Source organism: Mucor velutinosus, assembly GCF_035048745.1.
Source record: "Mucor velutinosus strain NIH1002 chromosome Unknown tig00001564, whole genome shotgun sequence".
Classification (NCBI taxonomy): domain Eukaryota; kingdom Fungi; phylum Mucoromycota; class Mucoromycetes; order Mucorales; family Mucoraceae; genus Mucor; species Mucor velutinosus.
In genome coordinates, this window is record NW_027041906.1 from 1,449,540 (window position 1) to 2,371,978 (window position 922,439).

The window sequence follows — 922,439 nt, forward strand, 5'->3', positions numbered from 1 at the left end:
ACATGCATACGATATGCTATAGACATGCCATATATCCAGATACATGCTAAAGATGTATGCTTAGCGATATACACTCAGATATGTACTATTAATATAGACTAAGAAGACTGTACCTATCGGATACATGCTACTAGATCGATATTAATTATCCTTATGGAAAGGATAGATCAGGGTACTTCGGATGAGAGTCTAATTATTCATCCAGACAGAGCTAAATCATGATTAGCTTGCTGGAGTTGTCTTTTGGCATGATTAGACATTAGTTGATCTGAGTTGACTTATTTGTCAATCTAATTAATAGAACTTTTATCCATTGTTATAGTATATAAGAAGGACCATCTACCTGGCCAGTAGAGAGACTTCAGTTTACTTTACACCTGTCAGTTTGATAATAAAATATACCTTTATCAAGTTGACATTACTGTTTTTTTATTCTTTTTTTTCCGTGAATTTTAGTCTGTAAAGCCTCAAATTCCACACCGACTATTACTACCATGCGCGTTGCCCATGTATGCATTTTTCTTTCAACAGCAACGAGCTTTTTTGAACATCTTTGATGTTGTGTTTGTTATGCTTTACTTTGACCCACTTTGTGTGAGTGTCTCTTTTTTGTCTACATACTACTACTATACTCTTATAGTTTTATGTTCTTTTTTTTTTACTTTCTTTTATTATTATTATGTTTCTTTGAAGCATACCTTTTTTTTACGTTGTGTGGATGTGCCTATCCCTGAAGCTCAACAAGACTTTATCCGAGGCTAGGAGGTAGATAGGCCGCCTCCACTTGGTTATCGCTACTTACTTTAGTGATGATTGAGAGTCTCAATGCCAGAATTTAAAAGCTAGGTGGTGTAAGTAAGGCATGCTCTAGCACCTGGGGGAAATTTGATGATAGCATCTGCTATACTGCTATATAGCGGAGCTTAAAATTTTGCCTCACATCAAAACAGGGGGAAACCCTCGCAAATTTTTTTTTAGTTCAGCGGAGTTTTCAAGCAATTTGATTGGCTAAGAGGTTGAAGCAACGAAGGTCTACAACTAGTTGATTTCCGCTTGATGTCATGTATTATAATTTTGTGTTTGTAATAAAAATATATTCAAATATTGATAAAATTTAAATCCTTTATTCAAAAGTAAGATAAGGTACAATTACTAGATCTGGCATCTATCGCACGGTTTTATGCGAGGGATATTCTTTAAATAAGTTCACTGCAGTATGTGAGGAAAGTTATATAGCTGCTGCAGTATACTAGGTACCAAGTATAATCCCAATGCCGTATGCCTTGCCAAACATACATCGTTTAAGATTGACTCCCAACATTCAATTTCATGAGCTGCTGTTGTGCTGGAAAGGCTACAAGTGTCTATAAGGCTTACGTTATTCTTGATGGGTATGTGGAATACATCCACTATGATCTGCATTCCGACAGTTCATCCAGTTACCAGACTTAGATATAAACTGTATGTACACTGGATTAGATGTACGATATCGATTTATACTATGATCATGAGAAGATATGGACTTCAGATACGCTAGTACTATAAGATTCATACTATATAAGATATAGGCCATAGATGGCACCACGGACATGGATGGCGCTATAGACTTATACTTGTATTCCGACATTGACTACGGATGTTTACCATATCTGGATAGGCACCAAGATTAATGCAATATGAGCTTGTTGCTTCAGATGTGCACTTCATGATCCACGCTATAAGACACATGCTTATATCCGTGATACTACTAGCTACAGATACTTTATGTACTACTACAGACTTGTACTATATATGAGACATGCTATAGACATGCATACGATATGCTATAGACATGCCATATATCCAGATACATGCTAAAGATGTATGCTTAGCGATATACACTCAGATATGTACTATTAATATAGACTAAGAAGGCTGTACCTATCGGATACATGCTACTAGATCGATATTAATTATCCTTATAGAAAGGATAGATCAGGGTACTTCGGATGAGAGTCTAATTATTCATCCAGATAGAGCTAAATCATGATTAGCTTGCTGGAGTTGTCTTTTAGCATGATTAGACATTAGTTGATCTGAGTTGACTTATTTGTTAATCTAATTAATAGAACTTTTATCCATTGTTATAGTATATAAGAAGGATCATCTACCTGGCCAGTAGAGAGACTTCAGTTTACTTTACACCTGTCAGTTTGATAATAAAACATACCTTTATCAAGTTGACATTACTGTTTTTTTATTCTTTTTTTCCGTGAATTTTAGTCTATCAAGCCTCAAATTCCACAATCACACTTTAAACCATCAAGGTTACATTAAATCATGCTATGACGATAGCTCACCCAAGCCCATCAAGGTTACTCAAATCGACCCTTATGGCCAGTGCTCCTGCATTGATTACCACTTTAAATCAAACATCAACAACATTTGCCAGATAACGCAATAGCAGCACCTATTGCTCTCTAACATCACTAATCCTACAAGCTAGTTGCAAATGTATAAATACTCTTCTTTTTTTTTTTTTTTACTCAATTCCAGGATCTTCAGTTCATTTTATACACAAATAAAATACAGTTGATTTCTATTGTATTTTACTATTGCTTTTTTTTGTGAAATCTATTCAAACCTGATTTCACTGCAAATCAAGTGAGGAAAGTGTGAAGTAACCAATTTATAAACGAACAATGTTTGGACGTTATTCCTCGATTAACTGTCAGAGTCAACTTGGCTTCTCCATTAATTGAATTTTTCTCCTCTTTGTTTGCTTTACAAAATGAGACCTCGTTTGAACTTGTACGATACTTCTTTATTTGTAAAAATCGTTTTTTCAACCCTCAAGTTGAAGTCTACAGTGGCAAAAACACGTTTATTTTAAATAACACCACGAAAACATCTATGTGGTGCTAAAGTCTATAAAATAAATCTAGGGCGTGGTATGACTAATAGCACTGTGCTAAAAGAATTTTATATACGCCATTACAGCACAAGTTAGCCTTGAGCGAGCGTTTTTCGACAATTTGGCTGGGGATGAACTTTTCGGCAGTGTAGGCCGCTGAAACCATTTAAACTTGATTTCACTACAATCTCTTGATGTCGAATCTTGTATTACAGAACTTGTAGGTATCATGAATCTCTGTTCGCCCGACTTTGATACAAATATCGCTGTTTGCTCCACCCACCCCCCCTCCCATTGTGCTGACACCGACCCAGACTCTCCAATTCCAGCCATTTCTCTTTAAATATAAGTGTTTAACATCGTGGATAGATCTTAAGTCTAGCTTCACGGCTAGATATGGCATCTCTGTTGTAAACAATCATCAAAAAGATCCTGCTAGCTAACCTGATAAGCATCTCATTCAATCTAAGGAAGTTATTAGATTCAAATTTGCACAATATCATTGACGCTCAGGTTATGAATTTACTGTCTTCTTCGCACATTTCAAAAAGAGATCAGAGCCTTAGAATCAGAACAAAAGGGTCGATCGCTTAGGCGTTGAGTTTCGTACAATGCAGAACATCAGAGACATCAGACAGAGCTGTAATTTATTTACTTCTTTAGCAACGCAACCAACTAGGCCTTATGTTTAGGCCAAATTCTGCCCAACTATAGCCATTTTGAAGCACGAATAACTCATGCTACAGAGCGTTGTAGACGCTTGGAATAGGGCCAAACGTCTCCTATTGGCCACGCTTTACTTGCTGGTGCTTTATCTCAATTTTTTTTGGGTCACTGCAAATTCATGAAAATCCTTACTTTTTGATGAGTATTAGTAAGGGAATATTCTTGAAAATCAAACGATCGCATTTTTCACCCCAAAAATGAAGACTTTTCCTATGATACATATAAGATCAAATCGATCGTAAAGACGAGATGCAGCACTGGATACTCTTTCTATGTGGTTTTCCTATGTAAAACTTCGGCATTTTGGCAAAAAACATGTTTTCATATTTTTGCAAATTGCTCATTATTTTATTAAAAAAAGATACAAATGGTCAGTACCATTAGAAGCGCACACATCAACTGTCTATAAACGTATTAAGAGGTAAGGTACAATATTCGCGACTTGTATAGTCGAATTTAACAAAAATCTTCAAAAGATATCAAATCAAGTCGCGTTTGACCACGAAAATTTCATTGCCAATAAAAAAAAAATTAAATGTCGCAGCTACTGAAAGGCAGTGCAGATTGCTCAGGAAAGCTCAAATCTTGCCACTCGCGACTACATCAAAGGCGATTGATATGCCATTGATAGAATATTAGGAAACTGGCCAAATAAAATTCTATCATTGATTTTGTAGGTATTTAGTGCATATGAATCATTCAACGAGTTTACAAAATCAGTGTACATCTCACGGAGAAGCGATTACAGCGGTAAATCCTAATAAATCTAGCAATAAACAACAATAATAACGGTGCAAACTAGATGTAGCTGCCGTAGTTTCTTTAACATGTATTAAAAAAAGACTTTCTATTGTCAGGTTTAAGTATTTCTCAATCACACTTGTATTGTTCTCTGGGCAAATCAAGGATTAATCACAACAACGAAAATCATGTCCATCATGAATTATTGAAGAAGCGCAGACTTGCAGCTCTCCCCGCCTCTGGTATAAATTCGAAAAGACTGACTGCTATCAACGACTTTTTGCTTCCTTTTCATCATATTTTCCAACATCCAGAATGGTCCAACGTGGGTAAAAAGATGAGATTGTACTGTTCTAGATAACAGAAACTAACAAAATGGTATTTTTACAGCCAACATCAAGGTATTCCCTTTGCCTTATATCTCTTTCAACAAATATGCAGAATTAGAGCCAAAATTAAAGTAAATACAAGTTTCATGATAAATGGATGTGTCAACTGAAATGAACCTAGAGAATTGGCAAAGCAAACTAGAACTGATATCCAGTACAACTTTGACGACCAATTTTTTGAGATTACAGGTCGCTCTCAGCAATCGTGTGATGATACGTTCGTAGTCTCAAGAAACGCTTATTTGTGTGATATATTCTAATTGCATTTCTCTTTGATCAGGTCCAAGATCATCGAAGAGCAGTTGATACCTCAGTTGGTAAGCAAAATAAGTAAATCCATAGAGTATATGATAAGCCTAACACCTGTTGTATATAGACTGCAATAGCAGTAGATGAATACAAGTTTCATGGTACTTTTGAGGATTTTGAGAGTATGCTGTCGTCAGCTACCCCGAGTTCTTCTGTCTCTACAACTACACCCACAGCAAATAATGTCTTTCGCATCCAAGGAAGACCTTTAAACTTAGAGAAACTGGATAATGGCATTGCCTCGGCTTCATCAGAGACGCCTGCATCAGACAACACCAACACCAACAACAACAGCACGACAGGCGCTTACTTTTATGGTGACACTGAGAGCGACGAGCCTGATACAGAGGAAGAGGATGAGTTTGTCGAGACGTTTACTTTTGCTAAAAACGTCAGTGATCCAAGAGAAGTGTTGACTGGCCCTCCTGTCAATAACACCAAACCAGTGGATTATCTGCGTGTCATTGGAAACGATACCAACACAGAATGTAGCTTATTTGAGAGACGAGTCAAGATTGTCGGCACAAGCAAGGAGGCTGTACAGGAGGCACTGGAACGTTTCAGGAATCTTCAGGCCATTTTCAAGCGTCGTAGAAGAGGCACACAATATGTAGCTTGTGTGCATTATCCCACTGAAGCCCCGGAATTCGGCCTTTATTTCTGCAATTTGGAGAGATATTCTCAGCAAAACTACGTAGACATATTGGAACGGCCAGCAGCGCCTTTGTACGTTATTCTACCAGCATTCAAGGATAGAACGGGCAAGTATGCAAAGCCTGTGGATCTGTTGGATTCTGCTCCACAGAGTCCTAGTCAGCAATGGGTTCAAAGACAGCAGCATCAGCAGCAAGTGCACCAAGAATCATCGTTATCACTGGATGAGAGAATGAGAATGGCTACTTTGGAGTACAAGCGAGGATACGGTAATGCGAATGCAGGCATGGCTCCCGATCTCGTATCCTTATGGGGAGAAAACAAAAATTATGTGATGCGCTTCAGTGCTCAACCTCCAGTGCGATCTCCAGCTTCAAAATCCAGAAACGGATCAGTTGCATCACCTCCTCCCAAAGCACCTGAAGATGGCTTTCCTTCATTGCCTTCCGCTGCTCCTCGTGTCGCGCCCAAAAAGACAAATACTCGTCGAGTGATGCGATTGACAAGCCAAAAAGCATCTGCTGCAGCTTCTTCTGGTATTCCTCGTTCTGTTTCCAACATGGAAAAGTAAGTCTTGTCGTGATGTATTGCCTGTAGTTTGCCTTCTAAAATGCGTGTGTTTCTATGTAGCCTTCGTGTGTATAATTTCCACAACATCAAAACAGCCTTGGAGGAAGGGTAAGAATGAACACAGTAAACCAGCATGATTGCATACTTATCTTGCGCATGTAGATTAAATGGAGTTCGTGGATTTAAAGGAAATGTCAAGTTGAGTGCCAAGATTGGCAAGGTGCTCTGGAGCCAAATCACACCAGATGTTCAAAAGCAAATCTGGACCTACACTGACCTGAATGACCGACTGATGAGCAATGCTGGCGTCAAGCCTGTCTTTAACAGTGTGTAGGTATATTTTATGGTGGCAGTTTTCAATCATACTAATGTCCCTTCTTGATAGAACGACAATGTCAGATGAAATCATCACCAGGATGTCTGAAGTGCTTCCTTCTGCTCACAGCCGAAGAGTATCGTTTGAAATATACGCCAATGCACGCAACCAGCCTTCTATGCCATATCGACCTGTAGTTATGTACATGAAGAACCAAGGTGTCGTAGAATTGACCAAGGTGATTACTGCCACAAACAAGGTGACTGAGATCGATTGGGTCTCTTTGGACAGGTAATAATTCTGTCGATGCAGGCAGACAACGGTAGACTAACTTGTATACTACAACCAGAAAATTTGATTTCCAATTCCTGCTCCAGACAGAAGAAGAAACTCGAATGGACGTCAAGCCTTTCAACACCTTTATCAATCGAGTGGCCGTGAATCCAGAGACTCGCCACATCACCTTCAACAACGTGCCTGACTTTTTAGAAGTCGACTATATCCTCTCCAAGCAAACTACAATCTATAGGATTGTGTTCCCCATCGTAGCTGAGATCACACGTGTAGAGCGACTGCCACTTGTTCATCAAATCGATTCTTATGCGTACGAAAAGATATTGGGCGATACTGGCAAAGGTCAGGTGTGGTATGAATTTGAGGTAAGGACTCGATAGCAGATGGCAACCAGCCTACAGACAACTCACCCATTACTTAAGGTGTTTTACTCGACCTACGATGCCATCTTCAAAAAGAATCAAACGTTGCAAGCCGGTAAACTTGCTTCTTGGACAAGCGAGAGCATTATTGAAGGCACCGAGAATGCCAACTCTCTTATTGAGTACATTCGCACCTTGTTGACCATGGTCGAAAAATTCGAAGGCGCTCTATGTTGATTACCATCTACTATGCCAAGCTGAAACATATAGCACAACTGAAATCTGCTCTAAGCCCATTCACAAAAAACAATAAATCCTTCATTGCATTCCACATTAAAGATGTAGTAGTAGTAGTAGTAGTAGTAGTAGTATATTCTGTGAAACAAGCATATTAGACGGCACCGTTCTTCTTGCTTCTTTATCTTTATATTGATCAAAGAATGCTTTACAACGATATGCATTTGTTCTTTGAAAGGATATTAACAGGATGTCTTTTTATCTCACTTCTCCTAAAACCCAACGCACAAGATGAAACAAGAATAATGCGTTGCAATTAACCATAGCACTCGACCATGTTACCTAGTTACAATACCCATTAGAGGGATGAGGTTTCTGGAAACACCTCTGGCGCTGTCTACATTTTGCAATTAGGGTTTTTTATTTGAATCATTATAATAATCTAAACAGCAGTATCTCAAACAACTTGAAATTAGCTGGACAAGCACAAAAACGCCTCCCAGGGCAACAAACACAATAAATAAAACAGAGTAGGTTTGGGCTGACTCCATGCCAACTGAGCCACAGTACATGTCGCATTGCTGTTTATCATGGATGGTGCAATCTACGCTTTCTCGATAGAATGGCAGGCTGGAATAGCACGTAGTGATGCATCGGACGGGGCAATTATTGTCAATGGAGGCGCTAATGTGTGATCTTGACTCGACTTTGAATACAGCTGCCAACACTAAAAAGGTAATTCCTATAATTAAAGAGATGTGTGCCACTAATTTACATTGTCTACGACTACGAGTTGAGCTTGCTGGTGGAGTCATGGATGGAGAAAGATTTCTTTCTACATCCTGGCATTTGAAGTGTTGGTACTGATTGGAAATGCTGTACTCATCCAAACGTTTATGTGTAGTGTCTGGCAACATGAGAGACTTGGAATCAATGGTGTCTGTATAAGATGGCAGGAGATCCTTCTCATCCAATTTTGTGTATGCTGTGTCTGTGTTGCTACAAGGCATATTTGATTCCAATTGACAAAAAAGTGGGAAAAAGAGAGGGAAAAAGGGTCTTTTTTCATCCTAGTTGATTGCTCAAATATAAATGTCGATCTTTTATGAGACCAAGACTAAATGAATCATGGTTGTTTGCATTGCCTATTGAAAAACCGCCTCATTTAGTTTATTTGTTTAATTTACACTTTTACAAAATAGCATGTTGGGAATATAATAAGGAACGGATCTTGTAGTAATCCATTGAAATGGCACCTTCAACAAGCAACTGACCAGTTCCAGTCTACCACAGCAGAATTAATATGGCATCCCAAAGCACAATTCAAAGCACACAAACCAACCTTTCTAACAGCGACCTGGTCATTGCACACTAATATACCTTCGCCCTTGAATTCAGCTTGGATACCCTCGGCCTGCAAGATCTTTTTGAATTCAGTTAACCGAACATCGCCTACAAACACAGAGGGCTCCCATGGAGTGGGTCCATCAGACACTGCCACATCGAGTGAAGGGGTAGTGGAGTCATCCGGGAAATGGATGCGACCAACCACGCGAGCCAGTTCATACTCATCCAGCTAAAATTTATATCACGTTAGTGTATTGACCAAGATACAAATGCAACTCTCTTTTTTTTTTTTTTTTTTTTTTTTTTACCTTGGAGAATCGTAATGAGCTGACCATGCTATCTGTTAATTTGACTCTATAAATGTTTGTTGCAGCTGACACGTTCAACACCTCGCTCACTGAAGGCGTAAATATCTCTTTGGTAAAGTGATCCATGCCTTGGCATGCTGTGGCAAGATCCTCGGTAGAAGATTGAGAACCATGGACAATGATCTGAGGTACAAGTGTCAGTCATGTTAAAAGGCTTCATTCAAGCAAGGAATATTTACCAATTTTCTGGGCGCAATCTGTGGCAAAATGGTCTTCATGGATCTGCCATCTGACAAACCTTCCAGATCAACATATCGCAACAGACATTGTATGGTCAATTTCTCGTCATTGGATGTGTATTTTGTCGGTGTTTCGTCTCTTCCAGGCAAAAGAGGTTCGTCAATATCCACCATCATTTCCTATGTCCACCCATCAGTAAGGAGAGCGCATGTATTCACCTAGAAATAACTTACGTCCTCCTTGCCGAAATTAGCTCCCTCGCCCAAACTCTTCTTTTCTTGCTCAATTCGCTCGAAATCAGAAGCCTTCATATAATGTTCAATTTGAATTGCTTCACCATAGTCGTCAATTTTCTTTCTTTTCTCAAGGTATGGGAACATGCGGTAACTCTGTGCCTGCTTGAAGAAACCGCCAGATTTACCAGCATCCCTCACGTAGAGATCAAACTGCTTTGTTAGTAAATCCTCCATGTTCTCATCTCCATCGTCAATGTCTGAAGAGTCAGATTCATCGTCTTCCATGATCGTTTTACTGCGAGCAATCAAAGCCGCCTGTGCTGCATCTCGTTCTGCTTTTGCTTTCTGTGCGCTTTCAAACTCTTGTAATTCAGCTCCTTCTAATGGAACACGCTTATACACAGTCAAATCCAAGCTGGTTTCATAGGCAATGGCTGGTTTGACGGGCAATTTTGTGCGATTATGAGCAACCACGACATCCATCTCTATTGTATTTGTCTGCGAATCCCAATCATCGTACAGTCGGCGTGCTAGTGATCCAGGCCCAGATCTGTCTGTCAAGATCAACGTGTTGTTTTTGTTGTGTTGCGTTGTTTCCGTTGTCATCCAACGCACAAAGAGTTCTCTAGCGAAACCTGTTTCTAAACTGTAGTTACTAGCAATGACTACTTTGGGTCCAGCATAGTTGTCGAGATCCTCTATTTTGTGGCACAAACGCAGATATTTGAATTCGTAGGGATTTTCTCGAGATTGCGAAAAGTTCCTGGTCAAATCATCTCCCATCCATTCAAGCATGATCTTTGCAAAATGCGCTGTATGATAACTGGTGTTTGATAGCATGATGAGAGGGTAATTGAGTTGATGCTGTGTCCAATACTGGTCCAAAAGATAGGATATCTCCAATACACGAGCCGACGAATCGGTGGGCAGCAGCACGGATCCTCCTTCTTTCAATGATTTCACCATGGTGTCTGAGCAGATTATGCCATGTCAACATTGCAGCTTAGCAGTATACTATCGAAACTTACCAAACATGGCAGCATATCTGTCTTTACGGGCAGGATGGACTACCTTTGAATTGTACGAATCTGTGATAAGCAGAGATGGTCTCGTCAACGTATCCAATACAACGCCTCCAGAATGCAGCACTGTTCCGTCCAAATGGCTACATCATCTTAGTTGAATCATCTTCATTCAGAAATACGTTATATCCCTTACTGTTCCTTTCTATGATTGAAGTCCACAGCATAAACAATTTCCTCCGTATCTTGCTTGATCTTCCAAATTGTACCACCAATAGTATGTGCTGCTGCGTATGCTGTGATGGTAATCCCCTGACATTTGCCTGTAATGCAGTGTCAACCGCTATTCATCTGTTTGTTTTAAAACACACTTATACCTGTCAATGAGATGGGCTGAGAGTATCTAACGGGTGTGATCTTGTCAAATGCATTGTCCACATCTTCCAGCGTGAATGTCTTGAACTCGACTTCGTTTGTCTTTGATTGATACATGTCGTACATGCACATTTTGCCCATATTGACAACGGGTATAGTAGCATAGACTTGACACGCCATGCCCAGATGGCTTCGAGCATATGGATACGCACCCAGATGTGGAAGATCACAGTGGGAGAGCACCACGGCATCAATCTGCTTGGCTACTCTTTAGGAAAAGAAGCGTTAGTGCTGCTGCTATCATGCGCGTGGATACTGTATAAGCCTACTTTTTCAAATTTGCAAGATCTTCTTCTCTAAATGAATCAGACCATCCACAATCCAGCAGGATCTTCACCTCATCAATCTCCAACAGATAGCAAAGCGGGTCCTCGTTCTTTGCACCTGAAATTGGCGTGAATTTGATGTAACTGGTCATATGTCACAATGAGTAAGTTAGGTATTCAGGAAGAAAAGGCGATTGTTCTTCAAGACAAATGCCACTACTTTTTCATTTGTGACTCTGCTACACATGCGATCAACCCAATGCTACATCAAGTACTTGCCATGGCGAGATGCGCTGATAATCTCATTGACAGAGCAAAGAGTGCATGCGAGTGGAGATTCATCAATCACAGTACAATGTGCTGAATCAATCATACCATCCAGTGATGACTTTCATGCTTGTATTGGTACAAACCAGTGCCACACAAGATTTAACAAACAAATGATGTTGCCCGGGAGACGGAGCCGCACTGGTATATAAAAGCAGAGCCAGCAGCCATGATAGCCATCTTTTTTCTCTTGTTCTACATACTATATTTCGCACACCCAACATATACTTGTATACACAAATACACAGCATTTCCCCCCCCCCACTAATAATAGACACAATAGACTCTTTTTTATCCCACTAAAGAAAGAAAGAAAGAAAGAAAATTATGCCTTTCAATTTGCTTGATTTAAAATGCAAACAAGTGTTCCTTCAGAGTTAAATAAGTCTTCCAACAACAATAGCGCCAGTGCTGCTACTACGGCAACCGCAACAGCAGCGCCTCGTCGTAGAAGAAGACGTCCTAGAAATAGAAGAAAGCAAAAATCAGCTGCTACTACTGCTCCCTCAGCAAACACAACAGCACAACACCATCAAGCACCAGCAGAAGATCTCGAAGAGACTTTCCAGGAAAAGACGCTCAATTTGGCCGACCTGTCGAGGTAAGGATTTGGCATGTTCTGTACTGCGTCTGTGCGTGTGATACTGACAGTATGGCAGTGAGGCGCATGCTTTGGAGAAACAGCTTGCTGAATTGCAGACACAGTTAAAGATCAATTATGCCAACATGCCCGGTAAAGAGCAGGGTCGTATTGCCAGCGCTATTGCAGCAGAACAAATCGCGGCAACAGAGGAGGAAATTGTGTACGTACGACACAGCCTGAAAAAGACCTACCGTCAGATATTCTCCACCGACCTCATGTATGCGACAACACACCATATTGAAGACAAATTATGGCGCTACATATTTTACGCAGGCATCGAAGACATGCGTGGCAAGTTGCGCAAGGTGAAGCCCGAAGACGTAGACAAGAACATTGCTCTTCAAAAGGCTTTGTTTCATCGCATTGATGCCGCATTCAAATTTTATCGCGAACTCAACAACACAGTGAAGGCTTCCTATCACATTGATACCAAGGTACTGGGCATTGATTTGGTCCATCAGAAAGCAGCCAGCGACGATGAGAGGATGGGAATACTGCTGCAATCCAACTACATCTGTATGGGTGATTTGGCGCGTTACCATGCTCAGCAGGCCATGGCATCCAAGAGCGTAAAAAAAACCATGGATTATTGGGCACTGTCAAAGTCGTGTTATTTGAAGGCTATTGATGTGTATCGGAAGAATGGCAAGCCCTATTCTCAACTGGCTCTTGTGTCCATGTCGAATGGAAATGCAATGGATGTTGTCTGGTACTATTGCATGAGGTAAGCACGCAAAACCGTATGGTATAGCTATGCGTATTAATTGACTCTACTCAGCTTGGCTGTGAAGCACCCCTCTAGTGTCGGCAGAGACAATCTAAAGTCATTCTACTCAAAGATTCGGTTCAGCACCAAGCCAAAAGACGACAGTTTGGCAAGCATGATATCGCATTTTGTAGAGTCCTTTTTGCACATGCACCGCACGGTCATGTTCAATCAGAAAGACAGCGACGAATTCGCCTCGACGCTCACTGTCGCTGCTCAACTGGGCACCGCATTGTCTACGCTCATACTCACCGCCATTGAAGAACAGGAGGATCAAGAAGCTGTTGCGTTGTCAAAGTCATTGCTGTCCATGCTGCACATCATGCGTACCACGTTAACGCGCAGTGTCACCATTTTGATGATCTCTGTGTGGATAGCAGGCGAGAGGCTGCGAGACAAGGCCAACTACAATGTTCGCTCCATTATTCTATCGTCTCAGATATACATGTATATCTTTGCTTTCCAGTTACTTACAGGTGTTTATCGATCCTCACGCCAGGCATTGGAGCAAGCTAAAGAAGCCCTCGTCCCTGACAAGTTCTGCCAGCTGGAAACCATGGTGGAAGAAGCCTTACTTCCTGGACTGAGTATCTGGTCCACTTTTCTCTATACCAACACCACGCCTATCGCCCAATACTGCATGACCGCTGCCAACGATGTGAGAAACAGAGAGCCCGAGAAAAAGACGCTTGTCAAATCCATTCAATCCTTCTTGTCGCTGCTCATTAGCCATCCTGCCTTTCCTGATCCCGTACTGAATGTGCTCCCACCTACTTATCCCATGTCTGAAGACCTCGTGCTGCTTGGTATTGTGCCTCTGTTCTCTTTCCACAGCCATGTTGACTTTTTTAAAGAAACCGCCTACCAAGTGGACGATACAAAAAGCCCAGAAGCACGCAAGCAAGTGCGCTGGGGCCGTGTGCGCGACATGATCAAAAAGATGGCTGATTCCAACTCATTTGACTTTATTCAATATAATCAGAACGAGCAAAAGTACAGCGTCATTGATGAAAATGCCAAGCGTCAGCAGCAGGGTCGATTCATGAAAGCATTGGCAACACAACGTCTAATGGAGCAGGTGTCGTCTCTGGAGAAGAATGTGAACCGCATGGCATTGAGCAAGCGTACAAAGAGTAACAGCAGCAACAATGGTGAAGACGCTGCTGATCCACTTGTCAAGCGAGACGTTTACACATGTGTCATTGATGCCACTGCATTCCTGGATGGTTTGAGCAAGGTCAAGAGATGGGCCAGTCAAACGCTCAATGTGAATCGTCGTTCTCAGGGCAGTATTCTGGAGGTTGTTGTGCCTTTGGAGGTCATTGATGTCCTGGATGAATACAAAAAGGGTACTTCGCATCTCAACATGCAGGCACGCGAGTCGATTCGTTTCCTGGATCAAAAATTGCTTGAGAGCAATAACAAGACGGAGGCACCTACATCGTCTTTCCTCAGAACGCAAAAGGTTACCGAGAAACTGGCTGATTGGGGCGAAGCCAAGGCTTTCTGGATTGGCGAAGAGAGCAGATCCAATGTCGTAGATCATCTTATTTCTGATGGAGAGGAGGAAGAAGACCAAGCCATGGACTCGGATGTGGAAATCGAATCTGACGTAGAATCCACCAGCAGTTCCAATGAAGATTTGTTCAAGCCAAGAAGACGAGCTACTGATGATGATGACAATACCGAGTCTGAATCAGAAATGGAGACAGATTCAGCAGAGGACAGTTCAGCATCTGAAGACGAAGGCGAAGCAGAGGAAGAATACGAGGAGGATGAAGATGAAAATGTGCCTTACACTTTGGAAGATGTACCCAAATCCTACCGACCCATTCTCAGCTGTCTCCTGTATTATCACAGCAAACAACAAGCAAGACAAGACGGTCAGCCAGAACGCCTTGTCCTCGTTACCAACGACGAAGATCTAGCTTGGTGGGCTGAACTCTTTGGTGATCCTACAGCTCGCAAACGACTGCTGATTAAAACTGTCAATGAGTGGGATCAAATGATCAGCAAACTGGATTTCGAAAAGGTCTATGAATACTCGTGGAACCAAAATCGCTAATTGTATAATAAAGACTACTGTGTATCTTCAACTTGTTCATGTGTTTATTGTTAGAATTCATTACACTTCAATTATTTATTTCTTGTATCAATAAAAAAAAGCTATAATAGTTGGAGTCAATGAATTTATTGCTTCTTGGCAGCCTTAACAGCAGCACCAACAGCGAAACGACGCTAGAAAAAAGCAATGTTAGTATCTCTTTCTCATACTGATCACAATCCCGGATCCCTGATGAAATCAAATACTTACTTGGTTCTTGAGCTTGGCCAACTTGAAACGATCAAAGTCAGTCAAGTTAGCACGAACCTTGCGTTGTTCGAGCTTCTTGGCCCAGGCAGTCTTAGCCCACTTCTCGACGGTCTCGTCCTTCTCCAAAGCCTTCTTGAGAGCGGATTGACCGATAGCACGGGGAAGGTTCTTGAGGACAAGAGGAGTCAAAACCATACGACGGAAGGGGAAAGCTTGACGAGTGACACCGGTGGTAGGACCATCGATGAGAGCCTAATGCATTGCGGTTGTATAAGGATAAGGTGTCGCATATACTAGTGTGATGTGATCAACTTACGCGGTTATGATCAACAATATCGATAATGACGGCCAACTTGCCGGCATCGGCACCGTAGTTGATGAGGACAACACGGCCAACTTCAACTTGACGCTTGAAAGTACCTTGCTAGAATAGGTGTTAGTTTGCTGTATGTCGTAACGAGTAGCCTCTCCCTCTCTCCCTCTCCCTCTCTCCCAAATTTCTCCAATGTTGGATTTTTTTCATATCAATGCATAATATCCCATCCATCGATTATATTTCTTGAAATCTACTCATCCATCATCGTGTCTATCTGTATCCACCCTCTCCCTCGTACAAGCTCCCTCCATTCACCATGTCATGTTATACGTACAACCATTGTTATGGATTATATAGTCAGAGAAAGAACGTTGAATCTATCAAATCAAACTACACATTTACAGGCCAAAAAATTACCAGAAGCATCGTTCCCGGACATCCACCTTCGCTCGTTTAAAAAATTGCACATCAAAAATTTTCAAATCCGGACCGAAGGCGTGCTGCTTCATCTATAGCGATGAGATTAAATGCCCTGAATCAAGTGAGAGATTTGCCATCAACCGTTGATCTTTATATATACTGTAAACCACTCAAAAAAAAAACAAGCAAAGGCGTAAAACCATAGTGTTCAAGCAGCAAATTCGGGTTTTCATTTCACAAGCTTACTAACAACATATCGCATCAAAATTTGCATGAATCAGCTTTACCGAGATCAATATGCCTCCTGTTCGAATTAGAAGTTGCACAGGCTGCAGAACTGCTCTTCCAGAAGACTTCACCTACTAAAGATGTGGTTCATGCCGTGTAAATAAAAAGCTATAAAGCAAAACATAACCAAATTTGACAGCTTTCAAGCCTTCATATCTTGACATGTAGACCTTCCTGAGCCACCGGAATAACGCCAAACAATTGCACTTGAGTAGTAGTAACTTTCTGACACCTTTTCTCAACTTTTTGAAAACCTAAAAAACATGGTCAAAAATCGACCAAAAACCATGAGGGGCGCCTCATGGTTTTGATCGAGATTTAAACGATCGCATTTTTCACCTCGAAAAATGAAGACTTTTACTATGGCATATCAAATCAAAATGTTTCTCTCGACTCAAAGCAACATCTGAAACCACTTTTATGTGGCTTTCATATGCAAAATATGGTTCTTTTCGCTATAAACCTCATTTCAAATTTTATTAAGTTGCTCAATAGTTTCAGTCAAAACACTTATTACAGTTAGCATCTTTGGAAGCGCCTTGAAAAGTACTTCAAGAGTGTATTAGGAAGCGCTGGGTGATCATCACCATTTATATAGTCGAATATCACAGAATAGATTAAAGAAGTCGAAAAAAGACAATATCTGTCCAATCTTGAACAAACAAAGAATTAGCTGCGTTTGAACCCATTTTGGCGGTGCCATTGCTGCTGGTTGACCTAAATGCCTTTCTGTTGATGGCAATGATGATTGCGATGCCGATTACATAGGGATCATGGAATTGAAAGGACAATTGCTTGCCGCAAATACTTTTTTTTTTGAGGAGCTTTGCCTCATGAAGGTGTCTTTTTTTGCAATGACAATATCTCGAAAAAGTAGCTGTAGATCTTACACAAGTCCTGTATTTATGGCCAGCTGTATGTCACCATCTTATTAAGAGTATCAGCAGTAGTGAATGATATGATAATTCTATTATCAGAAAATGGCGATTGTGATGTATACATGCTGCATGAAACCTGAAATTTCTTTCGCATTGTCCCAATACTAGGCTTTGTTTGATATCAGTGTTAGCAAAAAGGGTGCTGAGGGAGACGCCTCCTCTCCTCTTCCTGGCGCTAGTATAACCTTTCTTTTACTAACTAATAATAAATTGTTTAAAATCTACTTGATTTACCAAAATTTTATTATATCTGATTTAAAATGTCTTTGGCGAGAGCCCAGAGGGTGGTGCCGCCATCGAGCGTATCGAGATAGATCGGCTAGTAGACATATATGTCAAAATGCATGCAACACCCACTCATAACCAGCAATCTCTTTGGTGATATAAAATGCTCCAAAACTGGATCATTTCATTTCAAAACAAAATGCCTGAATGTGACACACTTCTAATAACTACGTGAATGCGACCACCATTGGCAAATGTACACTAATTGAAAATTAACCATTTCAGGGAAAGAACTCATTTCAAAACTAGATACTTGGCGACTTTAAAAGCTGCTTAAAACCTTTATCGAAGCTGCTCGGATGCTGCTTGGTCATGTAGATGCTTTTTTTTTGCATGATAGTAGAATGATGATAGCAGGGATTTGTTCTTGAAGCAACCCCTTCATCGTGTAAATCTTGATGATAGTATCCTCGGCAGTAGCAGCATTGCATGCTCTACTGTCAAGTAAAACACAGAGAGACATACACAACAAGACACATTTGTAATATATGTTGTGTTTCATATATGAATACCAAGAAGCGAAATCGAATTTATATTGGTGTTGGCATTTACACCAATAATTCGACTACATAAATTATCATTGAACCCAAATAGTGCATTACATTTGAAATGAATGTAAGACCGTTTTCCCCAAATTTGACAACAGATAATTCATCAAGAGGATACCCTCCCCCCCTGGTTACACCCAATGTAGACAATCATTAAAGTGCTTCTAGATGCTTTTAAAGCATTATAATGAGCACCATTCATGGTGGAATGAGCCTTCATTTGAACACAGAAATACAGTCTAGTATATCAAACTGGCAGCACCTCTGTTTCTTGACCAGACAAATTATAGCATGATCTGCGCATCCGTAATACGGGTTACATGATGTATGAATCGACTATATTCAAGCAACTCCCTTGCATGTCGTTTGCTTTAGTAAAGCATGCTTATCCTAGTAAATGCATCATGTCGGTTGAAAATCATCCCCAAGCAACATGTACAATCACATCAAGCTTGAGTTTTGTATTTGTGTATATTGTACATAAACAGGTCTGTAAGCTGACATCCTAAACGACAGATAAAAGGGGGAAGAGCCGGATTCGAGGCCATTGTCTCGAACATTGCTTCAGAGCACATTTGGGAATCGAGCTATTAGACTCTATTGGTTTAAGGCCGTAGCCATTTGAAAGATCGCCCAGGACAGACAAAAGACAATGACTTGGCGACGCACTCATGACCAATAGTGTGTCTACGCTTTGAAACTCATGTCTGTAACTACAATCAAGAAAAAAAAAAAAAAAACATGGTTGTAGCCAGCATCTCTTGCCCCTGCTTCCCCTTGAAATGCAAGAGCCTGTAAATGATAGTAATTTAAAGTCTCCCTAATTACATTGAGCGTAATACAACAATGATTTTAGTTAATTAACCTTTTTCAAAATGATGGTCATAATGAACTTTTACTATATTCTTTGAATTAGACCCGGTCTCGCTGTGTACAAAAGTGAGCTTTTTGGTAACAAAATTTCTGTTTCCGTGAAAGGCCGAATAGCACCGTATTTATAAGTTGTAATACTAGATTTGGCAGAATATTATTTTTATACAACTGTGCACAAGATTTGCGGCTGGTGACGCTATGGATGTAACGTTCAACAAAGCAAAGCGAATATACAAAATCCATGACTGAAACATCTCATGTATTGCTGCCATCTAAAGAGATGGATAAAAAGGCAATGTAATAACAAGCAGTTTAATGAACGTTAATCAAACAAGGAAAAAACAAACAATCAAACAGCTAGGCTCTAGTACATCACTACACCAAGACATCAGCATTGGCATCATTTGCTGGTGCCTTATCTTGCTGCTGAATCCGCCGCTCCCTCCCCCAAGTATATCATTTCCTTCTCCTTGTGCTGCCCCTCCCCCCCCCCCCACTTTATGGCCCCCTTTTTAACCAGCTCAAACAGCTCTTGGTTAAGCTCATTCATTATCTTGATTTAGCTCTCCGAATTTCGAAAATGTCTATATATACATCACTCATTCTTTCATCCTTCTTTCCTTTTTCTCCCTCTTTTAACTTATTGATCACTTTTTCTACACATTACTTATAACAGAGATTATGAAATATCTCTTACTGCTTATCTTGGCTACATTCATCTGCTCTACTGTTGCTATGCCCATCACAGATAGCAACATGTCATCCGCACTGAATCAAAAGCAACAACAAGAACAGGACATGGAAGAAGAAGACTCTGTGATACTGGAGCAAGAGCTTCAACAGGAAGAAGAAGAACAAAACGACATGTTAATGCAGGAAACATTCCCTGTGCAAGTGGATAGATTAGCACAGATCATTGCTACCCATCTTCAGTTCGACCATCTGGACGCTGTCATCAGTAGCACAGATAAGGAAATCGCTACAGAGTTCCAACATCATATCCAAATTAACGTCCAGTCCAATAATGAAGAAGCTAATTACGATGAGTCCGAACTCATGTCGCACAGCACTAATCATCAATATGCCATACAACAACAGTTGCCTACATTAGATATGATGGACTTGGAAATCCTTAAATCCCAGATATTTGCTGCTATCCAGGCTCATACAGAAGGCAACTTACCGCTGACATGGGACAAATTGGCTGATAAACTGAGTCGTCAAGCGATTGAATCATATCTGCGTAGCTCACTCTTGCAAGCATGTGGTCACCCTGATCAAGATACCATTTCATCATCATGTCTGCAAGAACATGCTGTCCAACTAGCCACTGATCTCGACACATACATCACGAACGGACTAGCTCATGTATTCGAAGCGCTTGATCAAGAAGCACTCCCTGATTTGCTCCAGCATACAGCCAAAGATTTGAAGGGCATCCTCAACTATTTCAACTCTGCTTTTCTCCAGGACGGACATCGCAAGTTTGTGCTCCAAGTAGTACCCTGGAACAGTGATCCTACCGACGTTCATAGCTTCAAATCAAGATTACTGGAGATGGCAGTTCACCCTTTAATCAATGATGGCACTGAGGAATCTCATTCAACTGCATTCTTTATAGAATATGCTGCCATGGCACGAGTATAAATATGTTTATTATTTCAACTGTATATTACCTTTTTTTAAAACATCATACCCTCATTATCATATACACACATTCACTCATCATGGATAAAAGGCCCTTTTGTAAATAAAACCAAAAAATTTATTACTATATTTAAAATGACCCAGGCTACATGTTTAAAGAGAGACGCACATCTGAGCATATTACACAACATGAAATAATCATTCAAAGATCTTTTTTGCTAATTACATGTGCAACAGTGTGGATTTCAAGAAATGTTAGGGAGGAGATGTTCTGTGCTAAAGGAGAAAAGTTTATTTGTTATGACATGAGTGATTTTCGTTGCAGTCCACCTCTATACACAATCATATTCGTTGATTTTAACTATAAATGGACCAGCCAAATGGATAGCGTAGATCTATTCTTGGCAAATTACGTTATATGAAGTCTGCTTCTTATGATTCCATAGCCTAATTGTGTTGGTTTGTTGGAGGCAAGTTACACTGGTAAACTAGAGGATTTAATTTAAGGGGAGTTACCCTATAGCTCGCGCTTTCTGTATAGTCTTGATAAGAGATCGTCGCCACTATTCATCTCACTCTTGTTGATGACGGTATTTATGCGAATGCCGTATTGCCATAGATCTACAAAAATAGCTTTTTTTTTTTTTTTTTTTTTTCTTTCACAAACAATCTGCCGGATCAGGTACCAACTCGCAGCACATTTACATAAAACGTGCTATTTTGACCTTGTTTGAATGGCCTTTGACATCGGCATGAACTTTAGTTACTAACATCATCCTTGGCCTGTGACATGGGCTAAGCTTAGAAGCTATTTTTATCACTGACGATGTTCATTTCATCGTCAAACATCAACAAAAACATCTACTACATGGTTGGCAAGTAGGCACCACATCAGTCATTTTGGCTTGACGTTGCATCATCTGTGCATGGCATGAAATCAAACTCGTACACAGAAACAATGATAACATCAGTGTGTTATTTTGTATTAACATACTATCATCATACTAAAAACGGTGCCCGTTGTTTCTTGGCATTGGTATTTAGTTTTACATTGATTTAACGACTACGACGACGATCACTAATCCCACCCAACATTCATATACAAAAAAGCTCGCTAATTCGACGGCGGACGATCGGCTCTTGTCATTCCGTATACGCGTGCGTACCTTGGTTTGATGCGTTCATTACCAATGTTTCATTCATTTTTTTTTTTTTTTTACATCATAAAGCTTCATCATGTCGCGTAAGCACGCAAGGTGTTGAATTAAAAATAGACAAAGTGAATCAAATAACAAGAGATGTATATGCATCTAATAGACTTGTATAAAGGTACGAAACAAACCCTAGGCATCTGAAATATTTATAGCACATGGTCAAATGATACAGACAAGAAGGCTGATAGGCATCATAGTGTACCAGATGGAGATAAAGATAGAGATTCATCATTTACTCATATATCATGGTGTGACATTATGAACCATGACATGAGCACATGGTCTCAGGTTCACGCTGACTAGACATCAGGAAAAGTAATCAGATAATTATGTGATAGCATGGGCCACATGATGGGAGCAAAGCCAATTAGAGAAGCTTTTGCTACAGTCGTTTTTTCATTTGAATTGGATAAAGGAAATGTGTTTTCAGGGGAGCAAGCGGCGAACCACCGACTCCCCCTAAACAAAAATTATGGCCTCGAGACATCCGAAGATGTTCGCAGCAAGGCTAATCGTCGCTGTGCAATGACAATCGGCCTCACTGTACACCAGGGATTCTTGATACCCGATGCACGACCCAGGTAAGTATGAGTTGCAATCGATTGCGAAATGGCCTCCTATTTATACTTTTTTTGCATTTCAAAATGTGACCATGAACCCTTCGCAAAAATTTCCCTGTTAAATATGACAGTCATTGATAGAATGTTACCAGCCGATCCAGATGCATACAAGCCACTATAGTAGTTGCATTTGGGTTGAATTAAGGGACAAATGTGGCCGTAACAATGCCATGATGGCTAAGGACATTGTCTATCCAACATCATCGCGTTGTCAAACTTTGAAGAGATACATTGCGAGTGAAACATGCCGAATCTTGGAATCAATGCTTACTGGAGTGTGCCTTGTACTTTGGGATGTTTAATGTTTGAAGATTTGATTTGGAATAACCTCAATCAAATCAACATTTACATGCACAGTGAAAATGACAACATTGCTTTGACATAGTATCCAAACACTCAGATGGTCCAAGCTGCTACAACTGTCTGGATCTCAGGGTTAAACATCGTACATGTTGCTTATGGAGCCACATTTCGCACTACATGGTATGCTACGACACAATTCCCAGTATAAAACGCGAACAACCATATTCACCTGTCAAACTGACATGCACAATCACTTCGCATGGCCAAATCTTAGATTGCGAATCAAAAAACAAGACATTTTATTCTACATTTTAATGATTGTGTCAAGCTAAACAAAAAAAGGGCTGCTTTTTTTATTGATTTCCTCGAGAAATAATTTAGTTCATGGATTGAACCAAGTTGTTGATGAAAGCTTCACGGTTACCGGTATCACCACCTTCAACATAGTTGAGGAACTTACGCTCTCTCCACATGTTGTTGGGGTTGGAGAGCTTGAAGGGCCAGAGGAAGTTGGAGGCTTCCTTGAAGTGGGGACCGACGGTAGCAATCTCGTGGATGAGATCCTCAACACAGATGATGTCGTACTTACCAAGAGACTTCTCAATGACAGAGTTGTCAGAGATGGGGATACGTTGCTTGTTAACCTTGGCATATCCACGCTTGTAGATCAACTCACGGATGGTCTTCAAGTTGGGGTAACCGTAGGTGACATAAGGTTGAATCAATTGGAGCATCTCGGAGGTAGCCTTGTTGAGACGAACGAAGACACCGTTGTTGATTTGCAAAAGACGCAAAAGTTGGAGAACCTTACGGGGCTTGGGGGCAATGTTGTTGATACCACGGATACGAACAACGAAGACGAGCTTCTCTTGAGCGGGAACGTAGTAGTTACCTTGAGCCTTAGCTTGACGACGGAGACGGATCTCGTTCTTGGCGGCAGCCTTGTATTCGGCATCGTACTTGGCAGCACGCTTGAAGAGTTCACGTCTCTTGGCGAGCTTAGCCTGTAAGTAAACAATTGTGTTAATCACCAGTGTTCAGTTCAATTGTACATCTCTGTTCAAGCAAAATCCAACAGCACACATATAAGATACGAAGAAACAATCAGCCCCGAAAGATGGTTAACTAAGAGACATCATCGAGTGCAATCTAGTCCTTAAGGGTTGTATCCCAATTGTCATCATACTTGTTCTTTTTCTCTTTTACATTTGCGTGCCATTCAAATTTTGCTATAACCAAAGAATCAAATTAAATAGCATGATACTTGCCTTACGGAGCTCAGCCTTCTTGGCAGCAGCAGCCTCGGCAGCCTTAGCGCAAGACTTGTTCTTCTTCAAGAGGGTCTCGGGGACGAGGACGTCGTTAGCAGTGGGGACGTTGCTATAAATCAAGAGCTTCATCAGTGATCCAATTCTTGAACATTGACATTGATACAAGCCACCAAAATGAACTTGTTGAAATCAACACAAATCCACATCAGCAGCACGCTGTATAAATCCCACAACACGATGCATTCATGTGCATGTAATGATTGCTGACTCGATTTAACAGCACATGTCGTTTGGTTTGAATACTTACTAAGCAACCATATTGGTACTGTCTGAACTGTATTAAAAAGAGAGAGAGCAAAACACTAGAAAAAATTTTTGCTCATCAAATATCCCATTCCTCTCAACGTATTACCGGTCCGGGTGGAGGCTTATCATTACGGTGCAAGAGGAGGGAAATCGATTTCCATTGGCGAAGTCATACAGTCGACTGAATTAATTTTTTTCTTTAGAAATGCCATCAAATGCGGTCGCTGGAGCACTACAATACTACTTCACACAATATTACAACCTTCTCACCAGTACATAAAAGCACTATTTTAAAAAATCTATTCATAACAGGCCGTAACATCACCAGATGAATACTTATTTTTTTTTTTTTTTTTTACTATGGCTGAGATTGAAATTTTCTTTTCTTCACTCGTCAGGATTTGGACGAAATAATTTCGAAATTACCTTTGGCACGAAATTCCTGTCCAAAGTTCATCTCAACATGTCTAAATAGATTAATTAAACTTGGAATGAAATTTGATTCTGCGTCTGATGGTTTACTTATCTCATAAACTTGCCACTGAAAGTAATGAGGAAAATGCAAAAAGTTGGAAATCGGTTTTCGTAGATTTTCGTATCCGTTTGATACTAAACTTTGGCTGCTAGGGTAATGCAGCAGTGCTAGAAATGTGTACCTTTCATTTGAGCCATATCTCACTATGTTAGCCCCATTTCTTGCCGAGAAAAACGTAAGCGTTTAAAATTCGCCAAAAATTATGAGTAGTAGCAAGGAGTTTTCAGTGATTTTTAAGATGATTTTCGATGTCGATTTTTTGGCATGATATGATAAAAGTGATCAAAACAAGTGTTTTTAGCTTAATAACCATGCCCTGAAAATGCTTCTCTCTCTAGATATCGCCGAGTAAAATGTCACCCTACTTGACCTATTTAGAGCCATAACTTCACGAAAAACGTGTCAAGTGCTATAGTCGATACTTCCTTGGAATGCTCTCCATCCTATATTTTTGTCTTTTGTATTGGTTTCGAGCTACTTAGCTAACAGCAAAAGATATGCTTGAAACAGTACCATTTTTCTGTGCTTTCTCCGTTTTGTTACCTACTGGCGTAAATTTTTGTTTCAGATCTCGATACCTACCTTTGTGCTTTGAGTTTTAGCTCATTATTAGAATTGCTTTTCATGTCTACTTGAGGAGACGTCTATTTGGTTATCAGTTTCTCCAGATAGCATACACTCTGCCTCTCATTGTTCTTTTCTTGGTACAAAAAGTCTCTCAATAAGGTACCTTATTGTGCGGCATTTTAATCAAGGAGTATTTTCTGATCCGCTATAATTGGATGGCATAAAGATAATTGTTTTTATATCATAGTAAAGAGGATAATAAATAGTGATATATGTGTATATAATTCATAAAGGATACGTGTAATGTTAGATAGTTATTGTTTGTTGTTGTGGTTGATGATTTAATAAAGTTTCAAATTTCATAACATGAATATTTGATCCTTCATTAGTTGTTACAGTGGATGTGGTTGAATAGACACCCAATGTTTCATCCGTGCTGCTTCTTGGAAAGCTGCAGCTTGGATCATCATTAAAGATAGAATGTGCTGTTTTTTTGTTGTTTTTGTATTTTAAATTGTTTTTGTTGTATAGTTTAGGGAATGCCTTTTTAAATATACGATTGAATGAAAAGGTTGATTTTTTAATTTTTTTGGTGTTGATGGTGTTCTCTGACATTGTGGATTGGGCGGAATCGATCAATGTAGCAGATGAAAAGTAAGTGTTGTTGCTGATCGAACGACGGTGATAATGGTGATGACGGTGGCGAGTTTTGTTTGATAATTCCTGCTCAATGGCACGCATTGTGTCTTGAATACTATCCAAAATAGCTTCAGATTTCAGCTCGTTATCAGTGTTGGTTGTATTTTCATTCGAATAGATGGTTGGTCTGCTTTCAATCAAAGTCAATTGTTGCTCAGCATCTCTCTGTTGGAAATAAAAGGGGAAAGGGAGGGAGGCAAATCGTTAATACTTGTTTAAGGGAGATAGCAATATAACCATACATCGTAAATGCTACTGATAATACTCTGAACATCATCATCATCATCATCCTCGTCTTCTTCGTCTTCTTCGTCTTCTTCGTAGTCTTCGTCCATGTCTGATTCAAAACAGTCTGTGTCACCTAAGGCAATGAAATAAACAGGTGAGGTCATTGCATATCATTGATAGAATAAATCATCAGATGGGAAAGAGAGGAATGGTAAAAATAACTTACGACTTGAGCGAAGGCTCACAAGATAGCCTACTTGCTCCTCCAGATGTGAAATAACATCATCCTTTTCACTCAGCCTTCTGGCATATCGAGCCTCCATTGATCTCAATTCTTTTTCATGCTGAAGATGAACAAGATTCAACTGGTCTGTCGAAATGTTGTCAATTGAACGAACAGTACGGTATCACTAAATCAACATACCCAGATAGTATGACTCAGCTCTTGAATCTGCTTCCAATGCTCTGTTTCTCCACTTGATAATGACTTCCTTCAAGGCAGCTATTTCAGACTAACAAAGCAGATATTGGATCACAATGCAAGGGCTATAGATGCACAGCAACCTACCTCCTTTGTCAATAACATATTGTTCAGTACCACGTTTTCATTCATTTCTTCTACTTTTTCCAATTTCTCAACATCTCCTTGATTTTTCCAATTGACTACCGAGGTATTTAAAGGAAGAAGGGCTACGACATCTGCCACAATGGAAGCTGCTTCCTTGTCATGTAGTTGTTCAAAATAGTCTTGCAAGCTGTTCATTTCCACACTAAACAACGATGAAAATTAACCAAGAGATTTTCTCACAGAGAACGAGAGAAGAAAGTAGATAGAATAAAAGAAAAAAGTGTGTATACGATCAGATGTATGTGAAGTAAGAGAAAGAGCAAGAGAAAAAAGAGAAACCAACTACGCCAAATTTTATCACACAATAAATAGTAAACAAAAAAAGGGGCGTTTTACTAAAGGAGACACTGGGATCTTCCCATTGCAAGAGGCAAAAAAAAAAAAAAAAAAAGATGTAAAAATGTACAAATTTGATTTATTTATTCAACAAGCTATTATTTACATATGAATTAAAGTATTGTATTTAGTGGTTCATGTTTCTGGGTTGAGCAGGAGGGATGAATTGTTGCTTGACATTGCTACCAGCATTCTTGGAGATCATCTCGTTCTTGGAGGCTGTGTGGTTCTCCATGTCTCTGGCTTGACGCTCTTGGAGCTCACGGATGCGAAGCTTCTCTTGTTCGTCGAATTCAGCTTGTTGTTCGTTAGAGAGGACTTCGCGACCATCTTCATCAGTAGCGTTCATGGCTTCTTCCTTGCGTTCCTCTTCCTTCAAGGGAATGCGGTGGGCATCAGGGTTCTTAACTCTCATACCACCAACCATTTGAGCGGGAGCAGCAATGTTTTCGAGGTTCTTTGTGTTGGGCATGTTGATTATTGACTTGTTGTGGATTGATTAGATGAAGAAAAAGCAAGTAGGAGACGTATTCGCGAGCCTATATATAGCTTTTTATTTGCCTGGTATCCATGTCGCAGCTGCATAATGACATATTTGAGTCACAGCCTATTATTGGCCGTCTAGCATGAAAACCTTATCATAATGACATAAGTGGAAGCTACATGAAGGCATGTTCTTGTTTACGGATTCGGAGTTGCCCGCCTTATTATGCCAACAGAAGGTCAAGAAGAGCAAGTACATCATAGCAGGATAGCATTTCTGTTCTTGATTGTGATTTATAATGAAAATGGACAAGATATGGAACCCAATGTCAGCGGTAATCAGAGCCTGGTTCAAGTATGAAACCCACCAGTGAAACAAATTTGGTACAGATATTCTCCCTATATAGAGGCTATTCGATGATGGCAGATTTTGAGAAGTGTCATGTACTATACTGTTATATGCTAAAATATATAGCTTTGTACTTGACGTCAGTTCATTTACATAATGGGGAAACAAGAGGCCTGGCGCATAAATGTGCTCCTACACACCCGCTACTCATCTCTCGGCGGATATCCGCGAAGGAAACTCCTTTTTTCCCATCATGTTTGAGGAACTCTTTAAATTGAAACACGTTTAAAAAATCATCAAAGGTAAATTCCATTAGGAGAAGAATATATTTCCGTGAAGGCGGTAATTCAGATGTGGCAGATACATGTTAATCTGGAGTGGACTGACATTATGCATGTGGTTCCAAACGCAGTGATTTATATGCATATCATGAATAGCTGAAAATATCCATGTTAATCGAGGAAATGTGAGAAAAATCATGATGTCAAGTTCAAAGTTACTTTTTCGCCTACTTCTATCAAACCTTCTTTTGTTTGAATTGTTTTCTTTCGCGGCCTAAGCCTTATTCTTTATGATGTTACAGTGCATAGCCTCTTTTAGATGAAAGAAGCAACGTAGCCAATTCGACATTTCTAATTGCTCTCATGTAAGGCCTACTTGTATTTTTGAAGAATGCTTTTGCTGTGATGTGTAGTAGATAAGTCCAAATGTCCACGCTTGAAAGTGCTTTGAAGAGCTGGATGATTTTGTGCGGTGGGAAGTTGTATATGATGCGAGCAATGAAGATTGTCAGTTTCCTGCTAGTAGCATGCCTTCCATAGCCAATGAAGTTTTGATACTGGTCTTTAAGATTTTTTATTCAATTTGATAAAGCCAGAGCTTGTTTGCAAGCTACATTGATACAGGAGGTAGCAACCGGCAGAAGTATTTGCATGTCATCACCTCAGAATTACCTTCTCGTCATAGGAGAAGCGATTAAGATAACAGAATGCATCGATCATGATATTAATAATGGTTATCGCGACATAATAAATCTATAGTCCCTAGACACTGTTACAACCCTAATATGAAAAATGTGTTGTCAGGCATTTGCCAGGCATGGTCCATGTCAGAACATAGTCTCTAGACACTTTCAAAGTCTCAAAAAGGAAAGAAGTTGATCTAACAAGTATTTCTGTGGACTGACTTTATGATTTGCAAGGCTCCAAAAGAAAACAGCATGACTAACAATAGCGCTACGATTTGCCACCTACTTTCTATGCGCTTCAAAAGCATCTATTAATGCATTGCATTCATGGTCTGTTCAAGGTTGGTCAAATCTTGACAATTTTCGACTCGATTGAACTATTTTGCCATATTCGACTATATAAAATATGATGATCATCCTATGCTTCCTTAAGCTCCCTGGTGGTAGGGCGAAGTGGTAGAAACTCCCGTATGCCAACGGGAGGATCCCGGTTCAAATCCTGGTGAATGCAAGTTGTTTGATTTCTTGACGTAGTACTGATGTCCTCGTTTGGTGTTTTGTACTCTATCCATTATCTATATTTTGACGATTTCCACAAGACTGTATTGGCTCTAGGTGTCGCACCTTATTAGTAGTAGATTTCTTTCCCAACTTAGTTCAAAAATATCTTATTCCCCTTCATTGCAGACATTGGGTCCACCAACAGTCTTTTCTATCCCTCAGTATGACATTTAAAGGACTTTAAATAAAACCTGGAGCTCGTCTCCCCTACAAAAAAAAATGCTTCCTTAAGCTTACTTGGAGTGCTTTTCAAGGCGTATCCAATGGTACCAAGATAGATGTTTTGAATAAACTTATTGAGCAATGTATGAAAATATGAAAAGAGGTTTCTGGCCAAAAAGTCGAGATTTTGCATATCAAGGTCCTACAAAGATGATTTTAGGGGTTACGTTAGATCGATAGAAACATTTTGATTCATGATATACCATACCAAAAGTCTTCATTTTCAATGCGAAAAACGCGATCGTTTGATTTTCGATGAAAGCCATGAGGGGTACCACATGCTTTTTGGTCGATTTTTGGCCATGTTTTTTTGGTCCCCAAAAAGTTGAGCAAAGGTGTCAGAAACTAACTGCCAGATGAGAGCAATTGCTTGGTGCTATTCTGACGATCTAAAACAGCCTTGAACGCGAGAAAACGCAGCTCAAATGCACTTAAATTTTGCTGTATTAAGCACACTCTTGACTAAAAAGGGATAATATCTGTATGATACTTGCCCGTATATGAAGTAGTTACGTGTATATGGATGTAGAGCATCACATAAGAATCAGATCCACAGATAATATGGAGGGCTTTTATGTGTAAGTAGAGGTTCAGCATGAAAGTAGTAGTATTTTGATAAGATACGCAAGGGCAATCGGTAGCGCGAGCTGCGGCTGCGTAGGTTAGCTCTCACCGAAGCGAAGCGAAGGTAGAAAGCCATCTGAAGCATAAACACTCGTATCAGCATAAAGATAGCTTCAGCTCCATATTTACGCTTACTGTCAAGAATTAACCAAGATGGGTATGTAATATACGGCCATCACAGAGTATATTCAGAAGCCTACCTACCGAGTGCATAGCCACTGCAAAATTATGCTTGCAGGTACGAGGTGAAGCCCTTTGCTATGTTCGCATGCATAGTAGGACAAATCTTGGGTCAAGACCTCTTAATTTTCACAAGCAATTTCAAATATACTCTGGCTTGTTTAGTTCTCAGCCAGGTTCAAATCATAAGGGATTGGTGTTTTTACGGTACACACACGCACATTAATACCCACCCACCCAGCTTTTAAAATTAGTCAAGTTTTTTTAAACTTTTTCTGCGCTCTTTTCTCCCCGTAGTTTTTTCAATCCACTCAAGAACATGTCCAAGGATCTCAAGCATACTACTGTAGTCGATGATGACTCTGATATTGATGATTTATTAGATGGTAAGGGAACGAGTAAGATGTCCATGTATATCTACTTACCGTGTAGGACGAACTAGATGTCCTGGACGATATGAGTCATTTATCCGTTGCTGAAAAGAAGCCTGTTGTTGCAGAGGTCAAGAAAACAACCACCACTGTTACTAGTGCTGATGATGAGGATCCTGCAGAGCCCAATTTGGATGAATTACTTGGCAGCGATGATTTTGCAAAGCAATTGGCTGCAGGTATGGAACAATTGATGGGTCAAATGGGCGGTGAGTCCAATGATGAGATGAAGGAGGCTTTCGAGAAGGTGTGGGCTTCGTTTGACAATGGTTCTGCTGCTGATACAGCTTCCAGCAATAAATCAGCTACTGCCACTGTTGCTGCTGCTTCGCCATCACCAAGCACACGAGAAGTTCCCAAGGTCCCTCAATCTTTCCAGGACACAATTGGCAAGACGATGAATAAGCTCAAGGATAGCTCAAAGGAGATCGATGTAAGTTGTTTATTATGCGCGCACAGCGTTGAGAGTGAGGTATTGATCATGTCAATCTAGTCATCCATTGCCGAGGAATCAGAAGATGCTTTCATGGCTGAACTGATGAAGCAAATGGAATCTTTGGCTGATAATGGAGAATTTGAAGGCGTATTGGAAGGGATGATGAGCCAATTGATGTCCAAGGAGCTGCTCTATGAACCCATGAAGGATTTGGCTCAAAAATACCCAGCCTGGTTGGAAGAACACAAGGATACTGCCGACAAGGCAGACTATGAGAAATACAAGCAACAACATGTTATCTGTCAACAAATCGTAGCCAAATACGAGGCACCTAATTTTGACGAAAAGAACGAAGCACAGGGCAAAGAAATTATGGATTTGATGACCAAGATGCAAGATTTGGGCCAACCACCAGCTGAATTATTGGATGAAATGGCACCTGGTATGAATTTTGGTAATCCTGAGGGTATGCCCGATATGAAGGATTTAGAGAATTGTAATATTATGTAAAATGTCCCCCCCCCCCTCCCTCCTGCCCTCTCTCCTTTATACATATACAAAATAAATTCATAATGAAATTATACCTCATCTACATGCAAAAGTTTAGCTGGATAAAAATAATCATGTATTTATCATTAGTAACGATTTAAAGCATAAAATTCGAGTAGTCTATATGGTTTAATACGAAAGTTATTCTCTTGAGATATCACGACCTAAAGCTGTCTTCTTCAACCAGTCTGTAATCACTAATGCTCTGTTTCTAGTAGAGAACAAGTTGGAGATATAAGCAGATCTCCAGAAGGCAAATGTGGCTACGCCGCCAGTGGCCAAGTTTCCTCCAGGGCCAAAAGGCAAATCAGCAACAGCCTTGTCAGATCCAACGTAACTACAAGTTAGAGGTGTCAATTAACATATTGTTATTCCAGGTTTTGATCTATGGTACTTACCAAAGGGAGCCTTGATGAGAGTAGTGGAAGGGCTTGATATCCTTGGCTTTGCGAAGCTTACGCTCTTTTCTTGCTTTTTCTTCCTCGGTAACATCAGCAAGCTCAGCCTCCAATTCATCTCTGACAGCCAGTTGCTTGAACAAACGAGCAAGATATTTGCCCTGTTGAGCAGCTACCTGAGCAGTAGGAGCGTAACGAGTAGCAGTAGCATCGCCCAATGCGTAGATATCCTCTGATCCGTCAAGACGCAACCAGTCGTCCACGGCAAGACCACGACGCACTTGCTGCGTTTCAGGGAACTTTTGCATCAAATCCTTGATCAAAGGACGAGCTGTGTTACCGGTAGCCCAAACTAAAAGACCGTATGGAATGGTATCAATGCTACCATCAGGTCTCTTTACTTCGATTTCCTTTTCACGGACCTCCTTTACCATTGTCTTTGTGTGAATAGCAATATTCTGCTCCTTGAAGGTGGATTCAGTGTATTCAATCAAATGCTTGGAGAAGGCAGGCAAGACATTGGGAAGTGCCTCAACCAGAGTGATTCTGACTTTACCCGCTAATTCAGGATACCAAGAAGCTAAATCATCCACCAAGAAATCGTGTAGTTCAGCAGCATATTCAATACCAGTAGGGCCACCGCCTACCACGACCATGTGCAACAAACGGTCCACTTCCTCAGGCGACTGATTAGGAAATGCAGCTGTTTCAATGCAATCCATCAACTTTGTACGAATCTTTTGAGCGTCCCAAACTTCCTTGAGGAAACAACCATATTCCTCGACACCCTTGATACCAAAAGTAGCGCTCATAGCGCCCACACCAATGATTAGATAATCATATGATAAGGTGCTAACTGCATTTTGACCCTTGACATCAGAGTTATCTAACACACACACACAATGAGCAAGTCATTCTTACATATCTATGTCGACATGCAGAGCTTACCAGTAACTGTGATGGATTTCGTCTCTGGGTCGATATGAGTACATTCCGCTTCAACCACCTTGACAGTTCGCGATTTATGACGAGCAATGAAACGAGTGGGCTCAACCAGGGAGCGAATATCAATGGTGCCTACTGTACAACTAGGCAACAAGGGAGTGAACAAAAAGTAGTTGCGAGGAGACACAACAACCTAAAGATAGCGCATTACGATAACATCCAGATAACATCATACATTGCACACTTACCACGTTGTAATGATCGGTATCAATGTCTTTTAAGAAGGAGGTACTGGCCCACCCACTACCCAAGACGACAATGGTCTTCTTTTCAGGATCCACATCGGCTTGAGCTGAAGGATGTCTTTGCACATACATTTCTAATACGGACATGTGAATACAAATCCTCACCTCTCTCTGTTGAACGTATTTGCTTACCATAGCAACCGTATGAGATACCACCCATTAGACCAATTTTAATACCATTTTTGAGCATAGACCACTTTGAAAACTTCTTTGTAGATTGAGCAACTTCAGTAGCATAGAGACGTCTTTGAATTGAAGCAGTGGTAGCTAATCTTGATGAGAGTCTACTACTGTTGCGAACAATAGTGCCTGAAAAAAAAAAAAAAAAAAAAGCTTAATTCACCGCATACAGACCCGCATTGATCATCTTTGAAGCTGTACCTCCCAATGTTCTCGAGATGGATTGCATAGTGTTGTAAATTTCAAGGAAAGGAGAAAGAGAGATAAAGAAAGGGAAAGAAAAGAGAAGACATCATGTCTTAAAAAGTGGCTTATTCCTAATAATCTTTCAACTTGTTCAAGTGTGATGTTATCCGATAGAATTTGTGTGATTTCAGGTGCTAGACAAGGTAGTACTGAACATGTAGTGAGCATGTCATTGGATGGTTGCTTCTGTCACCCCCCGCATTTTCAACTGATTTAGGAAGCGGATGACTGATAAAGAAAAAGTTTATTACATATTCATTCATGTCCATTTGCGTGTGATTTTGGTGCGTTTTGTCTTCTCGAGTTGGTAGATCAAGTTGGCCAAGATCTTTTTATTTCTTACTGATTTAAACAGAGATGATTCATGTATGTAGATGAGAGATGGCTCTGAGACGGAGAAATAGCCTTAAATAGCAATTTGCTGTTATCTGATGAGAAAATAGCCCGAAGAATTCTACATGTGCTTAATGTGGATCTTTCCAATGTTCGTCTTAGATGTTGCAATGATCATGAACAAGCTTCAGCAAGAGCAAGAGGGTATAATGAGCATCATTGCCTAATACATAGATCAGACCCTGTCCTTCAAGCACTCCAAGAAAAAAAAAAAAAAAAAAAAAAAAACTAACCAGCATTATGAAGATTCCATGTATCGATGCCAAACAAAGCGAGCGTCTTACCGAGCGATGGTGGATTATGCAAATCATTGATAGAGGATCCGTAGATGGTATCTGTATTCAATATAGCAATTGTAGCAGACTCTCCAACACTGGCTACATCTCCACCCTGTCTGCCTGGCCATAGGAAGTTTTGCTTTGCCAAGTACTGTAGATCGCTGTCTAAACCATGCCCAACAAGTACAAATCCACCATCGCGTTTGACAGCCCAATCCAAATCTTTCCTCAATTCAATCAAAGCCTGCTTCAACGAACACCACACAGAAGTGCCATAGTTGAATCTCTCTTTTTGGTCCTCCACAAACTGTCCATTGAGTAAATGACGGTACTGATCGTTGATGTAGTGCTGATCCATACACGTATTGGTGCTTGCGTCGTACATGGACCATCCAATTTCCAGCAAAATAGAGTGGTCCTTTTCATACGCTTCAATATCGATGCTCACAAAAACATAGTTGCTTGAATTGACAAGCCGTTTGGCTAATGCGGCTTCTTCATGCGCTTCGCGAATTCTGTTGAGCTGCTTCGTCTTCTTTTTGGCCTTTTGATGGCTTTTGCTGAGGATGTTGGGTGTAAAGGCTTCAAAACGATCAATGATCTCGTATTCAGCAGGTGTCAAAGTCTCTAATTCAAATTCGGGTACCTGTGGAATCTTTTGATGGATGAAATACACCAATTGCTCATATATGTGTCGAGGCATGACGATCTCGCATTTACCCGTGTAGGCACGAACCCCTAATCAATTGCTTTCAGTCAATGAAGGCATCGTTGTAGTGAAAGCTGCTCACCGATACTCAGTGGAATCCCAACCGTGAGTGATTCTGGCGCAAAAAAGTGCACTGGGTCATAAAAGCGATTAAACTCTTTCTGTGCAGATTCACCATAGCTGTAGTAGTAGTCTCGTAATGCGCCATATACCAAATGCCACTCCAAACAGTATTCCTTTTCCATGCTGAAATGTGGTAGGAAAGAAGAAAAAGAAGAAATTTTATATTAGTGAAGCTATTGATTTATTCAACTCAGCGTATAGGCCAAATTCATTGCTCTCTAGAGCGTGCCCATTTCTGCATATTTGGCCCCTCTCTTTCAATCAATGCTGCATTCACTTTGGCTCTCTCCAAAGATCCGTTCAGGCTACGAGAGTACTCGCGAGTGTCTTTTGACGCAAAGAAGCTTTCAACTTGCTGGATCTTGTGCGCATTATTCAGCCCAGAAATCATATAGTTGACTGCATTGCCAAGTGCTCCCATTGATTTGGAGAAGCGTTTGTAGACCTTGTCGTAATTGCTCTCAAAATAGTCAATTAACTTGTAGCGAGCATGGAAATTGGTACCCAACCTATGTTTATAATTTTAGCAGCGGCGACGTATGATGTGCATTCCTCTTTACCCCTTGAAAAACATCCAGGCATCTTGCGTACGCACTTGCTTGTCATCCAAAATGAGATCCAGTGTCTTGCGGATAACACGGTCGCTCCTGACATTGTAGCCTAACGATGTTAATGCTGTCACCTGTTGGTCGACAGGGAAGGCATCATCCTTGTAGATGCTGAAAATTTCTTGCCAAATTCTGTCTTCTTCTTGCTCGTCTGCTGCGTTCTTGAGCACAATTCTATATACAATGCTTCTCAAGTCAGGAGATAAAGCATCATGATCACCGCCAATGAACTGGTTGTAGCGTTTTTTAGCTTCTTCAATGACGTCCTGATCGCCTGCTAGACCTGCCTCACTGATCACCAAAACCCGCAACAAGTTGTATAGCTCTGGCTCAGTTGTATACGTCTTCCAGCCCAGAGCTTTGACAGTAGGGCCAAACACGCTGCGACGCAATTGCTGAAGGTGCGGCTCAATCTTGGGAAATTCTTCCCATAATGCTATCACAGTGCCCAATTGACGGCTCAATTCCGTCAATACACTATGATTGTTGTTAGCCATACAGCCTTTAGCTTTATACAATGTACTTACAAAAAGTTCCTTTCATTTTTAAGCACATCAGCAGCCTGTAAAAAGGCCACTGTAGATTGTTCGCCACTTTGACTGAGGATGCCGAGATCTGAAATCATGCCTGCTCGGTCAATGGGGTCTTCCAATACACCATACGTAGGCTTTCTCAGCTCGTTTATCAGTCTCTGGGTGAGCACAGTATCGTAATTGACACGGTAAAGAGACGTTTGGCCTTGATTTAGCTTGAATGGGTTGTCCTCTGGCACAGTAAATACTTGGCTTTTGTTTGTCAGTGTGTAGTCGAGTATTTCTTTTGGGATTTGTATACGCAGAGGAACCCACCACACAGTGCTAGTAAATAGTTGAGAAGCCTGCAACAGATGGACATGGCGTGCTTACCTGTCTTCATCCTCATGCAGATCGCCCGTCAGCAAATGTCTTGATTGAGAGACTTGAATTTGATCGCTGGCGACTAACGATACATTCAGAATGGGGTACTGCACCAATCAATGAGTAAATGTAGAGTGGATGTTTGAATGCAAGACTTACGCCAGTTTTCTGGATCCACGTATTCATGAATTCAGAGACATTCTTGCCAGACTCATTGCTCAAAGCAGACCAGAGGTCACTGGTGGCTGCGTTGCCAAGTCTGTGCTGAGTCAAGTATCTGTGGATACCAGCCAGGAACACGGGTGTGGTGAGCCATGAGTTGACCATGCGAATCACACTAGCGCCCTTGAGATAGGAAATAGAATCGAATATTTGGTGGATTTCAGAGGGATTGCTTACTGCGACCTCTACTGGATGAGACGAACGCAAGCCATCCAAACCCAAAGCCTCTTGCATGTTTTGTGTTGCAAACATGACCCACGTTCGCCATTCTGGGAAGATGTGATCCACTGCAAACCAACCAACCCAAGTGGCAAAACCTTCATTTAGCCATAAATGGTCCCACCATTCCATGGTCACTAAATTTCCAAACCATTGATGAGCCAGTTCATGAGCCACTACGTAGGCAGTTTGTCGTTTGTAGACAAAGGCTGAATTGGCCTCATCGTACAGGAGCTGTCAGAACGGCGATGAGGCTTGGTTAATTGGACATGTGGATCACTGAAACTTACAGCTGTTGTGCGAAATGTGACTAGGCCCCAATTCTCCATGGCTCCAGCATCAAAATCAGGAATGGCGACCAGATCAAGCTTAGGCAGAGGATAGGGCACACCGAATACCTGGGCATAGTATTCCAGTGTCTTTGTGGCTACATTGAGCGCATGTCGGCCTTGGCTAGTGTAACCTGGCAGCGTGTAGACTCTGGTTCGGATGGGATGTCCATTGAACTTACCAGAGGTATAGCCCTCAATGTATTCCAGCGAACCCACAATAAATGCCAGCAGATAGGTGCTCATTTTCGGTGTTGTGGCGTATTTCACAGTTTTGATAGTAGGATCAGATGATGATGCAGCCTCGGAGATGACATTCATGTTTGATAAAGCCGTCAGATTTTCAGGCACATTCAATGTAACATCAAAAGTCGCTTTAAGAGATGGCTTTTTTTTTTTAAGGAAATGAGTCAATTTCTCGTCATTTATTCAGTGTCACGGTACCGTACCTCATCCCAGCATGGAAACGCTCTTCTGGCATCTGTTGCCTCAAATTGAGTGGTAGCCAAATACCTATCCTTGTGTGTCAGCTGGGAAGCCATCCCTCTTAAAAATGACATACTCACTTGGTATCACCATGGACATCCTTGTAGGAGGATCTGTAAAATCCGCTCATTTCATCATTCAGGATACCTTGAAAATCAATGTCCAACAGAACGATGGACTCTGGAGTAAACGGTTTTTCAAACGTGAGACTCACTTGATTCATGGCATCGTCGTATTGTATATCTATGGCTGAGTAGCTTGGACAGGTTTAGTAATGGAAATCATGCAAACGGTAGGTATTTGGGTTACTTGTATTCACTGCCCACAATGGCGTTTGCCCTGTTGATAACGAGATCGTTGGCATTCAGCACAACCACAGAAGTCTCATTCACGATGCTCAAGCTAATAACACAATGTTGGTTACGCGTAATTGATCACAGTGTTAGTGCCTTACTTAATTTTGACTCTTCCAGTGTATGCAAATGTCTCCAAGTTGGGTGTTAATTCCAAATCATAGTGCAGTGGTTTGACATTGTTTGGCAACACTTGTCTTTCATGCTTTGTCTGCGCCAACACAGTGCTATCTTGACTGAAGTAGACCGCAAGCATGATGGGAACAAGTAACCACAAGGCATATCTGGCCCAAAGAGACCTTTGTTCTGGATCTTTTGTATTACCTTTCTCTTTAATATCCGGCTTCTCCGTTGGAGCAGCAGCAGCAGCAGTGTCTGTATCAGCAGCCATCATGCAATTGATGAGAAAGAAAAAAGAAAGAGGGAGAAAAAGAAACTGATACGCATGGCATGAAATTAATATATGCCGTATTTCTAGTCGTTTCAAGTATCCCATCCTTCACACTGGCTTTCAAATCGAGTAGAGAGAAAACTGGACAGAACACCCAAATGTTATACGTATACTTGGCAATACACAAATCTGCACTAAATCAAGGTTGAGGCGCAGTGTAATATTAGATTTTCCAAATAAGCGACGATCTATATAAATTCTCGGTTGCTCATCTCTAAACATGTGTGCGTGTGTGTGTGTCTCTCTCTCTCTCTCTCTCTCTCTTTCTTTTCTCTTTCTCATCTTTTAGATGCATTTTATAGCAGAAGCATGTTACCGAAGAGTAAGTGGTCTAGTGCTATTTTTTCGATCTGATAAGATGATTCATTTCGCCTTGTTTAGCCTCTGGAACCAAGGGGACTCGTCTATAGTCGAGGTGGTACTGCCATCACCATGGGATTACTGTTCTTATCGTTTTGTGGTTACCTGATCAGTCAAGTAAAGTGCCATTTCCTTCACCTGTCGACCTCAGCTACTGATTCCATCTGATGGTAGATTCACAACGATAGACCTTTGATACAGATCTCGTCAGAACAAATTGAAACCGACACTGATACGCCTGATATCGAGCTGTGTGTGCAAAATTCAACGCTGACTGTCGTCAAATGCACTGCCATGTACTACAATTGGACTGAAGTGGACATCCCTAATTGCTGGGAGCGATTCTTTCGACAAGGAGCCAACAACGAAGCAACTAAATGCTACATATTTGAGACCAACAACACATATCGTATGGCAGCGGGCGTTGTCTATGACAGCAGAGATGCCCTTCGAAGACTCGATTTTTACTGGAACATTGATGATTTAAGGAACTTGAGTTACTCGACAGTGTCATTGCCCGCGGTGGCTGTTCAGCTGTACGATCCACACTTCAATACATGGAAAGCGTCTACAGTGGGCAATACGACCATTGAGGTAAAATTAGGCGTAGTTGCTTGTATCCATTGATACTGACCGCTGGTAATAGAGAGAAACAGCCATCAACATCCAGCTAGGAGCAACGAGAGCAACTACCTTTTTGAATTACACATCGGGCATCTTTTATTACCCTCAAAAGTATCGTGCGATTAGACCTGGGGATGCAGCATCCATTATAGGTTTGGTAAGCATTGCAGTATTATTTTGCTTGTTTCTCTATGCTTACACCTGTTTGTTTTCAAGAAACCAAACTACATCGATATCATGACACTGGTCAACTTTCAGCACGATTGGCCAATTCGAAATAATCCACCACCGCCTCCTCCAGCATTTGATAAAAGTGTAATGTATAAGCTTTTGCTTGGTTTGTTGATGGAGCCTAACACGTCTTACTAGCTGTACCAAGGCTTATTTTCAGTGCAATTGGCACAGAGTACCATTGATGTCAAGGCAAGTATACACAATGCAATCCATATGACGTGTTCTAAACAACATGTCATGTATACAGACTGAAGTAAGACAGCACACCATATTAGCTGCAATCGCTCTTGCTGGTGGATGCTACGGTGTACTGACAACCATCTACATTCTGCTATTTGGCATGACCAGACTAACACCATGGGGCCTAGTGCATCATATTCCAGTCTTCATCAGCAACCGAAAAAACCACGTCAAGGATGGCATGTATGCGGAAGAAGAAGGCGTGTACGCTCACAACAGCAACAACGCTACTACAGGACAGCCAATGCAGCATGAAAACGATAGCAAAGCTGTGCAGAAGAAGAACAGACTGTCAACCACTGTGTTGATACCTTGGTTCTTCCGAAGTCGACTTCGAGGCGATAAGACTTACACAACACAGGGCAGAAATGATACCTTTATGCGACACATGATTACAAGAAAAGAACAGGAAAAAGACGATAAGGAAAATCACCAAATGGAGAGTCTGAATGTTGGAAAAAGCCATGTCCAGGACTCGCCTGAACTACGCTTACTCGACACAAAGGATCGTCAAAGAAACTCTCTCAGTAGCAGCAATAGTAGTAATTCACTGAATGAGCAGTACGTGCACACACCAGCGAATCCCTCGCCACCCATTCTTTCACCACACTATACCATGCCAATGATGCCTGGCGACGGCTCCTCATCGTCTCGCCAATACAATGATCAATCACATTTGGAAAGTATATCCAGCTTGCTGCGTTTGGAGCAAGAAAGATCTGTTAAGCTGGAAGAGAGATCAACAGAGCTATCAAACCGTGTGGAGGAATTGGAGGTCATTCTCAGCGAATATTTCATCAATACGGATTATCTGGATCAACTAAGAGCTAGAAAGAACTCAAAGTTGGTTCCTGCTACCACTGAAAGCGAATCATCCTAATACCATTAATTATATGCCATGTAATACCACCTAATAAAAAAAACAAGTACCCTCAAACTAACATTCTACTGCGGAGAAGGTACCTACTCTTGTTTATTGAGAAAAAAAAAAGTGAATCATATGCAGACATGTTTGCTGTTTAAGCTGAATATTGAGGTGGTAATTCATCATGAGCAGGAGGTGGTGGGTTGTTGTTATGGACGTTGGCGCTGTTGCTCTCGCCTTGGTATGCTGGTAATGGCTCGTGTTCTCTTGGTATCTCGTTAGACTCTCCAATGCGTTCGAGCAAATTTCGCAGTATGGTCGTAAACTCAATGGCACCTGATCAAGCGCAAAATACATGTTAAATTACCTACACAGTCGATATAAAACTGCTTTAGACAAACCTCCTTCCGCAAATGTCAGTTTCAAGTTGCTGTTTCTAGTAAGTCCTCCTCCTTGAACCTTGAAATTGCCTTGGTAAATACATGCGATAACAGAATACAGTGCATGATGACTTACGGGGATGACAACACCTGACACGAAATTGGCTCCAAACCAAGGCTGCTCCAATTTCCAGTTTTTAAAGTTTCGAATGGGCACATTGAGATTTCTAAAGTTTGGTGTGTTTGATGCCTCAGCCAAGTACATGATCTAAAATAATTGATTTATCCATTATTACTGTGTTGCGAGAATCAAGCAAAAGCGGCACACCTACTCTTTGATTTGATAGAATCACTGTTCCTTTACTCGACTCGAAATAACCCCTAATCAACACAAACTAGTCAGCGGATGCTATGCTGCGCAAACCGTCTCTCAGTCTTACTCTGAATGTCCGGGATATCCTCCTGCTCTGTAGCAAGCTATTAGCAACTCTGACACAAACAACAAAGGCATACCAAGATACATTACGAATCATTACAATCTAGAACCATCTTCACGTGGGGTTGTATAAAGAACATTTTCTCCTGGGGCAAAGGCACTGGGCTTTTGCCATCCTGTGTCAACATGACCCAATTTATACTCATGATGTTTTATTTTTTTTTTACTGATAGTAAAGAAAGAGAAAAAGAAGAAAAAGTGATAAAAAAACGTAGCTTTTTACATGCTCAATTGGCATCACGTGTGACGCAAGTTGGCATGAACCATTAGTTTTTGGAGGGAGCATCAGGTTGGTTCTCGGGCAAAGCAGCAATGAATTCGGGCAACTGAGAGCAAGCATCGTTGATGCGACTAATAATAGGGAAGGCAGACAAGTCAACGTTCCATCGTTTAGCATTGCCTACCATGGCGCAGACAAAGATATCTGCCATGGTGATTGAGTCGCCTACAGAATAGGTGCCAGATGTCTGTGCCAATCTTCCTTCCAGACCCTTGAAGCCAAGTGTTACAGATTCCTTTGCCCAAGCAGCACGCTTGTCCAAATCATCTCCTGCAACTCTCTTCAAGACGCCCAGATTTTGAATGGGATGAATATCACAGGCAACAATCTGGCTAATTTCACGGACAAGAGCCTTCTCGAAAGGTGACTTAGGAAGTAATGGACGGTCTACAGATGTGGTTTATGCATTGACATTAGTAAGCAATATGTGCCGGACCCACAATCTGTCTGTGCACATACCAGGATAAGCTTCGTCAATGTACTCAATGATGGCCTCACTTTGAGATAGCAGCTTACCCTCCTTGGTGATGAAGGCAGGCACCTTTTGTGTGGGATTGACCTTGAGGTACTCATCTTTGTTCTGAAAATGGCATGCGTGATCATCATGAGTCATTTGCAACACTTTTCTAGCGCTCGACTTACATTGGCATTTTGGAACAAATCAACAGGTCTATAGTCGTACTTGATACCCTTCCATTCCAAAGCAATACGGACACGCCATGAAGCGGAAGATCTAAAGTAACTGTAGAGGATGGGCTATTTGTTCTAATACGTCAGTCATCCGCACATGTCGAGCCATATCAAGCCATGTATTACCTTTTGTTCAGTGCTCATTTTAAAAAAGTGGAATTAACGAAAGAGACGTGCGAGTAAGATTTCTCACACTGGAAGATCCCTTTTATACTAGGTGCGTTTCAGTGTGCTACCATTGTTATAAACACCATCCATCATTGCGGCCGTAAGGAGATTGTGACCGCCCGCAAACGCCTATCATGTAAAAAATCTCAACATGAACTGGTTTATTCGCGTTTTCATCAACTCAATTTATCCAAGAAAATGTCAAGCACTATTGAGGATAACGAATTACCAAAGGCTAATGTCACAAGAGTCTTGAAGAGTGCTGTAAGTTGCTTGAAAATGGATCAAACATAGATCATCTTATACCTTGTTATTTCTAGCTTCCTCCTGGCACTGCTCTACAAAAAGATGCTCGACTAGCAGTGAGTAAAGCAGCTACCGTATTTATCAATTACGTCTCTTCAGTGTAAGTGCAGTACGCATCAGTCGCTACCGGATAGAAAAATCTAATTGTATCCACTACCTAGAGCAAATGATGTTGCCAAAGGTGCAAATCACAAAACGATCAGTGCTGCTGATGTCTTCAAGGCGTTGGATATTTGCGAATTAGAGCACATGGTACCAGAGTTGCAAGAATCGCTGGCTGGTAAGTATTCATACATAGTCAATGGAAACATATGCTGAACAGATGTGTATTAGCATACCAGCAAATTGTACTTGACAAGAAACAACAAAAGAAAAGGGAAAAGGATGAATCAAAAGCTAAAGAAGACGATGATGATACAGCAATGGAAGAGCCATCAAGAGGTCAAAAGCGTTCTCTTGAAGACGATGATGAAGATGACAGTATGTCTGTCGATCTCAAAAAGGTCAAGAATGACGAGGAGGAGGAGGAGGAGGAGGAGGAGGAGGTAGAGGAAGAAGAGGAAGATCAAGAGGAAACTCAAGAAGAGACCATAGACGATGAACAACCTTAGGATTTAATCATACTATCTTGCAGTCAGCATGATCACAACCACTCTGTTTCTCCCATTGTAAATAATAAAAGACCAAGAAAAGAGCGATTTCTATTGTGGACGAAGGCTTTGTAGAAACTTTTGTGGCTGTCGATTGCCGAATGCACTGAAAGCGAGATTGTACAGTAAACAATCCTTTTCAAATTGCCATTTTGAAGTATATAGATGCTTTTGCGACAGTGATCTTATATAACGAAATAGGATGCCTGTACGATTATCCTAATCAATTACGACTAACTCCATGACTAACGTGCATATCTATAATGGAGTTGATGGCTGTAAAATTTAGATTTTTGTTATAATCGGTTAATAAGCGTTTACAAAGATTGGTCTGGAAAAAGTGCATATAATCTAGGCAGATATGTTGGTAAGTAAGATCCCAGCTGTTCCAAGATTGACTACGCAGAATTGAGAGATAATGTAACATTGAGATACATTGCGCTGGCATTGACTTGCCAAAGACCTTGTTGAGCGAAAATAGAAGAGATAGTTGCAAAGTCGATCCGTAACAATAAATTGGGATCAGGAATCAAAATGGATGTATGTGTCGCAGCTATTTACATCTGTTGTTACACAAGTCAAATGATATATATATATATATTAGAGGTAACTGTCAAACTCAATAAACGATGTCTTTTAACTTATAACTGATTCATTATCATCATTATATATATTGGAAAACATGAAAGCAAAAGCGTCGTCGTAGCCAATCAGATACTAAAAGCTCCTCTCCCAAGAGCATAACGCATCTAATTCAAGTGATTTCTTGCCTGCTATTTGGCTGTGGATTGAGTGATTTGTGGTGTCAAGACAACATTTGGTAACATTGGCCTTAACAGGGGTTTACCGTACCGAAGCGAAGGCGAAAGACCATGACAGTCAATCATCTAATCTAATACTTGATAACAGTGACCTTAATAAGGGTTTTGTTGTAGCGAAACAAAGGTGTAAAACCTTAGTCTTCAAGCACTAAATTCGGTTTCTTTTTTCCATTATTAACAAGCTTACCAATAACATAACGCATCAACATTTGTATCAATTAGCCTTACCAAAATCAATATTCCTTCTATTTGGGTTAGAAATTGCACAGGCTACAGAACTGTCCTTCCAGAAAAGCACAGCTACCAGAAGTGTGATTCATACAATGTAAATAAAAGCTATAAAGTAAAAACATGACCAAATTTGACAACTTTCAAGCCTCCATATCTTGAAATGTAGAACTTTCTGAGCCGCTGGAGTAACGCCAAACAATTGTACTTGAGTAGCAGCAACTTCCTGGTACCTTTGCTCAACTTTTTGGGGACCAAAAAAACATGGCCAAAAATCGACCAAAAAGCATGTGGTACCCCTCATGATTTTCACCAAAAATCAAACGATCGTGTTTTTCGCATTGAAAATGAAGACTTCTATTACGGTATATCTTGAATCAAAATGTTTCTATCGATCTAACGTAACCCCTAAAATCATCTTTGTGGGACCTTGATATGCAAAATCTCGACTTTTTGGCCAGAAACCTCTTTTCATATTTTCGTAAATTACTCAATAAATTTATTCAAAACATTTACGTTACTTTTTACCATTGGTAGCGCCTTTAAAAGCACTCCAAAAAAGCTTAAAGAAGCAGTTTTTTTTTTTTTGTAGGGGAGACGAGCTCCAGTTTTTATTTTAAGTCCTTCAAATGTCGCTATGAGTGATAGGAAAGACTGGGTATGATTACAAGAGGATCGGAGGAACGAAAGAAAAAATAAAATAACAGATAGAAAAGAGCAAATGGATAAAAGAGGAAAAACTGAATACTTACGAATCTAGCTTTAACTCGGCATCCAAGCGAGCAAGAGAGCGAGCAAGACGATGTTGAACAGTGTCAGCGATGAACGGGGTTCGGTCGAAGATCCAGCGCCAGTGCGCTTGCCATATTGTCAGCAGAGTAGTTGCGAAAAGTTGAGGAATAGAGAGATCATTGAACGAGAGAGAGAGATCACGATCAAGATAGGGAGAGGAACAGAGTAATATTTGTTGGAAGAAATGAATCAGATCAACATCAGAGATTGAGGAAGAAGCAGAGAGATAGGTGTGGTACATGTGTCGCCAGACCAATAACTTGGGAGGGCAGGAGAACAGAGTATGGGTGATATCCTCCGTGGTAGAGGCAGAGCAGATGGTACATAGGGGAGAAGGGTGTTTTTCGGGGATGCGTAAATGTAGCAGAGCTCTTGAAGGGATTTTTTCGTAAATAGCTCGGTACCAGACCGCTTAAAGAAGCAGAGGATGATCATCATATTTTATATAGTCGAATCTGCTAAAATAGTTCAATCGAGTCGAAAAACATCAAGATTTGGCCAATCTGGAACAAACTATGAGTCTGAGCTTTAATTGATTTTGGCTGGTGGGGCCGGCTGGCAAACTCAATGCCCTTGAAACGTATGGAAAATAGGTGGAAAGTCATAGCACTATCGTTTATAATGATATTTTATTGTATTCTATATCGTTCATAATAATATTTTCTTGCATTCTATATTTAATAACTTTAGTCTGGACATTGACGATTCATGGGCTGCGTAAAATTTGTGCAGTAAGTATTGAAATCTCTGAAGCTCCGAGCCGTCGTTCAAGGGAAAGGTTGGCAGCATTGATCAGAGGAAAGATGGTAAAAATAAAAGTAGTTTTTGTTGATTGATCGTAAAATCATTATCCACATATGAGCCAGGCCTGACATATGCCTTGAAACTCGGGTTCCATATTAGGGTTGTAAAGTGCAAAAGGATTATAATATGATATTGAATCAAAATGTTTCTCTTGATCCAAAGCAACTTCTAAAGCCACTTTTATGAGGCCCTCATATGCAAAATTTCGACATTTTGGCCTAAAACCTTATTTCATATTTTCTGGAATGGCTCAATAAGTTCAGTCAAAACATCTATTTTACTTGGCACCATTGAAAACACCTTGAAAAGTGCTCCAAGAATGTACTAGGAAGCATTTTTTTGTAGGAGAGTCGAGCTCCAGGTTTTATTTAAAGTCCTTGTACTAGGAAGCATTGGATGATTATCACAGTTTATATAGTCGAATATCCCAGCATAGATTAAAGAAGTCGACAAAAACCAACATTTGGCCAATCTTGAGCAGAAAAAAATAACTGAGTTTGAAAATCTTTAGCGGCACCGGCGGGCTGCGCTGTTGCAGGCTGGCCCAAATGTCTTTCTGATGATGACAATGATGGTTACGATGCTGCTTAAATGAGGATCATAAATTTTAAAAAACAATCTATTAGCTTGAGTCCTTTTTTCTTTGGTTTTATTGGGAGTTTTCCCTATAAAGATATCTTTTGCAATAATAATCTTGCTGTATCAACAGATGAAATTTTAACAAATTAAGATAGATTTCAAAAGGAAAACTAAAAAGTAACCAGATACGAAAACAATAATTTATAAATTGACTCGGGCACATCTTATTTATACTAAATTATTATCGCTGAATCAATCTATCTATCTTATTGTTTAACCTGAGTCAATACATCGAGTTTTGTATATCCAATACCGATCATTATGAAGGATCCAATCGTCAGTTCAGCTACGATGATACGATTCGCAAACTATCATCGTCATTCGCAATCACGGACTTTCATAGCCAATCATGTAGTTCACTTCTATGTTGAACCTTGCGTCCCAACATAGACAGTGAGTAACAATGTAAATCATGATCCGACTACCACTGAATTACTGAGCTCTCGTAGCTTCTACAGACTCAACAAATCTGTCAGAAAAACCGCTGTAGATCTCATAGAAGTCCTGTATTTATGCATGATCAACTCTGTGTCGCCATCTCAAGAGCAACATCCGCAAATGACACGACAGTTCTGCTACTAGAAAATGCGACTTGGACGAAGAATGTATGCACCTAGAAGTCTTTTTGAACATAAATGCTGCATAAAAAAAAGCTGTTCTAAACCTCGCCAACTCCTGTCTTCTAATCCATTTTCGAGTTAAACATAGCCATTATTTAAAATCTACTTGATATACCAATTTTTTATTGTCTATGATTTAAAATGTCTTCTGTCAGAGCCCGCAGAGCGACACTGTCATTGAGCGTAGCGAGATAGATCGGCTAGTATTACTTATAGTGTATTATTTTCAAGACATATGCAAAAGAAAAAAAACTACACGCACTACTTTCATAAGAAGCAGTAAAAATAAGCGTCGCCTGCAGGATTCGAACCTGCGCGCTCAAAGAGCAATAGCTTAGCAGGCTATCTCGTTAACCACTCCGACAAAGCGACAACTTGTCTGCTGTCATTGACATGTTTGATAGGTTGGTACCTGAAGCCGTATTGCGACACAACGCCAATAAGAGGCGAGTGTTTAAGCCAACCATTCCGGTCCGCAGACAATTTAGAAAGAAGCAGAAGCTAACGGTAGTGACTGACGTCAGCCGTAATATATAGCTAGGATATAAACAGGGATTTGATTGAATTGAATAAAGGGGATCTTTATCTTCTCATCTAATTTTGTATACATATATACTGCAGTGAAATCAGGTTTAAACAGATTTCACAAAAAAAATAAAGCAATAGTAAAATACAATAGAAATCAACTGTATTTTATTTTATGTATAAAATGAACTGAAGATCCTGGAATTGAGTAAAAAAAGAAGAGTATTTATACATTTGCAACTAGCTTGTAGGATTAGTGATGATAGAGAGCAATAGGTGCTGCTATTGCGATATCTGGCAAATGTTGCTGATGTTTGATTTAAAGTGGTAATCAATGCAAGAGCAATGGCCATAAGGGTCGATTTGAGTAACCTTGATGGGCTTGGGTGAGCTATCGTCATAGCATGATTTAATGTAACCTTGATGGTTTAAAGTGTGATGTTTGTTATTGAAGTATGGAATCCTTTATCTGGGATATTGTGCAACTATGGCAGCAGGGCATAGTTGTCATATTTGAATATGCTTGTTATTGATTTGATTCTTTTTGGATAAAGATACCATCACCTATTACGACCATCATGGGTGTGATTGAATACACTGTGATCAGGATTAATTCATTCACACGATGTGCGATATAAGCATGCATCTTTAGTAATTTTAAATGGTTTTTTGATGTACATTTGAGCGCTTTCATTAATAGATCCAAATAGCATGAATTTGAATGAGTGCTATTTGATGAACTTTGGTTTTCAATTAAGTTGCGTTTGGGTGGCTATTTCATAACAAATGGTATTGCAAAACCTAATCTCGGATGGCCCAACCTTCAAAACCAAAAATACTTTTGTACCTCCAAAGTCTTGGGTGTTAGGTAGAAGATAGCAAACCACGATAAAAAAATTGAAACATATATGATGGAAACCAATGATGTACATTGCATGTTTGGCGGGGCATTTGATACTGGGAGAATTTTGTGCCTAGTATACTGCTGTGTAGTACTAGGTTCAAAGCTGTATAATGTCATTGACGCTCGAGTTTTTACATTACTGTAATATCACATTTCAAGTCAGAGGTCTGGTTTTTGCAATGCAGAAAACTCCAGTCGCTATAAAGCACTGTAATATACCTACTTGTTCAGCAACACAGCCTACTATACCTCATTTTAGGTCAAATTCTGTCGAAATGTAGCCATTTTCCAGCTCGAATAACTCATGCCACAAAGCGTTGTGGACGCTTGGAATAGGGCCAAACGATTCCCCTTGGTTGCGCTTTACTTACTAATGCTTTATCTCAAAATTTTTTGGGTCATTGCAAATTCATGAAAATCATCGTTTTTTTTATGAGTATTAGTAAGGGAAAATTCTTGAAAATCAAACGATTGCGTTTTTCGCCCCAAAAATGAAGACTTTTTCTATGATACATATAAGATCAAATTAATTGTAAAGACGGGACGCAGCACTGGAAACTGTTTCTATGAGATTTTCCTATGTGAAATTTCGACGTTTTGGCAAAAAATATGTTTTTGTATTTTTGCAAATTGCTCATTATTTTAGGTCTGAAAGCTGAATGAAATGAGCACCATTCGATGCAGCTTCTTTAGTGCTTTAAAGTTATATTAGAAAGCTGGGTGTGATAACGACAGTTTTCATAGTTAAATTTTGTAAAAACGTTTAAAAGATGTCAGATCAAGACAAGTTTGAGCGCGAAAATACCCACTGCACAAATTTATATTAAACTACCGCAATTAGGGCTGCCGCGGTAGAAGGCTGAGACCAAATCTACTGGCCGTGACGTCGGATAAGACGCCCTCTCATTCTTCCATACCCCCGTTTTTTCCCTTTTTTTGCAAAGCGCGTTTAGTATCAAACCATGGTGGTCTTGGAAACCATTTGATTGATAATAACGCTATATATTCTGATAGCACTGTCGTTTACTGTTAGAAGCACTTTATAATGCTTCTTTAAAGTGGAATATAATAGGTACCATTCAATAACGAGCACTGGAATGCGTAGAATTTATACTAACTGAACTTGTTTATTAGGCTTTGATGGTTCTTTTTGTCTGTTTGACGTGGGTAATGCTGCCATTACTTCTCTGCTATCTCTGCTGTCTGCTTCTTTGGTTTATTATGTCTGCTGGTTGCTTCTTTGGTCTTTGTGTGGTCTCTGGTGTCGTTCATTCTTCGGTTTTTCTATGGCGCTGGTATTGCTGCTGCTGCTAATCTGGTCTTTCCTGGTCTACTGTATTTGGTGCACGCTCGTTCTCTGATTCATATCCGGTGATTGCGTAATATCTGGTCTATCTGTGGTGGTGATAAGTGGTAAGTAACTTCTTTGGTCTTTGTCTTCTCTCTGCTGATGGCGTTCGTTCTTTAGTTTGTCTATGGTACTGGCGTTGCTGTTGCTAATTTGGTCTTTTCTGGTCTACTATACTTGGTGCATGCTCGTTCTCTGGTCTGTCTCCGGTGATTGCCTATACTCGTATGATGGTCTATCTGTGGCTGTGGTAAGTGGTAAGTATCTTCTTTCTTCTGGTCGCAATGATATAAAACTTCCTTGAACGCTTATATCATTGCTTCCTTTTTCGTGATAAAGCATTCATGATGTTTGCCTTGTTGCGCTTTTTTCTTCTTTTTTTTTTCTTTTGTTGGTTGTGTTTCCTCTGTAACTTTACATGAAACAACATTAGTCATTTTGTTGTATCGCAAACTTATAATACCACTGTTGTTTTTGCAGTTGTGCGTATTTGTGTCATGTTGCTTTACATCCGACTATTACTACCATGCGCGTTGCCCATGTATGCATTTTTCTTGCAACAGCAACGAGCTTCTTTGAACATCTTTGATGTTGTGTTTGTTATGCTTTTCTTTGACTCGCTTCGTATGAGCGTCTCTTTTTTGCCTACATAGTACTATATTCGTATAATATTATATTCTTTTCTTTTATTATTATTATGTTTCTTTGAAGCATGCCTTTTTTTTACGTTGTGTGGATGTGCCTATCCCTGAAGCTCAACAAGACTTTATCCGAGGCTAGGAGGGTAGATAGGCTGCCTCCACTTGGTTATTGCTACTTACTTTAGTGATGATTGAGAGTCTCAACGCCAGAATTTAAAAGCTAGGTGGTGTAAGTAAGGCATGCTCTAGCACCTGGGGGAAATTTGATGATAGCAACCGCTATATTGCTATATATAACGGAGCTTAAAATTTTGCCTCACATCAAAACAGGGGGAAACCCTTGCAAAAAATTTTTTAGTTCAGCGGAGTTTTCGAGCAATCTGATTGGCTGAGAGGCTGAAGCAACGGAGATCTACAACTGGTTGATTTCTGATTTATGTCATGTATTATAATTTTGTGTTTGTAATAAAATGGTATTCAAATATTGATACTGTTGTGCCAGAAGGGCTACAACTGTCTATAAAGATTAAGGTATTCTTGATGGGTAGATATGTCTGTGTTGTGCAACAACATGGACAAGCTATGATAACTGAAGTGCATCTCAGCTATCTAAATACTGAGGTTCACCAGATGTGGTAAGCGTTGTACAAGATAAATTGCTGCTTTGGCATTCAGAATTTGGCATAAATAGAATAACTCTTGTCTTCATCAATAAATCTTTAGTTTTTGTGTCTGATCTTATTCAAATAAGTCTTTTCTTGTTTTTATAATATTGAACATTTTTTATAAGCTACAAATAATAATCCTTTTATTCTTTGTGTTTAACAACCCGTCAAGAACGAACAACAATGAAGGTCCAGAATAGAATGTGGAATTTGAGGCTTTACAGACTAAAATTCACGGAAAAAAAGAATAAAAAAACAGTAATGTCAACTTGATAAAGGTATGTTTTATTATCAAACTGACAGGTGTAAAGTAAACTTGAAGTCTCTCTACTGGCCAGGTAGATGATCCTTCTTATATACTATAACAATGGATAAAAGTTCTATTAATTAGATTAACAAATAAGTCAACTCAGATCAACTAATGTCTAATCATGCTAAAAGACAACTCCAGCAAGCTAATCATGATTTAGCTCTGTCTGGATGAATAATTAGACTCTCATCCGAAGTACCCTGATCTATCCTTTCTATAAGGATAATTAATATCGATCTAGTAGCATGTATCCGATAGGTACAGTCTTCTTAGTCTATATTAATAGTACATATCTGAGTGTATATCGCTAAGCATACATCTTTAGCATGTATCTGGATATATGGCATGTCTATAGCATATCGTATGCATGTCTATAGCATGTCTCATATATAGTACAAGTCTGTAGTACATAACGTATCTGTAGCTAGTATCACGGATATAAGCATGTGTCTTATAGCGTGGATCATGAAGTGCACATCTGAAGCAACAAGCTCATATTGCATTAATCTTGGTGCCTATCCAGATATGGTAAACATCCGTAGTCAATGTCGGAATACAAGTATAAGTCTATAGTGCCATCCATGTCCGTGGTGCCATCTATAGCCTATATCTTATATAGTATGAATCTTATAGTACTAGCGTATCTGAAGTCTATATCTTCTTATAGTAAAAATCGATATTGTACATCTAATCCAGTGTACATACAGTTTATATCTAAGTCTGGTAACTAGATGAACTGTCGGAATGCAGATCATAGTGGATCTATTCCACAATCCATTCAACTAAAAGGCGCCAGCACATACTCGAAGGTTCTGGAAACTGATAGCAGCAGACATTGATTTGATTATCAGTTGCTATATCAAGTATTATATCTACTCGAAAGTTCTATTGATTAAGTAATTATCGATCGTAGAAATAGTATAAATATAAGTTGTAAATGCAATCAATAAACAGTATCTTCGAACATAATCTCAATCTATTAGTTACACTCTATTATCTGTTAACTCCTACCGCTAGATATATCTGTCAAGACGACATGACAACAAGTTGTCGCTTTGTCGGAGTGGTTAACGAGATAGCCTGCTAAGCTATTGCTCTTTGAGCGCGCAGGTTCGAATCCTGCAGGCGACGCTTTTTTACTTTTCTTACTAAAAGTAGTGCATGTAGTAGACCACTCTGTCTATTCAATCATTTTGCTTCTTGATCCCTAATTGCTACGGGTTGACTTGCAACTATCCCTTTTTTTTCTCTCAACAAGATCAATACCAAGCAACTTTAGCTCAATGAAGTTTATATGTCAAATCTACGCAAGCAACCTTAGAACAACGGAGATTTTATCTTCTACATTTTGCTGATACAATATACAGCCAACATACATTTTACAGACACAATTTGAGGCCAATAGTGATAAATAGATTCATGTTTATTTATAGGCGATGTACATTGATGAGAAAATAGATTTCAAATCGCAGAATTCAGATACAAAAGGTTAAGTTTTGGTATGAGTTGGTACAATTTTATTGGAATACCGTATACTATTTGTTGTTATATAATAAGAATAGTAGCAATGAGGCAACACTATTGCGTATACAATAATGCATTGGTGCAAGGTGCACATTGATAATGATGAGACTCATGAATCGTCGATGATGTTAATAGACGTAGCTTCTAAATTTGCACTTGCGACTTTCCTTACTTCTCAACACGGATCCACTATCATTTGTAAATCACTGCCCAGTCTGTGCCAAGGATTTATTGAAACCATTTAAATTGATCATACTATACATTAGGTTTATCCAAAAGTCGGCCCAGAGAAGGCCAGCTAGTGATATACTCAATGGTGGCGAAGCCGCCTACGTCTCTTATTTCAGTCACTGTTCTGGCAAGAATCGCCAAGCTCTGCTTCGGCATTAATGGTCTGCTCGCGAGATCGACTTGTTTCCAGGATATCAAGAATCTCGAGATATCAGCCCTTGTCAAGAACATAAAATCTTAAATGTTGGTTTTCGCAACGTTTGTCAACTCCAGAACAATCATCGAGCTTCTAAAGTAGCTCTGTTCCCCTGAGCAATTCTAATGAAGACGTTGAGAGTGCAATTGATATAATTATTGCAGGATTCGGCAAATAGTCAGCCATCAGGCGTAATATCATAACATGATAAGTTTATAGTCCACAGGTTATAATACTAATATGGAAACTGAGTTGCCAGACATTTGTCAGGCATGGGCCATATCAATGTCCAGACTAACGTTATTAAATATAGAATGCAATAAAATATCATTATGAACGATATAGAATGCAATAAAATATCATCATAAACGATAGTGCTATGACCTGCCACCTACTTTCTATACGCTTCAAGGGCATTTACTACTGTATTGCCTTATGAAAAGGGCATGAGTTTTCCAGCTGGCCCCACCAGCCAAAATTAATTCAAACCCAGAATCATAGTCTGTTCCAGATTGGACAAATTTTGATAATTCTGGACTCGATCGAGCTATTTTTGCAGATTCGACTAAGTGAAGTATGATAATCACCCCATGCTTCCTTAAGCTTTCCTGGAGTACTTTTCAAGGCGCTTTCAATGGTGCCAAGTTATATAGATGTTTTAAATAAACTTACCGAATGATTTATGAAAATATGAAAAGAGGTTTTCGGCCAAAATGTCGAAATTTTATATATCAAAGTCCCACAAAGATGATTTCAGAGGTTGCTTTGGATCGATAGAAACGTTTTGATTCAAGATATACCATAGTAAAAGTCTCCATTTTCAAGGTGAAAAACGCGATCGTTTGATTTTCGATGAAAACCATGAGGGGTACCTCATGGTTTTTGGTCGATTTTTGGTCATGTTTTTTTGATCCCCAAAAAGTCGAGCAAAAGTGTCAGAAAGTAACTGCCAGATGAAAGCAACCATTTGGGGCTATTCTGACGATCTAAAACGGCCTTGAACGCAAGAAAATGCAGCTCAAATGCACTCATATTTTGCTGTATTAAGGACACTAAGGACTAAAAAGTGGGAATACCAGTATGCTGCTTGCCCGTATATGAAGTAGCTACGTGTATATGGTTGTAGAGTATCACATAAGAGTTAGATCCGCAGATAATATGAAGGACTTTCATGTGTAAGTGGAGGGTCAAAATGAAAGTAGCAGTATTTTGATATGACATGCAAAGGCAACCAGTAGCACGAGCTGTCGCTGCACAGGTTGGTTCTCACCGAAGCGAAGCGAAGGTAGAGAGCCATCCGAAGCAAAGACACTTGTATGCTTTAATTTAAATTATTGCTAACCGGAGTCGCCTCATATATTTTTTACATTACGTATTTTATACCTAGAAGCATTTGTATTGTATTTCAGTCGTTCAAGTAGATCTTACCATCACCGTCATTTAGGCATTAGGCCATTTGTATATGAAGCTTCTTAAAAATGTCAAGTGGATGCTTAAACGCATATTCTATAGTACAGATAGCGCTGATTGCGCCGTCAGACATAGCAACCTGAGGGCATTCAACAAACAAAATGTGAAATGCTTCTTCTTTGAAAAGCCTGAAAGGCGCAGCATATATAGCTTCAATGCGTGCTATGCTTAAAATAAGACTAGAACTGAATGTAATGATGCTAATGATGTTGTAAATACGTCTTTTTTAGTAGCAAAATCAAATCTAGAATAGGAAGCGTGGCACTCATCTTGTGCAGTCATTGTAAACGCCCAGACTACATTGTCATTACTAAAAACTATCGATATTGGCAGTCTATGAGAATATTTGCCTTCTCAATGCGACATTGTTTCATACTATCGACTGTCTTAAACCATGTGTGAACAGATCACAGGTGTGAGCTTCATATGACTGAATGAGGCGGTGCGAATTAGAGCAATTCTTCTCTGTTTGAGAATTAATGGTTTTGGAGTAGGTCAATCATACGATACAATCAATCCTCAACGACTTTTCCAAAAAAACACAACTTGTCATAACATTTGATTCATACAGCTTCTTGTACATGTCTTTGGATTGAATGCTCTAAATAGGCGGTGGTACAGATAGCTCATAAAAAATCTCTTTAAACGAGCTGAACGCCGTGTAATTATCAACTGTACATATTCATTGATTCGAGCGCTTTAAAAGTTTATACATGGCGTCCAGAAAGAATATACGGAACGTGTAACAACTATTATTTGGGAATGCACTCTTCTAGTGGCTATTGTGAGCCATTGTCGCTGTGATTTGTACTGGGCGACCGCTCAATGCTTAATATACGAGGGGCTAATGTTGTGTGTACCATGCATTTCTTCTATTCGAGGCAATTTCTCGATATTTACGGTTACCGGGGATGTATTTCCTGTTTGAGTTTGTGTATGTGTATAAACCATAGTATCAATTATCATGTCTATATTCAGAATTATTGTGAAAAAACGACGCATTTCGCTGGTATTGTTGAAAAAAGGGTGGGAAGTTGGAGGAAGCGAGATAGTCCTTATATGGGTTTGATGAGAAAAAAGAACAAAGAGAAGTGTATTGACCCTAAGATACGGGTTTCGACTTGTTTAAGTAGAAAAAAAGACAAGAGACAAGCAAGAGATCAGCAAACGACAGCCAAAATGTGGCTCTCTCTCGTGGGATTTGCGATGACAAACATAAATTAAATGTGAGTCTGTTGTGAGTGTTTTTTGATAATCCAAGATCCGCTATACTAATAGTAACCTCAAGTAACGTCCCTTATCAGTGCCAATATCAGGCAGTTATATTTGGGGGAGTTGTCATTTCTGACGTACAACAGCCGCAATTTTTGCTGAACGACTTTCTGGATTCTATATCGCATAACTCTAATCTGCGAAGGTAAATTTCTCCATATTTAATTGTGGTACCTGTCTATTAGGTCGTTAAATATCAACTAGAAGGTGTGAGTATTTTGGATATAAGGAGAATTCACCTAATGGGGCCTGTATTTACCTATTCTAGATCGATTGACAAGTATACAAGTGAAGGGCATGGGAATTTACATCTGGCTGCGAGAAGCCAATGGTGGGTAATCGCTGATCTATTATTGGGTGAACCCTACAAGGTCCAATGGAATCGATGATTGCTGTCGCACAATCTCCATGGATTAGGAAAGGTGGATACCAACGATGGCATCTTGTTACTGTCCATGATGCTATGCTTGATTTTATGGCAATAGTTGCATGTTTTCATTGGCTTGCATCATCATTGACGCTGGCATTTGATTAGACAACATATCACATTTGGATCTCTAGTTGTTCTTTGAGCTCTCTCTTTTTCACGGTTTTTGTACCTTGGGAAATATACGAAATTTAATGAAATTGAAACGCCTGGCATGTATGTTTTTGTGGGGAAATAAAGCATTTGGTGGTATCACCTTCCTTTTTGAACTTTTTAGGTATGGTCTGTATCGCCAAACAAACGTGACCATGTGAATCAAAGCAAGACCCTTATTTCACTATAAATACAAGCTACATTTTCGACAGATCCCAGAAGGTACAATAACTATCCATCTCTTCTTCAAATGACCTCTTCTTCTAATACCTCTTCTGTCGAACAAAAAGCTGATATCCAACATCGCGAAATTGACATGCCTGTGGATGATGTAGTTGCTCAACGTGCTGCTCAATTGCACGTCAATGCTGTTCCTAATCATCTTGCAAAGTTGCAGCCTGCTCCCATCGGTTTCGGTGCATTTGCCCTCTGCTCATTCGTGCTCGGCATGTATAACACTGGCTTGATTACTGATTTGCCTCAAGTGGCTGTTGGTGTTGCTTTTGGCTACGGTGCAATGGGCCAATTCGTCTGCGGTATCTGTGAATTGGTGCTCGGCAATATGTTTGCTGCTACTTCCATGTTAACTTTCTCTGGTTTCTTCTTTACATTTGGCATCATGATGATCCCTAGCTCTGGCTTCCTCGAAATTGCTATGGCCAACGGCGGTATCCACACTGTTCATTTGTGTATGGGCCTTGTTCAACTTGGTTTTGCTTTTGCTGCCTTCTTCTTCTTGCTCGGCACACTCCGTCAACCTATTCTCATCCGTCTCGTTCTCTTGCAAGTCTTCTTGGCCTTCTTGTTTGGTGCCATTGGTGGATTGGCTGGTAGCAATGCTTGCAACCAAGCCAGTGGTTGGATATCATTCACTCTTGCCATCACTGCTTGGTACATTATGTGTGCTCTTTTGTACACTCCTGATCACACCATGATCAAGTTGCCTTTCTTTTAAATATAAACACATTCAACAATGATACCACCTCTTGTATTTTTAATCTCTTTCTCTGCTAATTAACTATCTAATTTAATCGTGGCCTGGAGCTCACTAATTATTTAATAAACATCCTTATTCAATCTTGAAGAAATCAAATGTCAATTTTTCGTGAAATAGTATTGTAGTACACACTCATCTCTAGAGCAATGGGAGTACCAAATACTCTCAAGTAGATTAAAAACTAATTTAAGCGTATGCTAATTAGCTCGTCTCTTAAGCACTGAATTAAGCATATACGCAGCTTTAAGCCTGCCTTAAATGCGACACATTTTTGCTGTAAATCTCATTCAGCTGAAGGCTACATCGCATGTCCTGCATGTAAAAGTATCACATATCTAGATCTCTGTGTTCTATATTTTGATCTTGGGTGACACACATAGAAATAAGGTTACCCTCTCGCGTGGTACATTCCAAGGATTTTGGTTATTTTTCCGTTCCATAATGACGGCGAAATTACAGTTACTATATATATATATATATATATAGCTAACTAGTTGATCTATCTCGCTACGCCCGATGTCGGCGTCGCCCTGTGATCTCTGGCCAAAGACATTTTAAATCACCAAACTCCTAAAATAATACATTTTATTATAGTAAAAAATTAATTACAAGAGTACCCGTAGGGAAAGCAGCCATTACTGTCAGCTTGGCAGAAGCCTAACAAAATTCTTGGAAAATAAAGCATTTACATAATCCTTTTCTCTTCATATTCCCAAGTTTTACCTAACAATCCAAATGCCTCGAAGCTTGAGAAGTCGTTTAAACCGCTCTGATTCTTTGAATACTCCAATTGAGCCATATACTGTAAATTTTGTCTTTCACAACTTTCCTGAAACTGCAAATCCTGTTGTTCCTGAACCTATTGAAGGTAAGATTCCAGTAACAACTTCCCCAACGTACATGAGCCCAATTTTTGAATTAGGAGCTACCGTCAACGAGAATATAGTAAGGTGTAATTGGTGTGGCCGCAATGGACACCAAAGGCGTTCGCATAAGGATTGTAGAATGAGGATACTTCGAAATACTTCTGACAGGAGAGCAACTTGCCCATGGTGCTATAGAGAAGGACAAACACGCAGAAATCATCTTGACTGTGCGCTAAATCCAATCAATCAGCCATCTGAGCAACCATCTCCAACACCAGTTGTACAAGACTTTCCAAATGCCTCTCAATCTGAGGCCACAGCCGAAACTCTGGACTCCAATGTCATTGTAACAGCAGTTGTATGTCCCTTTTGTGGAAGAGAAGGACACCAATGCCGATCTCATTATAATTGTGCCAAAAATCCTCTACGTACAGGTGCAATAGATTCTTTTTTGATGGTGCGAAATCCTGAAGCACCTGAGGCTAACCGAAATGATTTGGGAGGCATGAACGCTTTGTGCTCAAAATGTGGAGCCTACATGTGGATTGATGAAAGAAAGCAAAGAACAACAAGAGCTTCTCCAACGTTTCAAATCTACTGTCAAGATGGCTAGGCAATCTTGAAGCCAGTACACCATTTTCCAGAGCTTATTGTCAATCTTTTGAGTGGCAATGACGATGCTAGCAAAGAGTTCAAATCGAATATTAGGACGTACAATTCTGCTCTCAGCTTTACCTCCATGAATGCAACTTTAGATCAATCAGTTGCGAATAATCAAAATGGTGCCTACGCATTCCGTATTCACGGTAGCGTCTATCATCTCATGAGCTCTGCACTTATGCCAGCAAATGATACACGCCCAAAATTTGCTCAAATATATATATATATTCGACGGGGAAAATGAGCTCCAAAACCGACTGAATGTTGCTGGAAACCCCAACGCTGAGAGAACCACTATGCGTCTCCTCCAAAATATGATGCACGAAGTCAATCCTTTTGTTGAATTATTTAAAACCATGGAGGAGCTATCAGTTGGGCAACCTGGAGGAATTCAGAATATACGAATGGTATTTCGTTCAGAGGATTCTCCTAATCCAAGAAGGTGCAATAGACCTAGAGTTCCAGAAATGGGTATACTATTGTTTGATGGCGACGATGAAAGCAGCAACGAACAGCCAAAAAATCGTGATATCGTTTTAAGATTGAAAGGCTCTGGTGATAACCTAACAAGGATTAATGAAACCAATCAATTCTTTGATCCTCTTCAATACGTTTTGATGTTTCCATTTGGCGATCCTGGGTGGCACATCAAAGTGAAAAGCTTTGATCCCTCTGAAACCGAAATCGACATTGCATCTGATAGCAATAATGATGGTGAGGACAAAACCATCACCATCATGCAATACTACAGCTCAAGATTAATGGTACGACAAGGACAACAGCAAGGACTACCAAAAAATCAGCAAATTAGCCTGCATTCATTTGGAAGATTATTTCACCAATACGTCGTCGATATGTATGCAAAGATGGAACAACAGCGACTGAACTTTATTAGATTCAATCAAGATACCTTACGAGCTGCTGTTTATAGCGGCCTTCAAGATGCAATTCAGCTGAACGAGCATGACATAAGTGCGATTGGAAAAAAGGTTATATTGCCTTCAACATTCATTGGTGGCCCAAGGTTCATGGCTCAACTTTATCAAGACGCTATGAATTTGGTCAGAAGATTTGGCAAGCCAGATTTATTCATTACGTTTACCTGCAACCCGGCCTGGCCAGAAATAACCAGAGAATTGCTTGAGCACCAAATCGCAGCTGACAGACCAGATCTTTGTGCCAGAGTTTTTCATCTGAAGCTGAAGCTTTTCATTGAAGATGCTGTAAAAAAGTCTGTTCTGGGAAAAGTAATTGCATATGTTTACTCCATTGAATTTCAGAAACGGGGGCTACCTCATTGTCATATGCTGTTTATATTGCAAGACCAGGACAAGCCAATGACCACTGAACAAATTGATAGGATTGTATCCGCAGAAATGCCTGATCCTGCTTCCAACCCACTTGCCTATGAAACTGTGTCTAATAGCATGATTCACGGTCCATGCGGTCTGTTAGATCCGAATGCTCCCTGTATGGTGAACGGCAAATGTTCCAAAAATTATCCGTACCCATTCATGGACGAAACGACTATCAGCCCAGAAGAATCAAGCAAAATTAGATACAGAAGACGGTTGATGACTGATCGTACAATTTCCAGGCACAGTGGAAGAATCACTATTGATAATCGTTGGGTTGTGCCTCATAATCTTTATTTGGTTGCTAAATACAACGCACATATCAACGTGGAGATTTACAGCCAAGTCAACTCGGTCAAATACATATACAAATATGTATACAAGGGCCATGGCAGAGCACAGGTATATATGGGTTCATCCGCTCAAGATGATCACCAGGATGAGATCAAAAAGTTTCTTGATGCAAGATATGTCTCGGCATCTGAAGCCTGTTGGAGAATCATGTCTTTCCCTATGCATAAGGAATACCCCTCTACACAGCGCCTGGATATCCATTTGGAGAACGATAGAAGGGTGTACTTTAACGAGAACAAAAGTTCTGACCAGGCCTTGAGCCGTACACTTCCAGAAACAACCCTGACAGCTTGGTTCAAGTACAATCTCGAAAATCCTGAAGACAACGAAGCTAAGCAAACTTTGTATCCAGACTTCTGTGAAAAGTACGTTTTTCATAAACAACAGAACCCAAGAGTTTGGAGACCTAGACGTTCAGGTTTTGGTGGAGCCATTGGCAGAGTCTACGCTGTATCTCCAAAAGATATTGAAAAGTATCATTTAAGAATTCTATTGTATCGAATTCCAGGAGCAACATCCTTTACCTACATGCGAACGTACAATGGCCGCGTCTATCCGTCTTATCAGGCTACTGCCAGAGCAATGGGTCTTCTTCAAGATGACAATGAATGGAATGATACCATGTCAGAAGCAAGCACCACTATGTCACCTCAAAAAATACGGCAACTCTTCTGTATTCTGCTCTCCTTCTGCGATGTCTCTGATCCTTTTCAGCTATGGTTGAATCACAGACTGCATCTAGCCGAGGACTATCTGTATCGTAGGCAACAAAAGGCAAGAGCTCTGAATCAACCTGTTCCCACTGAAATAACAGATGAGATGTATAGCCACTGCCTTCTTGATTTGAATCAAATTTTGGTTGCCAACCAATTTGATTTGAAAACTATGGATGGTTTCAAGAACGTTTTCTCTACTGTTGATACCAGGGATAATCATGCTTACCCTGAGGACTCTACCCCGCTGGAAAGGATGCATGCCACTCTGCTAATTGAAGCCTTGGAAGCTCCTGACCCAAACTCTTTGCCATTCAATCCAAGCCAATTGATAGCTTACAATGCCATTCAACGTTGCGCGTTAGCTGACGAAAACTATGATGCTGCACAGTCCAAACTGTTTTTTATTGACGGGCCTGGCGGTACTGGGAAAACTTTCATCATCAATGCTTTGTTAGATGCCGTTCGCAAACAAAATCATATTGCAATTGCAGTTGCTTCAACAGGAACGGCGGCTCTGCTGCTGAAAGGAGGTCGAACTGCCCACACTACCTTTAAAATACCTATCGACACCTCATCTACAACAATGTGTGATTTTACACCATCCTCTGAAATAGCTCAATTCATCAAGAGAGCAAGGCTGATTATATGGGACGAGTGTTCCATGATTCGAAAAGACTTGATTGAAACTGTAGACAGAACCTTCAAAGACGTGGTAAAAAACAGCTTACCCTTTGGTAGCCGCTTGATCGTTTTCGCTGGCGATTTTTGCCAAGTTCTCCCAATCGTCCCAGGTGCAAGTAGATCAGGCATTGTGTCTCAATGTATCAACCGCTGCTACTTTTGGCCACAAGTTAGAAAATTCAAGCTGGAAACTAACATGCGAGTGCAGCAAGCACTTGAAGACAACAATCAGGACTTAGCCAACCAGATACAACAGTTTTCTAGCTATTTACTACAAATTGGTGAACGAAAAGTTAGAACGGTGACATTATTTGGGGACATTCCTTCGGATTTTGTGCGTATCCCAGATGAAATGTATTTCAATTCTACCAACTTGCTGGATTTGCTAGCTGCTGTGTTTCCAAACATCAGCAATAGCTTAACGATTGACCAATATTTTGCAAAACGTGTTATATTGACCCCAAAAAACCAAGATGTCTCAGTCATAAACAATCTTCTACTTGACAACTTGCCGGGAAGAAAGTTCACTTATTACAGCTATGATCAAGTCTGTGATCCTCAATTTCGAATGCAGGTGCCTCTCGAGCTTCTCAACTCCATAGAATCTGGCTCTCTGCCTCCACATGCATTGGCTTTGAGAGTTGGGTCTCCAATAATGATCTTGAGAAACTTAGATCCTTCAGCTGGATTATGCAATGGAACCAGACTAATCGTGAAATCTTTGGGTGTTAGAATAATTGAAGCCACCATTGCCACAGGGCCAAAAGCAGGTGACATTGTGTATATCCTAAGGACCAAGTTTATTACAGAAGCCAACGGTAGAATTCCCTTCGACTTCAGTCGCACCCAGTTTCCTGTGAGATTGGCCTTTGCCATGACTATAAACAAATCACAGGGCCAAACATTATCTAACATTGGACTATATCTTCCTTCTCACGTCTTCTCGCATGGTCAGTTGTACGTCGCAATGTCAAGGGTCAGTAATCCATCGTCGATAAGAATCATGGTTGATCCTGATATTTCTATACTGGAAAACCTACCTGGCCACTATACACACAATATAGTATACTCTGAGGTCTTTCAAACTAGTCAGATATAATAAAATTTTGGTATATCAAGTAGATTTTAAATAATTTATTATTAGTTAGTTAGTAAAAGAAAGGTTATATTAGAGTTACCAGGAGGAGAGGACATATCTCCCCCCCCAGCATCCTTTTTGCTTACACTGATATCAGACAAAGCCTATTATTGAGACGATATAAAAGAAAATTCAAGTTCTATGTAGCATTTGTATATTACAATCGTCATTTTCTGATAGTAGAATTGCCATATCATTCGCTGCCGCTGATGCTCTTAATAAGATGGCGACATAAAGCTGGCCATAAGTAAATACAGGACTTGTGTAAGATCTACAGCGACTTTTTTGAGATATTATCATTGCAAAAGACACCTCCATGAGACAAAACTCCCCCCAAAAAAAGTATTTGCATTACGCAATTGTCCTTTCAATTCCATGATCCCCATTTAATCAGAATCGCAATCATCATTGTCATCAACAGAAGAAAGGCATTTAGGTCAGCCAGCAGCAATGCCACCGCCAAAATTGATTCAAGCTCAGCTTATTTTTTTTTGTTCAAGATTGGCCAGATTTTGTCTTTTGTCGACTTCTTTAATCTATTTTGTGATATCCGACTATATAAACTGTAATGATCACTGTACGTTTCCTAATACATCCTTGAAATACTTTTTAAGGCGCTTCTAATGGTTCTAACTGTACTAAGTGTTTTGACTGAAATTATTGAGCAATTTAATAAAATTTGAAATGAGGTTTTTAGCGAAAATAGCCATATTTTGCATATGAAAACCTCATAAAAGTGGTTTCAGAGGTTGCTTTGGATCGAGAGAAACATTTTGATTCAAGATATACCATAGTAAAAGTCTTCATTTTCAAGGTGAAAAATGCGATCGTTTGATTTTTGGTGAAAACCATGAGGGGTACCTCATGCTTTTTGGTCGATTTTTTGGCCATGTCTTTTTTTGGCCCAAAAAGTTGAACAAAGGTACCAGGAAGTTGCTGCTACTCAAGTGGAATTGTTTGGCATTATTCCGGTGGCTCAGAAAAGTCTATATGTCAAGATATGAAGGCTTGAAAACTGTCAAATTTGGTTATGTTTTGCTTTATAGCTTTTATTTACATGGCATGAATCATATCTTTAGTGGCTGAAGTCTTCTGGAAGGGGAGTTATGCAGCCTGTGCAACTTCTAATTCGAACAGGAGTCATATTGATTTTGGTAAAGCTAATTCATGCAGATTCTGATGCGTTCTGATGTTGGTAAGCTTATTAACGATGGAGATGAAAACCCGAATTTGAATACTATGGCTTTGCGCCTTCGCTTCACTACGGTAAAACCCTCTTATAGGTCAATGTTACCAAATTTTGAATTATATGCAAACTCGCTACGCTCGATGACGGTGTCGCCGTGCGGACTGTCGCCGTAGATATCTCAAAGCAGTAATAATAAAAATCTGCTATATCAGTAGATTTTAAACAATCCACTATTAATAAAGGAAACGAGAAATTGAATTTGCTGCTTAGATGCTATAGTTTTTCACATTCGCTTCGCTACGGTAAAATCGTCATTAAAGCCAATGCTATCAAGTATTGGATTCAATACTTGATTACCATGGCTTTGCATCTTTGCTTCAATATGGTAAACCCTTTCTATAAACTAATGCTATCAAATGTTGAATTAGATGCATTTTTATGTTCTTGGAGATAATGAAGTCGCATTCTTCTTAGCTCTGAAATGAAAGCGGCAGGTGATCTCGGTGGTCTTGTTGCCCTGGATGGTTTCAATGCAGCTCTTTGTATGGCGTAGTTTCGGGCACGTTCTTGAAACAAAAAATATATAAGGTTCTTTCGAATATTTGTTTTTCATTTCTTTTGGTTTATTTATCAAATTTCTCTATTCACTTGACATAAATCACATTTTCAAAAATTGAACTCTTCAGGTAGAGCAACTCTACAGGTTACACAGTTTCTGGCTTGAACAGGAGGCATGACAATTCGATTTGATTTTAACAAAAGATATTCCATAAACTTTATGCAAATTGTGCTGCTTGATGCTTTTGTTTTCCAGTATATATATTAGACATATATAAAGAAGATTTAATTTGCTTATTTTTGTTTTTGTACCTGCATTTGATCTAAAACATCCCAAATCATAAATTCTATAATCCTGAAAGCTGGGTTATTTATGATAAAATAGACATCAAAATGCTTTCTATTGATGATTTCTTGAAAAACGCTCTATCCAATCTACTTTGTGTGTTAACTGTCTCGATTACCTCCTTGAATTTTCTTTCAAATTGTGCTAATAACTTTTCCATGTTTCACCAAAAGTATTTTCCAAATTGACAAAAACAAAGAATCGAAATTTTAATTTTTATATAATTGATTACCCAAAATAGCAAATTTATATCTTAAATCGAACTCGCAGACCTTTTTTTTTCACTATGGCATGTCATAGTAAAATACTTCGCGATTCTTTGAAATTTGATAATTTTCCCTTGCTATTACACATCCAGAAATGACGATCTGGGTCAATTTGTCATGATCAAAAAAAAAAAAAAAAAAAAAAAAAAATGCGGCCAAGTGTCAGCAAGCAAGTGCTAGTCGAGAGCAATCGTTTAGCACCCCTCTGACGCTCTACAGCGGCCTATATAGATTTATAAAGGAGGCTTAACGTCATGAACTTTTGCCTTATTTTGGCCTATTATTGGCTTTAGAGTGATGGAATCGTTATCGTCTATAGTATGAGGATGCCACATTCATTGATCAAGATGTTGTGCGTCTTGTGAACCTGAGGACATGCCTTGTGTTGTATCGGTAGATGCAATATTAACAAAATAAGATAAAAATTAAAAGGGAGACCTCAAAAGTAATCAGATACGAAAATTAAAGATCGCTAAATCAATCAATCAATCTATCTTCTTGTCTAAACTGAGTAAATACATCGAGTTCTGTATATCCAATATCGATTATGATGAAGGATCCGATCGTCAGTTCAGCTACGGTGATACGATTCACAACCCATCATCTTCGATCATTCGTAAGCACGGATTTTGATAACCAATCATATATAATTCACTTCTTGTTGAACCTTGCGTCCCAACATAGACAATGAGTAACATGATCTGACTACCGCAGAATTACTGAACTCGCGCAGCTTTATAGACTCAACACCTTGTAACTTTGATTGAGGTGAGTCAATAAAGGTATTTAGTACTGTATATTGCTGTTTGAGCAGTACATTGCAGTCCTAATGAATATTTTAGCCTGTTAAGGGCCTTACCCACGAGAAAATACGCAGCAGGAGCCTCTTATCATGCTGCCATGTATTCAATTATATATATAACATACCGTCTGTATGTGTTTTCTCTACCTTTAATCCCTAGCTTAAGGACGTCAGTTGATTGTTCTCGAAGTGCATGCTGGCATACTTCTATTGTAGATTTTGTACTGGTTCTGTCAGTGTGTTTTTTGTCAATTTTTGATAAATTTTATAACCAAAGCATAATAGATATAAGCTGACACGAAAAGAGTATTCATTTAGCAATGGAAACGTTGCCACTTGATGATATGAAAAAAAAAAAGAGTGAAAAAAAAAATACAAGAGGGGGGGGGGCATCAATTGTCTTTTATCACTGATCCAATAGTAGGACCACTGAAAGGGATCAAGCCAACATCTTCTTTGATGAGCTGCTTTTGGATCTTTTGGTTTTCATGACAGGCATTCTAAAAAAAACATGGTGAGTTTCATAAAAAACGTTCTGTATTATATCCTGTAAACATATTTACATAAAGGGTTGCTAGCAGTTCCATATATTGCAAAAGACCAATTCTATCCCTCCAAGCTGTTGGTAATTTGGCCCTTCTTAGTTCAATGCATTTCCAGTGATTTTCATCATCGAAAGAGATTTCTGACAGTGTAACTTGAGATTTGATAACATGAATCCCATAGACCTTCAGCTTCATGAATGTGGACAATGACGCGCCATTGTAATGGGCTGCTTCCTTTCTCAATGATGATATCCCACATTCCAGTATCTTAAGAGTATCTTCAATTGAATGGACAGTATTTTCTTTGAGTTGTCCACTAGATAAATAAATGAATAAAGACTTGTTTGTTTTAAATAAATGCATTAAATGTTCTACCTAGATGCCTCCACGATGATAAGTTCCATATTATTCAGCGTAGTTAAACTACCAAGAGCGTCAATGTATTTGCATGTAGTTGATCGAAGGTCGTAATCCAAGTTTTTTTGATTTAGCATTTTGGATGAGATGAATTCTGATTCGCACCTAAAAAAAGAGTTCAATATTTTCTTCCCATTTTACACTTTTTATGCTTTCTCTTCACCATTTGAACTCGATGAAGTCCAATAGCTTTTCAAGTGCTAACAAGGATGGCATAACATTTTCGACAAAGTGCGTTCTCTCATGATTTGAAATATTGACTGGTGGAGATCGGCAAACAAGGTGGAACGTTGTTAAAGAGTACTTGATGATATTTAAGAAAGACTCTTTGCGACTGTCTTGGGTTTCACTAAGCTTCGAGATCCACATTTCTTCAACAAATGATTCGTAATTGGTTTCACTGTCTAATAGGTCAACAACATAATCGAACAAACCAAGAGACCTGAGTGAGCGATTCTCTTTTTGTTCATCCTTGTATTGGTTGTATAAAATCTTTGATGATGAGTGATCCTGAGAAAATGAGGTACCAAAGTGGATAACTTGATTTAGAGCTTCAATTTGAAGTTTACGTAACTTGGGTTTATGGGGGCGTTCAACCGGTGCAGAGGGTGAATTGATATTGTAAATTGATGAGCCCTCGCCCACATCTGTTTCAGTCTGTGGAAAAGTAGCAAGGTTTAGTAATCAATTCAAAATAAAATAATGCCAGTGGTAAAGTGCAAGTACCTGATTCGTTATTTCATGAAGAGTTCGTCGTTTAGTACGCTTAATAATGTAGTTAATACTCACGAATCTACTTTTCGTTTTTTATTTTACTTACAGGTTGACTCATAGCTATATTATTGACGCCAGCAATATTCACTTGTTCGTTCTGCGATATATTGTTGATATTATTAACTGTTGGGGTTTTTTCATTCTCCAATGCTTGAGGATCACTTCTTGTAGCTACTAAGCATCTTAACTGCAAAAGTTTCTAAATAGAAAATAAAGACTCAATCGTCTGTTTGACAAAGAGATGTATTTAGTTTTTACTTACATCAACCTGTCTGATAGCTTTCAAAACGTATCTGTTTAAGCTTGCTTGCGTTTTTCCAATTGATTTGAGATCGTTCTTGATTGTCAATAGAAGCTGATGTAAACTTGTTTCAGATGTGCTGTTATTTTGGTCATAATATATAATGGCTTCAGTGATATCCCACTCTTTTGCAGACGTTCGAAAGAAGAAATTAATTGACATATTTATGTGATAAAGAAAGCAAATGATAAAGTGTGTGTTTTTTTTTCACGCTTCAGTATAGCCATCACCAAGCATCCAATTTAGTGACAGTGCTCAGAGATCATTAAGACGCGTCATTAAAGTGGGACCAGGTCAAAACACACATAGGAAGTACTCACGTGTGTTCGGATCAAATTGGCAAACTTGGATGTAATATCGTACACTATATTCCACCTAATTTGATAGCCTCATTACGACGACTGAAAATTGAAGCGCAAACGATTAACAGCTCTACAGACCAGATACAAATTGGCATTGGAACCTATAATGGCAGAGTGAATATTTAGAACCTTATTTGCGGATGCGCCCTATTAAACAAGGTTGTCTGTAAAGGATTGTTGTATCCAAGCTTAGAAAGATACATATGTAGTAATAAAGAGGATTTCTATAGGCACTTGAAATGACTAGGCACTAAAACTGAAGAACTTTTATTGAAAGACATTATGAGGTCCTTTTATGCAAATCAACATCGTTCAACAAGCCAACCTTCTTTTAGCAATCAGGAACCAATAGGATAGAGTTCCTGTAATCCTTGTACTTTTCAAGAAGCATCCGGTTATTTGGTCGATTGAGATTGGTATTCTAGTAAATACAACAACACAGCCCAATTGACATTAACAGGTTCGAACCGTGTATATTCTCAAACATCAACAACCCAACCTTTATAGTTCCTTCCATTATTAAGAACGAGTAACAATGAAAGTCTTGATCCAACCAGAGCTGAGTTGTGTAAAGCTCATCTAATCCGACAGGCTCAGTAAGGATGGCTGAAAACATTGTGTGATTGCAAGCGGTATGAGCTGTTTTGGTAGCCAAGTTATCCCATTACACGCTGAAAGATGATCGCCAGCCAGAATGACTGCACAAATGCTGTATGTTAATAAACAGAATGAGTTGTCTGGTAACTACCTTCACAGTGCTCTAGTTATCATTCACACTGGGCTTTATCCATTGCTTTTAGCAAGTTCCAAGGCTTGCGCAATTTATTTAATCAATCAGTGATATACTGTGTATAGATAAACGCATTTTTTATCCTCTTTCCCTTCTCTCTCATCTTCTTTTCATTCATACATTCATTCACATCTGAGCCGATATTAGGTATGTCTTTACATAATTTACAATAGATATTTCATCTACTCTTCTATTCTAGATGGCAAGGTATTTTCCTGATGACATGATGTGGTGGCAGATCCCTTGTCAAGCAAGCTGCCGCTAAAGAGGTCCATTTGACTGACGTATCGAAACATGTTCTTTCATGGTCTCAGCGTAGTATTCAAAGCTGCACTTTTATCATCTCAAGTATCTCGAAGTATTGTCTGGCCCTCTCCTGGTGGTGAAGCTGCTTCTGTCTCCCAACGACGTGGTGTAATGGTAAGTATTCCATCAAGAAAGACAGTTCTCGAAGAAGTCCATTTCACTGATATATCAATTCTCCAAGATGCATGCTTTTCTCAACTTAATTCAAAAATATCTTATTCCCCTTTTTTGCAGACATTGGGTCCACCAACAGTCTTTTTCTTTCCCTCAGTATGACATTTTAAGGACTTTAAATAAAACCTGGAGCTCGACTCCCCTACAAAAAAAAAAAAAAAAATATGCTTCCTTAAGCTGGTGGTAGGGCGAAGTGGTAGAACTTCCGTATGCCAACTGGAGGATCCCCGGTTCAAATCCTGGTGAACGCAAGTTGTTTGATTTTTTGACGTAGTACTGATGTCCTCGTTTGGTGTTTTGTACTCTTATCCATGATCTCTATTTTGACGATTTCCTCAAGACTGTACTGGCTCTAGGAGTCGCACCTTATTATTAGTAGTAGATTTCTTTCCCAACTTAGTTCAAAGATATCTTATTCCCCTTCATTGCAGACATTGGGTCCACCAACAGTCTTTTTTTATCCCTCAGTATGACATTTAAAGGACTTTAAATAAAACCTGGAGCTCGTCTCCCCTACAAAAAAAAATGCTTCCTTAAGCTTTCCTGGAGTACTTTTCAAGGCGCATCCAATGGTACCAAGTAATATAGATTTCTTGAATAAACTTATTGAATGATTTATGAAAATACTAAAAGAGGTTTCTGGCCAAAATGTCGAAATTTTACATATCAAAGTCCCACAAAGATAATTTCAGAGGTGGCTTTGGATCGAGAGAAACATTTTGATTCAAGATATACCATAGTAAAAGTCTTCACTTTCAAGGTGAAAAATGCGATCGTTTGATTTTTGGTGAAAACCATGAGGGGTACCTCATGCTTTTTGGTCGATTTTTTGGCCATGTTTTTTTTTGGCCCAAAAAGTTGAACAAAGGTACCAGGAAGTTGCTGCTACTCAAGTGGAATTGTTTGGCATTATTCCGGTGGCTCAGAAAAGTCTATATGTCAAGATATGAAGGCTTGAAAGCTGTCAAATTTGGTTATGTTTTGCTTTATAGCTTTTATTTACATGGCATGAAATGCATCTTTGGTAGCTGTAATTTACTGGAAGAGCAGTTCTGTAGCCTGTGTAATATTTAATTCGAACAGGAGTCATATTGATTTTGGTAAAGCTAATTCATGCAAATTTTGACGCGTTATGTCGTTGGTAAGCTTACTAGTAAGGAAAATGAAAAACCGAATTTACTACTTGAATACTAAGTTTTTGCACTTTGGCTTCGCTAGGGTCAAATCCTCATATAGGTTTTCTATAAAATGAACGATCTGGATGTTAAGAAACAAGGAACACGAAGTGGAGAACTGCTACTACAGATGACCAAAAGTGGTAAGGGTGGGGTTACTTTACATAAGCCAATATAGTGAAATTAAACGGTAGTTTAAGACATCTAAATACATGAAATATATGAATTGAATAGTAAAAAAAAAAAAAAAAAAAAAAACACACACACACACATTATTGTGAATGTCGAATCTAGCTGCATTCTCATCAATTCAATTCTGCCCTGATTAACATTTTGTTATCTACGCAGTACAAGTTTCTTGGTGTTGATAAACGCAGTGAGGTTTCTCATCACTAGTTTCCCAGCCATTTATGAGATTTAACAAACAGATAGCTTATACACTATTTTCACAAATTATTGTCGCACATTTGGAAATAAATTTGTCGCACTTTTCGAAAATAAAATGGCACACATCTGGAAAAAATTTGACGTACTAACTGGGAAAAGGTTGGCGCATTAAAAAATCAAAATTTGGCACATTAAAAGATTTAATATTGACATATTTCAGGGCTTCTTTAGTTTTACATTTATTTTGAATATGGATTATTTTGTACATGAAGATGGTCAAGGAAACCTTTACGACGACAAAGGCATGGCGGTTGCAGTCGTAGAAATGGAAGTAGATGAAGAGATGTATCCTATTGAAACAGTGACGAATTTTGGAATGTATCATGAGCTTAAAGCACCTGAAAAACCCGAGAAAAACAATGCAAAGCAGCAAGAGAGAGAAGATGTTAAGATGGAGGGCAAGAGGGCAGGCAGTACATACAAAACTTACAAGGAATCAGAAAAGGAGCAGCTGTTTGCCTTTGCATGAAAGAGGCATGAGTGCAAGACAAGCTGCCCTGAAACTACAAATCAACCTACGCACCGCCCAGAGATGGGTAGCAAACGACCAGCAAGATCCGCAAACCTACATCGCAAGAAAAGGGGGTAGCGGAAGACCAGTTGGTAGATCAGCACTGATGGATGAGCGTCATAAAACTCATTTGATCAACTTAATCGACGAAGAGCCTGCATTAGTTTTGGATCAAATGATGGAAAGAAGCTTGACAGCCTCGTTCAGTGACCTCAAGATATCGAAAACAGCTCTCTACAATTTCGTTACCAACGAATGCAAGATTAGTCTGAAGAGAGCTCACTTTCATTCTGTGGATCGCAACAGCCCAGAAAAGATCAAAGCACGAAAGGAGTGGGTAGAGAAATGGATGAACACCGATATGGACTACATGAGCAATTGCGTGTTCATCGACGAGGCAGCATTTCATATCAATACGAAGCGATCTGTTGCTTGGTCAAAGGTGGGAACTCGCGCCGTTGTCAAAGTGCCAAAGACTAGGGCAAAAACAACAACAATCTTGAGTGCTACTTCTGCTTTTGGTGTTGTCAATATTAAAGTAAGACGGCCTCGAATGATGCCCTCTTCTAAGAAAAGAAAAACAACTGGATCAAGTGGACCAGCTCAAACCTAGAGTAAAGGCACTGTTACAGGCCATTACTTTAACTTTTTGAGCGACACCATGGACGAAATGGACAAGCATCCTGATATTTTTAAGGACAACTACTTGATCATGGACAATGCTCCAATCCACATGAATGACGACATTAAGCTTTTCATAGAAAGTCGTGGTTATAGGTGCGTCTACCTTCCTCCATACTCTCCAGAGCTCAACCCCATTGAGCAATTCTGGTCTGTTTGTAAGAGCAAGCTTAAAAGAGAGAAGTTGTTGAAGGAAGAGACACTTACATCTAGAATCGGAGATGCATGCAATCAAGTGCTTATTAGCGATCTTAAAGGATTCTGTAAATACTCTTGTGATAGATTCGATGATTGCTTGCAAGAGAAGCCTATTTAGAAATAAAGATTATTTGTCGCATATGTCGCATTCAACTTTTGCGCCAATTTTTGATCCGTTTATGTGCCAGTTAGTACGTCAAATTTTTTTCCAGACGTGTTCCATTTTATTTTCGAAAAGTGCGACAAATTTATTTCCAAATGTGCGACAATAATTTGTGAAAATAGTGTGTAAGTCTATAATAATCCTGTTTTAAATAATGCCTTTGTATTATCAAGTTTTTCGCTTACTAGTGCTTGGTCGTCCAATTAGTGCAAAAATCATTACTCCTATTCCAATCGATGATGCAGAGCTATGAAGAATATCGAGCAAAAAGAAAGAAATCAGGCATCTTTGAACAAAAATTATAATTGTAGTATTTTACATTACCTATTCAAATATAGCCAGTCAATTATGTTACATCAACAAGCCAGTTTCAACTAGTTGGGCTGTAAAGAATGCCGCATTAGCAGGACCATGTTTTGTGATGGGAGGTAGATGGGTCGTAAGCCGATGTTCGCACTCTTACAGTGGGAGATCGCAACACCACACTTCGCATACACAAACCACTGAAACTATCACTTTGTGGGAGGTAAATGGGTTGTAAGCCAATGTTCGCACCATTATAGTGGGAGATTGCAACACCACACTTCGCATAAAGATAAGTAAAGCCAATAGAGAATCATACTTTCAGCACAAATAGCGAGACTCGCATGCCTGACAACACATTGACCAGCAGTTGTGAAAAACAGCGATAACCACAGGAAAACCAGACTAAAAAGCAAAGCCAGAGAAAAGAAATCAGACATATTTGAACGGAAAAGTAGCGCTACCTATTTAAATATAATCTGTGAATTATCTTTCATCAGCAAAGCTTTCAGATTAACAGAAATGAGCTTTGCTTGGAGGAAAAATGTTGTGAAAAAAGTATTTGTTATGTTAACTGTTGTGGTGGCGGCATCATCAGAAAATTTCTGCTAGGGTGATGACGAGGCCTCTTCAACTGAGCGATGTTCACAATTCGATCCCCGAAGTCGGTTTTTTCGCATGCCTTAAATCTTGCGAGTTAATATTCAGTAATAACGTCATAAAGAAAAAGTTGGGGGATGCAGTGGCCCCCACTCACATCCCACCACCACCCTTTATTTGTTGGCCTTCAGATTGCTGTATGGTAGCAGTGACGCTACGCTCGATGTTGGCGTCGCCCTGCGGGCTCTCACCGAAGACATTTTAAATCAGATATAATAAAATTTTGGTATATCAAGTAGATTTTAAACAATTTATTATTAGTTAGTTAGTAAAAGAAAGGTTATATTAGAGTTACCAGGAGGAGGAGAGGACATATCTCCCCCCCCCCCCAGCATCCTTTTTGCTTACACTGATATCAGACAAAGCCTATTATTGAGACGATATAAAAGAAAATTCAAGTTTTATGCAGCATTTTTATATCACAATCGTCATTTTCTGATAGTAGAATTGCCATATCATTCGCTGCCGCTGATGCTCTTAATAAGATGGCGACATAAAGCTGGCCATAAGTAAATACAGGACTTGCGTAAGGTCTACAGCGGCTTTTTTGAGATATTATCATTGCAAAAGACATCTCCATGAGACAAAACTCCCCCCAAAAAAAAGTATTTGCATTAAGCAATTGTCCTTTCAATTCCATGATCCCCATTTAATCAGAATCGCAATCATCATTGTCATCAACAGAAGAAAGGCATTTAGGTCAGCCAGCAGCAATGCCACCGCCAAAATTGATTCAAGCTCAGCTTATTTTTTTTTGTTCAAGATTGGCCAGATTTTGTCTTTTGTCGACTTCTTTAATCTATTTTGTAATTGATCTATTTTGCGAACTCTTTTGTACGAATTTTGTATCAATGACATCGCAACGCCCACTTCCTGAGTTGTGGACTCATGTCGTTCGCAACAACAAGAAGGGCAAACTACGACAACAACAGCAAAATGTTTCATTCAACCCTACGTTGATCACCCCTCCTGCCGACTCGATCCAGAACGCGTCTGCAGCTAACACCACTCCTCCCAAACCTATTGCAATGGTTCGACCATTCATGAATGGTATAGAAGAGGACTCGGTATTCATAGACTTGACTACAGTTAAAGATAGAACTCTTCTGGACAAGGCACTTGTCAAGTTCAATGAAGAGGCAGAAAGAGATGATCTGTATGAGGATTTTCTAGGATATCGAAAACAAACTAGACACTACCTTGGTCACCAATTCTTGGAAACTCTTTGGCTACCAAATGCAGCTGGCCGAAAAACTCTCATCGAACAGGGAATTACCTTGGAGGATGGGACCTACCTGAAGGGCTTTCCCTCTTTTACCGAAGATGCCAACATTGTGCGTATCACTATGGAGAAGCTACCTTTTCTTCCTGCTGTCCAGCTGAAGAAAGAAATGGCGGAGCGCTTCTCTTGTTTTGGAGACGTATTGGATCATGGTATTTTCAAGACAGAGACTGGTATCTTTCAAGGTGAAGGATATGTCACCCTCAATCTCACCTTATCCAATGTTCCTGGTAATGAATGTATGGATTCACATGAAGCTGGAGTTGAATGTAGTGGACAGCGACACTTGGAACCTCTCAAGAGAGTTATCATTTGGGACACTCGCGCGAAGGAAGATGACCAGCGACAAATCCTATTACAATGGGATCAAATGCCAGCCTTTTGCCGCCAGTGTCAGAAATCTGATCACTGTCGTGCTGACTGCCCAGACTACCACAAATGGGCAATATGCTACTACTGCAACAAACGTGGACATGTATCGAAGAATTGTGATAGAAACAACGCAGAATCGGTACCTGCAAAGGTTCGTGCTGTTGACAGAACTTCTGCTAAGCCCAAGGAACGAAAGGGAGCCAAGCCTACTCTTCCAAAGAGGGCCGATTCTGAACGTCGAAGCAAACCAGTAGAAGACAAGGATCATATCATGCAGGATGCTCCTCAACCTAATGCTGATGCACCCTCCCCTGAAGCTTCTCAACAACAAACCAAAATAACTGGAGATACCATTATGGAAGAGAACAACACGAATACAAAGTTTTCTGATGCGGATGCATTAAACAGTGTTTCCAAGGATGTGCGCAGATCTCATCCTGAATTTGATCCCTCGAAAGCAGCGAAGAAGTTAACCCGCCAGGAAGGATCTTTAGATATCGGTTATGCCAGATATCAACACGCTGAAACCTCTAACCCCCACAGTGATGCCAGGCGCATGTCTGGTGATGATACGGATACGATTGATAGGAATTTGACACCACCTGCACCTTCAGGTACACCACCTTCCACCAATCTTTAAATATGAATAATATCCACTATCAACTCAAAATAGCCACCCTCAATTGCCGTGGCTTAATCAAATCAGAAAATCCCAAAAAAAGACAACAATTCATTCGATATCTTCGAACACTAGAATATGATATACTGGTGTTACAAGAAACACATGCTACAAACTCAACATCAATTGACATACTCAATAATCATTTTATCAGCAAATCAAGTCTCTGGACACAACATTGTGGCATCATAGCCCTCAACAAACATTTAACAATTAATCTTATATCGGAAGGCATCGATAAGGGACGCTATATACTAGCTTCTGTTCACCTAACTCGCGATATACAGGGATCTACAACTACAACACCAATTGCAACTATTCTAAACATATATGGTCGATCATCGCTTCCATCAGCTCGATCAGCCTTTTATACAGAACTCCTTGACATACCCATTGTTAAGGATACTATTACCAACACACTACACAACACTTTTATTATGGGGGACTTTAATTATCAATACAAGGATCGAAGGATGGACGGAACATTGTCTAGCGCCCCTAAGGAATGGACGGATCTGTTAGATGACTACTACATTGACATTTTTGGAGATGACAAACAGATAACATGGCATAGTGGGAGAAACTCGGCCATCTTGGATTATGTGTTTTGCAGTACGAATGCTCATCATCAAATTCCTAGTATCCATCAACAGTATCTCTCTCCAGAATGGACGGATCATGAATTATTAGGCTTCACTTTCAAGTATCAAGACAATAATGGACGAGGACCTGGCAGCTGGAAGGCTAACCCATTTTTGGCTCGCAATCGACAGTTTCGCAAGGCATTAGCCGAATTTCTCTTGGCTAATGAAGAGCAATTTACACTAATCAAATCCTTTTCTACTCCTCAACAACAGTGGGATTGGGTAAAAGCTGAAGTCAAGATTTTCATCAAGTCATTTCAATTAGAAGATCTGAATTGGAGGAAGAAACAACTGCATCAGTTACTGTCCAAGCGAAATAAGATGATGAGACAACACAAGCATAGAGGTTTGGTTTTCCAAGGCCTCGATCATGTCAATACTCAAATCAAACTACTGCAACACACTATAGCGGAAATTGAGATTCTCAAAGCCGGCAAGTTTTGGAGGGAAAATGGAGAGAAGTCTGCTGGTTTCCTGAAGAGGAGAGCTTTGGCCAGAGAGAATCAGCGCTCTATCACTGAATTGAGGGACCCCACTACTGATGAACTCTGTCGCGATCAACAGGGTATCTCCACCATAGCGACTAACTTCTACTCTACTCTATTTACTCCCGACCCAACTGATTCAGTAGCTCTTAGTACCTTGATCCGATCCATTCCTGGTCATTTGAAAATCTCTAGCGAACAGCAGGAATCTCTGATGTTATCAATCGACATGGAAGAACTCTTGGAAGATAGCAAACACACCCGCAGACTCAGCAGCCCTGGCCCAGATGGCCTGCCTTACGAGATTCTGTACTTGGTTTTGAAATATCCTCCGTTGCATGCCCTTGTCACCGATGTATTCAACACAGCTCTACAGAAGGGTAAGTTTCCTAAATCTTGGAACGAAACCATTATGTGTCTTTTGTACAAGAAAGGCGATCCAGCTCACATGAAAAACTATCGACCTTTATCCTTGGCCAACTCGGATTACAAGCTTTTTACTCGATGCATCAACCGGCGTATCATGGACGTCTCTACCCAGCTTATCAGCCGCCACCAGTTAGGATTCATTCCAGGACGATATATTGCTGAAAATGGTATGATTTGTCAACTAATCATGGAAGACGCACAACGAAAATGGACAGTTGCGGAACAACGGGACGACGATCCTACATTTGGCTCTTTGGATACTGATATTGGCCTTCTCCTTGATCAAGAAAAGGCGTATGATCGTGTAAATTTAGACTACCTTCGGCACGTCTTGCTGAAATTTGGCTTCCCCCGTCCTTTGGTGAAATGCATCTACAAGTTAATGGGTGACAACCTGATTCGCATCAACCTCAATGGACACTTATCGTCCGAAGTGGCGAAACTGAGAGGTTTGAAGCAGGGTGATCCACTGTCTCCAATCCTATACAATCTAGCTTTTGAACCCTTCTTGTTGGCCATTATTAACGATCGTCAATTCCAAGGGTACCTTATGGGAACTGAACGAACCAAGCTTCTGTGTTATGCTGATGATGCCTTGGTATTTGTCCATGATTCTGCTGATCTCGCTCGGTTGCAAATACATATGTCCAGGTATTGCGGCGCTTCCAATGCCAAATTCAACTACGATAAGGTGGAGGCTTTTTCGGTATCTGGCAGAGATACATGGGATATTTGGGAGACCTCGTTGGCTCAAATCCACATCAATCATCTACATTCCGTCGAAGATGATGTACCTTTAATCTATTTGGGGTTTCCTTTGGTTCAAAGTCGTCTCCAACGTGTCAACTTCATGGGCTCGCTAGTAACAAAGATCAAAATTGCCACTCAAATACATTCTACTCGATCACTGTCGGTTGTCGGTCGAGCTACTGTCTTGAACTCTCTTTTGCTCTCCAAACTTTGGTACATTCTACGGGTTACTCCGTTGACTCTGGCAGACTTCAAACAGCTGAGATCTCTTGCCATACAATTTTTGAGAAAGAACATATTCCCCGTCATCCCATGGTCTGTCTGGACTCTCCCAAAGGAACAAGGTGGTCTCGGGGTGATCGACATCCAGCTACAAGCTTCAGCGTTGTACTTTCGATGGTTGCAACCTTTGTTGGTGTATGATCAATCCACCATTGATGCCCATCCTGTGTCATCTCTTCTCAGCCATCACATTCGAAATGTTAACAACTGCCAATTTCACCAAATCCCTTTGCTTTTTCCCTCGTCTCGTTCTCAAGGGTTACTGAAACAACGAACTGGCACTGTGGATATGATATATCGTGCTGTTGATTATCTCCCTCGTTCTTTTGGCTCTGCCCGCATTAATACAGCTACTGCTATGGCGTTGCCACTGCAGGCTGCAGTGTTTGTACCTCCCTCCTCCAGCTTCGTGCTTCCCCTTCGTGTCAAAGAAATGATGGTGGCCGACGTTTTTCAGTATGATTCCCGGCTCAATTTCGTCCATTGGAAGGATACTCGCGACCCCTCTCTGCTCACCTGGAAAAGAACTCCCTCCACAGTGTTCAAAGGCCTAGCGACAGGGAAATTACAGTTTCAACCTTACTTCGAGCCAGTCTGTAGCCCAGCTCCTTTAGAGGATTCAGTCGTCTCATTTGCTCCTTTGATTGAGCAGTTTCGTCTCCTTGATGATCAACCTCTTGGTAATGTTCAGGCCTCGGCTAAGGCATTTCGTCGGGCTGTCCTTTCGTCTGTGGTCTCTCCTTTGGCATTGCGCAAAATCTCTGCGTCCAGCTGGAAATTTTTTTGGTCCCTGTCTCTTACCACTGTCCAACGTAATGTGATATACCGTCTCATTCTGGGTCGAATTCCTCACCGTCGATTTTTGCATTTTATTATGCCCAAAGTCTTTGTGTCTCCTCTCTGTCCAGTTTGTTTGTCTATGAACGATTCCCCAAGTCACCTCCTCTTTCATTGTCCTTCTAAAGAGAAAGTTTGGCAGGGAGTCATCTTCGAGTTTCTGTGGCCTACCACCTCGATTCTAGATATTAAAGAGGCTCTTCTGCAACTTGATTTCTCCAACGTTTGGTATTGCCAAATTGCTGGAATCAAGCCTTTCCGAATCCTCATCATCACCCTTGGTCAACTGTGGCTTGCCCACATGAGGTTCATCTATGACAATGTTCCTATGGACCATACAGCGATATTGGCCAGTATTCGAACCAGTGTTCGTCAGACCATTGCGGAAGATCAGTGCCATTCCCTCCTGTAATCCAAAGCCAATTATTAGATAGTTTTTTTTTATATAGTTTAGTTTAGTATATTATTCTTCATATTTTAGCTTATAGTTATCCAATTCTTTATCTAAATTGCACTCGCCTCTTCACTCTGACCTATTACTCTCAGTGTACGCGAATCAATCAATAAACAAAATTTAAAAAAAAAAAAAAAAAAAAAAAATCTATTTTGTGATATCCGACTATATAAACTCTAATGATCACTGTACGTTTCCTAATACATCCTTGAAATACTTTTTAAGGCGCTTCTAATGGTTCTAACTGTACTAAGTGTTTTGACTGAAATTATTGAGCAATTTAATAAAATTTGAAATGAGGTTTTTAGCGAAAATAGCCATATTTTGCATATGAAAACCTCATAAAAGTGGTTTCAGAGGTTGCTTTGGATCGAGAGAAACATTTTGATTCAAGATATACCATAGTAAAAGTCTTCATTTTCAAGGTGAAAAATGCGATCGTTTGATTTTTGGTGAAAACCATGAGGGGTACCTCATGCTTTTTGGTCGATTTTTTGGCCATGTTTTTTTTTGGCCCAAAAAGTTGAACAAAGGTACCAGGAAGTTGCTGCTACTCAAGTGGAATTGTTTGGCATTATTCCGGTGGCTCAGAAAAGTCTATATGTCAAGATATGAAGGCTTGAAAACTGTCAAATTTGGTTATGTTTTGCTTTATAGCTTTTATTTACATGGCATGAATCATATCTTTAGTGGCTGAAGTCTTCTGGAAGGGGAGTTATGCAGCCTGTGCAACTTCTAATTCGAACAGGAGTCATATTGATTTTGGTAAAGCTAATTCATGCAAATTCTGATGCGTTCTGATGTTGGTAAGCTTATTAACAATAGAAATGAAAACCGAATTTGCTGTTTGAACACTATTGTTTTACACCTTTGCTTCGCTACGGTAAACCCCCCCCCCCATTGCCGGCTTTGCAGGTGGTTTTACTCACGTTTTATGGCATACAATTTATTAAAGCTTTGAAAGGATATGATTAGCTTGTCTACTTTTTTTTAATGTTTTACAGTATATAGTGAAGATCACTTGTTGGATAATCTGGATCATCGTTACAGACTATTTTCTACTCAAAACAACCAATAACAAGACATCATGTTTACGACGATAGTCGTACACCATGTAAAAGTGATTCTTTCTAAATGTCGTTGAAAGTAACAAACAGGCTTGAGTGCAACATTAGATAAGCACTCAACAATGCTCAGATGGCACGCGGCTGGAAATGATATATGCAACATTTACGGCTATGATACCGATAAGATTTATGTACAAAAGAAGTTTATTTAAGATAGGTATTTACAAGTATCTAGTCCCGTTTATCGCTTTTGCTTTCTAAACAAGTATACAAGCACAACAAACAAGACGACATTAAAAGCGGTGAACACCCAGAGAAGACCAAAGTTACGCCATCTGTTGGAATAAGACCAGCCAATATTAGTTTCATAATAGTCATTACCAATGCTATATTGGCAGTAATCGCAGTAATCAGTACCATTAGGATTGCCAATGTAGCCTAAACCGCCATCAGCAAAGAAATCAGCCATGTACTCGCCACAGTTTCTACCAGGAGGTGCCTTTATTTTGATGTAGTTGCTGTCGCTACACACAACAGGGACACTATCCAGGCCATTTGTAACGAGACCTTCAATAAAATAGTGATAAGGATCAAGCCAGTACATCCAGGCGCTCCAAAACTTGGGCATAGCTTTGGGCGTTTGGAAAAGACCAGAAAAGAGGTACAAAATAGTGGTAAAGAAGGGGTTCAAAATGGCAGCCATAGTAGGAGACTCACAGAAAGCAGCAATAGCGTATCCAAAGGTGACGGAATGGAACATGTAGACAACAAACTGAATGAAAAAGTAACCTACACGCTCAGATACGTTTTGCAGACCTGTAGTCCAGTAGTAGCAGACCAAGAAGACAGCCGAGAGAGATACGAGGTACGGAATCTCCACCAGTATACAGGACAAGGCAAATGGAAACCATCCATAGTACTTGCTAGCATATTCGCGACGGAACCACGTACGCTCTTGCATGTAGCGCGGTTGGATCAAGATAATTATGGTATTTCCCATAAACATGGACGTCAAGAGGCCAAACATGCGGTTTTGCATGTCTTTGGGAGTATTGCCCACCTTCCAAAAAGTAAAACCAGTGATCAAGCCAATAAAGACAACGTTGAGTAAACGGCCCACATTGTAAGAAGGTGATCTCCACCAGGAGATATTCATTCGTTTGAGCACATAGTACAGTTGTGGCCAGAATGATTGTGCATAGGCCTCCACTTTGCGATTGACAGTGTGATCAATAGAGCTGTGAATGGCTTCCAGTTCCTCCTCAAGAGCAGTAGCTTCAGGCGAGTTGGCCCAGACTTGAGCCCAGTCAGTAGTTACTTTGCCAGCAGTACCAGCACCCACGCATTCCAATATGTACTCTGCAGGGTTAGCCTCAGGAGAGCAAGTGGGGCCACCGTTGGACTCGAAATAGTCAATCATCGTGCGAGAGTCCTTGCCAACTTCACCAAAGTAAGCCGTGCGGCCACCTCTCATCAGAAGCAGCAAGTGATCAAAATGCTCGAACAGAGTAGCAGAGGGTTGATGGATGGTACAAAGCACGGGCCAGCCAGCATCAGCTAATCTGCGAATGAATCGAATGATGTTGTAAGAGGATTGGGCATCAAGACCAGAGGTGGGCTCATCCAAAAAGAGAAGCTTTGGCTTTCCAACGAGCTCTACAGCGATAGTAAGGCGTTTGCGTTCTTCAACAGAGATACCAATGCCTTCTTCAAGGTCTCCTACCAAAGCTTCGCCAATCTTTTGCATCTCCAAGAGGTCCAGAATTTGCTCCACATAGGCATCTTTCTCTTCCTTGGGCATATCAGCAGACTGGCGAAGGTAAGCAGAGAATTGCAGTGCTTCGCGGACAGTGGTGTTGGGGTTGTGGACGTCCATTTGCTCACAGTAGCCAGTAAGACGCTCAAAATCACTCGCTAAATGCTCGCCATTCATGTAGATATTGCCTTCAATGGTGCCAATAGTTTTTCTCTTGGCCAAGACATCCAGCAGCGTAGTTTTACCAGCACCAGAAGAGCCCATCAAGGCGCAGAGATGTCCAGGCTTGACTAAACCAGCCACGTTATCCAGTAATTGACGACTTCCACCTTTGATGGGAACAGTGTAGTTGACGTGGTGCCATGAGAAAGTGGTTCCATTGGCCACTGGTTCTAGTTGCTGCTCTTTTCTTGTCTTTTCTTGTTTCAACTGAGCTTCTGTGGACTCTACTTGGGGAGAGGCGCCCTTCTTGTACACCTTTGTGATGGCTCCTTCTTGCTTGAGGTCAACATATTCCATGCAGAGTGCAGTGAGAGCAGTGAAAAGTACAAAGAACAGCACTACAGCCACAAAGTTGATCCAGATTTGCGATGTGTAATACTCGTACTGCTGAGCCAAGTAGTCATCACCGAGAACAAAGCTAGCGCCAGGGCTGGCACCTGGAAGAACGCAAGTACGGTAGGCAGGATTAGTATAACCAGGGCCATTGGGAACACTATTAACGCCATCGCAGCTGAACAAGGCTCCTCTCAGTTCGGAAGACAGGATGGACTTGTAACTGTAGGCAATGGGATTGATCCAATAGATCCACATAAACCAGGGATGCATGTCTGGGTAAGGAAGCTGATAGCCAGAGTTGATCAACAAGGCAACAAATGCAAAACTAGAGAGCTGAGAAGCAAGAAAAAAGTTAGGACAGACAGCACCCAAGAAACGAAAGAAACCATTCATGCAAAGCGTGATAGCTATCAGGTTGACAAACAGCGTGAAAAACTAGAACAAGAGTAGTATCAGTAAGCGCATTCGATTGTGTAGACAGCGAGAATATACTTACTTTTCCAGCGTCAGAAGCAAGGCCCATAAGAAAGTAGATGCAAACCTCAAACACGATAGCCTGAAGGACAGCCAAAGGAATATCCACCATGACCTGAGCAAAGTAAAAGGCAGATGGATGATACAAGGCAAAATGCTTGTGCTTTTCCAATACTCGTCTACCTTTCATGAAAGAAGGCAATTCGGACTGAGCGATGAACGCGTTAAAGATGAGTGCAAACAAGAAGGCTCCAGAGCGGCTAAACTGTAGACAATGTTAGTAAAATGGACACACAATCAAGCAAGAAATTTACTTACAGCACCAGTGCCATTTAAAGGCATCATATAAAAGACAGAAGCTGTGATCAGTCCTTTGACAATAACATCGCCATAGCGTACAAAAAGAGAGTACTTATCACCCCAAATCAGTTGGAATTGACGAATGGTGAGCGCCTTTACTTGATCATAGTAGCTAACAACAGCAGGTATATCATGTGCTTGCTTGAATGCTTCGAGAAAAGACTCATAGGGCTTGTCTTGGTTGATCTCTTTCTCGTACTGATCGCGTTCTGTGATCATCTTATTAAACATGGCAGACTCCTTGTAGCGCTTTTCAAATTGAACAGCGTTCGTTGGCATTTGACAATCTTGAAATTCAGGCTGCACTTGCCGTTCATTGAGGTTGCATAAGCCAGTGAGGAAGTCAGGAGCAGATTTACGAGGAGGACAGTAGAAACCCATATCAGTAAAGTAAGCCTTGGCTTCAGAGGTAGGGCCAAAGTAGATACAACGACCTTCATCAAGCACCATCACCTTATCAAACAAATCGAAAATGCTATCAGAAGCTTGGTACAGTGTGGAAATGGTAGTTTTTTGCATGATGTCGGTCATGATACGCAGAGAACGCACATAGTCCAAGGCAGAGGAGGCATCCAGACCGCGTGTAGAGCAATCCCAGCAATTGATGGAACTGTGTGTTGTCATTTGTTCAGCAATAGAGAGACGTTTGCGCTCACCACCAGAGAGACCACGCACAAAAGCATTGCCCACCATAGTCTTCATTTGTTTTGTAAGGCCCAGCATATTGCCAAGCATGTAGAGCACGCTATTGATAAAGTCTTGCTTAGATTCACCAGGGATACGGGTGCTAGGTGTCTTGTTCTTGAGCGCAAAGCGAAGCGTCTGTTCAGTAGTCAATGTGGGGTAATGGAGGTCTTCTTCCTCATTATAGCACACTTCGCCTTTGAAATGTTTGCCGAAATCATGAGCATCAATGCCACCGTACGACACATCTCCTTCGATGCTTGTATAAGAGCTACGCATGTTTGCCAAGATACGGAGGAGTGTGGAGCATCCACTGCCAGGGCGTCCGATTACGAGAAGCAGCTCGCCTGATTTGCAAAAACCATTGTTATCATGCAGAATGGTAAAATCAGTGCCTCTGTGTTTAGTCCATTCCCAGAATCGAGCAGCCTTTGTCAGCACAGACCAGTTGGTAGCAATGGATCTAGCATCAGCACCTACACCTTGTACCGTCAGATTCTTCCAGATCACGCCCATATTCTTTGATTTCAGGCCAGCAGATGCCAGTTGGTCATGCTGATTTGCCAGGTATTCCGTCAGATCAAAGTCGCTTTCTTGCGCCTTTTCCACATCAGCATCTGGCTGCGTCTTTTTTGATTGTCGAGTCAATTCCCTCTGCACAGATCTGTATTCTTCGAGAGCAATCTCAATGTCTACAGCATTGCCATCTACTTCACCAAAGCCGCCACGAGACTGAGTTTGAGATAGATGAGGGTAGGCTGCTGCATCTACCACTGTAGCTGCTTCATTGGAGGAAGAACAAAAAGATCGGCTTGTGCTGTCATTACTGATTCTGTTTTGATATGCCATGGAGAAGCTGTGATGATTTAATTCTACTCAAAAGAGGAGAATCAAGCGTCTTTATATAGTTCCACACGATTGGGACATACAAAAAAAGAATCACACTTGTATTAATAATGAAACGATAACGACGCCTCGGAATGAAAATCACTAGTAGCTCAACAAATGATGTTCTACAGGTCAACGGTGCTAGCTTATCTCCAACCCTGACCAAGGTTCTTGTCTACACTACAACTAATACCCTCGTATCTACAGCCATCAAATCTAATCTGAATGTCTGCTACCATTCTGTATGCAAAGAGATGACTAAACTTATTGCTTATTTCAAATTGACTTGAATGTAGCACAGACGAAAAATTCTGATTTCTGATTCAAAAACTAAAACGTCGCACTCTAATTTGGTCCAAAAGGTACGTATGCACTTGCCATATCTAAATCACTTTATAACTGCTACGCATTGAAAAAGAGATAAGCGCTTTTTGCGGAAAATCATTAGCAGCTATGCGTACTGGATACTCGTAGAGTCAATCTACTCCAGTTAAGTTCCTTTTGCAATGTTGCAATCTTGATGTGACAATGTTTTCGTATTAGTAATAAGGAGGGCCAACTGTTTGGATCAATACAAACAAAATTACAGCATCAATTTAGAGCAGGCGCTCGCGTATACAAAACCCCGGGATTTGAGTAATCTCATGAGGAGAGGTGAGCAGACCAATATCAATAATCAATCGTCAACAACTAGATACCGCCATCCATGAGATTCATATCAAACCTAATAAAATGCATTTCAAGCAGATGCCGCATTGAGCAGTTTAACTTAGCTATGTGTTCATGTTGTCGGATCAAGCGAAATTCCATTGACGCTAATTGATGCCCAAACAGCACCGTTGAAGCCTCACTTTAGATAGTAAGTAAATAGTTCTTTATTATTCAGAGACATTTAGTCCTCGTCGTCATCATCATCAAAGAAGGATGAATCGATTTGCTCAGGCACTGGCCTCGTTGGTTGTTGTTGGGTATTGTTAGCCTTCTCCTCGGGCTTGGAGTCAATGTCTTGCAAGATGTTGTCTGTACTAGTGTCTTCCTTTTCATCAAAAATATCGTCTCCTCCATCAAACATGACAGTGGCAGGCTCCTCTTTCTTTTTGGCATCAGGGACAGAGGCGGATGGTGACATGGCTGGCGAAGAGGGAGGTGATTCTTGGCGAGTAATGGTAGAGCCAAATGACAAGGGCACAGATCTTGCAAGAGGGCTCTGTTGTTCCATATTAGTTGGAGAGGCAGCTGTAGTGTTGTTTCTCTGAAAGACGCCCATCATAGAATTCACTGTCCATTTGTTCAATTCTTCTGCCGTGTTAATGGTAGGTCGCATAAACGACATTAAGCTGCCTCGTTTGTTTGTCTTCTCTTCTTGTTGCTGAACAGCAATGATAGGCTTGGCAAGTCGTCGCTTTTCACTTTCAGCGTGCAATTTTAACGTTGATTCAGAGAAGATGTTGTCATAGTGGCTGATCAGCTCCTGGGCAAATTTCACAGGTGTCTTGCTGTTAAGAATAGTAAAAGACTCGACTCGGGATCTCAAGATGACAGGACCTAGTGATTGGCTGATATTGTGTATGTTATCTGTAGATGCTGATGTTTTCTTGATAAAACTTAGGCCAAATAATCAGTAACAAGCTCTTTTTTGTACCAAAAGTACCCATTACCTTGTAATACTTGCAAAAATCGATTTCAATGTAACAAAATGAGCAGCAGGAAGAGTGGCTATCAGATTACTAAATGACGCTAGACGTAGGCTTTCATCTTGTTCATCATCTATCGAGTGCATTAGTATCCGCCACACAGAATTCGGCGAATATCTTGACTTACCTGTCCCTCCTAAAAGTGCCTGAACAGGATCATAAAACTCAAAGGTCAACAGACACTCTGGCAGCTCTAGTAGAAAGTAGCGAAGCACAGCAACGAGCAGATCTGGTTCGTATTTCTCCATAGTCTCCAATGTCAGATCATCGCTTCGTATATTCAATTCCATGCATGTAGAATGAACTTTGTCCAAGGCGCAAGGAGTCGACCACAGTCTTTGTTTTGCATCGGCATCCTCCACCCTCTCTACGCCCTTGTCTACTGCTTCCAAAATAAGCGATACAAATTTGGGGACATGGTCCTGAGAGTGCTTTCCTAGCTCCTCCAATGGCACACCAAACACTTGGTCTAAAAGAGATCAATTTCATCTTTGGGGATTAATGTACGCATGCATCTTACCATGAGAAATGCCGTGGTAGTAATTATCATAAAGGATGGCTTTTGGTGAAAAACCTGATACCGCGTATTGCTGGACGATGAATTGAATGTCCTGATCTGGCTTGAGAGACTCCTGAAAAACCATCATTTCCTCAATAACAATCTTGTCCTGAGGAATTCCTACAGACATGGCAGCAATGAAGGAAGAAATCACCTTTTTCAGTTGCTCAATGCGATGGAGCTCGACTTGCTCCATTTCAGTAAGATGTGCAAACATGGCTTCTTCAATTGCCATGCGTAGTTGATCCAGCTTGAGTACTGCAGTTCGGTAAGCTTGATCACATTTCTCAGCTTCACGTCGAGCTTTTTTGTGAGGCTCCTCTGATGTGGCTGCTGAACTGGCAGCAGCAGGAACAGCTATCTTATCCATGAGCCCACCCAAAGCCGTATACGTTGAACTGGTATCTGATGTCGAAGTGACGCTGGCAGTGTCATCGTCTCCAGCTACACGCCATTGATAAAAGGAATTTGCTGATGCGACAAACTTGTTTCCACGTTGGCCAATGAGTCGCAAAATGTTGTAGGGCTGAATCAGTTGCTGTCCAACTACATCTGCCATTGCTGGGGAATCTTTACATTGGGGTAGATTTTGTTGCAACCAGATGGCAATATCTTCTCCAGTTGAGGTATTCTTGTATGTACCTAGTATGGGCACACGGTGATCGTTTACTGTAATGCTCTGTCGCATGCGGCGCACCAAACTATCCAATTCAGATTGAGGCATGACCTGGTTACCCAATTGTACATTCATCGTCGTCGCAGGTGTGGATGTCGAGTTATCGGAAGTGGCTGAAGCTGTATCTGCGCTTGCATCTTCAGGGCCAGGCACCATCAAGCTTTTGTCGTCTGCTGCTTTCTGTGTAGCTGTCGCTGCTGCTGCTGTCGCATTTCTCACTGCTAATTCCTCAGCCTTATCAGCCTCTTTACACTTTCGATGATATGTATATCTGGTCTTCTCAGCCTCCTTCACTAAGCCATCGAATTGCTTCAACATGCTGTCAATTGCCTGCTTGGAATTTGAAATTTTGCGCTTATACTCCTCATGAAACTCTTGCAAGGGCAGCAAAACATGGTTACTCACAGTGGTTGCTGTAACCTTATGCTGTTCACCAAAGCGGCGACTCGTTTCCTTCAATTGTCCAAAACATTTCAAAAGTCCAGCGCCCTCATCACGAGCGAATCCCGAGCTTTTGAGTGGTGATTTGCCTTGGTCGACCAGCCTGGATGCATAAATCTCTTCAATCGATATACGTTCCTTGAAGAATGCAATGACTTCTTCATTTTCAACTTTACTCTGGTTAAGCTTTTGATGGAGAACAGAGTAGCCAGCGTTGAAGTCTGGTAATGTGAGCTCTGGTTGCTTTTGTGACCAAAACGCCGTTTTGAAGTGCTGTATCGGTGCCATTTGCTGTTTTGATGTTTAAAACTATGAGGATAAAAAGAAAGGAAAAAAGGCTCAAAGGTTAAATTCAATCATTTATTTAATTTGGTGTATGTGTGTGTATGCAATTTGCATTAAACGTTTTTCCGGTAATTGCTATCCCAAATGCAATCCGTTTAAACAGACAGGTCGATTTTCTGTGCCATATATATATATATATATATATATATATATATATATATATATATATCATTATGAATGCTTATTGCTTTTCGTTCTGTCCTTTTCAAGCATACTCTTATAATTTTACTGATAGATTAACGACTCAGTTTTCTAATGCTATGCCAAGCCAAGCCAAGTATTAAAGGTGAGCGCCGCACTATTGAAACCTGTAACGCATTGACAATGGCATTCGAATGTTAGTACAGACTTGATATGATTCACAAAGACTGAAGCTATCTTTTGATAGTCTACAAGTTTTTGTCAATTACAAGAAGAGATGCAAGGAGGTTCAAAAGGAAGAGTGTTGTAAATTCATCAGTATATAACCAATTGCAATCAAAAACAAACAGTAAGTCAGTATTCTCTACTTTAGCGATTCATTTCCCCATAGAGAGGAGAAAATACAACAATTTTAGCATTATCCATACACCAGTACTACTGCACCGACGTCTGAAGAACATAACGTCATTGCTTTTGCCAGGCACCAGAGAAAGGATTCTGAGAGATTCTACTATTTGCAAAGAACGAAATATGGCTGATTTTGTCGTCAATTACTGAACGTTTCTATGCTTTATTGTAACTCTGGTGATGGTCAAAGTCATTAAGTTTGAGACCACACTATCCAAATCTGTTGGTGCGGAAAAAAACTATCGAAGAGGTGGTCCATGGCGTTGTGATGCGCTTTGTAGAGGATGGATTGATATCATAATGCCATCGGTCAAGGTTGCATTCACTTTGAGTCAAATGAGAGTGCATGTGCAAGCTGTTGAACTTTTAAGCGCGCGAAAAGTTTAAATAATGCGTGCTGGCTAATCTGATCTAACTAATGCCGCTGTGCCCAACGATGAAGTTTAGCAAATGTCTCTTGGGAAGCGCTTTATTATCTTTGTCAGAAATAGCACTAAGCTCATCATTGGCAATAAAAGCTATAAGGAATTGATGAATAGATAGTCAGTTGACAAGCGTTTATAAAGAATAATTTAGGTAGATATGCGTTAAAGAAGTAGATTCCAGCTGTTCCAAGGTTGATAACTTAGATTTGAAAGATAATTTGGCGTTGAGTTCCATTGTACTGAGCTAAAATTTACTTGGCATTGTTCTTGTTGAGAGGAAAAAAAAAGGAGATAGTTGCAAAGTCAAACTGTAGCAATTAAGGATCAAGAATAAAAATGAATGAAATGACAAAATAATCTACTATGTACACTACATTTTGTAGAATTGGCAAAAAAGAAGCGTCGCCTGCAGGATTCGAACCTGCGCGCTCAAAGAGCAATAGCTTAGCAGGCTATCTCGTTAACCACTCCGACAAAGCGACGACTTGTTTGTTGTTACAATGGTAAAAGGATTTTGTGGCATTGCTAATTTTAAAAAGCGGTATCTGAACTCTGAGCCTATCAGAATGCTGTTCCTGAACTGGTGTTGAAACCGGTTACTCATATTTTATTCTTTGACATATATTTTGATCTATACAACACATTGGAAATAAATTGAACTTTCTTACGTTTAAATCTTTTGGGTATATAACTTTATATATACATTTAATCGCTGAGATACTGTCTACATCAAGGTTATTGCAACACATCAGCAACTTAAACAGCTTTAATTACTTGGTTTTGTCTTGGGATCAACTATTACTGCAAGGTCTTCCACACATTTCGCTACACATTTCACAAAACCAGCACCGCAGAGCATCATTGTCTCAAAGTATTTTATAATTTAACCAGTATACCATATGAAATATTACGTTACCTTATATTACCCTAGGAGTAATTTACGAATATTCTTTTTGCAGGTAGATGATAAGCCTTTGAAGAACTCTGTAGAATGAGAAACAGATGCTTTTGAAAATTTTAAAGTTGAACTAAGTTTTAAATGATACATAGATGCTGTTGAATACATTTTCAATCAAACTGAAGCAGTAAATGGTAAAATAACTTCCTCATATATATTACCCAACATGATAATATGTACATTTTGCCCTTTGGGCAATATTAGGGGTAATATGTACACTTTACCCCTAGTTGTACCCTACTATTACCCTACAAAAAGTTGCAGTGGCCGCCGCCGCCGCCGCCGCCGCTGTCCAATGTGCAAATATTTATATTGTTTTGGATTACCTTACTGTAATTATAGTATCTATATTATTGCTTAAATCGTAGAAAGTAGAGTAGAAACTGAACGCTAAATTCCGTAGTTGGCCATATGGCTTACGCTATAATACGTATTACACAAATTATGTATTGTTGTGGAATACATCCACTCTGATCTGCATATTTATAGTTCATCCTATTACCAGTTTTGGATACAAATTACGTTGTGTGCACTGGATTAGATGTACGATACACGACTATATAGTATAAAAAGGATATAAACCTCAGATACGCTAGTACTATAAGATTCATATTACATAAGATGTAGGTTATAGACGGGGTCATGGACATAGATGGTGCTATAGACTTATACGGTACTATATTTCGACATTGACTACAGATGATTGTCATATTTGGTTGAGCACCAAAATCGACGCAGTATTAGCTTGTTGTTTCAGATGTGCACTTTATGATCCACATTGTAAGGCACATATTTATAAGCAGTGATATTAGCTACTGCTACATTATGTATTACTATCATGAAGCCAGAATATGTTGTAGAATAATAATATTGGAGCAACTTCTTAGTGGGAACATTACACTGGAAATGCATATTTCATGAGATAATTAACAATGGAGATGCTATTTTTAAGCGGGGGAATATGCATGCTTTAAATTGCAAATCTTATCATTATCGAACAAAGCAAGCTACAGCTATCTAACCTTAACAGCAAAATTTTCCATCATGTCAAGTATCTATTGATAACTTGAAACTAGCAAGTTAATATGGCCCTTTTCGTACGCTCCGATTTTTAAAATGCTCAGTCAAATGCATACATGTGTCGCTTACACATGCCAAGGCTAAACGGAGATTCAATTTCTACTGTTCTGAATAATGACCCATGGGATTCCAAAATCTATCGACCTTAGAATTACTTGATTTTTGATAGTAAACACCCCTTCAAACTTATATAAAACTTGTAGAAAATTGCAAGGAAAATACAATGGTATTTATTTCAAGTCTCTGGTGTACATTGTTCACATGATATTTAATGAGATACATTTTGCCATTTTTTCACTGTTTTCTAAAGATTAATCAGTATCTGTCATCAAAACATTTTGTTAAGCATTACTAGACATTGTAGATCAAAACATTTCCCATCGAATGAGCTATTGCTTGAAGCTCTAGCATGCTTCTATCGTGAGATATTGAAAATATTGTCCTGACCAAAAAATCGTCACCAGATTTTTTGCTTGCTATCACACGTAGATTTTGAAGAAAAATCCATGATTTTGCATGATACTCTTTTTTGACCATATCTCGACAAATACTCACTGGATTCGCACAAAACAAAGACCATTCGATAGCTCTACGTTATATCCATTATAATATAATGGCTTTAAGTACCAGGTTTGCGTTCCCTTCATAAATTTGCTCAAAATCTTATATTTTATGAGCTACAAGCAGGAGATATTCAACTTTTTACTTATTTATCCATAATAACCATACCATCGTATAGAGAATTGAAAAAGAAACAGAAGCTATTAAGTTTGAAGCTCTCGTTCACTTGGTAAAATCAACCAGCACGGCCCTATGAAATTTGTCCATTTTCACTCTTTTTCTTCATTACTCATCGACATCCTTCTCAGCAAGTCCAAATACAATACTCCTTAATCAACAAAAGTACCCTCTACAACTTTTACTAGACATACAACAAATATTCATATAGTAATCCATTGACTTTTATTCGTAGCATCTCTCCATAATTTGCAAACTTCAAAAATCTCTGCTTTCTCAACACCAACGCACCCTATCTGAAATCCAATTGTTCCATCGTTTAAAGGGCAAAAAACTGGTATAGAAACATGCTACTTTCAATGCGAATTTCAAAATCGAATTTCAAAGAGAATTCAAAAGAGATGAAAAAGAGAAAAGTGGAAGAAATATTGCAACCGATGGTTCCAAGGTATAGCCCCTGCGACAACTCATTCCTTTACAAGTCATTTTGGACCGTTTTGTAGACAGAATTATGCGACAGCATAAACTTAAACTCTGATATTGAGTTTGATAACCTGTCTTTTGCTGAAACTGTTCTACTGAAAAATGTATAAAGTATCTGCTACGCAAAGCATCTTCCACTAATAGGAACAAAAGTGAGATGTCAAAAAGCGAACATCTATTGGAGAGGGAATCAGTTTGTGCCAATAGCCAACCAGTAGATGTCTAAGTAGCATTTCTTTGTTTGACATATGCCGCCGATATGACCATGAGCTGACCCTACAACAAGAATTTGCTTTACATTACCGCAATGATCATCATTCTACTGTACAGAAATTGCATGCCATGTTCAAGTACTCAAAGCAACTAAATCTGTTCAAGCAGTACACGCTTTAATTTGGAAGCATCGAATAGCGGCATAAGAAGATATGTCCTTCATCGCGCTAGCTTCTACAGCATACAAATAAAAATAATGATAGTTAGGATTAGCATCCTGATGTACTCAGATTTTGCAGAAGACAGCCCAAGATCTACAGTGCGTGATCTCAATGCAGCATCTGATATAGGACCCATAGTGCTACTTGAAGTTCATCCACACTCTTTTCAGTTAGAACTTAAGAGTGTTTCGCATTGAGACTTAATTGGATGATTTACTATGCAAGTACAACGCATGCCTTCGCATTCATAAATCCTCTTCGATGATGCAAATAAGGGAATCGTAACGGTATTACCTTTATCATCTTGTTGAAAAGGACCGTTATTGCTGGAGAATACTGTTTACCAGGAAGTGCCTTCTTCGTTGAAACCAAGTTAAGCATCATGTGTAGATGTCAAACTCATGCCAATCTGACAACTAGCTTATGCTAATGTGACTTGGTGGTTCTCAAATAAAAGAAACTCTTCATCCCTAAGCAACTTTAAAACCTTCTTTATTCAGCACACGAACAATGTCAACAGAAATATCTAAAGGTAAGATATTGAGGAACAAGTAAAAGCAGCTTATCGTTGCTCACACATATTTTGGATGGGTAGATGAAGCAGCCGTATACGACCGCCAAATCAGACTCTGGGGCCTTGACGCGCAACAGAGGTATAGACTTACCTACAGACAAAAACACGCTTTGCTAATCTCGATTTGCGCGTCAAAAATACAACAGAATTGGTAAAGCTAGTATCCTCATTGCTGGCATGCGTGCATTGAGCGACGAGGTGTGCAAAAATATTGCGTTGGCTGGTGTAGCAAGCATTACATTGCTTGATCATGAAACAGTTACCGAATTTGATTTGGGAGCTCAATTTTTCTTGACAGAAGCTAGTGTTGGCCAAAATGTAGATACCATCAGACACTCAATTGACGAGAGCTTCAGTACTAATCTATTGGTGTCAACGTAGAGAGCAGAGGCAGCCGCAGCTAGTATCAGGAATTTGAATCCTAGAGTCCAAGTCATCGTAGATCAGCAAGACGTTCGTGAGAAACCAGCAGAGTATTTCGAATCATATTCAGTTGTATGCTTGATCCACTCCGAATACGATATAATCGTGAGTACATGGACATGCGTTTCTTCTTGACTCAATGCTTACTGCAATTGCACCTACAGTCCAGAGTGGATAAAATCAGAAGAAATATCAAAAAGCCATTCTATGCCGCAGATGCTTTTGGATGGTTTGGATATATATTTTGTGATTTGACTGAACACGCTTACATACAGTAAGTAGATTCGATATCAGTCTGTAACCTTGCTAATGTTTTGATGTATACTAGAGAAAAGAAATCAAATCCTCACCCTAATTCGAAAGCACAACCAACTGTTGAAAAAATCCCACATGTCGAAACCTATTCTAGCCTGAATGACTCTTTACAGAAAAATTGGTCAGACATGAGAATCAAAGCACTCAAGAGAAGAGTTTCACCATTAACATTTCTAATGCACAGTAAGTACTTGTTTTGTAAGATTGGGTGGTTGGATTATTGACAATATGAGGATATAATAGTGTTGTTCAAGTTTCAAAGAGATCATCATCGATCACCAACCAATGAGGATGTCGAGTATTTGATCAAGAGTAAAGCGACACATTTGGCAGATATGGGAATCGAAGATACAAGCGTTTTGGATGACAGATTACTCAAGTAATGTGAAGTGGGATTTGGATGAGGTTATATGATGCTAACGTACACGCAGCGATCTTGCTTCTTTATTCGACACTGAAATCTCACCTGTGGCCGCTATTGTTGGAGGTATTTTGGCGCAAGATATTTTGAGAACACTTTCTGCGAATGAATTGCCCATCCAAAATTGGTTTTACTATAACGGCCTAGATGGTAAGTGCTTTTTATAACTGGCAGGAATCACCACACTCATTCGTTTCCTTTACCACGCAAACAGGATCTGGATTAGTTCACAAAATCTAGGTGGATGTGAAAATGTAAATATATGTGTCAAGCTTCTTCAGCTTCTCTTTTTAATAAATTTCCAGTTTTTGTATTACTGGTAGACTTCCTTCATGCCTCTTTCTGTGCCTGTTAGATTGTATCATTTTAACGCCGGAATGACATATCATGTAAAATACACACACACACACACACACACACACACACACACACACACATCACATATTTGCACCATCATATCATTGAAAGAAATAATTTGGACATCACTAAAGTCGACGCAACGCAGACACCGTCTAAACCGGGAACAACATCGTGCTATAAGACTTGCTTCTCTTTAACTGACAAAAAAGATAGAACTAGTACCAAGATCTACTCGAATCTAGACAGAATCCCATGTGGGATACAATTGACGTACTTGTGTTCAAGTTCGATGGCACACAAACCGAAAATAAATTGAAATTGATTTCATCGGCTTCTTCTCGAAATTCAGAGTTATATACGCTAAATGATTGTGTTTTAACCAAATTTATAGCATTCTTGTCCTACATCCTCGGCTGATCTGCCAGTTACCATGGCAGCAAAACAATTTTTGATAATCCGAAATCGCACAGCAAGGTATTAGTCTGAAAAGGGAGGTAAGTTCAATTCTTCAATAATACATTGTCATTGGAAAACTCTTCAAACATAGTGCATTCTATCTAATGTTATCATGGCCTTACATACAATATTGCAGAAAAAATCTGTCATACAAGCTGCGCCTAAAAATAGTGCTTTCTGTTTGATTGACATTACTAAAGAACATGCCCAACAGAAAATGCCCATCCTATTTAAGCAATTCATTATTTAGCAGAAACAAGTCGAACCACAATGACGAGTACAGTGTAATTTCGCATCGAAGGTATGCTTTGTTTAGAAAGAGTGAAAGCATGTTCTATCAAGCATTATTTCATCTTACTTTGACATCTCTCGGAGCAGAATCCAGTCAACAAATTCACTGAGACGATTATCGTTATTTGCTTGATTCGACATAACAGAAACAACAGCAACAGCAACAAGTGCGTAATTGTTAAAAGGGGGGGGGGAGGAAACATACATAGAGACACTCAACAAATTAGGGAGGGGCTATTGCATGTCAGGTTTAAAAATAAAATAAATCTCGACTTTCTCTCTTTCCTTTTTATCATCCAAATCAAGCCAAGTTTAGATTTTACAAAAAGGTTTTGAAGCATTCGACCGAAACCTTGTTTTTTTTCATTTCAGTATGGTGTTGTCCTTGAGAAAAGCATGCCTATACACAGCAATTAATCAAATTCAAATTTCAATAAACTGAGTAAAATAGGAGCATCTTAAATGGGAGAGAGCACAACAAAGCAGAATCACAGGATCTGCACTCAGTTTTTCTATTTCCATTTCATAGTTTGTAATGTAATGATGTGGATTCACATTTTAAAACCCAAAATATCGAATTCGGGTTCTCGCCTTGATTCTACATGTAAACTCTACAGCTTTTTAATGAATATATAAGTGAAATGTTTTCGATTCATTTCTTTCTTCTTTCTTTCTTTCTCTGTCTCTTCTTGTGCTCACTTGACTATCAACTAATTCAACTTTAATCAGTATACAGCGTCAAAAATACCTTAAACATACTCGAGAAAAAAAATTGCAATATAATGAAAACAACACTTGTATGCCTTGCAGCAATTGCACAAATCGTACTGTCATCTGTCTCAGCAGAGCCAGTTCAAAAGATTCCTCTTTACTATCAAAAGAGAAGATCTGGTTCAGATTTCATTTCTGCTGATGCTACCGATCTCAAAAACGGCATGCTGGGTGGTGTAGTACAAATCGGTAATCCACCTCAAAATCTTACCATGGCATTTGATACTTCAACTGGATTTTCCTGGGTTCGTGGCACGCAATGTGGCACTGAAAACTGCCAAGGTCGCAATGATTTTGATTCAAGAAACTCTACCACCATCATTTCAACAGGCCAATCCTTTGTTATGGACTATGGTGAGGGCATTGTTCATACCACCATTTACATGGATACGTTCCGCTTTGCTGGCTTAACTGTCAAACACATGCCTTTTGGTGGTGCTTATGAAATGGAAGGCTTCGATAAAGGTTTCGATGGCTATCTTGGCCTTGGTCGTAATGTTAATTTGAACACTTCCTCGACAGTCTATGCAAAACGTGATGTTTCTGCCTCTGGCTTTGTCCCCAATGCTTTCCAACAAGGTTCAGGTTTATCAAGTGCTCAATTTGGCATGTACACTACTACAACGGGCAGTGGCTTCTCTGAGTCTGGCAGCACTGCTGTCTCCAGTGTCGCTATGCCTAACGAAGTAACTGGCGGTGGCTTCGGCGTTGTCAAGCGATCATCGTCAAGCGATGAGCCTGCTGGTTATCTTGTTCTTGGTAGGTATACTTTTTACCCCTTACGATTTCCTGAGTACTTTCTTTGTAGACTCTCCCTTAAAAACATATTTTTAGATGCTTTTCATTGATTACTGTTATTAATCGTTCGATTTTTCTGTATAAACAGGTGGTGTTGACAAAGACGCCATAAAGGGTGATTTGTATCACATTGATGTAGACGATGAAGATGATAATGACTCTGGAAACTGGGCTGTTTCTGTCAATTCCGCCAAGTTCGAAGATGATCTTTGTTTCAACGTCAGTAAAAAAGCCAAAGCTGTGCTTAGTTCGTCCACTGATGTTATCGGTTTACCTAACGCTCAAGGTAAATAGGAATTGTATTGTGAAATCAAATTGAAAGACTCATAGCTCTGTATCATAGCCAAGGAATTCCAGGAACGTTGGTATGCTGAATACGACAAACCTGACAATACCTTCAAGATTCCTTGTTGTTTGATGGAATACCTTACTCCATTCAAGATCGAGCTTGGTTCAATCAAGGCTACTATTCCTCCTCACTACTGGAGCCATCCTCGCAAGGTCGCCACTTGCTGTGAAATGTGCCGCACCCACATTGGCAAAAGTGAATCAGACACAGATTATGTCATTGGGTCTGCCTTCACAAATGCTTTCTATACACAATTCGATACAGAAAAGAACAGAGTCAGTCTAGCAATGAAGAAGAATCATGTCAAAGATGGTCTCAAGCTCTTTCAAGTTTAATTGACTCGTTTATTCCATGTAAAAAAAAACAGGCCACTTATACAGCCAATTCTCTATACAATATTCTGCTTTTTTTTTTTTTTTTTAATACAAATCAGATTTCACTCCTTTTTTGAATGATGTATGTTGCTATTTGTAATCTCGGGAAGGGTCCTTTATTTGCACATGTTTCCAGAGTGTACCAACTAGTCCTTTCCAGACGAAATGTCTCTAAGAAATCTACATGTATTAAAAATAGATGTGTTATTAACCCAAAAGACCAAATTACATCCTTAATCAAACTTGTTTCAAGTTCCTTTTTGATGCGGATAGCCAGCTATTTCAAATTGTAATTGTCCACTGTTTAAATATCAATGTAAAATAGTAAATGCAGCCATTCATGTTATGTTATTTGCAGAGCAATAATGTATTAAACAAAAATCAAGTAGTAGCTATTAACATTTATGACAGTTCCTGTTGTCAGTATTAACATACGGAATCAATTTATAATGTTTCTCATCTGATTGATTAGCTTGGTAGTAAAATCTATAGTATACAGAGGCTGCGCTGGTATCTGAACTTTGGCAGTAGAAGAACCGGCTTAGTGTCCTGCTCAAGAAGCTCAAATGTGCAATGCTCATGTTGAAGACTCTGATATGTCAACGGATAGCCCTTTACGTGATCACCAAAACGTTCATGGTTACTTTGCTTGGTAATAAAATTACTCACAGCAGCAGGACATAGTAGTACTAGCATCGATAGAGTCAGTTGGAGACGCTATCAAATGTATGCCATCTCTGCGCTGACTAGACAGATGAGTACTTGGCAGCATCAATCTTTCACGGATTAAATCACTTGGCATTTTGCTACATATTCATCCAATATCTCAACAATATCCAGCAGTAATAGATGGCCTTTGCTGCTACTATGGTTGCTCACCACCATGCAGTGTCTAATCATTCAGATTTGACAGGAAATCTGATATGAACATAGCATATTTGACGTCACTTGCGATGCTGCGGATGTTCAAAGGTATACAGAGTGTTGTACGCGTTGGCTTCAATCCTTTTCCCTCTTTCTTATTTCATCTTTTATCCTAAAAAAAAATCAAGATAAAGACAAACACACCATGTCAACACCTATGGATATAGACCCTCCTACTTCTTCAGCAGCTTCAGAAATTACACTTGTAGATGATGTTAAAGGAAAAGGAAAGGAAGAAAAACCTCGTTTCGAAGTAAAGAAGGTTTGTTTACAAGTCGCTCCTTTGTTTTTCTGATAGCAATGCTGATATCCATTATTTAGTGGAATGCTGTTGCTCTTTGGGCTTGGGGTAAGATTGGTTGACTAGCTTGCCATTCAATTGATAAAATGGCACAGGATAAAATGGGATTTTTACAAACTTGTAAATGTGTAGATATTGTTGTAGATAACTGTGCTATTTGCAGAAATCACATCATGGATTTGTGTAAGTAATGTCGACCCACGCCGCAATATCAGACTTATTAATGTGTGGATCAGGTATCGAATGTCAAGCAAATCAAGCATCAGCAACTTCAGAAGAATGCACAGTCGCTTGGGGTATTTGTAACGTAAGTCAAGGATGGACATGTGGAGAGGACGATAATGGATAACACTGGTTATTGTTAGCATGCCTTTCACTTCCATTGCATTTCTCGTTGGTTAAAGAGTCGTCAAGTCTGTCCTCTTGATAATCGTGAGTGGGAATGGCAAAAATATGGCCGATAAATTATATACCCTGTATAGCTCTTTTTAAATATAAAGCAAAGGCGAGAAATAAATAGTGAATCTTTTTCTAGTTTTATTTGAACATTCTAAGATAAGCCAAGAATAAGGCACCAGCACCAGTCATCGTACCTATCATGTATTGCATGATTTGAAATTTGATGGCTTCCATTTGAGTTCGTAAACCGGATATTTCGCTTTCAATGCGAGTGTCAGTTTCCTTGATTTTGATCTCCTGTGCACTGGCTTCGTCTCGCACTCTTCCCTTCTCCAGATTCAGATCCAAGCGTACATTGGCTTGTGTTCTTGTCACCTCTTCTCTTAGTCTCTGCTTCAGTTTTTCTAGTTCGCTCTCCAGCCTATCGTTTTCTGCCTTCATCATGGTGAAGTCGTTTCTTTCAATCAATTGCACCTCAGACTTGAGTTTGGCAAAATCAACCTTGTATGCATAAATGGCCTATATGCCATGTCAATGAGTATAGTGTAGAGCTACATGATGGTAAATAGAACCAACCTTCTCTCTTTCTGCTTTGGACACCATCATCTTGTTCAAATCCATCATGCTTTCTGATATCACCCTTTGTAGCGAGCTCATGATGGCTTCGCTTTGTTGTCTAGAAAACCCCTCTTTCTCCAGTCTTTCTACGAATTTGAATGTATCAAAGTAGTTTTGTCTTGCAAATGCACTGCTATGGAACTTGCTGGAAAGGCATTTGACTTTATTTGTTAAACGGAGAGACATGGTGGTGGTATACAAAGGTAAATCAGCAAGGAGAGAGAAAAGAAAAAGGGCACTAGTCATACACGTGAGTTTAATCTCTCACCAGGCGCCAGTGTTGCTCCAATCATAGCCATGTTTTGGTGGTGGTGGCCTCAACGATAATGGTAAATCTTTTATCTTCCAACCAGAAGGCAATTTATATCTTTGAGTAGATGGAGCAGGTTTTTGTAGAGTAGTATTGTTTGCTGCTGTTTCCTGCTGCTGTAATTCGAACCATTGCAAAAGCTCGGGTGGGTAAATGGCTTGACCTGTGAAAATGGCACACTCATCAACACCCATCATGGCAACACTACAACAAGCGGCTTACCCGAAGCAGGATCGTAGGTGATATGACTGTATTTGCACAGTAACCCATACTCACAATGTCCGTAGCTGATATAATGTCTGCAGGGTGGTTTACTTGCTTGTTCCTGTATAAACACATCTGGATCTAACGTTCAACTGTTTAAAATACCACATCTGCCAGCATTTGATGACTAAACAAGCCATACCTTTATACCAATCATAATGTAACTTTCGATTGTTGAGGTGTATGGCACCTTCATTGTGGTTTCTTCTGTTGGTTGCATTGTCTGGAAATGTGCACTGACAGAAGTCGCAGAAATCTAGCCATAAAGTGGTTAGTTTTGCCATCATTTGCCCGTGAATTCTACTTTTGTACAATTTCTAGGCATTTTTCTATATATGCAGTGGATTCCTTGAAAGGGGAAAAAAAAAAAAAAAAAAAAAAAAAAAGAAAATGAATGGGGTTCAATCAGAGGCGCATTTTTATTGTTTGGATCTCTGATGCCATGGTGGAAGGCTTGTTTTTTTTATCGTCTTTCACTGTGTGCATTCAGCCAATGTCACATTTTGTTAAGATACATCATCGTTCATAGCGGCTTGATATACGCTCGCTCCATTATCTCATCGTCTTTGATTTCGAGAATCCCAATTATTTTTATAGCACGTGAAAACTTGGCTAACCAAGTCAGGTTTCACATGGCAACGGGTCTCCTTACATTTCGTTTGATTCACACCAAAACGAGTATTTATAACAAAGCTCCCCCAAAAAAAATCATCAGCTCTTTTTTTTTTTTTTTTTTTTTTTTTAATATCTTCTTTCACTTAACAAACAAAAATGACCCACAATTCATCATCACCAATGTCAATCACACAGCTTGTTCATTCAGACATCAACGACATCGAGGATCCCGATGTCAAAATTGCAGCTGAAGTGTTGGGAGATATGGCGAGATTATCCAGCATCAAAAAGGAAATCATTACGCTGCCTCCACTGTCAACTCCCTCGACCACGCCTAGTTCGCCGCTACCGACGCCTACAACATCTTCATTCTCAACCGAACAACGTCTGTCATTTTCGAGCGAATCCACCATGGATGAAGATCAGTATCAGAGGCATCAACAGCAGCAAAACTTCATACATCGAGTGTCCAACATTCCACTTGTAAACTCTGCATTGAAAGCTTACGAGAGCTCAAAGAACTCTAGCAGTGTCATGAAGTATGGTGCTGAGATGGTAGAGTCATTTGCTGCCCCTATCTATGATAAATTTGGAAAACATGCTTTATCAGGTGTGGATGAATGGGGATGCAAACAACTGGACAAGGTGAGATTCGGCATTTAAACTAGAGAGAGAGTGTGTGTATTCACCACCTTTCTGATCTGTAGCTAGAAGAACGATACCCTAAATATGTAGTTTCCAAAGACGACAGTGGATCTTTCACCACCATGGAAGAAGACGAAGACGACGACGATGCTAAATCTGCTACATTTGCGCTTTCTCGTGCTACCTTGATTGACGATGAAAGCGGTCTGCGTAAACGAAGAGACTCTCGTGATGAAACATCAAAACATCATAAATCCAAATCTCGTAATACGTCTCGATCTACATCGCCTCACAGACCATCTTCATCCACACATGGCATTACTAAACCAACTCCCAACCGTCATCGTCAGCAACCGCTCGTGCGTAGTAAATGGCATCAAATCGTCTTGCATGCTTCCTCTGCGGCTGGCACCACAGCAGCTGTGATCAGTGAAGAGAGCATGAAGTGTTTGAAATACTGTCTGAATTGGTTACAGGTATGTGTGTGTGTGTGTGATTTGACCATGACAATAGGAAACCCCAACCAACCTTTTTTTTTTTTTTTTTTTTTTTTTTTTTTTCTTTAAATTCTAGTATGCTTCACAACACATTGATCAGCAGATGAACCTTCTTCGAGAATTTTTAGTGTCTTTAGCATCTAGAAGCAAAGAAATTACACCTGATGAGAATACAACAACAGTAGCCAACATCAAGAAAGAAATCGTCGATACGCTTCGTAAGGTGGTTCAAGTGGTCAGCAAGTACGCCGGCTCTGGATTGCCTGAGCAAGCAAAGGCATCTGTTCGCGGATTTATCTTGGCTTTACCTACTCGCTGGGCTATATTGAATTCTACAACAAATAGCCCCACTGCATCTCCCTCTATGGGGCCTGTAACAGCACATGAAACATCAATGAAGCTATTAAACTTTGGAGGCGAATCGGTGGAAATGATCAATTCGGTTGCTCATGTGTTTTCTGACACAATTGAACGGGCTGAATTGTGGTTGAGTCGCTTGCGTGTTGTTGGTGTCGCTGGTAATAGAAGAAGCCTTCAACACTCAACAGCCGAGGTATCATCGTCATCCCCACCCGCTGGAGCACCACCAGCACCAGAGCAAATGGACTTGAATTAAACATTGTTGCCTTATCACTACAACTCTCAATTATACCACCACATAACACACCTTTTCTTATATATATATATATATATATATATATATATAATAGGCACTGCATTCCACTCCTTTCTTCTTTTTTGTATCAAATCTTCTCTTTCAAACATATAAATATAATAAACACTTTGTTTCCATGTTATAAAGTTGATGTCATGATAGACATTTGGTAAAACAAAGTATGCTTTCTTTGCGGATAATCACGGTTGATCTGATTGCTGATGCTGTTGATTATCACACATGTATTCTTGCTCTTCTTTATCAGCCATACATGGTTGAGCTGCCTGAGCATGCTTTCTCATTCATGTTGCAACACGATGCTGTGTAACTCGTGTTGTGAATAATATATTTTGGGAATGAAACCGAGATACTGCTGGTTCTTGGAAAGATTGAACTTGAAAAAGCCACTTGAAGTATCTCTGCTATCTATTTGAAAAGCCTTTATCATACATGCGCTCGATGGTACTATGAATATGAGCAGCTATCTTATTATTGCTGAAAGGCATAGCAGTCTGATCAATCGTGCACCGCACATCAACCCAGACTGGTGGCAGCAACTTAACAAGTTCAGTTACGTACAACACCACAGACAAAAGAGACATGGACGTGTAATTATCAGGTAAATATGTACAAAGTTATGTAGTATTCATTTTATTAATTTATTACAAAACAAAACTACATGGAATGAATGAAGATTACAAGGATACATGATTAAATGTATGATGCTTAGTTCATGGATTGAACCAAGTTGTTGATGAAAGCCTCACGGTTACCAGTATCACCACCTTCAACGTAGTTGAGGAACTTGCGTTCTCTCCACATGTTGTTAGGGTTGGAGAGCTTGAAGGGCCAGAGGAAGTTGGAGGCTTCCTTGAAGTGGGGACCCACAGTGGCAATCTCGTGGATAAGATCCTCAACACAAATGATATTGTACTTGCCGAGAGACTTCTCAATGACAGAGTTGTCAGAGATGGGGATACGTTGCTTGTTAACCTTGGCATATCCACGCTTGTAGATCAACTCACGGATGGTCTTCAAGTTGGGATAACCATAGGTAACATAGGGCTGGATCAATTGGAGCATCTCAGAGGTAGCCTTGTTGAGACGGACAAAGACACCATTGTTGATTTGCAAGAGACGCAAAAGTTGAAGAACCTTACGAGGCTTGGGAGCAATGTTGTTGATACCACGGATACGAACAACAAAGACAAGCTTCTCTTGAGCAGGAACGTAGTAGTTACCTTGGGCCTTAGCTTGACGACGGAGACGGATCTCGTTCTTGGCGGCAGCCTTGTATTCAGCATCATACTTGGCAGCGCGATTGAAGAGTTCGCGTCTCTTGGAAAGCTTAGCCTATCAATGAAAGGATGGATTAGTTTACATGTTTCAATAAGATAAAGACATATAGACAAGAAATCAAAGAGAATGCAAATCAGCCCCGAAAGATGGTTAACAGATAGGCATCATCGAGTGCAATCTAGCCAAAAAAAGTGGGCGGTACCCAAATCATCATACTTGCAATCCTCATAGATTTCTAGCCATTGTGTCCATTTGGAAGTGATTGCTTACCTTACGGAGCTCAATCTTTTTGGCAGCAGCCTTAGCAGAGGCATCAGCGTCAGTCTTTCTCTTTTTCAAGAGAGTCTCGGGGACAAGAATGTCATCAGCAGTAGGGACGTTGCTATTTTGTTAGAAAAGAGGGAGAAAAAACAAGGTTAATGGCAAATATCCAATAACACGTAGCATTATAATGTGTTTTCAACCCAAACAAAAGCGATGTTGTGGATGACAGTCAATGAATTTGATAATGTACAAGCGTTCAATTAAAAACACGAGTAGATTACAGGACCTTTTAAATCTTTACGATATAAAAGTGGGCTGTATTCGTCAAGAATACATGAGACAGTTGCACGTCACCTAGAAAGAACCCGGAGCGGGTTCCTAGATGTAAACCATGAACATGATGAATTTAAGGACGTAGAAGTCTTTTTTCGCAAGAAAAGAGACGACTGAATCCCAACGCCTTCAAAGCTCCAGGATGATGTCAATATCCAGTAAGGTGGAGATGAAGATATGTCAATAGACAAAATGCACCGGTGAGGTACAATTTTGCATATTTGAGAGCGCTCCTGAATGGATTTTCTTTCTGAAATAGAAGAGAAAAAACTTACTAGGCAACCATTGTTTACGTTTAAAGTCAAAAAGAAAGAGAGTGAAGGAAGAAGAAGAGTAAAAGGGGGCGCTTTGCCCATGTTGGTTACTAAATACCTGAAAAAATTTAATGAAAAATTTTCTTGTAGGCAGTCCTTGTGACCTTTCAAAAGGTGTGGCCTCGGGTAAATCGATGGGATCTGGAGGGGGAGGATTATCAACATTTCAAGGGCAGAAGACTGGATAGCCTTGGAGATTCAGTGAGATGTGCAGTATTTGTAAGGGACACTCAGGATATGAAGATCAATTCGCGCTGATTAGATGTTACATTTCTCGAAAACAACATCAGTCAAAAAGTATTCAAGCTAAGCGACTTTCCTTTCGGCTTTATGGTTTTGATTTAATCAGCATCGCAATCATCATTGTCATCATCAGAAAGGCATTTAGGTCAGCCAGTAGCAGCGCCGCGCGCTAAAATTAATTCAAACTCAGATTATGTTTTTCTGTTCAAGATTGGACAGATTTTGTCTTTTGTCGACTTCTTGAATTTATTTTGTAAGATTCGACTATAAAAGCTGTGATGATCAGCTCGTACTTCCTAATACATTCTTAAAGTACTTTTTAAGACGCTTCCAATGATATCAAGTAAAATATATGTTTTGACTGAACTTATAGATCAGTTTGAGAAAATATGAAATGAGGTTTTTGGCCAAAATGTCGAAATTTTGCATATGGATGTTTCACAAAAATGGTTTCAGAGGTAGCTTTTGATCCAGAGAAACATTTGGGTTTAGTATATACCATAGTAAAAGTCTTTATTTTCAAGGTGAAAAACGCGATCGTTTGATTTTCGATGAAAACCATGAGGTATTCCTCATGGGTTTTGATCGATTTTTGACCATGTTTTTTTTTGACCCAAAAAGTTGAGCAAAGGCGTCAGGAAGTTACTTCCACTCAAGTACAATTGTCTGGCGTGATTCCAGTGGCTCAGAAAGAACTACATGACGAGATATGAAGGTTTAAAAGCTGTCAAATCTGGCTGTGTTTCATGTGTCTGCTTGTCAATAGGCACGCTTCTGTTTCGAGACAAAGGCATAAAGATGTTGTATCATGATATGTCCTGTAAAACATTCAAAAAAAAGTAGGCAAACAAATCATATTTTTCCAAAATTTTAAAAAATTATGTGCCGTACAAGATGAATAAAACCATCGGCAAAGCCGGCAATGAGAAGGAAATTTGTAGAAAGAACATTGCGCATCCAACTCAACAGTTGATAGATATGCCTCGTATCCGAATTAGAAGTTGCACAGGCTGCAGAACTCCCCTTCCAGAAAACTTCAGCCACTAACAATGTGATTCATGCCGTGTAAATAAAAGCCATAAAGCAAAACATAACCAAATTTGACAGCTTTTAAACCTTCATATCTCGTCATGTAGTTCTTTCTGAGCCACTGGAATCACGCCAGACAATTGTACTTGAGTGGAAGTAACTTCCTGACGCCTTTGCTCAACTTTTTGGGTCAAAAAAAAACATGGTCAAAAATCGATCAAAACCCATGAGAAATACCTCATGGTTTTCATCGAAAATCAAACGATCGCGTTTTTCACCTTGAAAATAAAGACTTTTACTATGGTGTATACTAAACCCAAATGTTTCTCTGGATCAAAAGCTACCTCTGAAACCATTTTTGTGAAACATCCATATGCAAAATTTCGACATTTTGGCCAAAAACCTCATTTCATATTTTCTCAAACTGATCTATAAGTTCAGTCAAAACATATATTTTACTTGATATCATTGGAAGCGTCTTAAAAAGTACTTTAAGAATGTATTAGGAAGTACGAGCTGATCATCACAGCTTTTATAGTCGAATCTTACAAAATAAATTCAAGAAGTCGAAAAAGAGCAAAATTTGTCCAATCTTGATAAGAGGAAGCAATCTGAGCTTAAATCAATTTTGGCGGCGGGCGGCGCTGCTGCTGGCTGACCCACATGCCTTTCTGATGATGACAATGATGATGACAATGATGATGACAACGATGATGACAATGCTGATCAAATCAAAATCATATAACCGAAAGGACAGCCGCTTAGCTTGAATACTTTCCTTTGCGTTTGTTGGGAGTTTTTCTTTATAAAGGTGTCTTTTGCAATGACAATCTCCCAAGAAAGTCGCCGTAAACCTTCGAAGCCCTGTTTTTACGCATAGCCAACTCCATGTCGCCATCTCAAGAACAAACATCCCAAAAGTCTTATATAATACAAATGCTACATAAAAAAAAAAAGTTGGTCTGTACCTCCCCACTCCTGTCTTTTCAATTCAGTTTTAAGTCAAGTTTTTTTCATCCCATTTTCAAATCAAATATAATCATTGTTTAAAATTTACCTGATACACCAAACTTTTATTATCTCTGATTTGAAATGTGTTTGGCGAGAGCGTAGCAAGATCGATTAGCTAGTATAAACGATACTATAAAATTAGCTCAAATATAGGTGGTCCGTATCATATGCGTCCATACAATGAGCCCACATGTCAGTAACCCTATTGAATAACGATCCATCAAATTTATTCTATTGCTTTCAGAAACTCTTATAATTCATCGTCAGGAATGATATATGAAGTTGTTTTTCGTAGGGTATCGTTAATATTGTAAGCTGTCATTGCCATCTTGATGTTATACTCTATGCCAAACTCATCAATAATGCAAGCCCATAACCAATATCCTTCCAAATTTACCATATTCATTGAGATTGTCCCGAGGCAGACAATTTAGATATTGTAGAAACAGACGCTCTCCTCTGATCATATCTAATTGTGCTCTGTATTGTTGAAATTTATCAATTCTCGCTTGTGTTGCCTTGACCCTGCTTTTAATCATCATGGAAGTTTTGACAGGCTGTCTCCATCCTCGCACTCGTTTGAATTGAAACCCCATGGCATGTTGCGTTGCAATAGCTACTTGGTACGGCTTTCGCTCCACTATTTTGCTTGACTTCTTCTGCTGTGATTTCGGTGATGGTGCTGGTAATGGCTGCGAAATGTCAATACACATCTGCATAGTCGTATCAAATGAAGGTAGGCTACCTTTGGAAGTTTCTGTCGTTAACATGTTTAGTTTACGCACACACATAGACACTTTAGACTTACTATATATTTCTGAATGTATGCATTTACTGTTGACACAATTTCTTCATCTCCATTGTTTCCTTTATTGAGATAAATCAAGGTCTACATGGTATGATATGAGGTTGTAGATACAGATACAGATGCAAATGTATTTACCTGATCTGCTTCTGTCAGCAATGCGAGTGTCTTTCTTCTCGATTTGATGTGTTTATTCGATTTGAATTGTTGACGTATTGCATCTCCTAAATGATCATAGTGTTTACTTGATTTCAGTAAAGATCTATACAATTCCAGCGTCTAAAATAGCGTATTTATGAAATTGTAAGCTTATCAAGCAGACTTCCTTCTTATTGTTCTGCTTACTTTTGATCGCGTTTCTTGTACCAGATGTTTGTACATTTTTTAGCATGAGCTCGAGAAAAACCTCAAAAATGCAACTAGGGGTATGAAGCCTTTTGTTTTTCTCTCACTGTGACACTCTTCTTTGGGTGAAACGAAATGCGTTTATTTGCAGTGTATTTATACTAATTTTCTCGACCATCATAATAATCCTCAAAATCATCATCGTCGTCATAGTCAAAGTCATCGTAAAACTCTGCCTCTGACTCATCGCTATGATCCGAATTCTTCATGGATTTGATACGAGTCAATACGTTGTCCAACGTCGACGGCTTGCGGCACAGTTTACCATTATTGACTGATCCCACCGCAATGTCTGATGTATCATCGTGTTTGTTTTCAAAGTCTCTTCTGCCATAAAAGGAACCGCGGTTTACAGGTTCAATGTGTCCTATCGATTGTCTTGTACTCGGATGGCGGGAAACTGGGATCATGATGGCAGGCACAAAGCTGTTGTGATGAGATTCCTGCTTGGTGAGCTTGTTGGATAGGATGCTAATTCTCTCTTCTTCATCGCTGTAAAGTCCTTCCGTCTTTATGTCTGTGTCTGATAGTGGGAAGGGTAGAGGAATTTCTTTGATGGCGCGATACTGGCCACAATTGTTGAGATGCTATGTTGACAGTGTTAGACACACATCGTCAAGCAGATGCCATTGTGGAACACATACCTCATTTTCCAGTCTGAAAAAGTTCCATTGTATTCTTCGATAGGCTTCTAACAATGCAACCAAAATGCCTAGTAGCTGACCATTCATACGTAGTTTTACTATGCTCAAGGTCCATGAGAATCGCAGCAAGATGTTTACAGGCACAGCGGCATAATACGTCTATATAATGGTACAAGTTAATCATGTGGGGTCACATGGGGTCTGCATTCTCAAACGTAAAAGGATCAACTTACCCATCTGTAAAACACCAGTTCATCTCTTAATAGAAAGTTCTTGCTATTGGGACGCAACAAGCCCCAATCCATCTTGATGTCCCATGTTGATGTGTACACGGAATTAAACAAACATGTCATGATCCAAAATATCGTCATTGACGTAGATGCTATGAAGGCGTACAATTTGAGTTCATAACGTTCCACACACACTTGACATTCTACTTACGGTACATGCGTCGAAGACCTGTGACAATGGCAGCCATGATACTGCTTGAATATTTGGCTCCATTCAGCAAGTGTACCCTTTCGTTTGAATCCCTGTATCTTCTAAAGCATTGCAGTAGACGCCACCAAGGAGGCAGAGAAGCTAAAAACGGAGCCACCCACACTTGGGACATGTTACAGTTTCCACCTAGATCAGTCCAATGCCAAGAGTACGCACAGAAAAAGTACGATGATGTCCAGATAGAGTAGCTCAAACTGTTGAGTTCATCTGCAATGAAGAAATCTCTGAATTCCACAGGAAAGCAATAAGATAGCAAGATACGCCCTATTGCTACACCAAGCCATTTGCGAGCAGAGCAGTAGAGTATGTCAAATGGACACAGCATGATGGCTACCAGCATGACAAACAGTATCAAAGGGCAGAGTTCAGACGGTATAACAGGAGAGAACCACTGCGAGAAATCAGCATACATGACAAACGAGCTGACGAGAAGCATAATCACGGGTAATTCTGCAAATTGATGATAATCTAGATTGTGTCTTGGGTCTAGCTCAAAGATAAATTTGTAGTTGATTCTTGATCTGTGCCATACAATCAGATTGACCGAGAATCCAAGACAAAAAAAGATGGGGAGCAAGAAGCAAGCATAAATTTGAATGTTGGTCTGTAGGTTGGGTAGTTGTTTTGCTGTCTTTGGGTCGATCGCCAGATGGAATGCCTGTGTCAGCATGGGAATGGCCATACCCAGAAAAATGCCAATGCGAAGTATCGTTGAATTATGCTCCTACAAAGTGTGTATGACTTAGCATTGTTGCTGACTATAACTCGTGCAGAGAATACAAACTTCATTTTTCTCAGGTGCTCTTAGTTTGCGCATGCCTCGTCTGCGATGACCATCAGCGAATTCGTTTATATACAAGTTCTATTCCGTAATTTAACATTTAGATTTATCATACCATCTCTTATCTTCCTGACATTGCATGCATACCTCAGTCTCCTTGATGATGAAATCAAGATCAGATGTACTTGCCCAGTGATGCTTCTTGATGGTTTGTGTGTACAGTTCGCTTGCTTTCCAACCTGCAATTTTGTCAAACTTCTTCAGTATCTTTTGAAAGCCGGTCTCATTGAGCGTTTTGTAAGATTTAAGAAACTCCAAACTTCGATAGTATTCGGTAAATGCCTTCTTTAATCGATTTCTGGCGACATTGTAACTGATTCTCTGATCTCCCACATAGTCAAAGTTTGGTGATAGCTCTGACAAGGTATAAGATTGAGTGTGAGGATCTTGATATCTAAACCAGTTGTAGAGCCGGTGATGGCCGATCATTTCAGGGGGAGGCGAGGTGACACCTTGTTGGCTTGCCTTGAAGAAATAGAGTTTCGTTTAGTCATTTTTTAATATAGAAACAAGACACATATAGATACCCCTATATCCACTAGATGACGCCCATATTCGGCTATAAACTGCATCTGAACCTTCAATGCATCCAATTTTAACCTAGATTCTTTTTCCTTTTCTATTGTGCACACACATACACACACACACACACACACACACACACACACAAAACTTATGATAAGTGTCAAAAACCATGGGGTGATTTTAAGGTTTACCATCATAGAATCTGGAGATTTTGTCGAGTTCAAAGTCAAGCGCATCAAAAAAGTGTCTCTCTGATGCACTGGCATGAAATAGCACTTGATCTAATACGGACAGAGTTGTAGTTGAGCTTGGAAATGAGGCTTGCCGAGAAGTTGGCCGATCATCATCATCACGTCTACTGCTAAATCTCGAGGATAATCGACTCATGATAGACCGCGGTCGCATGCTTATAGAGGGATTGTGGCGAGGCCAGTAGTAGTTGTCATTGCTATCTTCCAGCTCTTGAAATACATTGTCTAGTTGAATAGCAGCTTTTCTTTCCTTGTGCTTGCGGAACTACGAGGAGATTGAGAGGGAGATGAGCGTCCTGTGTAGCAAATGCTCTTTCAACCTACTCTTTCGACTTGCTTCAGCTTCTTTTTAAGCCCTTTATAGCTAATATATGCTTTTCTCCATTCAGGCACACTTTGGCTCTCCAAATACTTTGCGAATTTCATCTTCTCTAAAGTAAAATTTGACACACTATGTACACAATAATAATAATACAATGCCCTGCTTCTGTTCTGTATATTTAATATATGTATGTAACAGTGAGATATTAAATATTAAGGATTAAATGTGAAGTGAGCAAGATAGAAGGAAAGAGGAGGGAAATGGGAAAAAAAAACGAGACTGGATCACTGTTCCCCTTATTTATATTTGAGCAGAAATCTGGCTTGTCTGCCTCTCTCTAGTCCTCTTGCTCAAATTTCTACAATTATCAGCCCACGTGTACTACTGAATGCCTTGTTTTTATTTACATTTTAAGTGTTGATTGTTGTCGTTGGTGTCAGTTTGAACTTTATAGCAACTCCAAAACGTTTGAGATGTCGCACAATATTTGTAACACTCGAAAGAATGAAATCTGGTAGTAATTATAATATAAATATACAATTAACTGAATCTGGAGATGATACAATTAAATGGCAAACATTTACTATATTTCTCTGTCTCTTTGAAGGGAGTAAAGACGCTCCTATGATTTGCACAGGCGCGACAATAATGCTGAGTGCAACATTTTATGCTTTGCAGGTTGCCATGAGGTGATCTATTTACTAGTGAGATGTGCTTGCTTATACAGTTGTGATGCTCTGGTACACTGTGATTGCAATACACGGCATCTCCTGAATATCACTTCTCCCTAAGGATTGTATACTCGAGATGGTTCACCGAGAAATAGGGTAGTTGGGTCACCAATACATCACGGCAGATTTTAAAGTACCTTTACAGCTATTAAACTTGATGCAATGGCTATAGTAAGCATATGAGTATAAGCAACATCCTGTCAAAAGCTTAACTGCATCTTTTGCTCCAATAGCTTGCAAAGCAATGATATTAGTAGGGAAACGAGTGCATCCTTCATGACATGACTCTGCCCCTGAAAAGCTTGTATTCACTGGTTTTTTGATATATAAATGCTTGAGTAACCAACGCCGACTTTCATTATATTGATATATAAATACATAAAATAGTCGAGAATATGAATTTCATGTGCACAAAATGTAGATTCATCTAAAAAGCATGGTTATCGAAAGTAGGTTGCAGTCAGTGCAAAGCTGAAAAGGTGCTGGCGCCAGCATTGTTTGCACTACGCAAGTAAACAAAGTGTTTGATCATCATCTCTCTACACACATATACTCCAAACTAATGGTTGATTTACTATATCCATAAAAATCACAATGTAATGTTTGTTTTTGCTGGATGTGGATGACGAGCAGGGCTATTTTGTTCCATGTGCAATTAGATTTAGCAGCATTTGATGCAATTTTATACTGAATGAGCCCTGGTTTAGCAGTAGAATTCAAATCAAAAGCTATTGTATATATCTACGTGGTAAATGGCCAGTAGCTCAAGTACAGTAGTATATGCTAGATGCGTGATGCATTGATTTTCAAAGATCCAGATCGAAGCAGATCTAATGCTACCATTACACCACGGTGACTGGCTAAATGACACAAGCAAAAGAACAACAAAAGCCCCACTACATTGCCCTTTTCATACAGTTTCATATAGACAAATGACACTAAGAACGGACCGCGCCTTCTATAAAAAGACTCGAAGCAATACCATCATCAAGCTTGTGAGAGAACGTAAAACACAATAATGAAAAGCCATGTCAATCTTTGTATTCATCTGATTTCTTTGATCAACTCCAGAATATCTACGAAACGATATTCCTTGTTTGTCAGAGGCCTGCACATCAGCAAAATGCAACAATATCAGTCGTCAAACAGCCTTATTAAGTTCAGCAGCAGACCACTATATTATACCTGACACATCTGTATGTTGTTTGTTTGAATTTTCAATAATGCGCATGCTTTTTATATACTGAACGTGCATTGTTTGATAGGTTATAATGCGATACCTGGAAATTTTAGAACAAGACCAGATAACTAATATTATTTGGAGTCAAACTGTTACTATAAACGTAAGGTGGTATTCAACATATATATATATATATATATATATATATACATATTAAATTTCTTTGTTTAATAGCTGCAACAACATGACAAGTCGAAAACATACAAAAAACTTCGAGAAATCACCAATGATTCGAGAAAGAAGAGCATCATGTTCTACAATGAAATATTCGAGGAGACCAAAGTTTTGCGAGTTCCTGCCGAATCAAGTACCGTGCGTGATTGGAGAGCACACTGTCAATTGGCTCTGTGGTACGATACGCATCTCAACCACACTAAAAAGATTATATTACTCTCTGAACTGGATCATACGCATGACGAAACACTGAACAATGTTGTCGTTATGACTACTCGACAGTACTTGGATACCTACTACAAGCATGATGTTGTGCTACAGAATTTGGTACATGTTTTGGCTGATGTTGTTTTGGAAGACAGTGAGGATGGAAAGATTAGAATTGCCTCAAAGAAATCGGGTGGTCTGAGTGCTGTAAACACGGCTGTATCTGGTTATTCCGAGGTAAGTCGTTTGGCATGCTTATTTACAGAAAAATTCATGCAGCATTCTATCAGTACAAATCAATGGACGAGTTGGAAGTGGGCATCAAATCACATCGCTATTTTTCAGGTGTATTGAGATGCAGAAAGGACAGTCGAGATCAGGCCTATGTCAATGGTGGTAGCCATCTTGGAAAGGATATTTTGATTATTGGAAACGACAATAGAAATCGAGCAGGTGGGTAGAGTGTAACCACATTGAATGGAATGACATGCTGATAGTCATTGTGCTAGTTCATGGAGATGCTGTGGTAGTAGAGCTGCTCTCTGATAGCAACTGGGCAACACCATCAAACGAGATTGCATTCAGTAGCAGCAACGCCGAAGATGAGTATGAGGAGGACAGATTCACTAGTGCAGCAGCAGCATCCACTCAGCCCACAGGCAGAGTTGTTGGTGTCTTGAATCGAAATTGGAGATCCTATGTCGCTACATTACAAGAAGATAGCTCGGTAGTGGGTGGATCCATCCACCTCGCCATTCCTTTGGATCCAGTTGTACCAAAGATCAGAATCAGATATCAAGATGTCAAACTGATCGAAAATCAGCGTATTGTTGTGCGTATCGATAATTGGCCCATTTCATCGCAGTACCCAAATGGTCATTTTGTACGCTCGCTGGGCCCTGTTCATCAGTTGGATACCGAAATATCAGCAATTCTAGTCGAACACTCAATCTCGGTATCTCAAGCAAGTCAAGGGTTTAGTCAAATGTCCCTGAACGAAATGCCTATCGATACCCCTGAAAATCCTTGGAAACCAGATCAGGTACAGGAGTTTTCTTTTTTTTTTTGCAGAAAATCAGATCAGTTTAATCAACCCCCCTGAAATTTCGGTTAGGATGAAATTAAAAGGAGAAGAGATCTTCGAAACTTGACTGTGTTTAGCATTGATCCTCCCAATTGTCAAGATATTGATGGTAAATTCGGGGACGCATGCTGTGTATGAATGGATTGAATGCTAATGCTACATGTTAGATGCACTGTCTGTAAAGGAATTGCCGGATGGAAATATCGAGCTAGGCGTTCATATTGCCGACGTGAGTTATTTTGTAAAGGAAAACTTCATCACTGATCTTGAAGCGAGATCCAGGTAACCAGCGGGGGGTGTTGTTCAAAGCCTAATTCATGCTAATATATGCCTCAAGAGGAACTACTGTATATTTAGCGGACAGACGTTTTGATATGTTGCCATCCGTTTTGAGTGAAAGAATTTGTTCACTGCGTCATAAGGTGGATCGTTACGCAGTGTCTGTCATTTGGACTATGAGCAAAGACTACAAAGTGATCGATACGTGGTTTGGTAGATCTATCATCAACTCCAGCTGCGAAATGGAATATGAACAAGCACAGCAATTGCTAGATGGAAAATCAGTTACAACAGGCTTAGGTTAGGAAAGGCTTGTTTCACGCGAAAAGTAGCAAGTGTTGACTCGTGGTCCCTTTTGTTCATTTTAGATGCATCTTTGTGTAAAAAGTTAAAGCCTTGTGTGGTAAAACTAGCACAAGTGCTTCGTGTCTTTAGAGTAAGTTTCACTGCATTGTGTGCAAAATCTAAAATGTAACACTGTTATGAATAGAACAAACGTTTGAATCAAGGTGCTTTGGAGTTGGAAGGATCTGAAATCAAGTTCAAGATTACAGACAAGCATGAAATTACTGATATGAATATCCTTTTCACTGTACTATACAAATTTCTTACTAACGCACTACGATATACATGTATCCATCCTTAACTTTAATCTTCTTTTACTTCCTAAAGACAGTATGGAAATCCACGGCCTTGTTGCAGAAGCAATGATTCTAGCAAATGCTTCTGTGGGTAAACGAATCTATGATGGTTTCAAGGACGCTGCTATTCTCAGACACCATCCACCTCCTACTCAAGGACAATTTGAAAGATTGGTCAAAGCAGCAAACAGCAGAGGTTTCTCAGTCGAATTCTCTTCAAACAAAGCGCTCGCCAAATCATTGGAAACAATCACTCTGGGATGCAAGGATGATCCTGAAATTGCAAAGCTACTGAAAACGATGGCTACCATTGCCATGAATGAGGCAGGCTATATATCTTCAGGCCATTACCCTGTGAATCAGTACTACCATTATGGTTTGGCTTTGGAGTTTTATACCCATTTTACGGTAAGCTTTCAGATCTGAAAAGGATTGTTATAAAGGACTAACATTGCCAATGTTGTATTGTAGTCTCCTATCCGTAGATATGCGGATGTCATTGCTCATCGACAGCTTTTGATGGCTGTTGAGGACCCTACCACAGTAGCAGATGCAAAAATGCGTGGCTCTGTTATGTTCAAAGATGCTACTATTGCTGATATTTGCGATAACCTCAATCTCAAATCCAGAGAATCCAAATTTGCACAAAGGGTGCGTATTCCAAGCTACTAGCAGTTGATCTTGTCAATCTAAATGTATTGTATAGGATTCCACAGAGCTGTTCCAAAGCCTCTATGTATTACAACACACTGCCAACGACACAACCCTTATCGAACGAGGCGTCATTTCAGAAATCAGATCCAATGGTTTCTACGTTTTTGTCCCAAGGTTTGTTTTTCCCCACAACAGGGCATGCTTCAAAACCACTAATGTATGCATAGACTCGGTCTGAAGGGTCCTGTATATCTCAAAGATAAAGATGGTCAATCACAGGTGCCATTATCCTTGGTTTCCGGCAAAGATTCAGGTACCAAGATATATTCAGAGCTGGAGAGAAGTGTTACTTACTTCAATACATAGATGAGATTATACCCAATTGCTCTATTGAAGTCAGTATGCCTACCAGTGTCTCTGTGCATTCTACAGACTTACCACACCCTATCGAGTTTAATCTTTTTGATAATGTTCGTGTGTCTCTCAAGCTTCGCAAATCTCACGCTCATCGACATATGGTGTACATGACATTGGTTGATTTAGAGCACGTTGAAGTCAATGGCAAGAAGGATACCAACACGACTGTTGCTCCTCGTATGACAAATACAGAAATGATGCGTGCTATTGAAGTAGAGGAAGAAGCATCTAGAGAAACAGATCCCAACAAGAAAGTGAGCAGCAGAAAGAAAAAGAAGAATAATGCCTCCATGTATCAAGTACTAGAGAAATTTAGAAAACTGACAATCATTGAGAATACTAGTGCCAATGAATAAATGGTTGTATTGAGGTTAAAGACATCTGTCCTTGGCTGAAGATAATTATTCACTGAGGCAGTAAAAGGCTGTTACTGTAATATCGAATGATGGCAGCTTCAAACGACGACAGCAATAAAACATCCAGAATCACACGACTACAGGATTACTCACGAGTTCTCTACATCATGCTGCTGAGCAAGTTAAATACATAGTGTAATCTGCTAAGCTTCTTTTCTTTCTCTCTTTCTTTCATTTGAAATGAATAATCAGAGGATGGTCAGCTTTACTTCCGAGACGACGTTAAATTCATCCTCACTCTCCAGCATACAAAGATTAAACAGGCTGATCAAGCAACACTACACAGAAAAAAGCAGCAAATTCTACCAAGTATTCCCAATTCTGCTTCCTTACATTCATTACAACGACATCCCAACTTGCGCTTTGCTTAATTCGTCATACAATCTCTTGGTCAAAGATACACTATGGAACAACCCCAGATTCGATAAAATCGCATACATTCATGACGCTTTATATATATTCAACAACTTTTTGAAGCATTTGCCCTATATCCAAACAAGCACAGCCTCTCGCATTCACCAATTGGATCTTCAGCATCTCCAAGAAAGCCTTTATGATCGAGTAAACCCCAAATTTCTGCAAATTGTCACCCAATATTGCACCCATCTGAGTACTCTCAATCTTGAAAAGGCGGAATTCTTCAATGCAAAATCACTACCGAAAGGGACATGGGCTTTGCCACACTTGACGCATCTCAATCTATCGTATTGTCCGCATGTCAATGATGAGATGATTGTTGTGATAGCGCGAGCATGCCGACAGCTTACTCAAGTAGCATTGGATGGACTCACTAAACACAAGGGACAAGGACTAGCAGGGTTAGCAGCAGAATGCGATCAGCTATCATCCATATCAGTCAAATTCAATACAGCCATGGAAGATCAAGCTATCATAGCACTAGCAAAGTTTAGACACATTAGACTCTTGGAACTGGACTTGACAGGCTGCACTAAATTAACGTCTACTGGGTTTAGCATGCTGGCTCGCTACGCTGCACATTTAACAACCCTGTCGATAACACAAACCAATTGCAAACTGGACGACATTCGCAAGTTTTCATGTATACACCACTTCACTGAATCGTTGGACATCTCTCGTCTTAAACAGGTCAATCACGAAAGGCTTGCAGTATGGATTTGGGAATCTAACTACCAAAAACTGAGCACACTCACGATGGATGCCACAACAGCTACTGCACTTGTTAAGTTATCTCAACAGCCACATCATTTGCTGGACACTAGTATTCGAGAAGTGACAAATCTCAAGCTGATGGATTTGCCAGAACATACACCCATGAGCTATCTGTATCAACTGACGAGTCTGTTTTCTCGTTTGACACATATCACCTTTGTCAGGGCATACTTTGAAACAGATTTTCTACGCGGCATGTATCGTACACCCTCTCCAGAAGAAGAGAGCTCCATCACTGATGCTCAGTTGGACGTATTCAATAAGTCCCAGCTACAAATTACGGCCACTGTAGTTAGAGAAAGAGAGGATAATGTTGATTGTAATCTTTTAAACTGGTAATCGAAGAAAACTGGATATTGGATTTTGCTTGAACTATGAATAAACATTGCACTGCGTCTGTTATTCACGGTTGGAATTGGGGTATCACTAACTCTTGCATTAACAAGCATGTAGTGGCAAATCACGAAAATACAAGTGAAGACAAGTCAAATATAGATATAAGATGTTTTATTCACAATGATTCTGGATGAAAATTATATACATTCGCTATGATTACCTACAATTATATAAACCCGTTAATAACCACAGCTCCAACATCACATTGCACTGTGCAATACAAGAGAGAGAAATCAATTGCGCTTCATATAACTTTCAGTACGTTTGTAAACATTACTCAGCAAAAGCCTCTGCTTCGAAATCTTATCGATAGCAGGACTCTAAGACGGCTCTTCCTATTTTTGATGTGTGTTGTTTTCATCCCGTTATAGAAGCAGTAATTGATTTCGTGTTTCTCTCGTGTATGCACGCAAATTGGACAAGCATCTTACCTTGACATACAGCCTACATGCGTTCACGCATCTCTCCTTTCAACAAATTGCACAAGCAGCAAACTGTAAGATAGAAATGTTAGCGCTATGAAAAAATCTTCAAGAAAGAAAAGAACGCATAATGTGTCAGGGAGTTATACTGGCAAGTATCAACAGCACTCAGCGAAGCACTGCGGTTTATATCATCATGGTCGATAAGTTAAAATGAAGACAATGTATGGTTTTCGTCATCCACATTACAACAATCCTTTTCTTTCCTTTTATCAATAGAAACTTACCGAAAATATGTTTGATGGTTAAAAGAAAAAACAACCATAGCGTAAAATTTTTTTAGCTGTTTAAATACCTTTGTGTTTGAGGATAAATTTTTCGCTAAGCCTCCTGGATCAACTCATTATTACTACTGCTTTGCATCCCATTTGTGAAAAGTACCTGGCTAGATGATCTGTCAAACAAAGTCAAATCGACGCTAAAGCAAGCTGCTCTTAGAGATTCAATGTGCTTCATGATCCATGCCATACTTCTATAACTAAGCAGCTTCAATTAATGATGCTGGATCATCACACAATATGATCTATCAACACGTTTGACAGCTGCCCCTGGAAGATGACATTTATCGAAATAAACATTCGACCAAAGCCAATGTCATCAGCCCATTATCATTAAGACAGCATTTCATAGTACAAAAACAAAATACAAATGATAAAGTAATGTTATTTACAAGGTTTTTATTATAATAATCAATTTAATCAGAGTAGACAAACCAAGGATCCTAAGAAAGATCTGAAAAATGTTAATAAAGAGAATTCATCTCAAAATTAAAAATAGTAAAATAAAGGAAAAAGATGTTTGTCTCGTAACTAAGAAGACAACCAAATAAACTGCAATAAAGCAGGTTGGCTTCAACTCAATCGAGACGGAATCATCTTGGTCGTGCCGCACCTAGAACAGGTGGACAACAGTTAAAATGATATGATTAATTTTCCACGAGTGTAACAGAGAACCATCATTGAAATGAGCGCAAGGCTCGTTGGATCACCTGACAAGACTTGTGGGTTGTATCCATAGAGCGGATATGACAAGAAAAAAAAGAAACTGTGTATATAATTACCTTTGGATGTTTACACGAAACAAGAGAGCATTTGAATAAGGAGAGAGAAAAAGATTTTCAGAGCATTTTATATACCTTCAGTTGGGGTCACTGGTAAACCTTTTCGTGCACTTCAAGCCACAAATTTTTGAATGATGCGGAATTACAAGAGAAGCATGAACTATTGTTTCTATACCATGGCATCAACCAAACCTATCACTGAATATTCAGGGCTGTATGATCGACATTCTATTAGAAATGATTACCAGCAAGTACCGCTTTTAGAAGATGAGTGGACTATCCTAAATGATCAGTAAGTATATGGTACTTGTTGCGATGGATAGTTCCGTATTCATCATCACATTTATTCAGGACAGAGATAGACAAATACCTTCCAAAGCCGAACAAAGCAACTGTCACCACAGGAATAACAAATATACAGACAGAAACTATAGACAATTTTGAATCGATTGACGTTAGTAAATGCATTTCCAACAAAAGAGCTCATATCATCAATGCGGGTGGTTCTATTTGGGGCCTAGATTTCGTACCCAAGCCGTCATCCGACAAACGCAATGATCAGTATTTGGCAATTGGAGGCTACAATACAACAAAAGAGCATCACTTGCTATGCGAAGATATTGATATGGACAACAGGCGGAATGCCATTCAGATCTGGAAGTGCAAATCTTTGACATCAAGCTTTACACCTGTACTGGATATGTGCATTTTGCATGATTTTGGCGTAGTGGTCGACTTTAAATGGTGTCCATTCAGTGTATATGATAAGAAGGTGAGGTACAAATGCTTTTCAGGAGCTTCTTTTGTAATATTCAACAGATCATGTGTGAGCGCAGAAACTAGGTATTTTGGCTGCCATGTTCAATAATGGAGTAGTTCGATTATTTGTGGTTCCCCATCCGCAATATGCCCACAAGAAATACCAATCAGCACAGCAAGACACCGTATACAGTAAGACGCTACTTTGAATGACAGTGTAAGGAAGCTGGCTAACTGGTTTTAGTCAGAGCAAACCAAGCAAGACTCGAATTAAGGCTATCAAACCCAAATGAAAACAGCATTCTTTGCTTTGCTTGGGGCGGTTACAGGAAACTAGCATGTGGGACGAGATCAGGGAGCATCGTGATTTGGGATATCTTAGAATCACTTTTACAGAAGCAGGGCGTTATCAGCGTAAATATACCAAATGCAAGTATGCTGGCTATTCGGTGCATTGCCTGGAAATCTTTGTTTGATGAGGTTACATTGCTATCAAGCGATACGGATGGAAATGTTATCTTGCATGATTTGAATGACCCATTTTTCCCGTACAAGATATTCAGAGTGAGATGTAGGGGCAGCATATTGGTTTATACGTCCAAAATACTTATACGGCATCTACTAATAGATCCCTATGTTTGCTTGTGTGGGCCCGGATTTGGGTCAGGATTTTTGTACGCAGAGAGTGATGGCGTTGTGAGGCGAAATATGCATCTTACGATTAAAAAAGCTGCTTCATTAACATCGCATAATAGCATGGTGTGGCAATGTGCTGTGAGTCCACATCATGGCATCATGGCCTCAGTAGGCTCGAATGGCACCGCTATAGTGAAACCATTTGCTCACGACGATATTGTATACACACAAAGCCACAGAGTATGTATGCATACAAAAATTACAATCGTATCTAACATGAATATCTGTATAGCCAGCCGAATGCACGCTTTATGAGCTGATATTAGATGATGCGTCCAAATCTTTCAAATACAAAGACGGATTTCAACCCAAGGTAAGCATCTCAAATTCAGTAAAAGCTCAAATTCTTAACATCTGCTTGATGACACTAGACAACACCTGCTGACCATGATTATTTGAGTGTGTTGCAAAACCCAATCATCGCATTACATAAGGTAATGCTTCTTTTACATAATGATCTCGATACTGTTGCTTACAATCGGATATGGTAGATTGCATGGAATCCAAACAAAAATGCGTGCGGCTGGGTGGCATCGGGTGGTGCAGCTGGTTTATGTAGACTAGAATACACTGGCTTGTAGCATGACAAATTTCAATAAAGCGGGAAAACTTTACAGGTGTGTTTCATATGCACACAGGTACAGGAATTCACACGAACATTGCTGCCGCCTCTCTCTCTCTTTCGTTTTGCTCTTTTTTGTGTGTACTTCGCACCCATACTAACGCAAACAACAATGACACTACAACCCACAGTGACAGAAAAGCCGTTTGATACCAACATGAGTCGCCATAATCCAAAGGCAGAAAGGGTTGTGATCACAGAGGAACACAAAGTATTATGCCCTGAGGAAAAAGAGTTGAAAAGACAGGAAGAGGCTTTGCAACTAGTCAAGGATCTTCGAAGCTCACCTGAATGGATTGAAGCTATTTCTCATGGTTATCTGACTGATTCAGCTAGAGAGCATTCGCTGACAGCACACTCACTGCGAGGCCAGGATAAAATTTTGCGTCGACCATTGAAATTCTTCAATCAAGACAAGACAAAGTGCATTGTCATTTTACATTTAGGGGATCATTTGTAAGTGTGTTACGAACATGAATTGGGGGGGGGGGCGACAGACGAGCTGCAATGTGCACATTGCAGAAAAGCAAATAATAAATGGTAATCAAAATTGCTCCCTATGCGATCGTTATCCATTGATATGCTAGATTGTCTATAAAGATTTTGGGTATATTCGGCATGTTGGGGCGTTTCTTATTGGATTTGGTTACCATGGTTACCTAAAGACATAACTGGATCACAAAAATATCTAATGAAATCTCTCTTTTTGATAGATGTGGCCATCATGGATTTGTACATAATGGACTATTAGCAACATTATTGGATGAGCATTTGGCATTTGTTGTATGTATATTACGAGTAAGCTATAGCAGCGTATACTAATGAGATCAATGTGTATATAGTCATTACCTAGTTTACCCAATTACACAGGATTCACGGCTAATTTAAATGTCGATTACATCCAACCTGTCAGACCAAATCAATGGATTAGCATTCATGGCGAATTGAACAGAGTAGAAGGACGAAAAGCCTATGCAGACGCATGGATAGAGACTATGTTGGATGGAGAACGCATGGCAGAAGCACAGTCGCTGTATATCAGTCCTCGACAAGCTTAACATTTACATATATAAACTTTTTTGCCCCACATCGACGCTTTGTTTTGTTTTGCAGCACCCAAATTCTGGGGATCTGAGTTTGTGCAATAGATAAAACAATTTGTTATGCTTCTTAATATACATGATGAATTGCCCGCCTTTTGATCTCAATGCTTAGTGGACTCTAGTTTCATAATTGGCAACAACAAGAGCAGGCCCTCCCCGCGAATTTTGTATATAAAGCCTGTGTCATTGTCAAGTGGCCTTTTTCTCTTCTTCTTTCTTGTTTTGTACACATTTTCTCTTTCATTTCATTACTACCATGGACGTGGATAAGCTTCAACCCATTCCTGGAATCCCCTTCCCTGAATACTATGAATTCTTTATGGATTGGAAGACACCTGTGGCCATTGCTTCTGTTTATGCCATCTGTGTTCACTTGTTTAACCCTTCTACTGCATCTGCCAAGCTCTCTCGAGTCGAAGCAAAGAACCGTGGTGAGGGTAATGCTTCAAAATCAAGCAAACTCATGACAGCATTCGTCTTTGTACACAATTTGATCCTTTCAGTATACTCTGGTGTCACTTTTATCAACATGGCCCAAAACATGCACAAGTTGTTCAACCGTGGTTCATCTATTCATGATGCTGTAAGTATATATACACATTGAGCAACACAGAGAGGATTAGTGTTAACAGTAAATTATAGTACTGTGATTTGGATAGCTTCCTGTGGAATGAAGGTCTTGGTTACTGGGGTTACCTCTTTTATCTCTCTAAATTTTACGAAGTCATTGATACCGCCATCATCATCTTGAAGGGCCGTCGTTCTTCTCTCTTGCAAACTTACCACCACTCTGGCGCCATGATTACTATGTGGTCTGGTATCCGTTATCAAGCACAACCCATTTGGATCTTTGTTGTATTCAATTCTCTCATCCACTCCATCATGTACATGTATTACGCCTTGACATCCATTGGTCTTCATCCTCCTGGTAAGCGTTACTTGACCTCTATGCAAATCTCCCAATTCTTGGTCGGTATGTCTACTGCTGTCTCTTATCTTATCGTGCCCAACTGTCTAAGAACCCCTGGTCAACAATTTGCTGTTGCTATCAATGTTGGTTATCTTTTGCCTCTTACTTATCTTTTTGTTGATTTTGCTCGCAAGACTTATGGTAACCGTAAGGCTAAGAAGACCGAGTAAAGTCGCTTCTATTCTGATATCCCTCATCGCATTCAATCCTTGAAGTGGAGGATATCGATACAATGGAAAGGGTGAAAAAGAGGGGAGGAACAGAGTATAAAACTTATTTATTTAACCCCATCGCAAACATCAAATCCTGACAATGTCAATTACCACATATCACACACATATACATATATCTTTTCTATAGATTGCTCTATCTATCTCTTTTTCACACTTCTATTTGACATTTTCTTACCAATTTTATCATTGATAATTTTCTCAATCATCTGTAATATATAATAAACCCTTCAAAAACGTTCTTTTTCTTACTAAATACCAATTGCTCAAACCGTATTCCTGCTAAAATGGGAATCAAAAACCTAATAATCGCTCAGACGAGGTTTTTAATTTAAATTTGAATTCAAGGACATTCGTGGCGATTCAGGATGTTGGTCTATGCGCTAAAAGCCGAAAAAGATTGGCTTGTATACTGCAGTCTACGAATTTTTATGCGGTAGAGGTATTTTCATGATATTCTACCAATATATACCAACATTTCACTTTTAGCTTTACATTAAAACATGAAACCCCTCGATCAATGCTCTGTAATTCTGGATTTGACTCTTCCAAGATACTCCACGCCTGTATCAATCAAAGCAGCTCATATATGGGCAGACAGCATACCTACATTACCGCTCACTACTCAGATATATCCAAAACACAGCGAAATTGGGATGCCTTTGAGCCGTGTTTTCTCGTGATAGAAGCCATTTTGAACCACCAGAGCACCACCACACAATTGCTCTCGTCTAGAAGTTGCTTCCTAACACCGTTTCTCAACTTTTTTGGGGTCGCCAAAAATTCACCAAAAATCCACGAAAAACCATGAGGGATACCTCATGATTTTCACCGAAAATCAAATGATCGCGTTTTTTGACATCAAAAATGAAGACTTTTACTATAGCATTCATTAGATCAAAATGTTCCTCTCGGTCCAAAACAACCCCTAAAACTTTGTTTGCAAGACCTTGATATGCAAAATCTCGACATTTGCGCCAAACACGTAATTTGATATTTTCAGAATTTGCTCAATAAGTCTGTTCAAAACACTTATTGATTTTGGCACCATTGGATGCGACTTGGAAAGTACATCAGAAAAGCTTAAGGAAGCATGAGATGATCATTACAGCTTGTATAGTCGAATATAGCAAAATAGATTAATCAAATTGAAACTTGGACCAAAATTAACGAATCACAGCAAAAAAATAACAAGCGGAGATTGAACTAATTCTGGGGGCCGGTTGGCAAACTTGATGTCAGGCCTATCCTGATGGTAGTAGAAGAGTTTCTATGGCCCACAGTAACCAGTGATGATACCCGCCGTTCCCTACTTACTCTGGAATTTTACAACATTTGGTATAATCAACAGCCTCGTGCCTCCTCCCATCGTATAGTCATCATTGCGATGTCTGACGTTTGGAAGGCTCACTGTCGTCTTATCTCCAATCAATTTTTCTTCGCTCCTGCTGCTGTGCTGGATAGTATCCGACTCAACATCCATAAGATGATCACCGAGAATCTCATTCACGCCAGCCTATAATTTGTAATTTCTTATAGATCATTCTCATACATAGGTCTTAACATATAATATCATAGAAAATTGCGCCCGCCGCTTGATTATAGTCATGCTACTATAGTTTTCGTGGAATCACAGTATAATAGCTTTACAGTCTCTAGACACTTCTACAACTCTAATATAAAGCTGAGTTGCCAGACATTTGTCAGGCATGGTTTATATCATCATAACATAATAAATTTATGGTCCCTAGGCACTTTCAAAGCCTCAAAAAGGAAAGAAATTGCTCTAACAAGTATTTTGATAGACTGGCGTTGTTGATCATAGAATGCAAGGAAAATAGCATGGCCATCTATACTTTTATGTAATTTACCATCTACTTTCCATATGCTTCAAAAGCATCAACTGTTGTATTGCCTTATGATGAGAAGGGTATTGAGTTTGCCAGCCAGCCCTACCAGCCAAAATGAATTCAAATCCAGACTCATAATCTGTTCTAGATTGGCCAAATCTTGATGATTTTGGACTCGATCAATCTATTTTTGAAGATTCGACTATATAGAATATGATGATCATCCTAAGCTTCTTTAAGCTTTCTTGGAGTGCTTTTCAAGGCGCATCCAATAGTACCAAGTGAGATAGATGTTTTGAATAAACTTATTTAGTGATTTACGAAAATATGAAAAGAGGTTTCTGGCCAAAAAGTCAAGATTTTGCATATCAAGGTCCCACAAAGATGATTTCAGAGGGTACGTGGATTGATAGAAACATTTTGATTCATGATATACCATACCAAAAGTCTTCATTATCAAGGTGAAAAATGCGATCGTTTGATTTTCAATGAAAACCATGAGGGGTACCTCATGCTTTTGGTCGATTTTTGGCCATGTTTTTTTGGTCCCCAAAAAGTTGAGCAAATGTGTCAGAAACTAACTGCCAGATGAGAGCAATTGCCTGGTGCTATTCTGACGATCTAAAACAGCCTTGAACGCGAGAAAACGCAGCACAAATGCACTTAAATTTTGCTGTATTAAGCACACTTTTGACTAAAAAGGGATAATATCTGTATGATACTTGCCTGTATATGAAATAGCTACATGTATATGGATGTAAAGTATTACATAAGAATCAGATTCACAGATACTATGAAGGGTTATCATGCGTAAGTGGAGGGTCAAAATGGAAGTAGCGGTATTTTGATAAAATACGCAAGGGCAATCGGTAGCACGAACTGTCGCTGTGCAGGCTGGTTCTCATCGAAGCGAAGCGAAGGTAGAGAGCCATCCAAAGCACACTCACAAGTAATAAAAACCTTAAACTGAAGAAATATATGCTGTTGGAGGCTAATGAGAAGGGGATTATGAGTCAGGAAGAGCTGCATTAATAGAGTAGACAGGTGGCATTTTGTTTTACTATAGATTGAAACAGTATATGCAACATCAATATATTCATAGCCTTTAGGCCTCTGAATAGCGCCTTTCAGTAAACAGCAAACTTCTGTTAGAATTAGTGGTATCAGTTTGAACGAAGCACACTTTTTTCTACATCAGGCAGTCTAATTCTGAAAACGTGCTTTTTCCGTTTTATTCTGGTCATTACTGCAATCTTAAACAGTATAACCTCGTCTGAAAATGCTATCACTATTGTGGAGCGAACGATTATTTACCGTTTGAGCTCTCGTGCTATTCTAGGCCGACAAACCACGGTACATCCTTCACAAAATGCCAATGGCATATCTCGTTCTTTCAGCAATGGATGGAGATGTCTAATATTGCACATCAAGTCAAGATGTTATACAAATAATCCAACGATTGAATGCGGTTTTCATTACGACAGCATCATCCATATAGATCACCCAAGCACTGGTATTCTTTAGTATCAATACGGATTAGCGTCTCAAGAGTTGCATCATTATGTCATATATGCGGTATCACAAACAAAAGTGACTCTTGAGTAAAGGTAACTTTTCTCGAAAAACTTTGTTTAATCTTCTTTTCCTGGTTTACTATTTCTTTGATTTACATGCCCAAGTATCGCCAATCCAAGAAGGGCATCTTGGAAGCTGCTTCCATTGAAGCCATCGCCGACTATATCAAGAATAATGACGGTAATGTCGAGATGGATGTGCTCGTGCGCAGCTGAATTGACACTTTCTTTTCTCGCATGTAGTGAAGAACATCATTGTCATGTCAGGAGCAGGTATCTCTACTGCTGCTGGTATTCCAGATTTTCGCAGTAAAGATACTGGCTTATACCACAATCTTCAAAAGTTTAATTTGCCCTACGCTGAGGCTGTATTTGATATAGAGTACTTTCTTGTATGTGATTCATTGCCTAGTAGCTCGAGGCATGTGTCTAATGCACATTTTTACGTAGGAAAAACCAGACCCATTTTATGCATTGGCCAAAGAGCTATATCCAGGAAAGTTTCTCCCCACAAAGACGCATTACTTTGTACGACTCTTGCAAGAAAAGGGTGTTTTGCTCAGAAACTTCACTCAAAACATCGACACACTTGAACGTATGACTGGGCTTGATCAAGAATACATTATTGAAGCTCATGGAAGTTTTGCCACTGCATCCTGTGTCGAATGCGACGCCACAGCAGATTCAGAAATGGTCAGAGAATATGCTTTGAAGGGCCAAGTACCTCACTGCGAAAAGTGTGATCAGTTGATTAAGCCAGATATTACGTTTTTTGGTGAGAATTTACCCAGGCGTTTCTTTGAGAATTTGCATGTAGGGTTTTAGGGAAAGAGAGTACACACATCCAGCAAAAAACTAATAAGGGTGTATTAGGATTTTGAAAAGGCTGATTTGTTGATTATCATTGGTACCAGCTTACAAGTACAACCGTTTGCCTCATTGATTGATGATGTTCCTGAGCATGTTCCTCGACTTTTGATCAACAAGGAGCTGGCAGGCGTGCATAAGTCGAGATCGTCTGGATTCGACTTTAAGTGGAAGAATGGATTGAATAGAGATGTTGCATTTTTGGGTGCCTGCGATGAAGGCGTTGAAAAACTGGCAGCGTTGCTTGGTTGGGACAAGGATTTGGATATGATATATACCAAGGGTCATGAGAAACTGAAGGCTATATGGAAGGCAGAGCAAGAAGCCAAGACGTTGGCCGCAGAGAAAGAAAAGGAGGATATTATTGAGCAAAAGGAAGACAAGGAAGTGGATGCTCTCGCTGAAGTGTTGGGCAAGTTGACCACAGAGAGCAAGGATACAGAGCCTGAAAATATAAAGAAGCAAGATCCTCCTAGAAAGCCAGTGACCAGATCCGACGCAAAAAAGAACCTTTAATGCTACATTTACATACTTATACATATATACATATATCCTTTTATTTGAATAAAGTAATCTTGCTATCCCAGAGGACCTTATACAAATGTCAAAACAGACCACTCATTGACATTGACACATTAGCTGTGTTATTTGCTTGGAACTCAACAAACTCAACATGGAATTGCTCCGTATGTGCCATGACAGTAGTAGATTTCCTTGCACAGAAGAAATATGTTGCTTACTGCGTGTACTGTGTATCTTGGGCATGATGTGCGAGCAAGACCAACGTCATTTCGCCTCGTTGAGGACAAGAATGATCTATCCAATGCATGGAATTGCCTGATAATGTAATCGCCCACTTCAAAAGCCAGCTATTGCTATACACAGCAAGCTCACATTTTCTCAACCTAAATTGTCTAGTACAGATGGCAAAGAGAAATATTTGTTGGGATGTGCGTCTGACATCTAGGAGGACGAAACACATATTGTACTGTATAGTAGATAATGCCGAGCTGTTGATTATCTGTATGAAAATGTCTTTTTACTATCACAGTACGAGCAGCTCCAATTACTTCCTCTGGGTAGACACCATTAACTGCCATAAATACATGTTTGTTGTTGTATGTCTCACAAATGGAGAAACAGGTGACGATGAATTGACCTTTCTGTTTTGAACCCAAAAAGTAAGAGGTTAATTCATCATTGCGTGTTTCGTAATTTTCTTCTTCCTCTTCTTTTTTATCATTCTAAAGGTTTTCATATAATGGCTCCACCAGCTTCTGCTCCATTGCAAGCACGCGTACTTTTACTTGTCAAGGTAAGTATAACTAAAGATTCGAGAGACACCTGTCTTTCAGATGAACCAACCTGCTTGCTTCTAGACACTTCAATTTGCTTGGTTTACTGGCCATGTCTTGACACTTCTCGGCACAATCTTATATGCCATTACTGTCGCTTTATTCCGTTCTAACACATACTTTTATAAGCTCGCTTACTTTGGCGCCTTGTTATCATATGGTGTTGTTATTTACAAGTCTCACGGCGTAAGTTGTTTTCGCTTTTGTATAAACATACATTAGTCAATATGACCTCATAACACTGATACTAACAAAAACACACACCCACACCCAGAAACCTCAACCTAATGCCAGTTATGCTCGCAAGCTGGTCATGGACGAAAACGCTCAGTATCTATTGCTCGCACTCTTCTGGTTCTTTTCTGCTCCCATCACTGGTAATGTGTATATTAGCGTGTAGTGGCTGAAATTTATGCTAATGTGCATGACATAGTTACTTTGATACCCTTTTTCACCTTCTCAGCATTCCATGCACTTGGGTATGTTCGCACCAACATCATTCCCTATGTATTCCCTCGTCCCGCAGCACCAGCTGGTGGAAACGAAACTGCACCCGCTTCATGGCAAGCCAATGTTCAAGAAAAGATCAAATCTTGGACTGATAAATACTATGGCGCTGCTATGCGTTTCGTTGCTCAATCCGAAGTTACTGTCATTGCTGTTCGTTTGATTTTGGGTCTGTTCCGGTAAGTTGAGAGGATTTATAAAGGGTTTAAAGAGGCAGTGATGGCTAAAAACAACTTGCCATTTAGTCTGAATATTGTGCCCATCATCTTGTTTGCACAATTCCTTCGTTTCCGTTATCATTTATCAACATACACCCGTCAAACCTTCACCGAGCTTCGCGTCAAGTTGGATGCTTTGCTCTTGCCTCCTTCAGCTGATCCCCGTATTCCCGTTGTTGTTACCAAAGCTTACACAATGGCCAAGGGCCTGATTACACAATTTGGCAACTCTATTGTTCAAGCTCAACCTGCTACTGCTCAATAAATAACCTCAAGATTCCTGGATAATCAACCAAAAAAAAAAAAAAAATAGTACTTTTATGAAAGCATTTTAATTCAGTAACAATCATATTAAACGACATGTTAAAAAAAAAGGAGAGATAGGGCAACTGTATTGAAAGTTGGTTGATTTTATTTACATGTAGATAGAATGTGAAATTACATTAGGGTAGTTTTGTTTGAGATGATTTAAGCAAAGTTCTTTTCGTTGGCTTTGATCCAATCAGCGACGAGTTGATGATCTCTCTCAACCCATTTAGCATTGACTCTGTTGCCTTCCAAAGCTTGTTGAAGAGGACGAGCGTATTCCTTGGTATCCTTGTCAGCAAAGAAGGCTTCGATTTCGGCAATACGATCGTGAGAAACGAATCCACCCACAGCAGAGCGAATAGCAGAACCAAACAGGCTCAAAGACTTGGCAAACTTGGCGTGCAAGACGTCAAAGTTCTCGGTAAAGAACTTCCAGAGAAGATCACGAGCATCAGGGTTAGAGTTCAATGAACCAAAGACATAGAGAGAATCTTGGCCTCTGACTTCCTTCTCATCCATGGACATATCAAGGTATCTTTGAATCAAGGCCTTGCTCTTGACACCACCCAAAGAGTTGAGGGCAATCAATCTTTGATCGGTAGGCAGGTTTTCGTCGCGGTAGATCTTGAGGATTTGCTCCCAGAACTTTTCTTCTTCCTCCTCATTTTCAGCAGCACCCAAGACAATGTTATAGACAGGGCCACGAAGGTTAGGATGAAGGGCATCAGTGTTACCTTCAACGAATTGCCAGAAACGCTTCTTGGCTTCCTCTACAGTCTCGCCATCGTTTGAGCGACCAGCGTTAGTCAGAGCAAGAACACGCAAAATGTTGGTAAGGTAATCATCACTCTCAGCGAACTCCCAGCCGAGCTTGTGAGCAATAGGGGCGAACAAAGCGCGACGAAGAGCCTTCAAACCATCGCGGGTTTCTTCAGGTTGCTCATACCAGACACTGAGGATCTTGCTGAGATGAGTACTCAATTGAGACCAGACACTAGTAATGCAAATATGTTTGTTAGCGATCGTTTACTTTATAATGCTAAAGCACTTACAAGTAGTTTTCCTCATTGACAAAGGCTTGAGCGAGTTCCAAGAAGGCAGCAGTGGTTTGCTCACCACTGACACACAAGTTGCCTGCATCAGCAATCAAGCCAACACGATCAGAGGTGTTTGCCAAAAGACCGTCCTTGCCCTTCTTGACTTCATCACCGAGAACACGAATGGTCTCAATGGGATAGTTGACACGATAAACAGAGGTTTGACCAGCATTGATCTTGAACAACCCGTCAGCAGGAACTGTAAAGTTTTGAGACTTTTCAGTCAAAGTGTAAGGCTCGATCTTCTCGGGCAAGAGGACACCAAGGGGAACCCACCAAACAGTACCATCCTCTTCTTCATTCAAATCGCCAGTAGAGAGATAACGAGATTGAGTGACATTGATGGATTCGTCGCCATCCTTCTTGACAGTCAAAACAGGGTAACCCACACGCTTGGTCCACAAAGTCATGAACTTGGATACATCCACATTGGCTTCCTCGCTCAAAGCGATCCAGAGATCATTGGTAGAGGCATTGCTCAACTTGTGACGATGGACGTAGCGTCTAACACCAGCCAAGAAGGTTTCTACACCGAGCCAAGAGCTCAACATGCGAATGACACTAGCACCCTTGTAGTATGAAATGGCATCGAAGATTTGGTGAATTTCAGCAGGATCATTAACAGTGACCTCGATAGGATGAGAAGAACGGAGAGCATCGAGACTCAAAGCACGGGGCATGTCTTCGTTGACAAAAGAAGTCCAAACATCCCATTCAGGGAAGATGTTATCAACAGCTAACCAACCGACCCAAGTTGCGAAACCCTCATTCAACCACAAATGGTCCCACCACTCCATAGTGACCAAGTTACCAAACCATTGATGAGCCAATTCGTGACAGACAGTATAAGCAGTACTCTTCTTGAACACAATAGAAGACGACTTTTCATCAAACAGTAAGGCAACAGTTCTGTAAGTGATCAAACCCCAGTTCTCCATAGCACCAGCTTCAAAATCAGGAATAGCAACCATGTCAATCTTGGGGAGGGGATAAGGTTCGCCAAAGACCTGAGCAAAGTATTCAAGGGCAGCAATACAGACATTCAAGGCATGACGGCCTTGTTCAACAGAGCCAGGCAATGCATAAACACGAGAACGAATAGGTCTTCCGTTGTGTTCACCACTAGTAAAAGCTTCAATATATTCAAAAGGACCAACACAGAAGGCCAAAAGGTAAGTGCTCATCAAAGGAGTGGTAGAGTACTTGACTTCCTTGAGACTTTGGCTAGAAGACTCGGTCTTGCCTTCAGTTTTACCTTCTGTCTTACCCTCAGTCTTACCCTCAGTCTTACCCTCAGTCTTACCCTCAGTCTTGCCAGTAAGCTTACCAGTATCGTGATAGGGCTTTTCGGAAATGACATCCATGTTTGAAAGAGCTACGAGCTCAGAAGGAACGACCAAAGTGACATCAAAGGTAGCCTTGAGACTGGGTTCATCCCAACAAGGGAAAGCTCTGCGAGCATCAGTAGGTTCAAATTGAGTAGTAGCCAGGTATTGGGTATTGCCATCAGCATCCTTGTAGCTAGATCTGTAGAAACCAGCCATGGTATCGTTTAATTCGCCCTCAAATGCAATATCCAATACAGCCTTGGTGTTGGCAGGCACAGATTCAGCAAACGTCATGGTAGCCAAGTCCTTCTTGTCATCATAGGTGATTTCAGTAGCAGTTTGTCTGTGTAGATAACGCAGCTTAATGCTTTCTTTCCCTTTTGTTTATACTATCCTGAAACACTTACTTTGATTCGGTCTTGAGACCTTCAGAGGACAATACAGCAGAATGGATCTTGATGTCGCGTGTATTAAGAGTGATTGTTTTGGTATCTTGGTTGACATTCAAGCTAAATGACGAGTACGCCTTAATACATGTTCTTCTCTCTCCCTCGCATTGGGGGTGGGGGTGGATACTTACTTGACTTTGACTTGACCGTAAAAGACAAAGGTCTTCAAGTTGGGTTGAAGAGTCAAATCATAATGAGTGGGCTTAACGTTGGTAGGCAAGACTTGACGGTCAGGGTTTTCTGCAGCAGATGTACACATTGGAATATAGCACAAGATGAATAAAAAAATTAAAGAGAAGAAAAAGAAGCGTGGTAAAAATAAACCTTTTGCTTTATATTGTTTTTTTTTTTTTTTTTTTTTTTTGTAATACGTATACACGCCAGGAATCCAAGCGGCACTTGAGCTTAAATACCACAATGCCTCCACTCTTAAACAGGAATACTGTTCCAAAAAAGTCTAAAAACTTGGATGGTCGCATATTCAAATCATTTTGCGTATTTTATGGTGAATTGTTGATAGGATCGATTGGTTTTTGATAAGGATGACAAGCGGCACGAATGCTGGCCTATCTATCGCTATTTTCTAGCTTGGCTCCGTCCAGTGTGGCCTGGTGAATTCTGCTCAAGGTAAAATGCCCTCCGGTAGGTCGGTCAAAACTGGCTGTATGGACCTTCTACTTTGGTCAGTTTCTGCCATTTTTGTAAATATGTCAAATCAATTTAAGGAACCGGTTTGAGAGCTAACAATATGAACTTAGCATTTATAAATCAGGGCAGTGCGTTTGACAATCTAAAGAGCAGACAGGGCTCTATTAACATTTAGTGGATTTTGAGATTTATTGCGCTTTTTTATCTCCAATCATACTATTCAGATCACGAATTGGAAGAAGATAAAGTGTCCCGATGGTGATTTCCATACTCTCGATTATTTTACTATAAGCATTGCTACTAAAACTAATTTACCATTCTTCCAAATGGACTTGGGACTACATGATCAAGGGTAGTATATCAAAACATATAGATGAAAAAGCAATGAGTGAATTCATTGCTCAACATTCTTATTGCGCAGAATTCCTCTACTGAATGGTACCCGTGTATTGCAAGTGAAACTTTGTTTATATTCAGTGCTTTAATTTGCTATTGAATCTATCGTTACCAAGATGCAATTCGTTTCTACTCGCAATGCCCTTTTGTGAGCTCATAATTGTACTGATTACCTTCGGTTTAAAGGCTTTTATTACTTGCTCCACGTAAGCTATAGTAGCATGACTATAATCAAGCGATAGACGCAACTTTCTGTGATATTGTATATTGAGGCAACGCATGAATGAGATCCTCATCAATCAATTATTACCATTAGTAGCATTAAGTTTGCCAGCCGGCCCCCAGAATTAGTTCAATCTCCGCTTGTTATTTTTTTGCTGTGATTCGTTAATTTTGGTCCAAGTTTCAATTTGATTAATCTATTTTGCTATATTCGACTATACAAGCTATAATGATCATCTCATGCTTCCTTAAGCTTTTCTGATGTACTTTCCAAGTCGCATCCAATGGTGCCAAAATCAATAAGTGTTTTGAACAGACTTATTGAGCAAATTCTGAAAATATCAAATTACGTGTTTGGCGCAAATGTCGAGATTTTGCATATCAAGGTCTTGCAAACAAAGTTTTAGGGGTTGCTTTGGACCGAGAGGAACATTTTGATCTAATGAATGCTATAGTAAAAGTCTTCATTTTTGATGTCAAAAACGCAATCATTTGATTTTCGGTGAAAATCATGAGGTATCCCTCATGGTTTTTCGTGGATTTTTGATGAATTTTTGGCGACCCCAAAAAAGTTGAGAAACGGTGTTAGGAAGCAACTGCTAGACGAGAGCAATTGTGTGTTGGTGTTCTGGTGGTTCAAAATGGCTTCTATCACGAGAAAACACGGCTCAAAGGCATCCCAATTTCGCTGTGTTTTGGATATATCTGAGTAGTGAGCGGTAATGTAGGTATGCTGTCTGCCCATATATGAGCTGCTTTGATTGATACAGGCGTGGAGTATTTTGGAAGAGTCAGATACTACACAGCTACAGGTTTCTTTTGGAAAGATATTGCGTAATGAATATTTTAGAGATGCAGCTACAGTGATGGCACTAGAGCAATTTTGGTCGAGCTCATTGCAGCTCCCTTCAAGTTGGACTAGTTTCATTGATCCTGCCCAACTGCCATCATTTCATTGTTTACTGTCAGTCTTTTCAGGGTAAGCCACACTCATTGAGAAGACACACTCAAACTGATAAATTAAAAACAACATTGCAGCTTCGCAGATCAGCAAACATGATTGGCATTGCATTGTCATCTCTTTCACTACGAAACCCAATGTACTGCATTGGCATTATTTTCAATGGAAAGGAACAAGTTTTTCAGTAGAAAACTCTTGATACAGATTACTTTTGGGTTTCCTATTTTAAACACGCAATGGGCCAAAGGATGACTATGAAACTGAACCAATTGTTTTCAATCCATGGGTTTATCTTAGGCACCATTCATGCACACAGATAAAATATGAATCCCCAGATAATTGTCAACATCCGCTATTCAGCTTGAACAAAAAAGGAGCAAGTACAATGTAAATCATCACAAAACCTGCTGTTTTCTTTCTGCAAATTTCCTAGTCCGATACATATCAAAAAGGAGCAAAACATGAGGCAAGAGGACCGTGTGGATATTCCAAATAATCGATACCCTTGCGTACTGAGCAGTCTTTGCATTTCTACCTTATCAAGCATGAATTCATTGTCGAAAAGACAAAGGAATTACTGTTAGACTCTATGGATAATTATCTAAGGACTATTGGCAAGACGAATAAAGCATTTATTATTATTAAAAAGAATATGATATTGATCCATATCCTACATATGAAGAGATCTTTCTCGATGAAGATACGCTGAGGTTGTCCCTCTGTTGTTGATCTGATATTCACCATGCCGACCATAGCATTTGCTTGAAGCAAGTGTTTCCAAAGTAGATGAGAGCGAAGAAACAGACGAGTTGGAACTTGGTGTGCCATCGTAAGAGTAATTTCGGTTCAGTTGGTAAAATTGTCGTGATTGTTGTTGGGGATGATTCTCGGGATAATGCATTGGTGGCAAGATGGCAGAGTAACTGTACATCATAGGAAGCCGATGATTGTTATGAGATGGAGCTTTGCTGTTTTTACTGTTGCTTTTTATTGGCATCATCATTTGGGGCACATGCTGTATCAATGGATATACATGCTCCACTTTATCTGGAACAATAAACCCTTTTCGAAAGGCCAGCATTGCAAGAGGTATATCTTCATCGCCTTCATCATCTTCATCGCCTTCATCATCTTCATCATCTTCATCATCTTCGCCAATGGGAGTCTTTGGCATATGGTCATCATCATCTTCGGTCTCGTATTCGTCCTGCTCCTTGATGCTTGGTATTCTGAGATGTGCATTGATATGCGCATTTCTCATAATTCGAGATTGGGTGTGATTTGTGGGTATAGTGGCGAAATGGGATGGTACAACATATTCATGAGAATGTTTTGCTCTTCTAATCTTGACCTTATCGTTGTAGGGGTCCTTTAAAATGAACGATGGGCAATTCATCTTTTTGTATTGTGTGAGTCGAAGAAGAAAGAGAAAAAAGAAAAGGGTATATAGTTCATTGATCTTTCAATTAGGTTATTTATAAATCTCAACTCAAACAAGTTTTATGCCTGCCTTTTGAATAGGAGTTCAGCCATATTTATTAAGGTTGGTATTTTTGACGGATAGACTTATGTACACGCAAAGAGTAATAAAAGCATAGTGGAACGCTATGATGGTTTGATTTTCGATACCATGAGATCCAGTACCTCCTTCACCTCGTATTCCTCAAATACAGGCCCAGTCCTTGAACATTTAGCTCTTCTTCGTAACTCATTGCATAATTCGTCTGTATTGAACTGTTCAAACATTGGATGCTTTGCGATTCTCTGCCACACTTCTGAACATGAAATCAAATCAACAGAATTGCTGGTATTTGATGCCGCCTCTGCTGTTGGCGAGAAATTCTCGGTCAAAAATTGCTCCAATTCATTGAACATATCTGTTTTGCTCCTCTCCTTTGTAGCCGATGTGATAATAGGCACTGGATGACTGGCTACTGTCTCATTCAAATATCCTTGCGCATCAAACAATGGCTCAGTCAATAGTCGATCGTAGGCATTCGAGCAAACTTCCTCCTTCAATCGCTCGCAAAAGCTGACACCATCTTTATCACGAATGCATGCCACTGCAGATGAAGGTACTCTAGGCGTTGTTGCTACAGGCGAAGTGTTTGGTGTGGAATTGGCGGAGATGGCAGGAGACCGGGTGTCTGAATAAGGCGGCGATGATTGCCCTTCGGCAACTGTTACAGCTACGGGTGGTGATGTTGATGGAAGCAATGGTATTGGACTACTATTGCTGGCAGAGCTGTTGCCTTTGTACTTGTTCAATTCATTCTGCATGCCGTTCATGGCTGATTTCAGATTTGAATTCTCTTTTTCCAATAGAGAAATTTGTAAAGCATGCGCTGCTTCGATTTCCTTGATTTTGTCCTCAAGCTCTTTCACATAACGTTCCTTTCTTTCCCTAAAAGCTCTTTGTGCAGCTCTGTTTTGCTCTTTGCGTCGCCTGCGCTGGTCTGCAGCTAGAGAAGTCGAGTTGTTGGATCCTTGCGAGCTGCCGCTGCCTCTTCGTTCTATATAGACAGAATGTAAATAGAAGATTGATAGACAAAAAGCCCTCCAACATACGTATTTTGCCCATTATTAATCCAGATTGATCAGCATCATCCCATTCTCGTTTTTTCAAATTGAAAGCCTCTGGACGAGGAAGTATTGTAGGCGGCGCAATAGAAGGTGCAATAGGCCGATAGGTTTGATGCTGTAGTGGTTTGGACTGAAGCTCTGGATGTTGTGCCATATTGAATGAAAGATGAAAGATGAAAAAAAAAAAGATAAGATCCTGCTCTCGTTAAAAAAAAGTGAATTTATTTACAGAATTTAATTGCTTCATCGGGAAGAAGGTTTCACATTTTTTCGTTACTTTCATAAAAGGTAGGTTATAAATGGCCGTGCTGAATCAACCTTGATTTAACAGATAGTTGTTTCATTTACGCCTTGAATTGCAAGAGTGTTTAGCAATTGAATATTGCCAAGAGGTTACCAGGTCGATGATGAATCTCACAGAGATGTCTGGTGGAAGTCATACCTGCCTGCCCCTTTGTCCTGGTAGCGTTGTGTGCGGCTGTGCGGGATGGCCTCTTGTTTGCTGCGCTCACTGGGGCCTGCAGGTCGGTCTTTACAGAGGCTAAATCTACGCATTCCCCAAGAATTCCAGTCAGCAGGAAAAGAGGGCAAACTACATCAAACATGCAAAATACCCCTTGTAGAGTACATACCAAATGTTCAACTTGTAGTCGGCATTGCCATGACAGCACGAGATCACAATATCTGATTCAGGTAGCACGGGACACCATCTGCATGCGTATCTATTGTATTTGCTAGTGAAAAGATCTAGTAAAGTACTCAATTGTAGAAGGCTGTTGATCTGATCGCAAATATTACTGTGGGGCTGGCATTCATTAGTTTCATTTACTCGCTCGCAGATCATCTTCTTTCAGGATGCTTTATCTATGTCGAAGTATACCTGGCTACTAAAGCACCTTTTACACATTAAAAGTTATAGAAATGTTCATTATTCCTCCTATGACTTTGAAGTGCAACATCTGGCCAGTGCTGTTTGTTTCAAATCAATATAAATGGTAGACATTACGAATGGATTTGACTTGATTATATAGCATAAACTACCTCTGTCGCCCTTTATCCTTTTCAATGATCTCTTGCAAGAGGTACCTTATGGTGCCATTCGTTGTTATATCAACTTTCTTACTGAATCTATCGCACCATATACAATTATCCTTCAAAAGTGATAGTTAACCGTTGTTGGTATACTTCTTTGTCAAGCGTTACAGTTGACTGCTGTATATGTGTTGATAATTACAATCTAGGGCGTCTTTCAAGAATTGGCAATCAATAACATTTACTCGTTGTTGCTGAAAATACCAGGTCCAGGCTTGATGGTCGCGCTCCTAATGGCAGTGCTTTTTATTCGAGCACCGTAAAAATTGCTCGAGTGAAATGAAAGATAGTTTTGTGATCAAATGTCTCCTAGACATCCTACACATGTAGTATAGACAGGAGACTCCAGTGCCTGGCTGATTATATAGATGCAGTCTACTTTGATGCACTCTGGCGCCAGTTTGTATGATACACTATCCATCAACGTTGCGGATTGCTGCGTACACTCATAAAAAGTAACAAGTTTAATAAGATGCTGCCTAAAAATCGATTGTTTGCGCTCGTCGATTAATTAACCAAACTTAATTACACATGCCAGCCTCAATCTTGTTTATGTAAATAGATGTACCAGTTGTACTAAGAAAAGGCTTCCATGTTATTTCAGCCCACCACGTTCCACACGTTGTAGATAACATCAACAACATGTTTCAGGGGTAAATTCGAGAAACATGTCTGCCCCACCCCCCCCCCCTTTGTTTTCTTCTTCAATACTGGATACCAATCAAGGAGGGAGAGATATAGCATTGCGCGCAAAAATCTCGCCGAATTGCCATTTGTAATAATTATGAAATGAGATGAATACATAGAGCTATTCTATATTAAACGTTCAAAAGGAGCGTCTAAATTTGATGTGTGTATGTGGAGACAGATATTTATATTTACTGTGACAAAAAGGTAACAGCATCTGTATGCATGCACACAGGCTTCTGTCTCGTTTTTTTTTTATTGAATTGTACATGCTGCTTTGCTTTTCCTTGAAGATCGGTTACTGGCAGTGCCTTCCTCCCAGGCCTGCTGAGAATCGAAGCCAATTTTCATATTATATGCCGCATAAGAGTTTGCCTATGTAATAAATGTAAGATGCTTTTGACGTTTGAAATCTCTTGCTTATTTTTATCATGTACCTTGACCCATGCATCTCCAATTTCAGTGGTATATTCATTCCCTAATCTCTTTTTCAGGGCAGCAGCAAAAGCAGGACCAACAAGCTCTAAATGATGTGGCTTTACTTTATAAAAATAGTGTCTTGCACCCAGTTCTCTCATTTGGAGTGCAAGCCATTCAGGGTCTCCCTCATCGTAAATCTCCCCACTGCTATCGCAATCAACCGCCCTCTTTCTAGCATTGATACCTTTGATTGTAGTGGGTGTCGAAGGTGGGGAATCAAGGCCAGTGGATGTATAAGTGTCAGCACCATTACCACCACCGCAACAGGCAGGTCTTGTCACGGTAGAGTTATTATTAGTTACATTAGGGGCTCTTGCAATGTATGAGATCATGCCCGTCAAAGCTCTTGCTTGTTGAAATACATTGTCAAACAAGTGTCTGCAGTCTTCATCCATTTCAAATAAAGCATCGTAAAACGCTAAACCAAAGGCATGCGAGGCGGATACATTTCTATCATCTGCTTCGTGTCGGATTTCAGAGACTCTTTCCCAACTAGTACGCACGAGATCAATCTGCTTCTGAGTGGGAGATAGCTCTTCATTAATGCTGCTACTATTCCTACTGTTCATCATTGGACAGTGGCTGATATCTCCTTGGTATCTACTATTGTCGACGGGATGCGGTGACAGTGGAGGCGATTTTGGGCTTGGAAATTTGTTGAAGAACTTGCGAATGTTGGTGCCGTTCTGCCTCTTGCTGCCGCTATGGCTGCTGCCTAGTAAGGACGACGACAGACTAGATTTTGCACTATGTGAATTGCTCAAATGTGGAACTGCAGTGGTGTCTGAATTCATTCGTAAGGATGAAGAAGGATAAAGAAGGATGAAGAAGGATGAAGAAGGATGAAGAAGAGGACGAGACCATCAACAAATAGAGCAACCGCTTTATAGACACATTTCGAATTTTAAGGGGGCTTTGTGTACAATTCAGAACAAGGAGAAACACAAAAAGCAAAATATATGGATGACTGAAGATGCTGGTGTAATGACAGCAACACTTTTAAAATAGCAACATGCTTGCATATATATATATATATATATATATTATATAATCTTTATTAGCAAATATACAGCGAGCAGTGGGTATGTTCGCGCTCATGCTTGTAAGAGCGAGAGAACTGGGCATATTAGACATTTCTAGTGTCGTAATTTTATATTCATATTATCATAATTTTGTGGAGAAAGGGGGGCACAAACTCCAATCGATCGCGATTACATTGCCATCGTCGTAATCAAGAGGCTTTCTTCCCCAAGCAGCGTGAATGTTGCTGAATGCCTGTTTATCACGCACCTCATCAAGTAGATTATACCACTGTCTTCGATACTCGCTCACAGAGACACCGGTTAGTTTGCTCAGCAGTGGGCTTGTTGAATCCGCAAACTTCTCCATATTTTGTTTCCACAATTCCCCAAGATCCAGGCCCCATGATCCAAGAGGGATAGATACAAGCTTTGAGGATACATCGATCAAACCTACCGTTTTTAAAAGATCGGCCAAATGTCGAGCGATTCTTGGTTCCATTTGTCTTTTTAGTCGAGCAGCCTCTATTACTAATGTGTGTATAGATGAGTATGTAAGGTAGCAGAAGGAGTACATTATGCTCTGTATGCCGCTTACATTCTCTTTCCCATTTCCTTCCGTTGGGCCCCAAATTGTGTGTATTATAGTCAATTTCTAGCAGCTCGATGTAACCACCAGGTTTAGTGACACGAACCAATTCAGCCATCACTCGTTTCCAATCAGCAAGCGTATACGAGGCTGTTACAAGTCTTTGCTTCACATAGTCAAAGTGATTGTCTGCAAAAGGCAATTTAGCATTCACCACATTTGCCTGATAGAAATCAAGGTTGTGCAGTAATGTACGCTTCTTTGGTGCTTCACACGGTGCTGGTGCCGATGGTTGCTTTGGTTCCCCATTGACGAGCAACAGTGGCACATGGAGTGTATCTAAATGGGCATCATCGTCATTCTCTTCTTTGCTGGTGCTCATCACACTGCTCTCGACAGTCATGCAACTGCTTATGTTAGATGAATCCATTTCATCGATTTGCGATAATAAAAAGCTGCTGTCTAATGTGGACGAATCTATCACAGGAGTTGTGGTGTTTTGTAACTTGGATGATAGGTTTGGATGCATTGGGGTGAATACTGTCAGATTGTTCACCTGAGCAGGAGGTGATTTCAGTTCATGGCCGTCTTGATTTGAAGCAATACTAGCCTCAGTGTCTTCAAAATCAGCAGGCAACAAATCTAACACATCGACAGCAGTGAAATGTGAATTGTAGTGATCTAATGCCATATCGATGATATGATGACCAGGCTAGCAGAACATGGTCGAGTAACACAAAATGTTTAGTTTTTTGACATGATAATAAAAACGCAAGATTATTCAGCAATACGTTACCCACATGCCAGGCCCATATCTACACGGATGAATCATGAATATCATACGCATGTAAAAAAGCTTATTCATAAACTACTTTACCCCACATTCAACACCTGTATCCCCTGTTGTAACTTGTCTTGTACCGGAGCAACATTATTACTAAATCAAATTTAAGGTTGTTGAATTCATGGTTTCAAATAAAGCGATATTTACCCTTTAAATGCCCATCTAATTATAAAAGCCAACACTCTCATTCTGTCTAGCTCCAGCTGGTCATTTGGCAATAAATTCTTGTTCAAGCCGTCCTATATTTATACATGAATATCATGATTTGTAACCATGAATCTTCCAGATGGAGTACCTCTTCAGCATGATTTAGATACCTTCGGCCTTTGAACCATCGAAAAGCGCCACGAGGACCAGATCCAACAAAATCTGCCTCTTCGCCTGCCAAATGTACATCATCCTCATTACTGCTAGTATTCAGCAGTAAGATTGGAAGTGGTGGAATTGGTGGTGCTGCTACTGCTGCTGAGAGATTCACGTTACTGCTGTTGCTAGACTTCTTTGATTTCTTCTTCTTTTTCAGCGGCTTCAAATGTTTTGGGATGTTTCTCGATCCAAAGGAATGTTTGATATCCGATTGACTATTGCCCATATCAACAAAGGAACAAAAGAGAGAAAGAAAGGGAAAGAAAGAGTAGGTGCATACTCTTCGTTGCACTCTAATTTAAAAAGATTGTCTTATAAACATTTAATATAAACCCGGAGTTGAGTTGTTTTTATTGATTTTTAGTTTGCTCTTTTATAAATTTTCAGTTACACTAAACAATTCTATATTGAAGGTACATCGTTCAAACTGCTACCGCTTACGGCTGATTGTTTAGGTGATAATGCAGTGGGTGTTGTGCTAGTTGTTGTTGTAGATGGTGATGGTGTTGTAGTAGGTTTGGTTGATAGCTCTGATGTAGATCTTGGCAATACCTCTTTTGGATCTCCCCGGATGTCATCTCCTTCATCTAGACTATCTCCTGTCATTAACGTTGGCTCCTCTGAAGATACAGTATCGGCTGTTGATCCAGGCACCACAGCATGCTGCCCCTCCTGTGCTTCCTCCGCTTCCTCTGCCTCTTCCTCCACTTGCTCTGTTCCAATCTCAATGCTATCATCTCTGGGTCTGTTTCCTTCCACTAACCAACGACTACAAATGATGCGATTGTGTTTGTGTAAGTTGACGAGGCTCAGTTGTGGTAGATCGGCCCTATATTCCATTAGGGAATAATTATACTTACATTATCCTTGGTGTAGCGAGCCATTTCTTTCCTTGGCTTACTGGATCACGAGGCCATACATCTTCAAAAAAGTAATAGATATGTCCAACCAATACACCGAGTATATCGCCTGTAGGTATTTGGCCTCCCAAACACAATGAAAATATCAACAGAACCCATGGTAAATAGGGGGCTGTGAATACGAGTAATCCCAGGAAATTCAAGCGAACATATGGATTTCTTCTAGCCCAAATGTAAACCATGGTAAATGAGAGAGCGGATCCCATAAAAGGCAGAGAAGCAAATGGTACTATGATCTATTATGTGATAATAGTCTTGAGTTACATGCTGTGTACAACATCAAACTTTTTGAATACTGTACGGATATAACGAGTAGTACACTTGCCGAGAACACCATGAGCCATACATAATCCGCTGGTTTGTTTCTGAAAAAGCCCTCTTCCATCATCCTGCTGTACCTTGCTCTATTTGCTCTTCTTGTTAGCTACTTATATCTCACTCGATGCTTCAAGCACTTACAGAAAGAATATATGAAAGCCAAAATCTATTGATAAAGGGCCAAAATAGAAGAAGTTTGTGATTAATCGCCACCACTAGTGCATTATACACATGTGAGTCAATATTTTGCTGTCAATCTCTAGCATCATTGCATGCTTACCTGAAAATCGTGAGCGATGCTCTCGTAGTTCAACCATAATTGCAGAGGGTGTATAAAGCCGAGTTGCTAAAAAAAAAAGCTGTTTAGGTACAAGCTGTTGCTGCGTACATTAAGACGCATTTACCACTGCAATACTAGTACAACAAGCAGCAGAAACATATATTCTTGTGATAGGTGGTATCTCTGTGAACCATGTCTCTAGAGGATTTGGCATATTATATATAATCTGAGCAAGTTGATAGTGAAGAAAGACACATTTATGTGAAATTGCTGGCTAGAATCCATTGGACTACATGCTTAACAGCTTGTGACTACTGGAGATGCTTATGCAAAATGAAATTAACAATGGTACTTCGGCAGGAATCATCGTATTATTGATAAATTATACTATATGAAGCACAAAGAGTAGTAATAAATCTTGCTATTTACAAATCAAAGTTGAAAGCTTGTAATGATACTCTGTCCGATTAACACAATGTGCTAAACAGTGTTCAGGGACAGCTTTGTTGGAGGTGCCCACTGTTGTTGAATCGCTAATGAACATGCTAACACATCAAAATCATAAATCGCATTCAGACAACATGAAATACATGGGGTATTTAGATATTAGAATAACCTTTGTTGCTACGATGCACTGAAAGTAAGTCTTTGCCATTGAATTTGTTGCTCTTTTAGGGAACACTTTCTGATCAAAAAATAAGTAATTTTCTCAGCTACATCATATTATGAGTAACAATCCATAGTGTATGTAGATAGAGCAAGTATACAGCTTATTTACTACTACTTGTTGTTGATGGTTTTGCTGTTGATTTGAATTGAGTGTTACACTCCATGAGACTTTACGCATCATTGGCTTGATCTGCCAACAGACGAAGTATATTAAAAAAGGCGAAATTCAGTTGCTGGCTGCACAAGGTACGTTTTAACACAACCAGGTTCTCAAGAGAATGGATTAAGTATGTACAGCGTGGTGTTAATTACCAGTTAATACAAATGAAGAAACGATGAACAGGGTGTTGGAGCACCTTGTAGTTATCACCACTTGACCGTAACTTGCTTCCTCGTTGTCGTTTAACAGAGGGTCAAACTTGTACTGTGCATTTTATCAGTGAACGGTAATGAAAGAGACTCGGCCGTTTCACGCCCTATGTTGATATTGAAGTTTTAACATCAAGGTCATTCTCTTCCCGCTTCCACGAGCAGGTATATATACAGACGGATTTTTAGTTGCTACGTTGGTTGTCAATTGTAATGAAATAGCCATCCAAACGCAACTTAATTGAAAACCAAAGTTCATCAAATAGCACTCATTCAAATTCATGCTATTTGGATCTATTAATGAAAGTGCTCAAATGTACATAAAAAAAACCATTTAAAAATACTAAAGTAAAGATGCATGCTTATATCGCACATCGTGTGAATGAATCACTCCTGATCACAGTGTATTCAATCACATCCATGATGGTCGTAATAAGTGATGTTATCTTTATCCAAATAAAATCAAATCAATAACAAGCATATTCAAATATGACAGCTATGCCCTGCTGCCATAGTTGCACAATATCCCAGATAAAGGGTTCCATACTCCAATAACAAACATCACACTTTAAACCATCAAGGTTACTCAAATCGACCCTTATGTCCAGTGCTCTTGCATTGATTACCACTTTAAATCAAACATCAACAACATTTGCCAGATATCGCAATAGCAGAACCTATTGCTCTCTATCATCACTAATCCTACAAGCTAGTTGCAAATGTATAAATACTCTTCTTTTTTTACTCAATTCCAGGATCTCCAGTTCATTTTATACACAAATAAAATACAGTTGATTTCTATTGTATTTTACTATTGCTTTATTTTTTTTGTGAAATCTATTTAAACCTAATTTCACTGCAATGAATATCTGTTTAATCGATCTAGATATATAATTTTGTTGTTTGTTCCCCACATTGCGTTGACGCCGACTTAGTTTGTCTGATGCTATCAGCTATTTCTCAATAATTATGAAGAATGTCCAGCATCGTGGATAGATTTTAAGTCTAGCTTCACGGCTAGATATGGCATCTCTGTTGTGAACTGCCATCAAAAAGGTCCTGCTAACTAACCTTATAAGCATCTCATTCAGTCTAAGGAAGTTATTAGATCCAAATTTGCACAATATCATTGACGCTCAAGTTATGAAATTACTGTCTTTGCGCATTTCAAAAAGAGAGATCTGAGCCATAGAATCAGAATAAAAGCGTCGATCGCTTAGGTGTTGGGTTTCGTACAATGCAGAACATCAAAGATATCAGACAGAGCTTTAATTTATTTACTTCTTTAGCAACACAGCCTACTACGCCTTATTTGTAGGTCAAATTTTGCCCAAATTTAGTCATTTTGAAGCACGAATAACTCATGCTACAAAGCGTTGTAGACGCTTGGAAGTGCACCAAACGTTTCTTCTCGGCCACGCTTTACTTGCTGATGCTTTATCTCAAATTTTTTTGGGTCATTGCAAATCCATAAAAATTCTTATTTTTTTCATGTGTACTAGTAAGGGAAAATTCTTGAAAATCAAACAATCGCGTTTTTCACCCCAAAAATGAAGACTTTTCCTAAGATACATATGAGATCAAATTGATCGTAAAGACGTAATGCAATATTAGAAACTCTTTCTATGAGATTTTCCCATGTGAAATTTCGACATTTTCGCAAAAAACATGCTTTCATACTTTTGCAAATTGCTCATTATTTTCGGTGTGAAAGCTGAATATAATGAGCACCATTCGATGCAGCTTTTTTAGTTCTGTAAAGTTATATTAGAAAGCTGGGTGTGATAATGACAGTTTTCATAGTCAAATTTTGTAAAAACGTTTAAAAGATGTCAGATCAAGACAAGTTTGAGCACGAAAATACCCACTGCACAAATTTATATTAAACTACCGCAATTAGGGCTGCCGCGACAGAAGACTGAGACCAAATCTACTGGCCGTGACGTCGAATAGGACGCCCTCTCATTCTTCCATACCCCCGTTTTTTTCTCTTTTTTTGCAAAGCGCGTTTAGTATCAAACCATGGTGGTCTTGAAAACCATTTGATTGATAATAACGCTATATCTTCTGATAGCACTGTCGTTTACTGTTAGAAGCACTTTATAATGCTTCTTTAAAGTGGAATATATTAGGTACCATTCAATAACGAGCACTGGAATGCGTAGAATTTATATTAATAACTGTACTTGTTTATTAGGCTTTGATGGTTCTTTTGTCTGTTTGACGTGGGTAATGCTGCCATTACTTCTCTGCTATCTCTGCTGTCTGCTTCTTTGGTTTATTATGTCTGCTTGTTGCTTCTTTGGTCTTTGTGTGGTCTCTGGTGTCGTTCATTCTTCGGTTTTTCTATGGCGCTGGTATTGCTGCTGCTGCTAATCTGGTCTTTCCTGGTCTACTGTATTTGGTGCACGCTCGTTCTCTGGTTCATATCCGGTGATTGCGTAATATCTGGTCTATCTGTGGTGGTGATAAGTGGTAAGTAACTTCTTTGGTCTTTGTCTGCTCTCTGCTGATGGCGTTCGTTCTTTAGTTTGTCTATGGTACTGGTGTTGCTGCTGCTAATTTGGTCTTTTCTGATCTACTATACTTGGTGCATGCTCGTTCTCTGGTCTGTCTCCGGTGATTGCCTATACTCGTATGATGGTCTATCTGTGGCTGTGGTAAGTGGTAAGTATCTTCTTTCTTCTGGTCGCAATGATATAAAACTTCTTTGAACGCTTATATCATTGCTTCCTTTTTCGTGATAAAGCATTCATGATGTTTGCCTTGTTGCGCTTTTTCTGCTTCTTTTTCTTTTGTTGGTAGTGTTTCCTCTGTAATTTTACATGAAACAACATTAGTCATTTTGTTGTATCGCAAGCTTATAATACCACTGTTGCTTTTGCAGTTGTGTGTATTTGTGTCATGTTGCTTTACATCCGACTATTACTAGCATGCGCGTTGCTCATGTATGCATTTTTCTTGCAACAGCAACGAGCTTTTTTGAACATCTTTGATGTTGTGTTTGCTATGCTTTTCTTTGACTCGCTTCGTGTGAGTCTTCCTTTTTTGCCTACAAACGACTATACTCCTAGTAGTATGTTCTTTTCTTTTATTATTATTCTTATGTTTCTTTGAAGCATACCTTTTTTTACGTTGTGTGGATGTGCCTATCCCTGAAGCTCAACAAGACTTTGTCCGAGGCTAGGAGGTAGATAGGCTGCCTCCACTTGGTTATCGCTACTTACTTTAGTGATGATTGAGAGTCTCAACGCCAGAATTTAAAAGCTAGGTGGTGTAAGTAAGGCATGCTCTAGCACCTGGGGGAAATTTGATGATAGCAACCGCTATATTGCTATATATAACGGAGCTTAAAATTTTGCCTCACATCAAAACAGGGGGAAACCCTCGCAAAATTTTTTTTAGCTCAGCGGAGTTTTCAAGCAATCTGATTGGCTAAGAGGTTGAAGCAACGAAGATCTACAACTAGTTGATTTCCGTTTGATTTCCTATTGATCTCCCATTGATCTCTTATTAAACTGTCATTATCATGATGCTGTCTTTGTAATAAAAGGGTATTCCAGTTGGTACAATCTATGTCCTTCTTTATTCATCATCAGTAATAAGATAAGGTGGTACAGTTGCTTGATCTAGCATCTATTAAACAGTTTCATGTGATGAATGTCTTTCAAATGTATTATATTATGGGGAGGTTATACCGTATAAGAACAGTGTTGTTTACGATGTTGCTACGACGACAGTATTTATTCAGGTTAGTTGCAAGAGCTGCTGCTCCAATGTTACTAAATTGATGAGCGAGTTTTGTTAACCTTCAGCAGTATTCATCAATATCAAACGGGGTAAACTGCAGTAGTTAAATTGATTATGTCTCTGGAGCAGCATTTCGTATTTTGATTATAATAGCACATGGCTTGACAGAGAGAATTCAAGCCGCCAATAAAACTTTGAAGCCCTTAATCAAATCTTGATCAGTTTTTTGCACTAGCGCATGCATCAGGTACAGATGTATTATTCTGAACATCTGTTGCTGATGATACCCACATCAACATAAAACAATTGAATGATAACACGCAGGTAATGTTCATATGCATAATTTTACCGAGCTGGACCGAAATACAAAGCAGAGCTTGTGTATATGGGGTTTACCAAGAAGGGAGTCTGGGTTGTAATGAGGGAAATCAGTGAATAAAAATCAAACAAAATGCCCTCCTTAAATTCATGTGGCTCGTACATTCGTTTCTCTCCCTCTTTCTTTCTCATTATTTCACTTTCTACTTTACACATGTCTGACATTGGCAGCGATACTCAAGTGTCCCCCTCTGTTCTTATAAAGAGTATGTTGCTATCGTTCATCATTGCAACAGGCTCAACTCACTTTCTCTAAATGATAGACATTGTAGAGGATCTATTTTCCTACAACACCATCAAAAGAAAGCGCATTTTGGAGTACTATTTTTTTGAAAACGCCTCATTATCATCACCCATTATGAGCACAGAGGGAGTCCTGAATATACAATAGTAAATATAGCATTATGGAGTTGCTAGCTCATGAATTCAAGTTTGACGCTTCATCCCTAGTGTATACACTGTTTGGCAAGCCATGAACAGAACAGAGCCGCAAATCAACAACATTGTATTTGATGGGTAATACAGCACACAATTATTAATTAATTTCACATGAATAACCCACTTGTTTTATATACAACAGACACACAGCCGTTGTACATTTAACACAAAACATTTCGCCATGTATATTTCCTTCATTCATTCATCTCCAAGTGCCCGCCATCACAACGCTTCATTTCAAAGAGACAGATCAAGACAGTGGATTATTGAAAATATACAGACAAGAAGATAGCTGGACTTTGGAAGGTGTGTGTGATTGCGTGTATATCCCAAGAATCACATGTATTTAGACAACAACAATGATTTTAGGCTTACTCCAATCTGTACCACTTATATCATTTTGGTATGACCATGTTCTTCGTTTAATTATGGGCAAGATTGTCACTGCTACAGGTGATTTACTCGATGCAGCTATACAACAAGCGGAGAAGATGACGGTGCGTGGCCAAGAGATTCAACGCATTGGACGCGATTTAGCAATTGAGAACATGGAGAAGCTGGATGAGTACAAATCTGATCTGCATGAAAATTACCTGAAAGGAATCCGAAATTGGAGAGAGTCTTGTTCGTTGGAGGATATAGATGATATAAGCGATCCCCCTCTACATTCTTCTTATCGGGCGAAAGAATACGGTGGTAGAGGGAGTCTGCATCATATGACTGTCGATGATGTAGACTGATGCGCTTGTGTTTATTTCAACTATTTATTGGCTAATAAATCATGACATGATACTCTAGCATCATTGAAGAACCAACAACATTTTGGTACAAATGAATCTTTAATGCACTATGGGTACCTATGCGTTTCCATGGCTACGAAAGCATTCCGAATTGTCTAACCGTAGTAAACGCGCTCCACCTTGCGATTATTATCAATGAACACATTCAGCCGATCAAGACGATAGTCTCTAGTCATGATGGCCCCAGGAGGTAAAACACGATGATAAGAGGGCAGGTCCTTAATCCTTACAACCTGCATAGGTTTCATGGTTAGCTTGACACTGCATGATTTCTTATAGAAGAACATTTTTACCTCATCGTTGTTCAGCGTATGTTCGGCATCATCTTCCAAGAGAATCTTACCGACAAGTTTTTGTTCCCATTCGGCTATGTTATTGCTTGATTCCTCCATTGTATGTGTGTGTTTGTTGGAAAGCTAAAAGAGGAGGGCAGAAAAAGGACCTGAATGCCAATTTTATAGTGTAAAAGACAATTTGCTCTTGACCATTTTGGATGGAATTCCCGGGACATTAGCCTTGAAACAACGCCCTAATGTCAGATGAGAGAGATCTGGTCGTCCTCAAACCTAACATTATGCTAAACTACAAACAAATGCAGATGAGGGTACTCGAGATCTTATTGAATTTGACATGTAAATCAAAGTGTTTATGGTATTAATGGTGATTTCGTTGCTTGCACTATGGATCCTCAATAGCATGTGCATCTACATGTTCAAATGTCAAACTCGAGCTACAATCCTTGTTCTGGTATTCTTCTTACAGTATTCAAATCTGCTGTAGCCACAGCAAATCCCAGGAAAACATCATAGGAGCAAGTGGGAAGGACATGATCCATAATCTATTGTAGTTGTAATTGAGAGCAATGATACACTCAAGACTCTCGAGTGCTTCACAATGAAATGTCACATCCATGTGCTACGGATAAGCATCAAAAGGAAAGATCCAATCAGTCCCCACAGCTCCAACGCTTTCATCCCTTTTTCTCACATTTCTCCAATCAACTACTACCTGAAAAGGATGTTAGTAATTGCCGGACAATTGACTCAAAGTAGAGTCGATGAACGTGACGTCAAGTAAAATAGGTTAAATTGGAAAAGATGGACGCATTATCAAGTAACTGTTTTTCTTCTGCAACTCCATACCTTTTACATGTCCACCTATATAGACGCTCGGACAAGCAGCACGCCCAACACCAACTCATTTTTGTATCAGAACCATCCACCATCATCACCTGTTGCTAGCAATACTCATCTTGGTCAACAGCAGCATTCAGAGCACCATCATTATCCACAGCAACAATTGCAGCAGCAGCAGCAGCAGCAGCAACAGCCATCTCAGCAGCAGCAGACTATGGATGACAAGTCGAATGAGATACACTACAGCAATGACCATGACATGCTAGTGGATTACCTGGTCTCTCCCAAACCTTCTCCTAGCCGTACTCTTCAGCCTAATCTATCTGATGAGATGAACGGCAACAATGATATTACGAAGCGTCGATCTTCCTCCTCCTCAACTTCATCCATTGCACTGAAGCCTATCAAGCTTGCTACAGACATGAACAACAGCAAAGAGCACATATTGAAAAGAGATCCGTTTCAACTGAAATCCAATTGTAACGCTAGTGGCAACGCAAACAATGCATCAACAGCAGCAGCAGCAGCAGCAACTGCGCCTACGTCGTTAGCCATGTCCCCCAAATCAGCCAAGCACTATGAAAAGAGGAAGAGCAACAAACTATACAAACGAGAGAAGCTCAGAGAGGCTAAAAGCGAATACGAGGAGCATATTGAAGAGTACGTTCATCAGCTAACCATCGGTTGTCAGCAAATGGATTGCAGAAATAAGTTTTGTGCTTCAGGTCGAGGTAAGCTATACATAAAAGGCAATTTATCGCTTTTATAGTCTAATGAAGCCATGCTGGTATAGGTGGAATTATAAGTTTGCAACCACAGGCAGCCCTCATTATGGCTATTCAGCTTGCTTCCATGCCTGGCTCCAGACTATGTGATCACAGGAAGGGGTCAAATATCAATTTTGAGGATCACTCATTCAGCGTTGATCCAGCTCAACAGAAAACAAAGCCGTTTTTGCAGTCTTTATTTACATCAACTCCGTTCTCTGGAGTACTACAGCACTCATCGCACCACGAAGTACAGCGACAACAGCAGCACCAGAAAAGATCAAAACAGCAGCATAAGCCCAAGTTGAGAAAAGAGTTGTTTTCCAGTGCAAAGCATTGGGCTACTGATTTCTGGAAGCTGTTTAGTCATTTTAGCAGCAGCCATAACGATTCTGATGACGAATGCGATGAGGAGTACGAAGACACAGATGAAGCAATAGCAGACGAGATGGATTCTACACAGCAAGCAGTAGTTGAAATGCAACGCCCTGGTCACAGCGATGAAAGCTACTATCAATTGGACTACGATGACTACAGATTGTCTGACGGTGGTGACGAGAGCTGCGGTGGTTGGTCGAGCCAAGAGGGTATGCTCTTGGCGATTTCTCCCTTGGCTGTGAATCTGGATTCAGCAGTGGAACACTTGCACAGAGCCATTGTCACTCAATCCATTTCTGAACATAAAATGGATACGTGGTGTCGATCTGTATTTCAAAGCTGGGAAGGCATAGGCAACAGCTTTCTCGTCGCTCAGAGTCAGTTCAGCATCCCTCCACTGCAACACAAGGACATTTCTTTTATCCATCTGGACGAATTGACGAGATTCTATCAGATGGTGATTCATCAGGAGCAGGAGAAGGATGCCAACAAGCGAAAGAAGAACCCTCGCCAAGTGCGCATCATGGAAGCCATTTCAGACAGCTTTGAAACCTTGTTGGATCGCATGGCCTTGAATGTGGAAGCACTCGCAGATTTCCAGGTAATGGAAGACGCTGAGTTGTACCATATCCGCATGATGATGGAATGGTGTCGCTCCATGATGGCTGTCATTCAGTGGGTCATTTGCTGCAAGGAAAAGAAGCAAAAGGAGGAGCAAGATGGACTCGCTGCTTTGGTTGCTAAACTGGATGATATTTCAACAAACCAAAAAAGAGCAGCCTCCATCGCATCCACAAGCCAGATTATTTTGACACAAAAGCTGATTCAGGTGCTCAGCAAGATTGCATACAAAAACAAGTCGATTATCAAGAAGATCATGCAGCATATGCTTGCAAGGTAAGTTGAGAGACGTCGCCTGTATTTTATCTATTGCCAACCAATCCACGCTTTACACAGCCTGGATCCCACTCGCATGGAATACATTGTGCATGATTTACAGCAATATCTGCTGGATCATTTCCACACTGGACCTTACAAGCACGGGTTGGAAGACACTGTAATCATGACTATGAAATGCCTCGAATTGGTATATCAAAGCAGCATGAAAAATCCTAGCCATCCAATCATCCCTCCCTCCACATTCTACAGCGCTGAAATCTGCAAAAAGCTCAATATCAAAAACGAATACAGAATCTGGAAACGTGTATTACTATACGGAGAAGGCAGGCATTCGACCTTGATTTCACGCCAAGGAGAAACCGAGCATCAGCGCAGATCCAGACTCTTTATGACCACCACATCTACGTCCGCCATGTTACCGTACCCATTTGAAAACGAGTATCAGTTTTCTTGGTTCAGTTATCCCTTTTTGCTGCCTCCTGCCATCAAACGAAAAGTGGTCTTGATCGATGCCATGTCGCAAATGTCATTAGAATACGAAGATGCCTGCGTCAATCATACACTCGTTGTTCATGCTCAAAAGCTGCTTTCCGAAGCTCCTGGCATGCTCAAAAACTTGGAGACCAATCTTCGCAGTGCAACGTGTCCTTACTTGCTGCTGGAAATTCGTCGTGAGCATTTTGTGGATGATACGTTGAGTCAAATGTCTCGCAAATGGAGTGATCTCAAGAAGCCCCTTAAAGTCAAGTTTGTCGACGGCGGTGAGGTAGGCATGGACCAAGGCGGTGTGCAGAAGGAGTTCTTTGGCGTCCTGTTTGAACAACTAGTGTCGCCTGATGTGGGTCTGTTTATACAGGATGAGACAACCCGTCTCTGCTGGATTCGGTCCGTGTTGACATACGATGTCCGCATGTATGAAATGGTCGGTATTATGATGGGCCTTTCCATTTACAATGGTGTGATGATGAACCTACAGTTCCCGAAGGTCCTATGGAAGATATTGGTGATGCCAAACGAGGCGCTGATCGATGCGATGGCTGAGAGACGTCAACTATTCACGCTGGATGATCTGGAGGAAGGTTGGCCTGCACTGGGAAGTGGGCTGCGTCAATTGCTTCAATGGGACGATGGTGAAGTGGAAGATATTTTTTGCCGAGACTATGAGATTTCAATGGACGTTTTTGGACAAGGCATTGTCACCACATCATTGATGCCAAACAAGGAGGATCCTGTTGTGCCTGTCACCAATAGCAATAGAGAAGCTTACGTACAGGATTATTGCACCTATTTCATGTACACTGCTCAGAAGGAGCAACTGCTGGCGATGCGTCGAGGACTGTGGAGTGTCATTGGTAGTAGAGCACTGAACTTGTGCACAGCCGAGGAACTGGAAATGGTGGCGTGTGGTCATCGTCAAGGGCCAGATGCATTAGATCTTAATATGGTCGAGCTTGAAAATGTGGCAGAATATGATGATGGCTATAGTGTAGATCATCCTACCATCAGGTAAGCACTCCATTCGCGTGTATGTATAAGTGTTGTTAAACAACAAAACTAGGCAATTTTGGTCTGTTGTTCATCACGATTTAACAAATGAGCAAAAGAAGAAGCTACTACTGTTTGTCACTGCAAGTGATCGTGTACCAGTTGGTGGACTGAAAGAACTGACGTTTTATATTCAGAGAAATGGACCCGACAGTGAAAGGTAAGTGCTTGCAAGATGGTAGTTCATTAAACTTTTTACTCATATATATATATATATATATATATGTCACAATAGATTACCTACAGCGCTTACGTGCTTCAGTCGCCTGTTGCTTCCAGAATATAGATCTCGACAAATTTTGCGCGATAGATTGGTAACAGCAATCGAGAATACCAAAGGCTTTGGTCTTGTATAATACTTTTAACATTCAAATCACTTCATTTTCTATACATATGCATTCTCCTCTCTCACCACTTTATGTCTGTTTCCTTATTTTTTTTTTTATTGTTTCTTTTGTAAAATATATTCCTTATTGATATCTGTCGAGTTTTTACCTTACATGTTTTGTCAAATTTCAAATATCTACCGTTGAGGCATAGGAAAGCTAAACTGAAGGCTGTTTGCACAAACAATAATATATGCATACAGGTGGCCATTTGCTCGTGCCAACATGTAATACTTGGTTAGCAATGATATAAATTGCGTGATCCTGAAACTGAGTGGTTTCTTGACATTTGCAAGTAATGCATTAAATTCTTGACTTTTAATGCCTAACTCAAAGATCCATTCGCCGAGAACTACCAGATTGGCATCCCTTGCTCAAATGCTATATACCTTGATTCAAAAGCATGCCATCTCGTTCAATTTGCCTTCATCATGAAACAATGGTATTGTCATGGATGACATTTAGGTTCAGTAGAATAAATGCGCATTTAACTTCAGATTCTATTTGACAGCAGATCATCCAATTCTTATGTGAAATAAGACTGCAAAACGGATGAAACAGAGCCTCTCTTTACTGTGAATGGAATGGCCTCATTTTCGGAAACATTCATCATGAGATGAAACCTGAATGAAATAAGAAATAGCTTGATGGAATCAAGACAAAACTCAAGCAGGTTGCTATTAACTTTGTTATCTCTGTTGGCAGCATAGAATCATGTAGTGCAAGATTATGTTGTGCTACAGCATTTGCAAGTGAAGAATGCCGAAAATCAGGCAAGAATATAAAAAGAAGAATAAAAATTTTGCGTTCCGTATATTATGAGACCATAAATATTGAAGTTTTCTATTCTTTTCCTTCTTCCACTCTCTTTTCTTTCTAGTTTTGCACTCATAATATGAATACAACGACTGCCAAGAAGCCTTCCGGTTTATCTGCTGGATTAAGCCTCGACCCTTGGTCTGACGAATTAATGGCTATCTGGGTCCCCATTGCTGTCTACTGGATTCAATGCTCAATCTTTGAAATCTTGATGAGACTTGAGATCCCATTTTTCGAGAAATACCGCATTCACTCACCAGAAGACAGAAATAAGCGAAACAAGGTGGGCTTTGGTAAAGTGCTCTTGATGGTAGCACTTCAACATGTCGTTCAAATTGTGCTCGGCATCGCTCTGATGAAGAACTTGGACCCTGCTGCTGATCAAATAAAATACGATAATGCCATCAATAGATATTCCACCATTGTTCTCAATATCATGACAAATCTCGGTCAACCTAAAGACTCTGCTTTCACCATTGCAAACAACATTGCTTATTTCATCCAAAACTATATGGTACCCTGTGTCCAATTCTTCGTTGCCATGTAAGTCATACTATTGAGGGCTTATATGTCAAAACTGACATGTATCATAGGGTTATTGTAGACACTCATCAATACGTACTTCATCGCCTGGCACACACATTCACATTCATGTACAAGCACATGCACTCGCATCATCATCGCCTTTATGTCCCTTATGCTTTCGGCGCTTTGTACAATCATCCTTTGGAAGGCTTTTTGTTGGATACATGCGGTGCTGCTATTGCATTTGAAGTAACTGGCATGTCTGCAAAGATGGGCATGTGGTTCTTTACCTTTTCCACCCTCAAAACAAGTAAGTTGAACGGCAATTAGATTGAGCGTTGAATGATTGATGTTGATGCATTTCACTAGTTGGTGATCATTGTGGCTATGCTTTCCCCTGGGACCCACTTACCGTCTGTTTCGGCAACAATGTCAATTACCATGATATCCATCATCAAGCTCATGGCATCAAGACCAACTTTGCTCAACCTTTCTTCACTTTCTGGGATGTTCTTTTACATACAGAATACAATCAAGTGATGAAGGCCAAGGCTGAAGCAAAGGCTGCTAAGAACAAGGCCATTTAAAATCTCTTTTTTTTTTTGTTATACTATATCATGCATTTTTTTTTTACAGTTTAATATTCCTTTTATCTCTTTCTAATTGTCTGTGCTCACTTCCTTTTTGTTTAATTTTCTCTTTTAAAACCACACTTCTGTATAGATTCTTTATCCTTCCTTTCTGTTTATTTTTCACCAGCAAACATCTCACAAAAAACCCCAAATAAATTTAGAATTATGTTACCTTTATAGCAAGCTAAATTGAGGTAGAACAGGTCGTGCGTACGCACAAAAGACATGCCCAGGGGTTTCTTGGTGGATTCCAGCTATTTGGGATGTTTGATTGTATCACAAAAGCATAGTTGCATGATTTTTTTTAATCACTGGGTAATGTGGGTTGACTACGCCATGAAAATTTGACTCATATTTATTTGAGTCCGTGAATGCTTGCAGTTGTCCGGGTGATGATGCATGAATGTGGTCATCTTGCAAAATCGTATAAATAAGAAACAGCTGTATCCTTTGATTTTTCTCATCCCATTAATACTATACAAACTACGTAAAAACCAAATGTCTCATAACCGCCGTGATGAAGAAGCTTCTCCTTTGCTTGCTGGAGTAAGCCAACCACAAGAAGATTGCAGTCAAAAATGGAATCGTATTAGACGAGAGTATCGTGTCCATTTTGGCGCTGGCTGGATCACCACCATTGCTGTAACAGCTCTTATTACTTATTTATGGAATGCCAAAAAGGAATTCCCACCAGATATTTGCACTTCAGATCGTGAGCGAACTTCTGCTATTATTTTATCAGTGTTTTTTGGTTCATTAGGTATGTACATGGTATAAAATTTTCGTCAGCGTCATATTTCTGACCATATATAAAAAGGTGCTGATCGATTCTACCTGGGATACGTTTTGCTGGGAGCACTCAAGCTGATCACGGGTGGTTTAGGTGGTATTTGGTGGACGGTCGATTTGGTTTTGCTTGCCATGAATGCAATTACAGATAAGAACGGCTGTCGCCTTGTGTAAATATTGCAATACGATGTATATAAACGTATCGATATCAATAAATTTTTTAAATAAATTCATGCGAAATGGTGTATAACTTTCAGACGCATCCTCAATATAAGCAATCCTGATGTCTGGCATGAATTGCCTAGTACAAGTCTATGTTCTACAATATATGCAATTCAAACATGTATCGTTCGTATCCCAATAAGTGGGAGCTTGATGAAAAATTTTCGAGAAAGAAATTGTAGCCTTTACGTGTTTGGATACTGATTTATTATGTGGGCAATGGGAGCCGAGAAATAGGTATATTATTATTTAGGAAGGTGGTGTCATTGCATAGAGCTACGCTGCGATTGTTAGATTTGCCTGATAGGATATGGATTACTCCTTTTGAGCTTTTCTTGGCAAGTTTCCTGTATTTTACAATGCACTCTTCCAAATGATCCACAAAATATATTAATTTTACCAGAGAATACCCTTGTAAGTAGCCTGTAATTGTGGATTTAAAGCTTCTAAGATGTTCCGCGTCTAAATTCGTAGAAATAACTCATATGCGCGTAGGCAGCATACTTGGATTGCCTCTTACTACTCGAAAGTATGCAAAACACAGCGAAATTCAGAAGCAATCGAACAGTGATTTCTATGATTAGAGGTTGTTTTAAACCGCCAAATTAGCAACAAACAATAGCTCTCGACTAGCACTCACTTTCTGACACTGTTGCTCAATATTTTTGGGATCAAAAAATTATCGCCAAAAATCGACTCAAAGCCATGAGGGGGTACCTCATTGAAATCATGGAAAACTAAACAATCGCGTTTTTGACCTCCAAAACGAAGACTTTTACTAAGGCATACATTAAATCAAAATGTTTCTATCAATCCAAAGTAACCTTTGAAGTTTTGTTTGAACGACATTCCTAAGTAAAATCTCGACATTTTTGCCAAAAACGACATTTCATATTTTCAGAATTTACTCTATAACTTAATTCAAAACATCTCCTTTAAATAACACCATCGTATGCGGCTTGAAAAGAACTTTAATAAAGGTTAAAGAAGTGTGAGATGATCATCACAAATTATATAGTCGAATCTCGCAAAATAGCTTGACCAAGTCGCAATTAGGCCAAAAATTACCAAATCGAAAGCAAGCATTTTGGTGGAGCTTTACCCAGTTTGAGGGGTCGGCAGCTGTTGGCTGGTGGTGGCAAAACCACTGCCATGCTCTTAAGAGCCTTGAATTAAGGGAATTGAGAACTGACAGGCATTGTAATAATAGCTTAGTCTGGTTGCTGTCTTTCGCTTTCGCTGCGCACTTTTATATTTTATACATATGACCGTAGCCAAATGCTCATGTGTAGATACGGACGGACGATTTTAATACCGCTACTATGTATCGGATGGTTTTAAGCATATGCCTGTATGGATATACTCTTAATATCAAGTGCTCTTTTGTATATTTGAGTGAACGGGTGGGTGATACTCATTGAGTATCCCTGCCAAGTGTTTTCTGAACCCTTTTTTTTTTCAACATGCAAGTTTGGCTTGAGTTTAGTCAAAACAAAGTCTTAGTCAGTACGATGGAATATACAAGAATTGAGAATCGATCGTATCATTTAGCCTCGCTCTCTAAATTGATCCGGCATGGATAGAGAGCGATATTTTTTCGTATCACTATCACATACTATATAGAACAAAATGCCGAAAGCTGCGCAATCAACATTCATTGGAGCATTTTGAATGCAGCACTACTGTAGAACTTTACAGAAAGATAGATTGCAAAAAATTGCTTTATTTCAAATATGGAAAAATGGGGATATTGATTCCTTTAGGTGAAACAATTACAAATCGACAAATAAATCGGTTAATTAATCGTCGATTTGCGTATTCCATTAGCAATCTTTGTCCATATCTGACAGAAACTGCGCTGTAGAGAACACCTTTTTGTTCTGTTTTTTTGCCTTCTCCTTGCGCACTGGTATCTTGACGCCTTGTTTAGCAAAGCACTCGGATAGCGGTGTTGATTCTGGTTTGGAACAAACTTAGATTATCAAGTTCGAAAAGGAAATTTGCAACGTCAAACTTACGGACAACACCGGGAAAATTCTTGGGTGTAAACGAAGTGAAAGGCTTGGTTTCGATCGTCTTTAGCACAGGGCTTGCAGAGTGAGTATTGACACAGTGTAAAAATGGTCTAAAGTAATGTGATTTGTAAAGATTTGGCACTGATTTATCATTCTGATATCATCTTCCATCATTTACTTACGGATTTTCTATATCCACCAGCGAGAACTCCAATTTAAACACGCCTTCAATTCTTAGGCTGATGTCTTGAAATATGAAAAATATGCCTAGGTTCCCGTCCAGATCGTATAGCTTCTCGGCAGATGCCACGGTGGCACCCGCTAGATTTCGCATTCGAACGGCACTGTATTGCTCTCTACCTTTCTCATCGATGGCCACTGTTGGGATGGTGTCAATTTTAGGCTTCACATTCCTTAAATTTTCAGCCGCATCTGAGGTTTCGAATTGCTGGTGAGCGTCACATGTAACCACTAGAAATGACACATCAAATGTTCTACAAACAAATTATAGAAGGTTGTCATTGGTTTCTTTTTAGTTCTAGAATACACATTATAAATAAGTGAAATAGTTACTCTGGATCTATGATTATTCCATTCTTGGTAAGAACCGACAATTTTAGTATGGGAGGAGGGGAGATGGGCCGTCTGTCTTTATCACCAAATCCACACATTCTGGCTCGTTCTGGTTGCTGTACTATCTCCAAATTGTATATTCGGCTGTGGGAAGAGTGGATGCAATTTCTAGATTAGTCGTCGGAGGACATGGAATAAAAAAGAACAACCAATTTTACCTGTCGTTTTCCATAGGTGTTAAAGGGGTATTGATGCTTTGGATGTTGCTCATATTGGATTCTAGCGGTTTTAAATGGATGTTGCCTGTTCTCGAGGATAGGAATGAATCGTCAAAGAATTTCGGTTCATCATTCTTGGTAATGAATACGGAATTTTCAAGTGGACTCTCATTGTATTCATTAAGCCAGGATGAATTGCTGCTTGTGTTGTTTGTCGAGGAGGCGGAGGCCGCCATTTGCAGTAGTTCGTTGAATACATCTTGCTCGCCTCTCACTTTCGGCTGATCTTGCTGGTGAGTGGAGTCTTCTTTCGTATTGGCATTTGTCACGTTGCTTACATTACTGAGAGGCATTAAATGTAGGGTGGGGATGGATGCGTCATTCAGGATATTCAGATAAGCATCATTGCTTGTGTTTTGTCGTTGTACATAGAGCGTGTGATCTTGAATAAAGTGTTGCATTAGTGAGTCTGAGCATGCATCAAAATAAGTATTAGCGTCTATTTGATCGTCTTGCTGCTGAAGTGACTGATTGAAATCAAGTCCTGTTGATAACAAGTGCCGGATGTCTTCTTGCTGATTTCGTTGTTGTTCCTGCTCTTGATGTTGCTGTTGATAAATGTCTACATTCATTGATTCCTTCTGATTTTCCTTCATTTTGCAATATCCGAAATTGTCTTTTTACAGTAAATAGAAATATCGTTTTGTACGCAATGTGCATCCAATGTCAGTGAGCAATAGTTCAAAATCTAAGGATGGAACCACTGTTATTTTACAGCTTCACAGACAGAAAATTTCAAATAGATGTACCTACTCTGAACTAGGGAAAGAACTAAATAAAAAGAATAAGAATGATGAATCAAAAAGCTAATGAAGGATGTTCGTAGACTTTTTTCAAGAAGAAAAAAAAAAAAAGGAAAAAGGCAACAAATATAATTCTGCTATTCAAATCTTACTTATAGGGTTTGATGCAGAAAACAAAAAAAAAAAAAAAGGATTTCAAATTATTAGCCAAAATCCAAAATTTACTATTTGTAGATTGAGCAAGTTATATCATTTGTTTGATTTTTAGTGCAAAATTCATGTTGGAAATCTAGCAATTTACATTTTACACCTAGATCTATGTATATATAGTAAATTTGACCCCTCAAAGAGACCAATCAACGCTGAATATGCTGAAAAAATATTGATTCGAGCAAGCTTGTACTCTAGAGAAAACACTCAATGTGCCTCTGCATGGTTCACGACCAAGAAACCCGCATATACCATTGTTGCGGCAGATCGAAGTGGGATTTAATTCAATATGATTATGATCCAGTAACGTGCAGTTATATTGCGCAGCACTTGATCTTTTCTTGATTTCAAAAGGATGTAACTCAGGTACGCTCTTTATAACTCAAGTCCACTAAACCATCTGTCAACACAACGTGAAAGGGTGCTGGTTCATCCATCATTTCGCATGCTTCACAGTTGCTCGGGGATCAAAGTACCAATTTCTTGGTTCAATGTCTTTGATACGAGAATTACACACATTTTATGTTCTTCTGACTAATAAAATGTCCTAAAACATGTCATTTTGATCCATCAAAACGCGCAAGAACTGGCACATTTGCTTTCAAGATAGATTGAGCTATGGCACTGGTAACTAGCTATTGCCTTGGTGTTTCCTTAAATGAAATCAATGAAGATTTCAAATTTGAAACATTACGTTCTACGCTTTTTTCCATGTCTCATACTTGTCGCTTGATGAAAACGAAACTTGGCTGCCTAAATGTACATAATGAAAATTTGGTGAAAATCTTGATGGGCCCCAGACTAAATCCATGTAGAATCATGAGCGATAGGCTTGCTTTAAATATTACTACTCTCACATTTACATTTTTTTTTTCAGATTCAAGAATGCAGAACTAGATAATACACTGATCCCTGACATTGGAAACGTTTTTATGTAAGAACTAGGCGAATCGAAAAACTAGATTTCCTGTCATCCTAAAATGTGCTTTTTCTACTTTTAGAAAAGAATAAAAATGCAAGCATCTGGGTTAATGTTCCATTAATAGTACTGTCTTGTCTATCAATCAACGGCTTCTAATGATAATCATTCTGATACGCTATCATCTCAAGCGAAAATAACTAATTATTGCTTATTTCTAAGGGAATTCTCAGAAATTAACAGTGTGCTAAATAGTTATCGTGAAAATTCGGGTTTTGCTTGGACACGGACCTCTTTTTAAAAATCAAAATAGTTTGTAGCGAATCAGATTATTGATTGGTAATGCATTATAGATGGTATATATTTGCAGATCAACCTTGTTACAATAACACAGAATCCAATTCCTACTAAGATATTCAATGAAGAACATCTTAAAACCAAGACTATACTTTAATTCTCTCTGAGGTTGACAACATTGAACGTTAATGTTTGACACTTTGTGGAACACAAGTGTTCTAACTGTGTATCAAAATAGATTCGGAAAGTTTAGCATACAACTAAGCTTCTAGCTCAAAAAACTAACTGCGTTATGATATCATCTGATTCATGATATGGAAACGTCTTGTGAATCAAAGTAGAGTATGTTGCTTAGCAATACGAAATAAATCCATGACTAATCGCAATCGCATTTGTAATGCTTTTAAATAGTTTGTAAGACAAAGAATTAGTGCTGGAAAACAGCTGTGCTTGGGTGTCTCAATAATTTAGAAAGCATCTACTTTGGTGCAATCAACAGTTAGAGCTCGTTCAAAGTATAACAAAATGTTGCATAGAACAGTCGCATTAGGTGTTGTATTACGAGAAACATCTTGCAATGAAGCAATTTCGCCGCTAATACAAAAACCGCGCACCAAAAACAAAATACAGTGGCTAGACAGAACTTTAAGGTATCCCAATTCATAATGCTCTTCTTATGAGCTCCCAACAGCGTTGATTACCTTCGCAATTAGCATGGCATTGATATTGCCAGCCAAAATCAATTGATTCTCCGCTCGGCATTCTGTCCTTTATTTGTTCATTTTCCAAGTTTTGGAACACAATTCGATCTATTTTGTAAAATTCGACTATATAAATCGTAATGATCATCTCATACTCTCTTATGCTTTTCTGGAGTACTTTTCAAGGCGCATCCAATGGTACTACTTGTAGCAAATGTTTTGAACAAGCTTGTTGAGCAACATTTGAAAATATGAAATGAGGTTTGTGGCGAAAATATCGGAATTTTACGTATAAAGGTCTCCCCAATAAGGTCTTAAGGGTTACTTTGGATAGATATAAGCAATTTGATTTAATATATACCATAGTAAAAGTCTTCATTTTTGAGGTCAAAAACTCGATCGTTTGATTTTCGACGAAAACCATGAGGTACCTCCTCATGGTTTTGAGTCGATTTTTGGTGATGTTTTTTTTCGTCCCTAAAAAGTTGAGCAAACGTGTCAGCAAGTTGGTGCTACTTGAAAGCAGCTGTTTGGAGCTATTTCGAAAGTCTGAAACGGCTTCTAGCACGAGAAATCACGTCTTGAATTAACAACAATTTTACTGCGCTTTGCATATATTTGAGTAGTAGGAGGTAATGCAAGCATGTTGCCTGTCTGTTATATGAATTGTTTTATGTACAGACATGGCGCACTCTAGAAGAGTCTGATCTACAGTTGTAAATTGTTTCTTACGTATTTTTGTTTGATGGTTCGAGTTTAATATGTAAGATTCTCCTCTCTCTCTCTCTCTCGTTTGTATTCAGTCTAAATCTGTCTCTCTGTTTGGTTTATACAAAATTGAAGTGAATAAACTGTATTTTTGGGAATATGAACACAAAACCGTGTTGAAATAGCTTAGTAATTTATTGATAAATATGAGATTATACCATGAAATATATATATATATATATATATATATTCGATAAAGAAGAGAAATAGTCCTAAGGGCGATAGACGAAATACTTATTTTCAACGTCTGTCATGTCTTCCAATTCACCAGGCAATGCGACATTAGATAACTCGTTGCCAACTTGACGCTTCTTGTTCTCCTTGACATAGCTGTGGCGAATAAAAAGAAACAACAAGATGTTGATGATATTACAGGCAACATAGACACCCATTCCAGTGAGATAACGAGGAGAGTCCTTTTCAACCAGCAAAAGAGGACCGATAAAGTTGCCAAAGGTATAAAAGATCAAGTTGACAGAGGTATAGAAAATCTTCTTTGTGTATCCAGACACATTACTGGTGATTGAAGCTTGCATGAGCAAGTACGCAGGAGTGCTGCCCCAGGCAAGATACAAACCAGCAAGTCTTCCACCGCCGTCAGGAATGGCTGTCAAGATGATCAAACCTACCAAGGAGACTGTCGTAGCAGCAATAGCAACGTAGATGGTTTCGTTTTTCTTTTTACTGATGAACGTAAACAGAGCAATCAGTAAGATTGTCATAACACCGCTAGGAATATTCAATAAGATGGTGCTAACGCCAGTGAAGCCGAGATTTTTAATGATGATTGTACTGAAATTAGTGAGCGCACCGTTCTGAAAGTTACCGAACAAAGAGATCAAAGTGTAGCAATAGAAGCGAGGTTCACGGATTGCTTCTCTGATTTGAGCATAGTTGATGGCAACAGTAGGAACAACGGCATTATCTCGAGCGCGTTCTTCCACAATCTCTTTCTCTTCTTCTGTCAATCTGAACCAGCGTGATGTAGGTCTATCGGGCAAGAACACAAAGTAAAAGAAGCCCAAAAGGCAAGTGAAAGAGCCAAAGAGGATCATGGACCACTTCCAGGGAGAGATGCTGCCTACAGTAGGCATTTGCAAGACGCCAACGCCAATGATGCTGCCGAGAATACCAGCTAATCCATTGCTCATAAACATGACACCAAACCAAATGACCTGTTCTGACCGTCTGTACAAAGTGGCAATGAGTAGAAACATGGCAGGATATGTCACAGCTTCAAAGAAGCCAAGTAAGAAACGGAGTGCGGCCAGTTGACTAAAATTGGTTGCCCATGCCATGGAAAGCAAAGTAGCGCCCCAAATGACAAGCACGATGCCCACAAATTTGGCTATAGGATATCTCTGGAGCATGTAGTTGTTGAATATCTGCATGCAAAGATAGCCCAAGTAAAAGATGGATGATATCCAAGAGTATTGATCTTGAGTGATATGAGTGTCTTTGTAGAATTGTGGAAGAATGGCAGCTATGGACAGCGTTGTTTTGTCGCAAAACTGTACAAAAATTAGTCTTTTCGTATGGTTGGATCTCGACTGCAAGTGATACCTGAATGAACAAGATGAGACACAAGAACGGAGCAAATGCCAAGTTGATCTTTTTGACTAATTTCTTCTCTGAAGGTGTGCCTATGAATCTCTTGTTTTCTGATGTGCTGGCATGTTCAATGTCAATCTTTTCAATAGAGCCAGCTACGGATGGATTCTTTTCTGTCTTTTCATCCATAGTGTGTGTGTGTGTTTGTATGAGTTGAAAGAATATCAGGAGAAAAAGTAGGGTTTTGCAGATGAAAATGGCTTCCTTTTATACAAATCGAAACATTGGTAGTACTAAAACTATAGGCCTTGATGAGAGTACAATCACTTTAGAGCATAGCATGGAAAGTGTCATTCTATCATTCACCAGATTCCCAAGAAATTCTCACAGGTACTGATTAGGGAATTCTTTATTGATCTTACAATGGACTTTATACCTGAATATAGCTAAATATGCTGTACAAATCCATCTATTGACATTAATGCTTCTCTGGCTTACACAAGTGTCAATGTCTCGATTTCTTATTGTTCACACCGAAAGCTTCAGCTGTCTGCCAAGCGTAACATAGCTTAAACGTCTCCCGTTGCTCAGAGTTACTCAAACTTTCATCTCTTCGGATTTGCACATGATGAGCCTTGATTTCGCTTATTGAAAATGCTATCCAAATATGCAGAAATTGACCGTTAGTTTACGCTGTATTATAGGTGGGCCTGTTGTTTAAAAACTTGACAAAAATGCTGATTTGTGTTCAAGTCTTGAGTTAAACAGGATTAGTCATGGAGAGTTCCCAACCAGTACACCTCTTGGCTGCTTGAGAGAGTCCAGAAAACTTGATCCCGCATTTAATGCACTTTTTTTGTTCTGCTTTCGTGCATTGCGTGTAGGAGAGATGTGCTTTGGCGCGCTTATTTAATGAAAATAGCAACAAAAATACCAGATCAACGCCTGTAGATACATTCAAGAGGGGATTCTTGGGCTACGGACCTACATTTTGTTGGGCGGATGCGTCAGATGAGGTTGCATTGAGTGAGTGGACCAAATGTTGTTGATAAGCAGCAGCTATCAAGCATTGAAATATACACAATCTCTACATGTATTCTCAATGAATAATCCGTAATTGCCACGATACACTCTTTGATCTCGGTAAAATAGAATTTGCTGTTATCATATCATTTAGCTTGCTCAAGTTCTCTATCAATCAATCGTCAATCAATAAGTATCAGAAATGTTGATTAATAAATGCTTACTCTGAAAGACTGTGGCACACGAGTGCTTTATCGTTGGATTATACCGTATACTAGACATTCTCCTTGCATTATGCCGTCATTCATCCAGGTACAAGCGTAGAACAGTAGGTAAGCTGTGGCCTTCCTAAACAGGAGATGTTATTCGTCGTACTGCTTTTTTCCCTGATGTAAGGAGGAGGATGTTGAATAATGAGCATAGACCGCTTCAAGCAAACCATTTTACCTTTTTCTTTTTCTTCTCTATTTTCCGTAAACCTACAAATGAGCCAAAGAAACTCGCTCAAGCCAAGCTGCGGCTGCAACATTGAAAGAGCACTTCATCACGACGAAAATTACATTTTCATTACTGGAGCACAAAAGCAATCAGATTCACCTTCAGGAAAGAGTTATATCGCTTATCATATTCGTATTGGGGTAAATTGCACTGTGGCAATCTTGCTTTTCCTTTTGCTAGTGTTACTGACGCTGGAACTAGGATATCGAGACAAAACGCAGATACAGCGAATTTGAATCGTTTAGAAAGGCTTTAACATTACTTCATCCTGCCTTAATTGTGCCACCTATACCCGAAAAGCACTCTTTAGGTAATTTACCAAAAAAAAAAACACAGGGAGATTGGCATCAGTGGACTGATAGAATCAATCTCTAGTTGATTATGCTGCACTGCAAACAAGAGTCAAGGACGATTTGCCCATGGTGGAAAAGAGAAAGCGTATGTTGCAGACATTTTTGAACAGAGTTGCCAAGCATCCCGAGTTGGGGAAAGACCATGTTTTCCACAGATTCTTGGAAAGTAACGTTACTTGGGTATGTTTTTGGGGATTTTGCGTATACTTTCCAGCTACTGATCTTATTGCTGTGCTGTAGTCGGATGTCCTTCACTCACCACCGCTCTCCACTTTACCCAAGAACCCTCTGCAGATGGTGATTAGCCAGCAACCCGATTTACAAGCCCACACATTCAATGCCGTCTTATCCAGCAACCAAGTCCCAACACCTTCTGCTGCATATCAATTGAGAAATCCAGACCCTCGATTCGAGGAATCAGAGAAATTTACCTTTCGCATTGCAAATTACATGAGCAACAATTTGGACAAGAGCCAGCGTAAAGTCATTCGTCGACTAGGAGGTATATTCGTTTTATGAGTGCAAATTGTAGCGCATCCTAATAGAGCATGTACATAGAATTGGCAAATGATTATGCAGAACTAGGAGCAGTGTACAATGGATTCAGTTTAAACGAAACGGGCGCTGTTGCTAATGCTATCGAGAAAGTGGGACAAGCAGTGGATGCATCTTACACAGAAACTGGTCAAATGGTCACTTCGTTGGAGGGAGAATTTGCCGAGCCTATCCAAGAGCACGCTCAGTTTGCTCAAATCATTAAACAGGTGCTGAAGTTTCGTCATATGAAGCATGTGCAAGTCGAGATGATCGAGAATTCATTAAATAGCAAAAAGGAGAATTTGGATAGCTTATTGCGAATGGAGAACGAGGCTAGACGGTTGGAGGAAGCAATGACCAGAGAAAGAACGATAGGATCCAATGCGATCAATGTAGATGAAATGAATGACCAACACGAGCAGCCTGAAGAGAACCCATATGCTTTACCAGCCAACTATAGCAACAATGACAGCACTGCCAATAGACCACCTATGCGGTCCAGCAGCAATGGCTGGACTGGCGGCCCTATGAAAGTGATTAGCGCTGTAGGCCATACATTGCAGAACATCATTGATGTCAATCCCGAAGCGACTCGTCGCAACCAAATCGGCATGTCCAAAGATGCGATGGGTGTTCTTCAAGAGGCACTGGACATTACTCGCACTGATTTAACAGCCATTTCCTCTGAATTGCAGTCAGATCTAGACCGCTTTCAAACCGAAAAGATTCAAGATATGCGTGATATGTTGATTGCATATGCTAAAATACATATTCGCTATTGTCAAAAGGTAAACTTGGTTTTGATTCCTGGCTATCTGAACGATTTATTAACGTAGATTTTCATGCGTAGAACCTTGAATCATGGCAAGAAGCTCGTGCTGAAGTAGAAAAGATACCAATCTAAACAAACACTGTACATAATATGGAGCTATCACCTTTTACCGCCCCCTTCTTGTTCCCACATAAGCACCCAATTGAGTAGTATTCGCATTCAATAAATGATTCCACATAACAACAGGTTTATTATCTAGTATCTATCGCCTCAAGCTGAGGGAGACGCGTCCCACAATTGCTGCATTTTTTTTTCCAATGCAAATTGTGCATTGATCTTGTCCACAATGTCGGGGCCGTAATGTGCAGCGAGATCTGTGCCTTGGGGGAGCTTATCGTGCACATTTGCTTCATCTTTTGTCATTAGCACCGTATTCACCAGGCTACTTGTTTGAGACAAGTTCCAACGAGTCATAACCAAGGCTCTGTCTTGTGCACCAGAGACGGCGCTCTTTCCCTGCCAAAACTCATCAAACACATATCCAACCTCGTTCACGCTTAAGACGTCGGTTCTGCGTCCCCACGAGAAATGTTAGCATGTCGCTTCAGAAGACTGCAAACACAAACTTACGTATTGTTAAAGATGACCTGCTCTCTTGCTGCCAATTCCTTCTGTAATCTAGCATACACACCATCGCGCATCTTGTTTGCGGGCAACTTGTAGGCTGTGAACTCTGCTAATTGAACAATGACATAGGTGACCAATGCCATGCCAAACATACTAGCTACGGGTCCCAAGACGGGCAAAGAGCGAGTGCTGAAATCTACATGTTGTCAGTTTCATACTAGAATAGGACGTATGTCTGTCTTTACACACACACACACACACACACACCTTTGCTATCCAAACGTAGGCTCTTTTCAGTCGAATACACAACAGGAACACCACGATCTATACCAAACTTTCTCAATTGTCTTCTGTACATGCGAGCAAGAGGATCCGTCATTGTATCATTCACATCGGTTACTTGGATCAAAGTGGGATCAGCCTTGGCGCCTGCGCTCATGGCACTGACAATCTTGATATTGTGTTCTCTGCAATACTTGGCAACAAGCACCTTCTCCTTGACATCAGGCAGAGTATCCACGACAAAGTCAGGTGCATCCGCCAGTAAATCACCCATGTTGTCTTTTGTCAGTTGGGTGCGCTCCACTTGGACATCGGCATTGGGTGCAATGTCGCCAATGTACTTTTTGAGAATCAATGCCTTGGATTTACCAATGTCTGCAATCTTGGCTACCGCATTTCTCGTCATACTCTCCAAACGCACGTACCCAGGATCTACAATGCGCACATGCTCTACACCAGAACGCACCAACATCAATGCCGTCCATGAGCCAATAGCGCCTGCACCCAGGATAACGACAAAGGACTTGCGGATCTTGCAAACACTTTCGTGGCCAAAGAATGCTGTGTTTCGAGCCAGTAATTCCAGTACCAGAGATTCGTCCATGGGCTCCTTTTTCTGCTCTTCCATCTTTTCCTCGTCAATAATGGAGATGGCTGCTGGTTGCTCCTCGTTTACAGCTCTTTTCAGCGCTTTCTTGTCGTCTTGTAACCGAGAACGTGTTATTCTTTGGTAGCTAATCAAGGCAGATGCCGTCAAAACAGAGGTTGCTATGGCAGTCAGTGTAAGGCGAGCGCCCTGCTGGTGTTTTTCCATGTAGTTGGTGATGTTGTTGATGACAGATTGAGACATGCTAATTGATGAAAGGGCTCGAAATGTTGCATTGAAGGCTCTCGAAAAGCTTTTTATCGCACATTTTGAAAGTGACGTTTGTTTGGGCCGTCGACAGAGCAAGTGCATGGTACATGGCTTCATGATTTGACATGTCCACTAGAGCAACACTGTGTCTCTTTACAAAGTTGATGCGTAGCGCATGTCGGGCGGCTGCTTGATGAGATGAACCAGTGCATTCTTTTCTCTTGTACTTGCATCTTGAGGTCTGAATGTCAGAGTATAAGCAGAACCCAATGTTGTCATCATCTTTATCGAGCCCCAGAGCGAAATCCTCATTAGTACATGGATTTACTCTATAACCAAAGTAAATCAGGTGCAAATGAACAGCCTTACCAGTGTAAAAGCGTCTTTGATGTTGGTTGTCTAGATGAATGAAAGAAAGAAGCATGATGGATGTGTTTAACGAGTCACTGGGCCACTTGATATCAAAATTTTCAAGAAAGCTTAAATGAAGGTCGTCTTTCTCTTGCTCCGTTGATCTCGATACAACATGGCCGTTGAGGAGACAAACGACAACGTGGCTTGCACCAGAGGGCTACAGGCTTGGGAGGCAAGAAGAAGAGCATGGACAGAGCCCAATCAACAGTATTTGGACAAGCAGAAGAATGCAGCCACCGTTGCAGGAAAGTGCAATGTTGCGTTTGAGCAAGAGGTACACCAGAAAGCCATCTATAAGCAGTTGGTCCATCAGCACCGCATACTCAAGACACCCATTTCATTGAAATACATTGTGAGTTTTTATTGTTTGAATAGTAATGAACTCTCGGTTAATGTTGGGCTATAGATCCCTATTCTAGTTACTGGCTGGCAAGAGGATGGGGTATGGCCCAAAGGTGAAGTAGTGCAAGAGAAAAGCGATTAGTAGCAGTAGTTGGATGGCAGATACCCCTTCCCCTTTATCACTTGGATGTGAATTGGCTTTGCATGTGAATCAAGGATGCTCCTCCATGGCCAGAGAGTGCAAGCTCTTTACTTGTCACAATGGCCTGCTTCAAGACCAGTTCCAGATTCGACTTGTTGGCTTGATGCTGATATGCTATTTGGCATAAATACCACATGTTAACAAAGGTGTGTATAATTTAATCTAAAATAAAGTTTACCTTGAATGGCATTGTTTAAATCAGAGGCGACCAGGTCTCGACGAGATATATCCAGCAAATGGCTTATTGGGCTTGATGTAGGGTCTGCAAATGACAGCAGCGTAAACAGGTCCATCAATTGACTCCAGTATTTCGTGTGCTGGTACTCGTCTTGCAATTGCTGCCCATAATGCATCGCTTTGCGCACATTTTTCATGGTTTTGGGTGTTTCGTCATCTTCGCTGAGTGATACATTGCTGCAATAGCTGCTACGACGGCCATGATGACTACTCACACTGGATAAGCGTCTTCTTCTCGCACCACCATTGCTCTGCAGTGTGAGGTGCTCTTCTAGATGCGAGTCAGTTGAGGGAGAAGCGGCAATAGCAGCCCAACTTAAGCGTCTTCCCGACGCGGCAACAGGCAGCGGTGGTGATACCAATGGAGGCGCATTGTGATGACCGAATGTTACAGGCTGTTCCTCGTAGAGTATTTGATGCTGAATGTCGTTGCTGCTGATGCTCTGAGCACGGCTTCTTCCCGACTGCACACTGACTGTATCGTCATCCGTATCACTGATGTTGGGATCAGACGCAGAGCAGAGTGATTGCACAGAAGAAGGTGGCTCACAACGATGATCATCTATCAGGATATCAAGGAATTTGCGCGTTTTCAACTGAAATAGGAGGTCTGCATTGCTTTCCAGCAGGTTGGGATACATGGTCTCCGTCTTTTGGATGGCTAAATCAACATGGCCTGCCATGATGGATTTCCGAATGCTGCTTCTTGTGTCTCGATCCAAGTGGCTATCATTGCTTGCAGGTGAGTCTGGCTGCGTGTTGCCGACATAGTCCATGTTCTTTTTCATGGCATTGACAGTACCTATGTAGCCTTGATGCGTCAAGTAGGAGAGAACCATAGCATCTACCTGCAATTGGACGTCATTTTTGTATCTCTCTTGCGGCAATGCTTCAGCAGACACATGGCACACTTGGTGAATAGTCGCTCTCTGTTGGTCCTATATACATAATGTGGTCAACGAAGGGAGTGGCTGAGCTTGATCATGTAGCTTACTTTGATGTACTGCACAATGTCAAACGCAAACTCATGGTGCCCAAAGTTTGCTGTGATCTTCTCGCCTTGTGTACTGAGTCCAATGCAAGGATACAGCTCCTGAGACAATAGATCAATAGAGTCAAAAGCACGTCCAAGCAAGATACCATTCTTTGTAAAGAATACGGTGCCATCAAAGTAGTTGACGCCACATCCAATGACATCGCTATGTCCATAGGTGGGACCATAGGCTGTTCCCTTTGAGCTTTGCTTGTAGGTGTGGCCATTTTGGCCATGATACCCAACTGAACCTACACTGGCGCCTGGTTACATGTGTCAATGTACCTGGCCGATGATAAGATGGGGATACTTACCTGGCAGTTTGTCTAATGTGTGGGCAGCATTGCAGAGACCTACCGCAAACAAGCCATCCTTTCCCATGGAGACTACGGTGATTTCATAGTAGTAAACACCACACTGAGGCCTCATTGGGAAATTTGTGCGAATAGATGCTGCCTCTGTGAGTTCTTTTTTACCCGGTCCTACGCCAGACAGAAAAAAAAAACATATAAACAATGGGTTTCCCACGAAAGAGGTTGCATGATGATGGATTATATATACCTGGAATATGAGCATGATAGGTTAGTTCATAGCCATTCAAACCAATTTGCAAATGGCGTGATTTATCGTTGATATTCCAATACTGAGGCAGACGAAGGTCCATTTCAACGAGTTCCTTATTGTAGTCGTCGCTGGTGCTTTGCTTCTTCTTTTGCTGTAGATGTTGAAATTGGTCAGTAGCCAGGCTGGCGTAGGTGGTATGTTTGAGGTAGGCGGGATACTTTGGCGGAGCTAGTGCCGCAAAGAGGTGCAGTGGGTGGTGTGAGGATGGTGTGGAGGGAGCTGACGAGGTAGGTGATGCATGATGGAACGATGATTGTTTGTAGAATGCCCATGGAAACGTTTGCAGAGGAGGAAATGCTGATGAATATGAGGATGCTGTAGTGGCTGATATAAAGTGGGTCATTCTAATGTCTTTTGTTTTTTTTTTTTCTGAATGGAAAACGGGAAGAAAGAAGGAATGAAATAAACTCGCATGTTTCTTATAAGCATGAACCTGGCCTGGCCTCACGTGTGTGCCAGTAGGTTGCACTGTAAGCACATCAAATCAATCATTCAAAACCAAAGGGCTGTTTATTGCATATAATCAAGTCTATCCGTTTTATTTCTTTCCCAGTGTTTCGAATTCGACCTTTGTTGCGCGCATACCAATACCTGCTGGTGCGTTCATTGTCAAGTATCGCAGCCATCTCTCTACAACGTCAGGATGAGCGTCTTTGATCTGGAGCAGTCTTTTGTGTGTCTTTCTCTCGAAGTTCTCTTGTGATTTCTTGTGGACAAAGGGTGATCGAATGACTGTCCAGCGTGAGGTTTGGGTGGGTAATGGCACAGTGCCAGAGCAAGGCATACCCATGTGGAAGGCTGCACGGCGAGCAAAGTCTGCGAAAAAGTCGAGCTGTTGAGGGAGGTAGCCTCTTAACTGGAGGTTGCATACAGGAATGTCGTGTGTGGGTGTCACTCTTTTGGGCACTGCAACACATGTTATTCAAATGCATTAGAGCGGTATGTCCATCCTACCTTCAAACACTTGACTGAACTCTTCAGAGGCCTCCACAGTTTTGGGAAGTTCGAGGATGGTTTTGTTTTCGGTTGCTGGTGCTGCATTGGCTGTTGTGCTATACAAATGGCCTATCAGTCTACTGTCGAGTATAGGATGCATCTAAAAATCTTACGCTAATGAGCGAGAAGCCTTGCTGGATGCTTGGAATAATCTAGGAGAAGCTCTGGCTAATTTTGACTGGCATGTCAATCAGTACATTGGAGTGTATTGTGTCCATTTGACATCCACTTACTGTAGACAGCATATTTAAATGTTCAGGGGGGTTGAACGAAAGCTTGATTGAATTCATCCTCGTCCGTTTTTGTTGGACTATATCCCTGCGAAGCCACTCTCAAACATGCCCTTCCCCCGGATAGAGGTGACTCGACTTGCTATCATTGTTTGGTTGAACAGCAGCAAGTTTGGCAGCTGCTGTTCAAATGAGCTTGGTCAAGTGTACTCTGGGGGGGATTTATCACTAGCGAGCCTTTGACAGTTATAGATAGAATGGGCAGTAAACATTGCAGTTTAAATGCCCCATCTTTTAGATCTATTTAGCCATACTTTTGTCTATGCAAGATACCGAAAAATAGGCTCTCATGAGATTTGAATCGGCAGTTTTAGAATATTTCATCCACATTTGCTTATAAATGCAATCATGGACCATGTTTGCGCAATCCAATGAGCAACCTTCGACCTACATGGATGGCCAATGAAAAGCGTATAATAATCGTCATCGCCTTAAATTGGTAAAAGAAACCCAAAGCGGGTCATTACAGATATAAAAAGAATCAAATCAACTCTAACTCTTTTTTCTTCTTTCTCTTTACATTACATCAACTCGGGCATCCGGTCTTTATATCTTGGAAGAGAATGACGAAAGACACCAATTACACAGAGCATGGGATTTACTCATTTCGAGGTAGATGTGATATGTCCGAAATAACAATTGCATCCAAGCTAATTGCGTGTGGACGTTGAAGCAGATCCGACTACCTTTCAACAGCGCCATCACAACGGCAATTCACAGACAACACAGGACGATGAGGAGAGCCACTTTACAGTAAGTCTATTCTCTTTCAATGGTGAGTACAGTCATCTCATGCATTGTACAGTTACGGGCTGTCGCCTGTGGTCTCTTAATCGGTACATTGATGTGCTTCTCCAACATGTACTTTGGCCTTCAAACAGGATGGATTTCGATGATGTCTCTGCAATCATCACTACTGGGTTTCGCCATGTTCAAGCCCTTCCAACATATGCTAAGACAGAAATTCGGGCCCATCGAAAATGTAGTACTGCAAACAACCGCAGTTGCTACTGCAACCATGCCCTTGGCAGCAGGTACACAAAATGCATGACTCAATGATGTGTGTGATCGCCGCTTACTAATCCGTCTGTCTTTTCTTGTTATTAGGCTTCGTAGGTGTCATCCCAGCGCTAGAATTGATGACCAAAAGCGACAATCCCACTGGAGCCGTTGTATTGAGTGGCTGTCAATTGATACTTTGGTCCCTTGGTGTTGCCTTTTTCGGTGTATTTTTTGCCATTCCATTGCGAAAGGAGACTATTATACGAGAGAGACTCAAGTTTCCTTCAGGTACAGCTACAGCCCAAATGATCAGTCTGCTACATCAACGACAGGACCCAACGCTGATCGATCACACAACCGCCACAAAGAGAGGCGCCAATAGCGCATTGCGTCTACGAAGAAACCAGCGTGATGAGGAGCGTCAGCCCTTGATTCAACAGCAACAGCTGCAAAAGCAGCAGCAGAGATACACAGCGCCTGCTATTTCTCCCGAGGCGCCGGAACAAGAACAGGAATCATTCGAATACAGTTGGTCCCTGAAATTACACGGACTGATCGCTTCCTTCACCGTGTCATCCTTGTACACCTTGTCGTCCTACTTTGTGCCAGCCGTCAATGCTATTCCCATCTTCAACTGGTTCTCGCTTGGCTTCATTGACTTTAATGCGTGGCAATGGTATTTTACACCGAGTTTTAGCTACATTGGACAGGGCATTATTATGGGATTACCGACGACATTATCCATGCTGCTGGGTTGTGTCATTGGTTGGGGCATTTTGTCACCTGCTGCCTATTACGCAGGTTGGGCACCTGGCCCTATCGACGACTGGAAGACGGGCTCCAAGGGATGGATTTTGTGGATTTCCTTGGGAGTGATGATTGCAGAATCATGTGTGTCACTGCTCGTTGTTTTTGTGAGGAGTATTGTCAAGACAGTGCGTCGTAAGCAAGAGGAAGGGTTGTATGCTGTTGCTAGTACTAGCGATGGATCAGCGCAAGAGGAGATGATTGAGCACGTACTCGAGGAGGAAGTGGTTGAAATGGATGCTCCTGTGAGCCAACAAGTGTCCAAAAAAGTGGCTACGATTGGCTTGATCGCCTCCACCATTCTGTGTGTCGTGATGATGCGTGCTGTGTTTGGACCTGAGGCGATGCCTGTTGGCATGACACTTGTCTCCGTTGTCATTGCCATGTTCCTCAGTGTGCTCGGTGTGCGCGCACTCGGTGAAACTGACTTGAACCCTGTGTCTGGTATTGGCAAATTATCACAATGCATTACAGCTACATTGATGCCTGGTGCCATTGTTGCCAATTTGATTGCTGGTGGTATTGCCGAAGCAGGAGCTCAGCAAGCAGGTAAGATTATCTTGTTTTTGGGTATGAGGTGAAACCAAACTGACAACCACATGACAGGCGATTTGATGCAAGATCTTAAAACAGGTCATCTACTCGGTGCATCACCCAAAGCTCAATTCTACGGCCAAATGATTGGCTCTTTCGCAAGCGTTTTCATCACTACCGGCGCCTATTTGCTGTATAGAACTATCTACAGCATTCCTGGGCCTGAATTTCCTGTACCTACTGCTCAAGTATGGCTGGACATGTCTCGACTTGTCAATGGCCATCCATTACCACCTCACGTTTTTGAATTTGTAATTGCTTTTGCCATCTTATTTGCTGTATTTGTATTGGTCAAGGAGCTCTATCCTGATCGTCAAAAGCAAGGTTGGGTCCGTTTTATACCTCAGGGCATTGCGTTCGCCATTGGTATGTACAATCCTCCCAATTTCACCTTGGCTCGTGTGATCGGTGGGCTCATTGTGCATTTCTGGAACAAGTTTTGTAATGAGCCCAAATACAAGCACGAGCAGAATCACCGTGGTCTGCGTGCTTGGGTCGAGCCCTATCGAGCTATTGGTGGCAAGGTGTTTATCGTTGTTGTTGCTAGCGGGTTTGTCCTCGGTGAGGGCACATTTGCTATTGTCAACATGACGATGCGAGCATTTAATGTGCCTCATTTCTAATTTATTTTGCTATATTCCTTCGTATATCCTTTGTACATAGCTCCTTTTTTCTTTTAAATATATATCATACATTATTCCTGTACTTCTGTAATGAATTGTTGCATACTTGTAGACTTGCTCATGATACATCACATGATATTCATTAGCATTGCAGGCTGCAAATGTTGAGGCACATGTCGCTTGTGGAGAGTCATTCAAAATAGTCCATAAACCAGCTGGCTTTTATTGAGAGAAAGTTTATCTTCACTATATATATTGATGGGTTTTACCGTAGCGAAGCGAAGGTACAAAACCATAGTATTCAAGCAGCAAATTCTGGTTTTCATTTCCATTGTTAATAAGCTTACCAACAACATAACACATCAAAATTTGCATGAATTAACTTTACCAAAATCAATATGCCTCCTACTTGAATTAGAAATTGCACAGACTGAAGAACTGGCCTTCCATAAAATTTCACCTACCAAAGATGTAATTTATGTCGTGTAAATAAAGCTTTACAGCAAAACGTAATCATACTTGACAGCTTTCAAGCCTTTATATCTTGAGATATAGACCTTTCTGAGTCACCGGAATGACGCCAAACAATTGTACTTGAGTAGTAATAACTTCCTGGCACCTTTGCTCAACTTTTTGGGAATCCAAAAAACATGGCCAAAATTCAACCAAAAAGCATGAGGTACCCCTCATGGTTTTCATCGAAAATCAAACAATCGCATTTTTCACCTTGAAAATAAAGACTTTTACTATGGCATATACTAAATCAAAATGTTTCTCTCAATCCAAAGCAACCTCTGAAACTACTTTTATAAGGTTTTCATATGCAAAATATGGCTATTTTCGCTAAAAACCTCATTTCAGATTTTACCAAATTTCTCTCTGATTTTATTCAAAACACCTATTTTACTTGGCACCATTGGAAGCGTCTTGAAAAGTACTTCAAGAATGTATTAGGAAGCGTAGGGTGATCATCACAGCTTGTATAGTCGAATATTACAAAATAGATTCTAAAAGTCGAAAAAAGACAAAATCTGTCCAATCTTGAGCAGAAAAACATAAGCTGAGTTGGAATCAATTTTGGCGTCGGCGCTGCTGCTGGCTTACTCAAATGCCTCTCTGATGATGACAATGACGATTGCGATGCTGTTTAAATGGGGATCATGGAATTGAAAGCACAATTGATTAGCTCCAATATTTTTTGGGGAGTTTCGCCCCATAAAGATGTCTTTTGCAATCACAATATCTCAAAAAAAGTCGCTGTAGACCTCACACAAGTCCTGTGTTTACTTATGACCAGCTTTATGTCACCATCTCATTAAGAGCATCAGCAGCAGCAAATGGTATGGCAATCCTACTATCAGAAAATGTCAATTGTGGTGTACAAATGCTGCATAAAACTGAATTTTCTTTCACATCATCTCAATAATAGGCTTCGTTTGATATCAGTCTAAGTAGAAAGGATGCTGAGGGAGATACCCCCTCTCTTTCTCCTGGTGGCTCTAGTATAACCTTTCTTTTTTTTTATTAATTATATCTGACATAAAATGTCTTTGGCGAGAGCCCACAGGGCGACGCCGACATCAAGCGTAGCGAGATAGATCGGCTAGTGTTGATAGAGTCGACAATAGCATACTAGTTGGCATTTCACATTGCGAGAGGAAAGGGTCGGTCCGGATATCAAAATTCAATGTAAGCCAATGAACCTTGATCGACCAACGCTGTAATGGAAATCTAAAATTTCACAAAAATACTGCCAAAGCCATCAATACATCAAACTTTCCTTTTCACATTAGGTAACGTAAAGGGGCTGACATGGAGATTAAAGTGGGATTGCGTGTATACGTGTGTCTATGGATCCATAGATGATATATAGTAGTTTAGATGGATGATTAGATGGATGGATGGATGGAACCACTGTGGATAGAGGCCAGCGTAACTGACTTTTTTTTTTTTGGTTTACATTGTATCGATTAGCCAATATGGAAGCTGTTCAGACATTCGGTCGCAAGGTAATGCTTTGTTTCGAAATTGCTAGAGAAAGAGATGGAGGCAGCATTGACATGACAGGCATGGACGAACAGTATTAAACCAACTTATGCAACATTGTAACCGACAATAGACATGAAATAACGACATTGGCGTGAAAAACAATCCGTCCATTCACAGCCTGGATGAGAGGATTTGATGGATACACATAGACGATACGATACTGAAACGCTTACCAACCTAATTGTCATGTCAGTGCTGCGTTTTCCCACCTTTCTTTTCACTTGCTCTTCATGTAAATTACGTTTGGATTGACATATTTTCTTTTGTTTAGAAAACCGCTACTGCCGTCGCTCACTGCAAGCGTGGTCACGGTCTCATCCGTATCAACGGTTCTCCCATTGAGCTCCTCGAACCCGAGATCTTAAAGTTCAAGGTCTACGAAGTCATCCTTCTTTTGGGTGAAGAGCGTTTCGCCAACACTGATATCAGAATTCGTGTTAACGGTGGTGGTCACACTTCTCAAGTCTACGCCATCCGTCAAGCTCTTGCTAAGGCTATTGTTGCTTTCTACCAAAAGTTCGTTGATGAGGCCGCCAAGAAGGAGATCAAGGAAATCCTTGTTCAATATGACCGTACTCTCCTCGTTGCTGATCCCCGTCGTTGTGAACCCAAGAAGTTTGGTGGTCCCGGTGCCCGTGCTCGTTTCCAAAAGTCTTACCGTTAAATCGGTCAGTATGTATCTCAAAAGAAAGAGAGATCTCTGCATTTTCTTTACACCATTTTTTTACTATTAAAAAAGAAATCAATTTTATATATCTTGGAAATCAAAAAAGCATCTTGTTCCGAATTCCGTGTTGGCTTGCTTCTTGTGCAACGGGCTGCACAGTGTTTATAGTCTTTTGATGTAGTTGTGAGACAAAAGGTAGTGCAATGTCGTCGTCCTCTCCCCCCACTGTTTTGATTTGATTCATGTGTGTTTAGTGCAACTTGACATCAAACAGTGTGCCATCATCAAGTAATTTTGTGCTCTGCTGTTTCTGGTTGATTCACGAGTTGTATTTGCATCACCTGCTAGTCAACAACTACTGCACTTGCGGCTCAGGGCATAACAAGTGGTTTGTGTCTACAAGGTGTGAATCAATGTCAAACCAACAGCATGAAGGGGCGGTTCGCGGGTTTTGAACCCAGCACGTTGAAACCAGATTCACGGTTTTTTTGGTATGTTTTCAAACAAAACGTTCAACTGCAGAACACTATAGCTCAATCAATCCACACGATGAATATGCAATTATTCGCCCCCGAATACTTCTGCTTCTCGGCTTTTCAATGGTGGTATTTTTATATCCGTGGCATATCTAGATGATGTATGCTCCGGACTTGAATTTGAGGCTCCAAGAAACAGCAAAAAAGCTTTGGTCGAAATTCTCATCTTTAATCAGGAAAGCAAAAATTGGACCCAAATAGCATAAAAAAAAGTAGTAAACGATGAATCAAAAGCTTTCTGATTCTTTTGGACCGTTTATTTTCTTGTTATAGATCAGTTTCGCGTATTTTTGTACGTGCTCGTTTGTCAGCTACAGACTGTTCATTAATTGGCTAGTTGAGCGCCTCATAGTGAACAGAGTAGCTTTTGGTAAGATTGACATGAAATTTACGCGTTAACAAGTAATATTTACTAATTCTATTGAGAAAATTGCGCTTATTTTGATGGAGTAAAATTGAAGAAACTACTTTGAATAAAACATTCTCTACTGTAGTACGGGCTAAGTTGGCTTCATCAGTAATTTGGATGCTATAAACTTGTGGATGTCAGTACCTCTAATCAAATTTTCTGTACCAGTGCCACCAAAATTGCTGTCTTGAGGATACATGCCATTACACGGTTCACCATGTGATTTCGGATATTCATCAACGCGTCTTTTTCGACATGGAATAGCTACAGGTATAAGGTGCAGTACTCTGCACTCTTACTCATTCGCATTTCATTGAATTTTGATCATGTTCTTTTCAATCTTAATCTTACACATGATTCGGAAGCTGATTGTAGCATGTGCATCACTTTAACAGCGTTTGAATTACTGTATTGGTGATTATGTAGCATCATTCAAAAATAGTTATTAATACTTTAATTCTGCATTGCATACTTGTATCATACTACAAGCTTGCCGGATACCCACTCTTTTAAATGGACTAAGGATACCAAATTTGAGCCCGAGTTTTTTTTTTTTTTTTTTTTTGTCCTGGATGTCATGTCCTTGCTGTAGCTGATCGAGTCGCGAGTTTCTGTCCAAACTGTCAATTGACGGCAACTCAAATTATTCAGGGGTTCATATACACTACGTCGTGTATCGCCGCAGTTTCTTCTTGGCAAGTACATTATACGCTGAATACTTTCAACTAGTGTATTAATCGTACAATCACACCTCAATCAATATTTGCATGTTCAGAGTTTTCTAACTGGGAGCAGGTTTGAAAGCTATGTTTACTCTGTAAAAAAACCTCAGTCAATTAAAATCTCCATTATAAAATTTACACCCCCATTGAAAAGCAGATATATTACATTCTGATGCAGTAAAACTCGTCTCATGAAATGGCACTAATGTTTACTCTGACCTCTATTTTTTTTTTTTTTTATACCACAAAGACCTATAGTGGATCTACAGCCATGTCCTCGCGTTGGACCCTCGAGCCACCTTGTCCAACTTTTCTGATCCGGCATTCATCGACTGGAAGCTGCGGGTACAGTGTCTCACTTTGGTTTGAGACGATTAATATAGAAACACACAGGGTCCGTCGCAACAGCTTTGGAGAAGAAAGACTATTTTGATAGTGGGGAGGAGAGGAATCGACCAAAATTTCGATAGCATCATGTAGGAGTAATCTGAATCAAGCAACAATGTATCACCAATAACAAGTATCACACTGATAAAAATACAAATATAAAGTTTGCTCACAAATAGAAATGAGGAAATCGACCCCTAAACTGCATGGATACATAAGTTTCGAGTCCTGAACCTCCTGTTTGCGACTTCATATTCAAAAGCGTACTACCGCAAACACTACATTTGGAGGCATTCGTTCGTTCGCTCTGGCAACATGTAATTCGATATACCTTTCAAGACTAAATGCTTGGAAGGCTTAGTTGTAAATGTGTTTATATGCAGGTACTCTTTGGGCGTGTCACGGTTCGAAGGAGACAAACATATGCTGGTCTCAGTCGATGATACCGTGAGCAGCTAACGTAATGGGAAAAGCGGATTTTCCACACCCAACTCCAAAGGTGTAATCGCCAATTTGGGGGGGGTCTAAAATGCACTTCCCTTATCTGTGTGCTATTTTCTTTTTGCACGAATGACCCAGGCTAAACCTTCTTTTTTTCTCAGGCGCAAAGAGTTAGAAAAGGCCATCATTTAGATAAAAGGGGGGTGGAGAACGAGCACATCACCAATAGAATGTGTTTATCTCTTGCCGAAATTGGAAGAATATGCAAAAAGTAAAAGCAAAGAAGCACACAATTGGATTGATTTCAATCTAAATCTCGCAAGAAATGGCCAATTTATCTGGCGTCTTTCATCGATAAAAGACTGTATCATGTAACAAATGATAGTTCCTAGCAGTAGTATGGTTGATATTGGTATTTTTATGATCATTTTGATACGAATAGTGATAGAAACAACACAGGTGACGTATTAGCAGAGAACTCCGTGATTTGATTCACGCCTTGAGCTCAGAAGTTTGATTATTTATTTTGTTGTTCTCTCTTCGCATCTCTTTTTCCCTTTTCTCTCTTCTTTTCTCGCTTTTTATTTTTCCTACAAAATCTCGATAATTTAAATATGTCTACCGTAAGTGCTTGCTTTGTTGGAATCAAACATAGTGAATGCGGCGTAACATCTCTGCGTTTCATTAGGAACGTGAAAACAATGTCTACATGGCTAAGCTTGCTGAACAAGCCGAGCGTTACGATGGTAAGCACGCACACGGAATAAGCATGTCCAGGCGATACTAAACACATGTGTCTCTTTCTGTGTCTTCTTCTTAGAAATGGTCTCCTTCACCAAGGATGTTGCAAAGGTAATTATTTTTAATATTAATTTCATGGAAAGAGATGGAAGGACAACGTGATTTATTTGAGTATCCGAATTTGAATTTTAAATGAACATATTTTTTTTCCTTTATTTAGATGGGTGTTGAGTTAACTGTTGAGGAACGTAATCTCTTGTCCGTCGCCTATAAGAACGTCATCGGTGCTCGTCGTGCATCTTGGAGAATCGTGTCATCCATCGAACAAAAGGAGGAGAGCAAGGGAAACACCGCTCAAGTCGAGAAGATCAAGACTTACCGTCAAAAGATTGAAAACGAGCTCCAAGATGTCTGCAAGGATATCTTGAATGTCTTGTCTGAAAACTTGATCCCTAATGCTCAAGGTGGTGAATCCAAGGTCTTTTACTACAAGATGATGGGTGATTATCATCGTTATCTTGCCGAGTTCCTTACCAGCGAGTCTCGCAAGGAATCTGCCACCCAAGCTCACGAAGCTTACAAGACTGCCACAGAAATCGCTCAAACCGAATTAGCTCCTACTCATCCTATCCGTTTGGGTCTTGCTCTCAACTTCTCTGTCTTCTACTACGAAATCCTTAACTCTCCTGACCGTGCCTGTCACCTCGCCAAGCAAGCCTTCGATGATGCTATTGCTGAACTCGATACTCTCTCTGAAGAATCTTACAAGGACTCTACTCTTATCATGCAATTACTGAGAGACAATCTCACTTTGTGGACTTCTGATTTACAAGAGGGTAAGTTGTGGGATAATAAGTGATATTGGGTCATGGACACGAGAATGATTGTAACATTGACATGGCATCTTTATATATAGAAACTGAAAAGTCAGATGAAGCCAAGGCTGAACCTGTTGATGAATCCAAGTAAATCTGAGAGATGCGCCTCTTTCTTTTTTTTTTACTCAATACTATACATCTTACAGACTTCTTTAAATCACATACAAAACAATCTATAAATCACGCCAAATGCTTTCACGATCACCACTTCTCTCTTCCCCCCTCTTTTTTATTATATACACAGATAAAGTTTAAAAAAAAATCATACTTTGACAACAGAACTACCAATTCAATGTTGTTGTAGCAGGAGCAATTTAGTATCAAAACTCAGTACATGATGAGCATGGTACACATTGCCAGTTCAATCAAAAATTCTCTCTTTATTTTGTGCAACATAACAAAGGCGAGATCTCTCAACATTTAGTGGTGGTTATATGCTGTTCTGCGTGGCGAAGGCGTGAAATAGAATGATGTAGAGAAGCTGCTGTCATGGACGGAATTTCGATCAGAGATTCCTGTACCTGATGGGAAATAAAACTGGTTGAATCGATTTGTTAGAGTAGCCGTATCGCTGCGAGGAGAGGAGGCTGTAGTAGAGACGATAATTGGAGGTGACAATGTAGGCGATAACGACAGTGAGAGCGTGTCATGGCTTGCTTTGTTTCGCTTCGTGCTGTAATGATAAGTGTTCGCGTCAAATACTGGTTTAACTGTGCCTGATTGCTGTTGATGGCATGAATGGCCATTGTTTGTAATCGAAGTGTAAACAGACTCTGAGTAATTTATGTTGTATGTTTTGCCGTCTTGATAGGGTAGCCCCTTATAGTCTGATGGTTTGAATCGTTTTTTTGTAATAATGCCTTCCACATTATAAGCGGATGCATATTGCCCTTGCAAATGTGGCATTAGATCAGCCGAGATCTGTAAGCATGCAAGTTCAGGGCTGGTAGTCGGAGTAGGCAGAAGGTTATTCAGTGCATCATGCTTGTTGTAGTAATTGACAATATGCAAGAAATTGCCATTCACCATAATACGAATTGTTTTCTTGATCAGGCCCTGTTTCTTAAAGTTGTATGTGGTGTTTGATGTAGTTAATGAGCCCACAAGTGCTCTTTCCCTCTGCTGTATCAAAGATATGTTTTTTTCTTCTGTAATATCACTCATCGTCTTCGGTGTTGGGGAATAGCTAGAGTCATTCTCGATGCTCCTAATTTCTCGATTCTCGAGCTCCCTGTAAACAAGAAAGTTGCCTAAAATACGAGATGGACTCCAAAGTAACCCATCGGTCCACCGTTTGATGCCTAGTTAAATATGAATCACCACTGTTAGCTACTGTAGCCATTCAGTGAGCACTAGGAGAGATTAAATTACCAGATGCAGTTTCGTCAAATACGATAGTTGTGCCTGATTTGATTGAGCTACGCTCCCTTTCTATCAATCTCCTGTTTACGGTCGGTAGTAAACCTCTCCTACAGGCTTCAATGACGAGTAATGAATCTGTGGTATTTTCAATGAATCCATGAAAAGTCTTGGTAAATGGCATTTGGCTTCAAATGAACAACAAAGGAAAAGGAAAAGGCAAAAATAAGGGAGCTTTGCAAATGAGCAAGTTGATGGGATTTTACCCAAATATTGTATGTGTATCCCTTGGTTTCTCAATCGTTTGAATCGGGCGTTTCTGTTTGTATTTATTACAGCATGATAAAATCATGTCAAAATCGGTGTAGCCATTTGTTTGTAGTGTATCAAAGTCTCTCTGAGCATTAGGTTTTGATTTATTTCTTTCTGCTCTTTGATGGTTTGTGAAGGCGTTGATTTATACCTTTCTTTTCCCTTACCATCCCTTAATTACATTCATATTGGGTAAATTGTTGTGGTTGTTATAATTCCCATATTTTATATATTGGATAGAACCTGTTTATTATTCGTATGTATGCAACAAGGAGTGTTCTATACATCGTCGCGGAATAACTCTTTGGCTAGTACAGTGATACAAAAATTTGATTGTAGATCAGTATTCTTCATGGGACCATGAGGCTCAATGATATGTACTCGTTAGACTTGGTATGTAAATTTATTACGCATCAACCATTCAAAATGAGGATTTGGTGTTATTCAGTCTGCAAATGAATGTTATCCATAGTTTCTAACGCTTCGATGGAAAGAGCAGAATTAAAAGATCTAAAAAGTTCCACAAATGATTAAATTTCGTTGCTGTTTTCTCCTGACAATTAAGAATAATGATATAGCATTCAATTTGGGATTAAGGGTCGACAACCTTTAAAAATCACACATAAATTGCAAATAATTCACGAGTAAATAGGTTTAGCTTTGCCTTGCTCTGGGTCATGTAAGCATTTTTGTTGACATTCTAATTTTGAAGCCACAAGCTCGGAAACGATTTCCGGTGTAAGCATTTCTATTTCTCGGAGAAGACGAACAATGTGGAAAACACGATTATGCATTTGACAAGATGAGCTCGTTACTTTGTACCACTCTGAAGATTAAGCTCCCTTCTACTGTATGGGTTACACTCGAGAACTAGCAGGATCTATTTAGATCTGTTCCGAATGAATCATTTATTCTTAATTTAAAATGTTTGCTATGATGCATAGTTTAAGGGGTGATTTTATTGCTTTGTATACCTAAATCAAATTCAGTGTATTTAATGAAGAATACGTGGATTTATTGTCGGTAACACATTCAAAAAATCAGCAAATTTGGCAAACTTGAATAATCAGGACATGCGATAGTGCTTTTTCAATCCGCAATGCGCTTCTTGTGAGCTCCCCACAGCATCTCATTAAAACTAGGATAACCTGCCAATCATTTCATTCTCCGAATCACTTTTTTTCTAATTTCTGATAAAATTGCGACTTGATTGATCTATTTTGTCAGATTCGACTATAGAAGTTGTAATGATCATATTATGCTTCCTTAAGCTGTCCCTGGTGGTAGGGCGAAGTGGTAGAACTCCCGTATGCCAACGGGAGGATCCCCGGTTCAAATCCTGGTGAACGCAAGTTGTCTGAATTTTTGACGTAGTACTGATGTCCTCGTTTGGTGTTTTGTATTCTTATCCATTCTCTATTTTTGACGATTTCCGCAAGATTGCATTGGCTCTAGGTTTCGCACCTTATTAGTAGTAGATTTCTTTCCCAACTTAGTTCAAAATTTCTTATTCCCCTTCATTGCAGACATTGGGTCCACCAACAGTCTTTTCTATCCCTCAGTATGACATTTAAAGGACTTTAAATAAAACCTGGAGCTCGACTCCCCTACAAAAAAATGCTTCCTTAAGCTTTCTTAATGTACTTTCCAAGGCGCATCTAATAGTGCCAATTGTAATAGAAGTTCAGAATAAACTTATCGAGAAGTTTTAGAAAATATGAAATAGGGTTTTTGGCGAAAATGTTGAGATTTTGTATATCAAGATCTCTCAAACAAAGTTTCAGGGGATGCTTTGGATCGAGAGACACACTCTAACTTGATATATGCCTTAGTAAAAGTCTTCATTTTTGAGGTCAAAAACACGGTCGTTTGATTTTCGATGAAAACAATGAGGTATCCCTCATGGATTTTGGGTCGATTTTTGGCAATCCTAAAAAATTTGAACAAAGATGTCAGAAAGTTAGAGCTAGACGAGAGCAATTGTTTAGCACTATTCTGGCAGTTTAAAACCGCTTCTAACACGAGAAATTGTTGCTTGAAGCGATTTAAATTTTGCTGTGTTTTGCATGCTTTCAAGTAGTAAGAGCTATTGCTAGCATGCTGTATGCCTGCGTTGGAGCTGCTCTCATTGATATAGATGTGGATCATCCTAAAATAGTCAAATCCATGGCTAAAGGTCGTATATACATAGAAGGTTACCATAAAATGAAATCGCATTGATTTGCCAACCATAGTTTAAACGACATCTTAGCTGCATGTACTGTACTATGATTAGTTTAGTATTAAAACGACGTTTTTATTAGAATTTGAAAATTAAATGAGATGATATTAAAGATGCAATATGGATTGAAAGGATGTAATGAATAATTACGAGATTTAGACAAGCACATGACCCTTGGCATTTTGACGAAGAACACGACGCTGAATTTTACCAGAAGCTGTACGAGGAAACGATTCAACAATTACGATGCCTCCGCGCAAGCGCTTCTCATCTGAGAGGCGGTTGTCGGCATATTCTTGCAGCTCTCTTTCGACTTGCTCAGTGTACTTTTCACCATCAACCAAATGCACATACGCACGAGGAAGCTCAGTGGTAAATTCAGGGTAGTAAACACCAATGGCGGCACAATCGGCCACCTTGGGATGAGTCATCAAGACATTCTCAATATCACTAGGATAGATGTGATGGAGATGATACTTGATCAAGTCCTTGGCGCGATCAACGTAGTAGAATATTTCATTTTCATCACATTTGACAAGATCACCAGTATGCAAGTAACCGTCGGCGTCGAATGTACTAGCAGTAGCCTCAGGGTTTCTGTAATAGCCACGAGCAACAGTTGGGCCCTTGACCCATAGCTCACCCATTTCACCAGCTGGGACATCATTACCATCATCGTCGACCAATCTTGCAGAGAATCCGGCGGCCAGATAGCCAATACCATTTGCCTCTGTGATTTCGGGAGTGTTATCGAAAATACCAAGAACCTCAGTCATGCCGTAAGCATTCATAGTAAGAAGACCAAGGCGCTCCTTCACGGTAAGTGTAACCGAGTTATCGAGAGCAGCACCACAGCAAATGACACACTTGAGAGAAGAAAGATCATAGTCATTGGCAATGCTGTCCTTGGCCAAGGCAGCAATGATGAAAGGTTGAGTGGTGGTCATTTGGATCTTGAACTTTTCGATAGCAGCACATAATTTACGTAAAGTATAATGAGCCATTACATAAGTTGTGAGACCAAGATAGATGGATAAGTGCATCACAGCCAAAAGAGAACTAGCATGATGGTACTCAGTATACGCGAGAATATTCATATCCTTAAAGTTCCAGTCGTCCTTGAGGAAGATACTGTTTAAGATATTGTTTTGAGTCATCTTAACGGCCTTCTTTCTCCCAGTTGTACCGGATGTAAAGTAGAGAAATGCGGGATTATTGACCATTTCTTCTTCAGTAAACTCGAGAGGCGTAGCTAACTCATTTCCTTGTAAGATAGTTTCATTGACAGTGCGAATGTCGCCAACAGCGATATCACCAAAGAGCAAAATGTTGGATTCGGGAAGACCAACAAGTTTTGCAGCAGCAAGTGAGTTTTCAAGAGTATCCTTGTGAGCAATCAGTACTTTGGCTTGAACAGTATCTAGATCAGCTGCGATCAAATCAACACTGGACATTTGATCAATAGCTGCAGCAATACCACCTGGAATGGAACGATACGTTAGTTTTTATACTGCAAATCAGGAACAAGTCTATCTTACCAGCACACACAGCACCGTGCAAGACAATAGGATAATCAACTTGGTTAGGCGAACAGATAGCTACAACATCACCCTTCTTCAGATCAAATTCACGAATGAGGCCAGCAGCAGCCTTAAGGATTTGAGTCTCTACTTGACCATATGTCAAACTCTTGCTTGTATCTTCAATGTCGACATAGATAAGCTTGTCCTTGGGGACTTGATTGTCGTTGTGGAACAAGACATCAAAGATACTTGTGACTTTAGGGATATGCTTTTCAGGGTACTTTGATACGTAGACCATGCTTCAGTGAATGTATTTATATGTATGTTTGAATGAAAAGAAGATTAAATGATAACAGTTGGCAAATTTTGCCTTTTTTATATGATTTATATAGTATAACCCCAGAAGACGGATGTCCGAAGCTCTAAATGAAGCACTACACCTTTAGCTGTTTTTAGTAAGCTCATCACTGGTTGTATCATAGGTAATTTGAAACATAATCCTGATTAACCAAATGTCAAGGATTAAAAATAACGCCATTGAATACCGCTCTACGGTTAGTGCAAATGATGCTACAGGTTGACAGAAAATTGAAGTAGATCAGTCGATCTATTTTACAGAATATCCATACTTTGTGCTGTCAGGATCAAAGAGTGTTCTGCTCGCTCGATAGTGCAACATGAATAAAGTTCAGCTGCTGGGACAATCGTATTTTGTTTTTCCTCTGCCTTCAGATACCTTTCAAAGTATTCCACTCTGCTCTTAAAAGTGGCAAATTGGATGCATGTTTATCTATTATTAAGCGGTTTTGCAGCCCTAGAAACTGTACAGTTTACTATTATAAATCTTATACATCAATGGCCGTTCTAAATCAGTTGATCTACTTCGGTTCATTTTAATGTAAAGAATATATATTAAAGCAAGGATCTTATCAAGTCTTATCGTATGTAAATCTCGGTAAAACAACGTAAAAATGAGGATTCTTCTCACATTGGCTGTAGTACATACGATGGGCACTTTTGAACATTGGAATACCACATGTATAACCTTGCTATACATGTCAAGTAGTTCGCCGTACACGAAATAATAGGTTCAAGTAGTTCAGGATTTACGATTAGCAAGGCCCCTACAGAAATTAAGCTACCATTTGTCACTTTCTATTGAGATATCAGATCATGATCCGTAAAATCGAACATCTACGAGTGCACCAACTGGGAAGGGTCGAGGTGATGGAACGCTTCGGTGAAACTATTCATCCTTCAATCATAAGCTTGATTCGGGAAAAACATTTTCAGCACATCCTTGACTCTGCTAGCAAATATCTGCTCATAACGTAAATATAGATACATTTGTACATGTACGACAAATATACATTTTAGCAAAGGCCCACTGTGGAGCCAAAGAAACGTTTCCCATTGCCCTTTTTGATACATCAAAAGCTTCGTCCTAAATGCGTATTAGCTTGCTGTAAAATCATCGACATTTTGAATAAACATGCGGGGATTTCCAATGCCAAGTGCATTGCTCGCTAGATATGTAGACATTCTGGCTAGCTCTAAACGGAGACAACGGACGAGATCTCGGTTACAATCCGCGTTCAGATTGGCACAAGCTTTAAATATTGATTGTCAGTGAAATGCCGTAATACAAGAGCATACTTTGTACGCACAGTAATTTAAGGCTTTCATTATAAGAAAAATGAGATGTTCGTTGTAGTATTCTTCTCTTTTAAATTGATACAACTATACAAATGATTTTCGAATCTAGCCTACCTGCAAGAGAGTTTCCTCACATTACCTTGTCAAATCTTTTGTTTGAAAATAACAGCAAGTTTAGACCAAATCAACCATGCTACATCGATGCGGAAGACCGTTCTCAGCTAATCACCTTTGGGCAAGTAAAGGACATTGCATATAAGTTTGCTGCCGGTATCCAGCGCAGATTTCCCAATTTCAAAAAGGGAGATGTAATCGCTTTTTACGCTGGAAACAACGTAAGATTCCGCTGATCGTAAAGAGCATGTCATGTAGGCTAATGCAAATGCAAACAATAGCTGACTTATGCTGCTGCTGTTCACTCTCCCGTAATTATTGGCAAGTCGCATTACAACTCTTAGTCGCTCCTATATAATAATACGGCATTCTATAGGTGGTGTTGCAACTACCGTTGATGCCAGTACTGATGTCGAATCAGCTGCGGTCTGTCTGAGCACTGTCGATGCCAAGATAATCATCGCCAGTGTTGATACCATTGACAATGTTTTGAAAGCGGCCAAAATTGCTGGTATATGTTCAAGCAATATCTTTGTATTTGGAGATGAGGATGTGCAAGGTTGCTTGTCATTCAACAAGACCTTCTTGGATCACAATGACAAAGTTGTTCCCGCTTTATGGACTCCTGAAGAGCTTGCAACAGCTCCATGTTACTTGTGTTTTACTTCAGGTACTACCGGAAAGAAGAAGGCAGTGATATTAACGTAAGATTTCAGCAGCATCAATTTGCTCGTACCAATATACTCATTCTTTCTCCAGGCACAAATCTTTGACTAGTGCTCTCCTTTTAAAGGACGATTGGAATTTTGATAAGGTTAATATGCTTACCCACACAGATTTCCATCATGTCAGTGCCCTTTTAATCACTATCCACATGAACCTGTTTCATGGTTGCACTACCTACATTCTCAAGGAATACTCTTTTGAAAAGATGCTGTTGGCTATTCAAGCCTGCAAGATCCATGTCATGGCTACTCAACCATGGATTGCCGCTGCAATGGCAAAAGAACCTATTCTCGATGAGTATGATCTCTCTTCTTTCCAATTAGCTGTCGTTGGAGGCTCTTGCATTGACAAAGCTGTTTGTATGACTTTTCACAAACGCCTTAATGCAGCCATCGTTTCAGCATATGGCATGACGGAATGCTTAAATTTGCTCGAGTCAAGTGTCATTGGGACCCTTAAAGGTAATGGCTCACGGATGTGATGTGAGTGTGCATGAAACTGAATTTGCTATTTACTCCAAGGTGAGCTCGGTACGCTTTCAGCAGGCTTTTCTGCTAAGATTATCGATGAAAATGGCAAGCGTAAGTAGCATCTACAGGCGGGTTTCTAGGGGCACCGTATGAATATTTACCTACATAATAGTATTGGGATACAACCAACCAGGAGAGTTGTGTGTTAAAGGTCCCACTTTGACTCCAGTTAGTATCAATATCTTTTCTTGTAGAGAACCAAACTAATTAATAGGTGCTAAAAAGGGATATTACAATAGTCCAGAAATCAATGCGCAAGCCTTTGATGAGGATGGATTCTTGCACACCGGTGATCTGTTTCAAATCAGTGAAGATGGTCAAGTAACATTTATTGATCGCATAAAAGATATTATAAAGTACAGATATCATCATGTAAGTAATAGTAAGCAGTGTTTTTGTAAGAAGCAAGGTCATGTTTACTGACCCTACTGTGTATAACATACAGATTCCACCTCAAAATATCGAAAATGTTTTGGTATGTACGAATCGTAACGATAGCATCTTGGGATGCATCTGACAATGCTTTATAGATGCTTCACCCTTTGGTCACAGATTGTGCTGCTATTGGCATCTATTCTGAAGAGGAAACAAGCTGGGCTCCTAGAGCTTTTGTTTTGCTATCAGAAAACAGTAGAGATCACGACGAGATAAAGAAAGAAATCATTGCTTTAGTCAACGAGAAGCTTCCAGACCATAAACAGCTACGAGGTGGTCTTTTTATTGTAAAAAAACTGCCAAGAACTTCAACTGGTAAAGTTGAGCGTCGCACACTCCGTTTGCCCAATATCGATGAATGGCTGTATTAGACAATTCTACACCATCTAAAGATAGCTGTAGTAATAATGCTTACATGCCCTTTGCTCTTGTGGCAAACAAGATAGTCAATCGTCAGTTAAGCATTCATCTATTTCTTTCACTCCAAATGCTTTATATATCATGACATAATAAATTTATAGTCCATAGACACTTTTACAGCCCTAATATAATGTAAGCTAAGTTGCCAGGCTAACAACAGTGCTATGTAATCTGCCACCTACTACTTTCCTTCATGATTAAAGGGCATTGAGATTGCCAGCCGGCCCCACCAGCCGCCAAAATTCATTTCAACTCAGGCTCTTAATGTGCTCCAGATTGGACAGATTTTGATAGTTTTTCGACCTGATTGAGTTATTCTTTAAGATTCGACTATATAAAGCGAGATGATCAGCTTGTACTCCCTAATACTGTGCCCGTGGTGGTAGGGCGAAGTGATTAAGCATCCAGCATGCCATCTGGATGATCTCGGTTCAAATCCCAGCGAACGCATTTTGATTGATTATTTACGGCCGTACTGATATCCTCGTTTGGTGAATGTTCTCTTATCCAGTATCTCTGTATGACAACTTAGCATGACTGTATTGGCTCTAAGTGCCGCACCTTATTTGCAGTAGATTTCTTTCCCAACTTAGTTCAAAGATATCTTATTCCCCTTCATTGCAGACATTGGGTCCACCAACAGTCTTTTCTATCACTCAGTATGACATTTAAAGGACTTTAAATAAAACCTGAAGCTCGACTCCCCTACAAAAAAAATAAGAAAGAAAATGCTTCCTTAAGCTTTCCTGGAGTACTTTTCAAGATGTATCCAATGGTACCAAGTAATATAAATGTTTTGAATAAACTTATCGAATGATCTATGAAAATATGAAAAGAGGTTTCTGGCCAAAATATCGAGATTTTACATATCAAAGTCCCACAAAGATGATTTCAGAGGTTGCTTTGGATCGATAGAAACATTTTGATTCAAGATATACCATAGTAAAAGTCTTCATTTTCAAGATCAAAAATGCGATCGTTTGATTTTCGATGAAAGCCATGAGGGGTACCTCATGCTTTTTGGCCAATTTTTGGCCATGTTTTTTTTAGGTCCCCAAAAAGTTGAGCAAAGGTGTCAGAAAGTAACTGTTAGGTGAGAGCAATAGTTTGGTGCCATTCTGACAGTCTAAAACGGCCTTGAACGCCAGAAAACGCAGCTCAAATGCGCTCGATTTTTGGTGTATTAGGCACACTAAGGACTAAAAAACGGGAAATACCAGTATGCTGCTTGCCCGTATATGATGAAACTACGTTTATATGGATGTAGAGCATCACATAAGAATTAGATCCACAGATAATATGAAGGGTTACTATGTGTAAGTGGAGGGTCAACATGAAAGTAACAGTATTTTGATAAAATACGCAAGGGCAATCGGTAGCGCGAGCTGCTGCCGATGCGCAGGTTGGTTCTCTACACCGAAGCGAAGGTAGAGAGCCATCCGAAGCATAAACACTTGTTACAGCTAACAAATGGAATTGAGTATCAAAAGAAATATATGAATAATGTCGTAGTAAAGTTTGTACATATTAATGTGGCACGGTTGAGGGCAAACATATCATAAAACGGTGCATAGATTCGAATACAAGAAGTAGGGGAAAATTTTATAATATTATTATTGTTACATGGTTAAATGGGAAAGAGGAACAATGTGCCACTTCTTTCCAAATTACTTTGATGCTGAAGCATTGTGTATATGCTCCCAGTTTTGTCGCTCTCTAATTTACTCTTCATCATCAGGAGGGTAACCGTCATCAACTAAGGCACAGCACTGTTAATATCATACATTGATCCCAGTCAGTTGATCCACATCATTTACCCTTTCGTCTAAACAGAGTAATTTCTTGCTGCTTAAAGTAGCGTCGGTTTTCTTCATCAATCAAGACTAAATTCAGATAATATCTTGTAGAGAATTTCTTGTTAACATCTATTCAACCGAAATCAGTATATAAGCATAACCCACTTGAGATATTTACGAACCTCTAAATGTAGGTGTTAACTCAAAACCTCCAAGAAACAGACGGATTGGAATAGTTTCGCCTAAAAGACGAATGCAACACGACCATCAGTTCAGTCTACAAGATCCATAACAGCACAGTGTCTACATCACAAACCTCGAACAGGTGCTCCATCCATAATTTCAAACTTGGTTATCGTCTCGCTTTCATTATATACATTAGGCACTAGCATAAATAGCATTAATATTGATCAAATGCTCGAACTAAATGTTGCATGAAACCTACAAGCACCAGTTGTCTCACGTCTAATAATCGAGAGTTCCATTGTTTTGATTTTGATACGAACCAGCAAAAAGTAGATTTTTCCAACAATGACGTCCTTCAAATGGTATCTAAAGTGTAGCAGCACGGCATATAAAAAGTCAAACACCACGCTAAAGCGTAAAGCAAAAGATCAACTTACTTTGATTTGTTGTATTCAAATTCAATGTGAAGACAATCTTCAATGCCGACCTCCATTTTGATCGAATTGTTCACTTCAACAGGCATTCTGTAAGAGTTTACCCACATGTCTCTTTCACGGATTATGTCTGCCAAGCGACGAGCGACAGTAACACGGACAAAGTATCTGAGTTACGCACAACTTTGGGAATGAGTCGTGGAAACTAATGATGCCCGACAAGAACTTACCTCAGCTTCACATTGATACCGTTATAACATTCATACTGCTTCTCAACGTTCTTGAACTCGAATTCAAAAGCTGCATTTTGACGCAACTCGCCTGGAGCAGCAAGTTCCTGAGATAAAGTCAAAAACTCGTGTGATTTCCCCTTGTCATAAAAGAGCTCTAAAAAGCACATTTCGATCAATTTCGTCGCTCGTTTCTTCTACATGAGTCCAAAACTACCTATGCTGCCAATAAACTCAACTTTGATGCCATTATGCTCTAACTTTTTTCCATCCTTTAAGCTTATATTGACCTACATGGATAGGTTACTAGTCTACTCGTCTGACAAGCGGACGGATGCCTACCTTTCCAGCAACAGTTTCTCCATCGAGAAAGACTGGGTAGTTTTCCTTTTTATCCTTCTCAACCTTGACTTCCATATGCTTTCTCTGCTCTTCATTTGAAAAGATAACTTCAATATCTACTGGTGTAGATAACCCAAAGAGACTCTACAATGTAGTTTCTTGGATGTCAGATGCCTTGCATATAGTTTTGTGTATGTTTGTTCTTACAGCCATCGACATTTTCTAATATCCAACTTGTATCTGCGTACAATAAAGAGAAAAAGAAAAAGAAAAGCCAAAGCCAAGGAAGCGAAGCTCTTCCATTAGGAAAAGATTAGCTGTTTGCAATCCCGCCATTAATGAATGCAAATGATGTCACGGATAAACAAGAGCAAGACGTGTCTGTGTGTGGGCGAGCAATGTAATGCAGGTATCTATTTGTAAGCTTTTGTGCACCAGAAACTGTATCTTTGTATGCGAACAGATTCTCGATATTCTGGTTATGACAGAGCTTCTTTTCATTCCTCGAAGAAAGAGGCATATTTTAAACATCGAGAGCCCGTTTCGCCAAATCAACATTTCACAATGCATAAACAGAAATTGCCATTTATTTTTATGAGCGAGCAGACAATTCAATAAAATATTCACAAAAGCGTTCTCTTTACGGCTTTGTCAGCATCCGGAAATAGCTCTTTACACACACTGGAGCGTTAAAGAAGACTTGAACCATAAGCAATGTTACGGCATCAGCTTGTGCGGAGCCTTAATCCATCAATGTTTAATCTTTGAGCAGATGAAAATTTTTTTAGTCATCTCTTTCTTTACTCTTTTCATTTTGACATATCAACATGGATCGTTCTTTACCCAACATCCTGGTCACTGGTACTCCCGGTACTGGTAAGACTACGACTAGTGAAATGATCGCAGAAGCTACTGGGTTGGAGCATGTCAATGTCGGTGACATTGTAAAATCAAAGCAATTGCATGAAGGATACCTTGAAGAGTTTGATACTCATGTCCTGGATGAAGACAAGGTATGGATATTCAAAGCTGATAAACAGACCAGAAAGACTGATACATTCGGTAGCTTCTGGACGAATTGGAGGAGATGCTCAAAGATGGCGGCAAAGTGGTTGATTTCCATACCTGCGAAATCTTTCCTGAAAGATGGTTTGATCTCGTTCTCGTGCTCCGTGCTGATACATCCAGTTTATATGATCGTATGGTGAAAAGGTATATTGAGTTCAAGCCTTACCTGTGTACGTTGCCCTAACATTTGTTTTGCAGAGGATACAATAAGCGCAAGATCGACGAAAATATGGAATGTGAAATCATGCAAGTTGTTCTGGAGACAGCACATGAGTCTTATGCACCTGAGATTGTGGTAGAACTTCCTAGCAACACAGTGGATGACATGGAGAGCAATGTGGATCGAGTCAAACAGTGGCTGGAAGCATGGAAGGCCAACAATAGCAAATAAATATGCATGTATATATATATATAGAGTATCAAGAAAGCAAACAGCCTCTCTTTTTTTTGATTTTATTTTAGTGATATAAAAAAGTAATTACAGTTGAATTTTGGCATATTTATAATTGGAGGAAGAGAAATAGTAAAATGCAATGATTTTGAAGTAAGGATTTTAGAGGAAATGGATCAGACAAGGAGAATTAAATAAGGGGAAAGAGAGAATGGATATAAATTGGCATTTCTAATGAGTTTAATCCTTCTTGTGGCGAGCAGCAATGGTAGGATGAAGCATAAATTCATGCAAAGGCTTACCACCGGGGACCATAGGGAAGAGGACCTCTTCTTTGCATACAACGGCGTCCATAATGACAGGGCCATCATGTTCCAAGAACTCCTTCATCTTGGCCTCAACTTCTGATGCCTTGGTGACACGAATACCCTTGACACCCATAGCCTCAGCAAGCTTGACGAAATCAGGATTCTTCATAATAGTTCCAGAGTATCTTTCCTTATAGAACAGATCTTGCCATTGTTTCACCATACCTTGGAAAGAGTTATTTAATAACAAAACCTTGACACCAATGTTGAATTCAGCAGCAGTAGCTAATTCCATGGCGGTCATGGAGAAAGAGGCATCACCATCAATGTCAACGACAATGTGATCAGGTTTGGCAACCTTAGCACCAATGGCGGCAGGAAGGCCGTAGCCCATTGTACCGAGACCACCAGACGTGATGAGAGAACGAGGTGTGTTCCATCTAAACATTTGTGCAGTCCACATTTGATGTTGACCAACACCAGTGGTGATAGTAACCTTGTCCTTGATATCTCTTGTTTGTCGGTCGAGTTCTTCAATCAATTGCTGAGGCTTCAATTTTTGGTCGTCTCTGGTTGTTTTTTCGTAGTAGAATGGATACTCCTTCTTCCATGTGGTGATTTGATCAAGCCATTCTTTGCGAGGAGTGCTCTTGATGTGAGGAACAAGCTTCTTCAAGTTCTCTGTAACGTCGCCTTCAATAGCTTCAGTGGCATCAACGACTTTGTTGATGTTCTTGGGCATGATTTCAAAGTGAAGAATACCACCGCGACCCTCCTTGGCAGCCTTAACAGCTTCAGGAGCAAAGGTAGGAACAGTACCGGTAACACGGTCATCGAAACGAGCACCAAGAGCAATGATAACATCAGCATGTTGCATGGCCAAGTTGGCGTAGCAAGAACCGTGCATGCCCAGCATGTGAAGAGATTTGGGGTCCATCTCATCATAGGCACCAAGACCGTGAAGAGTGGTAGTGACAGGAATGTTACCATTGTTGGCGAGTTGAGTCAAGAACTTGGGGCCGTCAGGATGACCAAGAACACCGTTACCGGCGAAAATGACAGGTCTCTTGGCGTTATTGATCAAATCTGCTGCGCGGGCCAAAATAGGGTGAGGTTTGGAACGAGCTTCTTCAGTGAAGGCACCAACGGCAGTATTGGGGATGGTAGAAGGACGTTGAGGGATCATAGCAGTGGTAGGGATAGGACGCTTGAGGATACCAGCAGTGACATCCTTGGGAAGATCAACGAGAACAGGGCCAGGACGACCAGAAGTAGCAATAGTGAATGCTTCATTGATGCGGCGAGGGAGTTCTGTAATGTCCTTGACCATGACATTCCACTTGGAACAACCGCGAGTGATGCCAACCACATCAGCTACAACAAACAAAAGCGCAGTTTAATATCGGCTCTATTGATTATCACTGTATCACAGCATACCTTCTTGGAAAGCATCAGTACCAATAGCAGAGGTAGGAACTTGGCCAGAGAAGACAACAAGAGGAACACCATCAGCAAAAGCATCAGCCATGGCAGTGACAACGTTAGTTGCACCAGGGCCAGATGTGACAAGAACAACACCAGGCTTACCACTAAACAGAGAATAATTAGAATCTAGACAAAGAAAATAAGAGGTCTAACATACGTTGCTTTGGCATAACCTTCAGCCATGTGTCCAGCACCCTGCTCATGTCTGGGAAGGATAAATTTAAAGTATTCTGATTCATGGATAGCATCAAAAACGGGAAGAATAGCACCACCAGGGTAGCCAAAGACATGCTTCACATCATGTCTCAACATCATTTCATGAAAGATTTCACCACCAGACATGCCAACAAAGGAATCGTCCATTTCGACAGCTGCAGTCTTTCTGCTGTTGAGAGGATGAACAGATTGAGGAGGTTTTTCAGTAGCGACAGCGGAGCGATCTGAATGTGAGATGGTTCTATAATACCCGAGTTAATTGGTATTGCTCTTTCACAATTGCATGATTCAACTTACGGTGATGCAACAGCACTCTTTGATTTATGCGTAGTGTGGATACCAGCACAAGCAAAAGCAGCTTTGTGACGATAGAGACCAAGGGTAGCTCTGGAAGATGATGAGCTAAATAATTTAGCTGAATTTCTCGCTGCTGAAGATGCAAGCATTTTATGTGTATTAAATGTACGAAGATGAAGAAAAGGGATGGGAGGTGCTTTGGTGTGTATATGAATCAAACAACTCGGTAAGTGTCTGTATCAGACCTGATAATTTCAATGAAAAGAGGAAATCAAAAAGGAAAAAGAGAAAAAGCAATTAGATTCTTATATATATATATATATCAAATTTCTTGATTAGAAAAAGATCTAAAGGTTGGAACAGAGAAAAATTAACGTTTACATGTAGGACGAATCATCTTTTATGCCGGCGAATCAAAAGCAATGAGTCAATACAAACCAGAGCCCATCAGATTTTGATGGATGTCGGTTTTCTGTTATTCATGCTTCCATTTTGCTGTTTATGCTTCCATTCAGAGACCAGCATGGCCTATTCACATACAAGTCTTTTGAATCTAAATACTTATTATCACTCTCGTCTCTCGCTAAATGGTTGTCGACATGTGCAAATGAATAATAATCTTCTGTTCAAGCGATATATTGTGAGTCAAACCAATCAAATCATGCTCTTTGGTCAATTGCATAGTATCGCAAGATAACACAAAATTGCCCGTTTGATTGGCTGATAATCAATATGATTCCCATTTGCTCACACCAAACCAAATGTGGGGTTAAGCGGAGCGCTCTGTTCCTCTGAAATGTCTCTTTATCATATCAATTGGGTTACCTCCTTGTTTAAGCAATATTGGGTTAAACCTTAAATTGACAAAGCAGTTTCTTGTATTATATATCATTGAGAGCTGAAACGATCAAAGATGAAGTCCATCGCTTGAACTTGAAATCAAACCACATCAATGTAGTGCTCCAAAAGGGGCCATGACCATAAGCTGGTTTTTGGTGTTTGTTTACATACCATCTCAAATAAACAAGTGTCGCCAATTGATGCAGAAATGCATTGGAATATTCTCATCTACTATGTTCACAACATCTCACAAGAAAATTTTCTGATCTAATCCAAGCCAGCCTTCAATTGCTATGGCAACCATCATGCTGTGTCCATGGCTTGCCAAACAGTTTAAAGCTAATATAAGCATCTAAATTTAGCTTATGCGGCTTACAAAAAAAAAATGGCCACCATCTACATTTCTCTTCAAGATCAACATATAATATGTGATGTAGCCAATCGGAGAGGCTGATTCAAAATGTATCACACTCTACACACATCCAAGCTCATTGGTAGGTTGAACTAAAACGCTAGCAACTTAAATCCTTCCCATCAAGACAAATGCTGCATTTATCAGTGAATCATAATACTAAATGGAAACACACGAATAGAAGATCAGCATTTAGAGTTACTCGATTCTTATATAAAACCACTTGTGTTTTCTACTTGCATTACTTTCTTCCTTTTCCCATTGTCAATTTTAACACATCTGAAAAATGTCTTCTCGCGTCTTTGCTAATGCTCTTCGTAGAGCTGCCACTATGGCTCGCCCCACTGTTATGGCTGCTGCCAGACCCGCTGTTAAGCAATCCTTCATCAAGGCTGCTACTGTAAGATAATCTGACGAATGCACTCTTAATTGTACATGTTGTTTAACAATCCATCATCACAGATCGTCCCCACTGTGCAATCTCGTGGTATGAAGACCCTTGACTTTGGTGGATCCAAGGAAACTGTCTACGAGCGTTCTGATGTTCCCAAGGAAAAGTTGCTTGAAACTTTCAAGAATGACACTATTGCTGTTCTCGGTTACGGTCCTCAAGGTCGTGGTCAAGCTCTAAACTTGCGTGACAATGGTGTCAATGTCATCATTGGTCAACGTGAAGGTAAGACTTATCAGCAAGCTATTGAAGAAGGTTGGGTTCCCGGAAAGAACTTGTTCCCTGTCTTGGATGCTGTTGAGAAGGGTACTGTTATCATGAACCTCTTGTCCGATGCTTTCCAAAAGGAAATCTGGCCTCAGATGAAGCCTCTCTTGACTCCTGGCAAGACTCTCTACTTCTCTCATGGTTTCTCCATTGTCTACAAGGACCAAACCAACATTGAGGCTCCTGAAGGCGTCGATGTTATCCTCGTTGCTCCCAAGGGTTCTGGTTTCACTGTGCGTCGCCTCTTCCAAGAGGGCCGTGGTATCAACTCTTCTTTCGCTGTCTATAAGGATGCTAGTGGTCATGCCAAGGAGCGCACTATTGCTTTGGGTATTGGAATTGGTTCCGGTTACATGTATGAGACCACCTTTGAAAAGGAAGTCTACTCTGATTTATTCGGTGAACGTGGTGTATTGATGGGTGCTATCCAAGGTTTGTTCCAAGCTCAATACGAAGTTTTGAGAGCCAATGGCCACTCCCCCTCTGAAGCTTTCAACGAGACTGTCGAGGAAGCTACTCAATCTCTTTATCCTTTGATCGGTGAGCGTGGTATGGATTGGATGTACTCTAACTGCTCTACTACTGCCATGCGTGGTGCTCTTGACTGGTGGAAGCCTTTCCATGATGCCTCTAAGCCAGTGTTTGAAGACCTCTACAGATCTGTCAAGGATGGTTCCGAAACTGCTCGTTCTCTCGATCGTAATTCTCAACCTGATTACCGTGAAAAGCTTGAAGAAGAACTCAGAGAGATCCGTGAATCAGAAATTTGGAGAACTGGTAAGACCGTTCGTCAACTTAGACCTGAAAACGCTGGCAAGAACTAGATCTATTGCTTGTCTTGATACTATTTTATTTCAAAAACCACCCTTTGTCTATTCTATTAGAAAAAATACAGTTCTTCGTTCCTCTCTAGTATATAACCCACTCTCACCTCTTTTGTATACACTTCGTCCCACAATCAAAATAAACTAAAATTTGTTATTCCATTATAATACACTTTAAAAGCATTTGTTGCTCTAGCTAGCTGTATATGAGGTGAATCTACATTCACAAGATTAAATTGTAGTACTTTCGAAATCGTAATCTTTTCCTATTATTACCTTTCAAAAGCTTCTAGCATCACCACTAGAAATGGCCTGCCAATCATTTCATTCTTCGGATCACTTTTTTTTCTCTGGAAATGGGAATTTCTGATCAAATTGCGACTTGATTGATCTATTTTGTCAGATTCGACTATAGAAGTTGTAATGTTCATATTATGCTTCCTTAAGCTGTGTCCCTGGTGGTAGGGCGAAGTGGTAGAACTCCCGTATGCCAACGGGAGGATCCCGGTTCAAATCCTGGTGAACGCAAGTTGTTTGATTTTTTGACCTAGTACTGATGTCCTCGTTTGGTGTTTTTGTACTCTTATCCATGATCTATATTTTGACGATTTCCGCAAGACTGTACTGGCTCTAGGAGTCGCACCTTATTAGTAGTAGATTTCTTTCCCAACTTAGTTCAAAATATCTTATTCCCCTTCTTTGCAGACATTGGGTCCACCAACAGTCTTTTCTTTCCCTCAGCATGACATTTTAAGGACTTTAAATAAAACCTGGAGCTCGACTCCCCTACAAAAAAAAATGCTTCCTTAAGCTTTCTTAATGTACTTTCCAAGGCGCATCTAATAGTGCCAATTGTAATAGAAGTTCAGAATAAACTTATCGAGAAATGTTAGAAAATATGAAATAGGGTTTTTGGCGAAAATGTTGAGATTTTTTATATCAAGATCTCTCAAACAAAGTTTCAGGGGATGCTTTGGATCGAGAGACACACTCTAACTTGATATATGCCTTAGTAAAAGTCTTCATTTTTGAGGTCAAAAACACGATCGTTTGATTTTCGATGAAAACAATGAGGTATCCCTCATGGATTTTGGGTCGATTTTTGGCAATCCTAAAAAAGTTGAGCAAAGGTGTCAGAAAGTTACTACTACTCACGTACAATTGTTTAGCGTCATTCCGGTGGCTCATAAAGATCTACAGGTCAAGATATGAAGGCTTAAAAGCTGTCAAATTTGGTTATGTATTGCTTTATAGAGTTTATTTACGCGGCATAAATCCCATCTTTGGTAGCTGCAACTTACTGGGAAGGCGGTTCTGTAGCTTGAGCAATTTTTAATTCGAATAGAAGGCATATTGATTCTGGTAATACTAATTCATGCATGTTTTAATGCATTCTGTTGCTGGTAAGCTTATTAACAATCGAAATGAAAATTCGAATTTGCTGCTTGAATACTATGGTTTTGCACCTTCGCTTCGCTACGGTAAAACCCTCGTTGAGATTAATATTGCCAAATGTTGGGTTATATGCTTAGTTGCCATGGTTTTGCACCTTCATTTGGATACGGTAAAACCGCCTCATAGGCCAACGTTATCAAAGGTTGGATTAAATGCATTATGTTGAATGTTTTAAAGGATATTATATAATGGGATCACTTTTTCCATTCGAGCCAAATGACAGATGTATACTATGTTGTCGCCATTTTCTATTTGGAAAAACCGTGCTATTGTATTGCGATGAATCCCAGGGCTTTCGAGAGTTTTGTTGGACTTATATGCCATGATGGTACTATTTAGTAGCCTCAGGAAGCTCAACTGAAGTTGTCTTGTCAAGGAATCATACGACGAGATCATGTAATTTTACAGCCGCAAACAGATCATGCAAAAACTCATATTGTAAGCTCCGCCTTTCTCGGTTTGCATGCATAATCATTGATTGCTCAATAGAAAATTGACAGAAGGGTCTGAAGCTGTCATGTACGACTCTAAGAATTACATTGAAACAAGGAGCTTTTTGGGCGCTCTTATGAAAAAATCAAGAATGGTCATGTTCGTAAAATACGGCAAAGTATCTGGTATATCAGTGCGGTTCAATGTTCATAATTGATAATCTGAAATGGTACTTTGTTAGTCGTTTGAGGCGAGCTTTAGTGATTTAAGGTTGAACCTCAGGCAGCCTGTACTTTTTTAGCACTACATTTGTCACTCTGATAGACGTCCAATCATTGACTCATCTTCATGATTGGCTACAATGGCCATGATTCATTTTTTAGAATCTCCATTTGTATTAAAGGCGTATTTTAAGGAACATTGCATTTCCCTTCTTCTTCTTTTCATTCTATTTTTTTTTCTGAAATAACAATAATGCCTGCTCAAAAAATCTCCATTGTATGTCTTCCCGGTGATGGAGTTGGTCCCGAAATTGTTGCTGAAGCTGTCAAAGTTTTGAAGGTTGTTGCCGAGCACAGATCTCAAGCTCTCAATGCTGAATTCGATTTCAAATACGAGCTAATCGGTCTGGATGCCATGGAGAAGACTGGTGAGCCTCTTCCTGACTCTTCTCTCGATGCTTGCAAGCAAGCTGATGCTATTCTCTTGGGTGCCGTTGGTGGTCTTCCTGGTGCTCAGATCGGTAGTGGTCCTCGCCCTGAACAAGGTCTCTTGAAGCTCAGAAAAGCCTTGGACTTGTATGCTAACTTGCGTCCTGTCTCATTCGCCTCCGATAGCCTCACTGGCCTCTCTCCTTTGAAGGATCATGTTGTTCAAGGTACTGACTTCGTCTTTGTTCGTGAATTAGTCGGTGGCATCTACTTTGGTGATCGTCAAGAAGCTGGTGAAGATGGCAAAGGTAATATACTAGAGAAAAGCGATAAGAAAAGAAAGGGGGGATGATGGATAAAAGTGTGGGAGAATGTATCTTGAAAACTCAATTGTTTTTCTGCATAGCTTATGATACACTCCCTTATTCCAGAGAAGAAGTTCAACGTGTCACTAGATTAGCAGCTCTCTTGGCTCAAAAGCAAACTCCTCCTGGTAAGATTCACTCTGTCGATAAGGCTAATGTCTTGGCCACCTCTCGTCTCTGGCGCAAGACTGTTACTGAAACTATGGATAAGGAGTTCCCTGAATTACAATACGACCATCAACTCGTTGATTCATGCGCCATGGCTATGGTGCAACGTCCTACCAGCCTCAATGGCGTCGTCTTGACCGAAAACATGTTTGGTGATATTCTCTCAGATGAGGCCTCTGTTATCGTCGGCTCTCTCGGTTTGTTGCCATCAGCTTCTCTCAGTGGTCTTCCTGATGGTAAGGGTAAATGTCTCGGTGTTTATGAACCTATTCACGGTTCTGCTCCTGATATTGCTGGCCAAGGTATTGCCAACCCTATTGCTACTATCCTCAGTGCTGCCATGTTGCTTAGATACTCTCTCGGTTTTGAGACTGAAGCCCGTGCTGTTGAAGAAGCTGTTCGTAAGGTCTTAGATTCTGGATTCCATACCCGCGATCTCCACGGTGACAAATCAACAGTGCAAGTTGGTGATAAGGTCTCTGAGGAGTTGGCTACTTTGCTGAAGCAAATCAACTAAATTCATTAGACAATTATAAAATTATTTCATTGTATAAAATAACAAACACACACACACTCTATGTCACTATTCTTTCCTTGAATTTTGAATTTTATCAAAAAGACGCATTAAAACTTATTGTAAACTATCTAATCAATCTTGTGGCTGCACACACCGAGTTCTCTGATAGTGGTGCATAGAGACAATGGAGCATTTTTAACCATATTCACAACTTTAGTAAAGTATTTGCATGAATATGTTTTCGGTTTTGTCAATATCGGATCTGTTGTTAGAATGAGAGCTGTTCCAAGGATATTTCGAAAAACTATCGTCATGCTACCCATCCCGTCGCTGCCACCACTGCAGCAATTTCCTGATCAGATTTGGTCGATTCTGACATCTCACCACGCCAGTGCGCTATATCCGTACTAGGAGACGCTTAAACCAATTTGCTCATAAATGCTTTACCGTGTTTATAAAGACACGCTCCTTTATATCTTCAAAGACTCTCAGTGAGCATGCTAGTTGCATGAATGCAAATCACTCTTTCATGATTCGTCCAATGGGCTCAAGCTTCGCATAAATAAAAGTCAAATTCTGTCATTATGAGTTCATACAGTGATTCAAGAAAGTTTCGAGAAACACGAAGAACGACTACGATCTACAAGCAAATATATAGAGATTGTACGTATATAGCTGAGCAGCCCTTCCATATAAACCACGGTCGTAGTTCGCGTATAGTATCTGAACGAGTCCAATTCCAAAGATCGGATACTCTGTTCAGAGGGTCATTCATGCTGTCATTGCTGAAACAGGACCAATTCGATCTGTGACACCCATGCTTACCTTTAGATTTAGGTTTCAAAAATACTCGCAAATTTCATCATAAATCTATCAGTCTGTAGTTTATTGCATTTCATTGTTCTTTTCCTCACTATTATTCTGAAAATGATGAAATGGAATCCCTTTAATAGCACACGCCAAACTGGCGACCAAGATATAGGATCAAATGACACGAACAACGGGTATGGTATCGCATTGAGAGCGCACTGCTTGGCATATTCCTAACATACACACCGCGACGCAGATCGTCTGCTATGAGTAGCAGTCAGAACCACGAACAAGATTCTGCTTATATTGGTCAAACATCCTCCAATGCCGAGCCCCAGCGTGAACCGACAAACATTCTGCCTAGTGATTTTGGCGGCTATCTTCTCCACCCCGAGAACAAGACAAACCAAAGCTCTGATCTCATGCACGGCTCCGATGATATGGTAGCTCGCAAGGACCGCACGATTGAAGACAGCAAGAAGGCTGCTTCTCCTGGTCATGCCTTCAAGCCTGAATTGACTCATGATGAGGACATTGGCTTCTTTGGTGATTCAAACACAACTGAACTTCATGCTACATCTCGCTCGACCTTGGATCAAGCAGGACTTCATAGAGGCTCCATCACTACTCTGCCTTCTGCTGGTGATCGCAGAAGAGGCTCTGCTCAGTCATCTGGAAGACGAGAGTCGCTCAACAATGAACGACGTGGATCTGCTCATCAACGCGGTGTCCCAATCTCTGGCTTAGGCGGCGTTCATGCTCCAGAGTCTGCCACTTCTGCTGCAGCCAACGTTAATGTTCCCATTGGAGGAAATGCGTTGTCTGTCGATAACAAGGTCTCAGCACTGCCCTCTGATAAGTTGAGTTCAGTGGATGAATCCAAACAAGAAAATGACGCTACTGCCAGAAAGAATAGCTTGACTGGTATGGCTTCTGCTGCTGTCACTGGTGTAGCCGCTGCTGCTACTGGTGCTGCTGCCGCTATCTTGGGTACCGGCCATCAGCAAACCAACACCAAGGATGAAGCAACCTCCAAGATGCCTAGCGCTTGGCCTGACGCTCAAGATTCTGGCTACATCCTTCAAAGGGACTCGATCAAGAAGGACGCTACGAATTGTACCGACGAACCCTCTATACATGGCCAAACTCCTTGTTTCTACACAAAAGACAACATTTGCGATGAAAAGCACGAGGACTTGAACACCCATTGTGAACATGTGCGTGAGCCTTCCATTCATGGTCAAAATCCTAGCTTTTTCTGCGACAAGAAGCAAACCAGTGGTTCTTCTGATGCCAGAGACGCTATCAAATGTCCTGCTATTACCGGCAACGACTTGACTCAATCTTACTGTGTCAACACGCATCCTATTAATGCTCAAGGGACTGATGGCTCGAATTTTAGCGGTTTGCATGATTCCAAGGGCATTGACTCTGATGCAATTACTGCTGGATCTGATCCAACTGGATCTCATCGCCATGTAGGCACTGCTGCTGCTGCTACTGCAATTGGAACTGGAGCTGGCATTGCTGCCTTCAATCGTAAACCTATTGATGCTGAGGCCATTCGTCATCATTCTCTTGACCACTCCAAGGACGGTATTCAAGACAAGGACATGACAGGTGCCGGTAGCAATGAAAAGATGGGCGATGGTTATATTTTAGACAGGGATCAAGCCAGAAAGTTATCAACTGATTCCGGTCTTCATGGTATTCATGACAGCACTAGTGCTACTACTTATTCTCATGCTATCCCTGCCTCTGAGCTGTGCCAACCCTGCAAGAGAACTGATTTAGGTGAGTCCACTCTGTATGAAGGTCAAGTTCCTATGAGTATTATTGCTGCCTCTTCTGCTGCTGGCGCTACTGCTGCATCCACAGCCTCAACCAACAACCCAACTGACAAGCAGACTGATTACTCTGTGGACAAGGCTCAACCCAGCAACATGACTGACGTCTATCGCAACAATGCTCGAGATATTGACAACGACATGGTTGTGCCTGATAACCCCGAGCCCACTACAGCAAACGTAATCAGCAATGCCAGCAATGTCCATCGTGGCAATGCTGAGGGTGAAACTGCCAATATGGTCACGCCTGGTAATTCCACTGTTGGAAATACAAGAAGCAACACTGAGGATACCACTTCCGAGAACATCACTGCTCAGGACCAGCAAACACCAAGAGTTTGTGTCGACGACTCATCTAGCAACAAGGCTGCTAAGGCTGCTGCTGCTGCTGGTGGAATCACTGCTGCTGTGGGCGGTTTGTTGGGTTTCCATCATAAAGGCAGTGCTCAATCAAAGACATCTGCTGATTCCAATGATAGCTCTAGTTTGTCCCGCAATAACCGTACCGCTACACCTGAATCGAACAACATCAACGCCGTCTATCAAACCAATGCTCAAGATGTCCACTCTAATCAGATAACAAAAGAGAATCCCACTTTTGATGTCGATCGCAACAACGTTGATGATGTCTATCGCAGCAATGCACAAGGTGTCTACTCGGATCAGGTCTCTGATAGAAATGCCACACCTACAACCGCACTTTATGAGAATGATGTGAGGGATGTCTACCGCACCAACGCTGAAGGAACCACTCAAAACTTGATTGCCCCTGGTAATCCTACTACCAGCTACAAGGTAAACGATATCAGTGATGTCTATCGTACTACGCCACGCAGTACAACTCCTTCCAATAGTACCCCTAACTATTCTGAAACTCCAAAGCAAGGTTCTTCTCACAAACACGATAGTCTTCTTGCTAGTGGAGGTATTGCAGCCGCAGTTGGTGGAATTATGGGCGTCCAACATCACAATCAAGACAAGCGCAGTAGCAGCAACAATGACACTGCATTGCACACCGACAAGTTGCCCTTGGACCACACTGTCGACCAGAAGCCTTTGAGTGATACTCCTGTCGACAACAATGCTCATCCTCAGCAAATTCATAGTAATAGGGCTACTGGTGCTGATTCAAGTTTGCATCATGACAAATTGCCTCTGGATCAAACTATCGATCAGCAGCCAGTTGGTAATACTTTGATGGACAACAACACTCATCCTCAGCAAATGCACAGTGCTGCTAGTCAGGTGCCGGAGAATCGTGCTAATGACAGTTTGCATCCTCAAACTGGCTCCCAGAGCCCCGCTCCCTTCATCGCCGGCAACACTGCTAATTCCAATGGTCCTGGTAATCTCGAGCAAACTCAGGAAACTCCTGTCACTGACAATCATCGTCAAATTGGCACTATGGGTTCTGCTCCTGTTGACTCTGGACCCTCTGATCCTGCTCAAGCTCATAGTATGAACCCTCAAGGTCTCGGTACGAGTGGCACTGCCCCCATCATTGCTAGTTCTACTGGTGTCCCTGTTCCTGGTAATATCAATCGCTCCAAAGGTAGTTTCAGCAGTACGCGTGCTATTACTGATAATATTGTTCCCTCTCCTGCTGCAGGTGGTGCACTCTCTTCCCGTCCTGATGAGGTCAAGGATCGCTCTCTCGATCGTGAAAACCAAATCAAGCAACCTGATCCAAAGCGCAGAGGAAGTTTGACTGATGGGATCAAGTCAGTCTTTCGCCGTATGAGCCTCAAGTCTGACAAGAAGGCCAATAAGGACGGTCGTCGCTTGTCTGCTGCGGAGGCTTTTAAGAAGCAAACATTGACAAACAACGGCAAGAGCAAGTCTGCCCCTATTACCGCTACTACTGCTAATGTCGCTAACTCTGACCCTACTAATAACACTGCTGTCTCTGGATCAGATGCTGCTCCTATCGCACCAGCCCAGCAAAATCAGCAAAATCCAACAACAGAAGGATTCATTATCAATAGCAACGAGGCTTCAGCGGCCAGTGGCTCCACCAACCAGGACTATGCTCGTATTCCTGGTGTCTATTCCTTGAAGCCTGCTGGCACTGTCAATGTGGCTGACAACGGTGAAGTCAACTTTGTCAAGCTGAATGAGGAAGCTCACGCTAGCGCTCCTACCAAGAGTACTTCATCTGATGGTAAAAACGAACACAGACGCGGATCCATTCAGGTAGATAGCACAATAACTTCTCGCCTTTGATCAAAACGATATAACAATTTAATTGATAGAACACTATCGGAAAGATTATTGGTACTAAGAATATGCAAGACAAGGGCACACATTCTCAAGTATCTGGCAAGGAAAAGACCGATGCTTATAATGCTCATACTCATCCTACTAATTTAAACAACTTTTAAGTAGCTCTAAGAGAACCTCTTCTTCACTAATTTTTATGTACATATTTAATCCTTATATATTTCTATTAAAAAAATGTTTGTTGTAATTTGACATTTAATTTCGATTTGTGGATTTCAATACAAGACTTAATTCTATATGTTCCAAGCACAGTGGTAAAATAAAGAGCATGAAACGTGCAGAGTGTATTTAAGACGCTAGCTAATAGCTTGCTAGTAACTTTCCCAAGTCCCATCTTCTAAATCACTAGCACTTGACCCTTTAAATGGCTCGCATACATGGAGCGAAAAAGTGAGTAGAGTTGAAGAATTGATAGACACAGGCAATTATAAAAGTTTGTATTACACCAAATGTACATTTACCAACTATAAAGATATGTTTGTACCACATAATTGGAGATATTTGGTGCTGAAAGAGATACAACAGGCACCGGAGTGGAAAGGGCGAACGGATTTCTATAACGGTAATGCTCATTATCCCATTCCTTGAAGATCGTGCTACGAATACATCTTGTTTAGGGAATATCATGCTGTTCTGTACATAATTACAACGTGGAGTTGGCCATATGTGTAACGCTGGGATAAATGGCGATAAAATCAATGCTGTATCGCTCTTCAATGTTTCAATATCACAAGGGAGAGTGAGGCCACAGACTGATGATTAGTTTCGGTGCTATTCTTGGTCTTTATGTGCGTCATTTCGCTAAGCAAATATTGCCAGGTATTAACAGATGTTTAGCAAGTATCAAGAGTATATATACATCGGTATATTTTGCGACGATAGCAATTAGCGGTGCTTGTTGTTTGATAAAATCACGAAGGCACCTTGTTGCAATGACACAATTCAGCTGTATCAACCAACATTGGGAAAGAGCATCAAATGTCAGACTTAAAATGAAGGTTTAGGAGGAATATCGATTCATTGAGGATATATTACATACAACAAGATCGTGATTTGCTTCTGGGCATATACGAAATATAATCCGTATGCAAATGCACAAGGTATAATGATATAAACACTGGCTGTCAAATTTCGATGAATGTGTGTATCTAAAAGGGCTACTTTGGTCACATCTGTATTACACGAAGACAGCGAGGATTATTATTATTTTATACCCATTTTAAATCAACCATGATCATCTCGTGCTTTCAAGATAAAGATCTGAAAGCTACTGGGCGAGAGTGCTATTATGTTTCTTCAAGCCCACAAAAACATATAGCAGTTTGATTTACTTGCAGCATGCTTTGCAAAGCTCTTTTGCTAAGCTGAAGGTTCTATATTCTGTCCTTAATTATTACCAATATTTCTCCTTCAAAATTGACGGCATAATAAATATAAGGAAAGTATCTGGCAAACAAAATATAACCTGAATAGTGCCTTACAGTTCTAGAGACATTCTCACACTAAAAAAAAGCATGAAAATTACCTCTATGCCTCGGTGAATGTGGAGGCGATGATGTGATTGGCTTCATGATCACTCCAGTTCAGGTTTATGATAGTCCATAATCGTATTTTCACGCCAAATGCCGGTGTGAGAAAATGCTTCAGATTAAAAGGAACTCTGTACCGCCTCCAATGCGAAGTCGTCGATCGATAAAACAACAAGAATGGGATGATTGCTCGCCAAAACGTGATTGCATATTACTTTATTCATTAAGGCAAATCCCGGCTTCATATGTCTATAATCTATCGTGTGTTTCCATATACAACATCCAAAAGAAAACTAAAAAGATCTTGGTTTCATTGTGGTATATCGAAAGGGTATGCTGATTTGAACCCCCAAAAGACATATACAAGAACAATCCCATGACAAAACCACAGACACAAAAAAAATCAATTGGCTGAAAAGTATCAAAGAAAGTTAGCTGTTCTTTAGAGTAGCACATATTCTCAAATAAATTTACACTGATGAGCAAGCCCTCAAACGTATTTTCCAGAATCAATTCCAGATCCCTTGTTTGTTTAGTAGTATTGGAGTGACAAAGGCAGAAGAGCTATGACCACCTAATGTACAAATAAAGACATGATAATATGCCTTTTTCTTGTCCCGCCATTAAATCAAGGTGGGGCAAGGTACAACAAACAGCATCCGCTGATCATACGATGATGGCCAATGGCCCATATGTGTAATTTCTATTGAGAAGGACAGCACGTGTGTGTGTATTATAATCCATGAATTCTAATATTCGTTTACTGCTTTATGGATTTCGGTTGAATAAATAAGGCATATGTGCCTACAAAATGTTGTATGACATTCTCTGGAGGCTGCGAGCATAGTAGAAACTCGATTTTCGGCAATGCCATTATTACTTCTCACAGTACCTGTACATGCTTCTTTTTTATGTGAAAGTGTGTTCTTGGAAGGGTCTATACATATATAGTGTAAAATCGGAAATGCAATATGTATGCTCAGTTTTTTTTTTTTTTTGATTTTATATTGCCTCAAGTAGGACAATCACTGAATGACATAAAGTATTTTACCTTTCTATTTGACATACGTGTCCTTCATCAGCTTTTGTATGAAGGAGAAATGAGATTTATTGTCACACTTCTCCTGTTTGTGCTGCTGAGAATACATTTTTTTCTGGGTATTTAAATACCAGAGAATATGAAAGATGTGTAAGCTGTAATCTATTCTTTTCTTTCCCTTTTTAAAATCAATTCTACTCCAATTTGGTCCCTTGATTTTTTTATTGACTCGATCTTGACACATATATACAAAGAATTGAAAAAAGTCAGCATTTTTCGTTAAAAACAGGTACGTTTTACCGCATCAATCTTCGCATAAATCTGATCGACATTGGAACATTAGATTTGCAATAGCAATTTATTTGGATTATGATTGCATTCAAGGAAACAACAAAATATCATTCGCACATACATCCCATTCTCAACTGATTCAGCGCATCATTGGAAATAAAAGCCATCAGCAATCAATTGCTTACATATCAGCTATCATCCTTCAATGATAGTTAGCATTGGTAAATACTCTTACTTATATTTAGCAGAGTATAGAAGACCAAGACCAAACAATCCTCGTCCACCACCGAGACCAAGCCCTTCTCCAAACCCGCCATCACCAACATGATTATTTCTACTCACTCCAATCAAAGTTTTGAAGCACTTGCATCACATAAGATGTATAGATCGCTTCCCTCGTCTCGCATCATAGCAACCATCCTTCAAAAATCATCAATGCAAACTCACTCTTCGTTACCATGGATACGACGGCAATCTCCATTAATCAATAGATCAAGCGCACAACCTAATCTCTACTCCTAATCTCTACTCTTTGAAAGGAGAATATCTATACAATCCTTGCATTCACTTACATCAAGCTCTATTACTATACATACTTTGCAATCAAGATTCTGTCAATCTCTAGTTTATTCTGTATTCCACGTACTTCTTATCCATTAAAATTTAGACCTCGTACCTCCATCACACGATTTACCTCTTGTCTGTTGAAATTATTCACACTCATCATTAGCGTCTCAAATTGAAACGGTAAACTGACTCCTTCGTTTCGCTGATGCTGTGAGGGATGATAACCTTATTCCACATATACTAACCATCTCGTTTGGCCCGAGGAACATGCAGCTTCATATATACATAGTGTGGGACATCTTGCCATGTCTCTGTTGATGTACTACATGAAAAGCATATTGTACGTACCTACTCAGAGAGCAAAATAGACGGTACGAAAGAAAAAAGCATTCGATTGATGCAAATGTAACTGAGAAAAAGGGAATCAAAGAGGAGCTTTACCACATAAAACCCGGAGCAGGGGAAGGGTTGATGACTTTGGAGAAATGAAACAGTACTCTATATGCAACAAGATCTCGAGGTATCGGACGTACGTACATTCAGTGCATCAAATACCTCATATAGCAATATCGTGACATATAACTCATGGTTTTGCTTGTAGTCTAGCAACTCTTTCGCTTAAAACTATAGACGAAATTTTTTACTTGATTCCATTTGTAAGAATTTTAGACTTGGCCTGATCCATACAATGTAGTTTGCTGATGTTCAACCTAGCGGCTTCTTTCTCATAATGCACGTGTCGGAAAAGCTGGAGTCCTCATCTTCTGATTTACTAGAAAGGATGACAATAAGAAGATTTTTTTCCCCTTCTTGTTAAGCGCACTAATTGATAACGTTCAAGTCATAATACTCAAGACAACAGGTGGTAAATCCTACTGGAACTTTGTCTTTGACACTGTTTGAGATTTTACGGTCTTGTTGTTTCTTTTATAGAGCAATAACACATCAATTGAACGGCTAAATGTTACATATACTTCAAGTTCACCCAATATCGTTTATTCATTTTAGATTCATATCTTTATTTGCGATGTAACTGTAAAGGTCAGCTTTACAATAGATGATTACATACAATCAAATATGAATTAAAATGGAGTTACAATGTGTGATGAAGGCTTCTATCATTATAAGACATTGGTAGGGGGATAGCGGGTGTTTGCCAAGGATACTTGTAAACTGAATGATGCTCCACATCACGGACCGTCTATTTAAAAGAGGAGGGTTATTTCCGATGTCAATTGAAGTTAGTTGTTAACAAAAGATTTAGAACTTAGAGACCAAGATAGCTTCGTTCATATCCATCTCGTGTAAGAAGTATATTTCTTCTAGAAAAAGCGAATGTTTCATCCGATTTAGTACTGAGGTTTGGCTTTGAGCTGCTTTGATAGAGACCTATATGAAATTCAACTGTAGACTATGCACATTATACAGTGCCTTCATGATATACAATGTATTTTTAACCAAGTAACACTTAGTGATCCTACCTAAAATAAGGTTATATTGATATGATTAGTAACAGATTCCCGTGTTTTGAATTTCAATACGTTATTTCACACAGTATACATAAACTATGTCTAGTAAGGTTGGTTTGAAGCTCTTGTGAAGGCAAAGAAAGCCTACTTTTATGCAGCTTTGAGTAATCAGTAATGCAAAATTAATTGATGTAATGCCGGTTATTAGGACCATGAGTCTTAAAGCCCCAAAAACTATCTTATTTACATGTTCACAAGTAAACTAGTTCCCAACTTTTAGGTGATGAGCTTTCAATGTACAACGTTCGACAACAAGGGCACCTCAATCATATGATGCTATGTTGAATATCTATCTTCTCAATCTTCCACTTCATATCATCAGAACACATATACAAACTATCAAACAATCGAGTATTTTGTAGAGCACAGGGCAGAGCAATTTGTGCTGAGATACTCATCATGATATCGTTTTAATTAGCTCTCAAGATCTGGCCTAATCAAGTGTAAAAATGTGCCCACAAAATAAGAGCATATGAGATTCGGTTTTGTATACAAACGAGAAAGATTTCTTGGAAAAAGTCTAGATTTTGTTGAATTACCATTCATATCTCTTAATTTGTAAATGTATCTCTCGATTAGAAAAACTTTGCTCGTTTTGGTACTACTACTTTTTTCTTTCTCTTCATCCTGTGCACCATCGTTGTGAGAAGTTTATGTTGATAAAACTAGGCTGAAGACTTCCCTTCACTTCAATATGTTATGAGACAACTGTTTCAGCAAAGGTGGCAATGAAAATCATTGATTAAAACTTTTTGATACGATGCCAATGTTCAACCTTCGTCAGAGGTCCATACATGCAAAAATACTCGATACAATAAAACTTTAAGAGTTAGTAGCCCTGAAATGGTAGTGCGGGAGGTTCATAGTAGCTTTTTATTACATGTTTTCTCCCTACATGCTTTGGAAATGAAGCCGTTGCTCATCAAAGAGTACTGATGCTGGCGATGTCCTCTTCGATAGCTGGTATCGATTTTGTGATGATCTGAAAGCATCGTATGTGTTTGCATCTTTGAAAAAGATAATACTGTTTTAACAGAACTTTCAGTATATACCAACCTACCTTAAATACCGAACTACTTTTGATGTACTCCCTGACAACCAACCACACATTCCTGATACTCAAGAGTACGTTTTTTTTGAACATATGTAATGTAAACAAAGGGAAAGAAGCTACGTATCTTGTTTTGTGCGAAGAAAAGCTAAATCCGAGTAGGCTTTAGATACCTGCCTACTGAATTGTCAACTTTTCTCATCGTCTTTTACACTATGAATTCCCCTTTCGTCATCCTTGAACTAAGCTTTGCGTATGGATTGTTGAAGCACATACATCTATCGACAAAAAGAGAAAAAGAACAAGAGCAAAAGGTGAATAATTACCCTAGCGATCGATCATAACTGAAATAAACGAGGGGTACTCAGACTTCCATCGATATCTTCTTTTGAAAGACAACATGTTTATGATGAATCAGCGTCTGAGCTGTATACATCTGCGAGCGTTCTATACAGTACTGCCAAGGTTCATTATATCTTGCTAATCACATCTCTATATCTTAAGCGGTCCAGTGTAGCCTTGTAAAAATATTATTCATCTGAGAAGTCTGGTAACAAGACTAATGAACGGGTGTTCATTTTACCATATAAACAAACAACAGCAGTTTCTCTCTACATTCGATATGATTTTTCCGTTTTTCTAGACTAGATAGAACGTTAATTAGATGAATTGGCAGAGTAAAGCCATGGCAACATTTACTGAACCATTTTTGAAGAGACGGTCGCTTTTGAAAAGGCATGCACTTCATTCTTTTGGCAGTTCAGTTAGTTTATTCAACAATTTTACTGTAAATTACAATTTCAACATTTACGCTGATTCAAACAGTCCTGAAAAATAGCCTTTCTAGGAAGTTGTAAGATTTTGTGAGATTTCAACGCCTCTCAAAGCGGGCATGGACCAATATTCCGATTTGAATTGAGATTCAAAGACAATTTCACGATTCCTTACACATATGATAACTAAATAGATCAAGATACTCAGGTCATGGCTATATAGCTTATGAAAACTGATCTAAAAATTCTTAAAAGCTCTATAATTAGAAGTTTATGGCATGCTTCGTAAGCAAAAGTTGACAAAATTGCTAGATTTGTTTGTCAAATCAGTAACTTCTTGATAGCGCGGAGTTGACAAAAATCTGCAAGGCACAGAAGGAATTGCTGATCTCTTCCCATGCGTCAGATATACCGTTGGGTGTTTGATCTGACATCAGATCCAATAGAAAATTGCTGGCTAGCGTTGATGTAGAATATCTCGATTTCTTTGATTGCTCTCCGTGGAAATCGTATTCGCTTATAGTTCATGTAGAACATGGAATGTAAGAGCAAACAGAAATCAAATGCTGAGCAAAATATTCCTCGTGCGCTTTATATTCGGCCCGTTGTGGGAAATGAAAAGCAATTGGTGTAGACTGTTATGTAGTTCAAACATTCGTATATCATTATTACACTCAACAAACCGTTTAGCATTGGGTACTCGGTTATAGTGTAACTACCAAGCCTTAATTTTTTTTCCGGTTGTGTACCATGAGACATATGGAAGTTTTATAACTCAATGGTCTTGATGCCTATAGTGATTTAATATGGTCAAGGTGATTTATCAGCTCGTGTAATTGTGCTAGAGCAGAAATAGTCTAGCGCATTTCAATGTATATTTAAGCACAGGACGTCCATATTATAAGCAATACTAAAAAACATCAATGGAGAGCGTATGGCGATGAGATTTTTTCGTCACTTTTCCTCGAAGTTTAACCTGATACCTGCCTAAAATGACTCAATCATTTGTATTCAATACTCGTATGATGATATATGGTACATCACCAGTAGAACAGTTTAATCAAGTCATCGCGCATCATTAATAATTGACTCTTTTAAGAAGAGAATTGACAGCAAAAGTAACGTTACACATATTACTCTCTTTTTGAGTAACATTGAAGCATCGTTTTTTTTTTTTTTTTTTTTTTTTTTTTTTTTTTTTTTGTCATTCTGTAAGTTTTGTTCCAGGGATAGCTAATTGCCTTAACCATCTTTACATATTTTCGGAGTGAGGAGTGCCTGATAAATTTGCTGCTATTGACATTGAGAACTTCTATGAGCACAACATCTGTGTACTGAAAAAAGAATATATGTGGTGATTTGAAATATTTAATAAAAAAAAAGTGTCTAGATAATAGTGAAATGTGGGATTATTCAGTTAATCCAGCTTGTTTAGCCATAGAATAAAAGATGGAGTCTTCATCTTGCAAGAGCTTCTTGGGCGAATCAAACTCTGCAATGGAGCCCTTGTCTAGAACAAGGATTCTGTCAGAGTCCAATACAGTGTTGATTCTGTGAGCAATGGTAAGAATAGTACAGTTGGCGAATTGACGACGGATTGTCTCTTGGATAATGGAGTCAGTTTCAACGTCAATCTAGCAAGTCGACAAAGGTCAGTATCCGATATAACATAAACACGAAGATTCAACTTACAGCAGCGGTAGCTTCATCAAGTACAAGAATAGTTGTGCGACGAAGGAGAGCACGGGCTAAGCAAATCAATTGACGTTGACCAACAGAAAAGTTTTCACCACCTTCCAAAACCACAGCATTCAGTTTACCGTCCATGCCAGCAATGTGTTCTTGAAGGTGAGAGTGCTGCAATGCTTGCCATAATTCAGCATCGTCATGGGTACCAAATGGATCCAAGTTTTCTCTGACAGAGCCAGCAAACAAGACAGGATCCTGGGGAATAATGGTAAGACGAGATCTAAGATCAAACAAACGCAAGCTAGAGATATCAACATCATCAATAAAGATAGAACCCCTGGCAGCCTCGACAATACGGAACAAACTCAAACTCAAGGAACTCTTGCCAGCGCCGGTACGGCCAATAATACCAATCTTTTCCTTGGGTGCTACAGTGAAGGATAAATCGCGCAAGGCAAGATCTAATCCAGGGCGATAGCGAGTAGAATAATCACGGAATTCAATCAAACCCTTCTCAGGCCACATAGGGTTGACGCCACGCACAGCATTATACTTTTCGGTAGGCAAATCAATGTACTCTTTGATACGTTCAACAGAGACAACATTGGTTTCAATTTCACAGTAGGAACGGATAACCCAATTGAGAGCTTGAGTGACACTGAGGGCATAAGACACAGAGAGACCCACCAAACCAGCATCAATCTTGGAAGAGCCATAAACGACACCAATGACAGCAAACAGAGCAGCAGCTAAAATGATGATGGAGCCCAAAAATTCAAGACGAACAGCCAGCCATCTGTTACAGGAAATGGAAGGGAAGTAGGCTCTTTGGTTATCATCCAATTTGCCTTCATTCTCAAACATAAAACGCTTTTGTTGCTCGTATGCACGGATAGTAGAGACGCCAGAGATGGTTTCTTGAAAGTGAGAGTAGATGGGACTCTTACCGACTGAATCCAGACGCTTCAGCTCACGAGAAGTAGCGAGGTAGTAGCGTTGAACATAGATGTAGATGACACCAAGAGGAACAACCAAAATCATAAAGAGGGGCGTAGAGAAGGCGATGATACAGATAGTGGAGATGACGGAGAAGAGCACGCGGAAATAACCGTTGAATGTTCTAGGTAACACTTCATCGACTGTGTGCTGATCTTTACTAAAACGATTCAAGATTCTACCCAAGGGAGTCGTATCAAAGAAGGACATGGGAGAACGCACAATGGTTTCCAGCATTTCAGAGTGCAAGACACGAGCAGAGCGGATGGCACAATAGACCCAGAGAACAAGAGTTTGCACCATGGCGAACAGAGTAGAGGACCAACCGATAAGCGCATAAATACCAAGGTAGAACCACACACTGTTGTTGGAGCCATGATCCTGATTCTTGGAAGACCAGTACTTTAACCATAAGTTGGTACCAACAGAGGCGATTTGAGCAAGAACCAACAAACCGAGGACAGCAATAACACCATACAGAGAGCAGGACTTGGCATATTGCTTGTAAACATCCCAAGTAACGCTGCCCTTGGCGCTTTCTTCCACAGTGATAAGACGGTTACTATCAACACCGTTCTTTGCGTTCTTTCCGTTTTTATGAAGGGAGACAAGAGAGGCGCGGCGAAGCGTCTTCGCGCTCATCATAGAGACATCACTGTTCATACGTTGACGTTGACGGCCCAAAGACGCGTCTTCTTCACGAGGCATCAGCTCAATAGAGGCAGTGTCAGATCGAAGTACGTCTTCTTCGCCGGCCTCGATAGTGCCTTCATTAGATTCGCCATCTTCAGAACCAGAGGCCTTGGTGGGTTGATTACCAAAGTCAGTGACAAGAGCATACAGTTCGGATTTTTGACTCATCAAGCTTTCGTAGCTTCCACTCAAAGCTATTTGACCTTCACGCAGCATGACAACTTCGTCCACTTGAGGCAAGTAAGAGATACCATGCGTGACGAGAATACGAGCCTTGTTCTTCAAAATACCATTAGGGCCAATGACATGGTCAAAAATATGACGACCAACATGAGCATCGACAGCACTAAGAGGATCATCCAACAAGTAGATATCAGCACGAGCATAGATGGCTCTGGCGAGAGATACACGGGCCTTTTGACCACCAGACAAGTTGATACCGCGTTCGCCAATTTCGGTCTGATCACCACCGTTCAGAATAGCAATATCGCTCTTCAATGAGCACGCTTCCAAGACGCGATCATAGAAATCAGCGTCCCATCTATGTCCAAAGACGATGTTATCACGCAAAGAGGCATTCATAACCCAGGGTTGTTGAGGAACATAAGCAGCAGAGCCACGCAAAATAACGTCACCGCCAATCTTGACAGTGTCACCGAGCAAAGCACTGATCAAAGAAGATTTACCAGCACCCACACGGCCAACGACAGCGGTAACTTGGCCCTTCTTGACCTTGATGTTGATGTTTTCGAGAACAGACTTGGGGTCTTCAGCAGACCATTTGAATTCACCGTTACTGATTTCAACAAGAGGCGTGTCATCAGTGTAGTTGGGGTCATTACGGTAATCTTCACGAGTGACAGCATAAGGATCCAGCTCCTCAGAAGAAAGATAGCTTTCAATACGGTACAGGGAAACGGAAGCTTCAATCGTGGATGTAATGACGTTGGGAAAGACAGTGAGAGGGAATTGCAAGAGACCAAAGAGAGCAATAGCGACAAAAGCAATGTCACTAGTCAAGGGATGCTCAGAGATGGAGACGTAGACGGCAAAGGTGGAAAGAGAGACCAAGAAGGGGATAGAAGTCCAGGTAAAGTTTTGCACGGCAGACATGACGCCAATCTTCTTCAAGGTGGCTAGTTCTAAATCGTTACGGATGAAGCTAATCTTCTCCAAGAAGGGCATTTCCCAGGCATACAACTTGATGACACGGATACCGTTCAAGATTTCGTTCATCAGCTTGACTCTGGCATCTTTGTTGCCCATCTGCGTCTTTTGGTAAGCGCGCATCTTGCGGGCAATGTAGGTGTTTAGAGGAATAGCAAGAATGAGAATGCCAACACCAGCGCCGATACTGGGGCCCATGGTGTTGTATAAAAAGAACAAGGCAATGACAATTTGGAAAGGACCACTCCAGACTATGCAATCGTTAATACACAGCTCCTAAGCACAAGCACTCTAGTACATTACCAATGTGAAAGTAGGTGCACAGATCCATCAATCTTTGAGCATCTACGCTCATGTGGTTGACAATCTCACCGACGGTGGACTTTTGGCGACTGGCATTACTCAAAACCAACGTCTTTTGATAGATGGAAGTAACGAGAGCAGCACGAAGACGCATACCTGTACTGAAACAGCGTTGGAAGTATTGGTGAAGGAACATGGTTTGGCAGATGGCTGTAATAAACATGGCAACAGCAATCAAGATACCACGGTAGGCAGGCTCAGGGTACTCGGAATTGTAGCTGGTGACCCACACCATCAGCTTCTTGAGGAGCATGGGCTGAGTGAACTGCAAAATATCTTGCAAGGCCTTAAAAAAGGCTGCCAGTGCAAAGGGACCGCCCAGTGTCTTTACAAGAGCACGCAGTAAGGAGGGCCTAAACTACGCTGTTAGACTTCACTGCTCTATACACCCACATCCGCCAACACTCACTTTGCTTTGTTCAATTCTTTTTGCCAATTCTCTTGGAATTTGACACCCACCACAGCAGATTGATCATCTGATTTGAGGTTCCTAAATCGAGTAACCGACATGAGACACAACTGATCTGCAGCGTATTAGTAATCCAAGCGTCTACTTACCACAAATCGTCCATGGTCAAAGGCTTTTGGTAGCCCAGCCTCATCAGGGGAGTCATCCAACTAAAAGTTAATCTACCAAAGATGTTGGTCTTTTCCTCAGGAGAATCAAGCTATTCATGCAAACAACCTATTCTTAGTCGATGCTCACCAATGTCGAGGGCTTCAGACGTACCTCATCCTCCTCCAACATAATGTATTGTGTCTTGGGTCGCTGCATGTTTTCCAGGCCAAAAATGATGATAGCCAACACAAAATTTGTAGCGAAAAGTGCGAATTGAGTGCCGTCTGTGTAAGGTGCGTTGTTCATGACCTTTGTACGCAATTTGATGCCATCAGCAATGATAACAAACAGCCAATAGAACAACAAAACTGCAGAAGAAACGCGATTGCGGTTGTATTCAATGTGGTGTAATCCAATGACAAAGATCTAATCACTGTGAATATCGGATTTGATCCAGGCACACCAGCGAGCACTTACCACAATGAAGATGGACAATCCTTGCACTAGCACTTGTGCATTGTCAATCCAGTCCATGCCGTCATTGAGCACTGACAATAAAAAGCTGGAAATGGTGGTAATCAAAATCAATAGCAAGGTGGTCTAGCAGAAGCCATAAGAGAATGAGCTCATGGTAAAGCCAGATGCAAGTTGTGCTGCCTCTTACCATCTTGGCAAAATAATGCCAGTTTCTAGTCATGTCAGAGGAGAGAGATTCTCGCTTTGATAAAATCCAAAATCGAATCATGCCACCGATAATCACAAAGGCGTATGGCACTAATGTAATGACACTGGATGCCAATAACGATCAGATGCTACACGGAACCGACAAACTGTATACAATACTTACGTATCCTCAAAACAAGGTGTGAAATCGGGCACTCGCTCATCTGAAAATGGACCCTAACATGACGGCATGGATGAGCGCTCTTATGTCTTGATGAATACACATTGCACGTTCTCTTACCCAGCCTTCACTGTTTCTACATAAACCAGACCAAGGATCCTGTTTACTGCGATGACCTTGGATTACCCATTGATTTGAGTCCATGGTGCAATAAATAAAGTCTTTGAAGAAAAGAGAGAAAAAAAAAGATTGAGCGAAACCTAAAATTGGGTTTTCTTATAGATTCGATTTGCTCTTTTGTCGTGTTGATTATTAACCAACATCTAAACGGTCACTTTCTCGGGTAAATTCATGGTTGGTCAGTTTTCATCGCCATGATGATAATGCAATGCCTTCAACTGTCATCCACATCAAGTTGCTCATGATTGCGCCATATGTCGCATATTACTTGTTACTACATGTATGGCTCTGCAGCTTTCTAGTGGAACATTTGGAAGCATTCAAGAAACCAAAAGCTTATTAATTCATTGCGCCCTTAGATCAGGTATCCATTTCCGCAGTAAGCCTTTTAATATGCATTTAAGGAAATATGGTACGCGCGTAAAATTGACATAATTGGCAAACAAGCTTTTGCCTGCCAAAACTCATTATGCATCTTGCAAAAATTCAGAACTGTACATTGCAATATCAAATGAATCTTGATCTCATGGTAAGCAACGCCAAAAATACGAACTATCTTGTGCTGTATTGTAGCCTCTACTTGGTAGATCACCACCAGGCCTCAGCTTCCTCGGCTTCATGGCATTGAGACCAACTGTCCAGTCTGATCTATGCAGCTTCTTCTCGAAATAGCCATTTGATGCGAGCAGCGATGTACCCAATTCATTTCTAAATATCTGTAAAAATTTCGCTCTGTTCTATAGTTCAATAGGCTGGTATGCGTGGTATTGCTATACTTCAAAAGCGCGATAGATGAGGTAGTGATATTCATCGCAGTTCAATCCACTGCCGTGAGGCAACTGAGTCTATCTTATTGTTCCATATCGTAAATAGTTCTAATATTGTGATAAGAAGCATAAGATTGAAAGAGGAATGGGGCACATAATTCAAATACCATTTGCAATTTTGACGAAGATGACAATCTTGCGTTTTTTTTTCATCGATCTTCGCATTTGGATGCTTCATTTGCGACAATTAAGCCTTTCGGTTTAGGTGGGTACAAAAAAAAACAAGTCAATGTAGTTAAGCGTAGCTTCATTATTACTTGCTGATTTGTAGTGCCCTTCTTACAAGCTCCAACAGCATCATTGACCTGCAGGAGAAGCATTGTATTGCCCTTGCCAGCGACCGTAAATAATTTAACCACCGCACATCAGTTTTTTGATCTCGATTCGTTCATATTGAATTAGTTCTGACTTGATTGATCTATTTTGCAGAGTTCGACTATATAAAATGTGATGGCCATCCCGTGTACCCTTAAGCTTTCTAAGAGTACTTTTCCATGCGCATCCAATGGTGTTACTGTTGAGGAGTGTTTTGAATACCACTATTGAGCAATTCGGTAAAATTTGAAATGAGGATTTTAACGAAAATAGCCATATTTTGCATATGAAAACCTCATAACAGTGGTTTCAGAGGTTGCTTTGGATCGAGAGAATCATTTTGATATGATACATACCATAGTAAAAGTCTCCATTTTCAAGGTGAAAAATGCGATTGTTTGATTTTCAAAGAAAATCATGAGGTACCCCTCATGCTTTTTGGTCGATTTTTGACCATGTTTTTTTTGGTCCCCAAAAAGTCGAGCAAAAGTGTCAGAAAGTTACTACTACTCAAGTGCAATTGTTTGGCGTTATTCCGGTGGCTCGAAAAGGTCTACATGTCAAGATATAAAGGCATGAAAGTTGTCAAATTTGGTTGTACTTTTGCTTTATAGCTTTTATTTACACTTCATAAATCACACCTTGGGTAGCTGACCCTTCCAGAAAATTTCAGCTGCTAATAAAGATGTGATTCATGTCGTGTAAATAAACTCTATAAAGCAAAAGTACAACCAAATTTGACAACTTTCATGCCTTTATATCTTGACATGTAGACCTTTTCGAGCCACCGGAATAACGCCAAACAATTGCACTTGAGTAGTAGTAACTTTCTGACACTTTTGCTCGACTTTTTGGGGACCAAAAAAAACATGGTCAAAAATCGACCAAAAAGCATGAGGGGTACCTCATGATTTTCTTTGAAAATCAAACAATCGCATTTTTCACCTTGAAAATGGAGACTTTTACTATGGTATGTATCATATCAAAATGATTCTCTCGATCCAAAGCAACCTCTGAAACCACTGTTATGAGGTTTTCATATGCAAAATATGGCTATTTTCGCTAAAAACCTCATTTCAAATTTTACTAAATTGCTCAATAATTTCAGTCAAAACACTTACTACAGTTAGCACCACTGGAAGCACCTTGAAAAGTACTTCAAGAATGTATTAGGAAGCGAAGGGTGATAATCACAATTTATATAGTCGAATATCACGAAATGGATTTTAGAAGTCGAAAAAAGACAATTTCTGTCCAATCTTGAACAGAAAAAAATAAACTGAGTTTTAATTAGTTTTGGCGGCGGCATTGCTGCTGAATGACCTAAATGCCTTTCTGATGATGACAATGATGATTGCGATGCTGGTTAAATGGGGATCATGGAATTAAAAGGACAGTTGAATAGCCCGAATACTTTTTTAAGGGAGCTCTACCTCATAAAGATGTCTTTTGCAATGACAATATCTCAAAAAAGCCGCTGTAGACCTTACGCAAGTCCTGTATTTACTTTTGGCCAGCTTTATGTCGCCATCTTATTAAGAGCATCAGCGGCAGCGAATGATATGGCAATTCTACTATCAGAAAATGACGATTGTGATATAAAAATGCTGCATAAAACTTGAAATTTCTTTCACACCGTCTCAATAATAGGCTTTGTGTGATATCAGTGTAAAAGTAAAAAGGGTGCTGAGAGAGATATCTCCTCTCCTCCTACTAGCTCTGATATAACTAATAATTGGTTGTCTAAAATCTACTTGGTATACCAAAATGTCTTGGGCGAGAGTCTGCAGTGGGGACGCCGACATCGAGCGTAGCGAGATAGATCGTCTAGTAAAAGATATATTAATGATGCTGTTGCATCAAGTTTCTTCATTTAACTGTTTTGGATTTATCAAATTTTATTAATGCTATGTATCAGTGTTATAACCCAGCGAGTCTATGATGTTGACCTGATGCTTGATTAAGGTCGACAGATTGTGCGGTAAATCTTCAGTCCGCATAGCATGCATCCTCGCAGTTTGCTGCTTTCATCAAGGTTGTCTGGAGAGCCATATTCTACGTATAGCTGAATCAATCTAATAATGAATCTTATGGCAGGAGGTATGCATTTTGTCTCGCTCTCATTCGCTGTGTTTTTAAAGTTTGGTTATGATTTAACCATGATGATCCTGCATGGCATTTACCCCGCTCTATAGACATATATTGATGAAAGGAGGTACAGCTGTCAAAAGATCAAAAGGGCAACTCGAGAGCAAAACAATGAATTTCAGTCAGCAAGATGGGCCCTACAAATTGAGATGTGGTGGCACATTGCCTCACATGATGCCTACATCCATTTCTTGGATTTAAAACTACGTATGTCTTCTCTAATGATTACACTTCTCCTCAATTCATTCATTTCAAGTCCGTTTAAATAATTTAAATTTTTCGTTTCTCTTTTCTCTGTTCCATCTTCTTGTTTTTCTTTACGAGCTGGAAAAAAAAAAAAAAAACTACAACATGGATGAGATTATTAGCCCAGCATTAATGAGACTTCGCAACAAACCTGAGGCCCCTCGTATTGATTTCACTGTGTACACCCAGGAGGACGGCACTACGGTCAGCACAAGAGACCGTGTTATCAAAGGCAAGTTGATCAAGAAGCAACGAAATAAATAAGCAGTAGTGTTAAACGATCAGCTCTAGATGTACCTGCACCAGCTGTAACTCTACCAACAGACGAGGAATTTTGGAGCAAAGAGCGACCTGGGTTGCCCGACATTAAATTTTTGAAAGACCATTTCTACAGAGAAGGAAGATTGACAGAAGAGCAAGCATTGTTTATTCTCGAAAAAGGCACCGAGATACTCAAGTCAGAGCCTAATTTATTGGAAGTGGGCGCTCCCATCACGGGTAAATCTGATACAATGGAAATGAATGGAAAAGGCAGTGGAATGCTGACTCTGGTTTTGATTAGTGTGTGGTGATATTCATGGTCAATACTACGATTTGATGAAATTGTTTGAAGTTGGAGGTGATCCCGCCAACACAACCTATCTTTTCCTCGGCGATTATGTCGATAGAGGTTATTTTTCAATCGAGGTACAGCACAGCATCAAAAGCATACGACGTGAGCTTATTCAACTAACGCAATTTACGGCTATCAGTGTGTTTTGTATTTATGGTCGCTTAAGATGTGGTATCCAAACAGCTTCTTTTTGCTCAGAGGTAATCATGAGTGCAGGCACTTGACAGATTATTTCACTTTTAAGATTGAATGTAAGGATGATTTGAATGAGTGGATTGCCAAGGAAAGAGAAGAACTGATGCGGCTCCATATTTAGGTCGTCATAAATACACCGAGAGCGTGTATGAAGCATGCATGAACTCTTTTTGTTCATTGCCATTAGCAGCCATCATGAACAGACAGTTTTTATGTATCCATGGTGGTCTTTCGCCAGAACTGCAGACATTGGATGACTTAAAAAAGGTAAAGCGGGGTTAGTCAATGGCACAGATGTTTCCACTCACATTACCACCGCCATCAAAGATTGATCGTTTCCGTGAACCACCTACGCATGGTCTCATGTGTGATCTCCTATGGTCTGATCCACTGGAGGAATTTGGACAAGAAAAGACAAACGAAACATTTATTCACAACCATGTTCGAGGATGTTCCTATTTCTTCAGTTATCATGCAGCATGCCAGTTTCTGGAGAGAAACAACTTATTATCTATTATTCGAGCTCATGAAGCGCAGGATGCAGGGTATGTGTGAATTGGCGAGTGGTCGTTTGTCATACTCAACTGGCGTCGATAGATATCGTATGTATCGAAAGAGCAAGACAACCTCGTTTCCTTCAGTGATGACTATTTTCTCCGCCCCCAATTATCTTGATGTGTACAACAACAAAGCTGCTGTGCTGAAGTACGAAAACAATGTTATGAACATTCGACAATTTAACTGCACGCCTCATCCTTACTGGTTGCCTAATTTCATGGATGTATTTTCTTGGAGTTTGCCGTTTGTTGGAGAAAAGAGTGAGTGCAAGACAGGAAGATTAGGCCGGCTAGGGTATACTGATGCAATGTTGATTAGTTACCGACATGTTGATCGCAGTTTTGAATGTCTGCAGCAAGGAAGAGTTGGCTGAAGACGACAAGCAGTTGATAGAGGATAAATCAAATAATTTGGAGGATGCAGAACAGCGCAGAATTGTAATTCGAAACAAAATTATGGCTGTTGGTAAAATATCCCGTGTATTCTCTGTTCTACGTGAGAATTCAGAACGTGTTACGGAATTGAAATCACTTTCTCCTACTGGAAAACTGCCTTTGGGTACATTAGCATTGGGTGTAGAAGGTTTGAAATCAGGTACTGTCTGTGATAAATTTATCATTGGTAACCATGACAACTGATCTGTGATTTAATACGAATGTAGCTATCACTACATTTGAGGATGCCAAGCGATCAGATTTGGAGAACGAGCGTCTGCCACCTACGCGGGAAGCAAAAGAGCAATTACTGAAAGAGGAGACTGATAGCAAAATCCGCACAGCAGTGAATGAAGAAGACGAAGAGATGGAAGAGGTTGTTCATGCTATGTTTCAGTAAAATGACAATAAATCCCGAAAGAAGTGATTTGTTGTTGTCGCACTAAAATCATTGAAATTTGTTTAAAAAGGAAACGAATAAACATTTGCCTTTCAGATTAAAATAAGAAGGCAGAATGCATAATATTCTTTCTTCTTTTCCTTCATCACATTTTATAGTTATCATGAACGGAGTATTTCCTCGTCATTCAGTTTCGACACCATACACCACAAAGAAGAAGCAAGTGCCTGTGGATTATCAGTATTACAGCAACAGGAACTCAATTGACATTGCATTGAATTACAGCAGCAGCAGTTCAAGCTCAAGTTCAGGCTCTCGACATGCTTATTCGCCCCCTCTGTCAACAAACACCCCAATGCAGCAAAGGATACAAAGAAAGCCAGTCGTAAACAATCCAATGCTTCGATCATCGCCAAGTGAAAACCCTGTGAGCTGGAAAGTAGCATCTCCTAAGCCTGCTACTACAGCTACCACTACGAGATCGAGTCATCCACAGCATTTAAACAAGAATTATGCAGCCGCTGATACTGTCCATCCAAACAGAATTAGAACATACAGCCAAGTGGCTCCCATCAAGCAACTCGCAAAACCAATACCAGCATCCCCAGCAATACTGTCCAACAAAGAGAAGCGAGTGAGGACAAGGCGACATTCACAGGGCTCGTATTTGGTATCGAGCAGTGCTGCCATAAACACATTTCATCCGCTGCAAGATGATGATTTAAAGAGCACATCCTCAATCACTACGGGCACTACCCTCAGCACAATGACAACAACGACTCAGGGAACCAAATCCACCAGCTTTTGGTATCCCAGAACTGAACAGCATACTGAGCCCCTGGAGCCATTGAAGCGAGGCCTGAGTAAAAAGATCAGAGGACTACTCCAACCACATCGGACACAAATCGAACAAGATGCCTCGAATGAGCAGCATATCATTGATTGTCAAGAGAGCCTGAGGCGATGTCAAACACCTGTCTTGGACGATGATGAAAACCCATTTCGTATTTTGAGGTGAGTAGACAAATGGGTGAAACAGCATTGTGCTAATGGGGGAGCAATACAGACATACATGTGATATCTCGCAGAACTGTGGTGTGTTGCAGTTCAATGAATCCGATTTTGCTCAAATTGACAGCTATGCATCTACCGTGCAACAACGAGGACCTCTGCTGACGCCAGTTATTCTATCACAAAAGTTCCTCATCAGGCCATATCGAAAAGAACTGCTTCGACTAAGGGCGTTGTTTATTTGGATTGTTCAGAACATCAGACCAGAATATCATCAGAGACGGAATGACCTATTGCTGCTACAGAAACAACAGACCCAACAGCAGCAACAACAAGCAGCGGTAACACAACCCATGGCACCATCTCGATCGTCCAACATCAGACAGAGATTGAGCCGAATTGGCAATGCAGACGACACGTGTGCCATCAAAAGCCCAAATGAAATCACAGCACAAAAGCTGGATGCCATGAATCTCCTGGAAGAAGAAGCTGCATCACTTATAGCAGAGACTCTGATATCTTCAGATTACATGAACGAGTCAGCTGAGCAAGTGCTGGAGAAAAGAAGTTGCAAATCTTCGTTTGGCATGGCACACTTATTTGTCGCCATGGCTCTCGCTGCTGGCTTTGAGGATGCTCGTGTTGTATATGGCTATTTAAAAGGTTGTTATCCTAGGTAAAATGATTGAATAGATAGAAATACAGGCCTGACTGACGCACCATGCTGTAGCACCCAAAGATACAGTCTCTGCTTCCGCGAACAAGTTGCCTCTCAATCATGCTTGGTGCTCAGGTAGGTGGCTACATGCATTGATGAATGGCTTGTTGCTCATGCGCATTGCCAGTTAAAATCGAGGACGAATATCGCATGATTGATTGCTGGCTAGCATCACCCTTTTACCCACAGAATGACAACAAGATGGAATCACATTGGTTTCTCGCTAAACCACACGACATGATCATGACACATTTTCCCAAAAATCACCATGACCAGTGCCTAGACCCTCCACTGTCATCGTACGCGTTCTTCTTGCTGCCTTATATTCGCAATCCCTTTTTCTGGTATGGTATACAATTCCTGAAATATCATGTGCAGTTGCAGGAGAACGAGCACAGCGTCTTCTACGTCAAGTTCAAGCTATCACAAACCAACATTAGCTGCTATGCCGAGACCGAGAGCGATGATGGCACTGCTACCAGAGGACTGGCTCAATGTATTACGGATGACAACGACAACCGAATATGCAAAGTGAAAGCTGTGCTGCCTCCACATCAAAGAAGCGGATGGCTCAAAATATACACTGGTCCCAAAGCTGTACCTAGCTCCTCTTCAGGACATCAACAACAAGAAGTAGTCAACAAAAACCACTATCCGCTGGCTCTATGTGTTCGCATCAAAACACAGCAGCCCACGGAAACGTCGTTTGATTTTGTGCAACTCTATGTCGATCACAATGAATTCTACATCAAAGAACCGCAATGCTATCAATTCTACCCTCTACAAACATACCATTTCTGTATCCGTGCAAATAGGCTGGACTACAGAGCAACGCATCACAAATTGGCAGTGAAAAGTCCAAGCGGTAAGCTGGTGAAACTCATGTATTACCCGCAAGAACAAACGTACGATGGCACTGTTACTGTGTCTGAAGCAGGCAAGTGGTCTCTCATCTGTCTGTTGCATCACACAGGCGGTTCGTATACTGTAGCTAGTTGGTCTTGTAAACTGAAAAAGTGAAGATAATAAACTAAAATTAGCGTATTAGCTTTGAATGTCATTATTTACAGTGTTTACTAATCTGCTTACTTTTATTTGTAAGCATATCTTTCAGATATGAAGCTAAAAATCTCTCCGATGATTGGCTGATGTGATTTCTGTATAATGTAACATGGCTCTTTATGACACTGCTTGCCATTGTAAGTCTGCAAGCCTTGATTTACATGGCTGATAGGATCTATGCCATTTAGCTTGCGACACCCTTGACATTATAGATCTTTCTTGAACCTGAATTGACATGGATGTTACATGGCGGACATGCAATGGCGCGGAACAGACGGCAATCGTATCAGCGATACTTTGTGCGCGCCTGGTCTTAATCACAGATGAAGCTGTATATAAATAGAGCTTGAAAATTTCTCTTGGATCACAAAATACTATTTCGCATTATTTCGCCATGACGGACACATCAACCAGTATAAAATCAGTGTTGATTTCTAAACTGTCCATCAAACCTCCAGTAACTCAAGATCCAAGAACATTTGGCACTAAAACAAAAGGTATCATCTTGGTGTGTATAGGACTATGTGCTGGTACTGCTGGATTTGCTAGTACCATCTATTTTCCAGGTAAACCAAATGTAGCATCCCACCTATTGACGGTTGCCTCTAATCGCACTCTTTAAACTAGGCATACCGTACATTACAGCTGATTTGAATGCACCGTCCATTGCAACAACATTGACAGCCGCACTGTTTATCTTGATGATGGGTATTGCCCCTGTATTTTGGGCTGCCATGTCTGATAATTGGCAGGTTCGGCGTATTGTGCTCTTTGTTTCCATGATAATCTTTGCCGCCTCCTCTTTGGGTTGTGCCTTGATCAATAATATCTGGGGTCTAGTGGTGCTGAGATGTGTTCAAGCAGTTGGATCCTCTTGCGGTCAATCTGTAGGAGCAGGCGTCATTTCAGATTGCTACCCTATAGAGCAGCGTGGATCAGCATTTGGAAAGTTCTTTTTGGGGTTGTTTTTAGGGTGAGTTCTGTTGCTTCATGAGTGATTTAGAAGTGAAGCTGACAAAACCTGATAGTCCACTGGTAGGCCCTATTGTCGGCGGGTTTCTAATCATAAGTGCCTTATCATGGAGAGCTACCTTTTGGTTTTGTGTTGCATTTGCTGGAGCCGTTGCTGCCGGTCTATTTTTCTTCTTTCCCGAAACATTTAGAGATGAATACAAATGGAATGACGACAAGACAGTAATCACCCCGTACAGCGAACTGAATCAACCAGCAACACAGGATTTGAGCAAAGAGAAAACCACAGCAGATCAGAGCGAAATCGTCATTGAAGAGGAACCCAGAAAGGGTGGTCAACATCCCCTTGCAGCATTTATCTTGCTCAAACACCCCTTCATCATGATTGCATCTCTTGTGTCAGGCATTGCTTTTGGATGCATGTTTGCAGTTGAAACAATTATCCCTGATCTATATAAAGAATACTACGGATTTAATTCGTGGCAAACAGGTGAGAAAGAAATGAGCAAAACGTACATGGATTCGCATTAACACTGATCTCAATCAGGTCTAAGTTATCTCGGTGCTGGCATTGGCAACTTGCTTGGCTCCATATTAGGTGGCGCATTGTCTGATAGGTTGTTGCTTCGTTCTCGTCGTCTGCGTGGTGGTCAAGCAGTTTGTGAAGATCGATTAACGGCCAACATATGGCCTGCTTGTCTGTTCATTCCATTCGGTCTTTTACTATTCGGCTGGAGCATCGAAGGCGGCCTCACTTTCTGGGCGCCCATAGTTGCTTTTGGTATTCAATCATTTGGCATGAATCAAATCATGACGGCCACTTCAGCATATATTGTCGATGCCAATCCTGGATCAGGCGCTTCCGCTACAGCTTCTGCTAACCTTGTGCGTATGGTTTTAGCTTGTGTCTTGACACTTATTTCCAATCCTTTGGTCTCAGCCCTTGGTGCTGGTTGGACATGCGTGTTCCTGACTGGCTTAAGTGTTGTACTATTCATCTTGCTAGTGGCTCTCAAGATTTGGGGCCAAAAATTAAGAAACTGGAGTGGATTTACAGATTAATAGAAACAAAATTCAATCTTGCGTGTACATATTTTATCCTTACATTTACAACAAATTAATATACAGACCCCTTTCAAAATTATACATTATTTGGAAGGGATTATAGAGAAGAAAATCAGAGCGATACACTTCATTCGCAATAAACAACTACTTGAAGGGGAAAAGATACATTTGTTGCACATCATTAAAAACAGGCTTGAAATGCTGCAAATCATGATTAGGAAGCTACGAATACATATATTATGGCGGTAAGCCAGCCTGACTGGCATTGTCAGAGATGAAAATGCCTAACACAAGCAAAAGAAAGTATTCAAGCTGAACGATAGCTCTTTCGACTTGATAATCCCCATTTAGTCAGCATCATCGCAATCATTATTGGGATCATCAGAAAGGCATTTGGTGGGTCAGCCAGCAACAGCGCCTCAAAATTGATTCAAATCCAGGCAATTTTTTCTGCTCAAATATTGGCCAAATCTCGTTTTTTTTTGACTTAATCGAACTATTTCGCTAGATTCGACTATATAAACTGTGATGATCAGCCCCTACTTCCTAATACACTCTTGGAGTACTTTTTAAGGCGCTTCCAATGGTGTCAAGTAAAATAGATGGTTTGACTGAAATTACTGAGCAATTCTGTAAAATAAGAAATGCGATTTTTAGCCAAAATGTTTAGATTTTGCATATGAAAAGCCTCATAAAAGTGGTTTCAGGGGGTTGCTTTGGACCAAGAGAAACAGTTTGATCTCATATACATTATAGTAAAAGTCTTCATTTTCAAGGTGAGAAACGCGATCGTTTGGCTTTCGATAAAAACCATGAGGGATACCTTATGCTTTTTGGTCGATTTTTGACCATGTTTTTTTTTGGTCCCCAAAAAGTTGAGCAAAGATGTCAGAAAGTAATTGCTGGATGAGAGCAATTGTTTGGCGTCATTCCGGTAGCTTAGCAAGGTCTACATGTCAAGATATGAAGGCTTGAAAACTGTCGAATTTGGCTGTGTTTCTTACATTTGCTTGTCAATAGACGCGTTCTTGTTACGATACAAAGACGTAAAGGCATTTTATACATTAACCTAGATTTAGAGCATGCTGTTACATCCTAATATTCAGCCGAAAACATTAGGTTGAGTGGCACTGTTGTATCGTAGTACCATAACACAATGATATAGCTTATTAATGAAGCGATGACGGCTGTAGGGCACGTTGGGCATTTTAGACGTGAATGTATAGTATAGTCTGCATCTAGTAAAACCTATATATTACAATAAAGCGGTCCATAGCTGGGTAGCTCAGATCACTAGATGGTCCGCATCAGATCCGTTACAAGAGGATACGGATACAATCAAGTCTAGCAGAATGTATCCTTTGAAATTCACAGACTTTGTGATCAGACATTACTTTAAAACTATGCATTTGAATCACCAATAAGTGCAAAAATACTATTCTTGCTTGCTAGAGTTGATTGAACTGTGTCTCGAGACTGGAGAGAGTTTTGAAGCACGTCTATCTGCCAGTTTGGTGAGAGATTCCTTGTTTAAACTGACATTTTCCTCTAAAGCTTTTAGATCGAGACATTTTTATTAATATCAACTCTTTTATATATTATTGTATAGAAACTTGAATACTGCATTTGCTGTGAATCAGTCAATAGTGGTCTATGAGAAACGCACCAGGCAACTATAGAATAGCAGCAAAGTATATAATCCTAGATAAAAAGAACTGAGATTATGCTTATAAGCCTTTTCATCTCTTCGGTTTCCCAGCATTTTCGAGCTTAAGGGGGTAACATTGCAAATCAACGCGTGTTAGCGTCTAATTTAAATACGATGAGTAAAATACCAGCGAGTCTGTCTAATCAGCAAATGTCTATTATCAAGCAACATCACAGAAGAGCCTTCTTTTCTAGACAGCGAATAATCTCTTTGCATCATGCTAGATGTTTGAAACTCATTTGAGTCTCATTTCAGTGGAGGGGTTTCCATATTCTTGGTGAAACCCTCTCTTTTGTCTTCTACCTTTCGCAACAAAATGGATGTTATAAAAGCAGTTCAGCACTATGCAGAAAAGATGATAAACGATGTGCCTGGCATGAAGGCTTTATTACTTGATACAGAAACAGTGAGTATACAAAGCTTGCCGATAGCTTTATAGAAAACGTCATTCACAGTATTGCCAGACACCCATTATATCCCTAGTGACAACACAATCAACGTTATTGACCAAAGAATGCTATCTGATTGATAGAATTGACAATAGAAATCGAGACAAAATGAAGCATCTGAAATGCATTTGCTTCTTGAGACCCACGCGCGAAACGCTTCAATACCTCATTGCTGAACTCAGGGAGCCTTCTTATGGTGATTATTACTTGTGTAAGTTTGCGTTTATACAGCACATGAATACCGCAGCCTAAGCATTGGGAGACGTTTTGTAGACTTTAGCAACACAATCCGTAAGTCGGATATTGAGCAGTTGGCAGAAGTCGATGAACATGAAGTGATTCGAGAAGTGCAAGAATACTATGGAGATTATTTGGCCATCAATCCCGACTTGTTTTCGTTGGGCCAAGATCCTCGCCACTATTTCGGCAACAGCGTCAACAACTGGGAAGCGGATACATTTGAGCAATCTGTGAAAGGCGTCTGTGCAGTGTTATTGAGCCTAAAAAAGAAGCCCGTGATTCGATACGAGAGAGGATCAGCCATGGCCAAGAAACTAGCACTGGAAGTTCAGAATACCATCACATCCGAAGGGCAATTGTTTGATTTCAGACGACCTGATACGCCGCCTATCCTGCTGATTCTCGACAGAAGAAATGATCCAGTGACGCCCTTATTGACGCAATGGACTTACCAAGCTATGGTCCATGAACTGATTGGCATTCATCATGGCAGAGTGGACATGACCAACGTGCCTGAAGTCAAGAATGAGCTAAAAGTAAGTTCCGCAGAGTGTTCAGTATATGGGTGATTCATGTTTGCTGGCTCAACAGGAAATTGTCTTGTCACCTGATCAAGACCCATTCTTCAAAAAGTCAATGTATCTCAATTTGGGAGATCTAGGTGCTACTATCAAGCAGTATGTGGACGAATACCAATCAAAGACCAAATCTAACATGAACATCGAGTCCATCGCTGATATGAAACGCTTTGTTGAGGAATACCCTGAATTCAGAAAGCTATCTGGCAATGTCTCCAAGCACGTCGCACTCGTCAGTGAATTGAGCAGACGAGTCGCACAGGACCACCTTTTGGAGATCAGTGAACTGGAGCAGGGGCTCGCTTGCAATGAGAACCACAACAGTGACCTCAGAAACATCCAACGCTTGCTCGAAAACCCGCAAATTGACCAAGACTCCAAAGTTCGCCTCGTTTTACTGTATGCACTGCGCTACGAGAGAATGGCCAACAATGCTATCAAGTCGTTGATTGACTTGCTGGATCGGGTGGGCATCAGTGACAAGAAGAGCGCCCTCGTGCCGGCACTGCTGTTCTATGCTGGTTACCAACAACGACAAGACGATCTATTTTCGAACCAATCCTTCCTGTCTCGAGGCAAGAGCGCATTGAAGGGGCTGAAAGGCGTAGAAAACGTGTATACACAGCATACGCCCCATCTGGGAGACACGCTGGATCTACTTATCAAGGCCCGCCTCAAGGACACAGACTACCCCTTTGTATCCAACGACAATGCCATGTTGCGGGAGAGGCCTCAGGACATTATTGTATTCATGTGCGGCGGCACCACATTTGAAGAGGCCAGATACATTGCGCAGTTGAACGCAACCACACCCGGTGTTCGCATTGTATTGGGCGGCAACAATGTCCACAACTCGAGATCCTTTTTGAGTCAGATCAGCAGAGTAGGCGAGGAATACATGAACCTCTCCTCCTCCTCCTCTTCCAATAGATGATCATGTTGTACTACAATGAAATAAAATTTTATTCAATATCCGTTTGTGCTCTTTTATCTCTCTCTCTCTCTCTCTCTCTCTCTCTTTTCTTTCTTTTCTCTCAAGCTATAATCATGTCGATACCTTTGCCTCCTTCTTCTCCATCAGCAAGACAATTGAGGCAGCCCTCTCCAACATCGCCTTCTTATTCAGAACACCAGTACAAAAGAACACTGCTGGACGATGTAAAGAACTGGTCTGAGCAGAGAGTGACGGATTGGCTTTGTAACCAAGCGTTGGGTCGTTTCAGCCAAAAGTTTATAGGTATCCATCATGTCTATAGGGTTTTTAATTCTCATGCTCACTCACTCTTCTCACCCGCAAAGAACATAACATCACGGGCTCAGTGCTGCTCGACCTGGATTATGAGGCATTTAAAGCCATGGACATCAAAACAGTGGGCGAGAGAGTGCGCCTTGTTGCTGCCATCAAGGCACTGCGACAAGAATGCTATCTAGCCGCCTCTTTAGCCGCACGAACCCCTACCAGAGTAAGTCCAAAGAGCTGCTATTGTAATGCAGAAGCTAACATGCGCCTCTTCTTGTCTAGACACACACACCCTTAGAAAGACACGCCAATGGCAGTAATATTGAACCCAAACAGCATGAAGGGCTCCATGTGAATGAAAGTTTCGCATCCACACCGACGAATGCGAATTCAAAGATCTCCAAATCAACAGAAACAAGTGCCAAAAGCTTACTGAACAGATCCAATTCATTCTCCAGATTCCTGGGCAGATCAGACTCGAAACGACCACAGAGAGCGCACAACAATAGCAATGCCAATGTTTCCAATCTGCAATCTTCGCAACAAAGCTCACTACAAAGCCAACAACAAAACTCAGATGTATACTCACAAGCACCATCCAGTCCACGAACACTACAAAAGGTAGGTTTTGACCAGACGTTGGAGATCCCCACTGCTCAAGAGCTCATTGTTTCAATCAGAGAAATTCATTAGAGGGAGGCATCATGTCCATGGAAAAAGTAAAGCAGACATGTGTAAAAGTGTTTGGTGAAGATGGACAAACGCGTATTGTCAATGTGCACACAGCAAACGAAGCCAAGCAAATCATGGGAAAGGTGCTGCACAAATTCGGTATTGATGAGAGCAATGCAGACAGCTACTGTATCTTTGTTGGTTCCAGCACAAATGGAGAAGCGCGCGCTTTATCAGATTTGGAACTGATCGAGATATGTCGATCAGCCGACAGACCAGAAAAAGAGAGACTGATTCTACGCAAACGGCACATGTATCCTACACACGAAGAGTTCAAGCGCAAAGGAACCATCAATGCCAATCGACGAGGATTCAGAAAAGACGATGACCAGCACCAGAAACCTCATTCGCCCTTGCACAACAATTGGAACTCCAGCTCGAGCACATTGAACCGGCCTGATTACTATTCAAGTCGTGTGAGTCAAGTTGGATCATTGAGATCAAACACAACCAGCAGCCATAGCAGCAGCACCCGTGGCCAGGGACGTAGACGCTTCTTTGGTGAACGTCCACCATCTGAGATCATTTCATCCAATCTGCAATCGTTCTTTCCAAATCACAATCGCGAAGTGTTAGAAACAGCGGGTATCAAAGCACAGCGACTATCAATGACTCGCAGAAATTCAGCGCTGAGTCGATTGGAGCCTCGCAATTATCGAAACAGTGTTTTACCTGAATTAGTGTCTGTTTTGGGTGTCGATTTGGATAAGTTTCTGGAAGAGGAGGAAGATCAAGAGGATGTGCTCGGCAGTGACATTAGCAGCGACAGTAGTAGTAGCAGTGGAAGTTGCATTTCGAGCGACCATGAAGAGTCGATAGCAGAGACAAAGCACATAAAAAGCGATACCCATTTGCAGCCATCTGACGAAGGAGATGTGCTTCCAAGTGCCTCAATTGACAAAGATGCTGCAAAGGATTTGCTGGACCAACAGAAAAAAGCAAATCAAAGAAGAACTTCCAGCCTGAATTATCTGAATGAGCTGAAATCTTTCAAATTAGATGAAATTAGTAAGTGATGGAGCATCAAAATCATGAAATATCCCTCTTATGCTTTATTTGCAGAAAAAGAAACCGTGAAAGAGAAAGAAGCTGCATCAGAGACAACCATTCCTGCCATCAAAGAGACTGTCACTACCCCTACTTCCGCCACCAAATCAAAACTGTTACCAGATACCTGGATGAAAGGGTCTCTCATTGGTCGTGGCACATTTGGCGATGTTTATTTGGGTCTGAATCCGATCAGTGGTGAATTGATGGCGGTCAAACAAGTTGAATTGCCAGTCGAAAATTCAGCTACAGAGGAACGAAAGAAATCCATGGTTCAAGCACTTCACAGAGAGATTGAGCTATTGCGTGAACTGGAGCATGATAATATCGTGCAGTATTTGGGTTCAAAGGAAGATGAATCCTACTTTAGCATTTTCTTGGAGTATGTGCCAGGTGGTTCTGTCGCTGGTCTTCTCTCCAGTTACGGCGCTTTTCAGGAACCGTTGGTAAAGAGTTTTGTGCGCCAAATTCTCAAGGGTTTGAACTACCTACATAACAAGGATATTGTGCATCGCGATATAAAGGGAGCCAATGTACTGGTGGATAACAAGGGAGGTGTCAAAATTACAGATTTTGGTATCTCTAAAAAGGTGGAAGAAGATATCATCTTACAAGGACAAAGCGCTTCTGCTGCACATCGACCGAGCTTGCAAGGGTCTATTTACTGGATGGCTCCTGAGGTGGTGAAGCAAACGCATTACACACGAAAAGCTGATATATGGTCTTTGGGATGCATGGTAGTGGAAATGCTGACCGGTGATCATCCATTCCCAGAGTATTCACAGATGCAAGCTATATTCCAGGTATAATCGCTTAGGTGCATTGGGGTCCTATTCTCCTAACGTACGTTTTGTTTAGATTGGATGCTATACCGCTCCTAATATTCCAGCTAATTTGAGTGAGGATGCTCAAGACTTTTTAAGGTGCACTTTTCAACTGTAATGTATTGGATTCCCAATTTTATACTCTGAAAACTAACTTTTCTTTTCTTTTTTTTTTTTTTTTTTTTTTGTGTTTCTACAAGAAATCATGAAGAAAGGCCTTCAGCGGATGAACTCTTGAAACATTCTTTTCTGCATGAGAGTCCAGAAGATGGATACAACGATGCATCATCCATATCCACATAAATATGTACATTTGTATTATCTAATAAAGTTACCCCTGTTTTTTTTTCTCGTAAAGTTGAGCAAACATATCACTGCATTGTTGTGTATTTGATGTGCGTGGTCTGATGTCTGTTGTTAAATAAACTTAGTCTGCTTGTTTCGCATGAATTGTTGAGTAGCCTAAATGTTGCATTCAGATTGAGATTGAAGCACACCAGACTGATCCACGCATTCAAAGAATGATTCAAACATCAGCATCTAGCATCTTTGTAGTGGCAACTGTTGTCAGAGGCTTTTGTAGCGTTTTAAATGGAAAATCATTTGGATAGTAAATATCGAACCAGACGACATACTAAAATTACAAATGCCAGCTATTTCTGTCTGCAGAGATTTCCCAACAAAACTAAGTCAACTTTAATTTTCTGGAAACAATCATAGCAGGTTGTCTAAAGAATATTCAAATGAAGAGTAAATCGAAATGCATGTTCTATTATTTATTTGATGGGAATAGCGTAGAGAGAATTATTAAATGTATATACGTAAAATTATATTGGGGATAATGCCTTTTCGGCATTGTTTGCTAGATCTTCACTTGTTGGTTGCGATGGCAGTGATTGCTTCTGCTGTGCAACATTCTGGTCCACAGAATGTAAGGCGGTAGCAGGTTCGCTTGGCGGCAGACTTTGAATATCCTCATCTTCAACAACACCATGCATCAAAACTGATGATACAGTGCTTCCACAACGTTCGCTACCACTCTTGTTAGTAGGAGAACCTATATTACTACGATATACTTGTTGATGTTGGTAGATCTCTGGTGTGGCAGGATTGAGACGGTGATAGTACAATGCCCCCATTGTACTGGAAGGTGCGCCTATTTCATACATTGGCGAAAAGTGCTGGCTTGCATTTCCGGCGACAGGCATTGTAGAAGCTGTGTATGGCTTTTGATGCGGTGCGTACAATGACATGCTATTCGTGGAATGATTGACAAAAGCAGGAGGCTGATGCTGCAACATTGGCCCATAGAAAGGTTTGAAACCACCGTAAAATGGCTGCAGAGTGTTGTGAACATTTAATGGTGTAGTAGAGCCTTCTGATAACGAACTGCTATTACCTGTATTACTAGGGGATGTCCTGTAATACGATCGAAAATCTTCTTTAGGGTCAGAACGAGACGTTGAGCAATAGATCCGAGTAGGATCATACTGTGGTTGAGTTCGGGGCAAGCTGACAGGCTGATTGTCATCATGATGCATGTAGGGATTCTTCTCATCTTCGTCGCTGTCATAGTCAAGATGGATGGTACTAACATGATCTGTCTTCTTTTCCATATCTTTTAAAGACTTTTCCTCTCTAGCTTTTCGCAAGGCTTTCCTCCTGCCCCAACAAATTACATAAAGTAGGTAGATAGCCATTAGACCGCCGGCTATACTTCCCACAATGACGCCTGCCAATTCCCCCTTATTCAGCCCTGAGTAAGACTTGACAGGCATTATAGAGGGTGTTGTTGATGCACTAGCGGAGGCAGTGGATGTCGCAATGGCCCATGATTTCGTGGTTCTGGTAACTTCATTTGGTGCTTTTGAAACAAGCACAGAATATTTTGTAGGGAGTGGTGCATAGGGATCGACCGTTTTCTGTGTAGCTTCTGTCATGTCTAAGATGGATGAAGATGTATGTGCGGGTGTAAATAGTGTTATATGGTATTGCCCTGGATCCTCTGTGGAAGTAGCATCTTCTGTCACTGTTGATGTAGACATTGGTGCATATAGGGTCGGTAATGTGTAGGTCAGAGATTTCTTTGAATTGATCTCTTCATTGGAATTAGTTGCTTCTGTTGAAACCTCTTCTCTTTTGTGCATGTCATTGTTTGCGATTGCCATATTGAAGAATGATTTACGAGATGGTGAAAGAGAATAAGAAGCAATCGCAGCAAGTTTAATTTCTTTTATATATTGTATTCACCGCCATCATACATGTCAAAACGTACACATGAAACCTTTCTTCTGTCTTTTTTTGGGGGGGAGGGAGGGGAGATTCATAGAAAAACGCTAAAAGTCAAGCACCAGATGTAATCGTTATTTCATACGACTCTGATTCACGCTGAGTTGGCGTGATTCTGAAACTGCATTTGACACGAGAAAGATAAATAATGTATATACTTCATTAATTGGAATTAATTGTCTATCTCTTCTTCACAAGATAGATGCAAATTCACTACTCTGAAGCTAGCTGTAGATAATATTCAAGTTTTTATTGCTTAAAGTTAAAAAGAGAACAACCTATGCTTCCAGGATTTTCTTTAAATTCACATGCGGCGCATGTTAAAAAAAACAGATAAACGCGCGATACAGTGCATTCGAGGAGCTAGCTTTAGACATGTACACAGCAGCTACTAATCGTATTCCAAATAGCCCTGCACAGAGCTCGAAATTTTAGACATTGCTAGCAGGAAATGTGTTGTGATGGTGGAAAATAGACAACGTGTGTCATTTGCAAGATTTGACAGAAAGTCTGTGCGCAAAGCACGTTTTTTCATTTCTTGGAGCACTACTGTCCGCTTGTCGGATTTGCTGTGCCATAGCTAAGGACAAAGTACGAGCTCTTTGCGGATCATTTGCGATAAAGAGAACAAGCGCCCTATCTATACTATACTGTTTAGGTTTAGACCTAATTGACTAAACCTTTGAAACGCTTCATATTTGCAATACAATAAGTTTATAGATACTTTGGATGGTTGAGTAAAAAGGAGGGTTTGGTTTCCTAAAACAAAATAAACTAGTTGATTACAAAAACATACATTAAACGATCTATTTGTAAAAGGATACAGACCACCTAGTGATTTGAGCTACCCAGCTAAGGACCGCTTTATTGTAAGATATAGGTTTTACTAGATGCAGACTATACTATACATTCACGTCTAAAATGCCCAACGTGCCCTACAGCCGTCATCGCTTCATTAATAAGCTATATCATTGTGTTATGGTACTACGATACAACAGTGCCACTCAACCTAATGTTTTCGGCTGAATATTAGGATGTAACAGCATGCTCTAAATCTAGGTTAATGTATAAAATGCCTTTACGTCTTTGTATCGTAACAAGAACGCGTCTATTGACAAGCAAATGTAAGAAACACAGCCAAATTCGACAGTTTTCAAGCCTTCATATCTTGACATGTAGACCTTGCTAAGCTACCGGAATGACGCCAAACAATTGCTCTCATCCAGCAATTACTTTCTGACATCTTTGCTCAACTTTTTGGGGACCAAAAAAAAACATGGTCAAAAATCGACCAAAAAGCATAAGGTATCCCTCATGGTTTTTATCGAAAGCCAAACGATCGCGTTTCTCACCTTGAAAATGAAGACTTTTACTATAATGTATATGAGATCAAACTGTTTCTCTTGGTCCAAAGCAACCTCTGAAACCACTTTTATGAGGCTTTTCATATGCAAAATCTAAACAGTTTGGTTAAAAATCGCATTTCTTATTTTACCGAATTGCTCAATAATTTCAGTCAAACCATCTATTTTACTTGACACCATTGGAAGCGCCTTAAAAAGTACTCCAAGAGTGTATTAGAAAGTAGGGGCTGATCATCACAGTTTATATAGTCGAATCTAGCGAAATAGTTCAATTAAGTCGGAAAAAGACGAGATTTGGCCAATATTTGAGCAGAAAAAATTGCCTGGATTTGAATCAATTTTGAGGCGCTGTTGCTGGCTGACCCACCAAATGCCTTTCTGATGATCCCAATAATGATTGCGATGCTGATTGCGATACTGATTGCGATGTTGGCTAAATGAGGATTATGAATTTGAAAGGAAAATTGCTTGGTGAATCTTTTTTTTTTTTTTTTGCTATAAAGGTGTCTTTTGCAATGACAATCTTTCAATAAAGTCACTGTAAGATCTTGTGGAAGTCCTGTATTTACGCATGGCCAGCTTTCTGTCTAGAAAACAAGCCCACCGCAGCAATGGGTGTATCATGATGCATTATATCTTTTATGTTCTGCAAAATTCTGAGCATAATGCGGAACAACTCTCCCAACTTACAGTACAAATCTTGTCCATGTGTGCTTTCGAATCTAGGACTTAAAGCCATAATCTGTCTATAATACATCTTGCGTTATTTCAAATAACCAAACCCAACCAGTGGCTCGAAGCAAGCTGATGTCAATTCGAATTGAAGTTTCTTTACATGTATTACATAAACTTGCAGCAAATTGTCAATTTTCAACTATTTCGTTGATATATAAATATAGCAAAATCAAGGCAAAAAGAGGCATGTAAAGAACCCAGAAATCAGGTCCTTGTTCACAATAGGCAATGGCTTTCAAATCTGATTTGAAGGTTCTTTGGATTTTAATGTTGTACAGGATACCTGTTAATTAAGATTTATACCCTCCCTGTTGTTCATCTACCCTCTTTCGCACTAAAATCGTTTATTTTTAACTTTTTCTTCTTCTTCTTGCTTTTTCTTCCTGCTTGCTATAGAAGATGAAGGAATCATTCACAGTGTCAAAGATATTACGGCTACTCTTGAGTTTCTACTTGGCTGGATCACTCTTTTATGCTACAATACACTTGCTTGGCTTCGGCTGGATTCAAGACGCATCTTCGCTTTCATCATCCGGTTCTTCTCTATCAGCATCAGCAACAGCTGGTGGACGCAGACAAGACCTTGTCAGCGTCAATCAGCTTCAGAAAAAATACCACTCCTTACAGACAGTAACATGGACAAATGCCGAAGGTGAATACCTATGTTTATTTATAATTGATGTGCCTCGATTTAATCTTTTTTATTTTTAAAAATCCCACTCTATAAATAGGTGGACAGAATCAGTCAATTCCCGAGGATTTGGTGTTGAGCAAGGTGTTCTCGGATGCTATGGGTCCATCCAAAGTAATCCCCTACTATTTCAAAGCATCAGAGCGTTTTGACCAGGAAGACGTAACCATCTCCACCTTGGTTACTCACAATCGATTCCCCGTCCTCAGCAGATTGGCAACACGTTATAAGGGCCCTATTTCAGTCGCTATTCATGTCAATGATGACAACACTAAGGATGTTATTTTACGTGATCTGCATGCCATGTACAATGACAATCCTGATATGGGGAGATATGTGGACATCCATTTGGTAGTAGACAAGTTTGATCGTCAGTTCAATATGTGGAGAAATGTTGCCAAATTCTTTGTCAGAACAGATTATCTTATGATGCTCGATGTGGATTTCCATTTATGTACTGATTTCAGAGAATCTCTGCGCAAAAATGACGATTTGATGGAAAAATTGCGTAGCGGCAAGGCTGCAATTGTTGTGCCTGCATTCGAGTACATTCTGGAAGAAGACGGAGAGGATTGGCGATTGTTTCCCAAGGACAAGGAGGCATTGATGAACATTGTTCTCACTGAGAAGATCGACATGTTCCATTTGGGCTGGACCAGAGGACATGGCTCAACGGACTACAAAAAGTGGTACAAATCATCAACTCACTATAAAGTCACTGATTACAACTACTCCTACGAGCCCTATGTCATTTTCAAAAAGGAAGGCTCGCCCTGGTGTGATGAGCGTTTCGTAGGATATGGTGCTAATAAGGCTGCTTGCCTGTACGAAATTTATTTGGCAGGCATTGATTATTGGGTTCTTCCAAACGATTTCTTGATTCACCAAACTCACCACTATCCTGAGGATACAAGAGCAAAAGAGGTAAGTTTTTAATGAATAGAATGCATGGAGGGGAGGGCAAGCTGTACTGACAATCATTGACTAGCGTAAATACAACAAGAAGCTCTATGACTATTTTAGAGAAGAAGTCTGTCTTCGCTATTCTCGACTCATGATCTCTGCAGGATTGTGGGACACTGAAATTGCTGATAATTTGAAGAGAGAGTGTGCCAAAATCAAGGGCTTCCGTGAAGTTGTCTCTCGTGTTCAATAGTTCCATCTCCTTCTCATTCATTTCATACTATCATTTTTACATCCTATTACTAGATTTCTATATACTTATATGTACTTTTTTTTTTCTTTTTTCCCATGTAACATTTTGCTTGAAAATCCGTTTATATTTATTTGCGCAAAATACTAAAAAAAAAGGCATCGTCTTGACCAAAAAACAATGGCTGCGAGTTTGATTTCAATGAGAGATATATACAAAAACCAAATTCTGCATAGTTGTATCAAATCGTTTAGTTGGTACGGAGACGATCTTGAATATTTTTGTTCTTGTTGGCTAGTGGGATTGCGTTAATACATGTAAGTACAAATGACATTTCTCTTGGTTGACTTTACCCTTCATGGCTTGAGCATCCTCTTGAGTAGCATTGTAGGCCAGAACATTGCCTTGATTGAAGGGATTCTCGGGCGCTTTTTGGAAAGCCTTGTACATCAACTCCTTCAATTGAGTCAAACGCAATCCAGGATTTTCAGCCTTGAATCTAGGCAGCTCACGCTCCTCATAAGCAGCCAAAGCAGCCTTGAATCGACGCTCGGGGTGCTTTTCAATATCCTTGGCCTTGACTGAGCCTTCGTCAATTGACAAAAGATCAAGAGCGTCATCAATACCTGTAGCAGAAAATTCAGGTATAACACGTCTGGCTTGACTAGCAGCTTCATGCTTAGCAGATTTTTGAGCTGCTTTTTTCTATATTGAGCACACACATAGTATCACTGTCAGATGTATTTCACGACTCCATATGCGCTCATTCAGCTTACATCAACACCCTTCAAAGTAGGTTTCTTCTTGAACTCCTTTTCTTCCTCGGCCTAAAGTGGCAAAATCACTAAGCAATCCAGCCGAATCTACAACACATTACATATTTACCAAAAGCTTAGCAGCTTCAGCCTTTTTGGCAGCAGCAGCAGCCTATCCTCTACATGTCAGTCATCAATTTCTCGACGTTTTGTGTGCAATTTACCTTCTTGGCTTCAGCTTCTTCCTTTTTATTGTTTTTGCCTTTGGCACCTTGAGCCCATTTATCAGCCTCGGCAGCCTCAGCGGCAGCGCTTGCCTTTCTATCCTTCTCAGCCTTGTTAGCAGCCTTTTTGGCATTACCAGCTTCGGCTTTACTGTTGGGTCCTTTCTTTGCCATATTGAATTTTAGTTTTGATGGAAATAAATAGAAGATGCGTTTCTCGCGTTAGCTTCTTCTTGAAGCTTCGCGAGCTCGTCGCTTATTCAAAACTACCTGGTCATTGAGGTGTCTTCTCTTTCTGTCCCAATCCAGGTTTGAGAACAGGTCTCATCGTAGTGACTTGGATCAGTATTGCTCAGGGTCCAACTGGAGAAAATGATTGCATAATAAAAATGTATACAATGCATAGGAGCGTTATAGAAACTGATAACGATTATCCTGTAATTAGAAATGGTTAAAATTGTAAGCTGTTATGAGCTTTCCTGGCTCAATGAGGGATGCTTAGCAATACCAGATTGAGAGGGAAGTAGCTGCTTGCATAGGAAATGATTCAGCACAAATTATATCAAATGAATCATCCTACAATTATACAGAATTGCACTTTGCAACTATTCACCATCAAGTAAGTACCTTCAATAATCGATCTGTAATAGCAGGTCTGGCTTCTTGACGATCCTCTTCTACATATATATATACATCAATGGAAATAACTCAAATAGCGACAGGAGGCAGCAAACTAGCATTGCCTCTTACTAAAAGTTATGCAAAACATAACGAAATTCAAATGAATTTGATCAGCAATAACTCGTTAGAAGCTGTCTTAGGCCTCTAAAATATTGCCAAGCAATTGCTTTCGACTGGCACTAACTCGCCGAGACCTTTGCCAGCTGTTTTGGTACCAAAAGGTTAACGACCAAACTCGCCCGAAATCCATGGAGGGGGGGGGTACATCATGATCTTCAACAAAAATCAGTAGATCATGTTTTCTATATCAAAAGCAAAGGCTTTTAATTTAGTATATACTAAATAGATTTTTTTTGTATTTAAAGGTGTTTTTTATTGAGAATATGAATAGAGACGGTAAGAAGAAGGAACCATTGAGGATGCTTACATATCTAAGAAAGAAGATCTCAACTTGTGATCGACGAGAAAAGAGGAGAAGAATGTCTGAGTACAACATGATTCATCCTCAAGAGTACAGCTCCAATGACGCTGCCATAGAGAAGAGAAAGCAGCTCCAGAAATCCCAAGATGAAAATATCCATAGGATTTTTTTTCCTGGTCGTGAAGGGTAGTTAAACCAGTCCAGATGGCATTGTCCGTAGAGAAAAAATCTGAAAGACCGAGGTGGGGACAACCTCAAACCAGAGGAGGGAATTTATGTCACAGCCGATGGCCAGATGGTATTCATTTTCAGGTGATTCAGTACACAGCTTACAGATTGGGGAGGGATGCCTAGTACGGTTGATGGTATGCAGGCGAGCCTGCGCAGAGAGATGGTCATGGAACAAACGCCATCGGGATGTAAATGCCTTGGCAGAAAGAGAAAGGGACCAATATACTAAATAAGATGCTCCTGTCTATCCATGGCAGCCCTTGAAACCTTAACGAAGAGACCCTTATGTTGAGTCTGTCGGATTAGATGAGTTCTAGACAATTTAGCTATGGTCGGACCAAGTCATTCATTGTTACTCATTCTTAATGATAGAAGGAGCTATAAAGGGTGAGCTGCAGATGTTTGGGAATATTCATACGGCTGGAACTTCTTATGGTCAATTGAACTGTGATGGTGTGATTGTCAGAACATCAATCTCAATTGACTAGTTAACCGTATGCTCTCTGAAAAGTACTATGTTATTATACGAATGTTGTAGGAACTCTATTCTGCTGTTTCTTGATTGCTAAAGGATCGTTAGCTTGTTGAAAAATAATAATCCTTTATTATATAATAAAGGATCTCGAAATGCCTTTTAATTAATAAAGACTCTTCAGTTTTAGCCTCTAGTCATTTCTATACGTCCTTTTTTTAAATGCCTATAGCAATTCTATTTGCTGCTCTACTATACTTGTACTTCCTTTCAAAGCTCGGATACAACAATTAAAGAAATTTTACTTTTAGCATTTATCCAAGATTCACGAATTTCAAAAATCATCTATACTCCCCACATAATGTCAAATTTAAGTTACATTCCTCATATAAAACTCCTTAATGAATGCCAGATCGAATAATTGCACCTTGTCTTACTTTTGAATAAAGAAGGATTTAAATTGTATCAATATTTGAATACATTTTTATTACAAACACAAAATTATAATACATGACATCAATCGGAAATCAACTAGTTGCAGACCTTCGTTGCTTCAACCTCCTAGCCAATCAGATTGCCTGAAAACTCCGCTGACCTAAAAAAAAATTGCGAGGGTTTCCCTCTGTTTTGATGTGAGGCAAAATTTTAAGCGCCGCTATAGTAGCAATATAGCCGCTGCTATCATCAAACTTCCCCCAAGTGCTAGAGCATGCCTTACTTACACTGTGGAATTTGAGGCTTGATAGACTAAAATTCACGGAAAAAAAAGAATAAAAAAAACAGTAATGTCAACTTGATAAAGGTATATTTTATTATCAAACTGACAGGTGTAAAGTAAACTGAAGTCTCTCTACTGGCCAGGTAGATGATCCTTCTTATATACTATAACAATGGATAAAAGTTCTATTAATTAGATTGACAAATAAGTCAACTCAGATCAACTAATGTCTAATCATGCTAAAAGACAACTCCAGCAAGCTAATCATGATTTAGCTCTGTCTGGATGAATAATTAGACTCTCATCCGAAGTACCCTGATCTATCCTTTCCATAAGGATAATTAATATCGATCTAGTAGCATGTATCCGATAGGTACAGTCTTCTTAGTCTATATTAATAGTACATATCTGAGTGTATATCGCTAAGCATACATCTTTAGCATGTATCTGGATATATGGCATGTCTATAGCATATCGTATGCATGTCTATAGCATGTCTCATATATAGTACAAGTCTGTAGTACATAAAGTATCTGTAGCTAGTATCACGGATATAAGCATGTGTCTTATAGCGTGGATCATGAAGTGCACATCTGAAGCAACAAGCTCATATTGCATTAATCTTGGTGCCTATCCAGATATGGTAAACATCCGTAGTCAATGTCGGAATACAAGTATAAGTCTATAGTGCCATCCATGTCCGTGGTGCCATCTATAGCCTATATCTTATATAGTATGAATCTTATAGTACTAGCGTATCTGAAGTCCATATCTTCTCATGATCATAGTATAAATCGATATCGTACATCTAATCCAGTGTACATACAGTTTATATCTAAATCTGGTAACTGGATGAACTGTCGGAATGCAGATCATAGTGGATGTATTCCACATACACCACCTAGCTTTAAATTCAGGCATTGAGACCCTCAATCATCACTAAAGTAAGTAGCGATAACCAAGTGGAGGCAGCCTATCTACCTCCTAGCCTCGGATAAAGTCTTGTTGAGCTTCAGGGATAGGCACATCCACACAACGTAAAAAAAAAGGTATGCTTCAAAGAAACATAAAAATAATAAAGGAAAAGAATATAATACTATACGAGTATAGTAGTATGCAGGCAAAAAAGAGACACTCACACGAAGCGAGTCAAAGAAAAGCATAACAAACACAATATCAAAGATGTTCAAAAAAGCTCGTTGCTGTTGAAAGAAAAATGCATACATGGGCAACGCGCATGGTAGTAATAGTCGGATGTAAAGCAGTATGATGACACAAATACGCACAACTGCAAAAGCAACAGTGGTATTATAAGTTTGCGATACAACATAATGACTAATATCGTTTCATGTAAAGCTACAGAGGAAACACTACCAACAAACGAAAAAAAAGGAAGAAAAAAGCGCAATAAGGCAAACATCATGAATGCATTATCACGAGAAAGGAAGCAATGATATAAGCGTTCAAAGAAGTTTTATATCATTGTGACCAGAAGAAAGAAGATACTTACCACTTACCACAGCCACAGATAGACCATACGAGTATAGGCAATTACCGGAGACAGACCAGAGAACAAGCATGCACCAAATATAGTAGACCAGAAAAAACCAGATTTACAGCAGCAACACCAGCACCATAGAAAAACTAAAGAACGAACACCATCAGTAGAGAGCAGACAAAGGCCAAAGAGGTTACTTACCACTTGTCACCACCATAGATAGACCATATGAGTATAGGCAATCATCAGAGACAGACCAGGAAACAAGCATGCACCAAATATAGTAGACCAGAAAAGGCCAGATTTGCAGCAGCAACACCAGTACTATAGAAAAACCAAAGAATGAACGACACCAGAGACCAAACAAAGACCAAAGAAGCAATCGCCAGACATGATAAGCCAAAGAAGCAGGCAGCAGAGATAGCAAAGAAGTAATGGCAGCAGCACCAACGTCAAACAGACAAAAAGTATTATCAAAGCCTAATAAACAAATTCAATTAGTGTTAATTCTACGCCTTTCAGTGCTCATTATCCAATGGTACCTAATATATTTCACTTTAACGAAGCAGTATGAAGTACTTGTAACAGTGCACGACAGGGTTATCAGAAGGTAGAGTGTTATTATCAATAATCAAACGGTTTTCAAAACAGCCATGGTTTGATATTAAACGCGTTTTGCAAAAAAAAAAGCGAAAAAACAGGCGTATGATGGAAGAATGAGAGGGCGTCTTATCCGACGTCACGGTCAGTAAATTTGGTCTCAGTCTTCTGCCGCGGCAGCCTTAATTACGGTAATTTAATATGAATTTGTGCAGTGGGTATTTTCGTGCCACTACGGCCCAACTGATGTTCTCACAGAACATCGATGCGCTCTTTTGGGAACATCGATGTTCTCATGAGCACATTGATGTTCTCATTTGAGAAGGTGTAGTTTTCCACATGAATAAAATGGTTTTAATAGCTAAACTATAATATTGTAGGCAACAGAGAGACTTTTATTATCTGTAAGATTCATAAAATTACTAAACGTATTATATATTGCACGAGAAAATGGCAATTTAAAATTACCTAATAACTACTTATTAAAGTAAAAGAATATATTTCATTAAGATATTCGAGTAGTTTAGTGGGAAGAACGTCAGATCCACAACCGATAGGTTGTGGGTTCGACCCCGTTAGGAGCATTCTTTTTTTTCAAATTTCTGAAAATCGATGTGCTCATATAAGAATATGGATGTGCTCACATGGGAACATTTCGGATGTTCTCATAAGAACATCGGCCGACTTATAATAGATCTTTAGGAACGCCGATGTTCTCATATGAGAGCATTTTTCACATTTCGGGAACATCGATGTGCTCATTTGAGAACATCAAATAGATTCTCATATGAGCGCATCAATGTTCTCATGAGAACATCAGTTGGGCCGTAGTGGTGTTCAACCTTGTCTTGATCTGACATCTTTTAAACGTTTTTGCCAAATTTGACTATGAAAACTGTTGCTATAACAGCCAACTTTCTAATATGACTTTAAAGCACTAAAGAAGCCGCATCGAATGGTGCTGATTACATTCAGCTTTCAGACCAAAAATAATGAGCAATTTGCAAAAATATGAAAACATGTTTTTTGCCAAAATGTCGAAATTTCACATAGGAAAATCTCTTAGAAGAAGTTTCCATTGCTGCATCCCGTCTTTACGGTCAATTTGATCTTATAGGCATCATAGGAAAAGTCCTCATTTTTGGTGTGAAAAACGCGGTTGTTTGATTTTCAAGAATTTTCCCTTGCTTATACTCATGAAAAAACGATGATTCTCATGAATTTGCAATGACCCAAAAAAATTGAGATAAAGCATTAGCAAGTAAAGCGTGGCCAAGAGGAGCCGTTTGGTGCTATTTCAAGCGCTCAAAACGCATTGTGGCATGAGCTATTCGTGCTTGAAAATGACTAAATTTGGGCAGAAGTTGACCTAAATATGAGGCGTAGTAAGTTGCGTTTGTAGTGAAATAGCCACCCAAACGCAGCTTGATTGAAAACCAAAATTCATCAAATAGCACTCATTCAAATCCATGATATTCGAATCTATTAATAAAGCGCTCAAATGTGCAACATCAACAACCATTTAGACATACTAAAGTAAAGATGCACGCTTATCTCACACATCGAGTGAATGAATCACTCCTGATTACCACAGTGTATTCACTCACACCCATTACGGTCGTAATAAGAGATGTCATCTTTATCCAAATAAAATCAAATTAATAACAAGCATATTCAAATATGACAACTATGTCCTGCTGCCATAGTTGCGCGATATCCCATATTGTTAAGCACAAAGAATAAAAGGATTATTATTTGTAGCTTATAAAAAATGCTCAATATGACAAAAACAACAAAAGACTTATTTGAATAAGATCAGACACAGAAACTAAAGATTTATTGAAGAAGACAAGAGTTATTCTATTTATACTAAGTTCTGGATGCCAAAGTAGTAGCAATTTATCTTGTACAACGCTTATCACATCTGGTGAACCTCAGCATTTAGATAGCTGAGATGCACTTCAATTATCATAGCTTGTCCATGTTGTTGCACAACACAGACATATCTACCCATCAAGAATACCTTAATCTTTATAGACAGCTGTAGCCCTTCTGGCACAACAGATGCCTTGCAATGAGCTATTGCTTGAAGCTCTGGCATGACTCTTCTATCATGAAATATTGAAAATCTTGTCCTGACCAAACAACCGTCAACAGATTTTTTGCTTGCTATCACATGCAGATTCTGAAGAAAAATCGATGATTTCGCATGATACCCTTTTTTGGCCATATCTCGACAAATACTCATTGGATTTGCACAAACCAAAAACAATTTTATAGCTATACGTTATATCAATTATCCTGTAAGGGTTTCAAATATCAGATATATCTTCCCTTTATGGATTTGCTCAAAATCTTATATTTTATAAGCTACAAGCAGAGGATTTTCAAAACTCAAAAAATATATCTATAAAAACCATACCATCGTATAGAGAATTGAAAGAGAAACAGAAGTTACTAAGCTTTAAACTCACGTTCACTTGGTAAAATTCAGCGGTACGGCCATTTGAAAACCCATCATCCTGACTCTCTTCCGTTATTACTCTTGGATATCATTCTCAGCAAGCCCAAATACAATATTCCCTAATCAACCAAAGTACCCTCTACAACTTTTACTAGACATACAACCAGCATTCATATAGTAATTCAACGACTTTTATTAGTAGCAACTGCTAAAAATTTGCAAATTTCAAAAATCATTGATTTCTCTTCATCAACAACGCATTATATCTAAATCCAATTGCTCCATCGTTTAAAGGGCAAAAAATTGATATAGTGACATGTTACTTTCAATGCGAATTTCAAAATTGAATTTCAAAGAGAATGCAAGAGAGATGAAAAACAGAGAAGGAGAGAAACAGAGAGAAAGGCTGTGAGTGAAGGTTCCAGGTAGGGGTTCTGCCAGATTTCCCAATATCATAGTCATTGCTGTAGACGGAATTCGACAATAAATGAGATGGAAGTCTGATATAGAGTTTTATTTGCTTTGTCTTTCACTGAAGCTGTTCTACTTCTATGGATAGAGCATCTAAGCCCGTATATCTTTTTTGCTGGTAACGTGGCTGAACGAAAGCATGAACTTTGTAAAGGCGAACATCTAGCTAAGGGTAAATTAGTTCGTGTGAAGGATTGATCAGCAGATGTTTCATCAGCGTTAGAGTATTTGGTTATGGCCTTGAAAGGTTTGTATTGACTACAAAGATCGATTATAAACTACCACAATGCTCATCATTCTCTTGAACGTGAGAATTTATGTTATGTCAAAAGTATAGAAAAATCGAATCGCTAAGACTAACGCCTTTATATATAAGGCACATGAAGAAAATTCCATCGTGTACTTTAATGCTACTAACCGCAGCCAACAGCCTAATAGTGAGCTATAGTACGGACTAAGGATTTACAATACTCAACAGGTAATCCGTAAACTACGATGAGCTCCACTCACTCGGAGATTCCCAAGAACAGCCCAAGGTCTATAATGCGAGAAATTACTGTGGTTTTGGATTCATAATGAGAATTGCAGTCGAGCTCTCTTAGGTATAACAGTATAAAAGATATTTATATTGAGAACTTAAATAGATGGTTTACCACGCAAATGTATTTGATGTTTTCACATAAATGAGCTGTTATTAGCCTTAGCAACCACTGCCAGTGGAAAACAACACGCTTTTCTTACAGCTGAAAGAAACGCATGGTATTTAACGTGCCCATCTTCATCACAATAGTAAAAGAAAAGCCAAAATGGTATATGCATGTAAATATAATATCTATGTGTATATCAAATCTATTTTATTTTGTTCAAATGATTCTTAGTTTTCCAGAAGTAGACTCCAACTCAATTATTTTTGTACAGTTCTTTACACCACCCTTTAATCTGATCCAACGACCCAGCTTCAACTCTTGACCAACACCAACGACTAACAGAGTGCGCTTAGAAGGGAAAGTGGTCTTGATTTGAATGCTATTGACGACGCCATTGACAGGAATTTGTGCGATTTGACTAAAGCTCTTGTTGTCTGCTGCCAACTTCCACACGCGAACATTACCATCCCATGATCCCGATACGAATAAATCTGAATATCTTAAACATGCCACAGCAGTAATCCAATAGGGTGTGTTAATGTCGCCTTCTGACTCACTTGCAACAGTGTTTAATCCGTGAGCAGTGGAGACAGAGAACACTGGCTTTTTACGATTCAATTCCCATAATGACACAACACTAGAATCGTTGCAAATTAGACACATGTGGGGTCTGCATCAGCAATGTCACTTACCCACTATCACCACCTGTGATGAACATACTCTCGTCGATCTGTGCTATACAATCAAGGCTTCCTTCAAGATATAAAGGACGATTGCTACCATCTGGGTTTTTGGTAGCAATACCACCTCTATATACCAGTTGCGATTCCTCTGCAATTTTCCACACTCTCGCTGTTTTGTCTCTACCACCTGTTGATACACAACGTTCACGACCAAGGGTATCAATATCCGTAATATGATCTTGGTGGCCAAACAATGTTTCTATATATGCACGTTCATCGATATTCCATAGTTTGATGGTACGATCATGGGATGCAGAGTATAACTGATTTGCTCCTTTACGGAATGCAAGTCCCTATCGAATATCAGATAAAACTGTCAGCTTTGTAAACCTCTTTCTATCAGACTCGGTGCACTTACCGAAACGGCGTCTCTGTGTTGTGTAAATTTGACGATATGCTTGTTTTCTTTCACTGACCAAATGTTGATCACTTTGTCCTTTCCACCACTAGCAAGATATTGGCCATCAAAACTTATTGCAAGACACAAGATATCCTCGGTATGTCCATCAAAATTCTTGACGCCCTTTCTTCCACCGGGAAATGTATGTAATTTCTTGAATGTGTTTGCATCCCCTAGATTTGTAAGTGGTACATTAGCTGTTTGATCTGCGGTAAGACGGCAATTCAGAGTGCTTACATTTGATAATCGATCCTTCTTTGGATGCTGAATAGATGATGGAGCCGTTCTCAGCTAATGCAACTGCTGTAACTGGGCGTTGATGGCCACGGCATGTGTTGATCTTTATGTTTTCAATATCATCAAACTTGAACTATAGCACGGAAGTGATTAGTAACCCATTTGTGATATACTCTGGGCTGTTTACATACGTTATCAGCAATACGCAAATGAAGTCGACCTTCGCTTTCATCCTGTCAAATTGAACAGATTCGATACGGTTAGTAAAATGACTGTAAGTGCTGTATATAATGTCAAAACCATACATCATCTTTCTTTAAACGCTCAGCAATAAGATCTCTATCAAGGTCGGCAGCATCGAATCCAGTAATATCATCTACAGAGACCAACAGTTGAGTTATTATCAAAATCATATTGGATGTCACTGCTTATTACCATCCAAGGATTCTTCAATGCTTCCCAAGTAAGCTTTGGCAAGACGAACACGTTTCTCGGCCGCAGTTTCCTCGATTTCTTCTTCAGATGATTCTTCGTCGCTTTCAGCAGATAAATTGGCATTGAAATGATCATCGTCGTCTTCGTCTCCTTCAATGTCGCTGTCAGCTGTTTTCTTGGGGGCTGAACGGCCCTTGGGTTGAGCTTTGCTGGCTGGGCCCTTTCTTTGCACGGTGCTAGTTGTCTTTGCAGGGCGCTTGCGTTTACGAGTATTTGCGAAAAATGAATCGACAGCCATAGTATGTGAAAGAGAAACGAGCTTCAAGTAAACTGCTAACAAAAGGATTAGAAAAAAAAAGTACACCAAACATTTTGGCACTTGAGCAATAGGCAAGCCACATGATTAAAGGTCACGACATAAGCATTTGAATGATGGAAAGTAAATGAATTTAATGTATTACTTGACCATTATAGGTCTTGAATGCATCACATTGCACACAAGTATGCATGCAACGCAACTCGACTAGCAGATTACTTTGTATCTGAACCATTTACTTGGCATTTGGCTGATAAACAGCATGGGGAGCTGATCAAGAGATTCAGTAGCCGCAATTTGATGGAAGGAGCACAAACTGTCTCACTGGATTGTGCCTTCTTTCAACACCATACACATCCAAAATGAAATCGGCACCAGAAGCATCACCACCACCCACTTATATATTTCGAGAGCATAAAGATACTGTAAACTATGTGCATTTATTTAATCAAGATCAACATCTAGCGTCATGGTAAACTCGCATGTTCTCATCTAGTGATAGAGAGTTTTTTATTGATACAGCCAATCTATTGCAGTGATGCTGATGGTTGGATCGTAATTTGGAAAATGAAAACGAGGAGAGTGATATTGAAATGGAAAGCACACAAAGATAGTTGTCTAAAAGTAACGACAATGAAAGCAACAGCAACAACAACAACAACAACAGCAACAACAGCGAGCGAAAAATACACGCTGATAAGGTTCGGTTATACATTACTCGCGCTTTTGCATGGAATGTGAATAAAGTAACTTTTTTATATAGTCAGGGCAGAGATAACCAAATCCATATTTGGAAGTTGCACATAGAAGACGATAACCAAGATCCTTCGTTAGAAACATCTCTTGTGTATAACGCATTAGGATTCTGTAAATTCTCTCTGGATGAACAGCAAGATGGTAAGCGGCACGATAAACTTACATCACAGCAATGTTATTCATACAAAGTCTATGCCAGAGTCGACCTTACTATGCTTTCCATCCAGAGACGACATTGCAATGGTAGGAGCACTGTTAATGGGATTGAGGATACACAAAGGAGTTGATTCATATTTGCATGCTTAGTTTGATATCTATGACTTGACTTATCAATGCTATGTGCTTCAGAACATTGGGCAAACTGATAGCGGTACACACCGGCTAGGCTCATGTATGGCAGTTGAACTATTTAGGACATCTGATGGTCTATTTGTGCTCGCGGCATACGAAAGTGGGGCGACAGCATTGTGGGAAATCAAACAATCCAAATCTACACTGATGTGGCAAATGAAAGAACATCAAGAACCAGGTAAGAAAAGCAGATGATCTCGAAAAATGCGGCACATGTATCAACGCACTTTTAGTTCTTGATCTGTCAATTGATCCTTTTAGGACATTCGTTATATCATCATCAGCAGATAATCAAATATGCAAGTACTCGCTTGCAACAGGTGATGTTATCAACAAGATAACGATAAAAAAATCTGGAGCTGTGGCGCTACGAATTCGACCTGACAACAAGATATTTGCACTGGGCGGTTATGATGGCAGGTAGGCTGATTTGATGTATTGTCGATCCAAGAATAAGGGAAGAGAGCTCATATATGACTGTGATGATTAGAATCCGACTGTTTTCTGTGAAATCCATGAAGCCTTTGGCAGTCTTGTCGTACCATAAAGATACAGTGTATAGCGTAGATTTCAGTCAAAAGGATAATTGGATGGTCTGCGCTAGTCAAGATCATCGTATCAGTCTATGGAGCATATTTTAAGCTAATGTCACATGGCGTTGATGAATGTTTATGGTTCCAAATAGATAACGATAAATCAACCGAGCACTGTGGTTGGTTAGAATCCACTTTGTCCAGAGCTTAGAACTCAGGAAACCCTATCTTTATCTTTCACTTTACGAAATAATGCTATCTATCATACGCATAACATATTTTCTGATATATCAGGAAATGGATATAAATACAGACGATGAATTTCTGCAATTTTATAACTTTTCTTTCAACCTCTGATTTAAATATTCTACACTGAAATCTAAACTACAAATATGGATGCTGGAGCTTCAACACCTTCCTACAATGCAGGCGACATTGCCTGGGTTCTAATTTCTACTGCGTTAGTGTGGTTGATGATCCCAGGTGTCGGCTACTTTTACTCTGGCATGGCTCGTAGAAAGAACGCCTTGTCCTTGATCATGTGCTGTATGCTCTCGCTAGTCGTAGTCAGTGTGCAATGGTTCATATGGGGCTTTAGTTTGACATTCAGTAAAACCGCTACCAATGGCTTCATTGGCAATCTTGACAATGCCTTCTTGCGCGGAGTCCTCAATGACCCTTCAATTGGTGGTGCTTCTATCCCTGATCTCGTCTTCTGTATCTTCCAATGTATGTTTGCCGCATTGACTCCTGCTCTTGCTATCGGATCTGCAGGTAAACTCATACAAGACAGATGCGTAACCTGTCATTTGTACTCATCAATCTGATAGCTGAACGTGCTCGACTTTTGCCCATGATCATCTTCATCTTTATCTGGTCGACTCTTGTATACAACGTTGTTGCCAGTTGGACTTGGAATGCTAGCGGTTGGAGTGCAAAGCTGGGTGCTATTGATTATGCTGGAGGTGTAAGTATTCGTTAGCTTGGATAAGACAGTTCAACTCTAATCAACATTCTTCTTATCTTTAATTAGACTCCCGTTCATATCACTAGTGGTTTCGCTAGCTTGGCTTATGCAATAATTCTGGGACGTCGTGAAGGTCATGATCGCAATAAGAAGGACGAATTCAAACCTCACAACATGTCTAATGTCGTTTTGGGCACAGCATTGCTCTGGTTCGGTTGGTTTGGATTCAACGGGGGCTCCGGTCTTTCTGGCAATCTTCGTGCTGCCATGGCTTGCGTTGTCACCAACTTGGCTGCCTCCGTGGGCGCTATTACCTGGATGCTTATCGATTATCGTATTGAACGCAAGTTTTCTGCTTTGGGCTTTTGTTCTGGCGCCGTTGCTGGTCTTGTTGCTATCACTCCTGCTTCTGGTTTCGTTGGCCCTGCACCTGCTGTTGCCATTGGTTTCTTGGGTGCCTGTGCCTGTAACGCTGCTGTCCACTTGAAGCACTGGCTCAACTATGATGATGTTGCTGATGTCTTTGCTGTCCATGGTGTTGGCGGATATATTGGTTCTTGGTTGACCGGTCTCTTTGCTGAGGCTTATATTCCTGCTCTTGATGGTTCCACTGTGATTGCTGGAGGTTGGATGAATCAACATTGGATTCAACTTGGCTATCAAATTGCTGAGTCTACAGCTGGTGCTGCTTGGTCATTCGTTGTTACCTACCTCATTTTATTCATCATGAACAAGATTCCCGGTCTTTCTCTTCGTGTTGATCGCGAATCTGAACTTCAAGGCTTGGATGTTGCAGAAATTGGTGAAATGGCTTATTATCATGTGGACAAGATCGTTGGCGTCAACCAAAACACTGGTGAAGAGAAGGTTGTCAAGGAAGAAGTTGAAGGATACAGCTATGAAGCCCAAGCTCAAGGCTCAATGGGTTCTCAAAAGCCTTTAAGCAAAGAAAGCCTCAATAACGTTTAAACATCCCTTCATTTCACTCATTATCCTCTCCTATTTAATTATCCTCTTACTATCACACACAAACTAATTCACACATGTATCACATAATCGCTTTTCTACAACATTTATTACTCTATTAGCTACAAATGCTATTATATCTTTTTTTTTTTAATTTTTATGTAAAATAAAGCCAAAAACCTTAAACCATAACGTTTTAAGAGCATATACATAAAATAATGCGCAGTAACACCTGAAGCGCTGTATTGCCCAATGCTTGTATTTTGTATAGCCAACAGAGGTAAATTCAGGTACAGAAATCTGATTTTACAATCTCGAGCTTATCATGTAAACCGGTAAACTTGAGCACCTTGCATCTACTGTATATCTGCAATATATTCAAAATCCATGAATTGATTAGCACATGAACACATAGTTCACAACGGTATTTATCACTCGCGATTCCCTTGACCTCAAAGAATGGGTCATTTGTTCGACTGTTCCACTAATGTGTATACATGCATTTCTTGTATGCACGAATGAAGAATGAGTAGAAAATCCAACGCAAGCATAGAAAATTACACAGAGCTGATTCTTTATTGGTAAAGTATTGTACACACCTTCAGTATTACTTGCATGTAATTCGAATGGTGGTAGGACCATTGATGCCTGAAACAGTGATGATGTGGTTATTCCTATCATCAAGCTCAACAGTAGATTGAGCATTTCCGCCGCTGCCAATGATGGATACGTTGACATCGTTAGGATACATCTTGGTCGAACTAACCCACTTGATGTCACCTGTGCCATCCACATTACAAGAGTACTCCTTTGTGTCATGCTCAAAGTTCTCAGTCTTAAAGCGTGCAGTGCAATCAATTGTAGTGGGAGCAAAGCCGTGTTCTTTGATGTAGTTGACGACAGCACCAGCGCAAAGAGGTACTTGTTGCTCAATGTTCTTCAAGAACGATGTTGGAATATAGCCAGCCAAATCAATTTGAGTGATGTATGTAATGTGGATGCCAGAGTCTGTCTTGGTAATTCTCCATCCAGAGACAATCAAATTAGCACGGACACAGCCTGAAACTTCAGGCACATTTTCATCCTCAACTGAAGCCATCACAACACAGCATTCGTTGTCTGATATCTCACGGAGAGAGGTACCAGCGATATCACGGGGGTAAACAGGCCATGGTGCTCTGAGCTTGCTCCAGAACAGAGACTCGCTTCTACTGTACATTTCCTTGATCTCGGATGTATCAAACTTATCGTCCCCTGATCAGACGATTGATTAAATGCAAGTTCCACATACACACAATAAAATACACTTACAAATTTTTCTACAACCGGGCAAGGTAGCTACAGAAGCGACTTGCTGAGTGGTGAATTCATGGCCTTCCAGATCTGTTTCACCACGAACAATGGCAATAGGGTTCGAGTCATCCGTCTTGTGGTATAGCTTGACGCCATCTTTCTCCTCGCTAAATTCCCAGCCTTCCAAAGTACTAGATAGTTCTTTTAAGAGAGTCAGGGCCTTTTGAGCCGTTTCAGCATGAGGATTTACAATAGTCATGGTAATATGTGTAGTTAAGCAAAGGTGGTGAAGTGAATTGAAAAAAAAATGCGAGAATATTGAAACAGGTTTTTATATACCTTTTTTAAGGTGTTTTATCCGTGTAACTGGGGTTTTTAAGACCTTACTGTTTGTGATACATCTATTCTAGCATAAACCAATGACCTGGTAAGTATATGGTAAGTAAGCGTGCAAGAATGTAATATCAACTCTCGTCCTGATTGCCTTAAGAGGGGATCTTAAAGAGAACCCAGCCTATTATCCTTTTAATAGACGTTTTCATTCATCCAACAAACTTGAAATTACGAGAAAATTCATAGGATATGGTATGGACCACCTAGCGATTTGAGCTATCGAGTTATGCACCCCTTTATTGTATAATAATACTAGCCGATCAATCTCGCTACGTTCGATTATGGCGTCGCCCTGCAGGCTCTTGCCGAAGATATTTCAAATCAGAGATAATAAAAATCTGGCATACCGAGTAGATTTTAAACAATCATTTAGTAGTGAAAAAAGGCCATACCAGAGTCAGGAGGGGGAATTGTCCATCCGCTGATGTTGCTCTTGAAATGGAGGCATAAAGTTGGCCATGTGTAAATACAGGACTTGTGTAAGATCTACAGCGACTTTTTTGAGGTATTGTCATTGCAAAAGACACCCTTATAAGGAAAGCCTCCTAAGGAAAGAAGTATTCGGGCTAAGCATTGTCATTTCAACTCTATGATTCCCATTTAATCAGCACCACAATCTTCATTGCCATCATCAGAGAGGCATTTGGGCCAGCCAGCAGCAGTGCCGCCGCCAAAATTAATTCAGGCTCAGCGATTTTTTCTGTTCAAGATTGGACAAATTTCGCTCTTTTTCGACTTTTTTAATCTATTTTAAGGTATTTGACTATATAAACTGTGATGATCACCCTACGCTTCCTAATACACTCTTGGAGTACTTTTCAAGGCGCTTCCAATAATGCCAAGTAAAATACATGTTTTAACTGAACTTAATAAGCAATCCCAAAAAATCTGGGACAAGGTTTTTGGCCAAACTGTCGAAATTTTGCATATGAACACCTCATAAAAGTAGTTTCAGAGGTGGCTTTAGATCGAGAGAAACATTTTGATTTGATATCATAACATAATAAATGTTCAGTACTTTTGCACTTTACAATCCTAATATGGAACCTGAGTTTCAAGGCATCTATCAGACCTGGCTCATCATAACATAATAAATGTTCAGTACTTTTGCACTTTACAATCCTAATATGGAACCTGAGTTTCAAGGCATCTATCAGACCTGGCTCATATATCATCATAACATAATAAATGTTCAGTACTTTTGCACTTTACAATCCTAATATGGAACCTGAGTTTCAAGGCATCTATCAGACCTGGCTCATATCATAACATAATAAATGTTCAGTACTTTTGCACTTTACAATCCTAATATGGAACCTGAGTTTCAAGGCATCTATCAGACCTGGCTCATATCATAACATAATAAATGTTCAGTACTTTTGCACTTTACAATCCTAATATGGAACCTGAGTTTCAAGGCATCTATCAGACCTGGCTCATATATCATCATAACATAATAAATGTTCAGTACTTTTGCACTTTACAATCCTAATATGGAACCTGAGTTTCAAGGCATCTATCAGACCTGGCTCATATCATAACATAATAAATGTTCAGTACTTTTGCACTTTACAATCCTAATATGGAACCTGAGTTTCAAGGCATCTATCAGACCTGGCTCATATGAGAATAATGATTTTACAATCAATCAACAAAAACCACTGTAATTTCTACCCTCTTTCCTCTGCTCAGTGCTGTCAATGTTTTATTTGAGCGACGTCTCAGAGCCTCAGAGATTTCATTACTTACTGCAGACATTTTATGCAACCCATGCATTGTCAATGTCCAGACTAACGTTATTAAATATAGAATGCAATAAAATATCATTATGAACGATATAGAAGGCAATAAAATATCATCATAAACGATAGTGCTATGACCTGCCACCTACTTTCTATACGCTTCAAGGGCATTTACTACTGTATTGCCTTATGAAAAGGGCATGAGTTTTCCAGCTGGCCCTACCAGCCAAAATTAATTCAAACCCAGAATCATAGTCTGTTCCAGATTGGACATATTTTGATAATTTTGGACTCGATCGAGCTATTTTTGCAGATTCGACTAAGTGAAGTATGATAATCACCCCATGCTTCCTTAAGCTTTCCTGGAGTACTTTTCAAGGCGCTTCCAATGGTACTAAGTAAAATAGATGTTTTGAATTCACTTATTGAATGATTTGTAAAAATATGAAAAGAGATTTATGGCCAAAATGTCGAAATTTTACATATCAAAGTCCCACAAAGATAATTTCAGAGGTTGCTTTGGATTGATAGAAACATTTTGATTCAAGATATACCATAGTAAAAGTCTCCATTATCAAGATAAAAAATGCGGTCGTTTGATTTTCGATGAAAACCATGAGGGATACCTCATGCTTTTTGGTCGATTTTTGACCATGTTTTTTTGGTCCCCAAAAAGTCGAGCAAAAGTGTCAGAAAGTAACTGCCAGATGAAAGCAACCATTTGGGGCTATTCTGACGATCTAAAACGGCCTTGAACGCAAGAAAATTCAGCTCAAATGCATTCATACATTGCTGTATTAGGGACACTAAGGACTAAAAAGTGGGAATACCAGTATGCTGCTTGCCCGTATATGAAGTAGCTACGTGTATATGGATGTAGAACATCACATAAGAATCAGATCCACAGATAATATGAAGGGTTACTATGTGTAAGTGGAGGGTCAAAATGAAAGTAGCAGTATTTTGATAAAATACGCAAGAGCAATCAGTAGCACGAGCTGCCGCTGCGCAGGTTGGTTCTCTACCTTTGCTACGCTTCGGTGAGAACCATCCGAAGCATAAACACTCATACGATTAGTGATTACATATCAATCAACAATCAGGGTTCCTCTTCTAACATTTTAGCTATATTAATTTTGGGATGTTAGCCAAAGGCCCGCGGCAGCGCGAGCCGTTTGAACGTAGGTTGGTTTCCACCGAAGCGAAGCGTAGGTCAGGAAACCACCCGAAGTGCTGAAAGGCTCGTATACCATAGTAAAAGTCTTCATTTTCAAGGTGAAAAATGCGATTGTTTGATTTTCAATGAAAACCATGAGGTACAATAACCTAGATTTAGAGTATGTTGTTACATCCAAATATTCAACTAAAAAGATTAGGCACTGTTGTATCGTAGTATCATAGCACAATGATACAGCTTATTAGTGAAGCGGTGATAGCTGGAAGGTTCGCTGGAAATTTTAAACGCAAATATATAGCCTACATCTAGTAAAAACTATCATCTTCACTATATACTGGAAAACTATGTTTTTAAAAAATAGACAAGCCAACCACATTCTTTCAAACATAATTCTAAAGAATTGAGAGCTGGACAAAGGTGAACAAAACCACTGGAGAAGCCGACAATGGGGAGGGGGTTTGGGGGGATTTACCATAGCGAAGCAAAGATGCAAAACCTATGACAACTAAGCATCTAATCCAACATTTGGTAGCATTGATCTATATGAGGGATTGATCGCAGCAAAGCGAAGGTGCAAAACCATAGTATTCAAGCAGCAAATTTGGGGTTTCATTTCCTTTATTATCAAGCTTACCAGCACCAAAACGCATCAAAATTTGCGTGAAATAGCTTTATCAAAACCAATATGCCTCCTATTTGGATTCGAAATTGCACAGGCTTCAGAACTGCCCTTCCAGAAGACTTCAGCTACTGAAGATGTGATTCATGCCGTGTAAATGTAAGACATAAAGCAAAAATACAGTTAAATTTGACAGTTTTCAAGCCTTAATATCTTGGCATGTAGGCCTTTCTGAGCCACTGGAATGACGCCACACAATTGTACCTGAATAGTAGTAACTATCTGACACCTTTGCTCGATTTTTTGGGCCAAAAAAAAATATGGCCAAAAATCGACCAAAAACCATGAAGGGTACTTCGTGGTTTTCATTGAAAATCAAACAATCGCATTTTTCACCTTGAAAATGAAGACTTTTACTATGGTATATATCAAATCAAAATGTTTCTCTCGATCCAAAGCCACCTCTGAAACTACTTTTATGAGGTGTTCATATGCAAAATATGACTATTTTCGCTAAAAACCTCATTTCAAATTTTAATAAATTGCTCAATACGTTCAGTCAAAACATCTATTTTACTTGACACCATTGGAAGCGTCTTGAAAAGCACTTCAAGGATGTATTAGGAAGCGTAGGGTGATCATTACAGTTTATATAGTCGAAGAAAAACAAGATTTGGCCAATATTTGAGCAGAAAAAACCATCTGGGTTTGAGTCAATTTTGGCTCTGCTCTTGGCTGACCCACCATATGCCTTTCTGATAATGGCAATGATGATTGGGATGCTAATTAAATGAGGACCGTGAGTCTGGAAGTAATATCGCTTAGCTTGAATACTTTATTCTGCCTTTACTGGACATTTCAATGTCTGACAACACCAGTTAGCCCGGCTCACCACCAAATATATGTGATCGCAACTTCCTAATCATGATTTGCAGCATTTCAACATGACATGTAGGCAATACCATATCCGTTTCGTTGATTTGTTTAAAAAGACACTAAAGTCTTTAACTAAAAGGCTGTTTCTGTATGTGGCGAGAATATGTTTAAACTTGCATTAGGATATTCAGAGATAATAATGACTGCAAACTTGTTGACAGTTAGCAGATTCTGAGCGCGCCTATCTTCATCAAGGGCCGAGTCGAATGTGAGTATCCTTGTTGGTGTGATTTCAGGCTTGCCGTTCGTTTTTTTTTTGTCTCAAGATCTCATGTGCATACTTGTAAATGCGAAGTTCATATTGCTTTAAACTTCATATGCTTTTGACGACGTTTTTTCCGTAATATTTGAGCATGTTATATGCTATATGATTAAATAGCTGCTTAATACTTGCAAGACTACATATCCATATATAAACAATGTAAAGTAGCGACAAACTGGACCTCAAGCATGCGCGTCGTCATAGAAAGAGACAAATGTAGATGTATAACATTCTATCTTGTACAAATTAATGGAACTAATATTATGCTCAGGTGCCATAAGTATGGAGTCGATAGGTGGTCCATAAGGATTTTTGAGGTCCTCTGTATCAAGCCTAAAGATTCACTGATGGCTTCTGGTTACTATAGCAATTGATGTACTCTCGACTCTAGGATAAACTTGACAAGCACTTGATAAGCACATGCATACAAAGTTGCGGTTACATTAGAAATGTCTGATATAAATACAGTAAGTAATGCAGTTGAGCTCAATAAAAGGACCATAGCTACAGAGTCCATGTTGTAGAGTCTATGACATGGTCAGGCAACTCAAGTTGAATGTCAAACTATGTGCTGTTTCAAGTTTCAGGTCTCAACAATAGCATCAGATGAACTTAACCATCATTCCCTTGACCGATTATTTTATCTCCATGTTGCATCCTTCTTTACGGTAAATAAAGAGAATAACTCGTTTGGCTTAAAATACAGAACCAAATGAGACTCTGTGCGCAAGACATGTAACATTGGTGCAAATCTCATTGAGGCTTTCCATTGACAATAAAATTGACGCGGGGTTTAAATAAAATTGGCTGTTTCAATGAAATGTAACAAAATAATTCTCTCTTTTGTTTCTTGAAGAGAAGAACTGTAGAAGGCTCTTCTTTCTGGTTAAGCGTATTATGGCAACAGTAGGTTGATATAATCAATTCAGGGACACATCAGCCACTAATATTGCGTAAAAAAAGCATGGTATACCTTCTGCATTCAAAGAAAGAGGCTCACTATCCTCCTCTGCATCATCCATAAATGTTCCACGTCGGCTTCGCCTACCCATCTTACTATTACGGCTCCTATGTCTGGTACCTTCGATCATAGGCACCTACAACAATATATTCCACTCGTCTATTCAGTCCATGGAGCATTCGGGATTATTCGAAAACAAGAGCACCCCTTTGATCCATAAAGTGGCTTTATTATGGGTAAGAGAACCAAAGCTCATCTCGTACGCAGAGCAAAAAAAGTAACTGTGGTCTCTGTATAGTGCATACTGGCTGGATATTGGAGCTGGATACTGACGACAAGCATGCTGAAACGATGGCTGCACTATTACGAGATTAGCAGTGCTGTTGTTCGTCTCATCACATTGAATGTCATCAACTGGTCAGTGTCTGCCTACCTCAGTTCTCATTACGGCATCGATCAGCCTATCTGGAAGTGGATGACAGTGTGCCTTATATTCTTTGTATCCAATGTTCTCAAAATCACACTAGCAGCAACACCAAAGTACTACTCTAGAACAGAGGATATCGAGGGACCTCGCATCAACCACAAATCCACCTTTGTCCGTGTCCTGATCTTACCGTTGACTGTCGTCGTGTTTATCACCATGTTTGCCTCCTTGTATCAAGTAAGCCAAATGCGCAAGGAATCCGCAGTTTTGTCAGAGCAGCGTATGGTGATGCCAGTAGCACAACGACACCCTCAGTTAGCCGAATCAGAGGTGCGTGTCATGGTCTTTGTGCTCAGTGCATGGACAGCCAAGAGTGTCGACAAGCGCAAGGTGTTTCGTGAAACCACACTGAAATTGATGCCCAAAGACAATGAACATATCTCATACTTTTATACGTTTATTTTGGGCCAGCCTCCCAATGACAAAGTGAGATCAACAATTGGACCTCTTGTGGAACAAGAAATCAAGGACCACAACGACGTCTTGATTCTGCCCTGCTCTGACAAGTATGAAGATCTCAGTAAAAAGGTGTATGCTGCTTTTGAGTGGGCTGACAACTACGACTTTGACTACTTTGTAAAGACGGACGACGATATCTTTGTGAGATGGGATACAGTCAGTAAGGAAATGGAGCTGGCAGGCAGAACCCAGAGATATTGGCGAGGTTTAGCGTATTGGTACGTAGCAGTCAACTTGAAAAAGTAATCTATTCTCATCAACACATTGGATTCATGTAGGAATATACCACCCATCCGAAATTCAGAAAACAAGAATGGTGAGTTAGTGTATCCGCTGCCCATTTTCCCTCCCTACACAGCAGGCGCATTGTATATTCTGTCGAGAGATATTGTCCATTTGATTGCAGGCGTGAAAGGGCCCCGCATGTTTGTCAAGAATGAGGATCAAAATTTGGGCATCTGGCTGTTTCCCTTCAATATCCTGCCAATCCATGATCGCCGCATCCAGCAAATTGATGTGTGCGAGAACGACATGATTGGCAAGCATTTTGGTGATTTTGGCGAAGCGGATGCGATTGGAGGCACCATGTACGATATGCTGGATAATCTTCGAAACGGGCGCAAGATGTGCGCTGGATTCAAGACATCCGTGTGTGGCATGTGCTATCCATGCCATGGTAAAAGCAATCACTGGAAAGACTGGAACTTTGATTGCGACGATAGAAAGGGTGTTACACTCTTGAATTTACCTCAACTTACTGTGATGGAATAAGTTGATATTTAATCATATTTGCTGCATCGTTTTAATTCGTACATCATACACTTTGTAATATATATTCTCTCCACAAATTATATAAAAAAAAAAAAAAAGTACTACTCATGGACCTGATCCTCTATGGCAAGAATGAGGCTACTATATCAATACGCTGTACTTGCACAGTAAGCTCAACGTTTGAGTAAGGCCTACACCCTTTTTTTCCCTTGAACAAGACGGCAATCGCACGTGTATATCTCATACTAAATGTTATTATGGTATCCGAGAGATGGACTGTGGTACAGTGACATGGGAACCATATGGAGCAAATCAGTGATTTATTGTTTGTTTTGTAACGATAATGAAAATAAATAATAGCATGTGAAAATGAATAGAGTCTTTTTGGTTTACTTCTTGAGAGTACCGATAATAGCAGAAGGAGCATACTTTTGAACAACATCTGGCTTGTGCATCATGTTGAATTCCTCAGTGGCGTCACGACCAGCATAGATGAGAATGGCCTTCTTTCCTCCGGGATGGTCAGGAAGGAAATCAGTGACATCCAAGACTTGTCCATTGACGACAACCCAACAGTCATCAGGCTTGTTGTGCTTGGCAACATCTGCTAATGTGTATTCTCCCATCTTCTTTGGTTCATCGACTGTCTTGGCTTCTTCTTGAGGTGCTGATTGTGTGGAGGCAGCAGCAGCTGGTGCTTCGATGGCTTGCGTGTTTGCACCAGAAGGAGCGCTGCCACCGTTGGGCAAAGAGATATCCAAGCTAATGACACCGGGCTGGTTAGGGTTGACAGTAATGTTGATGCCAACACCACCGTTCAAGTGTTGACCGATGGCACCCAAACGTTGTTGAGCAACTTGAGTATTATTGTTGATCAATTGAGAGAACAAGTGCTTGGAAGCAGTTTGACCTGCAACACGACCAAAGACGACACAGCCCAAGAGAGATGAACCACCAAGACGGTTAGCACCATGAACACCACCACACATTTCACCAGTAGCAAAGAGACCAGGAATGGGAATACCGTTGGTACCCTTGATCTCGGCATCAGGAGTAATTTCAACACCACCCTAAGAATAGAGAAAAGGTTAATGCGATGTCTTGTCAACAGACACGCTCACGGAACTTACCATGGTATAGTGAAGAACGGGCTGCATCAAGGCAACGTAAAAGTCATCAGTCATCTTGACTGGGACGTTGTGGAAGAAACGCTTGCCCCAAGGATCCTTCTCCTTACCCTCAGCGATTCTGTTGTATGTCTCAAATGTTTGCTCCAATTGCTTGGGAGGGATGCCCATTTCTTTGGCAAGAGCCTCACCGCTCTCAAACTTCTTCATGAGGCCACGGCCAGCATAGTGACGACAATGCCATTCAATTTCCTTGGAAGCAGCAGTATTCAAAACCAAACGAATAGGGAATTTGTTCTTGTTCATCATGCCAGTAACATAATCACGGTGACCCAATTCATCACAGAAACGCTTGCCATCAGCATCAAGCAAGAGACCACCGCAACCACGAAGAGCTTCAGCAGCCAAGAACTTGACCTTGGCGTCGGGTTCCTTAGGATCCACTAAGCCAGTAGGGTGAACTTGCACCTTTTCCAAGTCGATGGTGTTGGCACCTACAGCAGCGGCCATTTTAATACCATCACCAGTACAGTGATCACCATTGGTGGTGGACAAGTTGTACAGTTCAGGACGATGTTGCTTGAGCAAAGAGTTGTCTGTGAAATCAGCAGCATAGCCGCCAGTAGCCAAGATAACAGGTCCGTATTCCTTAAAGACTTGATTGGTAGCACCCTTTCCAACAAGAACGTATTCAACACCAACGACATTGCCTTGGGAATCTTTAATCAAGTTTTCAACCTTGGCTTTTTTAATGATCTTTGCGCGAGTAGGTTGCTTTTCAGCCAATTCTTCAAAGCCCTCCATCAAGGCATAAGTAATGGTCATACCAGGGAATTGCTCTTTACCACGATGCGTACGAGGGAAGGAATGACCGCCCAGACGAGAGACGAGGGACAAATCCAATGCAAACTTGTCTTGTAACCACTCCACAGCGGAACTGGAGCGACCAGTCAACACTCGAATGAGATCAGGACGAGCTAAATCACGCGCAGACTTGAGAGTGTCTTGATAGAACTGCTCAACGGAATCTTTAATGTTCAAGGCAATTTGAGTACGCGTTAAGGCACCATTGATACCAGATGTAGCCTTGGTTGAATTACCACTAGTTTTAAATTGAAATGTTAGTAACACACACAACATTTAAGACTTTTTTAAACATGTAATTCTTACCCAAAGAAAGGGTTCTTGTCAAGCAACAAGACATTACCGCCCTGTTCATAGACAGTATGTGCGGCAGAGAGACCTGAAAGACCACCACCAACGACAATGATTTGATTTTTGAGAGACATTTTGAAGAGGAGGCTTCTTTTTGAGGAGATGTATTATAAGATGAGAAAAAAAAAGAAGAAAAGGAAAACAAAAAGAGATGGAGACAGAATTGAATCAGAAACAAGTATTTATATGTTGGTGGGATTCTGTATACACAATGTAATACTATAGGCATTACAGTGGTTGCTGGTGACGGGTTCAAGTCAGGTGCATTGATTGCTACTTTCCCACTCCACTTTTTTTGATACATTACATGTTTATTTTTCCCATTTCACCATGTGCGTCTCTCACACTAACATGAAAAATAAAACTTTAATAATTCTATTTAATGTGTGTGTGTGTGTTGTTTATTTGTATTTGCATGCATAAACAAAGCGAGAAGCCGTTTAATTTTCATTCATTTGAGATGCGACATGTCTATGGTAACCATAGCAACTATCCCGCATTCATGATTACCTTCATAACTGATCCGCATGGGCACAAAAGAATAAGTTTCCAATTCTCAAATATGAGGAATACAAAAAAAAAGAGAGCTTTAATAGCAATAACATTATGCATGATTTTGGCAAAAAGAATGTACAAAAAGGAAAGTAAGATATTAAGTGTTACACGAATGAATGGGAATGGTGGTAAATGAATGATTGGGTATCGTCTTTTGGTATAAGTGTGTATAAAAAAGTTACATAGTGTCGTATACAGATACATGGCATAGTAAAAATAAAAAATAAAAAAAAGAAGTAGATGAGCATAGTTGGTGTCATAGTGTGTGTTATCTGATGGTTTTGTCCACAGAGTATAATGTGTCGATGTTCTTCATCCAATCAGTCATGTCAGATTTCGAACTTGCTTGTAAAATGTATGCATTGTTGTTTGTATATAAGGAAAATACGTTGTTACGCTATATAGACATTGAGTATCCCTTTCAAAAATCGCATTTGAATATGTAACCTACTTTGATCATCTGCTCTAGTGCTCGGTTATAGTCAATTCTGACATTTGATACATTGATGATGCCCTGTTCCTCTGTCTCTGATTGACTAGAATAAATGTAAATGTATGGCCTTATTTTTTTTCCATAAATGTTAGTCATTGCAAATTACAAATACTCAAACTCAAGTGTTTTACCTTCTCAAAACAAACCATCGCTTAACCCATTTATCATCTAGAGCATTTTCTTGATAGGTTAAATATCCTTTCTTTGTCACATTGTCACTATGAAGAGAGTTAAATCATGCAAGATTTGGTTGACACAGCAACATTTGCTTACAATTCAGTAACCAGTTTGACTTCAGAAATCAGTTTGGATGAATTCCATGCTTCTTTTGGTATCAGATTTGAGTCTTGCATACCAGGAATAGGTGGATCCTGGCTAAGGATAATCTAGTAGCATGAATCAAAAAAAAAAAAAAAAAAAAAAAAAAAAAACGTATGATTAGGTCATTGTAACACCGATGACATTTGAACTAGATACTCACATCCTTGTCTGTTCCCCACTTACTGTTCCAAATAGTGAGTATTTTTCGGACCAACTCGGACTGATTTGGTTGCAAGAAGGTGCTCGCCATACTGTTTGATGTTTCTTTATCTACGCTCATAGAGCCTTGGCTAGTCTGAGATCGAGCCGTGTGTAGCATGAGTGCTTGCGATGTAGCAGCCACTTGATTTTTTCTGGAGATGCGTTCCTGAATGTGTCGGAAATCATTGATCAATGAAACACCACGGGGACGCCATGAACCTAAAAACTCTTCTCCAGGCACAAATTTGGATGCTGTATTCAGACGCCAGAGCTGACTCACTCTACGAGTCATTGGAGGCCGCAGGTGGATCAAGAAGACGCCGCTGCATTTGTTGAGATACTTGTTAGATCCCAATAGTTTTCTGAGGCCAAAGTTGGATGCATCTCTGCCTTGAATTCGAACTGCAATGTCCATACTGCATTGAATGGGTTTTGAGCATTTCTCAACTTCAATTTCCCATTTGACATTAAGCAAAATGCGAGTCTGTGTAGCTGTCAGTCGGTTGAGGAAAAGACAATCATGCTGTGATGAATCCCAAGAGCCTTGAGCTATGAGCACGCTGGTACCATCGTTGTTGTATTGGACTTGTTGATGCGATAGCAGACGAATGACTATATCCTCATGCGCAGGTGAGTTGATAATACGTCCTTTGGCATCTAGTAAACGAACTTGACCAATCATCGCCTTGGAAACCTTGGACCAAATCAGTTGGCGTCCAGAGGTGTGTGATAAGGTGATGCAAATACGACGTTGTAGACCTTGTCGCAAATGGAATGCGCCTCTGTCAAGCGAGTTTTGAGATACCACTTGCACCGGCATGTATTCACCGTTGGGCATCAGTTCGCAAATCTGTATCCAAGCGAGAACATCATGTCGTTCGGTAGCCAGCAGCTCTTCTTCAGGACGACGATCTGCAACCGCTGCTGATGACGATGATAGCTGTAGTTGCTGTTGTTGAGGAGTTTGCTGCTTTGATGCCAACATTTCAGCTAATCTGGGCTTCTCACGCTGATCATCCCAACGCTCGTAAGCAGATAGAATTTTGGGCTGTGCGATACCATACACTTCAAAGGCAATCATCTTGTGCAGTAAAATGTCCTTTGTCGTTTCAGTAACCAGAATAGATAGTGTCTGGCTGTAATCCAATGCGATGTTACTGCTGTTTCCGAACCCGCTGATGGGATTTGTAGCAAACAGTTTCTCGGTTGCAGCATAGGGCGCAATACCTCCAAAGGACGAGAGACGATACTGAACATGGATGTGTGTAAACTCGGTTTCGTTGATTCCAATCAGCTCCAACAAGCGAATCTCAAAGAGCAGTTGCTGACCTATCTCCAACACATCGTCGTCGTCAATGGCTTTCTCTACCTCGGATGCATTGATGTCGAGTGGTTCTTCAGTGAGATATTTGGCCTGAGCGCCTGAACGAGCAATAGGAGACACGAGCAGTCTCAATTTGCCCTTGACCTGGCCAGTGGTGCGACATAGAATCTCAACACAGCTTTCATATGCTTGTTGTTTGCGAGTGAGGTTGCGAACAGACACGGAGGCGCTTCCTACAAACGAGTATGTTGGGCATGGCAATTCGTAAAAGGGGTCCTCCCAATTGAAATGCTTGCGATACTGAGGTCTGTCAATGAAATGGCGTAGGTTTCTCATCTTGTGGAGGCGAGCTTTGAGTTTGTCAAGAGACCATACATAGACAACTTGGTTTTTGCGGTCAATCACTCGAATGCCAATGCAAGGTTTCGGGCTGCTGATTAATGTTTCATCGTCATGGTCATCTTGTTCATACTGTTGTAAGCTGGATGTCTCTTCCCAGTGTGATTTGAGCTGTGCATAGTCTTCTTCGATGATGGTGAATTGATAGAGTACGTCCTTCTCTAGTTCACGAGAAATGATATTGGCTTCTTTCAAAAGGACAGCATGTGTTAAAACGACTTCTGCCATGGTGACATAGTGCAGTCGCTTCCAACGCTGGAAAACTGTTTGGATGAGCTTTGTTTGGCGAGGCGAGTAGATGGTGATGCCGCTGGTTGTACTGCTGAAATCAGCTGCGTGCATAGAAGACATTCGGTTCAGTTTTGCCTCGTAGAAGCTTCTCTGCTGATCCAGCTCCTTTTGATGCTTTTCTTTGACGTCTTTGATTTTTTCCTGTATCTTCTCCGTTGGTAGAGAAGATTGAGAGACTACGGTTGCCTCTGTGCAGATACTGCCATCGTCCACCATGGTAGCTGCTGTTGATAGTCGATGCAGACTACTGGACGCAGACTCGTCATCGTCAAAATCAGCGCGGCTGTCAGTGCGCGTTCTTCTGGAATGGCGTATTCTACCAAGATTATCCCACAGCTTCTCGATTTCATCGTCTGGCAGGTTCTTAAAGTTTTCTTCCAAAGCATAATGATTTCGCATAGCCTCTAAGCGAGCGTAATTCCAGTCCACAACATCTGAATTGACGACACCATTGCTGAGATCTGCGCTTGTAATATTGTCGTCTTCTTCTGAGCCTAGGAAGCCTGGTGATGAGCGGTCAGTGCAAGAGCTCGCTGTAGTGAGTCTTAGTGCGTCATTTCTCTCTCGGCGTACTTCTTCTGGATGATTGAATCTAAAGATATGGTGATGGCCAAGAATGATGCGATAACCATTTTTCAGCAGACGAGGCTCGCTGATACGAATGCCGTTTACCATAGTCATTGCATCTTTGTGGTTGGGATGCAATGTCACTGAGTTGTCAGGCCCTGCTTCAAACCAGCAGTGTTCGTCTTGGATGTTGGCTCCACTAAGTCGAATTTCGCAGTCTGCTTTACTCTCCAATCTGCCAACACGAGTCTTTCCAGCCTTGATTTGATACATCAGACACTCTGACATGAGCGGGTCTTCGTTCAAGTTGACAATGAACGGGATAGTTTTAGGCATGTAGATGCCCATGTTGCTTTTATCGATGGTGATGCCCAGGTCTTTCAGTGCTTTTTCTCGGTCTGAGTGTATCTCTTGCGTTCGCTTCAGCTTTTCTTCCCACGTTTCGTTGAGATTGGCAAGCAGCTTTTCTGAACTTTGAAGCTGATCTACGATTTCTTGCTTTGTCATCTTCTTCTTGTTGCCCTGACTGTCTTCGATCACCAGCACTTGATTTGCGTTTGTGATGGCTGAGCGAGTCGGCATGGGGGTTCTGGATCCGTCATTGGTGGTGCTGGACGTACCCTCCTGTCTATAGGCGCTGGAGGCCGCTAGCTCTTCGACCACTTCAGGGGCGTAGATGCGCAAACGGTCTCGAAGATTTGTCAGCTCTTCCTTCAATTCACGAATCATCTTGGCGTTGGGATCTTCGTTGATGACTGCCTTGTTCTGAATCTTCTTGGCTTGATCTGCGTATCGAAGTGTACTCAACGTCTCGTCGTAGTCTGCAGGCGAAATAGCTGCAATCATGGCAGTTTTGGAGTTACCGCCCAATGAGTCTTTGAGCAACCACGTCAGTACTGAATCACGGTAGGGAATAAACACTTCCTTTTGCTTTTTGCCGCCTTTCTTTGGAGCTGCATCTGCAATGGACTGATCTGCCAAGCCCGAAATGACTTTTCCCAGTGTTGTGAGTGATCTGTTGATGTTGGCACCTTCTTTTAAACGAGCGCCGGTAGCACCGGTGCTGTTAGCACGTTCACTGCCAGCTAAATCTACCAAACTTTGGTGCGTGTATTAATATATGATTGGGTGTGTATCGATGCCAAATGTAACATTGTTACCTGATACGAGCTACTTTTTCTGTCTCTAATTTTGTTGTTTCGTCTAGTCTGGTTTGAGTCAAAAACAAGGTGAATACAGCATGCGATCTGGAGGAGGTTTCGTTCATGTTGGTTGCAGCAATTGTACGAGCTTTGTTGCCTTCGTCCATGAGATGGTTGATATCATCGTATGATCGAACGACAAGTCGGGAAAGATCTTCAACGTAAGGTCCAAGGGATGGATGCTCACGGACTTTGAGATTGCCCTTATTTTTAGGGTTCAATAGATCACGGACTTTTTCATTATAGATCTCGATATAGGAGACTTCCACTCGGTAAGTAAGGTTGGGCTGTGTTCTCTCTTGTATGCGGTTGAATAGTTCCTCGCAAGTCTTTGGTGTGATACCTTTGTCTTCGCCATATCCCATCTAAACAACATGGAGTCAGTCATGCATTGTTGCATATATATGTGTGTGTGTGCCTAAATATTGTACCATGGAGTAGGATTTTCCTGAGCCAGTCTGACCATCTAAAGCAGTGAGATATCAGTATCCATACAGTCTACATGTAAGTGTGTGTAATACTTGCAAGCAAAAATACAGCAGTTGTAGCCATCAAATGCATGATTCAGCAAATCTTCACCTAAATCGTTGTAAACCATTTCTTGATCTGCATATGTTGGGTCATTCTTATCAGCAGACCAATAAGACTTATCAAAGGTGAATGCTTTTACGTCTTCCATATCACGATTTCCTTTGTGATCTGGCGGTTTAGTAATGATGGTTTGATTTCCTTCCATGCGAATTAGACATGTTGCACCACGCGCAAGTTCTCTAGAGTTTAACGGACGACATCGCACAACGACCTTGATGTTTCCACCACTCATTCTGTGAACGTTGTTAGTCTTTTTCTTTGTTTGTTGGCCTGAATGGAGATGTGGAAATGCATACTTGAATGAATATGTATTAAAGTTCTAGTTGTGTGTTGGATTCCTTATTTCACTAAAGCACTGGTTTCCTTCTGTAATGAAATGTTGCAAGAATAAAAAGGGAGAAGAAGAAAAAAAAAAGAAAAAAGAAGAAAGGGGGGGAAACAATAATTTGCTGCAATGAAGAGTGTTTATATTGAATTAAAGAGAGAGCAAGAAGGGAGGGGGAGGAGAGCAATATAAAGTGAAACTAAAAACGTAGAAATACATGTTACACTACAATTTTATTTATTCGCTTTCAGAATCATCGGAACCGTTGCTACTACTGTTTGAATTGAAATTAAACAAATTCTTGTCGTCAAACCACTTGGTAAGCACAGTTGGAGCAATGTCCAGGCCGTTGAGAATTCGTCTAGATTCGATCTTTTCATGGAGCTCCATCTTGTCAAACTTGCTCTTGTCAAAGTCTCTCAAGGCGGTGGACCCATTTTCATCCACAAATGCGGTGATGGTGTCTGACAAGTTCTCTCTCATTCTGCGTAGTTCAGCAGCTCCATCAGGATTGCTGAGCGACATGAAGAGCGGCTTCAGCGATTTGTAAATGTCGATGCTGTTCTCCAGCACCAGAACGCAAAAGTACTGAATGAACGGCAATGCAGCCCACACCAGCAATGAAAATCCGAAAGAATGAGCATAGCCGTGACGATACAGGTACAGAAATAACAAAAATGAGTAGAAGCTATACAATGCAGGCATACCAACTAATGCAACTAAAATCTTCCAGGTAGCAAGCACATCGCGCGCGGCAATTTTGACAGAGGAACCAGCCAGTGCCTCTATTATTTACATGGATACAAATCACATGAGTCACTGCATAGCACATTTTGTAGCCATTCAGATTAAAAATGAGAAGATGCAATTACCTTCTTGTTTCTTTTGACTGATCACCAGCGACAGAATGATCAGTGGCGAATTGATCAAAAGCCTGCGTGTATAAACAGTGAATGTTGGCATACGCAATTCATGTTTTTTTGTTTGTTTGTGTGTAATACTAACGATGGAAAACCAAAAATTGCTAAGAAAACGAGTTTGATGATACGAGAGACCAGAATGGGTGCCGCTGAATAGGCTGTATATTGTGTTCTCGCCACTTGGTAGTCTTTCAGACCGAAGTATTTGAGCGTGTTGTTGTATGCTTTGATGCGTTGGGAGAGATCAAGCAACCGAGGATCCTTTTCGAAATGTCTGTAACCAAGCAGGAATCTTCGGTTCAATTCAACTACTTGATCGATGGTCAGCTTATGCTCTGCGGCAGGTCTATACAAACGACGTGCAGTAGTGATAATCTACACCAGGATATCAGTGCTATTGTTTGCCTTTCCACTACACATGTACCTACCATCAGCGTATCATAGTTGGGTGCATTGATGGTGACACTTTTCAGTCCTTCGTATCCAGCTTCCAATACTTTTGATATAGCATCATGCTTGGCTGGTCCGCCCTTCATATAAGCCGCTACCAATTCAGGGTCAACGGTGATGGGAACACCGTACGAGACAACAGCACGGGATCTGAAGCGATGAGGATGAAAGTAGTTGAGGCCCACAGGCACAATTTTGATCTTGAGATCCTTATTCTCGGCCATAGCACTCAATGCCATGATGGCAAAACCCGCTATTTACACATAATATCCCGTCAGTTCACGCAGACACTCGACAATTGTACCATGCAATCGTACCTTTCAATGGAAGCATTTCTGATCTATCATGACTACCTCCTTCGGGGAAAATAACAATAGATTCGTTCTGATTCAATCGTTCGTGTACTTTTTCATACAAAACGCTCTGATCAATGTGAGGGATGATCTTGTAAGCAGTAGAGTGAGAGATGTATTCCATGGCTTCCAGGGTCAACTCGGTCTTTAGTTTCAACTCGGTATCGGATACAACTTCAGTCACCACGAACGAGAGCGTTTTCGAAAGCACAATCGTATCTTTAGGTGCGACTTGCGTCTTGAATTGGGTATCTTTGCCATTTAATGTAGTAGGGGACTCTTTGTTTGCCAGGAGCTGGCCTTTGCCTTTGGTGGCGAGATCTTGTGGGCGAATAACGGGGACTGGTAGCAATATGATATCAGTAAAAAGCGTATCTCCAGCTCTAAAGCTCCCCAAAACTTACTTGCTCTCAATGCTCGAGCAACAGCGCCAATAATCTTGCGCTTGAACGAAGACTCTGCCATCAAAGGTGAGAATCTACGAGGGTTGGATATGATGACCATTCCAGGATCAACGAATCTACGCACACGACTTAATAAAGCTATCATGCTTGCCGAGATAGGGTCAATACTTACTGGTTTGCATGAGGGGCAACAATGAAGATACATGGTTCATCTTTAGGGACATTATGAGCACCACTAATAGATAATCACTCGAGTTACAATTCAACACATTCAACATGACATCATGCGCACATATATACATTACCTCACTTTAATTTCTCGAAAGAACACATCAGTGATAAGCTTGAACAGTAGCTTTATGCCGTCGTATGCGTCCTTGGTCATTTTAGTGTTTTGGAAAGAAAGAAGAGAGGAAAAAGGTTGAAGAATACATCACGTCAATTTTGAAACCATTTTATACAAGGTTTTTTCACATGAAAAACTGTGCTGAGATGGTTTTTTTAAATAGACGTGCATCAGTTGCACAAACTTTCACCATGCTATAAAGGAGAAGCACATACTGTGGATCATTTACCAGCGCTGCGATTTGTCTATCCTCTATTAGCTATACTACACATGGTTATTGGATCTTGATGAAAGCGTTAACCTATCTACTTGCTGTCTACTCTCACTAAAGATTAATGAAGATTTCGCTCTGTAGTATGGTTACTGATGGGTGCAATATTGTTGTTATGAAAATTCTGATAGCAAAAGCTAATAGTAGCCATCACATTCCAATATGATGACATGCAATAAATAGCTTATTTCAATGCTCTACATTACCTTGTACAGTACTATCATTGCCATAGAAGCCATCAAATTAAAATAGGGTTTATACTCCTAGCATCATATGCCAGTCAGAACTGGATGACTATTTCGCATTTGGACGAGCCATTTACAATTATTGAAATTCTCAGATTGAAGAATCTATAACAGGAGCCAATACAAGTGATCAGACTAAGCTATAGTACTTGTTAATTCGCAATGTCCTTCTTCTGAGCTCTCCAGCCAAATATACGTTGTTTAACACCAATACACCGCATATATTACTTCTGTGGGGTGCTATTCTTTACCAGACATCAGGTCCTGAATGCACAAAACGATTTTCGATTCCAGCTTTTAGATAATCCAAAATCGAGATTCGAAATACTGATGCTAGAGCATTGAAAGTAGCGTATTCCTACAGCCACATTTAGCGAGAAAAAACGATGGTGTAATAGGATTTTAAAGTGAACAAGTTGCTGAATGAGTTGTTGCTAACAAACGAATAAATGTCGAAATCAATCAACTTTTAGCATAGTCCTTTATACAAAACGTGTTGAAATCTGTTAATTACAAATAATTGCGAGCAATAGATAGATGGACAAGATGTTGGCAAACGTTGTATTTAAATCCGCTTCATGATAACTTGCTTCGTTGTGATGTAGTAAAGGTTTAAAGCCGTGCTGCGCATTCTATGAAAAAGGAGAACAGCTATTCCAAGCCCTATACTGATGATGATAGAGACATTACAACAGAACTATCATATATCTACTTTGAGGGGTTTCTAAGAACGTAAACGGATTTTTGATCGCTACACTGGTTGTCAAATAAACAAGTGAGTCAAAAGTAACCAAAAAATATAAAAGGAACAATACTTGCACGCTATCATTTGGTTTAACTGCCAACTCAACCAGGCTTCTCTATTTATTTCCTTGTGTTTGTTCGACAGAATGAGGCCTCGTTTGGTCATCTAAGATGCTTTCGTTCAAAAATCGTGTTTTTAGTTCGCAAATCTGGAGTTTACCATGGCAAAAATACACTCTCCTTCAATAATTATAGCACAGAAGCGTTTTTAAGGTGTTCAAATTTATAGAATAATAAATCCAGGACGTATCTTGACTAGTGATGGCGCACATTAGAAAACTTATATGCGCTACTATACTATAGCGAAAAACAGCGTTCGAGCGATTGATTTTGTACAATTTGCCTTTTCGGCAGTGCAGTTCCGTGAATATTCCATTTAAAGCCGATTTCACTACAGTTGCCTGATGTCGACTCTTTTTATCACAGGATTTGTAGGTATCGTAAATCTCTGTTTAGTCAATTTTGATACATGGTTTTATTGTTTGTCTCCCAAATTGTGCTGGAACCGATTCAGCGTATGCAGTATCAGCCATTTCTGCTTAATAACTATGTGTCCAATAATTTGCATAGACTTTAGGTCTAGTTTTACGGCTAGATACAGCATATCTGTTGTGAACGACGACCATCAAGGGTGTCATGCTGACATAAAAAGTATCTCGTTTGATCCGAGAAAGTTGCTAGATTCAAATTTGCATAATATCATCAACGCTGAAGTCTTCAAATTACTATAATTGCGCATTTCAAAAAGAAAGTTTCGCACTCTAGAACCTGAATAAAAACTCTTATCACTTAAGACTTGAGCTTCGTACAATGCTGTATATTTGGATCATCAAGTAGAGATGTGATTTACTTACTCGTTTGGCAATACAACCTACTACGCCTTATTTTTAAGTCAAATTCTGCCCAAATCTAGTCGTCGTTTTCAATCACGAATAACTCCTGCCACAAAGCTTTTTGAGCGCTTGGAATAGCACCAAACGGCTCCTCTTGGCCACGCTTTACTTGCTGATGCTTTATCTCAAATTTTTTTGGGTCATTGCAAATCCATAAAAATTCTCATTTTTTTCATGTGTACTAGTAAGGGAAAATTCTTGAAAATCAAACAATCGCGTTTTTCACCCCAAAAATGAAGACTTTTCCTAAGATACATATAATATCAAATTGATCGTAAAGACGTAACGCAATACTAGAAACTCTTTCTATGAGATTTTCCCATGTAAAATTTCGACATTTTCGCAAAAAACATGCTTTTATATTTTTGCAAATTGCTCATTATTTTCGATCTGAAAGCTGAATGTAATTAACACCATTCGATGCGGCTTCTTTAGTCCTTTAAAGGCATATTAGAAAGCTGGGTGTGATAATGACAGTTTTCATAGTCAAATTTGGCAAAAACGTTTATTTTTTTTTTTTAAATTTTGTTTATTGATTGATTCGCGTACACTGAGAGTAATAGGTCAGAGTGAAGAGGCGAGTGCAATTTAGATAAAGAATTGGATAACTATAAGCTAAAATATGAAGAATAATATACTAAACTAAACTTATATAAAAAAAAAACTATCTAATAATTGGCTTTGGATTACAGGAGGGAATGGCACTGATCTTCCGCAATGGTCTGACGAACACTGGTTCGAATACTGGCCAATATCGCTGTATGGTCCATAGGAACATTGTCATAGATGAACCTCATGTGGGCAAGCCACAGTTGACCAAGGGTGATGATGAGGATTCGGAAAGGCTTGATTCCAGCAATTTGGCAATACCAAACGTTGGAGAAATCAAGTTGCAGAAGAGCCTCTTTAATATCTAGAATCGAGGTGGTAGGCCACAGAAACTCGAAGATGACTCCCTGCCAAACTTTCTCTTTAGAAGGACAATGAAAGAGGAGGTGACTTGGGGAATCGTTCATAGACAAACAAACTGGACAGAGAGGAGACATAAAGACTTTGGGCATAATAAAATGCAAAAATCGACGGTGAGGAATTCGACCCAGAATGAGACGGTATATCACATTACGTTGGACAGTGGTAAGAGACAGGGACCAAAAAAATTTCCAGCTGGACGCAGAGATTTTGCGCAATGCCAAAGGAGAGACCACAGACGAAAGGACAGCCTGACGAAATGCCTTAGCCGAGGCCTGAACATTACCAAGAGGTTGATCATCAAGGAGGCGAAACTGCTCAATCAAAGGAGCAAATGAGACGACTGAATCCTCTAAAGGAGCTGGGCTACAGACTGGCTCGAAGTAAGGTTGAAACTGTAATTTCCCTGTCGCTAGGCCTTTGAACACTGTGGAGGGAGTTCTTTTCCAGGTGAGCAGAGAGGGGTCGCGAGTATCCTTCCAATGGACGAAATTGAGCCGGGAATCATACTGAAAAACGTCGGCCACCATCATTTCTTTGACACGAAGAGGAAGCACGAAGCTGGAGGAGGGAGGGACAAACACTGCAGCCTGCAGTGGCAACGCCATAGCAGTAGCTGTATTAATGCGGGCAGAGCCAAAAGAACGAGGGAGATAATCAACAGCACGATATATCATATCCACAGTGCCAGTTCGTTGTTTCAGTAACCCTTGAGAACGAGACGAGGGAAAAAGCAAAGGGATTTGGTGAAATTGGCAGTTGTTAATATTTCGAATGTGATGGCTGAGAAGAGATGACACAGGATGGGCATCAATGGTGGATTGATCATACACCAACAAAGGTTGCAACCATCGAAAGTACAACGCCGAAGCTTGTAGCTGGATGTCGATCACCCCGAGACCACCTAGTTCCTTTGGGAGAGTCCAGACAGACCATGGGATGACGGGGAATATGTTCTTTCTCAAAAATTGTATGGCAAGAGATCTCAGCTGTTTGAAGTCTGCCAGAGTCAACGGAGTAACCCGTAGGATGTACCAAAGTTTGGAGAGCAAAAGAGAGTTCAAGACAGTAGCTCGACCGACAACCGACAGTGATCGAGTAGAATGTATTTGAGTGGCAATTTTGATCTTTGTTACCAGCGAGCCCATGAAGTTGACACGTTGGAGACGACTTTGAACCAAAGGAAACCCCAAATAGATTAAAGGTACATCGTCTTCGACGGAATGTAGATGATTGATGTGGATTTGAGCCAACGAGGTCTCCCAAATATCCCATGTATCTCTGCCAGATACCGAAAAAGCCTCCACCTTATCGTAGTTGAATTTGGCATTGGAAGCGCCGCAATACCTGGACATATGTATTTGCAACCGAGCGAGATCAGCAGAATCGTGGACAAATACCAAGGCATCATCAGCATAACAAAGAAGCTTGGTTCGTTCAGTTCCCATAAGGTACCCTTGGAATTGACGATCGTTAATAATGGCCAACAAGAAGGGTTCAAAAGCTAGATTGTATAGGATTGGAGACAGTGGATCACCCTGCTTCAAACCTCTCAGTTTCGCCACTTCGGACGATAAGTGTCCATTGAGGTTGATGCGAATCAGGTTGTCACCCATTAACTTGTAGATGCATTTCACCAAAGGACGGGGGAAGCCAAATTTCAGCAAGACGTGCCGAAGGTAGTCTAAATTTACACGATCATATGCCTTTTCTTGATCAAGGAGAAGGCCAATATCAGCATCCAAAGAGCCAAATGTAGGATCGTCGTCCCGTTGTTCCGCAACTGTCCATTTTCGTTGTGCGTCTTCCATGATTAGTTGACAAATCATACCATTTTCAGCAATATATCGTCCTGGAATGAATCCTAACTGGTGGCGGCTGATAAGCTGGGTAGAGACGTCCATGATACGCCGGTTGATGCATCGAGTAAAAAGCTTGTAATCCGAGTTGGCCAAGGATAAAGGTCGATAGTTTTTCATGTGAGTTGGATCGCCTTTCTTGTACAAAAGACACATAATGGTTTCGTTCCAAGATTTAGGAAACTTACCCTTCTGTAGAGCTGTGTTGAATACATCGGTGACAAGGGCCTGCAACGGAGGATATTTCAAAACCAAGTACAGAATCTCGTAAGGCAGGCCATCTGGGCCAGGGCTACTGAGTCTGCGGGTGTGTTTGCTATCTTCCAAGAGTTCTTCCATGTCGATTGATAACATCAGAGATTCCTGCTGTTCACTAGAGATTTTCAAATGACCAGGAATGGATCGGATCAAGGTACTAAGAGCTACTGAATCAGTTGGGTCGGGAGTAAATAGAGTAGAGTAGAAGTTAGTCGCTATGGTGGAGATACCCTGTTGATCGCGACAGAGTTCATCAGTAGTGGGGTCCCTCAATTCAGTGATAGAGCGCTGATTCTCTCTGGCCAAAGCTCTCCTCTTCAGGAAACCAGCAGACTTCTCACCATTTTCCCTCCAAAACTTGCCGGCTTTGAGAATCTCAATTTCCGCTATAGTGTGTTGCAGTAGTTTGATTTGAGTATTGACATGATCTAGGCCTTGGAAAACCAAACCTCTATGCTTGTGTTGTCTCATCATCTTGTTTCGCTTGGACAATAACTGATGCAGTTGTTTCTTCCTCCAATTCAGATCTTCTAATTGAAATGACTTGATGAAAATCTTGACTTCAGCTTTTACCCAATCCCACTGTTGTTGAGGAGTAGAAAAGGATTTGATTAGTGTAAATTGCTCTTCATTAGCCAAGAGAAATTCGGCTAATGCCTTGCGAAACTGTCGATTGCGAGCCAAAAATGGGTTAGCCTTCCAGCTGCCAGGTCCTCGTCCATTGTTGTCTTGATACTTGAAAGTGAAGCCTAATAATTCATGATCCGTCCATTCTGGAGAGAGATACTGTTGATGGATACTAGGAATTTGATGATGAGCATTCGTGCTGCAAAACACATAATCCAAGATGGCCGAGTTTCTCCCACTATGCCATGTTATCTGTTTGTCATCTCCAAAAATGTCAATGTAGTAGTCATCTAACAGATCCGTCCATTCCTTAGGGGCGCTAGACAATGTTCCGTCCATCCTTCGATCCTTGTATTGATAATTAAAGTCCCCCATAATAAAAGTGTTGTGTAGTGTGTTGGTAATAGTATCCTTAACAATGGGTATGTCAAGGAGTTCTGTATAAAAGGCTGATCGAGCTGATGGAAGCGATGACCGACCATATATGTTTAGAATAGTTGCAATTGGTGTTGTAGTTGTAGATTCCTGTATATCGCGAGTTAGATGAACAGAAGCTAGTATATAGCGTCCCTCATCGATGCCTTCCGATATAAGATTAATTGTTAAATGTTTGTTGAGGGCTATGATGCCACAATGTTGTGTCCAGAGACTTGATTTGCTGATAAAATGATTATTGAGTATGTCAATTGATGTTGAGTTTGTAGCATGTGTTTCTTGTAACACCAGTATATCATATTCTAGTGTTCGAAGATATCGAATGAATTGTTGTCTTTTTTTGGGATTTTCTGATTTGATTAAGCCACGGCAATTGAGGGTGGCTATTTTGAGTTGATAGTGGATATTATTCATATTTAAAGATTGGTGGAAGGTGGTGAACCTGGAGGTGCAGGTGGTGTCAAATTCCTATCAATCGTATCCGTATCATCACCAGACATGCGCCTGGCATCACTGTGGGGGTTAGAGGTTTCAGCGTGTTGATATCTGGCATAACCGATATCTAAAGATCCTTCCTGGCGGGTTAACTTCTTCGCTGCTTTCGAGGGATCAAATTCAGGATGAGATCTGCGCACATCCTTGGAAACACTGTTTAATGCATCCGCATCAGAAAACTTTGTATTCGTGTTGTTCTCTTCCATAATGGTATCTCCAGTTATTTTGGTTTGTTGTTGAGAAGCTTCAGGGGAGGGTGCATCAGCATTAGGTTGAGGAGCATCCTGCATGATATGATCCTTGTCTTCTACTGGTTTGCTTCGACGTTCAGGATCGGCCCTCTTTGGGGGAGTAGGCTTGGCTCCCTTTCGTTCCTTGGGCTTAGCAGAAGTTCTGTCAACAGCACGAACCTTTGCAGGTACCGATTCTGCGTTGTTTCTATCACAATTCTTCGATACATGTCCACGTTTGTTGCAGTGGTAGCATATTGCCCATTTGTGGTAGTCTGGGCAGTCAGCACGACAGTGATCAGGTTTCTGACACTGGCGGCAAAAGGCTGGCATTTGATCCCATTGTAATAGGATTTGTCGCTGGTCATCTTCCTTCGAGCGAGTGTCCCAAATGATAACTCTCTTGAGAGGTTCCAAGTGTCGCTGTCCACCACATTCAACTCCAGCTTCATGTGAATCCATACATTCATTACCAGGAACATTGGATAAGGTGAGATTGAGGGTGACATATCCTTCACCTTGAAAGATACCAGTCTCTGTCTTGAAAATACCATGATCCAATACGTCTCCAAAACAAGAGAAGCGCTCCGCCATTTCTTTCTTCAGCTGGACAGCAGGAAGAAAAGGTAGCTTCTCCATAGTGATACGCACAATGTTGGCATCTTCGGTAAAAGAGGGAAAGCCCTTCAGGTAGGTCCCATCCTCCAAGGTAATTCCCTGTTCGATGAGAGTTTTTCGGCCAGCTGCATTTGGTAGCCAAAGAGTTTCCAAGAATTGGTGACCAAGGTAGTGTCTAGTTTGTTTTCGATATCCTAGAAAATCCTCATACAGATCATCTCTTTCTGCCTCTTCATTGAACTTGACAAGTGCCTTGTCCAGAAGAGTTCTATCTTTAACTGTAGTCAAGTCTATGAATACCGAGTCCTCTTCTATACCATTCATGAATGGTCGAACCATTGCAATAGGTTTGGGAGGAGTGGTGTTAGCTGCAGACGCGTTCTGGATCGAGTCGGCAGGAGGGGTGATCAACGTAGGGTTGAATGAAACATTTTGCTGTTGTTGTCGTAGTTTGCCCTTCTTGTTGTTGCGAACGACATGAGTCCACAACTCAGGAAGTGGGTGTTGCGATGTCATTGATACAGAATAGATTGCCACAAAAAGTGTACGCAAAAACGTTTAAAAGATGTCAGATCAAGACAAATTTGAACACGAAAATATCCACTGCACAAATTCATATTAAATTACCGCAATCAAGGCTACCGCGACAGAAGACTGAGACCAAATTTACTGGTCGTGACGTCGGATAAGACGCCCTCTCATTCTTCCATACGCCCGTTTTTTCCCTTTTTTTTTGCAAAACGCGTTTAATATCAAACCATGGCTGTTTTGAAAACCGTTTGATTGATAATAACACTCTATCTTCTGATAACCCTGTCGTGCACTGTTACAAGTACTTCATACTGCTTCGTTAAAGTGAAATATATTAGGTACCATTCGATAACGAGCACTGAAAAGCGAAGGATTAACACTAATTGAATTTGTTTATTAGGCTTTGATAATACTTTTTGTCTGTTTGACGTTGGTGCTGCTGCCATTACTTCTCTGCTGTCTGCTTCTTTGGCTTATCATGTCTGGTGATTGCTTCTTTGGTCTTTGTCTGGTCTCTGGTGTCGTTCCTTCTTTGGTTTTTCTATGGTGCTGGTGTTGTTGCTGCCGCTAATCTGGTCTTTCCTGGTCTACCATATTTGGTGCATGCTCGTTCTCTGCTTCATACTACCCGGTGATAGCGTAATATCTGGTCTATCTGTGGTGGTGATAAGTGGTAAATAACTTCTCTGGTCTTTGTCTGCTCTCTACTGATGGCGTTCGTTCTTTAGTTTTTCTATGGTGCTGGTATAGCTGCTGCTGCTAATCTGGTCTTTTCTGGTCTACTATATTTGGTGCATGCTTGTTCTCTGGTCTGTCTCCGGTAATTGCCTATACTCGTATGGTCTATCTGTGGCTGTGGTAAGTGGTAAGTATCTTCTTTCTTCTGGTCGCAATGATATAAAATTTCTTTGAACGCTTATATCATTGCTTCCTTTTTCGTGATAATGCATTCATGATGTTTGCCTTATTGCCCTTTTTTCTTCTTTTTTTTTCGTTTGTTGGTAGTGTTTCCTCTGTAGCTTTACATGAAACAATATTAGTCATTATGTTGTATCGCAAACTTATAATACCACTGTTGCTTTTGCAGTTGTGCGTCTTTGTGTCATGTTGCTTTACAACCGACTATTACTACCATGCGCGTTGCTCATGCATGCACTTTTCTTGCAACAGCAACGAGCTTTTTTAAACATCTTTGATGTTGTGTTTGTTATGCTTTTCTTTGACTCGCTTCGTGTGAGTGTCTCTTTTTTGCCTACATACTACTATACTCGTATAGTATTATATTCTTTTCCTTTATTATTATTATTATGTTTCTTTGAAGCATACCTTTTTTTTTACGTTGTGTGGATGTGCCTATCCCTGAAGCTCAACAAGACTTTATCCGAGGCTAGGAGGTAGATAGGCCGCCTCCACTTGGTTATCGCTACTTACTTTAGTGATGATTGAGAGTCTCAATGCCAGAATTTAAAAGCTAGGTGGTGTAAGTAAGGCATGCCCTAGCACCTGAGGGGAATTTGATGATAGCATCTGCTATATTGCTATATATATAGCGGAGCTTAAAATTTTGCCTCACACCAAAACAGGGGGAAACCCTCGCAAAATTTTTTTTAGGTCGGCGGAGTTTTTACGCGATCTGATTGGCTGAAAGGCTGAAACAACGAAGGTCCACAACTAGTTGATCTGTTATTGATCTATCATTTATTACCATGATTTTATCTTTATAATAAAATGAATACAATTTAAGGCTTTCTTTATTCAAAAGCAAATCAATGTGCAATCATTTAATGCCATATGCAGTAAACAGCTTTATATAAGGAATGTACTTTAGATTTGATAAAATTTGGGGAAAGTTTATGGTTAAGTTACAGCAGTAAATGAGGTACCGAGTCCTTTCAGTACCAGATGCCTCGCCAAACGTGCGCCGTTTACCAATGATTTCCAACTTGTTTCAATTTCATGAGTTGCTATCTTTTACGTCGTCGTATCAAATTCTGAACGTATAAAAGTGTTTTTAGTTTCGAGGCTTGAGTTATCCAAAATATAGGTTTAAAATGTGGATGCGTAAGTTCTGAAATCAGTATGCCTCGAAGTATAATAAAATTTCGGATGAAATATAACAGCGTATATGTAATTGGATTCTAATTTGGAGGGTGAGTTTTTTTTTTTCAGGAACGCAACTTCGAGCAAAGACCTGTGCATAAAACCTATTGGAAGCTATTACTTACAAGCGATTACGATAATAAATCGATAGATGAAGCCATGCGAAACGTTGTGCTCGATTATGCTATATAGACTAACACTTGTATTACTATTATTACATGATCAAAAAAACCTTCTTCTCACACACGAATCTAAATCATCAACGCGTCTACTTTGCTGAGATGTTGTCATTTTAACATGAACTTGATGTCAATGACCTAAGTTAATTTTTATGTCAGATCAAAGCTGCAAACCTCGTATTCATTGTTCAAGTATAAAATAGGAAGGATCATTTACCTGGCTGGTCTAAATTCTTCAGTTCTACTTTACACTTAACTAAATAATAGAATCATATTTTTAGTATCATTATTTGGTATTGGTTCAAGTAGCCAATGCAATACTATTTATCAAGCTAAGTGTACAATAGAAAGTGTATCTGCTGACTACAACGTATTACTTTGAATATCTACTAGACTTCAGCAGCTTTAATCAGACCACCCGGGTTATGGAAGCATAGTGTTAAACTTTATTGATAATGATGACATAGGGACTATGGTATATGTATAGGTGAATGATGGTGGTTGCAAAGGATGGAGTGGATATGTTTGCTGTCATAATTTCATGTCAAAGAATCTATCTTCTCAATCCAAGGCGAGAGGTGTCGACGGGGCATCTGATAGTCTTTTGATTGAAACAGAATGTGACGGATGATGGGATGTAGATGGGGGTGATGGTGATATAAATGATTGATGATTCTGATGCTGATGTGGGTATGCTAATGTGTCCTTTGCATTTACTGGCGAAGAAGACGTGGATAAAGGAAATATAGCTTCGGTTAGATGTTGAGGCTGATGAGTGGAAGCACTGCTTGATGACCAGTGGATTGTGTTGTTGCTGTTGGTTTGCAATTCACTCAAGTGGCGAATGCATCTAGAAACAATCTCTTTTGTCACTGGCTTACACAATATGTCATCAAACACGCTCGCTAATTGAAGGGTTCGCTCATATGCAGTGACGGCAATGATGGGAGTGTTTCTGTTAATGTTGTTTGTCGATTTGATCATCCTTGCGGCAGCCTCTCCATCGACTGTAAGGTTTGTTAGCGTCGAATTCATAGCAGAGCATGATTACTTACTGATAGGCATTCGAATATCCATGAAAATAAAGTCAAATTGCACCTTGTCTCCCATAGCACACCGAATAGCTTGAGCACCATTGCGAACAACCACACAACGACACTGCAGCAAATGTAAAATGGTCTCTAATATTTTGCAACTGATAGGATTATCATCCGCGATCAAGCAGTTTATCGTTCTCGTTGTTGCAGCAGCTTGGGTGTTTGCAGATAATGGAGATGAAGTTTCTGTATCGAGTGGATGGGCTGTAGCCGATATTTGGAGTGGTAAGGACATATTGTGTCGATGTAATTTGTTGATTAAGGGGCTGTTTGTGCAACTGCTATTAGTACTGCTGCCATCATGATGTGAAGCAGTCGACGTAGGCGAAGTAGAGATGGGCGGAGGAGGTGCGTGAGGACAGCCTTGATAGGCGGTGGATGGTGAACCTACAGATGCTGTTGCTGCTGCGGCGGCTGCTGCTGCCGCTAAAATTGCCACTCGATTGCCAGGTGAAGATACAGATCGTACTCGATTGGGTGTCGCGTCCTCTGCCATCTTCAGTTTCTCTGCATGACTGACAGGAGCCTGAAATATGTCTACTGATCTACGATGAGTCGGTGTAGTACTTGTATTTGGAAACACAACATCACTTGTCGCCTTTGCTGATGAAGACGGTGACAAAGCCAGTGGAGGTGTACATGGTAATGATGTGGATGCGCTCGTGTTGGTCTTGATCATTGACAATGGTGGAAGAGACGATGTGGTGCTATGGTTGCTGCCTGTGCTACTGTTACTACCGTTTCTCAAGTGCACTGTCTCTGCAATTGAGCTTCGTTTTCTTCGTGAAATAGCAGGAAGAGACCTGAAATGCATTCTTTCCATAGAAGCCAAAGATGATGATGACGACGATGTGTTGGCGACAATGCGTTCGTGACGAATCTTTCGAATAGCGTCTTCATTTGCTTTCTCCAGCACGGGCAGATTCTTGTATACAAAGGTGCCAAAATCAACATCATCAAAGGAGACCTCGCTAGGCTTTTCATTAGCTGCTTCGGCTGTTTGTGTCGAATTGCCATCCACAAGCGCAATTTCATCGGGATCCTGTTGGTTGATGATCGCTTGCGCTCTTTTGATTTCTTCCAGCACCAAGTTCTGCACATTATCTTGTTGTTCCATCATCATAGTGGCACCTCTAGCATCAAAATAGTCCGTGTCCTCCTCGTTCATGGGCTGCGGTACAAACGAGGGTGATTCACTGAGCAATGTGTCCCAGTCCAAGTCCTTGAAGAAAGGATGCTCTCGAACCTCTTCCGGGCCATTGCGACCAAGTCGTTGTTCTGGATCCAGAGTCAGTAGTCTTTCCATAAAGTCGTACGCTTCGTCAGGCAGCTTAATGTCGTCCTTGTGCCAATCAATGTTTCTGGAAAGTATGTTCTCAAACACTTTATCTGGTGTCTCTGCGTGGAATGGAGGATAACCATACAAGAACTCGTAGCAAATGACACCGAGAGCCCACCAGTCCACCATTGAGTCTTGCCCAGTACCCAGTATGCTTTCGGGAGCGAGGTAATCAGGTGTACCTACGGCCTGTTCTTGCTGTTGTTGTCTGCCATCGCCTGCTCCATTGTCAGCGCTGTGGGTATTGCTCATGTCTGCTGCAGCGGTTGCCCCATGCACAAATGCGACAGGAGTGATTAGTCCGGAGGAAAGCAAGCCAGAGCTTGTGCGTTGACGATGTGGTCGAGTGGAAGCAGTCGAAGTTGCGATACTATTGCTACTGCTGCTGCTGGTAGGGTTCAAATCGTCGTGCAAGTTCAAAGGAGCGTTGATTGTTTCTCCATTATGTACAAAGGATGTCGTGGATGAGGAGGGTTGATTTCCGCCATTGATAGTTTCACCACCTTCACCAGAAGCAGAGCTGGCATGTGAGCCTCGATTGTTCTTTTTGCCGTCAAATAGCAAGCTAAAGTACGAATGCTTGTAGAGCTTTCCATTGCTGCCATTGGATAAGGGCATCGTAGTGTTTGCTGATGGGGACTGAGGAGGTGTCCCTGATCGAGACGGCGCCGGTGAGGATGGTAGTAGAGAGAAGGGTCCACGGCTTAATTCATCTCGCACACGACGGTCAAGGAACCCAATCCGAGACAGGCCGAAGTCAGTCAATTTCAAATGTCCATTCTGGTCAATCAGTAGATTATCAGGCTTCAGATCTCTGTGTACGTGCATACAATGTCAGTAGCATGTTATAGTAAATGGACAGCCTACGTTACCTATGAATAATGTGTCTTTCATGAAGATAGCTCAACCCCAATGTCACTTCAGCCAGGTAATTGCGAGCCCAATCACAGGGCAAAGTACCAAGCACTTTGATCAGTGACGAGCAGTCGCCACCATTCAAGTACTCCATGACTAGATACAGGTAATCTTTCGACTGGAATGTGTAATACAGTTTGGTGACAAATGGGCTATCTGTCTGGGTCATCAGTATCATACGCTCTGCCTTGACATTGGTTACTTGGTTCTTTGCAATCATATCCGACTTTTTAAGGAACTTGATAGCGTAATAGTCTCCTGTTACTCGCTTTTTTGCTAGAAAGACAGAGCCAAATGCTCCTTTACTGATGGGTTTGATGATATCAAAGTCCTTGATGCTTGGTGGCACTGGTCTTGTGGTCGACACGGCAGCAGGTAGAGGTGATAATGGCGACTTGATAAGTGCTGGTGTTGTAGCGCCCGAGGATTGTTGCTGTATTCGCTGCTGTTGTTGATGTGTGAGGCTGCTTCTTCTGAGTGGAGGTACTACAGCAGAGCCTGTCAAAGGTGGGAACTTGGGAGATGCCATTGGTGTATCAATTACCTCCATTTCCAGGATGCGCGTGCTGTTGATGGACGAGTGATGTGCTGAAAAAGTAGCCGTTGTGGTGTTTGTGGATACTGGTGGTGGTATATGGCCCGAGGTGCTGGCACTGCTGTTGCTGTTGTTTTGCCTGCGCTTGGAGGTTCGCTTAGATTGCTTGCTACTGCAACGTCTTCCTTTGGATTTCCAGTCTTTAATCTTTTTGAAAATGCTCTTTTTGCGGTTGACATTGCCCTTGTCTTCGTCTTCAGTTGGCTTCTTTGCTGCTGACGTTGGCGGTGGTGGAGGAGGAATGCGCTGTTGGCTGCTCTGCTCGGCAGCTGGAGGCGCTTCTGATTGTTGCTGGATCTCTCTCGCTGCTGCTTCGGGTACCTCCGTTTCTTGCAGCTTGTTTTCATCTTGTGGAGACACAACGAATTCAGACCATTCACTATCACACACGATATTCATTTGAAAGCTCTTTCTTGTGCGTTCGTTATACTCAAGACAGTCCTGCATTCGGTTCACTGAATCCACTTTGGACTTGATAATGACTTCAATGTCATGAATCAGTGATTCTGTGTCAGCATCATCAGCTTGTGGTGCACGCCAATACAAAATTTGAATGATCTTTGCTTTGGACACAGAAGACTGTTTCAAGCGCGGTGAGTGTGGACCATGTGCATCAGTGGTAGCCTCCTCGTCTGTTGCTATATCATCGCTGCCAGGTGTAGCGATAGATAGCGCAGTGTTCATAATGTCTAGCAAACACATGTACTTCTCTAGCTCTGATCGCTTTCTCTCCAAGGGAGATACCTTGTCTTCTTCCAAAGGCAATGATTCACCAAAGATAGAGTCTTTTTCACTGTTAATGCTGGCAGCATCGTTTTCGTCGTCTTCAAATATAGTATCTACTTGATGCAGCAAGTGCGATTCAGGGTTACTCTCTAGTTCTTGCACCTCTGAGCTTGTCAGATCACACAGGCCTTGCACATAGTGTCTCAACTCGGTAAGGCTGTCGTTACATGTCACCACGTCCATCTCAGCACGATGAATCTCTGCACACAGCTCGGCGTGTTGCTCAAAGAAGGCTGCTACCACCCATCTTTCGCATATATTGCACAGCGCGGGAGACAGCGTGAGGAGATGGCTAGTGGAATCGATATTTTGAGATACAAGTGTCCCACCCTGTGATATGGCTCTTCTCATGGCTACTGTTTTGATGCTTTCTATGACAGAGAAGGATGGCATCTTTTTCTCGGACAGAAAGGGCGGTTTTTCCAGAGGTAGTAGATCAGACACGGGCGCACTAGTAACTTGATCAATGAGGGTGGACCATCGCCTGGACATTTCCAACAGCTTGATGACCCACATGGTATGGCTTGGCTCGCCTGTAACATGGTTGTACATCAGCATGCCTTTGCCCTCCATCACAAAAGGCTTCTTGGGGTCTTGATCATTGATGACATGGAATAACAGTTCTACTGTTCTCGAGTCGTCTGCTAGCATCTCTGCTGTAGCTGTACAGAAGACATCCTTGTCTTGATGCTCCAGGAGCTGCGATATACTCAGGCCTATCATCGACTGTGGTCTTGTGCTACACAGTAGAATAGCTTGCTTATTAGCATGCCATGTGTGTATGCATATATTGTATCATTGTGCACTTACCCAATCACATCATGCCAGACAGGACTTAGATATTGTATGATGGAGGAGGTCAAGGATAGCTCCATCACAATGGTTCTGCTCTGGCCAATGTCTGCTTCTTCTTGCAGTTGACACGTCTCATCTTCGTTGGGATGGCATGTACTGGACAAGACACTGTTGTCTCTGGTCCTCAGTGTAGAGACAGATGACGCAGCTTCTTCTGTCAGCATTGCTGGCTTGAACAATGGAGTTACCGTGGTAGTTGTGCTGTTGGATGTGGTGGTAGGCGTAGGAATGACGGTCGCAGTAGTCGTGGTGGCACTGGACCAAAAGCTGCGTTCTGCTTGCCACCATTCAACGACTCGATTCAATGCTGCTACACTCAAAAGAAGCCTCACATACCACTCTCTGCATGGCCATTCCTTGTGATACTCCCACTTTAAGCCTACTGCTTGGATGCTTGAAACAGTATCCGCACATGCACCTGAATTCTCCAAAAAAATTTCCAAATCAGTATCCAAAACACTTTGAGCTAAACAAATAACGTCTTGTAGTGTCAGGATAAAGGGCGTTGGCAAATAAGAGTCTTCGGATATCATGGCGACCATGTCCTCCTCCTCCTCATTACTGGTACTACTCGTGTATTGTTGCTTGATGGAGGCATCCCAGTTTAACAATTCTTGTTCTTCTTTCTGGTAAAGCAATCCTTTTTCCACGTATTCGTTGAGTCCATCAATGATTCTGCGCAATTCCAGATTACAGGCTTCTTTGGCAGCGTACAACCGGGTCTTGATGGTGAGTCTGGGGCAAGCGCTCTGCTGCTTGGTATTGGAGGGTATTCTATGCGGCGATGTGAAGGAATCGTAATTCTCGCCAAAATGTTGAAATGGATTCTTGTTGGGATGGTTGAATCTGTAGCCTACGCTAACATGGTGGGATCGTGTGGGCGTACTACACGCTGTACTGCTACTGTTGTTATTGACAACAGGTTCAGTTGTTGTAGAAGCAGAAGCAGGAAATCGATATGGAAGGTCATGTAAATGAAGTGACATATGATGTTTGTGCTGCTTTTTATCTGATGGAGCAGCAGGAGGAGGTTGTTGTTGTTGTTGTTGCACTGAATCAGCGTTATCTAATTGCTGGATAATACTATTCCACCAAGACGCAATCTTGTCATTTGTAGCGATAACACTGGCATCCATCCAATTGATCCAATTTGGGCGTGTGTGTTGATAATGATGGTGATGGTGATAAGGTGACCATTTTCTAATCTTAGCCAAGCGTGATGATTGTAACTTGTAGGCGTAAGAACCTTTGTTGGCGGATTTGGTTGCCTTGGAGAGAGAGCGACGGCGGATAGGAACACTTTTAGATTCTAAAAGGTGTATTAGATTCAACATGTAGAGTAACACTTGTTTATGCTACCTTGAGAAGGCTGTGCTGCCCAAGTGAAATAGTCCTCATTCACATCAGGCACAGAGATACTGTCCACATTGGTATCCCTATCGTTTACTGCTGCTTGCATATTCTTTGGGTTTATTTCATCATTGCCGTTATCATTGTCGTTGAGAAAGATGGCTGGATATACCGGTGATTGGTATCTGGAATGGGCATCGACTGCGTTACTGTACGGACAAGACAATGAATCGTCCAAATCAATTTCAACAACGTCTTTATCTGCTTCAGGAATCGAACGAGGCGATATCATGGTTGAATTAGATAACTGTCGCTTGAGAAAAGTCTGTATCGACTGCTGGTACTCGGGTATGGTAGATGGGTGTGAATAAACGGGATTGGGTATATTCCCATTGAGGATACCAGTTAATTCTGCACTGGACATGTTTCGAAGCAGACAGCCTGAAGAGCGTCTATGGATGCCTACATTTACAGTTGATAAGTATACGCCATCACTCATGCGAGTGCCCATGTATTAGTTTACCAGCGGGCGATGTTACAGACTCATCATTATCGTGACAAGACTCGTACTCGTCTGAGCCGGATAAAACGCTAATATTGTCTGTCAATATAGACGATATCGACGATGCTCGGTGATGCTTGTCAAAGAAAAAGTTGTTTTCTCTCAGCTTCGATCTTTCATCAATGGTGGAACTCTTTCTACTTCTTGAAAATCTGACGGTTTCAGGTAGGCTCACAGGAGTCGAAGGCGTACTGTTGATTGTATCACTGGTTGCTGCTGTGGGCTGCACTCCTATGCTTCCTCCTCCCCCTCCTCCTCTTTCAACTCCTGCGTCAACAATCCAACTTGACCGCTTGGACTTTACCATGTATTTCCCTCCACTTCCAGCAGGTGGGCTGTTTGCATAACGAAGCGATGCCATGGATGATGATACTGCGTGTGATGTCTTTATTTTATTGCCTACAGCGTCAGATTCACTTCCCAGACTAGATGTCATCTCATCGCCACTGTTTCCATGCGTCCAGATGGACTTCTTCTTGATAGGAATCGGCTTGTTGAGTGTGCCAGCCATTGGAGGAGGCACTTGCGACGGTAACGAGGCTGCCGACCCACTTTGTTTACTGCTATGATCGTCGTCCATGGAGGACATGGATGAGCGACTCAATGGCCGTTTCAGCAGCAATGGTGGTGGTATGGGCACACTCTTGAGATTGATGCTGGAGGCAGATGGATTAGTGATTTCTGCTGAGGTGGTAACATGGCTGACACTGGCATTAGCAGGATGGGAGCGAGGTTGAGTTGACTTGAAAAACGGCTTGCTAATGGCAGCATGATTGTCAATTGACGCCGCTTCATCTGCTGCTGCTGCTGTTGGTGTGGTCCGAGGAGCTACTTGATTCATACAAATGCAGTTAATTTCATCAACAGTTGTAACTGAGAGAAAGATAATGACCAATAAGGACTGCAGCAAGAAACAAGAAAGTGAGAGAGAAAGAAAGAAGAGAGAATCAATGCGATTAAACAGCAAGGGAAAGGGATTAAAAGGGAACCTCCGCTACAGTAGAGTGTCTTATTGGTTCAATGTGTTTGCATGAGAAGAGTTGATGTGCATTTTTGAGTAACATTTTCTTATGTGTGTTTGTTATTCACTTGTAATCCAACATCACGCGTAGTCGTAGGCTGTTGTAGAGTCTCAATGTGATCACAACAAATGGTTGCTCCTAAAACAAATCGCGAATGTTGCTTGTTTTGACTCCTTAATGTACATGACAGTCTAATGTCAATTGACTTGCTTGTCCATGTATGCTTATATACAATGGTAACTGTGTCTCATTTTCATATACATACACTGTTGTTGAATTACATCACGCAATAAGGCACATCCTTATTCGTTTTTAGAGGGCAAAAATAGCCTAAATTATGCATTCCATCTTCCATTGCCATTTACAGCTACATCCAATTTAACCTGGATGCCATGGTTGTTTCTCTAGAAAACGTTCTGAGGGTGTGGCAATATCTTCTTTAGCCTATGAACAGTGATGAAACGAAACAAAATGCATAATACATCAAGTTGGGCATCTCCATTTGATATTCATCTCAAGTGTGCTTGAAAATGTATGTCGCGCATGCTCATCTCCAGCATCTTTTCTCATATTACACGAGCACCTCATTTTTTTTTTTAGCTCGACTGAAGGGTTTGTTATCCGTACTAGTATTAGAAGGATGCACTGCCAAGTAATCGATGGAGCAGCAATGAAATTAGGAAATAGCGTATTCGGAGCCCGGCAGTACGGTATCAGCCTCACCCACTCGGTTTATTTATATAGTCGAGTTGTATTTTCATTTCACTTTTCTTCTCTTCTTTCTTTTCAATATATTACAAAAAAAAAAACTAGAGAACAACATGTCTAAACCCAAGATTATCGGCGAACTAGTGATTGTTGCATACAAAGCTGTAAGTTGAACATGTCGAGAATCAAGAAGCCATCTTGTAACTTTCTACATGCTTGGATAGAGACACTTGCCTGAACGTGAGGTAAGATGCTGGCTATGCCAGGCGTAGGTCGTGTGAAATGCAGATGCTAACAGGTAATCAACGCAAAGGTTATTGGCAAGCAAGATCCATTTGTCGTTTTCCGTATTGGCGAAGTGATTCAAAAGACTAAAACTGATTTAAGAGGCGGTCAACACCCGACTTGGGATGATCAGGTACGAGATTTTTTTTTTTAATTGAAATTAGGGGTAGGTTGAGCTTATATACAGTCCTCTAGGTCACGCTTCCTATTCCCGAGAAAAAGACAACCGTGTTAGTGCAGGTATATGACGAGGATGGAAAGAGACAGGAGCTCATCTCAGAGTGCGATCTGGATATCACCAAAGTGTTGCAAGAAGGCGAGGAAGATAGTAAGTTGGGAGGGGGGGAGCAGTTTTCTGCTCCTTGAAACATGAGCAACATGATATTTATTTGTTGTTTACGTGTCCATAGACTGGTATCCTTTGAGCTACAAGGGTCGATCTGCTGGTGAGATTTACTTGGAGTTGACATTTTATTCTGCTGTAAGTATGGAGGGTATCGAAATGAAATCATGGCTTTTATTGATCCCACCACCCCCTGCGTCGTGTAACCTAATAGCGTCCTCCACCAAAACGCCAGCCTACAAGATATGGTATGAGTAAAAAGCTCAAGCCAGTAGGAGGTTATGTTCCTACTGTACCTCCTCCTCCATCAGGTCACGTACAGAACAGACCTTATCCAGCCTCACCCCAATATCCTCCTCAGCCCAGTGGTGTCGCAAGACCAGCTGCTCCACCTGTACCAGTCGAATCTCATTCCACTCCTATTCACGGCAGCAGCCCATACCCACCTCATCAACAGCAGCAGCAACAGCAACAACAACGCCCACCGTACAACTATGGTGCCAGCATGAATACACCACGCCCTTATCCTCCTCCCAACCCTACCCCATCCATCTCAACTGGATCACAGCATGCATATCCTCCTCAGCAGCAGCAGCCATATCCTCCTGCTAACCAAAGCAGTCGCCCTGTCTCATTTGGTGGTCAACCGTCTGCTGCTTTCAATGGCAATCGCCCTTCGTCGCCACCTGTGCCTGGATCTGGTGGTAATTTCGGCAACTCATCTGCACCTTTGCACGCTCCTCTTTTATCTTCCTCTTATAGCCCACAATCCAACACAGGCCATCCTAGTTATGGTGGAGGTAATGGAGATATGGCTTGTTCTTTTGCAAGGAAACGGCTGATGTAACTAATTTGGTTGATAATATAGGCTATCCATCTAGTGGCAACAATGGCTATCCACCAAGCAGTGGCTATCCTCCACAAAACAGCAATGCTGGTAACAGAAACAGCTACCCTGCATATAATACCAGTAGCCCCTATCCACCTCAGCATTCATCATTCGGATTCCCTGAGCCACAACAGTTTTCTGGTGGATACATTCCTCATGCTGATCCCCTGGGTACACCTTTTGCCGCTCATCAAGGCACTTTCCCACCACCTGCCCACAACGGCTATCCTCCACCTACAAGCGGTAGTTACCCGCCCCAACAGCATCAAGGAGGTTATCCTCCAAGCGGATATCCACCTTATCAGTAAATCTGTAATACAACAACTCACACAAACGCTTCTTTATGATATTAGATATTAAAAATTTATTAATGATTGATAAAATGGAAATTTGATTTAAAAGTAATTGCTTGTATTGTTAGTTTTGGCCTTTGTGGGTGTTTGCATGTAGTCAAATGCTTGGTCATCCTGAAGAGGGTCAAATTTGAAATCATCATGATGACTGATAGCAGCACCGCTCATGGTTTGCATGGGATAATCTTGGCGGTGTTGTTGTTTGGGAGATGCAGATCGATACGATGCTTCATATGAGTCTCTTCCTGCAACGGATGATTGCTGCTGCACTGTGTTGAACTTTTTGTTATTGATAGGTTCCATCATGGTAAAGTTGATTGCATGGTTACTATAAGGATCATCAATGGAGACGTTGCGGTTGGCAGTGGTAGGTGTAAAGTGATTGGTAGGTGTGAACGAACGCTGCTCATTGCCGATGGTAGGGTGGTCTACTTCGACAGGAGACATGGGTCTCAGGAAGCTACCGTTGCTGCCGTTTATCAGTTCCCTTGAAGTGGGCTCGTACAATGTAGACGAATCGTTTGCCATCACAGTCGAATTGTTGGTACCAAAACGAAGGTTGCCAGCATTTTTATTTTCTATGAAATTCGTGATACGTTGACTTAGTCGATGCCCATTTCCTTTCATTCCCTCAGAAAATGACGAACCATTAAATCTCATGCTATTTGTGTGGTTGTTCTCAATGTCATTAGTAGATGTAGGCTGATGGAATCGGCCTTGCGTAGTCGTAGTCATACTCCTTGAGTCAACACTAGCTTCAATGTCTGCGTTAGAACGACGAGGATGGAAAATAGAAATCTAGTGCATGCAGGTTAGAAGTCGTTGTCTACCAAACAACCAAGGCTTACCGAGTATACTTACACCAACAATCCACATCAGCACAGATGCTGTATTACAGTTGGCAATCAATAAATCGGATGCAAATTTGTTGGAGTTGATAGTCTTGGAAGCGGTCAAGCCATCGACACAAAGAGTACCAAGACTGAGAGCGTAAAAAAAGAGAACAGTCGTGAGGTAGATGTTCATGTCCTTAAAGTAGGCAAGCTTCTCAACAATGGCTGCACCGCCATGCTTTAAATTACGAGAAATGTTGAGGATACGTCTGAATCTACGGTCAGAGCGGATGCCCAGCAATGATGTGATGAGCACTAATGTATAGGGTGAGTATACGGAAGCTATTTATGCCGAATAGCTTTGATGACCTACCCTCAATAGAGTAAGCTAATTGAGGAGCTGTCTCTCTCAAGCTTTCATCATTTCTGTAGTACCATTGCAGAATTGGGAAAACGGCTACGCTGCCCAAAGCCCTGCAAAGAATAAAAAAAAAAACAAGTATTAATTTTCATATGTCAAAGGCAGATCAAATAAGCTATCATTTGCACGGATGTTGCATACCAAAAGATGTAAAATTTGAACTCCCAAGAACTCATAAAGGACTTTTTGGCTACAGTATTGGAAAGATAGTTCCAAAAGCACTGCAGGAGGAAAAAGACGCCGGTTTGCATAGACAGGTTGACACATTCTACATAATCCATGGCCTGTTTACAATTGAGTCATCATGAAGATATATACGATGGTTGTGATGATCGGTACCTGAGCAACATCCTGATGTTCCTTGGACCAGTAGTCGAACGGTTTAGAGATGATTTTGTCTGTGCCTGGAATGACGATGAATTTCTCGGTGTATTTGATCCATGTCGACACGACATCTATGGTAAGAGACGGGTGAGTTATCCAAGCAAACACTCTAGCGTAATATTCCTACCCCACGATGTCTGCATCACCAGCATTAGTATATACAGTACTGTGATGATACTTCTCAATTCGCCAGCGAAAATTCTCTTGGGATGTAGACATCGCATTCTATCATTCGACCAAACTCTATAGAATAGAAATACTCCCATATATACTTCTAATGCACATCTTTCTGTGTATAATTGACATGTTAGGGGATCACACACTATATCAAGCAGAAGGGAGACACATACGCAGATATGAAAAATCACTGTCAATATAACATGTTAGAATCCATCATTCGTGGGGCAAGAGTGTAATACAAAGCTCACCTTAAATGTGTCATTGAGATGGGGATATATATTTACAAGTGATAGAAAGGAAAAAGAAGAAGAAAAAGGAAGAGAGAAAGAAGCTTAAATGGTGCACTCATACAGCCCAAAACCGATAATACAGACCCAAATGTGCCATGCTTCAAAAACGATATCATTCGAGTTCATCAATGAGTGTTACCTCGTATTAAATGTAATTTCTATTTAGAGCCTTGTGAGGATATCTGTTCTTTTTCCCGTACCACAGCTGCTAACTGTAAATGTAAGTGCATGGCACTTACACCTGTGCAACTGTGGGCAGTGGTTGTGTGTTTTCTGAGTAGAGATTCAATTTAAACAACAAAATTAACTGCATTCACATTATCAACTCAGAGTTTACTAATAGCCAGATGTTTCTTCCCACTTGGATCCATCTATCTAATACACATTGTCTTCCATTTTCCCACCAATTCAAAAGATGTATAGCCTTATACAGCCCGGATTGACCTGATGGACTGCACATCACTTTATATGACATTTTGAAGTAGCACATTTCAAGCAAAAGATTACCATACATATCAGAGAGATGAGCAAATGCACAAAATGCCTATTGTAGTGGCAAAGTATACTTGATAATTTAGATATACTCCAGACCCATTCAACCAACCAAGAATCTTTGCTATTTTGAGCAACAATACGCTTTTGAGGGCACACAAACAAATAGATTATCATTTTTCCCAAAGACAACCAGAGTGTGTGTGTGTGTGTGTGTGTCGAGATGACCAGACATCAGCTCATTTTTCTTCCAGACATAGGCCACCGCCCATCCCACAAGCTTAAAAGCACAGGTCATTTTGTTGTACCTGTCTTTGACCAGCACAAGAACATGTAGGAATACAAAGGCCCTGATCTAAAACTGCTAGCCTCGAAATTGCTTGAATACCTTTCCCTAATTAGTCCCAAGCATTTAGGTACCGCATTGATATGTTGGTTCATGGTTACATAGATTTGGCTTGTATCACTATAAAATTTGGGCAAAGCCTAAAGAAAAGAGAGGATTATCCAATACAACAGTGTCAAATCATTTTTGATAATAAATCCCAATTAGTTAGAAGCCTTTAAATGTCTGATGTGCTGCAGCATTCCCAGGCTTTTGATTAGCATTTGACGTTTGTCAAGAGTGATTAGAGGCTGTAGCGATACATTGAATTTATCTTCCCTCCTATGCATGTGCTTGGTGATCCAGTTGTTTTGTAGGGTCCAATATTTAAGCATCGCCATACTACTTTTGTAAAAGTTCTCCTTTAAAAAAGCACTTTCAAACGTCCAAGTTTCAACTGCATTACAAAAGAGCAGCGTTGGATTGGAACTCATTGACAACGCTATGTTTGGTACTATTTAACATTCAAGTCAACTGTTATAGTCGATTCAGGCACACAACTGATATTGACTGCTACTGAGATTTAATTCAAGCCGCGCTATAGTCTGTTGGATTTTGAGACCGAATTTGAGATCCTTGGCCTCAACTCGACAACAAAAACCATTCTATCGATACTTACTCTACAGACACAATACATAATCTACCTAGGTTATTAAATGTCTAGACTACTTCTTTGAATTTTCTATCGAATGGTACTAAAAACACCTATACGTTCCACTAAAATTATTTCTCAACTTGGTGAAATACAAAAACCCTTATTTGGTCGATAAATCGATTTTCGTATTACTGAATACCTAGAATAGCAATTTTATATGCTTGCTTGAGCTTCTAGCTTTTGAATTCACTAATACATGTTATAGTGAAAAACGTTGTTTTAGAGGTGAAAAACACGATCGTTTGATTTTTGAAAAAAATCCATGAGGGGTACCTCATGGAAAATGCTGGGATTTTGGTCAGTGATTTTCGACCCAAAAAAAAATGAGATAATGCTACAGAAAGCAAGTACTCGTCGAGAGCGTTTGTTTGGTGCGATTCTGACGGTCTGAAACGGACAACAAGAGGAGATATAAGCAGTTGAATACTACCAAATTGGCTGTAAATTGGTCTGTTATTGCCCTGTGCATGATGGAACCTGTACAGTGTGTAGTTCAAGCTTGCCGTCTTCATTGATCTTCATGTTAAGTGTATTATAAAGCAGTAAGTGTGCTTGCTAGTTCCGTTTTAAAGCGAATTAATAACGTATATAGCACTAAATATCGTTGTTTACACAGTATATTGGAGTTCTAGTGAGTAATGCTGCCTCTTTAAAACTATGGATTAGTACGTGTCTTTTGCGCTACCGGCAGTTGGTGTTAATATCAGAAATACCGTGGTGCATAGAACCCAGAGCTGTACAAATCTCGAAAGCAGTATACTTGAGGAAGCTTGGCCTAATTCCTTGAGATTCACCTGCAAGAATGCGTGCCGGGCGTGAAAATAGCGTTATTTGGTGCTTTCTTAGGACCTTGTTTGCTCATTCTCTTGCACAAAAACGAAGAGTGGGATATAGATATTTGCGCCATCGCCTGCCCGTCGAAATTGCTGGAATTGCTGGCATGGGCATGTAGTATTTGGCGTAGGTCTCCTAACTGAAGTGGGTAAATTAATCCTGATGAGCCAGCCAAAGAATTTTCAAGTCCAGTTACGTCGTTATACTTTTAGTAAAATAGCCTGTTTCAATAGCATCAATCGTACAAAGTGAAGCTATCCATAAATATACATTAGAAAAAAAAAATAGAAAGAAGGCATCTTGTTTGCTTTAGTCATTGAGATCAGTGATCATAAGCATATTGTATAGCACAAACTCAAGTAACGTTGATTATTAAGCCACACTACTGGCTACCATCAGATTATCACTTCAACACCAGAAGTCGCGAGAGGAGTAAATGACTCGCCCGCGATTTTTATTCAACGTTGCACCTTTCCAAATTTTGCAAACCTATGCTGCGCTACAACATCTTTCGGATCGTCTATACATGAGCACACAACACATTTCAAGCAGCCAAACTGTTATGAATAGCGTTATAAATCAAAGCACAGGTAAGGTCGCTGACTGAACATTCACATAGTATTGTTGGTTTGTTTTATCTAAATGAGCATCTATAGCTGACAATGCTGCTACCCCCGACAATCTCACTACCGATACAAAACAGAGTCGAGCGAGCAATACCACTGAAAGCTCCAAGTACCATTTGAAGTCTGATTGGGATATATTTGGTGATGATGATGAGTTTATACAAGCTTTGGAAACGGATGGTTCAACATGGCTGGCCGTCTCAGGAACACAACAAATGCAAGACAATGACCAGCACAAGACAAGGATAGAAAACCCATTGCTCGAGAACAGTAATGTAGTGGTAGATGATACCGCTTCAGCACAGCACAGCCAAACAGCACTAGCAGACGTGGACGATTCACAAAGCGATGCTCTTCTCGTGTCTGATCATTATGCTGATTTGCCCAGCTCTCCAGGATTCTCCTTGGATGAGCTGCCTATATTCTCCAAGCAAAAAACAGTAGATGCAGATGGTCAGCCGCACGAGACTGCAGACCTCTCAGATACCGCCAATCTTGCTTCTGGCATAGCGCATAATGAGGACATGGGAATGGCAGACTCTGATGTGTACCGGGTACGGGATAAGCATATGACAGATGAGGATGTTGCTGAAGCATTGGATTGTCAATTTACACAGCAAATGGACATGCTGGATACATTAGACTCGGCATCTCTATCTGCTCAACCATTATCATCATTCAATGTGAGCGATATTGAACCATCCACTGTTGATTCAGGACAATCCTCTGACACCAGTGCTCCTGCTTCAAGGTTCAAATTGTCACTGAGACAGAGAAATGCTATTCAATTGCATCCATTTACCATTGAACAAGCCAATTTCCAGTATCTCATCAGTCGATCCAGTATGAAAGGCAAAATCAAAGCCGCTGTTTCCACGCAGATTGCCGATAGCCAAGATACCGAATTCACTATTTCAGACACTCAACAAGTTGATGTAACAACAGACGAGCTACAAGCATCGCAAATGCACCCTGAAGGCCCTCGAAAATCTGCCAGTAAGAGCAAATTGAAAAAGACATCTCTCCCATCCAAATCAAATAAGCGTGCTAAACATCGAGCCAAGGGTTCCAATATCGCAAATACCACTTTTGACGATATTGCATCGCCTGTATGCGACAAGTATGGATTGGATAAGTTAATTTTGCCTACAGTCGCCACAGGTGCCTCAAGAAAAGAAAAGCCGAAAATCATCACCTTTCAGAAAAAGAAAGGATCGAAAAAGGATAAATCAGTCGTCAGGAAATTTCTTCCCTCCTCCTCTACATCACGCACAAAGGACATTTTTGATTTTGATGCACAGCCTCGCTCTTCGTTCAATTTTGCAGCTAGTTCAAGCGATCTGCGTGCCACCTCCCCAGATCCAGATGACTATCTTCGGCAGCAGATGCAAGACATGAACGCTGACGTTGATTTCAACAACTATGGCAGCGATATGGATGATGATGAAGCGGATGCTGTGGATGCAGACAACGAAGAGACAATTAAGAGAAGGTTCAGGGTCAAGAAGCATGCCATTTTGGATAGCAGTGATGAAGAAGAAGACATGGAGGACGATGAGGAGGAGGAGGAGTCTCCACCTGAGCGAGAACTGACAGAAGCAGAATTAGACGCTATCTTCAGCTTCCCTGGTACAAGCGCTCTGACACCAAAATCAAGTAGAATCACTGGAAAGCGATTGACGAGACCATCATCAGAGGATGGTGTGGTATCTATTGTCGAGGATGCGTTCGAACACCGAGAACACAAGAGACAACGAATTGGTCTTCAAGATGTGCTCAAAAAGAAAAAGACGCTCAAAAGCATTTTACCTGCTTCTTTTCTCAAAATTTATCAAAAGGAGCTGCTGGAGGAGGACAGGCTACGAAAAGCGCCTAAAAAGCGCACAGTGAGTACCAATGCCTCCAAATCAAATACTGCCACAACCTCTTCCAACACAAGACACGCCTCGTCTTGCTCTACAAGTAGAGCGGATCCTGATGTGTTTGCGGCATTCTTGGACTCTCAAAGCGAAGGTTCTGGCGACGACTCTGATGACATGCAAGATGCGTATCCAACACTCGATGATTATGTGACCATGATGGACTATGCTACTCAAATACCCAATACTCAGCAGCATCAGGCGGGATCAGCAACACCTACAGGCGATAACACCGACTTTTTCGAGAGTTCAGCAGCGCACTCATCTAAGCGCACGCTTAAACAAACTCAACTGAATGCAGGCATCTCTTCGCGAGCTGGATCTCCATCACCATTGTCAAGGCAACACCCTCAGTCTGTATACCCTGTCGAGGAACCGATTGAAGACAACAGAATCCAGCGCTATCACCAAGGCACTAGCTCCAGAAAATGGACTACAAAAGCAAAGAAATTAGTGAAAAGAGCACCCAGATCTTCCATTGCCATCAAAAGACCAGCGGACGGCCCAAAGAAGCCATCAAGTATACCCATTAGAGACAATCCAGCTCCCAAAAAGCGCAGAAAGAAGGTCAAGAGAACAAGAGATGATATATACTGCCACGCACTAAATTCATATCGAGCTTGGAATGATCGCTCCGGTCAGGCACCCGATAACAATGGCCGTGCCTACTTTCAACGGTCCGTCGATACCCCTCGCATGGCATTTGATGACATCTATGTGGGTACAAGGCAGTACGTACGTTATGCCAATGAGTCTTTGCACGGTGACCGGTTCAATGAGCTGTTTGATCAACAGCAAAATGAGCATATCAAGGAAAAGCTGAATGTGCTTATCATTCATACGCTGCCTAATGTCATCAGTCGAGTGCGGCATTTGCAGGATTATGATCTGCGACGTATTTCAGGCCTTAAAGACACTGTTTATCTGCACCATCGCTTGTTGACGCCCCTCTTGTCTGCTATACCCAATCTCAAATCAGCATACAAGCATCTTCAGGACAACTATGTGGATTTGATCTTATTTGATAAGCATCTGTTGTGGAGAAACGTCGTACCCGAAAATGAATGGTTGCTTGCGCATCTCTTTTACAAGGTTTCCGGTGATATAGTGAAGATCTGCAAAGAGAAATTCCCTCTAGACGACAAGGAGCTGCCTGGCCATGATCATTTTTATACGTTTGTGTCTGTTTGCTTGACTCAATGGATCCCTCTCCATCCGTATGAAGACCGTGTCCAGCTGACCGAGCTATTTATGCGATACATTCGGTATTTGGGTCAGTTTGTACCAAGATTAGTGGAAGAGTGCAATACAGGTGATTTAACATGGCGTCCTATCGTCAAATTGATGGTGTATATTCTGGATTGGACATGTCGTCTTCATCATTTGGGTGTGCATCAGATCGACTGGTCTGTGACGCAGTGTACAAAATCACTCATCGATATTCTGGTGTTCATTGGCTTTGGCGAAATTAAATCGTGCACCAAAGACTACCTAGCAGAAGCTTGGATCTGTCTACTGCAAATCATGTCTGTGTCCTCCAAAACAAGCGGCTTTTACTTTGATGAGCAAGTCTTTTTGGATCAAATGACAGATAGTATCAAGAAAAAGTCAAAGGATCTCGGTGTGTATGAATTTGACAAGAGAAAAACAACTCGACTGTGGGCAGAAACTCTGAATTTTGTCATTGAACAGTACATGCTGCTATAGCACCTGACAATGTCGATTAAATCTATTTTCAAACATTCATTTTAAATGGCATGAGCTGTTCACGACTAAAGACTGCCAGTGGGAAAAACCAACTGTAAACCTAAAGTGTCCAGAGCTATATTTGCTGTCATTTTGTGTTGGTACAATGGGGAGATAAGGTTCAAAGCGGATAAAATCGGGCCACTACCACGATGAGCTGCGCTCTCCACAAAATGGAAACTGGCATCCCATTGATTTCATCTACATTTTTCTCCTGTATCTTCCATTTTGAGAATGGCAGGTGCTCAATTATACAAAACAGCAAGTGGACGTTTATTTCATGCTGGCGCAGTAGCCATCATCACAGTTGGGTGCGTATTATCTATCTTTGTCGCTTTGACGTAGAAACTATAGCTAACTTTTCGAGACAGTCTTCCTGCCAGAGGCAAAACGCACGTTTCAAGATCGCTGTGTAGATACATGCGCTGGCTCGGTGTTTCTACCAAAGTATTCAGCGTAGGCAACTACAGAAGAAAATTGATGGGCCCTATTCCAAACGAAATGTTTGATCCTAGTAAGTGCAGCTATTTGTATATCCAGGCACCTTTGTTCAATATGCAGACATTAGACAATGATGATGCTTACGGCCGCAGACTAAAGATTGCTGATGATTGCTTGAATGATATGATTGAATGGCTTCAGCATGGAGGAGGACAGGTTGGCATCTACGACGGCAATAACATCACCGAGGACAGACGCAGGGAGATTCATGACAAACTTGTGGCCTTGGATATTCATGTAAAAAATATGATAATCGCATGTTACACATGAGCTCACACTCATCCAATGCCCTGATCTAATAGGTTCTTTTCATCGAGTCCATTTGCAACAAACCATCATTGGTATTGAATAATATCAAGAGCGTTAAAATATCATCACCCGATGTAAGTGTTTTTTTTATCTAAAATGCACATGATTGGCATTCTAAAGCACAGCATCAATCAAGTATGTAGGATGGGATCCCGAGGAGGCTGTGAAGGATTACACAGTAAGAGGAGCATGGCAAATTAGATACTGCCAAAAAACACAAAGACTGACAAATCACATTAGCACCGCATTGAACAATGTGAACTGCACTACAAGGTCATTAGTGATTTGACACTGCCCTTTGTAAAATTGATGAATTTCGGCGAGCAACTGATTGTGAACAATGTGCAAGGCTACTTACAATCTCGCATTGTATACTACCTCATGAATTTGCACAACCGACCCAGAACCATCTACTTTGCCAGAGTAAGATACACGTATTTCATTTGTCACTGTTTACTAATACTGTGTCACTTGCAACATGTTAGGCCGGCGAGTCAACCAACCCAGGATCCTTCAAAGTGGATGCGGGTCTTTCAAAAGACGGTGAACTGTACGCCCAGAGACTGAAAAAGTTCATCCTGGTATACCGCGAAAAGCAAAGACAAGCATCAGGAAATACTGAGGAGAATCAGCGTCCTTTGACAGTATGGACATCGACCCGCAAGAAGTCTAGACAGACGGCACTGCCTTTCCTAGAAGAAGGGCTTATTGTGCGCCAGCAATCCGTTTTAAATCAAATCAACCCTGGAGAGATTGATGGTTTGAACAAGGAGCAGATCAAACAAAAGTTTCCAGATGAGGTCGAGAGAGCAAAGGAGGATCCCTACAGACATCGCTATCCAAGAGCTGAGTCTTACCACGATTTGGCAGTGAGACTTGAGTCTGTCATTATGGAACTAGAGCGTGAAAAGAACGATGTGCTGATCATTGCCCATGATTCCATTCTTCGTTGCTTGTATGCTTATCTGTTTGATAGGCCTGATCACGTAAGTTGCAGTGGAAAACGAACTTGAGGGAGTCAACTATTCTTACATGCCCGTCTTAGGAAATTCCCTTCTTGTGTATGCCCCGCCAAGATTTAATAAGCATTGAACCTTCTGCATACGGTTGCAAAGAATCAAGAGTTGAAATTGTTGACGTTTAAAGTTTATTACATAAAATTACATGAATGGCTTGATACAAACAGCTTTAGTGAGCAACTGTATTCTTGCAGGTATCAGTTAAATTGGGATTATGTTTCTTGTGAAGTAGGATCTACTTCGCAATTCAGTGAGCTCGTTATTCATTTGATGTTAGTTCCAATGACTACCTCTAATTGATCAGCATCCACAAAACTAGGCACTACAGTCTCTGTTGGTGTTGCCACTTTGGCAATTGATCTCTGACCTTCCTCAAATGTTGCACCCAAATCTCTCAAGGCAGCCATTCTTTCCGCACCAGTTGGCATGGGCGATATAGCACCCAAGGACTCTCCTTCCGGAAGGCTTGTATCATCTTGGTTTTGTATCTTGCTGGATTGACGTCTTTCAAACAAAGACAGCGGTCTGATTGAGCTTGCACCACTATCGCTACTGTGATTGCTAGAGCTCTTTTCGAGGTCCAATTGATGTTGTCTTTGAATATCTCTCAAATCGCCTGATGCTGGTTGTGGATTCATTTTGAAATGTTGAAATTAAGAAAGAAAACAAAATCATTCAGCGTTGGGCAATTTAAAACAAGAGTAGTTTAATTCATGCGCTATACGAAATAACGATCAAATACGTCATGGTAATCATGACGAAAAGGGGGTCTATGGATGATCGCCATCTTCGCCTGTAAATTCTCGAGAATGTGAATTAACTCGACTCAGCTTTGAATAAGCCCATCGTATTTAACGACTCGAGTTTAGATTGGGTACAATCGGCACTGAGCATCAAGCAACGGACATAATTTGCTTGGCGCACAGGAATTACAAGAAGTAGCCTTGTTTCATTTCATTGAGTTTGGAGACCGTAGTTCAATCTGATCAACAGCCCCATCTCTATTGCCAAAAGTTCATTCTGTCAATCAAAGATGCTTCTATTAATAAATGGTCATATTTAGCACAATTTTCTCCTCTGATAGACATTGACACGACTGGCCGACTGCTACTAGACACTATTTGGTTGATTATATTGAACATGAAGCAAAAGGGGAGGGGGGGAATATATACAAGGAATGGTTGACTCTTTTAGCAGATTTTCTACAACAAAAATTTGATTCAACGCTAGCATGATGAAGACTTTCTAAACGTTCAGCTAAATGTGTTGAAGTGATCTTGGTACTGGGTCTGGGCAACTTCAAATCGAATGAGATGTGAATTACAAAATGCCCAGATCAGAGCTGACTCAAACTTACTATTGATAAAAGGAAGGCCCTAACCTAGATTTCGATTAATGAAAATGGTTTTATTTGTTTTTTTTTTCCCAAGGGATTGAACCCATAACAGTGGCTGATTTGAATAGAGCGAGGGGATGGGCCATCGGTAGGCACTAAAGCAGAAATGCATAGTTGGGTGGGGAACAGGCGGTTACACATGATGGATCAAGTTCCGGCTCCATTCTCGGAAGAGCCAACCTAGCGCACAGTCCTAAAACTGAAATATTGTGTACCTGTTGTACCTGGTAACTATTGTGTGAGTTTTTTTTTTTTTTTGTTGTTGTTGTTCTTTAATCATCGACTGCGGACCAAATCGGTATTCTAGCAACCTTTAGCTATTTTCTGTTTATTATGTAAATAGAAGCTTCTGTAAGAAGTAATGTACATTTAGATGATAAGCTTCTGGAAGTGAAATCAGTCTTTTATCATGAAAGGGTTGCAAATGGATCGAGGTTTTGCAACATCCTTTGTATATCTATCTAATTCCCGAGCCTCTTAAACGGCTCTCTCCATCCCTGTTTCTGTTTCGATGTTTGCAAGTACACAAACATGGTATAAACAGTTTCCTGATATGTGCATCCAATTTTTATGTCAAACTATCAATGGAAGTTGTATAACCTTGAAAACTCTGATACAATAAAGAAAATAGACTACAAACAAAGTGCCTGTATTGTCTTATTATGAATGCATACATTTAAGTGTTATTTTACAGAAGATGTACGAGGTAAAGTGTATCATGAAGATGAATCTCGCTATATACGCAATCAGTGTAAAATCGCATCCTTTTTCCAATCAGTCATGACATAGAATATGCGATGTATTTCATTACAGAATGGCTAGATCGTGTTGAAATAACAGAGTGAAACCAGTTATAGATTCTAGAAGTTGAACCACTACAAATATACTTCTGTGTGTCATCAAATAACCCGTTTTTGTTTCCGCTCTGTTTGTTGTTAATATCATTCTTTGTGAATAATAACCATATATCCGTGTGATGTGTGCATTTATAATGCATTTAATAAAGCTGATGCTGTAGAAATAGCATGAAATTCGAACGAAATATGCATACACGAAAGTGGGCCTCTCGACAAAGCTTGAGTGTGAGCCAAGATATCAAGAAACCGGACCCATCGACGGGAAAGTATGTGATACAGCACTTACGCCAATCACTCCAGAACAACACTAATGTATTTTAGTGTATTTGTTTAATCTACAAATTATGATTATGATTGAGCATCGATTTGTTTGTATGCATAACTGCACACAAAGCTAAAACTGCTTAGGAACAGATTCGCTGCACATCCGATACTTTGACTAATACTCTCGCAGTTTTATTACTACAGCGAAGAGACGTACCTGAAAATCGGCATTCATAAGGAATCGCGTTCTTGTTTGTGTCCAACATCAACAAAGACAGTGTCATACAAGCAGATGTCCTAAGATTGCAAATCTTAATATAGTAATGATCCGTTTGTATAGTATTATGTGTACATCATTTGGGTTGCAAAGAAAACAATGAGGTTTATTTTATTAGTATAAGAAAAATTTTTAGATGAATATATATATACATGGCAATTGAAAGATGTGTGGCAGTGAAGCAATGAATATGATTTTTTTTTTCTTTTAGCGTTATGACAGAAAGACTGGGAGAAAGGCAAATGCTTTTGTTTTTGTTTTTTCAGTTTGTATTCTTTTGAATTGGCTCAAGTAGAACTCGAGAACTTATCTGAGATATGGACAAATGGTTCTTTGATGGCCGTATTTTCCACACCACGAACTACAAAAGATGTTTCAGTAACTCGGGAAGGAAGTGAATTGAGCAATGAATGTAACATACCATTGACCACCAGAAGTGTTGATGTCCTTGACGCTTAATGTAAAAGGGCCAGATGCTGATGAAACATCAGTCATTGAGATTTGATTAGTCAAATAAGAAGAGATTTTTGCTATTGAAACCATGCTAAAGAGTTGAGATTGTATTGAAAGATGTTGTGATGAGAAGCAAAAGAAGAGCGAAGCCAGCCGAAATCTGAAAGGCTTTTATATGCACCAAGAAGTTTGACATTTTGCATCAGGCAAGAGGACCTTTTTTTTTTCTCACTCTAGTACTACATTGCAATAAACTTTTTGCACAGATTTGGTGTAAGTTGGCGTACAAATAACAACTTTTATGTAGACCGTCTGCTGATGGTTAAACCTCATAATCAATCAACAACCTCTTTTTTATATAAACAAAGACGCTGTGTATTGCGTTTTATTGCATCAACCAAATAATACAAAGCACCGAAACTAACATTAATTGCGGGGCAGAAGAACACCATCTGTTTCCTCAAAGAGTATTGTTATTTGTACCATCGATGCACAGTTCTACTCCTTACACAACATTGCTCTGTATTCTATGGATTATTGCTTTTCACACAATTATACACTCTGCAGTAGCAGAAGCCGCTGAATTCATAATGTAGGCATATTCCACTGCACGCATTAGCTGCGAAAGATCAACACTGCATTGTATGATAGCCTGACTCTAGAGACGTATACAAAGACAGGGAGTAATCCATACTTTCTATTAACGCTTCCATCAATTATTGTTATATTATTTAGTGCTGAAAATCTGAAATGAATAGCAGGGAATAAAGGGGCTAACTGAAGGCAAATAAGCAACAATCAACAGCCCTATTGTTGCTCTGCCATTCCTTGATTGATTTGTTTTCACACTGCAGGCTGTGTAGGTAAATGTTCAGTTAAAGAAGCGCTTGGAGAATTAGGCCATCAGTAGAGATTTAGACCAGCCATAGTTCATGCTTCGGATACACAGGCATCTATATAAAAACAGCAGGATATCCGGCCAACGTTAATGTGTTTACTTGGCTAAACGTGTCCCAGACGCTTAATAAACCAATTGCAGAATTTATCCCAAGAAAAAATTGTCATTCGAGATCAAGAGCATGTTGCATTGATTACTAAATAATTTTATGCTTCTTGCTTTTAGTAAATTGACAAACAATATGCTCTCAAGGCAACACGGAAGGACAATAATCTCGCACGCTCATCTATTTTTTTTTTTTTTTTTTTTTTTTTTTTGCCTTTTGCCCGTTTTGTTTGAATAGTAATGTCTTGTTATACTGGATCCAGACTAGTCTGCTGGTACTACTTGCGAGTATAAGCAATGTATTTTATGCGGTATTTTTACGCTTATCCAAAAGCTTATTATATGTACGCGCTGTAGTCTTCATCATTATGAGCTATTGACGCCTCAAGGCAAAATCAGACTAAGTTTGACGATGAAATCAACAATCAACTATGTCTTGACAACTTTGAGTACTTTGGCATGACATCAATGCACTGCTACATGAGATGATTGATAGAACAATACTTTGTCATATGTATCATACGTAGATGCAGCCCCTAGTCGATGTCCGAGTTTCATATCAGAGTGTTCCTTTAAATTGTATACAAAGCAAATGTTGCAAGATGAAACAAGGAACTGGCTGTATGTGTATGCAAACACAAACACAAATTGAAAGTTCTGTGTTAATAATTCATGCAAACCCCATTTTTATGGCAATTCTTTTTAGACATCCAAATCAAGTTACCATGGCATCGAAGGGGGAACAGGCGAGATAAATCAAAAAGGACAAGCATGGTGACCATATTAAAGTTTGAAGACTAATTGTTCCTAACCAGAAAGGTTGCGCTGTATATGATTTGTCAACACTGTTTGTATCAACAACGTCTCAAAATCCCGGTGGCACGACCATCAAGAAATTTCCTAATCCATGAACTTGCCTAATATCATCAAACATAAAGGAACAAAAACAAATCTTTGTTTTTTTGCTTCAGAAAAACGAATGTGATGCAATATGTTCTCAGGAAATTTTCTAATTTAACGGTTACCTCCTTGCTTCATCTTTCTTTTTCTATTTTAGTAATTGCTTGTATCTTGACTCTACCTTGATAAAGCGATTCTAGATCACTGATGTCTATAGCTTGTATGCTACAAATATATTCTACTCACATTTGCTAGAGTTTTGCCTTTAAGCTCTCCACCATCTTGTGAAATCACTCCTAAGCAACCTATTCCTAAGGATTTGGCTTTTCTAAGATGATATCTATTCGTTTTAACGAACACGACTCATAGACAGGCAGACAGCATACATGCATTGCCTCTTGATAATAAAAAGTATGCAAAACACAACATAGAAGTAGATGCATTTGAGCCGCGTTTTCTTGTGTTAGAGCCCGTTTTAGATCGCCAGAATGGCACCAAACTATTGCTCTCACCTAACAGTTACTTTCTGACACCTTTGCTCAACTTTTTGGGGACCAAAAAAACATGGCCAAAAAGCATGAGGTACCCCTCATGGTTTTCATCAAAAATCAAACGATCGCGTTTTTGACCTTGAAAATGGAGACTTTTGCTATGGTATATCTTGAATCAAAATGTTTCTATCGATCCAAAGCAACCACTGAAATCATCTTTGTGGGACTTTGATATGTAAAATATCGACATTTTGGCCAGAAACCTCTTTTCGTATTTTCATAAATCATTTGATAAGTTTATTCAAATCATCTATTTTACTTAGTACCATTGGATGCGCCTTGAAAAATACTCCAAGAAAGCTTAAGAAAATACAGGATGATCATTATATTCTACTTAGTTGAATCTGCAAAAATAGCTCAATCAAGTCCAAAATTATCAAGATTTGTCCAATCTTGGACAAACTATGATTCTGGGCTTGAATTAATTTTGGCTTGTGGGGCCAGCTGGCAAACTCAATGCCCTTTTCATACTGCAATACAGTAGTAAATGCTCTTGAAGCGTATGAAAAGTAGATGGCAGGCCATAAAGCTATTGTTTATAATAATATCTTATTGCATTCTCTATCGTTCATAATAACATCGTCTTGCATTCTATATTTAATAACGTTAGTCTGGACATTGACGATTCATGGGCTGTGTAAGATGTCTGCAGTAAGTAGTGAAATCTCTAAGGCTCCAAGACGTCGTTCAAAGAGAACGTTGACAGCATTGAGCAGAGGAAAGAGGGTAGAACTAACGGTGGTTTTTGTTGATTGATTGTAAAATCATTATTCTCATATGAGCCAGGCCAGGCAGATGCCTTGAAACTCAGGTTCCATATTAGAGTTGTAAAGTGTCTAAGGACTGAACATTTCTCTCGACCCAAAGCAGCCCCTGAAACTTCATTTATGATATCTTGTTATGCAAAATCTCGGCATTCTGGCCAAAACAGCTATTTCATATTTTTTAAATTGCTCAATAAGCTTATGAAAAACATCTATTATAATTAGCACTATTGGATGCGCCCTGAAAAGTACTCCTAGAATGTATTAGGAAGCATGGACTAATTATCGTGATTTACATAGTCGAATCTGACAAAACAGATTGAACAAGTTAAAAATTGCTCAAAATAAACGAATCGGAACAGATTGTGAAGAGCGAAAATTTAATTTGTTTTGGCTGGTGGCAGCAGCAGCATAGCAATGCTGCTCAAGCTCATGAAAAGGGAATTGCAGACCAGAAAATTCATTGTTTAGCCTAGCTATCTTTTGTTGCTTTTGTTATGCCTTTTTTTTTGCATCTGTGAAGCTGAATCAATATGGGTAGCTCAGTAAGTGTGAAGTCTAATTCAGAATACAAAATTACCACCCTACTCAAAATGGCAAATATTGGCCGTACAGTAGTCCTCTTTTATTGTTATACAATAACATGCTTTCGCACACGATTATACTTTTTTTATAACGAATAGATCCTTCATGCAACTCATCAATGCTGCTCTTAAATGAAGCTGCAGTATATATGACACATGTCAAACGTTGCAGACAACCAAAGCATCTGTGTGAATAAAATACAAAGGGTATACAATTTTATTTGATGATATGAATTACATGTTTTATAAATGTCTATTTAAGGTCGATCACAATAATGACAAACATGGCTATCAAGACAGCCAAGATACAGGTAGAGCCAAAAATGACGGCACCTCTGCTTGCTGGGAATTGCCCTTTAGTCATTGCAATTTGTGTGTGAAAGTAGCGAGCATTTGCAAAGTACAAAAAGACAATGCTGAATATCACAAATGCCGCACCCAAAGACTTGCCTGCCTTTGCATGAGTTACTTGATTATTCTCTCCTGGAGGGGTAAGATGGTACAGTTGTGTAATAGCTAATTTATAGAATATGAGTTGGACTGGCCAATGTTGTATGCATTGTTGATCCTTCTTACCAACACCCACTGTGATCAGAGATAGCGATGTTCTCAACCAAGCCAGAAATGTTCGTTCATTAGCTGAAATCATATAGATAAGAGTAAGCGAGTTGCATGGTAATCAGATATAGGGGTGAAAATCATTTTAATTACCTAGATGATCTCTAGCAGTTGCAGCTTTATTCTCCAACATGAAAGAGGTAGAAAACTTTGCATAAATATTGCCCAACAGCTGATACGGGCTCTTTGCCGATCTCTCTTTTTTCTGCTCTTCCTGCTTTTTGAATTGTTGCCTCATTGATTCTTTCTCTTCTCGAGTCTTTGTCTTGACAAGGAAGGGCGGATCGAGCTGAGCCAGGATTTCTTCAGAATGTGCTTGCTGCAATTGCGATCGATGCCTGCTCATAGGAGAGGCATCTTCATGTGATGAAATGACTGTATCTCTTGTCGAGGCTGTATCGGAATCTTTTGTTGTGATTTTCATGATGTATAATCTTTATAGAAAAGAACAAGAGGAGAGAAAAAGCAAGGGAAAATGGTATTTATATATCCTCTTTTTAGTAGAATTCTTCAAGCTGATGGGGGTACATGGGGGCCGACATTCGGGCCAACGGTGATGAAGAATCGATTTGAGTTTGTAGTGTAGAAACAAGTGTACGAATCCTGACGTCAGCAGTGGTTTTCATTGGTAATAGAAAAATACATGCTTTATTGAATGTTGAATGCAAAATGTGCAAGCAAAAAGCGAAAGAGAAGTAGAAAGAGAAGTTTGCATGAAAGACGATTTATAACCCCTCAGAGGAAGTTCGAGGGGGGGGGGGAAACAATCATACTGTCGATTTGCTTCATCACACCATCTTCAAAGTATCTCATTCGCTCAGTACGAAATTCGAAATTTAGACACCTGCCAGCTCTCGCTCCAGAACTTCCATCTCCTCCTTGGCTGCCTTGTACAACTCCTTGACTTCCTCGTTTCTCTTTTCTGCTTCCTCCAATTCTACCTCGAGCTTAGATGTCTTCTTCTCTAGCTCCTCTACCCTGAGATCTGCCTCTTGGAAGCTGAACTCGTCGTTAGTTTGCATTGCACAATCCATATCCATGGCAAACTTACTTGGTGGAGGCAGTCTTGAGCTCCATCTCGGTCTTTTCCAGCTGATCCTCCATGGTTTTGACTTTTTGCTGCAAAGAATGAAGCTCGTGGTCTTTTTGAATATGATCAGACTCCAGTTGTTTCACTGCAAGCTTGTATTCATCAGCCTTGGCATTGGCTTGATCAATCTCGGCACGAAGAGCAGCCAATTTCTGTAATTTAGACATGAGACATTGGATGCCTAGATCTGATTCTAGATGAACATTGCTTACCTCTTTGAGCTTTTCCATTTGATCCAAATCAAAAAATAAAAGATAAAAAATAAAAAACCAAACAGAATGAAAAAGAAGGGAAATGTTAAAATGAAAGCTTCTGTTTTATAGCTTGTTTGCACAAATAAAGCCCCCCCCCATCTTCTTGATGCTGTTCTTTACATGTCTGCCCCTCCTTCTCATCGTCCCTTATCAAGCCTCATCTTTTGACATCCTTTTGCTCTTTCTGTGTTTGTATAGTTTATTATTACATGTTTATGTATATACTTATCATGAAGTGATTCATTCTTCTATTCACTGAAAAATTGAATGCAATTTATACAACGTTATCAACACCCGTGCCGCCGAGAATCCTATCAAATAAAGAGCAATGCTTAGATTCTCCTATTCAGCCCCATCCCTTTACAGCAACTTACTTTGAACTGGCAAATGCTTGGCCTGTAACAGCAGCAATTCCTATCATGTTTCATGCGTCATTTTAGTTAAAAATAATTCTCTCCAGGTGTGTAACCTTGTAATGCTTACCATAACAAATAGCAGCGAGCAAGAGTGAAACACCACAGGCGATGAGAGGTCCGACATTGATCAAATTTGAGAGGAACATGACTACAGCAAATCTAGAAATGCGTGAATGTGATTAATGCCAAGATCAAAAACATCAGGTGTTATTACAGATAATGTATATACTTACACCAAGTATAAAATAGCGCGGAAGTAGCAATTTTCAAAGTAGGCAATGAAGCCATCACTAGAGTGAAATGTTAAATATTATGCAAACCGACGGATGGTGTTTTTTTTTTTTTTTTTTTTTCCTTACAATTTAGGGCTTGTTGGGCAAAACTAGACGAGATAAACACATCAATACGAGCGGTTGCATACAAAAGATACTCTCGAAATTACCTTCATACATAATGGAATTTCTACCACGACGAGAATGAAAGCGATAACCCTGTCAAACCATGTTTAGTATGTCGTGTTTTCCAATGCGCACTGTGTTACTATTACCATCCAACAATACTGAAAACAACATGGCTAAGGAAGCCAACAATACCCAGCGCAATCAACACTGATGCTTACATGTCAGTGCATCATTCCACCCCGAGAAAAATGCATACTTACAGATAATAGAGATGATGCCAAGCCTAATCAAAATGAAGATATCAGTGAGAGGATGGCACGGACATGTACTTGTATAGACTTACCATTGGCCATAGAGCGAGAAATTTTTTGATTTAACTTCGTCAAATACACCCATTGTTCTTTAATATTAAAAAAGTAGAAAAAGAGGATAAAAGGATAGCACAGAAATGATGTAAATTTTTGCCGTTTAAATAAGCCGAGTGCTCAGTCAAGATGTCGCACCATTTTCAGCTTTCTCGGTAGTCAAATTACTAGCCCGTTGTTTCTTTAGTGGAAACTGCCCGCGCTTTTAAAGATAGAGATGTTCTGTCAGGAAACATCTCGAGTTTCAATTCGAATCTCCAGGTATTTCGCCCAGACATCCTGTCTGTGGCAAGCTGAAATGATTGCTATAGGAAACAAGATACTTACATGACATCATCACGTGACGGAGCACTATCCTTACGCTTTTGCAGCGGAAATACTATCAAAGTTTTGGGGAGCACACGGCTTCTGGTATTTTCAATTGGAGATTTGGGTATAAAGAATCTCTCTTTTTCGCTTTTCCTTCAAACCCCTTCTTCAAGTCAGGTGAAATAAGCAAGCTAAAAAGTCACAAAGTCACGAGTATCTCAAGGTATAATGCAATCCACCATCTAGGCACAAGCATCTAACATTTAGTAGAGCATGTCGCATCAAGAAAACCCCACTGTAAGTTACATTCTACATGCAAATGTATCGAGTCAATGTTGATTTGTCATGGGTAGACTGTTGAGAAACAGATTGAAGAGACCCAAGGCATCGATGCTCCACAACTCAACGATGGCACACCTACACCCACACCCACAGCAACCACAAATTACAGCTCTGTAGATAATGAGATTTGGTAACAAATGGCCCGTGATTCCGTATCGCACAAACACTGACACATTACTTGCAGGGCTAGTATCACTCCTCAACAAGATGCTTCCTTACGCGCTCTCCATCAATCAATGCAATCTAATAGTAATACTACGGACAATACCAACAACAATGCTTTGCCTGCTTCAAACACAACGACAGCAGCCGCAGCAGCTGCATCTAGTAAGAAACCAGAAGACAGTGATGATAAGCCTGCTGTAGGCTCTGAGGAGTGGCACAGACTTCGCCGTGAAAATCACAAGCAAGTGGAGCGCAGAAGACGTGAGACGATCAACGATGGCATTACCGAACTCTCTCGCATTGTGCCAGGATGTGAAAAGAACAAAGGATCCATTCTTCAGAGAGCAGCAATCTACATCCGTCAGCTGAAAGAGGCAGAGGCAGCAACGGTCGAGAAATGGACGCTTGAGAAGCTATTGACAGATCAAGCGATCAGCGAATTAAACAGACAAGTGGAGGCATTAAAGAACGAGAATGATCGAATCTTGTTACAAAACGAATATCTGAAAAGAGAGCTCGAGAACGCCACCGGAAACCAGCATCTACACCAGCCATCTAATAACGAATCTACAGTGGCAAGTAAAAAGCAGAAACTAAACCACCAAGACTAAAGATTACCCTTTTCGAGTCTAGCATGCCCGCCCGCTCTTGAAAACTATTTCCCTTTATTGATTTGCGTTATTTTCCTTTTTCTTTTTTCCTTTACTCTCCATCACTTTATCTCAATCCATCAAATTACTCTCCCATCACAACCCCCCCCATACACATGAATATAATTTCATACTTTACACAAAATAAAGAATTATGGAAGAAGATTATCAAATGTACCATCGCTTATGAGATCGGATCTATCATCATTCTGATCCCTCAAGTCAACGAAAATGTTGGAGTGGTGCCCTTCTTGGTGACGCTGGGGACGTTGTTCTACAATGCAAGCGGTACTGCCGGCAACCAGATGGTGGAGATGGCCCTCAATGTAGCCATGATGGTGCCTGCCTGTATATGGTGCGCTATTGTCTCTTATCTCTGCACGCTCTATAATCAGCATATCGAATCAGCGAATCTGTATCCATTTGGGGCGGGCATCATTGCTGCGATTGCCTTTTTTATGTGCATCTTTGTTACCGCTTACTACAGACTGAAATACCCACGATTATTTATCCCTGCTCTGCAAGGATTTGTTATTCCAATCTTTGGTTTGACAAGCGGCATCTACAACAAGCAGTTCAATGTTATGGCCATTGTGGGTATTTTTTACCCTTCTCTGATAGGTGGTGCTATCGCTCTGTTGACCAACTTGTTGATCTGGCCAGAAACTGCTGCCAAAGTGTCAGAGTAAGGTTTGCAGCTTGAATCAAAGCCCCCAAAACTAACGATACCGTGCTACTAGAAATGCTTTCGGAAGTGCCCTGACTTCGATACAGAATGTTTTGGAATTTATAGAATCTGACATATTCCAGGAGAGCAATCTCGCATTTACGGATTTATCGGCATCCAAAAAGCTACGTCAAAACATCCAGACACTGGATTCAGACATATCCAAAATGCAATCCTCAAGAACAGAAGCCAAGTACGAAATTGTTGTCTCGCACTATTGCCCAATATGGTACAAGCAGTTTGCCAAAACGATGAGCGGTTTATCTCGAAATCTGTATGGGTTTTCTATGGCTGTCGGTCGAGAGGGTGAGATCATGTTGCATCAAAAGATTCAAGCTCAATTGAATCTACATCGTCATAATCACCGTGATGAGTTTGCTGAGCAACAACATCAACAATCACTGCGATTAAGAAAACAGCAATTTGAGCATGGCGATACTATGATGAGCCAAGGATCTGGCTACATAGCCATGGGCACCGATAAACTTGACGGTGGTGGTACCGTTTCCCGCATTGAGTACAAGCTGATATCTCATCTGCATTCGTCTATTCAACCCGAGATCAAGCAATTTATCGCCATTTGCATCTCCTTTATGAAATCAATCAGACACAAACTAGCAGAAAACAGCGCAATTCCAACGCACCAGCGTCCTGCAGGAAATGAAGAAGTGTGTCATATCAAAGACTTGGCCAGAGCAATGCAATCGCTACAAGACGCCAAGATCATCTTACAAAAGCAAAATGAGGATCGTCGAGCTCAACCAACGGAAGACCACTATCTTATCTACACACTTTTATTCTCGCTGACCCAATTTGGCAACAAGATGATTGAGTTGGAGGGACAGGCAAATCAGTTGATTGAAAAGAGGGCTGGTGGCAAGTACCCTCGCGTCTTCTTTCCTAGAATGAATTTCAAGAAATGGCTCGGCAAGGCGAACGAAAATGCGCATAACCAACGTGCTGCGACTGAACAGGTGCTGTTTGATCAACAGGATCTGTTGCAAAGAGAGGAAACTAGAAGATCAATCAGAAATGAAAGAGTGGATGATGTTGATATGATAGAGGCAAGCAGCGGAAACATCAGAATGAAGGCAACCGCAGCGGTCACCAACAACAAGAGCAGCAGCAGCAGTAGCAGTAGCAGCAGCAACATAGGCAGCGAGATTATTCATGAGCCTACTGTATCACACAAACCCCATGGCGCCATTGAAAAACGAATGTCAATGGAGAGCGATTGGATAGACGACGATCAGTCCCCAATACCACTGCAACATGCACCAGGCACTCATGTTTGGAACAAATGGTTCCATCACATCAGTGAATGGCTCAAGAAGGATCCTACGAGATATGCTATCAAATTTACAGTGACTATGGAGCTGTTAGCATTGATGGCGTGGTTACCAATCAATGGCGTGAACGAGTTGTACGTGGTATGTATCACAAAAGCTTTGGATGATAACCTTATTCCTGACATAAAGTTTACCCTTAGGATAATCACGGACAATGGGCTCTTTTATCAGCCATGGTTGTATTCAATTTCACAGTCGGATCCACTGCATTGCAAAGCTTTTTCCGAGTCCTGGCAACCATCATAGGCTCTGTGTGTGGCTATCTCTGCTTACTAGCAGCCAATGGAAACCACAATCCTTATGTGCTTTCTGTTATGACATTGATCTTCCAGGTTCCCATGTGGTACTCGCTGTTGGGAGGCAAATACCCTAGAATTGGATTCATCTCTCTACTCACCATGGCAGTTATCGTCTCGACTGGTTACACTGATAGATACAGAGAGGGCATATTTGACCCCGTCTGGAAGCGTGCTTTGACTGCCATCTTTGCTATCCTTGTTGTCATCATTGTAGATAACTTGCTGTGGCCAGTGTGGGCTCGCAAAATGGTGCGTAAGCACGTGTCTGATTTGCTGATAGCTACAGGCATTCAGTATTCCAAAGTGGCCTCGTTGGTGTGTCAACCCAATACGAACAGTTATCGTTACAAGTATACTCTGAAAGATGCGCAGTGCAACACCAAGATACTTCGTCGACAGCATCAACTCTGTATCCAAATGTTGGGCCTGGCAGAATTGGAACCTCGAATCACAAAAGGCGCTTTCCCCATCGATATCTATCGCCAGATTTTAGATCATGAACTCAACATATTATACTGGATCGAGCATTTACTTAAAGTGCAAAAATTCATCACTAAACGAGTGCGACAGCTTATCATGAACCCCCTGAATTCATACAGAAAAGAATTGGCGGCTGCTGTGCATCTGTACTTGTTTACTCTGGCGGGTTCTCTGCGCACTAAATCCTCGTTACCCGCTTCCTTACCTTCCGCAGAACTAGCTAGGCAGATGTTGCAACAACGTCAAGCAGAGCTGTGGCACGATGATTTCGATAAACTGAACGATATGACGTCTGAAGAGGAGAAAAGTGTTGTTTTGGATGAGGATCAAGCAAAATCTAAGCAAATTAGGAGTGTAGAAAATCATATCTACTGGCAGACATATGCTGCAGGCAATGTCGAATTGATCATCGAACAAGAAGCTATGGGCGAACTGGTTGTCAAGCTAATGGGACAGCATGTATTTAGAGCCGCTACCAAGGACTGGATTGTCTAGACTACTCTGAGTACTCTGCAGTTGATACACATAGAAACATATACCACTTTACATTTAATACACCTACTAGAAGCTTTTTCAACCTAGCTGTAATGCTTTTGACATTTGAGCCAAGAACAACAGTGTGTTGAACAAGCTATGCATGGCCTACCTCTTGATACTGGAATGCTCTAGTTGTGAGACAGTCGACATGGCATTCTTCAGCGAGGAAAACATGTATACCTTAAACTGGAAGGCTTAATGGCATAGAACAAAGCAAGCGATATGTATCTAGTCTTAAAGACATGACTCACCAAAATGTCAGGCTCCTATCGATAACTAGAAAATGGCGCCAAACAATTCTACTCGAGTAGTAATAACTTCCTGACACCTTTGCTCAACTTTTTGGGTCAAAAAAAAATATGGCCAAAAATCGACCAAAAACCATGAGGGGTACCTCATGGTTTTCATCGAAAATCAAACGATCGCGTTTTTGAAACCAAAAATAAAGACTTTTACTATGGTAAATATTAATTCAAAATGTTTCTCTCGACCCAAAGCAACCTCTGAAACCACGTTTATGAAGCTTTCATATGCAAAATTTTGACCTTTTGGCCAAAAACCTTATTTCATATTTTCTGGAATTGCTCAAAAAGTTCAATCAAAACATTCATTTTGCTTGGTACCATTGAAAATGCCTTGGAAAGTACTCCAAGAATGTATTAGGAAGCACCGGATGATAACCACAGTTCATATAGTCGACTATCATAAAACAAATTAAAGAAGTCGAAAGAAGACGAAAATTTTTTTTTTTGTAAGGAAGAGGTTATCTCTTCTGTTTTTATTTAAAGTCCTTAACAAATGCCTTTCTAATAATGACAATGATGATAACAATGATGGTTGCGATATTGATCAAATGGGGATCATGAAGTTGAAATTACAATTGCTTAGCCCGAGTAATTTCTTTTTCTTGGAAATTTTTCCTTATAAAGGTGTCTTTTGCAATGACAATATCTCAAAAAAGTCGCTTTAGATCTTACGCAAATCTTGTATTTACTTATGACCAGCTTTATGCTGCCACCTCATGAGCGACATCAGTGAATGAATAACTCACTCTCCTAACTCTGACATAACCTTTTTTTCTTTTTTTTTTACTAATAGTTGATCGTTTAAAGTCTACTTGATATACCAAAAATTTGCCATTTCTGATTTAAAATGTCTTCGACGGGAGCCCGCAGGGCGACATTGATATCGAGCGTAGCGAGACAGATTGGCTAGCACAAATGTATGTCGAATTATACCGCTCTTGATAGTTATCTCACACAATATATTTAGAAAGCCTATTTTCAGATATTTTGAGGGTTTTCAAAGGAAGGCATCATGTAGCAAATCTGTACCAGCTCATCTGTAGCAATATTCATTTCGTAGACTTAAAAGGCGCCTATCGTTTGAGGTTTTAATTGAAGCTGTAGCATCAGTTCTTATGGATCTATAGCGCCCAATAGGTCATCCCCAGCCAAATTGTCGAAAGGCGCTAGCTCAAGGCTAACTTGTGCTTTAATGGCGCATATAAAATTCGTTTAGTACATTGCTATTAGTCATACCACATCCTAAATTTATTTTATAGGCTTTAGAACCACATAGATGCTTTCATGGTGTTATTGAAAAAAAAAACGTGTTCTTGCCACTGTAAACTCCAACTTGGGGGTCGAAAAACCGACTTTGTCAAGGCAGCATCGTAGGTGCCAAAACCAGGTCTCATTTTGTAGAGCAAACAAAGGGAAAACAATATTCAATTAATAGAAAAGTCAGGTTGAGTTGACGGTTAAATCAAGAATAGCATCCAAACATTCTTCTTTTATATAATATTGGTTACTTTGCGCTTTCCTCACTTGATTATCTGACAACCAGTGCAGCGACTGGAAATTTGTTAATATGCATAGAAGCCTCTCAAAGTAATTATATCATAGTTCTGACGTAAAGTTTTCTAGCATCAACATAGTGCTTGGAATAGCTCTTCCCCCTTTCTCGTAAAATGCGCAGCACAGCTTTCAACTTTTGATACATCATAATGAAGCAAGTTATCATCAAGCGGCTTTCAATACAACATTCTCCAGCATCCGATCCATCGATCCATTACGCGTAATAACTCGTAATCAATAGGTTCTTATATGAAGCTCATCAGTCAAAGTTGGCTTATATCGAAAATTATCTACTTCTCAGCAACAAGCCTATCCAATTTAAAATCCAACCGCACTATCGCTTTTTTTTTTTGCTGCAGATTACTATAAGAACATGCTGCTATTTTCAAAGCGAAGTTCAATTCGAAATCAAAAGCGATTAGAGAAATGTACAGCCCTAGTCATCCTTTGGCTACAACGCCACTTATTGTCAGATCATACTGGGCTGTTTTGGAGATGCCGTAACAGATACTTTTGAAAGGTGATACGAAGGGAAGTACGAATTAGAAAGGTACTACTTCCCGTTGTGCCTACTTTGTTCGGCATGTTTATGGCTGATAGATTCCATCATTGCAAATTAGGTTTCTAAATGCGAAACCTGATTTGAAATGTAGAATTGGACATGCTACTGTTTGATTACTTCTTTGAGTAGAGCAGTAGTAGGTTCTACAGTGGGAGGCTGCTGCTAAGGTAAGTATCCTTTTGGAATCAGTTGTATTTTCGCCTTATCGACGTTGATTCCGTTTGTATCAGGGCATGAAGTGCTTTGATCCACCAAGAAAATACATTTCTGTACATTATTTTATTAAATAAAACTCTATATATTCTAAACAACGGTTGCATTGCTGAGCCTTTGATTGATGTCGCATTGGTAAGTGGACATGATGAGAGTGGGATGTGTCCAGGTTTGGAGCCATTTGTCTACATCTAGTCTGGAAGGAAGCGAAATTGTCAAAGCTGTTTAGCGAACCAATACCATCTTCACCCATTATCTATCTGTAGGACATGCGGATAGTCATTATTACAGTGGTTTCAATGAACACACCGCTTGGTTACAATGAGTTGATGCTACTATTATTATTTGATTTGCAAATTTGAGGCACTAGCTATTTATAACGCTCCGTTTTCTCCGTGATATAAACGGGTATGTTTTATAGTTATTTATGGCATTCGTTGTGTATAGATGCTCTCTACAATGCAATCATGAGCAATACAATCTACTGAGTGTTAGGAAAAGCACAAAAGCAATCAAATCGGAGCAGTAATCAGGATGAAACAAGGCTGATTTCAAGTACCTGAAATGATGGCGAAATTAATTATATTAAAAAAACGAGAAATGGTTCCATCCACTTCTGTTGTTGCTGGGAGAAAAATTAATCTCTGATTTTGTAATACAACACCATGAGGTATATTCATGTGCGCCACTTTTGTTGAAAATAAAGTAGCCCGACGATATGTATTGCTCACTTACAGGATGTCGTTTGATGGGCATAACTCTGTTTTCATTTGCGCTTGAGTGAATAAGATGGATTACATGTCGAGAACATGTTGAATCAAGATTGAAGTGGCATCGTGTTGGAGAGGGTTACTTGTCATCTGATGCAGATGTGTATAATTCTCAAAAAAGCAACTCGTAGGTTGCACTGCGATGCATTGGCTATTCATGGCTCATTTTAAACTGCCCTCGACATTTCATGGCACAGTAATCATACCATCCAACTGCGCCAGCTTGTATATATTCTACTCATCTAAATGCTCTCAAAAGTATCAACTACATTGATTCTTAGGTGATATTGAGGTTGTACATTGTGCTACAGCAAGTGGAATAATACACGAGCCATCTTTTATCGGACACCTCATTAGATGATACAACTGCGTTTCAATATACTCGGTCAACGTGTCCTCCTCCTTCTTCTCCCTCGCCAAAAGGATTATATTTCCAATTTAAAAAAGTAAATAAAAAGCTTTTTCTTCCACCCCCCCCTTTTCACTCTAAAACACAACACAGAGAGAAAAGACAACGCATACATATACACACACACACATACAATCTTTCTCCTTGATATTTTTTCTCACTTTTGATTCTTCTTCTTTTTCTCTTCTCTTTCCAATCTCTAAATTACATTACAGCATGGAGTCAGATTACAACCAAGATCTCCCTGATGATATTTTGGAAAAGCTTAGAAACCTCGAGCTCGAGTTGGAGGATGGAGACATCACCTTGAAAGGATTCGAAAAAAAGAAGGCCAGCCTACTAGCAGACATTTCAAATCCTAGTTCACCTGTTTCGCCTACAAATCAGAAAAGTGAAGCTGAGTTATTGGCAGAATTAGGCCCTGAGCCAAGTGCAGCTGATGTAGTGGATTTTTTGGACTTCTTGCCATCTCCCACGCACTCTCCTACGCGTACGGTAGAGGCTGTGAACCACATGGAGGAGAATCATCGTCAAATGCAGCAACAGCAGCAAGTACAATCTCAGCCCTATCCAACATTGCCCCCACAACAACAGTATCAACCATCACCTCAATTACAACAGCAGCAGCAACAATACATCTCTCCTCAGCAGCAACAGCAAATGAGACCTATGCAACCTCAATATAGACCTTATCCTCCAGGTGGAGCTGGGCGTGGTAATAATGCTGGACCTTATTATGGGAATGCAAACATGGGATCTCCGCTTCCAAACAATAGACCTTACATGATTCGTAACAACTATCCTCAACCACCACCACCACAATCCCAGATGGGACGTCCGATGGGTCCTCCTGGTCCTAATCCATACTATGGCCAGAGACCTCCCTCCTCAATTCCTCCCCAAAATGTCATGTACAGACCTCAACAACAGTCATACAACTCGAATCAGCCAAGACCTCAGATAACCACTTCTCCTAGACCAATCTATAGACCTCAACCTCGGCCCAATGGCGGATATAGACCTCAGCAACCTCAATATATGCAGTCGAATGGTCAACCACCACTACAACAGCAACAGCCGCCACAGCAATCACAACAGCATGGTAATTATTATAGTAGTGGTAGTCCGGGTGGTGGAGGCAGTGGTGTTGGCATCAATCGATCGCTATCTGCCAATACTGGTACGAATAGTATGAACAATAACAATATGGGAAAGCAATACGATCAGCAACAAAGACAGTATCTGTCAATGCATTCCACCAGAAATGATTCTATGGAATGGAATCGTCAATAAGAGCAAAAAAAAAAAAAAAAAAAAAAAAAAACTAAGCAGCAGTGATTCCTCATTCCTCTTCATGTAACAAAATAAAAAATGGTGATCTTTGTGGTAAGGCAATGTAAAGAAGAAGAAGAAGAAGAAGAAGAAGAAGAATCCATCAAGAAGGACCTTTTTTTTTTATATATATATATATATCTCTCTTTTATATCATTGTAAGTAGAATTTCCCCTTTTTTTTTCCTCTTCAAAAACCCCTTTATTACCTTGCAAATATACATATTCATTTGATTTATACTATTACTATCATTCTTCATTTCCGTTCTCTTATTCTCTTTTTTAGAATAATCTCAACTTTCACTTCTTTTCCATCCTTCTTCTTCTCGAATAAAGGTTTAGCGTGATCTAATCATTTTATCATTTGTGAACATCTAAGATTGTTGTGCTCTTTGTCTCTGTTTCCTCATCTCATGCGACATTCACTGCTGCTGCTGCTACTCTGAGATATCACATGCTTGAGCTCATACTGTTATTGTTGATACTATATCTACCAGAAATGATCAGTGTATCGCATGGAATTAACGCTTTCTTTCTCTATTTGTAGTGGAGGATGATACTGAAAATGCAGGTTCCATCAAGAAGGCACCGTCCATTGCATCTGTAAATGTGAATCCTACCCGATTCTCAGTGTCTTCGGGTGGTACAACACTCAGTCAACAACAGCAACAGCAGCAGATGCCTCCAAGCAAATCATCTACCGATTTATACCAACCTACCATCAGTTTACCCCGCAAAACAAATCTTAGCAAGTATGGCAATACCACTATGACCAAGGCATTTCACAGCGTGGAGCCCATTCCAGTGCCTCGCATTGTTGCAGAAGATGCAGCTGCTTTGGAAGAGCTCGCAGGACGTCAAATGCTACCTTCACTGCCCCGAGAAATACCCTTCAAGGTCATTGATCTGCAAGACAAACAGGACACAAGCCTATTTGGATCCATCGCTGAGCTATTGCGCTACCGTGCCTCCAACAGTCAGGGCAGGATCATACCAGCATTCACTCAAGTAGACGATAAAGGCAAAGAATCTGCAACTTTGACGTGGGAGAAGCTAGCTGCTCGTGCTGAGAAAGTAGCCATGGTCCTTCGAGAAAAATCAGCATTGGAAGTAGGCAGTTGTGTCGCTATTTTGTACCGCAAAACAGAGGTAATCGATTTTATCGTGGCAATTCTGGGCTGCTTTATTGCTGGCCTCGTTGCTGTGCCCATCAATGCCATCGAAGAGTTGTCTGAACTATGGTTCATCTTGCGCGTGACAAACATCCATCTGGTGCTGACCACAGACAGCAATCTCAAGACATTGACAAAGAACATGAAGTCCAGGAACATTGATTTCCCCAAGAACGTAGATTGGTGGCCCACCAGTGATTTTGGATCATTATACGCACATCAGATCAAATCAGGCAAGTACAGCACATTGCGATCCACACCATTAGCCTATATTGAATACACGAAATCCATCAATGGCGAATTGAAGGGTGTAGCAGTATCGCATCAGTCCATCATGAACAGCTGTCATGCCTTCACAGCAGCCACGACCGAGACAGTTATCTTCACCAACAGCGAGGATAATACTACATCTGTACTTCCTAACTGGGATACACAAGGCGCTGATACGCTCCTCACCTATCTCGAACCTCGTCAACAAGTTGGTCTAAACGTTTCTATATTGTGTTCCATCTACAGCGGGAGTCACACGATCTTTGCGGGTGCAAATGTCATGGAGACACCAGCGGTATGGATCTATATTATGTCGAAATACAAAGGTAACACATGGCATTCTCAATATTGGGGCAAACACGATTCGAGTAACACAACTCTACTTTCATCCTATAGTGACCATAGCCTTGGGAGGCTATCCAGGCATATTTTACGCAGCCAAGTACTACCAAAAAAACGCACGAGAGGTCCTTGGCTACAGCAAAAAGACGGTGCCTGATCTATCGGCACTGCGAATTCTGTTTATCGATACCATCGTTGTAAAACCTGACACCAATGAATACATTGCCAACAAGCTGATAAAGCCATTGGGCAAGACCATGTTGCATGAGCCTATTGACGTTGTAACACCCCTCCTCTCCTTGCCAGAACATGCGGGAGCCATCCTTAGCTTCAGAGACTATCTTGGCCCTGGAAAACTAGAGGAGTTTGAGCAATCCTATAATGAGCAAGACAACACCACCACCACTAAAAAGAAGGTCATGTTTGCCTCTGGAAAGTCAAGAGAAGTGTGGGAGTGTATTTTGGATGCGGATGCGCTGCGCAGAAGAAAGGTAGTCGTACTGGCAACCACCACATCCACAGGTATCACAGGTGGAGACGAAGGTGGATGTCTCAAAGTCGGGTCTCATGGGTTTCCCTTTCCCAATGCCACCGTCGCTATTGTGGATCCAGAAACATCTCTCTTGTGTCCCTCAGATACCATTGGTGAAGTATGGGTGGATGCGCCTTCATTGGCAGATGGATTTTGGGGCATTCCAGCCTTGACAGACGCCATGTACCATGCAAGCCCTATACTGGTGCCTGCAGACACGCTGTATCCAGAAACATACGATCAGCAATTTGTGCGAACAGGTCTTTTGGGAACCATGATTGGCGGCAGACTCGTCGTCTTGGGTGCATATGAGGATCGCGTTCGACAGCAGCGCCTGGGAAATGAGTTGGGCGTGGAGGAAACACATATCAGCACAGATATTATCAGCACCATTGCAAGGAAATCGCGTGTGGACTCATGGTAAGGGCGAATTGTCAAGTGACTCGAGCAGAGCATGTACTCATCAAACTGTAGCATTATATTCGATATCTTTGTAAATGGCCAATACCTGCCTGTGCTGGCCGTGGAATCCAATCTCGTAGGCAAAGAGCTGAGTAGTCTGGTGGATAATATCAGCGATGTAGTTCAGGCCTACCACGGGCTTCGTGTCTATGCTACTTTCAGCGTCAACAAAGGCCAGCTGCCACGCTATGTCAAGGACGGCAATCAGTACATTCATCCGTTGATCACCAAACGTCGATTTCTGGCAGGACAGCTCCCTCTCAAGCATTTGAAGATGGACGTGGATCGCACTGTATTCAGTGAAGCCACCTCACCCTTGACCGCTTCTGTGGAAGGCCAAGCGATTTCAGTGTGGAGATCAAACCCACTGTCGTATGAACGAGCCCTGTCTTTGCGACTGATCTCGCCTCGACCAAGGCCACAGCATTCGGGCGTCGAGATTGTTAACGCCACCATTGACGAGCGCTCTGGCTATGATCTGTCACGGTTCACCAACTTGGTGGACATCATGCTGTGGCGCACATCCCTTTACCCTGAAGAAAACGCTTTTGTCGCCGTGCATCAGAATGGCACCAAGCCTTATTCATGGAGGAAATTCAACAACCAGATTGCTACCATAGCCAACTACCTTTTGAAAAAGTGCGCATTAAAGGCAGGTACACGCGTTTTGGTTTTACTGCATTTTGGAGCTGATTTTGTGCGTGTTCTCTACGCTTGCTTTGTGCTGGGGCTGATTCCCGTCCTCTGTCCTCCACCTGAAGCCATGCAGTCTTCGCCTAAACGCCTGCAAGAAGACGTCAATATCATGGTACGCACACTGCATGATTTGAACATCCAGCACATCCTTGTCAATTCGCAGTCTGAAGACATTGTACGCAACAAAACAGTGCTGCAAGCTGTCAAGATAGCCACCATGCACAGTGGAAAAGCAATTGGCCTCAAAAAGCTACCCGACCACATTAACATCGATAAAGCGCCTCGATTCAATAAGATGCTTGGCCCAGAAAGTGGCTTCTCGGTCAAGTCAGAATGGACATCGGATAAGAAGAGACCTGCGTTTGTCCTGATCAACCAGCTGGAAACAAACGACAATGCATGCGGTGCTCATCAGTATGTTCCTTACAGCCATGACAGCATTGTCGCTCAATGTCGCTCTCAGAAATTGACCTGTCAGATCAAGTTTCAAAAGCCATTGGTGGTAACCGGCCTCAGCGCCTTTGAAGGGCTGGGCGTCCTGCACGCTGTGTTCTGTGGTGTCTACGTGGGATGCACCACCATCTTAATGCCTACCGTCGAGTTTAAAAACTCAACGGCCTCTTACTTTGAGCTGATTGCTAGAAACAAATGTCCTACCATCTGCGCAAACTACATGCTGTTTGACTTTGCCATGAACTGGATTCCTCCTTCTGAGCAACGGCAGATTCCTCTACAAAACACGCAGAACATCATGGTAACAGTGTCCAGCAGAACCAAGCCTAAGTTTTACGAGAAAATAGCTCGCTATCTCTCTCTGAGCCGGGTGGAACGCGAGGCCATCAACACAGTTTACAGCCATCCATACAATCCCATGATCACTACGCGCTCCTTCATGCTCTTGGAGCCCATCTCATTAATTGCTGATTTTGAGTGGTTGAGACAGGGCATCATTCGACCATTGGCCCCTGGAGACGACAGTTCATATGGCGTGCTGCTGCAAGATTCAGGCATTGTGCCCACCAACACGATGATTGCTATTGTCAATCCCGAGACATTGAGCCTCTGTCCAAGCCATGTCATGGGCGAGATTTGGGTGTCATCTGACAGCAATGTCAAGGGCATTTACAAATCGTCGAATGACTATACAAATACATTCGAAGCGACTATCCAAGGATCAGACTCTCGCATCAAATACATGCGCACAGGCGACATTGGATTCCTCTGGAACGTGCAACGAAAGGCAATGGGCATGCAAGCGCCTGTGGAGGAAGGACAATGTCTTTATGTGCTGGGCCATATCGATGAAATCATCACTTCCAAAGGATTGCTTCATTTTGCTATTGATATAGAAGAGACGGTCGAAAATTGTCATCCAGACATGCTGGGCGAAGGATGGTAAGTACAGATGAAAGACAAGCATTCGCTCAATATCCACTCACATTGCTGTGTTACATGATAGCTATGTTATTCAAATTGATGGCAATGAGATTATCGTGATCATCGCTATCAAGTCATCCATTACATCTTATCTGGGAGCGATCCCCGTGATTGTGAGCTCCGTGCTTGAGCGACACTCGCTGTTAGTGGACACCATTGTCATGGTCAACAAGGACCAACTGCCCAAAAAGTACAACGGAGAGAAGCTGAGAAAGAAGGTGCTGTCCATGTACAAGAGAAAGGAGATGTACGTATACTACCATGTCGCATGTCTTGCCATTTTTACTCATTTGAGCCTTTTAGATCTGCTATCCATGTCAGTCGCATCAAAAACCAGCACCAGCCGATAGCGTTACCCAAATGGAGCAACTTTACCAATGGCTCTTCAGCTAGTCTGCTCCGTGTAGATAATAGCGATAATCAATCTGTCATCTCATTCAGTCAGAGATCACAACTGAATTTTGATACCAACAACAGCAACGGTGCTGAAACAGCAAGCATGCACAGAAATCCTACTTCTGATGCTGCTCCTGGAGCTGCTTCAACCAAGTCATACCAATCTTAGTTCTATATCTTCTTGATTAAACTGTATATTTATTCATTAGCCTAACTGTTGAGATTATAAACACAGTCATCTCTATAAAGAAGGGGAGATAATCTCTTTCTCGTCAGTATGCCAGATATTTCCTTTTTATCTCCAAAATGAAGCTCATTTACACCCCTGCCACGTTAGACGACTTGGACATCATTCACGAATATGAATCCACATCTTATCACCCTGACGAAGCTGCCTCAAGAGAGCAGCTCGAACGTCGCATCAACTACGCCTCTGAATCTGGCCCTGAACTCTTCACTGTTTGCCGTAATCTGGATCAAGACGACAAGGTGATTGCATTTCTGTGCACAACACTCACCAAGGGTGACTTAGTCACTGATGAATCCATGAGTGTGCACGATCCTGAGGGACAGACCATCTGTCTGCACAGTGTCTGTGTCTCTCCTGACTACCGCAAGCAAGGCGTCGCTACCAAACTCATGTTGAAATGGATCGAGCAATTAAAACAAATCAACGCAACTCAAACACCTAAGAAATATAACCGCATTGCCATCTTGAGTCGACCTAATCTTTTGGGTCTTTATGAGAGTGTGGGATTCAAGAATGTGGGTCTTAGTGAGGTTGTACATGGCCCAGAGCCTTGGATTGACTGTATTCTAGAACTCTAAACCAATAAACGCCTTTCTTTATTCTAAATCACTGCCATCATCATTATCTACTAATTCTCTGTTGTTTTCCATGATGCCTGTCAGAAGTCGTCTGTATAAAGCCATGGTTGGATACAACATGTTGCTGTAGTCCATGTCATACCAATAATTGATGGCAATGACGCCTTGTTCTCCTTTTTGCATGACTTGGTGGAACCATAGTGCTATATCGTTTGAGTCAGTGGGCATATTCAACATGAATCATGGCAATCTTACCAGGCAAATACAGCATATCTCCCTCATTCACAGTTACCGTCACTGGACAGGCATGTGTGAATCGAGGAAACTTGATGAAATCTGGATACAGAGGATTCACAGGGATCCAAGGTGTCGTCCCATCAATTGGCTTGAGTTCGAGTTTGTGGGTTACTGGATTGCGCTCGTAGATGGCATTTTGATAGACTGATTCATGCATGCAGTAGTACTCTGTGGGCGGATATAGAATGAACGTCTTTTGACCTCTGACAACAGCATAGCAATTCTCGTAGGGATCCTTGTGCAGTGAAGTAGCGCTCTTGTCATCTCCAAACCAGAAATTGACAGCGTCTGGCTTCTTGCCCAATGCTTCACTGCACCAGTCGATATCCTTGTCAACGTCGTTTTCAATCGCACTGTATTCTGCTGGTAAACTGCCATTCTGTAGCGAGATGTAATTGGCGTTTTCTGACACTTTCTTTCCCTCCATCAAGTCCATAAACGTGTTAAATGTCATATGGTCTTGGTACGGCATTGTAAAGTACTCTTTTTGAGTGGCAGGATCAAATGTTACTGCATCCGCATAGCTTCAAAAAGTGGTTTCAATATTTGTTTTTTTTTTTGCACATTGAGTGTATAGATCGCCTTACCCATTAGGTGTTGCTGTTTTAAAGAACATGAACATCAAATACAAACCATTGATACATATATCCACGCACCTGCCACTGTTACTGTCGTGTCTCCCATTCTTGATCGCAGGTATTCGTTGGTCCATCCTCTTCTCGCAGGCCAATGCTCAAAACCACCTTAGTGTGGTGCAAATGTTTAGTTCTTCAGCTTTACAGAACAAAATGCTCACATACCTTTAATGACTGCAGGTCTGTTCGGCTGAACAGAGCCTCTCAAAAACTCTAGAGCAGTGGGCGGTTTCTCGTATACTTGTACATAGGTGCCATTGATATCTACATGAAAATGAGAATTTACATAGAGCTAACGTTTTTTCGTATAAATGCCTTGGTATTCTTTGACGTATTGGATAAATACACTGTCGATATCCTTTTGATCAATCATGTTTGTGTATGTGAAATGCAAATAAATAGCAATGCTGCTGTCTTGCGCTACTTTATTCCAGCATTTCAATAAGCCACAAATGGTGGTTTCAGTAACATTAAATGCAAACGGATATGATAATAATTTGAGCTACCGAGTTACGGGCCACCTATATTTGAGTACTAGATGCATACTATCTATTGCGCCCAAAATATCCAGTGTGCCATACAGTCGTCATCGCCTCACTAATAAGCTATATCATTGTGCTCTGATAATGTGATACATCAATGCCACTCATTCTAATATTTCCAGCTGAATATTTGGATGTAACAGCATGCGTTAAATATAGACTAATGCATACAATGTCTTTACTCCTTTGTACCATAACAAAAACGCGTCTATTAGCAAGCAAATGTGTGAAATACAGCCAAACTTGGCAGCTTTCAAGCCTTAATATCTTGATATGTAGACCTTTCTGGGCCGCCGGAATGGCGCCAAACGATTATACTCGAGTAGCAGCAATTTCCTAACACCTTTGCACAACTTTTTGGGGACCAAAAAAAACATGGCCAAAAATTGACCAAAAAGCATGAGGTACCCCTCATGGTTTTTATCGAAAATTAAACGATCGCGTTTTTGACACCAAAAATGAAGACTTTTGCTATGATATATATGAAATCAAACTGTTTCTCTTGATCCAAAGCAACCCTTGAAACCACTTTTATGAGGCTTTCATATGCAAAATCTAAACATTTTGGCTAAAAATCGCATTTCTTATTTTACCGAATTGCTCACTAATTTCAATCAAAACATCTATTTTACTAGACGCCATTGGAAGCGCCTTAAAAAATACTCCATGTATTAGGAGGCATCGGATAATAACCACAATTCATATAGTCGAATGCCACAAAATAGATTAAAGAGGTCGACAAAAGACAAAATTTGGCCAATCTTGAATAAAAAATAAACTGAGGTTGAATCGATTTTTGGCGCTGCTGTTGGCTGACCCAAATGCTTTTCTGATGATCCCAATAATAATTGCGATGCTGGTCAAATGGGGATCATGAAGTCGAAAGATCTATCGCTCAGCTTGAATACATTTTTTTTGCTTGTGTTGGGCATTTTCATATCTGACATATTTTGATTCAATATTTGATCTGATCATAACTTGCGTGAAGCTGGGCCCGGGAAGTTGGCGTTTCAATCCATACTTGCTGGAAAACCTTGAATTCCAAGCTCTGTTGGATACAGCAGTGGCACTCTTTTTGGCTTCGGATTACTATGGGGAAAATGTGGCTTTGGCAGGTGTCTCTGGTGCTGGTATCTCTGGTGCTGATGGCTCTGGATCAGGCGTCTCTGGTGCTGGTGCTCAGGGTCTGGGTATACGGTCTGTGCAGGAGAAGTGGGAGCCCCTAAAGGCAATCATCAAGTACTGTGCCCAACAGTTTACCAAAGGCCAGAAGGCCCGATACAAAGCTCGATTTTCTCGTCTTCAGCGTGAACGTGAACAGTTGCTGGATGACAAGAAGGAATCGGCTCGAATCAAGAAGCTAGAGGAAATCATTGAGCAAAAGAGTTAGGAAGACACTCGTCAAGCCATGCTGCGTTCGGCCACTCGATGGCTCGAGCAGGGGGGGCCAAACACCATGTGCTTCTTTAACGTAATTAAGGATCGGGAGGCTCAACAAACTATTCAATCTCTGAAGAAGACCACTACGGGTGAGAAACTAACATTCATGGGTGACATTCTCCACAAAGCCCGCTCCTTCTATCAAGATCTATATACTCCTGAAGCAATTGATCTGGCTGCTGTTGATTCTCTCTTGGCCAATGTCCCTGAAGAGGTGAAGCTACCAGAAGCAGATGCAGAAAGGCTCATCGAACCACCCTCCGCAGACTCTGTCTTGCTATTGCTTGACCATGCATCCAAGAACAAGTCTCCCGGTTTGGACGGCCTTCCATTCGAGGTCTATCAATATTTGGCTGCGAAATTTCCTCCTGTGCTGCGTCTCTTGCAACAACTGTTGACAGAGGCTTTGCATGGCTTGTTTCCTGCATCGTGGATGCAGACGAGGATGATGCTCCTGTTCAAAAAGGGTGACCCAGAATTACTCGAAAACTGGCGATCACTTTCCTTGATCAACAGCGATGCCAAACTATTCATCAAGTTGCTTGCCAACAGGTTCCAGAAAGTTATCTCCCGGCTGATCACTCCCTATCAAATAGGCTTTATGCCTCACCGGCTTATCTCGGACAATGCATGGTTGAACCGAACTTTGATGAACAACCTTCGAGCTGCTGCTCCTGATGACCTCAATGTTTCTGTGCTGTTGGACCAGGAAAAGGCATATAATCGAGCAAACCCCACGTATCTGAGGATGGTACTCCATCAGTTTGACTTTCCCGCCTCGTTGGTAGAGAGTGTGTCAAGCCTGTTCTTTGGAACACATATCTCACTGTCTATCAATGGCTGGTTGGGTGTTCCCATCCAACAACAGCGTGGCCTTCGTCAAGACAATCCTCTATCGCCATTGCTCTTCAATCTTGCATTTGAGCCTTTCCTTCGAACCATTCTAGCGTGCTCAGAGTTACGAGGTGTGGCCATGTCTACCGATGGACGCCCTCGGGTTGCTGAACGGATGGAGGCTGCTTCCTCTCAAATTCCTCGTTCTATCTCTGATGATTTCTTGCGTGCTCCTGGGCTGCCTCCTCGTGTCAAGCTGCTCAGTTATGCCGATGATCTGGAAGTCTTCCTGACGGATCCGAGGGAATGGCCAGTGCTATTGTCTCTACTGTCGCTATATGGTCAAGCCTCCAATGCAAAAGTCAACCTGGATAAAACAGTTCTTGCGTCGCTGTCTGGCCGAAGCCACGACGATTGGAAGCAGCTGGCGGCTGCCTCTAACATCGAATGGTATGATGAATCGTCGACCGGCTCTGTTAGATACCTTGGATACCCACTGTATCACACAAAGGGACAGCTGGACCATTTCTTGGATGCGATTACCGTCAAGCTGCAGCGTTAGTGCAATTTGCTGGCGAAGAGGAACCTGCCCATCCGTGGTAGGGGCTTGGTGGCTAATCTCCTTCTGTTGTCTCGCATATGGCATTTTCTTCGTGTGGTTGTGGTGCCCGCCGAGTGGCTCCAGCAGGTCAAGAGCATTGTGCGCAAGTACATCGTCTCGTTTTGGCCGGTTGTGTCGTGGGATTCTATGTGCCTGCCCCGCAAACACAGTGGTATAGGCCTCGTCGACATTGTGGACCAACATCTGGCGCTGCATTTGATCTATGTCAAGCGTATGCTTCGCCCTTGTGAGTCTTCCGACTTTCTTACACCTTGGCTCTTATACAGCTTTCATATATACTCGGGTCATGCCACTGCTCTTCCTTTGCTGCTGTATCCTCGTACGTACATGCCTCGTTTGAGAAAGTGCCCACATCTGGGTCATTTAGCTCGTTTGATCTCTCGGTTGCCAACTCTGACTCCCTCTGCACAATGGCCATCTTGGTGGCTCCTCGATCTTCTTTGGTCAAGTGTCTGCTCCCTTTCACCAACAGCGACCTTGTCTAGGGCGAGTGACAAACTCCAACCACAGGCGCTGATTGCCTCCCTTTTGAGTGTGCTTCCAGATACCAACATCTGGACTTGTGTCCGTCCTTTGGATGCCCCCGCATTGCAACATTTGTTCAATGCACTGTGCCCGTTTGAGGGTCCTCTGGTATGGGCCATCCCTACTCCTCTCAGGTCGGTTATGGCTTTCACTGATCAAGAACGCACTGCCATGTTGGAGAGCGCCACTACCCCCTCTCCACCCACTGCTAGCTTTTCGCATTGGCATATCACCGCTAGCCCTCGTTCAACAGCTGTAGTTGCCCAAATCAAGCTCGGGGCCTTGCGCCGTTTCTGGCATACATCTTTTGCTTTCCTACGTGGCACAGCCCACCCTCTAATGTCTCGTCCTCCACATCTCTTGCTTCCTCCTCGCCTCTGGCGTGATTTCTGGCCTCTCTGTCTTCCCGCCAAGGCATTTACACCTTGGTGGCGGCTGCTACATGGGCATCTCTCGGTGCAGACTCGCCTACACAATATCAACCGTGTCAGGCATCCTTCCCCTTTATATAAACTGTGTATTGAGGCACCTGAAGATGAATATCATATGGTCATAGGCTGCGGTATGAAGTCCCTCTTCTGGTATGAGGTTACCACCACCTTGGTCTCACAAATCTGTTCCCTACGGACGATGCCATTTGGATTGGGCTGACTACCCTACTTGATCAGGAGCACAATCTGTTAGATATTTCCATCTTGGAACTTCTTGGAGCCGCTTTCTCGTCTCTTTGGCAACATCATTGGGGCTGTACCCTTGAGGATAAAGCATGGCGTACGCGCATAGTTTTCTCCTCTTTTCTTAAAGATCACTCTAAGTTGATTTCTTCTTTCTTAGACATGTAGGTATCCTCTCGGATATCCTAATATCTATAATATCAATAAAAACCACTTTTAAATACAAAAAAAAATGATTCAATATACCATAGTAAAAGTCTTCATTATCAAGGTGAAAAACGCGATCGTTCGATTTTCAATGAAAACCATGAGGGGTACCTTATGCTTTTTGGTCAATTTTTGGCCATGTTTTGTTGGTCCCCTAAAAGTTGAGCAAAGGTGTCAGAAAGTAACAGCCAGATGAGAGCAATTGTTCGGTGCTATTTTGACAATCTAAAACGGCCTTGGACGCGAGAAAACGCAGTTCAAATGCACTCATATTTTGCTGTATCAGGGACACCAAGGGCTAAAAAGGGGAAATGCCAGTATGCTGCTTGACCGTATATGAAGTAGCTACGTGTATGTGGATGTAGAGCATCACATAAGAATCAGATTCACAGACAATATGAAGGGGTTTCATGTGTAAGTGGAAGGTCAAAATCAAAGTAGCAGTATTTTGATAAGATACGCAAGAGCAATCGGTAGCGCGAGCTGCCAATGTGCAGGTTGGTTCTCACCGAAGCATACATATAAACAATGTAAAGTAATGGCAAGCTGGGCCACAAGCATGCGCTTCGCCATACAAAGAGACAAGTGCAAATTTATAACATTCTGTCTAATACGAATCAATATACCTACTATTGCGCTCAAGCGCCACAAGTATGTAGTCAGTAGGTGGTTCAAAAAATTCTTCAGGTGGTCCGAATCGATACTGAAAAAATGGCAAGCATGGACTAACTGTAGCGATATATCTGGTATGCTCTACAGAGCTATCATCTTGGTAAATTTATATTTCAATTTTTTATTGATATTTAAGCACTCTAATCAATAGAGCATATTTAAATTCTACATTCTCTTCTTATGGGCACCATGTTACAGTGTATCCAGAGGCAATACACTCATATAAACTACTGGCATCATCGTAAGCGTAGGTATACACATCAGGGCAAGCGTTCTTGACAGCAGCAGCATAGGAATTGATAGGACATGCATCAGGTGTATTGTTATTGCCAGAACAGCAATATTCTGGATTGCCGAATTGTGAGCAAGCACTTTTGCACCCGATAAATGCACCATTAGCAGACAAGAGCTGCAGTTCTGAAGCACAAGATGGAACAGTGCTACAGCTGGGAGCTCCACACCGGTACTTTCCGCTTTGCTGCGGTGTGGGTGTTTCTACTGGCTGCATTGGCTCGATGCTTATAGGTAAATTGTATCCATCTACAAACGATACATCATAGTAATCTTTGCCACCAGTCCCGCTAAATGTGAATTCTGCTAAAGAAGCCGGAAAAGCAGCTCCGGCTATCTGACAATTGTTGGCTTGACAGTTCTCTCTTGCCCAAAATCGACCTGACCATTGTCCGTCAAAGTTGTATGTCTTAGATGAACCTCGAGCGATGTTGATTGGATTGCCGTTGTTGAGTACTGTGTCTCCCAATTGACCCACATGAATTACATTGTTACACTGGTTCACAAGTGTCACTGTGGTTGTCAGGACTCTTTTTCTGTTTAAAGGAGAAGGTGCAGCAGAAATTAAGCTGAAGATACTTGCGATGCAAAAGCCAGAAAAGAAGTGCATGTTGTGAATGAGATGAAGTGCATTAAATTGAGGATCATACTTCCGTTATATATACCTATCCAACTCGGGTATGCTTGATCTCTTTGTGCCGAGATGGCCATAGTCATTGCCACTCAAGACTTGCCAATGCGTATCAAATGTATATATATGATGAGCACTGTATGACTGTAAAACGTGTTGTTTCTGAATCATACGATTCCCCTTTAAATCTCGACTGTGTCTGATGTGTGTGCCTTGTCGTCAGCTCAGCATCAATTGAATTTGCCATTCTCCAATCAAGTGGATGATGTATCCATTCGGCAAAGTCTTCTATCAGTTCTAAAATGTGCAAACGATAACAACTCATTGTTAGGTGATATTTCAATTCATAAAAAAACGAGCCCTTGAGTGTAATGCCCATTTATTCCGTCCGGCCCAATCGCAACCGTATGATCAATGCCAAGTCTGAAATAACCATTTCTAGGCAATCCACAAAAGGGCCAGTGCCCCATAAACTAGCATTTGTAAAAGAGGCATCTGTCTAGTTGGGTCAAGTTTAAAAGAGGTTCAAGATGACATATCTTCAGGGAATTGCATATGCGTCAAGCACCATCTTATGTGATCAATGAAAAATTAATAGAGCTCTCTATTTATATTAGATATTTCATATCTTCAAAGTATACAAATGATAAGCTGAAATCAGTCGATTGTCTGGACAAATCTGTTTTGCCATGATACGTATGTTTGCATGATTTATAGACGCCGAATCATTATTTTAGTGCGTGTCTACAATGTTACAAAATGCCACCAATAGCCTGAAGAGCGCACATACTCTGACACAAATGCATGGCTCCTACAAAATTATCGCAGATACTAACTCAAAGTAATCAGATTCTTTGCACTTGCATGCCCATTAATTATCGCGTTTCAAAAGGCTCATCTCCGCTTATTTTGATTCTCACATTATTCGACTCAAATGCCACCATGGAGATGGTTGTGAAATGGAAACTCCTGGTCCTCATAGCAAAATTTGGCCGCTTAATTTGTTTAATATGATTAGTGGGTTATAGAAATGTGCTGTAGATTATGAACCATCAACTCAGGTGAATATGTCTGTAACAAAGTACATGACGAACGTTTTGTTTCAGCAAATATGCATCTGTAAGTTTGTGTGGATGTTATATCAGGAGAGATTTTACTACTGTTGTCAAGCGCTCCGAGCATTCAGTTGCTGTATTTGGACATCTACTGCAGATGTGCCCTGAAAACTCGAAAGTTAAAAATGATCCACATTATAGAACTGCCAATAGCAAAGTTAACTTTAAATTAACCATGCTCTCCAGCAAAATTTAGTTGAAGGCTAATGGCATAAATATAGTGATGAGTCATTCTGAAATAGGAGATGGCTTACGGGTTAGCTTTTTTTTCGCACTTAGACTTGCAACACGCTCAGATTAGCTGTGCATTGATACTCGATTCAGCAATGATTACCGATGCCTACCAGAGAGCACCAATGCTTTGCTTTAGAATCCGAACAAAAGTGCAATTGTGCATTCCAAGGAAGCTTTCAGCGTAAAACTTGTAGTATATAGACAGAATTAGCAGATAGCGATATAATTATAACATTGTTCAACTACTCCTTTCGTCAAATTAGTGAAACTGTGGTCCACCCATGCAGACAGTGGCCAAGCTGAAAACCTAAAAATGGATACTGTTCACATCATGGTATATGTTAGCATCTCAAATATAGCAATGACACGCGCTAAATTTAGATAATTGCTGTTTCCACTTTTGCAACGATTGTGCAGATTGTTGGGAAAAGTCGCATACACCACTGCGAAAACAGCTTGTATGCTTGTCGAGATGCTTAAATATCGTGATACAGACTCTACCCAGCCATGTTTAGAAGGTATGACCGACAAAATATGGATGTTGATCAGTTCTGTAGCAATTAAACGTTTAGCGTCATAGCATTCCAGCATTATCCATCGAACTCAAATCGGCATAAATGAATTTAGCAAAAAGTATATATATTTAGATAAGGTTTAAAAGTATTTGGTTTTCTATCCTGTATACGGCAGAGCAGAGCACTAGTTTCATACAAAATCTAGGCCAGGGTATACACAGTAAATACGTTTTCGGTCAATGGTAAGTGCCAAACATAATAGATCGGCTGCAATTCTCAGGTATTCTATAGTTGGTTCGCATGAAAAATTTCGTCGGTCGCTTGCTTTCTGACAAGAACGACATAGAAACCGGTAATCTTTACCTTTGGATTCCTTACGGAAACACTAATCGAACAATACACACATCGATAGTGCATCTAATCGCATTCAACTAATGCATTGAGCTCAGTATTGTATCAGCAAACGCTTTTCAGAATTTCATAGAATAAGCCATGAGACAAGCTCCGGATTGTAGATAATTGACAATTTGATCTACTCAATTAGAAAGTTACGAGTATATTGATGAGCTCCACGATTAAAAAAAAAAAAAAAAAAAAAAAAAACAAAAAACGGTTGTTAATCTCTCTTACGACCCTAAGCAAGATTTGGGCTAATTTCTTGGAACTATATACTAGGGAAGTTTTCGAAATTAATTGAAATAGTGTGATGCCAATGTGCTTTGATTTGAAGTCTACGAATTATACATTGATCTGTATCAGTATGGTCTGGCTCTAATGTAATCACCTGCCGATGCATTGACATTAGGTTTCCAAATTTTGAGATCCTCGGTTACTATGCGATTCTTTAAACAGAAAGCTTGATTTTCATAGAGCCAAAGATAGGCACTATTCAAGTTCAAATTAGATTCTGGATCTATTAATGAGCATTGCCATTGTATTTGATTCATTGTAAAAAGATTATTGCGGGTTAAGGTGATTTACTAAAAGCGCTGCTTGAAACCCAGTGTCGGATTTCTGGCTCGCAACAAAACCTGTATTAGGTGATTGATGAAGCATCAAGGCTCAGATTCCTCCTCTTCCTTTACAAACTACTACCCATAATGGTCAAGTTCATCAAGGCTGGTAAAGTATGTATCGAAAGACGACAGATGATTACGGATGGATGAATTTAGAAACAGATGAAAGAGAAAAATTGGATGGATGAACACTTTTTGGAAAGCACACCACATGCAATATTTTTCTTTCGAGTCTTATTCAATCCACCCGCTCACTCCACTATATCAGATATCCAGAAGAATTAAACCAATTTTGCCTTATTCTAGGTTGTCGTCATTTTGCAAGGCCGTTACGCCGGCAAGAAGGCTGTTGTCGTCCGTAGTAAGCATCAAATGTTGACAGATATGAGAGAGATTGGAAGATATTGATCGCACACTCTTTTCATTAGACCACGACGAAGGTACCAAAGACAGACCTTACGGTTATGCCGTTGTTGCTGGTGTCGAACGTTCTCCTCTCAAGGTCACCAAGGCCATGGGTAAGAAGAAGACCGCCAAGCGTTCCAAGGTCAAGCCTTTCGTTAAGATTGTTAACTACAACCACATGATGCCCACTCGGTAAGTAGACGACATCTGGAGAACAGTTGGGACAGTAAGACTAACAGGCATTGTACATTAGTTACGGTTTGGAATTAGAACAAATCAAGGGTACCGTCTCTGCTGATACCTTCAAGGAGCCTACTCAACGTGAAGATTCCAAGAAGGTATGTATAGAGTATTGCATATGTTGAACGACATGAGATGTTGACTGTTGGATGCAGGTCATCAAGAAGCTCTTCGAGGAACGTTATCAAACTGGTAAGAACAAGTGGTTCTTCAGCAAGCTCAGATTCTAAGCTTATTTGATCTGCAATTACTCGTATTCTCTCGCCTTTTTGTACCTTTTTTTTATATATAAAAAGAAGAAATAAATTCAATTCACAAATGTATATTTACTTTCTTGTTTTCTTTCATTTGGTATTTGATCTCGCATTGAACATATTACAAAAAGTGGCCAAATGGCGTATTCAACTCGACTAGATGTCTCTTTTGTGTTCGTTTTCAAGAGGGTAAAGACGTTTTCAGAAAATAATCATGCAAGAATCATGATATTCTACATTGGCTCATGAACCAATAATTTCTATAATTCAAATATTTTATTTACATACACTAATGATGCATAATCAATGTTGATTCAATTATTTCATGGTAACTAATTTGATGTCAAAGACAAGAGTGGCGTTCTTGGGGATGTCTGGGGGAGCACCACGCTTACCGTATGCCAAAGCAGGAGGAATGGTCAACTTGCGTTCACCACCAACCTTCATACCAGCGACACCAATATCCCAACCCTTAATGACCTCACCACGGCCCAAAAGGAAGTTGAAAGGCTTACCAGAGACATTCTTGTCAAAGACCTTACCAGTGGTAAGCTTACCGATATAACGCATACCAATTCTTTGACCGGCCCTACAAGAGACACCGTCTCCAACTCTGACATCTTCAATAATGAGGCCATTGGGTAGCTTGGTAATCTTGTTCTTTTTGGCTTCTTCCTTCTTCTTGGGCTCTTCCTTCTTCTTGGGCTCTTCCTTCTTTTTGGGTTCCTCCTTCTTCTTGGGTTCCTCCTTCTTCTTGGGTTCCTCCTTCTTTTGATCCTTCTTCTTGGGCTCTTCCTTGGCGACAGGAGCAGCAGGAGCAGGAGCAGCCTTTTGCTTCTTGGCAGGTTGTTCCTTGGGAGCAGCTTCAAGAGCACGCTTCTTGTTGACGACAGGCTTTGGCTCTTCCTCTTCTTCGGACTCTTCCTCATCTTCCTCGTCAACCTCCTCGGCAGAAACGAGATCATCAGAATTAATTTCATCTGAAGATTCGCCTTCTTGGTTCAACATTTCCACCATTTGTTCTTGTGTCATGCCAGGGGGGAGACGCTTCAAGAACTCCTCAGGATCAAAGTTTTCCTCATCTTCGGAATCAGAGATATCCTCAGAGCCCATAGCCTCCTCATCATCGCTGAAAACATAGTTTCCAGTCAAGTGAACAACATTCTCACCCTTGATGGCAAAAGTAACTTCCTCACCTTCAACGAAGGAGATGTCCAAAGTTTGTTGTTCGATCTAATCAAAAATTGATTTTAGCAAATACACTGACCAAGTTTAAACGGTCCAAATGTTACCTTGTTAGGGATCAGAGTACAGAGAACAAACTCCTTGTTGTCTACATTGACAGTGATGGATGTACGCTTGTTATCCTTGACGTTCTCGGTAAGAGAAGCCTAAAATGTGGAGAGAACTAAAAGTCAGTACTGACCTGATTCTCGACATGTAAGGATTGAGCAACATACCATGGCAATACGGAAAGGTGCAGAGACAATTTGACTGTAAGTCTTACCGGGATGACATGCTAAAGCCCAGAAACCTTGAACGCTCATTATAAGATATGTTTGTTATAAAGATGGGATGTTGTTTTGGTGTTTTCCATCAAATGTTTTTGTTGAAAAAATTGTCGTTGTGAAATGTAATAGTCACCATTCATCATGGCTTTGCTGGTACCAGAGTCACGAAGCCCTCTTTATGCGGACCGCACCTGTCAAGATGGCCATTTGCAGGAATAGCTTTGACAAACAAGATCTATACACTGACACTCATGAGTTTGTAGTGTTAGCAAGAAAGCCATCAATGGGATCTTTGGAAGAGCGATATTGGGTCATTAATGAGGCTCCTCACATGTCAGTGAGTCAATACAGAGTAGATGCATTACGCTTAAATGTGCGCACATGAGTAAATAATTGTGTAGTTTATAAGTTTACATGTGATGACAATCCAAATGTCAATCAGCTTGGTTCTTAATCAGGATTGGGAAGTTTGAATTTTATTATTTTGGTTCTACATGTTTATATCACAAGTATCATGAGCCCACTTCAGTATACACTATTGGCCTGCGCTTCAAACAACACAAATTGTAAGCTTTTGCGCTAAAACCCGGTTTTGATTTGATGTTGAAAGAACAGAGCATGCGTAGGAAACTGACAATGGTTTTGCTTGCAAAACGAACAAATGAAATGCACTAAATACAGAAATCAAGCGCAGAACTACCTTTTATATATATATATATATATATATAAATGCATGTCATATCAATGATTCTTATTCAACACGAGGTTTTGCCACATCATGCCTCTCAGGATTCTTCATAGAAGGTAGACTTACTGAGCAGCGCATTAGACAAGTGACCCGAGCGACAAGAAAATGCGAGGCTATTTAGCGGTGTACAGAAAGAGACTTGGATGTGTTGAAATGGTAGACATCTGCATGCATGACGGACTTGTGATAAAACGAAGCACATCTATTTCTGGATAAGATTCTAACTGTCTCATATCTTTGCGCGCAAGAGCGGGATCGACAACATGGCTGCTGATGTGATTTGACATGTCCGTGCATACAACGGATCTCAAAAAGATAGAGGATCTACTATACAAGAAAACATATAAAAGGACATGATCAGATACCATCATTTTTTTTTTCCTCATCAAATCTTCTACTTTTGAACAGATCAATCAACTAGTCTTTTAAAATGGTTGTTGCTACTTCTCGTTTCCTTATTCTCGGTTTAGCCGCCGCCGCTCTATCGGTATCAGCTTCTCCTGTCCCTGCTAACTTTGCCAATGTTGCCCTTGAGGCTCGTGATGTATCTGTCGATGATGCCGCTTATGCCTCATCATTGAAGCTCTCTGAATGCGAGAAGTTGGCTCGTGCTGCTTCCAAGAGTGTTCTCAGCTCTTGTAAGTCTCGCTCCAAGTGTATCTCCAAGGGCAAGTGCAGTGTTTACACTACCACCGTTACTATCGGTCCTGATAATGGCAATAAGGCTACTACTACCACTGTTACCATTGGAGGTCAAGACAAGACCAAGACTGTAACCTTCCATCCTACCACCAAGACCATCACCGATAACCATAATGGACATCACACCACCAAGACCATTGTCGTCAGCAAGGATCATGATAAGACCAAGACCATCACTATCACTGCTCCTCAAGAAACCAGCAAGTCATCAACTGTCAAGCCTACCGCTGATTGCACTACAAAGACAATCACCACCAAGCACAATGGCACCAAGACCACCAAGACTATTGTTTTAACCAAGGATCATGGCAAGACCAAGACCATCACTATTACTGCTCCTAATAAGACTAGTAAGCCTTCAACTGCCAAGCCTACTGCTGGCTGCACCACCAAGACTACCACTATCACTGAGGGACACAAGACCAAGACCCGTACTATTGTCATTAGCTCCAATGGAACCAAGATCAAGACCAAGACTATTACCGAGAAGCCTTCTACTTCTACCACCAAAGCCACCTCTGCAACTGCTACCACCAGTTCAGAATCTGCTACCAAGTCTACCTCTGCTACTGAGCCTACTTCTGCCGCCGAGTCTACCTCTGCCGCCGAGTCTACCTCTGCTACTGAGTCTACCTCTGCTACTGAGTCTACCTCTGCTACTGAGTCTACCTCTGCCGCCGAGTCTGAATCTGCCACTACTACTTCAGAACCTGCTACTGCTACTACTACTGAGTCTACCTCTGCTACCAATTCTGAATCTGCCACCGAGTCTGAAACTGCCACTACTACTTCAGAACCTGCTGCCGAAACCACCTCTGTCACCGAGCCTGAATCTGCCATTACCACTTCAGAATCTGCTACCGAAACCACCTCTGCCGCCGATTCTGAATCTGCCAGTAGTGCTGCCACAGAAAGCGCATCTGAGAGTGAGAGTGCTTCTTCCTCTGCCACTGCTTCCTCGACTGAGCCTGCTGAAGAAACTACTACCACTGCTGAGGAAACCAGCGCTACTAATGTTGAAGAACCCACCACTAATTCTGAGGTGGCCAGCAGCACCGATGCTGAAGAAACCAGTACTGAAGCTAAGGAAACCACCACTCAAGCTGAAGAAACCACTTCTAGTGAATCTGCCTAAATCAAAACTGATGTGATAAACCACGGATTCGCTACTCCTACTTAGCATTACATACTATAACCCATACTTCATTGCTCTATCAATAAAACAAAATGTTTTGCAAATAATATGTTTGACCTCATCAATTTCGTCTATGACCTTGTTCTCAAGTGGCTTTCTATATTATAAAAAAAAACAAAATTATGTTACAAATGTCTTGATGTAAATATTGCTTTTGTCCATAGAGTCATTAATTGAAAGTAGTAAGTTGTCGCCGTAGATTGTCATAAATCAACTACCTTCAATACATTTGCTTTGAATGTCCATATATATTCAATTATTGAATGTCGTAATGTAAACTGCAGCTTTATTGAAGAGTGCTTTTGCATAATCCTGTGTTTATAACTAGTATTCATTTTTGTACGATACACAGTATTCTAATTCAACATTTAGTTTCGCATTTGAATGCCAAATTTGCAACGGTAAAATCTGTCATTTACAGCCATTTGCAGCATTTACGAAATAACTTATATATGCTAAACAGTAGCACATTTATAATCTTCAACCCTTTCCTTATGAGCTTCTAACAGCATCATTTACTTCAGGGTAAGCATGGCGTGGATATTGCCATCTGCTTGCAGCCAAACCTTTAAATCCCGATTGATATTATGTCTTGATTCGATGATTTTAGATCAAAATTCGACTTGTTTGATCTATTTTCTCAGAATAGACTGTTAGTTGTGATGCTTATTTCACACTTCCTAATACTGTTTTGGAGCCCTTTTCAAGGCGCATCCGATGGTGCTAATTACGGTAAATTTTTTGAATAAGCTTACTGAAAAATTTTGGAAAGTATGAAATAACGTTTTGGGTCAGAATGTCGAGACCTTATATACAAAGGTTTCACAAACAAAGTTTTAGGTGTTGCCTTGAACCGAGAGAAACATTTTGATCTGATATATACCATAGTGAAAGTCTTCATTTTTTAGGTCAAAAACGCGATCGTTTGATTTTTGATGAAAACCATGAGGGGTACCTCATGCTTTTTGATCGATTTTTGGTGATATTTTTTTGGTTCCCTAAAAGTTGAGCAATAATGGCACTAAGTAAATGTTAAGTGAAAGCAACTATTTAGTCCTATTCTGAAGGACTGAAAATGCTTCTAACGCGAGAAATCACTGTTTAAGTGTGCTCAATTCTAGCTGTGTTTGGCATATTTCGAGTGGCAAGAGCTAAGGCTAGTATGATATCTACCTATGTATAGATTGTTTTTGTTAATACAGACGTGGATTATTGCAGAAGATTTGTATCTCTACTTCTGGAATGCTCTTACGTAACTAATAGAAATTCAAGAGCGTTTTTAGTAGAATACACGAACTTGATAACAGATTAGTATCCTTGCACTTTAGAAGGAGCTTATGGCTGTCCGTGTGTTTCTCTCAATAATAAAGTTTCAAAACCAAACTGTAAAGAATCTAATGATAGCAGCCATTGAATGGACACTTGCCGAACTACAATAATCCAAAATCAAATAAAACACTAAAGGATAATTCCATAGGATCTCCCTACACATATACTCACGGAACTAATCAGACAAGTTTTCTTGTTATAACCACGTTCATATAATGAACTGAAACATTTTATGGATTTCAACATAATGATGTTGCAATTTTTCTCTGCAATTTCACGATAAATGCTAAATTTATTTATAGATACGTATGAAAGCATGCTGTCTTGAAACCAAGTGCATTTTTGAATAAAGGCCAATTCTACGGTAGTATCAAGCTGGTATGGTTATCGTCAGCCTCACCAAGTTGGGTGTGAAGCAACACGCTTACAATTACACCTTTGAAAGCTTTTTCGTATGTGGTGTTCTTGCCAATGCTCATCTTTCTAATTTTGAGCTGTTTATTATTCAATACAAGTTTAAACGGTTGAGTATTGATTTTAAGAAACAGTTTAAAATCAATTTGCAGGCTTTCCTTGAAACGGAATTGCCTAGAATAAAAGGTTATTGATAGATTTGTGCCTTGAAACATGCATCTCTTCCTATCAAGCGAGATATAGCTTAAATCGAGTTAAATGTTAAATAGGTCAATATGTGTCAAGTGCGTCTGATACCAGAAGATAAGCCTGAATTAGAGTCAAAATGTAAAATAGGGTGGGTTCATTCATTGTTTAAATTTTATCAGCTGCAAAATATATACATCCATGTTTTTAGGATATAGCTCTAAACTTTCGGATACATGTACTATTGCAGAGTTTATAAAGGCTGCAGACCGATGAGGACCTTGACAGATCTTCTGAAGGCCACTAAAACGCCATTCATCTGCTGGATTCCAGAGTCTTTAATGGAGATACTCATTAGTCTTTCCTGTGTCATCAGACTTGTCAATTGCGGCTGAATAGCATGATCTATCCAAGAAATCAGACTGCGGCAGATGAAATCACTAGGGGGTGGACCTCAAAACATCAATTGGAAATGCCATGGATGGTTGCAACTTTTTCTACATTCAATATCATGATTTCAAGGTCCATACGAAGAGCAGCTCAACAGTTTGGAGTCCCAAAGAACGTATGTCTAAGGATAGATATAACAACACAAGTGTCACTTATTATTTTATCTGAGTTCAGTGCCGTTATTCCTCAACAATTGCGTTGAAAAATGCGCTTGACACAATTGAGCAATACAATCCAGACATAAATGCATTTATCTCTGTCAATGATTCACACATATTGCAAAAAAAGGCAAAAGCCTCTGACGAGAGACAAGCACAAGGTAGATTCGGCAAGTGGGTTGTGCAGTGAGCGTCTGTATTGACAGTTTTGACTAGGAAAACCACTGAGTGCGTTGGATGGCACCACTGTGGCTATCAAAGATAACATTTGCACCAGCTTTTTACCAACTACATGTGCATCTAATATGCTGAGAGGTAAGGAATGTTTGCTTGGTCATGGCAACTGGATGACTGACGCACAATCGATAGACTTCACGTCACCTTACGACGCCACTGTTGTGAAATTACTGGATGAAGCTGGTGCATTGATTGTTGGCAAGACGAATATGGACGAGTTTGGCATGGGGTAGGAGGTGCTTCTGAGTAGTTGCCATGATCAGGGCCTAACTTTCTGATGTAGTTCATACAATGTTCACAGCGCATTTGGGCCTGTCATGAATCCAATTGGGTATAGCAAAAAAGAAACGAGGTCTGCAGGAGGTAGCTCCGGTGGAAGTGCTGCTAGCGTGGCCATGAACATGTGTACAGCGTAAGGACAGCAGCAAAGGCATCTCTAGAACGGATATTCACAGCAGTTTAATAGCGCATTGGGATCAGATACGGGTGGATCAGTCAGAATGCCTGCATCCTACTGTGGATTGGTTGGATTCAAGCCTACCTACGGCAGATGTTCTAGACATGGATTAATCGCATATGCAAATTCATTAGATACAATTGGTATATTAACAAGAAATGTGCAAGATTGCTCCAAAGTGTACGACATTATTTCACACTATGATGTCCAGGACCCAACATCGATACCAAGCGAACTACGATATCAATTAGATGACCAACACCAGACTTTGCTATCTAGACTCCAACAGCAAGGCAATTTAGAAGGGTTAGTTGTTGGTGTCCCACAAGAATTTTACGTCGATTCACTGTCGCCTCAAGTACTCAAAGTGTGGAGAAACGGAATACAGCATTTGAGGGATTTGGGCGCAACGATAAAATCAGTGTCAATTCCTCATATATCCTTAGCTTTACCTGCTTATTATATCATAGCATTGGCAGAAGCGAGCTCAAACCTATCTAGATATGATGGCATTCGCTATGGTAACTGTCTAGTAGTGTAGTTTTAGACCGTTTCCATGACACTAATATCTGTATATTAGGTTATCGGAGTAGCGATATAGATCAAGCAGATCATGAACTATTGTATGAGGCAACTCGAACACATGGATTTGGACATGAAGTACAAAGACGTATATTACTAGGAACGCATGTGTTGACTGCTGGGTAAGAAGCTAGAGTTCAGCACATTTATGCTGTTATTAATGGAGCACTTTGTAGTACATTTGAGACGCTGTTCCTTCCTGCCCAAAAAGCCAGAAGATTGATTCAGAGTGAATTCAACCACGTATTTTCACAACCCAATCTATTAGACAACGATTCTACAAAGCACGGAGAGGCAGATGTGCTACTAGTACCTAGCGCGACATCGACTGCACCCAATCTGGACAAAACTCGCAACACTGACAATGGCGTTGAAGAATACATGGATGATGTGATGACATTACCTGCCAATTTAGCAGGAATTCCTGCCATCACAGTACCATTTGAGGAGAAGGACGAGGGTTATCCAATTGGATTGCAATTATTAGGCCAATATGGTCATGACAAATTCTTACTGCACGTAGCCGAGCAAATGACTAGAAAATAGAGCTGTGATTTTGAATCTAATCAGACATGGCGTTTCCTGCAAAGTGCACATGAAATAAAGAGTACCGGTCTGTGCCTATTAGGTCATTCTAAGGCATCAATCACACTTTTTAGCGTGAAAGAACTCGTTGTCAGTACGCTTAAACTTTGTACCAAGCTGAACGGCATCTGAACTCCAGTAATTACATCAAATTAAAGGCTACTGTTCATCTTAATATCATCATCGATCATCTCTTTCAGAGACGCCGGGTTCTCTTGGCTATATACTACAACATGTGCTGCACTGTATCACTATACAGACATTTATTCGCCTCCAACGTCTCATATGATTGTTTGTTTGACACAAGTCTGTTAAAAGTGCATAGTGTGCAATAAGCTGACCAGAGTAGATACTGCAGCTGAGCTACACGATTACTGTAATGCTTTTTTTATGCTAGCATTAAAGCACTCGCATCATTGAAAGCAATAGATTTCATGTAATAATGAAATAAAAGATATGAAGATTAAAAATCAGGGCAATCAAAGGTTTAATGATCTAATGTACCACAAGGCAAGTTTATAGAAATGCCATCATTTCAGCTTGATTGGAAATAGAGACAAGTGTGGCGTCAATCAGTAAGCACCAATATAAGCAAGTTCATAATGGCGACGCCTCAAGGCTGCCCAGTTTCAAAGTAAAGGCAAGGCTGGCTGACCTGATGACAGGAGTCTAGGCCATCAAAAGTATAATAAGAATATCGGAGTGGAGTATATAAGATTTGATGAAATGTAGATCATCAGCAAGTGGTGATGTTCTCCATGGACTTGGGACATTAGGCACAAAAGTGTATTGCATGCATTAATTGCTATTGTGGTAACATTTATAAACAAGAAAACCCTTCTTTATTTCATCAAATACAATGTGATATCAAAAGAAGGTGCAGGAGTCTATTCTCTTGGTGCAACAACTGCGCCCAGCTCGCATCTTATGCTACTTTTAGATTTTTTAGTGATTTTTATAGTAATGGCTCTCTCTCTCTTCTCTCTACACCGGCCAATTTAGCCGCTATAATTCGCTTGAACAACCGAAGCAGTGCTGCCCCATTTTTTTACATGCTTTCTCGAAAAAGTACATGTGGCAAGAACAAATGATTAAAAAGCACGATGTGCATTTCCTCATTATGAACTGCAATTTGCATTGCAAGTTGCATGCACTCGAAAGCAGGAAAACAAGCCTCTTTTTTTTTTCCATCTCTCTCAAAATAGAAACGATTCCCTCTCTTCCTCTCCCCTTCTTTTTTCTTCTTGTTCTTTCTTTTGTTCTTCCCTTTTGCGACTCTCTTTTCCTTTCCTTTTTTTTCTTGGGGTAAAGATCTAACACGATGGATTCATACTACGAGAACAATCTCAATGGAGAAGAATGCGAGGATCCTCATTGTCATGGCTGTCAGAAGCCCATAGAAGATGGGTCCGTGGTGCAGTTTGGCGACGGCATTTGGCATTTTGAATGGTACAGACTCGAATAAGCAAAAGTTGTTGCCGTATAGTTAACAAGTCTGAATAGCTTTCGTTGTGCAAAATGTCAAAAGCTAGTTGAATGTTACAGTAATCTGCTGCTTCTGAGAGATGGAAGCCCTATTTGTGAAGATTGTTCATATAGTTGTCATGCATGTTCAAAGACGATCAAAGACGAAGCTATTATGACAGGTAACAAAGCTTAAAAAGACGCTACCGAGAGACATCCAGTTAATGAGGAATCTATAGGCGACGAAGCATATCATGCAGATTGTTTTCGCTGTGTTCAATGCAGCAAGAAGATAGACGACCTCGTATTCACGCAAACCAGCAAAGGCATCTACTGTACGAAATGCCACGAGGCGAGAAAATTGCTAAGGCTCAAGCGACGAGACGAACGAAACAATGTATGTCCAGCGCAAAACAACGCATGCAAAACTGGCTGAAAACTAACCTTCCTCGTAGAACAAGGCGAACGAGACCAGTAAAATAGCGCCCCCTACATCACTGAACAGCAATCTCACTAGACCTGGCCATGCGTTCAGAAGTTCTTCCACCACATCCATTGTGAATGCATACATTGACGAACACCTACGCACGCCTATATTAGAATCCAACGATATCAGCGAACTGAACGAGATGCTGATGGGCCAGAGAAGCAGTGAAGAGACGCTCCGAAATTCTCTTGATCAAAGTCATCAGCTGGAGCAAAGCAATGACGATACAGCACAAGTGAGGGAGCTGAAACGTGATTTAAGCGAAACCAAAACTCGATTAAAGGAGGTGGAGAGCAAGTTCAATAAGATTAAGGTATTGTTTGAATGAGGGGGAGGGGATACATCAGGCGAAAAACGTGAAATTAATTTAAATTAAATAATATAGACAATTAGCCGAAAAGCCTTGGATGAGTTTCACATGGTGAAGGATGGCTATGCGTCTGAAGTACAAGCGAGACGAGATGCTGAAAATGCAATGATCAGGTTAAAGAGCGAACTTGTCTTTTATCAGCAGGCCTCCATCTTTAGTGGACATGACTTTATCCATTACAGCAAAGAGGAGATTGAGGAGCTAAACCAGACCCGTGCTGATTTGGAGCAACTGTGCCATGATCTCAGAACAGAACGAGACAGCTTGGTCCATGAGCTTGAAAACCACTCCAAAAATATCGAGAAACTGTTTGCAAGCCAAAAGCCTCAAGATCTGCATTGGGAGAGACTGCAACACGCCTACCAGCAGCAATTGGACTCCATGCAAAAAGACATGTCGAATGCAAAGAACAACTATGCTAAGCTCATCAAGGGTAGAGAAGATATCATATCAGACATGATCTTGCTCAACACCAAAAACGCTGAATTGACTCAACTGAACAATGATTTATCCCGCCGTGTGATGGAGCGAGAGCAGGAAGCAAAGGCAGTGTTTGCAGGCATGAGTTTCTTGACCACCCCAGCAGAGGAGAGTAATAATAGCAGCAGTAGCACAAGCACAAACAGCAGCACTATGAAACATCGAAGAAACCTTTCCACAGGATCCATTGGTATCACACATTCCACTTCCATGACTGAAATCAACAATGGCAAGGCAGAAAGTTTTATATCACCCGCAACAGCAAAACTAGCGCAGAGGGATAGCTTCAATGGATCAGCAGCGCCAAAACTGTTCAAATTTAGACGAAACAAGAGTGGCTCTGGAAAGCACAAGATGACCAACAGACAAAACGACGATTTGATTGCTGTTCCTTACGACAGCAACAGCAATTCCAACACAAGATCCTTGGAGCCGGTCTCAGAATCTTTTATGAAAAAGGAACCAGAAAACGTCAAGGCAGGAAAGCACCATTTCGCACAACAAAAGTTCTTGAGACCTATTAAATGCGAAGCTTGTGGTGAAAAGATGTGGCGAGTGAACGAATTAAAATGTTCAGGTAACTGGGGAAAAAAAATGCGGGTATCATTGGATGTATCACTCATGCTCGTTTAATTTTAGAATGTGGTATTGTATGCCACTCCAAATGTGTCTACAGTGTTCCACAAGCCTGCTACAGAAAATCCAGCCTGGACAACAACAGGTCAGACGCAGACAGTACAAGGCATATGTTTGGCAATGATTTGATCAAGCAAGTGCAGGCTGAGAAGAGCAAGGTACCGCTTGTGGTTGAAAAGTGTATTGAATCTGTAGAATCAAGAGGTAACTATAGATAGTGAGATAGAGACAAGCCTTAATTAACATGTGTGTATGGCAAGGCATGGATTATGAGGGTATTTATCGAAAATCGGGTGGTGTAGGACAAATGAGACAAATTCAGCAATCATTTGAGAAGGGCGAAATACCCAACCTGATTGACGAAGAGAAGTGGAACGATATCTGCGCCATTACCAGTGTTCTCAAGCAGTATTTCAGAGAGTTGCCCAACCCGTTATTCACTTACGAACTCCACTCCAAATTCATGGATGCTATGAGTAAGACGCCAACATATGATACTATGCCAAGTAGGAAACTAATTGTCGCCATTGTCTAGTGATTGCGAATAGCTCTGAACAACTGCAGGCAATGACACAGCTGATCCAAACGCTCCCCATCGAGAACTTCAACACACTGAAATACCTCATGGAACATTTGAACCGGGTTCAAATCAGGAGCAAGGAGAACCTCATGACATCCAAAAACCTTGCAGTCATCTTTGGGCCCACATTACTGCGAGATCAAGATGAAAATCGCGATTTGCTGGAGATGAACCATAAAATCAATACCATTGAGTTTATCCTAAACCACATGGATACGCTGTTTGTGATTGAAACTATCATGGGAAGTGCTACCAATACCATTACGTCCCTCTCGTCTACGACACTGAACAACACGACATCGGATCACCGTCGCATCCATTTGCCTCCTCTCCAGAGAGGTGAAGATCTTAGCACTCTTCTTGGTAACTATCAGTCTCGTCATGACGAAAGTACCACAGGGCAATCATGTTCTAGCACCAGTGCCAATAAAACGACTCTGGCAGCAGTTCCACCAAGGCCAAATGCAGGATACATCTAATCTTTGTGTATATAATGAACAAGACGACGCACACACACACACACACTCTATATATAATTAATTTTTATACATATACTATTATTCCCTCCCTTTCCTTTCTTGTTTTATACTTATAAACAAATTACATATAGCATCCACTATTTAAAGCTCTAAGCTTACAAAGGGCCTTTGAATTAAGACGAGCAGTAATGGTTGACCACATAACTTTGTTTTACGAACATATGATTTTGAACTAAAGCTTATAAACAAAGTTCTTGTCTTGCTTATCAGTCAAATCCAAGTATATATCTGTCTCGTCCTCTGACAGATTAGCGAGTCTACGCTTATTCTCTCTCACCATCATGACATAGAGGACCAATAACAGAATAGCAATAAGTGCGTTAGCCAGACAGAAGCCAACGATGCCTATATTTATATTCAAGTTAGTGACATATCTCCTCTTTTGCATGTTTAGTAACTACTTGCCTCCCCAGTATGTTGGTGCTTGATCTTCAACCATGATAAGAGGGCCAATAAAGTTACCAAAGGTCTGTCCTACGATAAGAACAGCATTGTAAAAGACCTTCTTTGTGTAACCAGAGACATTGTTGGAGACAAGCGTCAATATAAGAGATGAGGTACCTGTCATTGCCCAACTAAGATAGAGACCAACCAACTTTGGTGTACCAGGAATGACAGCCAAAAATATGCAGCCCAGCAAGGAAATAATGGTTGTGCCGATGGCTGTAAACGTGTTTCTTTGAAGCTTGTGAGCAAGCAAGACAGATACCATGGCAAAAAATGCGGCGGCAGCGCCATTGGGAATTTGAAGGATGATGGAATTGAGAGACTACATGCGTATTAGCCATTGCAAAAGTTAAATAATAGAGATAAACTTACAGAGAAACCAAGGCCTTGGACAAGCAAGGCGCTAAATGTGATCAATCCACCATTTTGAAGACTGTTCAAGAGAAAGACCACAAAGAGGATCCACAGTCGAGGCTCTTTAGCAGCTTCCCACATTTGCTCCCTCTTGATTTCCTTGTTTCGCACTACGCAATTGTCTTTGGATCTTTCTTGAACGATTTCTTTTTCTTTTTCGGTCAATCGCAACAATCTATGGTGAGTATCATCCACCAAGAAGAAGAAGGTCAAGAAGCCAACGACGACGGTAGCGATACCAAAGACAATGTATCCCCTAATGGTAAACAGTGGGTGTATGATTTGGCAAGATTTGAAGCAAGCAACCTACCAACGCCAGCCTCGGAGGCCTTTGACACCGTCTAAATGAGCAAGGCCGTAAGCAATGACAACGCCCAAGATAGTGCCCATGCCTGTGCCGACATGAACAAAGCCCCAACATCTTGATTGCTCAGATTTACGGTATAAAGTGTTTAGCAAGATATAGATACAAGGATATGTGACACCTTCAAAGAGACCCAATAAGAATCTGGTGGCGAGCAATTGACCAAATGTGTTACAAGCACCCGTTGCTCCCATTACGATACCCCAAATGACCAAGACACAACCTAGATATCGCCCAATTGGTAGTCTCTGAATCAAGTAATTGTTTGGTACCTGAATTGAGTATTCAAAGTAAAATAAGACGCTTTTGGTTAATAATTGTGTCTGTGGATTATGCAAATTGCAACTAGTCAATTTATATGTGAAACCATATGATAGTGTACCTGACAAACTAGGTAACCTAAATAAAAGATGGAGCCTAGCCAGCTATACTGACTACCACTCATGCCTGTGTCTTCGATGATGCCCAGCACAGCAGCTACAGTCAGTGCAGATTTGTCACAAAACTATACAATGATGATAAGATTCCTATTCATTGGCTATAGAACGGATCGTGTAGGTAATTACTTGAATAAAAATGATGAGAAAGATCAATGGCAAGAGAGTCCAATTCAACTTGCGAAGAAATGCAATTTCCTCAGGCGATTTGATCAGGACAGTAGAGTTATTCTTGCTGTTGTGGTTGTCGCTCTCTGCATAACCATCATCCAATTGTTGTCTCTTTTCATTCACATGCTCTGTATATTGCACTTGCTCTCTTTCCATGTTAGCAGTGATGAATATTTGAATACACAAGGAAGGAAAGCGAGCAATGTTGTAATATATATATATATATATATATGCATTTTGATCCAATTTTTACACACACGGTGAGTTTCTGAAGTTGAAACCCCTTTAGGCAGCTGATGATCTTTCCTGAAGTTGTTTAGCTAAAAGCATTCAATTGTGTCTCAATCACATCAATTGGAGCAACATGAAATAGCCTTTAAAATCAGTTTTCTCCTTTATTTACAGTGTAACACTGTGTTCATACTATACAAACTGACCGTTTCTGTAGGTTCCGTTGCTTCTTTTTTTTTTTTTTTTTTTTTACCAAGAAGTGTAATCCGCAATGCTTCACAGTGTAATAAATGGCCTATCAATTCAAACAAAAAAGTTTGTATCAGACATTTTCACATGGCATCTGAATAGTACGCACAACAAGGCATCTTCTTTTTTTCCATACAACATTTAAAGCTATCCATGCTGTAGTCATAACTGCTTGCACATATACCAGCCAGGTAAATCGTTATCGTTACATGGAACAAAACGATACATTGTTCTGTCCATTACTCGGTAAACACTTGAGTAATGTTGCTTTTGTGAATCAGCCAGCTCGAAGCATTTGATATTGTAAATTACCAAGATATACTACAAGTACGTCAGCAAACCGTTCAATGGAGTACATTGCACTCAGTCCATAATCGATAGATACATCATTTTAATGGTTCATTAGATCCAGTATTACTCATTGAATCAAGTTGTTGCCTTGTTTTAATGCAGTTTACCCAAGCTATCAAAAGGGGCTTTCAGCGGACTGATAATTAAAGAGGTATGCCATCTTTAGCATAGAGAAATTGGATGTTGATAGAAAGATGTCTGATGTGTCTTGCTAACAAAATCACTTGCATATAGAAAATCCACGCTCATTCGTATCAGATGCATCATTTGCATACATTGACTACATTGTGTATGTCATTCGGCTTCCCATTTGGGTGAGTAATTTGTAACCATTAGTTTTATAAGTCTTAAAAGCACCTGGAAAACAAAAACTGAAGGGCGGATAAACTAGTTAACAGCGCTTGTTAATTCTCGATGGCCTTTTCATGAACTCTCAACAGCAGTAATTGCCCTTCGTCGGAAGAGCATGGCATTGAGTTTGCCAGCCAAAATTGGCTTAAGCTCCGCTATAGATTCTATCCTTATTCGTTGATTTTTGGCCATTTTGCGACTTTCTCGATCTATTTTGCAATCTATTTTACTTTGTCATCCCTTTTCGCATGTCAGACACTAGTCAAGTACATCAACGTTCCTCGCAAGCTGACACTGCGGCTCCACTGTTGTGGACTCATGTGGTTAACTCACGCCGCAAAGGGAACAACAGACAACAACAATCCATCGTCTCTTTCAATCCCACTATCGTCAAACGACCTGTAACGGAAGCAGAGGCCTCGCAACAGGCCATCAATGGGGATACTTCGCCACCTCCTCAGGCGGTTATCCGTCCATTCCTCAAAGGCGTGGAACAGGATTCCGTCTTCATCGATCTGACACCTATCAAGGATCGCAATCTCTTGAACAAGGCTCTTCTTCAATTCAACGAAGCCTCTAATGCTGAAGACATGTATGAAGAATTTCTTGGATACCGGAAACAACCTCGACACTACCTCAACCATGCCTTCTTGGAAACCATGTGGCTGCCCAACAGCGAAGGTCGTAAGACTCTCATTGAAGAAGGTATCACTCTAGAGGATGGCACCTTTGTGAAAGGGTTTGCCTCGTACCATGCTGATGCTACGATTGTGAAACTGACCCTGGAGAATCTTCCTTTCTTGCCGGCCCTTCAGTTGAAGGAGGAAATGGCTGCCCGACTTTCTGCGTTCGGGGATGTCTTGGATCACGGCATCTCGAGAACTGATGGGATCTATCAAGGAGAAGGTTATGCTACACTTAATCTAACGGTTCCTTCCAGCCCTGGTTATGAATGTCAAGAGTTACATCCCGTTGGGAAATCTTGCCCTGGTCATCGCCATTTGGAGAAACTCAGTCGTGTCATTGTCTGGGATTTGACAGCTTCGGATCAAAGAAAAGTTTTACTCCAATGGGATCAAATGCCGGCTTTCTGTCGTAATTGTCAGAGCTCTGAACACTGTCGGGCTGATTGTCCTGACTACAAGAAGTGGGTCCGCTGCCATCATTGCAATGAAACTGGACATGTGGTGAAGAACTGCAGTCGCAATGACAGCCCAAACAAGGTCCGTGCGGTGGAAAACACTCCTGCCAAACCCCGAAAGGGCTCTCAGGTGGCCAAAGAGGGTAAAAAGGGTACTCAGGGTGGCTCCAAAGTAACTCCTGGTGGTGCTCCAGTTGGAAACAAAGGTAATGCCCAAGGAAAAGGCCAGGATGTTGCATCTGGTGGTTCCCAAGGTGATTCCGATAATCGAACTACTGCTACCCAGCAAGGTAGCACTCAAGGTGACGCTGATAGTCAAACAGGTGCTAGAAAGCAGGTAGTTGATAGAGATGTTCAAATGGATGATCTTCCAAAACTCCAAGTTAAAGAAGTCGATGGGAAAGGGGCTTCCAATGATATTATCATGTACGACTCTTCTACCCATTCTGCTAATGAACGAGAGGAGCGCCCTGAACGCCCTGCGAAGAAGATCGGTAAATTTAATGGCGCGGATGATGTTAGTTCTGCCAAACAACAAGCTGCATCTAATGAAGTAGAGACTGGACATCAACTCGGCTTGACAGGCCCTCCTTCACCTCCCCAACATTAATATGATTAATCAGCAAAATACAGTGAAAATAGCCACCCTCAATTGCCGTGGCCTAAAAAAAACAGATAACACCAAAAAAAGACAACAATTTATTAGATATCTTCGAACATTAGGATATGACATCTTAGTGCTTCAAGAAACACATGCAACAGACAACACATTTATAGACATACTCAACACTCAATTTACTTGCAAGTCGAGTCTTTGGACTCAACATTGCGGCATCATTTCCCTCAACACTCATTACTCACTCAAACACATCTCAGAAGGCATTGATGGGGGTCGATTTATCTTGGCTTCCCTTCATCTTACTCGAGACCTGGAAAATTCACCCAATTCACCACCAATAGCAACAATACTTAATATTTACGGTCGTGCGTCCGCTCACACCGACCGATCAGCGTTCTATTCAGAACTCATTGGCACACAAATTGTCAAAGAAACTATTACTACTACAACAAACACCGTCTTTATCATGGGAGACTTCAACTACCAGTACAAGGATCGTCGAGTCGATGGCACCCTCACCAGTGCACCAGTAGAATGGACCGATCTACTCGATGATTACTTTATTGACGTTTTTGGGGAAGACAAACACAACACATGGCATAGTGGAAGCAATTCAGGGATTCTGGATTACATCTTTTGTAGTTCAAACGCCCATCATCTAGTCACTAGCACCAACCAGCAGTATCTGTCTCCTGCCTGGACCGACCATGAACTCTTGGGATTCTCTTTTCGATATCAAGATGCGAATGGCCGTGGCCCTGGTAACTGGAAGGCAAATCCGTTCTTGGCTTGCAACAAAACATTTAGGAAGGCATTGGCAGAATTCCTCATTGATAGTGAGGCGCGTCTGGCAGAAATCAAGCGTTTCTCCACTCCCCAACAACAATGGGATTGGATCAAAGCCGAAGTAAAGATGTTTATCAAACAGTATCAAATGGAGGATTTGAACTGGCGGAAACAACAGCTACACCGACTGCTATCAAAGAGAAACAAGATGATGCGGCATAAGAAGACAAGAGGCTTGGTGTTTCAAGGCTTGGACACGGTTAATCAACAGATTCAATCTCTCCAGCACTCTCTTGCAGAAATAGAGATCTTGAAGGCAGGAAAATTTTGGCGGGAACATGGTGAGAAATCTCCAGGCTTCCTGAAGCGCTCTGTGGTGTCTCGAGAAAATCGTCGTTCAATTGTGGAACTCAGGAACCCTACAACTGGCGATCTATGTCAAGATCAACCTAGCATCTCCAACATTGCTACCAACTTTTACACCTCACTGTTCACACCGGAGGCTCTGGATTCAACCTCCCTCAGTGTTATAATTCGCAACATCCCAGGTCATTTGAAGCTCAACAGCGAGCAGCAGGAATCATTGATGATGCCGATTGATGTGGAGGAACTCTTGACCGATAGCAAGCAGACTCGTCGTTTGAGTAGTCCTGGACCTGATGGATTACCTTATGAAATCCTGTACTTGGTAATGAAATTTCCACCGTTCCATGATCTCATCCAATTAGTCTACAATGAAGCTTTAAAGAAGGGTAAGTTCCCGCCATCTTGGAACGAATCCGTCATGTGTCTGCTTTACAAGAAAGGCGATCCAGCTGAAATGAAGAACTACCGTCCTCTGTCTCTGGCTAATTCAGACTACAAGCTCTTCACTCGCAATATCAACCGTCGAATCATGGAAGTCTCTTCCAACTTGATCAGCCGACATCAGCTTGGGTTTATTCCTGGTCGATTCATTGCTGAAAATGGAATGATCTGCCAGCTCCTAATGGAAGATGCTCAACGGAAATGGTCCATCGCTGAACAACAGGAAAATGATCCTTCCTTTAACACTTTGGATTATGACATCGGTCTTCTTCTGGATCAAGAAAAGGCATACGATCGGGTGAACTTGGAATATTTGAGGAAGGTATTGGGGAAATTTGGGTTTCCTCGCCCTATTATCAAGTGTATCTCCAAGTTGATGGGTGACAACCTCATACGTATCAACATCAATGGCCATCTGTCAACTGAAGTGGCGAAACTTCGAGGCTTGAAGCAGGGGGATCCTCTCTCTCCTGTACTGTACAACTTGGCATTTGAACCTTTTCTGCTTGCAATCCTGCATGATCGCCAATTTCAAGGCTACTTGATGGGTACTGCACGAACAAAACTCCTGTGCTATGCTGATGACGCTTTGGTGTTTATCCATGACTCCAATGATTTGACTCGGTTACAGCTCCATATGGCTCGTTACTGTGCTGCCTCCAACGCCAAATTCAATAATGCCAAGGTGGAAGCCTTTTCAGTGTCTGGTCGGGATACATGGGATATGTGGGATGGTCCATTATCACAAATGGGTATCACACATCTCCATTCTGTTGAGGACGATGAACCGTTGACCTATCTGGGATTTCCTCTCGTCCAAAGTAGGATTCAGCGAGTTCACTTTATGGGTGCTTTGGTAACAAAGATCAAAACTGCCATCCAGATTCATTCTGGTCGCTCCCTGTCGGTCGTTGGAAAGGCTACAGTGCTGAACTCTCTTTTGCTCTCCAAGCTATGGTACATCCTGCGTGTTACGCCTTTGACTCAAGCTGACTTCAAGCAGCTGCGTTCTCTGGCTATTCAGTTCTTGAGAAGAAACATCTTCCCCGTCATCCCTTGGAAGGTGTGGACTCTACCAAAGGACAAAGGTGGTCTCGGTGTTGTAGACATCCAAATACAAGCTTCAGCTTTGTATTTTCGTTGGCTCCACCCAATACTGGTTCAAGATCAAGATGTCATAGATTCCCATCCTGTGTCGTACCTCTTAAGCTACCACATTCGCAATGTTAATGGTTACCCCCACCATCAAATCCCGCTGCTATTTCCCTCTGCTCGTCGTACTAAGGGGTTGAAAAAGCAACGCACGGGAACTGTCGATATGTTATATCGTACAGTTGACTATCTTCCTAAGTTGTTTGATGCGGCACCGATCAATTCTGCAACTGCCATGGCTCTTCCATTACAGGCGGCTTTCTATGTTCCTCCATCCTCCTCACTGGTTGTTCCTCTTAAAGTCAAAGAGATGATGGTTTCTGATGTATTTCAGTACGATGCCCGGCTTAACTTTGTACATTGGAGAGACACTCGTGACCCTTCCCTCCTCAGGTGGAAGAGAGCTCCTTCAACAGTGTTCAGAGGCCTCGCATCTGGCACTCTTAAATTCCAGCCCTACTTCCTCCCAGTGTGTAATCCAGCCCCTGTAGTAGATCCTGGAGTCTCTTTTGCGCCGCTGGTGGATCAATTTTGTCTGCACGATGGCCAATCTCTTAGAAACGCTCAGGCTTCCGCCAAAACATTTCGTCTGTCTGTACTGTCGTCGGTGGAACAGCCCTTGGTCTTGCAAAATGTCTCTGCTGCTAATTGGAAATTCTTTTGGTCCCTGTCTCTTACCTACATTCAACGTAATGTGATATACCGATTCATCGCAGGCTGTATCCCTTCTAGAAGCAGATTACACTACATGATGCCTGCATTTTTCGAGTCCCACAATTGTCCTGTCTGCTTGTCTCCCAATGAAACTGCCAGCCACCTGCTCTTTGACTGTCCATCCAAAGAAAAGGTATGGCAAGGCGTCATTTTTGAGTTCCTATGGCCCACCACGTCCATCACTGACATCAAAGAGGCTCTTCTGTCCCTGGACTTTTCAGATATCTGGTACTCCCAAGTCAAAGGCATCCATCCATACAGAATCCTACTCATCACCCTGTCTCAAATATGGCTAGCCCATATGCGCTTTGTTTTTGACGGCACTATCTTTGTCCCTGAGGCGATTCTGGTACATATCCACTCCACTGTCCGACAGACAGTGGATGAAGATCAAATCCATTCCCTCTTGTAATTTAGATAGTTAGATAGTTCCTTTTGTTAGTTTAGTTTAGTTTCCATTTATATTTATATTTTTTTCATTTCTCAATTGCACCCGCCTCTTCACTCTGACCTATTACTCTTAGTGTACGCGGCTCAATCAATAAACACAATTTAAAAAAAAAAAAAAAAGATCTATTTTGCAAGGTTTGACTCTATGAATCGTGATGATCGCCCCATACTTCCTTAGGCTTTTCTAGAGTACTTTTCAAAGCGCATCTAGTGGTGCCATCTAAATGAGGTACTTTAAACACCATTGTTGGACAATATTAAAAAGTATGAAATGAAGTTTTTGGCTAAAAAGTCGAAATTCTACATGTCAAAGTCCCACAAAGATGATTTCAGGCGTTACGTTAGATCGATAGAGACATTTTGAATTAATATATACCATAATAAAAGTCTTCGTTATCAAGGTGAAAAACGCGATCGTTTGATTTTCAAAAAAAAACCATGAGGGGTACCTCATGCTTTTTGGTCGATTTTTGACCATGTTTTTTTGGTCCCCAAAAAGTTGAGCAAAGGCATCAAAAAGTAACTGTTAGGTGAGAGCAACAGTTTGGTGCCATTCCGGCGGTCTAAAACAGCCTCTAACACGAGAAGACGCGGCTCGAATGTACTCACATTTCGCTGCGTTTTGTATATATTTGAGTAGTGAGAGACAATACAGGGATGCTATCTGCTTGTATATGAATTAGCATCATCAATACAAACGTAGGGCATCTCAAAAGAATCAAGTACGCAGTCGCAAGCGAGTTGTGGAGGATTCTCAAAGATAAGAAAAAGAACCAAGAGGCATCCGGCTTTGGATAAAAATTCAATGTAAATCCAACAAAATGAGGGATTGCATAGCTAATCAGAGGTCGAAACACTATCAAGGTGGATGCGGAAAGACACTCCGCGGTACATTAGCATCTTAATGCATCCTTACTTTTACTTCACATCTCCATTCAGGAACAGTTTTAATGGTGGCAACTCGAGTATTCACAATCTGTACTCCTGCTGATGCCAGGCGGTCACAGATGAAAGGAAAGGAAACGAGGATTCTAAAACCAATAGACGTGCTCTTTCAACACATCCACCAGATATGCGTTCTACACTCTTTTATAGTATATGTTTAAGTATACTTGCAATAAGACAAAGCTACTGCCAACAACTATCAGATCGTGCACATGAAGAATACAATGAAGCATTAACACTACGTGACCTACCTGATGGCAAGCTGCTTGGACACTTTGAATTCACTACTCGAGTCAAAGCCAATACAAAGCCAAATGCGCCTTGTAAGTAGAGGCAACAGTATTCATCGCACATGACACTTGATTAACATCCCCTCTTTTACTTTCTGTAGTTTTGGATTACGGACTATACCCCAAAGCGATCGGAGAAGTGCTTCAATCATACAATGTACGCGAAATGCATCTTTCTTTCACTCAGGGACGATGGAACTATGAAGAGTGGGGATATCCACCTACTTTATCTGCTGGCACAGGTGTGGAATTATGGGCCTGGATGAAGGATTCAGAAAAGTAGGTCCAAATAACTCTATCGTTAGTGCGATCACTCACTTTGTGTGTATACATACACAGTGTTGATAAGCATTGGAAAGCATTGACCAACACATTGTCTGGCTTATTCTGTGCGTCACTGAATTTCATTGATGAAACCATCACAACAGAGCCTCGACTGTCCTTTAGAACATCAGGAGATGAGGATATTGCAGGCCAGCAGTTGAGATATGGCTCTTTGCCGCATGAAAATGTGTGCACAGAGAATTTGACTCCTTGGATCAAGCTATTGCCATGCAAAGCCAAGGTAATAAGGCCAGCTCATTCAGAACGATGCATTGCTGACAATTGATTCCTAGTCTGGAATTTCAGTGCTACTCAACCCACACAAAATCTACAACTCCAACTTCCACTCCATGGCAATTCATGCCAAATCCATCTGCATTGTAAGTGGACCTTACCGTTTGAAACGGAAGCACGAGGGACTCAACGATGGAACAAACACTAGGACGATGCATGCACCCACAGAGAATTGGAATTGACGCAAACAGTGACGTCCGTGATGGATCCTGTACGAGACACGAGTCGCAGAGGTATTACGAAGCATGATATCTGGAGTGCCATCGAGATGTTGACCCTCTTGCGGAATAGATTGGTCTTTGAAATCAGTGTTTGACCGTCAGTTGAAAAACGCTTGTCCACTTGCCAAAGAGAGCAAAGTCTTGGTGGATTTAGTAAATGCAGGTGATCATTATGAGCTAAAACCCGAGGCTACACAGCTTGAGGACAAGGTAGCAGTCTACCACTTATCCAAGCAAATACAGCAAACACCGTTGGATATTCGCATGACATGGCAGCAGAATTCCTTTCTATACCGTAAGTTTGGACAGCAAGCTTTGGCTGTAATCGCACATTTGTATTCACCCAATGATGCTTTATAGCTCTGGAGCCTATTCGACCCATGATTTATGCTGAGCGCTACTTTACTGGATACGGACAGGAAAGAGGAGGACTGAAGATTACCATCCACAATCGAAACAAGCTTAGTGCCATGCCTGTGATTTACTATGATTCAATTCCATGGTACCTCAAGCTGTATTTACATACACTCCAGGTACACATCAACGATTCTCTGAATTCCACCAGTGATATCATTCAGCAAATGTACTATCAGCCTGCCATTGATCGAGCCAGACCGACTACTTTAGAGTGCCAGCTGTTGCTACCCGCAGACTCGATTGTAACTCTGTCTATGGATTTCGAAAAAGTGTTCTTAAAGTACACTGAGCATCGACCTGATGCCAATAGAGGATTTGATGTCGGGTAAACCATACTGCTTTTGAAATTCATGATGCTATAGCGTGAGAATCTGACGCTCCGTGATGTGTATAGGTCTGCAGTCATTACGGCTTGGATTCCGGAAGAAAATGGGTTGATGTAAGTGCTTTTGAAATGTGTGTGCTTGAATAATCTGGCTCAACAAACCTGCAACACCAGTCTGAGTGGAGAGCCTCAACGCATCTACACAGACACACTTTTAGTTAGTCTTCCTACACCTGATTTCAGCATGCCATATAATGTAATCACGCTTACTTGCACGGTGATTGCGCTGTTCTTTGGCTCCTTGTTCAATCTGTTGATACGCAATTTTAGCATTGTTCCCTCCACATCCCCAACCTCTCCAACAGGGTTAAAAAGCGAGTAAAGCTACCAACAGTGTAACATGGAGTCGGGTCTGTACGGGGTTTTATAATACACAGAGAGCGAAGGGGATAAAATGTGGGGTAGCTGGAGCATTTCTACTAATCAAGCCAATAAATGATCAACTCCATGTGATGTTGAAATTGTTGCATTTCTAATTACCAATGACTCATTCAAAATATGAAAGCTGAACAGCTTATATTCTTTTGCTTCTTTCTCGGTTTCTTACTCTTTTTCTTTCCTTTTCTTCTTTTTTTTTTTTTTTTCTTCTCAAAAGAAATGTCCCAATTATCACCACAACTGTTTGACAAGATAAAATACTTTGCCAAATTCCCTCAAACAGGCGTCTCTCTTCGTCAGATGGTCATGTTTGGTAACTGTTTGTCTCACTGAAAATGCAAAACATGTGTTACTCACACACAGATCAAACATCATAGGCCAAAAGCCCTCTCAAGGCACACTGTTCAAGGCAAGTCAATTTCTTCATGGTAAGTTACATATGTGGGTCCTTTACTCTGTGCGCTTACATGCCTTGACGCAGAGGAACTGCCTATTCGACTCGCTCATCGTGTCAAAGAGCTGGAAGAGCTGCCCCGCAATCTGAGCAAAATGCCATCCATCATCAAGGTCAAAAACTGGTACGCCAAATCATTCCAAGATCTTGTCGAATTACAGCCACCGCAAATATCCAATGCCATGCGGGAACAGCTCATTTCCAAGAGTGCAGAGAGCAGTTTACCACACAGTGTACCTAATCCATCACTTGCCCGTATCATCAAGCCCACTTACAATTCATTACATCCATCAGTTCCTATTGGTCACAGGTACACATTTGTTGAGTTTACATGTTGAAATCCTGAATTTCTTTTTACTCATTCAAGCACCTATTAGATACTACAATAACATTGATCAGATTGAATGCTCGCCGGAAATTGTGGAATACAACAACGCATTCGTAAAGACAATTGAGCAAGTAAAGAGACGACACGACCCTGTAGTGACAACCATCGCTCAGGGCATTCTGGAATACAAGGATCACTTGAATTCGCCGCTGATTGACACCGAGGTGCAGCAATTTTTGGATCGATTCTACATGTCTCGTATCGGTATTCGCATGCTCATTGGTCAACATGTGGCATTGTACAGAGGACCCAGCAGAAAGGACTATGTGGGTGTCATTTGCACAAAAACAAAGCTTCGTGATGTGGCTGTAGATGCTATCGCCAATGCCAAGTTCATTTGCGAAGAACATTACGGTCTATTTAGAGCCCCTGAGGTCCACATGTTTTGCCCTGGCGATATTGAAATGATGTATGTGCCTTCCCATTTGAATCATATGCTGTTTGAGCTACTCAAGAATTCGCTGCGTGCTGTGGTGGAGAGATATGGAATGGATTACGAAGACGAATACCCTGCTATCAAATTGGTGATTGCTCACGGAAAGGAGGATATTACCATCAAGATCTCGGATGAAGGTGGAGGAATTCCTCGCTCAGGCATTCCATTGGTATGGACGTATATGGTGAGTAATTGAATAGTTGTGGAGTGTGATTGCTAGGACTCATGGTTATATATCGAATAGTATACAACCGCACAAACACAAGAACTAGAGCCTGGACTATCAGATTTCAAGGCACCCATGGCCGGATTTGGCTATGGTCTGCCCATCTCAAGACTGGTAAGTTGTTTAGTATAAGGTGGTATTTGTGCTGTGTTTTACTCATCCATCCATGTTGTAGTATGCTCGCTATTTCGGAGGAGATCTCAAGCTGATTTCCATGGAGGGGTAAGCTTATAGCTTACAAGGAAACATGGAACATGACACACTAACGCTACTGTAATAGATACGGGACCGACGTTTATTTGCATTTGAACAGATTGTCAAACAGCGATGAACCACTCATGTAAATAAGAATATAGACGACTAAAAAGAATAAACCAGTGTAATAATATGACATCTTGCTTTGGTATGCAATGTAGATATGTGAATGATCAAGACTTTATTGGTGCTTCGGTCAATATACCACCACCACATGTGTCTTTTGAACCTCAAGAAGATCAAGTCATTGAAGCTGCTGTTTCTGCTTGAACACACGCACAAAAAAAAACCCCCCCAGGCATCCATCATTGTATACCCCTCACCTTTCATTTAGCATAAAGCAACTATTGTAATTTATATATATATATATATATATATATACAAGTATGCAAATTTTCGTCATTGTTTATCAAAACAACCTTGTTTTTGGTTTCCCACATTATTGTATGAACAAATAAGTAAAATAAACCTTAAATCTATGATGATTTCACGTGCATTGATTCTCGTTATCTACATACCTTAAAGCGGTTAAATCAGTTACGATCACCACCCCCTTCTTGGATCGCTGAGCTCCCGTGCTATGGCTTCACTTTTATGCGCTTAGTCTCTTTGATGCCAATTTATCAGTACATCTTGTCGTTTTACATGACCGTAAGAGCCATTTCCCTTGATTCGTAATCTTTAGCTTGATGGAGAACTTTTTCCTTGCCAAAAGCACTTTCAAACTTCTGGACGGCCCAAATGTTGCTTCAATTTCCAAGTACAGCTCGGAAATCAATCCTGAAGCAATGCACAACATTTGTCCATTCAACATAGTTTGGCATTCTTTTGCGCCTTAAGTCTAGGTCACCTGTTTACATATGGCACTGAGGCTATTTACATGAAATCATTCAAATAATCTCACATCAAACGGGTACCGATGATGTGAGGCAGTTTCTTTCCAATGATTCATTCTTCAACAGCAGTAGCGTCTGCAAGCAGAAGGTGTGCTTGATAGTATACCGTAATTGCCATCGTATATTATAAGCACGAGAATAAAATCCATGAACAAGGCAACTTTCTTTCAATAACAGCTCGAGTGATCGTCGCAATGGACAAATATGTTCTATTCTATTCTAAAACGAGGAATACTTTAGTAATGACATGCAGCGTGGCAAGATAGAAATTAAAGTGAAAGCAATGTAGATCAGGCCTAAGGCTTGAGAGAAAAGACGTATTCAGGCACGACCTTATTCATGCCAATTGACATGAAAACACAAATACAGCTTGAAATCGAGGTCCACCTTTCTGTTAACAAGCAAGTGAAGAGTCTCAAGGAAGCTTATATCAACAAACGTTATCAGTATTTAGTGCACTACTTGATTCACAAATATCCACAACTTGAAGATTTTGCCTGTTATGGGATTAACTATTATGATCAAGACAGTGCTCTTCTCTTGAATACAGCAAAAAGGCCTTCAGCGTTCTACACCTGCTTCTACCACCAAGAATATCTGCATATTCGACCCTCTATTGCTGATAGCTGCTTTCAAGGCCCTTTACCAAAGACTGTGGCTGCTCGCATTGCATATGGGTTGTTCACTGCAAAGAAAACAAGCACAATGTGGCCATGACAGTAGCCGCGACTTGGAAGGGCAATGTAAAACTTTATCTAAGAATGGCGCTTGATAGATAGCTATCCAGCGATGTTCTCTTTTGTCTTTTCAAACACTTCAAAAAGACAAGCGGCGCATGTTACGTGATTGATCATCTCATTATGGATGCTATACGCTTTAAATAATGTGACATGGAACAGAAACGCGCTGCCTGTCTTGCTGGACTAAGACTATACACAGGAAAGCTAGAGTTACATGCCAAAAACTACTAAAGAGGCTGATTCTAAGCTTGAGCTAGCTATCTATCGGCAAAAATTGCTATATACAGGAGTTGCCTGAAATTTGCAGATCGAGGACATATTCAGGTACAACCGGCACCCATTATCATTTAATACGAGCCTTTTAACACTTCGGGTGGTTTCTTGACCTACGCTTCGATTCGGTGAGAACCAACCCGCGCAGCGGCAGCTCACGCTCCCGATTGCCCTTGCGTAACTTATCAAAATACTGCTACTTTCCTTTTGACCCTCCCCTTACACATCAAACCCCTTCATATTATCTGTGAATCTGATTCTTATGTGATGCTTAACATCCATATACGCGTAGATACTTCATATACGTGCAAGTACCATACAGATAGTATCCTTTTTAGTCAAGAGTGTGCTTAATACAGCAAAATATGAGTGCATTTGAGGTGCGTTTTCTCGCGTTCAGGGCCGTTTTAGATGGTCAGAATAGCACCAAACAATTGCTATCATCTGGAAGTTGCTTATGGCCACTATTGCTCAACTCTTTGGGGACCAAAAAAACATGGTCAAAATTCGGTCAAAAAGCATGAGGGGTACCTCATGGTTTTCTTTGAAAATCAAACGATCGCGTTTTTCACCTTGATAACGAAGACTTTTATTATGGTATATTATAAATCAAAATGTTTCTATCGATCCAACGTAACGCCTGAAATCATCTTTGTAGGACCTTGCTATGTAAAATCTCGACTTTTTGGCCAGAAACCTCTTTTCATATTTTTATAAATTGCCCAATAAGCTTATTCAAAACATCTATCTTATTTGGTACCATCGGATGCGTCTTGAAAAGCACTCCAAGGAAGCTTAAAGAAGCAGAGGATGATTATCATATATTTATAGTCGAATCTGCCAAAATAGTTCAATCAAGTCGAAGAAATGCCAAAAACAGACCAATCTGAAGTGGACCGAGATTCTGGGTTTGAATTATTTTTGCCTGGTGGGGCTGGCAGGCAAACTCGATGCCCTTTTCATCACGAAGGCAATGCAATAATAGATGCTTTTGAAGTGTATGGAAAGTAGGTGGCGGATTACATAGCATTATCGTCAGCCATGATATTCTGTTGCATTCTGTATTTAATAACGCCAGTCTATCAAAATACTTGTTAGGCCAACTTATTTTCTTTTTGAGACTCTGAAAGTGTTTAGGGACTGAGCATTTATTATAACATGATATGAGCCAGGCCAGACAGGTGCCTAGAAACTCAGTTTCCATATTAGTAGGGTTGTAAAAGTGTCTAGGAACTGAACATTTATTATAGGATATCTGAGACATAATGAATTGGCTGCCTGCATGAATCATGTCTCTAGTGCCTTTCGACGACCATTGCGATGAACTCGTGAGATAGTAATATTCATCACCATCGCAAATGAAATTCACTCGTCATGCAAGGCATTGTTATACGAGAAAAAAAAATAGAGTAATACAAGGACAAGCATGGATATAAAGAGGCATATTGTGATTCTTTCTGCTGCCCTGGCATCAGGCACCAACAAAAACGCATCAAATCATGAAAATTTCATGTAAATGCATTGTCTGAGGGAATAAAAGAGACGCACAGCTAAAATGACATGCAGACAAGTCAATAAACAAAAAAAAAATCCTCAGTCTACATGAATTCCTCTTAGTGAGCACAAGCACAAGCACCACTGAACAAAATGTGTATGCATTTGGCTATTTTATTATCATAAACTCGATTTCGATTTCGATTCCGATGTCGATGCATCCATCACCGAGAAAATGGAAATGATCTACCCAACATGAACCCCCCTTGAAACTCCAGATCTGAATAGATTGACATGATGAAAAGCAAACAACAAAGAATAACAATAGCGGGCATACATCATAGCACGTGTAACTCCCTTTTCACTGTTCATGCTATTTTCAAGTAGATTGGTAGTCATTGAATAAACCACTAAATTGGCCTATTCTTAAAAGCTGGATTTCATCCCTTTGGAGAAACTGCTGTCATTTTACTGCTAATATGGTCTACTAGTACGGAAAGTCAAGGCAATATTAGGTAATGTGGCACGAGGCGGGAGGGGGGAGAGTGATGTGGTGTTCAAGTGGATAAACGAATGGTACTGTAGATCCAATTGACTGTGGGAGAGTGCATAACCAGCAAACGAGATACGGCTAGTATCAATTTTAGTACATCCGTCTTTGAGAACATCTTGAGGAGTCAAGAAAAGATTATTACATAATAATGAAGTGATAGCCCAACTAGACATGGAAATCACAACTTTGCCTGTAGAATCAAGATTTGCATGGAAGAATCCAGCTGGTAGTGGGGTATGATGCTACTTAGGTGTTTGGGAGCTCAAGTTTCAAACAAAGAAAATATCAACATGTGGGTGACACCTTGTATCAAGTTGTAAATGATCGACCCAATTTGCACTGCTCCTCAACATCGGCAAACAGCTTGTAGAGATCTGTAGGTACAGTCTAATGGCTCGATTTCTACATGTTGTTATATATTGTTATGTATACTTGGACATGTAAATGATGGCATAATTCTGGCAACCTTATTCGAGTATTATGCAAACGTGATCAATTGACATGTTGATAGATTCAAACGGCGTAGATAGAGTCATCATCCCCCCTTCTTTGTCCCCCCCCCCTCTCTCTCTCTCTTGTCCATCTCTTTTTGCCTTTACAGTCTCTATTAGGCCCAGCAGCTATAGCTAGCCTCTCTCTCTCTCTTTCAAAAAATGACTTTTATGAAAATGTGTGTTGTACAATAGAGTCAGGGATCGATCGAAGTAGAGGTTTATCATATAATGAATTGTCTGAGCCCTCTCCTTTTTTGCCTTTTTGGTACATAATTATTTCTTGTAAAAGAAGATTGGATGTAGGTACTCTCAAGGCGGTGCTTATTTGATATGCTTCATCTAGCCTCTCTGTTGATTTCCGTCTGTATCCTTTGAACCCATCACATTTACATACTAGGGCATTATACACACACACACACACACACACAAACACACCCCCTATCATCATTCAAATGAATAGTCTTTTTTCCATTATTCTATTTCTCTTCTAAAACGAGCCATGCTGCTACACAAGGTCAAAGTTGTGCAACCTTGAGGTTAATTTACTGCACCAAAAAGAAGGCTATTGTAATTTACATGACAGTTTTACTCGCCTTCTTCTGTTTTTGGGAGTTGGGGGGGGGAAGGATGGAGAAGAAAGAGGGGGGGGGATTTGAACCGATAGAGATGAGATACTGCGATGATCAATTGACCATTTGATTTACGACCAAAACGCCTCCTCAATCTACATGCAATTTCTGCAACTCGTAGCTTCAGTGTCAAGTGACAACATGAGTGTTTGGTGGGGGGGAGGGCTAATTGTGGGAGCAAGAACAAAGCGAAGTGAGGAGAAGAGATATACAGACCCACCATGGTGATTTGGAAACAACAAGTGCAAATCGAGCAATTCTATATGTCATCACGATTTAGAAATCCATTGTTTAAAAGTCAAAAGGAAAAAAATAAGGTTACTTAATCAAGCAGATAATTGTAACTAAATGGTAAATTAACTTTCCAAATTAGATGCTGGTTTACATGATGGAAATACTTTGCGTTGTGATGTTTTCTTCTACGATCGATTCAACAGATGTAAAAGACAGAACTAGAATGCAGCAGAAGCGAATAAAGGTTGTTACAGCCAATGTGATGGCGATGCTGCTGCTGCTGCTGATGTTGTTGTTGCTATTTTGAGTCAGTCAGTTAAAGCAGACGAGGTGCTGGATTCCGTGCACAAAAATTATAAATTAGGAACCTTTCAATTTTCCATGCTTCTTTCTCCACTACGCTTCACTTTCTTATAAATAAGGCCAAAAAGTATTCGTTTTTTTTTTTTTTTTTTTTTTCTCTCTTTATACAGATATCTTATTTCTTTCCTCTATTCTCAATTCATGTCAGTGGAACGAAGCAATACTAGAAAGAAATCAACGCCCACAACGACTACTACCACCACTACTAGCACATCAGCACCAGCAGCGACCACATCTCCTCAACTAAATGACAGCAGCAGACAATTAAACATGTCAGCATCATCTACCTTAGTATCTTCATCTTCCAATTATCCTCTTGGTATCTCATTCTCATCTAATGTCGCTCAAATGAACGAAAGGTACTTGTAAGCATTGTCTACTCAAGATGTTGATATTAAAAGCATGACACAGCGATGACATTGCGTACATCGAAAAGCGAACTGCTCACAATGCATTAGAGAGACAGAGAAGAGAGGGTCTGAACACTAAATTTCAGGAACTGGCGCATGTACTGCCTGCCTTGCAACAGATTCGTCGCCCTAGTAAAAGCATGATTGTGGCCAAATCACTCGAGTTTGGTAAAACCGCATCACATCATCATGCTGCAGTTCATCTGACATGCAATTCTATCTAGTGTCCAGTGCAGGCGAACGAGAAAACGACTTTCAGGGCCAAATTTATGCATTGCGAAAAGAAAACGAGCAGCTCATGAGACAGGCAAGCCTTTCCAAGAAACGCATGAAGAAGCGGTTAGATCAAGAGAGTAGCAGCAGCGAGAGTGGCAGTAAGAAATCAGCTTCTGTCATGATTAAATTGTCGTCAAAGAAGCGCCTTAGTAAATTGAAGCCTCAATCAAGACAATCAGCCGCCTCAAACGAGCAACCATCCAACGTGCCATCAAAGAAGAGAACCAGATCAGAAGGCGTCGATCAGCCAGAATTGAGTACCAGTAGCAACAAGGTCAAATCGCCATCACCTCCTTGTTCTTCCTCTTCTGTCGTAGCAACCGAGGTTCTTCCCAGACAGCCACCCTCTCCCCCAAAAATCTCCAGCAATAAAAGAAGAAAGAGAAACGCTACTGTAGAAACTTACCAACACCAGCATCAACAAGCCATGCCTACTGCTGTCACCACTACTGCTGGCCCTCACTATAGCAGCTATCATCATCAAACGATAGATCAAAGTCTAATTGCAAGCGTTGATCTGCCTTCTTATCAACAACCACAACAGCGCATTATGTCATCTCAAAGACCTCGATTCAATAGTCATCAGCCCGCTACTGCCGACATGTTGCAGCAGCAGCAGCAGCAGCAGCAGCAGCAGCAGCACAGCTCTCCTGTTGTTTCTAGACACAATAGCCTTACATTGACTGATCAAATAAGCACTGCACAATTTGACTTTGGCACCACTGTAGCAGCTACACCAAGCCAACTTAGTATTATTCATTCACCCTTTGGCAATGAGCACATCTTTTTCAATACATTTGATAATCTTGACAACATTGTGAGCACGATTCCTGCCTTGACCACACCCAGCATTGGAAACAACAGCACGCATCAACACACGCCACCATCTACTTCTTCTGCTTCTTCAGCAACATCAACCAACTATGACAACTCTCTTGATTTTATCCATTCAATTATGCAAGGTCAAGATCCCTCCACCAACAGTATGTATATCTTTGTTTGATCCTGGGCTTGACAAGAAAACTAAGCACCTTTTTTTTTTCTAGATCAATTCTATCAATGGCATTGATTTGTCCCTCTCACTTATATGTCCCGATACCCCCCCCCCTCTTCTCTTTTCTTTTTATATCTTTTTAGGCCTGAAATGTTATTTTTTCAATCCCATTATACAAAGACCCTCCATACCATTTGATTTTCTCTTTATGCTTTCCCTTTTTATAGAGTTCTTTTTATCGTAAGAAAGAGGCTTGACCTTTTTTTCTATTGTACATTTCATGTTTAAATAAATAAAAAATTACAGTTTTACCGAAATGTGTGGCTATGAAAAGCAATTTCGATTTTCAGAATGCAATGTGGATTCCATGTGAATAAAAATGGCAATTCGTCTCCCCCTCCCCCCACAAGATGCACACAAAAACGGTTTTCATTTTGCTCGTGCTTTCTCCATTTAAAGTAACAATTTCAAACAGCTTGGAATTTCGACTAGTAGAGTAGCACAATGTTGAGTAATTTCATTCGTTTTCTTTGGTTCATGGCCAATTGTAGTCATTTATTGTTGGAACTATGTCATGTCATGTCGTGTCATGTAGGTATTATATAAGTGCTTATATTTACAGGCAGATGCTAGTTCATCTTGCTAGGGGATGGGAAGACACGTGCGTGCCAAGTTGTAGCTGACAGACCACCAATAGATTCGTCTTAGCCGTAGTAATCGCCCCTGCTTGCCATTCAATGTAGCATCTTGACTATCATCACCATGAATAGTATGGTCAAACAGCACTTGAATCACCACACTGTCAATCTCGCTGCCAGTCAATGAGTTGATGTAGCAAGTCAACTGATCGTCTAATCGCACATCTAGATCAGCAAACCCCAATTTACGCACTCTCTCAATACCGCTGGATGTTTGATCGTCGAGTTGAAGCCAGGTCCTTTTTGTGAGTGCACTGCTGGTATGATGATTAGGCAGAGGCCATTCCAGCTCGTAATGAGGCTTGAAAGGCAGCATGCATCGTCTGATTGAAGATGCGATCTCTTTTGTATCGTGATGGTTGGGACGATCGTAAATTGGTTTTTGATGAATCTTGTGGGATAAAGCAGTTTTATCAAAGGTAACATCTTGCACAGATAACGGCGTCATGCCTCTGGCATCATCATTCACATTAACATAGGAACTCGATGACTGGATTAATGTTGGACAATCCACTTGTTGTGCAAGAGTAGTGCTACATGTTGTGATTTGTGATTGTATGTATTCCTAGAAAACGATGAATTCCAGCTTTACAGTTGCCAACGTAGTCTAAATAGGTACCTTTTGTTCCTGATCCACCTTTGTGGCGACAGAACACGACAATAATGGCCTTGGCTGTGCTTCTTCCGCCTTCAACTCTTTTGGGTAAACTCTTGTGCCCCCAGTGCGTGTTTGAGAACGATAAGTGGAATTCGCAACTTCATGATTCAATGGATGATGATTCTCTTTTGTGCTACATTTGACATCTGAGTGGATGTCTATGCTATTACAGGGAAATCTGCTCGGAGGGAACAGTATAAACTTCAGCTTCTTGAGCTGTGTGTTGTGGTTGATCATTTTAAAGGTAATTTGATGTGTTTTCCAAGGGAGGTGAAAAGCATTGGAAATACTTTTGTCATCCAACTATTATATATATATAAATACATAAGTTTCATGTCGCGTTCTTGTTATGTGCATTATAGTTGGTGCATAGGCACAGCTACTGGATGTGGTTGCTGTTGTTGTTGTTGTTGTTGTTGTTGATAATGCACCCACTCTGTACATGTGATCAAGTATCAGACATTCTCACTCATGAGATGTAATGGCATTAAACATCCGACGATCGAGCATACGAAATGGAAATGGTAAAAAAAGCACCAACCCCGAAAATCATACATCGATTTCAAGGCATATTTGTCTATATCAGTCCAAGCAATGTCTGTGATACAAACAGCAAGCTCTATCTAGATACCAGCAAAGAGCAGCATGTGTGTTGTTCCATTGCTCGATTCAGTCATCATGCTGAGGCGGAGACTTAATTGTCATTGACACATCTTTGTTTTTTTTTTTTTTTTTCTATCTCCCTTGCACCGATTCGATAGTTCTGCCCTCATCTCACCAGCCTGTCAAATGTTCTGTAAGATGCGATATCATCATGCTACGTCAATGATCGGCCAACAAGCAAGATTGATGTTTCAAAAAAGAGGTTTGATCAAAGACATACATGCTGAACGATGAGTGGGAATATTTATCCGCATTGGATTAGCTTACAGCAACACATCGTGCTCAAAGCCGTCGTTCTCGGTGTACATCCACTGGCCATACTGCGAGAGTAAATGCACCTACTGCAATTTCAACAAATACGTCAATCCAAAAAATCCACCACATGATAGACTTGTAAAAGCCATGATCACAGAATTAGAGTACTTTCTGAATGATCCAAGATATGGTCTGAAGGATCGGAAAGTGCATTCAGTGTATTTCGGTGGTGGCACTCCGAGTAAGTCGACGATTGATCCTCATGCTCCATTTCATACTAATTAATGTCACCCTGAGCAGGTTTGGCAAAGGTAAAGTACGCTTGCAAATCGATCTGAAGAGAAGTTGGACTCATTTGCCATTAGCCATCAGCCATCCATGCCATTTTAGAGACCATTCGTAACCAGGTTGGATTATCTGAAGGTACAGAAATCAGCATGGAGGCAAATCCCACGGTAAGACGTCTTTGGTATTCTCTAGATTAAAAGATCATAACCGTGCGCAAAAGTCGATGGAGCAATCAAAGCTGGAGCAATTTAGACAAGCAGGAGTCAACCGACTATCATTGGGCATCCAATCACTCAATACGCAAGATCTCAAAATGCTGGGCAGAGACCATACAAGAGGGGAGGCTCTAGAAGCACTGTCTATGGCCAAAGACATATTCCATAAAGAGAGTGTTACGTTTGATTTGATCTATGCCAGGCCAGGACAAACTACCAAAGGTACGTCAAGTGAACGTCAACATGAGCATCTAGACTCATTGCGCACATTGTTGTTAGATTGGGAAAGAGAACTTCAGGTACTGCACTACACATGACTCACAAACAGAGACGACTTATACATTACATCATAGCAAGCGCTTGATATAGCAGGCGATCATCTATCCATGTATCAGCTTACCGTAGAAAGAAGTACACCGTAAGTTGCATCTCGTGTACAATGTTATCTTTGCTCACTGTTGTAGTCTTCACAAGCAATCATTAAAAGGGCTATTACCATCCATTCCTGATCCCGATACGGCAGCTGACATGTATGAGGCTACAGTGAGAATCGCTGCAGACTATGGCTACCATCACTATGAAGTATCCAGCTACGCCAAAGATCAGCAAGCTATCAGCCGACATAACTTTTCTTATTGGCAAGGTATGGACTTTTTAGGCATTGGGCCTGGCGCACACGGTAGATTGACAGACATTCGCAAGAATCAGCGAGCTCGCACATTTGGCGTAATGTTTTGATTTCACTCGCAGAAACAAACATGTATTCAGCTCTATTTTTAGGAATTTCACCCTGATAAATACATGGCACTCTGTGAAACGGAAGGCGAAGGGTAATTGGAACCATTTGAAACAGTAGATTGAGCTTTTAATTAACGTGCATTTGCCGTGTAGAATTCGGAAGATACAGCCTATTTCGGTGCATGATATGGCAGAGGTGCGCTCTGTGCAATGAGTCTGAGTAGCACTAGGACTGACTGATTGAATAGGAACTGATTGTGTTTGGTATGCGCACTCGGATGGGCATTCCTAGATCAAGATTTTCTAAAATGACAAGCGGTGGGATGCTGGATCAAGCCATAGACACGGAAGCACTCAAATTATTTACGGAAGCAAATCTGCTCATTCAAGAAGATGCCATGACGGATGATTTGCGCTATTTCATACCAAAGGAATTGCTGCATGAATGGGAACAGGGAGGAGGCATCCGGCCTACAGAAGCAGGCTTGGAAAGAATAGACTACATTCTGCCTAGACTGCTCAAAGTCAAATCTATTAAAGACTGATATTTATTATTCAAAGTTTTCTGAAAATCAAGGCCTCCATGAATTGTGGGATGGGTATATTCCAACGTCTGAGTTGTGTCAGTAATCTAACCAGAGTGTGGTGGGCATGTTGCTTGACCTTTCCCAAGGAGGTCAATTCCTGTAAAATGCATTAGTGTTGCCGTCGTTTACGAAATCAGATCAAACACATACCTTGGGTGTCATTTTGTCAACATACATGGCTCTGAATGTTTTAATAGCATCCACACTTTCAGAGAATCTATTGAAAGTATTGAAGAGAGCTACAATCTCACCTCTTTCAAAGAGATCAGGGTTCTTGATAGGGCTGTCATATCAAGCAATTAGTCTCCGTTCAAACTATGCCATCACAAACTTACTCTAGTGATTTGTCCTCGTAGGAAAACAACACCTTCAATGCAGTTCCCAAGCCAACAGTCTGGAGTTTACCCCAAAGTCTGCACTTTTCACAACCAACGCAGTCCATAATCTTGGAGACATTGCGGAAATGATCCTTGAATTCCGTCTTGAGTGCTTGAGCTTCAGGACCCTTGAACATCAGGTTTTCATCGAATGTAGACGGGCATGAATCAGTGCTCTTGATGAAATCCTGGACCATCAATCTTGTGTTTTCATCCTCTTGAATGCTGCCAGTACGGTATTCGTATTTATCGAGATAAGGGCCCATCTTGTTGACAGCTCTCAGTAAAAGAGCATAAGTAAAGTAGACATTTTGAAGGCGTTCAGGATGAGATCCAATGCGATTCACAAAGCAATCCAAGTTGGGGCCCCAAATGCCAGACTCCCTATCAAACCATTCTTGGCAAATGTGAATTGAGATGGATGAGTGCAAACCAGAAATCAGGCGATAGTACACTCTCTTTTCCAAGCAAACTTCATCATTACTGTCGTTGCCTCCATCAGCTTCTTCTGCCAAATCTTCCAAGAATTGGTGCAATTCGGCTTTATCCAGAGGAACATGGGCAAATGGTGAATCGGGCTTCTTCAATCGCGATTGCTTTGTAGCTGCTGTCTTCAGTGGATTGGATACTTGACCGGAGCTTCCCAAATTCATGATATTGTTGCAAGTCTCGCATCCTTCGGTCATTTGGTGAACGATATCAAAGCAATTCTCTTCGTAAATGGCCTTCCATACTCTTCCGGATAATGGACCCGCATATCCAGTAAATCGTTCAGGATTCTCGGTCAAATCGATATATACAACACTATCCGAATCTATTTGATCATCTACAAGACAGAAGTCTTGATCTTTATATGTACATTGTTTGAATGGTTGGAATAGCTATAATTAACCTTGTGTTAATGGCGTTTTGGTTACACGTAATAAACTACTTACAGATCCCTTGGGCGACAATTGGATCGCACTTAATGCATCTTTTCTCCAATCAACAGGTAAAACGTTCTAACACAAAACGAACATCAGCTTATATTTTTTCTTGCATCATACCATGACAATTACCTCATCAATGGTGGCAACAGAGCAATCACGATTAGTGCAAAGTGCTTCTTCGTTCCAGAATGGGCATTCTTTCCAAAGATCAGCCTAATCATGCGACAAACTGAATATGCTAATGCCTGTTGCAAAGAGATATCAAGGCTTACCCTGTAATAACGGAAGAATTTGCTGTGAACTAGGTTTTGAATCTTTTGAAATACATCACTTTGTATCGTCTCAATGCTTTGGTAATCACAACACGTATCTCGAATTTGGCCCTGAGGCTGATACACGTATTCCGGTTAAGTATACAGCAACACAATAATCGCACGCACTCTTCACTTACATTGCAATAATCATTGGCATTGCTGGATGACAATATATCTTCAACAAAACTGACAGGTGCGGGTTCTTGCAATGGATGTTGAGGACCCTTTGCACCGCTATGTTGCAGAGTGGGCACCACGGCAAAACATGCTAAACTGAGTGTATACGCTAGTAATCTTGTTGATCGCATCTTTCTTGTAATCAATAAGGAGAGGAGAAAGAAGCAAGATTTAATTAATGCGCTGGTACTCACAATTAATAATGATGCTGCGTTTTCCAATATGTTGCTGAGTTGAATCATCTTGATAAAGCAGCCAACAATTTGTAATTAAAACTTGTTTGACTACGTGGAAGTCCATTGAAGCAATACGTTCCACACTCCTCATTGTGACGCTCTCTCTATACTTGTTCATTTGGATTCTGGCTTGGCGATAAAACCTCAAATGGAGTTAGCATTGTTCTCACTAGACAGTTTCACTGTAAATTGAAACCATGAGTTTATCAAATTCGATATGCTTGAAGGCACAATCTTGATATGTCTCATCGATTTTATCCTCAAAAGCATTAAATGCTTGAGCCTGACAAAACGCTTGCGCATTACAATCTTGAGATATGCAGCCATAATCAATGGAGTCGCAAACCAACTCTCTGTCACAGCCTCCAATTTCACTGTCTCTCCCTTTTTATTCACGTTGGTCAATATTATCCTTTGCACAACAATTCAGTGTATCAACTAGTTTTATCGACAATTTCATCAACTTGCACATGCGTATTCAAAAGACTACTAGGGTGATAGGCTGTCAATAATAGAGCCATTATTATTTTGCTACTGTCTCACATATTAGCAATCTAATACAATGGCCCTTCCTACTCAGGAGATTAGTAGTAGGGTTAAGTGTACAACAAGATCTTGTTAAAATCAAATACACCAATGCAAACAAGAAAAATGTTTCTTGCTGGATAGTTATTAATTGATCATTAATACATGGTAAAATCATCTTTGATCAGATTTCTGCCTTTTGACATCTCGCTTCTGTTTAAACATGTTATTAGTGAAAGATGTATGCGTACTAGATATGCTACCCATTCGAGAGAACAATCTCAACAAAACGGCTACAGATCAAAGTATTAGCGTTCCATACAAGCCATACAGTACCTCCACGACAGTCCAATATGACTTGTCAGTAAGTGAAGTTGTAACCAACAGATGGCGAAGATATACCTTGGAATCTTTGCATGCGTCTTTTCTCTGTTGACCTTTGATTTCTCTTTTGATTTCTCTTTAAATTTCGAATTGAAATTCTCTTTGAACGTAGCATGTTTCTATACCAGTTTTTTGCCCTTTAAACGATGGAGCAATTGGATTTTAGATAGGGTGCGTTGGTGTTGAGAAAACAGTGATTTTTGAAATTTGCCAATTTTGAACAGGTGCTACTAATAAAAGTCAATGAATTACTATATGAATGCAGTTTGTATGTCTAGTAAAAGTTGTAGAGGATACTTTTGGTTGATTGGGGAATGTTGTATTTGGGCTTGCTGAGAACGTTGTCGATGAGTAATGAGGAAAAAGAGTGAAAATGGACAAATTTCAAAGGGCCGTACTGGTTGATTTTACTAAGTGAACGAGAGCTTCAAACTTAATAGCTTCTGTTTCTTTTTCAATTCTCTATACGATGGTATGGTTATTATGGATAAGTAAAAAAAAAGTTGAATATCTCCTGCTTGTAGCTCATAAAATATAAGATTTTGAGCAAATTTATGAAAGGAACGTACATCTGGTACTTAAAACCATTATATTATAATGGATATAACGTAGAGCTATCGAATGGTCTTTGTTTTGTGCGAATTCTGTGAGTATTTGTCGAGATATGGTCAAAAAAGAGTATCATGCAAAATCATGGTGGATTTTTCTTCAAAATCTACGTGTGATAGCAAGCAAAAAATCTGGTGACGATTTTTTGGTCAGGACAATATTTTCAATATTTCACGATAGAAGCATGCTAGAGCTTCAAGCAATAGCTCATTCGATAGGAAATGTTTTGATCTACAATGTCTAGTAATGCTTAACAAAATGTTTTGATGACAGATACTGATTAATCTTTAGAAAACAATGAAAAAATTACAATATTTAGCTTATCAAATATCAACTGAATAATGTACAGCAAACACTTAATATAAAGACCGTTGTATTTTCCATTAAATTCTCTACAAGTTTCATATAAGTTGAAAGGAGTGTTTACTATCAAGAAACGCGTAATGTTAAGGTCGATAGATTTTGGAATCCCATGGATCATCATTCAAAATATTAGAAATTGAAGCTCCGTTGACCTTCTGCACGTGTACACCACACAAGTATGAATTTGACCGAGTACTTTAAAAATTGGAGCGTACGAAAAGGGCCATATTAACTTGCTGGTTTCAAGTTATCAATAGATACTTGACATGATGGAGAATCTTGTTTTTAAGGTTAGATAGTTGTAGCTTGCTTTGTTCGATAATAATAAGATTTGCAATTTAAAGCATGCATATTCCCCCGTTTAAAAATAGCATCTCCAATGCTAATTATCTCATGAAGTATGCATTTCCAGTGTAATGTTCCCACTAAGAAGTTGCTCCAATATTATTATTCTACAACATATTTAAGTTTGACGAGATTCTAATTTTTTCACCTATGGAGACCTAAATGTACAAAATGTTTTTTGATTTCGAGGCTTTCAGCTTTTGCATTACGACACAATCGCGCGGCGTGATCGAGGTTAAGTTTAGTAAATGGAAAAAAATAAGCAAGTGTTTTAATTGAAAAATATTAAGCTCTCTGTAATTATTACCTTGGTATTGGGTAATCAAGATATACTTATTGATAAATGGAAAGGAAGGCAGTAATAAGAACCATCCCAATAGTTATGAGAGATCAAATCAAAGGTTCTTTAAGTTTGTTCGTACCAGATTGGCACTAGTAACTAAACTTCAGATTAAATAATAAGAAAATGGTTAATGCTTATTAAGATGCAGTTCCCAAATAATACTATTTATACATACTATTGTTCTGTTGTTATTCTCCTATCAGACTCAATTTAGATCCGAATATCAGTGCCCTGACCAAAATGAATGGATAAAAGTTCTATTAATTAAATTGACAAGTCAACTCAGATCAACTAATATCTAATCATACTAAAAGACAACCCCAGCAAGCTAATCATGACTTAGCTTTGTCTGGATGAATAATTAGACTCTCATCCGAAGTACCCTGATCTATCCTTTCTATAAGGATAATTAATATCGATCTAGTAGCATGTATCCGATAGGTACAGTCTCCTTAGTCTATATCAATAGTACATATCTGAGCGTATATCGCTGAGCATACGTCTTTAACATGTATCTGGATATATGGCATGTCTATAGCATATCGTATGCATGTCTATAGCATGTCTCATATATAGTACAAGTCTGTAGTACATAAAGTATCTGTAGCTAGTATCACGGATATGAGCATGTGTCTTATAGCGTGGATCATGAAGTGCACATCTGAAGCAACAAGCTCATATTGCACTAATCTTGGTGCCTATCCAGATATGGCAAACATCCGTAATCAATGTCGGAATACAAGTATAAGTCTATAGTGCCATCCATGTCCGTGGCGCTATCTATAGCCTATATCTTATATAGTATGAATCTCATAATATTATCGTATCTGAAGCTCATATCTTCTTATAGTATAAATCGGTATCGTACATCTAATTCAGTGTACATATAGTTTACATCTAAATCTGGAAACTGGATAAGCTGTCGGAATGCAAATCGTAGTGGATGTATTCTACAGGCGTTTTTGAGCCAATTCCAATGCATTAGAACATCACACTAATAACGGAACCCTTTAAGTAAAACATAGCAGATAACGTATAGATTTGCACCTTGAATCCACCACCTTTGCGTACTTCAAGATATAGTACATTGTCCTTTTTATGAAAAAAAAATGAAACTGGGCCAAGTAATCAACAAAAAATTACACATTCATGACAATATTGATAAATATTGTTAAGCACAAAGAATAAAAGGATTATTATTTATAGCTTATAAAAAATGTTCGACATTATAAAAACAAGAGAAGACTTATTTGAATAAGATCAGACACAAAAACTAAAGATTTATTAATGAAGACAAGAGTTATTCTATTTATACTAAGTTCTGAATGCCAAAGTGTTTAGAATAACGAAATATAGACAGAGTAAATACAATTAGAACTGAATATATTTATTTTGTTATTCCAAGATTGAATAGGGATCAAAACTAGTGTAGATATCAAAGGTATTTATAGTTATTTGACAGTGCCGCAGCAATAGGACCTTGATCTTGAATGCGGGATAATTGTATAAGCCTTGAACCAGTAACGAGGATGTGCTGCATCAGAACTCATGAACCACCAGTCAAGGATAAACAACAAAGATGATCCAGGATAGAATGTTCTTCCTAATAGCTTTGACGGAAGAACATTTGTCGGAATTGAAACCCACTTCCAGGGACGAAAGACCATAGGCTACCACTCTCTAGGGACCAGGATATAGATTAGCCATTTGATGGCACCACTCATGTTCCTTCGTGCTGCTTGAATAAAGACCTCTCACTTCTACTATGCATCTCAGCTCATTTTCAGATCCTCTTATGTAATAAACGACGCTTAATACATTTGCCTATCAAAGATGATCTATATCCTAAACAGCCCTTCTGGCACAACAAATGTCAATTTCATGTACCCGCGTTCTTGAGTCGATCCCATTGTTTAAAATAGTAACACCCCAATTCCATTGTTGTAATTCCACTTGAATCTTGCATCGATTCGGCATCAATTGGTTTGCATCTATCCTGAGTCAAAGTCCAGAGTCAAATCCACATTTCAAAATAGTAATGCTTGGCTATTAGCGCGCAATCTCATTTATTAGATCCCTGACTAATTCATCGATTCAACATTATCGGCTCCAAATATTGATTAGATTTTCGGCTAAACTTGACAAGAAGCACCACGATCAAACGAATATGTAACAACAACAAAATAGAAGCGACACCAATTGAGTAAGCACCAACATTGATTAGCAATACACCAAATAGAGACCACATCGACTAGAATAACAGTATCAACGCACCATCAAGAGATAACATACAGTTTTACAACAATTATATGAGTGTGTCAATGCACCAGAACACCACACCAACGAGGAGTAACCCTTCAAGTAAGACATAGTAGATAAGTTAGAGAATTATACCTTGAATCCACCACATTGCGCCTTTCCCATATACGGTATATTGCCTTTTTAAGAAATCGAGATAGAGCCAAGTAAGCAAGAGAAAAATACACACGTATCAAAATGTCGTCTTGATAGATAGATCCAATGGTAGGAGTTAACAAATAACTTAGAGTGTAACTATTAGATTGAGATTATGTTCGAAGATGCTGTTTATTGATAGCATTTACAACTTATATTTATACTATTTCTACGATCGATAATTACTTAATCAATGGAACTTTCGAGTAGATATAGTACTTGATATAGCAACTGATAATCAGATCAATGCTTGCTGTCAGTTTCCAGAACCTTCGAGTATACGCTGGCGCCTTTTAGTCGCTTTCTTCAAATTTGGTTTAAACCTAAATTTAGGCACGACAAAAATGTCAGGGTTGAAGGGTATTCTGACAGTGATTTAGATCTGCAGGATATCATTGACAGACTAAACACAAACAAGAATAAGAAGCGCAGGTTTAAACCTAGAGCGCCAGCTACCAGGAACATTAAACAGCGATTAACCTGGATAGCGCACAACATTACACAAACTATATTGGATAAAATCAATGTTCAAATCTAATATTAATAAAGGACCTTTTTATCCATTCAACTAAAAGGCTATAACATCTTCCTGCACACTCTCTATATCTACTTCCATTTATATCTCGTGTGGAATACATCCACTATGATCTGCATTCCGACAGTTCATCCAGTTACCAGATTTAGATATAAACTGTATGTACACTGGATTAGATGTACGATATCGATTTATACTATGATCATGAGAAGATATGGACTTCAGATACGCTAGTACTATAAGATTCATACTATATAAGATATAGGCTATAGATGGCACCACGGACATGGATGGCACTATAGACTTATACTTGTATTCCGACATTGACTACGGATGTTTACCATATCTGGATAGGCACCAAGATTAATGCAATATGAGCTTGTTGCTTCAGATGTGCACTTTATGATCCACGCTATAAGACACATGCTTATATCCGTGATACTAGCTACAGATACTTTATGTACTACAGACTTATACTATATATGAGACATGCTATAGACATGCATACGATATGCTATAGACATGCCATATATCCAGATACATGCTAAAGATGTATGCTTAGCGATATACACTCAGATATGTACTATTAATATAGACTAAGAAGACTGTACCTATCGGATACATGCTACTAGATCGATATTAATTATCCTTATGGAAAGGATAGATCAGGGTACTTCGGATGAGAGTCTAATTATTCATCCAGACAAAGCTAAATCATGATTAGCTTGCTGGAGTTGTCTTTTAGCATGATTAGACATTAGTTGATCTGAGTTGACTTATTTGTCAATCTAATTAATAGAACTTTTATCCATTGTTATAGTATATAAGAAGGATCATCTACCTGGCCAGTAGAGAGACTTCAGTTTACTTTACACCTGTCAGTTTGATAATAAAATATACCTTTATCAAGTTGACATTACTGTTTTTTTATTCTTTTTTTTCCGTGAATTTTAGTCTATCAAGCCTCAAATTCCACATCTCGATCAGATCTCAGTTTGCATATACTATCTCTACGTATTTGCATCTGACAAAAATATGAAAGGTTTCTTGGTGTAGTCGGTTATCACATCTGCTTAACACGCAGAAGGCCGCCAGTTCAAGTCTGGCAGAAATCATTTTTTGATGCTGTGAAATCAAAAACGTCCTACGTAAATGCAATATTCTGCTTTTCGGCTGTGTAGTTGAATAATGCACTGTAAATGATTTGTTTTTTTGTTGGCTTTACACGTTTTAATAAGATACTAACAATAGATGATGTGATACTTGAATGCGGTGTGATTGAGAAGAAATGGATTGGATTATATTAAGTTATCTTAATACTTGCCTTCTGACAGCTCGTACCTGTTTAATGATCGAATACATCTATAGATGCGTCCATGGTCTCAAACCTAAAAAATCTTCGTCTCACTCGGCCATTCTGGTATGAAAATATTGGTCGACTGCTGACATCCATGGGAAATTAAATGCTCGATCGTTCAGAAAGTGCAGCAATAGCAAGCAAACTTGCTTCATACATGACAGGTTCTTTTAGTGTTTTATTTTCAATCAACGGATAGCTTCTGGAGCAATAAGCTCTTTACAGAAAGTAACAGGGGGACGAAGGCTTGGTGCTCACTATTTGATCTAATGCTTGCATGAATTCACTTTACGTAGATGGTAATCCAACATTCAAATGGATGTACTGACTTGAGATTGGATAACACATTCCGTAAGCAGTGATACTAGAATCAATAAAAAACGAGAAAAATCATTTGCCTCCAATATCATCGACATTTGAATTGAGGATACAATGTATCACGGAAACGATTGTCATGTATGTTGAGCAACCGAAAGTGATCTGAAATTCAAATTACGTGCAAGCAAAATATGTGGTAATCCGGATGCGAAACTCATTTCTTTTTTTTTTTTGCTCTCCCCCTTTCTTTGAAATATAAACAATTCCTTTTGAAAAGATGGTCTTCAACACGATCAGCTTTAAAGCCATTATTATAGCAGTATCACTTGCATTCATGATTAGCTATTCAACATTTGGGTGGAATAAAAACTACTTTATACTGGCCATCTCACTTCCTGTGGCTAGTCTTTGCTCACTGTTGATATTAAACACTGCAGTTTTATACATCTACATCAAATATTTTGTCTCCCCGCAGATCCACAAACAAAAGCTCGATAATAACTTTAAGGCATTGCGAATGACACACAAGAGCATATGGCCGCAACTCACAAAGATACGTCAACAACAAAACGAATGTCATGAAAAGCCGATAGCTGAAGATAAGGACATCAACAATGCATTCAATACACTCCTCCGATACGTCATACGAGACTTTATTCAATCTTGGTACGTTAAAATCACAAATTCAGCATCTGAACAATCTTTTCCTTTTGCTGTTGATGGCATTATACGTTCAGCAGCTGCCAGGCTAGCTCAGCGCTTGGAGACGGCAGACCTACTCTCGGTCATCCTCAACAGGATTATACCTCGCATGACATCTCACATTTCAGAGTTTCGAGCAGCAGAAGTCTCTTTGCTCGGAAAATCACTTGAACGATCTGTGACCCAGTCAGACGAACTGGATCTATTACTGGCCTCACGATTTAGGTCTGGTAAGCTTCATAGGGCGCTTACCACTGTGGCCATGACAACGAAACCCACTGAAATTGCCTATCTGCGGCAGATGATCGAGCGTGTGTTACCGTACATGATTGACTCTAAGGAATTACAAAGTGGACCTGTGAGGGTAGTCATTCGAGAGATTGTTTCCAATTCAGTCTTACAGCCTGTGATGGATATGTTGGCAGATCCCGATTTCTGGAATCAGAATATCGATGCGTATGTAAGTTTTTTCCAAGTAAAGTGGGTTTTGCATGATCGACGCTCTAAGACGCATCTTGAAAGGATTTAGTTAGGAAAGGCCATCATTGAACAAAAAATGGTGCGCCAGTTGCGGGAGGTCATCCGTCAACACTCTACTCACAATGGTCTAGATGCAGACGAGGTAATGAATGTGTTTAGTTCGGATAAGCAAGAAAAAAAGAGAAAGAAGAAATCAGATGTCAAAGAGAGAATTGGACCACAATCACAGCTTTCCTCGGCATTTCTGGGAACTGGCATCTCTACCAACGATTGGAATCAGCAGGGCAATCTCCAGAAGAAAGACAACGATGGCGAGGATGACGACGACGATGAAGATGAGGAGGAAAATGAAGAGGGCGAATCCATGTACGACGATTACTCCAGTAGCCGAGACAGTTTTGCATCCTCAAGCAACCGACTCTTCAAATCAGCATACGATCCAACTACGTCCTCAAAACTGACCAAGAAAAGACAACACGGAGTTGGAAGCATCAAGATGGGAAGACGTACGTTTCAAGACTTCCTCAAAATGATAAAAGAAGAGAAGAATTTGCTGGACCTAAAGAGGGTCAGAAATGACATTGTTACCCAAATTCGAAAAAAGAAGGCACACATAGGTTTGTAAAAATTGCACTTTTAAAAACAGCAGAGGGTTAATGGGTGTATGCAACATTTGTAGTGGACCGAGACCCTGAAGAGGTGGTAGATGGAGAGAAAGTGCAAGATATCATTGTCTATGTCAATCGGCTTGGTGTTGCCAAAAAGCGAGTTGATAAGCGTATTGCAACCTTGTCAGGAGAGCAGTTTGATTTTGTAAGATGGCCCTGACAATCGCGTAGGGAAGAGATCACTAATGAAAAGCCTTTTTTTAGAGGAAATCAACTTCGCAGCTGTTCAATTATCGGAAACAAAGCACAAGCCATACCAATGGTGTTGGATACAGCTTGAGTGAAATTCTGACAAACACCTCTGGCTTGTCGTACTTTATGGAATTCATGGATCGGCGAGGGGATATGGTGAAGCTTCAATTTTGGCTCATAGTGGAAGGGTTTAACAGCACAGCAATCTCCAACAATGAGGAAAGAAAGACATTTCTGCAAGACGTCAAGATGGTGTATGAAATGTATTTCACAGACACAGCTCCTCATCGGCTTCATATTGCAGAACAGTTCAACAAAGATTTGAAAAATGCCATCGACTTGTCATTTGAAAAGGAAAAGTGTGATGAGGAGACATTTGCAAACCAAATACGTGAGCTCAATCTACGCCTCTATCGAATCCAGCAGCATGTGTTTTGGGAGATTGAAAAAGAGCACTATCCGTATTTCAAGCGATCTGATCTCTATTTCAAATTCTTGTCATCAGCCCCACCCATTCAAACCAACCCAATTCCAGAGGAAGTGCCTGCTAGAAGAAGCTTGGATGAAAGCACTCTGTATACATCAAATACATCTCGCTCTATCAAAGGAAACAGGCCTGCTTCGATCCACGAATCGTCCTCATCGGCTTCTATACCTGTGATATTGACACCAACTATATCCACTCCCCTAAAAGAATCAACGTCGTACTTTAACACCTCAAAACAGGCGTTATCTGATTTCAGTGGTAGGCCAAGGGGTCATCAACGAGCTTTGTCAGATTCAACAAAATCATCGCGGTTCTTGTCCTTTTCAAACATGTTTCAATCAAATCGTCTGTGGAGCTACGATGAACCAAGAAGCCGTGCTCCTAAATCTATCAAATCAACAGAGGAGACTGAAGAAGAGGATGACGAGGACGAAGATGTGGGGTTTGCCAACGGATCAGAAAGAGCGAGGCTTGTCAAAAGTGACACTGTGGACGCTGTCGAGGCAGAACTTCGATCTATATTGGACGGTAATAATATGGATGACCTTGCAATGACTGAGAAGAAACCAGCTCAACCTACAGCAGCGATATCACCAACTCAAAAGCCAAAAAAGCCTGCTTCCTTACCTGCAGATTTACCAAACAAAAGCATATCCCTAGCGTCGCCTCTTATTATGAAGCCTTCATCCTCTTCATCTGCGCTTTTACTCTGTGGCTCTAAAGGAATAAAATCCACTACTGCTGATCCAGTTCAGAATGTCTCTGCTCTGCCATCTTGGACCTCTTCTGGTGGCACCAATGCTATATCCGAGATTGAGCACAATTCACTTGAATCCATGGCACCGGCAAAAAGCCCTTCTCCCTCATGCAAATCCGAGCCGCTAGCTCATGATTCCACGATTGATGACGGGTCACTGAAAGCAAATGAGGAAAACGAAGCTAGCACGGCCGCCAATGTTCATTTTGCCCCTCCAGGAGACCTCATGCTGGCCACCAAAGTAGAGCAACTTTCGGCAGAGGTTGAGAAATTGACAGCACAAGAAGCCATTGTAGACGCATTGATCATCAAGGCAGAAGCACAGAACAAGCTGGAGGAATTGCGCATCTTGAAAAAGTCAAAAACAATGTTTCGTCAAGATTTGCAGCAAATCCAGTATCAAAAATCACAGTACGAATTGCAGGAATCAGAAAACGTATTGATGCCTGATAGGTCTCAAGTCAATATCACCAGCGCCACGATTGGGTCAGACAAGAACGGCGAATTTGCACTGTATGTGATAGAGATTCAGCAATTGGGGGCGGATGGCAACTACGCCTCTGGGTGGATTGTGGCTCGTCGCTACAGTGAATTCTTTGCTTTACATCAGAAACTGAAAGAACGCTATCCAGCTGTGAGACATATCGATTTCCCTGCTAAATGGCCGTTACTTAAACTGCAAAAGCCATTTGTCGAGGCACGTCGCATTAGTTTGGAGAGGTATTTACGAAAGCTAGTTGATGACAAGGACATTTGCAGCAGTCAAGAATTTCGATCGTTTTTATCGCAGCAAAACATCTTTGTTCCTGGCCCTGATACCGAGTGGCCATTTGGAAGCTTATTTGGCTCAACGACCATATTACAGTCATCATCTTCGAGCTCATCGCTTCAGTCTCTCCTGTCGCCGTCAGTTCAAAATCTACAAAAGTCCATTGCAGCCCAGGATGATACGCAGCAAAAAAAGACATCCAACAAAGGATTCATGCAGCACATTTACAAAACAGTGGCAGCTGGCCTGGATGATATGTTGGTTGGACCATCCATGTTGGATTTGATCACGCAGCGTCTAGGCGAGCAAGTGATGGAATTCGATCAAAATAACACCAGTCCACTAGCCAGCTCTTCGAGTTCTCGCAGCAAAATGGCTGATTCCAGTGACATCAACACAGCTCATGTAAGCGAGCCATCAACTGAGCTACAAGATTCATTGAAGGCAGAGGGCATTACAAGGTTTACAGAGCCACTGTGTGATTTATTTATTGAAATGTTTGAGCTCAAAGACAAGACAAATTGGTTGCGACGTCAGGCTGTGGTCATTATCTTGCAACAGATTCTGGAAGGCACCATCGAAAGAAAATTGCGAGAGCTTTTGAAATACTTGTGCTCATCCTCAATGATTGTATTCTACTTCAATAAGATAACAAGCAGTCTATGGCCAAATGGAGGGCCATTGACATTCAAAGAGGCACGAAAACCGGAAGAAAAGATTCAAACACGAGAAGAAGCCAATAGAAAGCTGTCGACATGGCTACCAGGTACAATAACTGTCATGCGACGTTGAGCTTATTGACTAACTACTGACTGTTAGATTTGCTTGGCAATATGGTTGGAAGACAAAATGCGCGCAAGGGCGCCAGACGATTATTTACTGTGCTGCAAAACAAAAGATTGAATCAAGACTTGATATATACGTTGTTAGATGAAGTGCTTTATGCCTTATTTCCTGAAATCACTGATGTCAACTCGTCTACTACTACTACTACTACTACTACTACTACGACTACTTTTACTTGAATAAACTAATTCGAATGCACAACGATCCATTATTGTTGATGTGAAAACTGCTCGAGGAGCCTCTAGGCTTCACCTCAATTTTGCTGATGCTCTTTAAAAAGCACATTAATAACAATCTATCTTTGGTCAGTGCACCATCATGTGAGCAGTCCTCCAAATAAGGAACAATCAATGTAATAGGAGCAGGATAGACGGAAAGATTGGCGCAAATGACGTATCTCTCTTCCTTTTTTCTCTCCTCACATTTTAGCGTTTCCATCATGAATGAAAGCTTAGCATCTCAAGGCCTTGTAGGGTTTGCTGTGGAGCCTATTACCAACTGCCCTCATATACCGGATTACCAAATCAACGAGAAAAAGCCAGATTTATATCACAAGCCATGCCTAGCTTGTGGCGATACAAAAGAGAACTGGCAATGCTTGCACTGCAATTCTGTGTACTGCTCTCGCTATTGCCAAGGACACATGAAGCAGCATGTGCAGAACGTCCCAGAACATTCAGTTTGCATTAGCTACAGTGATTTATCAGTTTGGTGCTATAAATGTGATAACTATATTACACACAACGTAAGATTATTTATTGAATGAAGAGTAGAAATTGACACTATGTACTAGGATTTGGAGCCCATTAAGAGAATATTATATGTATCAAAGTTTGGACAAGAGCCACATCAGTGAATAAAGGGAAAAGGGGATATACATGAAGCTACTGAGTGTGATTTACACGATAATCCTTCGAATAGTCTTGATAAGAAGGTGGTGGTGGTTCAACAGATGAATCTGGTGGTCTATAGAAAGTCTGTGTGGATGGCTGTACTTGGGGCGATGTAGGTGGTGGTGGTGCATAAGTAGCAGGATATGTTGATTGTTGTGGTGGTCTGCCATTCATATCGACGACAACGAATTGTGAAGAATGGCCAGGTGGTACTGTGTGTGTAATCGCAATGGTTAATTATCAGGAAATTTATGACACATCAACAACTTACATGGTCGATTTCTAATAGCTCGTTTTCTCCTAAAGAGCAGCAGCAATGAAGTAAACAATAATATAAGACAGATAATCCAGATAATGTTGTAATAGACGAACATTTTATGATTTAAAACTAGAAAAAAGAATAAAAATTACTTGGCATGAATACGATATTCGATCTTTTTATAGACGGCAGACGAGTACTAAATGCTAAGCATTCGAATGATTGGTCAAATGTAATTTGTATTATGGAAAAAAAGAAAATATCACGAAACAAAAAAGCTGTACAGTGCTCAAGTCTGAGCACAAGTTTGACTGATATCCTACTTGATGCTATATAATGTGTTTATGGAGCCAATCATGGTGCCTTTTGCGAGCCTTCTTCTTCTTCTTCTTCTTCTTCTTCTCGTGGAGACTCGTTCTCAATGAGCTTCACATCCTTCAATTTTCTACCCGGGATAGTGTCCATAAATGCCTGTTGCCAGTCATGCAACTCTAGCCATTTCAACATGATTTCGCATACTAGATAATCATGATCAGTGTGCATGAATCAAAGCAGCTGATCCCATCTCTTACCCTGATTAACTGTCAGAACTTTCCTGCTTGCCATTTGCAAATAGTTTCCAATGGGCAATCGAGCAGTTTGGATGCCTTGTTTGACAGCCTTGTCTTGACACAAGTTTTTGTACCTGTTTTTATCCACAATGCCACCGATAATATAGTTTTTGCCCTCTTCCAACTTTTCAATAACATTATCTGAATCTGCTGATAAATATACAAGGCTGTCTTTATCATACAGGTCCATGTAAGATTCTGAGTGTACCGAAACTGTATTTTCCTTCCATTGTTGCCATGTGGGTAGCTTTCGATCCAGGAGATCTTTAAGTGTGTCGTCAAATGAAGTCAGTGCCAATTTCATCGCTTTTGGCGCAATCCTATTTTTTCCGTAGGTATATCCGAGTTGCTTAACATATGATAAATGTTCCTATCCAAATGTAAATAAGTCAATGCTTGATTGTTGGCAGGCATACACTTTACTTTTTCTGTCATGAGGTCACTGAATCCACAATCGACAATGAGACCAACATTCGTCATTTCGCTCAAGTAGGCCAGTTTCTTTTTCGTTGGAGGTCGTTCAATGATACCCTCCCTCATCTGTCTACGCTTCTCTAATCGCCTTACTCGAACTTTTTCTCGAAGTGTTGACTTTCTTTCTTCTTTGTTGGCGTCCCATTGCTCATCTCTCAAAAGTCGTTTAATCGCTCTTTTGGATAATCCTTCGAACTTTGGGTCGCTGATATCATACTCCAAGCCTTTAAAGTTTCTTATTGTCGAGTTGATCGGCTTTGGATCCATTTGCACAATACAATAGAAGCCGTAAAAAGTGAGGAAGAAAGAAAAAAAAACTGTTCGGTTAGTCAAATCTCACGTCAATCAAGATGAACTGTGAAGGACTTGTTACACTGATAGTTCAAAATTATACATAATTTTTTTACGCATAGAGAGACATAAATATATTTTTATACAAATAGAAGTGAAAGAAAATTAGTACAAGGCTGTAGACGCATTTTTGATGAGTTAATTATATTACTGTATCATTCGAATCAGCCGACATTAGCCAAGTGGGAGTGAGTAGAGTAGAAATTGGGTAGTAGAAAGAGCTATAGTGCGGCAGCAGGACAGTGGTAACGCCCTGCAGGCTCAATTACATCGATGCTTTCTTTGACAGTCAACATGTCCCCTTGTAGAAGAGATGACAACATTGGTGACCCTGAACAAGGAAACCCTGTCTGGCATAGATGTCCAAAGGAAGAAGTGCGTTGACCTTTAATCAATTGACCAAATTAATAATATAGCCAACAGTAATGATAGGTGATAACTTTGGATAGCTGTACAAATTGTGCATCACTTTTGAGTTGATTCCAGGATATTCCATATTTTTGTTGTTGAATCCGAGGGTAAAGTAGTAGATAAAAGATCTGGTGATTGAACAGATGAAATCAATTGCTGTATACAAACATGAGTTCTACTCAGACAAATAGAATTAAAAAGAGACGAAAGAAATACAGTTGAGAGGTCGGCACATTAGAATATTTACATCCAAGTGTTCAAATCGTACTCATTTGGGACAATGCAAGAGAGCATTACAACAAGGATTATTTTCGAGAGACGTTCTCATTTGAGAGGTTTCAAAAAAATGATTTCTGCCAGACTTGAACTGGCGGCCTTCTGCGTGTTAAGCAGATGTGATAACCGACTACACCAAGAAACCTTTCATATTTTGATACGTGTGTATTTTTCTCTTGCTTACTTGGCTCTATCTCGATTTCTTAAAAAGGCAATATACCGTATATGGGAAAGGCGCAATGTGGTGGATTCAAGGTATAATTCTCTAACTTATCTACTATGTCTTACTTGAAGGGTTACTCCTCGTTGGTGTGGTGTTCTGGTGCATTGACACACTCATATAATTGTTGTAAAACTGTATGTTATCTCTTGATGGTGCGTTGATACTGTTATTCTAGTCGATGTGGTCTCTATTTGGTGTATTGCTAATCAATGTTGGTGCTTACTCAATTGGTGTCGCTTCTATTTTGTTGTTGTTACATATTCGTTTGATCGTGGTGCTTCTTGTCAAGTTTAGCCGAAAATCTAATCAATATTTGGAGCCGATAATGTTGAATCGATGAATTAGTCAGGGATCTAATAAATGAGATTGCGCGCTAATAGCCAAGCATTACTATTTTGAAATGTGGATTTGACTCTGGACTTTGACTCAGGATAGATGCAAACCAATTGATGCCGAATCGATGCAAGATTCAAGTGGAATTACAACAATGGAATTGGGGTGTTACTATTTTAAACAATGGGATCGACTCAAGAACGCGGGTACATGAAATTGACATTTGTTGTGCCAGAAGGGCTGTTTAGGATATAGATCATCTTTGATAGGCAAATGTATTAAGCGTCGTTTATTACATAAGAGGATCTGAAAATGAGCTGAGATGCATAGTAGAAGTGAGAGGTCTTTATTCAAGCAGCACGAAGGAACATGAGTGGTGCCATCAAATGGCTAATCTATATCCTGGTCCCTAGAGAGTGGTAGCCTATGGTCTTTCGTCCCTGGAAGTGGGTTTCAATTCCGACAAATGTTCTTCCGTCAAAGCTATTAGGAAGAACATTCTATCCTGGATCATCTTTGTTGTTTATCCTTGACTGGTGGTTCATGAGTTCTGATGCAGCACATCCTCGTTACTGGTTCAAGGCTTATACAATTATCCCGCATTCAAGATCAAGGTCCTATTGCTGCGGCACTGTCAAATAACTATAAATACCTTTGATATCTACACTAGTTTTGATCCCTATTCAATCTTGGAATAACAAAATAAATATATTCAGTTCTAATTGTATTTACTCTGTCTATATTTCGTTATTCTAAACACTTTGGCATTCAGAACTTAGTATAAATAGAATAACTCTTGTCTTCATTAATAAATCTTTAGTTTTTGTGTCTGATCTTATTCAAATAAGTCTTCTCTTGTTTTTATAATGTCGAACATTTTTTATAAGCTATAAATAATAATCCTTTTATTCTTTGTGCTTAACAATATTTATCAATATTGTCATGAATGTGTAATTTTTTGTTGATTACTTGGCCCAGTTTCATTTTTTTTTCATAAAAAGGACAATGTACTATATCTTGAAGTACGCAAAGGTGGTGGATTCAAGGTGCAAATCTATACGTTATCTGCTATGTTTTACTTAAAGGGTTCCGTTATTAGTGTGATGTTCTAATGCATTGGAATTGGCTCAAAAACGCCTGTAGAATACATCCACTACGATTTGCATTCCGACAGCTTATCCAGTTTCCAGATTTAGATGTAAACTATATGTACACTGAATTAGATGTACGATACCGATTTATACTATAAGAAGATATGAGCTTCAGATACGATAATATTATGAGATTCATACTATATAAGATATAGGCTATAGATAGCGCCACGGACATGGATGGCACTATAGACTTATACTTGTATTCCGACATTGATTACGGATGTTTGCCATATCTGGATAGGCACCAAGATTAGTGCAATATGAGCTTGTTGCTTCAGATGTGCACTTCATGATCCACGCTATAAGACACATGCTCATATCCGTGATACTAGCTACAGATACTTTATGTACTACAGACTTGTACTATATATGAGACATGCTATAGACATGCATACGATATGCTATAGACATGCCATATATCCAGATACATGTTAAAGACGTATGCTCAGCGATATACGCTCAGATATGTACTATTGATATAGACTAAGGAGACTGTACCTATCGGATACATGCTACTAGATCGATATTAATTATCCTTATAGAAAGGATAGATCAGGGTACTTCGGATGAGAGTCTAATTATTCATCCAGACAAAGCTAAGTCATGATTAGCTTGCTGGGGTTGTCTTTTAGTATGATTAGATATTAGTTGATCTGAGTTGACTTGTCAATTTAATTAATAGAACTTTTATCCATTCATTTTGATCAGGGCACTGATATTCGGATCTAAATTGAGTCTGATAGGAGAATAACAACAGAACAATAGTATGTATAAATAGTATTATTTGGGAACTGCATCTTAATAAGCATTAACCATTTTCTTATTATTTAATCTGAAGTTTAGTTACTAGTGCCAATCTGGTACGAACAAACTTAAAGAACCTTTGATTTGATCTCTCATAACTATTGGGATGGTTCTTATTACTGCCTTCCTTTCCATTTATCAATAAGTATATCTTGATTACCCAATACCAAGGTAATAATTACAGAGAGCTTAATATTTTTCAATTAAAACACTTGCTTATTTTTTTCCATTTACTAAACTTAACCTCGATCACGCCGCGCGATTGTGTCGTAATGCAAAAGCTGAAAGCCTCGAAATCAAAAAACATTTTGTACATTTAGGTCTCCATAGGTGAAAAAATTAGAATCTCGTCAAACTTAAATATGTTGTAGAATAATAATATTGGAGCAACTTCTTAGTGGGAACATTACACTGGAAATGCATACTTCATGAGATAATTAGCATTGGAGATGCTATTTTTAAACGGGGGAATATGCATGCTTTAAATTGCAAATCTTATTATTATCGAACAAAGCAAGCTACAACTATCTAACCTTAAAAACAAGATTCTCCATCATGTCAAGTATCTATTGATAACTTGAAACCAGCAAGTTAATATGGCCCTTTTCGTACGCTCCAATTTTTAAAGTACTCGGTCAAATTCATACTTGTGTGGTGTACACGTGCAGAAGGTCAACGGAGCTTCAATTTCTAATATTTTGAATGATGATCCATGGGATTCCAAAATCTATCGACCTTAACATTACGCGTTTCTTGATAGTAAACACTCCTTTCAACTTATATGAAACTTGTAGAGAATTTAATGGAAAATACAACGGTCTTTATATTAAGTGTTTGCTGTACATTATTCAGTTGATATTTGATAAGCTAAATATTGTAATTTTTTCATTGTTTTCTAAAGATTAATCAGTATCTGTCATCAAAACATTTTGTTAAGCATTACTAGACATTGTAGATCAAAACATTTCCTATCGAATGAGCTATTGCTTGAAGCTCTAGCATGCTTCTATCGTGAAATATTGAAAATATTGTCCTGACCAAAAAATCGTCACCAGATTTTTTGCTTGCTATCACACGTAGATTTTGAAGAAAAATCCGCCATGATTTTGCATGATACTCTTTTTTGACCATATCTCGACAAATACTCACTGGATTCGCACAAAACAAAGACCATTCGATAGCTCTACGTTATATCCATTATAATATAATGGTTTTAAGTACCAGATGTACGTTCCTTTCATAAATTTGCTCAAAATCTTATATTTTATGAGCTACAAGCAGGAGATATTCAACTTTTTTTTATTTATCCATAATAACCATACCATCGTATAGAGAATTGAAAAAGAAACAGAAGCTATTAAGTTTGAAGCTCTCGTTCACTTAGTAAAATCAACCAGTACGGCCCTTTGAAATTTGTCCATTTTCACTCTTTTTCCTCATTACTCATCGACATCGTTGTAATGAAATAGCCCTCCAAGCGCAACTTGATTGAAAATTGCAAAATTCATCAAATAGCACTCATTCAAATTCATGCTATTTGGATCTATTAGTAAAAGCGCTCAAATGTACATCAACAACCATTTAAACATACTAAAGTAAAGATGCAGCACGCTTATATCGCACATCGTGTTAATGAATCATCACTCCTAATCGCAGTGTATTCAATCACACCCATGATGGTCGTAATAAGACATGCTATCTTTATCCAAATAAAATCAAGTCAACAACAAGCATATTCAAATATGACAACTATGCCCTGCTGCCATAGTTGCAGAATATCGCAGATAAAGGGTTCCATACTTCAATAACAAACATCACACTTTAAACCATCAAGGTTACATTAAATCATGCTATGACGATAGCTCACCCAAGCCCATCAACAAGGTTACTCAAATCGACCTTTATTGACCTTCACTCTAGCCAGGAAGAGGCGACGGCATTCCTCAGCGAGGAAGGTGGTATCCTCAGACTCGGCATACTTGGGATCTCTCAGCTTGGTGGTGTCCATTGGATCAAAGGAGATGGGATCAAGCTTATATTTGATCAACTGGTTTTCCAGGGCAGTGTAGTAGTCATTGTAAATGAGCAATTCACAAACATGACGATCTGGGAAATGGATATCCAGGATGCGTCTGTTGTGGATTCCCATCGCATGGAAACCATCCCTCATTTTACTGATGGGTGATCGGCTACGATTTGGAATGTAGACAAACCGATATCCATGATTGGGTGAAACGGCTGAGAATTGACGAGCAGCAGCAAGACCTGCGTCGTTCATCTCAAGGTTGAGGGGCTGATACTTCTTGCGAGATGGTCCTTTGGATTTGGGCTTGTTGGAGTTGGAGGTTGGAGCTGGTTTCTTGGCGAATTCAGCAAAGAATGGTTGGCTGTTCGTGTGGTGATAGGAGGTGAAGTAGGAGTCGATTCAGGGGCAGTAGTATGTGCCTGTGCCTGTTGGGTCACGAGTTTCTGAATTTGCTTTTGGGCGTCCTCAAGCTGTTGTTTGGTTTGATTCAAGGATGAACGGAGGGTGATGTCTTCTTGGATGAGTGCTTGCATCTTGGAAATCTGAGCATCTTGGTTACTCGGTCGAATGTAAATGTCCTTGAGGTAATCAGGGAGATTGGGGACAGAGTGGATGTTCAGGTCACTCAATGATAGGGGGAAATGGTGGGTGGGTGTCGTCGTTACGACAGTTGCAGTGGGCATTACAATGGGAGTGGCACTGTCTGCAGCGGGTTGAAGTTTGTTGTCGGCCATGGTCTTGGTGATGGAACGGGTGAGTCTGGTGGTAGTTGTCAGCTTGGGACGTTGACTAGCGGATGTTGGGAGAGGAATATGAGTTTGTCTAGCTAACGTGGAAAACCGACGTTTAGTAGAGACAGATGGAAGGGGAGAGATGTTTAGTCGACTTTTAGCAGTGGTGGAGGCTGGCTGAGGTCGAGGAGTGGGGGTTTTACTAGCTTTAGTCGCTGGCGTTTTCACTGTATTTACTTCTGTTGTTGTTATTGCTCTGTTCGCGTTAATATTGTTGTTTTCGGGTTTTGAAAGGCCCTAAGAACAATTCAAACGAAAGAAAGGTGGCTTAAAGAAGCATTTTTTTTTGTAGGGGAGTCGAGCTCCAGGTTTTATTTAAAGTCCTTTAAATGTCATACAGAGGGATAGAAAAGACTGTTGGTGGACCCAATGTCTGCAATGAAGGGAAATAAGATATTTTTGAACTAAGTTGGGAAAGAAATCTACTACTAATAAGGTGCGACACCTAGAGCCAGTACAGTCTTGCGGAAATCGTCAAAATATAGATCATGGATAAGAGTACAAAACACCAAACGAGGACATCAATACTACCTCAAAAAATCAAAACAACTTGCGTTCACCAGGATTTGAACCGGGATCCTCCCGTTGGCATACGGGAGTTCTACCACTTCGCCCTACCACCAGGGACAGCTTAAAGGTGCATAGGATGATCAATATACCTTACTTAGTCGAATTTGCCAAAATAGGTCAATCGAGTCGAAAATTATTAAGATTTGGCCAATCTGGAACAGACTATGATTCTGGGTTTGAATTGATTTTGGCTTGTGGGACCAGCTGGCAAACTCAATGCCCTTTTCATACTGCAATACAGCAGTAAATGCTCTTGAAGCGTATGTAAAGTAGATGGCAGGCCATAACACTATTATTTATAATGATATCTTATTGTATTCTATATCGCTCATGATAATATTTTCTTGCATTCTATATTCAATAACTTTAGTCTGGACATTGACGATTCATGGGCTGCGTAAAATGTCTGCAGTAAGTATTGAAATCTCTGAAGCTCCGAGCCGTCGTTCAAGGAAAAGGTTGGCAGCATTGATCAGAGGAAAGATGGTAAAAATAAAAGTGGTTTTTGTTGATTGATCGTAAAATCATTATCCACATATGAGCCAGGCCTGACAGATGCCTTGAAACTCAGGTTCCATGTTAGGGTTGTAAAGTGCAAAAGGACTGAACATTTATTATAATATGATATGAGCCCGGCCTGACAAATGCCTGGCAACTCAGTTTTCATATTAGGGCTGTAAAAGTGTCTAGGAACTATAAATTTAAAACTGGTATCATTAGATTTTCCTTTAAATGCTACCATTAGGCTGATTTAACTGGAAAGCAGAACATCAAGGAATTAGAACAATTTCTCAAATGAGAGACGTAGACCAAAAGCCAATCACCAAGTATTAAGTTCTTATAGAACCGTTTAGACAATTGAAGTTGAAAATCAACCATTTGTATGGGGCCACGAGGAACGAAAAGCGTTCAAGCAAGCCAAACAACATTTAGCAAAATTACCTAGCCTACGGCAACCTGATTTCAATAAGCAATTTGAGTTGCATTCAGACGCAGCCAACACAGCAGGAATAGCAGTAATGTTATGTCAACGGTACGACGGCCATCTTTATCCATTCGCATTTGCTTCAAGATCACTATTTAAGCTTGAAAAGAATTATTCAGTCAGATAGTTGGAGGCTTTCTCGATATTATCTTGAATGTGGAACATTCTCATTTTTCGTGAGATTCAATCCCTGGATACGACAACATGTTTCTGGGCGTACTCGTCCATTTATATCAAGAAATAGATGCCTTCTTCGATGCATCAGAGTAGCACTCTACTGAGATTTCACTACATCGCTTCTAGTTAACGTATACATATTGATCTTACTACAATGTATATTTGAATACTGAAAAGAACAAAGAATAAATGCGTTACTAGCTCAATTACAGGAGTGCACCTGGCAAAATCTAATTAAAAACATGTAGTAGACATTGCAAGAGATAAAAACTCCTTTCATTGTTATCCTTCGAATTATTTATATACAGTGAGTAGAGGGTGAATATGTCTTGGCTTCCTTTATCATTAATTGCACCTCGTAACGAAAGCTTATTCTTCTCGTCAACATGAAGCTACGTTTAGGCAAAGTCTACAATGTGAGTATATCATCTGTTACGAGATGCAGTATGGATTGACTCAAAACCATATTGCAGTACGTCCCCACAATATCACACAAAAAAATGGCCAAGAGCACTAGTGACAATAAGGATGAGCAGCTGCCATCAAAACAGCAAAAGAAAGATCAAGTCCACATACTCCCTGTATCTGCAAGTTCACCTTCCTCTTCTAATACCAAATCCAATGCACCCAATGTCTCATCTCCCATAAGCATTACAGAGGTTCTAGCAAGTTCTTCTAATACAGTATCCCATGCTCCATACCCAATTAGACATTATAGAAAGAAATCCGTTGACCTGACTTCTCAATTTGCTACATCATCCACTTTGTCGGTCTACTCTCGCTTAAGTGCTACCTGGCTGTCTCTTCCCCTCAACCTACGTACATGCACTCGTACTTGGTATGTCGTCTGTGGCTATCGTGCACTTCCCAAGCAGCCTTCTTCTCTAGGCTTCTCATCATTTGTACCAAGTCTACCTGAGATTCCTGAGGAGGCATCTGAAGATGAGTCTCTGGATATTGGATCAGAGCGACAAGTTCATTCCGAGGATCGTGTCACTGTCTACTCTTATGATAGCATCAAAAATCGCAGTATAGATAAAAAGAATAACTTTTACCAACGAGAATTGAAATAAACTGTAATGATTTACTTTTGTTGTTAAGCCATTCGCTGAGAAACACACGCACAGCGCCCGTCGCGCTTGAGTTTGCATGATCCATGCTGAAGACTGCGAATACAGGGACATATGTTAGAACCACGAGGATCAATCATTTCTTTCTTTCGTTCAATTCCTTATTTGATTTCTCCGTTGCATTGTAGACAGTACAATATATCTATTCGATTGAGACAGAATCAATACTATGGAGTGATACAAAAAGGCGGCCAAGGTGAGCTTATGATACAGCAATATCCATCACATTGACTCACATCGACGACATAGATCTAAACAATGCACTCGAATTTCGCGTGTTGGGAATTTCAGAGGCAGATGTTGTCAGTTTCAGATCAAAATCGGATGTGATTCTTGAGATAAATGGAATTAGACGGTTATATTTTCAGGAGAGACAAAGCGTATCCACTTCATCAACAAATTTTTCGTATTGGAAAGACAATGTTATATTCAAAACTATCTGGGAGCCAGTCAGCATCTACCGCGACAAGAGTCAAAATCCAGATATACATTAAAAGCTGATTGAGCCAGACGAACACTTGGGATGTTATGCGATCAACGGCATCAAAAGCAATTACGATAATCCCATTCACTATTGCATCTCAAACGACTCAGCATTTTACCAACCCTCCAGATTCGCCTGCCTTGCATTAGCATCCAACAATATCTACATTATTCGGCCAGACTAGATAAAGGCATTGAGTGAAGCGGCTGAACAATTGCTTGATCTCAAGGCTTTCGATGAAAAGACACAACCCATCACCGTAGACAAGTTTGAGGAATTGGAACAAGCAGCCATCTTTGGACCAGATAAGAAACGCAAAAGGCTATTTGAAAAAAATGGACTTTTGTTTTGGGTTAACAGCAGCGAGAGAGAGAAAGATTACATATTTATATCTTATGCATAGTTTGATCACTTTGCAAACTTATAAAATCAGTAGGTGGAAAGGAAGGATTGAAGACGTGTGAGCAAGCACATGGATTAGGCATTGAGGGAAACCCACTGTTAGTGCACCGCCTGAATCAAAACTGTGAATCATAAAAAGTTTAAAAAGGTCGAGCAATTGAAAACTTCAGTACTTTCGAGCAAAGCCAAGTATCCACCACCCCAATAGCAGTAGCATCATCATCTCAAAGCAACATCAGACGTTGAGCAAGGGGTAAAAAGTGTATACGAATGTTGGATGAGCAACTTTTTGAGGATTCATTTATTTTCAGACATTTTTCGTGATATGGATTCGGGCACTTTGGTACCTGAAGATCTTGGTGTCATCATTCGAGTGAATCGACCTCAACGTCCTTATTCGTCAGCGTTCTTTCTTGGCATCTTTCTCTTTCTTTTAGATGTACATCTCTTGCACATTCATTTACCATTTTTTTCTATCTGTTTATGATTCTGTTGAGCCGACCATAATAATCTTTCGCTTCTTTTTGGCTGATACCAACACACTTTGGGTGTTTACTACTGCTGCTGGGTGGTATTTGAGGTATATGTTGTGTTGGGTGCAACATCTGGTGCTCGACTTGCAGAGTCTCAATGGGCCAGTGTTTTCAAGCCAATGCTCATCATTGCAGGATTTGCTGTATCAGACTTGATCAAGATCACAACTGAACGAGATGGTGGAGCTCGAGCTTTGTCTCAAGCACTGGGTCAGTATATCTTTTCTACCACAGGCTCAGAAAAACTTGCAATTGTTGTCATCAGTGTGGGTGGTGATGTTGTTTTGCTGGGACTTATCAACGGGCTATCGTATGCTTCTGTTGATGTTGTTGCAAGCGGGTCTTAGGGGGCATTTTCCTCCAGCTGTGTCTCTTGCTGGACCAGGAAACGCATTTGCTCTAGACCTCGGCATTGAAAGTGTAGTGCAGGCTGCACTCGAGATCATTAAAGGGTTGGAGGAGCAGCCCTTTTATTTCATGGATGTCAAGTGTGGTCACAGAGAACACGACAGGCATTGGCAGGATCATGAGGCATAAGCTGAGATCAGGAGACTTGTTCGTCTGCTTGTTGCCCTGACCTGAGGATTCCATGAACAAATTGTGCCCAAGCCTAGGTATCTTTGTTACTCTATGGGCAACAAATGTTTGTCTTTGGCGTCCATGTTTTTGTTGACATTCCTATAGTAAGGTGAAGGCAAACTTATGCTGAGGAGTCCCAGTAACTACAATAAGGACGATCAGCAGTTTAATGGACTACCGCACACAAAGGTGCTGGGGGGAAGACGACAAAATCATCTACTTTATCGTCAACAAACAGCACTCGTTGAAAAAGGGCTTTAAGATTGCGCCATTTGCGTCGAGTCTCTTGGATGATATGGATGTGGCCGTTTTGCGAGAAACTGATAGAGGCAGCTCGACAAAAGCAAGCTTAGTTGCTTTCCAAGGTGGCGAGAATGTCAAGCTGCAATGTGTGGAATATATTAAGGCGAAAGAACTCCTTTTGCAAGCTGAAGACAAGGCTGGGATTTGTTTGGAAGGTGATATTAAGTCATCATGTAAATCATGAATGAGGCATTGGGGAAACAGATTGTCTATTTCATTCGACATTTCGCTATCTCGATTGATATCTACCAAATTTCTTTTCGAATGAAGAAAAATTATCTATCAGTGTAAAGCCATTTGTTTGTTGCCTTTTTTAGGTTAACAAACAAATGAAAGTAAAAAAGAAAGACATGATAAGGCACCCAAAGACATTAATCTCTAGTGTAACATATTTTAGCTTTTTGTAGATAAAAAGATAGAATAGATGAGTTTTTTTTTTTTTTTTTTTAAATCTACTATAAAATATACAGCAGGCTTTATGTTTAATTTTGGACAGAATGATGATTATTTGGATATTGAAATCCTAAGCATGGGCCCACTTGTTTAAATCTTAATTCAAATGGAGTGTAGTAAAGTAGCATATCAGGGTAGCAATCTTACCCTGATTTTTTTTTATCAAATATTTGTTACTTTATTTGGAAGAGATGTTTCTCTCTAAAGCTCTTATTGTTGTATGTTGTATGATGTGTAGATAATTGAATCCCCCTCTCCCCTCATCGTTGCCATCACACCATTATCGAACGATTTTTGTGCATAAAAGTGAATCGGCCTTGTCAAACTTCTTTTTTCTTCTTCTTTATTTTAATAACACTACAAGTAAATTTCATAATAACATGGCTCCCAATGTTGAACTATTGCGGCAAAAGCATGATCTCAATTTTTATCGTGCTCCCACTGGATTCATCGATGCCAAAGATATAGGAACTCCAGATGCGCATGTTTCAAGAGATCCAAATATTACCAGGCTCACAGGCAAACATCCACTTAATGCTGGTACTGTACTGCATTCACCTTGTATAGTGTGACGTAGCCCTAACCTTCATGCAATCTAGAAACTCCCATTCCATTGCTTATGGATCATGGATTCATCACACCCAACAGTCTTCACATTGTACGAAATCATGGACCTGTCCCTCAAAATCAATGGGACACCCACCGTATCACAATCAGCGGCCTTGTCAACAAACCAATTACCATCACCATGGATGACATACTCCACTTACCATCGCATACTCTTCCTGTCACTATCTGCTGTGCTGGCAGTCGACGCAAAGAGCAAAACATGATCAAACCAAGCATCGGCTTCTCCTGGGGCCCCGGAGGTAGGTTATTTCTGAACACCATCATAGTATCAGCACCCTCATGTCTTGTATTTTGATAGGTATTGGCACTGCCTATTACACAGGTGTCTTTCTTCGAGATCTCATCAATGACATTGCCGGCGGCTTGAAACCTGAGGCTCTGCATATCTGCATGGAAGGAAATGACAATACGGCCAAGGTTCGTCCCAGATTTTAATATCACCTGCATCGCACTCATCGTAAACTGTCGCTTTTTAGGGTGGATATGGCACGTCTATCACCGTCAATCGAGCCATGTCGCCCGAGTTTGACGTTCTGATTGCCTATAAAATGAATGGTGAGCCTCTTCCTTACGATCATGGGTATCCTGTAAGGTGTATTGTACCTGGTTGTATTGGCGGCCGTAGCGTCAAATGGCTCAGCAAAATTGAAGCATCTACGAGCGTCTCCCAGAATCCATTTCAAAATGCGGACAACAAGGTGTTTCCCTCCACTGTGCTGTCTGCAGATCAAGCTACGGAAGAGAATTGGTGGACTAATCCAGATTACTCTGTCTATGACTTGAATGTAAACGGTGTTATCGCAGCTCCCTATCACGGTTCAAAGATTGCGCTGGATGACCTCAACAAAAAGGTCGTGATAACCGGCTTTGCTTACGGTGGCAGCAATCGCAAAGTTACTCGTTGTGAAATCACACTAGATGACGGCAAAACCTGGAATCTTGCTGAAATCACTGATAAAAAGCCTGAAGGCGATCGCTATGCCTCTGAGCACTATGGCTATGATAACAGCAAATACCCAGAATCTTACAATCAAACTCGTTACTGGACTTGGGTTCACTGGTCTATCGAAGTTTCTGTTGCTGATTTGCTCGGTGTGCAAGAATTCTGCCTGCGCTGTTGGAATGAAACAAACAGTGTCATGCCAAAAGATCTCAACTGGTCTCTCATGGGCATGCTCAATAATTGTTGGTATCGTGTTAAGCTGCATCTTATCCGTGAACCCACCTTATCTTTAATTTTTCAACATCCTACGACATTGCCTGGTGATACAACTCAACTGGAGATTACGCTTCCTGGTTGGATGGAGGAAAGTCAAGCCGAGGCTGCTACTGTTGCTGCATCCAACGAAACCTCTTCTAGTACTGATACACTCAAGACATTCACCTTGCAGGAAGTAGAAAAACACACTGCTGAAGGTGATTGCTGGCTAATTTATGATGACTTGGTCTACAACTGTACTCCTTTTCTGAAAGCGCATCCCGGTGGTGCTTCCTCGATTCTTTTGGCTGCTGGGACTGATTGCACTGAAGAATTTGATGCTATTCACTCACAGAAAGCAAAAGACATGTTGGCTGATTACTTGATTGGCAAGCTGGGCGTTGAAAAACAAGCACCACCTCTCCCTACGCCTCCTTCTGAAATGGAACAGTTTGAAACTGCAAAGCTCACCGCTCCCTTATCGAATGCTGTGAAGCCTTACTTTGATCCTCGTCAATGGAAAAAGCTGGTCTTGCAAAGGAAGGAATGCATGTCTGCCACGATTAGAAGGTTTACATTTGCCATTCCTCAAGACACGTCCCCAGATTACATATTGTCTCTGCCCACTGGGCTCCATCTCTTTATCAAACTCCCAGAAGACCTTAATGATAGATCTGCTAAACCCAAAATGGTGATGCGAGCATACACTCCTAGCAAAGTCGACACAAGAACCATCGAGTTTGTTATCAAAATCTACTATCCTTTTAATAGTATTCCTGGAGGCAAATTGACTACCTCGCTGGATCAAATCCGTCTTGGTGAAACTGTTGACTTTAAGGGGCCCGTTGGTGAAATTCAATATCTAGGAGATGGAGAATTCGACATCCACAACAAACTCTATCACGGCATTGAGCAAATCGGTATGATTGCTGGTGGCACTGGCATCACGCCCATGTGGCAATTGATACAGTCTGCTTTTCATGACAGCACAAAGCGGCCCTTCATGTCTCTTATCTACTGTGCTAGATCTATAGATGAAATCATATTTTATGAAGAATTGAAACAGCTGGAATGTGATCAATTGCGAGTACGGCTTGTCTTATCAGAGGTGCCTGATGATCGCTCGTGGACTGGTGGAGTCGGACGTTTTACGATGGAGGAATTGAAGCAACACCTCTTTCCATTTGCTGATAGCACGTCCAGACTGACCTTCCTGTGTGGGCCTGATTCCATGCTAACTCACTGCTGTCTGCCACTACTGAAAGAAGCCTATGGTGAAGATTTTTGCACAAACAATGTGTTTGCATTTTAACATCAGTGAATCACTCTCTGTCTCAACTCCATTTGTTTGTTAATCCAATTTGGAAGCTTTGTCTCACAATCAACAGGGTTATCTCGGTATCTTTGGTTTACTCCAAATAAAAAATGGGGTTATCAAATATAATTTTTTTAGCTATCTTTTCTCTCAATGTGTATAATAAAATAATGTATCATAACGTATGAAAAACAAGACAATTGTACCACACAAGATAAGCTTGGTTATCTAACAAACAAATCTATCTATTGTAAGCATTTGCAAATGTATCTGTTGAAGAACAGGCGAATTTAGCTGCCGCTAACAAACAAACCGTACATCACACCACATTTTTGCCATCTATATAAATTGACATTGATCCTCCCTCCCCCTTTTCCCTTCCGCCGTTTTCTCTCTTCTTTCTCTTATATTTAACATGCCCCCAAACGCAGTTGACATGCCTTCCTCATCCACAGCTCAGAAAACCATCGTCATTGTTGGTCTCGGCATGGCTGCCGTAGCATTCATGGAGAAACTGATTGCATACGATACTAAAAAGGAATTCTGCATTAAAGTCTTTGGTGATGAACCTGAGTGTAAGCTCCATTTGCCAAAGAGCACATGATGAAACACTAACTCGATTGACCACAGTGGCATACAACCGTGTTGGTTTGACGCAATACTTCACCCATCGAGACCCTGACAAGCAGTTGATGAAACCCAGATCATGGTATCAAGAAAATCAAATTGAAGCTCATATTGGCGATCTCGTTGAGGAAATCAATACCAATAAAAAGATGGTCCGTGCAAAGAATGCCTCTTGGGTCTCCTATGATATCTGTGTTATAGCTACTGGATCTTCTGCCGCCGTGCCTGCCAATGCTCCCACTAATATGGACGGTGTCTTTTGCTATCGAACTATCGAAGATTTGGACAATATCATTGACTGGGCTTCTAGACAAGACGTTCAGAAGGCGACTATCATTGGGGGTGGCCTGCTGGGTCTTGAAGCTGCCAAAGCTGCTCTTGATCTGGATCTCAAGGTGTCTATTTACGAGAGAGCAGATCGTTTGATGTGTCGTCAATTAGATCAAGAAGCATCCAAGCTTTTGGAATCCGAGATTAACAAGCTAGGCATCATTACAAGCATTGGTTATTGCCCTGATCAAGTCGTTGGTGGTGATGTCAACCCTGATACAAACAAGACTCGTATCAGAGGCATAAGAATGAGCACAGATCCTACCGAGCACAGCCTTGTTCCTACCGATATGCTTATCTACTCGATTGGCATCCGGCCCCGTGATCAGCTCTGCGCTTCCTCTAATGGCCTTCTTCATTTGGGTCCTCGCGGTGGTATCAAAGTTGATGAATGTATGGCTACTTCTGCTCCTGATGTCTACGCTATTGGTGAGTGTGCTGCTTTCAATGGCATGTGCTATGGTCTAGTTGCTCCTTGCAATGATATGGCCGATGTGGTTGCCAAGAACCTGACTAGACAACAACCCAATTCCAGAGCTATCTTTAAGGGCAACGACATGTCTACAAAATTGAAGCTGATGGGTGTCTATGTTGCTAGTTTTGGCAATGTCTTTCCTGATGCGTCTCTCAAGACTCAACCTCTGACCTACCGCGATCCTTTCAAGAGCGTCTACAAAAAGTATATTTTCACCCAAGATGGCAAGAAACTGTTGGGTGGTATTATGGTCGGCGATACCAATGATTATGTCAAGCTTCTAGCCTTCACTCGTAGTGGCAAACCGCTGGATCGTGAGCCCTCTGAACTCATTTTAGGCGTCCAAAATGGTGAAGCGGAAGGTGCTGATTCGCTTCCTGACGACACTCAAATCTGCTCTTGTTTCAACATTGCAAAAGGTGATATTCGAAAAGCTATCCGAGAAAAAGGTCTCACTACTGTGGATCAAGTGAAAGGTTTCACCAAGGCTGGTACTGGCTGTGGCGGTTGTGTACCCTCTGTTACTGAGATCTTTGAAGCTGAAATGAAGGCTTTGGGAAAGACTGTCACCAACACTGTTTGCCGTGATTTCAATTACTCTCGTGCTGAGCTTTTTACCATTGTCAAGGTGAAGGGCCTTCGTTCCTATGGTGATATCGTTGAACATTGTGCAGTAGACAAAAATACGTTGGGTTGTGAAGTCTGTAAGCCTACATGTGCATCTATTCTTGCCTCGCTTTACAACGAGAACGTTTTAGACGCTGGCCGTGGTGCTCTTCAAGAAACCAATGATCGCTATCTTGCCAATATTCAACGTGGTGGTCTTTACAGTGTTGTTCCTCGAATTGCAGCTGGTGAGATCACCCCTGATAAGCTCGCTGTCATTGCCCAAGTAGCTAAGCAATACAGCTTGTACACTAAAATCACTGGTGCTCAACGTATTGACATCTTTGGTGCTCGCAAAGAAGACCTTCCTGATATCTGGGAGATTTTTGTCGACGCTGGTATGGAAAGGTAATACATTGAAGACAAATCATATGCTTTGATTCGTTTATTAAGTCAATTGCAATTAGTGGCCAAGCTTATGGTAAGGCTCTTCGTGCTGTCAAATCTTGTGTTGGTTCAACTTGGTGTAGATTCGGTCAACAGGATTCTGTCGGTTGCGCTATCAGACTCGAAAATCGTTACAAGGGAATCCGTTCTCCTCACAAGCTTAAAGGTGGCGTATCTGGTTGCATTCGTGAATGTTCTGAAGCTCAAGGCAAAGATTTTGGTCTCATTGCTACTGAGCAAGGTTACAATGTTTATGTTGGTGGTAATGGTGGTACGAAGCCTCGCCATGCCGATCTTTTGATTTCTAGCGTTTCTGAAAAAGATGCCTTCAAGTATATCGATAGATTTCTGATGTATTACATCAGAACCGCTGACAAGTTGCAACGTACTGCGCGCTGGATTGAGAAGCTTCCCGGTGGCGTGGACTATCTTCGCAAAGTCATCATTGATGATCACCTTGGCATTTGTGAGGAACTCGATAAGCAAATGGAACAACTGGTCGATACCTACGAAGATGAGTGGGCTCGTATTGTCAAGACTCCCGAGTTGAAAAAGCGCTTCCAAGAATTTGTAAATGTTGATAATAGTGAAGCCAAAGAGCCCATGATTGAAATGATTGAAGAGCGAGGACAATTAAGGCCTGCTGACTGGCCTAAGCAAGTGGACGCTATGCCTTCTCTCGAGGAGCAAGTCAAGAGTGAATCAGCAACTTTGGATTGGATGCACGTTGGTTCTGCTGATCTGTACCCTAAGGATGAGGGCCGTGTTGTCAAGATGGGTGATGTGCAAATTGCTGTGTTTCAAACCTCCAAAGGTGATTTTTATGCTACTCAAAATATGTGTTCTGTCAAGAGAGATCTCGTTTTGTCTTCAGGTTTCATCGGCGAATTGAAAAAAACCTCTGAAGATGGTCAACTTGATAACTCTGTCTATGTATCTTGTCCTATTCATAAGAAGAACTTTGATCTGAAGACGGGCAAATGCTTAAATGGTGATGCCCATTCTATCAACACATTTAATGTCAAGGTGGAAAACAACCAAGTTTATCTGTTATTGCCATCCATCAACATTTTAAATGATGTTCTGGGTACTGGAAAGTATATTATCAAGAGATCCATGACATCTCCCACTTCTAGTCCTACTTTGGCTGCTTCTGCTTTGGCTGATAGAAAGACTCCTGTTACTTCTGCTGGTGGAAAAGATTCTATGGATTGGTAGTTTTGGCAGAAGAACTAGCTTAGTTACCGTGTATATGTATATATTTAGATGAGTGCTCATCAATTGTTGTTTTTCCTTTTTCATCGCTTGAAATAAAGTCATACAAATTCATTCTTAACGGTACAGTGTTCTTCTTCTTAAAGTGCATATGTAGAGCAGCGATTTTTATGGAGAAGAAAGTGTTGAATGTATTCAAAAGTGAAAGTCGACAGGGTCTTTAAAACTGTGATCCCCCTGAATCAACTCGCTCAAGGTTTTTACTATCAACGAGAGCGCTGACCAGTCGCTTTATATTAAGCACAATTCTCCAAATTATCATACTGTTCCAGAAGAGAACATAATCTTCAGGGCTTATTTTAGGTTTTAGGTTCGTTCCAAGCAACAACGATTCCTTAAATTTTTTGGTATCTCTCCAGTTTAGAGTAATTATACCTTTGATTAATAGCAATAGAAATTTACGATTATATATTCCTGACGTTGATGATGCGGAATTAAACTTAAAGTAATCTGATTCTTGCATTGTACTTGTTACTATTACTAGCATGCTGAATAGCTTCGCAGGTTCTAAGCTGTAAAAGTTCAATTGTTGGCTAATATCGTACCCCAATTCCAAATTGTAAAAATAGAGTTACGCCTTAGCAACCAAAACACGTTTCGAACAATAAACATATAATGTCTCGCAATTTAATATTAGTAGTAGTGATTTGAAGAACAGCGATGCTCATTGTATTTCGTACCATAAGAATCTACACTGTTGGATCCATTTAAAAGACTGAGTAATTGATATAACATCTCCCCTTTTCCTCAATTATTCTCTTCATAACCAACAAATCATTACTCTTGACATTGGTAACATTCAACCACTTCTAATATTCTTACATTACACTAATAGGAATCAACAGTTGGTTTTTATTTTTGAACACATAAATCACAGAAAGGTCTAAAAGCTAATTTACAAATTAGTATGAAATCTAAATCCTGTTTTTCATCTTCACTATATATACTGTAAAGCATTCAAAAAAAGTAGATAAACAAATCATATACTTTCAAAATTTTAAAGAACTGTGTGCCATACAAGATGAATAAAACCACTGGCAAAGCTGGCAATGGAAGGGGGTTTTGGAAAAGAATATGACTCGTCTAATTCAACACTTGATAGCACTAGTTTATAGGGGGGCTTTACCGTAGCGAAGCAAAGGTGTAAAACCATGGTAATAAGACATCTAATCCAACACTTGGTAACATTGATCTATATGAGGGCTTGATCGCAGCGAAGCAAAAGTACAAACCTATGACAGCTGAGCATCCGATCCAGCATCCGATCCAGCATTTGATAGCATTGATCTCTACGGGGGCTTAATTTTTGCGAAGCGAATATGAAAAACGATGGTATCTAAGCAGCAAATTCGGGTTTTCATTTCCAATGTTAACAAGCTTACCAGCAACATAGCGCATTAAAATTTGCGTGAACCAGCTTTACCGAAATCAATATCCCTTCTATTCGAATTAAAAATTGCTCAAGCTACAGAACTGCTTTTCCAGTAAATTGCAGCTACCAAAGATGTGGTTCATGCCCTGTAAATAAACCCTATAAAGCAATACATAAACAAATTTGACAGCTTTCAAGCCTTCATATCTTGACATGTAAACATTTCTGAGCCACCGGAATGACGCCAAACAATTGTGCTTGAGTGGTAGTAACTTCCTGACACCTTTGCTCAACTTTTTGGTCCAAAAAAAGGCCAAAAATCGACCAAAAGGCATGAGGGGTACCTCATGCATCTTGCACATCAATGTGAATGGTTACTTTACCGATGATGTTCCCAAGCTGCGAGGCTTAAAGCAAGGTGACCCCATTTCCTCTATTTTGTACAATTTGGCTATTGAACTTTTTCTGCGGTCAATTCTCAATAATCCATTATACCACGGCTATCAAATGCAGTGTGCAACTGACCATCCCAACTATAATGCTAATGACCCTTTAGTTCATGTGTCAAAAATCCTTTGTTAAGCTGATGATGCTTTTGTATTTGTTCAAGATCTTCCTGATCTGGCAAGACTCGAGTACCACTTAGATGTCTATTGCAATGCAACCAATGCCAAGATTAATTACAACAAGGTCGAAGCTATCTCGCTCTCTGGTCAAAACACATGGTCATATTGGCAAGCACGACTCTCAGAAATGAATATCACAAAATTCACACCCAACATGGATTCCAATCCAGTGATCTATCTCGGGTTTCCTCTGCTGCAATCGGTTCAACAACGTGAAGTATTTATCGATGGTCTTGTCGACAATCTCCGGACAGCTACCAAAATCCACAGTGTAAGAAGTCTCTCCGTCGTTGGCAAAGCTACAGTGCTCAACAGTTTGATTTTGTCCAAATGCAGGTATGTACTGCGAGTAATCCCGTTTGCTCAAAGTAATGTCCAAGCTATCCAGTCCATTTGCACCAAGTTTCTACGAAAAGGCATCTTTCCTGTTATCCCCTGGGCCACATGGACCAAGCCGAAGCCATTAGGTGGATTAGGTGTTCTGGATGTTGCTCTGCAACAATCAGCCCTATACTTTCGTTGGGTTCAACCGCTTCTCCATCCCTCTGACTCGCCCCACATCCTAGATCTCATGCTGGTCATGCTAGTGAATAAGCAAAATCAGAGTGCGCATGTGCAGGTTTCGTTGCTCTTTCCCCTCACACGAACCACTGGTCTCACTAAACAACGCACCAACACGGTAACAATGATCTACAAATCAGTTGACCGCCTCAAACGCATCCACGAACCAGTTCACCTCAACATTGCTACCGCCTTAATCCTACCTGTCAAAGCCATTCTGCAGCCGTCTGTCACTGTCTCCAAAATGCCGATTAGGGCCACTCAGTTGCAAGTAAAGGATCTTTATCAACCCAATCCTGACCAACCTCTGCAACTCGAAGCACGAAAAGCACCAACCATCCCAGCTGACATTCGACGCGCTTGCAAGAAAATCCTGAAGCAAATCAACGAGAACAAAGTACATATCCAACCGTACTTTAGCCTCATGCTACAACCTCCTCAGGATGGCACCAATCGCACAACCGACATCTGTTTTAAACCCTTCATTGATTCCTATGACTTCAACAGCCAGCAAGAACTCACTCAACAGATTTCAACCAGAACATTCCGCACAGCATGCATCGAGGCTCACACCTCCAGCATCGCCAGGTCCAACTGGAATTTCTTCTGGTTTCTGTCCCTGAGCCTTGTCCACCGTAATGTCATCTATCGCTTCCTCACCCACACCATCCCGACCAAACGCCTGCTACACTACTTTGAGATAGCTGAATCACCTCTCTGCCCGATCTGTGGTAACGAAGAAAATGCTGTACACTTGCTTTTCCTCTGTTCCAGTAGGGTATCCATCTGGAAAGCTATCATCTTTGAATTCCTGTGGCCAACCGTTTCGATTGGTGATATTATCCAAGCCTGTTCCTCTCTTGACTTTGAAAACATCAGGTATGTCTCCAAATCATACACCACTGCTCACATGGTCGTACTGGTAACACTTGGCAACATTTGGCGAGCTCAAGTTCGTACGATCTTTCACTCGACTCCATTTATATGGATCGATATGGTCCAGCAGATCAAGAACGAGCTCCTTCAACTACATGACGAAACTGAAATTCACAAGCAATTGTAATTCTCTAACCACAATTGTCATCTATCATCTGTTCCTGTCATCTACCGCTTTATCCTAAATATAATTGGGTATCATATCAATTGCGCCCGCCTCTTGGTAGTGCCCTAGGGGCCTACTTACACGGAGCAATCAATAAAAACAATTTAAAAAAAAGTACCTCATGCTTTTCATTGAAAATCAAACGATCGCGTTTTTCACCCTAAAAATGAAGACTTTTACTATGACACATATATAATCAAATTAATCGTAAAGACGGGATGCAGCACTGAAAACTTTTTCTATGAGATTTTTCTATGTGAAATTTCGACATTTTGGCAAAAAACATGTTTTCATATTTTTGCAAATTACTCATTATTTTCGGCCGGAAAACTCAGTGTAATTAGAGCCATTCAACGCGGCTTCTTTAGTCCTTTAAAGACATATTAGAAATTTGGGTGTAATAACGAGAGTCTTCATAGTCAAATTTGGCAAAAACGTTTAAAAGATGTCAGATCAAGACAAGGTTGAACACGAAAATACCCACTGCACAAATTCATATTAAATTACCGCAATTAGGGCGGCCGCGACAGAAGACTGAGAACAAATTTACTAGCCGTGACGTCGGATAAGACGCTCTCTCATTCTTTCATACCCCTCGTTTTTTCTCCCTTTTTGCAAAACGCGTTTAGTATCAAACCATGATCGTTTTGGAAACCTTTTGATTGATAATGACACTCTACCTTCTGATAACACTGTCAAGTACCGTTGGAAGAACTTGATGCTGCTTCTTTGAAGTGGAATATAGTAGGTACCATTCGATAACGAGCACTGAAAGGCGTAGAATTAACACTAATAATTGAATTTGTTTATTAGGCTTTGATGATTCTTTTTGTCTGTTTGATGTGGGTGCTGCTGCCATTACTTCTCTGCTATCTCTGCTGTCTGCTTCTTTGGTTTACCATGTCTGGTGGTTGCTTCTTTGGTCTTTGTATGGTCTTTGGTGTCGCTCAATCTTCGGTTTTTCTATGGTGCGGCTGTTGCTGCTGCTGCTACCGCTAATTTGGTCTTTCCTGGTATAATCTATTTGGTGCATGCTAGTTCTCTGGTTCATATCCGGTGATTAAGTAATATCAGGTCTATCTGTGGTGGTGATAAGTGGTAAGTAACTTCTCTGGTCTTTGTCTGCTCTCTGCTGATGGCGTTCGTTCTTTAATTTTTTCTATGGTGCTGATGTTACTGCTGCTAATCTGGTCTTTTCTGGTCTACTGTATCTGGTGCATGCTCGTTCTCTGGTCTGTCTCTGGTAATTGCCTATACTACTCTTCTGGTCTATCTGTGGCTGTGATAAGTGGTAAGTATCTTCTTTCTTCTGGTCGTAATGATATAAAACTTCTTTGAACGTTTATATTATTACTTCCTTTCTCGTGATAATGCATTCATGATGTTTGCCTTGTTGCGCTTTCTTTTTCTTCTTCTTTTTCTTTTGCTGGTAGTGTTTCCTCTGTAGCTTTACATGAAACAACATTAGTCATTATTATGTTGTATTGCAAACTTACAATACCACTGTTGCTTTTGCAGTTGTGCGTATTTGTGCCACATGTTGCTTTACTCACCCGACTATTACTACCATGCACGTTGCTCATGTGTGCATTTCTATTGCAACAACAACGAGCTTTTTTGAATATTGATGTTCTGTTTGTTATGCTTTTCTTTGACTCACTTTATGTGAGTGTTCCTTTTTTGCTTATGTATTACTATACTTATATAGTACAGTGGTATGTTCTTTTCTTCTTTCTTTTATTATTATGTTTCTTTGAAGCATACCTTTTTTACGTTGTGTGGATGTGCCTATCCCTGAAGCTCAACAAGACTTTATCCGAGACTAGGAGGTAGATAGGCCGCCTCCGCTTAGTTATTGCTACTTACTTTAGTGATAATTGAGGGTCTCAATGCCTGAATTTAAAGCTAGGTGGTGTAAGTAAGGCATACTCTAGCACCTGGGGGAAATTTGATGATAGCAACAGCTATAATGCTATATAGCGGAGCTTAAAATTTTGCCTCACATCAAAACAGGGGGAAACCCTCGCAAATTTTTTTAAGGTCAGCGGAGTTTTCAAGCAATCTGATTGGCTCAAAGGTTCAAGCGACGAAGGATTACAACTAGTTGATTTCCTATTGATTTGTCATTTATCATGCTATAGTTTTTGTAATAAAAGAGTATCCAAATAGTTAAAATTTATATTCTTCTTTATCCAAAAGTATGATAAGATGTAATCATTTGATTAGCATCCATTAAACAGTGTTGTAGAATTTGAGACTTATTAAGCCTAAATTTCATGGAAACAAAGAAAAAAAAATATAAAATCAATAAAATCAACTTGATGAAAGTATATTTATTTATCAAGCTAATAGATGTAAAATAAACTGACAAATCTCTACTGGCCAGGTAGATGATCCTTCTTATATACTTTAACAATGAATAAAAGTTCTACTAATTAGAGTGGACAAATAAGTCAAATAAAATCAGTTAATGCCTATTCATGCTACTAAAAGACAATTCCAGCAAACTAAGCATGTTTTAGCTTTGTCTGAATGAATATTTAGAGTCTTATTTGAAGAACTCTGGTCTATTCTTTGTATAAGAATCATGAATATCTATCTATTAGCATGTATTCGATAGGAACAGTCTAACTAGTCTATATCTGTGGAATACATCCACTATGATCTGCATTCCGACAGTTCATCCAGTTACCAGATTTAGATATAAACTGTATGTACACTGGATTAGATGTACGATATCGATTTATACTATGATCATGAGAAGATATGGACTTCAGATACGCTAGTACTATAAGATTCATACTATATAAGATATAGGCTATAGATGGCACCACGGACATGGATGGCACTATAGACTTATACTTGTATTCCGACATTGACTACGGATGTTTACCATATCTGGATAGGCACCAAGATTAATGCAATATGAGCTTGTTGCTTCAGATGTGCACTTTATGATCCACGCTATAAGACACATGCTTATATCCGTGATACTAGCTACAGATACTTTATGTACTACAGACTTGTACTATATATGAGACATGCTATAGACATGCATACGATATGCTATAGACATGCCATATATCCAGATACATGCTAAAGATGTATGCTTAGCGATATACACTCAGATATGTACTATTAATATAGACTAAGAAGACTGTACCTATCGGATACATGCTACTAGATCGATATTAATTATCCTTATGGAAAGGATAGATCAGGGTACTTCGGATGAGAGTCTAATTATTCATCCAGACAGAGCTAAATCATGATTAGCTTGCTGGAGTTGTCTTTTAGCATGATTAGACATTAGTTGATCTGAGTTGACTTATTTGTCAATCTAATTAATAGAACTTTTATCCATTGTTATAGTATATAAGAAGGATCATCTACCTGGCCAGTAGAGAGACTTCAGTTTACTTTACACCTGTCAGTTTGATAATAAAATATACCTTTATCAAGTTGACTTTACTGTTTTTTTATTCTTTTTTTTCCGTGAATTTTAGTCTGTAAAGCCTCAAATTCCACAATATCAATAGTACACATCTGAGTTTACATCGTTGAGTATACATCTTTATTTAGTATGTATTAGGATATATGGCATGTTTATAGCATGTCGTATGCATGTCTATAGGATAATATATATAGTACAAGTCTGTAGTACATTATGTATCTGTAGTTAGTATCACAGATATAAACATGTGTCCTATAGTGTAAATAATAAAATGCGCACCTGAAGCATCAAGCATATATTGCATCGATCTTGATGTTTATCCAAATATCGCAGACATCCGTGGTCAATGTCGGAATACAAGTATAAGTCTATAGCACCATCCATGTTCATGATGCCATCTATAGCCTACATCTGATATAGCATGAATTTTGCTGTACTAGCGTATCTAAAGTTTATATCCTTCTTGTAGGATATATCCGTATCGTACATCTAATCCAGTGTACATACAGTTTATATTTCAATTTGGTAACTGGATTAACGCGAACTATCGGAATGCAGATCAGAGTGGATGTATTCCGCACAGTCTTTACAATAGCGTATATCAAGCTTTGTACAAACCTTATTGTATGCTTCGAGTCAATGAAAAATATGTCTCTAACATGTCTCAATCAAGCATACAGTCTTTTTTTCTGGTATTAATACAAAAGATGAATCAACAACTATTATTCGTTTCTTCTATCTAGGACATTTTACTTCTATGCGGTTAATCAATGTCAAGCCGCTGGTTTGTTGATATACCTGTTGAAACTCCTCGAGATACACAAACACATCTTTTTCATTTATATGTTTCCTTGTGTGAATAAACATGAACACAGAAGAGATAAATGATATAGCCCGCAGGCTGACACAGCAATGGACATCGCTGATCATAAATAGAATGCAAACGCCATCCAATGCACAGGAAAGAGCTTTCATGAAGCAGTTGGAAGCAAATGGGAGCATCGTGTTTCAATATGAAAACCAAGAACTACTGGTAAGACTTGCTTTGCTACATGGTAGAAAAAACTTATAAAGGTTGACTAGGATAAAGCAATGGAAGTGATTCCTTTGCAGCGTCTTTACGAAGAAGCTGAATCCAAAATAGAGGAGCAAGGAGGGGAAGGTTCCTTGGAAGATTTAGTCATTCAGCGATTATTACATTGGTTCAAAAACGCATTTTTTGTATGGGTAAATAATGCACCTTGTGAGTATTGTCAGAATGTAAGTGCGCATTCATTTGAAAAAGGATCTATGAGCTAAAGATATTGAATAGACTCAAACTCGTGGCGTAAATCATTTACATCCAACAACAGAAGAACTGCTGTTTGGCGCTAATGTAGTAGAAGGTTATCACTGCTCATCATGCAATAGAATAACTCGCTTTCCTCGTTACAAGTAATATAATAATAGCGATTATGATACCAATGTGCTGATAATCAATTTTGAATAGCGATCCCGGTAAACTGGTCGAAACAAGACGAGGGCGATGTGGTGAGTGGGCCAACGTAAGTTAAATTCATAATCTGTCACTGCAAGTTGAACTGATATCATTGTAGTGTTTTACATTGTGTTGCCGAGCAGTTGGATCTGAAGCTCGCATTGTGTATGACACCACAGATCATGTTTGGACTGAAGTGTACTCAGAGTATGAGCAGCGTTGGATTCATTGCGATGCATGTGAAGAAGCATGGGACCGAGTAAAGTTTATACATCCAGCTTGACATGATTATCAGCTTACAAAGAAATCAAAAGCCATTGCTATATAACGTAGGTTGGAATAAGAAGCTGAACTATTGCACTGCTTTTTCTGTCGATGAGGCACTGGATGTGACCAAGAGATATACACGAAACTGGCAAGAGGTACTGACTAGACGCACCAAGATACGGGAGCCCAGATTAGCAGTAGTAAGTGAGGACCTTAGCTGATTTGATCACCAGTGCCAACCATTTTATATTCAGTTTTTAGAGGGGATGACAGCCAAACGTCAAGAAAATCTAACTCAAAAGAGAAAAGATGTGTTAAATCAAAGGCGAGTCAAGGAGCTAATAGAGTTGGAAGAAGACAGCAAAAAGGTGGCGGTCAAGGATGACGAGATGGTCGGTAGACAAAGCGGTAAGGTGTCAAGCTGATGCTGGTACAGGCTCTTGATTTTTAAACTTTCTTTGCAAAGGATCTTTGGCATGGCGTACAAGTCGAGGCGAGACAGGAGAAACAGCTACCACAGAGAACCTCATGAGCAAGTTGGAGTTGAATGATTGCAGCAAGTATATCGTAGCTATGTGTGAGATGCTTTGATCTAAATCGTTGTCTTTTATGTTACAGAGAAGCTAAAGATAGACGCTCAATATACGCTCTTGGGAAGTGCCTCCATGCAGTGCGACGGCCGATCTTTTGTTCCCAATGTTCCTTATATCCGTATCACAAGTGCGACACCCGATCAACGAGGCGGTGTTTATTGTAAACAATCGATTCAACTAGACAGCAATCTCAAAGGCATTGAAGTCGAATTCGCATTTCGCATCACAAATAGCAGCGGTCAAGAAGCAGTGAATGGAGCAGATGGGTTTGCATTTCTGATTCAGGCACAGGGCGAGCATGCCCTAGGCGGAGGTGGATGTGAGTTGGGATATGGTGGTATCAGAAACAGGTAAAGTTGCGTTTGGATAGGCGCAGTTTCTTTACTCATATGTGCTTGTGATAGTCTGGCTGTTGAATTTGATACGTATCAAAGGTACATGAGCTTTTTTTTTTGGTCTATTTGTATTTTTATTCAAGGTTTATTTACAACTATTATAGTTCAGATAGATGCGCTGATCCATCAGCTAATCACATCAGTGTTCACGGCAGGAAGCCGCCTTATACCAACTCGGCACATCAAGACTATTCATTAGGACATACTTCACATATTCCTCCCTTGCAATGTGGCAAATGGATCAAGTCAAAGATACGATTGTTGTCCAATGGTATTATTGAAGTAGGTCTAGCCGAAGTTGGAGACAAGGAATATATCCAAGTATTGAAAATTACCAATCAAGACTTTATGGATTATCTGATGCCAAAGGAAAGAGCATGGATAGGCTTCACGGCAAGCACTGGAGGGCTAGCAGAGAACCACGATGTTCAGATGATATCTTTCTTCACATTTACTGAATAAAGCAAGTTTGATGATAGAACACCTGAAGATGGTATTTTGATTGTTCCAGAGAGAAAGGAGTCAATGAAGCACTTTCAAAAGCGAGTTACACATATCCGTAGATCAAAAGTGTCTTTTTTTTTTACTACAACATGCTCCTTGGTTGTTATTAGCATGTGCACAAGGAAAGAGTGGCTCTTCTATTATTACTCATCCCCTTTGGAATATATCAAGATGCATCCCTTACAAGTTTATACTTATTATATCGCTTATTTACTCCCTTCTTTCCCCTTTTTCAGCGCTGTACGTGTTCTCGCAATAGTAGTAAGGGATATATGATAAACAAAGAATTATGCTATAAACCCTTTTCTCTCTTCTTCTTGTCTTGTTTTATCCTCTTCAACACAGATATGCGTATTTACATTATATATCTAGCAGTACTCGTCGTATATGCGCTTCTTATTGATGCCAGAGTTGATCATGTCAGACGAGGTGAGTGCAAATGGACCGATAAAATTACCTTTGAAAGTACTAAGCAGTATTTTATTTCATTATGGACACCAATAGCTGAAGAGACAGGTATGTAAACTGAGAGATGATACCTTGAGAAGCAATATATTAAACACTGAATAGCAGGTAGCGCACAACCATCTGCAGCTGCTCCACAGCCATCAGAGAATAACAATAACAATAACCAACCACAACCACAACCAGCCAGCACTGCTACAGCAGTAGTAACAGCACAAACCAACTCGGCCGGACCACCTGATGGAGGCAGTATGCCTCAGCAACAGGCTGGTGGACCCGTGAATACAGCGCTATCGCCACCCAACAGCAACGGCACGCATGCGAATGCAACGCAATCAGTTCCACCCAATAACGCTAATCCATTTGCTGGCAAACCCACTTATGCATCCTTTTCAAATGATATCCCACCTGCTTATTTAACATGGAAGAAGCCAATTCCCAACCAGACATTCCCTCCACTCTACAAAATCGGCGTTTCCAACATGTCATTCGAGTGGACAGTCGATCCAAATGTGCTCAAAGTGCAGCCTGCTAATCTCACTGTAGCCTTGGCCAATCCTCAAAAACAAACATTTACAGCAGCTATTGTAGCAGGTACAGCTACCTCAGCAAACTGGGATTTGGCTCATCTTCAACCCGGATCACCATTGATGGTTGGATATTACACTGTATGGGTTTACGATCAAAGAGGGCCCAAGGCTTTTCCTAGTCCGGGCTGGCTAATGCCTGATTCAAGGTTGGTGGTTGCCATGTATTCAACAGAAGCTTATGTAGGAAGAACAGATTGTATGTATCCTTTTGCGGCTGGACTATTCAAAACGATGATACTGATAGCATAATAATAGCCATGTTTTGTCCTACTTGTTATTTAGGAGGAGGAGGATCATTCCGTGAGTCATTTTTACCATTAATTACAGCATTTGGAGTAGCTACATTAACCTCGATTGTCATGCTGGTTGGAATCCTAAAATAATACAATTAATACTATGCATTTTGTACACAATTCTTTACTATAAACTGAATACCATCATAAACATTAAAAACACTCATTATTCATTTATACCATCTTGTAGCATGGCACATGATATTTGCATCAGAAACCATATTGGTACGTGGCAGATGCACCGTGTTTGTTTCAAATGAATCATCTAGCCAGCAAACGCTCGCTTTTACAGCTGTCATAAGTAGCAAAACATAGCCCTCGCTTGCTCAACGTCCTGAGCGCAAAGAATTCATCTGGTCTACACGATTAGGAAAACACAAAATAATTAGCATACCGAGTTTGGCACTGTATGCAATATGCAATTTTGCATTTAATCTCATTTTCTGCATCGTACATCGACATGGTAAAAAAACTCAGAGTTGTTGGATGGCATTTCTTTTAGGTTTGGTTGGTAGGCCTTATCCAACATATCTTTATAAAATATGCTACTAGCAAAGTTTTCCCACCATTTTCCCTGGTGTGTTTACCCGGAATGATGTCTACGTACAATAAAACAGACAACATTGTTTGGAAGAATGTTGATTGTTTATATATCAAAACATATATACACCCAGCAAAATGAGCGAAATAGCCACCACTGAGATAAAGAGGAAAAGAGAGAGAGAGAGAGAGAGAGAGAGAGAGAGAGAGAAAGCGAGGACATGCTATATTTAGAAGGGGAAAATCATTCCATTTGGGACACATGTACACAGTGTTGGGGCTCAACAATATGGTATTTCGGTTGATATAGAAATAACATACACACAATCATATCCATACCAAATGTTGGTCTAAACATGCTGCTGCCATTTACTGATTCAATGGTAAAGAGAAGGTTATTATTGTAGACGGCACTAACAAAGGAGGAATGATGCTGCCAAGGACTCCCAGATGTAAGACATCACCACAGACAAAAGAGAGATCTACACACATTTCAAATCAAGATACTATTACACTGCTCAGCGGAATTTCAGCAATGTTCGCAATGTGAAATCAAAGATATATAAATACCCTTCAAATCAATGTCATTCCATTCTTTTTTCTCTCTTGTTCTTTGCAATTGACATTTTAATCAATCAACACACTATACAAAATGAAGGCACTTATTCTTGTTGGAGGTATGTTGTTATCAGCAATGTGCACATGTCAGCCCATTGACCTCAGTCTGGTTCAGGTTTCGGTACTCGTCTTAGACCCCTCACCCTCACTCTTCCCAAGCCTCTTGTTGAATTCGCCAACAAGCCCATGATCCTTCATCAGATTGAAAGCTTAGCAAAGGTAACTAAATTTATTAGCGCCATGATTGAAGTTGAAAATTGATGTCATTTCATCAAAATTTAGGCTGGTGTAACTGATATCGTCTTGGCTGTCAATTATCGCCCTGAAATCATGGTGGCTGCCTTAAAGGAATATGAAGCTATTTACAATGTTAAAATCACATTTTCTGTTGAAACAGAGCCATTAGGGACAGCTGGTCCTTTGGCTTTGGCTCGCGAAATTTTGGGCAAAGACGAATCGCCTTTCTTTGTCCTGAACAGTGATGTGATCTGCGACTTCCCATTTGGGCAATTGAGAGATTTCCACTTATCTCATGGCGGTGAAGGTACCATCGCTGTTACAAAAGTTGATGATCCTTCCAAATACGGTGTCGTGGTCAACAGATCGGGTTCATCCATGATTGAAAGATTCGTGGAGAAGCCAAAAGAGTTTATCTCAAACAAGATCAATGCTGGTATGTATATCTTGAGCCCCTCTGTCTTGAATCGCATTGAGGTTTGTATATGGTAACAGCGCTGATTGATTGCGTGTTGATTGACATTTTTGTCTAGTTGAAGCCTACTTCAATTGAAAAGGAAGTTTTTCCTTTCATTGCTCAAGCTGGTCAGCTACATACCTTTGATCTTGAAGGATTCTGGATGGATGTTGGTCAACCCAAGGACTTCTTGACCGGCACTTGCCTCTATTTATCCCACTTGGCAAAGAAGCAACCTGAAGATCTTGCTAACCCTACGTTAGGATACATTCACAAGGGCAATGTCATGGTACATCCCTCTGCCAAGATTGGTAAGGATTGTCGCATTGGTCCCAACGTGGTTGTCGGCCCTAATGTAGTGATTGGTGATGGTGTCCGTCTTCAGCGCTGTGTCATCTTGGAAGGTGTTGAAATCAAAGACTTTGCTTGGGTTAATTCTAGCATCATTGGCTGGCACTCATCTGTTGGCCGTTGGTCTCGTATTGAAGGCTGTTCAGTTTTGGGAGACGATGTAACTGTGAACGATGAAATTTATATCAACGGGGGCTCCGTTTTGCCTCATAAGGGTATTTCTGCCAATATCACTGAACCCAAGATTGTTATGTAATCTATCATGCACTCTATATACTATCATTACAAACACCACATATTTACATTTTATCCTAACCACTCAGTCCTCTAATATATACAACTCTCTCATTTACTAGAATACTTTTTAAATCATGTTTGAAAACCTTTATTTTTGTTGTAAAGTTACCGAGATCTATGTTGCTACACCTTGTTGAAATGCAACTTGTTGATGAATTGGCTTTCGAGGATATTAACATCTCTGAACATTCTATTGGAACATAATAAATTTATGGTCCGTATACACTTACAAAACCTCAAAAAGGAAGAAGTTGGTCTAACAAGTATTTCTGTGGACTGACTTTATTAGTTGCAAGGCTCCAACATAAAGTAGCATGGCTAACGGTAATTCTATGTAACTGCCACCTACTTTCCATACGCTTTAAAAGCATCTATTACTGTATTGCCTTCATGATGGAAAGGGCATTGAGTTTGTCAGCCAGCCCCACCAGCTGCTAAAATTAATTCTAGCTCAGACTTTCAGTCTACTACAGATTGGCCAAATCTTGATGATTTTCGACTCAATTGAGCTATTTTAACATACCCGACTATGATCATCCCATGCTTCTAAGCTTTCTTGGAGTACTTTTCAAGGCGCATCCAATGGTACCAAGTAATATAGATGTTTTCAATGAATTTGTTGAGTAATTAGGCAAAATACGAAATGAGGTTTTAGTAAAAATATCCAGATTCTACATATGAAAACCCAACAAAAGCGGTTTCAGAGGCGGCTTTGGATCGATAGAAACATTTTGATTCAATATGTACCATAGTAAAAGTCTTGGTTATCAAGGTCAAAAATGCGATCGTTTGATTTTCGATGAAAACAATGAGGGGTACCTCATGCTTTTTGGTCGATTTTTGACCATGCTTTTTTGATCCCCAAAAAGTTGAGCAAAGATGTCAGAAAGTAACTGCCAGATGAGAGCAACTGTTTAGTGCTATTCTGACCATCTAAAACAGCCTTGAAATGAAGGGCTCTTATGTATAGGTAGAGCGCTAGAATGAAAGTAGCAGTATATTGCTAAGGTGAGCAAGGGCAATCGGTAACGTGGTCGCCGCTGCGCAGGTTAATTCTCACCAAAGCGAAGCTAAGGTAGAGAGCCAGCTGAAGCATAGATACACTCGTATGAATATGATGTATCTTGTCAAATTTTGGCAAGCCTCCTTATTTTATCCATAAATCGACAACTAAAGTATGCATTTGTAGACAAAACATGTATCAATTTTATGAAACAAAGATAAGTATCCTTTTTCACAGAATAAATCATTTATTGATTGATTAATCAATTGTTAGTAGGAGGATCTTGTGGATAATCTAAATGTGCCAAGGGAAATGAGAGTTGGGGATGCTGCAATTCAGTTTGTTGTGGTGTTTGGGATGGCTGGGGTTGTAGTTGAGGAGCAAGACTCATACTACTCGTATTATTATTGTTAGCGGATGTTTGAGGCTGTTGAATTGTTGATTGTAATGCGTTAGAAGGTGAGTTTAACTGAGGAATGCCTTTCGATAGTCGCTTCATGATTCTCGTGTACATTTTCAAGCTCTTGATTGAATCCACAACCGACAAATACTTCTTGATACGCTCCTCAAGACTTTTTTGATAAAACTCTTTATCCAGCTCCAACAATTTGACAGCATTTTCTTGCACAGTGCTATCACTAATCAAGTTGACAAGACTTGAGACAGGAGGGAGGTTGTCGACTTTGGCAAGCTCAGATGAGCCAGAGGCTTGTGTATCGAGATTTCGGAAGATAATAACCAGTTTCTGGAGGATGCTTGGGTCGCCGAAAAACTTGAGCAACTCTGCATCTGAGAGCTTCTCAAAGAGCTCCACATGTCCCTTGCTGAGAAGTGAAATGGCTGTGTAGATATTATCATCGTCAAATTGCTTTGTGATGTTCTCAATGGTAGTTTTCTTTGCAATGATGGCGTCGAGTTGCGATTGGTCAAAGCACAGTGTGGGTGGCAATGATTGTTGGTGCTGATTAGTGTTGTTGGCAACAGGTGGGCCAGGAATTACTCTCCATTGAAATAGATTGAGCAACTGCATCATTTGGCTAGGGTTCATTTCGCTAAATGTCTTCAAACGAGCGCTGTTTTGTGCACTTGTGGGGCGGTAATTAACTGCGTTGTCCTTGAGATGATTGAGCATATTTACTAGTTGAACAGCAGGGAAACTACAAAGTTTTTGAATAAAGTTATTCAAAAACAGTTGCTCCTGTCGTCGCTGAGCAGCATCGCTCTGCTGATTATTTACTGGCGCATTGTTGACGGGAGACGCTTTGGTTGATGGCACTCGCGATGATGATGCTGGAGAGGATGAATATGTGGCTGCCGCAGGAGATTGATTGGCTACTGGCGAGGGTGATTGTATATTCAGTGCACTTGGCGGTTGTTGGTACACAGGCACAGGCGCTTGTTTGTACGCAGCAGTGCTCGCAGGAGCAGGCAATGAGACAAGAATCTGCTTAGCACCGTTGTTTGGAGCGTTTATCATGTTTCTCTGCTGCTGCAATTGTACTTGCTGATGCTGTATTATTGCTTTTTGTTGCTGGTTTTGATCAAAAGAAATGCGTTGGCCATTGATATTGTAAGGAGGGGCAGCTGCATTCAAAGGACGCACTTGGGGTTGTATTGCTGGTGGCTGGTATTGAACTATGGTAACAGGAGACGCTGTTGGCATGGCTTGTGGTACTGTCGAAGCAGGAACACTATTGGCACCAGAAGAGGGTTGAATGGGCTTGAAAGATGGTGGACGCTTGAATGCGATTTTTTGCTCGAAAAGTGAAGTAAAGGCCGCTGTGGCATTGGAGGCGATGCCGTTCAACTGAGTTCTCAATACTTCATGCTGGCTGTCAAGCGCTCTTAATTGATCAGCCTTCAACTTATCTTCAGACTGCAGTGCATTGATTTCTGATCTTTTAATCTTGTAATATACCTCGTTTTCGTAAAAGTGGATGTAACCTTGCATCACTTGATGCAGGAGTCGATTGACGTTTTCATTGTAAAAGGCAAATTTCAAGTGGAATCTTTCTGTTGCTACTTCAGGGCTTAAGCCTGATCCAACTTCAGCCAAGAACTCCTTGTCCATCTCCGTCTTTGAAAATTCATGCACACGCTTCCATATGTCACTGAGAATCGCGGCTTTATGATGACCATACTGTGCTGTCGGTGCGTTGGCAGTGGTTGGGTGGTCAGTCGCGTATCTATTGCAAATGTCGTTGATGCCAGGAAACACAATTTGGTACCACAAAACCTGCTGATAACGAGCTGGGATGATCCATTCCCATTCAGTAAGCGGTATTTGTCTGACTGGTTGCAATGGTACTACTGTTGATGTGTTGTGTGTAGAAGCCTTACTCTTCTTCTTGGGGGCCATTTCATCCAGCTTGGGCTTCTTTGTATGTGTCATGTCAGCGTTCAAATCAGGTTTGTTAAAGCCATGATCTTCATTGTCATCGTCTTCACTTTCCTCTTCTTGCAAGACAAACTCGTCGTCTCTGCCTTGTTGTCTCCTTAACGAAATAGGCACTGGTTTGATGTTATTTGACTCGGCATACGACTAGTAAAAGAAAAACACACGGTTGGTATCATGTATATCTAACATTACCGCAGAAGCTTACCACAGCTGTTCTCTTACGACCACCTCTGCCTAGCTTTAATTCAGCCTCACGCTTCTCTTGCCTCTTCTTCTCCTTTTGAGCTTGTTGCTCGATCAAGAATTTCTCCCAAAAGTCGCTTTCGTTCTCATCGTCCTTCTCAGTAATCTCAAGCTCTTCCGTGGTGCCGTCTGCTTGCCACACTTTAGCGTAAGAGAAGCTCATGCTACCTTCGTCCTTTTCGCGGCCCTCCAGTTCTTCCACTTCCTTGATTTGCAATTCAGTAGCTGCTTCACGGTATTGCTCTCGGTTCAATAGGTTGTCTATGGCTGCATCATCGTAGCGGATATCCTTGGAATCGTCATTGTCAAACAAGGCTTCCGTACCGTATTTGAGAATGGATTCCAAGTCTTCTATTTGCTCCTCTTCATCCGCCTTCATTCTTTCCACAACAACATGCTCTAAAGCCATTTTCTTTTTACCAATTTGCAGAATCTTCTCTTCGACAGAGAGACGCGTCATGAAGCGATAGATGATGACCATGTTGGCCTGGCCAATACGATGAGCACGACTGATGGCTTGCAAATCAGCATAGGGATTAAAGTCAGAGTCCCAAATGATCACTGTATCAGCAGTAGCCAGATTGATACCCACACCACCAGCACGCGTAGAGAGCAAAAAGACATTGATCTTGGAATAAGGCGCATTGAATGCATCAATAGCCTTGACACGGTTGTTTTCCTTGGTAGAGCCATCAATGCGCACATATTTCACCTGTTCATAGTCTAAATAGTCTTCAACAATATCCAAGTTTCGTGTCATTGTTGAGAATAGCAACACACGGTGGCCCCGTTCTAAGAGCTTGGGCAGCATCTGGTGGAAGAGCTTGAGCTTGCCACACGCTTCAATCATGGATTTCTGCACATCTGCAGGTGTCGGCTGTTCCAGTTCGACGCCGTCCAGCAAATAAGGGTGATTTAGCGTCTTTCTAAGGTTGGTGAAGATGTTGGTAAGTCCTTTCTGTCGCTTGGTGCCAGTGGCCTCTGTGAGAGTTTCGATGATTTCGCTGCTTAAGCAAAGCTTATAGACCTCTTTCTGCAGAGGTGTCATGGAAATGGGTACAATCAATTCATATTTGGGAGGCAATTTTTTCAGTACCTCCTGCTTTGTTCTTCTCAGGAAATAAGGCTTCAAGCGTGAATGCAATTCTTCTATTTGTGGCCTAGTCATCTCTTGGTAGTTGTCTGCCTCGTCGCCCTTGAATTCTAGGGGTCTAATAAAATGCATAATGTTGAAGAGCTCGCGCAATTTGTTCTGCATGGGAGTACCAGTCAGCAAGATGATATGATCCACCTTCATTCTTGCCAGCGTCTTGAATAGAAGGGATTCATCGTTTTTGAGACGCTGTGATTCGTCAACAATCAGCACAGGCCAGAAGATGTCGTGCAGTTTGGAAGTTTCGATAGCAGATTCATAAGTAGCGATCACAACATGACATTTCATTTGACCCTTGCCGTTTAGGATTTCATTATCCATGGCCAGCTTGCGTGCTGGAGCAAGGCCAAAGTAGGGAACGACGATCATTTCAGGCGCCCATTTAGCAAACTCGCGAACCCAGTTTGTTGCTGTACTGTTTGGTACCACAATGAGGAAAGGATAAATAACAAATTTACGGTATAAATAGAACAGAAAAGATATCACTTGGATGGTTTTTCCCAACCCCATATCATCTGCCAGAATGCATGGTTGACACTTTTCCCATTGATACAGCAGCCAGCTATAGAAACAGAAACTTAGATAAAGCAACATTTACGTACAATCAGATGCTTACTTGAGGGCCTCCATTTGATGTTTCATCAAGGTACCGCCTTTAAGGAAATCAGGCTGAGCTTTCAATTCACGGGATTCATAGCTTGTCTTTGTGGCTGCAGAACGCACGTTGGCAATGAGACCCTTCATGTTCTTTGGCGGCAGTACTTTGGAGGCTAGAACATATCGCTTGAGTGCATTCTGGTAGTCAGCATACAGCTTCTCGTCGTCCTCTGGAGGTGGTTCATCCCAGACAGCTATTAGGAACAGTTAGCATCATTTTTGCACTGCAGCATAGTGTCCACATACCATCGGCATACTCTGTGTCTTTGAACACTGCCAACACCTTCTTGACCTGTGTGCGTTTTGCATCTGCCCATTCCACATCCAAAATTCTATCGATGCATACAACGTCCTCAGAAAGAACCACAGGGCCCTCTTTCTCTTTTCTTTTCAGGTAGCCACGATGCAAGCCTTGCGAGTAGTTGGCGATCCATTTTGCGGATACCCAGCTAGCATGGCGATACGATAGATCCTTCCATTTGACATAGTACTCCAGCATGCCATCTACCTTTCTTTCACCCGCAATGATGTGAGGCACCTTGTCTTTCAAAAATGTGAAACACTCAATACATTGCCCTCCACGGTACATGTCGGCCAAATCAATCGACTTGAGCTTGTCGCGTAGCTCTGAAGAGGAGCCAGCGATGATACAATCATGGTGGAATGCGCTATTGCAAGTCAAGCAACGGAAAGGTGTGATCTTGGCTCCTCTTGTTTTCAAAATACTGGTGTTACATCGGGAACAGTTGGTGCCTCGTACACATTTGGGACACTTGAGACTTTGGGTGGTCTTGTCAACCTGCTTGTGTGATGATATACAGTTGTTGTGCATCGATATTGAACAGCTTTGACACAGCAGAAGCCTTGTTCTTTTAGCTTGTGTTCCAATCTGAAGTTTGCTGTTGTCGTTGGGATTGCCGGTTCTAAGACAACGTAGACAGTGTTCAGAGTGATACTCCAAAAATAGATCATCAGTATATGGTGGTACATAGACTGTCAATGGCTTCTTCGCAAAACGTTCATCAGGCTGAAATTGATCAGGGTAGAATTCTTTTTGAAAGGATTTGGGTTTAGCTGTCAATCTACCGCGTCTGGTCTGTCTTGACTCTTCCATCTCTTCCGATTCCTCGCTGTCATCCTCCTCTTCCTCCTCCTCCTCCTCCTCATCCTCATCCTCTTCATTTTCATACTCGTCCGAACTATTCTCTTTGAATGAGATACGCTTGCTGGATCTTGCTGTTGGATAGTGCTGCTTTATGATGCTGGATTTTGGTGGATTGAGTGGCTCAAAATGCTTGATTAGAGTTGCGTATTTGTCCTTCAAGCTTTTTGATGCGATCTGTTCAAATGAAGAAAAAGAAGGGGGTCAGTTAATATTTCATGTAGCAAAAGTGAAGGGGAATCGCATTCATGAGTAGAGTGAGAAAAGGAGTATGAGGAGCATTCGAGTGATTTTATAGCCATCACTTGATAGATTTACCTTCTTTATCTGGCCATCCTTGAACAGAACCGTGTAATAAAGTGTTCCAGTAGTTGTAAGTGAACTTTTGATGATTTTCTTGATAGAGTGCTGGTGATTCCATGGCTCCGACTTTAAATAAATTGGCTTGAACTTTTCTTTAAGGATCTGTTGATTACTTTCAGTCAATGGGTTCAAATGTACACATCCTGATACGTTACCTTGAATTTCATGTCTGGATCGCGTAGTTGGAGGAAACGAGATGAAAGAAATGTAAATTTTTTGTTTTATTGAACCTCCTGTCCAGTCACGGAAAAACAAGCTTGCCTTTTTTTTTGCAGATCTATAAAAGGTAACAGGAGTGCTTATTGAGGTAAAAATAGCCTGCACTGTAATTCCATTGTGTTTGGATCCATGGTCAACTAACGTTCCACCAGAAATCAGGGAGTTCAACTTTAATAAGTAAATAAATAAACTGATTATTAGCCCTTTTTTTCCTCTTTTCCTCTTTTCTTTCTTTCTTTCTTTGTTTTTCTCTTTATCTCTCTTTTTTCTTTCCTCAAATCATAGATCTATACTCTCCAATTTCTCGAGATTTGCAGCCATTTTTGTTCAACTAAGAGATGCAAGACGACTCTCGTATAGATTTAACTTGTTTGTTGAATACGTCTTCTAACGGACAGCCACCTACTGAAGATAGTATCACAAACTTACTTTCAAGTAGATACAAACGGAACCAACCTTACACCCGTTCAGGTCACTTGAATTTGATCGTCGTAAACCCATATCAACCACTGGAGATCTTGAACGACGCAACCCTTCGATCTTACGCCGATGTTGGATATAGAAATGTTATCGAAAATAAACATTTCATGCAGCCCCATGTTTATGATCTAGCTGCGAGGGTTTACTTCCATATGCGAAGAACAGGTGAAGATCAGAGTATTATATTGAGGTAAGGATCGGAGCTCACATTTAAGGGGAAAATCGGAGTTTAAATAACTCCGGGGGGGAGAGTAACAAAGGGCAGCGCAATGATTGGTTATATTAATTAAATAAAAATAGTGGTATTACTGGTTCAGGAAAGAGTATAACTAGATCCCACCTGTTGAATCAAATTCTATTATTATCGACTCACTCCAAGAAAGAAAACAAGCTTCAACAGCAAATCCGAAATTCTCTGGTCATTTTGGAAGCATTTGGACACTCAAAAACCACCCAAAACTCATCTGCTTCGAAATATGGCATGTTCCAAGAACTCCAATTCTCTGAAAGGGGTAGAATTCTCGGTGCAAAAACCCTTACTTATGCTTTCGACAAATCCAGAGTGACAACAATCCCCAACAATGAAAGAACGTTTAATGTATTCTATTCTCTACTAGCTGGCACATCTCCAGAAGAGCAAACTGCATTACACATTAATTTCTCCCCTGAATCATTCAACTACCTGAATCAATCCAAGCTAATCAAGGTGCCTGAGATTAATGATGAGATTGCATTTGCTGATCTCAAAAGCTCTCTCAAAGTGTGTGGCTTCAAGGCAAAAACCGTTACTCAGATCTTTCAACTTTTGGCAACCATTCTTCACATTGGTAACCTGCAATTTCAAGATGATCACGATGCTGGCAACTTGGCTCAAGAGGCATGCTGTGTCAAGAATAATGATGTGCTGGAAGTCGTTGCTGTGATGTTAGGTGTATCTCCCACTAAACTTGAGCAATCCCTGACTTACAAGCTGAGATTGATCAGAAAGGAACTTTGTACCATGTTTTTGAATACCCAGGGTGCTGCTGAACAAAGAGATGCTTTAGCTCGGGCTCTCTATCATGTATTGTTCCTGTGGATCGTGGAATCGCTCAATACAAAGATCTGTTACAACGATGGTGAACCAGCAAACTTTGTCGGCATTTTGGATCAGTTTGGCTTCCAAAATTTCAAATCAAATGGATTCGAGGAGTTCTGCGCCAATTTTGCAAATGAAAGAGTACATCAATTCATCATCGATCAGCGTTTCAGCGACTCTGAGGGTTTGAATGCCATTATGGTGCGAGATGGTCTGACCCTTCCCAAGGTGATTACCATGGACAATGCTGGCTGTTTAGAGCTGCTCATTGGCAAGGAGCAAGATCATACACGTGAGAAGAACGTAAACAAGTCAGCCGCACTTGGTTTAGGTGGTATTGTCGGGGCCATGGACCGAGATTGTGCCAAATATCAAACTGGTGCTACAGATGCCACAAACGCTAATTTCCTAGCTAATGTGCAGCGTTCATACGGGTCTCATTCCTCGTTCTCCAAGTCTGGACATGCCTATTCGTTCGGTATCAATCACTTCTCGGGTTCCGTCCATTACACAGTCGATTCATTTTTGGAAAAGAATTTGGACGATCTTTCACCCGACTTTGTCAGCCTCTTGCGTGATAACAGCACGAATACGTTTGTATCCACCTTATTTGAGAGTTCCGCTATGGCAACAGAATCTCATCCCAAAGATGACCGCACTATTGTCAAGGCGCAACTGACCAGCAAACCCACTCGTGCACCCTCCATGAAGAAGCCCAACAAGCGCCGCAACAACACCACTGCCGCGACGGATGCTGCCAACATTCCCATTCCAGAAGGAGCCGAACCAGATGCAGAGGAGATCAGAAAGCAAAAACTCATCAAAGACGCCGAAGACGCCTATCAAAATATGCAAGTTACAACTGTCATGGACCAGCTTTATATGACGTTGCGAGATTTATTTTACACCATGGCAGATACCCGTATTTATAACATTATTCACATTAGACCGAATGATACCCAATCTCCTGATGTATTCGATCCCAAGAGAGTCAAGGCTCAGGTCCGCGCATTTTTGCTGCCTGACTTGACCTGTCGCAGTGCTGTAGACTATGCCAATTACTATACCTTTGCTGAATTTCTGGTGCGCTACGAAGGCTTGGTTACTTCCCTACAAATCGACCACACCAAATCCGAGAAAGAGCAGGTGGAAGATGTGCGCTCCATCATGAACTGGACTGAACCTCAAGCCTTTGTTGGTCATGATATGATTTGGATTGCTTACGATACCTGGAAAGAACTGGAAGACGGCTTGCGTGCTGCTGAAAAGGAAGAGCGTGATCGCGCCAAGGGTTTGGACTCCAAGCAGGAACTACTGAACCAAAGTCCAGATGCTCGTCCTGGCATGATTGCTGGTGATGTGCCTCCTACTGGTTACTATCAAGACAGTCAAGATCGTTTGCTGCCTATTGGTGGTGGCTACGTGGATGATGGTTTGGGTCATGCCAGAGCATTTGAAGACGGTGCAAGTTATATGGACAGCGAGGATGGCATGAAGCGAGACATGGAAGGCAGTCAGTGGGGAGAAGAATCTGAATGGGGCATGAAGGGACTCTCTGATGGGTAAGTTGACATGGCAGTGCATGGAGAAAGCCATATACTGATACATTGACTAGATTTGGCCCCAACATGGATATGAGCAAAATGGTTGAAGATTATCACACGCCTCAGCATGAATCAGTTGAAGAGATGCCTATTACAGCAGTGCGTATCTGGTGGATCCGATTTGTCTGGTTGATGACTTGGTGGATTCCTTCTCCTTTCTTGCGTTGGTTTGGCAAGATGAAGCGTGAAGATGTTCAGATGGCATGGCGTGAAAAGGTGACACTCTGTATTATTATTCTCTTCTTTTCTGCAATCACTATTTTCGTTATTATCGGCCTCGGCGAAGTCATCTGTCCTGGTACCCGTAACATGTACTCTACTGCCAATGTTCAAGCACACGGTATTTCCGACGACATGTTTGTCAGCGTGCGTGGTGAGGTGTATGATATTACCAACTTTGCAAAGAGCCAACACGGCGCCTCTTCTTACATTGGTACTCTCGACCTGATGACTGAAGTTGCAGGTCTCGATGTCTCGTACTCTATTCCTCCTCCATTGACAATGGCTTGTGCTGGTTTGGTGACTTCGCCTACCATCAAAGTGATTCCAAACAACACAATCGTCCTCGCTAACTTTGTACACAACTCTGGCGATCAGCTCACCGTTGCTACGCTAACCAAGATGCAAGATCCCCGTTGGTATTGGAATTACTTTTTGCCTACCATGAGTCTATACAAAAAGGGTAAGGTGGTTGTCCCTGTCAAGCAGCTTCATGATGATTATCAGAGTTGGAGTCGCTTGGCCCTTGCTATCAACGGCAGGGTCTACGATATCAACGACTACATGGCTACCTCTAAAATCTACGATTCTGGTTCTACTGCAAGTGACTATCACTTTCTCCATCCCACGATTGAAGAGATCTTTAGCAAGTTCAGCGGCACAGATGCTACCGACAAATGGAATCAGTACCGTGGCTCCATGACGCCTGAACAGCAAGAGATGAACATGGCCTGTCTCGACAATTTCTTCTACATTGGTGATGTCGATGAGCGTGAGTCTGCTAGATGTATGTTTACAAACTACATGCTCCTTGCTGCCGCTATTCTGATGTGTACCGTGATCGTTGTCAAATTCCTGGCTGCTCTGCAATTCGGTGGTGCTCCTACACCTGAGGACCATGACAAGTTTGTCATTTGCCAAGTGCCTTGTTATACTGAAGATGAAGAATCTCTCAAAAAGACCATTGACTCGCTTACTGTGATGAACTACGATGACAAGCGCAAGTTGCTCTACATTATTGCTGATGGTATGATCATGGGTAGCGGCAATGACCGTCCTACTCCTCGTATTGTGCTGGATGTGTTGGGCTATGATACCAAGAACGATCCCGAGCCATTGATGTTCAAGTCTATTGGTGAAGGCTCCAAGCAGCTAAACTATGGTAAGGTCTATTCTGGTCTCTATGAATGCGAGGGTCATGTCGTGCCTTATGTTGTTATCGTCAAGGTCGGTAAAGCCTCTGAGCGTGCCAAGCCTGGTAACCGTGGTAAACGTGATTCCCAAATGATCTGTATGAACTTTTTGAACAAGGTCCATTTCGATAGTGAAATGACACCTCTTGAGCTCGAAATGTACCATCAAATTAAGAATGTCATTGGTGTAAATCCCTCCTTTTACGAGTACATTCTCATGGTTGATTCTGATACTGAGGTCATGCCTGATGCGCTGAATCATATGATTTCCCGTATGCTCCACGATGGTCGTATTATTGGTCTCTGCGGTGAAACCAAGCTGGTAAATGAAGATCGTTCATGGACAACTATGATTCAGGTGTATGAATACTACATCTCGCATCATTTGGCCAAGGCATTTGAGTCGTTGTTTGGCTCTGTCACTTGTTTGCCTGGTTGTTTCTGTATGTATCGTATCCGTACGCCTGTCAAGAACGAGCCTTTGATCATCTCTCCCAAGATCATCTACGACTATTCTGATAACCACGTTGATACCCTGCACAAGAAGAACTTGCTGCATCTTGGTGAAGATCGTTACTTGACTACACTGATGATGAAGCACTTTCCTCAGTACAAGATGAAGTTTACTCCGCATGCCCAGTGTAAGACGGTAGCTCCTGATCGCTGGCAGATTCTCCTCTCGCAGCGTCGTCGTTGGATTAACTCTACCATTCACAACCTGTTTGAAGTCGTCTTGCTGCCAGATCTCTGTGGTTTCTGCTGTTTCTCTATGCGTTTCGTTGTGCTGATTGATTTGATCGGTACACTGACACTGCCTGTCTCTGTCGTCTACTTGGTATATCTTATCTATGTCATTGCCTCTAAATCTGGTCCTATTCCAGTGCTCGCTTTGGCCATGTTGGCTGGTATCTATGGTCTGCAAGCCATTTTGTTTATTCTCAAGCGTCAATGGCAACACATTGGTTGGATGATCTTTTACATTCTTGCTATTCCTGTGTTCTCCTTCTTCTTGCCCATCTACTCGTTCTGGCATTTCGACGATTTCTCATGGGGTAATACGCGTGTGGTTGTTGGCGACAAGAAACAAAAGAAGATTATCGTGGCTGATGACGAGAAGTTTGACGAAAAGATGATTCCTCTCAAGAAATGGAGTGTCTATGAACAGGAACTCTGGGAAATGGGCTCCACTGGCAGCAAGGAAACTGGCATTACTGGCAACACTTACAGAAGTCACCAAACATACGGTTCTCGTGGCAATCAGTCTGGCATGTATGACAGCCGCACGCAATACGGTGGCAGCCAAGCTGGTGGAGAGTATGACTATTACCGTGATACTAACGTCTCTGGTTATGAGAGACAACAACGTGCTGGCGGTGGACCTCGCTCTCATAGCCCTATGGGTTTTAATGGCTCTGTGGTCGGCCCTGGATCTGAATACGGAGGTGCTGCTACTCAAGACTTTATGATGACACCACCTATGCCTCGCGGATCTCAAGCCATGTCAGTGCACAGCTTTGGGCCTGAGTATGCTGCTAGTGGCCATATGACTCCCATGATGAGTAACGCCAGCTTCATGATGGGCGGACAGCAAGACAGAGCAAGTATGATGTATGATAAATCGAGCGGCATGATGGGCCAACAGCCCATGATGATGGGCAATCAAAGTGAATACGAGATGCCTATGCGTCCCATGAGTCAATTCTCGATTCCTTTATCTCAAGGCGGTATGCAGCCAATGACTCCACCTGGCTTCCCTACAGACGATGAAATTTTATCAGAAATTAGAAATATACTTCAGACAGCCAATTTGATGAGTATAACCAAAAAACAAGGTATGTGGCGTGATGGCATCCATCTACGAATAAACTACTGACTGAAACTTATTCTAGTTCGAGAGCAATTAAGCGCCTTCTTTGGGTTTGACATGACTCCTAAAAAAGAATACATTAATACTAGCATTGAATACATCTTACAGGGTCGTCTCTAGACCTTATTTATAAACCCATTTTCATGTAAAAATCTCCAAAAAAATTACTATTTCGCACAATTTAAAAACTATAGCACTCACACTACACAAAGCACACACAATTCATACTATTAAACATTTTTCTGTTCTTTATATTAATTGACCCTCACCCTATTGCATGAACAAATGGCAAGACGGGGTCCAAACCGATAATATTTCCGGGATGTCATGAAACTAGGCTTTTTGCCTCATTGGATTGGTAATACAATAAGCAACAGATTGAAAAAGAGGCTGTGGTCTTTGAATTCGATTGCTCTTCTTCTTTCTTTCATTCATAAAATGCTGCCCATGTCAAATGATGCAAAGAAAGAAAAGCTAAAAGATGTCTTGCTAGGCCTACATTGGGCCGCAACCACTGGCAATGTCGGTAAATATTCATCAATGCATGTGTAAATAATTGGGTTCTTGCGTTCTTATCTGTCATTTGTGCTGCACAGGACTTATCAAATTCGCGTTGGACCATGGCGTCCCGATAGACTCAGCCGTCAATGGCTTTGTACCATTGCAACTAGCTTGTATCAGTGACAACAACATAGCTGCTGTACAGTATCTCATTGATAGAGGTGCTGATGTAAATATCCAAAAGTATGATATATGAATGATGTGAGAATTAGCCAGCATCAGCTCACATGACATTGTCTTTGCTCTGTGTAGATGGTCAAAGAAGCACAGTATAGACAAAACGCAAGCCGTTCCAGGGGCAACAGGATCCACTGCACTCCATGTAGCTTGCGCCAACGGCTGTATCAAGATTGTAGACCTTTTAATCAGGAATAATGCCCGCATTGATGTGAAGGATAAATACGGCTCGACTCCTTTAGATGTTGCACAAGCAAAGCACGAAACTGAAATAGTAAAACTGCTGAAAGCATCACGAGAGCAACAAAGACATTACAAGCATCGCCCCATGTCATATAGCAACGACAGTGATGAGAATGAAAACAGTAGAGCTCGAAAATCTATCGATTCCATCGTCATGACTCATAAGCGAACTTCTTCGGATAAGCAGCCTCGTATACGAAGACCCAGCCTACCATCCATATTCGAAGGGCACCATTTTTTGCCTCAATACATACCACCTAGCATCAGCATGACTCCGTCCTCAACGTCCCTCACAACATACACTAATGCCAACAGCAATCTGGAGCCCCCATCGACTGCCTCGAGGCGGAGTTTTTCAGCGCACAGACCATTGACAGACGAAATGCATACCCATTCTTGTCCAGTGACACCTAGAACTTCGTTAGAGTATTTTAATAGTAGTAAAAGATCTCAAAATCGCAACATACCCCATAGAGACAGATCACCTCGATCCTCTGAAGACTCTTCGGCCATCACTTATTCAACATCGCCTTCTCAAGGCAGCATGTTGAATCCGGATTATGCGACTGCTGTGGTTACTGCTGATGGACAACCAGACTGGTATGCGTATGGCGTAGTCAATCCATACGATGATGACAATTATCTCTTGTCATTGGAAAGAAGAGCATATAATCTGGCCTCCAACGAAGATGGTGGATTGGAAAGACATTCGCAAGATTCCTCAAGACGGCCCGTGGCGTACGACGACATGACATTGCCTGTCTATCGTCGACAATCTACTGCCTCTTCCGGTGATGATCAACAATCAGATCCCCACATCCACACAAGAAGAAGCGATTCATCTGACTCTGGTAACAAGCTGCGGACAACAGCACTAAAGAATGCGATGGCCGCCAATAATGGGATATCTGTCAATCTGACATCAGACTCCATCACTCCCACCTCTGAAAATGAAGAAGAAGGCTACGATGGTGAAGTTGATGATGAAGAGGAAGAAGAAGAGGAAGTAGACGATGAGGAGGAAACTTACAATAGTGAGCCATTACCACGGCCCTCTGTTGTGTTGGACAGCGGTCCAGAAGCAGATCTTGTGCGATACCGATTCTTGCGTCAGGATCAACAAGCGGACGTCATTCATACTGCTCAAGAAAGAGTTCATATGACAGATCATCCTCATCATGCTGAAGGGAAAAAGAACTGGTTTAGTGGGCTGGGAAAAGAAGTAGGCAGGCATTCACTGGATAGCCATTCGCGCAAAAGTTTGGATTTTATGCCTAGTTTTGAGAACTTTACTCAGTTTGCTAAGCGAGGGGTGCCTAATATATTAAGTCAAGATGACGATACATCAGACGATGATGAAAGACACCAGCAGCAGCAGCAGCGAAATGGCTTCTTTTCAAGATGGGCTCCTGCATGGTCCAAGAAGTGATGGGGCTCTCCATTCCTCTATCATACGCGACAAATATTCCCTTCCTCTCTCGTTCTCTATCATTGTGTACATATAATAAAACTTAGTCATCTTGTTTACTTGTTTTGTCGACTTACAGATGCATCTAGTACACATCTCCCTTGTAAGCAGGAGCAATGGCTAGATGCTCTACAACTTTATTAAATAACTATGCAGTTTAGTGTATAGCCTGCAATTAACTTGATTAGCAGACAAACTGAAGGTTTACATCGATAGGATGAGATGCACTCAATTGAGGACGTTGGGAATACTTGTCGCGAAGAATTTGACGCACACTGTTGAGCAATGCTTGGTATGATTGATTGGGATTCTGTCTCAATGTTGCTATTATATGGGCAGCGAGTAAATAAGCAAGATACATGACGGCAGCACACAAACACTTACTTGTGAAGGCATAACTCATAGCACCAGTTGATTTTCCAGCTTCTTGAGCATCAGCAGAAGTTTGGTCATCTTTGCAGCCTGAAAACATAATGACATCTGCTTCTGAAAAGTTACGTTGTCTTTGTTCTTCTTCCACATCGCGAGCAGCAAAGATGCCTTTTCCGAGCTCAATCAATGAAGAGAGGGCTCTTTGGGTATCACCTGAAGCATAAGAGATACCAGCAGAGATTAAACCTTTTCCAGCATCCTTGAAAAGGTTCTGATCTTTGATGACACCTTTTGTAGAGTACACAAACCTAATAGTCTCGTTAGCTGCATGCTTTGCTGTTTCCATATTCCTGACATACGGTAAGTCGAGAGCTGTGCCTGAATGACAGCTGTCAAAAATACAAGTCAAACGACTTCCTTTGCAGAGTGGTCTAACCAGAATGTCATGCATTTGGTCGTCAATAATCTGCCCTGAGGTTCCTTCATAGCTGTCAAAATCAACGGGGTATATTGTTTCATCGTAGCCATCGTCTTCATCGCCTTCTTCATCACGGACGCGGCCACCATGGCCACTGTAATGGAAAAAGAAGCTTGAAAAGGATGGTCTCTATGAGTACATGTAAAATTTGACCAGCACATATCATACTTACGAATCATTAGGCTGTGAATCAGAGACGAGCCATTCCATAGCAGATAAGATATTGGCCTTTGTGGGATAGAATTTGGTATCTCTGTCTTGATCATCTGTCAAAATCACCATGTCGTCTTCCTGAAACCCGTACATGGAGGTAATAAATTGCTTGATATTGTGAACATCATTGATACAGCCACTGAGTTCATTGTCTGTATTGAAATAGTTGATGCCGATTAAAAGGGCCTTCTTGCGTCCTTGACCTGTAGCAATCGATTAAAACATTGGGTTTGCATAACTTGACTATGAATGCCTACAGTTTGATAGTTTGAAATCTGGGCTGCCGTGGGCTTTCACCTTGGGATCCACATGGAGAAAGAACTCGCTATCCTCGCTAAAGTTGTTTTCACCATAGGGTACTAAAGTTTAGCAGAGAAAAAAGGTAAGTTTCCCGTTTTCCTTTTAACCGATCAAGATTGGGCGGAAGCGCGAAGGGGGGCTGATGTTTGTGAAATTGTTGTACATTACCTGGTGTAGAAGGCTGGTTCTCTGACTGAAATGGAGGTTGAGGGTAGTTGGGATTGGGATGCTCAATATCACTTTGAGTGAAGGCAGGATCATATACATCAGATCCAGGTTGTTCCTGACTAGGTGAAACTGGATATCCGTACTATCCAATGTCTCTGATTAAAATCATGCACACGGAAAGTATCTTTGTCCTTTTTTACCTGGTCTCCATGTTGCTGGCGGTTAGAAGTTTGGGGAGGGGGATAGCCGTAATAAGAATCTCCCATTTTAGCAATGTGTAAATTGAAGAAGAAGAAGAAGAAGAAGAAGAAGAAGAAAAGAGCTAGATTGTAAAGCGCAGAAAACTTTGAATTTATATGTTTTTGATGTATCCGTTAGACTAGTTTATCCGAATCAAATTAATTTTGCAAAATGTGTCATCTCTATTTTTTCTCTGTCTTCTTCTTCCTGCAATCTCGTTAAGCCATACATGCTGCGATGGCAAGCGCTTAATGATACAAACGTGCTTGGCATACAGCGTTTCCAACAGCCTAAAACACAAAGTAGACCCAATGCCAATCCAGGGCATTCTCCAACCAAACACTGGCTTTTTGTCATATATTCTGCGCGTTCCATTGGAGGAGAGTTCGTGTAGCCATGGTAACCTTGATTATCAAAAGTGCCTAATTACATGTTGCAACTTGTCTCATGCTTGGGCGTGTCAGCTCAGATTATATATTACGCTGCTCATTTGTGTAGTACTGTACAAATTAATAAAGTCAACATTTTATTTCAGAGATGGATATGGTATGTGTGTATTAGATAAGTGTTGGGCCAGTTGTGTCAATATATGCAGAGAGAGAGAAGGTATCAGAGGAAGCATCTGTCACTGTCCAGATGGATTGAAATGAAGCATTTTCAAAGGGAAGGGCGATGAATTGTTGTGTCGAGGGCAAGTTGGAAAGGGTATACAAACGCGTTGTTGATGCCGACACAATGCCTTTGACTTTGGCATAGGTTCGAAGATGATCCGCAGCTTCTGCTCTTCTCGCTACAATATACTCAGTAACTCTTCGATCCAAGGGCACAGAAAAGTCAAGTCCATTATGGATGGGCTGTAATGCTTGACAAATTTCCAAGGCGTCAGGGCGGTTCTCAGGTCGAGGTTCTAGGCAGGCGACGTATAGTTTTTGGTACCAATCTGGCAATCCTGGAACTGGTTCGATGCGATATACGTGATCTTCGGATCCTTTGTTGCCGTCTAGCAACACATCGGGTGAAGGGAAAATGACTTTGCTGACGAGCTGCCAAATGATGATGCCGAGACTATAGATGTCAGACTTTTCAGTGTAAATGCCTTGACGCACTTCAGGGGCGACGTAAGGCAAACGACCATACACGGCTTTTGTAAGTGCTGTAACCGACGATGATTCGCGTGAAGGTGTTGCAAACCGATAATCAACCAAAAAGTAATCTGAATCAGTGCATACAATGTTGCGAGGGTGAACATTGCGATGACACATGCCAACTTTATGCAGATCGGCTAGGTTGGCTGCTAGTCGAAGAATTGTGCCTGTAATTGTTTTCAAGTCAAGGTCGCCTAGTGGAAGCTGCTGCATGTGGTCTTCGAGGTTGCCGTCGTTGCTACATTTCATAACCATCATCAAGTCGCCGGTGCTCTCGCAGACTGTGAGTCCTTGAAACAGTAAGGGGAGAAAGGCTTTTGATTGAACTGAAATCTGTTTAGCGCATAGATTAGTTGGTAATGCTGTCTTTTTGAGCGTATGTGTACTTGCCTCGTTCAAGAGTTTATCATCTACAATTTTCAGCGCCATGCGAAGTGGCTGTGGATCGTAGGCAGGTGTCATGTAAACAGAATAGACAGCTGAAAACCCACCGGCACCAATGAACTGCATTTCCGAGAACCAGGACCATGGAAACCACTGCATGTATTTATCCAAATTCTCCTTGTAGATTTGGCTAACTGCTTTTCTGGCTCTTGGATGCACTGCCGTAACAACTTGATCTTGGCCATAGTTGTCTGCTAAAGCTTTGAATGAGAGCTGCTGTCTCCACAGCATAATCCAATTCTATACCATGTTAGTGGGCCGTATTTACATTATGTTTTTCGATGTGATTTACCCATGCATGATCAAAAGGCAAGCCGTTATCAATATAAGTTTCACAAACATCTTGGTATAATTGAGCGACTCTTTCATTAATTGGCGATAGGAATTGATCAGTCTGAAGAATCAAGTTTTCCAATCCAAACACATCAGGGCATAGCTCAATGAATTGAGTTACTGCCAGGCGAGTTTGGTTCAATAGCTCTTCGTGTAGCTGCTGCGAATAAATGCGTTCAATCTCACTATCGTCCATCATTGACTAATCTTCTTCTCTATCGTTATTCTAATTTCAAATGTTGGAGGGTTTTTATCCCAATTTTGGAGTTTAATAATATCTATTTATTTATCCAAGAAATGAATAGCGAGAAAAAAAAAAGAGAGAAAGAGAAGGAGAAAGAGGAAAAAAGAGGAAAAAAGAGCAAAGATATACGAATAATCTAGTGAGAAAGGCGGGGAGCAGGGAAAGATGGAAGGGTATATAAAGTAGGCTCCTCCTAGTCACACGAGGCCTTTCGCTCACTTTCTCCAGGCAAACATGTTACACCACCTGCTACGATTGGTTCTGTTCATGATATACAGGAAGTCTTTTTTCCATATTTCAGCTTCCAACCAGTCCTAGTTATATATTTTCTCATAAATATAGAGGTATAGACGCTATAGACAAAGTGTGAAAGGCAATAGAGTTACATTTGTAGTGCAATTTTGGGTGTAAAAAGGGGCCTGGATGGCTAGTACATTTCTTTATGCAGCTGTCAATTTTTTTTTCTTTTTGTTTCACTATGTTATTCTTGCCTCTTTATTTCATCGTCAACGTCTCAACATCTCTCAGTTAACCGTTACCATTGTAAAGAGATACAAGTACGGCGTGGTTGCACATATATGGCTATATATCGATTACTAGCCGTATATGTCCTACTATATTTGTATATATATCTTCCCAATGCCAAATGGAATGTGTTGATGTAATGTTTCCTTCTTACTCTCTTTAAAGGGGACCCTCTATATATATAAAAACATGTTGCTTACATTCCGTTTAACCTTTGTTCATGTATAATACATGACCCAGCATTTAGCAGTTGCACTATTGCGATTAAACATTAAAGAGATATCTATTTTGTATCACTCGTAATTGCTAACGAAACATGCATAGACTGCCATCTTTATTCTTAAATCAAACTACTCGATACCAGGCCATTCGTGTTACATTTCAACCCTCGTTTTTTTTTCGACTATTCCTTTTACTCTAAGGATTCTGAAATCATGACGGAACTTGTATGCCGCATCAATGTAGCTATTTTTAATATAATTTATCTCATTATCTTGCTTCAAGTCGATACGTCAGCCTTTGAAGAGGTGGGATGTGTCGCTAGATTTGCTGGCGATGTCTCATTTATGCCAATGCTTCATGAGAAAGTATCCCCAGTTTTTTTTGCATGAGATGTCGAGGCGCTGCTCAGGAAAGAGCATTACAAGCAACATGCTCAACTATACGTAACAAAGCTGATAGATCATAGAATGCACTAGAGGCACTAGCTCAAATCATTTGTAAATTCTCGGCTGTAAAAATGTACCTGACTAGCATTGATATTGCTAGCGGCCAAAAACAGTTCCAACCCCGTCTAATTTTTCTATCCATTTTTGTTAATTTTAGATTACTTTTCGACTTGCTCGATTTATTTTGTTGAGTTCGACTATATAAATCGTGGTCATCATCCCACACTCCCTTAAGCTTCTGCTTCTTCCTCAATCTCTGATGTTGATCTGATTCATTTCTTCCAACAAATATTACTCTGTTCCTCTCCCTATCTTGATCGTGATCTCTCTCTCTCGTTCAATGATCTCTCTATTCCTCAACTTTTCGCAACTACTCTGCTGACAATATGGCAAGCGCACTGGCGCTGGATCTTCGACCGAACCCCGTTCATCGCTGACACTGTTCAACATCGTCTTGCTCGCTCTCTTGCTCGCTTGGATGCCGAGTTAAAGCTAGATTCGTAAGTATTCAGTTTTTCCTCTTTTATCCATTTGCTCTTTTCTATTTGTTATTTTTATTTTTTTCTTTCGTTCCTCCGATCCTCTTGTAATCATACCCAGTCTTTCCTATCACTCATAGCGACATTTGAAGGACTTAAAATAAAAAATGGAGCTCGGCTCCCCTACAAAAAAAAAAAAAACACTCCCTTAAGCTACCTTGGAGTACTTTTCAAGGCGCATCTAATGGTGTCAGCTAAGATAGATGTTTTGAACACCATTATAGAGCAATATTGAGAAATATGAAATGAGGTTTTTGGCCGAAATGTCGAGGTTTTGTATACAAAGATTGCACAAACAAAGTTTTACGGGCTGTTTTGGATAGAGAAAATCATATTGAACTCATATTTATCATAGTAAAAGTCTTTATTTTCAAGGTCAAAAGCGCGATCGTTTAATTTTCGACGAAAGCCATGAGGGGTACCTCATGCTTTTTGGTCGATTTTTGTCCATGTTTTTTTTTGGTCCCCAAAAAGTTGAGCAAAGGTGTCAGAAAGTAATTGTCAGATGAGAGCAATTGTTTAATGCTATTCTGACCATCTAAAATGGCCATGAACTCGAGAAAACACAGCTCAAATGCACTCAGATTTTGCTGTATCAAGGACACTAAAGAATAAAAAGGGGAAATACCTGCATGCTACTTGCCTGTATACAAAATATCTACATGTGTGAGGATGTGGAACATCGCATAAGAGTCAGATCCACAGATAATATGAAAGACTCTTATGTATAGGTAGAGCGCTAGAATGAAAGTGACAATATATTGCTAAGGTGAGCAAGGGCAATCGGTAGCGTGATCACCGCTGCGCAGGTTAATTCTCACCAAAGCGAAGCTAAGGTAGAGAGCTATCCAAAGTGTAAGCACTCGTATTACATAGTGGATTATAACTAAGTATGTTGAAAGTGTCTGTGCCCTAAGAATAATGTTTGATTCAAGGACAAGATCATACAATGTAGCTATGTGTCATGGAATGAGCATTGGAGCCCTGGCTTATCTCTCCTTCTCAGAACAAATATTATTAAGTATCGCCAACCTTTATTGTCAAACGCATACCTGGTTTGAAATTAGAGTTTTCTGTACTGTCTACAAAAAAAAAGCAGAAATGTATATACATTCCCCAATCCGAGAAACGTGGCAAAACAAACAAGTCAGCCCGCTTGAATCAGTTGCAATTGGGATCCTCATTCACTCTTGCTGGAAAGCAAGCACGCGCGCACACACACACACACAAAGCTACGTTTGTGTGTGTAACTGATTTTATTCAAATCTAGAATTTTATTGAGTTATGAATGTCTCTTATCAAGGGAATGCTACTAAACAATGCTATTTAATATAAATTGCCAAATCATCGGCTTCATTTTTCTTCTTTCTTCTGTATTCAAATCCACATTGAAATGATATCCATTAGACAAAGCGTATACTTGGTCCTACTTTTCTCACTCGGCAGTTGTACAGCATTAGCTACCAATACAGAGTACCACACGTATGGCACACTCAGTAACGAGGAATATGATAGACCTGGAGTCACTATTGATGGTGACATTATGGCCATGGTCGGTCAAATGTCTGTTGAGGAGAAGATTGGCCAGATGACTCAAATCAACCAAGATTTAGTGCTTGGAAAAGATGGTGTACTCAACCGCACTGCTGTGGAATACTACGCAAAAAACTATTATGTTGGCTCCTACTTGAACCAGTTGGCAGTGTAAAGTATTATGAATTTGGAACAAAGCATTGGCATTCACACTATTTCTTGTAGTGACGGCAAGAACTACGATGCTGCTGACTATGCTGAAATTATTGAGGAGATGCAAGAAATCACGCTAGGTGTCAATTCCACATTCAAGATTCCAATCATCTATGGGTAAGTGTGTTTGTTACTCATAAAGACGACAAAACACTGATTTTCTTTGATAGTTTGGACCACATCCATGGTGCTCACTATGTTGCCAACAGTACGTTGATTCGCGTTTTAAAACGTTTCATTTACTAAACAATGTATATTTTAGCTACCATCTTCCCTCATGGCATTAATCTCGCTGCAAGTTTCAACCCTAAATTAGCGTATGAATCGGCTTCTATTACTGCCAGAGATACTCGTGCCGCAGGTGTGCAATGGTACGCATCTCCCTCGCGAAGAAGAGAAAATATAGCATACGCTAATTAATAGCATAGGACTTTTGCACCCGTCTTGGATATTCCCGTCAACAAGCAATGGCCTCGCGTCTTTGAAAATTTTGGCGAGGATCCTCATTTATCGTCTGTGATGGGTGTGGCTTCCATCAGAGGCTACCAAGGAAAGTACAAGACAGATCGCACTAAAGTAGCTGCTTGTATGAAGCATTTCATCGCCTACGGAGCTCCTTATAGGTAATTACCGTAAATCAACATGTAAACTCATAACCACTCACACTCGTCAATAGCGGTCAGGACCGTGATTCGACTGTCGTGTCTGAGAGAACCATTTACGACTACTTTGTCCCTGGATTCCAAGCTGCCATTGATGCTGGCGTCGCCACTGCCATGGAGAGTTACATCGATATCAACGGCGAGCCCGTTGTCTCATCCAAAAAATACTTGAGAGAGCTGCTGAGAGATCAAATGAAGTTTGATGGTATGCTGGTGACAGATTGGCAAGAGATTGAAAACTTGCACATCAAGCACATGGTCGCTGCCTCACACAAGGAAGCTGTCCGCATGGCCATTGCAGATACCAGCATCGATATGTCCATGGTGCCTCAAGACGTTATTTTCTTTGATTCTATGATGGCGTTGATCAAGGAAGGCGCTGTATCGATGGAACGTGTGGATGAATCTGTTGCCCGGTTATTGCAACTCAAGAAGGATGTAGGTCTTTTGGAGCCCAATGGCTGGAAAGCAGATTCCAAGTTACAAGCTATGATCCAGAGTGAACAAGACATTGATGTCGCTATAAATGCTGCAAGAGAGTCCATGACACTGCTCAAGAACACAAATGCCACATTGCCCTTGACCAAGGAGAAGGTCAAGCGCGTGCTTGTCGTTGGTCCCACAGGTGACAATCTAGGCCATTTAGCTGGAGGGTGGACAATTCAGTGGCAAGGCGCTACAGAAGACGCATGGCACGGTGCTGTCAGTGACGAGCAGTTTTACGGTAATGGCATCAGTATTCTGGAAGGTATCCAAAACTCAGCACCTGAGGGTGTCGAGATTGAATACATGCAAGGCTTCACAATTGACGGCAAAGACGACGATATGAAATCAGTCTTGGAGATGGCCAAAGACTTTGATGCATTTTTGGTCTGTATTGGTGAGCATGTCTACTCTGAACTTCCAGGCAATATACACGACATGACACTTCCTCAAGGCCAAATTGATCATGTCGATAGGCTTTCCAGTGCCATTGGTAATGACAAGCCTTTGATTACCGTGCTGTTGGAGGGAAGACCTCGTGTGTTGGACTCTATTGTCGAGAACTCTGATGCTATTTTGCAAGCCTATCTTCCCGGTCCTTGGGGCGGTCAAGCAATTGGCGAGGTCATCTTTGGTTTGACAAATCCCTCTGGCAAATTGCCTTACACCTATCCAAAATATGCTGGTGACACTACACTGAACTACTGGAGACCTGCCAACGACCTCTGGGATCCTCTCTATGAATTTGGTCATGGCCTCAGTTATTCTACATTCCGATACAGCAATATCACAGTTGATGGTTTATACAACACAGACGAGACTCAGTATCTGTTTACTGGCGAAATGGAAAAGGAAGTGTCTGTCAATATCACCAATACAAGCCCTGTTGACGGCAAAGAGACAGTGATGATGTTTGTTCAGCAACCATTCCGTGTTGTCACACCACCCAAGAAGCTGCTCAAGGGGTTCTACAAGATTGACGTGCCTGCCAACTCTACTGTCAATGTGCGTTTCGCCGTGGACGCTGATTTATTCCGTTACACTGGCATTGATGGCATTCCACAAGACACCATTGATAATGGTGCTGTCAAAATTCTGATTGGAGATCAGGAATTTGATTTACAGGTTGTCAACAACGACAAGTGAATTTATTCATAATAAACATGTGTCTTATTAGATGACAGTATCAGAGGAGGGAATTTGTCGATGTTTAAGGTATTCTGCAATAGGTACAATGGTGAATGCGTCGTTGTCAACTTGAATGGTAGCAGGATCTTTTCTGTATTTCTCAAAGATAACAAAAGACGAGCATGCATCGTTGGGTTCAATGATGAATTTGCCATAGTCGTAGAATAGCGGCTCTGCTGTTGCCATGTCAAATGGTGTGCCAGGGCTGTATTTGACCAGAATTGTGTTGCTCTGATTTGAGATGATCTCTGGCACCTGGAAATCAAGACAATCAAACGCAGTGCGCACCAGTGCTGTCTTGTTGTAGATGGCATTGAGCACATTGTCCATTTTGCCATCCTTGTTGGTCAAATCAATACGAACAGATCCATAGTTGTAGACCTCATCTTGTTGTAAATTCCAGTTATCATCGTCGTTGTCCTGGTCTTCGTCCTCGCTGATCTCCCAGCCATCTGCATCCACCTTGGGCTGCATCTCTCTTTGTCTCTCTTCTTCTTTGGCCTCTGCTTCTGCTAGTCGCTCTGCCTCAATAGTAGCGTACTTGTCAGGATTTCTCGTCTTGTCAAGGTAGGCAACGAGTTTCAAGAATACGACTCCAGTCATAAAGGCGTCATATCCTGCTTCATGAGCCATTTCTGTTAAATAACGAGGAAACTCAGAATGCATGTCAATATGTGGATTTTTGAATTGCTCTTTTTTGGTCTCGAATCGAAGGGTCTCTAGTGCGGTGCCTGATCCAAAGATGGCCTGTCAAGTGATGCAGGTTAGCAAAGCAATTATTGCTGTAGAGTTAATACTGTACGTTTAGTTCTGGTTCAGCAGTACACATGTATTTGGTATCCACCATCCTAATATAACGAGTCAATACACAGATGCGATAGACGCACACATAAGCGCAACTTACTTGGGAAAGAGTCGATGCGCTAAAGCCTTGAATTCAGGTAGTGTCTCTGGCAAAGGTTCCGCAAACTGGCCAACGACATGGCAAATGTCCAAAAGCATATTATGACCCACCATTGTCTTGCCAGACTGTGAAATCAGGTCAATAACCTTTCTGAACCCAACAGCTGCAGCACGATCCTTTTCAAACCTATCCTGCTTTTCCTTTTGTCTGTCCTTGGCCTGTTTCTCTGATAGTCTGACCACCCGAATAAATCCTTGCATACCAATCGCTGTCAAGCCTTCAAATCTAATGTAGGAAATGATTAAATCAATGCCTGCATAGCCAATGTATCCAAGCGATTACTTTCTAGCTTCCTGGTAGATCAATCGTCTTTGATAAGCATTCCTTGCTGTAATATTGACACCATCGTCTTCTGCGGTTTTATCGGCATGGATCCAGTCGTTGATCTTTTGCTTGGCTTCATTGACAAAGTCCCGTTCCTTGTCGTCAATCGGGATATCAGGCATGTTATCAGCCATCTTCTTGCTGGAGGCAGCTACAAACGCCTCCTCTTCTGCTACGGTCAAATACGGGATACCCTGATAGACCCATTTGTTGAAATCAAACGATTGCTTTGTCAAAAAGTCGAATGCTTGTGCCTGTGTCATAAAGACTCGGTTAGCCTGGATTTGGCCAGATGTGCTAGTAGGGAAGATGTAAAAATTGAAAGGCTTTGCAATGTAGCGTCCAGAAGGCTCATCCCATGTAAATGTACACAGTCCAAATTGGATGATCAAGAATCTTTCGGTTGCTTCCTTGTATTCTTGGTAGCGGTCTGCCATACTGTACAATCGAACAGACGTAGGAGGTCGATGCAGGCCTAGCAGCGACAAGTCATGGTTAGCTCAATGCTTACACACACTAGATGCATATTCACCAGATAATTCAGTATCAATGGCCATAAAGTCGCATTCTTTAATGGCCTTTTCGACTTCTGGTAACTTTTGAAGAAATTGGTGTCGTGATATCTCCATTTTTATAAAAAAAAGCTTAAAATGCTAGTAACTGGTAAAAAAAAAAAAAAAGAACGCGCTGCTTGTTTGCTTGGAAATTATATCAGTAGAAAAGTTTTTGAGCGTCGGATATCCATCTTTTTCTCATGATTTATACTCTTTGGCAGGAAAGTACAGATCAGTTATAGCAGAGTATCACTGGTTTGAGTTGCATTTAGCACTGGATTACATTCGTGGCAAAGAATGTTTCCCCTTCTTTCCAGAAGCAATGATCGAGAGCTTGATTAGAACGGCATCAAAGCGATGAGAGAATAGTATGGCGAAAGAAGTGTAATCTACTCAGGAACAGTGTTGGAGAAAGAATCGACTTGCATGTCAATGTTTGCATGAACAGAGAGCATGGACTTGTAGTAGTACAATCTACAGTGATTACCAAAGCCTATCAAATGATTCAACAGAGTAAAATACATACTCAAGATGGCAGGGCATGGAGCCTCTGGAGTTTGCTGACACCAGTCGCATAGAGATCAAAGTGATAGTGGTATATGGAGTGTTTTTATTGATGTTTTTGTTGGGTAATGTTAAAATACTTTACAACGACTTTTGGGATGCTTCTTCCAAGGAGATTATGCGGTCAAGTCAGAGAGGACCTTATCAAGCTACAGTATAGGCAGAGTAATCCAGCAAAGCCATCCAAGCGCTGGTGAACCAGCAGGCAAAAGCGAATCGAGATGCAATTTCACTTTTGATGAATGTGCTTGACCAACAAGAGCGTCTGTTCGTACACCAAAAAGTTCAGCGAGTGTATCGGAAATGCACGTATCAGCGTCACTGTAATGCCTCTGTAGAATCCACTCAATCCATTCTGCTTATAGATGTCTCGCACGCACGCCATTGCATTCTTATAAGTTGGATTGGGCAACAGAATCTCTTTCTGGATCAATGTTTTCACTAAATCAAGCGGGAAGACCACAATCCAACACATGATGCCACATATACCTCCAGCTAAAAATTGCGTTAAGGGTCCTGCTGATGCACTTTTATTGCCACTTAATATATATTTTGTAGTCTCATAACCTCCAAAGTAAACACCTGTTCCAATCGTATCTCGCACTACAAAAGGGGTCAGCGTCTTTGTTTCATGCCATCACTCACGTATATTACCCAGGTGTAGACTGAATCCGCTGTAAATCCCAGTGATGCCCTTCTTTTTCAGTATCTCTCTAGCCGAATGCCAGCTGGATGTCGAAGTGTAGGAGGGCGGCGATGGCCTTTTGATGATGATGGGTGGTGTGGCGATTGGTTTGACTGGCAGACCAGCGCCTACCGTTGTCTTGTTGATAATGGTGGGTTTGATCTCGTTTTGAAAAGGCATCACAGTGACGCCTCCAGAGATACTGCTAGCCTGCAATAGTAGGAATTCCAGTTGCTTTTGTACCTTGACGAGCTCGAATGGACAGCTCAGTGTGGCAATGAAAGCACCACTCACGGAGCCAGCCAGAGTTGATACGCCCATGGTCGATAGCATGGTGTTTTGGTCGAATATAGCTGGATAATGCACTTTGCAGTACCGCTTTGAGTTCTCATACACTGAAAATGAGATGGATTTGATGATGCTGACAGTGATCAACGGTGGTATGACACCTCTGAAGAATCCTCGTACACCTTCCTCATTATAGGTTTGTTTGACGCAAGCTGCTATTGAGTCATAATGCTGCGTCTGTAGCCTTGTTTTGATCGAGTCAAACTAATGAAAGAAACACGACTGGTGAGTTCATGTTTGATTCTGAGAGAGAGAGAGAGAGAGAGAGGCGCTCTTACAGGATATCCAGAGACTACACCAACGACGGCAGCGCTTGATGCTGCAATCACAGTTCTGTTTGCTAATAGAATCGTTAGATAAGGAGATATAAATCGCGTTGTCTTGATTACCCCACAAAACTTCCTTGTAGATTGATTCAAATGGTAGAGGATGAATCTTCCTAGTGTCGTCTGGTTGAGACATGCTGTGAGTAAGAATTCGGTGAAAAAAGGAGAAAGAAAGAGCGAGTTGATTGGTATTCTCCAAAGCTTGGGAATTATTTTAAATAGTGCAGGTGCACATAGAGAAAGCCTAATCTCGACATTAATTCACGCATTGTGAAAGGGGGGTCTTGGAACTAGGGCCAGCATCTACCAGAGGCATTTTTGGACATGCAAAAGAGCGCTGGCATCGATGCAGAGTCATCGCATGTCTACGCGATGCAGTTTCATCCACTGCTCTACAACACGGAGAGAGTTGTTGTCTGTCTTTCCTACGAGCAGCATGGCAATAAAAAATCATCGACAGACTCCCGCGTGCGTGCCAAGCTTAGACACAGGCTTCAGCGGTCGACTCTTTTGGCTTCCAGGCGTCTCCGGCCTACATTGAATCGAGCATTGGAAGCATGAATGATTCATGACCAATGTCTGTGACACTCATTTAGTTGCCGGGAGCGTGTGTGTTTGCACACACAAATCAAATTCCAACATCTACCACTGAGTTTCCTATCTTTATTGGCTATTACAAACAAAAAGCAGGTAAATTAAGCACACCAGCCAGCATGATCGATATACCAGCATCGTTCATTATCTCGTCTCGATTGTCTGTCTTGGATTCAAAGGACATACTTCGAGTCATCCATCTCGCACAGCAAAAGTGGAAGGAGTCCCAGGTCAAGTCTCGCATGCAACATCACAGCACAACACCACTACTCGCAGTGGGTATCTCAAATCCGCAAGAACTGTCCACAGTAATAGCAAATGATATACCCATCATCCACATTGAAAGCGACTGCAAAGCACTGCAAGCAGTTCAGAAGCGAGAGATACAGCACCAACGACACACGAGCCGAGTGTACATGACACTGTTATCCAGTTTGTGGGGATTCTTGCTGTACCAGCTGAAATACAACGGCCTCTTTAGACTGAAAAGAGGAGCAGATGTGGTCGACGTGCGTGTGTTTGAGCGTGGTAGTTTGCCCCTTCCCAACATCATGATTGCAGGGATCAGTCTCGGATTCACCGCATGTTTGGCTTGGATCACCAAACGACGCTTGCACAAGAAGCGCATGCAATATGATTACATCGATGGCGGTGATGATGGATTTGTCTTATTAAGAAATGATGTCTCATTTAGTAGATTTAGTTTTATTGCTACAGACGTAATTCCTTATTGTATCATTGGTGTAGGAGCATTCAGTTACAAACGAATAAAGATGTGAGTTACACTGCTTTGGTGATTTAGCCATCCGCCCATATTAAAGTTGATCACCTGCGGTGTACAGCTGTGTAATTAAACTTGTGCGGTTTGTGTGAACATGTATTTAAAGCGGCCCTTTGTTTGATATTCTGCATCTCTTCTTCTTCTTCTTCTTCTTCTTCTTTACTTTTCTTTTCATAAATGATGGCCCTCAAGTCAAGATCCCCCTCCATAGGGACTATCTCAACTATATCATCAACAAACACATCCATGATTGACATGCCAATGCCATCCTTCTCCATCACAAACAAGCCTTCATCTGGTACATCATTATACCACACCTGTCGCTCAGTACTGGATAAATTAGCGCTTGTAGAGGGCATGACATACTATTTGGATTTTGAAAACCTGAGCTTGATCACATCCACCACGGGCTCATCTGTCATGTCGTCTGAATCAGGCTCCACTACAAGCAGCAGCAACCTTTCAAATGATCCCCTTACAAAATTATGGGAACTGTGTAGACGAGGTGCTCCGCTCGCAACCTTATTCAATGCCTTGAATCCATCAGAACCACTCAAGCTAGATTTCACTCAGAACCACCAATTAAATGAGTGCAAGAAAACTGTCTATCATTTCATCGTTGCATGCAGAAATCAATTGGACTTCAAAGAGGAGGACGTATTCACATTGTCTGATCTCTACAAGGACAATACAAACGGCTTTGTCAAGGTAAGACAGAGCGCAGGAAATTGAGGCTTTTCTTTTAGCTAACCCAGACGCTTGTCATAGGTGGTGAATACAATCGATCTCATTTTGCAGTTACTGGAAGAAAAGGGCATCATTTGCACAAAAGATTCCGCCAATAGAAACTCGCTCAATGCACCAAAAGATACCAGAGACAAGGTTGTCCATGAGCTGCTTGAGACAGAGCGCAAATATGTACAAGATTTGGAGGTTCTGCAGGTAACTGCCTTGCTCATCACTTATGGAACAAAGCCCGTAATTAAAACCGTTTTAAATAGAATTATATGCGTGAATTACAGATCCAGGAAGTTCTGAATCCCGATACAATTCACTATCTGTTTGGCAACCTCAACACGCTGGTCGATTTTCAACGTCGTTTCTTGATTTACCTGGAGGAAATTGGAGAAAAGCCTGCTGAAGAACAAAATTTTGGATCTCTTTTCAGCCAAATGGAAGATCAGTTTACTGTTTATGAACCTTATTGTGCAAACTACTTTTCTGCTCAAGATCTGGTGGTTCAAGAAGCGCCTAAATTACAGAAATTGGCTGGCATTTTAAATCCGGTATATGAACTGCCTTCCATGCTCATCAAGCCTGTACAGCGTATCTGTAAATATCCTTTGCTACTGAACCAATTGATCAAGTCGATGAAACCTGATTGGCCTCACTATGAAGACATGGAAGAAGGTTTAGAATCTGTTAAACGTGTGACAGAAAAGGTCAATGAAACTCAACGCAAGCATGAAAATATCCAAGTTGTCGACGATCTAAAGAGAAGAGTCGATGAAATGCGCACTGCTCAAATCGATAGCTTTGGCAGCTTGCTGCTGCACGACAAACTCGTCATGCAACAATCAGATGAATCGGATAAGGAAATGCACATCTTCTTCTTTGAGAGAACCATGCTGATCTGCAAAGAAAGCAAAGATGCCACCAAGAACAAGAGTGCGAAATCAATCAAGAAGAAACGAAGGGGAAGTCTGCAGCCCAAGGGTCTCATTGTCATGAGCAGGATTTTGTCTGTTCGAAACACATCGACTGGCGAAGGAAACTGGTATCTGCGTGTCGATTGGAAAGATGGCGAAGTCCATACAGTTACATTGAAATTTAGAAATGAAGAACAGGTCAGGTTATGGGAATCAACTCTCAAGAGAAGAATGTCTCCTATGAAATCTACCGTTTCCAACACTCAACTCGCCTCCATGAAGAATGCGCATCAACAAGTGCCTGCCTCTCTTCGCACTGACGATGAGGATGAATACAATGACGACGCAACTCTTGTTCAAAGATCCAGATCCAACTCTTTATCTGCTCATTTGCTCAATTCGATCTCTGGTAGACCGAAGATCCCTCGCAATATGAGCGCTGATCAAGCTGCACATGGAAAACAACGCTATACTGCTGGTACAAATAGCCCTCTTCCACGTACAAGTTCAAGTGCAAACACTCACAATGCCCACGATTATTACTATCCTGCTTCTCCTCCACCTTCCAATCCTTCCTCGCCTACCACATCCTCTCGTGCTTCACAATCTAGTACAACCAGCTCGACCAGAGTCGGCGCATCTCCATTAGCTGATATTGCATCGAAATTCATGTCCACTAGTAGTGGTAGTAGCACTGAAGATGATTACAGACAATTTCCCCTTCCACCTCCACCTCCACCTCATGTCAATCGTAGTCAATCACATTCTGCTGCATCACCTTATCATACCATCAGTGCAACCACATATCAACAACAGCAGCAACAACAGCAGCTTTCAGCATCCCCCAGACTTAGATCCCAAAGTAGCCCGAATATTCATCATAACAATATCAGCAGCATGGAAGATGCGCCTCAATTACCATTTAATTCACGTACATTATATCAAACACCACCATCACCACTTGATTCTCCCATCAGGGACAGCAATATATCCTATCGTACTACCAACAGTAACACATCTCGTATATCCGACCTGAGCAACCAGCAGGTACCACTTTCTCCCATCAGCAGTATATCAGGATGCGTCAAAATCAAATTAAACTACAATGATGGTATCTACGTCGTCATGTGCTCCAGCGAAGTGTTATATTATGAATTGATGGACAAGGTAGAACGCAAGATTCGACTTGTTGCTAATTTGCAGCCGAATGATATCCTCAGACTCAGGTACCAAGATGAAGATGGTGATTTGATCACTATTAACTCTGATGACGATGTGCAAATGGCTTTTGAAAGCAGAGGAAACTTGAACACTATCAATCTGTTTGTCAGTGTTTAAGCTAGTCTTTTCTGAATTATGACGAATTATGCCAAAGCCTTTCCTTTTATCCTTTGTATGAATACCAATCCTATATGTACCATATCCCTCACCTTCAAGTACCCAAAAGACATTCCTTTCTTTTTCTCTCTGTTGCTGTAAATAATATATCCAATCCTGATATCTTTTTGTACTTCCTTTATAATTATTTTTTTTCCCTCGCAAAAAATTACACTGAATAAACTTTTAGCTTTTTTTTTTTCAATTTGTTTGTTGTACAATACTCAAAAAATGAGGAATTTTGGCTTGTCTGAAAATCCCACCCTTTCACGAGTAGCAAATCCTGGGTTCTGTAACTGATGTATTCCCTCTACTATGTGAACATGTAAGTGCATACGTGAAAGATTCTAGACAGCACATTTAGCTTTAGCTCTTCATTCAATGAATGAGATCATTGCTGAATTGATGTTTGTTCAATGATTTGCAAAATAGAACGCTCAGATGTTTTTTCATGTCGCTCGAAATGTTGTGCACTGTTTTATGCTACCACTCAGCATGGATTCGATTTTTTCATGGGGCCTTTTTTTTATGATTGCGCTCGCTTGGCTCTGCATGTTTTACTAAACTAACTCTGGATGTACCTCTTTTAAAACATTCTATTGTAGCTTCAGAAGATGCTTTTGCAAAACGGTTCCCTACAGCGCTCTATTGATATCTAACTTGTACATTAGATTTAGGAGCTAGCGTCTTTTTTTGTGTTTGTATTTCGTAGACCATCTAGCATTGTTACATTTAAGAATGCTTTAGTTGTTAATTCCCGTATATTTTATTTCTTTGACGTTTTACAAAAATTAAAACTTAAATTGAAAATAGATGCTCAATCATGCCCTGCATTTTCAGCAATTCAGAGAGTCTGATACTAAATTGTGTAACAACCTACCCTCTATTCATCTAATACTAACTTGATTAGGGTACCTTAGAAAGCAACATCAATTCTATTATCATTTATACAAAAATGTAATGGCCTATCATCTATTTCCTTCAGTATACGTAATATCTTTACATACGTTTATATACTCACGAAAATTATAATGTGTTTTTAATAAAGCAATCAACGTTTGAAATTCAATATTTGAGCGAACAAATCAAGATCGGAATGCATCTACCGAAATTTATCGTCAGTGTAAATATATATGCATTATCCAGATCTGTTCTTGAGCATTCTGGGAATACATGCGTGGCAAACATGGCATAATCTGACAGCATTTACAAATCCCCAGCCCATATACAGCTGGAGAGAGTAGCATCAGAGCCAAAAAAAAAAAAGCGGAGTATGAAACTGAATTCGTACCTGAATTTCCAAAAAAGGAAATTTTGATGTGCTATGAATTTAATGCATACTCTTGTACCCACAAAAGCCAAACTTTAGTCTAGATTCGTCCACTCTACAAACCGAGTTCTTTTGTAAATTGAAGGCTAAAAAAAAATAGAGCTATTGGTTGACAGTTTAATATCAAAACGATAACTTGCCATACATAGGATTATCGTATTCCCTGAGTATTACCCTTCCTTTTCTCATCCCAAAATCAGAAATAACATGAAAACTTTGCAAATCTATGATAGAAGCACTGGATGTATAAAACTAGAAGAGGTCGTGATAAGGCTGATTTGGAATATTACACAAACTGTTGCACAAGTTACTGTGACGAAGAGAAGACGCCGAGTTGTGTAAAAAAAGAAATATTGGGATTTGCATGCCTTTCTGTGAGGTGGGACAACCAGTAGATGGCAATTTAAAGAAAAGAACAGAACATGGTACAACAAAAAAGCAAGTAGGATACATGCTGGTTACTCAAAGGCTCGCGTGCGAGCAGGACTATCGATCGCAGGTATGTCATTTACTCAAACTTTTCTATAGATCTACAAACACTTACTTAATTCCACATCTAAAGTGAGGCTGATCAGACAAAGGAATCTTATTATTGCATCACAATGATCAGCAATCTGGACATTATGTTCGTTGATCTGCGGGATGGATAAGAACATTATCAGTATCCAACATGTCTGAGTTGATCTTCATGCGAAACAGTGTTTGATGTTACCCAGGCATTCCCCATCATTGATGAAATCTACTATTCTCACACACCTTTGGATCTACACCTAGTAAGCAAGACCAACATTTGATGCATTTGCAAAATATGAAGATATTTCAGACCTACTTTACCAATGTGCCTCCCTTTTGCACAAAATTACATTCATATCCCGTGATGGTTTTGCGGCGGTTTTCATTTCGAGCAAATTGAATGAAGTTAACTTCACAGGTTTCATTGATAATATTATCATTGATAACTCAGTTGCCCACGTGCGCTTCCGCTTGCAGCTCTGAACAGGCACTTTTGTTTAGCCTTTACCATCAATTCATCAATAAACTCTCTCATTGTTACATTTTTTGATAACATGTAAATAAGCTTTATGTGGATCAAGATTCGTCAATGGTATTAGCTTGTAATTATTATGCATAATTCGAATAAACATTTTGCAGATCTCTTTCAAAATTAAGTTACCGTGACGGGATCAACTTTCAACTTCCAAGTGATCTTCATCACCCTAAGTTGTCCGAATATCACTTTTTCATACAATTATCGTCAAGCATGATATGCAATTCATTCATAATATTATATAGCTCTCAACTATAGCTCTCGGAGATCTCTGCTATAAGAAATTCAAATCGATTCTTGATCTATTGCTCCCAAACGTCGATATCAAATGCCACAACTTGTTTGCACAATAGAGTTTAAGACTTCGGGATCTCAATCACTTTCATGACGAGCATCTAGTTTTTTTTTTTTTTCTTTTATAAATTACATATCTTTCCTCTTTTTGCTGCTTCATAAATTCGATCACTCGTTCTTCGTTATACATCATGGCCGAGAAAGCTCAAATCTCAATAGATCAAAGTGATTTACACAAGGAAGAAATTGGAGCCGTATCTACTCAACAGGCCAATGATAACACTCTATCAAGCAAGCTAGGTGAGGTTGGAGTATTGGATGCTCCTGACGGCGGAAGAGCTGCATGGACTGTGGTTTTCGGTTGCTTCTGTGTAAGTTTTTCAATCGCTCAATCTAACTGCAATCACACTCATATCAAACGCAAATAGGGCATGTTTGCTATGTATGTCAAGATAATCATCATGAATACGACTCGATTACTAACCGATGATTCATCATTTGCAGCTATGGTGTAAATTACAGCTGGGGCTTATTTCTTCGCAATTACAATCAAAAAGTGTATGTCGGAGAGATGACCAGATTGTCATGGATTGGATCTATCTGCATAGCCTTATATTTCATCATCGGCCCCATCAATGAATGGGTAGTCCGTAAGCTTGGCTATACCAAGATGCTTGCTTTCGCTACTATCATGTGCCCTCTTGCGCTGATGCTTGCAAGTATCAGTCATGAGGTATGATTTATCCAGGCATTTTCGCTACGATTTACTCATTTCAAAAGCATAGATCTGGCAATTGTATTTGACTCAAGGCGTCATGTTTGGCATTGGCGCTTCCTTTGTCTGGTTTCCTTGCATTAGTGCACCTCAAGAGTGGTTTTCTAATCGTCGCGGCACTGCCATTGGAATCACCATGTGCGGATCAGGTATCGGCGGCCTTGTCCTGTCCAATATTTGTCAAGCTGCTATGCTTACATTGGGATACCGTTGGGCTCTCCGCATTGCTGGCTTCATTTGCTTCTTCTTTTTGGTTCTTGCCACTATTTTCGTGAAGCAATCGCCCACACAATTGGAGAAACAACGACTGCAAGACGAGAGAAATGAAGGTCTTCGCGAAATGTACCACAAGCAAATGTCTCTTTTGAAGAACAGTCAATTTAACATTATGCTGATTGTTGGTTTTATTACGACGTTTGGTTACTTGGTACCATCTTTCCTTTTGCCATGTAAATATCAAATATTTGGGTTGTTAATGTTGTGCTGACCATCTCTTTCGTAACAGCTTATGCCACCTTCTTGGGGTTAAATCCATGGGTCAGTACCAATTTGTCCGCTATTCTCTCTGCCATCAATGCTGTATCCAAGCTGATAAATGGCTATACTAGTGACAAGATTGGTCGTATCAACGGGTTAGCAATTTGTACGTTCTTGTCTGGCATCATGAGTTTAGCCATTTGGACAAATGCTCGTACAGAGCCTACCATCTGGGTGTTTGCAACACTGTATGGCCTTTTTGGAGGTGGTTACTTAACGCTGCTGGCCGCCTCTTTGCCTCAAGTCGCTGGCTATGATAACATTAATGCTGCTAATGGCTTAATGTACTTTACGAACACATTTGGTTACTTGTTTGGCACGCCTATTGCATCTGCTATCATCAATCATTCAAGCCCTCCCAACTATGTCTATGCAGCAGTGTGGGGTGGTCTTTTGATGGCAGTGGGCGGCATATTCTGCTTTGTTTTGCGCGTCATGAGAGCAGGCTGGCATCCTTTTGTCAAGGTTTGATTGACTGATACCAAGATATGCAGCGATTTAGACTTTTATGCTGTTGTTTTATTATTCATTTTAACACTTTTACATACTCATACATTTATACTTGTCGAGGGCTATTTATTTAATCTGTTCTAATGCATATACTTAAATATTGGCTTTACATGCAACTTGAATGTGCTTATTATGTTTCAATTTTTCAGAGAATATCAATATATACAGAGTGAGGGGAGCTAAGGGGAGAGATAGGAAATAAGATGTATAGAAGCAGATTTTTGGGTTGGATCATTGTTCGCATCTGCCTAGTTGGGATGCTCATGGAGGAAACCACAGGAATCACCATTACGACAGCCATCTGGCGAGTTATAAAAGGAACAGACACGAGCATTATTTCGGCCCTGTCCATGGGAACCACCGCGATTCCCTCTTCCCCTTTGGTTACGAGCTTTAGCCTTTTTTCGTTGCAGCTGTTGTTGTTGTTGTTGTTGTTGCTGTTGACGGTTCTGTGTACCGTTATTATTGCTGCGATTCCAGTCCTACAATGACGTAACTATTAGCTTTCTATCCTTGAAAGTATCAAGTCAATTATACTCACATTCTGTTGAAATTGCTGTGTATTAGAAGGAGGTGGACGTTGATAGGGATGGTATGGCTGTGCAGGTTGATAAGCGGATTGAGGTGGAGCTGGGATCTGTTGCTGTGGCACAGCATTATTAGCATTGCTGGCCATGTTTCCTGTTGCAAGGAATGAAAGCTCCTTCAGGGTTTGCAAGATGCTATATCAAAACCTATTAGTGGCAATTTCTATTACCAATAAGTGTAAACACGAACCTTGGATTCTTCTCGAGCATTTCATTCACATTCTGGTTGTTTATCTTTGGTTGTCCAAGCGATCCTATGGCAGTAGGCTGAGCAGTATTCTGGAGAGCAGCATTATATGGTTGATTATAATAGTGAGCTTGTGGTGCAACAGGTGGAGAAGCAGCTACAACAGAGCTTGTATATTGGGGTTGTTGAGCTTGCACTTGAGATTGTTGAGGTATCATGAAAGAGGATGTATCTTTCATTGCAGCAATAGCAGCAGCAGCAGCACTTAAATTGGCAGGTGTAATCAAGTTGGGTTGGAGTGTAGAAGGCGTCATTACGGAAGTGCGAGGTGGTGAAAGGGTTGAGACAGGAGAAGATGAAGTGGGAATTGTATTCATAGGTAACGAGTCTGTATCATCTAAAGGAATAATGGGGACAGAGCCATCAGCATTGGGGTTTGGAGTCTCATCTGGCTCTGCCGGAGAGGGTGGAATATGTTGTGGGCTAGTGTAAATGGCTGCTAACGCAAGCTTCTCTCGACCATCTTGAGCCAAAACTTCGTCAGTTTGGATTTGAGTACGAACAATCAAGGTTGAGCTGGGACTCTCATCAAGCTGAAGCTCAAGTGGGGTATACCAAGCAATCTGAGGAACATGCATAAATGCAATTTGGCCCTCTTTTACGTCCAAATCGCGAGCATTTCCGTATTGATGCTCCACATTAGCTCCAGTTGTGTCCTATACGATATGAATGAGCAATGAGTCTTTATAGATGTCATGTCATTACTTACAAAGTTGGTCCATTCTTCCGGATTCTTTTCATATTCTCTGATTTCGACAAGATTATCCTTAAAACGCACTCTCTTTCTCTTTGACGAATCGGCATCAGCAGAAGTGCTACTAGACTCTGGTCTCTTTAGGCTATTCTCAGTGGTTGGTTTTCCAGGCTTACTTCCAAACCCTTCGAGGATTTTGTCGACATTATAAATAGGACGAGTGATTGGATATTTCTTAGATTCTCTCAATGACGACAAAAAGTTGGGATCTGCCATAGCTTTGGGTCTTGTGGGTGGTTCTTTTTGAATTGCAAGTTTAATCTGCTTTCTGGCAGGTGACTCAGTTGACGAAGGCGGAGATGTGGAGGAGGCTACAGATCACTGATTAATTGGCACGTTCCTGAGCTGTCATTGGTATCTTACCTCTATCAGGGCTGTTGCGCTTGCCATTGGCATTCAACGATCCTTTCTTCTGGAGCACCTTCCACTTTTCAATCAATGCATTAGTCATGTCAACAATATCAGTAGAGTTCTTTTCAATTCCACTCTTCTTGATATCTTTCACACCAAATCCCAAAGAGTTTTTAATCAAAACATCCAAATCTAGCGGTAAATAATCCATAGTCTGAAAGTATGCGAGGGTTGAGTATATGAGTGCAGCATTGCTCATCGAGACATACCTTTAAGATAGCCTTGATCAAGTCCTCATTCCAAGAGCTGCATGCAATGTCGACTATCTGTTTCATAACCTTGCCAAATTCTTGTGATTCCCCAATGCTACAGGATACAATGTGAATACAATGTTGCTGACAAGAGAACTACAAGATCACAAACCTTTTCAGTACAGCGTTGTCTACTGTCTTGTACAAGGGATCAAACACATTGGGGTTGAAACCTTCTGTGTGCTTTAGCAGAGAGAGGTATTTTTGGTAGTCATCTACAGATTGAATGCCTTGATTGAACTGGTCGAGTGCTACTGCCAATGGCTGTGTGGTCGTTGTTAATGGCATTGAAACTAAACAAAAGAGAGAGTTAGGCAATGTTTTTTTCTGACGTGTAATAGAATATATTTTCAAACATGCCGCTGTTTCCGTGAACCGCATGATTGATGTGCGGCACACAGAAACATGTCCAAAAACAACACCCCTATTTCAATCCAATGACATTTCTGTGCACGCACCTGCTACGCTGGTAACACCTCCATTTATCGGATGAGCTTCTGTTTGTGATCAAAGAAATCAATATTCAATAATGCATGTGTCAACAAATCAAAAAAAACAAGGCAGTTCCCGTATTTCTTCGCCGCCCCTCGCTCTCTCTCTCTCTCTCCTCCACTCCGGGTGATATTGTCAAATGTATTGTCGATTACAATGAAATCCCTGCGTTTCATTGTGCTGCCTTTTTGTCCTCTTCTTCTGGTCGATTCATTGTACTTCCACAGGATCATCGCAATCAAAAAACAGATCTTGTTTAGTTGCCAGTGGGTCAAGCACATCATGCATGTAGCATTTCTCAAAAATAACGAGTTTCTACGTTTCGCTCTTCCTTCTGCAGATAAGGAAAAATAGTAGGTTTGAAGAAAAGATACAACACAAAGGAGAGATGCGTTCTTCTAATACTTTAGAATACAAGAAAAGATAAAAAAAGCGAATGCAATTGTGGATTTTACGCTGGTAATTGATTCGCTTTCTTTCTCTCTCTTTCAAAAACGCTGTTTCTTCCCTTTCATGATTGGCTTTTTTTTTTGTGTGGTGGATATGTGATAATAAAATTTTTAAGTGACCATATTGGATATATACTGAGATATCGTTTTACATAATTCGTGAGTGCGAGAGAGAGAGAGAAAAGAGAGGAGGGAAGAGAGAGAGAGAGAGAGAGGGAAGCTTCCAGCTGTTGCCAATGTTGACAAATTTTATCTGGCCAAGTCATCCCGTAGTCCATGCTTTGTTTTTTTCGATTGATTAATATGAAATGTAAGGCTTACCATTCGTGCCGCTAGACATTTTGGTTTTTATACGACAAAAGATATATGTACAATAATGTGGATAAAAGGATAAAAATGAAGTTGGTACAGAGTATCTGTTTTAGTTTTTGAAAACTGTAATGAGAAATGGAAAAAGAGGAAAAGAGAAACAGAGAAAAAATTTATAATTTTGATCACTTTATAGCAGTCGTTCTCACTGGTTTACTAGATGACGTCTATTGGGTTTGTGTCCTCAAATACTCTGTTGGATTTGTATTACAAGTTCCCGTTTTACATCGCAACATGTCGACACCCACTACCACTGACGAGGATCTTGATAAATTCTTCTCTCAATCAGAAAAACACCTAGAGATCGAAAGAGTTCTTGCTTGTTTCAAGTTGGATCCATTCGCAATCCTGGAGCTACCCTATACCAAACCCGATGCCAAAGCAATCAAAATGGCATATCGCAAAAAGAGTTTGATGATCCATCCCGACAAGGTCCAGCACGAGCATGCGCAAGATGCCTTTGCTCTCTTGAAGAAGGCCGAATCCGAATTATCAGACGAAAACCGCATCAAATTCCTATTGACAGTGATTGAAGAAGCTCGTGTGGAGGTGCTGCGTGATAACGGATACAAGGTCAAGACAGAGATCAAGGTAAATGCTCCCGTCATGACAGACGATCCCGAGGGCGGAGCTCCCCAACTCAAAGCATCATTGGATTCCATTGCTATCCTGGACGAGAGAGAATACCCTTACTTACAGACAGCTCAAGGCCAGGCACAAGTAAAGGAAAAGATGAAGGAGATCCTGATTGAAATGGAGCTTCGAAAACGTCGTCAGATGAAGAAGGAAATGGAGGCAGAGGGTGCCGAAAAGAGAAAGGCTGAACAAATGGTCAATGAAAGAAAGCGAAAGGCTGAAGATGCAAAGCAATGGGAAGCTTCTCGAGATACTCGCGTAAGTAGTTGGCGCGATTTCCAAAAGAAAGGTGGTAAAAAGGTCAAAAAGATTAGAAAATCTGGATTGTAATAAAGTGAAATGTTGGTCTGGGCTGATTAGTTTCTAGACATGTCAATTGAAGCCATGATACGATTTAAGTCGAATGGCCTATGGATGCTTGATCCGTGGGCTAAAACTGAGCAAGTATGCATATCGTCATTACAGGACAGTATTAAGAATGAGTTCTTATCGTCCTATCTGTTAACCTGTACTCTTCCACATCAGTGTGTACTCCATGCATGAATGCCTTCAATCCAGATGACTGTGAATGAGCTCACCAACTTCAAATTGGAAGCATCGACAATATGCATCTTAAATAATTCGTTTATATCTCACTAACGTATACCACGATTTCACAGTTCAGCCTTACACTATCGCGGGAAAGCCTTTTTTGAGCGACTTTTTACTGTAGAACTGACGATTCGATAATGTTCCGTGTCTGAATCAATGGGAACAACTCACAAACGGGCCGGCAATATAGTAGCATCTCTTCTCATTAGTCCAAAATATGCAAATTACAGCGAAATTTTGGTGTATTTGAGCCACAATTTCTCGTGCTAGAAGCCGCTTTAGGCTGCCGGAATAGCACCAAAAAGTTGCTCTGATCTGGCATTAACTGTCTGATACCTTTGCTCAGCTTTTTGAGGACCTAAAAAATATCGTCAAAAATCGACCAAAAACCATGAGGTACCCCTCATGGTTTTCACCAAAAATCAAACGATCGCGTTTTTTACCTTGAAAACGGAAACTTTTACTATGGCATGTATTAGTTCAATATGATTCTCTTGTTCCAAAGCAACCCTTAAAACTTTGTTTGTGAAACCTTGGTATAGAAAATCTCGGCATTTTGGCCAAAAATCTCATTTAATATTTTTTGAAATTACTCCATAAGCTTGTTCAGAACATATATTTCTATTAACACTATTAGATGCTCCTTGAAAAGTATTCTAAAGAAGATTAAAGGATTACTTTTTTTTTTTTTGTAGGGGAGTCGAGCTCCAGGTTTTATTTAAAGTCCTTTAAATGTCATACTGAGGGATAGAAAAGACTGTTGGTGGACCCAATGTCTGCAATGAAGGGGAATAAGAAATTTTGAACTAAGTTGGGAAAGAAATCTACTACTAATAAGGTGCGAAACCTAGAGCCAATGCAATCTTGCGGAAATCGTCAAAAATAGAGAATGGATAAGAATACAAAACACCAAACGAGGACATCAGTACTACGTCAAAAATTCAGACAACTTGCGTTCACCAGGATTTGAACCGGGGATCCTCCCGTTGGCATACGGGAGTTCTACCACTTCGCCCTACCACCAGGGACAGATTAAAGGATTACAAGGTGATCATCACACTTTCTATAGTCGAATCTTACAAAACAGATCGATTGAGTCGAAAATCAATCAAAATTGACGAATCGATGAAATAAAATCTGTGGCGGAATTTGAATTAATTTTGGCTGGCAAAATGCCTTTCTGATGAATGTAAACGATGTTTGCGAAGCTAGTAAGAAAGGAATAACAAGTTGAAAGGTATCATAGTTCAATCTGACCACCTTTTATTAACCTTGTTACAATTTTTTCAAGTTTGCAGGATTTAATTGCTTATCCTTATGCGAAATGCAAAATTGTCTGTTGGTTCAAGGTTGCATAGTATCTTATCAAAATACTGCTACTTTCATTTTGGCCCTCCACGTACACATGAAAAACCTTCATGTTATCTATGGATCTAATTCTTATGTGATTCTCTACATCCATATACACGTAGCTACTTCATATACGGGCAAGCAGCATACTGGTATTTCCCCCTTTATATTCCTTAGTGCCCCTAATACCGCAAAATCTGAGTGCATTTGATCTGCGTTTTCTTGCGTTCAAGGCCGTTTTAGACCGTCAGAATAGCTCCAAACAGTTGCTCTCATCTGGCAGTTGCTTATGGCCACTATTGTTCAACTTTTTGGGGATCAAAAAAACATGGCCAAAATTCGACCAAAAACCGTGAGGTACCCCTCATTGTTTTCATCAAAAATCAAACGATCGCATTTTTGACCTCAAAAATGAAGACTTTTACTAAGGCATATATCAAGTCAAAACGTTTCTCTCGATCCAAAGCAACCCTTAAAACTTTGTTTGTGAAACCTTGGTATAGAAAATCTCGGCATTTTGGCCAAAAATCTCATTTAATATTTTTTGAAATTACTCAATAAGCTTGTTCAGAACATATATTTTTACTAACACCATTAGATGCGCCTTGAAAAGTACTTCAAGGAAGCTTAATAAGGCATAGGATGATTAGCATATTTTACTTAGTCGAATCTGGTAAAATAAATCGAGCAAGTCGAAAAATGAGAATATCTTTCACGGAGCTTGAAGTGATATTGGCCGGAGAAGTCAATACTATGCTTATTGTATAGGTAATAGATGCTTTGAAGGATAATGAGAGGGGGATTGCGAACGGAAAGGAGCTACAAATTGCCCTAGCTGCCTTATTTTCTATTTATTGTGCATTTTTATGGCTGGTATATTTATTCATTGTAAATTGAGCATCCAATTGCGAAGTCTAATTGAATGCAGTTTTGCAGAAGTCCCCTTCTCGGATTCTTCGATAGTTTGGATGGGAAGAAGAAGAGTGTCAAGGACTGGATACCTAAGGTGTCGTCTTTTATTACCCAACACTCGGGTGACATGCTGCATGACCACTGTCTCAAGTAGAGCAAGAGGTTTTACAGTGAAGGGTTGCTTTCAAGGTAGACTTACTTTTGGGACTAGTTGTATTTTCACCTTCTCGAGGTTGATCTCTGTTTGTATCAGGGTATGATGTGGTTTGATTGACCAAGAAAATACGTTTTCTTTCTGTACGCTGCTTGAATAAAGCTTTTTATTCTTCAAAACTGGTGTAATATTGTGCCTTTGATTGATGTTGCATTGGGAACCAGATGTTGTGAGTGTGGGATGTGTTCAGACTAAAAGCCCTCTGCCTAACGCATCCAAACTAGAATGAGATGAGCACCGCTATCTTATGGCATCAGGGCCTTCTTCTATATCAATATATACCGTACTCTTGGTTAAGCATTAGAAAAACAAGATGATTAGGTAAAAATGCAGAGATGTCTCTACATAGCTCAAGCTGTACTGGACAGTAGGCTACTACAATGAAGTCTTGCATAAATTGGCCATTCAGCAATCTCCACCTGACTGAAATTGAATAAAAGCATCTGGAGGAGCACACCAGAAGCAGTTAATTAAATTAATTTCTTCCAACAGTGCAACACCTTTCTTTCTGTTCCTCTTGCTTTGCGCGTCATCAACGTCTATATCAATATTTGCTTGTAGCACACAACTCAATAGATAGATATAAACTTTTTTGTTTCGTATTCTTATTCGCCCTCATTTCTCTACATTTTGCAACGATGCCAGCCACCAACGATGAAGAACTTGGAAGACTAGCGAGGTCGATGGAAAAGACCACAGTGAATGATACCAGTGTATTTGCAAGCGGCATCGAGTTGACCTTTTCAGCAACTCTAGACGACTCTGAAAACCTGGAACAGTTGGGTCCTGTCATCAAGAACATTACAGAAACAGGCAAACAGGGAGCATTCCTGGATGCGCTGGATACTTTGATTAGAAAGAAGGATGGTGAGATTGAGCGTATGTGTAATTCTCATTATCAAGTAAGGCAACAGGATGGCAATTGCAATACAAATTTCAAGTGTTGATGGAATGTATAGGAATTCGTGCACGCTGTCGACCAACTCTTGAAAGTGAGACAAGGATCAGTTGAACTACGTAGGAAACTGGCAGAAGTCAATGATGCTTTGCAATCTCGAGGCACTCGTTGGGCTCAGAAAGTAAGCATCTTAGCTGTCTGCATGATGCGAAATGCTGATCTTTCTCATTGACTAGAAACGAGAACTGACAAATGCCAGAAAAGTGCAACAAAATGTAGAAGACGCCATCGAAGCTTTGCAATCCAGCTTGGTCGTACTGGAATCTGCCAACAAAGTGAACGACTTGCTGGAAAGAAAAAAGTACTATGCAGCGTTAAAAGTGAGTACTTTTCCATAGAAACATGTCAAGGAGTGTACATTGAACAGTAGAGCAGACGTTGGATGGACTGGAAAATGATCGCTTAGGCCAAACCACACAATATACATTTGCTAGAATGCTGTCTCAGGGCATTCCTGTGATGCAGAACACCATCAAAAGCACAGTGACAGTCGAGTTGAAGGAATGGCTAGCAAGAGTGCGTGAAATCTCTCGAGAAATTGGAAACTTGGCTATGCAACGCATGCAAGAACGACAAGAGAGATGGAGATCAAAGACAACAGAAAACCCTAAATTAAAGAACCTCCAACATCATCAGGTGAATTCAGCAATTGAAATGGTCGTCAACGAAGGATTAGAAAGTAAGTTTTGCTCATTTTTGCCATTGGACACGCAGAGAACTAATGTATGCCGACTTTAGCGAGTATATTGGATGAAGTGAATATTGACTTTGAGCCTCTGTATCGTTGTATTCATGTGTATGAAACGCTGGGTAAAAGAAACGAATTTAAGACATCGTATTCGGAGGATAGAAGAGTAAGTTGTAGTATATCAGCGATCATGCCATCCACTAAACAGTTGATTCAGGCACAAGCCAATCTCGCCTTGTCCACGCCAATCAATTTGCGTGATGGCAATCTAACCACCTTTGATTTCTTGCTACAAGACATTGTTGGCTTCTTTATCATTGAACACATGATTTTACACAACACAACTGAATTCAGAAGCCAAGCAGAAGTAGATGGTTTGTGGGAGATGGTAACAGGCAAAGTTATTCTAGTGGTCTCTGAAAGTTTGAAGGGATGCAGCGATCCTGAGCTGTTCCTGAGAATCAAATTTTCTCTGCTGATATTTATTCAAACACTAGAAGGATTCGACTATTCTGTCAAGCCATTGCAAGAGACCTTGCTGACACTATTCCAGCGTTATTCAGAACTGCTAATCAACCAATACAGCGAAGTCTTTGAGAAGATAGTGCAGGAGGATGAATGTATGCCCATGACGGTGGAGAACGACGATGAGCTGAAGGAAGTAATGCAATATACCCGATTCCGACCAGACCGAGAATTTATAAAGAGATATGGGTAATGTGCTGCTGGATGTGCTGGATCAAACAGACAATATGACTCACGCAACTATGCTCAGATTTCCCCTTCGTTTACCATTCTCCAAGGTGTTTCCTACCTGCTGTCGAGACGTCAGCTCCTTTGTACACCAATTTTATCAGTTTGCAGAAGGATTCAGTCAGACACATGGTGAAATGGACGATATTCTCAAGAAGGCCGTGGATAGTTTATTGATCAAGAAAGTCAATGCCATTTTGCTCAAGAAATTACAGTCCACCAACTTGTCGCAGATTGTGCAGATTATCATCAACATTGAGTACTTTGAATCCACATGCCCTGATTTCGAAATGTTGCTCATGGAAACCCGCTCATTCCATCGTTCTGGTCATATCCATCTCAAGGCTACTTCGACATTCAAAGATACCCGTCGAAAAGCAGAAAAGCGTATTTTTGAGTTGGTGAATTCTAAGCTGGATGAGTTCCTGGAGCTGTTTGAATACGACTGGGAATCGGAAGAGATCCAAAAGCAACCAAGTCCCAGTTTGCAGGATCTCGTTACGTTTTTGACCAATGTCACCAATGCTGCATTACTCAATCTGCCCGAGACCATCAAGAGTCTGCTGTATTTTGATGCCCTGGAGCACTTGAGTCAGTCCATGAAGGCCCTCTTGCTGAACCCAGACCAGCGCATCATGACGGAAATTGCGTTGAGTAATTTTGATATCGATGTCAGGTTTGTAGAGGATTTTGTGCACAATTTGGGCGATCCAACTATTATGGATACATTTGTGGAGCTGCGACAATTACTGGATCTGGCCATTTTATCAGACAATCCTGAAGAATACCTGACTCCTCAAGTAAGAAACAGAAAATACAATCGCCTCAACAGCCGAGATGTCATTGTCTTGTTTGAAAAGTAAGTGGTGCCACAATGACCTAATATGTCAAGCAAAACTAATGGACTATCAGAGTGCTGCGAACACCGTTACCTATGCACACAGTGCTCAGTCAAAAGGAGAGAATGAGACGCAAAGCAATGGAAAATGTCGCCAGGTAAGGGTTTCCTCCTATCATATCTGATGAAGCTATCGACTCACAACATTGCACAGAGTACTGAGATCAGTTCATATTGGAGGCTCTCGCTAAATAAAACCTTTATTCTTTACAGCTTTTTTTTCAACTTTTCCAAAGCCGTAACTGCTCTATCAATGCCCATGATGCCAGCTCTCTCAAATCTAATCTTTGCGTCCTGCAATCTACCAACAGCCTCATAAACGCAAGCAAGATTGTACTGAACTTCACCGTCCAAGGGGTTGAAGTTGGATGCTTGTTCCAAGTGCTTGATAGCGTTTGTTGTGTCCTTCAACATCAAGTAACCTGACGCAATGTTGGTGTGAGCATCTGCTGAGTTGGGCTCATAATCTAACGAACGTTCAAAGGATTTGATGGCGTCCTTGTGCTTGCCTGTGCAAGCTCATGTTAACAGATGGAACATTAGCATGAATTATGTCTTTGTATTTACCCATTTGGAAATAGCATACACCAATGTTAAAGTAGCCAGCCGCACTGGGGGCTGCTTGAACACTTTTATGGAAGCTATTCATAGCCTATGATATGCCATTTAATATAATTCAGGGGATGAATGCATGTGGTTTTCCTATTACCATATCAAGTGAGCCTTTGTTCATGTAATCAGCACCAATCTTAATCTGCTCTTCTGCATCAGAAATTCTATCAAGCTTGGGAAAACTGGCTGAGAAGGCTATTATATTTATAATTAGCATATCAGGCCATTTAATTTCTGCCTCCAGGGTTCGCGAATAGACTTACATCTGCCAAACACATGCTGAACTGAAGGTCGAATAACAGCACGCTTGGAAGGAAGACAGCAAGGGCGAACGGCAGCTCTGGATAAAATGGCTCTTTTCAAAATGCTGGACATGTTGTGGGATGCGTTGTTAAAACAGAAAGAAAGCTGGGGTAAAGTTTGAGAGAGAAAAACTGTCAATCACAACGTTGAGTTTGATTATTCCACATGAATGGAGATTGGTTGATCGAGAGAATGCTTACACTGACGCCCGTAAGCAGTTCATTATATAATGAACTAGCAAGAAATGTGTTTGCAGTGGACGTATGTAATCTATTGTTCAGTATCCAATGCAAGGCTTTGGCTAGTGTATCAAATCCATCCGTCTATTGGCCATGCTGGACTGGCCACGCTGTCTGTCATGAACCAAGGGGTGGGGGGGATAAATGGAAATACAAACCCTCTAGAAGCTCATCCCATCGAAAACTTTGGAAGAAAGATTACCGAATTTGACTCCCAACTATGAAACCCAAAATCTTTTTTTATACACTGAACAATACACATTTTGCATCATCTGCTCTTTCTTTTTTTCTGTACACTCAACTCATCCTTTCCTCCAGTGTCTGTGCGTTGTTCTCTTTGATTGAATTGAATGGAAACTATCATCGATAAAGTCGAACAACTTGGAATTGATACATCAGATATCGCAAAATGGTCTGACAGCGAGGATACAACAAAGGAGCCATTGACACCTGTTTCAATTGATCTCCATAGCGACCATCCACCACCACTGGATGTTTCCATGACAACATCTCCCATTAAGCAGCACAAGAGATCCGCCAGCGCAGTCTACGAATACACCATTGACAGCTTGCAGCCCCATCATCAATCATCTTCAGACCTGAAGCAATACGTACAGAGGAATGTATCGCATAACAAGAAAAAGTGGTTTCAATTGCCTCGTATGAACTTGAAGAGGCAGCAATCCACTCCACCCAGAAGAGGGTTTGGAGGACTCAAAGCTGGATTAGTGGAACCTCCGGAACCACCGCCACAGCTCCTCTTTAATCTAGATTGGTCAACAAGTTTGAAAGGCCCTACAGCACTATGGGAGAATGATGTCAAGCAATCAGCAAGTACGCCCGTTACACCCGTTGTGAGTAGAAGGAGTTCTGGTGTTTACTCTGACACGATTTTTTCAAGCGAGTACTACACTACTCGTCATAAGTCGTCATCGTCTGTGTCATCTGCATCTACCGTTGTTCCTGAGCAAGACAATCATCCTACCACCACCCAATCGGAAAGTGACATGCTCGCTGTAAGACGATTGAGTTGCCCAAATTACAAGTATCAGAACATCTTTCTGGATGAAGCAGGTAATACAACGTCCAAATCAAAAACAGGTGGCACAAGCACGAAACTATTCTCCATCATTCCAATGCACCAAAGACCCAATTTGAAGCGAGGCACCTCAACGGAAAGTGTCCTGTGCCATTCATCCCCTTCACCAGTATCTACACCATCGTCATCATCCGTATTTACACCACCTCCATCACCGCCACTATCCAAGAGCAGTGCAGACTACAAGACCTTATTGTTTAATGTTTACGCGCCAGATACCAACGAGCTCGTATTGAACTTTAGAAACATTCAGCCGAGAACTGTGAAACTGAAACGAAGATGCAACCTCAAATCTGAACAAAAGGCGTTGCACCAATGGCAAACCTACCTGCTAGCAGCACTGAAGCATTCGTTTTCCGTTCAGCGCCAAGACAACACGATTGTAAGTATTTGATTACACGTATTGCTCTAATTGCTCTTACTGACATGTGCTTCTCTATAGTCCCCCGCAAAGAAGGCCAGATATTTCCTGACGAGACGCTTCATTCTACAAGAATTCTACACGACTGAAATCACATTTTGGAACCAATTGAACTTTTCCAAAGTGGTAAGTTGATTACAAAGAAAATGTGAAGGGTTCTCTCATCTAACCGCTAAATCTAGATGTTTTGTGATCCGCTAAAGTTGGCACTGGAAAGAGGCAGTGTGTCAGCTCGCCCCACTGACATGGATTGGTTTGCCAACTTACAGGATCTCATGAATTTCTCATCTATATTGATTCGTCGACTAGGGCAATTTCAAGTGGATAAGATCCCTCCTAAAGAGGAAGTGAATGATCCCAACTGCCAAACGGACCAAGTGAACATTGGGCTGGTGTTGCGCGAAATGACCGAATCCATGGTCACTTTTCTGCGGTGTGCTTTGGACTACAAAGCCAACAAGAAGTTGATGGATCAAAGAAAGACCAACAAGGCATACACCTTGTACAACGAAAAACTAGCGTTGAGAAAGGAAACCAGGCAGTTTACGCTTGGTGATTACCTGATTATTCCAATTCAACGGGTTACCCGATACGGTCTGTTACTTGCAGGTATGGCATTGACTCAAGAATGGATGTTAATTCGTTGCTTATCAGTCATTTGTACAATAGATCTCGAAAAACATACCGAACCAACGCATCCCGACTACAGAAACATCAAAATCTCATTGTGCATAATACAAAGCTTAGCATCTGCTATGAATGCTGTTCAAAATTAATCTTAATTTATATATATTCTACTTTGCATCTTTCTTTCAATTATATATTTCTTTACTACTTTGACTTAATACGTTTAATAAATTATTCTACCTTTCAATGGATACACACGAAATCAAGGCGTCTTTTGATGATGATCAATAGTTTATTGTCGATGAATAATAAAGTTTTAATAGTTGAAATATAGAGTATAATGATTCTGGGATGATGCTTAGATCATCATGACAATGGCAGCACCAATAGCGCCAGCAGCACCAACAAGGCCAGCCTTGAGGTTTGTAGCGCCAGACACAGAGACACCAAGATGCCCGACATGAGCAGAGGGCATAGCAGAAACCATGGATGATGCCACAGAGACAGCAGTGGGCATCATGGAAGAAGGTAAAGCAGAAGCAGGGGCAGAGGCAGAGGCGGTCATCATGATGGAAGAGGAAGCGTTGGAAGCTACAGAAGATTGAGGCATAGCAGTGCTAAGAGCAGCAGTAGCGACAAGGGCAACAGATGAAGTAGAGTTAGTTTGAACACCAGGAGCTTGACCAATGATGGTGAAATAAGCTGATCGCAATCGGTTAGTGCTTGCCCTTCTTTTTGACAACACTTGTTTGACTTACCAGAATAAGAAATGCCTTGAGAGTTCTTTGCCAGGAGAACATAACTAGTAGCAGTGGTCAAGTTCTTTGAAGGAACCCAATCAAACTTGCCCAAAGCCAAAGGAATGGGTTGAGTGTTGATAGTTTGGATCAACTCGAGGTTGGAAGCGGAACCCATTCTCAGTTCAATGGCATCGATCTTATCGTCAACAGCATTAGGAATGGCTGTCCTAAGCACGCAGAGGCACCCCATCAGTAAACATCTCCATATTCCATGCAACAAACTTACCAAGTGAGAGAATAAGGAGCATCGGCCTGGAAGACTGAGCCAAGAACAGGATTGGTAAAGTAAACACCGGCATCCTGTTGATTGACAGCGGGTTGTTGAGCCCTGACCAAGGTAATGGCACCAGCAACAAGGGCAGAAAGAGTGGCAATGAACTTCATTTTGTAGGTATTGGAGCAAGTGATCAGAGAATGATATGATGGGTATAATGATTCAATTTTACGGCTTTTATACACAAGATCTACTCGGACATGTAAATGCGAGTGAAACTTGCATTTGTAGCACATTTCAACACCAAAAAAATCATACCAGATTTTCCTGCTGTCATTGCTTTATGTACTCGGTATGACGATACGCTTCACATTGTGATCTACCCGTTTTTATGGTAACTGCGTGCGTATGATGTGGTGGTTGTCAAGCTACAGAATTGCCATGTGAACGCAGACATGGATGGCATGATGTATGGTCAACATTGCCTCTGAATTAGGACGGAGCCATGTTGCACCGTGAAAAAGTCAAAGAGCTATCTGATAGAGGAAATACTAAAATGATGCATGATAGCTCAACAAATGTATCATCCTGTCAAAAAATGTGTTTGCCAATCTCGTCATGGTCAATTACATGACTTTGAGATAGTTTGGCCCTTATCTTACATTATAGTTTGAAGAAAGGAGTTAACTGTGCCTTTTTATATGGAACAAAGCGACATGGCAGCATTGCCAGTTTAAGTTTATGCTACTCTTCAGAGTGTATCAGCGGCAAAAATAGTGATCATCTGAAACGTATAAAATGTTGAGGGGTGTCTCGAAATCTACAGAGAAGTAAATAGTGTGATAACAATGGTCAGCAGGATCAACATCTTTTGAATTCTGTGATTTTACTGTGCACCTGCTGCTCTGTGAGATTTGGCAGTAATAGCATCATGCTATATTGCTATGCACAAACACTATCAACACAACAAATGCATGTCGTCACCCATCAGTGTGTACACACATACATTCGCATTAGTCAGGCATACTCCTATTTCTTTTCTTTTCCTTTCTTTTCCTTTTTTTTTTTTTTTTTTTTTTTATTGATTAGATAGCTAACACTATGCCAAAACGTGCAACTAAAGCCAGCAATGTCCCTCTGCATAAAGTTATCATGGTAGGATCAGGCGGTGTTGGTAAATCTGCTTTGACGCTGCAGTACATGTATGGCGATTTTGTTGAAGAATACGACCCTACCAAGGCTGACTGTAAGTTGATGGACAGTGACATGATTGAGATTGTACATACTTATTTAATCATAAAGAAAAGCATACCGAAAAAAGATCTTGCTGGATGGCATCGATTGTCAGATTGATATTTTGGATACAGCAGGACAAGAAGAATATGCCGCTGTAAGTTGGATAGATTGGCAAGTGGTATCATATCAACGACTATTGATTAACGAACGATGCAGATTCGAGACAACTACTATCGTTCAGGAGAAGGGTTCTTGTGTGTCTTTTCCGTCTGCGAACAAGAATCTTTGGACCATACGCAGGAATTCAGGGATCAAATTTTGCGCGTACTGGATGATGAATCAGTAAGATGCTTGACCGAGTTGCCCACAATAGTGATTTGTATACTGATGTGGCTTTACGGATAGATTCCGTTTGTATTGGTTGGAAACAAGGTTGATTTAGCACATTTGCGTGTCGTAGATTCCAGTGAGCCCCGGCAAATAGCTCAAGGATGGGGGTGTCCTTACATTGAGACGTCTGCTAAAACTAGACAAAACGTCGAAGAAGCTTATTGTACGCTGATGAGACTCATTGTCAAGCGAAAGGAGACACTTCATCGTGAGGAAGCCAAATCAAAAAAGAGCTCCTGTATGATTTTGTAACGCACTGCACCCATCAATAAAGTTATGCGGTAGCTTCTTGATTCATTCGCATTGCTAACAGAGACGTATGATGATTGGTCTTTAAGAGTCTTTATTTACAAACTGGAATCCCAAGATGGATGCCACAGATCAGGTCATGATGGAAGATGCCATATTTCTTCTGTTTGTATCATTCTTACTCGTGGCATATCCCTCGGATTTGTATTGATGGTATTTGCGAGATGCCATGTTATCAGGGTTTATAACTGGAAGGTATGTCTTTTTGAAATTGGTGTTCAGTGGGCCCAATGGTGTATATCTCTTCTTTTCGTCTGGTGCAGTGGATTTGATGAATGTGGAGCTGATGTGATATCCTCTGGTGCACAATGGTGCTTTGTTAATGCAGTGCGGATGGAATTTCAGCTGGCAATCTACACTGTATGTCAGTAATGTGCTTTGCTGTCATATTCAAAGAAACTTGCCTTGGCAGTTTTTGACCCACAATCGCTTCATTTGAATGTTGCATCCACAGCATGCCTCTCCTTTTTGATATGTTTGGTAGTCCACAAACTGATGTGTTAAGAAATCATTACGGTTCGTACTTGGCTCTAGACTTGTCTCGCTCTTGCTCTTCGTGATTGTCTGTCTTTCATCACTGGGGAGCGACAAGAATGATGGGTCTTGCTGAAAGTAAGCCTCCATCCACTTCATCTGCATCAAGTCAAATGCACTTGGTCTGTCTTCTGGGTTTTTTTTGAAGCAAGCCAACAAAAACTCTCTCGCTTCCTCAGACAGTGCAATGTTCTTTGGGATAGGTGGCTCGTCGTCTTCTACGATGCGATATAGCGCTGCAAATGATGGAATGCCTGCGTATGGTGGCTTGCCTGTCAGCATCTCTACAATTGTGCAGCCGAGAGACCAGATGTCTGATTTAGCGGACGCTCCAGCAAATTTGATGACTTCAGGAGCCATCCAGTTGGGTGTTCCTGCAGGCTCGCCTGTATTCTCATCGTCCTTCATCTTTAGACTCAAGGAAACACCAAAATCGGTCAATTTGAGACCCCCTGTTTTTGTAATTAAGATGTTTGCTGCCTTCAAATCGCAGTGAATCACATCTTTTGAGTGCAAATAATGGAGCCCTGACAGGATTTTGTAGGTATAGGAAGCTGCTAGTTTTTCTGGAAACTTGCCAAATGCCTTGATGTTGTTGTGCAGCGATCCCATCTCGACGTACCTATGTAGATGATGTATTTATTAGAGTCAAGTAGCATCTGGCTGTGTGTATGTACAAACCACTTACTCCAAAATAATGTTCATGTACTCTTTGTCTTTGCAAAAGCCCTTGTATCTTACAATGTGCTCGCTATTGAGATGTTTCAAGACACCTACTTCGTTCTATTCAAAAAGTTAGCATTAGCTCCCCAAAAACTGAACTGAGTTTTCACGCACCATATCATCACACTCCATCTGATTTCTCTTGATGCGCTTAATGGCTACGTATTCTCCAGTGTCCATGTTGAGGCCACCAAATACTTCTCCAAATTGACCTTTGCCAATGCTTTTTCCCAAAGCCTGTTTCATCAAAGCGGTTTTAGCGCGTAATCATTGCATTTCCCGCATTATCAAACAAGCTTACATAAACTGCAGACGTCCCATCGTCGCTTTCCACTGTGAGAGCGCAAGATCCCATCTTCTTTAGCGATGTCTTTCTATTATTGTAATCCGTATAATGCTTCATCTTGTTATCAGCTGTGGTCTTTTTCTTGGGAGCAGTTGTCTTGGCTGTTGCAGTGACATTGGTAGCTGCTACTAAGGGTGTCGATTTAGAGGGCTTCGGCATTGGCATTGAGCTGCTACTTTTAGCAGCTTTACTTTTCTCAGTCGTCATATCATTGGTATTGTCAGAAGCAGAGTATCGCTTCACTGAGACTACATTGGGTTCTGCCACTGCCAGGTGGCTGTTGGTAGTAATCATATGCACTTGAGATTTGACATAGCCTCCTGCTCCACTTCCTCCCTTGTTTCCGCTACTGGTGCTCTTTTGCTGGAATCTCTTCTCCAAGGATATCTTCCTTACATCGCCAGTAAACTCCGAGCTTCGTCGTGCATTAGTAGATTGCTTGGGCCATTCACAGCTCGTGTTGTTTTTGCTACTAGTTGGGATATAAGGCACACTGGCGCTTTTTGCCTTGGTGTGCAGCAGGTATTGGTGTGCAGCGGTGGTATTTGCAGTGGGTGGCGTAGTGGGTGGTGAAGGCAGCAGCTTCTTTTCGTCGCTGAAGGATGAATTTGAGAAACGCTTTTGATAGCTGGGGCGACAAGTGTTACCGTGTTTGTTGGCCTGTAACACATTGTATGCATTGCCGTTACAGGTAGCTGCTGCTGGAGGTGATGAAGGTGTAAGCAACAGGTGAGAATTGCGACTACCACTCTTTCTGCCTGTCGTCAGAAACTCTGATGTGGGTTTCGTGGGTATTACTTTTCTTTCGCTCATGATGCGTTTGATTGCTAAAAGGCAAGAAATCACGCTCTGCATTCGCTTTCCTTCTAATAGATCTACAGTTTGGAACAAGTCAGACTGGGGTATATGAAGCTATGATAAAGTCAATGAGTTTTGAGTTATTCATGCTGTAGCGCCATTCGGTACTCACACTCTCGGCAACTCGGAGAAACTGCCCAATGTTGTCTTGCTATGTACAATCAAGTGGAGAAATTAGCAACCCAAGCAATAGATCCGAGTCTTACAAAATCTTACATATGCAAAGATGGTGCCGCCTTCGTTTTTGATGATGCATTCGTTAGGCGAGAATCGTTTGATCAATCTGTGCACGAGAAGATGTTAGCCTTGGATTCGCTGTCTGCTAGATTCCGTTTGATCTTACTCGCATAGCAGAATGCCATCCTTTAGTATATCCTGCAGAGATCCTTTGGGCAGTTCCTTTCTCTCGAGTGTTTCCATCAGAAATTGCTTGACTGCATCTTCTGGTTGTTGCTGAAACACAAAAGTCAATGATGATGAATTACTGCTGCTCATCTCTAAAATGTAATGATAATGAAATAAAAAGAGCAATAAATGAAAATGCACCAAGAAACGATAATAAAAGAGAAAATGATTGTATGTATCTTGCCAAAACAGGGAATTATTATACAACACTTCAATTACGCTCTTAGTACGACCCTGCGACATTTTTTCGCTTACTATGTGTATCGCTTCAAAAAGAAAGCGTAAACATATTACCCTATATGGAATCAAAATCTCGATCCTGTAAATTTTCATTTAAGGCTTTACAAAGAGTCGCTAGCAGTATGGGTGAGATGTTAAATAATACCAGTTCATCCAGACCTAGTTGTGCACTGCTTGACAATTCGCAGATCTACGATTTTACTAGCAAATTTGGCAATTCTGAGGCAGCTGTTTTATCTGATGTTTCACATTTGTTCGTGTTAAGATTTCTTTTCCTGTTGCTTCTTTGAACAGTGTGCTATTCGCTGCCAACTTGAAGATGCAGTCGACCTACCTATGTTTTTAAAGCATACTTAACCTTCAACATGGAACTCACCGAGAAACGATGAGCATATGTCAAGCATTTGCATCATATAGCATATCTGGTTTGATTGGTTTCCTTGGAACATCAAGGCCAAATACTGTAGCCAAGGCAGTTATTCTGCTGTCAACATGCCTGAGTTGCTTTGGCGTTCCTGAATGTCAAGCGCAATGTCGAGCATGAATTACGCACCTCAAAAAACACATCGCCATGGCTGTAGGTTGTGTACGTTTGGCTGTCCGACGACGACGACGATGATGCTGATGATGAGCAGTTTCTAGTTCGGGAACAACGAGACGCTCATCTCACTCAGACCTGTTTGTTTGTTTCGCTATCTTTTTTTTTTTTTTTTCTTTTCTTCTCTCACTCTTTGTTCTATATACAAAATGAAGTATACATTTATTTCGGTTCCTGCTCTGGGAGACAAGCAAAACACCTATCTAAACATCAAGGGAAAGCTGACCGAATATGCTCAAGTATACAAGATGAATATTCCTGATTTCAAGGTGAGATTTAGCACTGTACATCTTGCTTTAATATGTAGTAATGTGGACCACAGATTGGTACTTTGGATGCCTTGGTGCTCTTGTCTGATGATCTTGTTAAATACGATACTGTATTTGAGCAATCTGTAAACAAGCTGGCCGACATGCTCAACACCTTGTTGCGAGGCCAACAAGCCAATTTGCAAGACCAGTTGTTAGTGAATGATAGTGAGTTTCGATGCACTCGTCTAGAGAAAAACGCGTTTAATAACACCACAACGTAGAGCCTATTGACCAGTATATCTCCACCTTTACATGGAATGCCATGAAGTATCGCACCGATAAGTCTTTGCAAGAAACCACTGCAACCTTGAGCCAAGTAAGTCCATTTTAAATGATGAAACATCAACCAAACGCCTGTTGAACAACAACCCCCTTTTTTTTCAGGAAGTTACAGCCATCGATAATGTCATGAAGAACAAGTTGAATTTGTATACCCAGAATAAGAACGCACTCCAAACATTACAACGCAAGCAAACGTAACGTATACATCTCTGATCTCTGTGGACGCTGCCTTTAACATTGCATATACAATCTAGGGGTAATTTATCAGTTCGCAACTTGAATGGCATTGTCAAGAAGCAGCATTGTGTTTTGAATTCAGAGTTCTTGACCACCTTGATTGTTGCTGTTCCCAAGACACTTTTCAAGCAATGGAACAACAGATATGAGACGCTGACGGATATGGTCGTCCCTCGCTCCTCAGTGTAAGTAGCCTTGACGCTGTTGTAGCTCTAATGCTGATATGTGAGACTAGTAAGATTGCTGAGGATGAAGAGTTTGGATTATTCACTGTTACAGTCTTCAAGAGAACTGTTGATGAGTTTGGTCATAAGGCTAGAGAAGAGAGATTCATTCCTCGCGATTTCACTTATGACGAAGATGCTTTGCAAACCCAACAACGTGAAATAGAGGAGGCATATGCTACTGAGCGTGAGCAACAAGCTGAATTGCTGCGCTTAACAAAGACAAACTTTGGCGAAACCTTTGCTTCTTGGCTGCATCTCAAAGCTCTTCGAGTTTTTGTTGAATCAGTGCTCCGTTACGGTTTGCCTCCTGATTTCTGCTCAGTTACCATTTCACCAAAGCCTAAATTCGAAAAGAAGATTGATGAAACGCTCGTTGCTCAATATGGTCGCTTGGGTGGTGTTCACGGTCAAGCTATCAAGAGTGACAACCAAGATGAGCTCTTGGATCACGACTTACAATCTGTCAACGACAGCAGTTACCGACCTTATGTTCAATTTGAACTCGATTTTGATTATGAACGTAGATAAATCAGACAATAAAAGAAAGAGACCCATATCCCAAACATTCATCAAAATAAATAAGTGCAAATCTTTATTTCTCTAATATTGAGATGCCATTTGTTGGCATTGCTTTAATGCGTCGAGGTACCACTTGCAGGCAGACATGTCATTATTCGTTGCTTCAAGACATTGGGTAAATGCTTTTGCATCAGCTTCACACGATGCTCCATTTTGATTTTGAGCAGCCATAGATTGCTGATATGGTTGTTGGTATTCTTGCTGAGGCTGTTCTTGAGGTTGAGAGTCGCTACTACCGCCAAACATGGATGAAGCGGCATTACTAAGGCCGTGACCTATTGTGCTGCCAACAGCTACGCCAGCCGCTGTGCTAGCCACTATATAGTTTCTAAATGTTAGTACAATTATTAAAAAAGGTTCATTTTGATCAACACACTTACTTTGAGCAAACATGCCAGGCTGACGAGGTTGTGCTACGGCAGGTGGAGGAGGAGCTTGATGCTGCACAGGAGCATGTTGCTGTTGTTGCTGTTGTTGTCTAGGAGGAGGAGCTTGTCTTGCAGGCATGGAATGAGCGCTGCGAGATTGCTGAGTAGGTCCAGCACGACGAGTCTAATTGAGTTCATGCTAAATGAGCATCACTCTTTTGCGAGAAACATGAAGCAACTTACTTGTCTTGAACGAGCCATAGTTGATAAATAAAGGATTGAGTGGGTAAAAAAAAAAGAGTATAAAGATTCGTAAGAGCAGTTTGCATTTTAGAGCTATTTATACGCACTAGGGTTTGCAATCACACATCTGCCGACAATGCATTCATTGATTGGACCCTTTGTAGCTCGGAAAAAACGGGAATGGTTATGCGTCAATGGAGTCTTCCGCTGAGTTTTCGATTCTGGCAAGTTCCTTTTGATATAAATCGTGTGGAGTAGTCGTCATTCTTCTTTTACTTTCCATATCCATTTCAATCATATTATATACACAGATCATGAATCAATCTGGAGCCACCGCAGGATCAAAGGAGTTTGGCTCAAGAGAAAGAGCTGCTGAAGATCAATATGCTCGTCAAAAGGTAAGTGATGATGGCATTCATCAAGTGAATTCCAACTAAATGAATCTTGTAGGAAGCTGAGCAATTAAAGGCACTAAAAGCTTCAATGGACGCTGCCGCCGCAGCCAAGAAGGAAGATAGCAAGTCCGATAGCAAATAATTTGACAACTCAATGCTTGATAGTACTCATCCAATGCCAGGGTAATAAAAGCATTTGCACATTGTAATCCTAATCAATCATGCGATTCAAAATAATAATAATAATAATAAAACCTACAAGACCGAGATTAAGGGCTCAGTATTGATGATTTGCTTAAGTTCAAACTGTGGCATGACGCTAAACAAACCTGGAGACATGATCGATGTGTTTCATTATTGTACGATACCTGCTAATAAACTTCTTGGCTATTCACCGTTAATTGAGAGTCCTTTATAAACAAGATGTCACTGCAAATCTAACTCCCGTAGGTAGCTCGCGTCTATAGCAACGAAAATAGTCTGTGAACAGCAGGCAGCATACTTGCATTACCCCCCTACCCACTCCAAAATATGCAAATTACAGCGAAATTTTGGTGCATTTGAGCCGCAATTTCTCGTGCTAGAAGCCGCTTTAGGCTGCCGGAATAGCACCAAAAGGTTGCTCTGATCTGGCATTAACTGTCTGACACCTTTGCTCAACTTTCTGAGGACCTAAAAAACATCGTCAAAAATCGATCAAAAACCATGAGGGGTACCTCATGGGTTTCATCAAAAATCAAACGATCGCGTTTTTTACCTTGATAATGAAGACTTTTACTATGATATATCCTGAATCAAAATATTTCTATCGATCTAACACAACCCCTGAAATCATTTTTGTGGGACCATGATATGTAAAATTCTGACTTTTTGGCCAGAAATCTCTTTTCGTATTTCCGTAATTTACTCAATAAGTCTATTCAAAACATCTATCTTACTTGGCACCATTGGATGCGTCTTGAAAAGTACTCCAAGGAAGCTTAAGGGAGTGTGGGATGATGATTACGATTTATATAGTCGAATTTGATAAAATAAATCAAGCAAGTCGCAAATTGATCAAATTTCTTTTTTTTTTAGGGCAAATGAATGCTTTATTTAAAGCCCTTCTTTAAACGTCCCCCAACTAAAGGAAGTCGAGAAGGGAAAAAGACTGGATATAATAATGGAGTTACAAATCAAAGAAATTGATCAAGATTTTCTTGGGAATGTAAAGTTGAAAGCGATTTTTGGAAGTAGGAAAGAAGAATGGTATTTAAGAAGGAGGTGTGGTGAAAATGATGCTGGTAGTGGTAATACCAATTAGTTTGCAACATAGGTACTATAATAGCTCCACCTGGTTACTGTCTTTCACTCTTATTGCGCATTTGTAGATCTGGTAAACGCAAACGTTGCGAAAATCAAAATTGTTATCGTCTTAGTAATCCATTACTATATAATCAAGATTTACGCCGATAGACACATCAAACGGCATTTCAAGTGTCAGTCATTTACAAGGCATTCAAAGGTAGATGATGATGATTGATAAGTATAATATTATATTTTAGAAAAGATTAAAAAGAGGGAGAAATTAGATGGAAAAGAGGCTATGTTCATGTCTGAATATGATTGAAAGAGTTGAGACATTTATGCAAAGGAACCAAAGTATGGGAGGGAGAAAGATGAGAGTAAGAGGTAGAAATAAGAACAATAAATAGAGTAAAAATATAGATAATTAAGCGGTGGTGCTCTTGGGTCTGAAGCTCATGATACAACCATCTTGAGGGTAAATAGTAGCGAAAATAGAGATATCATCGCTCTTCTCAGTACGTGTATGTGTCCATTCTAATTGGAGAGATGATTGGGCAATGACAGCCATCAAGTGCATAATGGCAAATTCTTTGCCAAGACAGTGATGAGGGCCATTGCCAAATACCATAAAGTTCTTGGGGAACTTTTCGGCGATACCGTTAGGTCCCCATCTATCGGGGTCAAAAGCATCAGGGTTAGGATATGCGGTAGGATCGTGAAGAGCAGGATAAGTAGTAGGAATGACCATAGCTATAAAATTAATTTAGACATCTTTTTCAAATTGAGAATCGTTGCATACTTACAGCCCTTGGGGACAGTATAATTAGGGGTAAGGGGCCATTCACGAGTAGTTTGATAAGGAACCATCAATACAGGAGGACGGAGACGAAGAATTTCTTTGACAACTTGGCGAAGATAAGTGCTTTCCTCCATTTGCTCCAAAGTGAGTTCTTGCTTGAGATCGCCCTTGCGAACTTGAACTTGTTCAGCGTATACCTTCTTGAGCACTTCAGGATGGTCAGCTAATAATTGATAAGCCCAAGTCAAAGCAGACGAGGTAGCATCTTGAGAAGCAAAGAGGAAGGTCAAAAGAGTCAAAGCGATTTCACGGTCATCAAACTTTCTGGGTGCAGGCTTGCCAGCCTCAGCACATTCAACTTCATATTCATTCATAGAGTTGATCCAAGCATCCATCATAGACTTGATTTCGGCGCCCTTTTCAGCCATTCTGATACGACTATCCTTGATACTCTCAATAAAGTGCTTGACAATGTACTTGCGAGATTGGATAGCTTTGTAGACCTTTGTGCCAGGCAAAGGAATAGGGAAGTTGACAAGTTCTAATGCAGCAGTAATGTTGAAGTATTCTTGGGAGATGGTAGATGCAACTTCATCAGACATGTAATCGCCCATAAAGACACGAAGAGAGGCCTCCATGTTGAGCTCACGGAAGCGCAGTTGATATTGTTCTGAAACGCCACCTAAAGCGAGCCACTCATCAAAGTGCTTTTGGTAAACTCTCTCTTGAATGGGAATATAGATGCCCAATGCTTTGCGAGTAAACAAAACATTTAACCCCTTACGGTAGTCCACATGAGCCTTACCACCCAAGAAAACCCAGTTATCGTCACAAAGAATATACTTCATGGAATCAACAACAGCAGGAGACACATAGGCAGGAGAGTTGAGGATCTTACGGCTCAATTCACAGGTGGAAGCGATGACTACGAATCTATAGTGCAAAACGGTCAATATAACGGACATTGAATGATGCTACACCATCGCCATCATCATCAGCACCGCCCCATATTACCCCCCGCATTTATGAGACTGATAGGCAACAATCAAATAAATGCTTATCTGATGACTAGCTAAATCGTCAAGAAAATATTTACCTGTCAAACACGCTAACACATGATAATTCACCACTCTTCCATTTGCTCATGTAGCCTTCAAATGTAGGGTAAAGAGAGTCCATGAAAGCGCCAATGATTGGAATCTTGAAGCTGGGTCCAGGCAACGACTTTTTCTTCTTAAGATAGACATATTGCTCATAAGCAAACAAACCAACTACGGCTGAACAGATAACAGCAGTGGCTGATACGTTTTGCTGAGAGAAGGCGGTCTTCATGAACGAAGCGACTGTATTCTTTGCTGATTCAATAGAGCGAGGATCGAAAATGCTACTTCAAACAGAGATCAGATGTCATGGCATTTTGACACCTTCATGACATTTCCTTACCTTGATGAAGACATACTGTTTATATACAAGCAAAAAAAAAAAAAAAAAAAAAAAAAAAACAGAAATTTTGTTAGATTTGTACAAACAAAACAGCACTCTTTGCATGGCAAACGCGCTTTACCTAATTTCTTTCTAATCCTTTAAAATCTAAATGTGATGCGGCGATGTTTGATTTAACAAGAGGATGTAACAAGATTTGAAAGAAACAAGGAAAAAGTTTGGAGAATAAGAAGAAGAAAAAAAAGAGAAAAGAAGAGAGAAGAACGAGATGTCGAATAAGAAATAGTCTTTTATTTCAGAAACCCAAAACCATACAAAGAGCATTAGGGAACACAAGGAAAATTATAAATCAAAAAAAAAATCTTTGTTTTATATAAAAGTTGCCATCGGCCTAAAATGAAACCAGAGAAAATCAAATTTGCTGTCAATTATGATACGTTTGCGATCTCTAAAGGATCTCAATCCTTGATCTCGATATGATAATATTTGATTTCAACGCTAAATGTCCCTTCCCATAATGCATCCTTCAGCAATTCTATTTTTTTTTTTCTAATGTTACAAAACTAAAAAGATTTGTTTGTCTGCTACCGTCTCCGAATAACCCTTTTTCTGCTCAAAGGTGTCATCGTCTTTGTTGAGTGTCATTCCATCAAATCTGCTTCTCCACTTGTTTCATAATTCTTTGTTTACCCCACAGTTTTAACTTTAAGCTATGCTCACAGTAGCTTGCTCATCGATTTCATCATCAATGTTGTTGCTGGAGAACGTGGTAAAAGTTAATTCAAGTGATTCCATCTTTATATTTTTCGGCCCGATGAACTAGGTAATATAAAGCCGGTAAACTAATCATCCGCGTAAACTTATCGTTGTACAAATCCAATGATCTTGCTCGTTTCTCAAATTACAAAATACACAGATGGCTAGTCAATTCACCTCTTGCTGTATGTCGACACTAAAAATGAAGAAGCCAAATGGATACTGTAATAAACATGTGCATCGGCTAAAGGCGGGGACACATGTGGTGCAATGTATGCCATGCAATTGCTTGAAACAGCCAATCTCAAAGTTGATGGGCTCCCTGGCCTTATTGTTCTTATTTTAAATCAAAAACTACAAACATGAGAATCACCCCATAAAATCAAATGCTGCATTGTTACATTGCCAATTGGGAGAAAAAGGAAAAAAGAAAATCACTAACAAGATGAGGGCTTATATGCGTTTATAAAGGGTAAACCCATTTGCTGCATTCGTGGTTGCATTCAGATCCGAGCAATATAAAGATCGACGAAAACAATCGCTGAAAGAATGTATATTTATACATCTCTCTTTGATAGCTTGCTTGTTCATCCGGAACGGATAAAAATTTTCTCCAAAATTACTCGTGTTACTCGAGCCTCCTTTGAGTTTATGTCAAAAATATAAATGGACATCGTGTTGGCAGCAGTGCATCAAGACTCTATCAACTCAATCGCCACTATCCTGTGCACTTGCTGGATCGACAGCGCAAAGTACATTTGATTCTTGGGCAAATCGACATTGTGCCTGGATTAGTTTTCGTGTGGTAGGGTCATCCAAGTTACACCTTTGAGGAATTACTCATGCATGCAACAAACATTATAACATCAAGAGGCATGTGACAAGATGGTGTGAATACTTGCTATACAAAGCTTGAATGTTTGTCTTGGAAAAGCAAATCACGCTGCTTGGTAGATCAAAAAGGCATGGGTGGTCATATGTTGCATGTTGCCGAATGTTGGCGTAAAAGCATCTTTTCGTTCTCAACAAAAAGGTGCTGTAAAACTTCCTATCAGCACGGTATCATTCAGGATTTTGCGATTTCTGCTAATATGCTATTCTGGACAGCTAGCGATTTCCATCACATAACTGTTGCGCAGTAACGTATATGTTTGTTGTGATTTCATGTATTGTTTGTCGAACCGATCGCAATAAGTAGATGTTTATTGATTCCCATACACAGATGGATCTTTTCTCTCTTTTTATAGCCACTATGACAATGACTTTGAGAGTCGCATCAGAACTTCCATTAGATTCCGTGGTATATTGTGTAGCTAGATACTCGTTCTCTATATATAGAAATATTTCGTCGTTTGGTAGTACAACCGAGTGGGCTATACACCTAGCTTAGGTGATACGAGTAGGTATGGTGATGGTACATTGCGTCTAAAGTGAAGGGATCAAGTACTTCTCGACAGTGCTGTTTTACGTGCTCTGTCAGATGCACAGTTTCCATTTTCATGTCATTCCTAATTGACGATTATGACTCGGTGTTAGATCACGAACTGGCTGTTTAGCCCCATTTCTATTGAGTTACCATCATTCAAATGATGTACAACAGCAGTAGAGTTCAGGTTGTCGTACAATATCATAGCGTAGAATACCTTGGTTCATCTGTTCTTCCGATCAATGTATACAGATTACCCTTGAAATACCTGTGCCATCTATAGATAGAACAAACAACGCATTACCGTTGATGATAACCCCTGAACATCAACCTTAAATTCCAAGTCAATAGCACAGAAGATATCGAAAGACATTCCAAAATTCAGAGACCAAGAGGAGTGCCTTTGCTTCTTCTTTTATGACGGATAAAATCCCAGTTAAGGCAATTAAATCAAATCAGGGTTTGGAAAACGTGCCTGAAAACCTTAAACCTGGGCCGTATTTTAATGTATATCCATTGCCAACACTGCAAAGATGTATTTTAAGCATCATTGGATATACGCAGCTCAACAGTAAGACCCTCCAGCAATGTGCTCTGATCATATATATCAGCCGACATGAAAGGTACTGAACCAAGCCCCAAAGATTTCAAAAGCATTTACGACTGGATCAAATGTCATAATCTTTAATGCTGGCAAAGAAACAAAAAGGCGCAGTAATTTTTTTTTAGCTCTTCATTACTAATCAGGTTGTCAAACGAATGGAAATAGGAATACAAACCATGAGTTGCAAAATCGTAATACTTTTGCTTTTGATTATGAGCTCAATGATTGTCGCTAGTCTTCATTAAATGTATTCTTGATATGAACAGAAAACTACTGGCCATGTTGAACTATTTTCCACATGTCTATTAGAAGCAATTGAAGCCCACCACAGAGCTTTCACATTAGCATGGCATTTGACTAAAGTTCAGTGCATATACCGTCTTCAAACTTTTGATATCAATTCAGGATAGTACTTGCAATGTCTTTATTCTTTGTGTTCTTGGTTAGATATGAAAAATAGAGCTTTTAAATTTAATTACGAAAAAGCATCTTGTCAGCTGAGATGTTTAATGATGCGACAGCCTTTCATGTATGATACAAGTATCTTAGTATTAACGTAACGCCTCGTTCTCAAAAAACGTAACCCTACCAAGTGCACAAACGGCCATTTTCAAAGGGTATACTGGATGGCACTTTCAAAAGACCATTCAATTCTATTGAGTATTCTGCAATATTTGTGGTATACCAAAGCATTATACAAAGTCTGCATCATGTGGGTATTTAGTGTATATTCATTCACTAGCTGATCTATCTCGCTACGCTCGATGTCGGCGTCGCCCTGCGGGCTCTCACCGAAGACATTTTAAATCAGATATTATAACACTTTGATATATCAAGTAGATGTTAAACAGCCAATTATTAGTTAGTAAAAGAAAGGTTATATCAGAGCCAGGAGGAGGAGAGGAAGTAGCTCCCTCAGCATCCTTTTTGCTTACACTGATATCAAACAGAACTATTATTGGGACAATGTGAAAGAGAATTCAATATTTTATGCAGCATTTGTACATTGCAATCACCATTTTCTGATAACAGAATTGCCATATCATTCGCTACTGCTGATGCTCTTAATAGATGGCGACATAAAGCTGACCATGTGTAAATACAGGACTTCTATCAGATCTACAGCGGCTTTTTTTTTGAGATATTGTCATTGCAAAAGACACCTTTATGAGGCAAAGCTCCCCCAAAAAACGTATTTGTGCTAAGGAATTGTCCTTTCAATTCCATGATCGTCATTTAATCAGCATCGCAATCATTATTGCCATCAACAGAAAGGCATTTAGGTTAGCCAGCAGCAATGCCGCAGCCAAAATCGATTCAAACTCAGTATATCCTTTTTGTTCAAGATTGGGCAGATTTTGTTTTTTTTCGACTTCTTTAATCTATTTTACAACATACGACTATATGAACTGTAATGATCACCCTACACTTCCTAATACATTCTTGAAGTACTTTTCAAGGCGCTTCCAATGGTGCCAAGTAGAATAGATGTTTTAACTAAACTTATTGAGCAATTTTAGAAAATTTGAAATGAGGTTTTTAGCGAAAATAGCCATATTTTGCATATGAAAACCTTATAAAAGTGGTTTCAGAAGTTGCTTTGGATCGAGAGAAACATTTTGATTCAATACATAGCATAGTAAAAGTCTTCGTTTTCAGGATGAAAAACGCGATCGTTTGATTTTCAATGAAAACCATGAGGTACCCCTCATGCTTTTTGGTCGATTTTTGGCCATGTTTTTTTTTGGCCCAAAAAGTTGAGCAAAGGTGTCAGGAAGTTACTACTGCCCGAGTACAATCGTTTGGCGTCATTTCGGTGGCTCAAAAAGGACTACATGTCAAGATATGAAGGCTTGAAAACTATCCAATTTGGTTATGTATTGCTTTATAGCTTTTATTTACACGGCATGAATCATGTCTTTGGTAGCTGAAATCTTCTGGAAGGGCAGTTCTTCAGTCTGTGCAACTTCTAATTCGAACAGGAGGAATTTTTGAAAGGATATGATTTGTTTGTCTACTTTTTTTTTTTTTAAATGCTTTACAGCATATATAGTGAAGATGAAGCTCATGAATATAGTAAACAATGTAATAGTTTGGCGGGCGTATGATGCTTACTCGAACGCTGGATGCCTTTCATGCAATATTTCAAATCAGAAACCAAACAAATCATCTGATGACCTAAATGACTTGGTTTGACGAAAAAATGCGCACACAATTTATTCATAACAATGCTAGCTACACAACAATTCCTCTTCTCTTCTCTTTCAAACAAGCCATTATATCTTATTCTATCGATATCTATATACCACCATGGAATATAACAAAGACTGTAACAACAGCGAAATCAAAGCACACAGAAATAATCTCGATCAGTACTACGAGTATCGAATCTATGACAAGAACATTGGCCATTCCATGTATGCCAGCAGTAGTTTTTCAGAGTATGCACCTTGCCCTATAGTCATCATGTCTCGTCATCAAGGATTTCAATGGAATGACGAACTATTTGTCAATGCCTATCGCCGCAGTGCAGGCTACGAATGCCACAAGAGTGTCAGCCTTGAAATCAAAGATAACAAGGTGATGAATAACAAGGCAGACGCACAAAAGCAAGTACACCAAGAACAAAGCAGCGAGATGCCTATCGATGTCATTGATATCCACTTGAGTGAAGCTGAATGCGATGTTTGGCCCTAAACTTGAAAAAATGACATCTCATCATGTGCTAAGAAAATTAGTGTGTCTAATAGTAAACATTTTAGCTGAAAACTTTATATATGGGTTTAAGCAAATAAATTATAATAATAGTAATAGTAGTAGTAAGAATAAATAAATACATAATAATATAACTTGGTTGTCTACTCATTGACCCAGGAGCCACCTCGTTTCAACCATTTAGCAAGTAATACAGTGATATCTCTCACAACGAATCCACCTATAACAGTATTTATAACAGTACAAATTTTGATTAATTTTGCAATCAACACATCATGCTGAACTTGTCTTGATTTTTGCTTTTCAGTGTGATAGTGATTCAACCAGTGTTCTATAATATAACGAGTTAGTTTGATGGAACTCGTACATGTTGATAAATTGCTTACCTAACACATGAATCTTGGCAAACAGCTTTTGCAATACTTCAATGTAGTTTTTATACTGGTCCTCACTAAACAAAACAATCAGCACAAGCCAAAACACTCTGCCTATACAACGTACGTCTTTGTCAAACTAAACGCATTCATTCGCTCCACTGATTTTGTCAATTTCGTGCCCCATGACATGAAGGATTGTGTCTTCTTTCCGCTGTCCATACGGCTCATGGATATGGAATCACGGCTTGAGCTATGATGGATACTTCCATTATGACTGAGCTGGCTTGATCCACTATTTGAACTGCTTTCAATGATGCTGTCTCTTTTCAATTTCTTGGAAAGTGTCATCTGAAGGTGATCCACTGACGTTTCAAAATGATCCAAAAGACGAGTGGAACTGATGAGGTCGTCCAGATAGGACCAGTTCTCGAGGCGTACTATGTCTGTCAACAGTGATTCGCATGCTGATACTTTGATGTCCATGGAAGAGAGTCGAATATTGGGCTGTTGCCTAGATGGCGCATTCAGTATGCCGCCCTGTGCGTATATATAACATTGTCTTACCATAAGCTTTTGGGTATATACAGTCTTTGTGTAATATGAGCGCCTTCCAGCATACTCTTTTCAAGAGCAAGCAGTAACTTGAGATGGCTACTACTTGATTGCTTGCTGTTTTGCAGCGATAGGTCCTCGTTGCTTGAATTAGATTGAGGCAAAACATCATCCTGAATGGCTGTAGAGCTGTCCATGATATATTCCAGATCATCAGCAGCAACTGGCTGAATGTGGTCCTTCAAGAAGTTACCATAGGTGTTGCTACCAGCAGACGGCGAGTTGGACAGCTTTTCTTTTGCTCTACTAATAGTGAATCCGTCCATGGACAATCGATTGGCAGCTTTCTTGCGCATGGATCCTAATCCGCCTACTGAAGGCCGACTGATAATGGGGCGATTCACAATCATTTGAGCCGGGTATGTTTGAGAGTGAGAGGGAGGCGTGGTATCAATGGAAATTGCTTCCCTTGGTTGATGATGATGCTGTTTATGCTGTTCTACTTCTGTAGGCGATGATATAGTTTCGACTGTTGACATGGACGACGATCTTTGCATGATAGGTGCTTTGGGGAGGCTGCTTGTGCGAGCACGGAATACAGATCTCACTTTTGGTATAGGTGTGTTACCATGGTCTTTCTTCTTTAAAGATGGTAAATTCATTGCAGGCTGTTCCACAAGGGAGTCTTGAGATGAAAGGGCCGAGTCCACTGAGCTGATGGATGATCTATTACTGTCATTGTTGCTATTGCGGCGATGCGACGGTCTTGCTGGCATAGGCTCATGAGGGCCAAGCAGGCTGTACTCGTCCTTGTCCAGATCAAACTCATCACTGTCAAGATCGATATTGTCCTCCTCCTCATCGTCGTCGTCGCCATCCGCATCCTCATGCCTGTAATTGTTCTGTTTATGTTGACGGCTACTACGATTACGATGGTGTGGATGCGTAGGAGTACTTTTTGAAGCTTGCATCTGAAATATGGGTGGCGAAACAGGAAATTTTGGCATCTCCTTTTGACTAACAGGACGAGTTGAAGGAGAAGGAGTATTATCCTGCCAATGATTGCGCGCAGGAGGTGATTTCTCATGAATGGAGCCTTCAATTGAAGAGGAGGATGTCATTTTTCTCAGCATCATTGCATGCGACGGCCTTGAGGCTGTAGCAGTGCTTGTGGTGTTGATCGACTGTCTGGAGCTGAAGCTTTGGATGCTTGCTTTCTTGGCCAACCATAGTGTCTCTTGTTTCTCTGGTTGAAATGGTGCTTCTTCGATGGGTGATTGCTCTTGCTCCTCTACTTGTTGTTTAGTGATCATGTCAGTTTCTGATTTTGAAGTAATTGTACTCAATAACCGAATTCTTTCAGAATAAGAATCATGCTAGTATGAGCGAGAAATGTTAGTTTGCTGGATCAGCTTGCCCTTCTCTCCTCTCACATCCCCTTGATTTTTGTATTCTAGTAATAAAAAAAAAAAAAAAAAAAAAAAAAAAAATACATGTCTATTGCCAACAGCAACCCTGGTTTCACTGCCCCTCCTCCATTTAGATAAATATATATATGAAAGAATTTGCCTTTCTTCCAGATGAACCCATTGTTACTTACGATAGATTGCAAACGCTGACGGTCGTTTTCTTTTTCAACTGTAGACAAAACACGTTCCAGCAAAGAAATTGCTTCTTTATAGGCATTGATGGCACCCAGCACATCGTTTGTTGAATCACACTGGACTGCTGCGTTTGCCTTTTGCAGGGCAGATCTCAAGATCAATTTGGAGACATGCTTTGCATCAGATGTGGTTGTCGTGTTTGTGGTGGTGGTTGCAGTTGTGGTTGTTGGAAAGGGATCGTTATTTAAAGTTAATAAATTTGATGTGGTTTCGAAACTCATTATTCTATTTCAACGCTGTAAATTGAAATTTGCTTTGTTTGCCAAATAGTAAGAAATCAAGAAAAGCTGCGAAAACAAGGAGAATGTGTGTATGTGTTGAAACCTGATGTGTGTGTGTGTATAAAAGAGAGGAAAGAGAGAGAGAGAGGGAGGGAAAGGAATACAAGAGAAATATAAAGTGAAGAAAAAAAAAGAAAACCTAAACACCAAGGTTAATTGTCCCTAAATACAGTTTTTCCTTTTAGGATCTCCATCCCCTTTTTTTGTTGCTGTATCGCTTTCTCTCTCTCTTTCTCTTTCTCTTTCTCTTTCTCTTTTTTTCTCACTTGATAAACAGCAAATTGCTTTGGGCTCAAATCTGAGTGCATTTGAGCGTCTATTTTAAATGAAAAAATCAAGGAGGGAGGGGGGGGGGGTCATCATTTGATGTTGAGACGTTGAAATGGATCAATAAGCTCAATTAGGGAATCTGAAATATCAATTAAACTATGGGTGCACTTGTCATACATGCAATAAGAAGACGCTAAAAAAGTAAAATGAAAAGAGAACGATCTCCCGGATGTCTATCCTGTTGCAGATAACATGTATTTAGGCCATCGCCATCGTCATCATCCGCATTATCAGCATCATCGCCTTCGGTTTTAGCAAACGGTTCTCTCGCAACATGTACAATATGCCGTACAGCAAAAACTTCATACAAAAAGTGGCTGCATGATAAACCATAAAGCTCTGAACTGTTTAATAAAACATATCACCTCATAACTCGATCGCATTTTCGGGTGGTAAGAATAAGAATTTCGTTTTCATTTGCAATAGATAATCGGTGCATTTTGCGGTTAAATCGTCATTTGAATACATTTTGCAATTTTTCATACAGCTTCTATCATGACAAGATGCCCGAAAAATGGCTGATGATTATAAGAGCCCTTCTATTGCAACTCTCTCTCTCTCTCTCTTTCTCTCTCTTCTTTTCGTTCAATTACCTTTTTGATTGTGTAGATTCTACATAACAAACATTGCTGTCTTTGCACTTTTGCCCAAGCTTTATTTTCTAACTGCATTGTACGTTTACATGTGCATCAACGCACGCACACTTTATACTCTTGTACATTAAATCAAACAGACATCAGATAAGCAAGAACATGCAGCCAGGTAGCCGCCACCAGCAGGAACAGCATGCTCACAACAACGACTTTTCCTCCTCCTCACTATCGCAATCGCATTACACAACACACCCATTGCAGCAATCTCCCGTGAGTCAATCAGACATGCCAAGTAAGCTATGCACCACCACACGAAATAAATTAGAAACGGCTACTAATTTCTTATAGATCAATGGCAGCAGAACGATGATCATGGCTGGAACAGATCGCTCTCTTTGATGAACAACACTCGTCTATCGAGCATAAACACAACTACCATCTCATCTCCTTCCTTACCACCACTACCGCCAGTGCCTTCGTCTACCCCTTCATTACTACAACCTTGCTTCTACCCAACTTCATCTTTGGCGAATACTATGCCTCCACCTCCTGCTTCTTCTTCGACAGCGCATTTATTCCAGCCATATCCTGCCTTGTCTCGATCAAGCAGCTATCTCGGCCATTCAGGATACGCAAGCAGGACATCTGGAAACCACAAACCGCTCAGCAGACCCAGATTGACGACTACCTTGTGGGAAGATGAGAGCACCATATGCTACCAAGTAGATTGCCGCGGTATTTGTGTTGCTCGGCGTCAAGGTCAGTACGGGCAGATCCTTGAGCATCTGTTGACAATGCAAACTGACATTTTGCATTACATTATAGACAATAACATGATCAATGGAACCAAATTATTAAACGTCGCAGGCATGTCACGAGGCAAACGAGATGGCATCTTGAAAAACGAGCGCGGTAGAGTGGTCGTCAAAGTGGGAGCAATGCATCTGAAAGGCGTATGGTAAAGTAGCATCAAACTGGAACGTTGCAATGACATGCTTACAAGTCTAATAGGATTCCGTTTGTAAGAGCAAAGGCACTAGCCAACCAATTCAAGATTCTAGATGTACTATACCCTATATTCTCGGATGATCCAGCCTCTTATTTGTATCCTTCTCATTTGCATCAAATGAACAGATTTAATAATTCCAATTCGTCATCAAACCACCATTTCAATCATGCGAAATCGCCAAGTCAAGGCAGCTTTTACAAGACAAATTCACCCTATCCAACTTCCACATCTGCTCTAGACCTTTTGGCTACTGCTCGGGATACAGGCTCGGTTGTAGATGATATTGTGCCTCAAGTGAATGACACTTATGGCATATATCACCATCATCATCAACAGCAGCCACGAGGTAGTAACAACAACGGTTCAAGTTACAGCCAGCATCAAACAGATCATCCTTCTTCCGCGACGACAACAACAGCAACGACCGCTACTAACGTCAAAAGTCCATCTTTTTTGACCGATTATTCTACCGTCAATACCAGCCATGGCCAGCAAGATTCGGTACAAGAAAGATCAAATTATAGATACAGTCAGGGCCAACAAGGTACACATGGATAGAGAGTTCTGAACAGCTTTCCATGCACGTACTAATTTTATAAGTTGTATAGCAAACGTAACTAGATCCGCAGCATCTAATGTAATTTATGGCGCCTCATCACAACACAATCCATACTACCAACATGATGGTGCTTATAATAATCACAATATAACATCTCCCATACCTTCTCCAAACAACTCTACGAGCGACATTATGTTCAGACCTACTACTACTACTACTACTACTACCACTACTACCACTACTACCACTACGGCTGCCTCTTCATCCTCAGCATCTCCATCTATGCAGTGCGCAAAGACTATGTCAAAACCGTTCTGGTAACCTTACATGAATTAGACTTTTTTTTTTTTACCTTTTCTCATACAAATTATAAATATAAAACCTGCTACACTGTCTATCATGATACGCTCTTAGTTTGGATCATTGCACAATGCATGAAAAACTTAATACTTGAAGATGGTCAGATTTCAAAAGCTCCTGATCCATCTAGGGAGACCATATCCAAACGACTGACCATGTTTTACCTCGGATGCCACACTGTTCTAGTTCTAATCATCCTGCCGAGCATTCTCTGTTCATCCATGTTCCAATTATGTTTGTCTTTCCTTCTTTACATTAAAAACATTCAGTTTTTATTCTGGAAAAAACATAAAGCTATTTGTTGTAGGTGTCGAGTTGGAGAAGGATCAAAAAAAGGGGGGTGGCATTTGAATGAGTGCAAATCTAAGCCTTGACAGCATACTTGCGAAGAGGGAAATGAGCCAACTTCTTTTGCTCACGAACAGTCTTCTTTGACTTTTCGAAAGGAGTCAAAGCTCTGCGCATAGCACGAGTCTTCTTGACACGGAGATCAAGAGGAGTGAAACGCTTCTTTTGGTAGAAAAGACGAAGTTGTTCACGTTGGGTTTGGTTGATGACGGTCAAGACACGGGCAACGTTCTTGCGAGCCTCACCACTATCAATCGCAATGAATGAGTATTCCTTTCTTTGTATCTTTTTCCACATCAATTTCCACTTACATTTCTTGAGATCTACCACCAGCGACCTTTTGGACGCGGATGTTAGCAAGTTGTTGCTTTTGTTCGTCAAGGATCTTGACGAGCTCAGCCTTGTTCTTGTTACGAAGTTCGAAAGCCTTAACGATAGCCTAATTATGATGGTCATATTGTAAGCAAAACAAGTTGATGAGGTGCCAATCTACCCAATGCTGCTATATGCACATATGTACAGAGAGGAAATGCGCATGTGCTGTAGAGTTAGTTGCTGGTATTACTGGTATTTCAGGTAATGTGTATGGGCGAGTAAAACAAGAACAACGATGGCTGAATGACTAGTGCTGAATTAGGCTGTCTCATGTCGCTTAATTTCCTCAGTTGAATGCCAATTTCATCTCTGGTACTGTGATGTGCTGGTAGTTTCCTTGCCTTTCTCTCTTTGCACATGCATATAACAGATGGATGATGGATGGATGGATGGATGGATGGATGAGCCTCTCTTACCATTGGTAACACCGGTGAAATAGAGGGAAAGATTTGGATGCTTGTCAGCAGAATGGATGCATTTGTAGGAGACTCTCGGCTTTCCGGTGGAGTAGAATAATTGACATCCCGCATTTCAAGCAGGCATAGATACATTTGATCTGAAAAAAAGAGCCTTATAGGAATGTATACAGTTCATGCTCTTCATGATATCATACATATCATCTACTTTATTGATATAGGTGGTTTGCGTCAATGCATATTGCTACAAATACCTATCTGATGGTTGCATTTGAACATTTAGCTGTTTGTAACGAGCGAAATAATCAACCCTTGAAATGCCAGACTAGTAGATGCAATACCTACTTCATAGCTTTCCTTAAATGCCACTTGTTTGATAGTAAACTTTGTTGCTGCCTCCATTTCTGCTATTAGACTTGTATTTGATCGAATTGCGGTGTATTTTCTGCAAGCAATTATGCTAGCTATCATTCAACGCCAGTAACAAAATAGAGATGAGCTCAAGTGCCACTGCTGCAAAACTCATCTCGTAGGCAGATCACTCTCGATATTTCGTATGTAGATTGTTTAATTGAAAGCCAATCCAATATATTGAATACTAGATGCAGATGATCTATTGCGTCTAAAATGCCCAACGCGTCTTACGATCGCCATCGCCTTAGTAATAGGCTGTATCATTGTGCTATGATACAGCGACACAACAATGCTGCTCAACCTAACATTTCCAGATAAATATTTAGATGCAACAGCATGTTCTGAATTAAGGTTAATGCATACAAGGTATTTACGCCTTTGTATCATAACGAGAACACGCCTATTGTCAAACAAACGCATGAATTACAGCCAAGCCTGACAGCCTTCAAGCCTTCATATCTTGATATGTAGTCCTTTTTGAGTTATGTTTTGCTTTATAGCTTTTATTTACACGGCATGAATCATATCTTTGGTAGCTAAAATCTTCTGGAAGGGGAGTTCTTCAGTCTGTGCAACTTCTAATTCGAACAGGAGGCATGTTGATTTCGGTAAAGCTAATTCATGCAGAGTTTGATGCGTTATGTTGTTGGTAAGCTCGTTGATAACATGATTGAAAAGCCGGGTTTGCTTCTTGAATATTAGGGGTTTCCTCCTTCGCTTCGCTACGGCACACCCCTCTTATTATATGTTAATATCATCAAATGTTGGGTTAGATGCTTAGTTGGCATAGGTTTTGAACATTTGTTTTTATTCGCAGCATTTGAGTATATTGTATGATTGTCAAGGAATTATTCGTTGTTATAATGTTTCGCTTTGCCTATGCAGATTTGATTAAAAGTGCAACTTTTGTTCTTTATGAGATAATTTAAGATGCATTATATTGATGCTTTCCAAAGCAGTTCTCACATGAAAATTAGAAAGATTGAGTATTAAATGTTACAAAATTAAAATGACTAGATAATTTTATTGATAATAGACTATGATACAGTGTTGAACTTTATACAGAAATAAGGAAAAGCAAATATAAATGGGATATCTAACTAAGGTAGTATAGTAAAGTAGTGTTGAACTTTTTTGTTGATTTAAGAAATTTAAGCGTACTTGGCTCTGAATTGACGAGCAACTTCAACTAAGTTGGTGAGAGCAGCTTCAGTTTCGGGCCAGCCACGAGTCTTGAGACCACAATCAGGGTTGATCCAAGCATGTTCCTTGGGAATGTACTTGATAACGTTGTCAAAGATAACAGACATCTCTTCAACAGAGGGAACACGAGGAGAGTGAATATCAAAGAGACCAGGACCGACTTCTTGGGGATACTTCTTAACAGCAAAGATGTTGAGGAGCTTCTCATCAGACTTGGAGTTTTCAATGGAGAGGACATCAGCATCAAGATCGACAATAGCATCAAAGATATCATTGAAATCAGAGTAACACATGTGAGTGTGGATTTGAGTTTCGTTGCGGACACCAGCAGTAGAGAGACGGAAACAACCGACAGACCAATCGAGGTAAGCATCCCAATCAGCACGACGAATAGGGAGACCTTCACGAATAGCAGGCTCATCAACTTGAATACAAGGAATACCAGCAGACTCAAGATCGACAACTTCATCACGGAGAGCAAGACCGATTTGAGCACAGACATCCTTGAGAGGAAGATCATCACGGACAAAAGACCACTTCATCATGGTAACAGGACCAGTCAACATACCCTTCATAGGCTTTTGAGTGAGAGATTGAGCATAGACGGTTTCATCAACAGTCATAGGACCACGACGAGAGACATCACCAAAGATGACAGGAGGCTTGACACAACGAGAACCATAAGAGACAACCCAACCGTTTTCAGTGAAGTCATAACCGTGGAGAAGATGACCGAAATGCTCAACCATGTCGTTACGTTCGGGTTCACCGTGAACAAGGACATCCAAACCAACCTTCTCTTGGAATTCAACCATTTGCTTCATCTCCTTCTTGATGAAAGCATCATAGTCCGCAGTAGAGAGCTCACCCTTGTTGAACTTTTGACGAGCAACACGGATTTCCTTGGTTTGAGGGAAAGAACCGATGGTAGTGGTAGGGAAGAGAGGCAAGTTGAGCTTCTTGACTTGAGCTTGACGACGAACACTGAATTCAGCAGGACGCTTCCAGTCAGCAGCAGGGATGTTGTTGGCACGATCACGAACAGCAGGGTTGGTGGTTTGAGCAGAAGTACGACGAGACTCGATAGCGGCAGCGTTGGCAGCAAGAGCGTCCTTGACAGATTCAGGGCCGTTGTTAAGAGCAGAGGCAATGACAGAGATTTCCTTGGTCTTCTCAACAGCAAAAGCCAACCAGCTAAGAAGCTCGGGGTTCTTCTCGGCAATCTTCTTCTCAAAAGAGGTAGAGAAGGGAGAGTGGGCAAGAGAACAAGAAGGAGCAATGAAGACACGTTCCTTACCGAGAGCAGCAACAGCCTTTTGACCCAACTCAATAGACTTGGCGAGGTTGTTGATCCAGATGTTACGACCATCGACGAGACCGAGAGACAAGACTTGAGAGTTGTTCAATTGAGGCAAGATAGCATCGAGTTCCTCAGGGGCACGAACAAGATCGAGATGGACACCGTTAACATGGGGAATAAGACCAGAGATGTTGGACTCAACACGACCAAAGTAAGCAGCAACCAAAGTCTTGATGGAAGTAGCAGCGTTGATGGCTTTGTAAGCTTCTTCATAGGCAGCCTTGACATTGGCAGGCAAATCGAGGATAAGAGCAGGCTCATCAATTTGGACCCATTCAGCACCAGCAGCTTCGAGTTGCTTCAAGAGTTCGATGTAGAGAGGAAGGACCTTGGGGAGGAGAGAGAGAGTATCAAAGCTCTCGAAACCCTTGGCAGTCTTACCGAGGTGAAGGAAGGTAACGGGACCAACAATGACAGGACGAGTCTCAATACCGAGAGCCTTGGCAGTGTTGTATTGCTCAACAGCACGAGGGTTTTGGAGAGTGAATTGTTGGTTAGGTTCGAATTCAGGAACGATGAAATGGTAGTTGGTATCAAACCACTTCTTCATTTCTTGAGCAGGGACATCAACCTTTTCAGTAGTGGCAGTAGCAGGCTTTTGAAGACCACGACCCATAGCAAAGAATTGTTGAAGAGGATCTTGGATGTGTTGGTAACGAGTGGGGATGACACCGAATTGTTGAGCAGTGTCCAAGACACGATCATACAAAGTGTAATCACCAGAGGGAATGTGTTGAATACCTTGCTCCTTTTGCAACTCCCAGTGTTGTTCTTGAATCTTTTGGTAGGCAGTCTTAAGCTCATCAGAAGAGATCTTTCCAGACCAGTAAGCCTCAACAGACTTCTTAAGCTCACGCTTAGCACCGACGTAAGGGAAACCGAGGTTAGTAGCAACAACCATTGTAATAATTATTTATGAAATAAAAAGATAATGAAAAATGAATGGAAATGTTGGCTTTAACTTTGCTATTTATACTTTTTTTTTTCAGCTCTACATTTGTGTTAAGTTGCATAATTCCGTTCTAGTTTGTGATTCGAAGATCTGCTAAGGATGCATTGGCAGATGAGATGATGTTTCAAATGGCCAATGGAATCCTCAAATATCAGTCATCTCCGCCACTTGAAAATCATTCCCAACCTTACTCCAAAATCCTCTACACGTCGAGATGTAGCAATATCAAACTGAAATTGGTTATTTGGCTGCATGCATGCATATCTGAAATACTATACAATAGCTTTTTATTCCAAATTGCATGTATTAATTCTTGAGAAATCAACGGTATTTAATTTTCTACAGATTTTTAAATACGGCGTCTGGCCAATGGATTTTAATCATCAAAGCTCTTGCATAATTTAAGCCATTCAACGAATCAAAAACGAATGCCTGTGCTACTTCGACATTTGGTGCTAGGTACCACATGCCGTTCATTTCAACATTTCCAAAGAAAGAGGCCCATCAATCAATTGATAAACGTACAAGTAAATTAGGGGATGGAAAGACATTGAATGAGCAACTAATGGTTACTGCTTTGAACTCGACAAAGAAAGGTAGAGAGGATAGGTTCGGGCCACTTTCGCTGACTCTACCATGATTCCATCTTCAAATGTGTCTACAAAACCTGAACACAAGTTACCATGGAAACATAAAATAGTGAAGATCTGATTACACGTAAAGCCAAGCAAACCACTGACCTAGATGTTCCTATTGTGCGGTATTGAGCAAGATGGCTGATGGCGATAAATGGTTGGCTTATATTTTCCCATATCTGATCACAGATATTATGAAATTTGATATATACAACATTTCGAGCTATTGGCGATTGAAACCCAACATCAAAAAAGATTGACCAATAAAAGGTAAATTAAAAAGTAGATATTTCATCATTTAAAAAACCTTTCAATTTCTATTGGAACTCAGGGAATGCTAAATCGCATCTCTATGCCGATTAGCCCATAGATCAGTATCATACAAACCTGCAGGCATTGAACTTTAATTAATATTTAATCGACACATCTCCTTTGTGAGAAATCATAAGAGACTATATCAAACCGACATTGAGCTTGATACAAACAGGCAGATGATAAAAGTGGGAATGATCAACTGAAGATTTAGTGCCTTATTCATTGGCACAGCATGGGATGTTGTAGCATGTATATTGAAAGCGAACAAAGAGATTCAAAATGGCAAAGCTTTATTGGATCATTTTAAAACTGATGGTGATTTTACGGCTTCGACTTAGATCAATTCTTCCATCAGGAACAGATTAGGAGGTATACATAATACTCGGGATGTGATCAGCCCTTCAGTCATTGATCTGTATTGCATTTCATTGCTCTTCATTCTGTTTCTCCTTTCTTTCCAGTTGCTCATGACCCAATTTTTTGTATTAAGTGTTGAATATCTGATACTATAGTCATCATCATATATACAGTACTGGTGTTATTCTTCATGTTTGTCGCTAACGCTCTCGCCGCGCGATGCTCTTATTCTATTATAATCAAATTCATTAGTGTTGATATGATACTCGGTAGAAAGTTAATGCACGTTTTTATAGTCAGGTATTAGCTCTTTGGATGTAAGTTATATCTGTTTCTTGCGCAACTAAGATGGAGGTAGAGACACATATAACAGCCCTATTCAATTTACAACACATGAGACCAAAAGGCTTTTTCACGCGATCGACAGATGACGAACGACTAGAAACTACATTAAATCTTAGATTTCGTGTAAAAAGCATCTTGGATTTGTTTACCTGCTTATTTCACTGCGGATAAACGAAGAATTTGGTATACTTTGCTTTGCCTGCACTCATGTGTGCGATTCTTTCAAGGTTTTGTTGTAAAACAACTCACGACACATGTATAGAAACATAATGTAGAGTATGAACTGACCAAGTAAGTGGCAAGTCGTCTAAAAGGCTTTAGCCAGCAAAGTAGAGCGTGCTGTTTGAGTTTATTGTGGAGTTCCGCATAACAAATGCATAGACAACGTAGAGATATACAGAACAAAGGTGTTTGTATCAGATGTGCTGTTTATTATTTGTTGATGAGTCTTTGTGTGTAATTTTCTACCGATCTTGTGGCCTGGGCCTCAGCATTGTTGTATCCAAGCTTGGAAAGGTACAAATATCATAACATAATATATTTATAGCCTCTAGACACTATTACAGCCCTAATATGGAAGCTGGGTTGTCAGGCATCTGAACTGTAACAAAATTATTAGGAACAAATACACGTACAGGTCATTTGCATAGCCATCTCACGAATACCTTTGAGGTACTCCGCTTTCAACAGTGATTCCTTGTCATTACCAAAAACAGTAGCAGACGTAGATGCAAGAGCAGAACGAGCAGGAGCATTGCCGTTGGGAAGCAAATTCGAAAGAAGTGGCTCCATCTGAGAGGCAGGCAAACCAGGCAGACGTTCAACTCTATCAGCGTGAACGCCTAAGGCCGAATCTTCCTGGACAGGACTCCCAGCAGTGGGACTTGATGGGACAGATGAGGCCTCAGACGTTGCTAATTGGATTTTAGGGTTTGATATAATCGTTGACCAGCTTCAAGTCAAGCCCACTTACTTTTCATAAACGTCTTTAGCAAACCTAAATCCAGTGGATGTCCTAATACTTTATGCACGGAATCCACATTGTCAGAGGCAATTTCTAAACATTGTTAGCTCTCTCAGAATAACACAGATCATTGAATTACCTACTGGAATTAAAAAAAAATATCACTGGGATACATAAAGTCATTATCAGTTTCTGTATAATGATATAAGACGGCATGAAAATTGTATTTGTCTAGCATTGCTACGAGGCTTTTAGCGGTGGTATTGAAATCATTATGGTAGACTTCAAGTCTTCCTCCGGTGGTAATGGGCTCTGAATCCCTAGCCTTGGTCTTTTCTGCGGCTTTCAGCTTTAGTTGGTTGACCTTGTCAGGGTTGTTTTTCTTGAGCGCCTTCCAGGCTTCCGCATACTTGGCCATCAAGTTTTGTAAATCGTTGGGTTCTCCCTTGCTAGCAGTAGAGAACACCTCACTCGTCTGCAGCATCGTCTCTTGCTTGAACATGTCATAGCCACTGATTGCTTTTCTTTTCCTGCTGGCAGGAGCAAGCTTGATGGTAAAATCAGCCATGTTCTCTTTAACGAGATGGCCGGCGACCAAGCAAGCAATATCATCATTTTGCTCTTGGTGTTGGTCTGCATAATTTCTAACAAGCTTACTGACATCGCCAAATAGTCTTCTAAGATCATCTGTATCTTGTTTGGCTGTTGGTGTGCAGCGCATGGTAATTGTTGTGAAAGAGAAGATTCAATCAGACTTTTATTTGAAAAAGTACTTTAATATTGGCAGGTAAGGTAACACTACAGAGTACACTAATTTGTTTTTCGCCAAAGAGATTAAGATACAAAATATGATGGCGCTTTGCAGTGCTTGCAGAGGATGGACAATTTTCTTTCATTTGATGCAATTGCATGTAGACAACTCACGCTCAAACCAAGGATGTTGCCATCATCTCTGCTGATGGATATATTTCGAACTTTAAGCACAATAGCTGCGTAACTTTGACTCAGGTTTCTACAATGTTGCTCTAGGAATGTCTGTCACTGATGAGCTTGTAGTAAAGTTGGAAGGAGCCTCATCCATTTCAATATTTTAAGAAATACAGCATAATAAGGATAAAATGGCCACCAAACACAAAGCTACTGAAGTAAATAATACTAATAATGGGCCGTCCATTGAGAAGGAAGCTTTTGTTGCCAACGATGCAAACCAAACGTCAGCATCAGATGTCGAGGAGAGCAGCGCAAAACAAGCGTCGGCCTCGACCAAAAAGGTCAAGGAGCTTCAAGTCTACGCTCCCAATCGCAACTTTCAGAAACGCAGAAAGTTGTTGATCAAAAAGGCCATGAGTCTGTTGAGAAGAACAAGAAACGACCTATTGATCACGGTCAATTTTGTACTGGAAGATGTAGATGAGCTTATTGCCAACTATCCAACGACCGAACTTGAAGGGAAGCAGATAGAGATCATGCAAGTGTGCTACGCATTCAGCGTTCATTGTCTCGCTTCCAAAGAGCAAAAATCACTCAACGCAGCAGCATTTCACCATAAGCAATTGATGAAAACCATCAGACCTCATCAACACAGATTCCTTGCTAAGCAATGGAATAAAACCTATCTTCTCATCGATTATCAACCACCTTCTGCTGTTGTAAAAATGTTTTTCAAGTCATGGAATAACGCCAAGGACCACATCTGGGACGCTTGCCTTGTCTCCTTCCTGGCTTTTTTCTCTTTAGCTGATCAGCGATGGCTAGCTACTGCCAAGGAGTTCCATCGTTTAGAAAACATGTAATTGTAGAAATAAATCAATTTTAACATCTTGATTTGAATTTTATTCGCATTCACTGCCCATTTTGCATTGCATTTCGTCACAATGGTGTGAATAAACAATGGGTGAATGTTGATTTAGAAAATAATTGTTTATTGTTTACAACACCAACTCGACCCAATGTTGATTTGACGATTTCCACGCAGTGTCTGTGCATATCTGGTTCCTGACAAAGTAAAGGTAAAGTATCTACAAGCACTACCACGAGTTAAAAAATAACAAAAGATTAGATGCAAAGAATCGAACTTGCGGCTTTAATAAGAATCAAATTTACTTCGGACGCTCTATTAGTTGTGGCAAAAAATAAATGAGATTTTTTAGCTAAAATTTACTTAATTGTATCCTAATAAATTTTTTTTAGTTACGTTAGTCGTTGTCCTGTAACCTAATGTTGTATGATGATGATTGCTCTGTTGTAATAGCTTATATTCATTTTTTTGTTTGATCTTATCATTGCTAGACAAAGCGATTCTTTTGGCTACAATTTTCGTCATTTTTTCTGGGTTTTCAACTCCCATAAGGCCTTAAAAGGACTAATATACTGTTTGCAGCTGCATAACTATTGTTGGAAAGGTTTGGAAGCAGAACATTTACATAACTCGAACTGAAGGGAGCTTGCTAATGTTAAGATATTGTTATAAGACCTACTCAAAAATTAAACTTCGTATAACAACGCTTACAACATCACAATATTCTAGGAACTGGTTGTCAGATCAAGGTAACTGTTATTTTATGCATACAACCAAGTTACTGGATCATTGAAATGTTTCCAAACATTATTATCACTTCAGTATCAATGATAATATACGCTATGATTTCCAGGATCAGAAATACAATTATTTTAGACTACATTATAACGAAAAGACGTTTTTTTTGTCGATATTAATGCTTCATATGGTCGTATCTAAAGAAAAGCAATTTCAATTGCTTTGTAAGATAAGTGGAACCAATACTTCCTTCAATGGCGAGCCACAGAAAGGTAAACCATGTATGTAAACGACTGCAAGTGAGGATGGGAATGAAGAGTGCTAATAGTGTTCCTTATACTAGGCTGTTGTCTCTTCTGATGAATTAATTTGACGTCTGTACCTATGGAATTATGATTTCTTATCTGGTTATGGAATACATATCCTATATAACTCACCAAAACGTAATAGTATTATTTCCACAGATGAAGATCATGTCATTTAGAAATAGAATTGTCAACTATTTTGCGAGAGTAATTCATATATATGTTACGTCTGTCATTAGATCTATAGTCATTATGATGGTAAAACTTTATTTTTAGTAGTAGAAGATTGAAGGTTGAATAATGATATAGAGCCACTAAGTAGACTGCTCGAGCATAACTGAGGCTAGTGTAGACGCTATGCTGTCAGCCATACTTGTTTGACTATCACCATGACCACGATCATCATCGCCACCATCGCTCTCTTCATCATCATCATCGACTTCATCGTCTCTACCATTATCACTGCCAACAATGTCTTCTTCATCTGCGCGGTCATCAGCAAGTGGTCTTGGCGAGAACACGTGGACATCACTTCTGTCAGCAAAGCAAACGACTACCAAATCATCATCTCCTTCCTCGGGGTTGTACCTTGGTGGATTCTTTTTCAAGATTTCCATCAAGTGGCATTTGTTTTTTTTATACAGCCATACCCACTTGAGATAATCTATCTTGATCAAGTGCTTCTGGCGAGCAGCTTCATAGATGCCATCAATACGAGCGAGTAAGTTCTGCTCGTATCTCTGTGCCTCTTCCTACGACATTACCAGAAATTATTAACTGCAGAATGGATTTGGTATTTGACACTTACAACAAGAATTGATGTTTCCTCGACACACTTTCTATGGGTATGCCAGTCTTTCATTCCTTGGGACAGTCTCAAGAAATCAGCATCTTCATTGTTTCTGAGCCTTTGCAGCTCAATTGCGACACTGGGCACTTTTTTTTACTAGGATCCCCTAATATGTCAGCGAGAGATTGAGAAATCTTACACTTGATTAGAAAATTTGGTAATCAACAGAGCTTACCTCCAAAGTTTCTATCGACAAAATTGTTAATGCTATCTACTACTAATCCAGCCTTCTTTGTAGAGGAGGCAATGGATACTAGCAGCCTAGCAGCTTTATCAGTTCCTAAGAAAATTGGTTAAAACCAATTTAAACGGCTTGGTGTATCTTGCTTTTTCTTTACCAGTCGAATTGGGCCTACGAAGCTCATTATCGTTCATGAAAATGGAAAAGATTAGTTGTCTTAAGACTTTAACTAATATGTTGTGGCATTCATCTTTGATTGCATCAAAGTATTGCTGCATTGTAATGTGACCAAAGGTTGTCGGCCTTCCTCCATGGACAATTAACTGAGGAAATAGTCGCTCGAGTTCATTGAGTTTTGCTTCCAGCTGACGCTTCAAGCCAGTTATATAGCCACTTGTAATACTAAATCAAAATCGATTAATTTGTTGGCTCAAAAATATCATGCAATATCTTACGGCGAATCTCTTGAGTCGAGGAAAATGAGTTGACCAGCTGTCACTGCATACTCATGCTTAATATCGTTCATAAGCAAGATATTTCCTTCAGCCCTTTCATGTAGCCTTTGGGAGTTCCTCACGTTGGAAAAGGGCACAGCGAGCGCAGTTCTGTGGCTATTCCACTGTACTTTGAAACTGTTGTAGGCACTCTTGGTCATGTTGAGTTGTCTGATAGTGTCCATTGCTTTGTCGTATTTTTTCACGAACGAATTTGCTATGAGTTACGTAAATTACTTGGTGCTACTGTTTAAATAAACATATTAGTCAACTTACGCAATTCTATCATCTTCTCGTCGCAATATGCCTCAGCCAATTGAACAATCATTGCTCTACGGTTAGCTTTGTTCATCGACCTGATTTGCGCGACGAAATGATTGGCAAACGACCAAAATCTCTCTTGAAAAGCCATTAATCATCAATAATGCCTTTGGATCATACCTGACATACCTGCTCCTTCTCCATCTAGAGCAATGAATAAGAAGCTTTTAGAGCATGAAAATGTCAACCATCAAGACTGAAGGTCTTACCTGTTAATCCTAGCGCATGATCCACATACCTGGGGTTGTTTTTGGCTTGGCAAGCAGCACTATGTGCGTACGCATGAAAAATACTCACCGCATACCACACATCACGCTCGCTTTGAAGCTCTAGGAAAGCTTTCTTTTGACCAATAATTGCAATCAGTATATTGAGTTTACATATGATCCAGGCCACAGGAACTTACGTAGAAAGTTTCTCTACATGCGCATGCTACATCATACATAATCAGAAGTTTCTGATCTTCTTCCAAGTTTTTGATGACATGTTCTACACCAGCCAAAGCATACTTTCTCCTACAAAAAGATTAATTACAATTGGATCCACAGCCAACTAATCTCTTACCCTTCTCCCTCAAAAATATCAAATGGTCTTTCAACAATTCCATGACGAGCACAATTTATACTGAAGACACCTAGGAGACAATCACATTTGGGTTAGATAATGTCCAATGAAAGATGAATTCATAATTTACCATTTTCATCAAAGCGGTTGCTGGTAGTTCTGCGGTTATTGCTGAGAGCCTGAAACTCGCTATCTAAATTTTCCAGAAGACACTATCAAGATGATATAAATGTGAGCATTGGAATTGTCTAATATAAACAAAACATTTACATCCTCGGTCGCAGCAGCCTCTGCTTGATCATATTTATCGACATTTGCTTTGTCACCAAACTTTGCTTTCTCAGCCTCAGAAGTGAGAAAGATGTTTGGATTGCCACTATCAACAATATCAATCTGTCTAGATCTCTATCATTTTTGTTGGAAATTTCCATCCATTGTGATTCCCTTTCTTGGTGCCCCCTGGTTGTATTCTGATTAATTGTTGTACTCTCTAAAGGACAGTTTCTTACCTTGCATGCCAAGCAGCTGCAATCTCTTTCCACATCATGTTGACGATATACGCTGTCAATGGGGTGTTTTTTTAACTCTCTGATAAACTACAGCCAGTTCGTGAAACGAAGATGGAAGAGGTTTGAACTGGTGTTGTCAAGAAGCCGATTAGAGGGACATGATTTTAACTGATAAGTGAAATACATACTTTGGGATCATAGCTTGAGAGTCTCAGGTTGCTAGCATTGTTTGCTTTAACAAAGCCATAAACCGATGAGTACGCATTTAAGCGATTGTCAATCATAGACTCAAAGAGGGAGAAATGCACTGCAGACTTGGGAAACACAGTTGCTGTTGGCATCATTTGAGACATCAAAAGCGACTCGAGCAATGTTTGGTGCGAGCAATACTCCACTTGGAAAACACATCGCTCTATTCCATATTGTTAATTCTCACATTTGGGAGTTTTTCCTTTGGTTTTTGTATTTACTAAACATCATGAAGCCATTGATAGGCCATGAAGTGATTCTGGAGGTGCAATCGCAGCTTTGGGGCTTCGTTCCAGTAATTATCGGCGCGTCAAGGCATGGATCGGCATGGCCATGCAATTCGTGGCTTTCTATATAGCTCTTCAAAAGCACTTCACTGAGATCTTGCCACTTGAGATATCTGTCTGAGAGGGAAGTATTGACTTCCTCATCAACATCTCCAGTTAGATCATCTAAGTTAATGACATTTGATCCGCCATTTGGTCTACTGTTGGCAGAGGATGAACTAGGTTCTTGCTGATTTCTTTCAGCAGAGGATAAGGGGCGAGGATGTCTTGCAGGAACAGCTCGACGAGCTTCATTCACGTTGACCCCCGAAGCATTCATGTTTGCCAAATAGTTTTTTACTAATTGTTTTTGTTTTCTTCTTTTTTGCTGTTGAAATTCCATAGTGTACATTCTGGGTTCCCTCTTCAAAGATCCAGCGGATCCACTTTCGTCTTTCTTTCTTTGTTTAGTTATTCTATTTCTAGACATGTTCAAAAATCAAATATTTATATATATATGTATTTTAAAAGTGAAAATTTCGGAAATGCAGGTACAATAACAGTTGCTGTTTGTGTGCATGTCCTAGTAATTTGATCAAAGAACCTTGTAGTCACACTACTTCAGCTCCTTTGTATCACTTAGTAGCTGCCGATTATAAATCGAGATAGTTTGTAATAATTTCCGATTAGAAATCGAAAATAAGCACAATGAACATAATATGAAAATTTGTGACGAAACATGATATATATGAACCCTATTAGCTCTAGGAGTTTGCCCACTATATATGTGCCTATACAGCACAGTTTTTTGATATCTCATTCATATATTTTTCAGTGCTATACCATCAGTAATATACAGGACGGATACAATCTCAAAGCTGAAGTGCCGATTGGAGAAAGGTATGATTGATAATCAAAGCCTCTTCGATTTTTAATCGGAAAATTCCGCCCAAAAAAATTTTTTTTTTCGATTTTTAATCGGAAGTGATTAGTTAGTAAGGGGTGTCGATTGGCTAGATTTTGATAGTTATTCGACTTGATCAAACTATTTTGTCATATTCGACTATATAAATCGTAATAATCATCCGATGCTTCCTAATACATTTTTGGAATGCTTTCCAAAGTGCATCCAATGGTACCAAGTAAGATAGATGTTTTGAATAAACTTATTGAGCAATTTCTGAAAATATGAAAAGAGGTTTCTGGCCAAAAAGTCGAAATTTTACACATCAAGGTCCCACAAAGATGATTTCAGGGCTTGCGTTAAATCGATAGAAACATTTTGATTCAATACATACCATAGTAAAAGTCTTCATTATCAAGGTAAAAAACGCGATCGTTCGATTTTCAATGAAAACCATGAGGTACCCCTCATGGTTTTTGGTCGATTTTTGACGGTATTTTTTAGGTCTTCAAAAGGCTAAGCAAAGGTGTCAGACAGTTAATGCCCGATCAGAGCAACTTTTTGGTGCTATTCCGGCAGCCTAAAGCGGCTTCTAGCACGAGAAATTGCGGTTCAAATGCGCCCAGATTTCGCTGTGTACTTTTGAGTGGTAAGAGATAATGTTGGCATATCGTCTGTCCGTATATACAATAAACCTCATTGATACAGGTGCGTAGTATCATAGAAGTCTCGGTTCCACAGCTGCAGACCGTTTGTAAAACTTTTCGTCTGATGGTACTAAGCTAGAAGGCAAACCTTGGTATATGCCAGGAAGATGTCCTGCTTCAATTGATTCCGTTACCTGGAAATCAGCAGGTACAAATGCCTGATTCGTTTGATGAAAAGTCGTATCCACAATCTGCCCCTGTAGTATTGGGGTCATCCAGAATTTGCATTAATTGTTGCAAGTTCAATCATTTGTCTGGTGAAATGATGTTCCCTTCAGATGCTATTTATCCATATTTGGTCAGTTTCTGTTTTGAATAACAGGTAAATCCAATCATGCTCTACTAGTCACAGGTCTTTTTTTTATTTAAGCACGCACACACCAGGCTTTCCATTTTTCCTTCGTTTTCTGTATATACAAACAGTTAGATGATCTTTTCCAAAGTCTTCAAATCAAATCCGATACAATCATTTGAATTGACAGTTGCATCGGGCGCCGGAGACAATATGATTGCTTTTGGCCCTGCTTCCATTATAAACGGTAGGTTATTTGTTTCAAATCAAAGTAATGAATCGCTCACCTGTACACCATTTGAAGGAAGTGTAAAGCTGTTACTAGATAAACCTGTTCAGGCAAAATCAATAAGAGTAGTGTTCTCCTGTCATGAATGGGATCAGCGGCAGGAACCTACCAAACTACTGTCGGTAGAGTCGGTTATTTGGAGTCAAGGTAGGGTTTATTAGATAGTGATGACAGTAGAAACTCATTTTTGCATAAATGCCACTGCTAGATGCTGATAATGACTTGCTGGAGAGGGGCAGCCACTTTTATCTGTTTGCTATACAACTGCCATCATCAGTAAACTATCCACCTACGATTCGAGACTCTTATCTTGGTCACCGCATCGAATACACACTGCAAGGTCATTTGGACTTTGCACTAGACAATAACATGCATAAACAGAAATCAACTGCCAGTGTACCTCTGACTTATTTGCCTCTTGTGACATTCGATGACCGTATGAATCAATATGCAACTCGCAACAAGTCTATAAGGATCGAGCAAGGCAGTGAATACGTACACGTTACAGCAAGCTTGGCAAATCCTTCATCTTGCCCAGGTAAATACATCTATTTGAGGATATTAATTTGCCATTGGTTGACGATTCCCGTTTATCCTTTTAGGTGATCTGTGTTCCATCAAACTCTATACCCATAACAAATCATCTTACAGTATCACCCAGGTGCACATTGTATTATTATCCACAGCAACATCATTGAATGACAACAGACATCCTGATCCACCGATAGCATCAGGTCCTTCTTACCAACACAAACAGCGTCAGATCTTGAACGAATCGTTTTACGTATCTATACCCAAAAACACAAGCGACATCACCACCATATGTCCATTCAAAGTGCCTTCTTTCTGCGTGCCTACTACGCAAAGCCATTTTGGAAAGTACATTGACATCGCTTACGAGGTGTTTATCATTATTCCTGCTATGGGCAGCCATTGGGATGGTTGTACCACCTCGCAACTATTCCTGAATACACAAGCTATTCGACTTCCACTCTTTATTACAACAGTGCCGTATTGCTCTACACAACCTCCAAAGTTACAAATCCCATTTGCAGATGAGAGCAATGCCGATGTACCCAATTTTATCATCAATGAATCGCCCATCCCGAGTCCCATCACTGACGGCTGGGGACCAGGTAGTCCTGTTGATCTGGATGATGAGCTCTGCTTACCTCAAACTCACGAGGACGCTTCAGGGCATTTGATGGTGCCTCCCATTGCATCGCCCTCAACTTCTGTCAGAAGGTCTCTCTCTGTTCACTCTACAACCAGCAGCGCAGCTTGAATCTCTAAGGAATGATCACAATTACGTCTTCCTGCAGAATAAAACGATAACAATGCCCCATTCGATGTATAATTTGAAGGCTCCTTATTAATAATAAGTGGGTGGCTGGCCCTTTTGAGCACTTGTATAGGCATTCACATCTGCTCTAATCGCTTTACAGTGATATAGATCGCAGTGAGCCGATCATCGTTTGATCTGATTGTGAAAACCTCAGGTTTGCATTTAAATGCTTCTAAAACGAGGGTGTTGAAAGAGTCACCCCGCCTTTTTAATGTTCTCCACTGTTTATTTCTCATCTTAATCATGTTACAAGCGTTTTTACGTGCTCCCACCACAAAAAGGCTATTTTCTAATCACATTCATACCATCATGAGTCAGCGTTCGTTCTCTGCGGCCTGTTGCATCATTGGCGACGAGATACTCAATGGAAAAACTCGAGATTCAAATGCGAATTATCTCGGTAATGTATCATGGTTGTAATCTGCTTGCATATACACTAATTTCTGGAGGGATTCAGCCAAATATCTGTTCGAGCTGGGAGTGGACTTGAAGAGAATAGAGACTATTGCTGATGATTACGAAGCCATTGAAGAGACAATCAAGCGATTATCGAGCCAGCATGATCTTGTGTTTACCAGCGGAGGCATTGGGCCCACGCATGACGATATCACCTATGCAGCGCTTGCCAAAGCGTTTAATTTACCTTTAAAGTTGGACGAGGAAACATGCATACGTATGGAGAAGGCATCTAAAGCCAAAATCCCAGACTGGAGCTTGACAGAAGAGAGAAAGCGAATGGCCATCTTTCCAGAGCCATCAGAAAAGTTGCGAAATCATGATGATTTGTGGGTGCCTGTTGTCGTCGTCAACAAGAACGTACATGTATTGCCCGGTATACCAAGGTTATTCGAGTCACTGCTAGACTCTTTAAAACCACATTTCGAGGCATTAATGGGCGAGCGTCAATCCTACCATCGAGTCCAGATTGCAACCAAGCTACAGGAAGGCAAGATTGCGCCCTTCTTGACTGAACTGCAAGAACAATGCAGCTCCAAGCAAATCAAGATTGGCAGCTACCCTAATTGGGGCGAGGGCAAAGATGGTGCTCGCGTAGTTGTCAGCGTGGTTGGTAAAAACGAGCAAGATGTTAATGCAATTGGAGATCAAATTATTCAAGGCATTGATGGGTGGATCACGAAAGGCAAACTGTAAGATGAAGATCTAGATGCTTTTGTTTGATTGGGCACAGCGTCCATCATGAAAAAATTGTAAATTTCAAAAAAACATCAAATCTAGTTTTTTTTTTTTGCACATTTTCATTTGGGCTAAACGTGCGTCCTGTCAATCATATGAAGAAAACAAATAAATTTATTTTTTTATCTTTTTATCAACCACTACCAAAAAGAAACTTCTCTTTCACTCGCACAAATATGTTTACTTATAAAGAAGCCGTCGATAAGCTCAACTCCCTCCAAAGCAATGCTGCTCTACTAGAAAAATTACGCAAAGCAGGCCCAAGAATGAACGAAAAGAGTTTGCCAGAAATGAGAGACTACTTTAAGCGCATCGGCTATCAGCCCAAGGACTTTGATAAGCTCAACTTGATCCATGTCACTGGCACAAAAGGAAAGGGCTCAACAAGCGCTTTGACTCAATCTGTTCTCCACAATTACGACACCACTATAAAAACCGGCTTATTCACCTCGCCTCATTTGGTCGCTGTTCGTGAGAGAATTCGTATCAATGGTGTACCTATCAGTGAAGAGTTGTTTGCAAAGTACTCGCAAGAGGTATGGGAGAGATTAGAGGCAACCAAGGAAGAAGCCATCAAGGCCATGAACTTATCCGAACAAGACACCAAGGAAATGCTGCGAAACACAAGAGAACACCCTGATAAGCCCATCTATTTCAGGTATTTGACATTGGTGGCATTGCACGCATTCGTCCAAGAGAAGGTAAGTTTCACTCGGAATTTTTCCCATCGTATATTCATCAATGTGCATAGGTGGATTGTGCTATTTTGGAAGTTGGCGTTGGCGGTGAATACGATTCCACTAACATCATCGAGAAGCCAATTGTTTGTGGTATCACTGCTCTTGGTCTGGATCATGTTTCCGTGTTGGGTAATACTATTGACCAAATTGCTTGGCACAAGTCTGGTATCATCAAGCCCAATGTGCCCGTCGTATCGTTTGAACAGCCTCCGTTGGCAATGGAAGTCGTTGAGAGAAGAGCACGAGAAAAGAACGCGCCATTGACTATCCTACATGCTAAGGATGTTTCCAAATTAGAAGGTGTTGAAATAGGTAAGAGCACGATCCACAATTCAACTTACATGGCACTCATTTGTGAACGATAGGTTTGGCTGGAGTTCATCAAAAATACAATGCTCTGACAGCAATCGAATTATGCAAAATATGGCTCAAGAAAATTCGAGGTACCGTGTTGGAGCAAGATGTGCCTGAAGGTTTCAAAAAAGGTTTAGCATTGGTGAAATGGCCTGGCAGAGGACAGCAATTGCCGCTGAAAGACACAAAGTATGCAACAACAAGCAACAATGCCACATGGTACTTGGACGGTGCACATACCATTGAAAGCCTCCAAGTATGCGCCGAGTGGTTTAAAAACACCATCCACAAATCCAACAGTGATGACCATATTCGAGTTTTGGTCTTTAATTGCACGCACGGCCGAGATAGCAGCCATCTTTTGCAAGTCATTGCCGACATCCAACCTCAAGTTCAGTTTGATCATGTCATTTTCACCACCAACATCACATTCAGAGAAGGATACACCACAGACAATACCAACAAGACTGTGTCCATGGAGGAAGTTGTCTCTGTGCAGCAAGAATTGGCCAAGAGCTGGAAAGAGCACGTTCCCGACTTTTCCAATGATCGAGTCCACGTCGTTGACACCATTGAAGATGCCGTTGATTTTGCTGTTGATCTGTCCAAGAAATCAAGCGATAAGCATGTTCAGGTCTTGACTACCGGCAGTTTAATTATGGTGGGTAACACTTTGACGGTATTGGGCATCGAGCCTCAGTGAAGTGTTCATGCCATTATTCGAATGCAAGTGGTGTGACATCACTTGTGTGTGTATCAGATATCTTTCTCTCTCTATTTTTGATCATAACTAGAGAAATTGTTTCCTTTTCTTCTTTATTTTCTTACATACATCTACAATAATACTAATAAAATGACCACATTACAACAAGAGTTCAGCTTGGAAATGGTATATTACATCTGAATGTGATGTTGCTGCGATTGTATTAACATGCTGCGGTTCCATACAGAGTTCTTTACCGAGAGACCAAGTCAAAGATGTGCTTCGGGGTAATTCAGGATGCTATGATTTTCAGTAACAGTTGCTCATCATTTACTAGGCCTGCTACATTCCATCTTTTTTCATAGACTACTTATCAATGTGCTACCTCGTGAGCTCCGAGTTTTGAACACAACAGTAGTAATGTATTCGCACAACTGTAGACAGCTTGGATATTTATGCCTCGTGTAGTCTATTACAGATAGTCCAGATGTCGAAAGCCTGATTGAAGAGAAGATAGCGGAGTTTTTGCATAATAGCAATAGCCCTACGCAAGTGAAGCAAGGAAAGGTATAATTTAATGATGGCGGATCGGGTTATGGAGTGGTTCACTGATAGGAAATAGTTGGCAGTGCTGTTTTATGAAAAAAGGCTAAAAAAGAATTGGTTTCAATTCTCTAAATCAGAGGAATTTGTCTGCTGGGAGCAATGGGACATCACATTAAATTTGACTCAATCACCCAAATCAGAGCAAGGTATTTATTACACAGCACACAGACTTTTGCAAACGTAAACAAACAAATAGCCCGTATAGAAAAATCGAAATTAATGAAATCTGTGGAAAATCAGTTTAGTCAAAACCTAATGAAGATACTTAAAATTGTGAACGATTACAAAGAGCATATACCCTCGATCACGACAACGGAAGGAAACCCATTTCCGTACCAAATTGCCATTCAGTCACAATCAGAAAGCTGGAACACAATGATCAAAAGAATGTTGGTTACGGATGCACCTACCATAGAAAAGTCGATCAGTAGTCCTATAGCACAAAACACAGCAAATGCATCATCATCAAAAGCCAGTAGCCGACCTTCAAGTGTAAGATCTGACAGAGGAATGTCCTGATTTGTATTTCTTGTCTATATTCAAATAACATTTTTTTATTCTCTTATTGGATTTCAAACAAACCAAACAATGTATAAATAATAAGGTTTTCTCAATTATGAAAAATTGAAAAGTATATATAAGTTTTTAAGATGAATGTTGATCAAAATTATTTGGCAATCTCAACACCACCAGTGGCACCCAAAACACGCTTAATATCACCATAGATGGCGCTACAAAAAAAGAACATAATTAGAATACAATGAAATACATCACACACCTTTCAACTTACAATTGACCAGCAGTAAGAGTAGCAACCATGACAATACGGGGACCGAGACCCAAGAAGAGACCCTTGAAACCGAGTTGACCAGCCATGGAGACGAGACGAGAGGTGAGAGACTCACCAGCAGCACCCTTTTGCTTGTTGATCTTGGACAACAAGGTATCAGCAGGTTGAGAGACAATGGCAGCAACGGTACCGGCAACAATACCAGAACCGAGGTTGACAGTAGTCATAGTGGAGGGAGCAAGTTGGTCCTTGGGGGTACCAATTTGCTTCAAGATGAGTTCACTACATAGTTCAACGCATTTAGATACATCTGAACTGACTAAACAGCAAACAAAAAAAAGTCAACTTACGTGGTACGTTCAAAGACGACGAACTTGGCCATGGTATAAGGAACTTGCTTCAACAAGATGGGACCGAAACCAGAGTAGAAACCCTTAATAGCACCCTCTTCCTTCAAAATCTTGGTGAAACCACTGAGGAGACCAGTAGCGAAAGTAGGTTGAGAGACGAGACGAATACGAGTAGCTTCCAAAGGACAGAGAGCAACATCAGCGAAGAATTCGGCGATAGCAGAAGAACCGAGATAGATGGCAGTACGGTTCTCAGAGGCCTTCTCAGCACCAACCAAATCGATAAAGGTCTTCTTCCAGAATTCATAACCACCAAACTTGAAGGCACCTTGCAAGAAGTAACCGGCAGCAGTAGGACCGAAACCGGTCAAAAGAGCACCAGCACCTTCAGCGGCAACGACTTGACGGAAACCGGCAATCATACCCTGTTTAAAGTATGAGTCAAATCAATTCCTACGTTTTTCCGTGATCCCCCATTCAATGACAAATTGCAATCAGCTCAAGTTGCAGCACACACGCACAGACTTTTTCACTGATATTGCAGCTTTGCCCTTTGAATTATATGATCTTTACCTTGTTGTAAATCTCGGGAGACAATTGGATTCTGGTCTTGACGACATCAACGGGGGTCTATGTTGTATTTAAAGATTAGTATCTACAGTTTTTGATCATTCAAATAATGGAAAACTGTGAATTTACCCTATGATCGAACATATCAGTCAATTTGTAACATTGATCAATGACAAATATAAACTTACATAGCACCGTGAGTGACACCACAACAGATGGCACCGGCAATGGCGAAACGAGCGTAGAGGTTAGCACCAGTAGGAGCAGCAACATCACCAGCAGGAGAAGGGACAATGAAGTTCTTCTTTAAGGATTCTTGAGAGGGGAACATTTTTGGTATGTTTTTCAAAAAAGTGGTAAGAGTGGGGTTAAAGAAAGAACATTTAAACAACAGGGTCACCCCGTAAAGATATTGAATGCGGTCATTTAAAAGATTTAGGTACTAAAGATCATTTTAACCTTGTAGGAGGGGGTGTGGATGTCGAAAGAAAGGAAGGGGTGACTTGTCCCGACCCCTCCCTTTCTATTCCTATCTTGTAAAAGCCTTTTCGTATTGATTAAGTGCGAATTTCAATAAACACAGCTATATTCAATCTACCTAGAGGACTATAGCCTCTGCATTCAATCTACATCTTTGTACCCAAATGCCCAAATGCCCAAGGCATTGTCTGCTTTTTTGAATGAGGACATGACGCCATTGAGACTATAGATTGAGACTATAAACTGAAATTATAGATTGAGACATGACCACATATCAACGTCTTGTTTAAAGACCGTACTTTAAGGTACCAAATCATTACAGACTTGTGATAATGAATGATATCCAATCAGAAACCTAAATTCCTTCACGGCAAAAAAGGGTTGAACAGAAAGTCTGCCTATTTGACTCAACTGTTTGTTCCACACATCAACAAATACATTGTTTGTAGGACAGTACGGAAATATATGGAGCGATAAGCCAGAGGGAAATTACAGTGCATCAAATCATTCGCTCGCGATACATTTTTTTTTTCGTCATTAAATGTAGCTTGTATGAAGTATATTGTTTCCCGGTTCATGCGTGAGTGAATGTATGATTCAATTGACAGCCAGCTATAGTTAAAAGCATCAGACTCATCTCTCGCATCTGGATGAGATATAGCCTAATTGTGTTGCAGACATATATTTGCGCGAGTGCTTCTTAAAGTATACATACACGTAATTGATGCCCTGATTTAGAGATACGTATCACCTAGTTGAAAACTAACAATAGCAAAGGATACTGGAGCATGTGCTTCGTGTCAGATTCAGCATTTTCTGCTTCATGTAGCAGTTTTCACTTTATAGCAGTGAGCCAGACGCATCTATGTTGGAGTTCACGAAGTATCAAATGCTCAGCCATAATAAGTGGTTGCGTAGTAAACTTTACGTCCAACTGGATAATTTATTTACTGTGAAAATATTCAAAAAAAAGTAGGCAAACAAATCATATCATTTCAAAAAATTAAAGAATTGAATACTGTACAGGATGAACCCCACCACCGGCAAAGCCGGCATTGGGGAGAGGGTTTAAAGGTGCTAAGCCCATCTACCAAGAACATAACGCATTTAATTCAACACTTGGTAACATCAACCTGTGAGGCGGTTTTACGGTAGCGAATTGAAGGTAAAAACCATGGGAACTAAGCATCTAACCCAACCTTTGATGATATTGACCTACAATAAGAGGGGTTTGCCGTAGCGAAGCGAAGGTGCAAAACCATAGTTTTCAAGCAGTAAATTCGGTTTTTCATTTCCATTATTAATAAGCTTACCGATAACATAACGCATCAAACTTTACATGAATCAGCTTTACCAAAATCAATATGCTTCTTATTCGAATTGGAAATTGCACAGGCTGCAGAGCTGCTCTTCCAGAAGATTTCAGCTACCAAAGATATGATTCATGCTGTGTAAATAAAAGCTATAAAGCAAACACATAACCAAATTGGATAGTTTTCAAGCCTTCATATCTCGACATACAGACCTTTCTGAGTCACCAGAATAACGCCAAACGATTGTACTCGAGCAGTAGTAACTTCCTGACACCTTTGCTCAACTTTTTGGGCCAAAAAAAAACATGGCCAAAAATCGACCAAAAAGCATGAGGGGTACATCATGGTTTTCATTGAAAATCAAACGATCGCGTTTTTCATCCTGAAAACGAAGACTTTTACTATGCTATGTATTGAATCAAAATGCTTCTCTCGATCCAAAGCAACTTCTGAAACCACTTTTATGAGGTTTTCATATGCAAAATATGGCTATTTTCGCTAAAAACCTCATTTCATATTTTACCAAATTGCTCAATAAGTTCAGTCAAAATACCTATTACAATTAGCACCATTGGAAGCGCCTTGAAAAGTACTTCAAGAATGTATTAGGAAGCGTAGGGTGATCATTACAGTTTATATAGTCGAATCTCACAGAATAGATTAAAGAAGTCGATAAAAGACAAAATCCGTCCAATCTTGAACAGAAAAAATAAACTGAGTTTGAATCGACTTTGGCTGCGGCGCTGCTGCTGGCTGACCTAAATGCCTTTCTGTTGATGACAATGATGATTGCGATGCTGATTAAATGGCGATCATGGAATTGAAAGGACAATTTCTTAGCACAAATACGTTTTTTGGGGGCGTTTTTCCTCATAAAGGTGTCTTTTACAATGACAATATTTCAAAAAAGCCGCTGCAGATCTGATAGAAGTCCTGTATTTACACATGGTCAGCTTTATGTCGCCATCTCAAGAACAACATCAGCGAACGAATAACTCCCCTCCAAACTCTGATATAGACTTTTTTTTTAATATTAATTGATTTTCTAAAATCTAATTTATGCCAGATTTTTATTATCTCTGATTTGAAGTGTCTTTAGCAAGAACCAACAGGGCGACGCCGTCATCGAGCGTAGCGTGATTGATCGGCTAGTATATACATACTATGGACTACCTGAGAACCACATTTGGCATTATGTTTAGCCAGTAAGATAGTGATAGAAAGTACTAATCTAAAGAACGCAGCTTCTTATGGGGAGTGCTCCTCAGAGGCTTTACTGCTTGTGTAGTAAAGAGAAAAAAATTGAGTATTTCACGTAAAATTGATGATGCCAGAAGTCATTGCACCTCATTGTAATGATATGGATTAAAAACTGTTTGTCACACCTTGGCACTACGAATTAGTAATAATGCTAAGCAACTGCATGTACAGAGCAATATATGATATATGCTACCTTTAGTAAGGAAAGGTCAAAACAGCAATGATGTCTCTACTAACGCGATGCATTTAAATGTTCAGTAAATATATCAGCCAAAATCTCCCGTTTTTACAGGCATGTTACTGCCATGTCAATTGGCTTACAAAGCCGCGGATATCAAGGTGAGTCTCGCTTGGTATATCAACCATGTCTCAACCTCACTACTGAGTATACAGTTTACTAGCCGATCAATCACGCTACGCTCGATGATGGCGTCGCCCTGTTGGTTCTCGCTAAAGACACTTCAAATCAGAGATAATAAAAATCTGGCATAAATTAGATTTTAGAAAATCAATTAATATTAAAAAAAAAAAGTCTATATCAGAGTTTGGAGGGGATTTATTCGTTCGCTGATGTTGTTCTTGAGATGGCGACATAAAGCTGACCATGTGTAAATACAGGACTTCTATCAGATCTGCAGCGGCTTTTTTGAAATATTGTCATTGTAAAAGACACCTTTATGAGGAAAAACGCCCCCAAAAAACGTATTTGTGCTAAGAAATTGTCCTTTCAATTCCATGATCGCCATTTAATCAGCATCGCAATCATCATTGTCATCAACAGAAAGGCATTTAGGTCAGCCAGCAGCAGCGCCGCAGCCAAAGTCGATTCAAACTCAGTTTATTTTTTCTGTTCAAGATTGGACGGATTTTGTCTTTTATCGACTTCTTTAATCTATTCTGTGAGATTCGACTATATAAACTGTAATGATCACCCTACGCTTCCTAATACATTCTTGAAGTACTTTTCAAGGCGCTTCCAATGGTGCTAATTGTAATAGGTATTTTGACTGAACTTATTGAGCAATTTGGTAAAATATGAAATGAGGTTTTTAGCGAAAATAGCCATATTTTGCATATGAAAACCTCATAAAAGTGGTTTCAGAAGTTGCTTTGGATCGAGAGAAGCATTTTGATTCAATACATAGCATAGTAAAAGTCTTCGTTTTCAGGATGAAAAACGCGATCGTTTGATTTTCAATGAAAACCATGATGTACCCCTCATGCTTTTTGGTCGATTTTTGGCCATGTTTTTTTTTGGCCCAAAAAGTTGAGCAAAGGTGTCAGGAAGTTACTACTGCTCGAGTACAATCGTTTGGCGTTATTCTGGTGACTCAGAAAGGTCTGTATGTCGAGATATGAAGGCTTGAAAATTATCCAATTTGGTTATGTGTTTGCTTTATAGCTTTTATTTACACAGCATGAATCATATCTTTGGTAGCTGAAATCTTCTGGAAGAGCAGCTCTGCAGCCTGTGCAATTTCCAATTCGAATAAGAAGCATATTGATTTTGGTAGAGCTGATTCATGTAAAGTTTGATGCGTTATGTTATCGGTAAGCTTATTAATAATGGAAATGAAAAACCGAATTTACTGCTTGAAAACTATGGTTTTGCACCTTGTACGGCACACAATTCTTTAAAATTTTGAAAGGATATGATTTGTTTGTCTACTTTTTTAAATGTTTTACGGCATATATATAATGATGAATCAAGCCAGAAAACAGCACTTGAGCTATCTATACACAAGGAGATATAAAGGCCTTTAGTTTTGCAAATTGATACCCTTTTAAAATTGCAAATCTTCAGAGACGCTCATTGACAGGTTGTTGGTTCAGGTGGGCAAATGTCATGTGGTATTAGGTAGCCAGAGGTCAGAGCCACTCTATTCAACATCAATAACGTATCAAAAGTGCCACTCAATGATTGTTATTGACTCAAAACTATAGTCATTCTCTGATTGATGACAAACCTTTTATGCTTATTGGTATAGGACAATTTGAAAGTTTCATCAAGACTGAGGTTATCAACAACGACCTTCCATGCATCTGCTGGAAAAATCCATACGGCTGTTTTAATTTGGCATTCATGTTACCGTGAAGAGATAGCAGAAGAAAAGGACAACGTTCATGTATACAAACAAGCGCTCGCTGTACAAAATAAATTGCAAGCATTACAATATTCTCTTTGTATGATTCTTGTTTTGCATGTATCAGTCGTTTATACTTGATCCTTGAGTGTTACCACCCAATTAACTCGCTATCAGCGATTGGCTTTGTTGTTGTTTCAGCCCTTATTCATTACTGCTGACCCTTCTCCTTGACCTTAAACACTCCTTAAATACCCCGGTTGAAGGGTAGCCTTCACATAAGACGAATTTTATCAAATTTTATAAACTGCAAAGCCTATCTATAACAAATATACATTCTTTCATATAAGTTGGTTTCATGTCTTTCGAATAACTTTGGTACAATCTTGGGCAAAAAGAAAATTTTATTGTTTGTCAAATAAGTAATCTTTGAGAAAGCCTATCTATTGCACTTTCCTTTATTATCAAAGCGGTTGCTTTTGATGCTAACAGGATTGACCACGAGAAGGTAAAAGTGTTTGTAATCCCAAAAGATGAAGGTAGTTACAGACAATAGCTCCACAGCCAACAGCTCATCTACCAAGTGTGAAGGGAAGACCATTTTGTAAGTGACGTTCATACTAAAAGCGTCCTAGTACCATAAAACAGAAGAGCACATCTCCATGTCCCTATAGTGTCTCCCGACAATGTCCAAAGGGCACATGAATCATTGTGAGGGACAGCACACTGTTTTTAATTACAAGGCGCCAACATCTCTGGGGCCATCATATTTACTGCAATTTATTGAGCTTTGGAGGACAGAATTCTAGAAAAGTCATTACCGCTTAGATAAGCTTAAAAAAGGTTCAAGGAACTGGGCTTCATCACTAGCAAAAAGGTTAAAAGATAAAATCGAGATCGAATCTCGGAGTAAAAGCTTTATAATTTATCCATGAATTCTTGTTGGCATCCTCTTCAATGATGCAACTGACATCTTGCAGGCTTAAGCAACTCCTTCTAGCTAGCTAACACTATGATCGCATAATGATTCCGCAAGATTGGTCGTTTTGAGTCGTTTAGCTTATAGAAGAGACAGCGTTCTGTAAGGATCCGCTGTATAATACATTTTGAAAAAAAACTGGTAAAGTTTGATCTGGACTTTGGTACGACAGCTATTCATAACATTAACGTATTCATCAAGTACAAACTCTTCTTATATCAGTGTTATTTTTTGATTGATTTTATTACATAAAGTAGGCACAGCCAGACGGGAGAAAAAATGAATAGCATAGAAAAAAAGTGAAATGAACATTCGTGTATATATACAAAGAAAAGAGGGATAGGAGAGAAAGAGAGAGTAAAGTGAAATAATAATTAATACAATGGGCAATCAAACGGGATGACATGAATATCTAGCCAAATGTTGATACGATATGAGCCAATTGAAGCAACCCGCCAGAGGGTGATTTCGAGCTGCTATTGCTGCCATTATTATTGTCCCCATCTTCATCCATAGGGTCGTCCTTTTGATGGTCATCAGACGATGGTTTGTAATTCCCACTGGTTTGATTTCGTGCTACGTTGGACAACTGTTCCTCTTGTTGTTGTGCGGGATGAAGCAATGTATACGGGAAACTCGAGTTTTGTGGTCTTGTGAAAGTTAAGGGACGATGTTGGTAAAAAAGTGTGGAGGTAGGGTTTGTGGAAGTGGAAGGGTTCAAATTGGGTGATGGTTCTTTTTCATTTGCAACAAGCACTTCTTTGGGAGGTGAGGTAGGCCTAGAAGCAGGATTACTGGTATCATCCATGATGTGGTGAATAGATGGCAGAGATGTCGAGGAGGAAGAATGGGAGAGCGTGGGCGAGGGAGTACGATCACGGTGTTGCTGCAGTGGTAATTGGGCTACATGTTGTGTTTGTTGCTGTTGCTGTGATGGAGTAATAACTTTTTTCAGATTAGAAGGTGATCTAGCTGCGGAGGATAATGGCAACGGGAAATTAAATCGAACAGGAGTGTGTCTTTCATGTGCAGTCGTAACGCTGGTTAATGATTGATGGTAATTGGAGAGATGTTGATCAATTGTAAGCGGAGGCTCTACTCTTACAGGATCTGATCTAATACGATGATGGGCATGAAGACGAGGCCTTGGTCTCGGTTCTTCAGCTAATCCTCTCTTTTGTGATCTTCTAGATTTTGGTGACATGTGGGTTCTATAGTGTTGCATCATATTATCTTGACGTGAAAATCTTGATTGACAACCTGGAAATAAGCAAGGAAAATTCTTTTCGCCTGTATGAATCCTGTTGTGTCTTGCGAGATGGCCACTAAATGTTATATAGCCCATAATGAGTACAAAAGTATTACTTGTGCAAGCTGTGTAGCTACCTTGTAGTGAAGCTCTTGTTACATCCAGGCTCAATACAGTGGTATTTTCTCTTTGATTGTTGAGCATCTTGCTGCCACTCATCAGCAGAAGAGGTAAACGATGTTGGTGAGGTGGGTATTTTTCCACTGGGAGACTCTGGCTGTTCATCATTGTTATTCAGCAGACTGACCTGTCTGCCAGATGCATTTTTTACTGATAGCAATCCTTCATTCATTTCTAGTAGAGATGGCAAACAAGGGAATATGTATAAAAGCGAAAGACAGAGTGAGGAAAAGGAGAATGGAAAAGAGAATGGAAAAGAGAATGAAAACGGGTTTCAGATACCAAAAAGATCAAATGAGGTTTTAAGCAGTGAGAGTTTTTTTCTCATATTATTATATAACGCTTTTAAAAAGCAGATGCTCCGCGGAATCCACAGAGACCCTTTACCTTAAGGGTACCCAGCTTTTTATTGTCGTATGACCGGTAAGGGTTCTATCTTTATACATGCTAAAATGACTTTTTCCCATCCAAGCAATCTTTGGGTTTTAACGTAGAATAGCTCACTTTACTAAACCTCTTTTTATGCTTCTTTTTCATCCTTGGCTGCACATTAGACTTTGCTTTTAATTGCTTTTGACATCTTGCAATTTGCAATCATCCAGATGCTGTGAATATAAACTATTTTTCCCCTCATCTTCCCAAAGTTCTTTTTTTAGTGCTTGTGATTGAGGGGCGGTAGTTTTATTTCACCACGATTCGAGAGCAGACTCCATGGAACGAATACAACTAAAATAAAATATTGCCAAAAACAAACTAGATGTCTTGTTTCTATCACAATGAGAATATAGATCCCTACTTTTTTGAAGTTGAATTGGACCCTGTTTAATTCAAGAATCGCATCTATTAGTCATGATACCGCATCGGCAAATTTAGTGAGATTATGTATGTCATTAAATCATGCTGGATGAGGATTGAAACGTCCCAAATCCTATCACTGTCGAACAGATGCTTGTGATTCTGACTCATCCATGCTTGGTTGATAAATTCAAAGTTCCTATCAAACGACTCTTTTTTTTTTTTTTTTTTTTTTTTTTTTTTCTTTATCTAACATACGTGATCAGTGATGAATGTCTTGAATCCCTTTTGGCCATACATTGCAAATACCAAGCCAAATTCATGATAATGGAATTGAGCTTTACATTACTCCAAGCCTCCACACCGAAGATTGACAATTGTGATCATCTCTTTTTATCGGAAGGCAGGGCCAATGGTATTAGTTGTGGTAATTACATAAGGCTGGCGAACGCATGAGTAAGTATGTTGGTCATCAATGTTTGATGAAAAACTTTAAGCAGAAAGTGTCATTGCATACTTGCCCATCAGTAATATTACTTGTAGCATTTCCACAATTCATAGCTGACTTTCACTCTGCGAGCGTAATTTAGCTTGAAAAAACAAAATGTTTAGATACAATTGTGTTTAGGAGAAGGATTTCTCTACCACAATCCAAGAAATCAACCTGATACCCTAATAAATGCTCTAAAATTCATCTTTTCATCCGATCAAAATCATAAATCATCTGTAGTTATCAATCCAAGTCTTTGCGAAGCTCCACATCCATATCGATGGAAATAATTCATACACAGATGGGCAACATAGTAGCACTACCTCTTGTCATTCGAAAGAATGCAAAACACAGCGAAATTTGGATGCGTTTGAGGTGTATTTTCTCGCGCTAAAAGTCGTTTTAGACTACCAGAATAGCGCCAAACAGTTGCTCTCATCCAGCACTTACTTACTGACACCTTTGCTCAACTTTTTTGGGATCGCCGAATTCGACCAAAAACCATGAGGGATACCTCACAGTTTTTATCGAAAATCAAACGATCGCGTTTTTTACCTTGAAAATGAAGACTTTTACTATGGTATGTATTAGTTCAAAATGGTTCTCTTGTTCCAAAGCAACCCCTAAAACTTTGTTTGTGAAACCTTGGTATGGAAAATCTTGATATTTTGGCCAAAAACCTCATTTCATATTTTCTAAAATTACTCAATACGCTTGTTCAAAACATCTATTTTTATTAACACCATTAGATGCGCCTTGAAAAGTACTCCAAAAAAGCTTAAAGGATCACGAGGTGATCATCGCACATTCGTAGTCGGATCTCATAAAATAGATCGATCGAGTCGAAATTTAATCAAAATGAACGAATCGATGAAAGAGAATCTAAAGCGGAGCCTGAATTAATTTTGGCTGTCAAAATGCCTTTCTGATGAATGTAAACAATGGTTGCGAAGCTATTAGGAAGGGCATCGCAGATCAAGACACTTGATAAATTTGCCTGACTGTCCTCTGTCTTTTGTGGAGTTTTTTGTTCTTTGTAGATTCAATCATGAAAAACGCTCATCCAAATGCGAATGTTTGTGCGCAATACGAAAGTGTCGCCTACTTCAATACTATGTATGGTACTTTAATTTGATGGTCTCTACAACAGTAGTACTACTATATGATGGAGAGAGGAAAAGGAGTCATTTGTCCAATGTCATTTTAGCAAAGTGTGATGACCACCGCAATACATTTAATTATTTCTTAGAACCATTGCTGGATACTGACACTGTCAATGCGTAGACTGCCTGGATACAACAAGCCTCAATATGTTATTGTGCCAATGCTGCGAGCCTGTGCGAAAAGAAGTGGCCTGTCAAGTATTTTTGCGGTTGAGAGCAACATCGACATATTAGACCAATAGGAAGATTTACGACATACGGTGTTCCTATAACTTGATTGCTATAAATGGCGGCCATCCAATCCCCACTTTCTCTTCCTTTTACCATTCGACTTTCCACGCGAAAACGTTCATTAACAATGTCAGAAAGTGATACTTACTACATCGGCATTGACGTGGGTACAGGGTAGGTGCCATCAGAGGACAAACTTTGCTCGAGTCTCAACCAGAAACCTCTTACAGTTCAGCTCGTGCTGCCATCATTGATGCCAAGGGTCAGCTCATCAGTCTGGATGTCCAATCTATCATCACACACAACCCAAGACACGACATTTACGAGCAATCCAGTTCAAACATTTGGTCAAGCATCACTGTTTGTGTACATAACGTCATGCAGCAATCAAAACTTCAACCTCACCAAATCAAGGGCATCGGTTTCGATGCGACATGTTCTCTGGTTGTGCTGGACAAACAAGGAAACCCACAATCTGTCGACCAAGCATCAACATTTGCAGACAATGACTTTAACATCATTTTGTGGGCCGATCATCGTGCTATCGAGCAAGCAAATCGTATTAATGCAACACACCATGATGTCCTCCGTTATGTCGGGAACACCATCAGTCCTGAAATGGAAATCCCAAAGACGTTATGGCTCAAAGAGAACATGCCCGAGGGTTTATGGAACTCGATTGGGCATTTGATGGATCTGCCTGATTTTCTGACATATCGCGCTACTGGATCGCTCGCTCGTTCAACTTGTTCATTGACATGCAAATGTTCCTACTTGCCACGATTGGTAGGCAAGGGTTGGGAGCCAAGCTTCTTTAAAGAAATTGGATTAGAATGTTTGGTGGATGAGGGATTCGCAAGAATGGGTGGCAATGATCAAGGAAACGTATTAGAGGCAGGAGATCCAGTTGGATCTGGGCTGACAAAGGATGCAGCTAAAGAGCTCGGTCTTCTTCCAGGCACACCTGTAGGATCTGCTATCATTGACGCTTATGCAGGTGCCATTGCTACGCTTGGAGCAACACCGTTCGGCACAACTGAAAGAAACAGCATGCTGGCATCACTTGATGAGAGTCTCAAAACCCAAGGACCTAGTCGCTTGGCCATCATTTGTGGTACATCCAGTTGTCATATTGCCATGTCGCCCAACCCCATTTTTGTCAATGGTGTGTGGGGTCCTTATAGATCTGTCATGGTGGGCGATATGTGGTGTGCAGAAGGAGGACAATCATCTACTGGTCAATTGATTGATTTCATCGTCAACACACATCCAGCATTGGCAGAAGCACAACAGAGATCAGCAGAAGATAACCTGAATATTTACGCGTACCTAGCACAACATTTGGCATCGCTTCAGACCCAGCGTGGTCTGAGACATATACAGGAATTGACAAAACATCTGCACATTTATCCGGATTTTCATGGTAATCGTTCTCCATTAGCAGATCCATCTTTACGTGGCACTATTGTAGGCGTTTCTCTTGACAAAAGCATAGACGACTTGGCATTACGTTATCTGGCAACGCTGCAAGCCATTGCATGTCAAACACGTCATATTATTGAAACACTAAACAAAAAGAGATATACCATCGATACACTTTGCATGTCTGGTGGTTTGTGTAAAAGCCCACTATTTGTACAAATCTTGGCGGATGTCACTCAATGTCGAATTATTCTACCTGAATCCATTGATGGTGCTGTGGTGATTGGTGCTGCATTTCTAGGTGCTAAAGCTTCGGGCCTATCAACCGATTTATGGGACATTATGGTGAAATTAGGCAGAGCTGGCTCCACTATTCTACCTGATAAGGATCAACAAGTTATGGAGATGAATAACCGTCGATACAAAGTATTTCTTGCCATGCTGGATGATCAAAAAAGATACAGAAGCATCATGGATGATTCAAACTGATAATATGGTTGCTATGGTAACCAGATGTAGCGGAGGTGTGATGCCCACAATTTATCTGATCTTTTTTTCGATTGCCATGTTTCAATGATAATAAACGTGCAATGGTCTTGAAATTGTATATACGATTGATAGCTATCTTATTACAGCATAGCAATGGCTAGATTCGAAGTAAATGTTGAAAGCGATGTAAAAGAGCTTAAAATGCTCAAGATCTGATATAAAGACTAAACCATCAGATATGATGAAACTGAATGGTTTTAGTGGACACAAATCAATCTGACACACAAACGTTTTAATAACCCCGGCCCTGCTTCCCTCATAATTATATAATTGCATCAGTTTTAAACGAAAAAAAAAAAAACTTCTCTTTCATCATTATCAAGATCAAGAGATGAATGAACAAACACCTTTACTGAAGACTAAGCAGCAAGATCCATGCTGTTCTTCGATTGCTGATAACCAACAGCCACCAGCAACATGCTGTTCAATAAAGATGAACAATGGAGCAAATGGAAAATCAGCGTGTTGCTTAGCCAAAAAGAAAACAAAGCCATGTAATGGATTGCCACCTGTCAACGACGAAGATTATTGCTTTTTGGCTGAACAGAAATGGGAATACAAAGCCATTGCTTTGGCATGCGCCATTCTACTAGCTAGTAAGGCGATCATTCTAATCTAGTTCCATGAAATGAGTATTCATCATTATGTTAGTTGGAAGCCATTTTGCTGCTCATACATTGGGTGCCATGAAGAATACTATCAAGACTGTAAACATATGAATGCATCCAACACTTGGCTGTACAAGATCACTAATACAGCGCATTAGGAATTTGGTATTAGTAACTCACAGTATGGCGTTATTCAGTCGAGTGTGGCGATAGTCAACACAGTGCTGCCCGTCGTGGGTGGTATCTTTGTCGATGCATTTGGCACAATTCCCGGTGCCCTGCTAACAACATTACTGATTACATCCGGCAATGTGCTTGTTGCATTATCAGCTTCGTTCAAAAGTTTGTATATGATGATTTTTGGCCGTGTACTCTATGGTATTGGTAGTGGCACTGTCGTCATTGTACAAGAAACAATCCTAAGCCAGTGGTTCAGAGGACGAAGTCTGGCAGCCGTCCTGGCTTTAATGCTCACTGTCAGCCGACTGGTAATACTATTAAGAATATACAAACAAAACCGCCTGTTTTCTAACAACATTTAATCGCAATAGGCATCGTTCTGTGCCCAGGCAACCGTCATCCCCATTGCTAACTGGACTGGCTGGTACGGTTATGGATTATGGGTAAGATATGATTGTTTCAGTTCGTTAGGCCTTTATTGACATGTGCTGTATCATACTAGTTTTCTGCTGGCCTCTGCATCTTTTCCATGGTCATTACGCTAGTGTACATTGCCTTGTTAAGAACAGTGTCAAGCTCTGCTGTTACATGCCGTAAACAGTTAGAAGTCATTAGCCGAAAGAAATCATTTAGCTGGTCTAAGCTCATGTTTCTGCCTCATTCATTCTGGTTGATTGCAGCTATGGAGTTCTTACTAGGCGGTGGTTGGGGCTGCTTCTTGCACATCAACAGTGAATATGTCAAATTTAGATTTTCATACAGTGATGCCCACGCTGCTGCAACAGCCAGCGTAGCGCAGATCTTGCCTGTAGTGCTCATGCCTTTTCTCGGTGTCTGCGTCGATAAGTTTGGAAAGCGTACCTGGATGAGTAAGTTTCCCATGATGTCCCATTTTTTCGCAGGATTACTCACACCATGCAGTGATTGGAAGTGGTGCAGCCATGCTAGCATCCATGCTCTTGCTTGAGTTCACCGAGACTCCTCCTTTGTTCGGCATGCTCTTGTTTAGTATGAGTCTATCGCTTGGGCCAGTTGGTCTTGTGTCGTCTGTGCCTGTCATTTTACCATTGTCACTGGTGGGTACAGGTATGGGTTTGATCAAATCAGGCACGAATATCGGTGCTGCTCTCTTTGATATTGCTACAGGTCTTCTGCAAGACGCGGACGCCCACAAGGGATACGACGGCGTCATCCTCTTCTTCATCTCCATTTCGTCTCTTGCTGTAGCAGCTGGTGTAGTGTTGCATATTCTTGATCGTACCATTTACAGATCAGTGCTAGATCGATCTGCTCGTGAGGCATATCGCAGTGACGAAAACAAGCTCAACAATTCTCGTCCTGCCCCACTGACACCTCTCAAGGCCAATTACATCTATGGGTCAATCTACTTTCTCTTATGCTGCCTCAGTTGGTTTTTGTTTTTCAGGTTCATCCTGGCATAAATACCTGGTGGTTCTTTCTTTTCAAACATTCCCTACATACCTCTTTTAACATAGATCTTCAAAATATCCATTTCACTTTGTGGGATGGTCTGTAAATAGCACATTCTCCTTACTTGTTCATGTATTTTGTTCTTTTGTTCGCATATCTGGAATAAACATCCGCTTGCTCATGATTCTAGCAAGATGTGGCACCCCGCATTATTTCGACAGTATATCAGTGTGTGTGAGTCGAGCATGCTATGATTGATTAGACTTCCAGCGTCGATATACTTATCTCAGAATTCATGCCGTTCGACAGAAATGGCAGCAATCTCCTGCAGATAAACTTTAAAAGGATAAGGTGATACTCAAGTTGGCAAATCAGAAAACTTTTCATCTATTTTCACACATGGCGCCGATGCAATATCACGGAAGGTGAAGCGAAACTCTTCCAATGGAGCGCTGACTTGATTGGGGATTATCATGTTCAATTTGATGACTGGTGAAGGCTTGAAGAGGCCAAAGCATGTGTAGCAGATTTGGTGAGGCACTTGGATGAAGCTACGACATCTACTACAGGCATTTCAGCTGGATTTTAGCTCCATCATCATATCAAAGCACACCCTAATGCGGGATAAATGCAACCGACTATAGTCACAGTAAGCAGGCGAGTACAGCATTGGCCAACTTGAAAGCCTTTATAAAACAATCCAAAATAGAAGAGGGGCTTATTTGCCTTCCTTTCTCCTCTTTCTTTTTGCTTACTATACCTTAAAATGCTGAATGAACCAAGCGACATCCTCACTGTTCAGCGTGCTCAATACATAAATTGGTGCAATAACCGCAACTTTTTATCTTCGCCATTGATTGTGCCAACAAACAGCAAGCACATGGAGAAAAAAGCAACAGCAATGAGCAAGCGTTCAGTTTCATTACCTCCAGAGTTATTGATGGAGATCTTTAGCTATTTGGATGGTAATCAAGCTGCACTGCATTCAGTTTCACTCGTTTGCAAGCAGTGGTTCTACTGCGCTGCTCCCATTCTGTATTGCCATCCTCAGATTAATGATACCTATCGCTGGGCTACCTTCATACTGACATTGACAAGAGAGCGCATGTCATTCTTTTACGGGGATCTCATCAAATCAATTGACCTGTCCTCGGGAAAGTCCATTGGTATGTCTAGTCAAAACGCTTGTTGGAATAACTGATCTTATTGTTTGTCTTAGAAGCGATGAAAGACCAGGAATTTTACAGACGACTATCAGATGCAAACGATAACGAACAGCTACAGCAACAACAGCAACAACACACTACTCCTGGCAGTCAAGTTGCAGGACTGACTACCAACAACCGCTTCTTCATGTCTTCTCGACGAGAATACAGAAGCACAGAGGCAGAAAGACGCAGACATGAGCATGAATATGTTGTCAAGGGACTACCTTTCATCATCGTATCTACATCTTCGTTGCTTCAAGTTTCAAAAACCTGCAAAAACCTGACATCTCTCAACCTTTCCTATACAAGTCTGTTACATGATAGTGTCATTGCCGAGACTGGCGAGTATCTGTCCACCTTACAACGTTATGCAGTGCAACCTGGTTTAACACACATTCAGATCCCGATAGAAGATGCTATCGAAGCCATTGGGAAATCATGCTATCAACTGGAGCAGGTCAAGATTCAACGTTGCGAATGGGTTACTGCTCAAGTCATCTGGCTGTTTGCATACCATTGTCCCAATCTGAAACGACTGGATGCCAGAAGGTCAACAAAATGCACAGTGAAAAAATTGATTGCCAATGTGTTGGAATTGCCCGGTTACTATAGTCAACATCCATATCGCAGTGGTGATGAAGATGATGTCGCATTGCCGTCGTATATCATGCCCGACGCTAATGGCTCCATAACTACTGCTAGCCTTGCGCTCCCACGATTTTCAACTCAAAGTAGATTTAGACTTGAAGGTGATGAAAATCATGCTGTTGCTGGTGATGACGAAAACCAGACTATCGTGATTGAACCGCGAGCTGAAGATCAAGTAGACGAAGCTGAAGATCAAGGGGAAGACGCACCAATGATTCATTTTAGATTCAATGGTAAGATTACATAACCTAAAATCATCAAATCATCCAAAAGCTAATGATGTCATGTGGGTTATATAGTAGAAACAGGATTGTGGGAACGGGAAGTCAACGGCCAATTGGGACATATGACAGACAACGCCGATGCTATTCGAAATGGCACTTTTTGGTTTGTCCCTCTATCCAACGGTGAAGATGATGTATCAGCAGCTGGTAGGCGACCACCTTCACCTGTGCAGCACACTCTCTCATCGCAATCAATGCCCTCAGTTGGAGATGAGTCTCTGAAAGACATTATCCGCACTGTCATCATGGACTGTAAAGATTTAGGCGCTATTGATCTCAACTGGATCAGCGACTACAATTGATCCCCCCCCTCCTCCTCTCTCTTTCTGGCTTTCATTTTGATCTGTTCTTTATCTTCGCATGTCTTCATCACATATACCTCTTTCTCTCTCTTTTTGCTTAATATACATATATCATAAAAATTGTAGTATTTATCCCACTGAATATATATATATAAAATGTAAATAGTCAACATTTATAAAGAAGCTCTCTTATTCCATGTAGTATTGATTGATTCCAAGGCGAGAAATGACATACTTCGGAATACAATAAACTGGATTTACAGTTTTCAATCCAGGATACCCTAATAACGATAAGCCTGCTACACCAAATACAGTATGAAACACATCCACCATGTCTCCAGGCCTGTCCGATATACCTCCATTTTCAGGATCTTGTGCTGACAGGATGAATTTCGACAGTTTTTCCTTGTCAATCCAATGCACATTTCCCAGGACAGACAGTGAGGAGAGAACCCACCATGAATAGCACACATCTTCTAGTTTCTGTGGTCTACCATTAAGTCCACCGTTCTTCAACTGTCTTTCACATAGCCACCAACTCAATAAATCTCTGTCCACGTGATGAAGAGCGTCTACAATAGCTAGTGCAGCCACGCAACAAAAGATTTGGCCTGCATGCGACTCTGATCCCGGCCGACTGCCAAAGCCTCCATCGTAGTTCTTGCACAGTAAAATCCATTCAACCGTCTTCTCAATGTTGATCGCATCCAAGCGTTTCACGAGTGATAATAAATTCAGAGCCATGTATGAAAATCGCGAATCCACTTCTCCCCATTCATCTCCTCTGAAAGATCCATCTGGATTTTGTAGTGTTTGAACATCTATTCCAGAAGCGTTAAATTGCCCTGCCTTGGCTTTGGAGTTTGTTCAAGACTTACATTCTATCGCTTTGTCAAGATCAATAGCTTCTAAAGCATCCAAAGTAACTAAGATTTGAACCGCGTATAAAGTATTTGAAAGATGTGTATCGTGGTCCTTGTCCGCTCTAAATCCACCATTATCGTGTTGGAGACTCTTGACATAGTCTATAATCTTGTTGCGTGGCAAGGCGTCAATGTGGTACATGAGGTCCAGCGCAGTAAGGCCCCAATAAATGCCACTCAAACGCAAGTGCTCTGTAAGCCAGTATTCAAGGTCGTCTTTACGTGTGTCGAGAGACTGGATGTATTTTACGTGCAATGGTATCAAAAGCTCGCCGATTGTTTCGGTGTTGGGTGCTGAAGACATCTTTATTGATAAAAGAAAAAGCTAGGTAGCGAAACGAGGATGCATCAAAAAGGTTCAAAATTAGCGGATGTGTAAATTTATCTCTGTCGAGATGAAAAAAAAAAACGCCTCAAACGAGGATTTTCCCCTAACAAAAGTAGCAGATTATGCGACTGGGACTTTTAGGCAGGACTTACAATAGCATAAAAGCTACCCTTTTAAACTGGTTCTCTTAATGTGGCGGTTTCAACAAATTTTTGTCCAAAAGATTCAAGATTTCTGGTCATTTAAGAGAAGGTAGAAAGATTTCCAACTACGCAATCAAATTCTTCTCAACACAACCTTCTTTTCTCAAGATACTTTACCTTTCAAACATCAAAATGGGCTTTGAGGAGAGAGAAACTAGAATTGCAAACATATTAGAAACATATTTCAGTGACGCCTCGTTGTTATGGGATAAAGTCATGCTCAGTAAAATGTTGAAAGATCCAGAAAAGAGTAAGCTATTCTACTCAACTTGAAGTTGCCTTCATCGCATTGATTTTGTCTAGTGGTAACATTCGAAGAACTCTCCAATTTACCTAAATTCAAATCGGTAGCAGCCACAGCGCAGGAAATCGTATCAGCTGCAGAGAATCATTCGCTTCATCGGTTAAAGGTGATTGATAGAATTGATTTGATTTGCCAGAACTATACACTGATTTCTCGATTAGTTGGACCAAACCAAGCAAAAGATCGGCAGAATCAAACCTTACATTGTAGACAAGAAAGAGGAGTTAGACGAATGGTCTATTTACGTAGAGGGCTTGAAGAAACCATACGACAATGAGCAAAGCATCAAAGAGTTGTTTAGTAAATTAGTCGGAAGTGTTTCCTTCTTTCGCGTACCTCCAAACCAAAAAGGAGATACTCAATTCTTTGGTTATTGTTTTCTCGAATTCAACGATAAAAGCAATGTAGAACGAGCCGTTCGGTTAGTCAATAGATATAATAGGTCAAGCACTGACATTGATGACTCAATGTCAGGTGAGTCAGACGCAAAAGAGCTCGCAGACAAGCTGAATTTGAGGGTCATGTCAAAGTATTATCATTTCACGCTTGTGGTAGTATAGTTATATTGACTTTTCTCTGTATAGATCACAATGGAACGATCTGAAAGATGGATATTTGAACTTGCTGGCAGAGAGAAAAGCATACGTAACTGACTTATGGACAAAATATGAAAGCGGCGAACAAGTCCAAGAAGAAATAGACGAGGAAGTAGACGAAAAGCCATTCACAGAGGGCTTGATCGTATTCGTAGACGGTTTACATCCACAATGCCCAAAAACGATAGCAATAGAATTATTACAGACATCTGGTGTTCAGCTTGCTTTTATGCATCCAAAGAAGAAGGGACTCTCAAGCACTCACATTCGACTGAATACGGCTGAAGATGCCATCAAAATCTGCAATTATTTTGATACACATTACATTGTACAAGAAGATGAAAAAGATAGAGTTGGAAATGCACAAGGCAGTAAGACGTCTGCCTCTCTGAAATTGAAGCTTTTGCAAGGTACGTGATCCATACATCCGGCCTATCCATGTTCAACCTCATAGTAACTATAAATTCAGGCTCTGCAGAAGAAATTTATTGGGAGAATGAATACAGACAAGGACGCTGAATGCCATCAGATGATGTTCAATGAGTAATATTGTCCTGGCTTTATTAAAATCGTTTTACTTTATCATTAATTAAATTATACAATTTAATTGTCGAAGCAGTCTTTCGCAAAGTTGATATAAATATCAAAACAGTTCGCAATACAATATATGGCTTTTTATTGTCTGCACATTTTCTCGGGTACATGTGCTTTGTCAGATGCACACAGAAATTGTGAATACCCTTCTTTTAATATAAATACTAAATTAATTGTGAAATTATAAAGATCATCTTTTATATCATATATTCTTTTGTGTACACTAATTTATAGAAGTCTATTCTAAATCCACTGTCTCTATACACGACAGCGCCTCTCAACACTAAAACAACTGGTGAAAATTCATAAAAAAGGGACAGCCAATCTAACCGAACTCCTCATCATTACCTTCTTTGTAATTCCAAACTAAAATTCAACTATTACGTTACCCTTTCATCACAAATTTTGTTACAGGAACGTGCTACTTTTAAAACGCTTGCATCAATATTTCAAGAAGACTCAGTTTTGGATGGCTTCAACCTTGAAATCAAAGTCGCTTTTGTTGGAGCATTTTTTTTATATAGGTGGTAGCCCAAAGCCAATACCATAAAACATATTATTAGCTATCCAATAATAGATTCATATAACTCATACAGCCAACTTTTCTGCAAAGACATTGTGAAAGAAGTAAATAACTTTGTAGCCCTACTATGCATTTCCGGTTGAGTAAAAAAAGATACTCTCCTTAAAGCATAAAGCGTTGTGTTATTATACTCTTAATAAACAGTAACAACGGTTGTTTAGTGGTGGCAGGATGACCAGAATATAATGTTGTCTGTTGCCACAACATCGTAAACACAGCACTGAACTAAAGTAGCCATATATTATATAACTTCTTTTCCACAACAATATAAAAGTTTAAAAGATATTCCTCACTTCAAGCTGTGTAGCAGACGTCAGAACAAACAAATGCAGAGTATCTCACTACTATTATTAAATAAAGGACTTGAATCGTGTCTATTTAGATAACCTTTTTATTACAAACATAAAATTATAATGAATGAAAGATCAACAACAGATCAACTAGTTGTAGACCTTCGTTGCTTCAACCTCCTAGCCAATCAAATTGTTTGAAAACCCCGCTGACCTAAAAAAAATTTTGCGAGGGTTTCCCCCTGTTTTGATGTGAGGCAAAATTTTAAGCTCCGATATACATAGCAATATAGCAGATGCTATCATCAAATTCCCCTCAGATGCTAGAGCATGCCTTACTTACACCACCTAGCTTTTAAATTCTGGCATTGAGACTCTCAATCATCACTAAAGTAAGTAGCGATAACCAAGTGGAGGCGGCCTATCTACCTCCTAGCCTCGGATAAAGTCTTGTTGAGCTTCAGGGATAGGCACATCCACACAACGTAAAAAGGTATGCTTCAAAAGAAACATAATAAAAGAAAAAAGGAACAAAAGAAAGGAACATGCTACAGTAGCACTACAGGAGTACTATAGAAGTATGAAGGCAAAAAAGGGATACTCATACGCAATGAGTCAAAGAAAAGCATAACAAATACAACATCAGAGAATGTTCAGAACAGCTCGTTATTGTTGCAACAAAAATGAATACATGAGCAACGTGCATGATAATAGTCGGATGTAAAACAACACAAACACACACAATTGCAGGAGCAACAGCAGTATTATCAGTGTACAATACAACATAATGACTAGTGTTGTTTCATGTGAAGCCACAGAGGCAACACAAACAACAATCCACGACCATATAACATAGTAGTATTACAACGGCAATACAGATATATAGCAGCACATCATGCTTGTTGCTTCGTATATACAAAGCAACAACATTGTAAGCATCCGTTGAGCTGATCATATCACAGCCAACAAAAGAAAAAGAAAGCACAACAAAGAAAACATCATGAATGCAATATCATGAGAAAGGAAGCAATAATACAAACGTCCCAGAGAAATTTTATATCATTGCAACCAGAAGAAACAAGATACTTACCACTTACCACAGCCGCAGATAGACCATAGAATACGAAACCACCAGATATAAATCAGAGAACGAGAATGCACCAAAGACAGTAGAACAGAAAGACCCAACTAACAGCAGCAACACCATCAGCAACACCATCAGCAACACCAGCAGCAACACCAGCAGCAACACCGTCAATAACACCAGCAGTAATACCAGAAACAATACCAGCAGCAACAACATCATGAGCAATGCCATCAGCAGCACCAGAAGCAGCACCAGAAGCAACATCAGAAGCAACATCAGAAGCAACATTAGCAGCGACACCATTAGCGACACCATTAGCGACACCATTAGCGACACCATTAGCAACCCCAGCAGCAACACCAGCATAGAAAACCAAAGAACGGGCGACACCAGAGACCAGACAAAGTTTAAAGAAGCAACCGCCAGAGATAGAGACCGAAGAAGCAATCACCAGACATGGTAAACCAAAGAAGCAGGTATTAGAGATAGTAGAGAAGTAACGGCAGAAGCACCCACGTCAAACAAGCAAAAAAATTATCAAAACCTAAAAAAACAAATTCGATTAGTGCTGATTTTACGTATTCAAGTGCTCGCTATTGAATAGTACCTACTATATTCCACTCCAAAGAAGCAATATCAAGTACGTTTAACAGTACAAGGCCGTGTTATCAAAAGCTAGAGTGTTATTTTCAATCAAAAGGGTTCCAAAACCAATATGGTTTGATACTAAACGCGTTTTGCAAAAGGGAGGAAAAACGGGGGAATGGAAAAATGGGAGGGAACCCTATTCGACGTCACGGCCAGTAGATTTGGTCTCAGTCTTCTGCCGTGGAAGCCGTCGTAACTGCTGCACTTTAATTTGAAATTGTGCAGTGGGTATTTTCATGTTCAAATTTGACTTGATCTTACATTCTTTAAACGTTTTTGCTAATTTTGATTATGAAACTAGTCGTTGTTATACTTTACTTTCTAATGCACTTATAAAGAGTCAGTCAAGGCGCATCAAATGATGCTGGTTACATTCAGCGTTTAGACCGAAAATACAAAACAATCTTGAAATACTTGAAAATAGGTTTTCTGCAGAAATGTCAAAATTCAACATATGAAATTTCCAGAGAGACAGTTTACAATATTGCATTTTACCATTACGATCAATTTGATCTAATATGTATCATAGAAAAAGTCTTCGTTTTTGGGATGAAAAACGCGATCGTTTGGTTTTCAAGAATTTTGCCTTGCTAATACTCATGAAAAACAGCTCTTACACACTGCTGTACTCAGAGTTATATATCTTTCCATTAACACTTGGGGGATTTTTGTACCAATCACAGATGATATCGAAATTACATGTGATATCAAAATCCAATGCTGTTGTGCTTAATAGGCCCTGCTGCCTATACCTAGCTGCCTATAATAATACGTTCTGCCCTCTACTATACCTTGCTGCCAATTGTTTATTGACCGCAATTATTGGGGGATGCCTTCTAAATATCATTTGATCGCAGTAGGCTATCATGCCTTCCACAACTCACTTGTACCCCCACGCTACTAGTTGCGCTTGGTTTAGCTTTCTCTTTCGACTGACGCAGAAGCTTCTTCCCTTAACTATATTGCCCTGCCTGCCTATCTAATCCTAGCTTCATTCTCTACGCTGCATTATTTTCGTAACAATAGTTTCAAGCATGCTATTGGCAGTTTTTATCAGTAGTTTCTGTTGCGAAAGCATTTGATGCGCAACCTCCTCAAAACATTGCAAATAATTTTGATGAGCACTCATCAAATACAAATTTCTGATTGCAGTCAACGCAAAGTACCTTCCTCTGCTGGTATGTGATTCAACAAATTGGTGTTTAGAAAAGAGCACAAACATCTTCCCCAACTGTGTAACTGTGTAGGTTGTGGAACAATCGAGTCGACTCATCAAATACTCTTTGTAAGGAAGCCAGCCTCACTTTTCTATTTTCGTCCGCTATTCATCAAATGTTGAAAAACGACGCAGCTTATAAAATTGCTAAGAGAGCCAAGAAGGCCACAGGAGAAGAGGCAAACAAGGAATCAGACAAAAAGGTCATCAAGAAAATGCCAACAAATGCAGAGGAGATAACCTTGAAGAAAAATGACCAAAAAGCACGCAAACAACGCAGCCGCTTTACAACAAAGTCTCAGTTGATGAAGACGAGCACAAAGACTGCACATGCGAGAGCCATCATGTACATCAATGAGCTGGGGAAACAGAATAGGCAAGCTGTAACCCAGCCTAATGCTTCGCTGAACGACAACAATAGACAACCTGTCCATGCAAACGGAGCATTTCATTTTGACGATGACAGCATCGACCATGGCTTCGACTACATAGAGCCTTCTAACCAGCGTTATGGTTTCGCAACCATTTTCAGACAAAAAAAAACAAAGAATTAGAAAAGACTTTTGGGCTCAAGAAAGTGTATCACTCAAGAAGTGGTATCTTGAATCTCACGAGATTCATGGCCATGCCGACCCTACCCTCAAAGTCTCAAATCAATTGAAAAGCACATATCAATGCAACTGCAGCAATAAGAAAACATTGGAGGTATATTGTTATATGCTACACAGTAAGTAAATTTAGTGAAACTCCAAATATTACATAAGCTAAACTGACTCTTGATTTGCAGACCATCAAAAAATCAAAGTTGATTATTGTATGCATCAACCAATCCTAAAGAAATCGGTATTGATGCAAATGTTGCCAAGCAGTACAATTCAATCAAAAGCTGCGGTCCATTTCGCCGTCTTTGAAAAACTGATGAGCTTGAAGCTAAATGGAAGCATTTCAAATTATGCATTCGTGAAGACGCAGAATGTTGATAATCTCTTGTTGAGTAACTATGGTGAAAACGACGTAAGTTAAATGCTGCAGACCATTGTGCTGTTTATCTCAATATCTCGCCGTTCTCTTTTCTCTTTAATTTAAAATTTTGAATAACGGCTTGCTCAACACAACACTACAAGTAATATATAGATAGTTGTGTATACCAGGGCTAAAGGAGAGGGCTCCTTTATATCTCGTGACAGTATTCCATGCCTATGCTCATAGCATGCACTGTCAAGTCCAACATCATCCACGAGTTGTCAATGGCAGTGTCAATACCGGTAAATAAGCATGAACAACAAAAGTGAGAGAACAAAATACTGACTCAATAATTAGATGGCGAAGGTGTAGAGCGCTTCTGGAGCACAGCAAATCGCTTCATTTCCATGATCAGACAGATGAGCAAATTCAACCGCAAATCATTGTTAACAGATGTCGTATATCATTTTAGACAGAACAAAATGTTGGAAATTCGTAAGCTATACATAGCTTTCATATTGTTGTCTTACTAATCTATTTATAACAGCGGGACAAATCTTAAAAAAGTACACCAATGCAATGAAGAAGGTGAGCGAGTTCAACATTACAAATGAGAAATTTTTTGCACTGGAAGAACAGTGGAGTGAGCATGTAGAGATCGTGATGATTCCAGCAACTCCTGTCGGTGTGCAAATCGTTATAGATAAGGCAGAACAAGAAACCCATGTCAGTAGGTATTCTTACTACCTTAAATTAACTGTTGAATATTTGCTGTTGAATGACTTGAGAGATGAAAGGTAACTTTTAAACATGTGCATAGAGGAATATTACTGTTGAACCATTTTTAAAATGTAGTGGAAGAAAAATTGAAATCATTACCAGGAAAAATATCAATAGAAACAATTTTTTGGTCGATCAAATCAAGCAATTACAATCTGTGTATGGGTATGCGATGATCAACAGCCTAAATGATCCAGCCTTGCAAGAACATCGAGAACGGATCATTGAAGTTCGATACAATGTAATGAATACATTTGTAAAACACCTCTTGTTTGCAATTCTGATGAAAGAGCACAAGATATCTCAACCTGGCTCATTTGGTAATGGCTTGGCCTTTTGTGAGAACGAAAACTTTCCTTAGATTGAACTCTAACCCAAATGATAGGCACTGCAAAGGCGGCCAGAGTTATTTTGTCGCTTGAAATATTGAAGAAGAAAGCAAAGGTGATCATTTCGATGATCAACAAATCTGTAGAAACCTCATACAGTGAGTTATAATTTTGAATCGCAAGCGAGAGCAATATCTTAGTGTATAATGGTATGAAGGTACGCAGGCAGAGATCGACAGAAGAAAGAAGAAAACAGTCGGAAAAGAAGTGGAACGGATCAGACTGTATGCTGCCGAAAATGGTCTGGATTTGCCCACCCCTTTGAACAACTAGCATATATTGAAAAGAAACGCCGAAGAAGTTTCTATTTTGATAGTAGGCTCGAGTAAACTCAATAGCATAAGAAGCATGTATACTAATCATACTTTTCGATGAAGGGTGAAGCAAAGAGGGTTCTTGGCAACTACGAAGGTGAGTTGTCATCGTTGAGGGGAAAACAGAACAATCATTTTGTCAGAATGAGAGTTCTGGACGTTGCTCGCCGTCAACGCAGTGCCAAGTCACTGTTGAAAAATGTTTCAAGATCCAAACCTCCGGTATTGCTTGCAAGCAGAGATGCCTCTGACTTGCTAAACAATGTCGTTATTTTTTCTGAGGTGGATCTTAGCGATGACGAGAATGAAATTTTCGACAACATTGAGGATGATGTGGTTGACGCCGGTGATCCAGACCATGCAAATCCTGGTGAAGGCGGTGAGCCAAACCCAGAAGACGAAATTCTAATCACATTTCAAGACATTGAGGAAGGATCATAAAGCATCAAGTGCCTATTTTTTTATTTTATATATATATATTATCTAGTAAAACTTTATGGTATGAAAAAATCTCAACATATATATGTTCCTATATCAAATTACCCCTGAATTAAATGAACATTGCTACAAACACTAATAATGGCAATTTTCTCTAAAAAAGAGAACGCAGGGACTTGAACTCGTAATCTTGTCTGTTCCGTCGACAGAAAGTTACCATTTCGCGAAGCAAAAATTTAAGAAATTTCAAAAATTTTAGATAATACTATAGTTATTACAATATTTTGTACTACTACTCACGTGATGTGAATCAACTTGATTGTCTACTAGCTTTACATGTATACCAAACTGATTGTATTCTTGTAAAAGTATCATAAATCTAATATTTTTAGTTTCTCAAAGGTATTTCCGATGTATCAGAAATGTAGAAACAGTGATCATATTGACTCAAACTAATGATAAGCTAATAATAAACTATGAATCTTCTGAATCATCTTTAATACAGTTAGCCCAATATAGCATCGTATTAAATCATATCAATTGTTAAGTACAAAGAATAAAAGGATTATTATTTGTAGCTTATAAAAAATGTTCGATATTATAAAAACAAGAAAAGACTTATTTGAATAAGATCAGACACAAAAACTAAAGATTTATTGATGAAGACAAGAGCTATTCTATTTATACTAAGTTCTGGATGCCAAAGTAGCAATTTATCTTGTACAACGCTTATCACATCTGGTGAACCTCAGTATTTAGATAGCTGAGATGCACTTCACTTATCATAGCTTGTCCATGTTGTTGCACAACACAGACATATCTACCCATCAAGAATACCTTAGTCTTTATAGACAGTTGTAGCCCTTCTGGCACAACAACATGGATTGGTTAGATGTGCGATACTCACACCAGGCATCTTTGGCTACGACTCGTAAATCTTTGATATCTTGCTCTTTGCTTCCACGAAGCTTCTTGTTTGATTTTTGAACAAGGTCAGCTGAAATGGCACTATTGCTCGGATCAAAGGCAGTCAGTAGAGCATTCGATGATTTGGAAGAAAAGTTTGAAGGAACAGGCGCAATAGCTGCAAAATATCCAGCGATCGTTGGTGTATCGTCCAGTGTTGAAATTGCTGCAGCAGGCCTTTTTTTGAGAACCTCGTGCTTCATTATCCTCTCGTGAATCATCACCGTCCTGGAACGAGCCATCAGGGTCATAATCGTCATCAGAGTCCTTCAGGATTTTGGGGTACCTGCGAGTAGTAGTGTGGGGAGTGAGGGCAGCGTGGGCAACGTGGGGAATGAGGGCAGTATGGGCAGCATGGGGAGCCTTCCTCTTACCAGCCAAAAATTATCAATTTTAGACATTGAAAAACCAGTGTAATACATACCTGGGGTAATACGAGTTTTTCGAATCTCTCTTTCCAGAAAACCGATGATACTCATCGATGGTAGCGTTTCCTCGATTTGTTTAAAGGCTTCTTTTGATTCATCTATGACATACATGTTAACGAATGTCCTTATAACCGACCGCAGAAAATGATTTACTGTACCAGAATTTGGCTGATGCAATGGTACGTAGAGTTTATCATGAATGGTGTCAGTTGCTCGGTAAATCATCAAATGTGTGCGATAATTCTCTCTGAAGAAATCTGCACTTCTGCGAAATTGTTTCCAATGTCTATCAAAAGACTTGTACTTGGCCAACATGTCAATGTTCGAGGACCGCTTCTTCTCTTCCTCTGCCTCTTGTTTGTATGGCCGTTGCTGCTCTGCACTAAGCGCCTTCCATTGGGCTCCAAGTTGCTGCAAATGGGCTTTGCGCTGTAATTTCAGGATTTTTTGCCCTGAGTATGTTCCTTCTGATACATACTCCAGCCACTGAGCTTTGTCTTGATCGCTTGGGGAGGCTTGAACTCTCCAATGAATTTTGTGTGATGCTCGTAGCACACATGTGCTCCAAGATATCGCTTCACTTGGTCTTTGGTGAAGGCTGCATTTGTTTCAGCGAAATCATTTATCAAGAGGTCCACTTTTTGGAATAATGGTCTTATTAAGACTTCATCCTCACTTCCATACATGAAGAACGACTCAGTACTACTGTGTTTGTCTTCATCCTCATCTTCATCTTCAGGCTCTACAGTTAGGCGAGTGCCGTCGCTGCTATCACTCCAAACGTCCCCAGCATCTTGTTCAATGATTGATTCATCATCGGAACCACGACCAGTCTGCTGGCTCGCGTAATCCATCTCTCCTTCTAAGGCGCCAAAATAGTTTTTAATCAATTTACTCATTTCAATGTATAGAGAAAGAAACAAAAACAAAGAAAATCTCAAATGTATTTATAAAAATGGCTTGTTCTTAACGAGAACTGTATAATTGCAACGGCTTATCAACAGAAATATGATCCACAGCTTTAACAACGCATGCATGAAGCGAGATCAATTCATAAATAGAAGCATGCGAAGATTTCAAAAACAGTACAAACCCGTTTGTGCTTCTCCCTTATGATAAACAGACAACACTCGTCATTTTCCTTGAAAATGTACTATAAGAATTTGGGTTGTTCCACAGTTGCGTAACGTCGCTTTTGTCCAACATTAATTATCAACTGGGTTCTGAATGGCAACAAACCTATGTTTATTTAAGAAGAGCAACTTTAATGCAGACAATCACTGTACTAAGCAGCTACTTTGACGAATAATACAACGAAGCCATAATAAACGTAGGCTTAGGCATATATGAGAGTTGGCAGAGGCACACAGAAAAGTGGGCAGAGATGTATTTAGCTGTGGGCAGAGGCATATATGAAAGTTGGCAGAGATGCATATGAAAGTAGGCGGAGATGTTAATGAAAGTAGGCAGAGATGTTTGTGGAATTTGAGGCTTTACAGACTAAAATTCACGGAAAAAAAGAATAAAAAAACAGTAATGTCAACTTGATAAAGGTATATTTTATTATTAAACTGACAGGTGTAAAGTAAACTGAAGTCTCTCTACTGGCCAGGTAGATGATCCTTCTTATATACTATAACAATGGATAAAAGTTCTATTAATTATATTGACAAATAAGTCAACTCAGATCAACTAATGTCTAATCATGCTAAAAGACAACTCCAGCAAGCTAATCATGATTTAGCTCTGTCTGGATGAATAATTAGACTCTCATCCGAAGTACCCTGATCTATCCTTTCCATAAGGATAATTAATATCGATCTAGTAGCATGTATCCGATAGGTACAGTCTTCTTAGTCTATATTAATAGTACATATCTGAGTGTATATCGCTAAGCATACATCTTTAGCATGTATCTGGATATATGGCATGTCTATAGCATGTCTATAGCATGTCTCATATATAGTACAAGTCTGTAGTACATAACGTATCTGTAGCTAGTATCACGGATATAAGCATGTGTCTTATAGCGTGGATCATGAAGTGCACATCTGAAGCAACAAGCTCATATTGCATTAATCTTGGTGCCTATCCAGATATAGTAAACATCCGTAGTCAATGTCGGAATACAAGTATAAGTCTATAGTGCCATCCATGTCCGTGGCGCCACCTATAGCCTATATCTTATATAGTATGAATCTTATAGTACTAGCGTATCTGAAGTCCATATCTTCTTATAGTATAAATCGATATCGTACATCTAATCCAGTGTACATACAGCTTATATCTAAATCTGGTAACTGGATGAACTGTCGGAATGCAGATCATAGTGGATGTATTCCACGATGTTAATGAAAGCGGGCAGAAAGTAGGCAGAGAAGTATTTAGATATGGGCAAAGGTATATATAAATATAGGCAGGGGTGCATTTGATAATAGGCAGAGATTTACATAAAAGTAGGCAGAGATTTATATAAAAGTAGGCAGGGATATATTTAAATGTAGGCAGAGGTGTAAATGAATGTAGGCGAGAAAGGTATTCATGGGTTGAAATGAACAACGTTTTCATTGGATTAAAAATCCGTGATGTTGGGGGAAATCTGATTAAACTCTGTAATAGTTAAATTTGCACACTTTGTTTAATGTTACATGTAACTCTTTTTGAGTACAGTGTGGTACGCAACAGGTCTTTTTCATGAGTATTAGCAAGGCAAAATTCTTGAAAACCAAACGATCGCGTTTTTCATCCCAAAAACGAAGACTTTTTCTATGATACATATTAGATCAAATTGATCGTAATGGTAAAATGCAATATTGTAAACTGTCTCTCTGGAAATTTCATATGTTGAATTTTGACATTTCTGCAGAAAACCTATTTTCAAGTATTTCAAGATTGTTTTGTATTTTCGGTCTAAACGCTGAATGTAACCAGCATCATTTGATGCGCCTTGACTGACTCTTTATAAGTGCATTAGAAAGTAAAGTATAACAACGACTAGTTTCATAATCAAAATTAGCAAAAACGTTTAAAGAATGTAAGATCAAGTCAAATTTGAACATGAAAATACCCACTGCACAATTTCAAATTAAAGTGCAGCAGTTACGACGGCTTCCACGGCAGAAGACTGAGACCAAATCTACTGGCCGTGACGTCGAATAGGGTTCCCTCCCATTTTTCCATTCCCCCGTTTTTCCTCCCTTTTGCAAAACGCGTTTAGTATCAAACCATATTGGTTTTGGAACCCTTTTGATTGAAAATAACACTCTAGCTTTTGATAACACGGCCTTGTACTGTTAAACGTACTTGATATTGCTTCTTTGGAGTGGAATATAGTAGGTACTATTCAATAGCGAGCACTTGAATACGTAAAATCAGCACTAATCGAATTTGTTTTTTTAGGTTTTGATAATTTTTTTGCTTGTTTGACGTGGGTGCTTCTGCCGTTACTTCTCTACTATCTCTAATACCTGCTTCTTTGGTTTACCATGTCTGGTGATTGCTTCTTCGGTCTCTATCTCTGGCGGTTGCTTCTTTAAACTTTGTCTGGTCTCTGGTGTCGCCCGTTCTTTGGTTTTCTATGCTGGTGTTGCTGCTGGGGTTGCTAATGGTGTCGCTAATGGTGTCGCTAATGGTGTCGCTAATGGTGTCGCTGCTAATGTTGCTTCTGATGTTGCTTCTGATGTTGCTTCTGGTGCTGCTTCTGGTGCTGCTGATGGCATTGCTCATGATGTTGTTGCTGCTGGTATTGTTTCTGGTATTACTGCTGGTGTTATTGACGGTGTTGCTGCTGGTGTTGCTGCTGGTGTTGCTGATGGTGTTGCTGATGGTGTTGCTGCTGTTAGTTGGGTCTTTCTGTTCTACTGTCTTTGGTGCATTCTCGTTCTCTGATTTATATCTGGTGGTTTCGTATTCTATGGTCTATCTGCGGCTGTGGTAAGTGGTAAGTATCTTGTTTCTTCTGGTTGCAATGATATAAAATTTCTCTGGGACGTTTGTATTATTGCTTCCTTTCTCATGATATTGCATTCATGATGTTTTCTTTGTTGTGCTTTCTTTTTCTTTTGTTGGCTGTGATATGATCAGCTCAACGGATGCTTACAATGTTGTTGCTTTGTATATACGAAGCAACAAGCATGATGTGCTGCTATATATCTGTATTGCCGTTGTAATACTACTATGTTATATGGTCGTGGATTGTTGTTTGTGTTGCCTCTGTGGCTTCACATGAAACAACACTAGTCATTATGTTGTATTGTACACTGATAATACTGCTGTTGCTCCTGCAATTGTGTGTGTTTGTGTTGTTTTACATCCGACTATTATCATGCACGTTGCTCATGTATTCATTTTTGTTGCAACAATAACGAGCTGTTCTGAACATTCTCTGATGTTGTATTTGTTATGCTTTTCTTTGACTCATTGCGTATGAGTATCCCTTTTTTGCCTTCATACTTCTATAGTACTCCTGTAGTGCTACTGTAGCATGTTCCTTTCTTTTGTTCCTTTTTTCTTTTATTATGTTTCTTTTGAAGCATACCTTTTTACGTTGTGTGGATGTGCCTATCCCTGAAGCTCAACAAGACTTTATCCGAGGCTAGGAGGTAGATAGGCCGCCTCCACTTGGTTATCGCTACTTACTTTAGTGATGATTGAGAGTCTCAATGCCAGAATTTAAAAGCTAGGTGGTGTAAGTAAGGCATGCTCTAGCATCTGAGGGGAATTTGATGATAGCATCTGCTATATTGCTATGTATATCGGAGCTTAAAATTTTGCCTCACATCAAAACAGGGGGAAACCCTCGCAAAATTTTTTTTAGGTCAGCGGGGTTTTCAAACAATCTGATTGGCTAGGAGGTTGAAGCAACGAAGGTCTGCAACTAGTTGATTCCCGATTGATGTCATGTATTATAATTTTGTGTTTGTAATAAAAATGTATTCAAATATTGATACAATTTAAATCCTTCTTTATTCAAAAGTAAGATAAGGTGCAATTATTCGATCTGGCATTCATTAAGGAGTTTTATATGAGGAATGTAACTTAAATTTGACATTATGTGGGGAGTATAGATGACTTTTGAAATTCGTGAATCTTGGATAAATGCTAAAAGTAGAATTTCTTTAATTGTTGTATCCGAGCTTTGAAAGGAAGTACAAATATAGTACAGCAGCAAACAGAATTGCTACAGACATTTAAAAAAGGACGTATAATAGAAATGACTAGAGGCTAAAACTGAAGAGTCTTTATTAATTAAAAGGCATTTCGAGATTCTTTATTATATAATACGAATTATTATTGTTCAACAAGCCAACGATCCTTTAGCAATCAAGAACCAGCAGAATAGAGTTCCTACAACATTCGTATAATAACATAGTACTTTTCAGAAAGCATACTGTGGAATACATCCACTATGATCTGCATTCCGACAGTTCATCCAGTTGCCAGATTTAGATATAAGCTGTATGTACACTGGATTAGATATACGATATCGATTTATACTATAATATATGGACTTCAGATACGCTAGTACTATAAGATTCATATTATATAAGATATAGGCTATAGATGGCGCCACGGACATGGATGGCACTATAGACTTATACTTGTATTCCGACATTGACTACGGATGTTTACTATATCTGGATAGGCACCAAGATTAATGCAATATGAGCTTGTTGCTTCAGATGTGCACTTCATGATCCACGCTATAAGACACATGCTTATATCCGTGATACTAGCTACAGATACTTTATGTACTACAGACTTGTACTATATATGAGACATGCTATAGGCATGCATACGATATGCTATAGACATGCCATATATCCAGATACATGCTAAAGATGTATGCTCAGCGATATACACTCAGATATGTACTATTGATATAGACTAAGAAGACTGTATCTATCGGATACATGCTACTACGTATAATAACCATAACATCATATAAAGAGTTGAAAAAGAAACAAAAGCTATTAAGCTTGAAGTTCTCGTTCACTTAGTAAAATCCAGTGGTATTGCCCTTTGAAAATCGGTCACTTGGAACATTTTCCGTCCGTACTCATTGATGTCGCCCTCAATAACCACACACCAAACATTCCTTAGTCAAAAAAAGTATCTTCTACAATTTTCACTACACATACATTATCCCACCTTCTCAGTAATTTAAAAAGTTTTACTAGCAGTGCAGTGAAATCAGGTTTGAATAGATTTCACAAAAAAAAATAAAGCAATAGTAAAATACAATAGAAATCAACTGTATTTTATTTGTGTATAAAATGAACTGAAGATCCTGGAATTGAGTAAAAAAAGAAGAGTATTTAAACATTTGCAACTAGCTTGTAGGATTAGTGATGATAGAGAGCAATAGGTTCTGCTATTGCGATATCTGGCAAATGTTGTTGATACTTGATTTAGAGTGGTAACCAATGCAAGAGCACTGGCCATAAGGGTCGATTTGAGTAACCTTGATGAGCTTGGGTGAGCTATCGTCATAGCATGATTTAATGTAACCTTGATGGTTTAAAGTGTGATGTTTGTTATTGAAGTATGGAATCCTTGATCTGGGATATTGTGCAACTATGGCAGCAGGGCATAGTTGTCATATTTGAATATGCTTGTTATTGATTTGATTCTATTTGGATAAAGATACCATCATCACTTATTACGACCATCATGGGTGTGATTGAATACACTGTGATCAGGAGTGATTCATTCACACGATGTGCGATATAAGCATGCATCTTTACTTTAGTATTTTTAAATAGTTTTTTGCTGTACATTTGATGAGCGCTTTCATTAATAGATCCAAATAGCATGAATTTGAATGAGTGCTATTATTTGATGAACTTTGTTTTTCAATTAAGTTGCGTTTGGGTGGCTATTTCATTACATATGGTTTCGTATGATTTGGTTATGTAATTGCATTTTATGGATTTAAAAGTAAGGTTTGGCATAAGATTGTCCTTTTTGGATACAAGATACGGAAGGCGTTGCAGCGTTGATGTGGGTCTTTAGTTCATCATGCCCGCTTAATATGCGGCATTTCGAGTTGAGTTGTGGCCAGAGTGTAATTTAATCGATACCAAAAGTGATGTGTTTTATATGTAAAATAGAGACGAGCAGATTGAATGATTATATATAGTGGCAGAAAAAGAAAGTAGATGTTACGACTTGTAACACAGGTATTGCTCTAAATTTTTACCACTAGGACTACATACACCTCATTCTTCTGTAAGAATGAAAAAAATAAAATACCCAGTAGGGGGGTCGAACCCCTAATCTTCCGTTTAGAAGACGGATGCCTTATCCAATTGGGCCAACCGGGCTGTTATATTTTACTGTATTTATAAGCTTAATTAAACTACCTATAAAAACCCTGTTCTTCTTTTGATTTTCCTAAAAAGGCAATTCTTTGTGGCAGGGATTCTGCAAATGTGGTGGGTTCTAGGTGTAAATTCATATATTATTTGCTACGGCTTAATTGAAAGGGTCATTTGTTAGGGTGATGTTTTGGTACGTTGATACATGCATTTATTGCTAATAACTGGGTGCTATATCTTGGTGGTGTGTTGATAAAAGCATTTTACCACTATTCAAGTTGACGTGATCTTTATCTGGTGCATTGTTAATCAACATTAGATCTTCGTTCATTAAACTTTGTCTGTATTTGGGGTTTTGTTACTTATCTGTTACCCGTGATTCTTCATATCAAGTTTTGGCCGAAGATCTAATCATTACTATTCGAGGCTGGTATTGTCGAATCAATAAGCTGGTCATGGATTTGAATGAGAATGCGCGCTGATATACGAGGATTACTATTTTGAACAGTGAATTTGACTCTGGACTTTAACTCAGGATAGGTGCAAGCCAATTGATGTGGAATTGATGCAATATTCAAATGGAATTACAACAATGGAATTGGTGCATTACTATTTTGAACAATGGAATCGACTCAGGAGCGCGAGTAGTACATTAGATTTGACTTTGAAGTGAAGGAAATTCCGCTTGGGTATCAAGACACTAACATTCGGATCTGAATTGAGTTTGATAGGAGAATAACAACAATTACAAGAACAATAACAAGTATAAATAGTATTTGGAACTGCATCTTAATAAACATCATCCATTTTTCTTCTTATTAATCTGAAGCCTAGTTACTAGTGCCAATCTAGTATGAACATACCTGAAGAATTCTTAAATTTATCTCTCATTACTATTGGGATAGTTCTTACAGCCTTCCTTTCCATCAACAATAATTATAACTACTTGATTACCAAGTACCAAGGTAATCATTAAAGAGAGCCTGATATTTATCAATTTGTTAAGCAAAATATATATTATCAGAATAGAAAAACCAAGATAATCATCACCACGTAATCTAACTGCTTTCTTTGCCTTTCGGTGTGTTATGAGCACAATAGCTAGGGCCATAGAATTTTCTTTTGTCTAACGCAGATTTATTCAGTGAATTTTAGAGATTCCACCATCCTAATTTCGAATTCATAGGTAGTAGTTCTAGTGATGACCGATTGCAACGAAAATTCTAGATCTGAATCTCGTATATAACCCATGAAATTGATAGATAAGGCCGAATCTCATGTCTCAAGAGCCCAAAACAAATGTTTTGTAGTTTGAGTTGTACCGTCCTAGGTTTACTAGCCTGAAGGTATCTAAGGATCATCTATTTTTTAATGAAATGAGCATCCCTTTTGTTCTTTAATTTTTTATCGTTATCAACGAGGATGTAGCTATAGTATGTTGTATACCCTTTCTTATACCATGGTATGCATCAACCAAATTGGTCTATAGAATGGCTTTTGATGCCCATGACTCATGTGACAAATATGATTTAGCTGTCAAACGAGGCCTCCGTCACATGAACTACAGTTTTGCAAATGTATAAATACTCAAATATTTTTGATTTAAAAATCACTCTTTCTTCTTACCATAAACATCTGCAATCAGGTAGGATACAATTTCATATCACTCAAAGTACACAGTACGCGTTTAATTAGTTCGATTAATTGGTAAAACGATCATTTAGCAATCGTTCCCTCCTACAAAAAAAATTGCAGTAAAATCAAAAGAGTTTGCACGTTATGGAGAATAATAATCAAGAAAGAAACCCAACGAAAATCTTCAAACTGTTTGATAAATGGGCTGAATTACTTCCAAAAGAAGGAGAGCAGATGCATAGTGGAGCTTCTCTCAGTAGAATTGGAAGTGAAATCAAGCAACAAGTTTCAAGCTTAGAGAACCAAAAAGTACACGACAAGATTAGTACCATAAATCCTGCTGACCAGGGACTGAAGACGGTCAAACAAGAGGTAGACAGCACATCAAAAGAGGATTTGAAACCAAAGTTTCTGTTTGAATTGAAGAGGGACAATACAAACAAAAGCACAGAACAGCAATTATCCCCATTCGAATGTGTATATGATTTTTGCCTTGCTTTGGAAAAGTTTTGCAGATCTAAATCCACAGCTGAAAATCGACTTGACATAAATGAGGATTGGAAGAAACTGCTTTTTACTTGCTGTTCTCACAACCCAGAAAGAGCCATGTGGATACACCTTACATTTCAAACATCTATCAAAATGAAATTAACATGGAAGCAGGTTGTTAGGAGACTGATGGCTAATTTCGACGACCCAAAGAGAATCTTGTCGCTCGAGACAGCACTGTCCAAATTCAACTTTATGCCCGAACTAGAGTCGATCTACGCAGCCAATATGGAATTTGCAAGATATGCAGACGAGTTGGGGAATGATACAAAGAGAACAGTAGAGCTTTATTTGAACGGAATGCCTCCAGCTATCAAAGAAGTCCTTGAGTCAACAATTGCTTACGACGAGTCGACTCATTTCAGATATTCTTTATTGGATGTACAACAGAGATCAGCAACCTTTTTAACGGCAAATGAAGGGGATTTGGTCTTTTACTCAAAAAGTGCTCATCTGGCTTTAGCTTTGGAATATGAAAACGTTGACACCAGAAACTGTGAATTTCATTTGCTTGCCGATCACTCCACCATCGAATGTCCTGATTACACTGTCTTGAGGTTCCCTTATATGGATTTTACTCCTTTGACGTTTGACTTGAAACCTGCTGGATCAATTGCTCAAAACACACAACCAATGGAAGATATTGCAATGGGAGCAAGCTCTGGAGCTGATACCTTAACAGTTAAAGCCTCGCCAGTTGATGTGAAATCCGAGGCGCCAGCTGATACATCTGCTCAGCAGCCTACTCAGGATATTGTTGAACCACAACTAAAAGAAACGGCTGAACCACCTAAAGAAGCAACCACGCCTTTAAAGGGGAATTCAGTTCCACCAGCAGTGAACCTTGCTCCAGCAGCTACTACTAATACTACCGTTGCCAGTACCACAGCAACAGCAAGTACTGCAGTTGATACAAATAATAATGAGCAGGTAAGTTATACAATAACACAGCAAAATCTTCCTGCTTCGGCTGCTTCAGTCAATGTAGAACACACTAAAGATTTAGTTAATCAACAAAAACAGCCTACATCAGTGGCGACTGTCAACACGAATGCAGCGCCATCACTTGTCAAACTACAGCCGAGCAATGTTGCACCAGTTGAAACATCAGCAGACATCCAAATGACTATAACTGAAGCAGACTTCGTTACTGGCAAAAAACAGCGTACAGGAGCAGAGCTAGAAAAAGCTTCGGCTGTTGTGATGGGCAAGCTTGAAAATAGCCCGTTATCTCCAAACTCAAAGACACGAGCTTTTGCAAAACATAAAGAAGCAATCGACACGATGCTTGCAAATCACGAGAGACTGGATTCAAGTGTCACAGAAACAAATACAGCCAGCGCTCCTCCACAGAAGCAGAAGCAAATCAAGCCCAATGCACCTCGAGTGGAAACACGCGAAGAATTGGCCGCATGGGTTGAAGCTGGAAAGGAAAAATGGCCTAGAGACAATTCAGAGAAAAAAGGACAGAAGAATGGCGAAAAGGAAGCCCATAGTGAGCCACCGAAGCCAGTGGAAGCCGCAGCATTTGCTTCCGGGCCATTCAATGCGCAACTACCGCCCAAACTACCCACAGTGACCACAAAGCCAGCTCCTTTGCCTGAACCAAAGCAAACTGAGCAGACAAAGATGAGTGCAGTTGGACAAATTATATCAACACCCAGCAGTGCTTCTGCAAAAAACAAGTTGCCGGAAATACCTACAGGTTCAGCTACTGTTAGGGAGAAGGGTCTAGCAGGCAATCAGGCATTGAATACACAAGAAAATATATTATACACAACGCTTGCACTTGCGCATAAGAAGGTTACTGCTCTTAAACCACAAGCAATCAAGATCAGTGTCCCTTCCAATAGCAATCAAACAGCTGCTCCGCAGTTCAATCGTCCATCCACTAGCCAGCCACTGTCAGTAAAACCAGCAGTAACGGCTACTAAATTCAAATATCAACCATCCATATCTCCTCGTCGGCCCAGATCTCGCTCTCGCTCTCCATTCCGTAGATCTTACAAACGACAGATATCTCGCTCGCGTTCTCGTTCTCGTTCTAGGTCTCGATCAAGATCCCGTTCTCGTTCATCAGATCGCAGCTACTATCGCTCGAAGAGCCCTCCTCGACGTCGCCGTCGTTTATCCACAAATAGTCCGCCTCGCCGGCCAAATTCTCCCGAGACAGGTTGCTATATTCATGGGAGTGGAGCTAATCATAGTACTAAAGATTGCCGTCAAGCCCAATTGATGATCCAGCCACGTAAATTGAAACTTGATCGCCAGACTTCTCCTCCGCCCATTAAGCGCACAAACATTAATAAGGACGGATTCAAGAACAATGGAGAACCTAATATTTGCATCTTTTGTGGATTGATATTCAAGCCTGGCCATCTTCAATTCTGCACAAAAGTAATACAGCGAAAGAAGCCCTTGAGAAAATATTGATCTAAGTTGATTTGAATTCTAAAGCATATAGCCAATCTAAAACTGATAAAAGCTATTTCTTCCTTCAAACAAATTTATTGGATTGTATATATATATTACTACTAGTGAGATTACGAATTAAGTATGAAACTAGTATACCCTAGTGTTCTATTGGGTTGTAGACAGCATAAAACGACACCCAGTAAGCCGTAAAATCCCGTTCTTCGTCATCCTCCTCTGCTATTCTTGGCTGTGTCTCCATTCTGATATCAGTAAAGCCTTCCTTTATCAAAATCTGCTCAAATTCGTCTATTGCCATGTAATATTTTAATGACTTTGTTGCTTGTCTAAAGTACTGAGTCGATCTGTCAGCACACACATGCCCACCGACTAGAATTCCACCAATCTTTAGAAGCCATGTCGCTCTATGAATAAATTGCACGATTTGGTCGAGATCAAACAAGTGGAGTACACTTCCAGCGTGCACAATCGAGATGGTATCACATAGAACATGTGTCTTTTGAAAGGTAAATAAGTCGTCTATAATGAATCGAATCGGGCAGGTATCTGGATTGTCTTTAAATAGCTCATATCCGCAATCAATGTAGCATTGCTCAATATCCATGCCAATCAAATAGTTCTTCGGGTATCCATCTAGCATCATTTTCCGTAAATCTGTACCTGTAATCACACATCTACATTATTACAGCCCCTTTTTCACACAGATATCTCGCTTGTCACTCACCTGTACAGCAGCCAATGTCTAGAAAATATGGTTTTTGATGCTGTTGTTCAAGTGTCTGTCCAAGCTTGATTAGGTCTTTATAAAAGAATCGCTCGTATATTCTCGAGAAGGCAAACTTGAATCGCTGTATGCAGCGATAATTAATCCGTCCTTGCTAGTCGTCGGCTCTATCAGTTGCTTTTTTTCAGGATCACTTCTACTAATATACATACCTTGGCTAATTTCTGTTGGATTGTCATCAAGTGGTTCTCTAGATTGTGGACATCATTCACGCCCGTGTATTCTTTGTAGAATTGAATTGTCTCCTTGCTAAATGAGGCTGCGCCTTCGGTCATTGCGATGCTCCTTACTGCAGTAGTGTGAAAAAGGTAGAATTTCGAGCACAAGCAGAAAAAACAAATGTGTGATAAAGCTTGCCTCATTTGCGAGGCCAGTAAGTCACATTTCCTTAAGGATAAATCACAAATTTGGGCAAATTATATTGAAACAAAGAGGTAATTGCTTTCATTGCTCAGTTAATACCAGATATATACTATGTCTCATCATAGCTTGAGCGAGGATATGGATGCATAAAATGACTGTCCTTACTGAGAGCTCAGAAGCCTTTTGTCATGGCCATTGACCAAGGTTCTTGATCTGTATGTGCCCTACTTGCCAGTGAATCAACGTTGTACCTGAATAGGACTCCATGCAACAGCATCACTCAATATGCAACTCTAATGTTGATAGATACACGGACTACATGCAGGTTACGTAATTGTCTCGATTCATTTGTTAGTATGATATATACATGATAGTAGTGCTCTGATTTAGTCGTTGGATTTTCTGTACATGGGCCAACGCCATATTGCCTTAAAGTGGCATTTCCGAAGCTTTTTTTGTGTCAGTTTTTTTCTAGAAACTGCCGAATTTGCAATGATATATTGAGGATTTTGCAATATGCATCACCAGGATGTCAATATTCACGATTTCAAGGGCAACGCAATAGATCAAATTAACAATTTAGTCATAGCAATCATTTTGTTTAACCCAAACCATTATCATCGTCTTGGTTTCATCATATACAAAACATGTTATCAGTCAATAGTTAGTCTATTTTGTGAATAAAAAGACAATTGCATAGCTCGTCTACATGATAAATCATTGTCAAATACGCATTATAAAAGAAAGGCATCATTCATTTCTGATTTTATCTCGTTTTTTTCTCTTGTATTTTTCTCAATCTCACGTAAGTCTTCAAATGACAAGGCCCAAGCGCAAAGTTACATCAAGGAAAGTGCCTCAGAAGGTAGCTTTGCCTGCTTACAGATACCTTCCCTCCAAAAGTCCCTCGCCTGATGAAGCCCCTCAAACATCTGGCTCTACTGAGAGTGGTGGAGGTGAGTCAAGTTCCTCAGGCTCCGTTGATCAAGACGAAGATCCCAATGAAAGTGGTACTGATCAAAGCCATACAACCTCATCTCCCGGTGATTTTCCCCCTATTCTGGTTCATCCCAGACAACGGTTCACAGCTGATGAAACCACTGCCTTGGAGCAAGTCTACAGGCGAAACAAACGTCCTTCCAACGAAATTAAGCAACGTCTCGCTCGCAGATTCAACACATCCATGTCTCGCATCCAGATTTGGTTCCAAAATCGACGAGCAAAAGAAAAGAGAAATAACAGCAATCCAAGTAATCAACGGGCATCCACTGCTGGTGAGCAAGACCAGGATGGAGATAAGTCAGCACCTTCCGATGATCCAAAGCAGCCAGAGCCATCTACATCTGCAGCCACTTCGTCATCCAGTGCAAGAAGACGGAGAGTCCCACGAAAGCCATCAGCATCTCCTCCTGTTGATGCTGAGAGCTCCAGCAGTGCTGCCAAAAAACGCAAGAAGCAAAAAGTGCCTGTCGTCCCTACACACTATCCTGCCACCCACCCATTCTTGTCTTCTGGAAGCTATGCATTCACCTACCCAGAATCTGCAGCAGCACCTATGCAGTCCATCGATTCTCCAAATTTATCAAGCCCTCCTGGGCCCAATGAGAATTTCTTGTATCTCGGCCATCCTCCTGCTCAAGCCAGAGGAGGTTTCTTCGTTCCCAACTTTGATTGGCACCATTCACATATGATCCACCCATCTTTCACACAGGTACTTCAAGGACCTCATACCACTGAGAAACTTATCAAATACGTTGATCCCAAGAACGTTGTCAATTCAGAGTCATCTCAGCCAGTAGTCGGTCAGAGGGGTGAGCAAGGCACAGCAAGTAGCAGCAAATCTTTCTCAAGAAAAGGCAAGCAAAAGCAAAACGGCACGGACATGACCGACCCAGATCCAGAACAGGATTTCAGAGGAGAGTAGGCTACAGGTGATCTATAAAATAGCTACTGCAACCAAGGAAAATATGATAACACCTTGCTTTTTTACCACAGTTTCTTTTGCGCATCTCTCCTATTTATTTCTCTATATATGCTAATACACATCAACATATATCTTGCCGTTTATTCATTCTCTACCAACTTCTTTATACCTTGTTTCCTTTCACAACATCCTTCATCTACTTTCAAGACCGCAAAGGAAAGGGATGACGAATGGACTGACATGCAAACCGGCTCTCAGGATTTAACCATCCTGTAGTCAAATTATGGAAATCCCTTTTGCTATAAAACTCTCACAAATCCTTTTTCCAACATCAAAAATTAGTCTCTTTAGCTCTTCTATCATCACATAATCATGACTATACTCCCTTCTTTATCTACTTGCAATAAAAAATGGCATCTAGCATAAACTAAGCATGAATGGCTTTGAAAATGAGTCAGATTGACCACTTGCCAATACAATCTCCGTGTGATGATTACATATACACAGTCTTATTGGTATTGGCACATCTATCATCCCCTTTTCTCTCTCTCTTTTTTTTTTTTTTTACAGTTTCGATCAGCAGCTAATTGACACCATGACAACCTTACTTATCGACAACTACGACAGTTTCACTTACAACGTATACCAATATTTATGCTCTCAAGGCGCTGATGTCGTTGTTTATCGCAATGACAAAATCACCATTGATGAAATCGAGAAACTCAATCCTCGCAACATTGTCATTTCTCCTGGACCTGGTCATCCTGCTCACGATGCTGGCGTCTCTCGCGATGCCATTGCCCATTTCGCTGGTAAAATTCCCATTCTAGGTATCTGTATGGGCTTGCAATGCATGTTTGAAGTCTATGGCGGTACTGTGTCTTATGCTGGTGACATTCTCCATGGCAAGGCATCTCCAATTAAGCACGATAGCCGTGGTGTCTTTAAGGGTGTCCCTCAAAACAACATGGTTACCCGCTATCACTCCTTGGCTGGCATGCCATCCACTATCCCCGATACACTTGAAGTTACTTCTACTACAGACGACGGTGTCATTATGGGTGTCCGTCACAAGGAATACACTGTGGAGGGTGTCCAGTTCCATCCCGAAAGTATCTTGTGTGAGAATGGCCATACCATGATCCTCAATTTCTTGAATTTGAAGGGTGGCACTTGGGAAGAGAACCCTGGAGCTGGCGTCTTGCCCAACAAGTTGAGATCCTCCCAGAGCAGTGAAACACCCAAGAAGCCCGCTGCTCCTGCTGCTGCCCCTGAAGCTACGGCCGCTGCTACCAGTAGCACAAATGAAGCTGCTCCTTCCATTTTGACCCGTATCTATGCTCAACGTGTCAAGGATGTCGAAATTGCCAGAGAAATTCCCGGTCAAAGCATGGAGGATTTAGAGAAGCTGCTGCAGTTGCATGTTGCTCCTCCTCTCCAAGATGTTGTCGCTCGTTTGAACCAGCAAAAACCAGCTCTTTTAGCTGAAGTCAAGCGTGCCTCTCCCTCCAAAGGCAACATCGATGCTACTGCGAATGCCGCTGAACAGGCTCTGCAATACGCTTTGGCTGGCGCAAGCGTTGTCTCTGTCTTGACCGAGCCAAAGTGGTTCCGTGGCACTATTCATGATATGCGTCAAGTGCGTGAAGCCATTACCCATCTGCCCAATCGTCCCTGTATCTTGAGAAAGGATTTCATTGTCGACCGTTATCAGATTTTAGAAGGACGTGTTTATGGTGCCGATACAGTGCTGTTGATTGTAGCCATGTTGAGCGACGAGAAATTGCATGACCTGTACAACTACTCCAAGTCGCTTGGCATGGAGCCCTTGGTGGAGGTGAACAATGCTGAAGAAATGGCCCGTGCAAATGCCCTTGGCGCAAAGGTCATTGGTGTCAATAATCGCAATTTGCACAGCTTTGATGTGGACATGGAAACGACATCTCGATTAGCTGAAATGGTGCCAGCGGGTACTATCTTGTGCGCTCTCTCTGGTATCACTGGCAGAGCAGATGTGGAAATGTACGTCAAACAAGGTGTCAGCGGTGTGCTTGTGGGTGAAGCTTTGATGCGTGCCTGGAATTTGAAAGAGTTTGTCGCTGATTTGCTTGGTCTTGAAAAGAAAGATCCTGTTGTTAGTAGCAAAGACAGCAAGCAATCGCTCGTCAAAGTGTGTGGTATCTCATCTGTTGAAGCAGCTACTGAAGCAGCCAACGCTGGTGCTGATCTCATTGGCCTCATCTTTGCTGAAAAGTCCAAGCGCAAGGTATCTATTGAAACAGCCACTGAGATTGTGAAGGCTGTTCACTCTGCGCCACCCAAAGCTGTCAAGAAGCCCTCGTATAACACACCCTCTTCTGACTGGTTCGAGATCCATCGTCGTTTGTTGGAGAGTCGCACGAGAAGACCTTTAGTGGTTGGTGTGTTTGTGAATCAATCAGTCGAGTACATGTCTCAAGTTGCTATAGAAGCTGGATTGGATCTCATTCAATTGCATGGCACTGAGTCTGTGGAATTAGCTCGCTACTTGCCGGTGCCTGTGATCAAGGCATTCCATATCGATAGCGCTTCATTCAATCCTGCTCAGATCTCCAATTTGACACAACCCGGTGGCCATCAATACGTACTTTTGGATGCCAAGGTTCCTAGTTTGCCCTCAGACCAGCAAGGCGGTCAAGGCGTCAAGTTTGACTGGAGCATTGCAGAACAGGTTGTCAACCACAAGCAATTTGAATTCCTAGGTAACAAAGATTTCCCTGTGATTTTGGCTGGTGGGCTTGATCCTTCCAACGTGGCCAGTGCCATTCACCAAGTCAAGCCTTGGATTGTGGATGTGTCATCTGGTGTTGAAACGAATGGCGTGAAAGATTTAGCAAAGATTCATGCTTTTGTTGAAGCTGCCAAGTCAGTCAGCCACTAGGTTAAATAAAAATCTCACAGCGTAGACATTTGCTGACGATCGACCCACATAAAACATTTCTTGTTGTACAATTAAGGTCTTTATTCGCTTTAAATAACTTATTTCTTACCCTCTTCGTCCTCAAGAGTGATAATTTCGTTCTTTACTAATAAATCCTCTAAATCACCAGATTGATGCATGTTCAATAAAATATCGCAACCACCGACAAATTCGCCCTTGACGTAAACTTGAGGAATAGTGGGCCATTCAGAGTATTCCTTGATAGACTCTCTTAATTCGGCATCTTCCAAGACATTGAAAGCATTGACTTTGGTGTCAAAATCAACACCTTGAACTTGCATGATTTGAACAGTAGCACGACTGAAGCCACACTACGTTTTAAAGCGCACATTTAGCAACCATCTTGCACCAAATACCATATGTATATATATATATATATATTCTCTTACCATGGGAGCGTCAGGAGTACCCTTCATGAATAATACAATATCGTTTGACTTGATGTCCTAATGTCAAATAAAGCCCCGTTCAGCATCTCATCCTGCTTATCAACAATGCTCAATGCTCCCACATCTTACCTTATCTAAGCGAGCCTTCATTTCGGTGGAGATCCAACGAGCAAACAAGGAAGCGCTTGGTGATTGCAAGTTGACAGTAGGACGCAAGAAAGCAGACTATAGAAACATTTAAGAGATTAGCAAACATGAGTCATGTCAATAGGCCAGTTTTCCACTTGTATATATGAATAGATTCAACCATTCATGGTGTTAATGGAAGCAATTACTTACGGTTCTAGTAGCAGCACGAAGGAAACTCATTGTATAGTTTTAAGAAAAAAGAGAGAGAGAGAAACAACAGAGAAACGCTAAACAGGGACATGGAATTTAAGTGAGTGGGGGTTGCCCACTGTCTCGGTGACTGGTTTGCCTAGCACATACGCAGTAAGATTTGAATGAGTGATGCATGTCAGGACTAAAGATCTCTGCCTGTATAGCCCTTAATACTTGGATAGACTTATAAAGCTTTGATGTGAAATCTACGAGAAACCATCTTTCTCTGCACTGTGTATGTGAAGTCTGTTTTGCCTCAAGACGTATGCTGAAGCTAATAAAAAGTCAACTTTATAATGTCAAGAGTACATGAGACTTGGTGCCCATGATAGGCGATTCTCCACTTCAGTTTGATGGGCATCTGGATCATTCGACCTTTATTAGCAAGGAGAAGACAGCAGAAAGAGTGACAAAAAGTACATGTTAGATATACTTGCAAAAGAAGGGAATAGAGCAAAAAACAGAATCAAAAAGGCACATGAGATGGCATCATTACATGGATGGTTCCCAGTTGATTATTGGAACAGATGATTGATAAATGTCAGATTGAGGAGTAGCACTGTCAGCATCCTTGATATCATCGTCGTCCTTGACGGAGCCTACATCAGGAGAATCATGGTGATGGTGGGCAGGATCACTAGGGAAGTCCATGGACATTTCTGTTGACTGTGCGGGCGAAGATGGGATAGACGCCAAATCAGCATCCACTGATTCATTCAAATTAGCCGAGCTGCCTGCGTTTGTCGAAGCAAGGCCTCCAGGAGTGGCGGCACCACAATTCGACGTGTAGGTTTTCATGGCTTCCTCATACTCGTCCACTTCACGGTTATACATGTCATAATATTTCTATAAATACAAGGCTGACTCAATAAGGAGTAAAAGCTGAAAGCACACTGCAATACCTTTTTCTCATCCTTTGGAAGACTCTTCCATCGCTGGCCAAGAAGCCTTGTCACCTCACCCAAGTTTTCAGTTGGAAACTCATCTTTAACCTTATCTCTTTCCAATCTACAATACAAGAAAAAGACATTGCCTGGTCCTTTGGGCGCGTTGGGATCTTTCTTCTTGCGTTGTGGTTTACTACCCGCCGATTTATCGATTCGACTACGGCCATCCTGCTTGTGGCTGCCCTGGATCCTATTATGCAACATCTGCAGCAATACAATCAGTTTCAATGCTTCATCTTTAAATCGGCTGCCCGTGGATTATACCATGTCTGATTCATCATGGGAGTAAATGTCAGAACCCACATCCGAGTTATCGCTATTGTAGTCGAGAGATGTATGGTTTGATTTATCCATCCTATCCAGCAAGAAGCTGTATACATTTGTTTAATTAGCAAGCATTGCTTGTTGTGGATCCATCGTACGCTTTACGTTCTCTCCAATTTGAGGTGGCGAATGCTTTTATGAGCTTTGAACAATCGCACATTTAGCACATCGTTTTCCTAGAGGTACACATTCGCATCAAACGCTAGAGTTAAATTGCTTGATCAAAATCTACATACCTCTTCAATGTCTCGAATACGCTTTCTCAACTCTTTGTATTTTCGCTTGTATTTTACGTCTACATGAGATACGTGGGAAATGAAGATCAGGGCATTAGGATTTTCCTGTGAATTACAACATTGGTGATGATTACCGTCAGCCATGCTGAATATATCAGAGATAAAAGTGAAAGGGATGAGAAAAAGGGAAATCAAAATATTTTTCTAATATCTGTTTCATTCCGTAAGCGAGGGGAAGGATCTTCACTTGAAAATGGGTTGGAAGCAGTCAGTTCTGTGTCTGTGGTGGAAGAAGGTTACCAGTGCTGCTGCTTTCCGGACCCCTTTCAAAATTATGCATAATTTTGACGGAATCTAGCATACCAAAAAAAAACCACTATGTTTGCAATTCAAGCCAACTGAAGAGGAAAATGTTGTATTTATTACACATCAGTAAAAAGCGTAGATTCTGGGCTCCCTACCGATATCGTTTTTATACAGCAACAAAACAAAAAGAGGTTCTATTGACATTTCAATAGCGGTTACCTTTACCATCACTTTTTCTCAATGTGGCAATATTATCAGGCATTGCGAATACTGAATGTTTGATCTCTTCTGCATCAATCAAACTACAAGCATTTTTATGGATTGAGTAAGCTCATGCAGTTTCATCCTTTGGCAAAAATCCTTTCTAAATCCTGTTTATTCATAAACTGCGTGAACATTCGAAAGGGAATTTTGAGTTATCTATCAATTCATTATTTTGTCTCCATTTTTTTTTGCTTGCATCGCTGAATTGATATGATTTTCGATTGCAATAGATCAAAACTGCTTCTCTTAATTGTTTAGCCTAGATGTAACCAATTGGAATCGGCTCGGGTCTAGCGCTAGTTGATACATTTGGGCAAAATAGTTAAGAAAATCCTGTTTACATTGGGTGAAATTGACCTGGATTTGAGTTGCGTGAGATGATAAAAACATTCGACACTTCATCTTTATGAGATCAATTATTTGATGTCAAACATTATGTTTATTTCCGCAATAAGCTGGTTTGCTTCTCATCAAGACCAAAAATAGCATGTACCTTTCTCTCTCCAAACTATTCGATTAGTTTATATAACAAAATACCAATTCTACATCAAGATCTGCATTTGGATGAGCATTGTCTTATGATTACGCTTTTTAAATAAAAAATAGAGTTATATAAAAAGCGAAAAAAAAAGTAGCCAAGCTAGACGTTAGTGCTTTCTAGTTTACAATCCCCTTCTTATGAGCTTCAAAACATCATTATATCCATAGCTGACAGCATTTGGACAACTAGATTTTTCAATCTCCGATTTTTTTTTCTATTCTCCAAGATTGGCCAAATTTTGGACAAAATCGATCTGTTTGATCTATTTTGCAAGATTTGACTATGTAAGCTGTGATGATCATCCCATACTTCCTAATGCATTCTAAGAGTGCTTTTTGAGACGCATTTGATGGTGCCATTCCAAAAAGATGTTTTGAATGAGCTTATGGAGCAATTCTTGAAAATATGAAATGAGGTTTTTGGCGAAAAAGTTGAAATTTTACATACCAAGGTCCCCCCCCCAAAAGTGATTTCAGAGGTTGCTTTGGATCGAGATAAACATTTTGATTCAATATATGTGATAGTAAAAGTCTTCATTTTGGAGGTCAAAAACGCGATTGTTTGATTTTCGATGAAAACCATGGGGTATCACTCATGGTTTTTGGTCGATTTTCGACGATCCCAAAAAAGTTGAGCAAAGGTGTCAGAAAGTAAGCGCTAGATGAAAGCAATTGTTTGGTGTTATTCTCGCGGTCCAAAACGGCTTCCAACACTATAAATTAAGTCTCAAATGCATTCAAATTTAGCTGTGTTCAGCATAATTTTAAGTAGTAAGAAGTAATGTAAGTATGCTATCTGCCTATGCATGAATTGTCCTCATTGTCACTGACGCGGAGTATCGTAGAAGAACCAGATCCACAACTCTAGTTTGTTTATGGAGGAGTTTTGCGTAAAAAAAAATGGAGTCAAAGAGTGTATTTTAGTACAATTATCAAAATTGTTCATCAATCTGCCTTCCACTACATGCTGATGAATTAGACAGTCGCAGCTCTCCAACCATGCTCATGTAGAAAGTAAACATTCTCATTTAAGGCAGATCAGCCTGGATAAAAATTTCATAGAGCTAATTCTATGCTTGAATCACTCATCTTAGTACAGCATTTAAAGCAATACTTGATCCAGATAGGGCATCTTTGCATAATATCGAATTTACGAGGTTCAAGCGCTGGACGAACAATTGAACGGTATGTTTCAGAAGAAATGGTATCACGAGGAAGAGAAAAGCAGCTATGACCGATCCAAATACAGAAATCCACAGTATGTTTGACATTCTGTTCACTAGTAGATTTCTGATCTACTCTTAATAATCAGGTGCCGAACATTTGGTACCAACATCGGCTCTCTAAAAAGGGGGCAGTGGTGTGCGAGCAGTGCGATACTCACACACGCTGTGGTGAATAAGTTGAGGTCCATTTGAATAAAACTGAAATAAAAAGGCCTAGCATATAAAACTTTCTTTTTAATCCATAGTACATCATGGGTAATATAGATATAAACTATGCATCCATCCATCCATCCATCTAAACTAATCCATCCTCTTTTTTTTTGTCTTATCAAAATAGCTGTTGGCAAGAACAAGTAAGTGGTTAGATGGAGACTTTACTGGAGTTTTGGAATTGACATTTTTGCTCTTATTAAATAGGCGTCTTAGTAAAGGAAAGAAGGGTTTGAAGAAGAAGGTGTAAGTAAATGATATTATAGAGCCTCATTTTGCTAGTGTGCATGTGGAAATATGTGGAGTGTTCGATAGCGCAGTATGATCATGGACGTAGAGCGAGATAAAACGGCACAATGCTTGTGGTTACCGATATGAGATCCTCACCGTGGATCAATTTGCACTACAGCATCAATTCGTAAAGAACGGTATACAAATAGTGATACATGTTCATCAGTCATTCAAGCGAGATGCGGGTTGAGTAGAGTCGAACAGTGAATCATGTACAACAACAACAGATCAACACAATGCGAACACACGCTCATAAACTCATGCACACAGACACAATACGAGGCCATTCGTATACTGCGACCGATGAAACTCATGCAAATTATTATAGCGTTGACCCCTTCACCCGTAAGGATTGGTATGATATCAAGGCTCCTTCCATGTTCGACGTCCGTCAAGTCGGTAAGACTCTCGTCAACCGTACTCAAGGTCTCCGTAACGCCAACGACTCTCTCCACGGTCGTGTCGTCGAGATGTCTCTCGGTGATCTCTCCAAGGACGAGGCTCGTTCTTTCCGTAAGATCCAATTGAAGGTTGACGAAATCCAAGGTAAGAACTGTCTTACCAACTTCTACCGCATGGACATGACCACCGACAAGCTCCGCTCCATGGTCAAGAAGTGGCAATCTTTGATTGAGGCTTTCGTTGATGTTAAGACTACCGATGGTTATCTTGTTCGTCTCTTCACCGTCTCCTTCACTTCTCGTCGTCGTAACCAAATCAAGAAGACCACCTATGCTCAAGCTGCTCAAATCCGTCAAATCCGTAAGAAGATGTTTGAAATCATGACTGAGGAAGCTGTTGCTTGTGATCTTAAGGAATTGGTTGCCAAGGTTACCTCTTCTGCTTCTCAATCTGCTCAAGACGCTATTGCCGTCCGTATTGAGAAGGCTTGTCAAGGTATCTACCCTCTCCAAAACACCTACACCCGTAAGGTCAAGATCCTCAAGGCACCCAAGTTTGATGTTTCTGCTCTCTTGGCCCTTCACGGTGGTGCCGCTGCTGCTGGTGATGACACTGGTGCTAAGGCCTCCAAGGACTTTGTTGAACCTGCTATCCAAGCCTCTGTTTAAATAACAATTTAATAAATTTTTGCTACAACATTTAAACATTCAAAGAGATCTAATCAAAAAAAAAAAAAAAATGTTGCCCTAAAGTTGATCGATGGTTTTGTAAAAAGTTACAGGTGCTTTCCCTTAACGCTTCTGCTCATCTAATCCCTTTTATTTACCGTGAATCATGTTGGATCTGATCAAGATCAGGGGTTATAAGAGGCCGATTTTAAGCTTTTCTCCATTGCCGATAACCTGATTAAAATAGGCCTTTCCTCATTATCAAGAAACACTCCTAATGTTACATATTTAGTCATTGAGGCTAAATATACAATCTGCCAAGTTCACACGTTAATGTAACGTACCTAGTAATGCATTACTTTGGAACACTTTGAGCCTGAATCTTGGCACTAAAAAAGTAAATTGTGGCTTTATGGTTAGCAATGTGTAACTAATGGCGAGTGTTGAGAATGGGTGACATGATTACTCGTATAACTTGGTTTACCGCATCCAAATTACGCTATTGGACATACTGTTTGGTAGCAAAACGTGCTTGGCCATGATGAACAAGTTGTTGATTGATTAAATCGAAAGCATGAGGGTCTGTCATTGAGTTGTGAAGCTGCCATGTTTTTACCTGAAAAAAAGCCATCAAATATAGGAGGTTTGAATAAATCATATTGCGTGCAAGGAGAAAAATCCATGTACATATATATCACTGTGTCTGTACATGTAAATCATAAATGTTGTCAGAGGTATATAAACATCCTCTGATAGTATTGTTTGCGTTGTTTTATGTACAGTTGATATTCACACTCTAAACCCAAACGACATGGCGTTTCAAGATGCTGATCAACAAGCTTAGTTTATATTTGAATTAGCATTGAACCGAAGACAGAAAGTTTATTTGTGTGTTTATATAGTTTTGCTGGGGGGACAGAAATAGGGAGAGAGAGAGAGAGAGAGAGAGAGAGAGAGAGAGAGAGAGAGAGAGAGAGAGAAAGAAAGAGAGAGAGAGAGAGAGAGAAAGAAAGAGAGAGAGAGAGAGAGGCACACATAGAGAATAATTTGGACAGGGTAAATCAGCCGATGTACAGTAAACACACACACACACATACACACAAAAATTAAATTAGGAAACATAAAGTGTATAAAAAGACTTGATGAATTCCTTTGGTTCCTCTTTTTCTTTCTTATCCTCCAGCCAAAACAAGATGAACTCTCTAGTCAACATTTCAGCAATCAACTCAAATCAAATTACAAGCCATTCCTGCTACAGCTTCTGTCCAAAGTGTGGTGTAGACATTACTCAATTCTCACATGAAGATCATTGCCCTCACGCCAATCATTGAAATCGTGTATAGCAAGCAGCAGTAGCAGCCATAAAACGATTGACTCGACTTTATGCAATCTTATATATATATATATATATATATAGCTTCCAATACCATATTTGTTGTAGTATACATGTCTTTATCTTATTTATACATATAAACCGTACCCAATACATACGTACTTGCCATGTCCCCCCCCCCCCTCCTCCTGCCTAAATATCAATTTGATGATTTTGAGTAATTTTTAGCCGTAAGCCATCATTCGTTAATGAAATAAATTCAAGTTTTTTTTTGTGCCAAGCATACAGATTTAGGAATGTTGCAAGTAAACACAATTATACGAGCCAATTCTTCTATCGACTTCTATAAAAGAGACCTTGCAATAAGAATGTTTTCATTTCAACACACCTCATTCACCCAAAGAGGCATCCTACTGCATTTTCCCATTGATTGCGTTCTTGAACTCTTTTGTTGATAGGAACCCTAAAGCCAATATACTTTTGCTCTAGCTTTATTGCAGCAATTAAAGCTTTAATAAAGATATGATTGAAATCATGGGTCAAATGCCTCAATTAGCCATGAAATACAAGAAAAATGTTGCACAAGCATGAAATCCGCATTTCGGAGCAAGCTTGTTTATGGCGAAATGTAGTGGGAAATGAAAAAATCAGGTACTGAAATCTTCATTTTTAGGTGAGATTACAAGGGAAAAAAGCTATATTTGGTCGTAACAGCATGGTATCTTGGCTTCATATAAAGCTCTAATACAAACAGAATCAAGTGCCGTTCATTTAACCAAAGCGCAATCCATCTAATATCCAACTAAAGAAATAAATAAATTAAATTAAATGAAAGAAAAGAACCTTATCTTTGATATGATCCAACTCTTCCATGCTGTTATTTCAGTAAAATAACTATCACACGTTCTATGGTATATTTCAGCCTAAATACGACATCGAAATCGCCGATTCGTCCCAATTATGGAGCAAGACAAGCAAAAAGGAATCGCATGTAACTCAAGCATCTGTTTCAGGGCAAATTAAACAATGCTAAAGTATATTTGCCTCTTCTTATCAAAGCGGTAATATCATATTGGTTGATTGTATTCTACTTTAAACTTAATGCGTCTTTATTTTAGTTGCAAATCCTCAATAACTCTAAACCAAATTGTGAGCTTATTTTTTTTTTTTTGCATTATGACATAATAGACATGAGTGATAGCCATTATCAGCATATGAATTACATGTTGCTAGAGATAGAAGTCGATATAAATGAACCGACATTTACACTTTCCCGCCAAATTTCATTCTTTGAATAGGGCCCTTAAAAATAAGGGACAGGGAGGATAACACACCAAAGAGTTCATTTTGATAAAATACTGGAAATCAGATGCATTGTCGCGTTGATGACCTTCTTTAGAGCACTTTGACCATTTGAAACGTGCAACACAGTTGATAGCGGGAGAACAAAACTCTGGCATCATTGGTCGATATGAGAGCATGTGGAATTAGCGTTGTCTCTTTTTTTTTTTTTTTTTTTTTTTTTTTTTTTTTTTTTCCCCATACACACATACAACAAACAAAAATGCAACATAAAAGTGTCTTGCTCCTAGTATTACTCTTCGTATTCAGTAGTGTGTACGCTATCGAATTTATGAATCAAGACCACTCAAACTATGGCGATGATAAAGACAACAAAGCGTAAGTCTCTCTCGCTCCCTTCATGTCGATGTAGGGCTCAACTGTTGAATTTACAGCCATATCCGGGAACATTTGAAATCATTAGCTGCTGATGCCTCACAAGAGATTCCAGACGACTTGAAAGATGAAGACATGATTTACTACTTATTCTTGATCCACGATGTGAATGGAGATGGCTTTTTGGATGGACATGAATTAAGAGCAGCTTTTACGGATTTCGGTGATGAGCATGAAGATGCCACACAATATCTATCGTTAGAGGAGGTAACAGAGATGGTTGATCATGTATTGGAAGAGGACGATCTTGACGGAGAGTAAGTGGATATTGCGATGGGTGCATATACAAACACTCATATGCTTTTGATAGTGGACGCATTAGTTGGTCAGAGTACCTTGAATCACAAAGCTATCACCAAGATAAATAAACTCTTTGTTTGTTATTTATACCACATAATTGAACGCGGCTAGTTACAGCGAATTGATCTCGGTTATATTTGTTGTCGACTCAAAGCTCATTCAAACCTTGTGGATGCCTTTTTTTTTTTTTTTTTTCATTCAGTCGAAAACTCTAAATGACAGGCTTGATGACTGCAGAAAGGCCGTTTGGGATTTACCTATATCCCTACTTTGAGTCCTTTTATAGATGCGTTACAGGAAAGAAAGCATCATCATTTCGATTTGTATATGGTAGCACACCACTGTCTACCAATAAAGAAGGTAACGGTAATCATCACAACGCACACCAACAAACTACTAACTCGGTATCAGTCATCTTGTCATGCATTGCGTATTTTGTCATCCTATTTGGTGGCAGAGAATGGATGAAGAATCATCCGCCTTTCAAATTGCAAAAGCTGTTTCAACTACACAACCTTTTATTGACAGTGGTATCTGCTGCCTTGTTGATGTTGGTTGTCGAGCAAATTTTCCCCCAGCTCTATCACCATGGCTTGTTGTATGCCATCTGCTCTCCTCGTAATTGGACGCAGAAATTAGAGTTGCTGTACTATCTAAACTATCTGGTCAAGTACTGGGAACTAATTGACACTGTATTCTTGGTATTGAAAAAGAAGAAGCTTGGTATGTGGCGCATTTGATCACAGAAGCGCCCGCAATTAACCACCTTACACTACAGAGTTTCTCCATTATTACCACCATAGTTTAACGATGGTACTGTGCTACACTCAACTCAATGGCCAGACAACCGTTTCTTGGGTTCCCATCACACTCAATCTGATGGTGCACGTATTAATGTACTACTACTACTTCCGAACGGCTGCAGGAGCCAAGATTTGGTGGAAAAAGTACCTTACAACGCTTCAAATCATTCAATTCGTTATTGATCTGGGCATCGTGTACTTTTGCACCTACACTTACTTTAGCTACACGTACATTCCCATCCTGCCTGACTGGGGATCCTGTGCTGGCACCGAGACATCTGCATTATTCGGTTGTGCATTGCTCAGTTCCTACCTGTTGCTGTTCATCAACTTCTACCGTCTCACATACAAGCAAAACAAGCAGCATCAGCATACCACCAAGGCAAAGAATCCCATAGTGGTTATCGAAAACAACAAGGAGGCAATTGAAAGAATGACTCGCTCCAAGACAAAGGGCTCCACTGCTTCCCCCTCTACCACAGCCAAAGACACTACCCATGCGACTCAAAAGAGAAAGTCTAAAAAGATTTAATAACACTATGCTAATAAACCTAGAAATACATTATATAAAACTTGAACTGTAGCATCCAAAGGGCCTGGTATGCAGTATCTTGAACAATCTTGACCACCCACATGTCCATCCGGTCTCAGATCCACCATAGCAGCCAAATCCACATAAAGCCCGCCAGCGGCCTCCACAACTGCTTTTGCGATTGCATTTCGTCTCTTGGATTCGCTCCAACCATAAGGCAATTTCCTCAGTTCTGGATCTGATAATGCCTTTTCCAAAGGGGCCTTTGCATCATCACAGAACGGGTGACCCACAAACGAGGATTTGTAAATGACAAGCGCATCTGGAGATGTCTCTCGAATCACTTTGAGCGTGTGGATCAAGCGTCTGGTGAAGAGGACATCATCATCACCTAGTACAGCGGTTCGACTGAGTAGTAATATAGGATAGGACGATAATATATTGGATGTAACAAATGGCCACTCGACTACGTTAGCTAAAGGATGTCCTCCGTCTCTGTTTTGGAATTTGCGAATGGTAGATAAAATGTCGTTTCGAACGTAGCGAAGTCGAGTGTCTTTTGGTTCCTTGCAAATCGTATGATCTACGTCCATACTGTCAATTTGCTGTACGCTCTCGTTTAGAATGCGCTGTTACCTTTGCAGTTCAATTCACCAAAACACACGGTAGGATCGTCTCTGAAGGCATCCAGCAGTAACTCATGGTATTGATAGTGTGTCAAATCACCTACCAACAGCATGTTTCTGCCCTTCAGGCTTCTGCACCACGTTTGGGATTCCACCTTGGCGGATAAAGGACAGCTGTCTGATTCAGGCACCCACCGATACTTGGTGGCCTCTCTCTTTTCTGAAGCATCGTGTGTCTTGTAGAACTGGCGGTCGCAAGAGCTGTACAGGGGATCCTGAATGTGTTTCAGACTGTAGGCATCGTCCTCTTTGACCCAGCTTCCTCTTGTCCAGCACTCTACTTTGCGTCTAAACTCTGATGCCTCTTCTGCAGTTGACAGCGAACTGCCTCGAATACCAGCATAGTCCTCGGGAGCAAACCGTCTGAAAGCCAGTTTCTTTGCTTGCAGGATGGCTTTTTGCTGGTAGATTTCTCGTTCTTTGATCGACATGTGGAGTGTGGTAAGCGTGCTGTTTGGCCTGTATTGAGGTCGTGTGTGCTGCTTTTGGTACCAAGGAAAATCAAGGTAAGTTTGGTTATCGTGCTCAAATGTCAGGATGGTCTGTTGTTTGATATTTTTATTCTTGTAGCTATGTGAGTGATAGATTAAGTCGTGGTCATGAACAGGTGTATTTTGTGTTGTTGGAAAGACAGCATGGTATATGACTTTGGAGAATTGATATAATACAAACACGACTACAAAGTAGATGATGAACCTGAGCCAGTTTTGTTGCTTTCTCTTCTTGTGCTGAGGCTTCAAATGATCCAACATCTAGTGTGTGTAAATTAGAAAGAAAAGAAAAAGAAAATAGTGGAGGAAGGGGAGTGCCTAATTAACTCGTATTCTAAATTTAACGTTGTACACACAGTGCTCACAAGTCAAACGTAATTGGTAACTGATTTCCTCGGTAGCGGTGATCACACAGGGAGGCATTGATGTAGAGTCGTCCGTCTTCATTGAAAGTATAGCCGTGCGCTTCATGGATATGCCCACAGACAGAGACCTTGGGCTGAATAACCTGATCTATCCTGTCCCTCAGATATTGACATCCTACATGGCGGCCCCGTACAATCCTATCTCCGTAGCCATAAGGCGGTGTATGCGTGACAAGAATGTCTACGGGCGGGATATCATCCCAGACGGTAGACATGTCATCCAGCATGAAAGCACCTCCCAAGTGGATGGGCGCATATGGCGAAACAAACAATGTCAGTGATCCCATTGATGCTGGTAGCTGAAACCTCTCGTGTTCCAGGTAGGTCAACTTGTGCTTCTCCATCAATGCCAGGATGTCTTGTTTTCTCTCTACAAATCCGAAATGGTCGTCCAGCAGGTGGTCATGATTGCCACCAGTGATGATTTTGATCCTAATCCACCATGTTGGTACGGCTGGCAGCGTGCTCTTGACATGAACTTACTTGTGAGGCAGTGTTGACAGCCATTGAATTGTCTGTGCAAATTCTTGAAAAGTGCTCTTTCGAGTGATATCGCCAGCATGAACTGCGGATAATGAGTTGAGACACATGTAGCACACACACACACACACACACATCCAGCATATACTTACTAAGAACATCACCATCAGGAATAGCGAAATCCGTCTTGGCATGTGTGTCAGAGATGCAGACAAACCTGGACTTTTCATGATGGCATTTGCCAGTGTAATTGACAGGTATTTGAGTAGACATAATGTTGAAGAAAAAAAGGAAAATAAAATATAAAAAGAGGCGTAGTAGTTGAAAGAATGAAATATAAAAAAAGACAGAATTACGAAATGAAACTGGGCCCATTCTGTGTTACCCGTGGATGGGATCGTAAAAAAGAGGGGCAGGTTTGGGACCTAGCTTTGTTGTTTCTCTTTCTCTTTCTTTCTTTCTTCATTTTATCAACATGTCTGCCGAGAAACCGTACGACTATCACAGCGATAGGCATGATGATCTCCCAACATTGGACCAAGTGCTTACTCGAAAAACGCTTCCGCCCGTGTGCTTATACAACTTTTACATCATATTGAGAGATAGACTTAAAATGGAGGAAGTGCTCGATTTCTATCTAGACTTGCAACACCATGAACTACTATGGAAGAAATATGTCAAAGCAATGCACCGTAGTGGACATTTGTCAGAAAGCGATCTAAGCGAAGGCTATCAGTCACCTCGTATCATGAGTCGATTATCTCAAAACAATTCCTATTTCCCTGCTGGTTCGTCTATACCCTCCTCTCCCTCTCCCCAACCACCACAACAACAACAACAACAACAACAACAACAACAACAGCAGCAGCAGCAAACACTTCATGTGCCAGCATCCATCACTCGACCTTCACTGGGCTCGTCCATTACGACAACGACAGACAATCTCAACGCACGTTCAGCACCCAGCCGCAAAGACTTGGTGGACTCATCACAGAGACTCTTGCTTCGCTATTTGGTACCGTCTGCCACCAAAGAAATCACGCAACTGCCAGCTGAGCTGGTTACTGCTCTTCGAAAGGAACTGGAAAAGCCAGAGCCTCGCGATGATCCCTTGTTGTTTCAAGAAGCAAAGGAGTACTTGTTTGATTACATGCAATTGCAAGCTTATCCCAAGTTTTTGAGGCTCAAGGTCTGGGGAAACATCACCTTGTATCAACAATTGGGCCGTCTGGTGATTGGATTGGTGTGCTTGTTGGCTGCTCTCACAACGTCGCTCAGTTTGATCTTTTTAGGGTATCCACAATGGGGTGTTCGGTTCTGGGTAAGCTCTACAATCCTCCCCTTCATATTCATTGTCTGTCCCAAACTCATTCATTTCTATCAACAGATACTGCTACCATTCTGGATTGGCGTACTCAACATGCTGATATTCATGACCGGCTTGGATCCAATTTGGGCTCTTGTTTTCAATAAAAGGTATATATATATATATATATGTTCATGATACACATGTGCTAATATAGTAAAATCTCACATTTTACTATCCACAGCGAAACCACCACATTCAAGTTCAACTCAATCAAACAACCTCAAGTCAAACGCATTCTAAGATCACGATCCATTTGGTTATTAACAATTAGTATTGTGATTGCAGTTATTTGTACTATTATATTCTGTGCTATTCCAGCAAGAAAGCTCTAGTCAATAAATATGTCTTCTATACCCTCGCCTCAGTACTAGAATTCGCTGAATTTGTCATGATATGGATCTGGGCCTGGCATGCCGTATTTCTCACTTGTCTCTGGATATCTATCAAAATGCGACGCATCTCCTTCTCCTCTGATATTTGGCACATAAGGTGATCGTACCTGACGATTTGCCACACGCACAAAATCCACTCCACTGAACCATTTGTGGTTCTTTATGTCGTTGGCTCCTCCCTTTAAATTACCATATCGACGTGATAAATCCGGTGTTAATAGTCGTTTCAATAAGTCTTTGGCATGTGGATCGAAATATGCCGGCCATTTGATCTTTCCATGCAAGATTTTTTCATATAATTTTAAGTGATCGTCATCGTAAAAAGGAGGATGGCTATTTATTAATGTGATTAATATATATATATATATATATATATTATGGCTATTTTCCATATAACTTACCCGGCCAACATTTCAAATATGAGGATACCTAGACTCCACCAGTCGACCGCCATGCCGTAGCCTTTGGATTGAATCACTTCAGGTGCCAAGTAGTCTGGTGTGCCGCACAGCGTCCATGTGATGTCAGGGACATGCTTTGCAAAGCCAAAGTCTGTGATTTTGATATGACCTTGAGAGTCCAGTAATAGGTTCTCGGGCTTGAGGTCACGATAGATAATGTCTTTGGAGTGAAAGTACTCAATTGCTAAAAGGACCTCTGCCGCATAAAATTTAGCAACATGATCAGGGAATCTCTAAGGTAATGGATAAGTATTTCATCCTTCAGACAGACCGCTCATCAGTCACTACCTGATTCTTTCGTAATATACTAAACAACTCGCCGCCTGGAACATAATCCATGACCATATATAAATTGATATCATCTTGAAACGTTCCCCATAAATTGACCATGAATGGATTTGCTGCAGATTCCAATATAGACTTTTCGGAATTGGTATGCTCCACTTGCTTTAATCGAACCACTTCTGCCTTTTTCAGCACTTTGATGGCATAGTATCTGCCATTATGTCGGGATTGTGCTAAATGAACCCTGCCAAATGAACCAGTGCCCAATGTGCGCAACAAGTGGAAATCATCCAGCTTTAGTTTGGGTCGGTTTTTACGCTGCTCCAATATCGCATGGTCGTAATTTGTATATCGTCGTTGTAGGCGCTCTCTTTCTGCTTCTATAGACATATACAGACTTCAATATCGACCCTTGGGCTTCTCGCTGTAGACATTTACCTTGTGGATCTGCTTCCTTACCATCCTCATTCGCTGCAATGCATGTCCCAGCTGTTGTGTTTGACGTGAGCGATGGTTTCTTTTCTGTTGTAGTGCACATTGAGTTTGTTGTAGCGGTTGAGGAAGACTTGTTGAGTTTAGGCTGTTGTTGCTGCAAATCTTGTTTGTCAATAGCGGCACTGCTGTTTCGACTTGTACCACCAAACCCAAACAGCGACCGACGTTGAGGTTTTTCTTCGGTTGTAGTATTATGCCGTGTTGCTCGGTCTATCATCTTGTGAATAAACGACATGTTGCGATTCGTGAAATTAGAAAAAGAAAGAGGAAAAAAAAAAAAAAAAAAAAAAGAAGGTTATACCTGACTGATCAATGGCTGCTATTTATATGTGATGGATTCACAACTGAAACTTTTTTTTTTACTGCTGTTCTTCCTTTCAAATGACTGCTTTACTTTGTTCAACAGGGTGAAAGATCACCACACAGACAACCTTATATAGTCGGATATTGCTGTATTTGGGCAATTTAAAGCAGTTGAATTCATCTGAGATCAATGTGCCTAGATGGATCAAGTTTGGAGTCTGTTGGAGACATGTAGATGCATGTTGATGTTATTCAAGGCATGTATACCAACATTTGTAACATAAAGGCGCATGCAGGATTGTCGTGCAAACAATGTCATGATAGATTTTTCTGTAACATGTTGTAAATAAAGGATGTGCTACCAAAAGCTTTAGATATAAAAGGAGTGTATCCGCATTTTAAAGTTTCTCGTCTTTCCTTCGCTCTTATCACCTAAAAGAATGACTAGAACAAGATTACCTTCATTCACATTTCCTCTCAGAGGCCTCTACTTTTTCATCACGCATCCCAAGGTAAGTGAATCTATGCGTATCAGCAATAGCCTAGTCTAACGCTGGGTAGCAACTGTGGTTGGTCACCTTGAGTCCCATCATCTTGACACTCATCTTCAGTGCCTTCTCTATCGGCATCTCCATTCGATTCTTGTTGCCTGCTTTGGTCGATAAGTTCTTGGAGTGGAACTGGCCTCACTGGATGTCATGGTTTGTCTCGATTGTCTCTACCATCCTCGAAGGTGCTATTCTCAACTTGATCTTTTTCATGGTGCTTACCCCCATCTTTCAAGATTTGGTCTTTGACAGAACTCTCAAGGCCAGAGGTCTTGAGCAGATTTTCGAAGATGAAGAAGAAAGAGACGATCCCAAGTTGGTTATTTGCTGGCGTAATTTAAGGTCCAGTGTTTTGGTCACGTTGTGTTTAATCATTGTCAAGGTATACATAGAGAACGATTAGTAACCATCATGGAAACTAACGTATATGCACATGTAGATCTTGTTCATTATCGTGACAGCACCACTTCAGTTGGTTCCTGTCCTTGGTACAGCTTTGGCTTGTTATATCAGTGGTTGGCCTACGGCGTAAGTAACAAATAAGGGAAAAAGTCGAGGAAAAGGCTGGTTATTAATCTTATATGCGGTACTCTAGTTGGAGTCAGCGTTTACATTATGATATTGAGCTTCGTGGATTCAAGGTTTCCGAATCCTATCATCATGCTCGTGATTACAAGTGGGACTACGCTAGCTTTGGTTCCGTTGCTTTTGGTCTAGAGCTTATCCCAGTTTTCAACATTGTGTTTTTATGGACCAACATTGTGGGTGCTTCGTTATGGATCGCCGAAGAATACGAAAAAGAGATGGGTATCACCAAGGACGCAAAGAAGCAGGGCAGAGAAGTTTATCCCGTTGCACAAGCTCCCAGTACTTCGACGGAACAAACCCCATTGCTCCAACAACAACAACAAGATGCTTAGATTTAGAACTTTGGAGTCATAGATTGCATATTATGGCCTTCCCTCCTTTCCATGCATTTTGAGTTAAACTATAATAAAGAGGGGCTGTATATATATATATATAAACGTCAAGTGTTGTGCAACAAGCACTATTCATTGAATTGCTAGTACCCGAATACATGGATGATGTCAATCACGTGATGTAAGAAAAGTGCCTCTTAAATGCACTAAACTGATGCAGTATTTTGTCATATAAATAGCCAGAGCAACACGGTTGGACTGTTCAATGATCTTCACTCTTGTTTGTTTCAGGTTGAACGGATTATGAAGTGTTGTGTTCACTTGGCTCGGGAAAGAGTAATATGAACGGAAGCTGGATGCAACCCCTGATTTTGATTCTAATTTTTGTGATCCGAGTTTTTTTTTTTTTTTTTTTCCTGTGATGCTGTGGAAGTCTTTTAGATACTAGCATTTTCAATCTCTTACCTCAAACACACCCTGTTATGTATAGTCTACAGTCTTATTAAGAAAGTCTTGCATGAAGAACATTTCACTAAGATGATAGTTATGCGATACTTTTGCTACTAGGCTCAATCTTGAGATGGCATGTAACCTCGCGTAAGCCTTTGCCGTGTTCATCGTACCACAAGGCATTTCGCCTTCACGGAGATTATCACCATCTATATCCTTATAACGCTTTGAAACCTGACAACATTGGTTTTCAGAAGAGAACAGGGATTCTTCACAATGATGTATAGTTTTACTAAACGATCAATCTCGCTACGCTCAATGACGGCGTCGCCATGTGAGCTCTCGCCAAACACATCCCAAATCAGAGATAATAAAAACCTGGCATATCAAGTAGTCTTTAAACAATCGATTAATAATAAAAAAAAAAGACTATATCAGAGTTAGAATGGGGAGGTATCCATTCGCTGTTGTTGCTCTTGATATGTCGACATAAAGTTTGCCATGCGTAAAAACAGGGCTTATATCAGATCTATAGCGACTTTTTTGAGATATCGCCATTGCAAAAGACACCTTTATAGAGAAAACTACCAAAAAAAAATAACGTATTCAGGCTAAGCAACTGTTCTTATAATTCCATCATTAGTATCGCAATCAGTATTGTCATCATCAGAAATGCATTTGAGCTAGCCAGTAGCAAGCCGCCGCCGCCAAAATCATTTCAAGCTCAGTGTTTTTTTTTTTTGTTCAAGATTGGCCAAATTTCGACTTTTTTAATCTATTCTGTGAGATTCGACTATATAAATTGTGATGATCATCCGATGCTACCTAATACATTCTTGAAGTACTTTTCAAGGCGCTTCCAATGGTGCCAAGTAAAATGAATGTTTTGAATAAACTTATGAGCAATTCCAAAAAATATGAAATAAGGTTTTTAGCGAAAATAGCCATATTTTGCATATGAAAACCTCATAAAAGTGGTTTCAGAAGTTATTTTGGATCGATAGAAACATTTTGAACTAATACATACCATAGTAAAAGTCTTCATTTTCAAGGTGAAAAATGCGATCGCTTGATTTTCTATGAAAACCATGAGAGGTACCTCATGCTTTTTGGTCGAATTTTGGCCATGTTGTTTGGGTCCCAAAAAAGTTGAGCAAACGTGTCAGGAAGTTACTACTACTCGAGTACAATTGTTTGAAATCGTTATGGTGGCTCAGAAAGGCCTACAAGCCAAGATATGAAGACCTGGAATCTGTCAAATTTGGTTAGTTTTTTTGCTGTATAGCTTTTATTTACACGGCATAAATCATATCTTTGGTAACTGAAATCTTCTGGACGGCCAGTTCTGCAGCCTCTGCAACTTCTAATTCGAATATGAGGTATATTTGATTTTGGCAAAGCTAATTCATGCAAATGTTGATGCGCTATGTTCTTGGGAGAGAAGTTTTTAAACTCTGATTAGTTACGATGACGCTTTTGTGTCCATGTTTTGCAGTATATACAATGGTCATGATAGACTCATGAAATGCGTACTCATTGCTACTCGATATATAAAATGCAATCTTGATCATCTATTGCTAAGCTTGTCTGCTATCAAACAATAGCATCCTGCCATACAATCCATTTTAGGTCTCGAGAATGATACCAAATGTCTGGCCGAGAGTGATAGTCTTGCCATGCCAGCTAATGTTTCTCGCCTTTACTGGACACTGCTTGAAACATCTCTTAGTCTGAGGCACGTAAGTAAGTGTTTGCACCCTGGATCAGGCCGGGATCTTGGATATCATCGCCTATTCAAGTACTGTTCCAAGAAAATCCAGGGCAGTAACTGCATTTCCTCCAAATTTGCATTGCATGCACAAACAAACAAACATTGCATAACACTGTCAAATACTTTCTGCAGTAGCTGAATTCTAACGCCATTAATACGATCTGATACAAAAGTACATAAATGTTTGCAACTTGCATCAAATTGAGTTTCGAGTTAATAGCAAAGCCGCTCAAATTACCAAATCTCACAAAATGTGTTATCTACGCAATCAATCTCGTGTGGTTTCAATGCGAAGAGCTATGAATTATTAAAGTCAATAGTACAAGATAGATTTATACAAGTGCTTTAATGATGAGCTTGCCAAATGAACTCTTTAAGCTGAAACGTCTGCTCAGTTTTGCGTGTCAAAATTAGCTCCTAATCAAGCTGTGATGCAAATGTATTACATATCTGCATGAATAATATACAAGATACATGTTTGCTTATACAATGCAATAAAAATAAACGTATTTTATCAATTTCTATATAAATAAGGTGCATTCATCACAGAATTTTATATAAAAATATATATTTCCTATCGAATTTATGTCACAAGAAACAGAGTTTCGACCGCTATTTTGTTTGAGGTCCTCAGAAAAATATAAAGCTGCCAACGTTTCGCTTCGGTCAGAGCCAAACTGCACAGCAGCAGCTCACGCTACCGATTGCCCTTGCGTATTTTATCGAAATACTGCTACTTTCATTTTGACCCTCGACTTACACATGAAAACCCTTCGTATTATCTGTGGATCTGATTCTTATGTGATGCTCTATGTCCATATACATGTAGCTACTTCATATACGGACAAGCAGCATACTGGTATTTCCCCCTTTTAGTCCCTAATGTACCTGACACAGCAAAATCTGGGTGTATTTGTGCTGTGTTTTCTTGCACTCAAGGCCGTTTTAGGCTGTCAGAATAGCACCAAACATTTGCTCTCAATTAGCACTAACTTGCTGACACGTTTGCTCAACTTTTTTGGGACCCAAACAACATGGCCAAAATTCGACCAAAAAGCATGAGGTACCCCTCATGGTTTTCATCGAAAATCAAACGATCGCATTTTTCACCTTGAAAATGAAGACTTTTACTATGGTATGTATTAGTTCAAAATGTTTCTATCGATCCAAAATAACTTCTGAAACCACTTTTATGAGGTTTTCATATGCAAAATATGGCTATTTTCGCTAAAAACCTTATTTCATATTTTTTGGAATTGCTCAACAAGTTTATTCAAAACATTTATTTTATTTGGCACCATTGGATGTGCCTTGAAAAGTACTTCAAGAATGTATTAGGTAGCATTGGATGATCATCTCGATTTATATAGTCGAATGTGATAAAATCGTTTGATCAAGTCGAAATTTTTTAAAATCTGTCCAATCTGAAACAGACTAGAAATCTGAGTTGGAATTATTTTTGGCGGCTGGTGGGCCAGCTGGCAAACTGAGTGCTCTTCTAATCCTGAAGGCAATAATGAATGTTCTTGAAGCCAATGGAAAGCAGGCGGCAAACTACATAGTGGTCGTTAGCCATGCTATTTTCCTTTGAATACTTGCGACTAATAACGCCAGCCCACCGAAATACTTGTATAATCAAGTTCTTTCCTTTTTTTGAGGCTTTAAAAGTGTATAGGGACAATAAATTTATTACGTTAGCATGAAGATACTTTTACTGTGGAATAAAGGTAGACGCCTAGTTTTCGCTTTTTTCAACATTGGTCTTCAGTAACCTTTTTGCTTGGTAAAGCCATTCACATCAAGTTCATTTCATTGACTATTACAATGGGTGATCTTCTATCGTTTCAGTTTATAAAAGCTGTCCATTGACTGATTTATATACAACCTTCTTTTGGTTACCAATAAACGTACGGTCATTTGCAACCTATGGAATAGTATAATTCATCTCAACACCTGAGCTTCCGGTTCATCTCAGGAGAATGTTGTTTATTCATTATGACAAAAACAAGGCCAAGCTTCACAGTTTTCACCTCAGTATCATCTAGACATAGTCGATAAGCGAAAACCAGAGCCATTTTTTGAGGTGCCTGATATCATGATGAATGATATGCTAGAAAAGTGAATTTTTACTCTGGCGACAAGCACTCTTGCCGCTTGTAATAGTTTTGAATTGTAACTAGGAAAAAAGCTAGAGCTACCAGTACTGTATGGACACCCTCGCTCAAATACATAACATTAATCAATAAATCCAGTAGTTAGATAAGAAGGCCTGCAAATTAGATATTATCACACACATTAGACTGAATCGACACGCATATTATCTGGATCCTTAGCTCAAAACTAGATAAGCTGTAATATGTGTTATTAGCAACACAAAAAAGGAAGAATATGGGTCATGATTATGTCAGTTTGCAATCATCTGCAAACAGCTTAGATGATAGACCTGCTGGTGTCCATGTAAAAACGCAAACCAACAAAAAACAGATGAAACAAAATGAATTGACATAATCAGTTAGCTGGAAAAATAACATCGATATTTCGAATAGGGAGGATCAGATTTTTTGTGCGTTATTTTTTGATAGAAAATGGCACTAGTGCAGTTATTGTGTCGTACATTGTTCGGGCGTACACTAGTGAGAAATCTCGATAGTAATTGATTTTCTCGGAGTTGTGTCGTCTTTGCTTCTCTATACTTGCAAAGCTTGGTAGATCAAGAGGGTTGCTTTGCTATGGAAGCGAAACACACACTTAAGGAGGAGGGAGGGGTAACAAGGGAGGCGACCGAAACTATTTAACTAAATTTTATGCCATCAAACAAACATGTAGATTTACTGCTTCAACAAGCATAGATATACAAACAGCGCACTGGTTTCTTAATTGCAAGTGAAAGGCTCTTGCTTTTTAAGGCAACAATGATGAAACACACGTTCTTATATGTAAATTAAAGTATTATTCTGCTAATCGATACAGATAAATATACATCTTTTTCTCTCCATCTCGTTTTTTCCCATTTTTTGATTATTATTTTTTTTTTTACAACATGTCCAAATTGAATGAATCAGCCATTATAGAAGAGAATCACTGTAGCCCATACCACCATCATCAAGGCACATACAAGAATGAGTTTTCACTGCCATCACCTACATCCAATTACAGCGATGCAGAGATCTCTCCCGATATCGAAAATAGCTATATTCAGCAAAATCTACCTGTGAGACGCCAAAGCCTGATTGTTTACCACGATAAATTGAGGAGCGAAAATATGCTGAAACAGCAGCAATCAGACCCACAATCACCCAAACGACATTCCAGTCTCAATTTTCCAGTAGCAGTAGCTCCAGAAGGGACAACCGAGGAGAGAAAGAGTAGGTTGTATAACAGTAAATCACTGAATGCAATACACAGCAAAAACGAAGACTATCGCAAGAGCCGAGTGCCGAATCCATCATTGACCATAGAGATCACGCATCCTGATTCTTCAGCCTCCACAACCGTCTCATCCTGCGCTAGCAATAGTCCGTTTGAACTATCCATGGATACGTTGTTTGAAGAAGATCGTTCGCCTTTGTCTCCATCACAACAAGCACAAGCACAGCAGCAACTACCACCACGGCAGTCGATTCCAAGATTTATGGGTAATTCATTAAATATACATGACAAAAAAAAGGAGGGGGGGGGGGGGAAGGGAGGAAAATGGCCAAGCTGTCGTATTCTAACGACCTTAAAAATTATTTAATATCAGGCCTCCTGAGACCAAGTAAATCAGAAACTATATACAATAACAAAAAGAGCGATAAGCTAGCAACGCCAGTGGACATGAATTCCTCGAGTCCACTATCCACATCCTGGAATGATAACATGTCGCAACCCTTGTCAAGACTAAGAAATGTATTTTCGAGACTTCAAACCAACACAGTCAATGTGAATCCGAATAATGCATCAAGCACGATCAAGCCATCCACATCCACGTCAAAGCGTATGCCCATGCAGGTCATGGAAGCTAAAAAGAAAAAGAGGATATCCACAGCTATCAAAGGAGGAACAAGCGACAATAAATCGAAAAAGAAGTCGGTGGCCAACATTTACACTGCTCTGCTGTCGCATGTCTCGAGGGAATTTTTGAAGCGTATGCAGATCTCGACAATCGCATTCAAAGATGGAATCCAATACCATGATGTGTTTCATGGCATTGAGGCTGTGGTGAGTTGGTTGCATAGGTATGACTCGACGAGATGCTCACACATAAAACAGAACTGTGTACTAGACATCCTTTGCACAAATGACCGCAATTTAGCATTACTAGTGGGCCGAGCATTGGAGAGCCAAGGTCTCTTTCACCACGTTAATTACGACTATAGACTACGAGACGCAGAGTCTGAGCTATATCAGTTCCAATACTTGCAGTCGCAACAAGATATCCCTCCTACGTATGGTGGCAGGCCACCAATCCCATCTCAGTTTACCAGCAACAACTCTACCAAGCTGCTATTGCTGAAAAAGTCGAACCGAAGAAACGGTAGTACTATGGCTCACATGTGTTTGCATGCTAAACCTTATTAATTGCTCTGTTTAGCTCCATCTGTCTGTGAAACATTGCCGGTCAATGGCGTCTTTTCTGTGCTGACGGATTGCTATTCACCCACTTGCACCAGAAAAAGCCCATGTTACAGTATCAGTTGTCCTCGTATGATGGCCAAAAAGAACAAGAGCATGCAACGGCCCTTGAGCTCGCAATTTCTCAGAACAGAACAAGAGGTATATTGTTAGCCTAAGCATTTGACAGCTCCAGCCAAATTAACTGTGCACATAGAAGCAGTTGCGGTCGTTGTGGAGGCACTCTGTTCCTCGAAATGTAGTGATGGGCACCAACGACATTGAGCAAAAGCGACAGGAATGCATCTACGAACTCATCTATACTGAAGAGGACTTTACCAGAGACATGCATTATGTGCAAGATGTAATATACCTTTATAGTGACACATGGGCTAATTGACAATATGCTGATCTCCTATCTCGCATGTAGTTTTGGATAGAGCCCTTATTGAACAATGACATCATACCGATAGATCGAAGACATCAGTTCATCACAGACGTATTCTGGAACTTGGCCGACATTGAACGCATCAGTACGGCATTATCGAGGGACCTTACAGCGCGACAAGATAAGCACTCTGTTATTCCCTGTATTGGCGATATTTTACTGGAGCATGTCAAGGGATTTGAGCCCTTTGTCGTATATGGCGCACATCAAATTATTGGGAAGCACAAGTTTGAGCTAGAAAAGAAGCGAAACGCCAAGTTTCTTCAGTTTGCACAGACATTGGAGCGACAGCCCGAGTCTCGCAGATTAGAGTTGAATGGATATCTCACTAAACCTACATCGAGATTGGGCAGGTACAACCTCTTGTTGACCACCATTCATCATCTTACACCCAAAGACCATCAAGATTATGAGGCGATTCCAAAAGTGATTGACATGATTACCGAATTCATGGTCCAATTGAACAAACAAGTTGGATTATCAGACAACGCGTTCCATTTGGAGCTGATATCTTCTCGCATCATCATGAACAAGGGATCGTTTGTAAGTGCTCCACAGCATGATCACAAGCACATTGACTAAATCAACATAGGATTTGAACTTGCTGGACCCAAACCGACAGCTCTTGATGCGTGGTAAAATGAAGCGAGCAAATCAAACTAGCAAAAGCTTGTATTCAGCAGCAACATCGCCCATCACCGAAAATACCAACATTGATATCCAACTGTTCCTGTTTGACAACTACCTCGTGTTTTGCAAGATAAAACATCAAGACGGCATGGATTACTACAAGATGTACCAAAAGCCCATTCCACTGGCATCTCTGACCACCTTTATACCCTTTCACAATGCCCTGAAATCGAAAATAGTCAACACCAACACCATTCCAGATACCAACTCTCATCCATATCACCAGCAGCTGCACGCTAGCCCTTTGGCTGCCAATGTGGGTTATCCAATTACCTTTGCAAATACCTCGGATAGCCTGTCCTCCATCACATTACTGGCATCCACTGAATCCACTCGAAAATTATGGCTCGATAAAATCAAAGAAGAGCAGGAGAAGCTCAAATAAAAAAAAACAATGCCATCTAAGCCTTCTTTTTACTCTGTTATGATTACGCTGCTTTAATCGTGAGCATTGTTGTGTGCAACAAACAGCAAAAAGCCTAATTTGGTCGACCATGAAAACAATGATTTGCCTTTTATATTCTCACAGCACAAATGTATAATTTCCTTTCAATAGCTTTCAAAACCATTTCTTTCCTCTTTTCCTTCCCTCTTCTTTTTTTTTTCTAGTCATCAGCGACATGTATCCTGCCTTTAATCCAACGCCATCTCCCAATTCGCCTCCAGTACAGCAGAAAAAGAAGCATCGGAATCCGTTTACCTACCTCTTCACAAAGCAGTATAAAAGCACGCCTACAAGTCATCTTTACGGGCAACAGCAGGAACAATCAAAACAAGGTAATTTAGTAGTGGGCGGAAGGGAGAAGCTGTGAGAGTGAGGTTGTTAATCATTTACCCCTCCTCCCTATCCAAAAGGCATATTTGGAGTTCCTTTATGCGATGCATCCAAAATTGGCTCTGATTTATGGGATCTAAGAGTGCCAGATCCAGTTGCTCTGTGCTTTGATGAAATTAGTAAAAGAGGTAAAGAGATCATGCTGCTAGTCTCATATGAACGCACAGACTCATTCACCAGAATTAAGGCCTGACTACAGAAGGCATTTTTCGCTTATCGGGTGCCACTTCCGAGGTCAGCTTACTTGAAAACAAGATCAACATGTGCTCACCTGATGAAAGAAAATCCATTGACCCGTCTCAGTTTGATATTCATACGCTGACTAGTCTAGTCAAGAAATACCTTCGAGAGTTGCCTGAGCCTGTTATACCAAATGCGTTTCATGAGCAGTTCCAGGACATTGACCTTGACTTCAATACGGTGCAGCAGCTGTCAGCCATTATTGTAAAACTGCCATTTTACAATCGCCAGCTATTGCATGCCATCCTACTGATCTCTGCAAAAATTCAGCATCACGTCGGCGTAAACATGATGTCCCCTGAAGCACTAGCTACTGTGTTTGCTCCTGTTTGCACTGGTTTCGAGCAATCACTCAAAGACCACATGAACACTTCCTTCTCAACTCCCACTGCAACGATACATAAAAAGTCAAAGAAAAATGCCCACAGCTCCATCCAGCAATCCTCCAACATTGAGCAGCATATCAAAAGAAACAAGAATTGGACGAATGTTTGGAAGGCCATGATTGAACAACACGAGAGTTTGATCTCTGCTCTGGATAAGCAAATGTATCAGGCTCAAGAAAGCCAGTACAGATCAGGCCAAGACTTGACCTGGAAGCAGCACCGTGTTTACTACAACCATACACCAGCATCGGCCGGCAACAGATCCCTACCCTCTCCTTTCTCTACCAACGGCAGCCTGGTACCTCTGCCAAACGACATTATGATGGCACAATTTTATCCCATGCAACCACAAGGAACGAATTCTATCATACCAGTGGCACAACCTTCAACCGCTATCCCTCCTCCCTCTTGCAGCTCACCCTTATCTGCTTCTGTATCTGCAACAACTATCTCTAGTGCAACAAACTACTATCATCAACAGAGATCAAATGATACCATCTTTGAGGAAAGCGATAGTCATCACAACAGCAGCAGTAGCGGATTTCACCACTCATTAGCAAAAAAAACGTCTTCTTTTTTTCCAAAATCAAACACAATAAGAAAGATACTATCGGCAAGCACGCTTAGATGAAAGCAAGTTTGTATACTACTCTATTCCCATTCCAGTCTTTTCTTACAGCCACTATGACCTCTATTTCACTTTTTTTTTATATTTATTTAATATGCCCTACTATTGTTCTTTTCTTTTGATTTCTCTTTTTTTTATACAACCATTTATATGCAGAATTCGTTTGTGTATGTTTGAATCATCACATCTTCACGGAACTTCTTCTCCTGTGTGTGTATATAACTGTAATAAATCCCTTGGAATTCATCCGATCAACAATCGCTAACGTCTTTAACAGTGCTTTTTTTTTATCTATTGATGTTGTGTTAAAAGCTGTTGAATCTGCGGATTTGAATCGTCTCAAGTTCTCCATATCTGTATTAATGGCGGCAGTTCATATACGGGCAGACATCATTCTTACGTTACCTCTTGATGCTCGAAAGTATGCAAAGCACAGCAAAGTATGAGTGCATTTGAGCAGTGATTTCTCATGATAGAAGCCGTTTTAGACTGTCAGAATAGCGCCAAACAATTACTCTCAACTAGCATTTACTTGCTGACATCTTTGCCCAACTTTTTGGGGAACAAAAAAAACATCAACCAAAATCCTACAAAAAAAAACCATGAGGGGCACCTCATGGTTTTTTTTTTCGAAAATCAAACGATCGCGTTTTTGACATTAAAAACGAAGACTTTTACTATGCTGTATATACAATCAAAACGTTTCTCTCGATTCAGCGAAACTCCTGGAACTTTGTTTCAAGAATCTTCATATGTAAAATCTCAACATTTTCACCAAAAACCTCATTTCATATTTTTTGAAAATTGCTCAATAAGTTTATTCAAAACATTTTATTTAGTTGTCACCACCGGATGCGCCTTGAAAAGCATGGGCTGATTATCACAGTTTATAGTCGAATTTGGCAAAATAGGTCGGATAAGGTACAAAAATGTGAAAATCAACGAATCAGGTCAAAATGTAAATCGGAGATTTAAATATTGTTGTCAGGCAAAATGCATTTGTCGTGAAAGCAATCAACGTTATGAAGCTGATAACAAAGAAATAGCGAATTGAAAGGTGATATGACTTACATCAAACACTTTTATTCTCCATTAAATCAAGTGTAAAACCAGTGTATATACCCTGCAAATCAATTTACATATTATTTCAGCAACTTCAATTATCAGCAGCGGTGGAATCCAATACAGCGTGTTTGACATAATCACTCTCTTTAAACTTTCCAAGTGTATGCCTGAATTGTGTTACCGTGTTTGGGTAGATGTTCGTTACCTCTCCTGAGCTGTTCTTGTACCAAGAATTACAGGATGTCGTCCAGATTGTTCCTTTGAGATCAGATCGCAACTGTCCCATGTAAGCTGATTGTGCTTCAATTGTGGGTTCAATTGCGCTCATCTTTTTTTCAATAATCAACTTTTTGATGCAGTTGACAGCAAAGCTGACTTGTCTGTTGTTATCAAAAGTATTCGTATTGAGTCCATTTTGCATTTGTGAAATAGCATGAATTACTTACGCTTCAATCATAAGAATTACCGAATGATGTCCCAAAATGGTCGTTGGGCCTAACAACATGAAGAGATTTGGGAATCCATGGGTAATCGTGGATTGGTAAAATTGAGGCAACTCCTTCTTCCAGATCTCAGTGAGCGATTGGCCTTGGTCGCCAATGACTAAGATTCATGTCAATTCACACTCATTGTGAAAGGCGTTATTCTATCTGTCACTTACTTTCAATGTCTCCAAGCACTCCTTGTTGCGTTTTGAATCCTGTGCCCAACACAAGGATATCGATTTCTTCAGTGACTCCATCTTCAGTAACGATAGCGTTGTCTCTAACTTCTTTGATGGCTGTTTGGTTCAAGATGACATTTGGTCTTGCGATAGCTCTGTTGAATTCAGACGAGAATACCAATCGCTTACAGCCCATTTGATAATTAGGCTTCAACTTTTCAACCAAATCAGGACGCCCAAGTTGAGTCAGTTCCTTTGCGTTTGCGTTTTCGACCAATTTAGTTACTCCCTTGGCTATGAAAGAGTTGGGATACCCAAAAGCAGGATAAAGTAACTCGTTCTATACTTGGTAGCTTAGTAGGCAGCTACAGGCAACAAATGAAGCAACTTACCACCATGAAAAAGAACCATCTGTGCAGTAGCATGACAAACGGTATATTCCTGAATATCCATTTCATGAATTCAGGATATTTGAGCTGAGGGCGAGGGAAAATCCATGGTGCAGATCTTTGATAGGCAATCACTCTTGAGGCATTTTCAGCCAGGTAAGGCAATGTTTGTATGGCACTATGATGCATGAGTCTTCCATATACAAATACTCCTTCTGTTTGCACGTATACATACCTGGAACCACTGCCGACGATAGCCACGCGTTTATCCTTAAAGTCAATTGAGTGATTCCACTTTGCTGTATGAACGATAGGACCTTTGAAGGACTTGAATTCCGGAGGCGTGTTAATGATTCGTAAACAACCAACGCCAGAGAACCTGTGTATATTCGTGTAAATGCTACATATGGTACCCTTCCATGCATTTACACTTACAAAATATCAAAATACACAGTTTCAATAGCAGCATCAGCTGAAGAACGGGTGTTTCGTATGTCCAGTTGCCACTGCTTTCTGTCGTCGAGCCAGGCGGCCCGTATTACTTCTGTATTGAAAGATACGTGCTCATAGATGTTGTGCTTTTTGGCCACGTCCTTGAAGTAGGCCTGTATTTCAGCTTGCAAACTATAGGTTTGAGACCAATCTGTGCAAACTCATGTCAGTATTAGGTAGCTTTGAGATATACCCTTATGACTTACTAGGATTCAAATCTGATCTCAATGAATAGACGTGGCTAGGAATATCGCATGATGCAAACGGGTAAGTATTTTGTCGCCAAGTGCCTCCAACATCATCTTCCATCTCAAACAACGAGGCTTGAATTCCCAGTTTCTTTTCGAGTTCAATGTATGCACAAATGCCACTCGCACTGTATGAAATTCAGATTAGTCAGGGTTCTGACACCACACGAGGGACATACAAACCCTGCTCCTATAACTGCCACAGTGGGTTTCTCAGATTTGGTTTCCAACATGCTTCAATGCGAGGAGAAGAGAAAAAAAGAAGAAATGCAAAGATAAAATACGCCCAATGTATGCAAGAACCATTGCCTTCTTATTTACCAGCATTGGTTCCTCTGTAGAGATGTAGATTCTTGTTTGTGGCAGGTCACTCATTGGCATAAACATCTCGACATTGCACCGCCCCATGTGATGATGCTGTTTGTACCACACCTTGCATGACTACAAAAAAAACCTTCATTCTTGCGTCTTGGTATAGTTGAAAACCAACATTCATGTCTAGCACTATCTTGTAGTATTTACTATCATTTAATGCTTACAAAAACATCAATGAATCATGTAGATTTGCAGTTTACATATTTATTGATGCTGTGAAACATTACCAAGGTTGGGCCTGATCACCATAAAGCTTAAATCATTGCTCTGGATCCTCATGGAATTGACATGTCATATAAGCAATATGTGCTGACCTGATATATTTAGACACATAGTAGTAGTTGATATGAAAGGGAGATGCTGTCTTTACTCATCTAGCTCTCAAATACACAAAATAGCAACCGCGTGTAAATCAGTGGCCACTGTTATTTGCGTGAGACAAAACATTTGTGCCATGGATCTATGAACGAGGCTCTAAATTAATGCTTATATCCGAGCCTTTACAGCGAGATGCAATTTCTTAATGATAGCAATACTTCTGCTCACGATACACGGAGTATTTATCGTTGTCATTCTGCAAATCTATCTCATTTCAGAGAGTGGTGATCCAACCCATATTGAACGGGGTCAAGACAGAATAAATGAATGCACGAATAAACGATCTCTGTGCTCCTATGTGGTGTGTGCGTGTGTGTGTGTGTGTGTGTGTGTGTGATAGTTCATTCTCGCCCAAGGTAATACATGTGTCATGCGGTATACATTATATTAGGAATGATGAGAGTTTATTTACAAAAAGATGCTTTTATATACACACAAATTTATTCTACTCAAGCAAGAACTTGATAGACGGTAAATGTAACTCAGAGTGTGGAACGTGTGGTTGAGGATGAGGAGATGTCAGTATAGGAGAATAATGGTTTGCAGAGGGCAGCACATGGCAATGGTTGGGATGAGCGGTGCCTATCAAAAGAGGAGGTAATGTCAAATTGGATTTTTGATGCTTGAATGATGGACCTAGTGTAGGAGAGCTATCTGGTGTGCAAATGTGCTCGCTTTCAGAATCTGATAAAGAGGCTGAGGAGGGGCAATAGTCAGTGGAGTATGATCTAGATTGGTGTTGTTGCTTTAATTGAACTGGACTGGATGACAGAGGTTGATAGGGCGGCATTGCGTTCGATTGAATGGGTAGTACCATGGGTCGAATGACTGTGCTGTTGATTCTTCTTTCTCTGTTACGCTTTGATGGTGAGATGTGAATACGAGCATGGCGAGTGAGCTCGTCAGAGCGGGAGAATCGCTTCTCACAATTTGGAAAAGAACAAGCATGAGGCTTCTCGCCGGTATGAGTTCTAATATGTCGAGTACGATGTTCCAATCTGACAAAGGCCTTTGGACACATTGGGCATTGGTAAGGACGAGGTTTATCGGCTACCTTTTCGTTACCACGTCGAACAGAACAAGCATTCATTTTTTTTTGTATAAATTCAAGTAGAGAAAGAAGAAGAGAATAATGGATATAGAGTCAATGCAAGGAAATTGGGAAATTTATATAGACATGGAATTGCAGAAACAAAGAATAAAAAAAAAGGAGTCGAATAGGGGCAATCTATATAAAAGAAATTGATGATATAAATGTATATAGAGATAAAAAAAACAAGGAGAAAGAGCTTTGATAATGATGAATGCTTATATATATATGACAAAGAGAGGAAAAATAGGATATTTCTTTTAAATTATGTCGTATTTATATGGGTGATCGCTTAAATGGCTATCAGGCTCATTCAATTGCCCATATTTAGATATTTTGATTTAAAGTGTCTTGCTGTGATTTCGCGATAACAGAGCGTATTGCGGATAATAGATCTGTATGTTCATTAAGAAAACACTAAAACATCTGATGCTCTCATAGCAGGAGCATGAGCAGCAGGGGGGGGGGGCGTGAAGGTGGGGGAGAGGGAGGCATCAGAAGAGGAAGAAAAGGGTTAGAGACAATTTGACATACCTTATATAGCGCGTATGTCTATAAAAAAAACAAATCAATGCTAAATATGAATGTCAAAGGGAAGACAGCTCAGTGACAATGTGGCATAGGAGGAGAGGAGCCAGAGATAGAGGAGAAGGAGGGATATGAAAAGGGACCCGCGTGGAAACCTACATAGTTTTCAGAATATCGACATGCCTTACAATGAACCCTTTACATTTAGTGTTGCACTCGCAATGTCCTTTTAATCTTCATATAAGCTCGGCCCACTCTATTCATGCTAAAGTTTTGTGATACTATAACTTTAATTCGATCATCGTAGATCCGCTCCCCTCTTCTCTACATATTCCCCTCGTTCTCCTTCAAACTTGTGTTTAAATTACATAATAAAATGAAAGCATGACAAGCTTATAAATCATGGTTCCTGAGCTTAATCTTCAAAACTAAGGAAAACAGCATAGAAGTTCTGTATATATAAACGTACCTCATGACAATGGATGATGTCCAAATGTCAAGGATTTACTTGCAGCAGATGATGGATAAAATATATTTTACTCTTTTACAGGGACTTTTTTCTACAGTTGACAGACATTCGGGATCGAAAGACGAAAACCACAAAGTGGGTTATCATGTATAAAACTTTTCGGCTTATTTAACCCATCTTTTCCCCTCCCCCCATGTTGGCTTGCCTAAATCCCGATCAACATGGAAATAATGATTAACCGCTTTTTGTAGATTCTGTGTGTTTGCCTTCTAGTAACGTTTGTGGCATTCTTCAACAGTGGCTTGCTTCACTTCAATCATAGCGAAATTGATTTAATTAACAATGGAGCGTTTTTTTTGCAATCCATAGTCTTGAAATGGCACTCTTGTTAGATAAATGCTTATACGTTAATCCACGGAGCATGCAGCAAGCACCGATAATCATGCCATTATGTTACAATCCCGGGAAACTCAGTGTATTTCATGTCTTGCCTTGGTAAATGTGTAATTAGCAATTGACATTCTGAAAATCGCTTGAATTTCTTGTGAAATTTATGAAACCTATAACCGATCCTGGTGGCTGCTTGATTGGCATGATATTTATTTCCTCATTTCTGACCATCCCCTCTTTGATAATGCAATCTGCAATGAGTGGTTTACATCAGCATTTTCTTCCATGCATCTTCTTGTCGTTTCTCAATTACTTAATCCAATGTACAACTATTAGATGCTGTCCAGATGATAGATCCAGGTTTCCGTTTTTCGTCAGAGTGAAGATTAGTAATGCACCAATGCATTTATAATTGAATTGGGAGTACGTGTACATACTCCACAATAACAACTCCTTATGGGGATATTACAGTATCGTCATCTGGAAAAGGTCAACCCACTTTTTCATATATATTGCCGGCCAGCTTATTGCCGTAGAACGAATTCGAGCTTTCTTATTGATAAAACGTGAAATTTTGCAGAAAATAGTCTCGTCGAGAGTCCGTTGCACTTTATGTTGTAGTGAGTCTTGGTATACCGTATTTCTTCTGTCAGCCTCTTTGCAGTGATACAACGCTCCAATGACCTATTGAGCAGAACGAAATATGAAATGACAATGAAAGCTGGGATAATAACGGATCCAATACATTTATCCACACACTTAACTATCAGTTCAACATCTCTGACATATTGACTGCAAATGAAAATGAGATACAGAAAGAGGTGTGAGATATGAGTAAGATACAGTTCCGTAACGTGGCTGAACCAGTTCGTATTTAGCACAATTTAAGTGCAAGCAATTGAGAAGTTCTCAATCGCATTTATGCACGATATCGTGGAAAATGTTGCACCAAAACATTTGCCCATTGAGTGTGTCTATTGTAAACAGGATAAACTAAACGCGCTTAGTTTTGTATAGCCTACATTTGACATTCTGAAATTGATTGCAAATGTTGTTTAATATATATATACAAATGTGTGAAATGTGTTCTGATATTCCTGATGAGCGACCCTTGTTGCACTAAACTTTGAGTTTTTGATAAAAGCTATCCAAGTATCACGATGATTCTGCAAAGTTTTAGGGAGAATAGACTTGATGGCAACAACTTCTGAATAGTAATGTGCTTATTGGAGCAGAGTTATGTTATATTCTGATAGCAGCAATGAGCCAAAACCACTTTAATAAAATACATTTGTGATGCTCTACATGTGATCTACAATAATATTGTTCCCTGAGCGACTGTAGATGAAGTAGTCTGTGTGAAACACATGTGTCTCTTGCAAAAAGAAGATAATTCTTGTTATCTCATACGGGCCATTCGACACTTCAGATGGTTTCCTGGCCTACGCTTCGCTCCGGTGTAAACCAACCTATGTTCAAACGGCTCGCGCTGCCGCGGGTCTTTGGCTAATATCGCAAAATTAATATAACTAAAATGTTAGAAGAACCCTGATTGTTGATTGATATAAAATCACTAATCCTATGAAAGTTTATGCTTCGGATGGTTCTCACCGAAGCGAAGCAAAGGTAGAGAACCAACCTACGCTGCGGGAGCTCATGCTACTGATTGCTCTTGCGAATCTTTTCAAAATACTGCTACTTTCATTTTGATCCTCCACTTACACATAAAGACGCTTCATATTATATGTCTATCTGATTCTTATGTAATGCTTTACTTCCATATACACGCAGCTATTTCATATTCGGGCAAGTATCATACAAATATTATTCCTTTTTAGTCAAGAGTGTGCCTAATACAGCAAAATCTGAGTGCATTTGTGCTGCGTTTTCTCGCGTTTAAGGCCGCTTTATATCGTCAAAATAGTTCCAAATAGTTGCTCTCATCTGGCAGTTACTTTCTGACCTCTTTGCTCAACTTTTTTTGGGATCAAAAAAACATGGCCAAAAATCGACCAAAAAGCATGAGGTACCCCTCATGGTTTTCATCGAAAATCAAACGATTGCGTTTTTTACCTTGACAATGAAAACTTTTACTATGGTATACCTTAAATCAAAATGTTTCTATCGATCCAACGTAATTCCTAAAATCATCTTTGTGGGACCTTGATATGTAAAAAATTGACATATTGGCCAGAAACCGCTTTTCATATCTTCGTAAATTATTCAATACGTTTGTTTAAAACATCTATCTTACTTGGTACCATTGGATCCGCCTTGAAAAGTACTCCAGGAAAGCTTAAGGAAGCATGCAGTGATCATCATATTATACTTAGTCGAATCTGCTAAAATAGTTCAATCGAGTCCAAAACCATCAAGATTTGGCCAATCTAGAACAGACTGTGGGTTTGGGTTTGAATTTATTTTAACTTGTGGGGCTGGCTTATCATATATGAGCCAGGCCTGACAGGTGCCTTGAAACTCATTTTCCATATTATTAGGGATGTAAAAGTGCTTAGGGACAGAGCATTTATTATAATATGATGAATGAATATGTTTGAAGGCTAGATTCTCTTTTTGCTGCGTTTGGTACTATTACCCTCATTGGTAATAACTAGTAACGTTTGGACTATAATGTATAGTGTCATGGTCTAAACTTAATAAAATGGCTCATGCATGTATGAGTTGCATGTGAATATATGAAATTCGCAGTAGAGTAGTACTCATTGGCAACATTGTTTGTAGTTTTATTCTCACAATCAGCATCATCAGCACCACATCACTAGATATAAAACGTGGTTTTTCATATTTTATCTCACTCTCACTTTTCTTGGTCCTCCCACACCCCCAAATAAAAGTTTGTGCTCACATGTAACGATGGCTCTTTTATCTGACAAACAAACATATTAGGCTGGTTGCACAGATTTAAGTTCATAGCTATTGGAGATGATTCTGATCATTACACAAGGCCTAAAGATACCGTCTATTCTCTACATCAGATGTCCAGATTTTTTCATTTTGAGTATTGTGAATATTTAGAATATGGAGTATAAATCCCACACTCTTAATAGCTGGAGAAACGGAACGTTGACGTGCTAAAAGACTAGGAGAGAGAAAATTGAACGTTACATACACTTGCCATATAGGTATAATGATAAGATATTGAACAAACGGGGGAGGGGGGGTGAGAGAAGTTCCAAAAGAAAACTTTTTCGCATACCCGAGAAAGCTATTCTGTAAGATTACTACTGGACCAGCCACGTTAGTAACAACTCTCTTCACGATCATTATCATCGGTTAAACTTGTTTCTGAACAATGGCTGCTTTTAGCAAGTTTTATTACCAAAATTTCTCATGCAGAGAGTTGCATGTAACATTGGAAATACGGTCATTCTATTAACCTACGTATTTTTATTCGGTCATGGCCCTAAGCCGAGGTTATTCTTGCTCCACACACGGACATCTTTCAAGCATATTGGTAAGTAGAGTTAAATGATATAACTGTATGGGCTCTGTGATACAAGAAGAATGGTCGCATGCGCATGTAAGTTTGTCTCTTTTGCTATTTATATAACCTTGTTTATATGAAGTGCACATAGTAGCGTGATCGACATGGAATATACCATGTATAATCGACAGATATACTGGTTATAATTTATGCGAGCAGGTTGCTGTCAATGCATATATGTGTTTTAATATTTGGTATCATATTTACAGACATGACAGCAAGATGGATAGCCGTTTAACAAGGCTCATTTGGAACGGAGAAGAACTTAAAATCCCATTTCAAACAAAAGGGGAACCAATACAAATACTACAAGCTAATTTTGTTTGTACTATACAGCCATTTGATATATATGTTATATGTACACAAGAAACGGTGATGGGGCCTCCTCTTCTGGCTGATCCCCCCATTTCCTCCTCGTTTTTATTACGTAATAAGTTGACATATTTTATAGTATAGATTCAATGATGCGTATGAAGATGTTGCTGCTGCTGCTGCTGATGTTGCGGATGATGAGTATGCATAAGACTGGAAGGACCTCCCATGGAATTTCGATGTAAGAGCATAGTGTTGCTGGTATTGTTGTTGGTCACAGTAGACGCATGAATGACGAGACGACGCTCCTTTGACGAGACCATGGAGCCGTCAGGATAAAACCAGAAATGAGTTGCGAATTTCAGCTGTAATTCAGAGACTAATAATGATTTTGTATTGCCAAATTGCTTCTTTTGACCATTTTCCCACTCAATTGTCTGGTCCCACCGTCCAGACTGAAGTCCATTGATAAATTCGTCCCACTCACTGTTGGTAAATGTGAGATGTAGCTTGGATCCACTGAGCTCCTTGGTCATGAGCAGCACGCCCTGTCCAACAAGCTTGGTGAGTTGCATCATACGTTCGCCGACCACAATGTTTCTTCTAAATGCTGCCCAGTTGGTCTCGGTCAGTAATGGCTCGATCCAGACTCTGTATGCTTTCATGTTGGCATTTCGCTCACGATCTTTGTCTCTCTCTGTTGCTGCTGCCGTCGTCGCCGTGCTCGCTGTGGTGTCACTGTCCGCATTGCCTGCTCCTGCTGTTTCAGGCACCTTCATTACCTCGTTGGGGAACAAGATGGCAAAGGTGCGTTGAAACTGCTCAAATGCCAGGTAAAGTCTAAAGTAGTCAGAATTGTAGTAGATGCCGTTTTGATTCATGCCGTTGTCTAGATGGGGCTTCATGTTGGAATGGTTCGTGAGAATGCGTAGCGCTGGCTCCAATAGTTCAACAAGCTGTTCCTGAGACATGGATCCGTTGGACACTGTGGCTGACAAGTTGTTCTCTGCCAATGTCACAGATTCATCAATAGCGAGTGTGAATTGATTTGGTAATCGTTGTGCTTTTTGCTCCAAATCTGCCATGGTAATACTTCGCATACGGTTGATGATATCGTCACCTAGTTGATGTTTCACGATGAGATGAAGAGCCACTTTAAACCTTTTTATATATACTTACGTCTTTGCTCAAATTCACCATGTCGATGAGGAATCTTGGGCTTCTTTGTTGGCACTGGTAGATTAGAGACTTCATAAGGTGAATTGGCATCAGCAGAGTGTCGTTTACGTTTTCGCATCAATGAAGCTTGTGTCAAGATGCCTTGTTCAGCATAGCGTTGTAGTAAAACAGGCTCTCGAGCGATTCTTCCATCCTGATAGTAGAAGCCTCTTTGTTGAGGCTCCATCACAACTTCTGCGCTCGCTGGGTGCTGAATCGTGTTGCTAGTCGATTGGTGATAGCGTTCTGCTGTTCCGTTGGATGATGCATCAGGATGAGACATGGATAAATCCGAGACTTCCACTGTTGAATGCTGCTGGTGTTGTGATACATGGTGAGAGGCAGAAGGGGAGGGTATAGAGGGTGAATGTCGGTTCACAATAGGCGAATGCAAAGTTGCTGCTACTGCCATAGTAGAAGAAGCAATTGTAGGGCTGCTTGTATGATTTGCTCCAGGCGAAGCAGATGTAGAGTATAATGGGCGAAAGTTTGTATAGGGGCGAACTGAATAGACATCTGTCGACGTATTGTCATTGGAGATCTCGGATAAATTGGTCGTATTTGTGGGTGCAACGTTAGTGGTAGAAGCAGTGGTAGTCGATGTTAAGGGCTGGCTGTTGGTCAAGTAAGATACAGAAGGTAAGCGAATCAAAGGCGAGACGGGAGATGGCGATGCTGTCGATGCGACAGAGGAGGACTCAATCCACTTTTGTACACTGTCTTTTTCAGGTTTGGTCATTGAGGAAATACTGTCATTCAGGGGGTGATTCAGGCTGAACGTAGCAGTCGAGGTAGAAGCTCGATGTTGGTGTTTGTGATGGCTGGAAGAGCTTGCGTTTACACAGCAGGAGCTGGTGCTGGGCAAGCGTACTGAGTGCACGGCTGACTGATTGTCTCGAAACACAATGCGATCTTCATGACATGGCTTGCTGAATTTGATATGGTCGCCCAAGGCATAAGACATGCAAAACAACAGCTTTGCCAGCTTTTCAGAGTCAGGATTCTTTCTTAGAACCTGCTTGACAATTCTGAAAAGATCAAGCAAATCCTCATCAGTCAAGATGTCTTCGGCCTGAGGTTCAAATGGCTGGATTTCGGGAGCAAGCAAACATGAAGAATTGGTAGCCATTTGCTGTGGATTTGGAGGATCAATGCCGTTCATGACTTATGGTTATTTTTAGAGAGAATGACTTGGAAGAGAAAGAAAGAAAGATTCCCCATCTCTGGATGGTTCTTATTCTCATGGGGAAAGTCCAAGAGGAGACTTATCCCCGCCCCTCTGGTCTACTGAGTCTAAATGGTGCAAAATCCAAAATGCGATGGGACCTATTGTATCTATTTATTTCAAAAGATTGATCTCAATTGTCCATACAACAGGAGCATCTGTCACTATCTCTACCATGTCGTTATCTACGGCATTCGATGTGCTGACCATGCCGCCAAATTCACACTTTAGATTGTCTGGTAGGAGAAATAAAAAATGAATGAGAAGGATGTAATCACATTTGGAGCTGCTTCAATTCGTATTTTTTACCCATATCCCATTTTAATCCTTTTGTTGTAAGCGTAGCAGGCGATCCAATTGGCATTACACCACAGGTCGGACCTAATGTTTGGTGTAAGCTTTCCTGTCTGCTGCTGATGCCTCCCCCCCCATCATGGTTGTGTTACTATACCTTCCAGGTCCAGCTGACAATGTATTTGGTGTGTTCCCTAAAAATTGAACAAGCTGTAAGCAAACAAATTCCAAATATGTTGCTGTATAAACACCTACTTTATCTAACAACATGGTCAGATTCTCATCACTCACTAGAATGAACCGTCTCTCAATTTCGTCTTTGAGCATGTATAGCATGTTGATACTGGCTATTGTTTGGTCAAATCTGCCTCCTAGTGCTGGTGTCGCAACGATATCGAACTGTGGAATAGAACTCTATAAATATTTATGCAACTCCCAGCCCGTTTTCCTCTTTCAATTCTTACAATTTGTCCTCTTTCCTTTTCTTTTTCATTCAAGAGAGCCACACACTTCATGAAATCCGTTGAATCTTGATCGCTCACTTTGGTAATTTTGACGCTCTTCCGATGGTAGATATTAATATCAGCCTTGATACCCCTTCTTTCTCTTTGACTGCCCATGTTACCTTGGATTCATAATATGCTCGAACATCAGGTCTAATGGAATCCAAATCACCTCTAATTTCGTCTGGAATATATCTGATATGCACTCATCAGTCGTTTGCTCGGTGCATTTGCCTTGTCAGTTGGTACTCACTGTGCTAGTGCCTCTTGATCATGTTTGAACGCGTCATACAGTCTATTGGATCCTCCATCAGCGACAAATTTGTAGGTTGCTATGCCATGACAGAGAAATTTAAGCTTCAAGTGTTTTGACACTTTGTTTATATGAACTTTACCGTTACTCCATAGTCTGTGGAATGCATCGACATGATTGATAGGTTGATTTAGAACGATGAGACAAAACTTTTTCGCATTACCATCTCTTGATAATATGTTTGATGGACACCAATGTGTAATAAGGTTAACTAAATTCTTTTTAAGCATGCCGAGAGATAAGAAAAAGCGAGAAATAGAGAGAGAGAGAGAGGGAATCGGAACTTAATAATGGTGATTTTTGTCAAAAAATCTCTCTAATGCTGTCTAATCTACAATACAGATGCCTGCATTGATATCATATGATCTCGCATTTTCAGGCAAGTGTTTACTAAGAAAATTGTCTAATATCTACGAAAAAAAGTGTATCGTGCTCGCTTTTCAATGCTTCTCCCTGCCTCCTCATTGTTCTCGGTTGATTCAATCCCGCGTCACCTGGATGGCGAGAAATTGCATTCAACGACAATAATGAGAATGTAATCTGAGCCAGTTTTATAGAATGGCATTCCATTGGTCAACCCTGAGAGCATTTCAGCTCGCAGGACAAACAATTTCGATAAAAGCGTCTTTCTTTCACTTTATTTAACTAAATGGTAAGCAGTTGACATGTATCAATAAAGTGATCATATATTGACAAGGCAAATAACGATAGTCTGCTACAAACAAGCTCAAGAGCATTGTCCCTCTTCTTGACCGCGTTTTGGTTCAACGCATCAAGCCTGTTGAAGTGAGCATACGCTGTATAAGAGATGACATGTGGATGCTGACTATCGCTTATATAGAAAACTTCTACTGGTATCTTCATCCCTGAGAAGGCTCAAGAGGCCATCAATGAAGCCTATGTTGTTGCTGTTGGTAAGGGCGCCCTCAACAAGGAAGGTGGTCATATCCCTCTCCAAGTGAATGCTGGTGATAAGGTCATTCTTCCTCCTTTTGGCGGTAGCCCTGTCAAGGTTTTGGGAGAGGTAAGCTCCGGTAGATTTGACAGACCGAGTAACTAACTGTACCTGTGCAAACAGGAATACCTTTTGTTCCGTGATTCTGAGATCCTTGCTAAGGTTGTAGAGTAGATGTTTCAAGACTTGGATGGAAGGAGATGAATAAAAAGTATATTTGCTTGGTTTATATGGATTGTGCATGTGTGAGTGCTTTTATCGAATGTGGCAGATTATCCACGGAAACGGTATTAGTCTGTAATAGCCTGGGGGGGTTGGCTATTCAAGTATTGCATTCGATACGAGCCTATGGATATCAAGTGTCAAATCATGCTCTTGGCCGCATACACCGGGATGAGTTACTGAGAGCATTCTGATACAAATCATGACATGGAAAACAAACGTATTGCGCCTGAAGTTTTACAAAATGTCAGTGTACACAGCTTTACTACTTGAGCATCTTTCTTACGCTTATAGAGCCCTTCAAATGCTAGTGTTAATGCGATCAAACCAATCATAAGTTATTGCGGAGAAACGCATAGAAAAACTTTCATTTCAGTTCCATGACTCGAATAGAAAAAACAAATTTTCCATTCGATTCTTTTCTTTCCATCTCTTTGAACCAACAACACCTATGGCTGACGACGGCGAGTGGCACACAGTTACAAGTAACAAGCATGCGCATCCAGCACCAGCAGATACTTCAAATGGGTCTGCTGCCAAGAACGCACATGCTGCTCCTTCACAACAAGCTTCGAAATCTCGACGCAAGTCTCGACACAAAATCAATGCACCCAAACAGCAGCTCGCAAAGAATGGCAACAACCACAAGAAGTCATCTAGCACTCCTTCAACCAACACTACCCGATCTGCTAAACCAAACGCCCGTAGCCATCATCATGGTCATGTTACTGCTGCTTCTTCCAATCCATTCCATGCAGCAGCTGACGACGACGATTCCGATGAAGAAGAGGAGGACGGACAAGTGGACCCTATCGATCTTCCTGTTCCTCCCTATCACACCACCATCGTTGTATCCTGCCCTTTCAGTGATTGCGATTCTCCAATCCCGTTTCTCGACACAACTTCCTTAGTCAAGCATCTGAAAGGAGAGCATAAACTCATGTTCAAGAACCTACACCATATGTATATGGCTTTAGACGCTTACTTGGCTAGATGGTCAAAGGAACTGGCAGCAAAGCCTGTTACCGAGTACGCTCAATTGGAGTCATCTGATAATAGAGAAGGTAGGTTTGTCATGATTTACGCTTTTTGGATAAAATTGACAGCGGGAACCATTAGTATATGTGATTGATCCCGAGAAATGTGTCTTGGACAAGGAAATTAGAGAGGATATGCAACGTGCTAAATTGGTATGTCTCTTAATTCACTGTATGGTACGATGTTAACGTTTGCATGCAAATAGAATGAGGTGCTCAAGACCCAGCAAGATGAGCGAGAAGTCGATTCAAAAGCATCTCGTAAATGTCTCTTTTGCAAAATCGTGTGTGAGAACAGGTACTACCATATAAATGTATAGAATGAGCACTATTCTAAACTGATTGTATAGAGCCATTTTATTCAAACACATGTTTGCTGAACACAACTTCAATATTGGATTACCAGACAACTTGGTGCATGTCAATGAATTTCTCGATACATTGGAAGCCAAGCTGTCAAAGTAAGTGCGCGTTTCTCTAGTCGAATAAGATCAAAGATCTAATAGTTTTGTAGGCTTCAATGCTTATACTGTGAAAAAACCTTTACAAGCCCTGCTGTTTTGCGCAAACACATGAGAAAGAAGAAGCATTTCAAGATTGCTTCCAAGAACAGACAGTACGACCGATTCTATGTGATCAACTATTTAGAACCTGGAAAGAATTGGGAGAGTTTCGAAAACGACAACTATGATAGTGAAGATGAAAAGAAGGACGAGTAAGTGAAATTGACCTTTTTGTGGTAGACGAGTATTCATGCATCCCATGTAGATCGTGGGCAGATTGGGAGGAAGATGTTCAGGAATCGACCATGTGCTTATTCGATACGCAAGTGCTGCCTTCACCCAAAGAAGCATTGGAACACATGAAGACAGTACATTGCTTTGATCTAACTGAACTCAAAAAAACCAAAGGTACGTATTCTGACAGCTCAAGACAGCTATTTTGCAGGTATTCATACATAAAACACTGTAGATTTGGATTTCTATCAAATTATCAGATTGATCAACTATATTCGACACCAATCCTCTCTTGGCACTTGCTTTTCCTGCGGCAAAGTCATGGACAGCGAGACTGATCTAGAAGACCATTTTAAGCAAGGCAATTGCATTGCTGAATTTGTGCCCATGGACGCTTCTTTCTGGATAGATCCTCGCTACTTGATTCCAACATACGAAAATGACCCATTATTAACAGGGTTCGAACAAGACAGTGATGAAGACGACGAGGATATGGCATTATCTGATGATGAGGCAAACAAAAAGTATCTTCATCAGGTCATGGAGAGATCGCTGTCCATTTCTGAAGAGAGGAAACTAGCGTAAACTATACTGAATAAAGGTTTTTATTGTTATTTTGCAATAACAATAATGAGAGCTAAAACGCAACCCACAATAGTAATGATCAAGAGGAAGCAGCACATGTTTCTTCTTGCACTTTTTTGATGACGATTTGCAATCACAAGCTCATCAGCGGCTTGTCTGGTATTTTGTGCAATGTTCAACACATTGCCATAGATACTCTCTGTACATACAAGTCAATAACATACCTTATGCACTGTCGATGATACTTACGAATACCGCTTTCTTGTTCATTGACCAGCATGCCCATATCGCGGAAAATTTCATTGAGTTCAGTTATACCCTGCTCGATATTCAGTATTTCGTCCTCTCGCTCTGTAATTAGGAGCGCATTATATTCGATCTCATTATCTAAAGCCTCTAATTGCATTTGGCGTTGCGTATCCATCAATGATCCATGATGCTGTTCCTCTTCCAGCTCTTCCTCATTAGATCTATTTCCAAAGTTACTACATACTCCATCCTCGACTTTGCATATTTTCGACTTACACAGCTTGAGATTGAAGCATCACAGTTGTTGCCTTTGCTTTATCGACATATTCTCGCTGCTTACTTGCAGATAACCTCTGAGCTTTTTGGAAGCTGGACAGTACCTTCTGGAAATCCTTTGATAACTTCTGTTGCTCTAGTCTACGTTGTCTCTACTCAGAAATCGAATTAGATATACTGCCATATCAATCGACTAGTGTTATAAGCTTACAGTTTTTTTAGAATCCAGAGATTGGCAAGTTGATAATGATTTAAAGTCTTGTGTAGAGTCTTTGATAAGGTCACGAGTAGCGTTCGTAACATCGTGTCTATAAAGTACTATGAGAAACAATGCTCGCAAAATGATGGACGCTAAAGATGTTACAAGTTTCCGCGAATTTCGCTGGTATCTCGAGGACCACCGAGGAGATTGACAAGTCGCTCAATGTTGCTTATGTTTCCATTGATATGAAATATCTGTTGTGCAATGCGCTGTGTTAGGTCTTTATACTGTCGATCATCATCTGCAGATAATTCATTGTGAACACAAGGAGAATTTTGAAATAGAAAGCTGATGAGAGCCTACCTGATGCGAAAACTGTTGTATTTGGTGTAATTCTAGAAGTATTGGGAGAGCCAAGGCCCTGCTCCAAATCGTTAAAGGACATTTTTTATGCAAAACAAGAAAGAAAACGAGAAAGATTATTTGGATTACTTGGCAGCCCGAATTGGCATTTTCAATGTTGCCCCAACTTTAGCCAATACGGAATTCCCATTTGGAATCGTCGCATGATCTACACATCAAAACTTGTCTGTATGGCTTTGATACCTTGAACAATATAGCCAGTGAAATCAATGTACTTGTGATTTGCTTGGTCAATAGCAAATGTTGGTCAAGATATAAGACTACTAGATTGTGTGCAGATGTAAATAAATAGTACATGTAACTAAAGATATCCCCATCATTTTCATTTAATAGCGACAAAAAGACCATCTCCTTGTAAACTCGGTGGTAAAAATACCGCTCACTTCTCCCTTTGCAAAGGCGTAACAATACTTCAGTGATACTTGCTTCCAGCCGTTCTTGAAACTGTCCCCAGTTGCGATAAAATGGGCATTTCCTGTCTGAAACTTCTTATATTCAATGTTGTGCGTGAGTAGATTCCGGATGAAGATGGATGTTACATTGTAGGTCGATACTTTCTTGATTGTTTTGACCATACAAAAGAGAGTGGCTATAAACTGCATCATTTCGCCTCTGATGCCTTTAATTTTGGTGTATCTTGGCATCAAGTATGCGGCCAAGGCAGGACAAACATCTTCATTGTTGAGGTTAACGTGTTGCAAAGAGGATTCTTACCTCACTGCAATACTGCTACTTGTTGATCCTTTTTACCTTTGATTTGTATTGAGTGTGACATTTCATGAGATTTACATCTATTATGACCTTTCTCTGCTAATAGAACAAGCAGAGGGTTACATTTCACATTAAAAAAGCAAAATTTTGTTTAGAAATGATACATCACTGGCTGCACAAGCAAGTATTACCTCGATCACACTTTCAGTAAGGCGAGTTAGTAATTTGCAGCTTGTCCATTACAAATATATGCAAAAAAAAATGAAACGATAGACAGGGCGTTGGAGCACCTTGTGTTCAAAACTGCTTGACTATATCTTGCTGCTTTATTGTGGTGTGGTGGCAAAGAATCAAAAGTTTACTATGCATTTTGCAGAAAAAGGAGGAACAACTATTCCAGGCCCAATGTTGATGCTAATGACTTTATACCAGTAATATTGTTTGCCTACTTTGAAGGGTTTCTAAACAGATGAACAGATTTCCAGTCGCTACATTGTTGTCATATAATCTAGCCATTAAAATGTAACAAAACCAATATAAACTGAACGGCGTTTTGACACCGCTGTTTTCTGTACAGCTGCCAACTTAACTAAGCTTCTTCTCCATTAAATGGATTTTGCTCCCCTGTATTTCCTCTACAAAATGAGGCCGCGTTTGAACACCTACGATGCTTCCTTTCAAATATAGGTTTTTTATCCCCCAAGTTAAACTTTACAGCAGTGACAAAAACATAATTTTCTTTAATAATAACAGCAAAATAGAAACGTTCATGTGGTGCTCAAGTTTTTGAAATATGTTGCAGCTTGCATTGACCAATGCTGGCACGCATAAAAAAAGCTTGATATGCACCACTATTGCAAAACGTAGCTTTGAGCAATCAGTTTTGGACAATTTGGCTGGAGCTGACCTTTTCGGCAGTGTAGGTCCATGAACTATTTAAACACGATACCACTATAGTCTCCTGGCATCGAATCTCGCATCACAGAATTTTTTATAGCTATCGTGAATCTCTATTTGCTCAACTTTGATACAGAGTTTTGTTGTTAACTTTCCCCCCCCCCATTGTGTTGACACCGAACCAGCCTATTCGGTTTCAGTCTGTTTGGGATATAGATCATCTCTGAAAGGCAAATGTATTAAGCGTTGTATATTACATAAGAGGATCTGAGAATGAGCAGAGATGCATAGTAGAAGTGAGGGGTCTTTATTCAAGCAGCACGAAAGAACATGAGTGGTGCCATCAAATGGCTAATGTATATCCTGGTTCCTAGAGAGTGGTAGCCTATGGCCTTTCGTTCCTGGAAATGAGTTTCATCTCCGACAAATGTTCTTCTGTCAAAGCTATTAGGAAGAACATTCTATCCTGGATCATCTTTGTTGTTTATCCTTGACTGGTGGTTCATGAGTTCTTATGCAGCACATTCTCGTTAACTGGTTCAAGGCTTATACAGTTATCCCGCATTCAAGATCAAGATCCTATTGCTGCGGCACTGCCAAATAACTATAAATACCTTTGATATCTCACTAGTTTTGATCTCCATTCAATCTTGGAATAACTTTGTGGAATAGATCCACTATGTTCTGCATTCCGACAGTTCATCCAGTTACTAGATTTAGATATAAACTGTATGTACGCTGGATTAGATGTACGATATCGATTTATACTATAAGAAGATATGGACTTCAGATACGCTAGTACTATAAGATTCATACTATATAAGATATAGGCTATAGATGGCACCACGGGCATGGATGGCACTATAGACTTATACTTGTATTCCGACATTGACTACGGATGTTTACCATATCTGGATAGGCACCAAGATTAATGCAATATGAGCTTGTTGCTTCAGATGTGCACTTCATGATCCACGCTATAAGACACATGCTTATATCCGTGATACTAGCTACAGATACTTTATGTACTACAGACTTGTACTATATATGAGACATGCTATAGACATGCATACGATATGCTATAGACATGCCATATATCCAGATACATGCTAAAGATGTATGCTTAGCGATATACACTCAGATATGTGCAGTGAAATCAGGTTTAAATAGATTTCACAAAAAAAATAAAGCAAAGGTAAAATACAATAGAAATCAACTGTATTTTATTTTGTGTATAAAATGAACTGAAGATCCTGGAATTGAGTAAAAAAAGAAGAGTATTTATACATTTGCATCTGGCTTGTAGGATTAGTGATGATAGAGAGCAATAGGTGCTGCTATTGCGATATCTGGCAAATGTTGTTGATGTTTGATTTAAAGTGGTAATCAATGCAGGAGCACTGGCCATAAGGGTCGATTTGAGTAACCTTGATGGGCTTGGGTGAGCTATCGTCATAGCATGATTTAATGTAACCTTGATGGTTTAAAGTGTGATGTTTGTTATTGAAGCATGGAATCCTTTATCTGGGATATTGTGCAACTATGGCAGCAGGGCATAGTTGTCATATTTGAATATGCTTGTTATTGATTTAATTCTATTTGGATAAAGATACCATCACCTATTACGACCATCATGGGTGTGATTGAATACACTGTGATCAGGAGTGATTCATTCACACGATGTGCGATATAAGCGTGTATCTTTACTTTAGTATTTTTAAATGGGTTTTTGATGTACATTTGAGCGCTTTCATTAATAGATCCAAATAGCATGAATTTGAATGAGTGCTATTTGATGAACTTTGGTTTTCAATTAAGTTGCGTTTGGGTGGCTATTTCATTACAATATGTACTATTAATATAGACTAAGTAGACTGTACCTATCGGATACTTGCTACTAGATCGATATTAATTATCCTTATAGAAAGGATAGATCAGGGTACTTCGGATGAGAGTCTAATTATTCATCCAGACAGAGCTAAATCATGATTAGCTTGCTGGAGTTGTCTTTTAGCATGATTAGACGTTAGTTGATCTGAGTTGACTTATTTGTCAATCTAATTAATAGAACTTTTATCCATTGTTATAGTATATAAGAAGGATCATCTACCTGGCCAGTAGAGAGACTTCAGTTTACTTTACACCTGTCAGTTTGATAATAAAATATACCTTTATCAAGTTGACATTACTGTTTTTTTTATTCTTTTTTTTCCGTGAATTTTAGTCTATCAAGCCTCAAATTCCACAAACTTAATAAATATATTCAGTTATAATTGTATTTACTCTGTCTATATTTCGTTATTCTAAACACAGTCGTCTCTCCTTAATATAGAAGAGTGTTTAACATCGTGGATGGGCTTTAAGTCTAGTTCTACGGCTAGATATGGCATCTCTGTTATGGACAACCAAACATATCTTGCTCACATGATAAGCATCTGGTTCAATCCGTGCATTGTGTTAGATTCAAATTTGCATAATATCATTGACGCTCAAGTTATGAAATTACTGTATTGGCGCATCTCTAAAAGAAAGATCTAAGCTTCAGAGTTGGAATAAAAGCGTCGATCCCTTAGGGACTAAGTTCTGTACAATGCAGAACATCAAAAACAGCAGACAGAGCATTAATATACTCACTTGTTTGACAACACAACCGAGTAGGTCTTATATTTAAGCCAAACTCTGTCGAACTTTAACCATTTTCAAGCATGAATAACTCATGCTACAAAGCTTTGTGGACGCTTGGAATAGCGCCAAAAGTATCTTCTTGGCTACGCTTTAATTACTGATGCTTTTTTTCAAAATTTTCTTGGCTATCGCACATTCATGAAAATCATCATTTTTTCATGAGTATTAGCAAAGGAAAATCCTCAAAAATCAAACAATCACGTTTTTCACCCCAAAAATGAAGACTTTTCCTATAATACATATCAGACCAAACTGATCGTAAAGACGGAATGCAGCACTGGAAACTCTTTCTATGAGATTTTCCTAAGTGAAATTTCGACATTTTGGCAAAAAACATGTTTTCATATTTTTGCAAATTGCTCATTATTTTCGGTCTGAAAGCTGAATGTAATTAGCATCATTCGATGCGGCTTCTTTAGTTCCTTAAAGTTATATTAGAAAGCTGGGTGTGATAACGAAAGCTTTCATAGTCAAATTTGGTAAAAACTTTTAAAAGATGTCAGATCAAGACAAGTTTGAACACAAAAATACCCACTACACAGATTCAAATTAAATCGCCGCAATTAGAGCTGCCGCGACAAAAAACTGAGAGCAAATCTACTGGCCGTGACGTCGGATAAGGCGCTCTCTCATTCTTTCATACCCCTCGTTTTTTCTGCTTTTTGCAAAACGCGTTTAGTATCAAACCATGGTCGCTTTGGACACTTTTTGATAGATAATGACAGTCTAGCTTCTGATAATACTGTCGTGGACTGTTAGAAAGACTTGATGCTGCTTCTTTGAAGTGGAATATAGTAGGTACCATTCGATAACGAGCATTGGAAGGCATATAATTAACACTAATTGAATTTGTTTATTAGGTTTTGATAGCTTTTTTTGCTTGTTTGACGTGAATGCTGCTGCCATTACTTCTCTGCTATCTCTTTTGTCTGCTTTTTTGGTTTATTATGTCTGCTGGTTGCTTCTTTGGTCTTGGTCTGATCTCTGGTGTCGCTCATTCTTTGGTTTTTCTATGATGCTGGTATTGCTGCTGCTGTTAATTTGGTCTTTCCTGGTCTACGGTCTTTGGTGCATGCTCGTTCTCTGATTCATATCTGGTGATAGGTGGTAAATAACTTCTCTGGTATTTGTCTGCTCTTTACTGATGGCGTTTGTTCTTTAGTTTTCTATGGTGCTGGTATAGCTGCTGCTGCTAATCTGGTCTTTTCTGGTCTACTATATTTAGTGCATGCTCGTTCTCTGGTCTGTCTCCGGTAATTGCCTATACTCTTCTGGTCTATCTGTGGCTGTGGTAAGTGGTAAGTATCTTCTTTCTTCTGGTCGCAATGATATAAAACTTCTTTAAACGCTTATATTACTGCTTCCTTTCTCGTGATAATGCATTCATAATGTTTGCTTTGTTGCGCTTTTTTCTTCTTTTTTCTTTTGTTGGTAGTGTTTCCTCTGTAGCTTTACATGAAGCAACACTAGTCATTTTGTTGTATCGCAAACTTAAAATACCACTGTTGCTTTTGCAGTTGTGTGTATTTGTGTCATGTTGCTTTACATCCGACTATTACTACCATGCGCGTTGCTTATGTATGCATTTTTCTTGCAACAGCAACGAGCTTTTTTGAACATCTTTGATGCTGTGTTTGTTATGCTTTTTCTTTGACTCGCTTCGTGTGAGTGTCTCTTTTTTGCCTACATACTACTACTATACTCGTATAGTATTATATTCTTTTCCTTTATTATTATTATTATGTTTCTTTGAAGCATACCTTTTTTTACGTTGTGTGGATGTGCCTATCCCTGAAGCTCAACAAGACTTTATCCGACGCTAGGAGGTAGGTAGGCTGCCTCCACTTGGTTATCGCTACTTACTTTAGTGATGATTGAGAGTTTCAACGCTAGAATATAAAAGCTAGGTGGTGTAAGTAAGGCATGCTCTAGCACCTGAGGGAAATTTGATGATAGCATCTGCTATATTGCTATGTATATCGGAGCTTAAAATTTTGCCTCACATCAAAATAGGGGGAAACCCTCGCAATTTTTTTTTTAGGTTAGCGGAGTTTTCAAGCAATCTGATTGGCTAAGAGGTTGAAGCAACGAAGGTCTACAACTAGTTGATCTGTTGTTGATCTTTCATTCATTATAATTTTATGTTTGTAATAAAAAGGTTATCTAAATAGATACAGCTTAAAGTTCTCCTTTATTCAAAAGTAAGATAAAAATGCATTTATTTGATCTGGCATCTATTACACAGTTTTATGCGAGGGATGTCCTTTAAATTTATTGTTTGGGAGAGCTGCACATGCAATTCTTCAGCACAACGTTATCTACGTTGTTCCAACACTATTTATTCAGGATAGTTGCGAAAGCTATTATCTCAATGCTACTGAATTGAGTAAGTCCCAGCCAACCTCTAGAAATTTTAACCAATGTTATACACGCTATTATACCGCAGTTATGTCCATTATACATCCGAAGCATCATCTGGTATTTTGGGTATAATAGCATATGATTACTGCAATGTTTTAAACCATAAACATCGGTTATATAATAGTTTCAATCCATTCAGTAGACTCATATGCATTAAGTAATAGATAACTATCGCTAAATATGCCAGAATTGAAGTATAAAGTGATTCAGTAATGAGATTCGCTTAAGATGTAGTAATGCATCTATATATCGGTGGCGCTACTGATAGGTTGTCTGTGGATAATGAGCCATGTCAAACATCTGAGTCCATCCAGCTGATCTACAAAGCATCTTTAGTATAGGACTTCTGAAACGCTAGAATTAGTACCACTATTTTCAGGAATTTTAAAAATGTGAGTGCTGCTGTCTAGTATAAATGAATGCTTGCACCGTGATTTGACGGACCTGTTACCAAAGCTAATTTTTTATCAACTTGTCTATTTTGCATTTTTACTGTGTAATCAATAAGAGCTATTCGTTTATGTGAAGATAGCTAAGTAGTTGTTCATATTGGCATCATTGTTGTTAGAGCCAAAAAGCTTCCAATTTGTATTATATTCTGAAAGTGTTTTCCTTGATTCATTTGAACCTACCACAAAAACGACATGCGTAATTCAGAAAATTGAATAATATACTTTACAATCATTGATACAGGCCAAATAATATTTGGATTTCTCGTTTAATTATAGTATTAGGAGTTCTACATTAAAGAATATAAAAACTAGGAGGATTGAGATTGCATTAGCAAAAGGAGTTGAGATTTAGTGGAAATGTTCGTGATTGATTCAAGTCAAGGAGTAGGAGAAAGGGAGGTAAAAACTGTCAATTGAGGAGATAGGACGGAGGAAAGGAAGTAACATGCACATGTATGATACCGAGAAATATAAGCACATGGTTAAGTCATCTTATAACAATAAAGAAGAAGCTGCTAGAGTCATACCGAATGCAGCAACAGTGAAGATGGTGGTAGTGGAAGCAGAACTGGCAGCTTTAGCAGATTGAGAGCTACTAGGGACGGCAGATGAAGAGCTACCACCGGAACTAGCGCTTGTAGTGTTGGTATGAACGAGAGAAGGAGTTGCAGAAGCAGAAAGAGAGACTGGAGAAGCAGAAGCAGAACCGGAAGCGGAAGCGGTAGCAGAGACAAGGGCAGTAGAGGGTAAAGTAGCATTGCTGGTAGAGTTGCCAGCAACAGCAACACCACCAGACTATATGTATCACAGTTAGAGTTGAGCGCTGGCTATATTGTAGTTCATACATACACAAGGTTCCTTCATACAGACACAGAATGGCTTACCAGTGTCAAGGTTATCACAATCCTGCATGTGTAAAGTATGTTTAATTTGATTGGATCAAACAACAATATGTGGGCACACTTACATGAGCAGCGCTGTGATGAAGTCCAGGATTCTGTAGCACGTTTTATAATGAAATTTTAGTGATCTACCATTGATATAGTCCCATCATACGTGTATTTTACCATGGCATAGAATTCAGCTTCTGTAATTTGGAATTGAGCAGCAACAGATACACAACTATCGACAGCAGTAACTAGAAAAGAAATGATTCATGTTAGATCCAATGTCCCAAACAGGCGGGAAAAAAAAATTGATCTCACTTGTATAGTTCTTGAGACATCCTTCAGCAGGCTTGGCAAAAGCTTGACCGATAAAAAGAAGAGCAATGGATGATACAGCAATGAATTTCATTTTGATATTAGTTGAACTAGAAGAAGAGGAGATGATTGAATGGGAAATCAACCTGGAAAAAAAAAAAAAAAACTCAAAGTTTATATAGGCCAATAAATCCTCGATTGTTTGTATAACCCTGCTGGCATTCACTCGTGTTTGTAAGCTTATTGTAGATATTTAAAGGATGTAAATGGAAATATCAAACTTAAAGCGGTTAAAAGGTCGTTACTCAAACTCCTTTCTGATTTTGTAATGGGTTGTTAGTATTTGAGGAAGAAGGAGCAAGGTCGTGCCACTGATTTGATTGCGTGGCATCATCCCGCGCAGAAATCTTGCTTGTAGAATCTCGATAAGCTGTGCTCCAAGGAATACCTCCTGAATATAACTCTGCAGTGAGCTCGTTGAGCAATCAAATTATTGCAATGACTTGATCTATAGGCAAAATATAACGAGATGCTAAACTGCATCATTGCACAAATATTTCATGGAAATACAATTTTACCAATATGGTCAACTAAATTAAATTCTTTATTGCCACATTATAGAATAATTGCATTCAGTGTAATAGCTAGTGATTGTGCATTCAATGTTTCTGCCCTCCTCCCTCCTTGTTTTTTTGATCATGCATTAAATTGCATACTTGACAGTGAATATAGGCCCCTGAATCGAGAAAGTTTACTGCGATTTTCATTTAGAATAGCCCACCGTGATGACAAAACGGGATTCATAAATTACATACACAGTGATGTAGTACGAAATATGATTTCTCTATCAGTTAAAATGGTGGGAGCATGGAAAAACGGTTCAGTCTTGTATCAGCTAGACAATTGCATCCTTCGATCAAACGCCCAAGCTGTAATAGATTGTGTTTTTCCTGATCAAATGTACAATATAGTAGCAACAAGCCTGTATAGTTTATTGTTATGTGCTCAATTTCAACTAGGAATCCCGTTTATCGGTTGCTTGGATTCAGCATCTCTCTGTCTTTGCCAAGTATCAGGATGATACACCATCACCAGCTTCATCCACATTTGGCATTTCACGAAGCAACTTTCTCTACCGCAAAGGATACAGACAGGTTTTGCAGAGAGAAACAAACGACCCTCTATTAAGCAGTCCTTAGAATAAAGTTAATGCAACATGACATCCCTGCCTTTTTCTTCTTTCTTCCATAAACAACATGTATACAGCACCCGAACCCGGCTCAAAAATCATCATTGTAGGCGCTGGTTGCTTTGGCCTATCTACTGCTTTTGCTCTTTCAAAAGATAAACAAAAGAATTACGACATTTGGGTGTTTGACAGAGGAGAATCCATTCCTATCTCGGACGCAGCATCCACAGGTATATGTTGCAATCACTGCATGTCAATGCTACGCTTCTAATAGGATCGATGTACACTGAGTAGACATCAGCAAGGCTGTCAGGATGGACTATGGCAACAACACGCTTTACATGCATTTGGCTGTTGAAGCTATTGCTGCTTGGAAGCAATGGAATACTGAACGGGCAGAGAAAAATCTGGCACCTGTTTACCACAACACGGGTATGCTCCTATTCTCAGCCAACGGACGCTTTGCAGAATACGAAATAGACAATATGAAGAGTATCCGGGCGGCCGGATTTGGGGATTACATTGAAGAATTAAATGCGGAGCAGCTCAAAGAGAGATACCCTTCCTTGTCGAATACTGTTGATAATGGATATGATATTGCTTATGCCAACAAAGTCGGAGGTACTGTAGACTATCTAAAAACTGGTTGGAAGGGGAGCATACATCTCATTTTACTTGCAAATGGCATAGGTTGGTGTAACTCTTCCGAGTCGATCAAGCACTTGTATGCTGGATGCGTACAAAATGGCGTCAACTTTGTCTTGGGAAATGAGGCGGGCCGCTTCCAGGAGTTACTGGTGGACAATCGCCATGTCAGAGGCATCATTACTGCCGACAAGAAAGAGCATACTGCAGATCGAGTTATTGTGGCTGCTGGATCTTGGACACCCTCTGTGATCGACATGCACGGACAAGCAATTGCGACAGGCCAATATGTCATTCATTTTAAGCTTTCAAAGGAGGATCAAGAGCGTATGGCAACATTCCCTGTCTGGAGCGCTGATGTTTCAAACACTGGCTTTTACGGATTTCCATGCAATGAAAACGGCATCTTGAAGATTGCCAAACATTCGACTGGTTATTTGAATCCTTCCAACGTATTGAATCAAGACATTTCAGTGCCTAGAACACAATCTACGAATCCAAACGACACCATCCCTAAGAGTGCGCTTGCTGAAGCTAGAGCCTTTCTCAAGAAATTCTTGCCCTTTACTGATGCGTTGGATGTTGTCTATTCGAGAGTCTGCTGGTACTCAGACTCTATTGATGGCGATTTTATTATTGCACCACATCCTGATTACGATCATCTCATTGTTGCAACAGGTGATTCTGGACATGCCATGAAGTAAGATATTCCAAGCGTAGTCTCTACCGTAAACTTATTTTGCGATATATTGTAGATTTCTACCCGTCATTGGCGACAAAATTCGTGACATTGTAGAAGACATTGATTCAAAATACAAGCAAGCTTGGGCCTGGAAAGGAAAAGAAGCACCCAATGGATTCTACGATAGACCGTTGTTGGTAAAAGAAGGTGATCAATATATCAGAATGGCAACAAAGGACGAGCTACAAGCAAATAAAGATTAATCGTGAGATGTCTTTATGAGTTCATTCTGCTGCATATTGATGTTATTAGAAACAGGTTTTTTGTTATTATTTCTACTAAGCTAGCGTGTAATGCAATTACAGAGCAGTGTGTTGCAATCCATCAAGCTACAGCAATGCCAAGTATGGCACGATTCAGGTACCAGCATCAACAACGTGGGGCTTTCAAAACTCCGTGATTGATGCGTGTATATCATCCCCTCTATCAAAGATCCTCAATACAGTGCACACGGTCCTTTGTTTATGTTTCTAACAAGTAATGTTCAGCCCAAAAGAAGCACATCAACACAAATGGCGTGTTTATTTTATGGATATATATTTTATTTGATGAAAAAAAAAAGACGCAACATGTAAAGAGAGGATGGATAAAAAAAAATGACATTTGGATATAAGTATATATATATATATATATAAAGATGAGGATATGGATATCAGGTTCTATGAATAACGAAAGAAAGAAAGGGGGGTGGCGATAATATACAACAATTTTTTTTCTTGCAGTGCATTTACACATACAAACAGATGTGGATAAGGATTACTTTTGATAGAAAAGTGGAGAATCAGGTAAATCGGCTACGATAGCATTTCTACGACGAAGAGCGTAGACAGGCAGTTCGATGCTTGTATCATCATCAAACATGACAAGTGTTGCTTTGGCACGAGGACTCTTTTGAAGCCATTCATTGATTGAAAAAGTGGATAGAAATTCAGAGTTGGCCTCTTCTAGAATGGTGTCGCCGTCTTGGATAGAACGCATGTAGGAGCACGTTGGGTGGACAAAGACTTCGGTAGACATGTTGGCGATAGAGTAGTTTATATATTATAAAAGGTGAGGAAAAAGGGGAGAAAGGAAATGAAATTGAGCAGCCCTCTTTATATAGTGTTTTCAAACATTGAATTTCATTTGTCAACACTTGTGTGTGTGTATGTGCGCAAACATGTAGCATACACAAAGAGGAAGAAGCACGCGACCACTTTAGCCACGTGGGTGTTTGTGTTCTCTTGTCGATTACCTGTTATAATCAACCTCAATGTGAGAGCATGCTATTATTCACTGCAATATATGAGTAATTAGAGCCATTTGATGCCATTCATCGTCTTGCATCATTCTTGTCATATATACATTTAGATGGCTCCTATAAGGATCTCTTTTATATACATGCGTGTAGACATCTTTGCAGAAGACAGTCTACTCATTGCCAAAGAGGCTAGTAAGCTTATAGGTGTAGATCAGCCATTAATGGCAATACCGAAGCACGATTTGTGCATTGTCAAGTCTACTTCAGGAATACTCAACCTTGTCGATTACTTGAAATGAGAGGTCGGGCCACCTATTGCTGCGTCTCATTATAAACTCATGAGCTGTTAGATGCTATTTCAGCAAGATGAAAATGGTAAGCGGCATATGCGAAACCTACTAGTATTGGCTTCTAATGCGTACCAAAATGATTAAATTCATAGTGCCAAGGCGACCATGTTCAAACACAACATGGATGCTAATCTGTACAGAAGAGGAAATTCTGGGCCTTATGGCGCACTACCTCTGATCCAATAGAATCTAGCATTGTATTCCCATTTCACAACAAGGATGTAACCACTTGAATGCAATACAGACATTGCCAACTTGTCCATTGGTACTAAATTTATTTACACTCTGTAAAGCATTGCCATGAATTTATTCAAACGAGAATGTCTTTGCAGCCGCCTGTCCTTCCCATCGCTTTTCGTCATACACATCGTTCATCAGTTGTCTCTGCTTCATGAAATCAGTGGATATATAGAGAAAAGAACTAAGGATAGATGCTCTCTTGTGGTTCTCTAGCGTCTTGTCGTTTAGCTTCTTGTACTTGTTTTTTCGTAGCTCTGTTTCCATTGCAAATGCTTTGTCTGTCATTGATAAGTAGGCGTATTTGAAGGCTCGGATCACGAGTGATGAGTTGTATGATTTCATGCCAATATCGTTGGATGGGTCTAATGGATCTTTGATGGAGAACACGGCTCTACCATTTCTACAAGAAATGCCAGACTACACTCGTGTGTGAGATGTGCTGTATAGAATAACAAATCCACTGCTTACCTTATCATAATAACTTCCTTCTCCTCGCACATCAAGACCTGTCTCGTCCAAGTTGAAATTGAGTCCATACAGCTGAAAAAAGTCCAACAGTAGCACACCAATATTCTGCATTGGATCAATAGTGCCTGAAGCTACTTTTGGATGCATCTGTAAAAAGCTGACTACCAGGCAAACAATGGCATATCCACCCAAACCGCCTGTGAATACCTCATTATGTCCACGCAGCGCCAACAAGTGCTTTACGATCAGTGATATAGGTCGCAGTCCAGGATACTTTGCAATCATATCATTGATCTCCTCTGCGCTGTCCAAGCCAGATGTTGAATTCAAAACGATGTCAACTTTGAGGTTGGTCATGGTATCTGCAAATTTGATAACTGGGACCTGCAAAACCCACATACATTGGTCAACTGCTGCTATTCAGTGTCAATAATGCTCTACTCACGGTTGCGTGTTCAATGACTTGTGGATCACGGCAGATATCATCTTGCACAAGCGTGCTGGCAAGATTTCGAAGTCGTAGTTGCGTGGAGGGAGGGAATTGAACGACAAGATCAATATCACTGTTGGGTAAATATAAGGTTGTGGAGAAACTGCCAAAGACAGATACTGTAGCAGATGGCCATTTTGCTTGTACTGAGGTTCGTATGCGGTGTACCAGGTATTCTCTTAGTTTGATTTCTATCCTTGTCGGTTCCACGTATTGCACAAAGCATGTTACTTCACGTTGCAGTAGTCGAATAGCAGAGAGTGGCTGTCTCAGTCGATTGGAGCCCATCAAATCCATCCAGGGATAGCATAGAAGCGAGTCGTCGTAATCATCAGCGTCATTGTCGTCGCCTCTTTTGCGTTTCATTCCAGCTCGTTCATCGCTGCGTCGCTGCTGTCTACTGCGATTGTCGACTTCTGTATTCAATGAGATGAAATCCTCTTCTTTATGGCTGTCCTTGTCTTGCTCGTCATCGGATGATGCTGATGGAGCTGATGATGAAGCTATAGAGATGTGATCTGTTGTGCTCCTTGTAAATAGGCATGACGATAATCAAGAAAAAGAGTGACCTACCATCTTCGTATAAACCATCGTCATTACTAGAGTAATCGACGAAGTCATGATCTCGCTTGTACTTTCCTCTCTTCTCTTTGGCGTACTTTTGGCCCTTTCCTCTTGCCATGATCGACTACTTTTGACAAGTTGAGAGAATAAAGTGTTGCAAAAAAAACAAGGAATTGAAAGCGTCGTTAAACTCATCTTGTCATACAAGCCACCAATAAGTGATCTGCATGTTGTTGATAAGCGACATTCAATTGCCGTTGGATCCTGCAAATCAAGGACAAACAAAGGGGGGGGGGAGAGGATATCTGCCGCATTCCCTCTTGACTCACTGCAATGGAAGCCTCTTTAGTCATGTTGATGTAAAGTGATCGCCGTTATTTACAAAGCGTCTGAAAGATGCTTGGAAGCTGTTCTTTTGCCCCTCCCCTTTTTCCTCTCAACTCCACCATGTCTCTCACCATTGACCATGCTTTGTTTGAAAGCGCATTACAAACGTCTTTAGGTTCAAGCTCTAATATGCCAAAGAACAGCAAACTACCAGCTCAGAAACAAGCACATTCAAGCAGTCAGGCCACAGACGATGAGAAATCAGCCTTTCGAGTTACAAGAGTACGATTTATTGTGCTATTTTCTGGGTATAAAAACAACCACTGAATCAAGGTTTCCTCTCTACTAATGGACTCACATGCTATATAGGATGTTGCTTGGCTTCTTTATGGCAGCATTAGATACAACCATTACCATCACAGCACTCGGTGCCATAGCATCAGAATTCAATGCTGCTGACCAGATCGGATGGGTATGAAGATGGACATGCACACACTCTCACACAGTGTACTCATTTAAGCCATAGATTGGATCAGCTTACTTGTTGACATTGAGCGGATTTCAGCCCATCTATTGCTCTACAGCTGATATAATGTAGGTACGCTTAGAAACCTCTCAGGAATGCTTCTAACCTGTGTATGTATGATGCACGGTTCTGCAGAGGTCAAAAATACTCATACCTTGTGAGCATCACCATATTTATTCTGGGCAGTGTACTGTGCGGTGGCTCATCTACCATGAACATGCTGATTGTCAGTAGAGGTATTGTCTATAAGCTTCTTTTGTCAACAACGTTAACCAACATCAGTTGAAGCAATCCAGGGAGTTGGAGGCGCAGGATTACTTACTTCTGTCTTGGTCATTATTTGTGATTTGATGGACAGCAGAACAAGGGGTATGTAATTGCTTGTTACAGCCCATACTTGTGAAACTAAGCTCGAGATGATATTTAGCTGTTTATCAAGGCATACTTGGAGCTGCGTTGGGCCTTGCTACTATTGTAGGCCCATTGTTGGGCGGCTTTTTGGCAGATCAGCATCAATGGAGGTATGTAGTGTGTGATTAGTGCGTATGTCAAATAGAGCACCTAACCATTCTTCGTGATACTAGGTGGTGCTTTTACATCAACATATTCATGGGGTAACTACATACGTATGATACATGCTTGATTTTGCATATATTCTGATGGTTTAATCTATACAAAAGCGTTGTAGTCTTTGCTATCATTGTCGTCTTATGCGATCTTCCTTTCACCAGCAAGCAAACGGAACGTCAGCGCAATGAAAAAACCCTATGGAGGCAATTCCGTCAGGTGGACTATGCCAGCTTCTTCTTACTGATGCCAGGCGCTGTTTGCTTTCTCGTGGGATTACAGATTGGTGGTGATCAGCTTAGGTTCGATACGCCTCTCATCATAGCACTCTTGATCCTGGGCCCTGTATTTACGTCTCTGTTCGTTGTATCCGAGATTTGGATCGTACAGCATAACCCCATCTTTCCTCGACATTTCGTCATGTCCATCAACAACATGGCTGTTCTCGCAGGACAATTTGCAGGTGGTGCCGTGAATAACGCAATCATCTACTTTATTCCTTTGCATTTTCAAATTGTCAAAGGGGACACAGCAGTTGAATCTGCCTTGGAGCTGCTCTCGTTTTTCATCACTGCTGTGCTTGGAGGTTTAGTGTCTGGCATTGTGATCCGTAAGACAGGCCGTTATCGATTTATGCTGTGGAGTAGTACAGCATTGAGTACAGTGGGTGCTGCACTGTTGCAGACTTGTACAATTGATACGCCAAATGCTGTTCAATATGCGTATCTTGCGATATTGGGATTTGGAATAGGTGTTTTTAAAAATGTATTTGTGGTGGTTGGTCAAGCAGCAGTTCCCGTGGAAGAGTAAGTGCATGGTATATACAGTACTTGTATGCTCATAAACATGACTCATATACATAGTTTAGCGATTGCAACAGCACATGGACAATTTGCTAGGCTGTTGGGTGGCGCTTTTGGGGTAAATCTGGCTGCAGTGATATTCAAATTTTACAGCAACAGCTCGCTTGCCAATGCTTCGAAAGAATGGCACTATGAAGTATCGCTCAAAAACCTTGATTTATTAAAGGTCATGCCAGATATCATGAAAAGAAAGGTGCGCATCGTGTGCCTTGATGCTTTAAACAAGATCTACGTGATGGGTATGTACAAATGCCTCTCGTTTATGTACATTGTTGCTTATATATCTATCTACCACTGTGTAGTCGCCGTGGCTGCTGGTATCACATTCTTGTCGACCCTGTTTGTAAAAAAGTACAATGTATCCAACAAACTGAATAATGTCGTAGCCAAAAAACCGAATCCACTGCAATAAAGTCTACATGTCGCTCTTGGATTGCATGTCCATGATCGTCTCCTTTGATTTCTCTTTAGTTGCAGCGCTTTCCACTGTGGCAGTATCTTCTACTGCTGCTGGACTCTCTGCAGCAATCTTCTTTGGCAGTGGTTTGTAACCTAGTGCTACAAAGAAGCCCTCGGTTGATTGCTTTCTCGATGCATCTGGCTTTTCCGTCTTCACTTTTGCAAACATGGTCTGCAATCTCTTTCTGAATTCGTGCTCGGTCCCTCCCATCAAAAACTACATAGCCTTGATTAACATCACTCATCACACTCTGCCCCACAGAAACTAATCAAACCTTTGCTACAAATGAGCCGCCCGGTGACAGCACCTTCTCAGCAAACGTCAATGCTGACTCACACAGCTCCATACTTCTCGCATGATCTGCTGTATGATTTCCTGAGAAGCTCGGTGCCATATCCGAGCACACCAGATCCACAGATCTTCCATCCAAAAGCGCACGGATAGCGTTTTGTGTTTTTAAGCGCATGAAATTTCCTCTGATGAGATGTGCGTTGGGGATGGGATCCACAGGGAGCAAATCAATGCCAATGACGAGCCCTTTCTTGGTTACCTTTTCAGCTGCAACTTGCGTCCATCCACCGGGTGCTGCTCCACAATCCACAACAACATCATTGCGTTGAATAATGCGGTACTTGTCATTGATCTGTATTAGCTTGAATGCACTGCGTGCTCGATATTGGTTTGCTTTTGCTAATTTACAGTAGGGATCCTTGGCTTGTCGTGACATCCAGTTCTTGGAGGATGTAGAGTACAGCCGTTTGAGTAGTGGTATAGAATGATGCATTGGTTGCAATGAATATTTTATGTGCAATAGCAAAAAAGGAGAGAGAAATGTAAAGGGTTCATCTATTTTTTCAAATCATGGCACCCCCCCCCATTCTCTGTCTAAATGCACCACTGATGTTGCATCCTTATATCATTGCATTCTATGTATTATTTTCAATCGTAGTAAAACCACTACTCCATATCATGACTCTAGATCAGTGTCTATTGTCTGATTTAAACAATGAACCTTGGCTTTTTGCAAATGCTACTGGATTTGACTCTATAATGAAACCAACTCACTTTTGTTGAACGTTTTGAATCGCAATGTGCTTGCTTGGATTCAAAAAGTGGCTTTTTCTGGTGCTTCTGCAAATCGCACACTTTTTTTCCCTACTCCATACATCAACATGGATGCTATCGTTAATACTGCAGAGAAGAGCACCGAGCAATTCGTTCAATTCTTCTATCCCAGTTATGATACACAACGACAAGTAAACACATCTTGATACAAGATCGACAACAAGAGAGACTGACATGCTTATAGAATCTAGGAAACTTATACCGTGATAGTTCTGCCATTTTATGGAATGGTAGGGTGCGATAAATAGACGTTGCTATGTCAATTCTCATTTGTTTTTTGTTGCTAGGCAATGCATTTTCTGGAGCACAGCAATATTCAGAATTCTTGGGAAGATTGCCCATGTCTCATCATGAAGTGGACGTATATGATTGCCATCCCCTTCCAGCAACTATCAATGCGCAAGGTGCTTGTGGTATCCTGATCAATACCACAGGTACAGTCAAATATGGCGACAATCCATCTAAGCGTACCTTTTCACAAACATTCATATTGATGCCTGACGAAAAGCAAGCTGGCAATTACTATGTTCAAAGCGACAATTTTAGGTAACAAAAGACCTACTCGATATGTGATGCGCCATGTACATTGACTAACACACTATGGTTATAGATTCGTTTAAGGAAACCCACTATATAGTAATAAAAGAACAAGCATAGTAGATGTATCCAATTGTTCATGTAAATAAAAAAATACAAGAGAGATCCACACGACACTTCGCGTAACAAAAGTATGCGTGCTCGCGCGGGATGTCTGCAAAATTCTTTAATTCTCAGGAAAACAGATAATGTAGCCTTTCTTTACCTTTTTTTTTTATTCCCTGACTACCTATGATGCTTAGTTCTGGATTCCAGCAAGCAGCAAGCAGCAGCAGCAGCAGCAATATACCCGAATCCATTCCCACTGTGAGTATACATAAACGACAAAAAACAGGTATGCGAGATGGCTGCTATTACCAAGCACTTTTATAAACATTGAATTCCATTAAGATCATGTACCTCCGGAAACACCATTGCCAACGGACCACCAAGTCGATGACGATGATGATATGTTTGGAGATGATATTGCTTTGGATGAATTGGACCTATCTGCCATTGTTAACAATGCCAGTAAAAAACCAGACATGGCAATGAGTAGTGATATGTTTGACGATCTGGACATGGATGAATTAAATGACTTGATTCAAGCAGAGGAAGCAAGGCCCTCACAACCGCCATCAAACACCCTTGCTTCAAGAGTAAAGTAGATGGAATGACTTGCTTGCGAGGACAAGAGTAGCTAATAGGTAGAGTGCTTAGGAAAAGAGACGGAAATTCCTTCGATATCTAGTAGCCAGCATGACAAGTCAAATCTATGTTATGGATGAAACAAGGTACACTGAAAAGGTAGGCTCATTAGCAAGAGGGTAGTATGGCACCATAGACTAAGGCAGCAGGTAGGTTCTTGTATTGATCCAAGAAGACGAAAACCGTGCCATCACCGCTAAATTACGACAAGAATGGGAGCAAACTCGAGTTGTGGTGGGCGATGTGGTTCATATACCTTATACAACAAACCTGAAAGAGATCATCATTGACAACCAAAAGAACTTTATTGTGGTTCATCCAGATCGACTGATTTCATGTACGGCCGTCGCTGATAGTTACTCATGTCTTCGCAAATCAGTTTTGCAGCTCAAAGTGAAAGGTGTCAGCGAATACACAGAGGCACTTGTTCACGGCAACATTATTCACGCCGTCTTGCAAAATGCACTGCAAACTGGAGATTTTTCAGTGTCAAGCATCAAGAGACAAATGAAGAGCGTCATTGCCAACTCGCTGGAGGATCTATACGCTATGGATCAAGATGAAAAAACGGCATTGGACATTTTGATGGAGTATGCAGACCACATTCATGCATTTGGCACGAAATATGTAAACGAGTATCCACGGCCTGATGCGCGGGTCAGCAAGAACATGGGCATGAATCCCGAGGCCGAGATGGGGTGTACGTCTGTGTCGATCTGCAAAGTGTTGGATATCGAGGAGCATTTATGGAGTCCCACTTTTGGCCTAAAGGGCATGGTGGATGCCTCTGTTCAGCTTAGATTGAGTCCAACCAACAAGGTCTTGACAGTGCCATTTGAACTAAAGACTGGAAAAGTGGCAAAGTTCATCACCAATCGTGCGCAGACATTACTCTACACGCTGTTGATGAGTGATCGATACGGTAAGGTGCCACCCACCGCACATGAAACTAAATTGACCCTGTTTTGTAGATGTTGAGATTGGAGCCGGTATACTGTACTATTCCAAAGTTAACAGCCTGTACCTGATTCCATCATCCAGAAACGACCTGCGTTCATTGATCATGGCACGCAACTACCTGGCCATTGCCTGCAGTAGTGAAAGTCTGCCACCAATGCTCAGAAACAGCCATACATGTCAGTACTGTTATATCAACGACGCCTGTACGCTATATCACAAGGCTGTGGAAAATGGAAACGGAACAACCAGTGGCCTTTACAAATTATTTGACGACAAGACAGACCACATGACGGAATCCACCAGCAGCTTTTTCAAGCATTGGTGGGAGTTGATAGATCAAGAGGAAACCGACATTGATTACATACGAAAAGACATTTGGAGCCAGCCTGCCGAGATACGTGAATTGTCGGGTCGCTGCTTGGCCAGCATGGAACTCAATTTGGCTGCCAGTAGTGTGGATCCTCAAATAGAGCAATGGAAATACTGCTTCACACGTAATCCTAGCCAGATGGAGCAGCGCCCTTTGCTCTGCAACATATCCGTGGGTGATCCTGTTGTCGTGTCCAGCATGCAGGGTCATATTAACTTGGCGTTAGGGTTTGTTAGCAGCATATCAACAACTGAAATCGTGCTGGATCTCAATGAACCCTTAAGAAACCCACCACAACTGGGGTCATCCACATTTGACGCGCTCAACAACCAAGACTTCCATTCGTTCATTCGTTTCAAAGAGGATGTCCACAGCTATTACTCGCTGATGAACGTTCAATACAGAATAGACAAGGATGACATGTCGTCTGGTATGGCCATGCTTCGCAACAATCTTGTCATGCTGACAGCAAAATCCAACAACAGCTCTTCAAATGACAGATTGCGTGAACTCATTATTGATCTCAAAAAGCCCAATTACCACGCAACTACACCCCATGTACCTCCCACACCCCACATGAACCCAGATCAACGAAAAGCACTGATACGTGTGGTACAGGCAGACGATTACAGTTTGATTTTGGGCATGCCAGGCACGGGTAAGACAACGACGACAGCAGAAATCATCAACTACTTGGTGCGTCACAACAAGACAGTGCTGGTCGCTGCTTATACGCATACTGCTTTGGATAACGTTTTGATGAAAGTGCGAGAGCATGGTGTCGATGTCTTGAGATTGGGTAACTTGGACAAGGTGATGCCGGCCATGAGGGATTGCGTGCCATCCAGCAGTAGCTCCATCACAACAGTCAAGGAAATGAGAGAACTGTATGACAGTAAGAAGGTGGTTGGTGTTACGTGCCTTGGTATTGGACAGTAAGTGGTGCAGTGAAACGCTCTGCAAAAGATGCTCAACAGAATCTTTATAGTGTCTTGTTGCAGAAACGAGAGTTTGATTACTGCATCATAGATGAAGCATCGCAGATCACACTACCCACATGCATTGGGCCTCTTCGTTACGCCAAAAGATTTGTGCTCGTAGGCGATGTCTATCAACTGCCACCCATTGTGCGCAACAAGGAAGCAAATGAAGCTGGATTAGATAAATCGCTATTTGCCATCTTGGCTGAAGCAAGACCCGAGTCCATCAGTTATTTAGAGTACCAGTACCGTATGAACAGAGACATTATGGATGTATCCAACGCGCTGATTTATGACGGCAAACTCAAGTGCGGTAACCATCAGGTAGCATCCAGGACGCTGCAACTACCACAACTGGACGCTGGATTGAATTCCATGCATGAGCACAGTCAGTGCCAGAGCAAATATTGCTGGTTGGCATCCGTGCTGAATCCCAGTAGAAAGGTCGTTTTTGTCGATACGGATGAGATGAAGTGCAAGGAAAGTCGACCCCTAGGCAGTTTTCTACAGAACGAAGGCGAAGCACAGTTGATCCAACAGGTAGCTGAGACGCTGCTCAAAAGTGGTTTGGATGAGGACGATTTAGCTGTGATTTCAGTGTACAGATCGCAACTGCGCGTCATTTCTCAATTGCTAAAGACGAAGAAAAGCATTGAAATTGCCACAATTGACAAGTATCAAGGCAGAGATAAAGACTGTGTATTGATCTCGTTGGTACGTAACAACAACCAAGGCAACGCTGGTGATCTTTTGAGAGATTGGCGTCGACTTAATGTGGCCATCACGCGTGCAAAAAGTAAATTGGTGTTGTTTGGTTCTGCTTCTACCTTGAGAGCATCTGCGCTCTACAGTCAATTATTGGATTCGTTTGAACAAAAGGGCTGGTTGTGCAAAGTGCCGGAAAATGCACAAGTACTTCACAAGCGACAGGGTCCAACAGCAGCAGCATCAGCAGCAGCAACACAGGCCCAAAATGAGAACGAGCCTGTTCTATTGACACCGAAAGAAAAGAAACCACCTAAATCATTTCTGCCTACACATGCTATTCTAAAGAAGAATGAGATTTTGCAGGATTTGTACAGCAATGCACTTTAATCAATAAATTAATTTATTTGGCCCTAGAGCCATTTCAAGACATTGGGTGATTGTTGTCCACGCTGGTTTGAGCAATGAATGATATAACTTACAGTTGTAAAATAAAAAGGCTCCTCCCTATCAACACATCTGATGTAGGTATGCATACATGCTACAAAGCATCTCACTATGGTCACATCACGCATTCAATGTATGATGCTCGCACTGTGATGCTTCGATAGATTATGCGTATATAAATATACATTTCTTCTCCTTTTACGCCCCCTTTTTTTCTTTTTCTCCACTCCACAACATTTTGTATATATAGTAATTATGAACACGCTTCCTACTATAGGCGAGTGCAATCTTTGGATACTAGATCAATGCCAAACGATACTATGCTACATTGAAAAGGGAAACTTGGACATCAAGGACATTGTCCAAACAACGTTCGAAAGCACCAAATTACTGATCCATGCACTGGATATCTCACAACAAGACAAATGTAGACTACTGAACAAGCTTGAAAAGTATTCTAAATTCAAGCAAAATCAAAGCATGATCAAGATGCTGGTGAGTAGTTTACAAGACGGGCGGACGGGTAATGTCATCAATGCTGAGTACTCTTTATTCAAGGTTATCAACATTAAGGAAATCTGCAACCAAGTATCTTTACAGAATCAGTATTTTTTAGCAACAAGCAAAACCAACTTTTGTCGAGAAACAGAGAGAATACTATTCAAACATGTCGATTACAGCACTATTTGGCCGGATCAAATAGACGAGAAAGCATGTTGGTTTCGGAAGTACTTTGTGGGGAAGCCTTATATTACATTAATTGGGCCTACTTCAGAGGACGAGAGTGATTTAGCCATTGTGTCCATTGTCAAGGAAGCGATGACAAAGCCCAATACACAATACAGGATTATTGTTCGAACAAAGCAGGCAAGTTTGTGGGCCAATAACCAGCATTCTTTCCTGCTGTGTGTTGCTGATGTGAGTGTGATAACATAGGACTGGAACATGGGATTTATTGTCAAGGAATTGGATGCCACTGAATTGATACTACAACTAGACTCATTAGGCCAATTACACAAATTAGATTTAGAATTGGAACCACAAACAAAAAGAAATCGACCAAAAAGAAGCTTTTCCTCTGCCATCATTACAGGAATGACAAATCAAACATTTCTGCTCAACAGCAACCACCATCAACAGCAGCAGCAGATCACAGCTTCATTGATAACAACAGCGAGATTGATGCGAGCCTCTTTGATGTTTCTTTTTCAGGATGTCAACTTCAAATCATTCAAGGAAATTTCTGCCCAAGTTACCATCATGGCAGGGTTGGAAAAGGAATTCCTGAGATATGATGAAATAGGGGTATAAAAAAAAAAAAAAGGAAAAATGCCCGCGCAAAACCCTAAACGAGTGTCTCTAGATTCCAAAATCATACAAATTCGGTGTATTGACAGTGGGCGAGGGGCAGCATACTGAGGAGGAATGGTTCTCCAACACGGACATGTCGCCTGGATTTGACAAGTTCCTGAATATCATTGGAAAACCTGTCCAGTTGAAGGATTATCAAGGATACGCAGCTGGATTAGATACAAAGAGTACGTAGGCGAATGCTTCCTCATTGACAGTGGATCCTAACAGTATTGCAGCTGGTGAATCAGGTGAGATATCATTTGCATCTGCCTGGAGAGATCATGAAATCATGTATCATGTCGCTGCCTTGATGCCACTGAGGCAACATGACACGCAGCAAGTGCATCGAAAGCGATACATTGGCAATGGTAGTACACTTGAGCGCACTCTGTGATGGGACATGCTGGATTGATTCTTTTAGTGCATGTGTAGATATTGTATGCATCGTATTCATGGAAGGCGAAAATACACAGAGATTCACCCCAGAGTCCATACGATCACAGTTTTTGCATGTGTTTATCGTTGTATACGTTGAGCGGTTCCACCAGCAAGATGCATGGCGAGTGGAGGTACTGTACAATAAGGATGTCAAGTCATTCTCACCGCCTGTGCCTAGTCCGCCTATCTTTTATGATGAGGCTACATTGCGAGATTTTCTTTTACTGAAGCGTAGGTTTTTTTTTTTTTTTTTTTTTTTTTTTTTGGCGCTGCAACATATCTCGCACGATTTACTAATCTTGCTCATATAGTCATCAATGCCGAAAATGCATCACTGAAATCATCGGACAAATTCACTCTGCCCAACAACAAAGCACGTCTGTGTATTCTGAAAAGCTTGGTTGAATCAGGTTTAGAAGCTAGTCAAGTAGCACGATCTTTTGGGGCTCAACATGGAACAGCATGTCGCTTGGGTTCAGGAAGCAGCGCTGATAAAAAGCACATGTCAGAAAGGCCAAAATCAGCAGGAGCAGTGGCAGCGTCTACTACTACTGTCACAACAGCCGTAAGCACCGCTGCTATTCCTGTCATTTCAGGCAGCAACATCATTGAAAAGTCAGAGCAACAACAGCAGGCAATTGTTGCTAGCGATACAACCAGTCATTCAATTACTCCTGAGCTACCTCCCGTACCATCTATTTCAAGATCAAATGTGTTACGTGAACTTGTGAGCTTGACAAGGAGAAAAAGTAGCCATAGTCATAGCAGCAGTAATAATCACCATGGACAAGCAAAGTTCTACAGCTATCATCAGTTACAACAGCACAGTACCATCAGTGAGGATAACAATGAGAAACAAGGTAAATTAAAGTGGTCGCTTTACTCTCGGAAAGCTGACATCCCTCATCAAATCACTGCTTGACAGAACCCAATGCTTCCATTATCAAAACATCCTCTTCCACCCATGGCATTCGACACAAGGCTCATGCTGGGCTGTCAGGCATATTTGATAAGTTTTTTTGACTTCGGAAAGGAGACACCGGCTCAAACAGCATCATTGTGGCACAAGTGTAACTTTTTGTACATGCATTATTGATCCCACATTGCGAAGCTTTTATAAACAATCCCCCCCTTCCCCCCATCTTTTCGACCATGAATGGATGTATTTGTCGATTCAAGGACAAAAAGGCATTGAAATAAACATGGAAGTCTCGTTTCATCTATAAAAGTACACAGGTCGAATACATTTGAGACTTGGCAGATACGCCTTCAAAAGCATTATCATCCTACAAATTAAGGGGTGATCTCGTGCGACATGATCATTTGCAATTTTATAAATATATATCATTGGAGATCTCTCCCTTTGTCAATTAGTGAGACATATACAGTATAGTACGCTTTTTATTCTTTAGTGTGATAAGCCGTTTATAGAAGGAAAAAAAAGCCAAATAGTGAGATAATGGTTATAGAATTTAATGGACAAAAGAGGAAGAGTATAAGGAGGATGAGGATATGATACAAAATATTGGTATTAGCAGAAGAAAAAAGAGGTAAAAAAGACAATACGACGACTACAACAGGCCCACATTACGCAAGTTATCGTGCACCAAGATATCATTGATAGCATTCATGACAAATTTGATCTGTTTGGTCTCTGTTGCGCATGTCAGATGAGTATAGATTTGCTTTGTATCTGCTCTTGTATTCAAGGAGATGAACTTTTGCAAGAGATATTGGCACGCAGCATCATAGTTATCACCGCCTTTGTAATCACCAAAGTAATCGCCCAAGGGACTTCTAGGCAGTTTCTCGGCAAACAGGTCTATTTTGTTGAGGAACAGAATAATGGACGTCTTGATGAACCATCTCGAGTTGCAGATGGAGTCAAACAAGGTCAATGATTCTTGCAGACGGTTGACACTTTCATCTTCAAATAGGACCTGATCATACTCTGAAATTGCCACCAAAAACACCAAAGCCGTAACATTTTCAAAACAGTGGATCCACTTCTTACGCTCAGATCTCTGTCCGCCCACATCAAACATGCGGTATGTCAAAGAATCAATCACGAATGTAGTCTCTGTAATACCAGTTGATTTAACACGGGAACGCAGGACATCTTGATCGCTAGGCATGTAGTTTGATTGACCAATACGAAGAATAGAATCAAAGTAGCTGTGAAGAGCGCAAGTAGATTAGACATCACGCATTCTTGAAAAGCAGTAAAACGAGGCAACTTACTATCGTGCTGAATCATTTAGTTGGAATTCATTTGATCTCTGGACACACTGTTGCACGCCTTGGTCGTCCCAAAGCGAGGCAATGGCTTCTACCAGTTCATGTCCAAGATAGTCGATTTGAGGAGGCGCTTCCAAGACCAATCGCTTGTGTCCCTCGTTCTCTGGATTGTCAAAAGCAATGCCCAGGTTGTTCATTGCCTCCAGAGTGACACGCATGGATTGCATTGTGTTGCTAAAGATGACTTCCTTGAAGCTCTCTCTTTCTTCAGGTGTGTACCCGCCATCATGGATCAGTTTCATTTGCTTGAGAATAGTCGATTTGCCTGATTCACCAGCACCCAGTAGCAGCATTTTGATCTCTTTTCGAAGATTGACTCTGTCTCTTTTGATCTGTGCATCAATTTCTTGATTTCTTTGCTTTTCCTCTACTTGCTCGGTGGATTGACAGCAGCCCATGATGATTGAAATACGAATGTGGTATTGAGAAAAAGAAAAAGAAGAAAAAGGGGATTCGCTAGACACCTTTTTTCGCTTTTCTCTGTAGATTTATATACGACGACGACAAGTGTTTGTTTTCTTGGGATATTTCAAGGAGTAGAATGTGCAACCATCGTTGTTTTTTTACAGTTATGGAAACAAGCCTCAATCATGTCATTTAATATTGAATATAAACAAACAAGTTTTTGCCTTCTCCTTAATTCTCGTATTGCACAGACTCTTTCTTTATTTGATCAAGGAATCGGTGGCAACGGTTTCTCCTCCCATTTCTCTAAATCGTGCTGAAGTGCGTTTAGTTTTTGCCTCTCCATCTCCAATGATGATCTGGCAAATCTTTTCAGCGTCTTGATCATTTTGGCTGGGTGGATATTTTGAAAGTGGGCCAATTCGTCGGATATCAGTCGATGGGCTTCATGGATTTGGCCATCAATATGGTTGAGATCATTCATGTTTTGTATGACTTTTTCCTTGCTCTCTTCCATGCGCTTCTTCTTTTCTTTGGGTGAAAACAGATGATGCCATGTCTTGGATTTGCGCAACATTTCTTTTTGCAGTTCAATGCTTTCCCGCAGAGCACATCGTTGTTTGATCAGATGAAATGGTCTTTGTAAGGAGAGCTATTGATATGTGGATAGTGTAAGAAAAAGTATCACCGGAATACCAAAAACAGCAGACACCTACTAGTATACCATCTACCATGGCATAGGCCATTTCGCTCGCCTGAAGCAGCTCCAACCAAGGAGAGGTGCACTATAGAGAAAGAGATGAGATGAGATATTACATACACACACATGCACAAACAACAAGCTTACATTGTTTTCGAACGTTACATTGGCACACACTCGCATCGTTTCTACAGCGAGTGTGTTGCTTGTAAACATATCGGATGCCTCCAAACAAGATGCAGCCGCTAGCGTATCTTGTGCCACCAACATCATATTTCGCTGCAATTCTGTTTACATGACATTTTAGTACACACATCCTTTCTTTTCAAGTCTAGCTCTGCCCCTCAAACCTAATCCTATGTGCTGCAACTGCCTTCCCTTGAGCACCACGTTCAGGTAAAGCTCTTTCAGAGGCATCATGATCTCCTGTGCGTATGTCAAAAAGTATTCTTCGTCTTTACTGCTCACCATGCTTGTCGTAGTGAGCGGGATATCCTTGATCTTTTCCAACATGAGTTTTCTCCTTGAAAATGAGTTATCTCTGATGACCGATTTTTGTAAATCACAAGAAGATCGAACGAATGACATGACAAGATCATGGTGCTTCAAAAGGGGGTGGTATTGTAGCCAATCCATAAAGGATTGTAATTTCGTCAGTGTGGCATCGATCCATGCCAGGGGTGGTGGCCGTAGATCCATAGTGCTTGGATCGGTGAGCTGGCTGAATGTGGGTAAGAATAGCTCTGGCATCTCGTACAGTAGCTCCTTGCGTAGAAATGTAAAATCTTGTAGCTTTCGACTGACGATGCGCATGGTATCTGGCTTGCCTATCTGCCCGCTTTTAATAAAATAAGAGACTTCTGAAGTATGATCTTTAGTATGCTGTTGTATCAGGGGTCGAGTGACAGCCCAGGTATACTGATATAAGCTGTTATGCTTCATAATAGAAGAATAGAATGTCTCTCTTTTCAAGTGTAGTTCTATCATTTGTTCATCACGGTCAGCCCACAATTCACGCCATGTATAAAAAAAAAAGCTTACCGTCCAAGCAGGCAGTCAATTCAGGGATTCGGCATATATTTACAGGATGCTCGTCTCGCAGATTGACAGTGTTGATGACAGCGCCATAGTTGACCAATGCCTTGATGAATGCAATGGCATTGGCTATGCTGTGTGCTGATGCTAGTGTGGTTGTCTCTGCCGCAATGTGCAAAGCTGTATTACCATGACTCCAATCGCGCACATTGACAACATGCCTCATCCTCTTGATAATGTAACCCAAGCTGTCATTGCCAAAAGTCAAGTGCCTACCAAGGTGCATTGCGATCAGATGTAGCACTGTCCGTCCCTCATTGTCCACCCTGGAATAATCTCTGGCATAAGGAATAATAGCTTCTACCAGATCCAATCGGCCGTGCGCTGCCCAAGTCATCAAAGGAGATCGGCCAAGATGATCCACTTGGTTGACAATGACGTTGACATTGCTCGAGTGTTGCTTGATAGCGTGCTTGACGTACTCTAAGTTACGACATACATGAAAAAACGTCTCTCCCTTGTAGTTCTTTTTTCTAGTCATTTTGGGACTCGACATGTGTTGCATAATGTAGCTGATAAACGCCATAGACCCTCCGTTTTTCGCAGCCATGTGAAGTGCTGTATCGCCAGTAGTTTGATTGATTTGGTCCAATAGCTGGCCATGATGACCTCGCTGCACTACCGCTTGCAAGATGTCTAAATTATTTGTGCTGCTAGCATACAACGCTGCCGTATTTCCAGATAAATCGACACAGTCCAAGGTCTGGGAGTGGTCGAGTAGCAGGCAAATCGTGTCCATGGATCTGCTTTGGACGGCAGCAATGAGCGGCGTCTTGTGTTGGTCATTTCTAATCGTTTGGATGTGTTGACGGGTCAATAGCTCTGCAGCCATCTGCGTCTGTCCATGGAAGCAAGCTATCATAAGCGCATTATTTCCTTCGATATCATGTACGTCAGCTGCATCTTCGTGATCTATCATGTCTTGTCGAAACTGGTCCAGATCACCGGTCTTGATGCATGACCAAAACGCTTGATTTTGCTTTGATACCTTTGACAAAGATGGATGTGCGTCCAGGATATACTCGAGGACTCCTTCAAATGTACTCAGGGCATAGCCATATTTCCCAAATTTGATGTTTCTTTCAAACGTATAATCCTGCAACACGAATCTGTTAGATAAATGTACGATTGTACACTAGCTAATGCAACCGCACCTTCATATAGACTAGATTCGCTGTAAGATGAGGTACTTTGCTGCGAATCAAAGTGATCAGCAATAAGGGTATAAGTGAATCTGAGTCGCTGTCTTGCGTCAACTCGGATACTGTCTTGAGCAAACAATCTAACTTCTCTGCTGGTGTGCGAAACGCTCCAATCCTTTCAAAATTTTCAATGGCACTGTGAACTCGCCGCCGTGGATCGATGATGGTTGCTGGTAATGCAATTTGTGAGAAATCCAGATACTCCATATCTTCCAATGCGGATGTCAGTGCCTTGTCCTGCGGTAGCAGTAGCTGAGTGATCTTGAAAAAGGCAACATCGTATGTCAAATCCATAAAATAGCTAGCCTAGCCATTCAGCACATCAGCAATAGACATTGCCTCACCACATACCTTTCATAGGCTCCACACAAATTGTCTATGCTCAAGTCCAATGATACATTTGCAATGGTATTCAAATCCAGGCTCTCTAGAAGCTAATCCTATTAATTACTGAGCTGGTCCATTGATCTGATCTTGTCCTGCTCACATCATAGCCTTCGTACAGTATGTTTTCCATACATTCACGTAAACTCGAGAGTGTATCGCAACAGACAGATGTGTCACAAAACTTTAAAATCAACAGGTCTATTTTGTGTACAACAGTGTCGCTATTGTTGTTTGTTGGCACTAGTTTCTGAATCATTTCCTTGAAACTGTTAAAGAAAAAGATTAGAAAAAAAAAAGTGAAGAAATCAAGGTACGAAATCAATCACCCCAAATGATCCAACGAACGTTCTTGCTGCTGTTGCATCTAAAAAGGGATGATATGATGATTAACCACAGAGTCACAGAATATGACCACATAATGATACCTACACCTACCAGCTTGCCGTCGACTGTGGTTGCTAGATCAATGACAGGTTGGTCAATGTAGAGCAACAGATGCGTACAAGTTGGGTTCCCGGGCAGTGTGTATAGTAATTCCGCGTGAGTGATCTTTACTTTTCGTTTGCTGTGATCGCAGTAAATATTGCCACCGTATGCTTCATATATTGTATCATTCATTGCTATCATCAGCTGAGCATTTTCATCATGTTGAACGTAATTCTTCTTTTTCTGCAATTTCAACCGAGCATTGGCTGAACTGAATAGCAATAATCCCCATGGCACATGAATGACATGGCTTTCTATACATCAAAACATGAATATAGCTCTCGGGCGTTTCGATGGATACGACTTACGCAGGAAAGCGGTGTGAGCAGAGGAAGAAGAAGAAAACGCAAGATTACCGGTAATAGGAGGTAAAAGAACAATGGAGAATACTGCTTTGCTACTTAATTGAGCATCGTTTAAAATAGATTCCAGCATATAGCCAACTTGAACAAGTGCAAAGCACAAACAATAGCGTCTGCTTTATGCGGAAAACCCCGAGTTTTTATCTCGTTGATGGAGTTTGTAAAAAAGATGTCTTGTGTAATATTGAATGCTCTTGATATAATTTCCTTGCAACAACATGTAAGCCAACTTTTAATACAACTTCTCCTTAAAATACCTCTTTTATAGCCAGTATTTGTTTTGGCCGCTTCTTTTGCACTTTCTTTATACTCTCTTTTCTCTCATCATGGGAACTGTATGCTGCAAAGAGGAACCAGTGGATTTACTAAGCGAAGGTAAGGGCAAATCCAAATGGAAGCAAGAGGGGTTTTAATGAAATTCTGTATTGAACCACATTTCCACATTAATAGTTGAATTATCCCATTTTGTTCTACTGAGATCTGTGGGTAAGGGTGCATTTGGAAAAGTGCGAGTGGTTCAGCACAAGGGCACCAAGAAGCTATTTGCTCTCAAATACATCAACAAGGAAAAATGCATACAAATGAAAGCCATTGATAACATCATTTCAGAAAGACAATTGCTGGAACACATTGATTACAGCCTCATTGTCAATCTAAGATATGCATTTCAGGACGATGAAAACCTGTTTATGGTACTCGATCTCATGTTGGGTGGGGATTTGCGCTTTCACTTGGATAGATTGGGTTGCTTGCCTGAGAAGCATGTTCAATTCTATGCTGCAGAGATCGCTTTGAGCTTACAATACCTACACTCAAAGAACATCATTCACAGGTAACTGCTTGAAAATACTCATGACCTATCCCCCTCAACTCATCTTGACTTATAGAGATTTGAAGCCTGATAATATACTTTTGGACGAAAAGGGCCATGCCCATCTAACTGACTTTAATATTGCTGTCCAGTTGAATCATAAACGAACAAAGCCGCTCACTTCCATTGCAGGAAGTCTTGCGTACATTTCACCAGAGATTCTCAAGAAGCAAGGGTACTCATACTCGGTCGATTGGTGGTCGTTGGGGATAGTTTTATACGAACTTTTGTATGGCCAAGTATGTATACCATCATTCAGATCTTTTAACAAGATACTCATATGACGATGACGTTGCCTATAGAGACCATTCAAGGCGAAATCCAATGAAGATTTGCAAAAATCCATCATCTCTGATCCAGTCGAGTTTCCCAAAGAACCCAGGATATCTCACGAAGCCATGGATTTCATCCGTGAGCTACTAAATCGAGATATCTCGCAGCGTATTGGCGTTGGTGAATCTGGATTCAAGCGATTAAAGAGGCACCCTTGGCTAAAGGACACATGCTGGGATATACTTTCATCAAAGACAGTGGGCGCACCATTCATACCCGATGTGAGCTGTACAACGATCACGACACTATTCACTTTTATTTACCCTTCTCTTTTCTAGGAAAAACGATCCAACTTTGATCCAACTCACGAGCTGGAGGAAGTTTTGCTGGAGGACAACCCCTTAAAGGTGAAAAAGAGGGCACTTCAACCTAAAGCAAGCACTTCAAATGACGATCTGTCACATAATACCCTGGATATGAGCGACAATCAATTGCTCGAACAAAAGTTCACTGCTTACGATTATACAAAACCGGAAGAGAACGAGAAGAGAGCAAGAGCATTAATCTCATCCACAATAGAATCTCAACCCAATCGAAACAGCAACCGGAAAAAAGTAGGCCTCCAGATAATCCCACATGAAAGCCCATACATGTACTTACTTTTTCCTCATCATCACTGTGTAGGATCATCGTCAGCGCACCAATTCTACAGATGAAAATTATCCAATGCTTCAAAAATCGTCCACCTTGTTACAAGATTTTATGCTGAGCTCTGCTTTGAATGGTAGCAATAAACAGGATAACAATGGCAGCGACGATCAATTGCTCCATAAACCTCCTGCTGCAGCTCAAGGGACACCTCGATCCATCAAAAACCCTCTTCTGGGTGTCCGTGCCTGAGTGCTATTTAAACGAATTCTTGTTTTACTGTATTGCTATTTTCAATAAATCAAGTCATCATATAATACCTTCTTAATACATTTCATCATATCCCTCAAAACTCTATTCTCAGAATCGCAAACATCGCATATATTTCCATCGCAGAGTTAGGGTTTGGCAAACTACACCAACACCATCCACATTGGATCTGCCTTTGTTCTTGGAGTCACCTTATATCATGCTTTTACGCGAGTCATTGCGCTGATTAAGCCGTTGTTGGCTGACCATCTACCTGAGCTGTACAAAGTTTCAGGTCGTTATTCGATTTCTTTCAGCCTTTCAAACATACGCCATCAGTGATAGGGTAATAAGCAATAAATTCTCTCTGTATACCGAAGTAGAGTAACCATAGCAAAAAGACGCCATCTAGAAACCCAAAATCAACGTTCCATCTCATTTCGTCGCACATTCAGGTCCATAAGACAGTCCAACATAACTCGTCAACAGTTAAAGCAGTGGCAGGGGCTATACCTTGGAATCATCGAGAGCGGTTTTTCTCTTGGGCCTTTTACTTCTCTTTCGATTTCTCTTTGAATTTCGATTTTGAAATTCGAGCTTTGAAATTAGCAAGTTATTATAACGAAATTTTGGGTAGAAAACGATGGTATAATTGGAATTTAGATAGAAAGAGATGTGGATGAGGAAAGAGAGATTTTTGAAGTTTGCAAATTATGGAGAGATGCTACGAATAAAAGTCAATGGATTACTATATGAATATTTGTTGTATGTCTAGTAAAAGTTGTAGAGGGTACTTTTGTTGATTAGGGAATGTTGTATTTGGGCTTTCTGAGAAGGATGTCGATGAGTAATGAGGAAAAAGAGTGAAAATGGACAGATTTCAAAGGGCCGTACTGGTTGATTTTACTAAGTGAACGAGAGCTTCAAACTTAATAGCTTCTGTTTCTTTTTCAATTCTCTCTACGATGGTATGGTTATTATGGATAAATAAAAAAAAAAGTTGAATATCTCCTGCTTGTAGCTCATAAAATATAAGATTTTGAGCAAATTCATGAAGGGAACGTACACCTGGTACTTAAAACCAATTATATTATAATGGATATAACGTAGAGCTATCGAATGGTCTTTGTTTTGTGCGAATCCAGTGAGTATTTGTCGAGATATGGTCAAAAAAGAGTATCATGCAAAATCATGGATTTTTCTTCAAAATCGACGTGTGATAGCAAGCAAAAAATCTGGTGACGATTTTTTGGTCAGGACAATATTTTCAATATTTCACGATAGAAGCATGCTAGAGCTTCAAGCAATAGCTCATTCGATAGGAAATGTTTTGACCAACAATGTCTAGTAATGCTTGACAGAATGTTTTGATGACAGATACTGATTAATCTTTAGAAAACAGTGAGAAAATTGCAAAATTTAACTTATCAAATATCAGCTGAATAATGTACAGCAAACACTTGATATGAATACCATTGTATTCTCCATTAAATTCTCTACAAGTTTTATATAAGTTTGAAGGGGTGTTTACTATCAAGAAACGCGTAATGTTAAGGTCGATAGATTTTGGAATCCCATGTGCAGTGAAATCAGGTTTAATGGATTTCACAAAAAAAATAAAGCAAAGGTAAAATACAATAGAAATCAACTGTATTTTATTTTGTGTATAAAATGAACTGAAGATCCTGGAATTGAGTAAAAAAAAGAAGAGTATTTATACATTTGCATCTGGCTTGTAGGATTAGTGATGATAGAGAGCAATAGGTGCTGCTATTGCGATATCTGGCAAATGTTGTTGATGTTTGATTTAAAGTGGTAGTCAATGCAGGAGCACTGGCCATAAGGGTCGATTTGAGTAACCTTGATGGGCTTGGGTGAGCTATCGTCATAGCATGATTTAATGTAACCTTGATGGTTTAAAGTGTGATGTTTGTTATTGAAGCATGGAATCCTTTATCTGGGATATTGTGCAACTATGGCAGCAGGGCATAGTTGTCATATTTGAATATGCTTGTTATTGATTTAATTCTATTTGGATAAAGATACCATCACCTATTACGACCATCATGGGTGTGATTGAATACACTGTGATCAGGAGTGATTCATTCACACGATGTGCGATATAAGCGTGTATCTTTACTTTAGTATTTTTAAATGGGTTTTTGATGTACATTTGAGCGCTTTCATTAATAGATCCAAATAGCATGAATTTGAATGAGTGCTATTTGATGAACTTTGGTTTTCAATTAAGTTGCGTTTGGGTGGCTATTTCATTACACCATGGATCATCATTCAAAACATTAGAAATTGAAGCTCCGTTGACCTACCGCATATGTACACTACACAAGTATGCATTTGACCAAGCATTTTAAAAATCGGAGCGTACGAAAAGGGCCATATTAACTTGCTGGTTTCAAGTTATCAATAGATACTTGACATGTTGAAGAATTCTGTTGTTAAGACTAGACAACTGTAGCTTGCTTCATTCAAGAATAATAAGATTTTCAATTTAAAGCATGTATATTCCCCCGCTTAAAAAATCATATCCCTGTGTGATGCTTATGTCTTCTATGAAATAACGTTCGGGCGTGGTATGGCTGATAGCCATACACAATGTGCGCTATCGGTCGACTTCCGGCATCTTATAAGGCTTGAATGGGGATTTGTCATTTTGTTTCATTTCATTACTATGAAAAATCACTATATTATACAAAACGTTATTAAACTTATATTAATGAAATGGACATTTCTAGTAACACTCAGTGCATCGATTTGTAACATAATATGGCAGGCAAACAAACTGTAATTACATGTGTGCAACCCACGTTCAAGTGAAATGTACTTGGGATTTGTGTAAAATGCAAAAGTAGATTTTTAAAACAAATTCAGGACGACCGCCCACACCCAACCTGTGAAGATACGAAGCTGCAGATACACCAAGTATCTAATCTGCGAGGAGCTAAAATTACGACAGCTTCTAGTAGCAGCTAGGTTATCGCTTCGATGTATGAAATACATATATAGAATTCTACTATATGAATTGATAGAGTGCTTTCTGTATTGTATTAATGCAATATATAATCACTTCTTGATATGTAATATTGTGTTTTCTTGGCAATAAGAACCTTTGTTTGGCGAAAACAATGGGTGGCCAGCAACGGAAATTTTAGTAGAATGTTACTGATTTGCCCTGTTTCAATTCTACAAGACATGATCATGGAAAAAGGTCCTTGATTAAACAGTCCATTAGTGCTATGGGATATTCATCTTCCAAGTTTAAAACTCCAAAAGTCGTACTACTAGGTTGCGAGGTTTTTTTTTTTTTTATTGTTGGTTGTTTCCCATTTCATCCATCTTTCCTTTTTTCACCAAATCAAGACAAACACGCGAAAAAGAAAAATGGTACTTACAAGCGAAGAAATAAACATCATTGTTTATAAATATCTACAAGAATCTGGTAGAGTCAAACTCGATTAGAAGACAAGACAGTAAAGTAGTCTAATTTTTCGTATTTTAGGTTTTCGACATACATCGTTTGCCTTTCAATTCGAGAGCCAAGTTGAAAAGTCCACTTATCGTGACGCCCCCATACAGCCTGGAGCACTGATAAATATAATTCATAAAGGTCTGCAGTTCATGGAAATAGAAGCACACATGAATGAGGTTTGTCCATGAGACATATTGGAGAGGACGGTATTGCTAACAATCATCTAGGAAGGCGAATTGGTGGAATGCAATGTGCCATTTTCTCTTCTAGAACCGCATACATGTCACGTCAGTACAGACGATGCTGAAAACGAGCCTACAATTCCTTCATCCAGTAAATCACATGCGTTGCCTAACAGCAGTACAGCAGCAGCATCTTCAACTACAGCGGCAACCACTACCACTTCGACGAAGAGAAAGAGCAAAGAGGAAAAGAGGCAGCAAAAAGATAGAGAAAAGAGAGCCAAGAAAGAGGCTTTATTAGAGGATGAAGACATGCCAATAAACAATCGCGTGAAAGAGGAGTCAAAGAACGAGAATTCACTCGTCGAGAAAAAGGCCAACGGCACTTCTACAACATCATCTTTAGCAGCAGCATCCCAAGCAGTAGCAAGAGATATGGACGAGGAAATGACAGAAGTACAATCAAACAGTACGGAAATTAGACCTGAAGACGTCGTTATTCTCCAAGGCCACCAAAGTGAAGTATTCTCATGTGCTTGGAATCCAATCGTATCATCACTTCTTGCATCAGGGTAATAGCCAGCATACAAACCCACCATTGACATTTGCGTATATTGACGGTGTATATTGCTTTTAGTTCTGGAGATGCCACAGCCAGATTATGGGAAGTGCCAGAAGAAAGAGAAAAGCCAACTGAACCCATTGTATTGAACCATTTGCCCAACATGAACGACAATAAGGATGTTACAACTTTAGATTGGAATGTGAGTACTTTTATTACTGCTTTATTCAATTCAACTAATGTGTACATCCGGACTAGCCAACGGGAAGTTTGTTGGTGACAGGCTCATATGATGGTCAAGCACGTATATGGACACAAAAAGGCCAATTGCGTTTTGTAATGGGACATCATCGTGGCCCCATCTTCTCTCTCAAGTGGAATATGTTGGGAGATCTCGTATTGAGTGGAAGCGCAGATACAACAACCATTGTTTGGGATCCTGAGACTGGAGAAATGAAGCAGCAATTTGAGTTGCACACTTGTAAGTCTAGGGAGAGACTACAAAAGTGAGTGTGTGGCTCGTTGTATTAATTATCTTTATAGTGGCTATTCTTGATGTTGATTGGATGGATAACACAACATTCGCATCGTGCTCATCAGACAAAACTATATACGTTTGCAAAGTTGGATCAGCAAAGCCATTGAAAAAGTGGGTTGGACATGAAGACGAGGTCAATGCAGTTCGATGGGACCCCACAGGACAATACTTGGCTTCATGTTCTGATGATATGACGACCAAGATTTGGAGTATGGCATCCGATGAACCTATTCAAGAAATCAAGGGACATAACCTCCAGATTTACACACTGCAGTGGGCACCTTACTCACAAAAAGATACATCAAATAACTCACCGAGAATATTGGCTACCGCTAGTTTCGACGCCACAGTTCGCATCTGGGATGCACTCAAAGGAACTTGCCTACACGTCTTGAAAAATCACAGCGAAGCTGTTTACTCCATCTCATTTAGCCCTGATGCTCGTTTGTTAGCGTCTGGTAGTTTCGATGAGGTTTTAAATGTGTGGGACGCCAAGGTACATTGATATTCCATGTGATTAGCAACTAAAACTAACATAAACTATTGCAGGATGGCTCATTGAGAAAGACATTTAAAGCAGATGGCGGTATTTTTGAAGTGCATTTCAATAAGACTGGTGACAAATTGGCAGCATGCACTTCCAATAAGCAAGTTGTCATCTTGAATCATATGAAAAACTAAGCCTGTTGTCTCTCTAACCTACCTTCCCCTCTCTTTCGCTTTATAATATATATATATATATATATATATGTATATGTATATATAAAAAACTAATATTTTTTGCTCTTGAAACATCTGTTCCACTGTAAATTAAGCCCTCAGATGCTTATTCAGCATACAGGCAGTCTTCGTCTAATGAAAACATGGCAAGCAAATGGTCGTAGAGTGGCACTATCGCACATGTCTTTTTCAAAAGAAATGAAAACGGCGGATCGACTGCCCCGGATTCTAGTCGTCAAGTGATGGTTGACGACTGATTGGACAATGCAAGCATAAATAGAAATTTTTATGTGCTTTTTCCCTTTTTCTTCTTCTTTCGTATATTCAGTCAGTGTAAAAAAATCCAAGATGAGCTGTGGCTACTGTCACTTACCGCTTCGCAAATTCTATTGTGCTGATTGCATGCATGACAAGTAAGTACATTCCATGCCATTGCAAACAAAGTACTAACGCATCCTGCGACAGAAAACTGAAAAATCTACAAGAATTGGATACAATAGTGCCTGAGCGAGATAGCGCAGTCGCAGCAGCTACCGCATACTTTGAACAGACAGCCTACGTGCAACAATTGATAGCAGAAAAGAACAAACGAGCAACCCATGTAGAATCGCTTAGACACAACCAAATTTGTTTGTTGGAGGAATGCAACAAAAGTAGTATGAATGCACAGGCAAAATAGAGATCTAGGCTAATGTTTTTGTATCAAATCAGAAAAACAGCTGATAAAAGATCTGCAAGATCGAATCAAGGAGAAACGATTGTTACTTCAAGACGCTTCAAAACGGAAATCACAAGCGCCAAAGACATTGGACAATGCAGCTGTAATAAAGCATTGGCAAAGAACGCATAAGATGACGGTTGGAACTCGACGCATTTTGGTGAAAGAAACTACATCATTGTTTGAACTGAAACCTGGTGTAGTCGAAGAGCCAGAATTGTCCATGTTTTCTGCTGCTACTATGAATCCTGCTTCTGCTTCTATGACTGATGTCAATAGCATGTTGCATCAATCAGTTGAATTGCCACCATTCAGTCCAGCATCGTCATCCATACCTATGGAAACGAAAGAAGATCTATATATATGTGGAGTTACACTTCCTACCAGATTGATTGACGTGTCCAGTAAGTCGAACAGCATTGGATTTCTTGTGGACTTCTTACGATGGCAATGCTAGAATATCCCAAAGAAGAGCTCAATGCACCGATAGGCCTGGTAGTTCACATGCTTGGTTTGATTGTCCGCTATCTAGGCATCAAGTTACCCTTCCTCATCATGCAAAAAGGTACAAGACCTTACATCCGTACCATTAAAGGTAGTATACAGCTGTGGCATAGTGATAGGTAAAGAAATTCAAAGAATGACCTCCCACTCACGCAGTCATATCCATTTTGTATATGTTCATCACCCCCTCTCCCTATTCCCCACATATTCGCAAACACTACAGATCCATTGATTGATGAATACAATGTGATCAAGGATTGCAGAACGTTCAATGATTTTAACAACTTTCATACTGATAGAAAAATGCCATTGTTTCTTGAAGACGATGACAAGAATTTCAAAAAGTTTGTGAACGGCATGGCCATGTTGAATTACAACCTCGCCTACCTATGCTATACCCAGAATATCAAGATACCAGTGAGCCAAACAGCCAACACATTGCAGAGTTTAATGGCTTGTTGCCGAGCATCAGATTTGGGCATGTAAGTTTAGGTTCAATTACATTTGAAGGGAGACTTTTAACCGGCCCGGTTTTATGTCTAGTCAATCACACGCCTTATATTACCACAACTTGCGAGATGTCAAGTTCCCAATCGAATTTCAGCACATCTTGCACGCCACAAAGCTTCGTTATCGATGCAGTAGCAGTGCCAGTAATAGTAGCACACATGCCAACAACAGCAATAGCGGTAACACCAGTGTGAGTCCAAGTAGAGTGACATCCAACAACGAGCTGCACGATGATTTCTACAGAGTACGCTCCTTCAACAGCAGTAGCCGGCACGATGATTACGATCAGGATGAATATACTGGTATATACATCGACAGTGATGATGACAGTAACAGCCAACTTATCTCACAGCAACAGTATTACGAGCAACAGCAACAGCAGCTACAACAAAATCAACAGCAACAGTCATCTCAAACCGAAACGTGGAGTCTTGTAGAGGTTGCACCATTTTTATGATTCAGATTGACTATTTTATCACAAAAGTCTTGGTGGCTATGCTTCCCAATAAACAGAGGGTGATGGTTACTTTTCAAATACTATGCAATACCAACAAATTTGAAGAGTTTCACCCTGGATCTTATTGCGAAAAGTTCTTTTTTAACCGGGGCAATCTAAAACAACATGAAAGAACTGGAAGTTTTATACAGTAATTGTAAGATACACTGTTTATTACTGTCTTCGTGTCACGATGACAATGTAACATACGCTATATCCTCCGTTTTGGCCTAAGATGATGCTATTATACAGTGATCGCTCTCTAAAATGATCTAATTGCAGTAATTCACTACATTCATGCCATGGCACGAATGAAATGGGCAAACATCACCTGGCACTGAACCGAAAAATGAAACACCTGGATCATCTCTATGTTGGGCAGTTGTCATTAAGAATCAGCCAAGAACGTGCAAACACTGATAACAAGATGAATAAGCCTTATTTGTACTTAGGCATTTAGCATTACTACTCTCGACTGCAATATAATAAAGGAATATGTACATTTTTTTTATTTGATCTTATCACGAGTTGAATCCAGAAATAAAGGTGGGGATGTTATCTTGCTTCTCCAGCAACCAAAGAAGATGGTATTGTCAAAGTGTTATTATTAGTAGTACTAGATGTAGCTGTTGCTGTGTTGGCGGTAGTTGTAGCTTTCGATGTATTGTTGAATGAGCGTAATGACCCTGAATTCAATCTCTTCTTGGCTTGCTCGTTCCCTTGAGCAGCAGCCTTTTTGTACCAGTTCATTGCTTCATTGACGTCCTTGGGTCTACCGATACCTGTTTCTGCAAAATACCCCAATGCAAATTCTGCTTTAGGCAATCCCTTCGTTGCAGCCATCTTTGCCCAATAGAGTGCCTTCTCCTCTGAGGGTTTGATGTGTGGTTCATCACCTGCCAAATACCAAGCAGATAGAGCAAAGCAAGCCTCGGCGTTGCCCTGACGAGCAGCGATGGTATAGTAGAATACAGATGATGCATAGTCCTTCTCGCAGCCAAGATATCCATACTCATAACATTCGCCCAATCTATAAGCTGATGGTGCATAGCCTAATTCAGCAGCTTGTGCGTATAATTTGACTGAATATGCTGTATCTTTGAAGATGATGTTGTCCAAGCCCTTTTCATGCAACAAGCCTAGTTCATGAAGTGCGTGAGGGTATTCAGGTGTAGCTGCATCGGCCGATCGCTTCAACCATTTATTGCCGTCCTTTACGTTACGTTGCAGACCAAGAGCACCATTAATATCCGCTAAACCCAAACGATACATGGCGCCAGGATGACTTAATGTAGCAGCAATCCTTTTATAGTCAAAGACGCATATTAGTCATACGATCCGCCATTTTGCTCAAGACTTACTTGTAATACTGCACAGCCTTGGACTTGTTTTTGAGACAACCTAAACCATCTTCATAGCATTTAGCAGCACTAAGGGAGGCAAGTCATTATTAGTATCTCTTGGCAAAAATGAGTGTGTGCACAAACAGTGAATGCTCTGGCATTTAAAAAAAGCGCGAAATAAAGTTTTCCATCATGTCATGGAAAAAGAGAAAGAAAAAGAAAAAGATGGAATGAAAGGGATCGTCGTCGTCATGATGAGAGACGCATAATATATAAAATAGAGACGTGGCCAAATGAGACACTTACCGATATGCGGCATCCGCGTGTTGATGTTTGGCAGCTTGCACAAACAAAGGAAAGGCATTTCCAAAATCAGGCTTGCCAGATTTATGCGTGGCACCTGAAGCATAAATGTTGGCAAGGTAATACTGCGATTCAGCATGTCCACGTAGAGAGAGCGTCTTGAGGATTTTGACGGCTTCTTGAATGTAGGCTTGCTTCTCTGAAGGCTTCCGGCTGTTCTTTGTCGATTCATACAGGTAGATGGCGAGATCACATTGAATGGTGGGGTCATTGGTGCGCTTTGCGTTTTCTCGGTACAAATTAATGGTTTTATCATAGGACAGTAGCTCGGCTTTGTTGCCAGGCTTCAGATGGTTGTGATTCAAAAAGTACTCGCTGTTCAATGAAGGCAAACTAATGTTGGATGGATATCTGCCATGTTTTCCCATGACAGGAGGCGGCGTGGGAGGCAGTGATAAATTGATGCTTGAGCTTGACGTGGATGAGCTTGTAGCATTGCTATTACTAGCACTGGGCGTTGCTTGATTCTCATCAATGCTGGTGCAGGAGCTTCTGCTACGAGGTTTACTCTTGTTGGATGAAGAGGATGTGGAAGATGTTGAATGCAAACTACCTGTGCTCAATCTATGCATGTTGGCGGGCATCTTCTCTTTGTGGCGATGGGAGCTGCCGCTTGGGAGTGACATGTGCGCGGGTGGAGGAGGAGGAGGAGATAGGCTGTTTGGCTTGTTGCTCAATACAGGAGATGACTGGCTGTATTTGGGATTGACGATGGACGAGGGCTTGTTGTCGCTACTGCTGCCATTCGTTTTGACTGACCGAATCGAAGGTGTGGCGCTCTTTAGCTTGTTCTTGAAATCTCCAAACATGATATTAATTGAACAAGAAAAAGAGGAAAAGAGAACAGCATCCAGATGTTCAATCAAGGCCACTTTATTTATAACATGAAGGCGGTTATTTAATCAAACGTTAAAAATAACATTTTATCTCCTCATAAAATATAACATTTGTAAAACTTTTTGTCATAAACGGAAGAGCAAGGCCTCCTTTTAAACATGGAAAAGAAAAAGAAGAAATATCTATGGGTTTATTATTAGTGATTAAGTAAAGTGAATGGAAGTTGGGTATTGTATCCTGGATCTTGCGTCGCTGGATCATAGCTCTAACATTGGCAAATGTATTCGTGAATGTGTCTATTCTCGACCTTCTTATTTTTGTTGGGTTAAAACTAGATGAAATGACAGTTTAAGTGGCTAATAAGAGACACATTATGTAAACATCATACCACACGCTGCATCAACCCTTCTTCCTCGTCCGCTTGATTATCCTGTGATAGCTTGTCTTGATGCGATGAGACCCAATTCTGTTGAAATGTTAGTGACAAACAGCGGGCCCAGTATGCTGCTGTCCATCATCTTACCTTGACCAGACTTGACTTTCTCAAGAACAGCAGAATCAAGATGGATACAATCAACAGCACAGTCATCAATGGTCTTGATTCGCAATTGTAAGCCTCCTCAGTCATGGTATTATCATCACAAGTGGTCCAATTTACTATTCATATTCGGAAATGAGATTAACCGCCCATGGATAGAATGTGGTAGAGTATGTTACATGCCTTGGCTGCCATGCATAGAAGTGTGATTTGATGGTTCTAAATGTGAGTTGATTTTAGAGTCATTTTGATATGACGAAACCTGGTTGTCATTTTGCTGAATTGACTCCATAGTGAACCCGGAAAAACCAAAGCAGAAAAAGCAAGAAAAAGAGTGAGAGAAAAATATTTCTTCTTTTCGCTAAAATGATAGTAATAGTATCACTTATCCTTGAGCTGTTGTTGCACAGCAATCAACGTAAATGTCCAATCATTCAGTTGACCTGAATTTCAAAAGCATTTAGATTTCATGTACGTTTTGAACGACAATTTATACGATGTAGCATTCATCATATCCGCCTACATGCACAGAGAGTGAGGCAAAGCGGAAAGGAAAGTTTGAGATCAAGGCACCCTACTCACTCACCCTTGAACTCATTATATAATCCTATCAAGAACACCAGTAAATGTGGATCCGAGTTGCCGGTAATTACGGATCTGAATATTTAGTAATAGCCAATGTGCTATTCTTAGTAAATACAATCAGTGTAACATTCACTCGATATCAAAGTCTGACTACAGTGAAACTGGGACAGCAATATACGGCATATATCATAAGGATCCAGCTCAAATGTAGCACCAACCAGTTTAGTTCACAGTGTAAATAGAGAAGAAACCCCCATGTGGAGACATTAAAAACAACAACAAGGCCAACAAAACGGATTATCTCCTTTTTGTTTATCAAGCATGTGTGTAACTCGCTCTCTCTCTCTCTCTCTCTCTCTCTCTTTCTGTTCGGAGCAACAAACATTTGAGTGCATTTATGCACATTTTATTACATGCACCGTTTGTTATTGAGCTTGCTACATCTTGGATCGAGTTTTTCAAGGAAAAAGGGGTAAATGCGGCATGTGAGAGTCCAGCAACTCAAACGCAGGACATTGTCAGGTACCATGTTTAGTAGCATACATGTGCGAATAGAGTGCATGTATTTACAATGCCTCAGAGCATACACTACATACCATTGTTTGTGCGACGCGGTTATTATAACTGATTTGTCATTTTAGTCTTCCTAGAGACAGTTCAATGGTCAACATGTTACACTCCTCAAAGAAGGGTCACCATGGCAAATATTTGATGAAAAACACACAACATGAAACCTTATAACATATTGTCAAGTAGTGTTTGTTTTTTTTATTTTCGCATAATGTATTGCCTAATGGCTTTTGAACATATAAATAATAAGGATAAATTTTTCAGGAGTAATATAATACACAATCAAGCGGTTTCAATAGGTCTGGATTCACGCTGATTTAAATGTGGAGATTTGGCTTCGTTTTTCTCTGTAGCGGCAATAGTAGTCGTAGGTGAGGATGCTTCGTTATTGTTTTCATATGTTTGTTGTTGTGTGGGTGGCGATGATGGTGTTGTACCTCCTCCACCTCGATACGAATGCTGTGTGGGTCGTAGGTTTGTATTGTGTATTAATCGACTACTTGTTAATCCGTAATTTACGCCACCTAATAATGAACCGGGTAAGGTAGAATCTGCTCTGCGTCTGTTTCGTCCAGGCTTGTTGAATCGAGCAGGTTCAAATGTTTGCCAAACATACTGAGAGCATTTAGATGCGTTTGGTAGATCTTGAATCATCTTGGCAATTGTGTTTTTCCGAAGTCCAAAGAAATCAGGTCCTACTGGGTTGTGGCCATACTCTTGATTGCGAATAACAAAGGCGCGTCTAATGGCATGTGTGTTAATAAGCTTCCTCCTAGAACGTATCCATGTATTACCGAACAATGATAGTCCACACTGTTGTTGGTGTAGGTCCTGAATATGTCATTGGGCAATCATCAGCTGTTACTTCAAATTTGGGCTCTCTTCCATTCTCTAAAATACGACATGTATATTGTGTGTCACTTTTAGGATCAATCATACTTCTGTACCATCTAATATAGACTGTATTAGTCTTTGTTACCAATCTATGACTAATAAACTTACTTGCGCACAGTGTAGTTGGCCGGGTAGATATATCTTTGATTGTGATATGCTGGCCTATCGTATATCACTGTACCTAGATCAACCACTGTCCAAGAATCAATTTCCACGGGCAAAATGTAAGCGCCTTGATTATCTCTGTCTACTTCATAGTAAGTACGAGGCACTGTATTCACTTGCTGCTGCTGCTGCTGCTGCTGTGAATGATGAGAGGCTTGATTTTGATGCTGTTGTTGTTGTTGTTGGTGTTGTTGTGAATACATGCCATTATTACCATGGTTGTCCGCATTCATAAGTGAAGGGTTCTTCATCATATTGGAGGAAGAGCTACTAGCAGTGTTTACAACAGCAGGGTTCTTCTTTCTTTTCTTATTGCTGGGCGTATAAATAACAGGGATCATACTGTTACTATTTCCATTGTTGTTTTGGTAGTTTGATTCATCGTGCATACCATGCTGGCGTGGCTGTTGCTGATGTGGATGGTGGAGGTGGTGATGGGGTGGGTGTTGCGCTGGCGGATGATGATGCTTGTAATTTTTACTACTATTATTGGTATTTTCATTATTATTACTATTACTATGGATGTTATTATGTGCATGTAAATGAGTCGAGGAAAACGAGGGAGGTGGCGATGCCGAAGAAGAGGATGAAGATGTAGAAGAGGACGGTAAGTAGCGATATTCTTTGTCAGATAGAGAGGCAATGGTGAATGCTGATCTTCTACTGTTTGCTGAATCGGGTTTCTTATTAGTACTGGTATTATTACTGCTGGCATAGGGTGGTAATGTGGACGAGGGGATGGGTAATGTTAGCTCTTCCGTTTGTTTGTAGAATGATCTCGAGTTACTGCTCTCTGGCAAAGGTGAGTTTAGTCGAGATCGCTTGGCTGTCGATGTGGAAGGTGGCGAGGATGAGTTATTTGTGGTAGTTGCTGTAGAGGAGGATGGGAATATGGGTTCAGGTCTAAATACAGGTACAGAAGATAGCGATGGTAATCGAGATGGTAATGGAGGGCTACTGTCAGATGTTTGTACTCTATGCCGTAAATACCGATCGAATTCTGTTTCATTTCCTTTGTGTTGATGCTGAGAAGAAGGAGGTGATGCAGTAATTGTGCGTTGTATATCATTGTGATGATTATTGTAACAATTGCAAATAGGATGAATTGGGCTTAATGTAGACAATCTAAACTGTTCGAACGACTGATTTCTTAGGGCAGAGAAGAAATCGTCTTTGATCCATTTCATAGTCTATCAGAAGGTTTAGTCTTTGATTTGTATATTTCTCAATGGAAACCTATTACGCACCGGTTGCAGCTCAATATAAACATCAATGTTTAGATCAAATTTACCTGATTTGCCTCGAACAAACAGCTCGTCTTTTGACTGATCCATGATCCAGGACAAGAGCCCATGCCCTTCCCATATGAGCGAATTGCTTCTTTCACTTGGGCCATGTCCTGATTCATGAAAACTAGCAGTATAAACAGACAAATCGTGATCTCTACAGATAACATCCGGACTAAGCAAAAGAAGCTTATGAGCATCACGTGTATCAGTTGAAACTAAAAAAAACCACAACAATGATTACCTTGATGAACAGATGGACCATAAGCAAGTCTTCAATGGAATTGGCATTGATGCCAAATCAAAAGTGTCATCATTGGGAGCAGGCAGCGTAAATGTAGTCAGACGAGTTGATTTTGAGCCACGTAGATGATAGAAAACTTTGACTAGGTGTAAATGTGTGTTATTGGCAAGTTATTATTGCGATTTCTGCTGCTTCAAACCTTTAATTGATTTATTTTCGTTTTTTGCAATGGTTGACATGATACTAGTACATGTAAGTATTGTAAGCTTTTATGTCTAAATGTGTCTCTTTTTTTTTTTTTTTTCTCTTTTAAGCTCTCAAATGTATATCGAGCTATGCGAATGAACAAAAGAAACAGAGGAGAAGAAGAGAAAAGAAAGAAAAGAAGAAAAAGAGAAAAAGCTTTTACTCAACAGGTACAAAATATATATAACAAGCGTTGTGTGCGTATGTTGTGTGCTTGTGTGCGTGTGTGTGTGTTTTTATACTAAACTCCCTAATTGTTTACTGGATATAGTTACCTCTCTTTTACATAAAAATGATGATAATCTTGTTGATAAATAAGTTGTGAATATTCCCATCCCCATTCGCCCTGTTCAGTAACAGCAACAGCAGCAAAAGCTTGAACGACATGCAAAATGTTTGGGGTTACATTTGTTTCCTTCTTTCCTTCTCTTATCATTCATCATAATGATGCGTCTTCCAATCAAAGCTCAATGTTGTATTTATGCTTCTCTTTTGCCTCTTTGCTCACAATTGCTGTCAAACATTCGTTGTTCTGTTGTCGTTTTTCTATTTTAATTATACATCGTTCTTATCGATCTTTACTATTTTTGTGAAAACTGCAATATGAATCGAGCGTTGGGTTGCACAAGTGCAATAATAAGGCGAATCGAACCTGTGTCTTCTATCAGTCTCTTGCTTCCCGGACATGGCACTGGTTTCTGTGTGCAATTCAACCCAATGCCTCCGAAATTGTCCATATGCAAAAGGTAGTAAAGTGCTCATGAACATTCTATGGTTCTTGTTGCAAATGATGCTTGTACCCCCTCTTTTTTAGCCTTTTTTTTACGACCCAGATTGACAGGCAGTAGCCATCATCTAATAACAAGAAGGATCTGGTTTGCACGCAATCAAAAAACCTTATTAGATTCCAAATAGATCAAGAAAGATTCCAGTAAAGAAACATCTACTTGTGTTGAATAAGGAGGATGTAATACCCTCTCGCCCTCCCTCGCAACCTCTCTCTCTCTCTCTCTTTCCGAACCCCGTAGCGACCACACTAAGCCTCATTCAATTACAATACTCGTAAACAATATCAAAAAGTTGCTTTAAAAGGAACCAAGGTATGCAATCAAACGAAAAAAGGGGCAATTTCCGCGCAAATTGAACACCAACTCTACTCAATTGGTAATAACAAACCTTAAAATGTGAGTCTGCAACTTCCGAAAGATTGCCATTTCTAGACGAATCGTGATTTACGATTTTATATAGAAAATGTTACATGAAAAAGCTTATTGGGAGGGCCAGAAGCGTGTGAAGTTTAATGGCGCGGATTTTGTCTTTTATGCACCACTGTTGGTTCGAATTTAAATATATCGGTGTGTACTCTTTAGATACAACTATGCTACTTGTATTCCATCGTGTTAGGATGGCGCGTCATACAATCACATATATATTGTAGATATTGTCATGTACATTGCATGACATCATGGGCTCCTTGAGCGTTATCATTGGAGACAATGATGGAGTTTTCGATTTAGTAAAACCCCAACATCTTCTCTTCAAAATCAAACAAATGACAATCTGTATCAAAAAAGCTACCCTCAACCAATTTGATTCTCAGGGGATGCTTTCAATGAACTAAACAAGCACTGTTGCATCAAGCATTGGGGATGGGTAAAATATTTCCAATCTGTCAAACTAATAAATCCATGTTACATCAGCACGATCTTCTACTGGATCACATAAATACATATGATACTAAAGCATTGGTTAGTATAGGAAGATGATGAGCGGATTTATTTGATGATGGTGATATGGAATAGGATATCTTGTTTGCTAGAGAAACTAAATTAATTGTGTCCCCTCAGATATAACATACTACAGACGCATTTCATCAGCTGATAGAGAAGGGACGCAGGAATGTACCTGGTCAAGGGTTACATGAAACGTGAAAGGACTTATGTAATTTAAATATATTTTAATGGGTCCCTGTTTTTTCAGAAAACTGTTCATCTCCCACGCTTTGATCTAACCAACACATCTTCTTCGGCAGCATGTGCATGTGGCTTCATGGAAAGCATAGAGAACCAATGTTTGTCGGATATTGGATACGCATGAACTAGGGATATATTACAGTTTCATCTCTGGTTAATCTAGATGTGGATAAGGATTATTTTAATGCTTACCGTACTGCACATTCTTTTCGCAAAATCAAATATGATTTGGAAACCCTTTGGAATACGAATCAAGACGAGCCAGACATGATAAGTAGCCTTCTTTTTGTTCTTTTTACTAAAAAAAAAAAAAAAAAAAAAAAAAAAAAGCCTTTTGCTGTTTGCCATTAATAGCTACAAACACATGTATCAACATAAACGCCGAAATTCATGCACCTTTATGCATAGAAGTTAAATCTTAATCTTTGAATAGATCCTATATGTCGTGCTCACATTCACATGTAAGACGCCTTCAAATCATGCTCAGGGCAAGGATCCTGAACAAACGTATTGTTGATGAGAGCGGAGCATGTGAGCACACACTGATGGCTGAACAGCTTTGCATATGTCTCCATCTTGATCAAGAGAAAAAAATGGCTAGATACTCTCCATCATTTGATGGCAACACCTTGAAGGTTCTATCTACATAAATCTTTGATAATTGCTTTCATATTGTGCTGGATAGCTACACTGGATTGACATTAGCAACTGCTTTAATATTACCTAATGTCCATTATTTTGATATACAGACAAGGTGGTCAAAACCCTCTGAACCACGCAACTTAAATATGGAATGCTGTGCGGAACAAATGACAAATGGTCGCACGAATCATATATAAATATTTCTGAAATTAGATTGTCGAGTTACAGAATCCCTTTTTATTAATAAGGTTTGATGCGGAAAAATATGGCCCGGTGGTGGGTGTTCTAGTCAGTATTACCTTACGCTAATTGGTATAGAAGTAGATCGATCAATTTACTCTAGACTCTTCTTTGGCTGGCTACCAACTCAATTTTTTCATAATTTTACTATATATATCCTGGATATTATAATTACGCACTACAGTAGAATGCGTAGAAAGACACCATCTAAATTTAGAAATGACCAAATGCCGCAATATGCCTCACACTCTGTCAATTCAACAAAATGAGTTACCAAAAACACTGCTACCAGATGGATTACATGACCTAAACTTGAACCTTTGTTGTATTTACAAGGATCCAAATTACCCCTGGATCAGAATCTTTCGGAGATAGAAAATGTCGATCCACAAACAGTGAATCAGAAGAACATTAACGAACACTCTTCTGCTATCCAGAGAAGTAAGGTAATACGCCTTTCATATTTCTTTAGATAATAGAAAAAAGTAAACTTTGTAGTAAGCTTTTCCTTATAAGAGTATGTCCTAACATCTAAAATTACGAAACAAATCACTTTATTGTCCATTTACATCGTGTCGTACACTATTAGCAGTTCCCGCGTATTATGAATGTCGTTTTTTCCCACAACTGACTAATCTACATCGGTAGACTCTCTATATAATACGAGCCTTTCGACACTTCGGGTGGTTTCCTGACCTACGTTCAAACGGCTCGCGCTGCCGCGGGCCTTGGCTAATATTGCAAAATTAATATAGCTAAAATGTTAGAACCTTGATTGTTGATTGATATAGAATCACTAATCATATGAATATTTATGTATTGGATGGGTCTCTACCTTCGCTTCGCTTCGGCGAGAACTAACTTGCGCAGTGGCAGCTCGTGCTACCGGTTGCTCTTGCGTATCTTATCAAAATACTGCTACTTTCATTTTGACCTTCCACTTACACATAAAAACCCTTTATATTATCTGTGGATTTGACTCTTATGTGGTGCTTTACATCCATATACATGTTGCTATTTTATATACGAGCAAATATCGTACAGATATTATTCCTTTTTAGTCTATAGTCTCCCAGATACAGCAAAATCTGAGTGCATTTGAGCCACGTTTTCTCTCGTTCAAGGCCGTTTTAGATTGTCAGAATAGCACCAAACAGTTGCTCTTATCTGATAGTAACTTTCTGGCACCTTTGCTCAACTTTTTGGGGACCAAAAAAAAACATGGACAAAAATAGACCAAAAAGCATGAAGGGTACCTCATGGTTTTTACCGAAAATCAAACGATTGCATTTTTTTTACCTTGGTAACGAAGACTTTTACTATGGTATATCTTAAATCAAAATGTTTCTATCGATCCAGCCCAACCCCGATATCATCTTTGTGGGACATTGATAAGGAAAATCTTGACTTTTTAGACAAAAATCTCTTTTCATATTTTTGTAAATTATTCAATAAGTTTATTCAAAACATCTATATCACTTGGTACCATTGGATCCGCCTTGAAAAGTACTCCAAGAAAGCTTAAAGAGGCATAGGATGATTATCATACCTTACTTAGTCGAATCTGCAAAAATAGTTCAATCGAGTCGAAGAACATTAATGTTTGGCTAATCTAGAACAGACTATAATTCTGGGTTTGAATTAATTTTTGCTGGTGGGCTGGTTAATCATATATGAGCCAGGCTTGACAGATGCCAGGCAACTCAGTTTCCATATTAAGGCTGTGAAAGTGTCTGGGGACTGAACATTTATTATAATATGATATTGCGTAAGCGAATATTAACTCTCAGGGCATGTCTGCTAAAGGATCGATTTGACTAGAACAATATACAAGCGAGATCTTTGTCACATGCTTTTTTCAAGTAACACTGCCAGTATTTTGAGCCATCAATAAGAGCAAAATGCTCAATACAAGATTACTCTTTACTCGAAAAAGTCATTATATAGCGAAGATGAATTTAATTTGGGGCAATCTAAGCGGCAACGATTCAAGACATCATATGCTTTTGTCCATCTTATTACATTACTGTTACCTTCATCATAATCCTCCGTTTTTGCATGAGAGCTTTATAAATCTATCAATTTTAACTCTCTCCTGCGATGCACCACGTTTATATTAGTAGTGATAACTCATACAGTAGTAGACAACATACTTACATTGTCTCTTACTACTCAAAAGTATACAAATCACAGCGAAATCTGGCTGCATTGGAACAGCAATTTCTCGAGTTGGAAGCCGTTTTAGACCGCCAGGATAGTACCACACAATTGCTGTCATCTAGCACTTACTTTTTGGCACCTTTGCTCAACTTTTTTGAGATCACCGAAAAATGGAATAAAAACCATGCGGGATACCTCATGGTTTTCATCGAAAATCAAACGATCGCGTTTTCACCTTCAAAACGAAGATTTTTACTATGGCATATGTTGAATCAAAATGTCTCTCTTGATCCAAGGCAACTTCTGAAACCTCCTTTGTGAGATCTTCATATACAAAATCTCGACATTTTCGCCAAAAACGTCATTTCATATTTTCAAAAATTACTCGATACGTTTATTATAAACACGCTTTATTATTAGCGCCATTAGATGCGTCTTGAAAAGCACTCTTACAAAGCTTAAGGGTGTAAGGGATGACCATTACAGTTTATATAGTCAAATGTTGCAAAATAGATCAAACAGGTCGATTTTTTTTTTAAAATTCGACCAATCCAGATAAAAAATTACGTGTCGGAGATTCAACCAGATTCAGCTGACAAAAGGCCATTCCTATGGAGATAATCAGTTTATGAGGCCAACAAAAAGAGGATTGCGGATTGAAACGTACTGTAGTTAGGTATAAAATGTTTTTCTTGCTTTCGATGTGCAGTTTTATATCCGTTAACACCAGTCTACCTAGGTTACCACCCCAACATTTCTAAGCGGAACTTCTTTTTTGAAGCGTCCATCGACGAACAGTTTCTAATGTTTCGAGGTAAGTTTATAAGATGTAAATACTGAGAAATATTAAGGTTTAAATATGTATACATAAGGCGTAATGAGTTAATTAAAAAAAAATAGAATATTGGCTCTTAGAGTGCATGATAGGGGTAAAAGCGATAGAACAGCCATCTCTTATTTGCTTGTCAGATAAATGTTGGTACCTTTTCGACTTTGCTTTTCTTTCCCGTTGTTATATGTGGATGGCTTGATATGCGATGAGAGTAAGTCTGATTTTTCATCGCAGAGCACATAATCTTCTTCCACACCACTGTCTCCACTATCATCGTTGTAAATACTATCAGCAGCATTGGATGATGATGGTTCCATAGTGATTGGCCTTGTCAAATCGTGTTCTTGAATCAGTGAGCCGCCCTTGTAGTCCTTCAGGTAGAGTTGAAACGATTTGGGCAACTCGTCTTCCGAACAACCAACTGCATCCTGATACACATTGACCATGCATTCCATTGCTTCATACCAAGTGTAAGTCTTTGCCTTTTTAACTGCTTCACGTCTCAACTTGCCAAGTAAATGAGGTTGATTAACTAACAGCTCTAGCAATCCACGATACTTTCTTTGCTGGTCCTTTGCCGACAAATCCAATGTATTGAGTAACAGACCCGTGCGCTTATCGTCCACTAGATCCCGAACACCTTCAGCGTCAAGTCCTACAACAGGTAAACCCGATGACATGGCTTCCAAGACAACCTGACCAAATGTTTCTGTTACTGATGGAAATGCAAAGATATCAGCTGATGCATAAGCCTGTGACAGGTCCTTTCCTTGTAGGTAACCTGTAAATGTCACTGGAATACGTTTTGTTAAGCAGTAGTTTTGAATTTCATGGAAAGCTGGTCCATGACCCACTAGCACCAGATGGCACTTTTCGTGATCCATTTCTTTGTAGGCTTCAATTACCAAGTTGATGTTCTTTTCATACGACACTCGGCCAACGTACAGGATAACAGTCTTGTTCTCTGATTTCAGTTCTGACACACCCATCCATTGTGCCCGCAAGCCCTCAGATCTTTGCAAAGGAGAAAAAAGAGAGATATCGACACCACGGGGCCATAAGCGAACCTTGCCAAACCCATGGTCATTTAAAATAGCCATTGTTGAAGGAGATGGGCAGGCAGTGAACCGACTAAATGAGTGACAGTATCGATTCCATCTCCACATCATAGATGTCATGAACCCGTAACCAAAATGATCGCAATAAACGGCAAGGTTTGTATGATAAGAAGACACAATTGGAACATTCGGGAGATAATAGCATACAACGGCAAGTCCAAATGCGCCCAAGAATACGGGATCAACCAAGTGGATTACATCTGGTTGAAATTCTACTAATTTTTGAGTGAATTTTGGCCGCCAAAAATTGAATTTAAGCTCTGGATACAGAAAAAATGGTATTCCATATGTGCCAACAAGATCTGCCCCCGCATAAGTCGTCATGTTGGTTTCAGGTCCTAATAGAATTACTTGATGGCCCGTTTTTGCAAGATGCTCCAACAGTCGAGCCAATGTACGTGTTACACCATCGACTTTGGGTAAGAAATTCTCGGTGATAATTGCAATACGCATGATAAAAGTGTCAAGACGTAAACAACCAGGGGGGTGTATTTGTGCTGGAAAGAAAAAATACGAGGAAAAGAGAAAGATCTGACTATTAATAAAAGCGAGAAGAAAGTGGAATAAACAGAGAAAGTGTATTTTAAAGGAGAAATGTATCGTAGTTGCATTTACTTTTTGCCATGATACTGTAACACTTTCTTTGAATGACTCTCTTTTTTTGTATGGACAATATAATCCATGTTTATCCACATGATATATATCCAAAACATCTTATAAACCAATTTTATAGCTAGGCAACATGACGTGGAAATACTCTTCACCAGTGATTTGATGATACCTTCCTTGTCTGCTCGTTTATTCAAATTTGCATGTGTTGGATACGATTGGCTTGCTTTGACTTGATCCTGTTTTGCAAAAGGTCTGTGCAGTCTATTCTACGTTAATACAATACACACAATAGAAGTGTGATAAATCTTGTAAGACCACGCGAAACGATCGACCAATGTTTTTATCTCTGCCCTGCTTCTTTATCGTGGTACATTTGATTGGCCCTTTACCTTGAACATCCACGTTTTCTGAAAGCTTTATGGTGGCTGGCTCAGATTCGTTTATCAGCAGGTAAACCAGTTGGATGATAGATGGACATGATTACAATCATTGCACCCTAATATCTTGATTACATTACCGTTATTCTAAATTCTCAGTTGTTGATAACAAAATTCGTCTGGTTAGATGAAGCAATCCGATCAAAGTACTAGCCGAAATCTGTCCTTCTGTTTGTAATAGTAACGTATCACAAATCAAACGAGCATCATAAACTAAGAGGCGCAGTGCTTCAAATTTGTTGGGACAAAATCAAAATTTGGGCGGCCAAATAGCATGCGACAGTAACCTGATCAAGGTAGCCTTAGCAACGGCGAATGTGTATGCTATGGCCATTCGATCAGAAAGCAAGGTTGAAAAAAGTGCTTCGAATTACCTTTTCCAACCACATGATCCAGCGATATGTATCATGCATTTGCGTCTCAATGCACAAGGTGAGATTTCGCATTGTTGCCTCTTGGTAGTGATGTTCCCAACAGAATTTATTTATCCATTTAAGTTTCTCTGTGTCTCAAATACTTCAATGGCATCTTTAGAGTAATTTTCATCATTTGATGATACATGACGAATCACCAATAAGGCTACATTTCATAGGACACCTTTCAGTTGTAATCACCTTCCGAAAATCATTTATTAGTTCCTGAATATCTTTGGTACCGGTAGATTAGTGCAAAACTTGCGTCGATAGAACGGTCAAATTCTGAAACTTGGCAAAGCATTAGCTAACAAGGAGGCTTTTTCAGAACTACGGACTCTTAAAATAACAATATAAAACGGGATAAAGATGCCTGTTCTTTTGGGATGAAAAGAGCCTCCTTTTATCATATAAAGTAGATTTTCACATCCTTGTTCCCTGTATAAATAGGGTTGCTTTGCATTTTCACTTTTTCTTTTTTTTTTTCTTATTTTTTTCCATTGTAATATGTATTTTTATAAATCCTGGATAGCATCATGCATTCTTATATCCACTGTGTTACCATATTTGACATTGGGTAACAACATATTTATAGGAAAGAGTGTTTTCCAATAAAGCTAATGATGTTAAATACAGGACACAGCTTCAATGACAATCAATTGAATCGAATAGAGTCGATATCCAACCTCAGAGTCGACATTGCACCCAGATCTCGACATTTCTTTCAAAAGAGATCACAGTCAATGAATCCAGAGCTTTCACCAAAGACACTTGAACATGACGATTCGTTTCGTCTCACATTAAATGCTTACAATCAAACGTTCTATCTGTATCTCAAGCCCAACTTTGAATTGTTTCCCCCTCAAGCAGTGATGCATTATACAGGAGACGAAAATGATCAACCTATCCAGCAAGAAAAGGTACTAGTTTACAAGGGCCACACTGTCCGTTCACCCGAGATGGACAATCGCTGGATGCAGGAAAACGCAGACGTCTTGAAGCTCGGTTCTGAATTTGATGCTACCACAACACAACTTGGATGGGCTAGAATATTGGTTCGACATGATTTGATGTCTCGGTAAGATTTGCATTGGGTGTAAAATCACATCTCTATTAACTTGTATACGCACACACACACACACACAGACACAAGACGGATCAACCTATTATTGAAGGTGCATTCAAGGTACAAAACGATATTTACCATATTAAAGCAACCACCAATTATAATCTGGTCAAAAGATCCGTGGATATTACCGCTTCTGATTCTGATGTGATGGTCATTTATCGAGATTCGGATACGCAACAGCACCAGGGACACGAAACTTCACAAGCGCACGCATGTGGATTCGACAATTTATTGCATAGATCCATCGCGAAACGAGGAGAGGTGTCTAGAGATGCGTTCACCAAGTTGACTGGTCAGGGGTGTCCAACCACTAAAAAAAGTAACTATTATTCTCTCCTCAAATGTAATTAATATAACTAACTTATTATCGTTTATGGAATTTAGTTAATTATATGGGTGCAGGTAAAAAAAAAAAAAAAAAAAAAAAAAAAAAAAAAAAAAAAAAGAACATATGCCTATAGACAAACAGACATGCTGACGAGTTTTATTCAGCTGCTGATTGTACCTATGTCCAGTACTACAGGAGTGTCGATAATGCTAGAACTCAAATCATCAACAATTTCAATATAGCCTCTGCTGTATTCGAAGAGACATTCAATATCTCACTAGGTTTAATCAATATCACCATCATGGATCGCGCATGTCCACAGCGAATTGATCCGGAGATGGCCTGGAACCGAGCTTGTGATGCCAATTACTCTTTAGGTAACCGACTAAGTGATTTTAGTCTATGGAGATCAAAAATGAAGAATGATGGAGCAGGTCTCTGGCATTTGATGACCAACTGTGCGTAAGTACAGAGCCTTAATGTGTGGTTTAATATACCAGAGACTGACTGCGTGCCCTGTATAGCACTGGGGTGGAAGTGGGCCTGGCTTGGTTGAAACAGCTTTGCAACACAGAAGCACATGCCCAGGCCAATGCAGACGGAAAGAAGCAATTTGTATCTGGTGCTGGTATATCTGCTATCAGTAAGTCCAGGTTTTTCTTATGTTTTAAACACTTGGCCTAACACAAATTGTAATAGCACGAGATGAGTGGAAGGTCGTTGCACATGAAATTGGCCATGGGTTTGGTATGATGGTCTCTCTCTCTCTCTCTCTCTCTCTCCAAGCCAAGAACAAGATACTAACAACAAGTCTATTATATTAGGCGCCATTCATGATTGTGTAGCTGATAACTGTCCCTGCACTGGAAGTGATTGCAAATGCTGTCAATTAAACTCAAATCAATGCGATTCAAGCGGATTCCTCATGAGCGCTCTCAGTAACACATCAGCAGAGAGTTTCAGCCCCTGTTCTATCAATACAATCTGCGATGCCTTCCCTAGCATTGGCTCCTGTCTGGTTGATCCAAGTGACAATCGGCACCATGTCTATCGGTTGAATGTATGTGGAAATGGAATCAAAGAAGAAGGCGAAGAATGTGACCCGGGCGGAGTGGACACTGATTGTTGTGATGCCAAAACATGTAAATTGAAGCCAACAGCTGTTTGCGAAGACACCAATGAAGGTTGCTGCCGTCAGTGCCAAATCAGACCTAAAAACGACCTGTGTCGACCTGCTTCAAATCCATGTGATATCGCAGAATATTGCTCAGGCACTTCGGCCGAATGCCCAGTAGATACATCTATGCGAGATGGTACATCTTGTGGACCCGGTGGACTGAAATGTGCTTCTGGACAATGCACTTCTAGAGATGAACAATGCCTGTCCCGTGGCTATGTGCTAAACATCACTCGATCCTGCATCAAGAACAACGAAGAGTGTAAGCTGTTATGTAACTCGCCTGACAGTGAAAAGTGCTTGATCTTTAGCGGCAACTTTATCGATGGTACACCGTGCGGTTTTGGCGGTAGATGCTTTGCGGGTGAGTGCCATAATGGAGATGCTATTGGCAGCAGTATGCTCTACCTCAGTGACCATAAGGGCGTTGCCATTCCGGTGGGTATTATCGTCTTCTTGGTGGTATGTGCGCTAGGCTTTGTTCTGTTCTGGTTTGGCTGCTGGCGTTGTACAGGCTACAGAGAAAAGAGAAACAGAAGAAGGAGCAGAAAATCAACAAGTACGAATTCCATCAGTCCAGCCTACTATTCTGATAGCAGTTCTAGCTCGCAGGATCTACCTGGCTATAATGAGCCATTACAAGAGCTCACACCAGCCCCTAAATTGAGTGGTAAGGAGAAGCACTCTTTGGATTTCATGACTCCACCACCATACATTACCATCAATGCAGCTGGACAGCAACAGCAAAAGGAGAAGCATCACTCAAACGGGTCCACGTCGCCTTCTCCCTCGTCATCGTCTTCCTCTTCCAGTTTGGCCACTATTGTAAATACAGAGGACAAGATGAAAACCGAGAAAAATGAATGATAGAAACTGTAAATACGCCTCTTTTATTCAAGTATCATAGAATGTAATAATTAAAAAAAAAAATTAAGCAAGACTCTCCAGTACAGTTGCTAATGTCTTCATATCATCTCTTATGCTCTTTGCAAATCGAACAACCTTTTCCTTGTTATCCAGCACCTCGATTGTCTGTGTAAGTGCGTTATATCTCACAGAGAAAGGTCGGTTCATTTTGGCTGCAAAATCTCTCACTTTCTCCTGTGCATCCTTGAATGACTCTGCGACAAAATAGGTGGGCTGGAATTCTGTGATGGGGTATTTCTGAACGGCAGTCTTGGAGGGGTCGAATGGTCTAAGTTCAGGTTTATCCGATAGTGCATACTCAAGCTCACCAAATGAACTTAATAAGCCAGCGCCATAAGCCTTTATCTCTCCATCCTGACGACATAAACCAAACTCCACTGTAAACCAAAAGATAGTAGCCAATTTAGCAATATCTTCATCTGAGGCACCAAGAGATGCTAAACCAATTTCTTGTGAGAAATCAGCAAAATCGGGATCAGCAAACTATAGGTAATACATGTCAGCATGATGATTTCAAAAGGGGGAGCTGATATACAACTTACCAGTGGAACGTGACCCAACAATTCATGGCAAACATCGGGCTCGGGAGTGTAGAATGGCTTGGAAGAGTGTCTGATGTATTGAGTCGAGTAGAAGATTCTGAAAGCAAATGAGTTCAAGAAATCACGGCTGGACAGCAAGCCCATGACAGGGCGAATAGTGAAGCCAGTGCAGTCCTTCAAGAAGCGAGAGATTTGCTCGATTTGAGGAATCTTCTTGTCATTGTAGCCACAGTTTTGGATCAAAAGAGGCAAAACGTATTGATGCTCACGACAGGCATGCGTGGGGTACATGGCAGTCAATCCGCGGAAGACCTTACCCCAGGTTTCGTTTTCCTCGTCGGTATATTCGATCTCAGGAACGGCTTGACCAGTGCGGTAAGTCTTTGCAATACGAGTGATTTCAGCACGACGAGCACGGTAAACAGGGTCATGAGCACCGGGATGGTCAGAGCCTATCAACAGGTGGTTGGGTTGGCTACAGCTTTAACCGTGGGAAGATTTGCATACTTACTGAGTTCTTCGCCCATTTCCATTACCTTCTCTGCAAATGTATCCAAATCTGTCAACTTGCGTGGGAACCATGGGACGCTGTCTGGTGAAACATTTCACAGGTTAACACATCATAGTGTGTTGACAAGCAGCTGTCTATACACTTACCCCCAGTGGTACTATCAGAGCCAATCACACGGACATCCTTGGTATGCTTGCGGAGGCCCTCGACGACGTTGCTTACTTGGTTGGCATCCTTGGCATCGAAATCAACAAAGAAATCATAATCCCATTCCTTGGTACGGCTAGGACGACTGCAGAACTAACTGTGAATATAAGAGTGCTACAGCGAGAACGAATGACACTTACGACTCGATACGAGTAAGAGAAATGTCCATGGCTTTGATGGCAGCTAAGCAGCTTTCGAGACCGCCAATCTTGTCTTGGATAGCAAAGCACAAGGTGGTTTTCAAGTTTTGGTTAGTGTTGGCAGGAGACATGGCTGATTTAGTATAAATGATAAAGAAGAAGATGAAGAAAGAAAAGCTGGATGAGATAGCGAGCATTTTTATTCTGATTGATTTAATGTTTGCCACGGTCACGTGGGAAGCTGGAGAAAGCATGCAAGCATGCAAGCAGGCAAGCAAGCAAGCAAGGGTTTTGGAAGATGGATGCTGTCTATCTGCATGTATGCTTGAGGAAAATGGAGTGTCTTATCAGTGGGATTTGTCATACCATCTTCTGTAATGATATCAGTAATTTATCACTCATATAAACAAAAACTCATTCACACGATGGCTTGCACAACATCAACATTTCAACCGTAAATTCCTGATTAGCGAAGCATAAATATTTGTTGTTTTAGAGGTCAATTAGATTTCTCTCAGGTAAATTATATGCACACATACCATGACAAGCTTGCCAAATGCAGCACGGAAGCGGCTGTACATCTCTTGCCTTCATGCATCTCAATCTCACTGAGTATCTCAAATGAACGATTTTAGGCACAACGGATTCTTGGAAAGATCACATTGAAACGGGCGGCAGGTGTGTAAAGAAAAACCTGATACTCTTGTTTCTTGCATTACTAGAAGTATTCTTTTTAGAAATCGAGTCAATTCGTAGTACATCAGAATTCATAGTCGAAATAGCATGGGCAATGTTAGATTAGATGGCGCTTTTGGAGGTTTGCATTGGGATGAGCAGCTTGAAATGATTTAATCTTTTCAGGTATAATAACCCGTAGTTTAAGCAAAACAATTAATTTACGATATGCGCTAGTAAATTCCAATTTTCAGTGCCCTTCCTATGGCCTTCCAACGGCATCAATAACCTTCATCAAGAGCATGGTATCCGTCTCACCAGCTGCTGTATATATTTAAGCATCGCTATCTACAAATCCTTTCGATTCGTTGATTTTTGATCAAATTGCGACTTGATCAATCTATTTTGTGAGATTCGACTATGTAAGTTGGGAAAATTAGCCCTTACTTCCTAATATATTCTTGAAGTAATTTTTGAGGCGCATCTAATGGTGCTAATAATAAAGCATATTTAGAATAAACGTATCGAGTAATCTTTGAAAATATGAAATGACGTTTTTGGCGAAAATGTCGAGATTTTGTATATAAAGATTACTCGATACGTTTATTCTAAACACGCTTTATTATTAGCACCATTAGATGCGTCTTGAAAAGCACTCTTACAAAGCTTAAGGGTGTAAGGGATGACCATTACAGTTTATATAGTCGAATCTTGCAAAATAGTTCAATCAAGTCGAAACTAGTTGAATTCAATCAATTTTGAACAGGAGCAAAGCGAAATTTTAATCAATTTAGGCTAGCAAAATCAATCATATAGACAATCGATGTTTATGATACTAATATGACAAAGATAGCGTTGTTTCATCATGAGTAAAAGGCTTGAAAAGCAAAGAAATTTGTAACTTGAAAGGTACCAATTCTTTGTTTAACTCCTTTGCTTTGGCAGTGTATTTATATATCTAATAGCCGGAGTCATTGCAAACTGCTCATTTAAATGCTACTTCTAAGGCGAAATATTAGGATGCCACTTACTGAAATTGCACAATAAGTGAAGAGTCCTAGCGATAAGTTGAAGAGTGGGTATTTGCTACTAGTATATGTTTGGGCGGCGCATCTTAGCAGCAATTCTAATGTATAATTAATATCATTTGGCATAATTGCAGATACGGTTGATCATTACGGAAGGTGTGAAGATGGACAGGGCGATGCTATGCCAAGAAAAGACAACAGTGGCTGAATCATTGCTTGATCTTGTTTATGAATTGCTTTCTGTGTGCATCACTTGTCTCTATTGGTCAATACATTGAGCATTGACATTTGTCTATTTTAGACTTCAGCATTGCTGGCCGAAGAACTAAAGTGCTAGATGATTATCAATTACGATAAAAGGCAACATGAATTAAGCTCATGTAATTTCCAAGGTACACAAAGCGTAGAGCAATTAATACACGTGATTCGTACAACTTGTATGATGCCTGTGTCCTTTCTAATGTATGTAGCCTTTGGTTTAGTGCTACCTTTTCTCTCTCACTCCATATTCCCCCCTTTTTCTTTTGTTGTATACATAATTAAATCCATGTCAGAAACAGAAACGATCAAAAAAACTCGAAAGCCAAATGGTATGTGCAAAACAAAAGTCGAGAGCATGGCAAAACACTGATACTTGTTTCGAGATAGATAGCCCCTTTACGCAACAAAATTTACCTGCTTGGCAACCAGTGCTGACGCCTAGAGCTGTATTGCCTACGTTTTTCGTGGTTGGTATTTTGTTTATGCCAATCGGTGGGTTGCTGTACTGGTCTAGCAATAAGGCAAGTCAAATGATAGCGTCTTGTATAAAATGCAGAATATGAAACTTATGCAAACGATTCAACCAGGTGAATGAGATTATGATTGATTACACTACTTGCAACACTTACAGCCAGCCTGTTTATCTGGATGAAAGCAAGTACAGCTTCAAATTTTCAAATGAAAACACGACGCTAGAGCCGCCTGCGTATCATTTCGAGAATGTCACTGATTTCCTGGATTCAACATGGAAGAACCCAAATCAACTCAATATTCAGAGATGTATGCTCGATTTTACTGTGCCTGAAACCATGACAGGACCTATTTTCATGTACTATCGCTTGACAAACTTTTATCAAAACCATCGTCAATATATCAAAAACTTTGATGCTACTCAGCTGGATGGCAAGAAGGTAGACACAACTACGCTCAACACAAATTGCGGGCCATTAGGCACTAACGAAGACGGCCTGGTTATATATCCATGCGGACTGATAGCAAACTCCATGTTTAATGGTAAGTGCTTTGTTGGTCAATTTAGCTAGGAAGAAGCAGCCGATTTATTCTGCAATTTTGTAGATACTGCATCAGATTTGACTTCTGTATCCTCTACTAGCCCTGATTATGTCTTTCAAAGAACTGGAATAGCATGGCCTACTGACAAGAAAAAGTACAGGCCCACACAATACACCAACGCAGAAATTGTACCTCCACCAAATTGGTCGTTGCGCTACCCTCAAGGGAAATACACAGATGAGTATCCTGCACCCGATTTATCCAACATGGAGCGATTTATGATCTGGATGCATGTTGCTGCTTTACCTGATTTTAGAAAGATTTGGGCTCGAAATGATCACGATAGCTTGCAGGCAGGAAGATGGAGAGTATCCATTGATATGAGTAGGTGATGGCATGGGGGATCGGATGAAGTGGATAAGACTAACGCTATCGGTAGACTTTGAAACCACCATCTACGGAGGATCCAAGTGGATTGTCTTGACTACAACTTCACCATTAGGAGGAAGAAACCCTTATCTGGGCATTGCCTATATGGCCATTGGTGGTATATCCATCTTTTTAGGCACTGTATTCTCGCTTCGACATTGTATAAGGCCAAGGTAAGCTTCAATTATTCTCAGCTGTATTCCAAGAGTGGGCTCTAACAATACCTGCCATAGAAAACTTGGTGATGAGTCGTACCTTACTTGGAATCAACCAGGCGGTGGACTTCCTATGAGCAAACGTGGAAAGAAGTTGCTTCATAAAGATTAAGATAATACCCATTCTTAAGATTATCCTTGTACAATAATGTTCCTTATATTTCACCTATTCAACTTGCAAATACTTATACACTGGCTTCCTTGAACGACCACAGATAAGTAATAGGAAAAATTTATTATTAAAGAAAGTAATTTGTATACAGATAAAGTGCAGTATTAATCATCCCATTCACTGCCATCATCACTGTCCGAATCATTGTCTGATTGAATAGCCTTTTTACGATCATTCAATGCTGCTAATAAACTAGTTGCTAAATCGCCGCCAGCGGCAGCACCTCCTCCAGCAGCGGCACCTGCACCTGCGCTTGCCAACGGACTACTACGGTCTTTGCGTGCTTCAACAGGAGTGGCGCGGAGTGATGAGATGCCACCAGCGCCGCGAATAGCATCTAATAAAGCGTTACGAGGCTCAGTAGAAGCAGGCAAAGGAGACCCAGCACCACCAGAGCTTGCAGTGGGAGGAAGTGGAGGTGGAGGAGGAGCGCCACCCATAGGAGGCATTGGTGGAGGTGGGGGTGGAGCACCGTTCATGGAAGTCATTGGAGGAGGAGGAGGGGGAGGCGGTGGTGGAGGAGCACCATTAGCACTGGATCCCATCATGGGAGGCATTGGAGGCGGAGGTGGAGCATTGGATCTCACATTGGGTCTTTGTCCCATGGGTGGAGGAGGAGGGCCTCTTCTATCTCTGTTGGGAAGTGGAGGAGGTGGAGGAGGAGGAACTGATCTTCCTGATGGCATAGGTGGAAGTGGAGGAGCAGCAGGCACTGAGCGATGAGGCATGGACGGCAATGGTGGAGGTGCGGGTGCTTCTGGAGCATCGTAAAAATCGTCATCGTCCTCATACGTATTACTGTATTGGGATGCCACTTCTGGTTCATGCTCTTGTTGATACACTTGCTGTTGCTGTGGTGGTTGAACTGGAGGTTGAGGTGGAGGAGGAGGAATTGCCACAGGAGGAAGTGGTGGTGCTGGAGGTGAAGAAAATTGTTGTGGTGACTCAAGAGCAGGGGGAGAGAATGCTTGCTGCTCTTGATGAACCATCTTGTATGGATTGTTGGACTTTGTTGCTTGTGGCATGACAGGTGGAGGTGGAATGGAGCGAGAAGGACTACCCTCATGCGTGGGTTGGGATCGCATAGGAGGAGGTGGAGGCACTGATCTGCTGGAACTCTCACTGTAACTCTGCTGTGGAGGAGGTGGAGGAGGCGGTGGTTGAGATCTCACAGGTGGTGGAGGTGGCATTGCGTTACCAGGAGGTGACATTTGATGCGAAGAAAAGTTTGGCACTGGAGGTGGAGCGCTGGAAATAGGGGTCGACTGATATGTACCCTCTTCATGGTAGTTGTTCGATGGTTGTCGAACTGGTGGAGGTGGAGGTGGTGCCTGGATATGCGAACGACTGGGTGGTGGTGGAGCTGCTCGACGGCTGGGAGGAGGTGGTGGTGGAGGTCTTCTTCCTACATGCCACATTAATAAACCCTTATTCATTGTACGACATTAGCAGTATAATACTTTACCACCAACAGGAGGAGGTGGAGGAGCATGACGTCTTGATGGTGGAGGAGGAGGAACACGAGCCCTTGAGCCCATCGAGTCAGAAGGACGGGGTGGAGGTGCAGGCGGACCGCCTCTCTCATTAACAAACTCTTTGATAAAGTCCTCGTTCTCATGAAGCTCTTCAGCTGAAATACCAAGATCCTTTAACTGATCAAACAAACCGTTCCACTCAGGGCCAGTGTTCTGCACACTGAACCCTTTATCCGGCGTATAGCCAATATGACCCAAATGTCTATATGAGAATGACAAGTTCAATGAATAAACACTTCAATTTAGCAAGGGAAAGCCTACCTGAATTCAGAGGGTAAACCAATTTGAGTTTTATCCAACTTTCCCTTGGGTCTTTTACCGCTTGTTTCTATGTGTAAACACAATGAACATCTGCAAACACAACACATACACACCTCACCCTGTCTTACCCTTCTTCTTTTTGCTTTTGCTGCTGCTACTGGCCTTACTACTGGTTTTTGAGTTGCTTTCCCTGGTAGAGATCTTTGTGTAAAATACATTGGCATCCTCTACATCCGAGAACGATAATCCAGCCATGTATTCCTATTTTGTGTAGTAAACCAACTTAGTATCATGCACGCACACAAAGCGTTTCGCTCGTCAACTTACATCTGCGGCAAAAGAGTAAAAGAATGGGGTATGCTTGGTGAATTCGAATCCGTCGTAGAGTTCTTGTTCCCAGATTACACCTTTATGATGCTATTTAGATGGGCTGTGTTACTACTACATGATGCTTGCGTGGGCTATAATGTATACGTTACTATCAAGTCAATGATGCGAATGTACAGCGAGTGTGTCTTTTTGTCTTTGAGGAACGCAACAGCGCCCCAGATATTGGAATAGGCCCATTTGTGTGGATTGGGATACGCAACGTACAATCGAGCGACTGTAGCCGCATAAATTTTCTAATGCGAGAATGTGGTTAATTGGCGTGGATTTTGCTTGGGTTTTGTAGCTATTGAATAAACTTACGGCAGTTGGCAAAGCACGCCTTACTTTGTTCTTGTCTTCTGCGCTTGAGAGTGCAAGCGAAGGCATTTGATGAAAATATCCCTTGGCAAAATATGTGTAAAAGAGGAAAAAGAAGCTGAAGAAAAGGGAAATGTATTTACTTATTTTGGGTTGCAAGCAGCAGCTCTTTAGTGCGACCTCAACTTGTATACCACCAACAATATTCAAGCACAAGACAGACACCATTGGGTTAAAGTGCCGAAACATCTGTCGGTGGAGATGCCTCGTGTATACCTCTCTCACTTGACATACATTTGCCTCACTGCTGTAGCGCTTCTGATGGCATCAATGGTCAGAATCAACGAGCCTGTACTCAAGGTACCCTTCTGCTATAAATGTACATGCTCAGTAGGTCCTACTTGATTCTGTCTTGTCATTGAATCGATGCCTTCTTTCCATGATTGCATTGTACATCGTGACCTCATTTCATGTGCAATCGAAGCCACTGTAATGATTTACCCCCGCTTAACCATTTCCCCTTGTCCACAGCGACCCACAGAGAAATTTGGAAGGGGCTTACCTATCAAATATTGAAAGGCTTTCTTTTTGAATTTACATTCTTTTACCTTAAAGCGACTTGATACATCATGTTTGCCACAATCACAAAATCAAGCGCCCTTTCCAACAAGGTGATGACAGCTGTCAGATCAGGTAAATCATTTCACATCCCATAGGTTATAGTCGTTAAAGCAGAAGCTCATCCTTCAACGTATAACTATAGCACCTCGCTTCAGTTCAGCTTTACTCCACACTCAACCTGTTTACCAGAATGGCGAAAACGAGGACACAGCACCCATCAATGCACTTGGGGCACGTCTTGGCTTATCATTAGACACCAATGTTTTGAAGCAAGCCTTGACTCACAAGTCTGTGGAGGGCAGCAACAACAACGCTATTTTGGAATACATTGGAAAACGAGTTACTGGACTCTTTGCCACAGAATACATCCACAGCAGATTTCCACAACTCCATCCTGGCGCTTTCAACACCACCTTAAGAGCCTACATTGGCAACAAGAGTTTCAGCAAGATTGCCACTGAAGTTGGTATGCAACACACTGTGGATTGGAAGGCACCAGAAAACGATAGCGTCAAGTTGGGCCACTCTAGAGTCTTGGCTGATTGTATGAATGCGCTTATCGGTGCCATCTACCAAGAGCAAGGTCAAGACGCAGCCAAAAAGTTCATTCATGATTTTGTCTTGTCTCGTGATTTCGATGTTAGACCTGGTATCAAAGTGCAGGAACCCAAGCGTCATTTAAGCATATTGATGAAGCAATTGAACAAACAGCCTGCAGTGTCTCGATTGTTGTCTGAGACTGGTCGTCATTCTTCAGCTCCTGTCTTTGTTGTAGGCGTCTTTTCTGGAGAAAACAAGCTAGGTGAAGGATTTGGCAGCTCTCTCAAGATGGCAGAATTCCGCGTAAGTGCTATGGAGAGAATGATGAAGCATTTAATTTGACTTACCATTTGGAACTTATACAGGCATGTCAAGACGCTCTAACAAGCTACTACGGAAAAGAATACAAAGACTTTACATTGCCATCCGATGCTGAAAATGTAGATAAATACGTTGCTAATCCCTTGGGCAACACTCAAGCTATCGTTTAATGTTGTATGATTTAGATTTTTTATTTTTACTTTGATGTACTAGCAGCAGCAAAATAAATTCCTTCCTGTATAAATATGAGTACTTTTGTCTTGCTTTGACAGTGCGTTTGCGTACCTGAGCCATCCATTGCGTGTTCTTGGATGCACTTCTGGAAGCAGCGACTTCCAATTGACCAGGAATGGGCTGTCCAAATTGGTGGTTGCTATTGCTGCTCAAATAAGCATAGGTGTCTTCGTGAACAAATTGCACGGGTTGTTCACGATGCCACATCTTATCCCCTGAATTCAGACACTCTACTTTCCAGTTATCTCCAGAATCCTTTCCATCGTAGCAACTCACTTCTTGCTGTCTAGAGAGAGGCGATTGGTGCAAATGACTATGAAGGTAGCCTTGCGTATTGGCATGCTTTAATCGAATTGCTGATCCACAAGGAATGGGCTCACTATGTTGGCAACAAGCGTTTTAGATGAACTCGTCTCTTGCAAGTATTCTATCATCTCGTTACCCGCGACTGCACGCTTTTCCAGATGCTGCTTCCACTATCCAGAAACTGTTGCCATCATCCGCATTTGGGAAGCCCGTAACTGATTGCTGACCAGAACCACTGCCTATCATCGTTATCAGCAAGCCAATCCATGGTGTATCTACTGTATCTGATATGTGCCATTACCATATGTCACGCCATGTGAGTGCAATTTGTAGTTGTTGGCCTTGTTGGTCAATTTCAATGTACTTCCGCAAGTAACTTGCTCAAAACCTTTGTAACAAAATGTAAGTCTATGCGTACAGTATACAATCAACTAAATTTACCGTCTTGGATCTCAGGCACACTGGAATCAGCAGCAAATACGAAGGGAGCGAATGCTAATAATAAGTAGGTGGCCTTCATTTTGAATGATCTATTGAACAATAAATAAAATGAATGAGAAAGATGTAAGATATGTTGGTCGAATAGTGTGTACAAATGAATTTAATGGTCTGTAAGTTGATGATTGGCTCAATTAGCTCTTGAGTTCAAATCATTCAGTAATTGCTTCACATTCGTAGCTTCATATGAGCTCTGTAAAGTGCTCTTCAGGCTGCCAATCTTGAAAGTGCTGGCTATCGATATGCTGAGTATCTTTTGATTGCTCTACAAGATATCTTACATAATAGTGCCTGCGAGAGCAAGCCCGTTTGCAGGCGCATTTCAGCGATCCAAGAGGCTGATCTAACCTTGACGGAGTTGTGCCTCTTGAGCCAAAGGTTAGTGCCACCCCTACCCCTTCCTCAATAATTTTTTCCAATTGGAGTGTTCATTTCTTACATTACCAAAACTTGTCGGCAGTAACCAGCTATCGAAGAAGCAAATACAATATTCAACATGCTTCTTCTTGCCGCTAGATCTAGACCTATGCTCAACACAAAGCTTTGCATGCAAGCCTTCAAATATTCCACTGTTCCAAAGCAAGCAGCAGGTCGATTTACCAGCAACAAGTTGATCAGTCAACCCATTGAAGGGCATACCAAAGATGTGCAAAAGACATTGGTATATATAGGTAAAGTCTACATGTCTGAGACATTACAAGAATTTAGACACTGATACAGCTATACAATTGAGCAGGCCCTTTTGCAGAGACAATGAGACGATACAAAATGACAGCTTCGTTCTTTGGATTATGTGGTATCTTTGCAGTACCTGCGCTATTGAGTACAGGGCAAGCGCCTGCCATGAGTGTGGCATTAGGTAGGTAACCATGGCAACACAATCAAAGCAACTGGCTAATGCCATTTGTATCATTGTGTAGCTGGATTTTCTGCGGTATCACCAGCCATCTTTGTGCATTTATATACCAATGGCTATGTTACCAAATTGGTTGTTTACGACGATGTCAAGAGTGTTGAAAAGGACCGTAAAAAGCCCAAATTGATCAAGGACAAGTTCATTGGAATCGAGACAGTGTCTTTCTGGGGTAGATTCAAGGAAGAAACCATGTGGCTATCGCAATTAGCCTATAAATCAACACCCAAAGGGATCACATGGCAACAAAAGATAGGTGCTAAGCATGTATATACTCTCGAACGAGAGATCATGGAGGCAGATCCATATCTCAAGGCTTTGGCAGACCGTGTTCAGAGACGAGAAGCTTAGATAATGTAATGAGATACAGGAACGATTGGTTCCTTAAAGCAGAAAGATAATGAATCTCCTCCAAATAGAATGATTTATTTGTATTACCTTTCATTAAAGTGTAATCCATCATGATAAAATTAGCAATGAAAAAAAAAAGTTTTTCTCTTCTTTTTCTCTTTTCGACATTTATTAGAATAATGCCAACCTCATCCTCATCTTCGCTGTCTTCAACGACCTCAGCTACAAGATCCAAGCGTAGACCCTCCTATCTCAACTTGAGTTCATCACAGCAAAATGACATTGTAAGCGATGTGCTATCTCCCCGTACACCACGATCCATCTCAAAATCCAGAAGATCCTCTGTGGTCGCTGAGCATGTCCAAGAGGTAATTGAGAACAGCACCAGCAGCAGACGAGGCAGTGTGGCCAGCAGTAACAACATCATCGCAGCAGTAGCAGGATCAGGAGGACCTCCTTTGCTCTCTGACAGCACCAATTCCTACTTTCAGGACTTGTCTTCACAAGATGATGAAGCTATCCGATCCGAAACTCCTACATTAAAGGCAAGAACTGCATCGAGCGAAGATTTAAGAAACCGTTTTTCATCAACCGCGGCAAGTGCTAGTGGAGACAGCAGCACTAGCAATCGTCGTACTCGATCATCTTCCATTTCGAGTTTATTAGGTTCTACACATGTGTTACCTAGTTTCGATGTACACACACTATACAAGATCAAAACGACTCGCTCATCCAGAAAATTAGACCGTTTCTTTGGAGAATACGCCCCACATGACATTTGTATCAAGGAAATCAGAAAAGAGGGACTCAAGGCTATTTTAGAATCCAAGGCACCCTTATGCTACTTTTTGTACCATTTACTAGAAGAGTATAGCAGTGAAAATTTGGCAAGTTACCATTAAAAAAGTCATGATGGTGCTCATCTAACACAGATCAACATTTAGTTCTTTTTCATTGAATTGGAGCAATACGAATCCTTTTCTTACGCATCTCTGGGCCAACAACTCGCAACAGCACAGCACATTTTCAACACTTACTTGACTAGGAATAGCTACTTTGAAGTTAATTTAGATGACAAAGTTCGTAGAACAGTAACTCAATCACTGGAAAAGAAGAATGCCAAAACTTGTTTTGAATTCGCCAAGCGTGCCGTGTATTCGCTGCTGGAGTCCAGCTACATGCGATTCCAGAACACAGACACATTCCAGGACATGGTGAAGCAATGCGGTGAATTGACTGCACACTATAACGATGAAGCCAGGGCAGCAGCAGTGAACAAACTCCTCGCTTACGTTGAGCAGCAGCATCTGAAGATCTATGCCAATGATAATCCCACCGCCGTATTTCAAAGTACCACCATCAGACGACATGAACTGATCAAATCCATGATTCATGAGTTTTGTCGTACCTTGGTGGGTGTAGAATTTAACTATTACACACCTGATACGTCCAGCAGCAGTATCCATGAAGAGACATCAGATACCACTGCTTCAGGAGCCAGCAAATTCCGCCACGTTGGATTCCCTTCATTTGGCAATGGACCTAGTGCAAATAAAAAGAGATAAAATAGAGCCAAAAGGAGTGTATACATAGATGATGTGCCTTATTGGTGTTTGCAATAAAGGGGGAGCCTCATTGTTAGGCTTCGTTCCATGTAGTTACATGCTGTGATCAAATGATGATGATGGATCTAATAGATATACTGTAAAACATTCAAAAGTTTAAAGAATTGGCCAAAAACATAACGCATCTAATTCAACATTTGGTGACATTGACTTATGAGGCAGTTTTACCGTAGCGAGCGAAGGTGAAAAACCATGGCAACTAAGCCTCTAATCTAGCATCTGGTAATATTAGTCTTAATGAGGGGTTTACCGTAGTGAAGCAAAAAAAGGTGTAAAACCATAGTATTCAAGCAGCAAATTCGGGTCTTCAGTTCATTTATTATCAAGCTTACCAACAACATAACGTATCAAAATTTGCATGAATGAGTCTTACTAAAATCAATATGCCTTCTATTCGAAATAGAAGTTGCACACGCTTGCAGAACGGCCCTTCCAGAGGATTTCAACTACCAAGGATGTGATTCATGCGGTGTAAATAAACGCCATAAAGCAAAACATAACCAAATTGGACAGTTTTCAAGCCTTCATATCTTGACATGTGGACATTTCTGAGCCATTGGAATAACGCCAAACAATTGTACTTGGGTAGCAGTAACTCCCTGACACCTTTGCTCAACTTTTTGGGTCAAAAAAAATATTGTCAAAAATCGACCAAAAAGCATGAGGGGTACCTCATGGTTTTCATCGAAAATCAAACGATAGCATTTTTCACCTTGAAAATGAAGACTTTTACTACGATATGTATAGAATCAAAATGTTTCTCTGGATCCAAAGTAATCTCTGGGGCCACGTTTATGAGGTTTCCATATGCAAAATCTGGTTATTTTCGCTAAAAACCTCATTTCAAATTTTATTAAATTGCTCAGTAATTTCAGTCAAAAAACTTATTACAGTTAACACCATTGGAAGCGCCTTGAAAAGTACTTCAAGAATGTATTAGGAAGCGTAGGGGGGATCATCACAGTTTTTATAGTCGAATATCATAAAACAAATTACAGAAGTCGAAAAAGACAAAAACTGTCCAATCTTGAACAGAAACAAATAAGCTGGGTTTGAATTGATTTTGGCGGCGGCGGTGGCATTGCTGCTGGCTGGCCCAAATGTCTTTTTTGATGATGACAATGATGATTGCGATGCTGATTAAATGGGGATCATGGAATTGAAAGGGCAATTACTTAGCGCAAATACTTTATTGGGGAGCTTTTCCTCTTGAAGGTGTTTTTTTGCAATGACAATATCTCAAAAAAGCCGCTGTAGATCTTACGCAAGTCCTGTATTTACTTATGGCCAGCTTTATGTCGCCACCTTATTAAGAGCATCAGCAACAGTGAATGGTATGACAATTCTATTATCAAAAAATGGTAATTGTGATCTGCAAATGTTGCATAAAACCTGAATTTTCTTTCGCATTGTCCCAATAATAGGCTTTGTTTAATATCAGTGTAAGCAAAAAGGGTGCTGAGGGAGATGCCTTCTCTCCTTCTCCTCGTGACTCTGATATAACCTTTATTTTACTAACTAATAATTAGTTGCTTAAAATCTACTAGGTATACCTAAATTTTATAATATTTGATTTAAAATGTCTTTGGTGAGAGCCTGCAGAGCGATGCCAACGAGCGTAGCAAGATAGATCGGTTAGTAAAACAGGCTATCTTGCATCTAATACATGAAACGTCTAACTCAGTTTAATTTTGATAGAAGCTAAATGCTTAAACAGGAGTGATACAAGCGAGGGAAGAATGGGATCAGATCGAAACTTGTAGTTATTTTTATCTCTTTCTCTCTTGTTTACTTTTTCAGATTCCAATATGAATCCTACCATCATCACATTCTCTGTGCAGGATGACAGCGGATTGTTTCTGCCACAAGACAATGACAAGGAGGATATTGGCCATAAAATTAGCATAGAGCACGAGCCGCCCATGACCATCAGTAACCGAAAGTAAGTTGGTTTACAGGCTATAATCTGAGCAATCACTGATAGAATGCTTGCCCTACTATAATAGCAATCTCTTTCAGAGGCATCCATTTTTTTATTCCATAGCCAAAAGAGCCAAAATCAATCAGCACCGCTGCTATTATCACCCCAATCCATCCTAAACAAACCAGGAAAAACAAGCAGTTCTCCCAATGTGCTCCTGCCACAAGCAGATGCCATCACCAAAGACAATGAGCTGAGACGACCCAGTCTAGTTAAATTCAGCAACAACACAAGCAATAGTACCGTATTCTACGACGCCGTGACAGAGCAGCAAGAAAAGCGCAAAAAGTCAATTAGTGCCACACTGGCCAGCAGTCGTCGACCCTCGCTCATATCTCGCATATCATCTGCCTATACCAACAAAATAGCAGAAATTCCCTTTCATGAGATAGATCCATTTGATCAGCATTTACTGCAACAGGGCATCGTGCTCTGTGCCAATGTGCTCAGTGCGCATCAAGAGATTCGAAAGAAGGCGCTCAAGTGGAGCAAATATAGAGCCGTCATTACGCAATCAGGGTACTTGGAACTGTACCATGTTTGTGTGCATCAAGAACGAAATGTAAGGTAGCCAAGCGTTTCAGATACAGTGCTTTGTTGTGTTAAATGATTTGATAGCTGTTAAACAGCCTTGCTGCTGCTGCTGCTGCTGCTGCTGCTGATAGCTGCATTCACAGCCATCTACCGCAATACCGAAAGCCTCGATTCATCATTGATCTTCACCCGTCTGTAGACAACCTATTGTTTCAAAAAAAAAAGCGCTTGTTTCGCAACAGATATCGTTGTTCAATCTCTGCAGCAGAGCAAAAGGCACTGCTGGATGGCACCTATTTTCTTTTTCTCATGTCACCTATTGATTTTTCATGGTCATTGATCTCGGCTCGACAAAAGTTCTATTTCCAAACAGCCTCTATCAGTGAATCGCAGCAGTGGTATCAGTCTCTGTACGCTTGTCTGCCCAACAAATCAAAGCGGCCATTGCCGACGGTTGTTGATCTCAAGGTGCCCGAATTATCCGTGTGTATCAGACTGCCATTATCTGAATTGATGAAGCTGGAAGAAGAGAACATTGATCTAAAAAGGACACGAGACAGTGCTCTCGTATTACTGCATCGGTACGGGCATCGGCCACCACATTGGAATAGACGAACAACTGGATTGCAGTGGAGATACAAACAGCATGCTGATTGGACTGTTCGACCTCATTCAGATAAGCATGATGAAGAGGAAGAAAGTGCATTTACTGCCTTTTTAATAGAGCCACGGCTTGTTGAAAAGGTAGGTTCTGTAGCTGATATGATGCTATTATTTTATATGCTGAATTTTCATATCTGATATCAGACACACCAATTGGAGCTGCGTTACTATCAAGAAGAGGAGCAAAGCATTGCAAAGCCGTGGGAGGGTTATCTGAACCGTATCACGAAAGCTGGCAGATTCGTCTTGCATTATGCGCAATCCCTGGACAACTTTTTGTTTCTGTTTGAAACGGAACAGAAGCAGCGGCTATCATCATCACCATATCCAAACTGCTTGGCGCTGCTCTTGTCTAAAAAAGAGAAACTCAACATCTCCCGTAAACAACACATCCCTATTGAAAGCAGTGATTGATCTGTCTCATATCAGACAGATCTACTGTGACGAAAAGGCAGAAACACTGTATTTAGATGGCAACGAGTATTGCTTTCAAAGCGTGAATCAGCCAGTAACTAACTGGAGCACACGACTCGCCAGAGCCATGCGCAATACAAATACCCATGGCACCAGCGGCGAAATCAAGGTAAACCTTATGGAGATATCTACTGCTTAATATAAACATTTAATTAACACAAACACAACAAGATGCAGGATATGTTATATGTGAAATATGCTGCCAGCCGCTATCATACGTTTCAGAAAAAGACCTGTATCTTGACGGTATCTGGGCTCTTTTGTATACTAGACAAGAACAGCAACATTGACTTTTACTCTCATTTGCAGCAAGATGAATACTACATTTATAGTGGAGACACTTGTTGTAGCTACATTCAGGGTCTTTTAATGGAGCTGCCGTGTCGATTATTTGATGCTGGCCTCGTTGTTGAACAACAGGACCGGCCAAGTCAATGCTGTTCTGTGATCCGTTTCACAGCATCCAACAAGGAATACACATTTCTTGCAAAGACCCAAGACCAAAAGGAAGGTTGGGTGTATGCCATTGCCAATGGATAGTCGTCAGAGTAGTAGATAGACAACTGTATTTATATGCTGTCTTTTTTTTTCTTAGCCTCTCTTTTCTCTCTCTCTCTCTCTCTCTCTTTCATCAGTAATAAAATCATGTTTCAATATCAACAGCCATATGATCAATTACCGCCCACAGCAGCCATGTTTCATCCACCTCCATTGATGCCGCCCGCCATATTCTATCGAAGACATAGCCGAAGAACAGGCAAAGTCAAGTTCTTCAACATGGCCAAAGGCTATGGCTTTATTATTCCAAATCAATCACAGTATCCTCAAGAGCAACCTCATGAATTGACATCCAACAAAAAGGCATCCTCATCCTGTTCATCGCCTGTCAATGAATTCAAACCAAATAGAGTGGAAGAAGGTCTGTGTGTCTTGTTATCAGAGGTTTAAACCTGGCATTTAACGTCAATTTTTTTGATATTCACAGTCTTTGTTCATCATACTTCAATTTTAAGTTTGAATAAGGGTTACTTGGCTACTCTAAATAAGGTTTGTTATACGCCCTGCTGTTTTTGTTTATTTGTTTACATGTTGAATGTTTATGTGTTTTATGTTGTAAAATTAGGGAGAAGAGGTATAAATTTCACGAGACTATGATGGCTGGCATCTTGTAACCGGTTTCTAGGTTGAATATGAACTACACGATGGTCCAAAGGGCATCTATGCTCTGTATGTCACTGGTATTTATGGGCGCTACTTGGACTGCAACAAGTATGCTATTGATTAGTAAGTGTTCAGGTATATGCTACAAAAAGACACTGTGGTGATTCACATATGCCAGTAGTCAAACCAATACCGCCAATGCCATTGCAGCTACTACGACATCATCTTCCTCCTCCACGACTATTACCACCCAGCAACACGAATCATCAGAGTATCGTCACCATATCAGTGAATGTAAATAGCTTCTTTATTACAATGTGCTTTTACTAACCATGAAAATTACTAGTAACAAACTCATTTCCTCCACCACCGCCGTCTCATCACAATACTGTTACGGCTCCTGCTTCTCTCCCAGTAGGCACTAATGGCGCCTATCCCTTGCCATCACTCTATCATCATCACCACCAACACCAACACCAACACCAACACCAACACCAACACCAACAACAACAACATTTCGTCACTTACATCATACCTCATCATCATCATTATTTATAAAGAAAGAGACATGGATGTAAACAATTCATTTGTATCGTATATATCAACGTGATTTGGTGGTGGAAAGTACGGTTGAACTGGTACATTTGATTTATATCGATTGCCCTATAGCATAAAAAAAAAAAAAAACCCATGATTAAGAAATAAAGGCGATCAAATAGGTATGCAAACATATAAACATTACGAGTCGAAGCGGTGTGCTTGCATTTACTGTTTTTTCAACTTGATCTAAATTCTCGGCTACTGCATTATACGTGTCTTTAACACGGTTGATCAATAACTATTGCATAATATGAATAGAGATTTCCTAGCAGCGCACATGGTATTCAATTTCGCTTACTTCCAATTGATCAATCTTGCCAAATGCTGTCTGTAATTCTTCATCTTTGGACTTTAGTGACTGAAGCAGCTCATTTATATTGTTCGTTTCAGACTGAACCTAATAACAGAGGCATGTTATTACACATTTTACTCATCCGAGCCTGATGCTGAGCATAATACTTTGTTGGCTAGGTCTGTGGTATCCTGAACACGTTTCATACATGATGTCGTTTCTTTTTTAAATGCTTCAATCTATCGAGTGTTTAGATCAGCATGCTGTGCCTTGCATCCATTCAGTTTTAGTTTACAGTTGGCTTACTGGCAGCATCAACCGAAAATGCATTGGTCAACTCATCCACTGCTTCATTCACAGTGGTTTCCATGATGCTTCAAATTAATTTGTTTTCAAGAAGGAGCGAAAAAAAAAAAAAAAAAAAAAAGAAAGTCAGAAATGCTTTATTCAAAATTGCGTGAGATGTTTGTATACAAAAAAAAAAGAGAACAGGTGTGTGTCAAGAGAAAAGGGAGCAGGAGGAAACATATGTATAGAAGTGCATAAAGGACTGTGTGAGAGAGTGAGGGAAGGCATATGGAAAAGCTTAATAAAACGTAGTCGTGTTACTGGGTATAAGTTGTAATGAGTGTGGTGAATCCAAATGAACAGGTGATTTTATCATATTGCTGTTCAGTTTTCTTCTTTGTTGTTGTGATACAGTCGTGAAAGACGGGTTATTCCGACGAGCCGATGCAGTTGTTACTGATGCAGTGGTGGAGGATTTCTTGAGGTGGGTTGATTTAATGTGTTTTCTAAGGGATCTTGAATGAAAGTAGGCTTTTTCGCAACCAGGCATAGAGCATAAATAGGGTCGAATATCGGAATGTGTTTTTATATGTGTACTGAGGGAATCAGGTCTAGAAAAAGTCTTGTTGCAGCCTATCATTTGAAAATGTGAGTATTTGTTATTATCCACTTGTAGCAAATTACACACACATACCTATCACGGTACAGACAAAAGGCCGTTCACCTGTATGTGTTCTCATGTGATTGTGCATTTTATGTCTCTTCATGAATGGTTTCTTATTTCTAGCACAGTCTTTCCATTCACAAAAGTAAGTGGCCTGTTTAATATCATGTTAGGTAAGCCGTTTGTGTGTATGTGTGCAATTATTTATATATATATATACCTTGCCACTGCCGATATGATTTTCGCAAATGTGCGTCATAAGCTTCTCCAAAGAGGGTGCTTGAGATGTACATTTGACCCATAAACAGGAATACATTTCCACAGTGTTCTCGGCGGAAGTTTGGCTGTATAATGCAGATGGATCTGCTGGTTCAATCTTGATTTCATGTGAAGTTTGGCCTGATGAGAAGCTCTTGTTTGTGTCTAGTAACATGTGTGCGTGTGTTGGTTGTTAGGTAAAGTTTGTTGATTTGAATATACACATACCTATTCTTGCTTGTTCGTAAAAAGCTCGACAGTCGACATCGGCAGCAGATCTATTTGATCTTTCCATCTCCAATTGTACTACACGTTCAATAAGCTGCTCCCGTGATAATTGGGTCAAGGCGGAATCGTCGTGATGATGCTGCTTATACTGTTGTACGTTGGTATCGATAATGACTTGACTATCGTTGTAGTAATCATGACTGTAAGGCATAGGAAGGAGTGTCTGTTCATAGGGGTCCTGTTTCTGCTGATGCTGTTGTTTACTCTGCGGCTGAATAGTCAATAGCAGATTGGAATTAGCAGGATGATGATTTTCGGAATATCCTTTTTGTAACAACATCAAATGATCTTGATGCTAAATATACAATTAAACAAAAAGTTAGCTTTTTATCCTTCTGTGTCAGTGCACGATGAATTCCTTTTTTTTTTAGTCACTTACGGATAGCGAAGGAACGAGTTGTTGTTGCTGCTGTTGTTGTTGTTGTTGTTGTTGTTGTTGATGCATAGAGTTGGAGAAATATGCTTGGTTCAGAAAGGATGTAAAACCAAACATTTGTGAATTGTCAGATAAACTGAGATCAGGGGTACGGATACCAGGTGAGCAAGATGCTTCAGAGTTGTTGTTACTGTAGGCACAGAAATTGAATTGGTTTTGGATCAGCCAATCTTCGTGATTTTGTTGCTGTTCCTGCAGCAATGGTGTGTTTAACAAAATGTCTAGCATGTACATGTGTTAATCGAGATGTAATGGAATCCAATGACTGACTATGTATACAAACCTTGTTCATTGGGTGGCGAGTGAGGTGAAGGATAGAAGTGATTCAGCATTTGCTTGCAAGTAGTAGATGAGGTAAAGATTTTCAATTCGTCTGATTTGATGTTATCTTGTTGGTATGAGTAGGACATGGCTCTGATTTTTTTTTTTTGGATTTCCTGGGAAATAAGGCGAGAGTGAGAAATGGGGATGTGGAGATAACAGGCGGACGGAGACAAAGTGAGGAAGAGAGAGAGAGAGAGAGAAAGAGGGAAATAACATGCACAAAATTAAGTACCTTTTTATAACTGTAAAAAAAAAAACCAAAAATAAACAGGTTCAAGCATACAGCAAATGTAATTGTTGACAATTTTTAATAATCAGCAGCAAATCTACATTAAACTGCTGCTTTTTGGTGTAAATTGGCTGATAAAAATCACAGCATGGATCACCTTTCCACCCTCATAAAAATAATCTCGTTTTTTCTATATACACTCAATATTGGAACAATGATGACATTTGGTCATTAATATCATCAGCTTTCATTTCAATTTAGAATCAAAGCACATGTAACACGCTTTGCCTAGTTCTTGTTGTAACACACACCATGAAAACTAGAATAATCGGACGACACCGGTATTACGGTTTGTTTTGTGTTATACCCCCATATTACAACATACGATTCCAAATAAAGAGCGAGAGAGGGGTGGGAGCACCTGTTTACGCATCCCTTCCTATGCCACAGTATACAGAATGGCTTATCAAAGACTGTATCTATGTGCATACGTGTCTGACTACCCAATTACATGAAGCAGTGCTTTCCAATACCCAGCTGTGAGTCGAGCTGGCTAGGCGTGTACATATCTCGTAGCAAATCAAAGGCAGAAAAGCTTATTTTCGACCGTTTTTGTCGGCTGATGCGCGACAACATTACTGTTTCTAAAATAGATTGTGGACATAATACATCTGCTTAACCCGAGCTAATCTTATGAACTATAACATGTCTCATGAAATTAACATTGACTTGATTTTCAGGGGTCAAGGCGTCGAAATTGACGCGACAAAAAAAAAATAAAGTCTATTCTGCAACTAGCTGTAGTGTTATTCAGTAAAATATCCTTGGATCAAGCGCATTTGTAAAGGCGTAATGTGGATCACATTGGACAATCAGAAATAGAGAGAATCGAATTGCATGTCTGTACACATCAACGGAAATGGATCAGCAACTTTTGTTGCAAACAAACAGACTTAGATTCATGTGATAAACAGCTACCTCGAGGCTTTTTTATACGGGCTCTCCTAACGCATGGAACGAGGCGGTGTTGGGGGTGGTGATGATGGATTTCAGGTACAACTACATATTCTGATTGATTGATGTAATAATCGACCATGGCCCTACCCGAAAAGAATATTCACATACTTTATAAGCATATGAAAGAATGAATGCTCTCCTATTTCGGCGAAGCATCATGTAGAAAGAGGGCTGGACATTTCATGCGAGTTCCTAACATTTGCTATGCCAACCATGTTCATTTTCCTGGCCTATGTTTGTGATGTATCTCAATTGCAATGAGATCTTTTGACATGTTGAATGTAGTGAGCTAAAGCTTTGGTTATGACCTTTATAAATGACGGATCATTTACATACATAGCTCCATGGCCACTCTGCGAAATATTTTGTTTATGTATTCATACAAAAGCTTGCTGAGAAATCAAAGCCAGGGTCGTTCATTGTCGATGACAGTTTTCACACAAATGAGGTTTATACTACCGTCAACAATATGGGCCCAAAACTTTCTCATGGTAGTAAGGAGATATTTCATGGTAATGCCCGACTCTCCATCAATTCGAAAGAGTGTTTGTAAAATGGTCAGCATTGCTGCCACCATGAATCTTCTGACCTGGCATGATCATCCTGCATGATTTGGTGCCTGAAAACTACACCCGAGCTGACCTATCAAATGGTAGTGGTTTGATGGTCAAATGTTGGTTCTCCAAGGCAATGCACAAGCTGTCTACATGGTTTCAACTCACTAGCTTTGTACTTTTTACTTGGTCTGCCAAAATGATCTCAATATCCACGTTTCGAATCATGAATCGGAAGGAGATCAACTTGACAATTTCAAGATTCCACAACATTCCATGGTTAATTCGTCCTACTATTACCAAGCATTGGTTACACATGAGCTCGGTTCATGTCTTTGTCTCTTGCAGTAACCACAATAGCCTCCCTGCATGGTTCGCACTTCCTGGGGTTCCAATAGCTGAGGAGGGTAGATTGTAGTATTGCGCATTCGTGTTTACGCTGATTGTAGATGTAAAAAAGAGTTTTTTTTTTTTTTTTTTTTTTTTTTTCTAGAAATGAGATGGTTATACCAAACCTCATAAATGAAAACGAATGATCTTGTCTCGCCCCCCCCCCCCCACAATGAAATAGAAATAAGACGACCTTTTCAAAAGGGATGAATAGGATCGGGAGCGGATTGAGTTTTTGTTGTTTTCACACATCAAATGACATGAACAACAAAAGGCATTTTCTCGTTTCCATGTGTGAAAAATGCAGAAGGGGGGCCATTCATTACTCCAAATGCTAGACTGCACTCGTTGGACAGTAAGTATAATGTCACATTATCGAATGAAATAATCAAATCATCAGGCACAACATTACAAAATATAGGAAAGAGCCGATACCAGATTACTCATCCAAACATAAACATACAGGTGATGCTTTCTTTGCAGAGTCTAGCTCCATCACCCAACAAACATATATCAAAACAACGTTATATACAAACAATTTATATTAGGAAAAGAGCCGAGCCAACCTTAGACATTTGTTTTATTTCAAGTCTGATGCTGTCTCAACGTGTTGATGCTGTTGTGGTTCTTGTTGATCAGGCTTGTGATCAGCAGCGTCATTTCCCGGTATTACAGTAGTGGTAGGTGTAGTAGAAGTAGCTGTAGCAGCGGCGTCTCTCTTCTTTTCAGCCTATGCATATGATAAACAAGATTCATCAGATGATCCGCACTTCCAAATATTCCATCTGAAATGATTAACTTACAGCAATTCTCTTAGCTTCCTCATGGACAGTAGACACTTTGCCAGCCACCCGAGATGCGAACCCTTGTACCTTCAAACTAGCTCTAGAGTTCATCAGATTTTGCATTCTAGATGAAGCAGGTGATGCTGCCGTAGTAGTAGTAGTAGTAGTAGTAGTAGTAGTATTAGTAGTAGTATTTGCGGCAGTGGCAGAGCTATCGACCGCATTATCCGCAGGGACAGCAGCTACAGGGACGCTTTTCTCTTTCAAAGTACTCGAGCTATGAAACTTTTGATTCAACTGAGTCAAGCTAAGACCCATCTTGGTCAAATAACCATTGACGCGAGTGGAAACACCATGCTTTTCATCAAATTCGGCTCCCTTATTCACCACAGATTCTGTCAAAACATAGCCTGATGCCAAAAGTTCCGCCATCACATGAGAAACTGATTTACTCTCCTGAGGTTGCTGTTGTTGCTGCTGCTGAGCATTGCTTACTACCGGTGTCGTGATGTTCTCGGCCGTTAGCACCTGCTTGAAATAGGGCTCTACTTCAATTGGACTATCGTCGACCACAGCTATACAAAGGATCCCATCCATGAATACTTTACCGCTGCATAAATCTCATGTGAATGACTGTACCTTGGCTCAGCAATGTGGCAGTTTTCGCTGCTGAATCTTTTTCAAACATAATCAGAGCTATTTGATGCTTTTCATCTTGGAAATCCTTCTTCATCTCGAAGGCAGCAATGATGCCACAGAAGGAGAAAAAGTCCTTGATCGTAGCTTCTTGCGTCTCTAGTGAAATATTTTTGACAAGAACAAGCTGTGAACTGGGTTCGGCAGGAATGTTGATAGACCATGAATTATCCATTGCAGTTATGTACAGAGAAAAAACGATAAAACCTCAATTTATGAAACTGACCACAACACAGGGTTCATTCTCTATCAACAAGCTCCGCACATGAATCATCAAATGCAAATGTAAAATGTGGTTTAAATATTGAGATTTATGTATTTTGTTACAAAGAAATTTGTCTATTCCTCTTCTTTTTCATGTAAAAAACGATGAATGCATAGACATTGTGAGTCTAAACAAACACCATAAATTAAATTGTTATCAACGTGATCAAACTTAAAGAGCAGAAGCACCAGTAATAATATCAACTAGTTAAAGTAAATCTAATTAGTAAAAGTAACAATATACATAATTTAGCACACTTACTCAATTCGTTGGTAATAACGGCTTGACGACCACGGTTGAAAGTCATGGTCAACTTTTGGATCATCTCACCAGCGTTCTTGGTAGCGTTCTCCATAGCAGCACGCTTGGCACACATTTCAGCAGCATGGCCTTCAGCCATGGCCCAGTAGAGACCGTTAGCAAAAGAGAATTCTTGGAGGTTAGCAAGAACATCATCCTCGATTTCATAAACAGCAAAGTTGGGAGAAGCCTTGAAGGTGGCTTCAGAGTAGACGGGGATGGTTTCAGCTTCGTAAGAGACAACAGAGTGGAACTTGTTGTAGACAATGTTGGCGGAATCGAACTCGAGCTCAGAAGACTTGATAATATCAACAATGGAAGCAGCCTCTTGGAAAGTAGGAACATCCTTACCGATTTGGTTGAACGTAATGGCAATTTGCTTACGGGCAACACGACTCAATTGAGCCTTGGGCTTGTCACCGAGAACAACGAGATCGGAGGTGGGGTGTTCAGCAGCGACCCTGCGAGTGGCCTTGGAGACGCTGGAGTGAATACCGCCACAAAGACCACGATCAGATGAAGAGGCGACGATGAGAATCTTGCCATCATCAGCAACCTTGGTCTCAGCATTGGCAAAGAGAGCTATAATAGAAGGTGGTATGTATTAATATTCCCCGCAAAATGTCTAAAAGATTATCTCCAATCATCCCTATAAACCCTTCCTCTCTCATCCTAACACACACACACACACACACACACACACACACACACACACACACACACACACACACACACACACACACACACACACGCATCCCTCCTCGACAATCTATCCCAATCATGTTATAATACTTTACAGTTGGAAGCTTGACCGAAAACACGGGCGGCTTCCATACCACGTTGAGCCTTGTTGACCTTGGTGGAAGCAATCATCTTCATAGACTTGGTAATCTTTTCGATGTTTTGGACAGACTTCAAACGTTGTTGAACTAGTAACAAAATCAATTAATTATGCTGGCCATTTCGCAGCTAGTGTTGCACGTATGTTTCTTTTCTCGATATTTACTTTCTTTCAAGGTAGCCATATTACGGGCTTGAACAGCCTTGCTATAAAAGATGACAAGGGGAGGATGTGAGCTTAAAAACACTGTTCATTGGTATCATATGTTGTCTGTATCGGTACCTGACGGGAGCAGCAGTAGGGCGTGCAATGCGAGAGACAGTGAACAACATTGCTTATTTTTACAAAGATATATAAAAAAAAAAACTGTACAAAGTTAAGAAATACAAAATCTTTAGGTGGTGGTTCCTTTTTTAGGGTGATTCGTTTGGTTGTGAAAAGACTGTGGGGCCATCCCCGGACTTTCCAAAGTGTATAGTCTACGTCACAAGAGATGGAATCAAGACATGGCTTACTATTCAGCAATGCATCATGGCCAATCATCACTGTAAATGTGTTTTCTTGCTTGCAATCACAAGTGTACTGATGCAGCAGCACATTGGAGGATCCAACATACCTAGACATTTGGAGTAGAATAACACGGATGCTGTACAGTTCCAGTTGAACATTTATTAAGGAAATGCTCTAGTAGATGGCTGGACATTTGACTCGAGCTCGAAGTATGAATTCCCAACATTTGGTTATTGAATTGCCTCCTTTTTCAAGAAAAAATAATCATATCTGTCAGGCTATACAGTGCCTGAAAGGATCTATTTTGTTGAAGATTGATCAAGTAACATCTATTCGGCAGCTTTGGAAATCAGAACAGAGGTGATCATCATACAAATGTCTCTATACAATCTTTAGATTCATGAAAAGATGATGTGGATGCTTGAGATCAACATTTGACACATTCAATCTCTACTGATTGCACCAAGTCAAAGTTTTTATAATTTCCCTTATAGAATGATGTATGTGTGTTTGTAAACACATGTCTGTGAGAACGCCTTTAAAGACAAATGATAAAAATCTTTCTTTATTACCTAGAAGGCATGGTAAATCTGAAAAACACTAGGCCAACTATCACTACTGCTGTCTATACTACTATTATCATCTCCAATCAACCCCTAAGAAGGACAGCCACTATTCAAGAGCACCAAACATCCAGCCGTATACAATGCGGTATTTCTACAGTGCTGTATATTTGCGCCTTGCGTTTGTGTGTGTGCGAGAAAGAGAGCTTGACTGTGTGTGTGTGTGTGTGTGTGTGTGTGTGTGTGTGTGCATGGTTTCATCCCTTGCCACGATGGTGTAATGCTTAAAAAGCACAAGACTAAGATTCCTTTTTATTGGTTTCAATCAATCAGCATAGGCTCAACAAGAGCATCCTTCTCCTCATCTTCCTCGGATTCTTCGTTATGGGTTGGGAATTCGACATCATCAATGTTGATTTCTTGTTGGATCAAATCAACAGACAGGCTAGTTTTTAAATGTTTGATTAGATAGGAATATTTTCAGCATTTGAGGATACTTTACTTGAGCGATTTTAATAGACTTTTGCTTGGATGTGCAAAATCAAGCGCTTTCTCACACTAAACAAACGTGAATATACTATATAGGTCTACGCACATTATGGCCACAACTTACGTCTTTTACCGATGAGCGCTGCTCTGATTGCAATGATAACGATTCATCCAATGTGAGCATTCTGACTTTTGCCTGTGGTCAACATGAGTATCCACTGCCAAATTTCAAGCGACCCATACTTACATGATGTGGTATACGTGATGTTTGATTATCCTGTGGTGCGCCACTCGTACGATAAGCGTGTTGGCTAAAGAAGATTGACGGACAGGCATTGCTTGGCGTATGGACATTTGATTTCTTCCTTGGCTTTCTCAACAACAAACCACTTGAAGCATAGTGACTAAATGCTTGTTGATTAGCTAAATCAACCGATCTCTTTCGAGCTCCCTGGTGAGGAGTGAGAACTGACATGCTTTGCAGCTTTTCCGTCAGAGGACATTCCATGTCATTTGTGTTGTCTGGGGTGATTTCATCAAACACTTTCAAGAGCAAGCTGTCAATCACTTGATTTGTTTCTTTCAGCTTGGCGCCTTTATCTGGCAAAGTGTCGATAACGGATCTACGGTATCTGATGAGCGATTTACTTGCATCTCGCAAATATATACCTACTGGTTACTCAGCATCTGTGAGTTTCTTTCTCGAAGTTCATGAAGCTCTGCTCTGGAATATCGACTTAATTTCTTAGTTGTGCTTGATTTGCTGTCAATAGCATACGGATGTCGTAGCATGGAGGAATTCATATTGCTTAAAAAGAACTTTTACTTGGGTGTGTGTGTAAAAAAAAAAAAAAAAATATGGATAAAAGAGAGGGATAAAATACGTTGAAATCATGCAAAAGGAAAAAAAAGAATACTATCAATGCGGCAGTTCAACCTTCTGATTTGGATTCAATCAATGATGATGACTTGTTATTATTACACCTACTCTTTTTCTTTTTCTTTCTTTTTTTTCCCGAGATAAAAACGACAATACACTACCATGTCGCAACCACAAAGAGTATTCAGTGCAAGAAGAGAAGATGACGACGAGGTAAACACGCCACTTATTGCGAGAGACATCCCTGGCGCTTCATCCAACGCATCTCCAAGACCAAATGCCTCACGTTCTTTCCCACAAAGAAGCTCTCATTACAACACTTTTGTCGAACAGCAACAACAGAAATTGCAAGCAAGGTCCAACAAACCCAAACTACCTATGCGTACAACTAAAATCTCTCAGAAGTTGAAGCTGTTTCCCGAAGACAACGATCAATGGAATGAAGATGCTGATCAAAACGAAGCTGATGTGTATACTCAGATTGCAAAGATACCGCACGGCATGGCGAGACAAGAGGCTGAAATGCTGAACAAAATGGATCGAAGTGAACTGTCAAGAATGACAGCTTATTGTACCGCATCGTAAGTTTTGTTATTGCTGTCGACAAGCGAACGATGTTGTGTAACAATCGCATAAACTCTGATAGTGCTTATCGCATGGATGCGTTGGTGAAATATCTTCAATCCAAGAAGAAATCAAACGGCACTGCCCCCAAACGATTCGACGAATGTCTGTATACACCTTATGCATTTACGTATCCAGTAGCACCACCTCACGCATCTGCCAACTCTGTCAATACAAGCCAAAAATTACCTGAGATGTTCTTGTTCGATTACGGTGTTGTTGTGTTTTGGGGTATGACTCTCAAAGAAGAGCAGAGGATATTGAAACTGTTGGTTCCATTCGAGGAGGAAAAACTTGATGCCGATGATGTTGAGACGGAAGAGTTCCATTACTACTACAATGAAGCATACCAGCCACGGTAAAGTAAATGTGGATGCAAACTCTGCCCTTACTCATTCTTTCAATCTTTTTTTTTTTATTCAAATTGCAGTATCTACAATGATATTATTACGCTAAGACACCCATCAAACTATCTTATCAAATTGACTATTGCACATGCAATCGCACAAAGTGTCAAGATGACTCTCTTCGAGAGGCTGATTGATGATACCATCAACGAAACCAAATACATTCCTCAGGTCATGGCTGAAAGTGGAAATATACAAATGTCTAGGTAAGCTGCACATTTTGCACACACACACACAGCACCAAAGTTAAGCAATACCCGAGTAGAACTGCAATTACAAAAAAGATTGGCCAGTTGTTCATCATGCGTATCAATGTCAATTTGGTCTCCAACATTTTAGATACACCAGAGATCTTTTGGTCAGAGCCTACTTTGGAGCCATTATACAGCGCTATCCGTGGCTATTTGGAAATCTCACAACGGGTGGAACTCTTGAATCAGAGAGTAGAAGTGATCAGTGATTTATTGGAAATGCTGAAGGATCATTTGAATAGTTCGCATGGTGAGCATTTGGAATGGATTGTGATCTGGTTGATTGGAATGGAGATTTTAGTTGCTGTCATTACCACTTCATTAGACGCATTCAGTCTGTACTATAATAAAGAGTAAGCGAAGAAGGGCAGCCATTATTCAAATGATAAATTCTGCTTGGCATGCAAAGACTATAATGTAATAATGTGTTGTATGTTGTTTGTATTGTCAAAGAACTCGTACTGTTAGATCAATGTTTGATCCAAAAGGGTAATTGATGCAAGAGCACTGACACTAAGGATTCCTTTGAATGGTCTTGATGGGCTTGCTGGGTGAGCTATCCTCAAGGTGCAACGATAACATCTGAACACCTTTGAATGTCATATTGAACTGTTCATACAAATATAGACATGTATACTGTGATTTAGTACGTCGTGATTAAGCGCGATGTGCCGCATACGGATTGCATCCTTACTTTTGCATGTTTAAGTGATTACATATGAACAATTGTGCGCTTCATTGTTATGTTCAATAGCTTGATTTTCAATTCCCAATGAGATTGCTATTCCATCGCGATCATATACAAGCTTATATGGTCCACAATAAGAGACATTTTTGCAGAAGCAGTAATGACTCCGTATAACTTATTGTCCTATTGTAACAGTCCATAGTTATTGTTGGATAATGAAAACTTTATTTCGTTGCTTCAGCCTCTTAGCCAATCAGATTGCTTGAAAACTCCGCTGACCTAAAAAAAATTTTGCGAGGGTTTCCCCCTGTTTTGATGTGAGGCAAAATTTTAAGCTCAGCTATATATAGCAATATAGCCGTTGCTATCATCAAACTTCCCCCAGGTGCTAGAGCATGCCTTACTTACACCATCTAGCTTTTAGATTCTAGCGTTGAGACTCTCAATCATCACTAAAGTAAGTAGCAATAACCAAATGGAGGCAGCCTATCCATCTCCTAGTCTCGGATAAAGTCTTGTTGAGCTTCAGCGATAGGCACATCCACCACAACGTAATAATGTATGCTTCAAAGAAACATAATAAAAGAAAAAAGGAACAGAAGAAAAGAACATGCTACAGTAGTACTACTACAGTAGTACTACAGGAGTATGAAGGCAAAAAAAGAAATACTCATACGCAATGAGTCAAAGAAAAGCATAACAAACACAACATCAGAGAATGTTCAGAACAGCTCGTTGTTGTTGTAACAAGAATGCATACATGAGCAACGTGCATGGTAATAATCGGATGTAGAGCAACACAAACACGTACAATTGCAGGAGCAACAGCAGTATTATAAGTGTACAATACAACATAATGACCAAATGTTGTTTCATGTGATGAAGCCACAGAGGCAACACAAACAACAATCCACGGCCATATAACATAGTAGTATTACAGCAGCAATACAGATATATAACAGCACATCATGCTTGCTGTTCGTACATACGAAGCAACAACATTGTAAGCATCCGTTGAGCTGATCGTATCACAGCCAACAAAAGAAAAAGAAAGCGTAACAAAGAAAACATCATGAATGCATTATCATGAGAAAGGAAGTAATAACAAAAACGTCCAGAGAAGCTTTATGCCATTACGACCAGAAGAAAAACAATACTTACCACTTACCACAGCCACAAATAGACCTGAGAATACGAAGCCACCGGAGAAATACCAGAGAAGGAGCATACACCACAAATAGTAGACCAAAGGAGACCAGACTAGCAGCAGCAACACCATCAGCAACACCATCAGCAACATCAGCAGCAACACCAGCAGCAACACCAGAAGCAATACCATCAGCAACACCAGCATAGAAAATCAAAGAACGGGCGACACCAGAGACCAGACAAAGATTAAAGAAGCAACTGACAGAGATAGAAATCAAAGAAGCAATCATCAGACAGGATAAACCAAAGAAGCAGGCAGTAGAAATAGCAGAGAAGTAACGGCAGCAGCACTCACGTCAAACAGGCAAAAAAAATTATCAAAACCTAATAAACAAATTCGATTAGTGCTGATTTTACGTATTCCAGTGCTCGCTATTGAATAGTGCCTACTATATTCCACCTCGAAGAAGCAGTATCAAATACTTTTAACAATGCAAGAACGTGTTGTTAGAAGCTACAGTGTTATTTTCAATCAAAAGGGTTCCAAAACCAATACGGTTTGATACTAAACGCGTTTTGCAAAAGGGAGGAAAAACGGGGGAATGGAAAAATGGGAGGGCGCCATATTCGACGTCACGGCCAGTAGATTTGGCCTCAGTCTTCTGCCGTGGCAGCCGTCGTAACTGCTGCACTTTAATTTGAAATTGTGCAGTGGGTATTTTCATGTTCAAATTTGACTTGATCTTACATTCTTTAAACGTTTTTGCTAATTTTGATTATGAGACTTGTCGTTGTTATACTTTACTTTCTAATGCACTTATAAAGAGTCAGTCAAGGCGCATCGAATGACGTTGGTTACATTCAGCTTTTAGACCGAAAATACAGAACAATCTTGAAATATTTGAAAATAGGTTTTCTGCAGAAATGTCAAAATTCAGCATATGAAAGTTCCAGAGAAACAGTATACAATGTTGCATTTTACCATTGCGATCAATTTGATCCAATATGTATCATAGAAAAAGTCTTCGTTTTTGGGGTGAAAAACGCGATCGTTTGGTTTTCAAGAATTTTGCCTTGCTAATACTCATGAAAAAATGAGGATTTTTCATGGATTTACAATGAGCAAAAAAATTTTAAAAAAAAGCATCAGTTAGTCAAGCGTGGCTAAGAAGGTACGTTTGGCGCTATTCCAAGCGTCGACAATGCTTTGTAGCATGAGTTATTCATGCTTCAAAGTGGCTAAGTTTGAACAGAATTTGGTCTAAAAATAGGACAAACTAGGGCTTTCTGCCAAAGAACTATGTAAATTACAGCTCTGCTTGGTGATATAAATGCTCTGCGTTGTACGGAACACAATTTCTAAATGATAGACGCTTTTATTCTAACTCTGAGGCTCAGGTCTTTCTTTTTGAAATGCACGAATACAGTAGTTTTATACCTTGAGCATCACTGATATTATGCAAACTTGAAACTAGCAAATTGCACGGTTTGAACCCAATGCTCATCAGGTCAGCAAGGCACTTTTGACTGTCGTCCGCATTGTAAGCGCCGTATTTATTAGCCGTAAAACTAAGCCCATCCACGACTTTAAACACTCACCTTTATTAAGGTGAGATGACTGAAAAAACTGGATAGGCTGAGTCGTTGTCAGCACAATGGGGAAGCAAACAACAAAGCTTTGTATCAAAGTTAAACGATTAGATATTCATGATACCTACAAATCCTGTGATACAAGATTCGACACCAGGAGACCACAGTGGAATCGTGTTTAAATGGTTCACAGACCTACACTGCCGGAAAAGCAAATGATCCAAAATCAATCGCTCAAACATTATTTTCCACTAGAATATAATACTGGCGTATGTTGCATATAAGCATGCATCTTAGGGTACATTCACTTTCTCCTCAAGCCACTTTTTACAGTGTAGCAACATAGATGATGTTTATCGTATCACATCACATCTATGTTTACAAGTCCAGTCAACTGTGTGTGCACGGTCGCCTCAGGAACTACAATACATTCAATCTCCTTAATGTCAAGATGTCCAGATCCATCTACACTACATGAAACATATCGACTTAGGTAGCTTCTCAGCAAGCTATACTAACAATCCATAAGGCTCCAGTGGCCTGCTATTTATACGTATACTGCAGTGAAATCAGGTTTAAATAGATTTCACAAAAAAAATAAAGCAATAGTAAAATACAATAGAAATCAACTGTATTTTATTTTGTGTATAAAATGAACTGAAGATCCTGGAATTGAGTAAAAAAAGAAGAGTATTTATACATTTGCATCTAGCTTGTAGGATTAGTGATGATAGAGAGCAATAGGTGTTGCTATTGCGATATCTGGCAAATGTTGTTGATGTTTGATTTAAAGTGGTAATCAATGCAAGAGCACTGGCCATAAGGGTCGATTTGAGTAACCTTGATGGGCTTGGGTGAGCTATCGTCATAGCATGGTTTAATGTAACCTTGATGGTTTAAAGTGTCATGTTTGTAATTGAAGTGTAGAACCCTTCATCTGAAATATTGTGCAACTATGGAAACAGGGCATAGTTGTCATATTTGAATATGATTGTTATTGTTCTGATTTTATTTGGATAGCGATAACATCTCTTATTACGACCATCATGGGTGTGATTGAATACACTGTGACCAGGAGTGATTCATTCACACGATGTGCGAGGTAAGCGTACATCTTTACTTTAGTGTGTTTAAATAGTTGTTGATTTACATTTGAGCGCTTTATTAGTAGATTCAAATAGGATGAACTTGAATGAGTGCTATTTGATGAATTTTGGTTTTTCAATCAAGTTGCGTTAGGGTTGCTATTTCATTGCAAATCTAATCTTGACCTTTGAGCTTCAGGAGAGAACCTGTCAGCTACAAGAAGTAACTGCAAGTCATAGATCGATGGATTCGATATTGAAAATCGTTCTATTCAAAAATGTTTCTTAGCATTTAACTGTATTATGGTTCGGCAAAGATTAAAAGTTGTGCTGCGCATTTTACGAAAAAGGTGGAGCAGCTATTCCAAGCTCTATGTTAATGAGAGAATCTTTATATTAGGGTTATTATATACCCTCTTGAAGGGGTTGCTATTCATATGGACGAGTTTTTAGTCGCTACATTGGTTGTCAAATAATCAGGCAACAAAAGTGTAAAGTAGCCCATATAAAAAAGAACAGTGTTTGGATGCTGTTTCTTGATCAACTGTCAACTCAACATGGCTTCTCCATTAATTAGATTTTGTTCCTCTTTGTTTGCTCTATAAAATGAGACCTCGTTGGGACATCTACGATACTTCTTTGTAAAGGTCGTTTTTTTCACCCTCCAGTTCGAGTTTACAGTGGCAAAAACACGTTTTTTTTTTAATAACACCACAGAAACATCTATGTGATGCTCAATTCTATAAAATAAATTTAGGGCGTGGTATGACTAATAGCAATGCACAAAAAGAATTTTATATGTGCTACTACAGCAAAAGTTAACCTTGAGCGATTGTTTTTCGTCAATTTGGCTGGGGATGACCTTTTCGGCAGTGTAGCTCCAGGAGAACTGATCCTACCTCTTTTTGTCAGACTCCGAATAATAGGTAACAATTATGTCTGTGGAATACATCCACTATGATCTGCATTCCGACAGTTCATCCAGTTACCAGATTTAGATATAAACTGTATGTACACTGGATTAGATGTACGATATCGATTTATACTATGATCATGAGAAGATATGGACTTCAGATACGCTAGTACTATAAGATTCATACTATATAAGATATAGGCTATAGATGGCACCACGGACATGGATGGCACTATAGACTTATACTTGTATTCCGACATTGACTACGGATGTTTACCATATCTGGATAGGCACCAAGATTAATGCAATATGAGCTTGTTGCTTCAGATGTGCACTTCATGATCCACGCTATAAGACACATGCTTATATCCGTAATACTAGCTACAGATACTTTATGTACTACAGACTTGTACTATATATGAGACATGCTATAGACATGCATACGATATGCTATAGACATGCCATATATCCAGATACATGCTAGAAATGTATGCTCAGCGATATACATTCAGATATGTACTATTAATATAGACTAAGAAGACTGTACCTATCGGATACATGCTACTAGATCGATATTAATTATCCTTATAGAAAGGATAGATCAGGGTACTTCGGATGAGAGTCTAATTATTCATCCAGACAGAGCTAAATCATGATTAGCTTGCTGGAGTTGTCTTTTAGCATGATTAGACATTAGTTGATCTGAGTTGACTTATTTGTCAATCTAATTAATAGAACTTTTATCCATTGTTATAGTATATAAGAAGGATCATCTACCTGGCCAGTAGAGAGACTTCAGTTTACTTTACACCTGTCAGTTTGATAATAAAATATACCTTTATCAAGTTGACATTACTGTTTTTTATTCTTTTTTTTCCGTGAATTTTAGTCTGTAAAGCCTCAAATTCCACAATGTCCACACAATCTATACTGCCAAAAACAAACTCAAGTAGATTTGGTACCTTCGTCTCTTTGAAAACCTTAAACTCATGAAAACCTGGCGGGCCTAAATCCAAGCGTTGGGAAAGCTATAAAAAGTGGTGCCATTTAATGCGTATTTTATTTTTGTAGGAACTTATTGCTATGGATTAAGGGCGATGGTCGTTGTGGAAAAATCTCCTGGTTTTCACTTTTTGAGTCTTTTTTTTTCTAATTTTCCTCGTAGCAGATGGCTTTTGATCTTTATATATAACTGTGTTGTTGTTACACAGAAATAGCTTCTCTAGGTTAGTCGTCAATGGGTCCTTTTACCAAAGGAATGGCCGTTAGTTCGATCCGTGCCTTTGTCGATTTTTCTTGTTGCATTGTTGAGGTTACGTGAGATGTTACTGGTGCCATAATTGTATCTGTGCCATTGATGGCGCTCTATGCGTTCTTAAATGGACATCTTCGATTTTCGTTTTTTTTTTAGTTTTCCTCGTAAATTAAGCTTTGCTTCAGACATTAACATGACACCAACTTGCTACTTCCACAAAGACTTAAGCCGAACTCAGTATTCCGGCACAAAGCGTTTTGATTCTATCATTATAAATCCAGGGAACGCAGATTAATTTGGCTTCTGTTCCAAAAAGTATATAGTAATGTTTATTTCATCTTAGTGTAATCATAGAAAATCCTGCGGGCAACGATTATGTTTGCTAAGTGATGTGCAAATGAAATTATGCTTTTCATGAAGCACGTTGTGTAAATGTAAAACTAGACATCATTAATCTCCATCAAAGAACAAGCTGTCAAGGACTATAGTTTCATTCATTGTATTATGCACGAATTGTTGCTGCTTATCTTTTCGTTTTTCGTCTTCCTCTGGCTCTTTCTCTAGCATGCTCTCTTCGAACTCTAGAAGGTTAAAATCTGGATGCTGGACATCTTTGTCACATCTGACTTCTTTGCTAATGTTTGTCTTGATTGATATATGAAACGATTTCCACAAATGAGACAGCCCAGCAAAGTGGCCTCCTACTGCTGCCAGTGTTTGCAAGCCATCGTTGAATCGAGCAAGATTATGGCTCAATCGATTCAAACAAATGCGTGCTTCATGCAACTGCTGATCCAATTGAACGTTATAGTCTGACGTGATGTCGATGCTGCTTACCAAGGTGTCATTTGCATTCTGGCTTGATAACATTTCACACAATATTACGAAGCAAGACGAAAAAGATGAGAAGCATTGATACAGTGATGACATTTAATAAGGTATATTTAAGAGACTGCAAATTAAACGAGACACACAAAGAAAGCAACAAACTGAATTAAATAAACTATACATAAAATAATGATCCTCTGATCTTTTACTTCTTGTGACAAACAAGAGTTACAATACATGTGATATCATCCACTTTTCCGCCTCTATAATTGCTTCCATGCGCTTGAGCAGCCTTTGCCCAGGGACTGAGACGTTTGGGATTCAAACTTAAACGACGAGCCTTGTCAGTCAATGTTTTGGCCAGCCCTCTGATGGTAGCGGTGACCAACTCATTATCTTGATTATTCTCCAGGATAGGACTCATGCCCTGATTGATTAATTCCAATGTCTCCTCAGAATACATGTTATCAAAATAACCATCTGTGGCCAACAGGATCAAATCTCCGTCTTTCAGAAAGAATCTCTTTGTGTCTGCATCTTTGGGCAAGTCAGTGACTAATTCATCACGGTTTGGGTAAGTATCGGGGACGACGGTCAGCTGATAACTACACAGTAAATATGTATTAGAATAAGAGACGAGTCAAGGTGCAAACGATACATACGGGCAGTTGAAGTAATGCTGTTGACTTGGACTTTCGTATACGATTTTTTGATCACGGACCAACAGAAAAGCAGAATCACCCAAGTTGCATGTCGTCATTTCACCAGTTGATTTTGATAAATTCAAGATACAAGCAGTGCTGCTTCCAGCCGAAACTTTCCCACTCTTTCTCAGTTCATGAAAAGCAGAATCTAGGATTTGATGAGCGTCAATCGACTTTTCATTCTTGGCCACAACAGCAGCGTTATCCATCAATGTCCATGAGAAAAGAGCTGGGTCCACGCCAACAAGACTCCAGCCACCGACACCGTCTGCCACACCAATCGCAAGACCTTCGGGTGTGTTTGTTTGAAAAAATGCATCTTCTCCTGCATCCACTTTGCCTGCTTTTTGATTTTCTTTCCAATATGGTATCTTTTTCGATGTGGGCGGCGCCTTTTGACGAGTCTTTGGATGCCAAGCAGCATACGCAATGAATTGGAAACTTTCCGATGTGTTTGTGCTTGGTAATTTAGAGTTGTCGTCTTCCACGATAGCTGAGGCTGTGTTGGTGAGCAAAGCGGATCGACTTGTAGAGAAGCTGCGTGCACTGCTGCCACTGCTATTGCTGCTTTCCACTAGTATAGGCTGTTGTTGGTGAAAGTACGACGGTAAATGTGCTGCTAATGTTGGTTTGATTATCGCTGAATTTGTCCATAATGGTCTAGACGACCTTAGCAATAAAGAAGCGGCTGCTATTCTTTGTATGTAAGGTCTCATTGTAGTGATGGATGATATGATAGAAGGGGAGAGAAAAAACAAAAAAAAAAAAAAAATCTGCCTGCAAAGTCGGACGAATTAAGATGTGATTTTGAAGCTCGTACGTCACATGTAGTTGGGGAAGAGCCGACATCAAGCGCACGCAAGGCATTTGGGTGGTGATTGTAGTGAACGAAGGTTCCACCAAAACCAGACCATGCAGAGATCCATTTGAGAAATTTTGTTCTTGCTACTGCGAAACCAACTCTATTGGTTATGAGCTCTGCAACAGCTTCGTCCCACAGTCAATGAGAGTAACAGGTGTTTTCGATGTGAATTACACAAAAAGTGAAAACGTCTATATAAGTTGATCTAAAATCAAGCAATCTAAACTTATAGACTCCTTTTCACTCTCACTTTTCCCTTCCCAATCGTTTCCCTCTTTCTTCGTTCATTGGTCTATACAAAATGGAAGAAAAGACTGAATACACTACCTATACCACTACCACTACCACTACCACTACTACCACTCATCAAAACAGCTCTGAAATGAGCGATTCCAAGACTGAACATGAAGTCGTTTTGAATGAGAAGATCGATCAAATGTCCCATCACTCCGCCTCTGCCCACGGAAATGCTGCTGCCATGGAGAAGGGCCAAGAAACCAACGAAGAATACGATGAACATGGTAACCAAATCAACTTTGTCATGTCAGAGACTGAAATCAAGCTGGTTCGCAAACTTGACTTCATGTATGTGATGCCATACATTGCTGTCCTCAATTTCTTGCAGGTAAGGACATACACTCACAAGTTACAGACTCTATGATTATTAATGCATATCTATAGTTTTTCGACAAGTCTGCTCTTAATTACTCTGCTGTGCTCGGTATCAGAGAAACTGCCAGCTTGGATTTGAAGCAATTCAGTTGGTTGGGCTCTATCTTCTATCTTGGTTATCTCCTCTTCCAAGGTCCTAGTATGATCTTGATCCAAAAGATGAGATTGAGAATGTACATTGGCACTGTCATTATTCTTTGGGGTGTCGTTTTGCTCTTGACTTTCTTGGGCCACAACTTTTCTCAACTAGCTGCTCTTCGTTTCTTGCTTGGTTTCTTTGAAGGCGGTATCTATCCTTGTTGTATTATGCTCATCAGTTCTCTTTACCGTCGTAAGGAACAAGCTGGCCGTATTGGTGTCGTCTACATTTGCAATGGTATCGCTCTGTCTTTTGGTGGTCTCATCGGTTACGGTATCGGTAACATGGACGGTGCCGGTGGTTTGCGTGCCTGGCAATGGATCATGATCATTCTCGGTGCAATTACTATCCTCTTTGGTATCGTTTCATTCTTATTTATGGTTGATAACCCAAAGTCCAAGGTTCTCTGTTTGAGCTCTGAGGAGGAGAAGATTGTTGATGCCCGTATGCGTGACAATGCTGTCGTCCGTAGTAAAGAAATCAAAATGAGCCATATCTATGAGTCTCTCAAGGAACCTCGTTTCTACATTTTCTGTCTTTGCTCCATGCTCATCAACTTCCAAAACAGTGTTCTCAACACATATAGTTCTCTGATCACCAAAGGTTTTGGTTTCACTGTAAGTACAACTTTGTAGCACAAATGTATACGCACGCCATCGAATGATTCTTTTGGATTCTGACTAATAACATTTGCAATCTATTAGAGTTTGAATGCTATTCTCTTGACCATTCCATCAGGTGTTACTGATTGTCTCTTCATTGTCATTGCTGTTTGGTATAATCGTCGTTATGGCAACACTCTTTATGGTGCCTGTGCCTTCTTGTTCGTTGCCATCATTGGTATCTTGTTGTTGGTTGTCATTCCTGTTGCCAAGGCAAAGCTCTTGGGTCTCTATTTGACTTGGGCCTACGCTGCTGGTTATGTTTTGCTTCTTGTCTCTGTCGCTAACAATGTTGCTGGTTATACCAAGAAGATCTTTTACAGTAGTTCCATCATGGTCTTTTACACGTTTGGTAATTTTATTGGGCCCTTTTTTATGGTCGAAAGTCAAGCACCTTTGTTCGTTGGAGGTAATTGCAATACTCTGCACCAACACGCTTTTGCTAATGTCTTTTTTTTTTTTTTCTTTCTCTCTATATAGGTATGGTTGGTTGTATGGTTGCCAATGCAGCCACCATTGTCTTGTTCATCTATGCTCGTTGGGACATGGCCAGAGAAAATCGCAAGCGTATGGCCAATCATGTTGAGATGGAGGTTACACCTGATATGACTGATGTCGAAAACAGAAACTTTATTTATCGTCTTTAAACCGTTACTTAATGTGAAATGTCTTTCCTACTCATTTTGTTTCGTTTGATTACAACTACTAATTATATCTACTCTTTGTAACAACTCAATAAAAAAGTTACATCTAATTCTACAAAATCTAGAAAAACAGGAATGTCGTTGTGCATGTATTTCCCTGAATTTGATGTATTTGCACACAATTCATTTTGACCTGGCACCAACATGTCATTTAGAGATTAAATCGAATTTCTTGTATACAAAAAAATCATTCGGTGTTCCTAATTTTATGCAGGAGCAAAGAGTTGAGGTTATTCTTACAACCCCGCCCAGGAACCTTAAATAGGAGGAGCGAGGTATTTTTACTCTTAAATGCAGTTCTTTGTGGATCCGAGTTTAGACATATATAGCTTAGAAGCATAAATTATAATTGGAAAAACCATGTCTATGTTGAGCATCGTTGTTGTACAATACCACATGGATCTGATTCAAATAAGACAGCACCAGATAAAAATTGTGGAATAAAATGATAATCGTGTACTTGGAATTAACACTCAACTTTGTATCAGTAGTTGATCAGAGAGATGTGCACATTTGACCAGTGCACAAGATTGGATCTCCTCCTGTGCAGCTATCAATTCACGTCAGGATCAGTACCGGAACCATATTTCTGCGCTTTACAATACGGCCTATATAAAATATACACGCATGATACATTTTGTTTACAATGAGTAATTTATTAGAAATTTTACTTATTTTGTCTATGTAACCAAAGTTATTCATGGCTGCCGAGAATGATACAGTTGCAAGCGGGTATATTGAAATAATTTGATCGCGTAGATTGCAATGTGTAACTTAAGAATTGATACATGTTACATGGAATTAAAAAATGACAAAAATAAGAAATAAAGAAAACGCATGGTAATTATCCAATGCACATCAAATTATTACATACATGGAGTTTTTAGCATCGACGACATTTTAGTCAAAAAAAATAAGAGCGCATTGTAGAAAGACCAGATCATGTATTATCGGAACCAATACTGTTTAAATGGGCAAAAGCGAATAGAGAGGAGCACAAAAAATATAGCAAATTTGATTATGTACTTGTTGGTAACCTTCTTATATTTCTTGTGGGGTCTTCCACGACATATAGCCATTAAGGGAAGGTATTTTAGGGTATCTATGCAGAGTGATGTTGGGGTTGATTGAATATGGCGATGAATGTTGGCATATATAGAAACTCTGACTACAATCTTTGAATCTAATGCAGGTATGATATCAATTTAGGGACTTTAACAATGGCTATAGCTATAGTTAGTAGGGACGTGCGAAACTGGATCCAAGTTTATGAATATCTTGAATAGTGTTTAACATATGTATTCATTTACACAGTAGCCTATCATATCATTGATGCTACAATCCCTCATTATCAGTGGATTACACATCTCGTTTCCTCTTTCTTCCTATTTAATAACAGAGGACTTGTCGGCCTCTCTTTCTCTCTTCCCTTATTTACCATTTTCTTGGGGACCTTTCAAACCCACACTGCCTCTATTTTTTTTTAATATTGCATCGAGAAAAATAAACATAGCTTAGATTGCATCACTTTACACACCTCTTCTTTTTCATTTGCTCTGAAAAAAGGCCATGACATCAAACAATAACTTTGGTTATATCAATAATCAATTCACATCATTCAGTCATCGAAGCTACAATGATTCTCGAAGCCCGATCGTCGAACTTGAAAATGCACAAACAGTAGATTCAATGCCACATGAAACGAAATGGCAATACAGCGGAAATAGAGATGATTTCTACAGCGCTTCCTCAGACACTGGCTATGAAAGAGGTTATTCCGACGAGGAGAAGGCACTGGTTCGTAAGATCGATTGGATGGTTATGCCAATTATCTGTATCCTGGATTTCTTACAGGTACAGCAGCCAGCAATTAGAGCATCCTTCCCGCCGTTTAACACTAACAACCACACACAGTTTCTAGATAAATCAACCATCAGCTATGCTGCTTTAATGACATTTAAGACTGATCTTCATTTGGTCGGAAATCAGTTTAGTTTACTGGGTTCTATTTTTTACCTAGGATATCTTGTATTTCAGGTAAATATCTGCCTCAGTTTGACCCTCATTTTAGTGTAGAGTGTAATTTCAATTCTATTTGTAGATACCAAACAATTATTTATTGCAACGTATTCCTGTTGGAAGATATATTGGTGTTATCGTTGTTCTATGGGGAGCCGTGTTGATCTGTACTGCCTTTGGAAAGAATTTTTCCCAAGTTGCGGCCATGAGATTTCTCCTAGGTTTCTTTGAGGCTGGCATCTACCCCTCGTTGACCTTGCTTGTCAGTACTTTTTACAGAAGATCAGAGCAGGTTGCTCGCCTTGGCGCTTTCTGGATCTGTAACGGCGTGGCTCTTGTGGTTGGTGGTTTTGTAGCCTATGGTATTGGCCATATTGGCAATCCAGGGGGACTGAAAGAGTGGCAATGGTAAGCTTAGCAAAAAGCACACTATTCTCTACAAGCAATTAAATGTTTTGACAGGATCATGATTATTCTCGGTGGTGTCACTGTCATTATGGGTGTCTTCTCGTTTTTCATCTTGATTGACTCTCCTAAATCGCCCTCACTCAGGTTGAATGCCGAGCAGGAAATTTTGGTGGAAGAAAGAACCAGGGATAATGCTACTGTGCGTACAACTGAAGTCAAAACAGAGCAAATCTGGGAAGCTGTCAAAGAAGTCAGGTTTTGGTGTTTTGGTATAGCTTGTCTTTTGATTAACCTTCAGAACGGGGCAATGACCATTTACAATGGCCAGATCACTGCTAGTTTTGGTTTTGATGTAAGTTGTAGATGTAAACTAAAAGAGTCTAGTACGTTCCAGATCTAACTCTATTTTCGCAACAGCAATTACAATCCATGCTACTCACTGCAGGTGCAGGTGGTTCCACCATTTTATTCATTGCAATTGGTGTCATACTTGTACAAAAGACCCAGCAAACCATCTATTCCGCCTGCGGTTTGATGGTCACCAATATTGTTGGTATGATTTTGCTTTTAGTGATCCCTGTGACCCGAGCCAAATTACTTGGATTCTACATGGCCTGGTCTTACTGCAGCGTTTATGTTCTTCTCGTAACCTCTATTTCAAATAATGTTACCGGTTACACCAAGAAAATCTTCTATAACGGCGTTCTCATGATCTTTTACACAGTCGGAAACTTTGTGGGACCATTGATGATGGTTACGCCCCCTTACATAGAGGGAATGCTCGGTTATTTGGCTGCCAACTGTGTTGTCGTTGTGCTACTGCTGATTGCTCGTTGGAGAATGGCTCTGGTGAACCGTCGCCGCTTGCTTTTACTGGCGCACACATCTGCTGCAAGCATAGCTGCTGCAAATACATTTACACAAGACGATATAAGCGATGAGCAGGACCAAAACTTTATTTACCTTTTGTAATTTTACATTTTACCTACAAGAATTAAGCATAAACATCTCCCTTTTATAATTTTCTTATTTTTTTGCGCTGAATCATCAACTACAGTTAATCTAAACACATAATTTCTCTCTATCCATGCATAACATGAATTGCAGCGATGCAAATCAGACTTCATCCAATTTAATAATAATCAATCATTACTTAATGCTATTTATTACCGGGTAAAGGGATATTTGTGTCCATTACATTTTCTTCTGTTTCGTAAAATTCTGAATGTCTTTTCCGATTACAAACTCAAATCGAAAACTCTATGGGTACAAAATAATTAACTCAAACAGAAGTCAATTATATGTGGCACAGTTGACTATAACCATTAAAAGAATATTAAAAGTGTGTTCTAAGAGCTCATTTGAAGTTAATCTATTACTGAAACCGTTATTTTTACGCTGATATATGAAGATCGACTCCAACTGCAAGGAGTACTATGCCGGTATTTCGAGCCCTGCAAGCACAACCAGCATTCTACTGACATGTACATGTTGGCTGTTTACTATCACATGAGAAATCTTCACAATTTACCTTTAATAGTGAATCTGAATCTTGTACAATGCTCCACACTTGTATCAACGGGAACAACTCATACTTGAGCAGACAACATATCTGCGTTGGCTCTTACTACTCAAAAGTATACAAATTACAGCCAAAACTGGATACATTTTTGAGGTGTTTTCTTGAGACAGAACCCGTTTTGGACTACCAGAAAAGCACCAAACAATTGCTCTCGTCTTGCACTTGTTTTCTGACACCTTTGCTCAGGTTTTTTGGGACATCAAAAACATCATTAAAAGCCCTGAGGGATACCTCATGGTTTTTGTCAAAAATCAAGCGATCGCGTTTTTCACCACAAAATGAAGACTTTTACTATGACATACGAACCTTTTAGCACTTCGGTGGAAACCAACTTACGTTCAAACGGCTCGCGCTGCCGTGGGCCTTTGGCTAATATCCCAAAATTAATATAGCTAAAATATTAGAAGAACCCTGATTGTTCATTGATATATAATCACTAATCATGTGAGTGTTTATGCTTCGGATGGTTTTCTATCTTCGCTTTGGTGAGAGCCACCCTACGCAGCGGCAGCTCGTGCTACTGATTGCTCTTGCGTATCTTATCAAAATGCTGCTACTTTCATCTTGACCCTCTACTTGCACATGAAGACCCTTTATATTATCTGTGGATCTGACTCTTATCTGATGCTCTACATCTATATACATGTAGCTACTTCATATACGGGCAAGTAGCATACTGGTATTTCCATTTTTTAGCCCTTAGTGTCCATAATACAGCAAAATTTGAATGCATTTGAGCTGCATTTTCTCACGTCCAAGGCCGTTTTAGATTGTCATAATAGGACCAAACACTTGCTCTCATCCGGCAGTTACTTTCTGACACCTTTGCTCAACTTTTTGGGGATCAAAAAAACATGAACAAAAATCGACCAAAAAGCATGAGGTACCCCTCATGGTTTTCATCGAAAATCAAACGATCGCGTTTTTCACCTTAAAAATGGAGACTTTTACTATGGTATATCTTGAATCAAAATGTTTCTATCGATCCAAAGCAACCTCTGAAATCATCTTTGTGGGACTCTGATATGTAAAATTTGACTTTTTGGCCAGAAACCTCTTTTCATATTTTCTTAAATCATTCGTTAAGTTTATCCAAAGCATCTATATTACTTAGTACCATTGAATGCGCCTTGAAAAGTACTCCAAGAAAGCTTAAGAAAGCACAGGATGATCATTATATTTTACTTAGTCGAATCTGCAAAAGTAGCTCAATCAAGTTCAAAATTATCAAGATTTGTCCAATCTGGAACAAACTATGATTCTGGGGTTGAATTAATTTTGGCTTGTGGGGCCGGCTGGCAAACTCAATGCCCTTTTCATACTGCAATACAGTAGTAAATGCTCTTGAAGCGTATGAAAAGTAGGTGGCAGGCCATAAAGCTATCGTTTATAATGATATTTTATTGCATTCTATATCGTTCATAATGACATCGCCTTGCATTCTATATTTAATAACGTTAGTCTGGACATTGACGATTCATGGGCTGCGTAAGATGTCTGCAGTAAGTAGTGAAATCTCTGAGGTTTTGAGATGTCGTTCAAATAAAACGTTGGAAGCATTGATCAGAGCAAAGAGGGTAAAACTAACAGTGGTTTTTGTTGATTGATTGTAAAATCATTATTCTCATATGAGCCAGGTCAAACAGATGCCTTGAAACTTAGGTTCCATATTAGGGTTGTAAAGTGTCTAAGGACTGAACAATTATTATGTTATGATGATATTAGTTCGAAATGTTCTTCTTGATCCAAGGCAGCCCTTGAATTTACGTTTGCGTGATTTTGATATACGGAATCTCAACATTCTCGCCAAAAACGTCATTTCATATTTTCAGAACTTGCTCAATAAGCTCATTCAAAACACATTGCGTAGATGGTATTATTAGATGCACCTTGAAAAGTACTTTTAGAATGCATTAGAAGGCATGGGATGATTATCACAATTTACATAGTCAAATCTAGCAAAATAGATCGAACAGGTCGATTTTGCTTAAGATTTGACCAATCTTGAATGAAACAGATTGACCGAGGAATAAAATAGAGTTGGCTGCTCAAAAGCCTGTCTCATGAATGCAATGATGCTTTGAAGATTGCGAATAAGGAATTATGAGCTCCAATTGATTAAGCCTTAGCCTGGCTACTTTGAGCTTCTTTTGTTTGAAGAAATCTTATATTTGAGAGATTTAATCATAGGACATTGCTTATCCAAATACTAAATTGACATCCTGTTTGAGTTGCGTATGATTCCTCAAGCTATGATATACGGTGCACTTAAGTTGCGCTTTTCGACTTGAATCTAATGTCTCCCCCCATAGCAGTAATAGTATTGTACATGTTTTAACACAGTGAAACAGAGACGCATTTCTAATATCACTATACTGGCCGATCTATCTCGCTACACTCGATGTCGGCGTCGCCCTGTGGGCTCTCGCCAAAGACATTTTAAACCAGATATTATAATATTTTGGTATATCAAGTAGATTTTAAACAACCAATTATTAGTTAGTAAAAGAAAGTTTATACTTGAGCCACCAGAAGGAGGAAAGGAGGTATCTCCCTCAGCATCCTTTTTGCTTATACTGATATCAAACGAAGTCTACTATCGAGACGGTATGAAAGAAAATTCAAATTTTATGCAGCATTTGTAAGCCATAATCTCCATTTTCTGATAATAGAATTGTCATATCATTCTCTGCTGCTGATGCTTTTAATGAGGTGGCGACATAAAGCTGGTTATGTGTAAATACAGGACTTGTGTAAGATCTACAGCAACTTCTTTGAGATATTGTCATTGCGAAAGGAATGTTTTTAAGGAAAATCCCAAAAAGGGCATTTGGGTTAAGCAATTGCCCTTTCAATTCCATGGTCCCTGTTTAATCAGCATCGCAATCATCATTATCATCATCAAAAAGGGCATTTGGGCCAGCCAGCAGCAATGCCACCACCAAAATCGATTAAAACCCAGCTTATTTTTTTTCTGTTCAAGATTGGACAGATTTTGTCTTTTTTCGACTTCTTTAATCTATTTTATGACATACGACTATATAAACTGTAATGATCCCCCCTATGCTTCCTAATACATTCTTGAAGTACTTTTCTAGGCGCTTCCAATGGTGCTAACGGTAATAAGTTTTTTGACTGAAACTATTGAGCAATTTAATAAAATTTGAAATGAGGTTTTTTTTTAGCAAAAATAGCCTAATTTTGCATATGAAAACCTCATAAACGTGATTTCAGAGGTTACTTTGGATCCAAAGAAACATTTTGATTCTATACATATCATAGCAAAAGTCTTCATTTTCAAGGTGAAAAATGCGATCGTTTGATTTTCGATGAAAACCATGAGGGGTACCTCATGCTTTTTGGTCGATTTTTGACAATATTTTTTTTTGACCCAAAAAGTTGAGCAAAGGTGTCAGGAAGTTACTACGACTCAAGTACAATTGTTTGGCGTTATTCCAGTGGCTCAGAAAGGTCTACATGTCAAGATATGAAGGCTTGAAAACTGTCCAATTTGGTTATGCTTTGCTTTATGGCGTTTATTTACACCGCATGAATCACATCCTTGGTAGTCGAAATCCTCTGGAAGGGCCGTTCTGCAAGCGTGTGCAATTTCCAATTCGAACAGGAGGCATATTGATTTTGGTAAAGCTAATTCATGCAAATTTTGATGCGTTATGTTGTTGGTAAGCTTATTAACAATTGAAATAAAAACTTGAAATTGCTGTTTGAATACTATAGTTTTGCATTTTTGCTTTGCTATGGTAAAGCCACCTCATAAGTCAATGCCACCAAATGTTGAATTTGATGCATTATGTTCTTGGTGGATGGGCATAGCGCCTCCTCCAAACCTCCTTCCCAATGCCGACTTCGCCGGTGGTTTATTCACCTTGTACTGTACTCAATTCTTTAAATTTTTGAAAGGATACGATTTGTTTGTCTACTTTTTTTTTGAATGTTTTACAGTATATATAGTGAAGATTGAAGTAATACATGCGACTACCACATGTTATACTATATCAGAGATCGTAGGATTGTGATCTCAAAAGTGCACGCCCTGAGAATCTTTTTTGAAAAATGCCTCGCAGATGCGTTGAGCTCGCTAACAACAGCAACGCAACATAAGCGTGCTACCTCTAAAGGGCAGTGGGAATCTAAAGAAGGGTGCCTGAACACAATTATGCTGATGCTTTTGTGTGCACTCGGATTTCGTAAAGGCTGAAGCTTCACTTGAAATCATGGTTACATGTATTTGATCTTTTGAACTTGCCATCAGAGTTTGTATCGCAAGAGGCTGGGTAAATATAGATTCTGGATATCTCGATGGCGTTCAGAACATTGACAACAAAGCCTCAGCCATGTTAGCTTTGGAAATAACTAGTGGCTGGTGTCATCTTCTGAAAGCGCAGTTAAAGACTACAACATGTTTGAGCCCAAATTGATCCATATATGGAAGCATTCAATCATTGACTTCAAACAATCCTTGGCACATACATTAACAATGTGAAAGCCATTACTAATACAGGCTTTGATGAGCATGCAAGTATACAAAAATCTCCACAATCAATATATGAGATCATTAGTCTGTCATGTCAAAACCTAGTGCGTAGATTGGATGCCGTCCTCGAGGCCAATTATATCGTTTGCATATGTATGCAACAACCCCTGAATCCATACGTTTGTTTCAACATTTTCGTTCTGTGTTGCAGAGCATGTCCATGTCCGTGGAATTGCACCGCACTCTTACAGCACTACAGGTATCATACGAGCTCAAATGATACATTTGTGGTAAAGTTGATTAAGTTTGTACAACACTCATTATCGACTATAAAATTTATAAATAAAAATGCCATGTGGCTGATATTTAAAAAACATGTTACCATGAAGAAGTTGTCAAGGGATGTTTTATAGGCCATCGCTCTTGAATCAAACGTTGAGTATATTTATCAGAAACTACGATTTTATGGCCACTTAAAGAGTCAGGACACATGCGAGCAATACTAAGAAAGCAAGTGAGCCTTGTACGCCGGTCAATTTTGCTCAACGCGGATGTTCAATGTACTAGATAGTACACCCGAAGAAATGAAGCTCGCTTTATATTAAATAATCACCACTGAAAATTGATTCTAATGTAGCACGGAGTCCTTGCAATATCCAATGTTATATATTTCTTCATCAGGTGGGATATACGATAAGGATGAGAGAGGGAGAGGGAGAGGAAAAAGAAGCCGACGGGCTCGATGGTGTAGGTATATGAGATGTTTGTAACTCCAATGTATTTTTGCATACAAATATACAAGCCCAATCAATTCTTTTTGGCTGTTTTAATGATGTGCAATGTACAGAACAGGATAGTGCATGGTGGGATCTTAAACGCAAAATCTATTCGACGACTTGTCTCTAAAGCAGCAGCAGAGCTATTACTTTGCTTTTCTTTCTTTTTCTTTTCTCCTTCATACTTTCTTTGTCTCATCTATTATTACTATAACATTTACTTTCAAATGACTTCAAAAGAACAGTGTTCAGCCGATTACATTGAATTATCGATAAACGAAAATAATGATAGCGATGAACCACCGGATAGTAACAATCACAAACAAGAGCAAGATTGCCAGCCTACAACTGCTTTATTGACAGACCAGGACAACAGCAGCGAAGAAGATTTCATCATTTATGAGTCTGGAAGAAGTAAAGCAACCGCTCCGAAACATGAGAACTCACTCGCTATCCAGGTAAAAATCACCTACACATTTACTCCCTACTTTTTTGTATATCGTTTTTACAAGAATCTCCTTACAACAGCAACATTTGAGTGATCCTTCTTTCAATTTCATCTGAAAAACAGAATGGAGCTCTCAATTGCTGTTAGATGGATGTACTATCTTTTTCGCCTTTATACCAATCTTTTAAACTTTACTTCCAAATCTAAATCAGCCAAAAAATGGTCTTCATGTTCTAACTATACCTTAATTACTCAGGCATTGCCATCCTTGATCATCTCTGTCATTGGCCTCGTCTTTGCTGGTGATTTGATGGACGAGTTCCAGGTTTGTAGCTGATAGAATCGGAGGTAATTTCCATATCTTAACTTGCTTGTTACAGCATTGGGATGTCTTTTTGAAGACAACAGAACTCTTTATTCTCTTGCCTATTCTCCTCAATCTCAAGGGCAATTTGGAAATGAATCTTGCTGCTCGGTTCTCAACTTCAGTAAGTTTTCAAATCAATGTAATTAAGTTACATGTCACTAATCTAGCTACCATAGTCCAATCTAGGCGAGCTTGACTATGGACCTACTCGAAGATCTCTGATCGTGGGCAATCTTGCGCTGCTTCAAGTGCAATCTCTTGTTGCAGGTGCTATTGCAGGTGTCGCATCATTTGCTCTTGGATTGATCACCAAACCAGGCAGCAGCACCAGCTATTATGAAATGATGTTTATGACATCGAGTGCCATGGTATCTGCTTCCTTCTCTGCTGGTATTTTGGGCATATTTATGTGTGCGCTTATCCTTATATGCAGAAGATTCGATGTTGATCCCGATAACATTGCTTGTCCTATGGCATCTTCTACAGGAGATATTGTAACATTGGTCTTGCTGGCCACATGTGCTACCATATTACAAAATGAAATGGGTTAGTTTACAAGTTTGAGAGATATATGAATTGCCAAAATAACGCAGATCTAACTAAATCTTCACTTTTGGATAGAGAGTATTCTTAGCACCATTATCTTTATCATTATGCTGGCCATGATACCCTTCTTTGGATTCATTGTTTGGAGGAACACGCATGTCAAAGATATGCTGTTTGCTGGATGGACCCCTATCATTCTGGCCATGATGATTTCGAGCTTGGCTGGTATCTTGTTAGAAGCCTACGTGGAACAATACAAGGGCGTGGCTTTGCTTACACCAGTGTTGATCGGGTTGGCTGGTAATTTAGGTTCCATCTATGCCTCGCGTATTAGCACATGTTTGCATGCCGAAACCAAAGAGAACTACAAGGCGGTAGAATATACCTTGTTAGCCATGAACATTCCCGTGCAGATGGTCTTTTTGATTATCATTTGGGCATTTAGTATGGGCCAACTGCAATACAATGTCTGGTTCTTCTTATCGTATTTTGTCATTTCGATGGTTTGCGTAAGCGTCTCACTGAATTTGCAAGCAATCATGTACTCATTACGTCTTTTTATTTTTATAGACTTGGATTTGCTTGAAGATAGGCAAATTAATGACCTTGATGTTTTGGAAGATGGGATACGATCCCGATAATTATGTAATTCCTTACTTGTAAGTGCAACCTATGGAGAGACTTGGAGCACTGGAGTTTGCCATACTCACTGACCTTTCGCTGTAGAACTGCTTCGATTGATGTAGTAGGCACTATACTTTTAGTAGCAACATTTAGAGCACTGACAACCACTGGTGCAACTGATATGGCATTGGAGACTGTAAAAGCAGCGTCAGCATCAGCAACTGCGACATGATACATGTCATGATCATGAATACACGATACCCCCCTCCTCTCTCTCTCTCTCTCTCTCTCTCTCAAATCCATCTAGATGCATTAGAGTATTTGATCATTGACACTCTTGTATATATATATATATCCCTTCCCGTGCATTGTGTAGATAATTGCTATTGATTCATTCTATACTTTTGAATAAATTCATACGCTTCATCGAACGATGAAATGTCTTTTATAATTATCAGATCGAGTGATTCAAAGTGATGCCTGGAAAAAAAAAAAGATCCCACAGCATCGTTTCGGGCACCGCCTAATCGTTTTTGCATAAATCTTTTGCTATCCACCAGAAAAACGAGCATTCATGGCAGTCAAAAGGCACTTTCCAAAGGCCAAAGTATACAATAAGTAGCATACGCTACCAATTGTAAAATGTATCATGCAATGACCTTATCAAACACTTGCTAAACATTCATATTGTGCGCATTTCAGCGGAGCAATTAATGATACATTTGCATTCATGTAGCTTGCCCTCCTATCTAGCAGCGTTGGGCCGCCATTCATAGTATTATCAATTACATGCTAAGCATTATATAGCAATAGGTCCTACTCAATGGCATACGCTCTATCTCTAGCAGAATGTCAAGTCCAAACAGCCAAATTTATGATGGTGATACAATTTGCAAATATTTGGTGGGGTAATAAGGTTTATGGACACCCTGCTTTGTTCATTTACTACTCATCACTTGAGATTAGATGTTTCGAAATTCCCTATTTCTCTCTTTCACTCACTCTCTTCATTTTTCTTTAACCCGAAATACATTACCTGAGCTAAATGCAAATGCATCGTTTGGCTTATAGACTACCAGTAGCTTCATTCAACCATTTATCGCTTGTAAAGAAACGATGCAGCAGCATTTCTATATATACCCGTTCTGTATGTTATATCACGTTCTTGTCCGAGGCTAAATGAGAATTAACAAGTCCTTAGATTTCAACAGAGACTCATTTACATTTTGAGGATGATTTACCAGAGGTAATATGCAACTCGACAGACTGGCAAGTGTATTGACCTGGAGTAGACCCATGTTTTGCATCGAAAACTATCAGGTGCCCGTATGTTTATATTAAACAGACCCGAGAAGTTAAACGCACTCAACCTGGGCATGATAAGAAACATTGGACCACAACTCAAAGCATGGGACGTATCAAAGCTGGCCAAAGTGATATTGATGAAAGGTGTAGGCAAAGGAAAATTCAGTGTGGGTGATGACATTTTGGGTATGTCTTGCATGCATGTGTTATGAATGTAAGCTAACAGATCTGTAGATGTGTTGACAAGAGCCAAGGCCAAGGATCCTGATGCATTGTACTTTTTTCAAGATAAATTTCGGCTCGTGCAGATGATAGCGACTTTGCAGACACCGTATGTGGCGGTTCTGGATGGATATGCCTGTAAGTGTTTGGAAGGGACACCAGGGGACATTAGGCTCTTATACATTGAACATAGTGGGAGGCGCTTTAGGCTTGTTTGTACATGGGCCCTTTCGAATCGCTACAGAAAAGACCATTTTCGCCACACCAGAAGTTAGTTTGGGTGCATTTTTGAATTCTGGATCTAGCTTTTATCTATCAAGACTGGACGGAGAGATTGGAGCGTATTTAGCATTGACAGGACACAGATTAGAGGGTATAGATGCATTGTAAGCATATCAGTGGGACAACATTCCGGATGGTATACTCACACCATGTGTCCAGCTTTGCAGGCATAGCTACACATTACATTCCATCATCGAGATTAGCAGCGTTGGAGGACAGACTTATTGATTTAGAGACATCAGAGCACGAAATTATTCAACGAGTGCTGGAGAAATTTGTGGACAAGAAGCCAGTAGAGAGCATTGGATTTCCCAAGGACATTAGAGAATCCATTGATCGATGCTTTGCATTTGACACAGTAGAAGAGATTGTGGCGGCATTGGACAAAGAGAAATCATCCAAATGGACTCGAGAAACCAAGCAACGATTAACTACATTTTCACCCACGAGCCTCAAGGTGACATTGAAGGCATTACGAAGAGCAAAGACCATGTCACTTGTGCAATGCTTGAATATGGAATTTGATCTGATCCAAAAGTTTCTGGTCACTAAAGATTTTCATGAAGGTGTGGAAGCAACATTCACAAGCAAACCTCGCAGAAAACCACAGTGGCAACCTCCTCAGTTAGCGGGCATCTCTGAGGATGACATTGATCAGCTGTATTTCTTGGACGCGTCGCCTAATAATCTCTCTTTACCATCTAAAATGGATCTGAGGACATACCCTTACTCTCGATTTGCATTACCCAGTGAAGAAGAAGTGCGATTAGCGGTGACAGGAGAAGGGCCTGAATTCAAGGTGGAAGGCAGATTAAAAGAAGAGGAGGAGATTATTTCATGGTTTGTGAATGGACATAGAGGCAAATGGGGTGTTCGTGAAAAGGTCCTCGATATACTCGCTAGAAAGACAGTTGGGACAGAAGAAGAAGGCCTTGTCTGGTTACCACAGCAAAAACAATAATTCCGAACGAATCAGTGAAAAGCCACTGTTTAATTCTGATAATCCTTTATTATATACTTTTCTTTCGCTCTGTATCGGTATTCTATATAATATATCATGTCAACCCACTACGAAGTATTGCAAGTGAGCGAAATTGCCTCTCTAGACACTATTAAACAAAGATTTCAACAACTGATTCTTCAAGTAATTGAGCCTTATTTTCGTTTGAAATATCTGTCAAAATTACTAAGCTTTTTAGTAGCATCATCCTGATAAACGCACAAACAACAATGATGACACTCAGGCACACAATATTCTGAAGGCATGGGAGGTGCTGAGAAACCCTACAAGCCGCAAAAACTATGACATTGAACTCCAAAGTAAGATGATTTAGCAATGTCAAGCAATGCTCATGGGAGACTCATGAAAAAATCTAGGTGAGAGAAACAAAGAAAATATCGCCATTGGAGCCGAAGTTGATTTAGATGATATGGAATACGACCAAGACGAGAAATCCTTCTCACTTGTGTGCCGCTGCTCAGGAGAATATGTGATTAAAGAGGATGAATTAGAGGCCGGCATTGATGTAGTTGGATGCAACAACTGTTCTCTACGAATTCGAGTGCTATACGATGTAGTAGAAGAAGACGAAGAAGAGGACAATTGAGAAATTCGACGTCATGTATTAAATTTCACCCTGACACATTTAGCTCGCTCTCTTTTCTTTTTAATTTCATTACTCTCCCTCCTTCCATATACATATGCCACATCATGCCAAGTATTCTTAATCTCGCTGTTCGCCTACAACGACACATACCATTATTAGCAAGAGCATTTACAACGAATAAACCTACACCGCCAACTGTAAGGCAGAAAATTGTTTTGAAGGACGAGGAGTTGGTTGAGACATTTGTCAAAGGATCCGGTCCTGGAGGTCAATGCATCAATAAACGATCCAGCTGTGTAGACCTACGACATATTCCTACCGGCATTCGAGTTCAGGTAAGCATGCTTGAAGCAGGGCGCCAAGGTAGACAGCTCAGCGGTTACATAATCTAGTGCCAGCAATCTAGATCATTAGCAGACAACAGAGGCATTGCTCGAAAACTACTGCGAGAGAAATTGGATGAGCTGATCAATGGCAGCCTAAGTAAAAATGGACAAAAAGCAGCCAAGATAGCCAAGCAGAAAGCACGAAGAGCCAGGCGAGCCAAGGAAAAGTACGCTACCAACCCATCACAAACGACGACAGATGGCACGACCGCATCACCGGCTCGAGGCAGCAGGAATTCAGCAGAACAATAAAAAGGAGGACTGTAGTGCGCTTGTCGCCAGCGCAAAATGATGGACAAAGGGGATCTAAAATCGAATGTAAAAGAAGGAAAAGAAGAAAGGAGGAACTTACACAACACAGCAGTAGCAGGAGAGGTGGAGGAGGATTTTGTTGAGTAACCAAAAAAATCAGGTATCGACTTTTCTGCTGAGAAAACCCCCTTGATTCAAGCTGAAATAAAAGCCTGTTTGTATTAATATATACAAATTGTATAACTTATCAACAGGAGAAGGCCTTTATGAATATATAAAAGTATCGTCATTGGAAAACGATGTTTGCTAGTTTGTATGGAAAACAGGAGTCCAAATATTGCATTTGATTCACTTGACGGTTGCATATAATGAAGCTAATGTACATGCATTGGGATCTGTATGGAAAGCGCACGGGCTAAAGAACCAATCGTTCGAATTAATTAACCTTGGCTTTTTATCTGGACCTTTTTTTTGTGTCTTATAGTTGTGCTGGGCTAACAGAGTTTGTGAGAGAAAGAAGGAGATGCTCTCCTTCACTTGGCCAAAATTATACGTCCCCTCTATATATCTCCCTCTGTGATCTCTACAAACTAAAAAATAAGAATCTGTTGTCAATAAAAACTACGGCGCCCCTTTGGTCAGTCTGTCTTGAAGAAAAGCATAAATAATGACATAAAGCAAGGTCTCCCGTTCTCGATCGATTCTTTTTACTGTCCAAGGGATTTGTTATTGTTTTCGAGCAGCAGCAGTTTTGACTTTATATATACAATATGGTACTATTTGTTTGTGTGTAAATGCAAGCACGCAGAGATAATGGACCGATGTGTGGTGTGCATGCAAATTTAGTTAGATTGGTTTGGCCTATCGCTCGTTGACAGTTCTAATGAATCGCGGTATAACATTGAATATGACTCCCTATGTGTGTATTTTGCAGTGATCCATCCTATACAGGACGAGAGAGATGTCAATTCTAAAAAAGAGAAAAGGTTAAATTCTGGTAATTTTCTTTTTAGTGTCGACATATATCATACTCCACACATTTGTTACAAAGTTAAGGGGTGAATACTCATTTTACTATAATGATGATGATGATGTTGATTTGGGGGACTCAAAGAGTGTTTAGGATGCAGGAGTGTGTGTGTGATTTCTATACGGTGTACACACAGATACACAAAATATATATAAATACATGTTAATGAAATTTGCAGTGCTCATCATTCCAGTTCAAGGAGATAAATGTATTAAACTGCCTGTTGGTCTCTCTCTCTCTCTCTCTTTATCCTTTACTTCTTTTTCTTTTATATATATATATATATATATACACTTTGCAATGTCTAGTTGTAAGAAATCATCTTCACTAAACAAGAAATCATGCCATAGAAAGAAGCCAAACGGGTCTTTCAATCATACATGGTCAGCTTCAACCTGTAAAGCCCAATTATTACTGCAAGAGCAGAGCCCATTTAATCTCGCTACTGCGTCCAATTACATTGTATCCACTTTACCTATCGAAACCCGCATCAGTTTTTACGAAAAGAAATATCAATTGATCATGGAATCAGAGACACAATTAGCGTCATGGATCAAAGCTGCAAAGGAGCAGGCTTCTCCTCCTCCGAAGCCATCCACACCGATACCAACAGCAACCAGATCACGGCTACCGGATTTTCTGTTTGCGTCTCTGTCAACACGGCCAAAACGAAAGAGTCAAATACAGTTTGATTTATTAGCACTATCACCACCCACTGCCAAATCTTCTATCAGCACATTTCTGAGAAGAGCTAGCGATACCCTTACTACATCCTATAGTAAAAGGTCAACGCCCTCAACAACCCCACAGAATCAGTACAACCATCGATTCTCACTGACCTCCTCGTTGAATCGGCTCTCCTTATCGAGAAATAGCTGTAGCAGTATGATTCTCTCGGAAGAGCCTTCAAGTTCTCTTACAGCTACAAACAATGAAATCAAATCTTCCATCACGCCAAAATCGAAATACAAACGATTCTCTACTCCTCTCTCCTCACAACCACACATCCTGCAGCCACCACTACCATTACAACAACAGAGGCAGCTTCAACAGCAACAAGCCCAACCAAAAAAGGTGCACAAGTCCTCTATCGATAATGCTACTGTCAAGAGACGGCCACAATCCAGTATTCTACCACAAGCTTCCTCATCCATCTTTCTAGAGCGACTTCGTTCAAGGTCGCCCATTTCTGATAAATCATCCAAATCATGCCAACAACAACCCAACGTTTTATCACAATCGAATACCACTCATTATAATAGCAATTCTTCCATTGGCACAATGGATGAAGATACACCCCCCTCCTCTCCCTCATCTATTGATTCAATATCAACGCCCCCTCACACTCCTAATACTAATAATAATAATGGCCACCATTTATTACATTACCAAAAACAACAAAGACACAAACGGAGAAGCCAAGAACTCTTCTTTACCAATGCTGCCGCTACTACTGCTAAGCACAAGCCCTCGTTAACCACAATGTCTCACATCAGTGAAGATAGAATACTAGAACAGCAAGAAGATATGCTGTCTTTAGCAGCAGTAACCATTCATATTACCAATAGCGAATGTAGTCCTGCATCAACAGCAACAGCAATAGAAGCACCATTGCATGGTGGCAATTATACTGCGATAACAGCAACATCACTTGAGAAACAGCAGGTAAAAAAGAAACGCGCATCTCTTTCCATCACTCCTTCTTCATCAACAATACGTTTATTATCTCAAAAATCACAGTTCCTTCGACGCCAGAGTATGCTAGCTTAAATTTTCGTGTGTGTGTGTGTATATGTGTGTGTACGAAACAATTACTTGAAAAATGTGTTGTTATGTAATCATTGTCTATAATATTCTCTATGTATCATGCCTTTTAAAATAATAAAACTTCGTATATATACAACATGTACCTTTCTTCATCTGTTTATAAGGATAATACTCATCAAAAGAGGTGCCTGACGGAGATAGATATTAATATTCGATCCGCTGCTGCTGTTACTATTGCTGATTAGCATTCACGATTCAAATGACATTGTTTTGATGCTAGATGCAAGCTTTATGTCAACATTAAAGTTTAATCGTATCTAGCATGCTACATTCATTTGAAGGTCGTCTTTGGATATTAAGCAAAACCGAGAAATCACTCGAAATTGTATCAAAACTCTCTTCGTTTTAAACGGTCTTTTTACCCTCCTATTCTGTAAACAGTACGCTCTGTTTATGGTCATTTCCGAGGAAGAAAACCATATAGCTTTATTCAAGCACATTGTTTATGTGTAATTGAGGAACCTACAGAATGTCTAAATTGACAATGTGCATGCAAAGACTCTCATGCAACTGGTTCATGATGAACAGCTACATCTACTGTGCAAAAATTGTAGCAGAAACACAGAAAAAGAGTGATTGGTGCCCTGCTTACTCCTTGTAAGAGCCCCTCTTTTTGGTTGAATCTACCTTTTTAAACGTCTCTTATCCGAAAAGAACCACATACATTATGAAGTCCACCCGAGTCAAATGATAGTTACTGGTAGATGACACAATAGTTTCTATTTTCATCATGTCAAGTAACTTATAAAATCTTGGCTATCTCTCGTTGTATGGTATGTAAAAAAAACTCTGGTGACATAAACGATATTTGCTTCTTTGATTAGTAAATGAAGGTAAATACATATTAACCAAATCAAAGGAAATGACCCTTTTGCCCTTACGACTATCGCAAACCATCTTTATTAAGCTGCCTTTTCCTGTCCTACTATGACTAAGGGATTGATAATAGAGCTCTTTAAGGTTTTTTCTTCTTTGATTCGCTATGTATACGAGTATTTCGCTTTTAATATCAAATTTTGGCTAGTTTGTGATCATCATAAAACTTGGTAAAGAGAAAACCATAGTGTTTAAGGTTTTTTTGGGCTTTCAAACCCTTTACACATATCTGACTGAATGCTGAAATTTGTTGCCTGATATTTTTTTAATTGGGGTTTGGTTAATACATAATAAGATCAACATCAATTTATAAAGTGTATCGTCTGTATAGCTGAATGCTGTTGATGAAAAGCATGTATACACAGTGTTTCATCTTGTCTCACGCTTTATAATTTTGATAATCTACCTGCAACATTCGTGACATGCGCAACTGTTATTTGCTCTACTTGAAAGGGATAAACGAAAAGAGTGGCTGTGTAAACTGTATTTTTGTGCTTTTAACATTTTGTGTAAACCAAACATATCAGCAATATCCATACTAACGGCAATTTTATTTAGGCTCCAGTATCGCTAGGCATTGTCAAAATGGAAAACGGTAGACGAGGCACGAAATATTTAAAACGAGCCTCTGGACAAGGGCTCTAGCGTAGACTAGCTTTGTTATTACAAAGCAAATGAACATATATACTTACATGTACATATCAGTAACTTGATACGACAACAAAGTCTATTTCAGATGTAATGCATGAATAGCAACATACATCTTTCAACAGATGCCTCATATTCCAGTACGCACATTTAAGCCATGTGCCCAAGTCGCATGTTTCAAAAGCACGACAAAGCGTCTCAATTTTGGTTCAAAACTACATCATCCTGAAGTCTTATGGAATGAGATGAAGCATGAGATCATTGATGCGCCTCAGTACAGCGAATTTGAGAACCAAGCATGCGGTTTTCCATAAAACGACCTGATCTATAGGTTTGTAAGAGCACACAATTGTATACAAGAAACTTCCTTTTTCTAGCTTTAGAAAGCGAATGCTTTCAATCATTTATATTCCTTTGTGTATGTATTTCTTCTTTCATCTTCTTTTCCTCTTTTACTCTTTCAGTTTAAGCAAAATAAACAAGAGATTGGAAAAAGTTATCTATCAATTAATTGAAGAAACCAAGGTCTAGGTCAATCATACCATCAAGAATAGTTCTGTTTGTATAAGCTTACTCGTCCTCTTTCTTTCTCCCTCTTATTACTGCCGTTTCAAAATACCCCCCATATATACCTTCACATACTCTGTCGCTTAAATATATACACATAAAGCTTGCAATGAACCCATTACTAGTAGACACCTATACAAGTAAGACTGTAATAAGCGCTCTTCCTGGTCAATCTCGTCGCTTTGATTACAACAGTGGTACTCAACTTTTGGATGGCGTGACCAAATCATTCCTAAACATGGATGCTTGGGTAGCTCAAGAGCTACAGCGGATTGTAGCCAACCAGATACCCAGAAATTGCTACTCGTACGAAGCATTAATTAGCGTAATTGAAGGCGTCGATCAAGGAGAGCATTATTCGGTGATCTGTGCTCGCCCGCAGCCTACCGTTACTTCAACATTACACGAAGCTTCGCAACGTTGCATGAATCAGTTTGCAAGCAAAAACAGCGATATCAAACCAGTGGCGCCACAAGAAGAGCAGCAATCCGTGCTACAAAGCAAAGAACACTTCAACATCAACACGAACATCTGCCTCACAAACGACACGCTGGCAAAACTAGCGACTATCAACACGCATCATGTAACTCGAAAAAACCTGATTATGGCTTTCACGAAGCTGGTGTTTTACTGCTGTAGGCAACGTAAACCCATTCATTTCTACTTGCAACGCCATCGAAAGCCACTGGAACTCATGATAGAGCTAGAAAACATGTGCGATACATACAGTTCATGGCTATCTCTACAAGACAAAATCAGCTCGGCTGCTATGAAAGATGGTGCCATTAGGGTACAACAGCGCCTGCACTGCATCTTGTTTGGTAAGCAAATATCCCTGATTGATAAACTTGTGTGCCCCTGGACGCTGATTAGTGTGTGGGCGCAACATGGAAGCCAACTGAGCCATTCTCAACATGAGCAGCTCAAAAAATGGATTGAATTTGGCGTTTTTTGTTACAAAACCGCTAAAAAGCTTGTGATATGAATGATGCATGGACACACTATCAATAAAACTATGGATTTTTTACGCTCAATCTGCCTCAATGTGTATTAGAGCTGTCTCTGGCAGCATACCATCCGAATCATCTCTAACATACATACTGGAAAACTTGAACACAAAAGCGTCGTCGTAGCCAATCAGTGATTAAAAGCTACTCTCCCAAGAACACAGCGCATCTAATTCAAGTGATTTCTTGCCTGCTATTTGGCTATGGATTGAGTGGTTTGTGGTTTCAAGGCAACATTTGGTAACATTGGTCTTCAGAGGGGTTTGCCGTAACGAAGCAAACGTGCAAAACCATAGTATTCAAGCAGTAAGTTTGGCTTCTCATTTTCGTTATTAATAAGCTTACCAACAACATAACGCATCAAAATTTGCATGAATTAGCTTTACCAAATCCAATATGCCTCCTGTTCGAATTGGAAATTGCACACGCTTGCAGAACGGCCCTTCCAGAGGATTTCGACTACCAAGGATGTGATTCATGCGGTGTAAATAAACGCCATAAAGCAAAGCATAACCAAATTGGACAGTTTTCAAGCCTTCATATCTTGACATGTAGACCTTTCTGAGCCACTGGAATAACGCCAAACAATTGTACTTGAGTCGTAGTAACTTCCTGACACCTTTGCTCAACTTTTTGGGTCAAAAAAAAATATTGTCAAAAATCGACCAAAAAGCATGAGGGGTACCTCATGGTTTTCATCGAAAATCAAACGATCGCATTTTTCACCTTGAAAATGAAGACTTTTGCTATGATATGTATAGAATCAAAATGTTTCTTTGGATCCAAAGTAACCTCTGAAATCACGTTTATGAGGTTTTCATATGCAAAATTAGGCTATTTTTGCTAAAAAAAAACCTCATTTCAAATTTTATTAAATTGCTCAATAGTTTCAGTCAAAAAACTTATTACCGTTAGCACCATTGGAAGCGCCTAGAAAAGTACTTCAAGAATGTATTAGGAAGCATAGGGGGGATCATTACAGTTTATATAGTCGTATGTCATAAAATAGATTAAAGAAGTCGAAAAAAGACAAAATCTGTCCAATCTTGAACAGAAAAAAAATAAGCTGGGTTTTAATCGATTTTGGTGGTGGCATTGCTGCTGGCTGGCCCAAATGCCCTTTTTGATGATGATAATGATGATTGCGATGGTGAATAAATGGGGGTGTGCTGCGTGTAGCATTACATGATAAAAGGCTTAACAATTTGAGAAACCATGTAACGTCGGCTCTACTGCGTGAACCTTCAAAAGTAAAGTTTCGGTCAATTCGAAATGATCTATGATTTCGCGATATAAAACAAAACAGAAATTCGTTAGAAGCCTGATAAAATAGTCGGTGCATTTCCAATCCTTGACGGGTGTAATCTCCTCTAGTAGTTCAATCTTGTAGCTAGATACTAGTGCAGTGGGGTCGTCATGTTGAACTAATCGTGTAACATCACTGAATGATTCCAAACCGGTTGGTTCTCGCATGTTGAATCTCGAGCCTCGATCATCCCCAGGCACCGTTCATTTACAGTGCAATGCGTTTTCCAAGGATGCTTATTAACAATTTGAGTCATGCAGGTGATTTAATTCTTGTAAATGATGCCAACCAATTCAATGAACATCTACTACATATTACACAAGGCGAGCCTTTTTCATCACCTTACAGATCCCACATTTATCTCATGATGCATCAAGTTTTGACCCAATCAATAAATTACATAAGGATCTGAACGCTGTACGACATTCTTGATTGGACTTGATAAAAGTAGGGGAGTAATCATAGACAGCAGAGTGTTATCCAATGAACTCTTTCACGTGAATCATTTTTATCTAATAATGATGATTGCCATGTATCATAAGAAAGCTGGAGAAAAGCTCTATGCATTCTTTTTTAAATGAAGCCATAACAGAAATGACGTCGCACTAAGTGATGATATACACACTTGTCCTTACTGCTTCCATGCTAAAGCTGCTTATAAAACTAGTAGCGTTAATTTAATAATCGCATTTCTCTTTTCTTTTCTCTTTCTCACCTTCACAAGTTTTCTTGCACTTAGGGATATATTACGTTCTCTCGGACATTGTCTCGTTATTCATTACTAATAAGCTTGTATATATATATAAATCATGGGTGAGCATATAGCGCTTAACTAAAGAGTCAGCAACTCATACATTCAAATCAGATTCTGTGATCTCGACAGTGAACTCAGGCACTTCATCACCAGCTGAAAAAAGAACCAAGATTTCTGAAACAGATTATCAACCTCAACATAAAACGTTGACAGCAGATTCACCTCTATTGCCTCGTGGACTAGATATTATGGGATACGACTTTAAAGTGAACGAGGTAATTTGAGATTGGCTTGTTTGTTGTGTATACAATTGGGATAACATGATGCTTTCTATGCATACAAAATAGCCACCTACAGATCGTCCAGTGCGTATCTATTGTGATGGTATCTATGATTTGTTCCATTTTGGACATGCAAAAGCGCTTGAACAAGCCAAGAAGTCATTCCCGGAAGTTTATCTGTTAGTGGGCGGTAAGTGCACAATCTACTCATTATTGGTCCAAGAGAAAGCAGGCGTCTCAACCCTACAATGATAGTGTGCAGTGATCTAGAGACACACAAGCGCAAGGGAAAGACTGTAATGACAGACGTTGAACGCTATGAATCTGTGCGCCATTGTAAGTGGGTAGATGAGGTTGTACCCGACGCACCTTGGTTTGTAAATCAAGACTTTCTCGATAAACATCAAATCGACTATGTAGCGCATGATGCTGAACCCTATCAATCCACTGAATCAGGTGATGTTTATGCATTTGCAAAGGCACAAGGAAGGTTTCTACCTACTCAACGTACAGACGGCATCTCCACATCTGATTTAATCACACGCATTGTCAGAGACTATGATGCCTATTTGCGTAGAAATCTCGAGCGAGGTGTAAGCGCAAAAGATTTAAACATCTCTTTTCTAAAAGAAAGAGAAATCAAGACCAAAAAGTCCATTGACGACCTCAAAAATCAAATCAAAAACATAGTGTTGGAGCATTTGGGCACCTGGGAAGATCAAAGCCATGACTTTATTCGAAGTTTTGCTGGAAGATTTGGAGCGGAAGACGTTGTTGTAAGTAGTTTAAGTGGTGGTGATATTGCGCATGTAGTTTGACACCAGGCATGATTATGTAGCAAAAGTTTTTGAATAAGCGTAGACTGCACCTTGGTGATAAACGAACTCGTAGCCCAAGCAGCAATGATGGTGCTTCCGATGCCTCGTCTTCTCAAAGCGTTCATTCTTCAAATAATGGAACGCCAATTCTCTAAAGAGCATATATACAAACTTTTGCTATATCAGCTATCATAAGTCTCTTTTCTAACTATTTAATATAAGTTTACATACAATTTAAATAAATCTTACGTCCCTTTAATAAGTTTCATAGTTGAAATGGCATGGACTTGGCTATGACGATCAGCAATCAGTAGTATAGATCCTACTGCCACAATGCAGTAGATATCGTCGTATTACATGTGTTTAGCAAATCACTCAGATCAGTAGTGCCTGAATGTTTTGTGGAGATTGTATCCATAATGCTAGTTTCGAGATTTTAATGCAGTTAAGGTAGCCAGCATCTATCGTAGCCCTCTCAGGCCACATCTGTTTCCAACAAAAGAGCCCCACATCTCGTTAACATTAACCTAAACATTCATCTCATAAGAACCTCATCAAATCCTTTTTTCAAGTATTTATTCTGTAATATATGCGTGTATAAATAATGAACTAGATTCATCTCTGCTTTTCAACATCTGCATCAACCTATTTGAAAAGTGATATTCGGTGGTGTATGTAGTGAAGTTGATAGGGAGTTTGCATGATATCGAGGTCGAAAGAGATTTAGATTAAGCCCACATCTTGCTGATGAATTCAGTCAAACCAATATCGTTAGTGTTGAATTGGTAACAGCCAACAAGGACGCCAGCAGTGCTGACCCATAAGGTACCAGTCATCAATTTGTTCAAAAAGACACTCTTGCGAGCATTGAAATAATCTATAGAAAATTTACAAAAAGAGTAATGTTTTAGATAAAAAGATTACCCCGCATTTTTTTTTTCGGTTATCTCCTCAAAACTTACCAGTGATACAAGCATCCCAACCTATTTCATGATTTCTATGTGTAAGTTTCAAAGGTTGTCTAGTTCTATAGAGCTCAAAAGCTTACCAATGTGAAGATGAACAGGGAGAACAACACCCAAAAGAACGTCAGTAACAGGTGAAGCACCGTATGTGAGTTGAGATGCAATGATGGGAACTAAAGCAAGGGAAGCAGCGCGTTCAATATCCCAATGGTAGGAGCCATGAAGACGATCAGGCTTGTGAGTAGCAATAGCATTGGATTGAGCAACAGCTATTGTTTCGAAAGGTTAGCATATCTGTAGGCAAAAAAAAAAGGGCACAAACTTACAAGAGTGAATCTTTACAAGACCCATAGGTTGTTGACGCACCAAAAGACGAGCGGTGGAGCGAAGAGCAGGCGTGTTAGCAAGACGAAGAGCCATTTTTTGATTTATTTGAAATGAACAAAAAAAAAAGAGAGTGGGGAAGAGGTTTTAATATGACTGTAAGGTAAAGGTGAGAACAAGTTAGAAATGTGTAATCAGGAATATAAAATATTCCACCCTTGATCATTTTCGCACTGCCGTTCTTCTATCGGGCGTATCCGCTTATGGTTGATGACGCAGTCTCAATTTGATGCCTTCTACTCATGTGAAATTCTGTATTGTAGCCAAGGATAAACGATTAGCAGACCGTCATTGCCTGCCAATGTCTTTGGCTTCAAGCCAAATGTCCACTGTTGATGCTTGAAGTAGTGGAACTGTCGGATAAATGAGAGATCCATGGTCAAATGTCTCGAAAATCAAGGTGATGCTATTTACTACCCCGCATTTTTCATGGTAGCAATGTTACCAATGGGTGGGATACCGAGATCTTGCTTATCCCATGCAATTGTAGGCTTTTGCAGTTGCAAAACTGGCTGTTATGACAACACATTCTAGAGCTGACATCGGCCTGATTGGACTGTCGATCAATCCTGTCTATTTTGATGAATACTTGTAGAACAACTATTGTTTGAACAGTGGAAGAGCCTAGGAACATATGAAACGTCTTTTGTAGTAGGACCGCTTGTTTAGTGACTCCCTCGAGTCGCGCGCTTTCAGATAAACCGAGGCAAACCTCACTATCATCCTGCTTAAATCACTACATCTATCACCATGGAAACCAGCAGAAATCTGGATGCATTTTACGAAGAGAGATCAAACCAATTGGAACAAGTGAAGGCTGGCTTTGATAGGCTTAAAGTGAATATGAATGCAATGATTCGAAACATGGAGACCATGAACGCTATCGGCTCTCAGTTTGGAGCGAGTGCTCATTTATGGACATCATTTCATAAAACTATCTCCCGACCCGTAACCACATTCGAACAGCAACCCATTGCCAAACCTGTGAAAGGTGCATCGCCGTCGCTGGCACGAGATTTAGATGAAAGATCCATGGGAGAAGAAGAACGATTATAACCAAATATACCTGCACATTGCTGTAATATTAGACATAGTTAATGCAACATTCTGATTGCATGTTTATATTTCGAATTACAATAGTTCAATAAACAGATTGTCAAATGAAACTGGTTTGACATAACGCCCTTGTAGAGTATAAAATATTGCATTTGATAAGATTTGGGAGATTCAAGCATCACTCCTGCCAATGCTGAACTGTTCATTCAATAAAGACATTGCAAGATGATTACCTTGAGATAAACTAATTGTCAGCATAAGATCATTTAAGCAAGGAGCTTTTGATCACAGCTTTTGGCCCTTTTTGAAGATAAATTGATGAGTAAATACAGCGCAATCAAGCCAGTTACCCCATGAATACAGCCAACATATATGAGTAGTTCAAAATTAAGAAAGTTATTTATTATAGCGAAATTAATGGCCAAAAACTAAGGATATATATAAATATGCTGAAGTAATGTTATTGTGTATCATGAGAGACAGCAGCGGCAGCTTGTCTTTCATATGCGATCCGTTGAAATCTGGATAAGTCTTGTACAAATTTAAGGCCAATAGGGCTACGTTCTAGTCTGCGAAACAGATCCACTGCTTGTTTTCGGATATGAGGGTTTGAATGAAATAATCCTGCGCCCAGTGGGGATAAACCGCCTTGATGTTGAGGTAAAAAGGACAGGAACTATGTACTCGTTTAGTCATAAGAGCAACAAAAGAACCCGCCATCACTGCCTTACCTCGATCATTTGGCGATGTGTGATGATGTTGCTCAGGAATGCTTCGTAGATGGATGACACTTCACTGTCAGGCATGTGTCTCAAGCGCTTCAGTTTACTGATCTGTCTGTAAACATCCAAATTCTTGATACAAGAGTTTTGTAGCCAGTGGTTGAGGTCCTAAATTACAGGTTAAAGGGCCTTATTTTGTAGAGTTGAGCGACCAAGTTACCCTTTGGTAGTATTTGTACGATATCGACTGTCTCCATCCTTCGATACGACTGGCATTTACGTTGAGTTCTCGTTGTTTTGAGGCTTCGTCCTGGAACACAGGACCATAGCCCAAGTGTGTCTCATGGGAGGGCCATCCAATCTGTGTTTGGCCATACATTTGCTCTTCATATAGTCCAGCTAACCGCACAAATCGAAAGACATAATCCTGGAACTTTGCACGAATAGACGTCTCGCCATAGTGTGCTTGAATCGAGGCCATGACTTCATTCATAAACTCAACATCGCTATCTCTCAAGTCTGATTGCTGCTGTTGCTGTTGCTGTTGCTGCTGCTGTTGCATGGATGATTGGTTGCCCTGTTGCTGCTTGAATTGATGTGAGGTCATGCTGGATGTTCGACCCAAAGACAAGGAGGTAAAGGCGGATGCAGCAGTCGCAGTGGCATCCTCTGTTAGAGCAATGGATTGCTTTCTGCCGGTGGTGATGGCATGATTCGCTTCAATGTGATCGCTGACGGTAATTTTGCCCGTACTGATATTGCACAACACATCCCACCAGCTGGTATGTTCCTCGTATGTTGGGTTCGTCACGCCTGCAATGAAACCCGGGCTAGATTGTTGTTAGAAAATGCACAAATACCTGCTGAACAGCGCATTTACCATTTCAATAAATCATCCACGCTCGTCAAGTTGGTATATGGGAACGCACGCTCTGTAAATCCTTTCAACACTGTGCCGCAACCACTACCCAAGGCACAGGCCGCAAGGACATAATTAGCTACTTCTCCAGATGGATGTCCATATCCCAGGAAAACGATCCTCTTTTGTGTCAGTAAAGCGTTCAGTAAGAGCATGATTGGATGTGTGTATGGCCCACTGCTGTCTAGGTGTGGATGGTGCGGATTTGGTGAGCCAGGATGATTGGCATTGGGCGTAAATGTATTGATTAATTTGATGACTGAAAACTGCAGTAGTGATGGATGTGAGTCTCCTGTCAATCTGCTTCTCTTCAACACTTACATCGCCAACTTCTTCTGCATTCACCGTCAAAGGAATTTTGATGGGTAGCTTGATGCCGTCATACTCAATCTTCGTTTCGAAAAAGTGTCTGTCTTTGCTCAAAGCGGGTATCTTTTCACGGACATGTCCTGACGCCAGGTCAATGTATGTACCTCTTCGCATGCGGCTTGTCTCTGTGTCTTCCATGATGTTGATGTCCTCCATGTTACTGCTGTTTGTCTCGTCAATGAACATTTCCTCAAACATGGTCTTGTTGTCTGAAGCTCTTAGAATCTGCCTCTCATGCCAGGTGAACTTTGGCATTCTTGACAGATCCATGGAATTGACAGCCTCAAACAATGACTCCAAAATTTCCAAGCTAGGGTTCTCAAAGTACTTTTCCATGGCCAACAGTAATACTGGCTATCAAGATACACAAGGTAAGGAGGTTATTGTTTAAGCACTCTTGATTCCACTCCCCTTGTGCCTGCTTGCTCACTCACCTTGTAGATGTGCAGATACTGGTGTCTGGTGCAGATGGCCATCGCCTTGACTCTTGCGCCTCTAGTCGATAGATCCATGAATGTCGGATTCTTTAGCATGCGTCTTATGTGAGATATTTACCTTCTAGCAGTAGCATCATGTTTTGTTCTAACCAGATTCAATACATACAGCAAAGGCTTTTCTGAGTCGGATTTTACCTGTTCAAGGCCTTGATGAGGATCTGGAGTCAACTGATTCAAACAGAAAATAGTCCAATCCTCTGCTCTTAGATGAGCACCGTCAGGCAGCATGAGCTCTGATAGAATACTAGACGTTTTTTGTCAAAGGTGCAAGATGACGAGAACGCTTTGTCTGCAACTTACTGCTCGTCAGTGCCTGTTTCATCAGGGTACTGATACTTGAGATTGGCGCCTTTGTCGATATCAAACTCTGCCAGCAGAATGTATTGAACGTGTTTACTGTTGTTGATTGCCATTTCGGGTTTGAGAAAAAGGAAGGAAAGGAGGAGGAAAAAAAAAAGAGGTAAGTGGATGTTATTCAAGAATAAGCAAATTTGGTATCACAATGCTTAAATTTTGTGGTCAACTATTTTTGATATCAGTTGGCCCTGAAAATGGCTTGAGGAGATTGTGTGTATACCAAGCATTGGCCGTAACCTTTGATATCTGTAGTACATGTCGTATAGCATGAACGTCAAGCGGTGCACCTTAAATCATAGAGCAATCAACGACGAATCTTGGGCTTGCTGCAAACATCGTGATATGGATTGTTTGAAAGATTCTCATGTAGATCAATGGGGGGTCATTTCATTCGTTTAGATCAGTGATTCTCCTCTCAAATCACACGCGAAAAATGAACTTCTAAAATAAGGTGACGTACTCAAACGCTCTCTTTAACAAGTCCTGATGGTATATATTCTCTGCTCTCTGGTCGAGTACTTTCTCCCTTTCTTCTTCTCTTCAAATATTTCTTTGCAAATTTTCAAATATACAACATGAGTGTCCATCTTTTAAGTTCTGATAACGAAGAGTTCAAGGTCGATAAGGATGTTGCTGAGCGTTCCATCTTGATCAAGAACATGTTGGAAGGTAAATAGACACACTAAAAATTTGAAATAAAAAAAAAAAAGGCCGTTTTTACTTATCAATGCTGTCCATTTCGTAGATATTGGAGACTCTGATGCTCCCATTCCTCTCCCCAATGTAACATCCAAGGTGTTGGGAAAGGTAAGATCCCTATTTGATTGTGTGATGGTGTCGCCTCGATTAACTCATTGTGCTTGCTGGCTCAACAGGTCATTGAATGGTGTACTCATCATCGCGAAGACCCTGTCACTCAAGATGACCAAGAAAGACGCAACACTGATATTGAAGAATGGGACCAAAAGTACATGGAAGTTGACCAAGAGACCTTATTCGATATCATTTTGGTAAGAACAAGAGGAAAAAGCATGGTTTTTGCAATCAAAAGGTGGCTGATGGATTGCTCTTTGATATATAGGCTGCTAATTACCTCGATATCAAGCCTCTCCTTGATGTTGGATGTAAGAGTGTTGCCAATATGATCAAGGGTAAGAGTGCCGAGGAGATTCGCCGCACCTTCAACATCACCAACGACTTCACTCCTGAGGAGGAAGCTCAAATCAAGAAGGAGAACGTAAGTAATAGTAGCATCTTTCACAGCTGTATTCATTGTGATAATTGACGATATGATAAATTTTTAGGAATGGGCAGAGGATCGTTAAATAGCTTTAAAAGAAATGAAGAATCAACATGATCCCAATGCATTAAAAACAACAAGAGAGTATATCTAGGAAATCCATGTCATGTAATCTTTGTTAAATATACTTGCTTTGACTCAAAAAATGATACCATTTTGCTTTATCCTTGAGCATATCATTGTCCGTTGACTGTGCCATGTGATACTACATTAGGAGCAACTAGTGTGTAGCTGCGGTAGATGCTACATGTATATCTGATTCGACTGTTTGTGTGAGCGTATATAGGAAATTGAGATGTAATGTGGTAGAATATCAACACTGGTATGCGACTATAAAAGGTCGAGCAAATTTTCAGCTTTATTATCATTATCAAATTTTACATGCTATCCTTTGTATGAGATAACCAGGTTTTAAACTTTTCATCTTCTTCTCGCTGAGCTTTTGAAGGAGGATATTTGGAAGCACTTGGCAGTGGGTTTTGGTCGCTATCGTACTCATCATCGTCCTCTTCATAATCCTCAGCCTCCTCTTCCTCGGCTTCAGCATCGTCCCATCGATCATCCTCTAAATTGTCTAAGCAATGCGACTCTCAGTAGCCACTCCAAATCATCATGAACACTGTACTTACGATCTTTGTTTAATGAGACTTCCGAGCCCTTTGACATCTTCATATCCTTCATCAACTTGTTCAATTGCTTCTCTCGGTTCTTTTCTTCTTTGGCCATCTTTTCACGGATCATTCTTTCGATTTCAGGTTTATATTCGACTTCGTACTCATCAGCAGCCTCACTGACAGCTTGGAAGAATTCGTCAATACCAGCACCGGTTACAGCAGAAACACCCACCACTTTGAGATGGTTGTAGAACTCATCCAAGACCAAACTCATAGATGACATCAAACTGCTCATATAGGTGGTATCCTGGCTAAGTGCTTCTTGGAACTTTTCGAAATCAGTCATCCATTCAACTGCAAAATCGTGTGATACAACATCAGTCTTGTTGAACACCAAGATGAACGGTAACTTGGTCTTGTAGAGAATACTACAGGCATACAACATGTTGCTCATGAAGGTTGCTGGTGATGTGGTGCGAGGCGTATCAATGATGTAGGCAATCATGGTTGGATAAGATGCAGCTAACGTATCAGTGATAATTGCACCAGATGCTGACCATGTAAAGATTTCGATCTGTCCAGGTGTGTCGACGAGAATGTTACTGCAGATATCTATCAATGTCTATGCGCAGTCGAATAAAGAAAGCATGATGCTTACCTGACACTCTCGGCACGCTTAGCAACAAGGTTAAGCACCTGGTCAAACTTGGTTGTAAAGAGATTGAGACTGGTCAAAATACCACCATTGGGACCAAGATTGTATCTACGGAATGTGTCAGTCGATGTGGACAAATGGACCCCATTGTCGGTACATTACTGCTTCATCACTTCTTTGTAGTTGACGGTATCTCTAATATCAATGTTGGCGGTGAATGGCAGAGATGAGACTGCAGGATCGAGATTCAGCACATATGGAGGTGTCTTCTTTTCATGAAGATGAGCATTGATTCTCTATGATACGTGTTTCACTGCCATATCAGTAAAGATGAGGATACAGAATCTATCTTGTTCATCTACCTGCATAAATGTGGTTTTGCCTGAGCCAGCCATGCCAATGCATAAGATGACAGGAGGCTGCTTCTTTTCCTTATTCTCGGTTGACATGTCTAAATTCGTTGTTGTTTTGAAAGCAAACTTTTTTTTTTTTTTTTTTTCCTGTGCCATTTTGGTTGAATTTGAGTCTCTTTGATTACTCAGTGCAAGAATGTCACATTGCAGAGTCACCTCTAGATGCACTGCGAAGGACTCTAATGAAATGCTCTCTAATGATCCATTTCAATAGGAGCCATGCACATTTCTTTTGAAGCAATCTGTTTACACATAATGAAACCAAATATAAAATACAATAAAATGGTGCAATTTATTTGCTCTTCTTCTCCTTCTCTTTTCATCAATAACAACTCGTCGTCCAATGGCTTTCAAGGTGAGCAAAGCACACATCAGCCTAGACATTGCACACACTTACGAAATGCATAATGATAGTTTGAATTGGAACAATGGCAAAAGGCATGCGATGCTTTCGACGATAATAAATATGATGGGGCTTTAAAGACATTCATTGTAAGAGCCATACTCTGGTATTTATCCAATGTCTAACTAGCATTCTTTCTAGGTAGAGCATAGCCGATAATGCCAAAATGCATTTCAACATTGGCTCCATATTCTCCATTTTAAACGACCATAAACGAGCTGTAAGTTGTACATCAACAAGCAAGGCCCCCCATATTAACAGCTTGGTAGATCACAGCATTCAACCGAGCAGTTGCCAAGGATCCCTATTTCGCCGTTGGATACTTTCAAAGAGGTGTGTCTATGTTCTTGCTGGGAAATCTGGAAGCAGCAAAAGACGATTTTGACAGCGCCTTCCAGAGACTACGGGGCAACAGCCTCATTAACTATCAGCAATTGGGCCTCCAGTTTCGCCTTTATTCTTGCGAAGTCCTGTTTAACAGAGGCATTTGCCAACTCTACCTTGGCAAAATTGACTCTGGGCTCACAGATTTGTATCATGCACAAAAAGCTAAAGAAACAGAGGAGCACAACATCATTGATCAAGCTGTTCGCAATCGAGGCAAAGGATACTCTGTCTACTCTATACCGCCAGGATTGCTCTTTCGACCTTCGGAGATCAGACTACGTCAATTAAAGGGCATTGACATGTTTCACAATAAATTAGTATCTCAACTCCATTATACGACACCTCCAAGAAAGAATTCAATCTTGGTAGATCAGCCCATTCTCACATCGTCCTCATCATTGGCATTGACAGAAGAGCCATCATCGCCATCATCACCGCTTGCTAAAGGAGGGCCTATACCCATCAAGTCACTCTCTTCGTCTTCATCTTCATCGTCATTACAATCTCCCATCTCTCCCATCACACCCATCACACCCACGCATCATTATACGAGCAAAGGCGCATCCATGAGTCGACGATCTACTGATAAAAATGGCGGTGCTGACATGCGACAATTGAGGGAAAACCATCGCCCATCTTCCAATATCAGACATACTTACAGCATGACATCTGCCACGACAGCAAGCGTTAGCACCAACTCTTCTCAAACATCTCTGAATAGCGCTATTTCAGCAAATCATGCTGGGAAACTTAAAACTAAATGCCATTACACCGACACTCGGATTGTATTGACCTCAACCGATGTTAATTACCAAGAATTGAAGTCAAGAATAGCCGAAAAATTCAAGATAAACTCGAAGAGCATCCAGCTGGCTTATAAAGACGAAGAACACGAAAAGGTGCTCATCATTGATGATGAAGATCTTGACATGGCTAGACAGATTAACAGAGCGAGACATCAACTCAAGCAATCCGTTGTGGAAAAGTTGGAGATCTGGATTCAGTGTTGATACAGGTTGTAAAAATAGATTTAATATAAATAAATTCCAGTGCATGTCTTATATGTATTGATCTTTTTGTGTGATCTTTTTGCCGCTTTTTTCAGTACGGAATTGGTTCTTTCTTTTAAAACCCTGTAGATTATTCGAGTATCTTGAAGGATCAAACGCATTTACTATTGTCTCCATCACATAAGCCTAAAGGCAATGCTGCCAATTTTTTGCTGATACTTGAACTCAGACTCTCGTAGAATCTCACTAGAGCCCATATTCGTCTTTTTGACAGTATTGCATACCTCACATATAGCGTTTAACGTGCAATTCCACTACAGTTGCCACTCCAAGAACATTAGTAATGTGAATAGGGTGACCATTCTGCAATTCGGTTAGGATTTTCATTCATTTGGGCTATTTGCAATGATAAAAACGATGATTCATAGAAAATTGCAACATAAATACTAAATTATAGTGTTGATAAGCTAGAGTACCTTCCAATTCGCAATTTCCTTCTTTATTAGCTTCATAAAGATTAATTTCCTTCACAAGAAACACATTTTGCCAGCCAAAATCGGTTCATACTTCGTTCTCTTTTTTCTTGCTCGAAATGGAAGTTTTTGATCAAATTTCGACTTCTGCAATCTATTTTGCAAGATTCGACTATATGAATTGTGTTGATAATTCCATGCTTCCTTAAGCTTCTAGGAGTACTTTTCAAGGCGCATCCAATGGTGCTAATTATGAAATGTGTTTTGGCTAAGTCTATGGAGTTATTTCGGAAAATATCAAATGTCGTTTTCTGCCAAAATGTCGAGATTTCACAAATTAAGGTTTCATAAACAGAGTTTCAGAGGTTGATTTGGATTGATAGAATCGTTTTGGTGTAGTATATGCCATAGTAGAAGTCTTCATTTTTGGGGTCAAAAATGCGGTCGTTTGATTTCTGATAAAAAGCATGAGGGGGTACCTCATGCTTTTTGGTCGATTTTTGACGATCCCAGAAAAATCGAGCAAAGGTGTCAGGAAGTTAGTGCCAGACAAAAGCAATTGCTTGGTGCTACTCTGGCAGTCTAAAACGACCTCCAGCACGAGAATACACGGTTTAGACACACTCATATTTCGCTGTATTATGCATACTTTTGAATGGCAAGAGGTAATGTAAGCGTACAAGAGGTAATGTAAGCATACTGTATATCTGTTATTTCCATTAGTACGGATGTGGAGCATCGTAGAAGAGTCAGATCCGCAGTTTCAAGTTGTTGGTAGTTGACAAAAGTGAATCTGCAGTGCTGTGTATATGTATCGGTTAGGTTTTACCAAACACTGGCAAATCAGTGCAACATTTAGGGAAAAAATTATGAATAGCACATAGTTTTTAGAACAAAAACACCAATGCATATCAAATTTATGATTATTAGAGCTGACTCCATCAAAAAAAAAAAGAAACGTAAATTGCATAGTACAGCAAGGTGTACACCCTTAGAAAGCGCTTCTACAAGCACAGGTACGAAACTTTAGAAGCAACAATATGAAAAAAAGTGGACAACACAAGAGGTTCAGTGTGCAAATATGTTTTTATAACAGTGAAGATTTGATAATACAATATTGAAGAACTACTTTATACAAAATGCTGGCAACAGACTTTTTCTCTCTCCTATGAAACTTAGATCTTGGCTTGAAGTTGGATCTTGACAACCTTGACTTGAGTGTACTCTTGAAGAGCATACTTTCCGAGCTCCTTACCAAAACCAGATTGTTTGTAGCCACCGAAAGGAGTGGATTGGTCAAAGACATCATAACAGTTAACCCACATGGTACCAGCTCTGACTTCATTGGTAACCTTGATAGCATCATCGAGATTTTGGGTATATACACCACCAGCTAAACCATATTCAGAGTCATTGGCGAGATCAATGGCTTCATCAATAGTCTTGAAGGTACCAATGGCAACAACAGGACCAAAGATTTCTTCACGCATAACGCGCATGTTGTTATGACAGTTGATGAGAACAGTAGGTTCAACGTAGTAACCCTTGCTGCCCCAACGCTTGCCACCATAGGCAACCTTGGCACCTTCCTTCTTACCAATCTCAATGTAACCCAAAATTTTATCGAATTGAGACTTGTTAATTTGAGGGCCTTGGAAAGTTTCATCATCAAAAGGATCTCCAATCTTGAGCTTCTTGGCTTCTTCAACAAAGAGTTGAACAAACTTGTCGTGGACAGACTCATGAACAAAGATACGAGAACCAGCGTTACAACTTTGACCATGGTTGTTGAAAATACCACCACAAGCCCAGTAGGCAGCGGATTCAAGGTCAGCATCAGCGAGAACAATTTGAGCGGATTTACCACCCAATTCAAGTTGAAGCTTCTTGAGGTTACTGCCAGCACTGCTTTCCATAATCTTACGACCCGTCAAAGTAGAACCAGTGAAGGCCATCTTGCTGACCTTGGGATGAGCAGACAGGTAGTTACCAGTAGTATGACCGTAGCCAGTAATGACATTGACAACACCCTATACAGTCTGCATGAATATTTGAAAATGCTAAATTGACCAGTATATACTTACAGCAGGGAAGCCAGCTTCCTTGACGAGCTCACCAAACTTGAGAGTGGCTAAAGGAGTAACTTCAGATGACTTCAAGACGACTATAAAAGATATCCATGTCAAAAATGTGTCGCTTCTTGATTCTTTATGCAAAACACTTACTGCAATTACCAGTAGCCAAGGCAGGAGCAAATTTCCTGGAATCGAATTATGATTAGTTGCTGAGTTGGTGCCTTTTTTCTTTCATACTCACCATGCACTCATCATGGTAGGATAGTTCCATGGCCTTTGATGTTGAAACAACGGTTAGAATTAATGAAACAGATAGAGAGTATGTCCTACTTACACGACAGCACCAACAACACCAAGAGCTTCATGGCGAGTATAACACATCTTATCGAATGTGGTATCGATAGTCTTACCATGGATCTTGTCAGCCCAACCAGCAAAGTAACGATAACAACCGATAGATTCAGTAACATCGACATCACGAGCAATGACAAAGGATTTGCCATTATCAACAGCATCCAAAATAGCAATCTCATCCTTATCACGTTCCATCAGGTCAGCAAGTTTGTTGAGGAGACGACCACGCTCAGCGGGGGCGACCTTTCTCCACGTCTTGTAATAACAGTTGTATGCAGATTCAACAGCAAGATTGACATCGTTTTCATCAGCAGAGTGAACTTTGCAAATGACTTCTTCATTAGCAGGGTTGATGGTTTCAATCAAAGGTCCGTGACCAGGAACGAATTCGTTGTTGATAAAGAGTTGTGTATGGACTATATTATAAGATGGGTTATTTTGACATGTCCATGTACATGCTAGCTAACCAGCAACACATACCCTTAGCGGTCTTTCCGTTGGTTAAGCGAATAGTTTGGATGTCTGCTTGAGTCATGTTGAAGGATTTAAAAAAAAATAAAACTGTGAAAATAGAAAGGAAAGAACCTTGATCCTGAGGCAACCCTTTTATATTGATTTCTCACACATGCTTTTAGTCACAAACATATCTTGCATTTGAAAGTCCTTGGTAAGCTATAGATCTTGCATTGAAGGGCCTGCCACTGTATGTATCAAAGCAGCCAGCATGACTGGTAAATGTGGATGCTGTGAATCTACTCATGTGCGCTGGTGCCTTCTGCATCATACAAATACCATCTTTACTCTACAACATTAATTACAAAACTCTATCTGTTTGTTGTTGATTTAATGGTTCCAATGCTTTAGTAATAGTTGCTAGTCCGCTGATTTCCAAACAGAGAACGACGTGGGAAACATCGAGTATGTGACAAATAGCGGTTACACTGATTACATTTCTTTTTGCCTTTTAGAGGATATCTTTTATGCTTAGAGGGCAGCTGTTGCTGCTGATCCTACTCTTTCCTAATTTGAGGATCAAGAAATCTGCGAATTAGCAATAAGGTTTGCATGCGATATCCTTATTTGTTCAGTCAGCAAGAAAAATACTACTTGTTTTTACTAATTGTGAGCGTCATTTGGTATACTCACAGCTAAACAATAGCTAATCCTTAAATTAAATACTTGCCACGGTGCCGTATACGCTATGAATTTGAAAAATGATATGCTAGCACAGGCTGCTCTATTAGAAAAGCTAAACTAGGTCAAAATAAAGTATTTGTATAAAACATCATCTCGGAAGAACTCAAGAAAATAGGCGATCTGAAAGCATTGCATATACTTGAATCGTCATAAGACACCTGCAATAGTTTGTATTTTTAATATGGGCGTTGACTGGTAAGCTAACGTTGGATTGGCTTTGCTCATATCTGTTGCCCTGAGTATTCGCATCAGATCGAAACGAGAAATCAAATACAACAATAAAGACCACACCCTTTCCACATTTGCTGAAATTTCGCTTTTTAACTATCCACTGCATAAAAATAACCAACCATAAGCCATCTGTAGCTCTGAGCCTGACTCTTCTACTATCTCCCACATCCATAGCCATGGAAACGATTCATGTATGTTTAGACAGCATACTAGCATTGCTCACCATCATTCAAAATCTTGCATAATACGGCGAAATATGAGTGTGTCTAAACCGTGTTTTCTCGTGCTGGAGGTCGTTTTAGACTGCCAGAGTAGCACCAAGCAATTGCTTTTGTCTGGCACTAACTTCCTGACACCTTTGCTCGATTTTTCTGGGATCGTCAAAAATCGACCAAAAAGCATGAGGTACCCCCTCATGCTTTTTATCAGAAATCAAACGACCGCATTTTTGACCCCAAAAATGAAGACTTCTACTATGGCATATACTACACCAAAACGATTCTATCAATCCAAATCAACCTCTGAAACTCTGTTTATGAAACCTTAATTTGTGAAATCTCGACATTTTGGCAGAAAACGACATTTGATATTTTCCGAAATAACTCCATAGACTTAGCCAAAACACATTTCATAATTAGCACCATTGGATGCGCCTTGAAAAGTACTCCTAGAAGCTTAAGGAAGCATGGAATTATCAACACAATTCATATAGTCGAATCTTGCAAAATAGATTGCAGAAGTCGAAATTTGATCAAAAACTTCCATTTCGAGCAAGAAAAAAGAGAACGAAGTATGAACCGATTTTGGCTGGCAAAATGTGTTTCTTGTGAAGGAAATTAATCTTTATGAAGCTAATAAAGAAGGAAATTGCGAATTGGAAGGTACTCTAGCTTACTTTAGTTACCAGATTTTGTTCATCTACTAAATCAATGTAGATACGTGTATGCAGTTTCTCCTGATATCTTTCAGCAAAGTCTGTAAATGCAAACAAGATCATGTAGTAAATTAAACAGCGAATAAAGAGCAACCATAATATCTTTATACAATTGAATTTTTTATATATTTTTCAAGGCAGCTTTGATGTGTATGTATATATGTATATGAATCTTCAGCACGACATTATTTTGTCATTTACCGTCAATCCAGCAATCCATGTTTTGCTTTGTTCTTCTTCTCATCAATCAACCGAGCAATAAAAGCAGCCATACTCGCCTTTGCCTTGGGTGTCATCTTCAGCTTGTGAGTAACGCCAAACTCCTCAGCAAGGCTTTCAGGATTGGATCCTTCCTCCACGAGGATACTGGTACTGATACCCTCGCTAATTTCCAAATGAATTCTCAAAAAGGGTTCGCGTTCAAATCCTCGTGTGCTTTCTGGTTGAGTTTGAGACTTCAATTGATAATCTTGATGTTGATGATCTTTTGTGGTGGAAGGGGTGTTGGTATGAGGGTTTTCTGACTGTGTCTGTTGAGCAGTAGAAGGCTTGATATCCAAATGTCTGCGCAACAAGGATTGATCTAAATGAACTCGAGATTTGGCGTGTGATAGAGTATTTGCAGTTGTGGTATTATTAGTAGCAGTAGTATTGTTGTCTGTATGTGCTGCATTAGGGGATGTGATTTTCAAAATCTTTTTGACAGATGGTGGTGGCACAAACGTGGGTACGAATGCAGGAGCATCAGCATTGTAGAAAGCAGGGCCTGGGATAGGGCTCTGTGCAGAAGAGGACGTAGAAGTAGAGGCTGTGGAGGGTACAAAGCTGGGAACAGAGGCATTCCACTTGGAAGCCTCGGTTTTGGCAGTGGGAATGAATCCTTGAGCGTCCACGTTCCATTTTGGGGTTTCTGTCTTTGCAGCGATGGGGGTAAATCCTTGAGCTTCAATGTTCCATTTGGTATTAGTGGTATTAATGGAGATGGCAGGTTGATTGTCAGCTTCTTTTATTGGATGTTCGACGGCAGGAGCGACACTGAAGGCAGGCAATTTTTTAGATGAAAGCGTCTTAGTTTTTGGTGTAAGGATGGGTGGGTTCATCAGTGAGTATTCAATTTCAATAGGTGCTTTTGATCCCCAAGAGGTATTGTTTTGGAATGAGTTGGGTGCAAATGATTTGCTGTCCACTGGCTCATGAGTCGCTTTGGCACTTTGTGATATATTGAGCTGCTTGAATCCAAAAACTGGAAGTTGTGGGACTGTAGACTGTTGTCGAGTGAATGAAGCCACAGCAGCAGGAGTATAAGTATTAGTATTAATAGTAGTCGTAGTAGTAGCAGTAGCAGGAATGATGGGCTTTGGAGGATTTTGATTCTTTTCCCAGAATGGCGTATCAGACAGAGGAGCAGAACCCCACGTAGAGGCAGATAGATCCTTGATAGGTGCCCTCGCGGGTACGCTTGGTTTTACCTTAGGCACATAGGGACGATTCACCCTTCCAAGCACTGGCGCTGGCTTTGGAGGGACATGGACAGACGACTTTTTCTTTGATTTCTTGGGTTTAGATGATTTCTTGGAGGGAATACCTTTACTGAGTCTTTGTGCCAAAATAGCAGCTTCTGAGAGCGGTTTGAAATTGCCACCTCTTCTATGTAAATCACCTGAGCCGATGCCACCAGCCTTGACCTTTACAGAAGGATCAATTAAAGTGTTCCAAGTTGCTTCTTTTTTGACATTGTCACCCCAGCCTGTGATTTCAATGTCTTCGTATTCGCTATCGCTCTCTGTCTGATAGTCATCGTCTGATTTGTAATTCTGGTTGTTGGAAATGTCTAATGCTTGCCAGCTCATATTCTATTGTTGCGCCTTTCCTTCGAGCAAGAAAAAAAAAAGAGAAAGCTATACTGTCAAAATGGGTTGAAAGAAGACAGGTAAACTTCAAGCACATCTTCTTGGTGACTGCCACAACAATGTAAGAACTTGTTTGGGGACATCCAAGAATGAAATGGAAATCATTCCACTCGAAATGTAGGGCACAATCAATTGAAAAATGCCACTGCAAACGAAACATGACACGGCATAGAACTACTTTTTTTATATATATATATATTTCAAACGGTTGTATATGAGATGCTCTGCTAGAGCTTTCCACAAGATGGAGTAACTGAACCTGAATTTTGATTGTTTGATCATGTTGGCACTGTGGCTCTGCATCCGAAATCCAGCCACCAAAGCGATCCGTTCTTGGAGCCATACACTAATCCCATAGATCCCATAGCTAGCCTCGATCTGACAAAGTCATACCCATCAGACAGATCGTCGTCATCTCTGTTGATATCGTTAGGCTGCTCCATCCAATCTTGGATTTCATGCAAAGAGTAGGTGACTCTGGCTGCCGTTGTTCCATTGAGGGCGTATAGTGAGATGTCACCGTGTCGATTCACAGTGGCTACGCGATCACCATGCTTGGCCACATTGACAATTTCTTTGGCCGAGTTTCCTAAAGGCGTCGTGCGTATAGAATGGACAAGACGTGGTCTCTCGTCAAACTTGGGCAATGGCGGCGGTGTCACTTTGTGCGCCAAGCTATTGATGTGCTGTTTGATGTATTGATCCGTCTTCATTTGACAGGCATATCCATAGTCGTTGTAGGATGAATGGCGGCGAATGCGAACAGATTTGTAGAATTCGCGCGATGATTTCTTGAGCAGTGTGCTGGTAGATGTAGATGGCCGAGGCTGATTGCTACTGTTAGCAGAGTGATGTAGGGTTGTGGAGGATGATGAAGTGGGTATATGATGAGAGGAAGTTGAGGATTTCAGGCCTAGTAGATTGCTGAACGTAGTAGACAGTCTTCTTCTTCGAGGTATAACGGGCACAGATGCCGAAGGTTGTGGTATAGGTGCATCATCTGACTGTTCACTATCGCTGCTGGAGGGCAGAGGAGATGGTGGTGTAGCCTCGCGCCATCGATAGTGGTGTATACGTCGAGATGCATGCGGTGCGAGTATAATGCTGAGTGCATTGTCATATTCAATGCATGGTATGCTGCATGGATTGAGATAGTGCGTGGATGAGGCTTCACCTGTATTATCAAAGATATCAAATATATGCAGTAATCCATCCACGCTCACTGTAATCAAGTTATCTCCTGATAAGAAGACATTGTGAGGTTGATTGTCAAACGCCTATCATGAATATGAGTGCCGTACTCCTATTCTCTATCAATAGCCATGACATACCCTATTTGATAATCGTACTCCTTTTCTCCAATTCCACACAAATACGGCCGAAGGTTTTCGACCTGATACGGCAAAATAGTCCTGATTCACCGAGATGGAATCAGGCACGAACCAAGGATGACTTCCGCCTTTCAACACTTGAATTGGATCGTGCTTTGGCCCCTTTGTGATGTCGTAAAACATACATTTGCTATACACACCGTGTTATTTTTAACATAAAGGGAAGAACGAAGCTATTTTTGAATACCCAAACTTACGATCCTCGTTGTGCCACCACCAAGATATTGATGTCTGGCAAAATATCAATGCATTCTACCATGTTGCTGGGTTGTTGGGTCGGATCACCAAATGACCATGTCGTCTTATGCGTGAAGCCTGCTTCGGTTGTGTACTGGTATAACCTCACCATGTTGTCCTGTTTTGATATTCTCATTAAAACCAAGTATTAAATACGTGGTCGGCTCATTTTGCAACCTACCTCTGCCAGTGTGATCAAGAGCCCATCTCGTAATTTGACAGACAACAGTCGATGGCCGTCGTTGTCGTCTAGCTTTGTTGCATTTTGCACGGTTCCCATCCTCCAATTGGCAAATGTGATTGCTTGGCAGTATCTCGTTTTGAGCGGCAGAGCGGTTGCCTCTACAGATTTGGCTGGCTGATGCGCATAGATGTCCACAAACCTCGAGTTGAGCTGAGAGAGTCTGCTTCGCCAGATGGACGTATCCTGAGTCAGTCTTTTCCAAAGACGACAAGTCTGTTGAGATTATCATGCAATTGCGTGTGTCACAATTACTTATTTAGTGTTGTGTTTTCCTATTAATATCCTTTTTTATGTAGTAGTGTACATTACCAATTGAACTGTAATGAGATCTTGGAAAGTCAACAATGAGAATATTTTGAAAATCACTTCTCTTGGAAGTAGGCTGATGATGTCGGCTTGCTCATGCTCGTATGGCGGCGATGACAGATCAATCTGTTCGGGAACAAACTCGAGATCTGGCTGAAAGCTGTGGTTGTTGGCTGACGGCAACAGCGATAGTTTTCGAAGGGGCTTTACGAGCTCTTGCACTGACTTTCTGCGAGTCATTCTGTGGGTTTGTATGTGGACGAAACAAAAGTGTAAAAGAAAAAGAGAGAAAGAGCGAAAGAAAGCAAACAGTGGAAAGAAAGTGTGCATTTAAGGTCTTACCAAAAGAGAAAATGGCCTTAAATTGGATGATCAGCACGAGAAACATGTCCAGTTTATTGCAGTGTGATTTTCTAGCCTTGATCTGCTTCTATAGTCTATAAATAAGTGTTGTGATGGCGGCTTTATACAGCGGCTGAACCATAAACGAAAATCCCTTCTGGCACATCGGATGCTATCAGACTCAGTTCTGGTATTTCATTCAAATTGAAAACTAGACTGATAATACGGGCTCCCTTTCTGTAGTGGTGCAGTAATAAATCTGCAAATTTATCCGTATGATCGGGCAATAGAAACACGATCATTACTGTCCAGTCTGTGTCATGAACCAGCTTTGGTAGATCTAACAGATCACCTAGTATGAATTGAGTGGCTGTGTTGTTGTTGGCCAACACTTGATTTGCGAGCCGTTTGGATGTTTTTACGAGATCGCTGTCAGATTCAATGCCAACCGCACGAGATGCGTTGAATTCTGCTACTGCTGCTGTCACAAATCTTCCGTCTCCAGATCCCAAATCCACAACAATGTCGTTTGGCCCTACTTGAGCCATCCTCAGTGCTTTTAATACACGGTTGGCAGATGTTGGGCAGAAAGGTGCTAGTGTCGTATCAATGCCATCCAGATAGGCGGGAAAGGGATCTTCCACACTTTCGTCTTGTATGTGTTCATCAGCATCTTGAAATACTTTCAAAAAGCTGCTTTGGTGGGTATGTGCTGCCATTATCAAATAGTGTTTGGGTGAAAGAGAAAAACTTTTTTTTTTTTTTATACTCTGCCAAAGAGTGATTTGACATGTCGCGGATGAAGAATCTGCCGTTGAATGTGGTGTATGCAGCGAGACTGTAAATATCATTTTGATAAAAATTGGGAATTTCTTTTTATTTATCACACGACTTGGTATGTTCTTTCCAATGAGGAAAGCATCTTAACGAAAGATGTAAAGACGGGCCGCCGTGGTCGGTGTGATCCTTGCCCTTTGTAGAAGTTAATCTTCTATAGCACATCAACGTCTTTTGACTTGTCTTGTATATGCCGAAATGGAGTTGTAAGGGTATCAACGAAATTGAAGTGTGTGCAAGGATGCCATGTCTACAGCAAGTTTCAGAAGAGGTTTACGCGCATAGTAAGTGAAGGTTGCTACTAAACTTATTTCTTTAGTTCTAGATCAACTATGAACTTACTCTGACTTGGTATGTTCTTTCCAATGAGGAAAGCATCTTAACAAAAGATGTAAAGACGGGCCGCCGTGGTCGGTGTGATCCTTGCCCTTTGTAGAAGTTAATCTTCTATAGCACATCAACGTCTTTTGACTTGTCTTGTATATGCCGAAATGGAGTTGTAAGGGTATCAACGAAATTGAAGTGTGCAAGAATGCCATGTCTAGAGCAAGTTTCAGAAGAGGTTTACGCGCATGGTTAGTGAAGGTTGCTACTAAACTTGTTTCTTTAGTTCTAGATCAACTATGAACTTACTCTGACTTGGTATGTTCTTTCCAATGAGGAAAGCATCTTAACAAAAGATGTAAAGACGGGCCGCCGTGGTCGGTGTGATCCTTGCCCTTTGTAGAAGTTAATCTTCTATAGCACATCAACGTTTTTTGACTTGCCTTGTATATGCCGAAATGGAGTTGTAAGGGTATCAACGAAATTGAAGTGTGTGCAAGGATGCCAAGTTCAGAGGAGGTCTTAATCACATTCAGCCTGAGTAAGAGAGTCAATTGTATATTATTAGCTAATGCGAATCATTTGTTAGGCTCCGTGTATCTGATACAAAGCTCTTTCGCGAAATGTACTGTTCATATCAAACTGAAAGCTTACAGTCAGCATTACAAGAGGGAAGTGAGAATATTGTATACTATACATTGTGAAAGTAAAAGATTAGTTCTCTGATTGACGTGGTTTATTACGCTAGGCTCATTTGCCTCTTTGGTCTTCATTCTATTGTGGTACATATTTTAATTGTTGAATAAAAATAAGCATTTAAATACCTTGCTATGGGCTACACTCTCTTTTTCACACGAAAACTAGTGGATGACCATGGTCAAAGGGCTGTGCCTTAAGCATTTTAGGCTTAATGATAGATTTATGCAGCCTATCTTATTAGCTTGCTGCTATCGAACCCGTGAACAAGAGCAAACATTTGTTATGTACGCGATACAGCAAACGCAGGTTTTAGGTAGTCAGTAGCGTCTATATACAAGATCTGCGATAACAAATTCTATCGCTGAAAGCAGCATCATAATATAGAACACACTCATCATGCATTTCGAGTAACTTTACACGTCTTTGGATCTGCCTCCTTTGACCAAAAATCCGCTATTCAAACACACGCACACACTTTTGAGAACATGAGTACTTCAATGCAAAAATAGGTTCCTAGATGGCTTGCCGCCTTGGTTCTTTCAACAAGCATGTATTTCATAAGCGTATGTGTTCAGGTGGATAGGATTTATATAATGTACTGAAGAATGATGTTACTCAAACTGCAGTTTTCTTGAGGCATGCTGGATTCCAAGACTTGACAAATTTACTTTCTTGATTCTTTCTCCTTGGGTTTTGATGGGGGTGTGGTACGTTTTCAAATGCTTCAATGCCATCAGATTTTCGGGTCCTTTGTTATCCTTCAGCAACGATAATTCGTGTATGGTGGGCTCCAAGATCTTCTTCAGATGTTGTAGTATGGAAAATATGGACCCAATGCGAAACATATCATGATGATTGAGTGGCATATAAAATCGACCTTGTCTGAACATTGTATACAAATAATCATGTTGATGCGACATGATGTAGACAGAGCAGCATGCACCACTTGTTATCAACCCGGCGATCGGCACTTGCTGGAATCCATGGCGTTGTATGCTGTCAATAGTGTCTTTCATGTATCGGGCCATTTTTGTCACATCTCCTTTTGACTTGTTTCTTGTGCGCTCTGACTTGGATTCCACGGCTAATATCAAATGACTCGATCTGTTGCTGACAACAGAGAAGTCTGCCTTGCGTACATGATCTTGCAAAGATGGATCCATCTCAATAAATCTTTTTCTGGAATCCTCGATCCCCTTATCAGCTCCATACGTCGTGTATTTTTTGCAGTTTGGAAATAGATTGTCGAGAAATGGCAGAATCCCATCTTTTACTCCTGTGCTTTCATTTAATGTCTCTGTGTTGTATCCCACTCCGTAAGTTCGTTTGCTATAAAGGCACGTGTTAGCTGTAAGCACGACACTGATAGAATAATATTTACAGAGAATATAATGTTGCCTTGACATGACTAGGCACGCTCGATTCGTTGATTGCTTCCTCTGCCTTGCAGTATCTTCCTTTTGACATCAACTATAGGTCAAGTAGTTGCGTTAGATTAACCATATCTTGATTATGGAACATCCTATACCTTTGCAAATTGCATGACACAATGCGAGTATGTTTCTTCTGTTTCCTCGTATTGTCTGTATCTTTCATCCATATCTTGACAAGCTTCCTCGTATACATCCTCATCAACCATATTCGATTGCAAATCATCATCTAATAAAACAACGCCATTGATGGCTAACTCTTCTTCTTCACTCAATATTGTTCCATTGTTGAATGAGCTATCTACCAACTGATTTCGTTTCTTTAAAAATGCATCAGAAAAGTCGTAACCGCTTTTCAAAATCCACTTTTTGCTCAAAGCGCTGATGTCGATCGTATCGCTGGCATTCGCTGAAACTAGATAATCCATTTTGGTGTTGCTGAAGATATCTGTAGTAGGCCTTTCTCGAGTAGCATCGCTGCTGGGAGTACTCTCTCTGGGATGGAATTCACTACAAGTGCTGCTTTCTGCAAATGATAGAGCACTCTTTGTAGAGGAGCTTCCTGCTTGACGAAGCATATTACTACCGACGCCTTGGGTAAAGATGTATTCTTCTGTAGTTTTCTCTGCCGCAGCCCGTTTTAGTTTTTTGATGTTGAATAGGTTGCTCACCCGGTCGTCTTCCACGATCACCTGGGTTTTCGCTAATTCAGTAAGAACTTGAATCATAATTCGCATTTGAACTTACCTCAATATCATTCAGGATGGTATCAGCTTTGTCTTTTTGGTCCTTATTTACGGATTTCGAGTCTTTGATGATTCTCAAGACCTTTTTTAGAACACACTCGCTGTCTTTCTTGTCCTTAAGAGTATCAGTAAACGTTGCGCAAAAGTCTAAAAAACTGAAATGCTCCAAGTTTTTCAAAACATAGGATGTAGGTGATGTGGAGCGGCCTGTTCTTTGATGTCCTTGTGCATGTTTTCTTTTTCTTTTTGACATGATACTAAATAATCACAGAGACACAAGTAAAAGAAGTGTGAAGAGATACTCGATTTTTGGCCAAAGCGTTTTTTGTCAAAAAGATAAATTGAAGCACCTCGAATGTTGTCATACCATCTCTCCTCACTCTTTTAGTCATTAAGTTGACAATCTTTACAAGTGTCTGCACCAGCAGATCTAATATACAATGATATGTTCATTTCTATACTAGAGAGTCTGGTCTATTCGTGATGACCATTTTTCTATTAATCGCAGATAACTCCACTAGGTTGAGTTATTCACATTCATGTCTTCTTATTGATTCTATTATAATATGTATATATTCATCCCTTTTACGGTTTTAAAACTAAAACTTTATGCTGTATTATTTAGTTCGATAGTATTGGCTGGGGTGTGGTATTCGTCTTTTTCCTGTTTTTCTTGTTGATGGACAAATCCAGTGAGCTTTTTGGGCTAGACGTTTTTGAAAAAGAACTTGCATAAAAGATACGTGTTTCTTCGTTCTTCTCCAAAAACTAGCATGAGACAGCGTCGTAAATATCCGTATATTATACTACACTGTAACTTTCCCGTATAATATAATTAAAGGACATTCCTCGCATGAAACTTCTAAATGTATACTACTGGAGCAAGCAGCTGCACCTTATCCTACTTTCCAATCAAGAAGACTTCAAATTGTAACCATTTGGTCACCCTTGTGGAATTTGAGGCTTTACAGACTAAAATTCACGGAAAAAAAAGAATAAAAAAAAACAGTAATGTCAACTTGATAAAGGTATGTTTTATTATCAAACTGACAGGTGTAAAGTAAACTGAAGTCTCTCTACTGGCCAGGTAGATGATCCTTCTTATATACTATAACAATGGATAAAAGTTCTATTAATTAGATTAACAAATAAGTCAACTCAGATCAACTAATGTCTAATCATGCTAAAAGACAACTCCAGCAAGCTAATCATGATTTAGCTCTGTCTGGATGAATAATTAGACTCTCATCCGAAGTATCCTGATCTATCCTTTCTATAAGGATAATTAATATCGATCTAGTAGTAGCATGTATCCGATAGGTACAGTCTACTTAGTCTATATTAATAGTACATATCTGAGTGTATATCGCTAAGCATACATCTTTAGCATGTATCTGGATATATGGCATGTCTATAGCATATCGTATGCATGTCTATAGCATGTCTCATATATAGTACAAGTCTGTAGTACATAAAGTATCTGTAGCTAGTATCACGGATATAAGCATGTGTCTTATAGCGTGGATCATGAAGTGCACATCTGAAGCAACAAGCTCATATTGCATTAATCTTGGTGCCTATCCAGATATGGTAAACATCCGTAGTCAATGTCGGAATACAAGTATAAGTCTATAGCGCCATCCATGTCCGTGGTGCCATCTATAGCCTGTATCTTATATAATATGAATCTTATAGTACTAGCGTATCTGAAGTCCATATCTTCTTATAGTATAAATCGATATTGTACATCATCTAATCCAGTGTACGTACAGTTTATATCTAAATCTGGTAACTGGAGGAACTGTCGGAATGCAGATCATAGTGGACGTATTCCACACTATATATTATCTGTGGATCTGATTCTTATGTAATGCTCTACATCCATATACACGTAGCTATTTCATATACGGGCTAAGAGCATACTGGTGTTTCTTCTTTTTAGCCCTTAGTGTCCCTTGATACAGCAAAATATGAATGCATTTGTGCTGCGTTTTCTCGCGTCCAAGGCCGTTTTAGATTGTCAAAATAGGACCAAACACTTGCTCTCGTCTGGCAGTTACTTCCTGATACCTTTGCTCAACTTTTTGGGGATCAAAAAAACATGAACAAAATTCGATCAAAAAGCATGAGGTACCCCTCATGGTTTTCATCAAAAACCAAACGATCGCGTTTTTCACCCTGAAAATGGAGACTTTTACTATGGTATATTTTGAATCAAAATGTTTCTATCGATCCAAAGCGACCTTTGAAATCATCTTTGTGGGACTTTGATATGTAAAATTTCGACATTTTGGCCAGAAACCTCTTTTCATATTTTCATAAATCATTTGTTAAGTTTATTCAAATCATCTATTTTACTTAGTACCATTGGATGCACCTTGAAAAGTACTCCAAGAAAGCTTAAGGAAGCATGGGGTGATCATCATATTTTACTTAGTCGAATCTGCAAAAATAGCTTAATCGAATTCAAAATCATCAAGATTTGTCCAATCTGGAACAAACTATGATTCTGGATTTGAATTAATTTTGGCTTGTGGGGCCAGCTGTCAAACTCAACGCCCTTTTCATACTGCAATACAGTATTAAATGCTCTTGAAGCGTATGAAAAGTAGGTGGTAGGCCATAAAGCTATCGTTTATAATGATATCTTATTGCATTCTATATCGTTCATAATGGCATCATCGTCTTGCATTCTGTATTTAATAACGTTAGTCTGGACATTGACGATTCATGGGCTGCGTAAGATGTCTGCAGTAAGTAGTGAAATCTCTAAGGCTCCAAGACGTTGTTCAAATAAAACATTGACAGCATTTAGCAGAGGAAAGAGGGTAGTGTGGAATTTGAGGCTTGATAGACTAAAATTCACGGAAAAAAAGAATAAAAAAACAGTAATGTCAACTTGATAAAGGTATATTTTATTATCAAACTGACAGGTGTAAAGTAAACTGAAGTCTCTCTACTGGCCAGGTAGATGATCCTTCTTATATACTATAACAATGGATAAAAGTTCTATTAATTAGATTAACAAATAAGTCAACTCAGATCAACTAATGTCTAATCATGCTAAAAGACAACTCCAGCAAGCTAATCATGATTTAGCTCTGTCTGGATGAATAATTAGACTCTCATCCGAAGTATCCTGATCTATCCTTTCTATAAGGATAATTAATATCGATCTAGTAGTAGCATGTATCCGATAGGTACAGTCTACTTAGTCTATATTAATAGTACATATCTGAGTGTATATCGCTAAGCATACATCTTTAGCATGTATCTGGATATATGGCATGTCTATAGCATATCGTATGCATGTCTATAGCATGTCTCATATATAGTACAAGTCTGTAGTACATAAAGTATCTGTAGCTAGTATCACGGATATAAGCATGTGTCTTATAGCGTGGATCATGAAGTGCACATCTGAAGCAACAAGCTCATATTGCATTAATCTTGGTGCCTATCCAGATATGGTAAACATCCGTAGTCAATGTCGGAATACAAGTATAAGTCTATAGTGCCATCCATGTCCGTGGTGCCATCTATAGCCTATATCTTATATAGTATGAATCTTATAGTACTAGCGTATCTGAAGTCCATATCTTCTCATGATCATAGTATAAATCGATATCGTACATCGAATCCAGTGTACATACAGTTTATATCTAAATCTGGTAACTGGATGAACTGTCGGAATGCAGATCATAGTGGATATATTCCACACATGTACTGTGACCCACAAAGCTGTCCCAATGTTTAGCAGTTTTTACTTTCAGACCTTACCACCGGACGGGGAGTTATCCAATAATAATGAATTTAGTATTTTCTAAAAACTAAAACTGTTTTCTTTATATCTTTTAGTTTTTATAAGCATATAGCTGTAGAATCACAAGCTGTGATTGGCCAAAGTCATAAGATACATTGGGACAGTATTGTGAGATCTTTTGAAAAATCAAGTTTTATTATTTTATAAGACTTTAATACTTTGTCCATTTTCCTTTTGCTTTGATAACGGCCGCAATACGTTGAGGCATACTTTCTATCACCTTTTTGCACTCCTCCGGCTTCATTTGGTCATACCAAATCTCAGTTACTCCCTCATAATATAATTCATTCATACCCTTGGTTGTGGTTTCATACTCATTGAGACGCCTTTCCAACAAAGCCCACATGTTCTCGATAGGATTCAAGTCTGGAGATTGTGGGGGCCACTCCATAACCTGGTATGACTGTTCCTGAAGGTAATCCTTGACCAAATTTGAGGTGTGTTTGGGATCATTGTCTTGCTGAAATATCACTTGTTCACGGCTGAAGCCCAATTTCTCAACGGAAAAGGCAATAGTCTGCTCCAATTTGTCTTGAAGGATTTCCTTGTAGAGTGCCTTATCCATATTACCGTTTATTTTGCACATCCAGCCAACACCAGCATACGTAATGGCACTCCAAAACATGATACTGCCACCACCGTGTTTTACCGTGAGCTTGACGACATAGTGGTTTTGAAGCTGTTCACCAGATCGAATCCAGGCCCACTGTCGCCCATCTGAGTTGAAACGGTTAATTTTGGTCTCGTCTGTCCAACTAACACGTTTCCAGTCGTCAACAGTCCAGTCCTTGTGTTGTTTACACCACGCAAGTCTCTTCTTGACACTAGCATCACTAAGCAAAGGCTTCTTTTCCTTCTCGATAGCCCCCAAGCCCGCAGTGCGGAGTGCTCTACAAACGTTCTCCGGGTGAACCTTCATCTGGAAATTCTTCTCCAACATTTTTGTGACCTTGACGGCGCTTGAAACCCGTTCCTTGGTTACCTTTCGAACACAATAGCACTTGTCGGCTTCAGACAACACCCTGGGACGACCACCGTTCGAGGTTTTCACACCCGGACAATGCTCCATTCTAGTTCGCCCGATAGTAGAGTTACCCAAAGACAGTTTTTCAGCAATTTCCTGAATCGAAACACCGCTTCGAAGCATTGTTGTAATGAAATAGCCACCCAAACGCAACTTAATTGAAAACCAAAGTTCATCAAATAGCACTCATTCAAATTCATGCTATTTGGATCTATTAATGAAAGCGCTCAAATGTACATCAAAAACCCATTTAAAAATACTAAAGTAAAGATACACGCTTATATCGCACATCGTGTGAATGAATCACTCCTGATCACAGTGTATTCAATCACACCCACGATGGTCGTAATAAGTGATGGTATGTTTATCCAAATAGAATTAAATCAATAACAAGCATATTCAAATATGACAACTATGCCCTGCTGCCATAGTTGCACAATATCCCAGATAAAAGGTTCCATACTTCAATAACAAACATCACATTTTAAACCATCAAGGTTACATTAAATCATGCTATGACGATAGCTCACCCAAGCCCATCAAGGTTACTCAAATCGACCCTTATGGCCAGTGCTCCTGCATTGATTACCACTTTAAATCAAACATCAACAACATTTGCCAGATATTGCAATAGCAGCACCTATTGCTCTCTATCATCACTAATCCTACAAGCTAGGTGCAAATGTATAAATACTCTTCTTTTTTTAACTCAATTCCAGGAACTTCAGTTCATTTTATCCACAAAATAAAATACAGTTGATTTCTATTGTATTTTACTATTGCTTTATTTTTTTTGTGAAATCTATTTAAACCTGATTTCACTGCAATTGTGATTGCAGAATTAACACTGGAGACAGCAATGGCTTTCATGGCTTGATAATCGACGTATCTGATATTTGGAACTCCAAGTTGGATAATGGAAACTACTTGCACTACATGAGGTTTTCTTATACAAGACTCTTGAGGTTATTCCAAATTGTGGGTTTGAGTTATCACTAAATTTGTGATTTTTCAAAAGATCTCACAATACTGTCCCAATGTATCTTATGACTTTGGCCAATCACAGCTTGTGATTCTACAGCTATATGCTTGTAAAAACTAAAAGATATAAAGAAAACAGTTTTAGTTTTTAGAAAATACTAAATTCATTATTATTGGATAACTCCCCGTCCGGTGGTAAGGTCTGAAAGTAAAAACTGCTAAACATTGGGACAGCTTTGTGGGTCACAGTACATGTTTAACATCGTGGATGGGATTTAAGTCTAGTTTTACGGCTAAATACGGCATCTCTGTTATGAACACCGAAACATATCTTGCTTACCTGATGAGCATCTGGTTCAATCCTTGCATTTTGTTAGATTCAAATTTGCATAATATCATTCACGCTCAAGTTATTATGAAATTATTACTGTATTGGTGCATTTTAAAAAGAAAGATCTAAGCTTCAGAGTTAGAATAAAAGCGTCTACCATTTAGGAATTGTGTTCCGTACAGCGCAGAACATCTGTATCACCAAGCAGAGTTGTAATTTACTTAGTTCTTTGGAAGAACAACCTAGTTTGCCCTATTTTTAGACCAGGTTTTGTCCAAACTTAGCCATTTTGAAGCACGAATAACTCATGCTACAAAGCATTGTAGACGCTTGGAATAGCGCCAAACGTATCTCCTTGGCTACGCTTTACTTACTGATGCTTTTTTTCAAAATTTTTTTGATCATTGCAAATCCATGAAAAATCATGAGTATTAGCAAGGCAAAATTCTTGAAAACCAAACGATCGCGTTTTTCACCCCAAAAACGAAGACTTTTTCTATGATACATATTGGATCAAATTGATCGTAATGGTAAAATGCAACACTGTAAACTGTTTCTCTGGAACTTTCATATGCTGAATTTTGACATTTCTGCAGAAAACCTGTTTTCAAATATTTCAAGATTGTTCTGTATTTTCGGTCTAAACGCTGAATGTAACCAACGTCATTCGATGCGCCTTGACTGACTCTTTATAAGTGCATTAGAAAGTAAAGTATAACAACGACAAGTCTCATAATCAAAATTAGCAAAAACGTTTAAAGAATGTAAGATCAAGTCAAATTTGAACATGAAAATACCCACTGCACAATTTTCAAATTAAAGTGCAGCAGTTACGACGGCTGCCACGGCAGAAGACTGAGGCTAAATCTACTGGCCGTGACGTTGAATAGGGTTCCCTCCCATTTTTCCATTCCCCCGTTTTTCCTCTCGTTTGCAAAACGCGTTTAGTATCAAACCATATTGGTTTTGGAACCCTTTTGATTGAACACAACACTCTAGCTTTTGATAACACGGCCTTTTACTGTTAAACGTACTTGATATTGCTTCTTTGGAGTGGAATATAGTAGGTACTATTCGATAACGAGCGCTGGAAGACATAAAATCAGCACTAATTGAATTTGTTTATTATGTTTCGATAGTTTTTTTGCTTGTTTAACGTGGGTGCTGCTGCCGTTACTTCTCTGCTATTTCTACTGCCTGCTTCTTTGGTTTACCATGTCTGGTGATTGCTTCTTCGATCTCTATCTCTGGCGGCTGCTTCTTTAAACTTTGTCTGGTCTCTGGTGTCGCCCGTTCTTTGTTTTTCTATGCTGGTGTTGCTGCTAAGGTTGCTAATAATGGTGCCGCTGCTAATGTTGCTTCTGATGTTGCTTCTGATGTTGCTTCTGATGTTGCTTCTGGTGTTGCTGATGGCATTGCTGATGATGTTGTTGCTTCTGGTGTTGCTTCTGGTGTTGCTTCTGGTGTTGCTTCTGGTGTTGCTGCTGGTATTACTGCTGGTGTTATTGATGGTGTTGCTTCTGGTGTTGCTGATGGCATTGCTGATGATGTTGTTGCTTCTGGTGTTGCTTCTGGTGTTGCTGCTGGTATTACTGCTGGTGTTATTGATGGTGTTGCTTCTGGTGTTGCTGATGGCATTGCTGATGATGTTGTTGCTGCTGTTGCTTCTGGTGTTGCTGCTGCTAGTTGGGTCTTTCTGTTCTACTGTCTTTGGTGCATTCTCGTTCTCTGATTTATATCTGGTGGTTTCGTATTCTATGGTCTATCTGCGGCTGTGGTAAGTGGTATCTTGTTTCTTCTGGTTGCAATGATATAAAATTTCTCTGGGACGTTTGTATTATTGCTTCCTTTCTCATGATATTGCATTCATGATGTTTTCTTTGTTGTGCTTTTTTTTTCTTTTGTTGGCTGTGATATGATCAGCTCAACGGATGCTTACAATGTTGTTGCTTCGTATGTACGAACAACAAGCATGATGTGCTGCTATATATCTGTATTGCCGTTGTAATACTACTATGTTATATGGTCTTGGATTGTTGTTTGTGTTGCCTCTGTGGCTTCACATGAAACAACACTAGTCATTATGTTGTATTGTACACTAATAATACTGCTGTTGCTCCTGCAATTGTGTGTGTTTGTGTTGCTTTACGTCCGACTATTACCATGCACGTTGCTCATGTATGCATTCTTGTTACAACAACAACGAGCTGTTCTGAACATTCTCTGATGTTGTATTTGTTATGCTTTTCTTTGGCTCATTGCGTATGAGTATTCCTTTTTTACCTTCATGCTCCTGTAGTACTACTGTAGTACTACTGTAGCATGTTTTTTTCTTCTGTTCCTTTTTTCTTTTATTATGTTTCTTTGAAGCATACCTTTTTTTACGTTGTGTGGATGTGCCTATCCCTGAAGCTCAACAAGACTTTATCCGAGGCTAGGAGGTAGATAGGCCGCCTCCACTTGGTTATCGCTACTTACTTTAGTGATGATTGAGAGTCTCAACGCCTGAATCTAAAGCTAGGTGGTGTAAGTAAGGCATGCTCTAGCACCTGGGGGAAATTTGATGATAGTAACAGCTATATTGCTATATATAGCGGAGCTTAAAATTTTGCCTCACTTCAAAACAGGGGGAAACCCTCGCAAATTTTTTTTTAGTTTAGCGGAGTTTTCAAGCAATCTGATTGGCTAAGAGGTTGAAGCAACGAAGGTCTATAACTAGTTAATATCCTATTGATCTGTCAATTATAATGATTTCATGTTTGTAATAAAAGGATGACCAAATGAATACAATTTAAATCCTTCTTTATGCAAAGGTAAATTAAGATGCAATCACTTGGCCTAGCATCGAGTAAAAATGATTTATTAAAGACAAAATCTGATATAAAGTAGCATAAAAAGTACCTTTTATTATAACGGATATGATGTGGTGGGTATTTATAATAATGGATGATTCAGGGTAATAAATATTATTGGGTAGTGTAATGACATAGCTACCCAAACGCTACTTGATTGAAAACCGGAATTCATCAAATATCTCTCATTCAAATTCATGCTATTTGAATCTATTGATAAAGGGCTCAAATGTACATCAACAACTACCTAAACATACTAAAGTAAAAGTGCACGCTTACCTCGCACATCGTGTGAATGAATCACTCCTGATCACAGTGTATTCAATCACACCCATGATGGTGGTCGTAAAAAGTGATAATGGTATTATCTTTATCCAAATGAAATCAATAACAAGCATATTCAAATATGACAACTATGCCCTGCTGCCATAGTTGCACAATACTCCAGATAAAGAGTTCCGCACTTCAATAACAAACACCACGTCTTAAACTGTCAAGGTTACATTAAATCATTCTATGACGATAGTTCATCCAAGCCCATCAAGGTTACCCAAATCGATTCTTATGGCCAGTGCTCCTACGTTGAATACCACTTTAAATCAGACATCAACAACACTTGCCAGATATCGTCGCAATAGCAGCATCTATTGCTCTCTATCATCAGTAATCCTACAAGCTAGTTGCAAATGTATAAATACTTTTTTTTTTACTCAATTGCAGGATCTTTAGTTCATTTTACACACAAATATAATACAGTTGATTTCTATTGCATTTTATTGCTTTATTTTTTGTGAAATCGATTAAACCTGATTTCACTGCACGAGGTTTGCACCATCCAAAATGAAGTTTTGAGATGTTGCTGCTAAAGCTCTGAAAGTAGAATGCTACTTTAGCGAAATACTGCGAGAAAAACGTCTCTACAAGCCTTTCCCTTATGATGAAATCCTAATAGTTCTTCTTCAGATCCAGGTAGTAGTCGTTTTGAGATGCACTGAGATTTCATTTCAACAACTATTAAACCTGTCAAAGACAGGATCATTAAAGTACGACATGTTTAAGCTTTTCTGCCGAAAAGAGACGGTATAACCAGCTTTTGACATAATCAAGTGATAAGAGTAAGCTTTATTTAATCAAAATAAATGAGGATGATATGTAGTGTGAAATTTGTACAGAGGAGGAGAGAATATGATGAAATGACAGATTAAGGTGAATGTGAACTATAAGTAGGTTATAGGCTTTCCATATCGTATTCCGTTGTCAGTGGTTGATAGGCGCCTCTTCTACTCTCTCTTAATCTCGTCAACCAAGAAGTCGTCTTGGACATGAGTCCCAGTTTACCAAAAGACAGGTCTTGATCCTCACCCTTGTCTGATAACTGAGGTTTATGCCAGAACCAACGAAGCATCAAACTGCTGACGACTACACTAGTTGAACTTGCTGCCATCGCCATGCCTGCCATCATGGGATGCAGGTGCAATCCAAGAGGCATAAAGATGCCCATGGCCAAGGGGATACCAATGACGTTGTATACACACGCCCACAAAAGATTCAGCTTGATACGTCTAAAGATGCTTCTTGAAAGAGCCAAAGCAATAACCACATCTGTCAAGTCGTTACGCATCAACACCACATCAGCTGCTTCCATGGCAATGTCAGTGCCACTACACAAAGCGATGCCCAAATTGGAGGCCACTAGAGCAGGGGAGTCATTGATACCATCACCAACCATAGCTACGACTGTAGGTTGCATACGATGGCGCCAAGGTAAGATGCTTGAAGCAGGTCGTAATTGTGCTTGCATGTCCTTGACAATCTGAGTCTTGCCACTGGGAGAGACACCTGCATGCACTTCAATAATACCCAAGTGTTTGGCAATGCATTCAGCGGTCAGCGCATTATCCCCTGTCACCATAGCAGTGTCCACGCCCATCTTTCTCAGTGTGGAAATGACAAGTTTGGCTTCAGGCTTGACGATATCTGAGATAGAGATAAAACCCACAGGCACGCCATCCACAGCAATCAATATGCTCGTATGTCCTTGCGAGAACTCCTTTTCCATAATGTCCATCTGCTCTTCCAGCAAGGCAATACCATGATAGTCTTCCAGCCACTTTTGGTTACCAACCACAATATGATGTTGCTTCTCTTGTCCATAATCCAAGTCGCACTCAATACCATAGCCAGTTTCGCTCTTGAAATTTGACACGCTTCCCAGATGGTCTAGTGACGAGTCCTTGGGTGTGGAGGTGATCTCTTTGGCCTTCTTCACTACGGCACGACCGAGTAGATGCTCACTACGTGCTTCAGCAATGGCGGTCATGATAAGCATGTTGGTCCTTGTGGATTCACGGCCATCCCAACTTTGATAATGGACAACTTGCACTTTGCCTGTGGTTAATGTACCCGTCTTGTCAAACACGACCTTGTTCACCTTTTGTCCGTTCTCCAGCACTGCACCACCCTTGAATATGACGCCATGTTCAGCAGCTAAACCAGTGCCCACCATAATAGCCGTGGGTGTTGCTAAACCCAAGGCACAGGGACAAGCGACAATCACGACACTGATGCACAGCTTGAGGCAGACAAAGAACCAATCCCCGTTGCCTTCCTTGTTGATTTCATGCTGCAACAGGGATGGCATACGTTCAACGCCAAAGCAGCCCACGAGGATGGACCAGACCACTAAAGTAGAGACACCCAAACATAGCACCACAGGCACAAACACGCCAGCAACTCTATCAGTAAAGCCTTGAATGGGAGCCTTGTTGACTTGCGCATCTTCTACCAATCTAACAATCTGACTAAGGGCCGTGTCAGACCCCACCCGCGTTGCACGCATGATGAATGTGCCCAATCCATTGACAGTGCCACCAATCACGGTATCGCCGATACGTTTGTTGACAGGATCCACCTCGCCAGTAATCATGCTCTCATCAACGGAAGATTCTCCCGAGAACAACACACCGTCAGTGGGTATCTTATCGCCAGGCACAATCTTGAGATAATCACTGATCTGCACCAATTCAGATGGGATCTGCTTTTCGGATTCAACTACACTCTTTTCGTCTGGTGTGTCTGCAAATTGCACAATCATGGCTGTAGACGGCGCCAACGACATGAGTTTGGACAGCGCTGAGGAAGATTGTCCTTTGGCTATGTTCTCCAGGTAGCGACCAGCCGTGATGAATGTAATCAGAGTAGCTGAGGTCTCAAAAAAGACAGAAGGTCGTGTCTCGGATGCCATCAAGACGCTTCTGAGCATAGACAGCACGGAAAAAAAGTAGGCGGACAGAGTGGATATGGCGACAAGCACATCCATGGTAGGCGCACGGTGTTTCATGGATTGATAGGCAGAGACCAGGAACCGCTTTCCAATGATGAACTGAACAGGTGTGGATAGACCCCATTGCACCAGATCAAACAGGAACAGGCCTGGAACAAGATGAGAAGGCGTATCGAGAACAGCACGACCCCAGGCAAACTCGGGCAACACCATGGCAATCACAAACACAGGAAATGCAAACACAAGGCTCTGAAAGAATGCTTTTCGCCACTGTCTGATTTCGCGGACCTTGGATAGACTCTCCAGCTGCACATTTCTCGCCTTTTCAGAGACAAGTGCATTGAATCCGAGATCTTCAATGGCTTCCACAATTTGACGAGGCCCAATGACGGCTTGGTTGTATGTAATGTTGCCACTCTCTGTGATCAGATTCACAGCTATGGATTCCACGCCGTCCAGTTTATTGATCTCTCGTTCAATGGCGTTGACACAACTGGCGCATGTCATGCCGTAGATTTGCAGTTGCAATTTGGATGATGCATCATTGCTGGATGAAATATCGTCTGCTGTTAAACTGGCTTCAAATCCCATGTCCTCTACATGCTGGATAATGTCGTCTGTGCTGATCATGGATGGTGAATATGTGATGGTCGCTGATTCTGCCAATAATGATACTTGTACTGCAATGATGCCCTGCTCACTCGACAATCCCCGCTCAATACTGTTGACACATGAAGCACAAGTCATTCCACCAATCCTTAGCTGCGCAGTAACTGAGGTAGGAGGTTTATCAGCCTCGTTCATATCCACTTTGGTATGCATGATAGGTGGAGTTAAAAGTACATCGCTATTGTTGTCCATACCACCATCGGAAGTATCAGCCACATCAAATCCACATTCCTCAATCGTGTTGACCACAGTCTGCGGTGCTATCAGATTGGGTTGGTATGTTACTGTTGCCATGGCAGCTTGTAAATCGACGTTAATTGATACAATGCCGTCCAATGCAGAGCACGCCTTTGTGATGGATTTAACACACGATTGACAAGTCATTCCTTGTACTGATAACATAAGCGTTTTTGTTGGTAAAGGCACATCAAATCCGCAATCTTCAATCGCCTCAATGATATGGCTGAGAGACAGAGCTACTGTATTGTAAGTGATGGTTGCATTGTTGTTCTCCAAGTCAACATGGACTGTATCCACTAGTGGTGATAAGGCTTTAGTGATGGCATTCACACATGAATGGCAAGTCATGCCGTCTATAGGAATAGTGGTCGTTTTCGCCGACGCTGATACAGTTGCACTGCTCATAAATATTGAATAGATAAGATAAATAATGAAGAGAAAGAAAGAGAGGGAAAAGTGAATGGGAAAATAAATATCAAGTTTTCCAAGTTTCAAGACGAGTGGGGGGTGCAGGCACCACCAATACGGTATGTTAAATTTACCGAATTGGGCTGCCATAGCCGACATTCGATAGTTACATTAGGGCCTATTAATAACTATTTTATCGCAATTCCAAGCCTGTATTTGTGCATGAACATTTTGTGCATGTATTGAGTTTATTGCGTCTTTTGGATGTATCTTACAGCCGTGTCATGGTCTGGCTTGATAGAACCACAAAGAAGCCACCAAGTCGAAGGAAGGGTTTGAAGATTGAATAGCCGAAAATTTACCCATCCTGATAGTTCCTACGCCATATCCATTCTTCTTCGGATATATAGTTTTTTCTTTTTTTTTTTTTTTTTTTTTTTTGTTGGAGATGCGAGATATATAAATATATATATATATATATTACGGCTCCAGCATATCATACGCAACAGGATCAGCTTGTAGCGAAATGTATTCGATAATGGCCCTGAATGCAAGCACAACAATAAGAACTTTAAAAATACGGGGGTGTTCATTGTATCCTACATCCGATGCAACATGTTTTACTGCTTGGATTCATGCAGGCTCAGATTAATAAGTAAATGACGTTTGAATCAACTGCACGTTAGGACCAAGAGATCACTGCCCCCTTGCATACGATTCTGCTTCCCATATCATGATGATGAAGTCATGTAAAATGCAGTATGGAAAGTGCAACATGATTTTATTAAAGCAATCTCAAATCATTGGTATATAAAAGTATAAATTTTCTCAATTCTGAACAATGGTCACCTCGCTTAATATAGTTTCATTGGCCATCCAGTCATTATCATCGCCTAGCACAAAATCATCGTCGCCATCGTCCTGCTGCTGCTGAGGCCCCATACCACTGATGGATAAATCCTTTTCATTCGCTAAATGAAGCAAGCAAATAAAGCAAAATGGCACGGAGATATCGCGCATGGTCTTCGGTGAATACAGCTTTTTCAGATTGTTGACAATGTCTGTGAATTTAAGCTCGCCCTGGACTTTTTCTCCTTCCAAATCATTGTTGGTCAGCACCTTCCACAGGTTGTCCTTGAGTTTCTTGACATCCACACGCTTGGCTGTTCTAGCGTAGTTGACGTACAATGGTTTGCTCTTTTTCAGATGGTGATTGGTGATCAGTTCGTCGCCATACAGTGTGGAGTGCTCATTGTCATCATCATAGTTGTCATTGTAGAATGTGGTGTCTTCAAACGCTGTTAAAATGGCTACACACATGACGCAAGTTAGTCACTCAGCCCCTTCAAAATCATCACCCAAGCCGTCTGCCTTACTCTGATCGTTGGCATCGTATGTATCTGTTGGCATGTCCATGTCGTCCCCGTAGTCTACACCGTAATCCATCATGTCATCATCATAGGGTTGAGTTTGGCCAGCCCAGAAGTCGACATCGGGCGTGTCACCGTTATCTTGAGGCTCGGCCGCTAGTGCATGTTGCTTTAGTGTCTTCTTTTTTGGGCCCTGCAGTACCTATGAGTTCCATCACACTTTTTATACAACGAGTTGAATGAACCACTTACTGGGAAGGCAGGTTTTAATGAATACTGCAGTAATAGTTTGGATGAGAAATGGATGTCTTCGGGAAGAATATTGTCAGGCATCTTGTGTAACACGTCTCTACTGAGTGCAGGTCTTCTGGAAGCTTGCTCAAACACTTTTTCCTCGGGCGCATCCTTTTCCTCATTCAATATGTCTCTAAATGGAAGGGAGAATTCTGCCGCCTGTCTTTTGGTAGATGACCTCCTACTGTTCCTGTCGCTCTGCTCGGCGTTGCTTGCAGTGGTAGTGGTTGTGGCAGTGGATTTCTTTTCAACAGGTCTTCGTAATTTCCAATGCTCAGGGCCAGCCCAATTTTTGACAAGTGTGGAGTCAAAGTACTTCAGCATGTCCTGATCGCCCTTGTGCATGAATGCTGATAAAAAGTCGTTTTCAGGGTATTTGGGCGAGCTATGTTCCAGCTCGTCCGGCTGTGCACTATCGTTGTCTTCTTGGAATGGATTCTGATCGTCGTTAGTCTCTGCAAATGGGTCCACGTCGTCCATATCGTCTCCGTAATCCACGCCATAGTCATCATCATCAAAGCGAAATGCATCGGGTGCTGCGTTCATTTCTCTTGCAATATCCATCATGGCCTCATCCTCATCATCGTCATTGTCCAAGTCGGGTATAGCCAATGTTGCATCATCAGTAAAAAAATCGAATCCCTTCAAGAATGGCACAATGTGAAAGTTGGGCAAATCATCAAAATTTGGTAGTTTAGCTGCATATCCAGTGTGAGTGTGTCTCTTTCACAAACAATACACGTTTTCAGATCTACCTTTCAATCTATAAATTTCGACTCGAGATTCCTCATCGATGGGTGTAGCAGAAGGTGAGTTTTCCTTTGTGCTGGCTTGCTCCTCCACGACAATGGCTGGACGTTCTTGTGTTGAAGGAGAGTCTTGCTTGGTCTGTTCATACACCGTTGGAGGTGCCTCCTTGATGTCGTCTTGTTTGTCAGTGTCTGCTTGATCTTGCTTTGGTTCATCAGCCTCATTTTCCTTCATCTCCACATCTTTGTCTAGTTCTTGCTCGGCTGGATCCTGCTTGACCTGTGTCTCTTCAGCTTCTTGGTCGTCTGAAGAAGCGGAAGAAGAGGCATCGTCTTCCTCCTCATCTGACACCACATGCTCTTCAGGTTCAATATGCTCAATGGATGTGATGGCATGTTCGTTGTTAGCATCCTCCAATTCACCTTCCACCGTTGCATCAGAAGCATCAAAGATGATTTTGCAGTTTTGGTCCAGACTCAAATGATTCAGCAAGAGGCCTCTGGCGCCACCTTCGTCGAAATCAGCAGAGGTCTTTTTGAACAAGGGATCCACAGTATAATCCAAATCAAACTTCTTGACAGCAAGTGTGGAAAAGTCCTTTAGCAGTGTTGTGTCTATGCGAGTCATCTAAAAATCCATGTGCCAACATGTCAATGTCTACATTTCTCCATAGGGATCCACCTGTGAGCGAATTACCTTTCTGCGCACTCGTCTTTCCTTGTGTCTCTCTTCATCCTCGTTGTCAGCATCTACATAATCCAGAGAAATCAGCATGGCGATCGTTGGCAAGTGATGTGTGCATGTGTGATACAGTACGAGTGCTGTCTGCTAAACCACTGAGCAGTTTTCCAGTTTCATTGGCAACAGAATCTACACGCGAAGTGTAAATCTTGACACAGCCATCCAGCGTACAAGAGGCCTTTTGAAAATTGATAGAGTCGCCTTCACGGATGAATGTCATGTCGTGAAAGTAATCAATCAGAGCAAAATTCCATGTGTTGGAGACATTGACTTTCTACGAGTGTAAGCCAGTTTTTAGTACAAGGCACTAGCCAGCAAAGAGCAGCAAGCCTTACATTGTCTGTGCACATCTTGATCCATTCCTCAAAATTGGAATACATCTGAGCAGGTGTGAGTGTGGGCACAGTAGGTTGAACTGATAAAGTATAATTGCTGCTACTTCCACCACCACCACCGCCACCACCACCACCACTGCTGCTGCTGCTCGTGTTGGGATGATTAGAGGTTAGACTTCGCTTTGTAAGCCGGCTGCTGTTCATTGAATTTCTTGTATTGCTACTCGACAACGGTTCTCTTTGCATCAAGTCGATTGTAATATATAATTTGGGTGGAAAAGAAGAGGAAAGAAAAAAAAGACAATGAAAAAAGGAGTCCCCCTCATTCTCTCTCTCTCTCTCGCTCGCTCGCTGGAACATGTAACTGACATACAAACGCGATTACCGCAGAGCCATCCTTCAAGTACGCTCCTGGACGTGTCACGTTGGGGTGATTTCAGCAAGTGGGCGCTCAAGATGGATCAAGGTAGATCTGAATAGTGCAAAAGATAAACCATTAAAAAAGGCATGTTTCCTTTAATGGTAAGCAAATGTAAACATTTGAACTGATTTCCCCCATTAAATTGGTCTTTATGCTCTGCCTTGTTATACTTTGTCTTCTTCCTTTTATTCTGCTACCGGCAATTTTATCAAACACATGAATGATACCATAGGCTATGCTACGTATCAACAGCAGTACAACTCAACATCGTCGTCCACATCCTATCAGACCAATGACACTATATCCATTGTATTGTTCTTTTCCATCATAGCATTGCTGCTGCTGTCGTTTGTGCTGTACTTTTGGTATACAGAGAGACACAAGATACCCATCGATCAGAGAGGAGATCAGGCAGTGGGGCAGCAACAAGAGATCTACTTGCTGGTCGACAACATTTCAAGCCAAGTGAAGACCACCTTTAAAATACCCATCTTTACACTGATACTCGTGCTATGGAAGAAATACACGGGCAAAACAGCAACTGTCATGGAATCTACAGCTACCGTCGCTGCTTTGGACAGGAACCCTCATATAAATGCAACTACTGCAGCAATCAATACCAATACCACGGCTCCATTAGCAACAACAACCACAACAACAACGCCGCTAATATTGCATGAACATCAGCGCGTGTACCACTCGAAACTGTACCACTTGTTTTCTCTCTTGTTCATCGTCAGTTTTGTCATTGCACTGTCCATCTTGATAGGTGCTGTCAACTCGACCATCGACGACCATTCATCCACACTGCTGCTGCAAGCTGCCTTGTTTGTGTTTGTGCTCTCCATCAACCTGTATCTGATCACTCGACAACGATGTTACTACATGGAAAGACGAAAGCTGTTTGGCGAGAACGATGCGCACATCAATGCCATCTACGATACACGGTTCTCTAACTGGGACAAGTCCATGTGGTCAAATTGGGTGCAGATCACTATCCTCATCATCGAGTTCTTTCAGCTCATGACATTTCCACTGAGGGATTTGATTACTGTCACGTCGCTCGTCAGTGAGGATGAGTCCAACACACGTCAAACAGAGACATCGCAGCTGATCTCCTTTGTCCTTAATGCAGGTGGTTTGATGCCAGACATGAGAACGCCTACCTGGTACACCTATTCATTGTGGACTGCATTTACTGTAACATGTGTCAGCCTGATATTAGGTCTCATCATACACGCTGTCAATTACAAATACCCCTACAAGCTGCCAACACGGTGGGTGCGATGGTGTATACCAGTTGCAGTAGGTATCCTAAACAGAGATATTCGACAAGATCTACTAACGCTTACCAGACACTGCTCTATATACCCATATTGACTACATTTGTCAGTTCAGCTGCTTGTCAATCACTCAATATACCAACAAACGACTTTAGCGTGACACTACGCTGCAATGCGCCAAGCATATCTCGCCAATTATACCTCTGGCTATCCTTGTTTGGATACATCATAGCCTACTTTCTGATGACTATATTTTTGACCAGCTATGAACGGGCGCCAACAAAAAACGAAATTGCCTACAAGTCAATTGGTGTTGCTTTTATAAAAAACATGGGTAATTTGCGTGCTTAACAAAGGTGTTGAATGATGCACTTACCATCTCAAGCAGGCCTTTTACTGGCAATTGTGTTTCTATTGGTCGAATCAACAACAAATGTGAATCGAATGCGTGCTATACTCTCAATCGCCATCTTACTAACTATGATTTGCTACAACATCAAGACAAGGCCATGCTATGTGGACAAGGTAATACGGGTTTTCTTAAATTTCTTTTGTCCAATGACTCAAGGAAAGCTTAGGTCAATTTCTTCAGAACAGCATCTTTCACCTGTATCTTGTGGACCTCGGCGCTCGTAGCAATACTCAGTGATACGAATGCAGCACAGAGCTTGGGGCCCTTGACCGTCATTTACATCATTATAGGAGGCTGGATATTCATCATACTATGCTTCGTCACTGTGTATTTTATCTACTATATTCAACCTCCAGATCACGAAATTCTCAGCAACTCATTAAACGCAACCATCGTAGATCTCTCCTCAAAGTATGACAGCACAAATTACTGCGAACGCAATGATATAGAGCGCTCTGATCAACAAGAGACAGTAACGCTCGATGAGAACCCTAGAGATGGCATACTTTCCAGATGGTTTTCATGGACATCAACCGCAACTAACAAAGAAGCCAATGTCACCAATAGATACTATTAATGGTTTATTCAATAAAAATGTAATTTAACCGATAAACTCGATACAGTTAATCTTCTTGTTCCAGGTGCTAGAAATACTAGGTCTTCTCCAATCTTCTGTAGTAAATCCAGCCTCTGAACCGCCGCACATAACTTCACCTGATGGCTTAACCTTGGACCACAAACGAACGCCATAATCAATAGCACTGACAGAGACTTCAAAACTTTGGACCTTGTCCTTACAAGCAGAGGGGACATTGTGATACTCATGACCAGAAACCCAACCACCACTGACTTCACCACACTTGTTTTTAAAGTCGGGACTAGTGTAGAGCTTGACAGTAGTACCGTAGACCGAGGAGGCAGCACAGAGAGCGACAAAGAGACCAGTTAATTTCATACTTGTGTAAATGATGAGAGTGAGAAGAAACCTGTGTAGATCAAACAAGTATTTATACATGATTTGATATACTGTGTCACCTTTTTGGTTTTATCAATAGCACTTAAGCTCTTGGCCATGAAATGTAAGGAGCTTGCACTAAAGATTCTGTACAATGCTTCACTTTGTGTAAACTATTCCTTCATGAGTGCTATAATGCAATTTAACGTTTCTCTCAATCCAAACTAAAAACAATCATGTGTCTTACCTGCTTTATTTTTGTTCAATTTGTAGCTATTTTAAATATAACTATTACAAAAAAAACTACAAATTCACACATATTATTAAGTACCTGAAATTTTCCCCTAGTACATTTGCGTGCATTATTTTACAATGATCCAATAATGGGTATAGTGCATCCTTCATGAAGCAGTTTATAACCATTGTTAATATCATGTACCACTTTCTTGGTTTGACGTTACAGCAGAGGCGCAGTTGTTTGCGCTATTATAGCCTTTCTAAATCAACTATTGCAAGGTCAATATCGCGAGCGACCTCATGAAATGAGATTTTTAGGTGAAATCTGCATTGCGCCTGTTATGTATCGATCCACCTCTAACCAGCATGAAATCAATTGTACAATCTCATTGCAAGAAGTTGTTAAAAATGATAAAACTCTTTCTTGCTGGCATGCATTGTGTATTAGAATTCAATAAAAAAGTAAAGCTGCAACAAGCATCGTTAGAGTATGAGATGCTGTGTATAAGTACTTATTTTTGTAGATCAATTATCATGCATGTAGTGTAACCATTACGTGTACACAATTCATTTCAAAAGAAACGTAAAGAACACGATACTATTCGAACTGAGTGTGCTAAGAGAGGCCCCAGTTCGATTGTGTACTACACTCTCCAGTTAAGTTGGCCAGATCAAATTTCTCCAGCAGCTAGCACTACTTTCGACAAGAGCTGAGCATTAAATAGACTAGCTAGTGCCTCAAACATCAGAACGAGAGCTGATAAATGCAAAGTAGTGTCGTGATAATAATATAATATATATAATGGATTGTTTATAAGTAAAAAGACAGCGTCTATTGAGTTTAACAGTTAGCTCTAATACTTATACTAATTGACCTGTATAACAAAAGTTGTAAACAGCTACGACATTGGAAAGACTACGCTCACTACAATTTTGTAGTAGCAAAAAAATACTCTCCGGCGGGGAATTGAACCCCGGTCTCCCGCGTGACAGGCGGGGATACTCACCACTATACTACCGAAGAACCATCTGCTAGAGTGTCTTGGTGTTGCTTCAAAGCTTTTGTTTACTGATGATCCTCTTGGTGCTGATTATTTGCCCAATCCTCTGGACTTTTGGCTCAATCGACTACCTCGTATGCAACCTTCTGCCTCTAAACTCGTGTCGTCTCGCTCCTTTTGGTCTGTTCGCTGGCCTGTCATGCTCCAAATCTTTTTGGATATTGACATGATCTGTCATCCTGATGCTGAATTTACTGGTAAAGCTCTGGACTTGTCTGGTTCTGCCTTTCTCGACTGGTTGACCCCGGTTTCCTCAACTACCTCTGTTTCGGGTACGCCTTCTATCTCTTCCTCAGATAGTGCTGGTATTACTGTCGCTATTCCACATCTTTTGTCTCACTAAGATGCTGTTTCTCTGCTGTCCTTTTCCAACTGTTTTCGTTTGCCTTTTTTTTGAACCAAGGATTTAATCTTTAAATTTTTTGTTATTTTTTATATTCTCTTTCTGAATTTATTTCCAGCTGTCATCATTTTGATCCGCACTATAATGAGCACTTTGCCCTACAGGGACGCAGCTCCAATATTATATCTCTTCAATAAACATTTCAACTATACTACCGAAGATCTTGGTGCTGGTGTTTCTCTGTCTCTCTATGTTCAAGCTATACCTACTGCTCACTCTTTTACCTACCTTGGTTTGCCGTTCAATGTGAAGGGTAGCTTGGACACCGATCTCTTATTGACTAGAAATAGTCAATCAGCGTTAGGTGCTATGCGTGGTTTGCAATCTCTTGGCCTTCATTCTGCTGGTTTCTCCAAGCTCTTGTCTGCTAAACTGTATGCGCCTTTCATTCGGCCCAAACTTGAGCTTGGTTTGTCTATTTCTTGGTTCCTGATGTGGAATACATCCACTATGATCTGCATTCCGACAGTTCATCCAGTTACCAGATTTAGATATAAACTGTATGTACACTGGATTAGATGTACGATATCGATTTATACTATAAGAAGATATGAACTTCAGATACGCTAGTTGTCATGAACCAAGCTTCGATCTGGTACCTGGATCTAGAATCATACAGCCCAAGTGTTATGTCTACGTTATGTTTATGTCATCTCGGTGTTCAGGATTTAGGAGTACTAATTGATAATCATTAGTAATCGATTATTCATCATTATTACAGACAAAGTCTATCCAGTCGTCCACTCAATGTCAATGGGCGACGCTAGCTGTGATATTCAATGTTCATCTGTATCAATCACATTATTCACATCAGGTACCTTGATTGGCAGCTTCTCTTCCTCCTCCTCATCATCAACATCCGTTGCTAGGCAACCATGCAACAGACACAAGCCTTCTGATTTAGCTTCCGTGTATTACCATGGTAATGCAAAAAAGCTTTCTGCACAGAAAGAAGGCTCTCATATTCTTCAAGCATCTTCACAGTTAGCCGATCAGGAATCATCATGGATAAACGTAAACCTGAATACTATATGCCACCCATCAGCATCATCTCTATTGGATTCAAGCATCTGATAAAATTGACGACGAGAAGGTATGCACGATCTATCATAGTCGAAGATGAGATTGCATTGGCATATTATACAAGCTGAGCACTTTACATCTTAAGCAGTAAATATTGAGTGTTCTGCTTTTACACAAAATAGTAGGTCAAAAGACTAATACTGTAGACTACTCTTTAACATATTTATTGAAATAATACATAATATGGTGCATTACGGGAGCAAGTACCTTTTTTGTCGAATAGCCTGGCTATTCAGAGTCTTGAGTCTTGAGCTTATTAACGCTTTAAACATCTCGACATAATCCGTGTCCTTGATTACTTCATTTTTCAATATCAACAGCGCTATCTCAACTGCCAACTTCTTTCCTTTGGCTAATGTCGACCCCCTTACTCTTTCAATACAGCCAGATATGGCATTTTCATCCATATTACTCAACTCCTTTCCATTGAAAAGTATAGATTTTAACTTTTGCTTGTCCTCTTGATTCGATATTTTCCAATTCATCAATAGCGACCCAATGGCTACAATGCTGTCAATTTCATCTAATGCATGTAAGCTTAAAGCACATGCGGTGCTGAAACCGTTGTCGTAGAATCTTTGCGATTTCAAATGCCAATCGAATCCACTTGCTCTCTTTGTGAAATTTCTTAGCAATCGGGATTGTCTGGCTACTGGTGTAGAGGCGAGAGGAACGTAAACTCTCCAATAATCATTGAGAGCTAAACGATTGCCAAGAGAGGCACCGAGAAAAGCATCAAAATCATGATCGTTATAGTTACCACAAAGGCAAGCAGTAACCAAAAACTCAAAGTTTTTGAAGTAGATTTTGGCTTCGAGCCATTGATTCTGATACTCCCTCTTGTGTTCTACTACGAACTTGGGTTTTGAGGGGTGTTCAATCGTGAACGTGTTGTTTGCGCAATCATCTATTTCTTTTCTGCCTCTCAGGTAGGCTTCGACCTGTGTGATGAATGCCCACGAACCATTACTAGAAATAGCGATACTTTCTACGAAACGACCGCCGACGAGCGCCACGAACGCATCTGCCTCTGCTTTTGATTTGGGTGTCTCAACGATGTTCAGTATTTCCTCAGCATCGGCAAATTCATGTTTTTGTAGGATATTTTTGAGAGCAGTAAGAATGATACTTTTTGAATGAGTGCTAATTGCACCAAACGTGCTCTTGATATCTTGTATCTTCTCCCAAAGCTCAGCAACATCTTCTCTTACCAGAAAGGGGGTCCTCATTCCTCGTCTAGCTTCTTCTACTTCTTCGTTATCTTCGTCTTCATCTATGCCAAATTTTCTCTTCAATACGCATACCGATGGCCGCCACATAAATATTTAGAATGAAACCTGTCTGGATGTTTGGCATTACCTTCTTAGATTGACTCTATTCTTGCATGAATGAGAGATGGCCTCTTCAAAGTAGCTACGGTCGCCTTGTTGCACATACACTACTAATTTATGATACTGTCTTTTCATAGGTAAACACTGTAGAAGTCGTTTAGCGATGCCGGCTGTCAATGTGATCTTTTCACAAGAGAAAGCTACACTTTCAAGTTGATATAATTTACCAAGATATTGACGTAGATTACTGTAGTACTCAAAGGTGTCATTGATCAACACATGAACATGTCTTGTATTTGCCAGCATAAAGGAAGCGTTGACGAGCTGGGTGGTCTCTATGTCCCAAGTACTATCAAGTGGAATGTGACGAATGTGCTCCCACATTGATTTGCTTGTGCTTGCTAGTGTATATGTGTCCTTACGTTTGAGATTAGGAACAATGACTTCCAAAATATCAGGAGGGAAAATGCCGTAATGCTGTTTCGAATTGGTATCCGTGTCAACGTCAAGAGATATGTAGCAGAAAAAAAGGGCAATGTTCATGTATGCAAACAAACTCTTATTTTACTGATAACATCTCAAGCCTCGACATATTTTTCTCTGTATAATTTCGTATTTTGTGTAATTCCTTTACACTTGATCCGCTGTGGTGTTACCATCCAATTAACTAGCCATCAGCGATTGGCTAATGTACTGTTTCAAACTATGTTTTCCGCCCTCCTTAAAACCTTAAAATACATCCCAATATGTAAATAAACTACTCATGAACAATTGTCTAACCTGCAAAAGAGTTATAATCGATAGACGGTATACATGCTATTCAATAGAGAGAACATTGCACATTTTGCAGTTGATCTCATGTCATTTATTAAATCAAATAGTAGTTTGTGCAGGAAATCAGTATATGTAAAATTAAGGGGTAATCTTTCTATCTGAAACAAATACTATTGCACTTTCCTTTGTTATCAAAGCCAACTGTCTTTGATACTAACAGGATTAACCACGAGAAGGTGAAAGTGCTTGTAATCCCAAAAAATGGAGGTGGTTACAGACAATAGCCCCCCAGCTAAACCCTCATCTACCAAGTAGGAAACTTTAGCCGTTTCGTAAGTGACGTTCTTACTAAGAGCGTTCTAGTACCATAAAACAGAAGAGCATATCTCCATATCCTCAAAGTGCCTCCCGACAATACCCAATAGCCACATAAATCATCGCGAGGACACATTCCTCTGGAGCCGTGATAAGGATGATGAAAGACAAGCTCGACCATTTTCCTCGTTGTTGAAAGAAAGAGAAAAGGAGAAAATGAAAATTTACGAAATTTATAACCTGACACCCCCCCAAAGAGATATGCGTCGTGCTACGAAACACAAACCATTTTAAGTGTTTCAAGTGTTTCGAATCAAAGAAACCCATGTTATGTAGTAATCACTATGTCATGCCAAGCTTTATGCAACCTTATCATATCAAGTACCTATTGTTGTAAATCTGAAAGTACGTGAGAATGGATATAAGTTTATTTTCGTCAAATCAGATGAAGAGGAGAGGGAAGAGTGAATTTCTACTGCTATTTATACAGTGCGCGAAAAAAACGTTCCAGTGTTTTGCCAATTCGTAGTTTTACACTTACAGCTCTCTCAATTTTTTCCAGTTTGAAAACTAAAGTAAGACTACGAAAGTTTGGGTTTTTGGCCACAAAATGAGCTACTAAAATAATTGATACAGTAGATATTGAGCTAGTGCAACTGACGTGAAGTAAAAAATTTCGATTTTGTAAAATTGGAAATATCGCTTGATGACCTTATTGTTTGTATACATTCCACAAAAATAATCCGAGAGCCGTAATTTTTTATATCAGTTATGTTTAAAATGTTAGTTATCCGAGGAATGCTTAAAAAAGTATAAAGAAGCCTGAGATTTTGGTCTTTTCCCTCGTTATATTTTACCATCTTTACTTCATCACTTTTTTTAACATGACACGTCCCATTCCTCAGGAGGTTCAAGGATCTGTCAACGCTCTTTTCAACCAAGGTTGTTCCCTCCGTGCCATTCAAAAATTTTTTCCAGATTTGTCCGTCAGTGTACGTTCTCGCTATAGGAAGAAGTTTCTTGGTCATTCAAAACATGCCAAACCCGGAAGACGCAGCAAAATCACTACGCAAAATATGAACTACATTGAGAGGAATCTCCGCAATGGTAATTTAGACGGCCCCAAGGATGTGCAGTGCTACCTTGCTCATATGGGAGTTCAGATGACTTTGAGGAATATACAGTATATACTCAAGCGCAAAGGGTTCAAGGCTAAAAGAAAGGTAAAGACCAATTTCGTGTCTGCGGAGAACCGGAAAAAACGTCTTGTGTGGGCCAAGAGACATCGACATTTGACTGCGGACGATTGACGTAAATGGGGATTTTCCGATGAAACCAGGGTCAACATGTGGGGATCTGACGGCGAATTTTTCTACTGGACTGACAGGCCCACTGAGTTGATGCCTCATCAAACTGAGGCTCAAGTTCAGGGAGATGGTGGTGGCGTTGTTTTCTGGGGCATGATAACAGCGGAGGATCCCAGCTATGGTTCCACCATTACCGAAGGAACTGTTAACTCAGAAGTTTATGCTGAAATTCTGGACTCATCTTTGCTAGACACTATCGAGTACTATGGGCTGGACAAGAAAACGTTTAGATTCCAGCAAGATAACGCAAGACCACATACTTCTGGTCCCATTAAAAAATGGTTCACGCATCACGGATTCTCTGTTCAAAATGTTCTTGATTGGCCTCCCCCCAAAGCCCTGACCTAAACCCCATTGAACATGTCTGGCATCAACTAAAACGTCGTTTGAACAAGTACCCTACTAGGGCCACCAGCATTTCTGAGTTAGAAGACAGAATTGAACAGGAATGTTATAAATTCACAAAAGAAGACTGTCTTAAATACATAGGCAGCATGCCACGCCGAATCAAAGCGGTTATCAAGAGTAAAGGTGGTCCAACTAAATATTGAGCTTTTTTATAAGATTTAATAAATTCGACTTTTCACTTTTCATGAGGCTACCATTCTTTTTCTAATTACATGAATAAAGTGCATAATATATCATCTGATAGCCAACTACTTAGGCTATTTATGAAACTAAGCAAACCCCAGTAGCTTTGATATTTGCAGAGAAAACTGGCTATAAGTGCAATTTGGCAAAACACTGGAACGTTTTTTTCGCGCACTGTATGTATGATTTATGGATTGCTTACACACCCGTCTAGAATGGTGTTCTCATGCAAGGTTTTAGTGTCAATCGTCACTTATGCTAAATGGTAATTATTTCAGATGTAGATGATCAGTCTAAATATCTTTAGTTGCTCTTGGCAACGTTAATTACTTACATTCCCTATCTGCTATCTTTTGACATATAGAAAATAGCTTACTGAAACTTAGCTTATGTGAATATCATGGTTATCGTTTACATGTTGATACAGTTAATTTACATATGCTCCATATGTGCATAGTTTATTACTGAATTCAATCTACGATATTGTGATTCAGGAACAGTTAGATGTGTGAATACAACACCTATCAACGTCAAGTATCAAGCCAATGTCATAACTATCTAATTATGACTCACGTTTCAGATTACGATTCATTATGTTTACCCTGTTTAGGATATAGATCATCTCTGAGAGGCAAATGTATTAGGCATAGTATATTACATAAGAGGATCTGAGAATGAGCAGAGATGCGTAGTAGAAGTGAGAGGTCTTTATTCAAGCAGCACGAAGGAACATGAGTGGTGCCATCAAATGGCTAATCTATATCCTGGTTCCTGGAGAGTGGTAGCCTATGGCCTTTCGTCCCTGGAAGTGGGTTTCAATTCGGACAAATGTTCTTCGTCAAAGCTATTAGGAAGAACATTCTATCCTGGATTATCTTTGTTGTTTATCCTTGACTGGTGGTTTCATGAGTTCTTATGCCGCACATCCCCGTTAACCGGTTCAAGGCTTATACAATTATCCCGCATTCAAGATCAAGGTCCTATTGCTGCGGCACTGTCAAATAACTATAAATACCTTTGATATCTACACTAGTTTTGATCCCTATTCAATCTTGGAATAACATAATAAATATATTCAGTTCTAATTGTATTTACTCTGTCTATATTTCGTTATTCTAAACATACCCATGCTATACCCATGTCTCGGCACTTATGTCCGCACCTCCTGTCAAGTATAGATACCAAGTCCCTTTCCCCCTCCATCCTTCCCAGTTGTAGATTATCTTGTATATTTTATTCTCACGTACTTCAAGATAATCGTTTTGTTAAATAAATCCTCTGTTGAAATCAAGTTCTTGACAATATACGTTTAATGCTAACATGTTTCTATACCAGTTTTTTTTTTGCCAAGAATACGATGGTGTAAACTAAATTTGCGTAGGTAACATAGTTGTTGTGAAAAGGGTTATTTTAGAAAAAAAAAGTTAACTTTGAGCAGGCGGTACTAATAAAAGTCTATGGATTACTGTTAAGCACAAACAATAAAAGTATTATTTGTAGCTTATAAAAAATGTTTGATATTATAAAAACAAGAAAAGACTTATTTGAATAAGATCAGACACAAAAACTAAAGATTTATTGATGAAGACAAGAGTTATTCTATTTATACTAAGTTCTAAATGCCCAAGTAGCAATTTAACTTGTACAACGCTTATCACATCTGGTGAACCTCAGTATTTAGATAGCTGAGATGCACTTCAATCATCATAGCTTGTCCATGTTGTTGCACAACACAGACATATCTACCCATCAAGAATACCTTAATCTGTATAGACAGTTGTAGCCCTTCTGGCACAGCAATTACTATATGAATGCAGGTTGTATGTCTAATAAAAGTTGTAGAGGGTACTTTTGTTGATTGAGGAGTGTTGTATCTAGGCTTTCTGAGAAGGATGTCGATGAGTAATGAGGAAAAAGAATGAAAATGGACAAATTTCAAAGGGCCGTACTGGTTGATTTTACTAAGTGAACGAGAGCTTCAAACTTAATAGCTTCTATTTTTTTTTCCAATTCTCTATACGATGGTATGGTTATTATGGATAAATAAATAAAAAGTTGAATATCTCCTGCTTGTAGCTCATAAAATATAAAATTTTGAGCAAATTCATGAAGGGAACGTACACCTGGTACTTAAAACCATTAAAATATAATGGATATAACGTAGAGCTATTGAATGGTCTTTGTTTTGTGCGAATACAGTGAGTATTTGTCGAGATATGGTCAAAAAAGAGTATCATGCAAAATCATGGATTTTTCTTCAAAATCTACGTGTGATAGCAAGCAAAAAATCTGGTGACGATTTTTTGGTCAGGACAATATTTACAATATTTCACGATAGAAGCATGCTAGAGCTTCAAGCAATAGCTCATTTGATAGGAAATACTTTGATCTACAATGTCCAGTAATGCCTAACAAAATGCTTTGATGACAGATACTGATTAATCTTTAGAAAACAGTGAAAAAATTGCAAAATTTAACTTATCAAATATTAGCTGAATAATGTACAGCAAACACTTGATATAGATACCATTGTATTCCCCGTTGAATTCTCTACAAGTTTCATATAAGTTTGAAGAGGTGTCTACTATCAAGAAACGCGTAATGTTAAGGTCGATAGATTTTGGAATCCCATGGATCATCATTCAAAATATTAGAAATTGAAGCTCCGTTGACCTTCCGCATGTATACACCTCACAAGTGTGCATTTGACCAAACATTTTAGAAATCGGAGCGTACGAAAAGGGCCATATTAAGTTGTTGGTTTCAAGTTATCAATAGATACTTGACATGTTGAAAAATTTTGCTGTTGAGACTAGACAACTGTAGCTAACTTCATTCAAGAATAATAAGATTTCCAATTTGTAGTATGTATATTTCCCCGCTTAAAAATAGTATCTCCAATGTCGATTATCTTATGAAGTATGCATTCCCAATATAATGTTTCCACTAAGAAGTTGCTCCAATATCATTATTATAAAATACGAGCCATTCAGCACTTTGGGTGGTTTCCTGACCTACGCTTCGCTTCGGTGGAAACCAACCTGCGTTCAAACGGCTCGCGCTGCCGCGGGCCTTTGGCTAATATCCCAAAATTAATATAGCTAAAATGTTAGAAGAAGAACCCTGATTGTTGATTGATATATAATCACTAATCATATAAGTGTTTATGCTTCGGATAGTTCTCATTGAAGCGAAGCGAAGGTAGAGAACCAACATGCGCAGCGGCAGCTCGTGCTACTGATTGCTCTTGCGTATTTTATCAAAATGCTGCTACTTTCATTTTGACCCTCCACTTACACATAGTAACCCTTCATATTATCTGTGGATTAAAAAAACATTGTCAAAATTCGACTAAAAAGCATGAGGTACCCCTCATGGTTTTCATCGAAAATCAAACGATCGCGTTTTTGATCTTGATAATGAAGACTTTTACTATGGTATATCTTGAATCAAAATATTTCTATCAATCTAACGTAACTCCTGAAATCATCTTTGTGGGACTCTGATATGTAAAATTTCGACTTTTTGGCCAGAAACCTCTTTTCAAATTTTCGTAAATCATTTGATAAGTTTATTCAAATCATCTATTTTACTCAGTACCATTGGACGCACCTAGAAAAGTACTCCAGGAAAGCTTAAGGTGGCATGGGGTGATCATCATATTTTACTTAGTCGAATCTCCAAACATAGCTTAATCGAGTTCAAAATTATCAAGATTTGTCCAATCTAGAACAGACTATGATTCTGGGTTTGAATTAATTTTGGCTAGTGGGGCCAGCTGGAAAACTCATGCCCTTTTCATACTGCAATACAGTAGTAAATGCCCTTGAAGGGTATAGAAAGTAGGTGGCAGGTTATAGCACTATCGTTTATGGTGATATTTTATTGCCTTCTATATCGTTCATAATGATATTTTATTGCATTCTATATTTAATAACGTTAGTCTGGACATTGACGATGCATGGTTGCATAAAATGTCTGCAGTAAGTAGTGAAATCTCTTAGGCTCCGAGCCGTCGTTCAAATAAAACGTTGACAGCATTGAGCAGCAGAGGAAAGAGGGTAGAACTAACTGTGGTTTTTGTTGATTGATTGTAAAATTATTATTCTCATATGAGCCAGGCCTGACAGATGCCTTGAAACTCAGGTTCCATATTAAGGTTGTAAAGTGTCTAAGGACTGAACATCTATTATGTTATCACCTTCCGCTTTTCAAATTTTTACATAGTTTGAATCACCACTGTAAGAAAAATCTCTGAAAAAGCGATAGTAACAACAAACATTGCAACTTTGATCAGCATGTCAAACATTGTGATCGATCAAACCACCATCCAGGCTCTCATCGAGTCGGTGAAAGCCTTACACTCCCGTCTCGATATTTTCGACCGTGCTCAACAAGCCCATCAAGCCCTGAACGCTCAGTTCCGAGAAGAAGTAAATGACCTTCACTCCATCATCAACAATCTCGAGAAGCTTATCCGCTCTCCTGCACCCGTAACTGCTCAGCGCCCCATCGCCGCTATCCCAATTACACCTGTGGCCCCTGCCGCTCAGGGTCACGCTCAACAACCCCGCAACAACCCACCCCAGTGGAGCCAAGTCCTCAAACATCCCTCCGCTGCCTCTAACAAGCGCCGCCGCGAACATGATGCTCTCCGTACACTTCAACCTCCTCAACCTGCCACTGAAAATTCCAACTACACTGTTCTGCACCTCCATCGTGCTCATCGTATGCCTCACACCGAATACCGTGCTACCCTCGCTGCCATCGGCATCGATAGCAAACGTATTCTAAATGTCACTTTTCCTGCTCGCAACATCTCCACCATCCTGATCCACACTGCTTACAAGGCGGATATACTTCAACTCTTAGCCGCCGGCGAACTGACTGAAGTCCCAGACTTTAACCCGCTTGACCATACACATGTAGCCGATCCCCAATTTGCTGACATGCCTGCTCCCCAACTATCCCGTATTGCTGCCGCCCTTCACACTGACCGATGCATCCGTACTGTGCGCTACATCAAGAAACATACTGTCCCCGGCGTCCTCAAATTTTTCATGGCCCAAAACTGGATACCTCTCGTCACTGCTCCAGATCTCTCTGCTGAACTGCTTCCTCGTCCTGCTAAACGTGCTATGGACCCTCATTGTGCCGTTGGTCAATTGCTCCTTAATCCCGTCTACGCCACCAAGTTACGCTCACGCCAGTTGGTTGATCGTCTAGGCAACGTCGCTGAAACCAATCCAATGGAGATTACTGAGGAACTTTACGATGATTCTCTTGAATGAGTGAATCCTCATCACAGCCTTTAAATCAACGTTCTGCATCCCCTGATAATGTTTATGTCCCCCGGTATCTGCTCCTCATTCTTCTAACAAACACACTAACTTGATTATTCGTAGTCTCAACTGCCGTAGCCTTGCTAAATTATCAAACGACCCCAACAGACAATCTTTTTGTCGATTCCTACGCCAATCTTATGATCAACAACCTCACATCCTCTGCCTTCAAGAAACCCATGCTTCCGACCCCGACTCCCAAACTCGCCTCAACTTACAACTCCAAGCAACATCTTCTATATGGTCATCGCACTGCGGGATAGTAAGTCTTCACCCTAACATTCATATCAATCCCATCTTCGTCTCGGATGATGGTCGAATCATATATTGCAACATTTCCCACACTACTAACCTATTTCCTCCCCTGAAGATCATGAATATCTATGCACCCGTCACTAGTCCAGATAGATATATCTTTTATGATCAGTTACTTCAACGCTCCTTCTTCCAAACTCTCATCACCAACATGAACACGGCGGAAGGTCTACACAACAATCACCTGTCCAATGTCACCAATGCCCCATCTATAGTCGTTGGTGATTTTAACTACAATTTCCGCCGATACCGTCCACCATCTATTGTCAAACCAGCTAGCATTCAATTACAATGGCTTTTTCATTCGATGCTCACCCACTACTATCAGGAAAACACTCATGAATTAATCCACGAACCTCAAGTACCTACCTTTCGTCGCAACACTACGTTCACTACCATCGATTATATGTTCTTGAATCCTCAACTGATGGACTTCCGTACTGACCAGTTTGTCCACTTGGACTGGACTGACCATGCGATGCTGTCTACCCAACTAACTTTTGATAATCCAGATCTCGGTAAAGGTTTGTGGCGAGCCAATCCACAATTAGTCCACAACGAATACTTCTGCCAACGCCTGTTCACTAAGCTTGACGATTTCCACACCCTTCTCGCTTCCAATGCTAATGATCTCACTCCACAAGTCATTTGGGATCAAATCAAGGAATTAACTCGACAGGTAGCCAAATCTTGTAGTCGTCGTCAATCGGAATGGCGTCGCCGTCTACTTCGTCGTCTCCAAAGCAAGCGGAACAAGCTGCTACGACTCTACAAAACGACTCAAGTACGCAATGATCGCCTTCCCAAGATCGAATCAATGATAAGTAACTTACAACAAGAATTGACCGATATTTAAGCTTTACGCTCCGGCATCAAATGGCGTGAACAGGGGGAGAAATCCGCTGGTTTCCTCAAGCGTCTTACCTCCCAGCGATCCCAACAACAAGCCATCCCCACTCTTCAACACCCCATCTCCTCCTCCGATTGTGCGACCACAAAGGACAAACGGGCAGCTGCTGTAGCTTACTACGAACGGCTCTACACTGCGGATATAGTGGACACCGAAGCGATTCGCTACTTTACTGATCAGATTCCCCATACTGACAAAATTCTAGATTCAGACCACCCGTCATTATGTGCCCCATTTACCCTCGATGAAAATTAGTCGAAGCCGGTACTCGGGCCCCTAAACAATCAAGTTTTGGCATTGATTCGCTACCATATGCCATAATTCAATTGCTTTTCACCCACCCACTCACCGCTGCCATTGCTCTCCGTGTTTATTTTGACGCCTTGTCAGACGGCGTACTCCCGCAATCGTGGCAAGAAACTTGTCTGGTCTTGCTCCCTAAGAAAGGTGATCCTGCCTTGTTGCAGAACTGGCGTCCCATTAGTCTTATCTGTTGTGATGCCAAAATCTTCACTCGGCTTTTGAATGCTCGGCTCATGCTCCACTTCGGCACACGATTGACCACCTCACAACCCGGCTTCATGCCCCATCACTTCATTGGCGAACCAGCCATGACCCTACATTGCGCTCTGTCCCTCGCCACTGCCACCCATTCTACGTCAATCGCCTTGTTGTTAGATCAAGAAAAGGCATATGACCGTGTCAACTTGGAGTACCTCACCGCTGTACTCACAGCTTTTAACATGCCACCTTCTCTAATCTCATCACTGCTTTCTTTGTTTACTAACACGCAGGTACGGGTCAACATCAACGGTGTGGAATACATCCACTATGATCTGCATTCCGACAGTTCCTCCAGTTACCAGATTTAGATATAAACTGTATGTACACTGGATTAGATGTACGATATCGATTTATACTATAAGAAGATATGGACTTCAGATACGCTAGTACTATAAGATTCATACTATATAAGATATAGGCTATAGATGGCACCACGGACATGGATGGCACTATAGACTTATACTTGTATTCCGACATTGACTACGGATGTTTACCATATCTGGATAGGCACCAAGATTAATGCAATATGAGCTTGTTGCTTCAGATGTGCACTTCATGATCCACGCTATAAGACACATGCTTATATCCGTGATACTAGCTACAGATACTTTATGTACTACAGACTTGTACTATATATGAGACATGCTATAGACATGCATACGATATGCTATAGACATGCCATATATCCAGATACATGCTAAAGATGTATGCTTAGCGATATACACTCAGATATGTACTATTAATATAGACTAAGTAGACTGTACCTATCGGATACATGCTACTAGATCGATATTAATTATCCTTATAGTAAGGATAGATCAGGGTACTTCGGATGAGAGTCTAATTATTCATCCAGACAGAGCTAAATCATGATTAGCTTGCTGGAGTTGTCTTTTAGCATGATTAGACATTAGTTGATCTGAGTTGACTTATTTGTCAATCTAATTAATAGAACTTTTATCCATTGTTATAGTATATAAGAAGGATCATCTACCTGGCCAGTAGAGAGACTTCAGTTTACTTTACACCTGTCAGTTTGATAATAAAACATACCTTTATCAAGCTGACTTTACTGTTTTTTTTTTATTCTTTTTTTTCCGTGAATTTTAGTCTATCAAGCCTCAAATTCCACAAACGGATTTCTCTCTGAAGCGTTTCCAACCCAACGTGGTATGAGATAGGGTGACCCTATCAGTCCTTTGCTTTTCAATATCATCTTCGACCCTTTCCTCCGTGCCATCAACCAACATCAAAGCATACTTGGGTTTGACTTTACACGCATTGCAGCCACTAATCCTCGTTTCTCCTCACATCTCGCTGACAATGTTCCTCTCGCAGATCCAGTCAAAGTCCTGGCATATGCCGATGACACACTAGGTTTCCTCAACGATCTTAGTGAATTCCACCAGCTTCAACAGTTGATAAATAAGTATGCCGCCGCGTCCAATGCCTCTCTCAACTATCACAAGACGCAAGCATTGTCTCTCTCTGGTGTACCGCACGATTCCTGGATTTTCGGCCTTCGCGCGTCTGGTATCTCGTCTTGGCATGACCAGAATGCTACCGCTCCCATCATCTATCTCGGATACCCTATCTGTTCATCTACCGCTCAAAAAAACTCATATTTCGATGCTCTCCTCACTCGCCTCCGGGGCTTTTGTCGCCTTCATTCGGTACGCAACCTTACCTTTCGAGGACCGGTTACTGTTCTCAATTCACTCTTGTTCTCTAAAGTGTGGTATATTGCACGCTTGTTTCCTTTTTGGCTAACGATATTCACAAGCTACAACAGCTGGGCGCCTCGTTCGTTAACCAAAATGCCAAACTAACTCGATTCTCTTTCGCTACTCTCTGCCTCCCTCGTTCTCATGGCGGCCTTGGTCTTTTGGATCCTGCTGTGCAGATCAACGCCCTTCAGTGGCGCTGGCTTCATCCACTTTTGCACCCATCCGATCCCACTCCTCCTACCAAGACTTCTCTTCCTTATCTCCGTGTCATCCTCAACTTCTTCCTCGCTACTCCCTCATACCCCACCTACCACTGGTCTCTCCTCTTTCCTGCCTGTAGGCCATCAAGCGCCAGAAAGGTCATCGCTTCTCTCTACAACCTTCTTCGCGCCGTAGATACCATTGTTCGCAAGTTTGGTGTCTGTCATGTTTCCTTCAGTACTTGTCTACGCCTGCCATTTTCGACCTTGGTTGAACATAACCTTCCACCCAACCATAGCTTATCGCCTACATTTCGCTCACCAAAGGAAGTGGTAAATCACTACCCCAGAGTGCTTCAACTTACAGGTAATGATGTTTTCATCTTTGATACCACCACTCAAGCTCTTCAACTTCGCACTTCGGTCATCGGCCTACCCCACCAACCCACCAGCTTACGCGCTATCAATTTTCTTCAGGCTCAAAACCTACTGCTCACCAACTTCATTCACTTCAACATGTTGCTCCTTGTCTCTCGTCCAAACATCCCACATATCGACCTCTCCACCATCACCAACTATTCCGATAGTATCAGCCTCGTATCCACCCTTCTACTTTCTTTATTGGCAACTTCATTTTCTTTTGAGTCTCATTCATTCCTTTTGTCCCTCCCTACTAATCAAGGATTCAAATCCCTCCCCCTTCACAGTAACCCCTTCTCTCATTCATCCTCTTTAGGTGTTGCCAAATGGAAGCAGTTTTGGTCTCTCCAGGTTCCTTTGAATGCTCGCAATACTTGGTTCCGGATCTTTCATGAAAAAGTTACTACTTGTCAATTATTACATCAACGGCTTCGCGATTCATTTACCCCGTACTGTCCTCACTGTCAGTCTTCGTCATTCACATCCTCCACTGTCATCGAAGATACTGAACACTTTCTCTTTTCCTGTCCTCAAAAATTGGACGTTTGGCGACAAACTCTCTCTCTTTACCTCTCATCTCGTTTCGCTCACGTTGCGTATGAGGAATACATTGCCATCATCCTCCACCTTCGCCTTGATATTGATCGCTCATCTCATGAACTTTTTCCTGCATTATCCGTGTTCCAGGTCTTTGCTTGCATCCAACAGGCCATCTGGTCTGCTCATTACCGCCAAGTTTTCCAACACATTCCTTTCATCCCGTCTACCGTCATTCACTCCATTCACCATACTCTTCTCAATTTAGACTCTCAACTGTTTAGAATAACAAAATATAGACAGAGTAAATACAATTAGAACTGATTATATTTATTATGTTATTCCAAGATTGAATAGGTATCAAAACTAGTGTAGATATCAAAGGTATTTATAGTTATTTGACAGTGCCGCAGCAATAGGACCTTGATCTTGAATGCGGGATAATTGTATAAGCCTTGAACCAGTAACGAGGATGTGCTGCATCAGAACTCATGAACCACCAGTCAAGGATAAACAACAAAGATAATCCAGGATAGAATGTTCTTCCTAATAGCTTTGACGGAAGAACATTTGTCGGAATTGAAACCCACTTCCAGGGACGAAAGGCCATAGGCTACCACTCTCTAGGAACCAGGATATAGATTAGCCATTTGATGGCACCACTCATGTTCCTTCGTGCTGCTTGAATAAAGACCTCTCACTTCTACTATGCATCTCAGCTCATTCTCAGATCCTCTTATGTAATAAACGACGCCTAATACATTTGCCTCTCAGAGATGATCTATATCCTCAACATCAACTTTCCTTCGATACAATTATCTGAGCTTCCCCTTATATTCTCCAATCTTTATATCCCCTCCCTCTATATTAGGTGACGATTTAAGGACTTTAAATAAAAACAGAAGTGCTCACTTCCTTATAAAAAAAACATTTATTATGTTATGATATTAATTCTCGATTCAGGGCAACTTCTGAAACTATGTTTGTGAGATCTTGATATATAAAATCTCGACATTTTCGCTAAAAACGTCATTTCATAATTTCATAAATTGCTCAACAAGTTCAATCAAAATATCTATTATACCCAACACTGTTGGATGCGCATAGAAAAGTTCTTCTAGATATCTTAAGGCTGTAAAGGATGATCACAACAACCTTCATAGTCGAATCTTCTAAAATAAGTCGATCAAATCGCAAAAGGATCCAAAATCAACGAATCATGACAGAAAGTCGAGCGGGATTGTAATTCTTTTTGGCTGGCTAGAAGACTCTCCTTGATTCCTCAAAGCCCTATAATATAACTGTAATGATATGCACAGAAACAATTATACGAGAAAGCGAGACTCCTTCTCAAATGGATAGCGTACCCAACGTGAGACCCAAAAAGAACAGGTTGGTGACATGGGAGGAGCGTGACATGATCCAAAGCAACAGAATAGCACACAGACAAAAATGATATTGCAGGTGAAGTTTAATTCAGAAACCTCTTTCTTTTGGAAATCCCACGGCCTTGTTTGATGAATTTCGCGATGTGCACTTTACTTAGAACCCTGAAAATAGTACCATTGGATTCCTCAAGCGATTTGCTTTCTAATGATGTACATACTTTCTAATAAAATATCCTCTCTTTGACCACAAATTGGCCATTTACTTGCTTATCTCTCTTCAATTCATGTCCTTTTGTTTACTTTACATGTGATTTTTTTAAAGCTCAATTTTGCTTAGCAAATGAATTATTTTGATCTTGCATGATCCGAGTACTTTCTAAAAGAGGACGATTCCTAAAAAAATGATATGAAATGTGTTGACTCTTTATGAGATGCATGCTCTTGGCATAAGAACTACAAACAGGTTGCAGGAATGATACACGAGAATGACCAACTCACTATGTAAATGTGGGCATATTGATGATATCTAGTAGCACAAACACTTGATTGACATCATTGACAGCAACCATGATAGCTGGAAACAAGATGACCTGCACTGGTTCGAAAACAATCCATTATGTTCCATTCCATGGAGATAGCCGCAGTAATATTCATATGATACTCTTGCTTTCCGAGGTGTACGCTTGTCTCTTAATCCAGAATCAATTGTTGCACTGGCTCCAAGATGATGTAAGCAACAAGCAAGCCAACCTTATCATCCTGTATTGTCCGATTAGATGGACAGTTTATGACTGATGTAAACAAAAAGAGAAATGGATCGAGAACCGTATGATCTTGGAGAGAGAAATTAAGGAGAGGTAAAAAAAAAGATTACTTAATCAAGCAACCAGCTGCATTTGTTTCAGTGTCAAATGACATTTTTTGTTTACTTTTTGATGAGGCTGAGCCAGTGAAAAGTTGTCTGTTAATTACATCTAGGGAGAGATGGGGGAACTCGTTTCATGTGAAGGTGGAAAAAGGACTTTTTGAAGTAGCAAAATGGACATAACTCGAGACAGAAAACAGTTGAAAGCCTTGGACGAAGCGGATCAAATAGAGCAAGTGTCAAACGTCAAAATGGTACTATTTTCACGCGCTCAAAGTAGTATATTGTGGAGAAAAGTAAAAGGAAACGAGTTTGAGTGTGGCAAGGATACTGGACTCACACAAAAGTCGATGAGAAGGATATAAATAGGGATTTGTTTCAACAGCTTTTCCCTCTTCTTCTTCATCTCATCTCTCTATTACAAGCAAAATACTCTATACATACAAACTCTCTACAAGACATTTGGGCTCTCTCTCTACATATGGTCATCTAAATCAAATACTCTACTGTCGATTGGCCTCTACTACTGCTACATACAATGCCTTACAAATCCATGGTCCTCTCTACGTCTCTTGGTCCATGCTAGAAAAAGGCCACACTATCTTTGATACATGCAGACCTTGGTGAACTGTGCGAGTAAGTTATTATCTTGTTGGACGTATGAGCCATGTTGACTAACCTATTGATTACATAGTGCCGAAAAACTACTTTGTAGGGACTGAGTAGGATCACCGCTTCATAATCATGGGTAGACTGCAGGACAAATCCATTGGTCATGCTACGGGATGATCACAAGCTTTATTGCCGACGAGAGTAGGGTTTAACCCTATGATCCGGAGATGGAGGCGGCTTGAGCGTGTCGATGATCTTGTGATGGGTGAAGCAAGTTTACACCTTGGTACCTGTTTATATAGTGTTGGTTCCTTTTATTGATGGTCAATTTTCTTTGCCCAAATGGTTTGTTACGCACTCATGCCACAGTACTTGTGTACTCATCTCATCTTTATCTAGTTACCTCTGCCATCTTATGTTCTATCTCATCTAAAGCAAGCTGTCCTCTCCAAATGCTATCAAGCCAAGTTCTCTGTGCCTCCTACAAGCTCCTAAAATGACAAGACTGTTCAAATTTACCATCTCTACATCTATACAAGGTCAAGCCCTACTCTCATCTGTGCTTCCTCTTACTCAATCAATTATCAAGACAATTAATGCCTGACATCTATACAAGGCCAAGTCGTTCTTATATCTCTGCTACCTCTATCTATACAAGTCAAAATAGCCTCAAAAATCTGAAATATTTTAATCCATCAAGTATGGTGATCTCATAAACTCAAATACACATTAATAAAAAACAACCACGTCTTGTCATTAGCTTCAATATTATGCTCTTTTATGATTGCATCTTGTTTCAAAGCTTGTACTGTCCAATGATTGCTATAACCAATGTATTTTAAAGCCTGTACATAATTTAATCATATACATATAATTTAACGTCAAGAGATTTTGCCTGTATGTAATATCATAACATGATAAATTTATGGTCCCTAAACACTTTCAAAGCCTCAAAAAGGAAAGAAATTGATCTAACAAGTATTTTGATAGACTGGCGTTATCAAATATAGATTCAAAAAGAACAGCATAGCTAACGATAATGCTATATGATTTGCCACCTACGTTCCATACGCTTCAAAAGTATCTATTATTGTACTGCCTTCATGATGGAAAGGGCATTGAGTCTGCCAGACGGCCGCACTAGCCGTCAAAATTGATTCAAATCCAGAACATTTTTTCTGTTCAAGATTGGACAGAAAGTGTCTTTCTTCGACTTGATTCAATTATTTTGTAAGATTCGACTATATAAGTTGTGAAGATCATCCTTTGCTTCCTAATACAATCTCAAAGTACTTTTCAAGACGCATCCAATGGTACCAAATAAGGTAAATGTTTAGAATAAACTCACTGAGCAAATTATAAAAATATGAAATGAGGCTTCTGGCCAAAAAGTCGAGGTTTTCCATATAGAGGTCCCGCAAAAATAGCTTCAGGGGTTGCGTTGGATTGATAGCAACAATTTGATTTAATATATACCAAGGTAAAAGTCTTTATTATCGAGGTCAAAAACGCGATCGCTTGATTTTCGATGAAAACCATGAAGGGTACCTCATGGTTTTTGGTCGAATTTTGTCCATTTTTTTTTGGTCCCCAAAGAGTTGAACAACAGTGGCAATAAGTAACTGCCAGATGAGAGCAACTGTTTGGTGACAATCTGACAGTCTGAAACGGCTTCCAACGCGAGAAAACGCAGCTCAAGTGCAATCGGTTTTTGCTATATTAGGGACACTAAGGACTATAAAGGAGAAATACCAGTATGCTGTTTGCCCGTATATAAAATAGCTACGTGTATATGGATGTAGAGCATTACATAAGAATCAGATCCACAGATAAGATGAAGGGTTTTCATGTGTAAGTGGAAGGTCAAAATGAAAATAGCAGTATTTTGATGAGACGAACAAGGACAGTTGGTAGCGCGAACTGCCGCTACGCAGGTTGGCTCTCACCCAAGCTAAGTAAAGGTAGAGAGCCATCCGAAGCATAAACTCTCGTATATATTAAAGACAATGCGTATTAGGGGTGTATCAGAAGTTGGAAGTAATGTTCATCTCCTTGACGGCAGCTAAAAGTGAAAGAGACGCCATCAATGAGAACCAAAATCTTTCAATAGAGATCACCAAGTAATACTCTTCAGCATTTGTAGGGTTATTTTTCAAATTGAGCTACTTGAATAATATTAGATTTTAAACGAATTCCAGGCTCCAGTAATTCTCTTTTCAAATGCAACCTTTCAAGCTTGCACTATCAGGTGGGAACTTCTCATAATTCTGTCAATCAGATTTGACGTTACTTGAAAGCATGGCATCATGAAATCTTTTCACTCTATTTACCACCGTGTTAACACATTTGGGACCATCTTCTCTTTTGACAGTCTCTTTAGTTTTCGTATGTGATGTGCGATAATTGAGGTATACCATGTGTATATTTTAAGCAATTCAAAGGATCACTGGGGTTATACATATAATGAATAAGCAGGTTAATGGATCAGAAGTTTCAGGAACTACAATAGTAAAAAGTTATTATGTGTAATGCCCACAAAATGCATTTAACTTGCCTAATAATGCTTGATCTAACCTGGCCATCGAATTGTTCGAAAAGGTCTTTGTGGTAATGAACTAAACTAACAGAGATGAATGCTGTCGGAACCTTCTTTGGCAATTTTGGTTTCAACTCGTCTTTCGAATAAAGGGGTATTGTTGCTAGGGCATATTATTTCGCTATCGGCCTTGTTGTCTCCGTTGCTACATTTGATTAAAGCTTCATTCATTGCGACTAGTTTTTTGATGCTGGGTAAAAAATCTTTGATTTCTGACTTGCATTGAGGCAAGATGAAATCGAATAAGAATAAAGTAACATAGAACTTCTGGGATATGAGCACAAGCGTATACACATTGACTTTCAATCCCACGACTTGTAGCATGATGGGCGCATTGATTTTGTGAGTATCTATCGTTGACTTGCTGAAATACACCAATCGCTACACATCCAGAATGAGAGCCCGAGTGCTATTTGTGTAGTAAGACGATTTCACCTCACCATAGGCGATATTTTCACGATACTGAGACTGAGGGATATTGGTTACGAGACAATCTGGGCGCAATACTTCCTTCTTTACGAGCTTCCTCTCGTTGGGATTCGACTCTGGGTAGCGAAGGCGGAATGTGTCATTGATGTCGTTGAGGAAGTATTTCAACCACTGGGTCTAGAAATCTAGTCTTTAGGTCACATTCGTTGAAAGCTTCAACCTCTTTATATCGAGGTAAAAACTCCAAAAGTTCTCGGACGCATCGAATTATTCTCTTGTTCTATACATCTTTTGTGCTTTGTGATAATTGTTCAAGATTTGCCTCTACTTCATGGTAATCGAAAAAAGCCTTTTCAAATATATCATCGATGAGATTAAGCAGGTCTGTGTGTTTAGTTGTGTCGAAAGAGAAATGAGTTTTCAACAAATGTTTGTAGAGTTTGTTCAGGTTTGCTTCTCCAAAAAGGCGCAACATGTCAGTGGAGTAGAAGCCAGGCTTCAAGAACAGAATGTTTTCAAGAGCTCTATCAAAAGGGATAAGTAACAGTACTTACACAAACAAAAACACTTACATAAGCTTGTAGAAATTTGGCTCGAGATAAATGGCGTCCAGTTGTGAAAGATCGCTGAGGCATTTCTTCTTATATTGCGCGAACAGACTTTGGTATTCAGTATCACCGACAGCATACTTGGCATTAGTTTGAAGCTTGCTGCGAACTGCTTGGTTCAATTTTGGATTCACCGTCGTGGGTAAACTATCGAAATCAACGTTTGCCTCAGCACTAAAATCCTACATCAGCACCCTCATCCATGCTATTTTATCAGACTTACTCAATATTTGGATTAAGTAATCTGTCACTGCACACATAATATGAGTACAACGCTCTGCATGAAGAGCACTTTACGAACACCTTCATGGAGTCGTCGTCCTTGTCGTCTTGATCAGTAGCAGAAGGAAAGAGGTCATCAAGATCATCATCTTCGCAATCATTATTGGATACAGGTACATTTTCAAGCTCGCTGTGCAAGCGCTTTCTTGGATGAACTGAGTTTTCTGATACGTTTTGCTGGATGGTTTGGTGTGTAGCTTGATTTATAGTTTGGGCTTTGTTCACAATTGTATTCGCTTACTGGATAGATGATGTGATGCTTTCTTGATCTGATGGGGGTATCTTGAAATCTTCCAACAAACTCTTTGCGCGTTCTCGAAAATGTTATGTCAAAATACAATGTAAAATTGAATCTGCCAAAGAATTACACTTTTATTGAGAATGCATCCCAAGGATGCATTTATATACTTTTCATTATGCTAGGGTTTACAGCATGATGATGAACTATAATACAAATAGGTTTACTATCTACCCAACAATTGATTTGTAAATCATGATTAGCATGATTTACCCAAAGGACCTAAGAATAGCCTAAAACCTTTAGTGTGAGACCTTGCTATGACATTTGATATAACAGAAAAGACTGTTTTGGATGAGTTTTCAAGTTCTCTAGCTCTTTTTTCGTCGCAAGCCCGTGGTAAGATCGTTCTTTATCTGGATACTTTTTCTGAATATCTTCAAAGATGTCCTTTATTCGCCAACCACCAGGTGATGTAGTTTCAAAGTAGTGTAATGGCATTTCATAAATTTGAGTGTTAAAGAAAATGCAAAATGTGAGTAGTTGAAGGCTGTGATGTTGGTGGATTGTAAATGGGAGTTCAGGGACGAAAGAATGACCAACATTTATTGTTACGTATTTATTTTACATTCCTCTCTTGCTGAAGAAGACCTCTTCATGAAAACATTAAAACTGAAGAAAGCTTGGTGAGCCTACCAGTTGCGATATGACCATTTCTCCTCTCTTTCTCTATTGCATCATCTATTATGTATGGCCTGTTTGTACCTTGGTATTTGGTTCTAAATGGTTTAGAAGGAGGCCTTGTAAATACGTTTTACATTGCTGTCTGAATACGTTTCAGCTTCCTTGATGTGGACATCCGATCAAGGAGTGACCAACTCGACAAGCTGCAATGGCTTGGTTGAGGGTTCCCCATGCTTTGAGACAGCCTGTTCCAGCATATATAGCTATAGTGAAGACTGTTGCTGCAAATACGTTTTGCTCAACATCTGAACACATTTCAGCTTCACTGATGCAATCAGAGTAGTTTGTGTGGCATGTCATTATTGCAATTACGAGCTTGCCGAGCCAAATGTAGTAGCTAAGTATCTATTCATTGTCGGCACCAAATTTACTTCCATTGCTGATATTCGCGTTTTTACTTTAGGTTACAAATGCCCATTGGGATACAAGTTCTTAACAATACTCTTTGTCAAATCACTCTTAGAGTCTGAAATAGGAATTCGAGATGGCCAGCACGCAAACGTACAAAGATCAACGAGCCTCACTGTAGCTGGTCAAGAGTGATTGGACTTGCATTTTGAGCCAAGGAAACAGTCTACGGACTCTGTCGTTGACCTCTGAGCGACAGTTTGGGGGGGGGGACTTATCGAAATCAAAGATTACATGTGTCTCCTTGTATTCACACTTCTCGAGCTGCTCGTGTCTCTAAACCATACCTAAATTCACACAACTGCGATGGCCGTGTAATAAACGCTTTAATAAAAGGAAGCTGTAAATCAGAGACAACCTCAGTGGACTCTGGGTGTTTGGTACAAAGGACCCTTGGGGATTCAGAAGATCACTTCTTCGCTTCCGTGATGTTTAAGCATCTTCATTGTTTTGATATGGCTCTAATGAAGTTGCTGTATGGTTCTGTATTGAGAAACAGCTGGACTTCTCTATACACGTAAAGACTTAAACGTCGACAGACGTACCTGTTCCGTGGCAGGCTTCTTATAAAATGGTCTGGAGGGCAAATGCCACCAAACAAATTTGAAGTAGAAGTAGTAAAATTTATGAACCTTGCATTTGACTCAGGTACAGCAAGAACCATCTTGATAAATGCACTTGCTGAGATACTGATCGTCCAGAAATGCGTAGCTATGGTCAGAGAGAGATGCCAATTTATTCAGGAAATGAACTTAAACTAGAATCGTGAGCCACCCAGACGTGCTTAAGACATAATACTAGTATTATCAGAAAGACAAGGCAATGACCATCATAGGCATAAATTCTTACTTTCTGCATTTCAGATTCATTTCAGGATCATAGTGCAAACAACAGCGATGGATGAAAAAATGGTGTAGACTCTCAAAAATCCAATCCGTTGGTAATGATCTGACACATGCCCATTACATTCAATTGTATTCTTGAAAATCATTGTAATTCATGTAAATTACACTGAACGAGGAGCTCATATAATTCAATGTGGTTGTCTACCTTTGGCTAACATGTCAGGAGATGCATATATCAACTATAATACTACCATTGCTTACTTTATTAAGCCTTTGATTGTTGCAAATTGACCGTTCAAGTGCGACATCTCGACCTCAGGTGCTCGATGCAACTCTCCACTACCTACTAGTAGAAGCACAGACATCATTAATCTTGTCTATATGCGCGCGAGGTGAAAAGGGTTATCAGCACCATCTTGGCTAGTGATTACGTTCTATGGCACAAACTCGGTTCACAATGGCGGTATCCATCAGACAGTGTACGATTAAGACAGGCATCTCTTCTATTTCTAGCACCATTCATGTCAATGTTCTTTTTGTGAATAATGGAATTTACTAAAAGGAATGCAGAGCTGAATGAGGTATGAGTGATTCTTTTCAGTATTGCTGGATTCACATCGTATATCTCACAGGTGCTTGCTAAATTAGTTGAATATTGATGCATACATTCACAAGGCGGGATTTAGAGCAGTACTTTTGTCTCCCTATATTCGATTTTGAGCACGGTAGGCAAGTTTTTTCAATGATGACTCTAATCTTGACGGCCGACCACAGCGTTTGTGATTGCACAATTACCACCAGTTGTTCTCCATACGCCCCAACGCAAGTTACTGATATACATTGTTACTGGAGTGTCCATTCTGAGTATTGTTGTGCATTCTGAACACTTTTGCAAGAGAGCAACGGGGCGAGTACAGCTAAACATTAGGTCTGAAATAAACAACTTTCAAGTTTCAGAGGGAGCCACATTCGCATTACGTGTTGATACAAGTAAATAACCACGAGCCAAACGCAAAAGAACTTGCTTGTAAGTGACGAGCGGCATTGGCAGTCAGCTAACAAAACTTCAATGTTGCGATGCCATTGGATCCGCTTGTTAATGGCAGGAGATAGAGCCTTGGGCAGCCAAAGGAGGTACTAGTTAGCAGATAGTGTGGAATACATCCACTATGATCTGCATTCCGACAGTTCATCCAGTTACCAGATTTAGATATAAACTGTATGTACGCTGGATTAGATGTACGATATCGATTTATACTATAAGAAGATATGGACTTCAGATACGCTAGTACTATAAGATTCATATTATATAAGATACAGGCTATAGATGGCACCACGGACATGGATGGCGCTATAGACATACTTGTATTCCGACATTGACTACGGATGATTACCATATCTGGATAGGCACCAAGATTAATGCAATATGAGCTTGTTGCTTCAGATGTGCACTTTATGATCCACGCTATTATAAGACACATGCTTATATCCGTGATGCTAGCTACAGATACTTTATGTACTACAGACTTGTACTATATATGAGACATGCCATAGACATGCATACGATATGCTATAGACATGCCATATATCCAGATACATGCTAAAGATGTATGCTTAGCGATATACACTCAGATATGTACTATTAATATAGACTAAGTAGACTGTACCTATCGGATACATGCTACTACTAGATCGATATTAATTATCCTTATAGTAAGGATAGATCAGGGTACTTCGGATGAGAGTCTAATTATTCATCCAGACAGAGCTAAATCATGATTAGCTTGCTGGAGTTGTCTTTTAGCATGATTAGACATTAGTTGATCTGAGTTGACTTATTTGTTAATCTAATTAATAGAACTTTTATCCATTGTTATAGTATATAAGAAGGATCATCTACCTGGCCAGTAGAAAGACTTCAGTTTACTTTACACCTGTCAGTTTGATAATAAAACATACCTTTATCAAGCTGACTTTACTGTTTTTTTTATTCTTTTTTTTCCGTGAATTTTAGTCTATCAAGCCTCAAATTCCGCAGATACATCAAGAAGGTCTTGAACAATACATAACTCTTAGGACATAACTCTTAGGACTACGCAATGAGTGTTGGTACAGGTAAGCTGGTACAGTTTCATCACATGCTTTCGTTTGAAAACCCTCAAAACATTTAAAAATCAGGTCTAATTGTGTACAAGCTATATAATAGCATCAATTACGTTATATACCTATGTTGCTACACTGTAAAAAGTAGCTTGAGGAGAAAGTAAATGTACCCTAAGATGCATGCTTGCATGCAACAACTAAATTGCTTTCATTAAGACATGAACAGTGTCCATTCTGAAGAACATTAAAGGTGTGATTATATACTTCTATTTCCACTTGATTAAGGTTTTATTATTATAAAAGACAAAATAACGTTAGACAAATCAATAGGAAACCAACTAGCTGTAGACCTTCGATGTTTCAATCCCTCAACCAATCAGAATGCTTGAAAACTCCGCTGACCTAAAAAAAATTTGCGAGGGTTTCCCCCTGTTTTGATGTGAGGCAAAATTTTAAGCTCCGATATACAGCAGTATAGCAGATGCCATCATCAAATTCCCCCCAGGTGCTAGAGCATGCCTTACTTACACCACCTAGCTTTTAAATTCTGGCATTGAGACTCTCAATCATTACTAAAGTAAGTAGCGATAACCAAATGGAGGCGGCCTATCTACCTCCTAGCCTCAGATAAAGTCTTGTTGAGCTTCAGGGATAGGCACATCCACACAACGTAAAAAAGGTATGCTTCAAAGAAACATAATCAAAGGAACAAATGAACATAATACTATAAGGGTATAGTAGTATGTAGGCAAAAAAAAAGAGAGGCGCTCACACGAAGCGAGTCAAAGAAAGGCGTAACAAACACATCAAAGATGTTCAAAAAAGCTCGTTGTTATTGTTGCAATAAAAATGCATACATGAGCAACGTGCATGGTAGTAATAGTCGGATGTAAAGCAACATGGCACAAATATACACAACTGCAAAAGCAACAGTGGTATTATAAGTTTGCAATACAACATAATGACTAATGCTGTTTCATGTAAAACCACAGAGGAAACACCACCAACAAAAGAAAAAGAAGAAGAAGAAATCGCAACAAGGCAAACATCATGAATGCATTATCATGAGAAAGGAAGTAACAATATAAACGTTCAAAGAAAGTTTATATCATTGCGACTAGAAGAAAGAAGATACTTACCACTTACCACAGCTAGAGATAAACCAGAGAACGAGCATGCACCAAAGACAGTAGACCAGGAAAGACAATATTAGCAGCAGCAACAGCAGCAACAACACTAGCACCATAGAGAAACCAAAAAACGAACGCCACCAACAGAGACTAGTTAAAGACCAAAGAAATTGCTTACTAAATCTATCACAGCCAAGGATGGACCAGAAGAGTATAGGCAATCACCAGAGATAGACCAGAGAACTAGCATACAGCGAGAACAGTAGACCAGGAAGCATCAGATTATCAACAACATCAACAACAGCAGCAGCAGCAATACCAGCAGCAACAGCAACACCAGCAGCGTAGAAAATCCGAAGAACGAGTGACACCAGAAACCAGGCAAAGACTAACAAAGCAACTGCCAGAGATGAAGACCAAAGAAGCAGTTACCAGACATAATAAACCATAGAAGCAAACAGCAGAGATAGCAAAGAAGTAATGGTAGCAGCGTCCACGGCAAACAGGTAAAAAAAAATAATCGAAACCTAATAAACAAATTCGATTAGTGCTTGTTCTACGTCTTTCTGTGCTCGTTGTCGAACGGTACCTGCTATATTCCACTTGAAAGAAGCAGTATCAAGTGCTTTTAACAGTACAAGGCCGTGTTATCAGAAGCTAGAGTGTTGTTTTCAATCAAAAGGGTTCCAAAACCAATATGGTTTGATATTAAACGCGTTTTGCAAAAAGGGTAAAAAAAAGGAGGATATGGAAAAATGAGAGAGCGCCCTATTCGACGTCACGTCCAGTAGATTTGGTCCCAGTATTCTGCCGTCGTGGTAGCCGTAACTGCTGCACTTTAATTTGCAATTGTGCAGTGGATATTTTCGTCTTCAAACTTGACTTGATTTGACATCCTTTGAACGTTTTTGCCAATTTAACTATGAAAAATGTCGTTGCCACATCCAACGTTATAATGCATCTTTAGAGAACTAAAAAAGCCGCATCGAATGGTGCTGATTACATGCAGCTTTCAGACCGAAAATAATGAGCAATTTTCAAAAATATGAAAACAGGTTTTCTGTGAATATGTCAAAATCTAGCATATAAAAGTTTCATATAAACAGCTTCTAGTGTTGCGTTGCATCTTTACAATCAATTTGATTCGATATATATTATAGAAAAAGTCGTCATTTTTGGGGTGAAAAACGCGATCGTTTGATTTTTAAGAATTTTTCCTTACTAGTACACATGAAAATCCTCATGATTTTCATGAATTTGCAACGACCTAAAACATTTTGAAATAAAGCATCAGTAAGTAAAGCGTGGGCAGGGAGAAACGTTTGGCCCTATTCCGAGCTTCCACAACGCTTTGTAGCATGAGTTATTCGTGCTTCAAAATGTCTAAATTTGGACAGAATTTGGCCAAAAATAAGGCGTAGTAGGTTGTGTTGCCAAGGGAGTCAGTAAATCACGGTTCTGTCTGATGACCCCGATGTTCTGCATTGTACGGAAATCAATACCTAAGTGATAAACGCTTTTATTCCACTTCTAAGAAGGTTCAGGTCTTCCTTTTTGAAATGCGCGATTACAGTAATTTCTGTTAAGCACAAAGAATAAAAGGATTATTATTTGTCGCTTATAAAAAATGTTCGATATTATAAAAACAAGAAAAGACTTATTTAAATAAGATCAGACACAAAAACTAAAGACTTATTGATGAAGACAAGAGTTATTCTATTTATACTAAGTTTTGAATGCCAAAATAGCAATTTATCTTATACAACGCTTATCACATCTGATGAACCTCAGTATTTAGATAGCTGAGATGCACTTCAGTTATCATAGCTTGTCCATGTTGTTACACAACACAGACATATCTACCCATCAAGAATACCTTATTGATAAGTTTATTCAAATCATCTATTTTACTCAGTACCATTGGATGCACCTTGAAAAGTACTCCAGGAAAGCTTAAGGAGGCATTTTTTTTTTTTTTTTTTGTAGGGGAGTCGAGCTCCAGGTTTTATTTAAAGTCCTTTAAATGTCATACTGAGGGATAGAAAAGACTGTTGGTGGACCCAATGTCTGCAAAGAAGGGGAATAAGATATTTTTGAATTAAGTTGGGAAAGAAATCTACTACTAATAAGGTGCGACACCTAGAGCCAAAACAGTCTTGCGGAAATCGTCAAAATATAGATAATGGATAGAGTACAAAACACCAAACGAGGACATCAGTACTACGTCAAAAAATCAAACAACTTGCGTTCACTAGGATTTGAACCGGGGATCCTTCCGTTGGCATACGGGAGTTCTACCACTTCGCCCTACCACCAGGGGCTAGCTTAAGGAGGCATGTGGTGATCATCATATTTTACTTAGTCGAATCTCCAAACATAGCTTAATCGAGTTCAAAATTATCAAGATTTGTCCAATCTAGAACAGACTATGATTCTGGGCCTGAATTAATTTTGGCTTGTGGGGGGCCAGCTGGCAAACTCAATGCCCTTTTCATACTGCAATACAGTAGTGAATGCTCTTGAAGCGTATAAAAAGTAGGTGGCAGGCCATAACGCTATTGTTTATAATGATATTTTATTGCCTTCTATATCGTTCATAATGATATTTTATTGCATTCTATATTTAATAACGTTAGTCTGGACATTGACGACTCATGGGCTGCGTAAGATGTCTGCAGTAAGTAGTGAAATCTCTTAGGCTCCGAGCCGTCGTTCAAATAAAACGTTGACAGCATTGAGCAGCAGAGGAAAGAGGGTAGAACTAACAGTGGTTTTTGTTGATTGATTGTAAAATCATTATTCTCATATGAGCCAGGCCTGACAGATGCCTTGAAACTCAGGTTCCATATTAGGGTTGTAAAGTGTCTAAGGACTGAGCATTTATTATGTTATGATGATATTTCAGTTTTATATGATTCTAAATTTTTTACCTATGAGGACCTGGATGTACAAAATGTTTTTGATTTTGAGGTTTTCAACTTTTAGACGATCGAAAATCGATTTTTTAAATATTGATGCTAGAGCCTTGAAACTAGCATGCTCCTATACCAGTTTTTTTACCCTCTAAACCATGGTGCAATTGGATTTGAGATAGAATGTGTTGCCAATGAGAAATGTGTAATTTTCGGAATAAGCAAATTTTTAGTAATGAGCCTCTATGAGAACCTGTTAACTGCGAGTAATTTCGCGTAGTAGATCGATAGATCAGATGCTGGAAAACGTTGTATTTAAAACTGCTTGTTTATAACTAGCTTCGTTATGGTTTGGCAAAGAGCCAAAGATTTGCTACACAATTTTCGAAAAAGGGGGAGGGGCTACTCCAAGCTTAGTGTTGATGACAGTGTCTTTATATCAGGAACATTATATATCCACTTTGAGGGGCTAATAAACATATGAACAGATTATAAATCGCTACATTGGTTGTCAAATAATCAAGCGAGGAAAGTAGCTAATATTGAGTGTTGCAGATACATGAGAACTCATGATACAGCTTGAGTAAGACATCAAACAATAGATAGTATTCAGGTCTACATCATGAATACTGCTACAGCAGGTAAAATTGGTGTCGACTTAGTACATGATCTCCTTTAAAAAAACCCTTACAAATATGAAAAGAGGCTGATTCGTTTGCAATCTGTGGGACCACGTTTAAGATTGGCACCTCTTGATGTACATTTCACTTCTGTACAAACTTACTATAGGCTGGGAGCAATGGTTACCAAGTAGTAGATGCTTAATTTTTCTGTTTTATAACTTACTTTTGCTCTTATGGGAGCATATTAGTTTTGATCGCGCTTTTACATGCTGAGAAGGAGGCAATGTCTTGCGGCCCGTCTTCAAATATAATTATGTAGATCTTGAATAACGAAAGATGTTATGGCTTGGAAGCATATTGACACATGTGTTTAATTAGTTATTAATCCTATTGTGTACTTGCAGCAAATCTTGAAGTTCAGGGATTGCTTGTTTTTTGCTGTCGCTGTACTACTCTTGCTTTAGTCTTTAATAGGACCTCTGATAAATATTGCTCCCAAACGATATGTCAAACGTATATCGTAGTATGCAAGAGGGGCAATATAAGATAATTTTTATTGTTTTGCGGCAACTATTTGTTTCTTTAGGAGATGAGTTGATGATAAAGAGGTTAAAGGCTTTTGTTCCTAAAGTCCATCTGATTTTGAATCATCGCACAGTTTTGAAAGGTGTAAAATATTTACTTAATGTGATTTATTGTTTTTCTTTTTACTTTTGACCATCAGCAAAGATCGAAAGGCAATATGGATAATAAACTGTAAAGTGATTGCTTAATATCAGATTATATGTATACGGCTACTGATACTCAACACATTACTATAGTTTCATTGAGATCCCTTTCCCAAACGAGCGTTTTGCATCCATTGCCCAACAAGCCATGAACGTTGATAAAGAATTAAAGACTGATCAAGTAAACAGAGTGATTACAGCAAAAGACAACTTACTTCATGTGTAAGAGAAGAAAGCACCAGATTTGAATGTTGATTTGCAAGAAGTCTCATGTTCATTGTAGGCAATTTGAATGTTATAATACCAAGATGCTTCGTGTAGCAGTTAACTCATTTTTAGAATACTTGACCATGGTGACGCGAACTTTGGAAGAAGATTTTGGAAACTAGCGACCTTTTGTAAATATGACATGATCGATTGAATGTTGAATTTATACCCCAAATTGGTATATTTTCAATGGTAAATAATCTCGCTCTTCACTCTTTGCTCTCACCTTTTTACATGTAAAATCAAATTCGGTATAAAGAAAAAATAAAACTGATGTTCTATTTATTCTTCACATGGTACAACAAAGACTTTAGCAGTTACAAAAATGGTATCAGAGCACCATGAATTATATTAATTCGGGCTTGTTCAAATTGATAGATAGATAGAGCGATGTGTGTATCATGTTTTTAATGTGACATGTGGAAAAAGGAGTGTAAATGACAAGAGAGACAGAGTGAGAAAGAGAAAAGGAAGGGGAATAAGTATAAGTAGAGTATATGTATAATAATAATAAAGAATTATGATAATAATTGAATAATGGAAATAGTAATAATAATAAGGTGGATATTGGAATAAACATAGAGATATCAGAGAGATTTACAAAATGAGACATTTAAACTTTTTCTTGCTCTTTTCTTTTGATGGATTTTGCTTGTTAATCTGTCTAACTACATCGTAGAATACTTCATCGACGTTGATTTTGAATCTCGCTGATGTTTCGTAAAACGGCTTTCCTCCCCATTGTTGCGATAAAGCCATGCCCTTTTCTCTAGGCACCATTCTTTCGTTTTCCAAATCGCATTTATTACCAACCAAGACCATGGGCACCTGTGTATATATGTTTGAGTAAATTGGATCAAACTGCCCGTATTCCCCTTACATTTTCTGTGCCTTTGACTCGTAATATCTGCTCCCTAATCTCGTGAAGGTCGGTCAAAGTAACTTGACTTGTGATGGAGAACACAAGGACGAAACCCTGGCCATTTTTCATGTAGAGATCGCGCATGGCTGTAAATTGCTCTGTACCTGCTGTATCCAGAATTTCAAGCATACATTGTTGTCCATCCACTTCTACTTGTTTTCTATAAGAGTCTTCGATTGTAGGATCATATTTTTCGACAAAGATTGACTGGACAAATTGAACTGTCTATAGTTTTGTGTTAGTTCGGGGTAACTGAATTGCATCTTCAGACTCGATTACCAAAGCGGACTTGCCAACACCACCAGAACCTAATACAACAAGCTTATACTCTCTCATATTAAAAGAAATGGAACGGATAAGGAAGAAAAAAAAAAAGAGAGAGAGAGAAGAAAAAAAAAAAGTCAAGGTAACCACACTTGGGACTATTTTTATAGGCGACAAAATACCACACACACACACACACACACACACGCACATTTCTGTAGGCAAAAAGACGCAGGCACACCACCTCAATATAAAAAGGTGATATTTATAAAAAAAAAAAAAAAAAAAAAAAAAAAAAAAAAAGAGGAGTACATTTGCCTGAAAAAGGAAGGCTGATGTTTATTGATTCAAACGGAGTCGTCTCTGTATCTCATGAAAACATTGCCATCAAAGCATGGAGCAAGAAATCGCATATCAATTGACAACATTTTATCAGTGCGTAGATGTTTGAGGGCAACGAAGAGAAGGGGATGGGTACGTGAGCACGACAACTTGACATGATCTACACTTGAAAAGATTGCTTTCTAATATGAATAACACCAGTATTTATTCATTGGAGACAGTATTTGATCATCCAGCATGAGCATCTTCTTGGAATATACAAACTTGGGTTCAACAGAGTCTCTGCTATAGTAAGTTCTTCTGCCTTGGCTTGAAAGCTTCCATTCAGATAACTGCGCAGGATATCGTTTGGGTGTAAAAGGACTGATTTCAATCACCTTAATTTTCTTGCTTAATCTACTCAACACACGTGGTAGACAACTTAAATCAATTGTAAGGGGTGTACGTGCTAGATTCAAATAGAACAAGTTTGGTAAATCAACCAAGAACCTCTCCAATGCATCCAAGCTGATATTGCGGCAGTATGCAATAGAGAATCGTCTTAATTGACTGAAATGTTGCTGTTCAACCATATTGTTGAACACAAGGTCATCAAAATTGGTATGTCCTCCCATATCTAAGGACTGTATAGCTGGGTTGATTGATTTCAAGATCTTCATGATGCAGTCGCGACAAAATCGAGAGCCTCCAATGCCATTAAAGTCCATGTTCAAATTGAGTTCAATCAGCTTGCTGCAGTTGTTTTGTAGGAATGGTATCAGTGGTGAACAGCATGACAGAGAGTGACATCCCTGCAAATTGAGATGGGTGAGTGTGGTCGTGGTTTGGAGATGAGCAAACAGACTGCTTGTGATTTGTGTGTACGCTAGATCAAGCCTTGTCAACTGGTTTCCACTGGCGCGTATTTTGTCAAAAAATGGTATGAAGAAATGCTCTTGGGATAATGCCATGCACATGTAAAACGAGATGTTTTCGAGCTTCCTTGGGACGGACCAGTTGCTCAGCTCCAGAGGCTCCTCTTGTTCCTGCTGAACATGTCCTCCTTCCTCCTCCAATGCCAACCTTTCCAACTTGCTCAGTGACACTGGCTTGAAGAAATCCGCCATGACAGTGGTAAAGTTTCGATCGCAGAATCCGGTAAAATCAATTGTCCTCAGGCTATTCTGATGGCTGAATATGGATCGAATGACTCTAGGTGATACAAAAACGTGCATCATTTCTTCACCAACAAACAATTCTTTCAACTGATCACAACCACCAATTAAATCCGCCAATTCCTCTGCAACAATGATAGATTTGGCCTTTTCCTCTGTCCAACGCGAGCCTCTTGTTGTATAGCTGGAGAAGTCCAGACGGTGAACCAAATGTGCGAGGTTTTTGTTTTGCATGGCATCTCTGAGCAAGAGATACTGCCTGGGATTGCTGATCATGATGTGCTTGTAGAGCAAATGTGTTAGCGTGGCGTAGAATACATGATTGACTTGACACAGGTTTGCCTTGTCTTTGGACGATAAGCACTGGTTAGCTGCTATTAATTCAAGCAGCTCAAGCGATAAATTCTTCATTTACTGTGGTTTGTTCGGGAATATAAAGATGTAGTTGGGAAGTCCAAGAGTAAAAAAAGCGCAATATCTCCTTTGGAATGGAATGATGAGATGAAAAATGAAGAGAAATTTTCTCTTTTTCAGCTTGCTTAAATAGAAAAAAAGGTCATGCAACGTAACTCAAACTTCTCACGATAAGAAGCAGCGGATTATCTCATTTGATTGGAGTACTTCATCAAATCTGATGACCTTACTTGTATTTTGCTTTGCTGAATTGCAATCAGAGCGAGTCATACGTTTTTCTCAACCCTCCTTCTTTGTGCATTACTCTTAAAACCCAAGAAATCCTGCCAGTACATAACGGACTAGAGCTAGTTGGCATGTAGCAATCCACAACTACTGAAGAGACTGTGCTGTTTAAGTTTTCCTTTCCATTAATGCCTCATTTTGCTCAAGCAAACCCCTCCTCATCATGTGCTGGTTGACAGGCTGGTGTAACAGACTAGTTCTGCTTGTCGCCATCATCTCTACTCTACTTGATTTAGCCGGATTCTAATCCTCCGCTAATGGTCTATCTACATCGATTAAGATGCAGACAGCTTCTCGGTATGCACTTGCTGCTTCTACTCTAGCTATGTCTCATTTTGATAGCTGTTCGTATCCATAAGCTTACAATTGTGGACAGTGCGATGATGTGAGTGGCCTTCTATACATCCAAGAGCAGACATCAGCGCCTTTTCTTTTAGTACCAGTCGACTCTTTTAGTACAAAATGCGTTTGGATGTAGAGAGTTGATTCTTTGAGTTTGGATGCCATGCAATGAAGGAGGCTAAATGTCTTTAATACCTCGTATTATATTTACAATGAGCCTGTCGAAATACTTCATGAAATGTAGAGGCAATGCATCAACATCAACTGTCCATACATTAAGCCTCCTCTTGGACTGTCGTATTACTCTTGAAAGTCTCAAGATTTCTGCCCAGATTGACTAATCAAAGCTGTCTATCATCATTTAATCATGTGCAATTGATAAAAGAGCTTGTGCTTATCATTTGTACCAAACATACTCATGGAAGCAAGCCCTAGCAAGCTTCTGGTAACAAGAGCTTTTGCAAAACGTGCCTGAATCAAGGCCCGTTCTCCTTGTTTGATTGGCTTGATCTACATGTCAAAAACGAAAGCCTTCCCGGAGATGCAAATGCAGAGAGATAAATACAGTGCAAGAAATTTTTTTCAATTTTAAAATCTCATACTCCTTCTGTAAATTATACAAATATCATGGCAGAAAAAGTTGCTACCAAGCCAGCAATTAAAAAGACAGCTACAAAAACCATGGCGAAAAAAGTGCCTAGTGTAAAGCCAACAGCAAAAACAACCACACCAGCTGATGCCACCGCCACCGCTACTAGTACAAATGCTGAAAAGCCCAAATTAACTCAAGGACAGAAATTGCTCAAAGCCATGACAGCACAAAAAGCTGCCAAGAAGGCTCTCATGAAGGGTGTTGCAGTGACTCATGTATCCTTTGATGATGACGGTAATGAAGCCAATGTCGAGACAGTGATTCAAAAGACGGCACCGCCTGCCAAAGTGGTGAACCCCAAAAAGACAAATAAGAACAGACCTGCCGTAAAGAAGCCTGAACCCATTAAGAACAAGAAACGTAGTGCCGATGAGATGGAAGACGATGCAAACAAAGAAAAGAAAGAGGAAGAAGACAAGAAGGATAATAAAAAGCCACCCAAGAAGGCCAAGAAGGCCAAGAAGAGCAAGCTTGAAATCGAAGAAATGAAAAAGGACAACAAGCAGGAGGAGGCGCTCGCCTATGTTCGCCTGTTTGTCAATGACCGTGATTCATGGAAGTTTAAAAAGGTGCAACAAATCTGGTTGCTCTCAAACTTGTATGAAATTCCTGAGGATGAATTTGACAATGTGTTGGAATATTTGAAGGATCTTCAGGGTTCAGCTCGTGAGGTAAAATCAGTGGACCATGGGGAGGGTTATAAAAAGGCCGTTGCTAATCGAGATGTTTGATTAGAAAACCAAGCAGGAGGCCAAAGATAAAATCCCAGCGGAAGCAGCATCTGCACCAGCTGCTGTCAGCAATACGCTGACAGGATATGCAAATGTGAATGCCGGAAATGACGACGATGATTTTGACGCAGAAAAGCTATTAGCACAAGCAACTGCAGCACCTGTTGTTCAGCAAGAAGTGGCCAATGACGAAGAAAAGGAAGAAGAGGAAGAGGAGTCTGATGAAGTCAAGAGAGCAAGATTAATCGTAAAAACGCTTTCATAAATAAACCATACATTTTGTGCATAATAGAACTGCCTCATACGGTTTGCGCACGACATTACTTATGCGTTCTAAACTGTTGTCAAACACAACAACAAAACACAAATATTAGCATTTTGGCTGTGTGATCGAAATATCTTCCGGTTCATAGAGAATGCCGAAATTCCAAACGTATTTACTTTTTAACCATCAAAATATAAGAATGAAATACTTGTTATAAGACCAAGAATCCTCGCAGTTGTTTGCTTTTTTTTCTTACTGTTGCTTCTTTAAAATGACAAGATTAAGATCTGGGTTGCTCTTATTGATTGGTAGGGCATATTCATTTGGTTGCTAGTCAAGTAACTAACAGCCATTGTAGCATCATTGATTGCATATGCAAATGTAGCACATGCCTTGGAAGAAGGTGAGTTCAAATCAGAGTCCATGTAAAACACTAAAGCTCACGTATCTATACGCTAGGCACTATGCTTTTACCTGTATGGAACCATCCTACCGAGGTTGTAGATGGCGCTCCTGCTCCTCAAGCTACTGCCTGTGCAAATCCTGGACAAATTGCTCTGACTTATGTAAGTGTATATGTCCATGTCCATCACGGCAAAACTCTCCTAACATGCATGACACCAGAACGAAGGGCCCAGTGATGTAACTGCCAAGGTGCTGAATGGATTAAAGGCTGCTCAAGCCAAGGCCAACTTTTTCGTCAATGCTACATGGTAAATAGAGACTCAAATTTAGTGAGCAGAAGGGTAAATAACTAGACGCACCTGTAGGTTATATACTCAACAGTACGCCATGATCTTACAACGTGCATACAACGATGGCCACTTTATTGGTATGACATACCGTGCTCCTGGAGACACTTCAGAAGGCTTGACTGACGAGCAAATCAAGACTGATGTTACCAACACTGCTAAGATCATTGAAACCTTGATTGGCGTCGCACCCAAGTATGTTCGTCTTCACTATTCACAACCAGAAGACATTCGTCTCGAGAACATTATTCGCAACATGGGCTATACGTTGGTTGCATACAATTTGGATACCATGGACTACAACTACAAGAACAACCCAGAGGGTATCTCAAATTTATACAAGGAGATCTTTGCCAAGCAGATTGATACCTACGATTCAAAGGGCTCCTTCATCTCTGTGCAGTATGATATCCCTGATACTGGATCGTGGCAAGCAATTTATGATGTCGTGAGAACCATCAACGAAGCTGGTTACACCATGGTGCGTTTGGATGGCTGTTTGAACGATAAGCAACCTTACAAGGAGCATGCTGATTCAATGAAGTTTGTAAGCGATAAGCATTCGTTGGGTCAGGCAGATTACAAGTCGGGCCAAGTTATACCAGAGAAGCTTGCGAATACTAGTTCTGCCTCAACGGATGATGTGTCTGCCGATGCTATGGCTGATGCTGCTGAGGAAGAAGAGGCTATCAAGAAGGCCACTGGAGCTGCCAGCATTTTACATTCATTTGAAAAGTCAAATTTAGTTTTTGTAATAGTAGCTCTGTTTTGTACGTTGGCATTTTAAGTATACCAAACTCTAGAGATACCGTATTCCCCCCCCCCTCCAATCATTAAAACAACACAACTTTTTACACATTCTTGGCTACATTTGATTTATTTGGCTCCTGATCAGTGTGCAACATGACACATGAACATAAATGTCAATTTTATCCTTATTGAGAGCTAGCTAATGCACCCATAGGATCATAAGCGGGCAACACAATAGGGTCTGTATCCAGCAAGTTGACCAATTTGCGGGGCACATCGCTCTTTTCAAGCACAAGCTACAGCCAAACATGAAACGAGTGAGTATGTATACAACAAACATTCAAAGCATCATATTACCTGGTAAACAAAGGAAGAAAACCAATCATCAGTCATCACCCAGAAGCCCTTATCACCAGAGGTATCAGACCAGCTGTTCTCCACTCTCCAGCGTACAGGTTTACCGTCCTTATCAAGGTGCACGCCAGTGAACACCATAGCATGAGTCATGGCACTTTCCTTGTATAACAATCTCTCCTCCTTTGTCAAACCAAACTCGACGTTGTATGCCAAACTGTAGTCAAAGATCTTGGTATCCATTGCGCCTATCTGATTGCTGCTGAACTGGCCAACATCACAGCCAAACCACACAGGACGACCTGATTTCAAGACATTGACAGCCAATTGCTTCTGTGTGTCAGACGTCGTGTTGACATAGCGAATGGGCTTTCCACCAACAATGTTGCCCAAACGGTCCACTGTGTACAGCTTGTTGGTGGGATTGCGAGGATCGTTGATGAGCGACAAGGTCTCTGCAATGTTGTAACCGACGACCTCACGGAAAAACTTTTTAGGGGTCAAATGATGCACGCCAACGTATTTACCAGCCTTATCAGTTGTTTCCCAATCAAACTGAGAAGGGGGCTCACCAAGAGAGATAACAAGGATACGGTAGATATCTTCCATCATCTTGTCCTTGAGGAATCGAATCACTTGCACAGAGAGGCCTTGGTCAACTGATTTGCGAATTTGGGTAGCAAACTCACGCAATTTGACAGTGACCAGCCAATTGAGACGACGAGAGTTGGAGCTAGCATAAGTTTCAGGGAAGACGCTCTTGGGCACAACACCGTATTTCTCCACCAAATTGATAAGCATGTCGAATTGGCCGCCATCGCCGACAGGGTCGGTCAAGAGGTATTGCACGACGCGATCATTGATGTCCTCCTTGGCCAAGTCAATCATGTTCTCCAGGAACCAGTTTGCCTTTTCAAGCTTGTCGTAAAAGAACAAGTAGCTTTGAGAGAGTTCAAAGTCATCAGCCAACTTGTACTTTTGAATGACATGTAAGCGCATGACATTGGTACCAGCAAAAATCCAGCAACGACCGCTTGATTTCTGGTTGGTAGCACTTCCCTCCAGATCCAGTTTGACGTTAAAGACATGCTTGTCTTTTAAGGCAGCTTGAGGGTTCAACATGACTTGGGTGGGGTCGGTACCAACAATGGCATTTCTGGCCAGCAAGTTTTTGTCATCCTCGTAAAAGCGTTTAGAGTACTTGGCAAGTGTGTCCGTGGAGAGACTAGCGGTATTGTAGCGACGAGCATCTGCTTCATCCAACGTTAGATGAGCATATTGATTTGACAGCATAGAGACAGCAGAGGAGGAGGATTCAGTGTACTTTTCATAGTCATAATGGTCTTTTTGTTGTTGTTCTTGTTCTTTTGATGATTGAGCACCCATTTCGTAGTATTGAATGTTTAAGAAAAAGAAAGAAAAAGAGAGTAATGCAATTGGTGTTATCAGCTTTTTAAGGTACAATTCGCATGAACTTTTCACACACACACACACACACATATTTAATAAGGCACTTTTGACTTTGGCAGTCTCTTGATTTGATATTCTTTAAAGGTTACATGGCATTGGACCCCCTGACCCATGGATGAAACACCATAGCTCTTATCGTTGATGCTAAACTCCTCCATCCAATATACTCATACCCGGGTATCTCTTCTATGTCTATTCTGTCTGTAGGCCAAAGCTGAATGTGCATTCTAAGCGTTTACTTGTGGAAATTTACCGTAGAGATAATGAGACCATGGATAGCACTAATCATCTGATCTATATATCAACTGGTTGCATAATGGTAGTGGGAAATTTGCAACAAAAAGTCAGGCACCAGTGCTTAGTGTCTGAAAGTCAACAGCTCCAAAGGGCGGCCCATAGTTCAATACTATCGCATCATTTCTGCACAACACTGTAAACATCTTTAGCAGGCCATTGACATTTGGGCACAGTATGCTGCTTTAAATAGTGGCAAGATGGTAATATAACGTGATCAGAAGAATACAATTATAAGGCAAAGAAAAGAGGATATTATGATGGTTAATGCATTTATTGATGTTTATCTACAGAGAGAGAGGGGGTATGTTGAAATGTTTACCTTGTGGATGATTCGCGCCATGTTTGACCGAATCTCTGCACAGTGGGAATGCAAACGAGATAGGCGACAACACACATAATTGCCATTAGAGTGCTATTGAAGGGATTTAATGTTAACTGTGTTCCGTTTTAACTGATTGAATAAACTTACTAGGCCCAGCCATCGCCCAAAGATGTTCTGATCTGCACCGCCGTCAATGAAAAGATCATGCCGCAAATGTTTCTAGTGAAATTGTTGACGGATACAACTAGGTAGGTGTTAGTTCGGCACAGCATACTCGTTGCAAATGTCAAATGGTGTACCTGAGGCGGCCTTGGTATGATTGGAATCGACAAGATATGTGTTTGCTACTGTGATTGTGAACATGATGCCGAATGTAGCTGTCAAACGTACAGGAATAAGTGAAAAAAAAAACCAGAACCACCAAACTATGAGCCACTTACCAGTTGTATAGGATGCTAATGGTCCCATAAAATGAGTCGGGACATGCAAAAACCATCCATACATGACAGCACCAAGAGCAATCAATGGCACGCCAATGTAAATAGGTCTCAAGCGGAATTCTTTGACTGCCTCACCGTTGTTCTTTGCAATTGCTTTGTGGTAGAGCTTATCAGAAATGGCGCCAGCAAAGATAGACCCAGAAGTGTTACCAAGACCACCTGCTAAATAGCAGAGGCCAATGGAACCAGTGGGGAAATGATATACAGAGCCAAATGTTTGAGGCAAGATGGTAACCAGAAAGTAGAACCAACCAAACGCAATACTGATAGGCAAACATACCAATGCAACCTCCTTTTTTAGCAGCAATTCCAGACTACCAAACTACTCAACTGCCTTAGCCATTGAATGCAAATGTCAGAATGTATGTGTACTCACTGGATTGAACTTGAGTCTTTCCAAACGTTCCTTAAAATTGGCTGGAGGCGCCAATTTCTTTGAATTGGGAATATACAGAGTTTCCTTGAGAAAGATGAAATTGAGAACGATCAAGACACCGCCCATGATTGTCTTGATGTAAAAGATCCAACGCCAGCCCAGGTACTGATCAATGTAACCACCTACAATAGGAGCCACAGCAGGTCCTAAAATAGTACTAAATAGACACATGGTCAAGGTTTAGCAGGAATTCTGGTTTTGCTATATGTATATAAAACGTGTACCCTAAAATGTAAATCGACATTGCTTTTCCACGTTCATGAGGTTCAAAGATATCAGACACACTGCCACCGCCCACAGCTTGTCCAGCACATGCGAATATACCTTGCAGTAGACGGAAAGCAAAAAAGAGGCCCAGATTAGTGGAAATGCCACAAATGATGGTGCACACAGTGTAGAGACCAATAGCGACAATGTAGATCCATCGTCTGCCAATGCGTTCGCTTAGAGGAGCCCAAAAGAGAGGCTATGTCAGAAAACTTGAGTATGATGCTGCTGCTTCTTTCTGATGTGCATGGATCAACTTACAGCCAGAGCATTCATTAACAGAAACAAGGCAATCGTAGCGTTGATCAACTAAATGAGAGTCAAAAGTATTCAGCCTCTGGATGTGTTGCATCATTTGTATAATATGAACTTACAGTGAGATTTGTGCCAAAATACACCATGATATCATGTGTGGCAGGCATCTATGAATGCAGATGGACGTTTAGCTGTCTAAGTTGGCGTGGATGAATGGCGATTACTCACATAGACTGCAGAGGAAAAGTACCCCATGAATGAATTCATTGACACTACAAGCAACAGGATTGTTTTCTTGCCTTTGGGCCAATTCTACCATAGATGAAAGATGAAATTCACTGCAAATTATGGATCAAAGCACTGTTGCTTACCATTGGATTATTTGAATCATCCTTGTAATTGTATGCTGCAGTGTCATTGTTTGCAGCTTCTTGGTTGAATGATTCAATTTCAGTAATCTCTTTATCTTGAAAATTCGTTGACAATGTATCGCTATTACTACCACCGTCAGAGGGCGCTATGTAATCCATTTAGTTTCTTGTGTCAACATGCTTCACATATCATTTGAATTTACGTTTTTCTGGATGTGTGTTACTCATTTCTTCATTCAGAGATCAAGAGAAAAGAAGAGATTTTTGGCAGAAAATCACTCTATTTATACAATGGATCTCGCAGCACATTTTTAGTGTATATTTCTGATGTTTAGCCGTGATGAATCAAGCTTTGAGTAACATGAACTCTCTTTGATCTTTTATACCCAGAAGAATAATGGTGTTATCGACGCTCAATCAGTCGCAATAGGTGCACCATCCCACTCTAGATCCGATCAAAATTACAGACTTCACCTCTTGTCCCTCATGTTGAGCCCATTTATACGAGAAAAACGATAGCATGCTAGCAAAAGAACAAAACAGGCTCGAGAGAACACAAGATCAAGCTATTTTTCTCAGACTTTGATGTAAATGCCAGCTTGAAAAATATCAACTTAGTAATGACAAGTCTTTCTAGGAAAACTAAAATAGAGAATACACAAATAACCAAATTGAGCGAAATTACGCCGCAACATCCATTGCTGTGCCGGAATCACCTTGAGGTCGGTAAATAAGATCGCCGAGTGCGCATCGACAACAAGCATGAATTATAAATCAAAACTGGATGCTTGATGCGTTTCTCTCACGCCGTGTTGTTTATTATTCATGTTATACACCCTATTTTATGCCTTTGAGGCAGATGGAGGCTGTAATACGGAGGTCGTCAGTTGGATCGAGCGAGTGCATAGATTAGATAGTGTATTATTAATGGGAGTCATTGCCAGCATTTGAAATCACTTCATGTCAAATTTGCATATTTGATTCGATCCGCCTATTAAGCACACTGCATTTATCGCATTAGCATGCATCACGACTGAAAAGACCCATAATATTAGACAATTAATTTATTACAGGATTTAGAGGGTGGATACGTAAGAAACATAATGCAGGTATAATACAATCTATAAGCGAGGAGGGTGGGTTTGGGGAACGAACTAAAGTTACAGTGATAATTGTTGCTGCTGTTGCAATTCTCTTTCTTCTCTCTCTTGTCTCCACTTTCCACCAAACTTTTGGACGACAGGGACACAGATAGAAAATACTACCAAGATCATCAAGGAGGCAAAAGTACTAGAATAACAAAATGTTAGGCCTCGTTACTATTGCAATGTGATGCTATTCAACTTACTATGACCATCCGTCACCAAGAGATCCTCTAATTTGGACACCAGTTAGTGAAAAGATCATACCACACATGTTGCGGGTAAAGTTATTGAGAGAGACAGCTATGGTTTTATAACAATTAGTATGGAAGCTGCTGCGAATGTCAATCATAACACTTACCAGAAGCAGCTCTTGATGTATTAGCTTCCACCAAGTAGGTATTTGTTGCAGAGATACTCATCATGAGGCCGAAACAGACTAATGAATATAAGAGTTGATCAGCACAACTGTGGCGTGTATTGTGAATAAGCAACTTACATAATCCAAACCCAATCAAAGGACCCATAAAGTGTACTCTGGCGTAAAGAAGCCAGCCGTAAATAAGAGCTCCAACAACCATAAATGGGAAACTAATGTAGATGGGCTTGAGACGAAACTCCTTGACAGCTACACCACCGTTCTTTCGAATGGAGTAATTGTTAATCTTGTCTGAGATGATACCATAGCCGACAGCACCCAGAATATTACCAACACCACTAGCCAAGAAGCAGAGACCGATTGTGCCAGATGAAAAGCCGTAGATTTCAGCAAAGGTAGGCGAAAGAATGGTGACAAGGTAGTAGAACCAGCCAAATCCAACACTGACAGGGAGACAGATGACAGCAGTTTCTTTTCTTTTCAATAGAAGCAAACTTGTGAACTACAAAAGACATGATGAGTGCTGATATTACAATTTGAAGAGCATCAGACTTACAGGGTTGAATGTGAGTCTTCTTAATCTTTCCTTGAGGTTGGCAGGAGGGGCAATTTGCTTGTCAGCGGGAACGTAGAGTGATTCAGGGATCAAGAGGAAACTGAGGATTGCAAATGCACCGCCAATGATGGTCTTGATGTAAAAGATCCATCTCCATCCCAAGTTTTGGTTGATAAAACCACCACAGACAGGAGCAATGGAAGGACCAAGAATTGTACCTAACATATAAAGACCCATAGTTCTTCCGCGTTCACGAGGCTCAAACATATCAGAGATGCTACCGCCACCGACAGCTTGACCAGCACTTGCAAAGATACTTTGTAACAATCTAAAGGCAAAGAAAAGGCCAAGGTTTGTAGAGACACCACACACAATGGAACACACACAGTAGAGAACAAGCGATACACTGTAGATCCATCTTCTGCCAATACGTTCACTCAAAGGTGCCCAGAAAAGAGGCTATAGAGAAATGTTAGGCTGGCTGATGATGCACACGCTGATAATTGGTACTTACAGCGATAGCATTAAATGCCAAATAAAGAGCAATGGTAGCATTGATGGTCTGATAGAGATCTTGTATTTAGTGAATGTTTATGAAGAGTTTCGAGATGAAATACTTACTGTGAGGTTGGTTTTAAAGTACACCATAATATCATGAACGGCAGGCATCTAATGAGCAATAAACGTCAGTAATTATGAAGCGCATATGCGAATATCAAGCTTACGTAGATGGCCGATGTAAAGTAGCCAATAAACGAATCAAGGGAGATTGCCAACAAGGCGAGATACTTTTTTCTCTCTGGCCAATTCTACAAAGTGAGAATGAACGTGAGTTGATCTGGATCATTGGGCTAAATAGAAAAGCAATTCACATACCACCGGATGATTGGGGTCGTCTTTAGGATTATAAGTTGGCGCTACAGCTTTATTGTCAATGTAAGATTCCACCTTGGCAACATCTTGTTGGTCATAGTTTGATAATGCAGTGCTATCACCACTAGAGTTGGATTCTGCAATTGAGTTTCCTATCATGTATGTTAGTCAAAGGTCAATTTCAAGCCAAGGTAACTGCAGTTTACCTTTCTTGTTTTTCTGATAATGCATATTGAAATATTTCTGATTTCGTAGATCACAAAATCAAGTTGACAAGGTCATCCTTTTTATATAGATTATACTTGATCTCGGACTTTGAAGCGTTTCAGCCATATAAATTATCCGTGCCGATTGCAGATCCCTTGAATTTGGTAGTAGTTATCTATAAAACACCATGTCAAAGGCGATGGAGCATCTTCAGAAACATTGTTATACAACATGGCAAGCTTTTTCAATTTGAGAAAGGAATTTGATATACATCAACATAGCAGGTCGACCATTTTTCACTTGATAAATACGACGCCGGCGTTGATTTATCCGTGATTAGAAATGCCTGCACATGATGAATGGACACAAGAATATATCCCATAAATGTCATAACCATTTAAAACGGATCAAAAAATACCTTGTTACGAAAATATACACATTTGGGAAGATCATTTACATCATATTACTGAATACAGATCAGCCAACGTGCCTCCTAACGCTTATCTTGGATCTGATTAGCAACATCAACTTGTTTAGTATGTGCACATTAGTGATTTGGATGCAGCTAGTTAGAGTAAGCCCAGAAAAATGATTTGCGAAAAAGACTTGTTATTTGATGAGATTACCTTGAAAAAATTGCCACCATACCATGAGCAGGTAAAGTTTCGGCATGGACATGGTTCGCCGCTATTTCGCGCTTACTCGGATCTTCAGTGTACAATCTCCAATTCCAATCATAGCCTAACTCCATAAATCCCCACTACCATTGGCATTGAAGCAGATCAGAATATTAGTAAGCCGCCCACTTTGGATATCATGTGCAAACTTGTCAATTTCATGCGATTGGGACAATACTTGGTAGCGAATCTGGGTCTGTCTATTGAATGCATAAATTGATCATTAGATCAAACAGTCATTCAAGTCGTCCAATCTTATAGTATTAATGCCATGTTGTGGTGGTATGACAAATAAACATTGGATCATTTTTCTGTCATTGGACTTTCCTGCTCATAAATTCTGATTTTTCACATTTAGCTTTTTTACTTTGCTGGGGACCATTCATAAATAGCTTCTTGTTGTCGATTTGACTCTTCTGAGATGTTTCACATCTGAATCAATGAAATCAATCCATACATGGGCCGACGCCATGCTTGGATTACCTCTTACTACTCAAAAAGTATGCAAAATACAGCGACATTTGGATGCATTTAAGTAGTAATTTTTCGCAATGAAGGCTGTTCTAGGCCACCAGAATAGCACCAAACGATTGCTTTCACCTAGCACTAACTTTCTGATACCGTTGCTCAACTTTTTAGACCAAAAAAAAAGATATGGCCAAAAATCGACCAAAAAGCATGAGGGATACCTCATGGTTTTCATTGAAAATCAAACGATCGCATTTTTCACCTTGAAAATGAAGACTTTTACTATGGTATATATTGAATCAAAATGCTTCCCTCTATCCAAAGCAACCTCTGAAGCTACTTTTATGAGGCTTTCATATGCAAAATATGGCTATTTTCGCTAAAAACCTCATTTCATATTTTATCAAATTGCTCAACAACTTCATTCAAAACACCTATTAGAATTAGCATCATTGGAGGCGCCTTGAAAAGTACTTCAAGAATGTATTAGGAAGCATAGGGGGGGTCATCACAATTTATATAGTCGAATATCATAAAACAGATTACAGAAGTCGAAAAAGGACGAAATCTGTCCAATCTTGAACAAAAAAAAACTGAGTTTGAATCAATTTTGGCGGCGGCATTGCTGCTGGCTGACCTAAATGCCTCTCTGTTGATGACAATGATGTTTGCAATGATGATTAAATGGGGATCATGGGATTGAAAGGACAATTGCTTAGCGCAAATGTGTTTTTTGGGGAGCTTTTTCTCATGAAGATGTCTTTTGCAATGACAATATCTCAAAAATTTCGCTGTAGATTTTACACAAGTCTTGTATTTGCGCATGATCAGCTTTATGTCGCCATCTTATTAAGAGCATCAGCAACAGTGAATGATATGGTAATTCTATTATCAGAAAATGGCGATTGTGGTGTGCAGATGCTGCATAAAATTTAAATTTGCTTTCATTTTGTCTCAATAATAGGCTTCGTTTTATATCAGTGTAAGCAAAAAGGGTGCTGAGGAAGATACCTCCTCTCCTCCTCCTTCTGGTTCTGATATAACCTTTCTTTTACTAATAATTGATTGTTTAAAATCTACTTGGTAAGTATAGTGGAGTAATTACAATTAGTTAATAAAGCCTATATAAAAGTACATCTATGCCGCTGTTGTTATTGCTGCGACTCTTTCTCTTCTCTTTCTCGTCTCCATTTTCCTCCAAATTTCTGAACCACAGGCACACAGACAGAGAATGTCACTAAGCACATTAGAGCAGCAAAGGTACTATAATAAAATTAGTTAGTTGATAAAAAAAAACAACATCAACTCAACTTACTAGGACCATCCATCGCCAAGAGACCCTCTGATCTGGACACCAGTCAATGAAAAGATCATACCACACATGTTACGAGTAAAATTATTGAGTGACACGGCTATTTGGACAAGGTTAGTATTGCACGGTCTATAGAATATGTTATAGAGTCTTACCTGAAGCAGCTCTGAATGTATTTGCTTCGATCAAGTATGTGTTTGTGGCAGAGATACTCACCATAAGGCCAAAGCTAAACAATCCAAATCCAATGAGGGGACCCATAAAGTGAGTATGTGAATGAAGAAGCCAGCCATATAGAAGAGAGCCCGCAACCATGCAAGGAAAACCAACATAGATGGGTCTCACACGGAACTCTTTGACAGCTACACCTCCGTTCTTTTGAATGGAGTAGCTGTTGATCTTGTCTGCTACGATACCAGAGAAAGCCGCACCAATGATATTGCCAACACCACTTGCTAGATAGCAAAGACCAATGGTTCCAGAGGAAAAATGGTAGATCTGGCCAAATGTTGGAGCAAGAATAGTGACAAGATAGTAAAACCAGCCAAATCCAATACTGACAGGAATACAGATGACAGCAGTTTCCTTTCTTTTCAATAGAAGTAAACTTGTAAACTATAAAATATCAGGTTAGTTGTATGGTGGCAGAGATGCGTGGGATATGTCAGGCTTACAGGATTAAATGTGAGTCTGCTTAATCTTTCCTTGAGGTTGGAAGGAGGAGGTAATTCCTTTCCAGTAGGAACATAGAGTGATTCAGGGATCAAGAAAAAGCTGGCAATGGCAAATGCACCGCCAATGATGGTCTTGATGTAAAAGATCCATCTCCATCCCAAGTTTTGGTTGATAAAACCACCACAGACAGGAGCAATGGAAGGACCAAGAATTGTACCTAACATATAAAGACCCATAGCTTTTCCACGTTCACGAGGCTCAAACATATCAGAGATGCTACCGCCACCGACAGCTTGACCAGCACTCGCAAAGATACTTTGTAACAATCTAAAGGCAAAGAAAAGGCCAAGGTTTGTAGAGACACCACACACAATGGAACACACACAGTAAAGAACAAGCGATACACTGTAGATCCATCTTCTGCCAATACGTTCACTCAAAGGCGCCCAAAAGAGAGGCTAGAAATAAAGTCGATATGTTATTAGAGTTGCTCAAACTGGCTAGTGACGCTACATACGGCAATGGCACTGAACGCCAAAAAGAGGGCAATGGTAGCATTGATTGTCTATATGAAGACATTCATCAGGTTTTTGTTAGCCACAAGGATCTATATTTAGACTATTTACATACAGTGAGGTTGGTTTGGAAATAGATCATAATGTCGGCAACAGCAGGCATCTGTGCATTGTATGTCAGAACTAATAACGTTGCCTATACATGTAGATCAAACTTACATAAATTGCAGAGGTAAAGTAACCAATAAATGAATCTAGAGAGATGGCTAATAGAGCAAGGTATTTCTTTCGTTCAGGCCAGTTCTGTGTATTACAATTGTATTAAGAGTTTGTTGTGGCATATCATTTAGCATTCAAATTACCCAGGGGTGATTTGGGTCATCTTTGGGATTGTAAGGCACACTTTTTTCAGTAACTTCTTTCACGTAGGATTCCACCTTGGCAATATCTCCATCTGCATAAGGTTCTGATGATATGGTGCTGTCGACGCTCGCATTTGATCTCATCACGTTTTTATCTGTAAACGATCATGTTTGTTACAATTTCAAAAGACATGATGTTTTCTTATCGCAAAATACCTGTTCCAGGGTATTTTTTAGAATCCATGTACCTAAATATAAAGGCAGGAAGTTCGAATTATCCTTTTATTTATAGGGATTTTGTGATCTTGTGTACCGTTGCAGATGTCGCTGTAGATTATCCGTATCCGTTTTGCTAGATTCAACAGATGTTTCCAATGTGCATGTAAATGCGGGAAAGAACATGACAAAGGCTTCCATATCAATTACAAAGATTGCTTTCATAGTGTCCTGCAATGCAATTGCTCTGCAGTCGAGTCAATACTGGTAGATTCAGATTTATTTTACTGAGGTTGTTTGTCTGTGTGGATCTGCAATGTAGCACAAAAATTTAAAATACGGGGTAAATTATCCGTTACCGTTGTAAGCTATACAGTTTATTTCTAAGACATTGTTATTTGGGAGTAGCAATCAGAGCACAATTTTCTAAACTTGTAGCAGAATCCACATAATAGACCAACTTTACATGAAAGCCAAATTGCTCGAGGTATTTAGCACGGCCAGCATCAATTACACGTTTACACTTGTATCCAATGCTTTCTCTCTCCTTATGATCCCTTCCAGAGAAATGGTTTCTAATATTAATTTAGTCAACAGGTACCACACAGCACACTGCACACTGCTTACGTTGTTTCGTCTGAATTGTCATCACCATCTTCATTGTTATTGGCATGCTCATCCTCCTCAGTAGATTCAGCGTCCGATTTCTTTGCTGTCTTGTTGCTTCCACCACTATGGCATGTCGCCCAACTTGTCATTTTGCACATTCTCTCGAATTCGATCTTTGACATGTTAATTGCCTTTAAATAGTCTTGATTGGGATACATTTCATAACGACAAATTTGGTGACAGCAAAGAGCAATAATGATGCCCTGAATTGGATCCGTTTGCCCCTTGAGTTTTTCAGTTTCAACATAGTTCATGAGACATTTGAGCGAAATGTCAGTTGCACAACCACACAGATGCTTTGAAACAGCCACCACCTTCTTGTTATTGTCAGCAATGCACTCCACTTTGGACAAATCCAAATCTTTGATATCAATCAATTGACGCTGCACTCGGGACTTGTTCTCAGAACGGCCTTGAAGTGTCAGATCAGTCTTGTTGCGCACACTCTTTCTGTCCAATAACAAATAGGTGGCCTCTCCATTCTCCTCATCCACTGCCGTCTTGACGTACAAGGACAGATCTCCCTTACCGGCACCAAATTCGACAAAACAAGCTGTCTTGTCCTTGAGCATGTTGTTCTTCTCCATGTGTCCCATCAGGGAGGATAGCTGATCTAAATGCTTGGTATTTTGTATGGTGCTTCTATAGATCGATGAGTGACGAGAGTGGGTTTACTGGTGAGGTATGCGTACCTTTTCTTTTCAGAGGAAGGATGTGTGAGTTGCTCCATGGGAATGGGTGCTACGTTGGCATCATAAGCGACAGTGACCTTGCTGATGATGGAATCCAAATCCTCTCTGGACAGCTCATGTAATTGCACTCTAGCAAGCCATGGCTGAACAAACATCTTTTGGTGAGAGTAGATGTTTCTTTGAAATTCCAGTTCCTCTTCTGAGAGTGGCAAGGTGCAGTTGATGTTGAGTGAATGACACACTGGCGGTTCTCTGGGTCTTGCATTGCATCTCGATTTCAAATGCTTTTCAAGGTCCTTTTCAAAAATGGTGCTGTGATGTGCATGTTGGCTTTCATGGCGGTCGCTTCGTATCGTGCTAAACACTTACTGTGAGTTGTCATAGGGACAGGGAATTCGTTTGGGCAATCCCTCCTTGTCAGGCTTCTCATTTAAATGCTCGCCACAATAGTTCAGGTCCTTTCTGGCAGGCAAGCCACAATATCTTCTCTTTCTGAGCACATAGTAGTGACCTGAAAAAATTTTCTTGTTAGCAACATTCTTACCATGGCATCTCGAATTAACTACACACATTGCTGTGGTTTTGTTGGCACAGGTGGTATAACAAAAGGCTCTTTGACCTTTTTGCTCTTTTTCTCGATGGGATCTTTAGGCATGATTGCAGTAAGCAAGAAAAAGAAGAAACAAAAAAAAATTAAAACAAAAAAAAGCTTTTTATATTTGAATTTCAAATCTTTTTCATAATGTCAAGAGAGACAAAAAAAAAAGACAAGATAAAGAACTATGAATTAAAATGAATTTAGTTCCAAGAAGAGGCAGGAGCAGTGTTGACATCCTCAGCCCAGTCAGAAGCACCAGCATCGGCTTGAGCAGACCATTCACCAGCTTGAGCGGCAAGACCAGCAGGTCCTTCAGCAGCGGAACCCTCAATGGTCCAGTCAGCTTCCTCAGTAGTAGCACCCCACTCGACGTTGGATTCCTCAGCAGCAGCAGCTTCCTCGTTCTCCTTCTCAATCTCCTCAGGGTCACGGTAGAAGAACATATCAACCATGACTTCCCAAGGGGTGGAGTAGTCCAAGGTACCGCGAAGACGGAGGACAGCACGAGCCAAGAGCCAGTAGATCAAACCAATAGCATGCTTGGCCTTGTTGTTGGTGGGGATAGCAAGGTCAACAAACTTGAGGTTGGCATCAGTGTCAGCAAGAGAGATGACGGGGACATTGACGTAAGAAGCTTCAAGAATGGCTTGGAAATCAGAACGAGGATCAGTACAGATAACCAAACGAGGTTCACGGAAAGAACGGGTAATGTAATTGGTGAAAGTACCGGGAGTGTAACGACCAACGATGGCTTCAGCACCAATGTAACGAGCAAACTTGAGAGCAGCACGATGACCATAAGGACGAGCAGAGACAACAACAATGTCTTGAGGGTTCTCAATAGCGGCAATAACACGAGCAGCCAAAATGAGCTTTTCCCAGGTCTTACCAATGTTGATCAAGTTGATACCTATTCACCATGCCTTAGCTTTTCATGCAATCCATGTTATTCTCATCAGTAATCTTACCATCAGCACGACGCTTATGGATATAAGGAGTCATACGAGTGTTGGCATTCTTGGTACCAATGTGGACTTGAGCAGACAACAAGAGTTGAATATCTTCCTCAGTAGGGTTCAAAACTGAAAAAAAAAAAAAAAAAAAAAAATGATGCTATTAGTAACAAAGATACTAGATACACTGGAAATTCACACAAGACTTACTAGAAGGGACGTGAGACATTTTTCAAATAGTTATTTTCAAGCGGACGGCTATCGTTAGTTTTCTGACAAGAGTTAAGGTGCAGAAGGGTTTATATGGTTTTTAGAAGGCCAAATAAGTCCAGGTGAAAAAGGAGGAAGTTTCATGGATTTGCAGTTCTGTTGTAGTTTTAAAATTTTTTCAAATCCTTCTTGTTTGTCCTCCCGATGGCTTGTTTTTTAAACGCCACAATATCTCACAATACGCATTGTCGTATAAACAAACCTAATCTACAAATCAAACAGTTGTTGTCATAGTTACCAATACAATAACCATTGATATAATAAATTTATATTGCATTAGAGTAGCAGATCTTGGTACTAGAATGTGTAATGATGACTATTCGACGGTGATTGCATTTGAACCCCTAAAAGCTGGATGAGTTGATCTGGATGTATCACGACCTATAGGAAGGTTTAGATACCGGGTAGCATTCAAACGTTAACAACAACATCTTAGGGCAAACAAATCAACTAGTCGAACGCAAGAACAAATGACAGAGACGGCAAAGCAATAAATCAACAGCGAGCGCCATATCTCTGAATACAAGAATTGCATGTCGGCTGGATAGTTTCTGGCTAAATAACAGATAGAACTGAGTGTGGACTCATCCTACAGATGCTCACTTTTCAGCTTTTCTACAACTTCAAAAGCACTCTATGAACAGCCTGTGGCTGTAAATCTGACTCTTATACGATGCTTTACATTTGAATCAATAAAATCAATTTATATAAGGGCTCACAACATACTTACATCGTCTGCCTTTACTCAAAAGTGTGCAAAATACAGCGAAATTTGGGCGCATTTGGACAGCAATTTCTCGCGATAAAAGCTGCTTTGGGCCACCAGAATAGCACCAAACAATTGCTTTCACCTAGCACTACCTTTCTAACACCTTTGCTCAACTTTTTGGGGATCAAAAAAACATGAACAAAATTTGACCAAAAAGCATGAGGTACCCCTCATGGTTTTCATCAAAATTCAAACGATCGCATTTTTTACCCTGAAAATGAAGACCTTTACTATGGTATATATTACATCAAAATGTTTCTATCAATCTAATGTAGCCCCTGAAATCATCTTTGTGAAACTTTGGTATGCAAAATCTCGACTTTTTGGCCAGAAACCTCTTTTCATGTTTTCATAAATTGCTCAATAAGTTTATTCAAAATGCATTGTTTAAATAACACTATTAGACGCGCCTTGAAAAGTACTCCTAAAATGCATTAGGAGATTTAGGGTGATCATCACAATTCGCATAGTCAAATCTTGTAGAATAGATTAAACAGATCGATTTTGTTCAAAGTTCGACCAATCTTGAAAATATTATTATGTCGGAAATTAAAATAGGGCTGGCTGCCCAAATGCCTTTTTGATGAATGCAATGATGATTTTGAAGCTGATAAGAAGAGGATTGCAAATTGAAAATAATTGCTATTTACCATGCAAACCCTAATGTAGAATGTAAAGAATGTTATCCTGTACAAAAAATGCAGTCAGAGCTTCTACTTTGAGCCTTCGTTGAGATGTACTGTAATCAAACTTCAAAATAGTGTGAGGCTAGAAGACTGCTGAATAGACCATATAGCCCCATAAACCAAGCTCATAGCTCATGTTGTTGTAAATCAAGTTAGATTTAGATGAGATAGTGCGCAATTAGACTAGCAATTAACCTAAAGTGATGCGTCTCTTGCATGGATGACAGCTGTATTATAAATCTTCAAAATTACTCAAAATGGCAAAAAAGTGATCCTATATTTAAATGTTTGAGCATGAACAATGGCTATATTTAATCATTGAAAGGGGCTCTTTTTGACGCGCAGATGCTCAGCGGAATCATTGCCCGGGAATACTAGCATTTCATGTCGAATAATAGACAACTTCATAGTAGTAAGACTACTGTTTAGCAAGCCAAACCGATTGAAGTGTTCATGTGTACGTAATGAGGCACTGTATGCATACACATCTGTTGAGCCCATTACTTTTTCTACTCAACTGACGTTCATAAAAAGGTTTATTACTTGACAGAAGCTTCACCCGAGCTTCATGCACGCATTCGCCAACTTTGTTGGGCCAACAAATTCATCTCTGTTATCTAGATAAGCAATAGCAAGACGCATTAATGAATCATTATTGTGTGCATGTTGAGTGCTATGTATATTGGTACACACACGTATTGCTACAAAATGTACATATTTTAGCTATCAACCTATAGACTTAAATCTCTTTAGACAAACTTTTTTGCTCAATGATTGTGTCTTGTTGAGAAACGTGTAAGCAATTTCCAACAAGTGCTAATTGTATTGGAGCTAAAAACGTGCTACTACATTAACAAAGGATCTGAAAACAGCATAATGATCAGATCAACATTTCAGGTATAAAAGGGTAGCCAATTCAGATGGAAAAAAAAAAGATACTTTCTTCAAGGTTGCTTCCAAGTCTGAAAAGGCCAAGTCGAAGATGGCCACGAAGAAGAAGCATGGGTAATGCAAGAAGCACCTCAATAATTGCATGTAAAGCAGCATCGTTAACAAACATTTAGCACCGATACAGTACAGCATTTTGAATGACTAAAACTACAGTGGTTTTTTTTTTATTATTAAATATTAGTATGTATAAATGTATTATGATTGACGTCTATGTCTCTTGTTATTCATTCTCATAAAGCAGCTTTTCAAAAACGATGTGTATTCACCAAATTCTTTCATCTTTTGCTTTTTGACTCTCTTTTCATGCAATTCCAAATGTCTTCCCTTGGCCACTACATTAGGGAACCACCATTGACAAACAAACGTAATCAGATACCGAGGCAAAAATGCAACCACAATAGCTAAAAAGAAGGTCATCCAGAATGACCATGAACCAAACACCATTTGGGCCATGCCATACATAGAAACAGAGGGGAAAGCACCGTATATCACCACCCACAAGAATGTCAGCAAAATTTCAATACCAATAAATGTAAATTGCCACCAGGTCCAGTAGTATGTATTAAAACCAGGCATCAAATTAGCCAGCACAATCACTGTAACAGCAACCGACGTAGACATCTGGAGCATGGATTCAGAGCGACCATTCGCATTAGGGTTTCCTCCTATCCACAGGAAATAAAAGGCATAAAACACAACAACCGATTGCCAAATGCCATCGAAAAAGTAGAGCCAGAATCTGGATTTGGTATACAGCTTTCCTCGTACCGTGTAGATGTAAGGGAGATGCTTCAAATAAGGCGAGGTGAGATCCTGGTCAGTAGCACCAATAATGACAACAGGGGCGACGGTAAAGATGATATTGTACAGTTGAAGGAACGAATAGTCGTAAAAGATGTTGCCAGACCAATCACTGTAGATTTGATACCACAGAGATGGAAACACCCAAAATACGTTCTTGAAGAAGAAGGTGAGAATCATCTCAGAGACACGGTGATAACTCCAATGGCCCTGTACCAGCAGCAGCTTGTGAAGGAAACGGAATTGCGAAATGGCATAGTCAGCAGCCATAGACGCTTGCACACCTTCTTGACCAGCAATACCGACACCCACATTTGCCACCTGAATCATGCTCACGTCATTTGCTCCATCACCCACTGCCAATGTCACTACATTATGGTATTTGCGCACCAATTGAACAACCAGTGCCTTTTGCAGCGGACTGACACGACAGCACACCACACTCTTGCAGCGAATAGCAATATCCAGCAGCTTCTCTTTAGCCTCTGACGACTCGAATATGTGCACCAGAGCGGAACCTTCAATCACAAGCGCATTCTCTTTCATGGGAACATCATGGTTTTCTTCCTGCTCGTATTTGGCCTCTATATCGTCGAGTTTATCACTGGTATCCGCCAAGGTTTGCATGACCTTGTCTGCTTCATCTTCACCACGCACTTTCCATAGCCTCATGTCACCATCCAGCAAATTGCTCGCATAGCCAATGTTGATGGCAGTCTCCAGCTTATCGCCTGTCAAAACCCAAATCTTGATACCCGCTTTACGGAGATCTTCAATACATTGCGGCACACCGTCCTGCAACTTGTCTTCAATACCAGTGGCACCCAGCAGTTTGAGATTGACTTCAATCTTTTCCTGTGCTTCGGCAATGCGCTCAGATCGCTTTTCAGCTGCTGTACTTGCATCGTCCATCTCTTTTTTCCAGTCATCGTACTCGTTCTGATCCAGAATACGATACGACAACAAGAGCGTTCGTAAGCCGTTCTCTGAAAAGGCGCCAATATCATCAAACGTCTTGTCTACAATGTCGCCGCCTTGCTCTTTATCCAAACGATCGCCAATCACATTGTCAGCACCCTTGCAGTACAAGATAATGTCGTTCCAAGGAGCAGGTCGACGCAAAATGACGCTCATGCGCTTTCTGTCCGAGTTGAATTCAAGCACATGAAGCAGCTCAAACTCGTATTCTTTTCCCAACACATCCACAGTGAGTTTGTTGCCCTTGCGCTTGATGAAGGCGAATCCTGCGTTCTTGGCTGCATTGACGAGAGCTGCTTCGTCAGGGGATTCTGCCTTGTAATCAATCTGAGTCTTGACAGTGTCATCTACGCGGTCAGGGGTTTGGTTTTCTTCAGTGATGGTATTAAACTCTTCGCCTCGACTCCGTGTGCGCTTCAAACTGTTGCTGCCGCCGTCATCCTTGTGCTTCTTCAAGTGCCGTAATCCAGGTACTTGCAATAGCTTAGCACCGCCAGACCGCACCTTGAATGTGAGCCCCTTTTTTTCATCCTTCTTTTGGCTGTCGTCGATAGAGGAATTGCTGGAATCCACATGCTCTACTTGCTCAACCTCCTGATAGTGTCTACCGGTCAGTTTGCCAAACTTCTTAGTCTTGGTGTCCGCAATGCTGCTTTCATCAATCTTGGGCTGCTGCGTTTTGTCGGTTTCGTCGTCCTCGTCGTCTTCCTCGTCCTCAATGACTTTACCGTCTTTACCAATCTTTTCAACCATAACAGTATGACACAATGCAAGCAACATAAAAAACTCCTTGATATGCGTCGATTGATCATCTGCCTTATCAGATCCCATCTCGGATGATCCAATGTCCTTGAATATTTGAGGGTCTGCAAATGACAGCTTGTCAGGATTGAGCGATGAATAACTGGGTTCAAAAACGTCTTTTAGTGCTGCTTCATAATCTTTGATGATCTCCTGTCGTTGCTGCTTGTTGTCCTGGTCTGCTTTCTTTTCATCGTTGCTGTCAAAAGGGTCTTCGTCCGTGTTGATCATGTTGGGAGAAGATGACTGGTCCTGCTGGTCAACAACTGGGCGAGAAGAGCTTTCTTCGTCATGGTGGTTAGACTGGGCATTCTCCTTTTCTTTGCGCAGACGAGCACCACGGGCACCCTCTGATTCTGGAGAGAACCCATTGTCGCCATAGCGAGTACCGCCAATAGTGCACTCTCTGAATTCCATGATATTTCGTGTCAGTGTGCCTGTCTTGTCAGAAAAGATGTATTCCACTTGTCCAAGATCATCAGATAAAGTCCACTGTGCGATAACAGGGTGAGTCGCCCACTTATATTAATGTGCATTGTACTTACAGTCTTTGGTACGCATGATTTCTTGGACTGTTCGTCCCACATATCCAAATCATTCCATATAAAAAAGGCCTAATAGAGTCGTCAGTAAGTCAAGGGCCTTACACTGGTACTTGGAAGCGACTAATTACCTGGAATGTCTTTACAAATTCAATAGATACATATAGTGAGATTGGTATAATGTTCTGGAAAATAATCAAACTAGACCAAAAGTTGACAAAGCCCACGTAGCCAGGAGAGCCTGTCTGTGCTGTGAAGAGCTCTGCAGCAGCACTGGACATGGTGCGGTATCGCATAACACCAGCCATGATGGCACAGATCAGACACAAGATGAACAGCACGGCAAAAGCAACGAAAATCTGTCCTTCCACGTCAGTAAAAAAAAAAAAAAAAAAAACGGCTACTCTGCAATCATGAACCTTACCTCCTTGTTCATCGCCTTGTCGACTTGGCTTCTTTTGCTAGGTGTTTCGCCAGAATTCAGCATGATCTTTGTATCTGTGCCTGTAAACAAGACGACTGCAATAGCCCATTTGGTATTTCGGACGACATGACCACGCAACAAGATGTTTTCAATTTCAATGGGTGTCTTGCTCTTCTTGGTCCACTGCTGCTCTCCAGACTTGGCCAGTGTCACCAACGTGCCCTGAAATTTGTAAAGATCAGGCGAAGGGGCGCCCGCTTCTACATAGAAATGACACTCATTCAAGCAATCGGCACCAGATTGGATGTGCTTTAGCTCTTGGACGCTGCTGCGAGACTTTAAATTGGTTTCGCCATCTAAATCCTTGGTTTCGACAAAGCAGATACCTTCCTTATCAGAGGTGGACAGTAAGATGGCATCTGCAGGTAAACTATCTCCGTTTCGCAGTAATATGAAATCGCCCACTCGGACATCTTTGGATAATGATTTAGTGAATACATCGGCCGATCCAGAGGATGACGACGATGAATGGTATTGTGCTTGGCTGTGGGATGTGCCTTCATGGAACATGGCTTGCTGCTTTTCGTTGGGCTGACCTGTATGTTGCTGTGGTAATGATGATGATGATTTTGACTTTCTAAACCATGATATGGTACTGCTTGTTGGCTCTGGATAGTTTGCATTGTGATAGCCATTCAGCGTATGAGTGATGTTTTGGTTGTATTGCTCGTCTACCTTGTGCCGCTGGAAATCCTCGATAGCGTCTTTGAGAGCAGTGATGATTACGACTGTACAGATGGGCAGCAAGGTCAAAACAGGTGATTTGACCCCAAACATGGGGAGCATTTGGATGATGGCCATGGCCAAGAAATACATGTTGGCTGGCCTGCGAAATTGCTCAAAGAGATTCTTGGGAACAAACGAAATGATGGTGTATTTCGATGTTCTGATCTTGTTGGAGGCATAGGTGTGCCTTGGCTTGCCCTTGCTAGTTAATTCATATTCGGGAAGGGGTAAATTGACAAACACTCGACGCCCATCACTGCCAATCTTTCGCAACTTGACACTTGTTTCGGTGCGTTGTATCGAAGGTCTACGCTGCTGTTGCTGCTCGTCTGATGGCTGCAGTGAGTGTGAGCTGGAGCTTCTAAACGATGCCTGCGATTTTCGTCGTATTTCTTCGTAGATTTGATCTCGTTTGTTGGGTGCATTACTATCATTGTCTAAATCAGTCTTATTTTCTCGAGAAAGCCAACCAATTGACCATGGCTTTTTCCGCATGTTTGTGTGTCAGTGTGATTATGTTTGTTTGTCTAGGCAACAAGCGCCAAAAAAGTATACAAACACAAGTAGTGCTATAAAAAGAGAAAGGAAGAAAGAGATGAAAAGAAATCAAGTTGGCTTTAATCTTACGAGGTGAATAAATATCTCTCTTTTTTTTTGAGTAACAGTTGCGTCTTAAAATGGTTTGGAAAGTGTGCTGCTTTCTATCATTTCATGACGGGGTTTCAGCATGTGTTGGTAGCTTACATCAAATGTAAAGCTGTTGGGGATAAGCTTGAACTAATGCCACCGAGAAGATAATAGCTAAAACCGATATCTCGTTTTTTATACTATTAGGATCTCTGAATGATCCAGCAAACACCTACAACATTGAATGAAACAAATGTTGCGGAACCTTATTTTGTGTGATCCTCCAAAAAGTGATTATTATGCTGCACTGTTATCGTTCAACAGAGAAAGAGTCAATTTCTAAATGCGCAACATGAAGCGGGAGGAGGAAAGTATCGTGACACACGCTTGTGCCTCTCTCTCTCTCTCTCTCATTTTACCCTTACCCATCAAATTTAGACAATTTATCGCATCATATGTCAACTACACGTCATTGCAATTAAGCTTGGCAAATGCTGCTTTAATACTAGGTGTGCATTGGTGCAAATAGGTTACACACATCCATGTCAAGGCGTTGCTTATTTGAGCTAGAATACCAGGACAGTGCCAATGGCCATCAACAGTACATAGCAAGCGGACGCAGTAATAGACGATCTCTCATTAGACTTGGATGTCACATTTGCCTCCTTCTCTTCGGTTGCTTGTGGCGTTCGATCGGGTGGAGCATCATGTGTGTTGTAACACATGTTTGAATTCAGAGATGTAGATGCACTATATACGGATCGCAATGAGTACCATGTCCTTTGCCTACGTTTATATTAGAGATATAATAAGCCATCACCGCCATTATAGACTATCTGCAGTGTCGCCTTTGTGCCATCTCGTACATCACTGCCAAATTCAGATGGCAAACAAGCTGCCTGAGGGGATGTGCGTCTGTCGTCTGTCAATTGGCGAAGGTTTGATGGGTTAAAGTCATCAGCATTGGGCTTGTCATTGCACAGGGCCAATGTGGAATAATACAACAGTGCGCGAGTGGGCATCGTTTCAAGGTGATTAACAGAAGCTTCAAAGCCTCGTCTTGCCAACGGGCATGCTTTCTCCTCTTTTTATAAGCTTTTGTTCGTCGCGACATTTTGGCGTTTCTTGTTTTCTTGACTGGATATTTGTATAACACATCTTTACCTATTTTGTCTCCAATAGACGCTTCAACCGCTGTAGATTCTACTAATTCGGTGGTTTCTAAAGCTTAGATTTCAATGTATTATTCGGATAAATGAGAGCTGAGCACGGGCTATTCTAGACAACCTCAAAGAACTTGCACTTGTTACTTGAGCCAGGACTTCTTAAAGGATGCGCTATAGTGCACTCGTACTCAGACTTTGCAATGATGCGTGGGGTTTGCTCAAAGCATTTCATCTGTTCTCGATGCATTTATTTCTGAGTGGTAGTGTGATGTGGAAGAGCGAGCACAGGTCTGAGCCATTACAGTGATCCCACACATTAACTGACATTCAGCCTCCTTTAACCGACACTGAAGGTCATTTGATCAATACGGGGCAATCAATTAGGCTATACATATTAGGTGCGTGTGTGTATCACCCGTCATTGACTTTTACTGCTATCCAAGCAAGCCTTGCATTACGTAATGTCCACACATGTGCTACAGACATGTTTGTCTTGTTGACAAGCACCTTGATACATGAATGTAGTGTGGGATTACACATGAACCCAAGTGTTGGGAGCAAATCATTGCTAAAAGACATTTATAAGTTTGTCAAAGGGATCCAGTTTATACTCGACAATATCCACCCACCAGCTACGCAATCTTCATATTATATCACGAGGAACTGGCGCTAAACAAGAGAGAAATGTTTACCCCACATGAATAGCATAAAATGTTGCTACATGGAAAATATGCGTTTTTATCTCTCTTTCTTTACTTTAGTTCTTTTTGTATATTTCCCGAAAACATCAAATTCCTTGTATCAATTCAACATTACATTCATCATGATACAGGCAATTGTTATCCTCATGGGCTTCCTACTCGCATCGACAGTGTGCAGTTATCGCATTGGCACTGGTATATCCGATATTACTGGACCTGTGGCACAGGTAATGTTGATGGGGTATGCTGAAATGGGCCAGACAGGGCAGGGAATCCTACAACGCTTATGGGCTCGATCATTCATCGTGCAGGACGGCAATAATCGCATCGTGTTTGTGAATACCGATACACAGTCGATGGGCGATATCATCAAGAAACGGGTGGTTGATGCACTCAGGGTCAAGTATGGGCCTTTGTACACCGAACACAATGTCATGATATCCAGCACACATTCGCATAGTGGCATGGGCGGCTACTTGCAATATAGTAAGTACTCGCAGCGAGACGCAGTAGCATGTCAACTGACACAGATTTGCAAGCTTTGTATGAATTTGCCGCTTTAGGCTGGATTGAAGAAACAGCAAAACCCATGGTAGACGGTATACTGCAGTCCATCATCAATGCACATGACGACCTTGAAGACGGATCACTTGCGCTTTCTCAGGGGGAACTATTAAACACAAACATCAACAGATCGCCACAAGCCTATCTGATGAACCCCGAACAAGAGAGATCATATTACAAATACGATGTGGACAAAACCATGACATTATTAAGTTTCAAGAACGAAGCAGGTGATGGCTTGGGGCTCATCAGTTGGTTCCCTGTACATGGCGTCTCTGTCAATAATACCAACAAATTAGTCAACGGAGACAACAAGGGCTATGCCGCCTATCTTACAGAAAAAATGGTCAATCAAGGAAAATATGGCAATGGCCAATTTGTGGCTGCATTCGCTCAAAGTAATGAGGGCGATGTGAGCCCCAACACACTGGGAGCTTATTGCACAGGAACTGACATACCTTGTGACGGAACTCGCGACTCGAAATGCCCCAATGGTAGCAAATGTATTGGCAGGTAACACCATACACATTGACCGTCATGCCTCTTTTTTAATATTCAAACTCACTATTATGCATAAAAAAAAGGGGCCCTGCTTGGCCAAAGAGTGATTTGCAATCAAATCGCATCATTGGCGAATACCAAGCTTTCAAGGCTTTAGAGTTATACCATGCCAGACTCTCAGCACAACCTGTGCAAGGAAAGATCGACTTTGTTCAACGCTACTGGGACATTACTCAATCCGTTGTTACGGATGAGAACGGCAACCAGCACCAATTATGCTATCCGGCTATGGTAAATAAGTGTAAAAAGGAGACAATGATGATACCATGTCACTCACTGTCATTCATTTAGGGTTATGCTTTCGGTAAGATCATGCATTGTCATAGGCATAGTATGCACATGTTACTCATGCTTATAAAACAGCTGCTGGAACGACGGACGGCCCTGCCATGAATGGATTCTATCAGAATACAACAAGAGGCACCTTTGGATGGAATCTGATTAAAAATATCATACAGAAACCCACAGAATCACAAAAGCAATGTCAATCACCCAAGCCCATTCTTTTAGACACAGGAGAGATTGGAACTCTGCATCCTTGGCAGCCAGAGATACTCGACATTCAGCTGTTTCGCATTGGAAATGTGTTTATTTATGCAGTGCCTTCAGAGTTCACGACCATGAGCGGAAGGCGGCTAAGAGAATCCATCAAAAAGTCATTGATTCAGCATCAGTTGGGCGATCATGAAACTACCGTGATTCACTCTGGACCTGCAAACGGTTATGCGGTACGTGCAAGAGACTTCAGTGGCAATCATGAGTCTAAACAGTTGCATTTAGTCATATTGCACAACATTTGAAGAATATCAGCATCAACGTTATGAAGGAGCCTCAGTAAAGTGTTATTGCATCAGGTACTGTGCTGCTATATGTACTGACTATGAATATCTATAGACACCTTATGGGCCATATACATTGCAGGCCTACATGGAGGCCTTTGATGAACTGGTGTACATGATGGCAAATCCCAACAACCATAGTGTGAAATCAGAGGAGCTACCAGACTACACTAAGCAAGGCTTCAATTTCTCTCCTCGTTATAGATCCGATCAGCCTCATATATTCCGTTCTTTTGGAGATGTTCTTCAGGATGTATCTGCATATTACAGCAAAAGATTATTGTCTGTGCCGTTCGTCGTTTCGGCTACTTTTGTTGCAGGCAATCCTCGCAATGATCCTATGCTTAACAAGTCGTTTTTAACAGTCGAGAAAAAAGTAGACCGAGATCAATGGAGAGTGATCAGAACAGACAATGACTATGATACCAGGTACGGTTTGTCTAACTGTATGCTTCACTTGAATTTAAAGCTGACAATCTGGTTAGATTTATTTGGAAATACAAGCATCAATTGCTAGGCATATCAGAAGCTACCATAGAATGGCATGTATCAAACAATGTAGAGCCTGGCATTTATCGCTTGGGATACTTTGGAAACAGTAGATCCGCATTTAGCAAGTAAGTTCAAATTCAATAGAGATTCCAAACAGTAATGCCCATTCCTATCTTGCAGAAAAATTGTGCCACACAGCGGTTATTCGAGTGAATTCGAGATTAGCAACATGTATTAGTAGTAAATCATTGTACAACCTATTAGATACCATCATACAGCATCAGGTGCCATTTTATAAATAAATACGTTCATTCTTCTTCCATGATAGTTTGATTCTAAATCAGCTTGAATGCCGCCACCAATTCATGCGTATCATGCAATCCCATACCAAAAACCACATACAAGCAACCCTCCTCCAGATCCCTAACTTCAGAATACTCAACTTGTTGCTTTATTATAACATGTAAAAAAAAAAGAGTTGCATTGTTGCTGATTTTGCTGATATTCATCATAGTTCAGTTTCGAGACGTGTGTATGATTTGCTGTTGAAGTTGTTGTAATTGTTATTGTTGATTGCGTCCGTCTAGTATCGCATCAGGTTGCATGTAGAATGTGCATGTATAAAAGTATATATATATATATATATATATATATATATAGAAAGAGGTGAAAGTGTGGATGAGTATATTTAATCGACAATCAAATCCTTGACATCCCAATCTTCAAAGGTTTGATCAGGAAGAAAACGTCTAACAATAAGAGGGACCTTCTTTTCTCGTAATTCCTTCATAGCAATCACCAATGCATCGGATTCTCCATCAAGTTCAACCATGACAGGAGCATTTAAACTAGCAATGGTGTTAGTACGCAATCACATCTATGTGATTACAAAAAATCATATACCTGATTTGAAGTGCACGAGTGCCTAGAATTCTTGCTCTTTCATATCTTGTCATATAAGGAGTTGTTTGCTTCACTTTGCTCTCTGTAGACACAACCTCATTTCCTTTCTCGAGAATCATGACATTGTCTTGTTCGCCCATCTGCCAACGACACAGTTAGCATCTATCTATACATTTTCATGAATGAAGCATGTCCACTTACGGTGATACTAAGATGAGCAATAAGTTAGTATAAGCTTTTATTTTAAATCATTTTACTGTGCTAATTCTTACTCTTGGTTTGACATTGTTCGCTTTTTAAGTTGCTGGAGCAATGGTAGTAAGAAATGTAATGATGAATGTCAGGTTGATGTTACAGAAAAAAAAATTTACAAGCCTCTGCTGTGACATTTTTTCATTGTCATGCTACATTTCACGTTCCTGGATCTTCTTAAAATCATGTTGATCGCTTTTTCCAATGATAGTTCACATAATAAACTCGGCCATTTGCAAGGGACGAGCCAAGAAACATGCCAATGGAATACCAAAGAGGCTTTGAAGGTGCAAGATTGACCGAGAATTAGACATATAGATGATCCCATCATCAAATGATACGAGCTTTTCGAAACTTCGGGTGATTTCATGACCTACGCTTCGCTTTGGTGGAAAACAACCCGCGTTCAAGTGGCTCGCTCTGCCACGAGCCTTTGGTTAATATCGAAAAATTAATATAGCTAAAATGCTAGAAAAACCTTGATTGTTGATTGATATAAAATCACTAATCATATGAGTGTTTATTCTTCGGATGGTTCTCTACCTTCGCTTCGCTTCGGTGAGAACCAACCTGCGCAGCGGCAGCTCGAGCTACCGGTTGCCCTTGCGTATCTTATCAAAATACTACTACTTTTACGTTGACTCTCTACTTACACATGAAAACACTTTATATTATGTGTGGATCTGATTCTTATGTGATGCTCTACATCCATATACACATAGTTATTTCATATACGGGCAAGTATCATACAGATATTATCCCTTTTAGTCAAGAGTGTGCCTAATACAGCAAAATATAAGTGCATTTGAGCTGCATTTTCTCGCGTTCAAGGCCGTTTTAGATCGTCAAAATAGTACCAAATAGCTGCTCTCATCTGACAGTTACTTTTTGACACCTTTGCTCAACTTTTTGAGGACCCAAAAAACAAGGCCAAAAATCGACCAAAAAGCATGAGGTTCCCCTCATGGTTTTCGTCGAAAATTAAATGATCGCATTTTTCACCTTGATAATGAAGACTTTTACTATGGTATATATTGAATCAAAATGTTTCTATCGATCTAACGTAACTCTTGAAATCATCTTCGTGGGACTTTGATATGTAAAATTTCGACATTTTGGCCAGAAACCTCTTTTCATATTTTCGTAATTTACTCGATACGTTTACTCAAAACATCTATCTTATTGGGTATCATTGAGTGCGCCTTGAAAAGTACTCCAAGAAAGCTTAAAGAGGCATTTTTTTTTTTTTTTGTAGGGGAGACGAGCTCCAGTTTTTATTTAAAGTCCTGTAAATGTCGCTATGAGTGATAGACAAGACTGTTGATGGACCCAATGTCAGTCATGATGGGGAATAAATTATGGAAAGGAAGTTGGGAAAGAAATCTACTACAAATAAGGTGGGCACTTAGAGCCAATACAATCATGCTAAGTTGTCATACAGAGATACTGGATAAGAGAACATTCACCAAACGAGGACATCAGTACGACCGTAAATAATTAATCAAAATGCGTTCACTGGGATTTGAACCGGGATCCTCCCGTTGGCATACGGGAGTTTTACCACTTCGCCCTACCACCAGGGGCAGCTTAAAGAGGCATAGGATGATTATCATACCTTACTTAGTCGAATCTGCTAAAATAGTTCAGTCGAGTCGAAAACCATCAGAATTTGACCAATCTGAAACTGACTATGATTTTGGGTTTGAATTAATTTTGGCTGGTGGGGCTGGCTCATAAACTCAATGCCCTTTCCATCATGAAGACAATACAGTAATAGATGCTTTTGAAGCGTATGGAAAGTAGGTGGCAAGTCATATCACTAGTGTTAATTATGCTTATTTTTTTTTCATTCTATATTTAATAACGCTAGTCTTGACACTGACGATTCATGGTCTGCATAACATGTCTGCAGTAAATAGGGAAGAAATCTCTGAGACTTTAGGTCGACGTTCAAAGAAAATGTTGACAGCATTGAGCAGAGGAAAGAGGGCAGAAATAACAGTGGTTTTTATTGATTGATTGTAAAATCAATAATCATATATGAGCCAGGCCTGACAGATGCTTAGAAATTTAGTTTTCATATTAGGGTTGTAAAAGTGTCTAGGGACTCAACATTTATTATGTTATGATGATTGACTTTTCTACTTGCAAACATGAAGTAGATCATAACTAGCCGATCGATATCGCTACGCTCCATGACGACATCATTCTGCGGGCTCTCGCCTAAGGCATTATAAATCAGAGATAATAAACATTTGGGTATATCAGGTAGATTTTAAACAAGCAATTGATAGTAAAAAAAAAAGAAAGGTTATATCAGAGTTAAAAAGGGGAGGATCCCTCTGTGCATTTCCCCACCCCTTTGCCTATACACGGTTATCTAACGAAAGCTACTATTGAGGCAATGTAAAGCAGAGTTCAAGTTTTATGCAGCATTCGTATACCGCATTCTCCATTCGTATCACATTTTTCTGATAATAGAATTGCCACATCATTCGCTGATGTTGCTCTTAAGATGCGACATAAAGCTAGCCATGCGTAATTACACGACTTGTAGAAGATGTACAGCGACTTTTTTTGAGAGATTGTCATTGCAAAAGACTCCTCTATAGGGAAAACCCTGAACAAGAGCAAATAAAAAAGTATTCAAGCTAAGCAATTGTTATTTCAAATTCATGATCTCCATTTAATCACCATCGCAATCATCATTGTCCTCATCAGAAAGGCGTTTGGACCAGCCAGCAGCAGCGCCGCCTGCCGCTGCCGCCAAAATTAATTTAAATGCAGTATATTTTCTCTATTCAAGATTGGACAAATTTCGTCTTTTGTCGACTTCGTTAATCTACTTTGTGAGACTCGACTATATAAACTGTGATGATCACCATATGCTTCCTAATACAACGTCCGTGGTGGTAGGGCGAAGTGGTTAAGCATCCAACATGCCATCTGGATGATCCCGGTTCAAATCTCAGTGAATGCATTTTTGGTAATTATTTTGACGTAGTACTGATGTCCTCGTTTGGTGTTTTGTGCTCTTATTCAGTATCTATATTTTGACGATTCGCATGATTGTATTGGCTCTAGGTGTCGCACCTGATTAGTAGTAGATTTCTTTCCCAACTTAATTCAAAAAATATCTTATTCCCCATCATTGCAGACATTGGGTCCACCAACAGTCTTTTCTTTCCCTCAGTATGACATTTTAAGGACTTTAAATAAAACCTAGAGCTCGACTTCCCTACAAAAAAAAAAAAAAAAGCTTCCTAATACATTCTTGAAGTACTTTTCAAGGCGCTTCCAATGGTGCTAATTATAACAGGTGTTTTGAATGGACTTATTGAGCAATTCCAAAAAATATGAATTAAGGTTTTTGGCCAAAATGTCGAAATTTTGCATATGAAGACCTCATAAAAGTGGTTTCAGAGGTTGCTTTGGATCGAGAGAAACGTTTTGATTGAATATATACCATAGTAAAAGTCTTCATTTTTAAGGTGAAGAATGCGATCGTTTGATTTTCGATGAAAAGCATGAGGAGTACCTCATGCTTTTTGGTCATGTTTTTTGGGTCCTTAAAAAGTTGAGCAAAGGTGACAGGAAGTTACTGTTACTCAAGTACAATTGTTTGGCGGCATTCCAACGGCTCAGAGAGGTCTATATGTTGAGATATGAAGGCTTGAAAGCTGTCAGATTTGCAATGCTTTTGCTTTATAGCTCTTATTTACACAGCATGAACCACATCCTTAGTAGATGAAATCTTCTGGAAGGACAGTACTGTAGCCTGTGCAATTCCTAAAATTCGAATCGGGACATATTGATTTTGGTAAAGCTAATTCATGTGTCATGTTGTTGGTAAACTTATTAATAATGGATATGAAAAACCGAATTTGCTGCTTGAATACTATAGCTTTGCGCCCTCGCTACAGTAAGACGCTCATTAAGGCCAATGCTATCAAATGTTGGATTAGGCACTTAGCTGCTATGGTTTTGCATCTTCGCTTCGCTACGGGAAACCCCCCTTATAGGTTAATGTTACCAAATGTTGAATTAGATGCGCTATAGTACCAAGTCTTCAAGAAGATGATGAAATTTACGGATCGAGAATATGGCTGTTCGCTTGACTTGAGAAATTGCCACAATGTATGGGGCTAGAGTGAATCTAAATCCTTCTTGACAGTCTATTTGTACACTACGCTACAAGTTAAATTTGGTTTAGTTTTGCACAACAAGACTGACATGCACACCAAGTATCAGGTGTGGTACTATAGTATCTTGGAAATCAGAAAAAATCTCACAATCAGCATTGACTGAATAGGTTGCTTCACCAACAGATGGATAAAACATTAGACAAAGATGAGTGTCTGTGTGAAAATCGAATAATCCAAACTTCTCGTTCCGTACAGATCAGAAAAAGTCATCAGGTATTTTTATGCATGCTTACGTTTTTGTCATCTTATAGTATACCCTATTGATAGAATCTGTTACATAGACATGCAAGAGTCTGAAACTCATCTGCTTATTATATTACCCAATTCCCAGGATCAACAAGCTTTTCAGTATCATTCGATTTCAGATTAATATGGTCGTATCACCATTTCATGGTATACAACAAAACTAGCGTCATTCTCATTGACGACAAAATTATCAAATGATGATGTGAAACAAAGCTATCAATGGCTCGATAGTTGGGATTAGGGTGGCGTGGGGTTTTTCTTGTGTATTAAGCCTGCAAAATTGTCTGATCTGGCGAGCATGCAAAGAAGCATGAATAAATTTCTCGGTCCGTAGAGAAGATAGAGCGAATTCAGCCATATAAGGAAGTATTTCCTTGGATGATTAAGTATAGCCAGATTCGTCCATTTAGATTGCGCTAGTTTGATATCTTTTCCCCACACAGATCATCTCGCGTTTTAGTATTGTATAACATCGCATTTTTTTCCACAATTTTCAGCAGCACACACCAGCACAGCGTCGGTTCGTTTCGATAGACGTCTACCTTTGGCTACAGATGTACTGCGTGCGTATATATATATGCAAGATGAACCGCCAAATTAAACTAAATGCAGACAACTTGAAAAGCTCCTAGTTTACCATATTGATAGAACAGTACATGTTCTGAATCTCAGGTTACATGTGGTAGTAAACTTTATTCCATATTCTCCTTTTGTGCTTTTTGATAGAGTGTGAAAATAACTCAAAAATTCACAGGTAAAGTTGCGTATTTGGCTTGATCCTTGCAGTTGACATGGCACCAAGGGGGTGGCTTCATCAAAAACACTCTCTATCCTAATATAGAGTTTAACCTACTGCCATGCTTGAATAATGCTCTTTGAGCCATCAAACAGAACTAAGGCTTCGGGGTACGCCGAGGCAGTTTTTGCAGTAAGAGAAAAAAGTGAGTGTGGGGAAATTGATTCTGGATCAACAAAAGAGAAGCACGCGTTACACACGTAAAAACTCTATCTGGTATTGTTGATGTGTGGATGTATATACAAAGATCAACAAATTGCAATTATGGTATAAATACAATTCCTAGGATAATTTATCCCTTTTTTCCCTCTTTTTCTCACAATTATATTCAAATGTCTAAAGCAGAAGAAAAGCCTACGGATACGCAAATTGAACGGGTCGAAAGCGTTCATTCTAGAGACAGCCCTGCCGCCAATGATGACCTAAGCTTCAAGGAGTTCTCTGAAAAGGATGAACACAAGAAGAAGAACATATTTATCAGATTTAAAGATTCCGTCTACTCGAAGCCTGAAAAGAGACAAAATGCATGGCATTTACTAACTAATTTGACAAACACACAGAGAATCACATTTGCTGCTGGTAAGTCTACAAGATGTATGTGACGATTGCTCTATATTAATGATACAACCACCCAAAAAAAAAGCCTTCTTTGGGTGGACGTTGGATGCCTTTGATTTCTTCTCAGTGTCATTGTCAGCTACACGTATTGGTAAGGATTTCTTCTCGTTTTGGACATTGCAAATCTAACTAAGGCTAAACAAAATATTTATCCAGCTGAGGATTTTGGTGTTCAACCATCTGATGTTACAAGTAAGTGAAAATTAACCATTTGCTCTCATGATTGTACTAAACTGGGCTACTTTTTCATCTGAATTAGGTGCAATTACTACTACATTGGTAAGGATTACGACACTGCCCTACTGTCTTTAGTTGATGCTTATATCCTTATTTGTGTAGATGCTGCGTCCAATTGGTGCCTTGATTTTTGGTGCTTTGGCAGATAAGTTTGGTCGAAGATGGCCCCTTATGATTGATATTGTGCTATTTTCCGTCATCAACATGGCCAGTGGTTTTGCTCCCAACTTGCAAACATTCATCGGCCTTCGTGCTGTGTTTGGTATTGCAATGGGAGGTGAATGGGTAATAGCGTCAACAGAATGAAGAATGTTCAAGCATATTAAGCTTTCTTTCTTGACAAACATTAGGGTTTAGGTGCAAGTTTAGCTCTTGAAGCACTGCCAGTGGAAGCGCGTGGTCTGTTTTCAGGTATCTATCAAGAAGGCTACGCTTGTGGTTATTTGCTGGCGACACTCGTGAATTATGCTGTCGTTGAAACAGGATCTTCATGGCGCATCTTGTTCTGGGTAGGTGCTGGTTTCGCTATCCTAGCTGTCATCATTCGTATCTGGGTTCCTGAATCAGAGACATTTGAAGAGCAACAAAGAGCTCGTAAAATCTTGGGTAGATCGCTGTGGACCGAAACCAAATTAGCTGTTCGTAATCACTGGGTGCGCATGATTTATATGGTGGTTTTAATGGCTTTCATGAACTTTTTCTCACACGGTAGTCAAGATCTCTATCCTACATTTCTACTCAAATCCTTGGGCTATACGCCTACTCAGCAAACCGTAACAAATGTCATTATGAACATTGGTGCTATTTGTGGTGGCACGATCTTTGGATACTTGTCCAACTACTTTGGCCGTCGCTTGATCTTGTGTATTTGTGCAATTTGCGCTGGCGCATTCATTCCACTTTGGATTTACGCACCCAACATTCATTCTCTTCAATTTGGTGCTTTTGTGATGCAGTTCTTTGTTCAAGGTGGTTGGGGGTAGGTTGCTTCTCGGAATTCTTTCTTGAAAGCATAAAGCTGATCTCTCTATACTTATTACTATACAGTGTCATTCCTGCTCACATCAACGAACTAGCTCCCGCTGCCTTTAGAGGCTTAATTCCTGGTTTGGCATATCAATTGGGTAATTTGGTAAGTTTGAACATTCCGAGTTATTATACAGCCACTTATTCAAGCAATACTACAGATCAGTGCTGCATCTAGTCAGATTGAAGCTACTATTGGCGAAAGATATCCTTTGAAAAATGGAGATGGCAGCTTGAAATTGGATGCACAGGGTAAAGCCATTCCTGATTACGGCTTGACGCAGGCAATCTTCATGGGTTGTGTTTGTGCTGGCCTATTAATCACAAGTAAGCGCTAAAGCAAAGTTATTTCCATGTTCAATTAACTGATTTGCTCTTCTAGCCTTGATTGGAAAAGAAGAGCGTAATAAGGATTTCAAAGAAAACCTCGCAGAAGATCAGACTGGTCATGGCGCTATCGGCCCTGCTGATGTGAAAGCAAATGAAATTGAACAAGGACAAGGCAAAACTTCTGAAGACTCGATTTGAATATTGTAAAATGATTTATCTTTCATCACTGTAAATAATAATAAATAGTCTAATGCAACATACATATGCTCTTTTTGGCATAAGTATAAAATTTGGTATACGTGGCTTTAGAAGGGCTTAATCAACGTGAAGCAACGCTTGCATCGTTACTAACTTTCCGACTTTTGATTGTCCTGTGTCAGGCACAATAAACAACCCCTGAATATCAGTTACATCAAGGTACGACGAAACAATGTGCCATTGTTTCACCAAAGAGAGCATAACGAGGGTTTTTAAACAGCGTTTGATTGACGTTTATGCATTCGTAGCGCTAGAACAATACTGACAATTGAATGTAAGTAAAATCATGCCTCTATAAGCTTTCCGTGTCTATCAAATCAATCGGCTCTTATTAATTCTTTCAGCTTCCAATGCAATGAATTGGTGCAAGTGTGTGATATAGTGGAACAAGCATGCAACGAGTGGATCTGTTTCCTGCCAATTCAAATGTACCTAACAGAATAAGTACTGTATGTCAGGCATATCAGCGAGATATTAAAATCGAATCAAAATATATAAAATGCAGTTATTTTCCTAGACAAGAGAATGCGTGATACGTTGTTCTCGGTATAAATGTGATTGAGCGCTTGTCATTCTGAGGTCTAATAATTGCAAACGATTGTTCCTGATGTTCATGTTGTTCATTGCCCAATTTTTCTGCTCGACGTCAAAGATGCCATCCTCAAGACTTGTGGCAGATTGAACAGACGCCTTAAACATTGCTATAGGGGAGGGGGGCAGGTTATCACTACCATTAGCTATAATGCAAAATAGCCAACTAAGCAAGAATCGCCGTTGGAATTACTTGATGGAAGCTGATTTCTTCATGGCATTTGCATGTCTTAGCATTTAGCAATATTACCGTCATAATTATCGCATTTATTTTGGCTAGCAACAAGTGAAAGCCACTCGATAGGCAAAAGAATTCGATACGAATTAATACAGCTGCTGCTATCAATCAAGATCAAACCAAAAAAATTTGGACAAAATTTGAGACAAAGATGTCCCTAACTTTTGGGGCTTCGTTCTTTCAATATAGATATGCTATATAAAAAAAGTATTGACACCATGTCCATCCACACTCGTTCCCTCTTCTCATAACATAATAAAGAACTGTTACAAAAAGTTAATGAAGCTACTACAATATTTTGAAACTGGCCCAACCAGAATACCCATCAGTACATCGTACTACCTTGGTTGGATTGCTGCATTGCTTTATACTCAGAACGTCTTGGCTTCTATCAAGCTAACTACTATGTCAACAAACATGAAAAGAGTTTTTGCAACACCTCTGCTGGCAGCTGATCTGATTTTACCTGTTGTATTTATGGATTTAAGCGGCTGTAAGTCATCGCAACTACATCGAGTTTGATGAAATGTTAACATCTAGTGCAAAAAAGCATGGAATTTACTTGGTGCTACTATCCCATTTATGGCCTTTCTCCGCTTTCTCGATCTCTTCTGGGTGGCACCCATTGTGCAAGGTAAGGAAGCTTATGCCTCCATGAAATTCTTGCAAGAGGAATTTTGGGTTTGTCTGCGCAAGTTTCCCAAAAATAAAGAAGAACAGAAGAAGTTTGTCAAGGATAGAGTAAGTGGAAAGTCGCGTCAGTCGAGATGGTGAATGCCTACGAGCTAACGGGATGCTGTAGAAATTCTACCATATCATTCCTCATTTTATCGTACATGCCATCATTTCCGATATTATCGGTGCCTGGTTCATGACCTTCACCAGAGAAGATGTAATGAGAATGTATCACACTCAGCCCTTGTTCTTCTTTGGCTTCTTCTGTATGGCCTTAGTTGCCATGTCCAGTGGTTTCGTCGCTAACGGATATATGATGCAATTCATCTATGTTCTCATGTACGAAAAGGGCTCATACTGCAAAGGTAAACTAAGGAGGCAGGACAACACGTTTGAATAGACTAACAACCAACACAAACCAAATTTATAGCTCAGTGGCGTAGATTGATGGAGTTTCCCATTTGTGCCACATCATTAGGAGACATCTGGTCGTTCCGTTGGCATCAATCACTTAAGCCAACATGGCTCAATCTTCCTTTTACTGAAGTGCGCGTCCTAACCGAACGCGCATTGACAAAGCGTCATATCAAAAGCGCAAAGAGACTTGGAATCATGGCAGCAGCTCTCTCAGTATTTATGATTTCTGGCGCATTGCACGAATATTTGGTTTACGTCAATGTTGGATTAACAAGTTACAAGTCTACTTTCATGGGGCAAGAAATGTGTTTCTTTACCATTCATGGCATCGCGGTGATGCTTGAGAAATTTGTTGCCAAAGCTTTCAGGGGGCAGCATTGGGTTCATAGTCCAATGGTGATCTGGCTCCGTCGTGCCTGGGCATTGGGCTTTGCTTGCTATACATTTCCCTTGTTTTTGAAGGGATTCATGGAGTTTGACTCATGGCACGCAGGTGCATTTACACCTTATCAGCCCAAGATTTTGGAAATCATGCACCAGACACCTGGAATGCGTGGACTCTGTGGAAGTTTATTTTAGAGTGTCCCGATTCCCCAGCTTGATAAACCGACTGGAGTTCATAGTGTATATATGGAAATGCAAACTTCTGTTAGTTCTAGTTACTTTTTCCAATTTCAAAAGGAGATGATACTCTTTACATCTTAATACATATAAGCCTTATACACCTCAAACATATTTCTTAATTAAAAAAGAGTAATCCAATTAGAAAATCATGATGAAAAAACACATTTTCTCACACAAGCCTTCAAACGTAACCTTCCCCGTGATCTTTTTTTCGTAGAGTAGTACCATTAAATTGATCTTCAACCATTTGTCAAGTTTGATGTATAGTGCATGTCGTGTACACATTTTGGGATATGATGAGATCAAAATGAAAACTGATGTTTCTTATTTTTTTTTTTCGATAGAAAATGTACGAATCAAATAGCAAAAAAGGATCAACATCATCAGGCAAATGATCTACATTTGGGATCAGATCAGAAAATGATGTGCGCTGAGGTTTTAGTAGTTTTCTATTGAAATTAAGTTCCTTGATCTGTTTCAAGTAGCTGCCATTCAGCCAAGATTTAACCTTTCTATATGTTTCGCCTAGAGTCTAAATTAGAGTAACTGATCAATTTGGAAGCGCACGGAGCAGAATTACAGACATTTCATTTAAGGTGCCGCATGATATTACAACAACTCTCTTGTTGCCTCTTTGGTTCCGAGATGATTAAAGTGGGGAACCCTTCATTTGGGTGGTTTCACTTTCAATTTTTTTTTGACACGTTAGAAAAAAAAAAAGGCTGACATTTGACCCAGTTGCTGAAATGAATTGGCATTTGAAAGGACCCTTTGATTAATTGACTGATCTTCATCCTTCCTACATGCAAACAAAAGGACATCGGGGACAGGTTAGAAGCTTAAACGTAACACTAAACTGTAAAGTAAAGCCATTTCATTCTCGATCGTTATAATTGGCCTTGTTTCAATGTATGGTTGCCTCTTAATAAAAGGCTATTTTTTCTATCCCAATTGATAAGTAGCTGATTGAAACTAGAATAATAATAATAAAATATGTTTGAGCTCTCTATTCCCTCTCTTTTCCTCTTTCTCTCCCCCCCCTTTTTTTTTTTCTTTTTTTTTTAATTCAATTTTTTGAACGATTTCTAAAGTGTATTATACTGGAGATCTCAAATAGTTACTCTATTTATTATCTGATATTTTTCTCTATTTAATTCTGTTTAATTTCACTTTTGGCATTGGAAAGGTGCTTAGATATTTACAACAAAAAGAAATCCGGTACCTGAATTGCGATTTTTTTGTGCTTTACTAAAATATCTATCCGTTATTTGAGCAACATTTCGCCCAGTTCTGCTATCAAACCAACATAAAAAAAATAGAGGATCAGCTAAACGAGAAGCGTCTCTTTTAGAACTTGGCATCGAACATTGGATACCATCAAATACAACCTGAAGAAATTTACCAAAAAAAGAACAACGGCATATTTAAAGATATAAAAAAAAAAGAAATCACTGCATCTCTTTCTCTTTTCCTTCCAACACTTTTTGATTGTTTTCAGCTGTATACTACCTTGCTACTCTGTCTAGAAGCATGTCAACATCAAAAAGCACCAAGTCTTCCGTTGACGCTGGTAGCCCTGTTCCCACACAAAATCATAGTCCAGACAAGCCATTCTATTCAGTAAATACACAATCAATATGCTGCATACAAGACTCATGACTAACGATTTTCGATTAGCTCGATGCATTCTACAGCACACTACTATCAAGAACGTTCAACACCAATACAGAGGCCATTGTTTTCTGCAGAAACTTGTGCTCAAATCATGGATTTACTGTCAAACAGGAGCAAAGTACTCACAAAGTAATATTCGCAAAAGAGAGAGAGAGAGAGGGTTGGAGGAAAATAACATAGCTGCGCGTGTGCTAATAACATATATATATATATATATATATATGTATATATATACATTTGATTGTGTAGAATATTTATGTTTATTGTTCAAGGGAAGGCTTGCCTGATTCTCATCGAAATCCCAAAGTAAATCCACAGCGAAACAGACAATCTCAACGATGCGAATGTCGATGGCGTATTGTGTTATTCGAAAACAACCAGGAAACTTGGGAGTTTCGTAAATCGCAGAACGCTGATGCTTTTATCCATAATCATCCTCTACTAAAGCCAGACGAAATAAAGAAAGAATGGCCTCGAGAAGTATCCGAAAAGATATTCGAACTAGCAAGGCAGCGTCTTCCAACAAACGAGATACGACAACGAGTCCGTGAACAGTATCCTGACATATCTTGGGACGACCGCAGATTCTATAACAGACTTTCAGAAGAACGTCAAAAGATGAAACAACGTGATACAGCACTACGAGCAATTCGTCTTGTCAATCTTAGTGCTCAAATTTGCATGGTCAATGCTGGAAGCGAAGATTTATCACACTATGTCGAGAACAAGCTACTGTCGCTGCTGGAGGATACATGTAAATTTGCCAATGTCAACAGCAACTCACTGGCGATGCCTGTGCCTATGCCCTTCACGCCGCCAGGAGACCCCATCACACCCACAACAGCTACAGCAAACGCCTCTTCCTCTTCCTCTTCCACATCAACATTCTCTGTACCACATGAAGAAATAGACAATAGATTAAAAAAGGCTTCCACCAACACCAGCACAACAACAAGCAGCCGCGATGAAAAGAGCAACAGCAATAGTCCAACTAGCAGCGGCAGTTATAAAAGGACTGAAGAATCCACCGTTCAAGATGTATGTCTTTCTCTCAACCCTCTTTTATTCTACTGTTCATATATGACTTACAATGAAATCTTCTACCATAGACACCAAGGCCAGCTGCTATCAATCAGAAAAAGTCTTTTGAAACCATACCTAAAGGTTATTTAGCCGTACCAATTCCAGAACATGCCCTCCATGTCAAGATGTATAGTCAAAATTCAGTAGGAGATATTAGACGGGCAATTTTCGATATGCAAAGACCATCAAACCCGAATCCAATGCTACAGTATTCAACACAGCAGCATCGAGAGCCACGAAGAAGAAGATCCAGGGCGCTTTTTGCGCCTGAGGAGGACCATGATGAATCAATGGATTTAGACACGCCTGCTAGAAAACTGTCTCGTCAAGTTGCTTCCTCGATCATGGACGATGAATTGGATGACATGTCAACTCAATCGTCGCCATCAAACTCGCAAACGATGATTTTTACACCATCAGCTACTGCGAGTACACCAAGCGAAATGCATATGGAGCAGCAGCAACAACAGCATCATATAATACACGCCCAATATAACCCGTCAACAACAAACCGTGCCACTGCATCCTCATCATCCACGAACGATCCCAATATGTTTTACGGTAATGATGGCTCCATGTCAGTAGCAGCAGCAGCGGCGGCGGCAGCAGCGGCGGCAGCGGCAGCAGCTCATGGTAATAACTACATCACATCGCATCACCCATCATCGTTCTCTCCTCAAGTAGACAACGTATACCCTTCTATGAATACAACCAGTAGTGGAAGCAGCAGCAATAGTAGTCGACAGCAGCAGCAGCCGCAACTACCACAGCACATCATGTACGATCCCAATGCATTTATGAATCAACCCCACGTAAGATCATCATCTGTTCATCACCAGCCAGAGCGCCCTCATTCTGTGACATTTGGTGCTTCTATTCCAACGGTGATGGGGGATCAATCTGGCTCTATTTCTCGCGGCCCTCCCATTGAGCAGCAGCCTACGGTACGTCCTACCGGATATCCTTCAACATTCTCTCAATTGCAAAGTATTATGGATGAAAATGATGGTAAACACAACGGTTATGAAAGCTGTCGTCGCGAAGATTGTATTCATCCTACTTTAACAGGCAAACAGCGATATAGCACGTTCAGAGATCCTCTTCAACAACCACATCCTCCTCGACCATCCTCAGCTACCGGCATGCCTTCATCTTCATCCTCTCAAATGATGCAACAGTTTATGCCTCCTACACCACAACATCAGCAACCCCATTCACAAGCAGGCGAGCAGAGTCATGATATGTTTGCATCCTACCATCTCGGAAATCCTCCCCAACAACAGCAAACCAACATATTTCCCGCGACTACTTATATGACCGACGAGCAACTACTACAGCAGCAACAGCAACAACAACAGCAGCAGCAGCAGCAACAGCAGCAGCAACAGCAGAAAAGAACACGGCAGCAGCAACAATATGCAATTAACTATCGCCATCAACAAGATCAACACATGTATCGTAGAGCTAGTGGTCCAAACTAAGCTATCTTGCTTGTTTTCTCATAAATTATGCATATATATACACATTTGCAAGTAGCAAACTCCTTTTTTTTTTCGTTCAAAAACACACCAAAAAATATACATATAGCTTTTTTAATTCTTAATAATTTGTATAAACAACATACACATATACACATCAATATAAATTCCTGTCTACATACATCTCGACCATATATATAATGACTGCTACTAATTTTTGATGTTAAATGAAAAAGGAAAGGGGCTAACTAACATGATATTCGCATGGTTATCATGTTGAATATCACTTGCAGTAGTTGTAGTAACGTGGCACTTGGCTGTTATCTCAGGACAGACCAAGTCCTTAGGTTAGACTATTGCGAGGATCGCTAATTTCAGGCAATTGAGGCCAAGTTAATTGCAATCTTTGAGTCGAATGAACGCGCAATCATCGTGTATGCATGTACGCTCACATCGATGTATGCACTGAATTTTGTTACGTGTTACTCTTTCTTGTTGTTATTCTGGGGGGGGGGTTTGCTCTGGACATGTTAACAATCATCTGACTCCAAAGAATAAAGAAACATCGCAAAGACTGGGTGCGAGCAACCAGGAAAACAGTACACCTCTCCAATGTCACTTGGCAGTACTGCCTTGTCCCGTACAAGCAATTTGTTTCTATCTATCAACCGAAAGCATATAGATGAGGCAACAAGAGATCAAAATCTTCGCGTTTGGATAAACTTTAAGAAATAAATTGCAATTGAAACCAGATAGTAGTGTAATCAAATTGTCAATGGATAATGACATGATCCAAACTTGATTTAAACTGCTTTCAAACTAAAATTGCCAAAACAGTGAGTATCAAGAAATCATATCCCTAAATGCCCAATGCGCTTGAATGGATTGGTCGTCTTGGTGCATTTTTAATATTACCAACTTGTACCTTGGTGTAACTTTACTCATGAAACAAAATGAAAAACTGCAAAAAAAAAAAAGAATATTCTTTTCTATAACACTGCATTGGATCTCGTTATCGATCATAATTCATCCTCGGGTACCTATGAATCGCTGTTTAAACGTTAAGTTTTGTCTCAGAAATTAAACTTGCAATTACATACTCATTACTCGCAAAAAAGAGCTTTGATACGTACATTAATGCTGACTGGAAGGACTATGTGAATATTTATTATTTGACATGCTGCTTTGTGAATACAAATATGACATTACCATTGCGGTAAAGTGTGTGGCAAGATCAGCACCAATATGCCATCAAGATAGGGTCAAATCTCTGGTCGTTAGAAAAGCTTATTCCGCCATTATATTTTTAGCTTTGTATCAACTTTCACAACTTATTCTAGACGATTCACAGGCTTTCTGCCAAGTCTTCTGATGCATGCAAGGAACCCGTGGTGGTTCCACACATGAAACCTATACATGACGAATACAAAAGAGTAAAACCAGAGGGGGGGGACTATTGTCGAGGAACGATTCAAAATAGAGCTCTACCATGTGCCTGCATCCAGTCCACTGTATCGCCCGATAAATTCGTCAAAATGTCCTCAGCATCAAAATAGGTATTGGTGAAATATACAGTGCATAAGTTAAATAGCTTTTCTCTATTAGAGGAAGCACAGCGTATATTTGTCAATACCATCAGAAACCAAATTTTGCATGAATAAAAGCTGTTCGCTCTCAAACATGTATGCAAAATATATCGAATCCTGATAGATCGAGAACGCTGCCGATCAAACAGCTAATTAAATCTCAATGATCGTTGATTCCGTTGCAGTAATCAAGCAAAGATATTGGTACATCATAATGCCTGTAAAAATATGTGCATTTTGTCAAATGAGCAGCCATAGAAGCAACTAACAGCTTCACGGCTGGTGCTGCACTCATCCATAACAATCGCATAGCAAAAATTCCTATTTTTGTTTGCTATCTCGGCCCATCCATAGCGCATGCAATCCGCGATACGAGAACTTACATCATAGCATCTGCGTCCGACATCCGAAACCAAACCTGAGCATATGGATGAGCATTTTGCAAAAATTAAATCTATCAAGAAAGAGAGTAATCAGCATAAGCAAGATAGAGTAGTCAGACTAAGCTATAGAACCTGGTAGCTTGCAACCTCCTCCTTGATAGCTTCACAAACATTGAATGTCTTCATCAGGCAGGCATTTGGTCTGCCAATTTTTAATTCTCCAACAAAATGAAATCAATCGAAGATTGGCCAAATCTCGAGTAAAATCGACCTGTTTGATATATTTTGCAAGATTTGACTATATAAACAATGATGATCAGCCCATGCACCCTTATGCTTCCCTAGAGTACTTTTAAAGGCGCTTTCGATGATGGTAATAATAAGAAGTGTCTTGAACAAGCTTTTTGAGTAATTCTTCAAAATAGGAAATGAGGTTTTTGGCGAGAATATCGAGGTTTTGCAAATCAAGGTCCCTCAAATATGATTTCAGGGACTGTATTGGATTGCGAGGAACATTTCGATCTAATATATACCATAGTAAAAGTCTCCATTTTCAAGGTGAAAAACGCAATCGTTTGATTTTCGATGAAAACCATGAGGGATACCTCATACTTTTTGGTCGATTTTTGCCCATGTTTTTTTGATCCCCAAAAAAGTTGAGCAAACGTGCCAGCAACTGCTAGTTGAGAGCAGTTGTTTGGTGCTGTTCTGGCGGTCTAAAACGGCCTACATCAAGATAAAACACAACTCAAATGCGTCCAGACTTCGCTGTATTTAACATACTTTTGAGTGGTAATAAGTAATGCATGCATGCTGCTTACTTGTATATAGGTTTCTCCCATGGATACAGACGCGAATCATCATAGGAGAGCCAGATTCACGGCTATAATTGTTCCGTGAATACTATATACGTATATAATAGTGAAAAGTCAAACCTGAAAATTCAGTATAAATTAGTATGATTCTCTATACTCTATCAATATATTTGAGCTTTCATTTCTGAAAACGACAGCTCCAAAATTGAATTTAATAATAGAGACCGCGTCTTGATTTTTTACATACCCCCTAGCCTAGCATTGAATGAAATACAATTCACTATTTGCTTCAATACGTGTGAAAACGGGCTGGCAATACTGAGTGGCCAACACAAGGAGGGGTGTATTTGTGTCTTTGTATATTCACAACGAACTCCTGCATTCCTCTTGACATGATTTAAATTAGTAGTGCACCACCTCGAAAAAGCCAACAAGTGCCAAGATTTTTTTTACACTTCTGTTTCCCTTATATTTTGATCTTGTTTGTTACATATGATTGTAGCAATCAGTGCATACATCAATTGAAGCACTGCCTCAGTGAGACGATTATGACAAGAATGATTGCATATGGCAATTTCGACATTACATACGATTTTCAAGAGTAAATAATTATACTATTTTATTTTCTTTATTTTTTGAGAGGTTTTTCATGTGTAATGGGATAGCGAGAAGAGTGGTATTTATATATAAAGAAAGATAAAATGAATATGATGAATTGATGAATTGATTAAATTTGATAGGTTATGGGGATATAAATGAATGATTAATTTTTTTTTTTTTGCGAGGAGGAGAATATGTATAGTAAGGAAAGGAGCAACAAAGCTAGAAAGAAGAGGATTATGATAACAAGAATATGGCATGTAGAATCAATGTTCAAAATTGCACGCCGAGTTCGATGGCTCTTTGACGCATGTAAACATACATTTTGTATTGAAGATTGTAGAGTGGAGAATCGCATTTGGAAGATTGATCAGCTTGTTCAGTGAGGTAGTTTTGGACACCAACCACAAGAGACAATAAGGAATCATTTCTATAGTCATAGGAAGGATCTTGCTGGTATTGTTGAGGCTCTTCATCATCGTACTCTTCCATATATTCATCTTGGTCACATTCATCTTGGTATTGATATTCACAATAGTAATCCTCATAGTCAGCTTCCGCCACTGCGTTGGCAACTTGTAAATCATACTGTGCATAGCAATATTTCTCTTCCGCTTCCTGTAATTCTTGTTCTTGGGATTGGTAAGGAAAAGAGTGTTGTTGATACTTAAGCTCGTTATAAGAGAAACCAACAGCGGAGGTATAGGTGGAGGTCATGATGGCAACAAAAAAAAAAAAAAAAAAAAAAAAAAAAAAAGTGAATGTATGTAGGAGAAAGGATGAACTCTTCTTTTTGAATCAAGAACAAAGAAGAAAAAGAAGAAGAGAAACAGGATAAGACTATAAGAAAACACTGCGAACCTCCTCCCTTTTATCATTGAGATAGATGATGAAGGGGGGGGGGGGATTACACCAATGCGATACTTTCATCCGAGCGGGACGTCGTACATGATGTGATTCTCCTTTAAAGTTTACTTGTTGTTCTTTTACCTCATTTTACCTGTAGAGCAAACAACCAAAGAGTGCATTCATTGTCATACAAATCGCCCCCTTTTGATAGCAGCAACAACAAAGAACGAGAAAAAGAAACGCCTCTGTTTTCTCATGACATATTCCAATCATGGCTCCTGAAAATCATTTAATAGTCGACACTGTCATTCATTTGAGACAACAACCATGACTCCTAAGCATGAGTATAAATAACCCATGTATTCATTGTATTGATGCCATAATATATTCATTAACTTTGCTACAGGAGTGTGAAAGAGTGTCTGGTTGAATGTATTGAGGCAATTAATACATTCCTTATAGATGATGGAAATGATAAAAATAGTCTTTGTTGGCGGGCCAGGGAGAAATGCAAGAGCTGGCTTGCTGTAGCTATCTCCAACATAATTCTTTGTACTCTTTCATGTGATACTTCATTCCAGCTTGCATGAATGTTTGAATTCATCTTCAAGCTTCAACGATGATCATCTTTTTACTATCCAACTAGTAAATGGAACAGTTGTGTTTGCTAAATGACGTCTCCTGACAATCTGCTGCAATCGACTATTTAAAGTTGTATATGCACATATCTACATGTAGACGCCGCAGGGAGTAATCCAGTTGGGCTTATAAGCTAAATGTACTATAGGAGAGCAGTGTATGACATGGCAATCCAATCGGCAGCCATACCGTGGATGAGGGTTATCCAGTGTACAAGTGTTCAATGTAGTTACACTCTTGTGGAACTATGAACAATACATTATCATGCAAAACAGATTTGGTACAATATGCAAGTTGATTCAGCGTTTTATTAAACATATATGCAAGGTGGCAATACTAGTGCTCATATGTGAGATGGATGAAGCAAATACAATTGTGAGATGAATAAGGCACTAGTAGCAATCAAAGATGAGCTTAGGCATCCTCGACATTGGTCAAGGCAGGAGTACCAGGAGAAGGTGGCTTGCTAAACTTGGTTTGAATAAAGGTCTTCATGATACCACCCTCCTTGTTATTAAAGCGACGATAGACCTCGACAATTTGCTGAAGGTCGAATCGATGTGTCAAGACAGCAGTAGGATCAAATTCACCCTTTTGAATGTGCTCCAAACACTTTTCCCAATGGCGTTGAATAGGTGCTTGGCCACAGCCGATGAGACGAATACCCTTCTCCATGATGCCACCAATCAAGAGGTGATTTGTATAAGCAGCATAGTCAGCAATGATGGCAATGGTGCCAAACTTTTTGGTGGCACGAATCATTTCATTGATAACCTCACTAGTATCAGTTTCTGCTCCAATAGCACGTTCCACCTTGTGAAGGAAACTTTTGGCATAACGGAAACCAGCACAGTCAATAGAGCGATCAAGACCATTGGGCTCAATTTCAAAAATTTTGGCAACTACATCAGAGTCCTTGTCAAAATTGATAGTTTCAACTCCCCACTTCTCCTTGGCAAGAGCAAGACGTTCAGGAACGTTGTCAACAACAATGATACGACTAGCTTTAAAGATGTTTCGTAACCATTGAACAACACAGAGACCAATTGGACCAAGACCCCAGACTCCAACGACATCGCCTTCCTTGACGCCCGCCTCCCAGACAGCATGATAAGATGTAGGAACAATGTCAGACAAGAATAAAGCCTTCTCATCAGGGACACTGTCAGGGATTTTGATAAGGTTGGTATTGCCAAACAAGACACGACAGTATTCAGCCTGAGCACCAGAGAAGCCACCCAAGAACTATATATATCATTAATATTTGTTCTATCACCAAATGATAAAGCTGCTTACGTGGGAATAGCCCATGACTCCAGCAATGCGGTGTCCATAGAGCTTTTGCATAACAGAGCTATTGTTGGTAGCTTCACAGCCAGTGAACAGCTTCTTGGAGCAGTATTCACATTTGCCACAAGCGATGTTAAAGGCAGCGACGACTCTGTCACCAGGCTTGACATTGGTTACCTTGGGGCCAATTTTCTCAACGATGCCCATGCATTCATGACCCATAATATCACCATCCTTGAGTTGCATGATCTCACCATGATATAAGTGCAAATCAGAACCACAGACTATGAGAGAATGAGTGACAAAGCTACATGAATGTCGTATTGCTATAGTGTCTTACCTGTGCTTCCTGTAACCTTGATGATGACATCTTCATCATCAGTCAATTCAGGCTTGGGTACTTTTCTCAATTCAAACTTTTGTTTGCCTGCGTAGCAGCAAGCCAACATTTCAGTATTGTTAGATGATTGTTGCTTGTCTTGGTTTGCGACATTGACAGGAACTTCTCCCATCTGCTTTTGAGCGATATTTGCAGCAGCGTTAGTAGCCATTTTAGTTTATGTTTGTGTATTTTTGCGAGAAAAAAAAAAGAAAAGAATGCGTTGATGGGCATGCATTGGGGTTCTATATAGCTGTTCGTTCGGTCTGATTAAACTATCATTATGCTGATTTGTAATGATGCGTTCATTTTTTACGAAATCATGACGTTGCCAAACGTTATAGGTTGTCTTTCTGTATATATATGTCTACAAGTAAACAAGGGCGTTTCTCGTTCATGCAATCAGACCAAGAGTTACCATGGGATATCTGTAAACTATCCGGTTTAATTCAATGAGATAACGATGAGCTACTGGTTTCATCCAAATGTGTAACACATTTCAAATGAACGAATTTTTGCTCATTTTTGTTATTGTATTGAGCGGGGTTTTAAGCTTACCGACAACATAATAACGCATCAAAATTTGCATGAATTAGCTTTACCAGAATCAATAGGCCTCCTATTTGAATTAGAAGTTGCACACACTGCAGAAAAGCCTTTCCAGAAGGTTTCAACTACCCAAGGTGTAATAATTCATGCCGTGTATATAAAAGCTATAAAGCAAATATACAACTAAATTTGACAGTTTTCAGGCCGTCGTATTTTGACATGTGGACTTTTCTGAGCCGCCGGAAGAACGCCAAAAAATTGTTCTCGAGTAGTAATAACTTTCTGACACCTTTGCTCAACTTTTTGGGGATCAAAAAAAAACATGAACAAAATTCGACCAAAAAGCATGAGGTACCCCTCATGGTTTTCATCGAAAATCAAACGATTGCATTTTTCACCTTGAAAATGGAGACTTTTACTATGGTATATCTTGAATCAAAATGTTTCTATCGATCCAAAGCAACCTCTGAAATCATCTTTGTGGGACTTTGATATGTAAAATTCCGACATTTTGGCCAGAAACCTCTTTTCATATTTTCATAAATTATTTGATAAGTTTATTCAAATCATCTATTTTACTTAGTACCATTGGATGCACCTTGAAAAGTACTCCAGGAAAGCTTAAGGAAGCATGGGGTGATCATCATATTCTACTTAGTCGAATCTGCAAAAATAGCTCAATCAAGTTCAAAATTATCAAGATTTGTCCAATCTAGAACAGACTATGATTCTGGGCCTGAATTAATTTTGGCTTGTTGGGGGCCAGCTGGCAAGCTCAATGCCCTTTTCATACTGCAATACAGTAGTAAATGCTCTTGAAGCGTATGAAAAGTAGGTGGCAGGCCATAAAATTATCGTTTATAATGATATTTTATTGCATTCTATATCGTTCATAATGACATCGTCTTGCATTCTATATTTAATAACGTTAGTCTGGACATTGACGACTCATGGGCTGCGTAAGATGTCTGCAGTAAGTAGTGAAATCTCTGAGGCTCTGAGACGTCGTTCAAATAAAGCGTTGACAGCATTGAGCAGAGGAAAGAGGGTAAAACTAACAGTGGCTTTTGTTGATTGATTGTAAAATCGTTATTCTCATATGAGCCAGGCCTGACAGATGCCTTGAAACTCAGGTTCCATATTAGAGTTGTAAAGTGTCTAAGGACTGAACATTTATTATGTTATGATGATATTAATTCAAAATGTTTCTCTAAATCCAAAGCAACCTCTGAGACTACTTTTATGAGGTTTTCTTATGCAAAATATGGCTATTTTCGCTAAAAACCTTGTTTAAAATTTTATTAAATTACTCAATAATTCCAGTCAAAACATCTTACAGTTAGCACCATTGGAAGCGCCTTAAACAGTACTCTAAGAATGTATTAGGAAGCGTAGAGTGATCATCACACTCTATATAGTCAAATGTCACAAGATATTTTTTTTTTAAAAATTTTTTGTTTATTGATTGAGCCGCGTACACCAAGAGTAGGAGGTTATGGTGAAGAGGCGGGTGCAATTTAGATATGAACATACGGATAAAATATACTAAAAAAAATATAAGATAAAATAATACATAAACTACCTATTAGATAGTTTATGTTACAGTTGGGAGTGGCACTGATCTTCTGCAATGGTCTGGTGGGCAATGCTTCGGATCCGGCTCAAGATAGCTGTATGATCAATAGGAACATGATCAAATATAAATCGCATGTGGGCAAGCCACAATTCAGCAAGAGTGATGAATAAGATGCGGTATGGCTTGATGCCTTCACGCTGGCAATATTAGATGTCGGCAAAATCAAGATATCGCAGAGCATGTTGGATGTCGGCGATCGAGGTGGTTGGCCAAAGAAATTCAAATATGACTCCCTGCCACACTTTCTCTTTAGATGGGCAAAGAAAGAGAAGGTAGCTCGAGGAATCTTCGACAGACAAACACACAGGACAAGGGGGAGACTCAAACACTGCAGGCATGATGCGATGGAGAAAGCGACGGTGGGGAACACATCCCAAAATGAGGCGGTATATCATATTACGTTGGACAGTGGTAAGCGACAGGGACCAAAAGAATTTCCAGCTTGCTGCCGAGATCTACCGCAAGGTCAACGGGGGAAGACAGACGAGAGAACGGCTGGCCGAAATGTTTTGGCCGAAGCCGGAACATTTGCGATAGATCGACCATCGTGGAGACGAAGTTGCTCAATCAACGGCGTGAATGAGACAGAAGAGTCCTCTAATGGAGTTAGACTACATACTGGCGCAAAGTACGGCTGAAATTTCAATTGTCCTGAAGCCAGACCTTTGAACACGGTGGAAGGCGTTCGTTTCCAGAGGAGGAGAGAAGGATCACGCGTATCTTTCCAATGGACGAAGTTGAGGCGAGCATCATACTGAAAAACATCCGCGACCATCATCTCTTTAACACGAAGAGGCATCACAAAGGAAGAAGAAGGGGGGGATGTAGACAGCAGCATGAAGTGGTAGCACCATAGCAGTAGCAGTATTGAGCCTGGCAGCGCCAAAGGTCCGAGGAAGGGAATCAACCGCTCTATATAGCATATCCATGGTTCCAGTGCGTTGTTTCAGTAATCCCTGATACCGAGACGAAGGAAAAAGCAATGGGAACTGATGATATTGACATTGATTGACATTTCGAAGATGCTAACTGAGGAGCGACGATGCCGGATGAGAATCCACCGTGGATTAGTCATACACCAGCAGCGGTTGCAGCCAACGAAAGTACAACGCCGAAGCTTGTAGCTGAATGCCAATCACACAGAGACCACCTTGATCCTTAGGATGGGTCTAAACTTTCCACGGGATGACAGGGAAGATGTTCTTTCTCAAGAATTGGATGGCAAGAGATCGCAACTGCTTGAAATCAGCCAGCGTCAACGGTGTAACTCTCAAAATATACAAAAGTTTTGATAGCAACAGAGAGTTCAAAACGGTAGCTCGACCTACCACCGACAGCGACCGAGTAGAGTGGATTTGGGTGGCAATTTTGATCTTTGCTATCAAGGAGGCCATGTAATTAACACGTTGTAGACGACTTTGCGCCAGGGAATACCCCAGATAGATCAAAGGAACATCATCTTCAACCGAATGTAGATGGTTGATGTGGATTCCAGCCAGAGAGTCCTTCCATAAATCCTAAGTATCCCTGCCAGACACCGAAAACGCTTCCACTTTGTCGTGATTAAATTTGGCATTGGAGGCACCGCAATACCTAGACATATGGAGTTGCAACCGACCAAGATCAGTACGATCATGGACGAACACTAGGACATCATCTGCATAGCAGAGGAGTTTGGTTCGTTCAGATCCCATCAGGTAGCCTTGGAATTGGCGATCATTGATGATGGCCAGCAGGAAGGGTTCAAAGGCTAGGTTGTAGAGAATCGGAGACAGCGGATCCCCCCCTGCTTCAAGCCTCTCAGTTTAGCTACTTCAGCTGTCAAATGTCCATTGAGATTGATGCGAATTAGGTTGTCGCCCATCAGTTTGTATATGCACTTGACCAACTGACGGGGAAATCCAAATTTCAGCAATACATGGCGAAGGTAATCCAGATTGACCCGGTTACAAGATAGATTAAATAAGTCGAAAAAAGGACAAAATCTGGCCAATCTTGAGTGGAAAAAATCATCTGAGTTTGAAATTTTGGCGCTGCTAGACGATCTGCCGAAAAATGCCAGTCGACTGTATTGAAACATTTGTTGTTGGCTTCTTCTTTTTATTAAAATTACATATTATGTTAACCACTAGGTCTACATGTATACTAATTGCGTCTAAAGAAAGAGTTATTTCAAGACAGAAAACCTAAACAAGCAAAAATGTCAGTTTTACTCTGTTAGACATCAAACGGCGATACATACATGTCTTTCAATTCCTGCTCGTAAGCCTTGTTCACATCCTTACGCTTCAATTTTTGAGCAGCTGTCAATAATCCCATCTCAGGTGTCCACAGGTCCTTACAAATCCAAACGTCAGCAATAATTTCAGCGCCTCTCAGTCCAGACTTCTTTGCTTGTTCTTGCATCGCTTGTAATACAGCCTTGCGAGCCTCTTTACTGGCACAGAGTGCTGCATAATCTTCATTCTCTATGCCATGTTCAGCAAGGAACTTTCTAAGCGGACCCTCAACAGGCACCAACAAGCCCACGGGTTTTGGGTACAAGGATTCAGCGCAAACACACATATTTTCGACCAGAGTAGACGACTTGTAGATGCTCTCCAATTTCTCAAGTGCAATATACTCGCCGTTGCTCAGTTTGACCAAATTCTTGACACGGTCAATGATACTTAACGTGCCACGCTCTGTCCATTCGCCAACATCGCCCGTCTTGAGCCATCCATCTTCAGTCAATGCTTCTTTGGTGATATCATCTTGCTTGTAGTAGCCTGCTGTAATGGAAGGACCACGAATCCAGATTTCACCTTGAGGTCGAGGCGTGTTGGCTGAGGTATATCCGAGTTCTGGTTGATCCACTAATTTGACTTCAACACAAGGAACAGGTGATCCAACTTCGCAAAGAGCCCATTGTTCAGGTGCCATGATGGCGCACATTCTATTCATCACAGATGTTAGTGTAACTGCAGATCACTGATATTCATGCAGATCATTCACATCATCCTCTTACCCACAACTATCATTAACGTAAGAATTAGTTTACCGCAAAAGTAGAATGGCTGTTGTCTTACCTCTCAGTCATACCGTAACCTTGCAAAATAGGACACACAGCCAAGGACAAGAATTGTTGAGTCTCTGCTGATACAGGAGCACCGCCAGACAAACAGTAGCGAAGACGACCGCCCAATTGCTTCTTTACATTATTAAAGACAACTTTGTCCAAAAGACTAGTGGGCAGCCCATAATCACTCAAAAACTTCTTCATTTTGATAGCACCACCAAAGATGGATTCCACACGCGGGCCTCGTTCAGCAACCTTGGTGAGCACGGTCTTCTTGATGGTTTCCCAGACTTGAGGCACACCTGTCATAATAGTGGGTCCAAATTCCTGCAAATCACCTGAGCAGTTCTTGACAGAGACATCAGTCAACGTACGAATGGAGCCATAACCCAAGGTAACGCCCAAAAAGATACACAAGTTTTCAACCAGAAATTCCAAGACATGTGCAAGCGGTAAATAGGCCATCATGGTGTCGTTGGGCTCCAGCAAATGCTGCAGCATACGACAGACACCCGCAATGGCAGCTACCACATTGCCATGTGTGAGCATGACGCCCTTGGGATTACCTGTACTTCCACTGGTATACATGATGCAGCAAAGGTCACTAGCACTTGGCTTCACTACCTCCACTGGGTTATCCTGACCCAATTTCTCCAATTCCTCGTACGAGAGAATGTGTTTAAGCTGAGCGCTGGACTTTAAAAGATTGACATGTTCAGGTTTTGCCTGTCCTCTGTAAATAACCGAGTCAATTGTTGGACATTGAGCAAGGATCTTGTGGAGAATTGGCAGTTGGTCATCGTTCATGAAGCAAAGTGTGGCCCCTGACTCATTGATAGCGTGCTGGAGACCTTCTAGGCCCAATGTGTCGTAGGCAGTAACAATGGTCAATGACTGAGTGAAAGCACCTTAAACACTTGATGTTAGAAAAAAAAATGTTGTCAGTCTCCAACAATCCTTGTATTACCATGCGCCATAAACATCCATTCAACACTAGCAACAAAACAGCTTTGTATCAACAACAATGAAAACTAGTGCAGATTCACAATCTTACCTTGTGGAAGCTGAAATCTGTACCTTATCGCCCTTCTTCAGGCCAAGTTTAGCGAGACCAGCGCCAATCGTCTTTGTCAATGTGGATGCTTCCTCAAAAGAGTAATACTGATATCCACTTAGTTGAAAATAAGTCCATGTTTTGTCTTGGGTTGTTTCGACACCATTGACAACTTTTGTCACTTTTTTGGTGGTAGAGATGGTGTCTTCCAGCTTACGATAGCCGAAACCTTTGCGAGTTTTGAACGTATTTGAAGCATATTGCAAAATGTCGTATAGGGTTTCTACATCCTTTGCAGGTGTAATCATGAGTTGATTGGGTGAAAGAATTGAACGGCGAGTAGGTCCCTCTCCAGGCAGCGCTTCAGTTACTTCAACAGAGAATATTTTTTGTACCATGGCATGTATGTCTTGTTTGAATGAAAGGAAAAGAAAAACTCGGTTTACACTTCCTCGGCCTATTTTATACTTTACTACCTTTAGATTTGGTGTACCGCCAAGGTAGGATAAACACATGTGATTCTTCTGATTCACTTTAATTGTGTCATTTCAAGTCTCCTGAAAGGCTAGAGTATCCCTAAAGCTGATTACTGAGTGCACAGAGTAATTAAGAAAGACAGGAAGATACAAGAAGGATGCCACTGCCGGCACCATTGCACCGATTGAATCATTTGGTATGATGCAGTAGATTTCCTGATCACAGCCATTTATTTACCTGTGTTACCAGTCAATGTAATTGGAGAAACAGTAATAAAAATGCAGAACAAATCGAGATCTCCAAACTATGTTGCATAACAGCCTCTTATAAAATAAACAATGCTACAAGCAGAAAGGCGTGCATCTGCTTCTGCCTACATCTAGGCTGTACCATATACTGAGCAAATCAGTCTATCATTGTTTATAAAAGAAGATTGTTCTGCTTGGCATTAGTTTCAAGAAAGATCAGATACATCCATAGAAACCCTGAATTAGTCAATATAGTCGCAGGTAAAGACGTTTTATACATTAATGCTTAATCAAATAAGATATGACAAACTATGGATAAAAAGGTGTTGAGGAAGGACAACATTGGGATCGCTCCCTTCTAACAACGCGTATCTGAATCATCAAAACCTGTTTCATTCGCGGCAACTCTTACGTAGGCTCGAAATATGGGAGAAGTAGCTCATGGGGGGGAGGCACTATACACCAACATGTAGTAGTAAATCCGACCCAATATCCGTAGAATTCAGTTACAACTAAGGATATAAACTTCATATAAGCATCAAAGGTGTCCTGAAATCTGCTCTAGACATCTGTAACAGTGCTCTAACCTTGACCGAATGGATTGAATTTGGCCAGAGCGCCGGGTCAAGTCAAAAGTCATTTGCCTAGTCCATTGCTAGAGATGAAAGTCATCTTGAACACGGTAATATTAGCTAGAGACACAGGCAATGGTGGTTGCTCATAACCATAGCATTGATAGGTCTTCCTGCCGCGAAATACAGTTTAATGCGTAGATAGTGATGTACTTGTTTGTAGCTTTCAACCCAAAGATTGCTAGACTCAACCGTTTTTCAAAAACCCTATGTATACAGCATCTAAACGAATCTTTTAAGCTGATAGATGCTCAATCAAAGGAGCACATGTATGCCAGCCTGAGAAATGAGTCTCATTCTTGACGCATGGTGTCTGGTATTACACGTTTTCGTGCCTCAGGTCGCACAATAAACTCCTGAATAGTTTGGACATGCATATCTTTATTCAAAGACATTGATCTCTCCTTTATTCTTCTTTCTCTTTCTTTTTTTTTTCTTGTATAGGCTTACTTTTACACAGATGATTACAGCAACCAAGGTTTGTATGAGCCAATGCATATAGCTGGACTAGCCCTGATGCTCATCACAGAACCCCACACATGAAAACGTCAATAATGAGTTTCTGCAAGGTATGTATATATATGCAAGTCTTTTTACAATCAAATTAAACGTATGCTACAGCTAGAAACAAGCTGAAAAAGGTGTCTTCTACTGGCATCACAGAGGACATTGCAGCTGAGGAGGAGAAGGAGATGCCATCAGTTCAGGAAGCATCGGAGAATATCAGCCAAGGCAACCCTCAGGAACGCACTTTGGCCATTCTCACGGACACCAGCGATGTGGATGATATTATTCAGCATATCAAGAGCAATGGATTCATCATTGTTGCTATGAAGAAGCTTGAACTCGCAGCTAAAGAAGCAGAAGAGTTTTATCAAGACCATGCCAAGCAAAACTACTATGAGAAGGGTGTACGATGGTTGAGCAGGTATGTCAAAAGGTGTTTGTATTTCAGAAGAAAGCTTTAATTCATACTGCATGCAGTTCCAAGCTATACGCTCTTGTATTGGAGAAAGAGAATGCTATCAAGGATTGGAGACAGCTAATGGGGCCCACGACCTACAAGAAGGCACGCAAAACAAGCCCAAATTCGTAAGTTTGCTACATTGATTAAACCATAAAAATGTCATTATGCATGCATTAACAAATACAAACAAAACAGTATTCGTGCCTTGTTTGGTAAAGACGCATCACAAAACGCCACGCACGGAAGCGATTCGGATGTGAGTGCAAGCAAAGAGATTGAATACTTGTTTGGCGCTGATTTGGCGACTACTGCTACTACTGCTGCTGTAGAGAAGCTGCAAGAAGCAAAACACGAGGAACCAGCAAAAGTGGAATCTGAAGTGAAGCAAAGCCTCGAGGGTAATCATAATGTCACAGCCAGTGATACAACGCCTGTTTCAGAAAACGAGAAAGCAAACAATAACAGCATCAAGGATGTCATCGTATCAGCAAACGAACCAAATGTTCCTGAAGTCAATGTTGAAGAGAAACAAACCTCTGATGGGTGGGAGAGCAAGAAGAACATTAAATATACCAAAGAAGAGCCCCCAAAATCAACTGTGCAAGAGGTTAAATCCAAAAACGCATCTCCAGACGATTACCAAGCTCAAGTCCAGTCAAACGGAGATATCAACAATGCTCCTGCTAAAGACGATGGAAAACATGAACCTATTGAACCAGAAGTCGAGATGAATGATCATAAACAGGAGAAAGAGCAAGAGAGTAGCACAATTGCAGCCGCAGCCAACACTGTGACATCTACTGCTGTCTCTGTAGCCGCAACTGCTGTTACAGGAGTCACTGAGGTAGCATCTGCTGCTGCCACAGCTGTATCAGCTGCAGTTGCAAGTTCAGGAACGGAGCAAAAGACAGATAATAGCGACATTGACGCCAACAATCACCAAGACAAGGCAGTGACTATCGCAGAAACTCCCGTTATTCATGATATCATTATCCCTGAACCAAAGTCTGAAGCATCCCTTCAAGTATCTCAGCAGCAAATCAAAGAGAATAACGACACTGAAGCCAACAATGTGGTGCCTGAAATCAAAATTCCTGATACACATCAGGACAAATCAAACTCAATTTCTAATCCAAAAACGAGCGCTTCATTCAATAACAACACTAACACATCATGCTCAGAAGTGGATGTTCAGGACAAATCAGTAGCTGAAACTAACACTGATCAGGACGGCATTTCTTCTAGAACACATTTCTCAGATGATGCGAATGCCAAGGAAAGCGACGTTTCTGGAAATGCTCGACAAAGTGTTACCAAAAGGGTCATTCGAAAGAGTGCCGTGCATCCTTCTAATTCACGCATCAGGCCGCCTAGCATCAATAAGGGTCATTCCAACGCAACAAAGACATCATTGACTGATGCAGTAAAGAAACCAGCTGAGAGGTCAGATCATAAGGTTCGTCCTCAATCTCGCACAACAAGAGCTAGTAACAGTGGTGGTAGTAGCAACGGTAGTAATGGCGCAACCCGTATCGCAAGATTAAGTGCGCCTATTAAAAAAGCTGCTGCTGTCGCTGCTCCTGCTGATACTGTGGCTACGGAACAACCACCAGTGAAAAAAGTTGTAACAAGGGTTTCCAAGAATCTTCCCAGAGTAGCTACTCTCGCTAAATCACCAGTGCCATCATCCAAAGCGGCAGAGCAGGATATCAACATCACGGAAAAGCCCAAGAAGAGATTGTCGTCTACCAAGAGTTTCATCTCGAGATTGACAGCACCAACAGTCGCTAGTGCGAATAAGAAAGCAGCAGTTACCGCAAGCATTACTGCAGAGACAGAGGCCCCAACTCGTCGTACGAGTACATTGAAAAAGAGACAATCACTTACTGTAAAGGCAACGTCCACTGAAGCGCAGGTTCCCAACAAGGTAATCCTGTGATTTGTAAATTGGATGGTTCTAGTTTTTACTAATTAGTGATAATGTGATTTCTTGGAATCACCAAAATTATTCTAGGCTAACGACACTCAGCAGCAGCAGCAGCAGCAGCCACAACAACAACATCCAAACAGTGAAATGACTTCAATTAGTACCAACGAGTCTCTTTCTCGTCCCACTACACCATCACCAGCTACTCACGAAAAGGGAAATGATGTTAAAAATCATGCTTTCATTGATACTTCAGTCGAAACTACCGTTTAATCCATTTGTTTTCAAAATAAAATTATCCATTTTAAGAGAAATCCGACTTTTTCATAGTCAATCCCACATGGGTAACGCACCCAATTCTTCTGCTTTGGTGCTACGTTGCATCAAATCCTACTAGCATGAAACTTTAAATCAAAAAGTGATGTAATTCTTGTAGAACTTGAATATCATGCACTTGATTGGACTCAGGGTTGCCATGAGGGATTGCCCAAATGCTGAACAATAGTGGATTTGTACATTATTATATATACCTTGAATATTCATTACAAGAGCCGTTAAATAGAGTTTCTTTTTGGCAAAAAACCATACAACGTAGCGTTCCTTTATCTTTTAGATTGTTCGCAATTGAAAGTATTCGGGCAAACTGACTGCGCTGATTCACTATGACAAATGGATCTAATTCTCAATAGCATGCAAAGTATATATAGTACGCCTAATAACTCAAGCGACTGGTTGTACATTCAGTCTAATCAGACAAAATGTATGGCGTTGAATAGCAGAGACCTTTGGCTACGTTTTTCTATGATTGTCCTGAAGATCAAGCCAACATCAGTGCTTAGAATGATCGCCTTGAGAGACTGATAATGAAACACCATGCCTATTATTCCAGAATTTGCAGACATAAAAAAACTACGGCATAATATTGCGCCGTAGATACGTAATAATTGGAAAACTTGGCGAATGGATATCTGCAGCTCAAGATGAAACCAAATGTTGATGAAGTCTTGTTTTTTTTATCGTTTATTGGTTTGTTCAATAGCTTGAAATCGAGTATTTTAGACACGATATATACTATTGAATCATTTGTATCTCAAACTAATTCAAGCTGCCAGTGTTAGTCTGTTATTAGCATGCTTTCAACTACACATACAATTGCAAATCATGAACGGAAGGGATTTCTGTAAACTTTAAATTTTGGTGTAGCCTGTATTCAGGACGAATATCAACAGGCACATTGAGCAGAGTTTCACAGCATATCTCCTACAATCTGATGACAAAAATCAATGTCCTGACGATGATGTTGATAATACCAACTGCTACTGGGTGCCTGACGAACAAACCGTGGATGAAATTTTAAAGCACCTTCTCAACTCGTGGATGACAAAGAAGATTCTATGGTTTTTTTTTTTACAAAGAACTGTAGATACTGCCGGTTTGTTTGTGCTTGTATGACGTGTTTTAACTAATTGCTATTCGACTTTTGGCTTTGGGAATATATAATAGGTTTGTGTGCCCTACAAATGTTTTAGCGTAGAAATTTATACTACATTGTGGTTGATGGGCTTTTTGTAGTAGCGCTTTGTTGATAGCACAATTTTTTCGCTTTTTTGTATTTTTCCTTTTTCTTCTCTTTCTTCTTTTCTCTCTCTCACAAGCATACTTTCTTTTATTGCCATCTATTCACTCATTTATTATCCACTGAGATTTATAATTATAAAAGCTACGTCAGGGGCATCATTTTTTTTTGAATGGGATTCATCAAAAAAATGAGCGACACTAACAATAATATCACTCAGCAGCAGCAGCAGCAGCAGCAGCAGACGGATGTGATAATGTCGACCATTTACAAGAATTGCTTTCCCGAAGTGAGCGATGCATTTCTAGAGAAATTGGTAAAGGAAATCGCATTATCAACTGGAGTGCAAACAGTGATGATTCAGCGACTCTTGACCAGCAAAGAATACTACGATTTAAAGCATAACGAAGGATGTCCATATATCAATGTTATCGATCATAACCAGCATGATGAAAATAGTCAAAGTCGTGAAACATCTCCAGTCGAAGCAGAATACACAAAGAATAAAAAGGAATACATGCTGATCAAGGCATGTTACTCCAATGTCAATCACAATGCATTGTAAGTGTTATCTTTCCCGGTTGCTATGGTAACCGCCTACTTTTGACACTTTATTTACATGTAGATCCAAACATTCAGCTGTGCCAATATCATTCCTACAGCCAAACTCACCGCACATTCAAACAATTCACCAAGAAAATTACGCAGTGATCGCTCAGTTCAATTCCGTATACCCACCTTTCCAAACATTTATTGGTACGAGATTAGATCAAGATCAAACGCCAATTGGTCTGATGTCGATCATGGACGATAAGCCATTGAATCCAGCTCAATTGCGCCGTATGCAACAAATATTACTAGCTGTCAAGACAAGAGTGCGGAACGAAATTGAGAGGACTAGACAAAGAGAACAACTGGTCATGGTGAAGAATGCAGCTATCAAGGATGCTCAGGGCAAAATCAAATTTCTAGCTGACATGAGTCATGAAATTAGGTATTCTTATCACAATAAGCTGTTGTTTTGAATGTTTCACTTACATTTGCACAGAACACCAATGAATGCCGTGATCGCTCTTACTGATCTGTTGCTTCAGGAAAGAGCGATGCTCAACGAAGAACAAACAGAGCATTTGGAAGTGATTCAAACAAGCGGTAATCATCTTTTGACCGTTATAAATGATATTTTGGACATCTCAAAGATCAATCACGATCCCAAATTCAAACTGGAGCAAAGAAGATTCAGTATAAGAAAATGTGTCAAAGGTAACCTACTCCAACTTCACACATTTCGTTGTAGTTAACGTTAAAATGAAAAAAGATGCCCTGAACATGGCTCGTCATCAAGCCTCCATGACTCAATACAATAAGCTCGTTTGTGTTGCAGAATGTCCCCCTGATATCAATGATAACATACCTTTGAATCAGTTGATAAATCAGCTCGAATTAAATCAAGTCCTCGTACGCTTCGACACGGAGAAGACTGTATTACCTCTCTTATGGAAGATTGATTCTGATGTACCCGATTATCTAACAGGTGATTCCATGCGATTAACGCAGATACTGCTGAATTTATGCTCGAATGCTGTCAAGGTAATTAAGCTTTAACGGTAGTGCGAACATAAACTAACACAAGCACTGTAGTTCACAAAGAAAGGTGGTATTCGTGTCAAGATATCAGTTCACGCATTTCCTGGTGGCCCACCAAAACCCAACGAAGATTGCAAGTCTACCAACTTTAAAGAACGTTACGATGCTAAAAGTGAAAGCATTTACTCCCGTGCTACGCAGCAAAAGAGGGGAAACAACATGAACAGCGCTGGCGCTCCTTATTACTACGAAGAGAATGAAGAAGATCCTGGCACCACAACTGAAGAAGACATTGATGCTTCCGAGAAGGTGGTTCTTGAGATATCTGTAACTGATACGGGTATTGGCATGCCTGCTGATCGACTTCCAAGGCTGTTCAAATCCTTTTCTCAAATAGACATATCCACTGCTCGACGCTATGGTGGCACAGGTCTTGGTTTAGCAATTTCAAGTATGCTTGTGAATAGAATGGGCGGTGGTCTTTGGGTTGAATCCGAAGAAGGATTGGGGTCGAGGTTTGCCTTGACTTTGCCTTTATCTGTTGCCTCCAAGAGACCGCCTTCCATCACAACCTCTAGTTTTGGTCATGTCTCAGAAAGCAGCAGCGCGTACACTAGTAGTGGCATGATTGCCTCACCGCCATCGCCAGGGTCCTCTGTATCAGATGGTGGCTCTAGTGTAGGCGAGCAACGCAGTAATATCGAAGCCAACGGGAACATTATCAATACAATTGCCTCTTCACCGTCCAACTCAACCGGATATTTCACTACCAACACCAACAACAACAGTAGCAGTAATAGCAACAAGCATATAAACAACCAGACTAGTTTTCCTTGGGAACACACCACTATACCCTCAACGCCATCGCCTTCGTCTATCTCTTCAAACGATCAAGGCATCAATATTTATTCAAACACAAATGTAGACTCGCTCATTTCCAACAATAATGCTTTCAGCAACCCATCCAATCCTCTCACAAGCAACATTAGCCTCACTATGAATATCAGCAAAGGGCTACAAAACATGTTGTCTAAATCTCATGAGCTACCAACTGAATCACCTATAAACAATCCTAATAACAACAACACACTTAATAACAACAACAACATCACTAATACCACTACCATGACCACCACCACCACCACCACCACTAACAACAACAACAACAACAACAACACAACAGCCTCTACTCCACAGCAACAGCCCAAGCAACAACAAGTGAAGGATCCAAAACCAACGAATTCACCTAAAGCCGCCAGAGCAACCATATCCAAACACCATCGCAAATCGCATAGCATTGGCCATGAAGAAAACCTTGCCTTATTGTATCCTATCAAGATTTTGCTGGCCGAGGATAATGTTTGTAAGTGTTGGATTTTAATACGCTGTATAAGTTAGAAGACTAATAGCCTTTTGTTAGTAAACCAAAAGATTGCAGTGAGCATACTGAAGCGCTTGGGATTCCAAGATGTCATCATTGCAGGCAATGGCCGTGAAGTATTAGAATTAATGCGTGTACATACATTTGATGTGATCTTTATGGATCTTTACATGCCTGAAATGGATGGATTAGAGGCCACTCGCTATATCATATCCGAACGCAAGCATAATGTACCACCACCACCTATTTTGCCTGAAAATGGCCAGCAGCAAAAGCCGCTTTTGAATGTCAATGATGTCTACATTATTGCATTGACAGCGTCTGCCTCGAAACAAGACCGTCAGATCTGCATTGACGCAGGAATGAACGATTTCATTAGCAAGCCATTTACCATGATGGAGATGAAATCAGCACTGAAAAACTGTGCTAGCAAAAGAAAGAAGCGTAAAAAACAACAGCAACTAAGCAATGAAAATAAAGATTAAACATATTTTTGGTTTGTAATCTCGTCCCCCTTTCTTTTTATTTCTCTCTTTAATCCTCCATCTCATCATCCGAAGACTCTTTTGCTAATGTCTCTGCCTCCAATTTGAGTTCCTTTGGTACAAATTGGTGTTTGTATTTCGATTCTGCACAAATCCAACTTAATTCCAGTTCAAAGTCTTTGTCCTTTGCATCGTCGTGACATGTGTAGATGATTCGAGTGATCTGATTAACGGCTTCACGGACTGTCATGCTGTCTAAATCAAGCTTCTCGATCTCGGTCTTGGCAACTGATTTACCCTTGCCAATGGCGCAACCTCTGTAGCCCCAATAAACTCCAGAGGGCTCCACCATGTATAAGGAAGGTGCTTCCTTCTCAGTCATTGTACCGATAATGGTGGATGTACCGAATGGACGAACACTGGAATATAAAGTATAGGCAGAGATATATTGACCGATACGATCAGCAATGGCCTTTCCGGGAATGGGTTGTTTGTAAATATCTCTCCAAGCTTGTGCTTCATCGCGAGCTCTGTTGACGAGATGTCTACCATCAGCTAATAAACCTGCAGTGGCCTTTTCATATATGAATGAGTTGGGGAATAACATCAGATGCACCCTCTTGTCTACTTACAATACCAATATGAAGATCTGCGCTTTGAATACGACGATTGGCACCTTCGACCAAAAGCTTTGATTGAACGAGCTTCTCAACTGCTAAAACAACACCATCCTTACAACGAAGACCAATGGCAGTGCTGGAATGGCATGAGTATCTGTATCAAGCGATGCTGTGTTTGTGTTATAGTTACCCACTGTTATCTACTGCCTTGTTTGCATATTCAACTTGGAACACGCGTCCATCAGGAGAATAGGTTGAAACTGACAAATCATACTAATGAAGCGCAAGAAGGTGTTGGTCAGATTATACATTCCATGCCATGCTGATAGCTTATTCAGACTTACTCCTGTACCAATAGAGGTCATTGTTTTAATTTAGTTTATGTGGTAGAAAAGAGAAAAAAATAACAAAATGAACCTTTCAATGTTGCTTTAATACGATGAGGGCCGCGCGTTCAACCGCCTAAAAGAGTCCGCCTCTAGGCTTATTGAGTAGACACCTTTTTGAAGCCTAGATGACGTACCATTGGAAGAAGCTACTACTCACGCTCTGTGTCTTGAAGCCCATCTCAGGAGTCACATGGAGGTTAAGTGTCACTTCAGGCGATATCTTTTTCAAAAATTTAGGGTTGCTATTATAGAAACCGTTCATCTAAAACGCGTTTGATCTTTCTATTATGGCATCTGCATACTATTACAATCAACAACAAGCTGGTGGAGCTCCTCCTTCATCCATGAATCAGCAGCAGCCTCCAAGAGGCATCCCTGGTCAAATCGGGATCAACCCTACGCCGCAACATTATCTTCAACAGCAGCAACAGCAACAACAATACAGAAATCAAGCCTTGAATGATTCTCACAGAAAACGCTCTCAAGCCAAGGTAGTTACGCGATATGCAATACTGGATCTGTTGATGCTGATTATAGCATAGTCCTCTAGACAAAGTGCTGCCATGGCAGATGATGCTGACGAGCCCTCAGGAGATGAATTGGACGATATTTCAGCTCGTGATATTGCTATGGCTAGATACAAGCGCAATCATGATTATTTATCAGAAATCTTCACGCCTTACAATGCAGGTAGGCCATTTGATAATGAATGCACAATTCGAATCCGTTCTCTTACAGCATCGACCTTGCTTAGCATCCATTGTACCACCACCATTGGATATCAATCAGACCAAAGAAGAGATTCAGAAACAAATAGTAAGGCGAATTCGACCAGTTCACCGGAATTTGCCTATTGAAATCTTATGTAGGAAGAGTTTAAAGTGAAGACATCCAGACAAAAGGAAGAGCGTGACAAGAAGATGTTGAGACTTGAAGAGGAACAACAAAAATTCTGGACATTAATGAACAAACTGAACGAATCCAACACATTAGAGGTAAATCGGATGTCTTTTTCCCTCCAGAGAAGTGTCTAATTGACTGTTGTCCTGTAGTCTATTAATGAAGCTGCCAACACTTTGGCAGAAGAGCTAGGACTTCGAATCGATCATTCATCACAAAATGTAAAGGCCATGGCAATACCAGGAATTGAGGAGGATCTACCTGCTCAGCCTCAACAACAACAAATCTTGAACCAACAACAACCATCACAATCATCCCCACAACAGCAGCAGCAAATTGAAGAATCCTCAGCAGACAATAAAGACTCATTACAGGATCATTCCATGATGGATGTCGATAATCAAAATAACTCCTCCACTACTAATCTCGATGAAAACAATCAGCATTCAAAGCAACAAGAGGACGATAATATGGACATGTATTTCAAAGATGGTGAGGAGGAAGAGGGTGCAACTGATAGTTTTTTCAATGAAATGGTCAATGCAGATGATGATCCATCTGTGAGCGAGTTTTTAAACACTGAATAATGTTATGCACATCAAAATCATCCATCAAAATAAATCAAATTTCAAGTATACTTGCACTAGCCGATCAATCTCCATACGCTTGATGATGGCGCCGTCCTGCGGGCTCTCACCAAAGACATTTCAAATCAGAGATAATAAAACTCTGGCATATCAAATAGATTTTAAACAATCAATTAACAGTAAAAAAAAAAAGGCTATATCAGAGTCGGGAGGGGAGGTATCTAATAGTTGATGTTGCTCTTGAGATGGCAGCATAAAGCTGGCCATGTGTAAACACAGGACTTGTGTAAGGTATACAGCGACTTTTTTTGAGAGATTGTCATTGCAAAAGACTCCTTTATAGGGAAAAACTCCTAACAAAAGCAAATAAAAAAGTATTCAAGCTAATCAACTGTTCTTTCAAATTTATGATTCCCATTTGATCAGTATCGCAACCATCATTGTCATCATCATTGCCATCAACAGAAAGGCATTTTGGTTAGCCAGCAGCAATGCCGCCGCCAAAATCAATTCAAGCACAGTAAATTTTTTCTGTTCAAGATTGGACAGATTTTGTCTTTTTACGACTTCTTTAATCTGTTTTGTGATATTCGACTATATAAACTGTGATAACCACCCTACGCTCCCTAATACACTCTTGGAATACTTTTCAAGGCGCTTCCAATGATGCCAAGTAAAATAGATGTTTTGACCGAATTTAATTAGTAATTCCAAAAAATTTGAAATAGAGTTTTTGGCCAAAATATCGAAATTTTGCATATAAAGACCTCACAAAAATGGTTTCAGAAGTTGCTTTGGGTTGAGAAAAACATTCTGATTCGATAAATACCATAGTAAAAGTTTTCATTTTCAAGGTGAAAAATGCGATCGTTTGATTTTCGATGAAAATCATGAGGGGTACCTCATGTTTTTTGATCGATTTTTGACCATGTTTTTTGGGTCTTCAAAAAGTTGAGCAAAGGTGTCAGGAAGTTACTACTACTCAAGCACAATTGTTTGGCGTTATTCCGGTGGCTCAAAAAGGTCTACATGTCAAGATATGAAGGCTAGAAAGTTGTCAGATTTGGCTGTATTTTTGCTTTATGGCTTTTATTTACACTTCATGAATCACATCTCTGGTAGCTGAAGTCTTCTGGAAGGGCAATTCTGCAGCTGGTGCAACTTCTAATTTGAACAGGAGGCATATTGATTTTGGTAAGACTAATTCATGCAAATTTTGAAATAAAAACTTGAAATTGCTGCTTACTATATACTATGGTTTTGCATATTCCCTTCGCTACAATCAAGCCCTCATATAGATCAATGTTTACCAAGTGTTGGATTAGACGCCTGATTACCATGGCTTTGCACTTTCGATTTGCTACGGTAAAACCCTCCTATATCTCAATGCTACCTAATGTTGGATTAGATGCTTAGTTGTCATAGGCTTTGCACCTTTGCTTCGCTAAGGTAAACCTTCCCTATAAATCAATGTCATCAAGTGTTGAATTAGATGCATTATTATGTTCTTGATGGAGAGGCTGAGCCCCTCCCCCTAACCCCTTCCCCATTGCCGTCTTCGCCGGTGTGGCTTTATCCACCTTTGTTCTGGCTCTCAATACTATAAAATTTCGAAAGGATATGATTGGCTTGTCTATTTTTTAAAAACATTGGTTTCCAGTATATATATTAGTGATTTAGATTAGATTAGATAATGACATTGGCCTTCAAACTTTAAGCATGTCTAAACATCATGACACTTCTCCTTGCTTCTTGCTATTGAAGATTAAATCAACATCAGAAGCCACCCGATATCATACAACAGATTAAATTATAAATAGCATAAAACTATATTTCTTAATGAGCAGCAGGGTAAAAATGAAAGCGTTATAGCAGACTGTCCCTGAACGGTAGAATTGTAGCTTCAAAGAGAATTGACCAAAATTAGCTCACGTTTACGGATTAAGGTTTTAAGAGCTTAAATTCTGCCAGCAGGCCAAGATAAAAAGACTAATAGAGTAATCAATTTCTTGGCCGGTGAAGCTTCTGAATGAATAATACTTGTTGTGCCAGAAGGGCTACAAGTGTCTATAAAAATTAAGGTATTCTTGATGGGTAGATATGTCTATGTTGTACAACAACATGGACAAGCTATGATAACTGAAGTGCATCTCAGCTATATAAATGCTGAGGTTCACCAGATGTGATAAGCGTTGTAGAAGATAAATTGCTACTTTGGCATTCAGAACTTAGTATAAATAGGATAACTCTTGTCTTCATCAATAAATCTTTAGTTTTTGTGTCTGATCTTATTCTAATAAATCTTTTCTTGTTTTTGTAATATCAAACATTTTTTATAAGCTATTAATTATAATCCTTTTATTCTTTGTGCTTAACAATACTCAATTTTGAGCTTGTGATTTATTACTATTATACATTCACAACATATAGCACGCATTCATGACCCATTGCTAAGTTATTTTCATTTGGTTGACTAACTTTTTGATAGATGATAACTGCAAGTACAAATAATATAAAAGATATCAGATCACTATCTTGTATGCATCTAGAATATTTTATAACCTATCGCAGCTTCAACCTCTGAGCCAATCAAATCGCTTGAAAACCCCGCTGACCTAAAAAAAATTTGCGAGGGTTTCCCTCTGTTTTGATGTGAGGCAAAATTTTAAGCGCCGCTATAATAGCAATATAGCCGCTGCTATCATCAAACTCCCCCCAGGTGCTAGAGCATGCCTTACTTACACCATCTAGCTTTAGATTCTAGCGTTGAGACTCTCAATCATCACTAAAGTAAGTAGCAATAACCAAGTGGAGGCAGCCTATCTAACTCCTAGCCTCGGATAAAGTCTTGTTGAGCTTCAGGGATAGGCACATCCACACAACGTAAAAAAAGGTATGCTTCAAAGAAACATAAGAATAATAATAAAAGAAAGAAGAAAAGAACATACTACTAGGAGTATAGTAGTTTGTAGGCAAAAAAAGGAAGACTCACACGAAGCGAGTCAAAGAAAAGCATAGCAAACACAACATCAAAGATGTTCAAAAAAGCTCATTGCTGTTGCAAGAAAAATGCATACATGAGCAACGCGCATGCTAGTAATAGTCGGATGTAAAGCAACATGACACAAATACAAACTGCAAAAGCAACAGTGGCATTATAAGTTTGCGATACAACATAATGACTAATATCGTTTCATGTAAAGCTACAGAGGAAACACTACCAACAAACGAAAAAAAAGGAAGAAAAAAGCGCAATAAGGCAAACATCATGAATGCATTATCACGAGAAAGGAAGCAATAATATAACCGTTCAAAGAAGTTTTATATCATTGTGACCAGAAGAAAGAAGATACTTACCACTTACCACAGCCACAGATAGACCATACGAGTATAGGCAATTACCGGAGACAGACCAGAGAACAAGCATGCACCAAATATAGTAGACCAGAAAAAACCAGATTTACAGCAGCAACACCAGCACCATAGAAAAACTAAAGAACGAACACCATCAGCAGAGAGCAGACAAAAGCCAAAGAGGTTACTTACCACTTGTCACCACCATAGATAGACCATATGGGTATAGGCAATCATCAGAGACAGACCAGGAAACAAGCATGCACCAAATAGAGTAGACCAGAAAAAACCAGATTTACAGCAGCAACACCAGCACCATAGAAAAACTAAAGAACGAACACCATCAGCAGAGAGCAGACAAAAGCCAAAGAGGTTACTTACCACTTGTCACCACCATAGATAGACCATATGGGTATAGGCAATCATCAGAGACAGACCAGGAAACAAGCATGCACCAAATAGAGTAGACCAGAAAAGGCCAGATTTGCAGCAGCAACACCAGTACCATAGAAAAACCAAAGAATGAACGACACCAGAGGCCAAGAAAAGACCAAAGAAGCAATCACCAGACATGATAAGCCAAAGAAGCAGACAGCAGAGATAGCAAAGAAGTAATGGCAGCAGCACCAACGTCAAACAGACAAAAAGTATTATCAAAGCCTAATAAACAAATTCAATTAGTGTTAATTCTACGCCTTTCAGTGCTCGTTATCGAATGGTACCTAATATATTTCACTTTAACGAAGCAGTATGAAGTACTTGTAACAGTGCACGACAGGATTATCAGAAGGTGGAGTGTTATTATCAATCAAACGGTTTTCAAAACAGCCATGGTTTGATATTAAACGCGTTTTGCAAAAAAAAAAGGGAAAAAACGGGCGTATGGAAGAATGAGAGGGCGTCTTATCCGACGTCACGGCCAGTAAATTTGGTCTCAGTCTTCTGCCGCGGCAGCCTTAATTGCGGTAATTAATATGAATTTGTGCAGTGGGTATTTTCGTGTTCAACCTTGTCTTGATCTGACATCTTTTAAACGTTTTTGCCAAATTTGACTATGAAAACTGTTGCTATAACAGCCAACTTTCTAATATGCCTTTAAAGCACTAAAGAAGCCGCATCGAATGGCGCTAATTGCATTCAGCTTTCAGACCAAAAATAATGAGCAATTTGCATAAATATGAAAACATGTTTTTTGCCAAAATGTCAAAATTTCACATAGGAGAATCTCTTAGAAGGAGTTTCCCGTGCTGCATTCCGTCTTTATGGTTAATTTGATCTTATAGGTATCATAGGAAAAGTCCTCATTTTTGGGGTGAAAAACGCGGTTGTTTGATTTTCAAGAATTTTCCCTTGCTTATACTCATGAAAAAATGATGATTTTCATGAATTTGCAATGACCCAAAAAAATTGAGACAAAGCATTAGCAAGTAAGGCGTGGCCAAGAGGAGCCGTTTCGTGCTATTCCAAGCGCTCAAAACGCATTGTGGCATGAGCTATTCGTGCTTGAAAATGACTAAATTTGGGCAGAATTTAACCTAAAAATGAGGCGTAGTAAGTTGCGTTTGTAGTGAAATAGCCACCCAAACGCAGCTTGATTGAAAACCAAAATTCATCAAATAGCACTCATTCAAATCCATGATATTCGAATTTATTAATAAAGCGCTCAAATGTGCAACATCAACAACCATTTAGACATACTAAAGTAAAGATGCACGCTTATCTCGCGCATCATGTGAATGAATCACTTCTGATTACCACAGTGTATTCACTCACACCCATTATGGTCGTAATAAGAGATGTTATCTTTATCCAAATAAAATAAAATTAATAACAAGCATATTCAAATATGACAACTATGCCCTGCTGCCATAGTTGCACAACATCCCAGATAAAGGATTCCATACTTCAATAACAAACAACACACTTTAAACCATCAAGGTTACTCAAATCGACCCTTATGGCCAGTGCTCTTGCATTGATTACCACTTTAAATCAAACATCAACAACATTTGCCAGATATCGCAATAGCAGCACCTATTGCTCTCTATCATCACTAATCCTACAAGCTAGTTGCAAATGTATAAATACTCTTCTTTTTTTTACTCACTTTCCGGATCTTCAGTTCATTTTATACACAAATAAAATACAGTTGACTTCTATTGTAATTTACTATTGCTTTATTTTTTTTTTTTTTTGTAAAATCTATTTAAACCTGATTCTACTGCAGATTGAATTCATTAGGCTCTGAGTAATGTCGCTGTATGCGTTCAAACAAATTTAACCCATTCTTCAGCTGCTAGGATACCGCTTTGGCATTTATTACTAAGATAATAACTGATGAGAGGTACATTTCAAGGCATACTAATACAAGTGATTTCATAAACACCGGCTTGATGAAGATTGTAACAATCAAAGTGGTAGCTATGCATGCTGC

At 40.3% G+C, this 922,439-nt stretch overlaps 304 protein-coding genes and 7 non-coding genes across 311 annotated transcripts; 163 read left to right on the forward strand and 148 right to left on the reverse strand.

The window, feature by feature from the left end:
- Positions 1-4,675: 4,675 nt before the first annotated feature.
- ATC70_010760 (uncharacterized protein) lies at positions 4,676-7,491 on the forward strand (the record flags this gene model as incomplete). The annotated part of the gene is made up of 10 exons (XM_064829969.1): positions 4,676-4,685; positions 4,751-4,820; positions 4,871-4,966; positions 5,030-5,066; positions 5,126-6,279; positions 6,343-6,390; positions 6,445-6,612; positions 6,668-6,889; positions 6,948-7,257; positions 7,315-7,491. 10 exons carry the CDS (start codon positions 4,676-4,678, stop codon positions 7,489-7,491), a joined length of 2,292 nt encoding a protein of 763 aa, XP_064682471.1.
- Positions 7,492-8,682: 1,191 nt separating this feature from the next.
- Positions 8,683-11,497, reverse strand: MRM2 (2' O-ribose methyltransferase; the record flags this gene model as incomplete). Its single annotated transcript, XM_064829970.1, has 9 exons — positions 8,683-8,775; positions 8,834-9,067; positions 9,147-9,329; positions 9,386-9,565; positions 9,620-10,593; positions 10,651-10,787; positions 10,841-10,967; positions 11,022-11,287; positions 11,349-11,497. 9 exons carry the CDS (start codon positions 11,495-11,497, stop codon positions 8,683-8,685), a joined length of 2,343 nt encoding a protein of 780 aa, XP_064682472.1.
- A 528-nt stretch (positions 11,498-12,025) lies between these two features.
- Positions 12,026-15,146, forward strand: ATC70_010762 (uncharacterized protein; the record flags this gene model as incomplete). The annotated part of the gene is made up of 3 exons (XM_064829971.1): positions 12,026-12,273; positions 12,332-13,039; positions 13,094-15,146. 3 exons carry the CDS (start codon positions 12,026-12,028, stop codon positions 15,144-15,146), a joined length of 3,009 nt encoding a protein of 1,002 aa, XP_064682473.1.
- Positions 15,147-15,271: 125 nt separating this feature from the next.
- On the reverse strand, positions 15,272-16,051 carry dna2 (DNA replication endonuclease-helicase Dna2; the record flags this gene model as incomplete). Its single annotated transcript, XM_064829972.1, has 4 exons — positions 15,272-15,319; positions 15,396-15,647; positions 15,712-15,819; positions 16,046-16,051. 4 exons carry the CDS (start codon positions 16,049-16,051, stop codon positions 15,272-15,274), a joined length of 414 nt encoding a protein of 137 aa, XP_064682474.1.
- Positions 16,052-19,744: 3,693 nt separating this feature from the next.
- ATC70_010764 (uncharacterized protein) lies at positions 19,745-20,710 on the forward strand (the record flags this gene model as incomplete). Its single annotated transcript, XM_064829973.1, has 1 exon — positions 19,745-20,710. One exon carries the CDS (start codon positions 19,745-19,747, stop codon positions 20,708-20,710), a length of 966 nt encoding a protein of 321 aa, XP_064682475.1.
- Positions 20,711-23,224: 2,514 nt separating this feature from the next.
- On the reverse strand, positions 23,225-24,436 carry GPA1_5 (guanine nucleotide-binding protein subunit alpha; the record flags this gene model as incomplete). Its single annotated transcript, XM_064829974.1, has 3 exons — positions 23,225-23,851; positions 24,116-24,227; positions 24,426-24,436. 3 exons carry the CDS (start codon positions 24,434-24,436, stop codon positions 23,225-23,227), a joined length of 750 nt encoding a protein of 249 aa, XP_064682476.1.
- Positions 24,437-25,832: 1,396 nt separating this feature from the next.
- ATC70_010766 (uncharacterized protein) lies at positions 25,833-27,216 on the reverse strand (the record flags this gene model as incomplete). Its single annotated transcript, XM_064829975.1, has 5 exons — positions 25,833-26,390; positions 26,468-26,586; positions 26,680-26,823; positions 26,878-26,965; positions 27,022-27,216. The coding sequence occupies 5 exons, from the start codon at positions 27,214-27,216 to the stop codon at positions 25,833-25,835; spliced, it is 1,104 nt and encodes a 367-aa protein (XP_064682477.1).
- Positions 27,217-27,544: 328 nt separating this feature from the next.
- On the reverse strand, positions 27,545-27,889 carry ATC70_010767 (uncharacterized protein; the record flags this gene model as incomplete). Its single annotated transcript, XM_064829976.1, has 1 exon — positions 27,545-27,889. The coding sequence occupies one exon, from the start codon at positions 27,887-27,889 to the stop codon at positions 27,545-27,547; it is 345 nt and encodes a 114-aa protein (XP_064682478.1).
- A 3,233-nt stretch (positions 27,890-31,122) lies between these two features.
- ATC70_010768 (ANAPC4_WD40 domain-containing protein) lies at positions 31,123-32,180 on the forward strand (the record flags this gene model as incomplete). The annotated part of the gene is made up of 3 exons (XM_064829977.1): positions 31,123-31,189; positions 31,246-31,667; positions 31,728-32,180. The coding sequence occupies 3 exons, from the start codon at positions 31,123-31,125 to the stop codon at positions 32,178-32,180; spliced, it is 942 nt and encodes a 313-aa protein (XP_064682479.1).
- Positions 32,181-32,360: 180 nt separating this feature from the next.
- Positions 32,361-34,276, reverse strand: ATC70_010769 (uncharacterized protein; the record flags this gene model as incomplete). The annotated part of the gene is made up of 6 exons (XM_064829978.1): positions 32,361-32,556; positions 32,618-33,503; positions 33,566-33,755; positions 33,811-33,941; positions 34,000-34,176; positions 34,249-34,276. 6 exons carry the CDS (start codon positions 34,274-34,276, stop codon positions 32,361-32,363), a joined length of 1,608 nt encoding a protein of 535 aa, XP_064682480.1.
- A 508-nt stretch (positions 34,277-34,784) lies between these two features.
- CHS4_4 (Chitin synthase 4) lies at positions 34,785-35,918 on the reverse strand (the record flags this gene model as incomplete). The annotated part of the gene is made up of 3 exons (XM_064829979.1): positions 34,785-34,849; positions 34,920-35,702; positions 35,756-35,918. 3 exons carry the CDS (start codon positions 35,916-35,918, stop codon positions 34,785-34,787), a joined length of 1,011 nt encoding a protein of 336 aa, XP_064682481.1.
- Positions 35,919-36,004: 86 nt separating this feature from the next.
- On the reverse strand, positions 36,005-39,303 carry ATC70_010771 (uncharacterized protein; the record flags this gene model as incomplete). Its single annotated transcript, XM_064829980.1, has 10 exons — positions 36,005-36,305; positions 36,357-36,881; positions 36,932-37,261; positions 37,310-37,407; positions 37,460-37,975; positions 38,032-38,457; positions 38,520-38,583; positions 38,637-38,813; positions 38,866-38,958; positions 39,011-39,303. 10 exons carry the CDS (start codon positions 39,301-39,303, stop codon positions 36,005-36,007), a joined length of 2,823 nt encoding a protein of 940 aa, XP_064682482.1.
- A 346-nt stretch (positions 39,304-39,649) lies between these two features.
- On the forward strand, positions 39,650-41,698 carry ATC70_010772 (uncharacterized protein; the record flags this gene model as incomplete). The annotated part of the gene is made up of 7 exons (XM_064829981.1): positions 39,650-39,682; positions 39,742-39,837; positions 39,895-40,314; positions 40,367-40,501; positions 40,561-40,659; positions 40,714-40,767; positions 40,826-41,698. 7 exons carry the CDS (start codon positions 39,650-39,652, stop codon positions 41,696-41,698), a joined length of 1,710 nt encoding a protein of 569 aa, XP_064682483.1.
- A 139-nt stretch (positions 41,699-41,837) lies between these two features.
- On the reverse strand, positions 41,838-42,705 carry ATC70_010773 (uncharacterized protein; the record flags this gene model as incomplete). The annotated part of the gene is made up of 6 exons (XM_064829982.1): positions 41,838-42,019; positions 42,085-42,142; positions 42,200-42,331; positions 42,396-42,444; positions 42,504-42,530; positions 42,590-42,705. The coding sequence occupies 6 exons, from the start codon at positions 42,703-42,705 to the stop codon at positions 41,838-41,840; spliced, it is 564 nt and encodes a 187-aa protein (XP_064682484.1).
- Positions 42,706-42,825: 120 nt separating this feature from the next.
- On the reverse strand, positions 42,826-43,673 carry ATC70_010774 (uncharacterized protein; the record flags this gene model as incomplete). The annotated part of the gene is made up of 4 exons (XM_064829983.1): positions 42,826-43,226; positions 43,299-43,419; positions 43,482-43,595; positions 43,656-43,673. The coding sequence occupies 4 exons, from the start codon at positions 43,671-43,673 to the stop codon at positions 42,826-42,828; spliced, it is 654 nt and encodes a 217-aa protein (XP_064682485.1).
- Positions 43,674-43,895: 222 nt separating this feature from the next.
- ATC70_010775 (Phenylalanine 4-monooxygenase (Phe-4-monooxygenase)) lies at positions 43,896-44,614 on the forward strand (the record flags this gene model as incomplete). Its single annotated transcript, XM_064829984.1, has 4 exons — positions 43,896-43,961; positions 44,018-44,103; positions 44,165-44,283; positions 44,337-44,614. 4 exons carry the CDS (start codon positions 43,896-43,898, stop codon positions 44,612-44,614), a joined length of 549 nt encoding a protein of 182 aa, XP_064682486.1.
- A 4,233-nt stretch (positions 44,615-48,847) lies between these two features.
- On the reverse strand, positions 48,848-48,929 carry ATC70_010776. Its single transcript has one exon. It is a non-coding gene; the product is annotated as a tRNA-Ser (tRNA).
- A 5,070-nt stretch (positions 48,930-53,999) lies between these two features.
- ATC70_010777 lies at positions 54,000-54,081 on the forward strand. Its single transcript has one exon. It is a non-coding gene; the product is annotated as a tRNA-Ser (tRNA).
- A 4,392-nt stretch (positions 54,082-58,473) lies between these two features.
- mrpl3 (54S ribosomal protein L3 mitochondrial) lies at positions 58,474-59,178 on the forward strand (the record flags this gene model as incomplete). The annotated part of the gene is made up of 1 exon (XM_064829985.1): positions 58,474-59,178. One exon carries the CDS (start codon positions 58,474-58,476, stop codon positions 59,176-59,178), a length of 705 nt encoding a protein of 234 aa, XP_064682487.1.
- Positions 59,179-61,042: 1,864 nt separating this feature from the next.
- ATC70_010779 (uncharacterized protein) lies at positions 61,043-64,951 on the forward strand (the record flags this gene model as incomplete). The annotated part of the gene is made up of 1 exon (XM_064829986.1): positions 61,043-64,951. One exon carries the CDS (start codon positions 61,043-61,045, stop codon positions 64,949-64,951), a length of 3,909 nt encoding a protein of 1,302 aa, XP_064682488.1.
- Positions 64,952-68,543: 3,592 nt separating this feature from the next.
- Positions 68,544-70,350, reverse strand: ATC70_010780 (uncharacterized protein; the record flags this gene model as incomplete). The annotated part of the gene is made up of 6 exons (XM_064829987.1): positions 68,544-68,651; positions 68,715-69,012; positions 69,072-69,218; positions 69,277-69,770; positions 69,934-70,086; positions 70,150-70,350. 6 exons carry the CDS (start codon positions 70,348-70,350, stop codon positions 68,544-68,546), a joined length of 1,401 nt encoding a protein of 466 aa, XP_064682489.1.
- A 3,568-nt stretch (positions 70,351-73,918) lies between these two features.
- On the forward strand, positions 73,919-74,950 carry rgs1 (G-protein signaling regulator protein; the record flags this gene model as incomplete). Its single annotated transcript, XM_064829988.1, has 2 exons — positions 73,919-74,491; positions 74,567-74,950. 2 exons carry the CDS (start codon positions 73,919-73,921, stop codon positions 74,948-74,950), a joined length of 957 nt encoding a protein of 318 aa, XP_064682490.1.
- A 1,859-nt stretch (positions 74,951-76,809) lies between these two features.
- Positions 76,810-78,252, forward strand: ATC70_010782 (uncharacterized protein; the record flags this gene model as incomplete). Its single annotated transcript, XM_064829989.1, has 1 exon — positions 76,810-78,252. The coding sequence occupies one exon, from the start codon at positions 76,810-76,812 to the stop codon at positions 78,250-78,252; it is 1,443 nt and encodes a 480-aa protein (XP_064682491.1).
- A 476-nt stretch (positions 78,253-78,728) lies between these two features.
- On the forward strand, positions 78,729-82,130 carry ATC70_010783 (uncharacterized protein; the record flags this gene model as incomplete). The annotated part of the gene is made up of 1 exon (XM_064829990.1): positions 78,729-82,130. One exon carries the CDS (start codon positions 78,729-78,731, stop codon positions 82,128-82,130), a length of 3,402 nt encoding a protein of 1,133 aa, XP_064682492.1.
- Positions 82,131-83,480: 1,350 nt separating this feature from the next.
- On the reverse strand, positions 83,481-87,920 carry ATC70_010784 (uncharacterized protein; the record flags this gene model as incomplete). Its single annotated transcript, XM_064829991.1, has 3 exons — positions 83,481-85,988; positions 86,050-86,292; positions 86,346-87,920. The coding sequence occupies 3 exons, from the start codon at positions 87,918-87,920 to the stop codon at positions 83,481-83,483; spliced, it is 4,326 nt and encodes a 1,441-aa protein (XP_064682493.1).
- Positions 87,921-88,851: 931 nt separating this feature from the next.
- On the reverse strand, positions 88,852-91,617 carry ATC70_010785 (uncharacterized protein; the record flags this gene model as incomplete). Its single annotated transcript, XM_064829992.1, has 4 exons — positions 88,852-89,563; positions 89,618-89,726; positions 89,781-90,122; positions 90,174-91,617. The coding sequence occupies 4 exons, from the start codon at positions 91,615-91,617 to the stop codon at positions 88,852-88,854; spliced, it is 2,607 nt and encodes an 868-aa protein (XP_064682494.1).
- A 1,431-nt stretch (positions 91,618-93,048) lies between these two features.
- Positions 93,049-93,130, reverse strand: ATC70_010786. The gene has a single exon. It is a non-coding gene; the product is annotated as a tRNA-Ser (tRNA).
- Positions 93,131-96,851: 3,721 nt separating this feature from the next.
- Positions 96,852-98,314, forward strand: vip1_2 (Protein vip1; the record flags this gene model as incomplete). Its single annotated transcript, XM_064829993.1, has 9 exons — positions 96,852-96,873; positions 96,937-96,994; positions 97,062-97,233; positions 97,297-97,443; positions 97,503-97,612; positions 97,667-97,836; positions 97,897-98,032; positions 98,085-98,224; positions 98,289-98,314. 9 exons carry the CDS (start codon positions 96,852-96,854, stop codon positions 98,312-98,314), a joined length of 981 nt encoding a protein of 326 aa, XP_064682495.1.
- Positions 98,315-99,963: 1,649 nt separating this feature from the next.
- On the forward strand, positions 99,964-101,434 carry ATP3_1 (atp3 gamma subunit of the F1 sector of mitochondrial F1F0 ATP synthase; the record flags this gene model as incomplete). The annotated part of the gene is made up of 3 exons (XM_064829994.1): positions 99,964-100,711; positions 100,839-101,036; positions 101,094-101,434. 3 exons carry the CDS (start codon positions 99,964-99,966, stop codon positions 101,432-101,434), a joined length of 1,287 nt encoding a protein of 428 aa, XP_064682496.1.
- A 1,108-nt stretch (positions 101,435-102,542) lies between these two features.
- ATC70_010789 (uncharacterized protein) lies at positions 102,543-103,162 on the forward strand (the record flags this gene model as incomplete). Its single annotated transcript, XM_064829995.1, has 5 exons — positions 102,543-102,659; positions 102,719-102,746; positions 102,831-102,881; positions 102,935-103,005; positions 103,064-103,162. 5 exons carry the CDS (start codon positions 102,543-102,545, stop codon positions 103,160-103,162), a joined length of 366 nt encoding a protein of 121 aa, XP_064682497.1.
- A 73-nt stretch (positions 103,163-103,235) lies between these two features.
- On the reverse strand, positions 103,236-103,901 carry RMD1_2 (sporulation protein rmd1; the record flags this gene model as incomplete). The annotated part of the gene is made up of 2 exons (XM_064829996.1): positions 103,236-103,616; positions 103,674-103,901. 2 exons carry the CDS (start codon positions 103,899-103,901, stop codon positions 103,236-103,238), a joined length of 609 nt encoding a protein of 202 aa, XP_064682498.1.
- A 78-nt stretch (positions 103,902-103,979) lies between these two features.
- On the reverse strand, positions 103,980-104,576 carry ATC70_010791 (uncharacterized protein; the record flags this gene model as incomplete). The annotated part of the gene is made up of 3 exons (XM_064829997.1): positions 103,980-104,188; positions 104,248-104,370; positions 104,432-104,576. 3 exons carry the CDS (start codon positions 104,574-104,576, stop codon positions 103,980-103,982), a joined length of 477 nt encoding a protein of 158 aa, XP_064682499.1.
- Positions 104,577-105,060: 484 nt separating this feature from the next.
- Positions 105,061-106,662, forward strand: ATC70_010792 (uncharacterized protein; the record flags this gene model as incomplete). Its single annotated transcript, XM_064829998.1, has 3 exons — positions 105,061-105,549; positions 105,612-106,025; positions 106,123-106,662. The coding sequence occupies 3 exons, from the start codon at positions 105,061-105,063 to the stop codon at positions 106,660-106,662; spliced, it is 1,443 nt and encodes a 480-aa protein (XP_064682500.1).
- A 765-nt stretch (positions 106,663-107,427) lies between these two features.
- PTC7 (Protein phosphatase 2C 7) lies at positions 107,428-108,883 on the reverse strand (the record flags this gene model as incomplete). Its single annotated transcript, XM_064829999.1, has 3 exons — positions 107,428-108,054; positions 108,271-108,382; positions 108,873-108,883. 3 exons carry the CDS (start codon positions 108,881-108,883, stop codon positions 107,428-107,430), a joined length of 750 nt encoding a protein of 249 aa, XP_064682501.1.
- A 2,561-nt stretch (positions 108,884-111,444) lies between these two features.
- ATC70_010794 (uncharacterized protein) lies at positions 111,445-111,964 on the reverse strand (the record flags this gene model as incomplete). Its single annotated transcript, XM_064830000.1, has 2 exons — positions 111,445-111,536; positions 111,592-111,964. 2 exons carry the CDS (start codon positions 111,962-111,964, stop codon positions 111,445-111,447), a joined length of 465 nt encoding a protein of 154 aa, XP_064682502.1.
- Positions 111,965-112,505: 541 nt separating this feature from the next.
- ATC70_010795 (MFS domain-containing protein) lies at positions 112,506-115,592 on the reverse strand (the record flags this gene model as incomplete). Its single annotated transcript, XM_064830001.1, has 9 exons — positions 112,506-112,991; positions 113,049-113,207; positions 113,282-113,430; positions 113,490-114,273; positions 114,334-114,411; positions 114,478-114,855; positions 114,918-115,009; positions 115,107-115,431; positions 115,491-115,592. The coding sequence occupies 9 exons, from the start codon at positions 115,590-115,592 to the stop codon at positions 112,506-112,508; spliced, it is 2,553 nt and encodes an 850-aa protein (XP_064682503.1).
- Positions 115,593-117,151: 1,559 nt separating this feature from the next.
- Positions 117,152-119,849, forward strand: ATC70_010796 (uncharacterized protein; the record flags this gene model as incomplete). The annotated part of the gene is made up of 11 exons (XM_064830002.1): positions 117,152-117,224; positions 117,291-117,415; positions 117,485-117,562; positions 117,634-118,077; positions 118,131-118,293; positions 118,350-118,882; positions 118,955-119,033; positions 119,092-119,206; positions 119,262-119,503; positions 119,572-119,639; positions 119,694-119,849. 11 exons carry the CDS (start codon positions 117,152-117,154, stop codon positions 119,847-119,849), a joined length of 2,076 nt encoding a protein of 691 aa, XP_064682504.1.
- Positions 119,850-119,880: 31 nt separating this feature from the next.
- On the forward strand, positions 119,881-121,271 carry EHD3_5 (3-hydroxyisobutyryl-CoA hydrolase; the record flags this gene model as incomplete). Its single annotated transcript, XM_064830003.1, has 5 exons — positions 119,881-120,252; positions 120,316-120,495; positions 120,551-120,672; positions 120,726-120,811; positions 120,865-121,271. 5 exons carry the CDS (start codon positions 119,881-119,883, stop codon positions 121,269-121,271), a joined length of 1,167 nt encoding a protein of 388 aa, XP_064682505.1.
- A 255-nt stretch (positions 121,272-121,526) lies between these two features.
- ATC70_010798 (uncharacterized protein) lies at positions 121,527-122,861 on the forward strand (the record flags this gene model as incomplete). Its single annotated transcript, XM_064830004.1, has 1 exon — positions 121,527-122,861. The coding sequence occupies one exon, from the start codon at positions 121,527-121,529 to the stop codon at positions 122,859-122,861; it is 1,335 nt and encodes a 444-aa protein (XP_064682506.1).
- A 1,775-nt stretch (positions 122,862-124,636) lies between these two features.
- ATC70_010799 (uncharacterized protein) lies at positions 124,637-126,496 on the forward strand (the record flags this gene model as incomplete). Its single annotated transcript, XM_064830005.1, has 8 exons — positions 124,637-124,752; positions 124,812-125,232; positions 125,297-125,411; positions 125,464-125,790; positions 125,848-126,095; positions 126,148-126,228; positions 126,287-126,349; positions 126,407-126,496. The coding sequence occupies 8 exons, from the start codon at positions 124,637-124,639 to the stop codon at positions 126,494-126,496; spliced, it is 1,461 nt and encodes a 486-aa protein (XP_064682507.1).
- A 153-nt stretch (positions 126,497-126,649) lies between these two features.
- Positions 126,650-127,595, forward strand: ATC70_010800 (uncharacterized protein; the record flags this gene model as incomplete). The annotated part of the gene is made up of 3 exons (XM_064830006.1): positions 126,650-126,993; positions 127,251-127,320; positions 127,380-127,595. 3 exons carry the CDS (start codon positions 126,650-126,652, stop codon positions 127,593-127,595), a joined length of 630 nt encoding a protein of 209 aa, XP_064682508.1.
- A 301-nt stretch (positions 127,596-127,896) lies between these two features.
- ATC70_010801 (uncharacterized protein) lies at positions 127,897-128,780 on the forward strand (the record flags this gene model as incomplete). The annotated part of the gene is made up of 2 exons (XM_064830007.1): positions 127,897-128,223; positions 128,283-128,780. 2 exons carry the CDS (start codon positions 127,897-127,899, stop codon positions 128,778-128,780), a joined length of 825 nt encoding a protein of 274 aa, XP_064682509.1.
- Positions 128,781-132,360: 3,580 nt separating this feature from the next.
- Positions 132,361-133,647, forward strand: PCT1_3 (choline-phosphate cytidylyltransferase; the record flags this gene model as incomplete). The annotated part of the gene is made up of 4 exons (XM_064830008.1): positions 132,361-132,445; positions 132,508-132,656; positions 132,715-133,077; positions 133,138-133,647. The coding sequence occupies 4 exons, from the start codon at positions 132,361-132,363 to the stop codon at positions 133,645-133,647; spliced, it is 1,107 nt and encodes a 368-aa protein (XP_064682510.1).
- Positions 133,648-134,392: 745 nt separating this feature from the next.
- SDH4_2 (membrane anchor subunit of succinate dehydrogenase, Sdh4) lies at positions 134,393-135,476 on the forward strand (the record flags this gene model as incomplete). The annotated part of the gene is made up of 5 exons (XM_064830009.1): positions 134,393-134,446; positions 134,511-134,672; positions 134,761-134,863; positions 134,920-135,172; positions 135,239-135,476. The coding sequence occupies 5 exons, from the start codon at positions 134,393-134,395 to the stop codon at positions 135,474-135,476; spliced, it is 810 nt and encodes a 269-aa protein (XP_064682511.1).
- Positions 135,477-135,679: 203 nt separating this feature from the next.
- On the reverse strand, positions 135,680-138,653 carry DAD1 (Dolichyl-diphosphooligosaccharide-protein glycosyltransferase subunit dad1; the record flags this gene model as incomplete). Its single annotated transcript, XM_064830010.1, has 4 exons — positions 135,680-136,514; positions 136,573-138,288; positions 138,353-138,454; positions 138,526-138,653. The coding sequence occupies 4 exons, from the start codon at positions 138,651-138,653 to the stop codon at positions 135,680-135,682; spliced, it is 2,781 nt and encodes a 926-aa protein (XP_064682512.1).
- Positions 138,654-141,291: 2,638 nt separating this feature from the next.
- On the reverse strand, positions 141,292-142,017 carry ATC70_010805 (UDENN domain-containing protein; the record flags this gene model as incomplete). Its single annotated transcript, XM_064830011.1, has 1 exon — positions 141,292-142,017. The coding sequence occupies one exon, from the start codon at positions 142,015-142,017 to the stop codon at positions 141,292-141,294; it is 726 nt and encodes a 241-aa protein (XP_064682513.1).
- Positions 142,018-142,226: 209 nt separating this feature from the next.
- Positions 142,227-143,358, reverse strand: ATC70_010806 (E3 ubiquitin ligase complex SCF subunit; the record flags this gene model as incomplete). Its single annotated transcript, XM_064830012.1, has 2 exons — positions 142,227-143,134; positions 143,190-143,358. The coding sequence occupies 2 exons, from the start codon at positions 143,356-143,358 to the stop codon at positions 142,227-142,229; spliced, it is 1,077 nt and encodes a 358-aa protein (XP_064682514.1).
- A 1,880-nt stretch (positions 143,359-145,238) lies between these two features.
- Positions 145,239-146,257, reverse strand: ATC70_010807 (GPN-loop GTPase; the record flags this gene model as incomplete). The annotated part of the gene is made up of 2 exons (XM_064830013.1): positions 145,239-145,358; positions 145,421-146,257. 2 exons carry the CDS (start codon positions 146,255-146,257, stop codon positions 145,239-145,241), a joined length of 957 nt encoding a protein of 318 aa, XP_064682515.1.
- A 370-nt stretch (positions 146,258-146,627) lies between these two features.
- Positions 146,628-148,507, reverse strand: ATC70_010808 (uncharacterized protein; the record flags this gene model as incomplete). The annotated part of the gene is made up of 6 exons (XM_064830014.1): positions 146,628-147,013; positions 147,081-147,783; positions 147,868-147,886; positions 147,949-148,008; positions 148,063-148,154; positions 148,211-148,507. The coding sequence occupies 6 exons, from the start codon at positions 148,505-148,507 to the stop codon at positions 146,628-146,630; spliced, it is 1,557 nt and encodes a 518-aa protein (XP_064682516.1).
- Positions 148,508-148,683: 176 nt separating this feature from the next.
- On the reverse strand, positions 148,684-150,013 carry ATC70_010809 (Aldedh domain-containing protein; the record flags this gene model as incomplete). The annotated part of the gene is made up of 6 exons (XM_064830015.1): positions 148,684-149,050; positions 149,142-149,437; positions 149,503-149,605; positions 149,661-149,734; positions 149,800-149,865; positions 149,924-150,013. 6 exons carry the CDS (start codon positions 150,011-150,013, stop codon positions 148,684-148,686), a joined length of 996 nt encoding a protein of 331 aa, XP_064682517.1.
- A 5,106-nt stretch (positions 150,014-155,119) lies between these two features.
- On the forward strand, positions 155,120-156,143 carry ATC70_010810 (uncharacterized protein; the record flags this gene model as incomplete). The annotated part of the gene is made up of 5 exons (XM_064830016.1): positions 155,120-155,171; positions 155,229-155,355; positions 155,416-155,481; positions 155,546-155,709; positions 155,773-156,143. The coding sequence occupies 5 exons, from the start codon at positions 155,120-155,122 to the stop codon at positions 156,141-156,143; spliced, it is 780 nt and encodes a 259-aa protein (XP_064682518.1).
- Positions 156,144-156,298: 155 nt separating this feature from the next.
- On the reverse strand, positions 156,299-156,595 carry ATC70_010811 (uncharacterized protein; the record flags this gene model as incomplete). Its single annotated transcript, XM_064830017.1, has 2 exons — positions 156,299-156,436; positions 156,497-156,595. 2 exons carry the CDS (start codon positions 156,593-156,595, stop codon positions 156,299-156,301), a joined length of 237 nt encoding a protein of 78 aa, XP_064682519.1.
- A 757-nt stretch (positions 156,596-157,352) lies between these two features.
- Positions 157,353-161,285, forward strand: ATC70_010812 (uncharacterized protein; the record flags this gene model as incomplete). The annotated part of the gene is made up of 5 exons (XM_064830018.1): positions 157,353-158,070; positions 158,133-159,381; positions 159,442-160,890; positions 160,943-161,089; positions 161,165-161,285. The coding sequence occupies 5 exons, from the start codon at positions 157,353-157,355 to the stop codon at positions 161,283-161,285; spliced, it is 3,684 nt and encodes a 1,227-aa protein (XP_064682520.1).
- A 925-nt stretch (positions 161,286-162,210) lies between these two features.
- ATC70_010813 (uncharacterized protein) lies at positions 162,211-163,246 on the forward strand (the record flags this gene model as incomplete). The annotated part of the gene is made up of 3 exons (XM_064830019.1): positions 162,211-162,677; positions 162,728-162,969; positions 163,029-163,246. 3 exons carry the CDS (start codon positions 162,211-162,213, stop codon positions 163,244-163,246), a joined length of 927 nt encoding a protein of 308 aa, XP_064682521.1.
- A 543-nt stretch (positions 163,247-163,789) lies between these two features.
- Positions 163,790-164,254, forward strand: ATC70_010814 (uncharacterized protein; the record flags this gene model as incomplete). Its single annotated transcript, XM_064830020.1, has 2 exons — positions 163,790-164,051; positions 164,109-164,254. 2 exons carry the CDS (start codon positions 163,790-163,792, stop codon positions 164,252-164,254), a joined length of 408 nt encoding a protein of 135 aa, XP_064682522.1.
- A 1,871-nt stretch (positions 164,255-166,125) lies between these two features.
- On the reverse strand, positions 166,126-167,764 carry ATC70_010815 (uncharacterized protein; the record flags this gene model as incomplete). The annotated part of the gene is made up of 5 exons (XM_064830021.1): positions 166,126-166,259; positions 166,321-166,427; positions 166,500-166,811; positions 166,891-167,034; positions 167,109-167,764. The coding sequence occupies 5 exons, from the start codon at positions 167,762-167,764 to the stop codon at positions 166,126-166,128; spliced, it is 1,353 nt and encodes a 450-aa protein (XP_064682523.1).
- Positions 167,765-171,018: 3,254 nt separating this feature from the next.
- Positions 171,019-172,546, reverse strand: CCC2_2 (Cu(2+)-transporting P-type ATPase; the record flags this gene model as incomplete). The annotated part of the gene is made up of 2 exons (XM_064830022.1): positions 171,019-172,317; positions 172,370-172,546. The coding sequence occupies 2 exons, from the start codon at positions 172,544-172,546 to the stop codon at positions 171,019-171,021; spliced, it is 1,476 nt and encodes a 491-aa protein (XP_064682524.1).
- Positions 172,547-173,865: 1,319 nt separating this feature from the next.
- Positions 173,866-175,672, forward strand: ATC70_010817 (uncharacterized protein; the record flags this gene model as incomplete). Its single annotated transcript, XM_064830023.1, has 6 exons — positions 173,866-174,018; positions 174,080-174,188; positions 174,254-174,411; positions 174,472-174,733; positions 174,790-175,556; positions 175,619-175,672. The coding sequence occupies 6 exons, from the start codon at positions 173,866-173,868 to the stop codon at positions 175,670-175,672; spliced, it is 1,503 nt and encodes a 500-aa protein (XP_064682525.1).
- Positions 175,673-175,810: 138 nt separating this feature from the next.
- ATC70_010818 (uncharacterized protein) lies at positions 175,811-177,299 on the reverse strand (the record flags this gene model as incomplete). The annotated part of the gene is made up of 3 exons (XM_064830024.1): positions 175,811-176,111; positions 176,171-176,363; positions 176,435-177,299. 3 exons carry the CDS (start codon positions 177,297-177,299, stop codon positions 175,811-175,813), a joined length of 1,359 nt encoding a protein of 452 aa, XP_064682526.1.
- A 532-nt stretch (positions 177,300-177,831) lies between these two features.
- On the forward strand, positions 177,832-178,203 carry ATC70_010819 (uncharacterized protein; the record flags this gene model as incomplete). Its single annotated transcript, XM_064830025.1, has 2 exons — positions 177,832-178,071; positions 178,126-178,203. 2 exons carry the CDS (start codon positions 177,832-177,834, stop codon positions 178,201-178,203), a joined length of 318 nt encoding a protein of 105 aa, XP_064682527.1.
- A 37-nt stretch (positions 178,204-178,240) lies between these two features.
- On the reverse strand, positions 178,241-180,500 carry ATC70_010820 (uncharacterized protein; the record flags this gene model as incomplete). The annotated part of the gene is made up of 5 exons (XM_064830026.1): positions 178,241-178,377; positions 178,442-179,438; positions 179,495-179,796; positions 179,848-180,015; positions 180,095-180,500. The coding sequence occupies 5 exons, from the start codon at positions 180,498-180,500 to the stop codon at positions 178,241-178,243; spliced, it is 2,010 nt and encodes a 669-aa protein (XP_064682528.1).
- A 195-nt stretch (positions 180,501-180,695) lies between these two features.
- On the reverse strand, positions 180,696-181,398 carry ATC70_010821 (uncharacterized protein; the record flags this gene model as incomplete). The annotated part of the gene is made up of 4 exons (XM_064830027.1): positions 180,696-181,063; positions 181,112-181,209; positions 181,267-181,331; positions 181,387-181,398. 4 exons carry the CDS (start codon positions 181,396-181,398, stop codon positions 180,696-180,698), a joined length of 543 nt encoding a protein of 180 aa, XP_064682529.1.
- A 608-nt stretch (positions 181,399-182,006) lies between these two features.
- Positions 182,007-184,469, forward strand: ATC70_010822 (uncharacterized protein; the record flags this gene model as incomplete). The annotated part of the gene is made up of 5 exons (XM_064830028.1): positions 182,007-182,055; positions 182,120-182,196; positions 182,249-182,477; positions 182,551-183,801; positions 183,859-184,469. The coding sequence occupies 5 exons, from the start codon at positions 182,007-182,009 to the stop codon at positions 184,467-184,469; spliced, it is 2,217 nt and encodes a 738-aa protein (XP_064682530.1).
- Positions 184,470-186,448: 1,979 nt separating this feature from the next.
- On the forward strand, positions 186,449-187,182 carry ATC70_010823 (uncharacterized protein; the record flags this gene model as incomplete). Its single annotated transcript, XM_064830029.1, has 2 exons — positions 186,449-186,478; positions 186,790-187,182. The coding sequence occupies 2 exons, from the start codon at positions 186,449-186,451 to the stop codon at positions 187,180-187,182; spliced, it is 423 nt and encodes a 140-aa protein (XP_064682531.1).
- A 3,112-nt stretch (positions 187,183-190,294) lies between these two features.
- On the forward strand, positions 190,295-191,390 carry ATC70_010824 (uncharacterized protein; the record flags this gene model as incomplete). The annotated part of the gene is made up of 5 exons (XM_064830030.1): positions 190,295-190,303; positions 190,369-190,426; positions 190,501-190,532; positions 190,642-191,257; positions 191,338-191,390. 5 exons carry the CDS (start codon positions 190,295-190,297, stop codon positions 191,388-191,390), a joined length of 768 nt encoding a protein of 255 aa, XP_064682532.1.
- A 329-nt stretch (positions 191,391-191,719) lies between these two features.
- On the reverse strand, positions 191,720-192,463 carry ATC70_010825 (uncharacterized protein; the record flags this gene model as incomplete). Its single annotated transcript, XM_064830031.1, has 1 exon — positions 191,720-192,463. The coding sequence occupies one exon, from the start codon at positions 192,461-192,463 to the stop codon at positions 191,720-191,722; it is 744 nt and encodes a 247-aa protein (XP_064682533.1).
- A 2,883-nt stretch (positions 192,464-195,346) lies between these two features.
- Positions 195,347-197,012, reverse strand: ATC70_010826 (uncharacterized protein; the record flags this gene model as incomplete). Its single annotated transcript, XM_064830032.1, has 2 exons — positions 195,347-196,671; positions 196,730-197,012. 2 exons carry the CDS (start codon positions 197,010-197,012, stop codon positions 195,347-195,349), a joined length of 1,608 nt encoding a protein of 535 aa, XP_064682534.1.
- Positions 197,013-198,462: 1,450 nt separating this feature from the next.
- ATC70_010827 (uncharacterized protein) lies at positions 198,463-200,546 on the forward strand (the record flags this gene model as incomplete). The annotated part of the gene is made up of 9 exons (XM_064830033.1): positions 198,463-198,705; positions 198,766-198,827; positions 198,889-199,188; positions 199,244-199,671; positions 199,732-199,791; positions 199,853-199,908; positions 199,966-200,112; positions 200,186-200,215; positions 200,271-200,546. The coding sequence occupies 9 exons, from the start codon at positions 198,463-198,465 to the stop codon at positions 200,544-200,546; spliced, it is 1,602 nt and encodes a 533-aa protein (XP_064682535.1).
- Positions 200,547-202,316: 1,770 nt separating this feature from the next.
- Positions 202,317-203,802, reverse strand: ATC70_010828 (uncharacterized protein; the record flags this gene model as incomplete). Its single annotated transcript, XM_064830034.1, has 10 exons — positions 202,317-202,351; positions 202,413-202,520; positions 202,574-202,633; positions 202,708-202,776; positions 202,837-202,943; positions 203,015-203,179; positions 203,242-203,398; positions 203,459-203,531; positions 203,584-203,727; positions 203,791-203,802. 10 exons carry the CDS (start codon positions 203,800-203,802, stop codon positions 202,317-202,319), a joined length of 930 nt encoding a protein of 309 aa, XP_064682536.1.
- A 608-nt stretch (positions 203,803-204,410) lies between these two features.
- Positions 204,411-205,042, forward strand: ATC70_010829 (uncharacterized protein; the record flags this gene model as incomplete). Its single annotated transcript, XM_064830035.1, has 3 exons — positions 204,411-204,596; positions 204,650-204,795; positions 204,850-205,042. 3 exons carry the CDS (start codon positions 204,411-204,413, stop codon positions 205,040-205,042), a joined length of 525 nt encoding a protein of 174 aa, XP_064682537.1.
- Positions 205,043-205,282: 240 nt separating this feature from the next.
- RSR1_2 (Ras- protein rsr1) lies at positions 205,283-207,497 on the reverse strand (the record flags this gene model as incomplete). The annotated part of the gene is made up of 4 exons (XM_064830036.1): positions 205,283-206,724; positions 206,788-206,939; positions 206,993-207,292; positions 207,349-207,497. 4 exons carry the CDS (start codon positions 207,495-207,497, stop codon positions 205,283-205,285), a joined length of 2,043 nt encoding a protein of 680 aa, XP_064682538.1.
- A 1,389-nt stretch (positions 207,498-208,886) lies between these two features.
- ATC70_010831 (uncharacterized protein) lies at positions 208,887-210,142 on the forward strand (the record flags this gene model as incomplete). The annotated part of the gene is made up of 2 exons (XM_064830037.1): positions 208,887-209,000; positions 209,063-210,142. The coding sequence occupies 2 exons, from the start codon at positions 208,887-208,889 to the stop codon at positions 210,140-210,142; spliced, it is 1,194 nt and encodes a 397-aa protein (XP_064682539.1).
- A 2,361-nt stretch (positions 210,143-212,503) lies between these two features.
- Positions 212,504-213,729, forward strand: ATC70_010832 (uncharacterized protein; the record flags this gene model as incomplete). The annotated part of the gene is made up of 2 exons (XM_064830038.1): positions 212,504-212,987; positions 213,086-213,729. The coding sequence occupies 2 exons, from the start codon at positions 212,504-212,506 to the stop codon at positions 213,727-213,729; spliced, it is 1,128 nt and encodes a 375-aa protein (XP_064682540.1).
- Positions 213,730-214,656: 927 nt separating this feature from the next.
- On the forward strand, positions 214,657-218,767 carry ATC70_010833 (uncharacterized protein; the record flags this gene model as incomplete). Its single annotated transcript, XM_064830039.1, has 3 exons — positions 214,657-214,733; positions 214,796-218,579; positions 218,639-218,767. The coding sequence occupies 3 exons, from the start codon at positions 214,657-214,659 to the stop codon at positions 218,765-218,767; spliced, it is 3,990 nt and encodes a 1,329-aa protein (XP_064682541.1).
- An 8,087-nt stretch (positions 218,768-226,854) lies between these two features.
- Positions 226,855-231,960, reverse strand: LAP3_2 (bleomycin hydrolase; the record flags this gene model as incomplete). The annotated part of the gene is made up of 10 exons (XM_064830040.1): positions 226,855-227,079; positions 227,138-230,241; positions 230,294-230,706; positions 230,763-230,843; positions 230,912-231,021; positions 231,084-231,338; positions 231,390-231,512; positions 231,577-231,700; positions 231,760-231,812; positions 231,877-231,960. 10 exons carry the CDS (start codon positions 231,958-231,960, stop codon positions 226,855-226,857), a joined length of 4,572 nt encoding a protein of 1,523 aa, XP_064682542.1.
- A 3,617-nt stretch (positions 231,961-235,577) lies between these two features.
- On the forward strand, positions 235,578-237,672 carry ATC70_010835 (uncharacterized protein; the record flags this gene model as incomplete). Its single annotated transcript, XM_064830041.1, has 9 exons — positions 235,578-235,704; positions 235,764-235,970; positions 236,035-236,159; positions 236,225-236,336; positions 236,402-236,547; positions 236,608-236,825; positions 236,878-237,098; positions 237,157-237,432; positions 237,500-237,672. The coding sequence occupies 9 exons, from the start codon at positions 235,578-235,580 to the stop codon at positions 237,670-237,672; spliced, it is 1,605 nt and encodes a 534-aa protein (XP_064682543.1).
- A 163-nt stretch (positions 237,673-237,835) lies between these two features.
- ATC70_010836 (uncharacterized protein) lies at positions 237,836-240,421 on the forward strand (the record flags this gene model as incomplete). The annotated part of the gene is made up of 4 exons (XM_064830042.1): positions 237,836-238,686; positions 238,739-239,346; positions 239,414-239,476; positions 239,529-240,421. 4 exons carry the CDS (start codon positions 237,836-237,838, stop codon positions 240,419-240,421), a joined length of 2,415 nt encoding a protein of 804 aa, XP_064682544.1.
- Positions 240,422-240,857: 436 nt separating this feature from the next.
- Positions 240,858-242,497, forward strand: ATC70_010837 (uncharacterized protein; the record flags this gene model as incomplete). Its single annotated transcript, XM_064830043.1, has 4 exons — positions 240,858-241,029; positions 241,091-241,436; positions 241,492-241,925; positions 241,983-242,497. The coding sequence occupies 4 exons, from the start codon at positions 240,858-240,860 to the stop codon at positions 242,495-242,497; spliced, it is 1,467 nt and encodes a 488-aa protein (XP_064682545.1).
- A 2,027-nt stretch (positions 242,498-244,524) lies between these two features.
- Positions 244,525-246,409, forward strand: TRM13 (tRNA:m4X modification enzyme; the record flags this gene model as incomplete). Its single annotated transcript, XM_064830044.1, has 4 exons — positions 244,525-244,614; positions 244,673-244,868; positions 244,931-245,433; positions 245,489-246,409. The coding sequence occupies 4 exons, from the start codon at positions 244,525-244,527 to the stop codon at positions 246,407-246,409; spliced, it is 1,710 nt and encodes a 569-aa protein (XP_064682546.1).
- Positions 246,410-246,522: 113 nt separating this feature from the next.
- Positions 246,523-249,621, forward strand: RPS0_2 (structural constituent of ribosome; the record flags this gene model as incomplete). The annotated part of the gene is made up of 7 exons (XM_064830045.1): positions 246,523-246,712; positions 246,775-246,938; positions 246,998-247,336; positions 247,396-248,455; positions 248,510-249,297; positions 249,353-249,432; positions 249,519-249,621. The coding sequence occupies 7 exons, from the start codon at positions 246,523-246,525 to the stop codon at positions 249,619-249,621; spliced, it is 2,724 nt and encodes a 907-aa protein (XP_064682547.1).
- Positions 249,622-250,145: 524 nt separating this feature from the next.
- On the reverse strand, positions 250,146-251,486 carry ATC70_010840 (uncharacterized protein; the record flags this gene model as incomplete). The annotated part of the gene is made up of 1 exon (XM_064830046.1): positions 250,146-251,486. The coding sequence occupies one exon, from the start codon at positions 251,484-251,486 to the stop codon at positions 250,146-250,148; it is 1,341 nt and encodes a 446-aa protein (XP_064682548.1).
- Positions 251,487-254,105: 2,619 nt separating this feature from the next.
- Positions 254,106-255,553, forward strand: ATC70_010841 (uncharacterized protein; the record flags this gene model as incomplete). The annotated part of the gene is made up of 3 exons (XM_064830047.1): positions 254,106-254,358; positions 254,438-255,321; positions 255,386-255,553. 3 exons carry the CDS (start codon positions 254,106-254,108, stop codon positions 255,551-255,553), a joined length of 1,305 nt encoding a protein of 434 aa, XP_064682549.1.
- Positions 255,554-255,800: 247 nt separating this feature from the next.
- ATC70_010842 (uncharacterized protein) lies at positions 255,801-256,703 on the reverse strand (the record flags this gene model as incomplete). Its single annotated transcript, XM_064830048.1, has 5 exons — positions 255,801-255,844; positions 255,904-256,255; positions 256,327-256,377; positions 256,436-256,477; positions 256,530-256,703. 5 exons carry the CDS (start codon positions 256,701-256,703, stop codon positions 255,801-255,803), a joined length of 663 nt encoding a protein of 220 aa, XP_064682550.1.
- Positions 256,704-264,948: 8,245 nt separating this feature from the next.
- Positions 264,949-266,845, reverse strand: RPO26_2 (subunit common to RNA polymerases I, II, and III; the record flags this gene model as incomplete). The annotated part of the gene is made up of 7 exons (XM_064830049.1): positions 264,949-265,369; positions 265,425-265,768; positions 265,834-266,048; positions 266,113-266,245; positions 266,304-266,345; positions 266,418-266,488; positions 266,548-266,845. 7 exons carry the CDS (start codon positions 266,843-266,845, stop codon positions 264,949-264,951), a joined length of 1,524 nt encoding a protein of 507 aa, XP_064682551.1.
- Positions 266,846-267,225: 380 nt separating this feature from the next.
- On the forward strand, positions 267,226-268,611 carry JEN1 (Carboxylic acid transporter; the record flags this gene model as incomplete). Its single annotated transcript, XM_064830050.1, has 7 exons — positions 267,226-267,335; positions 267,400-267,564; positions 267,627-267,760; positions 267,819-267,862; positions 267,926-268,148; positions 268,204-268,390; positions 268,461-268,611. 7 exons carry the CDS (start codon positions 267,226-267,228, stop codon positions 268,609-268,611), a joined length of 1,014 nt encoding a protein of 337 aa, XP_064682552.1.
- A 284-nt stretch (positions 268,612-268,895) lies between these two features.
- Positions 268,896-270,439, forward strand: ATC70_010845 (uncharacterized protein; the record flags this gene model as incomplete). The annotated part of the gene is made up of 3 exons (XM_064830051.1): positions 268,896-269,277; positions 269,334-269,470; positions 269,537-270,439. 3 exons carry the CDS (start codon positions 268,896-268,898, stop codon positions 270,437-270,439), a joined length of 1,422 nt encoding a protein of 473 aa, XP_064682553.1.
- Positions 270,440-271,043: 604 nt separating this feature from the next.
- ATC70_010846 (uncharacterized protein) lies at positions 271,044-271,988 on the reverse strand (the record flags this gene model as incomplete). The annotated part of the gene is made up of 2 exons (XM_064830052.1): positions 271,044-271,690; positions 271,748-271,988. The coding sequence occupies 2 exons, from the start codon at positions 271,986-271,988 to the stop codon at positions 271,044-271,046; spliced, it is 888 nt and encodes a 295-aa protein (XP_064682554.1).
- A 5,767-nt stretch (positions 271,989-277,755) lies between these two features.
- Positions 277,756-279,536, forward strand: ATC70_010847 (uncharacterized protein; the record flags this gene model as incomplete). Its single annotated transcript, XM_064830053.1, has 4 exons — positions 277,756-277,764; positions 277,822-278,055; positions 278,118-278,983; positions 279,044-279,536. The coding sequence occupies 4 exons, from the start codon at positions 277,756-277,758 to the stop codon at positions 279,534-279,536; spliced, it is 1,602 nt and encodes a 533-aa protein (XP_064682555.1).
- A 389-nt stretch (positions 279,537-279,925) lies between these two features.
- On the reverse strand, positions 279,926-281,952 carry ATC70_010848 (uncharacterized protein; the record flags this gene model as incomplete). Its single annotated transcript, XM_064830054.1, has 3 exons — positions 279,926-280,606; positions 280,667-281,765; positions 281,834-281,952. 3 exons carry the CDS (start codon positions 281,950-281,952, stop codon positions 279,926-279,928), a joined length of 1,899 nt encoding a protein of 632 aa, XP_064682556.1.
- A 749-nt stretch (positions 281,953-282,701) lies between these two features.
- Positions 282,702-288,054, reverse strand: FAA4_4 (long-chain fatty acid-CoA ligase; the record flags this gene model as incomplete). Its single annotated transcript, XM_064830055.1, has 8 exons — positions 282,702-282,830; positions 282,885-282,993; positions 283,058-283,144; positions 283,200-283,312; positions 283,408-287,128; positions 287,190-287,596; positions 287,663-287,697; positions 287,757-288,054. 8 exons carry the CDS (start codon positions 288,052-288,054, stop codon positions 282,702-282,704), a joined length of 4,899 nt encoding a protein of 1,632 aa, XP_064682557.1.
- A 330-nt stretch (positions 288,055-288,384) lies between these two features.
- ATC70_010850 (uncharacterized protein) lies at positions 288,385-290,659 on the reverse strand (the record flags this gene model as incomplete). The annotated part of the gene is made up of 8 exons (XM_064830056.1): positions 288,385-288,932; positions 289,020-289,081; positions 289,153-289,442; positions 289,496-289,770; positions 289,835-290,212; positions 290,275-290,390; positions 290,447-290,509; positions 290,580-290,659. 8 exons carry the CDS (start codon positions 290,657-290,659, stop codon positions 288,385-288,387), a joined length of 1,812 nt encoding a protein of 603 aa, XP_064682558.1.
- A 2,860-nt stretch (positions 290,660-293,519) lies between these two features.
- On the reverse strand, positions 293,520-296,921 carry SLN1_3 (Histidine kinase osmosensor; the record flags this gene model as incomplete). The annotated part of the gene is made up of 1 exon (XM_064830057.1): positions 293,520-296,921. The coding sequence occupies one exon, from the start codon at positions 296,919-296,921 to the stop codon at positions 293,520-293,522; it is 3,402 nt and encodes a 1,133-aa protein (XP_064682559.1).
- Positions 296,922-297,397: 476 nt separating this feature from the next.
- PRE10 (putative proteasome subunit alpha type-7) lies at positions 297,398-298,840 on the reverse strand (the record flags this gene model as incomplete). The annotated part of the gene is made up of 1 exon (XM_064830058.1): positions 297,398-298,840. The coding sequence occupies one exon, from the start codon at positions 298,838-298,840 to the stop codon at positions 297,398-297,400; it is 1,443 nt and encodes a 480-aa protein (XP_064682560.1).
- Positions 298,841-301,695: 2,855 nt separating this feature from the next.
- Positions 301,696-309,474, reverse strand: ATC70_010853 (uncharacterized protein; the record flags this gene model as incomplete). Its single annotated transcript, XM_064830059.1, has 6 exons — positions 301,696-302,141; positions 302,190-304,384; positions 304,443-306,605; positions 306,677-308,030; positions 308,081-308,533; positions 308,595-309,474. 6 exons carry the CDS (start codon positions 309,472-309,474, stop codon positions 301,696-301,698), a joined length of 7,491 nt encoding a protein of 2,496 aa, XP_064682561.1.
- Positions 309,475-310,476: 1,002 nt separating this feature from the next.
- Positions 310,477-312,188, forward strand: ATC70_010854 (uncharacterized protein; the record flags this gene model as incomplete). Its single annotated transcript, XM_064830060.1, has 7 exons — positions 310,477-310,527; positions 310,588-310,608; positions 310,677-310,781; positions 310,844-310,976; positions 311,059-311,129; positions 311,206-311,791; positions 311,860-312,188. 7 exons carry the CDS (start codon positions 310,477-310,479, stop codon positions 312,186-312,188), a joined length of 1,296 nt encoding a protein of 431 aa, XP_064682562.1.
- Positions 312,189-312,275: 87 nt separating this feature from the next.
- ATC70_010855 (uncharacterized protein) lies at positions 312,276-314,313 on the reverse strand (the record flags this gene model as incomplete). The annotated part of the gene is made up of 9 exons (XM_064830061.1): positions 312,276-312,811; positions 312,881-313,031; positions 313,095-313,381; positions 313,440-313,540; positions 313,629-313,771; positions 313,827-313,942; positions 313,999-314,160; positions 314,222-314,238; positions 314,300-314,313. The coding sequence occupies 9 exons, from the start codon at positions 314,311-314,313 to the stop codon at positions 312,276-312,278; spliced, it is 1,527 nt and encodes a 508-aa protein (XP_064682563.1).
- Positions 314,314-317,233: 2,920 nt separating this feature from the next.
- ATC70_010856 (uncharacterized protein) lies at positions 317,234-320,959 on the forward strand (the record flags this gene model as incomplete). The annotated part of the gene is made up of 2 exons (XM_064830062.1): positions 317,234-317,297; positions 317,364-320,959. The coding sequence occupies 2 exons, from the start codon at positions 317,234-317,236 to the stop codon at positions 320,957-320,959; spliced, it is 3,660 nt and encodes a 1,219-aa protein (XP_064682564.1).
- A 273-nt stretch (positions 320,960-321,232) lies between these two features.
- Positions 321,233-322,952, forward strand: ATC70_010857 (uncharacterized protein; the record flags this gene model as incomplete). Its single annotated transcript, XM_064830063.1, has 8 exons — positions 321,233-321,309; positions 321,370-321,512; positions 321,567-321,736; positions 321,802-321,882; positions 321,945-321,986; positions 322,049-322,231; positions 322,294-322,794; positions 322,854-322,952. The coding sequence occupies 8 exons, from the start codon at positions 321,233-321,235 to the stop codon at positions 322,950-322,952; spliced, it is 1,296 nt and encodes a 431-aa protein (XP_064682565.1).
- Positions 322,953-322,996: 44 nt separating this feature from the next.
- ATC70_010858 (uncharacterized protein) lies at positions 322,997-323,465 on the reverse strand (the record flags this gene model as incomplete). Its single annotated transcript, XM_064830064.1, has 2 exons — positions 322,997-323,062; positions 323,118-323,465. The coding sequence occupies 2 exons, from the start codon at positions 323,463-323,465 to the stop codon at positions 322,997-322,999; spliced, it is 414 nt and encodes a 137-aa protein (XP_064682566.1).
- Positions 323,466-330,129: 6,664 nt separating this feature from the next.
- On the reverse strand, positions 330,130-330,918 carry cyp6_1 (Peptidyl-prolyl cis-trans isomerase-like 4; the record flags this gene model as incomplete). The annotated part of the gene is made up of 3 exons (XM_064830065.1): positions 330,130-330,392; positions 330,453-330,515; positions 330,588-330,918. The coding sequence occupies 3 exons, from the start codon at positions 330,916-330,918 to the stop codon at positions 330,130-330,132; spliced, it is 657 nt and encodes a 218-aa protein (XP_064682567.1).
- Positions 330,919-331,330: 412 nt separating this feature from the next.
- cyp6_2 (Peptidyl-prolyl cis-trans isomerase-like 4) lies at positions 331,331-331,814 on the reverse strand (the record flags this gene model as incomplete). The annotated part of the gene is made up of 3 exons (XM_064830066.1): positions 331,331-331,493; positions 331,546-331,736; positions 331,797-331,814. The coding sequence occupies 3 exons, from the start codon at positions 331,812-331,814 to the stop codon at positions 331,331-331,333; spliced, it is 372 nt and encodes a 123-aa protein (XP_064682568.1).
- Positions 331,815-332,112: 298 nt separating this feature from the next.
- On the reverse strand, positions 332,113-333,051 carry SNQ2_8 (ATP-binding cassette transporter snq2; the record flags this gene model as incomplete). The annotated part of the gene is made up of 9 exons (XM_064830067.1): positions 332,113-332,149; positions 332,213-332,252; positions 332,322-332,413; positions 332,488-332,544; positions 332,614-332,636; positions 332,697-332,745; positions 332,802-332,862; positions 332,916-332,938; positions 332,999-333,051. The coding sequence occupies 9 exons, from the start codon at positions 333,049-333,051 to the stop codon at positions 332,113-332,115; spliced, it is 435 nt and encodes a 144-aa protein (XP_064682569.1).
- A 551-nt stretch (positions 333,052-333,602) lies between these two features.
- On the forward strand, positions 333,603-334,447 carry ATC70_010862 (uncharacterized protein; the record flags this gene model as incomplete). Its single annotated transcript, XM_064830068.1, has 3 exons — positions 333,603-333,626; positions 333,683-333,801; positions 333,856-334,447. The coding sequence occupies 3 exons, from the start codon at positions 333,603-333,605 to the stop codon at positions 334,445-334,447; spliced, it is 735 nt and encodes a 244-aa protein (XP_064682570.1).
- A 155-nt stretch (positions 334,448-334,602) lies between these two features.
- Positions 334,603-337,836, forward strand: ATC70_010863 (uncharacterized protein; the record flags this gene model as incomplete). Its single annotated transcript, XM_064830069.1, has 3 exons — positions 334,603-335,171; positions 335,227-336,643; positions 336,703-337,836. 3 exons carry the CDS (start codon positions 334,603-334,605, stop codon positions 337,834-337,836), a joined length of 3,120 nt encoding a protein of 1,039 aa, XP_064682571.1.
- Positions 337,837-341,907: 4,071 nt separating this feature from the next.
- ATC70_010864 (uncharacterized protein) lies at positions 341,908-342,984 on the forward strand (the record flags this gene model as incomplete). Its single annotated transcript, XM_064830070.1, has 1 exon — positions 341,908-342,984. One exon carries the CDS (start codon positions 341,908-341,910, stop codon positions 342,982-342,984), a length of 1,077 nt encoding a protein of 358 aa, XP_064682572.1.
- Positions 342,985-343,521: 537 nt separating this feature from the next.
- Positions 343,522-348,498, forward strand: ATC70_010865 (uncharacterized protein; the record flags this gene model as incomplete). The annotated part of the gene is made up of 6 exons (XM_064830071.1): positions 343,522-343,528; positions 343,570-344,790; positions 344,861-345,758; positions 345,813-347,891; positions 347,956-348,180; positions 348,237-348,498. 6 exons carry the CDS (start codon positions 343,522-343,524, stop codon positions 348,496-348,498), a joined length of 4,692 nt encoding a protein of 1,563 aa, XP_064682573.1.
- Positions 348,499-348,635: 137 nt separating this feature from the next.
- On the forward strand, positions 348,636-349,157 carry ATC70_010866 (uncharacterized protein; the record flags this gene model as incomplete). Its single annotated transcript, XM_064830072.1, has 1 exon — positions 348,636-349,157. One exon carries the CDS (start codon positions 348,636-348,638, stop codon positions 349,155-349,157), a length of 522 nt encoding a protein of 173 aa, XP_064682574.1.
- Positions 349,158-349,175: 18 nt separating this feature from the next.
- ATC70_010867 (uncharacterized protein) lies at positions 349,176-350,462 on the reverse strand (the record flags this gene model as incomplete). Its single annotated transcript, XM_064830073.1, has 6 exons — positions 349,176-349,360; positions 349,413-349,978; positions 350,042-350,054; positions 350,111-350,197; positions 350,255-350,353; positions 350,405-350,462. The coding sequence occupies 6 exons, from the start codon at positions 350,460-350,462 to the stop codon at positions 349,176-349,178; spliced, it is 1,008 nt and encodes a 335-aa protein (XP_064682575.1).
- A 1,022-nt stretch (positions 350,463-351,484) lies between these two features.
- Positions 351,485-352,021, forward strand: ATC70_010868 (uncharacterized protein; the record flags this gene model as incomplete). The annotated part of the gene is made up of 2 exons (XM_064830074.1): positions 351,485-351,490; positions 351,620-352,021. The coding sequence occupies 2 exons, from the start codon at positions 351,485-351,487 to the stop codon at positions 352,019-352,021; spliced, it is 408 nt and encodes a 135-aa protein (XP_064682576.1).
- Positions 352,022-352,087: 66 nt separating this feature from the next.
- On the forward strand, positions 352,088-353,467 carry USO1 (Vesicle-mediated ER to Golgi transport protein; the record flags this gene model as incomplete). Its single annotated transcript, XM_064830075.1, has 1 exon — positions 352,088-353,467. The coding sequence occupies one exon, from the start codon at positions 352,088-352,090 to the stop codon at positions 353,465-353,467; it is 1,380 nt and encodes a 459-aa protein (XP_064682577.1).
- Positions 353,468-353,653: 186 nt separating this feature from the next.
- Positions 353,654-354,703, forward strand: ATC70_010870 (uncharacterized protein; the record flags this gene model as incomplete). The annotated part of the gene is made up of 1 exon (XM_064830076.1): positions 353,654-354,703. The coding sequence occupies one exon, from the start codon at positions 353,654-353,656 to the stop codon at positions 354,701-354,703; it is 1,050 nt and encodes a 349-aa protein (XP_064682578.1).
- A 1,080-nt stretch (positions 354,704-355,783) lies between these two features.
- ATC70_010871 (uncharacterized protein) lies at positions 355,784-356,506 on the reverse strand (the record flags this gene model as incomplete). Its single annotated transcript, XM_064830077.1, has 1 exon — positions 355,784-356,506. One exon carries the CDS (start codon positions 356,504-356,506, stop codon positions 355,784-355,786), a length of 723 nt encoding a protein of 240 aa, XP_064682579.1.
- A 2,985-nt stretch (positions 356,507-359,491) lies between these two features.
- On the forward strand, positions 359,492-360,282 carry CWC15 (complexed with cef1p; the record flags this gene model as incomplete). Its single annotated transcript, XM_064830078.1, has 5 exons — positions 359,492-359,518; positions 359,714-359,768; positions 359,836-360,004; positions 360,066-360,150; positions 360,208-360,282. The coding sequence occupies 5 exons, from the start codon at positions 359,492-359,494 to the stop codon at positions 360,280-360,282; spliced, it is 411 nt and encodes a 136-aa protein (XP_064682580.1).
- Positions 360,283-360,624: 342 nt separating this feature from the next.
- Positions 360,625-361,853, reverse strand: ATC70_010873 (uncharacterized protein; the record flags this gene model as incomplete). The annotated part of the gene is made up of 3 exons (XM_064830079.1): positions 360,625-361,539; positions 361,599-361,697; positions 361,767-361,853. The coding sequence occupies 3 exons, from the start codon at positions 361,851-361,853 to the stop codon at positions 360,625-360,627; spliced, it is 1,101 nt and encodes a 366-aa protein (XP_064682581.1).
- A 1,142-nt stretch (positions 361,854-362,995) lies between these two features.
- Positions 362,996-364,402, forward strand: ATC70_010874 (uncharacterized protein; the record flags this gene model as incomplete). Its single annotated transcript, XM_064830080.1, has 1 exon — positions 362,996-364,402. The coding sequence occupies one exon, from the start codon at positions 362,996-362,998 to the stop codon at positions 364,400-364,402; it is 1,407 nt and encodes a 468-aa protein (XP_064682582.1).
- A 2,500-nt stretch (positions 364,403-366,902) lies between these two features.
- Positions 366,903-368,821, forward strand: ATC70_010875 (uncharacterized protein; the record flags this gene model as incomplete). Its single annotated transcript, XM_064830081.1, has 8 exons — positions 366,903-366,956; positions 367,016-367,160; positions 367,216-367,314; positions 367,369-367,465; positions 367,520-367,648; positions 367,703-368,214; positions 368,274-368,397; positions 368,452-368,821. The coding sequence occupies 8 exons, from the start codon at positions 366,903-366,905 to the stop codon at positions 368,819-368,821; spliced, it is 1,530 nt and encodes a 509-aa protein (XP_064682583.1).
- A 1,360-nt stretch (positions 368,822-370,181) lies between these two features.
- On the forward strand, positions 370,182-373,356 carry ATC70_010876 (uncharacterized protein; the record flags this gene model as incomplete). Its single annotated transcript, XM_064830082.1, has 8 exons — positions 370,182-370,309; positions 370,364-370,506; positions 370,564-370,721; positions 370,780-371,124; positions 371,197-372,238; positions 372,301-372,501; positions 372,558-372,773; positions 372,833-373,356. 8 exons carry the CDS (start codon positions 370,182-370,184, stop codon positions 373,354-373,356), a joined length of 2,757 nt encoding a protein of 918 aa, XP_064682584.1.
- A 457-nt stretch (positions 373,357-373,813) lies between these two features.
- MDN1 (AAA ATPase midasin) lies at positions 373,814-375,405 on the reverse strand (the record flags this gene model as incomplete). The annotated part of the gene is made up of 5 exons (XM_064830083.1): positions 373,814-374,185; positions 374,236-374,533; positions 374,588-374,964; positions 375,024-375,146; positions 375,208-375,405. 5 exons carry the CDS (start codon positions 375,403-375,405, stop codon positions 373,814-373,816), a joined length of 1,368 nt encoding a protein of 455 aa, XP_064682585.1.
- Positions 375,406-376,679: 1,274 nt separating this feature from the next.
- ATC70_010878 (uncharacterized protein) lies at positions 376,680-378,182 on the forward strand (the record flags this gene model as incomplete). Its single annotated transcript, XM_064830084.1, has 1 exon — positions 376,680-378,182. One exon carries the CDS (start codon positions 376,680-376,682, stop codon positions 378,180-378,182), a length of 1,503 nt encoding a protein of 500 aa, XP_064682586.1.
- Positions 378,183-378,657: 475 nt separating this feature from the next.
- On the forward strand, positions 378,658-382,062 carry ATC70_010879 (uncharacterized protein; the record flags this gene model as incomplete). The annotated part of the gene is made up of 1 exon (XM_064830085.1): positions 378,658-382,062. The coding sequence occupies one exon, from the start codon at positions 378,658-378,660 to the stop codon at positions 382,060-382,062; it is 3,405 nt and encodes a 1,134-aa protein (XP_064682587.1).
- Positions 382,063-383,172: 1,110 nt separating this feature from the next.
- ATC70_010880 (uncharacterized protein) lies at positions 383,173-385,298 on the forward strand (the record flags this gene model as incomplete). Its single annotated transcript, XM_064830086.1, has 9 exons — positions 383,173-383,368; positions 383,437-383,614; positions 383,675-383,900; positions 383,953-384,039; positions 384,102-384,186; positions 384,245-384,469; positions 384,535-384,916; positions 384,986-385,030; positions 385,091-385,298. 9 exons carry the CDS (start codon positions 383,173-383,175, stop codon positions 385,296-385,298), a joined length of 1,632 nt encoding a protein of 543 aa, XP_064682588.1.
- Positions 385,299-385,573: 275 nt separating this feature from the next.
- ATC70_010881 (uncharacterized protein) lies at positions 385,574-387,383 on the forward strand (the record flags this gene model as incomplete). Its single annotated transcript, XM_064830087.1, has 8 exons — positions 385,574-385,667; positions 385,732-385,782; positions 385,836-386,118; positions 386,186-386,816; positions 386,877-386,972; positions 387,034-387,080; positions 387,139-387,198; positions 387,275-387,383. The coding sequence occupies 8 exons, from the start codon at positions 385,574-385,576 to the stop codon at positions 387,381-387,383; spliced, it is 1,371 nt and encodes a 456-aa protein (XP_064682589.1).
- Positions 387,384-392,930: 5,547 nt separating this feature from the next.
- On the forward strand, positions 392,931-394,544 carry ATC70_010882 (uncharacterized protein; the record flags this gene model as incomplete). Its single annotated transcript, XM_064830088.1, has 4 exons — positions 392,931-393,148; positions 393,201-393,367; positions 393,424-394,458; positions 394,522-394,544. The coding sequence occupies 4 exons, from the start codon at positions 392,931-392,933 to the stop codon at positions 394,542-394,544; spliced, it is 1,443 nt and encodes a 480-aa protein (XP_064682590.1).
- A 567-nt stretch (positions 394,545-395,111) lies between these two features.
- Positions 395,112-396,062, reverse strand: ATC70_010883 (uncharacterized protein; the record flags this gene model as incomplete). The annotated part of the gene is made up of 2 exons (XM_064830089.1): positions 395,112-395,732; positions 395,787-396,062. The coding sequence occupies 2 exons, from the start codon at positions 396,060-396,062 to the stop codon at positions 395,112-395,114; spliced, it is 897 nt and encodes a 298-aa protein (XP_064682591.1).
- Positions 396,063-396,650: 588 nt separating this feature from the next.
- Positions 396,651-398,529, forward strand: ATC70_010884 (uncharacterized protein; the record flags this gene model as incomplete). Its single annotated transcript, XM_064830090.1, has 11 exons — positions 396,651-396,690; positions 396,751-396,984; positions 397,044-397,054; positions 397,109-397,198; positions 397,252-397,468; positions 397,526-397,545; positions 397,600-397,664; positions 397,711-397,972; positions 398,027-398,076; positions 398,138-398,180; positions 398,233-398,529. The coding sequence occupies 11 exons, from the start codon at positions 396,651-396,653 to the stop codon at positions 398,527-398,529; spliced, it is 1,329 nt and encodes a 442-aa protein (XP_064682592.1).
- A 10-nt stretch (positions 398,530-398,539) lies between these two features.
- Positions 398,540-400,499, reverse strand: ATC70_010885 (uncharacterized protein; the record flags this gene model as incomplete). The annotated part of the gene is made up of 7 exons (XM_064830091.1): positions 398,540-398,668; positions 398,722-398,854; positions 398,907-399,829; positions 399,884-399,949; positions 400,007-400,090; positions 400,150-400,266; positions 400,329-400,499. The coding sequence occupies 7 exons, from the start codon at positions 400,497-400,499 to the stop codon at positions 398,540-398,542; spliced, it is 1,623 nt and encodes a 540-aa protein (XP_064682593.1).
- Positions 400,500-407,203: 6,704 nt separating this feature from the next.
- ATC70_010886 lies at positions 407,204-407,277 on the forward strand. The gene has a single exon. It is a non-coding gene; the product is annotated as a tRNA-Val (tRNA).
- An 837-nt stretch (positions 407,278-408,114) lies between these two features.
- Positions 408,115-412,917, forward strand: RPP0_2 (ribosomal protein P0 (A0) (L10E); the record flags this gene model as incomplete). Its single annotated transcript, XM_064830092.1, has 5 exons — positions 408,115-408,999; positions 409,069-409,636; positions 409,699-409,832; positions 409,892-412,658; positions 412,712-412,917. 5 exons carry the CDS (start codon positions 408,115-408,117, stop codon positions 412,915-412,917), a joined length of 4,560 nt encoding a protein of 1,519 aa, XP_064682594.1.
- A 260-nt stretch (positions 412,918-413,177) lies between these two features.
- ATC70_010888 (uncharacterized protein) lies at positions 413,178-413,594 on the forward strand (the record flags this gene model as incomplete). Its single annotated transcript, XM_064830093.1, has 2 exons — positions 413,178-413,483; positions 413,532-413,594. The coding sequence occupies 2 exons, from the start codon at positions 413,178-413,180 to the stop codon at positions 413,592-413,594; spliced, it is 369 nt and encodes a 122-aa protein (XP_064682595.1).
- A 28-nt stretch (positions 413,595-413,622) lies between these two features.
- On the reverse strand, positions 413,623-414,005 carry RPL28_4 (60S ribosomal protein L28; the record flags this gene model as incomplete). The annotated part of the gene is made up of 2 exons (XM_064830094.1): positions 413,623-413,843; positions 413,903-414,005. 2 exons carry the CDS (start codon positions 414,003-414,005, stop codon positions 413,623-413,625), a joined length of 324 nt encoding a protein of 107 aa, XP_064682596.1.
- A 239-nt stretch (positions 414,006-414,244) lies between these two features.
- On the reverse strand, positions 414,245-415,242 carry HTB1_2 (histone H2B; the record flags this gene model as incomplete). Its single annotated transcript, XM_064830095.1, has 3 exons — positions 414,245-414,408; positions 414,463-414,871; positions 414,925-415,242. The coding sequence occupies 3 exons, from the start codon at positions 415,240-415,242 to the stop codon at positions 414,245-414,247; spliced, it is 891 nt and encodes a 296-aa protein (XP_064682597.1).
- An 842-nt stretch (positions 415,243-416,084) lies between these two features.
- Positions 416,085-416,158, reverse strand: ATC70_010891. Its single transcript has one exon. It is a non-coding gene; the product is annotated as a tRNA-Val (tRNA).
- A 4,254-nt stretch (positions 416,159-420,412) lies between these two features.
- HHF1_3 (Histone H4) lies at positions 420,413-421,287 on the reverse strand (the record flags this gene model as incomplete). Its single annotated transcript, XM_064830096.1, has 2 exons — positions 420,413-420,765; positions 420,828-421,287. The coding sequence occupies 2 exons, from the start codon at positions 421,285-421,287 to the stop codon at positions 420,413-420,415; spliced, it is 813 nt and encodes a 270-aa protein (XP_064682598.1).
- A 2,289-nt stretch (positions 421,288-423,576) lies between these two features.
- On the forward strand, positions 423,577-424,149 carry HHT1_4 (histone H3.1; the record flags this gene model as incomplete). Its single annotated transcript, XM_064830097.1, has 1 exon — positions 423,577-424,149. One exon carries the CDS (start codon positions 423,577-423,579, stop codon positions 424,147-424,149), a length of 573 nt encoding a protein of 190 aa, XP_064682599.1.
- Positions 424,150-425,744: 1,595 nt separating this feature from the next.
- Positions 425,745-425,972, forward strand: HTA1_3 (histone H2A; the record flags this gene model as incomplete). The annotated part of the gene is made up of 1 exon (XM_064830098.1): positions 425,745-425,972. One exon carries the CDS (start codon positions 425,745-425,747, stop codon positions 425,970-425,972), a length of 228 nt encoding a protein of 75 aa, XP_064682600.1.
- A 1,368-nt stretch (positions 425,973-427,340) lies between these two features.
- On the forward strand, positions 427,341-430,100 carry HTB1_3 (histone H2B; the record flags this gene model as incomplete). Its single annotated transcript, XM_064830099.1, has 4 exons — positions 427,341-427,500; positions 427,560-427,829; positions 427,889-428,007; positions 428,067-430,100. The coding sequence occupies 4 exons, from the start codon at positions 427,341-427,343 to the stop codon at positions 430,098-430,100; spliced, it is 2,583 nt and encodes an 860-aa protein (XP_064682601.1).
- Positions 430,101-430,518: 418 nt separating this feature from the next.
- ATC70_010896 (uncharacterized protein) lies at positions 430,519-433,806 on the forward strand (the record flags this gene model as incomplete). Its single annotated transcript, XM_064830100.1, has 3 exons — positions 430,519-430,678; positions 430,734-432,549; positions 432,609-433,806. 3 exons carry the CDS (start codon positions 430,519-430,521, stop codon positions 433,804-433,806), a joined length of 3,174 nt encoding a protein of 1,057 aa, XP_064682602.1.
- Positions 433,807-435,988: 2,182 nt separating this feature from the next.
- On the forward strand, positions 435,989-437,485 carry ATC70_010897 (uncharacterized protein; the record flags this gene model as incomplete). Its single annotated transcript, XM_064830101.1, has 1 exon — positions 435,989-437,485. The coding sequence occupies one exon, from the start codon at positions 435,989-435,991 to the stop codon at positions 437,483-437,485; it is 1,497 nt and encodes a 498-aa protein (XP_064682603.1).
- A 4,430-nt stretch (positions 437,486-441,915) lies between these two features.
- ATC70_010898 (uncharacterized protein) lies at positions 441,916-444,172 on the forward strand (the record flags this gene model as incomplete). Its single annotated transcript, XM_064830102.1, has 11 exons — positions 441,916-442,011; positions 442,062-442,238; positions 442,291-442,412; positions 442,468-442,522; positions 442,574-442,714; positions 442,770-442,922; positions 442,977-443,130; positions 443,189-443,278; positions 443,341-443,665; positions 443,720-443,749; positions 443,815-444,172. The coding sequence occupies 11 exons, from the start codon at positions 441,916-441,918 to the stop codon at positions 444,170-444,172; spliced, it is 1,701 nt and encodes a 566-aa protein (XP_064682604.1).
- A 389-nt stretch (positions 444,173-444,561) lies between these two features.
- On the forward strand, positions 444,562-445,652 carry ATC70_010899 (uncharacterized protein; the record flags this gene model as incomplete). The annotated part of the gene is made up of 4 exons (XM_064830103.1): positions 444,562-444,643; positions 444,719-444,730; positions 444,788-445,465; positions 445,525-445,652. 4 exons carry the CDS (start codon positions 444,562-444,564, stop codon positions 445,650-445,652), a joined length of 900 nt encoding a protein of 299 aa, XP_064682605.1.
- A 1,102-nt stretch (positions 445,653-446,754) lies between these two features.
- pso2_2 (DNA cross-link repair protein PSO2/SNM1) lies at positions 446,755-448,021 on the forward strand (the record flags this gene model as incomplete). Its single annotated transcript, XM_064830104.1, has 4 exons — positions 446,755-446,779; positions 446,836-446,939; positions 447,003-447,434; positions 447,491-448,021. The coding sequence occupies 4 exons, from the start codon at positions 446,755-446,757 to the stop codon at positions 448,019-448,021; spliced, it is 1,092 nt and encodes a 363-aa protein (XP_064682606.1).
- A 1,306-nt stretch (positions 448,022-449,327) lies between these two features.
- On the reverse strand, positions 449,328-455,208 carry RPS21_2 (40S ribosomal protein S21; the record flags this gene model as incomplete). The annotated part of the gene is made up of 6 exons (XM_064830105.1): positions 449,328-451,607; positions 451,669-453,421; positions 453,476-453,710; positions 453,763-454,855; positions 454,997-455,143; positions 455,197-455,208. The coding sequence occupies 6 exons, from the start codon at positions 455,206-455,208 to the stop codon at positions 449,328-449,330; spliced, it is 5,520 nt and encodes a 1,839-aa protein (XP_064682607.1).
- Positions 455,209-455,598: 390 nt separating this feature from the next.
- Positions 455,599-461,821, forward strand: VPS1_2 (vacuolar protein sorting-associated protein 1; the record flags this gene model as incomplete). The annotated part of the gene is made up of 4 exons (XM_064830106.1): positions 455,599-455,930; positions 456,041-458,380; positions 458,434-461,666; positions 461,724-461,821. The coding sequence occupies 4 exons, from the start codon at positions 455,599-455,601 to the stop codon at positions 461,819-461,821; spliced, it is 6,003 nt and encodes a 2,000-aa protein (XP_064682608.1).
- Positions 461,822-462,139: 318 nt separating this feature from the next.
- ATC70_010903 (uncharacterized protein) lies at positions 462,140-464,111 on the forward strand (the record flags this gene model as incomplete). Its single annotated transcript, XM_064830107.1, has 3 exons — positions 462,140-462,227; positions 462,298-462,445; positions 462,515-464,111. The coding sequence occupies 3 exons, from the start codon at positions 462,140-462,142 to the stop codon at positions 464,109-464,111; spliced, it is 1,833 nt and encodes a 610-aa protein (XP_064682609.1).
- Positions 464,112-464,334: 223 nt separating this feature from the next.
- Positions 464,335-465,947, reverse strand: ATC70_010904 (PlsC domain-containing protein; the record flags this gene model as incomplete). Its single annotated transcript, XM_064830108.1, has 7 exons — positions 464,335-464,474; positions 464,535-464,830; positions 464,882-465,112; positions 465,173-465,416; positions 465,471-465,572; positions 465,682-465,823; positions 465,882-465,947. The coding sequence occupies 7 exons, from the start codon at positions 465,945-465,947 to the stop codon at positions 464,335-464,337; spliced, it is 1,221 nt and encodes a 406-aa protein (XP_064682610.1).
- Positions 465,948-466,478: 531 nt separating this feature from the next.
- Positions 466,479-468,042, reverse strand: rps27_4 (40S ribosomal protein S27; the record flags this gene model as incomplete). Its single annotated transcript, XM_064830109.1, has 3 exons — positions 466,479-467,399; positions 467,457-467,750; positions 467,803-468,042. The coding sequence occupies 3 exons, from the start codon at positions 468,040-468,042 to the stop codon at positions 466,479-466,481; spliced, it is 1,455 nt and encodes a 484-aa protein (XP_064682611.1).
- Positions 468,043-471,212: 3,170 nt separating this feature from the next.
- ATC70_010906 (uncharacterized protein) lies at positions 471,213-473,856 on the forward strand (the record flags this gene model as incomplete). The annotated part of the gene is made up of 6 exons (XM_064830110.1): positions 471,213-471,523; positions 471,578-471,682; positions 471,736-471,773; positions 471,828-471,936; positions 471,994-472,188; positions 472,242-473,856. The coding sequence occupies 6 exons, from the start codon at positions 471,213-471,215 to the stop codon at positions 473,854-473,856; spliced, it is 2,373 nt and encodes a 790-aa protein (XP_064682612.1).
- A 27-nt stretch (positions 473,857-473,883) lies between these two features.
- Positions 473,884-475,815, reverse strand: ATC70_010907 (uncharacterized protein; the record flags this gene model as incomplete). Its single annotated transcript, XM_064830111.1, has 5 exons — positions 473,884-474,645; positions 474,701-474,746; positions 474,803-475,087; positions 475,145-475,661; positions 475,719-475,815. 5 exons carry the CDS (start codon positions 475,813-475,815, stop codon positions 473,884-473,886), a joined length of 1,707 nt encoding a protein of 568 aa, XP_064682613.1.
- Positions 475,816-476,533: 718 nt separating this feature from the next.
- ATC70_010908 (uncharacterized protein) lies at positions 476,534-477,799 on the reverse strand (the record flags this gene model as incomplete). Its single annotated transcript, XM_064830112.1, has 4 exons — positions 476,534-476,907; positions 476,959-477,541; positions 477,616-477,677; positions 477,727-477,799. The coding sequence occupies 4 exons, from the start codon at positions 477,797-477,799 to the stop codon at positions 476,534-476,536; spliced, it is 1,092 nt and encodes a 363-aa protein (XP_064682614.1).
- A 577-nt stretch (positions 477,800-478,376) lies between these two features.
- On the forward strand, positions 478,377-479,036 carry ATC70_010909 (uncharacterized protein; the record flags this gene model as incomplete). Its single annotated transcript, XM_064830113.1, has 1 exon — positions 478,377-479,036. One exon carries the CDS (start codon positions 478,377-478,379, stop codon positions 479,034-479,036), a length of 660 nt encoding a protein of 219 aa, XP_064682615.1.
- Positions 479,037-479,284: 248 nt separating this feature from the next.
- On the forward strand, positions 479,285-482,025 carry ATC70_010910 (uncharacterized protein; the record flags this gene model as incomplete). The annotated part of the gene is made up of 3 exons (XM_064830114.1): positions 479,285-479,746; positions 479,807-479,980; positions 480,040-482,025. 3 exons carry the CDS (start codon positions 479,285-479,287, stop codon positions 482,023-482,025), a joined length of 2,622 nt encoding a protein of 873 aa, XP_064682616.1.
- A 2,902-nt stretch (positions 482,026-484,927) lies between these two features.
- Positions 484,928-486,519, forward strand: ATC70_010911 (uncharacterized protein; the record flags this gene model as incomplete). Its single annotated transcript, XM_064830115.1, has 5 exons — positions 484,928-485,107; positions 485,165-485,178; positions 485,241-485,469; positions 485,522-485,960; positions 486,017-486,519. The coding sequence occupies 5 exons, from the start codon at positions 484,928-484,930 to the stop codon at positions 486,517-486,519; spliced, it is 1,365 nt and encodes a 454-aa protein (XP_064682617.1).
- Positions 486,520-486,806: 287 nt separating this feature from the next.
- Positions 486,807-489,096, reverse strand: ATC70_010912 (uncharacterized protein; the record flags this gene model as incomplete). The annotated part of the gene is made up of 7 exons (XM_064830116.1): positions 486,807-487,040; positions 487,100-487,280; positions 487,336-488,048; positions 488,102-488,457; positions 488,510-488,711; positions 488,767-488,863; positions 488,921-489,096. The coding sequence occupies 7 exons, from the start codon at positions 489,094-489,096 to the stop codon at positions 486,807-486,809; spliced, it is 1,959 nt and encodes a 652-aa protein (XP_064682618.1).
- Positions 489,097-490,352: 1,256 nt separating this feature from the next.
- Positions 490,353-491,084, forward strand: ATC70_010913 (uncharacterized protein; the record flags this gene model as incomplete). The annotated part of the gene is made up of 1 exon (XM_064830117.1): positions 490,353-491,084. One exon carries the CDS (start codon positions 490,353-490,355, stop codon positions 491,082-491,084), a length of 732 nt encoding a protein of 243 aa, XP_064682619.1.
- Positions 491,085-494,459: 3,375 nt separating this feature from the next.
- On the forward strand, positions 494,460-497,309 carry ATC70_010914 (uncharacterized protein; the record flags this gene model as incomplete). Its single annotated transcript, XM_064830118.1, has 9 exons — positions 494,460-494,723; positions 494,781-494,900; positions 494,956-495,099; positions 495,155-495,458; positions 495,518-495,633; positions 495,685-496,181; positions 496,243-497,079; positions 497,133-497,216; positions 497,273-497,309. 9 exons carry the CDS (start codon positions 494,460-494,462, stop codon positions 497,307-497,309), a joined length of 2,403 nt encoding a protein of 800 aa, XP_064682620.1.
- A 16-nt stretch (positions 497,310-497,325) lies between these two features.
- Positions 497,326-498,105, reverse strand: ATC70_010915 (uncharacterized protein; the record flags this gene model as incomplete). The annotated part of the gene is made up of 4 exons (XM_064830119.1): positions 497,326-497,627; positions 497,686-497,770; positions 497,828-497,925; positions 497,994-498,105. The coding sequence occupies 4 exons, from the start codon at positions 498,103-498,105 to the stop codon at positions 497,326-497,328; spliced, it is 597 nt and encodes a 198-aa protein (XP_064682621.1).
- A 517-nt stretch (positions 498,106-498,622) lies between these two features.
- ATC70_010916 (uncharacterized protein) lies at positions 498,623-500,568 on the forward strand (the record flags this gene model as incomplete). The annotated part of the gene is made up of 4 exons (XM_064830120.1): positions 498,623-499,753; positions 499,814-499,918; positions 499,975-500,401; positions 500,462-500,568. 4 exons carry the CDS (start codon positions 498,623-498,625, stop codon positions 500,566-500,568), a joined length of 1,770 nt encoding a protein of 589 aa, XP_064682622.1.
- Positions 500,569-500,777: 209 nt separating this feature from the next.
- Positions 500,778-501,603, reverse strand: ATC70_010917 (uncharacterized protein; the record flags this gene model as incomplete). The annotated part of the gene is made up of 3 exons (XM_064830121.1): positions 500,778-501,121; positions 501,178-501,386; positions 501,446-501,603. 3 exons carry the CDS (start codon positions 501,601-501,603, stop codon positions 500,778-500,780), a joined length of 711 nt encoding a protein of 236 aa, XP_064682623.1.
- A 931-nt stretch (positions 501,604-502,534) lies between these two features.
- On the forward strand, positions 502,535-503,311 carry ATC70_010918 (uncharacterized protein; the record flags this gene model as incomplete). The annotated part of the gene is made up of 4 exons (XM_064830122.1): positions 502,535-502,679; positions 502,741-502,823; positions 502,886-503,011; positions 503,075-503,311. The coding sequence occupies 4 exons, from the start codon at positions 502,535-502,537 to the stop codon at positions 503,309-503,311; spliced, it is 591 nt and encodes a 196-aa protein (XP_064682624.1).
- A 129-nt stretch (positions 503,312-503,440) lies between these two features.
- On the reverse strand, positions 503,441-506,324 carry FOL1 (trifunctional dihydropteroate synthetase; the record flags this gene model as incomplete). Its single annotated transcript, XM_064830123.1, has 8 exons — positions 503,441-503,721; positions 503,773-504,524; positions 504,591-504,685; positions 504,740-504,862; positions 504,927-505,883; positions 505,942-505,980; positions 506,046-506,112; positions 506,173-506,324. The coding sequence occupies 8 exons, from the start codon at positions 506,322-506,324 to the stop codon at positions 503,441-503,443; spliced, it is 2,466 nt and encodes an 821-aa protein (XP_064682625.1).
- An 897-nt stretch (positions 506,325-507,221) lies between these two features.
- On the forward strand, positions 507,222-508,657 carry ATC70_010920 (UBC core domain-containing protein; the record flags this gene model as incomplete). Its single annotated transcript, XM_064830124.1, has 6 exons — positions 507,222-507,341; positions 507,395-507,548; positions 507,605-507,699; positions 507,768-507,859; positions 507,920-508,087; positions 508,138-508,657. The coding sequence occupies 6 exons, from the start codon at positions 507,222-507,224 to the stop codon at positions 508,655-508,657; spliced, it is 1,149 nt and encodes a 382-aa protein (XP_064682626.1).
- Positions 508,658-508,729: 72 nt separating this feature from the next.
- ATC70_010921 (uncharacterized protein) lies at positions 508,730-509,337 on the reverse strand (the record flags this gene model as incomplete). The annotated part of the gene is made up of 3 exons (XM_064830125.1): positions 508,730-509,025; positions 509,089-509,260; positions 509,320-509,337. The coding sequence occupies 3 exons, from the start codon at positions 509,335-509,337 to the stop codon at positions 508,730-508,732; spliced, it is 486 nt and encodes a 161-aa protein (XP_064682627.1).
- Positions 509,338-511,425: 2,088 nt separating this feature from the next.
- Positions 511,426-513,257, reverse strand: ATC70_010922 (uncharacterized protein; the record flags this gene model as incomplete). Its single annotated transcript, XM_064830126.1, has 4 exons — positions 511,426-511,751; positions 511,805-512,733; positions 512,897-513,184; positions 513,244-513,257. 4 exons carry the CDS (start codon positions 513,255-513,257, stop codon positions 511,426-511,428), a joined length of 1,557 nt encoding a protein of 518 aa, XP_064682628.1.
- A 5,082-nt stretch (positions 513,258-518,339) lies between these two features.
- On the forward strand, positions 518,340-518,726 carry ATC70_010923 (Plasma membrane ATPase; the record flags this gene model as incomplete). Its single annotated transcript, XM_064830127.1, has 1 exon — positions 518,340-518,726. One exon carries the CDS (start codon positions 518,340-518,342, stop codon positions 518,724-518,726), a length of 387 nt encoding a protein of 128 aa, XP_064682629.1.
- A 161-nt stretch (positions 518,727-518,887) lies between these two features.
- ATC70_010924 (uncharacterized protein) lies at positions 518,888-521,558 on the reverse strand (the record flags this gene model as incomplete). The annotated part of the gene is made up of 5 exons (XM_064830128.1): positions 518,888-519,075; positions 519,131-519,195; positions 519,246-519,632; positions 519,686-521,049; positions 521,274-521,558. 5 exons carry the CDS (start codon positions 521,556-521,558, stop codon positions 518,888-518,890), a joined length of 2,289 nt encoding a protein of 762 aa, XP_064682630.1.
- Positions 521,559-522,700: 1,142 nt separating this feature from the next.
- On the forward strand, positions 522,701-524,430 carry ATC70_010925 (uncharacterized protein; the record flags this gene model as incomplete). Its single annotated transcript, XM_064830129.1, has 5 exons — positions 522,701-522,833; positions 522,890-523,300; positions 523,367-523,499; positions 523,553-524,094; positions 524,159-524,430. 5 exons carry the CDS (start codon positions 522,701-522,703, stop codon positions 524,428-524,430), a joined length of 1,491 nt encoding a protein of 496 aa, XP_064682631.1.
- A 402-nt stretch (positions 524,431-524,832) lies between these two features.
- Positions 524,833-525,743, reverse strand: ATC70_010926 (uncharacterized protein; the record flags this gene model as incomplete). The annotated part of the gene is made up of 3 exons (XM_064830130.1): positions 524,833-525,064; positions 525,129-525,256; positions 525,609-525,743. 3 exons carry the CDS (start codon positions 525,741-525,743, stop codon positions 524,833-524,835), a joined length of 495 nt encoding a protein of 164 aa, XP_064682632.1.
- A 1,430-nt stretch (positions 525,744-527,173) lies between these two features.
- VPS4_2 (Vacuolar protein sorting-associated protein 4) lies at positions 527,174-529,486 on the reverse strand (the record flags this gene model as incomplete). The annotated part of the gene is made up of 1 exon (XM_064830131.1): positions 527,174-529,486. The coding sequence occupies one exon, from the start codon at positions 529,484-529,486 to the stop codon at positions 527,174-527,176; it is 2,313 nt and encodes a 770-aa protein (XP_064682633.1).
- A 2,318-nt stretch (positions 529,487-531,804) lies between these two features.
- Positions 531,805-532,874, reverse strand: ATC70_010928 (uncharacterized protein; the record flags this gene model as incomplete). Its single annotated transcript, XM_064830132.1, has 3 exons — positions 531,805-532,103; positions 532,163-532,246; positions 532,319-532,874. The coding sequence occupies 3 exons, from the start codon at positions 532,872-532,874 to the stop codon at positions 531,805-531,807; spliced, it is 939 nt and encodes a 312-aa protein (XP_064682634.1).
- Positions 532,875-533,271: 397 nt separating this feature from the next.
- On the forward strand, positions 533,272-533,946 carry ATC70_010929 (uncharacterized protein; the record flags this gene model as incomplete). Its single annotated transcript, XM_064830133.1, has 1 exon — positions 533,272-533,946. One exon carries the CDS (start codon positions 533,272-533,274, stop codon positions 533,944-533,946), a length of 675 nt encoding a protein of 224 aa, XP_064682635.1.
- Positions 533,947-535,308: 1,362 nt separating this feature from the next.
- On the reverse strand, positions 535,309-538,768 carry ATC70_010930 (uncharacterized protein; the record flags this gene model as incomplete). Its single annotated transcript, XM_064830134.1, has 14 exons — positions 535,309-535,746; positions 535,803-535,930; positions 536,020-536,124; positions 536,183-536,427; positions 536,481-536,736; positions 536,796-536,918; positions 536,970-536,984; positions 537,050-537,182; positions 537,247-537,355; positions 537,405-537,474; positions 537,535-537,616; positions 537,675-537,809; positions 538,102-538,325; positions 538,384-538,768. 14 exons carry the CDS (start codon positions 538,766-538,768, stop codon positions 535,309-535,311), a joined length of 2,448 nt encoding a protein of 815 aa, XP_064682636.1.
- Positions 538,769-540,466: 1,698 nt separating this feature from the next.
- On the forward strand, positions 540,467-541,905 carry ATC70_010931 (uncharacterized protein; the record flags this gene model as incomplete). The annotated part of the gene is made up of 4 exons (XM_064830135.1): positions 540,467-540,578; positions 540,636-540,767; positions 540,829-541,158; positions 541,223-541,905. 4 exons carry the CDS (start codon positions 540,467-540,469, stop codon positions 541,903-541,905), a joined length of 1,257 nt encoding a protein of 418 aa, XP_064682637.1.
- Positions 541,906-542,274: 369 nt separating this feature from the next.
- Positions 542,275-543,117, forward strand: ATC70_010932 (uncharacterized protein; the record flags this gene model as incomplete). The annotated part of the gene is made up of 2 exons (XM_064830136.1): positions 542,275-542,365; positions 542,423-543,117. 2 exons carry the CDS (start codon positions 542,275-542,277, stop codon positions 543,115-543,117), a joined length of 786 nt encoding a protein of 261 aa, XP_064682638.1.
- Positions 543,118-543,335: 218 nt separating this feature from the next.
- ATC70_010933 (uncharacterized protein) lies at positions 543,336-544,956 on the forward strand (the record flags this gene model as incomplete). Its single annotated transcript, XM_064830137.1, has 3 exons — positions 543,336-543,860; positions 543,911-544,211; positions 544,265-544,956. 3 exons carry the CDS (start codon positions 543,336-543,338, stop codon positions 544,954-544,956), a joined length of 1,518 nt encoding a protein of 505 aa, XP_064682639.1.
- Positions 544,957-545,106: 150 nt separating this feature from the next.
- ATC70_010934 (DNA-binding protein) lies at positions 545,107-546,081 on the forward strand (the record flags this gene model as incomplete). Its single annotated transcript, XM_064830138.1, has 6 exons — positions 545,107-545,142; positions 545,204-545,243; positions 545,294-545,373; positions 545,425-545,523; positions 545,579-545,708; positions 545,768-546,081. 6 exons carry the CDS (start codon positions 545,107-545,109, stop codon positions 546,079-546,081), a joined length of 699 nt encoding a protein of 232 aa, XP_064682640.1.
- A 148-nt stretch (positions 546,082-546,229) lies between these two features.
- ATC70_010935 (J domain-containing protein) lies at positions 546,230-547,603 on the reverse strand (the record flags this gene model as incomplete). Its single annotated transcript, XM_064830139.1, has 5 exons — positions 546,230-546,293; positions 546,353-546,634; positions 546,703-547,127; positions 547,276-547,306; positions 547,461-547,603. 5 exons carry the CDS (start codon positions 547,601-547,603, stop codon positions 546,230-546,232), a joined length of 945 nt encoding a protein of 314 aa, XP_064682641.1.
- A 6,197-nt stretch (positions 547,604-553,800) lies between these two features.
- Positions 553,801-554,989, reverse strand: ATC70_010936 (uncharacterized protein; the record flags this gene model as incomplete). Its single annotated transcript, XM_064830140.1, has 2 exons — positions 553,801-554,713; positions 554,775-554,989. 2 exons carry the CDS (start codon positions 554,987-554,989, stop codon positions 553,801-553,803), a joined length of 1,128 nt encoding a protein of 375 aa, XP_064682642.1.
- A 2,634-nt stretch (positions 554,990-557,623) lies between these two features.
- On the forward strand, positions 557,624-559,407 carry ATC70_010937 (uncharacterized protein; the record flags this gene model as incomplete). Its single annotated transcript, XM_064830141.1, has 2 exons — positions 557,624-557,670; positions 557,727-559,407. 2 exons carry the CDS (start codon positions 557,624-557,626, stop codon positions 559,405-559,407), a joined length of 1,728 nt encoding a protein of 575 aa, XP_064682643.1.
- A 391-nt stretch (positions 559,408-559,798) lies between these two features.
- cyp15 (Peptidyl-prolyl cis-trans isomerase cyp15) lies at positions 559,799-561,697 on the forward strand (the record flags this gene model as incomplete). The annotated part of the gene is made up of 6 exons (XM_064830142.1): positions 559,799-560,063; positions 560,119-560,174; positions 560,234-560,563; positions 560,627-560,698; positions 560,758-561,124; positions 561,177-561,697. The coding sequence occupies 6 exons, from the start codon at positions 559,799-559,801 to the stop codon at positions 561,695-561,697; spliced, it is 1,611 nt and encodes a 536-aa protein (XP_064682644.1).
- A 755-nt stretch (positions 561,698-562,452) lies between these two features.
- Positions 562,453-564,128, forward strand: MRPL23 (54S ribosomal protein L23, mitochondrial; the record flags this gene model as incomplete). Its single annotated transcript, XM_064830143.1, has 3 exons — positions 562,453-562,852; positions 562,906-563,775; positions 563,842-564,128. 3 exons carry the CDS (start codon positions 562,453-562,455, stop codon positions 564,126-564,128), a joined length of 1,557 nt encoding a protein of 518 aa, XP_064682645.1.
- Positions 564,129-564,317: 189 nt separating this feature from the next.
- Positions 564,318-565,355, reverse strand: ATC70_010940 (uncharacterized protein; the record flags this gene model as incomplete). Its single annotated transcript, XM_064830144.1, has 2 exons — positions 564,318-564,949; positions 565,007-565,355. The coding sequence occupies 2 exons, from the start codon at positions 565,353-565,355 to the stop codon at positions 564,318-564,320; spliced, it is 981 nt and encodes a 326-aa protein (XP_064682646.1).
- Positions 565,356-565,714: 359 nt separating this feature from the next.
- Positions 565,715-567,001, forward strand: SSN6_2 (glucose repression mediator protein; the record flags this gene model as incomplete). Its single annotated transcript, XM_064830145.1, has 5 exons — positions 565,715-565,832; positions 565,886-565,992; positions 566,048-566,415; positions 566,471-566,892; positions 566,952-567,001. 5 exons carry the CDS (start codon positions 565,715-565,717, stop codon positions 566,999-567,001), a joined length of 1,065 nt encoding a protein of 354 aa, XP_064682647.1.
- A 1,843-nt stretch (positions 567,002-568,844) lies between these two features.
- Positions 568,845-569,499, forward strand: ATC70_010942 (uncharacterized protein; the record flags this gene model as incomplete). The annotated part of the gene is made up of 2 exons (XM_064830146.1): positions 568,845-568,880; positions 569,062-569,499. 2 exons carry the CDS (start codon positions 568,845-568,847, stop codon positions 569,497-569,499), a joined length of 474 nt encoding a protein of 157 aa, XP_064682648.1.
- A 1,517-nt stretch (positions 569,500-571,016) lies between these two features.
- Positions 571,017-571,454, forward strand: ATC70_010943 (uncharacterized protein; the record flags this gene model as incomplete). The annotated part of the gene is made up of 1 exon (XM_064830147.1): positions 571,017-571,454. One exon carries the CDS (start codon positions 571,017-571,019, stop codon positions 571,452-571,454), a length of 438 nt encoding a protein of 145 aa, XP_064682649.1.
- A 656-nt stretch (positions 571,455-572,110) lies between these two features.
- Positions 572,111-573,305, forward strand: ATC70_010944 (uncharacterized protein; the record flags this gene model as incomplete). The annotated part of the gene is made up of 6 exons (XM_064830148.1): positions 572,111-572,165; positions 572,221-572,358; positions 572,411-572,660; positions 572,719-572,963; positions 573,029-573,130; positions 573,190-573,305. The coding sequence occupies 6 exons, from the start codon at positions 572,111-572,113 to the stop codon at positions 573,303-573,305; spliced, it is 906 nt and encodes a 301-aa protein (XP_064682650.1).
- A 98-nt stretch (positions 573,306-573,403) lies between these two features.
- Positions 573,404-573,787, forward strand: ATC70_010945 (uncharacterized protein; the record flags this gene model as incomplete). The annotated part of the gene is made up of 1 exon (XM_064830149.1): positions 573,404-573,787. One exon carries the CDS (start codon positions 573,404-573,406, stop codon positions 573,785-573,787), a length of 384 nt encoding a protein of 127 aa, XP_064682651.1.
- Positions 573,788-574,629: 842 nt separating this feature from the next.
- On the reverse strand, positions 574,630-576,077 carry KEX2_2 (pheromone processing endoprotease; the record flags this gene model as incomplete). Its single annotated transcript, XM_064830150.1, has 4 exons — positions 574,630-574,868; positions 574,942-575,119; positions 575,332-575,600; positions 575,657-576,077. 4 exons carry the CDS (start codon positions 576,075-576,077, stop codon positions 574,630-574,632), a joined length of 1,107 nt encoding a protein of 368 aa, XP_064682652.1.
- Positions 576,078-578,658: 2,581 nt separating this feature from the next.
- On the reverse strand, positions 578,659-579,313 carry MDJ1_2 (mdj1 protein precursor; the record flags this gene model as incomplete). Its single annotated transcript, XM_064830151.1, has 2 exons — positions 578,659-579,096; positions 579,278-579,313. The coding sequence occupies 2 exons, from the start codon at positions 579,311-579,313 to the stop codon at positions 578,659-578,661; spliced, it is 474 nt and encodes a 157-aa protein (XP_064682653.1).
- A 3,116-nt stretch (positions 579,314-582,429) lies between these two features.
- On the reverse strand, positions 582,430-582,503 carry ATC70_010948. Its single transcript has one exon. It is a non-coding gene; the product is annotated as a tRNA-Arg (tRNA).
- Positions 582,504-584,276: 1,773 nt separating this feature from the next.
- Positions 584,277-587,114, forward strand: MKK1_1 (Protein kinase C signaling pathway involved MAPKK protein; the record flags this gene model as incomplete). The annotated part of the gene is made up of 1 exon (XM_064830152.1): positions 584,277-587,114. One exon carries the CDS (start codon positions 584,277-584,279, stop codon positions 587,112-587,114), a length of 2,838 nt encoding a protein of 945 aa, XP_064682654.1.
- Positions 587,115-587,253: 139 nt separating this feature from the next.
- RPL37B_1 (60S ribosomal protein L37B) lies at positions 587,254-588,173 on the reverse strand (the record flags this gene model as incomplete). Its single annotated transcript, XM_064830153.1, has 3 exons — positions 587,254-587,774; positions 587,839-587,992; positions 588,051-588,173. 3 exons carry the CDS (start codon positions 588,171-588,173, stop codon positions 587,254-587,256), a joined length of 798 nt encoding a protein of 265 aa, XP_064682655.1.
- Positions 588,174-589,078: 905 nt separating this feature from the next.
- ATC70_010951 (uncharacterized protein) lies at positions 589,079-590,185 on the forward strand (the record flags this gene model as incomplete). The annotated part of the gene is made up of 1 exon (XM_064830154.1): positions 589,079-590,185. One exon carries the CDS (start codon positions 589,079-589,081, stop codon positions 590,183-590,185), a length of 1,107 nt encoding a protein of 368 aa, XP_064682656.1.
- Positions 590,186-590,780: 595 nt separating this feature from the next.
- FMT1 (Methionyl-tRNA formyltransferase) lies at positions 590,781-593,105 on the forward strand (the record flags this gene model as incomplete). The annotated part of the gene is made up of 1 exon (XM_064830155.1): positions 590,781-593,105. One exon carries the CDS (start codon positions 590,781-590,783, stop codon positions 593,103-593,105), a length of 2,325 nt encoding a protein of 774 aa, XP_064682657.1.
- A 98-nt stretch (positions 593,106-593,203) lies between these two features.
- ats1 (Peroxygenase 1) lies at positions 593,204-593,923 on the reverse strand (the record flags this gene model as incomplete). The annotated part of the gene is made up of 4 exons (XM_064830156.1): positions 593,204-593,476; positions 593,555-593,611; positions 593,684-593,779; positions 593,894-593,923. 4 exons carry the CDS (start codon positions 593,921-593,923, stop codon positions 593,204-593,206), a joined length of 456 nt encoding a protein of 151 aa, XP_064682658.1.
- Positions 593,924-594,427: 504 nt separating this feature from the next.
- ATC70_010954 (uncharacterized protein) lies at positions 594,428-595,586 on the reverse strand (the record flags this gene model as incomplete). Its single annotated transcript, XM_064830157.1, has 5 exons — positions 594,428-594,781; positions 594,838-595,086; positions 595,147-595,252; positions 595,312-595,382; positions 595,443-595,586. 5 exons carry the CDS (start codon positions 595,584-595,586, stop codon positions 594,428-594,430), a joined length of 924 nt encoding a protein of 307 aa, XP_064682659.1.
- Positions 595,587-598,029: 2,443 nt separating this feature from the next.
- Positions 598,030-599,349, forward strand: DBR1 (lariat debranching enzyme; the record flags this gene model as incomplete). The annotated part of the gene is made up of 4 exons (XM_064830158.1): positions 598,030-598,033; positions 598,116-598,131; positions 598,196-598,234; positions 598,608-599,349. 4 exons carry the CDS (start codon positions 598,030-598,032, stop codon positions 599,347-599,349), a joined length of 801 nt encoding a protein of 266 aa, XP_064682660.1.
- Positions 599,350-602,315: 2,966 nt separating this feature from the next.
- Positions 602,316-602,787, forward strand: ryh1_1 (GTPase Ryh1; the record flags this gene model as incomplete). The annotated part of the gene is made up of 3 exons (XM_064830159.1): positions 602,316-602,362; positions 602,419-602,676; positions 602,730-602,787. 3 exons carry the CDS (start codon positions 602,316-602,318, stop codon positions 602,785-602,787), a joined length of 363 nt encoding a protein of 120 aa, XP_064682661.1.
- A 147-nt stretch (positions 602,788-602,934) lies between these two features.
- On the forward strand, positions 602,935-604,054 carry brr2 (Pre-mRNA-splicing helicase BRR2; the record flags this gene model as incomplete). Its single annotated transcript, XM_064830160.1, has 2 exons — positions 602,935-603,442; positions 603,498-604,054. 2 exons carry the CDS (start codon positions 602,935-602,937, stop codon positions 604,052-604,054), a joined length of 1,065 nt encoding a protein of 354 aa, XP_064682662.1.
- Positions 604,055-604,059: 5 nt separating this feature from the next.
- On the reverse strand, positions 604,060-605,492 carry hmt1_2 (ATP-binding cassette-type vacuolar membrane transporter Hmt1; the record flags this gene model as incomplete). The annotated part of the gene is made up of 2 exons (XM_064830161.1): positions 604,060-604,637; positions 604,691-605,492. The coding sequence occupies 2 exons, from the start codon at positions 605,490-605,492 to the stop codon at positions 604,060-604,062; spliced, it is 1,380 nt and encodes a 459-aa protein (XP_064682663.1).
- Positions 605,493-605,592: 100 nt separating this feature from the next.
- Positions 605,593-606,409, reverse strand: ATC70_010959 (uncharacterized protein; the record flags this gene model as incomplete). Its single annotated transcript, XM_064830162.1, has 3 exons — positions 605,593-606,088; positions 606,140-606,221; positions 606,289-606,409. The coding sequence occupies 3 exons, from the start codon at positions 606,407-606,409 to the stop codon at positions 605,593-605,595; spliced, it is 699 nt and encodes a 232-aa protein (XP_064682664.1).
- Positions 606,410-606,611: 202 nt separating this feature from the next.
- Positions 606,612-607,837, forward strand: ATC70_010960 (uncharacterized protein; the record flags this gene model as incomplete). The annotated part of the gene is made up of 3 exons (XM_064830163.1): positions 606,612-607,457; positions 607,524-607,612; positions 607,687-607,837. The coding sequence occupies 3 exons, from the start codon at positions 606,612-606,614 to the stop codon at positions 607,835-607,837; spliced, it is 1,086 nt and encodes a 361-aa protein (XP_064682665.1).
- A 35-nt stretch (positions 607,838-607,872) lies between these two features.
- ATC70_010961 (uncharacterized protein) lies at positions 607,873-609,373 on the reverse strand (the record flags this gene model as incomplete). Its single annotated transcript, XM_064830164.1, has 4 exons — positions 607,873-608,230; positions 608,299-608,591; positions 608,647-609,023; positions 609,082-609,373. 4 exons carry the CDS (start codon positions 609,371-609,373, stop codon positions 607,873-607,875), a joined length of 1,320 nt encoding a protein of 439 aa, XP_064682666.1.
- Positions 609,374-609,881: 508 nt separating this feature from the next.
- NAG2_2 (N-acetyl-glucosamine-6-phosphate deacetylase) lies at positions 609,882-610,909 on the forward strand (the record flags this gene model as incomplete). Its single annotated transcript, XM_064830165.1, has 4 exons — positions 609,882-609,953; positions 610,003-610,371; positions 610,429-610,517; positions 610,585-610,909. The coding sequence occupies 4 exons, from the start codon at positions 609,882-609,884 to the stop codon at positions 610,907-610,909; spliced, it is 855 nt and encodes a 284-aa protein (XP_064682667.1).
- Positions 610,910-616,170: 5,261 nt separating this feature from the next.
- Positions 616,171-619,246, forward strand: ATC70_010963 (uncharacterized protein; the record flags this gene model as incomplete). Its single annotated transcript, XM_064830166.1, has 7 exons — positions 616,171-616,765; positions 616,873-617,330; positions 617,382-617,646; positions 617,704-617,885; positions 617,941-618,087; positions 618,154-618,714; positions 618,764-619,246. 7 exons carry the CDS (start codon positions 616,171-616,173, stop codon positions 619,244-619,246), a joined length of 2,691 nt encoding a protein of 896 aa, XP_064682668.1.
- Positions 619,247-619,481: 235 nt separating this feature from the next.
- On the forward strand, positions 619,482-620,953 carry YAP1_4 (DNA-binding transcription factor yap1; the record flags this gene model as incomplete). The annotated part of the gene is made up of 3 exons (XM_064830167.1): positions 619,482-619,638; positions 619,717-619,824; positions 619,884-620,953. 3 exons carry the CDS (start codon positions 619,482-619,484, stop codon positions 620,951-620,953), a joined length of 1,335 nt encoding a protein of 444 aa, XP_064682669.1.
- A 1,153-nt stretch (positions 620,954-622,106) lies between these two features.
- On the reverse strand, positions 622,107-624,041 carry ATC70_010965 (uncharacterized protein; the record flags this gene model as incomplete). Its single annotated transcript, XM_064830168.1, has 8 exons — positions 622,107-622,395; positions 622,462-622,618; positions 622,677-623,019; positions 623,072-623,246; positions 623,304-623,447; positions 623,504-623,711; positions 623,767-623,936; positions 623,992-624,041. 8 exons carry the CDS (start codon positions 624,039-624,041, stop codon positions 622,107-622,109), a joined length of 1,536 nt encoding a protein of 511 aa, XP_064682670.1.
- A 965-nt stretch (positions 624,042-625,006) lies between these two features.
- Positions 625,007-625,651, reverse strand: ATC70_010966 (uncharacterized protein; the record flags this gene model as incomplete). The annotated part of the gene is made up of 1 exon (XM_064830169.1): positions 625,007-625,651. One exon carries the CDS (start codon positions 625,649-625,651, stop codon positions 625,007-625,009), a length of 645 nt encoding a protein of 214 aa, XP_064682671.1.
- Positions 625,652-631,001: 5,350 nt separating this feature from the next.
- ATC70_010967 (uncharacterized protein) lies at positions 631,002-633,235 on the reverse strand (the record flags this gene model as incomplete). The annotated part of the gene is made up of 2 exons (XM_064830170.1): positions 631,002-631,975; positions 632,035-633,235. The coding sequence occupies 2 exons, from the start codon at positions 633,233-633,235 to the stop codon at positions 631,002-631,004; spliced, it is 2,175 nt and encodes a 724-aa protein (XP_064682672.1).
- Positions 633,236-633,412: 177 nt separating this feature from the next.
- APL6 (AP-3 complex subunit beta) lies at positions 633,413-634,638 on the reverse strand (the record flags this gene model as incomplete). Its single annotated transcript, XM_064830171.1, has 8 exons — positions 633,413-633,534; positions 633,608-633,679; positions 633,750-633,786; positions 633,848-633,991; positions 634,057-634,152; positions 634,218-634,290; positions 634,349-634,427; positions 634,491-634,638. The coding sequence occupies 8 exons, from the start codon at positions 634,636-634,638 to the stop codon at positions 633,413-633,415; spliced, it is 771 nt and encodes a 256-aa protein (XP_064682673.1).
- A 419-nt stretch (positions 634,639-635,057) lies between these two features.
- On the forward strand, positions 635,058-635,537 carry ATC70_010969 (uncharacterized protein; the record flags this gene model as incomplete). The annotated part of the gene is made up of 4 exons (XM_064830172.1): positions 635,058-635,060; positions 635,120-635,194; positions 635,250-635,432; positions 635,487-635,537. 4 exons carry the CDS (start codon positions 635,058-635,060, stop codon positions 635,535-635,537), a joined length of 312 nt encoding a protein of 103 aa, XP_064682674.1.
- Positions 635,538-636,036: 499 nt separating this feature from the next.
- Positions 636,037-637,944, forward strand: ATC70_010970 (uncharacterized protein; the record flags this gene model as incomplete). The annotated part of the gene is made up of 7 exons (XM_064830173.1): positions 636,037-636,649; positions 636,705-636,775; positions 636,829-636,920; positions 636,973-637,083; positions 637,137-637,337; positions 637,391-637,533; positions 637,595-637,944. The coding sequence occupies 7 exons, from the start codon at positions 636,037-636,039 to the stop codon at positions 637,942-637,944; spliced, it is 1,581 nt and encodes a 526-aa protein (XP_064682675.1).
- A 26-nt stretch (positions 637,945-637,970) lies between these two features.
- Positions 637,971-639,116, reverse strand: ATC70_010971 (uncharacterized protein; the record flags this gene model as incomplete). The annotated part of the gene is made up of 6 exons (XM_064830174.1): positions 637,971-638,143; positions 638,194-638,414; positions 638,470-638,621; positions 638,681-638,777; positions 638,834-638,972; positions 639,035-639,116. 6 exons carry the CDS (start codon positions 639,114-639,116, stop codon positions 637,971-637,973), a joined length of 864 nt encoding a protein of 287 aa, XP_064682676.1.
- A 7,636-nt stretch (positions 639,117-646,752) lies between these two features.
- On the reverse strand, positions 646,753-647,556 carry NOG2 (GTPase required for pre-60S ribosomal subunit nuclear export and maturation; the record flags this gene model as incomplete). The annotated part of the gene is made up of 5 exons (XM_064830175.1): positions 646,753-647,055; positions 647,110-647,166; positions 647,228-647,257; positions 647,328-647,398; positions 647,466-647,556. 5 exons carry the CDS (start codon positions 647,554-647,556, stop codon positions 646,753-646,755), a joined length of 552 nt encoding a protein of 183 aa, XP_064682677.1.
- A 1,162-nt stretch (positions 647,557-648,718) lies between these two features.
- ATC70_010973 (L51_S25_CI-B8 domain-containing protein) lies at positions 648,719-650,241 on the forward strand (the record flags this gene model as incomplete). The annotated part of the gene is made up of 4 exons (XM_064830176.1): positions 648,719-648,881; positions 648,946-649,272; positions 649,342-649,996; positions 650,052-650,241. 4 exons carry the CDS (start codon positions 648,719-648,721, stop codon positions 650,239-650,241), a joined length of 1,335 nt encoding a protein of 444 aa, XP_064682678.1.
- A 553-nt stretch (positions 650,242-650,794) lies between these two features.
- On the reverse strand, positions 650,795-651,055 carry MES1 (methionine--tRNA ligase mes1; the record flags this gene model as incomplete). The annotated part of the gene is made up of 1 exon (XM_064830177.1): positions 650,795-651,055. The coding sequence occupies one exon, from the start codon at positions 651,053-651,055 to the stop codon at positions 650,795-650,797; it is 261 nt and encodes an 86-aa protein (XP_064682679.1).
- Positions 651,056-651,934: 879 nt separating this feature from the next.
- Positions 651,935-653,508, reverse strand: ATC70_010975 (uncharacterized protein; the record flags this gene model as incomplete). The annotated part of the gene is made up of 4 exons (XM_064830178.1): positions 651,935-652,285; positions 652,337-652,720; positions 652,782-653,344; positions 653,400-653,508. The coding sequence occupies 4 exons, from the start codon at positions 653,506-653,508 to the stop codon at positions 651,935-651,937; spliced, it is 1,407 nt and encodes a 468-aa protein (XP_064682680.1).
- Positions 653,509-653,837: 329 nt separating this feature from the next.
- Positions 653,838-656,085, forward strand: ATC70_010976 (uncharacterized protein; the record flags this gene model as incomplete). Its single annotated transcript, XM_064830179.1, has 10 exons — positions 653,838-654,025; positions 654,087-654,189; positions 654,244-654,311; positions 654,379-654,479; positions 654,526-654,612; positions 654,671-654,764; positions 654,828-654,857; positions 654,924-655,616; positions 655,674-655,912; positions 655,976-656,085. 10 exons carry the CDS (start codon positions 653,838-653,840, stop codon positions 656,083-656,085), a joined length of 1,713 nt encoding a protein of 570 aa, XP_064682681.1.
- Positions 656,086-656,088: 3 nt separating this feature from the next.
- On the reverse strand, positions 656,089-656,917 carry OLE1_2 (stearoyl-CoA 9-desaturase; the record flags this gene model as incomplete). Its single annotated transcript, XM_064830180.1, has 2 exons — positions 656,089-656,349; positions 656,408-656,917. 2 exons carry the CDS (start codon positions 656,915-656,917, stop codon positions 656,089-656,091), a joined length of 771 nt encoding a protein of 256 aa, XP_064682682.1.
- Positions 656,918-657,305: 388 nt separating this feature from the next.
- On the forward strand, positions 657,306-657,878 carry ATC70_010978 (uncharacterized protein; the record flags this gene model as incomplete). The annotated part of the gene is made up of 4 exons (XM_064830181.1): positions 657,306-657,389; positions 657,443-657,488; positions 657,546-657,804; positions 657,869-657,878. The coding sequence occupies 4 exons, from the start codon at positions 657,306-657,308 to the stop codon at positions 657,876-657,878; spliced, it is 399 nt and encodes a 132-aa protein (XP_064682683.1).
- Positions 657,879-658,086: 208 nt separating this feature from the next.
- On the forward strand, positions 658,087-661,947 carry ATC70_010979 (uncharacterized protein; the record flags this gene model as incomplete). Its single annotated transcript, XM_064830182.1, has 6 exons — positions 658,087-658,189; positions 658,246-658,493; positions 658,555-658,641; positions 658,696-659,464; positions 659,514-660,807; positions 660,861-661,947. The coding sequence occupies 6 exons, from the start codon at positions 658,087-658,089 to the stop codon at positions 661,945-661,947; spliced, it is 3,588 nt and encodes a 1,195-aa protein (XP_064682684.1).
- A 312-nt stretch (positions 661,948-662,259) lies between these two features.
- On the forward strand, positions 662,260-664,818 carry ATC70_010980 (Fn3_like domain-containing protein; the record flags this gene model as incomplete). The annotated part of the gene is made up of 7 exons (XM_064830183.1): positions 662,260-662,922; positions 662,968-663,309; positions 663,368-663,542; positions 663,594-663,725; positions 663,790-664,026; positions 664,107-664,655; positions 664,721-664,818. 7 exons carry the CDS (start codon positions 662,260-662,262, stop codon positions 664,816-664,818), a joined length of 2,196 nt encoding a protein of 731 aa, XP_064682685.1.
- A 548-nt stretch (positions 664,819-665,366) lies between these two features.
- ATC70_010981 (Fn3_like domain-containing protein) lies at positions 665,367-666,491 on the reverse strand (the record flags this gene model as incomplete). The annotated part of the gene is made up of 2 exons (XM_064830184.1): positions 665,367-665,970; positions 666,037-666,491. The coding sequence occupies 2 exons, from the start codon at positions 666,489-666,491 to the stop codon at positions 665,367-665,369; spliced, it is 1,059 nt and encodes a 352-aa protein (XP_064682686.1).
- A 275-nt stretch (positions 666,492-666,766) lies between these two features.
- ATC70_010982 (uncharacterized protein) lies at positions 666,767-670,803 on the reverse strand (the record flags this gene model as incomplete). Its single annotated transcript, XM_064830185.1, has 11 exons — positions 666,767-667,150; positions 667,215-667,283; positions 667,346-667,485; positions 667,549-668,178; positions 668,240-669,389; positions 669,448-669,796; positions 669,847-669,929; positions 669,983-670,148; positions 670,209-670,246; positions 670,312-670,622; positions 670,677-670,803. 11 exons carry the CDS (start codon positions 670,801-670,803, stop codon positions 666,767-666,769), a joined length of 3,447 nt encoding a protein of 1,148 aa, XP_064682687.1.
- A 253-nt stretch (positions 670,804-671,056) lies between these two features.
- Positions 671,057-672,774, forward strand: ATC70_010983 (uncharacterized protein; the record flags this gene model as incomplete). The annotated part of the gene is made up of 6 exons (XM_064830186.1): positions 671,057-671,105; positions 671,181-671,562; positions 671,618-671,840; positions 671,904-672,155; positions 672,213-672,488; positions 672,559-672,774. 6 exons carry the CDS (start codon positions 671,057-671,059, stop codon positions 672,772-672,774), a joined length of 1,398 nt encoding a protein of 465 aa, XP_064682688.1.
- Positions 672,775-676,170: 3,396 nt separating this feature from the next.
- On the forward strand, positions 676,171-678,221 carry ASH2 (transcription factor, contains a PHD finger motif; the record flags this gene model as incomplete). Its single annotated transcript, XM_064830187.1, has 7 exons — positions 676,171-676,228; positions 676,289-676,434; positions 676,486-677,012; positions 677,078-677,204; positions 677,261-677,483; positions 677,546-678,036; positions 678,090-678,221. 7 exons carry the CDS (start codon positions 676,171-676,173, stop codon positions 678,219-678,221), a joined length of 1,704 nt encoding a protein of 567 aa, XP_064682689.1.
- Positions 678,222-678,608: 387 nt separating this feature from the next.
- On the forward strand, positions 678,609-680,449 carry KRS1 (lysyl-tRNA synthetase; the record flags this gene model as incomplete). Its single annotated transcript, XM_064830188.1, has 6 exons — positions 678,609-678,673; positions 678,726-678,913; positions 678,972-679,382; positions 679,436-679,601; positions 679,782-679,964; positions 680,026-680,449. 6 exons carry the CDS (start codon positions 678,609-678,611, stop codon positions 680,447-680,449), a joined length of 1,437 nt encoding a protein of 478 aa, XP_064682690.1.
- A 594-nt stretch (positions 680,450-681,043) lies between these two features.
- Positions 681,044-683,003, reverse strand: ATC70_010986 (uncharacterized protein; the record flags this gene model as incomplete). Its single annotated transcript, XM_064830189.1, has 3 exons — positions 681,044-681,791; positions 681,850-681,918; positions 682,138-683,003. 3 exons carry the CDS (start codon positions 683,001-683,003, stop codon positions 681,044-681,046), a joined length of 1,683 nt encoding a protein of 560 aa, XP_064682691.1.
- A 410-nt stretch (positions 683,004-683,413) lies between these two features.
- Positions 683,414-683,659, reverse strand: CDC11_2 (Cell division control protein 11; the record flags this gene model as incomplete). The annotated part of the gene is made up of 2 exons (XM_064830190.1): positions 683,414-683,497; positions 683,555-683,659. The coding sequence occupies 2 exons, from the start codon at positions 683,657-683,659 to the stop codon at positions 683,414-683,416; spliced, it is 189 nt and encodes a 62-aa protein (XP_064682692.1).
- A 1,347-nt stretch (positions 683,660-685,006) lies between these two features.
- Positions 685,007-687,552, reverse strand: ryh1_2 (GTPase Ryh1; the record flags this gene model as incomplete). Its single annotated transcript, XM_064830191.1, has 6 exons — positions 685,007-685,466; positions 685,519-685,674; positions 685,727-686,973; positions 687,031-687,244; positions 687,314-687,455; positions 687,513-687,552. The coding sequence occupies 6 exons, from the start codon at positions 687,550-687,552 to the stop codon at positions 685,007-685,009; spliced, it is 2,259 nt and encodes a 752-aa protein (XP_064682693.1).
- A 5,976-nt stretch (positions 687,553-693,528) lies between these two features.
- ATC70_010989 (uncharacterized protein) lies at positions 693,529-694,977 on the reverse strand (the record flags this gene model as incomplete). The annotated part of the gene is made up of 1 exon (XM_064830192.1): positions 693,529-694,977. The coding sequence occupies one exon, from the start codon at positions 694,975-694,977 to the stop codon at positions 693,529-693,531; it is 1,449 nt and encodes a 482-aa protein (XP_064682694.1).
- A 1,629-nt stretch (positions 694,978-696,606) lies between these two features.
- Positions 696,607-699,487, forward strand: YAT1_2 (carnitine O-acetyltransferase yat1; the record flags this gene model as incomplete). The annotated part of the gene is made up of 7 exons (XM_064830193.1): positions 696,607-697,064; positions 697,133-697,434; positions 697,500-697,517; positions 697,608-697,905; positions 697,968-698,086; positions 698,143-698,190; positions 698,268-699,487. 7 exons carry the CDS (start codon positions 696,607-696,609, stop codon positions 699,485-699,487), a joined length of 2,463 nt encoding a protein of 820 aa, XP_064682695.1.
- Positions 699,488-699,550: 63 nt separating this feature from the next.
- ATC70_010991 (Guanylate cyclase domain-containing protein) lies at positions 699,551-701,078 on the reverse strand (the record flags this gene model as incomplete). The annotated part of the gene is made up of 5 exons (XM_064830194.1): positions 699,551-700,030; positions 700,090-700,541; positions 700,601-700,681; positions 700,747-700,892; positions 700,948-701,078. 5 exons carry the CDS (start codon positions 701,076-701,078, stop codon positions 699,551-699,553), a joined length of 1,290 nt encoding a protein of 429 aa, XP_064682696.1.
- Positions 701,079-703,197: 2,119 nt separating this feature from the next.
- Positions 703,198-704,681, forward strand: ATC70_010992 (uncharacterized protein; the record flags this gene model as incomplete). The annotated part of the gene is made up of 6 exons (XM_064830195.1): positions 703,198-703,240; positions 703,299-703,432; positions 703,499-703,925; positions 703,989-704,309; positions 704,365-704,527; positions 704,588-704,681. 6 exons carry the CDS (start codon positions 703,198-703,200, stop codon positions 704,679-704,681), a joined length of 1,182 nt encoding a protein of 393 aa, XP_064682697.1.
- Positions 704,682-704,845: 164 nt separating this feature from the next.
- On the reverse strand, positions 704,846-707,293 carry ATC70_010993 (CID domain-containing protein; the record flags this gene model as incomplete). The annotated part of the gene is made up of 7 exons (XM_064830196.1): positions 704,846-706,146; positions 706,207-706,478; positions 706,538-706,604; positions 706,666-706,798; positions 706,865-706,954; positions 707,017-707,160; positions 707,228-707,293. The coding sequence occupies 7 exons, from the start codon at positions 707,291-707,293 to the stop codon at positions 704,846-704,848; spliced, it is 2,073 nt and encodes a 690-aa protein (XP_064682698.1).
- Positions 707,294-707,853: 560 nt separating this feature from the next.
- Positions 707,854-708,876, forward strand: ATC70_010994 (uncharacterized protein; the record flags this gene model as incomplete). Its single annotated transcript, XM_064830197.1, has 3 exons — positions 707,854-707,917; positions 707,988-708,688; positions 708,751-708,876. 3 exons carry the CDS (start codon positions 707,854-707,856, stop codon positions 708,874-708,876), a joined length of 891 nt encoding a protein of 296 aa, XP_064682699.1.
- Positions 708,877-708,902: 26 nt separating this feature from the next.
- ATC70_010995 (uncharacterized protein) lies at positions 708,903-709,766 on the reverse strand (the record flags this gene model as incomplete). Its single annotated transcript, XM_064830198.1, has 5 exons — positions 708,903-708,941; positions 708,992-709,319; positions 709,383-709,485; positions 709,548-709,634; positions 709,688-709,766. 5 exons carry the CDS (start codon positions 709,764-709,766, stop codon positions 708,903-708,905), a joined length of 636 nt encoding a protein of 211 aa, XP_064682700.1.
- Positions 709,767-710,240: 474 nt separating this feature from the next.
- Atf6 (positive regulation of ATF6-mediated unfolded protein response) lies at positions 710,241-711,008 on the forward strand (the record flags this gene model as incomplete). Its single annotated transcript, XM_064830199.1, has 3 exons — positions 710,241-710,415; positions 710,481-710,603; positions 710,665-711,008. 3 exons carry the CDS (start codon positions 710,241-710,243, stop codon positions 711,006-711,008), a joined length of 642 nt encoding a protein of 213 aa, XP_064682701.1.
- Positions 711,009-711,187: 179 nt separating this feature from the next.
- Positions 711,188-712,573, forward strand: ATC70_010997 (uncharacterized protein; the record flags this gene model as incomplete). The annotated part of the gene is made up of 2 exons (XM_064830200.1): positions 711,188-711,895; positions 711,953-712,573. The coding sequence occupies 2 exons, from the start codon at positions 711,188-711,190 to the stop codon at positions 712,571-712,573; spliced, it is 1,329 nt and encodes a 442-aa protein (XP_064682702.1).
- Positions 712,574-714,441: 1,868 nt separating this feature from the next.
- On the forward strand, positions 714,442-716,225 carry ATC70_010998 (uncharacterized protein; the record flags this gene model as incomplete). Its single annotated transcript, XM_064830201.1, has 4 exons — positions 714,442-714,575; positions 714,678-715,176; positions 715,233-715,892; positions 715,956-716,225. The coding sequence occupies 4 exons, from the start codon at positions 714,442-714,444 to the stop codon at positions 716,223-716,225; spliced, it is 1,563 nt and encodes a 520-aa protein (XP_064682703.1).
- A 231-nt stretch (positions 716,226-716,456) lies between these two features.
- On the forward strand, positions 716,457-716,825 carry ATC70_010999 (uncharacterized protein; the record flags this gene model as incomplete). The annotated part of the gene is made up of 1 exon (XM_064830202.1): positions 716,457-716,825. The coding sequence occupies one exon, from the start codon at positions 716,457-716,459 to the stop codon at positions 716,823-716,825; it is 369 nt and encodes a 122-aa protein (XP_064682704.1).
- A 105-nt stretch (positions 716,826-716,930) lies between these two features.
- ATC70_011000 (uncharacterized protein) lies at positions 716,931-718,004 on the forward strand (the record flags this gene model as incomplete). The annotated part of the gene is made up of 6 exons (XM_064830203.1): positions 716,931-717,204; positions 717,271-717,332; positions 717,409-717,417; positions 717,469-717,569; positions 717,628-717,740; positions 717,793-718,004. 6 exons carry the CDS (start codon positions 716,931-716,933, stop codon positions 718,002-718,004), a joined length of 771 nt encoding a protein of 256 aa, XP_064682705.1.
- A 136-nt stretch (positions 718,005-718,140) lies between these two features.
- ATC70_011001 (uncharacterized protein) lies at positions 718,141-718,708 on the reverse strand (the record flags this gene model as incomplete). The annotated part of the gene is made up of 4 exons (XM_064830204.1): positions 718,141-718,284; positions 718,345-718,443; positions 718,506-718,577; positions 718,634-718,708. The coding sequence occupies 4 exons, from the start codon at positions 718,706-718,708 to the stop codon at positions 718,141-718,143; spliced, it is 390 nt and encodes a 129-aa protein (XP_064682706.1).
- Positions 718,709-718,924: 216 nt separating this feature from the next.
- On the reverse strand, positions 718,925-720,682 carry ATC70_011002 (MFS domain-containing protein; the record flags this gene model as incomplete). The annotated part of the gene is made up of 6 exons (XM_064830205.1): positions 718,925-719,259; positions 719,321-719,444; positions 719,511-719,713; positions 719,777-720,131; positions 720,216-720,493; positions 720,556-720,682. 6 exons carry the CDS (start codon positions 720,680-720,682, stop codon positions 718,925-718,927), a joined length of 1,422 nt encoding a protein of 473 aa, XP_064682707.1.
- Positions 720,683-723,366: 2,684 nt separating this feature from the next.
- Positions 723,367-724,442, reverse strand: ATC70_011003 (uncharacterized protein; the record flags this gene model as incomplete). The annotated part of the gene is made up of 3 exons (XM_064830206.1): positions 723,367-723,516; positions 723,590-724,146; positions 724,211-724,442. The coding sequence occupies 3 exons, from the start codon at positions 724,440-724,442 to the stop codon at positions 723,367-723,369; spliced, it is 939 nt and encodes a 312-aa protein (XP_064682708.1).
- A 261-nt stretch (positions 724,443-724,703) lies between these two features.
- ATC70_011004 (uncharacterized protein) lies at positions 724,704-726,005 on the reverse strand (the record flags this gene model as incomplete). The annotated part of the gene is made up of 5 exons (XM_064830207.1): positions 724,704-724,735; positions 724,794-725,414; positions 725,630-725,761; positions 725,839-725,879; positions 725,956-726,005. 5 exons carry the CDS (start codon positions 726,003-726,005, stop codon positions 724,704-724,706), a joined length of 876 nt encoding a protein of 291 aa, XP_064682709.1.
- A 1,062-nt stretch (positions 726,006-727,067) lies between these two features.
- Positions 727,068-728,039, reverse strand: CHK1_2 (Chk1 protein kinase; the record flags this gene model as incomplete). The annotated part of the gene is made up of 5 exons (XM_064830208.1): positions 727,068-727,191; positions 727,249-727,304; positions 727,360-727,431; positions 727,483-727,858; positions 727,909-728,039. 5 exons carry the CDS (start codon positions 728,037-728,039, stop codon positions 727,068-727,070), a joined length of 759 nt encoding a protein of 252 aa, XP_064682710.1.
- A 238-nt stretch (positions 728,040-728,277) lies between these two features.
- On the forward strand, positions 728,278-729,754 carry ATC70_011006 (uncharacterized protein; the record flags this gene model as incomplete). The annotated part of the gene is made up of 4 exons (XM_064830209.1): positions 728,278-728,696; positions 728,762-729,097; positions 729,170-729,352; positions 729,412-729,754. The coding sequence occupies 4 exons, from the start codon at positions 728,278-728,280 to the stop codon at positions 729,752-729,754; spliced, it is 1,281 nt and encodes a 426-aa protein (XP_064682711.1).
- A 1,488-nt stretch (positions 729,755-731,242) lies between these two features.
- ATC70_011007 (Inositol oxygenase (Myo-inositol oxygenase)) lies at positions 731,243-731,524 on the reverse strand (the record flags this gene model as incomplete). Its single annotated transcript, XM_064830210.1, has 1 exon — positions 731,243-731,524. The coding sequence occupies one exon, from the start codon at positions 731,522-731,524 to the stop codon at positions 731,243-731,245; it is 282 nt and encodes a 93-aa protein (XP_064682712.1).
- A 5,003-nt stretch (positions 731,525-736,527) lies between these two features.
- LEM3_3 (alkylphosphocholine resistance protein lem3) lies at positions 736,528-736,947 on the reverse strand (the record flags this gene model as incomplete). The annotated part of the gene is made up of 1 exon (XM_064830211.1): positions 736,528-736,947. The coding sequence occupies one exon, from the start codon at positions 736,945-736,947 to the stop codon at positions 736,528-736,530; it is 420 nt and encodes a 139-aa protein (XP_064682713.1).
- A 163-nt stretch (positions 736,948-737,110) lies between these two features.
- Positions 737,111-738,325, reverse strand: ATG27 (type II membrane protein; the record flags this gene model as incomplete). The annotated part of the gene is made up of 2 exons (XM_064830212.1): positions 737,111-737,510; positions 737,568-738,325. 2 exons carry the CDS (start codon positions 738,323-738,325, stop codon positions 737,111-737,113), a joined length of 1,158 nt encoding a protein of 385 aa, XP_064682714.1.
- A 447-nt stretch (positions 738,326-738,772) lies between these two features.
- On the forward strand, positions 738,773-740,591 carry YCK2_6 (Palmitoylated plasma membrane-bound casein kinase; the record flags this gene model as incomplete). Its single annotated transcript, XM_064830213.1, has 4 exons — positions 738,773-739,096; positions 739,153-739,899; positions 739,987-740,353; positions 740,425-740,591. The coding sequence occupies 4 exons, from the start codon at positions 738,773-738,775 to the stop codon at positions 740,589-740,591; spliced, it is 1,605 nt and encodes a 534-aa protein (XP_064682715.1).
- Positions 740,592-742,217: 1,626 nt separating this feature from the next.
- On the forward strand, positions 742,218-744,047 carry ATC70_011011 (uncharacterized protein; the record flags this gene model as incomplete). The annotated part of the gene is made up of 5 exons (XM_064830214.1): positions 742,218-742,502; positions 742,563-742,685; positions 742,750-743,075; positions 743,130-743,427; positions 743,493-744,047. The coding sequence occupies 5 exons, from the start codon at positions 742,218-742,220 to the stop codon at positions 744,045-744,047; spliced, it is 1,587 nt and encodes a 528-aa protein (XP_064682716.1).
- A 6,108-nt stretch (positions 744,048-750,155) lies between these two features.
- On the forward strand, positions 750,156-752,145 carry ATC70_011012 (uncharacterized protein; the record flags this gene model as incomplete). The annotated part of the gene is made up of 7 exons (XM_064830215.1): positions 750,156-750,386; positions 750,633-750,701; positions 750,757-750,864; positions 750,920-751,289; positions 751,365-751,798; positions 751,860-751,948; positions 752,016-752,145. The coding sequence occupies 7 exons, from the start codon at positions 750,156-750,158 to the stop codon at positions 752,143-752,145; spliced, it is 1,431 nt and encodes a 476-aa protein (XP_064682717.1).
- Positions 752,146-752,958: 813 nt separating this feature from the next.
- Positions 752,959-754,683, forward strand: ATC70_011013 (uncharacterized protein; the record flags this gene model as incomplete). The annotated part of the gene is made up of 6 exons (XM_064830216.1): positions 752,959-753,060; positions 753,115-753,159; positions 753,206-753,404; positions 753,453-753,578; positions 753,634-753,826; positions 753,882-754,683. 6 exons carry the CDS (start codon positions 752,959-752,961, stop codon positions 754,681-754,683), a joined length of 1,467 nt encoding a protein of 488 aa, XP_064682718.1.
- Positions 754,684-754,779: 96 nt separating this feature from the next.
- Positions 754,780-755,329, forward strand: GLO3 (ADP-ribosylation factor GTPase activating protein, ER-Golgi transport; the record flags this gene model as incomplete). Its single annotated transcript, XM_064830217.1, has 3 exons — positions 754,780-754,866; positions 754,925-755,042; positions 755,100-755,329. 3 exons carry the CDS (start codon positions 754,780-754,782, stop codon positions 755,327-755,329), a joined length of 435 nt encoding a protein of 144 aa, XP_064682719.1.
- A 104-nt stretch (positions 755,330-755,433) lies between these two features.
- On the forward strand, positions 755,434-755,967 carry ATC70_011015 (uncharacterized protein; the record flags this gene model as incomplete). The annotated part of the gene is made up of 2 exons (XM_064830218.1): positions 755,434-755,664; positions 755,722-755,967. 2 exons carry the CDS (start codon positions 755,434-755,436, stop codon positions 755,965-755,967), a joined length of 477 nt encoding a protein of 158 aa, XP_064682720.1.
- A 1,330-nt stretch (positions 755,968-757,297) lies between these two features.
- Positions 757,298-758,767, forward strand: ATC70_011016 (uncharacterized protein; the record flags this gene model as incomplete). Its single annotated transcript, XM_064830219.1, has 1 exon — positions 757,298-758,767. The coding sequence occupies one exon, from the start codon at positions 757,298-757,300 to the stop codon at positions 758,765-758,767; it is 1,470 nt and encodes a 489-aa protein (XP_064682721.1).
- A 2,257-nt stretch (positions 758,768-761,024) lies between these two features.
- ATC70_011017 (uncharacterized protein) lies at positions 761,025-761,900 on the forward strand (the record flags this gene model as incomplete). The annotated part of the gene is made up of 1 exon (XM_064830220.1): positions 761,025-761,900. The coding sequence occupies one exon, from the start codon at positions 761,025-761,027 to the stop codon at positions 761,898-761,900; it is 876 nt and encodes a 291-aa protein (XP_064682722.1).
- Positions 761,901-764,037: 2,137 nt separating this feature from the next.
- On the forward strand, positions 764,038-765,236 carry VPS10 (vacuolar protein sorting/targeting protein PEP1; the record flags this gene model as incomplete). The annotated part of the gene is made up of 5 exons (XM_064830221.1): positions 764,038-764,041; positions 764,094-764,257; positions 764,330-764,453; positions 764,519-765,039; positions 765,102-765,236. 5 exons carry the CDS (start codon positions 764,038-764,040, stop codon positions 765,234-765,236), a joined length of 948 nt encoding a protein of 315 aa, XP_064682723.1.
- A 573-nt stretch (positions 765,237-765,809) lies between these two features.
- ATC70_011019 (uncharacterized protein) lies at positions 765,810-766,466 on the reverse strand (the record flags this gene model as incomplete). The annotated part of the gene is made up of 4 exons (XM_064830222.1): positions 765,810-765,958; positions 766,044-766,064; positions 766,130-766,315; positions 766,373-766,466. The coding sequence occupies 4 exons, from the start codon at positions 766,464-766,466 to the stop codon at positions 765,810-765,812; spliced, it is 450 nt and encodes a 149-aa protein (XP_064682724.1).
- A 714-nt stretch (positions 766,467-767,180) lies between these two features.
- Positions 767,181-767,486, forward strand: ATC70_011020 (uncharacterized protein; the record flags this gene model as incomplete). The annotated part of the gene is made up of 1 exon (XM_064830223.1): positions 767,181-767,486. One exon carries the CDS (start codon positions 767,181-767,183, stop codon positions 767,484-767,486), a length of 306 nt encoding a protein of 101 aa, XP_064682725.1.
- Positions 767,487-767,946: 460 nt separating this feature from the next.
- Positions 767,947-770,406, reverse strand: RGR1 (mediator complex subunit; the record flags this gene model as incomplete). Its single annotated transcript, XM_064830224.1, has 8 exons — positions 767,947-768,162; positions 768,218-768,376; positions 768,429-769,038; positions 769,089-769,393; positions 769,449-769,850; positions 769,931-769,991; positions 770,052-770,237; positions 770,294-770,406. The coding sequence occupies 8 exons, from the start codon at positions 770,404-770,406 to the stop codon at positions 767,947-767,949; spliced, it is 2,052 nt and encodes a 683-aa protein (XP_064682726.1).
- Positions 770,407-770,925: 519 nt separating this feature from the next.
- PFA4_2 (Palmitoyltransferase) lies at positions 770,926-771,675 on the forward strand (the record flags this gene model as incomplete). The annotated part of the gene is made up of 5 exons (XM_064830225.1): positions 770,926-771,019; positions 771,096-771,157; positions 771,226-771,360; positions 771,432-771,587; positions 771,655-771,675. 5 exons carry the CDS (start codon positions 770,926-770,928, stop codon positions 771,673-771,675), a joined length of 468 nt encoding a protein of 155 aa, XP_064682727.1.
- A 352-nt stretch (positions 771,676-772,027) lies between these two features.
- Positions 772,028-773,368, reverse strand: TIM23_2 (Mitochondrial import inner membrane translocase subunit tim23; the record flags this gene model as incomplete). Its single annotated transcript, XM_064830226.1, has 5 exons — positions 772,028-772,224; positions 772,280-772,866; positions 772,923-773,027; positions 773,082-773,215; positions 773,282-773,368. The coding sequence occupies 5 exons, from the start codon at positions 773,366-773,368 to the stop codon at positions 772,028-772,030; spliced, it is 1,110 nt and encodes a 369-aa protein (XP_064682728.1).
- Positions 773,369-773,901: 533 nt separating this feature from the next.
- Positions 773,902-775,132, forward strand: ATC70_011024 (uncharacterized protein; the record flags this gene model as incomplete). Its single annotated transcript, XM_064830227.1, has 2 exons — positions 773,902-773,955; positions 774,005-775,132. The coding sequence occupies 2 exons, from the start codon at positions 773,902-773,904 to the stop codon at positions 775,130-775,132; spliced, it is 1,182 nt and encodes a 393-aa protein (XP_064682729.1).
- A 1,648-nt stretch (positions 775,133-776,780) lies between these two features.
- On the reverse strand, positions 776,781-778,569 carry ubc7 (ubiquitin conjugating enzyme Ubc7/UbcP3; the record flags this gene model as incomplete). Its single annotated transcript, XM_064830228.1, has 6 exons — positions 776,781-777,635; positions 777,690-777,769; positions 777,831-777,865; positions 777,922-777,954; positions 778,015-778,450; positions 778,515-778,569. The coding sequence occupies 6 exons, from the start codon at positions 778,567-778,569 to the stop codon at positions 776,781-776,783; spliced, it is 1,494 nt and encodes a 497-aa protein (XP_064682730.1).
- A 2,030-nt stretch (positions 778,570-780,599) lies between these two features.
- Positions 780,600-782,246, reverse strand: NPL6 (chromatin structure-remodeling complex subunit RSC7; the record flags this gene model as incomplete). The annotated part of the gene is made up of 1 exon (XM_064830229.1): positions 780,600-782,246. One exon carries the CDS (start codon positions 782,244-782,246, stop codon positions 780,600-780,602), a length of 1,647 nt encoding a protein of 548 aa, XP_064682731.1.
- Positions 782,247-782,584: 338 nt separating this feature from the next.
- ubi3_3 (ubiquitin-40S ribosomal protein S27a) lies at positions 782,585-784,724 on the reverse strand (the record flags this gene model as incomplete). Its single annotated transcript, XM_064830230.1, has 5 exons — positions 782,585-783,583; positions 783,638-783,827; positions 783,895-784,052; positions 784,116-784,391; positions 784,488-784,724. The coding sequence occupies 5 exons, from the start codon at positions 784,722-784,724 to the stop codon at positions 782,585-782,587; spliced, it is 1,860 nt and encodes a 619-aa protein (XP_064682732.1).
- A 224-nt stretch (positions 784,725-784,948) lies between these two features.
- ATC70_011028 (uncharacterized protein) lies at positions 784,949-785,545 on the reverse strand (the record flags this gene model as incomplete). The annotated part of the gene is made up of 1 exon (XM_064830231.1): positions 784,949-785,545. The coding sequence occupies one exon, from the start codon at positions 785,543-785,545 to the stop codon at positions 784,949-784,951; it is 597 nt and encodes a 198-aa protein (XP_064682733.1).
- Positions 785,546-787,297: 1,752 nt separating this feature from the next.
- ATC70_011029 (uncharacterized protein) lies at positions 787,298-789,115 on the reverse strand (the record flags this gene model as incomplete). The annotated part of the gene is made up of 4 exons (XM_064830232.1): positions 787,298-788,015; positions 788,068-788,156; positions 788,215-788,808; positions 788,864-789,115. 4 exons carry the CDS (start codon positions 789,113-789,115, stop codon positions 787,298-787,300), a joined length of 1,653 nt encoding a protein of 550 aa, XP_064682734.1.
- A 3,721-nt stretch (positions 789,116-792,836) lies between these two features.
- ATC70_011030 (uncharacterized protein) lies at positions 792,837-793,832 on the reverse strand (the record flags this gene model as incomplete). The annotated part of the gene is made up of 1 exon (XM_064830233.1): positions 792,837-793,832. The coding sequence occupies one exon, from the start codon at positions 793,830-793,832 to the stop codon at positions 792,837-792,839; it is 996 nt and encodes a 331-aa protein (XP_064682735.1).
- A 2,494-nt stretch (positions 793,833-796,326) lies between these two features.
- Positions 796,327-796,659, reverse strand: CHO2_1 (phosphatidylethanolamine N-methyltransferase; the record flags this gene model as incomplete). The annotated part of the gene is made up of 1 exon (XM_064830234.1): positions 796,327-796,659. One exon carries the CDS (start codon positions 796,657-796,659, stop codon positions 796,327-796,329), a length of 333 nt encoding a protein of 110 aa, XP_064682736.1.
- A 2,442-nt stretch (positions 796,660-799,101) lies between these two features.
- OST1_2 (dolichyl-diphosphooligosaccharide--protein glycosyltransferase subunit 1) lies at positions 799,102-802,470 on the reverse strand (the record flags this gene model as incomplete). The annotated part of the gene is made up of 1 exon (XM_064830235.1): positions 799,102-802,470. One exon carries the CDS (start codon positions 802,468-802,470, stop codon positions 799,102-799,104), a length of 3,369 nt encoding a protein of 1,122 aa, XP_064682737.1.
- An 831-nt stretch (positions 802,471-803,301) lies between these two features.
- Positions 803,302-806,167, reverse strand: ATC70_011033 (uncharacterized protein; the record flags this gene model as incomplete). Its single annotated transcript, XM_064830236.1, has 7 exons — positions 803,302-803,783; positions 803,850-804,036; positions 804,096-804,835; positions 804,893-805,514; positions 805,584-805,636; positions 805,704-805,902; positions 805,964-806,167. 7 exons carry the CDS (start codon positions 806,165-806,167, stop codon positions 803,302-803,304), a joined length of 2,487 nt encoding a protein of 828 aa, XP_064682738.1.
- Positions 806,168-806,600: 433 nt separating this feature from the next.
- On the forward strand, positions 806,601-808,656 carry CCC1_2 (Protein ccc1; the record flags this gene model as incomplete). Its single annotated transcript, XM_064830237.1, has 4 exons — positions 806,601-807,689; positions 807,740-808,001; positions 808,056-808,192; positions 808,246-808,656. 4 exons carry the CDS (start codon positions 806,601-806,603, stop codon positions 808,654-808,656), a joined length of 1,899 nt encoding a protein of 632 aa, XP_064682739.1.
- Positions 808,657-808,680: 24 nt separating this feature from the next.
- Positions 808,681-809,034, reverse strand: ATC70_011035 (uncharacterized protein; the record flags this gene model as incomplete). The annotated part of the gene is made up of 1 exon (XM_064830238.1): positions 808,681-809,034. One exon carries the CDS (start codon positions 809,032-809,034, stop codon positions 808,681-808,683), a length of 354 nt encoding a protein of 117 aa, XP_064682740.1.
- Positions 809,035-810,223: 1,189 nt separating this feature from the next.
- On the reverse strand, positions 810,224-810,295 carry ATC70_011036. The gene has a single exon. It is a non-coding gene; the product is annotated as a tRNA-Asp (tRNA).
- Positions 810,296-810,408: 113 nt separating this feature from the next.
- ATC70_011037 (uncharacterized protein) lies at positions 810,409-810,675 on the forward strand (the record flags this gene model as incomplete). Its single annotated transcript, XM_064830239.1, has 1 exon — positions 810,409-810,675. One exon carries the CDS (start codon positions 810,409-810,411, stop codon positions 810,673-810,675), a length of 267 nt encoding a protein of 88 aa, XP_064682741.1.
- Positions 810,676-812,009: 1,334 nt separating this feature from the next.
- ATC70_011038 (uncharacterized protein) lies at positions 812,010-813,137 on the reverse strand (the record flags this gene model as incomplete). Its single annotated transcript, XM_064830240.1, has 1 exon — positions 812,010-813,137. The coding sequence occupies one exon, from the start codon at positions 813,135-813,137 to the stop codon at positions 812,010-812,012; it is 1,128 nt and encodes a 375-aa protein (XP_064682742.1).
- Positions 813,138-813,173: 36 nt separating this feature from the next.
- Positions 813,174-813,692, reverse strand: ATC70_011039 (uncharacterized protein; the record flags this gene model as incomplete). Its single annotated transcript, XM_064830241.1, has 1 exon — positions 813,174-813,692. The coding sequence occupies one exon, from the start codon at positions 813,690-813,692 to the stop codon at positions 813,174-813,176; it is 519 nt and encodes a 172-aa protein (XP_064682743.1).
- Positions 813,693-815,122: 1,430 nt separating this feature from the next.
- ATC70_011040 (uncharacterized protein) lies at positions 815,123-815,548 on the forward strand (the record flags this gene model as incomplete). Its single annotated transcript, XM_064830242.1, has 1 exon — positions 815,123-815,548. The coding sequence occupies one exon, from the start codon at positions 815,123-815,125 to the stop codon at positions 815,546-815,548; it is 426 nt and encodes a 141-aa protein (XP_064682744.1).
- Positions 815,549-815,584: 36 nt separating this feature from the next.
- Positions 815,585-815,953, forward strand: ATC70_011041 (uncharacterized protein; the record flags this gene model as incomplete). Its single annotated transcript, XM_064830243.1, has 1 exon — positions 815,585-815,953. One exon carries the CDS (start codon positions 815,585-815,587, stop codon positions 815,951-815,953), a length of 369 nt encoding a protein of 122 aa, XP_064682745.1.
- Positions 815,954-820,494: 4,541 nt separating this feature from the next.
- ATC70_011042 (uncharacterized protein) lies at positions 820,495-821,487 on the forward strand (the record flags this gene model as incomplete). The annotated part of the gene is made up of 1 exon (XM_064830244.1): positions 820,495-821,487. The coding sequence occupies one exon, from the start codon at positions 820,495-820,497 to the stop codon at positions 821,485-821,487; it is 993 nt and encodes a 330-aa protein (XP_064682746.1).
- A 191-nt stretch (positions 821,488-821,678) lies between these two features.
- On the forward strand, positions 821,679-823,635 carry ATC70_011043 (uncharacterized protein; the record flags this gene model as incomplete). Its single annotated transcript, XM_064830245.1, has 4 exons — positions 821,679-821,800; positions 821,938-822,637; positions 822,743-822,981; positions 823,053-823,635. 4 exons carry the CDS (start codon positions 821,679-821,681, stop codon positions 823,633-823,635), a joined length of 1,644 nt encoding a protein of 547 aa, XP_064682747.1.
- Positions 823,636-824,002: 367 nt separating this feature from the next.
- Positions 824,003-826,529, forward strand: ATC70_011044 (uncharacterized protein; the record flags this gene model as incomplete). The annotated part of the gene is made up of 3 exons (XM_064830246.1): positions 824,003-824,032; positions 824,509-825,000; positions 825,120-826,529. 3 exons carry the CDS (start codon positions 824,003-824,005, stop codon positions 826,527-826,529), a joined length of 1,932 nt encoding a protein of 643 aa, XP_064682748.1.
- A 5,524-nt stretch (positions 826,530-832,053) lies between these two features.
- IES6 (chromatin-remodeling complex subunit ies6) lies at positions 832,054-833,018 on the reverse strand (the record flags this gene model as incomplete). The annotated part of the gene is made up of 5 exons (XM_064830247.1): positions 832,054-832,278; positions 832,430-832,625; positions 832,674-832,883; positions 832,933-832,959; positions 833,011-833,018. The coding sequence occupies 5 exons, from the start codon at positions 833,016-833,018 to the stop codon at positions 832,054-832,056; spliced, it is 666 nt and encodes a 221-aa protein (XP_064682749.1).
- A 9,718-nt stretch (positions 833,019-842,736) lies between these two features.
- RPT2 (ATPase of 26S proteasome regulatory subunit 4) lies at positions 842,737-843,111 on the forward strand (the record flags this gene model as incomplete). The annotated part of the gene is made up of 3 exons (XM_064830248.1): positions 842,737-842,750; positions 842,816-842,944; positions 843,006-843,111. 3 exons carry the CDS (start codon positions 842,737-842,739, stop codon positions 843,109-843,111), a joined length of 249 nt encoding a protein of 82 aa, XP_064682750.1.
- Positions 843,112-843,586: 475 nt separating this feature from the next.
- On the reverse strand, positions 843,587-844,247 carry ATC70_011047 (uncharacterized protein; the record flags this gene model as incomplete). The annotated part of the gene is made up of 3 exons (XM_064830249.1): positions 843,587-843,817; positions 843,870-844,136; positions 844,191-844,247. 3 exons carry the CDS (start codon positions 844,245-844,247, stop codon positions 843,587-843,589), a joined length of 555 nt encoding a protein of 184 aa, XP_064682751.1.
- Positions 844,248-844,699: 452 nt separating this feature from the next.
- Positions 844,700-846,082, reverse strand: ATC70_011048 (uncharacterized protein; the record flags this gene model as incomplete). Its single annotated transcript, XM_064830250.1, has 1 exon — positions 844,700-846,082. One exon carries the CDS (start codon positions 846,080-846,082, stop codon positions 844,700-844,702), a length of 1,383 nt encoding a protein of 460 aa, XP_064682752.1.
- Positions 846,083-847,339: 1,257 nt separating this feature from the next.
- Positions 847,340-848,360, forward strand: ATC70_011049 (uncharacterized protein; the record flags this gene model as incomplete). The annotated part of the gene is made up of 2 exons (XM_064830251.1): positions 847,340-848,035; positions 848,100-848,360. The coding sequence occupies 2 exons, from the start codon at positions 847,340-847,342 to the stop codon at positions 848,358-848,360; spliced, it is 957 nt and encodes a 318-aa protein (XP_064682753.1).
- Positions 848,361-848,631: 271 nt separating this feature from the next.
- Positions 848,632-849,899, forward strand: ATC70_011050 (uncharacterized protein; the record flags this gene model as incomplete). Its single annotated transcript, XM_064830252.1, has 5 exons — positions 848,632-848,668; positions 848,719-848,763; positions 848,820-848,926; positions 848,985-849,073; positions 849,131-849,899. The coding sequence occupies 5 exons, from the start codon at positions 848,632-848,634 to the stop codon at positions 849,897-849,899; spliced, it is 1,047 nt and encodes a 348-aa protein (XP_064682754.1).
- Positions 849,900-850,047: 148 nt separating this feature from the next.
- On the reverse strand, positions 850,048-851,602 carry ATC70_011051 (uncharacterized protein; the record flags this gene model as incomplete). The annotated part of the gene is made up of 2 exons (XM_064830253.1): positions 850,048-850,158; positions 850,220-851,602. 2 exons carry the CDS (start codon positions 851,600-851,602, stop codon positions 850,048-850,050), a joined length of 1,494 nt encoding a protein of 497 aa, XP_064682755.1.
- A 696-nt stretch (positions 851,603-852,298) lies between these two features.
- Positions 852,299-854,362, reverse strand: ded1_3 (ATP-dependent RNA helicase ded1; the record flags this gene model as incomplete). The annotated part of the gene is made up of 11 exons (XM_064830254.1): positions 852,299-852,395; positions 852,453-852,549; positions 852,605-852,682; positions 852,746-853,127; positions 853,182-853,398; positions 853,466-853,707; positions 853,770-853,817; positions 853,883-853,930; positions 853,992-854,075; positions 854,135-854,280; positions 854,338-854,362. The coding sequence occupies 11 exons, from the start codon at positions 854,360-854,362 to the stop codon at positions 852,299-852,301; spliced, it is 1,464 nt and encodes a 487-aa protein (XP_064682756.1).
- Positions 854,363-855,294: 932 nt separating this feature from the next.
- ATC70_011053 (uncharacterized protein) lies at positions 855,295-857,315 on the reverse strand (the record flags this gene model as incomplete). Its single annotated transcript, XM_064830255.1, has 10 exons — positions 855,295-855,424; positions 855,483-855,579; positions 855,638-855,715; positions 855,776-856,157; positions 856,212-856,670; positions 856,726-856,773; positions 856,833-856,880; positions 856,937-857,020; positions 857,088-857,236; positions 857,291-857,315. 10 exons carry the CDS (start codon positions 857,313-857,315, stop codon positions 855,295-855,297), a joined length of 1,500 nt encoding a protein of 499 aa, XP_064682757.1.
- Positions 857,316-859,587: 2,272 nt separating this feature from the next.
- ATC70_011054 (uncharacterized protein) lies at positions 859,588-861,444 on the reverse strand (the record flags this gene model as incomplete). The annotated part of the gene is made up of 8 exons (XM_064830256.1): positions 859,588-859,699; positions 859,752-859,848; positions 859,904-860,363; positions 860,423-860,881; positions 860,941-860,988; positions 861,054-861,101; positions 861,158-861,241; positions 861,301-861,444. The coding sequence occupies 8 exons, from the start codon at positions 861,442-861,444 to the stop codon at positions 859,588-859,590; spliced, it is 1,452 nt and encodes a 483-aa protein (XP_064682758.1).
- A 466-nt stretch (positions 861,445-861,910) lies between these two features.
- On the reverse strand, positions 861,911-863,532 carry ATC70_011055 (uncharacterized protein; the record flags this gene model as incomplete). The annotated part of the gene is made up of 5 exons (XM_064830257.1): positions 861,911-862,091; positions 862,144-862,827; positions 862,878-863,189; positions 863,247-863,388; positions 863,448-863,532. 5 exons carry the CDS (start codon positions 863,530-863,532, stop codon positions 861,911-861,913), a joined length of 1,404 nt encoding a protein of 467 aa, XP_064682759.1.
- Positions 863,533-863,675: 143 nt separating this feature from the next.
- MRPL19 (mitochondrial 54S ribosomal protein YmL19) lies at positions 863,676-864,657 on the reverse strand (the record flags this gene model as incomplete). The annotated part of the gene is made up of 3 exons (XM_064830258.1): positions 863,676-864,385; positions 864,444-864,557; positions 864,639-864,657. The coding sequence occupies 3 exons, from the start codon at positions 864,655-864,657 to the stop codon at positions 863,676-863,678; spliced, it is 843 nt and encodes a 280-aa protein (XP_064682760.1).
- Positions 864,658-867,299: 2,642 nt separating this feature from the next.
- On the reverse strand, positions 867,300-871,931 carry ATC70_011057 (uncharacterized protein; the record flags this gene model as incomplete). The annotated part of the gene is made up of 4 exons (XM_064830259.1): positions 867,300-870,176; positions 870,230-870,298; positions 870,358-870,585; positions 870,651-871,931. 4 exons carry the CDS (start codon positions 871,929-871,931, stop codon positions 867,300-867,302), a joined length of 4,455 nt encoding a protein of 1,484 aa, XP_064682761.1.
- Positions 871,932-872,860: 929 nt separating this feature from the next.
- Positions 872,861-873,085, reverse strand: TEX11 (Testis-expressed protein 11; the record flags this gene model as incomplete). Its single annotated transcript, XM_064830260.1, has 1 exon — positions 872,861-873,085. One exon carries the CDS (start codon positions 873,083-873,085, stop codon positions 872,861-872,863), a length of 225 nt encoding a protein of 74 aa, XP_064682762.1.
- A 967-nt stretch (positions 873,086-874,052) lies between these two features.
- Positions 874,053-876,624, forward strand: IME2_2 (Serine/threonine protein kinase; the record flags this gene model as incomplete). Its single annotated transcript, XM_064830261.1, has 9 exons — positions 874,053-874,416; positions 874,470-875,007; positions 875,079-875,286; positions 875,347-875,359; positions 875,419-875,783; positions 875,836-875,889; positions 875,950-876,323; positions 876,380-876,511; positions 876,567-876,624. The coding sequence occupies 9 exons, from the start codon at positions 874,053-874,055 to the stop codon at positions 876,622-876,624; spliced, it is 2,106 nt and encodes a 701-aa protein (XP_064682763.1).
- Positions 876,625-877,074: 450 nt separating this feature from the next.
- On the reverse strand, positions 877,075-877,429 carry ATC70_011060 (uncharacterized protein; the record flags this gene model as incomplete). The annotated part of the gene is made up of 2 exons (XM_064830262.1): positions 877,075-877,234; positions 877,290-877,429. The coding sequence occupies 2 exons, from the start codon at positions 877,427-877,429 to the stop codon at positions 877,075-877,077; spliced, it is 300 nt and encodes a 99-aa protein (XP_064682764.1).
- Positions 877,430-883,120: 5,691 nt separating this feature from the next.
- On the forward strand, positions 883,121-885,197 carry ATC70_011061 (uncharacterized protein; the record flags this gene model as incomplete). Its single annotated transcript, XM_064830263.1, has 8 exons — positions 883,121-883,367; positions 883,563-883,598; positions 883,666-883,685; positions 883,746-883,928; positions 883,994-884,622; positions 884,691-884,775; positions 884,831-884,996; positions 885,052-885,197. 8 exons carry the CDS (start codon positions 883,121-883,123, stop codon positions 885,195-885,197), a joined length of 1,512 nt encoding a protein of 503 aa, XP_064682765.1.
- Positions 885,198-886,365: 1,168 nt separating this feature from the next.
- On the forward strand, positions 886,366-887,757 carry BST1 (GPI inositol deacylase; the record flags this gene model as incomplete). The annotated part of the gene is made up of 4 exons (XM_064830264.1): positions 886,366-886,579; positions 886,637-886,827; positions 886,889-887,126; positions 887,192-887,757. 4 exons carry the CDS (start codon positions 886,366-886,368, stop codon positions 887,755-887,757), a joined length of 1,209 nt encoding a protein of 402 aa, XP_064682766.1.
- A 1,575-nt stretch (positions 887,758-889,332) lies between these two features.
- On the forward strand, positions 889,333-892,040 carry ATC70_011063 (Ribosomal protein L28e; the record flags this gene model as incomplete). The annotated part of the gene is made up of 5 exons (XM_064830265.1): positions 889,333-889,422; positions 889,480-889,605; positions 889,726-890,514; positions 890,586-891,567; positions 891,628-892,040. The coding sequence occupies 5 exons, from the start codon at positions 889,333-889,335 to the stop codon at positions 892,038-892,040; spliced, it is 2,400 nt and encodes a 799-aa protein (XP_064682767.1).
- Positions 892,041-895,694: 3,654 nt separating this feature from the next.
- GPI18 (ER membrane glycoprotein subunit of the GPI transamidase complex-like protein) lies at positions 895,695-896,138 on the reverse strand (the record flags this gene model as incomplete). The annotated part of the gene is made up of 1 exon (XM_064830266.1): positions 895,695-896,138. The coding sequence occupies one exon, from the start codon at positions 896,136-896,138 to the stop codon at positions 895,695-895,697; it is 444 nt and encodes a 147-aa protein (XP_064682768.1).
- A 1,185-nt stretch (positions 896,139-897,323) lies between these two features.
- ATC70_011065 (uncharacterized protein) lies at positions 897,324-898,750 on the reverse strand (the record flags this gene model as incomplete). The annotated part of the gene is made up of 3 exons (XM_064830267.1): positions 897,324-898,154; positions 898,206-898,483; positions 898,540-898,750. 3 exons carry the CDS (start codon positions 898,748-898,750, stop codon positions 897,324-897,326), a joined length of 1,320 nt encoding a protein of 439 aa, XP_064682769.1.
- Positions 898,751-902,930: 4,180 nt separating this feature from the next.
- Positions 902,931-905,273, reverse strand: ATC70_011066 (uncharacterized protein; the record flags this gene model as incomplete). The annotated part of the gene is made up of 6 exons (XM_064830268.1): positions 902,931-902,949; positions 903,006-903,698; positions 903,771-903,776; positions 903,832-904,729; positions 904,789-904,814; positions 904,876-905,273. The coding sequence occupies 6 exons, from the start codon at positions 905,271-905,273 to the stop codon at positions 902,931-902,933; spliced, it is 2,040 nt and encodes a 679-aa protein (XP_064682770.1).
- A 1,419-nt stretch (positions 905,274-906,692) lies between these two features.
- Positions 906,693-909,399, forward strand: ATC70_011067 (uncharacterized protein; the record flags this gene model as incomplete). Its single annotated transcript, XM_064830269.1, has 6 exons — positions 906,693-906,710; positions 906,762-906,801; positions 906,854-907,160; positions 907,217-907,324; positions 907,395-909,126; positions 909,214-909,399. The coding sequence occupies 6 exons, from the start codon at positions 906,693-906,695 to the stop codon at positions 909,397-909,399; spliced, it is 2,391 nt and encodes a 796-aa protein (XP_064682771.1).
- Positions 909,400-910,892: 1,493 nt separating this feature from the next.
- On the forward strand, positions 910,893-914,155 carry ATC70_011068 (uncharacterized protein; the record flags this gene model as incomplete). The annotated part of the gene is made up of 6 exons (XM_064830270.1): positions 910,893-911,263; positions 911,328-911,696; positions 911,751-911,965; positions 912,021-912,292; positions 912,344-913,652; positions 913,710-914,155. 6 exons carry the CDS (start codon positions 910,893-910,895, stop codon positions 914,153-914,155), a joined length of 2,982 nt encoding a protein of 993 aa, XP_064682772.1.
- A 49-nt stretch (positions 914,156-914,204) lies between these two features.
- Positions 914,205-915,140, reverse strand: RPC82_2 (RNA polymerase III subunit C82; the record flags this gene model as incomplete). The annotated part of the gene is made up of 4 exons (XM_064830271.1): positions 914,205-914,729; positions 914,788-914,911; positions 914,966-915,048; positions 915,120-915,140. 4 exons carry the CDS (start codon positions 915,138-915,140, stop codon positions 914,205-914,207), a joined length of 753 nt encoding a protein of 250 aa, XP_064682773.1.
- Positions 915,141-915,451: 311 nt separating this feature from the next.
- ATC70_011070 (uncharacterized protein) lies at positions 915,452-916,651 on the forward strand (the record flags this gene model as incomplete). The annotated part of the gene is made up of 5 exons (XM_064830272.1): positions 915,452-915,655; positions 915,707-915,854; positions 915,919-915,980; positions 916,034-916,159; positions 916,217-916,651. 5 exons carry the CDS (start codon positions 915,452-915,454, stop codon positions 916,649-916,651), a joined length of 975 nt encoding a protein of 324 aa, XP_064682774.1.
- Positions 916,652-922,439: the final 5,788 nt, after the last annotated feature.